Here is a 1,147,696-nt window from a genome sequence, read left to right on the forward strand (position 1 = left end):
AACCCAGATAAAAACACCTGGCACTAAGCTGGTAGTTTTCCAGGTATTACCAGGATTGAAATTAATTGGTAAAAATCGAAGAAACAGATTAGGGGAATGTCCCAACCCTAGGAGAAGTAAAGGAAGTAAAAGAGGGAGAAACCAAGAAGACAGAAGATAGAAGGAAATACAAGGAAGAGAAAAGAGAACAAGAAAGAAAGAAGATAGGAAAAGAATGATGGAAACTAAAAAGAGGAGGGAGGTGGAGCCACCTCTGTGAGGACGCAGCCATTTCACCAGCTCAGCAGGGGTAGGATGGAGCCAACACCTTCCAGAAGGGAGCCACATGGCCATTCCATGTCCAGCTCCGAAGCACAGATCTCTCCCATCTCAAAAATCATGATCAAATGCTTATCAGAGGCAGAATCTAGTAAACTTAATGTTCCAGCCCTCAAAAAGAATGACTGGAAAAGCACTTACATCTGTGCTTTATAGTAAAGCCATAGACCCAGAGTGATTTCTGATTATGAAAACTGTTTCTGTAGCATCACCCAGTATCCACTTACTCCAAAATGAGCCTCTATAAATATGTAACAAACATATTTTCTTGCCCTTGGCTTAGGAAATTATTGCAATAAAATGTACTGGAATAGAGAATCATAGTAACACCCCAAAAGATCCTACTGAAAAATCGGATGTTTTGATACCACATACTACAAATAATATCCTAGAACATAAATTTCCCTTCATAGCAGAAGCATTAAACATTCCATTTATATTGTAATAGTAACAGCAAGCAAGCATTAACTCTGGCCACAGAGTTTAAGCAGATAAGGAAACTGAAGAATATCACAGAAACTTCAGAAAACATTTGACCCAAACATATTTCTCCTAACAGAAAAGATATTGACTACTAGGTCAACATCTTATGTAAGTCAAGCTTTAAGAGTTCAGTTAGGAATCATGGTAGCAGACACCCTTGGTATTCTGCCCGCAGTCCCTGTACTAAGTTACTCAAGCATGATTTCCAACTACCAGCACCTCCATTTCTTTACCTGAGGACAAGAACTCTTGCCTCTAGAACCAGCCGGATGAAACTGGACTCTCAGTTTGTGATGGTCAGCAGGTGGGAAAATGAATGTTCTCTGAGTGCAACGTTCAAGCCCTCCCTCATTAGGTAGGATAACTCTGAGGTGTGAGTGAGGTGTAAGCTGGCTCCACAAATTCCTCCAGTGGGATTAAGTTCAGCCTCCCACATTGGCTTGTTAACACACCCTTAAGTAGCTACCCTCCCTTCTTTGTTTCATTCCTTCACTCTGATCAAACAGCTACCTGTATTTGAGTCGTTGTCTGCTGTTGGGGAACCCAAACTAGGGCAAAGCTCTAGAATCATTCTGTGTCTCCAAATTGCCGATCAATATAATAGATTATTAGAATGCATTTGGTTAATAAATCTCTTTCTATTATACTTTGATAATATGCTGTTGTGCATGCAATAATTGCTATTTTAACACTTAATGTTTTCAAATAACTTTTTTTATTCTCTACAATGTTCTTTCATTCACTTACATTTTCTCTCTTAGATGAATTTGTAAATTAATAAAATACCAACGAGAATAGTGGAACTTTACAATCAGTAAGTAGTTATCAGCAGGCCCTTCAGATGAAACACAGGAAGAAAAACAAAACTGCTTAAAAAAAAAAAAGTGAGGTGAGGAGGACAGAGGAGAAACTGGAGTCCATTTAAAGATTCTGGCACCATTTAAGTTGCTAATTACTTCTTATAGCTGCTAAATAGGCTAGGTTACCTTTGTCCATGTCCTACTAAATCAATGCCAAAAAACTGTACAATTGGAAACTTTTGAAGTTTCTCTGAACTCTAAAAATTTCTTCTTAATCAGCTACTGGAAAGTCATCTCAATATTTCAGACCATCCATTTCTCAGGCAAAAAAAAAAAGATTTAGGAAAGTCAAAAGGAAAAGAGCACTTCATTCAAGCCCCATGGAATAGGTGGTTAATACAGTTTTGGCTGCCCTACTCCTTGGAACACCCTTCCTATGTTGGGAGAGTCTCTATCTTTTGAGTCCTATCCTTCTCATGACAGAAGCCAGAAATTCTTTCCCACCTTCCATGCAGCTAGACACCAGCATGTGACAGAGTGATAGAGGTCACCCCAATCAGAAACATGAAACACCTCAGTTCAGAAACTGGTGACCTACCTACTCTAGTGCTATACTAGTTCATTCTGGAGAACATGACTGCAAAGACATGGGTGGGCATCCAGAGGCAGCCAAGGCCAAGGTTCAGCTACAAGTTAGCTTGTTCTCTGGGCAGCAGTAAGCTGTGGTTTTTGCCTCCATCTGGTAACCCCACAGGACCATCCTGTGGTAGGATTTGCACATTGTACCAGTCTGTATAACCTGTGATCTGATTCTCTGGTTCTGGAGAAGAGTCTGTGTGCTACTAAAATCATTTGCTACATTTATTTTCTGCTTAAATTACTGGAGTTTACATCTGTCCCTTGCAACTAAGAACTGACACACTCTTTATATGCAAAGGTACAATGCAGGACATTTAAAAATGAATGGGGTCTTGTCCTCTAGGAGCTTATATAGCACAGCAGAGAGGAAAAAAAAGTAAATGACCACAGTATACAAGTAGACTATGAGAGGGCAGAAGAATGTTGTAGGTAAGAGAAAACCCTTTGGAGACGTACTGCCTGGGGTTCAAATCTTGGCCCCACCATTATTTGCTTAGTTTACTTGGACAAGTTATTTAACCTCTCTATGCCTTAGGGTTGTTTCTTTTTTTTTTTTAAATTAATACAATGGTGATAATAATATGACTATCTAATACGGTGTCATGATGGAGAGTCTTGATTATCTCATCATATCCATTCTCTCTTTCTGGGCACATAGCTGATCAACTAAAGATTATATTTTCAACCTTCCTTAGAACTAACTCAATGCAGCTATGTGACTAAGTTTTAACCAGTGGAATGAGAGCAAAAGTAATATGTACAGCCCTGGCTTTACTTGGTTAAGAAGAAATTCCTTATCCTGGACTTAGAGTGTGCCTTCCCTTTCTTCCCATCTTTTGAAAATGGCGATTACAAGTGATAAATGATGATGGTGCAGCCTAATGCTGAGGATAGCAGAGCCATCCTGCTAGTCTGTATTCATAGATAACTCTGTGGAGAACTGCCCATCTACCATCATTGCATTGTTGTAAGCAATCAATATCTATATTAGTCAGTGTTCTCCAGAGAAACAGCCAATAGGATATATATAGGTATGTAAGAGGAGATTATTATGGGAGTTGGCTCATGCAATTATGGAGGCTGAGAGATGCCATCATATGCCATCTGGAAACTGGAGACCCAGTTTTCAGTAATCCAGTCCAAGTCCAAAGGCCTGAGAATGCAATGAGGGAGCACCTTGATGTAAGTCCAATTCAGTCTGAGCCCAAAGGCTTGAGTCAGGAGCTCTGATGTCTGAGGGCAGGAGATGGACATTCCAGCTCAAGAAAAGAAAAAGAATTTGCCATTCCTCCAACTTTTCATTCCATTTTCCCCTCAACAGATTGGGACTGGACGATGCCACTCCCATTGGTGAGGGCAGATTTTCTTGACTCAGAATACTGATTCAAATTGTAATAACTTTTGGAAATACCCTCACAGATGAGCCCAGAAATAATGTTTTATCAGCTATCTGGATGTCCCTTAGCCCAGTCAAGTAAAATTAACCATCGTGATGTCTTTATGCATTAAGCCTCTGCATCAATGGGACTCTTCGTCAAAGCACTCTGGCTTCTACCCTGCATACTATAGTTATTATAAAGATTAAATACACACATTTTATATTGAGTCAGAACAGTACCTGGCTTAAAGTAAGTACTATACATGTTTAGCTAGTATCAGGTCCTTTTTTTTTTTTTTTTTTTTTCATATGAAGACACTGAGGCCCAGATAGATTAAGCAAATGGCCCACGGCTACACTCAAAATGTCATAATTAAGATTTAAACCCAGGACTGTCTGCTGTAGAACTATAATGAGTTTCAAAATACAAGTGTCTATTATTTAAACAAGTTTCACACTTATATAAAAATGAGACCCTAATCAATATTGTCATCCCTGAGAATTTATAATTATTAGATTCCCTTGAAGGTCAAGAGGGGTCCTTTCTATCCCAGGCTTCCATTAGCCTCTTATAACACTGAAATGAGCAATCAGAAGAATGGGAAGTAGGTGACATTGTCTCTAGAGTTGGGGCAAAGGGAGGTGATGGTGAGAGCATGAGTCTAAGTGTCACTGAAAAGACTATCCGTGGGATCCAACTAGGTAGGAAGAAAGTAAAGGTAAAAGGACAAAAGGGCTTTTGTCTAGCCAGGCACTAGTTATCTCCCTCTAGGGATATAAGGAACAAGTGAGGCACAGTGAAGGCTGGGAAAGACAGAAGGTTGAGAAGTAGCAGTCACAACAGGAAATAGCATAAAGACTCTTTCAACCTCTGCCTCTGTGCTATGTACATATTTTTTTTCCCTTCCATTTTAACGGTCAGTAAAAAGTAAATTATTTTATGTTAACAGCTCATATCATTTCACTATATTCTGCTTGCAAAGGATTTAGTCATTTAATGGTTCATTTGCTCCAGCTGACTATTTAATATCTATACAGGAAGCTTCTCCAGGCTTGATTGCACATGGATCTAAGGCCATTTTTGATTGACAGTTTTGCTATCCAACAATGGTGGGGACCTCTAGGATTACAAGGGAAGGGAAGGAGAATCAGGATTTATTGAGCACCCACTATACATTTGACATTTTAAGCATGTCATTTTCTTTACTTCTACTAACACATGACATTTTTTAACCCAGTTTTGAGACTAGAAACCTGAAGTTTAAAGAGGTTACATAACTTATCCAAGATCACAAATTTAGCAAGTGGAGGAACTGGTGTTCAAGCTCAACCCCCTCTGACTCCAGAGTCTGTGCCCTTGCCACTCTACTCTGTGCACACACCCATGAGGATGCTGAAATGAATTTCCTCTATATAATGGGGATAATAAAGTTACCTCATATAACTGGATAAAATGAAATAATATAATAATGTATGGAGCACTGTGGCACAGCGCCTGGCACATGATAGATGCTGATTGTGCTTGGAAACACATACGCACTCTCTGCATGTAATCATGAAATAATGCAGTTTTAATGGTATTTCATTTTGTACTGAATCCAGAGATCTATGAAATGGACAGATATTTCAGCTTGTTGAGCCTCCCTGAGCTATGAGTGTGCACTTGGGTTAATTGTTCCATTTTGGGAGTGAGTGAAGAACTATCCTATTAAGACCAATAAATAAATAAATAAATAAATAAATAAATAAATAAATAGTGACTTTCCGTGGTTGCTCCAGAAGGTAAACAAAAGCAAGTGAGTGGACATTACAGAAAGGCAGACTCCAACAATATTTAGAGGGAGAAGTCCAGTTTAAGGATGTTTCCTAAGCAAGTAAAGGTTACCGAACATGTCCAGATGGACTGGGGGACCACCTAACAAGGATGCTGCATGACAGCATCCTGTACTGGGCAAGACTCCAGGCTACAATGTTCTGATCCGGATTACTGGCCACATTACTGTGGCTTTTTTGTAGGTTCGGAAGAACATTCTCTTTGCTCCCAGGGTAACTTCAGGACATCCCAACCCTAAAATTTATGTGAATTATGCTTGATTGAAGACTGTGTTCTTCTTCAAAAGCCACTTTTCCCATTTGTTTTTCCCCACACCTTTTGAGGGAGGAGCCGTGTTGAGCATCTGCTCCCGGATTTCTGTCCTGTCCTCCAGCTCTGAAGAACACCCCCATGCCTGTGGGGGTGGGAGGCTTGGCTCTCCTTTTAGAAATTCCCTTCTGTGCTGCGCTAATCACACCCTCGGTACATTTTACATCTTATTTTTAGGAGCAAAGTATAAAGACTCCTAGCACCAACAGCAGTTTCTGTGGCAACCTGCATCGCCCCCTTGCTTGTCCAGCTGTGCAGAATTAAATTCTAAAAGAGGCTGTTTTACATCATGTAGAGGAGATCCACAGTGAAGGTGCTTCTTCAATGAAGGTTTTCTTCTAAGTTAAGTGGGACCTAACTTGGAATTAGGTTGGAGGGTTGGGGGTGTGAATAAAAGAAACAGAACCTTTACTTAGAACTAGAACTGCTAGAAAGTCCCAGGTGCCCACAGTCATGCCCTAGTTGCCCTGATTTTTTTTTCCCATAGGGCATCATCTTAGACACAAAAATAACATTTAGACCAATGGAAACTAGGTTTGAATATTTATATCAGAGGAGTTTGTTGATAAGCCCTCCTTCCCTCTGCTCCCCTCTTAGGGTTTTCCTGCATAACCTTCTAGACTGGACTAGATTATAAATTGACATGCCTTTTGCATTCATCTGAATAGATCTTTCAGGCCAACTATCCCCGCTCCCAGGAGGCTTTCACCAAACGTGTCTACCTGACACAGGCAAAGCAGGCAGAATCTACCTGGGCTGGGCCTAAGAATGGACCTGTAAAGGCAGTGTCCTTGGACTGTGATTGGGGGACACGAAAAACCACCAGTCCAAAATAATCTCTCAGGGCACGTCATGTCCCTGATTAACATAATAACCGATGCTTTGTGTTAAGTCATTTGCTTCCATATGATTCTGGAAGGAATAACATTTTATAATCAAATTTATATTCTACATTATGTTACGTCCAGGAACACATGAGGTGGGACATAATAAAAAGGACATTTCTCCTAAGACCATTAATATAGAGACCACACACAGAAAAGAATAAATAAATACACCCCAAACCTAGACTATGTTTACACATTTGATTCAGCTCAGTGTTTCCTAAAACTAGTCAAAGGAATTTTTTTATTACAATTCCTTGTTTGATTATCACCTATTCAAAAACACCAATTTGGGGCAGCTCACTGGCTCATTTGGTTAAGCATCTGACTGTTAATTTCGGCTCAGGTCATGATCTTGGTTCTTGAGATCAAATCCCATGTCCACCTCCAAGCTCAGTGTGGAGCCTACTTGAGATTTTCTCCCTCTCCCTGTGCCTTCTCCCCCAACTTATGCTCTCTCTCTGTCTCTCTTTCTCTCTCAAAAATAAATAAAATAAAGAAAAAAAAGATGCCTATTTGTCAACAGAGAGACACTTTTCTGGCACTAAATTTTTTAAATAGACACTGTGTTTAGGAAACAGAAAAATGAACTCCTTTCAACAGTAACGTAGGAAAAGATGCATTCTCCCATGGTCATTTATTATATTGACCTTTGATCACATCTGAGGGTATCACCTCAAAATAAAACTCAGTGAAGCCACCAATGCAATGCTTTAAAACATTTAACAGCTATAAATATACACTAACTCCATCTATGTGAGCAGATTGGCTCCAGGAATTTTTGCAGGAGAATGAGCTTTAAGGGAATATGACATAAAAAGCTAGGTTTTGTTAGGAACAAGTGGCAGTAAAAGCCAGCCCTATGGGGTTGGTGAGACATAGTGGGGTTGGGGCTGGCAGTCAGACATGGGAAAACTGGTCATATTAAGGAAGGGAGAAGGGTAACTAGGAAAAGGGGAGGGAGGACTAAAAAGAGGAAGTGAGAGGGGTCAAAGATCACCTACACCTCCTTGGTGATTTTGTCCAAGGCCATCCCTACAACCTGCAATGTGAAAAATGTGACAGTTGTCCGCAGAGGGACATCCATCATAACTCAAATAACTTACATTTGGTTCTATTATGCATAAAACACATTGGTTGTGGGTAAAATTGCACTCTGAAAGTGGTAAACGAAACTCAAAATTGTACCTCTAAGACAGGAAGATTTGTCCCAAAATGTCTTTTCACTGAAAGCTTGAAAGTAGAGTTGTTGTGGTTTTTTTTTTGGGGGGGGGGGGGAGGCGGTGGGCATAGCTTTTGTTTGTTTGTTTGTTTGTTTGTTTGTTTTCAGAAAGCCATTAGTAATCCAGAACCAAACAGACTAAAACCCTCTAAAACATTCGCAAATGAGTTCCAAGTCCTTTCTGTACTGCAATGTTGTGATTTTTCCTTAGCATACGACTCAAGCAGTATATGTTGGATGCCAGAAAATGTTAGCCCTGGTTTCAAGAAACATAGCACAAATTAAATACTGACACACATTTGATTTTATTCTTTTAAAGCAGACAAAAATTTCCCTTTACCCCTGATTTTCAGTAATGCTAAAATGTCAGCACAACAGATTTAGCTTGTAACAGCACAAGCCCCTTATTTTCTGTCCCCTTGCTTCCAAAGGTAACTGTTTCTCGAAGCAGGAAGGGACCCATCGTTTCTAGGGTCCACTCCAATCTAAGTGTTGTAATAGCTATAGAACTAAATGGAGTGACCAACAGTCACCACACTCTTGTGCATTTTTGTCTATATTTGTGCATTAGGGGAAAGTAGTAGGAGAAGAATGGAGGGAGTTTTATTCTTGAGTTTTTTTCTGTCCATAAGTTCATCAAAGACAGGGGACACTTTTTATCCATCATGGCATCCTCAGTACCTAACATAATACCCTCCATACAGGTGACATTTGGGATATATTTACTGACCTGAACTAATAATAAGAGAAGTTCTTCAAAGCATAACCTCTAACATCCCAGAAAAATTTACCCTGACACTGGATTTAAAGTGTTACTGAATCATAAATTCGGAAGACTCCTAGTTCTAAGGATATACGAGAGGGGAGTCCAGGTGCCGTCTCTGCATTTCCACCCCCTTCACCGTGCCTGCCCCAGCAGCTCCTCCACTCGTGTCAGTACCCCATTATTTGGCTCTGGAGATAATTGGGGAATGTGTGTAATCTTTTCTGGTAGAAATGGCTGATGCTGAGGAGATGACATCATAGCAGGTGCTGGCATTAGGAGGAAGCCTAGTCAAGTGCCCCCTGACAGAAGGCATGACCAAGGCTGCAGTCAGTGACAAGAATGCTGGCATGCTCCTCAGGCAGCACAAACACAGAACAAGCCCAGAGAAGCTCAAAGATAGGAGGCTTCCTCACCATTTCTGTCCTCGGGCAACCCCAGAGGATGAGAGTATCTCCTTTACCCATCACTGGAGTCATGGCTCCTTTTCAGTATCTCTCCAGTGGTAAGAGCTCTTTAAGATACTTATGTATACAATTTTTTATTAAGTATAAAGGAATAAATAGGGCAGATAGTATATACTAAGTATATGATTTCTAAGCACGAAATCCCATCAATTGAATTGGCATGTAGTTTTTGGTAAAACTGACTTCTGTGTCACTTCTACCTCTCCTATAGACACCCTGCCCTGAGACTATTTCACCAAGGGCTGTTGGATCACTGACGAAGTGAGGCTGGCTTCCTCCCAGTCTTTTTCTCTTCAGCTGAAATAATTACTGATTCTCTTAGTCAGCTTACAAACAGCTATCTGGAATTTGTCACACGGAATTTCTTGAAAGTACAGTTCCTCTTCTCCTGGGAAAATTCTACCTACACCAAATCCTTTCTGTTGTTCCTCCTCTGAACTTCTTTATCCAAATGCCCCAGATCTCCTGACAACTCCAGGCTTGACTCATTGTCTTACCTGATGAATGTCAACATGTTTAGTGGAGGACGGTAGCCCACTCACATTTATTTTAGCCACCAATACATTTAATCATATTCCTTACTTTTTATTTTAAATTCTCTCTCTCTCTCTCTCTCTCTCTCTTTTTTTTTTTTTTTGTAATTTGCTATTTGCTGTTGTTTCTTCCTTTTTCCTAACTTGTACTGGATGACTAGGTTTTTTTTTTTTTTTCTCTGTCTATAGCATGGACATTTTTTTTCTGTTATGGGCCAGATAATACATATTTTAGGTTCTGTAGGCCATACGGTGTCTGTCATAACTCATCAGTTTTGACGTTATAGTGTGGAAGCAGCCAGAGACAATGTAGATATGAACGAACATGGCTGTGTTTCAGTAAGACTTTGTTTACAAAAACAAGCAGCAGGCCAGATTTGGCCGAGGGCTGTCATTTACCAACCCTTGTTGTAGCAGATTAGCAGTTCCCCACCCTCCATTTTAAACAAATATCCCTGGCATCAGTAGAATATACATTCAACTTCTATGACAGGTAGTCTGAACAATATGATTTAAACAAGATAGTTTATTTCTCTAATTATGTGTGAGTAGTCAGGGGCTGCTTTGACAACACTGTAGTCTCAGGACCCAGGATTCTGCTTATTGGTCCTCATCACTAAGGTGTTGCCCTCAACTGCACTTACATCCTCATCCACACTTCAGTATATGGACAGGGGGAAAGGGAAGTGGATGCCATGCTTCTTCTCTTTAGGGTTTAGCCTGGGGGATGCACATACCACTTCTGCCTGCATCCCTTTTTATCAAGTTTGTCTTAGGTCACAGCTGGCTTAGAAGGAAACCTGGGAAATGTAGACCAACCGGTGGGCCATGTAGTCAGCTACAAAGCCTATACTGTAGAAGATGGGAGGATAGATATTGGGGGGCATCTGGCAATCCCTACTACAACTGAACTTTGGGATTTTTACTTGCTTCAAGGATCAATTACAATCTATAACCTTCATCCAAGCAAAACAAAACTTGTAGCATCTATTTATTGAGCACATTTAAAATCCAGTTATGTTTTTAATGTTGTCATCTCCCTAGATTCAGTTTCTTCTCGATCCCATGTGTGTTTGGGTGCTCCACCCCCCTTTTTCTCCCCCCTCTTTTTAAAAAAATGTTCATTTTTTGAGAGAGCACAAGCAAGGGAGAGGCAGAGAGAGGGGAACTTCTGGGATCTAAAGTGGGCTCCACGCCAACAGGCTGACTGCAGAGAGCCTGATGTGAGACTCAAACTCACGAACCAAGCGATCACAACCTGAGCCAAAGTTGAGTGCTCAACCCACTGAACCACCCAGGTGCCCCACTTCTTCACCCCCTTTTTAATATATGTAACTGCTTTGTTGATGATTTTTTTCTAAGATCTGACCTCTAGACTTTCAGGACAATTATTCTACATCTTCCTCCTATTTTTCATGGGAAAAGAAACAGCAGCACGTGGGAAAGGCTTAATGTTTCTGCTTAGAAAGACCTGGGTTTTAATTACTGTAATTTACATAAGAGTTTTGTGTTTAGTGGTGAACAACATGAAATGAAATACCTGTTAATGTGACATGACACTAAGGGAAGGAACAGCCCTCCACAGACAACATGTCAGTGAATCAATTCCCTGCTGTTATAACCGTTCTGAGAACCTCAGTCATCATCCCCCTTTATGAATAATTTTCCAGCCGTATGTATGGGTGTCTGACAGTTTGTTTATATGCACATTGGGAAGAAGAGCCAAAATTATTTGGCTTGGTGTCAAAAACTGCCTCTATTTTTGTTGTCTGCAGTGCTCTGATTCAGTGCATTTTAATAAGTTTTTAACAATGCATGAATTTGAGTCAGAGGAACTAGAGGAAAGGCTGGGATGACACACACTTATTATAGGATATAAAGGGATGATACGTCATCTATTGTTTCCCATGCCAACAATCCTTAAATCAGTGCCCCTTCTCCCTTGGAACTGAACTATTCTCATTAAGACGGGGCATAAGCAACTTGGCATAATTTGATGTTTTCCTTTAAAAGGCTTTAAATCCGAAGTCATACTTGAGTTCATTTCCAAGTTCTGTCTCACCCAGATTTTATCCACTTTGGGTAGGGTCTGGGCTTTGGAAGCCTTCTTTTCTATGTAGCCATTAGGCATTTGTACTTATGGTATGGGAATATATCTTGATCCATGTGAAGGCAGACAAGATATGCAGATAGTATGCTTTTTAGAGTCTGGGATAATCCTTTTCTTCTTGCATGTTCTCCTTCTGCTCTTTGGCTTACAAGGTTAAACTAACAATGAAACACAGTAAAATTTGGAAGCACGGGAGTGTATTCATTTTTTTTTTCTTAAGTGAAAAAGTGATTTGGACTCTGTCGTGTAAGTAAGTCCTATATTGTAGACAAACCAGTATATTTGAGCTGCCTGTAGCTTCTTCCTGTGGCTGCAGGTAGCGTTTGAATTCTCAGTTGCTTAAATGGAAAAGCTGCTATCTGGGGGCCTATAACCAATTTCTGCATTTTAAAATGGAAACTGGAATCTATTCTGTGGGCAGGCCTTTGCTAGGTTTTGCATTGCAGATAGATGTAAAGCAAATAACTTCACATTAATTTTATGAGCACTGAACCACTGAAATAGCACAAATATAGATGCCTCAGACTATGTTTTCATTCAGGTTTAGAAATAGGAATTGGCTATGTCTTTAGCAAGACTGCGTCCTTGCAGAAAAACGTCTTTTTTCTAAATATATATTTGTGTCCCAAATGAGTAGTTATTTAGGACTGAATAATCTACTCTTTGGTTAATATGTTGCTCATTAATTACTGTGATTGCCTTGCAGGGTGGGTGGGGCATCAGACCACACTGCATTTCCCCCGTCAGTCATACTGGGGCGTGTAAAAGAAAAGTGGGCTTTGCAATGATGGAAAGAGAACTCTCTCTGAATGGCTGAGAAGGGTGGGAAACTAGGCTCTTAGGGGAAAGGACGTGGAATGTGCTATTTGGGGAACATAAGCAGATGCTTGTAAACACTGACAGATCAGGAGAAATGACCTGTAGAGGACCTCTGTGAGCATGACCCATGAGCTCTACTTAACTTTTTTAGCTCAGAATTTCCCAAATGTATTGAAATAAGGAACTCCTCTGTTGCATAACACTTGTTAATATGCCACAGAATACTTTCTGAAGACCATTCCATGGGAAATAGTGTTAGCCAGACTTCCTCCTAGCATGCATTAAAGTTACCTGGATGACTTCTGAGAACACAAATTGCTGGCCCTACTCTCAAAGTTTCAGATTCAATAGGTTTGGGGTGGGCCTGAGATTTGCACTTCTTTTTTTTTTTTTTTTTTTTTTAACGTTTATTTATTTTTGAGACAGAGAGAGACAGAGCATGAACGGGGGAAGGTCAGAGAAAGAGGGAGACACAGAATCTGAAACAGGCTCCAGGTTCCAAGATGTCAGCACAGAGCCTGACGCGGGGCTCGAACTCACGGACCGCGAGATCGTGACCTGAGCCGAAGTCGGACGCCTAACCGACAGAGCCACCCAGGCGCCCCGAGATTTGCACTTCTAACAAGTTCCTGGGTGCATGCTGATACTGCTAAGTCTAGGAACCACACTTTGAGAATGAATCACAGACTGAAAGGGTTTGATCCATTCTTTCTCTTTCTAGAGTAACACAAATCCAACCAAGAAGAATAGTCATTGAAATAAAGACCAAATATTAAAATCCCACAGCTAACAGCATACTCAGTGGTGAAAAACTTAAACCTTTTCCTCTAATGCCAGGAACAAGGCAAGAATGCCCACTGTTGTCACTTTCTTCAACATAGTGCATTGGAAGTCCTAGCCAGAGAAATTACCCAAGAAAAGTTAAAAAACAAAAAAAAAGACATACAAGTCAGAAAGGAAGAAGTAAAATTATCCCTATTTGTAGATGACATGATCTTATTTTTTTATTAAAAATTTTTTTTAAGTTTATTTATTTTTGAGAGAGAGACAAGAGACAGAGAGATAGGATATAAGGGGATGATACGTCATCTATTGTTCCCCATGCCAACAATCCTTAAATCAGTGCCCCTTCTCCTTTGAAACTGAATTGTCCTCATTACACCTGGGCACAAGCAACTTGGCATAATTTGGTGTTTTTCTTTAAAAACAGAGAGAGAGGGAGAGAAAGAGAGTCCCAAGCAGTCTCTGCACTGTCAGCATGGAATCCGATGTGGGGCTTGAACTCACAAATCATGAGATCATGACCTGAGCTGATACCAAGAGTCAGATGCTTAACCAGCTGAACCACCCAGGCTCCCCTGACATGATCTTATTATACATAGAAAACCCTATAGACTCCACAAGGAGACTGTTAGAACTAATAAATCTTTTGGTAATGTTGCAGGATACAAAATCAACATACAAAATTCACTTGTGTTTTTATACATGAACAACAAACAATCTGAAAAGGAAATTAAGAAAAACATTCCATTTACAATAGCACCAAGAAGAATAAAATCCTTAGGAATAAATTTAATCAAGGAAATGAAAGACTTGTATGCTGGAACTATAAAGCATTGATGAAAGAAATTAAAGAAGTCACAAATGGAAAACCATTCTGTGTTCATGGATTAGAATATTTAATATTGTTAAAATATTAAAGCTATCCAAAACAGTCTACAGATTTAATGCAATCCTGATCAAAACCCCATTGGAATTTTTTACATAAATATAAAAAATAATTCTAAAATTCATATGACAACACAAACGACCATGAACGGGTAAAGCAGTCTTGAGAAAGAACAACAAAACCAGAGGCATCACCCTTTTTGATTTAAAAATATATTACAAAGCTAGTAAAACCAAAACGGTATGGCACTGGCATAAAGATAGACATATAGATTAATGGGACAGAATAGAGAGCCCGGAAATAAATCCATGCATGTATGGTTAACTTATCTTCAACAATAGTGCCAAGAATACACAACGAGGAAAGGACAGTTTTGTCAACAAATGGTGTTGAGAAAACTGCAAAATGGGTAGCCACTATGGAAAACCGTATGAAGAGTCCTCAAAAAATTAAAAATACAACTATCGTATAATCCAGTAATTCCACTTCTGGGTATTTATCCAAAAGAATTGAAATCAGGATCTTGAAGAGATACTAGCACTTCCATGTTCATTGCCGCACAAAATGTGGAAACAACCTAAATGGCATTCAACAGATGAAAGGATAAAGGAAATGTAGTACCTACATATAACAATATTATTCAGCCTTTAAAAAGAAGGAAATTCTGCAATATGCAGCATGGATGAAACTGTAGGACATTATGCTAAGTCAAGACAAATTCTGCATGACTCCACTTATATTACTTATCTAAAATAGTCAAATTCATAGAATCAAAGAGTAGAAAGGTGGTTGCCAGGGACTGGGGAGAAGGGGAAATGGGGAATTACTAACCGACAGGCGTAAGGTTGCAGTTAAGCAAGACGAATACGCTCTAGAGATCTGCTGTACAACACTGTACCTATAGTCATTGATAATGTATTGTACACTTAAAAATTTCAGAGAGTAGATCTCATGTTAACTGTTTTTAGCACAATATTTTTTAAAAAAAGACTACTTTCTTACACCATATCCAGATATAAACTCAGAATGGGTTAAAAACCTAAATATGAGACCTGAAACCATAAATTCCTAGAAAAAAGCACAGGCAGTAATTTCTTTGACATCGGCCTTAACATCACTTATCTAGGTATGTCCCCTCAGGAAAAAGAAACAAAAGCAAAAACAAACTGTCGGGATTATACCAAAATAAAACGTGTTTGCACGGCAAAGGAAACTATCAATGAAACAAAAAGGCAGCCTACCGAATGGGAGGAGATATTTGCAAATGATATATCCAATAAGAGGTTAATATCCAAAATATACAAAGATCTTATACAAAGATCTTATACAACTCAAAAACAAAAAACAAACAAGCAACAAAAAAACCACCAAATAATACAATTAAAAATGGGCAGAGGACCTGAATAGACATTTTTCCAAAGAAGACAAACAGATGGCCAACAAACATATGAAAAGATGTTCAGCATCACTCATCATCAAGGAAATGCAAATCGAAACCCCAATGAGATATCGCCTTATGCCAGATAGAATAGCTAGTATCAAAAACACAAGAAACTACGAGTATTGGTGAGGATGTGGAGAAAAAGGAAACCTCTCCCACTGATGGTAGGAATGTAAAATGGTGCAGCCACTGTGAGAAACAGAATGGAGGCTCTTCAGAAATTAAAAATAGAAATCCCATATGGCCCAGTAATTCCACTATTGGGTATTTACCAAAGAAAACAAAAACTAAGTCGAAGAGGTATATGCACCCCTGTGTTTATTACAGCATTATTTAAAATAGCCAAGATATGGAAGCAATCCAAGTGTCCATCTATAGATGAATGATAAAGAAGATGTGGTATATACATACAATGGAATATTACTTGGATCTAAAAATGAATGAAATCTTGCCATTTTCAACAACATAGATGAATCTAGAGGGTATTAAGCTAAGTGAAATAAATCAGAGAAAGACAAATACCATATGATTTCACTTATATGTTGAATCTAAGAAAGAAAACAAATGAACCAACAAAACAAGCAGATAGAGACCCATAAATACTGAGAAGAAACTAATGGTTGCCAGAAGGGAGTGTGGGAGATGGGCAAAATGGGTGAAGGAGAGCCAGAGACATAGGGCTTCTAGTTATGGAATGTGTAAATCACAAGGATGAAAAGCACAGCATAGGGAACGTACTCAATGATACTGTTATAGGGTTATATGGTGACAGATGGTAGCTATATTTGTGGTGATCTTAGCATAATGTATAGAGCTGTAGAATCACAATGCTGTACACCTGAAACTAATGTAACATTGTGTATCAACTACACTCAGTTAAAAAAAAAAAAAAAAAAGTAGTCCTTGAACTCCTACCATGAGCAGGGCATACAGGGTTTATTCTGCCCAGTAACACTAGGGCACACTGATAAAGAAGACCCCAGAGACAAAAATTTAAGTCACTCCTCAGTTATAGCAAGGTAATTTTAAAAATTAATAAATAGGGTGCCTAGGTGGTTCATTTGGTTGGGCATCTGACTTCAGCTCAGGTCATGATCTCACAGTTCGTGGGTCCAAGCCCCGCCTCGGGCTCTGTGCTGACAGCTCAGAGCCTGGAGCCTGCTTCGGATTCTGTGTCTCCCTCTCTCTCTGCCCCTCCCCCGCTCATTCTCTCTCTCTCTCTCTCTCTCTCTCTCTCTCTCTCTCTCAAAAACAAAAAATAAAATAAAAATTAATAAACAGTTATATTATCCAACCTTATTGGCTATTTTGACCATTTTATAATTCAGTAGTGTTTTTGTTTCAACTGTAAAATAATTGAAAGGCATTTTACGGGGCTCCTGGGTGGCTCAGTCGGTTAAGCAGCTGACTTCGGCTCAGGTCATGATCTCGCGGTCCGTGAGTTCGAGCCCTGCGTCGGGCTCTGTGCTGACCGCTCAGAGCCTGGAGCCTGTTTCAGATTCTGTGTCTCCCTTTCGCTGACCCTCCCCCGTTCATGCTCTCTCTGTCTCAAAAATAAACGTTAAAAAAAAGTTTTTTTTTTTTAAAAGAAAGGCATTTTACTGATTATTATTAGCTGTAGTGACTTTTCTGCAGTCTTGCTACCTTAAAAGCCATTTGGGCATGTTGGTGTATGTTATCACAGCAGTTCAACATCCAGTCAATTAAATCTGAAAAAACCCAGTTAGTCATTTGGCAATTTGGACCACATAACAATAAACAACTGGTTTTGTTGATTGCTTCAGCTGAATTGATTAAATGCCTCAGAAATAGTAGAAACACTTCAGTTTGTATGACAGCTTTACATTTTTGCTTTCCAGTAATTATCATCTCTGTTGAGCCAATACTTCCAAAGGAAATACTGTGAAATGTTCTGAATTGGTATCTCACTTGCAATGTATTATTATCTTCATTATATTTACCTGAAATAGAGAATTAGTAAAACAAAACCAAATACAGCAGAATAGATGAGCTGTGTGTCCCCAGCCAAAGTTCATCAAAAGCAGTTAAATATGTACATGATAACTATTTCTGCATATGTGAGGCAATTGGAAAGTGATATGCATTATCAGCCCACAAATTCAAATGTGCTTCACTCCAAGTTACTTTAGGCATTGCCTCTCAGCATACCTGCTGATAGTGATGAACTTCAAGAAAAGATCAAGGGCACTCATTCTGTATTTCAAAGACTTCGGGAACCAGCCAGGCAGCCATCTTCCTGTAACGTGCATCTTAGTGACTGTGGTGGCCCTGAACTTCTGTTGCATAGATACCCAGTTGTGGTGAGCATAACTGACCTTGGACCTAATAGCCACCCCTCTGAATGTACCACTGCATTTGCATCAAGGTCATAATGCCCACAGACTGCCCCCAGTCAGTGACTGAGCATGATGAGGTACAAATATCTCTTCGTGTGAAAGTCAAGACTGCTTTAATGGATAGTGTGGCTCAAGGACTCCCCTTTGGCCTGGCTGAACCTCTCTTGGAACTGCACTGCAGTCTGAGACTCTTACTACCCAGCCTCCCTTCCCTCTCTTCTTCCCCAGAAATTGGACCTTTGTTTCCAGCTGAAGGCTCTTGCCTGCCTATTCCTGTTCTCCCCTCCCCATCCTTTGCAGTCGTTACCCTCTCCTGCACATCTAACCTCATCTTGGAATCTGCTTCTCGGAGGACCTGAACTCACAATGACCATGATTTTTATACTATCACACAAGACAAAATCAAGGTAACCTGTGTTTTAGGAGTGAATTTTAAACAATGCCCAGCCTAGAGGGAAAAAAGAGAATCTGAAAGTTTAATAGTTTTCTTGTCAGGGTCACAAATCAGCTGTAAACCCAGTTGATATTTTCTTATGTTACTTCCTTTGTATTTGGCATGTCAGAAATATACACAGCAGCACTTTGCTCTGATGAAAAGTCTGGCTTCTCAATATGTACCCTCTCTTATTCAAAGATTGATGCAGAGATATTGAAAACTATCTTTCATGTAAAAAGTTATAGGTTTTGATTAACAGATCATCTTATTGTTTCTGTTTAAAAGTGTTTCCTGTTAGAAAATCATTATGAAAAGTTTAGAACTTTACTTATTTTTAAGTAAGCCCTACACCCAACATGGGGCTTGAACTCACAACCCTGAGACTAAGAGTTGCTCGCTCTGTGGACTGAGCCAGCCAGGCACCTGTAGAACTTTTTTTTTTTTTTAATAGGATTCATGACCAACATGGAGCCCAACGTAGGGCTTGAACTCATGACCCTGAGATCAAGACTTGAGCTGAGATGAAGTATCACACTTAACTGACTACCACTCAGGTGCCCTAGAACATTACTGTTTAAAAAATTAAAATCACCACCTAGTTTCAGCACCTAAAGATCCATGATAGTTACCATGTCAGTATGCTTTTGTCTCTGTCTTTTCTATGTTTTATATTTATGTCCATCCAGGTGAATTAATACTATATATAAGTTTAGTATCTTGCTTTTCCCTCGTGGTATTAAACTTTTTTGTAGAATACTCTTAATGGCTGCCCAGTAGTCCATTAAGCATTATTCTATTATTCCATTATCCTATTATTTACTTAACCATTACCTTATTGCTGGAATTAAAATAATTCCTTTTTTTTTTTTTTTTTGGTATTTTTAATGACTGAAACAAAACAGATCTAAAACTCCAGCTTCTGGAAGAACTCTTTGTTCTTGCTGGTCTTGTACCTCTCCTGGAACTTGACCTTGGCCTCTTGTTGGCCCATGCATTTTTTACCGATAAGGGTGGAAACAGAGCCATCTGATGTTTTACAGATTCAAAATAAGTCAGATACAAACTCTCACAGAAATAATAATTTAGGTAAAGCAAATGACAGTGCAAATAAGTGATGGGAGTTAGCACGGAGAACTAGGCTCAGTGCTCAGATGCACTAAAGTGCTTACGTGAGAAAATGCAATTACTTTCAATTGCACGAGACCTAATTAGGTCCCCTTATTGCTTCTAATAACAACCACTCTTTATGAAATATAGTAGTTCCAGCTATTTGCTTGCTCATATTGTGAGCTTTACCTGGCTTTGATACTGGACCCGCAAGAGCAGGTTTTTGAGTCTCAGTGCCATAGAAATGAACACTGAGTGCAAAAGTAAGACAGCAGGTGGAGCTTATTAGAGATAGCTTGTATTCAAGGGAGCCAATGAGAAAGAGGAATGTCGCTCCCAGAAGCAGTGGCAGCAGTGTGCAAGGCTTATAAAGGCACTTTTCCAAAGGGGGAGGGGCTGTGAGTAGGGAAGCCTCCTTTAGTCCCACGGTCATTATCTGGTGGCTGCTACTTTTTAGTAGACACAAGACAGTCACAGGATGCCTTTCTTGATGACTGATGTTCTTTAGGGCTCCTGGAAGATAGAAGTACTTGTGCAAGCTGGCTTTAAATTGTTACTTTCTAATTTCGCTCAGACAACCATTATTCCCTGATGGCTGTTATCTGTCACTTGTTCTCTTTCCCATAAGGAGGTATTTGTCTCTGAGCCTATGGAAACTTTTAACCCTTGCCTCAGACTGGTGGCTTTACAAGAGTTACGTCCCTCTTGCTTTTCCTGTACTGTCTCAGCTTTGCTACCAAGGCCTTTCTGCTGGGCCTGGGGAATATTTGTAGGAAAAATATTGCCACTCTCCTAAATGGACTTGAGGTAGAGAGAGTGAAATGTACAATTTTGAGAATGTCTGTGTTACCAAGAATCAGTTAATGCTAAGCTAGGATATGTTTTCCAAATGAGGATATTTTAAATTTTTTTTAATATTTTATTTATTTATTTTTTTTTTTTATTTATTTTTTTTAACGTTTATTTATTTTTGAGACAGAGAGAGACAGAGCATGAACGGAGGAGGGGCAGAGAGAGAGGGAGACACAGAATCGGAAACAGGCTCCAGGCTCCGAGCCATCAGCCCAGAGCCTGACGCGGGGCTCGAACTCACGGACCGCGAGATCGTGACCTGGGCTGAAGTCGGACGCTTAACCGACTGAGCCACCCAGGCGCCCCAATATTTTATTTATTTTTGAGACAGAGAGAGACAGAGCATGAATGGGGGAGGGGCAGAGAGAGAGGGAGACACAGAATCTGAAGCAGGCTCCAGGCTCTGAGCTGTCAGCACAGAGCCCGACATGGGGCTCGAACTCACGGACCGTGAGATCATGACCTGAGCCGAAGTCGGCTGCTTAACCGACTGAGCCACCCAGGCGCCCCAAAATGAGGATATTTTAATAGGCTAACTGGTGCCCAGTGTACTATGCTACCCAGACATGAATTTTAGGAACGTGAAATTCTAGCACAGAAGAGCCCTCATTTGGGCTCCCCTAAAAGCATAGTGTGAGACAAGAACTGGAGTGTGGTAGTTGAATTGGGAGGTGATCCCAGAGAGCAAGAGTGAGGCTGCTGAGACAGGGACAGAGAAGAAATAATACATGGTCACTTTCTGCAAAAAAGAGGCCAAGACAGGGAGACTTTTTACTGCTGTGGACATCGGGGACTCAGTCCCACTACAGACCCTCAAAGGAACTGTGGAGACTGTGTCAGAATTATCCCACTGAAGGACAGAAGGCTGGGAGATTCACTCCTTAGCATCTTCCTCATTCATTGAATTTTGTCCCCTAAGGTTTTAACTTCCTCCACACTTCCAGATAGTATCTATGTGGACCGAAAAGACTCTGGAAGAAGTCCTAAGGCAAATGGCAGAGAGATCCCCAGCACATGCTTGAGATGAGATATTGGCCATTTACAGGCACTGTGCACTGACCAGCTGCCATGTCCCGTCCTGAGGTCTGAGGTGTAGAGGAGTATGGTCTGAGGCCTGTGGGGCCAGCGTTGACTTCATGCTGCCAGTGCCACTCTCACCGGTGTGTTCCTTCTTGTCTTAGTGAAGGGTCCCTCTTCCTGGGGACATAGTTATTGGTTAGGTTCTCTGGTGTCATTTAGTAAATCAGTTCCAACATACCCTTCTGACTTTTCTGTCCATACTTTGCACAGGCGGTTGTGGCATTTCTGTCTCATTAATTGTAAGTTATTGTCATGTCTACCATCAAAGAACCCAGCTAGCAACCCATTAAGTTTTCTCATCAGGAAGTTAAATCCTGCATCATGGGAAGATACTTCTGGGTCAATAAATGCTTCCCTATAGAACTTTACATCCCACTCCCTCTGTCCAACACCATGAAGATCTATTCACACACACATTTCTAGGCTCCTGCCAGCACATATTAGTAAGACCCCGAAGTTCTTCCAGGAAGAAAGCTGTCCCCCAGCAGGGATTATTTAGGCTATGCTGAGAGCTGACCCTAATTACTTATCTGATGGCAATGGTGGAAGGTGTGGGTAGACCTTGGAAAGGACAAACATCATCTTACATCTGCCTCAGGTGAAGGCTTTATGTCATCTGTTGGCAAAGGGGAGCTGCTCTTCTCTAGTAAGATTAATGGGAATGTTTGTTCCCACTCAGAAGAATCCAGGGCTTCAAAATTTTCAGGTACATCCACAAAATATGCCATCCCATGTCTCAGCATCTTCCTCCTTCCCTATAAGGGCTCTGACCTTCCCAAAAGGAAACCTGCCAATGACAAGCAATCAGTCTCCTTAATAGCACATCTGCCACTCCCCAGTTGAAGACAAGCATCTCCGTAATACTGCCATGGACACTTTCTGGGTTTCACAGCATGCCCTGAATTGGTAGTGAGACCACTCTTTTTCTTCCAGGTTTTTACAGCAGATCATAAAAGTCAGCCAATTCCATAATCCTCATACTTACCATCATAACTACTAGAGCTGCTGTGGAAGTCAGTACTTTCCCCTTCTACCTAAACCTCATGCCTGTCCTCCTAGCACTAGTGAGATTTTTTGGCAGTTATGAGGATAGAGCTCACCAGGTGTTCTTTCCAGGCCATGTACCACTGGCAGTGGGGTCCTTGTTTTCATCTCACCAGTTGCAGTGTCCTGTCCCTAGGGTCTGCTTTTTCTAGCACTTCCATTTCCAACCGTCTTGCCTCAGGTTCCCCTAAACCCACATACCGACTGAGCAAATTTCCACAACTTCTGAGAAAGGACTAAGAGAAGCAGAGAGACACCATGCATACACTTGAGGTAGGATGTTGTCCATATGCGTGGGATAATGCATCATGACTACTGAAATCAGGTGGGCCAGGAGTATGGCTCAGGGCGCTCCAACTGTTGGCTACAAGAGGTTTGTGAACTAGAGGTAACTCAGGAAAACTGACAGACATTTTAGAACCTTGGTTAGTCAACCCATTCCCCCAAACCATCAGATCAAGAATAGATATAAAATTCATTAAAATAACTTCTTTAGTCAAAACCTGAAGAATGCCAGTGACTTAAAGCTAAGACCCATGGATAAAAGTGTTTTACTTTCCCAAGGACCAAAAAAAACTAAAACCAAACAAAACCTGAAAGACATAGCTCAGACATTTTAGAATAAACTAGAAAGAAGGGACAGCAATTGTTCTATCTGAGTGGGATGAAAAAAAAACCAGGAAGTGACTAGAAGATACCGGGCAACACTTCCCTTCTGAGGTGTACTAATGATGTTGGGAAGCTAGGACTCTATGTGTATTTAACATTATTTTGGATATAGTTTTACCCAGAAGGCCCTGCCATTGTAGCAGAAGCACCTTTTGTGGTACTGTGAATGGGAGGTCCTGCACAGAGGGGCAAAGCATTTACAGCATCTAAAGCCTATAAATCTAGAGTCTTATTCATGGTAGGGAAGGCCTTGTTCTCTCACTCCCACCAAACCTCAGGTGGTGGCAGCAGAAAGTTGTGCAAGAAACACAACAACACCATCTGTTCAAGGAGCTGTCTACCTGAGATTCAATATAGGGATGTTTGCTTTACACATAACTGGAAAAGAAAAAACTTCCAGCTGGCTTCAGCTATGTGTTAGGATAGGATACATATTAGGATTGGCTGATTGCTGTAACCAGCAACCCCAAATCTCCATGGCTTACACCCACACAAAAGGTTTCATTCTTGCTCATCTCATAATGCAGTCAAGTTGGCAGGGGCCCAGGGGGCTCAGGGGCACAGGCTTCTTTCATATGTGGCTCCTCTGCCCCTTAGAGCCTTGGAGTCCTCCCATAGATCCTCTGCCTCCACCCAGCCCAACTGCAGCCCAGAGAGAGAGAGAGAATGATGAGGGAGGGTGAAGGACCACCTGGGAGGTGGAGACCTGGTGACCTATATGATTTCTATCTGCATTCTTTTACCCAGAACTAGTCACATGGTCCCACCTAGATACAGGGGCCTGGGAAAAGTAGTCTTCCTGTGAGCCCAAGAGGGAAATGAAAGAGTCTGGTGAACGTAGAGAAATGTCTCTATCACAAGCTGTATTCTATATATAATTGCACTAAACGATGTCCACCAGAGAGGAGATCATCACTGACATAATCCTAAAAACTCAATTCTTTACACATTTCTGATTTGGGGTAAGAAATTTCTTAAATTGATGCTCTTATCATTTCTCCCTGAAGGTTGAATAGAACTTATTTTCTGGGCTTTCCTCCCTAAGCTCTGTCAAGTTTCTGCCCAAGTGTCATTTCTCAGTGAGGCCTATCCTGAGCATCCCACTTAAAACTACAGCCAATATATCTCATCACTCTAATTCTGCCCTATTTTTCCCCAAGTCATGTATCATAATCTCACTTAATACATTATTTATTTATCATATTTCTTTTTTATGGAATGCCTTCCATTATTGAAATTTAAGCTCCAGTAGGGCAGGTGCCTTTGTCTGATTTAATCACTGAGGTATCCTTATGCCTACAATGATTCCTGACACATACTGGCCATAAGGAATGAACAATGAACACATGAACAAGGAACCACAGGCATTCATCAAGAAGGAATTCATAAATACATATCTGTACACTCATGTTCATAGCAGCATGGAAAGTGGAAATAACCCAAATGTCCATGGAGGGATGAATGTATAAACAAAATGTGGTGTTTACGTACAGTGGGATATTATTCAGCTTTACAAAAGAAGGAAATGGTCCAGCAATCCCCCTTCTGGGTGTATAGCCAAAAGAACTGAAAAAAGGGTCTTGTTTGCACATCCATGTTCGTAGCAGCACCCTTCACAATAACCAGGAGGTGAAAGCATTCCTAATGTCCATTGACTAATGAATGGGTGAACAAATGTATACACATACAATGGAGTATTATTCAGTCTTAAAAAAGAAGGAAATCTTTTGTCATGCTACAATGTGGATGAACCATGAGGACATTATGCTAAGGGAAATAAACCAGTCACAAAAAGTCACAAATATTGGCGGGTGGTGGACTGCAGAAGGTGAGGGAATGGAACTCAGGACTGAGAGCAGTTCTCCTACTTCAAGCCTAGTTTGGACTAGGCCATATTCTCATGGTATCTTTCTTACTTTGTCCATAATTTGGACTCTCAGTCTTCCTTCTGGAGCCATTTCAGGAGTGAACTTGATTGACATCCACATAGTTGCAAATGGCAAGATTTCATTCTTTTTGATTGCTGAATAATACTCCATTGTGTGTGTGTGTGTGTGTGTGTGTGTGTGTGTGTATATATATATATATATATATACCACATCTTCTTTATCTATTCATCCATCGATGGACATTTGGGCTCTTTCCATACTTTGGCTATTGTTGATAGTGCTTCTATAAACATGGGGGTGCATGTGTCCCTTTGAAACAGCATACCTCTATCCCTTGGATAAATACCTAGTGGTGCAATCGCTGGGTCATAGGGTAGTTTTATTTTTAATTTTTTGAGGAACCTCCATACTGTTTTCCAGAGCAGCTGCACCAGCTTGCATTCCCAACCCTTCTTCTTCTTTTTTTATTTATTTATTTTTTCAACGTTTATTTATTTTTCGGACAGAGAGAGACAGAGCATGAACGGGGGAGGGGCAGAGAGAGAGAGAGACACAGAATCGGAAACAGGCTCCAGGCTCTGAGCCATCAGCCCAGAGCCCGACGCGGGGCTCGAACTCCCGGACCGCGAGATCGTGACCTGGCTGAAGTCGGACGCTTAACCGACTGCGCCACCCAGGCGCCCCTCTTCTTCTTTTTTTAATGGGCAAGGCTAAATTATATAATGTCCAGAGACATTTTGCCACAATTGGATGATAAGACTATTTGCAAAGCAGCACTTACTATAAAAGTAATTGGGGAAGAAAGTGTTCATCATTGGGAAGTATCTTATAAAAAGGGGCTTCTTAAGTGAAAGGCAACGTTTTATTTTTTGACCTGGGTTGTAGTTACAAAAGTGTTCACTTTTACAAAAATTCACTGCCATATATTTGTTTTGTGTAGTTTTCTATAGATTTACATTACAATAAAAACATGTTTTTTTTTTTTAATTTTTTTTTCAACGTTTTTTATTTATTTTTTGGACAGAGAGAGACAGAGAATGAACGGGGGAGGGGCAGAGAGAGAAGGAGACACAGAATCGGAAACAGGCTCCAGGCTCTGAGCCATCAGCCCAGAGCCTGACGCGGGGCTCAAACTCACGGACCGCGAGATCGTGACCTGGCTGAAGTCGGACGCTTAACCGACTGCGCCACCCAGGCGCCCCTAAAAACATGTTTTAAAAGAGAGAAAGATACTTAGGGGACACAACCACCAAATATAATATGTAGACCTTGTTTGGATCCTGATTTGAACAAACAAATTATAAAATATTTATGAGATAATCAGAACAATTGGAACACTGATTAGATCATTGTTGACATTTAGGAGTTATTGTTTAATTATAGATGTGATAATGCTACTGTGTGTTAAGGAAAAGAGTCCTTATTATTTAAAGATACATACTGAAATATTTTAGATAATGTTTGAGATTTACTTAAATCCATTGGCAGGTAGAAATGACAGGTAGGGGTATAAATGAAACAAGTTGGCCAATGTTGCTCATTGGTGAGACTGACTGAAGAGTACATGGGGGTTCATTCAACTGTTCCCTCAACTTTTGTGACTGTTTGAAATCTTCCATAACAAACTATTTCTCTTATTGTCATGATTTGGATGAGTGGTTCATAAGCAAATGATAGATGGACCCGGAAGCTCTGTATGTTAATTGCATGAGCAGCTTCCTCTCTTTTCATTTAACTGTTCTGAAAATTCTCTCTACGTGGGACAATTATTTAAGTAAACCATAACTTCGTAGCCAGGTGTCCTTTGTCAGATAAAATGTCCCTGAATACCAAATATCCCAATGCTTCTTTCAGACCAGACTGGCAAAACAAAACACATTTTAACTTCTCTCTGGAGGTCTGGAGACCAAGACGCAGAGTCAACATTGTAGCCAATGTGCTGTCTGGGAGCTGCTTCCCAGATTTGTACACCTTGTAGGACAGAACCTTCCACTCCATATTCTATGAGTTTCGGGCCCAGACCTAAAATTTGTCTTTGAAATGCCTCCCACACTTGTTGAACAGCTGCTCAATTTCAAGTTAGCACCCAAAGTAAAACATAATAATATGGGTTGTTTTTTAAGGCCTCACTGCCTCAATTTTATCATGCTGGCATCAGCACCATATGCCTACTGGTGTGGCAAATTGAGAAGAAAATGTTTCTATGACCATGCTGCTGATTTTAAAAATAACATATCTAATGAGCCAGCTGTGATTAGACAAAAAATTAATAGTCGTTTCTGCAGTTTATTTCATCCTAAACATTTCTCAAATGTTATTCTCTCTTTTCAAACTCTAATACAGATATTGTACAGATGGTCCATTTGATGGGTTCTATTTTAAACAAGCCACCAGGGAGATCACTGGTTTATCAAGAGATAGGAAAAATTGCTTATTCCAGGTCAAATGGGCAGAACTAAAAATAATGTATGATTTTGACAAAGTGACATACATTTTATAAGCCAGTGTTGTTGGTTCATGGAGATATAAGGCCCTGTCCCCTTGGAACTTGCATATATAGGAAATAAAGATTGACTGGAGCATTAAACTGTACAATCAATATACAGTGATCAGAGCTGACAGTGCAAATTAAGCAGCTGTCAGGTCAGCAAGACTGGGCTATGAAAGAATATGTCATGATTCCTTAAGGAATGTGTCCATCCAAAGGTGTGTGGGAGGGGTTGATATTGGTCTGTGACAGAAATATAGAAAAACAAGTGTCACTAAGGCAGGTGTTGGCTGTGTACATCTAAACACTATTTAGAGGACAGAGAGCCTTAACCAGTGGCTCTGAGTTACTCAGGACTTACAGCAAGATCCCCTTCCTGTGAGCCAAAGGCATCAGGCTATGGAAACCCAAGGCAGAGGTCACACGCCTAACCTGGCTCACAGTTAGATTTGTCTGGATCCTGTAGATTTTCTTTTTAATATTCAAACTAACTGGGAACATCTTTTTTTTTTTCAAGATTTTATGCAAGACTCTCCATTTATTGCTTTTCTTGAAAAAGCCCACAATCTCACATGCCAAAAATCAGCTAGGACTGAGTAAAAGCTGTCACCTTCACTCTCCCAGTCAGTCACCGTCACTCCGCTGTCTTAACTGCCTGGACTCCGGAGGCAGCTGTGTTGGCCACCCCCAGCTAATCCATTGGTCTCACTTCCTTGCTTCTAACTTCAAGCTCATCATAGAGTCTTGTGGTTCCAGCCTCACTTCCCCTGTTGGTCTTTTATTTATTTATTTTTTTTAATGTTTCTTTTTGAGAGACACAGACAGAGACAGACAGTGCAAGCAGGGGAGGGCCAGAGAGAGAGGGAGACAGAATCTGAAGCAGGCTCCAGGCTCTGAGCTGTCAGCACAGAGCCCGATGTGGGGCTCAAACACACGAACCGCGAGAACATGGCGCAAGCCAAGGTCAGACCCTTGATCAACTAAGCCATCCAGGTGCCCTGTCTCCTGCTGGTCTTTTGACAGGGAGGGAATGAGCCGGTCATGCTGAGGTGAGGACTCCTGCATATGTGACAGTTTTATGTTTCATGGTATAGTAAGTGTGGCATTCTGATTTTACATAATAAGTCTCCAGTAAGTCAGCCTGAAAGAGGTGGATCCATTCTTGGTGTAACAACACCAAGTGTCAGTCTTCAAGGCTGAGGACTGAGACCCCATTGCTGCTAAACTCACAGTGGTGTGTACCCTGTTGCAGTGACTTGGGATTGAACTACCCAATGTCAGCATGTGGAATCCTCCACCCAGAAGACATTTTCCAATTTTCATTTTATACTTGGAAGGTACCTCATGCTCTAATTTTGTTTTATAAATCACACATGCTTACATTATACTTTTTGTATATAGCTCTGAGCATGTGTGTGTGTGTGTGTGTGTGTGTGTGTGTGTGTGAAATCTGAAAATAGAAGTTAGGTTAGGAGGAGAGCAACCAAAATAAAGGTTTGGGTTCAAAATAAAATGATCTTTGCCTTCCTAGCACTTCTTGCAGCATGCGGGTGTATGTTCCTGGTTGTTCTATCCTTTCTATTAGTATCACGTTTCATGGTTCTTTATTAATGGTGAGAGAATTACTGCTTTTTCTAACTCTCAAACCTTATCTTCCCTACTTTGTTAATGTCATTGCCTCTGCAGTCACCCACTAGCCTCCTGTATTTTATAATTTAGAAAATGTCCACCTACATATTGTACCTCAATTGTGTCATCTGCCAAAATGCAAGATGACTGGGAAAGAAAATCTTAAAAACACTTCCTACACGTTCACACATTGCAACGGCTTTACATCACAGGCATTTGGGAGCCCCACTGTGTCTGGGAGAACTTTAGAATGATTCATGCAGGCAACAACTTAAGCGAAGATGAACTCTGAAAGATTCTCTTTAGCATGAGTGTTGCAATGCTGCCTCTTGTAAAAACTCTGAAATGTTTTAGGATCCTCCAACTCTTTCCATGGTAGCCATAAACATAGACATCTCATTCATTCATTCAAAAAGTGGTTATTAAGCATCTACTATGTGCAAATGACCAAAGACACCCCTAAGCCAATAGAAAGCAGTTTTCCTGGGGGCGCCTGGGTGGCTCAGTCGGTTGAGCGTCCGACTCTTGATCTCAGCTCAGGTCATGATTTCACAGTTCATGAGTCCGAGCCCAGTATCAGGCTCCGTGCTGACAGTGCAGAACCTGTTTGGGATCCTCTTTCTCCTTTTTCTGGCCCTCCCCTGCTCATGCTCTCTCTCTCTTAAAATAAATAAACTTTAAAAAAGGAAAGCAAGCAGTTTTCCTAAACTGAGTCTCAATGATCATAATGATGGTGGCAATAATAAAACAGACAAGGACGTTTGTTGCTATTGCAGCCACATAAGTGATTTCAGTTGTTGTTTTGTGCATTACAGGATAGGACTATCTGGCAGCTTGTAAGAATTTCCAGAAAGTATCACATAGATCTGTACTTATGATTTGTGTTTTCCTCCTATAGAGAGGTGTCTTTGGACATCAAATCAGAGTTCCCTACAAAATGCAGGCTGAAAGCTGGCAACTACTTAGAGAATATTTCTCAGTATTGCTCCCAAGTGATTTTAAAAATACACCAGAAGGTCACAAACCCATTTTCTATCTCTGTCTCTGTCCTCCCCTCTAAGTCATTCCTGTATCAGAATCACTTACGGTCAAAGCATCTTACAGTGAACAATGAACATGTGCATACTGAGAAATAACAAATAAATCTCTAAAAGTTGTTTTTGAAATCATACATGCATTTGATTGACAAAATCAGTCACACATAAGAGGATCCTAATTGCGAAGCTTCTCAGTTTCATCTCTACAAATGTAATATTTCCAAGGTTGACATTTCAATAACTAAAATAGATGTTCAATGACAGAAAGAATTGTTTGGGTCAATTCTTTACCAGAATTACAAATCAAGTTTATTTTAGATCTTGCTTTCTAAGAATCAAAGACATTGACAGAAGAAAACTAAAATGACCACATTTGGGGGGAACCTGGGTGGCTCAGTCAGTTAAGTGTCTGACTCCCGATTTGGGCTAAGGTCATGAACTCACGGTTTGTTGGATTGGGCCCCACATCAAGACTCTGCACTAACGGTGTGGAGCCTGCTTGGGATTCTCTCCCACTCTCTCTCTCTGCACCCCCTACTCTCTCTCTCAAAATAGTTAATAAAAACATTAAAATTTTTTTAATGACCACCTTTCTGAAGGACTAAATAGTGATGTTTCAATTATAGAATTGACAGTCCCTCTCCAACAACTCAAATAAGACACCTGGCATTGGCCTGGGAATGGGTTTTATCCCATAAAGATGTTGTGTATGTTACCCTTAATGAATACTTAGAATTTAGATAGAGGTGGGAATATCAGAGATTTAATTTTAATGTAAACATTATTGTAAATAGGATCTCCTTTACTAAAACCTTGTTTCTTCTGTAAACTCTGTTGGCAACAAGCCAGAGAATTTAATAACCTGACATAAAGTGTTGTGGAAGTTATGTGAGATTGTGTGTTTTTAAAACTGTTAACTTTTAAATGACAACTGTACTGTTTTATCATAGTAACAAAGCAATGACTCTGTGAATTCCATGTGGGAACCCTGTAATTTTTAAAACTGCCTGGCAATCTACAAGTAGGCTTAGAGATCTGTCAGCCAATGAGGACATTTGATGGCCTCAAAGGATTGGGTTTGATTTGGTATTTTATAATAGAAGGGGGAAAATATCAAGCTAATACCAAGCATCATGCATTCTGTAAGTAGCCACAGAATGACCTTCTGGGAGATAGGATCCAAATTTACCTGTACTAACCAAAGCCACTATCAAGCTGTTCTAAACTTGAAAGAAGACAAATGACTCACCTGCCTGATATTATTTTGGAAAGCAAGGACTGCAGTGAATCAATTCCACTCTAGAATCTCAGGCTTCAGAATTAGCCACATAGGGTCTGTGTGACCTTGGCCAGTTTCCATAACCTGAATCTACACATTTTATCTATAAAATTAACAAATGTAATCTATGAAGACAGAGTAGAAATAGCTATCCCATAGCAACTAAGTGCTGTTATAAAGGTCCAATGAGATAATGTGCTTAGCAGTGTGCCTGATGGATGGTAAGTGCTCGATAAATGAGAGGACTCTGTGTCACCCACTGCACGCACTGTGTGCCACCATTGGAAGCAAAGGGACAGAGCTGCTCCCGTTTTGCCTCCGCTTCGTAGATGTGATCACCACAGCTGAAATGTAGCAGTTTCTTCTGGATTCTTTGTAGATGAAGAAAGTTCTATATCAGCAACATAAAGTGTGTGAGTCCCCTTCGTTGACACTGGCAAGATGCCAAGAAAGAGAGGTGGTTTTCTGGAGAAGGATCGCCTGGGGAGGAAATGTGTGTATCACTCTGTGTGTCAGAGTGCTGGTCCCCTCCACTGCAGTTGAGAATGAATGCCACCTGTGCACATAGGAAATAGGTGAAATCATTTTTCTCATTATGAATGGAATTGAACTTTTCTCCTCCATGAGTATTTCTCAACTCAAGTCATTGCTTAAATATCGCCTCCACGGGGTGGTTCAGTTGGTTGAGCTTTGGCTCTTGATTTTGGCTCAGGTCATGATACCAGGGTGGTGGGATGGAGCCCTGCATCAGGCACCATGCTGAGCATGGAGCCTACTTAGGATTCTCTCTCTCTCCCTCTCCCTCTGCACTTCTCCCCCCACTTGTGCGCTCTGTCTCTAAAATAAAAAAAAAAAAATTTAAATCACCTCCTCAACGAGGGTCCCCCTGACTACCATGTTGAAACCAGCAACCCACCTCCCCATATTGATTCTCCTTCTGTAATGTTTTCTTCTTCCTTAACCCCATTAATTTAATGGAATATATTGTTTTCAAACTTATTATGTCTTGATTATTTTCTCTCTTCCAGCTAGAATGTAATCTTTTTGGGGACAGGAATCTGTATTTGTTTTTTGCCTAAACAGCTGATAATTTGTTGAATGAACAAGTAAATACATAGATTTATTCACATTTGCTTGTATATGCGCAGAGAAATTCTAGAAACTTCCTGAGAAAATAACAGTTGTTACTAGGGCAAGGAAAATGGGACAGGTGGTCTAGATGAATTGGGTATGGTGGGAAGGTGATATCAATTTTTGATTTTTGAACCATGTGAAGTTTTGATATATGTATATATGTGTGTGTGTGTGTGTGTGTAAATGTATATTGTATTGATACACATTTACATACATATTGTATTGATATATGTATATATATATGTGTGTGTGTGTGTGTGTGTGTGTGTGAATGTGTATTGTAAAAATCACTGTTTCTTAAGTCACCTACCATTATAGGCCTGACTTCCATTTCTCCACTTTCTCAAAAGAGATCTCTCTTCCTTCTTTTTCCTATGCCCTTTTACTTTCTCTGTCAAGCCTCAAAATAGCAAATATTTCCCACTACACATACATATGCATCTGTACATATTTGTGTGTGTGTGTAAATGAATCTTGGAAGAAAAGTGTGAAACTGAGCTTCAGTTTCAAAACGGAGCTATCCTACTCAAATACAGAATGTAACCAAGTCGTTAGTAAAGGCTTATTGGGCAACAGCAACAACAAAGAGTTGACTCCAAAGAGGAAGGCCAACCAAGGAAGCATGATGGTGATCTTAGAGGGCATGATAAACTGATGGTCATGCTGGCAACTGCTTTGCGGGGCATTAGCTGTCTCTCCAGGGGTCATATAACAGAAGGTTCATTGTGTAGCAGGTGAAGTGATCACTGTGCTAGGAACAGGTGCTTTGGGGATCCCCCTGCTGAGAATTTCCCTGAGGCCCTATATCTGCTTCCAGGCTGCACCCTCCCCCATTCTAATGGAAGGGCTCACTGGTTTTCAGCCATCTGAAGGGAATGCCTCCTGGAGACTGGGAGAACACAAACAAGCAGATCTGCAATGTGGTGTGAAGAAAACAGAGGAGGCACGTGAGTTGGGATGCGTTAAACATTATGAATTCATTTGCACAGTCACCAGCAGAAGCAACATGATCTAAAATCAAGACAAAGCCAGGAGCCTTGCCCTCAAATCACCAGTGAGTGGAACATAAGTAAAATTTAAAAATATAGATGCGTTTTTCTTCCCCTCCAGCCTCTTCTTCACTGCCCCACATGTTTTCCAGCCAGTTGTAGGTGAGTGAATTAGTATTCTGGCCAAATTCCTCTAGGAAGGAAAGAGTAAACTCAGTCCATTTTCACTTCTCTTCTCTCACAAAGTAGGTAAGACAGTGATGGTATCAGTCTTTTTAACTCACTGGATTTTGTTCACAGGGATTTAATGAATATTCATTAATACGCTGTGACAAGCAATGCCAAAAATATGAAGCATAGCAAACTGATAAAGGCTGTGGATTACAAATTCCTAAGCCCTTATGTAGAAAACTAATTTCTTCTTACTGCATTAAGATCTGACCATCCCTGGATCCGGTGCCTTTTATGTACATCCATGAATTTTAATTATGTAAATAATTAAAACCTGAAGAAATGAGTCATTTTTAAATTTTTATTTATTTCTAGTCAAAGCATAGTTGACTAGTTGTGATACAATATTATATGATTTTCATGTACAGCATAGTGGTTCAGCATTTATATACATTACAAAGTGCTCATGAAGGTAAGTATAGTTACCACCTATCACCATACAAAGTAGTTGCTATATTAGTGACTCTATTCTCTATGCTGTACTCTACATTCTCATGAGTTATTTATTTTATAACTGGAAGTTTGTACCTTTTCATCCCTTTCACCCATTTCTCTCACCCTCACCCTCTCCCATCTGGCAACCACCAGTTTGTTTTCTTTGTTTATGAGTCTGTTTCCATTTTGTTCATTTGTTTTTTAGATTCCATATATAAGCGAAATCACATGGCATTTATCTTTCACTGTCTGACTTATTTTACTTAGCATAACACCCTGTAGGTCTATCCAGAAAGGAGTTATTTTAAATATAAAGATTTGTTCTTACTTTTTCACAAAATCATTCCTTTATACAAAATATTAGTGAACAATAGTCCTCCAGAATTGAAAATTGTGAAAGTCACATATCGCGATGGCCTGTCAATGTCTTGTATTAAAACAAAACCTAAAAAAGATTTTTTTAATTTTTTAAATGTTTTTATTTATTTTTGAGACAGAGAGAGACAGAACATGAGCAGGGAAGGGGCAGAGAGAGAGAGGGAGACGCAGAATCCAAAGCAGGCTCCAGGTTCTGAGCTGTCAGCACAGAGCCCGATGCGGGGCTCGAACTCACAGACTGTGAGGTCATGACCTGAGCCAAAGTCGGACGCTCAACCGACTGAGCCACCCAGGTGCCCCCAAAGCCTAAAAAAGATTTTTTAATCAATTTGTTAGACTGTGTTTTATGTTTAATCCACTAACGTAGAAAATCGTGTGAATGTAATTGGAAGGTGAAAGCAACATTTTCTAAGTTGTTGCTCAATATTTCTCAGTGTTGGCTGTTGCTTCTATCCTGAAACATTATGATGACACCCCCCATGAGATCCTGCCCCCAAACAAGACTGTCTGTCATGTGATGCCACAGCAGCAAGTAGTTGATATCTTTCCTACTTAGCACCATGACTGTAGTTAGCTCTCCACTCTAGGAGTCCCCCAGTGAAAGAGGAGCACGTCCCATCACACCGCCAGGTGACGTATGCACCCAGCCCGAAGGGAGCAACTCAGATCCTCTGTGCAACACCTAGAGAGAGAGGGCTTCAGACCCCAAATAGCAGCTTTTCCAGGAGCGGCAAAAAGAAGGCACAAAAAGAATGCTTATGATAGAGACTGCAACACAGCCTATGAAATTGGGCTTTCCAGAGCGCTACATAGAAGTCACGCTTCAGTGGTCAAGTGCTGGAGAAAGGGCCAAGACAGAGAACCAAAAGCTCTAGCGGTTGCCATGGCAGCAAGCAACAGGACTAGAAAAGGTTTCCAGATGCAGGTCTGTCTCGAGAGTGTGTGCAATCACATGCTGTCTGTGTTTACCACATGCTGAATGAAGACAGATCCAGTCTGTTTTCCAACTCCCTCAGTCAGTTTGCGTTAAGATGATCTGGTGAAATTCTGGAGGGGCAAGTGTGATGAGCTCTCTGACCTGGGTCTTTAAGTTAGTCTGCATAAAGAAGGCTCAGGCCTTTCTTCCCCAGCTTGAGCAGGAAATACAACATAAGCCAATCAACTGCCGAGGCGGGTTTAGCCTGGTAGGCTGAAATTTCCAGTTACACTGTGACATGTGCCAGTCTCCACCTGCAGAGTGATTGATCTAATAGTAAAACTGATGTGGTCGCTATATATTATCATTTGGAAATATTAAGAACTATTCCAGATAGTGCAGGGAAATGTTCTTTGGATCTGATTTCATTTCAGAAAAGCAACAAGAGGATATTTCTTTTTCTCTGTATTACTTTAAGTAACTTGCAGTGGAAAAATAGGCTCTGATTGCAGATGTCCACTCTGTCCCTGGGACAATGGACATGTGGGTCCATTCTCTAGATAAATTTTACCCTTCCCCCTCCCCAGAGGAGATCAAGTTACTTCTTTTATTGTGGTAAAATATGCATAACTTAAAATTTACCATTTTAAACATTTTTAATGTTTACTTATTTATTTTAAGACAGAAAAGGAGGAAGCACATGAGCAGAGGATGGGCAAAGAGAAAGGGAGAGAGATAATCCAATGTGGATAATTCCCAATGTGGAGCTCAATCTCAACAACGTGAGATCATGACCTGAGCCAAATGGAGAGTCAGACCTTACCCAACTGAGCCACTCAGGTGCCCCTGAACCATTTTTTTAATTAAAAAAATTTTTTAATGTTTATTTATTCTTGAGACAGAGAGAGAGTGAGCAGGGGAGGGGTAGACACAGAATCCAAAGCAGGCTCCAGGCTCTGAGCTGTCAACACAGAGACTGACGCAGGGCTCGAACCCATGAACTATGAGATCATGACCTGAGCTGAAGTCAGATGCTTCACTGACTGAACCACTCAGGCACCCCATCTCCTTAACCATTTTTAAGTGTGCAATTCAGTGCCATTAGGTACACTCACAATTTTGTATGACCACTATCCATTTTCAGAACTTTTTCATCATCCCAAACAGAAACTTTGTACTTATTAAAAAATAACTCCCTATTAATCCCTCTCTTCAGACCCTAGCAACTTCTGTCACAGTGAATTTGCTTATTCTAGATACCTTATGCAAGTGAAGTCATACAGTACTTGCCTTTTTATGTCTGACTTGCAGTTAGTATAATGTTTTCCAGATTCTTCTATGTTGTTACATGTATCTGAATTTCCATCCTTTGAAAGGCTGAATGATATTCCATGGTATGTAAATACAACATAAACACATTCTATGTGTATTTTGTTGATCCATTCCTCTGTCAATGGACATTTGGTTTGTTTCTACCTTTTGGCGTTTGTGAATAATGCTGTTATGAACATTGGTGTCAAATATCTGTTTGAGTCCCTGCTTTCAATTCTTTGGGGTATATATCCAGAAGTGGAATTGCTGGGTCACATGGTAATTCTGTGTTTAAATTTTTGAGGAAGCACCAAACTGTTCCACACAGTTTTCACAGTGGTGCAGTACACATTAGCACAACAATGACTGTACCATTTTACGTTCCCCCCAACTTTCTCCTCTGAATGCCTTTGGAAAGATACAACCTCTGTGTTACTCTCCCGAATTGCAAAGTGCTAGGGGACAATTGCTAGTAGAACCAACCCTGCGAGTCAGAGTCGATACATTTCCTCGATGGCATGCCGAAACCCTGATAATTTAAAGTCAGTAAGCATTTGCTGAGTGCCTATGATGAGCCAGACAATGTACCAGGCATTAGTGATAACAAAGAACTCATAGCTTATTGAGGACGATACACATTTTTGTGCAAAGGTGTAATGTGATGAACCCAATAATAAAATAGAAAGATGTGCCAGGCAATAAAAGGGCAGGAGAAACTTTGCAGAAAAGATCACTGAGCTGGGTTTTGAATGCTGAACAGGGGTTTGCCATGTGGAAGGAAGGAGAATAGCCCCTGTAGAAACTATAGTAAGTTCAAAGAAGAGCCAAGAGAACATGGCATTCTCAGGGAATGAAATACGGTTCATTATGGCTGCAGTTTATTCCCTGGTTTCTGGCCTGTTGGTGTCCTTTCAGAAACTCTGTGGATAGGAAGGGGAAAGACATGTGTATGTATAGGCATGTGTTCATAGATGAATTTGTACCTGAAGGTAGGAAGCAGTGGGATTTCCTCAGGTAGCGTCCAGTCTTGTGATTTGTGGTCAAATGTAGGAGCCTAAAGATACTGAGTAGGAAGGTGACTGCAGGATGACATCTGACTCTTTGAGGCATTGAAGTGGTTGTTACCAAATAAAATTTTAAGGCACTTAAAGACAAGAAATATGATCCAATTAGATCTTCAGAAAAATCCACTTCTGATTGATCTAATTTCAGCAATATAGTAAACTAAGAAATCTGAATACCCTCCCATAGTAACTCCTAGAAAAGGTTTATAAAGTAAAATAAAAATTTTGATAAATGCAAAGCCAAACTGACACATACACAAAGCAGGCACATCTCCTGTGCCAGAAAAGAGGTCCCAGGAAGCCAGAGCAGCAGTCTGGAACTGTAGGCCATGCTCATTCAGGGACAGGTATGCAGGATGGATAGGGACGGAAAAGGCAGAGTTTACTTGCTTCTATTAAGCCAGCAGGAGAGCAAGAGAAGAGTTAGCAATAAGGGGTCTTATCTAATGTAACATAACCAGTCATGGGAATGACATCGCATCACCTTTGCCATATTGTGTGATTATTAGTGGGTCTTAGGTCTCAATCACACTCAAAGGGAGGGGATTTATAGGGCGTGAATACCAGAAAACAAGTATCATTGTGGGTCACTTTAGGGTCTGTCCACCCCTTAGGATCTGTCTATACAGACATTCTGTAGTGCCACATCCCATGTGTATCTATCAAGAAGTTTCTCACCAATGTCAGAGCAGAGTATTGACTTCCCATGTCACCTCTGGTATGCTAGTAACATGGTCTGTCCCACAGACATTGCCTATGAATATAGAGGAACATAAGATTTATTAGTTTTTCATTTGTGTACTTTGTGAAAGCATTGCATGGTTATGGAGCCATTCCAAATGGTGCAGCTAAGGACAAGTACAAAGCAGAGATCCTCTTTACCACTCACCAACTTGCCAGAAGTAATTTTTAGAAGTAGTTTCTGGATAGTGCAAGTTATCAAGACTATCACCATTTCAGTAAAACAAGAGCACCGTCTGTCCAAGAGAAAATAGGAGTTGTACCAGACAAGCTTAGCTATTTAATTTTCTGAGGCACCCAAGGTGGAGATGAAAGAGTAAGAGATTTATTAAGGGGGTTCAGGGGTGCAATAGGGGAGCTACAGAAGCAGCTTCTGGTCTGCCCTGTTGTGCTGTGAGCCAGAGAATGAAAGTTTAGTGGTAGGTTAAGGAGAGATTAAAACCAAATGGTTAGTTATAAAATAAGAGAAGTAAAAATTGAAAGGAATGAAATTTACATAGAAAAAAGCAAGCGTTTTTTTTGGTTTTTTTGTTTTTTTTTTTTTTTTTAGGAATAAAGAAGAATAATATTAGCATGAAAAGAGTGCAAAGTATAAAAGTAAATAAAGGTCAAAAGTCAAAAGAAACCACGTTGAAAATTAAATTAAAAGTTGAAACAAAGTATTACAAAAGTTGGGGTTAATTATTTTTTAAAAAGATGGTGAAGAGATGAACTGATAATTTACAAGAACACACATGGCCCGTATATGTGAAGGGAGCTGCTTCTCCCTTCAACCAAAAATTTCATAAAAATCACAAGATACTATTTCTCGCCTATTAGATCAGCGAAGATTTAAAAATTTGATAATATCTAATGTAAACTTGAGGAAAACAGTCTCATACACTGTGGGTAGGAATACAAATTTTTTGGCAATTGTTTAGATGACAATTTGACAATATCTCTAATAATGTATAAAGCTACTTGAATTAATAACTCCATTTCTAAGAATGTAGGTTTTAGTATTTTTGCATGGTGTGTGTGTGTGTGTGTGTGCGCATGCATGTGTGCGTGTGAATACACCATTTACCTTTATATGTAAGATAGACAAATACATAGATTCTAGATAAATCACTATTAATTGAAATAGAGAAAGAGTAGAGCAGCTTGCATGTCTATTAATTGGAACTGGTAACATAAATTATTATATCTCCATTAAATATTATTCACATAATATAGCTTCTTCCCACCTGAAATGGGTTTCCCTTCCTTCTCCTTCAGGAAATCTTCTCAGGTCATTTTATATCTTAGTGATGATTTCTTTAGTTGCTGCTAGGGTATTACCCACCATACCAATTTTCACTCACTTTTACTACCCTTAAGTGGTAGGTTGATCACATTAATGGTCCCAATCAATGGCCACTCTATATGCATGCTCTCTGCCTTATAACTCTGTGGTTCTGCTCTAATTTAAATATGGACTTGGCCATGTGACCTGTTTAGGTAAATAGGAAAATAGCAAATTGAAGACACATACACGTGCAGGCTTGGAAAAAGAGTTTGCAGATTTCTGCTTCCTCTGTTTACACATTTCTGATGGACACCCATAACTGCCAAAAAACATGCCTAGTAGGACTTCTCAGGATAAGGTATGGGGAGTGGAGTCCAATCATACCAGCTGAAGCCATCATAGACCAGCAAACTGCTACTTAATTGTCAGGCCACTGAGTAAGCCCAGCTAAAATCAAAGTACTGGCTAAACCAGTGAAGATCAACAGAACCACCCAATCAACATGTAGATTCATGAGAAATAATAAGTGATTGTTGTTTTAAGCTACTACAATTTGGAGTTGTTTGTTATACAGCAATAGCTAACTGATATACCTGTCAAGTTACTTTTTCAAAAATATGTAGATTTTCCCAAGCTACTCATGATTATCAATTAGCATTCACTATCTTAAAAAATATTTTTAAAATATAGTCTACCATAAAGTTCAGGACACTCTGCTATCCTTATGGTGGTTTAATCATTATGTCTTCTACACACCTAGATATTTTCTTTTAGAATTTAGTTGTTTCTTAAGTCAACTTCCATTAGCCTTCTTAAATTATTTCCTTATTAAAATTTATTTAATTTTTTAATATTTATTTTGAGAGAAAGAGAACATGAGTGGGGGAGGGGCAGAGTGAGAGGGAGACACAGAATCTGAAGCAGGCTCCAGGCTCTGAGCTGTCAGCACACAGCCCAATGCAGTGCTCAAACCCACAAGCTGTGAGAACATGACCTGAGCTGAAGTCAGACACTCAAGTGACTGAGCCACCCAGGCGCCCCTATTTATTTTTTTAAGTAGGCTCTAAGCCTAATGTGGGGATAAAACTCCCAACCCCATGGTCAAGTGTCACATGTTCCACTGACTGAACCAGCCACATAACCCTCCATTAGTTTTTTTGAGACCAACCTACATTATCTTCAGTAGTGTGGCAATCAAGAGGATAATGATTATGAACCCAGTGGAGAGAAAAACCTTTGGAGAGGATTTCCTAAAGTCATCACTTTGGGGGTTTCTTTTTTTCTCCCATCCTATGCCAGTTCCATCAGTAAGGATCTCAGTTGACACAGAACTTGTTTCAAATACAGAAGGAAGAGATGTACCCACAACCAATCACCCATGGTAAGAGAAGTTTTGAGTTTTGTTTTTGTTTTGTTTCATTTTTTTATTTTTTTTAAAAATTTTTTTTCAACGTTTATTTATTTTTGGGACAGAGAGAGACAGAGCGTGAACGGGGGAGGGGCAGAGAGAGAGGGAGACACAGAATCGGAAACAGGCTCCAGGCTCCGAGCCATCAGCCCAGAGCCCGACGCGGGGCTCGAACTCACAGACCGCGAGATCGTGACCTGGCTGAAGTCGGACGCTTAACCGACTGCGCCACCCAGGCGCCCCAATATGAAACTTTTTATCCTTGATGCTTATACCATGGCTGCCCCCTATCTGTTAAAACTACCCAGGCGCCCCAAGACTCCTGCTTTAAAAAAACGAAACAGGGGCGCCTGGGTGGCGCAGTCGGTTAAGCGTCCGACTTCAGCCAGGTCACGATCTCGCGGTCCGTGAGTTTGAGCCCCGCGTCGGGCTCTGGGCTGATGGCTCGGAGCCTGGAGCCTGTTTCCGATTCTGTGTCTCCCTCTCTCTCTGCCCCTCCCCCGTTCATGCTCTGTCTCTCTCTGTCCCAAAAATAAATAAACGTTGAAAAAAAAAAAAAAATTAAAGCAGGAGTCTTTCAGACAATAATGAATATGCCTTTATTCTGATCTTGAAAAAACTTTAAGGAAGCATTTTTACAATGCTGTGTAACACAAATTGGTTTAATCCACTTTTATACATTTAAAAGCCTATGGAAAATAGACTTTTAAATGCATCAGGTTTCTTTGTGTTTTGTTTTGTTTTTTTCTGCTCAGTGCTTTTCCTAAAATCTCTTTTCCTTGCATTCTAGGGTTTTTTTCCCCTTAAACAGTCTTCAATTTTTCAAAACAGAGGAGGATTTACTAGGACCTTTGTTCATGCCTTATTCTCAGAAGATGAAATGCTTCTTCAAAAATCCTTTGCAAACAAGCTCTCAAGTCAATTACTCTCCATTTTTTGTAATGTAAAACAAATTGTACCATTAGTCATTTAACACAAGCAAAACATCTCCCTCTGTGGAAACCACCAAGCCATTTGTTTTTAAAAAACTGAAAAATAAATCACACTTACCTAATGGATGAAGCCTGATAATTTATCCATATGTCATTACTAAAATTGACATGGCAGAAGTTGCCAAGAGGAAGCGATAAACAGTTACTCTAAAAAAAGAAAAACAGTTATTGAATCATCATTAATCATATCTTTGTTTTAAAGTTTGATTCTGTTTCTACCAGGACATTAATTGACATTTTCACTTACTCTTTTGCCTACAATTGAACAACTTTAAAAGAGCTGTTTTCAAAATAACTATTCTCATAGCCAGTCTGTGGAAAAGGTACTATTCCCAAGTGACTTTTTATGATACTTAGGTTATCAATGAGTGGCTTGTGCATATGCCCTTTTTACATCTAAAAAGCAACGAGAAGATGCTCACATCTGCATCATTTGTTTTTTAAGATCGTCGACCTTGGTACTGGGTATCATCAGTGAGACAGGAAAGCAGAACCCTCCAGAGCAAAATGACCTAAGTTCACATTGCGTTCCCTAAGTCCAACCTGGATCTCCTGAAGCCATTGGCCATACTCAAAACCTACACTCACTTCCGGCAATTATGTCATATACCAATGGAGCTTCCTCTAAGAAACTGAAAATTCTGTTAATTGACCTTAATCTCTTTTTGCTGTTTGGCAATGGTTTCCCAGAAAATTAACTGAAAAGGCTGTAATGGCAGCCCCAAATCACTCTTACTCAATGGTGCAATGCCACTATTAAATATACATATATATATATGTATATGTATACGTATGTATATATGTATATATATGTATATATACATATATGTATATATGTATATATGTATATATGTATATATATATATAATATATATATGCCTCACTAGTCTCCTTTGTTAAGTGGCTTTTTAAAAACTGTCTGGGAAGGCCATGGCAAAAGAATTTTGTTGTTGTTTTTAATAATAAAATTACATTCATGTTGTGGTTCTTTGAATTGTTGGGAAGGTCTCCTTCTGTATCCACTAATGAAAGGTGTGATTCAGGGGTGCCTGACAGGCTCAGTAGATGGAACATGTGACTCTTGATCTCAGGGTTATGAGTTTGAGCCCCACATTGAATGTAGAGGTTACTTAAAAATAAAACTTTAAAAAAAAAGATAGAGAGGTATGATTCAAAGAGAGGGAAATATAGCTTAGTGGTAACCATGAGCTTGGTACTTTACATACATTAGCTTATTTAATCTTATACCACTTTGTAATGTACTATTGTCATCTCTTGATTTGTAGTTGAGGAAATGAAGGCTCTCTAAAAAAGAGATAACTTACCCAAGGCCACATATGGAGTCAGAATTTGATCCCATGTGGGTCTGACCCCAAAGCCAGTGACCTGTGTCTTCTCATTGTCCAGTCAGATTTTAATAAGACCTGTTTGAATGACATTTATGAGAACCCACCGAGTTTCATCTAATTTACTTTCTGGATCTACGATTACTTTCTCCTCTTTTTTATGTAATCTACAGTTTGCTTACATTTCATCCCTTTTAGTTGCCCAGAATGTAAAAAACAGAATTGAACAACAGTCCCCTATTACAAAACCCAAACTCCCATGACTTGCAGACAACAGAAGCAAACTGTCCACATGATGGTTTAAATACTCTGACGTCTTGCTTGCTTCGGCAGCACATATACTAAACACTGTCATCAAGCAGGCCAATATTCAAATTCTCAGGGGGTTGCTGAGTATTAAACAAGGTCACGTATGTAAGCACCTGATAGACGTACAATAAACAGTCACTTGATCTGACAACTACTTCACTGAGTGGCAAACAAAGCTGACCCGACTCCTGTCCCCATTAGACAGCCTTGGAGGAGAGGAAGGGAATGAAAAGTGAAGGTGGGGGAATAACACAAAGGGCCAGGGCCTCAAGGCCATGCAGCCAAATGCAGCTGAGAGTGTGGAGACCAAACCTCCCGCTTCACAAAGTCAAGGTCTGGGGCTTTTAATTGTGTTCAGGGCTTGGTAAAGCTTTCTTCTCCATTAGTGAAGCTTCCAGTTCCGGTTCCCACTTGGGAGGGAGGCAGTCAAGCCGGGCAGGTAACAAGTAGCTCTGTGATGACAACACTGCTCAGACATCAAGCCTGTTGACAGAACAAGCTGACAAGTTCATACCCCCATGTGGGATTGCGAATTCTCTGATGTGTTTTCCGAACTTCAAGTGTGGACAGATGTATTTGGGGGGGGGGGGGGGAAATGATTTTATTGCAAGTTAGGTTTTTCTTGTGTTGCTCAGCAGCCCCTGTAGTTTTGACAGGTGCAAGAGAAGCGGTGGATATAGGTTTGCAAATCTAGCTAGGATGCCTCGACACCTCCCCCAGTTGTGCATCGTGGAGGATCAGCAGGCTGTGCTGGCATTTGTCCCATCAGGATGCATGTGGCTAGTGCTGCTTGGAAGAAGCCTTCCTGGATAAACTCACCCCACCCCCGTCTTTCAACCTTTCTGGTGAATTCCTTTAGGGAGCTCACGGTGTGCCAAGTACTGTTCGAAGTATATGTAACTAATCACTTTATCTTCACATCAGCCTGTGAGGCAGCCACTATATTTGCCACATGTCACAAGTATCCTGCCCCCAGTCACCCTTGTAAATAAGTGGCAGGGCCATGTTCTGGACCTAAGCAGAAAGATGCTGGAGTCCACACAGTGTGCAGGACCTTGCACTGAGAAGCTAGAGATGCTGGGATTCATCCCTCACTCTGCCACTTCCTCATAGTGACGTCTACATTCGCCGAGCACGTACCGTGGTTCTAGCCCTGCGCTAAGCACCTTCAATACATTTTTCACTTAATACAACAATAGGAAGTGAATACTACTGTTATCCTTACAAATGGGAGGATTGAGGGGTGCCTGGCTGGCTCAGTGGGTTAAGCCTCCGACTTCGGCTCATGTCATGATCTCGCAGTTCATGAGTTTGAGCCCTGTGTCAGGCTCTGTGCAGACAGCTCAGGGCCTGGAGCCTGCTTTGGCTTCTGTGTCTCCCTCTCTCTCTGCCCCTCCTCCACTTGCACTCTGTCTCTCAAAAAAAAATTTTTTTTAATAGAAGGTTGTCCTTCTAAAAAAAAATGGGGAGACTGAGTCTTAGAAACGTAAGGAACTTGCCCAAGTTTACAAAACTAGTAAGAGTTGAGGCCAAGACAACTTTATCTCTCTGACCCCAGAGGTCTTAACTACTACAGTGTCCTGCCTCTGTCCCATATTAGTTGTCTTGAGTATTTTACCTCTCTAGGCTTCATTTTCCTCATCTTTGAAATGGGCATAATATTAGTAACTATCTCAAAAGATCAATGTGAGGCTGAAACAAAGGTATATGAGGAAAATCTACAAACCATAACGTACCAGACAATTTTTAGCTACTATCATTTTTTTTTTAATTGCTCTATATTTGACCCTTAGCTCTTTCAAGTACTTATCTAACCAGGCCCCCAACTAAATGCAAGTTTCTCAAGAGTGGAAACCATGACTTCTCTGCTTGTCATTTTATCTCCAAAAGAATTTGGCATAGAATTTGGATATATGGTCAGGTACATAGGTAGAGCCTGGTGAATGTTTCTTCAATAAGCATAAGCATGTGGGACAACAACGCCAGAAGTTTTGTCTTAGAGGAAGCTTGGTTAAGCCACTTTGCAAAGGCAACTTCAGGCTTTTGGCCAATAATTGTCTTATTTATAATAATTATGAAGGACATGTACATTGTTTTACTTTAAAACAATACACGAACTAATGTGAATCAAATCAATGTGGGAAAAGACTCCAAGAAAAAATCCATAATTTCACTCTAAATCCATTAACCTGAGGTATCCATCCCTCCACAGCTATTTCAAAAGCTCACACGGTTTAGAAGAAAGGGAGTCTGCTTTGTGGGAAATATGTGATTTATGTAGCAGGACTAGTGACAATGACCTCCCTTTCCTTGAATTTTCTAGTCCATTCTCTACAAGCATAAACTCTCTTGTGTTAATTGAGGGATTCTCTCCATGACTAGTTTGATCAATGTGTGACCATTATATTATCAATACACATTTTCTGTAAGACGTGCTGTAATTCACATTCTTCTCCAAGCAAATTAATTCAGTCCTTCTCAGAGCTGAAGCCTCTGGCACGTGTGACCTCACTGATTTACATGCACTGAGACATAACTCAGAGGGTGGAGGAGAGAAGAGAGAAAAGAGAGGGCAAATCTCTTGCCTCTGTCTTTTCCACCCAGTCAGTGGTTTTGTGCAGGGGAATCCCATACAGTCCTGTAGCACGACCATGTCTTTAGTCTTGAACAAGGTAATGCAAATAAATGATCCTTTTTCCTTCAAACAGGACAAGTTCCTTGTATGTCAGGGTCTTTGCATTTGTCACTCCTTCTGTCTTGGGAGTGTATTCCCAGATCCCCCCATCACTGTCTCCTTTCTGCCTTTCAGTTTCTTTCCCCAGAGGCCTTCATCCCTCGCTAAAGTAGTCCACTTCCCAGTCCCACCCAGTAAGCCTGTTTAGGTATCTCCACATTTACCTGGGCCCAAAGGTATCTTACATGTTTATGTACTTCCTACCTGTCCCCCTCAACTTGGGCACAAACTCCTACAGGGCAGACAAATCTGCTGCACCCCTAGATGCTTGGCATAGTGTGGACTTCACTCTGGGGAGACAGGCCGCCCTCCCTGCCAACCTCACTCCTACCCCCCTCCCCCATCTCCATGCCAGAAGGGCTGTACTGAGGGCACATCCAAGGAAGTGGGGTGCCCTGGCCCTTGGTGGTGCCCTGTATTCTCATGGTGACTGGGGCACTGTAGCTCTGTCTGTGGCACCACCTCAGCTCAAATCCTGATCCACACACTTGGTGTACTATTGCAAGGAGTCTATATCATGACTGCGAGGGTACAAATTCCTGTGCCAGCTCTTAGCAGCTGGGGTGATCTTGGGCGAATTATTTAATCCCACTAGGCCTGAATTCCTTCCCCCTAACAAAGGGGACATAAAGCACCTATTCTGCAGAGTTGTGAAGATTCACTGAGATAATGAATGTACTGTGCTGTGCCCAGGGCCTACTACAAGGCAAGCTGTCAATAAATTGTAGCTCTGAATTTATTAATGATGGAAGATCATTTATACTTATGCTGCCAGTCCCTCTCCCATGGTAGACCCCAATAATTGATTATACCATTCTTTATGTTAAAAAAACAAAAAGAATGGCTTCACAACCTTCATGTAACACCACTGTCTCCTAGAGGGTCACTACCAATCAATCATTCAGTGTTGGTGTGCAGACTGAGGCCTATTAGCCCTTCCTGATTTAGGAAGCTCTTAACAGGCTGTCAGGATTATTAACATTGAGCTTGATGTCCAAAAAGGAGGTTTGTAGTTAATTTTGCTTCTGGACAAGTGATATATTCAGAAGTATACACCCATGAACAAACCCACTAATGTGGGAGAAAGAATAGTAATGGGAGAGCCTGCTCGTGATAGATGAGAGTGGAGGGGAAGGCCCCACCTCCTCCCATTAGGTCTGGCTCCCAAGAGGTTATAGAAACAGGACTATCAGAAGGCAAATTGTGAACACTGCTCTGATTTACTCTCTGATATATCGCTTTAGATGTAAGAGCTCTGATGGAAACTGGAAAAAAAAATGTCCTTCATGATTGGTCCCCTTTGAATTCTCATTAAGTATTCCAAACACCTCCTAACAATTTCTGGGTTCCAATCAATATCAACAGAGGACTACAGTTTTTAATAACTTATTTTTAAATTAGAGAGAATCAAGCAGCTTATTACTTTTTTTTTGGTACCATTTTAGAAGTGACAATGAGATTATTAAGGAGCTTTTCCAACAGCTGAGAAGCCTGCTGGCTTGGATGGATAACAATAATACTTTCAGAGCAAAAATGTAAAGAAGCTAGAAAGATGAACTATAGACATAAAAATAGAAAGTGAGGCTTGTGTTTAACTTACTTCTGTTAAGTCTGGCCCTCCCCTAAAAAGCAAATTAGGAGATGCCAGCTTCCCCACACCCCCAGGTCCCCCTTTCTTATTCCCACTTTCAGTGGGTTTTCTTCATTTCTTGAAGGACCCAGTGCCCCAACTTTCTCCATCAGTTTCATCACTAAAATCTTCCCCTAAGAAATTAGTTGGGGAAAAGATAATTCATACCAGAGTGGAAATGCCTAGTGGCTTAATATTTCCTCTTATAGACAATATACAGACTTCATCGCTTAAAGACTTAGGGCTGAATTGTGTCCCTCCACCAATCCGGTGTTGGAGTCCTAACCCCCAGTAACTCAGTGTGTGAGAGATAGGGCCTCTAAAGAAGTAATTAAAGTTAAATGAAGTCATTGGAGTGGGCTTTAACCAATATGACTTGTGTCCTTATAAAAAAGAGGAGATTAGGGGCACCTGGGTGGCTCAGTTGATTAAGCATTTGACTCTTAGTTTTGGCTCAGGGCATGATCTCATGGTTTGTGAGTTCAAGCCCCTTGTCGGGCTCTGCACTGGCAGTGTGGAACCTGCTTGGGATTCTCTCTCTCTCTCTCTCTCTCTCTCTCTCTCTCTCTCTCTCTCTCTCCCTCTCTCTCTCTCTCTCTCTCTCTGCCCCTCCCCTGCTCGTGTTCTCTCTCCCTCCCTCTCTCTCTCTTTCTCTCTCTCAATAAATACAATCTAAAAAAAGAAGAAGAGGAGGAGATTAGGACACAGACAGGCACAGAGGGAAGAACTCTTGAAGGTGGAGACAGAAGACAGCCATCTACCAGCCAAGGAGGGAGGCCTCAGAAGAAGCTGACCCTGCTGACACTTTCATCTTGAACTCCTAGCCTCCAGAGCTCTGAGGAAATAGATCCTTGTTGTTTAAGTCACCCACTCTGTGGTATTTTGTTATGGCAGTCCTAGCAAACTAGTACAAATAGATTTGGAATCAGTGAAATTTATGTTAGAATCTCAACTCTCGCATTTAGTAACTGTGAAATCTCAGGTAGACAGCTCCCTGAACTTTAGCTTTCTCAACTATTTTTTTTCTTTTTTTCTTTTTTTTTTAATTTTTTTTAATGTTTGTTTATTTTTGAGACAGAGAGAGACAGAGCATGAACAGGGGAGGAGCAGAGAGAGAGGGAGACACAGAATCCGAAACAGGCTCCAGGCTCTGAGCTGTCAGCACAGAGCTCGACGCGGGGCTCAAACTCACGGGGGCCATGAGATCATGACCCGAGGCGAAGTCGGACGCTTAACCAACCAAGCCACCCAGGCGCCCCTAGCTTTCTCAACTATTAATAGAGATGACAATCCCAACCTCATAGGGTGCTTGTGAGTGTTAAGTGAGACAGTATGCATTATTGGTTAGCATAGTACTTTCATGGTACCTGGTACCTTGTCAAGTATTATTATTACCACCATTACTACTTTTATACTGGAATTTTAACTGGATACAGATGAATGAGATCAGTACTTTTATACCATCACTTGTCTTTACATAGTAGATACTCATAAAACATTTATTCCTGGATCATGCTTCCCTGGGGGCTTCTCACTCCTAAGGGACCCTCAATTCCCATACAGATGGCACTGCAAGCTACAGGTGGCCTTGGTCTTCAAGAAGGTAGGTAAGAATTGTGGAAAAATATAAGCAGAGTCTATCCTGCAACAAAGGAGGTGAGATGAGTCTTCACCAACTTTTCATTTGAAATAAATTTTAAGCTTACAGAACTATCAGTGATTATAGTTAGACATAGTTTATTAAATGATTCATACTAATACTGAAGCAGCTTGTTTCTAATTAATTTTCTGAGAAAGACACTTAAATGTAGGCTTTAAGATAAATGTCTTGACTTGTGGAACAGTTATGTAATAATTATTGTTTCAGTCCAGACCCATTAAATTTCAAAAAAAAATTCTGAATTTTGACAATTAAATTGTTTTTAGAATCTATGGTTTTTCTAGCAATCAAAACTTCTGATAAGGGAAGGGAAGACCTCACTAAAACTAATACTATATCCCCTACCCTACAGTTTCACAAAAAGGTTATAAAACAGATCACTCAAAACCATTTACCCACAAGGCGTTCTATGCAGTCAATACAAATAAGTCACGTTGCCTTGCATTGCATCAGGAAGCAGACATAGAGCCCCTTTGGACCTCTGGGTTCTAGGATTTTAGAAGTGAGCACATTAGCATCAACTGCACATTTTAAGGCTTTCCCACAAGCTTAATCAGTTAATGGAAGTAAAGCTGAGATTGAACCAGGTGGGTACATAACACCAAAATGCAAAACCAATGTAGCCTTTCTTCTAAGTTTTGTCCGTAGTGTGCACACTCTATCGCCGCCATTCCTTGCCAGTAGTAGTGAGGTGTCCCCTTTTTGTCTCTCTACTCCAAATTTTGCAGGAAATGTCTCTATTCATTTATCCTAAGTCCATAATGTTCCCCATCCTGCAGCTGTATGTTCTACTATGCCCCCCTCCACCCTCTGGTGCCCAAAGCCCACTACAACCTCCCCTTCTCAATTATCTCTTATCTATTTCCCTGTGCAATACAGCTGATCACACTGTGCAACAGACTCAAGAAATCCTGGGTAGAAAGGCTGAGAATAGGGGGGATCTGGGTCCCACTCTCATATCTGGCCTCTGGGAGTTCCTAGAGCACAGCTGTTAAGAGTATATCATTAGTTCTCACAGTTCGTGAGTTCGAGCCCCAGGTTGAGTTCTGAACCTGCTTCAGATTCTGTGTCTCCCTCTCTCTGCCCCTCCCCCACTCGTCCCCCCCCACCTCTCTCTCTCTCTCTCTCTCTCTCTCTCTCAAAAATAATAAACATTAAAAAAAAAGGGTACATCATTAGATTGCCAATCAGTACCTCCGCAAATCTAGAACTGACCCAAATAAATACACATTAAAATCTTTGGAGAAGTAGCCTAACAATAGAAAAACAGACAAAACATTGAGTTGTTTGGTTTTTTTTTAGACTTCTATTGTAGTTGATTTCCCCTTCAAGAAGAATAAGAGCAAGATAACGTTCTTTGAATTGAAATGAAATTCTCCGTTGGGAATGGTTATGTACACAAGACTTGCAGAAAACCATTTCCCAACTTCTCCAACAGCACACAAATGATCACGGGGACATGTTCTCTTCACTTCTGTTAGTGTGTCACCTCCACATTGTCCAGCAGAGGAGAAAAGACTGACTTGTGCTTAGTCACACAGGATAACCGAAACTTCACTGCACGTATATTTTTGCTCGCTACATCGCTGGGCCCGGCAGAACACTAAATTGTTCTCTGCTTTTCTTAAGTAACGATCAATCAGTAGATTGATTCAGCTTCGCCTCCCTGTGTTTACAATCTCATGGTAAACCAGGGCCACGCTTGATTTCCTTTGTCCTGCATCCTTCAGTCGCCAAGAAGGTTTTCTGCCTGTTCAGGTGACCCTACTCCCCAGGGGAGCTTAGCTCTTCATGGATAAACTTGGTTTGCAAGTGCACACCCATAGTCTTTGATTCAGCAGTTCCCCACAGCTTTTGCATCCGACCGGACTATACTGTCTCTCCTTTCTTCACATTGTAATTTGTCCATCAACTTTATCAGCCAGTCAATGTGTTCTATTTTAAAAATTCTTTTAGGCTCTACTGGTGAGAGAATATAGGAACGAATAATGTTGTGATGCTCTGGCCTTCTTTTTCTTCAGTGTCTCAAGGAGGAATTTGGATGGAGATTGCTGGATATGACAGCCTCCGTGAACATCTGCAACATCTCTTGCAGGACCCAGTAAAATCTTCCCGTGCTTTCACAGGCAGATCTGTTATTGTACATGGGAAAGAACCCACTAGAGCCTGCAGTTATGATGAGCTCAGTCACAGAATCCCCTGGAATAGTAGCTAAAGGAATAAAGGCAGAAGTTAAAAATGAAATTAAAAGCAACAAATATAATGCAATGCTCCTGGTAAGCATGTAGTAGATACCCATTAACCGATTAAGAGACAAAGAAAACACCAAAATGTAGCTCAGTTGTACACCTTCAGAGAGTGCAGTCACTGACAAACCGCAGATACTTAGGACACGAGGCTTCATCATCCCCTGTGCAGGTGATGGGGAGACTTGAATGAGGCAAGTGTCATTTAAAAGGGAAAGCTTTGGAGTGCCTGGGTGACTCAGTCGGTTAAGCGTCCGACTCTTTGTTTCAGCTCAGGTCATGGTCTCTCAGTTCATGAGATGGAGCCCCTCCTGGGGCTCTGTGCTGAAGGCCCAGAGCCTGTTTCGGAGTGTCTCTCTCTCTGCCCCTCCCCCACTCTCACTGTCCTAAGTAAATAAATAAAATTTTTTAAAAAAGAGAAAGCTTCTTTTGTCTTTAGCAGTGGTAACATCAGTGAAACTTCATTCTTTTCTTCCCTCTTTCCTTCCTTCCTTCCTGTCTGTCTTAAAATCATCAAACTAAGCAAACACATACCTATTGTTTGACAGAAAACTCTGCCTTCTCAATATTAACTGGAATGCACATACTTCCAATCGAGATGTTTAGTCTTCTGTTTAATAATGTATTGGATCTATTTCTGCCCTTGTAATCAAAGATTTTTATCTAAGTTTAGCCCTAGACTGTAGTGTCTTTGAAAAGTATTGTTCATTCTAGGACTTTGTAAAAATGGAATAAGCCAGACTTTAGGAAAGGTACTATCAACTATTTGGACTTCCCAGACCTAGGACCAGAAGCTCTGACTGATATGGATTTACTCCTAAAGGGAATGGATGGCTCCCTGTCAATCTCTGATGGCAGAAAAGGACAGCCCACTGACAGTCATTCTAGAACAGGAACACAAGTGGGTCTTGCAATGAGGATGGGAAAAGGAACTTTTTCTTACTCTTCGGCCAGAGGTTGGACTGGCCATCCAGAGTGTGTACGGTGGTGGGTGGAGATCTTAATTTTTAAGGCTGAGCCAACCTCTACTACTCAGAGGCCTATCCAACCGTGGGCCTAAGAGTAGTCACTTTTGATGGCCTACCTAAACTGTTCTCAAAAGTCAACTGATAAACATGACGCAAAGCTTCACTATATCGTCTTTGTCACTTGCAAATCTCATCCTGAATCTAAAAGTAGAATGAAGTTTTTTAATTCACGGTATCCCTAGCATATAGCCCAGCTCTTGGCAAACGTATTATTGGATTGAAGTTTCATAAAATTCTGTGGTATTATCAGTATAGGAGTTTTATCTGTATTGACTAAAGGGAACAGCCCTTGATTGACTTATTTCTAACTTGAGCGGCAAAAGTCTAGCTCAACTAGCCTGCTTTCATTTTTGTTAAACTAAATTGGTTGATCCTGTCATTGAAAACAAGTGAACCCACTGGTGTTCCCACAGGCACAGAGGAGAAAATCACTGATTCACCCCACTGTCATTCTGAGCCTTGTCTCCATTTCTCTCAATGTAGGTGCTGACTGGGCCAGCAAAAAGCATCAAAGCCAATAAATGTTTTGTTTTCCCAATCCATGTAAATACAGATTTTCATCATGTTCTTGGACCTACTGAAATTAAGCCACATATTCTTTTTTTTCTAATGTTTATCTTTGAAAGAGAGAGAGAAAGCACAAGCGGGGGAGGGCAGAGAGAGAGGGTGACACAGAATCTGAATCAGGCTTCAGGCTCTGAGCTGTCAGCACAGAGCTTGATGCAGCACTTGAACTCACAAACCATGAGATCATGACCTGAGCTGAAGTCAGCCACTTAACCAAGTGAGCAACACAGGTGCCCCAAGCCACATAGTCTTAAAAACCACCTGTACAGTCATAAAAATAAAAAGGGAATTAATCAATGAAAGATATAGTTAGGTGCACCTTGATCTGAGAATGTAAAGAATATCATGTTTTTAGAAACCTGGTGCGTGAAAGGTACTGTTAGACACTTCCCTTAGCATTTTCTTATGCAATTTCTCAATACAACTCTTTAAGTTAGGTATTACATTCCCCACTTTATTAATGAGGAAATTGAGGTTGATTGTTAATTCACTCAACAAGTATTTATGAAGCACTCATATTCCAGGTGCTGTTCTAGATGCTGGATATACATAGCAGTGAGCAGAAAAGGGTCCTCATGGAATTTATGCCCATGTCCTTGCAGCTTAGTAAGTGGATTTACATCCAGATCTGTCTTATCCCCATATTCGTGCTTTTTCACTACACATGGCAACTGGAATGGAGGAACTCAAAGAGAGAAGACTGTGCTATTTGAGTAATCTGAATAAATGTTATGTGGTGCTGCCTTTGTTCTATAATAAAAGAGTGTACCCAAAAAGTAAACTTCAATTCTTGGTTCTAAATTGTTTACTTTTTAAACAGTAAGAATATATTATTTTTTCACTAAAAAATATATTGTTAAATTCCCCTTCTCCTGTCTAGACTCTAGAAAAAGATCAGATTTTCACTAGAAGGAATTATTCTGAGTTTTTCAGAGGATGCTAAGACTCATTGACATGTTTTGCCCTTTTGGAAAAAGTCCAATGGACTCTTCCATCCATATGTTCTTGTGTTCCATACAGTAAAATAATAACTCAGGATTGATTCTCCTTTACCATAAATTATATCTTCAAAAACCCCAAACTCCAACTTCTCTGCTTACTATGTACCCTACTATATGTTCTTCCTTACCCTAGCTCTTTCTTTTGAAATCCCACCTGTGGAGGCTTCATAACCTCACCCACACATGCTACCCTCCTCCTCTGACCCTTATGACATTCTGGAACCCTTCTCTGGCATCTATGGTCTTCTATGATCATGAGTGACTTTTGTCTTATTCTCTAACAAAACATTAACTCGGAGAGGTCAGGGATGCCCTTCTCAAGTCTCTCATAATCAACAGATGAGCAGTAAATGCTTTTAATTGGTTGTATTATTCTTTATAATTAAGCCCATAATTATCTCTACTCAGATTTTTTAACTGCCATTTTAGAGAAGCAGACATTTTCAAAGCCACAAAGAAACATGCCACTCAAATAAAAACCCCACGTTACAGTTAACTTGAATCTGTAAGAATACGGAAGAGGATTTTCATTCAATCTATAAATAATGATTTGTCATTAATACTGCACAAGGAATTATTCCAGGAGAATTGGAGGTTGCACTGAAGAACCAAATGTACATGCAAATTGGTGAAGTGTTATAAAATAATTTAATAGTTAATCAATTACGAGGTGATTATAAGCAATTCAAAGAGATTTGAATCATGGATTTAGGGCAAGGAAAATGATCTTGCTCGTTCAGGCTCTTGTCAGGAATAGTTTGGTAAAATTGAAAAACCTAGGGCTCAAAAACCAGAAATAAATGAAACTATTCAAAAATCTGCATAAAGACAGTCTAATATAGTATCCATTAGTAGCATCAAGGAAGAGAAATATGGAGCAATACATATTAGCCAGTTCATAAAAATTGGTATCTCATTTTTCTATGTAACTACTCCATGAATGTCACTGAAGCTGAGAAAACATTGCATAGTAGAATGCTACTTCCAAAAATTATGACAAAATGTCGTCTTACAGGTTGGTTTGGCTACACATACATATGACCTGAGTTCTACTCCAAGGATATCTGCATGACCCTGGGCACCCTATTTAACCTTCCAGAGACTGCTTTTTAAAGAGAAAGTCACTTACTCTGCAGGGTCATGAGAACCAAATGACATCAAATATATGAAGGTGATAGTGAAAAATTAGGAACCATACCAAAGATATTATTATGTTTCTTATCTGCTTAAATATTAAACTAATGTGTTTATTACATTAAACTTTTACTTAAAGACATAAAAAGTTATTTTCTGCTTGAGAAATTGACTAAAAATCATATCAAAGAACAGGAATTAATAAAAAATGGCTAATAGTACTATAGCCATATCGGAGCAGTTACCCTCTCTGAAATGAGTTTGGGCTCTAATTTATCCATTTAGATGTCATCATGTAGCAAGTGGTTTTTACCTTTCACTTATCACATGAATTTGTACAGGATGTTTTAAGTACTAAGTGGGTCCTAGAGTCTATCCTGATTCTCATTGGGCTGGGAGAATATGATCTGTAAGTCTTTTCCTTGGAGACTACATAGCAGATTTCTCTCCTTCTCCTCATCTTCCTCCTCCTCCTTCTTCTTCTCCTCCTCCTTCTTTGCCTTCTCCTCTTCCTCCTATTTTTTCTTCATTCCCTTCTCTTTTTCTTCCTCTTTTGCAGAAGTATAGTGTGGCTATTAAAACCAAAGTTTTGTAGAGCTTCAAAGGATCCAAGGAACCATCTAGGCATTCCTAAGACTTAGAAATTTAGGGCCCACAGGGTACAGGATCTGCACAGGACCTGTTGAAGATCATATAGCTCATACAGTCTTTAGAAATCTAACTTGAGAACCAGAACCTATGATTCCCATCTTCAAGGAACGATCAAGTTGAAAGAATCAGTCCATTCAAATCTTCATATTCAAGTCCAGGATCTTTACAAATTCTCTTACCTTGCCAATATTAAAAAAATATATGAATGATAACTTTAGTGTTTCTTTTCTACTAGCTCAATGCAGGAAAAAAAGAATTGTACTGGACATCAGAAGTCCTGGCTTAAAATCCTGGCTCTGATCATTACTTTGTAAGCTTGGAGAAGTCACTAGATTTCTTTAAGTCCCAGTTTCTGTACCTTTAAAACTAACATGCCTGACAGGATTATTTTGCAGAGTTTTAACAAAGAAGATGGTAAATGTGGATGTATATAACCTGTAGGTTATATAGTCCTGAATGAACACAGGCACTTTTGTTATATATTCTGTGATCTCCTGAATGATTTTTAAAGGTTAAAAGAGAAAATTATATTCTGTGGGATGGAAACACAAATAAATTCTGTTTAAATATAGAAGATAAGAATAATGTCAGAAAGAGAACAGGAAGCTCCAGCCCTCATTGCCATACAGAGACACTGACTTAACAACAATAGATGGAATAAAATGCCTTTAGGAGAACTCCAGAAACTACTTAAGAAACCTGATACCCCAGGTGAATGCAAAGCCAAGAACAGCTGGATTAAAATGGGTAAAGAAAACCACTGCATTCGATCTGCAGTTTGCCCCTCACCTCAGCTGGTACAGTTTAGGGAAGAAAAAGCCCAACGCAGGGCTTCTCTCTTAGAATAGAGAGAGAAGAGTGGAATGTGCCTCTGATGTTCCAGTTGCCCAAGACACTGTTTTTTGTCTCACCTGTGTTTGGAAAGACAATGGAACCAGCTTACTTTGTTTGGATGCTGGGAGTTGAGGGCATGCGTTGGGGTTGGGGGACGGGAGGCAGGGCAAAGACACAGAGAACAAAAGAGTTCTGGGGCTTGCTGCAGCACCGTAGAGACTGCAGTACCACAAACAGACACCAGAAGGAGCAAGAGATTACAAGCTCCTAACAAACCAGCAAAACTTTCTGATTGGAAAATTACATGCACAACTGGAAAGACACATCCCCAGAAAAAGTTTCAGAAGTCCCCAGAATCTCTGCCCAGTCTAACTGGTGAAGGTCTTCCTCTGTACAGAACTTCCCTTAAACTCTAGAAGAGGTGGCTTTTTTTTTCAAATATGTAACTTTCAACAACAACAACACCACAAATTCACCAGGCATGCAAAGAAAACAGGGAAACATGGCCCAATCAGAGGGACAACAATAACAAAAAGCTCCACAAACTGACCATAAAGAAACGTGTGAATTACCTGACAAAGAATTCAAAATAGATGTCTTAAAGAAGTTCAATGTGCTTAGAACACAGACAACTAAATGAAACAAAAAACAAAAAAAGGATACATGAACACAATGCGAATATAAACAAAGAGATAGGAACTAAAAAGAACCAAGTGAAAATTTGGCAGCTGAAATTAGGTGGTATAAAAGGCAGAATGGGCAGAGCGTCACTACAAGTGGAGGAATAAATGACAATTTCATGAGATGAAGCTGCCGTCCGTGGCCTGCTTATGCACACAAAATGGTTATCTGGGTTCGGATTCCTCTGAGAAGCATACCCAGAGACATGAATTTAAGTGTAAGTTTTCTTTGGGGGATGATCCCAAGGAATACTATTCAGGAAGTGCATAAAGAAAGACAAGATATTATCAGTCCACGTTGGGCATCTTGAGCTTACGGGGACTCTGGAAGACAATGTGGAACATGCCTCAAAATTATCTAGACCAAGAGATGTTAGGGACCTGTGTATTTATCCGCCAAAACCTTCACCTACCCAGCATCATTTATTGGGGCTGCTTCCAGAGGTATTGACTCTCTAGCCCTGCTGGCTGTGTCTTCACTGAGCACACGCCCTCAGCTAGAAAAATCCTTTAAAAACTCAGATTGTTGCACGAAGCAGCCTTCAGCACGAAAAGGTGCATGCTAAGAGCACCAACAGCATCTGCCACAAGAGCTGAATATGTAAGTAATTAAAATGTGACTAACTGAATAATTTGATTTTGGTCTTTTGAATGCCAGGAAAAAAGGCACCCGTAAGCTCACCAAGCAAAGTTAAATAGATTGTAAAGACACCAATAGGTTTGTGAGCGTGCAAGGTAATAAAGAAACCAAAGTAATGCTAGGCCTAATGGGAACGGTAATGACATAAGCTATTAAGAAGAAACATAGCTGCTTTGTTTCTTTCGAGTACCATACTCGTGACTGGTCTCGGCCTGTGTCTTCTCCTCATCTCCCTTTACTATACTATATTAGTCAGGATAAGCTATGCTATGTTACAGTAACACATCGCCCTCCGGTCTCTGGCTTAACATGACAAAAGTTAGTTTCTCCTAAGTTGTTCTCCAAGCAGTGAAACAACAGTTCTGATAGCTGTTTTCCCATGTGGTGATTCATTAATCAGGGCAGCCTTGATCTTCTGGCTCAACAAAATCTCAACACATTTTCCATAACGTGCAGGAACTTTTTACTGACCCTGTCTGGAAATAAAACATACCACTTCTGTACACATTTCTTTGGCCAGAACTGGTCACAAAGTCTTCCCTAACAACAAAGGGGTGGGATGAATAGTTTCCCATATGCCCAGGAAGGATGGGCTCCCTAAATATTGTAAGACACTGGTAATGTCTACCACACCATCATGTTTTTTGAAACTTTAGCTTCTGTATAATCATATTGGCTAATTTGGCCTCTACTACACTTCTCACCCTTTATACTTAGGCAGCCCCCCGCCCCCAACTAATGGACTCAGTCTTTCCATTTTCAAATTCCTATACTCAGTGTCTTCTAGCATGACCAAAAGTGGTAATGGCTAAATTGAAAATAAATTATGGTATGAATGACTTCTGACTTTGAGACTTACACATTAGAGGCACTATTTACTGAACACCTAAAGAAAAAGGATTCTCCCAGCAAATTTATTTTTCTAGCAAACTATCGTCTTCTTAAAGGCAAAGAAAAATATTTGAAAACTTACAGAATGTAGGGAAATTCACCAGGAAGAAAACTCCTGAGAACTTGATAAAAAACAACGGCATTGGAACCATATTGAAAGTTCTAAGGAGGAAGTAGCTGTGATTTCTAATAGAGACAAAGTAAGTGGTATAAAGTCAGATTAACACCATAATACCATGTGTAAAGTAGACTTCCAAAATACAAGATCAGGAATATAAGAGGTGCTTCCAAATTCTAATATGTGACAATGTAGATTAGCTAGGAGAAAGGGGATCCCAAGGAGAAATGCTCACACTCCTTTGGAAATTAGTTCAGAATTCTTCTGAAAATTATTTATTAGATATTTTCCAAATTATAACACATTTGTAACATACGCTTGTTACAAACATTGAAATAACCTAGTACAAAAGTGTATAAAGACTAAGCCAATCATTTCTCTTTTTGCTCCTTTCTCAGCCCGAACTCAGAAGCAGTGCTGATAATATGGTATTCTGACCCTTTCTTCTTTTTCATACATATACATTCAAGTGAATATATTTATACCCAGTGGTGTGTGGGTTGGTTGTTTTTTTTTTTTAATGTTTATCTTTTTTTGAGAGGGGTGGTAGGGGCAGAGAGAGGGAGACTAAGGATCCGACATGGGCTCTGTACTGAGAGCAGAGAGCCCAATGTGGGGCTGGAATCCACAAACTGTGAGACTATGACCTGAGTTGAAGTCAGACGCTTACCTGACTGAGCCACTCAGGCACCCACAACTGGTTGGTTTTTAACAAAAGGGAATCATAATGTGCACATTAGCCTGCAATTTGCTTTTTCACTTGACAGGATATTAGGATAACCATATATGTCACTATCTATACATCTAGGTAATTTTTCTTTAAAAATGTATGTGTGTGGTGCTGGCTTCAGCAGCACATATACTAAAATTGGAACAATAAAAATGTATGTGTGTGTATAAAGTACATAAGACACTCATAAACTTTGTTTACATAAGTGGGATATCCTATGTGCTGGGGAAATAGAATTGATATGTTTTAATGACTTCATACTCTCCCTCCATCTCTACCTACAGACCATCCCCTGACCTCCTTAGGTAACCATGGTTTACAATTGATGTACATGCTTTAATAAGCTTCCATGTGATTATATAATCATATGCAAACATATTTACATAGGTATTTTAAGCAGGCGTCCTTGTCAACCTCCCCAAAACAAAATCATCTTGTGTACACTCTGTGTACCTTCCTTTTCTGAAGCCACAAGATTGATGGAAATCCATGTAAATCAAATGCTAACCAATTCATGTCTTCATATTCCATGGTGTGGATGCAATATAATTTATTCAACTTTACACTATCAGTGAAAGTTATTGCTCCCCACCCCCCACTTTAGGGACAATCTGAACATCTTGTAAGTGAGTCTAAGCTTGTTCCATTGACTGCCCAACAGGCCAGTAGGTTGAGAAACAAGATGTTGGGGTGTGAAAAGCAACTTTATTTAGAAATCCAGCAAATCAAAGAGATTGTGCACCATTGGCCTAAAGTACCACCTTAACTCGGCATGAAATTCAAGCCTCTTAGGTTAGGAAGAGGAGGAAGTGGCAGGTGACTAGCATCAAAAGTAGTTGACATCCATAGGTGCCTGCAAGGGTCCAAGGGAAGTCATATAACTTCTTTGTCCTTAGTCAATTGATCTTTGCATACAGGAATCTGGTCATGTCCTTACTGTAAACCTTAAATGCAGTGTTGTTATTTTTGTACATGCTTCTGCATCTGCTTGGGGAGATGGATTTCAGGTAAAGAACAGCCTTTGCAGATCGTAGCTGTAAGCAAAATTCCTTTGATGGTTAACATATGTATGTACAAGACTAAACAGAAGTGTCTAACCTATAGGTCACAGCAGCAAAGGAGACAGAAGCAACTGTGGAGTCAGGCATACTAAGTTTTTCCCATTACAATCTTTCTATGCATTCTATAATATTCTTACATGTCAATCCTTTTTATAACATAGCTTCCTAGAAATGAAATTGGTGAGTGGAACTTCTCAACTTTTTTAAATGGTTATTTTGACTTTAATACATGTTTCCATACAGCTTCCATAGAATGTTTACCTACAATTAATTGACCATAGGTATGTGATTCTATTTCTAGATTCTTTCTGTTTCAGAGATCTATGTCTGTTCTTAAGTCACAGATACAACATGTTGATTAAGCATAGCTTTACAGTAAATCTTAAAATAAGTTAGTATCAGTCTTTCAAGTAGGATAGTTTTCAAAACACTTTTGGGTATTCTGGCTTCTTTGCATCTTCAAGTAGATTTTAAAATCAGTTTGTCAATTTCTACCCCTCATTCCCAAAAGTCCTCTGAAAATTTTAATTGGAATTGCATTGAATCTATAGATCAATTTGTGAGAAATTGCTTCTTACACAATATTGTGACTACCAATCTATGAACATAGCAATCTCACCATTTGTTGAAGTTGCCTTGAATTTTTCTCCGGAATGTTTGTAGTTGTCAATGTATAGATATTCCACATATTTTGTTAATCCAATTTCATGTTTTTTGATGCTGTTGTAAATGCTACAGTTTTTAATATCAATCGCTAGTCGTGCATTGCTAGTATGATTGATTTTTGTGTATCTTGTCTATCCAGTGAGTTCTCCTCATTCTGACTGAAGGGAATATAAATGATTCCTGGTCCTGTGTGTGCTCTGAAAATTGTTTGTATTACAATTCCAGTAATTGCTCTTTCCTCAGAAGTTGTTTCACGCAGCCTACTGGTGGAGGTTCACCCTATACGTGCACACACTGTATTCAGTCAGAGACCCAAGCAAATCTCTATGCTGAAACTCTTTGTCTCACTCATACCTCTCTGCAGATTGTACCTTCCTTGACCTTCCCCAAATCTAGTCTGTCTGTCTCCTCAACTCAGAGAGATTGGTGGGATTTGTTTGGGTTCCTCCTCCCTGTTCCACAGTCTAGAAATTACCATCTGTTAGAAAGCCCGGCTGACGGTAGGACTCACCTCTTTGCCTTCTCTCAGGAATCACAGTGCTACACTGCCTGTTATCCAATGTCTGACAATAGTCGTTTCCTATAATTAATCCTGCCTTTTAGTATTGATGGAAGGAGGATTATTCCCATATGGCCCAAAGAGGGAACTGTCCCCCTTTAATTTTTCATGTAATAAATGGTGTTGATAGTTTTACTGACATTAGATTCCTGGGAAAATCCCTACTTGGTCATAGTTTATTAATCTTTTGAAACAATGTTAAAATCTATTTGGTAATGTACTATTTAGCACTTTCACATCTATTACTTAGGTGATATTAGCCTATAGTATTTTTTTATTTATTGCATTTTCTGTTAACTGTATTATTAAATTTTATTATTAAAGTTATGATGGCTTTATAAAGCAGATCAGGGAACATTCTGTATTTTTCTTCAATTTATATTATCTTGATAACATTGAAATTACTTGTTTTTAAAAAGTTAACTAGAACTCATCTGTGCAACCATCCTATCCTTTTTAATGATAAATCTGAAATTACCTTTCAAATCTCTTTTCTGGAAATTGGTCTATGCAAGCTTTCCACTTTGAGAACATATTAACATCTTTTTTGAAGGTTCTTTTGCTTTTTGCAATGTCATTCCATTCAAAACCAATAGAAACATAATAGTGTTAGCATGCTTACAATAGAATATTCAAACAGAAAATCTGTATACATTATCCTTTACAGCAACTTTACATGGTAGATTAACTGGTTGTTTAAAAATGTTCTTTTTAAACTCCTCTGCTATCTTCATTCTTGGAATATTATGGTAGAAGGCCTATCTAGTACTATTTACAGGTATAAAATTAAGACTGTGTAACTTACATAGAATCCATTAATTTAAGAGCTCAATTTAATATCTTTGACTCTTCAGTACGAGGAATATATGAGGAAGAAAAATCTATCTTGACATATTGACAAAAAGCCAAAGGTTCAATTTGCATAAAAATATTAAAGCTATCCAGGGGCATCTGGGTGGCTCAGTCAGTGAAGCTTCTGACTTCAGCTCAGGTCATGATCTCCTGGTTTGTGAGTTTGAGGCCCGCATCAGGCTCTGTGCTGACAGCTCAGAGCCCGGAGCCTGCTTCAGATTCTGTGTCTCTCCCTCTCTCCGCCCCTCCCATGCTCATGCTCTGTTTCTCTGTCTCTCAATAATAAATAAACGTTAAAAAAATATATTAAAGGTATCCAATTCTGAGAATACCTACTCAGCTACCACAAAAGAAAGCTGATGCTACATTCATGCTGGATTTGAAGGACTAATTAAGTCAAAATATTTTTGACAGAAAAAGCATTCATTTCTTTTAGGTTTTATTTTATTTTTTAAATGTTTGTTTATTCATTTTGAGAGAGAAAGTAAGAGAGAGTGCACTCTTGTGCCTGAGTGGGGGGGGGGGGGCAGGGGGGAGGGTGTGTGAGAGAGAGAGAGAATCCCAAGCCAGCTCTGCCCAACTCAGGGCTCAGTCTCACAGTTCATGAGATCATGACTTGAGCCAAAATCAAGAGTCAGCCGCTTAACCAACTGAGCCACCCAGGTGCCCCCATTTCCTTTAGGTTTTAAATTTTGTTGTCATAGAGTTTCACATAGTATTTTCCCAGTGTTTGTTAATTGTGAGTTCTATCGTACTTTCCATTATATCAATAATTATATTTCCTTTGGCATGCCTCATAAGGCCCATTTTATTTACTGTTGTGCGAAAAATAAAAGATGCGAAGTAACCCCTCCAACCAAAATATTCTGTTCCTACCTTTCCCATTTCTTCTCTTTCTCAAGTAATACCAGGGCCTCAGGGTACTTTTCCTTCCCCACTAGCTCCTTACCCTTACCATCTTAGGAGTCATTTGTTACTTAGTTTAAAATCTTTTCTGAAGTATTTTTCTCAGATGGAATATGTGAGTGCTACACTCTGTAAATTCTTGCAAATATTCTTTAACCTGACAATCAAGTGATCTCTCGGGTGGCTATGAAATACTTAGGATGGTTTTTGTTTGTTTGTTTGTTTTTGTTTGTTTTTTGCTTTTAGTAGGCTGTGGGCTTTATTTCACTTGTATGTATGTATGTATGTATTTAAATTTATGTTCAAGTTAGTTAACATACAGTGTAGTCTTGGCTCCAGTAATTCATCTGTTACGTATGACACCCAGTGATCACCCCAAAAAGTGCCCTCCTTAATGCCCATTGCCCATTTAACCCACCCTGTAAACCCTCCTCCAGCAACCCTGTTTGTTCTTTGTATTTAAGAGTCTCATATCATTTGCCTCCCTCTCTGTTTTTATCTTATTTTTTCCTTCCCTTCCCCTATGTTCATCTGTTGAGTTTCTTAAATTCCATATATGATTGAGATCATATGATATCTGTCTTTCTCTGAATGACTTATTTCACTTAGCATAATACACTCTAGTTCCATCCATGTTGTAGCAAATGGCAAGATTTCATTCTTTTTCATTGCTGAGTAGTATTCCATTATATATATATATATATATATATATATATATATATATATATATATACCACATCTTCTTTATCCATTCATCCATCAATGAACATTTGGGCTCTTTCCATACTTTGGCTATTGTTGATAACATTGCTATAAACATTGGGGTGCATGTGCCCCCTTCAAATCAATACTCCTGTATCCTTTGGATAAATTCCTAAACGCAATTGCTGGGTCATAGGCTAGTTATTTTATTTCACGTTCTTGATGTCTTCAAGGCTGTACAGAGAAGTCCAGTGCCAATCTGATTATTTCTTCTTTATAATTAAGTTTTCTCTCTAGGAGCCTGTAAGATGTTCTTTTTCCCTTGGAGTTCAAGAATTATATCCATATATACCTGGGTAATTTTTCATCAATATCATCTATAATTCTAAAACCCTTTCAATCTGTAATCTCACATATTTTCTTTAATTCAGGACAATTACTTTTCAATCATGATTTTCTTCCTCCATCTGTGCCTTTTCCTCCTTCTAGGATTCCCATTATTCACACATCGGGCCTCCTGGATTTATCCTCCAACTCTCTTACCTTGATACCAGATTCATTAAACTTCCATCTTCCCAGATTCTCCTGTCTACCCTTTCTACAGTATTAGTAATGTATTACTTATAGTTAGGAATACTACGAATTTGAATATAGTAGTACTAAATGGGCAAAACACTCTTAATTTACTGTAATATTAGTGTAATTTGAAAGGCAATAGGATATCAATAAGAAATAAATATGGGAGTTATTAAAGGATGGCACAAACATTACAAATATAAAATTAAATGTTAATGGGCTAAATTACCCCATGACTTTCCTCAGAATTTCTTCTGAAATAAAAACATCACTTTTTAAATAGTGCAATTTTTACAAACCACCATCAGCAAGTCCTTAATCACAAAGTAAATACAGAGTATTTTATCTATGTGTCAAAGAATCTTAAAGTGCCAAAGCCTATAATGAGCTCCTTTAATTGATTCCTCCCTTTACAACTAAGGACTGAGGGCTTTAGGAGAGAATGCAGGGAGAAGAGAGAGACTTCTTTCTTCTCTGAGTGCTCATTCTTTAGAATCAAAGAGATTATTGTGTCAAAAATCAAGCACTTTAGTCAAAAATTAAGTAGGAAAGCACTAAATTTTTCATTGGAAAGCATTTGTTTTTGAAAAAAAAAATGAAAAGCTGCTAGTACATTTTAAATGTGCTCAACCCATTACTAAAAAACATCATTTGGGTGAATAGTTTAGTAAGTTTCAGAGTATAATAAGGCACTTTACACAAATGAGAACATCTGCAGTCACCCCAGGAATGATAAAATTACAGAGCTTTCAATCCTCATGCTTCAGGGCATGGGCTGATCACCAGCTGGAAGAGAGAAGATATTCCCTACAGTATTTCTATAATACCATCAATTATATTCAGATTTTTATTTCTTTTTAAACACAGCTCATTGGAGGACTTTAAAGTACATTATGGCCACATGAAGGGAAAATCTTCAAAAGTTTAGAAAATATTTGTAGAGAAATGAATTCAAGAAAAACAATAAACTCACCGAGAAGGTAAACAGAATAGTATAGAAGCTAACAAAGATCATTTTGGGGGTGCCTGGGTGGCTCAGGTCATGATCTCATGGCTCCTGAAATCAAGCCCCACATCAGGCTCCTTTGCTGACAGCACAGAGCCTGCTTGGGATTCTCTCTCTCTCCCTCTCTCTCTGCCTCTCCCTCTTTCTCTGCTCCCCGCCCCTCCCTCTCATTTGTGCTCTCTTTCAAATAAATAAACTTTAAAAAAATATCATTTTGGGTATTTCTTACACACAGAGCTTGACAGAGTGAGAACTCAGAATTTTTTGAATGAATGAACAAGGAAGCAAAATTACATGTGCCTGGATTCAAATCCCAGCCTCATCAATATTTGACCTTGAGTACTTTGTTTATCCTTAGATTATTCATCTTTAAAATGAAGACAATTACGCCCACCTCTTTTTATTATCACAGAGACTGAACTATGTAATCCATGTAAATAAATAAACCCACTTCCTGGAACAAAATGAACACTTAACAAATTACAGTCATTTTAACAGCTCTCCTGGGATTGGTTTAGCTAATTCCTGGCCAAATAGATCTAACAATTAAATCATCTCAATATATTTTGTAATAGCTCAACTCTTTGTGTATTGATTATATTATAAATCTGTATTTTATTGAGTCTCTGTGAAACCAACAGTGTATTACACTTCAGACATTTCCTAAAATTATCCTTTATTTTTTAAAAAAATTTTAAGTTTATTTATTTTGAGAGAGAGAAAGAGAGCACACACAAGAGAGGGAGGGACAGAGAAGGAGAGACAGAATCCCAAGCAGGTTCCGTGCCATCAGTGCACAGCCCAATGTGGGGTTTCAACTCACAAACCTTGAGATCATGACCTGAGCCAAGATCAAGAGTCTATTGCTTAACTGACTATGCCACCCAGGCACCCCAAATTATCCTTTATTTTTAACTTAGGATACGTTTTCTGCTAATAATCAGACCTCTTAGATGGTGTCTTTGTCTTTTGGGGGTGCTAAAACAAAATACCACAGACTGGATAGCTTATAAACAATAGAAATGTATTTCTCACATTCTGGAGGCTGGGAATTACAAGATCAAGGTGCCCACAGATTTGGCATCTGGCAAGATGCCATCATAGATGGTGGTCTTCTCATGGTAACCTCATGAGGCTGGAAGAGGGTAAGGGAGATTTCTTGGGCCACTTTTATAAGTGTACTAATCCCATTCATGAAGGTTCTGTTCTCATGACCTAATCAGTTCTCAAAAGCCCCACCTCCTAATACCATCACCTTGCAAGTTAGTATTTCAAGATATGAATTTTGGGGAGATACATTTAATCTATAGCAGATGGTATACTATGATAAGCAAAGTTCAAACTCATAAAAGGAGTAACAGCTGCTCGCCTTGAAATGTCCATAGCCTTGGCCCAAGGCCACTTTGACTTTCAGGCAAATGCATACAAAAGTCATGGAAAGGGTTGTAAATTATGAGTGGTACTGACACTCCTTTCTAACAGTTTCTTAATAATTAACTAGTGTTGGGGCGCCTGGGTGGCGCAGTCGGTTAAGCGTCCGACTTCAGCCAGGTCACGATCTTGTGGTCCGTGAGTTCGAGCCCCGCGTCAGGCTCTGGGCTGATGGCTCAGAGCCTGGAGCCTGTTACCGATTCTGTGTCTCCCTCTCTCTCTGCCCCTCCCCGGTTCATGCTCTGTCTCTCTCTGTCCCAAAAATAAATAAACGCTGAAAAAAAAATTAAAAAAAAAAAAATAATTAACTAGTGTTAGCAAATTCTTCTGGGACCCTTAAATTAGATAAATCCTGCAGATACAGATAATGTTCCAAGCCCACATGAAGAAACTGTATGTCTGTAAACAGGAGTACATATGCCTTTGGATGCTGTGAACTAAGCTAGTTAAAAACCACATTAAAAATAAATCAGATGGTATTTGTGATTAGCGTAACTTTAAATAACAATGAGAACCCCCCCTCCCCCAAACAATAATCAAATGCTATTTTCATTGCAACTGAAGGTGTTGGAAAGATAACCTAGTTTATTGGACTGTTTCTCCAAGGGCAGGATTATGGTCCATTTTTCACTGGGCAATAAAATGCTTTTAAATTATAAACGTAGCTGCATATAATCAAGTTATCTTTTTTTGGAAGATGAAAAATGGAAGATTTCTTAAACCTTGGAATGAGTTTTTGCCATTTACTCAGCAAAAGGCAGCCATGTACTATTTCAAAAAGCGGCTATCTCAGAATGTCACTAAGTCACTTGACTCAAAGATTTTTCTTTCTTTTTTTGGGGGGTGGGGGGTTTGCTGGGGAGGGTTCCTCCTCCTCCTACATTAATCAAATTAACAGTTCTGTGGGCAAGGGACAGGACCAGATATCTCCATGAATGTTTGGGGACAGGGAGAAGAAGGGGGCTTAATATTTGAGGACTAATCCTAAAACTAACCCCCATCCCCTACCCGCACCCCTCCACCAGCACCCCCACGCACTTCACTGGAGGAAACGAGAAGAAACGGAAAGAACCCACCATTCTGAAGCTGTGGTAAAGGCTCAGGCCACGTGACGCTGAATAATGCTGTTTGGATTCAAACACGGAGACTCCGCAGTGACACAGTGATTCATCTGCAGCTAGTTACTAAACTGTGGGCACTGAGAAATAGGCAACCCATACCTGCCTCAAACTGAGCCAAAGGTACTGCTGGCCTCGCGAAAGCACAACCAGGCGCTGAGAGCAGGGTGACAGCACAGCTTTGGAAGGCAGGGAGAGTGAGGAGAGGAGAGAGGCACGTTCGCACCCTAGGGTTCACACCACGGCTTGGGAAGCCTCTGGGCCGAGCCTGAATTTAAAGCGGGAAAGGTAGGGGGCAGAGATTTTAACTAGCATACTGAGCCTTTCAGTCTCACGGCAGCACTAAGAAATTAATATTATTCATCCCGTCTTAAAACCCAGGGACTGAGGGTGAAAGAAGCAAAGAAGCGCTTCCCAGGGCTCACGCCCGACGCCTGGGATGGGGTAGAGCCGGGGCCGGGCTGCACCGCGTTCCTGGAGGGGAGAAGAGCCCGGCTGCGGTACCGAAATCCAGGCCTGGGTGAGGCGCCAGCCCAGGCTGCCAGCAGCGGAAAGAGAAGGGGGGGAGGGTGGTCCTCGGTGTCGCGCGGCCCTAGCTGGTGGTAGGTCGGCGCGGACACCAGAGCTGGAAGCCAAACACAAGACAGTTGGCGAGAAGCGCCAGCCCCCTCCGCCAGCCTACTCGCTGCGGGGAGGGGTTTCTCACGCCCCCTGCTCCTGGGTGACTGCACCGGAGGTCGGAAGGAAGCGGGGCGAAGGATGAGTCATCCCGCCTAATTCCTCCTTCCCGGGCCCTCGCCTCCGCACGCCGGCCCCCTCCCGAGATCCTGCAGCCGGGAGCGAAGACTCGCTCATCCAGAGTCAGCTGCGAAACCCCCCTGGCCTGCAGAAGAGAGGAGAAGGACGGGGCGCGTGGCCAATGAGAGCTTCGCTCTCTCGCCGCCGTCCAATGGGCCGCTGTTTACAGGGCAGGGCGGGACTAGGAGGGGGCGTTCCGGGGCTGGCGCGCGGCGTCGCGGTTCTTTGGCTCACAGACAGAGTGGCTTGGAGAGAAAGCGCCTCCCGGGGTGTCCGTGCCCAGGCGACGCGGGAAGGCGCCACCACCACCGCCGCCGCTGGCCAAGGTGCTGGAGACGAGACGCCGTCGGCCGCTTCACCAGCTCAGGCAACCGTTGCAGCCGCTGCTGCCTCGCTCCCAGCCCGGTCCTCATGGAAGAGATGGAAGAAGAGTTAAAATGCCCTGTGTGCGGCTCCTTCTATCGGGAGCCCATCATCCTGCCCTGCTCTCACAATTTATGTCAAGCGTGCGCCCGCAACATCCTGGTACAGACCCCGGAGTCTGAGTCCCCCCAGAGCCGTCGGGCCTCGGGCTCTGGGGTCTCCGACTATGACTATCTGGACCTGGACAAGATGAGCCTGTACAGCGAAGCAGACAGCGGCTATGGTTCCTACGGGGGCTTCGCCAGTGCCCCCACTACGCCGTGCCAGAAGTCCCCCAACGGCGTCCGCGTGTTCCCGCCGGCTATGCCGCCACCGGCCACCCATCTGTCACCGGCCTTGGCCCCGGTGCCCCGCAACTCCTGTATCACCTGTCCCCAGTGCCACCGCAGCCTCATACTGGATGACCGGGGGCTCCGCGGCTTCCCCAAGAACCGCGTCCTGGAAGGGGTAATTGACCGCTACCAACAGAGCAAAGCCGCAGCCCTCAAGTGCCAGCTCTGCGAGAAGGCGCCTAAGGAGGCCACCGTCATGTGCGAACAGTGCGATGTCTTCTACTGCGATCCGTGCCGCCTGCGCTGCCACCCGCCCCGAGGGCCCCTAGCCAAGCACCGCCTGGTGCCCCCGGCCCAGGGCCGCGTGAGCCGGCGGCTGAGCCCGCGCAAGGTATCCACCTGCACAGATCACGAGCTGGAGAACCACAGCATGTATTGCGTGCAGTGCAAGATGCCTGTGTGCTACCAGTGCTTGGAGGAGGGCAAACACTCCAGCCACGAAGTCAAAGCTCTGGGGGCCATGTGGAAACTGCACAAGGTGAGTCCTTAAAAAAAAAAGAAAAAAAAAAAAAACACCCCTAACTCCCTGCGCCTCGGATCCTCCGGTTTTGCAGCAGACGGTCTCCTCTTTGCGCAAGTGCATCCCAGCGGGGGCGCAATGCAGGTCCTCCTATATTTGCTTCCCCCGTCTGGTGCACTGCAGAAGTGCAGGGGGACCTTAAACCGAGAGCTGGGGAGCCGAATATCCCTAGAGTTGTTGCGGGGATGCCTTAGAGCGGGTCTCCCCGGGGGCGCCGCCTAGCACAGGGCGCCCCCTCTCCGCTGCGGAGACGCAGCTTGTGGCCGCCGCCAGCTTGCTGGAAAGCGCGGCGTAACCCCGCCAGTGCCCGGGGCTGCCAGGAACGCTTCAGGGCAGATGCGGCTGCGGTCCACAGGGACCGGGTGGGGGCGGTGAGGCGGCGCGGAACGCGGAAAGGCTGGAGCTGCGGGATAGGCGGGCGCGGTGATTCGCGGCGGGGGCGGGGAGAACTCCGCGGGCGGAATACTGATGAGTCTGCGCTGCCCCAAACTTGGGAGTCTGCGCTGGAGCGGATGCGGGACCTGGTGCTTTGCCCCCAGGAGTGGGGAGTGTAGCGAGGGGAAAGAAAAATCCTGTGGTGGCTACGGCAACCAGGCTTGAGGGCTTCGGGCCCTGACCCTCCCCAGGCTAGGGACCTGGGGCTGAAGTAGCAGGACCAGAGGCTTCTGCGTGCTCTAGGCCTGAAAGCTGCGCAGGTGCGTCTCCCAGGGTACCCCGTGCTCCCAACCACCACGTACCCGTTGGTCTAGGATTCAACCCTTTTCCCCTTTCAGTAGTTGTCCTAGCAAGCTTTCAGGCACCTGTTACCATCGGATTTATCTTTCTGATCTCTTTTGATGGCACCTCCACCAAAACTAGCTTCAAGAAGAGTGCCTTTAACAACATTTAGGTCATGCCACTCCTCTGCTCAGAATCCTCCAAACGTCCATTTCTTAGACGGTCCCTGGAATGGCCCACCACGACCTGCTTGACCTGTTCACATTTGGTCTCATCGACCTTATTTCCTCCCACTCTTCCCCTCTGCTCCAGTTACACTGTCCCCTAACCAACACCAGACACATTTCCGGCCCCTGGGCCTTTGCATTTGATGTTTCTTCAACCTGGGACAGCCTTACCCAAAACCCTGTATTGGAATGGCTCACTCTCTTCCCTCCTTAAGATTGTCGCTCACGTGTCACCTTTGCCAGTCCCTTCTGGCCACAGTTGCCGCCACTCCTCTCAGCCACCACTAACTGGCATGCTGTATATTTTAATTATCCTGTTATTTTTGTATTTATTTATTGCTCCCCTCCTCACACACTAGAAAATAAGCTTCATGAGGAGAAAGATCTTGATAATGTTATGCCCACCCTGCTTAGAAGGAAGGGAACCACTCTTGAGGAGATGTGTATAAATTGCACTTTTAATTTTTTTAAGATTAAAAAAATGTTTATTTTGAGAGAGAGCAAGACTGTGAGCAGGGAAGGCGCAGAGAGAGAGGGAGAGAGAGAATCTCAAGGAGGCTCCCTGCTGTCAGTACAGAGTTGGACTTGGGGCTCAATTCCAGGAACCTTGAGATCATGATCTGCCCTGAAATCAAGCGTTGGTAGCTTAACTCACTGAGCCACCCAGGTGCCCCATTCTAATTTTAAATAATTCACTTTGTTGGAGATGCAAAGGGTAAGACAGGAGTTCAGGATTGTTGTAAAGAGATTTTCTTCACATCATTGAGTTGCAAGCCCAAAGATCAGGCAGTGCTCAGGCCTCCTCTGTGCCCCACTAAGGATTTCCCAGCATTGCTTGGAGACCAGAAAGACTAGCCTTTGAGAGAAACGATGGGGTTAAGGCTGGAACATTGATATTTTATTTACAACAAGAAAAGAAATAAGGTATCACTGTTTTCAGCCATCAGGGAGGTTTTCTCAATTCAGTATTAATTGAATGTGACCTGTGTTTACAGTCATTTGTGTTCTCACATGTAACCTATTACATCTTATCTGTACTGATGAAAATCTAAATCAGCACAAATCTGAGCCCTACTAGGCACATGCCACTATTTTGAAGACACTTCAATTGAAAATTGTTAACGATACTTAATTTTGAAAGTTTTCAAAACTTTAGTTTGCCGCCAATCTTTTCTTCATGTTATGATTTCACTCTTAAACTGCTAACTACAGCCTCTTTTAAATTACCCTTCAAAACTACCCTTGGAACTAAGAAATTAATCTCCCTGTCTGAAAAAAGAACTTAGAGTCACAGGCTAATTAGGATGGTCAAACCACAGCATTATTTTTCTGTGACGGAGAGCCTATATACTTTATCCATTAAGACCAAAAGCAACCTTTCATCTTTGTCAAACCCTGTGTAGATTTGAAATGTTAAATCATTCGTTTTATGAGAAATGGAATTTGTGAGTAGACACTGGTGTGGACTGAGTTGAAATTTGGATGTCTGTTAAAAAACCAATAATGTCAAAGACCTTGAGACATAAGTAGGCTAGAAAAGGAAGGTTAGTTCATTGCGGGGGGGAGGGGGGCAGGGAGAACACTTCTTCTCTGATCTATTGCACATTTTTTCCAAAATAGTGAATATGTATAATTTTTGTTCAGTCAATATCAGGATCATTAAACTGCCAAAAATAAATAAATAAATAAATAAATAAATAAGGCACAAAGATGACAGATTTTAACATTTGCTTATCATCTTAGATGAACAACAAGCATTACTCACCCATCTTATCTTCTTAATAAAGTAATTAATGTGTTAATACTAAATTTTCCCATATAGTCTCCTTATGCTCTGTTTCCACAAAAGCTCATAGGCCAGAATTTCTATGCCCTTCAAAACAATGGAAAGCAAAGAATTACATTAAGTAGTTTTCCCAAAGTCAGGCAAGTAGTTATCAACACAGGTTATTACTAGACCCAAAAGTTTTCATTAATGTTCTACTGTATTAATTAGTCATTTCTAGTGATTAAAATTCTATGAATAAGTATTTCCCTCAAGGACTAAATCATCATCTTATACATTAAAGCAAAATGGCTGAAGTTTATTTTTAGAGGCTTTAAAAACAACTGGTTGAATCTCATTAGTTGTCAATTGACCAAATTAAAATACTTCTCACATGTGTATGGCCTTCAAAATCCATGAAAAATAATACTGCCTTATAAGAAAAATGTCTGGTAACAATTTATATTTAGTACCAGCATTTGCTAGGTTATTTTACCCAAGTTAGGCTGGTATGAAGAATTGCTACACAAAAAAATAATTTTGTAGATACTTTCAAATAGGCAATTGGAACCACTGTTACTGCTTTGTATTTTTAGCAATTCACATTTCTAAATCTAACATCCTCCTTGAATTCTTGGTATATTTTATCAATCACTGAATCAGTAATATATTTGTAACTGTTCTTTTGTATTTGTGCAGTTGAGCAAGGATTTTCTTTTCCTTTCTATACTATCTACTCTGAATCTTGTTTCAAATGTTATTTTTCTCTTACCTTCTTTTTTTTAATGAAAATTTGCAATTTAGGCTGCATTTTAAAATAAACTGTCAGTGCTTTAATTTTCAAACTATTCTGGAAAACAAATATCTGCTTTGTAGTATGTTGGCATCTCATCAAATATGTGTGTAGCAAAGTGTGTCATTTAATATAACTAAAATGATATTCAGTTAACTATAAGCAGTAAACACAGTATAATCTAGATGTTCCTATGGTAAATATAATAGGTAGCAGATATTCATGTTTTTTATATTTTTAGACTTTACTTCTAGGACAGTCAGAACATTCTGTGCACAGTGTTACAGATATTGAGGAGAATGTATCAGAGAAGTCAGTTGTTCTTTGTACCAAGGCATAATAGAAATAGCTAGATGACAAGAGATCCCATTCCAGACCTGATGCTGCCACTTACTTGCCAAGAGCTTGAAGCAAGTCTTACAACTTCTATGCTTCCTACCCACAAAACTATACTTGTGGAAATATTTTGAAAAACTAATTTAAATGTTTATTCATTTCAGTTTGGCACGAGAGAAAGTTTTGTGTAAAACAGAAGTTACTGTCTCACTAGTCAACAATTATTGCATAAAAATCTCATGCCCTAATTTTGGAGACTTTGCTCACTCCTTTCAGAGCACGGGATGCAGTAAAAGGCTTCTCTTGAGGGTGGCCTGAAAGACTGAGCCATACCCTCGTGGGTGGTGGGGGGGGGAGGTTCAGAGAATACTCAGTTGAATTAAGCTCAAGGAATGAAAACACTACACAAAGATTTATGTATATAGTAAACAAAGGGATTTTATTTTTCAATAACAAAGCTAAAGTGATAATTGATAGGAGTCCGTTGTTTCAGATTCTCCAGTGAAGATAGTGTTATCACTCTGAAGTAGCAGAAATTGTTCTTCCTGTATATACCATGAAACAATGCTATTAATTGATATTTCAGGTTAAGTCGCAGTTTGCATAAAGTAAGAGAAAACTATCATAGCTATCTGTTATTGACTAATAATAATACACAGTCAAAAATTATCCTTACTTTCAGTGCAGTAAATTCTCTCATCTAAGCATTTCTCAAAGTGTGTGCATGCATACAACTCAACCTTGGCACAGGGGAGGAAAGAACCCATTACATGGTAAAAAGAACAAAATCGTTCTAAATAATATCATTGTTATCAATTTTATCAGGGACTCTTGGTTATAAGGAACAGAACACCCACTTAAGTGATCTCAGAGGATTTCATGGGTATGAAACAAAATCAAGTTTCAAGGAGGACAAGCTGAAAAACTAGAAACTAAGTTTATTCTCTGTATCAGTCAGGCTAGACTAAATTATGCTACAGTAACCACTTCCTAATCTCCGTGAATTATAAGGCAGTATATAATTTCTTACCTCAGTGCCCACTGAGAATCAGCTGTGGCCCTTCTCCACATCTTCTTATTCTTGAACTTCAGCTGAAACAGCATGTTTGGAACATGCCAACCTTACCATAGAGGGAAGACAGCAAAGCAGAACTACTCAATAGCACCTGAAGTTTCTACTCAGATGTGGCGTTTCGCCTCTGCTTATATTCCATTGGCTAAAACAAGTCATGTGGCCATGCCTGATGTCCCTGCTGCGGGCAATACACTCTTCCAACAGAGAGAGGCATCAGAAAAGGACCCTATAGAGGGGGGCAGAGGATATTTTGGACAAATAATAAAAATCTGCCACATGCTCAACTCCCTCATTCTGTCTCTTACAGTGGTCCTCTTTGGCCTGAACAAGGCCTGACAAGAGTCCTCCAGCCCCAACTCAGAATGACATTTCAGTGTAAGTGTTCACTGTCATCTGGATAGAGTCTCTGTCTCTTTCCATTTTCAAGTTTAGAGAAAGAATCTGATTAGCTCAACTTGAGTGAGGTATTTCCTGATGGTGCTCCAGGTCATGACCCCACCCCTTTGGTGAGGTGGATGCAGAAGACTAGAGTGAGGCACTCACCTCACGTGCAAAATTTAAGGGGGCACCAAACCTCAGTAATTCGGGGGTGCCTGGGTGGCTCAGTCAGTTAAGCATCCAACTTCAGCTCAGGTCATGATCTCTCAGTCAGTGAGTTCGGGTCCTGCATCGGGCTCAGTCCTGACAGCTCAGAGCCTGGAGCCTGCTTCGGATTCTGTGTCTCCCTCTCTCTCTGCCCCTCCCCTGCTCATGCTGTCTCTCCCTCCATCTCAAAAATAAATAAACATTTAAAAAATTTCAAACAGTAATCAAGACACAAAATATTATAATACAATATCTTAAACAATAAAAATTAATGCAAAAAATCCATGATGGACAACATATCAACATTTTAAATAAAGACAAAGTCAGGGGGGCACCTGGGTGGCTCAGTTGGTTGAGCGTCCAACTTCGGCTCAGGTTATGATCTCATGGTTATGATCTCACGGTTTGTGGGTTTGAGGCCTGCATCAGGCTCTGTGCTGACAGCTCAGAGCCTGGAGCCTGCTTCAGATCCTGTGTCTCCCTCGCTCTCTGCCCCTCCCCCACTCACACTCTGTCTCTCTCTCAAAGACAAATAAACGTTTTAAAACATTTTAAAAGAATAAAGGCAAGGTCAGTAACAGTGCCATGTTGAGCCATATTGGAGCCTGTGTCAAAAGGAAATATCAGTAATATTGGTCCTCCCTTTGTTTAATATTTTGACCTTTTGTTCTTCATAGATTCTTTGCATTAATTTTTACTTTTAAAAAATACTGCATTAAAATAGTATTAATGTTGATGACTGAGGTTTTTGGCACTCCCTTAAATTCTACACCGGAGGCGAGTGCCTCACTCCCTATCCCCCCTCCCCCATCCCCAGTCCCAGCCCTGATGGACAGAGGAAAACTCCAGGCAGAAGGCCTTTGAGAGCAGCGGGGGCATGGAGGCACCGACTAGTACCTCTTGTGCAGTCTGAGAGGAAACCCTTCTGGGTGCAGAAGAAAGCCCCTTTGCTCTCCTTGGATCTTCTGCATTCTAGCTGCAGCACTAATCTCTTGAGCTGCTTTGAAGGTGAAGCAAGAGTTGATGATGATGAAAAAGAAGACAAAGAAGTGTAGCAAACACCACAGATGTAGCTCACTGCTTCCTCTCCCCAGCAGTGTTCCACCACCAAAGTGATATGTGTTGTTATTACTATTATATTACTATATGTTATGGTGAATGTAGACACATCAGAGCAAAGCAGTTTCTGACTTGACTTATGTATGAGCGGAGGAAGGAGGACAGAAGGTGCCAAAGCATGATTTTGGACTAACGTTGGGTACCTCTTTTAAAGTATGTAGTTGGGTTGGGAGTGGGAGAAAAATAAATTCATATAGTTTCATGTCAATAATTGCAGCTACTTATATAGAAGGAAAAAAGAGCTTTAGTAACCATGGAGTTCAGTGTTTTGTGTTTTTTGTCTTTTAGCCTCATAACAGCACTATTCTTCTTGCCCTAGTTAAATGCTTCCCTCACCACCAGTTCCTACCGCTGCCCAGTGCCTGCGATTCTGGTGGGGTTGCCAATCCAACGCCCTGCCTTACCTGGCCAGGTGGGAGGGCATGTGACATAGGCCTGGCCAGTCATGACACCCTATCCCTTTGGCCCAAGTGATTCATTTAAAAGATTAGCACATGTCCCAAGCCAGTCCAATCAGCGTCCTTTCTGAGGTTTGTATCTACTGAGTCAGGGACGAGAGCCTTGCTCTTCTCTGGGCTTGCTAATATTACTCAGCTAGAATAATAGAAGCCAGAAGCTGTCTATATCCATGCCTCTTCCACCTACCCTGTAAGTAGAAGAAAATAAGGCAACCCACAGAAACACAGAGCTGAGAAATGGAGAGAGAATTCGGAGAACAGTATTTGAGCTTCTGGAACCTGTCATGACTGAGGCCAGCTGACCCCTCTTGCCTTTTGAGTTACTGAGCCAAGAGACCTCCCTCCTTTTTTGCATTAGCTAGTTTGTGTCAGTTTTCAGCCACTTTCAACTGAGAAGTCCTAACTTATAAACACAAATTAACACATGTGAACATTTGTGTTTGAAGATACTAATTCTTACTCATTCTAGATATTGTCTCTAGAATATTATATTCTGATGCCAAAAATACAAACGGAAAGCACTTTTGATTTAATGAAGCAGGAATCATGTGATGTTTAATCTAACACTGTCTACCCATTCGCTGCTGTGTAGTCTGTACTAGCCTATTGGCTGTTTTCCTCTATTCTTATTGAGGGGTTGCTTACAAAGAAGCGTAAGCGTAAGGAAATTTCTTTTTTACCAACTTTAAATTACTTGATGTATGTGGTGATGATACTGTCAAGGGCAACAGGCTGGACAGGGAGATTTTGAAATCAATAATCAATTTTATTTTTTTTCCAAAGTCAAGAAACCTCTGAAAACATACATGTTGCTTTGACCCGTTCTCTAGGTCAGAGTTTCTCAAACTGTGTTCCCTCAAAGTTTCCGTGATTAAATAATTTTGAGACACTCCACTCTACATGTGCTCCAGATGGTCCACATTGTACATTATTATAACAATGTGCTGACCCATTCGGCAGCAAAAAAAACCCTGCTTGATTTAATCTAGAAATTTCTAAACTTATTTGTCTTTGGAAACTTTTTTTTTTTCATTTTACTTCCAGACTTATTGTGATACTATTGACATACAGCCTATGGAAGTTAAAGGTGTACAAAGTGATGATTTGATACGTGTATATATTGTGAAATGATTGCCACAGCAAGGTTTGTTAGCACATCCATCCGCTCACACAAGTGCCTTTTGTATGTGTGTGGCGATAACTTTTAAGAATTACACTCTGGGGGTGCCTCGGCTCAGTCAGTTAGACATCCAACTCCTAGTTTCGCTCAGGTCATGATCTCGCGTTCATGGGTTCAAGCCCCACATTGGGTTCTATGCTGACAGCATGGATCTTGCTTGGGATTCTCTCTCTCTCCCCTTCTCTTTCTCTGTCTGTCTCTCTCTCTCTCTCTCTCTGTCTCACTCTCTCTAAATAAACATTAAAAAAAAAGATTTACACTCTCAGCTTTCAAGTATATAATACTGTATTGTAAATTATAGTCATCATGTTATATTAGATCCCTAGAACGTGTTCATGTTATAGCTGGAAATTTGTACCTTTTGACTAACATCTGTCCATTTACCCAACCCCCAGCTCTTGACAACCACCATTCTATTCTCTATTTCTTTGGGTTCAGCTTTTTTAGATTCCACATATAAGTGAGAACATAGAGTATTTGTCTTTCTCTGGCTTATAACCTCTAAGGTCCATCCATGTTGTTGCAAAAGGCAGACTTTCCTTTTTTTTTTTTTTTTTGGCTGAATAATAGTCCTCTGTGTACATATACCACATTTTCTTTATCCATTCATCTGTTGATGGACACTTAAGTTGTAGAACCTCTTTTTTAATGCCAAACAAGTTTGGGAAACACTGTTCTAGACAATGATAAGCCAGTAGCAAAGTAAGTTTCTTGTGTATGCAGAGTAGACTACTCTAAAACTCTAGTCTATGGATAACTGTTCCAAATAAGACTATCCTTAAACCATATGTTGATTTTTTTTTTTTTTTTGAGAGAGAGAGAGAGAGAGCAAGCAAACAATCAGGGGAGGGGCAGAGGAAGAGGGAGAAAAAATCTTAAGCAGGCTCCATGCCCAATGCAGAGCCTGACACAGCACTTGATCTCATAGCCATGAGATCATGACCTGAGCCAAAATCAAGAGACAGACGCTTAACCAACTGAGCCACACAGGCGCCCCTTGTATTAATTCTTAAAACATGTATTAAAAATTAAATTTGGGGTGCCTGGGTGGCTCAGCAGATTAAGCAGCAACTCTTGATTTTGGCTCATGTCATGATCTCACAGTTCATAAGTTCAAGCCCCCCATCTGGCTCTATGCTGACAGTGCAGAGCCTGCTTGAGATATTCTCTCTCTCTCTCTCTCTCTCTCTCTCTCTCTCTCTCTCCCTCAAAATAAATGACCATTTAAAAAGTTAAGTTTATGTTATTTTTTTAATTATTTTTAATGTTTATTTTTGAGAGAGAGAGAGAGAGAATTGAGCAGGGGAGGGCAGAGAGAGAGGGAGACACAGAATCTGAAGCAGGCTCCAGGCTCTGAACTGTCAGCATAGAGCCTGATGCATGGCTTGAACTCAACGGACTGTAAGATCATGACCTGAGCCGAAGTCGACTGCTTAACCAACTGAGCCACCCAGGCACCCCTATGTTATTCTTTAAATATTAAAGTTAAAGATAGAGGTAAAAGCAATTAATGTAAATTTTATAGTATTTATATACATATGTTCAGTATATGTTGCTTTCCTTTGTATTGTAAATAACTGAAAAATTATTTTAGGTATCAGTAATACTAATGTAATATAACTAGAAATAATGGCTTTGATCCACTTTGACTATTTTTAGGCATTGGGTACATGATGCCAAGTGACTTATTTGACTGAGTTTGTCATTAAATTGTGGTAGACATAAATAGATTGTTTTAAAGTACTTATGATAAAGCAAAAAACGATAATTAAAAGTTTAAACTCTAAAGTTGCTTCTGTGACAGCATATCACAACAATTTATGAAAGTTAAAAGAGCAGTGCTTGACTGTTATATTCTAGGCTTTGCTAATATTTTCAAAATGACATTTGGAGTCAATTTGTAACCTTGGAAGAAGAGTTAGCTATAAAATGGCCCCCAGCAGTGTACCTATATTATTAGAGACCATCTAGGCTTTGTCAGCAGTGTGTCTAATTAATCCCAAAAGACATCTCAAAACCAAAAACACTTCCCTGCAGTGTTCTCACAGCAGTTTTATCCCAACCCCAAACTGGACCCTTGTCTGAAACTCAGAGTGAGATTATTCAGAAAAACCCAAGCAGAATACACAGAATGCACTTGACACATCGTCAGGGAAATCATCACAATTTCACTTCACTTTTGTTCAGCCCTGGCATTGTCATCTTGTTAACATTGATGGCTTATGGTGCAGCATTTTGGCCACGGATCCAGCCATACTCCCATCTGCCTAAGTTACCTCTTCCTTCTCGACCCGCATGGTCTTCCAGTTTCCCCACAGAGCCATCTCCCAGTCCAGCAGCCCTGCCCTCCAGCATTTTTTAAAACTCAACCTTCAGACCAGCTGAGCTGGCCCTGACCTTCCCACTAGCCCCAACCCACCAGCCAGCCAGAAGCTCAGTGCTGCTCTCATTCCACCAGAGTCACCCCTGCACCTGCACCACTCCCACCCCAGCTGGGTTTAATTACACTTTTTTTTCCTCAACTGTAGAGTTTTTTTCTTCATTTTGACTGACTCATTTTAAGCTGAAAAAGCAAGAAAACTTGTCTTGAGTTTCTAATCATGAATAAATAAGCATCACCGACTCTTCTCTCTTCCTCAACATGCCTGTCTCTAGAGACTCATCTACTCCATGGTCTCACCTCTCACTTGCACCTGAATGTCTGAACCACCCATCAGTCTCATTCCCTTTCCCAACGTGTTCCCAAACTCTCTTCTGTCTTCTTTCCACACCCCTCCACAGCTCCCATCTCTGTGTTCCAACACTGAGCATCTCCCAATGTATTACAATTGCATATGTTAGAATCTTCCACTGGACCCTACTAACTCAAAGTCTCAAAGTTTCTTAATATGCCCTTGTTTCCTCCATTAATGCACTTAGTAGATATTTGAGAAGGTTTAATGAAGAAAAGAGTCAATTAACAGATGAACGATTAGCAAATATTCCAATATTTTAAGTTTTTCATATTAGTCTGACAATAATAATTAAATTTGAAAACCTTCTATTTTATACTTTTGTTTAAAATTTACTGAGCACTTACTACATGACAGGAACTGTTCTAAGCCATGTCCAAGCACTTTCTCACTTAATCTTCAGAATTCACACATCTTCCTATGAGAAAACTGGGGCACAGAAAGATGATAAAGTTGTACCAGCTGTAAGTGTCAGGGCCAGGGTTTGAATCCAAGCTGTCTGACTTCAGAGCTCATGTATTTAACTGCTATCTGTCCTGCCCTCTGATAATCACAGGAAACACATGTCCTATAAAGCACTGTTTTATGATGCTGCAAATTATAATGGCATAAACAAATAACTGAATTCCTTTAGTTCTCATGTATGAAAATTACTGAGCAATTAAGTAATTTGTCTCCTAAGTTTCCTGGTGATAAGGTAAATTTAAAAAGAAAAATATGGGGCAGAGAGAAAGGAAAGACAAATATGTTGAGTATTCCATAGACCAGACTATCAGAGGTGCACTGGGTAGGCCAGATTACCCTGGGAGGGCTCTGTCCCGCCTCCTTGTCCAAACCAATCAAGCAACAGGCAGGCAGTGGGGTTCTATCAGCTCAGCCACTGATTCATTGTCCTCTTATAACAAAATAATCATCTTAAAATTTTTATAGACAGAAATAACATAAAAGATTAAGTTGAGGTTTTTTGGCATTTTCAGTATCTTTATTTCTGCAGCTTTAAAACATTTACAAGTCTATCTTGGAAAACACAAAACTATGCTTAAACCCATAAGCGCGTGTCTGCTCTGTTTTCTTGGACCTTTTGCTGAGGTGGTTAAAAGAAAATACATACATTCCTTTTCGAGAATATACACCTGGCCTGCCTTTTCCATAAGTATGAAAAGGAATATATGAATTGGAAAAGCCTATTGTTTTCAAGAATGGGTTTAAGCACTGCCAAATAAAATTTGTTTTTTATAAGCCTTGCATAGAGCCAGAACTGTGCATTTTATACTAATAGCTCTGGTCAAAGAAGAAACTGTTCCTTAAAGAATTAGCTTCAGAAGTAGAATGCTTAACATTGTTCTTTGGTGTGGGAATAGCCACCTTCTGTCATTAGCCAGTACACATAGATGGTTAATTCTCATTGACTGCTGATTTATTCATGTGAAGCTGCCTTTCCAGCCAGATAGCATCAATTCAGCTTTATTGAGATTTTTGTTCACCCTCTCTTTACTCTTACTTTGCTTGCAGCTTGCATTTTAAGAAGCAACTGTTTGACACCAAATACTACTCTCTCCTGTGCTCCAGGAAAAGCCTGGGACAGGGCCATGCTGCTCTGACCTATGCTGTATGCCAGTCTAAGACATTATCTAATCTCTGAAAAAGCAGGTTGCAGAGAGAAGTAAATGTGAATATGGGGGGATTAAACAGTTTCTTCCTAAGGCAGGTCTTCTTAATGGGCTTTTTGATTCTGTAGGGAGAAAATGCTTGGAAGGTCAAAAATATACAGGCTCAACTGTAATTACAGCTCACCCAAAGCCAAAGGAAAATAACTCTATATTCTATCCTTTTTTACTGCTTCTACCTTAATTTCTGTTCATCACTACAAAACACCAACAACTGATTTTACTATAGATATATGTGGTACATTTACATGGTATTCCTGATGATGTTTATGCCATCACCTGGACACAGGTTCATGATAAAATGGATAACTTGATAAAATGGTGTTGCCTGTGTCATCCTTACTCCTACATCTATGAAATGGTATCCCAAGAGCACTAGTCACAAAAAATCAAATGTAAAGTTGGACTTCCATCCAATCTAATAAATCTTACATGGTGCGAATAAATCTGTGGTGCTTTTAACAAGCAGACGTTATTGATTTCATTGACCATCAATCATCTGGCCAGACTTAGCAAGGAAATATAAATAGCTTCCAACACACAGTTCAATACAGTGTGAAGAAGCTTGATGTTTACATTCAACTCATGTTATCTGGCTACCTTCTGCCATTAAGGAAGCAAATCTTCTAGTAGTGGAATGAAAATATTGCTCAGCATTAAATAAAATTTTCTCTAACTTTCTATCTTGAGAGACAAGAAATATGGAATACAGAAACTTGGACAAGCACTGAATTTCCAGGCTGGCTTCAATAAGCATAATAAGCAAGGGCACCTGGGGTAACTACCCTTCTGTTACAGTTCAAAACTGTCACCTTTCTACCTAGACTTAGGTAGAATCCATGTCCATGAGGAAGACATAGATTTCTGATTGCTCTGGTTATCTCATAGAAACTTAACAGAATACCATAGGGGAAGGGAAGGGGAAAAATAATTTCAAACAAAGAGGGAGGCAAACCATAAGAGACTCTTATACAGAGAACAAGCTAAGGGTTGTTCTTAGGGGGGGCAGGGGAGGGAAGAAATGGGTGATGGGCACTTATTGGGATGAGCACTGAGTGTTGTATACAAGTGATGAATCACAGGAATCTACCCACAAAACCAAGAGCACAGTGTATATACTGTATGTTAGCTAACTTAACAATAAATTGTGTATAAAAAAAATGTTGTAGAAAAGTGAAGTCCAGTTAGGTAGATCTAAAACATACTAGTAAATATTGGTGTTGGTTGGCAAATCAACACATAAATATTTTACATTAATTAAAAAATACATCAAACCAAAGAGAAAGTCCATGCTTCTAGCATTGACAATGTCCTTGATTGTTGATTTCCAAAAAGGCTGTACCATCTTACATTCCTACCAGCAATATATAAGGGATCCAATTTCTCCATATTTTCACCAACACTTTTTGTTTACAGCCATCCTAGTGGCTGCAAAAGGATATCTCATGTGGTCTTGATTTGCAATTCTCTAATGACTGGTGATATTAAACATCTTTTCATGTGCTCATTGGCTGTTTTTCTATCTTTTGTAGAGAAATGTCTATTCAAATCCTTTGCCATTTTTATTTGGGTTATTTCTCCTTTATTGTTGAGTTGTAAGAGAGCTTTTATATATTCTGGACACTGATTCACTCATTTAAAATGGAAGGGACAGGGGCGCCTGGGTGGCGCAGTCAGTTAAAGCGTCCGACTTCAGCCAGGTCACGATCTCGCGGTCCGTGAGTTCGAGCCCCGCGTCAGGCTCTGGGCTGATGGCTCGGAGCCTGGAGCCTGTTTCCGATTCTGTGTCTCCCTCTCTTCTGGCCCTCCCCCGTTCATGCTCTGTCTCTCTCTGTCCCAAAAATAAATAAAAAACGTTGAAAAAAAATTAAAAAAAAAAAAATGGAAGGGACAGTGATGTGAGCCTCTCTTCTCTCAAAGACACAGAAAGTAAAAAGCAGACACAGCACTGAGTATGAGGAAAAACTTGTCAGGCCCACCAGGACCTGCTGCTAATTTCTTGCCCAATAACCTCTATCAGCCAATTCTGGTAGAGCTTATCTGAGCTCTGCCTCAGAATTGGCTCCTGACGAATAGGAAACATGGAAAAGTAGTAGGAGGAAATAATTTGGTTATCAAGGTACCTGGATATGGTGGCCGTACCTCCTCCTCAACTTGAGTTACACTTGTGCCAACTTTGGTGGTGATATTCACTCATATATTATCAAGTTTCAGTGATGCTATGTTTTCTGTTATTTATAGGTTATCAACATGGTATTAAAAAAATTGGGGCGCCTGGGTGGCGCAGTCGGTTAAGCGTCCGACTTCAGCCAGGTCACGATCTCGCGGTCCGTGAGTTCGAGCCCCGCGTCGGGCTCTGGGCTGATGGCTCAGAGCCTGGAGCCTGTTTCCGATTCTGTGTCTCCCTCTCTCTCTGCCCCTCCCCCGTTCATGCTCTGTCTCTCTCTGTCCCAAAAATAAATAAACGTTGAAAAAAAAATTTAAAAAAAAAAATTACCATCACCTTAGGGTGTCAAGATGGTGGATTCTTCCCCTATATTTGAGAGTTATAAGTTGATAGAATTGAGACACTAGATGTTTGAGATCACTTTCTAACCCCCTCCAAAATCAAAGGTGCAAATCCCAGAACACTTCAGTAAATTGCCAAAATCACACAGCATGTATTATCAAAAACAAAACAAGAAAACAAAACAAAAACAAAAAATGTTGATTTCTTAGAACTTACATTAAGAATTCTGAACATCCCAGGACCTGTTTTCAGTTGCTTCTGTGTGTGTGTGTGTGTGTGTGTGTGTGTGTGTGTGTGTTCAGTGAAGGTCAGTGAAAACACCTATTTTCTTTTAGAGGTTCTCCTGTGCCCCCAGATAACTATAATCACGGTTTTCTATACTGCATGATCACAACTATCAAAGTTTATCTTAACTGTGCTGTTCTCTCTTTAAGGGGAAATTGTATGTCTCTATACTATTGAATTAATGTCCCTTCCTTATAAATAAGATATATTTTTTTTAATACTGGCCCTCAGTAGACAGTGCCTTTGCTCAAAGGATCAATCCAATGGAGGAGTTTCAGCATAAAAACTGGAAAGGGAAGAATTTATAGAAAATAAGCTTTGTTTTGTCCCTTACACACAGAGAACTGAAGCATTACAGCATGGCTGTCCCCTTGGATTGGTTGTCTGATTGGGTACTGCCCTAGCCAAAAGTACAAAAGAAGTTTATAGGATGAAGCAAAAGAGAGTCTCCTGTTGCTCTTCTCTCCCGCTCCAGTACACTACTTGACAACTCTGTTGGCACCTTACTGACCACCAGTGCTCTCTATTTCTCCCCTCCCTTCCCACAGTGGTCTCCTGTGAATCTTCTGGTTTCTGCCCACCTGTCTGAAAGCCCAGCTTTGGTTCCAACGTATGTGCCTTTGTTTGGTCATCGCCATGCCTTGCTCTGACCTCTGTGTATCCGTTCTGTTCATCCAGCCCTAGCTAGACTCTTGACGAGCAACTTCTGGGAGTGTCTCTCTGCCCAGCCCTTCTGGCTTGTGCATCCTCTGCCTCCAGCCTGACACTGGCTTTCCTGGCTGGCTTCCTTCCCGGTGAAGGGCCCAGTGCTGACAGCTCCTCAAATCATACCTCACGGGTAGCAGCTTCAGAGCTGGCACTGATCCCAAAAATAGATTACTGTAATGTACTTGGCCCATCACCCGTAATGTTAAAATAAGATTATAACATATACATCTAGGTTGTATAAAAATGCACTCACATAATTCTTTTCATTTGAAACATGCCATAAAATGATTTAACCAAATACAAACACAGAATCTGTTGACATATAGCCACCACTGAAATGTAATATGATAGATATTTAGTGGAACCTGGAAGTTCTACTTACGTTGAAGGCAGAAAGTAAGAAATAACTTACAAATTTCATCTGTAAAATAGGGAAGGAATGAGTTAGTTAGTAGAAGATTATTACTCAATTTGGAGGCTAGCCAGAGACTGGCCAATTACTCTCTTCCAAGTGGAGCCAAATACTTCAATTATATTGTAGTTTTACTCCCATAGGTCTTTTATTTACTTACATGAGAACAGTGTCATCAATTTACCGTTTATATTACTTAATTTGCATATGCTGATGGCTTTTAGGTTATGGTCAATTAAGTTGTCTAAAATTATATGTACAAAAGGTTATTATTGTGAGATAGAGGCCTCAAAAGTTAACCCAGTGTTTTTAGAGAAATTCTTTAATTAGAATGTGTATCTGAAGAGATTGGTATAAAATTCCCATAAATATTATATTTGAAAATTAATTTCATTTAGTATTTATTTGTTCATATCTCATGATTTTCTTCCGGGATTAAGTTACATTTATCAGTGATATACTAAACCCACTACATTCCTTCCTGTCCTGCTGTTTGTTAATCTTCCCAGCCATGTTAAGGAATTTAAATGATCTGTATTCACAACTCCATCCTCACTGTAATTACTGCAAGAACCAATATGGGCTGAGTAAGGCCATTCCTGTTGCTGATTCAAGATTAGGATACTGGTGGTATAGCATGAGACCACTGTCTATTTAGCCGACCCTGTGCTCCAGGTTTATTCAGCTGCCCACGTGGGGAAATTCACACAGTAAGGGAGATTTCCAGTTTGAACACATAAACAAAGCACTTTTATGCCCCAGGAAGAGGACTGGATAATGGTTACACAGATAATGGCGTGTGACCATTTCAATTCCCAAGCACTCCAAGAAGAACTTGTTCTCATAATGTATTAAAACCAAGGTCATGGAACAGCTGTTGCTAGAACAGGATTTGCTGTGTGCACCAATTGCTGTAAGATGTGATTTCATATCAGAGTGTTTTCCACCATGAACTGTTTCTTTTATTTAATAGCAAGGATCATTAGAACTGGGTTAGGAGGGCTTTGTGTATATTGAAGCTGAGACTGAGGGCCGGAACTTAAGTCTGACAGCTCATGAACACCTTACCTCCGACCTTAAAACACCCTGTCAAGGCTCTCATGTCTCCTACAGGAAGCATGAGACTCCTTCCTCCCTGCTCCTAAAAGTAATCGATCATGCAAGCCTCTGTGAAGTTGCCACATCAGTGCTTGCTGGCTGAAGGCAAATGATGACAAGCATTTTGACTCTACATATAAGGCTGGAGAATCTAAGATTCACAGCAAGAATCAGGTAACAAACAATAGAATAATCAGGAGAAACAGGAAATAGAAGAGCATGGCAGAAATGCAAAAATTGGTCTCTGGTTAAACCCTTTTATTGCAAGTGCTAAAATGAGGATTAGAGCCAGAGGACTAGAGCCAGGCTCAAGAGGCTGAAAGCTGTAGTGTGGACTGCCTGCATGCTATCGTGCAGCTCACTGGTATGGGGCCCAAAAAGCTGGGGTCTGTTCCTGGGTCCACTATTATCCAGACAACACAGTGAAGGGTTGAGAACATGGGCCTTAAAGCAGACTGCCTATATTTAACGCCTGGCTTTTCCACTGCTTAGCTGTGAGAACTTAGGTAAGTTACTTGAGCTCTCTGTGCCTCAGTTTTCTCATCTGTAAAATGGAGATAATTATCAGACCATATATAGAGTTGTGCAATCACTGTGTTGTACACCTGAAACTGATGTAACACTATGTGTTAATTATACTAGAATTCTAAAAATTTGCTTTTTAAAAATCACTCCAAAGAGTGTTGTGAGGATGAAAGGTATGTTAGGCACAAAGCCCTAGGAACACAGCTTGGCCAGAATGTGTGCATGATTAATGTGTGCTATTACCTATGAAGTGGGGCTTGAAATTATAGACATAGATATAAATTATATTGTAATTTGTAATTATATATTATGTTTGTGTTATTTATATTACATATTGACTTATTATAAGGAATTGGCTCATGCAGTTGAAGGCTGAAAAGTCTCATGATCTGCAAGCTGGAGACAGAGGAAAGCTAGGGACGTAGTTCAATCTGAGTCTGAAGGCCTGAGAACCAGGGGGGCTGATGGCATAATTCCCAATTCGAGGACAGGAGAAGACCAATGTCCCAGGTCAACAATCAGTTAATGAGAACAAATTCTCCCTTCTTCCACTTTTTGTTCTTTTCAAGCCCTCAATAAACTGGATGATGCCTGTGCACACTGGGAAGGGCAAACTGCTTTCCTCAGTCTACCAATTCACAAGCTAATCTCATCCAGAAACATACTCACAGACACACTCAGAAATAATGTGTAGCCAAAGATATGGGCATTCCATGATCCAGTCAAGTTGACACACAAAATTAACCATCACATTGGTTTTGTCAGAAGTTGACCAAGAGCAATAAGAAATTCAGATAGATCAGATTCCTCCCCACAAAGTTTTGAGAGTTAAGGCAGCTCCGCTGTCTGTATTTGTCCTTTGTTTTTGCCCAGGGCCTGCTCCAAGGCTTCCTGTCTCTCACTCACCTCTTGGTACTTGCAGAGAATTTGGGCAGCAACTTCAAGGAGGGCAGAAAAAATAGAAGAAAGATTGGCAGGCAACAAGTTGCTTCTGAAATGCAGCCCCAAGGAGGCATGTGTTCCTAAACATTTTTTGTAAACCAAACCATATTTTAAATGTACTAAGACATTTCAGTATAAAGAAACCTTTGGTATATACTTTTCAAATGTAAATATCTGTTGTAAAGCCACATTGCCTAGATTCCAGGGCACCAACAAGTTAATAACAGCCTTTTAAATTGTTTCCTAGAAAAGAGCCAAAAAGAACGAGAATTTTAAAAAGAATTGTAAGATATATCCCAATTTCAGCAACATTAACATGGTGTAAGAGTGGTGGTGGGGGTCCATCAAGGAATTGAGAATACTGGCAGCCACGTATAATAGAAAAAGCAGAGCTAGGGGCCTCTGTTTTGATCCTGTATCTACCTCTTGGGCAACCCACTTGACTCCCCTGGACCTCCAGCTTCTCGTGTAGAGGGTAAGGGTGTAGAATTAGATGAGAGCAAAGATCCCTGTCAGTGGTGAATTTAATGGGATCTACATTTATTGATGTTTCTCTGGCCCAGTTCCTGAGAAGAGTTTCTCGGATAAAACTGTCTGCTACCTGCTGCTTGTGCCTTTGTAAAGAGACACTTCAATTTTCCTCTTGTTTCAAGTTTCTCGGCTGGGGCTTCACCATTTGGAAATCAAAGGCAGATGGACCAGATAGCGTTCTCCTTCCATCCCCCTCATTTTGCCCAGGCCTTGGCGGTGCCCCGGGGCTCCAGAGCCACGTGGAGGGCGCTGACAGGTGTAATAGGCAGAGGCAGCTAAGTGGGGAGAGAGGCACCTGCTGCCCAGTTTTGGCCTCTGCTTCTCCATCCTGGGTGGAACAACCCACTGGTGGACCTGTAATGACCCTTGTCTACAGATGATATTCATTGTCATTTCCTTGCAGAGGAAGAAAAGTGTGGGGTGGAGGGGAGTGGTCAAGAAGGAATAAACAAGCTGTTTTTGACTATTTACTTCCTGAAATGAGAGGTAAGATTCTACTGAGAGAGGTAAAAGATGGAAACAAAATGGGTAAATAATGTTTGTGCCTTCTCACACCCCCATCACAGGGATTTTGAAGATTAAGTGTTGATGTGAACCTGACTTCGAGTTCCTTATTTTTTTTAGTTTTTCTTAACACTTATTTATTATTGAGAGACAGAGAGAGACAGAGCATGAGCATGGGAGGGGTAGAGAGAGAGGGAGACGCAGAATCCGAAGCAGGCTCCAGGCTCTGAGCTGTCAGCACAGAGCCCAACGTGGGGCTCAAACTCACAAACTGTGAGATCATGACCTGAGCCCAAGTCAGACCCTTAAGCAACTGAGCCATCCAGACACCCCTTGAGTTCCTTATTTTAAGGAAAGAGTCAGTTGGGTGCTAAACTTCTAAAGGGAATAAGGTATGTTCCTAATTCTTTCTATTTCAAGTGATTATTATTTATGCAGGAGAAATAGATATTTGGGTTTTTGTTTTCATTATCATTGCTGTGATTCAGTGGTGTGCTGTTAAATATGCAAATCCTTGATTTCTAGCATTTGCCAAGGGTGACTTCCAGCTACCCTGACATGAAGGTACTGACCTTGAAGTTGAGAAGAGAGTCAGAACAAGCCAGCTCCAGCACACCACCACTTATTGTTAGTTCTTTTCCTTTATGTCAGACCAGAGGAAGTGCCAAATTGCAAGTTTTCTAAAATTATTTAAGCCTGCAGCTGGAAAAAGAAAAAAAAAAGATATGGTACAGAAATTTTTAGTGTAGAAATCATGAATGTACAGCTCAATGAATTTTCACGAACTAATTACACCTGTGTAATTAGCAAAACTCAAGAAACAATATTATCAGCCCCTGGAAGCCCTCCCCATGCTCCCTTTCAGCCAACAGTCCACCCATCCCTGCCAAGGGTAACCAGTAAGTACCCTGCTTTCTAACTGCATGTTAGTTTTGCCTGGTTTTGTATTTTACGTGAAAGTATTCAGCATGCCCTGCAACATGGCTTCTTTGGCTCATCTTTTTTTATATATATATTTATTTATTCTTGAGAGAGACAGAGACAGAATGTGAGGAGTGGGGGGGGGGGGGGTAGTGCAGAGAGAGAGGGAGACACAGAATCTGAACCAGGCTCCAGGCTCCAAGCTGTCAGCACAGAGCCCGACACAGAGCTCGAACTCACAAGCTGTGAGATCATGACCTGAGCTGAAGTCAGTCACTCAACCAACTGAGCCACCCATACGCCCCTTCTTTGGCTCATCTTTGTGTTTGTTGGATTCATTCACGTCACTGCATGTAGTCTTAGATCATTCTCATTGTTTTATAGTATTTTCTTTTAGGAATGTTCTATAATTTATCCGTTCTACCACTGGTGGTCATTTGGGCAGTTTCAGGTTTTGGCTATTACGAGTAGTGCAGCTGTACACGTTATAGTACATGTCTTTTGGTGCACAAATGTAAGTGATTCTGTCGGTTTTATCTCTAGGAGAGAAATTGCCGGGTCATAGAGTACGCTTATAAGGTCAGCGTTGGTACATTCTGCCAAACAGTGTTCCAAATGGTGATGCCATAGTACATTCCCCCAGTAGTAAACCTCATTGTCACCAACATTTGCTATTGTTTCCATTTTTACTATCCTGGTTGGTATATAACAGTACCACAGTGCTGTGACAACCACACAGTACCATGTATTGAGGACATTTTCGTATGTCTTCTGGTCCTTTGAATATCCTCTTTCATGTGGAGTCTAAGTAATTTGCCCACTTTTCCATTGAGTTGTCTACCTTATTTTTACTTTCTTTTTTTACCCATAAATACTAAAAAACAAAAACAAAAACAAACCCTAGTTCTGAAACAAGCCACTTGTGGGCCAAAGGCGCTAACCAGAAAAGATTTACCTGCTCTGTTTCCTTGTGTAATTTTTTTCTCAACTCAGAGTTTCTCCTACACTGTACATTGCTCTCTATAGGTCTTTACCAGATTTGGGGCTTATTTCATAGCTTCACTTCAAAATAGTGTAAGGTAATTTTAGAGAGAAGGGTTTTTTTAAGAAAAAACAGTGCAAATGCAAATACATTTTCAAAAGTGAGCCATTCTTTCTTACATGAAAGTGAGAGCTATTCAAATAGTCTGTAAGAAAAAAAATAAATTCTAACCTCAATTACTTCAAAAAAGTAATTCTGATTTCATATTAAATGTGAATTTTTTAAAGTTTCCAGAGGTAACGCTTCATTTTCCTTTCTATTATCTCAATAGAAAAACCTTGTTTCTTATCTGTAAGTCCTTTTTTAAAAAACCATGTTCACTAAAAATTGAATTCCTCCTATGTATTGTGTGAGCTTTCTTAGTTTTTTAAATCCTTATTTAGATACAGGAGTGCAATCTATTCATCCAAAACTGATTCTATGGCAAGAATATAGAACATTTTAAAGAATAATTCACAATTTCAGAGATTAAGAAACTTTTCCTGGGTGATTGAATGTGGGTCAAACACACCAAACAGTTTTTTTCATAGAAGCCTAATTGCTTTACCTCCTTCATTATTTTTTATCATGTAACAACATAGGATAAAGTATTAAGACTACTGTTTCAGGAGAGTTAAGTCTCCCCATGAAGAAGAGGAAAGAAATTTCTTAAAATGTTCCAGAAAGAATTGGGGATATTTGCAGAATCACCTGAAGGCCCAGCATTTGCCCCCAAAGGCTAGGCCTGCCTGTCCTGCCACATGTGCCTTTTCACTGCACATGGCTTGGGCAGCCCAGAGCAAAACTGGGAAGAGAAGAAATTTCCCTTCCATGCAGTCTGCTTCTCTTGTCCCTATGCTGTCCCTTCATGGTGCTTCCTCACATTGCTGAGACCAGGACTGGCAAATATAAAGCACCTTGCCATTCCTCTATTCTGGGCCCATGGCAACCACCATTGTCAACCATAGCACTTTTCCCAGTGATTCCAGGTGTAACCCAAATGCAGTCCCAGATTCTTAACACAGTTCACTGGGAGACCAATACCAATCTATCAGAATTGTCATCTGAGATGGTACCTACTTGCCATCACTTTCTTAGACAGTATGACTCCTATTCCATCTTCTGCAGCAGCCCCAAAATATAAGTGTGTTACATTTCCCAAGATTATTTACATTACCTTATATGATGGTTCTTGTTGTCTGAATCTCTGACTCATCATTTTCTATCCTGGTTCAAGACATCTTCGATCTCAGCCAAAAACAAAAACAACAAACACCAAAGGTTTTGAGTCAAATGCCTACAGGGACCAGATGATACAAGCAAGTTTTTCCTATTTAGTCCAGGACAGCAATAGTTTTCACCTTCAGAAAGAAACACATTGTCTCAGTTTTCAAGTAACATGTGGCCCTTAGTCTAACTTTGGCTTATGTACTTTTGAAAAAGGCATACCATTTATTCTCATTATCCATGGTAGCTATGAAGTCACCAAGAGCACTGAATTAGCAAATATTGAACCATTGCTCCTAAGGGAAATTTATGGTTAGGTTCCTGTGAGTTCTTGTCACATTTTTGACAATTGATCAATATATAACCCCGTTTTATGTGTTTTTCTATTTATAGATTCCTTATTTGATACATATTGTTAATTCATTATCATTAAAATCATGGCCAACAGCACTATAACTCATGCCTGAACAAAGCTTATCTAACACATGCATTTTTTCCATAAGGTACATCACAGCTTTCTTGCACTTCTTGCACATCAGGCAGCATTTAAACGCTACCCTTGGGGGTCATTTTAAATAGAAAAATCACCAATGAAGCACAGAAATGCAAAAAAAAATATGGCACTAAATACACCTGAGAAGGATAGTTGTTTACAGTATGAGAGTTGACACAAGAATGAAGTGCACGTACCTCAGCTAGGACGTGTGCATTGGACAACTCAGATTTTCTACTGCTTTGTCCATGAATGACCATGAAAGCACTGTGAGTGTTGATTTTCAGGCCACAAATAAATTTTAGGAAGTAGGCAAATTTACTGATGTAGAATCTGCAAATAATAAGGATTGATTGTACTGTTGTACCATAAGAAAAATAATAGTGCAAAGCAAAGATAAATGGCAGCTGAGTTTGGTCTCAGTGATAGGAGAGAAAATTGGAGTTGTGAGACTGGCAAACCGAGGAAGGTGCAGTTAGTCGGTTACAGTCGGGCCTCACCCAGGAGAAATTTGGAGCCAGAGTTGGCACATCTTCCAAGAGAAGCCTGCCATCTGGATCATTTTAATGTGAACTCTCTTGGTTTTAAATGTTGGTTTAAATTAAAAACAACAGCATCACAGAACACACTAAACACATCTTGTTACCTTGTCTGACTTGCCCTGAGGGCCTCAGGTTTACAATTTGTCCCTATAGTCTAGAGCAGAATTTCTCAGTCTCAGCACTGTGTCAATAGTGAGTCATTTGGGGCTGGGTAATTTCTTGTTGGGTGGTGGATGTCTTATGCATTGTAAGATGTTGACAGCATCCCTGGCCTCCACTGGCTAGGTGCCAGTAGAATATCTATTTTTCCATCCTACCACCTGTGACAGCCAGAAATTCCTCCAGATATTGCCAAAGGGGCCCCTGGGGAGCAAAATCACCCCCAATTGAGAACCACTGGTCTAGACTGAGACAGATGAACCATATAAAGGCACCTATGACTCAACCTTTCTCTGTTCCTGAGACTGCCACTCTCCTGATTATCCAGGCATGAATCCTCCAAATACTTGGATATTTCCCTTTCTCAGATGTATTCCATTTCTAAACCTATCAGTTCTTATATTCAGCTCTCCCTTTATTCTTACTAAAAACCTTACCTCAGTCCCCTATATCCTCCTGTCTAGACTATTGAAATTGTCTCCCACCTGGGCACCCCACACTAGTTTATCCTTTCTATTTCCATCAGACCATCACTCTGAATTGATATTCCAAGACACTAATTTTTTTTACCATGTTGTTAACCTCATACCATCCCAGTCCTCACTCAAAAATGTTAAACAATGCTTCATTTAACAGAAATCGTTGCTAAACACCCAACAACTCTTGTAAAATCTTATCAGAAGAAGCATGGAGGCATGGCAGGAGAATAAACAGGTGTTCTAGAATGCCAGGAACCCTGGATTAAGCTTTGGCTCTGCATCACAGGCTTGCTTCTTCTAATTCCTCCTCTTCTAATTCTACCCAATGTCCCATCCTTCCTATTCTTCTCAACTTATAACCCACCCACGGTGGCAAAACAATGACTGGCTAAGTGCTTGAGTTTTAAGATACAGGTTACAATTCTCAAGAAGTTCCTTAACCTTTCTGAACCTCATTTTTGTCATTTTTTAAATGGGGGTTAAAAATAATACATACAAGGTTGTTGTGACACTTAACTAATATTTTCCATGTAAAATACTAGGCCTATTATAGGCACATAGGAAGCTCCTAATAAATGTCACATGATATTTATTCTTACTGTACCTTCCTCTTGTGAGATCTTATTGATCTTAGCACTTAATGCTGCCTATTTGACATCTCACATCTATTGACTTTATTCTATGTACACGTGTGTTTGCCTGTATGTGTACACACACATACACATAAGGTTTCTTTATCTTTTTAACTAGAGTATGTGCTTATTGGGAGCCAATGTCCTGTGTATACTTCTTCTTACTCCTCATGGTCCTAGCATAAGAAAAGATAGCTGGCACTCAGTAAATGCTAGCCCAGCTCTCAAGGTGTGGTCTTTAGACCATCTGCTGTGAACTTGTTAAAAATGCAAATTCTTGAGTGTCACTCCAGACTTATGCATCAGAAATTCTGGGGATGGGGTCCAGAAATCTGTGTTTTAACAAGCCCTATAGGTGATTTTGGTGTATAATAAATTTTGATTACCAGTCAAACTTTAATTCATTTATTCAGCAAGTATTGAACACCCACCATTGTCAGTAACTTTTAGGGATTTGGGATATAGCAATAAACAAGGGTATCTCTGCTGTCATGAGACATATATTTTGTTGGAAGAAACAGAAATAACACAAACTCAAATAAATAATATATTTGATACTTGATAAATACAGGTGTTAAGACTCAAATAAAATAGTAAAATGAATTGGAGAGTGATTAGAAGTAGGTGGTGAATAAGGAATTACCTGTGCCTGTTTTTGGTTGCTCTCCAGTGTCTTCAAATACTTTTTTTAAATGCATATTTTTCCTATGGTTTATAACTGATACTTGTACAAGGGTAATTTCAATAAAAGCTATTCCAAGGGCACCTGGGTGGCTCAGTCAAGTTAAGCCTCTGACTTCAGCTCAGGTCACGATCTCATGGTTTGTGGATTTGAGCCCTGTGTTGGACTCTGTGCTGACAGCTCTGAGCCTGGAGCCTGCTTTGAATTCTTTATCTCTCTCTCTCTCTCTCTCTCTCTCTCTCTCTCTCTCTCTCTTTGCCCCTCCCCCCTCAAAACATGAAACAGGTTTGTTAATTGGGCTTAATAACAGACTGGACATAGTAGAAGAAAGAATCAGTGACTTTGAAGAAGTAATCATCGGAACTAAAACACCAAGAGGAACAATAAGGGAAAGGAAGCAAACAAACAAAAAATCAAAATAGAGGGTCTGAAATTTGTGGGGTAATATTACATGGTCTAACATACATGTTACTAGAGTCCCGGAAGAGTGGAGAAAGGGAATGGGAGAGAAGAAATATTTGGAGAGATGATGCCTGTGAATTTCCCATATTTGAAGAATTGTTTTAAGCCATGGATCCAAAAAGGCTAACAGAAGCCTAAGTAGGATAAATTATGCCAGTATACAAAAATAAATAGATAGATAGATAGATAGATAGATAGATAGATAGATAATAAAAACAATGCAAACCTCAAGTCTTATATCAATCTATATATAAACAATAGCTTGAATTGGATCATAGGCCTAACAGTATATATGAGGATCATAAAGCTGCTAGAAGACATAAGAGAGTGTATATTCAGTTTGGAAAGAGCAAAAATTTCTTAGAGAGGATACAAAAAGTGTTAACCATAAAGGGAAAAATATGTACATTAATTTTATCAAAATTTCAAAATATTTAGCAAAAATGAACTACTGGGGCTTCATCAAGAGAAAAAGCTTCTGTTCAGCTCAGGTCATGATCTTCGGTTCACAAGTTCGAGCCCTGCATCCAGCTCTGTGCTGACAGCTCAGAGCCTGGAGCCTGCTTTGGATTGTGTCTCCCTCTCTCTCTGCCCCTACCCTGCTTGCACTCAGTCTCTCTCTCTCTCAAAAATAAAAACATTAAAAAAAATTTTTTAAAGAAAAGATGAAAAGCTTCTGCATAGTGAAGGAAACAGTCAGCAAAACTATAAGGCAACCAACAGAATGGGAGGAGATATTTGCAAATGACTTATTGGATTAAGGATTAGTATCCAAAAACCTACAAAAAACTTATCAAATTCAACACCCCAAAAACAAACAATCCAGTGAGGAAATGGACAGAATACATGAATAGGCAATTTTCCAAAGAAGACATCCAGATGGCTAATAAGACACATGCAAAGATGCTTGACATCACTTATCATTGGGGAAATACAAATCAAAACCACTATGAGATACCACCTCACACCTGTCAGAATGGCTAAAATTAACAACTCAAGAAACAACAGATGTTAGCAAGGATGAAGAAAAAGGGGAACACTTTTTCACTGTTGTTGGGAATGCAAACTGGTGCAGACACTCTGGAAAACAGTATGGAGATTCCCCAAAAAAATTAAAAGTAGAACTACCCTGTAACCCAACAACTGCACTACTAGGTGTTTATCCAAAAAATACAAAAATGCTGATTCGAAGGGGCACATTTTCCCCAATGTTTAATAGCAGCACTATCAACAATAGGTAAACTATGGAAGAGCCCAAATGCCCATCCACTGATGAATGGATAAAGAAGATGTGGTATGTGTATACAATGGAATATTACTCAGTGATCAAAAAGAATGAAATATTGCCATTTGCAACAATGTGGCTGGAACTAGAGCATATTATGCTAAGTTAATTGAAGTAAGGCAGTCAAAGACAAATATCATATGATTTTACTCATATGTGGAATTTAGGAAACAAAACAGATGAACATAGGGGAAGGGAAGGAAAAATATGATAGAAACAGAGAGGGAGGCAAACTATAAGAGACTTAAATACAGAGAACAAACTGAGGGTTGTGGAGGGGTGTTTGGTGGGGTGATAAGCTAAATGGGTGATGGACACTAAAGAGGGCATTTGTGTTGGGATGAGCACTGGGTGTTATATGTAAGTGATGAATCACTGGGTTCTATTTCTGAAACCAATACTACATGGTATGTTAATTAACTTGAATTTAAATAAATGTAAAAGAATTTATTTTTTACAAATCAAAAAGCACCAAGACACAGATGAGGAAAAAATAAAACATGTGTCAAAGAACTTGAATCTGGCATATATATTCCTGTAATAAAAAATAACAATCCAATGTAAAAATGACAAGACTCAAGGGAGATACAGACTTCCATTTATGGAAGGAATAAGTCATGGCAATAAAAGGACGGCAATGTTCACTTTGGTGAACATAGCATAGTGTACAAGCTTGTCAAATCGCTAAGTTGTACACCTGAAACTAGTGTAACATTTCATGTCAACTATACTCAAATAAAAAATAAAATAAAACAAAAATGACAAGACTTGAACAGACATTTTACCAAAAATTAGGAATGGCAATTAAGTGCATGAAAAGATGTTCAATATCATTAATCATCAAGTAAAAGTGAATTAAAACCACAATAAGATACCATTTTATATTATACATTGTTTTATATTTATATAATTGTTTAATTAAACATACTGAAAATACCAAATATTAGCAACTATATGAAGCAACTAGAACTTTCATCAATTTCTGGTGGAGGAATAAGATGATTTTTGGAAAACTGGCAATTTCTTAAAAAGTTAAACATTTACCTATGCTATGAATCAACAATACTACTCTTAGGAGAAATATATGCCCACAAGAGAGTTGTACAGGGTTGTTCATGGTAGTCATACTCATAATAGCCTACACTGTAAACAACCCAAATGTCTATAAATATGAGCATGGATAGACACATTGTGGAATATCCACATAATGGAATACTACTCAGCAATACAAAAGAATGAATTGTGATACATATGAATGAATCTCAAAAACTTTATGTTGAGTAAAAGCAGTTGACACACACACAAAAACCTCGTACTGTATGGTTCTATAAAAATAGGAAATGTATGGGGGTGTCTGGGTGGCTCAGTCAGTTGAGCGACCAACTTTGGCTCATGTCATGATCTCATGGTTTATGAGTTCGAGCCCCGCGTCAGGCTCCGTGCTGACAGCTTGGAGCCTGGAGCCTGCTTCAGATTCTGTGTCTCCCTCTCACTCTCTGCCCCTTCCCCACTCATGCTCTGTCTCTCTCTGTCTCAGAAATAAATAAACATTTAAAAAAAATTTTTTTAAATAGGAAATGTATGATATAGGTAGAGAGTGCTATGACGTTGACCTCAGAGTACTGAGGGGGTAAAGAGGTTAACTAGATAGTAACAGGAAGATGAACTGATAAAGGACTCCAAAGGGTAGTCTAAGGGAGTGAGAAATGACCAAACAAAATAATAATATTTAGATTCTTAACAGATAAATAATATGATAGAAATGGTTATGAAATATTGTCTTCACAGCCAAGTGCAAAGAAAGCTAGAAAAACCATCACAAATTCCGATGCGTTCAAGGTAGGAGGAGGTGATTCATCTGTGTATTCTAGTTTGATAGAATTCTTTTTGAATGAAAGACCTGTAAAAATCCCCAAGTTGTGATAAAACATTTCTTTTACAAAAACTTATTCCATATTTGCCACTTAATGTGTTATTTGGAACGTGGTTTTAATGGCCTTGCTAGTAACCAATATTCTAAAAAAGCTACATTGAAGGTTTAGATGTTCAAAGCCATAGTAAAGGACTAGGGCTGTATTTTTTTCCCCATTCTGTTCATTGTGTCCCCGATTCTATGCCTCCAATTTGAATATTGGTGAACAATTAAAAGCAAATATTGGAAAATATATAATGTGTATTTTTAATGGATAGCCTGTTCTATTAATAATGAGAACACCTGGGTAACTGCTATGCTGTGCTAGGCCACAATTGCTGTTTCTGTAGAAATTAATTCAAAAGTCATGTGGTAACCATGGTAACATGAGGCAAAGTTGTAGAAGTGGCGTTTAGGGGAAATGAAAAATCTCTGCCCTGTCTCTGCTCTCTGATCATCTCTATTCTTCACGGTTTTTCCTCCCTGGAGGAATGAGTTGATTTCCCAAGGTGGGGATTTGTGCTGATACTGGTCTGGTCCTCGGCCTGGCCGACTAAGCCTCCATTTCATTGGTTCTTCCTTTACTGACATAATCTGACCTGCTCTAAAGAACTTGGAGAACTGTGTGGTCAACCCAAGGGTTCCTGAAGAAAAACGCAAGTGATCACATGAGAATTCTAGAATGTAACCCATGAAAGCTTCTAAATCAGCAATACATATATACACACACACACACACATACACACACACACACACACACACACACACACACACACACATATTATTCTTCAAACACCTTATAGCAAATCCCATCCAAAATCTTTAGGGCATCTGTCATTCTGAATTGGGCAGCTGAATTGAAGGGGCTTCAACAAGGTAGAACTTTATTTCTTTCAGGTAAGAGTCTGAGTTGAGTGTGTCTGCTGCTGGAGCAGTCACTGAGAATGCAGGTGCCTCTGGTCTTGTCCATCCTCCTTGTGGCTCAGGATGGCTCACCACCTGACATGCATTCTCACCACAGTGGGAAAAGGCAACGGGAGAGCATTTCCTGGAGGATGCCTTCCCCTCACATCCAGAGTCCAGAGGTCATTCTAGTGGCACACTCAGCTGCAAGAGAGGCTAGGAAATGCAGTCTTTATTCTGGTAGAGAGAATTCGCATGCAGCTGAATCAATAACCTAACTAATAAGTGTATGATCTCACTTTGTCTTCCCAACCAATGACAATGAAGGAGTAGACAAGGCAGAAATAACTCTTTCCTTTCTGTAGATGCCAGGCTCACAGCACCTGCATACCCAGGGGTACTCATTAAGTGGTTATTCTGGACTAGGCTCTTCTTGGGCTCTAAGTCCCAGTGTCTAATCGTGTTGTACTGTAATGTAGGAACATCCTCAGTCGGCTGTGCTAGCCAAGGCCCCTGGATTTCCAGGAGACTTTTTTTTTTTTCATTTTCACTTGGTTTTCAGTCTCTTTACTGACAGGCTATCAGCTCTTACCTCTTCTGTAATCTTTTTATAGAAGTGTTACCTTCAATGAGTTATAGATGTAGAAGTAAATAAACAAGGTTGTTAGAATTTAACTTAAAATCATAGTAAATCAGCATGGAATCAGAGCCCAAATTCTCTCCTTTGAGTAAATTATCTTTAAGTGATCTTTAATGGATACACTTGTGTATCGAGTTGGCTCTGCAGGGCATCATTTCCACTTACCTCTTCTTTCTTACTTGAATTCCAGAGAGGTTTAGTCTTATACAAATGTTTTAGTCTCAAAAAAATATTTTTGACTTACATATTTTATAAGTGTGGCCTATTTTTTTTAAATCAATAGAGTACATTACTAGAAGAAAGGTGAATAAATCAGATTAGAAGATCATGATTTGGATTTTATAACAAAAATAACACGATTTTCATACTTCCTGAAAACTGCTGATGAGTATACTATGTTACTCTGCCTGTGGATGTAATGTTTTTAGTGTGTCCAACAGCTGATAAGCAGATTGTAAAGATGAAAAAAACCTAAGAAAAAATTTCAAAAATAACAAAGCGGTATCTTACATTTAGTGTTTTATTTTAGCAGATATAATATTACTGTAAAAAGGAGCTCTTTTTAATAATATTAATTGTGATGACTTTCAGAAAACAAATCCTTTCCTTTCATCTGTAAGGGGAAATAATATGACTTGCATTATAACCATCATCATTGAAGACAACTAAAGGAATATTTGATTTGTAAATATTTGTAAATTTCTTTGAGTTATTTTAGAAGACAGAAACATTTTAATTCTGTAAAAAGAGGACCACTCCTAATAGGCTAATAGCAGTATTAGAACAATTCATTAGCTAAGTAATTTGCTGTCATGGCCGCCCATTGAAAGTGTGAGCAATTTTTACTAAAGGGTGATGGGGCGTTTTGAGTATGGCATCAGTGGTGATACAGATAGAATATATCTGAGGCCCTATGCTGGCTACCCAAATGCTCCAGAAAGTAAAAGGCTCTAGAATGGTTGTGTTAATGAATAGGAGACGAGTTCATTTATTTGTTCTCCTATCTGATAGGCAGAAGCTAAGGTAAGCCAGATGAATATTAGTAGGTACAAGATAATTGTCTTCAATCTCTGTTTCACCCTAATAAATACTTGCTTCTTAATCCCTGAAGCTGGACATACTGACCTTCGATTTGAAAGAGGTAAGGGAAAAGCTTGGGCAAATTGTATTCCATATGACAAGACAGCAATGATAGAAGAAACACAGAAATGGAAAGAAAAAAACTGGTTGCTGGAATAATCAAGATGTTGGACCATTTGCAGTGAAGATCCTGGAATTGTGAACCTGGAAGGAAGGATAATGGCATAAAAAAACAAAATACTGTCATAGTCTTTTTTGATGGTTTGCTGAGCTGTTGATCCAAACAAATTGCCTGGGTTATCTGTTTTGTATTCAGAGGGCTTTGCTCTCTGACGGATAGCTTGTTGTGCACATGTGAAGTGACATTTCCATACTGCCTGAAAAATGTTGGACTCATTTGTTTAATGTCAAAGTTTTACATGTGGAGATTATGAGATCTGGGATCTAGAATGTGGCATATTTGGTGCTGGGGATTATTTCATAATGAGTTTGTTTATTGTTTTGTTAGAGGTTCAGCTTTGGATTTAGGTAGTATGGTTGCAAACTATGCATTTGTACAGAATTAATGTATTATGTGCTGGACCAAAGGCAAGCAAAGAATTTGATATTCAAAAAAATTTTAAGCCTAATAAATGCCAATTAATGTTTTTCAGTCCATTGCATCATAAAGATTCAATAAGTATACATTTTTTTCAATGTTTATTTATTTCTTTTGAGAGAGAGAGAGAGGGGGGGAGAGAGCAGGGGAGGGGCAGAGAGAGAAGGAGACAGAATCCCAAACAGGCTCCATCCACACTGTCAGAGCAGAGCCCGATGTGGGACTCGAACTCATGAACTGTGAAATCATGACCTGAGTTGAAATCAAGTCAGATGCTTAACTGACTGAGCCACCCAGGTGCCCCCATAAGTATAAAATTAATCTCTGGCCTGATTAGAGAGGTTTTAATACTTCTGGGATCTTCTGACTTTTTAGCTGGATCAAGCACTATGAATGCATAAGCATAATTTTTGTCCCATTGTAAAAGCTTGCTTTTCCATGTCTGCAATAAAAGCAAAAAAACAAAAAAAAAAAAAAAAAAAAACCAAGAAGTAAAAAAAAAAAATCAGAGGCATGAAAGGAGTGTTGAGTAGTGAGGTTGGGCTTTGGACACACAATTGATAATTCATACATCCTACTGTATAATTTATACATGCTAATGAAAGTTGTCCCCTAAGGCAGAGGAGTGCCATAATTAAGCTTTTCAGGATTGTCTACAACTGTTTATTTATGAATAATAGTTGAACAGTTCTCACGAATTTATATATCTAGTAAAAGTTAAATATTACAATTTCAAATTTGTACAAGTTATATTATCATCATGGATTGTAAGATGTATATGTATTAGTTTCCTATCCCTGCTATAACAAATTATACAAACTTAGTGGCTTGAACCAGTGCAAATTAATTATCTCTTATAGTTCTCTAGGTAAGAAGTCGGATACAGGTCTCTCTGGGCTAAAATCAAGGTGACAGCAGAGCTATAGGAGAAAATCCATTTCCTTGCCTTTTCTAGCTTCTAGAGGCCACTCACATTTCTTGACTCATAGCCCCTTCCTCCATCTCCAAGGCCAGCAACTTTACTTCTTTCTGAATACTCTTCTATAATCACATCTCCCTCTAACTTTTCTGTCTTCCATTTTAAGGACCCTTGTGATTACATTGTGATTGTAATGGAGGATAATTTCCCCATCTGCTGATTAGCAACCTTAATTCCACCTGCAACCTTAATTTCCTTTTGCCATGTAACCCAACCTATTCATGCATTCTAGGGATCCAGATGTGGACATGTTTGGGACCATTAGTCTGCCTACCACATTTTATTTTTCACATATTATCATGTCTACAATCAGGATACATCTTACAATCAATGTGATAAGAAAAGATTAGTTTTTAGTTTAAAACATTGGCAATTCTTTTCTTTCTTGTTGGAACATAAAATAATGGTGCCTCTTAAAATTGATGTCATTTAGACTTAATGAAATGATTTATTGTAGCTTCACAGTAATAAACCAAATGAGTATAAGATTCAATTCTTTCTCTTCTGTGTGTCATAAATCATACCCTCAGAATGATGTCAAGATGATTTCTATAGAAAGATTAAATTCTGTGATAGTCTCTGGATTTAAATTATATCAAATTTTAAAATAATGAATTTTTAAAATTCAGGTTGGTCATTCATCTGTCTTTAGAGATGGCAGCTGATTAAATTGACAATTTCCTTTATTAAAGGTTTTAGGGAAGCTGAACCTTGTAGGCCTTGCCCATAAATATTCCCTTTACATTTTGTAGTCTTTATCTTTGAATGACCATTTGTAACCCCTCCCATCCATAACAATGCCTGTTCTGATCAATTTAGCACTTGAACTTGTGTGTCTGAGGCACTCCCAGAGAGCATGAAGTGTGCACTACAAACTGAGTGTTGAAAGAACTTTCCACATTTGAATTGAAGCATCTCCTATTGTCACTATGCATGTGTGTCACTTCCCCATCATCAGACACACACACATGTCCTTCTACAATTGTCCGTGAGCATGTGTATCACTTTCCTGTCATCAGACACACACACACACATACACACACACACACACACACACACACACACACACACATCCCTCCACAGACTCAACTCCTTAAAAGAAAATACTGAGAGAAGCAGAGGATTACCCTGAGGACCTTGGAAGCAAATGAGTATTTATAAACTTGACTCCTCTTGGGATTCTTAAGAATTTGGTAATATCTGGTAAATACTAAGAAAGTACCTAAAATCAAGCTTACCTTATTATCATTAATAAAACATTTCATAAATATGAAGTAGCTTTGGGCAAGGCATTTTTCAAGATTCTTTTTGATTCTGAGTTTTCTTGTTTTACTCTAAAGTTACTAAAGTTAGGGGCACCTGGATGGCTCTGTCAGTCAAGCGTCCGACTACAGCTCAGGTCATGATCTCACAGCTCAGGCCTCACGTAGGGCTCTGTGCTGACAGCTCAGAGCCTGGAATGTACTTTGGATTCTTTGTCTCCCTCTCTCTATGCCCCTCCCCTGCTCATGCTCTCTCTCTCTCTCAAAAATAAACTAAAAAAAAAAAAATGTAAAGGTACTAAAGTGACATGTTCCCTCTGTCAGTGCCAGGAATGAGGTATGAGGCTTACACAGTGCACCAGTAAAGTGGCGTGAACTGCCGAATTCTAACCCTCAACACGTAGAGTATTGGCAATAATGTCTGTATGTGGAGTCTAAAATGAGGGCTGAAGAAATCTGCTTATGTAATAGAGTCTGAGTGCATAGTGGCAGCAGCTAACTGAGTGTCATAATCTTGGCCGCCTCTGTGCCTACATCAAAACTCCTACTTTGAAATCAAGGACTCGTGTCATTGAAGACTGATGACACGTTGATTCAATGGTGCTGCTTCAGGCAAAATCAGAATCACTCTCCTTCCCATTCAGAATCAAGCCCTTAGGGAATAAACACAAGTTAAGTGTTGCTAATAGCAACAGTAGCCAAAATGCTGAGGGATGGGGTGATGATCACATTTAATTCCCAGGAGAAAAGGAATTCAGCAGATACACAATAGGGGGTAAAAATGTTTTGAGAAGTCATTATTAACTAAAAAGTAATTTCTAATCTTGTTTACAGACCTTGGCTCTTTTGTTATTTTTAAAGGGTCTTTTCAAGTATTAGGGAGTTGGCAGTTTGCTTTACAGCATTTATATGTCTTTTTTTTCACCATATTAATGATTTTGGAAAAATATACATTCAAAGAATTAATTTAATGCCAAGCTAGATAAAGATATTAGAATTCAGTACCTGGATCATTATGACTGTCATATAAAAGACTTAAGGGGCGCCTGGGTGGCTCAGTCAGTTAAGTGTCCAACTCTTGATTTCATCTCAGGTCATGATCTCAGGGTCATGAGATAGAGCCCTGTATTGAGCTCTACCCTGAGCATGAAGCCTGCTTGGGATTCTCTCTCTCTCTCTCTCTCTCTCTCTCTCTCTTTCCCTCTGCCCCCCTCCCCTGCTTGTACTCTCTCTCTCAAAATAAAAAGCTAAAAGATTTTAAGTATGGATTGTCTAACTGCCATCTTTGTCTTCAGGGAGCCCACATTTGTACCTCACAATTCATGTTCAGGATGATGTAGCTATTTGCATTATACTTCTCTGCCAAGTACACCCACACTGGCAAGTTATGTGAATGCATCTCTTCCTGGGTGCTTTGGGTAAAAATCTCTGATCTTCCAACCTCAATGAACAACAGGGGCCTGCCAGGTCAGAGTTGCCTGCTTCCGCCCCACCCAAACCAAATTCCTGTTTGATCTTTCCTCCACAGTCAGTTTTGCTAAGAGAATCACACTCCTTGAGTGGCCTTGGACAAGTCACAGAGGGAGAAGATGAGAATGATAGAGAGTCAGGGGCTATAAGCAGTGAGTGGGGAGAAGGAGCTAGAGAGACATTGAAGGGAGACAAGGATGGAAGAGATGACACAAAGAAATAGGAGGAAAGAGAAAATATATAAAAAATTTTTAGGGGCAAAGAGGATTTCCTTTGTTATCTGGTTATGATTTTTTTTTGTAACTGGTAAATCAGAGCATATCGATTCTTTACAAAAAATACTCCAGTGACTCGCCATAATTAGAATTAAATCCAGGATCCTTACTGTGACCTACAAGGCCCTACATGATCTAGCTCTTAGGCACCACTTAGTAACTAAAAATAATTCATTATCTCTCACAGTTTCTTTGCACCAGGAATCAGGAGTGGCTGGTAATTCTGGCTGAGAGTCTGTCCTAAGATTGAAATCAGATGTTATCTGGTATCAAAGGCATTGTAAGATTTGAGTAGGGTTGGAGAATCAGTTTCCAAGGAGGCTCATTCATATGGCCAGCCAGTTGATGCTGGCTGTTTGCAGGAAGCTTCTGTCCTCTCTACATAGGTCTCTCCAGGTAGACCGGGCTTCCTTACAACCTGTCAGCTGGGTTCCAATGGTGAACATCCATACTCTGGTTTCTCTCCAAATCGTATAAATCTTTCACCTTTTACCAATGGTGAACATCCATAGAAAGAGGGAGGGAAAAGGGAAGAGAAGAGAGAAGAGAAGGAGAGAGGGAGACAGATTGGAAGCTAGCAGAAGTTTTATCCTTTGTATGACCTAGCCTTAGAAGGTACATAAGATCACCTCTGTCATACTCCAAGAGTCTCTCCAGATTCAAGAAGAGGAAACATCGTTAGAAGTACATCTAGGAAGAGATAAATACATAGATATGGCTATCTCTGGAAAATATAGTCTTCCAAGGGGAGGATTTCCTATGGTTAAGTGGTTATAACTCTTTTGTATAGCTGGTAAATCAGATCATATCAATCTGTCCAATGGCTTTTATTAATTACTTCCAAAATTTCTTACCTACAAAGCCTTACATGACCTAGCCCTTCACTCTGAACCCCTTTTCTCCCATACCCCTACCTCCTTCCAACCACTCTCTTTTCTCCACTTCTTACACATACTAAGCTCATTCCCTCTGCCTGGATTAGTTTTTCTCCCAGATATTCACATGATTTGCTTCCTTGCTTTATTCAGGTCTCTAATTAAAAGGTGTCTTTGGAGAAAGGCCTTCCCAGTGATCCCACACTACCTAACGTGCTCCCTCACATACTCTCTTTCTCTCTCCCTTTCTTTCCCCTTACCTTGCTCTGTTTTTCTTCAAGACACCTATCGCTAAGGGAAAGAACTCATTTTTTTTTTATTTTCTAGTAAGACTAAATTTATTCAATACCCTAGTAAAAGTTTTGATTATAAGTATCCAACAGTATAAAAAGTACAAAACAGATTTGTAGATTTCTAATATATTAATACAAAGTGCATGACTACATACAGTACATCCTACAGGCAAAGAGGTGGAAGGGGAAAAAGAAGGCCGTGGTTGAGGTCTAGTAATAAATAAATAAATACAGAAGTAGAGATGATCCATAGGGAAAGAACTCATTTTGTTCAGTGTATGGAACAGTGTCCATCTCCTACCTCCAGTTCATGGAACTATGCCCACTCCAGAGTAGGTGCTCAGTGTGTGTGTGTGTGTGTGTGTGTGTGTGTGTGTGTGTGTGTGTGTTGAATGTATGATTGAAAAAACAGACTGATGGTGATTCTTTCTGCAGGCCATTCCCAGGTTGCTCTGACCAGTGGTGGAAGCACTGCAGTGAATGTGTCTGGCAGGATTCCACTGCCTGCACAGATTCTAGCTGCCAAGACGCATTCACATCGCTTCAACTTATAGTGAGACCTGGTAGCATCTATTCAGTCTTGATAAATGAATAAGAAAGGTCCATAATCATGCTCACATAATCCATGTTAATGTAAATGATAAGACTGAGATGGGATGACTTTTAATTTGTGGATTCAGAATCTGAACCAGCCATTTGCTTTTGAGTTTCTTCATCATTCATGCCAAAATCAACAATCTTTGAGGCTTTTTGAAATAGTGGAGTGCTGGGGCGCCTGGGTGACTCAGTTGGTTGAGCGTCCGACTTTGGCTCAGGTCACAATCTCACGGTCTGTGGGTTCGAGCCCCGCATTGGGCTCTGTGCTGACTGCTCAGAGCCTGGAGCCTGTTTCAGATTCTGTGTCTCCCTCTCTCTCTGACCCTCCCCCGTTCATGCTCTATCTCTCTCTGTCTCAAAAATAAATAAACGTTAAAAAAATTTTTTAAAAAAGGAAATAGTGGAGTGCTATTGTAATGAGGCTATATCAAAGGATTAAAACTTCAAGGTAAATAGAATTCTATGATATATTTTAAAGGCAGGCTTGCCTTGGGTGTCACTGGGTACAAGGTAAATTGTACTGCTGATGAGATGATAGGTCAGAGCTTTTCTGAAAGCCAGCAGAATAAAACCAAGAATAACACCCATGCTCACTAATTTAAGAAATTTAGCAATGACTTGATCAGATGGGCTGTGCTTGCTATGGGAAGCAGAGAAAGCATCAAGGCATCTCTGGACCATGTCTCCTCACTGCCCTACTACATCTGTGCTGAACTGCTCACTGTTCCTGGCCAAGCTGGGCCATCTTACACCTCTAGGCCTTTGCTCACTGTGTTCCCTGTTCTGGGAATGCTACAACTATTTAGCTTGCCTCCTCTCGGAAGCCAACCCACACCCACCTCAAACCAGGTACTTCCTTCTGTTGACTCCATGGTACCCTGTACACACACCTCTCCCAGAATTGTAGCACCCCTTTTTATGTTTAATATTTTGCGTGCCTGCCCTCTCCTGGATCACCAGGAGCTTGGAGGCAAAGTCTGGATCTTACTGGTCTTTGTACCGCACCAAGAAGCCAATGATTTTTACATAGGACACACTCAACAGGAAACTTAGATAGATAGATAGATAGATAGATAGATAGATAGATAGACAGACAGACAAATGTGGGAACTTTCTTAACAGTAAGATCTTTCTTAACAAGAGAGATCTTGAAAGCATAAGAGAAGGCTTACTCATGTTGATAACATACTCACTGGGGAAAAGGATTGGTGACTCTCTTCCTGGACTGTCACACTGAATATAGCTCCTGTCTGTAAGATCAGTAAGATGAGAATTCTCAGGACTGGCCTTCAGGGACAGGGTTCAAGGTGTTCAGCGTGGCCTCTACATCACATACAATTGAATGTTAATTAACAAGGCAAAGATTGCCATGCAGTGATTCTTCCATAAGCGACTAGACAACCATTTTAATTCTGAAAACTGCTTCACTGCACAACAGTTGGGGGGTTTAATTTGGTAAAACTAGATATTCATTGTTCTAACATTAACAACAGTATGTTGTGTGAGTAAAATTTAGGAAATGGCATCTTGGAGCAAGCTATCAATCAGGAAGGAAAATGTTACCTTTCGGTGTCTGAATGAAGGCATATACTGCATGGTTATAACATTTGCTAAGGGGATATTTTTTAATAATAAATTACATAAGAATATATATATACTCAGAATGGATTGTTCTCTTATGTTAGGGGTTTTTTTAATTAGAATGAAATATAACTTTTTATTAAAGTCTATATATTTCCATTGAAAATATTTTTATATAAAACATTGTTAAAAGCTATAGATTTCTGTTGAAAGTGTTGTTCTTATTCTCTAAGATGTGGTGTATTATTCTTACTTGGGGAAAAAAAAGAATCTCAGGTTCACCCCACAGCATTTTGTCAGTACCCTTCTTTGGCCATTTTTCTTACCAGAGACAGATCATATGTGCAAGTCTTTCCTATATGAGACCATATGTCCCTTGAGTATGTGCCTTATCCTGTTTGCCTTTGTATGGCGGGGCCTAGACCAGTGCCTTGCACATGTTAGGTGCATCATGAATATTTTAATTAATTGCCCATCAAATAGCTTGCAGCAGAGTGTTCATTGTCCTCTCTTGCTCCTAACTGAAACACTTCTGATAATAAATCAGTCCCATGATTTCATCATCCTACAGAATGGTTTTCTTTCTCTTTTTTTAATTAACTTATTTATTTTGAGAGAGTGAGAGCAGGGAAGGGGCAGAGAGAGAGAGAAAGAGGGAGAGAGAGAATTCCAAGCAGGCTCCACACTGTCAGCACAGAGTCAAATGTGGGACTCAATCTCATGAACTGTGAGGCCATGACCTGAGCTGAAACCAAGAGTCAGACACTTAGCCACCTGAGCCACTCAGGTGCCCCAGAAATTGCACACTGTGCAGATAAATGGTAATCCCTTTGTATTCCTTCCCAGGGATATTTCCCTCCCTGTTACCAGAGGCGTTTCTGTCCTGAATTTGTATTTATCCCCTCTATGCATTTCTTTATAGTCTTACTGTACATGTGTGGATTCCTATCCTAATAACACCTACTTTTAAATTTTATATCAGTGGTATCATAGTGTTCGTGTAATAAGAACCAGCACTTAATATGTGCCAAGCACTGTTGTGAACACTGTAAATATATTGATCCAGTTAATTTTCACAACAACTTGATGATGTCAGTACTATTGTTATTCCATTTTACTAAAAAAGAAATTAAGGTTCAGAGTATTTAATTTGTCCAAAATTTCACAAATAATAAGTGGTAAAGCCAGGATTTACTCCCTGGCAATCTGGTTCCAAAGACTGAGGTTTTTTTACCTTGTGTTTAAAAGTAATTTTAGGGACACCCAGTTGACTCAGTCACTTAAGCATCAAACTCTTGATATCAGCTCAGGTCGTGATCTCACAATTGTGAGATTGAGCTCCATGGAGGGCTCCACGCAAGGCATGGAGCCTGCGTGGGATTCAATCTCTCCCTCTCTCTCCTCCCCTCTTCCCCTCCCAAAAAGAATAAGTAAACATTAAAAAATAAACAAATAAAAGTAATTTTATTAGTGAGAATCACCCTGTTTTTCTGTGAGAGTGTAAAGTTTTTTAATTTTCTATCATGGAACAGGAGACAAAGAGTATTTTCCAGTTTTTTCATATCTGAAATGATGTTTCTTTCTTTCTTTTTAAATTAATAAAACTGTAGATTCATATACAATTATAGGAAATAATTTAGAGAAATCCTGTGTATGCTTTTCTCAGTTTCCCTCAGTGGTAATATTTTCTAAAACTGTAATACAGTATCACTGGGTATTGACATTGATAAAATCCACCACCTTTATTCAGGTTTCCCAATTTTACTTTCACTCATGTGTGTGTATGTTAACTTTTATACAACTTCAGCACTTGTGGAAGTTTATATAGGCACCACCACAGTCAATATAAGCAATAAGTCCAACCCCTCAAAGATTCCTCATGTTGCCCTTTTAAACTCATACCTCCTCTGTCACCCCCTCAACTTGCTCCAACCCCCTCCCCCAACCCCCTCCTTAATCCCTGGAAACCACTGAACTGTCCTCTGTTTCTAAAATGTTATCATCGTAAAGCCTAATTTTTAACCCATCTATTATATTGCAATTTGCTTCTTTTCCAATGAACGTTACTAGTGGATAATTTGCTATAATCATGATCACTAGAAGGATCTTATCAGGACCACTATCCTCTTTCTAATGAACATCCAAATTAGTACATCATCCATATTATATCATATATGAGTCCTTCATTTATTTTTATTGTTTAATAATACTCTATCGTAAGGATATGCCACATCTCATTTATCTACTCATTAGTTGATGGATATTTGGATTGTTTCCACTTTCGGGCTTTATGAATGATGCTGCTATAAATATTTCTGTACAAATTCTTGTGTAAACATGTTTTCAATTCTTGTGGAATTTCTGGATCTTTTGGTAACTCTGTGTTTAATTTTTTGAGGAAGCTGTTTTCCAAAGTGGCTGCACCAATTGACATGCTCACCAACAATGTATGAGATTCTAACTTCTCCACATCCTCCAACATTTGTTATTGTCATTTTTATTATACTCATCCTAATGGGTGTGAATCAGTGGTTTTCAATCAATCAACGCTTTGATTTGATTCTTATATGCACAGTGTTCTTGGTCATTAAAGAAGACTTAATCTGCTTATGCTAGAATTAAATGTCTTCAGAACCCTTCTTACCTTCTGGTATCAGTCAGGATCCAATCAAAGAAGCAGTTCCACTAGGAGGTATTGTTACTTATTTACTTACTTACTTACTTACTTACTTACTTACTTACTTACTTACTCAGATGGATTCGGTACAAGAATTTTTATACATTTGTGGGGGAACTGATACATTAAGCAGTGTCTATAAGGCTGTCAACTTCACATCTGATCCCAGAGCTTGAAGTTCATAGGGCAGAGTTAGCGAAGGCTAAAATGCACAAGCACAAGTTGCAGCCCATGAGGTTTGACTGAAACCCATGTCAGTTCTTGCTTCTGACCTTGGTGATGTCATGCAGGTATCCTGTAGAATCTGGAGCCTTTTGTCATGGAACTAAACACACAGGCCTTTTGTCATAGAACTAAACATGCACGCGTGCACACACACACACACACCTGGCCCCCAAAATTAGAGAAGCTAAAGGGAGGACCTGGGGAGAGGGGAGCAGATGCTGTCTTAGCTGCTGCTGCATGCCAACTGGCTGAGACAGCAGGTGTAACATTGTGAGCTACAAAAGGACTGATAATTCACTTCCTCCCTCCAGATCTCCTACAGGAATCTCTCTTGTGGCCCACCCTAACTACACATACAGGAGAGGGGCTTCCAGGGGGTATAGTTCAACCTACCTTGACACATTTGGAAGCTACCACTTCTGGTTTCATTGTATGACCATGAACTGAAAAGCATTCATATAGTGAGCTGCCTAGTTCTGCTAACTGTGGTTGCATGCCATATAGAAACAGATAAGGAATCTCTAAGCTATAAGTACTAATATTTGTTTACCTGTCCAGATTTTATAACCTCTGTGGCATTGATCCCCTCTGGTTCCTCAGGGTTAGCCCCAGTTGAGGCCACACCACCTAGCTTTTGGGGCCATAGATAGAAATGATCAAGAGTGCTCTGGAGATCACGGCATCTCCTTCCCACCGCACATGGTCTTATATTTGATTCTAACTTGTTCCCCATCTTCCCTGTGTGTATCTCTTTACCTTCATCCTCTTTCCATTGTCCCCACCATTCCCTGTCTCCTCCCTCTGGATGTTCCTCTCCAAAGTTTGATGTCTCAGCTGTGTTCTGCTCATGGGACCACATATTCCATACAGTCTGGTTTCTACCGTCCCCAACACCTTGCCTCTCTCCATACCTGTCATCAGTTAGCCATTAGCATAGCTGAGTTCTGTCATTTGAAATATATAACTAGAAATAGGCAAAAGGTGATGTTCCAAATATAAGACATTCAGGAAGATACACTCCATAAAATTGCCATAAAATCGATGCACTCCACTAACAACATTCTTTGTCAGAAATTCAGGAGTAGAAACACAATAGGAGAGAGAATGTATCCGTTTTAAGACCTCATGTAAGTAAGTTATGCCATTGCCATTATTAACTATAAGCTTAGATCATGTTTTATGCCAGCCTATATATCAGAGGAGGCAGGGAAGGAGGCTAGCCCTTTGTTCACCAGAGAAGGTTGTAGACAGGTCTGCATGAAGAAATGCTGGCATGTCTGTACCAGCTTGGGCTTAGGTCCTGGGAAAAGCTCATGATGAACGGACCAGTTCCTCCACCCCCACCTACTAATAAGACTAGGCCTCCAGTGACCTCAGAGGGATGCTTTTGCCCTAAGGACGAGATGCCCAATGGGAGAAGTAGGAGAAAAGAAACTTCATCCTAAAAATATAGTATCAGGTTTGCCTTTGTGGCCAGCAAGGTAAAATTAATGCGATTTCAAGGTCCCCTTTCCTAAGCCAAATTGTCCCCACGTTTCTACACATTATTGAAAATTTCCTTAACTACAAAATCTTTCATTTGAGAACTAGAGATGAAAAATGTAAAAGGGAAATCTTTGGTTTAGATAAAAATTTAATATTCATGAATTTCACTGAGCGGCTAATGGGCTACTTGGCCCATCATTCTTAAGAGACTGACATTAGGTCCTTCCTAAGCTTTGAAAGGAGGAAGGAAAAGGCAAGTGGGCATCAGGGGACAGCATGAGGTGACAGGAAATGTGCACAACATGGAGATGCGGACTTTACCAGACTTAGCCATAATTATCTTCTGCTGGGCAGGGACAGTGACAGGCTGGGTACTAAGGGATTTTGGTCACATACTTGCACTGACTTTTCAAAACCAGCTCACTGAGCATGAATGCATCCATATGCTGGGGTGGGAAGCATTTGAGTTAGCTATTAAATTTGCACTTCGCAGAGCATCCTCATTCCAGCCCTGAATACTTCCAAAGTATTCTTATTCAAAGACACACATTCATTCCCTCTTCACATCCCTGCTGAAGATACCACCTCATTCTGACAGAAGTCCCTGCTTCAGCAGCAAGCCCCGCTGTTCAGAAGGAAACCTGGCTTACTGGATCCAGGAATGGAAGCAATGGAATTCACTTGAATTATATGCCACTAGGTTGATAGCAATTTTTGTCTTGCACATCAGAATTAACCATTATAATTTGTATGAATGTTATTAGGAAAATATGTTCATAAAACATTACTTGAAACACTTGGCATCATGTCAGGTTTTTAAATGAAAATTAAAAATCTGGAAGTGTTTCTATATATTTTATAATAAATAAAATAAGACAGACTACTAAAAAGGGAAAATGATAGTGGAAAAGAGCATTTTTGTATGCTAGCAGCAACTAATTTAACAGAGAAATAGATATAAGCAATTAAATTCATACCATGCTGGATGCCTTAAGCATAGCTTTGGGAATCGTGTCCTTTCAAGGAACTAATAGTTTCTGGATATAAGAGGAAAGACATTTGGGGGTGAACACTTGTCATTTGCTATGAGGTTGCTCTAAAATCTATTCCCTCCACCTGGAATTAAAACATCATTGAAATTCACAAGAGGGCCAGGCTGTACAACCCACATCTGGTGGGTGCAGAACAGAACAAGCTGCAGCACAAAACAGGCGTTTCCCAGCACCGCGCTCCGTGTGATGTCAGCGGCAGATTCAGCAGTCACCTCGCATAACCTCCCCTTGCTCGTGCAAGCTTTGAACAGGCTTTTCTTTGGAAATGATTGCACAGTTATTTAGTCGTTTACAAAATCAACCAATTCCCATGGTGAGATTTATTTCTGTGGGAGTCATATCTTAGATTCTAACTAGCAGAGCGAAAATCCGTTGTCATGGAAACCGTTCCCTTTTCACTAGGCTGGTGCTGCACTTGACTTGCATGGAGGTGGATTGACAGAGATGCAAAAGGAAAGGGTGAAAAGAAATCAGACATGGCTTCAATCCATTTTCCTGAATGATACTGATGATCACTATTAATTTTATGTTGGATGGGAATTGACCTGTAAATACTGAATCCTAACAAATCTTTCAATACTCGGGAGAGAAAAACCAAAATATGTTTTAGATGCTACCTAAGATATCCCAAAGAGTTTCTCTTTTGCCAAAGAGAATCATTTATTAGAAAAACATTGTGTTTTACTGTGTTCCTAGAGTAATCAAAGCAATAGTAGTGAAAAGGAGAGTTATGTTAAGGGTAATTTAATTTTCTTATATTTGGACTTTATAGATTAAACGTTAGGACTGTCAAAAAAAATAAATAAATGTTAGGACTGTCAGAGAGGGAATATGTGGATTTATTATCAAGATGAAAGGATCACATACTTCTCAAGCTCATAATCAAAGTAAGGGAACCAAGAACATCTACACACGAGTTCTTCTTCCTACAAACTTATGACATCATGAGTTGACTAAAAAGGGCACATGTGTGTTAGGAGCCTGATGGCATTTGTGCCTTCCCAAAGGACAGGACGTTTCTGAGAGTGGGCGAAGATACTGGTGGAGTGGAATTCTTCTGCAACAGGAGAAAAGTGCCATGATGACCAGGGGAAGGGCATCAAGAGATGATCCAAGACAATAACAGCCTGTAAGTGGACGGTTCCCAATATCAAGTATGAAACAAAATTGAGTGAAATATTTCTATAGATCAATTACAAGATGCTTGAGGGTTTTGTAGATATCTACTTAAATTCAGAGATTAAATTGAAAAAACAAGGCCATCTGCAAACATTTTTTTTCTACACAGCATGGGGTCTTAGTAAGCAGAGATTGATTATATAAGGAGTATTCATCTTTGAGGGAAAAATGTCCATTATTTTAACCTATTTATGTATTTATTAGTGAGGTATAATTGATATATGACATATTTCTTTCAGGTGTAGGACAACATAATGATAAGGAATATATCATTAATGATATATTAATGATAAGGAATATATTGCAAAGTGATCACCACAATCAGTCTAGTTAACATCCATCACCACACGTAGTTACAAAATTTTTTTTCTTGTGATGAGAACTTTTCATATTTACTCTTAGCAACTTTCAAATGTGCAATGCAATATTATTAACTATAGTCACCATGCTGTGCATACATTACATCCCCATGACTCATTTATTTTATAACTGGAAGTTTATACATTTTGGCCCCCTTCACCCATTTCACCCACCACCTCCATCCACCCCTTACCCCTTGCCTCTGGCAACCACCAATCTGTTCTCTGTATCTATGAGTTTGGGGGTCTTTTTGTTTTGTTTTACTTTGTTTTGTTTTAGATTCTACCATATAAGTAAGGTCATATGGTATTCCTCTTTCTCTTTTCCAACTTAGCATAATACCCTCAAGGTCTATCCATATTGTCTCAAATGGCAAGATTTCATTCTTTTTTGTGGCTGAGTATATATCTCACATCTTCTTTATCCATTCATCTACTAACGGGCACTTAGATTGTTTCCATATCTTGGCTGTTGTAATAAATGCTGCAATTAACATGAGGGTGCATATATTTTTTCAAGTTAGTGTTTTCATTTTCTTTGGATAAATACCCAGAAGTGGAATTGCTGGATCATATTGTAGTTCTATTGTTAATTTTTTGAGGAACCCCCTTAGAGTGTTCCATTGGCTGAACCAATGTATATTCCCACCAACACTGCATAAGCATCCCCTTTTCTTCACATCTTTACCAACACTTGCTATTTGTTGTCTTTTTGAAAAAGCTATTCTAACGGGTATGAGGTGATATCTCATTGTGGTTTTGAGTTGCATTTTCCTGATTATTAGTGCTCTCTTTGTGTACTTGTGGGCATTCTGTATCTTCTGGGAAAAAATGCCTATTCAGATCCTCTGCCCATTTTTAATGTGATAATTTGTTAATTTGCTATTGAGTTGCATGTGTTCTTTATATGTTTTGGATATTAACCCCTTATCAGGTATATGATTTGCAAGTATTCATATATCACATATTGCAAATATTCATATAACCCATTCAACAAGTTGCCTTTTCATTTTGCTGATGATTTTCTTTGCTTTGCAGAAGCTTTTTAGTTTGATGTAATCACATATCTACTTTTGCTTTTTGTTGCCTTTGTTTTTGGTCTCAAATCCAAAAAACATTGCCACGAATGATGTCAAGGAGGTTACCACCTAGGTTTTCTTCTAGGTGTTTTATGGTTTTAGGTCTTATGGTCAAGTCTTTAATCCATTTGAGTTCATTTTTGTGTACGGTGTAAAATAGTGGTCCAGTTTTCTCAACACCATTTCTTGAAGAGACTGTCCTTTCTCCATTATAAATTCCTGGCTCCTTTGTTGTAAATTACTTGACCGTGTATGTGTGAATTTATTTCTGGGCTTTCTATTCTGTTCCATTAATCTGTGTGTCTCTTTTTATGCCAATACCATACTTTTTTGATTACTATAGCTGTGTAATATAGTCTGAAATCAGGGAGCATGATGCCTCTAACTTTGTGCATTCTTAAGATTGCTTTGGCTATTCAGGATCAAAAATATCCATTTTTTAAAAAGCATAAATTGTCTACAACGAAGTATACAAATTTTAAATTGACAGCTCAATAAACTTTAACATGTATATGTACATGTCTATATTTACATACATACATATACATGCATGCATATATATAATTACCACCCCAGTCAAGATATAGAACATATCTCCACGTCAGAGAATTTCTTTACATTACTTTCAAGTTCTCCCCATTTTTCCTGACTTCTATCATTATAGATTAGTTCTTGAAATAGCCTATTCTTGAAATTTACATAAAAATAATATGCACTTTCTTGTGTCCAACTTCTTTTACTCAATATAATTTTTAAAATTTTATTTATGTCTTGCATAAATTGGCTTGTACTTTTTTATTGCCAAATAGTATCCCATTGTATGAATATACACAATTTTTTTATTCCAATGTATGAATAGACACAATTTATTTATTCATATTACCGCTAATAGACATTTGCACTCTTTCCAGCTTTGGGGCTATTATAAATAAAATTGCTAGGAACATTGTATCCAAGCCTTTTGTGGACATATGCTGTCATGTAGGGTAGGTATATATTTAACTTTATTAGAAAGAGCCAGTTTTCCCAAGTGGTTTTTGCCATTTTAACTCCCACTCTCAATGTATGAGGCTCCCCGTCCTCACCAGAACTCGGTGTTGTCAGTCTGGTGGGTGTGTAGTGGTGTCTCCTCGTGTGCCCTTTGTTTTTAAAGAATCTGTGCTAATGTCTGCATTAGTGGTGTACTCGGGTCTTAAGGTCAGAATTAAAATTCAGATATTGCATTTAACATTTCCCAGCCTACTAATAACCCCATGCTTTTGAAAAATGCAGCTTTCCTCGGGCTCTGGGCTGATGGCTCAGAGCCTGGAGCCTGTTTCCGATTCTGTGTCTCCCTCTCTCTCTGCCCCTCCCCCGTTCATGCTCTGTCTCTCTCTGTCCCAAAAAATAAATAAATGTTGAAAAAAAAAATTAAAAAAAAAAAAAAAAAAGGGGGCGCCTGGGTGGCGCAGTCGGTTAAGCGTCCGACTTCAGCCAGGTCACGATCTCGCGGTCCGTGAGTTCGAGCCCCGCGTCGGGCTCTGGGCTGATGGCTCAGAGCCTGGAGCCTGTTTCCGATTCTGTGTCTCCCTCTCTCTCTGCCCCTCCCCCGTTCATGCTCTGTCTCTCTCTGTCCCAAAAAATAAATAAATGTTGAAAAAAAAATTTTTTTTAAAAAAAAGAAAAATGCAGCTTTCCTAAGGTAAGTTCAAGTAAGCTGAGATTTCATTAAAAAATATTCTGAAATTTTGAACCCTTAGAACTTAAGAATAATCAGAGCCATCCTGGATAGAAGCACTTAAGTGCAAAAAAGCCACCTCTTTCTTTTATGATCCATTTCTTTTATTTTCCACCTAAGAACAGTATTTCTAGAGGGAGAAGTAGTAAAGTGTTTAAGTTGCCTAGTTAGCCCAAAAACATCATATTAAATAAAGCAATATATTTCATAAACTGATTCTCCTCAATAATATATAGGAACCTGTAAATGCAGTTTTAATTTTCTGTTTGATCCAGGAGTTCTTTAAAATGATATTTCTTAATTTCTAAGAGATTATTAAACATTAAGTGAAGCATTTGGGGGAATGTAGTAGGGTAGGAGAATTAAAGTTTCTAGTTAATTTTGGCTTAGTTATAGACAAATGTAGGTTTACATGTGATGAAACATGGGAAGGTAACAGCTTGCAAAATGCAAAAACAGCAAAATATCCAAATTAGCTGATGAGTACTTTAAGATATTAAAGGAAATGTGATAAAGCCAAAAAAAAATTTTAAAGGAAAATGGATAATAGAAACATATATGATAAAAATGGAATAAAGCCAACTATATCAATTAATACAATAAATGTAAATAGCCCAAATTTCCCTATGATAAGTAAAAGAAAAAGCATAAGATTGAGTTAAAAACAAATGTAGTTTTAAAATAAAAGATGACGGGGGCACCTGGGTGGCTCAGTCAGTTAAGCGTCCAACTTCAGCTCAGGTCATGATCTCACGTGCTGACAGCCCAGAGCCTGGAGCCTGCTTCCGATTCTGTGTCTCCCTCTCTTTCTGCCCCTCCCCTGCTTGCTCTCTGTCTCTCTCTCTCAAAAAAATAAACATTAAAAAAATTTTTTTAATAAAATAAAAGATGAGGAAGTTTATACAAAAGAGAGAAAAAGAGGAGGGTATATATAATAATATCAGATGAAATGAAGTTCAAAGCCAAAACACCTAAGTGAAACATAGACGGATGTGGTCTAATGTTAAAAGGTACAATCAATGTACGAAGAATATAGGACAGCAAAGCCACAGATTATATAAGATAAAAACTCCTAGAAATAAAGGAGAATACAGTCAAAGCACAATCTTTGTGGGAAATTTAATCATATATTTATTTGAAAATCTTGTAGGTCAAAGAGACAAATAACAAGCAAGAATATAGAGTATCTGAATAACCCAGTTAACAAGTTTAATTATGCTTACAAACGTGTTACAAAAGTTTATATTGTGCATATTATCTTTATATTATATATATTCTCTCCTAGAAGCAAAGACTATATTCTTCTTTTATACCCATTTAATGTTTACAGAAGCTCTTGTGTACATGTATGTATCCACAAAATAAGGATTATAACTTCTAAAGAGTAGAGATTTTGTGAACCAGACATTCTGACCGAATTCTACTAAAACTACTAAGCCACGAATTTTCACTTCTCTGGAAGGCCACCTAAACTTTCCAGGTTGTTTTCCAGTTTTTGGTCCCTCAGGCATTCTTGGTAAGCAAACAAGTGTTTTGAGGCCAGTCTTGTTCACCGATAGTCATCAACAGTAGGAAGAAACTAATTTCCTGAACAAACACTTATGCATTACTAGTAGGGCTCTATGGGCTAGGACCTCTCATGAGTGCTTTACAAATAATACCAGTGGGAACTTTCACCTTAACTAGGAAAAGATCAATAAGAAGCTTTTGAAACCACTACCCTGTAATTTTAAAATGCAAATTTTAGGAGTAAGATTTCATTCATTGCCTATCTGATCATGAAAACAAATACAAATGATAATATTTGTGGGGTTTTTTAAAGTTTATTTATTTATTTGAGAGAGAGTACGTGATGATCAAGGGAAGAAGCAGAGAGAGAGAGAGAGAGAGAGAGAGTTCCAAGCAGTCTCCACACTGTCAGTGCAGAGCCTGGTGCGTGGCTTGAACTCACAAACTGTGAGATCATGACCTGAGTTGAAATCATGAGTTGGACACTTAGCCAACTAAGCCATCCAGGTGCCCCCAAATGATATTTTCAGTGAGTTATATAGGCAAGTATAACTCACATCAGCTTTATCAGGAGTGTAAGTTGAATGACCACTCAAGGACATTTTGATAACATGATAACATTTAGTATAAGTAAATGTGAATTTTCATTTCGGGAAATGAGAATAATCAAGAATGTATTGAAGGATTTTCTTCATGAAATTCATGTCAGAAATTCTTTGCAAAAGATGAAAGCAAACTAAATGTCCTAAAGTAGGAAATTAGTTAAATCAATTAGGATGCATCTATACATTGGGTTAGTGGTCATAGTTTAGTGGGTAACAGATTAGATTCTGGTCACAGCATCTCCTTAACAGTTTTTTTTAATGTTTATTTTTGAGAGAGAGAGAGAGAGAGAGAGAGAGAGAGAGAGAGAGAGAGAGAGACAGACAGAGTGCAAGCAGGGGAGGGGCTGAGAGAGAGGAAGACACAATCTGAAACAAGCTGCAGGCTCTGAGCTGTCAGTACAGAGCCGGATGCGGGATTCAAACTTGTGAACCGTGAAATCATGACCTGAGCTGAAGTCGGATGCTTAACTGACTGAGCCACCCATGCACTCCTGCTTAATGGTTTTGGACCACATAACTTCCCTTGCTTAGTTCTATCACCTACAAAAATTATGAACAATAATAGTACCCACCTTTGCTGTTGTGTGTGTGTGTGTGTGTGTGTGTGTGTGTGTGTGTGTGTGTAAAAGGTGAGTTAATATGTACAAAGCATTACAAGCAGTGCTGGGCACATAGTAAATGTTATCAAAGTGTTAGATAGCTATCACAAAGGGAGAAGTAGCATATTTTTAGTCAGATGGGAAAACATTTATATCATATCAAGTGCAAAGAGCAGAGTTCAAGACAGAAATGGGTATATGACATTATTCCAATTTTGTTCATACACATTATATAGAGGGATACATATTTGCCTATCAATGTATACAAGATCTCCAAGGATAAACATAAAGGATTCATTATTAATGCTATTAATAATGTATCTGGTGGGGTGCTAGGATGTCCAGCTCTTGGTTTCGGCTCAGGTCATGATCTCATGGTTTGAGTTTGAGCCCCTAATTGGGCTCTGTGCTGACAGTGCACAGCCTGCTTGGGATTCTCTCTTTCTCCTTCCTCTCTGCCCTTCCCCTGATCATGCTCTCTCTCTCAAAATAAATAAGCTTTATTTAAAAAATAAATTAAAAAAATAATGTATCTGGTGACATAATTTTTTTCTTCTTTTAAGTCTTTTATTTTCTGATTTTTCTGAGAGGAGCATGTTTGGTTTTGAAACATGGGGTGGGTTGGGGGGCGGGGTGGGGAGTTATTTCTTGAAACAAAAACGTCTTGCTCCTACTAGTAGTTACTTAGTTCTTACCACTAGAAACATGAGGAACAAATAATGGTCATCAGCTTTGGCACTTACCACTTGTGTCTCTGAAAGAACACAATGAAAGCATTTCTATATAAAAAAATAGTTCAGCGATTTTTTTCACTTCATCATATATGTTTCTAAGAACATGTTTTTAATTGTTTAGAGAAAAACCTTCATTTGAAGAATGAAAGTTTCCCTCTGGGACACTTAAAAACTATAGAGAACTAAAATTTTATTGTTTTCGAATCTGTTTTGCTTATCTTCAAACTGTTCCCCAGTAGTATCAGACAATGCAGAATGCTATACCACCGGGAAGGACATGGCAGACCAGTGTGGACATTCAGGCAGCCAGAGGGATCCACAAAGAAAACAGCTTTCTGGGAAAGGACTCAGAGCCTGCTGACAGGTGCCCTAGAATTCTCCCCAGAGAAAAGGCAACATACGTACAAAGGAGATCTATCCACTCATCAATCTCTGGGATGTAAAATCCAATATTTACACGAAGGCTTAGCCCAAGGAAGGCATATTTTTGATCCTTGGCTGTAAATACTTAGTAACTGCCTAACAACACACATATCATGTGTGTTGAATATCCATAGAAAGGCATGCTCTCTGACAGAGCCTTGGGCAGGGTGATGTTGACCATGCAGCCTATAGGCTTGCTGCATTATTAAAGTTTCATGCCTTCCCTGGCAACAGTTGCTGCATGAATTCTTTCATTGCTTCCAGCACTCTGCAAAAGCCATAGAGACATGGCAAATTGATTTTCCCCCAAGAAGCTATGAACATTGGGCAAAGCAACAGGTTTTTTGTTGTTTTGTTTTGTTTTGTTTTGTTTTTGTTTGTTGCTGTTGTTGTTTTCTTTTTCTTTTCTTTTCTTTTTTTTGTTTTTGCTGTGCCTTAAGGTGATAAGTGGCTCTTCTATGTAGTTCGCTGAAAGAAATCCTCCATGTTGATTTGCATCTCCAGCTTGAGAGTTTCCTGTCTAAGGCAGATAAATATTTTAAGTTGGGTGGATTAAGGCCATGCAGAGTATATGTCTGGAATTCAAACTGTAGCCAGAACTGGCTATGCCTGGCGAGGAAAGCAGCTACTTCTCATTTGCCCTTAGAGGTGGAGAAGGTACATTTCTGTTGTTAGTTGTTAGAATAGTCTAGTCTTCTTCTGCTTCAATAGAGAGCCCATAAGAGAGAACTTTTAAATGGACATTGTTAAGCTCAGAATGGTGGTGGTTTCAGAACAGTGATGGTTCCATGAGGGAAGGGATTGTATTTATTTTCTTTATCATTGTTTTCCTAACATGAATCACTGTGGCTGGTCCACAGCAAATTCCATGAAAATTGATTGAATCAAATCACAAAGGAAAAGTGTATCATTGCTATCTGTATTAGTCAGTTTTACTACAGTAACAAACAACCCCTAAAATCTCAGAGGCAAAGGTTTATTCCTTGCTCCTATTCTATCGTAGGAGGTAGTCTGAAGTTCTGTTCCATATGTCTTCTTTCTGAAGTCCACAGCCACTCTGTGGGACATGCCCAGTGGTAGCAGGTATGCAGGTACCTGGTCATACCTGCACACTGCTCCGAAGAGTTGATAGTACACACACCTCTTCTAGCTCCACATTCAGTAATGTCGTGTTGGTAGCCTAAAACTGACTATGTGTTAACACCTTTGAAATTAGCAAACATTACAAATCAGAATGTGTTTTTTGAGAGCCAGTTTATCCACATGCCATTGAATCTGTGTGACAAGAAGAGCAAAGGAGCTGGCAGAAAATCACAACGTTTCTTTAGCCTAAAGCAAATCACGTGGCCAAGAATAAGAATGGGGCAGGAACACATGATCCCTCTACAGGAGACACCGCAAGTCTCATGGCAAAAATGAGGAGGGGGCAAATAGTTGTGAACAATACTACAGTCTAGGGCACTGTCTGACTAATCGTAGTTGACCAAACCCCAAACTGGGACATGTGGCATAACAAAATGTTCCAATGATTTATGCATGTATATTTTAACATAATTCTTATTATAAAAATAGTACTTATTTATAAGTATTACATGCTTACACAATGCTCACAGGTGTTGTATAGAGGAACTTTGAACACATGATTTCACATAATCCTCACTACAGTCCTATGATGCAGGTACTGTTATTATCCCCATGTTGTAGGTGGGGGAACTGAAACCTAGCAAGCTTAGTATTTTAAATTGGGGCTCCTGGACACAGACTCAGAGAGTTGTGAAGGGATAGTTAGCTGCTCAGGGTTTCAGTAGGTCTACCTGTGAGGAAGTGAGAAGGCCAGGGTTGAGCAGAGGATGAACCTGACCTGCAGTGGCCTCAGCCAAGTCTGAAGGGAGTTCTAGAGCTGGGATGGCCCTTCAGGGTTGTTCTCAGATCATGGCAAGGAGGCCAGTCAGTCATTCACGGGACACCCTGGATGTGGGCCCAGCGCTGAGCAATGCAGTTCCCCATAGGCAAAAACAACGCCTAGTGCCATCTATCAACAGTGATATTCCCAGCAGCTGGAAGGACACACCAGCCTTTAGAAGGGAATCTGGGCAGAGCACCACAATATCCACTACAGTTAGGTGATATGTCCATGGTCACACAGCTAGTAAAAGGCTAAGATTTAAACCCAAGTCCATCTGACTGTAAAGTCTGTCCTCTTAACCCCACTGCCAGATTAATTACCGTTGCCCTATCTCATTCAGTTGCTGCTCTCTGGTGAAGTAACAGCATTTCTGGTCCATGTTTATGCTTTAAAGAATGACGAAAACAGAATGTTTGGATTTAAACTGTTATTAAAAAGGAGGTAAATGGCATTATGCATTAGCTTTTGGTGTGGATATTTGTGTACTTGTGTGTCCAGATCTAGCACTGAGGAACAGAAATGGGATAATATGGAACAGTGTGTTAGATTATAGGTGTGTAAGGTCTTCCTCCCTTCTGTCCTCCACAGAGCTTACAGGTCATGTTCACATCTTATCTGATTGCTAAGTATAATCAAATTCCCTCATAATCAATCATAATCCCCCCACCAAATCACCTTCTTTGGTTTCACATGCTCTCACTGCAGGTTGTTTTTATTCTTCCTGCATGAGTGAGAGAAGACTTCTCTTCTTTGGGCGGCTGAAGCAAAGAGGACAACTTTGGAGTCAGATGACTAGGCTTTGTGTTCCTACTCTTTTGTATGTAAGTTGTAAAACCTAAACTCGGGGAGCCTAGCTGGCTTAGTTGGTTAACCGTCTGATTCCTGGTTTCAGCTCAGGTCATGATCTCACGATTCGTGAGATCGAGCCCCATGTCCAGTTCCATTCTGACAGCAAGGAACCTGCTTAGGATTCTCTCTCTCCTCTCTGCCCCTTCCCTGCTTGCCCCCCACTCTCTCTCTCTCTCTCTCTCTCTCAAAATAAATAAACACTAAAAAAATAGATAAATAAAACCTAAACTCATGTGTGTCCTCTCTGAGACTCTGCAAAATTGCAGGGTGGTGACTGGGATTGAATAGGATACACATTAAAAACGGGGCGCCTGGGTGGCGCAGTCGGTTAAGCGTCCGACTTCAGCCAGGTCACGATCTCGCGGTCCATGAGTTCGAGCCCCGCGTCAGGCTCTGGGCTGATGGCTCAGAGCCTGGAGCCTGTTTCCGATTCTGTGTCTCCCTCTCTCTCTGCCCCTCCCCCGTTCATGCTCTGTGTCTCTCTGTCCCAAAAATAATTAAAAACGTTGAAAAAAAAATTAAAAAAAAAAAAGCATGCATCAGTTCCTTGATAATAAGAAACAATCAATATATCATAACTATTAGAATTTCTTGCCTTTGCTTTTTAACTATATAATGTCAATAATTTAGTAAGACTTAAAAAAAAAAAACCAGTATTTCTTCCAGAAAAAAATTGTTATTCTCCGAGGGGCCTTACTTTAGAATCACATGGCATCAATCATCACTTTGCTCCTGCATTTTGTGTTGACCCTGGTACCTGGGAAGGAGGTGTGCACTGTGACAGGGTCACAGGGGCCATCAAGCCACTGTTGCTGGTTTGTCACCTCATCTATTTTGTACTAATTCTTTGGTTGACCCTTTTGACCCATCCCATGCCTGTAACTTCAGATTGCAGACAGCTAGGAAGCTTCCTTTCATTTGTCCCCATTGTCTCCATCCAATATTCATAGTAAACTGAGGGAGGAAGTGACACGTGAATCATGTTCACGGCAGGGCACCCTCCTCTGCGTGGGTGTGCCTTGGCAGCTGGGCAGATGCTTGGGCAAGTGAGGAGTTGGTCAGGATGAACTGAATCCCATACCAGTTTGCTGAGCCTAAGTAATAATGGGTTGTGAACTGTCCTCCCCCCGGGGCTTCCAGGTTGAGCTTCTGACCCCTTATAACCTCCACTCCTTTGGAAGGTGTACGGAATCTGGGTGGAAGTTGGAGGGACAAAGCAGCAGAAGAAGGAAGAAGGAGGCGGAGTGCTTTGTTCCTCTCCTTCAAGCTCTGAGCAACTTGCCTTCTTTCTGGGAGATCTTGGTTATTCAGAGCACGCTCTGAGATCTTGCCTGGAAATTTGTCAGTGCCTCCACGGCTACATCATTTCCCCACTCTCATTCACTTTCTGAACGTGACACCTTTTCAGAAAATTGGAAAACAAATATCCAGGAAATCAGAATGTCATTTCTTAGGCATTAAAAACCGCTTCTAACGGCTACATATACAGCCAGGGAGGCTGTAACGAAAACACACACTAAATATTTGCATCTTTGGTGTTCTGGTATAAATTTACAAGGCTGCTCTGTGTCCTGAATACAGAACATTTCTGTTAGCCCAGAGCAGGAATTTACATGCTTCTGGGAAACAAAATCAATCAATAATAATGTTCTTCTACACCAGATTTAGCTTATAAATGTGATCAAAGAACTATCCTATAAAAGCGACGCACACATAAATCCTTATAATAAGAGCATTTTCTAATGATAAATAGTTTCCAGGGTTTTTCATTGTTTCCTGCTCAATTTCTACAAGTTGGCAAAGCTTAAGAGAAAGGTTTTTAGATCTTTATCTTACAATGCAATTGTTTATCAAATACCAGAACCATCGTTAGCCAGGTAGAAGGCATTCTTGGGACTGAATATAGACACAAGGAAAGGTAATCTGCAAACGAATTGATTTTTCCAGTTGACTTATTGCTTTGCCGTATCAAAACCTGGGAGTGGATGAGGCCAGCACTCTTTGTATACTACGGAATAATTTTTTTCTAAGTAGATAGCAGTACCTGGTCAACAATTTTTAATGGGTGTCAGATCTAGCTTACATTGTATAATTAATTGCAAGGCTGGGATACAACAAATCAGGTCGCGTCTGTTCTGTATAAATGAGTGAACTTGGCTTCTGTACTTCAACATATAAATGTGGTTACTAAGGCATAGATTATCATAAAAGGGGGAAGATGGGGTGCCTGGGTGGCTCAGTCGGTTAAGCGTCCCACTTTGGCTCGGGTCATGACCTTGTGGTTCGTGAGTTTGAGCCCCATGTCAGGCTCTGTGCTGACAGCTCAGAGCCTGGAGCCTGCTTCAGATTCTGTGTCTCCCTGTCTCTCTGCCCTTCCCACATACCTGCTCTGTTTCCCTCTCTCTCTCAAAAATAAATAAAAACATTAAAAATTTTTTTAAAAAGAGGGAAGAAAACTGATAGCCAGCAACCTTTTGCTCATTCAGAAGAAGGGAAGTGAGTTTAAAGTAACAATGAAAAATGTCTCCTTTAGAATATGTCTCTCTCGGGGCGCCTGGGTGGCGCAGTCGGTTAAGCGTCCGACTTCAGCCAGGTCACGATCTCGCGGTCTGTGAGTTCGAGCCCCACGTCGGGCTCTGGGCTGATGGCTCAGAGCCTGGAGCCTGTTTCCGATTCTGTGTCTCCCGCTCTCTCTGCCCCTCCCCCGTTCATGCTCTGTCTCTCTCTGTCCCAAAAATAAATAAACGTTGAAAAAAAAAATTAAAAAAAAAAAAAGAATATGTCTCTCTCATTTTATTGCCTGCTCTTCTAAATGAGACTCTACTGCTCTCCCTCATCCCCTCGGCTCTTGGAAAAAGTTCTTGAGGAGGAAACTTTCACCCCAAATTATAGGTGCAGTTGGGACTAGTAATAAATAATTGAGCAGCCCTTCCAGCACTGCAAGCTCACTTTGTGCTTTTTCTTCCTCAGCTGTGTTGGTCTAGCCTCCCAGAGTCTGAGTACATAAATCAAAGTACAAGGGATGAGCAGAGCCCATTCCAGGAATCTGCCCTGTGACTCTCCCCAGTCAGTCTGCAGGTGTTTGTGAGCAGGAAGGAAGAAGATGAATAACAGCCAATGTTGATTAATCACACAGCATGCACCAGAGAGGTTCTGGGCTTTAATCTAATATCTCATGCAATGCCCATAACACCCGAGAAGAGTAATATTCTTCTCATTTTATGGATGAGGTAAAACCATGTGTAAAGTTTGAAAAGCCACTGACTGGCAGAATTTATGAATTTGGATTAGTCCCCTTAGCCATTACCCTTACTAGCAGGAGCTTTTCTATTGGCGAGTGCACTAAACCCTCACAATAACCCAACTACAAAATATTATTATGCTTCCCATTGTTTGCTTTGGAATAACTCAGAGGTAACTTTCTCAAGGTTACATTTAGTAAGGGACAGAGCCAGAATTTGAACTGTTCTAAAGCCTATGTTCTTTCTATCTCCCACATTATTTCTATCAAGCATTTGACATGCATATTTTTAAAGAGATCCAGTGCCTAACTTTGTATTTAATAAGGCAGATATAAAAAGAACATTCACTTAGCATTATACTCTGTAGATCTATCCACATTCTTGCAAATGGCAAGATTTCATTCTTCTTTATGGCTGAGTAATATTCCATTGTGTATATATCTTCTATATATCTAGATATAGATATAGATATAGATATAGATATAGATATAGATATAGATATAGATAGATATATCTCCTATATATCCTCTTTATCCATTCATCTATCAATGGACACTTGGGGTGCTTCCATGTCTTGGTTATTTTCAATAATGCAGTAGACATAGGGGTGCATATATCTTTCAAATTAGTATTTTTGTACTCATTGGGTAAATACCCAGTAGTGGAATTATTGGATCATATGGTAAGGTGAAAGAGATTAAAAGTACACTTATGAGTACACTTGATGAGCACTGAGTAATGTATAGAACTGTTGAATCACTATATTGCACACCTGAAACTAATATAACACTGTATGTTAACTGTACTGGATTGAAGAGAAAAAAGAAAGAGAAACATTCATTAGACCAAGAGATACAGTTTTAAGATTCTGCCCTTTTACTGAGAGGAGAGAGGGATGAAGCTTTGTGTTGGTAAGGAGAGTGGGCTTTAGTCTTTAAAGAAGGTGTTGTGGGAAAGGAGTTTGTCTCTGTAATTTACAGGTGAGATGAAAGGATATAGCAGAAGGAATTTTGCATTAAGTACAATGCTGAAAGTAATGGAAAATCCCAAACAGGAACTTAACAAGGAGTTAATTTTCCCCACAAACAAGAAGCCTAGTGGTAGGAGACTCAACTGTTGTTCAGCTGCTCAATGATGCCAATGGAGCCAGGCTCTTTCTTCTTCCCCCCTCCTCCCTTACCATGTTGGCCTTCTCAGTGAGAGTCATAAGACATCTGCCATAAAGTCAGGAACAAAAGGGCAGAGGCTGTACCAGCCACATTGGTCTCATGTTAGCAGAAAAGCAAGAGCTTTCTCAGACCCCTCCTCACCCCCAGCCATCTTCCACTTGAGTCTCATCAATTAGTAGTATGTCCCATGGCCACCCCAGCAGACAGGGAGGCTGGGAAAGCCAGTGTTTACCTGGACACATGGCCCCCAGCAGAACTGCATTCCAGATGGACAGGACAGTGTGGAAAATTAGGATGAGAGTCTTCCTTGGTTGAGGAATGGACAGGAGTTAGGGCAACAGGGCTGTATTTGGGAGAAGGAGGGTGACCTTGATGAAAAAAATGTGGTCGTGGGTTTTGTATGTGCCATTACACTGAAGTAGCCCCAGAGCATCATACCAGTGCTCTAACCCTTCCTTCCTTCATCCTGTTCTTGACTGTATTCTTCCTGCCCCAACACTAGACCAATAGCACTTTGGCCTAAATAATTTTGATAATCATCATATCTTCTGACTCACTTTAGCTTTTAATTTTAAGTTAAGTAAATTATTGCTGAATTAATTAACTAATTCATGAGATGTGGAATTTCCAGGCAGGTATCAGCTGGTGAGGGCCTTTGCAATGACCAGGAGCTTTCACTGCTTCAGAGGAGAAACTTCTCAGGAGCCTGTGGAAGGTGCCTGGATGCCATTAGTACCAGAATCCTCATATACAGATGTTGGCTAACTGCCCCAAGCTCTGAGAAGAGGAATCTGAGGGGCTTGAGAACTCTTGGGTCTTGGATCAAAACAACACCGTAAGACCTTGTTGCTACTTCCTGTGGTTACAGCTCCCTGGCTTCCTTCTTTATCTTTGCAGAGCCAGCTCTCCCAGGCGCTGAACGGACTGTCAGACAGGGCCAAAGAAGCCAAGGAGTTTCTGGTGCAGCTCCGCAACATGGTCCAACAGATCCAGGTATTGGCAGCACCTGAGACAGAAAGCAAACTCTGTGGGTTAAGATGTAGCTGTGTAGCAGGGAGTTTGTTTCTTCTACCTTAATGTGTTGTGGAGAAATTCCAGTTATTCTTTTCTGCTCTGTCCCTTCTAATACAAACACACATACAGGCCAACTTCAAACACACCCCTTCTTGAGGTGGTTGTGTTTTGCCAACAAGCCAGCAACACAACCTAGTTTTCCAAATAGTTGCTACCTTTGGCACTAGGGTCCTAATTCTCCACTACTGCGTATTTAGAAAGAGGCCTCTTTGTGAATTCAGAGTCATTATTGTTGAGTTTTTAAAACTCTTCAGGTTCCCAAAACACCTTGCAATAATTATATCTTATCTGATGATAACAAACAGGTCACATTTTCTCTTTATTCCTTCCTTCCTTCCTCCCTCCCTTCCTTTCCTTCCCTCCTGCCTTTCCTTCCTTCCTTCCTTCCTTCCTTCCTTCCTTCCTTCCTTCCTTCCTTCCTTCACTCTTTCCTTCCTTCCTGCCCATAGTAATGCTTCTTCTCTACTTAGATACTTAAGTGTTTTCCAACCATGACACCCCTGGTAACTATAATTTCAGATTGCTTTGTTTGGACACAATGACCCAAAGATCAGCCAGCATTTGAGAGCTCGTGAGCTCTCCACTATTGCTAAAGGGAGAAACCATAAACTGCATGAGATGCTTAACTAGTGAACTTCTACACTGTTTACTGTTCTTATGTTTTGAGGTTTGCCTCACAGAAATAACCTTCACTCTGGCCTCCAGTAAATTGGCTTTCCTAGTTAATATTTAACCCATGTCAAAGTAGAATGGTCTTTTTAAAGGTAAGCCAGGCTTTCAAAGCATCTTATATTGATTTCCTCACTCTTTTTTCCATGTATGTTCATGTTAAAACTTTTGATCCCCTGACAATCTAACAGTTGTACACTTTCTTCTGTTTTCCAGAACAACAGAGGTGATTGGTCAGTCCCTTCTTTGCTTTTGCCCTGTACCCCACCTCTTCATCAGAGCAAAGCTTTCCTTCTGCTCTAAATCAGAAACTGCAAGAGGGCTGCCCTCATCCTCCCAATATTACCCTGTGTGGGACATAGAGCCCTCTTAAATGACGTTTTCCAGAGGACTTCTCTGAGTACTCAAAAACAATTGCCAGGAAAGCCAAAACTTAGCATGTAGAAGGCACTAGTCAAGCAATTACTAATATAACACATTACATGAAGAAGATCTTGCATTTAAAAAGTTCTCAAATGCCTATCAGTAGATCCTTATATTAAGAGACATAGTTCTTTATGACTTAGAGAATAAATTAAAATTTGATAGGCTAAGCTGTTCCTTCCTTGCCAGCCCCCTAGAGCTTACGGTTGACTCAGTTGGGTGCTATTTTCTCAATGCTATTCATGTTTGTGTGAGTATTCATCTTTCATTTGCTATAAATTATAACTGTCTTTCAGATTATCACTTGACAATCAAAATTACATATGTGATTTACTGAAAGGACTATCATTAATGAATGCTTATGATTTAGGGAGAGAATTGCTTGAAAGAAATGCTATAGCATGTACAGATTTAAATCAAGAAAATAGTTAGATCCAACATTCAATGTAAACATCACAGAGAAGCTATAATTCATTTAGAACATGGTTAGTGTTCCCCCACAAGCTATTGGTTCGTGGCTTGACTTTTAGGGCTGGGTAGAAGTCAAGCCAGTTGTTCTTGACTGTCTATGTACATTAACTATTTGCTTTCCTTAATGAAAGCAGCAAGTACTTTTCCCATGATTATTCTTATAAAGTTCTATTATCATTGAATTATTGATTAATATTGAAGACCACTTCTGTCCTCTTTCTTCCCTCTCCTCTTGAATTTAATGATTCTTTAGCTCTCATGCCTCTACAATATCCCACCTGCTCAGGCAGCCAGCCTCTCTGAATGCCACCTTCCATCATACATAAGCAGACATCCGCCAGCCCTCAGAAAGGTTCATGTTCAACTCCACAAACTGAAGCTTTATTTTACACAATATAATGTAAACTGTGGGTATGATTTCCTTTTGATAAATTTATTAAGTAATATTTATCCTTTTCAATTTAAAGTGAACACTATCACTGTAGAATGAAATGTATCCAGGTATTGAAACAACGTGAAATGTGCATTGTGGACAGAGTTCCTTTTCATCTCCTTCAGCAGGGATTTGTACCCCACAAATGGTCAGGGGAGCTCTGTCTTCTCCTGCAGCCCAAGGAGACCAGGTGCTTTGCGGCTGAGAGATGTGCTTTCTCATGCAGGAGAACAGTGTGGAGTTCGAGGCTTGCCTAGTGGCCCAGTGTGATGCCCTCATCGACGCCCTCAACAGAAGGAAAGCCCAGCTGCTCGCACGTGTCAACAAGGAGCATGAGCACAAGCTGAAGGTGAGTGCTGCTCCATGGGGAGAGGAGAAAGCCAAGGAGCCAGGCTCCCAGGGCCGGGATGGACAGGCTAGACGGGTGGGCCAGATGCCCACAGTCTTGGTGGCCAGTGGCTTGGAGAGCAAGGAGCAAGCATCCCTTCATTCCCCACACACTCCATCATTTACCTCACTGATACTTATTGAGTGACTCCCCTGGGTCAAGAATTGCTCTGAGTGTAGGCACAATTAAATAAATAAAAATCACTGCCCTCATGAGGCTTATTTTCCACCAGAAGGGATAAACAGTAAGCAAGATAAGTAAGTCAAATACCCAGTATTTAGTAAAAAAAAAAAAAAAAAAAAAAAAAAAAAAAAAGCTAAGAAAAATAATAAGGATTAGGGGATGGAAGTCCTAGGAAAGGGGGTTGAAGTTTTAGACAAGGTGGCCAGAGTGGCCATACAGAGGCAAAAGGTATTTTTGAAATGGGAATGGAAACCATGCTTTCCAGAAGACAAACAAGGTTTTTCTTAACTTCTGAAGTGAACTGTGTGACGGGACGGCTACACAGGCTTTTGTCATCACACAGTGGAGTTGATTGATTATGAGTGTGGGCCCTATTGGCAAAAGGATTGGTCCTCCTGGAGACATCTGACACCCCATCCACTCCCTCACTGGAGCAGGGCAACAAGATGTGAGAGCAGGCTGGAGACATGGGAACAACCCCGCAGGAGGGAGCCCAGAAGTAGGCAGTCAGCAGAGGTCCACATGCATGGCCAGTAAGCCCCAGGGTAACTACCAGTGGGTAGAGGATACGGGGTGCACAATGTTGGCCTGACATTAGGGTGGAGGGAGAGGTGAGGTCTGACCACAGGCCCTTTGTTGGGGTTAGGCAGCCAACTTCAGGGAGCTCATGATGTGGGCAGCAGGAAATGGATACAGCCTCGCAGGAGCTCATGAATGGCCCTGTGAGCCTCAGATACCCCAGCAGGTTGGGAACAGGCTATAGTCCCTGAAGAATAGGGGAAGGCCCCATTGTTAAACTAATGGGATTCCAGTAGGAAAACCAAGGGAGAAATGAAGAAATAAGAGAGCACAGCTTACAAGATTTGGGGCTCAAGCTTAGTGGCAGGGAAGCTTCATCAAACAGGGCCAGTGCCCATTTCATGGGTACCAGAAACAAGGCAATAAACCGGTTGCCAACTAGGGCATGAGACCTGGGCAAGACCCGCAGCAAGACTGGCAATGCTGAGCCCTGAGCAGCAGTTACCAACCTTCCAACTTTATGCCCCAGCCACACACCAGGACCCGGAGACCCAGGGGGCTCAGCCAGAAGGCAGGGAGCCAGGCAGCAAGATAAAGAACAACCTCTCCCCAAGGAAGTTTAACAGTTTTCTCCAAAAGTAAGAAAACCCCAACTCCAGCTTCCTCCTCTAAGAGGCTCCCTCCTCCGCTGCCCACCTGCTGCAAAACACATTTAGAGCCACACACCTGCTTCTTCCTGCCCCAAAGTCAGAGCAATAATGTGGCTGGAATATAAACCTTTCTCCCCTGCCTTTGTGGCTTGCCCAGGTGTCGCTCTGAGAGGGCCTGTGGAACTCAATCAGGCAGGCGGCAGAGCTGGGGCAACAAAGTCCAGAAAGAGCCCTTGAGGGCTCTGCCCTGTGATGAAGTCTGCTGGCCTGACTTCCTGGGTGCTGTATCAGGGCCATGTCTCTCCACATGTTCCTGATGAGGGAGCAGCAGTGCAATCTTATCAAGGAGAGGTACTGTAGATTCCTTGATAAAGAAAATTGCGTGCCTTGAAGTTAAATCTGAACCAGGAAGGAGTTTGGAAAGAAAAGTGCACAGGGCTCTAATGTCCAGAGAGCCTCAGCCTGTTGGCTTAGACAGTGAAGCGAGGCTGGCGATTATAACCCTGCTTCCAGAGATGCCATTGCTGTTTCTTGGTGGTGGCTCTTACTGGAAAACCCTCTTAGGTTCATCTTAGAATGCACTCAAACCGATTCCGCCACCTGCTCTGACATTACTAAACGATTGTTGCTATTGCCCTTCATGTAACACTCTTCAGAGACCCAGAACTTTTATTATTATGGTGGAACTCAGAATACCACTTGAACCACCGAGAGCCACCTAAAATAAAACCACAGCTATCTTCAGGAAGTGAGCTGGACAGCTGGATTTTCTCTCTAAATAGTAGACCAACCGTTTTAGTAGGTAGCCACCAGATTTTAACTTGTTCTCAGTGGAAATCTCTTTTTTAAGACATTTCAGACACTTTCTTGGTATCTTTAAGCAGAACGCAGTGAACCATTTGTGATAAACCACATAGTGACTGTAGCCGCAACTCCAGGTTTTCTGCGTGGGAGAGACAAAAGGGCAGTGACCTGGACAGAAAAGGGAATCAAGGATTGAGAAAGCATCACTTCTCCATGTCAAACGGTAGCAGAGGGGCGTGAAAGCCCCCCCAGGTGCCTCTGCTCAGTGCTGCCTCTGCTGTAGGGGACTGTGTGAAAATCAGTTAATGGAGGGACTGCAGAGGAACCTGGTGACCTGCCCCAGCAGGGCACAGCGGTGTGCCCGGGGACACTGAGCAGCAGCAGCTGCCTGCTCGCATTCCACCCTGCCCTGGCCGGCGTTCCCTGCCCCGATCCCATAGGGCCACAGAAACAGGAGACAGGTGGCTGGCTGTCCCCCACGGCAGGAAAGCTGTTCTGTCTTCTGTCTCGAGCGATTTGTTTCTCTGCTGTTGCCAGTGGATTGTATGTCACTGCTTCTAAAAACAGCCAGCAGGGCCGACGCCGTGACTACTGATGCAGCCTCCAATTTCCCTCCCTCTGCTTTTCTCCCTCCTGCCTTTCCCCTTTCTTGTCATTTCTGTTGCTCCTCAGATTTGTGAGAAAAGACTGGCCTTTTATAGACATCGCTTGCCAAGCACAGTACTTCTTTCTGTCTTTGTTGGCTAACCCATCACTCATAGTCCGGCAAGGATAATCTTATGGTCTTCCGCTTCCCTTTGGCAGAGTTCTCTAGGGGCCCTGCTTTTTGCTGACAAAGAGGAGAGTTGTGTGTGTATTTTTCTGGCAACTTTCTCTCCTTGAGCAATCCAAAAGGCTAAGGATGCTGGAAAGTGAGTGTGTATAAAGACAGTCTTTATAATCTCCTCATGCCCCTCTCTGAAAGCACTGATTGCTTGAGCAGATTGAATAGTTCTGGTTCTGAGGCAAGCTGGCGCTGAGAGGTAAAGAGCCCAGATTCTGTGTCACAGAGAATGGGGTGTGAGGACACACTTTCTCACTTACTAGATGTCTAACTGTGGGCAAGCCTGTGGCTCAGTTTCTTTCACCTGTGTGTACAATCAGGTCAGAAGCAGTCATCACATCATAGGAAATTGCCAAGCACGTTAGCACAGTCCTCAATAAATATTAGCTATTATTGTTGTTATCATATAGAGAGAATGCCTGGAAACCTGGTATCACTTAGTAAGTACACTGAAGAAGTTCTCCAAGGGATTGACTTTCCATAATACTAGAGAATGTGGTATAGAATTAGTCTATACACAGGCATGATTGTCTCTGGACCTAGGAAAGTGGCTTGAGACATATGTATGCAGCTGTGACCGTATTTGAGGAATATTGTTTCTTAATACTATTCTTTGGTTTGAAAAAAAAAACACTGGGAGCCACATTTCTATTTTCAGGATGTGGTGAACTAATGAAATGTCAGAAAGCTACTGACGGGGGAAAATTGCTTTTGAGCTTCCAAGGGATATTACTAACTCATGCTTTTGAGACTACTTGGGCGATATCCCCACAATAAGCACGGTAAACCGGAACCCCTGGGTGTCTTGTTCAAACTACATGTTTTTGTTGTTGTTGTTGTTGTTGACAAAATGTGAGCAGGGGAGGGACAGAGAGAGGGAGACACAAAATCTGAAGCGGGCTCTAGGCTCTAAGCTGTCAGCACAGAGCCCGGCATGGGGCTCGAAACCATGAACCAGAAGATCATGACCTGAGCTAAAGTCAGACACTCAACTGACTGAGCCACTCAGGTGCCACATGAACTATATGTTTTGTTAACATCCTTTCTGGGCCTTCTTGACCTGAATAGGACCTTAGAGTATCCTCACCATCTGTGATCCTCACAGGGAATTTGTGACAACACTGAAGTGTGCCATTAATGAGATCTGTGCTTTTCTCGGGAAACTGACAATGTCATTTTTCTTTTGGTAGGCCCAAAGAAATATCAGAGAATTATTTTTATTTATGTAATGCTCAGAATTTGAAGTAATTCCACAATGATCTTAAATACATACTTGCTCCAGTATTTTAGAGTAAATTCATATGTGTGCGAAACGAAGTGACAGGTTTCTTCTTGGTCACCTTTCAATTCTAAGATTCTTTGGAAGAAAAAAAAGTTATAGTTATTCAAAAATATCCCCCCAAAAATCTAGGCTTTAATTTCCATGTGTGCCCGGTAAGTGAACGTACCAACAAAATCATGGAGCAAGAGTGCTGAGGGATAACGATAAAGTGTACTGTTTTTACAGCAGCCAACACATCCCAATTGTAACTATACACAGGTTTGATTTTGAATCCAAGTGTGCTGTTGGATCTTGTTAGAATCATTATCATTATGGTGACAATTATCTTGGTTGTTATTTACCATGTATTGCCTATCATGTTCCCATTATGTTTATTAAAAAATTATACAGTCATATCATTAAGAGTACACATTTACACTAGGGATATTAGCTGCTTGTCGAATTGCTTACGTAAGCTATTTGCCATTGTCTTAAAACAAACAAGTAACCCTTTGATTTAGATTGGGGTGGGGGATGGGGAAGAAAGAGAAAGAGAGGGAGGGAGGGTGGAAGACAGACCTATCCAAGCCCACAAAAATTTGTTTAAAGAATCAGATATGATTTAATGGGCTACAGACTTTACTAGAAAGAAAAATCAGGGTGCCTGGATGGCTTAGTTAGTTAAGTGTCCAGCTTTGGCTTAGGTCATGGTCTCACGGTTCGTGAGTTCGAGCCCAGCATCAGTCTCTGTGCTGACAGCTCAGAGCCTGGAGCTTGCTTCAGATTCTGTGTCTCCCTCTCTCTTTCTCTCTCTCTGCCCCTCTCCTGCTCATGCTCAGTCCCTCTCTCTCTCTCTTTCTTTCTCTCTTTCAAAAATAAACATTAAAAAAATTTTTAATAAAAATAAAAGAGAAAGAAAAAGCAACAAATTTAACCCAATAATCAGCACAATCCCAGTAAAACTACTGGCAACAAGTTCTGTTAAGTCCATTATAGTCAAGACATTTGGAAAGATCGGGCACACCAAAACACTTGAAACCTTTGACTGCCATTAGGGGTCCAACCCTAAAATTTTAATCACAATCATTTTTGATTATAAGCCTATCATTAAGGGGGAATTCATTTGGCATATTCTGTGATCCTCTGCTTCCTACCACGTAGGAGCAGAAGTCACAGAGGGACAATACAGAACAGAGTGCCCAGGGTGCCCATGGAATCACCAGGCGCCACACACACAGCTGGAGCTCACCAAAGCTACGGGACATACTTCTGAACACCCCGTACCCGCTTTGGCAACGTCCATGAAGGGCAGTCACAGACCTTTGATGCCCTTTGCCTGAACCCAGACATGAGTGCCATTCCTTACCTCCAGAGGGCACTAAACACATACTTTGAAGATGACAATCTAGTGAGTCTCCCTGAGCCTCACAGCCTAGGAAACACCACATTGTATGCATCACTTCCACCGCGGGTGAGCATAAATAGTGTCCTCCCCTGTGGATGGGTCCGCACCACCATGCTTCTGTCTCCAAATGACTTGTGTTTCCTCACTAACTTCTCTGTACAAGGATGTAGTATTCTACACACTAAGAGCATGCTTTCTTTGCATATTCCACCCAACGTTTATTGATGAGGCTATTGGTGACATTTACATTTCTGGAATGGAAAGTTCACAGTTTTGCTGTTAAAATCTCAAGCCTTTCTCAAAACTGGTACATGTCTTATTCATTTGATAGGGCTGAATGATCCTTTTCTTGATGAAAAACTCAAAGCCTCAAGAACCTGTCTTTGAAATGATTAGTTGCCAATGTGGGTAATTAATAACACTCATACAGAAGAGTGGTACCAAAAGAAAGGGGAAATATTTGCCTCTAACCATGTGGGAGAATGGTGGCATGTGAGAAATTTAAAAAGCTCTTCCTTAATTTAAATGCCTCTAAGTAACTGAGAACAAACTGAGGGTTGATGGGGGGGTGGGAGGGAGGGGAGGGGAGGTGACGGGTATTGAGGAGGGCACCTTTTGAGATGAGCACTGGGTGTTGTATGGAAACCAATTTGACAATAAACTTCATATATTGAAATAAATAAATAAATAAAATGAAAAAATGAAAAAAATAAAATAAAAAATAAATGCCTCTAAGTGTCACTGAATATAGTGATAATATAGAAGATAAAATTCTACCCTAGGGGGAGAAAAAGAGAATTCATTATTTTATTAGCTGAATCTCGTGGCCAAAGCACTTCACCTGTAACTCACAAATGAGTCAATTCCAGGCATTAGTTAGTCATCTTGCTTCAGGAATGATGGTGCATATAGAAATTCCCCTCCACTGACCAAAAGGACCTGTGAAGAATACATTTTTCAAGCTTGCATCTTGAAAGTACTTGTACTTTACATTTAAAAAAAAGAGGTTACTTTATACTTGGGAGAAACTGTTTTAAACTGTGATGGGAAGGGATATATTTAAGAACAAATTTCTTAAAATAGGAGAGAGAATGTTAGTGTTGACTTAGACTAAAAATTCATTAGTGGTATCTCTCCAGACTCCAGGACGAACGAAAATGCTATGAGTGAAAGTATTTATTAAAAATAAGAAAGAAAGAAAGAAAGAAAGAAAGAAAGAAAGAAAGAAAGAAAGAAAGAATTTTAAAGAGCCATATGCAAGATGGGAGAGGTGAACAGAGGTAGAGAAAGGGTATCGAGGTCAAATTGGATAAAATAAGGAAATTCACCCTAATTGGCTTCAGTTCTTGCTGCTGGTTGTGTTACCTGAGCTGAGTGGAGGGAGGAGATTGGTCTACTAGAGATGGGATGGAAAAATGTAGTTGTAGATAGAACAAAATCTTACACTTATATACTGTATAAGCTTTCGTGGATTGCTCTATGCTACCAAAAAAGTTCAAGCTTTCAGAGGGAATGCTCAATTCCCCCTTTCCAAAGTGTCAGTGCCATATCTTGACCCAAGGAATGACCTTCATAAATTTGCCACTTAGCAAAATAAAGCCATTCAAGCAAGCAATAAGACTTGCCATCCTGAACAGATGGGGACTGCTAATAAAATGGTGAAAGCCTTCTCTGAAACCATGAACTAAAGATTAACTCATTGTCCCAGAGCTAGTTTAGGCTTTACTGCAGATGAAAGCAGGAAGATTGTTTCCCAGTCCCTATTTGTGTCATTCCTGTCACTTGCACATTTCCTTCCTGAGAAAAGGAACTCTTAACTCCGGCCAGCAGCAAACATGTTGCCAACGGTTTCTCCGGAGCATCCAAGCAACTGCACAGAAATGTGGAACCCAAAGAAAAAGTGACACGGCCTCACTTCCTAGGGATTGTTTTCCATACAAAAATATAATGTAAAATAAATAATAATAGTAAATAGTAGAAATAACACAGAGTGAAGAAGGTAACGAGAGAGCTGATAAAGACACACAATTGAAGAAAAAATATTTATACTCTTAAAAGACCTATTTGGCTAATTTCCATAAGATGGAAAATCTTGCCAAATTAATTCAAAAACTAGACGTCAATTACAACACATCCAAAAGTACCGCCTCTGGGAAACCTGAAGTTTAATTTTGAGTAGTGAATTTTTAAATAATTTTTTTATGTTTATTTTTAAGAGAAAGAGAGAGAGCATGCAAGCAGGAGAGGGGCAGAGAGAGAGGGAGACACAGAATCCGAACAAAGCAGGCTCCAGGCTCTGAGCTGTCAGCACAGAGCCCAACGCAGCCACAAGCGATGAGATCATGACCTGAGCCAAAGTTGGATGCTTAACTGACTGAGCCACACAGGTGCCCCAAGCAGTGGCTACTGTGACCATTGGCTACTGTGGCTACTGTGACCATTGTGAAGTAGTTGATTAACAGGTAAAATGATGGACCCAAATCCATTGTTGCAACAGTGGGAGTTGAGAGCCAGGAGCTCAGGAATATTGAGTCCTTCCAAGAAGCTTGAACCATGGAACACGGGAGCAAATGGCAAATGGCAATGGCAACCCCCCACTGAAACTCACCAACTCTTTGGCACTGCAACAATGAAGTTTCCTAAGAGTAGTCAGAGAGACCCAACGCTCAGCTCCTTTGGCATCAAATAAATCTTACTTGAGAAGAAATTTGTAGAAGCAAACATAGAATTTTATGAGGCCTGATTAATGTATTTATTTCAGCTTTTCAGTCATAAAATTATCATTGATCTGAATGCTCTGGAAAGTAAATACAACAATTCAAGTCTATTTTGCTTCAAAAGCTAACTCGCTTTGGGTTACAATGCCCAGACCTAATCCGTGCTTGTTATTCAGACTAGAGCACCAGTCACTTCTGCACAGTCCTAGGACAGATGCCATTTGGTTAGTGAATGATGACTGCTGGGGTTTCTGCTAGCTAGAGGCGTTGATGCACTGGCTACCAAAATATAACAACATTTTCTGAGAACAATTTAGTTAAGCCTATTATAGCAGAGAGAAGTAGCAGATTAGCTTTAGGTCACCTGTCCTGCATTTTTTGTTTCACTTATGGGTGGGGTTTTCTCCCCACTAAGGAGTAGAAATTTAACCTTCTGTTAAAAAGGTTAAACTTTCCGTTTAAAAAATAAAATAAAATAATTTGCATTCCTTGAGCAGAATACTAGATGCCAGAAGAAAATAAGTCAACCAGTGAATTTTAAATTTGATCTCCCTTCTACCTGTCAAAATCAGTCTTCACATCAAAGTTGGTTTCTTTCGCCAATTCTAATAAGGAGATTTTTAAATCCTACATTTTATTTTTTGTTTTTCTTTTACTAAAATTTAAAAAGTGGTAACAAATCATCTGTCAAAAAATTAGGAGATTCCATAGAGCCAAAACAATCGTGTAAAAGGAAAAACTTGGAGTTCTCACACTTCCTGTTTACATAACTTACAGCAAAGCTACAAAATTCCAAACAGTATAGTACTGGCATGGAAACAGACATATAGGCCACTGGAATTGAATAAAGAGCCCAGAAATAAACCTACACATATATAGTAAAATGATTTTTGACAAGGGTTCCAAGACCATTCAATGGGGAAAGGGCAGATTTACAACAAGTGACACTGGGAAAATTGGCTCTCCACATGCAAAAGAATGAAGTCGGGCCGTTACCTAACACCATATACAAAAATTAACTCAAATTGGATCAAAGACTTAAATGTAAGAAGTAAAACTATAAAACTCTTAAGTGGAAACACGGGACAAATGCTTCACAATGCTGGATTTGGCAATGATTTCTTGGGTATCGCACCAGAGGCACAGGCAACAAAGGAAAAGGTAGACAAAAATGTATAAATTTTGTGCATCAGAAGACAACAACAACAACAGAACCAATTTAAAAACGGGCAAAAGACTTGAATAGACATTTCTCCAAAGGAGATAAAGTGGCCAATAAGCACATGAAAAATGCTCAACATCACTAGTTATTAGGGAAATGCAAATCAAAACCACAATGAGCTACACTTCACATCCATTAAGATGGCTATTATTATTTAAAAAAAAAAACAGATAGTGATACGTATCACAGGGTGTGGAGAAATTGGAACTCTTGTGCACTGCTGATGGGAATATAAAATGGTACAGCTGCTGTGGAAAATGGTATAATGATTTCTAAAAAAAATAAAATAAAATAGAATTATCATGTGATCCAGAAATTTCACTTCAGGCTATCTACCCAAAAGCAGTGAAACGGGGACTTCCACAGATACTTACACAGCCATATTCATAACAGCTTTATTTACAATAGCCAAAAGGTGGAAGCAACCCCAATGTCCATCAACAGATGAATGGATAAACAAAATGTGGTGTAAACCTGCAATGGAATATTATTCAGTCTTACAAAGAAGGAAATTTTGACACCAGCTACAACATGGGTAAACCTTGAAGACATCATGCTAAGTGAAACAAGCCAGTCATAGAAGAACAAATATTGTATGATATTATATTATCTGAGAGTCCTAGAGTAGTCAAATCCATAGACACAGAAAGTAGAATGGTGGTTTCCAGGGGCCAGGGGGGAGGGGAGAATGGAGAGTTATTGTTTAATGAGTACAAAATTTTAGTTTGGAAAAATAAAAAAGTTCTGGAGATGGACGGTGATGATAGTTGCACAACAATATGAATGTATTGAGTACAATATGAATGCCATATAATTATCCAATTAAAAATAGCTAAAATGGTAAATTTTATGTTATATATGTTTCATCACACACAAAAAAATTAGAAACAAAGACCAGCAATAATAAATGGATGAATTGTCAAAAAATTAGGAATTTAGGGACACGTGGGTGGCTCAGTTGGTTGAACGTCCAACTCTTGATTTCAGCTCAGGTCAAGATCTCACGGTTAGTGGGACTTGCCCTGCATGGGCTCTGCACCAACAGCCCAGAGCCTGCTTGGGATTCTCTCTCTCTCTTTATCTCTCTCTGCCCTTCCCCTGCTCGCACGTGCATGCCTGCGTGTGCTCTCTCTCTCTCTCAATCTCAAAATAAATAAATGAACTTTTTAACAATTAGGAGGAATTTAAATGTCCAAAAATAGAGGAACAGGAATGATTAAATAAATTATGATAACCCACTCAGTGGGATATTTATGTAGCCAGTAACATTTATTGATGGTGGCAACATGTAAAATGACTATGGTATAGTGTTAAGTGGGAAGGAGGTAAAATTGTCACATATTACGATTGCAACTATACATATATCTAGCTCAAGGATAAAACCTGAAAGGAAATATCAAAATGCTTTAAAAATCTGCAGTAGAGTGATGAGATGATTGCTTTTTTGTCTAGTTTCCAATTGCTTTTGAAAGTAAATGAAATATCCTTTAATGGAAGGTGTATAATCAAAACTGAAAAGAAGGAACAAAGAAAAAGGTTTTCAATAATTAATATTAAAACTCCTTTTAGTTATTATTTGTAAAAATCCAGAAGGCTGGATATTTCTGAGGCTTTTGCAAAGTAGTATAAATATCGAGGATGTAAGCAAGTGAGGTTCCTAGAAAACTCTTGTTCAACTCTAGCTTCAGAAACCACTTCAGGATTTGGGTCACTGAGCAGAAGACACAGAAAATGAACATCTTTGAAGAAAGAAACTTTTCAAGGACTGTCATGTGTTTGACACTGGGCAAAGACAACTTCCCAGAGGCAGAAACTGTATGTTCAGAGAGAGGCCTTTCTAGGTTAAACCAGACTCACAGCATGGTAAATAGAGAGCCTTTAAAACTGCTTTCCCAAATGAGGCAGTGATTGCTTCTAAGTGGGTTATTCTCAAAACTTAATTCTGCATCCATCTTTCTTTGGCTTACTTGTGGTTATTAGCTCATTGTCTTTCAGCAAGTTTCACCTTTAACCCCACCCCACCACCCCCTCAGGAAAAAGAATCAGAATGAGAAGGAACTGGTTCGGATGGTGACATCTGCTCTTTAGAAGAGACAGGCACAGGGTGGGAGCAGGTGGGTGACTGTTCCCAGAACAGAAGCTGCAGCAGCACCTCGGGTTACGCAGCTCCTTTGTAGACTCCCAGCGACCTCCCACTTAGAACAGCTCACAGTATCAGCTTCCCAGAAGACGGAAACAAGGGGGAATTAGGAAGACGTCCCTTCAGGCACCAGAGTAACCAGCTTCCTAGGCTTCCACCATCTGCATGCCTTTCTGATGGGTCCTGTTGTTACCAGTTCCTGTAATAAAAGCATTTATACAATCTGTCTTCTGGAGCCATTGTCCACAGCAGACACTGCCACAAAATATTCTCATACATTTATTCCATTCCATGATGCTCTTGGAATATGGTTTGAAGACGCTTTCTAACGTCCCAGTTTGCTTCTTTTTTACCCTCTGCCATTTTGGACCACTCTGTTCTCTCATCAACCCTAGGTGGTTCGAGATCAGATCTCTCACTGCACAGTGAAATTGCGCCAGACCACAGGTCTCATGGAGTACTGCTTGGAGGTCATTAAGGAAAATGATCCCAGTGGCTTTTTACAGGTGAGTGCCAGCTAGTTTCTACTTCAGATTCTCAATGTCCCATGAGACTGAGTCTCTGAAGCCAGGGTGGACTCCTAACAGCCCTTGGAGAGCAAGGATCCCCTCCACAATGAAACCCACCTTCAGACTGCCATGCATATATGGGTGCCAGCAAAACTCCATTGACTTCTTGGAAGCCTTGGCCCTCATGTGCTATGAGATTGAGCAGTGTGTGGGCTTTTTAAAATTTGTTTTTGCTCATGTTTAATCTTGAAAATGTAATTCCCTTTAAGTTCCCCCCAAAGCAGAGCTACTGACTTGCCTAAGAATTGAGTCCCTTTCCACTAATTTCTTGGACAATTTGGTCAGCTAGAAATGTCTAAATATGCAAGGCTTCTACCTTCTTGACAGTTCCTACTGGCCAGTTATTCAGTGATTTCCTAAATAAAGTGAAGGTTTTTCATTGCTTGGATTTCTCATGATTTCTTCAGTATTGTTTTAATGAGATGTGATGATGTCAGCTGAATTTTACTTAAGTTTTGATCGTAATGATTAAGGGACCTTGTATTAAGGAATACATAGATTATCCTTCCAACTCACATTCTGTCAAACTGTCCAAGAATGACAGAGGGAGATTAAATACAAGAAGTGGAAGAGTTCTCTATCAAAGAATAAAGTGATACAGTCAGATGATCTGCTTAAAGTGTAAGAAATTCCACTTTACAGATTACCATATGCAGCCTCTCTACTATTTTATAAAACTCGTTTCTGGAGCACCTGGGTGGCTCAGTCGGTTAAGACTTCAGCTTGAGTTTGTGGGTTTGAGCCCCACATTGGGCTCTGTGCTGGTGTTGCAGGGCCTGCTTGGGATTCTCTCTCTCTCTCTCTCTCTCTCTCTCTCTCTCTCTCTCTCTCGCTCTCTCTCCCCCTCTCTCCCTCTCTCCCTCTCCCTCTCTCTCTCTCTCTCCCCCTTCCCCACTTTCTCAAAATAATTATTTCTTATTTCTCAAAATAAATAAATAAATTTTTAAAAAAACCCTCATTTCCAAGTTTTGACAGGAAACCCACACCTCCTCTTAGAAACTTAGGGTTGTTGGTGCTAGTAGGATTAATTGATCACCAACATATTATGATCAGTCATAAATAGCATGAGCATATATCCAGGTTTTTCTATTAGAGCAATTAATAGCTGTTAATTATTTCTAGTGGCCCCTTCTGACTCACAGAAGGACCCAGATTTGTATGGGTCACTCTTATCAGAAGAGACTCCTCACTGCCTACACGGAGACAGGAAGGGTGTGAGTCCCAAAGTGGTTTGGTAAAACTCCCGGAGAGTGGAGGAGCAGCATTCTGTGTCCAGTGTGGTGTTATGTTTCTTAGGCTGTGGTTTTTGATGTGATTAGATTTCTGACGCCCTCATAAGGAGAGTGCACCTGACTGAGGATCAGTGGGGGAAAGGCACGCTCACTCCCAGGATGACCACGGACTTCGACCTGAGTCTGGACAACAGCCCTCTGCTGCAATCCATTCACCAACTCGACTTCGTGCAGATGAAAGGTATGTGCCTGCATCTCCCTAAACAGAGCAACATCCTGGGTGGATACTGGTGCTTGAAGCAGGATCAAGGCTTTGTGCCAGATTGCTGCAAAAAAAAAAAAAAAAAAAAAAAAAAAAAAAGGCAGCTGCCAGGTTTATGAATCACCTAAGGGGTGAGGAAGTAAACACACACACTTCTGGTTAATGGTACAGAAATCTAGAGTGGCTCCTCTCTTATCACATAAAGGAAATATATGGTTGTAGCAGTGGGACCTAACTCTCAGAAAGTCAGATAAATTCAGATAAACTCAATGCTTGCCTCTTTGAGAGTCTTAGAAATTTCACAAGCCTAATATCAGGGGATCGCTGACGTTAAAAAGATAAGGAGATAGAGACAGCATCACTGTACATAAATAAAATCTTGTTACAGAAAGTAACCCAGTTACTGAATCAAGGCAGTTGAGAATTGAAGTGACTGCTTCCACGTGGATAGGTAGTGAGCAAATGGCTGAGCATGAAATCAGTGGGACTTTGAGAGGATCCCAGTTGGCTTGCCAAAACTGATCAGGAAAATGCAAGCCTGGTTACCGAAGGAAAATGAAATTTGAGACAAGTTTTAACTTTTTAAACTTGCTGGCTTATGTGATACAGGGATATGCAAGATCTCTCTGAGATTTTTTTGGGTGGCTGAGGGGAAATGCAAGTACCTAAAATTACTCTTACAAAGAAAAATAAAAAGCCAACCATGCAACAATATTTTTATGGCTGTGTAGGTAATATCCATTTGGACAATATTCTGACTTCTTTTTAACTTTCATTTTGCACTATTTATACATTCACAAGAAGATGCAAAACTAGTAAGGAGAGGTCCAGTATACCCTTAGCCCAGTTTCCATCAATGGTTCCCTCTTGCATAACTAGCATATCAAAACCAGGAAGTTAGCATTGGTACAGTGTATATGTATGACTCTGTGCCATTTTGTCACATGTGAAGACTCATATGACCACCGCTGCAGTCAAGATACAGAACCACTGTATCACCACAAAGATCTCATGCTACCCCTTTATCACCTACAGCCATACCCATGCCCCTCCCCTCTGTCACCTCCAATCCCTGGATTCTTCTGTTCTTCATCTCTGTAATGTTGTCGTTTTCTAATATTTTTTAAAACTGAAGAAATGTATTTGCTCTCTGCTTTTCCTAATTTAAGCATCCACATAATAAAGGACTTAGAATCCAGCACTTTAAAATTTTCAGTTTTTTAAGAAAAATCTACGTACTTCCTTTTATTAGACAGAAAACCGTCTAACCCAGTAAGTTTTAAGGCTATACGCTTGTGGCTCCCATCATGCAGCTAAACTCACCCCTGTACCTTGTACAAGTACGTCTCTCATCCCTTTAATAGATTTTTGCTCTTTTATTTTCAGTTTTCTCACTTTTTGTTTAATATGGATGGCTTTGGGATGGTGCCTTCATTAATTTTTGGAGGAAGTACTATAAAGATTGTAAATAAAAGCACTTTGGTGCAGTAATAAAAATGTTTAGCCTTTGCCGACTGCTTACCAAACCGAATAAGTGCTTCACGTGAATTAACTCAGTTTATTCTCACAGCCCTAGTATGTAGCTGAGGAAACTGAGGCACAGGAAGACTGGATAACTTGCCTGAATTCACACAGCTGGGAGTGACAGGGCAGAGATTCCAAACCAGGGAGTGAGGTTCCGGAACCTCACTTGTCCTCATTATAACACAACTTCCAGTTTGCGTTATAATGTCACTGTGTAATGAACTGGCTCCTTCAAGGAATAACTGAATTGCTCTTTTAAATTTCAGAAATTTAATTTTTTGTTACAGCGAGTCTTTCTTACTGTTGAAATTTTTTTTCTTTCACACCCACATGGTGACCTATGAAATACAGCCATCGGAGTAATATAGGGAGCCCCGGGTAAATCCCCCTCAATCAGCCTCTCTCTGTATCCAGTTCTCCCAATAAGGTAAAATCATTAAAAGGTTATGTCACAAAACAGCTCAGGGGAGAAAATATGTCCCAAAGGGCAAGAGAAGGGCTTTTGGTGGAAGCGGAAAAAAAAAATGAACCAACCCAATTAGCCTTGGTGATGGAACAGGTAGAGAGGGTAAAAGCCTCAGGGCTTTCAAATGCTTTCATTGCCTGACCGAGCCCTCTCCTCCCCCATTTGCTGTCCTTCTGAGTCACGCCCATCTGCCCAGAGTGGAGTCCAGGCCAGTTGGCAGGATGCAAACAATTGTGTTGGAGTGAACAGGCCCTTCATCTGGTATGGGAACTGCAGACTCGTGTGCTGTGTGTCGCAGACCACATTCCTAAAGCAACGTCACTCAGCCACGTAAAGCTGCCTACAGAAATATGCGTGAACGTGGCTGTGTGCACACCCCACTAAAGTCTGTACACACGGGAGAGAATACCAAGCACCCTAAAGACCAAAACGCAGAACACAATCACAGCAAAAATTCACCTGGAACGCAAAATTATCCCAAACAGTTATTTCTGAAGTTCATATAACAGGCCATTTGGCATGAGACTGGATTATTCCATTTTCCTTTTCTTTTTAACACCTCCTATTAATTTAATTTACTTCTGATTAGTGTCCTTCTACAGAGCTCATTTATATGCTTTGCTTTGTGCTCATTAAGTTTAATTAATTCAGTGAGAGCCAAGTCCTCTATAGACTCTAAATAATTTTTACCTGTCAGATGTCTTTGATGGAAAGAAAAAGCCAAAAGGTCATGAGGCAACAGATCTTAGCTAGCTATAGTTAAAACTACTCCTACCGGCCTTTTTGAGATCTGTCAACATACACAACTGTGCCCAGTGTAGTGTTAGACATTTTTTTCCCTTAGGCTCTTCTTGGTCAATTTAATAAACTGCACTTTCACAGCTTGTCGGTAAAAATATCTCAAGAAACTGTACCCCAGAATCCATGCACAAATGGCCAAAATTTAAATAGCATTGAGAATGGTGCTAAAGTAATCTGACCATTGATACAGTACGTGTACTTACTAATATGTTTTCTAATAGTACTAAGTGGATGACAGTAGAAAGTTAAAAGATCTTCAAAGCTACTTAAAATATGCATTTAAACTTATGACTCAAACTGACAACAAAAATATCTGTTTATTCCTTGACTAAAAATTTTAGTATCTCTCTGGTTTTGAGATTTCATCTCACATGTCTTTTTGTCCCTTGATATCAAAGATAGGTGTGTTGCTGGTTTTTAAATGTTTCTAGTTAGGCCAGCAACTATTCAGCAAGAATGCACTGCCTAAAATTATTCTCGTAGCCGAGGATTTAACTGATCTGCTCTTTCTTATTCCACATCACCCTCAAGCAATTGAAATCTAAGTGGAGGGGCTCCTGGGTGACTCAGTCGGTTGAGCTTCCTACTTCGGCTCAGGTCATGATCTCACAGTCTGTGGGTTCGAGCCCTGCATCGGGCTCTGTGCTGACAGCTCAGAGCCTGGAGCCTGCTTCACAGTCTGTGTCTCCCTCTCTCTCTGACCCTCCCCCGTTCATGCTCTGTCTCTCTCTGTCTCAAAAAAATAAACATGAAAGAAAGAAAGAAAGAAAGAAAGAAAGAAAGAAAGAAAGAGAATGCCAGAACCTTCTTTATTCAAACATCTCCAGAAAAATATTAGCCCAGAATTGTTTTAAGTGTACAAGGTATCCCAAGGTTCATGAGTCAGTACTAAAATGAAATGCCAGCATGTTCATTCTGAACCACGATGACACAGTGACCTAATGTTTTCCAAGCCTTTTTAGCACTTAGAGAGATGGCTGTTAATCCCTTAAGTGCCTTCTTAGGGTCTCACCTAAGAACACATTTATCTTCATTAACTCATGTTGAATGTAAAAGCCTTGATTATGCACCAAGGTCATGGGCAAGGTCAGTGTGATGTGAACAGACCCTCTTATAAATCATGGAGAAAGAGCACCTAGAGGTTTGTTTGGTGGGGATAGGGTTGAGCACACATGCTGACTCACATGTAATTTGTTCATGCATGTGATCTGTTCATGGTTTGGAGGCCTGAAATGCTTGTCCTCAAAACCTACGATCACATTTCTCTTTAACAGTGTACGAATGAGAGCTTTGCAGAAATGGTTTGTTGTCCCTCTAAAGTCTATATTTTACTCAGATGCCACTCGTGCAGTTCAGGTACCGTAAAAAGGAGTGACGGTCCACCAAGGACATTCAGACAAGATGATTCAGTAGACTTGCATTCCCAACCACTGTAGCTCTTATGGTGAAATATTTTTCTTTTCTTCCTTCCTTCCTTTCTTTCTTTCTTTCTTTCTTTCTTTCTTTCTTTCTTTCTTTCTTTCTTTTTCTTTCTTTCTTTTCTTTCTTTCTTTCTTTCTTTCTTTCTTTCTTTCTGCAATTTTTTCAAGTATAGTTGACACACAATGTTACATTAGTTTCAGATGAACAACATAGACATTTGACCAACTGATACATTATGCTATGTATGGTGAAATATTTCCTTAATTATACCAGCAAGTCTTGGGGAACTTTCTCATGGATGTTACAGGAAGCAAAAAGAAACATTCCTCCTGGAATTAGGCTGGGGACTTCCCTGTAGTACACTATTACTACACACACTACACACAAGTGTAGTGCAATTTAAACATACAGCCCCTGGAGCCAGTCTGCTTGGCTTCAAATCCTGGCTTTCCCACTTAGGTAGGAGCCATGAAAACTTTCTGTGTTTCAGTTTCCTCTTCTACACAATAGACATAATAATGGTACCCATTACTGTCGGGGTGCTGTGAGAATTACACGAGTGACTACAGGGAAAGCCTCTCACCACACTTTCAGGCATTCAGTAAGTGCTCAAAAAGCAGCCCCTGCCATTATTTTTCATGTCCAGTGTGGGAGGCCATATGTCCTCACATGTCCTCATCACGGTCCTATGACCTTTCACAGAGGAATTCTGCCTAGTTGTGAGTGTTCACAATCTGAAGGATCTGGAAAAAAAAAAATTAAATGATTATAAAAAAAAAAAAAAAACGTAAGCTATAATCTGAACTAGAATGGCTATTTGAAAACTTTAAGAAGACACTGTTGCAGAATTTCATTTTGAGCCCAGGCTCCCCTAGTCCCCTTCAAGGAGGTCAGTAAGAACAGCTGTTCCTTGTAACTAAGAAGAGAATTTTTAGCCAGAGGCTTCGTTTTATGGTTAACAAAAATGCTAAGCAATAGTCTTCTGATCAGGGCAGGGGAAACTAGTTCTTCAGGAAAAACATAAACATCCAAGAATGATCATGAAAGTGTTAAGATTGAGATGGCTACAGCAGCCCAGTGACACAGTTTTAATAAAATAAAACTTTTCTTAGAGTTCAGCCCAGGAACCGTGATGCTATCCATTTCCAAAACACAAATAATAAGTTAATTTGAAAATACTTTGGATTCTTATAGGCCATTTGTTTTATACCTAATAAAGTGAAATAGGGTAATATAACACCCACTATAAAATCTGTTTTGCTAAAATGTCAGCCTTCGTCTTTACTAATGAGGCTGTAATTTTGTCACATTTGCCTTTTATATGCAACATCACTTTGGAGTAAATAAGGAAACAGAAAAAATAATTTGAAGCACATCGAGAAATAGATTTAGACATGCAAATGTTTCTGTGGTCCTTCATTTTCCTCTCTCTCTCTCTCTCCTCTCTCTCCCTCCCTCCCTCCCTCCCTCCTTCTCTTCCTCAGCTTGATCTTTTGTTTGCTTATTTGTTTAAATCGGGACAATATTAAAATCTAAAGATTAGTGACTGGTTAGACTTTTTGTTATTTTTCTGGTCTTTTAAAGTGTATCCGCTGAGGATTACAAATGAAGTTCCCATGTTTTAATTACACATGACACCATGTGTTTCAATTAATCTGTTAATTATACCTATGCCTATACAAGGAAATCTGAGTTTCTTATCAGAGACATTGCAAGCATTTGCATGATTCAAGTTGAAACCATCTTGTGATGTTATTCTTTGATTTGAAAATTGATGAAATGTAAGCTGCCTGAAACATGAACAAAGGGAAAATGAAGACTGATAGGGCAGCTAATGAAATAAAGGAAGTCCAAGGAATTATTTTATGGTAGGCGCTGATTAATGAGGATAACTAACAGCAAATATCCCTGGGGAGAATCATTCCATGTCTCTAGAAGCCCTTTGAAGAACAGGTTGCTCAAACTTATTATAATCTACTCCACTGTTAATATGTTAAAATTTATTGTTTTTATAAGCAAAAACCTTTTAATGACAAAGTAGCTCCCTAATACATGATAACCTAAAGCTAGCCCTCCAATTACAACTGTTAGGTGATGCCTGTTTATATGTAGATGATCATGAGGAGTTACATCTTTTCTCTCCTCCCCTTCCCATCCAGTCCTGTAGTCTATTTCTTGAACAAGGCAATGAACTCATTTCCTCTCCTCCATTTCCAGATGTTCTGGGACCTCCGAGGCTGCAGAAGCCACTGGTCTCTCCTAAGACCAACCGAACTCCATGCCATAGAAACCTGAAACGTGATTTCCCTTCCTAAACTCACCACCTCCATTAACTGCTCATAATTTTGATTTAATTATGTTTGACCTAGTCACTCAGGCATGGTTTTATTGTATCACAGTCTTTTCTTAGGTATAATTGACCTTCCTCACCTTCCCATTTCTTGTGTTATGGTCACTGCCTGTGTTTTCTAGGTTGTCTACCATAGAACCTGCTTCTTAAACTGCTATTAAATAAGCCATCTTTTTGGTTGAGGTGATGGCAGGGAGCATGTAACTCAGTGCGTGACACAGAGTCCAGTCTTGGCACAGCATACCAGGTGCTCTACAATTAACATTTGTTCGCTTAAATGTCCCTGGGTGTGGTCCAAACTGTTCCCTCCTGTTGTTAAAGTGCTTTAAAGATTAAAGTTTTGTTGCCAAAAAATATTTGAAGCAGTTCTTAAAAACGTTGTTTCCAAATACATATACTGAGTTTATATATTAGGAACTGGGATTATGTGTTACCTAACATTTCCACGTCTTTGTGTCTGAAGCCTCAACCACTCTGCAGTTTTAAGTAATAGAAAAGACTCTCGGCTCAAAATGGGGACAGGGGCATGTTGTGACTAGTAATACTGTGGCAGATTCTCACAAAGTCACGAGGACACCTTGACCCTCCCCTGCCAGGCCCCTTCTGCTCCCATACTACTCTCCAGGCTCACAGTTGGCGGTTCTACGCCCGCGGAAAGAGTGAACTTGAGCTAGCATAGCTACCTTGAAAGAATGAGGTCAAGTTCCTCAGAAGTTTCGAAATGGCAAAAATCACTGTTTTTGTGTCACTTGGCACCAAATTTTCAAAAGCCACTGTTATAACTACTTAATGCACACAAGACTTGAGTAGAATCACTGGTTTAAAAACAAAAACAAAAAGGATAGAACCTTAGAAGGATGATGGTTTCAGAGCTACTGCTCGGAAGGCAGTTCCAAGTTTATAAACTGGGGGGTCAAGGCACAGAATGAATTTTATGATAAAATTTTCAGCCATGTTATGAGTTAAATAGACTTTAGCGGTCTGGACCGGAAACCCATCCCCCATGTAAAACGTTTCCCTTGGGGATGATGTCTTCAGTCCTCAAGGGGGCGAGAACAGAGCAGTTGTCTCCCCTCCAGTTAAGGTAGGAAGCCCCACCACGAGCTTGGGAGAAGGCAGCACGGCAGCTCAGGAACCATCCCCACTCCTGGAGACTCCGGAAGGGATCCAGTTCAGGTCGTCCCTGGGCCAGCTACTTAGTGGAGCCACATGTTGATCAGGGGGATGTTAACATTCTGAGACACCGAAATGTTTGCAGCTCAACAGAAACCAGGGTCACACTAATTTCTGTTTAGCTTCCTCTCCAGTCCCAGCAACCCCCATCCTGCAGCTGGAGGAGTGTTGCACTCACAACAACAGCGCCACACTGTCCTGGAAACAGCCACCTCTGTCCACGGTGCCTGCGGAAGGCTACATTCTGGAGCTGGATGACGGCAACGGTGGTCAGTTTCGGGTAAGCAGAGAACCTGCTACTTGTCAACCAAAGCCACTGACCACCTCAGAGAGCCCACCATGGGGTCTCAGGCCAAGCTTCCCCATCTCTCCTAGAGCCAGACCATCCTGGCAGGGCCTGCCTGCCCTTCAACTGAGTCTTGTGTTCTCCTTGAACCATTAAAGATGGATGATGGAGTCTCTGAGTAGAAACTGCCCTACGCTTCTTCAGAGAAAGCGGATGCAGTGCTGTAAGCTCTGGGGTCAGACTGTGTGCTCCCATATCTGGACTCCACCATCTAGCTGTGTGACTGCCCATTTCTCACCTCGTTGAGCCCTCGGGACCCCCTCATTTGGAAAATGAGGATAATATTAACATGTACCTTATGCATTTTTGTTAAGAGTCAATTAGACAACCTGTATGCAATTCTCAGCATGCCAGGATCCCCAACCCCAATCGTGTTAGTATCCCACCAGACAGTCGTCATTTTAAGGCTGTGCTTGGAATACAAATTATTTTTACTCATTACATCAGCATAATGTTGCAAAGCATACAGCTAAAGAGGGAGGCACATGCCTAACCTATGCTAAAGATGCATTATGCTATGATTTATTTTAAGCCTTTGAAATGTCATTCTTCCTCCAGCCCCTGTTTCCTCCCCCTTCCCTCTGTACCACGATAAAACCGATATTCCTGTGACTTTGAGGGTAGTCTTTGTGACAGTTTCTGAAATTACCAGTGGAGTTATAAACATAGTAGAGACCACCCTCATGTTTCCAAACCAGTTTTTAAAAATCTCACGGAAGGGTAAAGAGCTCGGTAGGTATAACATATTTATAAACGCCAAGTTAATAATAGTATGCATAATGCTAACTAAAGCACCCAGTTTTAATTTTTTAAGCCCTAGCCACTAGTAAGTGGCATTCATTAAGGTGTGAGGCCCATGCTAAATGTAAGGCACTGTGTCAGTTTGCACACATGACCTCCATATATGCTCATATAGCAACCTCATAAAGTGGGCATTACTGTCCCCGTTTTACAGATGAGGACACTGAAACGAAACAAGGTCAATTAAATGGCTTAAGATCTCACAGGATTTGAACCAGATCAGGCTGACACTAAAATGCTTGCTCCTAACCTCTGAGCGACAGTGCCTCCCCAACCCCTCACGGGAGATGGTGTTAAACTGTGGCCTGTTATTTGTTGACCCTCAGGAAGTGTATGTTGGAAAGGAGACGATGTGCACCGTGGACGGTCTTCACTTCAACAGCACATACAACGCTCGCATCAAGGCCTTCAACAAAACAGGAGTCAGCCAGTACAGCAAGACCCTGGTCCTCCAAACGTCTGAGGGTAAGGCCCTTCAGCAGTATCCCTCAGAGCGAGAACTTCGAGGCATCTAAAATGGCTGGCAAGCCCGGAGGTAACCCCACCACTGCCCACATTCTCAAGTGTTTCCATGACTTGCTCTGCATTCTGGCACAAGGCCGCTGTTCCTCTCCTGCCGTTAGAGAGCCCATGGTATGTGGATGTGATCAAACCAAAGAGTCCACAGCAGCAGTTCAAATGGCCTGGGGCGTCGGCTTCCTTTGATAACATTCTAAATAAGCTGCAGTTGAAGAAGCTGAAAAATGAAGGCCTGAATGTCCCCCCCGGTGTGTGACACAAATGTATCTAGGCTCTAGGGCAGGCTCCCATTCTCCACGATACACATCACTTGCCAGTTTTGCCCAGATGATTCTAAATTGCTTTGTAGTGCTTGCTTGTTTCTGAGGGTGGGACCGAGGTTCTTTCCAGCTGTGGATTTGTGTGACTGAACATGTTTCCAGTGGGTGTGGGTGCTAGAGCTGTTCAGAGAGGGCCTGTTGGCCACTCCTGGCTTCCCCAGCACGGACCGCTTCCATCTCACCCAAAGCCGAGGCCGGCGGCGCCTGGACTGAGGCTTCCTGTGGGCACCAAACAGGAAGTGACCAGCAACTCCGCATTACCTCGCCATTTTCACCTTTGCCCGTCCCTCTAGGCTTGGTCAGGCCACCTTAGGGCCACCACACAAGGTCACTCTCTAGCGAACACTCGCTTCTTGGCTGTACTGTAAATAGTTTGGCCATCAAAGACAAGCCATTCCCCTCGGAAGAGGGGCTTGAATTTGATGACCGGGTATAACCTCTGAGGCTTTTAACATTTTCATTTTAAAAGCAATCACAGCACATGAAATTAAACCTATGAAGAGGTATTTGTGGTTGGTGCCAAAGCATTTTCAGACCCCCTGGGTGTCATTTTAATCACAGAAGTGACCCCCCACCGTCATTCCCCCATGACCTCTGTCTGCAGAACTATAATTGTGTTGATTTTGTTCAAATTCAAGATGTTAGCTAAAAGAACTGTGGTGGTGTTTTTTTCCCACGTCCCACAGACCTTGGCATGTGCCAGCCACCCTTAAAATGGTTCACATGGTTAAAAACAAGCACAACTTCAAATCCCACAGCAAGGTTGGCAGGTCCCTAGCCATACAAACCGTGCCTGGGGAGCAGGGGTAAGTCTGTGAGGGACGGTATTCGAAGGGAAGGATTCGCTGAAGGGAAAATGGCCGCGTGACCTATTCCCGTTGGGTTATGGGGATGTGGCAGCGACAGCCTCCCGAATGATCACGTTAGCAACTTCTCTCTGGGATGACCTATCCGCTTGAGAGCAGTTGCCTCTTTTCCCAAAGCACCATGCTAAATGCTAAAGCCCTCAAGAGTTGCCTCGATGCAGGGCATAAGGCCCTTTCTGATGATGGCCTCGTTTCCCACGTGCGTACCAGGCATACAAGGCGGTTTGATTGAAGAGTGAAGTGCATGCCATCAGAGCAGGGAGCCAGTTTGCAGCAATGTTGCTAATATGTGTCATGAGACCTCCTATTTCTACTCATAATCCATCATGGAAATCATATTCTTCTGCTAAAATCAGTTATTAGCATAGCAGCTTGAGCATTCACGTTTCTCTTTTCATCCTGCAGGAGGATGTAGTTTCTCAGTTTCTCTTAATGTTCATAAGATTATGGTGTCTAATAAATTCCAGGATTGGAACTGCGATCCCCGTCACAGAACTGGGGGTCATTTTCTAAAAGAAACTAACGGAACAAGTCCTCTTCCAACAAAGAAACTGTACTGTAGAAATTAATTTCCTCCATGAATTTTATATATTGTGTACAAATATAAGGTATGTATCTAAATACAAAGAAAACCTTATCATCTTGTAGATATCAGTATTCTCTGTTACTGCCCAGAAGTGATTTTCTCATGATGAAATAAAGTTCACACACATACTTTCTCCATAACTTTGGTTTGTTCTATTTGTTTCTCCCTCATTCTAATCCATTCAAATGGTGAGACAAGGTTTAGAAAGCAAGAAAAAAAATATCATGAATGGCCAATTAAAAAGAAAAAAAAGATTTGATCAACCTTGTAATGATAGAGAAAACCTAGAGAATTAAAGAGTCATATGTAGATATATATATATATGTGTGTGTGTATACATATACATATATACACACACACATATATATATATATGTTTTTTTTTAGAAATCAGTGAGAAAAATGCCATTGACAGAGATCAATACATTAACTGAACTTATATTATCCTCTATTAATCTTACTTCCTACAGCTCCTGGAAAGGTTTGCTTTGGAAAACATTTTTTTTCTTTGCTGCTATTGGGGGTGATGTGGTGGTTCGTTTTGGCTTTCTATTGTAACAAATCTTGTGCGGTCTTCGTAGCAAGAGCTAACCCCTTTCCAAGTTTCAAAACAAAAATCTGTATTACAGAAGGGTATTATTTCATATGTGATAGCAAGTCTGACTTGTATTTACATGCATTTAGTCCGAGGTTTAAATCACTTATCACTTACACTGTTCGAACTGTCATAAAACCATCTGCTGACTTACAGGTAACATTATTCAGGGGAGATCACATGTCCACATTGTTGGAAATGCTGACCATTTTTTCTGACAGCAATTCTGTGTATTTATTGGGCAGTGTTTGGTAAATGTTCAGTGTCTGTTACGCTGTGAGTTTAGAGGGTTGAGTAGATGTCATCCCTGCTTTCATGAGCTTACAGTCTAGGAAGAGAGATGGTCCTTAAAAAAACAGACACACGGCTAGTTATGTACATACAAGTTATTATAAACCCTGGGAAGGAAGGAAAAAGGACTAGTAGGAAGACATAATTTGTATGCGGCGTGGGGGGGGGGGGGGGAGGCGGGGAATTTATCAGGAAAACAATGAAAATAATGTAATTCAATGGAAATGATAAAGAATGTGTTATTAAAAGAGACAAGGAAAGGAAAATGCATTATTGGATGAATTCAAATGTGGTTAGTTCCCTGAAAGCAGAGTTCTTGGAAATATACCTAAAACAGCCATGCAAATAAAGCCAGTTGCAGATCTAAACCAAATTACCCCCCGACTGAAGAAGATATATAACTGTAAGCAATTAAGAATCTTTATGAAATTTTAAAATAAGGCCCACAACCCCAGTTGTATATATTTTTAAAGTAACCCATTTAATAGCCACCATGGCTGTGTCACAGTCTTTGAAACCATCTGCAAAAGAGTATCCATTATGTAATAGGGCCTTGTTCCTACTAGAGTTCTGGGGCTTATTCTGTGTGGGAGACTCCTCCTGAAACAAAAAAAATTTTCTAGGCAAGGCTGAGAACAGAATAGGAAAACCTCCTATTGATGTTTCCCTATTTTCCCTTTACCTAACTAAACAGACTTACCTTTTTCTTTTTCTTTAATCTGGAGAGAAAATGAAATAGACCGAAGGTAACATTCCTGGGGCTCAAATAACTATTAACTGGCTGAAATGAGAGGGTCTCTCTCTGACCCACCTCTCAGAGGAGAGAATTGCGAGCGAATTGCTTCACACAGTCTGAGCATAGGTGGGAGTCCTTCGGGGAAATTAGAACATGAAGCGTGGCACTCTTTACTCAGTATATACTCTCCAACACAAATCTTTGTGTAAAAAGATTATCTTCCTTAGACAAATTCTTAGAATTAGAATTATTGGACCAAGGAGTAGGAACATTTTTAAGGCCCTTGATCTGTGTTTCTAAATTGCTTTCCAGATAGATTTTACACCAGAAATGTATGAGCCATTCTGTTTTTTAAAATCACCTTACTTCTATTTGGAGTTTAATTTCAACTAACAAGCAGCCCCCTAAAAGTAAGTGTTTCTCAAACAGGGCTTTTGAAATTTATATTTTCATGGAAATAATATCTCAATTGTTTTACATATAAGAGCTACATGAAATATGTTACAACATATTGCAGGGAAAATGAATATAATCTAAAAAGGAGAGAAGACTTCCCAGAGAGTAGAGAGACAGAAATCCAAACACAGGGAATAACTGTATGCAAGGCAAAAACTTCAAAGTCTGCCTTGAGCTGGCTATGATAAAGAAACCTCACCATTCAAAAGCATTAATTGAGCACCTCAATTTTGTCAGGTACTGTGCTGGGCCCAGGGTCACAAAGATGCATGAGACATGGCCCCTGCCCTGGAGTTTATAGGCTCCACCCCTCCTCCCTCCTGAACTCCATGGCACCTGACTCAAGAGTGCCTGAAAACTATGGTATCTCACCTTTCTAGAACTAAGATATCCACCCTGAAATCTAGATGGTCATCTTACAATCAAGAAGTGACAATGACCTCTTACTGGCAAAAAAAAAAAAAAAAAAAAAAAGGTGGGGGGGCGGGCAACAAAGTTCAGGTGTAGACACTCCTGTGTCTTTACAGCAGGGCCCCTGGTCTCCCTCAGTTCTTGCTTAGTCTTACTTTACACACAAGTCCGAGAGCTCCTTGACCCAGCTGGGAAGACCACAGCAGACTAGGATCTTCACATTAGAAGAGACAAGAAGGGTTGGTGATCAGGGAAGGTAACAGAAAACTGAGAACAGACCCGGAGGAGGGGGGAGTCAAAAGAGAGCATTCTGTGGCTTGGGTTCTGATTAAGAAAGAAAGCATACATGAATTTTAAAAATATTTCCATCTAACATTTAAAAGTACATTATCTGGAACCCTTCATAATGAGCATTAGGTGTCTCTCAGAAGGCTTTATGGGATCACAGTACAAAATACACTGAGAAAACTATTGCAATCAACTGCCTCATTTCTACATTGTCCAGTAAAAGAGTCCATGAAAAATGACAGCAACGTGACAGCCAGCAAGTATTTTTAGGAGACTGAAATCCAGTGGAGGAATTGTATAAAAACTATCCATTCTATGTTTCATTCTAAGCTTCTGAGGAAAAACTAGGAATTTTTTTCTGTTCACTCTAAGACAGCTATTTAGATTCCAGACTACACCTTCGTGCCCACTGCTAATGTAATGTCTAAACCCTTCTCCTGTTCTGTTGCTGCAATATTCCAGATTTACCCTGTGTATTAATTCCCTGTTGTTGCTCTAACAAATTACTACACTCTTAGTAGCTTAAAACAGCACACATTTATGACCTTACAGTTCTGGAGGTCAGAATCCTAAGTGGATTGCACAGCAGAGATGCATTCCTTCAGGTAGTTCTAGAGGACAATCTGTTCTCTCTCCTCTTCCAGCTTCTAGAAGCCACCTGTATTCCTTGGCTCCTGGCCCCTTCCCCCATCTGCAAAGCTAGCAGCGTAGCATCTTTGAATCTCTTCCTGACTCTGAACCTCCTGTTTCCCTTTTATAAGGAGCCCTGTGATTATGTTGGGCCCATCTGGATAATCTCTCCATCTCAAAATCCCTAACGTAATGATATCTGTGAAGTTCTTTTTGACAGTAAGGTAATGTATTCACAGATTCCAAGGACTGGAATCCTACTACACTCTAGGAGAAAGTATTAGCATTATTATCTCACACTGCATTTGGGAAAACTGAGCCTTCCAGAGGTTAAGTGATATGTCAAACCCGGGCCTTCGGCCTGCAATGCCCAGTGTAGTGCACTCTGGTGCTGACATTAGAACAGTGCTATTTGCACTCAACAAAAAGGGAGGAAAGAGGGAACCCTATCCTAAATCTGTTTGCTAAGTGTGTGAAACATCTTGTCAAAATGCAACAGCATTGCGTAGCTGTCTCATGTATTCATCCAGAAACCCCAGCCAGAAATGGACTTTAACACTTTCAAACAGTCATGTTAGAATTTTGGTGAAAAAAATAACATTCGTCCTTTAAGAAGGAGGTGTGAAGAGGCTGTCCTTTCCAACGTCATATCCAAGCTCCTACTCAAGTCCTGTCCTTTTCTTCTGTCTCTGCATTTCCACTAGCTCCCCCCTCTTTCCTCCCCGGAGTGAGTGCTTCCCTAGAGAGGCCCTTCTCCTCTGTTGGTACTAGAGTATGCTCTTGGCTGGCAGTGACAGGTCGCTGCTTGGGGGGAAAAAAAGGAATGTCAGAGTCACCTTTTCAAGGTCCTTGAAAGATCCTACCAAATGAGGTCTGGGTCTTGGAGCTCTTGTGTGGTTGAAACCACAGAGCCATTTCTTGACAAAAGCTCTCAGCCCTCCAGATTTCAATTGTGAGAAAACTAGAGAGAAGGTAAATAGTGATAGAGAATCAGTCTTTAGAGGATGCTCTCCAGCATTTTCTTGGCTGAATGTCCACAGGAGCCATTTCCTCAACACTTTTCAGGATTGTCTTGTGTAATGATAATAAAAGGGTTAAGATTCTTAAAATTACATCTTAGAAAATGCTTTCTAAAAGAGGGCATAGAAGATGTTATTCATAACATTAAAATGTCTATCCCCCCGCCCCCACATTGGATTGTTAGCATCATACTCCCCCTTCCAATGTGATAGCTCCTTCTCCTGCACATTAAAGGAAATAATCCAAAGAATATTCAGTGGTAGAAATAGAATATGACCCCAGAGTAGCCCCAGATGCATCTGTCCAGAATCTCTTTGCAGATATTTTATAGTGACTTTGGACCAATGTAAGTACTGCACTCTTAAATCCTGATGTCTTGAACCGCCGGCCCCCCTCCACCCCAGAGAAGCTGTAACCTTGTGAGGGAAAAGGACCCTCATCTGGTCTCAGAAGAACAACAACAGGAAACTCTCTGCTCACCCACTCCCCATGACCAAAATCCCAAAGGGGAGGATGATGTGTTTGCCTTTCAATCCCTAACCACCCCAGTCCCCAAAACTGCTCCGTTCAGAGAAGAAAGATTCACCCTCACGCAGTATGGTGCAGGATTTGGAGAATGATATATTAGGTTCATCTGCACAAAGCCTGGCCACCTCTGAGACCGCTGGCATGTGCCCATGGCCTGTGGCATAGACTTTACCTTTTTGTGCATTTCCAAGGCACAAAAGAGAAACAATGGCCTTGTCACTCCCAAGGTATTATTCCCCAAGAATTGATCCTGCCTAGGTCCCTATCATGTCCTACCACAACTGGCAGTGTGACTTGGGATGTGTCCCTTAACTTCTCTGGACCTTAGGGGCTTTTGCTTTGTGGTTGTTGTATTTGGGAAGGGGGGTGGGGAGGCTTCTTGGTTTAGGGGGGTGGTTTTGTTTTTGTTTTTGTCTCCAAAACTAGAGACTTAGAGCAGATAACCTATAAGTTCTTTACAATCTGTACCCCTGGTTTTCTTATATGGTTTCTGTCTTCAAAAGTACTTGTGAAATCTGTTAACTGTTTCAGAAAATGCTATGAACAGGCATAGACACCTCCCCCCTCCTCCAAGGGTCTTAATAGGTCTTAAAGATCTGCCTATGATACTGAGAATTCAACAATAATAGAAAATAGTTGATAAAGGGTCATAAAGGGAGAAGTATATTGTCCACTGGAGACATTTTTTTCCTATGCCTCTGCTTTATTTCTCCTCACTCAGAGCATCAGAGCTACCAAAACATTATTTAGTTAGAAGAATGTGCATTTCCAGGACAAAATCCTCAAGGTAGGTAAATCATACTTGAACAAATTCGGGTCGATATTACAAAATCCAAAGTGAGAAGCATGATAGGTTTCAGAACCCAGAAAAGAGAGATACCTTGTTCCTCTCAATGTTGACAACATGCATGATATCCCAGGGAATTCCCTGAATTTTTCCATAGAACTGAATTGGATCCAGACCCTGTCTTTGGTTTTGGGGAATATGCTTTGCAGTTGACACTCTGGAGAGCAGTTTAGTCCTTTGGGATCTTTTGTATCTATTTGAAATATAGGAATTTTTGGTTCTTCTGGTGGTAGTTACTTATAAATAGCTCCATGGTATAATTCTAAATTGGAGTGGAGATTTGATGACAAAGTACGCAATTGTCCCAGGAGTGGTAAGAGACTATTTCATTTCTTCTCTTAGAAGGAATTTTTCAAAACATATTTGCTTCTCACTTCCCAGTTGCAATTAATGCCACACTTAAGAGAGCTTAAATACCACCTTTCATTGTAAGTTATGTGCCAGTTGGACATAATTGTGACTTTGGATGCTTATTAGATCATTTGAGGAATCTCAGCCTCCTTCATTCATTTCTTTGTCTCCTAAAGAAGGCAAATTATTTTACAGATGGTTTATAATTGAACTGAAACTCATGTTTAATGCCATTTGTGCGGTTCTTACTGACATATTCTGCCTTTCTGTGCTTTGAAATATAACTGTCTTGTCAGCCCAGCACCCAAGGGCTGTCCAAGTTATGAAGCTGTTTGCTACCAGACAAAAAGATGACCAAGAATTCTACCAGTCACAAAGAAAGCTGGATTAGCATACACTGTCATAAGGAAGACCTGTCAGTTTGCTTTTCCTCTTTGAATTCCAAAAATAATACGTCAAAGACTGATGAGAAATATTTCTAAAATATTCTACCACACTACAGAAATCTTTCGTACTCTGTACATGTTGGAATCAGTCAAGAAATTCTACCTCTAGAAGATTTTCTCTAAATTATTATTTTTCCTGTGGTCAGTTTTCCTGCCAACTTCATGTTTCATAGCTGCTCAGTTTTAATACAATGTCTGCCACACGGTAGGTGTTCAGTAAATGTTAATTAATGAACAACAGCAACAAAAAGTATAAACACTAAGCCAAACAGGAGTACAGTACCTACACATTCTTTTTTCACCTTGAACCCAAGAGTCATTAAATAATAAGTGTGATCCCCAGTTGATCTTTGCTTTGATATTCTTAACTGCTTCTTTAAAACAGAGGCCTCAACTCCTGAATCCAGCTAATGCTGGGTGGGAAGGGAAAACAGTCTAGGCAAGGGCAAGAGGAAAATGGTGGTCTTTGATAGAATTGATGGAAATTGTGTCTTGATGCATTCCCATTATGACCACTGTCTCCACCCCAGAGATTCAGCTGTGCCTAGAGTCACCATAACAGTATTCAGCTGACATTCTACTGCTCTTTCCATTGGTCTTTCCTGATAAACTGCTTTTACTCAGCAAAACTCTTCAGCAGACAGATTACTGCATGGAATGAAACATGACAAGAAATTAAAAATCTTTTAAGGCGCTACGTGTCTTTCTCTAATGATATATACATTAAAAATTAATAGTAATGATCCTGTGGAGTGCCTGGGTGGCTCAGTCAGTTAAGCGTTTGCCTTTGGCTCAGGTCAGGATCTCACAGTTCGTGGGTTCAAGCCCCACATCAGGCTCTGTGCTGACAGCTCAGAGCCTGGAGCCACTTCGGATTCTGTGTCTCCCTCTCTCTCTGCTTCTCTCTCTGTCTCTCCCTCTCTCTCTCTGTCTCTCTCTCTCTCTCTCTCAAAAATAAACATTAAACATTTTTAATAAAAATAATAATAATGATCCTGCATATTAGCTATGATCTGAAACATGGCTTCCATATCATGTATTTTGGGGGAAAAAAAGATTAACTTTGTTCCTATTTGTCTTGGCTAATAGAATACTGATGACTAAGAAACTTTCTCCAGATCTCAATAGTTGTGCTTTCAAGAGGAGGTGAGGGAGGAGGATGTACATCCTTCCTGCGTAGCTGTGTGTATATTCATTGTGAGTTGTATGATTTGGCTAAACCGGGGAGTGGCAATACTGTTCCCAATATTGTCATATTATCTTTGGTTCATGTTTTTGAATATATCCGGAGGGCAAGACAATGAAAGTAAAGATTTGAAATCCATACCATAGAATAAGGGTTGGAAATAGATTCTATTTAGCCCATAAAAGGGAAGATTTAAAGGGGTTTGCTGACTGCCCTCAAATACTTGAAGAACTAAAACTATCTTGGCCCCAGATAGTAATGCTACAATTGATGAGTAAAGATCCCAAAGAGGAATATCCAGAGCAATATAAACAGTAACTATAAACTGGAGAGGGGCTGCCCAGAGGCAATGAGTTCTTCCACCCAGGATATCTCAAGGGGAAGCATGATGATTGCTCCTTAGATGTTACTGAAAGAAGCGTCTTCCTCTAAGACTCCTGTAATCTAAGATAACATCAGGTAACATAGATGACCTAGAGGCAACTGACCAAACATTTGTACTATGTGCCCATGGGGAAGGGCATACAGGGGCACTGTTGTTTAGGCCTGCTGGGATCAGGTGGAAAACACTCTCTCTCTTGTAATTCATTTGGAAAGTTTTCACAACGAGGTAAGAAATTTTTTTAGACTCTCCTTAGAGAACATGAGCCCAGCTGAAGAGTATGGGAGGCCATTGGTGGGGGAAAAAAGACAGAGATGGAATGGTTGGATATTAAATAAGCTTGCCTGAAGAGAGGGCATAGTTCAAGAGTGAGAGAAGTCAAGGAAAATTGGGTCATCAATATAATGGACCCACATAAAAGGATAGAAAAGCAATAACTATTTTAGTGTCAAGTTGTTGATTGTATGAATGACCACAGCTACTCACAGCCCCCACCCCACAGAATGGTGCCATCACCAACTCAGTACTGAGAATAGGAAAGGTGAGTACGATTCATGATGGCTTGGGTATGGTCCCTGCGATCTGGATTCAGTATACATCTCTTCCTTGGTTTTCAGATGATGACCTGGAGGTTCAATATACTCTGGAATTCATTTTACTATGTATATCCTTTCCCTTAATTTTTAAAGCAACAAGTATTTTCAATATAATGAATTGATTGCTACCACCTGGTGAAAAATACATTTCCAAGCAAATTCTTGTTAATGAAAAATCTTTTACTGACATAAATATGGCCTTCTCTTCCTAAATGAAGCCCATGTCAGTTTGTGGTGCTGTATTTCAAAATTTTTCCATTAAACTAAAAGAGTTCCCCCTTGAGACAATTATAGAATCAGAATCATTTCTTATTTAACATTTTTGAGCCAAGAAATGACCACGTACGTCAAATCACCGAAATTATATGAAGTTTAGGTTGAAGAAATTTTAATATATTGTGATTGGGAACACAACACCTTAACTCCATAGATAGCAATTCCTTTTCTCTGGGATCTTTTTATACTTCTTAAAAAGAAAATTCCCCAAGGATAAGAGTAAAGCCCAAAAAGCTAATTTTAATATTGTAAATTCAGAAACTAAAATGAGACTGACTCTTGGCAGTTTCCACTGAAACTAGCCAATCCCCTTATTCTGAGCTTTGCAAATAGGATCGTGTTATACGCGCATGCGCGCGCACACACACACACACACACACACGCACACACTTGAGTTCTTTTGGCTTGAACATGTCCACAATAGTATTTTGATAGGCTAAGGGTATGTTCAACACGAGAAGCATGCTGACATACTCAAACCAGAAAAGTATCCCTAGGAACATCCTCTGGCCACAAAAACAAAATTATTTTTTCAATGAAAAGATGGTTGCTTGGTGTTTTTGGACATAGAATATTACTATTGTACCGTGTCTATTTCTTAAATTATTATTGTCAAACTGTGTTCTAAGAAGTCCCCAATTGATAAAATATCTGTCTCTGACCAGACCACCCTGCTGCATAGAACCAGCTCTTGTTTGACAGAAGAGAAAGGAGTGATTTTAGCAATTTAGAGAAACTATCTAATAAGCGCTTCTAAAACCAGGTCGGATAATCGATAAGTCTTTATTTAATATAATAGTGACCTTCATGCCTTACCCAAGTATCTGAAAATAAAGACATTTTTGCCACCAACGCACATTACCACTGCCCCAGTTTGTTTATTATTAGACAACCAGAGATGTCCAAGTGGCATTGCTGGGGTCTGATCTTAATTCGAAAACAAAGGTAAGGCTCCTTCACTGATTACTTGCTCAGCCCTATCTTCCTATCCTATTCAAGAGCAGGTCTTGTGTGCTAGTACACAAGAAAAATCATCTCGTCCATTCAGAAATGGAAATATATACATAAGAGAGAAAAGGGAAAAATATGGAAAAGCAAAGAGTGGGTAAAAAAAATCATCATTTCCTAAACAAAAACCCTTTAAGAGGTCATTGTTATACAGGTAGTAACTTCCTTCCAAGGTAGCCAAAAGGGGTAAAGTGTTACTCTTGGTCATCAATGGGTAAAATCTACCTCTAAAGTTTCTAAATTCAACTCTAAAATATTGAATTAAAAGGGAACCTTCCAAGATACTGTCTCTACCACTGAGAATTGGGAGAAGTGAAAGCAATTGTCTGTGATATTTGAGGTGTCCCGTGCTCTTGAGTCCTGGCTGCTGAGAGTGCCCTCCTAGCCCCAAGCCACGTTGGTTTTGTAAATGCCTCGTGGCACCTGCGGGATGGATGAGGCTTTGTGCACACGCACTGGTAAGGCAGGTCTTGGGGAACCGTGCACGGGCAGGTACCAGATTTCTGATCTCTAGTTTGCGTTGATCTTACATTTAGACACAGATTCAGAAGAACAGACACTCCCTTTTCCAGTGCCTTCGGAAAGATTGCCGCTCCGTAGAATGAGTCCTTTCTCCTCCACCCTTAATCTACAACCCAGCTTTCCCGGGAGATCCTACTTTGATTTCCGACCCTCACCCCACCAGCTGAGCTTGCATTCCTCTTTGCAGTCTCTCAATGCACCGGGTGAGCTGAGCTCGTCTGATCTTTCCCCTTGATCTCCCTGTGCCTTGATGGCATCTTCCGAATACCTGTTTTGTTCTTGCCATTCATGTGCATGGAGAGGGCAATGAGCTAGTCTCTATGTCTGTGGCCTGCTTCCGGTTGAGGAGCATTTGGATGCTGGAGCTTTGTGGCGTTCTTGTTTGTGTGGTGTAAGGCCCAACCATCGAGCTGTGGTCAATGTACAATGGCATTGGACAGTGACGAGCGAAATGGTTCTTTTTGCACAAGCTGGTCCCGCCACGGATAACCCGCTCCGTCATCACATGCAGTGGCATCGCACGGCATAGGCTGGCTGAGTGGAGGCTGTGGCCTTCGTTTGGAGATTTGCAACCCTGCTGTATCCAGGAAACCAGCTGTGTCTGGGAGACTGGATCAGTGCATCCAGCTCATAGTGGTCTGATTAAACATAGACTCAAGAGATCTTTATTGGAAAAATAAAGTAAAACACACCAACAACAGAATGCATCCTACAAAGCGGGCAAACCAGAGAGCAGAAAGTGAAAGTATTTTCTGCAAAAGCCCGTGCTCACTGGTAGGACGGTCTGGCTCGTGGCTGATTTTTTTTCCCTAGCGAAGGGGAGGGATCATCACTAGCCAAATTAGAAACCCTTAACTGGCCTAAGGCCCAAAGATCCAAGTCATGGAAAAGGCTGGCTTCCCCCAAGTTTCCTACAGCCAAGCAGGTTGTGACAGGGCTTCAGGCTGATTTCAGGGAAGCTAGACATGCGTTACTGTGCAATCAACTCTGTCTAGCAAATAGAACCCGAAAACATCTAAGATGCAGACCTATTTGATCTCTTCAGGACTATATTGTAATCGTGGATACACGTGGTGCACATTTCACATTTCCAAAGGTTTCTTTTGTTTTTTATTTTCTTCTTTTTGCTCATCCCACATCCCGGAATGAAGAAGGCCACAGCATGACAGTGCAAAAAGGATGCAGGGACTTCAAGCTCCCTTTAAAACGACCTTTTTCTTTGTGCTTTTATGTTTCTTATTGTTTTTCTGTGCACTACTGGCTTTCAAGACATGCTTTGTTATGGAACTCTTTTCACCTGTGTCCAATGTACTGAAATATTGTTGTAGTCTTTGTAACACGTACTGTCTCGAGAATAAAATGAAATGTGGATTTGGAGAGATGTGATGGCTGTATTTCACAGCATTGTGCTCATTGTATCGTTGAATCTTAAATGTATGGTGGTATGTTTTAAATAGTGTAAAAAGATTTCAGAGAACTTGTTTTGAAAAAGACTTGCACAAGGCATGATTCATTTAAAATTTTCAAAAGCCCTATTTAGATTCTACAGATTTATTTCCAAAGTGGGATAGGCAATTCAGCTTTAATCAAACCCCTGTGGTCAGTACTCACTATGCTCTAACCCATGAATAGGAATTAAGTGATAATTGGTGGAAATTAAACATAAAAATCATCCATGAGTTGGGAGAAGATGATTCTTTTGTCTGTGAACTCATCCCATAGTAAAATAAAGTAACCAAAAGTAAGGTCATAACCTTTCAATTTTGTGTTTTAACTTAATCATTAGTCCTTTTTTTATGGTAAGTTGCTATCTTAATTCTAAAATTATTTGAATTCAGTGTATTATCATTTGATTGTTTTAGAAATTACTTTATAAGGGTCTTACTGACTTAAAAAAATTAAATGATCCTTTCTAGGGGATACCCTAGTGCTCCTCAAAAATGCATTTCCCAGCTCAGTCCCCAACATGACTTGAAACTATAGTTTATATACCTTTGAACATTTTAAGACTAGACTGCTTCCTCCCCCCAACCCAGTTTCTCATGGAGTAGCTAGGGGGTATCCAAATCTTCTAAGATTTGGAGGGGGTGAAAAAGTTCCACAGGTGATTCTAATATGTCTCTGAGACCATCTTACCTCCACCAGGGCCCCCTCCCCTCCCTTCGGTAAGAAGAACTGATATAACAAAATGATCTGAGAAGGGGATGAAGTAATTTGTTTTACCACATTTAATTCATGTCATTATTAACAATTATCAGATGCTTTTATTAACATACACGTTACATTCCATGTTCATTTATACATATATGTGTCATTTAACTTGGGCCCAAGTCACGACAAAGGCCTTCCTGTATCACCAGAGTTAGAAGTGCATGGACAAGTAATATAGAACAGAGTTTTATCAAGATCTGTTGGTTTCTCCATTTCAATTGGGTGAATTTTTCTCATTTTTATTTTGTATTTTATTTTGTTTAGCTTCCCTCCCACCCCACATTTTTCTCATTTTAAACAGTAAGCCTTCTTAATATGGAAATTTTAGTGGAAAAGGTTGAGCGTGGGGAGATGATAAACATTTAAGCTGTATAGTTTAGCATCAGTTGGAGGAGGATTTGTTAAATGGAAAAAAGAAAGATGTACTTTTCGTTTTGAAAGAGCAAGAGAAGCAGTTTTTATCCAGAAAACTAAACAAAACAAATATAAAAAGGGCTTTGGTTTTTCATGAATCAGGCCTCTGGTGACTCTTTTCAGCTGGTGCTTTTTCGTTGTATACAAATAATTTTTATCAACCTCGTTGCTGTTTCATAGCTTTGATGTGTAGTATCTCTTTATAGGATGCAATTTTGAGACACAATCTGCACCTTACTCTCAATTAGGCAAGTACACCTACTGTGATTGTCATCTTTTACTTTTGTGGTTGGCATGCTCAATCTCCTTCAGCAAATAAATGGTGGCAGCTTATTTTATGTCAATAAAATTGTCTAATTGTCATTAAAATCCTATTATAAGTTTCTCAAATACTTGGAAAAATGTATTTTTAAATTTTATACCTAGAAGAAGGTTACATTTCCCCCCCATTTTTCTTAAACACCAATGCACTCTTTATGAGCGCTCACGTGGGTAAAGGTACCAGTCAGACCAACTGTTGTAATGTTTGCAGTGTCCTAAATTGAGTCCTTTTTTGGTATTAGCCTATCAAAACAGACCTGTTTTCTTATCAATGTCAATTTTGCTTCCTATTTCTCTCTCCCATGCCTTTCACTTGGAATGACAACAGTTGACATTAAAAAGCTGTTGGCAGGTATGGAATAACCTTATTCTGTTACAAATAGCAAAGACCAAAGTGCATGTGAGGTGGCTCACAGGTTCAGTAAATCAGCAATGACATCTCTCCAGAGTGTGTTATTGGTAGGCGGCATTTAGAACTCGAGTCATAATGTTGTGTTCAAAGATGTCATTCTGTGTTCACCCGATGTCCAAAATACCTGCTGCTCCAGCAAAATAGTTTAAACGTTAGGGTCAGGAGTAACATGCAAACTGTTATTTTTAAGGTACAAAGAAAGCAACCTGTCTTAAGTCCGAGTCACAGTCACTCATGAACATCAGCTCATGTTGCCGACAGCTTCGCAGCCTTTAAGCTTCCAATACCGCTTAAGGAAGTTTTCAAAATGACTAGACTTCAGCACTTCTGCCGAAGGGATATTTGCTGGTTTCACTCAGTGTGTTTTATCCCTCCTCCATCTAGGACTGTAGATCCTAGCCTCCCCGCCTCAGGGTTACACAGGCATCTTAGCGCACCCTCTCCCTTTATGTCTCTGGTGTACTATTGTCCCAGTCACCGGGTGAAGGGACTTGCACCTTCCAAAATCGATGCCACCTCACTCCCGGATCACCTGGTTGGGAGTGCAGTCTGAGTCAGGTAACCCCTGCTGAATCGGTCTTGTGTCCTCCGTCTGCTTCTGGGTGCAGACAGTGCCACCTCCCAGGACGTGCCCCCGGTCTGCTCACTCAGGGCCCCCTCTGGCCCCGGAAGCCTCCTTCCTGCATGGCAGCATGAAAACGGGACACGACACTCCTCGCCCGCGCAGGAGCGTGTTGCGGCGTAGAGCTCGCTGGGTCTGCCTTAGTAACCGCACTCCCTTCTCTTGTTCCCAGTGGCCTGGTTTGCTTTCGACCCCGGCTCGGCACACTCTGACATCATCTTCTCCAATGACAACCTGACTGTGACCTGCAGCAGCTACGATGACCGGGTGGTGCTGGGGAAGACCGGCTTCTCCAAGGGCGTCCACTACTGGGAGCTAACTGTAGACCGCTATGACAACCACCCTGACCCTGCCTTCGGCGTGGCTCGCATCGACGTGATGAAGGATGTGATGTTAGGAAAGGACGACAAAGCTTGGGCAATGTATGTGGACAATAACCGGAGCTGGTTCATGCACAACAACTCGCACACCAACAGGTACCCAGCGGCCCCCAAACCGAGCCTTCTTCACGTTGGCTTCTGGTCAAAAACGAGAGCCCAGGCTCAAAGTCCTGTTAAAGAGATGACATTAAGGGAGCCAGGCAGGTGGTCTTCAGTGGGTAGCACGGGAATTCTACCACTCTCCATCTCAGTGTTTATTTGTTTATTTTATGTATGTGTGTATATATGTATATATACACACATACATACATACATATATACATATATATGTGTGTGTATATATACACATATATATGTATATATGTATGTATGTCTGTGTGTATACACACACACACACACACACACACACACATATATATATATATATGATGTTTTGCATAATGCCAGAGACATGAGCACTTTCCTAGGCCCTTCACTGTTCTATTCCACCATGGCTGGAAACTAAGGATTCCAATGCGTATCCATTTCAAGAAAACATCCCAGGATTCTAAAATCCCGAGCTACAACTTCCCAGGAAAGTCATTGAGTTTTTCTGAACCTTCATCTCCAAATCCACCAAATTAGGATAATAGTATTTTTTCATGTGGGAGTGTTCTCAAGATTAAGTGAGATAGATATGGGGAAATGCGTCACATCAGAGGCATCTGAAAACAGAAGCCATTGTTCTTCTTGTTATGATTATTATTACTACCACTGCCCAGAATAGAAGCCATTCATTAAACTAAATCTTATAGATGTCAGTTTGGGTAACTTGAGAACCTTTAGCACCTACTCCTTTGGGTAGTACTCTCTTATTATTGTATAAATTTGATTTGTTTGCTGGGGAAAGAGAACATAGAAATCTCCTTAGGTTTGCCTCTAACAGCAAATCATAAGCAATTATAATTTAATCTATGCTACACATTTTCCCCCTACACTTCCTTTATCATTTGGTTTGTGTAAGTAGAGAGGTGTCTTTCATGGATCCTCATCCACCTTATTCTCAAAGATTTCCCTGAGATACGCTCTCACTGGTGTTTCAAGGAAAAAAATACAGAGTTCTATTCAGTCAGATCAAAAGGAAAGCGAGTCTGGCAGTGGTAGGCTGGTGGGCTCCACAGTCTCACCTTTTTCTGGATACATCATCTCTGCTGTTTCTCCAGCCAGTAGGATTCTTAGGACCTCCACTTCCTACTCCCTTAGACTTTTTCTATACACCTCCACTCAGGTGTGCGTTGTCCACTATCGCTGAAAGTGAACATACATGTCCTTGCAGCCTGATATCAAATCCTTCTAGATGTAGATGAGCGGTCACCTTTGGTGATTTGCACGTGGGGGAGCCTTCAGTCACTAGATTCCTGATGCCATTCCCCGAGGTAGCACACTTACTTTTCCCTTCTAGCTTCTTTATTTTGGAGTGAAGGAGTAAAGAATAACACAAGTGTCACACTATGCAAAAAAAAACACGTTCTTGAAGCTGAACACGTCTGCTTGCGTGCAGACTGCACGTCGCCTGTGCTGTCATTGTTGAAGCTGTGATTAACAAGATGCAACATACAAGCCTATCTTTTAACTGCTATGTACAGTCTGTATTCTGCATGCCGGGGGGGAGGAACAACACTTACCAATTTGTATGCTCTGCTGAGATCAGGGTGAAGCTCAATATTGCTAGACCTCAAAGAGTTGGGAAGTGGCCGGTAAGACAAATCTGGTCATCCGTGTTAATGACTTTTGAGAAACCACCAACTGAAGCATAAGACATACTTTGTTTTAAAATGACATTTCAGTGCAGGTTCTTGAAAACCACTCCATCTTCTACAATATAATTATTTCACTTTGCAGGGAAGAATCCTCTTCGATGTTGTCATTTTATGGACAGCCGTCTCAATTCAAACTCAACAGGCCAAAAATTAACTTCTTTCCGGAATGAGTTTTTCTATTTAATGAGTAGCATAAGGCCCCAAATCCAATTTTTCATGCATATGCTTTAGATTTAGCTTAAGTGCCTCTTTATTTTGACTTTCAAATTAAGTCATTTTGGAGTTGATGTTCAAGCCACACCATTTGTGCAAAGTACACAGCACAGCTGTAGGCAGAGCTCTGATAGCCCAAAGCCTACTTTGTTTTTTCTTGCACTTTACCGATTTGTTTTCTGCTGCTGTGGTTCAGTGGTAGAGACCTTCTGAGAAAGAGTTCACCCTCAGCAACAGCAGAGCAGTGTGGTTGACTCTATGTTCTCAACAGGGGGCGCTATCTCCCCCCAAGGGAGTGAAAATTAGTGTGGGGGTTGGGGGCAAGCAAAACATGTTACTCTTTTCATTCACAAAGCACAGATATATACACAACACATAAACATATGCAGCATATCTGTGATATGAAAATTTTATGTGAGGAGGGGTGATTAAGGAAAAAAGGTATTTGAAGATGCTCCTCGGATGTGGGGAACGATACTCTTAAACAGGCCGAGAAACACTGGTTAGTCAAAAGGGTTTGTACATTTAGCACAAAAAGGGGAGCTTCTAGAATGATGACACGTGATGGTTTTTTTTTTCTCACAGAACTGAGGGAGGAATCACCAAGGGGGCCACCATCGGGGTGCTCCTCGACTTAAATCGGAAAACCTTGACATTTTTTATCAACGACGAACAGCAGGGGCCCATAGCCTTCGAGAACGTGGAAGGCCTGTTCTTCCCGGCCGTCAGCCTGAACAGGAACGTGCAGGTAAGCACCGCGCCCCCGGGTGTCACCTCGGCTTCCGCTCGCTCCGCTTCAAAGGCTGCCCGCGGGCAGTACATTGATCCCCGAGACAGGGAAGCCAACCGTGTAAGGCCCAGACCAAGACACGGAGGAAAGGAGAGGGGAAAGGGATCAACGGTGACAACTGAGATGATTCCAGATCAGCATCAGCCCCTTCGTTAAGCTTGGACGCAGTCTAATGAACAGCGAATTGGAACTCTGTTCATGGTTTGCTATTGATCGTCCCCGAGGCCTAGATTCATCCCTAGTAGGAACGAAACCCCTGAACCAGCTGGAATGAAAACAGATGGAATGACTTATGCAGAGCGCCAGAAGCACCCCAGAAGTGAAGGTGTGAGACTGAAGTTTTAGCACCATTATCAGAAATCCTGAACATCTTCTCTGCACTCTTACTCGGTTCTATTAGGTGCCACAGGGATAGAAAACAATCCCTGCCTGTGGGCCACTTACTTAGGATTTACTGCAAATGGCAAAAACTACAGGTTCTTCTCATGCATTCACTCAACAAACACCTACTGGGTGCCTTTAATACGTAAGGCACCATTATTATAATTACTGTAAGTATTGTTGTTTATCAGTGAAAACAAAACATGCAAAATTGTGCCCTCATAGAGTTACAGGAGATAGAAGAAATAATAAGAAAACTACTACGTTAATTATATAATGTGTTAGAAGGCAATAAGTGCAAGGGAGACAAGGCCAAGGGCAGGGCGAGGGGGTGGAGAGTGCTGGGGTTGGACGGGCGGGCAGCTGCAGTCTGAGGGTAGGTCTTATTGCTGTGGCAGGTGAGCTGAGCCTTGGAGGGGGGTGGGGAGCGAGCCGTGTGGAGGTTTCCTGGCAGAGGGAGCAACCAGGACAAAGTTTCTAAGGTATGAGGGGCCTCACAGGGGCAAGGTGGGACCAAGGGGCCACGGCTGGGGCAAAGATCAGAGAGCCGTGGGGTGCCCTGAGGGGCTGCCCCTGCCCTTCTCACCTGGAGCTCTCATTATCAGCTGTGCACCTCATTCAGCAGACGGCTGCCTTAAGATACATAGGCCTTGGGAATCAAAATACTGCAGGTGATTTTTGCTCTGTTCAGAACTGCAGTCTCGGGAACTATTAAAACAACAAAAAAAACATTGTCGTTTATCAGTGTGTGCAGTAAAAGTGATTGTAACCCAGTGACCTCTGCCCTTCTCTCTTCCTGCGACTAGACCGGGTTTTCTGGGAGGCTGAAATCTAATCTCTCAGAGGTCAGCCTCTACCTTGGAAGGAAGAAAACCATAAATTGCCCTAGAAGTGAGTCTTAGAAAAACCTCCTTCGAAGTTTTCCACATTTTCAGCTGTTTCCCCTTCCCAGGAGTATGGCACTCAATGCTCTTCAGCGGTTTCCGGGATGTTCTGAGTATCTGGAGAAAGACTCTTGGGCTGGGGGAGACAGGGACGAGAAGGGGAGGGATGACAGCCCCGCATGGAACAGTTCCAGCCTCATCCGTGCAGCTTCCCACTGAAGTGCAAGGCTGCACGGAACCAGGGAAACCGTATAAGTGCCCATGTTTCTTCTTACCTGGCAATCACCTGTTCGTTCCCCATACAAAAGGCTTATCCTCCTGGGAGTGACTAGTGGACAAGTGGTAAGGGAAGGGTTGTCTGCTCACCTGTTCTCTATCCATGGACTTGGCAGTGTCACTGCGTCCTCGCCAACAGGCTTTGCTACCTGCAGATCAATGCCTGTGTCTTCGGTCATAAGGAACACGGTCTTCCCAGGATCCTTAAAAGAGGCAGATGGATGAGAACCATATTATCAAGTGTCTCCAGGATTTGGGAGCCCACCATGGTGGCCAGGCTCCTCGCACAGGCAGAATTCTACTAGAATTCTCTTTAACGTCTACTAGAATAGACGTTAAAGGAAGCCAACAGGGCCCCTGTTGAATTAGGAACACATGCCCTGTGCCCTGGGGAGGGGCATGCCGGGAGGGTTCCCGCGGTGCCTCCAGGACTCACAGTCTCGTCCCCCAGGTCACGCTTCACACCGGGCTCCCAGTCCCCGACTTCTACTCCAGCAGAGCATCAATAGCCTAAGGACGACGGGCCGGGCCGTCCTCACCTCTGCCTGAGAGAGCGACAGCAAGAGCTCAGCCAGCATGCAGAGGGAGCACTCCGGAAGCAGAGGGGGAGGAGGAGAGAAAAGCTGGACCCCCGTGTCTTCACACCCCACAGCTCCACCCCTTCTTTTCCAACCCCCCTCCTGCTCTGATGCCTGCAGTCACTTCCGTGTCCAGCAACAAAGGACCTAGACAGCCCACCGTGTCACTTAGTTTCCACTCCCAGATTTTGCTTTCATTTAACTTAAGTTTCTTTTAATGTAGGTGAGTTCTATTTTGTTTCTTTTCTGATCATGTTATTGGTGACTTACTGAACTGGTACCACCGAGAGAATATTCTCCTGATGACCTTTTTCTTAAGCTTTCTGACAAAGAGGTTGTAAAGAGAGGCGGGGAAGAATGAGTTGAATTTGGAGCTTGCAGTTTACCTCCTACAAGGTTCTTGCCCTGTTATCTCTCATGCAGAGTTAACCCTGCATAGCTAGTCTTTGAGAGATGGGCAGAACAAATGCAGCATTGAGAGGTTATACTATCCATCAAAGCACAAAAATATTAGCCATAGGGCTACACAGAGGTTCACAGCACGTAGGATGATTAGGATAGGCCAGAAACCCTGGTCATCGAGTCAAACTAGAAAGTCTCTAGACACAGGCAGACCAGGAGATTTATGATTTGGTTCATTTATTTAATACAAGTTTTTAATTGAGAACCTACTATGGACCAGGCACTGTTCTAGACACTGGAGACACAGTAGTGAATACACAGGTGTGGTTACTGCCCTTCTGGGGCTTATATTCTCATAGGAAAGCAAACTTAAAATAAAACAATTACAAAATTGTTATAAGTACTAGAAAGGGAATAAACAAGGGACAAAGAGGCTCATTGGCAAGATCTCTCAGATCCTCAAGAGCGATGCTAAAAATCTACACATTCTGGCCCTAGCGGCAGAAACATACCAACTCGATGCCTTTTCAACAACGCTATTTTAATTATGGTACCTGCTGCCATTCATCACAGAGCCCTTCTTTGACAGAAATGACGTCAGCATTCTTATTTGTTAATGCTGCAATGACACTAAGCCTTAAAAATAAATGTGAAACAAAAGCAACCAGAGAGAGACCCCATTTTCAGTAATGGGGGATCTGAAGTTGCAGTCCACAGCACCCCCATTCTCAGGATCAACACGCTTGTCTCCATGTGTACCTGTGCCTGTCACAAATGACCAATCCGTCCACTCTGCTGCCATGCACAACCCAGCTCTCTGGAGTAATTCAAACAATGTGTGGAAGAAAAATGCGATTGTGCGTCATGGCTGTGACTGAGAGCAGAACAATAATTCTCATTACTTCTCTAGAGAGATAGACTCACACAGGTTACCTTTCAGATTCTTTAGTTTGACATGAAGTTTTAGAAAACGGAGAACAGGGAAAGAGGTCCTGATCCGTTGCCTAAGCATTTGCCAGTGAGCCAAGAAATTCACCATGAAAAAACAAGAATAACAAATAGAAGAGGTAAGGTGGGAAGGCTAACAAACTAAAGTTTTGGCAAAAAATAATATATGTAAATGGCTGATTATTTCCTTTCATGCTTTATTTAGGTCATTTCTATCAGTTACAGTGTTTTTCTAGTTAAGCGTACCTAATTTATTGAATGGGTGCTATCCTGTTTACATCCATCTTGGTTTCTTGGCTACAGAAAAACTCTGTTGCAGGGCAACACTAGTTTGATATTTGATTTACTCTCCAATGAGACTCGAAGGCTGGGCCGCTGTAGACTCATAATTACTCTTGTTCTTTATTAAATTCATCTTGCTAATTAGATTTCTAGTGACTTGTAACACGTAGTTTACACAGAATGGCCATTGTAGATGCATACAGCTACTGTACTAGAAAAAAATGGATATTTCTGGTGTGCCAATAAAAGATTTTTATGAGGGAAGATCACATGTCTCTTCGGAATGTCATGGTTTTCACCTAGTTGGGATGACAATTCACCTTTGTTGGAACGATATTTCTCCAGCTGAGTGTAATTACAAAGTCCCCCGAGCTCTTGAAAATATTTGCTCTTCATCTGATTTCCTTGGGAGCCCTGGCACTGTCTCCTGGTGATACCCACCTCCTGAATCTTAATTTGGTGTGAAACATTTGGAACTTAGATGCTGTTTGGGTCTGCCTCCAAATATCAGGGACTTACTTTTACAAGCCTGCTCCTGAGAAAGGCCATAAACGTGTATTGCAAAATACAGTGTCACTGACTTTTTCAAACCGGTGCCTCCAACATTGCTTTGACTGGCTGAACCATACAGTTGTTTTTAAATAATCACAACAGTATTATTGTCATTACCCTTTTAAAATGAACTGTTTTTTCCGAGGTGGTCGGTGGCGGTGGGGGGGGGGGGGGGTGCCCGGTGGCGTAGTCGGTTAAACGTCTGACTTTGGCTCATGTCATGATCTCACTGTGTGCGAATTCGAGCCCCGCATCAGGCTCTGTGCTGACAGCTCTGAGCTTGGAGCCTGCTTTGGAATCTGTGTCTCCCTCTCTCTCTACCCCTCCCCCACTCATGCTCACGCTCTCTCTCTCTCTCTCTCAAAAATAAACATTAAAAAATTTTTTAAAGAGGAACTGTTTTTTAATATTTATTTTTGAGAGAGAGAGAGAGAGAGAGAGAGAGAGAAAGAGAGAGAGAGAGAGGGGCACAGAATCCGAAGCAGGCTCCAGACTCTGACCTGTCAGCACAGCTCAAACCCACAAACCACGAGACCATGACCTGAGCTGAAGTCGAATGCTCAACCGACTGAGCCACCCAGGGCCCCTGTTTAGTTTAGTTTAGTTTAGTTTTGTTTAGTTTTGTTTTGTTTTGTTTAAAGGAAAACATCACCTGCAAGCGGCTGACCTTGATTTTCATCTCAAAGCAGCACACTAGGCAGTTGGAACAGCTCCTGCTCTGTGTCCACCCAGGTCTCCCCACATCCTCGCCCCATACCCTGAAACTTCCTTCTTCTTCTATGGGTCCCATTGCTCTCGTGGTTTTCTTTCCTTCTATTCTCTACCTAAGGCAACGCATTAGCCACTTTCTAGTCTTCTCATGGCACTAAGGTTAATGGAACTTCTGATTCCTGGCATTGCCTCGTAGGATGATGAAGTGATTTGCAAAGATCTCATCCTATTTTCTGGAAGTGAAATCCCTTTTTTCTGCCTTCAATGGGTGCATTAATCTTTTGCTCATCTATTCAACTCACTGATAAGAAAGGAGGACTTTCTGTTGAATCAGGATTTTTGATCATGAATCAAGGGAACTATAGCAGTTAAGGAGGTTCTCGGATCACACTACCTTATGATTACTGCGAACATGCTAATGATACCCACATCTGTTTTTCAAATGTATGTCCCATCTACTTCCACAGATACTGGCGTTTATGGAAAGTTGGGTCTGACATAAGACATCACAGGCAACTGAGGCTTCCTAAACCTTGTCTTTATCCAAAGAGCCAGTGTTTCAGACACACACAGAATTTGCGGGATTGAATAAGACTGTACGGTGGGGGCACCTAATTAAATACACACAGAAAGATCAGCCTAGTTTTTGGATGTATTGTCTGCTCCACGGTGCCACAACTGCACTAAGAAAAACTTCAGGTACAGATTAAATGTCACAGAATTAGCGGTGACATAACCTGGTGATTGTACCACAAATCACTGAGCTGTCCACTTGAAAGGCTGAAGGGCCGTGTTGGACATGACCAGGACTCTCCTTATCCCCTCCCTCCAGCTACACCCAAGTCTGTTCCTATTTCCCCCAGCCTGTCCTCTGAGATAAAGCCCAAGGCAGAAGAAGGGGTGTTGAGGACCTAGGAACAGACTTCCTGACCCTACTTTCTCCTTCCCTTCCTTTCCTTTCCTTCCCCTCCATATTCCCTTGGTTGGTGGAAGGGCTTTGATTTGCTTCCTCTCCCCATCTGGTGATGATTGCCTCTCCATTTCACTCTCAACCTCTCTAACATGGACTTTAACTTGCCCCTTTCTTGAGGGCCATGATGGTGGGGAGAGTAAAACCCTGACTGCCATTAAGGAAGCAATTAGAAATAGCTCTAACATACCTCCAGTGGTTGTGAATCTTGCTCACATTTGTCTTCCTTCTCGCACCAGGTAAAAATAAACGTTCACCATGAAGTCTAAAAGAGTTAATATTTTGGTTGGTAATTCTTGCCCTTTTTTCTCCAATATTTTTTCCTGAAACTCTCTAATGATGAGTATAATAAATTATAATGCCATCAATAAGCATGGTTGAATATTAAATTTCAATTACCTGCTAACAACTTACAAACCATCTTGTGATGTATAGCCATAAGTTGTAACGTGTACAATAAAGGAAAGCATAATGCTTAAAAAAACCACCTTGATAAGAGAAACTTCATGAAAGTATAAACCAGTGGTTTTCAACCCTGGCTAAAATTCTCTAGTAAGGACAATATGTCCAACCATGCATTTCTATACGTTCTGCACAAAGGAAGGGGCACAAAGTGAAATCATGGATGTATAAGTGCTTCGTGCAATCGAGATGAAAGGCATGTTAAATGTGAGTATTAATTATTAAGTAACCTCTACACTCTGCATTATCAGACGACCCTGAAAGGAAAAAAGTATAGTGACCAAGAGCAGCATCTGGCGGTGACTGTCTGAATTTGGGCGCTGGCTCCAAGGTATGCCAGCCGTGTGCCCTGGAGCACACGATGAAAACTCAACCATAGTTTCTATAGTCTAGAGATAACAATAGAATAGTTTTGAGGGTTAAATCAAACAATATGTGCAAATCACTCTAAGCAGCACTTAGCCTGCTATGAGTGCTATGAAGTGGTAGGTATTATTCATTTGTGTGCAATCTGTTCATGATGCCACTATCCCATCCCCTCCCTTTTTTATTCCTAAGATCCCAACTGAATATCAATAATGATTCATGTAATCGTCTTCTTGGGAGACAATGCCTATCTCTGGAGCTTGACAAAATAGTTCTTTTGTTAAATTAATGGAAGACTGTAGGCAAGGACATTCTGAGCAAAAGCAGTAAGGTAATTTACATGATACGTTAAAATCTACTTCAAAACCACAATAATCAAAAGGGCCGACTATTACTCAAATCAACTACAACTCAGAAACAGAGATTTCAATGGATGTTGAACAGAGAATCACAAAAGAGGGAAAGAAAATTACTCAAAGTGATGAAAAATATTTGAAAGTTGGTCAGCTATTTGGAAAGCAAAGCTATATTCCTAATCACATCAAAACCCAGATATTAAGATATTAAACATAAAATATTTAAAACTTTACTAAGCCAGAAGAGATTACAAATACTCATCTGATCTTTCTCAAGGAGGTTTATGTCACTGTCAATTACTTTATGCAGTAAGCTTATCCATTTTCTAAAACTCCTCCACAACTTATATTTTACATTTTGAACCCTCCTTTGTTATCCCTGCCTATATGTCATGCCCATCTGTTTCCTTCTTTAATTAACTGAGCCCATCTTTCTCCTGTCTAAACCTACTTCGAGGACTACAGACTTATTGACTGTATTGATTTATTGCTATGCCACCATTTAACAAACTACTTTTAAGGAAATATGAAAGTATTAAATATGAACTACTCTGCACTCTGTTTCTGGACTGTATTTTCAACCTAGTAGTTAATGAATTTATAATGAGCACGTCGTCTGCAGTAAATGAGGATCCTAACACTTCCTTCTGTAATGCTGATTTCCACATGTGATCTGTGAAAAGACTGCTCCACTCCATATATTTTCCTAATTGCCTGGTGGGCCATGTGGCTGTCAGATGTGAAGAAATAAGTCCCCCGTCTTCTCGGTTGGCAGGCTTAAAATGATGAGCAGGTGAAGGTTAATTGCAGCTTCTCCTGAGGTTAGTTTCGTCGCTGGCAATACAATGGGCTCTGCAAATATGCAAACGTTAATGCCTAGGTATAGTGATATGCTCGGACCTGATAGACCTGTGGGAAAAAACTGCAAATATCCATTGGAAAGAAATCAGTCCATCCTAGAAACGTAGTGCAGTTAACACCCGCAATTACACGTACTGTAAGCTGCTCGGCCATCATCCAACTTGGAGGGACACTTTTTCCTGATGTTAAAAGAACCTGAGATCCGTTCTCCATGCCTGGGGGATGGGTAGAGAGAGGATACCACTGGATCAGAGGAAGCACTGAGGTCCAGTCCCGGAGCATTTGGGATGCTGAAACGAACTCAAAGGGGACAAGAGAGAACAGGATACAGGTGCATCTAATGCTCATTGACAAGGAGCATTAGATGCATTCTACACCTCCTTTTTTTTTTTTTTTTTTTTTCTTTAGAGGGCTTGAGTGTCAGGCCTTGTCTTTAAGCCTCTTGTCAGGTCTTTGGTAGTAACTAAAGGAAAGGCAATCACTCAGACACATTCCTAGTAGGAACTACCAAATGTGCAATAAAGGACAACAAAGGAACATCGGTTTTTCCACAAAATGGGTCTGAGCCAATACGTTATTTTTCATGGTCTGAATCTTCCTGGGGCTGGGCTAACAATAACAATAATAATACCCTGTTTTCTTAGATCTCTTGTTTTTCTTAATTAATTTTCACACTTTAACATCTCTGCAATGAAGATACATCACACATGTGTCAAAAGAAGGTCACCAGCCACTGGTACAGGGGTGGTCCTCAATCTCCACTGCACATTGAAATCATCTGAAGAACTCTAAAAGTAGTGATATCAGACTACTTGGTTTGGGATTCGGCCTGAGGATGTGGGAATCTTTTAAGTTGCCCAGATGATTCTAATGTGCAGTCAGGTTCGAGAAGGCAGAGAACGAGTGGATGGCATCCACTCACAATTTTCACCCCCTCTGCGGTTAAGAAATTCACATGATGTGGGTCAGTTCGTCACCTGTTACTTCTGTGGAGTTATTTGCACTGATAGCTGGTGAATTTATTCATTTATCTATTTTTATTATTTTTTTTATTTTTAAATTTTTTTTTCAACGTTTATTTATTTTTGGGACAGAGAGAGACACAGCATGAACAGGGGAGGGGCAGAGAGAGAGGGAGACACAGAATCGGAAACAGGCTCCAGGCTCTGAGCCATCAGCCCAGAGCCTGATGCGGGGCTCGAACTCACGGACCGCAAGATCATGACCTGGCTGAAGTCGGACGCTTTAACCGACTGCGCCACCCAGGCGCCCCATCTATTTTTATTATTTTTAAATTTTAATTCCACTACAGTCAACATACAGTCTTATATTAGTCTCACGTGTACAGATAGCTGGTAAATTTAAATCCACATTACAATTATCACTTAAAAGGCCTTTTTAAAGATTCCACTAATAATGCAACATAGAACAAAATTTTGTGTATGCCCAAAATTAACCATACATTGGATGCTGTGATTGAAAGCAGTAAAAATTGCCAAAATTCTGAGAACAGATTATAAGATTTTCAATTGTTAAGACCAACTGATGTGTCAAAAACTATAATTCAGATGCCCAAATCTATCAAAAGCTTCCAGCTCTTCCCAGAAAATCTCTTTACTTAAACTTACTTGTAATGTAATTATCCGCAACAACACAAGGTAGCCAAAAAGGAAATGCAAAGAAACTAATGAAACCCCACATAACCCACAATATTCTTTGACATGTGATTAAATTATTCTGCTATATCACAAAGATGCTAACAAGGTCCAGATCACCAGCAGCGGTTACCATTACATTACATGTAACAGCCAATGGACATACTTGTTAGGCATGTTAGACCCAATTGTGATTGTCATCCTGAAAAGGAAGGCAGCATGTATTTGTAGAGATAAATCTATGATGTTGTAAATTAGGTTTTTTAAAATTGGGTGCATTTAACATTATATTTGGTTGTGGTTTTCTCCAAAAGAGTTAATGTGAAGTCCGTGGTACATCTTACAATCTCTGACAAAAGCTTGTTACAATTGAGAAATACGCCAATAATATTAGTGGTCATATATTGAATCACCTTGTTTTCCATGCAATGTACAAGAGGCTTACTTAATTTTCATCTTACTTATACATTTTTATTATTAACATTTAGAAATGATAAAAATTGAAGCACCGAGAGCTTAAGTAACTTGCCTAATGTCACCCAGCAGGCAAATGTTAGAGTCAAGGATTCTGTTTTTCTCTCCCACTAACAACAGCTTGTATAATCTTTATTTTAGCCTATAAAATCTGTTAATTTCTTTTAATATTTTTATTTTTTAATTTATTTTTTACTTCATTTAAATCCAAGTTAGTTAACATGTAGTGTAATAAGGGCTTCAGGAATAGAATTTAGTGATTTATCACAAATATATAACACCCAGTGCTCATCCCAACAAATACCCTCCTTAATGCACATCGCCCATTTAGCCCATCCCCCCCACCCAATACCCCACCATTACCCCTCAGTTTGTTTTCTGTATTTAAGAGTCTCTTATCGTTTGCCTCCCTCTCCGGTTTTATCTTGTTTTTCCTTCCCTTCCCCTATGTGCATCTGTTTTGTTTCTTAAATTCCACATATGAGTAAAATCATATATTTGTCTTTCTCCAACTGACTTATTTCGCTTAGCATAATACACTCTAGTTCCACCACGTTGTTGCAAATGGCAAGATTCCATTCTTTTTGATCATCAAGTAATATTCCATTGTATTTTTATGCCACATCTTCTTTATCCATTCATCAGTTGATGAACATTTGGGCTCTTTCCATAACTTGGCTATTGTTGATAGTGCTGCTATAAATATTGGTGTGCATGTGCCCCTTTGGATCCACATTTCTGCATCCTTTGGATAAATACCTAGTAGTGCAATTGCTGGGTCATAGGGTAACTCTATTTTTAACAGTTTGAGGAACCTCTATACTGTTTTCCACAGTGGCTACACCAGTTTGCATTCCCACCAACAGTGCAAAAGTGTTCTCCTTTCTCTGCGTCTTCGCCAGTATCCATTGTTTCCTGAATAGTTTAGCCATTCTGATGGTGTGAGATGGTATCTCATTGTGGTTTTGATTTGCATTTTCCTAAAGGTGAGTGATGTTGAGCATCTTTTCATGTGTCTGTTAGCCATCTGGATGTCTTTGGAAAAGTGTCTGTTCATGCCTTTTGCCCATTTCTTTACTGGATTGTTTGTGTTTTGGGTGTTGGGTTTGGTAAGTTCTTTATAAATTTTGTATACTAACCCTTTATCTGATATGTCATTTGCAAATAACTTATCCCATTCTGTTGGTTGCCTTTTAGTTTTGTTGATTGTTTCCCTCACTGTGCAGAAACTTTTTTATCTTGATGAGGTCCCAATAGTTCATTTTTGCTCTTGTTTCCCTTGCCTCCAGAGACATGTCCAGTAAGAAGTTGCTGCAGCCTAGGTCAAAGAGGTTGTTGCCTGCTTTCTCCTCTAAGATTTTGATGGTTTCCTGCCTTACATTTAGGTCTTTCACCCATTTTGAGTTTGTTTTTGTGTATGGTGTAAGAAAATGGCCCAGTTTCATTCTTCTGCATCTTGCTTTCCAGTTTTTCCAACACCATTTGCTGAAGAGACTGTCTTTTTTCCATTGGATACTTTTTCCTGCTTTGTCAAAGACTAGTTGGCCATACGTTTGTGAGTTCATTTCTGGATTCTGTATTATGTTCCATTGATCTATGTGTCTGTTTTTGTACCAGTACCATACTGTCTTGATGATTACCGCTTTGTAAATACAGCTTGAAGTTCATAATTGTATGCCTCCAGCTTTGGTTTTCTTTTTCAACATTACCTTGGCTATTCAGGTCTTTTCTAGTTACATACAAATTTTAGAATTGTTTAATCTAGCTCTGTGAAAGATGTTGGTGTTATTTTGGTAGGGATTGCGTTGAATGTGTAGATTGCTTTGGGTAGTATAGACATTTTGACAATATTCTTCCAATCCATGAACATGGAATGTTTTTCCATTTATTTGTGTCCTCTTCAATTTCTTTCACATGTTTTCTATAGTTTTCAGAATACAGATCTTTTACCTCTTTGGTTAGGTTTATTCCTAGGTATTCCTAAGTATCTTTTGGTACAATTGTAAATGGAATCGATTCCTTGATTTCTCTTTCTGCTGCTGCATTATTGGTGTATAGAAATGCAACCGATTTCTCTATGTTGATTTTATATTCTGCAACTTTGCTGAATTCATGTATCAGTTCTAGCTGTTTTTTGGTAGAATCTTTCAGGTTTTCCATGTAGGTTATCATGTTGTCTACGAAGAATGAAAGTTTCACTTCTTCCTTGCCTGTTCTGATTCCTTTTATTTCTTTTTGTTGTCTGATTGCTGAGGCTAGGATTTCTGGTACTATGTTGAATGACTGGTGAGAGTGTACATCCCTGTCAAGTTCCTGACCTTAGAGGGAAAGTTCTCAGTTTTTCCACATTTAGGATATTAGCCGTGGGTCTTTCATATATGGCTTTTAAGATGTTGAGGAATGTTCCTTCTATCCATACTTTATTGAGGGTTTTCATCAAGAAAAGATGCTGTATTTTGTCAAATGCTTTTTCTGCATCTATTGACAGGATCATGTGGTTCTTACCCTTTTTTTTTAATTAATGTGATGTATCACATTGATTGATTTGCAGATATTGAACCATCCCCACAGCCCAGGAATAAATCCCACTTGATTGTAGTAAATAATTATTTTAATGTATTGTTGCATTCGATTTGCTAGTACTTCATTTAGAATTTTTGCAGAGTCAAGATTACAATTCAAACAGCCTGACTCCAGGGCCTGTGCTCTTAACCACTTGGTTGATTATAGGACACTGTGATTGCTCTGCCTAGGGTGCACCACATACAACACACTCATTCATTCAATAAATATTTAATGAAGATCTATTAAGCACTAAACACTGTTAAATACTAGGTATACCGGTGAACAAAATAGACAAAGTCTCCATATTCTTAGACCCAATATTCTAATTGGGAAATGCAAATAATAATAAGTAAATAAATAAATCTCAAGATAATTTTATTTTTTTTAACATTTATTTATTTTTGAGAGACAGATCATGAGCAGGGGAGAGATGGAGAGAGAGGAAGACACAGAATCCAAAGCAGGCTCCAGGCCTTGAGCTGTCAGCACAGAGCCCGAGGTGGGGCTCGAACTCGTGAATCACGAGATCATGACCTAGGCCGAAGTCAGACGCTTAACTGACTGAGCCAGCCAGGTGCCCAAGCTCGAGATAATTTTAAATACTAAGACCAGAAATTGAACCGGCTCATGAGATAGAAAGTTTTGGAGTGGTCAGTACTTGTCTGAGGAGATGGTATTTGGGCTGCAGAGCCATGGGCAATGGCAGAGGGCCTTGGGTCCAAGGAGCTAGAAAGCAATGCAGTACAGCTGACCTGCAGTGAGATGGAAAGCAGCGCCAGGTGAGGCCAGGAGGTGGGCAGGGCCAAACCAGGGAGGCTCCCACAGGCCAGAGACAGCAGGTAAGAGTCTGGTTACAAAAACTGGAACTTGGGCTGACCTAAAGGCACGGACAGAAGATATTACAATGGTAGATCCGAAAGATGGGAACCAGAGCAGCTCTAAATATCGAGCAGAAACTGATGAGCCATTGGCCTTCTCCAGGCCCCACAAATGCTGTTCAAACGCTCCTGCTCTTTCCCATCTTTTTCTCTCTGCTCAAGATTTGATTCCAAAAAGATAGTGTGATTTTGCTTGGGTCCTGTGTCTGACGCTTGGCTGAGGGATGGCAGGACATCATGACTTAGAACTCAAACCACGGCATTCAATCTGAGTGCTGTTTCTAGAAAAGTGGGGATGGGTGCTAGCAGCAAAAAGAGCAAATGAAAGTGACAGGTTATATCTATGCAGTGATTTGAGTGAATGAATGTTGTTTACGTCTGTGCCTTTAAATACTGCAGTGGTTTTTTGGTTGTTTGTTTGTTTATAAAAACAAATGTTTTAGAAATGGCAGGAAGCAAGGTGGCTCAATTTCAATCTCTGCAGAGAATAAACAGGGAAGGGGGACATTCTCTTCAGTATAGATGTTACGTCTCAGAACACTAAATGCTCAACTGATTTAGCTCAAAAAACAACAGAGCTTCCACAACTCGGTTGAATCTGGGGCCAGAGCCAATTTTACCTTCTACATCTTTTCTGAGCAATGAACACAAGAAGTCCCTGCCTCTAAGTTACTCAAAACTGAACTGGGAATTTTTTCTCATGACATAAAGATCCACATAGTTGATAAAAAAAAATTTTAATCATTCTTTGGGTCTTGCTGATCTGAAAATCTGTCTCAACAGAGTCATGAGTCACAAAAATCAGGTTCCCAGCACACATCAACCTCTTTATCACATATGAACTTAGACAAGGTAATTAACCTCAATAAGCCTTAGTTTGTCATAAACCGGAGATAATACCTACACGAAAGGGTGCTTGTAAGGATTAAGTGAAAAAATAATATATATGGCCTAATGTAGCACTTCCTTGGAATTCCTCTTGGTTAAGCTCTTGTACATCCTGGCAATGCAGAATGGTCAGTATATAATTAAATATGCATTGCTCTTAGGTTTATAACGTGGATGGGGAAGGGGAAAAAAATTTGCAAGGGATTTTGGCCTTGAATAACTTCGCAAGATTTCCATTCTTTGAATATCGTTCACACCCATGTGTCTTAGGGCAAGTAACAATAGTCATTGTTACTGTGCTCACAGGGTACTGAGCACTATTCTAAACACTTGACAGCTACTAGCTCACTTAATCTATAGAACAAACCTATGAGGTTGGCATTACTGTTAATCCCTATTTTAAAAATGAGGAAACCAGGGCGCCTGGGTGGCGCAGTCGGTTGGGCGTCCAACTTCAGCTAGGTCACGATCTCGTGGTCCGTGAGTTCGAGCCCCGCGTCAGGCTCTGGGCTGATGGCTCAGAGCCTGGAGCCTGTTTCCGATTCTGTGTCTCCCTCTCTCTCTGCCCCTCCCCCGTTCATGCTCTGTCTCTCTCTGTCCCAAAAATAAATAAACGTTGAAATAAATAAATAAATAAATAAATAAATAAAATAAAAATGAGGAAACCTGGGGTGCCTGGGTGGCTCAGTCGGTTAAGTGTCCGACTTCAGCTCAGATCATGATCTCACGGTTTGTGAGTTCGAGCCCCCCATCAGGCTCTGTGCTGACAGCTCGGAGCCTGGAGCCTGCTTCGGATTCTGTGTCTCCCTCTCCCTTTGCCCCTCCCATGCTCATGCTCTGTCTCTCTCTGTCTCTCAACAATAAATACATGTTTAAAAAAAATTTTAAATAGAAGTGAGGAAATTAAAGCAAATACAGTTTGTGTCATTTGCCCAAGGTCACACAGCTGGTAAGTGATAGAGCTGGGCTTGGAAGGAAACCCCCACATGTCAGTTCTGGGGCCTTCACTCCTAACCATCTGTTCCACTTTCTGAATAGGAAAGAAGCACTAATCTATATGTACCCCCAGTGGGATGCCCAGCTTCCTCCCTTGCATACAGTTGTTCCGCTCAGGGTGTGGCCTAACAAATTACAACTCCAGTTTTAAAATTACATGTGTTTTGTGGATCCTCAAAAGTAGATTTTAAAGAGTTTTCAAGTTTTTAGTTTGTTGGAAAAATACTTTATGTGAATGAATTCTTTGAGGACAGGGACCGTGCCTTCTTTAGCATCCTTCCAGTAGGAAACAACAGAATATGCTATTCTTTATCTGTGTGAATCAGCCACAACAACCTATGGCTCCTTTAACGCTTGATCTTGGTCAAGCTTCTCAGCTCCCTCCATTCATGAGAATGGCACACAAGGTGTGGAGGAAGTGTTGGCAATTGGAATCAGACACTGGTGGAGGATTAGAGGCACTTAGGTCTTCTTTTCCTGGAATAGATTAAAGCGGTTTCTGTCCAAATATTTCATTATTTTAGATACTGATGTAAGTGAACCATGTAGCATTGTCTCTTCTGAGACTGGCATATTTCATTCAGCATAATGTACCCAAAGTTCATCCGTGTTGCCTCACATTACAAAATGTGCTTCTTTTGGGGTGCCTGGGTGGCTCAGTCGGTTGAGCATCTGACTTTGGCTCAGGTCATGATCTCACAGTCTGTGGGTTCGAGCCCCGCGTCGGGCTCTGTGCTGACAGCTCAGTGCCTGGAGCCATTTTCCAATCCTGTGTCTCCCACTCTCTCTGCCCCTCCCCCAGTCTCACTTTGTCTCGCTCTGTCTCTCAAAAATAAATAAATATAAAAAAAATTCAAAATGTGATTCTTTTAAGGTCGAACAATACTCCATTGTGTGTGTACGCCATATTTTCTTTATCCATTCATCTGCAAATGGACATTTAGGTTGTTTCCATATCTTAGCTATTATGAATAATGCTGCAATGAATATGGGGATGCTAAAATACAGTCAAGGAGCAGAATGGCGGTTGCCAGAGGCCAGGGGATAGGGGAATGGGGAGCTGCAAATCAGTGGACATAAAGTCTCAGTTAAGCGACATGAATGAATTCTAGCGATCTGCTACGTAACACTGTACTTATAGTTAACAATACTGTGTTACACACTTAATTTGTCAACAGAATAGATCTCACACTGAATGTCCTTACCACAATAAAACAAAATTTAATTCTTTTAAAAAGGTTTATGTCCAGGACCTGGAGAAATTCTGATAGAAATCTGGTCTCCCTGGACCCTGGCCCTTGGCCTTGGCCCTCTCAGAGGATCACCAAGCTGGTGTAAAAAGGTTCTCTTCTTTAGACTTTATTTCCCATCTAGTATCCACAAGGATTGAGACCAAAGCCAACACCTGGCAAAATTCCAAAGCAAACAAGGTATCGCTCTGGTAACCTCTCACTTTCCTCTCCTGTTCAGCCCTCCTCACCAGGAATACAGGATCCAAAGTAGGACAGCTTCCAACAACTGCAACTTACCCCATCCCTGCCTCAGGGGCCATACTCAGCTCAATCTCTCCTCCACTTCCCTCATTAATGAAATCTCCCAACCTACAATTTCCAGGTTACTGCTGCATCAGGGTAATAATCTCCAATAGTTTCTTACAACTTCCCACTAAGATATCCATATAAGCTTCTTAAAATACAAAAGTTTCAACAGCATTAGAAACCCTGTCAACCGGGGGCACCTGGGTGGCTCAGTCGGTCAAGCGTCTAACTTCAGCCCAGGTCATGATCTCACAGTCCGTGAGTTCGAGCCCCGCATCAGCTCTGTGCTGACAGCTCAGAGCCTGGAGCCTGCTTTGGATTCTGTGTCTCCCTCTCTCTCTCTGCCCCTCCCCTGCTCATGTTCTGTCTCTCCCTGTCTCAAAAATAAATAAAAACATTTTTTAAAAAATTAAAAAAGAAAAAAAAGAAACCCTGTCAACCATTTGACAGGACCCAAAAGGAATCTAGACCCATATGTCAGCACAAAGGATACTGGCCTGTGAAACATAATTGTGGCCAAGACACAAAGAGAGCGCAGTGAACTAAACAGGCTCCAGCCCTTGGGACAGAGCCACATGGACGCTTGGGAAGAACAGAAAAGGAGCACGAGTCACCCCCCTATCGGCACCCAGCTCAGAAATGCAGGTCCTGCACAAAATAATACCCAGGAGCTATGCCCTGTTGCTCTCGATGGGGCCCCACCTCCTTTTTGCATCCATTCAGGACTGTACCTCTCAGAACACCCAGAGCTGGAGGCAGAGGGCGTGCCCTGCCCTGGAGGTGATGCTGGCACGTAAGGGCTGAGGCAGGAAAATCTTCAGAGGCCAGCCACATTGAGGGTATTTGACTAATATTCTCGACAACAAAAATTATCTTTCCTCCTGAAGCAGAACAAAAGAGAGGAAGTTAGGACTAGAATTTTTTAAGCTGCAGCCACCACTGCATTGAGGACACTGGAGACAACTGTCTTGGGGGAAAACTGCTTTTTTCCCCATTTTTTTTTGTGAAAATGCTTTAAGGGAGGCATACCTGGGTGGCCCAGCCAGTTAAGCATCCAACTCTTGGTTTCGGCTCAGGTCATGATCTCACGGTTTCATGAGTTCGAGCCCCACATAGGGCTCTGTGCTGGTAGTGCAGAGCCTGCTTGGGCTTCTCTCTCTCCCTCGCTCTCTGACCCTCCCCCACTTGTGCTGCCTCTGTCTCTCTCAAAATAAATAAATAAACTTAAAAATTAATAAATAAAATACTTTAAAGGAAACTCTGATTATGTAAAAGGAAAGCTCTGGCCCAGCCCAGCCCAGCAAGGATGACTGAGAGGATATGGAACTAAGCTGTTCTGTGCAGTAATGTGAGTCCTCATCTTTGTGCAGGTAGGTTTGGGTTTGCTTCTTGGTCTGTTGCATGTTAAGGGACTTCTTTTTTCCTGCTGGCATCCCAGAGATTGTAGTCAGGGGTCTCAAGGGAAAGAGGAGCTAGAAAAAGCCACTCTGATCTCTCAGGATGGTGTCTAAGAGCATGGAAGCAGAATAGGACCCAAGGAAAGAAACAGCCAGAAAGCAACTCCCTCTGACCGTGTCTGAGGGTCTGTGGGCACAATGATGTCTGACAACTGATTTCGAGATATTTCCTGTGTTGTGACATAATTCTCTTCTATTACCACCCTCTGTGCCAAGTCTTTAAAGACACTTCTTAGCTTCCATAAACTAGTGCCAGTTTTAAGTGAGAAGCGTCTCAGCGCTTGAGACCAAGTGATTTGGGGATTGGAGAGTAAAGCAAAATCCCCAGGATTTATTGAGAATAATCCAGCAGCCAAGCAACACATTGCTTCTATCATGTACAGGGCTCTCAGTAAGGAGAACTGTATAAATAAAAATTTCTCAATTTTCTTACGTATTTGTACTTATTTTTAAGATTTCCTCTGCTTCCTGTATTAATTCTTTCTCTTTTGTGAGTCGGTTCCGTCTATTGAATCCATGCCTATCATACTATTGGTATTCCTTAAATGTTTGGACATTATATTGGGCTGAGGGTATATTGAACTATGCTGATAGTTGCGATTTTTTTTTTTTTTTTTAAACCAGTGAGACTGTTCTCCAGCAAGAGGATTGTTCAGGGCAGAGGAGGATGTGGATTGAACAGATAAATAGTCCTCAGGTTCAGTCTCTCCAACCCTTCTGTGGCTATAAGTTACCTGGGACATTAAGCCATTTATCTTGCCCAAATCTCTACCCCTGGAGCATGGCTTTTGAGGAGACCCACTCAAGGACTTATATCCTCAGCTTGATCCTAAGGTTCACCATGAAAGGAGAGGTAATGATTCATCTGGTAACTTAAGTTCCCAGTGGGTCACCGTATCAGGGGTCCCCCAAGACCAACTTTATGTTCAGTGATTTGCTACAAGGACTCACAGAATATAGTTATACTCACAGGTACAGTTTATGGCAACAAAAGGATACAAAGCCAAATCAGCAAAGGAAAAAGATGCCTGGGGCAAAGTCCCAAAGAACCTAGAATCAGCTTCCAGATAACTCTTCAAGTGGAGTCATAGGATGTACTTAATTCTTCCAACAACCACATGTAGCAACCTATGCAAAGTGTTGTCTACCAGGGAACCTCACTAGACCCAACATCCAAAGTTTTTATTGGAGGCTTCCCAGGTAGGGACCTACCACGTGTCAAAATTCCAGACTCTCAGAAGAACAGGTGTTCACCAGAAACATATGTTTGCACAAACAGTCTAGGCTGGGTACAGTAAACCATCCTTATCAGTTAGAGAATGGTAAGAAAACTCCTGAAATCTAAGTTTCCATTGCTGGGCAAGGGCCAAACTTGCCAGTAAGTCATTCTTTTTTTTTTTTTAAGTTTATTTATTTATTTTGAGAGAGAAAGAGCGTGTGCAAGCAGGGGAGGGGCAGTGAGAGAGGGAGAGATAGAATCTCAAGCAGGCTCCATGCTGTCAGCACAGAGCCTGACACAGGGCTCAATCCAACGAACCATGAGATCATGACCTGAGCCAAAACCAAGAGTTGGACACTTAACCTACTGAGCCACCCAGGTGCCCCACCAGCAAGCCTTTCTAAGGACAGCTGTCTCAGGCTGCTCTGTTCTCTTTCCTGCACCATTTCCTGGAGGTCATTCTTTCCAGCCCCATCATCTCTGGTCTTGGAGTTGTTCCGGATCCTGTTGGGTAAGCTCAAGTCTTGGAGAACCTGTAAGAGATTGCAGGACCCCTGGTTCTATGCAGTTGTACCATCAGTACATAGGAAAATTTCAAAAACACGCACTGAATAAAATAACTATGGGAAAAAAATGGGGAACTTAAAAACTGAAAGTAAATATTCCAAAATATTAACAAAAGATGATGCTATTACATGAGATTTTTATGTGTTATATTTTTACACACCATCAAATTTTTCTAGAATAAACACATGCTAGTTTTATATTTAAAAAGTGAGTAGAAACAATACTAGTTTTCAACAAATCCAAGTGACAGTCTTAGAGACCAGATGCAGAATTTTCAGCGTTGGACCAAGAGCTACTGGGTAACTTTAACCCCAGGGATATTTTTCACCACAGAGATTCTGAGTGAGGCTTACAGCACAAAACATTTGTCTCCTGAGACCCAAACTTAGTGCTATTTCCTTCCATCCAGTCTTCATAGCTTAAATTCATGAAACACGAAGGTCAACACGCAAAACAGATGAACTAAAAATAAAACAATTAGAAGACCCACTGATGTTTCTCAGCCTACAGGGGTAAATGCCACAATCCGTGCTGCCACCAACTTCTAGCCATCTCCACTGATGGACAGAAATATTTTTTCGTAATTTTAATTAGTTTTCTAAGCTTATCTTCCTAAGGCTAATATTAAAAATGAGCTTCCAGGAGGAGATATTTTAGGTAGCAGTGGAAAGCTACCCAAATTGCTTTTTGTTTATTTTTTTGTTTAGAGAGACACAGAGAGAGAGTGGGGGAGAGAGGCGGAGGGAGAGAGAGAGAATCACAAGCAGACTCCAGTGCAGAGTCCGATGTAGGGCTCCATCCCACGACCCTGGGATCACGACCTGAGCTGAAACCAGGAGTTGGATGCTCAACTGACTGAGCCACCCAGGCGCCCCTATCCTAATTATTTTTAAATTTGTCATGAGCAATGACATAGTTCACATTGTTACCACTTTAACTTATGATAGCAAATGAGTATTCAAAAGTATCAGTACCCAGCTAGTCTAAGTAATGTCAGTGCTTTCTTCCTAGCCTTCTCTTCAAATTACTTTCATCTTTACTTCAATCCCTTTACTTCAGGAGAACTGCACATTTTCTACATCAGGAAATTACATTTTCTACATCAGGAAGGAAAAAAATGCCATTAAAAATTATATATCAGATCTGGACAAATGAGGGCATGTGTGCAGGAAAAACAGGTACTGATATCTCTATGGCAGCATTGTTCATAATATCCCAAAACTGGACACGACCCAAATGTCCACCAACAGTAAAATGCATAAATACGATTGTGCTACATTCATATAATGGAATATTGTACAGCAATGAAAACATCAAGTTTGGCAAGAACATAAATGAAACTTGCAGGCATAGTATTGAGTAAAACAGGTCAAACAGAATATCGATGTTCTGTATGGTTCCGTTTATACAAAGTTTAAGAGAGGCCAAGAGTAGGGGTGCCTGGGTGGTTCAGTCGGTTAAGTGTCTGACTTTGGCTCAGGTCATGATCTCACAGTCTGTGAGTTCAAGCCCCCCATCAGGCTCTCTGCTGTCAGCACAGAGTCCCGTGGGATCCTCTGTCCCCCTCTCTCTCTGCCCCTCCCCGCCTGTGCACTCTCTCTCAAAAATAAATAAACATTAAAAAAAAAAAAAGAGGCAAGAGTAATTTGCAATATTGGAAATCAGGGTGGTGATTACCCTTAGGGAGGGAGAGTGGAAGTATGCCCAGGGGGCACTTCTAAGCTGCTCATAATGTTCTGTAGATCAGTCTAGGTGGGTGGGCACACGTTTTTCATTTGTAAAATTTGTTGTGGGGGCGCCTGGGTGGCGCAGTTGGTTAAGCGTCTGACTTCAGCCAGGTCACGATCTCGCACTCCGTGAGTTCGAGCCCCGCGTCAGGCTCTGGGCTGATGGCTCAGAGCCTGGAGCCTGTTTCCGATTCTGTGCCTCCCTCTCTCTCTGCCCCTCCCCCGTTCATGCTCTGTCTCTCTCTGTCCCAAAAATAAATAAACGTTGAAAAAAAAAAATTTTTTTTTAAAAATTTGTTGTTATATAAACTTAAGATTTATCCACCAGCATATGTTTTACTGCTATAAAAATATTACCCAAGGGGCGCCTGGGTGGCTCAGTCGGTTAAGCGTCCGACTTCAGCTCAGGTCATGATCTCATAGTCCGTGAGTTGGAGCCCTGCACCGGGCTCTGTGCTGACAGCTCAGAGCCCAGAGCCTGTTTCAGATTCTGTGTCTCCCTCTTTCTATCTCCTCCCCCACTCATGCTCTGTCTCTCTCTTCTCAAAAATAAACGTTAAAGAAAAAATTTAAAAATATTACCCAAGAAATGGGGTTTTACAAAAAAAGCTTATACATCAAGAGAGACACAGTTATGAAGATTCTTTTAGTAGATGTTTTATCATTCTAAGAACTTGGCTAATAGTATATCTGTAATGCCTATTTCTCCAGTTCTTAACAAGCCTCTGAGTCAAAGGACATCCCATTAACTCCAACACAAATGTCCCTGGTTCTTGCTACCAAACCTCCAGCCCCTATATAACACGTCCTGTATTTCTGGAAGTCTCCAGAAGGTGTCTCCATGTGCTCCCAATTCTGCTGGCAACCGCCTCTGCCCCTTGAGCAAGCAGTTTTTCCAGACCCTCCTCCAAGCTGTGCAGGAGTGAAATGCAAGAGAATGACTCACCTGTTCAAGTTGGAAGGGAAAACAGTGTTTCTGGGATCTGAGTATTTTGTATAAAGCTTAATGCAAAAATTCATTCCGTTTTTACCATAGCCCTCTATGTCCCAATGAAGCACATGCTTCTAAGTAGCTAGACTACAGAATACAATCAAGAGATTGCTACAATGTCCCAGTCAGACACACTGCTCCCCTCTGACAACTAAGGTTTCCTCCTGGCTCAAGCTTATCACCAGATTCCTTTTGCCCTTAGGGTGAGTTCTCACCCAGGAAGCTCCTCAGACCTTACCAGCCACCAACAGCTTGCCAGACATGCTCATATACACCTGAACCCCACAGTGGGCATGACTTGACTTCCTCCCAGATGACTTCAACCTCCCCTGGGCACTTGACTTCACTCGGGCCTGTTTTATCAGTTCAGACATGCCCAGATAGCCTTGAAAACCTCTCTAGTGAAGACCCCTCTGCTCTGCCATTCTAATCCTGTAAACTCATAGTTGACTGGGAAGCCTACTAGCACACCCAATTTAGGTGTGTCCTAAATCTAGCATAAGAATGTGAAGATCCTGGGGCACCTGGGTGGCTCAGTCAGTTAAGCATCTGACTTCAGCTCAGGTCATGATCTCGTGGTTCGTGGGCTCGAGCCCTGCATGGGGCACTGTGCTGACAGCTCAGAGCCTGGAGCCTGCTTCAGATTCTGTGTCTCCCTGTCTCTCTGCCCCTCCCCTGCTTGCACTCTGTCTCTCTCTCTTTCTCAAAAGTAAACATAAAAATTTTTTTTAAAAAAAAGAATGTTAAGATCCCATGCTTTCGTTTTTAATTTTAAGACTTTTCCAATATTCTGCCTCAGAATAAATTGTTTCTTTAGATTTCGATATTTTACATCTCCGATTTTGAAAGGGACAAACTTTATGCTCTGGCCCCAGTGACGAAAATAATCAATTTCGATTTATCTTCTTCAGAATATGGGTATTTTTTCAGGGTACTTTGGTGCAGAAATATCTGGAACAAAGAAAGAGAACTAAGGCAGTAATTAAAATTGCAATCTCAACCTTTGCCGAACCACTGGATAACCTGAGAGGTCAAGTTCAAACGGCACATTCCTCCACCTGCTGGTGTGAGCCTGTCTCTGCAGTTCTCGCACTAAATCTTATCCTCAAAAACGTAAAAGACGGTTTGTCATGAAAATTATGAGTGAGGTGAAACTTCATGTTTTCATCTTAAACTGGGAGTGTATTATGATTCCATGACTAAGATACTACCATTCAAGAGGGTGGAAGAGGAGATAGAACTTCCAGGAAGAAAGAGAAAGAGCTGCTGTCATTTGACTTCAGGACAAAGACAAGTTGCTCTTTCCTTCCTGTGAACTTAGATAGCACTTAAGGTCCTGGCTATTTTTTTTTTTTCCTTTAGCATGGTTCTGCCTTGTATTTTCATGTGACTGTGGTACCTTAACATAGTTTAAAGTTCATGGTAAGGCAGAGACTGTGGCCTCGATTTTTTGTACCATTAGCCGTGAACACCGTACCTTGTATACAGTGGGTGCTCATTCAATGATTACTTTGTTGACTTTCCAAGTTGGCCAATACTTCCAGGTCCTTCTTCACCTGGTACATGACCATAAGGGAGTCCCGTAGTCATGGCTGTACAACCTGGATCCAGTTGTACAATGACCACTCCCACAATAAGTATACAGACTTATTCTTAAATATATAGGAGTGAGAAGGAGATCAAGAGAGGAAGGTAGTTCCCAGAAAACAGACTACCAGGGAAACAATGCATCTGGCTACTCTATAGTCAGTAGATGTATCTCAAGTGCCCAGCCCAGTGCTGGATACACAGTAGGCACTTAAATATTTTTCTAATAAAACAATAAATTAGAAATATTGAATTTGAAAAACAGAGATAGATTATGCTATGCAAAACTATGCTTTGTGAACTATAATCCATAGAAGACAACAAGAAATGCAGAAAGAAAAGCCGTGCATTTGTGTATGAGAACAGCTTTCAATATAGCATCCCAACTCCCAGAACCCATCCTTGAAAATATCAAGTGAAAAGGAAACTATTTTTCTCTGTGTTACATGTTTTAAGCCCTCAGTATCTAAACACCTTACTGATAGAGATTTAAAGGTTGGTAATTACACAGCTCAGAAATGTTAAAGTATCTGGCATTTGAGAACCTGGTGTTGGTGATTCTCAGATCAACCTCTAAAGAAACAAAATTGTAAAACCCAATAATATTTGTACAGGAGAACCACGAGGTTTTCAGGGAACCACAGTTTCTTACGGTCTATGTTTTATTTGGTTAATGCTTACAATTAATCAATCACACACAAAGGGTAAGTCAAAATGTGAGCTCACCTAGGTGTGCACATGACAAAGGGCCTGAGCCAAGGTTACTGGGATGCTGTCCCCAGGGCATGTTGCATCATGATTATCTGCTGAAACCATGTGCTTAGCCCATTTCTCACTTCCCTTCACTTGTCAGGATTTGTTCATATCTCTTTGCAAAATTTTCTCAGAATTAATCTTCTCATTCATTCCCATTACAAGGTAAAGCTTTTTCTGAAACATGCTTTGTTGCATTAGGAATAATACCAGAGGCTAAAGCAAACACAGCAGTATATAAACTCAGTTAAATAAGAAATGCAGCTTTATTTTTCATCTATCAGCTTAATCTCTAATTTGAGCCCTCATTTCTCCTGGAAGGGGGAAAATGTGATCTCGGTCAATTGGTCCATTCATTTGGAGACGAAGGCACCAGTGGAAGGGGTGGGGGATGGAAGCCTCAGGCTTTGACATCCCCCTGCCCCCCTCCCCTCCCCCTGCCCCCCCCCCCCCCCCCATTCTCTGAGTCAGCTTTGCACAGGTCTCCAGCCTGGCTCCTGGTGGGTGGAGAGTCTTTGTGAACACATCTAAGCCTGGACCACTGAAAGCCTCCAAGCAGCCACATCCTCCCTGGGGCCCTGCTACCTCCCTGGATCTTCCAAGAAAGCAGAGCAACATCCCAGGCTGCTTTCACAGACTCAGACTACCTGGGTTTTCTGCTGTCTCCCCAGAAAAGCAGGCTCCAGGCTCCTTGCTGCAAGATCAGTTATGTCTCTACTTCCCCCATACCTGAGATGTCATCTTTTCACTCCTGCCCCAGTCTCCTCAGCCCTTAGCCCTTACTCTTCATGCATCCCCCAAACCAGGAAGGCTCACGTCTTTCCTCAGAGCTTATAAGTACAGGTGCTAGAGCAGCTCCTCAAGGGAGATGGGGAAAAGGCAAACTACCAGGAGAAAATTGAAATATCGACGAATGTAGGGGCTCCTGGGTGGCTCAGTCAGTTAAGCATCTGACTTAGGTTCAGGTCATGATCTCGCAGTCCATGGGTTCGAGCCCCGCATTGGGCTCTGTGCTGACAGCTCAGAGCCTGGAGCCTGCTTTGGATTCTGTGTCTCACTCTCTCTCTGCCCCTCCCCCACTCTCACTCTGTGTGTCTCTCTCTCTCAAAAGTAAACATTAAAAATAATTTTTTTAAATATTGATGAATAGGGGCGCCTGGGTGGCTCAGTCAGTTGAGCGACCAACTTCGGCTCAGGTCATTATCTCACAGTTCGTGAGTTCAAGCCCCACGTCGGGCTCTGTGCTGACAGCATAGAGCCTGGAGCCTGCTTCAATTTCTGTGTCTCCCTCTCTCTCTGCTCCTCCCCCACTCATCCTCTCTCTCTCCTTCAAAAATAAATTTTAAAAAAACATTAAAAAATATATTGATGAATATTTCCAAACATAATCCCAAGTCCAAAGTTTACATCTTAAGAATGCTTTTAACATAGCCTAGTATCTCTCCATGCATACCTTTTTTGAGCTTAGCCATTTTGTGGAGTGAACAGGACAGAGAGCTTTAGTCTTATTTGGCAGAAGTCAAAATTGAGGCACTAAGTGATTCTCCAGTCTCAGCATATTCCACACCAGGCATATTAAGACCATCAGTGATTTGATGGATGGGGAGAAGACAGATTGTTAAATATTTCTGGCTTTTCGGGAACTCCCACTGGGCCACACCTAACAAGCCAAACTACCGTATTAATGAGCAAATCAAATATGACAGGATCTGAAAGTGCCAGAAACACTCACTTGCTTCAAGAGAAGCCAAATATATTCAGGTAGCAAGTGAACGGTCACAGTCACAGACAATTACAGAGATGGCAATTCGGTCAGCTGTGCTGTCTACAGATTCTAAGGGAATTCAACAGTATAATAAGTCTGGGCTCTCAGTCATCTTACTAAATATTTAAAACAGCAGAGCCTAGGTAGTAGCCTTGGTTGACAGACTCATACATTAAATATACTGAGTGGAATGTACTTAAATAAGCTCAGTGAACATGAACCTCAGCTCACCTTTATCCTGCCCATCCCCAGAGTGCAAGTGACCTGTTGCAGGGTCACTTTGGACTTCTGACATATCCCTGGATTTCATAACTGATTAGAAGTAGGTCAAAAGGCCAGAGAACAGTACTAAGCAAACCACATGGATGGGGTAAGTAGGTCAGCTGAAGGGCAGTCAGAATTCAGGTGTATAAAATAGATCTCAAACCCTGTTTCGGAAGAGGGAAAACAACATGCAAAGAACTGAAAACCCCTTCAGCCCCTTACTCAAGTGGTCTTGAGTAAGTTGCTTACTTTCCCTAAGCCTCGGTTTCCTCATCTGTAAAAATGGGAAGAAGGCTACAACTTGCCCACAGAGCAGGTGAAAGGATTAAATGAGGGAATGCACATTAAGCACCTCGTCAGAGCCCTCAGGAAACGCCGGCTGCAGTTTTGATGAATCCGAAAGTGGAATGTCAACACAATCGGCTCCACTTAGAAACATACTGACTGTTAATCTATGTCTATCTAAAATCTTTCTGTGGTGGCCCCCAGAATGGGCCTCAGAGACTTCCCACTGTAGAAAACATCACTGAGCAAGGGCCCCAGGCCGCCTGGACAGCCTCGCTGTGCTCGTACAGGGGCCATGCCTCCGGGGCATGCTCCCACCGATGACTCAGAGAGCATAGGGCCACCTCTGACAGTTGACTTTGGCCCCAGAACAGCCTTGTGGCCTTGCTGGTTCTTCCTAGGACTTCAGGGCAGCCTGGGATGTCCTTTCTCATTCTTCCCTCCCTCTCTCCTTCAGTGGTACGGAGTGGGGGGAGGTGGTCAAACTAGCCTCACAGTCTGATACTCTCCCAGGCTAACTTGGCTCCTTCTACATTTTCTCTCCCACAGGCATTTGCCCTGATAAAATCTTTGCACGTTTAATCATGTCTTAGCATCTGCTTCTCTGAAGACATGGATTAACTCACTTTCCCAACGTTCATTTCCGACAATGGGCAACTTATACTTGTCCTGTGAGGTCCGGACAGTTTGTTCAGGTATTCACAAGTGCCATTTCATCATAGCACCCGCGGGGGACCAGTAGTTGAGCAGCAGGAATAGCACAAGTCATTGTTGGCAATTCTGGCAATGGACTGTTTCTGATAGAGTCTGATAGATTAACACCACCCTTTGTTGAAGAAGCAAAAGCCTCTGATGACATCCTAAAACAGCACGTGTTTGCCTTTTCCAAGGCTTACACACACACACACACACACACACACACACACACACACACAAATAGCACCCAAGCTGGAGGCAAACAGTGTGCAAAGATCAGCCTGTACTACAGATTAACACAGACTGCTTTGTGGGCAACTTGTTAACACGGCAACTGGCTCAGTGAGTTATCCCTTCACTTTCCACACATAGACCCTTTTCTTTTCTCCCTACTGCACCCCACCTTCCTTTAAAAGGTAATTCAGGGGTGCCTGGGTGGCTCAGTCGATGAAGCTTCCGACTTCAGCTCAGGTCACGATCTCCAGGTTCCTGAGTTTCAGCCCTGCCTCAGGCTCTGTGCTGACAGCTCAGAGCCTGGAGCCTGCTTTGGATTTTCTCTCTCTCTCTCTCTCTCTCTCTCTAAAATAAAAAATTAAATAAAAAATTAAAAACTAAAAGGTAATTCAAACAAGAGGCCTAACGTAAGAGCTCCTGCCGCCTCATCAGCCCAAAGGTCCAACGCAGGACTTTCTGATTCTTACTAAGTTGTCTCTACAGATGAGCAGTAGGGGGCTTTTGCCAGGGCAAACGTGGGTCTGAGGAGTCAAGAAATCCGAATCCTTGAGTCCTTTTAGCTGAAAGCAAAAGAGGCACCCTGGGATTTCCTTCTGAAGTCTGGGATCCAAGGTGGGGCAATGCCACGGACTGACAAGTGGGACGGGACAGCTGAAGTAAAGGCGTGCTGATCCCTTCAGATGCTTATTGGTGGCACCCCTTCCAGGTGAGAAATAACGACACAGCAGGTAAACTTCTGTAAAACAAAAGTTTGCCGACAACGTGCTTTCAGGCGTCCTCCTAAAGCCGAGCATCTCCAGTGGGTTGACAGGACACCTGCCGTCCTCCCGGATTCCCACGTTCGGAAACGAGCCGCCGAGTGGCTACGTGACCCGCCGGAGGTCCCGCCCTGGACCGCCCAGAGGGCTCAGCCCAGCCCCGGCCCCGGCCCCGGCCCCACCCCGCCCCGGCCCGGCCCCACCACGGTCCCGCCCCCGACCCCGGTCCCGCCCCGCCCCCGGCCCCGCCCCCGGCCCCGGTCCCGCCCCCGCCCCCGGCCCCGGCCCCGCCCCCGGCCCCGGCCCCGGCCCCGCCCCCGGCCCCGCCCCAGCCCGGCAGGGCTGGAGCGCACACTCCGGACGGCAGGGGTCCCGCGCGCGCCCCGCCCCCGACGCCCCCGACGCCCCCGACGCGGCGGCCGCGGAGTCCTGGGCGGGCCAGGTCCTCCCTCCGCCCCGCGGCCGGCGAGCCGGGCCCGGGAAGGCGCCGCGCCCAGGGGCGGACCCCAAACTTTCCTCAGACTCAAAAGCGGCGGCGCGCGGCGCGGAGCCCGCTCCGCCCGTCCTGCCCCCGGCGCCAGGCCGCTAGTCCAGCTAGCTGCTCAGCCCCCGCCGCCGCCGCCGCCATGGCCAAGCCCCTGACAGACCAGGAGAAGCGGCGGCAGATCAGCATCCGCGGCATCGTGGGCGTGGAGAACGTGGCCGAGCTGAAGAAAGGCTTCAACCGGCACCTGCACTTCACGCTGGTCAAGGACCGCAACGTGGCCACCCCCCGCGACTACTTCTTCGCGCTGGCGCACACGGTGCGCGACCACCTGGTGGGGCGCTGGATCCGCACGCAGCAGTACTACTACGAGAAGTGCCCCAAGGTACCGGCCCGGCGGGAGGAGCCCCCGGAGTGACCCTCTTCACCCCGTTCTTGCCCCCGTCCCCCGCGGGGAAGTGCCCCCCGAAGTCTGGGCTTGACGTGTTCGGGAGGCAGGGGACGGCACTGCGCCGCTCCACCAGAGCCCCACCCGGGTGCGGCGGCGCCGCGCACCAGCCCCACCCGAGCCGCCGCGCCCGTGGGCTCCGGCGACCGCCCAGTGGGCGACCGCCCAGGTTACCCTCGCTGCCCGCTTATTTCACTAACTTTTTTGGAACGTCTCTGCTCATCTGCGTTTAATAGGAGGTCTCGGGCGCCTCCTGCCTGCACGCCAGGCACAGTTCTAGGCCAGGCGGCCCCGAACAAAATGGACAAAAGCGCTGCCTTGGCTAAGTTTAATGTTTAGAGAGGGGAGACAAATTGGCCGTGAAAGGGGAATGTGAACTGGGAGAGAGGGGGGGCGTGGAGAGGAGGCAGAAAAGAGGAGATGAAGGAAGGTGCCTCACTGCTCCTAGAGGCTTTGGAGGGGCTAGATTGGGGGATGCGTGGATGACCCGGGCTTCTCCTGCCGTCTGAGGTGGAGAGGGAGGGGCAAGGGTGCCGCCCCCGCAGTCAGAGCTCTGCCGGCTGGCTCCCAGCAGTTCCCACCAGTGAGTGGGGTGTGGAGCTCCTGCACTTCCTTGTTTTCCTGCGGGCTGGAGGCAGAGGGCCAGGACGTGCTCTGGCCTCTGAGACCTACCGAGGAGCTGCTGGTGTTCACAGACTACCCCTGTCCACTGCGCGGGGGCTGGAATGCAAGGGTCCTTAGGGAGGTTTCGGGCGCACAGAGGGACAACCTATGCCAACCTGGCCAACCTAGGAAGGTGGGGTGGCAAGGTTGGAAGGAACCTGGCAGGGAGAGGTGTTGTGTTGTGCATAACGAGGTGGGTGTGAGTAAGGATTGGAAGAGGAAACTGGAAAGACTGGCTGGAGGCATCTTGGAAAGGGTGAAAGTGGAATATACCCAGGAGGCAGTGGGAAATGCATATAAACATTTATTAGGACTGTTTTCAATATGTAAAAGCATGAAAAGAAAGAATACTCCAGAGAACCAATAAGCAAAAGAAATTCTCATAGTAAGAAACTGCAACTGTAACAAAGCATTCAAATGCTTCTGTGCCCCAGAAGCCTAGGCCTCTACCCAAAGGTGGCAACTGCTAAAATATAATCTTAGAAAGCACTTCGTGTATTCTTCTATTTATTGTATCTTTTTATTTGCATAGAAGGGACTGCAGCTTGGGACTTCCCATTAAAAATACTTTTATAAGTTTTTAAGCTGGAGAGTGAGACAATGAGCCATATTTTAGAACCTCACCCCCACCCCCCACACACCCCTCCATAGCCTTTAGCACCATAGAATACACTGACCTTGTATGTTTCTCCGCCAGTGGCCTTATCTGGTACTTTATTGTTCTTCTGTCCTCTGGCTAGTTTCTTCACTGGCCCTGAGTGCAGGTATAAACTGGGTATTCTGAGAATCATACACTGGGGATACAACAGCAAACAAGATTCATTCCGCACATGTTAATAAACTGTCTCCTCAGGGGTTCCTGTGTGGCTCGGTTGAGCATCTGACTCTTGATTTTGGCTCAGGTCATGATCCCAGAGTTGTGGGATCAAGCTCCTTGTCAGGCTCCGTACTGAGCGTGGAACCTGCTTAAGATTCATCCTCTCTCACTGTTCCTCTCTCCCTCCCTCCCTTCCTTTGCCCTTCTACCCAATCATGCTCACGCTCTCTCTCTAAAATAAAATGAACAAAAATAATAAAGTATCTCCTTTGTGACAGTTGTTCCCCTAAACAGGAGATCACTGGCCTCATTAGAGCAGAGAATGGAGCCAGTAAATGTGTCCAAGCTTCCCTCCCGTCTCCCCTGCTCTCTGGGAACCATGCAGATGAATCCCAAATCTGGACCTCTAGCCTGAGTTCCTTTTCAGACTCCATTCCTACATTTCTGAGTGCTCAGTGAACATACATACTTAAATCTCTTCCTATTTCCTCAAACTCAAATCATCACCCCCCCACCCCCACCCAATCCTGACCTATCTTCTGTTTCTAATTTAATGGCATTGCCCTCCTGGCAGTCACCCAGACACAACGCTGTAGTCTCACCTTTGATCTCCTCCTAGATTCTTCATTCAACAAGTTGCCAAATTCTGCTGATTCCCGTGGGTCCTCTTGAAATTACCCACTCCCCTGCATTCTCCCTTTTCTGAGCTTGAGGCCCAGGCTCCTGGTGTATGAAGTAGACTTCTGAGTGGTTACCTTGCTTTCCACTGAGTGGTAAAGCTGGCAGTGTGTGGCTGAATGTGGGTAGCCACTGTGTTTTGTTTGGCCAGAGAGACACCTGTAAGCAGTTAACTTTTCAGTGCCTTCAAGCAGGACACACACACCCCAGTTCTTGGCCCAGGACTCCTCATTGTTTCATGTGACTTCCATTACACATTTATTTTCCCTGCCTGGCTCCTGGAGGCATCTAGGTATGCAATCCCATCTCCCTCTGGGCACTGTAGTCCAATTAAGCTTCCTAAAGGAACACATGTTGCCATTTGTTCGGATATCATGGCCCCCACTGCCTGTCACAGTCATGCATTTAAGGTCCTTCTCAGTCCAGATGAACCTGTCCCTCCTATCCTATCTCCCATTATTCTCCTGGACCTACCTTGCTCTCCCACCAAACCAATCTTCTGTCCCTGTCCCTGCCCTGTACTCCCCACTTCTGGGCCTCTGCCCACAGTGCATCTGTCACGTGTGATTGCCCTTCCCTCCACGTGCCTCCATGCTCAACTCTTACCTGTCCTGCAAGTCAGTTGTGTTGCCACCTGTTCATATGTCTTCCCAGAAGTACCCGGGTCCTCTGATTGATGCTAGAAATAAAAATAATATTATTTTTAAAATATTAGTTCCTGTGTCTTTTTATAACCCTTTTGAAAATGTCCACTTTATGTAATATATACATAAAATGTCAGTAACAGTAGTGCATGTACACAGTTTTTAAGGTGTGTTGGAGATGTTCAAATATTTTACTACCAGGAGTATGTTTTAAGTGTTCAGAGACCACTGACTCAGGTTGGAGAGAGTTCAATTTTTCAAGGTCTCATATATCCCCAAATAGGAGATGAGGTTTCCTCCCTGCCAAAAATTATTTATGAGAAAACAGGAAATCACTTTAAATTCATGTGCTTGTAAAGTCTGTCATATAATGAGGTGCTTTTTCAATTACTTTAAGCAACAACATTTTTTTAGGAAGACCTTGAAATGTCTTAAAATGTCTTAAGTCCGTGCTAATTTGGAATCATTAAAAGGGAAGCAAAGAAAGTGAACACATGTAGTCATCTGCAGGTGTGACCTCACAATTGCAAACAGGCTTTTTATACATCACTAAAATGTGAAAAGCAATAATACATTGTGGTTTTATTGAAAAAATGAATGTACAGGGAAGAATGGGGAAAACTGCACTGACGTTATGCAAATGATACGTGTGGCTTAAGGCGTTCTTTCCTGTGCTATAATAGCCTCATGGACATCCATGGGGGTGAGTGACACCATGCACCTCTTTGGCGTGTGTCTGCCTCAGGAAAGATACCTTTTCCCAACTCACACAGAGGCATCTAATAAGCTAATAACAGCTTTATAGATATTCAGAAAACTGGGATAAAAATGATGATGATATACTCTGGAAGATCGCATTATACTACCCACGAAGATATGGATATTGACTATCCGTGGGAACACATAAAAGCCAATTGTTTCATTAAATGAAAGTGGCAAAAAGTGAAATTTCTAAGTTGAAATTTTCATATAGTATTTTATTCTAAATATATGTGTGTAACTAATGAGTTAAATATTATAATAAAAATCTGTTATGTTGAAGTATATTCTTTTTATGTTTTCAGGTTGACCAAATACTTTCTTTCTGCTTCTTCCTATCTGGAAATGAAAGAATCCCTAAAATTTGAAGTGACTTTATAGTGATGCATTTATAGATGTTTGTTGTTTTGCGTTTGGCCAAAAAGAAAAGGGGAACTGATATGGAAAGTAAGGCATCGTAAAAGGGGATGATGAAGTTATTCACTGATCTTCCTCTCTTTTTTTAATTAGTAAATTGCGCTTGTACTTTGAAAGGTTTCAGGCAACTCTGACCTTTGCACCTTTCACATTCAACTCATAGTATTTACCTGGCTTTCTGTCAAAGGCCAACGGTTTCTAAGTCGCTAGAGAAATTCCCCACCTCATCAAGAACAAACCCCAATAAACCTGAGGTAATCTTTTGTTATTGCCAGATCATAGCCTTTCAAGAATAATTGTATCCTAAAATAATCGCAGTATTACTTGCAGTGGTCAAAGTGGCAATAGTCTAGCCTTTGGGTGTATCTTGAAGGAGTTAATCTTTACGTTTCTTGGATGAGTCGAGATGATCACAGTCAACCCCACCTGACTGTCATCCTATAAGTATTTTACAAGTGATTGATGAGCTGTGGCAGTCTGACTTCTGTCCAAAACATAGCTTAATTTATGAGGTTTATGAACAGGAAGGAAACACACACACACACACACACACACACACACACACAAAACACTGAATCTGATTAGTTGGATGAGTTTGCTTTTTTTCTCCCTAGGCATAGAAACTACTTTGCCAAAAATAGGGTATAAAATGGTTTTTCTCAAAGCCAGTTGTCAGTTATGCTTTTATTTAGCGCTTCATACCTCTATAAGAGTCTCATTTGAATTTATATTAAAGTAGTCTTGTCTGTTTGTTTCTTATTGGTGACCTTTTGTGCTTTTATGTTGACAAGTAAGGTTGGCCTTCTAGCATTAACATGACCTCTCTTTGTTTTCAGAGAGTTTATTACCTCTCTTTGGAATTTTATATGGGCCGAACATTACAGAACACCATGATCAACCTTGGTCTGCAAAATGCTTGTGATGAGGCCATTTACCAGGTACATTGTCTCCATATATCTTTGCTTCTCTCCCCTTAAATTTCAAGTTCAGTTCAGGAAACTTGGGAGCATAGCACCAAAAAAAAAAAAAAAAAAAAAAAGTGAAAAGTTGTTTCTTTATCTGTGGCTATTACAATTAGAAACATAAACTAGTGGAGATCTCTGGTTTAAGAGAAACAAAGAGAACTGGTTTTGCCTCATGAGAATTTTCTTTTGCAATCAGTTTTTGACACATTACAAATTACATGTTAAGAATCAGCATCTGAACAAACCTTTTAAAAGTACCTGAGCCCCTGCTATCAGAATCACAAGTTTTACTTTGGGCTCCTATCTACTTTTTTTTTTTTTAAAGAATTTATTTTTGAGTAATCTCTACACCACTGTGGGGCTCAAACACACAACCCCGAGATCAAGCGTCACACACACGCTCCACCAACTGAGCCCTCCGTGTCTACTTTTAAAAATGATCAAAGTTTGCCTATTATTCATACATCAAGGCAACATGTATAAATAATAGGTTTTTAAAATTGCATTGACATACTTGCTTTATTGCTTAATGAGATGTAAAATACACTTCCTCCTTAAATGAAGAGCTTGAGGTCTGAAACTCAATATGCTAATTTGTTTTCATGAATGTATTTAACTGTTTCTCCCCAGAGCCTCAGGGATCTCCACGCTAAAAAACAAACAGTTTTTAATCCTTTTCATGTGATTGAAAGGAGAAATGTGTATTTGCAAAGACACATTCTAAATGAGAGATTGTTCTACCCACTCCTTTTCCTTAGCATGGGATTGTCTCATGTGGCCAGCTGCTGTCACTAAGGACTGTTTTCCTTCACGTGGGAGAGGTATTTTCTATGAAAGAATCATTGCAGCTCCCCTCTGTTTCCCTTTCTTTGCGTCCCCTGATAGCAGGTGAAAATAATATACCTCCCCGCCCTCGCATAAGCAGGTGGGTAAAGTAACCCCTGTCAAGCTACTCAAGGTTTACAGCCTACTTTAGATTTACATTTTGAGAATTGAAAACATCCTGAATGTTGACGTTACACCGAAAGGTTTTTTCCAAAGTGGCCTCTCCTTTATTTCACTGTTATTTGTTCACAGCTACTCAAGTCACATATTTGTGTGGTATTACCTGAGTTGCTTAACCATTGTGTTGTTGGCTTGCACAAGGACCCCAGTAAACTCTAGTCACCAGGGAGCAAATTTGAAAACCTCTTCAACAGTAAACAGACAAAGCCATTCTTGAATTCTGAGAAGATTTAGTCATTGACACTGGTGTGAGAAAGCCACTTTTGGGATAAAGGTGGGGATCCAAGTAGGTGGCTCCATGAAAACCTGGGCATCAACTTCAAGCATGCTTTTAATTTTTATGGATGTTTGTAAATATGTTTAAGTATGTTTCCATTTTAAATAATACTGGATTTTGTGGATTGCATCACTTTCAGCTAAGAATACAGTCCTTTTCACAACAAACCAGTATTAGCCAAGCATGGGCTAGGTTACTATCTAGTCAACATAGAAGAGGTCATTTAATTTATCTCGCTGTCAGTTTCTTCGTTGCAAGACAAACAGTCCAGAGTCATCTCCAGGGCTGCACAATTCTGACACAAGTCCATGCTGATGACAGTGGCCTCTGGCTGTGCACACCAAACGCTCTGGGTCAGGGAGCTGGTTGGGAACCAGTTCCATCTATCACCAGCGTCACAGAGGCTCATTGGCCTCCCATAGTCCCTTACGCACCACAGAAAGAAGTAGAGGATTTTAGCCCTTACCAGTTGGCCCACAGGGCTGTTTCCCTGACTGCTATCTGACCCCAGGTCTCCTGAGCAGTGACTCAGTAACTGGTTTTGGGTTAACAACCATTGACCCTACTGAGTAAATATGTTCTGGTCATGAAAAGATGAACTTTAGTTCATCCCAGAAGGTCTGACCTCATACTTTTTGATAGTTTTCAAAGTCCTTCAGCCCAGTTAGTATCAGAGTGGCACTGGACCATTCCTGAGGTTTTACCTCTTAGCACACACAAAAGAATAATTTTAAAAATGAGGGGTAGCTAACATTTATTGAGAAATATCTGTTCAGGGTAATTCTACATGCTTTGTATACTCTCATTTAATTCATGGCAGCCCTAAATGAGGCAGATACTATTATCCTCATTTTTTACTTTTTAAAATGTTTATTTATTTATTGCGTGAGAGAGAGAGAATGCGTCTGCATGAGGGGCGAGGGGCAGAGAGAGAGGGAGAGAGAGAATCCCAAGCAGGCCCCACACTCAGTGCAGAGCCCAACATGGAGCTTGATCTCACGCACAACAAGATCGTGACCTGAGCCAAAATCAAGAGTCAGACACTTAACTGACTGAGCCACCCGGGGGCCCTGTCCTCGTTTTTTAAATAAGAGAAGTATAAGGAGAGTTACTTTGCCCAGAGTCAGGTAACTAAGAAGTAACAGAGCCAGTAATGGACATTTGGAGCCTCCCCTCCTCCCCGAGCTGCTGCCGTGCCGTCTTGTGTGGTATGCATCTGCGGTCGCCACCATCTGCAGTGGGCATCTGATGCCAGAATACTCTGTGAGGGTGCCCACAGAATGGAGTACACAGATGACCCAGGTGCCTGACCCAGAGCTTTAGGAAATGACTATGCTTTCTGAAATGGCCTGCATTTGTATCTGCATCCAGTGTGTTTTCCTTTCATCACTAGCTTGGATTGGATATGGAGGAGCTAGAAGAAATCGAAGAAGATGCCGGGCTTGGCAATGGTGGTCTTGGGAGGCTTGCTGGTAAGTGACGTGGTGAGTGTGCTCTGTTGTCTGGACAGTCAGTGGCTTCTCAGATGCTGCGTACCTTAGACCATGCTTACAGGAACCAGAAAGGCTCTGTAGGAAGAGTGCAAGGTGTGAGCTGGTTATAGATGGATTTGTTTTTGAGTTTGCACTATGGTTTGATCAGTTCTACACAAATAGTAGAGAAGGGAACTTGAACAAAAGAGACATTGCTTAAACCCCTTGGAGACATTGCTTAAAACTCCAAAGTTAACCAGCTCCTTCCTGTGCGCTGAAGGGTTTCCAAAGTGGCCCCTTTACTTCACAGTTATTTGTCCATAGCTGCTCGAATCCCATACTTGTGATAGGTATGACCTCAGTTGTTTAACCATTGTGTTGTTGTCTTATGCACTTGACAGTTCACTTTTTGACTGACTAGTAGGCAGTGATACACTTGTTATATTTTTGGTATGATTTAGTTCATTAATATCTTTTTTTTTTTGTTTGGACGCAATTTGAGTGCTTTATCCAGGAAATGCTTTTTCAGCGAATGTAAAAGAAAACATTTAAAAAAATACTAACTCCATTAAATTAAAGATATGCTTCCTTATGACCAAGCAATTCAACTTTCTGATATTTACTCTAAAGATATGCTCAAACAGGTACACAAGGAGGCATGTGAAAAAATTATTACAGTATTGTTTATTAAGGCAAAATATTAGAAATAACCTAATGTCCATTGATATAAGAGTAAGTATTAGAACATGTACATTGCAGTAAAAAAAAAACACGCAGTAAAAATATTACAGTAAAAAAATAAAAACAGTAAAATTGATCTGTATATACTTCTCTGGGTAGACCTCTCAGGGGGAAGGAAAAAAACCCCAAGTGACATTAAAAGTAACACAGTGTGATACTATTTATGTTTTTTAAAAATTAAATATTTTCTGGGGCACCTGAGTGGCTTAGTTGGTTAAGCTCCTGACTCTTTTTTTTTTTTTTAATTTTTTTTTTTTTAACGTTTATTTATTTTTGAGACAGAGAGGCAGAGCATGAACAGGGGAGGGGCAGAGAGAGAGGGAGACACAGAATCTGAAACAGGCTCCAGGCTCCGAGCTGTCAGCACAGAGCCCGACGCAGGGCTTGAACTCACGGACCGTGAGATCATGACCTGAGCCGAAGTCAGACACTTAACCGACCAAGCCACCCAGGCGCCCCTCCTGACTCTTGATTTCAGCTCAGGTCATCTGATCTTAACGGTTCTTGAGTTCAAGCCCCTTATCTGGCTCTGTGTTGACAGTACAGACACTGCTTGGGGTTCTCTCTCTCTCTCTTTCTCAAAAATAAATAAACATTAAAAAAATAAATATTTTCTGTAAGTATATGTATAAATTCATAGGGAAAAAAGTCTGGAGTTTGAAATATTCCCTCTGATCTTTCCTAGAGAAGAGTGCAAAATAGAGGGTACTAATGCCATCTGTAATGTTTCAATGTTTTTTTACAATGAGGTTGTATTGTGAAATTTATTTTTTTATTTTTTTAATGTTTATTTATATTTGCAAGAGAAAGAGAGTCGAGGAGGGTCAGAGAGAGAGAGAGAGAGAGAGAGAGAGAATCCCAAGCAGGCTCTACGCTGTCAGCGCAGAGCCTGACGCAGGGCTTGATCTCATGAACCATGTGATCATGACCTGAGCCAAAATCGAGAGTTGGATGCTTAACTGACTGAGCCACCCAGGCACTACGTATTTTTTTATTTTAATTCTAGTATAATTAACATACAATGTACATGTGAAATTTAAATTGAGTAATAAAAATGTACCATCATACATGTATGTATCAGATTGTGCTCTATGAAAAATAATCTATCTCTTCTTTTTCAGAAATGATTTTACTCTTAATTTTACACACACTTTCAAATTATGGGAAATCCATTTGTGTGTATTTTGTAGCATTTAATCCTTACTACATTAGTTGCAGTGTTCGTTAATACTGCTATTAGTATTAGAGATACTTACTACCTTATAAAGTCAACCATTGGACAATTTAGTAGGCTTTCCATGGGGCTATAGGAAGACCAGCAGAACCAGTGGCATATTCATCTAAGAATGACAACCAGCCTGCCTTTCATGTAAAGCCCCAGGCCTATTTGTTGGCTGAGTTAACCCCACTCTGTGCCTGACATTAATGACCTTGCTCCTGATAAGGAGATAAGGTCAAAGAATGAAGTGGTGAATGAGGCTTGAGTAATTCTCATTAGACAGCCTCATTTTTACCTGACTGAAAAGGTTGGGACCCCATTCTGGTCAAGCTCTAAGAATAATTTGAGAGTGACCCAGGAAAAGACAAGTGGCCACGGCTCTGAGAGAGCAGAAACTGGGGGAGAGTCAGGCTACATGAACATAGGGACTAGAAGACCACTGTGATGTTACAGTAACTTGAAGGCGTTGGCTGTTGGCTTTTGTGGATTTTCCATTTTAGGGCCCCACCATGACCCTAACTCAGTCCATTTCTGTTTGATCTACAAATGTTCTTTTCAAAAGGTTTTAGATCCTATTGTACATTTCCTCATTCTCTGTATATTTCTCAGTTCAAATTCCTGAGAGGGACAATCAGATTAGTGTAACCCCCCAGGTTGCTCCTGGCCACAACATAGATCCCTACTCAGTCTTTTGATTGGCTGCTTTGGATCGGAGGTTCTGTCATTAATGTTCTTAGCCACAAGTAACAGAAAATCTAGCAAAAATTTGTTCAACCAACAAGGACATGTGTTGTCAGTAAACAAGGACTCCTGGAGTTGGGCCGTCCCAAGATTAGTTCAACAGCATGATGCTGTCAGATCTTTGTGGTTCTTTGGGCTTTCCTCTCATGGAAAAAAAAAAAAAAATGGCAGGGGCAAAGAAATCTTTCACTGCATCTTGCAGATTTCCTAGCACCTCTCATTAGATTGTAGGTCATTGTGTGCCCATGATTGGCTTAGAAGCTTAGACCAAAGCAAGATTCATTTCCTGGCCCAGCCTCCCTGAAGCATATGGCCACCTGAGATCTGAACAACATTGGAATTCCACTAGCCAGAAAGAGAGGCTACCACAGATGTCCAGCTAGTTGTTTAGATGGTAACATGTAAATTATACTCTCCTGGGGCCATCTTTTCAAGTAGGGGCCGTAGAGACAGCTTCCCTTAGAAAGGGTAGTGTGAGTGACAGACACAATAATGGATATATCTAAGGCAGGCCATCTTCTTTATCTGTTCTCAAAAAAAATGCCAACAATTTTAAAATGTTATTTTTAAAAAATTGAATACCCACTGCACAGCTGTCTCTGTGCTTTAAAATACAAATGTGTTTTAGAGAAAATGTCATTTGGCTGCCGCGTTTTTTAAAGAAAGATGAAATTTGGACTAACCTTGATGACTTTGTTTTTTGCCTGTGTTCTCTTTAATTTAGCCTGCTTCTTGGATTCCATGGCAACCTTGGGACTTGCAGCTTATGGATATGGCATCCGATACGAATATGGAATCTTTAATCAGAAGATCCGAGATGGATGGCAGGTATGTGAGCCATCTTTCAAAATTTTGCTATTAAAAATACTTCTCCTTCATAGTATTCTGGGCGATTTATAATGTACAGACAATTAATTTAAAGCTTTTAGTAAAGCATTTATCTGGCATTTAATTGACATCACTGAAAACTATCAGTCTTCCCCCTTTGGGATGTGAGTTCCCTAAGAGCAGAGAGCCTACCAATATCATTCAGCACCAGATCCATAAGCACCTCACATAGTACCTGACTCATGAGAATACTCTGAAAATATTTATCATTGACACCTGAATGTGGACCACCTACAACGTACGATGTCTATTCTCTGCAGCATGCAAGATGGAGGAATACATTTTTTGACTTATGATCTTCCCCTGTAATTCTTGATGGTAGAAAGCATGTTCCCATTTTATAGGTGAGGAAACAGACTTTTTGTAATGTTTATTTATTTTGAGAGAGAGCGAGGTGGGGGGGAGCGGGGGGGGGGGGGGTGAGGCAGGGTGGGAGCAGAGAGAGAGAGAGAGAGAGAGAGAGAGAGAGAGAGAATCCCAAGCAGGCTCCTCACTGTCAGCACAGAGCCCCACACAGGATTCCAACTCACAAACCATGAGATCATGACCTGAGCCAAAATCAAGAGTCAGGTGCTTAACCGACTCAGCCACCCAGTTGCCTCGAGAAAACTGAGACTCTTAAGTAGTGTTACCTCAGATCACACTGCTGGCAAGCATGGGTCTGTATCCCCAGATTTTCTCTACACTCAGTCTTGCCCTCCTTAATATGTTTATCATATAAGTTAGATGAGTTCATTGTTCTAATTTTTTATAAGATGCAAGCAGGCAATTTTATAACTATTAAATCAAATAAATCTGGCACATATTTAATACATGTAATTATAGTGCTCCACAGACATGTGCACAAATAGTCCATACAAATGACTCTCATTTGATTTTTATATAACTAAACTGGATTCTTGGGTGCTAGTTTCTTTTATCTTTGGTAATTCTTTGAGCCTGCAATCAGCCCTGGTGTGGACAGTCTTTCTGATGCTAAGTGTGATTTAGGCTTTCTCTCTCCCTTTTTCCCCTACACGCACATCATTGACAAAAAGATGCTGAATTTCACTAAATTCAAAAAGCCCACATTCTCAGAGCCCCTCCCACACTTCCATGAGTCAGTCTGAGGATGGAGTGCTCAGAGTTGGATGGGGGGACCTCGGCTGGAGTTAATCCCAGGGGAGAGGAAGGATGAGACTAAGCTTAGTGTCAGCGCCATTCTCTCTCCCTCCCTCAGTATTTTGACACTCTGAGCCAAGGAAGAAGGAACTAAAAGGTTTTCATGTGAGGAGAGAATGCACCAAGGAAAAAGTCTCAGAAGGAGACTATTGGGAACATATTGAAAGACACACTTCCAAATTTTATTAAGGACCAGTGTATCTTAGCTGTCCCTAAATAATTTTTTTTAATGTTTTATTTATTTGAGAGAGAGAGAGAGAGAGAGAGAGAGAGGCGGAGCACAAGCAGGATACACAGAATCTGAAGCAAGCTCCAGGCTCTGAGCTGTCAGTACAGAGCCCAATGAGGGGTTCAAACTCAAAAACCATGACATCATGACCTGAGCCAAAGTCGGTCGCTCACCCGACTGAGCTACCCAGGCGCCCCTTAGCTATCCCTAAAGGAATTAGGAGGCAGCATTGTGTAGAAAAAAAAAAAAACATTAAGGCCATAACTGAGATCTAATTTCTAATCTGAGCCTAATTGCTACTCATTACACTTATGAGTTGTGTTGCTTTGATTAGGTTCCCTGACCTCTCTGATCCTCAGTTTTCTCACCTATAAAATGGAGATACCAGCTTCATGAAACTATTATGAAGATATCTACAATGTCTGGCACACAAATAGGCACTCAAAAAAGTGATAATTTTGCCTAAGAAAAAGAGGATAATTTAACAAATTGTGGTATTGTATAATATTAATATAGTTATTAATATATTTTGATTAATTTTAATAAAATGGGAGATTATTTATGTTAGTTGAAAAAAGGAGGTGTGGAATCATATGGATTTTCAAAAGAAGCCAAAAAGATAAAGAAAAAATACTAGGAAAAAATACATCAAAGCTTCAACAGTGATTATCTCTGGGAGATACGATTACAGGTCACTTTTAGTATCCTACATTCGCTCTTCAATATGACTCATATTTCACAAGACGTGTGTATTTTATAATCATAAAAGTTAGAAAACAAAATAACAGGCTCCCTTCCACAGTGAAGTAATCTAGAGTTACACTGTGAGAAGCCTAGGTTAACAGGCATTTCTAGCGTGACCAACATTTTGATACAGCCCGACCAAGCAATACATCGTATCCAGTCTCAGTCTTGGAAAGTATGTGTGGCATGCATTATACCTCAGAATAAGGATTTCCTTTCTTGCCTCTTTACTGTTCTGTGAACAATTTAAGAGAAACTCGGCACATCAGTCTCAAAAAATTTTTTTTCAAGTGCCTTTTCCCCAGGATTTTATGTAAGTTCACTGTTTTTAAAACCATACCTACTACCTTTGCTACTTTTTTTTTAAAGTTTTTATTAGGTGTTCTTTTTTTTTTTATTATATGAAATTTATTGTCAAATTAGTTTCCATACAACACCCAGTGCTCATCCCAAAAGATGCCCTCTTCAATGTACCTTTGCTGTTTTTAAATGGCCTTTATTCTAGGACACGTTCCCTTTCTCTCCTATCAGATCCAGGAAGCTTATATTTCTAGTGTTCATGAGAAAGAGACACTACATAACTTTTGCAAGTCTCCAAAGCTGACCTTGCTAGCCATCATCACTACTCTCACTATGACTTGAAACTGAGTCAGAAAAACTCATAATTATATTTACCATATCCATTGTTTACTGTGATGGGATTTTAAAGGGCAAACATAAAATACACCGTACCATTAAAAAAGAGACTATTTCTATTAAAAAAAAAAAAGTATCTTCCAGGAAAGCCTATCTTTTGAAGGTATGGGCATGCCCCCACACACATCAGCTACATCATTGCTCCTGCAGTGGAGAAGGCTGAAGAAAATGGCACACACTGGGAAGATTTTTAAAGGTTAATGAACTTCTAGTTTTTGAAGTCTCTTCAAGGAACATTTGCAGTACTAAAGTGTTCATTGTGAATACCCTAAAGAAAATAATTTGATTTATTGATTTATTTTTATTTTAGAAAGAGAAAGAAAGTACAAGAGCAGGGGAGAGGAGCTGAGGGAGAGAGAGAGACAGATAGAGAAAGAAATCTTCAGCAGGCTCCGTGCTCAGTGTGGAGACCCTAGAGGGACTGTCCCACAACCCTGGGATCATGACCTGAGGCAAAATCAAGAGTCAGACATGCTCAACCACCCGAGCCACCCAGAAACCCCAGGAAAGTAATTTTATTGCCAAAATTCTTGACTTACCTTAAACTCTAATGGGGATCATTGAAACTTTATCAGTAATAGTCTTGAATGAAAATAATTGGCCCCTGGGAGGAAGGAGGGAAAGACAATTGGAACAGCCTCACATTAAAGTTTAACAGTCCCATACCAAAGCTCAGAGTAGAAAGGTGCTCACAGTAGGTATCTCAGAGTTGAATCAACCCTTCTCTCACACAATTCACATTGCCCAGCAAGATTCTAGTTACCACTGTTGAATTCACGGTGCCCCCATAAACAGTTTTCAATTTATTGTACCATCAGAAAACAAAGTTTGTTGGCTCACTAGTTCTTCATGTCCCATGTGTCCCAGTCGACGGGGAAAGCCTTTCTTACAATCCAGTCACTAACAGAGCTCCCTGAGCTGACCTCTGCTCCCATGCTGGCTGGAACACAGAAGCCCTTGCGTCATTCCTCTAGGAAGATGCCAAGTCGAGGCTGTGCCCCCTCCTCACCACCCCCCCCCCCGACAGGAGCACCGCTTCTTCCTCCACAGACCCACACTTTCTTTGTCTCCGCTCTCTTTGATCCCGCGTGTTCAGATCCAGCAGCCCACTTGGATGTAAATGAAAGCTCTTCTATCTTGCCCCTGCCCTTCACACGACTCAGCATGTCGGTGCGTTCAGGGGTCACTGGCTACATGGAAATCTAAATTTACAGACCAGTTTGTTGATCCATTGGAAGAAAGCAAGGTAGAGGTTTATCACCATTCTGCAGCTTCTGAGGGTTTAGTGGGGGTGGTGGCCGCAGTTCCCCTTTTCTCCTCTCATCTGTTCAGACCAGCCTGTGCTTATGAAATGTTGGCCAATTTACCTTAAAAACAAGATTTGTGAAATTGAGGGAATAATTAACCGGTTCCTTACCAAATCAGGAAGAGGTTCGAGACAAAGAACAGCAAGCCAGGAGTTCTGTCTTCCTACATAACTTGTTACCCCAGTGGAGTTGAAATCAGCCATTATTCAGGGAAAAGTTAAAAAGACCAACATTTGATGGCATTACGAGTAATCTGCTGACTGGTGCCTTGTCACCTCATATTCTCTCAAAAGAGCAAATGCAGCCTCTGACTTGCTCAGCAGTGGGCCAGTGGTGACGAGCCCAGAGTTCATCTCTTGCGAGAGCATTTCACGCTGCTTGGGGGCAAAACGATATGATCCTGCTGCATTTCTCAGCAGAAGATACATTGTCAGCTCTCCTATACACAGATTTTTGAGGAAAGCTGTTTCTGCCTCATTGTCCCATTTTGTTTAATGCCTTCAGGTGGGTTTTACAACTGTCTCCAGTGCTGAAATGAGGTTTCTTCCTGTTACAGGAAGCAGTGTTCACACTGACCAGTGTTTGAAAACCCCCAACCTGCCCTTGCCTAAATGCAGCATAAAGTGTTTTGTAAGTCAGGATATTTTGATCCTTTGTGGATATGTTCATTTATTTGTGTAGCATTTCTAGCTATCAACACAAGCTAATGGACTCTAACTTAACCAGCTTATCAGCTGCTAAAATTCAACTGTTTCCTTGTTAAATTTTTACTTCATTTTTTGATATTCTCTTCTGACTAGAATAAGCGGAAGTCTAAATTCTGAGTTGCAGTTACTGACTTTGTATCACCACATAGCTCCTGGTTGCACCATGGAGCCCCAGGACACATGTTAAAAATGCAGAATTTCAGGGGCGCCTGGGTGGCTCATTTGGTTCAGTGTCCTATATCAGCTCTGGTCATGATCTCGAGGTCCGTGAGTTCGAGCCCGGGGGAGCTGACAGCTCAGAGCCTGGAGCCTGCTTCAGATTCTGTTCTCCCTCTCTCTCTGCCCCTCCCCCACTCATGCTCTGTTTCCCTCTCTGTCAAAAATAAATAAACATTAAAAACATTTTTTTTTAATGCAGAATTTCAGGGGCATTTGGGTGGCTCAGCCAGTTGAGCATCTGACTTTGGCTCAGGTCATGATCACAGTTCATGGGTTCAAGCCCTGCATCGGGCTGTGTGCTGACAGCTCAGAGCCTGGAGCCTGCTTCGGATTCTGTGTCTCTCGCTCTCTGCCCCTCCACTGCTTGTGCTCTGTTTCTCTCTCTCTCTCTCTCTCTCTCTCTCAAATATAAATAAACATTAAAAGTTTTAAAAAAAATTTAAGTGCAGAGTTTTATTTATTTTTTTTTAATGTTTTTAAATGTTTGTTTATTTTTGAGACAGAGAAAGACAGAGCATGAACAGGAGAGGGTCAGAGAGAGAGGGAGACACAGAATCTGAAACAGGTTCCAGGCTCTGAGCTGTCAGCACAGAGCCTGACATGGGGCTCGAACTCACAGACCGCGAGATCATGACCTGAGCTGAAGTTGGACGCTTAACCGACTGAGCCACCCAGGCACCCCTTAAGTGCAGAATTTTAGACCTCCTCCCAGACTGACTGAGAATCTGCATTTTAACAAGGTTTGATTAGCTGATTAGCTCAGACCTAGCTCCAGCCTTCCCTAGGCTTCACCCTACATGTGGTGCATCTTGCCTCTAGCGTCTCTCTCACGCCCAGATCTACTACCTGCAGATGTTGTTTCTATGAGTCCCCTTTTGTTTCACCATTATGCACGTACTTCGTATTAATGGGTAGCTTACTGGCTTTCTTGATATAAAGTCATAGTCAGTGTTTGAATAAATGAATGTGTATTTTCTTGTCTATCTGTTGACATCAGTGTTTTGCCTAATACCTGAAAAGATACTGTATTTCTTTTTCTCTACAGTGTGCCTGGGGTAGGCATTGAACTTGTATTTAGGTGAGAGTCATGAAACATCCAGCAGTCTGTCATAATTCATAAGCAAAATCTTCTTAAAATAAAGCTATATATTCTAAGAGGGGAAGGTGAGGAATCAAATAGGTAAAATATCAATATTTGGGGTAATCTCTTTGACGAGTACTTTACACTAAAATCCCTTACCCCTTCCTTTCTTGTGAAAACACAACTCAATTTTTTAATATATATATAGTATTTTAAAGGTTTCATTAATGATATCTTTACTTTAAGAATACATCCCCCCTCTCCAATGTGTTTTTTCTTGTTTGGGCATGTGTGTTGCAAACCAAAATTAATTTGATATGCATACATACATGTCCATACATGATTTAAAATCATACATATTATGATTTTAAAATTTTTTATAAAAAATGTGTTGTTATAAATTAACATAAACATGGGGAAATGTTGAAATTGTCAAAAAATTCTTTACGTATTAGTAGATGTTATTTTCAAAATGAACCATAATTAATAGTTCATTATCAGATCATAATTATGAAAGGATTAAATTAAACAAAGACTACAGAATGTAATAGTGTCTTATACCTATATTGAAATAAGCTTTCTTAAGAGAATTTCTATTAGTAGTATTGTTTTTTTTTTATTTTATTAATTGTATTTATTTTTGAGATCACGAGCAAGTGGCGGGGGGAGGGGGGCAGAGAGCGAGAAGGAATCCCAAGCGGCCTCCTCAATGTCAGTGCAGAGCCCAGTGTGAGGCGTGAACTCACGAACCGTGAGATCATGACCTGAACCTAAATCAAGAGTCAGATGCTTAACCAACTGAGCCACCCAGGCTCATACTACTCTATGAGTAGTATTTCTTAACTGATTCTGGGTATTCTAGGCAAAAGAATCTTGACAGAAACCATCATCTAGGACCCATCAGGTCCAGGTATCCAGTTATAAACATTCCTGGATGGCCTCCCTCTATCCCTCAAGCTGGACAATTGTATTTACAGATATTAAGACACACGCTCTGGAACCTGCAGACCTAAGGTCAAATCTCAGCTGTACCATTTACCATCTGTGTGACAGATGTTATAATTTTCTCCTCTTTAAAAAAGGAAACATAAGAGTGCCTGGGTGGCTCGTTCGGTTGGACGTCTGACTCAGGTCATGATCTCTCTGTGGGTTTGAGTCCCGCATTTGGGCTGTGCTGACAGCTCAGAGCCTGCAGGTGCTTCAGATTCTGTGTCTCCCTCTCTCTCTGCCTCTCCCCTGCTCATGCTCTGTCTCTGTCTCTTAAAAATAAATAAATATAAAAATAAAAAAGGAAACATCATAGTTCCATCCTATAGAGTTATGCTATGAGGATTAAATGTTATGTATTAACAAGTATTATTGTTGTTAATTTAGGTAATACATTATTGTAATGTATTACCTAAATTATTGTAATGTATTACCTAAATTATTGTAATACATTAACAAAGGTGAATTGAGTTTGACAGTTCTTTCTTACGAAAAGTATTCTTGCATTGATTTAGTCAAAGATATTTTTGATTTGATATAATTGAAGGTCCACATCTCCTGAAAAATAAATTATTTTTCAATTTTTTTAATGTTTACTTATTAAACATTAAATAAATGCCACCCAGGCATCCCTCCTGAAAAATAAATTCTAAGCCATGTCCTTTTTGCAGGTAGAAGAGGCAGATGATTGGCTCAGGCATGGAAACCCCTGGGAGAAAGCCCGTCCTGAATTCATGCTGCCTGTGCACTTCTATGGAAAAGTAGAGCACACCAAGACTGGCACCAAATGGATCGACACCCAGGTATTCAGAGTGTCCTCATGCTGAATATTTTGTACTGTATAGCACAGTGGATACATAGCATAAAGTATAATATGTATATGATACTGATACAGTACATTGTGTTTTGAATAATTGAAGAGTATATTTTTACAAATAAATCCATTACCTCTCTTATTGAACCCACTCATTTTGGAAACAAGGGAGCTGAGACAAAGAGAGAAGTGATTTCCTCAAGATCAAGTAACTTATCAGGGTCATTTTGCAATCAGCTTCATCAGAGATTAATTGATTCTGTAATCCTAGCATGCCTAGCTCTCCAGTTTTATAAAAAGTTTTTGATGCCAAGACTAAATAAATGTAAATGTCATTCCTCACCTCATTGCCATACATTTACTTGCTACTTCTCAGGGGTAAATATTTTAAAACTAAAGTATTTATTAGGGGTGCCCGGGTGTCTCAGTCAGTTAAAGCATCCGACTTCAGCTCCGGTCATGATCTCATGGCTTGTGGGTTCAAGCCCCATGTCAAGCTCTATGCTGACAGCTCAGAGCCTGGAGCCTGCTTTGAATTCTGTGTGCGTCTCTCTCTCTCTGCCCCTCCCCTGCTCACACTCTGTCTCCTCTCTCTCTCAAAATTAAATAAAACATTTAAAAAAAAAATTTTAAACTAAAGTATTTAGAGGAATGCCAACATTTATATGTTAAGAAAAATAATACAAAATTTTACAAATTGTTATTTTGTGCAAAATCACTTCTAGAAAAATAATGCTGGTGTCGATCCAAGCATACTTAATTCATGGATGGATATGGAGCATTACCATGTTGCTGACCAGTTCACTTCTCAGCACCCCCAGTGATGATTTGTGCTTTGCTGTCTTCTTACTTCCTGATAAATAACCCCTATTACAAGACTGCATTGTCTAATCTTTGGAGGCTCCATTTGAGATATTTGCTTAATAAATATGGTCTCAGGCTGGGAACGATGTGTCACTAGCCATTCTTTAAAAGCTTAAAAGAAATGGTAAAGACCAAGTAGATATTTTTATTTAGCAAAACTGTGAATGAAGTTCAGTATTGTAATACTAAATTCAGATGGTTTGTGGATTATTCTCCATGAATAAAAGCTTCATTTTATTTTAGAAGAACCAACACCCATTTTATAGTTGACTTTTTAAACTGATAATTTATTCTGCTAATCCATGTAGAGCTATTTGCAGTTCAGAAAAATAAGACTATTTAAAAATGATTTTTCTATCTGAGGGTGAATTTCTTCAACATATGAAATAGATTAGAAACTAAAATAGGTCATTATAGTATAATGGTATAAGGGTATAAACTAATATGGTATAAACTAATACTATAATTTCAAGATAGGTTTCTCTTTTTCTAAATTTAGTTGAACAATAGAATACAATCTAAATTGCAGTTGGTTACACATGTGATCAGGAGAGCTGCAAACAAATCAATCATTAATATGCCCAAAGAATTCACACGCGTATTTGGTATTAAACTAGCAAGTATTTGGTATATGTTTTGGTGTCTAAAAACTTCCATTGACTTCTAACCTGTTCAAATGTATGTAGTTAACACAATCAATCCTGAAGCATTCTGTTTACACCAGGTCCCACTGTTGAGCTACCTTGTATTTACAGAGCACCTCTAGACATTTTCATAATATATCCAGACATTCAATTAGAAAGAATATATTTTTCTGTGCCCACAAAGGCAAGGTTATGGGGCAGGTGTAATATAAGGTGAGTTGGCCCAAACTGTGCAGCACTTTATGGATTTATGGAAGCCATCACCCAAATCAGCCCCAGGTCTGTAGCTGGTGAGGTCAGAGAGCATGAGGACAGGCGTGGTATACACATGCTGTGGGCAGCTTCCAGGAAACTGAGCAATCCATTTCACATGTGTGTCAGCACTGGTCCTCTGGGAAGCAGACGCCAGAGAGAATTAGAAGTACAAGTGACATATTGGGGCAATTGCTAATAGTGACAGAGAGGAGGGGGCAGTTGGAGGAGGTGTGGCACCTGTGAAGAGAAAAGGGAAAAGAAGGAGGATCCTCAGGAAGAGCTCAGGTGGCTGTGTATTTCAGAGCAAGCAGCCAGGCTGGTGGGGCCTGAGATTAAAGATTGCTCTTGAGCCAAGTCCTAGCTCTCAAGCTCCGACATGATGGAAGCATCCCTAGGAAAGCACGGCCTCAGCGGCTCAAGCTCCTAGGTGGCAAGTTCTGCCTAAAGTTCTCTGAAGGGATATCTGAGTGTATTTCCACAGCTGCCTCAATTACACTTCAAGGATCAGAGGACAAATCCTGTTTCAACCCAGATTCACTCCCATTCTGTAACCAACTTTTCCTGATGGATCACAGTGTACTTTAAAAATCTCCAGAGATCTGTCTTTCCTGGTAAAAGTATTTAAAGGAGGGTCATTTATTATTTCGAGGTCCTGGCATTCGTAGAAGCATGATTGAATATATGTGATTGATACAGACTATATGACTTCATTCACTCATAACTCACATTAAAGAGCTTTGTGTTTCGGTTTCACCCCTACCATTGACTGTGACTGTGGGCAAGTCACTTCTCTCTCAGCCTCATTCCTGTCATGTCCAAAAAGAGTGTGTTGCACTAAGTGATCTCTAGCACCCTTCAGTCCAGTCAGTCTGTCATTGCCTTTCTTTTTTTTTTTTAATATGAAATTAATTGTCAAATTGGTTTCCATACAACACCCAGTGCTCATCCCAACAGGTGTCCTCCTCAATGCCCATCACCCACTTTTCCCTCCCTCCCACCCCCCATCAACCCTCAGTTTATTCTGTTTTTAAGAGTCTCTTATGGTTTGCCTCCCTCCCTCTCTAACTGTCATTGCCTTTCCTTAGAGCCTGACTGATGAGTCAGAATAGAAATGAGTCTTTTCCCACATAAATTTTAATTCATGTGAAACACAGTTACCTTCCTGTACTTCTCAGTCTCAATGACTGCCACAAAGACTGAGCTACCAATTCTCCAAAGCTCACCTCTTAACACCCATCTCAGCTGATAATCAGCTGATTGGTCTCATCACCAAAATAACTCTTCTCCATGCAACTTTGAAAAATCTAGCATAGTATTTTAAACGTCATCTATAATCTAGCTGCATATGTTTCTGTTCTGTTAATTTTCACCATATTTGAAATAAGACTATTGAATTACCTACACTAAAATTGCCCTATTCCTGTTTTTAGTGAATACAGATTCACTTTGTCACTTTGTACATCATATTTTATTATTTTTAGAACAATGGCTTATTCTGAAACATGAAAGATCTGCATCCACATCAAGGCAAGGGACACAAAGGGAAGGCACCATTGGCATGATTCGGGGGACCATCAGTCTAGATGGTTCCAGCCACCCAGATTGCTCCAGTGGGAGGAAGCTCCACATGGTCCCTAATAACTTACCCTCCAGTCCTAGGACCCCCGTCTTGGTTTAGGCCCCTCACAGTCTGAGTTGGTGATGGAGCCAGGAACAGAAATCCAGTTGCTAACTTCCATCCCATTGTTCAGCCAACGTCCCTACACGTGGGGAACTGAGCAGCTGCTTTGGTTTAATCCCACAGGTGGTCCTGGCCCTGCCATATGACACCCCGGTGCCCGGCTATATGAACAACACCGTCAACACCATGCGCCTCTGGTCTGCTCGGGCGCCAAATGACTTTAACCTCAGAGACTGTGAGTACAGACTGGGCTCTTGTGTCTGTGTGTGTATGTTTAATATTTTGATCACAGAAGCAACCAAATCAGCACCAACTCTAAAAGATGGCACAAAACAAAGATATTGGGGAGTGGGGCATAAATGGTTTCTGTATATGTGTGTGTATGCCTGTGTAGTCTTTCTGATTAATAGTTAGTATCAAATTGAGCTTGAGAGAACAGTCTTGAGTTTCTGATAGAACTCTTAAGTGGCTGAGCAGCCATTTTATGGAGCACATGCAAGGACATTTTTAAAGCAGTCCTTCTGTCTGGCCCTCTTAGACTCTCATGCAAATCACAGCAGGGAGATCTATGGAATTCCTTTTGAACTTTCAGGAATTGTAGAATCCCTACATCCACATGGCATGCAGCAAGCATCAGGTGAGGTCAAGGGGCTTCGATAACAGTGGCTGGCTTATCTGTTTATTCATTTTTCTAACCTTCCCCCCAGTTAACGTTGGAGACTACATTCAGGCTGTGCTGGACCGAAATCTGGCCGAGAACATCTCCCGCGTCCTCTATCCCAATGATAATGTGAGTGGTCAAGCTTGCTTTCCCAGTAGAAACAGAAGCAGCTTATTTCAGAAGTACCCCTTTATAGCCCATAAAGCACCTCTTCATTACTGATTTTTTTTCTTCAGTGCACAGTAATCTCTGTCACCTCCTGAATTACTAGATTTCCCTTCTGCTCCCCGCCAAGTAAGGAAAACAAATTTGTACATTTCATGAAATCAGAATTGGTATTTTGCCCTTGACTAGTAATCTCATGACCAGTTGGGAGGTTACATTTCAAAACCAAGCCTGGATATAAAAGATGAAGGGAGCACTGGTGAAATACTGCTTCAGTTCCAAACAGAAGTTTCTTCCACAGGGTCAGGAGACTCTGGAAGTTTCCTGCCTGGCCTCTTCCCCTTGCTGACAGGCTCATCCCAGCCTTCTGCCCTCAGGCAATGTGGGGTCTGGACCTGGGAGCAGACCCAGAAGCAAACATTTGTTTCTTATGCCACTTATTCATCCCTTGAAACTTTTTTTAATAGGTGATTATTCCTAATTTTATACTAAAAATAGCTAAAATTAAAAAAAAAAAATCTTTTTTAAAAAACTTGGAACTGGATCACAGAAGACCACTATGGATTCTCAGTTGATGTAAATATACTTAGCTCTACCTTATATACAGGTGAAGTTGTTTTCTTGAAGCTGTAATGATTACTCTTTTATAATAAGTCTCAGGAACAACCAAATTAGTACTGTGCTCTGAAAAGTGACACAAAAGAAGGATTGGAAGACTGGGATATAAATGGTCCTTAAGACCAGGTGTCCACTTGGTGTTGAACTATAGTCTCTACAGAGGATTAAGTTTGCCATAGTATTTTCAGAAACTTTATAGTATACTTTTTCCTTTGAGAGAAACATTGTGATTTCAGTGCATGTCAGAAAAATCTCTGACCCAAAAGCAAAAAGTGGTCTTGTTTTGTGGTCAGTTAATATAAGAATCCTTCCAAGTACTACCTAGCTAAACCCAGCCTCCTGAATTATTTAACTGGAAGGGGCTTAAAATGCATCCTCCAGCTTCAGTAGGGGCCAAACCTAACTTTTCTTGGAAGTAATTATCTCTAGCAGTTCACAGAGTATACTAAGTTAGCATGGGATGCAAAGTTAACTAAATTCATTGAGTAAAAGGTAGCTCTCGGGGTCATGCCTGTTTTTAAGTACAAGTTAATAAATCATTTTTGTACTGTAATTACAAGAGCACACTCATTCTCTCTTCCCAACTTGGCCATAGCCCTCATCCAGACATTAGTCTCTCTCTCTTCCAGGAATGTTGCAACTGTCCTCCCTCTGCTAGCTAGATTTTTTTCCCTTGCTTAAAGCTGTTTAAAGTCTTCTAATCACCTATAAGAAAAGTACAGAATCTTAGATATGCTCCCTAAGTTCCTCAATGATACAGTCATGAGGGGCTCCTGGGTGGCTCAGTCGGTTACGTGTCTGACTCTTGATCTCAGCTCAGGTCATGATCTCCTGGTTCAGGAGATTTAGCCCCACATCAGGCTCTGAGCTGACAGTGCAGAGACTTCTTGGGATTCTTTCTCACGTTCTCTCTCTGCGCCTCTCTCTCTCTCTCAAAATAAAGAAATAACCTTTTAAAAAAAATGACACGATCTTGAGTTCTCTGACGCATCCTCCATGGTCTTGCCCTGGTCTGAGGTCTGACCATGCAGGACTATTTGCTCTGATCTTTCTCACCTCCAAGAGAAGGCTCTTGCAGCTTCTTTCCTCGCAGAATTAGTGTTGGCTGCCTGTGTTCTGAAATTTGATTGGGAGAAGAAAACTTAGAGTCTCAACAATTCAGCACATAAATTTTCACTTAACTCCCTTTCCCCCCATTTTCAGTACAGAGTGGTAACCCTGCTTTCGGCTGTACCTGCTTCCCTCCAGCCCAGAGAACCCTGTGTTTCCATCTCCAGAGAATGTCAGCTTCTGTCTCAGTTGGGGAAGGAGATTGCTCAGCTGAGGGAACTGGGGATGAAGTCTGAGGCCAGCTACTTCTTAGGCTTGCAACTAACCATTTATTTTTCAATGTTTATGTATTTATTTTTGAGAGGAGAGAGAGTGGAGGGAGGGGCAGAGATAGAGGGAGAGAGAATCCCAAGCAGGCTTCATGCTGTCGTTGCGGAACCTGACGTGGGATTGGATCTCACAAACCTGTGAGACCATGACCTGAGCCTAAATCAAGAGTTGGACACTTAACCAGCTGAGCCACCCAGGCACCCCCTCACAACTAACCTTTTACCGCATCTTCACCCCTACTTCCAAATGCACCCAGTGCTGCCAAGTCCTGAGACTTTAGCGGATTTGGCACATAAATTTAGCTGCTTTTTGGCTCTTCTCCTCTACCAGGTCAAAATTCAGCTTTCCTGGGTCTTCTGGCCCAATTACCACTCATCCATCTATTTTTCAGCTTCAAAAAGTTTGTTACTGTTGTCTTGTCTCCCATTCCTTTCATCCTTTATTTGTATGCCTTCTTTAAGCCCCTTTACTGTCATTTTAATAATGTTTCAGGAAAGAACAAAGTCTAATGCTTGACATTCAACCTGCCATCTTCCACCGTATGTCCTATGAGCTTTAGTCTTAAAGTTCTCTGGGCAGGAGATCCCCATCATATTTTGGCCATGCCCACCAGGTGAGCAACTCTCACTCAGTCTCTCTGGCTTTAAGTTTTTTGAAGGGAAGGAGTTACGATTGAAGCAGGAGTACTTTGTGGTGGCTGCTACCTTGCAAGATGTCATCCGACGTTTCAAAGCCTCCAAGTTTGGCTCCACTGACAATGCCAAGACTACATTTGATGCCTTTCCAGACCAGGCAAGTATTTGGTCTGTGAACACAGACAGGGACAACTGAGGGCTCAGGACTTCCTATTAGATTTACAACCCTTTCTCTGCTAAAACATTTGAGTAAGTATGGTAGGCTTAAAGCACCCCACAAAAGGTGGGCATTTTGCTTGGTGCTTTGCACAGACATGCATGAGGATAAGGAAGCAGACACTAGGCCATCTGTCACCTTCACACCGATGCCTTTTTCCCCACACAGGTTGCCATCCAGCTGAATGACACACACCCCGCACTGGCCATCCCTGAGCTGATGAGGATTTTTGTGGATATTGAAAAATTGCCCTGGTCCAAGGTCTGGATAGTTTGGCTTCCTTTTCCCTCAATTAACTAGAATATCTGTGGTTCTGAGATTTTGCCAAAAGGTCCTTTTACGGTTTTTCAAAATAAGTTACTGTTGCTAACTCCCAGTGGTTAAAAATAAGTTTGCCCTGGTGCTAACATCTCTCTCTCCTTACTGCTTTACATGGAGTAAGATTAAGAAATAAATACATTCCTAATGGGACACAGCTCAGTAGTTCAGACTTTTGTTGTGTTTACCCTTATTTCTGCATCTAAAATGATTCTAAATTAAACTCTGCAACCTCAGAACACAGCTAATTGAAAACATTACTTGTTGTGTTCCTCAGATTTTGCTTATTTTATAAATAAAAGGCATGTTAGGATAGTAGAGAAACCTTATCAGTATATTGTCTTCAGTTTTATCAGACAGTTTTGCAAATAACTGCTTCCCACCCACCCCCCTGCCTTACATATTCCCAGTCTCTGGACCATTCAGGAACCTGGTAGAATTGAGCGTGTCTCACTGTGTAGATGAACTGTCCCGTTGCAGACTGGCAGGAGCTTAGGGAATGTCTGGTTTTGTGTGATGGGCCACCTTACTTGCAGAGGAAAGCTGCTAAGCCCCTTCTTTTCCCGCAGGCATGGGAGATCACCCAGAAGACCTTCGCATACACCAACCACACGGTGCTTCCAGAGGCCCTGGAGCGCTGGCCTGTAGACCTGGTGGAAAAGTTGCTTCCGCGACATTTGCAAATCATTTATGAGATAAATCAGAAGCATTTAGATGTAAGTCATTTTAAGAGATTCATAGCCCTTTTGAGAACGAGGTCTTGAGATGCTAAGGGTAGCTACAGTGTTCCTTCTTACTGAACTGGAGGCTCAAACATCTTTCGGTCATTGATACATAAAAAGTATTCAAGTCTGGCGGGGCTTTGTTAAAAGCATCTTTTTGAAAAGACTAAAATGGAGGATGGCATCTCCCTAGGGATAACCCGACCCCTGTCTGTGGGAGTGAAGTTTTGTATTTGCTCCATCAAAGATTTTGGTTGGGAAGTGAACGACATTATCTCACTGTTGCTTTAAACCTGAGTGGCCAGCAAGGCCTTTCTCTTCCTTTGGCCAGAGAATTGCGGCCTTGTTTCCTAAAGATGTCGACCGTCTGAGGAGGATGTCTCTGATTGAAGAGGAAGGAGGCAAACGGATCAACATGGCCCACCTCTGCATTGTGGGCTCCCATGCTGTGAATGGCGTGGCCAAAATTCACTCAGACATCGTGAAGACCCAAGTGTGAGTGTCCATTCCTGTGGTGCTGGGTCTAAAGTTGCTCCGTCAGTGCACTGGTGCTAGTCGATGCGGGCTTGCTTTTGGGGATAACAAAAGGCCCTATCAAAATGTGCAGAAGTATTTTCTTCTACACAAAGTAACATTTACTTAAAAAAGAAAAAAATGCCTTCTTCTCTCAACCTTCCTAGTTCTAGATTTAGAAGAAAAAAAAAAAAACCCACACAACATTATTCTGCTGAAAAGTCTGGTCTATATGTCAGTGCCAGCCAGGAAATCATACGGAGGTGATTCGATGTGGAGTTTTTCTTGTAATTATTTGGAATTGCAAATGGATTTCTATTTCAAATAACAGCCTTAGCTGCTGCCAGCTCCTCCTTCCATCTTTTAATCTTGCGAAGCCTACGCTTGGCTTCTTGAATGTAGCAGAAACACACTCTTGCAGCCAGATTCAGTGATGTGTCTCTTCTGTCTCCAGATTCAAGGACTTCAGCGAGCTAGAACCAGACAAGTTTCAGAATAAAACCAATGGGATCACTCCAAGGCGCTGGCTCTTACTCTGCAACCCGGGGCTTGCAGAGTTAATAGCAGAGGTAACCGGGAAGGGGTGCCCTTGCACTTTGTGAACCCAGTCTGCAGCAGGTGGCTACATCAGCCACCAGCATGTGACTTGTGCTGTCCCACAGGCTCTGTGCTTGACTTCATTGTCCACTGTAACCATCTTGAAATTCTTGATTTGTAAAGGAAGGGCCTGCAAATTACATACCTGGCTGACCGTACTCCTATGACACAAAGATGAAAGATGGTTATGCTATTTAGTAAAAGAGAATAACAAAGGCCATATAAATAACTAGTAGAACCTGGGTTCTGTGTTACCTTGTTTACGTAGGTTTCCTGTTTTTAACACTTAACGCCACTGAAACTACATTTAAGATACTAGCAAAGTGTTCTTCCCACATGGCCTTGCCAGCCTCTTCTGTGAGTGTGGCCATTCTGCGTACTATGTAGTAGGTCAGCCATCCTTGCTGTAGGCGAGCACAAGCACTCACCGGACTGACAGAAACTGCTCATTTGGGCGTGACTGCCATCCTGATTAATTAAATCACATCTTTAAACTGAAAGAAAATCGGGGAAGACTACGTGAAAGACTTGAGCCAGCTGACAAAGCTACATAGCTTCGTGGGTGATGACGTCTTTCTCCGAGAACTCTCCAACGTGAAGCAGGTGAGGCTTCCCAGTGTGAATTCTTCCCACGGCATTTGTTCTGCTCCAGTTTTTATTATGGTTTATTATTGCTCCAGTTTCTAAAAACAGACAACCTGATGCTTCTAAGTCAAAAGGGCTCTGGCATCGTGCACTGTCTCCACAGGAGAACAAGCTGAAGTTTTCCCAGTTCTTGGAGAAGGAGTACAAAGTGAAAATCAACCCATCCTCCATGTTTGATGTGCATGTGAAGAGGATCCACGAGTACAAGCGGCAACTCTTGAACTGCCTGCACGTGGTCACCATGTACAACCGTGAGTCAGCCCTGTGGCCACCACGCCCCCTGGAAGTGGAAGTGACACTCTTGGCTGGCACAGGTCTCACCTCCCTAGCCATCAACTTCCCTCCATTCCATCTGCTTCTCATTCTCTTTCAGGTATTAAAAAAGACCCTAAGAAGTTATTCGTGCCCAGAACAGTCATAATTGGTGGCAAAGTAAGTTGATTCTATTCACTGGGGATTTGGGGGCCCTGATCTCTTGCCATTTCTCCACTTGATCATGGCTGCATTCTGTCAGTGTGTTTGACATTCTTCTCCAAGGCTGCCCCAGGATATCACATGGCCAAAATGATCATAAAGCTGATCACTTCAGTGGCAGATGTGGTGAACAATGACCCTATGGTTGGAAGCAAGTTGAAAGTCATCTTCTTGGAGAACTACAGAGTATCTCTTGCTGAAAAAGGTAGTTTCTTCATCACAAATCATGCGGGGCCAGGACAAATTCTAGAGAAAGATGGCATGATATGGAAAAATGAGGTAGCTGGGCACTGAGGTACTGAGGAAGCCAGTAACTTAGGATAGAAGAATAAGGGCCTAGGCTAAGAGCCTTTAAGGTGATCCAGCTCACAACAAGATTGCTGTCCCTAGAGTCAGTATCACTGATTACATTTGCAAGTGCATTTTCCTGCCAGCTAGTCAGAGCTGGGTGCTGGAGGAAGTGACCCTGAGGTTTTGGCAAAGTATAGACTGTGCTCTCCAAAGTAAAGGAAAGGTCTTCCATTCCCAGCTCCAGTTTTGCAATAGAACACCAGTTCCCCAGCCCCTGATAGTCCTCTGGTCACTTCATGGAATGAAGAAGGGCTGTCATTTGTGTACATGGCAACAAGGAATAAGGACAGACATCAGGCTGTAAAGCATGAGGCTTACCTGTGCTTAGATGGGCACTGATCAAGCATGGAGTTCCCACGTGGGGAAAGTCAGGCTGGCAGAAAGCCAACATCCCTTTCTCTACCACTGGGACCTTTGCTTATTTGCATCATGTGCTCACAAAGCACCATCCACCTGCAAATGCCAACTGTGCATTCACCCAAGTCCCAAACTGAAAACAGACCTTTCTCTTTTTGAGGTATTTCTGGGTCCTCTGAAGTTGCTGTTTAACATTGTATGCATAAAGAGAAGAGAGCCAGGTTCCTAGAGATGCAAATGAAGATATAGCTAATCCACAAAGAAGCCTTCAAAGTAAAACAGAGAATTCGTCCTGACCTTTGAAGTCAAAGTGGTAGAAAGGGACCTTCTGGCAATGCTAATTTGTGTGTAAATTAGGCTGAAAGGTCAGAGGCTTGGTGTGTAGCCCCAGGCACACCACAGGTGCTCAGGGCTGAAAGAGGGAAGGAGGAGGTGAGAAGAGGAAGGAATGCAGACAATCCAATTTCCTCAGATTATAAAGGGAGAGTCAGGAGAGTTCAATAAAGAAAAGTTTTAATATATTTTATAAAATTATAAAGCAGAAGAAATAAAAATAAAACCATAACAAAAACTGGGAGGAAGCGAAGAGAGAAGAGAAATGTAATGTCAACTTTTATAGCAGAGAGCAGTAGATACTCTTCAGAGTTCCCAGTCCAAGAAAGAGTAGTATAAGCATATAGTTATTTAGCACTGTGGTAATAACCACCCAGATAGCACATCAAAAATGGATAAAGGCAGTTGCCTGAGTCCAGGGGAAGAGTGAGATCCATCCTTCTGTATACCATAGGAATGTTTATTTTGATGTACATGTAGTACTTTAATGATCAAAACAGGCCAGCTAGATAAATGCTCAGATACAATACAAGCGGGTCTAGAGAGACAGAATCACTGATTTTAATACGCCTTGCTTGCAGTCATTCCAGCTACAGATCTGTCGGAGCAGATTTCCACCGCAGGCACTGAAGCCTCAGGGACAGGCAATATGAAATTCATGCTGAATGGGGCCCTGACCATCGGGACTATGGATGGGGCCAACGTGGAAATGGCAGAAGAAGCTGGGGAAGAGAACCTGTTCATCTTTGGCATGAGAGTAGATGATGTGGCTGCTTTGGACAAGAAAGGGTAAGAGAGCAGCTCCTCCTTACTGGGCGGGTGCCCTCCACCCCCAGGAGAGTGCCTGCCCACCCAGGTATCCTGTTGATGTTGAGTCACATGAAATGTGGCCACAGAAAATCTCCCATGCATCAGGGGAGCCTCCTGGCCACAGGTTAGTTTTATTAAACGTAGCAAGTGAACATGAAAGGAGCTAAGGCACAGGTACATGAGGTCCTTGCTATTAGTTATCAGCCACTGAAGATCTGGGCTCAGTGAGCTGTCATTTCTGCATCTATGATTTTGACTTTGATCAAAAGATGAGCCAGTTCCTAAAATTTTTGCCTATAATTTAAACCACTGAGTGCTCTTTTAAGATTTCAGGGAAATGGACTAAAATGTGGTAGAGGATAGGTATGGATATACAGAAGCACCCATGAATCATACTAGTTTCACTTAATATCTAGATACGCTCATTAATCTGAATTAAAACAAATAAGGAGCTCTGCCCAAAGAAATGATAGGGATCCAAAAATTTGGAGGGTGTTGGATATACTTCCTGGCCCTTAAAAGTGAGTTTCCACTAAAGAACAACAAATTTGGGGGATCTGTGGGTCCAAAAAGCAACTGGTCCTCTTAACACAATACTTAGAGCTGTAAAGTCCTTTTGAAATGAATCTTACTGTATTTTACCAGATTAGATTATATTTATTATTTACTATTTTTTGGGTCTCCAGTTATAAGGAACTAATCGCGGAAAATTTTCAAGATCTAGTCAAATATTATTTATACCCGTGTTCAACTCCATAATGGCTTCTATAAGTGCTAATATTTCTGAGTGTATTTTTTACAGCTAATATAGTATCTAGTGTATCTTTTTTGTTATTGTGTTTGTTTTTTAATTCCAGTGTAGTTAACATACAGTGTTATATTAGTTTCAGGTGTACAGTATAGTGATTCAACAATTCCATACATCACCTGGTGATCATTACGAGAAGTGTACTCTTAATCCTCTTCACCTATGTCACCCATCCCCCCACCTACCTCCCCTTTGGTAACAGCCAGTTTATTCTCTCTAGTTAAGAGTCTGCTTTCTGGTTTGTCTCTTTTTCTTTGTTCATTTGTTTTTTTCTTAAGTTTTACATATGAGTGGAATCATGGAATTTGTCTTTCCCTGAGTGACTTATTTCACTTATCATTATTCTCTAGATCCATCCATGTTGTAAATGGCAAGATTTTGTTCTTTTCATGGCTGCTTCCATAATTTGGCTATTTGTAAATCATTCTACAATAAACAGAGGGGTGCATATATCCCTTTGAATTCGGGTTTTTGTATTCTTTGGGTAAATACCCAGTAGTAGAATTACTGGATCATATGGTAGTTCTATTTTTAATTTTTTTAATGTTTATTTTTTAGAGAGAGAGACAGAGACAGAATGTGAGCAGGGGAGGGCAGAGAGAGAGAGAGATAGAATCTGAAGCAGGATCCAGGCTCTGAGCTGTCAGCACAGAGCCCAATGTGGGGCTCGAACTCACGAACTGTGAGATCATGACCTGAGCTGAAGTTGCACACTCAACCAACTGAGCCACCTAGGTGCCCCTATTTTTAATTTTTTGAGGAAACACCATACTGTTTTCCACAGTGGCTATACCAGTTTGTGTTCCCACCAACAGTCCATAAGGGTTCCTTTTTCTTTACATCCTTGTCAACACTTGCTGTTTCTTACATTTTTGATTTTAGCCATTCTGACAGGTGTGAAGTGATATCTCATTGTGGTTTTGATTTGCATTTCCGTGATGATGAGTGATGTTGAGCAACTTTTTATGGGTCTGTGGGCCACCTTTAATTGTCCATATTTAATTGGATTATTTGTCTTTTTGGTGTTCAATTGTATAAGTCTTTATATATTTTGGATACTAACCCTTTCTCAGATACGTCATTTGTAAGTATCTTCTCACATCCACTAGGTTGTCTTTTAGTTTTGTTGATTATTTCCTTTGCTGTGCAGAAGCTTTGTATTTTGATGTAGTCCCAAAAGTTTATTTTTGCTTTTTTCCCCTCCTGCCTCAGAAGAATGTTGCTATGGCCAGTGTCAGAGAAAGTACTACCTGTGCTCTCTTCTAGGATTTTATCAGTTTCAGGTCTCACATTTAGGTCCTTAATCTATTTTGAGTTTATTATTGTGTTTTGTATAAGAAAGTGGTTCAGTTTCATTCTTTCATACGTAGCTGTCCAGTTTTCCCACCACCATGTATTGAAGAGACTTTTTCCCATTGCATATTCTTGCATCCTTTGTCAAGGATTAATTGGCCATATAATCGTGGGTTTATTTCTGGGCTCTCTATTCTGTTCCATTGGTCTATGTGTCTGTTTCTGTGCCAGTACTGTACTGTTTTGAATACTACAGCTATGTAGTACATCTTGAAATTTAGGATTGTGATACCTCAGTTTCGTTCTTCTTTTTCAAGAATGCTTTGGCTATTCAGAGTCTTTTCTGGTTTTGTACAAATTTTAGGATTATTGTTCTAGTTATATGAAAAATGCTGTTGATATTTTGATAAAGATTGATTAAATGTGTAGATGGCTTTGGGTAGTATGGACATTTTAATAATATTTGTTCTACCAATCCATGCCCATGGAATATCTTTTCAATGGCTTATGTCATCTTCGGTTTCTTTCATCAGTGTCTTATAGTTTTCAGAGTACAGGTCTTTCACCTCCTTGGTTAAGTTTATTCCTAGGTATTTTATTATTTTTGGTGCAATTGTAAATGGGATTGTTTTCCTTAATTTCTTGTTCTGCTGCTTCATTATTAGTATAAAAAATGCAAGATTGGGGCGCCTGGGTGGCTCAGTCGGTTGTGCGTCCGACTTCAGCTCAGGTCACGATCTCACGGTCCGTGAGTTCGAGCCCCGCGTCGGGCTCTGGGCTGATGGCTCAGAGCCTGGAGCCTGCTTCCGATTCTGTGTCTCCCTCTCTCTCTGCCCCTCCCCTGTTCATGCTCTGTCTCTGTCTCAAAAATAAATAAACGTTAAAAAAAAAATTAAAAAAAAAATGCAAGATTAAGGGTGCCTGGGTGGCTCAGTCGGTTAAGTATCCGACTCTTGATTTCCACTCAGGTCATGATCTCATGATTTGTGGGATCGAGCCCCACATTGGGCTCTGTGCTGACAGAGCCTTCTCCTTCTCCCTCTGCCCTTCCCCTGCTCACACGCACACACACTCTCTCTCAAAATAAATAAACTTTAAAAAAATGCAGGAGTTATGTATATTGATTTTTGTATCCTGTGATCTTACTGGATTTATTTATCAGTTCTAGTAGTTTTTTAATGGAGTTTTTACGGTTTTCTATATGTAATATCATGTCATCTGAATATAGTAAAAGTTTTGCTTCTTCCTTACCAATTTGGATGGCTTTTATTTCTTTTTTGTTGTCTGCTGTGGCTAGGACTTCCAGTACTGTGTTGAAGAAAAGTGGTGAGTGTCTTGTTTCTGACCTTAGGGGAAAAGCTCTCAGTTTTTCACCACTGAGTATGATGTTAGCTGTTGGTTTTTTGTATAAGGTCTTTATTATGTTGAGGTATGTTCCCTCTAAATCTACTTTGTTGAGGGTTTTTATCACGAATGGATGGTACACGTTGTCAAATGCTTTCTCTGAATCTATTGAAATGACTCTCTGGAGTTCTTATCCTTTCTCTTGTTGATGTGATGTATCCTGTTGGTTGATTTGTGAATATTGAACCATCTTTGCATCCCAGGAATAAATCCCACTTGATCGTGGTGACTGATTTTTTTTAACATAATGTTGGATTTGTTTTGCTAATAACTTTATTGAGGATTTTTGCATCTATTATGTTCACTAGATATACTAGTTCTCCTGTAGTTCTCCTTTTTTTGTAATGTCTTCATCTGGTTTTCGTATTGGGGTAATATTGACCTCATAGAATGAATTTGGAGGCTTTCCTTCATCTTCTATTTTTTTGGAATAGTTTGAGAAGAATAGGTATTAACTCTTCATTAAATGTTTGGTACAATTCACCTGTAAAGCCATCTGGTCCTGGACTTTTGTTTGTTTGGAGTCTTTTGATTACTGAATCAATTTCATTGTGGGTAATCAGTCTGTTCAAATTTTCTATTTCTGTCTGATTTACTTTTGGGAATTTGTACGTTTCTAGGAATTTATCCATTTCTTCTAGGTTGTCCAACTTGTTGCCATATAATTTTTCATAATATTCTCTTATAATCTTTTGTATTTCTGTGGTATTGATTGGTATTTCTCCTCTTTCATTTCATTTCTGATTTTATTTGAGTCATCTGTCTGTCTCTCTCTCTCTCTCTCTCTCTCTCTCTCTTTTTGATGAGTCTGGATAAAGGTTATCAATTTTGTTGATACTTTCAAAGAACGATTCCCTGGTTTCATTGATCTGTTCTGTTGGGTTATTTTAGTTTCTACATTGTTTATTTCTGCTCTGATCTTTATTATGTCCTTCCTTCTAATAGTTTTGGGCTTTGCTTGCTCTTCTTTTTCTAGCTCCTTTAGATGTAAGGTTAGGTTGATTCTTTGAAATTTTTCTTATTTTTTGATATAGGCCTGTATTGCTCTAAACTTCCCTTTTAGAATAGTTTTGCTGCATCCCAAAGATTTTGGATTACTGTATTTTCATTTTCATTTGCCTCCATGTATTTTTTATTCTCTTTGATTTCTTGGTTGACCCATTCATTGTTTAGTAGCATGTTATTTAATCTCCTTGTATTTGTGCTTTTCCAGATATTTTCTTGTGGCTCATTTCTAGTTTCAAAGCATTGTGGTCAGAAAAGATGCATGGTATGACTTTAATCTTTTTAAATTTATTGAGACTTATTTTGTGGCCTAAAATGTGATCTAGTCTAGAGAATGTTCCATGTGCACTTGAAAAAATGTGTATTCTGCTGTTTTAGGAGGCAGTGTTCTGAATATATCTGTTAGATCCATCTAGTCCAATGTGTCATTCAAAGCCATGGTTTCCTTGTTGATTTTCTGTTTGGATGCTCTATCCAGTGATTTAAGTGTGGTTTGAGAGTCTCCTACTATTATTGGATTACTGTTGTTTACTTCCTGTGTTTCTTAATAGCGACTTTATGTATTTGGGTATTCCCATGTTGGGTGCATAAATCTTTACAATTGTTATATCTTCTTTGGATTGTTCCCTTTATGCTTATGTAGTATTTCTCTCTTTTTACAGACTTTGTTTTAAAGTCCATTTTGTCTGCTGTCAGTATTGCACCCTGCCTTTCTTTTCATTTCCATTTGCATGATAAATGTTCTTCCATCTCTTCACTTTCAATCTACATGTGTCTTTACATGTAAAGTATGTCTCTTGTAGGGAGCATTTAGATAGGTCTTACTTTTTTGTCCATTCCATCATCTTGTGTCTTTTGATTGGAACAGTTAGTCTATTTACATTCAAAGTAATTATTGATAGGTATGTACTTATTGCCATTTTGTTTCTTGCTTTATGGTTGTTATTGTTTTTTTCAAGTTTATTTATTTTGAGAGAGAAAGCATGAGCAGGGGTAGGGCAGAAAGGGGGAGAGAGAGAGAATCCCAAGCAGACTCTGCACTGTCAGCAGGGAGCCCAACATGGGGCTCGATCCCATGAACTATGGGATCACAACATGAGCTGAAACCAAGGGTCAGATGCTTACCAACTGAACCACCCAGGCGCCCCATGGTTGTTTTTATAGTTCTTCTCTGTTACTTTCTTCTCTTGTCCTCTTCTCTTGTGGTTTGTTGGCTTTCTTTAATGATATACTTGGGTTCCTTTTTCTTTATTTTTTGCATATCTATTACTGGTTTTTGATTTGTGGTTACCATTACGTTTGTATATAACATCTTACACGTGTAGCCATCTCCATTAAGTTCAGTCACTTAAGTTTGAACCCATTCTTTACTCTTTCCACCCCCCCCTCCATTTTACATATATGGTGTCATACTTTACATCCTTTCATTTTGTGGATCTTTTGACTGATTTTCATAGATATACTTTTTTTTACTGCTTTTGTGCTTCCTGCTTTTCTTACTCCTACTTATGGTCTTTCCTTTCCGCTCAAAGAATCCTTTTTAACATTACTTGTAGGGCTGGTTTAATGGTCATAAATTCCTTTAACCCCCTTTTGTTTGGGAAACTTTATCTCTCCTTCTATAATGAATGATAAAGTATTCTTGACTGTGTGTGTGTGTGTGTGTGTGTGTGTGTGTGTGTGTGTTTGTTTTTCTTTAAGCACTTGAGTATATCATGCCACTCCCTTCTGTCCTGCAAAGTTGCTGCTGAAGAGTCAGCAGATAGCCCTATGGGGTTTCCTTTGTATGTAACTGTTGTCTTTTCTCTTGCTGCCATTAAAATTCTCTCTTTACTACTATTTTTTTGCCATTTTAATTACTATGTTTCTTGGTGTGGACCTCATTGGATTGATTTTGTTGGGTGCTCTCTGTGAATCCTGGATCTGGGTTTCTGTTTCCTTGGCCAGATTCAGGAAGTTTTCAGCTATTTCATCTTCAAATAAATTCTCTGTCCCATTTTCTTTCTCTTCTCCTCCTGGGATCCCTATAATGTGAATGTTATTACACTTGATAGAGTCACTGAGTTCCCTAAATCTATTTTCATTTTTTTTTCTCTCATCTGTTCTACAAGATGCTTCTCATTACTCTGTCCTCCAAGAAGTTAATCCCTTCTTCTGCTTCCTCTAGTCTACTATTTATTCTATCTAGTATGCTTTTAATTTCAGTTATTAAGTTCTTCATCTCTGGCTGTTTTTTTATGTTTTCTCTCTGTTAATGGTATCACTGAGGTCCTGCACTCTTCTCAACTCCCATGAGTATCTTAAGACCATTACTTTAGAAACTCTGTCAGGCATATTACTTATCTCCATTTTGCCTGTGTCTCTTGCTGTGATTTTGTTCTGTTCTTTCATTAGGGACATATTCCTCTGTCCTTCGTTTTGTCTAACTTTCTGTGTCTGTTTCTATGTATTAGGAAAGTCACTTACATCTCCCACTCTTGATAGTAGTGGCCTTGTGAAAAAGAGGTCCAGTAGTGCCCTATAGTGCAGTGTCCCCTGTTCATCAGAACCTGGTGCTTCAGGGGTATCTCCTGTGTGTATTGCATACACCCTTATGTTGTGGCTGAGCCACATATTCCTCCAGTCCAGGTGTCTGCAAGGCTCTTTGCCTGTTGTGGGCAGGGTTTGGTCCCTGTGTCATTATTGGGCCAGTCTGGGGCTGCCTTGAGCTTGAGTAGAGTCAGACCAGGCATTTTCCAGAGCCCTAGTTGCAGCTGCAGTGTACTCTCCCTCTGTTGTCCCCTGAGAAGCTTTCATTGATGGGTAGGGACTGCAGTCAGACCAGCTGTCTGCCCCCAGCCCTCTGCTGGGCCTGCAGTTGGATTGTTGTATATGGTTCTCTTTCCCTCTCCCTGGGGCAAAAGTCACTTTGGAGTAGTGTTGACTCCCTTGGGGGCTGCTTGCACACTGCCCTGCCTATGGCACCACTTTGGATGGGCTCCAGCCAAGGGCATACTGTAGGGAGCAGGACCACAGGAGAACACGGGGGCAAGGTGGGCAGTGCCAGCAAGGTTTGCACAGGTCTGCTGTGGGAGGGGACCTGGAGCAGAAGAATGGCTGGTGAGATGTATCTGCAGGGGAACCTGGAGGCTGGGCACACTGTTAGCAAGTTAAGGAGCAAGTGTTGGCACAGCAGTTGTTCTTGTAGGTGTCCATGTGGCTAGGCTGGGGGACAGGAAAGGGAAATAGCACCTACCAACTCCTTTGTTCCTAGAGAAGCCTCCCAAAGACCCCTGCCCCTCTAGTACATGCTCTCAAATTAGTAAACTGACATTCCTCCAGTTTACCTCAGGTGTTTTTCAAACTGCTGCTCCCATGCTGTATCTCCATAGAGCTGTTTACTGTACTATCTCTTTAAAGTCAGGGACTTGGTTTCCTATTGCTCTCCCAGAGCCAGCCTGCTGATTTTTAAAATCCCAGGTGGTAATCCCCGCTGATTATAAGAACTCACAAAATTCAACACTTCTGGTTTTCAAAGCCAAATGTTATGGGGATTTGTCTTCCTCATGTGGGTTCTTCTGTGTGAGAGTCTGTCTCTCTACCCTCTCCATGCCCACAGCATCCCTCCCTCCTAAAGACAGTCCCATGGGTCACTTTAGCTCCCAACCATGTCTCTGTTCTTCCCACCCTCTTTGGCATGGCCTCTTCTCTACATTTAGCTGTGGAGAGTCTGTTCTGTCAGTTTTTGGGTCATTTTCTGGGTTATTTACACTAATGTGGGTGTTACCTAGCTGTATTTGTGGGACGAGGTGAGCTTAGGGTCCTCCTGTTGCATCATCTTCCCTGGAAGTCACCTGTCTAGGGTATTGTTAATCACACATACTAACTTAACCTTTTTCTTATCATCCCCACTCCCATCTCACAGGTATGACGCAAAAGAATATTATGAGGCACTTCCAGAGCTGAAGCTTGTGATTGATCAAATTGACAATGGCTTCTTCTCTCCCAAACAGCCAGACCTCTTCAAAGACTTAATCAACATGCTATTTTATCATGACAGGTGAGTTCCCACAAGAAGATGGTATTTCAGCCATGAAAAGTGGACAAGAATATCTTAAACCAGCTGTAACACACCCATGTAATTAGAATGCTCTGTGATCTGAGAAGCTAACCTACTCTTAGAAAGAAATATTAGATATTCTCTACTAACCAAGCTAGGAAGGTTTAAGAACAAGACCCACAAATCTGGTATTCTTTTTCTCTTTCTGCTGGTATACCCACCTTTCACAAACATCCATATGTTGACATTCTTATCTGTGGAAAGAACCATATAAAGGTTGAAGCTGGTTAAAATTCTTGTGAATTGAAATGTAAGTTTGGTGAACCAGCCATACCTGACATTAAGTAAAACAGAATTTTAAGTGAAATCTTAGCACACATATTTTAATGAAGCTTTTTGTTGGTTTGTGTTTTGCTTCCAATCACAAAAAACAGGTTTAAAGTCTTTGCAGACTATGAGGCCTATGTCAAGTGTCAAGAAAAAGTCAGCCAGCTGTACATGGTAAGTACATTGATGAGACCTATAAAAGGACCCAGTTTACTATGGTTAAAATTTTTGTTTCTTTTTATTAAATCTAAATAATAGGGCCCCATTATCAATCCAAAAAGAGAAGTGAGACAACTATCTAGGTTATTCAGATCAAAACTTGGCTTTTGTCACATTCAGGCAGAGGCTGAGATTTGACATGTAAGTAGTAATTGTGAATTTTTTAATATTCAAGTAAAAATATCACAATTCAGTATTTATTGAACACCCACCATATAGCAGGCATGGCCTGGAAGCTAAGATTATAAAGCCAAGTTAAATATGCATTTTACCAACTCGTTGATTTGACAGAGAGGCTTTGGGGACTCCTTGGTGGCAGGCACTGGACTAGGGCTCGCCACCAAAAGTGTGCATCACAGTCACCGGGAGCAACTTCTCCAAAACACGGCTGCCAGCCCCGCTCTGAGAGATGGTGACCCAGTAGTGGGTGGGATCACCATCAGTGTCTGAAAACTTGTTAAGATGATTCTCAGGCTGAGCCTCAGTTAATTAGGGCAAGGACTGACCCCTAGTCCAGGAAAATTGCACAGTAAGTACCTCTTCTGGACTACCCATGGAGTGAGGCTATATGTACGATACAAATATATAGAAAGAGGGGAGGTTTCATGTTTGAATTTTAAAAAGGAAAAGAAAGGAACAAGAAAGACTGGGCTTTATTAAAAAGAAAAAGAAAAAAAAAAGCTAGAGCCATGTGAGTAACCCTTCACATGCAAGGTTATACATCTTCAAATAGCCTAGCCCTCTAGGAGCATTTAGTAAATGCTAATAAAAATGGAAATTTAGTAAATATAGAGAGGTTGATCATCTCTGATAAGAAAGACTTCCAGTAATTGCTGGAACTACAGAAGAGTAGATACAGGAGACTGCCTCTGTGCCAGGACTCCAGGATGGTTTTCTTGAGGTTGATGCCCTTGAGCTTTCTGGGCATGGTTTCCCTCGCTCATATAGTCTCCATTTTTGCCCTTTAATTCGAAAGCCTTTATACAGCAGAAGAGCAAGTTTCCATAGAATTTTCTCCTGCCCTTTGGACACATGACTGACTACTTCCAACAAAAACATGCTTCACTAACATTTCTTTCTATTCCTTTCCCAAAACAGGTGACAGGTAGTTCCTACAGTTATCCCATGGGTCCCATTGGGGTTTTAAAATAAGATCAAAGCCCATGCTGCTTTACAGACCTTATCTTCTGGTAGAATCATATCCAGTCCCCCAAAAATGTATAGACCACAGTAAATTCCAGCTAATGGCTCTAAGCAAGGAAGGGCAGTCCTTAAGCTGAGTGGCTCACTACCTGCCTCCAAGAACTCAAAACAGGAGAAAGAAAGTGGCCAACTCAGGCTCTTTCCTCTTGATCTCAACTCATGCTATGTGTAGAATGGCTACAGAGGAAAAGAAATATAAATAGAGCAAGACAGGAAAATATGAACAAGGGCAAGGACAGATGTGAATGTCAGTTTTGCACAATGGATCTCTTTGCTAATGTTCTGGCCCATATCCAAATATGCCTATCTCAAATCCCTGCATTTGGTTCAGTCTTTCTTGTTCATTTGTACAAATTGCAGTTTTTACTCTTAACAATAATCATATTGTTAGGCGTAGAAACATGTTGGGAAGTCTATTCATTATAAGTTTAAATAGTTTAAAAAAGTAAAAAAAGGAGGTTTTTATTTTCCTCTTATTTTAGTAAGTTTTCAAAGTCTGAATAAACTGATTTTAGACTCTGTTTTGCAGTACTTGTGGAATAATGGAAGTTTTAGTTTTTCTTCTAAATGCTTATGATACATTGCTAATGGCTTTGAGTCATGCTCTGGTCATTTTTAATGAACTTTCATAGTTCTTTACAATATCATGAGAGTGTAAAATAAATAGCTTCTTGTATTCTTTTGGATAAAAATTATAAAATTTGGATATTATATATTTTTATTAAGGATAAGGCCTTAATTGATCCTGTTTTGAAATCCCAATGGAACATTTGGGATTCTGTATAAATCTACTGGAGCATCTTCCTTCAGAAAGAACAAAAAAAGAGAAGGAGGTCAATACATTCTCTCATTAGATTATTTGCTGCATTATAGCTGTCATTCTAGAGTAGAGTTTTTCAAACTATGATGTCAGCCACAGGTTAAATCTCTTGACATGGCATCTAGCAAACAATGAATGTTCTGTCTAAAGGGAGGTGAAATAAAAAATAAAAGCATGGGAAATATGGCTTGCATGCCAGAACACTGTAACCATAGCAACAATTACCAATTAGGGAATTTATATCCATGATTTCTCTTAAAATTAAAAATACTTTTTTTTCACTCTTAAATATATTCTAAATAGGAAAAAAGCACAATCTGCCCTATCTAGCTCTCAGCCGTGAAAGAAATATATTTATGATTCACTACAACTTACTCTTGTCATTTTCTCCATGAAATGTGCTTGGGTATACTTGGCCTAGCGTTTGTCATAAAGTTTGATGGGCACTCAGGCTGTGGGCCATATATATGTATGTGTTGTTTACAGAATCCAAAGGCCTGGAACACAATGGTACTCAAAAACATAGCTGCTGCAGGGAAATTCTCTAGTGACCGAACAATTAAGGAATACGCCAGGGACATTTGGAACATGGAGCCTTCAGATCTCAAGATTTCCCTATCCAGTGAATCTAGCAATGGGGTGAACAAAGCCAATGGAAAGTAAGTTGTAAAATGTCTCTAGAAAAAAAATAGCTTCTTACTGGATTTAAACACTTTTACACATTCTTTGATTTTGTTTTGTTTTGTTAGCAAATAATCTAATTAAGAATTTCTGGGCATTGGGAAGAAAGTATAAGACTGTATTAGGGCTAAAAATAAAGTGTCAATTTACAAGGGCTGCATGAGTGCCAAAACTTGTTATTTGATGGCAGATTGAGTAGCATGCTAGAACTTTTCCCAGTGCTATTCAAAAAGCTAGAAAATACTTGAAATGTTTTAATTCCATTTAAATTTACTAAACTAAAACAAGGTATTTAACTACATCGGAGCACCTTTCCTACACTTTTAAGTCCCAACCACAGACCACCTTATTCATAAATATCCCCAGCATGTTTAATAATTACTGCACATTTTTAGATGGGATCCAAATTTTACCAAATTCTGATTCTCTACAGTGAGGTTTCAGTTTGTTCCACAAAGTAAACTGAGATAAGCTAAATGAGAACTTTCAATAACACCTAGCATCCATGCTTTCTCTCCTTACTAAAATGGCAGGTGACTTGTAGAAATGTCAATGACTTCAGCTCATCCAAGCAGCCCGGTGCAGTTTCCCATAAAAAATATATATCATCGGTGGTGTTCAGACCAAGTCTTCACTGTAGATTTCCATCCCTCTCAACCCTCATGCCCACTGCTTGCTCAGGAAATCTCTGCAAAAAAAAAAGGACCTAGGTCAGCTCACATGCCTTCTCTACTTCCTTGTCTAAGTAAGCCAGAGCAGCCCTAATTGCCTTGAAGGGAAAAATAATCACATTTAGTAAAGCAACTCTTACCTCACAGTTTTTAACAGCATGGGGCTTTTACAGAGCAAGTTGTGTTGGAAACCAGGAGGAAAGATCACCATCTTGACCCTCTCTTTGTTCCTGTATGCATTATGTGCAATTTCATAGAGCTGCATGGGACAGAAAGACCAAGACTCAAAGGCTGACAATCAAAGGTGGTGTTTTTCTAGTTTAATTTTCCTAAGAGGGTACAGAAGCAGCCATCTTGGGGAGGTAGTCTCATTAAGTCAGAGACAAGGGAGTCTCCACTCCCTCCCCCCAGCTGGTTGCCTCTACAACTGAGGAACTGAAAGCTGCACAGCTCACGCGGAACACTGACGGGTCGTCATCCTTCTCCGCCAACACCCTCCCTGCATGGGGACAGGAACTGCAACAGACCATCTCTGTTTATTGACATCCCATTTTTAGAGCTGCTGTGGGAGAGACTATATGGAGGTTCCCATAGCAGCCTGGGATCTTTCTATACCTGCAGATGCATGGAAGAGGAGCCAGGGTCCACCACAAACACACCTTCAGCTAAGTAGCACAGCACACTAATGCTTCTTGTATACGCCAGGCAGCATGGCTATTTAGGGGTGGAGAGAGTCCCTCGTAATGTCAGAGACCCTCCTGTGGGCTCTAATCAGACTGTGGCTAGATGAGAGAATAGTGAAATAAGCATGGCATGTTTCAGTCAGCACTGGGCTTAGTTTACCTTTTTTCCAAACTCCAAAGGCACCGTGTTGTCATCCTCACCATGTATGATGAGAAGGGGAGAAGACAGGGATTTAACACTAGGGACAAGTAGAAGAAGAACAATCTTGAGGTTTGCCTTAAAATACAGGATCTCTCTTTCCTTCTCTCCCAGGAACCACAACTTTGTACATAATAAACTTCATATAGTAACTGTTTCTTTCCAGGCAAGATTATCTCTCTTCTGTTTACTCAGACAATTTAATTAAGTATTTAATAAATTTAACTTATTTCTATGTGATTTTTTAAAATAATGAAGAAGAAAAATACTAAAAACACTGAATTTTTATACTTAAAAGGACCTAATCTTTTTCTTTATTCTACCTTATTTCATAATTTCTGGAATATTTTAATTAAAAGACCATATAAAAGAAAATAAAACAACTCAAAACCCAAAAATAACAAGAACCACCACAGGACTAAAGAGAACTCTTTGTAGCAATGTTTTACTTTCCCCCATAAATGTACAGATGGACACGTGATCAACAAGTTTAATCAGCTTCCTGGTCAACCTCCTGATTTAGTAATTCAGAAAGGCTACAGCAGGAAGACTTGTTCCTCACTCTAGCAACTTTCTCAAACAGTACTCCCCAAATTCTGATACTCATCTACCCCATCCCAGTGACTCACTGTTACTCCTGGGAAGGTTAGATCCCTCAGTTGTGCTGACATAGAGAAAGGACTGATAACAACGGCCCATTTGGAGGCACTCTTACGTTCTCCAGCTGCAAGAGCTAACCTGCCAAATTTTGGTCATTAGACCAAGTATTGTTAGGCTAGACCCCAGAGCTCCTTTTAAAAGGTCCTGATTTCTTATAGACCCTAAATCTACAACTCCCTTTACGACTTCAGAGAAAGTACTGAATTGGTGAAGTTATAAAATCAGACATGAGGAAAAATATCAAATACTAAATATTTGTGGACACGTTAGCCCATCTAAAAATTCTCATCTACCCATTCAGTAAGTCACATGATAGTTAACCCCCTCCCAGAATCCCACAGATATAGTAATGACATATTTTCATCATTAGCTTACTTTTCATCATTAGGGAAGACTATTTTGTCTTTTCTCAGGGCATCCATAAGCGTGCGTAAAAATCCTGGAAGTTTCCGGTAAATCTATTTTTTTAAAGGAAAAAAAATTAAAACATGGCCTATATCTGTGTCATTTGTTAGTTTCCTACATGAATTTTAGTAATGTAGACAATAGCAACTTACTACATATAATAAACTTTAAAAAAAAAACCTCATGAATTTAAAAGTAACTCGTGTCATTGTAGGAAAATTGGAATATACCAAAAGGAAGAAAGGAGAAACAAATCACACATAATCCCCACCATCCACAGATAATCACTGTTAACGTTTTGTTGTTTTTGCTTCCTATCTTTCTTTAAAATACAAATAGCACCACTATTTTTCTTCACACTTATAAAGAAGCAGTAATAAGCATAATCTAAAAATTGCTTCTATGATGAACAGAATTTACTGGTTTAGGTGTGAAACAGGATATTCTGATTAGTCAAAAATTCTGATGAAAGTATACAATACATAGCTAATTTTTTAAAGGATTTAAACATTAGAAACTGTTGAATAAAATTTTAATGTTGCAGTGCTTTAAAAGGGCAATTTAGGTTTTAACAATGACCACAGGACTCCAAATACAAAAATTATCATTCTAAACATAGTGAATTTCCTCTTCAGTGGTAAATTATAGTAAATAGAAGGCTAGCCTAATTAGCTTTTACCACATTGTTATTAAATCAATAAGTAAATTCGTTTACATGTCCTAAAAAACATCCATCTCAACTGAATATGAGGAAAAGACAGGAACCCTGAGCAATATTGTACCTTTGTCACAAAATTCTAACCCTACCCCTAAACTGTATCCCCAATGCATTCATTTCTCTCCATTCCCACTGTCACCCAGCATAATCTACCCTTCTCCTCTTGTTTGGATTGTGCCAGCAGTCAGTTGTGGCTCCCTGCTTCTAGCCTCAGGCTGCTATAATCCACTTCCCATGGGGAAGCCAAGGTGGTAGTTTTGATGTGCAGTTTGTGTCATATCACTCTTTTGTTTCACATTTTCGAAAGGTACTACCTTGACCTTCGAGGCTGTACGGAATGTGGCTGCTGTGTCTCTGCCCTCTCACTAAGCCCACTCCTGTCCACCCTCAGGCCCTGCTGCCTTCCGTTCCTGGAATATATCAGGCTTGAGCCCATCTCAGGACCCCTGCCTATCTTTTCCCTCAACTCAAGACCTCCAGATTTTCCCATGACAGCCCCTTATCATGCAAGTCTCACCTCAGATGATAGTTAAGAGAGGTTTTCCCTACCCCCTGCTTCCCCACCACCCAGTCACTCCCTGTCACAGCACTACTCACTCCTGAGAATCAGCTTATTGTGTACTTGCCTTCTCTCTGTCTCTCCAGCAAGTATATATACTTCCTAGGAGGTCAGGCCACCATTTTCTTCCAACTGGTGGTATTCCCAGAACCTAGAAAAGTTCCCGGTACCTAGCAGACGCTCGGTACCTACTTGCTAAAGATGGAATGAATCTACTGTGCAAATATCCCTGGCGTAAACGGTAAGCTATTATCTGTCATTTTCTTCTTAGTGTGACTTGAATTTCATTCAGATTTTATTCCTTGGAATAGATTTGCTAAGAGAAAAGGCCAGAAAAGTATCACATGTATTCCTCCATTGTGCCTACGAGGGGAGTGGGGAGGAAAGAGCAATGTAATAAATGGGGCATTGCCAAAGGAAGGAGATGAGTACAGCATAGGGAGGCTGGGGCCAGGAAAGACAAACAACTGCTTCACAGTTTAAAAAAGAAAAGAAGGATATTCACTGTAGAAGCAATTTTTAGGTTATGCATATCACTGCCCCTTTATGGTATGGAGAAATTAGAGTTGCCAGCTAGCATAAATCATTTACTGTAGTCTCTTGCTATGAACTGTAGTGATAGAGAACAGCATCTTTCTAAATATAATGAACTTAAAAAAATGTGGTTTCCTGATTTTAAAAAATAATTCCCGTCACTGTAGAGAAAGTGGTACAGAATAGGTACGCTGGGTCCAGTACAGACAAACGTCTGCTTCACAATTTTGGGGTAGGCCTGCTGTTTTCAGGAAACTTCCATGTTTTCATGGGATTTGTTTGGCTTGCATTTCTTGCATGGACTCATGGCAAGTGATTTGCATTCAGGTGCAACCTGGAGATCCTAATACACCCTCTCATGTCCCTTCTTCCTTTTCCCTCCTCTTACCCATAACTAAGGGCAAGATTTCTTGTTTTGTTTTCTTTTGTGTTTGTCGTCTGATTCTGCCACCCCTGGGATCAGGACTCCTCTGACGGAAATTCAGTAAGAGAAGCCCTTCAGCAGTTCATCTCAAAGTCCAAAGGCATAAAAAGAAAGCAGGCCCAAGTCAATCTACTCCCACTATTCCTTACCAGCCAGAGACTTAGACTCTTGAGACTCAGCAGTCACACCATCCCCTCTAGCCCAGACTACAGTGATGGGCCCCTAATTGGTCTTCCTGCCTCCTGTCTTCTGGAATGCCACCAAATAAATATCCTTAAAAGACCAGTTATGCAAAACGTACTGTCACAAAGCTTTGGCATTACCACACAAGCTACTTAAAACAAGGAACTTCTATCTTGACTGCAAGCCCATCCACATCTGGCCACAATCTTTCATTCCAAAGGCTGCACAATTCCAGTCTGTCTGCCTAGAGTTAGAAGATGTAGGATTGAGTCCCATTTCCTCTTCTTATAGGGTGTGTGACAGCTGAGGAAGCCTCTGAGCCGCCATTTCACTCAGCTCTAAGTAGAGGCAGTGATGCCAAACTCAGAGAGTTGCTATGAGGATTTAAAAGGATGACAAGTATGCAAGATATTTCATGGAAGCCTTATATGACTCTCAGGTATTTTATAACACAGTTGCCCCACTCCACCACGTGCTTTGGTTCACATTCTCCCCTCCCCTCTGTGTTTGCTAACTGTTCTCCCTTACCTTCAAGAAAGGAACTTAGATCCTATCTTATGGCCTGCACTGACCATACCTGCACACGAAACCCTTCTCTTCCCTGAATTCTTCCTTCCCTGAAATTATTGTTCTGGATCCCACACTAGCACTTACCTTAATCTACTTTGCAATAGAAAACATGGGAAGGAGGGGAACACACATTGGTTGAGTGCCCACCAGCATCTGGGTACTTTGCAATGATTATCTTACTTAATTTAATCTTCTAAACAAGTGTAGGCAGTATCAACCCCATTATATAAAAATGGGAAAACTCAGAGCAGGGAAATAACTTACCAAGGTCATAATTGGTTAGTGGCAGAAGCCAAATTTCAACCCAAATCTGTCTGGCTCCATAGCCCATGCTGTTTTTTCCACCGTGTCACGCTGCCTTCCTATTTTGAGTAATGAAATTGATTCCAAAGTGACATATGGAAATCCCTGTCATTGTTTTATACCCACTATTAATTTCCTGTCTCCCCAACTAGACAGGAAGTTCTTGGGAGTGAGGACCCATGCCTTTCACTCTATTTGTATGTCTCACGCCACCTACATGTTCTTATTTAACAGTCATATTCAGAGTAAAGGCACTCCACTGATACAAAAATAGTTAATGGTAACTCAGTGCTTACTTTGTCCTGGGAACTATTATATTATAGATGCTTTTCATATGTTAATTTATCTAGTTATCACAGTAATCTGGATTAGGTTATTATTACCCCCATTTTATAGAGAAAGTGTTCAGTCCTTAAAAGCAATTAGTCCAAGATTATACAGCTGTTACACGACAGCCCTGGAAATCAAGCCAGCAAGTCTGACGCCAGAGCTGTGGTTCTTAAAGACAACATGATACTAAGAACTCCTACATTTCTAAACCATAAATGTACCTATTAAACTAAGGTCATATGACATTTTTAATTAAATTCCAAACTTAAAAATATTAGGAGATTCCCCATTTCTAATAATAGAATTGTTACAAACCAAGCCTTTTGCCCAAGACAGCTAGAAAATCTGGAAAAAAATATTTTAAAAACCTTTCTGTGAAGATGTCAGAGACCTACCAAGGCAGTGAGGTCTTGAGTGGTCTAGATCCCAGAGAGGAGGGAATCTCAGAGAGGTGAAACTGACATTCAACACCACTTTTCCCCTGGAGACACAGCAGGCAAGTCAGGGAAAGCAAAACAGTAGAGACAAAAGAACACAAATAGAAACAGATGACACAAATAGAAAAGAACATAGTAAGAAAGTAGATTTAAACCTAAATATATCATAACCACATTAAGTTAACTAGACTACTACAATTAACAGACAAGGGTTGTGGTACTGGAAAAGAAATCAAAACCCCACTATATGCTGCTAACGAGATATATGTTAAATACAAGAATTCAGAAACATTGAAGGTCAAGGAATAGAAAATGATACATCATGCAAACACTATTCAAAACAAAGGTGTATTAATATCGGACATGGACAAAGTTGACTTTAAGTCAAGAAGCATTATTAATCAACAAAAGGGATATTTCATGATAAAAAAAAGGATCAATTTCACATGGAAGATATAAAATTAAATTATTACTAGATGTATGTTCCTAATAACATACCCTTAAAAAAGCTAAAGCAAAGATTGACAGAACTAGAATAGAAATAGCTCCACAATGATGATGATGAGACATTGTAATACTCTTCCCTGGGTAACCAATAAAACAACCAGTGAGAAAAATCAGTGAGAATACAGAAGAATTGAACAGCATGAGTAATCTTGACCTAATAATTGACATAAATAGAACACTACGCCAAAAACGGAACATATTCTTTACAAGCATATGGAACATATACCAAAATTGGCCATATGTTGGGACATAAAGCAAGTCTGAATAAATTTCAAAAACTGAAATTGTACAGAGAGAAATCTCAGATCATGATAGAATTAAGCTAGATATCAATGCCAAACATAACCAAATCCCCAAATGTATCAAAATTACAAAATATACTTGTGAATAACCCATAGGTCAAGAAAGTCACAATATTGTTTTTTTTTTTTTTTTGAGACAGACAGAGCAGGGGAGGGGCAGAGAAAGAGGGAGACAGAATCGGAAGCAAGCCCCAGGCTCTGAGCCATCAGCCCAGAGCCCGACGCGGGGCTCGAACTCACGGACCGTGAGATCGTGACCTGAGCTGAAGTCAGACGCTTAACTGACTGAGCCACCCAGGCGCCCTGAAAGTCACAATATTATAAAATATTTTGAACTGAATAATAATTAAAATACATTTGAAAATGTGGGATGCAGCTGAAGAGTGGCTTCAGTGGAGTATGGCTTCATGAATAAATTAGAAAAGAGGAAATACTGAAATAAATTATTCAAGTACCATCTTAGAAACTTTTTAAATTTTGTTTAAAGTTTATTTGTTTTGAGTCTCTGCACTGGGTGGGCCTAACACAGGGCTTGATCCCATGACCATGAGATCATGAATGAGCAAAAATCAAAAGTTGTGTGCTTAAAACCGACTGAGCCACCCAGGCATCCCTAGAAACTTTTAAAATAATAAATTGAATCTAAAGAAAACAGAAGAAAGGGAATAATTCAGGTGAAACCAGAAATTAATAAAATAGAAAACATTCAGCATAGGTAATCAACAAAGTCTGAGTTGGTTCTTTGAAAAGACTAAAAAATAATTGCTATAAACACTGGCTGTCTCCCTTCTCCTTAGCCTTGGATAACCAAAGCCATTACCCCTAGAAGGTTATGTCACCTTCCTCCAACCTATCCTCTAACCCTGGGGATAACAGAAACAACCACCCCTGTTAATTCACAGCTTAGAGTCCCATGTGGATTAGACCAAAGCTACACTTTACCTGAAGTTACATCTTGTTCTGCTCTTTCCCCTTCCCTATCCTACAACCCTCATTCAAATGACTTTGCAGGCTTCTCCTTTACGGTACTCTCTCAATAAATCGTGACATCAAATCCCTGCCATAGGTTCTGCTTCTAGGAGAACCTGACCTAAAACTAAAATTAAGAAAACCTCAATCAGTCAACATAAACTTATAAATACCATGTTCATAAATTGGAAGATTCAATATTAGAAAAGTATCAATTCCCCCATGGTATAGACCTAATGCAATTCCAGTCAAAATCCTGGGATGTTTTTTATAGAAATTGATAAGCATATACCAAAATGTATGTCAAAATACAAAGGATCAAGAATAGTCAAGACAAATATTCAATAAGAAGGAAAAAGCTGAAGCAGTTACATAGCCAGATATTAAAAAAAAAAAAAACCTATATTATACAGCCATAGTACATAAGAGATTGCAGTATTCATATAAGAATGGACAGATAGACAAGGGAGAAAAATGAGAATCTACCAACAGACCCATATATATTAAGCCCTGATATGTGCAAACATTGGCTCTGTAGAGTTGGTAGGGAAGGTTTGTTTAGTAAATGATATGAAACCAAAACTGGATATCCACATGGACTGCCTCGTACATATACAAAACCCACCTGTAAATTATAGCTGTAAATGTAAAAGGTAAAACAGAATTTCTGTAAGATAGCATAGAAGAATATCTTCATAATCTTTGGTAACCAGAGTTTTATTAGGCAGGACACTTTTCTTAAAAATATTAACTGTAAAAAATAGTTGATAAACTGGTCTATGTTAAATTTAGGAACATCTCTTCATCATAAGATATCATTCAGGGAGTAAAAAAGGCAAAATAAGCAAATATACTTGCAGTACAAATAATTTTCTAATGACTTATCCTATAAAAAAAAACTTATCCTACAAATAAAAAAAGACAAAAAGGAGCAAAGACATAAACAAGTATCTTACAAGAGATGATATCTAAATGACTAATAAACTTCAAAAAATGTCCACCTTCATTAGTCATAAGGGAAATACAATGAGATATCCATACAAGGGCAAGGATATGAAGCAATTGGAATGCTCACACACAACAGGTGGGAGAGTACAGTAGTAAAGTCACCTTGGAAAACTGTTTAGCACTGTAATTACTAAAGCTGAACATATGCATATCTTACTATCCAACAATTCCACTCCTAGGGTATATACTTCAGTGAAACATATACACGTTTGCAGAATACATGTTCAAGAACATTCATAACAACTTTATTAATTACCCCAAAGAGAAAGCAACTCAAATGTCCATAAACAACAGGTCAATGAAGTATAGTATATTTATACAATGATATGCTATTTGGTATTATGTTCAATGTTATACAAATTATATATTTATATAAGTTATAAATTAAATTATATAAAATTATATTGCTCAGAGAGGCACACATAGGCAATAACACTATAAAGAGAAGCTTGGATATGATGACCATAAAACTCAGTGTAAGGATTGTATATCTAAGGTGAGCCTTATTGGATTGGGAAATGTCATACAGGAGACTTCTGGGGTACTAGTGATACTAATTTCTAGACTTAAGTGTTAGTTACATGGATGTTCTGTCCATAATTATTTGTTAAATTGTGTGTTTCCCTATTAGATTTCAAAATTAGAATTTCAAAAAAGAAACAAAAGTACATGGAAAGATTGTACCTGAATTATACCTACAAGTTAGTGAATTTATTAGTAATTACTTAGAGTAATATAATAAATGCTCATTAGTGGTTACCTTAAGATGAATATTTAATTGTCTAAAACCAATTGAAAGTGTTTTATTGTATCTTAAATTATTCAGCATTCAGTATCATCTATTATTGGGAAGATTCCTATATTGAGATGGAGTTTATAATACAGTTATTCTCAAGATTATGTGGTTCTGTGAACTAGCTGTCCCAGGAAGTAATGAGCTACCTTCTCCAGAAATAGTTAAGCAAATTCAGAAATTTCTGTGATGATTTATTGTAAAAAAAAAAAAAAAAAAAAAAAGATTCCAAAAGTAGGCAGTTGAATTAAAGTACCCTTAAAATGCCTTCTGACATTAACCAACAATCTAAAAATTTGGATCATGTTGTCATGTATCCCCTCTGAGAATCCTACCACTCTCTTTCTCTGTCTCATTTACTAACATTTATATGGAAGCATGACTCTAAGCAATTGAACATTAGGCATGGAATTATGAAATTAATAATGAAAATATTAAGTTAGGATAATCTACATGACAGGTTTAAAAATGACACTTTGTTGCCCAATTCTTTAAACTTTATCTTCTTGGGAAGTTTGTCTTCTCTACTTGGGATAAAACCATTTGGTAGTTTCCTTGAATTCTCTAAAGACTTTTTTTTTAATCACAAAATAATGAAAAATATATGGCTGACAATCATAGGGCTAAAAATGATGTATGAGAGGCATGTTTTCACCTTAAAAAGAAAGTGTAATAAACTAACCTAAGTCAAGTCTATTAAAAAACTACATGATAAAAGATACAGTTAATGGAAGAGGAGGAAAAAAACTTTGGCCCTTAATAAGCCACTATCTCAATTTATTAGAAGAAAAGAAAAGAACTAGAAAATCCAAAAGCATTGTGCCCTCCTTCAATAGCAACTGGCTAATAACTTGTCTTAGGTTAGAATAACTTAGAAAGATATAATACCAGAAAATGGTTAATAAGCATAAGTGTGTGGAAATAGCTTTGGAAACACTTTGACATCTTGTGAAGATGAATCAGAGACTCACCTTTAACAAGGGATAATTGATACTTGCAACCCATATGTTGGTAAATGGAGCCTCCAGGATAATAGCATCAACTGGGAATCCTTGAAAATAATAAAAAAGAAGTAACTCCTCTATCATATATAAATACTACCTTTCTCAAATAAGGAGTTCTAAGGTCTTGTACATGAATTGCCTATGCCAAAATTATTTGTGAAGCTTATTAATAATGCAGATTCCTGGACTCCACACTAGACTTGAGTCAGTCAAAATCTCAAAGGAGAAGGGTGGAGAATGCACACTTTTTTAAGTAGGCTTCATACCCAGCATGGAGCCCAGGGCAGGGTTTGAACTCACAACCCTGAGATCAAGACCTGAGCTGAGATCAAGAGTTGGATGCTTAACTGACTGAGTCACCCAGGTGCCCCAAGAGTGCTCATTTGTTTTTTATTTTTTATTCTTATTTGTATTTATTAATTTTTTTTTTTTTTGAGAGAGAGGCAGAATGTGAGCTGGAAAGGGTCAGAGAGAGAGGAAGACACAGAATCTGAAGCAGGCTCCAGGCTTTGAGCTGTCAGAACAGAGCCCGATGCAGGGCTCAAACTCACAAACCATGAGATCATGACCTGAGCAGAAGTCAGGTGCCCAACCAACTGAGCCACCCAGGCACCCCCAAGAATGCTCATTTTTAACAAGCACCCCCACCCCAAGAGATCTCTATGCACATGATAATTGAAAACCATTACCTTCTTCTAAAACATAAAACCACATTTTCATGACTTAGATAATTTAAGAAAGCAAAGTACTATAGGAAGGGAGATTGTTCTGCAGCTCATTGTTTAGAAAGTACTAGATGCTTACTAGGTTGTTTTCGCCAACACTCCCTCTAAGAACAATGAGAAAATGTGTGTTAGACGGGGATATGAATTTGTATATGTACACAGTAGTCCCCCTTTATCCACAATTTCACTTTCTGCAGTTTCAGTTACCTGCAGTCAAGTATGGTCCAGAAGGAGATAATCCTGCTTCAGTCATATTACCAGAAGGTCAGTAGTAGCCTAACACTACACAATGCCTACAGCATTTGCCTCACTTCATCGTGTAGGTATTTTATCACCTCACATCATCACAGGAACTGAATACAGTACAATGTTTTAAGAAAGAGAGACCATAGTCATATAACTTTTATTACAGTATACTGTTATATATGTTAGTGTGTTATTATTAATCTCTTACTGTTCCTAATTTATATTTTGAGAGAGTGAGAGTGCAAGTAGGATAGGGACAGAGAATCCCAAGCAGGCTCTGTGCTAACAGCACAGAGCCTGATGTGGGGCTTAATCCCATGAACCAGGAGATCGTGACCTGAGCCAAAATCAAGATTCAGACGTTCAACCAACTGAGGCACCCAGGTGTCCTGTGCCTAATTTATAAATTAAACTTTATCAGGGGCACCTGGGTGGCTCAGTCGGTTAAGCATCCAACTTTGGCTCAGGTCATGCTCTCACGGATCGTGGGTTTGAGCCCTGCCTCGGGCTCTGTGCTGACGGCTCAGACCCTGGAGCCTGCTTCGGATTCTGTGTCTCCATCTCTCTGCCCCTCCCCCATGTCCCACATACTCTGTGTGTCTCAAAAATAAACATTAAAAAATTTTTTTCAAAACTTATCATAAGTATATACATATATGAAAAACATAGTATATATAGGGTTTGGTATTATCTGTGGTTTCAGGCATCCATTGTAGGTCTTGGAACATACTCCCCATGGATAAGGGAGGGCTACTAAATGTATATGTATATGTTTGAAGGCATCTCAGAGCTACTAAATCAATGAGATTTTGAGAGCCAATAACAAAAGAAAAACAGCCACAAGATTTTGAGCTGCTTTTCCCCTCAAAGCAGTTGAAACTTTGAAAGCAACAGTGGTGGCTGCTCATAGAGGCTTAGGTCTAGAGAGAACTTTCAGCATTCCCACAGGATCAAAAGGACAAAAATTAGAGTTCAGAATCTGACAAGAAGGAGGGCTCAAGAAATTTCTCAGACTTTTGTTGGGACTTCAAAGGACTACACCCTGGGAGTAATGGTGAACTAGAAACAGACCAGCTGTCATAAAGACTGAAGCCCAGCTTCAAATCAGCTCAATTTCTGGTTGAATTAAGGTGATCTCCCCTCTATTTTAACTGCCTTTCAGAAGAAAAGTAACTTTGTCTGGAATATTATCCCTAGTCCCTCAAATCACCTCTACAATTTCCATAAACAATGTCTACATTTAATCAAAAATAACTAGGCATACAACAAATAAAAACAAAAACATAAAGAGACCAAAAATACAAAACAACAACAACAACAACAACAACAGATAACAGAAACAGATCAACAAAGGAAATAGATATTGGCATTATGATATATGGACTTTAAAATAACTTGTAAATAAACTGTAATATAGTAAAATATTTATTAAAATTTTAGTATTTAATAAAATTTGGTATTACATAGTAAATAGTGTACTATGTCAAAAGAAAATATTTAAACTGGAGCACAGGAGCACCTAGGTGTCTCAGTCAGTTGTGTCTGACTTTGGCTCACGTCATGATCTTGAGGTTTGTGAGTCTGAGGCCCGCATCAGGGTCTGTGCTGAAAGCTCACAGCCTAAAGCCTGCTTCAGATTCTGTGTCTCCCTCTCTCTCTCTGCTCTTCCCCCACTCATACTCTGTCTCTCTGTGTCTCTCAAAAATGAATAAACATTTTTTAAAAATTAAAAAAATAAAAATAAACTAGAGCACAAATAGAAAAATGTCTGGAAAACCCAGAAAAGAATATTGGAAACATACAGGACATGGGAACAGATCTAAAAAAATACATATAATTATAGTCCCAGGGGGGAGAGAAGATGAAAAATGGGGTAGGCACAATATTTGAAGATATAATGACCAATTTTCCAAAATGGATGAACATCAAGCCAGAGTTCAGAGGTATTATGAACCCCAAGCAGGATAAGTACTAGGAAACCCACACCTAGGAAAATCACAGTAAAAATGCTGAAAACCAAAGACAAAAAGAATCTCAAAATAACCAGAAGAAAAAGTAAACATTATCTTCAAATTAAGGAGCAGCAGTAAGACTGGAAGCTGACTTCCCAAAGGAATAGTGAAAGCCAGAACAAAACGGATGATGTCTTCAAAGTATTGAAATAAAATAACTACCAACCAAGTATGCCCAATGGAAATATCCTTCAAAAATGAAGATAAAATAAAGATATTTTCAGGCCCAAACTGAGAGAATTCTTCACCACAGACAGGCAGAACAAAAATCCCAAATGAAAGCACAGAAATGCTATAAGTAGTAAAAAGCAAAAGGGTAAATCTAAATATTGACTTCATACTATAAGAATAGTAATGTTTTATGGTGTGAGTAATAAAGAGGAAATTAAAATACATGATAGCAAGAGTTCATAAGTCAGGAATGTAAATGGAATTAAAGTGTTCTAAGGTCATTGCATTATCTAAGAAGTGAAGTACTCATTTGTGTGAGAATTTAGGTCAAATAAATACAGCATCATCAACACTGTGCAGGAAGTGTGTGCAGGGAGCTATGAGAACTTAGAGGAGCAGGAAATAATATCTGCTTTATTTCCATAACTAAGTAAGACTGCGTATAGCAGGTGACTTGCTTTCAAATGTTATGTAACTCAACCTGACCTGTATTGACAAGTTAGGTTTAAGATATAACGCAAGAGATTACGTGCTTTTAACGTACATCAAAATCCCCTTGTCCTATTCACAGAGATTCTAATTCGTGAAAACAGCTAGGATCCAGGAACTGTGTGCTTATAACAAGCACCTCTGGGGATTCTGATACAGGCAGCTGTCAGAACACTTTGGGAAACACTGACGTAAACGTGATGGAAGAAGGGCTGCAGCAAGCAAGTCCTGCTTGTTATTTCATAAATGTATTTTTTCCTCCCCTATAATCCAAATTACTCCATAGTAACATTTACTTCATAGTGAGGGCTTTTTCAAAGGTAATTTTAACTGTTCCTCAGCATTTACTTTTAATTTCATGATCTTGAAGAGCAACTGTTATTTTATATTAAATAGAAAAAAAAAAGCTTATTACACTATCAGAAACTGTCTCAGGTTGGGGTGCCTGAGGTATCTCTGTGTTCTGAGCGTGCACAGTGTTTACTTTCCCACCCCCAGCTAAGAAATAACGTGTGAGCATTTTATGGTACCTTTCTCTTCCAGTACTTTTGCGGCATTGGTTGCAACTCTGTAAAGCAATGAAAATTAGTACATTTGTGAAGCAGTAACTTAACAGTCAAGTAAACAGTACAGACATCCAATATGAGCATCTGATGAAAGCTCTGGACCCTCCGGTAGAACACAGACAAAATTTTGCATAGGATTTCAAGGAGTTCCACTGGCCCTAAATTAAGAATCCTTTTCTTTAAAACTCTCAAGGAGAGTTCTGGAATGGGTTTCAGTGTCACACATGACCATAGAGCTACACCCTCCCGTGCATTACAAACTAGCACCTGCGATGGCAATATCTCTAGCCACATGTGGGATGTGAGAGAAACCAGAGCCCCCTCTCCTGGCTCAGTGCTCCCTCTTCTGTGCACTGCTGCCTTTGATATGACACCAAAGTCCTAAGGACCCACTTAAAGCCATCTTCAGACCCCACTTACCCTGTACCCAGAGAGTGGCCCCAGAGACACACAGGGGTGGTACCACATCTCGCCTTGGTCCACTCATAGACACAAATAGCATCTGCAGTCAGCCCCTCCTCTGTGGGCTTCCCTGTGGAGTCCCCGAACCCTGGCAGTAAGGAAAGACAAGCACAGAATCACTACCTCCAAAACCGGGGCCATCAAAAGCCCTCCTGCTTATTGAAAAGTCCTTATATACTGTTCTTAACACATACCTCTGTAGTCCACAGACAGGACATGAAAGCCACCGTCACTCAGCACCTAGATGACAAAGGAGCTGTTACCATTTTAATTAGGGGGTGTAAACAGAAAACGTGGTATAACCTCCTCAACACTTCCATAAAACTAGTTGTGATGGTTTCATGGGCAGGGAATAGATGAAATCTGCTGCCTGGCTTCAAATGTGAGAAGGTCAGACTCAACAGGAAAGGAGCGAGGTGGGGGCAGAGCAGGGTCAGACAGCCTGCTCACACCCCGGCTGTGCCCCTTACTGGCTGTGTGACCTTGAGCAAGCCACTAAACATCTGAATATGTAAATATTATTCTGAAAAGTGAAAAACACTAGTGGCTATCTTCAGGATTGTTGGAAGATTACGTGAAATGACATATTAAAGTATCTTGGTACATAATAAATGTCTGTTTCAAGAATTCCCTTGAGAACAGAAGGTCTACACAGAGTTGTAGCAGAGGAGTCAAATAATGGGAAGATATTTATATTAAATATGAACAAAGAGTTAATATCAATCAAAAATAAACAGATTGCCTGATTCTGTGAAACCATTGCCAAGCCCCAAGTGGATGAATGAGGAAGGAATACGAAAATATAATTTCAAATGAAATGAATTGCAATGATAGACAAAGAGAAAAGGGGGACATAAATGGAAAATGTTCTTTAATCGTCACAATAGTCCCTAAAAGGTAGGTGTTATCCCCATTTTATAGATAAAGAAATTGAGTCCGAGGGTTTAGGTTAGTTCTTGGTCACCCCAATGGCTAGAGGCAGAACCAGGATTCACACCTGGGACTGCTTGTGTCCAAACACTGCACTTCCCCTACCATTGCATAGAGGTAGGTAGCTGAATCTCACTAGGAATCTTTAAATATAAGTCCAACCAATAATGAGAAACTAAGTGAAACTTTGTAATATCTCCAAAATAGTTATCCAAGACACAGAGCAGTTAGGCATCCGGGGAAATTGGAGTATTCACCTGATCACTATACAATGAAAGACCACTTGATGAAACAACTCAAGAACGGTAACAGATCTTACTCCTAAGAATTGATCTCTAGGAGAAAATTCCAAAAGAAGAATAAACTAAAGGCTTAAAGTTTTCTCTATCAATATTATTTAAATGATTTTAGCAGGGGGACTATTGACTTTATAATTAGATAATGTTGTATCTAAGAACAGTGGAATAGTTAAGTAAGTAAACAATTGTCAATAAATATAATGGAGAATGATCACCTTTTAAATTAGTGACTATGACAACTATGGGAAAACATGGAACAATGTTTATAATGTAGTATTAAGTAAGAGCACAACATAAAATTACATGCAGATGCAATCACAGTTATATAACAACTTTATATAAAGAGATAAAGACGGTAAGGTGGATTACAAATTAATGAAAACAGCCGTGTTGAATGACTGAAGCTATGAATGAATGGATGAATGAATGAGACAATGAGAAGGAGGGAAGGAAGGAAGGCAAGAAGAAAGAGAGGAACGACAACAATAGTAAAGATCTAATTTTTTTAAGTTTATGTATTTTGAGAGAGCGAGAGAGGGCACATACGTGAATGGGGAAGGGCAGAGAGGAGAGAGAGAGAGAGAGAGAGAGTGTCCCAAGCAGGTTCCACACTGTCAACGCAAAGCCTGACACAGGGCTCGAACTCATGAACTGTGAGATCATGACTGGGCACAAATCAAGAGTCGGACACTTAACCGACTGAGCCGTCCAGGTACCCCAAGATTTAATTTTTAAAGGAAATCATCCATTCAAAGAAGAGAATGAAGGACTAAGATGTTTGGTCAGGCTGGGAAATGATGACCACGGCACAAGGTATCCAGGGTCGGCCTGGGGGAAGAAGTCTTATCATACCTTTCCCTCCCACCCCAACTACCACAAGCATGACCTGGCTACTTTTCACACCTACACCTACGACTCTTTTCCTTTCTGTGCACACAGGGGATATACAATTCAGCTTTGCCAAGAGTGGGAGAGGGAAAAACACATGTTCTCATGGACATCAGCTTCACCACCATCTGGCCTGGGAAGTGTGGAGAGTGAGGTGCAGGGTAGAAAGCAAACCTAAAAATTAATAGACATGATCATCCCAGGCAGAACTGCATCCAGACCACCACTCCTCCGCAAGAGTCAGTCTGAGAAGGCAGTGAAGACAGGGAGGAGTAGACAAGAGAGGAGTTTCTTGTCTGAATAAGGGAGGGAGGATGAAGGGGGCACTTGGCCATGCTGGGCCTGGCAGGATTCCCATTAACGCTGTCACGCCAAGAAAGGGCTCTGAGGTGGGAGGGTGTGTGGGAGGAGAGATCAGGTCCTGCGGTCAATAACTGGACAAGCAGCCTGGTCACCTGAGGGAGAGGTGACCCAATCAGGGTGTGGGAGAAGATGAACAGGTAGCTGCCCTACTAGCCATGAGTCAGATATGGCTGAGTGGAAAGCCTGCTCCCTCACACTTGGAAATGCAGGGGCTGTGCCCCACAAACTGTAGTCAAGTAGCAGGCTAGCGAGAAGAGCAGTGTGGCCACCATTTCACTTGCAAAACCCTTCATGGGACTGAAGCCAGAGCCTGAATGACTTTTTTTTTTTTTTTAAATGTTTATTTATATGTGAGAGAGAGACAGAGCACGAAAGACAGAGTGAAAGAGAGAGGGAGACACAGGATCTGAAGTAGGCTCCAGGCTCTGAGCTGTCAGCACAGAGCCTGACACAGGGCTGGAATCCTCAAACCGTGAGATCATGACCTGAGCTGAAGTTGGACACTTAACCGAGTCACCCAGGTGCCCCCTGAATGACTTTTAAAAGCAGACATTCAATGTCTTTATCCTCTTCCACCAAAAGAAAAAAAAGGAGGGGGGGGCTGTTTCCCATAGGAGTAACTTTCACATTTAATATACTCTCTCAACCCTCCTCCCAGCCCTCAGAAAAATCAAATAGGTCTTCAACTCCATCCGGTGATGAAGGTAATATATTTATGAAAGTGTTTTGGTTCTCAGAGATGTTCACTTCTGTTTTCATCCCCCGTGGTGACTGCAGGAAGAGAAACCCATGTGAGGGACTTTGAGCCCTAGACATCAAACCCACTCTCAGGAGCTCTCAGTAGATATCCGTGCTGAGGGCTGAGAAAGATCTGTGGCTGTAGCCCAAAAGAGAAAAAATAAAGACATAGAATTGGTACCTTGAGGCCCCTTCAGACATACCTTTACGAGCTTAAGTCTGTGAGGAGCTGCCCTGTAAAGGAGGTAAAAAAAAACAATTAAAAAAAAAAAAAAAGAGCAAGAATTAGGAATTACCATGACAAACCCAATAAAAATCACTATCATGGTTCTGGCATCTGACCTCATGCCTTTCTTTTTCAGGTTAGAAAAGTAAATAACTAGGAGGAAGGGAAATGGTTTTTGGTGTCATAGCCCACTTGGATGTGTCAGGGTGAATGATGGATGGCTCCCCACCGCTGCTGTGTGCGTCTGTATGGGTGCCGGATGCCCAGGTGGCCAGTGCTTCTCAAAAGAGACATGTGATTAACTACTGGTAATCCACTTCCTTTCACTGCTACACAGCAAAACTTATTTCTAAGAATACTTTTAGAAGCTAAAGGAAAATCAGTTCTGGAAAGTGGCTTTTCAGAACAAAGGATGACACAGCGATGTTCACTAAACTAAGATGTGCCTGTACCCTGTTCACCCTGCCAGTAAGTGCAAGATGAAGTGAAGGAGACAGACTCACAGTCCCGAAGGTACAAGAAACCCTTTTTCCCCCAAATAACCGTATCATCTACTCTCTATTAATAAAAGGGAGACAAAGATGATTCAAAAGGCAGAGGATTCTTTTAAAAACCATTTGAATTTTTGTTTTAGAGCCAAATGTCTTCAACTTCCGTGGATCATGGAGCCCTTAAAACATGTAATTAAAGCTATGGGCCCATTTCCCAGAAAAATATATCCACACCTGACATTTTCTGTACAATTTTGTGGAAGAGGTTCATGGACCCTCCGGGGTTTTTCTCTGGGTCCCAAGTCTAGAACCACTATTTTCAACAAGGTCCTGGTGACCTCCCATTTGGCCTCCTTTTGGCTCAGTACTGCTGGTAGCAAGCTGAGACTTCTGGCAGGGAACAGGAAGAAGCTGGGGCTAACCCCAGAGCCAGTAAATCTGGGATAACAGCAGATTCACACAGAGGGTCAGAAATGAACGTGTGGGCAAATACATACACTGTAGCACCGTGCCCAAGTTTGCCCAATCAGAACAATGTTAAACAGTGTTGAAAGATGTTGAATTTCATGGAAAGCCTCTGTAAATCTCTCTCTAAAATGGACATCTCCTGAAAGCCCTTGGTGCAAAGTCAAGTCTTGAGAAAGCCATCAAGACAGAAAAAGAGAGTGAAAAAAAGACACAGGCAACAGAGCCTAGGGGCAGATTCCAGAGCTTGTCACTTAGTGTGCAATGTCCCTTCAGAGACAGAGCTGGGTCTGTAGGTCTCTGAGGCACGTCACCCCTCCCCCAACCCAAAGCGATGCAGTCACAGCTGATAATCATCACCGATGACAGGCCCACTGGAGGCTCTGGCAGCACATCAAAAGGGAGCAGGACTTCAGGGAGGCGTTCTTTGTTACAAAGCAAGGATGGAACAACAGAGAGTGGGCTGAGGCATCAGTATGCTAGACTAGAACCAGTCAGATGGTCCCCAGTACCAGTGGTCAGAATTCCAGATGATGTCTCATAGGGAGTCCATGCATTTGATTAATAGGATGCATGGTAATTAAGGAATCTCCATGTACTTCTGTGAGAAGACCATTGATATGGAAATTGCTCTCCTTTTCCCCATATCTCATGCCTGTTCCCTTTCCAGTTATCCGTGGGCTCAGTTCATCATTTCAGACACTCTTTGGAGTAAAGGAACCACTGCCTTCCTTGAAATTGGGATCCAAATTTTAGAAGTTAGTCTTTCAGTTAAAGATCTACTTTATTCTACATATGGAATATGTAGGGTTTTTTTTAAGAGAAGCCTATTGCCAGAACGCCCTCAAATTTCCACAAAGGAAAAAAGACTATATGGAGGCATGCTTACAGAATTGAAAACTGAGCTCTGCCTTTTATTCCCCTATGGGGATGAAATGCTACCTCTCTCTTTAAAAAACAAAAAACTCCAAGCAAAGGCACTGACCTATGTTCCGCGCTTCCATGAAGATAAACAATGATTGGATTGCCATCATGAAGGGCTGCTTCGTACCAGCAACGGTCCTTTCCCTTCGCATCCTCACCCCGGCAGCTGGGAACCGTGTGCCTGAAGAGCAAGGAAAGGTTTTAACAAACAGAGGGAATTGGCTTTCCTAGCCAAAGTCTGAAGCCCTCCTTACGTCAATCATAGATATAGATTTATATGTTTATATATGTATAAATATACACTACATATTTATGTATAGAAATTTCTGAGTATTATATGCACCTGGTAAAAATTAAAATATAATACCACAAACATCTTACAGTGAAAACCACTACTCTACCCCACCTCCCTCATGCACAGAAACAATCCCTTTTAACCATTAATCTTCCAAGACTGCGAATCTTAGGTGCTGTCCATTGAAATGAAGTCCATTGGGTGGAAACAAGTAAAAGACAATAGGTATTTGTCACCTGCTGTTTGTTTCACTGAAAAAAACAAGTTGAAAGAATTTAAAGGGAAACCAGTTTAGGTAGGAGAAAAGAACTTTAGTGTGAAATGAAGCTGTTCTCCAGAAAGCTGTGACTTTGTGATTTTAAACACCTGCCTAAACACCAGTTCCTCCACCCTGTTAAATCGGTGAACGAATCCTGAGGACGCAAATCCTGCCATAAGACATGTCACAAAGGGACTTGGAGAATTGGCTACGTAATGATAAATCTTCAGTCCTCTCAACCGTTTAGGGGCACAAAGTCTGACATCAAACCCATCAGCACCGAGAGGACAGGCATCACTGCCAGCTGGATAAGCCAGGGCAGGAGCAAAGAATAAAAAGATTTTCAAATGCCAGCACAATTAGCTGAACCACACGGTGCACATTAGGAAGAAGTTATGTGAACCCATGTTGGTTTCCACACATTCTAGGAACACACGTTTGAACTCAGGAAGAGGAAGCATAAAACAGGACACTGGAAAAATGGCAGCCAAGAACAAGTAGTAGAACCAAACAGAAAAAAATATTGACATTAGCATAGCAAAAAAAAAGCAATAGAACACTCATGATTTTGACAGTTGAGTGTCTTCTCTGTGCCAAGCACTGTGCTAAGCAGTGAAAACCCGCCAACAAAGTCACCTACAAAAGTTACAGTCTTGTAAAGAAGACTGACATTAACCAAATAATCGCACAAGCACTGATTGAATTACCGTGGGAATAAATGCCGTACAGGACAAGCACAGGTGGCCCAAAATGGGAGATGAGGCAGGGCTTTGTTGAAAATTACCAAATTACCATTGAAATGGAGACCCTGAAGATGAGTAGGCAGTTAGCTGGCCGAAAGGAGGGAGCAAAGTGTTGCACTCAGAGCATATCCTGCGAGAGCGTGGCTTGGTGTGCAAGGAGGCCAGCAGGTCTGCAATAGTGTAGGAAGGCTGGTGTGGAATAAGGCAGAAGAGTGAGGCAAGGCAGGTCCTTCAGACCCGGTGAAAGAGCCAATGCACAGAGCAACACCCAAAAGACTTTGCACTCCAAGGTAAAATTAGTGAGAAGCAAATTCAGGTAGGTCAGATATCCGTACAAAGGGGAGGTATATGGAACAGCAAGAAACACCAACCTCTCCACAGGTGACTCACACCGTGCTGCTCACCCGTGCCCTTGTAACATGAAAACCATGTCCGTGAAGCGGCCCAGTGTCCCTCAGTGCACTCACCAGATTCCCAGAATCACCCCAGGTTCGACTCTGATATAGAAGTTCACTGTGTGAGCAATCTTTAACTCCGGTCTCTTTAAATCCACAAGAAAGGGTGCTTTGACTAGAAAGCAGAAGTCATTATCAACACCCCAAATCAAATCCCGTGTTTTTTAATCACTATCGAAAAAAGTAGTTAGTCTCATGGTTAACATGGTTTCTAAGTTGCAAGCTACCACACGAAATTCTTAGCAAAGTATTTTACTTTATAAACTAGGAGTAGCCCACAGGAGAGGTGCCAAAACAAAAACAAGAAAACAAGAAAACAAAAAACCCTAAAGCAAGATTTTAAAATAGCACCAGTGTGATAGGCCATAATAGAGTTTATTCAATCCTTAGCCTAGTCTTAAGCTAAAAACAAAGACTATTCCCCTAAAAAGTTAAGAGGGTCTAGAAGAAAGGAATGAGTATTCTTCCTATGTCAAGCGTTACTGTTTCCACTAAATAAAATCTAATCATGAGCCACAAACCATGAGATGGCCAGAATCAACATACCTGTGGGACCAGGCAGTGAGAGCAGTGGCTGTGTGCTGGAAGGACTGTGTTGTTACAATGTACACTGTTACATTAATTAACAGCACTCAGTAGAAAAAACACAGGAAAACAGATTACTCACATCAGTGTCTCCCCACCCTAGCTCTCTGCTTTCTCTCTCTTTCAAGGGGTACAGGTAAAATGAAGAAGCAAGAAAGTAGAGAATACACCAAGCAGTAAGGTATCCATATTACCAGCTAATATGAAGACTGAGCTCCTGAAGTTAAACCCCACCCACAAGGCCATGTTTTTCTATCCATCTCCCCCCAACAGTTTGCAAGGATTCATGCTAGACCCCAAAGCCAGTGTTAAACAGGTTTCAGATCATTGAAATCTAGCCACAATTTTATTTTTTTAATTTTTGAGAGAGAGAGAAAGTGTGAGAGAGAGAGGAGCAGAGAGAGTGGGAAAGAGAGAATCCCAAGCAGACTCCACACTGTCAGTGTGGAGCCTGACACAGGGCTCGAACCCATAAACTGTGAGATCACAACCTGATCTGAAATCAGACGCTAAACTGAGCCACCCAGACGCTCCTCTAGCTACAATTTTATAGCTGACATGCCTTTTTCATTGTCACAACTTAAAGGGCAGTGAGGTCTTTATTTGGGAAAAAATATATAGGCAAATTAATGAAAAATATATACTTACAAAAATTAAAAAATATTAGCATGTTCATCAAAGGAGGAAAAATGTGTTCTTTTAACGGTTTACTAGTAAAGCTGTTGTACAGAGCCGCAATTTTTCTTCCTAGTGTTAAACAGGAACATGGAATAGATCTGAAAGATATTGTGAAACAAAAACAAGGTGTTCAAAATCAGTCCAAGTTTTGTCTTGGTGTGGTTTTTCTCTTAACAACCAAATAGAATTTCAGAGACTAACACTGGGAATTACAGGTGACTTGGCATTAAAGCAAAATGTTTTACAGAATTGTAGGTCATTAGGACAGATCAGGATTGGGCACTAAGGAGAATAGGAAAGGAAGGCAATAAATCAAGGCTCCAACCAGCTGCTGAAAAAGCCCAGGTTTCACAGAACAGAAGTGGGAGGGGGCATGAATGCACCAGGGTCAGGCCCGTTCCCCCAGTGCATCCCCAAAGAAGACCAAGGCTGGACCCCAAAGTCATCAGGAAATAGGATGCAGACTACTAACAGGTGCCACAGTCTTTGATCACATCACGATTTAGTGCTGTATGTGTTAACTATTATTAGTCTAAAGCAGTGCATGAAAAATCATCAGATTCCCCAGTCTTCTGGCTGGGTCTTAAGAAGAAATGAACTAATGAAAGAAAAACCCCCACTTCTGACGTGACATCCCAGGTAAGAGTGGCTGTGAGGAGCAGGATGGGGAGCAGGGGAGTACCTGGAGGTTGTTGCTGCATCAGGGCGGGGGCCTGGTCAGGAAATGGGACACAGCAGGCCATACACATTTTGTTTATTCTACTGTTTGTTCCCATGACACAAACCACCCAAACCAGGAGCCATCAGCAGACAAGTTAGTTAGGACTTGTCCATGAGGGGTCACTAATGCCACCTTGGTCTCGAGCCACATCTCTTATGAGGGTTGAATGCCTCCTACCTTTGAGAAACGAGGGACACAGGAAGTCAGTGTCACCACTTCCTGCTTCCAGTTTTTATCCACATCATCCATTAAAGAAATCCCTTTCCCTCTTTCATGCTGTCAATGTAAAAGACTGCTCAGTGTAATCAAATCATGAGGTTGTGGGACTGGAAAGCATTTTGGATGCACTGTTTCCCCACCCCCACCCCCCACCCCCGCCCCACCCTGATTTCTCTGCTAGACCAGAGCATTTTAAAAGATAGCTGTTGTTACCTGCAATTTGCAAATGAGGAGACTGAAAAGTTTAAGTAAGTTCCCCAATGCCACAGAGCCAATGAATGGCCGAGTCACGTGTACCCAGGTCGGTGTGACCCCAGAGTTCTATGAAGATGTCCAATGAGCTGTCACAGTCCCGGTGAATGCTGCTTGCCATCCACACAGGCACAAATGAACCTCAAGAACAAGGCTGGCTTCTGGCAACAAAATTCAGTCCTTAGAGGAAGTTGTTTCAGGACCACCCCCACTCCCGCCTTCTCCCCTTCTGCACCCTTGGCCTTTCTTAGGGTCCATTCTTCCTCCCACACTCTTCTCCCTTCCTGTTCCTGTGTCCTCAAGGAGACTTCTGACTCCAAAGTCATCAAAGAAAGACCTCTAAAAAGAAATTCTCCCTCGTATTAATACTAAAAATTCAGAGTGCTTATATGTCTGGAAGAGGCATGAAGGGAGATCATGCATCGCCAATGAATTTCCAGAAATTCTGCAGGCTGTGGAAAAGAGACGTGGGCTAAGTGTAATGGGTAGCCCTCCAAGTAGCAGGCATAGGCAACTGCCTATGCCTAAAATCAGCAAGGAGAAAATGAAAATGATTGTTTCATAATACTTTAAAATAGCCTCCATGAAGGAGGTGGGAAGGAGAGGACATTGTTGTTCTGATTTTAGAGATAAGAAACCAACACCCCAGAGAAGCCGCTTTGAGCCCCAGATCAAGTCCAGACGGGCAGAACGGAACACAGGTTGAATTCTTATGCTTCCTTCCAGTTGGCTGGCTCAGGCTTGCTTTCTCCTGATTCTGAACTCACGCTACCCTGCCTGTTAGTCTCCCGCTAAGTTATCTTTTGAAGGTAGCAGGGTGCTTGGGAAGCAGAGGCAGTAGAGGGAAATATGTTTCTGTTTTTAAAGAATAATTCATACAGGACCCTTCTCTCAAATAGCTCAAGGCACTTCTGTGAGAAGCACTGCGGGAAAAGAACAGAGTGACCAGATCCCTCGGAGCATCAATAATGCACAGCAACTTCTTTTAACTAGGGGTTGTCAATTTGACTTCCCCTAGATCAGCGGGGAATCAAAAGTCACCAGTGGCTAACAGACCTTATTTGAGTGGAGGATGCAATTTCAGCCCAATCCCCGCTAACGGCCAGCCACATCAAACAGCCACCTTGATGCTTTGGTGTTCTTTCGCCTGCCCTTTGATCAGCTGTGGCTGTAACTGCACAGCATCCCACAGGGGCCACAGAACCTAACTGGATCATTCTTACCTTGGAACCTGAGTTGCTGCAGGGCGAATCATTCATGTTCACACTCAGAGGCACCAGCTTTAGGAAGCCCAACTCTAACCCCATTTGGCAAGACAGCTATTCCAAATAGTAAGACAATGCCACACAGGCGTCCCATGTACCCATTCATTCAGCCAACATGAACTGATCACCGAGCACCTAAGTTATACCTGTGTTCTCCTCCCTTCTTTCCTCCCAACCAAATCCTCCCCTTCCATCCATCCACTCAAGGGTTTCTTCTTTGTTGAAGCCTCTCTCTGAGATAGACCTTCCCACGGTGACCTTCCCTCTCTTTTCACCCCTCCCACTAATTATAATTGGGCCTCAGTTTGACCTGTAATTGTTCTCCAGTTGTTTTCCCACTATCAGTCCTGCGTTCCCACTGACGAGAACCACATGGCATATAGTGCTGTTTTTACGGTGCTCCCTGTCTAGCTCAGGTCCGAGAACTGTCCTGCAAGTGGATCTCTCTCCTAATGGAGAAGGAAGCAATGCGTATTAGTAGCTTCAGGGTAGAGAAGAAGGGCTTCATTCTCTTTTCTGAATTACAGTTGAAAATTAATCAATGGGAGGGACAACCGGGTGGCTCAGTCAGTTGAGCGTCCAACTTCGGCTCAGATCATGATCTCACAGTTCATGAGTTTGGGCCTCGCATCCGGCTCTGTGCTGACAGCTCGGAGTCTGGAGCCTGTTTCGGATTCTGTGTCTCCCTCTCTCTCTGCCCCTCCCCCGCTCATGCTCTGTCTCTCCCTCTCTCTCTCTCTCTCTCACTCTCAAAAATAAATAATAAAACATTTAAAATTTTTTAAAGAAAAAAAGAAAAGAAAATTAATCAACGTGAGCTTCACAAGAGCAGGGATTTGTGCCAGTTTTATTTACTTCTTTGTGCCCAAGCCTAAACTAGTGCCCAACAGGGAGGTGACGGCCAGTGCTGTGGAAAGAATGAATCCATCTATCAGCCTGCTCATGGGGTCGGGGGGTATTCTTAAATTATCCAGAAATGCGAAGACTCGGGGTGAATGGGGAGCAACGAAGAGGGAAATAGCCCATTGGCTTCCCTCAGCTTCTTTCCTGAGCACATTTCCCATTTTTCTAGTTTGAAGAAAACCAATTGCAAGTGAAGATTTACTCTCCTGGACCCGTCTATCTTAAGTAGCAACTACACCTTATGAAATATTTGCAAAATAAACAGATCCCCAAGGCATTAAAAAATAATCACTGAAAACACCTTTTCATTAAATGTTTTCCTTGAGTCACACAACACATCACAATAGATCCTGTGCGACTAGCAGTTCAAAACGCAGGGCCAGCCCTCCATGAATGCTTGCGGATCTAAACCAACTTGGCTCCAAGAAACAAAAGGATCCAGGATGCTGGATATCGGTCTGTGCTTCAGCCTCAGCAGGTCTTAAATTACAGCAGTAGAGATGACGAAATGTGCTTGTATCTTATTCTTTCAGGAAGCATCTCCTGAGACTTATTTTTTAGTAATTAGTAAAGCAAGTAAGAGAGGGTCCCCAATTCCCCATGTCCCATTCCATTATCAACAAAGTGGATTGTTCTCTAAAAGCATGAACTGCAGGTTTGATTCTCTGCCAAATAAATGTTAAATAATCAGCGGCCAACTCTAGAGAGAGCATGAGAGATAAAGCAGAAAATGCCAGCTTTTTCAGAACAACCATGTCAAGGAGGTAAGGCCCAGGAATGTGAAGTTGAAAAGTGTAATCAGTCAGGATATTCTGACTAATGGTCAGTGTGGGTCTACACTGCTGACCCAGGGGAGAGCTGCTCTCTGCTCCAGAAGGAATAGAAGAGACAAGATCGGTTTTAGTCTTCATCACTCAGACATTCCAAAGTGAAGTCCCTGGTGTCTGGATGTGACTCTTGGATATTTTGTAATCAGCAATAAACAAAACATAGGAATATAAAGGAAGGTGAACAGAAATGTCAATACCTTCCCACCCCAACAAAACAAATCAAGATACTGAGTCTCCTGAGTCCAGGGTCTCTAACCAACACCTGGCTTCAATGCAAATGAGACTGGCAATATATTGCTGGTCGATTCAGGGTAGTTTAACATTACTGTTAAAGCCACGGATTTAAAATAGGAGAAAGAATAAGTTTAAACCCACTGATACAGACATTTCAGAGTTAAAAGGATGTAAGAACTTGGCACAGGTATGGTTTCAATGCACTATACATTTTTAGCATTATGGAGGGATGTTCTTTAAATACATCCAAGAGAGTTCCCCCTGGGGGAGCTGGCCTTCCACCCACACAGACAGGCCTTTGACCTAAGTGGATGCCATCTAAGAGTCATGGTAGATTCGTATTGTCACACATAGGTCTTTTTAAAACTCCGCCCGGAATTTTAGCACAATGGTCAAAGCAGGTAAGAGACCGGTAGAGGAACCTGAGCCATCTTTCTGGAAATCTCTATTTCAGAAACCCCAAGGGGATGTAAGCTCCTGAAAAAGCAAACCCTAGAGGCTCGCGGGGGTGGAACAGGCGCCGAGGCGAAGGATCACGCGGCCCAAAGGGCGCCGGGGCTCGCAGGGCTCTGGGGGCCCCGAACCCTGCGGGGAGCCCCAGGGCTAGGTCCGCCCGCCGCCTGGGGCCCGATGCGCCCTGCCCATCCCCGGGGCTCAAGGCGGGAGGACGACGGGGCGCCGGGCCCTGCGCGCGGCCAGCACTCACCGCAGGTTCCGCGCCACCATTTCCCACCAGGCGGCCGCGCAGTCCCGCGCGTCCATCTCGGCGCCGCGCCTTGTGCCCAGCCGCCACCGCGGAGCCCCGGCCGGGAGCCCGAGCCACCCCCGCGGGCGCCCGGCCCGCCCTCCTCCCCCGCGCGGGGGCCCTGTCGGCTGCAGGCCTGGGGCGGGCCTCGGGGTTCCGTCTGCTGGCGGCGTGACCCGCGCCCCCCGGCTGTGCTGGAGAAGCCAGTCACCCGCGCCTGGGGCTAGCTGTGCACGATTTTACTTTCCAGTGTATTCCATACATCTGTGGATGTGTGTGCGCGCCCCGCGCGACGAAATAAAATAGATTTCTTATCATGGTGGTAATAGCGCAAAAATCTGATGGTCACAGTTTTAGATCTGCATGAAGAGTATAAGCTTTCCTCTACTTTGACCCCTCTTCTTTTTTTTTTCTTTATCTTTATTGTTTTTACCTTTTTCTGAAGCTTACCCATCTCCAGCATCCCTGCTCCCCTCCCCCCCACCTCCAGCCCCCTTCCCTTGAGTAATGGTTTATCCGTCCACAGGGTTATGAACTACACAATTAACACTAAAATTAACACCTTTTTGCCATTTGGTTTATTTAGCAACGTCTCTCAGGACCTTGCCTTGTATCCAGGGGTTCACGCCTTGACAGATTTGGCCTACATAATGCATTGCCATGCAGGGAAGTCGCCTGGCAAAGTGTGGGGGCAAAGGAGGAAGGAAGGGAATGCGGTCTCTATCAGATGCAATTTGATGCCAGTATGAAGATTTCATCTTGGAGGCAAGGAGCAACCTCCCCAGGAGGGACCATGTGTGTATGTGTTTTTGTTTGTTTGTTTGTTTGTTGTGGTGCTTGTGCTATGGGGCAAAGGGCATAAGGGAGGACTGCCAAACCCCAGAAAGTGCACAGGGACCCCCCTGCTTGGGTCCAGTAGTACAGTCTGGAGAAAAGCACCCATACCTTTCAAGAAAGGGCCGTTCTCTTCAAGGACTAGGCCATTTCCTAGAACTAGCCAGCCAAGGAAGAATTTTGTTCACTGCCTCTTGTAATTGCTCTGGGGATGTCAATTTTCTGGGTCCTATCAAGACAGAAGAGGAATCAGATCAGGAAGGATGGAAGGGATCTGGGCCTGACTGATGAGCCACCTGCAGGTGAGTTTTCTCAGGGCCACCCACACCCTGCATGGTAAGGGAGGTTACATTCCCACTCAAGCAGATGTCCTTCACAAAATGGGTCTGGAATCCCATAGAACCTGTTTAGGGAAGCTCTGGAGGAGACCCTAGGCCTTGCCATGTGGAGGTGGAGCGATCAGAGACAGGGAGCACTGGGGGAGGACTATGCAGCAGCTGCATTTGGTCCCAGATTGCATTTCCATCTGTTTATTCAAGTTGAGAGGATAGAGGTCCACAAGCTGGTTCAGCCAAAAAGTTGTAGGCCCCAAGTCTAGCAAAATGTTTGAAATGCTCAGCCAAATCCCTGAAGTTGGAAATCACTATGGCCCCTTTTTTAAAAAGACTGTAAAGATGAGGGGTGCCTGGGTGGCTCAGTCGGTTAAGCGCCCAACTCCAGCTCAGGTTACGATCTCACAGTTCATGAGTTCGAGCCCCACGTCAGGCTCTGTGCTGACAAGCTCAGAGCCTGGAGCCTGCTTCAGATTCTGTGTCTCCCTCTCTCTCTGCCCTTCCCCCATTCACTCTCTGTCTCTCAAAAATGAATAAACTTAAAAAAAAATGTGCTTAAAAAAGACTGTAAAGATTAAAACTCTAGGTGAAAGCTTTCCCCGACGTTAATAGCCCCTTTTCAAATGGCATGTCCTGGAAATCAGAGAGCAGAGTCTCTGATTGGATTTGGCAGAATCTAAAACACAAGTGATTCGTTCATTTATTCAGCATTATTCGCCAGGCAACTTTTAAGTGCCAGGTACCACGTTGGGATACAAAGCAGCGTCCTGCCCGGTAGAGAGATTTATCTCAGAGGAAATCACGAGAACACAGGATAGGAATTGAAGAGTGCACTAAAGGCACTCAGGTCAGGGGGGCACAGGGCCTGGATGTGGGGAGAGGAGGTTGAGTCCAAAGGGATATGAGGGAATATTCTAGGGTGATGGAAAAAGTACACATCTCCAGTGTGGTGGTGGTTTTATGACTGTAAACTTTCACCAAAATTCACAGAATTGGAAACCTTTCAAGGGTGAATTTGACCGAATATAAATTATACCTCAACAAACCTGACTTGTGGAAAAGAAATCTAAGAAATGTATGGACAAATTATATAAGTAAACATGTCTTATGTGATTTTGTAGAAATGACAAGACACCCCTGGTACACATATTTCAGAAACCAATGGGTGGATGTTATTTGCACTTCTAGTAGAAAAAGAAATCTCAGTTAGAGATAGATTAATTTTACCACCAAGAATTGTTCTGGAGGAGCACCTGGCTGGCCCAGTCAGAAGAGGGTACAACTCTTGATCTCAGGGTTCATGAGTTCAAGCCCCACATGGGGTGGAGAGATTACCTAAATAAATAAAATGAAAAAAAAAAGAGGTATTCTGGCAAAAAGGAATCGGAGATAACACTGTCTCTCACTTGCCACGCAGCTGTGAAAACAAACTGCTGGTGACAAAGCACTTGAGGAACAAAGAAGTAGCAAACAACTCACTAATTTTATATTATTTAGAGAAATTTTATCTTGAAAGTAAAGTATTCATCCCCCTTGCATTTTCTTGTTTTTATTTTATTTTTTTTAATGTTTTTATTTATTTTTGAGACTGAGAGAGACAGAGCATGAGCAGGGGAGGGGCAGAGAGAGGGGGAGACACAGAATCTGAAGCAGTCTCCAGGCTCTGAGCTGTCAACACAGAGCCTGATGTGGGGCTCGAACTCACGAGCTGTGAGATCAGGACTGGAGCTGAAATCGGATGCTCAACCGAGTGAGCCACTCAAGTGCCTCCCCATTATTTAATTTTAGGATATTTCATCACTCCAAAAGGAAACCCCATGCCCTTTGTTGGGTCATATGGTAATGTTGTGTTTAATTTTTTGAGGGACTTCTGAACTCTCTTCCAAAGTGGCTACCCCGCTGTTCAATCCCACCAGCATGAGCACCCCGTGCACCCCCTTGTTCGACGTCTTCACCTTGCCTCAATTTCCCATATGCCAATAGGCAATTACCAAAAGAAACAAACTGATGCTGTTGATGCTGATATGAAACATTAAAGGGAAGTCTGAGGACAGTCCCAGATGAGTGAGTGAGGTGACTCACTCAGAACATTCATTTTTCTATGCTGTTAAAGTTTTGTATTGTCTTTGCCTACATCAGGTCTAATTTAAAGCCTGATTTATTACAGTTACAAGAGTGGATGGTTACTCTTGGTTTGAACTCCAGAGTGTTCCTCTGAGCTTCCTTTTAGTGGAAGGGGTGATTTCTTTGAGAAGAGAGAGTGATGGGAGAGTTGAACCTGGGAGCGAAGTGCTCAAGTGCCTTCTATCTTCCCAAGAACCACGCACGGTCCAGGACATGGCCCAAGGGCTCCCTTGTCGCTCCGTTGGCAAGAGTTGGGACTCTGCCTTTTCCCTGTACCTATGGAAGCACTGGGCCCAGATGAAGGCCCAGCAGTTAAAACTCCTCGTCCCTCTCTGGATGCTCTCCTTCAAATGCCCCCGGCCATTCCTTAAAGGTGACTTGGTCTGAAGGCTTCCTTCCTAGCCCTGCTTCTCTTCGCAGGTTATACCAGTGTTTTCAGTTAGGGGCGCCTGGGTGGCCCAGTCGGTTAAGCATCTGACTTCGGCTCAGGTCATGATCTCAAAATTCATGGGTTCGAGCCCCAAGTCGGGGTCAGTGCTGACAGCTCAGAGCCTGGGGCCTGCTTCGGATTCTGTGTCTCCCTCTCTCTCTGCCCCTCCCCACCTCCCAAAAGTAAATAAACACGAAAACACACACACACACACACACACACACACACACTCAGTTATTTGGGAAGCTTTGGGCTGAACACAAAGTATGTTCCTTTGGCCAGGACCTCATGTCTCAAAATCCTTACCTGGCCTGGCCAATGCTCTCTGAGAATCTCAAGAAGGATGTATAGAATGCAGCTCTTCTCTAAATTCATCTCCTCTCCTCCCTACCCCAAACCTGCGTGTTTGCAGGACTCCCTGTCTTGAAGAGCAGCCTCATCACACACCACGTTTCCCAAACCACAAATCGGGGCTTCACCCTTGATTTTTTCTGCCTCCCTTAAGCCCAGAATTCCCTGTAGACAGAAGGAAGATTATTCCTTGTTGTAATATTTATTTATTTAACAAATACTTACCGAGCACATTCTGGATAGTATCTGGCTTGGGAAGCTTACACTCTAATCTCAAGGACAGGACCCACACAGCCGGAAAGCTAAATAACAACCTGAGATGTATCGCTAGGTAATAAATAAATACGCATTACAGATACTATCATGCTGTAGGCTCGGTGAGAAACGTGTTTGTGGGCTGAGAGGTCAGGCGAGGAGTCAGGAAGTACTGTTCTGTTGCTTGGAGACAGCTTTCGCAATGGGAGGTAATTTTAAATGGCTATCCAAAAGGCCTCATGGAATGTTAAAACTGGAAGAAATATAAGCAGTCATTTGCCAGTACTCTCATTTTACATAGAGGACACTCAGACCCCCAGAGACCAAATGATGATGTTAAGCTGCATTCACTCAGTATGGATTGAGTGCCCACTGCGTGCAAAGGCCACACTCATTCAAAACAGCAGGCGAGGGGCATCTGACTCTTGGTTTCTGCTCAGGTCATGGTCTCGTGGTTCGTGGGTTCGAGTCCCGCATCGGAGTCTGTGCTGACACGTGAAACCTGCTTGGGATTCCCTCTCTGCCTCTCTTTCTGCCCCTCCCCTGCTCTCCCTCTCTCTCAAAATAAATAAAAACATTTAAAAAAATTTTTTTTTAAGAACATTAAAAAAAACAGCAGCAGGCAAAGTGAGGCTAATTCTCAAAGGGCACCTGGTATCTGGTAAGAAACCAACCTGTGTCAAAGCAGCCCGAGGGGCAGGGCAGTGACGGCAAAGTAGGTGGGACCAACTGGTAGTTGTAACGTGGGTTACCAGTCCTTCCACTTACCCTTGAAAATGCAAGAATTAAAATAGCTAATCACAAGTTAGTTCTTTCTTCATGAGTAATCAGGGTGGAAGAATTCACCACCCACAGTACCCGGTCCTCCTTATCGGATACCCAGGTAGGAAATTCTGAAGCAACCTTTACAGTGTCCACTCCAGGGAAGGTGATACAGCCTGAATTTTTGTGAAGTGTAAGCACTGCAGGTTGGTATTAGGACCGTACAGATAGGGATGGGGGAGAGCCTCACTCTCAGGGTGGTTTTGTTTTTTGTGTTTTGTTTTTTTGTTTTTTACTTTTATTTGAGTTATTTTAAAAAAAATTTTTTTTAATGTTTACTTATTTTTTGAGAGAGAGAGAACAAGTGGGGGACAAGAAGAGAGAGAGGGGACAGAGGATCCAAAGCAGGCTTCTGCACTGACATCAAGCAAGACCGACACGGGGCTTGAACCCACGAACAGTGAGATCATGACCTGAGCCCAAGTTGGACACTCAACCGACTGAGTCACCCAGGCGCCCTTGAGTTATTTTTTAAATGTCCGAGTAATTTCAGAGAAGGGCATTTCCATAACCACAGCCCAGCCTTAGGAAAACAATGACATGGTGTTTTTACTCCAAAGGAAGTCTAACAGAAAAACCTTAAAAGGTTAGGTGAAAATATGTTAAAAAAAAAAAAAAAAAAAAAAAAAAAAAAACCTTCCTGAAAATGAAGGCATGCTCTTGGAGAAATTGGGGAAGACAGGGAAAAAGTCACAGCTGTAGATAGAATAAACAGGAACTGGCTTTTCAGTCCCAGGAGACTAGAGGTTTCCAATTCTGGGCTTTCTGGATGCCTGACGTGAGTTTGAAGTTGTCTGTTTCTCATTGTTTGCAGAAGCTCCAAAGTCGGTCCTGAAAGTAGCCTCACTTCCTTAGTTCCCTGTTCCTGCCCCGAGTGTGTGTGTGCTCCCAGCACCACTTGAAACGAGTGTACTTTTTCATGTTTGCCTTTAGTTTTCAAACAAGCCAAGAGAGACCCCACGAGACTGGAGGGCCCCAAGTGCTGGGCTGCCCTGCGGAGTGATGTCGGGTAGCCTGAGGCAGGTCTTCATTATCCTCACCCTGCCCGGCTTTGCATGCGTGGAACAACCTGTCCCTAGAGAGGAGTTTTTAAATAATAATATGTAGTGTGAGATGAGATCATAGATATGAAAGCTCTTCTTTGAAGTTAAAAACATCTCAGCCTGCAGATGCACAGTATTGATATTATTTATTAATGAGTATATTTGATACTGTCTTTGTCCGGCTCCTAGGCACATTTGCATGCATTCATTTAGAAATACAGTCATCAGCATTGTGGCTCATAGACTGACATAGAAGTTTAATTAGTAATAAATACGAATAGGTACACAGATGTACAGAGGAGGCCATGCGGCCGATCTCATCAATTTCATCACCCACCAAAAGGAATTAAAAATTGATATCGCAGGAGACTCTCTTCCTTCCCTATGGTGTGAGACAAAGGAATGCTTGAGGGTGGGGGTAAGGGACACTCTTCCCTCTCCTGACTGCTAAGTGTCAAAAGGGATAGGAACTCCCAAAGGAGACCTCCCAACCAGGCAGTCACAAACTGCTTAGCAACTCCACCAGCACATGATGGAAAGGCGAGTGTTGAATTGCATCGTGACGTGACCTGCTAAGCAGTTTTTAAGCAGAAGGGCTATAGGGTTTAACACACAACCCTATCACCTTGCACTGTATGAATTGGGAATCCTTGTTATGTTTGACATTACTTGTCAAGTTTGGAACAGCACGGGTATCCCCAGTACCTAGCATAACACCTGGAACAAAGCAGGTGTTCAATAAGTATTTTTTTCTTAGTCTTTTTTTTTTTTTTAATTTACATCCAAATTAGTTAGCATATAGTGCAACAATGATTTCAGGAGTAGATTCCTTAGTGCCCCTTACCCATTTAGCCCACCCCCCCTTCCCCACCCCTTCCAGTAACCCTCTGTTTGTTTTCCATATTTATGAGTCTCATGCTTAGTCCCCTCCCTGTTTTTATATTATTTGTGTTTCTCTTCCCTTATGCTCATCTCTTTTGTCTCCTAAAGTCCTCAGATGAGTGAAGTCATATGATTTTTGTCTTTCTCTGACTGACTAATCTCACTTAGCATAATACCCTGCAGTTCCATCCATGTAGTTGCAAATGGCAAGATTTCATTGTTTTTGATTGCCGACTAATACTCCATTGTGTGTGTGTGTGTGTGTGTGTGTGTGTATGTGTGTGTGTGTGTGTGTGTGTGTGTGTGTGTGTATATATATATATATATATATATATATATATATATATATACACACATCTTCTTTATCCATTCATCCATCGATGGACATTTGGGCTCTTTCCATACTTTGGCTATTGTTGATAGTGCTGCCATAAACATGGGAGGGGGCATGTGTCCCTTCGAAGCAGCACACCTGTATCCCATGGATAAATTCCTAGTAGTGCAATTGCTGGGTCCTGGGGTAGTTCTATTTTTAGTTTTTTGAGGAACCTCCATACTGTTTTCCAGAGTGGCTGCACCAGCTTGCATTCCCATCAGTAAGTATTTTGTAAGATGAATGAAAAATTGAAAAACTGGAATCATTCAGCAACCTGACCAGTGCCACAAGATCCCAATCTCCCCATCACATACATTCTCTTTGGCCCCTCTGGCACTCTCTGATTCACATCTATACAGTTTTGAACTGCATGATCATGGAAAAGTAGAACTCAAGACAAGAGAAAGTTGAGAGGTCTCTTGCGGGTCCACCGCCTTATTCTCCTTTTCCCCACACCCAAGAGCCACATTCCCAGCTTAGTATGCCCATCGTGCCCTCTGCAAAGGTGGCGTCCTGCCCCATTCTGCCTTTGACCCACCTAAGGATTCAACACATATTCCTTCTCCTGTGCAATCCCACTCAACAAGCACTTATTAAAAACCATCTGTACAAGTTATACCATGCCAGGCTCTAAGGAGAAGAGCAGAAATTATAAGATATGGCCCCTGATCTCAAGAACTAAGATTATAGTTAGGGAAATTCTGCATTGTTCTTTGTTTATTCTACAAGCATTTATTTAGCATATGTGCTAAGTACTGTTCTAAGTGCTGTGGATTCAATGTTAGCCAAAGCAAATAACTTCACTGCTCTTATGATGCTGATGTTCTAGAGGGGGAAGACAAAAAAATAATCATACAAACAAATACACGATACGAATTCAGATAAATACTATTAAAATGAAATCAGGTCATAGAAAAACTATTTTATTTGAGATCTTTTAAAAAAATTTTAGGGGCGCCTGGGTGGCGCAGTCGGTTGAGCGTCCGACTTCAGCCAGGTCACGATCTCGCGGTCTGTGAGTTCGAGCGCCGCGTCAGGCTCTGGGCTGATGGCTCAGAGCCTGGAGCCTGTTTCTGATTCTGTGTCTCCCTCTCTCTCTGCCCCTCCCCCGTTCATGCTCTGTCTCTCTCTGTCCCAAAAATAAAAAATAAAATAAAACGTTGAAAAAAAAAATTTTAATGTTTATTATTTTTAAGAGAGACAGAGACAAAAAGCAAGCAGGGAAGCGGCAGAGAGAGAGGGAAACAGAATTGGAAGCCGGTTCCAGGCTCTGAGCTGTCAGCACAGAGCCCGACGCCAGGCTCAAACTCACATACTTAGAGATCATGACCTGAGCTGAAGTTGGCCGCTTAACCAACTGAGCCACCCAGGCACCCCTTTTTGAGATCTTAACGGCAAGACTTGAGAACAGAGTTCCAACCAGAGGTCACCCAGGTGGGAACACAAACTTGAAGTGTTCAGTAGTACTGGCTGCCCATTCACACCATGCCCTTCACATCTTCCCTTTGGGAGCAGATATGGGGTTGGGTGTAAGACAATCTGCCTTAGGGGAGCTACAGCATCCTATGTGGGCACTGAATTTCACTAGATTTGTTTAATTACTTTGGAGGAGGTAAAGCCCATGTCTTCTCCTGCAAAGCTATTTTCGTATTGAGCAGTGAAAGACCGGTAAGATCAAAAGACAAGCACTCAGGAGCCACCGAAGTTGCTTCAGCAGGTGTCTTCGGGAGACGACACTAAGGCCGCCGCTGCAGCATAGAAAGAATCTGGGGTGACCGTTAGGAGCAAGTGGTCATTTCCTCCATGCAGGTGATGCTTCTGCAAAAGGGAGCAGCCCCTTCCTTGATCTACTCAGGATGGAAGGCATTTTCCAAAATCCATCTGGGACAACATGATATTCTGTGTGGCTCCCAGTTTCTATGAAGCAAGAAGCATCTCAAACTACATGGATGAGCAAGAAATGGGAACAACTGGTGCTTAATACAAACCCACAGAGGGAGCTAGTTCACATCAAGGTGGCGATCCGATCTGTTCACTAAAGACAAAGGTACCAGGTGAGCACAAGGAGGTTGCATTTTGATGTGTATTTGTTTGAGCCATTTTTCAGAATTTATCTCACATCAGAGACTCTTTGTGCAAAGTTGTAATCATCCTGGATGTAGGATTTTTATTGAATGGTGTCAAATAACATATAATGTACATCACTGGATATGGATAAGTTATGTGATGTCTCTGGAAGGGGGTATCATTAGTAAGACCTAACATTGATAATATAATCATAACCAATCTTTCTAAGGATTAAATTTGTCCTTCCAGCAAAGGCCCAATGAATTGGAAAGGAAGGAAGGAAGGAAGAAGGAAGGAAGAAAGGAAGGAGGAAGGAAGGAAGGAAAGAAGAAGGAAGAAAGGAAGGAGGAAGGAAGGAAAGAAGGAAGGAAGGGAGGAAGGAAGAAGGAAGAAAGGAAGGAGGAAGGAAGGAGAAAGGAAGGAAGGAAGGAAGGAAAGAAGGAGGAAGGAAGGAAGGAAGGAAGGAAGGAAGGAAGGAAGGAAGGGTGAAGGAAGAAAGAAAGAAAGAAAGAAAGAAAGAAAGAAGGAAGGAAGGAAGGAGGAAGGAAGAAAGGAAGGAGGAAGGAAGGAAGGAAGGAGGAAGAAAGAAAGAAAGAAAGAAAGAGAGGAAGGAAGGAAGGAGGAAGGAAGGAGGAAGGAAGGAAAGAAGGAAGGTAGGTGATATGTACAGCTCTCGCTAACAAACTTAAGCATCGCTTTAATCCTGTGTAATTTATTGTCATGGAAGCTAACAGACTGGTGGGGAGAGGGGTTCTACCCTGTATTTGTGAAGCAGAACACTGTGTTGTGATTTTTAGATCAGACACAGGGAGGCAGCAGTAAGCCAATGAGGAGCAGGAACAATGGGAACAGCTTTGAGCCAGAAAGTTTGACTCTAGACCAGGAGAAGCCAGCTAGCTGTTTAAAATCATTTAAACCAAACAGAAACACATTATTTTAAAAACTTTAAAATCAAACATTAGCAGAATTTACCGTTCTAGCATATGTTTTCTGCTCCCTGTTAGCGCTTAATTTCATTCACTTCCCAAATGTTTTGCTTTGCTTACTCACAATTTTCTTTTCTTTTTCTTTTTTCTTTTTTATTTTTCAGTAATCCCTGCACCCAACGTGGGGCTCGAACTTACAACCCCGAGATCAAAAGTTGCATTCTGTACCGAGACAGCCAGGCACCCCGACAATATTATTTTTTAATCCATTTAGGAGTGTGAGCATTTTAAAGCTGACAAGCATCTTCCTGACTGGTCCAAGTTGAAGCCCCAGGAGTGGATCAAGATATTCCTACCCCAGGAGGGCACAGAAGGCAAGCCCGGAGCGGTGCAGAAGGTAAGAAGGACTGCCTTAGTGGAGAACCCACGGTGGACTGGAGCTGACAACATCGTTAGAGCAAATTGGTTTCCAAGGGCTCCTTTTTAAACGAGGGAACGCAGCCGCACTACCTCTGCCTCCCCAGAGAGGATTCATCTCATCCCTGCCTGTCTGAAACCTGGATGCTGCAGGCTGGGGATTTCGTAAACAAAGGTACCACAGCCACCCACCTTTACCCCCCAAGCCAGGGTGCAAGTGAGAGAGGCCTGGAAGCAAAGGGGGGGGGGGGGGAGGGGGGTTTACTGAGGGCAGGCTGGTCCACAGTAAAGGGCAGGTTGGTCCCTTGGGGAGTTGGGGAATGACACCCCGTAAGGGAGGGTCTGGGCTCCCTCTCCATGTGGCCCCAGAACTGCCCGCATGGAGCACCCAGCACGGTCCCCTCGGTGAGCCTCACCCCAGGCCTTTGTTAGGCCGGCAGGTTTAGACTCGCCAGCGCTGCCCTCCCCGCCCCGTCTCCCCTTCCCTTCGCACAACTGTTGCTTCCGCTCGCCGGAGCGCGGCCCTCCGGGTGCTGAGCTTCCCTTGGTCCCGCAAGGTCAAGTCGCTAGAGCGCTGGTAGCCGCAAAGAGGGGGCTGGGGAAGGTCGCACCGGGGCTGAGGCCCCGCCTCTGCTCCCAGGCCCCAGCGCCCAGCCCTGCCCTGAAGCTGCGGGCCCTCTCTCAACCCACCTCGGACCCCCCGTCCCCCCCGGGGGGCATTTCTAAAGGGGACCGTCCCCGGGCCGCCCGCCAGAAATGCTAGGCCCTCCTCCTGCTGAGTGGGGGCCATTTCTCCTGCGGGAGCCGCGAGGAAGAGCACAGGTTCGAGGCCAACCCCGAAGCCTGCTCTCCATTCTGCGCCTCTATACCCCAGGCCATCTCTGATAGAAAGGGTTCCTTTACATGTTATATTTTAAATCGTTTCTTTGTCCGCTGTTAAAAAAAAAAGTGTGGTAGCATGTCCATCCGGTTTGTCTCTCTGGACAAATCCAGGCGTGATTTCACTTTCTGATGTTTTGAGCATGCTTGCAAGTGTCAGCCTCCCTGGGGGTGCGAATCTGCACAGAGGCAGAGGGTGCCTCTGGGGAATAGGAAGTTTGGGTTTGGGGTTTTTTTGTTTTTTTGTTTGTTTTGTTTTTGGGGGCTTTGGGGTTTTTTTTTTTTGTTTTTTTGTTTTTTACTTTCTCCCCTTCTGCATTGTTTCATCTTTTCCCAAGACATGAATTATTTTGTACTGTTTGAAAAGTAAAGAATGAGGACAGCTCTAACTAAAGTCAGGGCCATCGCCATGTTGGACGTGCCCTCAGCCAGGGCCCCACACAGCAGGTTTTTCTCTTCCATTCTTAAAAATATGCTTAAATCCTTGCTCCTACTGCTGTAGTCTCCTTTGCTAAAAGAGTATTAAGCGCATATCCTGTCCTTGGATGCCTGTTTCCTGAGGGTTTCCTTGTCCGTGGCTGGTGGTGGAGAGTCCTGCCCACTCCCCGCCCCCCCCCCACCACACCTCCCAGACCCTATGTTACATTTTTCTCTTTTTCAGAAGCTTCATGCTATCGAGCCCCAGAATTGGCCAGGGAGGGATTCACTGCAGACAGGACCATGCAGAAAAACAGTACGATAAGTCCATGTTGTATATAATACTTTGAAAAGCAAATTGTCAGGAGAGTAGGAGAGAACTGGCTTCTCTTTATTTAACACTTTGTCCTTTGGTTTGAATTCTCTCTTTAATCCATTCAGCCTCTACACACTTGCTGAACACCCACCCGCCCTGTGCCTGGCTCTCTGCAGTTCCTGGGTTACAAACAGAGGGAGCCACCTCCCACACCTAGAGGGCCGCACATTCTCCTGTGGGATGCAGCTAAGTGATGGCTGGGTAGGGGCCATGGAGTCCAGAACCCTGCCTGCCCCCCCCCAGGCCCCCAGCCCATGTTCCAGAAGGTTCTCAGGAGGAGGAGGTGCCTGAGCTGAGTCCTAAAGGACCAGTTGGCCAAGCAGAAAACATGAGAGAGGTCATTCCCCACAAGGGAAACATGAAATAATACCAGGGTCCCTCTCTTTCTCTGCTTCTCTATATACTATGGCCCCATTCTGAATACTTCACACGTGTCATATCACTTCGTTCTCAGAACTCTGTGAGGCAAGCACTCTTACGGCTCCATATTAAAGCTGAGGTCCCTGAGGCCCAAAGGATGGAGTGGTTCTTCAAGGTCACGTCCTTCGTGAGCGGTGCAGCCAGCATTTGAACTGAGGTATTCTGGCTCCAGAGCCCTTGCTCTGACCCTCAATTATCTTCCAGTTTGGCTAACTCTAGAAGTGAGAGGTGGCTGGAACAGAGTTGCAGGAGCGGGGTGGAAAGGTGGGCAGAAGCCATGGGAGGCTAAGGAGCCCAAATTGTATAGTGAAGACGGGAGAGGATTGGAAACAACAGGGTGTCATTATCTGATTTGGGTTTTAGAGAGATTTGTGCTTCCAGAAGGATTGGTGAGGCAAACCCAGGGTAGCAGGGAGGTGGCCGTGAGCAATCAAATGGACCAATGAGATGGTCAAGCTGGGTGGAGAAGATGGACGAGTCTGAGCTCTACTGAGGAGACAAAGCCTGATACTCAGCACCCAGTTTAGGTGACAGGATGGAGGGGGGCTCTTCTCAGGCATGCTGGGAACACTGCAATAACAAGATTGGGCTTTGAAGAAAGGGGAGGAGCCAATCAAGCGCCTGTGGAGATTCCATGTGGAAGGAAGGCCCCTAATTAGGTCAGTGGCAGGAGCAATGGAAGTAGGAAAGTTCCTCAGATCATTTTTTTAAATTTTTTATTGTTTATTTTATTATTGAAAGAGAGAGACAGAGCATGAGTGGGGGCGGGGGGGGGGGTGCAGAGAGAGAGGGAGACACAGAATCTGAAGCAGGCTCCAGACTATCAGCACAGAGCTGGATACAGGGCTCAAACTCACAAACCATGAGATCATGACCTGAACCAAAGTCAGATGCTTACCCAACTGAGCCAGTCAGGTGCCCCTCTGAGATCATTTTAAAGTAGGTCTTCTTAGTCTGGATAGAACTCAAGGGGTTTGTAAACCTGTATGGGAGAAACACTATATCGTTATTTTTACTTTTCTCTTACTAAAATTTATCATATTCTTTGATGATTAATATAAGAAAATTACATTAGCAGTATGTATGGCTTTGTCATCAAAAGAAATCACAGATTTTTCACATCGCATTTCTCCAAGAATCCCCAAGTATCATTTGTGGTCCTCATTACTTTAAAATGATGGTAATTAGGGGTGCCTGGGTGGCTCAGTTGGTTTAGCGTCCGACTTCAGCTCAGGTCATGATCTCATGGCCCATGAGTTTGAGCCCCGCATCAGGCTCTGTGCTGACAGCTCAGAGCCTGGAGCCTGCTTCGGATTCTGTGTCTCCCTCTCTCCCTGCCCCCTCACCCACCCCACCCCCCATGCCACCCATGCTTCTGTCTCTCTCTCAAAAAAAGTAAATAAACATTAAAAAAATAAAATGATGGTAATTACACCTGACATTGTATCCAAGTATTTAATACTGTTAGTGTATTATTACATGTATTACCATATCAAAACTTTTTATAATTTCAGAAGCCGTATTTCAAAAAGTTATTTCCTTTTTGATCCTTTGATTTTGTTTTATTCTCTAAAAAGCATTATTCTAGAAGCAGTCCAAAGTCTTCACCATACTGCTGAGAGGTCTAGTGATTCAATAAAAAAAAGAACATCTGGCTTAAAGATAAAATAAGTAATGCTTGTTAATGATTGGAGATGGGGAGGGGGGGGGGAGGAAAAGAAAGAGGCTCTAAGAACACCTGGGTGATTGATGGTGACACCTTTCACCATGGACAACACGGAGGGAGGAGAGGTTTGGAGAGGAGGAGGAGGAGGAGGGTCTTCATTTATGAAGATGGATCTTTCCAGCAGAAAGTTGGAAATGTGGCTACAAAGTTCAGGAGCAACCATGGGAATAGAAATCTCGCTGCAGAGTCAAGAGCAGAGACTTGTTACCGAATGAACAGGCATATCCAGGAATAGCATGGAGATGGGGACACAAGTGGTCTGAGCCGGAGCCTGGGGGACACTGGTAGGTACTTAAGGGAACCCGGGGAGGAGAGGGGGCCACCAAAGAGACCAAGATCAAGTGGAGTGGTCAGAGGGGAAGGAGATGAACCAGAAGGACTGGCCCTGGGGAGGGGTGGGGGGCACAACAGAGAGGATGCAGGGCAGAGTGGTGTCGACATTTGCAGAGGCACTGGAGAGGCCCCATAGGAGGCGAACCAATCAGAGGCCAGAGCCTGGCAGTGGTGACTCCAGGGGACAGTTCCCTAAACCTTCAAGAAACCAGATCTCAATGTAGTGAGGAATGAGGAAGCTAAGGCCGTATGTATCAGCTTCTCTTTCAAAACACTGAAAGAGAGTGGAGAGAGAGGGAAGGAGTCAGGAAACTTCTAAAACAGAGGTGGGCAGGAAGTGGGTGGCCGGAATCAATGACACTTGTGAGCACGCTTGTGGTGTGACAGGGAAGAGCCGGTGGAGAGCAAGGACATGGCCATCCAAGGGTGGGGACATCAGTGGAGGTAAAGAGCTACCGGAAGAGGTGGGTGAGTAGGGTAGGAGGCCAGGGGCCATGAGGCTGTAAGCGGAGGGAATGAGTACAGCCATGTGTTCCTCTTCTAGGACAGAAGACATGAAGCATAACAGAATGTACAGCTCAGTCTGGATGAGGTGAGAAAAAAAGCCAAGGCATTCCCTCCTTCCTCTTTCCTCCTGGTAGAAGTGGATCAGGGCTTATGGGCCTGAAATACACGTAGTTTGGGAGGAGGGCCTATTTAAGAAAAAGAACACAAAATTTATAAAACCAAAATTAGGGACACAGTGGATATTATTTAGAATGGGATGGGGCTCCTGGGTGGCGCAGTCGGTTAAGCGTCCGACTTCAGCCAGGTCACGATCTCGCGGTCCGGGAGTTCGAGCCCCGCGTCGGGCTCTGGGCTGATGGCTCGGAGCCTGGAGCCTGTTTCCGATTCTGTGTCTCCCTCTCTCTCTGCCCCTCCCCCGTTCATGCTCTGTCTCTCTCTGTCCCAAAAATAAATAAACGTTGAAAAAAAAATTAAAAAAAAAAAATAGAATGGGAAAAGAAGTCACACACATTATAAATTTTTTAAACCAGATACATGCCACAAATACTATAAAATTCAGAAAATAATATGATCTATATTCATTGACCAGCATGCCTCTATAATATTATATTTGGCCATATATATATATATATATATATATATATATGTGTGTATATATATATATATAATATTATATTTGGCTATATATATAATATTTGGCTATATATATATAATATCATATTTGGCTATAAACTCTGATCGATCTCTAAAATGAAAATAATTTTGTAATATTTTCTAAAGGGAGAGTAGAAGAAGAACTCAGCATTTCTTCTGATGTGGTTCGTGGCTATTTGTTTTTTTAACGTTGATGGATGGGATGCGTAAAGCTTGCGACTTTACACACAGACCACTTGCTGTTTGTAGTTCTGCCGTGGGCTTCTGTTCTGCAAATGCAGGAATTACATTTCTCTCTGATGTGATCCCAATTAAAAAAAGAAAAGAAAGTGTAATGTATGTCTTAGCTTGGGCTGCTAGAACAAAATACCGTAGACTGGGTGCCTTAAACAATAGACATTTTACATTTTATGTCTCGCAGTTTTAGAGCCGGGAAATCCGAAGTCAGGTGCCGGTATGGTCGGGCTCTATTGAGAGCCCTCGTCCTGGCTTTCAGATGGCCACCTTCTCTCTCTCTGCTCACATGGCAAAGAGAAAAAGAGCAAGTTCTCTGGTCTCTTCTTCTTCTTCTTTTTTTTTTTTTTTTAACATTTATTCATTTTTGAGAGACAGAGCATGAGGGGGGAAGGGGCAGAGAGAGAAGCAGACAGAATCCGAAGCAGGCTCCAGGCTCTGAGCTGTCAGCACAGAGCCCGATGTGGGGCTCGATGTGGGGCTCGACGTGGGGCTCGAACTCACGAATCGCGAGATCATGACCTGAGCCGAAGTCGGATGCTCAACCGACTGAGCCACGCAGGCGCCCCTCTGGTCTCTTCTTTTAAGACCACTAACTCCATCATAAGGACCCCATCCTCACGACCTCATCTAACCTGGATTACCTCCCCCAAGTCCCATCTCCAGTTACTATCACAGTGGGTGTTAGGGCTTCAGTGTATAAGTGGTGGGGGCACCAACATTCAGTCCATCAAAATGCACTGGTAATTATTAATGTTGCCTTATCTAGTGTGTTCCTGACAGGAAAGGACTTCTGTTTTGACTGTGTCCTGAGAAGCGGATCCTCTACTTACGGTTTTATATATCAGAGGATTACACCAACTTCCACAGACCAACTTCTGGCTCTATACGTTTTGCACCCCATTTCCCCCCTCCCCCCCCCCCCACCTCTGTTGTCAGCCCGCACGGGACACATTCCCTCTACCACGTCCTGCCTCGCACCTATGGCACAGTGGGTGGAAGGAAGCCTGGGAGCTGCCTCCACACCAGGACGATAAGCTCTCACTGAAACTGATGTAGAAGTGACCAAAACACATAGATGTTTCCCCACTAAACTCAGACCAAATGTGTCTCCCACCTAACTTCCTCTTAGCTGAATCCCCAAGTGCCCACAGCCACCTCGATGCTACCTAACACAGTGGCATCTTAAACAGTGCAATTAAGATGTCTTACTTTCAAAATATATGTATCTTACTTTTGCAAGCACATTGCTGAGGCCTCTCCCAGGGCCCCAGAAGCGAGTGACTTCTCCAAGCAAGGAGCTTTCCCTTCAGGGTGATTCTGTCCCTGCCTAGAGGGCACAGGCCGTGAAGGTGAGGGGTTGTAGCAATGGTTGAGACAGCTACAAAGTTGACGATCGTGTAGTGCCTACCAGGGGAAATGTTACTTGTGTCTTCAGTCATTTAATCCTCTTAACGACCCTAAGATGTTGGTACTAAGAAAATCTTCATTTTTACAGATAGGGAAACTGAGTCATAGAGAGGCTAGGCCACTTGCCCGGGGTCACGCAGGTAGTAAGTGCCGGACCGGGGATTGGAACCCAGGCAGTCTGGCTCACCCTCGCACCTAGTACAGGAAGTAGTCTCTCCACAGCATAGCCCACAGTTTCCACTGCCTCCCCAGGATGCTGCTGTCCTACCTGTAACTTTCTGACAGTATATATTTTACTTATTTGTCTATTTTCTGTCCCTTGCTACTAAAATACAGACTCTCTGAGAGCAAAGCTGTTTATTTGGCTCACCACTGTATCCCTGTACCTGGAGCAGAGCTCAGCATGCAATAGCTATGTAGTAAATATCTTCTGTTTATCTTAAATTCTTTAATATTCTTCTAAACTCTTTAATAAGTAATCTATTGGAAAACTGCAAAAGAAAGTGAAAATAAGAGGAAATACACACCCCCAAAATGGGGAAAGTTTGGCCCATATGAAATCCAGGGGAGAAAATGAACTTTATTGTATATTTTGAGTATATATTATTATATGTATTATATATATATGTATATGTATACACATATATATGTATAATACCTATATGTATAATATATATTATTATATGTATTATATATGTATATGTGTATATATATGTGTCTAATATATGTATAATATATATTATTATATGTATTATTATATGTATTATTCAATACCGCTCTGTTCTAAGTATCTGTGGTTCGTGTTATCCAGGTCAGTTTGATTTTACGGGGAACCATATAATTGGTCTTGAATTTTAGATGGTCTTGAATGCCTAGTTGAGGTTTGAAATTCAAAATGTGTATTAGCGTGGTATGTGATTTTCTCCGGCAATACTCACGGGCCGAAGAAAACAGATGAATGGATCCAAAGTTGAGGATTTGTTGACTGGCTGTGCCATTAAGTCAAAGGAGTAAGGAGATTGTGTCAGATGAGGAGAATGTCCTTAAGACCAAGAGGGCTGGGGGCCATTTTCTGGGGCGAGTGAAGGCCAGACACCTTGGTAAGACTGAAGATGGGTGGGATGGGGGTGTAAGAGAGGAAGGATATAGGGTTGAGGTCAGTGGAATTTCAAAGTTCAAGATGTCAGAAGTGAAGAAGTTCTAGGTGATGACAAGGTCTTGTAACAAGAGAGGGGATCTTGATGACAAGTGAACAGAGCTCTCAGATGAGTCATAGGATATGAGAAAATTTGATATTATGTGCATTAGGCACTAATGTATACATTTATCAGCGTGAGCCATGATTTATAAACTGTAAAGCCAGCTTTAAACATCACATGGTATTTTTGTCCTAGATATGTAATGTCATTTATTATATTCTCAGAGTTCTAACTGCAAAATATTGAAATATCACACGATATTTCAATATCACCATCTCCAAGAGTCCATGTTTGATTTAATAGACTTTATTTATAATAATGCTAAAACCATGATCCTCCCCAAATTAACAAACTAGGACACTGACACCATCTCAATTCAGTAGGCTCATAAAGTTGGGGCCGTTTTGTTTGTCGAATGCTTGATTCTGTTCATTTGCAGATAAACACACACCAAGGAAATGTTACTTCATAGCTCCAGATTAAAGTCCCTTTTAAGATGATCCTGAAGAATCCATATTTTATTCAGTGCTACACACATCATAAAAGAGCTGTAGTCTCCAGAAATTCACTCTCTGAGGCTCCAAGACCCTCAATAAATGCATAAAAATAATGCTAAACAATGGTAGGGTGGAATGAAAGCACTTATATCTCCCAGACACCCTGTCCATGAAGTGCTCCAATTACAAACATAACCAGCTGATTTTCAGAGAAAACAAAAAACGTTACGAGGTATTCTGCAGTGGCTTTCAAAAAAGATAATAGAAGCTTGAAATTGGATGTAATGTCCAGCGAGGAGTAAGATTTCAACTTCTTTCACTGTCAGGTGCAGCTGGGGATAGGCAAAGAAATGTTTTGTTTGGTTTTTCAGATTTGTTTTTCATCCAGTACTTAGCCTGAACCATTAAAAAAAGATACCAGAAATCCCAGATCAACTGTAGCCAGCAAGGAAGCGGATTTTACTTTAAGGATATTCATAATAAAAGAACCAATCTGTGTGTTAATTAAATTCACCTGAAATGATAAGTCTTGCAGAAATCTTTCAAGGTGAAGCCTTTCTCAAAGGCTTTCTACCTTGCACACTTTCCAACCGGGGAGTAACTAAGCAATTTCTCCTCTTCCTGCTTTGGAGGGAAGACTACCCCTGGGCAGTGTAGAAGTTAGAAGTGAAGGAATCCAGGCACCAGATCTTACATGTGAAGTAATTTTTAGATATTTTATGGAGCTAGGGAAACAATTTTGCCCTTTCCATTTTTTCCCGACTGAGTTTCCCATATCTCCAAGACAGATGGAACACATGTAACAAAACCAACCAAATGCAGAGAATGCAATCTGGGGTATTAAAAATAAAATCTTTTCCAAATCTTCACAGGCTCCTTTAAAAACACTTCTACTCAAGTGTTAAAGCAGCTAACAGAGGTGTCTAAAAATGGAAAGAAGAAGAGGTGCCCCAAGGGTTCTTTTTTCAAAACCAGTCAGCATTAATATTTACTTCTCAGAAAGGGCTGTCTATACAATCAGCAAATATGACCAAATTTAGTCATATGGTGATTGAAGGTGATTATAGCCCAGAGAGCTTTCCTTTCAGAATCCTTAAATATAAAAATGCTGAATCTAATCCCGAAATAAGGCAAACAGGCAAATGTAATTGATACCCAGATAGGGATAATGTTAATATTTCAACGGACTCCAAATAAACATACAGTGCCATTATATTATTCAGAGAAATTAGTAAAGAACATATGGCTAGCTGGATTTTGACATTGTATCGCTTGCCCTTACTAACTATAAGCTCTTTATTATGGAAACATTGTAGTGTATTTTATAGTTTCATAGTATTTAAATTTTATATTTTCATGATATTTAAATGTAGGAACCTATCAGTCCTGGCTCCCGGGTTTTTAATTTCCTACGTAAAACTAATTTATCCTGAACCGTATGTAATTTCAGATTTTCTAGGAGTAGATTAACCTCACAAAATTGTGTTCAAATATCACTCTTTCATTGCCATCATCCAAAGAGTACATCAATATTCAATTAAATGTAAATAAAATTAATTTTTCTCCTTCTTTTTTCCACCGGGGCATATAAGTAAATTGTTTGAAATGTATTACTGATGGAAATTAAATGTAAATTACTTATTTCTTAGTTTGCAGAGCCTCTGTGCACTGGGAACTTATCTGGGCACTGGGGATATAGCCACGACCGAGGTGAAGAAGGCCCAGTCAGGCTAAAAGGGGATTCTAGCAAGAGCCCTGTAAATAAGCAAATGGATGAACAAGGCCACTTCACATAGCAGTGAGTGCTGTGAAGGAAGGATGTCTGCTAATGGTGTAGAGGGTGCCCAGAGAGGGTGAGGGGCAGGGAACAGGGTGGTCGAGAATTTGGAGACAGTGATGTTTGGATCACTGGAGGGGAAGGAGTCAGCTATGCGGACAGTTGGGGGTGGAAAATGCAGGAAGGAGTTGGGTGTGTTCATATAACAGAAGTGTGGCCAGGGGGGCTGGACTGGGGGGAGGATGGGGGGTGGCAGCAGAGAGTGGTGAGAGATGAGAGCCAGGTGTTAGGCAGAGACAGCTTTCATAGTAAAGGTTTGGAGTTTATTCTAAGAGTGAGAAGCAGCCATAGGCACTGCCTGCCTTCTTTTAAAGATCTTTAAAAAAATTTTTTTTAACGTTTATTTATTTTTGAGACAGAGAGAGACAGAGCATGAACGGGGGAGGGTCAGAGAGAAGGAGACACAGAATCCGAAACAGGCTCCAGGCTCTGAGCTGTCAGCACAGAGCCTGACGCGGGGCTCGAATTCACGGACTGCGAGATCATGACCTGAGCCGAAGTCGGCCGCTTAACCGAATGAGCCACCCAGGCGCCCCTTAAAGATCTTTTAAAGATCACTCTGTCTCCTGCGAGGCAGGCTGATGGGACAGGGGCAAGAATGGAGGCAGGGAGACCAGCCGGACTGATGCAGAAGTCTAGGAGAGTCACAGCGGTGGCCCCAAGTAGGGCGCTGGCAGTGGCCATAACGGGAATGGTGACACGTGTTCAAATTCGAAACAGATTTTAGAGATACCAACTAAAGGACTTGCTGTTAGTTAACTGCATTTTCCCAAACTAAGTTCTCCCTCTTGAGCTACATCTCCAAAGCTTTTCTGAAACAATTTTAGGGCCAAGCTCCTGGCCCTCAGCTCCTTACCCATATGCATATTCGTGCATACCTTGCAGGCCTCGCGAAAATACATCTCAACCCTCTTAAATCAGCCAGTCCGAAAGGCTTATCTAGCCTTCCTTCCAACGAGCCAAGTGCACTTCAGCTGCTTTTCTGTCTGTAGATCCCAAAAAACGACTCTCCAGACAGCCTTTCCTAGGCCCTTCCACCCCAGACGTCTAGAGAAATCCCTGAACGGTCATTTCATATTTGTGCAGGACTTTTCCTGTGCCCCAGACTTCTGCCCCTGTGGGGCCTGTCCTACAAGCCACAGCAGCCGCTATAACATTACCAAGGCCCAGCTCAATGTTGGGGTCTTCACCAGGCCTCGCTTCCTTCACACAGGGTGCAACACTAAGCGTTGCCGTGTTACAGTTGGGAAAACCAGAACCTAGATGTGCTTTGCAAATTGTGAGACAAAACCCAGCTGGGTTTTCAGTCAGGCGAAGCCCACCTGGACTTCTTAACCTCTTGTTTCTCCAAGAACGGCCGTGCCGAGGGCTTGGCTAAGCATCACAGAATACAACTCTGGAGCCAGATTGCCTGAAATTGAATCTGAGTGTCACCACGTTTTAGTTGTGTGACTCTGGACAGGACGCTTAACCTCTCTCTCTCTCCCTCTGGGCCTCTGGTTCTTCATCTGTAAAGAAGAGATGGTAAGAATACTGCCTCGTAAGGTGAGGATTAAGGGAGTTACTAAATTGAGCTTAGAATGGTACCTGGTGTACAACCGGTGCTACGTAAGTGTTAGCTGTCACCCTCATCATCCTCCGGTCCTGCCCACAGAGGCGTCACCCTCGTTCCGTATTTGTGCATCGAAAATTCAGCTATGTGATTGTTGAGCCACTACCAAGCCTGCTGGGAAGGCGTGAAGGTGGATGTGGTCAGGAGAGTGCATGGTGAGGTCATTCCAGGAAAGCTTTGGGGGGGGGGGGCAAAGTGATGAGGTGAACTCAGAGCTACAGAAGAGACACTTAATAAGTTGTGATTCATTTACTCTGAATAATGCATTTGAAGTGAAGACATTTTTCAAGCATTCTCTGGATTAAATTACTTACTGTTCTGAGGCTCATCTCTCTGAACAGGAAGGGTGTGCGGTTGACAGAGGGGAGGCTGTGTTTTGCAGGAACTCCTCAAGTTGAGGTTCTGCCTTTACTTTGTCATTTCCCTACAGCTTGTAGGATGCTTCCCAGTTGAAATAAACTAGAGTCGCCTGTGGTAACAACAAACTTCAGCAGCTTCATATGAAGGTTACTTCTTGTTCGTGCTACAGTCCCCCATAGAAGGGGTAAGGTCTAACTTGTTGCAGTGATTGAGGAACCAGATTGGCAGGGGCTACATCTTAACATGCCTCCCCGATCATAGGAGCAAGAGAGAAGGGGCGTGACAAAATATATGTTGGCTCTTGAAGCTTCTACCTGGAAATGATCCATCATTTCTTCTTTAACTCATCTAACTATTATCTCATATTTCTTTTGTCAAAGCAAGTCATATGGCCATGCCTGGGCTTAAAAGGGAGGACGTGTATAATTTTCTCACAGGGAAGTGCCCCCAAATACTTGGGGACAAGTTACCACAAGGAGTTAACTGAAAGTTAACAGAAAACCCATGTAAAAGCAGCTTAAATAATTAAGGGGTTATTTTCTCACACAACAAGACATTTGGAGATGGATCAAGGCTCACGTTGGTAAATCCAGCAGCTCAAGGATGTCTTCAGGGACCCACTTCATCACCATCTTTTTACTTTTCCATCCTTAGGGTACCAGCAGTATCTGTCTTCATGGTCACAAGATGGCTACAGCAGCATCAGCCATCACATGCAGACAAACAACATCCAGGGAAGAATAGTAGTGTCTGCTTCCATTAGTCTCATAGAATTGAGAGTATCTTTCCCAGAACCTCCAACTTACCTCGGGTCCTATTGGCCAGAATTGAATCACATGAAAATGACTTAGCCAGTCATGGGCAAGAGGGATAAGACTGCTTCCTGGGATAAGACAAGACCTATTTTCCCTTTGCAAAAACAACTCTGATTTCTCTAAGAAATATGCCACTGAACACAAGAAATCAGGAGAGTGTAACCCAGTTTTACCAATTCTGGGAAGCTCCTTTATTCAGAGTGTAAATAAAGAGGGACCACAATTCCCTTCATGAAAAGCCTGCATTTGTGCTCACATAATTATTCACAGTTGAATAACTATGGGCAAATAAAGCAAGCAAAACAGGCATCTAATAGGGAAGGATCATTTACCTAAGGGTCAGGGAAATAAGAAACTACTTTGGATTGATATTACATCCATCTCAAAAGAGTTGACCAAAAGCATTCACCACTCTCTTTCTTTGTGACCAACTGCAGCCTAAACACTCTTCCTTCATTGTTCACCCACCACACTTTATTGCCTTTATCTGTGTACCTGTCTGTCTCCAACGGCAAGACTATAAGCTCTTTAAAAGATGTGACCTGTTTCATCTATTTATTCCTGTGCAGGCTAAAAATAATAATGGATAACATCAATTGATTGTCCACTGCCCATTCTAAGTTCTAAATGAATTGATCTCCTTGTAATACAACTGTCCCATGAGGCATGTGCTATTGTGCTATTATCTACGCTTAATACATGAAGAGTTGGAGGGTCAAAAGGTTAAGTCATTTGACCAAATGTACGCAACTGTTAAATGAGAGAGTTGAATTCCAAATGAAGGTAGCCTAGTTGGGTTATGGGTAGTACATCTAACCCCAAAATGGGTGAACCTAATATGCTTTAATATACAATATAAAGGTGAGAGAGAACAGGAGTGAAGGACAGGAGATACCATCTTTTATTTACATGCAGAATCTGAAATCAAGTATGATAGACTTAAAATCCCCAAAGGTAGAGATCATGTATGTCTCCCTTGCTCAGTATGGTGTCTCTAACTCCTAGTACACTTCCTGGCACATAGTAGGTCCTCACGTGTTTCTGGAAGTGGGGGAGGGAGGACTGGAGGAACCAAGGGAGGAAGGAAAAGAGGGAAGGAGGGAGGAAAAGAGAATGAATGAATAAATACAATTAATGTCCTCTTTCTCTTGTTCTTTGGATTTTCTACCTTCTCTTTCTGTATCATTTCTATGGGTAACTTGGTTTCTAAAATCTTTAACATCTTACCTAAGATAGAAGGATGTGTTAGTTTCTCTAAGTATCAGGGGTTCTCAAAGAGAAGACTCTAAATGTAACATTGTTACAGAGTCAGGAAGCCTCTATGTTGCCCTATAATTCATTTGGCTTTTGAAACAACCTTATAATCATATAAAGTAGATTGTTCCTCAAACTGAAACACTTTTTAAGAATTTGGACTTGTGCTTTTTCTTCTAATTGTGCTGCTTGCAATGTCAATACAGTTTATGGACATATTGATTTATTTCTTTTTAAGTCAGCTCAAGCCCATAAACAAACGAACAGCAATAATTAAGGAAATAGCCACTGTCAGTTGATGGAACTGTTTCTTAAGGAGTGGTAGACAGATAATAGGTCACAAACACTGAAAGTGCTATTTTTCTGCTTGTATTTCAGCGCCAGCATCATAGGGCTCTGCTTTCATAGATTGCTCCGAACAGTCACACAGATGTAATACATCAGATCTAATCTTTAAGCCATATCCACCCCACTCTTAATCAGCAAAATAAAATCCTGGCGAAACTGAGTCATTACACTGTTGTGACCAGTGAATATTAAGTGTTCTTATTCTTAAAAGGTGTCCAGGTTTCTATGGTTGATTTTGTTGTTCTGATTCCTATCCAGAGAGCTAATTTTAAAAAGTGTTTCTTTGGTCTAACCTTGAACTGGAACTTCATGAGTCTCTGAATATTCCAGTTGTTCCTAATATCCCTTTTTTTCTTTGTTCTTTATTCCCAGAGGAATTTTCAGATTTCTTTGAGTTATTAGGGATTATTTTTTTCAGATGTCTCATCCAATTTCAACATATCTAAAAATGAAGTCACTGATTTCTCTCCCCCATCTGTCTTTCTCTCCTCCTAGGTTCTGTCTCTTGGTTGATGGCGCCATCATTCACTCTTTGATCGAAACCAATATTTAGTCACTTTTGATGGCTGTTTTCCCACTTACATCCAGTTAGTTGATAAGTCCATTCATTCAACCTCTAGATCCATCCTTCCCTTTTCATTCTCGTGCCCTAAGTCAGTCCCTCATCATCCTCACCCAGAATATTGCTGCAACAATCACCCCTCCCAGCTGGCTTCCATTGTTTATCTCTTACCCCACCAACCCATTCTTTATATTTCCATCCAATTATTTTCTTAAAATTTTTTAATTTTTAAAGGTTTACTTATCCATCTTTGTCTGGGAGGGGGGGAGGATCAGAGAAAAAGGGAGAGAGAAAATTCCAAGAAAGACCCACACTCAGGGTGGAGCCCAACATGGGGCTCCATCCCATGCCTGTGAAATCATGACCTGAGCTGAAATCAAGAATCAGATGCTTAACCGACTGAGCCACCCACACGCCCCTCCATTCAATTGTTTTGTGAAAGGATGTATCATGTTTCTTCTCTGCTCAGAAACTTACAATCACTCACTATGGCCAATTTTTTTTAAAGTCCAAACTCCTTAATAACATTCAAGACTCATCTTCACTTAACTCCCAGCCTACCTTAGCAGTCCCATCTCCCATCAGTCTCCACCATTCCCTTCCTTAGTGCTGCACATATATGTACTTTCCTCAGGTTTATTGTGACACTTCTCAGTTCTGTCTGCCTGGCAAAATCCAAATTACCCTTCAAGGCCTGGCTCAAATACCCTCCTTTTATGGAAAGGTCCTTGATCTCCAGGCAGGATTAGTCAGTCCTTCTTTGCTGTCTTAGCATTTTGTTTCTGTTCTTATGAAGTGCCTGTCTTACTTAGGTCAGGCTCCCAGAAGCAGATCCTGAGAGGAGGATTTGTAGCGAAGTGTTTTATTAAGGAAATGTTCCCTGAAGGGATTGGCAAATGAAGGAGAGAAGGAGACGGACAAGAGAAAGGGTCTGAGCAAGAGTGCCTTTAGACAGAGTCCCAGAGGGAGTTCTCCACCTCACTCGGTAGGGAAAGCCTGGACATTAGTTTGTGTCCTGCTGTAAGGCCAGGCGGCTGAGCCTTTTTATCCCTACACCGAACAGTCACTGGTAAGCAACTCAGCCCCCAAGCACATCCCACTCTCTGACTGTGTACACAGTACTCAAGGGCAGCCACTCCAGGAGAGCCATAGGTGCAAGCCATTGGAAGCAAAAGTATGTCAGAGCTGATGGAGGAGAACAGGAATGGTAAAAAGGGGTCCCCAGGCATTTGAGAAGAGGCAGACCACGTCAGCTATCCTTCTCACTATCGTCTATCTTGTTTCTACCCATGCATCTCCAGCCCCAAGATAGTGAATTCCTTGGGAGAAGAGACCCCTTCTTAGTTGTCCTATTTCCCTACAGCAGAGAGGATGTTACCTCCCACCTGGAAAGTCTTAAATAGCATTTATTGCTTCAAATTGAATACTCCTTTTGTAGGTCTTGTGCAACATTTGTGCTGCTACTGATCATATTGCTGAGATTTTTTTTTTCCACCTGAGCTGGTTTTAGCTCAATAATAAAAGATAGAGAGGGCTTCTGGGGTTTCACAACCTAAGGCTCAACTTTTCACCTTGCGCTTTTCTTCCCAGGGCCAGGATTTGCTCAGCATATCTCTTCCTAAATTCCAAGACAGGCTTCTTGCTCTGTTCAGTCAAGACTGCCAACCCAGGAAACATTTTCAAAAGATCACAGTCAACGTCATTGCCAAAAGAAGAAGTTCTTGGCACGCAAAGAACCGGGTTCAATATGAGATGCCAGATGGTGATTTCAACTTCAGCTGAATTCCTGCTGGAAAAAACTGTTTGAACTGCAGATGAGAAAAGATGCTATGACAAATTTCCAAGCGTTAGGAACTTCAGAGGGAAATGGCAAGTGTTGATACACCCCCCCCCCCCGTCCCTCCAACCACACGCACACATACCATAGAACTACTTACTACCTGCATCTGGTAGTTAAGATTCCCACAAAGATGCCTCTGCTTTTTAAGAAGATTAAGCCATGTCTTGATTTTTACTAATATTAAAGTATGTTAACTGAGTCCATTGGAAGCAAATACTATATGATTCCACGTGGTGTTTTTCAAAGGATGTGTCCCCTTAGCATCTGCGGTGAGCTTTTTTGGTATCTGGAGGTGGTTCTCATTCCTCTCTACTAATAACTCCATTATTAAACCAATTAATAATCAGCATGTCTCCCCTCCCTATTTTCAAATTACAGGGAATATATATGAACTATAAATTGATGGTGCTCTGCCTGGATGCTCTTGGGTCCCTGACTTACTGGTGCAGGAGATCGAAAGCCTAGCTCCCCTGAGTCAAGTCAGGGCACATTCTGGAATGTGGTTTATGCTCCAGAGCTCCTCTCCAGATCCGGATGAGGTTGGGGCTTTGCCTGAAAGTGGACCCTCGGCTGGCTCCTTCTCTTCTGCTTTCCCTGTCTTGCTCCTCCCTCCCCTCCTTCTTCTCTTCTCCACCACGCTCCCTTACAGAATGAAGGAGTATCTCTTTAACAACATTCTTGCACACAAATCCTCACCCCAGGGTCTGCTGCTGGGGAAATGACTTAAAATTCTGTGCAGTGGAAAATTTCATTTCATGCTGATATAAAAAAAAAAAAAAGTTATTTCCTGCTGATAGAAGAGTCACTGTTTCTGGAGCAAGGAATGCATGCATATCTATTTTATCAATCAAAAGCTCAGAAGGAAATAGTGGATGAACTCAAATTAGGTATTTGGAGAATAGTTAATAAGGAGACTAATTACAAAGGGGTGGGCTGGGTGCAGAGAAACAAGGATAGGGCCTGCCTGGAAACTGGTAACAGGGGGTGCTGTTACCAAGCCCCACTGATATCTGGAGAACTGGTGACAGAGTTGTGTGGAGAGGGCTGTGGCAGAGCTGTGGTCTTAAGGGATGCAACCAGCCTACAGAGACCCTATAGGGGGTAAGCTGGCCAAATAAATACCCCAATCTCATGCCCCTTCATTCCTCCAATCTTTTGCCAGTGACCCCATGAGCTGAACCTAATGGGAAGCCAGGTGCAAAAGGGCCCCTTTATGCAGTACATCTAAGCTGGCCTCTTAGGTCATGGGGCAGGTGGAGAAGGGCAGAGAGGGCATCCAGAGGGACAAACAGAGGCTCTCCAGCACACCCACCTACCTATTCCCCCCGTCTCTCTCTCTCTCTCTCTCTCTCTCTCTCTCTCTCACACACACACACACACACACAGAATTTGCCTGTTCTTGACTTTGACCTCAGAACAGACACACATAAAATAGTCCCTAATTTTTCTCTCTGTTGATCTTGTTTTCTTTTATCTTATTTATAGTTTAGGGACCCAGAGATAGGCTGATGATGTTGCTCATCACACAGCCTATCAATAATCAAGAATCGGAAAAAATATATTTTTATTTTTTATTAAAGTCTGGGTGTGGTATCTGGGCATCGCCACAGTAGCCCCCAAAACCCCACCCTCTAAGATGGCATTTTTTTTTTGTAGACTGAAATATGACTCACAGAGCTCACTACCATAAAATTTATCATCACTTACACCTCCATACTTTGGTGGAAAGAGCTCTAATTTATATCCCATACCCATTTTCTCCCAATTGAAAACAAAATACAAATCAAAGATTTATGTGGGTTTTTTTTTTTTTTTGGTAATAGCATATTTAATTTCTTTCTCATCAATCCAAAAATGCCCTCATTATTCAGTTTACTCCCAAATGTCCTCATTATTGGAAGCCATGCTCTCTTACTATTGGTCTCATTTTCTGTTTCTGAAATGGTCATTTTCCTCCCAAGCAGCTTTGGCCTGGTTCAGAATAGGAAGCGCTGCAAAATGTGCAGATTGAAGACAAACGGTCACTCAGTTACTTCAAGGTCTTTGAGATTAATCATTGGAAAGCAACATCCTGGTCTTTGGGATGCTGGCAGGAGCTGATGCGGGTGCGATGAAGGATAGATGATGGAGAAGAACCACTTGCACAATCCCCAGAGGACAGGCCTTCTGGGCCCCTAGCCCTCTCTCTGCTGGGTGCCCTGCAGACCCAGATACAGCCGAGCACAAAACAGGTAGGCTGTGGGAGCACGCAGTAACAAATGGCCTGCAGGGCTGTCGTTGCTATGTATTAAAATTGTATATTTTAGACTATTGTCTTCTGAAATTTTATTTTTAAGATACTATTCGGGGGGGGGGGGTCCCAAGGTTTTGGAGGGTGGTGATTTTTAAAAATATCTTGAAACACTGTTTCATTTTGAGGCAGCTGTTTGCATCATCCACAAACCCTCCCGGAAGGCAAGTGCCAAGGGTGGTCAGTCCAGCCTGAGGAGTCTGATGCAATCACTGTGAGATCAACTTGAGCAAGGCCCCCAACCGTCACAAATTCCTTGTGATAAGGAACAGGGTTAGATGCACTTAGAATCTTCTTCTTGTTCTAACATTGCACTGTGGGTAGAGTAGCCATTGGCCACATGTGACTACTCTGAATTGAGACGTGCTGTCAGTACCAAATACTCACCACATTCAAAGACTTAGTACAAACACTAATGTAAGTTATATCGTTAAAAAGTTTTGATATTGGTTACATGTTGAAATGATAAAAATTTGAGTTTGTATTCGGTTAAATAAAACATAACAATTCTACTAACTCACTGTTTAAAATGTGGTTACTAGAAATTTTGGAGTTATACATGTGACAAATACTTGTATTACATTTCTATTGGACAGAACTATTTTTAAAATTTATTCAGTTGTTACCTATTTTAAAATATAGGTTTCTGGATTCCAATGTCTTTTGGATGCACATCAAAGTCTAGAAAACTTAAAGGAGTCTTGCTTGGGAAAAAATATTACATCATTTTCCACTCAAAAGTCTTTTTTTTAAAAAGGTAAAAATGTCATGTCATGTTGGCTAAGTGTTCAAGAGATTGTGAGGGGAAAGAACACCAATGTTTCTTAAACTAGAATTTCATTTTCTTTTACTTTGAGTGAAGCTGGAGTGTCAATCTTCGGGCACTTATAGTTTTTAGAACAGTAGAACATTTCCAGATTCCAGATACATGAAAATCGATCCTTGCCAAAGTGAAGAGCAGACCTCCTCCCCTGCCACGCACACAGGCAACATCTCTTCTCCATGTGAGCACCAACCAAGTGTTTGGAAAGCACCTAAATGCTCAATTCATGAGCTCCAGAAAGCACATGTCCAATAATCACTTCCTGCTGTGCATTACCCATTGGGTCAACTAAAAGACAGTAGACAGAGACAGGGTATCCAATATTCCTTAGGACTGATGAGCTGGGCAGAAAGAGCAGCACAGAGGAGATTCACAGGGGAGCACGTAAGAGTTGAGTAGAAGGAGGGTAGGTTGTCTGGAGACACTGAGCATCCATTCATCTGCAGGGATCAAGTGGATGCTTGCCTACCAGGAAGGATATCTAGGACCCGACACGGAAGCCTGTGGGCTGAATGACCTGACAGAAGCCATGTTTTAGGGGACTCATCCCTCTCTTCCCTCTCATGCTATATATGCATATCCTCCCAATTGGATTAGATTAGAATCCTGTGCTACCTCACATTATTCCCTTACTCTCTCCTGTGCATGTTTTTACTTCCCCAAGGGAGAATAATACATTCAAGGGCAAGAGCCAAAGTTGATGGTTCTTTTGAATATCTCATGATTTCCAGGACAGTAGTAGGCACAGACTATGTACTTAGTGCTTACTTTAAAATAATAATAATAATAATAATAATAATAATAATAATAGATTGTGCTGAATCCATGTATCCTCTTCTTTCATATATTTCATGAAGGAAAATGGAGAATCATAATTCCAAATGAGGGTTCTTCAGGGGCAAGAGTGTAAATCAGTTTGCCTTCTGTCTACTTCCTTGGCATCTTCCTGGGTTCTTAACCACCACCATTTTGTCACTGACACTTTCTCCTAGTCTTTGACTTACATATCTGGATGGAACCCAAATTTCCCCTTTCCTCCTTTCACCACCCATTTCCTTGGGTTCTTGGGGGACAATATGATGTCCCTTTCATCCAGACAGTCCCTGGCTTGGACTATGACTGATAATCCGCTTTAACATTGAGCCCCACCTGAGGCAGCTTTGCAACTTACCTGAAGTTTGTTCTGATTACTTCACATGGTCAGAGAAATAAGAAAAACATTTATTAAACAAGTGTAGAAGCAGCTGGGAGTTCTACAGCATGACAGAAGAGGTGTTTTGTTTTTGTTGTTGTTGTTTGTTTACTGTGCTGTAAGAAATAACTTACATCCAACTGTGACTTTGGGTTAGGGTAGAATGAGTTTGTTTACAACTATCTGCTTTCCTTGCCCAGGAAAAAAAAAAAAAAGATAACTCTGTAGATCCTGGGAAATTTACAAAGCCTGAATTTTCTTTCTCCTTTAAAAAAAAATTCATTTTTGTTGTTATGACTCTAAACTATTCATTACAAAGTTACTTCAAGAAGAAACCAGAATAAATTTCTCTTCCCTAGATTATTCCTTGGTTAACTTTTTAGAGCTTTTACTTGAGAAAGCCAGTCCAATACTGAAAAACATTGCAGAAAAGCCACTCAAAAACATCATCTACAAATACTTTAAGGATGCTGAGTCCCTGAACAAGGCTCTTTGTGGGAGTTAATATCAGAGGCAAATAAATTACAACAGATAAAAGTGAAATGTGGTCTGTAAAGGCTGGGTAAATGTTTATGCTTCTTTTCATTTTTCCTCCTATTGTATATAATGTAGAATTGGAGCTTAGCTACTATTTCTGCTGTTATCTTCATTTTTTTTTTAACAGAGAAAAGCTTAAGTGATAGGTTCTAAGGTAAGTCCTTGCTTTTTTGCAGTGACTCTAGACATACCAAGATTAACCTTCCACTCTGTGTAGCCTAAATTTCAGGCACATGGTATTAAATTATCTGCCTTGGTAGGATTATCCTTGCAAAGCTACACCACCAAGTCCTCATGCCTCACACTCTCCCCTCCTTTGTAGCAAGGCTGGGGGTTGAATGTGATTTCAAGTTTCTAGACCCAGCATTAACTCCGCCCCATTCACTCCTCTTAAGAAAGAGTATCTTGTGTTTCTCAAATCACACAACCCCCACCAATTCTGACCTTTCTCTACAGGGAATGAATGCCACCTCCCACAACCCGTGGCTCCCAAGAACAATCCACACCTTAAGGATTCTTGCAGGTAAAAGGGATGCTTGGAGAGAGAACCAGTAGGATGAGGCTCCCATGGCAGAGATTAGGTGAAACAAAGAAACATCTCTTCATTCTTACCTTCTAAGACTGTTAGCTGTTTTCCTCCCCGATGAACATTCTTCTCTTATTTATGAGATGACACCTATGTAAGTATTCTGGCAACAAGTTAGTTATTCACTTAACAGCGTGTGTTGTATAATTATTACTGGATAGAACAACTGTGCACAAAGTACATGAGTGTGTGTGTGTGTGTGTGCGCGCGCGCGCGTGCACAGGAGTATTAAAAAAGGGTGGGGGGAGGAGTATGTATTGCAAGAAGAGAGTTTGGTTCTAAAATAAGGCAGAACTGTTTTAATTTTTTTTTATGTTTATCTTTGAGAGAGACAGAGCACGAGCAGGGGAAGGGCAGAGAGAGGGAGACGCAGAATCGGAAGTAGGCTCCAGACTCTGAGCTGTCACAGAGCTTGATGTGGGGCTCAAACCCACCAACGGTGAGATCATGACCTGAGGCGAAGTGACTGAGCCACCCAGGCGCCCCAAGACAGATGTTTTAAATAACAAACTTTTAGTTAGGGCACAACTATAGATTCACATTAAGTTTTAAGAAATAGTAGAGAGTAATCCCTTATAGACCTTCTACCCAATGGTAATATTTTGAATAACTGTAGCACAATGTCACAACCAGGAAACTGACATTAATACGATCCTAGGGCCTAATTCAAACGTCACTAATTTTACATATATTCATTTGTGTATTTGGTTTGGTACAATTTTGTCACATGTGTAATCTGCTTTTGAAGCTCAGCTGTGTTATGTACTAGCTGCAAGATCCTGAGCAAGCTCCCTAGTTTTTCTGAGGCCCAGTTTCCCCATCTGCAAAATGGGCATCATAAGGTCTGTCTCCTAAAGGTGGTGCGAGGATTAGGTAAGATCATTTCTGCTAAGTTTCCAGCACACTGGGTTCTCATTGAATGATAGGTTCCTTCCTGTCTACCCCTCGTTCTTTCAGTAGCAAGGGAAGAGTCTCCAGTTTCTTGCTGAAATAACCAGACTTGTGGGTTATAATAAATCAGGCGGCTTCTTCTTCCAGGCCAACACATTGAACTCTGCTGTTGGAAGAGAGCACAGTGGATGTCACCTGCCCTCAGCTGCTGCTTCTTGGCTTGGGCTTAAGATCCTGTTTGCATCCAGATCAGAAGTGTAGAGATGGGGGCGGGAGGAGTGAAAAAGGAGAGCATTTGGGGGAGCTGTGGAGTAGGGGTAGGAGGTGGTACACAGTGAACAATCGCTGGCTGGAGAACAACCAACTCCAAGGAATCTCCGTCCTGTGTGGTTAGTGACTGAGGGCTGGATGTACCCGCGGAAGGCCTGATGCGGGTGGGAGCCTCTGAGAACATGGTGGGCAGGTGCGGAAGCCCGACTAGACCTGGTACGACGATCACACTTGTTCCAGAGTTCGGAGTGAAGTCTTAGAGCTCTTCGCTCTCCCGGGAGCCCTCTTCCAATGAGGGCCAAGGGCGCTCAAAGGCAGAGAAATCCAGGACCGCCTGGGGGCAAGAGAGGCACCTGAATCTCCACCTTAAGGTCCCGCTGTCTGGAGGCGGAGGCCTTTCCTCCACGCGCAGAGGTGGCTGGCTGGGTGTCTCAGGCGCAGCGGGGTGTGAGCGGCGCGCTCGCAAGGAGAGGCTAGAAGGCAGGGGGTGGAGGGGTGGGCGCACTAGCCCCTGCTTGACGGCGACCTGAGAGCGCCGATCCACCTGCGCCCCTAGAACCCTGCGTTTTCCAAGTTCAAATCTCCGAAGCGACCTCACAGCGTCACCCAGCAGCCAACCCTGGACCGGGCTCCCCCCGTGTTCCCGCTACCTGAGCAATCCCCGGAACCCGGGGCCCTGTACCCGTCCGGGTGGGGGCCGGGGGCGGACCCCGCGGGGGCCGGGACACCGCGTGGCGCTCCTCCCTCGGCCTCCCGGGCGCCGCGGGCCGCGGAGGAGGAGCCGCGCCCCGGCCGGCGTCGCCCTGGCTCCTCCTCCCCGCGCGGGCCCGGCCCTTCCTCCCCCGCGTCCGAAGCTCCGGGTGGCCGCGGCCGAGCCGGGAGCCGAGCGCGCTGGGCGCGGCTGTCCCGCCGCCGCCGCCGCCGCCTCCGAGCCCCGAGTGCGCCCGCGGCCATGGTCCCCGCGGCGGTGCCGGGCGCCTGAGCCCCGGGACGCGGTGAGCGAGGAGCCCGTTCCCGGGCCCCCCCCCGCCCCGCGGCCTGGCGGGGGGGGGGGGTGCGCGGAGGCCTCGCATTGCCCCCCGCGCCGTCGGCGAGGCCCTGAGCGCCCAGGGCGGACCCCGCACGGGGACCGGCTGGGGCTTCCCCTGGGGAGTGCGAGGTCGGGGCGCGCGGGGCGCTCCCGGCGTGGGGGGTAACGCGGCGGAGAGGGGGCGCCTTCGCGGGCGGGAGGAGGGGCGGGCCCGGGCGGCGCGGGCTGCGCTGCCGGGGGGCGGGCCGGCGGGCGGGGAGGATGCGCGCCGCGGCCCCGGAGAGCCGCGCTTTTGTACGAGCCGGCTCCTTACATATGGAAATGACGCTCGCGCGGCTCCCCGGCCGCGTCCTTTTGAAGGACGCCCGCCCGGAACCGCGGCGCCGGCTGCGAAGTATTGTCCCGCTTCTTGAGCCCTAACAAAGCGTCCCCCTTCGCTTTGCAGAGCGCTGGAGGCGGGCGGCCGGCGGTGCGGGCGCGACGGAGAGGCCGCCAGAAGGTAGGCGAGGGCGGCGGGGGCCGAGAGAGCGCGCTGCCTGGTGACACAATGGGGGTGTCCGCCGGTTCCGGGGGCGCGCCGGGCGGGCGGCTCCGAGACGCATCTGCAGCACCGCTTTGGCAGGGACCGCGGCGGCGCGCCCGCCCTCGGGCCGCTCATCCGGGGCTGGGATCCCCCGCCACCCCCGTGGTCCCAGCCCGCAGCCGCGAGCTGAAAGCGGCTACTGTGTGTGGACCCAGGAGCAGACTGGAGTCCCGGAGCGCGCCGAAAGGGTGGCGGTTCGGTTGCCTGAACCACCCTGGCAGCCTTGGGATTGAGAAGCTGAAGTGAACCTGTCTGGGGGAAACCCGAGGTGATGAGCCTGGGTGCTCGGAGCTGCGGAGTGCTGTTGGGGGCCCCGAATGGGGGAATTTTAGAAGGTGCGCGGGAGAAATGCACATAGAAAGACTTCCCGGGTGCAATTGCTAAAAACGAAGGGGAGAGAAAAAAATGACACTGGGTTATTGCCTGAAAGCCTTGATCGCCAGACCAGCGGAATGGAAGTGTGGAGTGCAGCGTTCCAGGGTTCCAAGGGCTGGGCTTCTTCGGCTACCAGACCGGTCCCTGACAAAAGGACAAAGCTGATGGAAACACTTTCCTGTCGAAAGCTCTTTCTGTGAAGGTGAAAGCGAGATAGGAAGAGACGTTTTCCTAGCCTCTGCCCTGACAAACCCAGGTTAAGGTGCACGTGAAACAGGAGCTGGAAAGCTACCCTACCACGTACCTTGTTTTGACAACTTAGCTATAATGGGATCTTATGCCTTGTTAACAGGGGCAGGGGAATTCCTGAGATGGACTTGCCATACAATTTCTGAGTTTTTGAAATCAAAACAGATTGCGTAGTTGTCTTTTGTGACTGACATGGTAGCTTTTTTGGATTAGAATCCTGATAAAGTCCATCATGGTGCATGGGCTAAGTTCCTGAGGCCATGGACGATTTCTCGGTTGGGCTCCCTTAAATATGTTAACATAAATTAATCCTGCTGCTTTCCAGAGGCTTGACAGTCTACAAGGAAATGTATTTTTTCTGTGTCAGCTTAATTTTATCTTGAATCTTCTCTAGTGGCTAGCGTAGGGGTGGATGACCTGAAATATTGGCAGATCTTGCCCTGGAGTTGGGGGGGGGGTGTGTTTGTGATAATTTCCAGACTGTGTGTAAAAGTAACATTACAGGCTGGCTGAAAAACCAGTTTGTTGTAGTCTCTTCAGCTGTTGTCATTGTTTCTTAGGAAGAGTGACCTCCTGGGGAGTTTATTTGCAGGTTTGTTTATTTCCACCTGTTCTCTGGTGATTCCTTAGGGGAAAGCCTTCTGAACCCCCCCCCCCCCCATAGGTAAAGGGTAGGACTTACAGATGTTCCAAATGTGTTGGACATCAACAGAGATATTGCCACGGCAGGAGAAAGCTTTAGAGGGCAATGGAAAGGAAGCCATCAGGGGTACAGTCTTTGCATTAAAATGTCACGGATCAGTCATTTTAATAGGCACTTGCTCAGAATAGCCGGTGTCTTTCTTCTTGTCCTTTTTCCATTTTAGATATGTGATGACCCTTAGTATTAAAAGATGTTAACTGTCACAGAGGGGGACAACAGGGCACCAGTGAATTCTGAACAGCCAACCTTAATTTAATAGGCAATATTCTTATCGTAAGTCAAATGTTGTTAAAATAAATTGTTTTAAATGTCACTGCAAATGACTTTCTAAACTAACATTTCACCAATCTTGACGCTTCCATTTTGTGTTGGTAACAAAAATGCATTTTATCAGTCTTACCTTGAAAAAGGGTTGGCAAGTTTAGCCAGAGTATTCAGGTGGGATTCAAGCTGCCTAAAGCCTTCTCTCGGGGCGGGGGGGGGGGGGGGGGGGGGGGGGGGTTTGTTTTTATAGATGCCAGTTCATCTGTAAGCCAATAAATTATGTGGTTTGAATTCTCGCTATTGAGCTTGCATCTGTTGGGCAGAGGCTTGTGGAGAGACTGAGGCTTACAAAAAGATGTCCTTATCTTATTTACGAATAAAATAGAACTTGAAAAAGATTATGGGAATGTAGAAGCAAGCAACTTTTTTTTTTTTTTTGAAATTAGGACACTTCTTTGTTGCAGTGTATATCAGCAGTTAATCATTTATTCAAACTTTTGGGTGGAAAAATTACGAAGTGTTTGTGTTCTAATGTCCACATATAAAACAAAGGTGGGAAAACCTGGTTTATAGATGAGGGAAGGGAAGCTCTTCCTCCGGGAACTGGAGTCATAGCCGCAGGCATTCTGAATTAATTCAGGTACATGCGGCTTGAGAAGTGAATGTTGTTATAGGCAGTCTCTTTTCAGAAAGTAACAGGGGTGCCTGGGTGGCTCAGTCGGTGAAGTGTTGGACTCTTGGTCTCAGCTCAGGTCATGATCTCATGGTTTGTGAGATGACAGTGGAGAGCCTGCTTGGGATTCTCTCTCAGCCTCTTCCCACTCTCTCTCTCTCTCAAAATAAATAAATAAACAAACCTGTAGCTCTGTTTTCTGCTTCTGTAATTTTACTTACTAGCGGATTACAGGTTACCGAAGCTACAAGGTGCTAGCCTAATGATTTTTATTCCTCCAGCTGCCCTGAGTTAACCACCTGATTGGTAATCCACATAGCCATTAGGTTTAACAAAAGCTTGTGTTTGGTACACCACAATATACTAGATATTAAAATCCTAAAACCTTTTTTAATGTTTAATGTAGAATAAATGCTAGTAGGACATCCTTAGTTAAATTCAGTTTTATAGTGTAGATTAACAGAGGTTATTTTCTTTCATATTTATTTAATGTGACTTTTTTTTTTTTTTTTTTTTTCTGTGCAGTGGCATTTAAACTTTGGTGTTCTCTCTTTATGCCATGATTTTGTTCTGGGTGATATTCTTGTGCTTGCAGTATCCAGCTAGAAGTGAGATACTCTCTGAACCGAGAGGAGGCTGCCTGACAGGAGTCATTTTGATGAGTAGCCATAGTTTTTGGCAGAAATATTTTATACAAATGTAATGTAAATACAGATATATAGATATGTAGATGAAAAAAGACTGTTGCTTTTTCTATTAAGCTCTTCCTGAACTTGAATTTATTCTTGTCACTATTTCATTTTATACTGAAATGAGTCCAAAATGTTAAGGCTGGAGATCTTTGCAATTGAAGTGTTTGCAGAAAAGAGGGAAGAAGAAACATTTTAATTTGATCATTGGCATTATGAGACTCTGACTTGCCAAATGGTGAAAACTTAAAGGCATGAATGAAAAGCTTTCTCTAAGCAGGATTTGTCCATGTTCACCATTTTGGTTATAAAGTAACTAAATTAGTCACTTGGTGGCCACTGCCTGGTCCGCGGACCCCCAACAGCTATGTCTGAACACAAATCTGAAAGCATCTATTATGATACCTAAGGAAAGCGGCCGAGCCAGGAGGGGCCTCCAGACATTCCACATAGCTGTTCAGCTGCTGGACCATCTGGAGGGAAATAAAAGGCCTGGGCGAGGGGCTCTGGCATTGTGCTCATTTATTATTTGGTTTTCCCTTGCCAGACTTTGTCCCTTTTTCACTCCCTCTGGCCCAGAGCAGACGTCCCCTTTGGCTGGGGTGCCATTCTTACAAGCTCCTTTCTGTGTACCTTGGATGCTGGAAAGTTCATAAGTTCATGTATCCACTTCATGTTGGCCTTATGTTGGGGACTTCATTATTCCAGCTGGACCTCCACCTATGTCTTTTCCAGGCCCAGTTGGCCCTGATTTCATCAGCCGGGGTTGCCAAGTGGAGCGCAAGGACACAGATCGGTAATGGCCATACCCGTCAGGGTCTGCACATTTTGGCAGCCTTGTTTGGAGTTATTTGGAAGGAAACTGTTCCAAATAGTTCTCATTATGGGTGGTTATTCGGTGGTAAATGTTGTGATTAATGGCTCGGTGCATTTGCCTCTTATTTAACCATCCTTAGTTAAAACTCCAAAATATTGCTTGCACCGACCGTTCTTTTCCAAAGGAATTGTAAAGGCTTCTGTCAGTTTGATTGGGAAAGTAGATGGCGAAGAGGGGCCACGACCTGTGGGAGGCTTTATGAAACTGGAGTTATTCTTGGCAATTTGAAGGAGGGTTTATTACTCAAAGCCCAGCTCTCCGCATCTCTGAGTAAGATTTCTGTCACTGGTGGGTATAGGTAGACTTAAACTATGGAAAGCATTGATTGCACAGACCAGACATACTTAAGCATTTTGAGGAAGTAATTTAACAATTATCAATTTCTGTACTGTGCCCACTGTTGAAGATATGGAACTCTCCGTGGTCATTTTTATACAAAATTTTATTTCTTCTTTGCCCTAAATCCCAAAACTGCTTTGGAAAAAAGAGAATGCTCATTCCATACCTCTCTAGTGCCTTGTAATTATTCAGTAAGTGGATTAAGAGAGGTAGGGAGGAAGAAACCCCATCCTTCCCCACTCCAATTTGGAGGGGTTTGTGGCCATCAGGCTTTCGCGGTGGTTTCTGGGACTTTAGTGGTTAGCTGATTAACACAGAAAGGTGGAGATAAGTGATTTGCCAGTGATGTCCTGTTCATGTGTTCTGTGTGCATCCACAGGACTGAGAGATAGTATAATTTAGAGTCAGACCAGAGTTCTGATCTCCACTTCATCCCCATATTAGCACCGTATCCTTGGAGAAGTTGCTTAATTTTGCCAAGCCCCAATTTCTGCATCTTAAATGGGAATATGGTGTCTACTTTAAAGAATTAGAAGGATTAAATGAGATCATTTATGTAAAGTACTCAACGTAGGCCAGACTTAGGTAGATGTTCAGGAGTTAAAAAAAAATAAAAGTTTCTTCTTAACTCCCAACAATATTTCAGCCTTTCTCCTTTTGATTGATGTTAAATTTATCAATAATCTGCCTTTAAAAGTGGAAGAAGCCCTGAGCCTTACCTGCCACCATTGACCATTTAGTGATATAACAGCGTTTGTATACATAATACCTGGCCTGTGCTTTCTTGCTCTCCCAATGGCATTCCGCAGTTCCCGCTTTGCTTCTCTGAAAGCAGATCTAGGGCTGCTTGACTTCAGTTCACCCCGCCTTTGTCAGTCACAAGTATCTTCTTGGTGGTTTTCTCAATTCCCGTCTTGTATCAACTTTCTCTGGGGTCATCCTCTCACTTGCTTGCCATCTTTAACCCTCAGGACAGCCCTTCCAGATGGGTATTATTATTCCCATTCTATAAACAAGGGGACTTGGGACAGTGGTTTAGTACAGATTCTCTTCCGAAGTCACATCCTATAACCACCCCTCTCAAAAAAAAAAAAAATTACAGCCGAAGTTTATGAATCCATTGGTTTAATTACTAACTCCTTAATCAAACTCCGGACAGTTCTAGATGCTACAGGTTGGCAGTGGGTTCTGGCTTTCTGCTTCTGCTTAGTGATATCCAAGATGGAAAATGCCTTTGACAAAAGGGGTCAGATGGGGGAAGGAGAGGTGTGCTTGTGGAAGAAAGGGCATTTCAGAATCTTCATAGGCTCATTTCATCACTCATTCAGGGTAAGGTTCCACTCATGGAATCTCCCTACACTGAGTCAGTGTCTGGTGTGAGGAACAGACTGTGCTATGCATTTGGGGGAGGATATAAAAGAAATAAGTTGTGGACCTTGTCCTTACGGAAATTTATGCCAAGCAGGGAGAAAAAAAAATTCTTGCACATGAAATTACGAACATTTGGGGAATAATATCAACCAGAAAAAAAGAATGCACTCTGTGCCAAACGAGGACTGACAACTTGTCACCATATGTAACATCTTCTGGATGTTTCCGTATGCTCATTTGTTCCACAGGGTTGAGGCTGTTTTCCCCCTCCAGTCAAAAGAATGTTCTCCAAAGCATAGCGTCTTGGGAAGGAGGGAGATGAAAAAAAAAGAGATAAATAAGGAAAGCTGCTGTGAAATGAAAGAGATTTGATTTAGTGAAAAATCCAATGACCTCCCAAAGAGCAGGGCATGATAGCTTATTGAATCCAAAGCCATGGATGAGATCAGGACTTCTCAGTACATTATGAGTTTTATGGTCCCCTTTCATTGGTCTCAATGAACCAATCCCCATGCCTTAAAAATAAAAAGGGGAAATTTTTGAATTCTTTCACTTTTGAGGGTTTTTTTTAATATGCAAAATCAAGTAAAAGTGGAATTGTCTGCCTTTTATGAAGTTGGTCAGATTATGTATAGCCCAGGGGACTGTAAAATTCAGAGTGAGTCTGAGAGTCACTGCAACCTTGAAAATCCCAGGGCCCCTGGGGAGTCTCAGATCCTAGGCGACAACAAACTGACAGACTCTAACGGAGTCTCATTAGCCAGGCATTGGTCTTGTCTAAATTCCTAACTTCTGTGGCTTCGCTTAACACCTTGGTGTTTCTTTTCTGATGCTCTGATGTTTATATCGCACTCTCAACTTATTTTGAAAACATTTGCATGGTGATTAGTTAACCCAACAGACCAATCCTGGGAAGGCAGCCAGAACCGACAGCACCTTAGTAATAGAAAAGCTGAGAATTAAAAGACCCCGAGACCAGGAGCCTGGACCTAAATGGTGCTGCTTTGCCTTAATGAGTGGCCCCAGTACGAATTGAGTAGTGGCCTTGAGTAGTGGCTGAGCTGTTTGAAAACACCTTGAGTCTACCTCATTGTGCTGAAACTCCAGGTGGTCATGGTTGCGTTTTAGCTTGTAATGTTTTGGACAGCTGCCTGTGGGAAGAAAACAGCACAGCCTAGAGCAGCACTGATGTGTTATGGAAGCCTCTCTCATTTACAGTTCTGGCCACGTTCAACACCTGAACTGGTGTGTCGCCCGTGTTGCCCATCTGCTATATGCACATCGCCCGTGAGTTAGAGAGTTTTCTTACTCAGGGCTTTTGTTAAAGGTGCTGCTTTGAAAACTGGGATGATGTTTGCCGGGGGCTGGGGCAGGGGGCAATGGGAAGTTGTTCTACAGTGGGTACAAAGTCACGCAAGATGAAAACATTCTAGAGATCCGCTGTACAACAGTGCACGTTTAGTGAAGAAGACGGTTGTGCGCACTTAAAATTTTGTTAATAAATTTTTGTTAGGTTAGATTTCACGTTATGTATTTTTTATCACAGTAAAAAAAATATATGGGCAAGATAAATAAATTTTTTGAAAGTGCTGCTTTTTATAGTCAAGGAGCTGGTGCTGAGAGCCTGGTTTAGATGGCTGAGGTCATTGTCTCAGGGGTCTAGGTTGTGTTTGGCTTCCGTTGCGTCATGGTGAAGGTAGCTTCAGACGTGCACATTTCAGGCTCTCATCAGAAGACCCAACACATTAAAAATGAATTCTTGCGCAACCAAAGAAACCCCCAGATTTCACTCTTAAAATATGAGGTACCTAGAATTTTATGATGTCTGTTTTTAGCAGAAGTGATTCTGAGTTAATCATGAGCCTGTGTTTTTATTGATCCCATGGAAGGTGGAGAAATGGGAAGCCTGGGGTTGGGGGTTGAAAAGAAGGAAGACAGGGGCGCCTGGGTGGCGCAGTCGGTTAAGCGTCCGACTTCAGCCAGGTCACGATCTCGCGGTCCGTGAGTTCGAGCCCCGCGTCGGGCTCTGGGCTGATGGCTCGGAGCCTGGAGCCTGTTTCCGATTCTGTGTCTCCCTCTGTCTCTGCTCCTCCCCCGTTCATGCTCTGTCTCTGTCTGTCCCATAAATAAATAAAAACGTTGAAAAAAAAATTTAAAAAAAAAAAAAAAAGAAAAGAAGGAAGACAGACTAACCATGTGCACAGACATGAGGTGGTCTGGATAATGGAGGTTCCCTGAGACTCTGTATGATTCATATGGTCTGTGGCTCCTCTGAAGCTCATAGTCTGAAAGGTTGGAATAGTGTTTTCCCCTTTCTCTAGGCAATTAGGCATTGCCTAAAACCCCCAGGGACTAAAGCCAGCTTCAGGGAATACCCTTCCTGTCACACCTCACGTAATTGCACCAGTGAAGTTTAATTGCACTGCCTTTGGGGGAACTTGTGTAAAAGGCATTGTGTCTCATGTAAACAGGGAGGTGGTTTTGTGTTGTATCGGACATATTCATCTAGTGCCTCTTGCTGCAAGCCTCCATGCTAACTGTGATGGGGGGCATCTAGGCTGAGCCAAGTGGAACTAGATAGCGTGGCCACAGCGGTGGCTTGCGACATCTGGGCAGGTGGTCTGGAGCTCGCCAACTTGCCTCACAGCTCGGGCCCTGCAGCCTATATTGGTGCTAACGGTTAGTTTGAAAGGACGGAGTGTCAGAAGTGGCCTTTCACCTTCTGTACGTCCAGGGGCTCGTGAGCTGATAGAGAAGCGCTTTCAGTCTTGAGTTTGAGACTGGCCACCTGCCCAAGGACCAGGCAGGAGAGGAGACTCCCTCATTCTGGTAACGTTACCCTGAGTGACCTGTGTAGCTGTGGCCCTGGTGTGAGTGCCTGTGTGGGCACCTGGCCGGCCAGGGCTGGCTCCTGGAGAGACCTGAGGTCTTGCTGGGGGTGGGGTGAGGGGTGAGGGTGCAGCATCGCCTCTCCTGCCTGCCTCCACCGAGGTCCTCATGGACCAGCATCAGGGGCCAAGGACGTACAGAACCTTTCCAAGGGGCTGGCGAGGGCAGGGATAGGACTCCCGGGCTGCCACCACCCGCCCTTGTCTCTGTCGCACACAGGTGAGCGCCGTGGGCTATGGGATGGATGAGGTGGAGCAGGACCAGCATGAGGCCCGACTCAAGGAGCTGTTTGACAGTTTTGACACGACAGGCACCGGGTCCTTGGGACAGGAGGAACTCACCGACCTTTGCCACATGTTGAGCTTGGAGGAGGTGGCCCCAGTGCTCCAGGAGACGCTGCTTCAGGACAACCTCTTGGGCAGGGTAAGGTCTGGGGGAGAAGGCAGACAGCGGGAAGTGGGTGCAGCTTCTGTCCGGGGTGGGGGTGGGGTGCAGAGCACGCGTGTTGCAACTTGCTTCTAACATCCTGGCTGTGTGTGCCCCTAGCTGTTAACCTGATAAACAGAAAAAAATGTAATGGGTGGGACCCGGCAGTTGTGGTTTGCTCAGGTGGTGAGGGCCCGCTTGAATTTGTGCTCTGGAATAAAGGTGTGCCCTGAGCTTCCCAGATGAAGAGAGAGGGAAAAGAGGCAATAAGAGCATGTTTTCCAACTCTTGTTCGTTGTGGATCATTTTGGGGACTCTCTATTCATCGTTGGGGCAGAGGGAGGGGACTGAGATTTCCCTCGAAGAGAAAGAAAACGTAGCAAGAAAATTGCCGCTCACAGGATGAATAGATTGCTGTTATGACTTTTACTCCCAATAAAGCTATTTCTTGTGTTTCTGGGGTGAAGTATTAATTAAACCTTTCACCTAGGAAATAAGACAGGAGGATAAGTAAATACAGTGCAGGTTCATTTAAAACCCAGCAGGACTTGCTTCCAGCAGGGATATGCATGTGTGCCGATGTTAACTTCTGCATTTGACAACAAATAGTCATGTCCCCACAGATCAAGTGACAGAAATGAGTAGGAAGTGAGAAGGGGCCTTTTTTTTTTTTTATATATCTCCTGCTGTTAGTGGAAAGGGTGTTTGATCTGTCTTGACCTCATATTGCCTTCAATTTTTGTAATTATAATTAAGAGCATCATTTGTATGGCTTTGAGTTGAGTCTTGCTGCTGATTTTTGGAATGGATGAGAGGAAGAAACGGGCATTGCTTTTTGAGCTCTGTTGTCATTGATGATGCTTTGTAGACAGTGGTTTTTATCATGTGTAAATTGAGGAAGGAGTCATGAAGCTCAACTTTATTCCGGTGACTGAATTTCTTTTTCTTCATTTCATTTTCGCTGTCTCTTAGATGACAAGTTGGGTAAGTGACCTCAGATACAGTAGGATGTATTGACTGTCTGTGACAGGAGACAGATGGGAGTAGTGATCACCCTGAAATTAATGTACAAAGGATGCTATTCCCAGGGGCTTGGCACTATGAACATCATGTTTATCAGGGTTCACACTTAAAGAAAAAAAATGTGAGGTTGTTGTTTGTTTTACGAAAGTGAAACCCATTCTTGGCCACTCTTGGGGGAGGGATTAGCTGCCTGTGAAAACATGTGGTCCCTAAAAAATGCTAAAAATCTTGCTGCTAAAGTCATAGAATTGGGAGGTTTGAGGATGAAATCATTTGTTCCTCATTCATGTAACGCGCTCAAATGTGTTTTCATTCTGTCTCCATCTCGGACACCTTGGGGAGCTAAGGGAGTAGCGTTTCCCACTACTGTGGTCCTTGGGGATCTCAGCCCTTTTGTTGTATAAGGAATAGCACCGAGAGTGGATGTGTTTCAGTGCTTATTAAAGCCTGAGAAGAACAGATACAACCTAAGGGTTCCTGGAGAGGTTGTCTCCGCATCAGCATAAATACAGATCCCTCTGCTGTGCACAGATTGTACCTTAGCACTTACACAGTTTGCTCCAGATGTTGTACATCTTTGCCCTCGTTCAGCAAACTAAAACAGGGGAGCAGTTATCGATTGATTTGTTAACAACTTGACACGATCAGCCTGCTTTTTACGTTTGCTATTTGCCTGTGAATAATGAATACCTAAGTGGTCTGTAGCCTGATATTTACTTAGTGAGCCAGTGATAAAAGTTAAATAGATGTATGCATATTGATTTCACGTGGGAGGTCTCTGGTGACTGTCTTGAGAGCAGGGTTGGCATGAATTAATGCACTACCGTTCGATTTGCATTTTTTATGAAACTGAATTATTCTCCTCAGATGATCACATAAACTTGGCCATATGCTGTTAAGATATTCTATATAGTCTATAGTTTTAAGTTATAAGGAAAAAATTCCTTAGAATTTGCTGAATAATTCTAAGTGCTAACACCTTCTTGAGATGTTGAGTACGGATTGTAAGTTGTAAAATTGTAAGTTGTTTTCAATGCCAATCATCTTTCTTCTCTTTAGATGGTAATTGTAGAAAAATGTATAAGGCTTAGGAATTTGGTTTAACAAGGAGAAAGAAATAGTAGCATGACAAATCTAAATATAGTCATTAATTCAACAAATATATATTGTGTGTGTCCTACATGTTAGGCATTCTGCTAGTCTGTGCAACTTATTTATGTTTATCATAGACTAAGGTTTTCCATTAAATTGGTTTTTGGATACAGTAGTATCCAACAGTTTCCTGCATGCCTAGGGTTCAAATGTATCTTTAAATTTTAATGAGTGTAATTTTTAAATGAAACAAAACTTCCAAGTTTACCTTTATTGGAATTGGGCTGAATTGGTCATTTTTTTTTTCTTGAAAAAGGAATAAGCTAAAATGCATTGTTTTCCTCAATATGAATATTTTCTGTTTCTTTTTTATTTTAAAATCCATCTGTAATGAATTCTTGGCTTTTCTTTTTTAAGCCTAATGTTTCTTTTGACAGTTGTTAAGGAAAGTAACTGAAATTGACTTGCCATTTTCACGCCATTTTGCTACTAGGCCATTCAACCCTTTCAATTCATCTATCTGATCTTGCTTTATAACTTGAAGCCATATTCCCCTGAGCATAGTGCTTACTCTGTAAGTGTTTGCAATGCCTGAGGATTGTGGATCACTGATTTGAAGGAAGGCAGGACACTGCTGGTAAGGTGTTTCCTGCTACATAATCAAAAGAGCTCCATCCATAGCTTTGTCATCAGTGAAGCACCTGTCAGGTGGGTAGGAGCCCAAGACAAGGGACTCCTGAAGACACTGAAGAACTTACAGTCTGGTCGGGTAATGTGCCTGGCAGGTGAATAGTCCTGGGAGCAAATACATACTACAAACATAGAAGAAAACAGAGCAGCATTAGCTCTTAAATTGAACCAAGTTTTCATCCTAGCAGTTGATATTGGCCACAGGTGCTTCCTGGCCTTTTTGTTTCTTAGAAATGAAATGTTCTCATATGCCTTTTTCCTTTATTAGTAATCAGGATAGAAGTATAATTTACCTTGGTTTTATTGAAGGTGTTATTTATATAGTTTTAAAAATGCATTTTCCTTTACTTATGGAATATAACAACTTTGAGACAAAATAGCCCCCTGAGGTTCTGAGGCGTTTCCTTCTATACTTGCTGATACTAACCTGGATGCTGAAGTGTTCTATGTCTTTGGCACTCTTTAGAATCAAAACAGGCCACCTGGTAGCAGAACTTACCAGTGGCTTCCAAAGAGTCCCATAGGTGTGTGGACTTTGTTCATCAAAGGTGCTTTGAAATTTTTAGTTTTAAGATCTAATAGCTTTACAAATATATAATTAAACTCAGATTTCCCATCTTTCATTTTAAAGTGCTTGGGGGAGTCTTTTATAAATATCGTGATTAATTTCATATGGTAGACTTGCTTGTTTGTTTCCAGTTCATTAAAAGCTTTTTAAAATTTCCTTCTCTTATACATATTTTAACCATTCGAAAAGTAAATCAGAAATACAGAAGTACTTTCTGGCAGTGATTATTTGGACTTGTTCTCTGTGTGCAAAATTACACTTGATCATCAAATAGTGTCTATTTATAACTACCTGGTGTTCATCCTCCTGTTTCATATTGATCTGAGGCTTTTTGAATGCATTGGAGGAAATGGTGGAAACATTTCTCATTGCTCTTATTAAATGTCTGGACCTTTGCTGTATCTTACTGTTTATTTTTTATTTATTTATTTTTTTTTAATTTTTTTTTTCAACGTTTATTTATTTTTGGGACAGAGAGAGACAGAGCATGAACGGGGGAGGGGCAGAGAGAGAGGGAGACACAGAATCGGAAACAGGCTCCAGGCTCTGAGCCATCAGCCCAGAGCCTGACGCGGGGCTCGAACTCCCGGACCGCGAGATCGTGACCTGGCTGAAGTCGGACGCTTAACCGACTGCGCCACCCAGGCGCCCCTGTATCTTACTGTTTAGCCACCATAGTTTAACCTGAAATGGTGAGGGATGTTTTCTGATTCCCATTTTGTCTTATGACCCTGTGTAGATCATCACTCCTTTCTTTTACAACCATCTCTGTTAAGGTTGACTTGAACTCCTAAGGGTCTGTGGTTCCCATTTTTGGACAAGAAGAGAATCTGATTAAGAGGCTGCAAGATTTACTTCTGTATTAATACTTTGTTGTCAGACTTATTGCAAAATTAACTTTGGTTTTACGTGCTGTGAACCTTGAGCCTCTCAGAGGTATTTAGTCTGATGGGAAGATCTTTGGCTCCCAACAAGAGGTGGGAAAAAGTGCTGAAAGACTGTTCTCTTCTACCTGCTTTATTTCAGTAATGACTGTCTCTTTCTCTGGAGAAAGTATGGTCCAGAAGGCTGATCCGATTTCTGCAGTATTCCACTGATACTCTTATGAGTAACGTCTTTTCTGGACAGAGGGGACTTACCGTTCTTTTGTGTCCGTCACAGATTTTAGACTTCAGTGTTGACCTGTATGATAAAGAAACCTTAGAAAGAGAACTTGGAAAAGTACATTGACCCATCCAAGGTCAGGCAACTCAGTGGAAGCAGCAGCAGGATAGGAACCCAGATTTCCCCATCCCTGAGTTTGAATACACGTTTTCACAGCCTCCTTGGATTCCAGATATGCAAGAATGAATCTCATTCTCCACGCCCCTCTCATCACCACTACTACCACATCAAGACAGTATAATATTAGAGCACAGTCTTTGAAGTCAGACCTGGATTCAAGTACTGATTCTTGCCCCTTTCTAGCCCTATATGGCTAGGAGTGGAGAACGGATTTGCTAGAAACTTCTTCTGTGTGGCGATGGTTGCATCCATCTCCATCTGTAGGTGGGTCCCCTTGGGTCAGTCTTGGAGTATGACTTCATACAGTTGCTTTAGGTTTGGACTTGTCTTTTTTTTTTTTTTTTTAAATTTAAGTTTATTTATTTTGAGAGAGAGAGAGGGAGAGTGAGTGGGGAAGGTACAGAGAGAAAGACAGAATCCCAAGCCCCGGATGTGGGGCTCAAACCCACAAACTGCAAGATGATGACCTGAGCTAATATCAAGAGTTGGACGCTTACCCAACTAAGCCACCCACGTGTCCCGTGGACTTGCCTTTTATGATGGGCAATGGGCTTGCCCCTCTCCACATTGCCCCTGTCCACATTATCTATAGTAAATGATCAAAATCATCTGAATGCTTTACTAGAATAAAACATTTCACAACTATTTCTTTCTTAATGAAACGACATCTCTTTGTATCATTTCTCTTTTGCATAATGCTGTAAACATCATTTTCCTGCACTGTGTCCTTCTGAAGAGTCCATATTTCTCTACGCGATTCAGCTAGCATTTAATGTTTTGAGTGTTCTTCCATCAGTTTCCCTGTGTATTGCTAGATACGAACCTCCTCTGTGTGATGATAGTTACACGGGCCTTTGTCTCATTTAATAAGATCACTTGGTTCAACACTTGGCTTGAGTTTCTCATCCTGGGTCTGTTTGTACTGCATACATGTGGAAACTGTATGTATTTGATCTCCATGATTGTGTAAGATGATTTTATGCAACGTTAGGTTCCTTATTCTACTTCCTGTTGCCGTTTTTTTGTGTGTGCGGTTTGAAGTAACGTTTTTTTCGTATGTGATACTTACTTTATTTTTGTCAGAAAGGCAAATTATGTTTCTAAAAAAGCATTCGTATGAAATTTGGAAAGGAAAGATGATGTGAATTTCTATTATGTGCTGGTGACACATGACAAAAAAAATCAGATTTGACTAGTCTTCCCATTAATTTAGTGTAAATGTCATGTGTGTTTTTAGTCTGTCATGTAATTTTCCCATTGCTGCAAACTGTCCTTTGAGGCATACAAGATATAGGAATGCTTGTAAAATGAATGGCAGCAATTATTATTCAAATGAGGGGGTGCCAACCAGGGGAAGCATGGCTTGGAGGCTTGTTACTGTGTGAGGTTTAATTGCATTGCATATTTGTGACGATTTCTAACTTTTAACGTAATGCAATAGTAAAGCTCCCTTGGAGGAGAAAAATGGTACTTACAAATTCCAGTTACTGAACTTAGTGAGCCCGCTGATGCACATTTCTTTACAATAGAGGGCATTTATTAACGTTTTGGTTCTGGGATGTGCCCTAAGGGGCTTTTCCACCACATCAGTATTCATGAGCATTGTCAGAAAATAGCAGTCACCTGCCTCTATTAGAGAACTGTCTTCTTGGAAGATGTGGAATTTACTGTTATTTAAAGTGGAGGGTCCAGTGTCTCTATGCCCTGGCAGGAGGGAAAATAAGATCGGTTTAAGACTTAAGGCTGCTCCAGTTGTTTTGATCAGCTTGCCACGTTTTTGTTTTTGGATTTCTGGGTGTGTGTGTGTGTGTGTGTGTGTGTGTGTGTGTGTGTGTGTGTAAGAGGTCCATCAGATAGACACTGTTAGATTATGAAGAACCTCTGAGTTAATCAAGTTTAGTCTTTTATAGCCCCTTTTTCTTTAAAAAAAAAAAATGGCTGATTCAGTTAGGTCTGTTTTGGAAACTGTTAAGCTCTGCCTGTGAATATCTCAGAGAAGCCAAATGTCATAAAAATGGTCTCTCCAGCTTGTCTTTGTGTCTCTCACAGCACTCACCAGCTTCTATCTTGTAAGTGCTAATCAACTTTCCTCTCTTCTTTCCTCTTCTCCCCTCCCACACTCAAGATTCTCCTCCTGACCTTTCACCCCCTGGAGCCCCAGTGCACTGTTTTACACTGGCTTTGTGTAAAGTTGGGGATTTGATGTGGGGCAGTTTAGGGATTTCCCTGAGAGGTCAGAGAGTGAAGCAGGTCTAGGGCAGGAGGGCTGCCAGGCTTTGATGACTCCAGTCAGAAGTCCTGGGTTCACCAGGCAACCCCAAAACTTCAAGACGTGAGGCCACCAGCAAGGCCCATGCCTTTTTTGTGCTCTGCCTCCTCAATTCCAAGGGCACATGCCTGCCTTACCTGGCTCATGTGGATGTTGTGAGATCCAAATGACGAAATGCCCAGGAAAGAAGGAACCTGCAATAATACACCCACTCATCTAGTGTTATCCAGGATCTACATTAATGCAATTTTCTGATAACAGCATCTCTTACCCCATTTAGTAACAGTCTTACATAACCTTTGGGGATTGCAAACATTTTGTTAAAGTTTTGCCCTGTCAAAGAGGATATTAAACAGCATAAGATTATTCTTTTTTTTTTTTTTAAAGTTTATTTATTTTTGAGAGAGAGAGAGAGAGACAGAGCATGAGCAGGGGAAGGGCAGAGAGAGAGGGAGGCACAGAATCCAAAGCAGGCTCCAGGCTCCGAGCTGTCAGCACAGAGCCCAACATGGGGCTTGAAACCACAAACTGCGAGATCATGACCTGAGCCGAAGTCGGACGCCCAGCCGACTGAGCCACCCAGGTGCCCCAGCATAAGATTATTCTTGATCATTTAAAATCTTCTTGGTCTATCAGTTATTTGTCTACATTATAAGAGCAATACTCTCAGCCTTTGTTTTGTGGCACATAGATACTTTTCTCAACACTAAATAAATAACCCCAGCCTATTAGGTTTTTTAGTGTATGTCTTCTCTAACAGTTGGTAGAGTTTTTAAGACAAGGTTTTTTAAGTTTAAAAACTGTATTTTTGTCTGAGGAAAGATAGTTAACGTCTTTACTCAATCCCAAGATGTCAGTAGTTACTTCTCTTAGTACTTCACCTCAGAGTGCTCCTGTGTCTTATTTGCTGCTTCTAATCTATAGTGGTCTGGGAAGCAGGAAAATAAGCTTATAATAAATCAGGTAGAGTGAGAATAAATAGCTCCGGAGCTGGTTCTGTAGCATTTTCTGTGAGCAGAGTGTGTGGGCTTTTCCATGCCTTCCTCAGCTTTGGACATCACTTCTTTGTTTTCCAATTGTCTGCTGCTTGATTGTCTGATAAGCCATCTCCATATAAATGAGGTTTTACTGTCTCAAAGGTCGGTTTGTTTGTATGAGGCTAACTATCCCTTAAATATGGTGTAACAAAGTCTTGGAAGTTGATGAGAATCAACGTCCAGATTGTAGGTATCTTGGTCATTTCTCAGGGTGAGAAATTGAGGTACATAGACTCCTGGTGACCTTCATGGCCCATACTCCCTGAATTGAACTATGTAGGGACAAGATCCAATAACCTCTCTCAAAGCCCAGACCCAGCAGAGACCCAGAGGTGAAGTAGATAGGACTTGAAGTTCTCAAGGCAAGCACTTCCCTTTTCTGTTCAACTCATAACTGTGTCAAGGAGAGGCCAAGGTTTCATTCAAGTCATTCCCATCACTGTCCTAAGAGAGGAGAAACCCCAAGCTGAGGTCCCTAAGCACAGCAAATTGGATCGGCTTCTCTGATGTTGGGCAACTGCCCAGATACTGGCAGGGAGGCAAGATCCCTGCTGTCACCTCCGCCACTGCCACTTGGCTGTCACGGTCACTTTCAGGGCCAGTTGCTTTGCTTGAAAATGTAGCCATTTCTCTGTAAAGCAGGGGAAACAGTCACCCCATATAGCTATTAGAGTATTAACTACCACTTACCAAGTAGTTGATAAGTTACCCTGGAAGTTCTAGACCCCTTATGTAACTCTCATTTTGACTTCCTAATGCCTCTGTGAGGGAGGTGTTACTATAAATAACATAAAAGGCATGCAATGCTTTTCACACAGTGGCTGCCTGGACCCCCTGTGACATTTCCTGAGAACATGCACTCCACGGCGGCAAGGTCTCTGTCACTCTTGTTCACTGCTCTGTCAGCAGAGCTTAGGACATTGCCTGGCCCATAGCAGCTGCTCAGTAAATATTTGCTGAATGAGTCCTAAACTTTAGTTGTTAGAGATCCCCATTTTTCTATATGAACAAACTAAAGCTCAGAGAGGTATAGTAATTTAGCCAGTTCACAGCAGGCAGTAAGTGATTGAGGCAGGGTCGGAACCTGGACCCAGCTGGCTCCAGCACAGAGCCTGTACCCCAACCCTCCTCCTGCCCCCCGCCCTGTGAGGAAGGAATGGTTCCAGTAGGAAGTAGTAAATGCCTGGCCAATGTCCATGGGCAGGAGAGCTCTTGGGTCTGTGTGGTTTTGAACTGGCTGCTTGGGAAGATGGCCTTGCCCCTGGGAACGGGAGCCAGGATGCCACAGTGCCTGAAACCCGTACTCTGACTTTGGGACAACAGCAGGACCTGGCCCTTTCTCCTCCTGCAGGCTCTGCAGTGATTTGTCTGCTGTGAACCCTAATTAGTATCGCTTACATTTCTGCAGTGTCTTCACCTTTTCATTGATTGCACGGCCCTGGCTCTCTAGCAGATGTCCTGCCTCCCTTGGCGGATTTCTGCTCTGGCTCCATAGGGTATACTGATTTTTAGTCTATACCATCTAAAGGGAGATGATTTTGGAAAGTAATTTGGAGTGATCAAAATGGTTGTGGTAGAAAAATCACACCTACTGTGGGACAGTATGGTAAATTGCATAGATAAGACATAGGATTTTTTCCTCCATTGTTTAGATAACTAATGAGGTTTGCTACTTTTCCCAGTATAATTCGCCAAGTGGTTTTTATCTGTCACTCATATTTAAACTTCTAGACAATGTTTTGTAACGGTGTCCAAAGAGACCCTTAGCGGCACAAATTACAAATTTACCAACTTTGAATTTATGTATAGGCTTCTGTGTTAATAGGTGCCACATCATCGAACTAGAATTACCGTGAGAAGGAATACCATCTTTCCCTTCTACCCCACGGTGAGGTCACATAAATTTAAATTATGGAAGAATACACTTGGCCATCAAGAAAACTGTTTTACCCCTTTAACCAAAGTATTTCCCCAATTCTAACTGAATATTTACTTAAATAAAACTCATGTTCTTTCATCCTTCTATCAAGGTAATTGTATTTTTAAGAATTCAAGACAAAGCTTCCCAAGGTTCTTTTATTCTTTGGGTTTGCTATTGATTTCTATTTGTTTATGGAGTCACAGGGGCCTTGGGAGATAAATATTATATACCTGCCTCAGGCAAGACTGTATTCAAGTCACCCTCAGATGATAGCTCACCCTCTTCTAGAATGTCTTCAGGGATGAAAGCATCTTTGGGGCATTGTTACAATGGATCATTTACTTGGGAAGTTTTTCCTAATGTCTAACCTAACATCTTTCTGTTGTGGTCTTGTTCAGAAAAATAAAAGGAGTTGAGTTCAAAACGTATCTTTTTCTGAGTGTATAAAGAGGGTTTTGCTATCTAGCTTTACCCCTCGGGGTTGAATAAATATTGATGTTGATGTTAGGGTTTACGACCCGGGGGTGTCAGAAATGATCAGCCCACTTTTCCCTTCAGTGCTTCAGAGAAATGAAGAAAAGAGAACAAAAGCTGTTTGTGACTCACTTCAAGGCTGTCAGGATGCTAACAAACGGTTCTGGTACCTTGAAGATGGATTTGCGTCCTTAAGGCTGTGGAAACTCTTTTGAACTCATTTTTAATTGTTTATTTTTAGGTGCATTTCGACCAATTTAAAGAAGCATTAATACTTATCTTGTCTAGAACTCTGTCAAATGAAGAACACTTTCAAGAATCAGGTAAGGGCACTCACTAACTTTTCTTCTCTACACTCCCCTTTAAAAATTGCCCAGGGAAGAATTTGGGGACTTTGAAGCATGTCTATGAAAGATTTGGGGCATCTGCGTCTTGCAGATTGAGTTATTTTGAGTGACTTGTCTTCTGATATTATCCTAAAAGCCTGGCAGCTGTTGAACACTGAAATGAGGCTTCCCTACCACAACAGTGTATTATGGAAGAAATAATTGGATTGTTCCTAGGCAATACGTCACATGGCGTGGCAATAACTCATTCCTAGAATGGGCAGAGTGAAGCCGAATGGTACTACCTTCATCCGTATTTCCTGTGTCCACGGAAGAATCTGAGTTGGGGGAGAATTTTGCCTGAAAGAAGAAGAGTGTCTAATTTAGAGATAATTTTACTTAGTAGGTGGATAACTTTTTGCTATAGACATTATCATATATTATAATTGATAACATATATCTCAAGTGATAGTTTTGAGGACCACGTTTTCATTTTTCTGTTTTCAGTGTCTAGTAGAAGGCTTCACACATAGTAAGTATTGAATGAATGTTGAAAAATAAAGAACTTACTATTACACTTCACTTAGTTTTTTAAAAAGCACTGTAGATTATAAGACATCGTTTTATGTATCTCCAAAAGAAAAAGTTTTTACCAGTTAAAATAGCAAAATGCCATTGATTGTAGGACATATCCTACTGTCATAGTGTTCAAATCTAGGGTGTGTGTGTGTGCCTGCCTGCCTTTCAGTCTGTCTGTTTTGGGTCGGTGAAATATGGTAAATATTTAAAGGAAAGTCTAAGCAGTGCTGATATTTGTATTACGGTACAGTCCAGTTTTATCAAATATTGGTTGTCAGGCTAGAAATAGGGGTTGCTGTAAATAAGCATGAGGGGATTTTTGGGGTGATGAAATTGTCTCACATCTTGATTATGGTGGTGGTTACAGATTTTATGAGTTTTTCCAACCCACAGAATTGTGCACTAAAAGGAAATTTACTCGATGTGAATTACACCTAGATTTTTAAAAACCTGATTTTAAAAAAGATAACATAGAAATATAGTCCAGTTTTTGAAACTGAGGAAAAATCATTAACATTTTGTCACTACAAGGAGTCATTCAATGTGACCTATTTAGATAAAACACAGATGGGAACTCATTTCTTATCTTCACTGGTGATCTAGTTCTCCATCATACCTTCTGGAATGCTCAAGATTTGTGTCATATCTGTGAACATTGTGTTTACCGGTGTTTTGGGTTCTGGATCGAACATCCCCTTTCTGCGTATAGTACCACCCCAAGGAAGGTTATCGTCAACTCTGAGGCTTGCCAGAGCTCTCTAGAAGCCTACAGTGAGCCTGTGGGGGAGGTTATTGCCTTCTGGAGATTTTCCAGACTACTAATAGAATTTCAGTAGATGACCACTGCTGGAACATGGGCTTTTGTTCTTACGAGGTCTCACATTTTATTGGTATTTTTATTTATTTGAGGTTGTCGGTCATTTTTTTTTAACATTTATTTATTTTTTGAGAGACATAGAGACACAGAGCACAAGTTGGGGAGGGGCAGAGAGAGAAGGAGACACAGAATCCAAAGCGTCAGCACAGAGCCCGACACGGGGCTCGAACTCACAAACCATGAGATCATGACCTGCGCCGAAGTCGGATGCCCAACCGACTGAGCCACCCAGGCGCCCCATGAGGTTGTCTGTCATCTTGATAACAATAGCGCAAGATCTTGGGACCCGGATTAGAGCTTTGGTGACATCTCCACATTTTAGTTAGTAAGAGCCTCCGTAACATAAACTCGGTAACATAAACATTAAGTTTGTGGTTCTTCTGGGTGCTGGTCATGTGCTTTTATGTCGGTTTGGAATGGGCAACTCTGACACTAGTCCGCATGACCTCTTGGCTGCCCTTTCTTCAAAACCTGCATGGTCACCTGCCAGAAGATTGTCATAATAAATGCACAGACTTACGGTGACCCCAGATGTGAAGGGTACCGCCTAGAGTTGTTCGGTGCTGGGATCTAAATAATAGGATGAGGAGGCGGACAAAGGCTGGCCTAGTTTGCCAGTAGCTGGGAAGTAACGTTGATGAAGCTAGCTCCAGATGCTGGTTTCAGAGTTATGTGTGTGCCCCGCTGCCGTGGAGGTCAAGACCATAATTTGGACGGGTCTTTCAGGACAGCGCCCAGAAGAGATCTCGATGGTTTTGCTGTGTGCCACATGCTTCGGGTAGGCTGTAGCAAACCCTCGTTACAAAGCTGCCCCAGATCGGTGTGAGGGAGTGGCAGAGTACTTATCGATAGCAATGTATCCAGCATTTACGGGACCTCCCTAATGTTTGGCCTGGTGGGATAAAATCTAGGATTGAGCCAGTGCCGTAAAGGGCATTTTATCTCAGAGGAGGCAGTGAGTCAGCGCTTCCTCCCACATTCCCTGCTTTGTTCCTGACATCTCTGCTTTTTCTGTCTTTTGCCCGTCTCTCTCTCTCTGGCCTTTCCAGTTGTTCTCGGGGATCATGCAGTTCTTTGCACTGAAACGTGCTCCCACCCACTCTAAAATGTGATTCAACCCCCACAGGCAGACTGGCTTGGCTGGTGAGAGAGAAAGAAGGTTCCGGACTCAAATGCAGTATCAAGAGGCCGTCTCAGTTCACCCCCACCTTCCCCTTTATGAAGATAACTATCACCTAAATCATAGACCGTATGATTGTAGGGCTGGAGAAAACACTGACAGCTTATCGTGAGCACCTGGAGGCCCAAAGAGGCACATTGCGTAACTGAAGTCTCACAGATGGTGGCCCAGGAGGATGCTGAGGGGCTCACCAAGGGACTCCCCCAATCTAGGAAGCATGTTAACCCCCAGTTGGATGAGCTGGGGGTAAACCCAGTTCTCAGTCAGTGCAGTATGGCCAAAAAGATTCTGACAAGTGGCCAGAGTCAGCAAGAAGGGGAGGAAAAAAAACAAGTTTCACCTGATCATTAGTGACAGAAATACCTGTGTCTGCAGCATTATTTGGCTTTTCAGTACTTGTACATTTGTACGATAAGGGCCAGACCTGTGCTATTTTTGTTTTGTCTTTTGAACTCTATGGACCAACTAGACTTTGAGAGAAAAGATTACCCTTAAACTGTGGAAGGTGACCGAAAGAATAGGGCCACAGTGCACAGCCTTTGAAACAGAATGGGTCATGAGTGGAAATTTTATAATACCTAAGATTTTCTAAGTTATACCAGATGCTGTACCAGACTATCCCATAGAAAATCCAGCTTGATATGGCAGAAAGGCCCCTGAGCCAGCAATGATAAAATACTGGCTCTGCTTTTCTAATTGGGTGGCTTTATATGTCACAACCTTTGGGGTCTTTGGTCACCTCATGTGGGAAAGAAGTTGTACTGGAAAATACTTAAACTCCGTTCAGCTCCAAGATGGAGTCGTGTTGTCTCTGAATATCTAAATGACATCTAAATTTATGGAAAAGGCTAGCTTTGCTTTTCTGTCAGATTTTACCTAACATAAATCGACATTACAAGGTTCTGCTTGCTAAGGGCAAATGCCCAGTGGATTTCATACCTTCATATTCCTCTAATAAAAGGCAGTTATATATAAATAAAAACGAAGCTATCTTAGAATTTGAGGGGAGATGGAATTAAGTCATTATTTCCATACACTTGAGTTCTGCCATTTATAATGTCTCTGAGGTACAGTTTCCTTTTTTTTTAAATTAGCGTGATTTTTCAAATTAGATGATTTGTAGCATCTTTTTCCTCTGATAATTTATGATTCTAAGACTCTTAGGAAAAAGCTTTTTTTTCCCCCTAAGAACACCACCACCACAGTGAAAACTGCTGCCATTCAGATAAGGACAGAAAAATGGATTGGGGATATAGGGAATTGTTTACAAATTCCTAACTGATTAACATCACCAGTGACATAATCCCTTCCTATCTACGTGTACAATTTAATTTTTAAATTATTTTCCTGGAATAAGAGAGGGGCAAAAACCTAATTATTAGTTACTTATTCAATTTGCTGTGGCTTTGGATTATAGGATTTTTGTGATGGAAATGCTGGCACAGGCTCCAAGCTATACGGCATCGGCATACTGTCTGGATCTGCTCTCCGGAGATTTTGTCCTTGTTCAATGCATCGCGCATTAGATTTCTGTTCAGTGGAAGATGTTAGCATCATACAGGAGGAAGCCCTTTCTTTCCCTGATAGGGTTAACGTAAAAATCTTCCCTTTGTTTACTGGCGAGGGAACACTCGGATCTGGAAAAGCCAAATCGTTAAGAAAATAAGACTATGCGTGGTTATGGGGCAGGTGATTTTTTTTAAATAAAATTCTTAATTCCAGGAGCTGCCCTAATGTCATTATTTTTCTTACACTTTGAAGAAGCTATAGATGTGATAAACAGATAACTTTTCATTCACTGAGCAAGTGTGCACTGAAGCAGGTCTTCTGGCCAGGCCCCGGGCTAGACCCTAATTTGCAGCGATTAAAGATATGTGTTTGCAACTGTCTTTAGAGACCTTGGGCCCTGCACTGATGTCTGACTGAGGGCCCTGCTTTTAGGAGATATAGGCACCAGTGACCCACCCATTGTGCTTGGTTGTTCTTTCTCTGGTTGTTACAAAATACTCAAATAACTAAGGATTTAGTTCCCTGTTTCCCTGGTGTCTGTGAGATGCTAACGCTGAGGACCAGAAAATTTTTCCAAAAGTTAAAAGCAAAATAAAACCACTACCATCACCACCATCAAGAAAGGAGTGGAGTCATTTCATAAGTTAAGAGAGAATTGGAAACACTCAGGCCCACTGGTGGTCATACAAAATGATAAGATCTTATTGGAATCATATCAAACAATGAATGGGCACCAAAAGCTGTAAAAATGCCTTTGGCTAATGAATGCAGCTCTCAGATTTTTATGCTGTGGAAATATTTATGTATGTGCACAAAGATGTGTCTATAAGGATAGTCATTTAGAGTAGTGGGAAAAAAATAAAGTAGTGGAAAAATATATATCAAGCATAAATATTTGATAATGTATAGTTAGACAAATCGTGTTGTATCTGTAATCACAGAACAAATAGCAATTCATGTGTGCTGTAGAACACTTGTGATGATTTTATGAAGAGTATGATGATTTTGCATGTACTTTGTTTTTACTAAGGGTAAGAAGGCATTCTTTTTTTAAATTTTTTTTTTTTCAACATTTATTTATTTTTGGGACAGAGAGAGACCGAGCATGAACGGGGGAGGGGCAGAGAGAGAGGGAGACACAGAATCGGAAACAGGCTCCAGGCTCTGAGCCATCAGCCCAGAGCCTGACGCGGGGCTCGAACTCACGGACCGCGAGATCGTGACCTGGCTGAAGTCGGACGCTCAACCGACTGCGCCACCCAGGCGCCCCAAGAAGGCATTCTTTAAAAAAATACATGTGTTGGGGCACCTGGGTGGCTCAGTCGGTTAAGCGTCCAACTTCGGCTCAGGTCATAATCTTACGGTTTGTGGGTTTGAGCCCTGTGTTGGGCTCTGTGCTGACAGCTCAGAGCCTGGAGCCTGCTTCAAATTCTGTCTTCCTCTCTCTCTGCCCCTTCCCCACTTGCGCACGCTCTTTCTCTCTCTCTCAAAAAGAAATAAAAATTAAAAAATTTTTTCTTTAATTAAAAAAAGCATGTGTTGTGCAAAAACCAAAATACTCATGTGAACAAAACAGTTTACTAAGGAGTTGTACCAATGTTTTAAGTTTATTTCCACTCCAGAGTCCGAGAAGATTTCCAAAGCAGGGACGTGAAAATGATACGAAGTATAGCAAATTGGTGTGTCCCTCTCATCTCAATCAGCCCCATTGATAAAGGGGAAGGAGGTGACAAGGAAGAGAAAGTTAGAGCAAGAATGAAATGGAGGTGGTTCCACTTTCTGAGATGACGGATTCGATAACATCATTATGCTTGTGCCACTAATCTTGCCCGATACAAAAAAAATGAGGTCGGAAAAGTTTGCTGTGGGTTTGGGGGCTGCAGTGGTCCTGCCCACCGGCCCCCCAGCCACTGCTGGCTCACAGATGTCTGGGTGGGGGGACTCACTGGGGTGTGTCTTCGTCCAGGGCAGGAGCCACCTGACAAAAGAGTGACCTTGTCCCACCTAGCCCCTGTTTTCTCTTCCTCCAGATAAGTAGACTAAGCCTTCATGACATTAAGTACTCCTCATCTTTTTAACAACTGAGGGTTTGAGTCCAAGTCTGTTTGAATCAAAGCCCAGGTTCTTTCCATGAATGCCCTGGGAAGCATTACAGTCCAGCTGGGTAGGTGATTCTAACATGTAAAATGCTTTTAGAAAAATGTGACCATGACCATTAAGTCAGGAGCTATCGACAGTACGAGTTGTGCTAAATTCGTAGAAGCAAAGGTTCCATGAAGGTTGTGCCAAGCGGTTACTTGATAGAGATAAGTTTTGAGTTGAACCTGGAACAAAGGGGAGGAATCACTTAAGTGAAATGTGAATCTCTGCCTTCTTCCCCAAAATGGCTCAAGATGCATGCATGACCTTCCAATGGGGATCAGCAGGCTGACATCTCTAGGAGAAGCCTAAGGAAACAATCCTGTCATCATTATCAACTCAAAGAGTTTTTCCTGTTGATCTTGAACTGCTTTAGGGCTGAACAGACCATCTAGTCAGACCACTCAGTCCCGGGGGTTGCCAGCCACACCCATCCACCATTCGTGGGCACCCTTGTGGGGTGCAGACCTTAGCCTCAGAGCTTTCCTCCCAGGCAAGGTTAATCAGAGCCATTCCATTAGCTTTGTGTCCTGAAGTGCCTGTGTTCCAGCAAGAAACTTCCACTCAGATTGGTAAGAATTGACTGGAGACTGCTCCTAAAATTCGGTCACTGCATTCACTGAACACCTAGATGAATGTATGCATCTTGTGTGGGGACTGCAGAGGGAGGGGTAGCTGGGAGCATCGTGCGAGTGGCCAGTGAGCAGCTGCCCCAGAAAGGGCTGTGTATGCACAGAAGTGTGGGATGGTGACCCTGCTTGCTGATGACCTCCCACAGAGGCAGGGAGCACCTTGGGAGGCGGGAGTAATGGCAGATAATGTTCAAGGGCTTTCCTGATGTCTTTATGTTGTTCATTCTCTCTTGGATTCTCTTCTCCCCTTCCCTCCTTGGGATATCCCCCGTTTCACCCCTGTCTTCTTTCCACCACTCCAGCTCACCTCTGTCCTCCTCCTTGGACCCCCACTATACTTTGCTCCTACGTCTCAGTTCCCTCCCCCATCTGTTCCTACTGCTGCCCCTCTCTGTCTTTCCATAGGCCCCTAGATCCCTGCCCATCTTGTCCCACCCCCTCTCCCTTTCCCCATCTGCACATACTTCTGTCCCTCCCTCTACCTCTCCCTTTTTCTCTCCCCCTCTCCTTCTCTTGGTATTGGTCTCCCCTTTAATTCTCTCTCTGCCCTTTTCACTTACTTAGTATCAAGTATGGGGTCATACTCTGTGCAGTCTGCATATAATGGTGTTCACAGGAGCAAGGAAGTGGGGAGCTGCCTGACCGCCCTTTCCCAGGGAAGCTTCTTGGGAGTGCTTGTCCTGAGATTTGCACATGCTTCATTTTTGACTCCTTATTTTTAAATGAGTTTCAGGAATCTGTGAGCTCAGCAGAACTGTAATATGGAGGGCCTCAGACTGGCGTTACTCTGTGCTGAGGGCCTTTGACTTTGGAAGGTGCCGGTGTCTGTGGGAACGATTGTCCAGCCTAACAGAATGGGGCAGGAGGGGAAGTAGTAGAAAGCAAGGGTGTTTTCAAGCAATTTTAAAATAAGAATATCTGGGGCGCCTGGGTGGCGCAGTCGGTTAAGCGTCCGACTTCAGCCAGGTCGCGATCTCGCGGTCCGGGAGTTCGAGCCCCGCGTCAGGCTCTGGGCTGATGGCTCAGAGCCTGGAGCCTGTTTCCAATTCTGTGTCTCCCTCTCTCTCTGCCCCTCCCCCGTTCATGCTCTGTCTCTCTCTGTCCCAAAAATAAATAAACGTTGAAAAAAAAAAATTAAAAAAAAAAAAATAAGAATATCAGCACCAAAAAGGCAGAGCTCTCTTCTTCATCCTGTAAGTATCCTCGGTCAGTTTTGGGAACAGGGAGGTTTAAATCAAAAAGCGATCAAATATCCGTCTTATCCCTCAACAGATACAACATGATACTTTGCCCATGGCAGGTGTTCAATAATTAGAAGCTATAAGAATCTACCTGATATTGGAGTGTGTCTTTGCAACTCTCCTGTAACTTCTCCGTGTAAGTGCTGAGGAAGGCGCTCCATCCCAGGTCCCAAGCTTGTGTTTTTGTAAAGAAAGCATTGATGGAATACATGGTGTTTAGGCTTTCCTGTCACCCCTTCCTCTTCCTCTTGGGCCCTCATTGTTTTGCCCTTTGGCTCCTGGGGAGAGCTGAGCCTTCCAAGTGGAGACCTACATCAGGAAGGCTGCAGTCAGTCTGAGGACCACAGGAAAGGGTGCTCTGTACTCCTCAGCTGGAGTTGAAGCAGAGAGGGAGTGGAGAGAGGGGAGAATGGGTGAGTGTCAGAGGTTTACCCTGCCTCCAGCCAGCTTATCCCCTGAGTGGTCCTTCCCACTGACACTGTATTTCAATTTTCCTTTCATTATAAGTGCAAGCCCTTCTGGTCACAAGTCATACATGTGTACAGTGATTCACCCTGGTTCTGGAAGGTGGACATTATCACAGGTCTGGAGTGTCTCTTCTTGGGACAGATGAGATCTGGAGTAAAGAATGTGATGTCTGACCATCCAGTTGTTTGATTTCTGAGACTGGAAGGAACGGTATTTCTTTCGTCTTTTGAACTCCCATTGAGATTCCCCTTCCCACCCCATCTGCTCTGTAGAGACTATCAGTTGCTTCCATATTCCTCTAGCAGTGTTTAGGGGATTGAATCAAGATTTCTCTGTTGTCCCCTACTCATAACCATGTGTTTGGTTTATGGAATAAAACCTGAATCATCTAAACCAAGTCAGGTAGGACTGCTTCAAAGCCACTTTACTATGACTGGTGAGTTTCATAATAAATTCTCTGAGGATGGGGTCCAAGGCACCTCTAGGCAGGCTCAGCTTGTCCTCTTTCCTTGAAAGCTTATTTTTATTTTTGTCAAATAGGAGAAATAGAAAACTGAAAGAAGCAAAAATGACTCCGAAGCTTGGCATCTGGGTAAAATCATAAATAAATGTTCAAAGAAAGAAAACACTGCAAGTTTGGCAGTCCTTTATAGTTTGTATCACTGGCATTTCCTAGCCCTCCTTGGAGCACGTGATTGGAGCAGTCATTTACACTTATGTTAAAGAAATCTATATGATGTAAGCAATTTCATTTCTGTTTTTAAGTTTATTTATTTATTTTGAGAGAGAGAATATGCAAGAGGCGGAGGGCAGAGAGAGAGGGGGGTGGAGGGAACCCCAAGCAGGCACCGTCCTGCCGGGGCAGAGCATGATTGGGGGGCTCCATCTCAGGAACCCTGAGATCATGACCTGAGCCGAAACCAAGAGTCGGGAGCTTAACTGACTGAGACACCCAGACGCCCCATATTATCTGGCATAACTAAAATTGTTCTACAGTGAAACCCTGACATGTGTTAAGTTACATCTGGATGTGTTCGTAAAATGCATCAACTTTGCCCCAGGGCTGCAGTTTTCTAAGTCTCTGTTGGGCGTAAGGATGGGGTTGGACCTTCTTTAATTATGGGGTGTAAGAGGGTGGCGCAGTCGGTTAAGCGTCCGACTTCAGCCAGGTCACGATCTCGCGGTCCGTGAGTTCGAGCCCCGCGTCAGGCTCTGGGCTGATGGCTCAGAGCCTGGAGCCTGTTTCCGATTCTGTGTCTCCCTCTCTCTCTGCCCCTCCCCCGTTCATGCTCTGTCTCTCTCTGTCCCAAAAAAAATAAAATCCATTTGGTGGACTGTTGCTGTGGCCTTTTAAAGGCCTGGTTGAGTTGATAAGGAAAATCATAGTTTTCAAATGTTTAACACAGTAATGACTGTTGACCATGAATGTTCTCTCTGGACCTCCTTACTTTTGCTGTCTTTCTTCACTTCTTATCATGTAAGTACAATGATGCTCATGCTCTAAGGAGAGAAATATGTGAGTGTGTAAGTCAAAGAAGTCACTGTAATTGGTTCAGTTAGTCTAATTCTTTATTGGTCACATAGAAGGTTTGGGAAATGCAGTGTGAGGTAACATTAACACTCCATTTTTTCCTTTGTGCTAACCTCTTTATTCCGAAGAAGAGTGTATACTTGACTAGATTTCGCTAGAAATTGACTTTGTGATATATTTACATTCTGCTAAAGATACTAAAAGCTTGTTCACAATTATAATAATAAAATATAAATAGAAAACTTTAAAAACTCTTGGCAATGCAAAAATAAGTAAAATAAACCCAAATCTCCCAGGGTATCTAATGGCCCATAATCCATTAGTTCTCTTCCTTATTCATATCCCTGCAGGGCATGGGATATTTAGTGGTACATAACTGGGAGACCATCTCATCCACAGGCAGGTTTTGGAGTCAATTACAGTAGGTTTTTTAAGATGGCTGCTTTGTCCCTTTACTCTTTTCCTCCGTAAAAGTGCAGCGCGCAGTGAGAGCTCCTTTGCCATTTCCATCCCCAGACCACGACTGTTCTCACACTGGGAACACGTCATGTTCCGTTTTCTGACGTTGTCAGTTTTTCTTTTAATCTTTTCCAACCCCACCCCCACCCCCATCGTCACTAACGGTGTACCTTGTTGTCTGCCAGTAAAACTTAAGAATGTGTAATAAATTAAGGATGGTTCTACATTGCCTCTTTATCTGACTAGCATCTGTGGGTGTCAGCTGCCAACAAGTAGCTCGGGTGTCTGGGCCGCTCCTGAATACTCACAGGCTGACACACTCTCTCCTGATGAAAGGTACCTTCAAATGTGCATGTGATTTTCAATCTAAATTGTGTATGCTTAAACTCTTCCTGTAAGAGAATCGCTCCACCGAATACAATGACTTGGCTGGGACTTTTTAAAAGCTGGATATAAATATCACTAGAAATTATAGAGCAAGCATAAATACTTCACTCTGAGCTGTGCTGAGCATTTTCAGAATGCTTCGGACCACATCCGTGAAATCTGAGCGTATATCAGAGGAAGGGCATGGGGGTGCGGGGAAGGGCAGAGTTAGTCACACAGGATCGCCGACCTTCCCAGGGAGGCTACAAAGTAATGGCTTAACCCCTCATGTGGTTTCAGTGGTGGTAAAGGAGGGGTTTTGTTCTTTCAGTTCTTATCTAATTGACCACCCTGGTTTTGATGATGTGTGTACATAACCTCATCCGAAAATCTCCATGTGTGAGTTGAGACACATCTTGTTAAGACTGTCGTGTTCAAATAGAATACACGTTATGTTCTCAGACACCGTGCCTTTGCGGATAAGAACTGAAATCAACGCCTTGCTGATCTTTTGTATTTTAATAGAATATTTTATGCTCCTAATTCTGTGCAAGGTGCTAAAAAATCTCTGTATCTAAGATGACACGTGCATTGAGTGAAGTATTTATTCTATTGCTTTAAAGCCATCCGTTGTAGAGAAAGGTTAGTGTGGGGTGGCGGCAATGGCAGCGATGGCGGTGGCGGTGGTGGCGGTGGTGGGGATGGCGGTGGCGGCAATGGCGGTGGCAGTGGTAGTGATGGCGGTGGTGGCATTGGTGGTCGTGAACATGGTGAAACATTGAACCTGAGACATGTTACATCAAAATGCTGAGGTCCTTCTTTAAGGTCAAGAAATAACCCTCCTGTGAGGCGCATTCCATTTTGTTTTGTACAACACCAAACTCATGAAGAGAATAAAAACAAAATGTACCATTTTTCAGTATACAGTTTTGCCTTTACTATTTTATTCTACAGCTTTTAATTTTATAATGCGATCTTGATGCCAGGTTTCATGTAAGCGATGAGCTGTCATTCATTTATTAGGATCTACTGTGTCAGTTTCTTTGTTCTGTCATCCCGCTTGTCTGATGGATCAGAAGGTGGGATGGTTAACAAAGGAGTCACTGAGGTACAGGAGGGGTGCGTGAATACTAACAGTGCTGATATGGTGTTCGCTTTATCATTATTTTCCAAGACTTCCTCTAGCGCGTCTCTTTGTCAGTACGATCTCCCCCTCTCCCTTTTCCCCTCCCTGCAAGACACCAGCTTAATAAACAGAAGAACAAATATGACTCCTTGCTTTATCCTGATCTTAATTCTGTACTTCTAAAGTCAGACGCTTCTGCTGGCATTGCATCTCTCCCGTTGTATGCAGAGATGCGCTCCGGCTGCTGTCAGTCATTCAGAATTAGAAGCTGTGCTCTGCGTCTGACCTGGCGCCTCATATACGCCCACATCCCCGCGCAACTGGCAAACGGTGGTTTATTTTGGGGGCTAGTATAAGAGGCTGTGTCTGACAGCTGTGAGTGTCAGCTAAGGGCTGAGACTGTCATGTAATGTGGCCTCAACTCTTGTCTCCCTGCCTAGACTGTTCACTAGAAGCTCAGCCCAAATATGTTAAAGGTGGGAAGCGTTACGGACGAAGGTCCTTGCCTGAGTTTCAAGAATCCGTGGAAGAGTTTGCAGAGATTGAGCCACTAGATGAAGAAGCACGGCCTTCACACACCCCAGCCAGTGACCGCCACGAGGTAAGGAATTGGACGGGCACATCCATCCGGACCAGAGATGCAGTGACGGACGGATACCCCTGCCACGGTGGTGTGGAAACAGGAGAACTGAGGGATTTATGGCTCTTCTCAGTTACCAGCTACTTGCTAATCTTATTACTTGGCCTTTTGGATATAGATGGCTAATTTTTCTTTTGTTTGAATGTTTTCACCTCTGTTTCAACTTCTGGAGAGCTGACATTTCTGTGCAAGCTTTGTGTTTATATATTTAAAAATTCAGGGGGCGCCTGGGTGGCGCAGTCGGTTAAGCGTCCGACTTCAGCCAGGTCACGATCTCGCGGTCCGTGAGTTCGAGCCCGGCGTCGGGCTCTGGGCTGATGGCTCAGAGCCTGGAGCCTGTTTCCAATTCTGTGTCTCCCTCTCTCTCTGCCCCTCCCCCGTTCATGCTCTGTCTCTCTCTGTCCCAAAAATAAATAAACGTTGAAAAAAAAAATTTAAAAAAAAATTCAGTTATTTTCCTATTTTCTGGGGTCTGCCACTTTGAGCATTTCTTAGGAATATGTCTCTCTTCGTGGCACTGTCATTTTTAGTTATGTAAAAAGCTGCCCCCCCCCGCCACCCCCCAGCAAGCTATAAAACAGCATCTATGGCAGGTAGGAAACAAAAGCAGTGCGCTTAGACGTTTTGGAAGCCGCGCCTTCTCTATCATGGCGGGATAAAGCAGCTTTCAAACTCGGTTCTTGTGGTCTCAGCAGCTGTCATGGTTCTCCTTCCTGGCACCCAGGCCTGCCTGGCCTTCCAGCAGTCAGATGTGCCCACTTCCCTCATCTCCCTTCTTCCCCTTGTACTCATCGCCGTACTCTACCAATGAAGGAGAAGCAGTAACATTTTCTTTATTCTTTCCTTACGGCTCATTTACCAGCATGCCATTTATAGAACATGATTGAAAACGCCATGCTGAGCAAGCTCTAAATATTTCTTGCAAATCCCAGCTCAGACTGGGGATGCAAATATTTCAGATATTAACATAAGCTGGGAAAGAGACAAAGTGTCTCAACCTTCTTAAATAGCCCGTAGATGGTGGTTTCCTGGAGGTGTGCGTGCACGTGTGTGTGCGTGCGCGTGGGCATTCGTTGCTAACACCCGTGTTCAGCTCATTAAAATCCACAGGAAGCTTGCTCCAGTAATGACCCCAGCAGTCAGACATCTAGCATTTTCAGCCTTCCAGAATGCCCACAAACCCAAAGGTAACAGATCCTAGGTACTGAGCAAAAATGAAACCAGTCAGAGTACATTTAGAAGACACAGGACTGGTGGTCTACTGATCCCGACAAGTTTGCACCATAGTTTTAAAGGAATACCTGTCCTCACACCAGAGGTGAAGGAGCAGTGGCAGACATGTGAGAGAAGAAAAGAGGAAGAAAAGCTAGAGAAGAGAGAGAAACTTGCCAAATGGTGTAAGGGTGGCATGGGTGAGAGGTGACAGCTGAAGACAGAAAAGGCAGTGAGAAGCAAGGAAGAGGCGCCTGGGGCCAGCCAGGGGCAGAGGCTACCTCTCTTCTTGAGTTCGGTCAGTTTCTGACCCTTTCTCATGTCCCTGTGAGAATTTAGATAGGGCCCTTTCCCCAATAAAACACATATACTCACGTGCACAAAAATTTTGCATATGCAGTTTCAGAGATGTAAGTAATTTGCATGGTTATTGCAGTGCTCATAATATTTATCTTGCTGTCAGGAAGGATAGCATTTTGTTACATAAAATCTGTTTCATAACCCTGAGTAGTATGGAATGTATCTAAGACACTTCCCTATGGACAAAAAAAAATAAATAAATAAATAAAAATTAAAATATGTCTCAACACTTCTGGGGGTATTTGGTCCTTTTGTTATTTGGAAAACACTTTTAAGTCTAATTCTCCTTTCTCCAACTGCTTTCAGTACCCAAGGCATTATGATTTGGTGCTCAGAAATTAAATGATTACTTATTTTTTTGATAACACAGTTTCTAATTACGATCTTGGGATACCTAGAAAGTTCTTAAGCAGAGCTCTTATATCCTTGTTTTATCTTATCTATGGACTTCCAGTGAGATTTAGTGTTTAAAAGTGAGACTTTAGGCTCCTGTATAAATAAGGATAAGCGTTGAGGCCTGAGTTCAGGCGAATTCTTGCTGCTGTGTCTTAGTGAGAGGGCATGTTGGGAGAACACATTTCACCCCCGATATTCAGCTTTCTTTCTTCTTTCAGAACCTCTTAGGTGGGACCTTTTGATACTGTATATAGAAGCTTTAGTGCTCAACTGCCTTTCACTAGAACAGCAAATAGAGGCCTAGAAGGGTCCTTTCTCTCCATGTCTGTCCACCTTGAAGACCCCCTACCAACCCGACCTTGCGAATCTGTTAGATCTGGCCCCCGAAAGCCTATAAGGGCACTGGATAACCCCCTTTTACCCTGTCTTTTTTTAATTGTTGAAAGTGGACTCAAACTGAATGCTCATCCAGATGCTTTTTTGCCGAAAACTTTAGTGTTTCTGAGCTGAATGGAGTTGTCAGTTTTCAAATCAGTTCATCACTTTAAAAAGTCAATAGTCTCACATGTGACATTTTTGAAGTTGCTGTGGGCAGCAAGGAGGGCCTGTCCAAGCTTTGTGTAGCAGTAGACTGCACACTGCCTTCACAGATACTCAGTCTGGTGGCATAGTTTCCACGGGATATCAGCCTTCATGGCATATACTGTTGTGTCAAGATAGTATTCCTGTTTCCTGGCCAGGTTCCATAGAAGCCTTAGCAATTTACGGCCACTCCGTTGGCCAACACAACTTCACACTCTGGACAGCACGTGCTCGCACCAGAAATCCCCCGGTCTCTTCACAATGCCTGGTAATCTTCCTTATTCTAGAGTGGCTCCCAAATGGGAATGATGGGGAGGAGAAAATTCTTAATGACCTGTGGGGTTTATTCATTAACTTATAAGCATTTCAGAACCTGTCAGAAGTTCTTTACTGTTGGCTTCTTTTTTTCTCTTTTGGCTGCCTGAGGCCCTTTTGTCTCCTGCCCTTGGGTGTTAAGAATTTATTTCTTGGGTATATTTGTTACCAGTGGTTCATACTTCATCTCAGTGCCATTGGGCAGTATTGAAGGACGGAGCAGGGATGGGTGTCTCCTGATGGGAATAATTCGTCAGGAGTAGTCAGCTCCTGAGCCGCAGATGGGCCTTCTTGGTTTTGATTGTGAGTTTCCTTTGACTCCTGGATCCTGGCTCAGGGCAAGGTGAGATTCCTAGCTGGCCTTTGAGTGCGGTTTCTCAGACATGCCAGATTTTTCCTAAAGTGAGTTTAGAATTTTTTGATGAAGACAAAAGGACCTTAACCCGTTGTCAAAAGTTACATGGAGAAGAAGCCTGGCTGTTGCTACCCAACAAGGAGACTAATCTTTGCTCCAGGATCAATCAGTTTTATTTACCTGAGCTCTTGGAGAGGGGTGGGCAGTGGAATGGAATGGGGTCACAGATACCTGCAAAAGTCTTGCTTCCTTCTAGGAACTCATCTTGTAGGGGTGAGCAAACAGCCATCTGAAAGGATGAAACAATAATTCCTCCTCAGGGCACCTGGGTGGCTCAGTCAGTTGAGTGTCTGGCTCTTGATTTCGGCTCCGGCCATGATTTCACGGTTTGTGGGTTCAAGCCCCACATCGGGCTCTGTGCTGACAGCGCATGGCCTGCTTGAAATCTCTCTCTCCTTCTCTCTCTTCCCCTTTCTTGCTTGTGCGCTCTCTCAAATAAATATTAAAAAAAAATGTCTCCTTCCCCCCACTTCCCTCTAGGATTATTCTGTAATAAGGGAGTTGCCAAGGATTGACAGTTTGGTCCTCTACTCCTGGGTTCGTGACTCACGTTTTTTCTGCATTCTTATTTTGGGAGGCCTTCTCCCATATGTAAAACCAAAATGATAGGTAATTCTCAGGTAACTCTCTACCTGTAACTCCAACCTTCTGTCCCACCCAACAAAACCTAGAAATACAGACAGGTAAGAGTGACACTGTTAACAAAGTTTGCTTTCAAGCTACTACATTTATTTTTAATGTAAGTCCCATGTGAAGCTTCAGTCTTCATTAGTTACAAGAACCTTGAACCCCTCTCATAACCATTCGTGGCACCCCATTGTGACATGGTGCCTTGGGTGAGAGCCTGCTTGGTGGCAGCGGAGTAACGAATGATCTACCAACTGGGCCTCATCCTCTGAATAGAATGTAGGAGAATAAGCCTTGCTGTGAGGTGCTTTTGATTGTGTTCAACTTTTGTTTCAGTCCATATATGTTAAAGCCCTAATAAAAATTGTGTACATATTAATCCTCTTGATCTTTCCCCGAGCTTTAATTCTGGCAATTGGATTCTTTCCTGCTGAAACAGAAAATATCTAACCTAGCTATGAAGCTTGCTTCCCCTCCCGTGTCTAGTTCATAAGGCCATAAAGCCATCGCGTAGGGAAAGACCACTGTAATCTCCCCCACGTTCTCATTGCTACAACGTGTATTTCAGAATTTCATGTGGAAACCCTGACGCAGAATGTGCTAATTTCACAGGTGCCAGGTAGGTTCCACCACGAGGCTGAAATGTGCCTTCACCTTCCAATTTAGTGTGTTTATCTGGCAAGTGGATTCCCTTGGGAGTCTGACCTCTCATCTCAGGTGGTATTGAAAGGAAAGTGGTGATTTTTTTTCTTTTTTTATGGGATCATTTTCACTCAAGGCAATTCAATTGGACGTTCTATTCTGAATTAATCCAGACTAAGAAAGGGCACATTCTTGATTCCACCGTAAGGTGTGATTAATGAGAACGTTTGGGTGGTTATTTTTGGTTAAGAAACAGAAGTGAGATTTTAGTTTCCAGAGAGTACATTTTTTTCCCTTCTCTTACATGCATACCCACAATGGCTACTGAACTGACCTTGAATTTTGTGGTTTCTTCTAAGGATAGGTGGAAGGCAGGGGTGGGGGGGGAGCAAAACTAATGCCCAGTTCTATTCTGTATTACTGTAGGAAAGGTTGTTCCATGAATGTAATTAGGGCAGGACTACTTTGCTTTCTGCCCTCGTTGAAAACAGGGGACACCTTGTTAACTGTTTTCCTCCACAGGGAATAAATCGGGTCTAGGAAGATTATTATCAAGAGTAGGAGGCTTTAAACCATTATTTCTTCAACTACAGACAATAGTAGTGTAAGCCAAAACCGTGAGGTTTGAGTGAGGACCTGAGAGAAAAGTTGAAGCCACTTGCTTCATTTGCTCAACAATGGGGCTTGCTCAGCAAATCGCGTCTTTGTGTTTGGACTGCAGGGGGTGGGGGGGGAGGGTGCTGGGACAGGAGTGGTAGCAGTAATTTAAGAACTAAGAACAACCCCCCAAACTGATTTTTACTACCCCACATAAAATCAGACTTCTTCAAGAAGTGGGAAACTGACTTCTAGTCCCCTTATGTTCATTTTCATCTATGCATATCTTCACAGTCAACCTTCATGAATGATTCATTTATATTGTGTGGCGTAAATATTGAATTCTGGAGGAAACTTCTTAATAACTGAGAGGTTCTGCTAAGAGCTTTTGTCGTCGAAATGTACCTGTGTTCCCATTCCTCCTGTTAGATGTTTTGTTCTAATCTTTGACAAAGTAAGCACTTTCATTACTGAAGCCATTTATTTCCATCAAACGATAGGACATCATCAGGATAGTTTTTTGTATTAATGGAATTTCCAGTGTTTCCCTTGAGTTTTCTTAAGTCTGTTAGATCCTTTCGCTATTCCCAGAGGTGAAACACTCATTCAAGATGCAATTGTAGAGCACTTGAAAGTGATGGAAAGAAGTCCCTTCAAAGCTGGTAAGATCTCTCTCTTTAACACAGACTGTAGCTCTCAGGCTTGCAGGCTTTGCTGTTCTGGTAAGTCTTCCTGACTTGATCCCAGAGGGAATTGCCTTGGCATCCAGCCCCCGCCCCCATCTCTTTCCAGGTCAACAATTTCTAGTATTTATTTACTAACTAGAAAGAAAAACAGACAACAAATTAAAAATGAACAAAGTTAATTTTAACGATAATAACATTTTCCATCTGTACCATTAAGTGTATCTTCCGAATGGAAAACACTGTTCATTATCCACCAAGAGCAACTCTGATGAAGGAGATACCATGAGCAGATGTATTAAAAAAATCCCTTTAGGGGCACCTGGGTGGCTCAGTCGGTGAAGCGTCTGACCGGCTCAGGTCATGATCTCACGGTTCGTGGGTTCGAGCCCCACATCGGGTTCTGTGCTGACAGCTTAGAGCCTGGAGCGTGTTTCAGATTCTGTGTCTCCCTCTCTCTCTGCCCCTCCCCTACTCACACTCTCTCTCTCTGTTTAAAAAATAAATAAACATTAAAAAAAATGAGGGATTAAAAAAAATAAAAATAAATCCCTTTAGGGACTTTCAAATCCAATGAGCCAAGAACACTCCCCATCTCAGTAGGAGAAGAGGCTTAAGGCTCAAACTCTTAAATTTGCAGCGTGGCAGGACCCATATAAACATGTGTAGTGAAAAATCCTACATTAACTCGTGTTGTCCCCGGTATTGACCTGTAGGTTTTAATTGCTTTAAAAAAATTTTTAATGTTTATTTTTGAGAGAGAGAGGGACAGCATGAGCAGGGGAGGGACAGACAGAGAGGGAGACACAGAATCTGAAGCAGGCTCTGGGCTCTGAGCTGTCTGCACGAAGCCTGATGTGGGGCTCAAACTCACAAGCTGTGCTATCATGACCTGAGCTGAAGTCAGACACTCAACCGACTGAGCCACCCAGGCACCCCAGCCTTTAGTTGCTTTTAAAGATAAAGGAAGGTCCATGGGTTCAGAGCAGAGAGACTGAGAGTTGGGCTGGCAGGCAGTCTCCATTGCCCATTTTGCCTGCAAAGGCAGGATGACAGAAACTAACCCAAGTCCAAGGAAGTGCGTCCCTACAGAAACAGGGGTCCTCCTGGGCTTGCTTGGCTTCTAGTACCTGGCCCAGAGCAAGCAAGGGCTTTATACATATTTAGAATTGTTAGTTAGATATGCCATAGATGGTGTGTTTTTCAAAGTCCTCACGTTTTGGTCATAAACACTCTTCTAAATTGAGTTCTGTTTGTGTTTTTCCAGAGACTTCCTGTGCTTAGCTAATTGTGCCGCTCTTGTAAAATGGACACTATAGCTCTATTTGTTTGGGGAGCTTTGTTATTCCAGCAAATTTCCTTCCTCTTCTTTATGGGCTTGCAAGGCTTTCCCCTTTCAAAAAAAAAAAAGGAAAAGAAAAAAGAAAAAAACATCTGCTTAAGGCTGCTGAGATTGGTTCAGCAACCTCTGCTGGGAAAGAATAGCCCCGTATGTGCCCCCATAATCGTTTTAATTAGCCATACATTCTGCAGGGCACAAGGTCTGCACTGGAGCAGATGGCTGGTGGGGGCTGGGACGGGGCTATTGTGGGCAGGGGCCTCGCCAGGCCCGCAGGCTGCAGATGCCGGCCCGGCCTTGGGGCTGGGAGCCCGGGATCCAAGAGGCTCGGGCCATCTGCTCTGCGGTCCAGCAAAGCAGGTGGCCCTCCAGAGAAAGCAGTCCTGAAAGCGGCATCACTGGTGTAGCCCACACATGTGGGGCACCCTCGTCCGGCTACCGGACAACCAGAGAGTTGACCACAATGGCCAGAGTGACGTTGAGATGCACAGCCTACAGAGCGGGCTTCCTTTGTCCGCCTGAGGGGGCTGGGGGGCTGCCTTCTGTAGCAGCCATTTTGGGGCCAGGCAACCTCTGACCCTCTCCCCTCCGGCTGCTCTCAATGGGGTCGTTGGCCAGCACACTTGGCATGGTCATATGGAAGCACAGGCAGCCCCTGCCAGCTGTGACCAACCAGGGGACACTCTCGACCAGGGGGAGGGTGACTAGGGAGGCCCTGCTCCTAAGCTGAATCAAAAGTTGATTGCTTCGTCACAATTACGTGTTCAAAGCTGTAGTTTCTACAGAGCCTCTTCTGGGTTTGTTCTTCAAGCTGACATTGGTCTATCTGTTGTTTCTTTTCTCTGCCCTTGTCCTAGTTTTGGACACCCAAATAGTAGGAATAGTAATGGTAATATCTATTTACTTCACAGATACTTAGCTCCCGAGTTATAGCAGGCACCGTTTGAAATGCATTCTTTTTTTTTTTTTTAATTTTTTTTTTCAACATTTATTTATTTTGGGGACAGAGAGAGACAGAGCATGAACGGGGGAGGGGCAGAGAGAGAGGGAGACACAGAATCCGAAACAGGCTCCAGGCTCTGAGCTGTCAGCCCAGAGCCCGACGCGGGGCTCGAACTCACGGACCGCGATATCGTGACCTGGCTGAAGTCGGACGCTTAACCGACTGCGCCACCCAGGCGCCCCTGAAATGCATTCTAAATATTAGCACACCTTTGTAGGCAGGTACTGTTATTCACTTACCCAAGAGATAACTGAGGCACACTGGCTATTAAGTAATGTGCCCAAGGTTGGACAGCAGGTAGGTGGTGGAGGTGAAACTGAACCCTGGGGGTCCAGCTCTGGAGCCCAAATCTTTTTTTTTTTTTAATGTTTATTTTTGAGGAAGAGAGAGAGCGGGCAGGGGAGGGGCAGAGAGAGGGAGACACAGAATCTGAAGCAGGCTCCAGGCTCTGAGCTGTCAGCACAGAGCCCAATGCGGGGCTCGAACCCAGAGAACCAGCTCATGACCTGAGCCGAAGTCAGACACTCAACCCAGGCGCCCCTGGAGCCCAAATCCTTAACCACATATTTGTTCTGGCTGAAATCATAATGACAGCTACCACTTCCTAAGTGCCAGGCATACGCTTTCACGTCTGCACTGGGCAGCTCATCTCCACTTTGGGCATGAAGTAAGGTACCGAGGGGTCACACTGAGCGACAGAGCCAGACTGAACCCAGTCTCTCTGTTCAACCCTTGTGCTCATGCCCTCTACCGTTTTGCCTCCTGAATCAAACAGAATGACCGTAAAACGCTTATTAACATCCATTGCGCCAGTGATAGATGACCTAAGATTTCAGGGGAAGAAATTCAAAGTCCTTTTTCATGAATTAGTATTGAGAACACATGCCAGCAATTGTCCCTCCCTTCTTCGCCCACTTTTCCAAAGATTTTAAGATTATTTCCCTTCCAGTGCTCATGGCTGATCTGTGTCTAAAGACCACCTGCCGGGCTTTCACTGTGCTGGGTAAACTGGCAGCAATTAAAAGACCTTGTTCCAGAATGATGCCTCCCTTTATTGATGGTGTTCCAGTAGGCAAATGACCTAATCCCTCCAACCTTCTAACCTGCCATGCCCTCCTGCTCCCCCTGCTTTTTAATTGGAACTACTGGCTCCAGGCAGTGAGAATGAACATGAGCTATGAATGAACTGAATCTCCCCCACCCCACCCCTCGAAATTGCAATTTTTTTTAATGATTTTTTTTTAACGTTTATTTATTTTTGGGACAGAGACAGAGCATGAACAGGGAGGGGCAGAGAGAGAGGGAGACACAGAATATGAAACAGGCTCCAGGTTCTGAGCTGTCAGCACAGAGCCCAACACGGGGCTCGAACTCACGGACCGCAAGATCATGACCTGAGCTGAAGTCGGCAGCCTAACTGACTGAGCCACCCAGGTGCCCCACGAAATTGCAATTTAACAACAAACATTTGGCTTCCGTGTGCTTACCTCCCCCTTGTTAAAGGAACAGACCCTTGGGGGAGACTGGGGAGAAGCACAGCACATGTTTCTGGGTGGCTAACTCCATCTCCAACTGAAGTGGTCTTGGAATGGAAATGTAGCCATTTAGTATACATTTGGTTCTAGGCAGGGCTGTTCCTAGCTGGATCTCTGTTTCTTATACAGGGCCATGGGAGAAATGCTTGGGAAATTGTGACCCCTAGAGAGTTAAAAAAATTCTTTGTTTTTAATGTTTATTTGTTTTTAAGAGAGAGAGAGACACAGAGAATGAGCAGGGGAGGAGCAGAGAGAGAGGGAGACACAGAATCCGAAGCAGGCTCCAGGCTCTGAGCTGTCAGCACAGAGCCTGATACAGGGCTCGAACTCACAAGCTGTGAGATTATGACCTGAGCCGATGTTGGAGCCCAACTGACTGAGCCACCCAGGCACACCTACCCTAGCGATTTTTTTAACAAGTTGTCCCTTACCTGCCCACAAGTGTCCCTTACCACTTGCCCACAGAGTTTGTGTGAAATCATTTAAGCTGCCAGTGCTGCCTGGGGTTTTAGAAGGCCATGCTGTGCCTGGTGCCATTGGGTTAAGCTGCCTGAAGGATGATCATGGTCTCGGTCTCCAATTCGGGTCTCAGACTGGTGTCCCTGATCTGTCCACACTGTAAGAAGCTCAGGAGGCACTGGCATCAGCAGCTTTCACCCTCCTGAACAGCACCCGCCACCCCCCCACTCCCACCACTCCAGGCCTCTTCTGTCTCAGGTCACAGAGCAGGTGGGTTCTGTGAAAGAACTTTCCCTTTCTCCCCACCCCCAGGTCACAGGAAATTCATTTAGTGAGAATTAGAGGGCAGGGGGTTAAAAAGAAATAGTGAAGTTGCACCTGTTTATATTGCACAAACATTTATAATAGCAAAGGAAATATAACCGTTTCCCATAGTCCCTCAACTAAATGCGTCTATTTTTCTTATCTCTGTTTCCTTCCATTCTTTGTCTAATGGTATAAATATTTTTGCCCGTGGTAGTCATAGCGTAGGTGGCATTTTTGTCATGGTCTTTCATTTAACATTTCACGTATTTTTCCATCTCTTACATGGTTTTAGAATTGTACTTAAATTTTTTTTTAATGGTTTTATTTATTCTCGTGAGAGAGAGAGGCAGAGCACAAGCAGCGGAGGGACAGAAAGAGAGGGAGACACAGAATCGGAAGCAGGCTCCAGGCTCTGAACTGTCAGCACAGAGCCTGATGTGGAGCTTGAACCCACGAACCGTGAGATCATAACCTGAGCCAAAGTCAGATGTTTAACTGACTGAGCCACCCAGACACCCCTAAGAATTACACTTTCAGGACTTTTTGTAAAAAGTTCTAAATGTACCTCCGTGCATAAACTTTTTTCCTTTGATTTTATTGTCAGTGGAAATCATATGAAATTATTGGGTCAAAGAATACGAACATTTTCATAGCTTTTGGAACATGAAGCAGTTTTCTTTACCAAAAGAGTAATATCCATTCCCACTGCTACCAGGAACATATAAACAGGCTTATTTTAATTCATAACCTTGATGGTAATAGGACTTAAGTACTGCTAATTTAATGGGAACAAAGGGATTCCCTGGTTTTAATTTATACTTCTTTGCTGTTAAAATGAGTCTTTCCCCATATTTATTTGTGTTGCCTTTTATGTGAATTGTCTCTTTGTATTCTCTGCATATCTATCTACTGGACTTGGCATTTTCTTACAAATTTATATGAATAACTGATAATTCCCCCCAGGCCACCTAAATTAATGCCTTAAGTTTAAACATGGTAATGAAAATAAAATCTTCAAAAATAAATTTAATATGTACTACATAAACACATGTTCAATAAAAATAAGATTTTACAGTGCTTATTGTTTGTCAAGCACAATTTAAATTTTTTTTTTTTTAACATTTATTTATTTTTGAGACAGAGACAGAGCATGAACAGGGGAGGGGCAGAGAGAGAGGGAGACACAGAATCTGAAACAGGCTCCAGGCTCTGAGCTGTCAGCACAGAGCCTGACGCGGGGCTTGAACTCACGGACCGTGAGATCATGACCTGAGCCGAAGTCGGACGCTTAACCGACCAAGCCACCCAGGCGCCCCTGCCAAGCACAATTTTAAGCATTTTACCCAACTTTGTGAAATATGTACTACTTTATTCCCATTTTATAGATGGAGAAACTGAGGCAAAAAGCAATTAATAAATTTGTCCAGGCCAAATTCAGTAGTTAAGGGGCAGTATGGCTTCTATGTATGTGCTGTAACCCCCTTACTCTTATTAGTTTGGGGAAAGAACCAGGGAAGGAGAACAGTTGGGGAAGTACTGTCCTGAGAACTGAATCAGGTATGGGGGCACCTGAGTGACTCACTCGGTTAAGTGTCTGACTTGATTTCTGCTCAGGTCATGATCTCATGGTCTTGAGATGGAGCCCTGCATTGGGCTCTGTGCTGAATGTGAAACCTGCTTGGGATTTTCTCTTTCCCTCTCTCCCTGTCCCTTGCTCGCTCACTCGCTCTCTCAAAATAAATAAGTGAATCCGATATAATCATCCAGTCCCGTAGACTCACGAAATTTTTGAAACAGTATGTTAAATTCTCTTGCTTCTCTGAACTGATTGCTCACTATTTTTAAATGAATGGAGGGGCGCCTGGGTGGCTCAGTCGGTTGAGTGTCTGACTTCAGCTCAGGTCATGATCTCAGAGTTGGTGATTTCATGGCCCCGCATCAGGCTCTGTGCTGACAGCTCAGAGCTTGGAGCCTGCTTCACATTCTGTCTTCCTCTCTCTCTGCCCCTCCCCTGCTTGTGCTGTTTCTGTCTGTCTCTCTCAGAAATAAACAAACATTAAAAATAAATAAATAAATAAAATGAATGGAGAAGTGAGAAAATGTAAGCAATAAACTTTTAAGTAACTATACACACCTCATGACTTTAGGAATTGTTACCAAGGGGGTTTTGAAAGTGTGTTTCTCTTTTAGATCCTCAGACTAGATAATGTGAACTGACTAGTCTTCGAATTTGCTGATTCTTTCTTCCTGCCAGTTCAAATCTTCCATTCAAATTCTCTAGTGAATTTTTGCATTTTTCCATCTGTGTGTCCCAGTCGGGGCTTCTTGGTGGGGCCCATTGATACTCTTCCTGTTTTTGTTCTGTCCATTTGTGCTGTTAAAAATCCTTTCCTCCTTGTGATTTAGTTTTATTTTGACCAGTGGTTCTTAGATCATAGAAACCTATTTTATTTGTTTTAAGCAGATTTAAGGGATTCCATTTTAGGGTGCTTCCAAATTATATGCTGAATAATGAATGAATTTTCACAATTTGGAGATGCGAAAGTAGCATTAGTATAAGAATTTAAGTCTTTGCTCTGTGGGTAAGAAAATAAATATGCTGGGACAGACAGGACGCTTTTATTAGTGGAGCTTTATTGATTTAAATCATTTTATATGAAAACAGTAGAGCTCTGCCCAGAAATAATAATGTAAGAAAATTTACAGAGGGCTGTTTACCCCACCCCTCCTTCCTTACCCCCACCATGCCTCATATATCCACGAGGTTTGAAATACGTCTTTAGGAGGAACTGTGGGCTGCTAAAATTGTAATCACAAACGAACAAGCAAAAATCACACTGTCCCCTAATTCTGTTTCCATAACTACCATGTATATTAGTGACTTTCAGTTGTAATCTGAATGAGTTGTAGTGAACTTGTACATTGTGAGTTATGGCTTTTTGAGGTCTTCTGCATGGCACGAACGATCAACCTCAGCATTGTCAGTCTGGAGTTTTAGTTTAGTGTGACAAAACTGGGGAAACTCTCTGATGCTCTCTTCAGTGTCTTTCCAAGTAAAATATGGAACTGTGAAATTCTGGTATACAATGGTCCTTTAATTAATCGGAGAGGACCAGCATGAGTGAGTATGGGGTGGAAAAAGACATGCTTGGGTTGCTTGAAAGAGGGCCTCCACTCATATCAACTTGAATGGGATACTGAAAGTCAACGTTCAATCTAAGAATTTAGGGTGGTACACTCTTTGCCATAGGGATGCCAGCTCTTGGAGACTGGAGTTAATCAGGCTTATTTTCCTGTTGAGTTTATTGAGGATTCCAGGAAATCAGATCATCTTGTACAGTTCAACCATCACAGAGAAAGGGCTGGGTATTTGTTATCGAAAGCAGTTTCTTTCATCAAGTTGAATCTCTGCTGAGACAGCAGCCAGGTTTTGAAAGGGGGATGCACCTTTTCTCAACAGGGTTTCCTGCCATGGTTGTAAAACCTCCCAACAGGAGTAATTAGGCACCTCGCGGGCTGGCCAAGGGCCACCGCGACCTACTTGTTGCCACTGACCAGAAGCAGACCTGTGCTGCGCTTGGCTGGTGGACAAATGTCCAGAGTTTGGTTCTGATTGTGTCCTGGCTGGGTGCTTTCATGCAGTACACACACTATAAAATGTATGATGTGACCTGAAAAAGACCAGTAGTAACATAGTACAATAGGGGCAAAATGGTCCAGTTCAGGTAAATTTCCCTGCTTCTAATGCAATTTACTGGTAACATGTATTTTCTTTAACTTGAGCTTTCTAGCCCACCTGTTTGGGGTTGCATCTTGGTCTCCTCCCTCACTGTGTCACAGACATACTAGGCTCATTCTTACCTCTGTGCTTCAGCAAATAGCAGCTGCTCCTTTCTTTTCACGTGGCTGTCTCCTGCTCACCCTTCAGGTCTCAGTTTAGATGTTGCTTCTTTCAGGAAGTCTACCCAGATCTCCTAAGTCTGAAGGATCCTGTTTAGATACCCTCATAGTATTTGAACTTCTACATCATAACACTTTTTATAGGCTTTTTGATTTTTTTATTAATTTTTAAATGCTTATTTATTTTTTGAGAGAGAGACAGAATGCCAAGTGGGGGAAGGGCAGAGAGAGAGAAGGAGACACAGAATCCGAAGCAGGCTTCAGGCTCCAAGCTGTCAGCACAGAGCCTGACGCAGGGCTTGAACCCAGGAGACATGAGATCGTGACCTGAGCTGAAGTCGGATGCTGAACCGACTGAGCCACCCAGGCGCCCCTCCATCACACTTAATACACTACAATATTATACTTTGTTTTCTTGTCTGCATGTCTTCATTAGCATTTAAACTTCTTGAGGCAAGAAATGTGTCTGTTCTGTTCATAGTTGTATCCTGAAGTTGTATCATAACACTTGGCACCCAATAAACATTGAAGAACAGATTCATAAATGCATGGTATGAATTTTTGTTGGTTGATGGATTCTGAATATTTGCTTTGGCTTGGTTTTATCGGCTGTGACAGGTTTAGCTGTTGAATAAGTGAATTTGCAAATGTGAAAGGCAAATCCCTAGTGAGATAGTGCGGGTGGCTAAGTGGTGTTTCTTAGGTGTCTCTTCTCGATTTGTTGGTTGACTAAGGATGGCCCACCCGAAAGGTTCTGAATCATGTGACTTACTCAGGTGATGATCCCAGAGTTTTTCCTGGAAAAACTGAATATTTACTAAAGCACACTAATCTTTTCTTCTTGCCTTCTCTAGCACTGGAAGACACAGCGTAGTGAAGAGTATGAAGCGGAAGGTAGGAACTGTGTGTGTGTTGGAGCCTGCCTGGAAAGGAAGGGCTGCCATTCCCAGGGCACTTTCCACGTCCCCATTTCCTGCATCTCTTAGCCTTCTTCCCAACAAACAGCCTTGCATGCTGGAGGCCCGCTAAGAAGTAACGTTAAGAACAACAGCAACAACAAAAAAATCCATTCCCAATGGAAAGTTCATAGTTTTAAAATCCCAGCATTTTAGCCTCACACAAGATATGGCAACTAAGATGTAGAATGTCACTTATGGGTTAATTACTCTCTTAGGCAAACTTTCAAATTAACCTATTTAGTGTTGAACTGCTGGGGCCAGCAGATGGCACTGTGGTTCAGCTGACAGAATTTGAGCCCACCTCACAGCCTACCTACCCTGGCTGTACTCTACTTAAGTGTAATTACTGTGTGTTCTCTATGTCTCTAACCTGGAAAGACACAGCAGTAATGAACTTAGTTTGTTCAATAAATAGTAACGGTAGCACTAAATGCTCTTCTCAACCCTCTAAGGTTCTTCCAGGCACACAAAACTGTCCTAGTAATTATCTCATGATTAAGTACTGACTTTATAAAACTCTCGTATGTAAGTGGAAAGTTTAATTAGAATTTATGATAAAGGATAAGTAAATTTTGATTTTTAAATGAGTTTGATCCTTAGGTTTTCAAATAAACTTTATCCTTAATGTATAGGTAACTAGCAACTTGTAGTTTACAACCATTTATTCTTTCAAGTTGGTTTGTTTGTAGGTCAGAATATTTAAACGTGTAAACAGGCTAATCCTGAGACTTTTATTATTTTATGATATTTATTATGAAATCATTTCCTTCTTAGTAAAAGCAGTTCTAGTGCTTAGACCAGAAAGAAAGTGGTGATTAGATAAAGTCTGGTGGCTGTAGTTGAGGCAGGGCTGATAAATCTCTTTGGAATGGTTCTCAACTAGCCTTCTCTTCCAGTTACATCCAAGCCTTAAGCCTGTGCATGTTTTCAGTTGGAATAAAACAGACTAGAACCTTGGTATGCTTGCACAGGAGATATTTCTCATGTGGTATAGAAAAATGTGCCTGTTTGCTCTTGTTGCAGCCTAAGAACCAGTGGTTCCATTTCATTTGGGCTAGATTCAAATCAAGATGGAATCAGCATTTCTAGTCTCTTTCTTGTAATATTTACTTTCAAAAAGCACAGTTTTCTTTGAGAACAGGCTCTCTCTCTTTGCGATTCCTTTGGGAACAGCAGAATATATGTTTTTATTTCAGGCCAGTTAAGATTTTGGAACCCAGATGACTTGAATGCCTCACAGAGTGGGTCTTCTGCTCCCCAAGACTGGATAGAAGAGAAACTGCAGGAGGTTTGTGAAGATCTGGGGATCACCCGTGATGGTCACCTGAACCGAAAGAAGCTGGTCTCCATCTGTGAGCAGTATGGCCTGCAGAATATCGATGGAGAGGTAAGCCTTGCATCATATTTTTATTCAGGAATTATAATCATGATGAAATCTGAACTGGTCACAGACTAGGAACAGCCATATTTTGCCTTCCTGCAGCATGTTACAGAGATTCCATTCTCTTTTTTTCCTAGGAGATAAGCCTTGAAGATTCTTTCGTAAGAAGCTTGTGTTGGGTTGTGGGAAAAAAACCCAAACCTGACAATAGCTGACACTCATTGAACCCATAGGACGTGACCCTCACTGTGCTAAGCATGTTACCCCACATTATTACTAGACACTAACCAGCTTGGTGCGGCCATCATGTCAGATATATCTGTAGAAGTGGCATTCACAAAACACAATGTGAGAAGGACCTGGAGGAAGGATTATGCAGGGAGTTCAGAAGATTTGAATTGGGAGAATATTTCAAAGGCCAGACTGATGAGTTTAGGTTTTTGGAGAGAAGATCTCAGTATCAACCCTGCATTCTTCAGCAGATTGAGTAACATACAAGAAAAACTTAGATCCTGAGGATGGTCTGAGCTGCTTTTATGGGGTATATTGGTGTGCAGACAGCCTTTGGCTAGGAGACCAGCCAGCCAGGAGCTATCACAGTATTCTGGTCATGAGGAAATGGAAAATGGTGGGCTGGTGGTTTTGAAGATGCAGGAGAATCTTGAAGGACCCCACCCCCGCCAAAAGACTCTTGCTTGGTAAAATTCTGAGCTTTACGTTTTCTGAAAAGTTAAGATGGGAACTGGCAGGACTGGGTGCTTGAAAAGCCATGAAATATAAGAACATAAATAATTCTAAGATATGTCTTTCAAACAGCTGAAAATAAGGACTGGAGGTTAGGGCTACAGTTGTAGTTTGGGGAATCTTTGATTAGAATGCTATTTGAAACCATACTCCCTGCTTGTTCAGGGGATAAATGATATTATTCTCCTAAACCAAAAACAGATTTATCATCAAAAGCTACCAAGTAGCCTCATTTGCAGAAGAGATTTTTTTCCTCCTCCTCTGTAGTATATGTGACTTTTATATACCCATTGACTACCCTTTTAATGGCTCAGTGGTCATTTATTTTCTAGTGTTGTTGAGTTGTAACATTAAATTCATCCTCCTAAATTATAAACCCAGTGCAGTATGCAGAACCTTGGGATGTTTTGCCAAGAAATACTGCACAATACTGCACAAACTTGGATTATTTATCTAAGAACAATTCTTGGAATAAACTGTAGCCATTTGTGGGGAACTGCATTTTCTTCTGTGGTGGAATTTCTAAAACGCAAGGGAAGAAGTAGCTTATTTAGTTATTTTCCTCTCATCCAAGGATGAGTAAAAGATTGCTCATTGAGTATAGCTTTTACTTAATGTTTCCCCCCACCAAAAAAAAAAAAAAAAAGTCATGAAATACTATAGTACTTTGTACTGTTAGCTCTCGACCACAGAGGAGCTGAAAGTTCAAGATGATCTCATCCACAAGCAACTTGGGATCATAGGATTTTATGACTGAAAGCAATTTTAGATTTAGTCCTCTCCTCGTTTTCTAGATAAAGAAAGTGATGTCGCTGCTGCTTGTTGCCGTTACCAGGAAGGGGAACTAGACTCACTGTCTCACGTACTATGCTTTCCAGAAGAAAGGACCGCTGTACGGCAGGGAGGGCACATGCCAAATATGGCCCATAGTTTTGAGTTGCTTTTGCTGTTTGTTCTTTTGCTATGCCCCATGTTTAAAAATTGAACTCTTGCTACACTTTTTTTAAATCAGATTTTTCTAAAAACCCAAAGATTTGACTCCCGTTTTGCTAGCCGGGAGAAGTGGCTGGCTAGCTCCTCTGGACAGGACACGCACTCGTGTGTTCAGTTCCCTGCTTTAAACGGCACTCCTTTGTAGTGTCTCAAAACCATCCTGCCTCATTCATTAATATCACCTTCCTGGCCTCTCTGGGTATTTGGGTTTGTTACCCTATTCTAGTGCATTATGTCCCAATGTATACCTTGGGAAATCAACCATCCAGAGACCTGCCTGGCTGGTGTGTTGTGAGGAGTAAGAATGTCCTCAGGGTTCTGGATCTGGCTCCTGCACAGACTGCGGAGGTGCCCCACTTGCCCATTTGACTTGTGTTCTATTTAGCCCAACCCTGCCTTTTTCTGAATCTACAACCTTCTGTTCACCACTCGCCTACTCCCCCCATGTACAATAACTGGTGGGACTCACCTGCTCCTCCACTTTGAATGAATGAGGTGATGGGTTTTTAGGCAGTCTGGAAGCTGTGCATCAATTTGGCCAGGGTCACAAGGCCAAGCAGTGTGGAGCTAAGGTTAGAGCCAAAATACGATTGTTCACTTCAGTCAGCACACCTGGATTTTACTGTGACTTATGGTTTGATGATCCCGAGAGCCTAGTCCTCTAAGAAAGTGTTCTTTGGTTTGGTAAGAACAAGACAGAACTGCTGAAGGATCTTAGTGACCTCAAAATCTCACCCAAATACCTTTCCATTGGTTTTACCGTATAATTCTCTATTAGAAACTGTTCCTCTTCCAAAGATTTTCACTCTTTAGAATGGTTTCTTGTTTCAGAGTCCTCACCAGAGGAAGTGGTATTAAAAAAAGAATAGAGACAGATGTTTCCTATTGGATGTGAATTGGAAAGAAGCATTTGAGATAAAAGAAATGCCTCAGGCACTTCCATGAAGAATAAAATCAACATTTATGAGATGATGAATCCTAGCAATAGTCCAGACTTACAAAATGGATATTGAAACTTTGAAGATGTGTTACAAAGAGGCCTTTGTTAGAATGGACCCAGTTGCAGACTCTAATGCCTTCAGATTAAATGTGTTGCTTACTCTGTGGGCATCACCTGAGAACTTGTTAGAGATTCAGAATCTCAGACCCCACCCCCAGATTTAACTGTGTCAGAGTCTGCATTTTAACAAGATCCTCAGGCGATTTCTGTTCGGTACAATGGAGGGGTGTCTGTATAGAGAAACTTAAGCCCCCAAAGGAAAGAGGAATCCAACTGCCAGGAAAAAAGAGCTCATTGCCTTTCCTCCCTATTCTGTGGTGTCAGTGACTCATGCCGCTTTATCCGTCCTTTCTATTCCTCTACTGCGCTAGGGAACAAACCATCTTGTAGGCAAGGCTCCGAAGGGACTACAGTCCAGTCTCTCCTTCCCCAATTACATGATGAGGACTACTGGATTACCGTTAAAGGGCACAAAACAGCCAGGCAAAATTCCCTTCTCTTTACATCTCTTGGGGCCCTTCCGTTGGACACACACAAAATCTTTCCTATCCGACCTTCATTTCCCCCATGCTAAAGCATTAAAACAAACCCCAATACATGCAGTCCTGTTCCAAGTAGTGCTCTAAATCCCAAGTCATGAGTTTCAGACCCAAACTCTTAGATCATTGCAGTCTGTCCCAGACCAAATTCTGCTGTGCCAACATACCAATTGCAAAAATTCAATATAAACAAAATATCGTGTTGAGTCACCGCAATATAATAGTTTAATGACTGTCCAAACTTATTTCTATTGTTACAACACTGGAAAGCTATATCTTTATATTTTTTAATCCATAAGAATAATGTGTAGCAACATTAAATATTACCCATTTGGGGCACCTGGGTGGCTCAGTCCGTTAAGCATCCCACTTCAGCTCAGGTCATGATCTCACGGTTCGTGGGTTTGAGCCCCGCATCAGGCTCTGTGCTCACAGCTCAGAGCCTGGAACCTGTTTCAGATTCTGTGACTCCCTCTCTCTCTCTGCACCCTCCCCCGTTTACCCTCTATCTCTCTGTGTCTCTCAAAAATAAATAAATGTTTAAAATTTTTTTTTAATTAAAAAAAGATTACCCATTTTACAAGTGTGAGTAAAAAAGAAAACAGTTAATTGCTAAATTGCCTAGGATTATGAAAATGGATGTTTATACTTAGCTTGTGGAGGAGGAAGGACATATTACTGAAAAGGAAAATAAATTCAGTGAAATGAGAATAAAGGGACATGTTATATTTCTGGAGCCTTGGGGTCAACAGTGGTGCCAGTTTCTATTGGCCACGAATGTACTTTGGGCCTTGTGTTATTTTGAGGGAAATATTTAAAGTAAATGGTTACTCTTTTCCAGATGCTTGAGGAAGTCTTCCATAATCTTGATCCTGATGGTACAATGAGCGTAGAAGATTTTTTCTATGGCTTATTCAAAAATGGAAAATCCCTCACACCATCAGCATCTACTCCATATAGACAGTTGAAAAGGCACCTCTCCATGCAGGTGAGAGAGAAATAGGAAGTGGTTTCTTTGTGAGCAGAAGTTAAAACCCACTTGAATAGTTTCTAATGAATTAATCTGTTGTTTGAAGAAGAATAAGGAGAAAGAGAGAAGCAAAAGAAGAAGAAAGACTAAACCATTGGGAAGGAAAAGTTGGGTTTGAAAAATGACCATAAATTACAGAGTGGGAAGCCACTAATTATGCCCTTTAATGTTAGCTGTGGGTCCAAAGAAACCTGGTGTTAAGTAAAGACACATCTCATCTATGTCAAGGATCTCCCTACCAGAGCAACTGTTTTTGATAAGTTTTGCATTCTTGACTCCCTTGGGAAAGAAAGATCAAAGGGGCTGCGTGACTTTATTTTTTTTTTTTTAATAGTGTTAGAAAGACACGGCTTCTGCTCAGTGTGGTCAGGACGGACCAGTTGGGGTCAATGTCTGGTTGAAAGGCCTGACCTTGCTCAAGTCTCTTTCTTCTCCCAGTCCTTCGATGAGAGTGGACGACGTACCACAACCCCATCAGCAATGACAAGTACCATTGGCTTTCGGGTCTTCTCCTGCCTGGATGATGGGATGGGCTATGCATCAGTGGAGAAAATACTCGACTCCTGGCAGGAAGAGGGCATTGAGAACAGCCAGGAGATCCTGAAGGTGTGGCAGCTAAAATGAGAGAGAAATGACAGACTGGGGAAGGGTTGAAAAATTCCAGAGCTTTTGAAACTGATTTGATTTGATTCGATTTGATTTGATTTCTCCTTAATGATTCTTCTGTTCACAAGCTCTCAGAAATAAGAAGTAACTTTTCTTACCCCCTTTAACCAGGAGTCTGTTGCTAACTACTTTCCATGTTTTTAACACCAAAACTATTGACAAGTGCAATGCTCTTAACTGATCTCTGGCTGGTAAAGATTAGAGTTATACTATTGTATTTATTTACAGTGCTAGAGAATATTTTGTTAAACATGCACGTAAGCATGTATGGTTTCCTTAGAACTTCAATTGAAGGTTGTTCCCAAGCAGTCACTAAAGAAATGTGATCATCCAACTTCTTGACTGTACATTCACTTCTCTGGGTTTGTATACCCTTCACAGCTTCCGCTTTAGAGGACAGAACTTGTAATTATCTTGAACTTGTTCTGATTTCTAGGCCTTGGATTTCAGCCTTGATGGGAATGTCAACCTGACAGAATTGACACTGGCTCTTGAAAATGAACTTTTGGTCACCAAGAATGGCATTCACCAGGCAGCTCTGGCCAGCTTTAAGGCTGAGATCCGGCATTTGCTGTGAGTTGCTTGGAAGGTCCACCCGCCCTATTCCCTTTCCTGCCTGCCCAGCAAGTCCTTTAGAGGCCTGTGACACATTCTGTATGCAAATGGGGCTAATCTCCTATCATCTCACTATTGTGAAAATTAAGTAACGCTTAGGTTTGCATGTAGGCTTCTGAAGGAAGCTGTGGAAGTGTTTATTTTGGAAGGGTTTTGGTTGCCTTGGTTTTGTTTTTGTACTGAAGCCAGCCAGAGGAGAACTTTTTTGGGTCCACCTGTTGCTTAGAGATGGTTTCCCTTTAACTTGGGCTATTTCTCTTTCAAGGGAGCGAGTTGATCAAGTGGTCAGAGAGAAAGAGAAGCTGCGGTCAGATCTGGACAAAGCTGAGAAGCTCAAGTCTCTAATGGCTTCCGAGGTGGATGATCACCATGCGGCCATCGAGCGGCGCAATGAGTACAACCTCAGGTGGGACTGGCGGGGCCAGGGCCCTCTTTCCCACCACACTGGCCAGGGTGGTGGGGCTCAGCCTGCCTGCCTGCTCAGCCACACCTGGACGCTTTAAGGAAAGCAGGACCCAGTAGATATTTCCATCTCTAGGACTCTGTGTTTCCATTTTTGGTGGGTCTGCATAAGGACCTCTGAGGGTCTTACTGGCAGCTTATTGGTCTTTCCTCCTCACAGGAAACTGGATGAAGAGTACAAGGAGCGAATAGCAGCCTTAAAGAATGAACTCCGAAAGGAGAGAGAACAGATCCTGCAACAGGTGGGCAAGCAGCGCTTGGAACTTGAGCAGGAAATTGAAAAGGCAAAAACAGAAGAGAACTACATCCGGGACCGCCTTGCCCTCTCTTTAAAGGTAGTCATCCTCTTAGTTCTCTGGTCCGTGTCCCTGCTGGGAACACCACATGGAAAACCACAGCTCTGGAAAGAGGGCAGGTCTGCCCAGGGTGCAGTCCCAGGATTCCTGTATATTTGTCCTGCTGGGTCGTGACCCAGACGTGACAGAGCCCCTGCTGGGATCTAGATTGCAGGAGTGTCCAGGCTTCTGGTGTGCCCTCGGTGTCAATCAGCAGATCTTGTTCTTCTCACCCCTTGTAGTTGCACTGAGTCATTAGGGCTCTTTGGCACCTGGTTGATGACTTCTCTCTTCCCCATCCCCCACCCGATTCTGAGCAGATGGCATGGTCTCCTGCCACACACAGGTCGTCAGCTTTGTTTCTTTGCTTCCAAATATGTCTTTTGCCTTATACATCCTCTCCTCTTTTCTCGTGTCTCAGTAGAGGAAACGATCCTTCTCTTCACTGGACTCTGATACGGTGCAGCCTACTTCCATTCTGGATACCACTACTTACCGGAAAACCTCGATCACGTTATCCAGACCTGTTTCCTAATGTACAAAATGGGCACCATTGTAATATCTGCCTCATAGCATATTTAATATGGGGACTAAATGAGATGCTGCATATGCAGCCTGTAAAAGGAAATAAGTACGCGTAGTATATTAACTCTTGTTCCTGAAACTCCACACATCAAAAACTGAGCTAACTCTCCCACCCTAACCATCAAATCGCCTCTTTTTCTGAATTTTCTCATTAATCTGTGTCATTACTATGAGGTGTCACAGGAGCTAAAACCCTCAGTCATCCCCGCTCATTAGTCTCTAAGTCCTGTTGGTGCTCTGAAACGTCTCTCAGATTTATCCCCTTCCTCCATTTCTGCAGGCTGTGAACAGGTTCAGAATTTCAGCTGACTTACGTGCATCTTTTCTTCTATCCATCCAGCCTCCATATGGCCACTAGAGTTACATTACTCAAGAACCCTAAAGAACTTAGTGAAGACGTGCTGTTACCCTGTGTAAAAGTACAGCGTGGTAGCACTGAAGGCCCTTGGAAGGGCACTTGTCCTTATACTTTTCCACCCTCAGGTCCTGCCAGCAACCCCCTGAGCCATGCCCTTAATCCGACCGCACCTGCCATCAGATCTCGCAGTTTCTCAGTGGGTCTTTATGCTCCTTCACTGCTTTTGCCAACACTGCAGACCACATGACTCTTTCATTCCCATTATGCTTCCTTTTTTCTTGACGGAAGATAGTGCATCACAGATAATTGTGTCTACATCTGTCTCCCTCCCCACTGTCCAGATTGTGTTTTCCCTATGGTCAGTAACAGAATCTGATTTGTTAGTTTCCAGAGCACCAGAACAGGCCCAATACACCACAGAGATTGCTCCTGTTTTGACATCTAAATTTAGACATGCTTTGAAAGCTTAGAGGTCTAGCACCGGCGTTTTGGGAGAAAGTGTTTTTTTTTTTTTTTTTAGGAAAAAATTCTTCAAGCATACTCTTTTTCATTCCATATTGCTATGTGAAGAGTGTGAACTAGAATGTATTAAAAATATACTGGCTTTATATTCTTCTGGCAAAATACGCTTTGAAAATAATGTTCTTCCAATCAGCCTTTAACACTGGAATGGAACATATGTCAAAATGCATGTCTGTGTAGTTTTATTTTTTTAAACAAATGTGGGTGGAAATCTCTCCAGCAAGTTTTATATATACAGAAAAAAAAACCACCATTTGTGGACTTCTGTTCATGTGTTATTATAATAATTTCAGTATACAAGTTATGAAAAACTTGTATGTGCAGCTTTTACACCATTAAGCCAAAATAAGATTGTAAAGTAAATATCAACAAACTATATCTTTAATAAATGATATTTAGTTTTTTTTTAAGTTTATTTCGAGAGAGAGCAGACATAAATGGGAAAGGGGCATACAGAGAGAGGGAGAGAGAGAATCCCAAGCAGGCCCCACACTGTCAGTGAAGAGCTCGACGTGGAGCTCAAACTCATGAACCATGAGATCATGACCTGAGCTGAAGTCGAGAGTGGCGGGCGATCAACCAACTGAGCCACCCAGGCTCCCCTAGTTATTCTACCTTTTTATGTTTTTTCCTGAGTTCTCTTTTGCTGATAGGTAGCCTGCAGCCAATTGTAATAATGTGTTGAGAATGTTTTTCCATGTCATTAAATACTACATTCCAATGCTATTGGAGAGAAATACGATGCAAACCGTATATGTAACTTCAAATTTTCAAATGGCTGCATAAAAAGAAACAGGTGAATTTAATTGGAATCATTTTATTTAATCTAGTATCTCCAAAACATTATTTAGACTCCTAATCCATATACAAAAATTATTATTGAGCCATTTTATAGTTTTGCACTAACTTTTCAAAATCTACTGAGTATTTTACATACTTAGAGTATATCTCTATTTGTACTATACATGTTTCAAGTGCTTAATATCTGCATGTGTCTGCTAACAGCTACCGTATTAGCATAGTTCTGTAGGATCAAAGGAAGGGGGCAAACTTTTGGGTTATAAGATAAATACCAATTTTTTAATCTTTACTTTTGTCTTCTGTAATCTACTGAAACTTTCAAGCTGAGCAAATTTTCTCAGTCTAGAGCATGAATTTATGCTTCATATAAAATGGTACAGCAGTTTGCTAATTTTTAATCTGTGCCCATTTACTTTCCCCAAATTGCTTCAGGAAAACAGTCGTCTAGAAAATGAGCTTCTGGAAAATGCAGAGAAGTTGGCAGAGTATGAGAATCTGACAAATAGACTTCAGCGAAATTTGGAAAATGTGTTAGCAGAAAAGGTAAACCTGTTTGAATTTGATCTCCTGATATGCAGCCCAAAGTGTAGTTTACTCAAAAGAGCAGAAGCAATGCCACCAAGTAAATTTCTGTTAGGGAAGTATTTAGATGGCTAAAGTAAGCCGTCAGTTTTACAGGGATCTAATTTCAGAGATTGGATACAAGGGAAACATTGCATATACTGAGAAATGACCCCTGCCTTAGTTGAACACATCACTCTAGAATGTTCTCCCATCATCCAGTTGGTAATGTTCTGCATAAATGTCACATTCCTTTCATACTCAAGAGACCATACTCTGGGTGAACACCAGAAACTGAGGCCTTTGGTGGGTTAAAGGTCCAAGACGGACACTTGGGGCAAATGAAAGCTGTGTCCTTGTCCTTTTCTAGTTTGGTGACCTTGATCCTAGCAGTGCTGAATTCTTTCTGCAAGAGGAGAGGCTGACACAGATGAGAAACGAATATGAGCAGCAGTGCAGGGTAAGTGACTAAAGAGAAATTAAGTCCAGGAGGGCCTGGGTTCAAATCCCACTTCACCATTTACTAGTGACCATAAGCATGTTACTTAATCTGTGGGTTCCTCAGTTCCTCATCTATAACATGGTAAAAATAAGAGTACCTGCTCAGTAGGTTGTGAAGAATTAATGAGTGAATATATGTAGAGTGCTTAGAACAGAGCCTGGAACATAGAAAGCACTTAGCCCAAACGTTAGCTGTTATTATTTAGTACCCAGAATATTAGGGAATCATGCAAACTGCATTTAAGTCTGTTTTAGCTAGGTCAGAAATTGCTAGTGCTTAGGGGAGAATATAGTAGTTTTATTCCAGGTAGAGAAATACGTGGTCATGTTCATGTGCTTATTCCAAAATGAGCATTTTTTTAAAATGTTTGTTTGTTTTTGAGAGAGAGAGGAAGACACAGAATCTGAAGCAGGCTCCAGGCTCTGAGTTGGACATGGGACTTGAACCCAAGAACCATGAGACCATGACCTGAGCCAGAGTCAGACACTTAAACCAACTGAGCCACCCAGGTGCCCCTAAAATGAGCCTTTCTTAATTTTTTTTTTTTTTTTAGAAAAACTCTTTTTTTAACGTTTTATTTATTTTTGAGAGAGGGAGAGACAGAGCATGAACAGGGGAGGGTCAGAGAGAGGGAGACACAGAATCTGAAACAGGCTCCAGGCTCTGAGCTGTCCGCACAGAGCCTGACACGGGGCTCGAACTCACGGACCGCAAGATCACGACCTGAGCCTAAGTCGGCCGCTTAACCGACTGAGCCACCCAGGCGCCCCTCTTAAATTTTTTTTAACATTTATTCATTTTTGAGAGACAGGGGCAGAGAGAGAGGGAGGGAGACAGAGAATCCAAAGCAGGCTCCAGGCTCTGAGCTGTCAGCACAGAGTTGGACGTGGGGCTCAAACTCATGAATCGCGAGATCATGACCTGAGCTAAAGTCGGATGCTCACCCGACACCACACACCCCTGAAGTGAGCCTTTCTTTTTTTTTCTTTTTTTTTTTTTCAACGTTTTTTATTTATTTTTGGGACAGAGAGAGACAGAGCATGAACGGGGGAGGGGCAGAGAGAGAGGGAGACACAGAATCGGAAACAGGCTCCAGGCTCCGAGCCATCAGCCCAGAGCCTGACGCGGGGCTCGAACTCACGGACCGCGAGATCGTGACCTGGCTGAAGTCGGACGCTTAACCGACTGCGCCACCCAGGCGCCCCAAGAAGTGAGCCTTTCTTAATCAAACATTGCAGACCTAATCTGATGTAAATTGCTTTTGGGGTGTGTGTGTGTGTGTGTGTGTGTGTGTGTGTGTGTGTGTGTGTGTGTGTGTGTGTGTGTTTTCCCTGGATACCTTATTTTATTTACAAAATGCAGATGAGGCAGAAACCACTCAGGGCGTTAGCTACTAATAATTACAAATTCATACCAGAAGAGACAAAAACATTTTTATAAATAATGGGCATCTTTGATTTTTTTTTTTTAACTCTCCTAAACTTAGGAATTTGGGATCTTTTTCCCTTCTTGAATCACAAAAACTTGTTGATTTTAACAAGGTAGGTATAACTGAGTTCTGACTACTTTAGACGTAAATTGTATTTGTGCAGAAGTGAGGAAAACAATCACTTTCTTATGAGGTTGCCCACAGCCTGCCTTCCCAGGAAATATATGTGCACATTTTGAGAAAAGAGATGAAACATTAATGCCACTTCTACAATTAAGTTTTGGCTCTCGGCTCTAATCAAGTAGAGGTGTTTTCCTTATAGTTCTTAAAAGTTAGGATTTCATTAGTAAAATCTGTCATCTCTACCTCCCCAAATCCATTCCATTATATTCTTAAACAGATTATACACCATTCACCCACATAGTTCACCATTTAGAGTGTACAATTCAGTGTCTTTTAGTATATTCACAGAATTGTACAATCACTACCATAGTTGATCTTAGAACGTTTTCATCACCCCAGAAAGAAACTCCCACTCCACTTAGCTGTAATCTCCCCCTAGGCAACTAATAATCCACCTTTTTTGTCTCTGGAGACTTGCCTATCCTTTACACTTCATATAAGTGGAATCCTACACTATGTGGTCCTTTGTGGCTGACCTCCTTCACTTCCTGTAGTGTTTTCAAGGTTCATCCATGTTGTAGTGAGTATCAGTGGTTTCTTTCTTTCTTTCTTTCTTTTCTTTCTTTCTTTCTTTCTTTCTTTCTTTCTTTCTTTCTTTTTCTTTCCTTTCTTCTCTTTCTTTTTCTTTCTTTCTTTCTTTCCTTCGTTCCTTCTTTCTTTCTTTCTTTCTTTCTTCAGTCTTTTAGTTTTACTTATTTTGACAGAGAGATAGAAAGCAAGCAGGGGAGGGGCAGAGAGAGGGAGACAGAATCCCAAGCAGGCTCTGCACTGTGTGTGCAGAGCCCGATGCAGGGCTTGAACTCATGAATTGCAAGATCATGACCTGAGCCAAAATCACAAATCTGATGCTTCACCAACTGAGCTACCCAGGCACCGCTGACTTCCTTTCTTTTCACTGCTACATTATATTCCATTTTATGGCCATACCACATTTTATTTATCCATTCATTAGTTGATGAACATTGGGGTTAGTCTGACTGTTATGAATAATGCTGCTGTGAACATTTGTGCACAAGTTTTTATGTGGATATGTTTTCATTTCTCTTTGGTATATGTCTGGGGGTGGAACTGCTGGGTCATATGATCACTGCATGTTTAACTTTTGGAGGAACTGCCAAACTTTTCCCAAGGGGTTTGCTCCATTTTACTTCCTACCAGTACGAGAGTTCAAATTTCTGTACATCATTGACAACAGTTGTTTTTGCTGTCTTCTGGAGTCGACCCATTCCTAGGGGTTATGAAGTGGTACCTCACTGTGTTTTTTATTTGCATTTCCCTGATGACTAATGATTTTGAGTATCTCTTCAAGGGCTTCTCAGAATATATCTCCTTTTTTTTTTTTAAGCTTATTTATTTTGAGAGAGAGAGCATGAATGGGGTAGGGGCAGAGAGAGAGGGAGAGAGAGAATCCCAAGCAGGCTTTGTGTTGTCAGCGCAGAGCCTGATGCAGGGCCTGAACTCATGAACCACAAGATCATGACCTGAACCGAAGTCAAGAGTTGGATGCTTAACCAGCTGACTGAGCCACCCAGGTGCCCCTGCATATCTCCTTTTCCAGGAAGGTCTATTCAGATCCTTTGCCTAATTTTTAAATGGATTGTCTTTTTATTATTGAGTTGTAATAGTTCCTTGTATACTCTAGTTAGAAGTCCCTTATCAGACCATGTAATTTGCAAAAGCTATCGTCCTATTCTGTGGGTTGTCTTCTTACTTTCATGATACCCTTCAAAATAAAAAGGTTTTGGTTTAGTGATGTCCAGTTTATCTTTTTTCTTTTGTTGCTTGTGCTTTTGCTGTCATGTATAAGACTTGTAGTGGTTTTTGGTTTTTATGGAGTGCCTGGGTGGCTCAGTTGGTTAAGGGTCCAACTCTTGATTTCGGCTCAGGTGATGATCTCATGGTTTATGGGATTGAGCCCCACATCAGGCTCTCTGCTGTTAGCACAGAGCCTGCTTCGGATCATCTGTCCCCCTCTCTGCCCCTCTCCCACTCCCTCTCTCTGAAAAATAAACATTTAAAGTAAACGAACTAAGAAAGGAAAAAAAGACTTGTGTTTGTTTCTAAACTCCAGGTATTACAAGACCAAGTGGATGAACTCCAGTCTGAGCTGGAGGAATTTCGCACACAAGGCAAAGTGTTGAGACTTCCCTTAAAGAACTCAGTGTCAGAAGAACTTGAGGTTAACAGTGGTTGCATTGAGCCTGACCAGGGTAAGCCATTCAGACATCATCTTTTCAGAGGCTCTGCCTTTGGTTTTTGCTTTTATGGCCATGGTTGAATATAAAATTGCACAACTTTGGCAACCAACAAAATTTAAAAAACAACCTGGGCAGTACTATTTTCTTGAGCTATTTCGCTTATGGTCTGTTTTCTTCATTTATCCTTAAAGTCTTTATGAGAATATTTCTTTCTGATTTTTATATGTATCAACAAAGGAATGGAAAAATCAAACCCCAAGGATATTTGCTTTGTTTAAAAAAACAAACAAAAGAAATTGGCCACAGGTCTGAGAATCCAGGGCTTGGGAGTGTTACAATTCAGACACTGAGCTATTGCTGAGTGCTCCCTTTCTTAAGGAGTGCCTCACTGGTATGATGATCATTTTGGAGAACAGGCCAACCAGAAACCAGAATTTGGTTTTCTTACACTGGCTGTGTTAAACATCGGCATTGCCTCTGTAAAACAACTAAGAAGTTAAATAAGTGTTGGTTGCCTGTGCCTTTGAGGAGGACTTTGAGTGGGAAAGTTGGAAGGCAGAGTTGTTTGGGAACGCTGCTACTTTTTCATCAGCTTTTTTCCTCCCTCCTGGCATTCTGCCTCTTTCCTCAGTGTGTGGAGTTTGAATTTCACAAAGGGCTCATAATAAATTTTTCTGTTACGGTCTTCCCCACTGCTATGCAAGTACAGGTTCTTACAAGGATTGTTTATTCCTCTCCTTACCTGTTTATTCTAGAATAAATAAGGGATTTGGGAGGGGATGGGGAGAGGGCTTAAGACCTTTCCTGTGATTCTAAGTATGTGGTCAGTAGCCTTACTGTAGTGTGAGGATGGAACCCAACTGGTGGTGTATGATGCATCTCAGAAGCTTCTCTGGACTTTTTCCATAGTTTTGGGGGTTCTCCTCATGGGCATGCGAAGCTGTGCCGTGCTGGGGTGGTCCATATCCCAACTATCACTTCTCAGTTGGGGATATGCCAACTGGAAAAGAAAGAATATACGGAAAGAAAGCCCAAGGCAAGACTTCATCTTGGATGCTAGCCATGCCCTTTCTCCTGTCTGCCTATGGACCCCATGTGAGAAACTTTTTTGAATCCCCTGCCTTAAGAGATTCTCACATAGTATTAGACATGATCGTTTTGTCTGTGTACAAGCTCAGTCTCCAATTTATGCTTCACATTTCAGCGTCCTTCCCCGTCATCATCAGGGATGGTTGCAGAAGTGAACTCATATCAATGACTTGAGAATTTTTCTCCCAAACTGCCTATATCCAGGTTCCTAACCTATGCCCTATTTTTAAAATTTTAGCTGATAATTTAAAATGGGGCTCCACTTGCACTATAGGAAATTAATATTGTAATACTCAATCTTCTGTCATTGAGGGGTGGGTTCGCTGTCTTGACCCATGAAGTTAACGCCTCCAGGCATCTTCTGCCACTTTGCCCCTCTGCTCGTTTGTCACCATAGTATTTGTTGGATGGATAGAAAGCTGATTGGTTTAATCAAACTACCTCACTTCCCAGCATTTTTCATTTTAGAAGGTCACATTTAAACCACTGTTTCCATACCTAACCCCACCTACTCTTCAAAAAGATGAATTCTGTGAAGGTTTGGTAGTCTGTACATGAAAGAATCTTACTGTATTGCCTGTTCACCTTCATTTTTTTCTTGTTTTCCATAATGCTTGAAAGCAAGAAACCTCTTGGCATCGATGGTTTCCTAGTAGATCTCATCAGTGGTAATTGAGGCTGAGATTTATTCCTTTAACTGGACGTTCCTTCCTCAGAAGCCAGTTGTGTTATTGAAAGAGCCTGCTGGAGGGTCACCAGATCCCATGTGTTTTCAGGGCTTGGTTCTGAAGAATGCAATCCATTGACTATGAGCATCGAGGCAGAGCTGGTCATTGAGCAGATGAAAGAACAACATCACAGGGACTTATGTCGCTTAAGACTGGAGCTTGAAGATAAAGTAAGTCCTTCTTATTCTGTTCTCTCATTTTTTCAGCTCTGGCAAGCTTTGGCTTGTAGGACATACTTAATTCTTTTTACTTCATGGAGCATCCCTTTTAAAAAAAAAAATTTTTTTAATGTTTATTTTTGAGAGAGAGAGCACAAGCGGGGCAGGGGCAGAGAGAGACACACACACACACAGGAATGTGAATCAGGCTCCAGGCTCTGAGCTGTCAGCACAGAGCTCGATGCGAGGGTCAAACTCACGAACCGTGAGATCATGACCTGAGCTGAAGGACGCTTAACTGACTGAGCCACCCAAGCGCCCCATAGAGCATCACTTTTTATACATTTCCTCTTGTCTGGTGGCTACCAAACCCCCCTTTGCTCAGGATGGTTTTGTAGGCTGAGCATGAGGCCTTTTCCTCCTAGGAGACAGTTTCTCCAAAATGTATTATCTTCAGCCCTAGCAAGCATGGAACTTGAAGGCCAATGCATTATTTCTAACTTGTTGAGAAACATGTTAATAAGACCGAAGAAAGCCCTTTGATACAGCATTAGGTACAACTTCTGAATCTTGGACTCCAAAACCCTTCACCACAGTGCTTCAGCTTAGATTCCTGGTCTTTGTTACCTTCTCCTCCAGCCAAGCCAGTAGTTCACCGTGCTTCATCAAGCTGTCCTCTTTCGTTCATGCCATCACATGCTGTGTTATTCCTTTCTACCTCTTGAAAGTCTACTCACCCTTCAGAGTTTAGATCAAATGCTACCTCCTGCATGAACCCATTCCTGAATACCCTTGACCAATATATTTGTCTGTTTTCTATAGCTCTTATATTTTTCATTCTGCCTTGTAGCGTACTTGTTTGTGCTTGTCAAAACCATGTCTAGAGCTGTTTCTCCTTGATGGCAGGACTATATCATATGCAACTTTGTGTCCCCACAAAGCCCACCGAGTGCCTATGATAGGTGTTCAATCAATATTTGAATTTAAGTATGTTAAACCCCTACCTTTACAGTTGGACAGGATGCCTGGGAAGACCAACACTATCTATGTGAAAGTCTAGTCATTTTTATCAGAGTTGTTCAGAAACTAATAAAATTCAACCAAGTTAAAAAGGAAAACAAACTATGCCTGCCTCAAACATAGCTTACTTAACATGTTTTCGAGCTGTCAAAATGGGAAAGCTGAGGAATGTCACTTGGGAAAAAAGTAGTTACCGCCCCCATCACCTTCCCACCGCCTTGAGTTGGATAACATTGTGGTGGTTTCGCTTTGTGACTTCAGGTGCACCATTATGAAAAGCAGCTAGATGAAACCAAGGTCGCCTGTGAAAAGGAGCAAGACAGCATGAAGCAAAAGTACGAGAATGAGGTCCGCGTCTTGGAAAAACAACTAAGTGACCTTAAAAACGAAACTGCAGAACTTCGGGGCCAGGCAGTGGTGCTCAAGGAAGCACAACATACAACTCTCTGCAGACACGAGGAGGAGAAAAAAGAACTGCAAACGAGGTGGGATGAGGAAAAGGCTCACCTGCGGGAGAAGCTGAGGCTGGAACACGAGATGGAACTCAAGGCTCGCCTGGAGCAGGCGGAGGACAGCTTTACCCGGGAGAGGGAAGGACTCCTTCGGAATGGCGCCTGGACAGAAGAGAAGGTGAGAGGCTTGACTCAGGAACTCGAGCAGCTTCACCAGGAACAGCTGAAAAGCCTGATGGAGAAGCACACTCTTGAGAAGGAGGAGTTGCAAAAAGAGCTCTTGGAAAAGCACCAAAGGGAACTTCAAGAGGGAAGGTAAGAAAATAGGGGAAGTGGAGAAACCAGAATACTGTCCCTTGGGGGCACCAGAAGTTCCAGGCAGTTAAGGAGACTTTGACTAGATGCTTTAGTTTCTCAACCTGTTTTGCCAGTGTTTGGACATGAGCCTACCCTGAGATTATTCAAACGGTGGTTTTGTTTTTTGTTTTTTTTTTTTAAGACAGTATTTCTTAATGTTTGTTTATTTTTGAGAGAGTGTAAACAGGGAGGGGCAGAGAGAGAGAGAGAAACACAGAATCCGAAGCAGGCTCCAGGCTCCGAGCGGTCAGCACAGAGCCTGACACAGGGCTCAAACTCACAAACTGTGAGATGAAGACCTGAGCCGAAGTCAGACGCTTAACCCACTGAGCCACCCAGGTGCCCCCACAGACAGTATTTCTTGTTTCAATTATCCTTTCAGGTTCCAGATGAGAGTAATTACTGTGTTCTGAGAAAGGCTATTTATGAGCTAAATTCTGGGTAGAGTTCTCCAAATTATGAAGTGCAGCTTTGTGCTTAACTTTCCCCACATGAAATCTCAGGTATATTTGAGGGCTTTGATCCCTTATACTCTGATTACCTTACTGCTGCTTTATTAAATAAGGAAAAGCAATGAATATATTAATATGTGTGGTGTATGTGACTACTACCCTCCAATGTATACCTAATTAAAATGAAGGAATTATTTACATTTTCCGAGTTAGGGGTTAGGTTAATGTGCATTTGGTCGTGAATGTGAAATATCAGTGTACGTTTTTGGTTAAAAATCCATAAACATATACATCCAGGAGGATGCCAAAGAAGGCAGTTTCTAGATTTTCTCTAAACACAGTGAGGTAAGTCTTTTAAGTTAATTGTGGCTGCCAGTCTCAGCCCTCAGGAATGAGACCCCGTCTCTGTATAAATCGATTACACAGGAATACGTGAAGACCGTTTTTATAGAAAGGATATAAATTGTCTGCTTGGCGGCTTCTCCCGTGCGCGGGAAAATGTTTTTTGTTTGCTTCTGGAGGCGGTGGCAGTTTCAGTAATGCTGTATGTTGACTACATTTAGGGAAAAAATGGAAACTGAGTGTAATAGAAGAACCTCTCAGATAGAAGCCCAGTCTCAGGCTGATTGTCAGAAGGTCACCGAGAGGTGTGAAAGCGCTCTGCGGAGCCTGGAGGGGCGCTACCGCCAAGAGCTGCAGGAGCTCGTGGAACAGCAGCTGGAGGAGAGATCCCAGTGGGAGTTTGAGAAGGACGAGCTCGCCCAGGAGTGTGCCGAAGCCCAGGAGCAGCTCAAAGAGACTCTGCAAAGAGAGAAAGCAACGTCTCTGGTCCTGACCCAGGAGAGAGAGATGCTGGAGAAAACGTACAAGGAACATTTGAGTAGTATGGTCGTTGAAAGAGAGCAGCTGCTCAGAGACCTGGAAGATCTAAGAAACGTGTCTGAAAGTCAACAGAGCCTGCTGTCCGACCAGATACTTGAGCTGAAGAGCGGTCGTGACAGAGGTCCGAAGGACGGGGAGCAGGTCCCGTGCCAGGCGGGCGCCTCAGAGCAGCAGGCCAGCCAGCAGCTTGAGAAGCTGGAAATGGAACGTGACCGGGAGAGGCAGGAAATGATGGCCAAGCTTCAGGCCATGGAGAGTGTCCACAGGGTGACCTGTGAGAAGGCAGATCAGGAGAGGGCCCAGATGAGCACAGAAATCTCCAGGCTGCAGAATAAAATCAAGCAAATGCAGCAGGTGGCATCTCCTTTCTCCAGGAGAGAGAGTGGCTGCCGGGCAGCAGGAGGCGAGGACGCAGAAGGAAGTGGAGCCATGTCCCTGCTCCAGCAAGGAAAGCAGTTGTTGGAAGAGAATGGAGATGTTCTCTTGAGCCTGCAGAGAGCTCATGAGCGAGCAGTGAAGGAAAATGTGAAAATGGCCACTGAAATTTCGAGATTGCAACAGAAGCTACAGAAATTAGAGCCAGGGTCGGTGACGTCTTCTTGTTTAGACGAGCCAACTACTGGATTCTTTGGAAATTCTGTGGAACGGACAGAGCCATTTTTACTGCAAAATCAAACGAAGCAAGTAGAAGCTGTAGCCACACGGTGCGCCCTAAGTGACCCACAAGACGATGAGGCCCGGGATCTGGGAAGTACAGGGACGAGCTCAGCTCAGAGACGGGAGGTCAAGACAGAGGAGTCTGAGGCATCAATAGAGAGTTTTTCCGAGCTCGAGAATAGTGAAGAGACCAGGACCGAGACCTGGGACCTGAAGAATCAGATTTGTCAGCTTCAGGAACAGCTAATGATCTTGCGTGCAGACTGCAGTCGAGCTTCTGAAAAGAAACAGGACCTACTTTTTGACGTTTCTGTGCTAAAAAAGAAACTGAAGATGCTTGAGAGAATCCCCGAGGCTTCCCCCAAGTATAAATTGTTATATGAAGATGCCAGCAGAGAAAATGACTGTCTTCAGGAAGAGCTGAGAGTGATGGAGATGCGCTATGACGAAGCCCTAGAAAATAACAAAGACCTCACTTCGGAAGTTTTCAAATTGCAGGATGAGCTAAAGAAAGTTGAAGAGGTGACTGAAACCTTCCTTAGCCTGGAAAAGAGTTACGATGAGGTCAAGAGAGAAAACGAGGAACTGCATGTTCTGGTTTTGAGGCTTCAAGGCAAGATCGAGAGGCTCCAGGAAAGAGCGGTGCTGCGCTGTGACTGCTTCTCCTTATGGGAAGCCCATTTAGATAACCGGGAAGTCCAACCTGACGAGAAGGTGCTCGGACGACATCAGACATGGGAAGAGCGTGTGCCCACGGTGACAAGTGTCCATCATATTCTAGAAGAACATTATCAAGAAAACCAGTACCTTGAGCAGCAGAATGCACAGCTCGTGGGAGAAGTAAAAGCGAGTGAAATTGCCTGGCTTCACAGAACAATCCGGACACGTCGAGAGAAGCCCAGAGTACAGAACCAAGTTCTGCTGGAGGAAGACACCGCTCTGCCGGGCCTTCAAGACGGACATCTTCAGCGTCAGGCCACCATAGCGGAGTTGGAACTGGAGAAGAAGAAGCTGCAGGAGCTGACTAGAAAGCTGAGGGAGAGAGTCACTACTTTAGTTAAGCAGAAAGATGGACCTTCTCAAGGAGAAAACGAGGAAGAACTAAAGGCGATGATGCATGACTTGCAAATCACGTGCAGTGAGATGCAACAGAAAGTTGAACTTCTGAGGTAACGTATATACCTTCTGAACTTCATGGAATCCCAAGAGCATCTCACCAAATCTAACTTCCGCCGCTTGCTGTGCCTAGAGAAACTAACCTGTTAGTCCTCAGGAAGAGAGCAGTACTGTAGGCTTCCTTCTGCTTCTGTGTCGTATTAACAGATAGAATAACCCTGCCTAGGAGGCATCCCCTCCCCCTCTACAGGAAATAAATGTCATTTGTTCAGGGTGTCCTAACGGAGCGTGTTTGCTGTTTAACCATGTGCATCCTCAGTGTGTGTCAAGTCTTTAACTGTTTTCTAGCATTTCATTTGGATTGGTAGTTTTGGTTTTGCTAAATGTTAATTGTTTCCCGCATTTGATGGAACACGTTCTGTGAGAATGCCTTTTGTTTATGATTAACTCACTTGGTAGATGAGAACTCTTATACTAATATAGGAAAAATTCTGTGCTTTGTGACTTACAGTTCTTCACTCCTATCACTTGAAGTACATGCTGATATCGTGTAAACAATGGAAATTTATCTTAGAACATATCATTTGGTTGAAGAGCTATCAGATTCTAATAAATGTGCTTGTACTTAAGACAGAAATGAAACTCATGCGAAACACTGCTCACTTGACTTTATATAACACGATTGCAATAGTCTTCCAGCAAGTTTGGTTTTCAAAGACTTGGAAAATATCACATCACGTTATCTGAATGATCTGAAACAAAATAATTGAATTCCAGATGTAGTTTTTCCCCTTCTTCAGACCATTTTTAGTTCTAAAAATCAGAACATAATGAGTTGAAAAACATCACAAAGTGAACATGAGTGTACATATTTCTTTTATTTATGTAGTGAATTTCCTTTTTCTAGGTGCCCTGAGGTCTGTAACTAAAGCTAATACAGCTTAGCAATATGGCTCATGCCTATATAGAGCAGGTAGGACCTGAGCCCGAGATAAATGCAAGTTTTTTTGCCCAAAGCAGTATGGTTGCCACTGAGAAAACCAGCAAACATAGCGGGCGTAGTCTCGGTTCCTGTCTCTGCGCTCCAGTGTTTCAGCCACACTTCCCTAATGTCTTTTAGTGAAATTCTTATCTCCCCAAAAGAAAGGGGTCAATATGTCAGAGCTTGATTTCCAGTACTAAAAGTCTACTAATTTAGACATCTCATTTTAACTGGCATGGAATACTTGTTTTATTGGAAGTTCCTAGAAAGCATTTTCCAAAGATGCCACATGACTGCCTTGTTATAATGATATTTTTAAATCTCTGTGATTCAGATGTGAATCTGAGAAGCTTCAAGAAGAAAATTCTATTTTGAGAAGTGAAATTACTACTTTAAATGAAGAAGATAGCATTTCTAACCTGAAATTAGGGAAATTAAATGGATCTCAGGAAGAAATGTGGTAAGACATATAAATTTTCTTAGGGCATTTTTGCAAGGACTAAGACTGTTTTGACTTCAACTTTTAAAGCCTAACTCTTATATTTTCACTGTCCCTTTAGGCAAAAAATAGAAACTGTAAAACAGGAAAAAGCTGCAGTTCAGAAGATGGTTGAAAATTTAAAGAAACAGGTGAGGAGATACTTGGTATTTCCCAGTGTTCTTGATTCTGAAATTTTCTTTTTTAATTTGCAATTTATAAAATTATAGGACATACTACTGGAATCACATGTAGCTAATGATGATAAAGTTGTGAATCCCGAGTTTCAGAATGGAAACTCACCCCATGTGGACTCTAAACTAGGTTTATATTTTTTTGTGAATGTAATAATGTATGTATTATTTCTAGATTCTGAGTGTTTGATACAAATTTTATAATCAGTGGGAATGGGGAGACAATACTAGCTCTAAATCCAAATCTATGAAATACTAACTCTGTCCCTCACATTCTTTTCAATTGATGTTAGCTCCTTCCTTCATCACCATGACTGAAACCAAAAAGGGAAGGACAGAATTTCACAGATATAGAGTATCAGTATATCTTTTCGTAGGATTAGAATTGATTCAGATAGCTTGTGCCATTCAAGTGCCCAATTTGTGTAGTCTCATGACATGGGGTTGTGCAGGACAAGGCCATTTAAGAATCTGCCTGAAACAGCCAAAAGACAAGGACATCCTGGGAAAAGAGAATTTTCAGTACTAGAAACAGACAGGGTCTTAACATCCAAAATATATTCTGTGCTCTCACAAATAAGGGGCAAAACCCTGTTGAAAAAAACAGATAATTGGTAGGAGTGGTCAAGTAAAGGGGGAAAATACAACATATAAAAAGATAGTTAACCTTATTAGGGAAGTGCAAATAAATTCTTTTTTCATCTTTCAGGTTAGCAAAAATGAAAGATACCATCTAGTCTTTAAAAAGGGGTAAGGATATGAAGGTACTCATACATTTTCGATAGGACTATAAGTTGGTAGCACCATGAGGAAGACATTTTGGGGGTATTCAAACCAGTAATGTAGGTGCATACCTCCTAACCCAGTAGCCCCATTTTTAAGAAAATGACCCAAAATTCAAAATGCTACCCTGTGTAAATGAGTTTTTCAAAAGATTGGTTTGTTTCTTCATAATTAAAAGAATGATAACAAACTTGTATGTCAGTGTGGGAATGGATAAATACATTATGGAATGTCTCGACACAATATGCTAGAGCCACTAAAAAATATAGCTTTTGGTGGTTTCTGAATGCACTGACTTGGAAAGATAAAAGTCTGCGAACTATTACAAGTGGAAAAAGCAGGCTGCCCAAATATCTGAAATGATTCAAATTTCCTTTTGTTATAAAAAGGAGAAAACCTCCACATACATACGAGTTTTGTATGTACATAGAAAACAATCTGGAGGGATAGGTACCCAGCTGTGAACAATGGCAACCCCTGTGGAGTTAGACCAAATGGAGGGTCTATCACTTCTTCATACACTTCCCAAGTGGTGGAATTTGTAATAATGAATAACGTATTAAATTCTATTATTAAGGATGTGTTCATGTACGTACGTATGTATAAAACTTTGGTTTTTTTCCCCTGGGTAGATAGTCTCTAAATCTGTTTTTTAGTAGAATTAGGGCAACTAGTCTTTAAAACTTACTTCCATTTTATTTAGATTTCAGAATTAAAAACCCAAAACCAACAATTGGATTTGGAAAATACTGAACTTAGCCAAAAGAACTCTCAAAATGAGAAAGAACTGCAAGAACTTAATCAACGTCTGGCAGAAATGCTACGCCAGAAGGATAAAGAGCCAGGGCGCAGTACATTGGAGGAATGGAAACAAGAAAAGTCTAATCTGAAGGAAGAACTGGAACAGTGTAAAGTGCAGGTATGGAGTGTGGCCACCCTCCAGCCTTCTGGGAGAAAATCTCAAAGCATAAAGCAATGCTTATATTCAATTTCTTACATGTAAAGTCTTAAAACAGTATAGTATCAGCAAATGAATAGAGAAGTGGAACAGAAAGTCTAGAATTAGACTCAAATACAAGTGGAAACTTACTATATAACAAATCACTGGGGTAAAGATGGATTTCATAAATAAGTGGTGCCTGGACAACTCAGTAGACGGTTGGGAACAGATAAAATTAGATCCCTATGGGTGCCTGGGTGACTCAGTCGGTTGAGTATCTGACTCTTGATTTTGGCTCAGATCATGATCTCAGGATCATGAGATTGAGCCCTGCCTTGGGCTCTGTGCTGGGTGTGGAGCCTGCTTAAGATTCTCTCTCTCTCTCTCTCTCTCTCTGCCCCTCTCCCATGTGCTCTCTTAAAAAAAAAAAAATTAGATATCTATATCTTATATAGTGCATAAAGATAAAAACTCTAATTGGATTAGGAGCCTAAATATAACAAACAAATCTACGTCTGTACCAGAAGAAAACATGGGCCAATTTGTCTTTAACGTTAGTGTAGAGAAAAGCTATCTATGACCCATAAACCAGAGACCAAAAAAGAAATGATTAAACCAAAAAAGAAATGATTAAATCAAAAAAATTTGTGGCCAAAAAAGAAAAAAAAATGCTACAGACAAAGTCAAGACATTTCACAAACTGGGGAAAAATATTTATATCCTATACCACAGAAAGTAGGGCTAATGAATAAATCACAAAAAAAAAGAGATAAAAATGGCCCTCGAGCCCATGAAAAAACTCAAAATCATAATCAGAAAAATGGAAGTAAAAACAATACTGACAGCATCTTTTCTCACCCATGACTTTTTGTTGGCAAGACTTTGGGGAAAGCAGGCACTTTTATATGTTGCTGGGAGTGTAAACTGATATTAGCCTTCTGGAAGGAAATATGCTAATACTTAACACAATCACATATGAGCTTACCATTTGTCCCACCAAGCCCATTTCTAGGGATTTACCCTAAAGGTACACCTCCAGCAACATGAATACTCATATGCACATATACTCAATGTAGCATTGTTTGTAATTGCAAAATATTAGAGACCATCTAGACGTTCATATATAGGAGAGTGCCTGGATAAACGTGGTGGGTACAGTCACACCTTGGGGTAGTACTGTGTAACCATAAAAAAAGAGAAAGAGAGAGGAAAAAAAGAAAGGGAAGGAAGGAAGAGAGGAAGGGAAAGTTGTCTACCAATGTGAAATTATTTCCAGGACACACTGTTACGTGAAAAAGAGAAGCACAAAAGAGTATAGGATGACTTCCAAGGAGCCCTGGCTTCTTTTAAAAGAAAATGGTATAAATAAAGGAAGAAATAAAGGGATGTTCTAAAATACACATGCTCATATCCTCACTCATTTGTGTGAGAAATATACAAAAATGATAAACCAGAAACTAAAGAGATGATTACCATAGAAGGTGGGTGGGAAAGGGATGGGAGAGAAGAATGGGAAGGTTGTAGAAGGGATGAGGGAAGGGAGTACCACTTCCCTGAGTAGATCTTTTCCCATAGCTCTTCACATACCCCCAGATAAACACCCAATCGAAACCAATCAAGATGGTGAGGAATACCAACCTGGAACACAAACACTAAGAAATGAACCTAACTATATTGTAAATGGATAACATAATTACGATGGGGAAGAAAAGAATTAAGTAAACTGGAAATGATTTTGACTCTATACTGTAGGGCTAAAGAAAAAAAGAAGTGTACACAAACACTAAAATACTCCAGCCAGTGAATGTTTCTCATGGGGGATAAGTCAGTAATTCTGAAACCACTTTGTGTATATTGGAATTGAGCAAATAAGTAAATAGATTATAGGCAACAGACCTGAGGTTCTCACTGTTGGAGAAGGAAGCTGCAAGGAGGAAATGGGGGAAGGCTAAACTGAACCCTCTGGTGTTGGACTGGAATTTGAGGCATTAGTATAAACTCAGGTTTCTTAATATATATATATATATATATAGATTGATACAGAGATATAGATGTGTGTATATGGATGGAGTGCCCAGATCTTGTTTCTAAATACCATTTTCTTTTAAAAGAAGCCAGGGCTCCTTGGAAAAACGATTGATTCTAGGGCTAGGGCAGGGAAAATACAAGATGAAAGAAAAAAGTGCTAAAAATAAATAAAGTAAAATAAAATAGATGGGGTGTGTATCGAGAGGACACAGAACCCCACTTGAAGAGCTCCTCATGGCCAAAGCTGGAATAGTTTGACCAACAAAATAATCATAGTAAAGGATAAAATAAATACAGAATAAAATAAATAGGTATGGATACAAACCGATATTAAAAATTGACTAAATGGGGGAGAATTAACACCTCTCCCTTAAAGCAGAATTCTGATAAATAAATGTAGAAAGAAAGAAGAAAACAGAAAGTTATCATTAGGCAAACATGAGAGTAGTAACTGTTGTAGACAAAATCCGATAGAAACTAAAATTAATAAACAAGTTTAAGGAGAAACACAGTTATCATCGTCTCAACCTGTCTCCCCCAAGAGAAATAACTTTGCGGTGGAGAGACTTGAAAAAACTACCTGAGAAATCATGTTCATGACGTTGAGGTGGACAGTCTTTCAAGAGATAATTTTTTTTTTTAATTTTTTTTTTCAACGTTTATTTATTTTTGGGACAGAGAGAGACAGAGCATGAACGGGGGAGGGGCAGAGAGAGAGGGAGACACAGAATCGGAAACAGGCTCCAGGCTCTGAGCCATCAGCCCAGAGCCCGACGCGGGGCTCGAACTCACGGACCGCGAGATCGTGACCTGGCTGAAGTCGGACGCCAACCGACTGCGCCACCCAGGCGCCCCTCAAGAGATAATTTCAGGGGGCACCTGGGTAGCGCCCAACTCTTGGTTTGAGCTCAGGTCGTGATCTCAAGGTTCATGGATTTGAGCCCGGGGTCGGGCTCTGCACTAACATTGCAGAGCCAGCCTGGGATTCTCTCTCTCTCCCTCTCTCTCTGCCCCTACCCCACTCATGCGCGCGCGCGTGCTCTCTCTCTCTCTCTCTCTCTCTCTCAAAGTAAGTAAAAATAAACTTAAAAAAAAATAGTTTTGGTTCATTCCACTGAGTATAATGGTCATAAAAGAGTGTGTCGTTGAATCGGGGGCTCGAGTTTTTTTAATGCTGCCTTGTGTGAATCCAGTAAGTTTCCCTAGGCTAAATGAGTATGTCCGCTCTTTGATTTTTTAATTTTTCTTCTTAGTCCTCCACTTTAGTGTCTTCTCTGGAGGCAGAACTGTCTGAAGTGAAAATACAGACTCATATTGTGGAACAGGAGAACCTCCTTCTCAAAGATGAACTGGAGAAAATGAAACAAGTAAGACTGCATGCTGCTGGGAGTGGGTGCAGTGGAGAGGCTCACAGTACATCGTGAACCTGATGGTCTGGCGCTGCCAGCCACCGGACATCCTTAATACACTGTCCTGTCAACTAGCTCAATGCTTCGTAAAAGCTGAGGGTTTGCAGTACAAGTCCACGTATAAGGGCTCCTATCCCTAATCCTCTACATGCTGTTTGAGGTGTGTAACTGACATGTTGTAGACTAAAATTCTATAAATCAGTCACAGCCGCTTCAGTTTAAGAAATTTGTCGCTCTGCTTTCCTCTAGCCGGGTGACAAAGTAATAATAAGTTTGTCTAAAATGAAAGTGACTTTCTTGCTTTAATAACTTTAATAACTTTAATAACTACTCATCCAGACTGGTGTGACACACACAGAAAGGTACCTCTTTCTCTTTTTTCTTATGGCAAGTATGTGGCATCTATCTTGGGCTAAGGAGCAAATTCTAGAACATTAGCAGGGATGCAGTCTCACTTATGAATTTGGTTTTAAGAAGCCTATGTCAAAGTTTCAAACAAAGACTTAATTTTAAGTATAAAAGAGGGTTCACCTTAAAGATATATCCTGAGCATTGTCCTATTTTATTCTTAATTCTGCACTTTTCAGTGAGTACAGGATTTGAGCAATCCTAATTTATAAATAGGAGAATTTAGTTCTGTTTTTTAAAATTGCTTCACTTAAGGTTTACTTCGGTATTAGGACATCCTTAGATTATCAGATTCTCTCTTTTGTATCTGTTCAGCCTGTGAGCACAAAGGTGTCCTCTGAATGCTGAAATACTGAGTCTCTAGCACTGAGTTTATGTTTGTGTTGATCTCTAGTTGACTCCTGCAAGTCTTGACTTCCTAATAGGATTGTAAGCCTTCCGGGGAATTTGTGCCTCTCCTAATGCCTAGTACTGGTACCTGAGAGGAGTTCTGTAAGTCAGATGCTGTTCTGCAGAGCAGATCTGTTCTGCCATAACAGAAGCTGTCTGCCTTTATAAACATTCCAAAAGTTGAAGCTCACAGGGCCTTTCTATGGTGCCTAAGTTTTCCAATGCTGTTATTACCAAGTTCATCCTAATTACCGTGGGCATACTTTTCTCCTTTACCTTTTGAAAATCTGTTGTTCGGTCTTTAAGATGATAATGATGGGCTCCAAATCCATAGCATGGGAAATGCATGTTTTGTGACTTTGCTAAGCTAGAGATCAGAAGAAAAGGAGTGGATCTGGGAGTAAGATAGCATGGTGAAGACATCATTTGGCATGTTTTTATTGTGTAGGTTTTACAGAGGCGGTGGGATAAACAGTGAAGTGGAAAAATGGTGAGCTTTGTCTGCCTTGGGTAGAAAGTTGTTTCACGGCATCTGGGCTCTTTTGGATCACGACAGTAGAATAGTATCAGCCCATTGTTGCTGCCATACAGCATGGACCTAGGAAGTATGTGCTGCTCTGTAGGACATAATACAAGTAAAATCACTTTGTGAGTGAGAAATTATCTGTTGCACAGCAAAGAAACACAAGTAGCATCAGCAGAAGCCACATGCCAGCCTGCACACCCGAAATGGTACCAGGCTTTGTGAGGTTCTGGGGATGAGGAAGCAAGGTAGAGAGCAAAGGAGAAAGATCCTTTAGTAAACCAGTGTCTCGGTACTTTAAAATACATTGTCCTATGTCCTTCTGACTTTAGATTTGTAAGGTGTGCTGTATTTGTTCTCAGTTGAAGACAAGATTCAACCCTTAAAGTCTATTTTGTCATATTATTCTAAAGCTAAATGTGTGAAAGAACTTAAGGTATAAAGTAGAGAGATGGCCACAAAATCTTAATGAAGAACTGAAAATATGGAAGTCAAATGAAACAGAGGGAAATTAAAAATACATGGACTATGGGAAAGGGTAAAGACGTGTAAGAAACAATCAGTCTCTTTGAAGCAGTCATTGGGGGGAGGTAGGAATCACTCCCATACCCTAGGACATTTAGCAATATCTAGGGCCATTTTTGTTTTTCACAACTGGTATGTGGAGAGAGGGGTGCTATGGGCATCTAAAAGCCAGAGATGCTGCTAACCATCCTCCAGTACACAGAAAGGCCCCCCAAAATGTCAGTCCTAGTAAGGCTGATACTGAAATGGAATGGAAACAGCCTTTGGTTTGCCTTGATTCCAGTGGAGAGGAGGAAGCCAATGTGTCCGCATTAACATTTTACTGAGCCAGGCAATTTTGGCCTCTTCCAAAGGGAAGGACCCATGAAACAAAGTGAAAAACACTGATTGTTTTAGCTTTAAACTTGTCTTTGTGTTGATACACAGTCCTTGGTTCATGCCAATTCTATACTCTTGACTGAGATTGCTGAAAAAGATTTTTTTCTAGTTAAAAAAGCATGAGGAAAATGTATGGTGCTATGTATGTACACATGTTAAATTGATGACAGAATGGCAGTATGTCACTTATTTTCCCCTGAAGGTGCAACGGAAGCTAGGACCGATACGTAACAGTATCTGTCTGCTTGGATCTATCTGAGCAGACATTTTGGCAGTCAGTTGGAGAATGGAGAGAATCGAGTAGGGAACATTTTGTTAAATTTAATTATAGTTCCTTAGAGTTTATATGTCCTCTGAAATATCTATGTAGATAGGGAAATAGCAGCAGCCATGAAAACGCCCTGTTTATATAAATACCTCTTTATAAATACAGCCATGAGACACGATGGGATTGTTGATCTCTTACAGCTGCACAGATGTCCTGATCTTGGTGACTTCCAGCAAAAACTTGCTAGTGTTCTCAGCTACAATGAAAAACTGCTGGAAGAAAAGGAGGCTCTCAGTGAAGAACTAAAGAGCTGTGTGGATAAGGTAGGAAACAGAAGACTTTTTACCATCACCATACAGTGTATACCATAGTGAGCATTTCTCTATGTCCAGTGGCACTCAGCAGTCCCGTTTTAGCCTGATCGTTCCACCGTCTCCTGGAATAGCATTTCAGCAGGCCTTACGTGCCCTCTGAATTTCTGAGGTCAGGATTTTAACAGGAGGCTAAATTTGTTTAATAATGATATTATTAAGTATAGTAATATACAGTTTGCCTCATTTTAATATATAGCCATGCTACTTAATATATAAATAAGTATTGTGGCATTTAATACTCTGAGATCTATTACATAGACACACGCTTTTTCTTCTATCATATTTTCCCTAGCAAATCCCACAACACTGCTTTCGCCCCACCTGCCTTAGTAGGCATTCCATGTTTTCCTATTATGGTACACTCTTGAGAGTTCTAATTACCTCCCGGCCTACCGCTTCTCACCCGCAATGAGGCAATGAGAGAGAAAAATGGAAACCACCAAAGAAAACAGACTCTTCAAAATTAAAGGTAGAAAAGGGAGTCAGGAAAATGTCTGTGTTTTACTTTGCCCTGCTCCCACATGGCGCTTATCTTTTCAGCCTCTGTGGAGATGCATAAATTGAGGCTAGATATTTGCAAACATGCCTACTATCTCTTTTCTTTTCCTGAAACAGTTGGCAAAATCAAGTCTTTTAGAGCACAGAATTGCCACTATGAAGCAAGAACAGAAATCTTGGGAACACCAGAGGGAAACCTTAAAGTCGCAACTAGAGGCTTCACAGGAAAAGGTATGTGGCCAACTGTTGTTTCACCTGTACAGTTAATATTTTCCTGTGTATTCCAACAGAATTCCTAGTAGGAAGAATATTCCAGATAGAATTGGCCTAAGAGGGTTCATAATGATTCAATTTGATTAATACTTGTCATATGCTTATAGTGTGAGGAAACTTGAACAGTTCCCTCAGAGTTCATTATTATGAGATTACCTCATCATTATGAGATTACTTATAAAAGCTTAAGAATACTGTGTAGAAATGACTGCTTGTTTCTGATTTAGAAAAAGGATTTCTAAGGCACGTTCATGCCCTGTTATGATACCTATCAACATTGCTTTTACAAATTTAGATTATTTTTAACTAAATAGATACTGGGGCACCTGGGTGGCTCATTCAGTTAAGCATCCAACTCTTGATTTTAGCTCAAGTTGTGGCCTCATGGTTCATGGGATTGAGCTAGCTTCTGTCATGCCAGCTGGTACTCACTGGTTCTGTAAGATATCACTTGGTCATATACCAGATGACTGTGTTAGCGACACCTTGCTCCAGGACATAGCTCATCATTGCTCTAAATATAACATCCTGTAAATATACATAATAACTGGGGTCTCCATGAGGCTACTAAAAAGAGCTGGATATAGGGGCGCCTGGGTGGCGCAGTCGGTTAAGCGTCCGACTTCAACCAGGTCACGATCTCACGGTCCGTGAGTTCGAGCCCCGCGTCGGGCTCTGGGCTGATGGCTCAGAGCCTGGAGCCTGTTTCCGATTCTGTGTCTCCCTCTCTCTCTGCCCCTCCCCCGTTCATGCTCTGTCTCTCTCTGTCCCAAAAATAAATAAACGTTGAAAAAAAAAAATTAAAAAAAAAAAAAGCTGGATATAGTAAATATAAGGGACCTTGGAATTCTCTTATCTTAGCTCATTCATTCCTGGACAGGCTGTAGGTGAGACCGTGAGGATCTGCATCACAGTGTAAGATTTTTCTCATGATGCAGGTTCAGAGTTTAGAAGACACCCTACAGAATGTGAACCTGCAAATGTCCCTGATTAAATCTGACCTACGAGTGACTCAGCAGGAAAAGGAGGCTTTGAAACAAGAAGTGACGTCTTTATATAAACAACTTCAGAATGCTGGTGACAAGGTAATTTCTTTTTTATTGAGGTATAACTTTATACAGTTAAGTGCACAGATTTTAAGTCTGTAACTTGAATATTTTTATGGATGTGTGTGTTTACATAAATATATGGTTGATCCCTGAACGACACAGGGGTTAGGAGCCCCGGCCCCCTGTACGGTCAGACATCCACCTAAAACTTCTGACTCCTCCAAAACTTAATTACTAATAGTTAGGCCTACTGTTTACTGGAGGCCTTACCAATAATATAAACAATTAACACATATTTTAGGTATTATATATATTATGTACTGTATCCTTATAATAAAGCTAGAGAAAATACAATACTGTCTCAAAAAAAAAAAAAATCTCCACATAAGTGGATTTGTGCAGTTCAAACCTATGTTGTTCACATGTATATTTTCCATACCTATGTATGTGCATAAATTTATATTTGTGTAAACACCTCCTATCTCAAAATATAGAATATTGCCAGCACCCAGCAGGCTCTCATGTCTCCCCTCCAGTCGATAACCACAAGGGAACCACTTTTTGACCCTCTGCCACCATAGGTTAGGGATGCCTTTTTCTGAACTTCATATAAATGGAAGCATAGTGACAAGGTTACGTTTTGTGTTGCGCAGGTCAGGAGACCACGCTGAGTTATTTTGCGGTAACAAAAACACTCTTGATGTTATATAAAGTGTATCTCATTTTAATATATCAAAATGCTATTTTGTGTGCTTATATAAATTAGAAATGGTATTATAGATGTCAGCCTTGTGGAGATATTAAGATTTTGTCCTACCATAAAAGTAGGACAGTTATTTTAATCCAGTTATATCTTGGTGATACTTTTTATTTTACACACACACACATATTTTTAAGCAGGCTCCACGCCCAACATGGGGCTCAACTCATGACCCTAAGACCAAGAGTCTCACACTCTACCTACTGAGCCAGCCAGGAACCTCCTGTTTATTTTTTTTTAAAAGAAAAATAGTTCTTTCCATTTTAAAAAATTATTTCTGGGCTGACATTTTTCTCAAAATGAGATTGTAACTTTTTCTTTTTCATGGTTTAGCTTAAAACACAAAAGGCTTACCTACTTGTTACCTTTTTTAAAGCATTTTCCAGAATCCAAAAAATCACTTTGGTAGCATAAAGCATATTCCTGAGTTCAGGGCTCAATTACATGGACAGTATGTGCTTTGGATTCTAAAAAAGGATATGATTGCATATGGGAAAAATGAAAGAGTTTAGCTTGTGAAAGCTTTCAAGTTAGCAGTGCATCTTGAAATTCCCTCTGTGTTCTGTTAACCAAAAGAATAGTGATCTGGGTTCAAAGCATTAACTTGATAAGTATGAAGCAATTTTTAAGGCCACCAATCTCTACGCACTTGGGTTCTATATAGAATCGACTTGCCCTACAGTCATCTTTGCTGTTAGACTTGATGGAACTATTTTTTTTTTTTTTTTCTTTTTTCAAATTTTTTTTTCAACGTTTATTTATTTTTGGGACAGAGAGAGGCAGAGCATGAACGGGGGAGGGGCAGAGAGAGAGGGAGACACAGAATCGGAAACAGGCTCCAGGCTCCGAGCCATCAGCCCAGAGCCTGACGCGGGGCTCGAACTCCCGGACCGCGAGATCGTGACCTGGCTGAAGTCGGACGCTTAACCGACTGCGCCACCCAGGTGCCCCTTGATGGGACTATTTTGCCGAAGATCATTTTAAACAAAGAAGTTTCCAAACCTTTTTTTAAGTCACACCCCCCAAATACGGTATGTATGTGTGTATATAGACACATACACACACACACACAACATACACTCACCCCCATTAGAAGATATGAAGAATGAGGGGCGCCTGGGTGGCGCAGTCGGTTAAGCGTCCGACTTCAGCCAGGTCACGATCTCGCGGTCCGTGAGTTCGAGCCCCGCGTCGGGCTCTGGGCTGATGGCTCAGAGCCTGGTGCCTGTTTCCGATTCTGTGTCTCCCTCTCTCTCTCTGCCCCTCCCCCGTTCATGCTCTGTCTCTCTCTGTCCCAAAAATAAATAAACGTTGAAAAAAAAAAATTAAAAAAAAAAAGAAAAAAGAAAATAGTGTGGTATAAAAATGAATGTTTGGTAGGACTGAAATGGGTCTAGGGTATGGATTTGAGTATTCTGCTATGGCAGACTTACTTTAAGAATGCGTAATTTATCATTTACTTGCAAATAATTTTATCCTGATATGTTTATAAAATATTTTGTTTCATTTTGTGTAATCAGTTCTACACTAAAATCAATGATTTTAATCTTGACTTTCAATACAGACTCATGAGAATTATGGTAACTATGTATTCTTCATTTAAATAGACTAGCTGTCAAGACTGATAGTACAAAGTGGCAAAATTGGACTCCATCTTTTTGGGCTAACTCCTTGTAAGAGAAAAAGTACCCCTTTTTAAAGATTCAGCCTTTTAAGGTTAGAATGGTCTCTGAAGATGATCTTTTCCAACCACTAAACTGATGTTTATATATAGTCTTTACTTTTGCTAAGTAGTTGACCAACTATGCTTAACCTATGCTTAAACATTTCTCTTTTTTTTTTTAATTTTTTTTTTTAACATTTATTTATTTTTGAGACAGAGAGGGAGAGAGAGCATGAACAGGGGAGGGTCAGAAAAAGAGGGAAATGCAGGATCTGAAACAGGCTCCAGGCTCTGAGCTGTCAGCACAGAGCCCGACCCGGGACTCGAACCCACGGACCGCGAGATCATGACCTGAGCCGAAGTCGGACGCTTAACCGACAGAGCCACCCAGGCGCCCCTAAACATTTCTCTTAAGGAAGAACTCTCTGAAGAGCCACAGATAGCGATTTAGAACACCTGCTCTGTGCCAGAAACTCTGCTATTGCTAAAGTTATAGCGTTGAACAAGGCAGACCTGGTCGCTGTCCTCATGGAACTTGTTGGTGTGGATACATGGTTTCAGGTGTGGACAGTCCAATATAAAATTGATGGGACTGTCACCTCACTGACTCCTAAAAGCCATGCTCATGTCAGAGAGCAAGTGCCTAGGACTATGTCTGTTTTCCTGATAGCCACGTCACCCTGTGGACGCCCAGTGATTTGGTAGATCCAGACGTCCTCTATTCTCTGGTCTTTATAGTGTTGGGTTTTTAGACCCAACCAGACTAAAAACAGATTTACCCAGAAGGATCTTTTGCAATCCAAAAAAAGCAGACTTCAAGAATTGGCAGACTTGGGGCGTCTGAGTGGCTCAGTCGGTTAAATGTCCAACTTTGGCTCAGGTCATGATCTCGCAGTTTGTGAGTTCGAGCCCCATGTCGGGCTCTGTGCTGACAGCTCGGAGCCTGGAGCCTGCTTGAGATTCTGTGTCTCCCTCTCTCTGCCCCCCGCCCCTCACTCTCTCAAATATAAAGAAACATTAACAAAAGTAAAAAAAAATTGGCAGACTTGACTGGGAAAAAAAAGTGTTTTTAATACAACAGAACCCAAGTACTGAATAAAAACTTTCCTTATGTTCTTTTTTTGTTTTTCTTCCTCACTGGATGACTATCTTAACATTTCTTCCTCTTACATATGTTGTTATTAGGTCCGTCAACTGGAATCAAACCTTCTTCCCCCTAAGCACCAAAAACATCTAAACTCATCAGGTACGGTGAGGCCTACAGAGCAAGAGAAGTTGAGCTTAAAGAGAGAGTGTGAACAGTTTCAAAAGGAACGATCACCTACTAATAGGAAGGTGAGTTTTGAGAGTTTATATGTGTCAACGTCCTTACTGTGATGTGTCCCTAAGTGTATGTTTCTTTCCCTGCATGCTTCCAAGGAAGTGATCACAATGGTATATTTTGGTTCTTCCTTATATGTATGTTTTTGTAATCTGGTCAAATAGTATTATAGTTCTTTATGATTGAGTGGTGGTTGCAAAGGAGCAGTTAACTTTAAGCATTCATAATGAAGATGGTTAATCATCTTTAGCAGTATTACAGCCCTTTTAATTTTTTTCTAGTATTTATTTACCTTTGAGAGACAGAGACCGAGCACACATGGCGAAGGGGCAGAGAGGGAGACATAGAACCCAAAGCAGGCTCCAGGCTCTGAGCTGTCAGCACAGAGCCCAATGTGTGTCAGCACAGAACCCATGAACCGCGAGATCATAACCTGAGCCATAGTCAGACGCTCAACCAACTGAGTGCCCCACAGCCCTTTTAAGTTAGCAAAATAGATATACCTTAAAATATATATATCCTGAATATCAGGAACATCTTCATATGGTCTGTGTTAGTTATCTATTGCTGTGCAACAAATTAAAAGAACAAACATTTGTTGTCTCCTTTTCTGTGGGCCGGGAATTCAGAAGCAGCTTAGCTGAGTGGTTCTGGCTCAGGGTCTCTCATGAGGTTGTGGTCCAGCTATCAGCTGGGACTACATTTATCTGAAGGCTTCACTGGTACTAGAAGATCCACGTCCAAGTTCAGTAATATTACAGGAAGAGGCTCTGTTTCTTGCTGGCTGATTACCAGAGGCCTCAGGTCCTCACCACCGGGGCCTTTTCTCAGGACATGGCAGTGAGTGAGAGGAGAGAGAGAGAGAGAGAAAAATTCCAAAAGATCACTATAAAAAGCTGTAGTGCCTTTTATAAGCTAATCCTTGGAAGGGACACACCATCATTTCTGCTGTCTTCAGTTGGTCACACAGACCAAGGGTGTGAACACCATGGGTGGACATCAGTAGGGACCATGTTGGAGGGGGGCTACCATGTGGTTAAGTCTCTAGAGCAACTTTTGCTTTCTGTACTTGGTTCCCTGAAGTAAGAGATCTAAGACCAGTGCTACCCTGGGAGTTCTTGTCCCTTGTTTTTCTTTCTTCCTTCTTCCCAACCAAAACTCAGAGTGGTCACTGTTACCTTTCTCTTCTGAAAATTATGGTTTGTGTAAAAATCTGGGAAGAATGATGAACAATCATTTGTTTCTGTCACAAAAATGTTATGAAAATTTTAAGTTTGTGAAAGTTATGACCATAGGTGGTAAGAAGACTGGTTTGTGCTCTAAAGCCAAAATGCCATTTAATTTTAGGTACATTCAAGTACATTTTTCAGAAAGATAAAGGGTTTCATCCAGCTGCTCACTGAGAGAAGAGTCTAATGATAGGTTTTACTTGAAAAGATTACTCTTCTGTTCAAAAATTCTTGCTACTCTCCTCAGCTGTTTTTGATAGAAACCAAAATCAGCCTTCTATAGAAGTGTCCTGTATTTCTACTTAGCAATATTCCGAATTCCTGGGTCAGGTAGCTCATTAGATTCTTCCTGCAATGGAGAATTCCAAAAATGGATACTCATAAAGTCTTCAAATTTAGTCTTTAAAATTGAGAAAGGAGTTATATAAAGCAGGTTTTATGTACTCTGTTTTAAACCCGACTTAAACTTTGCCTTAAGACAGTGTTTTCCCCACCGATCCATCGTGGAGGATCATGAAAGTGATGTAGTGAAAACTTCTACCTTTTTTATTAATAAAATGTGCTGGAAAATATCAGAGTACATGGTTCATGGTAAGGATAAGTATTTCATGAAATTTTCTTTCAGTGATATGTACTTATAACTGATGATGCGTATATATGTACTTATGGGTGTGAGTTTATGTCCTGGGTGTGTTTCTTACAGTGAGTGACACTACAGTTTGCAAGCCAGGTGCCTCACGGAATCTGTTCTATGTAAGCAGTGATGATCAAAAAGTAGACTAAATATAATTGATGCACTGAATCATAGTGCTGTTTTCCTTTGCTGAATGATCTTTGCTTTCTTCCAAGGGGTGAGATTTCTGACTAGCATGAATTTGTCAAAATAAAGAAGAGCAACTCAAGTGTTTGTTTGTAAAGGAAATTTTTGGGTTTTTTTTTTTTTTTTTTTTTTTTTTTTTAGCAGGTCAGTCAGATGAATTCCCTTGAAAGAGAGTTAGAAACAATTCATTTGGAAAATGAAGGCCTGAAAAAGAAACAAGTAAAACTGGATGAGCAGCTAATGGAGGTGAGTTTTTAAGCAAAGGGCCTCAGCTCTGAAGAATATTTTAATCCACGAATGTGCCGTTTGTTGAGAGAGAGAAGCATAGCATGAATTCCTATTACAAGAAAAACTGGAAAAGTATGCTGCCAAGCTGAATTCTTTGGTCTGTCTTACCAAGTTTGATAGACATTTTTGCTCATTACAGTCACCGGAATTTACACTGCTTCACAGAGGAAGGAATAATGTGGGTAATCCTAAAATGCAAGGACCCATACCTCAACAAATTCAGGGGGCGGGGACTCTGATACTGGCTCAGAGCTCCCCACCACTGCTGTGATTGTAACGGTTTCCCTATACCTCCCGTGTCATACGTAGTGTTTTATAGATGGATTGCTAACAGCCTCTTGGGTTAGGAATTTGGGAATATCAGCATGTAGAAGTTTAATGTTCACGTGCTGTCATGGTTTATTACAAATTTGTAATTCAGCACTGCCTCGGGAGAGGTACATCTGTTAAATATAAAAATGGAGTTGTAAGACTTGTCAGCTCGGACATTGAGTATCCAGTCTACCAGATTGCTTTCTGATTACTAAGTACAATTACAGGATGTAAGACAACATCCGTACAGATCCTCTATAGTAAGTAAAAACTTCACAGAGATATTTTGCTTTGGGTAGATGAAAATATCACGTAGTGTACTACAAAATTTATCTCAGGTAGAGAGGCATGGGTAAAAAATGTCTTTGTGCTCTTAAAAACTACTACGAGTACAAATATCTTAAAAACAGATATTTTTTTGGATTTTAGGATTTTGGATTTTAGGATGAGAGAGATTTAAATATTTTCTTTTAAGAAATTGGACATGCCAAGGTAATTTTAAATGGATGATTTTTACGAAATCTGGCGAAATATGGGCAAATACGTCACACTGACATTTAAATGACCACTGAGGTTTCTGCCAATCCTATGTTCTCTGATTTATCCACTAATAGGGAGATTAAACTATAAATAGCATATAATAAGTGTGTTCAAAAGCCCAAGCTACAGGCTATGTTTAGATATAGACATGCTTTCTGATGAAATAATTATATATTGTGAGGAGTAAGATAGCTGAAGCTAAGCCCCACCTCTCTAGTACCAAATTGATAAGTAACAGGGTATATACTTAGGCAGTGGCAGATCCTCTCCGAATGTTCTGCTAACAGGCCAATTCTTCTCCCACCTGCTCGAGCCGTCCTCAGAAACCCCCATCTCTTCCTAAACCCCCTTGATATGATTAGCCATCATAAGCAATTTCCCTTCATTATTTTTCAGAATTTTTAAGATCAAGGAATTTCAGGAAAGCTTTCTAATCTGATGTAGGCACTCCCTTGAGGGAAGGCATCTCTCCTCATCTTTCTATGCCAGTTTAAAAGTCGCTGATGTAATACAATACATATCCATGCTCCAGGGCATGCTCCCACATCACTAGACTAGGAAATAGAAGAATCTGAGTCACAGTCTGGGGCTCTTTGAACTGCATGAGGCGGTGTTCTATAAACAGTTCATTTTGAACATTCAAAAAAGGGGTTCCAGTCCATATCAGCACTTCTCAAGTCCACTGGGTACCTCCGGTAGCCAACAGTTTTCAAACACTCAAACGAGAAAATTGCCATTTGGAGATGCAGAATATAAACTGTAAAACCAAGTATTTAACATCAGATCCACCCATGCTGGACCTGGAATCTTCTAAATAATTGTAGTGGGGTAGGTGGAGGAAAATGTGGTAAGTTCCCAAACTCACATTGCAGTTGCAGGATCAGAGTCATAAGATATTTTAAAGTTTATACACGGAGAAATGTAAATGTTGGTGTTTTTGTAAGTTCTTTCTGACTTGAGCACACCTATTCAGGTATATAATATACCCAGTTTTAACTGTTCTCTTTTTGTAACTCATACTTTTCTTCCTCTCTTTATGACTCCTGTAATTTTCTTTTGTTTTTGTTTTGTCTGTGGCTAACCTGTACCTAGAACTCTGTGGTTGGAACTAGCAGAGAAGGGTGCAGTTCTCTGCCTGAGATAGTGTGTGAAGGTAGAACATTCTCTTTCAATCAATTTCATAGCATGGAGACCTCTCATTAGACTCCCTGTTCATGTAATCATTTCTACTGACTGTAACAGTTAATACATATTTAGGTAAGAGCCAGTATTCATTTTCAGTTTGCTTTAACTGTGGCATATGTCTGTTTACATTTAGGCCAGGATTTTCCTCAGTATGTAAAGATATATGTGAAGAAACTCATCCTGCTGATAGAAAATTATGGGATCGTAACTCTCCCTATTCTTTATTCCTGAAAATAAAATGGTGGGTTTTCTAAATCTGTAACTAGAAATATTTCAAAACGGGTAATCTCCCACCTCAGAACTTTAGCTTGAAGGAAATGGATAGTGGCTCTGAAGTTTCATGGTAAATGTTTAGTTATAGTCGTGTCTTAGAGGGTCTATTTCCCCTCTCAGAAGCCTTGAGGTGCTTCTTCTTGAGTTTGGTACTTGGTCGTCTTCATTGCATGCCTTCTGTTGAGTCCTCAGTCCGCTGAATGTATTGACAGATGTGGAGTGCTATGCTTCACTGGCCACATGCAGTGTGCATTCTCCTTCCTTTTCCTCTCCCCAGCTTCGGCATGTGATACACACATCGTCTTACGGTCTTGAACAAGTATTTCTATATCACCCTCTGTCCCCGAATTGCTTATCTTACAGTGCCATTTAAGAGTTGAACATTGACAGAATAGGTTAAAATAATTTTGGATAGGAGTTTCTTTGACTCAGTTGCTAACCTGGAAAATAGTCATTGAACATTTGCTTTTAAGAGTCTTTATGAATGGTAAGTAAAGTGGCAAAACCCTAAAGCTGAACCACTTTCTCCCCTTTGCTTACCCCAACTTGTGTCTTTATTTTTATTTTTTAATGCTTTTATTTTTGAGACAGAGAGAGAACATGAGCAGCGCAGAGAGGGAGACACAGAATCCAAAGCAGGCTCCAGGCTCTGAGCTGTCAGCACAGAGCCTGACGTGGGGCTCAAACTCATGGACTGTGAGATCATGACCTGAGCCAAAGTCGGATGCTTAACCGACTGAGCCACCCAGGTGCCCCGCTGTTTTCTTAAACAGGCATAATTAAAAGTTCTAGTGCCAGAAACAATGAAGTAGAATTCAGACACATGACTTATATCATGTAGCTCCATCGTGAGTGAGGAAGTACATCTTTTAAGTCTAAAACTTTTAAGAAATCCTACTTCTTAACTATATTGTCTCCTAAGGAAAATGACCCTTCCCATTATTCACTTCTTACTCAAGTCACGTACTGTCCTGTGTTCAAGTGATCAGTGGGTCTGAGAGGCCATTAATGAATTCATCAGCTTCGTTCCCTCTGCTTGACATTTGCAAGGGCAGCTCTGTGCTTGAAGGCACTGCGGCTGACCAGGGCTCCGCCTCTGTCCTCCAGATGCAGCACCTGAGGTCCACTGTGATGCTTAGCCCATCCCCTCCCACGTGGGATCTCCAGCTGCGCCAGCAGCAAGCCTGTCCGACGGTGCCCAGGGAGCAGTTTCTGCAGCTTCAACAGCAGCTGCTGCAGGCAGAAAGGATAAACCAGTGCCTGCAGGAGGAACTTGAAAACAGGACCTCCGAAACCAACACGCCGCAGGTACGAGGCTGTTTTCCCTCACAGTAAACTCAGATCACCTAATTTGACCGGTCTGTTGGGAAGTTCTACCCATGCAGAGGTGGAGATTAAGAACTTATGTGTCTGTTGAAGAGTCCCACCTTACCTGTGTTTACAGACCCACGGAACTGCAGTGTTGTTTGGGTTTGGTTTTTTGCAGTGATGCTTTTGAGCTCTCAGCTTCTAAGCTGGGTGCTGAAGTGTTCTGGGTCTCCTTTGCACATTCGTAATCCATGACGAAGGATCAGGATCACTTAAGCACAGTGTACAGCTGACCTAACAGTTTTTGACTTGACATTTGTCCGATGCCAGAAATATTACAGAATTCAAGTGCACCTCTAGGATACGCAGTACTAACACAGCCCCCTAGGTTTTCCTGTACCTGAGGGGTACAACCTGCTGAATTCCATAGAATTCACAAGTGGGGACTTTGTGGAGTCAGTGACATAAAGGAAAAATGTCAACTATGTTTTTTAAAATGATCTAGTTTCAAAAACTCTTTCAGAAAATCAACATCTTTTTCCCCTTCCCTTTGAGTTAGAATCATCCTAGCTTCTTACAGACACAATCTGATACAAGCTGGGTTTTCAAATAGTTCTTTTAAGTGCTTCATTCATAGTCCAGCTTTGCTTGTCGATTTTGTTTATTCAGAACCAATAAAATTAAAATTACTCCTTCATTTGTATAATTTTAAATGAATCCTTTCTGGTTTGGATGCTCATCTTCTGTCTCTCAGTGGACATTTAATAAGGAATTTCCCCAACTCCTTTTCCCTAATTGTCTCAAAGTGGCTTTGCAAAGTCAAATTAGCACTACAATTACACAGTGGAGCAGTTCTGTCTTCCTCTTCTCGTAGTATATATCTATGGTTTGTCATTATATCCTCTGTCATCTGCCCTTTCAAACAAAAGGTTACAATTAGTTTTGTCTTTTGTGCTTTAAAAATCCACGTTTTTGGAAGCTTCCTCTATTCCGCTTCAGTTTCCAAATATTAAAATTGTGTAGATGGGCTGTCGAAGATACTTCAGTAATTCATTACAGAATTGAGTTATAAAACCTTGACCTCAGTTTTTAACAGACATTGTATCCATTGCTTTCTCATTCACCCTGTTTTCAAAACATGTTCTTCCGACCCACCTGCCAACGTTTAAAAATAAAAAAATATCCTTTTACTCCAATTACTTCAGGATAAGATTAAAAAAACCTTAGCACAGTTTTTGCCTAATTTTTTTCTAATGTTTATTTTTGAGAGAGAGAGAGTATGAGCAGGGGAGGTACAGAGACAGAGGGAGACATAGACTCTGAAGCAGGTTCCAGGCTCTGAGCTGTCAGCACAGAGCCTGACGTGGGGCTTGAACTTACAGATTGCAAGATCATGATCTGAGCCAAAGTCGGACGCCCAACCAACTGAGCCACCTAGGCGCTGCAAAGACTGTTGAGGTTTTTGTACTAAAAAAAAAAAAACAAACTTTTTTCTCCAGCCAGATGGCAGAGTGGACTGCTTATTGCTGTCTCTAGAATACCACTGCAGGCTCTCCTGTTTCTGGCCCCTGAGCTGACACTAATTTTAAGATTACAGAACATTATTAGAATCTGCACGTCGCCTCTGTGTGTGATGTGGTTTCTTCTGCCTCTGTGTTGCTTTGCTTGCATTGTAGTGTTAATGTGTGTGCTTTTAAAGATCGTTTGCATTATAGATGTGTGAATTTAGACTCCTCCCCAAACACGATCCTGACATGGGGTGAAGTATACCACTTGCCTTCTTTCTCTAGGCCTTGCTACCGGAGCAGCGAGCAGTGCATGCAGATTCCTACAGAAGGATTGGGCACCTGTGAAAACTGGGCTGCTATTGATGACATTTCTTACCATGGCAGCTACTCAGATGCACATGCTACCCGCCCCCCCCCCCCCCACACACACACACAGAGACATAAGCTGGAAAACATTTTGGAATCAAGTGCTCTTTTAAATTATATTATTATTAAGCCTTTGCAGTATTAGGTCTCTTATTTATTAACGTAGAAATGACAGTTTGTGAATCAAATTCACAAATTTCAGCTTGTTACAAATCATTTTATTTATACCATTTAAAGAATGTGGACTTGAGATTCTTGAAAGGATGTATTCTATATATTTTCTCATTCCATATGCTGTAACTATTTTTAATAAGAGGTACTACTTTTATATATGGAATTGGAAGAAAATTTGGGTTATTTATACTGTTTTGTATAAGATGTATCATGCTTTTTTGACAGGAAAAAAATTTTTTGATGAAACAATAAAATAAATTTTAAATATATGACTGCCTTTGTTTTTCCTCTTTCCTCACTCTGGCCATGCTCCATGTTCTTCGAGTTATATGTTTTGTTTTGTTTTGTTTTTTAAAGCAAGTAGAAATCAGGCATCTTCCATTTACGTTTGACCTTTAAAAAGCCATTCTATCTTTTAAAATACAGGTTTTTTTTTTTAAAGCTAAATGTTCTCAAAGCTTCTTTCTTGAAATTTACTTCCTGCATTAGACTTTGACCTACTACAGTTGTCTTCAAACTAATCACATGGTTTAGTTGTTTATATCTCAATAAATGCTGTTGCTTTATCCAAACATTGGCTTCCAGTTCACGTTTGGTCATTCTCCGTGCTTTTAAAAGGGGTTATACCATCAGCCATTAACACCTGAGTTTTGCTTAATGCTTGAAGAACCTTTCAAAACCTGAAATTCCTTACATGGACATTTTCGTGACCTGCGGGGAGGGCAGCTGGCTGCACTCACACTCTCTTCAAAACCCACATAACTCCTTAACCTATCACTGTTGTGTGAAGAGAAGAGAAGCCCTGGCTGTTTCTTCCCTCTCGTTTTATCTATGAGTTGTTTGTGGGGAGATTCTTAAGTTTTTTTTATGATAAACCCAGCCTCCAATCCAGATGTTTGCTTCACAATGGCAAGTCAAATTGGGAAACAGATGACAACAATAACTGGCAGGAAGAAGCCGGTTATTATAAAGAAAGGAACAGTAACACCCTCACAGTAATCAGCCATTTTACACAGGAAAAATGGACACGCAAATTGCAAGCTGACTGGAAATGCTAAGTGATCCTGAATAAACTCAGTTTTGTTTTGGTCTTGAGAGACCCACAGTATTGCCAAGGCCCAAGTCACAGATGGAAGGTTGATAACCTTATTTTTAATTTACCATTGAAAACTATTTTACTAGAAGAAGTGCACACAGGTACTAAAATACGGGTTTTAAGAATTTTGCTTTATCTCAGGGGAAGATAGTAACACAGGTAAGATTTTTTTTTTTTTTTAATCTTTGATTCTCTGATAGGATTACTTTTCTAATGTGCAACCCATGCAGTGTTCAGAGCCCCCATTTCATCAGAAATCCACCCCTCCCGTTACAAAGGCACATATTTACTGTCCTTTCTCTAGGCATCTTGTGGGAAAAATAAATTACTAGGGCTTTCTTTTCGGTATGGCATATTTTTCAAATGACAACACATTTTTTTCTTCCCTTCAGGGAAACCAGGAACAACTGGTAACTGTCATGGAAGAACGGATGATGGAAGTTGAACAGAAATTGAAACTGGTGAAAAGGCTTCTTCAGGATAAAGTGAATCAGCTCAAAGAACAAGTGAGCCTCCCGGGTCCTCTCCACCCACCCACCCCACATTCCACTTTTAACTCCAGTTTTACATTCCTTTATTGCCATTAACGTGTTAATTTTTGTTGTCAAATAAAGGCAAATTCTACTACAAACGTATAGCAGGACTTAGGATTCACTGTCCCCCATACCACTCCAAAAATATGAAATCTGTATTCTACATTATTTTTCCAGAGCTCTCCTAATGCCTGTTTGTCCACAATTTTAAAAATGTACATTTGCTAAGACTCATCTGGACCTAATGCATTCCTAATGAAGTTCCGTGGCTCAAATTTAACTTTTGTAGATTTTTTTTATTTGCCCAAGACAGTAAACATTCTATTTAAATGACTAGAAAATTTATGTTGGTAAAAAATGGGGAGATAATAAATGGAATTTTAGCTTTGCTGTTTGCGACGGCTATGACGACTTCTAAAAGTCTTCTGGCTATATCCAGACCCCAAAAGGCTGTGCTCTGAATTAGAATAGGGACCCTGACCTGCTGGTGGCAGGTGTGGCCTGGGTTTAGAAAGTGTTTGTGTAACCACTGAAGAGACATGCAAAAAAGGACCACTCTATAGTAAAGATTTATAGCTACTTTGGAAACTGAGATTAAGACCTGGGGAGGTGGGGGCAGAAATCGTCCCACCTGGTTTTCTAGACACATAAAACTTAAGAATAATAATACCAAGAGAAGGTCTTAATGGAGAATTAGCAACTTTTCTTTTCCCAATATCTTAATCACAAAATGGAAAGAAAAAGTCTTACACAATAAGCATTTATTCAACCCTGTGATCATTCACTTATTCAAAACATAGTTACTACATGCCATGTCCTTTTCTCAGTGCTAGAGATATGACAGTGAACAAAATCCTGCCAATGGGGAGCGTAGTTCACATACAAGGTATTAAGCATTTGGCAAGGTGGTAATTTTAAACAAAGAAAATCCGATCCACTCTATTTTCAGCAGAGGGGAACACAGGGAAGAATACTTGATCTAACTCCATGGTTTAAAGAAAGTTTCCTGAAGGCCTCTTCAAGTATTGACAGCTGAGTAAGATTTGAACAGGTGAAGAAGTGTGAGAAGGGCATTCTAGGCTACGGGAACATCATGCAGTTACAACATGTGTGTGGACATCTACAAATATTTTGGCATTAACAGATCATAGTGTCCTGAGAGGAGTAGGAGAAGAAACAGGAGAAATAGGGAGGGGTGGGCAGTAGAGGGTCTTAGGATGAAGAGCCAGGAGTGTTTTGTAAACGGCAGGAAGGAAGGGAGAGAAGAAGGGATGAATGTTTCCTTAGAACAACTCAATAGAGTAGGTTAGTATGTTACACTTGCCCGTCATCTAGATTCCAGGCTTCAGGTGTTACCGTCTTTATCATTGCCCTTTGCAATGCTAATAAATTAGCCACTCTCCGTTGTTCTTTTTCCCCCTGAAACCTCTATACTTTTAGATGCCCTGGTTAAAACTGCCTGTAAAATGAGGTGTAATGAGGGAAGGGAGGGTTGGAATACATGTAATAGGAACCAAAATAAAATTATCGCAAGGCCACTGACAAGTTTTCCCATCCCTTGACTATATATTTTAACCATAAAAATTAAAGTCTATCTTCTGACAAGTTCTATGTAAAAGAGGAAGAGTTAAGGAAAAGGAGCTGCCCAGATCTTACCTCTGTATTATAATACATGAACCAATTTTTAAAATAATCAGTAGGTTATAGCTATGAATGGGAAGGAAACTCAAGCATCTGTTAAGAACAGAGTTAAAGTTCACACCCTAAACCTCAGAAGTTATGAAAGTATTTTGCTATTTTTAGAGAAAGAAAAAGCAGTAACACCTAATTTACTTCGGTGGGAAAACTTTCATTTTTTGAGCTTTCAAATATCAATCTGTTCTTTTATTAGTGGCTTCTACAAACTTTATGCAAAGAAACAGCTTGGAAAAAGTGGATGTGCTCTGCCTGTATCCCTGATGCCACGTCTGATGTTAAACCTGTATTGTTAAATAAAAGAATATAATATAAGTCATTTGCCTTTATGAACAACTGTCCTAATGTCAGACCTTAAACTTAAGACAGTTACAGAAATGGAGTCAAAATGTTTCTGGTTTCTGTTTCTAGCTGTGCAAGAATACTAAAGCAGATGCGATGGTGAAGGATTTGTATGTTGAAAATGCCCAGTTGTTGAGAGCTCTGGAAATGACTGAACAGCGACAAAAAACAGCAGAAAAGAAAAATTACCTCCTAGAAGAGAAGATTGCCAGCCTCAGTAATATAGTCAGGAATCTGGCACCAGCACCACTGACTTCTACACCTCCCTTGAGGTCATAGCCAAGCCAAAGGATACACTCATTTGTGCACTTTACTGAAATGGATGGAACATTTCAGTAGGTTCTCTCAACCTTGTTTTTTTTTTTTAAACCTTTACTGGTTTAAAGTTCAGCTCAACCTAAAACTGCCAGCAACAGAACTGTACTCTCCATTCACTGTAATTAGTTTTTCTAAAGAGACTCTAATGGAAGCTGCAAATAGTCACATATTTCACTGTTTAAATTATTCCCCAGTTTTGAATTTTAAAGACATACCCTGATAGCCACCAAAAAGGTGGGTATATGAACACAACGCAAGAATCTTAAAACCCCCAGTTGTGAATAAGTTAAAAGACAAAACAATATTACGTACAAATGTTTGTGTAAATTCCAGGTATTTTAAGTTTTAGGTCTGATGAGTTTGTTTTGATCTTTATTTGAAAACCAAATGTCTGTCTTCTTACACATTTAAATATGGAGAAGTCATTCTGTTTCCAATAATTTTGGCTCTTTAGTGAGAGACCCTGAGCTCAATAACCACGGAGGACAGAAGAGCCAGAGCCCATGTACTTGACCTTCTAACACCTATGGCAGTATTACCACTCCTGATGGATTATGGATACTAAAAACTGATTTACTCAACTGCACTGTTAACTAAGGTTAAAACTGTACTTGCTTTAAAAAACCCAACTTTCTTTAAGCATTTTTTTTCCTTCTGACAAGTTTCATTTGGGGAGCTTATCTTCTAAGAAATGGATAAAGCCACATTCTTATAGCATTTGAGCTATAAGGAAAGCACTGAACACAAACCACTTTCAACAGTTACTCTTAGAAGAGAGTTAAGCAAACCATGTGGTTTTCTCTCTCTCTAAAGTCTTGGAGTTCATCAACTTACTTTTAGGGTTGCTTCAAGAACTCAGGGAACAATATTTTAAATGGTCTTCCTGAAACACTGTAGGGCCTCTTTAAGAATCTGAAATGCATAAGCCATGTGACCTTATTTGTCTTAGATTTAGAGCCATAGGATTTTTAGTTTTACATTTTTACTGAATTTACTCTTTTGGGAAAAACATTGATTTTAGCATTAAAAACCTAACTTGAAGTTATTATTTGTTTAACAGAGGAATAGGAAGTATGGAAATTTTAACCTAACACCTCAAATCTGATCATAAGAATTTCTTAACTCTGATAAGCACTGGCATGCATTCTGAGGTGAAGGAGTGCCAAATAGGATTTTCCATTCAGTCGCAAGACCAGAACTTTCTAGAACAGTCAACATTTTAGAATAGGTAACTTTTATTTTCCCCAAGTAAAATCTTTGCTTCTAGCCCACTTCAGCTAGTCAGGCATTGGTGGAGGACTTACTATGTGTAAGACACTAACAAAGCTCATCTTAACTAGCTATTTGTTTTTGTAGGACAGCAATTAGATGAGAAAAATTCACTCTGATACATTCCTGGAAGGCCAAGCCCATCAATTTACAAGACAAATAACAGCAAAATCACATACTGCTTTATGGGCAGCAACAAAAGATGACGCAAACCGCCTAAGAGGTCATATAGAGTGAACAAAAAAAATCTTTGGGCACCTGGGTGGCTCAGTGGGTTAAGCATCCAACTCTTGATCTTGACTCAGGTCATGATCTCACAGTTCACGGGATGGAGCCCCTCGTGGGGCTCTGCCCTGACAGCATGGGCCTGCTTGGGATTCTTCCCCTCTCTCTGCCCTTCCCCGACTTGTGCGCGCAAGCACTCGTGCTCTAATAAACAAAAAAAATTTTTTAACAAAATTTGCATCAAGCAACTTTAGATAGGTTTGTGGCCTAACCATCTATTATTAGTCCCACCTGACAGCCTACTGCCAGCACCGGAGTCCTCACTACCAGAGCTCTGACAAGGCATGGCCATTTGTGGGACTGGAATTGACATTCATGAAACAGACCTTTTCATGTCTGGACAGCTCTTATCAGAAAGTCATGAATACCCCCCTGGAAAAATAACTAATTTTAATTCTTCCCTTTAGTTATCCTTCAAAACATTTGATGTCTGCTATCACGCCTTCCTTAATCTTTCTTCCCCAGTACAGACATTACTAGTAACCCCAACTACTTGTATGGCATAGGCTTTAACAGAGAATCTTTTTCACTTAAAACTGTGGATAGACCTAGGCTACTAAGGTCATAAATAAACTATGCATCTGTGGTATATTTATGTAATATGATTCAAGTTAAGGTTATTGCTATCAAAACTGAACAAGCAAATTACTCAAATTACTGGCTTTAGCATATGATCACATGTGTTGTATTTTTTACATTATGAAAAGCATAGGTTAATTTCTCATCAATGTGTATTTACATGTATATAAAATGCTGTACAATGCATGTAAATAGGACTTTCTGGAAAGTTTTAGAAAACATTCAGAATCCCCTTTATCCAAAAATCAAAATGCTGCTCAAATGAAAGTTGACTCAGTCAATATCTAGGTGCTTATTCATTTCTTGCTTTACTGCACTTATAAAATTGCAAGACCAACATGAGAAATAGTTACCTTAAATTTTCACATTTGTGCAGTTTATTTTTGTAGACTAGAGTGGGAATTTAGCTGGCAATTTATAATAGCACGTTATTTTATAGGCATTTAGCCACTTGTTTATTAAAAGCACTGGTTAAACTTTCTTTGTATTTCTGAACAGTTATTTATGTTAGTTTCAGAAGATGGGATCTTCATTTCAAGGAAAGAAAATCAGGTTTGCCTTTGTGATATGTTAACTGAGACGAAAATGTGTGTAACAAAGCCTACATTGTTCTATTTTTGCTTTCTTATGCTTCTTAGAGCCTGAACTCTTAAGCTCAAATTGTGAGGGGAGAAAAGTAGAGAGGGAGGGGTAGAACTGATCACAGTATTTTATTTTTCTAAAACTCTTTTAAAACCCAGATTTTAAAAACTATTTTAAATGTGAATCCTTCCCAGGAGCTTCAAATGCATTGCTTATGTATTTAATCTCAAGCATATTTTACATAAATAGATCACTAAATCATGAGTTTTTAGGGTATCAAAGGAGGTCTTACAGGTCTAGTGTTTCAATAATGTACAAATACCCAGGTCAGGTATTGTTATGATGAACTTTTTTTTTTTTCTGGAAGAATGAATAAAAAGTCTACTTTATGGTCAACTTTGACATGTAGGAATGATTTTTTGTGGGTTTTTTTCTTGAGTGAAGAAAAAAAAAAAATGTGTTGTTTTTGTCAGCATCTTAAAAGGTATTCCCAATCCAGGCACGACTAAGTGCTTTGTAAGAGTATTGAGCAAGTCTTGTTTTGAATGGATTACCTATGACGACTCAGTGGAATGAGAGACAATTTCGGCCAAAAGCCAAGTCAAAACCTAATAACCAAAGTATTCCATATTTAAAACTTATTCTATCATGTTAGGGCCTATTTGAACATCTCATAGACTAAAACAGAAAACACTGCATGGCATATGGATAGCTGTTTAATAATAAAAGTTAGCTCTTTATTTCTCAGCTTTTTTGAATGATTTAACATTATGAGAAGACACTTTCACACCATGATTTAAGGGAACACTGGTTTTGTGGAGGAAAAAAAAGAGTTCATCAAAAGCCATCCACAGGATAACTTTTTGAAATAAAATTGTGTATGTGTTGATATCAACTTTGTATATTTCATCTTAGCCATTCTATCTTAGGAAGGTTTTAATGTGAGCTTAAGATGTAAATAAATAATTTTGCAAACATGGCTGTTTTGTATACATCCTGAACTTTTAAACAGTGTCCATGTGTTTACCATTGGTCCTTAGAGTAAAAGCATCAAAAATACTGCACTAAACACATTCTACAAATGCAGAGTCTCAGTACCCACTCCAGACCTAACACCATATTCTTCATATTCTGCATTTTAAGAAGATCTGAGCGTTGGGACTCCATTTCTGTCATAGAATTGAGGACTTCTGGACCAGCCAGGTTGGGGTCTCTGTACCCTGTAGTATGGTTCATAATTACTTCTAGAATCCTGACTTAACCTCAGGCGAGGCCCTACTTGAGATTGTGGGTGCTTCCGAAGTGGCTTGGTTTCACTTTTCCATCTTTATGGGTGACTCAAACTTTCTTAGTTGAGCTGCTCGTGACTGGTTAGATATATGCAAGTATAGTCATAAAAGTTAACCTGAACGAACATTGAGGCACTAGCTGAATACTGAAACGTAGAAGCAAAATGGTGGCCAAACCAGACCCATCTCACAAGCCTTGTTTTATTTACTTTTCAAGCTTTTACTTATTTGACAGAGCAAGAGCATGCAGGGGAGAAGACAGAGAAAGGGAGGGAGAATCACAAGCACGCTCCATGCCCAGTGCAGAGCCCAATGTGGGGCTTGATCTCACAATGGTGAGATCACAACCTGAGCTGAAATCAAAAGCTGGATGCTTAACCAGCTGAGTCACCCAGGTGCCCCTCAAAGCTTTCATATCAGCCACATACTGCCTTTATGAGGCAAGAGCTATTATTCTTTACAGATGAGTAAATTGAAACTTGTGACTTACTCAAGGTCACACAGCCAGCTAAATAGGGCACTCGGGACTTAAGGCCCAGATTTGTCTATATTAATATGTTGCAGCAACACTTGTATCAATTTCTACTTCCATCAAATGCATACTATAAAGAAAAATCTAAATCATTCCTGGTTTACTGTATGATCTGATGGGGGTATTTATACACACAAAAAAGTTAGGAAAAATGTATCCATGTAGCAGATGGTTACACTTTGTTGATAGATTCAATACTATGGGCACTAGGATAAGGAAGGTTAACATCTTCAGGTATTTAATTTTTTTTAATGTTTATTTTTGAGAGAAAGCACGAGCCAAGCAGGGGCAGAGAGAGGGGGACACAGCATCTGAAGCAGGCTCCAGGCTCTGAGTGGCCAGCGCAGAGCCTGACGTGGGGCTCAAACTCACAGGCTGTAAGAACATGACCTGAGCCGAAGTCAGACACTTAACAGACTGAGCCACCCAGGCGCCCCAACATCTTCAGGTATTTTAATGTAGACTGGGGAAGGTTCTTCACCTATTCTATTAAAGGTAATTGTGTATGTGCTTCATTGAGATTAGTGTAACCTGTTTGCAGTCTCGTTCATCTTGCATTCAAAAAGTCATGTTTTCTGATATTTACTTGGTGTCCAATAAAATGGTTAGATTTTAGTCAAAGGATCAGAATTTTAACCTAAATTATATAAATTATCTGTTGATTAAAAAGTTAAATTTAAATTAGATAAAATATGACATAAGTCACAAAAGTGGTTTTTATTTAGTGTTTGGTTTTTGCCTCATTTATAAATCCGGGAAAATAACTAATTTAAACAAGTGAACATCTTTAAAAAAAAAAATTAAAACTCCACAAAGGCAAACCATAAAACTGAAACAGTGAAATGCCAACTAAAGAGTAGTCAACTATTGCGGGGTGGTGCCTGGGTGGCCCAGTTAAGCATCTCACCAGCGCAGGTCATGATCTCAAGGTTCGTGGGTTCGAGCCCCAGGTCGGGCTCTGTGCTGACAGCTCAGAGCCTGGAGCCTGCTTCTGATTCTATGTCTCTCTCTCTCTGCCCCTCCCCCACTCATGCCTCTCTTGGTCTCTCGAAAATGAATTAACGTAAAAAAAAGAAAAAAGTAGGCAACTGGGGTGCCTGGCTGACTCAGTCAATAGAGCATTTGACTCTTCATCTCGGGGTCATGAGTTCAAACCCCACATTGGGTGTAGAGCTTACTTAAGGAAAAAAGAAAAAGAGGCAACCACGTAAATTAAAGCTGGATACCCTCATGTTAAAAGTATTTAATTCTAAATGCATGAGATATGCTTTACTAGTGAAGGCAAAGTAAAAATCTGAACAGACCTTATAGCCCAGATGAGCATTTACCAAACATTTTTCTTTCCTGTTTGGAATTTTATCTGTCTTCAAGATCTCAAGCAGGCACCAACCCAGTCCCAGGCACTAAGATGTTATCCAGTATTGCAATGCTATGGACAATAGGGATTATTCTAGAAAAATGTCAATGTTAAAAAAGCAGAAAAAGAAAAAGAAAGAAAGAAAGAGGAGAAAAGCCTGCAGAAATGTTCTACATTAAAGGAGACCAAACACACATGACAACTAAATGCAATACCTACTCCTAGGTTATAATTTTATAATGGAGAAACCAAGGGAAAAAAATGGGATTATGCATGGTGTAGTGTAGTATTTTATCAATGTTAAAAATTTAATGACATTGATAATGTGTTTATGTAAGACTATTGTAAGGAAATATACAATGAAGTTTTTTAGGGATAAAGAACCATAATGTATGCAACTTATTCACAAGTGATTCAGAAACAAAATTACATACATGCACACGTGCGCATACACATACACAATAAAGTTATGAAGCCAAATGTTTTTTAAAAAATCGGGAAAGGTTATGCAAGTATTTGTAATACTCTTGCAACCTTCTTTAAGTTTGCAATTATTTCCAAATAAAATGTTTCCGTGTATAACATACACTAAATGTGAGGGCACCTGGGTGGCTTAGTAGGTTAAGTGTCTGACTTGGGCTCAGGTCACGATCTTGTGGTCCATGAGTTCAAGCCACGCATCAGGCTCCGTGCTGACAGGTCAAAGCCTAGAACCTGCTTCAGACTCTGTGTCACCGTCTCTCTCTCTCTCTCTGTCCCTCCCCTGCTCACACTGTGTCTCTATCTCTGAAAAATAAATAAACATTGAAAAAATGTTTAACAAAAAGAAATCTAAATGTGCAGTAGGCCTTTAAAGTTAACCTCATAGCAACTCTGAACAGTAGATGGTATTCCAATGGTAGAGAAGAGGAAACTGACTAGAAGCCATTTATGGCAGGTAGAAAACACACTTTATCCGTGTCTACAAATGCTTGTACTCTCCTGCTACCCTAGGAAGAATGTGACTCAAGGAACAAACTTGTTGCAGCTAGTTTAATTTAAAGGGGATTTACTATAAGGAATCAAATTTGTTTAATGGAACCCAAGGGCAGAAAATATAGACACACTTCACTAAAGACCTTTGGTATTCTCCCCTACCACCCCGCCCCCATCTCTATCCCTATCCATCTCTCATCACATGGTCTCTCTTTGCTTTTCTCCCTGCACCAGTGTGGTTGGGGGGGGGGGAGTGGGTGGGGAGGCAGCAGCAGTGTTTTCCTGCTTTCCATCACGTCCTTATTCAAATTCCAAGTAGAATCCAATCATTACTTCCAAGTCACAATTTCAAATTCTTTAAAAATCTGATTAGGTCATGGAAAGAACCTTGCCTGGTCAACTATGGATAGCAAGAGTCAGGGTCTTGGGGTACGGTACAAGCTGCAGAGGCTACTGCGTGAGACAGAATACTCTCCTATATCAGGGGTTACAGCAGACAGTAAAGGAAAATTAGGCTAAAGATATGCAGACAGTAGATAAAAACAGCTTTAAAAGGTAGAATTTCAGGGGCACCTGGCTGGCTTACCCAAGGAGAGAGAGGGAAAGAGAGAGAACCCAAGCAGGCTCCTCACGGTCAGGGCAGAACCCCACATGGGGCTCGAACCCACAAACCATGAGATCATGACCTGAGCCTAGAGGAAGAGTTGGATGCTTCAACTGAGCCTACCCACGCACCCAGATAAGTACCATTTTAAATGCCACCTGGTGACAAATGTAATTGCTCACTATTCCTATTATTCCTACCTTTTGTCCTTGTTCCCTGCCCCCACTCCTTTGTCCCAATTCCTACATTTTCTCCAGATATCACATACAGCTCCATCAGAGTGTCCACCCAAGTCACAGTGGGTGTAAGAAATACCACCTACCATAACCTACTTAAACAGGACAATCCTGTAACAACTTATTTAAAATATTGACCAGGAAGGCAAAAGTTAGAAGTCTTTTCAAAAATATAAAAACCAATGAGTCTGGGTGGCTCAATCAGTTCATCTGAAGCTTGATTTCAGCTCATGTCACGATCTCACAGTTTTGAGATCAAGCCTAACATCATTTAGCCCCGCATTTGGCTCTGTGCTGACAGGGCAGAGCCTGCTTGAGATTCTCCTTCTCCCTCTCTTTCTGTCCATCCCCCACAGTCTTTCTCTCAAAATAACAGGAAGAAAATTTACATCATTATATATATATATATACACACACACATATGTACATATATACACATACACACACATTATACATATATATATGAAGGCTTAAATTTTGTATTAAGATACACATACATTATACATATATATATGAAGAAGGCTTAAATTTTGTATTAAGACCATGCATAAAAGAAATTCTGTTGAAGTTTTTCAAAATATTTTCCCTTAGTCTCAAGGACTGGTGTAGGAGCCCCTCCTATGTGCTCATAAGCACCTTCCGCATTCCCAGGTAAAACAGGTAACACTCTGTGTAATTGCCTACTGCCTTGTCTCATCTCCATTAGACTAAGACCTTTTAAGATAAGAACTAGTGCCTTATTTACCATGGTATTCCCAGTTCCCAAGTCAATGCCTGAAAAAAAAAAAAATTGGTGCTCAATTAATATTCATTATATGGGTGGACAAGTGTATAGATTTCTCAGATTGTCATCCTGTAATGGCACTGCACTCACAGGAGACAAAGTATCCCTACTGTTGTATGTATAGGATTTATGGTGCTCTTCTCAGTCTTCTCTTTATTGTTTATTACAGGACCAAAATTTGGAGCACCTGGGTGGCTCAGTCAGTTAAGCATCCAACTTCAGCTCAGGTCATGATCGCATAGTTATTCAGTTTGAGCCCCAGGTCAGGCTCTGTGCTGACCACTCAGAGCCTGGAGCCTGCTTCAGATTCTGTCTCTCCCTCTGTCTCTCTGCCCCTCTCCTGGTTGTGATCTGTCTCTCTCTCTCTCTCTCTCTCTCTCTCTCTCTCTCTCTCTCTCTCAAAATTAAACAAACATTAAAAAAATTTTAAGTACCATAATTTTAAAAAATAGTAAGAAGTTGTAGAAAAATTTCCAGGTAATTTAAGAAAAACTCATCTTCCAGCATGATAAAAATCAAGTGCTATATTCCAGCAGTTGAAAGAATACATTTCCTGTCCAGGCCCATACATCACAATCTATTAATTCTGACAAAAAGTAATACAAACTCATGACACTGACATTAGTGGTTTCTAAGACAGTGTAACAAGTTAAATACCATTCTTTCTTTAAAAAAAGAAAAAGAAAAAGAAAAAAAAGGAAAGGAAAAAAAGGGCAAATTTCTAGTGAATTTTTTTGGATAGAGATGCTGGGCTTAAATTATCACATGTAATGTTACAATTGTTTAATCTTTGCTATTCAACAAATTGCAACATTCTAACTTTTCTGGTAAAAGCAAAAACGCACAAGTTGGTTTCTGCTCTGAGTGCATGCAATGGGGTCAGCCTCTGCCTCAAGGTTTGTGCCTGGATGGGATTTAAAAGTCTTCCTACAATAAATTGTCACCACCTGTTTGAACCTAGCAATCTCATGATACAAGACAGTCTCTTCCCATCCACTCTTTTTTTATTTCTATTCTTCTGCTCATTAGACATGTACTTTAAAATGAAGTTATGCAAGAACCAAGGCCACTTCAGAACAATTCCTTAAAATTTCCTACCAAAATGAAAAATAATTTTGCAACTTCTTAAATTCAAAGATTAAAGACTACACACATTTTTAAAGAATATTCCAAAAAAAAATTTTTTAAAGCACTATGAAGTAAACATTATCCCAAATCCTAACACCCAGTAGAAGCCACTATTAATATTTTGGTGAACTCTCTCATATGTGGAATTTAAAAACAGATGAAAATAGTGGAAGGAAAAATAAGATAAAAACAGAGAGGGGTGCCTGGGTGGCTCAGTTGGTTGGGCTTTTGACTTTGGCTCAGATCATAATCTCGTGGTTTGTGGTTGGTGAGTTCAAGCCCCTGCATCGGGCTCTATGCTGACAGCTCAGAGCCTGGAGCCTGCTTGGGATTCTGTGTCTCCCCTTCTCTCTGCCACTCGCCTATGTATGCTCTGTTTCTCTCACCATCTCAAAAATAAAATAAACATTTAAAAAAAATTTTTAAAAAAGATAAAACACAGAGGGAATGGGGCACGTGAGTGGCTCAGTCAGTTAAGTGTCTAACTCTTGATTTTTGGCTCAGGTCATGATCTCATGGTTTGTGAGATACAGTCCCATGTGCTGACAGCGTGGAGCCTGCTTAGGATTCTCTGGCTCTCTCGCTCTCAAAAATAAACATTAAAAACAAAAAACAGGGAGGAAAACAATTAAGAGACTCTTAAATATAGAGAAGTGAGGTTTTCTGAAGGGGTGTCGGGTGGGGCAATGGGCTAAATGGGTTGTGGGCATTAAAAAAGGGCACTTGGGGGCGCCTGGGTGGCGCAGTCGGTTAAGCGTCCGACTTCAGCCAGGTCACGATCTCGCGGTCCGGGAGTTCGAGCCCCGCGTCAGGCTCTGGGCTGATGGCTCGGAGCCTGGAGCCTGTTTCTGATTCTGTGTCTCCCTCTCTCTCTGCCCCTCCCCCGTTCATGCTCTGTCTCTCTCTGTCCCAAAAATAAATAAACGTTGAAAAAAAAAAATTTAAAAAAAAAAAAAGGGCACTTGTTGGGATGAACACTGGGTGTTATGTGTAAATGATGAACCACTAAATTCTACTCTGAAACCAATAGTATACAATATGTTAACTAACGTGAATTTAAATGAAAATAAATTTTGTTGAACTCTTTCAGACATAATTTTGTGCTTACATATGTACACATACGCACATATTCACACAACTTTATGTAAATGACAGCATACACATACATGTGTGTATACATATACACACACATACATGTGGTTTGCTCCATAATTCTCCTGTATAACAGATGTCACATTATCTTCCTTAACTAATGTAAGTCTAACTTCAAGCTCCTCACTCTGGTGTCAGTGACTTGTTGTAATTTGATGGTTACAACCATCCTTTGTAAGATTGTACAAGAGTCCCAGCTACTAACCATTAGGCTACTACCCTCTTTTACTCCCATTTATTACAGAGTTTAACACCTGGATCAATATTTTGTAGACAGCTATTCCTGTCATTATTCTTGACGACTTCAATTTCCATATAACTGACAAGAGTCCAGGGGAGGTGGTGGAGTTTAATTAGATAGCAATTCTTTTGAGAAGTTGGGTTGTAAAAGGAGGTAGATATGACCCACAGAGAAGACTGGTTTTTAAGATAGAAGACACTTAAGTATCAAACTTGAGTCTAATGGAGATCAGACAAGTGAGTTAAAGTAAAAAAAGGAGGAAATGACGGATAAAGTGGTCATGATAAAGGGACAAAAAGGCAAGGAGATTGAAGGTACGTCCAGGATAGAAGTTTAGGGAGGGAGCACAGAATCTAAGCTAGGTGAAGAGGGCAATGGAGACAGGAGATGGATGTGGGTGAGTGGTTGCCATATGCTGCCAAGTAGTAGCGTCAGTGTTTGGGAGTAAAGCTTTTTTTTTTTTTTTTTTTAAATTGTTAAAGTGTATTGAACTACAGAGGAAAACTCCACATATAACTAAACAGTTTCCATAACAGATCCGGTACAGTTACTGTTTTTTTTAAATCATTTTAAAAATGTAATTTATTATCAAGTTGGCTAACATACAGTGTATACAGTGTGCTCTTGGTTTTGGGGGTAGATTCTTGTGATTCAACACCCAGTCCTCATCCCAACAAAGGCCCTCCTCAATGCCCATCACCCATTTTCCCCTCTCCCCCGCCCTCCCCTCATCTCCACCTCAATCCTCAGTTTGTTACATATTTAAGAGTCTCTTATGATTTGCCTCCCTCCCTCTCTAGGAGTAAAGATTTTTTGAAGGGACAGTGCTACAGTAGATTAGTAGAAGGAAAAAAAAGGATGGTCAAAGAGTGGGATGTTAAAAGGATTCCTGACGTAGTACACATAAGGGACATAAAGTGGGGAGAGGAAAAGATCAGGAGAAATGAAGAGATAAAGGATATGAAAGGCTAAGATTTGGGATTGCTTTCCTGTCAGATGTCTGTCCCCATCATTTCACCAAAACTGCACTTGTCAAGGCCACTAGGAACTTCAAGTTATCCCATTCCAACCTGTACTCCACAGAGCCTCCAAAAGAAGTCCTAAAACAAAATTGTAGGCCACACTAAAACAAAATTGAACATCACATTCTTGTTTAAAGTCTTTCAGTGTCTCCCAATAACCTCAAACTCAAGTCTCCATTCTTTAAGATGGTCTATATACAAGACCTACATGTTCAGAACCTAACTCCCCACTCTTGCTCCATGTACCTCTGCCCCACAACAATTCAGTCATACTAAACTTTGATCAACTTCCCAAAGGGTAAGGCTGTCTTTTCATAGGCTGTGTCTTTTTGGGAAGGAAAGGCAGAACAAATAGTTGCCTTGAATTAGCCCTTTCTCACATCTTCCTTAAAATAAGAACATTGACATTAAGCCATTCAGGGTATCACCCAAATTTCAGACTAGCTTTTTCAGTAGCTGGGTGTGACCATATGGCTAAGTTTTGGCCACTGATATGTGAGAAGTCTGGGATGAGATCTTAAAGGGGACACCTTTTTGGTGACTTCTTTGTTCCTACTATCTGGAGTAAAGATGATGGCTGGAGATCTAGCAGCTATTTTGAACCACAAAGGTGAGGGCCTCATCCTACAGGTGAAAGAGTGGATTGCTGGAAAGAGCTGATCTCTCAGATTGATGTAGTTGTCATGTGAGGCCTGAATTGAATCCATCTGCAGTGGTTATTCAGCCATAAAAGAGGAAATCTTGCCATTTGTAACAATATAGATGGACTTTAAGGGCATTATGCTAAATGAATTAAGTCTGACAGAGAAATACAAACCATATGATTTAATTTATATGTGCAATCCAAAAAAAAAAACAGAAACGAAGCTCATAAATACAGAGAACAGATTGGTGGTTTCTAGAGGCAGGGGTTGGGGAGGAGGATTAAATGGGTAAAGGGGGGGGGTCAAAAGGTACAAACTTCCAGTAATAAAATATGTAACACTTGGAAATGTAATCACAGCAATGTGACTATAGTTAATACATGACTGTGTATTTGAAATTTGCCACAAGAGTAGATCTTAAAACTTCTCATCACAAGAAGCAAAGTTTTTAACTATAAATGGTGATGGACATTACCTGGACTTATAATGGAAATAATTTGAAATGTATACAAATAATGAGCTGTTGTACTATACACCTGAAACTAATGTGATATTCTACCACTTTTACTTCAGTTAAGAAATAAATTATTGAAGACTCCAGAAAGTTTTGTTTATGTGGGTTATATTCATATTAAACATACTGAAAATTAAGATTGAGTAATTTATTTTAAAAATCTCTGGAACATCTTTACATAAAAGGAATACACTTTTAATTTGTTTAAACCATTTTCATTTTGATTTTGTGGTCACATGCAGCCAAACCTAATCCTAATGGAGACCAGGAGGCAGTTAGGTATTGGGATGAGATAGAGCGGTTTTGACATTTTAACTTGAACCCAAAGAGTATAGAAGATGCATGTCACTCTGGGAAAGATGGAGAAGACCAATAAAGGTAGAGTTTAGTTCTATTAGTTGGCTTTCTAGAAAAAACAGGGTAAAGTTTTATTTTAAAGGGAATCTATCTACTAGGAAAGGACAAAAGTGGTATCTTGAGATAGAGAGAGAAGCAGCAGGGCATAGTGTTAGAACCTAATTAAGTGCAGTAGTTTTATTTTGACATCAACTTCCAATGTGAAAGTCTCTAAATTCTGCTTTTCAAGTAGTACTAACTTGGCTGCACTTTGACCCTGAAATAAGATTGTTCTTAGTCTCATTAAACAACAGGCAGAACTAGATAATCACACATATGGTGTGTGTAAATACATGAAGTTAGGGTCTTTAGAAACAAAGCCATCAGGTTTTTTTCCCCACAGATAACAGTATAAGGACATAGACACAGGGCAGTTTTTTAAAGATTTTCTCACCTACCTGGGAATACTCACTCACAATGAGGATCTAAAATGAGGAGTCGTAGGGGCGCCTGGGTGGCGCAGTCAGTTAAGCGGCCGACTTCAGCCAAGTCACGATCTCGCGGTCCGTGAGTTCGAGCCCCGCGTCGGGCTCTGGGCTGATGGCTCAGAGCCTGGAGCCTGTTTCCGATTCTGTGTCTCCCTCTCTCTCTGCCCCTCCCCCATTCATGCTCTGTCTCTCTCTGTCCCAAAAAAATAAATAAACGTTAAAAAAAATAAATAAATAAATAAAATGAGGAGTCGTCAAAACAGGTAGTAAAATACATTGAGAGCATCTTTAAAGATTCCTTTTGAAAGATCACTTAAGCTTTTTTGTATTTTCTAAGAATACAAAGGCTGTCAAAAATAACTAGTGGGAACACAATAGTTCAAAAATTGTAGGATGCAGCAAAAGCAGTTCTAAGGGGGAAATTTATAGCAATATAGGCCTACCTAGAGAAACAAGAAAAGTCTCAAATTTCCTTACACCTAAAGGAACTAGAAAAGAAGAACAAAGCCAAAGTTAGTAGAAAGAAGGAAATAATAAAGGTCTGAAAGGAAATCATTAAGATGAATAAAAATAGAAAACATCAATGAAACCATGTACAAGTTGTTTACAAAAATAAAATTGATAAACCTTTAGCCAGACTCAAGATAAAGATGGATGGGGTGCCTGAGTGGCTCAGTTGGTAGAGCTTCTGACTTCAGCTCAGGTCATGATCTTGTGGTTGGTGAGTTCGAGCCCCACATCTGGCTCTGTGCTAACAGCTTGGAGCCTGGAGCCTGCTTTGAATTCTGCATCTCCCTCTCTCTGCCCCTTCCCTGTTTGTTCGTTCTCTCTCTCTCTCTCTCTCAAGAGTAAGTAAACATTAAAAAAACAAAAAAGAAGAAAAATAAATGGAGGACTTAAATAATACCAAAAATACAAGAGAAGTAGCAACGAACACCACAGAAATACAAAGGTAAGAGACTAGTATGAAAAATTATAGGCCAACAAATTGGGCAACCTAGAAGAAATGGATAAATTTCTAGAAATATACAATCTTACAGAACTAATCAGGAAGAAATAGAAAATATGAACAGACCAATTACTAGTAATGAAATTGAATTGATGATCAAAATACTTCCATCAAACCGAATTCCAGGACCAGATGGATTCACAGGTAAATTCTACCAAACATTTAAACAAGACTTCGTATCTATTCTTTTCAACCTATTCCAAAAGGTAGCATATGGGAAGTTTCCAAATATCCAAGTACATTCTATGAGTCCAGCATTACGTGGATATAAAAAAAAAAAAAAAAAGAGAAAAGAGAAAATCAGACAAAGATGCTACCCCCATCCTCACACCAAAAACAAAAACAAAAAACAAAGAAAAACAACAAAACAAACAAAAGCTACAGGCTAATATCCATGATGAACATAGATGCAAAAATCCTCAACAAAATATTACCAAACAGAATCCACAATATAGTAAAAGGATCATTTACCATGATCAAGTGGGGTTTATCCCAGGGATATAGATATGGCTCAGTATCTGCAAATCAATCAACATAGTACACCACATTAACAAAATGAACAATCATATATCATCATCTCAATAGATGCAGAAAAAGATTTCACAGAATTCATCATCTGTTCATGATAAAAACTCTCAACCAAGTGGGTTTAGAGAGAACATATTTCAACATAATAAAGGCCACATATGACAAACCCACAGTAACATACTCACTGGTGAAAAACAGAGCTTTCTCTCTAAGGTCAAGAGCAAGTCAAAGATGTCCTCTCTCACCACTTTTGTTCAACATAGTACTGGAAATTCTAGGCAGAGCAATCAGACAAGAAATAAAAGGAATCCAATTGGTAAGGCACATGATATTTGCAGATGACATGATACTATACATAGAAAATCCAAGATTCCACCAAAAAACTCTTAGAAGTAACAAATGAATTCAGGAAAATTTTAGGATATCAAATTATAAAAACACAACTGGTTTATATGTATTAAACTAATAATGAAGTAGCAGAACAAGAAATAAGAAAAACAGTTCCACTGACAGTTGTGCCAAGAACAATAAAATACCTAGAAATAAACTTAACCAAGGAGGTAAAAGACCTGTACTCTGAAGACTATAAAACACTGATTAAAAGAAATTGAAGATTACACAAATGGAAAGATATTCTCTGTTCATGGATGGGAAAAACAAGTAATGTTAAAATGTCCATATTACCCAAAGCAATCTACAGATTCAATTCAATCCCATCATATACCAATAGCATGTTTCACAGAACCAGAACAAGTAACACTGAAATTTATATGGAACCACAGAAGATCCCAAACAGCCAAAGCAATCCTGAAAAAGAAGAACAAAACTGGAGGTATCATAATCCAGATTTCAAGATAAAAGCTACAAAAGCTATAATAATCAAAACAGTATGGTACTGGCACAAAAACAGATGCAGAAATCAATGGAACAAACTAGAGAGTCTGGAAATAAGCACATGGTTATATGGTCAATTAATCTGTGCTGGGTGCCTGGGTGGCTCAGTCTGTTAAGCATCCGACTTCTGCTCAGGTCATGATCTTGTGGTTTCCAAGTTCAAGTCCCATGTCAGGCTCTGTGCTGACAGCTCAGATCCTGGAGCCTGCTTTGCATTCTGGGTCTCTCTCTCTCTCTCTGCCCCTTCCCTGCTGTGTGCACATGTGCACACTCTCATAAATAAATAAACCTAAAAAAATTTTAGTTAAAAAAAAATCCATGCCAAAGGAGGCAAGAATATACAATGGGTTAAAAAAGTCTCTTCAATAAATGGTGCTGGAAAACTGGACAGCCACATGCAAAAGAACAAAACTGGACCACTTTCTTACACCATACACAAAAACTCCAAATGGATTAAAGACCTGAATGTGAGACCTGAAACCATAAAAGTCCTAGAAGAAAACACACACAGTAATCTCTTTGGCATCAGCCTTCTCATTTTTCTAGATAGGTCTCCCAAAGCAAGGGAAATGAAAGCAAAAATAAACCATTGGGACTACATCAAAATAAAAAAACTTTTGCACAGTGAAGGCAACTGTCAACACAACTAAAAAGCAACCTACTGAATAGGATAAGGTATTTGCAAATGATGTATCCTGGAAGGGATTAATATCCAAAATATATAAAGAACATAACTCAACATGAAGAAAAACCAAATAATCCAGTTAAAAACAGGCAAAGGACCTGAATAGATTTTTCTCCAAAGACGACATAAGGACGGCAACAGACATATGAAAAGATGCTCAACATCACTAATCATCAGGGAAATGCAAACCAAAAATCACAATGAAATATCACCTTACATCTGCCTGAATGGCTAGTATCAAAAAGACAAAAAAATGGGACACCTGGGTGGCTCAGTCAGTTAAGCATCCAACTTCAGCTCAGGTCATGATCTTGTGATTCGGGAGCTCGAGCCCTGCGGCGGCCTCTGTGCTGAAAGCTCGGAGCCTGGAGCCTGCTTCTACTAATTCTGTGTCTTCCTCTCTCTCTGCCCCTAACCCACTCGCATTCTGTCTCTCTCAAAAATAAACATTAGGGGCGCCTGGGTGGCGCAGTCAGTTAAGCGTCTGACTTCAGCCAGGTCACGATCTCGCGGTCCGGGAGTTCGAGCCCCGCGTCAGGCTCTGGGCTGATGGCTCAGAGCCTGAAGCCTGTTTCCGATTCTGTGTCTCCCTCTCTCTCTGCCCCTCCCCCGTTCATGCTCTGTCCCAAAAATAAATAAACGTTGAAAAAATAAATAAATAAATAAATAAATAAATAAATATTAAAAAAAAATTTTTTTTAATGGCCAAGCACCTGAATAGACATTTTTCCAAAGAAAACATTGAAATGATCAACAAATACATGAAAAAGCACTTAACATTACTAATCATCAGCAAAGTGCAAATCAAAACCACAATGAAATAGACATGTTATTAGTAAGGAGATTGAATCAGTATTCAAAAACCTCCCAACAAAGAACCAGGACCAGACAAGTTCATTGGTGAATTCTACCAAATATTCAAAGAAGAATACCAAGCCTCAAAATTAAAAAAAAAAAAAAAAAAAGGCCAGTATCCCTGCTGAACTTAAATGCAAAAATCCTCAACAAAACATTAGCAAACCAAACTCAGCAATACATTAAAAAGATCAAGTGGGATTTCAGGAATACAGGATGGTTCAACATCCCCAAATCAGTTAATATGGTCAGCACATTAACAAAAGGAGGTATAAACCACATAACTTCAACAGAAGAAAAAGCATGTGACAAAATTTATCCCTTTATGACAAAAACTCTCAATAAAATAAGTACAGAGGGAATGTAGCTCAACATAATGAAGGCCATAGATGACAAGCTCACAGCTAACATCATACTCCATGGCAAAAAGCTGCAAGTTTCTCCTCTAAGATTAGGAAAGTAGGATGCCACTTTCATTCAACATAGTACTCGAAATCCTAGCCAGAGGAATCAGGCAAAAATAAATAAATAAAAGGCATCCAAATTGGAAAGGCAGGAGTAACTTTGTGCAGAGAACATGAGATTATATGTAGAAAACCCTCAATACCCCCCCCCCAAAAAACCTGTTACAACTAATATAGTAGACTTTCAAGATACAAAATACACAAAAATCTATTGGTTTCTCTACACTAATAACAGACTTTCAGAAATAGACATTAAGAAAACAAAAGCAATTATATCAAAAACAATAAACTAGGAATAAATCTAACAGAGAAAGGTCTGTATGTTAAAAACTAGAAGATATTGATTAAAAAAGTTCTATACAAGACAAATGAGCAAAAAGATATTCCACGTCATGGATTGGAAGAATATCATTAAAATGTCTGTACTACCCAAAGCAATCTACAGATTCAATGCAATCTCTATCAAAATCCCAGTGGCATTTTTCACAGAAATAAAACAAACAATCCCAAAATTTGTATGAAACCAAAACACCCCAAATAACCAAAGCAATCTTGAGAAAGAACGAAGCTGGAAGCATCAGGTTCTGATTTCAAGCTATATTACAAAGCTAATTAATACATTATGATATTGGCATAAAAACAGATACAAAGATCAATGGGACAGAAGAGAGAGACCAGAAATAAACCCACACATATATGGTCACTTAATTTATAACAAAAGCAGCCAAGAATATACAATGAGGATATGGTCTCTTCAACAAATGGTGCCAGGAAAATTTGAGAGCCACATGCAAAAGAATGAAATGGGACTACTACCTTACATCATATACAAAAATCAACTCAAAATAGATTAAAAACTTGAAGATCAAAAAATTCCTAGAAGAAAATGGGTGGTAAGCTCTTTGACAGTCTTCATGTTTTCTTTTCTTCAGAAGTTTTTTTAATGTTTAATTTTAATTTTTAATATGAAATTTATTGTCAAATTGGTTTCCATACAACACCCAGTGCTCATCCCAACAGGTGCCCTCCTCAATGCCTATCACACACTTTCCCCTCCCTCCACCCTCCATCAACCCTCAGTTTATTCTCAATTTTTAAGAGTCTCTTATGGTTTGGCTCCCTCCCTAACTTTTTTTTTTGCCCCCTTCCCCTTCCCCATGGTCTTAAGTTTCTCAGGATCGACATAAGAGTGAAAACATATGTATCTGTCTTTCTCTGCATGACTTATGTCACTTAGCATAACACTCTCTGGTGTTTATTTCTGAGAGAGAGAGAGAGAGAGAGAGAGAGAGAGAGAGAGAGAGAGAGAGAGAGAGAGACACCAAGCACAATCAGGGGAGGGGCATAGAGAGAGGGAGACAGAATCCAAAGCAGACTCCAGGCTCTAAGCTGTCAGCACAGAGCCTGACACCAGGCCTTAAATCACAAACCGGGAGATGATGACCTGAGCCAAAGTCGGACGCTTAACTGACTGAGCTACCCAGGTGCCTCTTCATGATGATTTTTTTTAATGTTTATTTAGAGAGACAGAGCACAAGTCGGGGAGGGGCAGTGAGAGAGGGAGAGACCGAATCCAAAGCAGGTTCCAGACTGAGCGGTCAGCACAGAGCCCGACAAGGAGCCTGAACCCACAAACTGTGAGATCATGACCTGAGCCTAAGTCGGATGCTCACCTGACTGAGCCACCCAGGCACCCCTCATGATTTTTTTTTAATAGGATACCAACAGAAAAAGAAAAGCAAAAATAAAGAAGCAGGACTACATCAAACTAAAAATCTTTTGCACAGCAAAGGATATCAACAAATGAAAAGGCAACCTAATAAATGGGAGAAAAATAAACTGCAAAGGATTTATCTGATAAGAGGCTAATCCCCAAAATATATAAAGAATTCCTATCACTCAATAGCAAAACCAAAGTTTAAATTTTAAAAAAATGACAAAAGATCTAGGGCCCCTAGGTAGCCCAGTCAGTTGAGGGTCTTGTTCTTGATTTCAGCTTAGGTCATGATCCCAGGGTCATGGGATTCAGCACTGCATCAGGCTCCTGAGTATGGAGCCTGCTTAAGATTCTCTCTCCCTCTGTTCCTCCCCACTTGCACTCTCTCTCGCTGTCTTTTAACAAATTCTTTATAAATGGCAAAAAATCTGAATAGACATTTTTCTGAAGAAGACATTGGATAGCCAACAGGTACAGGAAAAGATGATGTTTGTATCATTAATTATAAGGGAAATGCAAGTCAAAATCATATCACCTCACACGTTGTTAGAATACACACAACACACACACACACACACACACACACACACACACACACACACACACACACTGATTATTCAGCCATAATAAAGAATGAAATGTTGCCATCTGTGACAACATGGATGGACCTTGAGGGCATTGTGCTAAGTGAAATCAGACAGACAAAGACAAATAACTGTATTATTTCTTGTATGTGAAATTAAAAAAAAAAAAACTCGTATACTGAGAACAGATTGGTGGTTATAAGAGGCAGGGGGTGAGAGTCAGAGAAATGAGTGGTTTCTGTTTTTCTTCTTGTTTTCGCTTAAGTTAAATTTAAAAAATGTTTTAAAACACCATGAGGTATCACCTCACCCCTGTTAGAATGGCTATCATCAAAAAAGACAATAGAAAAGGTTTGTGAATATATGGAGAATAGGGAACCTTGTGCACTCACTTCTGGTGGGAATGTAAATTGGTACAGTCACTCTGAAAAGCGGTACAAGGATCCTCAAAAAATTAAAACTATATGGAAAGGAAAGACCATAAATAGGAATTAGAAAGGTAGGAAGCACAAATACAGTAAAATCAAGTAGATCTATAAAAATCAGTCAAGGGAATCAGAAAACAAAAGGATGTAAACTATGACACTATATACCTAAAACAGAGAGGAGTAAAAAAAAAAAAAAAAAGAATAGTGCTTTTAGAATGGGTTTTAAACTTAACCAACCATTAACTTAATATAGACTGCTATATGCATAAGATATTATATATAAACCTAAGAAAAAAGGAAGAAAGAACTATAAAAACAAAAATAAAACAAAATGGAAGTACATGCCTATCAATAATTATTTTGAATGTAATTGGACTACACATTCAATCAAAAGACATAGGGTGATGGAATGGATAAAGTAGTAAGACCTATCTCTATGTTCTCTACAAGAGACACACTTTAGACATAAAGACATATGCAGATGGAGAGTGAAGAGAAGGAAAAATATTTATCGTGAAAATGGAAGTGAAAAGAAAGGTGGGGTAGCAATAATGACATCAGACAAAACGGACTTTGAAACAAAATCTGTAAAGGTAACAAAATGGCACTAAATTCGTATCTTTCAATAATCATGCTCAAGGTAAATAGACTAAATGCTCCAATCAAAAGATATGGGATATCAGAATGGGTAAAAAAACAAAAAAACAAAAAAACAAAAAAAAAAAAAAAACAAGTTTGATCTATTTGCTGTCTACAAGAGACTCATTTTAGACCTGAGGACACCTGCAGATTGAAAGTGAGGGGATGAAGAACCATCTATCATGTTTATGTATATCAAAAGAAAGCTGGAGTAGCCATACTTATATCAGACAAACTAGACTTTAAATTAAAGGCTGTAACAAGAGATGAAGAGCATTGTATTATAATTAAGAGGTCTATCCATCAAGAACAATTCAAAGTATTTATGTCTCCAACTTGGAAGAACCCAAATATATAAATCAATTAATAACAAGGGGTGCCTGGGTGGCTCAGTTGGTTGAGCGTTCAACTCTTGATTCCAGTTCAGGTCATGATCCCAGAGTCATAGGATTGAGTCCCCACATCAGCCTCTGCACTGAGCATGGAGACTGCCTCAGATTCTCCTCTTCCTCTGCCACTGCCCACCCCACTTGCACTCTCTCTCTCAAAAAAAAAAAAAAAAAAAAAAAAAAAAAAAAAAAAAAAAAAAAACATTATTTATCACCACAAAGAAACTCATTGATAATAATACAGTAATAGTAGAGGACTTTAATACCACATTATTGCAATTGACTGATGATCTAAGCAGAAAAACAAGGAAGCAATGACTTTGAAAGACACACTGGACCAGGTGGGATTTAGCAGATATACTGAGAACATTTCATCCTAAAGCAGCAAAATACACATTCTTTTTGAGTGCACATGGAACATTCTTCAGAACAGATCGCATACTGGGTCATAAATAAGCCCTCAACAATTACATGTTAGGCGTCGGACTTCAGCTCAGGTCATGATCTCGCGGTCCGTGAGTTCGAGCCCCGCGTCGGGCTCTGTGCTGACCGCTCAGAGCCTGGAGACTGTTTCAGATTCTGTGTCTTCCTCTCTCTCTCACCCTGCCCTGTTCATGCTGTCTCTGTCTCAAAAATAAATAAACTTGAAAAAAAAAAAAAAAAAGATGTGGTATATTTATACAATGGAATACTACTCAACAATGAAGAAGAATTAAATCTTACCATTTGCAACAACGTGGATAGAAATGGAGGGTATTATGCTAAGCAAAACAAGTCAGAGAAAGACGGGGATCATGATTTCACTCATGCGAAATTTCAGAAACTCAACAGATGAATGTAGGGGAAGGGAAGGAAAAATAAGAGAGAGAGGAAGGCAAACCATAACAGACTCTTAAATACAGAGAGTACACTGAGGGTTACTTAAAAGGGGGAGTCAAGGGATGGGTAAAATGGGTGACAGGCATTAAGGAGGGCACTTTTCAGGATGAACACTGGGTGTCATAGGTCAGTGATAAATCATTGGGTTCTAATCTTGAACCCAATATTACACTGTATGTTAACTAACTTGAATTTAAATAGATACATTAAAAAAATTAAATCTTGCTGTTTGCAACAACACGGATGGATCTAGAGGGTACAATGCTAAGTCAAATAAGTTATAGACAAATACCGTATGATCTCATTCGTATGTGGAGTTTAAGTAACAAGACAAATTCAAAAAGACAAACCAACAAAACAAAACAAAAACAGACTCTTAAATATAGAGAATCTACTGATGGTTACCAGAGGGGAGATGGGTCAAATAGGTGAAGAAGGTTAAGAGTACACTTATCATGATGAACACTGAGTAATGTACAGAATTGCTGAATCACTATATTGTACACATGAAACTCACGCAACACTAAATGTTAATTATACTGGAATTAGAACTAAAAGTAGACCTACCATATGATCTGGCAATTCCACTTCCAGATATTTATCTGAAGAAAATGAAAACACTAGGTCAAAAATATCTGCACCCTCATGTGCACTGCAACATTATTTAATAGCCAAGACATGAAGCAACCTAGTGTCCATCAAGGGAGGAATGGATAAACAAAATGTGGTATACGTGTGTATGTATCATGGATTGCTCAGCCAGAAAAAAATGAAAACAAAAAACAAACACACAAAAAAGAAAAACTTGCCATTTGTGACAACATGGGTAGATGTTGAGAGCACTGTGCTAAGTGAAATAGATCAACATATATACCATATGGTCTCCTTCATATGTACAATCTAAAAATAAAAGGGGGGGAACCAAACTCATGGAAACCGAGTAGATTGGTGGTTGCCAGGGGTATGGTGGGGGTGGAAGAAATGGGTGAAGGGGGTTAAAGGGGACAGATTTTCAGTTATAAGATGAACTCATTTTGGGGATGTAATACCCAGCTCGGTAACTATAGTTAACAAAACTGTATTGTACGTTTGAAAATTGCTAAGTGACTAAGTCTTAAGAGTTCAGACTACACACACACACACACACACACACACACACACACACACACACACACACACTGTAACTATATAAGGTAATGGATGTGATAACTTATTATGTTAATCATTTCAAAATATATACATATATCAAATCATCAAGTTGTATACCTTAAACTTACAAATTTACATGTCAGTTGTACCTCAATAAAACTGGGGGGAAAAGAATCTGCATACAGACTAGTTATTCTAGACTTTGATATCTGGACAGTTCCTTGAAAATGAGGGAGGTGAGCCTACAAGTTCAAGAACAACAACTGATTATATTTGTTGTCAATGGCGAAATTTAAGCTTTCAAGAGAAAGTTACAATTTTGAAAAATTGTATCTGCCATGGTGACTTTAATAGCTTCCTGGTATTTAAAGACTATTAAATCAGGGGCGCCTGGGTGGCGCAGTCGGTTAAGCGTCCGACTTCAGCCAAGTCACGATCTCGCGGTCTGTGAGTTCAAGCCCCGCATCAGGCTCTGGGCTGATGGCTCAGAGCCTGGAGCCTGTTTCTGATTCTGTGTCTCCCTCTCTCTCTGCTCCTCCCCCGTTCATGCTCTGTGTCTCTCTGTCCCAAAAATAAATAAACGTTGAAAAAAAAAAAATTAAAAAAAAATAAATAAATAAAGACTATTAAATCAGTGGTGATCTTTATGAATGTGATTTTAAGATATTATCTAATGATATGTGTAAGAATTAGAAGATGTGCACAACTTAGTAACCAGTATTTGACCAATGCATGAGGTTATAAAATCTCACCAAGATAAAAGATCCCAAGTCTAGGACAGACGGTAGATACTAATGTAGCAGAGTCCAAAAAGTTCAATGGTATGCTTTCAGATTCCACATTACAACCTACGTGTGAGAAACTACTATTTGTTGAATTAGGCTAATTCATATAATCAGTGACTAATATCTACAGTCATCTGAAAAAGATTATTAAAGTATTTCCCTCCCCCTTTCCAACTACTTAATAAGTGAGGCCAGGCTTTCTTCACCTAACTTCAACCAAAACAATGCATATATATATCAGATTGCAAAAACAGATGAGAGGGGTGCCTGGGTGGCTCTGTCGGTTAAGCGTCCAGCTCTTGGTTTCGGCTGAGGTCATGATCTCACAGTTTCGTGGATTGAAGCCCCACATCCGGCTCTGTGCTGACAGTGTGGAGCCTGCTAGGGATTCGGTCTCCCTCTCTCTCCGCTCCTCTCCCACTTGTGCTGTCTCTTGCTCTCAAAATAAATAAAAACTTAAAACAGATGAGATTATCTATTATGTATTAACCCAGACTTTAAAGAGATTTTTTTATTGTATTTATTTTTTGTAGGCTCCACGCCCAATGTGGGGTTTGAACTCATGACCCACAAGATCAAGAATCATATGTTCTGACTGAGCCAGCCAGGTATCCCTAAAGAAAAAAAATTTTTTTTGGCACGTGTGCACGAGAGAGAGACAGAGAGACAGAGAGACAGAGAGACAGAGAGACAGAGAGACAGAGAGACAGAGAGACAGAGAGACAGAGAGACAGAGAGACAGAGAGAGAATCCCAAGCAGGCTCCATGTTCAGCATGGAGCCTGACAACGAGCTCAATCCCACGACCCTAGGATCACGACCTGAGCTGGAAACCAAGACTCAACTGACTGAACCACCCAGGTACCTTTTAAGAGATTTCTTTGTAACTCTTATAACCACTATTGTTTTGGAAATATGGTCATTTCAAAAAAATGTTATTTGTGTTAAGATATAATGGCCTTATAAAATAACACTTTACAATTTTTCCTCCATTTCAATTCTAACATGGTCATTAATATTGATAGATATAATCCATATAAGCAAAATCTCTTTAAGGCCTTCAATGATTTTTAAGAGTGTAAAGTAGTCCTGAGACCAAAAAGTTTGATAACCATTACTGTACGTTACTTCTAGTTAGCCTACAGACAAATGTAATTTTGTCGACCTTGGTTATTTGATCTATTTCTCACCAAAGAATACATGTTTATAAACCCATGGTTTATAAATCCATATTCCACTCATTTTCCAGAGCCAAAGAAAAAGACCTATTACATAAAGAGGAACACAAGTAAAGACAACAAATTTTTCATCAGAAAAAAAAAATGCAAGCTATGTATTGGAACAGTATCTTTAAAAGTACTAAAAAAAGGTAAAGATTCTAATCTAGAATTCTTTACCCAGTGAAAAAATAAAAACAAAAAATTGTTTAAAAATGTGAAAGGACGTTTCCAGACAGAAACAAGCTATAATACTATATCAACAGTAGACCTACACTATTAGGGATATTAAATGTTTTACATAGGTAAAATGATGATACCAATTGGAAATCTGGATGTAAACAATAACAAGAAGAAGAGCACAACAAATACTAATTACATAGGCCAATGTATTATTTTTCTCTTGCTGCTATAACAAATTACCACAAATCTGGGAGCTTAAACAAAACAAATTTATCTTACAGTACTGTAAGTCAGAAATGTTAACACAGGTCTCATTGGGCTAAAATTAAGCTATCATCAGGGTTACCTTCCTTTCTGCATTATTTAGGAAAATTCATTTCTTTACCTTTCCTAGCTTCTAGAGATCACCCACATTTTTTTTTTGACTCATGGCCCTCCTTGTCTTCAAAGCAAGCAACATTAAATTTCTCTTTTTCCATAGACCCAGATTCTTCTGATTATAGATGGGAAAACTCCTCTGCTCTTAAGGGCCCATATGGTGAAATTGGACTCACCTGAACCATCCAGAATACTCTCCCACCTCAATATTTTTAACCTAATCATGTCAGCAGAGTCCCCTTTGCCATGTAAAGTAACATACTCACCAATCATGGGATTAGGATATAGATACCTTTGGGGTTTTATTAATTTGCCTACCATAGATGTAGAAGACTTAAGCACTATCAGCAAACCTGAATCAACATTTATAGAACATTCCACCTGATAGCAGAATACACATGTTTTTCAAGTGCACATGAAACATTTACCCAAACAGACCATGTTTTGGGCTGTTAAACAAGTCTCAAGACATTTAAACACATGCAAGTCATATGAAGCAAACGCTCTTTTAAAAGACTTTTATTAAGAATGATAAACTCTCAAAACTCAACAAGTAGGCAAAAATAGGCACCAAATAAGATATGAGTGAAGAAATGTCAACATGGTAAGTTATTAGAGAAAGGCTAATTAAAATCACTGGGAGATATCACTACATACTTATTAGAATGGCTAACCGAAAATGAACAGAACAAGTGTAAGGAAGGATGTGGACTAGCTGGAACTTTCACAAACCCTGATGTTCAAACTGCAAAATGGTAAAACCACCTTGGATAACAGTCTGGCAGTTTTTTTTTACAAAGTTAGAAATATATCTATCACATTACCCAGACACTGCTTTCCTACGTATTTAACCAAAAGAAATGAAAGCACATGTTCATATAAAGACATGTACATGAATGTTCACAGCAGCTTTACTTCTAATGGCCAATAACTAAAAACAACCCAAATGTCCATCAATAGATAAATGGATAAACAAATTGTGGTTATGTCTAAACCACGAACTACTAATCCAACGAAGAGGAATGAATTATTGTACACACGACATAGACCAATCTCAAAATATTTATTTTGAGAAAAACATGTACATACTGTAGAACTTCATTTATACAACTTCAAGCCATTGCGATCTGATCTATAGTAACAACGCAGATCAGATGGGAGGTTGTGTGCAGCAGAAAGGGGGAATACAAAGGTGAAAAGGAAACTTTTTGGGGTGATGGCTATCTTCATTATTTTTGTTGTGGTTATGGTTTCTCAGCTTTTATACTTATGTCAAAACTTACCAAATTGTATACTTTAAACACATGCATTTTAATTTATGTTATTTATACCTCAAAGCCATTAAGAAAAAAAATAAAGGTCAACAATAGAAACATGTGTTACAACACAGGTGGAAAAAGAATGAGAAGAATGTTAATCCTGATCTCCATTCAGGTGTCTGCTGTATTTATCTGCATAGTGTGAGATTTCTATTTCTTTCCTTTAATTTTTTCCCATTGCTTCTCTCATTTTGGTAACAAAATAGTATATAATGGGTCTGATAAGTTTGTTCTTTCAGCATGAGATATTAGGGATTCCTGATACATTTACTCCTACTACTTGCTTTTCTTTTTTTCTTTAACTCTAAAACACATGATATGATACTTAACTTAAGGAGGCTCAGAGTGAAACTTATGCATTTCTTTAAAAAAAAAAATCAGGTCAAGTTTTTCCTTAGTGCCTTCTTACTCTACTGAAATTCATCACCATTGTTAATATACACTTTTGTGGGTTTATCGGGTTCAGGAGACTTGTATGAGATGAAAAGAGAAGCAGAGGACATATTCCATGCTCTAGAAAAGTTTACAGCCCACTTATATGAAAAAGGACATGAATATAAAAAAAGTAGAGATTAAAGAGAAACACTCCCATGCAATGCTGACAGGAAATTCAGTGATCAAAACCGTGAGGCTATTTCCAAATTATCTGTATTAGTTTCCTATTGACAAATCAACACAAGTTTAGTGGCAGGAAACAAAACAAATTTATCACTTACAGTTAGACGTTCAAAATCTGTCTCGCTGGGCTAAAGTCAAACTGTCAGCAGGGCTGGTTCCTTCTTCGAAGCTCTGAGGGGAGAATTAATTTCCTTGACTTTTTCAGCTTATCGGATGCTACTTACGTCTCTTTTCCTTAGCTCATAGCTACTTCCTACATCACTCCAACCTCTTGCTTCCATCATGACTTTGCCTCCTACTCTTATAAGGACTTTGTGATTACGTTGAGCCCACCTGGAAAATCCAAGATACTTTCCCCATCTTGAGATCCTTAGCTTAATCACATCTGTAAAGTCCCTTTTACTATATTAACATAGTCACAGGTTCTGGGGATTAGGATGTGGATATCTGTGAAGTGCCATCATCTAAACTACCACACTCTGACCCAGAGATTCTACTTCTAAAAATTTAATCCAAGGAAATGTGTACAGGGATTCAACTATAACGATATTCACATGAGAGACAATCACTGACTTGATTGTGGAAGAATTTCTCCATATCCTTAACAAAAGCTAAAACGCTTGTCCTTTATTTACACTGTCCATCATGGATCTTCATATTGCACTCAGTAGTGTCAGCAGTTCAAATATTAGTTATCAATACTATTACAACCCATTAAGATTTGGGATTTAGATGGGAGTTTTTGTGTGAGGGATGATGTGTGTTTATGGGGTAAGAGAAATGGAGACAATAAAGAAAGTAGCTTGAAATTCCTTTATTCCCCCTGTATTCTCAGTCATTGTATTCTTACCCAAGTAAGAAATATCATCAATGTTGTTACTGGAAAAATTGTTGATACTATAATTAAGATAACTCTCCTGGTTGCCAGAGATGATCATTCAGTTCTATTCATTAATCATGGATAAGATAATCAGGCCCTGGCATCAAGTCTACAAATGCTCTAAATTTGGAGGAGACTATTATGGAAATTCCAAACATCAATTTGTGTAGAGGACTGTGAATCGAACAGTGAAATACATCAGAGAAATACAGTATCTGAATGTTACTACTGAGTGATTTAGAACAGAAGTTCCAAATATAACTTCTCAATAGAAGTTACTGGAATTCAGAGGCCTTGGAGTAATACATTAATCATAAGGAAGAAATGTGGTATTTTTATGCCCTTTATTTACACTACCCTTTCCTCTTCCTCTTCTACTGATTTCCTAGACATTCCCTTCACCCTTTGTCAATGGCTCATAGTTTATTTTTATCACATTGCATGTCTTCTGACATGCTGCCTTCATATTCCTTAGCTTTCTCAATTCCATTACATCCACTCTACTTCATCTACTGGCTAATGCTTCACAACTGGTAACTTATCATTTAAAACTCATAAAATTCCCCTCTGACTACAACCTCCTGCCCATGCCCTCTAGTTTGCTCACTCCACTGAATCTGCTTTGTCTACATTGTTATTTCTAGTGCCTCAGTCCTGCTCTGCATGAGGTAAATAAACAGCATCACCAGCCAAAGGCAAAAGATCCTGATATTTACTGTCCTGTTTAGACTTGTATTGATGCAATGCAAGATCTGTATTAAGTTTTTAAATGTACTAAGCTCTTTAAAGTAAAAAGTTTTAAAGATGTATTGACAGAAGAAAATGCAAGACAAAGTCTGATTTTTTTTAAATCTTAATTCCCAAAATTGTTTAGGTTTTTCTGTATTAAAGTCTATGTAATGCTTAGCATCAATCCATTTTCAACTACTCCTCCAATCCTGATTTTAAATTTTGGCAAATCTTTTGGTTTGTTGGATTTCACCCTCAGGTAGGTCCTTTTCAGAAGAGCCACTAGTGCTGAATTCCTCCAAGTTTTCCATGTTTCTTTGCCTTTCTTTTTTCCCTGAAACTTCAGCCTTTATCATCTTAATTTGTACAGATTTCTTTAATTCCATCTATTCCTAGGTACTTCCTCCTAGAGGTCTCTTAATTCCAATTCCAATCTGGATTGAGTTCCAGTTGTCTAACTGTGATACTTAGACTTAAATTCATTACTCTCCTGGGTTAGATTCACTACTTCTTTAATACCTTATTTTTCTTTTTTTTGTTTTGTTCTTTGTTTGTGAGGGTTTATTCTCTCATTTTGTTAGAACTTACCTTCCAGTAATTTACCAGGATAGGATACATGGGAAGTACATTTTCTGAGTTCTTTCATTTCCCCAAATGTCTTTACTCTCCTTTTGCTTTTGATTGACACTTTGAGTGAATATAGAATTGTACACTAAAACTGATTTTTCCTCATTTATTTGAAGGCATTGTTCCATTGGTTTATAGCAGTCTTTGTTGATGATGAAAAATTTGATGCTAATCTGATTCTCATTCCTTTATAAAAAAGTAAAAACTAAAAGTGGCTGAAGACCCAATTTTGGGGTAGAGAGGCAAAGCTCCAGAAAGACCTATAAAGACAGACAATTGAAGTCAAAGGCTAGCACTGCCAAGCTACAAGACTCATTCTGGCTACCTGTCAAGGTTTCAGAGGACCTCTAAATCTAGTCAATGACAGTATATAGGAATAAGAGCTAAACTTAGGGACACAGCTTGACCCTTTTTGATCAGACTTATGATACTAATTGTCTACATTATTTTGGTGGGGGAAAGGAGTCATCAGACACTAGGAGTTTGGGAACCCAACTTAGATGCTAATATTAAGAGTCATCAGACACTAGGAGTTTGGGAACCCAACTTAGATGCTAATATTAAGTGTTTATATTTTCACTACCGTGTAAACATCACACATCTTTATCCTTCATAGGGAACAAATGAAGCTTCTATCTAAAAAGGTACTCAGGAAATTACCCTCCAGATTTTAAGAATAAAACTCTGGAGGCCTGAAAAGCCCTAGACTCTGGTATAGTTATTTCTTCCTCTTGATTCAGATTTAGTTTCTCTTGTATGACCAAGAAGAGTGAATCAGAGAGTAGACAATCCTCTCCCCTGCCTTTTTTTTTTTTTTTTTTTGAAGTACTATGGGGAAATAAAAAGCTTAGGGTGGAAAGCCGCCACCACAGAGCTAAAGCACCTGAAGTTAGCTAGCAAAGTATTGTAATGGGATCATGAGCAACTTGTTATATCACCTGCAGGAAATTACTTTCTATCTGACACTAATATATACTTTGATCACAAATTCCACTTGCCCCCTAAACCCTTTGCTTCTTACACGTACAAGTTAATGATTACTATCTGATTGTTTTCTCCACATTCACATGTGTAAGATACTGTTTTCTTCACTTTCACCATGTGTGTAAGATCTTGAGAGCTCAATAAATACGGAGAAGAAAACGCCATTCTGGTCTCTTGACTCCTCCCGGATATTAGCCTCTATCATATTCAATTCTGCATCCACTCTCTTGCCGGACAAGAGAAAACTCCAGATTCATAGTCTGCGACAAAGCTCCATATGTAGGGCTTACTTCATTTGGTCCTTACTTGAACTTTTATTAGATAGTTCAATTTTCAAATTTTACACATTTCTAGCAAGAGAAAATAGAAACAGCATAAGAACATTGTCTCTCTTTGAAAATAGCAATCAGGCATGAAATTTTATTTTTATACTAATAATAATTTTATATAATGCTGATATGGTAACTTTTACTTTAACTTTTGTTTTAGTGAAAACAACAATAAAGATAAAGATTTTTAAAGATGAGAAGTCACCTATCTGCCTATTATCCTACTAGGGCAATTGTTTTAGTTTTTGTATATCTTTCTTACAGATGTGGCACAAAACTGTAGGGCTGAAAGACACTTTGGGAATTCAACTTGTCCAATTTCTTCATTTTCAGATGAGAAAACTAAGACCAAGGGAGCTATGAGGTTAGTCCAGAGTCCTACCTTATCACTTCTTTAAAAGAAATTTTAATGCTAAATTAATAAAGACATGGGTAACTCCCTAATTGTCCCTTTTCTCTACTGAGAAAGCAACTGAAAGGGAGATAATATCTCTGTTCTGTAATACAGTATTAGCCTTATCAAAAGCAATGCCTGGGGAACTATAGCTGCAAAGTCTGGATTACTTAATAAAAACTCCCAGAAGTCCAGGAATTTCTAGAAAACAGATGTGAATTCAAAGCCTCTGGATTTAAGAATTTGTATTTAAAGTTCACATACTGTTATGCATTGCAACTGCTGAGACTGTCTGCAGATTGTTAATTCTGGAATTTACACTCCTTGATAAAAAGGCAAATTATAACTCTTAAAAAGAGCACCTAATTGAGACTTTCTCTGTACTGTAATTAAAAGAATTAAAATAGCATCGAAAAGAGGAGTGCTTAGTAGGGAACGTGGATGATTTTCAAAACAACTGTGTTAGAAACAGTCCGGGCTCCCTTAGTGGGATTCTTATTGTGCCACAGCAGAAAGAGGGAAACAGCAGAAATATGGGAACAGAAAACCCCAGTTCTGAGACTAGTCTGCCACTAGGAACACAATCTGAGGCAAAACAACTTAATTTTTCTAGTTTTGTTTCCACATCGATCAAATGAGGTTAGCTTAGCAGATCTCAATTCTTTTCCAACTATAAAATTCTGATTCCTTCCCCCACCAATGTAAAAGGTAGCCTGTGTTTCAGTCTTTGAGAAAACTCCAGGTGTAGGAGAGCTGGTGTTATTAACAAGGTCCTAATATCCTTTTGTTCTCTTCTCCTTCTGAGGTAAGGCATGGGCAGAAACCTGGCTCTTTGAATGCCCCTGTCCCTCCTTCATCTCTCCCAGCCTCATATCCTATCTATAACAAAACCCCAGTGTCTCCTCATTTGTTTCATCACTCCTCCATCCACACGACCAACAGTTTTTAGTACTGGGCCTTACTACCTGAACCACAGGAACAAATCATGGCTTTTCTCATGTTCTTCTCAGTGTCTACTCTCCTATTTATGGAGTTCTGTTCTATCATTAAGATTTACATATGTACAGGAGTGATCCTTGATTTCTTTCTCTCACACTTCATATTCAATTTGTCAACAAATCCTGTTGGATTGGTCCTTTTTTATTTGCGAGAGAGAGAGAGAGAGAGAGAGAGAGAGAATCTTAAGCAGGCTCCATGCTCAGTACAGAGCCCAAAGTGGGCTTGATCCCACGACCCTGGGATCATGACCCAAACTGAAATCAAGAGTCGGATGCTCAACTGAGTAAGCCACCCAGGCGCCTCTTGGCTCCGTCTTTAAGATATGCCCAAAACATGAGTGCTTCTTATCATCTCTACTGTTACCCTGGTCCAAGCCAGCAATAGCTTCTATCTTTTTACTTTTACGTTTGTTCCCTTTCGATCCATGCTCAACACAGCATCCAAAGTGATCTTACTAAAACATTAAGTTAGATCGACGTCACTCCTCTGCTCAAAGTGAAATTCTTTGCAATGCCCTAAAAGGCCCTAGATGCCCTAGCCATTGTTACCTCGCTAACTTAATTCCCACTATTCTCCGCCTCTACTCCAGCGACATAGACTGACTTACCAGTCCTCCAATTTGCCAATTAACTCCAACATCTCTTTCTCATGAGCCTTCTGTGTTATTTTACCACACTGCCTAAAATCACAAAACCTCTTTTTCTTGTTTTATTTTCACTTCCACACTTATTACTATGTAATAATTAGCACAGTACGTTTTACTTATTTTTCTCTATTGTCTCTCTTCCCCATGGGAGTAGGGATTCTTGTCTGTTTTGTCTATTGCTATATTCCAATCATTTAGAACGGTGCCTAGCACAGTGGATGCTCAATAATTATTTGTTGGTTATTAATCGTGAGAAACTGTAGCAAAGGAGCATAACAGCATTCAAAGATGGAGACAGACACTAGATAAAACGTCTTATTTGATTGTTTATGGCAAAACAAAATGTGACCATCTTCCTAATCTTAAGAAGTAAAAAAAAAAAATCCTTGCTTTTTAATTGTTTTACATCTAACACACTTTCAATCTCAGAGAAAGCATTCTCCATCATCCAAGCCTTAATCTGCTCCTTAGGGGATGGATCCCCTTATTTCTCAAATATTATTGCATACATTTGGGAGCGCCTCTAAGTTACACAAAAGAAACTAAGTTCTGTTTTAAATTAAAAATTTTAGGTCTTGACCTTTTAGTGCTTAATACGCTAAACAAATTCTAAGATTGTAATATTTAATTCCAAGAGGAATTATGTGCTATTAAATGTAACAAAGAGAGCGATGATAAATACTATGCGAACATCAAATTTATAGAAGAGGTAGTTTAAACTCCATTTTGCTGTTTTCCTCCGTTTTTCCTTTATCAGAAAGACGCACCCTGGCATACAGGAGACGACTGATTTATATTTAACTAGTAATGGACAGATTAATGTTCCCAATTAAAAGGGGCACCTTGAATTTTTTGTCACCGCACTAGCCGGAGCGTTGTGGTCCTTCAACTCTGTTCGCATTCTGCGTTAGCAGGGACCTGAATTTACCAGTCCAACAAACTCCAAGAGGGACGTCCTCACTCTAGGATGACGACGGGAACGCGTAGGGGGGCGTCGCCCGCTCCCTCAAGGTCCTGGGGGAAAATCTGTGGTGTAGAAGTGGTTCCACAGCAAGAGCGTGAGACGGCCTCTGAGCTCAGTCTGGCGGACTTCGTCCTCAGTCCTCTGCGGTCCGCAGGACCCGCTTCTCCTCCGAGGAGACAGTGGGACGGGCCCGTTAGCTGACAGCGCCTCCCGGCGTCCCGCAGCTTGAGCCGCGCCCCGGACCTGGGGTGGGGGAAGGGCGGTGGCGGCGCTCGCGCAGCGTCGAGTTTCCCAGAATTCCCAGCGGCCGCGGGGAAAGTTTACGGGACGTAGGCGGTGGCGGCGGCGGCGGCGGTAGCGGTTACTAGGCGGCCGGCGGCGGACCATGGCCCTGGCCGGGCGTTTCTGGCCTCTGCTCACAGAGTTCTAGGGCAACATCGCGGAGTGGGCAGATATCCGGGAAGGGACTGACAGGCGACTGAGCTGTGGCCGGCGCGCTTAGCGCCCCGAACATGCGGCAGTCCCTGCGGGCGACCCCGGGCTGCGGAGAGGCGGCGGCGGCGGCGGCGGCGGCTCGGGAGGGAAGGAGGCGGCGGCGCCGGCGGAGGTGGCGGCGGGGCCGACCGGCGCCCTGCGCGGAGCCCTAAAGAGGCTGCTTGGCGCGGCCTGGGGCCTCGTCGACAAGGATGCTGTCCCGAAAGAAGACCAAAAACGAAGTGTCCAAGCCCGCCGAGGTGCAGGGCAAGTACGTGAAGAAGGAGACGTCGCCTCTGCTGCGGAGTGAGTGTCGGGCGGGGCGCACCCACACCTGGCCCGAGCGGCTGCGGGGGGCCAGGCGGGGCTCCCGACGCGGCTTCCCGCGGCTTTTCTTCCCTACTGGTCTCTATGAAATACTGTTCTTTAATGTTTTGTGTGCCCAAAGTGGTGGTCATCGTTTAAAAGCCGATACAGTATAAGAAATTTAGATTAGTCCCTCCTCCGTGGGCCTTCCTAAAAACAACAAACTTTCCTGTCCCCCCATGGCAGAGTGTTGTTTCGTTTTGATTACTGGAAGCAAGAGGTTCTTAATGAAACACTTAGGCTGCCGATTGCCTGATGCTATGGGGGTGAAAGTGATTAGACTGGGGCATACTTTTTCCTCTTCTAGATACTTCAGGATATGCCTTGTGTTTGCAAACATTTCGGGTGTTACTCGCCCGTGCTGGGAGTTGTGCAAACCCGAGTAGAATTCCTTAGCCCTTCTGCTGGATGCAGACATGTGAAGAGGTGACAGTTGACCGTCGCTATTGTAGCCGCTTCCCAAAGCCTCATCAATCCTAGATCTTAGAGAAGCCAAAATCATGTGTATTTGGGTATATTCGTGAGAATTGCTTCAAATAACACCCTCCCCACCCCCACCCCCACCCCCGCCACTCCAAAAAAGGCGAAGTACTGAAAATGATTTCTATCGTATTTTAGGAGAAATTGCCAGGAAGTTTTTTTTTTTTTTTTTTTAATAGTTTGTATTTCTCTCCACCTCCCCATCACTTTTCAATTCAGGTATTTGACTCTCATTTTTCAGCTGAATCTTTTTAATTTTTAATTTTTGCTTGTGTGTTCAGGACATTTGTGAAGTAAGGAACTAATATTTTGATGTTTATACTGCATACTGAGCACTTGTGTAAGTGTACTTTTTGGAAGTTCCTAATAACCTTATGACTTAACCATTAATTACTTCATACTGTAATTGGGAAAGCTGTTCATAGAGGTTCCTAGTATTTATCCAGGATCACGCAGAGAGGTGTGGAGAGCATTTTTTTTTTAAGTTACTTATTTCGAGAGAGAGCGCAAGTCGGGCGCGGGGGTGGGGTGGGAAAGAGAGAGAGAGAGAGAGAAAGAAAGAAAGAAAGAAAGAAAGAAAGAAAGAAAGAAAGAAAGAAAGAAAGAAAGAAAGAATCCCAAGCAGGCTCCGTGCTGACAGCACAGAGCCTGATGTCAGGCTCGAACTCACATAACTGTAAGATCATAATCTGAGCCGAAGTCAAGACAGGACGCTTAACCAACTGAGCCACCAGGCATGGAGCATGTTTTTTAAAAAATAATAACCACATCATCTGCTTTGGAAATTTATTCTTGTATTTGCAGTTCTTTCTTGGTAGAACATCAAAATAGATTAGATGGATGCATCAGTAACCTGAAAATTGATTTTTATTTATTTATTTTTTAAGTTTATTTAATCTGTACACCCAATGTGGGTCTGGAAATCATGACCCCACAAATCAAGAGCTGCTTGCTCTTCCTGCTGAGCCAGCTCGGTGCCCATGAAAGTTGATTTTTAAACCTTTTTTTAGCAGTTTATTTTTCAGTTACATATGCTTTTAGGTTTTTGGTTAAATTTATGATAGGTTGCAGTTTGCTGCAAATAAACTTTATTAAACATTACTTGAAATCATGAAATATGTTTGTCATACTTTTTTTTTTTTTAACATTTATTTATTTTAGAGACAGAGCATGAATGGGGGAGGGTCAGAGATAGAGGGAGACACAGAATCTGAAACAGGCTCTGAGCTGTCAGCACAGAGCCTGACGCGGGGCTCGAACTCATGGACCGTGAGATCATGACCTGAGCTGAAGTCAGACGCTTAACCGACTGAGCCACCCAGGTGCCCCACGTTTGCCATACTTTAAAGCAAATAATGATGTAGTATTTTTTAATTTCATCGAATTTTGAGCTTGCTTATTTGAATATTGATTTTCTAGAGTTAGCTTCTAAAGCTTAATATTAGCGCTCTCTAATTTAATTGTTTACTTAGCTAATAAAAGTTTCCAAATCTAGTTTTCTTTTTGTTATAAAGTTATTTGCTTTCTAACCTGGCGTGTCTAAGCCATGTAAGTTCTGTATTCAGAAGTACTATATCCTGAAGGCCATTGTTCTGTTATCTTTTGTTTTGAATTATAATTACTTGTTCTTAAGGGAGCCATAGTTTGAGGCTTGGCATTTTTGAACTGATTCAACATTTTTGTGCCTCTTTGAAATGAGATCTTTTTATTTTTTAATTTTCATAGCTAACTTTTTGGCTCTCCAGCTTTTGATTAGTGTACTAATGTACTAGTGCCACGTAATCCAAAAGGAAACCAGGTTAATTAAAGTTTTTTTTTTTTTTCTTTTTAAAGGAATTTACCTTTACATGTTTGGGAATGGCATATGTTTTGTTTTATTCTTGAAATTGTGTTTGCTTGAAAAAGGATTTTTGGGAATTTTGAAAATGAACTGAAATCAACAACAAAAAAAATCTTAAATTATACTGGTAATTTTATCTGTTTGTTAGATTGTTTCCTATTTTTACACATTTATTAAATTTTTTTTAATGTTTATTTATTTTTGAGAGAGAGAGAGACAGAGTGCAAGTGGAGGATGTGCAGAGAGAGAAGGAGACACACAACTCAAGGCAAGCTCCAGGCTCTGAGCTGTCAGCACAGAGACTGACTCAGGGCTCGAACTCACAGACTAATGGACTGTGAGATCATGACCTGAGCCAAAGTCAGCCGCCCAACCGAGTGAGCCACCCAGACGCCCCAATTTTTACACATTTATTAATGAGTATTTCATTAACCATAATTAAGCTTACTGACATTTCATCTTGTTTTGTGTGGTGGTATGCAGAATACATTTGATTCTAAGTTTACACATACCCCGTTGATATAAATTATAAGTTCATTTGAGTGGGAAAATATTAATTAGCATTAATTTTTAAATACCCAAGTACTATCTTAAGTCAGAATTTTAAATGTGTGCTTGAGTCCATTGAAATTTTGCATTTTGGGGTAATAGGTGTAAATGAACAGCTTTTGAAAAGTGTATTTAATTCCTTAATGAAGTGGTCATTTTACTCTTTGTTTTATTGTAGATCTCATGCCTTCATTTATTCGACACGGTCCAACAATTCCAAGACGAACTGATATCTGTTTGCCAGAATCAAGCCCAAATGCCTTTTCAGCTTCTGGTGATGGAATAGTTTCAAGAAACCAGAGTTTTCTTAGAACTCCAATTCAAAGAACACCTCATGAAATAATGAGAAGAGAAAGCAACAGATTATCTGCACCTTCTTATCTTGCCAGGAGTCTAGCAGATGTCCCTAGGGAGTATGGATCTTCTCAGTCATTTTTAACAGAAGTTAATTTTGCTGTTGAAAATGGAGACTCTGGTTCCCGATATTATTATTCAGATAATTATTTTGATGGTCAGAGAAGGCGCCCGCTTGGAGATCGTGCACATGAAGACTATAGATATTATGAATACAACCACGATCTCTTCCAAAGAATGCCACAGAATCAGGGGAGGCATGCCTCAGGTAACTTAAAATTACAAATCCTACATTAGATTTATTAATAATTAAAAAGATGCTCTTTTCTGGATTGTTTTGGGAAGCCAACAGACATTCCCAGAAAAATACTTTCCCATTTTGCCAGTTTTGTTAATAATTTGGTAGAATGGGAATGTTAGAGTTTCAAAGAAAGTGGACGCGGACTTAAACTTGAGAAAAGAAAGGTGGATAGGAAGAATTGGGCATGGTAAGGGATAGAACCTACATTGTTTCTCTTAACAAAACTGCTTTCATAGTTCAATAATTATTTCCCAGGTTGGTCAGAAAAACTTCTGTCAAATGGTTGGGTGTTAAGCCTGTGTTTTGTTGATCTTTTTGGAATGAACAAACATATTAGCCATATAATTTTTTTTCAATCTGCTTTCCATGTTTGTTAACTTGGGGATATTTGTACAAGGGGCAGAAGACATAGAAATGCACAATTCTACTTTATTCCTAAAGTACTGGATTACACCAGATAAACTGAAGCAAGAGCTGAAAATTAAACTTTTATCTGATTGTTTTTTTCCTGATAAGTTGTAGGCTTTAAATCTTGACAGTATAAAAATAAATACACGACACATTTACTTTTTAACTCCGGGAACTTCAAACAAGGTGACTTAGAAATAGTTTGGAGCATGAGTGTAGAAAACATTTTATACATTTAGTATTAATCATTTATTTGTTTTCTTTGACCTTCTTGGTATCTGCCCTCTGTGCCCTGTGGTATCTTACTTGGGAAACAAAACCAACATATGCACAATAATCACAGAACGGTTGTTAGACTTTGCAGTACTAAGTACAATAGGGGAGTCAGAAGAGGGGTCAGGGTAGGCTGGAATACTTTTTTTTTTTTTTTGAGAGGGAGAGTTCATATGCCTGTGCATGAGCGGGGGAGGAGCAGAGAGAGTGGGGAACAGAGCATCTGAAGCCAGCTCTGCAGGGACAGCAGAGAGCCCAATGTGGGGCTTGAACTCAAGAACCTGTGAGATTGTGACCTGAGCCAAAGGCAGACGCTTAACCAACTGAGTCACCTATGCACCCCAGGCTGGGATACTTAAAGAATGATTCGTGGAAGAGGTAGGACTTGAACTGCACTTTGAGCTTGGACTTCAGACAGGGGCAGAGGAAGGTCATTTGAGGTGGAAAATTAGGAATAACCTGGTGAAAACAGAGTAGACGTAAATCCAAAGAACTGTGTAGTTCTAGTTTAAAGAAAGATGTGAGGCGGAATGCAGATTTGTGGTTCAACAACAGGCTAAAGGATTTAAACATGAGTCAAATAGAAGCCATCGAAGATTTCAAAAAGACAAGTCATTCAAAAACATGTTTTTAATGTTTATTTTTGAGAGAGAGAGAGAGAGAGTTGAGCAGAAGAGGGGCAGAGAGATGGAGACACAGAATCTGAAGCAGGCTCCAGGCTCTGAGCTGTCATCAGAGAGCCCGATGTAGAGCTCAAAACCATGAACTATGAGATCATGACGTGAGCCAGAATCAGATACTTAACTGACTGAGCCCCCAGACACCCCCAAAAAACAAGTCATTTTATAAGAGCAGTGTGTAAATATTACTAGTTGTACTCAAGATAGATGGCTAGAGAAAAGATAACTGCAGGTACCAGTGGTATGGGAGAGAAAAGGGCAAACCTGTGATGCTTTTGAAGGAAAAATTGAGAATTATGGTTTTAGGAGAAAGTAAATCACTGAAGTTTTGAAAATTGAGGAATAATGGAGAATAGTTGGTAAAAGCAGCTTATTTTGTGAAAGCTGACTTTGGAATCTCATTGGGACATCGAAATTAGAAATTAGAAATTAACATGTAGCATGTTACATTAGCATGTAGAAATTAACATGGTTGAGTGCCTTTTTGATTTTAAGATTTTTTTTTTTTTAAGTAATCTCTACTCTCAACACGGTGCTTGAACTCACAAGCCTGAGACTGAGTCGCATGCTCCACTGACTGAGCCAGCAAGGCGCCCCTGTGCCTTTTTGTTTTTAAAGAGCATCTAGGTCAAAGGATTAGACAGTTGCATGCTTTGGTGTTTATTTTGGATATTTCTAATGTTGAGTAATTTTAAATCTCAGGAATAATTTGTTATCCAACCAAAATAGTAAGCTTTTTAAAAAAACTCATTTTTTTTTTAGAGTTAATAGCTGCTTACTGTAGAAAATTTGCAAGAAGTGGAAAAGTAAAGGGAAAGTACTCATCAGGCCGGAGATTCATAGTGTTTCAGTTAATTTCCTTCATCTTTTTTTTTTATGGAATTCTTTTTTTTTCATATTGTTGTGATTGTACTCTGTATAGTTTCATACCCCTGCTTTTTACTTGAATGAGTTTCTTTTATTTTTTTTCTTTAAAAAAGGTTTTTTTTTTTTAACGTTTGTTGACTTTTGAGAGACAGAGACATTAGCAGGGTAGAGAGAGGGAGACAGCATCTGAAGCAGGCTTCTGGCTCTGAGCTGTCAGCATAACGGACTGAGTCATGGCAGGCCCCCCTACTTGAATGAGTTTCTTAACATTATACACTATTTATGAGTAGTTTTGGTGACTCCACAATCATCCATAATCTTCCATTTGGTGCACGTTTGGAGATTATTATTTTAAATGTTAATGAGGACCTGACCTCAGCTGCAAGCATTTGGGAAGGGAAGAAGTGGGATACATCTGCATTGATGGGACTTGGCCACAAATGGGATATGAGAGATGAGGGAAAGAGAAAAGTCAGATAGGATTAGCATAGCACTTGGCTGCATAGGAGGTGCTGCAACTACAAATGCTTGACTAAATGAATGAGTCCAGAGATTTCACATCTGGAGTCTTAAGACAGTTTTGGTTAGCTGAGGGGTAGCAGGAATAATAGCTTAAAAGAATCTATTTACCATAAATACTTCACACTCATTTTTCTTATATTTATGTGTATTGGAGACATCACTAATAAAATTCCTAACACTTTTCTGTCTAAATATAAGTATTTAGAATTAATAATGCCAAGTTAAAATATTGTTTTAAAATTTTGATTCACAAAATATCATTGAGGAAATACTGCAAGAACTGAATTTCTACTAATCCTCTCTTAGTGGCAGTCTGGCATAGTTTTGGTAAGTTTAAACTTTTTTTTTTTTTTTTTTAATTTTTTTTTTTTTTTCAACGTTTATTTACTTTTGGGACAGAGAGAGACAGAGCATGAACGGGGGAGGGGCAGAGAGAGAGAGGGAGACACAGAATTGGAAACAGGCTCCAGGCTCCGAGTCATCAGCCCAGAGCCCGACGCGGGGCTCGAACTCACGGACCGCGAGATCGTGACCTGGCTGAAGTCGGACGCTTAACCGACTGCGCCACCCAGGCGCCCCAAGTTTAAACTTTTTTTAAAGTTTATTTATTTATTTTGAGAGAGAGGAGAGAGAGAATCCCAAGCAGGCTACACACTGTCAGTGCAGAGCCCAATTCTGGGCTTGAACTCAGAAAACCTCAAGATTATGATCTGAGCCAAAACCAAAAGTCTGACGCTTAACCAACTGAACCACCTAGGTGCCTCTAAAGCATGTCATTTAAACAACAACAAAAATTTTTTTTTAACATTTACTCATTTTTGAGAGCTAGAGACAGTGCAAATAGTGGAGGGGCAGAGGGAGAGGGAGACACAGAATCTGAAGCAGGCTCCAGGCCTTGAGCTGTCAGCACAGAGCCCCATGGGGGGCCCAAACCCATGAACCGTGAGATCATGACCTGAAGTTGGACACTTAACTGACTGAGCCACACCCAGGTGCCCCAAAAATGTCATTAAAAAAATTTTTTTTAATGTTTATTTTTGAGAGGGAGACAGAGCCTGAATGGAGGAGCAGCAGAGAGAGAGAGGAGACACAGAATCTGAAACAGACTCCAGGCTCTGAGCTGTCAGCACAGAGCCTGATATGGGGCTTGAACTCGGGAACAGCAAGATCATGACCTAGGCTGAAGTTGGATGCTTAACCACCGAGCCACCTAGGCGCCCCAAGAATGTCATGAAAAAAAATTTTTTTTGGTGTTTATCTGTTTTTGAGAGAGAGAGCATGAGCAGGGAGGGGCAGAAAGAGAGGGAGACACAGAATCCAAAGCAGGCTCCAGGCTCTGAGCTGTCAGCACTGAGCCCAATGTGGGGCTCGAACCCATGAACCATGAGATTGTGACCTGAGCCAAAGTTGGATGCTCAACTGACTGAGCCACCCAGGTGCCACAAGAATGTCATTTTAAAAAAAGATTTGTGTTTATTAGAGCAGTGATCATATACTTGAGAAATTTCACTTAATAACAGTTTCTATCAGGGCAATAAGATTTAATGCTTTACCTTTTAGGAAAAAAACCAGTTCTTTGAAGGAGTAAGTGTCAGGGAAGGATTAATAATCAATTATTAACCGAGCAGAAAAGCCTAACAGCTGTGTTTTCCAGAAAGAAAAATAATCTGAATAGGAAAAAGTAGCTGGAAGTTTCTTGAATTTATCCTGAAAAGACTTGAAACTTCATTATATTTTCATGATTTATGCTGACAAGAGTTCAAGGAATGTGAATGAATGGAAAGGAGAAAGTTTGTGGGAGGATAAAGATGTGCTATAGACAGATTTATTTCCACAACTTTAAATTTTGATTGTTTTTCTAATGTAGTAAACATTAAAAAGATGTGGAAGAAAATAGTTTTGTAATGACTTAATGAAAGTAGTATATCCTGCCAATTACTTAGACTTTCAGGAAACACCTTATCTCAAGGGTTAACTTTATGTTACTGTATTTGGCAGAAGCCAAAAACAGATTGTATAAGGTCTCAAAGAGGTTTAGGGCCTAGCAAGTTCTCTGTTTAGCTGCGAAATTTGACCTTTAATGTTTTGGCCAATGTACTGGTCAGGCACCCAATCCATGTGCCAAAGGAAGGAATTCTACTGTTAACAGGAAGTCTTTAGTTGGGATACTAATGGCAGACTGAATTCCTTTGTTTTGCATTTAAATAATTTAGTTCTATACAGGTTTAAGTAACAGACTGCTAAAACATTTATTTAGAAAAAGAGCTTGCACACAAGGGAGGGGGGAGGGGTGGGGAGAGGGGGAGACTTTTAAGCAGGCTCCACACTCCCTGCAGAGCCTGACAAAGGGCTCCATCCTATGATCCTGGGATCAAGAGTTGGACGCTCAGTTGACTGAGCCACTCAGGCGCCTCAAAACTTTTATTATTTATTTATGTATTTTAAAATGTTCATTTTTTAATGTTTATTTTTGAGAGAGAGAGAGAGAGAGAGTGTGTGTGTGTGTGTGTGTGAGAGAGAGAGAGAGAGAGAGGGAGGGAGAGTGGGGGAGGGGCAAAGAGATAGGAAGACACAGAATCCAACGCAGGCTCCAGGCTCCAAACTGTCAGCACAGAGCCTGACGTGGGACTCAGACTCACGAAACGTGAGGTCATGATCTGAGCCACGCTTAACTGACTGAGCCACCCAGGTGCCCCAGTGTTCATTGAGAGAGCTCATACGCAAGCGGAAGAGGGACAGAGGATCCCAAGCAGGCTTTGTGCTGACACCAGAGAGCCCGATTCAAGACTTGAACTTATGGACTCAAGTTACCAAAATTGAACTGAAAAGTGTCAGACTTTACAAAAAAACACTGAAGTTAAGTTTACTCCAGGAAATGCATAAATATTTAGTGAACCTAGAATCATCTTTAAGGAGATGTAAATAATCTTTAGGGATACAACTTTATTTGTAATTATTTTGCAGAGGAGGAGAAAAAGTAGTTGGCTTGGTTCAATGCTTACATCTCTTTATCAACGTCTTGATTATAACATGGGCTGTGATGTTTAGTATTTTTTACCCTGAAGCCTGTGGACCTTCCTTAGAGTTCAGATTCCATTTTATTCTCATATCCACTACAAAATTAGCAAACCAGAATTTTTGAGCTTTGTCTATAAGGGCAGATTTCACAGATACCTGCCAGCTGTAAATTCTTTGGCGGCATATCTAATAAATCTTGGTGGAGAGACAAAAATAATATCCTTGTGTTATCCTTTATCCTTATGTATGGGAAATAATGTATTTAGCATATGAGTGTTTTACTTCATATAAATGGAAGGTGTTTATATGAAATGGAAGTTATTTTGAGGATTATGAATGCCACTCATTCTTTTCTGAAACTAATCGAAATAATGGAAAACTAATTTTTTCCTTGTATCTCAGAAACAAGTTATTTTTCCACTGATTGAGTTCAAACTTGGTAGCTGCCTTTTTCTTGTATTAATGGTAGTCATATTTTTTCTTTGAAGAATTACAGTTGATCTTTTGTGTGACACTTTGTTAGTAATAAATTCGTCATTTGACCATGTACCAACTCTGTGGTTTTGGTAAAATAACTTACTTGAATCTTTGTTTCCTCGTCTGTAAATTGGTAGTGATACTACTACCTTAGAGTTATTTTGTGTATGAACTACTTCATTTGGAAAAGGCCAGGGACAGAGGAGACACTAGTAATTGTCAGTGCTCATTCCCTTTGTAAGAGTGTTAATGTGCCCTTGCATGCTTTTTTCAGATTTGGCATGTTTGGTTATTGAAGTTTCAGCATTCTGGCTGAACTTAGAGTGGGGGGTCTCATGTGCTAGAGCTTGATACAGCTTTTTTTCCCTGTCTGCTAGACCTATTTTATTGCTAGGAATGTTTTGTTTTAAATCTGTGGTTTTGAGTTATTTTGTACTGTACATTCTTCTCTCAATGGGTTTTATAAAATTATCCCAAATAGTTTGAAAAAAAAAATTAGTGCACATAATACTTTGAGAAAGTATAGGTGGGGTGTGTCATGAAAAGGTTAGGAATCATGGTTTAATATGGCATTGGTAAAGGTGATGAGCCATTTTGGAACTTTGTGGACATCTTGGCTCCCTTATCAAATTGTTGCATTTAGTTGTCATGTTTCCTTAGTGTTCTTTGGTCTATGACAACTGTTTATTCCTTTCTTGTTTTTCACAACCTTGATAGTTGTGAGGAATACTTGTCAGATATTTTGTGGATCATCCTTCAGTTTAGAGTTTGTCTCCTGTTTTTCTCATGATTAGACTGGGATTTTCGTTTTTGGAAAGAATGCCACAAAAGTGGAATATCCTCTTAGTGTCAAATATAGGGAGGTGTACATGATATGTATATGACATTACTGGTGATAACTGACATTCATACTTGGTTAAGATTTGCCAGGTTTCTCCATTGTAACAAACATTGCATGTTTGTACTTCCATTTTTTTGTCTTCATCTTTCTTTCCTGAGCATAGCTTTTATCTTTGTTGTCTTACCATCCTATCTTTGGGGTCCTTGCTTTTCCTTGTGATCTTCCTTCAGAGAGTTGATTGCTTCCTCCTCTTTTTCTTTTAATTAATGGGAGAATATTTAGTTGCATTATTTTCCCCCTCTGCTTTGGGACATTTTTCTGAATGTTCATTTAAATAAATTTGTACCTTTTTGAAGAACTCTTTAATTTTTCTTAAGAATTGATGTTGTACTGGTCTTATTATACATATTGAATAAATTAAGTTTTTATTTGCCAGTTGTTTGAAATCTCCTCCTATGATTGCTAGAGATGGAAGCATTGTGGAAGGTTGTGGAGGGAAAATGAGAAAATACCAGAGTAGTATTTTGGGCGAACTAGTTTTTCACAGTGCTCTCTTCTTATCTCTATTTCTTTCTTTACTGTTCTTACTCTATCTCAGATATTTTTGGCAGTTACTACATGTATATTGAATCTAAAGGTTATGCCTCTTTGTTTTTTAAAGTTTTTATCAAGATAATTGTAGATTCATATGCAGTTGTAAGAAATAACTTAGATCCTCTGTACACTTTAGTTTCCCCCATTGCTGAACACTTTGCAAAACTATAGTATAGCTAAGATGTTGACCTCGGTACAATGCATCCATCATGTTCAGATTTCCCTAGTTTTACTTTACTTGAACACTTTGTGTGTGTGTGTGTGTGTGTGTGTGTGTGTGTGTGTGTGTGTGTGTAGTGTAGATTGTGTATTTCACCACCATAGTAAAGACACAAGAGTTCTGTCACCACAAGGATCTTTTATGTTTGCCCTTTTATAACGACACTCACCTCTCTTTCCAACCTTGGCAAATAATCACTCTTCTCCATTTCTAAAATTTTATCATTTCACAAATGTTCTATAATTATACAGCATGTAACCTTTTGAGATAGATGGGCATTTTTCACTCAGCAAAATTCCCTAGAGATTGATATAAATTGGTGTATGTATCATAGTTCCTCTTTCTATTGCCAAATAGTATTCTGGGTTATATATGTATCAGAGTTCATTTAACCCATTCACTTATTGAAGAATCTGGGCTGTTTCCAGTTTTTGCCTATTATGAATAAAGCTGCTTTGAACATTTGTATACAGGTTCTTTTATAGGTTACACTTTCAGCATATAAGAACTCTGCCTAATGTAAGGTCACAAAAATTTATCCTCCTTTTTTTTTCTTAAAGGTTTATAGTTTTACGTTTTATGCTTAGGTATATGATCCCTCTTAGGTTTATAGAAGGTAGAATGTATAGATTAATTTTTTTGCATATAGATGTCCAATTCTAACACCATTTGTTGAAAAAACTATCCTTTATCAAATTGTCTTTTCATCTTTGTTAAAACCAATTGATAGTGTATGTGTAGGTATATTTTAGGATTCTTTGTTCCATTGATCTGTTTGTCCTTTGCCAATACCACGCTGTTTTAATTCTTAAGTCAGGTAATATAAGGGGAACCTGGCTGTCTCAGTTGGTAGAGCATGTGACTCTTGATCTTAGGATCATGAGTTTGAGCCCCACCCTGGGCATAGAGATTACTTTAAAAAAGAAATCAGGTAGCTTGAATCCTCCAACGTTGTTCTTATTTTTTTTTTTTTAATTTTTGGCTCTTTGGAGCACCTGGGTGGCTTGTTGGTTAAGTGTCCAACTTCACCTCAGGTCCTGATTTCATGGTTTGTGAGTTTGAGCCCCGGCATTGGGCTTTGTGCTGACAGCTCAGAGCCTGGAACCTACTTCAGATTCTGTGTCTCCCTCTGTCTACCCCTCTCCTGCTCAATTTTGATCTCTCTCTGTCTCTCTCTCTCTCTGAAAAATAAACATTAAAAATAATTAAAACAAAATTTTTTCTTGGCTTCTGTAGTTCTTTTGTCTTTCCATATACATTTTAGAGTCTGCCTATTTCTGTCTGTATCTATAAAACTCCTGCTGGACTTATGAGTGGAATTATCTTAAAGGTCATTTCAGGAAGAATTGGCATCTTTATGTTGAGTCTTCCAGTCCATTAATATGATAGGTCATCTTTCAGTTCTCTCATCAGTGTTTTGTAGTTTTCAGCATACAGATTCTTCATGTAATTTGTTGTCTATATTTTGTTTTATTAATATGTAAATATTTGATTTTTTGGAGCTATAGTAAGTGGTATAATCTGTTTCCAGTTGTTGCTAGTATACAGATATTTAATTGATTTTTGTGTGTTGACCTCATATGATGCTCCCTTGATAAATTTACTTAATGGTTCTAGGGCACAGCTAGATTATATTTAAATAATCATAAACCAGAAACAGTTTTACAAATTTATTTTTGCTGTTTTAGGTGAGATGTCAAATCTTAAATCTTGAATGGGGTGAAATTTTATTTTCCTCACTTTTCCTTTAGCAATATACATACTTAAGTAGCTTTGCTAATAGCTAAATGTTTATATAGCCTGGTGATGGAGGCATCAACCAAAAAAAAACTAATTTCAAAGAGGAAATCTAGTTTCCTCCCTTTTTTGTAATTAAACATTAGTAATACTGGCTAGTTTCATGAAAATTTTTATTTATAATTATGAAATCATGGATTTTGGCCAGAGTATAAGCAGGATAGTTGATTTTGTAACTGTTTCTCATATGGCATATTTTTTAGCTTTGAATAATTGTTCTGTTCTTTTTCTCTCTTTATCCTCAGGAATTGGGAGAGTTGCTGCTACATCTTTAGGAAATTTAACTAACCATGGTTCTGAAGATTTACCTCTTCCTCCTGGCTGGTCTGTGGACTGGACAATGAGAGGGAGAAAATATTATATAGATCACAACACAAATACAACTCATTGGAGCCATCCTCTTGAGCGAGAAGGACTTCCTCCAGGATGGGAGCGAGTTGAGTCATCAGAATTTGGAACCTATTACGTGGATCACACAAATAAGAAGGCTCAATATAGGCATCCTTGTGCTCCTAGGTATAGTTTCACTTCTGTTTTTAAGTTTTTTTATTGAGGTTATCTAATGTTAGATTTTGAATTCCTATTTTCGTTAAAGAGAAAGGCATCCTGAAGTTTGATATTTGAAAGATTTATTTTTAAAAGTTTATGACATTTTTCTTAGGACTTAGATTCAGTAACGGTTTTAATAATTAAAAAAAAAATTTTTTTAGGGGCACCTGGCTGGTTCAGTAGAGTGTGCGACTCTTGATATGGGGGTTGTGAGTTTGACCCCCATGTTGGGAGTAGAGATTACTTTCAAATAAAATCTTTAAAGACAAAAAACAAGGGATGCCTGGTGGCTCAGCCAGTTAACTAGTGCCTGACTCTTGATTTCGGCTCAGGTCATGATCTCACAGTTAGTGAGTTCAAGCCACGCACCAGGCTCTGCACTGACTGTGTGGAGCCTGCTTGGAATTGTCTCTCTCTCTCTCTCTCTCTCTCTCTCTCTCTCTCTCTTTCTTCTTCTTCTTCTTCTTCTTCTTCTTCTCTCTCTTTCTGCCCCTCCCCCAAGCACTCACTCATTCTCTGTCTCTCAAAATAAGCTTTATATATATAAAAAAAACTTTTTAGACAAACTCAAAAACACGATCATTATTCTTATGATCAGATTTTGCTTTAATATGCCAGTGTTTAGATTGTAGATATCCAGAAATATAAATAAATAAATAAATAAATAAATAAATAAATAAATAAATAAAACATTTATCTATTTACATTTCAATTTCTATAAATAATACAGACCTTCCTCCTAGTGTGTCAAAATATTCTTCTGAATTATAACATCTTACTGTTTTACTCAGTTTCTGACACTTGTGTTCTGTTTCTTACTGTTGTGAGGCAAGAAAGTGAAAATTGGAACTGTACAAAACATCCCAGATCTTTTTAATAAATTTAGCCAGTGAGGAGCACCTGGGTGGCTCAGTCAGTTGAGCATCTGACTCTTGATTTCGGCTCAGTTCATGATCTCACAGTTTGTGGGTTGAAGCCCCATGTCAGGCTTTGCATTGAGAGCACAGAGCCTGCTTGGGATTCTCTCTCTCCCTCTCTCTCTGCCCCTCCCCCACTTGCCCTCTCTCTCTCAAAATAAATAGACATTAAAAAAATTTTTCTAATAAAAATAAACAAATGTAGCCAGTGATCCTTTGGGCTTATCCTGTAGATCTCATTTATGGTCAGATTTCTAGTCCTGTGACTACTGTAGCCAGCTGTCACATGTGACTCTTGAGCATTTGAAATGTAATTAATCTAAATTGAGGTATATTGTGTGTAAATGTAAGATACACACTGGATTTCAAAGTACATAAAAAGCTAGTATTAGTTTACTAATGAAATTGAAAATATTTCCTGTTAACTCTCTCTGAACCATAAGATTTAAAATGGGTAGAATATCGTCAGCATGTTGATAGATGTTCCTTAATATCTAGCATAACGCAGATCTTTGGTGATGATAAACTTTGGCATTTTTTAGAACCATTAAAATTGTTGTGAAAATAGATTTTAATATCACCTAAAAAACTAAGCTTTATCATTATTATGTTATTTTAATCATTTTACATATTTGGATTTATTCAACTTTGAAAAGTTTTTTTCCCCAGTGATTCCATTTAGTGACATTCAATCATTGTTTATTGAACAAATGAAATTGTCATCCTTTCAAAAGAGGCAGACTGGCCACTCTGCCTATTTTGGGCTCTGGTCCCTTCACCTACTCTCTATACCATTTCAGGCAAGCTGCTGCCTTCCCTGGACTCCATTTTCAGGCCTATGTCATGGGGGTAATTTTGAGTCTCCCGCTTCTACCTGATCACAGTTCCCACCCAAGAGCAGGGATGAGTTCCACTTATTCCTGCTGTGTCCCAGCGTCCAACACAGAGACAGGCACATAGTGGGAGCACAGTGATGTTTGTTGATGAATAATGATGGGAAATGCGAAAACAAACAAACAAATAAAACCGAAAAACCAAATGTGATGACAGATTGCTATCGCCTGGTGGCAGAAGACTTTGTGGTCCTGACAACCAGATTTGGGAGTATATTGAGCTGTTGTTTTTTATTTTTTTTTTAAGTTTATTTATTTTGAGAGAGAACAAGGGCACATGCATGTGCAAGAGCACAAGTGGGGGAGGGGCAGAGAATCCTAAGCAGGCTTTGTCCTGAGGCTCACGCAGGCTCCATCTCACGACTTTGAGATCATGACCTGAACCAAAATCAAGAGTCGGATGCTTAACCTACCAAGCCACCTTGAGCTGAATTTTCTGTTTGTCATCAGTAACTTTTACTATGGAATTGTTAATTTACAAAGTATTTTCACAATTTGCTTCTCTTAGCAACTCTGTAGACATTAAACAGGAGAGAATAAACACCTTTCTTAAGCTCACATAGATAATATTAATAGCTGTTTATCTCTGTTATGCTAATCTATATACAAAACTCTTGACTTACATTAGCTCATTTACTGTTGAGAACAATCATCTTTGGTATGAATTTATTCCAAATTTACAAGTAAGGAGGCTGAAAGTTAGAAAAGTGAAGCAGTTCTGCCTACATTCATATAACTTGTAAGGTGCCCAACCTGAGGTTAAAACCCTCCAGGCATATTTGACTGCAGAGCCGCAGTTCTTTTCCACCTCCCAGTTGCACTATCAAGGGATATTTTACTTTGTACCTACTTAGAAAGAACAGATAAGGATAAAACACAATACCATTTGGATATTGATCTTTATTTTTTTTTTTAATTCAAGTTAACATACAGTGTAGTATTGGTTTCAGGAGTAGAACTCAGTGGATATTGATCTTTAAATTGTTAATCACACTCTAACATTTATTTTAATCCTAGTTTAGTATTGTAGTGACCTTTTCTGGTATACACATAAATATTGATGTTTGGGGCAGGCTCTTCTGGTTTTGTCTCCAATTCTGAAATAGATCATTTTGACCTCCCAGATTTCTGTCTTTAGCCTTCAGGTGGTTCAGTATTTTTCCTTACCATTTTCCCATATAACAGTTCTCTCCCCACTTTGCTGTTCTCTCTGTCCAACCCGTTAGGCCATTAGAACTAATTAAAAGCATGGTCTTTTTTTTTTTTTTAAGTCTCTGTGATTTAAAATGAGTTCTAATCAATTCTAACTTTGGTAAGTTGATAAATGCAGAAAGGAAATACTACAGTTAATGTGGATATTTCAAGCCCAGTCCTCACTCTTACAGTACTACATATTCCAGACCTTCTTTTCAGCCTGAAGGAGGAAGAACATATCCATTCTCATTTTGAGAGAAACTACCAACCTTTCCAATATAAATGTATAGCTAGTTACTAGTTATTACTGAAAATTATAATTCTAATTTTAAGTTTCTGTTATGAAGGTTATAATTTATCTCCAGATTTTTTATGGCCTCCTTTGACATTCCTTGAAAAGACTAAATACTAGACAGAAGAAATTTCTTAAACATATGTAAAGATTTAGTTTAGATTTCGATCTATCACTAATGACCTGTTATTTTCCTGGAGAAGGTGGATTTTACTCCTCTTCTGGTATAGTAAAAAACAAAAGGCACATCTCTGTTTTTTTATATGGTAGAAGGAGTTCAGTTTAGGCAAGAGGCACATTGAAAAACATCAAATAATATTCTTTATAATTTCTTGTTTAGATTTAGAGCCTTTATCCTGATGAATGTTGATTCTTTTTTCTTAGTGTACCTCGGTATGATCAGCCCCCTCCTGTCACATATCAACCACAGCAAACTGAAAGAAATCAGTCCCTGCTGGTACCTGCAAATCCGTACCATACTGCAGAAATTCCTGACTGGCTTCAGGTATATGCTCGAGCTCCTGTGAAGTAAGTGAATTTATAGCACAGAGTTTTATTGAGGGGTGAGCAGTAGCACCTTTTTTTTTTCTCTTAATAATATTGGGCTTTTAACTAATATTTTACTTGAGGAACAGCTATCACAGGTTATAAAGTTTAAAGATCATTTGCTACAAATACAAGTTCTGCAGACATTTATTAAATCTTTCTTTGTTCGCAGACCTGGGCTATATTAGGGATACACTAAGGAGCTTACATTCTCATAGCGGGTAGATTAACTTGTATATAAGTGATACATACCTTGTGATAAAAGTAAGGACCCAGGTAAGTCCTGGGTACAAGGAAGAAACAGCAGGATACGAGGGTGTTGAGGAAATAATATATGTAGTGGCTGTAAGTTCTGATATGAGATTATTTGAGTTTACTGATACTTTTTAGCTGTGTAACCCTGTGCCAGAGTACTTAACTTAGTTTTATCTTCTGTAAATTGAGGATAGTAATAGTACCTATTCTTAAGGTTATTAAGATTTCAATAAAATAGTGCATCTAAAGTATTTTTTATGAACAGTACCTTGTACATTGAGAGCTTAGTAAAGATGATGATGATGATGCTGCTGCTGCTGCTGATGATTGGGGGCAGAGGTATAGAAGAGTGGTCAAGATTGGTCAGGAAGGAAACTAAGTCTGATTTCTGGCTCCATCACCTACTTACTGAATGACCTTGGACAAGTTCCTGAACTTAGAATTAAGTTTTTTTCTTCTACTGAACTGTGGGGGATAAATGATCACATTTTTTTTTTTTATTCATAAATGATCACACATTTTATTTTATTTTATTTATTTATTTATTATTTTTTTTTTTTTAATTTTTTTTTTTCAGTTTTTATTTATTTTTGGGACAGAGAGAGACAGAGCATGAACGGGGGAGGGGCAGAGAGAGAGGGAGACACAGAATCGGAAACAGGCTCCAGGCTCCGAGCCATCAGCCCAGAGCCTGACGCGGGGCTCGAACTCATGGACCGCGAGATCGTGACCTGGCTGAAGTCGGACGCTTAACCGACTGCGCCACCCAGGCGCCCCAATGATCACACATTTTAAAGCACATGGCATGGTGGCTGCCTTGTGTAAGCACTTAGTATGGTTTCTTACTATGGATTGGAGCTAGTAAAGCTGCACTGAAGAAGAAAATGCTAGGTGGGCCAGTTTTTAAAGATGTCTGTGAATTTGCCAGGCTTAAAGAGCCTTTCTCGTCTGGGAAAATAGAAGTAGGTACTAGGTCAGTAACCCAATGTGATAAGATTAGTAACACTGGTATATACAAAGTGCTATGATTTCAGAAAAGGGGGTGTTTGAAAATAAATAGTTATTAATTATCCAGTGCTTCCCATGTATCTTAGGGTGCTAGTTTTTATGTATGTTATCTCATATAATCTTTCTAAAACCATTTTACAGGTTAAAAAATATTAAAAAATGGAGGCTTTATCGCTGCTAAGGTCATACAACTATTAAGTGGCAGATTTCAGACTTTTATCTCTAGTTACAAAGATCATGCTCTTAATTTTTGTAATTAATAATGCTCTGATTTAATAAATTATTACATACTGAGCAGCTAATAAATTCTTGTTACTTGTCTAGGCATTTCACACGTAATAATTGCATGTACTTCTAACAACTCTGTTAAGATAACATTTAGTTACTTGTTTTTGTAGTCTTATTCTTTATTTCTTTTTTGTATTTCAGAAACCAAAATTATCAATATAAAATAGCCCAAAGAAGAGTTTTAGAGAGTATAAGATGATTGGGCAGTGAATTTGGGGAAAAAAAATTAAATCTTTGAGATTCAAGTGAAAGGAATGTAAAACCTTTCATATATATTTTTTGAAATAGTAACTTTTAACCATACTTTTGAAGGATGATCATTGAAATAAAATTTGCAGGGGGTTAAGCCAACTCTGATCTAAATTTTTGCCATGTTACTCTGTTTTACCAACCGTGTGTGCATCTGCATTCAATCATGCATATGTGTATGCCTTTAGCCTAGAGATTTTAGAAGTTATTTTTCTTGCTTAGAGCTGTTTGTTTTTATTATCTTCTTTTCAGGCTTTTCATTTGAATAATTGCTAGGTTACCTCAAGGATCTCATAATTATTTGATCATGATTCTGCTCATTTAGACCACATTAACATTCTCATAAAGTTATTGGCCTTTTATTATGAACTATTTATTAATTTTTGGCCAACATAAACATTCTTCTCAGTCTGTAAATTCATGGGTGTTAATCTGTGGTCTGATATGGAGACAAAACAATCTTGGAGGGTCTTTTTTTTCCCCCTAAGTCAAATTTAAGCCTTGATAACGTAATTTTTTAAAAGGTTTTAATTATAGATATTATTTTGCAGGATATAAACAATACTTTTCAAAAGTTTGGTTTTAGGTTATTTGAAATTAGGTACCTAATTATCCATAGATGTTTAGCTTGGTTTGGTGCCTGGGCTAACCTACTGAAGCCTCTTTATCTGATTGTATCTATACAGTATAGGAATGGAATAAGGAATAATAGCAGATGGACTTTTCATCCCTTTTTCCCTCTTTTTTTCACTCTTGGTATCAGTTGACCTATCACTGTGTACAGCCTTTGTTCATATGCTAATATTATGTCCTACAGAATATGCATATTTATGTGTTCCTTAAGTCTGGAAGAATATGTGCCTGTTAAATTTTGTTATTTCTGGGAGTTGATAAGATCGAGGAGGGTTATTCTTCCTACTTTATGTTAGTTCTACTTTATAATCATCATTAGGAATAACAAAAAAAGCTCTCCTTTTGGAAGAAAAAGATACGTAAGTGAAATTCCTTGCTTCTTATGAAAAGAAACAGACTCCCAGAGATCATAGCCCTTTCAACTCTGGTTCTGTGAGCTAGCTATAAAACTTTACGAAATTAACAACTTAGTTTTTTTTTTTCCCAAATAGGTCAGAACTCTCAGAATAGGCCAGACTGAAACAAGAGAGCAAGTACTTCTTTATGGCTTAAAAACTTAAGAGTGTTAGGAACCTGTTACTTTTTAGTTGGTCCAAAATTTTTGTCTCTAAAAAGAATGGAAATAGTTGATATTGTTCTATCAACAAAGGATGAGCTGTTCTCTATGAAGTAGATAATGGAGACTCATTTACTTATCAAAGGAGAGGTTTTAGCCAAAAAACTACCATCTTTTCTCCTTTTGTTAACAGTTGCCAATCTGATTTCCAGAAATTTAAAAATTCTGTCTCTAGCAGTAATTTACCAAAACAATTTTGCATATACTTCCAGAATTTGACTTAGATTGTTCCAAATTTTTATTGATGAATTTTAGTGAAGTTGTTTTTTTTTTTTTAATGTTTTTACTTATTTTTGAGAGACACAGAGACAGAATGTGAGTGGGGGAAGGCAGAGAGAGACAGAGACACAGAATCCTAAGCAGGCTCCGTGTTCCGAGCTGTCAGCACAGAGCCCGATATGGGGCTCAAACTCACAAACTGAGATTGTGACCTGAGCTGAAGTCGGATGCCTAACCAACTGAGCCATCCAGGCGCGCCCCAGTGAAGTTGTATTTCTGAGGCTACTCAGAAGTCTGTAATGCATCATATAGCTGTAATCAAGCTGAACTCTAGAATAAGTTATAAGGTTTAATATATAACAGGAAAAAGCCATCAGGAGCATATTTACTTTCCATTGTTCCTCATACACACGTACCTCAACACCAGTCCGAGCATCACCTTCGCATGGACTGTATTTTATTCCTTACGGCTTGGCGGTCCTGCAGTGTTGTCTTGCCCCAGCTCTGGGTGTGGGTAGAAAGGAAGAATGTTACAGGCAGGACAGGCACAATGAAGGGACATAGGCTGCATGTCCCTGGAGCTGGAAGTAGTAGGACTTTTGGCTTCTTAAAGACAGCATTCCCTGGAGTATGAACACAATTTTTTGGTAGGACGACAGCAATTGATATTTGCATGTGTGAGTTATTTATAAGAAATTACTTGAATAGAATACTGCCCTAGGAAAAACAGCAAAAAGAGAAACTAAGTATAGGCTACTGAAGTAGTTTACAGCCTATTTTCTGAATGATTTACCTATATATTATATAAGTGACTAAAAATTAAGCCTGGGGAATCAGATAATTTGGCTAGTTAAGAAGCAAAGAATGGAAAATATTTACTTCTCCTAAAAAACAAAACAGGCATATTGGGAAGTTTTATATGAGAAGGGAAGTAACGCCATAGAAATAGCAAGGGGGCAAGACTTTGGATTGGGAATTGGCAAATTGCATACTTTTCTCATCTCTGCTCTTCTGGAGTGCTTTTTCTTCTTCCCAATGGATTTTCTGTAATTATTCTGATTTTGTTGTTTCTACCCTTAATCCTGTTTTTGATGCTAAATGCGGTGATTGGGAAGTCAGAAAATTGTGTGAAGCTATTTTTTTTCCTTTTTTCAAAATTTGAATGCTTCTAGAGTGATAGTCCTATCTTAAAACAAGTATGATACTTACTAATTTATCCTCTCCCTTCTATTTCCTTGCTAGAAAGTACACAGATGATAAATGAGCTTTAATGTTATTATAGTTCCAACTGTCGTCATCAATTTAAGCATCTTGAATCAATAGACATTGCTGCAATGTCCTTTAGCTATGGAATTCTGACCTGAAGCGTTTTTTTTTTTTTGTTTGTTTGTTTGTTTTTTTTTTTGCTAGGAATCATGAATTTGTCTCAAACAAATAAGATCTTAAGCTACATGCATGGCAGAGGTTCTAGGAAATACCTTGTAACTGTTATTTCATAGAGGCTCATTGAGTATTTCTTATAGTATCTCTCTTATTTATATTGGAGTTTCCCACTAAAGAGAATATAAAGCTTTCTACCAAGTATACCTGTTAGATTTGCAGCACTCAAGTAATTAAATGGGTAAATTTAGGATCCCACAAGATATATTTACCTTGTGGTTCTGCATATTGTGCTCCTGGGGTTCATGGTACATGTACCCAAGTTGTACAGAAATATGTCAGTGTGGCTCATATTGACTGCTCATTATTTGTTTACGGTTTCCCTTTTTAAAAATATATTAGATGATACTTTTGGAATAAGATGGTAAGTGAATTACCAAAGAATCATTGGGTAGGAAATGTAACTATTAATAATAAATTTACTAGAATTTACAATCAAAGCTTCCTATTGTATCTGTTGTGCAATATGATTTGAGAAGAACTTCAAGTTCTTTGTCTAAACTTAACATTAAAAACTATTACTCTCCACCTTTCTGATTTTTTAGTCACTAAACAATCTTGCAAGAGAGATATACCCTCTTTAGGTTTCAGTTTTTTCATCTGTAAAATGGGGAAATTGGGAGTAGAGTGATGGCTTCAGGTCTTTCAATATAGAGTGTAAATTACTCCTTTTTATTACTTACTACTTCCCTCTCAGTATGGGACCAACTTACCATTGAAGGACTAAAAAACCTTCTAAGATATAGTAAATACAATCTTACAGGAGTCCTTCTCCACACACTTCTACAGTATACTTACTCTCATTTTGAAAATAACTTATTCTTCCCTTTCTGATTGAGTTTTTCTGTTTTAATAGTGTATACTCACCTCAGGAAAAAAGCCCACAAATGATGGTTCCTTTTCATTCTCCTTTTAGTTCCTTGTTTACTGTAGTGATAGCATTCTTCAGAAAGCTCTATCAACACTAATGACACAGTGACTTTGCCCAGTTTTGTATATTATTTTCAGGCATAATGTGGTCTACAGCATTCTTAAGTCCTGATGATTAACTTTAGATGAACTTACGAACAGCAATAGCATGTGTGTTTTTCTGAAATTACAGAACCACAGTGGTCTGAAATCTGTGTTAATTGTTGTCTAATGTTACCATTAGAATAATTGATAAAGATTAAAGAAATGGGTATTTTTTAACTTAAATTGAAACGAAGTAGTATCAGCAGTTTTTTCCTCTCCCTAAAAAGATAGTCTGTTTAAATAAGTTAACAACTCACTTATTTTTAATTAAAGCTTATGGTTTGTTAGATATAATAAAGTTGATCTTTATAAAAATAGATTATTTTGTTGCTGTCAATACCTGTTTCTGTATGTGTTGTGAACATATGCATGATTATGTTTTAAAACAGATATGACCACATTCTCAAGTGGGAACTCTTCCAACTGGCTGACCTGGATACATACCAGGGAATGCTAAAGTTGCTTTTCATGAAAGAACTGGAACAGATTGTTAAAATGTATGAAGCCTACAGACAGGCTCTGCTCACAGAGTTGGAAAACCGCAAGCAGAGACAGCAGTGGTATGCTCAACAACATGGCAAGAATTTTTAAGTTAAATTTTTTTTAAATAAAATTTAGGTTTTTGTAAGGGCTTTAAAATATTTTCACAGATAAAAAACTGCAAACAAGTACTTTGGTTAATAAAGGCAACTTTTTTGGAAATGATAAAATTCTAATTTTACATGTATTTTGTTATTAAAAATATTATTTTATTGAGCAAAAAAATGTTTATCATTTAAAAGCCAACACAGCAAACACTTCTAAAACGCTATATATTAGAAACTGCTTTGAATATTCTCAGTGGAGACAAATGCAGCAAGAAATGTGATTACAACCAGAGAGTAAATAGGAAATGATCACTTGGTAAACTCATACAGCAGCAGTACATTTCTTTAAAAAACAACCTATGCAGTATTTGAAAACAGATGTGTACTGCTTTAATGTGGAATATTGTCTGAAATCAGATGGTTTAAATATTATTGCATAGTTTAAAATGCAAAATAGGATTTGGGACCTTAATTGTGATATATTTCTATATATAATGCATAGGGTTCACCTCCTCCCAAAATGGAAAGAAAGAACCCTTTTAAAACATGGTAAGAATGTATTTTTTGGTATGAAAGGGTAAAAGGCCTGTAATCTTTTAGTAATAAATTTAGGCATAAGGCCTTAGCCTGTATGGGAAACTCAGAGTTGCTATCATTTCCTTACTTTTGACCAGGGCCCTTGGAGCATTTAGGAGCATGGCTCTGATGAGACAGTGCAGGGTTCCGGACAGCACATAGCACACTGCCATCTCAACAGACTGGGTTGAGCTGCCAAAAATGACAATCAGGGACTCGTCAAGAAATCTTGGTCATTAAATTGATTTCACGTATCTTCTAAGAGTTTGTCACAGAACTTTAAGATCACCATTTCCCTCCCAGGTTTTTTTCCTTTTAATACTTACTAAGATATTGTTCATAATTAGTGCAGTACATTTGACTACAGATAAATCTATGGCACTTTTAGCCTATAAATCTCTAGAATTCTGTGAATTTCAACATTAGTTGAAGTAGCTCTTCAGTTATATTTACCTGTGTTGTAAATATGTAAATATATGTTTAGGTAATCTTCCAAAATAGAGCACTCCCAGTTACCAGTGAGTTTGAATTGATAAAATGTTGAAAATGTTAAATGTTTGGTTTTATATAACAAGCTTATTAAATATATTTTTGTGGAAATTAAATGTGTCGTGTTTGAATCCATGTCTTTTACATAGTGCTGCAAATACTTGATTTTTCCATTCAGAAGGCCCAAAGGCAAAGGAAGCGGTATAATGAAAGGGACATTGAAAAAGGAAAATATGTAGTGGGATGTTAGCAGTTGGGAAAGTTATCTTTCAGAACATGTAATCAAACTTTTCAAATATCTTATGAACTCTCACACAGTCTTCTATCTTCATTGTTCTTTCCTGTTACTACTTACTTTGTCTGACTATTTATTTAATTATTTAATTAAACTTAACCATTTCTAAGAAAGTTAGAAATTACTGTTTTAGAGCTCCCAGATTATAGAATCGCTGGTTTAAAAGAACTGAAAGTTACCTTAAAAGGGATTAGTGGATTAAAGTGGAAATGTGTGTTTGCAATGGTGTCAACACTGAAGAAGAATGCATTTTAATTTTTAAAAGAGAGCTAAACTTTTATCATTCTATATTAATACCTCCCAAACATTTCCAAATTCAGTAAGCATTTGTTTTTAATCTTAGGAACCAGAGTAAACTTTAATAATAGTTCACATGTTAAAAGAATAAACCTATGAAGAATACATTTCTTTGTGTACCAAATGAAAAAATATACAATGCAGTGAAACTCAAGTACATATACAAAGTGATTTTTTTGTGCATTTTGATCCAGAAGTTTATATTCTATGTTAAATCATAATATAAAAGAAGCAGTATTTAGTCATTGATAAAGCAACTGAAAAGCTCTCTGAAATGTCTTTAAAAATAAAAGCTCATGGTATATAGAAGATGACATAGATTGAATCAAGCCTGCTGAGTTATGAGCCTGCTGAGTTATGATGCTATGATTAAATGGATGACTATGGGAAATAAGTTTTAAATTCTTCTGTGGAAATTAAATGAGCATATCCAAACATGGAGTAATATTACTTCATGGTTTAATTGTAACCCAGTAGTAGAATTTAGTAAATTCAAGCAGAACACATGTACTGTCATCATAAATAGACAAATACTTGAAATTATAACAGCATATTTGAAGACAAAATCAGGAAACTGTACATGTTAACAAAGTGATATAACCATGCATACATACATCTGCTTATTAAACACTGAAGTAAAAGAACTAAACCATTTCGAAGTTTTCAGAGGAGCTCGGTATTTTACTCTGTCCTGATAGAAGCACTTTGAATGTTTGCATGGAGACAGAAAACTGAGTATTTAACTGACAGTTGGTCATGCACCTGTATTTCTAAAAATTTAGATTAAATTTTCTTCTTTTCTGATTGTTCAGTAGATTCTGACTTTGGCGCAGGAAAAGCTTGATGATACAGATGTCTGTGGGTTGCTGCTGCACTGTAAAGCTTGTATAAAGCCTAGAAATATAAGAAGAGTATAAACACAGAGATATAAAATTTTTCCTTTTTAGTGTAATTAGTTTATGGTACTATATAAAATTTAGCATGCTAAATGTGGAATCTTTAGATCTTTAATCTATATAAGATACAAATTCATAACTAATAATCTTAGAACTCCAAAGTATCTTCACCTCTCCACTGTGTATGCGTTTTTGCTTTTGTGGATTGATCTTTGTGGTAAATGTTTTATTCTCAGACTGCATTTCCTTTTACCTTGCACACCTTTTGGAGCAGAGCTTCCTAAACACTGTGCTCCAGTTGAGGAATGTGTTGGGAACTCATAGTGTGCATATTATCGGTTTTGGAGGAATTAGAGGAGCTCATAACCTCTGACTGCCAATAGATGCTTTATTATACACAGGTAGGTCACTTGCTCTCTGGGGTTCCTTACAGGTTTTTCAGAATGGGGCCATTTTTATTTTCCATTATTTCCTGATACGGTCATGTAAATAAGCACATGTTGCCCTCCCCTTGCCACTGGGATCCTTCAGTTAAACATGCTCTTTTGCCTTGTTTCCCTTACTTGGTTTATATCTTACAAAACGTTTTTCAGAAGCATTACCTCAGAAAGCCTTTGCTCATTAAAACTGTGATTGTTCTTTGTGTCAACAGTGTTTGAATCATAGGAATTTTTACATACTGCTTTACATAAGTGTCCATAAATATTTTTGTCCTTTTTCCCCCTCAGCAAATGTCTAAGATTCATTCCCCCCTCGCACTTTCACATATTGAACACCCAGTTAAAATCAACTTACTGATGTAATTCTGGTCTGTAAAGAATCTGAATATTTTTAATACGTATTTTTAATATTCATTTCTTTTTGAGAGAGAGGGTGAGGAGGGGAGAGAGATAGAGAGACAGAATCTGAAGCAGGCTCCAGGCTCTGAGCTGTCAGCACAGAGCCCAACACGGGGCTCAAACCCACAAACCGGTGAGATCATGACCTGGGCCGAAGTTGGACGCTTAACCGAATGAGCCACCCAGGCAACCCTTGAGTCTGAATATTTTTTTTTTTTTTTAATTTGTTTTTTTCAACGTTTATTTGTTTTTGGGACAGAGAGAGACAGAGCATGAACGGGGGAGGGGCAGAGAGAGAGGGAGACACAGAATCGGAAACAGGCTCCAGACTCTGAGCCATCAGCCCAGAGCCTGACGCGGGGCTCGAACTCACGGACCGTGAGATCGTGACCTGGCTGAAGTCGGACGCTTAACCGACTGTGCCACCCAGGCGCCCAGAGTCTGAATATTTTTAAAAGCTGGGTAAAAGCTTGATATCCTCTAAATAGTAACCAATGCCCAGGAAATTCCATTATTATTATTTTTTTTAATCTTTTTGAAGTTTCTATGGCTGTTTTCTTAAGTCTAAGTAATACCATCATCGGTTTTATGAATGCATATGGGTATAAATGCATAAATGGTGTTGCCCTAGATCTATCATATTAGATTCTAACATTCAATTTAATCCCTGTTCTCTTAAAAGCTTAGATTGCTTTTATTTTTTAATGAATTTGTTTTACTGAATTTTATATAAAATGATTCTTTATTGACCTGTATTAAATGTGTCATTGATATTAATTAGAGGACATACTTCAGTTACATGTAACAGCAGCAACTGAGGAAAAGAATTATGTGCTATCTCTCGTTAAGATCAGTTTTGCTTCCTGAAGATAATGACCAGAATAACTCCACAGAGATCGTTTTTCTTATGTAACAAATGATTCCTTCCTGCAAGCTCAGATTCTTTCCTCAGACACAGAGTTTTGCCCATGTGCAGGAGATATGAACAACTTACAGGTCCTGTCTGAGGTATGCTAAGATAGTTACACTGCACACTGGCCCGGAACCTGCTTACAGTGGTAAAGGTAATGGTCACTCAAAAGCCAAAATTAAAAACAACTTCTAAAGGTTGTAGTTCCATTTAAATACTCTCTACTAATTAAGTTTCCTCAAGATTCGTAACTGTATTTTGTTGCACTCCCAGGACAACAAAATACACAATGTTGTAACTGCAGAATTTGGAGATTTGGGGGGGCACCTGGGCGGTTCAGTTGGTTGAGCACCCAATCCTTGATTTCAGTTCAGGTCATGATCTCACAGTTCATGAGAGCCAGCCCCGTGGTATCAGGCTCCGTGCTGACAGCATGGAGCCTGCTTAGGATTCTCTCTCCCTCTCTCTACCCCTCCTTCACTCCCTCATACGTCTGTGTGTGCACATGCTCTCTCTCTAATAAACATTTAAAAAATTCTTTCAAAATTTTCTACACATTCAGGAAACAAAACACATGATATTCCTGATCAAATCACATAAGATGTCTGGAATAGATTATTTAAAACCGTGTTAAAAATTCATAGTTAAAATTGTGAATCTTAGAACACAGCAGTTGTCACCAGAGATTTTCTAATCTATATTGAGATATCCATTAATGGCTAGTTTACAAAATAAGAACATAGTAATTTTTATAAATATATAGCTCTTAATTTAAAAAATTCAACTTACCTCATTTGTACTTCCCTGTGGCAAAGGCAGTTTAAAAGGGAAAAAAGAAAAGTATATATCCTGCTTCATTAATAGCATTATGATAATTCAACTCTTTACAATATTTATGAGCATTTAAGAACAAATACTCCTGCAAATATTTTTAGTTCAGATTATATATTTTATCTGAATTTTTTGACGAACCCAATTCTATATTCCTCATAGGGCTCAGCATCATATTCTAGGAGGTCCTTGGAATTGACCTCAAATAGCCCCTCTTCACTCTTCTGAGGTTGAGGAGCTATTTGAGACCGTGTCAGAGGATCCATTCATTCTTTACCCACAGTGCAACCATTAGTTTATTTTAGCTAGATTCTTCAAAGGCACATGGTAAATTCATTAGTTACAATTCTAAAGAGTGTATGTAAGTATAAATGCTGGAATAATTGTAGCTATTACTACCTGCAGAACATAAATGTTCAAAAGTCTTAACTCCAGAATTCTATGAAGAATCTCTATTTTAGCTTCACTAAATGCCCCTAAATTTTCATGAGGTACTGAAGACCCTTCCAGGATGACAGAGTGAGTTCATTATTATTCTAGGTGTGTTTATTATTGTCTTCCCTACCCATAATCAGTTATTTGAACAATAGGCCACAGTGACCCTGACTCTCTAGGTTATGGTTAATTGAAACATAAAGGACAACCAACCGATCAGCAGCTGATCCAGAGTTTGACCTGGACTCCTGTGGCCCGGTACAAATGTCTAGCTCAAATAGAGACAATCTAAAGCAATCAGATCTTGCTTTCAGGAGATTATACTAAAAGAGACAGTGATACAACAACTTAGGATAGTGGTTCACATACACCCCTAACCAAGCTAACTCTAGCCAAATGATGGGTTTTAAGTATGAAGTAATCTTAACACATAAATAACAATCGGCTCAAAAAAATTCAGCTGTGCTTAACATCTTTAACTTTTAGGACAAAAAGTAAAAAACCACTGCCTAAGCCACGGATATTTGAAAATACTGAAGTACTGACTGGGAAACAGTTGTGTGGGACTTCACATATTGTATTACAGTTTGTATCTGGCCATCCTGACCGATTTTAAAGCCCACGAAGACTGGGGCCCAAGTCATTTTCACCTGTTTATTTCCAACATCTTACATTGTGTCTGGTAAACAGATGGCATTCAAAAATGTGCCGAAATTAGTTGAAAAGGATGAAATGTATTCCTACCTGGTCCCACAAGGCTGCAGCCACCTGGTCTATTACAGCCCCCAACTCTCGGTATTCTCCAGAGTACCGGATGTATGCCCAGGTACACAGGGTGATAAGAGTCAGTCCCATTATCATATTGCATAGGCTAGCTATGATGTCCAAGCCAATGAATCCAGTCACACCAGCAATCACGTAAGTGATAAAGATGACGACAAACAGTGTGGCTGGGGTACGAGCTGCATGGAAGATATTTTTGCTATCATTGTGCTTGATATACTGGATGTAAAGTTCATCTATTTCACTCTCCAGCTGTTGCAGGTAACGCCGGCTAAATTCCTCCCCACCCATCTTCTTCACCCCTCGGAATAGCTTCACAGATTCTTCCTTAAGCTCCAAATGTTTGGTCTGTAGGTCATTAGGTGCCAGAAATGGTTTGTCGCCACCACAAATCTGTATCAGATAGAGAAGTGCCATTTATGCAATGCAGAGTAAAATTCACAACTGTGTCAAAATCTTCCACTTAGCTAGGTGAATTTGTTAGAACACGGAAGGAGTCTACTTTTATGTTTTGTCAACCCACATTTGCACCCTCCATTATCAGGCATCACTGTAAGTGGGACCGGTACTTTATAGGTGACTTATATAAAGCCATTCTTAATTTTTATTCTCTTTTTCACCTGGGAAAGAATATCCAAGACTTAATCCAAGTTCCTCAAGATGAAAACGCATGATACAAAGTGAATTGCAAACTGAGTTCATTCACAGAATGAATCCAAATTCAAATAAACTACTTATATACAAGTTCTTCTAGGAAATTTATTCTAACTACACTGAAGTATTTTTAACCAATGAGGTTTAGCTTAAAACAATGAGTAGTGCTATAAAACTCTAAAGTAAAATTATGAAAAACATGTTCTTTGGCAGTTTTACTGATTTTGTTTGAATGGAGCCCTTTCAGTATTTTCTTCAAGAGACCAAATGAAAGCATATTAAATGTTCTTGGACCACATTTGCAGTTTTTTCAAAAGTTACAAGGGAAATCTCAGTTACCCATACCTTTCACTTTGGTTTTTTGAGATTTAACTACATAAAGCATACTAAGTACATACTCTAAGTACCGTTTAGGTATGGTGTGAACACTATTCCATCTGTATTTCTCTTGACTCTTAAGACTCCAGCAACTTTGGATGTAATCTTTATCATAGAACATTTTCAGAGGGAAAAAACCTATCCAATTAGTAGGTATATACAATAATTATTCAATGCACCCAAATTCGGAATGTTAAAAAGAGGAAATATAGTATGTAGAAATATTGGCCCTTGAGGCTTAATTTCTTTTTTTTCCTAAGAGGTTTTTATAGTTAAGATAGAAATACTAGAATTGTTGCAAGAAGGGAAGTGTAGTGGAGATGGTAGCACATTATATTAGTCACTAGAACTTATAAATAGTGGGAAGAAATGGCCAAAAAAAAAAAAAAAAAAAAAAGAATAAGAAAAGTGTCTCTAATATAGAGAGAACACATCTAAAATATGTTTTAACACTATGTTTTGTAAAAAGTGTTTTAACACTATGCCTACATAGTGTTCCTTTCCTAAAAAATACTTTAGGAATATAATAAATAGAAATGTGATAAACATAGGCTGAGAAAGCAGAAGTTAAAACCACTTCTTTGGAGACAGTATAACTTGGAAGAAAAAAAAAGAATGATCTCATGGAAGAAATACTGATTTTATTTAAAACATAATTTAAAATATTATTTAATTCTTACCTCTTCCATCTTTTTGTTGTATGTATCCTTGGCAGTTGCTACGGCCGCTAAATTGTTAGCTTCTGCTGTGGCCTTTGGACAAAGTACAAAATAGGATGTAAAATGGAATTCATATTAAACTCTCACAGGCAATTCTCATTTCTGAGTATCATGTGCAAGAAATGTACAAGAACACAAGGTCATGAGATAATTTGAAAGTACTGAAGTATTTCCACTACATTTTTAAAAACCGGTAAAATTAAAATTTCAAAATACATAAAACACAGAAATTTACTCAGTAAGTCACAGTTCTAAAACTGAATTTTCATTTGGAAGAATTTTCTTCTTAAAAAATATTTTTAACCCTCTCATCAAATGTGGGGGGGGAATTTATAAACCCAAACACATGGGAAATAATATACAGTGCATTTTATCTGTACTAATATATATATAAATATGTCTTAAGTTTAAAGATTGATACTGATAGAACAATGGATCACTGACAAAAAGGAACTATTAACAACTTAATTTTTTTTTAATAAAGAAAAAGCTAATTTCTCCTAACTTAAATGTTTATTTATAGAGACCACTTGTTTAAAAACCTGGACCTGCTTTTCTACTTGTTAACATGTGTGAATCTAAACCACAGTATGAGTCTATATTCCAAACTAATTTTGTACAAAGAGAATGAGAACTCTTTGGTCTAAAGTATATGTTGGGGTGCCTGGGTGGCTCAGTCAGTTAAGCATCTGACTCTTGGTTTCGGCTCAGGTCATGACCTCACAGTTTCATGACTTTGAGCCCCTTTGGGCTCTGTGCTGGCAGTGTGGAGCCTGTTGGGATTCTCTCTCTCCCCCTCTCTCTGCCCACCCCCACCCCAACTTGCAGTCTGTCTCTCTCAAAATAAATAAACTTAAAAAAAAAAAAGTGTTTGTATAGTCAGCACAAGTGAAGCTCCTCTATGTGTATACAACACTGTTTAGCTGAACACACAAACAGTAGTTAACAGAAAAATAACCTTCCAATAAATCATTCCACCATGTTTATTTGGCAATTACTGATGGCTGGATTGGAGCTTATCTTTAGCTTAGCATAGCCTAAAGCTAAGGAAAGCTTAGCTTTAGTAACAAGTATTTTTAAAAATGTCACGCCTCTTGATGAATAAATACCTGTAACATGGATTTGGGATGTGGTAATTCTTCACCTTGATAGATCTTTATATAAGCCTAACAAAATGAAAAGAAAAAGAGAGACTCATGTTCAAGTAATTCCATTCACTATTTCTCAAACTCTGTGAAATTGTACTCGAAGGTCTAAAGTCTTGACAGTTTGGGGAACTATTATCTTCCTCATGTGTTAATTCCCCCTTTCTTAGTCCCTGTTCCCTTTTCCTGAAGTGGCCCTTTCATCCAACTCTACTTGGCCAATCCTACCCTTCTTAAAGACTTAAGTCACTGCCCCCTTCTCTAAAACCTTCTCAGATCCCTCTGCTAGGAGTAACCTTTCTTTTTCATTTACTCACAGAAATTTGTACCTGCTGCTGTCGTCAGCTTTATGGAATATCTGATTTCTGTAAGGGTCCTTAACCTCCTACTAACTTCTAAGCTCTTCCATAGTGTTATGCACAATAAGAATTCAAATTTTAGATAGATAAATAACATCTCATTAATTGCTAAGAGTGATGAAGGTAAATAATCACACAGGAGATATGTGAAGTATTTTTAATGACAAAAATGTGAATTTTAAAAATAGTTTAGTCCTTGGAGCATCACTCCACAAATGAGATTGATTACTGAAATTCCCCAATAAGTATGTGGTTGGTTAAAAAAAAAAAAAGTGTAGTATTCGGTGCTACCTGAGCTAAAAAATAAACACAAATTTAAAGTTATTCCACTTTACATCGGCCCGTGGTGCAGAGACAGGAAATGTGGAGGAATTTTCTCTAGTAGAAAGGTAAAGGATAGCCCCTTCGGAAGAATCTTCAGAATGAAGGTAAAATTCAGCATAGGTCATGACTGAGGACTACATGGTATGGACCTCGAGAAACACCTCCTCCCCCCACAAAAAACAGACTTTACCAACTCTCATATTTATATTTCAAAATATATTTCTCTCAAGATAAAGTTAACACTAAGAGTTTTAAAATTTATTTTCAGAAAGCAAGCTACTCTTGGGAGTCTAATGATTTTTTCTCATTTTTATAGATTCCTCCTAGGTTTGCACCTATATTACAGAGTCTATACTTTTTTTGTTTGTTTCAAGTAGGAACTGCATTCCAAAACAATGCTCTAGAAATGAGAGTCATACCTTGAAGTACTCCACCAGACCTCGGCAGGTGATTTTGTTCCCATTGATCTCTTTAATATCTAGGCTCTCAGGACTAAGTAGCCAAGGAATGAGTATTTTCAAGTTTTTGATGAATTCATCATCTATTTCTACAAGTAAAAGCACACTCATCATTATTTTAAAAATCCAATCCAAGTCCTCCAAGGCATACAATAAATAAAACATTCTTGATTTTGTCTACTTCTTCCCCAGTGATAAAGCCATCACTCACTTTGCCATCATCTAAGCAATTCCCAAAACCCACTTTTCTTGGATGAGTGACCCTCCTTGCCTAAACTGCTGTTCTTTATTTCAACTACATATTTATCTTCCACCCATAAAGTAGCTTTCTTGATGTTAAACATTAAATATTTTACATCCCATTCACATAACCACATTTCATGTATTCTGATGAGTTTGTTGGTGGTTTTATGTATACAGACTCATAAATGGGAAAAAGGCCAGATACTCACTGGTTTATAAGATGTATTCCTGCCAGAAAATGTATGCAAAAATTGCTCTGTTTTTAGTGTGCCCACCTTATGAAAAGTGTACAGAACTGAATAAGGTCTGTTAACTAGTACTCAAGTTCAGAAAGGCAGTGATGGTGATGCGACATTTGGTGATGAAATTCGCCCATACAAAATAACATGGCAAGAAAAGGCCATGGAGGCAAATCAGGATGTCTGAGTTGTTCACCTATCATGTTTAGGACAACTGATGACACATAATCCATGTTACGGCATTAGGTTCAAGCTTAACATTACATATTTAGCAAAGTAACATAGAAAATACATATTCAGAGAAGTCTTTTGAACATAGTGATAATTTCTAAATCATTTCAAAAGATATAGAAAAATACACCTACATAAAAAGCAAGATATGTCCAGAGATTTGATATCTAAGTAAATGTAATAACTGCCTACAATTTTTAAAAATCTGAATTTAAGCAGAATCACTGAGCTTTCAGGCTTTGGGACTGGGGATTTCTGAGGTCTTAAGAATAAAGATTCAAACCATGTGGTTGTGTTTGCATTTTCCTTGCATGTTACTACAACCCCACTATATAGTGAAATACTAGTTTACATAAGAATTCATGCTTTTCTTCTCTTGCTTGCTGCCTTTACGAGATGCATGAGCATACTGTTGGAAATCCTTCAGACTTCTTTTATTTCAGGTTTTGTATACCTTTGAAATTGTAGTGCCCAATCTTTTATGAGTACTTGCATAGGTGTTTATTCAAATGTATTTTGCTGTTTGCATTGTACCAATTCTTACTCATAATTTTGCTTTGTATTATATATAGATTTATTCAAATGTATTTATTCAGTTATTATTGCGGTTTGCTTTTCAGGTACCAATATTCACTAACAATACTGGTGTCTGTATTATGTTACCACATGCATCTGTATTCACTGATACCAGTAGGTTTTCTTCTCTGCTTATCACCTTGGTTTTTTTGTTGTTGTTTTTTTTTTTTTTTTTTTTTTTTAGCACTTGTAAAATATTCCTATATATCTAGAATGTATGAATTCTTCCCGAATTTCTGTATGAAACAACCTTTCTCATTTTAAAATGACTTTAAAATCACTTCTAACACATGTACTTAAATTCCACTCCCCACCCACTCCCTTATAAAATTGGAATGAAATAAGATACACCTGTATCTCATGCACCAGCAGGTGTGGTAATTATCATTAAAGCAGCCAGCATATAACCACATATTTGGATTAAAAATGCGTTCTGAAGATGGCATTGGCCATAGTCTTTGTTCTCACTGAGACCAATACCAGATATCCCAATTCTGGATTCAGATAACACAAACCAAAGGTTCACAACATACGCAGTGGTGAGCTCTTGCTAACACTATCAGTTCAACACAGTACACACATGACCCAGAATATCGGCAGCCCAGTTCAGGTCAATTTACAGAGGTGTGCTAATTAGCTCTGACCCACTCCAAGTATTCAAACAAATACGTATGGGGAGACCGTTACTGGGGATGCTGTTCTGTCTTTACCATTCCGTCAATAATCTTTGCCACTGGAGTAAAACTCTGCCAGGAATTCAGGGGCTAGGCCAAAGTGGTTATCTGCCACAACTGGGGACATGATAAGATGCTGTAAAAGAACTCTGCGGGGCAGATGCACTGGTGTGGCACTGCTGTGTAAATCAACCAAGAAAGAGATCTCAGGATTACCTGACTGACAATTCATTAGTAACAGCTTCTTAAAAAACCATTACCTTGCAATAGTGTTTGGCTACGCTTCCTGAACTCTAACTGAAGCTGCTAAGAATGCATCTCCACAATTTATGATGTGGTCTGCCTGGCCATTCTACATGTGGTACCATAACCCAGAGGAACCTCAAAAAAACAAAAACAAAACAAAAAAAGTAACTCCTTGTTAATTGAAAGGTTAGACTGACTACGTCAGGAGAGGTATTCGGTGGGCACTTGGAAAGAACTGTCTGAATGCAGCAGGAATGTACCTGATCCTTTTGATTTCCTATGTGGGAAGCCACTAAATTAATAGCAGCTAAATTTAATCATAGTATCATAAATTTCACATAACAGAGGAAATGGTAAGATAACATTTTCAGTAGTGAGGGACCATGAATAGTAATTATAACAATTATTACTGCTGATAATGAACTAGAAAGTACTTCTGTAAGTTTATGAAAGAGTATGTGGGAACTATCATCAGAGAACAATTTTTGCACAACTGTTTATTTAGAGACGTTTCTTCCGTAGAGGAAGAAAGTGGTTATTCAGATGCCAGCCTTCTGGAGAGCAGCATAGCCAGTGGACAAGACATCCCAGATAGAACTCACATCGAATTACAAGATTCAGGATGGGATGGAAAAGCAATGTAGATAGCTGACTTTCAAAACTACCTAAGGAGAGACTGAGGCTAAGAAGAACATTTTGGCCCACAGACAGATTCAGCAGGCGTCCTAGAAAGCCTCATCAAAATGCAATTTTGATGGGCACCTGAAGCTGCTTTTCATTTTTTTTTTTCTCTCAGGCTAGCCACTTTGGTAAACTCATAATTTTGGGGTACCTGTAAAACAATTGTGTAGGTTAGTACATACTTAGACATATATGTACAATTTGATGAGAAACAAATTTGCTTAAAAAAGTGGGGTTCGTGGGGCGCCCGGGTGGCTCGGTCGGTTAGGTGTCCAACTTGACTTTGGCTCAGGTCATGACTTCACAGTTCACGAGTTCAAGCCCCATATCGGGCTCTGTGCTGGCAGCGCACAGCCTGCTGGGGATTCTCTTTCTGCCTCTCTCTTTGCCCCTCCCCTGCTCACGCTGTCTCTGTCTCTCTGAAAATAAACTTAAAAAAAGGGGGATGGGGGTTCTATACCTGTGTGTGTTGTCTTCAACTTTCTCCCTGAGCTCTTTCATTGCAAAATCTATCAGTTAATTTAAGAACTGTGGCTGTACACTGCACGAATGGAACAAGCCAGAGTACTTTTGTGTCCCAATAAAGGACTGTTGTTGAAGGCCTGCCCCTCCCCTGCCTGTTTACGACTCCCCAACTCCAGAGAAGAAAGAGGGGCCTTGTGGGAGCCCACCGTTTATGTAATTTATTCAAAACACAGTGACGGCATTAGGTAAGTGCACAGTATCAAGAGGTCTGTGTGCTCATTACTGGGTTGGAATTCATAAGTGACAGGGACAAGTGACATGATAGGATCCTGGAATCCCTCCATTAATATGTGCCTGGTGCTATCTGTTCTGTTATATAAAGATAATTTAAAACATGTACAGAAATACTGCTGATGAAATGTGAGATTCTATTTATGATACTGCCATAGTTAAATATAAGGTATCTGACTACAAATGCCATGGAAACGGGGGAAAAAAAAAATAGGTTTGCTTTTCAAACCTGCCAGTTCTGTAAAAGTGAATACATGTTATGTTGTCCCTTTTTAAGATTAATTTTGAAGCCCTTTGAGAACAGTTGTGCTGAAAAGCTTGTTAATGTCACTGTCGCACCAACCCTGACATGATGCAGAAAGGCCACAGGAAATTAAGCAAATATCTGAACTCAGTGGGGTGTGTATTCAGTGCGAGCCTTACAAGTAAATAAGTCAGAAATGTTTTTGTATGAATTACAAAGCAAATATCTAAAGACCTGGTGATATCTATTAGGGACTATTAAATTCTATTTCTTCAGACCCCTTCCACCCACCCCACCCCTGTTTTTTAAACAAGTTGAGATTTTTTGGAATCTTAAAATGTTAGGAATGCCTCTCTGTTTGACAGATAATTACATACTATTAGAATATACTATTTCAAAAACACTCTAGTGCTTCTGGATTTTTCAGCAACTGGTCCTCATCCAGAAGAGGATTTCACTTTTAGTGAGGGTTTTAATAGTTTATAATTAAATTCCTTAGTAGCACTTTTAAAGAGCTTGAGTTCAGAACTACACAATGTTTCTTTCAATCTTTAATTCTATAACTTATCATAATATTCTATAACTTATAATACAGCATTCCAATAACATAGACATCTATTTTTCTCCTCTAATGCAAATAAGGCAAATTAAACAGGAAGACATTAAGGAGCATTTCTCAATGTACAGACGTAAGTAGAAACCTCTGCAAAAAGGGCAAGGTCGCTGCCTCCCAGGTGAATGCAAGACTTTGCCTGTTTTCTCCATGTACGTATTTAGTACCCATGGAATCCTACAGTTCCCCAAGAAGGTGCTCCAGCACCAGACCAGGATTCCCAGTTCTCCTGATATTTTTTAGTCATCAGCCTCACACAAGTGGATAACCTAAATCAGCAGCTGTAAGCCCAGTAGATAAAATGACAATTTTACAACCAGACTAAGTAATGTAAGTATATATTCATTAAAAAACACACCTTTCAGTTTTCCATCAAAGTTTGGATTGGTAGCTACTTTTAAGCCAGGATGAGGTAGCAGAAAACAGGAAATTTTGGTGAAACAGGAATGGATGTGTTTTCGAACATTCTGTAGTTCTTCATGCTGGTTCCCTGAGACCTGCAGTAAATCATTCTAAAGTTTAAACTACTTGCAACATAAATTGAACTCCAAAGAATTCTGTAGCATCTTATATTTGCTATGTCTGTCTGGTCCCACAATGATAAAAATGACAATATATAAGCTGATAAAGAAAGAATAAAGTCTTGGGTGAACAGCCATATCTCCATATAGCATATATATGCCATTATTATTACAATTAACAAATGCTTACTCTTATGCTAACTCAGGTGGGCCTTCCCATTTTTTACTACAAATTAGTGGGGTTTTATTCTAGCTAGTTCTTATAAATTCCAATTTTAATTCAAAGTACTCACAGGAGACATGAATGGATCATAAGATATTCCTACCTTCTTTTCAGGAGATACTCAAGACAACCTCTTGTCACTTAGTAGGTATACATTAAAATTCTAGAAAGGCGTCTGAATAGGTGGGTATTTATAAGCTAAATTGCCCCTGTTTTTTCAAATGTATTTGACAGTTAATAGTACGACCACCCTAAAAGCAGTTATAAGCCAAAAAGGACTTTTTCTCAGCAGGTATTTGTTGTCATCTGTGTTCAATATAAACAGTTGATTCAATATTGCACTATCCTGATACAGAAAATAGAGAACCCTCTAATTTCACTTTCTCTGAACTATTTGCTAATAGTTCTCTGAACTATTTGCTAATGTTCTAAGACTGACTTTGGGGATTTCAAAATTATATATTTCTGTTAGACTGTTTTAAACCTCAATGAAAACAGATATTTGTACTGTCAGCCTTGAACTGATTTAATTATTCAAATTAAAAGATTTATCTTTAGGAATCAGTCATTGTTTTGTAGATATCTACAAAAGAATTCTTTATCTGTATCATAATTACTTATAATATTTAAAACTGTAACTCTGAAAGCATTGTATTAAATATCAATCTTAGTTAGTAGAGACACTAGAAGCCTAAGACTGTATCTACTAAATGTCCATTCTGCAACTCATTCAACAGAAATAATTCTAGATTACTACTGGTGAAGTTTCATTCACCTAAATTTCTAACAAACCTTGAGGCGTTTTTCCAAGAATTTGGAGCCGCCTTCGGCTCCGTATGAAAATTCGTATGGGAAACTCCAATCCCGAACAAGAAATATCAGACTCTGAGAAACAAGAAGAAGAAGAAAGGATTGATAAGAGGACTTTAAATTGCCTTCCTCTGCTTCCTATGGAAACCAATGAAGTGCTACTGTTACTACCATATGAGTAGTGTCCTACAACGCACTATGGAATTAGAACAGCAAACATAAAACCTTTGAAAGTTTCCAAGCAATCTCTCCCCCATGAGATCACCCTTCCTGTTCCCACTAAGTGTAAACAGAAAGCTGCCTCCAAACTGATTGTAGTGACATAGAACCATTCAGCCGGTTTGAGGGCACCTCTGTCTCCCATCTCTTGTGGGGGGTGGGGCGCATTCTTCTTGGCAATTTGGGGACAGCTCTTTATGAAGACTCAAGTGTTATTTGAGGAAAGTTTTATCTCTTTAAATGTTTTTCCCCTACTACTTCTGTCCCATTCTCTTTTTCAGGGGCTCTCAGTTTACATACAGGGTATGCAGATGGATGGGAATCCAGGTTTTGAGAGGCCCAAAGCTTATTCAGTCTGTTGGGGAGAGGAGGGCTCAATACAAAAAAGAATACATAATTAGGCTTGATAGTGAATATTTATTTAGAATCAGAAAAATAACAAATTACAAATACAAAAAAGCTGACAAAAACACAAGCACACGCACACAAATCCTGAAAAATAATTAACGTACCTTGTTAATAGATTTTTCCCTACTGTTTTTGGCTGCAAATGATTTGATTGCTTCATCTTCAATGATTATGAAATAATTTCTGTTAAAAAGCTAATTCAGTCTGTCCTCTAACAAGGCCATCTTTTATTATAAAAAAATAGTACTGAAAGTTTAGAAATGTCTCTGCTTCACAACTTATTTGTAATGCCGTGTACATTTTTCCTCATCTGTGAAATGGGGGTAATAATGGAATCCATCTCCCAGGACTACTAAATGAGATATGTATTAGGCATTTGGAACTGTGCTGTGTTAGCGATCTGATTTTTATTTTAATGGCCACATATTTTAGGAAATTGATAGGCCATAGTTTATTTTGCCAGTCTCCCAGATGTCTTCCAGTTTTTCTACTAAGAAATGCATTGAAAAAAATCCTTGAAGCTGAATATTTGTTCACATCCAGGAAGATTTTATCAGAGACTGTGTTTCCAAAATTAGAACAATCATTAGCATCATTTGAGAGGCTTTTAAAAGCACAAAATTCTTGGGCCCCACCCCAGACCACTTGGAACCAAAGTAATTGTAGCTTTCGTTTAAGTGCCTATCATATGGCAACCACAATATCAGGAATTATGCACATATTTCATGCATTCCTGCAACAGCTAAGAGATAGGTTATAATTTGTGACTCTTTTCACAAGAGATATATAAAAATCACCTCCACCTGACATTAAGTGACTTGGCCAAAGGCACACAGAGATAGAACAGGTTAAACTTGGGTTACTTCAAAACCTTGTTGTACTGCCTCAACAGTAAGTATAAAACAAGCACTGTAGTTTACAATCTGAGGTCTGATAAAATCATGCTTTTATAAGTTAGATTAAGAGATACTCTTCAGGGCACCTGGGTAGGCTCAGTCAGTTAAGCGTCCAACTCTTGATTTCAGCTCAGGTCATGATCTCAGGGTTCGTGAGTTCAAGCCCCACCCGGGGCTCTGTGCTGGCACTGCAGAGCCTGCCTGAGATTCTCACTCTCTCCCTCTCTCTCTCAAAATAAACAAATAAACTTAAAAAAAGATGCTTCAAATTTTAGTTTTAGTAAAAATGCAGGAAATTGAGAAAAAATAATTTTTATGAAATTAGCTATCTTTAAATGATCTTTCTAAAAGTTTGTATCTTCTGAGTTTTTAACTGAATTTTTAATCTTGCTTATTAAAATTTGTTGACCTGTCTCTTAATTCTCTTTTAACCGATGGGTTCTTCCTCCTTACTTTATCTGTTAAAGAACCTAGGAATTTAACCATAAATTCTATATGACCATGTAGAGTTTCCCACAACATGGACCCTGCATATTCACCGGCAGTTCAACATGCTCTTTTTTCTTCTGGATTTCTGCAAATTGGCAGCTGGAGACAGAGCCTTGATCTCAGGTTTTATTTCTTTGGCAGAGTGCTCTTCCATCAGGAGGCACATAGTTTATGATTATCTCTCCTTTGGTGAAATTATGTCATCTTTGCTTATCTGAAGTTCATTCTTCAGGAGCTTTCTCATTAAGGGCTCATGAGAACAATATTCTTTGCATTCTTACATATTGATAAGTTTGTGACCCGTTTTAACAGTTGTGCTTTTCTATTTGAAAGTCAATTTTGCTGGATATAAAATCCTTGGCTCACATCTCCTGTCCTGAAACCAGGGACACTTCTCAGTTTGAGTTATGGATAGTCTTGTTTCACAAAGTGGAAACTCTCCTTTCTTTTTTTCATTTTGGGGATTCTTGTGGGGAAGGAGACATTTTTGTGGAGAGGAGAGTTTAAAAATACTTCTGGGGCCCCTGGCTGGCTCAGTCAGTGAGCATGTGACTCCCGATTTCAAAGTTGAGTTCGAGCCCACTTAGGGTATAGACATTACTTAAAAATAAAATATTTTAATGGGTCGCCTGGGTGGCTCAGTCAATTAAGCACCTAACTCTTGATTTCAGCTCAGGTAGTGATCCCAGGGTCATGGGATCGAGCCCCACATTGGGCTTGGAGCCTGCTTGAGATTCTCTCTCTCTTCCTTTGCCCCTCTTTCCTGTTCACTTGCTCTCTCTCTAAAATAAAATAAAATTAAAAAATTAAAATTTTTTAAAAAATAAAAATACCCCTAACCATGATCTTTAAACTGTCTGTAACAGATGCCCATTTTTCTCAAAATGAAATACAGTAATTTGTATTCAGAATATTTCTACCTAAACATGTATTTTGAAAATAGAGATTAGCTAGGAAGCAACTTTTACAAAATAGAGCTTCATAACCCAGGATCAATGAAGTCAAGTATGTGGATTTGGCTATATTTTGCATTTTTCTTGGGAAATTTTAGTTTCATTTTTTGGTCTGTTTCACTGGCCATCTCCCTAAGTCAATATAATGAGGACCATGTGTAGAATAGGATCAAATATGAAGTCTTATTTTCTCAAATCAGGAATCTATTACCTGTCTATAGTATTAAATTCGTAAGTTCCATGCCTAATGCTCCCATCCAGTGATGTCCTGGTAAACTGACTCTCCAAATGACTTGATTTTGTAGCATTTGGCCATTTCTGTGGTGTAAATATGCCCAACATGGCTGATTTTAAGCTATTAGCAGTTTAATAGTCGGCTTATATCATTCCTGAATATTTACTAATTAGTTCGCATGAAGTGATATAAGCTAGCTATAGATACCTACCAGCCCCATCCCCAGGAAAAGACTAGCTGTTCTAGAACCATGTAGTCAGTAAATACCTGAACTGGTTTTTAAGCATGTAATCAACACATTTCAGCTCCAGTTTCACTTTCAGAGAACAATGAAACAAGGTTTAGAACTTGTTTTAAACCCATCTAACTAACAAGTCACTTCAACAGCCCACTGAAAGCCAACCAATCAGTGAAAGCTTCATACTTAATGGAAGAATCACTCCAGAAAATTCACTGAGGCTGATGTGCATCCATTTCTCCCCTCTATAGCCAACACAAAACATGCTTCTGTATTCAACAATGACAAATATTCTAAAACTGACATCAACCTGTTCTTGCCTCTGGAAACCACGCAACTCCAAAACACACTCCTAAACCCTATGTATAATCATTAGTTGACTTTGCTCAGTGAGACTAAGCCTCACCAGCATACCTCTTTTACTTAATAAAGCAATAAATTCAGCTTTGGCTTTTGTACCAGATTTGAGTGATGGTGTCATCCTTTGACAGTTCTGGAAGTCTCGCTGAGACAATTTTGAATACTCTCACTTGGCAGAAGTCTCTGATACCATCAGACTAACAGGTGCATTCTCCTTGTCCCTTGTTCCAAAATTCCATTTGTCCTTCAAATTTACTGCCAGGTGAATGTGTCTCAACAATGGTCTTACTTAGAGTTCTGATTTGTTTCACTGAGCTTCTTGTTGCTGATTAATTTGTTATTCTAGGATTTTTGTTATAAAGACACACTAGGTCTTCATATAAGGTCATCAGTTCAAAGTCTTTGTATAGGGCAATTCAACCTTCAGTTCTGGAAGTGAACTCATTTTATAATTAGACCTAATTTTTGTATAAAGTTATTAGAACTTTTGGCTTGGAGGTATACGATTTAGTAAATATTTTTGTTATTAATATCTTTATGCTTTTGCTGCTTGCTTTGCCTTCTTGCTTGGCAATTCATACAAAGCCCTCGTATCGTGTATTTTTGCTTGAATTGTCTTGTGTTGCTGAATGTATAGGGAAGTGCTTCAGAAAGAACAGATAGAGGCACAGACTTCCTAAGTCTCCAAACCAATCAAGATGCCCCAAGGACAAATGGTTGGAGGTCTGTTAAACTGGCAACCAATTTACACAAAAGTAATTAGTCAAACTTGGCCTTGGGAGTCCTACAAAACTTTTAAGAGGACACTCTTGATCTTGTAATTGTGAGTCACTGTTCTTAGCCCATAATACAGGATCAGTGGCTATCAGATGACTGATCGTACAGCACCATATTGACCTCTGCTTGCTTGAGGAACCAAGCTGCTTTTCTTTTTTTAATGTTTATTTATTTTTGAGAGAGACAGAGACAGAATGCAAGTGGGTTAGGGGCAGAGAGAGAGGGAGACACAGAATCCGAACGAGGCTCCAGGCTCTGAGCTGTCAGCACAGAGCCTGACGCGGGGCTCGAACTCACAAGCTGTGAGATCATGACCTGAGCCAAAGTTGGACGCTCAACCAACTGAGCCACCCAGCCGCCCCTCCAAGCTGCTTTTCAAAGCACACACTTTTGACCAACCTGTTACAGGTTTGTATATATGAAAGCTAGGCCCTCTTCCTAGAAAAACCTCTGCTTTCTATTTGTATTGCACTATAATCCTAATTGTTGCAATTATAAATGACCTTTTAAAAAAATTCAGAGTAACAGGGGTCATTATGGTGATCTTTGTACATGTCAAAATAAATAACTAATACAGTTAAGAAGAGTTCTATAAAATTAAGACATAAAATCTCTCTTAATAACTCATTAATTCACTTCTTTAATTAGTAAACTGAGATCTCAAAATGCTGATTCCAAATAGCATCTCTCAATTTGACTCTTTTACCTTCTGAAACTTACCCTCCTTGTATCCTCTTTCAGTTTTATCTTCACCACTCACTGCACCCCTTCAATTCCTTCTGCTCCCTCCCCTGACCTCCTAACTGATTTCCTAGAAAAGGACTGGCCACACTGCCCCAAACAACTTCAAATTGCTAGACCAGAAGGCTGTTCTACAGATAGCTGAATTTAAATCCTGGTCTAGAGCTGAGTTTAAAGAATTTTTTTTAACCCAAGAAGGCATAAATTTGCTGTGTAATTCAGGATTTTGTTTGATACTTACTGACCCAAACTATCAGTTCTGTTCCAACTAGTTCACTTAATTTTTAGTCTCTCGGATGGGGGAAAAATGGTGAAAAGCAATAGGGTAAGAAAGACCAGGAGAACATCTAAGCAAACCAGCTCTTCAAAATAATAATAATAATAATAATAATAATAATAATAATAATAAATTAAAACATTTTAACAGCCTTTAGAGGGCAAGAAAAATAGATAAAACATCCCTTAACACCATTTCAGAAGACTTTCTCTCAGTGATTAATTGGTCAAAGATTCAAAATTGCAAACAAAATAAAGATCAATCATAAAAAACTTAAATAGACTTCAGGAAATTTTCAATCTTTTTGGTACCTAAATAGCTGAAGTAAAGGAAACCTTGTCTGCTCTTTTTTAAATGGGCTCAGACATAGAATACAGGAATCTGAAGAAAAAAACTTGAAAGAAAAATCATCAATCTAGAAATCTCCAATATATGGCTGACTTTTCAGAGGGGCTTGAATAGTTAACAGGGTAGAAATTAAAACAAATTTGGGGCCCTCCACATGAAAAACAAGACCAAAAATATCCTTTGTTCTCTATGAATCAGGAATCGATCAACAGAGACACCTATAGGTAGAGCAAGCAAAAAATCCACTTGAAGAATGAATTTCCCTTCTTGGCTAAAAATACAGTTGTGGATGACTCCAAAAGTAACCTCAGAATCTCTCTGAGCAAAAATCACCAAGGACATAGGCAGAAAAATTGGTGACAAATCTATGAGTCTAGATTAATATCTTCCAAATTACATAAATCTTTCTTTTTTAGGTATGTAAGAAATTAGGCCATCCAAGTTATTAAATTACAACCTGGCAAACATCAATGGCTTTAATGGCCCATCCCTTGATCCAGCAGCCAAGGCTTCCCTTGCTTCAGAGCAGCTGCTCTAACTTCAGAGCACCTTGTCTAACTACTTGAACTACATCTAACCACTAACTGTCTGACTACTTGAAGCATCTTCAGACTGTACTAGGATCACCTTTAAATGTGATGGTACCACATACAATCACTACTCCAAACTGAAAACATCAAATATTTTTCTGTTAGTCTTAACTAATGAAATATGTTACTTTACTCTTTTTATATTACCACCCAGCAATTAATACTTTCAATTCAGAATCTCTACTACCCTTACCCACCAAAAGAAAATTTCATGATTGTTGTTTCTGCAGTTCAAGAAGGGGCCATGCATATACAAATATTTTGGACACTCTCATACCAGCGTATGACTTAATATTTATGTATCTTATCTTAAAATGTAAAGAGGTAATACTAGGATGGACATGTAATAGTCACACAAGAACTTGAAATCAGGTCTTTCAATTCTGAGTCCCATGGATTATATTCAAACTATACACAATCCCAAATATGTATACAGCACCATAATTAGCAAACATTAATTGAACATCTGCTGTATGAAGTTAGATGTACTAGACTAAAAAGAAAACAAGGAAACTACAATAGTTCATGCTCCTAAGGTATTTATAATTTAGGAAGATGTGCACATTCAAATATAAGACTACACGATATAGCTCAATAAGTACGAGGATTATGAGGGGGAAGAGAGGCAATAAAGGATGGTGGAACTATCAGGGTGTTGAGAGCCTGTGGCCTACCTTGGTTGAAGACCAGCTCTGCAACTTAAAGATATTATGTGACCAGGGGCGCCTGGCTGGTTCAGTCAGGTAAGTGTCCAACTCTTGATTTTGGCTCAGGTCATGATCTCACATTTCCCTGAGTTCGAACCTTGCGTCAGGCTCTGAGCTGATGGCACAGAGGCCAGGTGGGATTCTCCCCCTCTCTGCCCTTTCCCTGCTTGTGCTTACTCTGTCTCTCTCAAAATAATAAACTTAAAAAAATAATAAATCCTTTAAAAAAAAACAGATATGATGTGCCCAGGGACAAGTTTCTTAACTGCTCTATGCTTCAGTGTTCCTTCATCAGTTAAAAAAGAGAAAGAGTAAAGAAACAACATTACTTATTTTTATATAACTATAATGAATATAATCTGACTTATGTAAGAAACATACTTGGCACAGCACCTGGCACAACATAAATGCTCAATAAACTATTACTATTTTATACAGATCTTCTACATAGTTCATGTACCTAAATGTGGACACTGGGAGAAGCCTGGTGCATATCACTGACCTAATTCTATGTAGCCAGGTGAATATTTATTCTGAATCATACAGCTCTCAGATCACCTAAATTGGTCTCTAGACAGAACATGGGATACGGTGGCTTTCTCAGAAAGCTATCCTTTTTCTCGGCCCTACCATCGTATCTTTTTCTTTAATTTACAGCCCATATAGGCACAAACAGCCTCTCATTTTCTCAGTGAAGTCATGCATTTCTCTGGTATGACTTGGCAATTATAGTCATCATAGATATTTGACCAAGAATAGTTTGTTTTAAAGTGGCTGAAATCACTATCAAAGAATTTATTCTGTAGATGAACATTTTTAATTTTTAATTATTATTTTTATTTTTTTATTTTTTTGAGAAAGTTTGAGAGAGAGAGAGAGAGAGAGAGAGAGTGTGTGTGTGTGTGTGTGTGTGTGTGTGTGTGTGAGTTGGGGAGGGGCAAAGAGAGAGAGGGAGAGTGAGAGTCCCAAGCAGGCACCACTCTGTCAGCATGGAGCCTGACACAGGGCTAGATCTCATGAACCCTAGATCACCACCTGAGCTGAAATCAAGAGTCATATGCTTAACTGACTGAGCCACTCAGGCACCCCAAACATTTTTATACATGTATTTTTTTATGTTTGTTTGTTTATCTATTTATTTATGAGAGAAAGAGAGAGAGAGAGAGAGTAAGCGAGCACACATGTACTCTTGGGGTGCCTGGGTGGCTCAGTCAGTTAAGCATCCAACTCTTTATTTTGACTCAAGTCATGATCTCATGTTTCATGGAATCAAGCCCCACATCAGGCTTTGTGCTGACAGCATGGAGCCTGCTTGGGATTCTCTCTATCCCCCTCTTCCCCACTCCCACCCCTCTCCCACTCACTCCTGCTCTCTCAAATTACATAAATAAACTTAAAACAAAGTCAGATGCTTAACCAACTGAGCCACCCAGGAGCCCCTGAACATTTTTAAATCACAGGAATAAAGGGTCCTTAAATATAATTAAGTAAAATATTACTAATTTTCCATATGTAGGCCCAATTTGAATGAGAAATTGTGAGAAACAGGCTTATCCTAATATAGCAATATATTATTAGATGCTTCCTCTACTATTGTTTTCCATCAACATTCAGTTTAACCATAAAAGTGGCATGGACTGATCTAATAATTACATCTCTACCAAAGGAAACATGAAAAGTTGAGTTTCACTTTTTCTCACAAAGAGGATTCAAATCTTTTTTTTCCCTCCAGCTTTACTGAACTATAACTGACATATTACATTGTGTATGTTTAAGGTCTACAACATAATGATGTGACACACGTATACATTGTGAAATGGTTACCACAATAAGGTTAGTTAACATATTCATCACCTCATGTACTTATCGTGTGTGTGTGTGTGTGTGTGTGTGTATCTATTTCTAAGGCCCTTAAGGGCCATTAAGCATATGAAATGATTAATTAAAAATGCTATGGGAGAGGGGCTCTGGGTGGCTCAGCCGGTTAAGCGTCCAACATCAGCTCAGTCATGATCTCGCGGTTTGAGTTCGAGACCTGCTTTGGGCTCTGTGCTGACAGCTCAGAGCCTGGAGCCTGCTTCAGATTCTGTGTCTCCCTCTCTCTCTGCCCCTTCCCTGCTCACACACTCTGTCTCTCTCAAAAATAAATACACATTGAAAAAAAATTTTTTAAATGCTATGGGAGAAAACTGGGGTGAATTAACTAATCTAAAAGGTGAAGTACTTAACACCGAGGAGGTGAAAGAGCAGAGATTAAAGGTAAGTGGTCCTAAAATATATGCTCAGGAATAAAATAAAGCTTCTAAGAGAAGGGAACTAAAGTTTGTGTGCAGGAAGTTTTTTTTAGGGTTTATCCTTATTTTCCTATTACAGGTAAACCTTAATCTACTACCAACTTGTACATTAAAATGTACACAGAAACGGCACCCCACCTCTCTGCTACCAGAACCTCCCCTACCAGAGATGCCTCTGCCAGGACGTGCCCAGTTGTTAATTCAATCTTCAAATGTCATGTATTGTCATGGGTTATACTTCCTGAGTGTGCTAACTAGTGTAAAGCTGGCCCACACAGGCTCACAAGGAGCAGTTGTTCAAGTCTGAGAAATTTTACAAGTCAGTTGACATCATGTTGGCAGCTTGAAATCAGCCATGGTAAAGGTATTCATACCAGAAATCAGCAAATGCTTTAAATCAGAACCACCTCCTCCCTCCTCACCAGCCAGTTGTATACATTTACAGCACACCACTTGGCTAAACTTTACACTTCAATATTGCTTTTAAACTGAATTCACTGCGCTTTTAGTTCTCTGCTTAAAAACAGTTTTTAAATACCACAGATATTTTGTTTTCTTGACATAAACTGGCTTTTCATTTAAGAATCAAATGAATCTGGGGTGTCTGGGTGGCTCAGTTGGTTGAGCATCCGACTTCAGCTCAGGTCATGATCTCATAGTCTGTGAGTTTGATCCCCGTGTCGGGCTCTGTGACGACAGCTCAGAGCCTGGAGCCTGCTTTGGATTCTGTGTCTCCCTCTCTCTCTGCCCCTCCCCCCTCTCATGCTCTGTCTCTGAAAAATGGATAAACCTTTAAAAAAAAAAAAAGGATCAAATGAATCTGTTAATGCAGCTATTTACTTCATTGCCTAATTACCCTTACTTTTCCAGCCTGTGATATATCTTGCTCATTATTTACAATTTCACTGCTTCAGACGTAAGAATTCCTCTATTTTGAATTAATTAAATTTAGTTTGAGTACAAATTACTATGATTTAAATTTCATTACCTCTCACCTTGCCTTCTTGGGCAGTGTTTAAAATTTCTCCACACTTTTATCCAAATAAATAAACCTGCTCTCTCCTGAGATAGAAGAAGAGGATGGAAGTGATAACCTTCTAAAAAAAAGCTTGATGGGGGCACCTTGGCAGCTCAGTCAGTTAAGTGTCTGACTTCGGCCTGGGTCATGATCTCACCATTTGTGAGTTTGAGCCCCGTGTCATCGGACTCTATGCTGACAGTTCAGAGGCTGGAGCCTGCTTCGGATTCTATGTCTCCCTCTCTCTCTGCCCTTCCCCTACTCACGCTCTCTTTCAAAAATAAACATTAAAAAATAAAATAAAAAGTAAAAAAATCTTGATGAATTAATTGAACTTTCATTTAAAAATTATACCATATCAGAACTTTTTCTCTTGAAACTTTTTCTAAGGTAAATGTGAATTATTTTGTAGGTAGTAAAGCTCATTAACATTGGTCTTAATGGTGTTTTGTTTTTAAATGTGAATTATTTGCTGATACCTTAAAAATTCTGAGACCTGAATATATTTGCATATTATTTTTTAATTTCATGATGTGTAGTATTTTTTGTTTTGAATTTGGTTGCTTTCATTTTAAATATTATTAAGTATCTTTGGAAGCCACTTTTGCTACTTAATGACTTTCTCATTTCAATTTCAGATACATAGATTTACAAGTACAAACTTGTTTTGAAGTCATTGTTGACTCTTTCAGTCAAAACTTTTTTCACTGACATTTCAAAATGCCTTCAGTTTACCAACAAGTGCTAAAACTTTTTCCATTGTTTTCATTATTATTTCTTTTACCAAAAGCAGTATCTCTCCCTATCTACCTACCTACCTATCTATCTATCTATCTATCTATCTATCTATCTATCTATCTATCTAATCAGAGCACCAGTTGGTCCCTCTTGGTTTTAATGTATCTTAAAAAGCATAAGAAGTAGTAACATTTCGGGCACCTGGGTGGCTCAGTCGGTTAATCTCCCGACTTTGGCTCAGGTCATGATCTCATGGTTTGTGGGTTTGAGCCCTGTGTTGGGCTCTGTGCTGACAGCTCAGAACCTGGAGCCTGCTTCAGATTCTGTGTTTCCCTACCTCTCTGCCCCTCCCCTGCTTGCTCTCTCTCTCTCTCTCTCTCTCAAAAATAAACAAACATTAAAAACTTTTTTAAAATGTAGTAACATTTGCTGGTTAAGACTTAAAAATCCTTTCCAGAATTTGCAATGGAGTTCCTACCCTATGCCAATGGATCCAGAGAGTAAAAAGTTCAGAGAAAAACCTAAGCTAATAGCCCAATTACTATAGAATACTTCACTTATCAACCTGACAAATTATTATTTTTTAAAGTTAACAGACACTAGTAGGTATTGTAAACAAAACAGAGGATTGTAAGCAGGGACTGTTTTTATTCTACCTGAACTCCTGTCGGCACCCTCTTCCCTCATGTGAACATGGTTCTTCTCTCTCTCTCTCTCTGTGGGATTGTGGGTGATCGTCTCCCATGCTTAGATGCTTGGTCTCAGGCTATGGTGTTTGGCAGAAATCAGTGATTTTCCAGAATGTTAGAAGGTGCCCACAATGGGCACTAGTTTATTTTTTGTTACTTCAAAGCACCTATGGACAGTCCTTTGCTTTTCCATACAAGAGTTAGCTTAGGAATAATTTGCTTCATTCTAGGTCATTGGATAGGTTCCTTGTTGAAGGTGCACAAAAAGAAAAAGATTCCATTGACCCAATGGATAGTAGTGATTCTGTGAGTGATAGTGAAAGTCGTTCTACACAATAACACTCCTGTCTTTTGTCTCCCTCACAACAAAGGTTTTCAAAGGTAAGTGCTGGTTAATTTTTCTTTGTATTTTGTACTTTATTATTTTATATTATATTATAGCATTGTAATCATTTTTATATGAATATTTTTGGGTTGTGAAATGAATCATCTGAGTTTCCATTATCTCTTATGAGGAAATTCGCATTGATATACAGGTGCTTTGGATTACAAACATGTTTCCAGAGTGAACCATGCTCACAAACCAAGGTTTTATGAATTTCAGTTGGAATTTTACAGTATGTAGCATAGTACAGTATGTAGCCTTTTAAAGATTTGCTTCTTTTGTTTCATAATATGCATTTAAGGTTTCTCCATGTCTTTTCATGGCCTGATGGTTCATTTCCTTTAACTCTGAATAATATTCCACTGTCTGGATGTAGCAAAGTTGATTTATCCATTCTCCTATTGAAGGACATTTTTGTTGTTTTCAAGTTTGAGCAATTATGAATAAAGCTCCTAAAAACATCTGTGTGCAGGTATTTGTATGGACAGAAGTTTTTAATTCCTTTGGGTAAATACCAAGGAGTACAACGCCAGATCATATGTAAAGAATATGTTTAATTTTGTAAAAATCAGCCAAACTATCTTCCAAAGTGGCTGTACCATTTTGCACACCCAACAAAATGTATGGGAGTTTCTAAGATTCTACGTCCTCATTTGGGGAACATTTGGTATTGTCAGTGCTCTGGACTTTGGCCATTCTAATAGGTATGTACTAGTTTCTTTGCTTATTTTTTACTATATCTGAGATCCTTTCCTCCTGGTATTCCCACCTTTATTTGGTCCCCTCCCACATTATATCAGGGTAGGGTAGATATAGAATTGTATATCAGATACAATTTTGCAGAACTGACGGTGTCTTCACTTCCAAGATGAGGTTATAAATGATTGCAGCTTGGTCACTCTGGCAGTGGGGTCATTTGCCCTGGGAACCTTGTTGTGAACAGCCCTGTGGAAAGGTCCATATGGCTGGGAATTGAAGTCTCCTGCCAACGGCCATGTGAGTAAGCTTAGAAGTGGACCCTCCAGTCAGGTCTTCTGAGAATGTTTCGTTGGCCAATATCTTGCATAATTTCATTAGAGACCTTGAACCAAAACCACCCAGGCTGAGCTACTCCAGATTCTTGACCCTTAAAAATTGTGTGAAACAATAAATGTTTATCCTTTTAGGATGATTTGTTATGCAACAATAGATAACTAAATAACTCATTTTAAATTACCTGCTGGGGTGCTTTGGTGGCTCAGTCTGTTAAGCATCTGGTTCTTGGTTTCAGCTCAGGTCATGATCTCACGGTTTGTGAGTTCGAGCCCTGTCTCGGGCTCTGCACTGACAGCACAGAGCCTGGCTTCGGATACTCTCTCTCCCTCTCTCTCTGCCCCCCTCCTACCTGCACGTGCTCTCTCTCTCTCAAAATAAATAAATAAACTTATAAAAAAAATAAAAATAAACTACTTGCCATTTAAGCCATAAATTCTACTTTGCCCTTTATCATTCGTTCTCCTTGTACGTTCACATACCTCTCAGGGTATTATCCATCTGGGCTGGTGATACGTACCAGGGAGGGGCTAAATTCTGGGACTTAGCCTGAGCCCCCCTGAGAAGCCAAGGCTGACGCTGTCATGCTTCAAGTGAGCAGTCTTGGGTATTTAAATCTGTACCTCCTCCAGGCTTTCAAGGGCTTTTTGACTTAATTATACTCTCCTGGTTCCTGTTATTTAAAGACTGCTGGGGCAGAAGGGAGCATTAAAGGACCCGATAGTCTGTTTATACCACCCAACACGAGCTCATATATTGCCCTGATGTTATCCTGCTGTTCCAAGAGGCTGAGCTGGTTGCTAGTCTGATACTTAGTGCAATGAAGCAAGTGATGGTTCACATGGGTCACTGTGTAAGAAAGAGAAAGTACCTTCAATAAACTTGCACCCACCTGACCAATATCCTGTCTCTGTGCCTTAGCCAGGTTTTGTGTGACTTGTAACCCTTTCTATAGTCCCAGGAATCTTGTTTGTTTTTCGCTTTTATGTTTGACAAATTCATCAGTTTTCTTTTGGTTTCTGTGACATCTCTAGACTTGAATTCAGGGAAGAAAAGATGATATTCTTGCAGGAATCAAAACATCTAATTCATCTTTTCATTTTCCCATTTCTTTTATTTATTTTTTGTTATTCCCAATAAGTTTTTCCCATTTCTTTAAAAAAATAATTTGTTAAATTTTCATTTCCCCATTTGAATCTCCTACTTGCACCAAATAGCACTAGCAAGGTATTCAAAGTGCTTCTTGAATGAAATAAAGAAAAAGCGAAAGAAATGTGACCTTCTCAATTCATATACCTGGTCATACTCTTAAGAAAAATTTAATAAGAATATACCATAATTTTATTCTTCACTCACCTGAAATGGCTTCAGGAATATTTCTTCCATCGCCAGTCTGCCATATTCAGTGAAAAGCTACAAGGGAAATTACACACACACACACACACACACACGCACGCACGCGCGCGCGCACACACACACACACACACAAACTTCAGTATCTGCAAAGTTTTACTTCTGTGCTTTCTTCCATTCATTTTTCCCCCCTCACTATAACATAATACTATATTATTAAGGTTACAATAAACATTTTAAGGAACTAAGTATTAAAGCAGAACGATAGTAATTGGATATTTAAAAATTAAGGACATAAAGTATATGTTAAAAATAAAGTTTCTACTTCAAAGCCAACAACTTTATATCAAGAATGTAGGGCAGTTTTTTGTAGGGAAGATGGGGGAGAAAGAAACATGTTAAAAAACCTTTCAAAGCAGAACTTGCACAGATTAGACCAGAGAGCCATAAACTATGTTGGATATATTTAACGAAAGTTGTCGCCTGAGGAAATTTAATGGCACAATGGACTGAATTATTACAAAGGCATAGAGGCATCTGGCTTAAAAATACAACCAAATACACTGCCTTCTTCTGTTTTTAATTGCTCCCAATTGAGAGGCACCCTCTCAGTTTTTTGTGTTGTTCAAAAACGTAAGGAAGATGTCAGAGAACAAAGACCCTAGGGGGTGACTGTGATTAGGCTTCCGATGAGTGTGTCATCAGTGGAATGGGTTTCCCCGTCTGTACACAGGAAATGCCACTTCATCCACAAGACTTACAAGGCACAACAGCTTCTCAGAGCTGGGGTGCAAGTGATACAGAGGATTCCCACCCCTTGCCCTTCTCGGATAGCTCCCACAGCAACCCCCATCTCTCCTGCAGGGGGATCGGGGAAGCCCAGAGTAATTACTAGGCATCTGATTAGAGTATTTAAATGAAAAGTCTGGAATACTGTGTCTGGAATATTGCAGCTGCTCCAGGGATTAGGCACTCTCATTGGAATCATCTACTAACATAATTTGAATTCACAATCTTTTTTGAGGAGGCTGAGGTGTTGCCATTTACAGGAAAAGTTTTAAACGGTCTCAGAAAAACATTACTTACTCAATATCAAAGTCCAAAATCAGCCCTTCTTTAAGAAATCCCTAAGCTGGTATTGAACAGTGCCATGCCATTAACTTGGAAAATAATTGGCTAGTTATGACACGTGCCTGAAGAAGTAAATCGTACTGATTACAAGAAACATCGAACAGTCATTCAGCATACTGCCTATTTGTCACAAATGCTCAGTGTGAGATACTAGAAATATATTTGGGAATAATGCCGGGTGTGAACTCCAAATGTTATGTCCAGCATCACAGGTTACCCTGCTCTATCATTCTATGTTGTCTGCTAAAGCTGTACATGGCTCTTATTGCCAAGATAGATTATATATTTAAGGTACATAGGTTTTGCTGTGTAACCAAAATAACATGAATTGAAAAAGAGCAGAAAGTGTTACAGAGATGTAAACTATCTTCAGGAAATATCTAATCTTTTACTTATCTGAAATTTAAACGCTACTTGGAGCGTAGAAGAAGCCCTGAGCCCAGAAGATGCCCAGATCTCTATGCCTACTCTACCACTAATTAGCCACATGAGTTTAGGCAAGTCATTTACTATTTTCAGCCAAATTTACCTCATCTGTAAAATATGAAGGGTAAATTAGGAGTCACCGAAGTCTCTTTCAGATCTAAAACAGAGTTTTATGAATTATCAGGTAGCTCCTCATAGTTCTTAAGTATAAAGTGGTCCACAGGGAAAAAAAAATCTGGCACGCAACTGATATCATACTAGCAATTATTAAATCTCTGACCATAAGACTTCAACTTCACTTTCACTATTGTTCTCTGCATTTGTGCTGTAACAATACCCCTGAGGGCAGCACATAGAACAGAAAGGGTTTTAAAATGTAGTATTAAAGTATAGTTGACATACAATATAATATTAGTCTCAGGTGCACACCATAGCAATTTGATAGTTGTATACACTATGCTACATTCACCACGGCAAGTGCAGTCACCATCTGTCACCAGACGATGTCATTACGGTATTAATGACAGCGTTCTCTGTGGTGTACTCTTTATCTCTGTGAGTTATTTATTTTATAACTGGATCAGCTTCACATCTGGGGTCATTTTTAAACCAAAGGCTCTTTCTCTACTCTAATTTGCCATATATTTTCAAATATATGGAGCCAGTAGCAAGTAGCTTTAGAGTAACAAAGAACTTTGAAAACTGAATGAGAGAGAGAGAACATAACCATGGAGGGCTAAAACAAGAAACCTGGGAATAAGACAATCTCCATTTGATTATGTTTCTAAATCTTTCTGAATTGTTTAGTTTTAGGTAGGAGAAGGCCTAACAAAATCCACACATCTTCAAAACATTACCAGATATATATAAAAAAGAGTATACATATTGTTACCTGGAGGTGCTGAAGATCATCCTCCTGGACATTCTGGGATAAGTTATATACCTTGATTAAGAAATAAAGTCAAAATGAAACAATAATTGGCATCCTTCGAAGTACTTACTATGTCATTATTTTTATAAATATCAATTTTCACAAAATCAAACTTTCTTATATGTATTCTTTTTTTAAAGTGTATTTATTTATTTCGAGAGTGAGCAAGCACAAGTTGGGGAGGGGAAGAGAGCGGAGGGAGAGAGAGGGAGAGGGAGGGAGGGAGGGAGGGAGGGAGAGAGAGAGAGAGAGAGAGAGAGAGAGAGAGAGAGAGAGAGAGAATCCCAACCAGGACCCACACTGTCAGCACAGAGCCTGATGTGGGGCTTGAACTCATGAGCAGAGAAATCATGACCTGAGCCAAAGTCGGACGCTTAACCAACTGAGCCACCCAGGTGCCCCTACATGTATTCTCACGTAATGGTATTTATAAGACCTTGAGAGAGGAGTAAAGAAAGCTTGAGAAACAATAAACCATGTACAATGATCATAAAATTGTTCCAGAAATACAACAGCCACCTGCTCTGGAAACAGAATATTAAAATTATTTATGAAACTGATTTAACGATTAGTCAATAAAAAATCATTCTTACAAGCATAGCAAAATAATAACAATCTAGATCTGAGTAAGCCATACATGAAATTTTGTCTTGAAAAATTATGTTGGCTTTCTCACAATTGATTAATTTAGTTAAGTCTCTGGAAAGTTCTATCACAGTTAGGTTCTGAGTATCAGGCTCATATCCCTATACATATACATAACCACTTCATGAACAGACCACAGTACTAAGATGACATTCTATCTTTTTTTTTTTTCTTTTGAGGAGTAATTTCAAAAAACAGTGAAGGAAGCTTCTATGTTTATGTATTGACACAAAGAGAATGCTTTGTGCACTTATTTAAATGAGAGATTGTTTCTCAGATGATAAAAAGGTCATTACTAAGGACTTAAGATTTTTCAGTGAAAATATTCAATGTCTTCAGGTAAAACAGAAATATAGGTAATAAAGAATTATGTTTTAATTGGTTTGTACAAGTGGTTTTATACTGCTGATTATGAAGAAATTAGACATTAAGTCCGTATTTCACAGGCTCATTCGTTTAAGAAGTCTATTTTTAAAAGCTAATCAATCACAGGTTATAATCATGGCTTCCACTTTAAAGCTTTTTGTAGAAAATATTCAATCTTCCTTCTATCCACCCTCTCACTGTCCTAACCACACATGATACCCTGGTTGCTGGCTCACGAGCCTCTTTCTCTGCTCACTTGTAATTCAGCCTTGACTTGTTCATCCCAACCACTCTGCCTCCCCTACCTTTTTAAACTATCTTACCTTTCTTTTAACTGTTTTCTTGGCTACTACTACTTCTTGCTCTTTCTAATAAATAGAAAATATCTAAAAGTTAATGTAAAACCTTTCATGCTATGTGTTCTATGGTTATAGTAAAACTCTCCAGAGACTTTCCAAGACGATCTGTAAAGCTTACATTAACCTCAAAAACAATACTTAATAAGAGACAAAGAAAAAAAGGAAAGAAAGATAAAAAAAATTTTGTGAGACATTTATTTTCCTAAATGTTAATTAAGTGTTTTTAACAGCTGGGAAAGCATATAAATGCTTTTACCCTTAGCAATGTTTCTACACGCTATAAAAACAACAACAACAACAACAACAAAAAAAAACCATTTATAAATCTTGGTTCAGTAAATGTAACTTATAATGGGTAGTTCCAATATATCTATCTGCATACATTATAAGACAATATTATTAAGTTTATCGTAGGCTTTAAACATAAAAAATTATCAGTGAAATAATGCAAACTTTTCTGGCTATTGGCAGCTTGAAACTGATCAGAAATTAGATTACAATAACCAAGCCAATTCTACTCATAGAAATCATAAGAACTGGGATGCTAATTGAGCCAAATAACATATTCAGCATTTCTGTTGTTGGTCTCACTACCACACGCATGGTAGTAGGAATGTAGGAATACACATATTTACAATTTTTAAAGTAACAGCCATCGAAATGGATTTATTTTATTCCATACCTGTATTGAGCTGATCATTGTGCTAAGTGCAAATACTGTGGCCGAATCTCTCAGAGTTGACTGGCTATCAAAGGTTCCCTGAGTATCCATCAATAGCACTGCAACCTACAGGCAAGTAGACAATATATTATAGGTATTTTATAGAACATATGTAGAATTAGGGCTACTACAAAGTTAACACTATGAGAACTATAGCAACCCATTATCAATGAATACTTAACAGGTAATTTTTTATATATGCCATGAATGCCACAGAAAATGAAAATATTAATTAGCTGAGTACTATAATGATTGATTTTCACTGGTAATCCAAGCTAACAGAAACAGCACTGAAACAACAGACAGCTGTTAGCTTGCTGATCTGCTGTTCTATCGTTCCTATTATTTTATCACCTTGATCAACAGAAAGGGAAACAAGGAATCCCTTTTGAACTTCATGTCAAATGGTCAAAATTAGTTTTCAAAAGATCATTTTCAAGGATCCTGAACAGTGGTAACAGTTGCCAATTGAAAACTCAATTTTCTTTACAAAGTTTGCATCTTACCTTCTTGCCATCAGGTTTATTGATGAGGAAGACTTCACTCCATATTTGGATTCCTGTGGTCTCTCGTTCAGACCCACCTCTCCATGAGAAACCAGTCAATGGTTCATTGTAATCTCCAACCCAATCGACTGATTCCTGCAAATTAAGAAAGTCTGTGATATGGAAGTGGACGGTGGTATACTTTCCTCCCTGCATCCGTTCTGGCGGGTATCTCTCTCCAACTGCCGTCAAAAGGAGATGTATTCACATCTACTGTACTGATACAATTACTTTCTTTGTTATCTGAAACATTATAACAGAGGAGCAACCATGTGCTACATTTTATTCTAGGTCCTGGGAATAGGAAGATATCATTCCAGACCAGAGGAAGCTTACAGCCTAATAGAAAGACAGACCTGTCAAGAAACCATTATGATGCAATACATGCATGCCAAAATGGAGGTGCGTATTACGCAAAGATAGAAGCATAGGAAAAGAAATAACTAACAGTTGGTCAGGTAGGACTTAATAGGAGAGGTGGTGCTTGTGCTAAAACTTGAAGGATGTCTGGGAATTTTTCCAGATGAGCAAACTTGGGGAGGGCATTCTAGAAGCAAAGGAATAAAGATAAGAGAGAACATAATATGTCAGGATATACACAATAATAATACATACAAATGCTTTGGTATTGGAAGAGGAGGGGGTGAATAGCAAGAGGAGAGAGGCACCTAGTAGCAGATGCAGAAAAACAAAAACAAAAACACAAGAGATCGGTTACACTTTAATCTGGCAAGTGCCATTTAATACAAGCAACATGACAAGTGTTACTGAGCATTTGATTTTAATGTTTATTTTACAGTTAAAACTATGAATATGCCTAAAACTGTATAATCCCACAATATGGAAACTAATATGGATACTAATTTTGTTCACTTAATTTGCCCAGCTGTGTTAAGTAGCATATTAATGGTGATATGCTAGAAACAGAGAGTTCTATCTGGTTTCAAAGCATGAAGTATTTTGGTAGTTCTATTCTTGATTTGTTTGAACTGAAGCTAGAGATAGAAGATATTAAAGTTAACTTTACTAAATTGATCAAAAATACCCTAACTATAAAAGATCAATCCAAAATGAATAGTTACGGTATAAATACATGATACAAAGTTTCTTTGGGTAGTGTGTCTATTCTGCCTCAACATCCATATTTGCAGCAGAAATGGCTATGGGTAAAGAGTACAAAAAACTACTTGTACGTTCTCCATTCCCAACCTTCGGTTTTCTGACTCTGATTTCTCATTTATCCTTCTGCTGTTGGTTTATCCTAGGTCCCTTATAGTCTCATTTCTGTGCCACACTGCTGTCTCAAATGTTATAACACTGTTGGTTGTCTCTGGGGATGGGTAAGATGAGAACCGAGTGGGAAAAGATAAGAGAGAACTTTCTGGGGTAACAGCAAGATATAGTTGATAGCATTTGGGGTCATTCAGGCATATGCATTTTCCAAAAAAACAAAATAATAATTAGCAAATGTACACCTACAATTTGTGCATGTAAGTGTATCTGATTTTACAACAAAAGATAAAATCTACTGAAATATATGATGATGATGTATATTGAAATATTTATGAGGAAGTGCAACCAATGTCAGCAATTTACTGTGACATGAATAAAAAAATAAGATGCAGTGACAGATTTACAGTAAAGAGGGAAGAGTATCTGGAGACACATGTGATGAAGCAAGAATATTAACAGTAAAATCTAGGTAGTTTGATACATAGGTGTTCACCATAAAATTCTTTTAACTTTGCTGCCTGTTTGAAAAATGTCATCATAAATGCTGGAGGGAATATGATTATAATATAAAAGTTATGATAAAAATTATTTGACACACTTTACACACTCTAAAGTGTAAAGTTTATAATCATATCACTATGCTGTGTTTCTTTCTAAAAGAATTAAAAAAATAAGTTATGTCCTAAGGGAAATGTTGCAAAGTGGCTTCAGACAAAAGTGGCCTATGGAGTTTGGTGCCCAAAGCACTGAAGTCAGAATGGTTGTACCACAGCATTAGCAAACTAGTTCATATTAAGGTATATGATAATGGAAGCGGAAATACTTAACACTACTAAATAAAAACACAAAGTGACAAAAGCACGGAAACAAGAAGACATTTTAAAACACTTCTTTTGTTTTAGTTTAATTATTTATTTTGAGAGACAGCACGCAAGTGTGTGCATAGTGGGGAAAGGGCAGAGAGAGAGAGAGGGAGAGAGAACCCCAGGCAGGTTGCACACTGTTAGTGCAGAGCCCGACATGGGGCTTGATCCCATGAACCATGAGATCGTGACCTGAGCTGAAATGAAGAATTGGACACTTACCCGACTGAGCCACTCAGGTGCCCCTTAGAACACTTAACATACCTGGTTGTACATGTATCTCAACATGAAGTCCATCAGGAATGATTTTCCTTTCCTAAATGCTCCAGCAACGGACACAGCAACAACCTCCTTGTCCCTGACAGCCTCTGAGAGAAGGATCCGATTAAGTGCAGTTTCATCTAAGTCAAAGGAATGGTCATCTTTGACGATGAGGACTTGGACTGGCCCTGCCTTTTTCACTGGCTCCTCCTCTTCTGAGCTCCATTCATATGTCTTTTCTGAAAACCCACCTGTTGAATAAAACAGCAATTTACTCGGCTAAGCATCTCAAAATACCAAGAAATGTAAGGTACCTCTCAATTCTCAAATATCTGAAACAGGGGCACAGTGGAATTAGAAATGCCTGTTTTAATAACATACATTAATGTCATTCACATCGTGTCTCAGAAAGACATATCTGGTCTTTCTGATCATGTGACCAAACCAAACAGAATTTTATTCTCAAGAATGCTCTAAGTCAGGGCAGAGAACTCTGTTTGCAGAATGAGAAAGAAATTCAAAGCAAAGGATTCTACTTTTGGAGCACAGGAATAAAAGGACTTTAGTTCATACTTTCTTCATCTCCTAGAAATAGGTTTAGTTATTCACATAAAGGATCCTTGCAACACTTTTTAAAGCTGAACATACAAAAGAGGAAATGCATACAGGGACTCAGAATCACATATTTTTGAAAGTAGAATAAAGTTCTAAAGCATCTAGTTCTAAAGCTCTTTTCAATACATTCACACCATCTACAAAATCCCAGATTCTTAAATGTCTAAAATTATACCTCAGAGCAATGGAATTACAGACAACCTTCAAATCCATAGCGAAGGAGTCTAGACACAATTTGATTTTTATTTATTTATTTATTTTTTTAATTTTTTTTTTCAACGTTTATTTATTTTTGGGACAGAGAGAGACAGAGCATGAACGGGGGAGGGGCAGAGAGAGGGAGACACAGAATCGGAAACAGGCTCCAGGCTCTGAGCCATCAGCCCAGAGCCCGACGCGGGGCTCGAACTCATGGACCGCGAGATCGTGACCTGGCTGAAGTCGGACGCCTAACCGACTGCGCCACCCAGGCGCCCCCAATTTGATTTTTAAAAAAAGAAAAATTTGAAATTTATCTGGTGTGGAGATCTTATACAAAAGCTGTGTAACCCTGGGAAATTACTAAACTTCTCAGTTCTTCATCTGTAAAATATAAACTATTAATAGTACCCATTAATAGGGTTGTTGTAACGATTAAGGAAACTACTATACATAAAGTGCTGAGAACAGTGCTTGGCACATAGTAAACTCCTAAAGATTACCTATCATCATCATCATCATCCCCACCACTATCCTGGGGTTATAGACTGAACTAAGTATTCCTGGAAGAAGTTTCTGCCTAGTTTCCAGAAGTGTGTGTGTGTGTGTGTGTGTGTGTGTGTGTGTGTGTGTGTTTTCAGAGTTTTCATATATCTGATAATTATATAAAGAACTGATACAACTCAAAAGTAAAAAAAAAAACAAAAAACAAAAAAACACCCAATCCAATTAAAAAATAGAAGATCCAAACAGACCCTTTTCTACAGAAGACACGCAAATGGCCAACAGACACATGAAAAGATGCTCAACATCATAATCATCAAAAAATGCAAATTAAAACCAAATAGATACCACCTCACACCTGTTAGATTGGCTATTTCCAAAAAGATAAGCAACAAGTGCTAGCTAGGACACAGAGAAAAAGGAATCTGTGTGCACTGTTAGCGAAAATGTAAATTGGTGAAACTACTATAGAAAACAGTATGGAAAAATTAAAAATAAAGCTATATGATCTAGCAATTCAATTTCTGAGTATTCATCTGAAGACAATGACAAGACTAATTAAAAAGGATATATGTTCATTATAGCATTATTTACAATAGCCAAAATATGGCAACAACCTAAGAATAACCTAAGTGTCCAATGATGAATGAAGGGATAAAGAAATTATACTGTGTGTGTCTGTGAGTGTACGTATGTATATATGTATGTGTGCATATACATACATGTTCAGACACACACACACATACACAATGGACTATTAGTCAACCATAAAAAACAATGAAATCTTGGCATCTGTGACAACACAGATGGACCTCAAGGGCACTGCGTTAGGTGAAATAAGTCAGACATCTAAAGACAAATATTGTATGGTGTCTCTTATATGTGGAATTAAAAAAAAACAAGCTTATAGGTACAGAGAACAGATTGGTGGTTGCCAGAAATGGGGGGGTTGCCAGAAATGGGTGGGAGAAATGGGTGAAGAGGGTCAAAGGGTAAAAGCAAAAATATAGCCAAAGAAGTCTTGTTCTCTTGTCAAGTCTTTTTGAAACTCTAGTGCTTAGTTTCTTCATATGTAAGATGGAAAAAAAAAGTTTTTTATTTAATTTTCAGAAATGTCAGTTTTGACATAGGTCAGCTTTTAGAATTAATCCTTAATATGCAAGAATTTTAGAACCCTAGACCGTGGCATTTGTGGTATATTACAAAACAGCTTCAATGTGTCAAGTGACACATTCTTAAATCTACTGCCTTCGTAATGTAACTGCAATGTCTCCCCACTTTGACTCTGGGGTCAGCCATGTGATGTGCTTTATCAGACATGAGACAGCAGAGGCTTGGAAAACCACTTGTGTTTTTCCGTTTTGCTCTTTCACTTCTCCCATTCACCATGAGAATATTCCCAGACTAGTCTGCTGCAGAATGAGAGACACTTGGAGCAGAGGCAAACTGCCCAGTCCCAACCAACCCCACAGCAAACCAACCCCAAGCCACATGGGGCAGCTCAGCCAAGATTAACAGTTGTCTACCAACCATTTCAACATGTGTGATCAATAAATGCTTATTGTTCTATGCCCCTGAGGTTTTGTGGTTGTTTATTATGCAGCATAACAGGCAATAACCTACTGATAAAGTCTACAACCCTTTCCTTTAGAAAGGAGGTACAGTGTAGTGGTTAAAAATAGAGGCCCTGGCACCAGACTGTGGGATTTGAATAAAGGCTTCCCCATTGTTTAGCTGAATAACCTTAAGCAAGTTGTTTGACCTCTCTGTGCCTACCTCATAAGGTTGCTGTGAATTAATATATTCATGTAACACACTTAGAACAGTGGCTGGTACATAACAAATGCTATTAGTATTAGTATAGATTTAGGAAACTAAAGCGAAAGATGTAACTAACCTTGCCCAAGAAAAGGATATGGAATTTCTGTATCAGGCAATCTACCATGGATGCTTTCTTGGGTTACTATTGTTTTAACATTCCAGCAAGGTATTTATTATTATCTGTACTTTTGACACAAGGAAACTAAGAACTGGGTTAAGTAACTTTTCCAAGAGAGTGCCCATTAGTAAGCAATAGATCCAAGTTCACAGGGTTAGTAACTGTCAACCTGAGATTAGATCCCAGGTATCTAAACTCTCATCCCAGGCCTTTCTACTATAACATTCTGCCTCTTTAGTGGAAATCAAATAACTCTTGGACACCACATAAATGGGCTCATTTGTTTTGTATCAAAAGAACAGAAAGCCAAGACATATACCAATTAATTCTTCACATCAGATATATGACCTAACCTCAAACCAACCCTCAATAATGTTAATTTTGAACCAACTGGGCTCTTAAACAACTTTTCATTTAAATCTTTAAAAATATATTTAAAAGACATCCTCCATTATGTCTGCAGGCACACCTTGGAGATATTGTAGACTCAGTTCCAGAATACTACAATAAAGCAAGTCATATAAAAGTTATATTTACACAACACTGTAGTCTATTAAGTGTGCAGCAGCATTATGTCTAAAAAAGTATATATGTATATACTTTAATTTAAAACTATTGCTAAAAAGTGTTAACCATTATCTGAGCTTTCAGCAAGTTGTAATCTTTGTGCTGGTGGAGGGTCCTGCCTCGATGCTGATGGCTACTGACTAATCAGGTCGCTGAAGTCTGGGGTGACTGTGCCAATTTCTTAAAATAGGACAACAATAAAGTTTGCTGCACTGATTGACTTCCTTTCATGAATGGTTTCTCTGTAGCATGTAATGCCGTCTGATAGCATTTTACACATACAGAACTTCTTTCAAAATTGGAGTTAATCCTCTCAAACCCTGCTGCTGCTTTATCATCTAAGTCTGTCATAGTCTAAACCTTCTGTTGTCATATTCCCAATCTTCACAGCATCATCGCCAGGAGTAGATTCCATCTCAAGAACTACTTTCTTTGCTCATATATAAGAAGCAACTCCTCATCCGTTCAAGTTTTATCCTGAGATCACAGCAGTTCAGTCCCACCTGCAGGCTCCACTTCTAATTCTAGTTCTCTCGCTGTTTCCGTCACCTCTGCAGTTACTTCCTCTACTGAAGTCTTGAACCCCTTGAAGTCATCAAACTCAAAAGTCTGAAATATTGCAATAATTACCAAAATGTGACACAGAGACACAAAGTGAGCAAATGCTGTTGGAAAAATGGTGCCTACAGACTTGCTCATCGCAGGGTTGTCACAAACCTTCAATTTGTAAAAACGCAGTATCTGCGAAGTACAATAAAACGAAGTGCAATAAAAAGAGAATACCTATACTTAGTAAGAAGTCTGATAACTAGAGAAAAACAAGCCAATTTTATCTTTTGGTGTTATTTTAAATGAATCTTCAGATTACATATATACATATATATGTATATAAATAATTGTATCACCTTGATAACTGTATCTCTCTTTATATTATATTGTTCATCTATAAGATAGTATCACTGAAATATTGCAAATCTAACATATAATTTTAGTTTTTCATTATTGGAGACAGATATATTCCAATACTTTCTGAACAATAGTACAAAGCATCTGGAGACAACAGGACCACTGCCTATAGCCATGAATCAGAGCTGTTCTCTCAGCAAAGTGAAGAAAAATTGATTTTATATCCAAAGGATGACAGTTTCCATATTGCCTTATCTCAGACGTTGGAGTCAGTCTTTGTTTAAATCCCAGCATCACAACGTACACATATATGAAGCTGTGGAAATTATTTAACCCCCAATGGCTCACTATCAGCTATCTGAAAAACACGACTGAGAATAGTGCTTATATCAGAAAGGTTTTGTGACAATTAAATAATGTTCATTAAATGAAGGCCAAAGAGCCAGACAAATGGTATGTGCTTTATAATGACCTCTACTAAAAATATTATTAATAGCACTATTATTAATAGTGACTTCTATTAATACTATCAGTTATTATTATCTATTCATATTTGATTCCAGTACTACCTGCCAACCTTATTTCAGCCTCAGAACACAGGCCCTTTTTTGAGGATATCAAATATACATTTTCTTTGACGAAGCTCCTTGCCTATCACATGAGTACACAACTGATGTGACTTGAGGATGCTGGATAAACAATATTTTGTATGGAAAAACATCTTCAGAGCTGAAAACTATCTCACAACTTTCTACAGACTGAAATAATTCTCTAAGATTGTTTGCATCAAACTACATATATATAAGAGGTACTCTGAATGGAATTTCTGGGTTGTAATTTTTTTAAATTGCATCAAGATGCAATCTGTTAGAGTGGTTGTACCGAATTTTCACTCCTCACCCACTCCTAAAAGCTTCTTAGAGACCCTATTCATCCATATTCTTTCCAACACTTGGTTTTGTCTGACTTCTTAATTTTTGTCAGTTGCATAGGAATAAAATGAGTGAGTGGTATCTCATTATGGTTTTCATACACATTAAACACTGATAAGGTGAACACATGCCTTTTGTTCATTTTTCTATTAGGGTTGTCTTCTCCTCAATTTACAGTAGTTCTTTATATATTTTGAATGCTAGTCCTTTGTTAGTTACACGTATGGCAAAACTCTCCTAATTTAGAGCTTGCCTTTTCACTTTCCTTAAGCTGTTATTGGTGAAAAGAAATTCTTTTTTTTTTTTTTCAACGTTTTTATTTATTTTTGGGACAGAGAGAGACAGAGCATGAATGGGGGAGGGGCAGAGACAGAGAGAGACACAGAATCGATAACAGGCTCCAGGCTCCGAGCCATCAGCCCAGAGCCTGACGCGGGGCTCGAACTCACGGACCGCGAGATCATGACCTGGCTGAAGTCGGACGCTTAACCGACTGCGCCACCCAGGCGCCCCAAGAAATTCTTAATGTAACAGATTTTATTCATAATTTATTTTATGATTAGCACTTTGTCATGTTTAAGAAATTATTCCTTATACAAAATATAAAGACATCATATACATTCCTCCATTTTATAAAAGTATATTTTTTAATGTTTATTTGATTTTTGAGAGAGAGAGTACAAGTCGGGGAGGGGCAGAGAGAAAGAGGGAGACACAATCTGAAGCAGCTCCAGGCTCCTCACTGTCAGCAAAGCCCGACGTGGGGCTTGAACCCATGAACCGTGAGATCATGGCCTGAGCCAAAGCTGGACACTTAACCCACTGAGCCACCCAGGCGCCCGTACATTCCTCTAGTTTTTAAGTTTTGCTTTTGATATTTAAGTAAGTTCTCAACCCACAAGGAGTTGCTATTGTGTAAGCTGTGAGATAGAAAACCAATTTGATTTTTTTCCATATGAGTAACAAAATTTTCAGAACTCTACCAAAGCCTCCTCTCCTCATGCAGTCTACCATATGATCTTTGTCATAAATAAGAGTTACACATATATGCATGTTGTATATATATGCATAAATATATATATGTATATATTTATACACATACACACACACTGTTTCTGATCTCTCAGTTCTGATTCATTCAACAATTTGTCTGTATCAGCACTAACAGTATACTATCTTAATCAAAAAAGCTTTATAAAAGTCCTATATAGTACGACCATATTTTTTTTTTTTTGATGTTTACCTAATTTGAGGGGGGGGAGGGGCAGAGAGAGAGACAGAGATACAGAATTTCAAGCAGGCTCCATGCTGTCAGCATGGGAGCCCAATGTGGGGGCTTAGTCTCACGACCATGAGATCATGACCTGAGCCAAAATCAAGAGTCAGTCGCTTAACCAACTGAACTACCCAGGCACCCCAGCCACATTCTTTTAAAAATAATTTTTTTTAATGTTTACTTATTTTTGACAGAGAGAGACAGAGTGCGAGTGGGGGAGGGGTAGGGAGAGGGGGAGACACAGAATCCAAAGCAAGCTCCAGGTTCTGAGCTGTGGGCACAGAGCCGGATGTGGGGCTCAAACTCACAAACTGTGAGATCATGACTTGAGTCGAAATCGAACACTTAACCGACTGAGCCACCCAGGCGCCCCTTTATTCTTCTAATTATTATCAGTCTTAGCTATTTTGACCCTTTCTATATAAATATTAGAATCAAAGTGTTAGCTGAATTTTTTGAAGTTATATTAAATTTATGGATCAATTTGAAAGGACTCAATACTGTTATGATAATGTCTTCCAACCTGTAAGCATGAGATATTTCTCTTAATCTCCTTCAATAAACTTTTTATAATTTGGGGTGCTGAGGAAAGTAGTTTTGTGACATTTATTGCTAGATACATTAGTTTTTTTTTTTTTTTTTTAATTTTTTTTTCAACGTTTATTTATTTTTAGGACAGAGAGAGACAGAGCATGAACGGGGGAGGGGCAGAGAGAGAGGGAGACACAGAATCGGAAACAGGCTCCAGGCTCGGAGCCATCAGCCCAGAGCCTGACGCGGGGCTCGAACTCACGGACCGCGAGATCGTGACCTGGCTGAAGTCGGACGCTTAACCGACTGCGCCACTCAGGCGCCCCATTAGTTTTTGTTGCTAACTATAACTGGTTTCATTGTTGTGTTTTTAATTATGTTTTATAGTTGTTGCTTGGGCAAAGAGTAACTGACTTTAATGGATTAGCCTCATATTGAAACATTTATTAAACTACCATTCCCTATAAATTCTTAGACATTTGGGGGTTTTATTAATGTAGAAACAAAAATAAGTTGTAGAAATAATGAGTTTTATTTCTACTTTTTTAATCCTTATGTATTTCTTTTCTTCTTCTTGTATCATTGGACATTCAATACAATGTTGAATAGCAATAGTAGTAGCAGACATGACTTCTGATTTTAGTGAGCATAACTTTCTGATTTTAATGGGAGTGCTTCCAATATTTGAGTTAATATTTGCTATAGTTTGGTTTGGTAGGTACACTTTACCTTATCATATTAAGGAACTTCTCCTCTACTGGTTTACTGTAAGTTTTCAAAAATCATAAATGGAAAATGAATTTTATCATATATCTTTTCTGAACCTATTGAGATGATCATCTGGTTTTCCACCTCTACTCTGTTAATGTAGTAAGTAATATATCTTTAAGTTTTTGTATAAACCTAATATTTTCAAGGTGCAATATCTTATTATATACTATTGATTCAGTTCATGAAAATCTTGTTTAGGAATTGTGCATCTATATTCATTCACAAATGAATTGAATTTACAATTTTCCATTCTCATTTTTGTCTTTGGCAAGTATAATATTCCATGTGACATTAGCTTTATAAAATGAATTAGCAAATGCTTTCTTTTCTATCTTCAAAAAGAGTTTGTAATAAAAATTAGAGGGGCGCCTGGGTGGCTCAGTAGGTTAAGTGCTGGACTTCGGTTCAGGTCATGATCTCATGGTAGTGGGTTCAAGTCCATGTCAGGCTCTGTGCTGACAGCTCAGAGTGCTGGAGCCTGCTTCAGATTCTGTCTCTTCCTCTTTCTCTGCCCATCTCCTGCTCATGCTCTTTCTCTCTCTCAGAAATAAATATTTTTAAAAATTTTTAAAAATTAGAGCAAACAGTTCTTTAAAATTTTGATAGATCTTGCCTATAAAACTGTCTGGGCCTGTTGTTTTTTGTGAGATGACTTTTAACTGTTAAGTCAATTTCATTATACTTATAATGCAATAGTTACATTAGTACTAATAAAGTTTTACATTTCTTCTTGAGAAAAATTTTGGTCCATTTTATCTTTCTAGGAATTTTTCTCAATTGTTTAAAACTTAAAAGAAAAAGTCAGTAAAGATGTAGAAGATTTAAATAGTATCATTAGCCAACCTGATCAGTTTGACATCTAATTGCAAAACCATGCATTCTTTTAAAGTTCATATGGGATATTTACCAAATAGATCATGTACTGGTTCATATATCAGATGTTAGCACATTCCAAATTATTAAAATATTGCAAAAAATATGTTCTCTAATAATAAAGAAATTAAACTAGAAATCAATAACTCTATATTTAGAAAATTCCTAAATACATTGAAATTAAGCAGTAAATTTCTAAATACCTCTGGATAAAAGAAAATATAATGGAAATTAGAAAATGTTGTAAACTAAATAATCTAATGAATGTAACCTATTCATCAGCGATATTATACTATCTTAATCAAAATAGCTTTATGAAAAGTCATTACATATAGTAGGGCAAGCTGGTCCTATGTTCTAATTATTAACAGTTGGGGGTGTTTTGACTCTTTCCATATAAGTATTAGAATCAATAAGTTGGAGTGTAGTATTTTAATTATACAAAGATAGTTAAAATATAACATATCAGAAACTTGCTGAGAGGAAATTTACACTTTGAAATGCATTTAATAGAAAATATGCTTGAAGAAGCATAATCTAGTATTAATCCTAAGTAAGAAAAAGAATTGCTTATTAAATTCAAAGAAAAGAAAAAGTAGGAATAAAGATGTGGGAAATCAATGAACCAGAAATAGAGACCAACCAGAATGATTTAATAATTTAAGACAATTCAAAGAAAATAAAAGATAAAATCACATATCAACAATATCAGATATGACAAAGAGATATCACTACAGATCCTACAGATATTTAAAAGATAATATGAGGAGAATGACATCAGCATCATGGTGACATAAGTCCTTCCTCATGAGTTTCTTACCTCTTTGATTTAAAACTAACTGGACATCTATAACGAATGAAAGAAAAAGAGAAAGAAAAAAAGAGCCTCTCCACAACATACTAGAACACCCAAGAGATCCATTCATCTGTGCACCAAAAAGTGGGTGGACTGGACCACAGAGGAGGCTGCAGGGAGAGAGAGGAGGTCATGGAACCTAGGGCTATAGAGCCTCCAGCATCAAGTATATTAGCTGGGAAGCATAAGCCTTTAAAGAGGTACAGTGTAAAGGCAATGAGTGGGGGTCTGCCAGGCTGGTTCTGCATTCTGCAGCTGGAGGGACCTTTGCTCTCTCTGAGGTAAAAATGCAGTAAAGGGGGAGACAGAAAGGAAAAAGAAGTAGGCAAAGAGAACTGAGGAAAAATGTCTCCTGCTGTCTGCCCCAGGGTTCTGACAAAAGGACCACACAGGGACCTCTGAGACCCAAATCCCTCCATTCAAGGAGTCCCTACTAGGCTGGCTTCCAGCTATGGACACACCCCAAATTCCAAGTGCTAAGTACACATTTCCCCCCTCTAAAGCCACCCACCCTTTTTCCCCCCTCTTCTAGCTTTATATATATAAATAAATAAACATAATATATATATATAAATGCTCCTAACTTTACCAGCTGTAAGCTCTTGTCAAGGATACCAAAAACATGTGCTATAGCACCACCTTCTGGAAAACAAAAGGAAGACTTCTAATTACCAAATCTATTGAACTGTTAGAATCAAAGCAAATAAAACCTTGCCTAAATGAGAAAGGTATCTGCAACTTCGAATGTGGTAGCAGAGGCACTTTTCATCAAACAACATGAAAAAGTCATATTAATATGGCATTATAAAAAGAAGATGACAATTTTCCAGCAACCAAATCCAAAGACATGGAAGGGAATACTGTGATCTGACAAAGAATTCAAAATTGCTGTTATGGAGAAATTCAATGAGCTACAAGAAAACTCAGAAAGGCAATACAATGATATCAGAAATAAAATGAATGAACAGAAGGAGTACTTTACCAAAGAGATTGAAATTCTTTTTAAAAACTATTGGGGCGCCTGGGTGGCGCAGTCGGTTAAGCGTCCGACTTCAGCCAGGTCACGATCTCGCGGTCCGTGAGTTCGAGCCCCGCGTCAGGCTCTGGGCTGATGGCTCGGAGCCTGGAGCCTGTTTCCGATTCTGTGTCTCCCTCTCTCTCTGCTCCTCCCCCGTTCATGCTCTGTCTCTCTCTGTCCCAAAAATAAATAAACGTTGAAAAAAAAATTAAAAAAAAAAACTATTTATTTATTTTGGGGAGAGTATAAGCAGGGGAGGGGTAGAGGGGGTGTGTGGACAGAGGATCCAAAGCAGGCTCTGTGCTGACACACTGACAGCAGCAAGCCCAATGTGGTTCTCAAACTCACAAACTGTGAGATCATGACCTGAGCTGAAGTCGGATGCTCAACCAACTGAGCCACCCAGGTGCCCTGAGACTGAAAGCCTTAAAAAAAAAAAAAAAAAAAAAAAAAGCAATTCTGGAGCTGGAGAACTCAGTAAATGAAATGAAGAATGTATTAGAATGCATTGGAAATAGAGATCAGATAGAAGAGAGAATGAGTAAGCTAGAAGATAGGAATCTTGAAGTGACTCCGGTGGGGTGCCTGGCTGTCTCAGTTGATGAAGCATGAGACTCTTGATTTTGGGGTTGTGAGTTCAAGCCCATATTGGGTGTAGGGCTTACTTAAAAAAAAAAAAAAGACTCAGGTGGAAGAGGAGAGAGAATTAAGATTTTTTAAAAGTTAAAAAATACTATGAGAACCACCAGACCCATTAGAAAAGTCAACCTAAGAAGAATGGGTATATCAGAATGAGAAGAGAGAGAGAAGGGGGCAGAGTTTATTTTAAAAAAAATAGCTGAGAACCTTCCACATCTGGGGAAAGAACTGTATATACAAATCCATGAAGCCAACAGAATAACTTATTACACAAAAAGAACTTCTCTAAGATACATATTAAGATTACCAAAAATCAATGAAAATAAAGAATTTTAAAAGTAGCCAGAAAGGGGCACCTGGGTGGCTCAGTCAGTTGAGTATCCAACTCTTGATTTTGGCTCACTTCATGATCTCACAGTTCATGAGTTTGAGCCCTACATAGGGCTCTGTACCATCAGTGCATGGCTTGCTTGAGATTCTCTCCTTCTCCCACTCTCTCTGCCCCTTCCTTGCTTATGTATGCACTCTCTCTCTCAAAATAAATGAATAAGCTTAAAAAAAAATTTTTTTTAAGTATCCAGGGAAAGACGGTAACTTACAAAGGAATCCCATCAGTCAATCAGCAGATTTCTCAGCAGTAAGTCTATAGGCCAGGAGAGAGTGGAATGACGTATTTAAAATAAAACTGCCAGCCAAGAAGACTCTATCTGAAAAAATGATCTTTCAGCTATGAAAGAGAAATAAAATTTTTTCTAGACAAGCAAAAGATAAGAGTTCATTCTACCACCACTAGACCTGCCTTGTAAGAAATGTTGAAAGGAATTCTTCAAGCTAAAACAAAAAGACAAAAGTACACAAAACTGATTACGGTAACAGAAATAGGAAACTTTTTTTACAATTGTACATTAAACTCTTACAGTATAAAAGTTAAATGAAAAGAGCATTAAAAATAACTATAGTTTCAACTTGGTAATAAAATCATAGCATATAAGGAAAAATTTTGACATCAAAAATAAAAAAGAGGAAGAGTTAAAGGATGGTACTTTTATAGGCGAATAAAGATAAATTGCTATGACCAAAGACTTTTTAATCTATGAAATGTTTTATGTAAACTTAATTGAGTTTATTTATTTGTGAGTTAGAGCCCCATGTTGGGCTTTGAGCTGGCAGCTCAAAGCTTTCTTTGGATTCTCTCTCTCTCTCTCTCTCTCTCTTTCTGCCCTCGCCTGCTCATGCTCTCTCAGCCTCTCTTAAAATAAATAAACTTAAGCGCAAAGCAAAACCTAAAGCAGTGATATGAAACATAAAAAAAAAAAAAACAACCAAAAACAGGAGACTGAGCACAGCACCATGGAAAACCCCTAACTTGTAAAGGCGGACAAAAACAAAAGGAAAAATAAACAGTGGAGAGAAAAATAACAAGAAGGCAAAATATAAAATGGCAGCGTAAATCTTTGCATATCTATAATCACCCTAATGTAAATGAATTAAACTCACCAACCAGAAGGCATAGAGTAGCTAGATGGATTTAAAAAAACAAAACAAAAAAAAAAACAGGACCCAACTATATGTTGCCTACAGGACACTCTTTTGTCTATAAAGACACACCTAGGCTCAAAAAGAATGGAAGATGCTATTCCAAGCAAATGGAAACAAAAAGAAGGTGGGCATAGCCATACTTACATCAGACAAAATGCACTTCAAGTCAAAAAATGTAACAAGAAACAAAGAAGGTCAGTAATAATGATAAACAGGTCAGCACATCAGAGCATAAATACATATGCTCCCAACAGACAAGCACCAAAATATATAAAGCAAATAGTAACTGATCTTAAGGGAGAAGTTGATAACAATAAGATCATTTCAGGAGTCTTCAATATTCCACTTTCAGCAATGGATAGATTGTCCAGAGAGAAAATCAATAAGCAGATATTGATATGGACCATACTTCAGAACAAACGGACTTGAACATTTCCTCCAACAGCAGCAGAATATACACTCTTTTCAAATGCACATGGTACATTCTCCAAGATAGCTCATATGATAGGCTACAAAATAAATTTTGTCCAGTTTAAGAACACAGAAATCAAGGGGTACCTGGGTGGTTCAGCCAGGTAAGCATCAGCCTTTTGATGTCAGTTCAGGTAATGACCTCACAGTTTCGTGAGTTAGAGCCCCATGCTGGGCTCTGAGCTGGCAGCTCAAAGCTTTCTTCAGATTCTCTCTCTCTCTCTCTCTCTCTCTCTCTCTCTCTCTCTTTCTGCCCTCCCCTGCTCATGCTCTCAGCCTCTCTTAAAATAAATAAACTTAAAAAAATAAAATAAAAAGAACACTGAAATCATGCTAACTATCTTCTCTGACAATGGTATCAAACTAGAAATCAACAAGAGGAAAATGAGAAGATTGACAAATGTGTGGAAACTAAACAGCACACTTCTTTTCTTTTTAGAAATTTATTTATTTTGAGAAAGACAGAGTGCAAGCAGGGGAGGGGCAGAGAGAGAGGGAAAGACAGAGGATCCAAAGTGGGCTCTGTGCTGACAGCAGAGAGCCGATGCGGGACTTGAACTGCAAAATCATGACCTGAGCCGGGGTTGTATGCTTAACCCACTGAGCCACCAGGTGACCCTAAACAACACCCTTCTAAACAGAATATTGGATCAAAGAAGAAATCAAAAGGGAAATAAAAAATTATCTCAAAAAAAAATGAAAATGGAAATAGAACATATCAAATACTCTGGGAGACAGTAAAAGCGTTCTGAGAGGAAAGTTTATATTTTATATATATAAAAGGTTTCTTATATTAAGAAATCAGAAAGATCTCAAGAAACAACCTAACTTTACACCTTAAGGAACTAGAAAATGAAAAACAAATTAAGCCCAAAGTTAGGAGAAGGAAGGAAATACTACAGATCAGAGCAGAAATAAATGAAATAGAGACCAAAAAAAACCAATAGAAAAACCAATGAAACTAAGAGCTGGTTCTTAAAAAAGCTAAAATGGACAAACCTTTACCTAGACTAAGAAAAACAGAAGAGACTCAAATACAATTAGGAATTAAGAGGAAACATTACAACTGACACTACAAAAACACACAGAATTAGAAGAGACTACTATGAACAATTTTATTATTTAAAAAAAATTTTTTATTACGTTTATTTTTGAGAGGCAGAGACAGAGCATGAGTGGGGGAGGGGAAGAGAGAGAGGGAGACACAGAATCCGAAGCAGGCTCCAGGCTCTGAGCTGTCAGCCCAGAGCCCCACACAGGGCTCAAACCCACGAATCGTGAAATCATGACCTGGGCCGAAGTCGGACATTCAACCGACTGAGCCACCCAGGCACCCCTACTATGAACAATTTTATATCAACAAATTACATAACCTAGAAGAAATGGGATACATTTCTAAAAACGTACATCCTACCAAGACTGAATCAGGAAGAAACAGGAACAAACTGAACAGAGCAATAACAAGTAAAGGGATTGAATCAGTAATCAAAAAACTTCTATCACAGAAAACTCCAGGACCAGATGGCTTCTACCAAACATTTAAAGAATTAACATCAATCCTCTTCAATAATAATGAAATAAATAACCCAATTTAAAAATGGGCAAAAGACGTGAACCAATGCTTCAATAAGGAAAATACATGGACAGAAAATGAGGACATAAATTTTATCATGTGTACATTATACATTCATTTTATTTTTTTTTAATTTTTATTTATTTTCAAGACAGAGAGAGACAGAGCATGAATGGAGAAGGGGTAGAGAGAGACACACACACAGAATCCCAAGCAGGCTCCAGGCTCTGAGCTGTCAGCACAGAGCCTGACGCGAGGCTCGAACTCACGAGCTGTAAGAACATGACCTGAGCCAAAGTGGGACACCCAACCGACTGAGCCACCCAGGCGCCCCTATGCATTCATTTTTAATAATAAAAATATCATTGGGGCGCCTGGGTGGCTCAGTTGGTTAAGCGGTCATGATTTCATGGTTTGTGAGTACGAGCCCTGTATCAGGCTTTCTGCTGTCAGCACAGAGCCTACTCCAGATCCTCTGTCCACCTCTCTCTGTGCTTCTACCCGGCTTGCACTTACTCTCTCTCTAAAATAAATAATCGTTTAAAAATAATAATAAAAATATCATTTATATACCAGTATAAAACCTGACAGATCTAGTAATAAATCTAACTGATGTGCTGATAAATATTTAACAACCATCCCTTAGCAGTAGGTAGGTATGGGAAAATCCTGATTTGTAGTGTTTGCCAGTTTCTGTGATATAAATACTACCACCATGGCTCATTTCTATCTACCAGTGAGACTCACTGAATGTGGAACCAGGAAGATATGCACCTGATCAGCTCTCAGGAGCTAGTATGAGCTGCTCCAATGTATCATTGAATTGCAATGGAAGATATTTAAGACCTCTACAGAAAAATAGAAAACATTATTGAAAGAGGTATATACATGTCCTCAGATTAGAAGACTTTATTATAGGGGCGCCTGGGTGGCTCAGTCGGTTAAGCGTCCGACTTTGGCTCAGGTCATGATCTCACAGTTCGTGAGTTTGAGCCCCGCATCGGGCTCTGTGCTGACAGCTTAGAGCCTGGAGCCTGCTTCCTATTGTGTCTCCCTCTCTCTCTCTCTGCTCCTCCCCCACGCAAGCTCTGTCTTTCTCTCTCCTTCAAAAGTAAATAAAAACATTTAAAAAAAATTTTTAAAAAAGACTGTATTATAAATGTGTCCATGTTCCCCAGTGATCTACAGTTTGGTTATAATACCAAACAAATTCTCAGTAATCTTTCTTCTACAAATTAGCAAGTTTCTTTCTTGTATAAATCCTTCTTATACAAGCTCAAATGGAAAGGCAAAGAGTGGAAAATAAGAAACACAATCTTGAAGAAGAATTTGGGGGATTTACACTAACAGACACCAACAGATTTTTAAAATCTACAGTAGTGAAAACAGAGTGCAACTGTCACAAGGATAGACAAGTAGACAAATAGAAAAGACTAGAGATTTCAGAAACAAATCCACACATATACTATCATCTGACGCAACAAAGGTGCCACTGAAATAAGTGAAGAAAGGATAATCTTTTCCAAAAATGATGCTAAGTCAGTGGATATTCCTATGGAGGAAAAAATGAACCCTCACCCCTTGTTCTCACTATGAATAAAAATCAGTCCCAAACAAATCTTAGACCTAAATGTGAAATAAGAAATGTGGACAAAGGATACAAATAAGAAGTTGAGAAAAACCACAGTATCAAATGGTTCCACACATATGAAAACATATTCATTTAATTAAAATTAAATTTTAATTTATTTCAATTGATTAATATTACTTTAAGTTAAAATCAAAATTTTATTTAAAAGATAGATCAATACTTTTTACATATATCTGATTCACAAACATCAGAAGTATGATAAATCTTTTCATTGGTTGGGATGTAAATTTGTATCCTCATGCATTGCAGGTGGGAATTAAAATATATATAACATCTTTAGACAACAATTTGGCAAATAATTATCAAAAATACAATGAACATACTCCTTGACCCAGCAATACTATTTAAAAGAATTCATCCTGATGAACTCACAAGTGTAGGTAGTGTGCTATAGGAAGGACAAGTCTATCACTAACACCACGAGGGTCTCTGGCCCAATGAGTGGAGTTTGACAGTAAGTTTTGCTACAAGTCAAAAAATAAGTAAATAAGTAAAATTAAAAAAATAAATGAATTCATCCTGCAGATATACTCATACACATGCAAAATACTAGAAGCAATGTAAACGCCCACCAGCAGGAGACTGAATAATAAACTATGGTTTATCCACCTGTGAACCTAAGGTAGTTGTAAAGAATAAGGGAGCTCATTTGAAACAGTTACAACTATATAATGTGAAAAATAACTCAAGGTACAAAACAATGTGTATAGTGTGTAAGAAGAATGTGTTGGCATGCTGGAGGAACAGAAGGAGTACGGTATGGATGGAGCAGGCTGGGAAGGTGGTAAGGGGTGACATCAACAGACTGAGATAAGCACGGATCTGCAACAAAGTAAATATTGGGGATGAGAGAAAAAGACTTCAGTAGATGTTTGTATATGATTATCCTTTTCTACTCTACCTTTGTGTAACTAGGAGTGAATGAGATAGATAACTGAACTTTTGATTTATATGTTTAAGCCCTTTGAAGAGCTACATATGGACTTAATGAAGAAAAGGGAAATTATATATTAAGTGTGATGTAAGTATACTGTAAAATAAAACAAATACCTGCATCATGACTATAAAATAATGAAGTGGTTTATGGGAAGAAGTCTCATCATAATGTAGGCAAAACAGGGACGCCCTGCATGGCTCTGTCGGTTAAGTGACTGACTCGTGATTTCGGCTCAGATCATGATCTCACAGTTTGTGAAGTGAAGCTCTATGCTGATAGTGTGAAGCCCGCTTAGGATTCTCTTTCTCCCTCTCTCTGCCACTCCCCCTCTTCAAAATAAATAAAGAAACATTTTAAAAAATCCAATGTAGGCAAAACACCATATTAAAAATTCCTTTTTGGTAAGAAAACTTCTAAAAACAGAAATAATTTTCATTAAGTAGAATAAATAATAAAATAGAATGCATCTATGGAATATTTATAAATACATAGTCATTAGCTTGCATCTCATCTAAAGTTAAGAAAGGCTTCCTATCTGAAACTATCATAACCATCAATCTATACATATATTTACGCTAATAAATATTGACATATAAAATATGTATTTAGATAAGTTACAACCCAGATATCTATCAACTGATAAACAGATAAACAAAACATGGTATATCCATTCAATGAAATATTATTCAGCAATAAAAAGAAATGCAGAACCAACATATGCTACAACATGGATAAACTTTGAAAACACAATGTTAAATAAGGGGTCACAAAGGGCCACATACTGTATGATCCCATTTATATAAAATGCCAGGAATAGGTAAATTTATAGAGACAGAAAGTAGATGAGTGGTTGCCTAGGAGTGGAGAGCAGGAGGGGATTAGGAGGTGATGCAAGTTTTCTTTTGGGGCCAATGAAATGGTCTAAAACTGAGTGATGAATGCACAACTCTGAGTAAACTAAAAGCCTCTGAATTGTACACTTTAAATGAGTGAATTGTATAGTATGTAATTATAGCTCAATAAAACTGTTAAACTAGAAAAACTTCAGTTCCTATTAAAAAGGTCAAAATTGAAATCACAGCCTAAAAATTTCTGGAGAATGGAAACTGTCTTACTCGTGTTTGTACTTCTTGACCAAAAAAAAAAAAAAAAAAAAAAAAAACCTTTTAAATGGAAGCTCACACAGAAGGTACCCAATACATATTTACATTAATATAAAGTAGTTCTGAAAAAGTATTGAGATGCACAGTACCATTAAGAATAAATGTTATGTGCTTGATTCATTGTTCATAACTACATTTCAACCAAGCAATCAAGATTATCTTTGTTATAAAGAATCTAAAAATCCTTTAGAATGCATGCCAAGTTTCTTTAGCACCAGATTTTTACCCTCTTAAATATGTTTTGCTAAACTAAATTTGTTTCAATTCCCTGAACACTATGCAAATTTTTAAAAGGGAAAGAGGCAGACAACAGGATAGAAGAAAACCAGATGGGAATTAACATTTTACTATGGATGATACAAATGTATGGCTCACAAGGGGAAAACTAAAAAATATATATACTGTTTCATCTTCTCATATAGTGGATTTTATGTTCAATAAAGACTTCTGGGACTTTTCCATTCTACGTGATATTCTAAATCACTGGAAGCTGGCCACCCAGCTATAAATTTATATATGTTGAAAGGGAATCTTCAAAAATTTTAAATATGGAAAATGATCATTTTAATATATTGGAGATGCTGGGAGTACGTATTTCTAATTTTCTTGACTGTAAACTTTGAAAAAATCTATACTTCATCTTTCCAGCAAAAATTAAACCCCACAAGATGATGAACTATGAGGACATTGGAGCCTTTACAGAGAAAAGACATAGCACCTAGGAAACGGTTTCTTAGCAACTGAAATTAAAAGGAAATATATTTTCTTACACTGTAAAATCTCTTTTGAACAAATAAACTTGAAAAATGACTGAAAACATTTGTCTGAATGACCCAGAATGATTTCCAAAATCACAACAAAGGGAGTTCATATAGAAAGGGACAAAATGGGTTAAGGAAACAAAAACAAAACATTAACTCACAAAAATGAATCTCTTAAAAATGTTTAAGCAAGAACAGAGACATGAACTACAATGAGATGATTACACATAGATCTCAGAACACTACCATGCTGACTCTCAGACTGTTCTGCTAGCAATACCCTTAAGGAAGAGGATTTCAAGGAATAATGCAGGTCCTACAACTTCAGAATCTTAGAAGAAATAAGTAAATCACTTAACAGTCTGTTTATTTATTTTAAATACAAAAGCATTCCATAAACTATTCAATGGATGCCTCTAGAAGAAGAATGCCATCATGATTCAGGCACTGTGTGTATGTGTGTGTGTCATATATATTCATACACACGTGAGAAGACTTAAATAGAAAGGTAAGTAACAGATAAAAAGAAGAAATACTGGGGTGCCAGGGTGGCTGCGTCAGTTGAGTGTCCGACTTCAGCTCAGGTCACAATTTCACGGTGTGTGAGTTCCAGCCCAGCATCACGTTCTCTGCTGTCAGCGCAGAGCCAGCTTCAGATACTCTGTCCCTCTCTGTGTCTGCCCCTCCCCACCCCTGCGTGCACTCGCTCTCTCTCTCTCTCTCTCTCTCTCTCTCTCAAAAATGAATAAACATTTAAGAAGAAATACTAATGGGTAAGAGACATAGAGGGAAAAGTTCAGTCTTACTAGTAACTGAATAAATGCTAATTTTTAAAAAATATTTATTTATTTATTTTGAGAGAAAGAGAGCACATGTGCATGAGCAGTGGAGGGGCAGAGAGAGAGAAGCCCAAGCAGGTTCAACCCTCAGCTTGGAGCCTGATGTAGGACTCGATCCCATGACCATGAAATCATGACCCGAACCGAAATCAAGAGTCATATGCTTAACCAACTGAGCTACCCAGGTGCCCCGATAAAATACTAATTAAAGGAGATAAAGTTTTTGGCTATCATAACTTGCAATGGTTAAAAAAATATAAACAGTTGACCCTTGAACAATATTAGGGGTGCCAACCCCCCACATGCTCAAAAGTCCACATATAACTTTTGACTCTCCCAAAATTTAACTACTAATAGCCTACTGTTGGCCAGAAGCCTTACCAATAATAAGTCAACTAACACACATTTTCTATCCCATAGCTATTATATACTGTATTATTACAGTAAAGGTAGAGAAAAGATGATGTAATTAATAAAATCAGAAGGAAGAGAAAACACATTTATATACTGTTATCAAAAACACCTCTGCATCTAAGTGTTACTAGCACAGTTAAAACCCATGTTGTTCAAGGGTCAACTGTACACATAGAGTTGGAAACATTCAGAAACATTAAAAAATGTACATACCCTTTAATAAAACAATTCCATTTTCAGGAATTTATCCTAAGGAAATTATCGAGACTGTACATATGTATTTGTCTACATAAAGGTTCATTATAGCATTATTTATAGAATGACAAATTGGAAACAATCTAAATGCCTAACTGTAGGATAATGGAAATAAATTATGTCATGGCTATGCTATGCAAAATATGGACCCATCTGAAATCATGTGATTGAAAAATACCTAATCATAAGAAAATATGTTCACCTATTTTAAGAAAAAAAGCAGATGGGAAGTATCATTTCCAGTAAGGCAAACAAACAAATACACCTGCATGTATAGTCACTGAAAAAAGTCAATTTTAGAAGTATTTAGTTTCTCAGCAATTGTCTGGGCCTTTAATCATCTTTGAGTCAGCTATTCGGAAAATTTTGGTTACCCTTTCTGCTGAGTATCAACTGTGTCATGTTCAGGACTATCTCCACCGTTCTAATTTGCAGAGACTATAAGTGTGGGAAGTAAAATACTACAGTTCTTATAATTGCATCTTAGATTTCTGATTTAGATTTTGCCCATGAAAGGCACTCATGACCTCTGGAAGAGACAGCAAAGAAGAAACTTACACTGTCTTCTAGTAGAACGGATAGATATGAGAGCAGACAGAGCCCATGAGGCTTGTAGCACATGGCCAAAGGTATGGCATTGTTCTAATTCACAGACAGTAGCTAACATTTTGGGCAGATGGTCAGGTATTTCAAACAAGTATGTGTCTGGACCTTTGGAATGGGCATGGAGTATAAGTATAGTCAGTTCCATGTGAATGCTCACCAGACGGCATTCACTGCAGAGAAGGTACTCAAAAATCAGATGGACAAGATGATTTGTTTTGTGTGATCTAGTCAGCCTCCTACTCCAGCCAATTCTGCTCAGTATGCTCACAAACTAAATCAGCAAAAGAAACATGAAGCATCTATATTAATATCAAACAAAATGGACTTTGGGGCAAAAATCATTCCTTAAGATAAAGAGGATCACTAGATAGGAATAAAAGGCTCAATTCTTCAGGAAAATGTAAGAAGTCCATATTCATGTGCACCTAACAACACAGCTCAAAAGTCAATAAAAGCTTGACAGACCAAGGGGAAATTGACAAATCCACTATCATCTTTTAAGATTTCTATCAGATTTTTAAAGTATCTATCAGATATCAGTATCTGATAGATCAAACAGCCCAGAAATCAGAGTATGGAAAACATGAATATACATTTAATAAGCTTAAACTATATAGAATTATTGAATCACTACAATGTACATCCAAAACTAATATAACACTATATTTTAGCTCTACTGGAATTAAAAATTTTTTAAAGTGATTTGACAGCAAATGCAACCTTTAAATACTTTATTTATATTAACTTATTTGTCTTTAAAATAAACCCATTCATTCACTCTTCTTTAAAAAAAATAAGCTTGAGCTAGCAAACATATATAAGCACAGTCCATCAAAAATTAGAAAACATAAAATGCTTTCCAGGATTTTGTGGAAATCTATAAAAATTAAACATGTACTAGGACGACAAAGTAAGTTTCAACAAAGTTCACAGCATGAGTATAAACATGAACAGCTCAATACTGTAGCAACTAACCACATGAGGCTGTTTAAATTGACTAAAATTAAATAAAAGTAAATATTTGGTCTTCATTCTCACTAGCCATACTTCAACCCTTCAAAAGATATACATGGCTAGTGACTACCATATTGGACAGTACAGACACAGAACATTTTTATGACCACTGAAAGTGGTACTGCTATATAATATTAACTAGAGTAAAATCAAGTATCACATAAGTAACAAAATTTAGAAAAATCCATACTTTCTTTCTTTCTTTTTTTTAAAGATTTTATTTTTAAGTAATCTCTACACACAACATAGGGTTTGAACCCATGATCCTGAGATCAAGAGTTGCATGCTCTACTGAGTGAGCCAGCCAGATGCCCTAAAAATCCATACCAAATTTGTACCATGGTACAAATCATTGTAGACATTTAAAATACTTGAAACTAGGGGCGCCTGGGTGGCGCAGTCGGTTAAGCGTCCGACTTCAGCCAGGTCACGATCTCGCGGTCCGGGAGTTCGAGCCCCGCGTCGGGCTCTGGGCTGATGGCTCAGAGCCTGGAGCCTGTTTCCGATTCTGTGTCTCCCTCTCTCTCTGCCCCTCCCCCGTTCATGCTCTGTCTCTCTCTGTCCCAAAAATAAATAAACGTTGAAAAAAAAAATTTAAAAAAAAAATAAAATACTTGAAACTAAATGAAAATTAATCTACTGCATATCAACATATATATAGGATACAAGAAGACAAGCTGAAAATCAGTGAGCTCAGTATCCAACTTTTTAAGTTAAAAAGAGAATATAGAATAAAATCAAAGAAAGTAAAAAAATAAAATAATAGAGATACATGGAAATTAAGTAAATATAAAGAAAAAAGGAGAGATTAAACAATAAAAGATATAATAAGGAAAACACAACATTAAGCAGAGAAAATAACAGATAATTAAGAACAACCTCATGCTAAGCTGATGTATGGACAGATTCCAAGAAAAATACAAATTACTAAAACTGAATCAAGAAGAAATAAAAAGCTTTAATTGTTCCAAAACCCATACTGAAGCTAAATCAATAGTTCAAAATCTTGGGGCACCTGGGTGGTTCAGTCAGTTAACCATCTGACTCTTGGTTTCGGCTCAGGTCACGATCTCATGGTTTTGTGAGTTTGAGTCCCATGTTGGGCTCTGCATGGACAGTGTGGAGCCTGCTTGGGATTCTCTGTCTCCCTTTCTCTGTCCCTTCCCCACTCATGTGGTCTCTGTCTCTCTATAAAAATAAATAAATAAACTTAAAAAAAAATAGTTCAAAATCTTACTATAAAGTAAACAGCAGTTTTAATAAACTAGTTTTCCCAAACTGGATCAATCTAATTTTATATAAACTCTTCTAGAGAATAGGAAAAAAAAAAAAAAAAGAAAGAAAGAATCATCTTCCACTCATTTCATAAAGTTAATATAGACTTGATATATTGAAATTCAGACAAAGTAAGTATGAAAAGGGAATACTGATTATAAGCATGCTTGAAAATATTTTTTAAAAATTAGAAAATCTAGCAACATATTTAAAAAGGTAATACAGTATGTCTTGGCTTATTCTAGGAAGGCAGGATCACTTCAACACAAAAGATACCTTAATGTAATTAAACACAGGAACAAATTAAAGAATAAGAACCATATGATTATTTCAATAAATACAGAAAATGAATTATAATTCCATATCCAGTGATAATTAAAAAAAAATTTTATTTAGGAAAAAAGGAGAATGTTCTTATTCTAAGATAAGAAAAAGACTTAAAAGATAAAGACTAAAAAGGAATGAATAAAGCTGTCAATATTGTAGGTGGTATGCTTCATTACATAGAAAATTCTACAGAATCAAAGACAGTTCATTAAAATTAATAAGGAGCACCTGGCTGGCTTTTTGGTTAAACATCTGACTCTTGATTTGGGCTCAGGTCATGATCTCATGGTCATAGGATAGAGCCCCATGTTGGGCTCTGTGCTGGGCATGGAGCCCACTTGGGATTCTCTCTCTTTCTCTCTCTGCCCCTTCCCAACTCTCACACATGCACTCTTTCTCTCTGTCCCTTTGTCTCTCTCTCTCTCTCTCTCTCTCTCTCTCTCTCACACACACACACACAAATATTAATAAGAGAGTTTTGCAAGGTTGCTAGATATAAGATAAATATGTAAAACTCAATTGCATTTTTATTAATAGCTAGTAAAAAATATAACAAGGAAAAATCATAGCAACTAAAAAATACAAGGAAAATAATAAATCTAACAAATAAAAGCCATCCCTTCAAGGAGAGCTTTTAAACTATTGAAAGACATAAACAAACAAAATCTAAATAAATGAAGGAATATACTATGTACATGAATAGAAATATTCAGTACAGTTAAAATTCTATCAAATTAATCTACAAACAGGATACAATTTTAATTTAAAAAATCCCAAGTGGGCTTTCCAAATAACTTGAAAACCTGATTCTAAAATTTTATACAAAAGCAAAAGCCAAGAATAAAGAATAGTTCAAAACACCAATAAATAAGAACACAATGAGACAATATGTTCTACCATATATGAAGACACTATGAAACCACAGCAATTAAAACTGTTATTGACACAAGGATAGACAAAGAGCACTGGAGCACAATAAAAAGTGCAGAAACAGACTCACACATATTCAGGAGTAATATCTGACAATACAGTTTGGAGATCAATAGGAAAAAAGTGTATTATTCACTAATGAGTCTGGGACACTTGGTTGTCCATATGGAAAAAAAAGTCCAAGAAATTTCTACATCATACTAGCTATAAAAATAAAATCCAAATAGTTCTAGGGCTTAAAATGAAGTTGGGAAGTCTGCAGAGTAGGAAGCACCAGGAATCTGTCTCCCTACCATGACAACAATTACACTGACAGAATCTACCTGATAGAACTATTGGAACTCTGGAAGGCTTACAACTTCTGGGGGGAGGCATGAACGGTAGATCGTGGTTAATTTTAGTCAATTTCAACTCTTAACTCAGCAGCGGCTACTGATCCTCCTCCCCTCAGCCCTATGGCAGGCAGTTAATGCACATTACACACAGCTTACAGAAGTCAGGGTAGTCAGTAAGGACCCTGTCCTCCAAAATTTGGGGATTTGTGTTCCAATTGCTGATTGCTGCTTCTTATCACAAAGGTACAGACACAGAGTTGTATTCTCCCCCGTTGCTGACTGCCACTTCCTTCTCGGTGAAGTGACTTCCAGGAGATTTAATGGGCCAGTACCTTTTTGGCAGGGGTGGGGGTGGGGTGGGGGGGTGGGAAGGGGGAAAGGGGGAGCGGGGGAGAGGGAGAAGGAAAGACAGAGAGAGAGACAGAGAGAGAGAATCTTAAGCAGGCTCCATGCTTAGTGCAGAGCCTGGCATGGGGCTCAATCCCGTGACCCTGGGATCAAGACCTGAGCCAAAACAAGAATCAGATGCTCAACCAACTGAGCCACCCAGATGTCCCAAGGGCCAGTCCCTTTTTTCCCGTCTTCAGTTTTCACTTTTTCCTCTTTTGGAAGTCAGACATTAAAGATTAGGATATTCAAAGGTAACTGCATATACAGGGAAAATAAAAAACTCACCACACATGCCCACAGAATGGCAGAGGCTCAAAAAAGACCTGAGAATGTCTTAACTTTATACCTCAGGCTGATTGTCAGCATAAAGACATATATTTCATCCTATAATGATGAAAACAAACAAACAAATCCCAAACACAGGAAACCCTGGGGAAGGAAGAGAATCTGACTTTCCTATTTTTTTTTCATAGTGCTTGCTATTTATTGAAAAGAATGTAAATGTTTTTTCCAGGTGGTACTGAGGAGATGGGCAGAGTGCTTGTTTTGTTTGTTTTGTTTTTAGCATTTTTATTCACATGCACACATCTGTGGGAATGCTGCAGTTTTGAAAGAAAAAGGCCAGTTGTGCAAAACTGATGCATAGGAGAAAAGAAATGTCAACAATTTAGCTCCCAGGCACACTAGGCCCCTACAGCAATCTGGTGGGGCAGGGGAGGATTCTGGGAGTAGATAGGGAACTAACCAAGTTGAAAGTAACTTTCTTATTTTTTATCACATTATTGGATTCTCTTTTTTTTTTTTTTTAATTTTTTTTTTCAACGTTTATTTATTTTTGGGACAGAGAGAGACAGAGCATGAACGGGGGAGGGGCAGAGAGAGAGGGAGACACAGAATCGGAAACAGGCTCCAGGCTCTGAGCCATCAGCCCAGAGCCTGACGCGGGGCTCGAACTCCCGGACCGCGAGATCGTGACCTGGCTGAAGTCGGACGCTTAACCGACTGCGCCACCCAGGCGCCCCCACATTATTGGATTCAAATGTCCAGTCTTACAAATCACAAGGCATACAAAGAAACAGGAAGATATCACCCATTCAAAAGAAAAGAAAAAGGTAAATAGAAACCATCCCAGAGAAAGACCAGATGGTGAACCTACTAAACAAACATCTTATTAGAATGACTGTCTTAAAGATGCTCAAAAAAACTAAATGAAAATGCAGAAAGTCAAGAAAACACTGAACAGAAATGGAAATATCAATAAAGAAATAGACATAAAAGAAGCCAAAAAGAAATTCTAGAGCTGAAAAGTACAATAACTGAACTGAAGAACTCACAAGAACAATTCATAGGGATATTTGAGCACACAAAGGAAATGATGAGCTGCTGGAGACAGGGAAATTGAAATTATCAGGGTTGCAGAAAAGACGGAAAAAGGATTGAAGAAAAATGAACAGAGCCTAAGGGAAACACAGGACACCATCAAGCAGACCAACATACACATTGTTAGAGTATGAAAAGGAGAGGAAAGAGGTACAGAGACTTTTTTGAAGAAACAATGCCCTAAACTTCCCAAAATTGCTAAAGGACATGAATATAAACATTTAAAGGCTCAACTAACTCCAAGCAGGAGACCCACACTGAGACATATTATAACCAAATTGCTGAAAGACAAAGACAAAGATAGAATTCTGAAAGCAGCGAAAGAGAACTGATATTACGTACAGGGAATCCTCAATAAGATTGGCAGCAGATTACTCATGAGAAACTTTGGAGGCCAGAATACACTGGGCTGATATATTCAAAGTGCTTTTTAAAAAATCTGTCAACCAAGAATCCTATGTTTGGCAAAAATGTCCTTCAAAAGTGAGAGAGAAATTAAGACATCTCAAATAAACAAAAGCTGAGAAAATTTGTTACCACCAGACTTGCCCTGCAAGAAATGTGAAAGGGACTCCCATGGGTTGAAATGAAAGCACACTGGACAGTAACTCAAAACCATCTGAAGAAATAAAATTCTCAGTAAAGGTAAATACTTGGGCAATTATAAAAGCTAGTATTATTAAAACAACATTCTCTAATGTTGTTTCTTTGTTTTCTACATGATCTAGGTACCAATATATTAAAAAAATACAATTACTAACCTAAAAATTAGTATTATGACTTTTGTTTATAATTTCACATTTTGTTTTCTACACAATTTAAGGCACTAATACATTTTTTAATTGAAGTATAGTTGATACACAATGTTACAATAGTTTCAGGTGTACAATACAGTGATTCCACAAGTTTATACATTATGCTATGTTCACAAGTGTAGCTTCCATCAGTCACTATATAACCCTATTACAATACCATTGACTATATTCCCTGTGCTGTACCTTTATCCCCATGACTTATTTATTCCATAACTGGAAACCTGTATCTCCTACTCCCCTTCACCCATTTTGCTCATTCTCCCACACCGCCCTTTTATCTGGCAAGCATCAGTTTGTTCTCTGTAGTTATGACTCTGTTTCAGCTTTTTGTTTTGTTTTTTTGGATTCCACATAAAAGTGAAACCATATGATATATGTTTTTCAGTCTGACTTATTTCATTTAGCATAATACCTTCTAGGTCCACTCATATTGTCACAAATGACAAGAGCACATCTTTCTTATGGATAATAATATTTCTGTGTGTGTGTGTTTGAAATATACATACAGAATATGCATATTTTGAATTAAGTTTTCATTTTCTTTGGGTAAATACCCAGTAGTGGAATTACTGGATCATGTTCTATTTCTATTTTTAATTTTTTGAGGAACCTCCATACTGTATTCTACAGTGGCTACACCATTTTACATTCCCACCAACTGTGAGGATTCCTTTTTCTGCACATTTTGGCCAACACTTGTTATCTCTTGTCTTCTTTATTCTAGCCATTCTGACAAGTGTAAGGTTACATCTCATTGTGGTTTTGATTTGCATTTCCTAATGATTAATGATGTTGAGCATCTTTCCATGTGATTGTTGGCCATCTGTATGTCTTCTTTGGGGACTAATGCATTTTTAAAAATAACGATTAGTTTATGTTTTGTACACATAATGTATAAAGATGTAATTGTGTGACGTCAGTAACTAAAAGGGGTGCATATAGAGCTAAAAAGGAGCAGAGTTTTTATAGGTTATTGAAATTTAACTGATATAATTTCCAATTAGAGTACAGTAACTTTAGGATAGTAAATGTAATCCTCATGGTAACCACAAAGAAAATAGTTCTAGAATGTCTTAGTTCAGGCTGCTATAACAAAACACCACAGACTGGGTAGTTGATAACGAAATTTAGTTCTTAGTTCCGGAGGCTAGAGGACCAAGATTAGGGTGCCAGAATGGTCAGGTGAGGACCTTCTTCCAAGTCGAAGAGTCCGCATTGAATCCTGGCACGGTGGGAGGGGCTAGGGAACCCTGTGGCGCTTTTTTAAAGAGAGGGCTGTTCATCCCATTCATCTTATTCAGAGCATTTCACTCTCATGACCTAAGCATCTTCCAATGCCCCCACTTCCTGTACTATCACATTTGACATGAATTTTGGCGGGATACCAATATTCAAGCCATAGTGTATGCTATACACAAAACATAAATGATAAGGGAATTAAAATGTTACACTACAGGAGCATGTGGATGGCTCAGTCAGTTAAGCATCCGACTCTTGGTTTCTGCTCTGGTCATGATCTCACAGTTCATTAGATCAAGCCCAACATTGGACTCCACACTGATAGCATGGAGCCTGCTTGGGATTCTCTCTCTCTCTTTCTCTCTCTCCCCCCACCCCCCCCATTCTCACACAGGTGCACATGTACATGCGCGCTCTCTCTCTCTCAAAATAAATAAATTTTTAAAAAGTTACACTACAAAAAAATTATGAGAAAATTAGTAAATTTATGTTTATAAAAAACATCTGTGTTTTACATATTCTTTTGTACAGATATTTTTCATAAAATTTTATGTAAAAGAGGAAAAGCCTCTAAATTTAAAAACACCCCACCTTTCTTTTATGACCAAAATTTTCTCACAGTAGACCATTTTCCTGATGATCACAGGTTCCATTTAGAGTCTAGTCACTGGTTCTAAAGATAGTAAAGACTACAGAGTTTGAAACAGAGCAAAGATACAACCCAGGAGTCATCAAGACAAGGTGTAAGCGGATACAAAGTATAAAAAATACATATCTTTCGGAAAATGTATTTGAGAAAAGATGTCAGGAAGGCAAATTAGCAAAATGAGATGGGAGAGTCTGTAGGGGAAGTATATGTATGACTCATTAGAAATTTTATTTTGTTTCAGAAGGAATAGATACATACAGAATGAGGCGAGTAAAAAGGCACAAATAGTCTCATTTTAAGAAAAATAGAATACAACCAACTGGAAAAGAAAGAAAAGGAAGTAACTATACTCAAGATCATTTATAATCTTGCCTCAAAAAACAAAAACAGAAACCTAATGCTTTTTCAACAGACATTCCCTATACTTACTGCAAATATTATTTCTCTAAAGCATCAGTGTACTGACAGTTTCTGTTACACGGTAGAAAAACCAAATTCCCATGTGAACTCCCAAGTTTTAAGCAACTGTAATTAACAAAAACAAATTTTAAAGAATGCACTTTTGTTTTGCTTCTGGTAGTACTTAAATTCTAAGCTCAACATTGAAAGACTGCTTTCCGAGCTGCTGCCTCTGATAGCCATCTGTATCTTTTATTTTCCACACTAGTACATTCTTCGCCTTCTTTTCTAGTCCAAAGCGATTAAGTTTATACAGCATTGATTTCTTATACCAGCTTAAGCCTAGACGGGCTTGACATGGCACCTTTTTGGCATACTATTTTAGTTCCTGGCCTTCATCAAGTGGACTGGGGAAGCAAACAACCCTGAACTTAAACCTTAGATCTATAATTTATAAATTATGGGACCTCTGGCACATTCCTCATGCTGAGTCTCGGATTCCTTACATATTAAAATGAGAATAATGTCTACCTCTGAAAAATGGACTTTTAAATGCTTACATTTATTGAAACTTCTGGTTCGGTGTAGATTTAGGTATAGGTGTTGGGATTCTCAGTTCTACTCACAGACCTGCTTCTCAGTTGTATCTCTGGATATGATCCTCAAATAACATCCCCAATTCTTGGTTAGTAGAGCTGCTTTTTTTGCTTTGTAACTTCCATAGTCCTATTAGAACCTAACAGGTCACTGATCACTCAGATAAAAAGATTAGCTGTGATATGGTCCTATAGTGTACTTCTCTCAATTTTAGGGATCCTGTACACATTTTGCAAATTCTCTCTTGCCTTTTTCTTGGAAATAACTATATTTTCCAATTCTGGGGAGTCTACCTTTGGCCTTGACCTAGTGCTTTCTAACTTGTCTGAAATATATTTAGCCAGATGATAAGGTCAGTTCATTGTCTTAAGAAAAATAATAAAGCTATCGTCTGAGTTTTTAAAAGCTGAGTTTTAAAAGCTATCACCTGAGCCTGTTTTCTCTCTACCCTCACACCATGCCCCATTATCTTATAAAACATTCCACAGCATTATGCTGTAGAAAATCAATTAGAAGGCAACCCGAGGTTCTAATTTCCTCTAACTTACTAAATATATGATTTTTGCCAAGTCATTTAACTTATCTGAGACTCAGTTTTTTTATTTGCAAAAGAGGGATTATGTCTACTCAGAGGCTAAGGAGCAAAGGCAATAACGCAGGTGATGGGCATTAAGGAGGGCACTTGTGATGAGCACTGGGTGCTGTTAAGTGATGAATCACTGAATGCTATTCCTGAAACCAATATTGCACTGCATGCTAACTAAAATTTTAAAAAATAATGATGCAGGTGACTGTGCCTTAAACACTGTAGTTCTATACAATGCAGCAGATATTTTCAACTCCTAAGAGGCAGTATAGCATGCTGGTGAAGATAAAAAGAATTTGAAGTCAAACCGCCAGAGTTGGAATCCTGGCTTCATCACTTACCTTTAATATGTAAAATGAGGATTACAGTACCTACCTCATATGATATTAGCTCAGTGACATTAACTATTAATGTTATTTTTAAATGCCTACTCAGTGTTAGGTATTACACTAGGTGCTGGTAATAAAATGAAATCAGGACAGACATGGCTAACACCTTCGCCAAAAAACCTCTATTTCTTACTCCACGTTACTACATTTTTCTAAGTCATTTACATCACACATACTTTATTTCTTGAAGTTTATTTATTATTTATTTTGAAAGAGAGAGACAGAGACAGACAGCATGCGCACACAAGTTGGTGGGGGCGGGGGGGCGGGGAGGAGGCAAAGAGAGAAGAGAGAACTCCAAGCAGGCTCCATGCTGTCAATGTGAAGCTGGATGTGGAGCTCAAAGTCACAAACTGTGAGATCATGACCGGAGCCAAAACCAAGAGTCGATGCTTAACCAACTACCATCCAGGCACCCCACGTCATATATACTTCATAGCAAAGAAAAATCTGAGTACTAAAGCATTTCCATAGAGGATCAAGACTGCACAATTCCAATATTTCTTTTCTGTGAAAATTTCCAGTGACCACACTTTAGTATAATACTTTAGTATTTCTTTTCCTAATTCATCACTTGAGTTGAGAGTCTCTTGATGACTTCTGGGTAAACCGTCTGGGACATGTTCCCATCAAATATAAATTATCCAGTGCTTGTCAATCACCTGAAATGCTAATTAAAAGGCAGATTCCTAGACTTCATATCAGCTATTGATTGAAAAACTCTGGCTAATTTGCAATGACATGGATGGAAACAGTATAATGCTAAGAGAAATAAGTCAATCAGAGAAAAACAAATACCATATGATTTCATTCATATGTGGAATTTAAGAAACAAAACAAATGAGGAAAGGGAAAAAAGAGAGGCAAACCAAGAAAGAGACTCTTAACTATAGAGAACAGACTGATGGTTATCAGAGGGAGGTGGGTGGGGGGCATGGGTTAAACAGGTGATGGGGATGAAGGAGTGCATTTGTTGTAATGAGCACTGGGTGATGTATACAAGTGCTGAATCATTATATTGTACACCTGAAACTAATATAACACTGTATGTTAACGAGACTTAAAATTAAAACTTTAAAAAAATAAAAAAAAATAATTAAAAAAGAGAAAAACTCTTGCTAGAAGATGTAGAAATATGCATTTCTAACAATTTCCCAATGTGATTTTTATGCAAATCCCATTTGAGAAACATTTCCAAGAGGAAAAAACCTCCACCATATAAGAAATCTGAAACCAAAGAAAATACTGAAGAATAATGATCCAAAGCTTCACTAAGAAGAACTTTAATGCTCAGAATAAATTTCCACATGCCTGTCTCTTAACATGGTTGAGTCAACAATGCACAGAGATCAAGATCAAAACTGAGTTGAACATCCACACCTGAACCATGAGTGTTCAAGAAATTCCTAGTCTAGCGGCGCCTGGGCGGGTCAGTCGAGGGACCCACTGTTGATTTAGGCTCAGGTCATAATACCACAGTGAGTTCGAGCCCCACATGGGTCTCTGCACTGGCAGCTCAGAGCCTGCTTGGGATTCTCTCTCACTCCCCCTTTCTCTGCCCGCCCCCCCACTCTTTCTCTCTCTCAAAATAAATAAACTTTTAAAAAAAGAAAAAAAGAAAAGAAATTCCTACTCTAGGCCAAGGAAAAGTTAGGGGGACAGTGAAAACGCTTACTCATAATCTCCTAAGAAGCAAAGAAAACAGTGTTATTACAATACTCACACTTACTGAGGTTTGGTAATCTCAGAAAATGCAACTGCTTTCTCTTAAATTCATACAACTAGAGCCAGACCTCCCTGCCCTAGCTCCCCACACCTACCACAAACGTTGCCTACTGGGAGTTAAGTTGGCCCTGTGAACAACCAGGCAAGGAGAAATACGGTCTTTTGATAAAAGTAAGCCCTCCCAAAATTTAAATTTATACCTCCTGGTCCGATGGACAGTTAATAGAAGAGTCCTCACTGAGATACAGAAGAGATCCAGGAGCTCCAAACTCCTAGAGGATGTGTGTAAACTTTCCAAATAACAAAGCTAATGAACAAAATATTTCTCTACCCACCGAGGAACAGTGGCCTGAGATCTGCTCTGGGTCAGAAAACAAAATGCCCTGAAAGGCTTTGGTTCCTAAGATGGTAGTGAGGTTAGCACTGTGACTGGAAGAAAACCCGAGCCGAGGGCACAAAAAGACGCCCAATCTGCCCACACTCTCCGTCCTGAACCAAGTCTGGAGCAGCAGAGCGGGGCGGGGCCGCGATTTCTCCTGCATCACTGCGTTCTCTCTTCCCCGCCTGCGTGAGCGCCGCCCACCCACTCGCGGCGTGAACCCACTGGGCCTAGCCTCTCCTTCCCCCTCCCCTCGGCCTGGTGCTGAATCATGAGCCCAATATCTCCAAAAGGTAAAATCAAAGAACAATGCCACACTTAGGGCTGGCCTGAATGGGGTGCCGGATTGGGGTAGAGCAGAGGCTGGAAACCACAACTTTGCTTCCTTTCTTCCCCAATTCCCCTCCGAGCCCCAAATTAAAACAAGTACTGCAGCGGTGGGGGACTCCCAGGCGGGCGCCCCTTCCTCTGGGTTGCTCAGGTCTGCAACGCTCCCGCCGGGCTGGGCGCGCTCTGCCTCATTGTTCCAGCATGCCGCCCGCTCGGGAGCCCGCGCCCTGCCAGGCGGAAGGGCTCAAAGCTCCCGAGGAAGGGGCCGGGGCTTAGGGATCCTCACCCCCTCGCCCCTCTCGGCCGGGTAACAGCCCCTGCCTACTCTCATCGCCTTTCTGCCAAAGGATCGCTAAAGCGGAACCGACGAGTCCCAGGGAGGCGACGTGCGGGTGCTGTCCAAATGCTGCGAGGAGGAGGACTGGGGGTGGGGGAGAGACAGGGGGCTCCGGCCTGCGGACAGCTGCAGCCCTCGCCCCACAGCGCGATTCTGCTTACACGGGTACCACTCGGCCATGGTCTCTCCGGCCCTACAGGGAGCAGCTCGGTTGTGGCCCGTCTCCCAGCCCTTGGCCCTCTCGTCCCCAGAAGCAGAAACCAGAGGGCCAGTCCCCGCGCAGGCTGCAGAAGTCACCATATGTTACTCACCCCAACTGTTCCTGTCCCTGCGGTTCTTGGCCATGGTGGTCCGGGGACTGGTGGCGGTGAGGCGCTGTCACTGTGCTGGCTCTTCTCCCGGGCCGCAGGTTGCTGGCGGTGGGAGGCTCCGTGCCCGCGCTGGGCGCAGTTCTCTCAGACTCTGAGGATGTTGCTGTGGCGCTGGTGGGAAGGAGCTGGGAGGAGAAGGGAGGAGAAAGCTGGTGAACCGAGCTCAGCATCACAAGCCCGAGTTCACACAAATACCAGCGTCACACCCTCCCTACCTCAGCCCACCCCCGGAGCTCGAAGACAGGGACAGACGATGTACTGCAACATCTTTCACGGAGAACACACACACACACACACACACACACACACACACACACACACAAATAAACAGTACCCCCCTCACACACACTCTCAAAGAATTTAACAGCATTAGCCAGTCACAGAATTACTAATATACTGCATTATTCTGGATGTTCAGATACCCGTTTCCTATAACAGTTACAAATTAGTACCAATATGCAGACAACATTTATATAGCCAAAGAAGTCAAAATAATCTGCACTTATCTACCAGGCACCATTTTTCCCCATTTTAAAAGCAAGGTCATGTTGGTAAAGAGGATATCATGCATTTTTTGACCTGTATACTGAACAGGCCTGACTTTTAAAATTAGGATAGAAAAATTTAGATCAAGATTGAGATAAATGAAAGCTGGAAATTCATCATTATCTGTAAGTAACTCAATGTCTAATGGGCAAAAATGCCCACTAGATTTGCAGAGAAAACCTCTGGAGTTACACTGGCAAATATTTTAGGTAAAATCGTATTACATAGTCTGGGTGAGCCTTGGCATCCACAAAGGTTGCAGACAATTTTGAATACAAAGCAAAAGGCAAAGACACTGATTTCTTCCTCTCTGCCTACAAACTCAGCTTTCAATATTCTAGAAGCAGTCCTTTATGGTACTTGACCCTCAAGATACCATTAACCCATTCCTTACAGTTTTCTTCTGCATTTGGTTGTTGCCCACACTCTACAGATGCGTTCTGCCTATGAGATTATTGCTAGCCTCTTAATTACCACGTCTTTGGTCTCTTCACCATAAGCAACTCTTCACTCTATGTTCACTCAATGTAATTTGCTACAATGGCTTCAGACAGGACCTTCATCCTGATAATTTCCAAATCTGTGCTTCTAGTTTCATGCTCTCTTAAAGAGAGAAAAATCGTCTTACGAGAACCAAATTTATAACTGCCCAAGGTCATCTTCATTTTGTTTTCCTACTAACACTTCAAAATCAACATATCAAAAACCAAATTATCTCACCCACCACTGCCATATCTTATGCATTCTGTATTTCGGTTAATGGCTCTAGTGACCTCAGAGCTAGGAACACTGTAAACCAAGTTTACATTATAGTTTTAAAAGGGACGTCAGGGGGATCTGGGTGGCTCAGTCGATTAAGCATCCAGCTCTTGATTTTGGCTCAAGTCATGATCTCACAGTTAGTGAGATAGAGCCACAATTCAGGCTGTGCTGACTGCTTGGGATTCTCTCGTGCCCTCCCACCCACCTCAAAACAAACAAACTTAAAAAAATAATAAATGAAGGGGGCTGTGTTCAATAGAGTTGCATTTCCCAAACACTAATGAAACAACATAGGAAGACAGGAATTATCTCACGCCTGTATCTACAAACCAAATTCATGGATTAAAAAGAAGTGTGTTCTGCTTTTCTTGTATATCTTAATTCTCAGCTCACACTCCAGCCCGATAATTACTTTCAGGTAAATCTCATTAAAAAGAGTACAGTAGAGTCCACAGTCACACAGACACACAAAGATACACATAAGAGAAGGAGGAGAAAGCAGAGAGTGACTGCATTTGAGTACAAGATTTCTTTTTGGGACAATTAAAATATTTTAAAATGCGAAACTTAACAGAAGACCATGTGGGAGGGAAGGGGAAAAAAGTTACAAACAGAGAGGGAGGGAGGCAAACCATAAGATACTCTTAAATACAGAGAACAAACTGAGGGTTTAAGGGGGGTGGTGGGGAGGGGAAAGTGGGTGATGGGCCTGGAGGAGGGCACTTGTTGGGATGAGCACTGGGTGTTGTATAGAAGCCAATGTGACAAATTATATTAAAAATATTTTAAAATGTTTTAAATCAGTTCTGTACAACTTTGTGGATATACTAAAAATCACTGAATTATACAATTTAAGTTGGTGAATTATATGGTATGGTATTACACATCATTTGGCTGCTTTTAAAAAGTCAAGGTTAAGTTTATTTTAAATTGGAAAAAGATATTTGTACATTTAGTACTCTAGAACCCTTCTCATCCTGACCCCTCTGGGATGTTACTCTGTACACTATTCCCTCCCTCCTATATCCTCAATGATTTTTTTCCTAGTTGTTCCTTCACCATGCTCATTTCCCCCAATCATAAGAAAAGGGCTCTCTCAACCTTGCCATTTGCAACAACATGGATGGACTTAGAGGGTATAATGCTAAGTGAAATAAGCCAGACAGAGAAAGACAAATACCATATGACTCCACTCAGATGTGGAATTTAAGAAAAAGCAAATGAACAAAAAAGATTAAAAACAAAAAAAAACAGACTCAAATACAGAGAACAACTGGTGGTTGCCAGAGGGGAGGTGAGAGGGGGATGGGTGAAATAAATAAAGGGGGATCAAGGGCACCCTTATCTTGTTGAGCACTGAGAAATGCATGAAAGTGTCCAATTATTACATTGTATACCCGAAACTAATATAACAGTGTGTGTTAATTATACTTCAATAAAAAAATAGTAAAATAAAATGTAACCTCCTTAAGAAAGAAAAGGGCTCTCTCAATCAGGAGTTTCTCAATAGCGGATGCTACAACTCACTCCTTCCCTCTACAGCTAGCAATCTTGGAAACATACTTATATCAGTTAGAATGCTTTTGGCTGTAACTCAAAAGAGCTTAAACCAAAAGGACATTTAGTGTCACATAATTTTTTAAGGTAAGTTGGTTCTGTGAGGAAAGTTCAGCAGCTCAACTTTATCATTGACATGTTAGGATATAGATGTGGCTGCTGCAGAAAATTACAGTGGCTTAAGACATATTCATTTCTTTCTCATGATATAATCTTAGCATAAACCCTCCAGGGTTCATATTAATGATGGCTCTGAAATATCAAGAAACCTAAGCTTGGACTTCCATGGTATAATCCAAGATGGTTGCTTGGGCATTTGCATCTTCATTCCAGCCAAATAGAGGAGAAGAAAGGAAAGAAGGGCATATATCCATTCTAAGAGTACAACCCAGAAGTGGCACATATCACCTCTACTCAAGTACCATTGACCAGTACATGTCCTACCTATTTGACAAACACATTATGTATATGTGTATCCAACTAAAATTTAGGAGATCTAATGCTAACGAAAGAAAGGAGGGCACCTGGCTGGCTCAGTTGGAAGAACATGTGACTCTTGCTCTCAGGGTCATGAGTCTGAGCCCCATGTTGCATGTAGAGATTACTTAAATAAAAAAAATTTTTTAAAGAAGGAAATGGATACTGGAGAATACCAGCAGACTTCACCACTAGGACCAAGGTTGCACTTTACCATCCTTAATATGTGGACTTATTTTCTAATGTGGGCTCCTATCATGGTCCCAAAATGGCATCTGCCATTCCAGTCATTAGAAGTGGGTAGCCATGTCTAGAAACAGAAAAAGGTATGTCTGTGCCTTGTGTACCTTGTTAAAAGCACTCCCATAGACTTTTTCTATGTGTTATTATCTAGAATTGTCAAGCCTAAGCCATCCCTTTAGTAACAGAAGTGAGGCTAGGCCAATCAAGATTTATCCCCTAGCATAGGGAGAGTCTCAGTCTCATCTGACAGACATAGCAACACAGGAAAGGTCAACAAAATTGTGGTTCTGATAATGAGAATAGAAGATAGCACAAGTCCCAAGGTGATAATGACAGCTTTCATTTTCCCCTTATCCTCCACTAGTATCTTCTCTGATGGGATGACCCAAAACTTATTTCCATGGGGCCAAATCTTTAGTGGCCTTATCTTTACTGGGGTGTTGCAGTTTATCATTGTTCAGTAATACTGGACATGTGAATACCAAGAGGTATCTTAGTGCACACGTAGGGTCCTAGACACAGTCCTTCTATTCTCTTTGTGGGGCAACAAGCAATTCCCCTTGGTAATGAGGACCAATCACTCCAACCAGTACAATGATCCCCTCTCTAACCTTTGCCTCCATAGTCCAAAGACCTCATATTGGCCAGGTGACAGTATCAGTTTCCTCTTTAATGAAATTGTGACTAAGTTATCTAGGGACAGTATCTCTCCTTTGGGCACCAGAGCCTTCAGATCCACCAAGCCCAATGTTTTAAAGACAAAGTTGTAGAGACAAAAATTCTTCAAGTGAATTGTTAGTAGTAGGAAGAGCCACCACTCCACTCCTTGGTTCCTAGACCCACACATTCTGCACGTGGGTTAGATGGCAACATAAATTGGCTATAGGTTAAGTCCTATCCCATATCCTCACTGGGTTATCTCCCAGTCAGTATCACAACCAATCCTTCAGCAGGCCTTTCCTCTCTTCCCTTAAACTGCTGCTTCTAAGTGATGGGTTTAAGGTAAGATCAATTAATTCAGTGGTTATGACTTCATTGACATACTTCCCTCAAAATAAAATGAGTTTCTTGCTTAAATTTAATGTTGTACTACATGGTGATGAAATAAGGCATTCTATAAATGCTTGGATTATGGTACTTGTAAAAAATCTTTCCAGGCAGGGAAGGTAAACCTGTATTTGGAATATGTACTATTTCCATGAGGATGAATCCCTCTTCTCTCCATAATGGAAAGGATCTAGTATAATAAACTGCCACCAGGTGGTTGACTGGTCTAGGGAATACTACCATACTGGGGTCTCTGCAATGGCCTCTGTTATAAGCAGGTTAAATGCTCCAAAGTGGCAGTAACTGTATTATCCTCCGGCCACCCCAGTACATTATCCTTGGCAAGTAGAAGTCCATGTTGTTGAACCCACGTTTGCCGTCATTCCTTTTTTACATAGGACCACTGAACTACCACTGGGTGACCAGGTAGAGGCTGACATCCATAGGACAGATCTCTTGTAAACCTGATTATTGAAATGAATGCCCTCTTGTGGGCAGTTATGTGGTTCACAGATATTTTCACATTCTGGGCCCACTTTGAGAATCCATCTGTATTACCTCTCCTACTGACTCCCTTATCTCAGATATTCTTCTTTCCAAGTTATTGGCCCACCTACTAGCCACTGTACATAAATACAGATCTATACCTCAGGCCAGCTCTCCTTCCTAACAAAGAGGGCAACCAGATGTTCTATTTAAAGTTATGCCCACAGGGAGAATTTCTCTTCCTCTGTATTTTTCAAGACCACCCCATTACAGATAGGGGCATAATTCAGAGGCTATGTGCTTCCAGTTGGATATAATGCACAACATTAATAAACCAAGCCCAAGTTTTTCCTTCCTCTGTTAAATGACCACAAGCCCATAGATAAAGTTTAAAAAAAAAAAAAGTGGCAAAGAAGTAGGGGCAGGTACAGAGGAAATCTGTCCATGTAATTTACTTGTGCCTTCTATACCAGCTCCGGCCACCCCAGTACATATACCTTTCCATTTGACAATGAATTCTGCTGCCCATGTTCAATTTATGATTCAGTAAATTAGGTAACACCAAGTTCTAAAGAGCAGTTCACATCACACAGTCCCTTAGTATGCCAGAGTGAGGTGTTTAGTTTCTGCCAAGGCCTCATAGCAGGCCAAGAGTTACCTTTCAAATGGAGAATAGTTGCCAAGAGATGAGAGCATGTTCTTATTCCAAACCTTATCCATGCTGCTTGTGCCACAACTTGGACCATCTGTGGGGCATTCTGTTTCTCCAAGTCATATGAAAAACTGGCAGTCATATAGGTTACATGATAAATGGATCAGAGAGCAGTACATGCAGTATGGTGATTCCAAAATCCAAACAGGCCAACTAAGACTGGGCATTGTTTTTTGAGGTGGAGCACAATAATGCCACTGAACTCTTAGAAATTTCACTGTGGCACAGGTCTCTAACCTGGATGTATTTCTTATCCTCTGATAGAAGGGTCTTTTTAAGGTATCTAGGGCAGTTGCTACTTCCAGTTCCTCTATCTGGTTTGCACCATGTCATTAAGGTAATAGACTAGCAGGATGTTCTAATGGATATCAAGGAAACAAAGGTCCCTCTGGAATGATATATTACAACTGACGTGTTTACATAGCTTTGATGTAAGACAATGACAATGCTATCCCGGCTATATGAAGGCAAACTGCTTCTGATTATTTCTTTTGAAGGGAATTGAAAAGCACATTCTAGATTTCAAGTCCATAGCTGCATTCTAGGTGCCAAAGCCTATACTGATTTGCTCTAGTAAAAATTCCACATGTGGAAATACAACTATGAGGCTTCTTCCTCAAGGCTCCCCCCTCAAAGGGACTCCATCCAAGCTTGTGAACTAGATTCAGTTGAAAAATATGGGGGTATCTGGGTGGCTCAGTCAATTAAGCATCCTACTCTTGATCTCAGCTCAGGTCATGATCTCATGGTTCATGAGTTGGAGCCCTGTGTTGGGCTACACACTGACAGTGAGGAGCCTGCTTGGGATTCTCTTTCCCTCTCTCTGTCCTTCCCCCACTCGCACTCTCTCTCTCAAAATAAATAAACTTAAAAAAAAAAAGAATTGGGTGATATGTATTGAATCACCATACCAGTGACTTGAGTTACGTTTCTGCTCATCAGACCTAGAATTTTTCTGCTTACATATGGCAAGCAGTACTTAAGTAGACTGTTAATTTCATTCATTCCTAAACACGGATGATCATACACCACCATCAAAGATCCTTGGTTTCAAACACTCTGATTATCACTTCTTCCTGAGGGTTATCATGATAATTGCGCTGAACAAGTCTTTAACATTTAAGAATCTTCCACCTGGCCTCTACCAGGATCTCAATATTCCCACTGAAATCATGGATCCTGATTTCATTGTGGCATCTCCATTATCATCTCCAGCCAATTAAGACAGCCACCAAAGAATTTTTCAAGGATAGCTGTGACCCTCTACTCAATGCCTTGATAAAGGTAAATTTTATGGGTCCTTGTAGGGATGGTACAGATAGAACATTACTAAGCAGGATGCACATAAGGGCAAGTCCAACATTCCCATCTCCCTAAATCTTCAGATTTATTCCTCTAAAGTATGCCCTGGAAGTTCTGGCATCTCAGCACATAGATTACCAGCTTCAAGTAACCCATTTAGAAAGACCACCAGCTTCTCAGGTCAACCTGAAACATAGATAAGTATTTGCCAAGATCCTGTAACTCTTCAGTGCACAAGTTTTCTCTTCCAAGAACAGGTCTTGTCCTTCTCCACCAGGGCTGTGCTGAAATCTAACTTTTTTTTAAGGCTTTATTTAAATTCCAGTTAACATACAGTGTCATATTACTTTCAGGTGTACAATACAGTGATTCAATACTTCCCATACAACAGCTGGTACTCATCATGACCAGTGTACTCCTTAATGCGCATCACCTATTTGAAATCTAACTCTTGTTCAAGTTCTCAGCCTCATTTATATCTACCCAAATGCCCCCATTCTATGTCGTGGGGTCCCAACAACTTCTCTACCTGGACTCTTCTCTTAGCATAACAGATCTAAGTCTCACATTCAGTTAACATTGCAACTCTACGGCCTTTACTATTAGGCCGTGGGCTGGATTCTCAGCCATGTTTTCCCTGCAGCTACATGAGAAATAAGGTTTCTTCAAGGCTGTCAAAGAAACTTTTTGATTTTCTACTCGTGCCTTAAGTTTGGAATTCAGGCCATTTGTCTTTTTTCCTCACATATTCTCCCGGAGGCAATCAGAAAAAAATGACACAATGATTTCAGCAATCATCACTATCAAAGGAGCTAAGTGCTAGAGACTGGTCTTCCAATGCTACGGCTTCCATCAGCACTCCATCTCATGCCACTATTGATGGTTATTTCAGCAATTGTGATGCCATTGTTTCACTTTTCATGGCAAGAAGTTTATACAGGTAATCATCAGATATGTGAGTAATACCATCCCACAAAGCAAGGGTTTCTTTCCTGAGGCTACTTCCAATTCCTGTAACTATCAATCAGGGTTCTGGCAAGAAAGAGATAGCACAGAAAGAGAATCTAATGAAAGGACTATTTATAAAAATGAGGACAGGGTTAAAGGAATTAAAGGAACCAATAAGAGATAGTGAAACACCCCGAGACTAGCCACAGTGGAATGCCATTATCATCCTTGTCTTAAAGGGGCAAAGAAAAAAAGAGCTTATTAGAATCCTTTAAGAGTGATACAGCTGTAGGATAAGGCCACAGTCAGGCACTGTGGTTTCTTCTATACATTTGGGGTTCTCAGAACACTAGATTATATAAGGTGCAAGCAAACTTTAGGCATCCCTTCTGAATATTACACTTATTATATTGTGAGGAAATCAATAAGGAACAACACAAGATTATTTATAACTTATAGTTTTTTCTTAGCTATTGAATTTGCAGAAATGACCAAGCTGTCCTGAATACAGGAACCTTACTACCAAATCTCGTAAAAACCTAAAATCCACCCTAGGAATCAAGGTTAATTAAAAACATCATTTTAACATATTGGATGATCAATTCAAGCTGTATTAAAAAGAGATGTGCATTGCCTTCTTCTTTTTTGATTTTTAAAATTTTATTTATTTATTTATTTGTATTTTTAAAGATTGTAGGTAATCTCTACACCCATCGTGGGACTTGAACCTACAACCCCAAGATCAAGAGTCGCATACTCCACTGACAGTGCCAGCCAGGAGCCCCCAACTCTTCTTTACTGAAACTCCCATCATGATGACCTGATACTGATTCTGAATGAGATCCATGTTCTACTGCTATCCAGAGCAAGATAGAATTCTTCTGCTTTGAAAACATGGTTTTTGCCTCAATAGACAACTGACCCTAATTAGTAACAAAAAGAATAGTTTAACTATTTGAAAATATAAATCATAACTGTGGCAGATGTCTTCCAAAATTTAATTAATTTATATCTAACAAACCTATGGGGCAATAAGCTCAATCACACAGGGTTACATTTTGCAACTAGTTTATGCTGGAAGGTTCATCAGGAGATCATATAAGTTAAGCCTATATGTTCCATAGACAAAAACTGTCCTTGTGATCTGTTGTCACACTTGAGAGCTTTAATTAGCTTTTGTGTTTTGGATAGTAATTGGGAAACTTACCTATGTAGAAGTTAAAAAATTTTATGTCCAGTTGAAACCAGAAGCCACAGATTACAATCAGCATTTTACTAAAGAAATTTGACAGAATGGAAAAACACTACAAAGCAGACAGCAAACCATCACAGGTTATTATGTAGATAAGAATAAAACCTGGAAGATATTTGCATTTAAGACATTATGGAGACACAAAGAATATATGATAATGAGGCTGGGATGAAGGGCCTACCAAGCCATATTTTTCCTTATTCCATACCTTGTTATAAAGCTGGGTAGCTTGTAAGAAATTCCTGTTAGCTATAATTTTTTATTATTCTTTATTATCATATTATTTTTTATTACTAAAACTATATGCTTATTTAGGAGGTAAGATTAAATTTACATACCACGTGTTTATTTCATGGAAATTGAATTTGAATTTCTCTACCAATCATGTAATATTTAACCCACCAGCTATGATTTCACTGATCTTGTTTAAATGAACTCAACCACTATTTTTAAATCCTTAAGATTCCTTTGGAGTTAGAATAAAGCAAATGTTTTCCTCTTTGCATCAATTGTGGTACAAGTAATGATTATAGCAGACACATTTTTTAACCACCACATAGAATTTCAACTTTTTCCATGCTATGTACCTCTGGGTTGATGGTCAAAGCATATGGATCTGCCATTGCTGGAAACATAAAACATGTGCATTCCAGAGTCTTGTTGAAGCTTATGACCTCAAACTTTTTATTGCCCAATTCATATCAAACACTGTGTTTCTTTTTTTTTTTTTTAATTTTTTTTTCAACGTTTTTTTATTTATTTTTGGGACAGAGAGAGACAGAGCATGAATGGGGGAGGGGCAGACAGAGAGGGAGACACAGAATCGGAAACAGGCTCCAGGCTCTGAGCCATCAGCCCAGAGCCTGACGCGGGGCTCGAACTCACGGACCGCGAGATCGTGACCTGGCTGAAGTCGGACGCCCAACCGACTGCGCCACCCAGGTGCCCCAAACACTGTGTTTCAAGAATAACATGCTTGAAGGATTATCAGACATTTATCCTTGTTTCAAACTGGGAATTCAAATTTTCCACTTTATGAAGGCCCATGAGGTAAACTTTTCTAAAGTCTTAGTATCAGCACAAGAAGTGCCTCTCTTGACCAATTGCTTCGTGGTGATCTCAAAAACACTATAAAACCCTCTACTTTGGCCAATTTGTTGCATTGTTCTGGTATCCTATTTTTCCTCTCTTTAACATCACACCTATTTCTTCCTTTACTTACTTTTATCTTGTGTTATAATACGTATTTTCTGTGTGCTGCCTCAAATTCTCTGGAATAATGTGAGTATAAATAAGAATAAATTTCAGACTAGAGATAGGATCAACCCTTATAGGGTCAAAGGGAAAAAAAAAGAATCTATGACAGCAAACAAGTACTAGGATACCAATAGAACATTTGAAAAGATTTTGAGTCATTGAAGCCAAAAGTATGTGCCCACCAAAACAAGTGCCAAGAAGCTTTGAAAGAAGGAACTGTTCTTCAACAATTTTTTCAATGCAGCAAACACATAGGCTTTGTCCATAGAGCATGTAAGTCTGAGCTTACTTATACTCCCTAAATAAGTGCCCTTTGTGCATGGAGCACAAGAAAATACATATATTCCTTGTCCTGTTAAGGTGTAAATTTAATTTCTACATTATACAACTAATTACAACGATCAACAAGGAGTATATTGCCCAAGAACAGAATTGAATTGGATGTTCAAAACCACAAGCCAACATCTGTAACTTGCTCTTTTGTGATTTTTCAGTTACTAAATGCACTGGCTGAGTGTTCATCTGGCTTTCCTGTTCAAAACCTCTACTGGATTCTAGGAATGTTTTTACCAGTACACATAAACCTGGCAACTTTATTTCTACCTTCCAAACAACGCTGGAACTAGAACTGCAAAATAGCTTGTGAAATACCAGCCAAATTACTTCCTTGAACTCCTGTTCCATATTCTATGCACTGTGAAGTATTTTACAACTTCTTATATTTGAAAATCCTCTTTGTAATCCCGTGAAATGCCTCATAAACACTTGCTTGGCTGTCAGATGCAAAACCTTATCCTCTTCAAGCTGCAGATAATTATATTGAGATATTGTCAATTACGATGTCTTGTCCCAGATCACTTACTGAGGAAGAAGTAGAGCCAGAATCAGGTCGTGGTCTCTTGATTTTGTTTCAGCTTCTGAAGAACTCCTCATCCAATCTAAGGAGCAATCCCCGCGGCAAGGCACTGCGTGTGCCCAACAGGGATAAAGGCCACTGTGACTTCCTAGGAATTCAGGCTTTCAGAAATGTGGAAAAACTCAGTAGGAGACAGGTTGCGCAGCTGTGTAGTGCAGCCTCAAGCTGGTACCACTGGGAATGGTTTGCAAAACAGGAAGGTGCAGTCGGGTGTGCCGCGGCTTAGTTAAGCCTGCACTCCCCCACTTCCTTCCCTGGCGCCCCACTGCCAGGTAACTTCTGGCCCAGTGCCCTCGGTACCTTTCCCGTGCTGAACTGGAAAGGCTGCCCTCGTGCCCACCCTTCTCCCTCTACCCGTCACCCTCCCAAGTTTACCTGACGGATCTGGGGGCGGTTTAGCAGAGGCCCGTCGGCTCACGGGGTGAGCGTGGGGGGTCCTAATCTCAGAGTGGGTAGGAGAGGCTGGGCCCCCGAAAGGACGCGGCCGGCCGTGGGGGGGCTGGGGGGCGCGGTGGCCCGGCCCGGAGGGTGTCGTGTCCCGACCAGGCCTCAGGGCGGCACTCTGGTCCCGCGGCCGGAGCGCTCGGGCGGGCCGCTGGGCGCCGACCCACACTGGCCAGGAACGTTTCACCCGGTGACGCAGCCCCGGGTGGGAGACGTGGTGCGGCGGCGGCGGCGGCGGTACGCGCCTCCGCCGCCTGCGAGAGGACGTGCGGTGCGGCGGGAGGCGGCGGCGCAAGACCGGGAGCGGCCGGCGGGCGCCGGGAAGCAGGACGCGGACGCCGGCGAGGAAGTAGGTCCCGGGTCGGCGCTCAACAAAGAGCGGGGCCGCCCCCCTCGGGTGCCGAGCCAGCCCCAGGCCCCGGCGGTTCGCGGGCGGCCGGGAGGGGGAAGGGCCGCGGCCGGAACGGGACTGCGGGGACGCCGCGGACCCTTCCAGGCCCGCTTCTCCGCGGCCCGCGGCGGGGCGGAAGGGAAGGGGCTGGGCCGCTCGGGGTTGTAGCCTTTGCTTGTCCCTGGTGCAGGCGGAGCTGCGGGCAGAGGCTCCATGTTGGGAAGCGGCGCCGCTCGTTCTCGTTAGCGGGAATCGATCCGGGCGCCGCGGGCAGAACCGGCGGGGCGCGGGCCCTGAGCGAAGATGGAGGCCCCGCTGCGGCCTGTCGCGGACATCCTGAGGCGGAACCCGCAGCAGGACTACGAGCTCGTTCAGAGGGTCGGCAGCGGCACCTACGGAGACGTCTATAAGGTGAGGCAGGCCCGGCCCGGCCGCGGGCTCCTTTCCTGCGGTCGGCTGGCTCCCGGGAGTAGGGCTACTTTCTAGCGAAGTAGGAGGCGTAGGGAGGATGCCTTTATTGTTGCATCTTGGAGATGAAGGGGTCGGGGTTCCTTTTTTACTCAGTTCTGAGCGCCTTTTAGTCATAGCTTGCTCTGATCGCTCACAACATGCAGAACTAACCACACACCTTTGCAAAACCCACTGTCGTACCTTTTTTTTTTTTTTTTTTGTAGTATAAAAGCTTTTTTCGTTTGTGTTGTTGAGGGGAGTTCGAATATAGAGTTGCAGTTGAGGATGCTAGTCTTAGCATGGAAAAATGCTTCCTGCAAGACAGTCGATGGGAAAGCATATTGACATTAGGCATTTGCATTTAAAGAAAACTTTTAAATGGATGAGCTTGATTTAAAAAGTCATGTGAAAGGGGGTCTGTCTGGTTTAACTGTAAGTAGTCTAATGCTGAGCAAAATGACGTGTGCGCAAACATTATCCTATGTAGAATTCTGCTTTTTCTGCTAGATGTTTCATCATTTGTATTTGGTTGATTTTGTTTGTTTGTTTGTTTATTCTTCTACTTTAGTAGTTCCTCTCTCAGGGATTTGTAACATCCCCGACCAAGAGAGGATAAGAGCTGTTGTCTTTTTAATTGTACTCTTTTGCATTAGTTGAAACAGACAGGAGGGTAAGGTACTCTTAATTTGAGATTAAAGAGAAGTCATAGAGAAGCAAGCTGAATTCCGTAAATACATTGAGTTCTTGAAGGATTAAAAGGAAAGAGATCGTTTCACATTCTTATATGCTTTTTGTTTTCTCTTCCAAAAAGGGAGTGTTAATGCAATTCATATGGATATATTGAGGGAAATTTCCTTTGATTTTGTAACAGCTTTGTTTATTGGATTTAATCATGATATTTATCCCATTGTTCCAGACAACACCTCTGCATATAGTTGAAATAGCCTGTGTCATATGGGTGATTTACTGGTAGATTCCTCTGGGGTTTGTCGTTGTTTTGCATGGATGGTAAAATGGAAAGAAAACATCCTTTTTTTTTTTCTCCTTTTCCGCTTTTGTTTAATATTCTATTAATAATAATAATTCATGATGGTATATGATGAATCTATTAATAACAATTCAAAATGGTATATGTCATTTTACTGAAATGGACTGTGATGGGTAGGCTTTTTATTCATTAAAAGGGCATTTGAATTTTCTATACTAGGCGCTGTTCTAGGCATGGGGTATTGAACTGTGAGGAAAGTCCCAATTCTTGCTCTGTGAATACCTTTGAATTCAAAATGGATAATTATAACAGAATCCTCTTCTTTATGTAGAATTAGAGGTAATTAACTCTTCATTGTTTAGCTATGGGTTAGCCATTTTGTGGAATGCTCTTGAAAAATTGAAATTCCTTCTTGCTTTCTCAGTCCCACTTTTTAGTCATTTTCATTTTATGATTCACTATGTATGAGATCAGTTGAATTTAGTTCATATTAATGAAATAGTCTAAATTCCAGTTCTTGTATATTTTTTCTCTACTACAATAAAATTTAAAGTGTTTTCCACAAAAATCTCACGATCCCCACCTTTTTTCTTTATAAGTATAATAACTAAAGCAACTGTCTGGAGCAGGATTTTATTCTTGCAGGAAAAGCAAAGGGTTATATTAAAAGGAAAGCTAATGCTTGTCCTTTAGCCTGGTGCCTCCCTGCCCTGTGTCTCTCTTCCATAGCTCCTAAACAGAGGATCAGTGACTGAATATTTATCATATATCATCTTCACCCCCCTTCGCCCCACCCCATCTCCTTCCCTCCCCACATTCATGCTCCCTCACACTTATACTCATCCATGCTTGGGCAGCCTTTGATTGCTAAACGTGCTCAAAATCCTGGTTCCTTGTCTTTCGTTTCCCTTTGTTCTGATTACCTGGAATCACCTCCCAACACCCTCCCCCGCTTTCACCTGTTGCTATCTTACCTGTCCACAAAAACCTTACTCAAAGGCTCCTCCAGGAATCCCCAGCCCTTCCTGCTTATCTCTCCCCCCTCATCTGTAACTCTTTCCCCTCTTCATTCTGTTCTAGCCACACTGGCCTGTTTGCTCTTCCTTAAACATGCATAATAAGCATCTTCCTACCTTTGGGTCTTTATGTGTTCTTCCTATTTTCTCTGCTCAGAATGTTTTCCTCAGACAGCCACAGCTTGCTCCCTTCCCCCCTTGCTTTTACACCTTCCATCTTTTTTTCCTACTTTTTTTTTTCTTGTACTTAATTATCATGTAACATCTTTTACTTATTTTTTTTCTTGTTTATTATCTGTTTCAATCCACTAATGTACTCAATGAGGGCAGGAGTTTTATGTGTTTTGTTCACTGCTCTGTTTCTAACAACACCTGGAATTATGTCTGGCATAGAGTAAGTGCTTCTAAAAATTTGAAGATTGAATGAATGAATAAATGAATGAATGAATAACTATCAGTAATTCTATCACCTCGTTGTCTGGGCATATTCTTTCAACATCACAACATTAAATTAGCACTTAATACTCTGTGTTTCTCTGTAATTCCTATTATGATATCCTGCCATGTATTTTTAGTACAAACTTCAATTATTTGAGTTCTCTAGGAAAAATATTTCTGAAAGAATATTTCATAGCATATCCTTTTTCAGCTCTCTGAATCCTACAGGATTTTGTCAGTTTGTATTTACTCCTTAATATTCCTAAAAACATGTAACATTTGGGATGTAGTGCTGAAGTTTTGGAGCTCAGAGCAATTTTTTTGTTTATCACTCTGTTTCTGATGAACTGAAAATCCTTGAAAGTTTTAGAAGTATTTTCAGTCAGTGATATAAGTTAGTAAAATAATAACAGTGAAGAGTAATGAAGGTACATTAGTTGCTGTTGTAGTCAGGTATTATTTGTACTTTTCTTTATAAATATTACAGCTCCAGCAACCATCTGGAACAGGATTTTATTCTTGCCAGGAAAAGCAGGTATCTTAGGAAGCAGGAACTTTAGAAGGACTACACCTTTGAGAGTCTTTGTGAATTATATATATGTTCTTCGAAAACACGGATCTGCTCTGAAGCTCCTGTCTTTGCTGAGAATCTCCAGTAGGGGAGAGCTCAATCTGGCGATTCCCTGGTTGAAAGGATAAGTATTCTTTTAGATAAATAGGGCAAGAGCAGGAAATGGTGCAGGGGGAAGAAACACAAAAGAGAAAGGAAATGTGGTGGAAGATGGATAAAGATTAAATTTAAGCTGGGCAAATTTTATTTGTAATTAATGTTAATATTTAAATCTGCCAGCAGGAAGAGGTCTGGAGATACAGTGTGTTCACTATCTTCTGTCCACAGATCTAGACATGTCAAGTGATCTAGAGAGTACAGCATCATGATACAGTTCGTAGTTAACAGTACAAGCCATTGTGGTGGTCTTTATCGAAATTTCTGTATCGAAATTGTTCCCAACCTCCATTCCAGAGAAGGTCTAGAAATCTTTTTTTTTTTTTTTTTTTTTTTACCTTTTGTGGGATATAAATTTAGAGCCCATGTATTTTTCTAACCTGCATTGCTTTTTCTGATTGATTATACAAGTATGACATGTTTAGCTGCAGGAGGGCAGGAATAGATGTCTCTTGTTCATCACTGTGTGATAACAGATGCATGCTCAATAAATTATTGAATGACATTAGTTATAGAAAATTACCCAGAGATAATGCTGTTAATAATTCAACATAGTTTATTTTGGCTTTTTTCCTGTTTTTGTTTGTTTAGTTTTTTTAAGTTTGTTTATTTATTTTGAGAGAGAGAGCTTGAGCTGGGAAGGGGCAAAGAGAGAGGGAGAGAAAGAATCCCAAGCCAGCTCTGTGCTGTCAGTGCAGAACCTGATGTGGGGCTCAGTCTCTAGTGAGATCATGACCTGAGCTGAAACCAAGAGTCAGATGCTTGACTGAGCCCCCTAGGCACCCCTTTCCTGATATTTTTAAACCAATATGTTTCTAAAAATGATTTATATAAAATTAGGACCTCAATGTATCTCTTTTTTCTGCTTGAATTGGGATGGCTAGTATTTTCCCTGGTAATTAAATATTATCCAAAAATACCAGTTTTGAAGGATCTATTTTTAAAGGGTCTGTTGAACAAACACCCATTTAGTGAATCTTTCTAAGATTCATTTTTGTTTTCAATTAAAATAATTTTTTTGCAATTATGAATAATGTATAATTTGTGTGGAAATCTTTATCATGTAGTTTTATCACTTCCATGGGTTCTTCTGGGTCCTGGGTGAACTGGGTCCACTGTGGTGAATCCCTCTTTTACATATGCCCTCCTTTTCTCTCCCTTAAGCCAGAAGTCACAATTCTGAAAAGGCATGAGGCACTTTGAAACATATTCCAGGATCCCATTGTATATAGATTCATTTATTCTGGAAATATTTGTTGAATGCCAATTGGATGTTAGGGGATGGGGATCCAAACACAAGAAAGAGAAAGTATACTGTCAACAAGGAACATGTAATTTAGTGGGGAAAACAGACATATAAACAGTTATAATGTGGTAAGTGCAATAGTAGAAGTGAAGTCAAAGAAATACCCAGCTCTGTTTTTACTGGGGATAGGGGAACGGAGGAGAGGAGAGAGAAGTATGACGTGAACCAGGGAGGATTAATGGAAGAAAGGACATTAACTGGATTTTTAAAAGAATTCAGGGTGATTTTCAGGTGGACAAGATGGGAAAGATATTTCAGGCTCTGGGAATAGTGTGTGCAAACACCTGGTATCTTGAGAAGCCACGATGAATTTTGAGGGATTTGGAGTGACCAAATCTGGCAGAGATGTCATAGATGGAGAACACAGGCTATTTTTGGACAGAAAAGGACCAGATAATGGACCTATGTCAAAGAATCTGGACTTCTTCCTATAAATTGAGAAAACACTGTAGAAGGGAATCTCTCACAGTGTAGCGGATAGATTAAAGTTACTGGAAGTATAAAGACCAGTCACTGAATTATCCAAATGAGAGTTCATATAAGCCTAAATTTAGGCATTGGAACTGGAGATAAAAGGAAGGGATGGATGAGTCATATTTAGAAGATGATCAAAATTACCTGGTGATTAGTTGGGGGAAGGACAAGAAATCAGTGGCATTTAAAATTCTGATTTGGGTGACTATATTGCTGCCATCAACAGAATTAGAAAATACTAAATTTGTGGGTTTGGATCTTGTGTGTGGTTTTCAACATATGACATTGATAGGTGGATATGTCTGACAGATGGTAGCACAGTGCAGCTCTGGACTTGAGAGATGAACTGGGGATACAGGTTTGGGAGTCATCATCACTTTATGGGGTGGTACCTGTGAAGTATAGGTGAGGTCACCCAAGAGACTTTATAGGAGAGTTGAGGAAATGCTGTAGTCTTAAGAGAGGTGGCAGAAGAAAATGACATTGAAGGTGTCTGAGAAGAAACAAAGAACAAAAACAAAAGAGAAACTTTTCATAGAAATCAAGAGTTTTGGGGTGCCTGGGTGGCTCAGTCAGTTAAGTGTCCAACCTCAGCTCAGTCATATTATCACAGTTGGTGAGTTCAAGCCCCGTATCAGGCTGTCCACTCCCGGCACAGAGCCCACTTTGTATCCTCTGTCTCCCTCTCTCCCCTGCTCATGTTCTCTCCCTCTCTCTCTTACAAATAAACGTTAAGAAAAAAAAAAAAAAGAAATCAAGAATTTCATAGAAATCAAGATCTCTGTCATCTCCTGCATCTATTCTTGTTCCCCTTTGCTCTGACTGCAATAAGGAAAATATATTGATCTTCAAAAAATATAAATCTGAAGTTTGTGTCATTCCTCCTTCTCTTTGTCTATGGAGTAAAGCCTTAGAATATCATACACTTTAAGACCTTGCCTATCCTGACATTTTAACCATACTGAATTTCATTCAGTTCCTTATATGCACTCTACTGTCTGTCCTTCAGGTTTTTGCAGATAGTATTTCCTTTTCTTAGAATACTTTGCCGCTTCTTCTTTTTCACCTATCTTCTCTTTAAATTTGTTTTTAAAAACTGCATTTTCAGGGAGGCCTTTTCTGTCCCTTAAATAAGGTCATGTTTATTTGCTGAATGATTTCTTACCCTCTTACTCATCATTCATCGCATATCATCGTTGCTGTCAATCTCCTGCTCTATTCAGACTGCATGAGAACAGGGATCTTGCATCTACTGTTGAATCAGCTAGCCTAGCACAGTCCCTCCCAGATAGTATGTGCTCAATATGTTTTGAAGGAGTGAGCAACATAGTGGTCGTGTAAGTAAGGAATCGAAAGGGTTGATTAAGAACAAAAGATTCGGGGGGCGCCTGGGTGGCGCAGTCGGTTAAGCGTCCGACTTCAGCCAGGTCACGATCTCGCGGTCCGTGAGTTCGAGCCCCGCGTCGGGCCCTGGGCTGATGGCTCAGAGCCTGGAGCCTGTTTCCGATTCTGTGTCTCCCTCTCTCTCTGCCCCTCCCCCGTTCATGCTGTCTCTCTCTGTCCCAAAAATAAATAAACGTTGAAAAAAAAAAAAATTAAAAAAAAAAAAAGAACAAAAGATTCGGTATCAGTAATCATCACGGAAATGCAAATCAAAACTACAGTGAGGTATCACCTTACACCAGTCAGAATGGCTGATATCAAAAAAAGAACAGAAATAACAAATGTTGGCAAGGATGTGGAGAAAAAGGAACTTGTTGGTGAGAATGTAAATTGATACAGCCACTGTATAAAACAGTATGGAGATTCCTCAAAAAATTAAAAATACAAATGCCATATGACCCAGTAATTCCTCTACTGGGTATTTACGCAAAGAAAAGGAAAACACTAATTCAAAAAAATATATCCACACCTGTGTTTATTGCAGCATTATATGGAAGTATCCCAAGTGTCCATCGATAGATAAATTGGTAAGTATGATGTGATAGACTATATATACACACACATGTATGTATATATATATGTATATATATCATACCTGCATATAAGTGGAATATTACTCAGCCATAAAAAGGATGAAATCTTAACATTTGCGATGACATGGGTGGACTTAGAGGATATTATGCTAAGTGAAGTAAGTCAGACAGAGAAAGACAAATACCATATGATTTCACTTATATGTGGAATCTGAAAAATAAACAAATTAAAAAAGCAGAAACAGACCCATAAAAACAGAGAACAACTGGTAGTTACCAGAGGGGAGGGGGGAGTGGGGGAAGGGGATGGGCAAAATGGGTAAAGGGAAGTGGGAGGTACAGGCTTCCAGTTATGGAATGAATACATCATAGGAATGAAAGGTACAACATAGAGAACATGGTCAGTGGTATTGTAAAGTGTTATATGGTGACAATAGCTATATTTGTGAGCATAGCATAACTTACAGAGTTGTTGAATCACTGTGTTATACACCTGAAACTAATGTAATGCTGTGTGTCGGCTATATTTGAATTAAAATTAAAATTAATTTTTTAAAAAGAGTAAAATTTGAGGTATGAATGGTAAGTAAGGAAGTTAAGGGAATGTAGAACCCTCCTTGAAGCAGCTTAGCTATGAAAGGAAAAAGAAATGAGACAGACTTCTTCCACTGCTTCTTCCAGCAGTTTCTTCCACTGCTTCTGTTTTTTTCCTCCCATTGAGAATGATTATAGCTTTTCAGTTATTATTCTTCAGGATTGTTTTATCACCCAAGTGACCAGGAGTGTTGCTGAATTTTGAGACACAATTCCACAGGGAATAAAATCAAGACAAAGAATTTGGGAGGTATTGAAAATTTAGAAAGATTAAGGGCAAAAACTTAGGATGGGGTTATCAGGGACATAGATGGGGAATACTTTTAAAGTCTCCTTCCCTCCCTTTCTTCTACCCTCCCCCTTTTTTTCTCTCCCTCTTCTGCTCTAAAGTAGAGCGTCCATAGATTTCCAGCTCTGTTTGTTTTCCTATGAGTATGGTTAGGCTGAGGCACATTGATCAATGGGGAGCTGGGATGGAGCAGGGTGATGACAGGGTGGAAAGGTGTATTTAACATTTAACCAATATTTAGTGAGGGCCTCTTATGTGCCAGATACTGTTTTGAGGCCTTGGGGTCTGTGAAGAGGAAGACCAAGATTCTTGCTCTTATGGAACTTCGATTCTAGTAGGAGAGAGAGACAATAAACATGATAAAAATTATGTAATATGTTAGCAGGTGATTAACGATATGGAAAGAAGGAAAAGATGAGCAGGTTAAGGGGGATCAGGATTGCCAGGATGGTATGGAGGGGTCAGGTTGGGGAATTCTAAGAGGATCTTCAGGGTCCGCCTCATTGAAAAGGTTAGATTTGAGCAAAGACTTGAAGCAAACGAGGACCTAGCCAGGTGAATATCTGTGTAATCAGAGGAAGTCTTAAATATTTCTGCCTTACTGAATCACCTGACCCTATCTATACTGCTAAATTGTAAACTTAAGGGTCAGGAATTAGAACTAAGACATGGCATTGCCATCATACCACTTATTGGCTGGTGCAAGAGTACAGATCATTGTGATTTTAATTAAATCAAGTTCAATAACAATTAAATATTTTGTAAGGTTATGTGAAAATAAAATGTGTTATTAAGGTGAAGTATACTGTTATGGATGTTTACTATTTTATAAATCATCTGGTTAAATCGTATTTAGTATTTGTTTTTCTTACTGTGCAGAAGTAGGCTTATTTTATGACTACCTAAAAAAAAAGAATATGGTTCTGACAGTAGATGTGATGCTCTGGATCATGGCTGAAGACAAATTATTTAAAAACTCTTTTCTGTCTTCATAGAAATGTTTTGAGAACTATAAAAGAAGTCTTTAAAATACTTTCATCTTGGTGAAGATAGACATAAAATAGTGCCATCACTGGTGCAGGTATATAAATTCTGTTTCCAGAATTGACCTGTGGATATAGCCTTCACCTTAGGCTTATAATACATTTTAGTGTTCTTGTTATTTTTATTACATAGGTTTACCATTTTCACTTTATCCATCATTTCCAGTGTTGTTGATAAAATGGGATAGACTGCAGATTGACTTAGATTTCTTTTCTAGTTTTGCTTTCAAAATTTACAAAAGTTTCACTTCTCAGGTTTAAATTGTGGTTTCATACCAAATACACAGGAAGAGAAACATGAAGCTTATTAACAAGTGAAAACATGTATTTTCAGGGCTTTGTTGTCAATTTGAGAACTTAGTCCAAGTTGAGATAAATTGGAGCAGGCACTTTCACTTGGCTGTATTGGACTATTTGTACATTTGAGTGTTATTAGAAGGCTAGTGCTCTCCAGTTATGTGAAGTACTGTTTAAGTTAGTGTAGATAAGTCTCTGTAAAGGGCAAGATGAATTTAGGTCAAACGTATCTCTATTTCTGTTAAATGTCATCATCTCCCACTCAGATTTTGAGAAGATGAATTGGGAAACCAGGCGGATAACCTGATCTATCCTTGGAGGTGTTTGGGCCCATGAATCATACTGGCCCCTACCTTCCAACATTTTTACAAAAACGAAATCAGATTAAAATGACTAAGAGTGACTAATGTTTGTTTAGCTCTCCCATAATCAGTATATTATTTGTTTTTAAAAATAATCCTATGAAGTAGGGACAGGTATGTTATCATTTCTAGTTTACCCAAGAAAAAACTTACTATTTGTCCTATATCTTACTGTTAGTAAGCGGCATTCTGAGGATTTGAATCTAGCTCTTCTGACTCTATAATCTCTGTTGTTTCTTCTATACCAAGCTGCCTCGGCACTGTACCTTTAAATTCATTGCTGCACACACAGCTCTTAACACATTGCCTACCACATAATAAGCTCTGTACAAATTATGGTCAGATGAGACTTCATGGCCTCACTCCTCTGCTTAGAGATGAGGGATTTTTTGGATGGATTTGAATGTACGTGTAAGCTTCAGTTCTCGGCACCAGTTTTAAGAGGCACTTTTTCCTGGTTACCCCTCCTGGTCGTTACTCTTACCATCATATTTTCCAAATCGGAACCCAAGGTTGATTTGTCTTTACTATGAAGATGACTCGGCTCACAGCCACCCTACAATGTAAATAACTAAAAAGAAAGTCTGTCCTTTTTTTGGTTGTTGGGACACTCTTCTTACTGTGCCTTTTCTTGCCCTCATTTTGTCTGACCTTTAGACTCATGGTTATTGTTATCTAGGTTAACTGAGTCCCATAGACTTTATTATATAATGCTATTATAAATTAAAATAAACAAAACACTAATTATTTCAGGCAGATAGCATTAGCTAGTTACTTCTGTGTGCCTCTAATTTAAGGTAAACAGGACTGCCTGAGAAGGATGTGACTTTTAGTGTTGTCTTGTGAACCGGTGTGTTATTTCGCACACACATGTACCTCCTTTTTTAGGTGTCCTGTGCTGTCCTGCCCCACTTTTTTAGTCCTTACCAGTATCAGGGAGAATCCAATGTAAGCGTGTCTTAAATTATTTTAACAGATGTAACTTTCAATAAATTATTTAAGTTTATTTCTTTATTTGAGAGAGAGAGAGTGCGTGCATGCATGCATGCACATGTGCAAGCGGGGGAGGGGCAGAGAGAGGGAGAGAGGGAGAATCCCAAGTCGGCTCTTCATTGTCAGCATAGAGCCGGATGTGGGGCTCAAACTCACAAACTGAACTGTGAGATCATGACCTGAGCCGAAATCAAGAGTCAGCCACTTAACTGAGCCACCCAGGTGCCCCTCAGTAAATTATTAACAACTTTTACATTTTAAGTTTTTCAGCTACTAATTGTATTAGATGATGGAGATGCTTGGGTCTCTTAGCAGTTTTTTTTCCAGGAATAATTTCCTATTATTATTTCTGCATTAGCATAGATCCAAGGGTAGGACGGATTTGCCTTCCTTCCTGTTGTGCCTCTCTCTTCCTTGCCTTGGCAGAAATAGCCTTCTTTCCTACCTTTTATTTTTAAAATACATTTTAAGCAACATACCCATTTTTAGAAAACTATGATATAGGAAGAAATGAAAAATTACCTCTGTCTTCTTTATCAAAAGATAAACATTGCTGTAGATACTTCTGTAGACTTTTAAAAGCTAACTTTAACAGTATATACATAAATCATAGTATATAAAAACACAGAATCACATGCAATATACATTATATATATATAGTGTGTGTGTGTATATATATGTATGATAATTCAGTTTTTTTCATTTAATAATATATCACAGGGGCACCTGGGTGGCTTAGTTGGTTAAGCGTCCGACTCTTGGTTTCGGCTCAGGTCATGAACTCACAGTTTGTGAGTTTGAGTCCCACATCGGCTCTGTGCAGAGTTCTGCTACAGATTCTCTGTCTCCTTCTCTCTCTGTGTCTCCCTTGCACGCACGTGCTGTCTCTCAAAAATAAACATTGGGGCGCCTGGGTGGCTCAGTGGGTAAAGCATCATACTTCGGCTCAGGTCATGATCTCGGGGTTCATGAGTTCGTGCGCCGCATCAGGCTCTATGCTAACAGCTCAGAGCCTGTAGCCTGCTTCAGATTCTGTGTCTCCCTCTCTCTCTGCCCCTCCCATGCTCATGCTCTCTCTCTCTCTGTCTCAAAAATAAATAAACATTAAAAAAAATAAAAAATAAAATAAATGAACATTAAAAAATAATATATCACAAACTTTTTATGTTAGTAAATCTACTCATTTTATATTTATGTATTACTTGTATCATTGTATAATTTTTAATTCATTATTGTTGAACAAGTAGACTGTCTCCAGTATTTCTTTATTATAAGCAGTGCTGTGATCAGTGTCCTTGAACAAATTCTTAACACACAAATAAAGAATATTGTTTCTTTAAGTAAATTTCTAGAATTAAATTTTCTAAGCTTTTTGAAGTTTTAGTGAGTTTCGACCAGTTATTCCTCAAAAACATTGCACCCACCAACAGTGATTCCCTACCTCTTGTAATCTTGACACAAGCCCTTTTTTTTCTTTGCCATTAGGACTTGCAGATAATTAATTCAATTTAGGTAATCTTTTGGATGAAAGTCTCCTTTTAATAAAATCAATCTGTTCTAAGAAAGGGTTAGGAAAACAGTTTTCACAGACAAGTAAGTGTCCTGACAGGCTAAGTCTTTAGTGTGTCCTGAGATCTAAGTCATGTGGCCAGATTTGGAGTGACCTAAACAGGAAGGCCTCAGGCTCTGAATCTGTCTGCCTGGTAATATGTCTTCAGGGAAACCCTGCAATACAGTCTCTTTCTATGGCAGCAGGAGCACCTGTCTAGACCTGTATAACTGTGTGTGGAAGGCAGCTTGGAAATACTTACTCCACAAAAATTAAGGAGTTGGTGAGTTGGCAGAAACCTCTCCCACAGTGCTTGTGTCCCATAACCTATCCTTGACAAATAGTCATTTAACTTATTTATACAGTAAGGACATACTATGTTTAGAAGCAGTCAGTTCCTTTTTAGGTGCTATCTAAAATCTGTCCCATTGAAACTCAAACAGGGCAGGTAAATCTCTGTAATTCTTTGCTCTTGCTCCAGCAATATTACCTGCTTATCTAAAGTACCTGATGCATGAGAGGTGCTCAGTGAAAAAAAAATTTTTAATTGTTTAATGTTTATTTTTGAGAGAGAGAGAGATAGAGCACGAGTGGGGGAGGAGCAAACAGAGAGGGAGACACAGAATCTGAAGCAGGCTCCAGGCTTTGAGCTCTCAGCACAGAGCCTGACACGGGGCTTGAACTCAAGAATCTCAAGATCATGTCCTGAGCCAAAGTTGGACGCTTAACCAACTGAACCACCTGGGTACCCCTCACTGAGAAAAATATTAAAATAATGAATGACTAGTCTTTATTTTAAATTTTCATGTGGAGTTTAGGCTATAAGTGAATCTACCCTTATTATATTTTGTTCCCATAAATTTGATAGTCTTATTGGAACCAGTTTCCTTGAAATTTATATACCAACTTACATAGTGTATAAAATATCTAATATTTATAACCTCCCTTTTTTCCTGAAAGGATTTATGATAGAAATAAAATGAAGCACTTTACTTTGCTCTTGTCAAAGGATAAAGTATTGCATTCTATTTTGAATATAACATTTTCAACATTTATTTTTAAATTCTAAAAGTATCATAAGTTTATAGAAATTCAAAAAAAATCTTCTTTAATGCTATGAATCTAATGTTACAACTGCTGTCATTTTTGTTGGATATCAAACTCTGAGCACTTAGTCAAAGTACATAGTATCTGGAATGATGGGAATGGTGATGAATCTGTATGTTGCATTTTGAAGGGGTTGGATGTTTGTAGTTAGAAGGGAGCTTTTATATATATTTTTTTTCCTGAGGAGGGTTAAAATTAGAACCTAGCCCCTGACTGCCATAGGGACTCAATATTTACTGAATAAATTAGTAATTTAGATATGTGAAATTTGTCACAGCAGGAAAAATATACTAAATCAGTATTCTCTCACAGACCAAAACTGGGACCACTGAGGAGAAACTATAGGAAAGTAGACTTTGCTTATCATAAAAAAGCCTTCATACAACTAAAGTTATCTTAAAAATGAATATCACATTGACCAAATGATTTCTGTATTTAGACTAAGTAGAAGAGAATTATTTTTCAGAGAGAAGTTGAATTGATGATTTCTAGGAGTTTCTCCAAACTGAGCTTCTAATAGAATAGTATCTCTGGAGTGGTTTTAGTTGTAGTTTTTCTGTTTTCACTATCCCTTAATGTGGGTAATTTTTTAGCATTCTATTCTTGACTTTATTTTTTTCTTGTTCTCCATTTTCTTCCTAAGTAATCTCATCTAACTGCTTGGACTCAGTAATGTCGATGATGCCCAAATCTGGCTCAAATCCAGGTTAGCTCTTGTGCTTCAGGAGGTATCTATTAAGTGGCTTACACATTCTCACTAGTTGATAGGTTTCCATTGGAACCTAAAATTTAAATATCTTCAAATATGAGCCCTTCATCTATGCCCCTTCACTGCCTTCCTGTCTCCCCCCATAAGACGTGTTCATCTTCCTATGTTTGTCATTTTAGTGAATGGGAGCACACTGTCTGCTCAGTTGTGCATTCCAGAAAGTAGGGGTTATCCTAGGCTTGCTGTTTCTTTGCATTTCACATTAAATAATTTACCAGTTTCTAATGGAGACAAGCTTGGACTAGAGTATAGCAGAGGAGGTAAAAGGAAGTGGATGGATTTGATTTATATTTTTAAGCCATCAGGATTTGCTGATATATCAGATGTGAAGAATGTGAAGCAAAGAAATGAAGAAGGACCTTGGGTTTTGGATTTAAGGAACTGAGTGGATGCGGTTCATTTTATTTACATTGGGAAGATATAGGGATGAATGGGTTTATGGAGCAGGGATAACCAAGTGTTCTGTGTTAGACATGTTAAGGTTGAGATGCTTGGCAGATTTCCCTGGCTTTAGGAGTCTGGAGCTGAGTAAGGAGAGATTTGTCCTAGAGATGGTTGTTAAAGCCATAGACTACATAGGAGAATTTAGATAAAGAAAAGGTGAAATTCCATCATCACTCATGATAGGTAAGAGAAGAGAGAGTAATAAAGAGGCTGAGGCATTATTGAAGGTTTAAAGAAAGAGGAGTAAAATAGTCCTTATGAAGAGTGGAAAGTCAAACCTACTAGAGAAGTTATAGTTTGAGATCTGTGTTATGATTTGAAAACAAGACCAGCTGACATGATTTTGTAAATTTTTTTCCCCCAACAACATTTAGCTATTCAAAACCAGTATGGAATTAGGGGATAATTGGGTTTAATCTGATGCCTGGATTTTGCCAGGCTACTGTGACAGAGGGGAAGATGGGAAAGAAATTAAGGATATTTGTAAGAGAGTGACTGTCAGTGGAATGATAGGCCATGGAACCCTGACAGTTTAGGGAGAGTGTGGGGAATTAAGACGTAATTGGTAGCCTGGTAGCCCTAGGGGAATTCTTTGATAAGAACAGAAGGACTAGTGGGCTGAAAGGATAGGTCATCATCAGGATGTATAGTATTTGAAATCAAGATGCAGATAGGAGGTCAATGAAAAGTCAGGAAGTAAATCTGATGTTGAAGTCTCTAAGACTTCTCTTGGAGGCAAGAGAAGGGGTAGAGAGGAAGACTGTGAACCAGGGGCTATAAAATCTTAAATGAACAAGGAAGGGGTGACCAAGAAAGTAGTAGATGGTAGCTACAAGAGAATAGTGAGTGAAACAGTCTGTCCTAAGCTTCAGAGGAATCTTATGTCTTACCATTCCCTCTTAGGTTCCCTTAACACCAGATATTTTTACTTCTTTGAGATGCCCATATTTTCTCCTGTCTTTACACCATTGCCTGGAATTCTTCCATAATCACTTATGACCACCACCACCGTCATACCGTGCTCCCCCTAACCCCAATGTTTCTTACCAGGTCTCAGCTTATACTTACTTTCTCTTGGAAGCTTTCTCCAGCCAGCTTTGAGTGGGCTCAGAACCCCCGCTGTGCTGTCTTGTATCACCTTTGAGAGCATTTCTCACACTGTATGGTACTCTTTACTTTCATCTCTCTCCAACTGATAAAAGTCTTGGAAGGCAGGAACTGTTTTTGTTTTTCTTTTTTAATGTTCATTTATTTTGAGAGAGAGAGCATGCACACGCATGCACATGTGCACACACATGTGCACGAGCAGGGGTGGGGCAGAGAGACAGAGAGAGAGAGAGAATCCCAAGCAGGCTCTGTGCTGTCAGCTCAGAGCCTGATGTGGGGTTGCATCCCACGAACAATGGTGTGAGCTGAAATCAGGAGTGGGATGCGAAACCCACTGAGCCACCCAGGTGCCTGGAACTGTTTTCTTTCACTAAATCTCCAGTATCAACAGTACCTGGCACATAGTAGGTATTCAGTAGTATTTGTTCAATGAATTGAACCAGTCAAAAACAATGTTCCATAAAGATTTAGGTAGAAAGGTTTTATAGACTATGACATAATTGCTTACTTCTTTTGTGGATAAACCAGGACTTTGTATTCTTTAAACCTTATAGATGCTGTGTTGCTACTTTTGTATCATAGTTCATATTCTTTTTTTTTTTTTAATGTTTATTTATTTCCATTTGAGAGAGAGACAGAGAGCACAAGCAGGGGAGAAGCAGAGAGAGAGAGGGAGACAGAATCCAAAGCAGGCTCTGAGATGTCAGCACAGAGCCCAACTCATGAGCCATGAGCTCATGACCTGAGCTGAAGTTGGATGCCCAACCGACCGAACCACCCAGGCTCCCCATAGTTCATATTCTTAAATCTAGGATGTTTAATCCTGATTCTGAGGAATAATCACTGGTCCCTAGAGATAGCTTGTTAAATTTTGAGATGTCTGGATTTTCTGTTCTGTTAAAGAATATTTTTGGAGGAAGGGAGCATGTTTAAAACTGGTGCTCCCAATTGGCCTTACAGAAAAGTTTTGTGGCCTAAATATATGCTGGAAGGAAGTTAATTGGAGATAGGATGAGGGGTCTAATATGAAGAACAGTAAAGTTGCATATAAGAGCTGAATGTTCATGGTGACTGTCATTACTTATGTTTCATTTTTTGACTTAATTTAAAAAAATTCTCTTCTAACTTAATGATTACGGAGGGGTAATGTTCATTATTAAGTCATATCTTCCTATTCTTCCTTGAAAACTTGTAGGTTAAATGTCTAGACACAAGACTTCTCCTTTATTTTTAGTCACCTTAAAAATTTCACAGCATATGAAGAAGTTCATAGCTGATAAAACTGGCAGCTGCATGGTGTTGTTGAAATAGAAATGGCTGAATTAGGAAGTTCAGCATCTTTACTTTTTTTCCCCCCGTTTGTGCAAATGGAAATCTCAGGGTAACTTTTACTATGAATTAAAAAATCCAAGACAGGAGAGTTTGCGTTAAAATACTTCACTGGTAGTAAATTGACGTGGAAATGCTGATTAAGAGGTTAAAGGGAAATGCATTGGCAATGAGAATAGAAACTTAATTTAACAGGAAGGGTTCTTTCATGGATTTTATCATGATATTAATCCCATTTATTATTAGTTTATCTTTTCCCACCCAGTAATTTCAATTCCTAATTAAGAGTTAAATAATAGATAAGCTATAGTAATATTAGAGTTCTGGGTGATTAGTATACTTCTAAGACTGAACATAGCAAATATCAGTAACCTACTAAAATAAACAGGAATCAGAAGTATATTTAGGTCCTTTTTGTAGCGGTACCATGGTACTTCCATTACTTCCTTTTATAAACATAATGCAGGATCTTCACATTCTTGTGTATTAAAGTTGAAAACAAAAATACTTGAGAATATCACATTTAACTTGTTGGAGGGAAATGTTGGATTTCAAAAACCAGTATTATGTATGACTCTTCTGGATTATAGTGTGAAATTATATAGTTAAACTTCTGAAAGATCTCTTTAGTAAATTCAATCTGTAAGTCTCTGTTTAGATCTTTTTTTTTTTTTTTTCCCTGAAAGCCTCTTTGCCTTTATTATAAAAGAGCCTGGTACTGCTCTCTGTTTTAAAAATCCAGCTGGAAAATTACAGAGTACAAAAATTTGCCCATCAGTTCTTCATTTGGAGAGAACAGATGTCTTCAAAGTGGAGACGGGCGTTTAAGTATTTATCTTATAAGTGGGAGTTTTAGTATATATTTTTTCTTTACTCTTTACTTCTGTCACTGCGTGTATTTTGGCTTCTGCATTGTATAGCTGAATTTTAAAATACCATCTTTATTTTATTTGGTTCTGCAGTTCATATCTTCCAAGGAGCTGTTTCTTTCTGAGCGCCTCAGAATCTCTAAAAAACAAAAACAAAAACAAAAAAAAAACACAAAACAAGGTGTCCTTTATCCTTGTGTCTTTATTTTGGTTTTATTAAATTGAAACAACATATTTATGTTGATTTTAATCATAAAAATTGACTCCTAAATGTGTCTGAAAGTATATACTTAAAAAGATAGTTTTATATGTATTCTTTAAAAAGTAACTAATAGACTTAATTTTTAGTACAGTTTCAGATTTACAGATAACTGAACAGATAGTATGTAGACTTTCATCTACCCCCAGCTACCCACGTACCCACACAGTTTCTCCTTTTATTAGCATCTTACATCAGTGTGGTACATTTATTATAATTATTGAACCGGTGTTGATATACTACTATCATAGTCCATACTTTACATTAAGATTCACTTGCTGTGTTGTAGTTTTATGGGCTTTGACAGATACATAGTGACATGTATCTACCATTACAGTTTCACATGGAATAGTTTCACCACCCTAAAAACTCCCTGTGCTTTACCTGTTCCTCACTCTCTGCTCCAGCCCCTGGAAACCATTGTTCTTTTTTCTCTCTAGAGTTTTATCTTGACGTTGATCCCTGTATTATTAGTTTATCTTTTCCAGAATGTCATGTAGTTGGAATCATATGGTATTAGACTGGCTTCTTTCACTTAGCAGTATACATTTAAGGTTCATATCTTTTCATGGCTTGACGGCTCATTTTTTTATCACTAAATGATATTCCATTGTATGAATGTACCATAATTTGTTTATTATTATCTGTTGAAGGACATCTAAATTGCTTCTAGTTTGGGCAATTATGAATAAAACCTGCTGTAAACATTCTTGTACAGATTTTTGTGTGGATTAAGTTTTTAACTCAATTGAGTAAATGTCAAAAGTGGGGATTGCTGGATCATATGGAAAGACTATGTTTAGCTTTGTAAGAAACTACTAAACTGTCAGTATATGTGTTCTTGAGAATCAACCTAATTAAAAGTCATGAAGGATATACGCTAAACTGTTAACAGTAGTTACCTCAGGGGGATGAAATGGGGAGGAGAGGGACTGCCATTTTATAATTGACTTTTTTAAAACAAAATATTACTTTGTAGTACTTTTTTACAAATAAAATTTTTCTCCAAAATACTTCATTTAATGCATCATAATAAAAATTGAAAATGAATCAACATAAATAAAAGATCATTTAAAGCAGTATATTGTCAGTTTTGTAGCACTGTCTAGGTGTGGAGGATTTTAATATTTTATCCTTATTTTTTAAGTAAAGAGAGTAATAATCTTCCTACAGTCTTAATTGTCCATTCAACAACTTTTTAGAGCATCTGCCTATGGCACAGTTCTTTATAGCATCATGCCCAGAGCTAAGAAGAGAGCATACTTCATCCAGCCTTGGGATATCAGGCAAGACTTCCTGGAGGAGGTGATACCTAAATTGCTTCATGAAGGAGAAATCTAAATGAACTAGGCTAATGTGGAGAAGGGCAGGGGAAAGAGAATGTACCAGAATGAGGACAGTGTTTTTAAGTAAGAGACCAAGTCCTTTGCTTCTGGTTAATCTGATTAAAATCAGAATTAATTGTTTCACACTCACAGAGAAGCATATTAGATCTTTTCATGCTGTTGGCACTCGTTTGAGAGTCTGTAATTGTGAAGTATGGGCTCATATTTTCTTTTGGTTTCTAGTGACTGGCAGAGTGCATTGCCCTAATGCCTGTTTTGCTTGGAAAACTGGAGTAATGAATACCCTGACAATATTTTGTTGCTGGAGATATGTCAGCATCTATCACTGTCACATGAGTTAAACATTTCATTCCTTACTTGAATTTTAGAACTTTGAATGGTTCAACTGTCATTTTTTGTGAGTGTACATATATGTTACTTTCTTGTGCCATCTATGTCTCTTACACTTAAATCTTTCTTTCCACTGTGTAAACTTTCACCATATGTCCATAGATTTTTTCTGTTTTCTATAAGATTCCAGTGAAATTTAAAAAATTATCACTTAGATATGGAAAGAGGGAAAACCAGGAAATGTATCAACATGCAGGGATGAAAGTGGATTATGTTTGCCAGATTATAATGCAGTAGCCTTACAAGAAGAATTAGTTGAGTCTTGTCAGTTGATATTTTTCCCAATCCTCTAAGATGGATTTTAAACATTTTGGAAGGCTTTTTCCAGATTATTTAAAATAATTAATAATATTTTTCCTTGGGTCAAATTCAAGTCTCAAATTATTTAAGACTTTCAGATATGTAAGAATTCACAACTCTTATATTAGAAACCATTATAGGAAATAATTTAATGTAAAATATGATTCATTTATTTTCATTTATTTTCAACAAAAGTCACCCCTGAAGTCTATTAAATATTATGAAATTAATACTTTCCTCTCGTACCTGTTGGATTTAAAAAGTTCTCATCTGTTGAAAGAAGCAGTGAAACCTTGACATCACAATATAGTTACTAGGTTCTAACTCCTTCTCTTGCCCCTGGCCAGCAGGCATAGCCTTGGGCAAGTTCCCCAACTCTACTGAGCTGTGTCTTTAATAGAATTAATTAATGAATATGAGAGTTCCTCCAAAGTATAATTACAAATTACAAATATAATGCATCATTATCATGGAATTTGTCTTCTAATACACATTTAAAACCCACTGAACAAGATTCCCAAGAGGTCAATTACTACTACTTATTTTATAACTTCTGGCCATGTTTTCTGTACTGGAATCTTGCTGGCATGTGAAAAGTTGAGCAGTGGACAGCCTAAATCTATATGCACATAATTTTCTATAACCCATGGGAGGACTGAAATGCTGAAAGATCTTAGGAACTGGGACAAGACCTGACACTAACAGACAATTCTTTTGTTCAAGGGCAAGAAAGAGGAGAGGGTAGTTACGGTTTGAAGCTTTTGGCTGACCTGTTCCCATTTCTCCAAATGCGTTTGCGTTTGGGGGAGAGGTAAATTATATGGGGGGAGTTAAAATGTCTGTTCACTCTTTGCCAAACCCCTCCTTACACTATTTACCATGAGAGATGAGGAAAATAGGAACTTCTTGTCACAAAATATTTGAGACTTCTGCTGTAGAAAATCCTTTTTTACTTCTTCCTTTCTGTTTGTGATTTTCCTTCTGTACCCCTCTCCCCCATTCTATTCTTTTTCTCATCTTCTATATGTCATATCTAAAAGTATTCCTTTGAAGGCTATATGCCCTACATTCTTCTTTTCCTTTCCCTTTTTTCCTTTTTCCTCTTTCCTCTTATAATGTGACTTATTTAATCCAGCAAATTGGTATAATTTTACATTCCTGTTTTATGATATGCCCCTTCCTTATTTTTAATGCTAAGTATGAAAATGTACATATGAATTCTAACATAGTAAGTGAAAGGTGTCATAAATTATTAAAGTGCATTTCCACAAATGGTATGCCACAGGGTGTAGTGAAAATGAGCACTCATATTCACGGTGACAACATAATGGTACAATGCTTTTGGACTATTTTGACAGTATGCGTTGATAGCCTTAAATGGCCTTTTTTTTTTTTTTTAACATGTATTTATTTTTGAGAGAGAGAGAGAGAGAGAGAGCACAAGTGGGGGAGGGGCAGAGAGAGAATGAGACACAGAATCCGAAGCAGGCTCCAGGCTCTGAGCTGTCAGCATAGAGCCCAACACGGGGCTCAAACCCACAGACCACAAGATCATGACCTGAGCCAAAGTCGGACGCCCAACTGACTGAACCACCCCAGAGCCCCTGGCCTTAAATGCTTATGTTCATACCCTTAGACCTAGTTAATTTCCAGCCCTAGAATCCATTTGAAAAAAATAACCTTAAATAATGAAAAGACTACGTGTGGCGTTCTTAATGTCTAGCAATAAGGGAGAATGATTATATAGACTATTATGTGGCCGTTTAAAGTAATGTATAGCATGGAGAAAGATATTTTAAAGACAGAATACAAATTTGTACCTACAGTAGAACTTGACAGATACAGATTTCACATCCAAGGTTTGTGAGAGTATAAATTCATATATTATAAAAACAATATATGGCAATATATTCATTTAAAATCCACATACCTTTTGAGAAGCCTGCGTGGCTCAGTCGGTTAAGCATCCGACTTCGGCTCAGGTCATGATCTCACGGTTCGTTGGTTCGAGCCCTACATCGGGCTCTGTATTGACAGCATGGAGCCTGGAGCCTGCTTCAGATTCTGTGTCTGTCTCTCTCTCTCTCTCTCTCTCTCTCTCTCTCTCTCTCAAAAGTAAATAAATGTTAAAATCCACATACCTTTGACCGAACAGTTACACTTGTAAGTTGCCTCAATGATAAATTCTGATATGTGCCAAAATATTTGCACACTAATCATTGCAGCACTACTTATAATAAGTCTGGCATGACATTTTGTTAAGTAGTGAATAGTTTCTTTTCTAGCAATTTATCTAAAGGAAATAAGGCTGTGGATAGATACAAAGCTAAGATATATTAATCTCTCTAGTTATAACTACAGAATAATATTAAAATTCTCCATGTTCAGATGGAGATTACTGAAATACAGTCTTTATCCCGTCAGTAGAAGATTATGCAGCATTACAAATCACATTGTAGAAAACTGTGATGGCATCATCTTCTACAGCACATACACATGCATCTACACGGGGCAAAAAAGGAAGCACACTATCTATATGTTAACTTTTTTCTCCTAGGTAGTAAGATATGGATGACTTGCTTTTCTAGATTTTCCCATAATGATCTATTATTATACTTACAGAATATATAAAAACAATGAGTATTTTTTAATTAACAAAAATATTATTTCTAGTATAAAGAAAAGACAGTAGCCATTTTGGGGGCACCTGAGTGGCTCATTTGGTTAAGCATCCAACTCTTGGTTTCCGCTCAGGTCATGATCTCAGTTGGTGACTTTGCTCCACATCAGACTCCACACTGAGAGCATGGAACCTACTTGGGATGGTCTCTCTCCCTTTCTCTCTGCCCCTCCCCAGCTCATGCGTGCACATCCTTTTTTTCTCTCTCAAAATAAATAAATAAAACTTTAAAAAAAGAGAGAAAAGACAATAGCCATTTTTGAGTGGTGGGACTAAAGGTCACTAACTGTGTGTGTGTGTGTGTGTGTGTGTGTGTGTGTGTGTGTGTGTGTGTATCTTTTCTATATTTTTCTTTGATGAAAAAATGAATATACTCATTTTATTGGAAATAAAGATTTTGTTTTTTAGTTCTGTTAAAAGCATGGTTGTTAAGCAATTAGTGAACATAGTGTCACATACTTTTATATAATTAACAAACTTAAAAACATTTTTATTTTCATTTTAGGCTAGAAATATTCATACAGGAGAGTTGGCTGCAGTAAAAATTATCAAATTGGAGCCTGGTATGTATTAAAACTCTTAAGACAATTTTTGAACACTTTTCTAGTGTAGTTTATAAATAAATATAAAAAACATTTTTTATATTTTTTTCCTTATTTCCCTTCTTCCAAGAATGAAATCTTTATGTTGTCAGGGCAGCAGAATATCTCCAATATGGTTACATTAAATCTCATTGGAGGTTGTTAGTTAAAGATGAGTTTGATGTGAAGTTTGTTGTGAAATAAAATTTGAAACGTGTACATTCAAAAATTGGAAGACATATTGACATTGTTAAAGTAATTTTTTAAGGTTGTGAAATATTTGAACTTCAGTTTTAGCTCTTATGAGAGTTTAATTAAGAAAGTATTCATTGATGGGGTGAGATATTTGACAATATATAGGATAATGGTATTTTATATGTCAGCTACACCTTGGCTGGTTGATTTAGGTTTAATAATTCTGGTGTTAGCCTAATGCTTTTCTTTTTTCTTTCTTTTTTTTTTTTTTTCCCAACACTTCTGTGTATCAGAAGGCTGTTTGCTTTAAAACATACTGAATAGGGATGCTTGGCTGGCTTAGTTGGTAGAGTAGGTGACCCTTGATCTCGGAGTTGTCAGTTCCAGCCCCACATTGGGTGTAGAGATTAACTTTAAAAAATTTAAAAATAAAAAAACAGACTTATTTGCTTTGAAAACAAAACTTTGTAAAACATGAAATAATTTTGTTGTTTTGATAACCTAAGAGTTTCTAATGAGAGAAGTAGTAGTTTTTTTTTTAAGTTCATTTATTTATTTTGAGGGAGACAGAGACAGTGTGAGCAGAATAAGAGCAGAGAGGGAGGGAGAGAGAGAATCCCAACCAGCTCTGCAGTGACAGTCTGACATGGGGCTTGAACTCACGAAACCCTGAGATCATGATCTCAGCTAAAACTGAGAGTCAGACGCTTAACTGGCTGAGCCACCCAGGCACCCCTCCAGTTTTTTTATTGTGGTAAAATACACATAACAGAAAATTTAGCATCAAAACCATTTTTAAGTGCACTGAAATGTACCGTGTTATAAAATATGACATTCATGATGTTGTGTTACCATCACCACCATCCATCTTCAGGACTCTTTTCATCTTGTAAAACTTAAACTTTATACCCATTATATAATAACTTCCCATTTCCCTCCTCCTCCTGGCCTCTGGCAACCACCATTTTACTTTATGTCTTGGTGATTTACCTACTCCGAATGCTTCACGTAAATGGAATCATACAGTATTGGAGTGTTTGTGACTGGCCTATTTCACTTACTATAGTGTCAAGGCTCAGGACTAATCCAGTTGTCACATATGTCTGAATTTCCTTCCTTTTCAGGACTAAACATTTCCATTGAATGTATATACCACATTTTATTTATCCAATCATCTATTGATGGATACTTGGGTTGTTTCCACATTTTAGCTGTTGTGAGTAATGCTCCTGTATGAGCACGAGCATATAAATATTTCTTCCATACATGTTTTTTTTCTTTTGAGTGTATACCCAGAAGTGGAATTGCTTGATCATATGGTAATTCTATTTTTAATTTTTTGAGGGACCACCGTGTTGTTTTCTGCAGTGGCTGTTCAATTTTGCATTCCTGTCAACAATGTTCAAGTGTTCCAATTTCTCTACATCCTTACCAACACTTGTTATTTTTATGTTTTGTTTTGTTTGTTATAGCAGTCATCCAAATGGGTATGGGGGTACCTCATTGTAGCTTTTGTTTGCATTTCTGTAGTGATTGGTGATGCTGAGCATCTTTTCATTTGCTTATTTGTATATCGTTTTTGGAGAAATGTCTATTTAAGTCCTTGCCCATGTTTGAATTGGGTTGTCTCTTTGTTGTTGAGTTTTTGGAGTTCTTTGTGTAATCTGGATATTAACCCCATATCAGGTAAATGATATGAAAATATTTTCTCCCATTCTGTGGGTTGCCTTTTCACTGTGTTGATCATGTCTTTTGGTACATAAAATTTAAAAATTTTTGTTAAGTCCAGTTTGTCTATTTTTTCTTTTGTCGTCTGTGCCTTTGGTCATGCCCAAATAATCATTGCCAAATCTAGTGTGAGTAAGCTTTGCTTTATGTTTTATTCTAAGAGCTTTATAGTTTTAAGTCTTACTAAGTCTTTGATCATTTTGTGTTAATTTTGGTATTTGGTATTGGGTGAGGGTTCAGCTTTGGTTTTTTTGCTTGTGGATATCCATTTTCCCGGCACCATTTGTTGACAAGATTGCCCTTTCCCCATTGAATGGTCTTAGCAACCTTGTAAAAAATCTTTTTGGTTGAAGGTCAAAAAATCTTTGATCATATATGCAAGGGCTTACTTCTGGATTCTCCATTCTATTCTGTTGGTCCATATGTCTGTCTTTATGCCAGTATCACAGTATTTTGAGTACCGTAGCTTTGTAGTAAGTTTTGAAATCAGGAAGTGTGAATCATCCAATTTTGATCTTTTTCAAGGTTGTTTTGGCTATCTGGGGTCCCTTGAGATTTCATATAAATTTTAGGATAGGTTTTTCTAATTCTACAAAAAATGTCTTTGGGATGAAGAGTAGTAATTTTTGAGCGGGTAGGTGAATATTTGGTGATCTGTTCATTTGCTGCTTCATAAACTTAAACATGTAGAATAATTGTGTGACTGTAATTACATCAGTTTCTTAATTTGAGCATATAAAATGTTTCTGCATTTCAAATACAATATTTTGATCATTAAGTGTATGATTCATAAGAGAGATATTACTGAGGGTAGCATATGCTGCAACGCTTTGAAAATAAGCTTTCAAATAAGGCACAGTATCCTTTTTTCCCCCTGGGTATTAGAAATTGTTGTGATATTCTTTGAGAGTTCTGCTACTAAGTTTTATCTAATAAGTAATAAATGATTTCCAGTGATGTCACTAACACAAATAGAATAGAACAGAACTAGGCAAGTATTTGCCTCTTCTGGAGGAGTCACTTGAATAAATATTCCAGTTATGTTCAGGGGACGGTGATAGTCCAAATAATGAATGAGTTGAGTTCTTGGAGGAAATAAAGATGTTCATTCCTTCTCTGCCCTCAGTGAGGGCTTGTTTTAGCACAGTTTACTTGAGTTGAGAATATAGCTTCTTTTTTTTTAATTTTTTTAATGTTTATTTATTTTTGAGAGATAGCATGAATGGGAGAGGAGTAGAGAGAGACGGAGACACAGAATCTGAAGCAGGCTCCAGGCTCTGAGTTGTGAGCACAGAGGCTGAAGCAGGGCTTAAACCCACGGACTGTGAGATCATGACCTGAGTTGAAGCCAGACACTCAACCAACTTACTTCTGAGTATTGTTCATATAATGAATTAATGAATGTGTTTTTTAAAATGCTACTATACGGAGTTCTCAATAAGCCATAAAAAAGAAACATATATCATCATATGATGTTATTTAACACACAGGGATTAATTGTTGGAACCATAAATTAATGAAAGGTAGGAAGTTCTCATTCCTTTGTTTGAAAAGCTGCTGACCTTATGTCAGAGTTCATTCATATGTAAGATTGACTAATGTTTAAATTCTTTCCCCAAGAAGAATAATATAGAAGTTCAATAAATGTTTGATAATGTGATTTTAGTACTTGATCATTTTCATATATTTTTTTTTGCCTATAGTTATGTTTTACTGAATTCTACCAAATTGTCTTTTATTATCGATTTTTAAATGCCATTTGCACTTTGAGAATAGTGACTCTTCATATGTTTTTCAGGTTTTCTCCAGTTTGTCTTCTCTCTTCATACTCTGCTCTTGTGATACTTTCCTTTTCTGTGTGGAAGTGGTTTTTTTCCTCCTAGATAAATTTGTCAGTCCTCCTTTCTCTATTCCCCTCTTCCTCCATAGTCCTTTTCTACTACACAGTTCTAAAACTACTTAACTGTAATTTCCTCTAGTTTTTTCCTTTCTTTTCTTCCAACGTTTATATGTTTGACCCATCAGGAACAATTTCGTTCTAAGGGGTGAAGGAGAGCCCTAGCTAGGTTTGTTCTTTTTCAAGTGGCTGGACAGTTTCCCAAAGCTGTTTATTACAGACTCTTGTCCTTTATTTGCAGGTTTGAAATGCCTTGATTGTCATAAACTAAATTTCCAAGTAACCATGGGTTTTGTTTTCTGTTCCAGTGATTGTTTTTTTCCTCCTATTCCTTGTTCACTACTACCCTGTTTTTGATGACTCTTACTTTTCACTGCATTTTATAATCTTCATTGCTTGTTTTCTGTTTACATAATATATTTTTCAGGAGACCTTAAATCATTTCTATCGAAGAGAAAAATGCTTGTGAGATTAATTTAGCATTTAATTTGGCATTTTGACAAAAGGAGGAATTTTTAAAATTCAGGTCTTCAGGAAAGTATTATAACTTGCCACATAATTCATATTTATGATATTTCTTACTGTTATGAATGACATTTTCCCCCACTTACACTTTCTAGTTAGTTACTGTTGATACTTACGCAAGCCATTGATTTTACTGGACTTATTTATTTTTTCTCTGGCAGACAGTTTTTCATACTTTTTGTGATAAAATTGTTATTTTTAGTGCTCTTTGAAACGTTGAACTTGCCAGCTTCCTGTTTTGTTTATATTTGTGTGGCATATAACAAATGGGTAGAGCTACTATACTTGGGCCTATCGTTTTGCTTTAATCCCTTCTGAAACTTCATTGGTTTTTAGATGTTTCTCTTAATTATATTGAGTTTTATTTTATAAACCCTAGATTATCTAAATCTTTTCTCCTTTTAATAGATGAGTCTGTCACTATTATTGTTGAGTGAGATGTTTGATCTTCTAATGTGGTTTTTGTTTTTTAATGTTTTTTGAAGCTTTAAAAATATTATGGCTGGAGGTCTCTTTTATTTTTACTGCTGATAATTTGAAAGGTACAAAGTCTAGTTTTAACAGAGGATGGCTGGGGCACCTGGGTGGTTCAGTCAGTTAATCATCTGATTTCAGCTCAAGTCATGCATGATCTCATGGTTCGTGAGTTCGAGCCCCACCCCCTTTGAGCTCTGTGCTGACAGCTCAGAGCCTGAAGCCTGTTTAGGATTCTGTATCTCCCTCTCTTTCTCTACCCTTCCCCCACTAGCACTCTGCCTGTCTCTTTCTCAAAAATAAACAAACATTAAAAAAAAAAAAACCCTCTTTAACAGAGGATGGCTTGTAAGACTTTGAATAACGTGCTTAAATGTGTGTTTTTGGTTTATTAAGAACTGAAAGTCATTGACTTCAAGGTTTGCAGATGTTGAATTTTACATATTTATATCCTCCTGCCTGTTCAATCTCCCAATTTTCAGATATTTGTTAGTTTATTTAGAGTTTTTAGCCTGAGAATTTTTTTTTATTGTACTGGAGCATGAGTGTGCATTAGTCTGCATATCTTTTAAGAATTATAACATACCAATTATTTGGACTTAGTTTTATATTTAAGTGGATTTGGTGCCCGCTGTATGTTCAGTGGATTCAGCACCCGCTATTGGTCTTTTTATGCCATGTCGTTGCCATTCTTATTGGCTTATTTTGTACCAGATATTAATAGAATGGATCATATCATGATATACATTTTTCTTTACGTATTAGGGATAGTATAATTTGAATTCACAAATTGATTGTTCAACCCAAATATGCTCTTCCCTCAGTCTTTCCCATTTTGATAAGCTGTTAGCTAAGCCAAAAATCTAGCCATTGTCCTTGATTTCTCTCTTTTATTTGTATTCCATTCAGTCTGTTAGCAGGTTTCTTCAACTCTGCCTCTAAAACATATCCTACATCTGTCTACTTTATCATCTTCTCTACCCTCCTGGTCTCCCTGTTTCCTCTCCCACACCTCCCATCTGCCACCATCTAGTTTCCACAAGGCCACCGGAGTGATAGTGATCCTTTAAACACAAATCAGATCATAGTGCTCTCCTGCTTAAAACCTCGCTGAAGCTTTCAAATCCACTTAAAATAATATTCACATTTTTAACATTGCTTATAAAACCCTACATGATTTGCCTTGTCTACTCTGAGCTCATCATGTGTCTTTTTCCTTTCTCTACTCTGCTTCCATTTTCTTTTTATTTAAACAGTCCAAAATTAAACTAAATCCTACCTGAAGTACTATGTTTCATGATCTTTTGAGGAGAAGGCTTCTGGTCATTTACATCTCATCTTAAAAGTCATGTCGTCAGAGGGACCCATTTCTGACTACCTAATCTAAAGGTAGCCCTTGTTATTTTAGTTCTCCGCATAGGACATGTGAGTGCCTGATGCTTTCCATATATATATATATATATATATATATATATATATATATATATATATATATATATATATATATATATGTGTGTGTGTGTGTGTAATAAATATAAATAAATATGTAGTAGTTTCTCTTGATTGTTTTATTTCAGCATCTGAAACAGTATAATATAGCGCATAGTAGGCACTCAGTAAATAGTTTTTGTAGAAATGAATATTATAAATGTCTTTCTTCTGCCTTTGGATAAGAATGGCCAATTGACTAGACTGATCAGAGTTGTCTGATACAATTTGAGCTTGCTATAAGAAGAAAGTCTAAGCTATTCCAGTGTTCTCCATGAGACCAACTGTTGTGTAGACTTACAGTGTAAAAAAAAAAAAAAAAAATAATGACCAGTTGACTAGATACAGAACTATTTATATCACACATTCTTCTTCTACCCTCAAAAGTCTATAGACATTTTCTCTGTGTATGTTAGGGAAAACTGTAAGGCCATCTTGGTACTTTTCCTCTGTAGGTCTTGCCTGATTGTTTGTGGCACTAATACTGCTTATCTTCTATAAGCTGTGATGTTCAGTTTTAGTATATGTGCTGCTGAAGCGAGCACTAAGCTGTGATGTTCAGAAAATAAGGACTTAATATTTATTATATCTTCAGAGATCAATTTATGATTAATAGTAATTTAGTAAATTTAGTAAATAACAACTATAAGTTTTTCTTATACTTTAAATATGCACTTTTCATTTTAGTAAATAGTTTCATTTGTTTTCATCATCTGTGCTTTAGAATTTTAGGAATTAATCTGTGACTGAGATTTTATTCATGGGGGTTGTTTCATTATATTTTATTTGTGAATTGTTTTCTTTTGTATTTTGCTTCTTTTTAAAAAATGTTTTCATGTTGAGCACAGATTTGTATATCCTTTTTTTTTTTTCAAGCATTTTTAGTAAAGCCAAAGTAGATGATGTCTTTCACATTTTTGGAACAGACTTAAGGGAATGATTAGGTAAAAAATATGATGGTATGCTAATGAATTTTCCCAGCATTCAGTTCAGATACGTCAAATAATTCTGGAGACAGCTGTATTTCAGAAATGAATTCTTCACTGAGCAGCTTTTTAAAAAATTGCACTAAAGCCAGTGCTTCCTTGTATTGATATAACAGATGAGCTGGTTTAGAATTGTATTTAGACATGAAAAGATAATTATTTGCCAGTATGACTTAGAAAAACTTACGTCTGTCTGGTAAAACATAAACAACACTTTTTTTCTTAAGTAAATGATATTCCAGCTGTAAACTTAATAATACTTTTTACCCCAGGTGAAAATAGATTATTGAAGTTTATACTAATAGTAGAGTTCTGAATTTTATTACAGATTTACTGGCTTTCCTGGCACAATTTAATTTTATAATATTATGTTTAAAATTTTACTGAAACAGATTGCTTTTGTAACTCTTTCTAATACTCATAAAAATTCTAAAGTGAAACTTAGAGTTAAAAATAATAGATTAGCACAGAAAAAAATTTTTTTGAATTAGCCACAAAATTAGTAGAAAAAGAAAATGTCAGCATTCCTTCCTATGTCTCTATATTTTTGTTGCCCCTTGTGTACACAGGTAAATGATTATTTTTAAGAATGATTAAATCATTTCTATGTATCGTTAGAAATGTATTAAATATTTATTTAATATTTATTATTAAATAGTAGATACTTATTAAATATGGGCACCATCTTACAAATGGTGACATTCAAATAAAGTTGGACTTACTAGTGATTAGTATTGAAAATAAACAATACTGATGATACCATTTTGAGTTTTAGTTTCATTTTCCATCTCTTTGTTCAGACATAAGGACTGCCCTAGAAAAGCAGGCAGATATTATGATGATGCATGTCACCATGTTTTCCTGTCTGTGTCTGAATTTCAGCCTTCCCGCTAACTCATTTTACAGATGCACGTTTTGCTCAACAAGTCTGTAGCTAGTGGCAGCCGACAGCCAGAACAGAAGCAAGATTCCTGGGAAAGCTGGTCATCAGAATCCTACTTTGCCTTCCCCTCATTCTCTTCTCACATTACCTGTCATTTCTGGTGAAACTAAATAGTAGTATTTTAAAGTTATCCACATTATAGTTAAAAAACTTGAACAACTCAGTAGCAAAAACAATCCCAAATGATCTGATTTAAAAATGGGCAAAGGCTATGAATAGACATTTTTCCAAAGAATACATACAGATGGCCAACAGAGACATGAAAACAGGTTCAGCATCACTAATCATCAGGGAAATGCAAATCGAAATCACAATGAGATATCACCTCACACCTGTTAGAATGACTCTTCTCAAAAAGATAAGAAGTATTGGTGAGGATGTGGGGAAAAGAGAACCTTGTGCACTGTTGGTGGAAATTAAACTGGTACAGCCACTCTGGAAAACAGTGTGGAGTTGCCTCAGAAAGTTAAAAATAGAAACCATCATATGATATAGCAGTTCCACTTCTGGATATTCATCCGAAGAAAATGAAGACACTAATTCAAAAAGATACATGCACCTCCATGCTCATTACGGCAGTTTTTACAGTAGCCAAGATGTATATGGAAATAGCCTAAGTATGCATCCATAGATGAATGGGTAAAGAAGGTGTGTGTGTGTGTGTGTGTGTGTGTGTGTGTGTGTGTGTGTGTGTGTGTGTGAGAGAGAGAGAGAGAGAGAGAGAGAAAAGAATGAAGTCTTGTCATTTGAGACAACATGGATGCATCCTAGAGGGTGTTAAGCTAAGTTCAATAAGTCAGAGAAAGACAAATGCCTTATGATCTCACAGGTGAAATCTAAATGAAAACAAAAACCAAGTTCATAGAATACAGAGAACAAATTGGTGGCTGCCAGAGATGGGGGGGTAGGGGTGGGGATAGGTGAAATTGGTAAAGGGAGCCAAAAGGTACAAAATTCCAGTTATAAAATAAGTCATGAGATGTAAGGTACAGCATGGTGGCTGTAGTTAGTAATACTATATTGCATATGTGAAAGTTACTAAGAGAGTAAATCTTAAAAGTTCACATCACAAGAAAAAAATGTTGTAATTATTGACAAACATTAACTAGACTTATTGTGATCATTTTACAATATATACAAATATCAAATCATTATGTTGTACATCTAAAACTAATATAATGTTGTATGTCAGTTACACTTCAATTAAAACAAAGCAAAACTGTGAGCCTTGCTTACAACGATGGGATGTAATAAAATCATTGCCCAAGGTGATTAACGCACAATAATTGTGTTTGTTTATGTGCTTGTTTTTTAAAATGCTGAATTGGAAATGTTCATGAAACAATTCAGTATTTTAAAATAAAATGACAAATGTCTTTCATAAATTAGTTTTCAAAATGAATAGGAATCTTTATCCTTTTTTTAAGTTTAGTTTTGAGAGAGAGAGAGAATGCTAGCAGGGAGGGGCAGAGAGAGAGAGGGAGACACAGAATCCAAAGAAAGCCAGCTCCAGCACAGAGCTGTCAGCACAGAGCCGCTGTGGGGCTTCATCCCATGAACCGTGAGATCATGACCTGAGCTGAAGTCAGATGCTTAACTGACTGAGCCACCCAGACGCCCCAGAATCTTTATCTTTGAATAAATGTTTACCATTTTACTCAGTTTTTAAATAATACTTCATCTTGTTTCCTGGAAGTATAAGCAGAGCAAGTAAATTTTTAAAAAATCAAAAAGTATATAAAGATTTATTTTTTTTATTTTTATTTTTTTTTAAATTTTTTTTCAACATTTTTATTTATTTTTGGGACAGAGAGAGACAGAGCATGAACGGGGGAGGGGCAGAGAGAGAGGAAGACACAGAATCGGAAACAGGCTCCAGGCTCTGAGACATCAGCCCAGAGCCTGACGCGGGGCTCGAACTCACGGACCGCGACATCGTGACCTGGCTGAAGTCGGACGCTTAACCGACTGCGCCACCCAGGCGCCCCTAAAAAGTATATAAAGATTTAAACAACCATCTTAGTTTGCCTTGTCAGTGTTCTCTTTTTAAATTTTGTTTAAGTTTATTCATTTTTGAGAGAGAGACAGAACATGAGCAGGAGAAGGGCAGAGAGCCAGAGCAGGCTCCCGGCTCCGAGCTGTGAGCACAGAGCCCGACGTGGGGCTCGAACTCGCGAACCGCGAGATCATGGCCTGAACTGAAGTAGGACGCTTAACTGACTGAGCCACCCAGGTGTCCCTGCCTTGTTAATGTTCTTTAAAGAAATCCCAAAGTAGGAGCTTTGGCCAAATAGGACACATGTCAGCTATTCTGGTTAAGTGGTATGTCTTTGCTTTTTAGTATTTAACTTCTGTTTTAAAATCTAAGAATTTTGATTTTTCAAAATTATCTGTGAAATTAAATATTAAGTTAATATTACTTAGTAAGTATCTTGTCTTCCCTCTTTGGAAAGTTCAAGTCTGAATTGGTAGAAAAGTTAAGTTGAGGTCCCAAATGCTACCAGTTTTTTTTGGTGGGGGGGAGGGAAGCTTTAAATAATAGATACAGAAAGCTAATAAAGGCTAAATAGACATTTTTTGCCATTTTATAGGTAGAATTCACTTTGTAATGCTAGGGTACTCAATTTCAATTAGATCCCAGTTTGCTTCTTGAACACAAGATGATGTTGAAATGAAGATACTTTTTGTTACTATGTAATTTAAAAGGTGAACGAGGGGCGCCTGGGTGGCGCAGTCAGTTAAGCGTCCGACTTCAGCCAGGTCACGATCTCGCGGTCCGTGAGTTCGAGCCCCGCGTCGGGCTCTGGGCTGGTGGCTCGGAGCCTGGAGCCTGTTTCCGATTCTGTGTCTCCCTCTCTCTCTGCCCCTCCCCCGTTCATGCTCTGTCTCTCTCTGTCCCAAAAATAAATAAAAACGTTGAAAAAAAAAATTAAAAAAAAAAAAAGGTGAACGAACTTCAGTGTCTGATTCCAAATTTGTGAATTTAAAACTTATAGAGATTTTCCCTCTAGATGAGTTTTCAGAGTCTAAGAAAATTTTTTGTTAGAAATGACTGTTGTATTTACATTCTGTGTTCATTTTGCTCAGGGAAAAAACTCCTTATTACCAACAAAAACAAATCAACAAGGTGTTGGAATATTATCTGACAGGATATTTAGCATTGAGTTAATCAGTTTTCTGGAAGTGATACTATTAATGTATTAGCTATACAGTAAAATCAGTTTTCCCTTTGGTATCTGTATTTCACATTGTTTTCATTTCATAAATGCAGGAACATATTTAGTACTTACCTGTGCAAAAAGCTTTTCCATTGCTAAGTATTATAAATATTAAGAGAGCTACTTTTTGTATTGTAATTTTATTATAAATGATACCAAAAGTTTTAGGTTATCAGATTTTTATTTTTAAAACACATAATTGAAAACAATATTTTTAAATATTTGAATATCCAACCATAGTGAAATGGTTAAATAAATGAGGCTATATTCACATAATTTTAAATTATTTTTATTATGATAAAAGTACCTGTTTTAAGCTTTACCATCTTAACCATTTTTAAGCTTATAGTTTAATGATGTTAAGTATATTTACATCGTTGTGAAACAGATCTCTGGAACTTTTTCATCTTGTAGATTAAAAGTCCATATCCATTAAACAACAATTCCCTTGTTCCCCTTCCACTGGCTCCTGCTGACCACCATCTCCATTCTTTATTGATAATTTTGATTGCTTCAGATACCTCCTATAATTGAAATCATACAGTGTTTGTCCTGTTGTGAGCAGCTTATTTCCCTTGGCGTAATATCCTTGAGGTTCATCCATGTTGCAGTATGTGACAGGATTTCCTTCCTTTTTTAAAGGCAGCATAGTATTCTGCTGTATGTATACGCTATGTTTGGTTTATACATTTATCCATCTGTTGATGGACATTTGGGTTCCTTTTGTCTCTCAGCTATCATGATTCGTGCTGCTATGAACATGGGCATGCAAATATCTCTTTGATACTTGCTTTCAGTTTTTTTTTGGGGGGGGGGTATATAGGTAGATGTAGGATTACTAGATGATATGCTGGTAAATTTTTAATTTTTTGAGGAACTGCCATACTGTTTTCTGTAGTGATTGTACCAGTGTGCAGTACCACTGATAGTACAGAATGGTTTCACCTTCTCCGTGTCCCTACTAACACTTGTTACTCTGGTTTTTTTTTAATAATAGCTTTCCTGATGGATGTGAGGTGACATCTCATGGTTTTGATTTGCATTTCTCTGATGGTTAGTGATGTTGAGCTCTTTTTATATGCTTGTTGACCATATATCCTCTTTGGGGAAATATCTATTCAAGTCTTTTGCCCATTTTTTAATTGGGTTATTTATTTTTTGTTGTTGAGTTGTAGGAATTTTTCGTATATTCTGGATATTAACCACTTACCAGATAAATGGTTTACAAATATTTTCACCCATTCCACAGGTAGTGTTTGCACTCTGTTGATTGTGTCCATGGATGAACAAAAATTTTTAAGTTTGACATAGTCCCATTCATCTACTTTTGCCTTTGTTGCTTGTGCTTTTGGTGTCATATCTAAGAAACCCTTGCCAAATCCAATGTTAGGAAGTTTTCCTCTAAGAGTTTTATAATTTTGAGTCTTACATATTGATCTTTAATTCATTTTGAATTGGTTTTTGTACATATATGAGGGTCAAACTCCATTCTTTTAGATGAAGATACTCGGTTTTCCCAATACTATTTGTTGAAATGACTCTCTTTTCCTCTTTGAGTGGTCTTGGCACCCTTGTCAAAGATCATTTGACCATAATTGTGTGGGTTTATTTTTGGGCTCTCCACTCTACCATTGATCTTTATGTCTGCCTTCACAAAGTAGCATGCTGTTGTTATTACTGTGGCTTTGTAATGTGTTTTGGAATCTGGAAGTGTGAGTTTTCCAACTTTGTCAAAATTATTTGTGGTCCCTTGAGATTCCATATGAATTTTAAGATGATTTTTTCCCGTATCTCCCAAGAAAATGCTACTGGGATTTTGATACAGATTACATTGAATCTGTAGATTGCTTTGGGTATTTTATTGACCTCTTCACAGTAGTAAATTATCTTATTCCTGAACATGGGCTGTCTTTCTGTTTGTGTCATCTTTAATTTCTTTCAGCAATGTTTTGTAGTTTTCAGTGTACTTTACCTCCTAGGTCATGTTCATTCCTAAGTATGTTATTCTTTTTGATGCTATTGTGAATAGAATTGTTTTCTTAATTTCTTTTTCTGATTATTCATTATTAATGTATAGAAACACAACTGATTTTTTTGTGTTGAATTTGTATCTTACAGCTTTGCTGAATTTGTTTATTCTAAAAGTTTTTTTGTGGAATCTTTAGAGTTTTCTACATATAAGATCATATCATGTGCAAACCAATAATTTTACTTCTTCCTTTCCAACTTGGATGCCTTTTAAATGATTTTTAGTGACACAATGTTTACAAAATAGGTTGTGAAACTGTAGAGTAGGAGTCCCAATTTGTGTATATGGTGGGAGAAACCTTAAATATTTTATAGGACTGGAAGAAGACATCAAAATGTGAATGGTAAATGTCTTTGGATAGTGAATTTATGGGTAAATTTTATTTTATTCTTTATATTTTTCCACATTGGCTAGACTATTGTAAGATAACAATATTAATGTGATGCAATAATATGAAATAGAAGTTTTATTTACTTTTAAAGTCATTTCCATTATTGATACCCATATAGAACTAGACATGTTTCTGATAGTTTCCTGTGAATATTTATTAATAGAAGATTAAAGTAGGAAATATGAACAGTACTTTTAGTGGAAATACGAAAGATAGAAAAGCATAAACCAATTGTTATTTGCTGAAATAACGATTGGTAAATCTTGTTTCACTTTTTGTGGAAATATTAAAATATGCTAAACTTAGTGAAAGTTCAATATGTAACATTAAAGAATATTTTGATGGTATTAGTCAAGGTTATAGCCCTCTCCAAAACATGGTCACACGAAGGAACAGAGTTTTAGGGGTTTAAGAGACAGAATAGGTTTGGGGCTCTGGAGATAGATTGCTAGGGTTCTAAACATTGTCCACCACTTAATAACTGCATAACTCCAGACAGCTTACTAGGAATTATAATAGTGGTTCTATTAAGGGAAGGAGGGTGGATGAAAATCACCTGTGGAACATTTAAAAAATAAACATTCCTACCTTAAAAAACTCCACCTTCAGAATATATCCAGACTTAATTTTCTCATCACTTTCTTTGCTGCCACTTTGGTCTAAGCCACTTCAACTTTAGCATGAGTTATCTCAATGATCATTCTGCTTTAGGCCTTATGATATCAACACCCCCCCAGCTTTTTCCCTCCCCACCCCCTATTGGGCTATATTGAATCTGTTCTCAACACAGCAACCAGAGCAATCCTTCTGAAACCAAGATACTATACTCTATTGCTCAAAAATCTCAGAGGCTTGCATCTTGCTTGGATTAAAATCCAAGGTCCTTATGATAATGGCTGAAAAGGCTATTTTTGATCTGGCTTTCTAATCCTTCATTCATCTCATCTTCTACCACTGTTGTGGTTCACTTCAGAAACACTGGGCTTCTCTCTGTTTTCTAATGTGCCAGACACACTCCTGCTTTAAAACTTGTATATTTGCTGTTCCTTATGTCTAGAATACTATTCTCATAGGGATCTATTTGACCTACTTCTTCACTACATTCATCTATATCCTCAAATACTATATATATCTTATATATCCTATATATATATGGATATATATATACACACACTAAATGTATATATTGTAGCCTATAAATACTATATATATCCTATATACTCAAATACTATATATGTGTGTGTATATATATATCTACTCTATATTCTCAAATGCTATATATATTCTGTCTAGGATATATAATATGCCATATACATATATATATATATATATATATGCTATGTATATATGTGCCATATGTGTGTGTGTGTGCGTGTATACACACACATATATCCTATACTATATCACAATACTATATATATTCCATATAGGATATATATATAGTATTTGAGGATATATATATTCTATATAGGATATCCTATATACAGGATATATATATATATATATATATATATATATATATATGTATATCCTATACTATATCACAATACTATGTATATTCTATATAGGGTATGTATAGTATTTGAGGCTGTAGAGTATATATAGTATTTGAGTATATAGAATATTATATAGTATTATAGGATAGTATAAGATAGCCTATATCCTATATATATATATATATATATTATATATATATATATATATATCTCCTATATCCTACTATTCTCACAGGGATCCATTTGACCTACTCCCTCACTATATTCATCTGTATTCCTCAAATATCACCCTACTAGAAAGGCCTTTCCAACCATTCAGTCTATGTAAAATGCACTTAACTCCATTCTGTGTTCCTGAGGTTTGGTTAACTTTTTTTCTTAGCACTTATCACTACTTGACACGCATTTATTTGTTTAACTTTCTGACACCCACCCAGAGAGCAAGTGTTTTGTCTGTTTTTGTTTGCTTTTTACTAATACATTCCTAGTGCCTAGCAGGGTCAGCACCCAATAAACGTTACATGCCTGCCTTATGTATAATGCTAGCATTACCTTCGTACCAAAACCAAAGGCAGTACAAAAAACAAAACAAAACAAAAACTACAGACCCGTGTCTCTCATAATCGTAGATGCAAAAACCCTCCACAAGATATTAGAAAATCAAATCTTAAGGACATTTTGAAGAGTATATCTAGGTACTTGCAAAAGCTTTAGTAGTAGCAGGTACATTCTTTGTATATTTGTTGGTCCAGGACTTTGACTTTCCTTTTCTTGAGTAGATGTTACAATAGTAGTTTTTAAATTTACTAGGCATGTTTGGGGTACCTGGATGGCTCAGTCAGTTGAGTGTCCAACTTCGGCTCAGGTCATGATCTCAGAATGTGAGTTCGAGCCCCGCGTCAGGCTCTGTGCTGACAGCTCAGAGCCTTGAGCCTGCTTCGGATTCTCTATCTCCCTCTCTCTCTACCCCTCTCCTGCTCATGCTCTGTCTCTCTCTCTCTCTCTCTCTCTCTCTGTCAAAAATAAAAATAAACATTAAAAAAAATTTTTTTTAATTTACTAGGCATGTTTAGAGATTTTTGTCCATGCAGAAAACAAAAAGAGTAGAGAATGAGATTTTCCTGGAGCAAATAACCAGGAATTAGATGATAGAAATGAGTAAGCAGATTAAGGAAAATAGATGTATTTGTGAGAAAGAAAGATTGCCTGATATGGAATTAACTGTCAGAAGAGGGTGAGACAGAAATTATATATATGCATGTTCATCACCCTCTTTCCTTCCCACCACCCAAAGGAGTGAAGAAAAGTAGTACAAAAGAAATATATATGTGTATATATTTCTATATACGCTTCTATATATATTCTATATATACTTCTATGTGTATATGTTTATATTTATGTAAATGTATTTAATATTAATATATATTAAAAAATCAGATAATTATGTATACCAGCAGCCAAACGTTAAAGTTGTCTGACAGGTTTGCTCTTCTCCAAAAGAATGAGGATGCATCATCTTGGAGTAGAATAGTTGTGTCAATATAAGTGGCTGTTGTTACAAACTTTATAAATCAGGTACTTATAACTCAGAAAATACTTATCCAAACAGCATTACTTAAAACAGTATTTCTGAAACTTGCCTGATGTTAGGAATCTCCTGAAGATTCTGATTCACAAAGTAGAGAGTGAGCCTAGGAATCTATAATTACTAGGTGATTTTATGATTAGTTAAGAATGGAAAAATAGTACTTTAAAACATCCAATTTGGGGGATGCCTGGGTGGCTTGGTCAGTTAAGCATTCAACTTCGGCTCAGGTCATGATCTCACAGTTTGTGAGTTTGAGCCCCGCATCGGGCTCACTGCTATCAGCACAGAGCCTGCTTCAGAGCCTCTGTCCACCCCCCCCCCCCCAATCTTGCATACTCTCTCTCCCTCTCTCAAAAATAAACATTTAAAACTTTAAAAAAAAATTAAAAAAATAAAATATCCAATTTCAAATTTTAATGGGATAAAACTAGTAAGTCTAATACATAGTCCTTATATAATGGTTTGATAATTCTAATAAAAAGTACATTTTAGCTGTCCTCCAGAGTTTGTTTTCATGTTACTTATAAAAAAGCAAAAACAATTGCTTTACTTACTCATTTTCAGAATTGATACATTAAAAGCTATAGAAAAAAATAATTAGATTTTACCTTTTAATTGCTCCATAGCCAATACCTTACCTAATCTTACTACTGCTAAAAAACACAAAACAGGATAGATTAAAAGTTTTCTAATCTTTTAAAATACACCAATCCAGTAGAAATAATAGTAACACACTTCTATGGTACTTAATATGTATGTTAGAAATATCAAGTTAATTCTCAAAATAATCCTCTGTGATTTTATATCCTCATTTATGGGTGAGGAAACAGATACAAAAAGCTTGAGTGTCTTGTAAGAAAGTAAAGAATAATCAAATTCTAAAAACCTAGAGAAATAGGCAAGAGGACACTGGGGCTGGCTTAAATCTTGAGGAAACTTTTTTGAACCAAATAAAATTGTGATTTGCCTTTTACATCCTTCACAGAGGGCAATAGGTATAGGAGACAAAGTCCAACACCCATTCTAGGTGAAGTATCACTACCCTGCAAAAACCTAGCATCCCCAAAGGCTTTTAGTATGGGTAAACTAGAAATAACCTTGCCCATTGCCCAGCCAATGACTATCAAAAAAATATTGCCTGTCTTGAATTGGAGTCGCACTGTGTGTGGCTTTAAAAACCTTAGTTTTTCAGTTTGTCTCCTAGGGTAGCACACTCAGCCACCTAGCAGAAACAACTGTAGTTTCTCAACTTTGACCCAAGCTTCAAAGAATTCCAATAGATAAAGTTCCAAGAAATAAGAGTTCAAAGTCAAAAATCACAGACGACACAAGGAATTAAGGTACCTTGAGCAAGAGCCAGCAGAAACAACAACAGAACATGAAGACATCAGATTTTGGAATTATATACTCAATATATGATATGATTAGATAAATTAAAAAGTCATGAAAATATGAGTAAAAAGTAAACTGTTGGAAGGAGCAGATTTTTATTTTATTTTATTTTATTCTATTTTATTTTATTTTATTTTATTTTATTTTATTTTATTTTATTTTATTTTATTTATGTATTTATTTATCACCCCCCCACACCCCCATCAACCCTCAGTTTGTTCTCAGTTTTTAAGAGTTTCTTATAGTTTGCCTCCCTCCCTCTCTAACTTTTCTTTCCCTTCCCCTCCCCCATGGTCTTCTGTTAAGTTTCTCAGGATCCACTCAAGAGTGAAACATATGGTATCTGTCTTTCTCTATATGACTTATTTCACTTAGCATAACACTCTCCAGTTCCATCCACGTTGCTACAAAAGGCCATATTTCATTCTCATTGCTACGTAGTATTCCATTGTGTATATAAACCACAATTTCTTTATCCATTCATCAGTTGATGGACATTTAGGCTCTTTCCATAATTTGGCTATTGTTGAGAGTGCTGCTATAAACATTGGGGTATAAGTGCCCCTATGCATCAGCACTCCTGTATCCCTTGGGTAAATTCCTAGTGATGCTATTGCTGGGTCGTAGGGTAGATCTATTTTTAATTTTTTGAGGAACCTCCACACTGTTTTCCAGAGCGGCTGCACCAGTTTGCATTCCCACCAACAGTGCAAGAGGGTTCCTTGTCAGGAGCAGATTTTTAAAACAACCAAATTGATCTTCTAGAAATGAAAAATCATTACAAATTTAACATTCGACAGATGTAACAAGTTAGACATAGCTGAAGAGGCAATGAAGAAACTGTGCAAAATATAGCAAGCACAGAGAAGCAGACAAAAAATAAGAAAATGTAAAATACGTGGAAGATAGAGTGAAAAGATTTAACTGAGATCTAATCAGAGTAGGGATACATTTGGGCAAAGGGAATGTTTGAAGCATTTATTGTGAAAAATTTTCCAGAACTGACCGGAAACACCAAATATTTAAGAATTCCAACCAGAAAAAAAATTTTTTTTAAAGTGCACATCTGGGGCGCCTGGGTGGCGCAGTCGGTTGGGCGTCCGACTTCAGCCAGGTCACGATCTCGCGGTCCGTGAGTTCGAGCCCCGCGTCAGGCTCTGGGCTGATGGCTCGGAGCCTGGAGCCTGTTTCCGATTCTGTGTCTCCCTCTCTCTCTGCCCCTCCCCCGTTCAGGCTCTGTCTCTCTCTGTCCCAAAAAATAAATTAAAAAAAGTTGAAAAAAAAAAAATTTAAAGTGCACATTTGCATATGTCATGGTGAAACTGCAAAATACTGAAGACAGAAAATCTTTAAATCAACTAGAGAAGACATTATAGAAGAAGGACTATTAAGACTTAACAGTGACTTACCAAAACAATGAAGGTAGAAGACAGTGGATATCTTCAAAGAACTAAGAGGACTATAAACCTAGAATTGTACATCCAATGAAGATACCTTTTAATAATGAAGGCAGGATAAAGGCATTTTCATACAGAAGCTAACCATGTTTGTCACCAATAGAACCTCACTAAAGGAAATTCTAAAAGATAAACATTAAGCAGAAGGAGTGTGATACCAGATGGTAAGCCTGAGATGCAAAAAGTAAGAAGAGCAAAGAAAGTGATTAAATATGAGTAAATCTCAAAAAACTAAAGCATACCTATGTACAAAAGGATAATGAAGATGATCTTTGTGAGAAAAGAACTAATATTCTGGCCAACAACAGAATGAGTTGGGAAGAAGTAATAGAGTTAAAGCATTCCAATGTTATTGTATTGTTTGAAAGGGGGAGTAAAGATAGGAATTATATGTAGCCTTTACCAAGGAAAATATGCACATTAAAGTTTCTAGGGTAACTTCTGAAGAATAGAAATAGCTTCTTTTCCAAACTGTTAGTGGGCGGTGAGTGGGTGTGGGAGAAAAAAACAAAACCAACCAACCAAACAAAAAACTCTAGCTTTTGAATATATTCCCTAGAAGTCAACAGTTATTCCTGGATTTAATCTCTTCCTTGCTCTGACTTATATAGTTTTTAGCTCATGCTGTGTTGACATTCTAATCATAGGCCACACCTCAATAGGGAGTCCACTCCTTAACAGAGTTGATTGTACTTCTTTTGCTGGAAAGAGGAACATTACAGTAAATATATTTCCAGGGGCCTGGGAATTATCTGATCTCCCAGATATTCCCATTCCACTTGTCAGCCCCCCCCCCTTTTTTTTTAAACCTATTGCAGTTGCAAAGTCAGCTGAGGGTATGATGTCATGATTCAGCAATTCCAAAGATGACTTTCTGATTTGGGCTGTTAGGATTTCATAATGGTGCTTTTTCCCTCTCTGTGCCTTGGGCCAGATGTTCTAGAAATTAGCATTGTCCTTTTATTGCTGTGTTGCTAAAGGAACCATACTATAGCTCAACTCTAAGCCCTTTAAATTGCTGTAGATCAGCAGCTGCTCATGTAATTATAGATACTGGTTTAATTGACGACCTCAGTATTAAATCCATGATTTGCTACCATATTATTTGAGGGAGCATGCAGTGAATCTTATTGCTGCCTTTCATTTTGTCACAACCAGATTTTTAATACCTAATACCTTCCCTTCTTTCTTATTTTTTTAAGGGGGCATTATTAAAAGGGGGCTTTTAATCATTTCCCAAGTTCTATCTTTTAGGACCTATTTGGTTGCAAGAAACCCTTAAAAGAATATTGAATCCAGGTATAATCGAGAGGACTCTTACACGAAGAGTGCAACCAGTTTACTCCTGTTTATTTCCAGAATGTGAATGCCTGTGCTTTTTATGTCAACCAGTGCGTCCTATATAGTTCTAGTGTATTGCCTTCCAAGGCTTCTCTTCTTTCCTTATGTTTTTAGAAATGCCTTAAGTGTGGTGTTAACAGAAGTCCAACCTGATCCTAATCTTAATGGACTGATTATAGCAGAAGTAGCTGGTAGCTGAATAAACACTGACATTGGCTAATTGTATTCAAAACTAAGAAGCTGAAAGCAAAAATCAACCACCTAAGTGACCCCAGGTATTAAGGCTACATTTTTTTTTTATAGAGTAGTCTGTTGGGGGGAATGGGCTGCTCAATCCACTTAAAAACTGTAGTTTAGGGGTACCTGGGTGGCTCAGTCAGTTAAGCGTTCAACTCTTGATTTTTGGCTCGGGTCATGATCTTGCAGTTTGTGAGTTCGAGCCTCAAGTCGGGCTCTGCACTGTCAGTGTAGAACCTGCTTGGGATTCTCTCTTAACCACCCCCTCGCTGCCCCTCCCCCCCTCAAAATAAGTAAATAAACTTTAAAAACAAAACTTAAAAAAAATGGTAGTTTAGGGTTGTAGTATGATGATAGACAGGAGGTGGCTTAGGAACAAGGGACAGCAGTAGAGTTTCTCCCTCTTTAAAACTTGGGTTTTAGGACATTGCAGTGCTTGTTGCCCTTATTACCAAATCTATCTTTGAATATTAGCCTTGCAACACTGGTAGAGGTTGCAATCACTGCGCTGGTGGTCACTGAACATTCTAACTGGGAACCCTAATGCAACACTTAAAAAAATTAAAAATGCAAATCCCAGTGTCAGTACCATCTAGAACCAGAATGAAATAACCAATACCTGCACTGTCCATTTCTTCTTTATAGCTACCTTCCAGGGTTCAGGCCAATCTTAAGAGTACTAAGAAACAGGACTCGTTCCAGTGTCAACCATCCCAGACACACAGCTTCCATCCTTCTCTCGTTGGATCACTTTTTTGGCTGAAGAGGGCCACTCTTTTCCTAGGAGTATCAGGCTGAGTTCCTTAAGACAGCCAGCCAGCCAGACATAATCACCCACCCTTAAAAGAGTCTGAGGTTATAACCCTCTGGTCTCGGTGATCAGCTGTCTGATCCAGCTGTCTCTGCCTGTGCTTTGGCACACATTCAAGCTCTAGTGGATCTTTCCCTTCCTATATAAAGATGTACTCATAAGCCAGGTTTTCAGTACCTCTCTAGTAACCTTAGCCACCGTCATTCATAGACTCTCATATTCCACTTTTAATGTGATTCTGCTGATTACCAATGACTTAGTCTCCATGGTTCAAATTTTACAGAGACCAAATATAATTAGCTCATCTCATTTCTTTTAGGTCAGTTGTCCACCTCTGTGCCTTCAGCAAGTAGAAGATCACATGACACAAATTGTAGTTCTTGATGCATAGAGGTCAGTTTTCTTAGGAGGGCTATGGAGAGGCTGCCAGAGGTTAGTCCCTTAGAAAATAAGTGTCATTAACACAAATAGAAAGGCCAAAGAGAAAATTGATTTTTAAAAGAAGATACTGGTATCTTGGGACATATTTAAATTCAGGGGGCTAGCAAGACCTCCAGAAGGAAATAACAGGTACTTAGTCAAAACTGCAGACATGGGGCTCTGTATTTCTCAGCTAGTCTCATCTTCACATTGCCTAAGTATGAAGAATAAAACTTCTCTTTTTTGAGAAAATAAACTCCTCAAAACCCATTTATACATGAACAGAGCTGGAACCTCTAGGCCTGAAGCGTCTGAATCCAGTGGATTTTATGGTATATTTCAAGGAAAGGAAACAGTAGTCTGGCATCACCCAATCAGAAGAATAAAATAAACCCCAATTTAGATCATTTTGAAGAAGCTGATATAAGCCATCAAAGAATAGCTACTTCTGTAATAAATAACTACATTTAGCTTATCTGCCTTTCAGGATAGACTGCAGAAATATTATCTTTATGTAAGTCTGTTCCATGGTACAGTTTCAATTCAAAGAAGATTCTAACCCCTTTGGATTAAATCTTAAGACAATGGTGAATCGGATATATGAAGAATATATTCAAAAATAGAGTTTATTCACTAAATATATCAAAGAAGCCGCAGTCCTCAAACATCTGAGTTATTAATGACCTATTCTTGTGAACTCTAGTTTCCATCTACAACTGTAAAAAACTGTTGCTTAGCCTCACCAAGGCCCCACCTTTTTTGGCGGAAAGCTCACATAGCTTCTGCTGAGACCACAGTTGTGGGGTGGACCTCACCTAAATTTCCCCAGGAAATAGTGGTTTATTATTAGTATTAGTTCAGCCATATTATTGGCTTTTATAAGTCAGTTTAAGAATTTAGACACCATTAAGAAGTTAGGCATCATACCGGGTGTTATATATAGGGGATGAATCACTGATTATAGTACTATATGCTAACTAGGATGTAAATTAAAAATAATTAAGATTATAAAAGGACTTCACTGGAAAAACACAATTTTTTTTAATGTTTATCATTTTTGACAGAGAGAGGGAGAGACAGAGAGCAAACCGGGAAGGGGCAGAGAGAGAGGGAGACACAAAATCAGAAGCAGGCTCCAGGCTCTGAGCTGTCAACACAGAGCCTGATGCAGGGCTCAAACTCACAGACCGCGAGATCATGACCTGAGGTATATATAACCCAACTGACTGAGCCACCCAGGCGCCCCTGGAAAAAAAAACCTTTATATTATCTGTGGCTCTGCTCCCTTCCAGGGGCACAGGCAGTGGAAATTGCCCATATGCAATTTTGTGTGTTCTGAAAAATGGTACAAATATGGTTTAAAATGATCATAAGAGGGGCACCTAGGCCCCTGGGTGGCTCCGTTGAGCGTCCGACTTCAGCTCAGGTCGTGGTCTCACAGTTCATGAGTTCAAGCCCTACATCGGGCTCACTGCTGTCAGCACAGAGCCTGCTTCAATCCTCTGTCACCCTCTCTCTCTCTGTCCAGCACCCATTTGCACTCTCAAAAATAATAAAGAAAGAAAAACATTTAAAAATAAAAAAATAAAATAAATAAAATCATAAGCATGTTTAGGCTACTGAGATGAAACATATTCTGTTTAAAATTTTATAAAAAAAAAAAAAAAGTTAGGCATCATTTGTGAAGTTACTCCTGTGAGAAAATCTGTTCTAAATTCCAGACTTAACTGAAGCATTTTCAGCACAGTTCACATATGACTTCTGTGCACATTTAAAAGTGAGTAGACTGAGGGGCACCTGGGTGGCTCAGTTAAGCGTCCAACTTCGGCTCAGGTCATGATCTTACAGTTTGTAAGTTCGAGCCCTGCATCAGCCTCTGTGCTGACAGCTCGGAGCCTGGAGCCTGCTTCAGATTCTGTGTTTCCCTTTCTCTCTCTGCTCCTAGCCTGCTCATACTCTCTCTCTCTCTCTCTCTCAAAAATAAACATAAAAAAACAAACAAACAAAAAAAAAGAGTAGACTGAAATCCAAAGAGTAGTATATATTAACAAAGTTAGGTGATTCTTTACTCTTCTTTCATGTGTAATTCAGAGCTTCCTAATAAAGTGAAGGATAAACTAGAATCTAGCCTGCTTGTTGGAGATTAGCTTGTGTAAAGAATGTTTTAATGCTGTAATGGAAAAGGCACAAGTAGAGGAGTGAGATACAAGGAGAAACAATATTCTGGTGCCCAGGAGCAGACAAAGACAGTCTGTGCACCTTGGTGAGCAGGCTTTTTACTGTAATTTGCAGGATTTACTCCCTACTTCTACATAAATTGATAATGGGAAACACAGATCATCATCTGTTTTAGATTATCTCCATTAAGCCCCTTCTACTGGCAGATGATTATGAAATAGGTGTTTTGTTTTTGTTTTAGAGTGAAATCTTGCCTTTTACAACAACATGGATGGATCTAGAGGGTACAATGCTAAGTGAAATAAGTCAGAGAAAGACAAATACCATATAATTTCACTCATATCTGGAATTGAAGAAATAAATGAACAAAGAAACAAAAAAACCAGACTTAACTATAGAGACAAACTGATGGTTACCAGAGGGGAGGTGGGTGACATAGGTGAAAGGGATTAAGAGCACAGTTATCATGATGAGCAGTGAGTAATGTATAGAATTGTTCAATCACTATATTGTATACCTGTGTATAGAATTGTTCAATCACTGTGTTGTATACCTGAAACTAACATAATGCTGTATGTTAACTATAATTAAGATAAAAACTTCAAAAAAGACTACTGTACAAAATGAAGTTTGATGGTACGGTGACAATACCGTTTTAGGTGGTGTTCCCATAATAATTACGAAATTCCCATATCTAACCTGTATTTCATTTTTTTAATTTATTTTTTTTTAATGTTTATTATTTTGAGAGACAGAGCAAGCGAGAGAGAGAGACCACTAGCCGGGAAGGGGCGGAGAGAGAGGGAGACAGAATATGAAGCAGGCTCCAGGCCCTGAGCTCTTAGCACAGAGCCGGATGTGGGGCTTGAACTCACTGAGAGATCATGACCTGAGCCAAACTCAGATGGCTAACCAACTGAGCCACCCAGGCATTCCTAACAAGTATTTCATTTTGTTAACTTTTCCTGTATAACTCAAACAAGTTTGTGATAAATTGGCAAACATGAATAAATTGGTGATAAATTTGTGATAAATGTGATAAACTGGCAAACAAGTTTGTGATAAATTGGCAAATATGAATAAGAAGAAAGCAAAATTACTTTTTTTTTAATGTTTATTTTTTAGAGAGCTTGTGAGCGAGGGAGGGGTGAGAGTGGGGGACAGAGAATCCAAAGTGGGCTCTGTGCTGACAGCAGACAGCCGATGTGGGGCTCAAACTCACCAACTGCGAGATCATGACCTGAGCTGAAGTCAAGACGCTTAACCAATTGAACCACCCAGGTGCCCCTACTTTTTTTTTTTTTTTTTTAATTTAAATTTTAGTTAACATGCAATGCAGTATTGGTTTCAGGAGTGGAATTCACTGATTCACCACTTCCATACAACACCCAGTGCTCGTCACAAGTGCTCTCCTTGATACCCATCTAGCCCATCTCCCACCCACCTCCCTCCATCAACCTTCAGTTCTCTATTGTTAAGAGTCTCTTGTGGTTTGTTTCCCTCTACTCTCCCTCCCCCTTAACTCCCCATATGTACATCTGTTTTGTTTCTTAAATTCTGCGTGTCAGTGAAGTAAAAAAAATACAGGTTCGAAGGGATACATTCACCCCAATGTTTATAGCAGCATTATCAACAATAGCCAAACTATGGAAAGAGCCCAGCTGATGAATGGATAAAGAAAATGTGGTATATATACAATGGAATATTACTTAACCATCAAAAAGAATGAAATCTTGGGCACCTGGGTGGCTCAGTTGTTAAGTGTCCGACTCTTGATTTTGGCTCAGGTCATGATCTCATGGTTCTTGGGATCAAGCCCTGTGTTAGACTCTGTGCTGACAGCACAGAACCTGCTTGGGATTCTCTCTCTCTCTCTCTGGCCCTACCCTGCTCGCATGCTCTCTCTCTCAAAATAAATAAACACTAAAAACAAAAGACAACAACAAAAAAAGAAATCTTGCTATTTTGTGGCATGAACTAGAAAATATGGTAAGTGATAAGTCAAGCAGAGCAAAATTACTTTTAATTTTACCGCCTGGACATAAACATTGTGTAAGTTTTTTAAGATACTTCTTTATACATATGTATTTATATAACGTATATAAAATACCCCTTTTTTAACATAGCATGAACATATTTTCATATCAAAACATGTTTTAACTGCATTATATGTATAACTGTGCCATAAATTATTTACTCATTCTTCCATTAAGTCACATTGTAGAAAACATTTATCTCTGTGCACATCTCCTTCAGAAAAAATTTTTTTAAAGTGAAATTATGAGTTCGAAGATTTTGTGTATTTTTAAGGCTTCTGCTTTTTTAGAAAGAATGTAGCAGTTTATATTCCCTTATATTGAGTATCTAATTCCTCATCTCTAACATTTACTGTAAAGTTTTCTTTTTTCCCATATATGACTCAAAACATAACTTTGTTATTAAGTTTTATCATTTTGTTTTTCAGGAGATGATTTTTCTTTGATTCAACAAGAAATATTTATGGTTAAAGAATGTAAACATTGCAACATTGTTGCCTACTTTGGGAGCTATCTCAGGTAAAAAAAAGACAACAACATCATCTGCTCTCCTTGAATTTTGTATTTCTTTACTACCACTCTCCCTGCCTTTCATGTAAATGCTATTATACATATAAAATTTTAAAGTTATATTGTCTGAAGTTCTAAAATTTCTCAGGTTTTCTTGTAGTCTCCCCTGTTATATTAATAATGACATCTCCATTTATGCGTTTATACCACCCTGTAATCCATTCTAAACCTTGGTGTGCTGAAGAGTGAAAGCCTTCAGGGTATTTCTTTTTTTTTTTTTTAATATAATTTATTGTAAGGGTATTTCAGTGATTGAGAATTACTAGCTAATATAATTTTCTTTCTCTTATTAGTCGAGAAAAACTGTGGATTTGTATGGAATACTGTGGTGGCGGATCACTTCAAGATATTTACCATGGTACTGTTCATTTGACTTTACGTTTTAAAAACAAACTTTGAGTTTAATGATTGTTGTTTTACATTTCTAGTTAACCAGGGATGTTGATGGGTACATATACCGTTTTTACATTGTTCTGTTCTGCTCCTGCAGTATTGCATAAAAGAAATCTAAACTTTATTTATTTATTTATTTTGGTTTTTTAGTAAATTTTCTGAAACCTGATCTGAGAAATCCAGAAGTTCTTATAGAGTCCAAATTTTGCTTTTTAGATGTAGTATCTAGGAAATCTTATGTGTGTCTAGGAAAGTATTTTATCTATATTTGAAACTGCCTCAATTTTTGTAAATAAGAATTGAATTACAAAGGTTAACTCTCACATAAAAGAAATTGTATATCTATCTTAGAAATCACTTAACCTAACTAAGGAAACAACTAGGTTTAGTTGTTGATGTATTTTTGTATTAAAAATGTATAATTTTCAGGGCACCTGGGTGGCTTAGCTGGTTAAGTGTCTAACCTCGGCTCAGGTCATGATCTCATGGTTCATGAGTTCAAGCCCTGCTTAGGGCTCTGTGCTGACAGCTCAGAACCTGGAGCCTGCTTTGGATTCTGTGTCTCCCTCTCTGTGGCCCTCCCCCACTTGTGCGTGTGCGCTCTCTCTCTCTCTCTCTCTCTCTCTCTCTCTCTCTCTCAGAAATAATAAAGGAATAAACTTTTTAAAAATATTGAAAAAATATATTTTCAAAAACTTGAAGTATTTTATTGAACATTCTGTTAATTTAGGCAGTTTTCTGAGTTGAATTAGATATTACCCATAACCATTTAGAAATAGTCTTTGTTTTGGCTCTACAATTTAGCTTCCAATTTGTTTTGTTTTTGACAGTTTCCTGATGTTTTAGTTAATGAGACTAAACACAGATCCTTATAAAACAATTTCTATTTTCTTTATTTAACTAAATATGGAATAGTAAAACGCCCATTGCAACTTTGTACTGTATAGTTTATTAAGAATTATCTGAAATATTTTCAAACATTTCTATGCTAAAAGCTTTATATGACAGCCTTATTAAATTTCAGTCATCCAGTTAACAAATACCACCATAGTAGATGTAAAAATAAGTGCTCTTCAGGTGTAAATAATATTTAAATAATTTCAGGTGTAAATAATATTTAAATAATTTGTAGCTTGTAGAGCTCAAATTGTTAAAATATCAGTCAATTGGGGTGACTCAGTGGGTTGAGTGTCCACCCCTTGATTTTGGCTCAGATCATGATTTTACAGTTGCGAGATTGGGTCCTGCATTGGGCTCTGTACTGAGTGTGGAGCCTGCTCAAGATTCTCTCTCTCCCTCTCCTTCTGCCCCTCCCTGCTTTCTAAATAAAAAAAAATAATAATAATAATTAAAAAATTAGTAGAGCAATGGTTAAATAAACTATGTTGCGCCTACAATATGGAATACTGTGAAGCATTTAAAAAGATAAAGTAGCTCCGTTTATATCCACTAGCTGTATCTCCCCAAGGCCTCTTTTTAAATGGAAAAACTAGATCATGAAAAAATATGTATAGCATAACTGATAACACTTAGACATTTAAAAATGTAATTTTTTATATTCACATTACATATGAATGTTAATGCACAGCAAAATGAAAAGATGTGTCCCAAATTGGTAAGTCATTACTTCTAGGGGAGAAATGGGACTCCTAAGTAAAATTTTGAATTATAATGAAAATGTACTGATGTATTATTTAATTATAAATTAATAAATATAATAATTACCTAATTCTGTCACAACAAATAACCCATGACCAAAAAAAATAGTTGTGATTGATGTCTAAAGTCTGGATATTTTTTATTTAAAATAATTTTTAGCACCACATACATATTACAATTATATAAAATATTACAGAGTTTTTAAAACAAGAACAAATCCATTTTTTTACACACTAGTCATTTTCTTATGTATTATATCATGCTAGAATTATTGTTCTCTTATTTTACCATGTGTCTGATTTAAAAGAATTATTGGGGGGCGCCTGGGTGGCGCAGTCGGTTAAGCGTCCGACTTCAGCCAGGTCACGATCTCGCGGTCCGTGAGTTCGAGCCCCGCGTCGGGCTCTGGGCTGATGGCTCGGAGCCTGGAGCCTGTTTCCGATTCTGTGTCTCCCTCTCTCTCTGCCCCTCCCCCGTTCATGCTCTGTCTCTCTCTGTCCCAACAAAAATAAATAAATGTTGAAAAAAAAAAATTTTTTTTTAAATAAAAAAATAAATAAAAGAATTATTGGTACGGACACCTGGGTGGCTCAGTTGGTTGAGCATCCGACTTCGGCTCAGGTCATGATCTCGCAGTTTGTGGGTTCGAGCCCCGCATCGGGCTCTGTGCTGACAGCTCAGAGCCTAGAGCCTGCTTCAGATTCTGCGTCTCCTTCTCTCTCTGCCCCTCCCCCACCTGTGCTCTGTCTCCCTCTGTCTCTCAAAAATAAATAAATGAAAAAAAAAAGAATTATTGGTAGAAAACAACTCTGTGCCACTCAATTTAAAATTCTTTTCTGTGATTTTAGGAAGAATTATCATTTATATGAAAAGTTTTTATATAATGATTATCATTTTTATTCACACTGACAGAACAAGAACTCAAGAATATGGATAAATAAACCTATATAGCTGGCATTGTTTTTACTACTTCCCCTTTTAAACTTAATGAATAATTTAAGACATTAATCTTACTTCTTGATATTTCTACTTTTCATTACTAAACCTGATATTTTTTTAGTTAAATTGAATCTAAGAAGTGTCCATCCCTGTATATCGTATACTAGATAGCAGTAGAAATCAAGAACATATATACTTAAAATAAACTGTTAATAAGATGATGCCTTCCCTCTTTTATTACTATTCCATCAAGTTACTAGGAACCAAAATTTTATGTTCCTGAGTAGATGTAGAGAGCCAGTCATTAAAATAATACAGTAAAATATCTCTCTTGAGGAACGATTATGTGTAAGTACCTGATTTGGTTTCACTGTCAGCAAACACCAGATTTCAGATATTCTCTCATGGTATTTGGTATTGGAAGGCATAATTCTGAAGTGTCTGGTTAGGTACTTACAGAAAGATCTTATATTTTGTAATAGAGATCTGGTTGTCAGAAGTAACCTGGTTGCTTTTTAAATTCTTAGATAAGGTACTGGATCAAGCTTTCCTGTTTGAAAAATATAGGAAAGGATTATACTAAAGTAATATTTTGATCTTTATGTGTATGATTCCTCTTGGTATATTTCAACAATTGATCTCTTATGGTTCTCCACTCTATATAACAATAATTAATTACATATGTTTATTTCTTTTCTTGGTTTTATTTTAGAGAAAATTTTCAGGATTAAGATCATGTCTGTTGTTTTCTATAGACTGTCCTATGGTGCCTACTACTGCACTTTGCAAGTAATGAATGCTTATATTTTCACAGACCAAAGTTGTTATGGAGTAAATCTTGTTTTTAAAGTACATTTTAAGGTTCTCAACTTTCCTTTTGTTTTGTTTCCTGATTATAAGAATAATGTGTGTTCATGGTGAGAAGCCATCCAATTATATACATAGAAGTTTTGTTAATACTTTGTCATTTTTTTAAAGATTACTTGTTTATTTTTGAGGGAGACAAAGACAGCGTCAGTGGGGGAAAGGACAGAGAGAAAGGGAGATAGAATCCTAAGCAGGCTCTGCGCTGTCAGCACAGAGCCCAACATGGGGCTTGATCCTACAAACACTGAGATCATGAGCTGAAAATCAAGAGTCGAACAGTGAACCAAGTGAGCCACCCAGGCGACCCAATAGTTTGTCATTTTTAAGATGGACTGTTTGTAATGTGTTATTGACATGTGTAACTATGTGATCTCTCTTTTTTCCTAGTTACTGGGCCATTATCAGAATTGCAGATAGCCTACGTATGCAGAGAAACTTTACAGGTACTACATTTGCTTATGTGGATAGAAAGGCAGTTCTAGTTTCACAGTTGAAAACTGCAAAATGATAATCCCAAAAGAAAAGAAAAGAGAAAATGGGCTCCTCATTTAGAAGATCAGCAAGTAGTAATTTTGTTCCTATCTTTTAAGGCATGTTAAATTAGGAATTAATTCGTGATTACATTTTTTATTTTGGTGATTTATAACTCAAATTGTTAATTGATGCTTCTATCCCTACATTTCCTAGATTGTGTAATTTGTTTAGAAATGAATTTGGTGTTCTATATGTTTTTCTTCTGTATTTTAGAAACTGGGAGATTGACTTGATTTAAGACAAAACTAGTCATTTCTAAGTATTGCTTTCCTCATGCGTTAGAAGGCATAGCATACAATGTCAAATCTGAATGTTAAATATATGAAACATATGAAACACACGAAAGTAAATTTTGCCAGTATATGTATGTATATATGAAAGTAAATTTGTCCAATATATATATGTATGTTTCTGTAGTATTCCCATAACATGGAAATGTACTCTTTTGTGTTCACATAAAATACAAAACTAATCAGATACTCATAGCAGAGAATTACTGACAGATTGTTTTTCTTTGTGTTTTAATTTCCGAAGTTCATTGCTTTTTTTAAGTAACATATAGTGGAATATTATTCAATCATAAAAAGGAAGGAAATCCTGTCATTTGTGACAACATATTTGAAGCTGGAGGACATTATACTAAGTAAAATAAGCCAGGGACATAAAGACAAAATACTGCATGAGTCACTTATATATAGAATCTAAAACAGTTGAACTCATAGATGCAGAGAGTGGAATGATGGTTACCAGAGTTTGAGGCCCGGGGGTAGAAATGAGGAGATGTTGGTCAGAGTATAAAATTACAGTCATATAGATTGACTGATTATTAATGTATAGCATGATAACTACAGTTAATGCTGTATTGAATATTGGAAATATGTTAAGAGAGTAAATTTCAGGTGCTCTTGTTATAAAAAAAAACATAGTAACTATGAAGAGATGATATGTTAACTAGCTTGATTCAGATAATCATTTCATTATGTATATGTGTATCAAATCATGTTGTACACCTTAATATATAAAATTTTTATTAAAGTTTTTAAAAAAAATAAAAAGGGCAGAGATTGTCAGAATGGAAAAAAGTAAAACCCCACTAGATGCCGCCTGTAAGAAATGTGCTTTTATAAAAACACAAATAGGTCAGAAGTAAAAGAAAAGAAAAACATACGTCATACTATTGAAAAGAAAGCTGAAGTGGCCATATTAATATCAGACAAAGTAGACTTCAGAGCAAAGACTATTACCTCTTTAAGGCCACTTCATAAAAAGCATAACAACCCTAAATGTTTAAGCCACTGATAACACAGCTTCAAAATAAATGAGCAAAAACTGATAGAACTTCCAGGAAAATAGACAAATCCACAGTTATAGTCACCTATATCCCTCTCACAATAATTTTGAAGAGCAAATAGGCAGAAAATCAGTAAGGATGCAGAAGGCTTGAACAGTACAACCAAACAGTTTGACCTGACATTTTAGTCTGACCAGTAGTGTGATACATATGCTCTTCAAGTGGGCATAGAGCATTTATAAGATAGACCATATTTGGGGTGATAAAATATGTTTCAATACATTGTATAGGATTTAAGTCATACAAAGCATATTCTCTGACCACACTGCAATTAAATTAAAAGTCAACAGAAATATTTCTGGAATATCTCCAAATATGTGGAAACTAAAGCACTAAACTAAGTTAAGTAACCCATGAGTCAAAGAAGAAATCAGAAGAGAAACTAAAAAGTATTTTGAACCAAATGAAATGAAAACAACACATCAAAATTTTGGGGTGTTACTACGGCAATACTTAGAAGGAAGTTTATAGCACTGAACATCTCTATTAGAAAGAAAAAAAGGTCTGAAATCAGTATCTTCAGCCTCCATCTTAAGAAATTTTTAAAAAATGAGCAAATTAAATCCAAAGTAGGCAGAGGAAGGAAATAATAAAGATCAGAATGGAAATCAATGAAATAGCAGAAAAATGAGAAAATCAGTAAAACCAAAATCTGACCCTTTGAGAAGATCACTAAAATTGATAAACCTCTAAGAGAAAACACAGTTACCAGTGTTAGGACTGAATATAAAGATACTACAACAGAATCTATAAATTTTGAAAGAAAAGGACATTCAGTTCCCAGAGAACATTATGAATAGCTTTCTGTCAATAAGGCCTACAACTTGGAAAATATGAACAATTTCCTTCAGAGAAATCAACTGAATAATTCTGTATATATTCTCACAAAGAAAACTCCAAGTCAGATAATGTGGATGGATAAATTCTACCAAACATTTAAGGAAGAAATAATGCCAATTCTACACAAACTCTTCTAGAAAATTGAAGAGTAAAGGGTGCCTGGGTGGCTCAGTTGGTTGAGCGTCCGACTTCAGCTCAGGTCATGATCTCATGGTTTGTGGGTTCGAGCCCCACGTCGGTATCTTTGCTGACAGTTCAGAGCCTGGAGCCTGCTTCAGATTCTGTGTCTCCCTCTCTCTCTGCCCCCCCCCCCCCCCACTTGTGCTCTGCCTCTCAAAAATGAATAAATGTTAAATTTTTAAAGAAAAGAAAATTGAAGAGTAGAGAATACCTCCCAAATCATTTTATGGGCCACCATTGCTCCAAAATAAAACCAGATAATACTGCAAGAGAACAAAACTACAGACTAATAATATCCTTCATAAACACAGATGCAAAACTTTAAAAGGAAAATAAAAGATTAGCAAAGGTAATCCAACAATATATTTTAAAAGATAACACATCATCAAGTGAGGTTTATCCTAAAGTGCAACTATGATTTAGCATTCAAAAATCACTTCAAGTAATTAACCATAGTAGCAAACAGAATGAGAAAACCACATGGTCATCTTAAATAGACACGGAAAAAACATTTGGCAAAATCCAGCATTTGTTCCTGATAAAGATTCTGAGCATACTAGGAACAGAAAATTCAACAGAAAACTTGTTCAACCTGATAAACAACACCTATGAAAAACCTACAACTAAATCATACTTAATGGTAAAGGACTAGATGCTTTCCCACCAAGATCAAACATGCAAAGTTGCCTGCTCTCCTTCTTTTCAACATTGTATTAGAGGTTTCAGTTAGTGCAGTAAGACAAAAATGAAATAAAAGACATCCAGATTAGAAAGTAAGAAGTAAAACTGTCTTTATTCACAGACCACACAATCATGTGTATAAAAAATGGAATAGAATTTACAAAGTAGCTTCTAGAACTAATAAGTGAGGCTAGAAAGCTTGCAGGATTCAAGATCCATGTACAAGATCAATTGGATTTCTATACACTGACTACATTCAGAACTTTAAAAAATAATACTAACATTAACAAAAATATGACATTCTTAAGGGAATGTATGTGACAAAAGATACATAAACCCCTGCATACTAAAAACTGAAACTGCTAAGAAAAATTAAGACCTAAGTAAATGGAGAACTATAACATATTCATGGATGTGGAGACTCACAGTAGTTAAGATGTCAGTTCTCCCCAGGTTGACCCATAGATTCAGTGCAGTCCTGAGGCTCTTGGCTATCTTGGTCAGTTGAGCATCTGACTCTTGATTTCCACTCAGGTCATGATCCCAGGGATGTGGGATCAAGCCCTGTGTCGGGCTCCACACTGAGCATGGAACCTGCTTAAGATTCTCTCTTTCTCCTATTGCCCCTCTTCCCTGCTCATGTTCTCTCTCCCTAAAATAAAAATTAAAAATTAAAAAAAAGACTTATGAAACTATAGTAATCAAAGCATAATGGTATAGGTATAAGAGTAAATAAGTACCTCACTGGAACAGAAGGACCAGAAGTAAATCCTATATGGATGGCTGATTTTTAACAAAATCGAAAAGACAAATCTGTGAAAAAAGTATAGACTTTTCAATAAATAGTATTGGAATAATTGGACATCCCTATGCCAACAAATGAACCTTAAGTCATACTTCATATCATATGTAAAAACCCAAAAGTAATCACAGACCTAAATATAAACCCTAGAACTAGAACTTCTAGAAGGAAACAGAAGAGAATCTTGCAGTCTTGAATTAAGCAAATCACTTTTGGACAGAAGACAAAAGTTTGAATGAAAAACTTGGTAAATTAGACTTTATCAAGATGAAAAACTTCCATTTTTCTAGAGACACTTAAGAGAATGAAGAGAGAAACTGCAGACTAGAAGAAGGTACTTGCAAAGTGTATATCTGATCATGAACTTGTATCCAGAGTCCATAAAGAACTCTCAAAATTCAGTAATAAAAAAAAATAAGAGCCTAATAAACAAATGGACAAAATATTTGAACAGACACTTCACCAAAGAATGGCCAAAATTAAAGACTGACCTTAAGAAGATTGATGAGAATATGGATTAACTGGAACTCTCATATACTCCTGGTTTCAATATAAAATGGTACAGCTGCTTTGGAAAACAGTTTGGCAGTTGCCTAAAAGTTTAAATTTATTAGCACCATACAATTCAGCCATTACACTCCTAGGTACCTGGAAGGAAAAAGTCATACTAGTACTTTTATATGAACCTTAAGAGCAACTTTATTTATAATAGCCGAATGCTTTAAACAACCCAACCATCCAAATGTCTATCAACAGATGGTGTGTAAACAAATTCTTGTATATCTGTACAATGGAAATAATAAAAATGAACTATTGATATACACATTAACAAGGAATCTCAAATTAATTATTGTGAATGAAAGAGACCAGACAAAAAAAGAATATATTGTGAAAGTCAGTTTATGTAAAAGTCTGGAAAATTTAAATCTGTAGTAATAGAAGGTAGAGCAGTATTTGTGTGTAGGAGGGACTTTGGAGTGATGGATATATTCCTTATCTTGATTGTGGTGGTGGTGGTGTTGTAAAATATTTCTGATTTTTACTAGAAAATGAATTCAAAATCTTTAAAATACAGTAAAAAGAAACTGATTAGTAAAAAGAAACTCTTCTAGATTTTTTCCCCCACCTCTGAAGAAGACATTTAGTTTTTCTTATTCAGTGAGAATTTAAATAGAAAATGTAGGCATTAAGTTTGCAGCTTTGCTAATGCATACTTTTTTTTTTTTTTAAACTTCAGGGTCTTGCCTATTTGCATACTAAAGGCAAAATGCATAGAGATATCAAAGTAAGTTCATTTAATATACTTAAATAGATAATTTTTGAAGGAATTTTGTGATACTAATTTAATAGTATTTGTATTTTTGTTTTAGGGTGCAAATATTTTATTGACAGATCATGGTGATGTAAAATTAGGTATGTTATTTCAAGTCTCTCACATTTTTCCTAAAAATTTTAATAAAATTTTAAATGAGAATTAACATTATACAAGTTTAATATTCATATCAAGAACCACAATAATGTTCAAGTTTTGATCCAGTAATTTTACTCCTGAGACTCTGTTTAAAGGAACTTAATCCTAAAGATAAAAAAAAATCTATATTCATAGGAGTATTGATTATACACTGTTTATATAGAAAGAAGTACAAACATAGGACTAGCAATAGAGAAACTGTTAAAACTGTAATAAATCCACTTATGGAACATTATTTAGTCATCAGAATTAACAGTTAAGGAGAATAAGAGTAGAATCCCTGAGGTGTTACTTAAATGACAAAAATGAACTATACGTATAATCAGTTTTTTATAACCATGTGAAATAACAATAAAAAAGTATTTATAGAGAAAAAGCCTTTTTTAATGGCACCAAAATACTACCCTAGTTGTGTTAGAATAAAAGGCATCCATATGGGTGGTTTATTTTTTTTTTTTTACCTTTTTTTCCCTTAATTAAACTTCAGTATGCTTGTAGTAAATTTTTTTATTAAACTATGTTCTTTATAAAGTATGTTCTATTCTAATAAAGTGCCAAAAAAATGATTTTCCTTTAATGAGCATGTTATAAACCAAGCAAGAAGAGATTTCGGGATTCAATTTATATATATTTCCCTGGCATTACTATCTGAATTATTAATAATGTCGTGCCTGAGGGTGAAATTTAGAAATGTTGGTGACTTTATTGAAAGAACTAAAATTTTTGTCCAATTTTTTTCCCTACTAGCTGACTTTGGTGTGGCTGCAAAAATAACAGCTACCATTGCAAAGAGAAAATCTTTCATTGGCACCCCTTACTGGTAAGATACTATGATTGAATTTTGTGCATTTTCATTTCTTCACAGTTAGTGATCTGCATTGATACTTAGTAAGACAAGTGATAATACAAGTCTGGAGATTTGCATGCTCCTTGATACTATCATACTTCTGATTGGGAACTTTGATACTCATTTTTATTCACCTTTCCCTGAGTTAAAGTGCTAATAATAATTCCTACTGTCTCTGGGATTTTGTATTAAGAAGACTCATAGGTATGAGATTTTTCAAAAGAAAGACTTTTATTATGATCTCTTATCATTTTGTTACCCTTTTGGTATCGATTCTGTTTTAATATAGGATTTCAATTTCTGGTTGTTTAAAATTCATGCATCCTACCATTAGTCTTTATCAGCTACCTTCCTTTTAACGCATCTTACCCAGTACTGACAAAACGATCTTTCTAAAATGCTGCTTTCATCAATGAAGACAGATAATTGAAATATAATAAAAAACCTAGTAATAAACCTTAATATATAAAATAATTTAGTGAAATTATAAAAGATAACATTTAAAGTTTGTAAAAAAGCTTGGATTTTTCTAAATAGACAGTGTTTGAATAATATATTATTTGGAAAGAAATTTAAAGTCACTCCGTACCTCATATGTAATGCCAAAATAAATTGTATATGGAAATAGTTCAATATAAAAGTGAAACCAAAAGAACTATCAGTAACTATCAGCTTTAAGAGTTAAGTAAGCCTTTCTTGGCACAAAAGCATAAAACATTAAAGGGTAAAAGTGATAGATTTAACTACATGAAAATTTAAAATGTCTGCGTATCTACCAGCTTGAACAAAAGTGAAAGGCAAGTAACAAGTCAGGAAATATCCTCTAAAATATGTATGACAGACTAGGTTTTAATGTCTTTAATGTATAAGTTCTTTTTTTTTTTTTTTAATTTTTTTTTTCAATGTTTATTTATTTTTGGGACAGAGAGAGACAGAGCATGAACGGGGGAGGGGCAGAGAGAGAGGGAGACACAGAATCGGAAACAGGCTCCAGGCTCTGAGCCATCAGCCCAGAGCCTGACGCGGGGCTCGAACTCACGGACCGCGAGATCGCGACCTGGCTGAAGTCAGATGCCTAACCGACTGCGCCACCCAGGCGCCCCAATGTATAAGTTCTTAATAAAGTACTTCATTAGAAGCAGAGTTATTAAAATAATACATAGAAGTTGTCATAAAATATGAAAATTGTTTCCCCTAACAATGACCAAAAATGTAAATTAAATAAGTAACACCATTATTTTCTTTCAAGTTGGAAAATATTTGGAATCATGGGTAAACCTATTACTATCACTAAATATTTGACAGTGAAATTAGAAATTGATAGCATAATTTTGAAGGATAATTTGGCAATAATGTTTTCCCAGAAACCTTTAACTGTGCTTGTATTCTTTAGTCTTAATTCTGCTTGTAGTAATTTATCAGAGAGGCATAGAAATTATATGAAGAGCTTTATTACAATACTTTAAAGATTGAGGGGAAAGTATGCACGCACATGCAAAAGGAATTAGTTAAGGAAATTGTGTATGTTTATGCAAATCAGTGGAGTAAATTGCTGATATTAAAAATCCTGTTGTAGGGGCACCTGGGTGGCTGAGTCAGTTAAGCATCTGACTCTTGATCTCAGCTCAGGTCATGATCTCATGGTTCCTGAGTTTGAGCCCTGCATCAGGCTCAGCACTGACAGTGCAGAGCCTGCTTGGGATTCTCTCTCCCCTCTCTTTCTGCCCTTACCCACTCACACACACTTTCTCTCTCAAAATAAATAAATAAACCAAAAAAAAAATTTTTTTTAATCCTATTGTAAAAGATGAATAGGCAATGGATAGGCTCATGATATACTGTTATTCAAAAAAGCAAGATTAGGGCACCTGGGGCATCAAGGGACTCTTGATTTTAGCTCAGGTCATGATCTCGCAGTTTGTGAGATCTAGCCCCATGTCACAGGGCCTGCTTGGGATTCTCTCTCCCCCTCTCTCTGCCCCTTTCTTGCTTGTATGTGTGTGTTTCTCTCTCTCTCTCTCTCTCTCTCTCACACACACACACACACACACACAAATAAACTTTCAAAAAAGAAACAAGTAAGATTAAAAGTAGCATAATGTAATACCATGTTATAGAAGATATGTGTGTGAATAAAATTTATGGATGTAAATATGTGAAACAATGGCTCTCTTTGGGTGGGATAATGTTTGACATGTTTTCTTCCATGTAGGCCAAATTCTCTTTGTCAACACGTATCAATTTTAACAACAGGAAAAAAAAAAACAAAATAAATATCAGTTAAATAAAAGTTAAAAGAAAACATGACTAAGTTAGATTACTTATAGAATTTCCTTTATCACATGCCTGTTTCCTTCCTCGGTCTCTTTCTGTGACTTTCCTCCCCTGTGAACAGTCTTCTCTAGTCAAAATTTATGTTTTTTGTACCCTGACTATATCAGTTACTCTTTATTAGGTCCCTAGTATATTCATCTTCTCTGTTTATCTTGAGTCCTGCCCTGTCTTGGGAAAGCCTTTATCTCCCCTTCTATTCTGAATGACAGCCTTGCTGGATAAAGGATCCTTGGCTGCATATTTTTCCTATTCAGCACGTTGAATATTTCCTGCCACTCCCTTCTGGCCTGCCAAGTTTCAGTGGACAGGTCTGCTACTACCCTCATGTGTCTACCCTTGTAGGTGAAGGCCTGTTTGTCGCTAGCTGCTTTCAGAATTCTCTCCTTATCTTTGTATTTTGCCAGTTTCACTATGATAGGCCATGGTGTTGACCTGTTTTTAGTGACTCTGAAGGGAATTCTATGTGCCTCTTGGACTTGGATACCTGTTTCCTTCCCCAGATTAGGGAAGTTCTCAGCTATAATTTGTTCAAAAAAAACCTTCTGCCCCTTTCTCTCTCTTCTTCTGTAACTCCTTTGTTACAGATATTATTTTGTTTCATTGAATCACTTAGCTCTCTAATTCTCCCCTCATGGTCTAGTAATTTCCTTTCCTTCTTTTTTTCAGCTTCATCATTTCCCATAATTTTATCTTCTGTTTCACTTATTCTCTCTTCTGCTTCTTCCGTTCTCACTGTCACTGCATCTAGTTTATTTTGCATCTCATTGACAACATTTCTTAATTCATCATGACTATTTCTTAGGTCTTTGATCTCTATAGCAATAGAGTCTCTCCTGTCTTCTATGCGTTTTTCAAGCCCAGCTATTAGTCTTATGACTGTTATTCTAAATTCTTGTTCAGATATATTGTTTATATCTGTTTTGAGCAATTCTCTGGCTGTCATTTCTTCCTGGATTTTCTTTTGAGGAGAATTCTTCCATTTTGTCATTTTGGCTCGTTTTCTGTCTTTTAGGTATTTTAATAGCTTGTTATGTGTCCTACACCTGCGAGTACTACTATATTAAAAAGGAGCATATACTGTGCAGGGCCTTTCACTTTAGAAAGTGTTTTTGTAGTATGTTGTATGCACTCTGTTGCTGCATATTTGGCTGCTCTGTCCCACTGGACAGTCCTCTGCAAAGCTCCTCCTTGCTCATAAGGGTGGATTGTTTGAAACTTCCACCAAGTGTTCTTTGATTTGTTTGTTGAAGTAACCCTGTAAAAAGGGAAGGGCGGGGAACCTCATCCCATACAAAGAGAAAAATGAAAGGAGCAAAAAAAAAGACCAAGTATAGAATCAAAGAAGCTATAAGGCTTAATCCAGAGAGAGAGAAAGAAAAATAAAGAAGGAGATATAGAAAAGGTATTAAAAAAAATTGAGTAAAAAATAAAAAAGCCTGATTAAACAAACAAAACAGAGAAATATATATATGTATAAAGAATTGACCAAAAATCAAATCAGAAACTATGAGCCTGATTCCAAAGGAAAAAGAGTAAAAAGAAGAGAAAAGAGAAGAAAAAAAAAGAGAGAGAGAGAGAAACAGACTAACATACAAAACTGTAGGTCTGTTGGTGCCTGGGACTGGTGGCAGTGCTGGTCAGGAGGTCTGGTTCCCTCAGTGTCAGTCCCCTTCCAGTACAAAAGCATTTGCCAGGCACGGAGCGGCAGGGTTTGTTGTAATTGGTCCCACCTCCAGTGGAGACTGCCGTGCTGTTTCCTGAAGCCCCACCATGTTGGTGGTGGAGAAAAAAGTGGTGACACCCCAATCTTTCCTCCTCTGTCTGAGTGTCTCAAACTACTCTGTTCAGGCAGCCCTCACAGAATAGTGTGGAAATAGACTTGTCCTGCTCCACAGTCTCCCGGCCTCTTAGGCACTCAGCTGGGATTCAAAACCGATGTCTTAAAGGAGCCTGCACCCCACCTCCCCGGGACCCCATTCTGGTGTACCGTGGTTCCACAGCCTTTCTCTCCCTTTTGTCTCTCCACAGAAGTGGTTCTCTTCCCTCCATGCCTACGCTCTTATCTCCCCCAATTTGCATACTTGCACCTCTGTCCTGCCAAGCTGTCTCCCTCCACCTGTGGAGATCTTCCTGTCACTCCTGCTGTTGATTTCCTGGGTGTTCCAAGTGTTCTGACCTTAATACAGCTGTGTTTGAGGGATGAGAGAAATCCCTGTTCTCTACTTCTCCGCCATCTTAACTCTCCCTCAAGTCCTGCCCTGTCTTAAAAGTGTCACACGCTCTGCCTTTCTTCAGCTGTGGCAGACTGATTGATCACTCTCTGCCTTCCACTGAGCCAGGAAGTGTAACACTCTTGGTCAACTTGGTGCTCCACTTGTCCACCCCTAACTGATTCTAGTGGGCAGAAGAGATAAAACGCATATGCTCTCTCTGGGTTCCAGCTCAACTTTCCTCTCTGAGACTTGCCTTTAGTCGTTTTGTTCCATAGTAATGATCACTTTCTTCTCTTTACTCCTATATCCATTTTTATGTATTTAGTACTTGCTTATAGCAGACATTTTTAGTATACATACTTTATGTTCTTCACCACCTTTAGGTTGAGTGATATTGTGTTATATAACTTTGTGTAATCCAAATACTTATAAAAACAGCTTCTGTGTGGATATTTAATATCAATATAAATTAATTTTAAAATAGTAAACATTAAAAAAAGAATATTTCCCCTTAGTAATATCTACACTTTATAACATCAATTGCCATTATTATAAACCCCTGAATCCCAAACAGGTAACTCCAACTAAGCCACTAAGTTGACCTTTAATCTTAGATATATTCACAGTTGTTTGATAATAGCTCTACTTCAATATCCACAAGCATTTTATACTTATATCAGTCTCTTCAGTCAACCCCTTTCATTCAGTCCCCTCTGCCACTGCCTTTGAAAAGTCATTTATCATTTTTCCCTTCTATTTTTGAAATTGTCTTCCAACTCATTCACCTGACTTTGGTTTTAGCTCCTCTCATACTGTCCTTCCTATTGCCATGAGTTTCAGAACAAGTTTATATCCAAAATTAAATCTTGTATTTTCACAATAAAATTTAACTTCATTGTATAATCAGTAGGGCATTTGTTACCTAGCTCCTATGTCTGAGGTTCATTTTGCAAATACTTTTTAAATCCTCTCAAACTTTTATAAAATAAATTCATCCCAGACTGAATTACTAAAAAGTGATCATGTATTTGGACAAGAGTTAATACTCTCCGTTTCTGTACTTATCATAGACTCCTAACAAGCAGCTTATGGCTCCATACCTGTCTGTAGGTCATACATTGAGTAGCATTGTCCTGTCACCTTTCCAGATGTTCCGTGCTCTTTTCCTGTCTCCCTGTATTTGCACTTGTTTCCTCTAACTAAAATGTTGAGGCTCTTCACTCACCTTACCTCCCTGCTGATTCATTCTCAAGTCTCACCTCCTTTGGGAGCATTTCTGACCTTCATGGGGATTTAGGTATTCTTTCTTTTCCCATATTATATGACAAGATTCACAAAACAGAAACTAAAGTAAGACAACCAAATTTTTCCTCAGAGCACTAGTCTTCAGAGAAGATGGAAGATTTTTAAGTGATGAGTTTGAAAAGAGTATATCTTTATACATGTGGTCTTTATTAAGTCTTTCCTAGTAAATGTCTCTCAGCCTCTTTCCCTCTAGAAGTTGAGTGAATATAACAAAAAAGAGCAGATTTCATATCATTTTTAAAAAATAAAAATGTTATATTCACTGATTCCTTCTAGGATGGCCCCAGAAGTTGCAGCAGTAGAAAAGAATGGCGGCTACAACCAACTCTGTGATATCTGGGCAGTAGGAATAACAGCAATTGAACTTGGAGAGCTTCAACCACCTATGTTTGATCTCCATCCAATGAGGTGTTCTCACTATTTACAATTATGCAGTTATTAATGAAGTCTTTGGGGAGAATTAAATATTGATAACTTGAGTATTTCCAGCTCATTTTCAAGTATGTTGAAATAGTAAAGGTGTTGTAAAGGACTTAGGGGTAATCAGTTGCACCCAATACCTGCTCTCTTGTGTTGTTTCCTAAGACAACGTGGAGTGAATCATCTGTACTATTTAAAGCTGTTTCATTAAGCAAATCTCCCTTAATCATGCTAGATATAGCAGTTATCATTTGTAAAGTTTTTTTAAGTCTTTACATTCTTCCATCAATTGTTTCTTTTTCTGTTCTAAGTGGAATTATGAGCAAATGATAGGATGTAGGTGACATTTTTTTTCTATTCTTTTTTTGATTTTTATTTTGTCTAGGGATAATTAAGAGGTAGTTACACTTAGTATAATTATTATTTACATTTTAGGGTATATTGTCTCTCAAAAAAATATTTGATGGCCTTTGAAAGTGCTTTTATATTTTGAAGTAAAAGATGAATTGAGCTAAAATTTAAGCTTTTAAAGTATAAAGTTGAAAACAGTATAAAGTTGAAAAGAAAATCAACAGAGTGCAGAAAGTATTCTTCTAGCAAGATAGACAATGGATTAGTATACATGTATATATACATAAGGAATTTATTTAGAGACCCTGAAGGCAAAAGATAGACTGTTAATGAGCAAGTACCAAATACAAAGAAACTTGGAAAACTATTGGACTTCTCAAGTAACTGAAGATACAAAAGTTAAAAGATACCTACTTTTTGTTGGAATGCCATTATGTACAGACCTTTAGGATGTTACTTGTTAGGAGCAGTACAAATGTTTCTGTGATTCTACTACTTAGAAAATTATACTTAGGAAATAACCCAAGGGAAAAAAAAGCTAAGAATTATTCATTCCAGGTTAACAGTGGAAAAAAAGCTGAGTGTCCAATAGTTGGTGAATTAATCTTTTTTCTTAATTTTTTAATGAATTGTTAAGCAAAAATTTTCAGCAGTTAAAGGCAGCTGTTACATATGCATAAACCAAAGCAACATGGAAAATTGATTATTAGTGAAAAAACAATCTATTATTACCTAATTATTGGTTAGCATTTAGATAAAGACTAAAGAAGAGCAGATTTAAAAGAATGCCTCACAGTTGTAAGAATATAAACTTTATATATGAATCATTTCATCTTTAAAAAGATAAACATCTTTGGTATTTAAAACTGAGTTTGGGGGCGCCTGGGTGGCTCAGTTGATTAAGCGTCCAATTTGGTCTCAGGTCATAATCTCATAGTTTGTGAGTTCGAGCCCCACATCGGGCTCTGTGCTGACAGCTCGGAGTCTGGAGCCTGCTTCAGATTCTGTGTCTCCCTCTCTCTCTGCCCCTCCCCTGGTCGTGCTCTGTCTCTCTCTCCCTCAAAAATAAATAAAACATAAAAAAATAAAAATTTATTTAAAAAAGACGGGTTTGCTTGGAAACCTATAAAGGGTTTTGTTGGAAAAACTGAAATAGAGCATTTTAGAACTTTTCTTAAATCTTCCATCCTTCTACCCCCAGAGTCCCTAGAAAATGAGTCAAAGGTGAATTCATACTGAAAGAAAGTCCTCTTGCAGGTTGATTTCTGTATTATTCATAATGAGAGAATCTGGAAAGTTATTGTCCAAAAGAGGGGAACAGACTAGGAAGTAGATATAATTTGCTTGTATACCCAAGACAATTATAGAGGCAAATCTTCCACTAAGCATACAACCTAATGTTAGAGTAACACATCATCTCTATGTTATAGAATGGTATTTAATTACTATACATGCTTATATCTAAGATATAATATTAGTTATATATGTTAAAAGTAATAAAATTCTTCTCTAATATTTGGTAGCTTTGCCTTATGAATAAGAGCTTGTTTGAAAATGAAATATCTAGGTGATGGGCATTGAAGAGGGCATCTTTTGGGATGAGCACTGGGTGTTGTATGGAAACCAATTTGACAATAAATTTCATATATTAAAAAAATTAAAAATAAAAAATAAAAAAAAGAAAGAAAATGAAATATCTATTGGCTATCTAAAATATAAAAATTTAGTGTCCAGGGGCTCCTGTCTGGCTCAGTTTGTAGAGCATGAGACTCTTAATCTCGGGGCTGTGAATTTGAGCTTCATGTTGGGCATAGAGATAACATACATACATATGTACATACATAAAACTACATTATCAATAAACTTAATAAATAAGTAAAATCTTAAATTAATTTTCATATTCCATACCAGTGTTCATCAGTGTCTACGTATGTAGTAATTTGTAAATGGATTACAGAATATTCATTCTGATTATTAGATGAGGTAATCAAAGTATTTCAATATTGCCCTTTAACTGAAATTTTTATTCCAGGGCCCTCTTCTTAATGTCAAAAAGTAATTTTCAGCCTCCAAAACTAAAGGACAAAACAAAATGGTAAGTTAATGAATATATAGATTTATAGAATTTTGCCGTTGGAAAGGAGATAGGTTCAGTTCTCTTATAAGTAATGAAACTGAATTGCAGCAATGTGGATGGAACTGGAAGGTATTATGCTAAGTGAAATAAGTCATTCAGAGAAAGACAGATACCATACATTTTCACTCATATGTGGAACTTGAGAAACTTAACAGAAGACCATGGGGGAAGGGAAGGGGAAAAAAAAATAGTTACAGAGAGGGAGGGAGGCAAACCATAAGAGACTTTTTAAGTACAGAGAACAAACTGAGGGTTGATGGGGGAGGGTGGGGTGGAGAAGAGGGGAAAATGGGTGATGGGCATTGAGGAGGGCGCTTGTTGGGATGAGCACTGGGTGTTGTGTGTAAGCGATGAACCTCAGGAATCTACCCCTAAAACCAAGAGCACACTGTACACACTCTATGTTAGCCAATTTGACAATAAATTATATTTTGGAAAAATGATGAAACTGAAGTCCAGAGCCTTTAAATAGTTTACTTGCAGTTACATATCTAATTTACTCACAGAGCTGTGGCCAGGATCTGGGTTATATTCTTGACAGTTCCAGTTGCTTAGGAACTTAGAGTAACAAGGAATAAGAACAAGCCCATGTCCAAAAGATTTTTATAATCTTCTGCTCTGGTAAAACTCTGATCATTTTCTTAGTGTTTTGGAGGCTTGGGTAAGAGGTGTGGTGAGGAAAGGATTGGAAATGGGTATATTAAAAATTTGGAGATTTATATCTTTGCCTTGCATTCTGTTACTTGTTAATTATATGTTAACTTTTATGGAAGGTGATATGAAAAGGTTTCCCAGATACCATGACACTTAATCACTGTTGATTTTTCTCTACCTTCCTTACCTAATATTCAAAATTTTACTATTTATTTTCATCCTAATCTCTTCTTTCTCTAAGTAAAGCAGTTTGCCTTTTCTTAAAGTCCATTAGGATATCTTTAATTGGATGATAAAAATTGAAAATTATTTTTCTGGTAATGTATTCCCATGCATTTAATAAAAGAAGCCATGCAAATAAAAGTTTCCAATCTTCATCTAGATTTCATGGATCTTTTGATGGGGGAGGTACATGGGTTCCCCAAATTCTGTATGTATATTCTTCTAGGGAGACAGTCCATATCTTGTTTCATATTTTAAGAGACCTGTCCCCCAAACAGGTTCTGAACTACTGTTTTATGTTTTATTGACCTGTCTGTGCAAAGTATTACTTAGGAGCCAGGACATTCTGGAGATGATGCCAGGAGTGAAAGGAAAATCACACTGGAAATAAAGGAGTTTATATCCTACTGTGGCTGTATTCTTTTGTGTTGATAAGAGTTTCCTCCTGATTCTTGTTACCCTAAGTTCCTAAGCAATTGGAACTGGAGGGCTTTATGGCAGGAATGACTCAATATTCATTCAGGAATGAATGACCACAGGCTGTTACCATTGGAGTACTTTTGCCAATCTCAGGTACTCTGGTTCCACGTTATCTCCGCCACAAGCCACCAAATGTAATGCAGTGATTTGATTTCTCTGCAAGAGAGCTGCTGTGTGGATGCCCTTGTTCCTAAGAAATTCAGTGACCTTATAATGATTTAAATAATCTTTTACATTACCAATCCTACCTCCATGCCATTCTTCTGGTATAGGAAAACATTTATATATTTTATAAATTAAGCAGTGGGGAAAAAGCCATTTTGATTCCTAAGTGGCACCTAGAATAAATACTAGATTTTAAATCCTATAATACCCATTTCTAGTTTTTTGTGTATTTTTTAGAGATGGTATGTTACTATTTCTTGTAACTAATTTCATTTTACTTAATAGATGAAACTGACACCTGTTTTCAAGGGGTACACTGTTCTTTGGGTCTTGTTTTTTGGCTTATATAGAGCTAAGAGGCCTAAGAAAAATCATGTGTTTCAGACTTTCTAACTGCTTATAAGTTAGTTTTATTTAGTAACATTAAAAAACTAATATTAGTGAAATATTTTTGTACATGTCTCTTTTTATTTGAAGGTCATCAACATTCCATAATTTTGTCAAAATAGCACTAACCAAAAACCCCAAAAAAAGACCAACTGCTGAAAGACTTCTGACTGTAAGTCATTGAAATTATAGGGGAATTTTCTGTAGTCAATGCAGTAAGTAGGCATATCACTCGAACAAAGTATTTAAGATTTTTAATATAAAAATTTAGTGATCTCTTACTGCAGGGGTCTGCAGACTTTTTGGGAAGAGCCAGGTAGTAAATGTCTTGGGCTTTGGGGCCATACAGTCTCTGTAGCAACTACTCAGTTTTGCCATTGAAGCACAAAAGCTACCAAAGACAGTACAATTGAATAGGCATGGCTTTTATACTCAAAACTTCATTCACAAAAAGAGGCAGTGCCCCAGGTTTTGCCCATGGGCTTTAGTTTGCCAACCCCTGCCTTAGAGAAAACTCTTAAAAATGTTGCTATCACCTAAAATTAATTGCCTTTTTTCGGTTTCTTATGTAAATATAGAATGTTCTGTGTATATATATATTTGTAAAATATTTTTAGAAAAAGTTCATGATTACAACAATTTAAGGAAACTTTATTTAAATATCAAAATTTAACTGTTTGTCTTTTTACATTTACATAATGTTACTAAATTAAATGTATGCATATATGGAATACACATGCTTTTTTCTTATTATGATGTGATATTCACTTGCATATATATCACGATAGTGACATGAGTAATGAATGTCAGCTGTTATAGCCAAGGTTGCAATTTTGCAACCTAATATAGATAACTTAGAAAAATTATTCATGTTGGGGTGCCTGGCTGGCTCAGTGAGTAGAGGATGTGATTCTTAATCTCAGGGTCATGAGTTCAAGCCCTATGTTGGGCATGGAACCTACTTGAAATTAAAAAAAAAAAATGATTCATGTCATAAACTTACTCCACAAGGGTGCTGCAGTTTTATAATATACAATTATGGTTTCTCTGATACTTTTACTAGTACGTTCTCTAATTTATTTGTATTAGTAGGCTTCCATATGCTTGTTTTTGATAGTTACTGAATGAAAAAGTACAAATAACATTTTCTACGAACCATTGATGTAAAAGCATATTCATGAAGTTTTGTTTTGTTTTGTTTTGTTTTGTTTTATTTTGTTTTGTTTTGACTTAGCATACATTTGTAGGGCAGCCAGGTCTCTCTAGGGCCCTCGCAGTTGAACTGCTGGACAAAGTGAATAATCCAGACAACCATGCACACTACACTGAAGGAGATGATGATGACTTTGAGGTAAAGAGGTTTTCAGTGTAATATTTGAAAATAAATATTTAATATGGCCTTAATGTGTATTTTCTAATTTACTCTTTTTTAAGTTAGCTACAACAGATTTAGCTACAAAGATTAATTAGCAATGTAAACTAAACTTACCCTGCATATAATTACCAGGTAATACTTTAAAAAAAATTGTGGTATTACATAAATAACTGGTTGACACTTTTCTGGAAAGAACTAGGATTACTAATCTAATTAAAACCATTTATATCATTTTCTTTTCATAGTTGGTTTGCCAAAAGTTGAGAGGTAGCTAAGATTAGAATCAGATCATTTTCCCCTCCCAGAAATCGGGAGGTGCTTTCCCTTCTCCCCAAACCTCAGATTCTGTAGTGAGAGCTTGATCTTTCTCTAAAGAGAAAGTACATCTATTTCTAAGGAAATAAAAGAGGTTAGGAACATTGCTTTGGACCAAGAGAACAAAAGTTTAGCCAAAGCACATGCACATATTATTTTTCACTGAAGAGACTCTCTAGAAATCTAATTGGCCATTTTTTATTGCTCTATTATACAGATTATTAACAATATAAATATATTTTTTAAAAGTTGAGGTTCCCATAGAAATTTTATCCTTTCCAATACTTGTTCAGGACAATTATATATTATTACATGTAGAGCTATTCCTACATTTTCCTTCTCTGAAAATATTCTGAAGTCTTTTTGAATATATTATATTTAACATCAAAACTTGTAAATCATGAATGAGGGACTTCCTGCCCATTAGCAGGTACCTACTATGCTTGCATAAAGCACAGCTGAACTTTTCCACCAGTGTCTCTTCCTCTCCTTTTAGGATTTCTTTTTATTTCTATGATTGTGTCCTCATTTCCCTTTATGCCTTTATTTCCTTTTATATCTCTACCTTCACTTCTGGCAAGACAATAGGACCATACTTTTTGTGTTATTTATTTGTTGAAGGAAATGTTTTACTTTATGTTCTTAAGTTTTGAATTATACTGTATAAGTATCGTCATAAGTACTAATAACGCATTGGGGAGTCATTGTGTACCAAGTATTAGGCTAGATAATTTTTATGTTAACTCATTAAATACTCAAAACAGTTTACAACAGATTCTGTTACTATCCACATTTTATAAATGAGGATATAGCAGAGAAAGAATAGAAGTAATTTTCCCAAGATCATATGGCTAGTAAGTAGTGGAACCAGCATTTGGATCCAAGGCCCTAACTCCAAAGCCTATTGTTTTAGTTAATATGCTACCATTTCTATGTATGTGTTTAATAGAAATAGTCACTAAATAATCTTTGAAAACTAATCTTTAAAAACTAATCCTTGCCTTCTGTATAGCATAGTCTTGTCCTGTAGTAGGTATCTAATGAATATTTTGTTGAGTGTTAAATGAACTTTAACTGAAAATATTGAATAAACTCACTATTCATAGATTTTTTAATTTAAATTATCATTTGCAGACTTGTAATAATAAGATTTTAATAAAATTATTAAAATTATTGTAACTTCAATATGAAATTGATATTATTTGATTCCCCAGTTTGTCTTTCACTGGTTATATAACTAACCAGATTCTTTTTTTTATTCCCCACATTATTTTGCTGGGCTTCCCAGATCCACTTTACCTTCTGAGTTCTCTATTTCTATTTAATGTGGTATCACTGTACTTCTCAGTTCTTGAAATCCTTGTGCCAGGTAGTTGGGGACACGATGGTGTATGAGATTGACCCAGTCCCTGCCTTGAAAGAACTTATAGTATAGTCTCATAGGAACCTCAGAAATACCACAAGTGTGATGACTGTTATGGAACAGGATATAGAGTATGCTATGGAGGCATATTTTAGGGACAGAGAAGGACTTGCTACAGAAGTGGTCTGTAAGTTGAAAATCTGCAGGATAAATTGGAATTAGAGGAAGAGGGCAGGCAGAATTGTTTTGAGCAGAGAGCATAATTGCATGTTAGAAAGCCTGGTGATAAGAGAGAAGACTGTATACTTGAGGAACTAAAGATAGTCTGGTTCGAACAGAAAACAAGGAGGGGGATAGTGGAAGATAAAGTCACAGAGCTAGACACTAGCCATTTCAAACCATGTTAAAATTTTTGGGCTTTATCAAAGGGCAGTAGAAGCCATTAAAGGGTAAAGGAGTGACATGTAATTATATGTGCATTTTTAAAAGATCTCTATGACCTCAGAATGGTGGTTCCATTTCTGAAAATCTGCTAAGAGGCTTTTAAAGTCATCTGGGATAGAGATGGTGGTGTTTTAGACTAGGAGTATAACAAGGACGGAGAAAAATGGACCAGTAAAAGAATTCTCTGAGAGAGTTGGAGATTGGATGAAGACATGAGTGTGGGGGGTGAAAAGAGATTACTCCTAGATTTTTATTTGAACAGCTGGGTGATCCTAAAAGTGCCGCCCCATTTATTGAGGTAGGAACACTAGAGTAAAATCATACTTGGGAATAAAGATGAATTCAAGTTTTATGTATAGTAATTTTGATGTTGAATAGACTTCCAAATGGAGACGTCTCACTAGAAATTAGATACGTGGTGTTAGCTTGGGGAGAAAAGTTTGGACTATAGATAGAAATTTGGGAGTCATTAAGTACAGAAGTAGTTGATACCTTAAGGAGTAAATCACTCAAGGGAAGCATGTAGAATGAGAAAACAGGAGAGGGCCTCAGACAGCATCCTAGATTTCTCCCAAAATTTAAGAATCAAGTAGGCTAAGAAGAATGGCAAAGGATTGATAAAAACCATTAAAAGAGGGAGGGAAGTTTTCAACAAGAATATTGCCTAGAAGATAAGTTAAAGAAGTCTTTGGATTTAGGTGGTGGTGCTTGAATACTTTCTTAAAAGGATAATATTCAAATTATAGAGGTGAAGCTAGATTAGAGTGGTTTGGAAAATAAGTACAGCAATACATTTATGAAATTTAGTTGTGAAAGGGAGAGGTAGGCTGAGCGGTAGTAGCTGGAGGAAAATGAGTTGGTGGGGATTTATTTAGTTATTTAGTTATTGTTTATCTGGGGGAAGTAAGTTTGAACAGGATTAAATGCTTATGAAAAGGATTCAGTAGATGGAGAGGAAAGATTCAAGAGAAACAAGGTAAATAGGCAAAGTCTCTGAGAAAGGAGGAGAGCCTGAGATCTAGATTATAATGGGAGCCTTGATCTTAGATAATGAAGTGCTTTAATCTTGCACTAGAGAGGAGTATAGTTGAAGGTTGTCGTTCAAAGTTATCTTCTATTTGATGATTCTGGTTTTCCTTGTGAAGTAATGGCAAGATCATGTCTTGAAAGTCCTGACAGAAAATGAGTGGGCTTGAAGAGTGGGAAGAGAAGGTGTGAAATAGTAATTGAGGAGAATGGTTGGGTTAAATGATTATAGTGAAGTGTTTTGGGGCAAAGTTGAAGCCTCAGATGAGATTAATTTTCTGTGTGGTCTGTTGGGTAACTTTCCTCCAGTAGTGATTTGTATCCCCAATATAAACACAAAGGTAGTTAGTTTAATTCATCTAAGGTGTCATTTTGGCATGCCAGAATACTGAAGGACAGTGGGGCAAAGGGAATTTAGGATACTGGCAAGAGATTGCTTGAAATTGTGGACCACTGGATACAAACTGGTTAAGAAGAAAAATGAAGATAAGAGAAATGCTGATGGACAGTAAGAAGGTTAATGGGTTAATGGACTTGGGATTCCATTGTGAACACGAAGCAGTGTAATGGGAGTAAATGAGAGTGAGCTAGAAGGCTGAGAAGTTTGGAAGATAGTGTGAGTTCAAGTGTCAGAGCTGATGGGAGGGTCCATGGTGTGATCTTAGCAATCAAGAGTTCATTGAAATCTGGGAGAGTGTCTTTAGAGATGAGATCAGAAAACTTAAGTCCCAAACAATGGGCTTTTGAAGTCCCTTGGTATGATGATGGGTCTTGAAGTAGAGGAAAAAACATATGAGCTCCTGTCCATCATCAGTGATTGAGAGTGAGTCTTTAGAAATTTGGTAGGTGGCAGTTGAGCTGAAGGCATAGTTTGAAGAGATCAGGAGCTTGTACCAAAGGGTGTAAAGTAGCAAGCTTCTCACTTGATTTACTGCAGTATCCTTACTCAGTCTCCCTGCATCCAGTGTTTCTCCCCTCCATATCTTCTCACACACTTATCCAATTATTCTGAAGTCTGACACCCTTTTTGTAAAATCTCCAAAAATTTTCTTTGCTGAGAAAATAAAATAGAGAGTCCTCACCTTGCATTCAGAGCCTTTCATGATCTGGCTCATCCCCAGTCTGTCTGTCCAGCTTTGTCACCTCATCCCTTAATCTTCACCAAATAATAACCAACTCCAATTCCCCTAAATGCTACCATTTCCTTTTCTTCTTGCATCACTTTGTTAATATTCTCTCTGCTGTCTAGAATGCTTCCCACACTGCTGCACATCCATTACCTACTGTCCTTGAGGCCTAGAGCAGATTACAGCTCTGTCATGAAGAACTTCTATACCCCTTCAGGTGGAAGTCATTTCTTTTTCATCTGGGCATTAATAGTAATCACCTTAATGAATGGCATTGACCATTTTCTAATCTCATTAAGTATTTGTGTGTCTTCTAGATTATAAACTCTTTGGAGATAAGATTTCTGATTTTCTTTGCATCTTTTCAATATTTCATACAGTATAAACAGAATAAGTGAATAACCTAAAATATGTTAGTGTTCATTGTATTGTTTATGTTTATCCCGTAATTTATTAGTAGGTAGTCATGTTTGTCAGTAAATGATCATTTAGTTAAAAAGTTTGACCTTTTAACTTTATCACTGAAATTTTTTAAAGTGTGTATATTATGCTTATATTCACAGCCCCATGCAATCATTCGTCATACCATTAGATCTACAAACAGGAATGCCAGAGCTGAACGGACAGCTTCAGAAATAAATTGTATGTGTTTGGTATACATTTTCAATTGGTGGTCTCGGAGGGTTGAGCTGGGTGTTCTCGTGGGTCTTACTGGAATAATAAAATTTCAGACTAACTGAGGCTACATGCTTTAACATATCAGAATACCTTTAAAATAGAGGTTGTTTCTCTGGTTTATAATGGAATTTTCTTATTTTTTAATTAAATGGTGTTTACTTACTAATTATAGAGGTAATATATGTTCATTTTAGAAAATTTGTAAGAGGAAAAAAATAAAAAATTAACATTGCCCATAATCTCATCACCCAGCACCAACCCACAGGTAATATTTTTGTTAATTGCCTCCATGTTTTTCCATGTGTGTTTTCACATGGCTGAATTTATGCTATGCATAAATTTTTTACTGAACACAGAAGCATTTCCCATACACGAATCTGGCCCTCCTTTTTTCATTGAGTTAATACACTGTAGTTGTATAGTTTCCGATTGTTGGACATTTGGGTTGGTTTCAGTTTTTTTAGGTTACTAGGAGAGGTGTATCTTTTCTAAAATATCTACTTAAAAGGGGAAATTGATTGTTATTCTGTAAATTAGTCATTGACAAATATTTGGTATCAATGATATTTGTCATTTTAGCCACATTAATTTAGAAGAACAGATTTGCAAAGAAGTTTTAGGTATATTGACTTAAATGTATACTTGTTTCAAAAAAGATTTAAAGAAGTTTACAATAAAATAAGATATATAAACCCTAATGAAGGAATATAATTTATTAAATGTATAGACTAATTAGAATTATTGTAGATGAACATTTTGTTGAAGTCTGAGTTTTCTTAAACCAAATATTTCTAGCTTTATACAGCTTTGGAAATATAGGTCAATGGGGAGTTAGAATGTCCTTCCTGTATCAGTTGATTCAATCAGGCTTTTCTTAGTTAAACCAGTAACCGGAGATTTTATCTCTTTGTTAATCCCAGATTGCTGATACTTCTTATGCTATCTTCTTATATAATCCCAAGTCAACTCTCTGGACTTCAAATACCATACAGAAAAGTAGCAAAGTTGCTCTTCCATTATAAAGCCATCTTCTTTATTTTATGCATTTGTATAAATATTCAATTAATATAGTCTAATTTATCTATATTTTCTTCTATAACTTTTGGGTTTTGTGTCATATTTAGCAAGGCCTTCCTGATTTTAAGGTTATAAAAGAATTCTATTATTTTTTTCTTGTATTTTTACACTTTCACTGTTACAATATTTAATAGTTGATATACAGTATTACTTTATTTGGTAAGATGTATAAAGTTTGTATACAATTTTAGTTTCTTTTTACATGACTACCCATTTGTCTAAATACTAATTATTAAAAACTTAATATTTTTACTAATGGATTTGACATGCTACCTTTATGATGTACTAAATGACCATATATTTTTTTGGATTCTTTCCAGAAATTCTCTTATTGCATTATTATGTCTAGTCATGTGCGAATAGCATAATTTGATTATGTCTTTATAATACCTGTTAAAATCGTTAAGACTAATTATCCTCCTACTCCCCTCACTCTACCTCCCCCACTTTTGTTATGATAGTTAGCTATTGTATTCTCCCCACATAAACTTAAGAATCAATGTATCTAGTTAAAAAAATTCTCAGTGTTTTTACTGATTTCTCATAAAAGGTCATGTACTAACTTTGGGAGAGTCGACACCTATAAGGTAGTCTGTCTTCTTAACTTAAAATAGGCTTTTTCAGAGGTAAGTAAGTTCAAGGCTTAGTTCTTTCATGAATGACCAGAGTACTAATGTCTTCGTGGAGTAAGCTCTGTGCTTTAAGTACCAGAAAAAATTTGATAAAGTTGAAGGTCATTTTATTGGTGATTTATCTTTAAATTTTCTTGAGTCTTCTTTTGTGTCCATCAAGAGTATTTTATAGCTTTGTTTTTATTTGTTTAATAGATTTTATATACACCTAGTTAGTTCTATTCTTAGTTTTTTGTTTCATGTTTAAAATTTGAGCTGGTAACTTACATATAGTAAAATGCTTAGGTGTACTGCATGATGAATTTTTATACATGTATACACTCATAAAACTGATTTTTGATCTGGGGATTAAAAATATAGAACATTATCAGAATCTCTGAAGGCTCCTTTCCGTATGCTCCATTACAATCGATGTCCTTTCTTCATATCCTCTTGCCCTTTCCATTGCCCAGGCTAATCTCTGTTCTGATCCTTTATCACTATAGATTGGTTTTTAGCTGATCTGGGTCTTCAGATAAATAGGATATACAAAATGCACCCTTTTTGCTTGGTTTCTTTTGCTCAACATTATGTCTGTGGGAGTAATTCATGTCATGTATAGCAATCATTGTTTTCATAGTAATCATATTTCATTGTATGATCATATCATAATTTATCCATTCTTTGGTTGATGGGCATTTGATTTGTTTCCAGTTTTGGGCTATTATCACTAGTATAAGCATCCTTCCTGTGTATTTTTAGTGGACATAGTAATTATTACGAGCCTGGCCTAGTCTGAAACCAAGGATAAATGTGTAGCCCAGCAAAGTCAGGTTTCTTGACTCCTTGCAATGAAGGAAAACATACACCAGAGGAACTATGGAACATCTCATTAAACAAAGGAAAAGAAGAGTTACAGGGTTTTTTCTTAGGCTTTATTTATTTTGAGATAGAGAGCAGCAAGTGTGAGCTGGGGGAGGGGCAGAGAGAGAGGGAGAGAGAATTGCAAGCCCACACTGTCAGTGCAAAGCCCAACGTGGGGCTCAGTCTCACAGTGAGATCATGACCTGAACGGAAATCAAGAGTCAGACATTCAACCAACTGAGCCACCCAGGTGGCCCCAAGAAGAGTTAGAGGGTTTTGAAAAGGATAAAGTTCAAGTGAAATGTGACACTACAAAAAAGGGATGTGTATGAAAGAGTGAATATCAGGTCTAATACCATGAAAATTGACCCAGAGGCCTGTTTTGGAAACTTGGAATGTTGTATTGGGAACTCCTTTATTTGAAGATTGTATCTGTTTTCCAACTGGTTATGGTTTCTATTCTCCTGCTTCTTGTCTGGTCATTTTTTTATTATATCTTGGACATTGTGGTGCGACACTGAGTGTCTGGATTTGGTCCTCTTTATCCAAAAGGTGTTTAAAGAGTTTCTTAAGTGGTACATCAGCTTGATCCTTTTAAGGCTTGTGACAGGTTTTACCAGATATTCAGCAGGCTCTTTCCTCTGGTTAGAAATTCAACTATCTTTCCTGGTACTGTGCGATCACCAGAATCTGCATTTAGCTCAGCACTCCTCTGCTAGCTGTTTGTGACGTACTTTGTATAATCTCGTGTTTGCTTATGGGCAATTTAGTATTCAACCAAAGACTTAAAGAGATCTCTTGGCATATTTCTGGAGCTCCTCCTTTATGCAGCTTTCTTATTTCTGGCACTCTGCCCTTCAAATTCCAACTACCTAAGCAGCTCCAATCTTCAGTCTTTGTTTCCAACACCCAGTGAGGCTGGTACTCTCTCTTTGGATTCCACTTTCTTGTGTCCTAGTTTGTAAAGTGCCTCCAGGCAGAAAGCCAGAGTGAATGTGGATCTTGCCACCATGTATTTCCTTTCTCTCAAGGACAGTGCTGTGGTATCTGTTAGCCACTGCCTCAAAACAATTGCTTCACATAATTTATGCGCACATACATGTAACACCAGTGTCTTAGTTGTTTAAAGCAGAAGGAGAAATACAATTCCTGTTACCGTATTATGGCTAGAGCCTACATCATCTTAAAGAGATAAATGAGTATGTATAATAGAAGACCTCCCCATCTTTGTATTTTCATACACCAAAGATGCACCCAAAGGTACTGCTGGTATTTTCTCTAAAACAAAACAACTTCAGGTCCCATCTACCACATAAAACAATGATATAGCATTCTGTGCCGTAGTTATGGCTACAGTTTTAGAAGAGTACTTTTCTTATGTGTTAAAACATCTTCAATGTTTATGAAACTCATTTTCTCTAGGAATTTCTTTTTAAGTATTGAAATTTGCTTGTTATATAATTCTTATTATTAAAGAGTGATATTTTCTCTTTCTTTACCATACTTACACACTTGTGATTCATCTCTACACCTGCTTGCCAGTATTTCTGGTTGTGACAAAAAAACTTTAGCTCATCTCTGTCTCAAATGAGTTGAAGTAGTGATTTCAAGTAGTGGTTTTGAGTTAAGATGTTTTTTAATTATGTTAAGAAATAAATCACTAATAAAGAGCTTTTTATTTTAGGTTATTTTTGAAAAGTAGATACTGTGTTTTATGAAATATCTTCAATCTTTTTTTGGAGATTTTTATGACAATGCTTTTATTTAATGAATTATATAAGTACTTTGTATTACTTTACAAATCTTGTTTTAGGGATAAAGACAACTGGATCCTTTTTGAAAATGATTTTTTAATGTATTTTATTTGCCAAGATTGTATTTGGGGATCTTGCATCTCTATGCTGCAAGTGTTTTTTTTTTTTTTCTCTTTGATCATTTAGTCATTAGATTTTACAGTTTTAAAATTCTGTGTACTTTATGAGTAGATAATAAGCTATCCTTTTCTCTGTTTTAGAATATTTCATATAAAAGAGTAGGCCAAATAAAATATACATTGAACAAAATATAATATTAAATTTCTGAATTCCATTATAACATTTAATTTAATGTTTGTTCTTTTTAGATAATTATAGGTAATTTGGGGAGGTTCATTTCTGCCATAAAGTTGTAGCCTTAGAACAGAGTGTGCAGCCTAGACAGGGAAAATCCTTTAGTCACCATTAGTTTTCTTAGTCACCTACTTTGATTAACTTTTTTAAATCTCATACACAAAGAATTTACTAAGTAGATTTGTAGTAAGCTACCAAATTGTTACCTTCTTTTGGTAAATATAAAGAAAGGTACTCTTGCAGTAAAAAAGTGAAAAAATTTTGTCTTCTTTCTTCTTCTTTCCCCCTTCCCCTCTCCCCTATACATATGCTTCTTGCTACATTTCTGAAATTAACCCTTTAAGATAGAGTTTGTGAATATCTGTTACATATTTTGCAGTTGACAAATTACAGTTCGAACCTCCTCTGAGAAAAGAAACAGAAGCACGGGATGAAATGGTAGGAATTATTACTTCAGAAGTACTTTACACATTAAAATTTGAGAAAACTTATAGTCAGGTAAACTTTGATTAAGGATCAAAGTTATATATTCTTTCAAGCATTAATTTTGATACTGTATTTCACATATTAAAGTTTGAAAAAGCTTATAGTTAGGCATATTTTAACTAGAGTACATTTTGTAATATACCATCTTAACCATTCATATTGACCTTTCTGAATCTTTTGAAGGAGTTACATGAAGTTATTAAATATATGGAATTTGATGTTGAGCTTTAAGCTCTAGGATCTTTTTTTCTTACAGACTGTGTTAGGTTTGTAGTATATTTTTGCATTACCTTACTGTTCTTGATATTTATTTGTTAATATAGCTTCTTTTTTAACCATTGCTCTTATATTTCGAAGTTACTGTTTAGTTAAACATTTTCTTATCTAAAAGGAAAAAAGTAATAAATAGAGCAAGGTATTATCAGAGTTGCCTAGATGTTACCTTAACATTTACTTTATTTTTAAGCTTCGGTAAAGTATAATTTTTCGAAGAATTGCCTTCTGTTAATGGATCTTTTCATTCTTAACATTTGGAAGTAGTACTCTTCTTACTGTATATATTGCTATATATATAATTCACAGTTTCTATGCCAGTGGGGAAAAAATAGTAGCACCAATAAGTTAATGATAATTTAATAATATGTTTCATTTTCCACACTAATGGATTAGTGATGCAGATAATTCAGAGTTATGTTTTTCTGTTTATTTGGAATATACTAGCATTGTAAAGAGGGCTTGTCACACTGAAACTATATTCAGTATGTTTATGGAATTTCTTAAGTTTCAGTCAACAGATAATGAGTCATTGACCTAAATATGTCAAATGGCAGCAAATCTAACTGGAGATTAAAAAATTGATTGAAAGCCAAGATGATTAACAATCATGACACTGAATATTTTCTTGAATCAAATAAAATGATTAATATCTGTTATAAGGGAACATTTTAAACTATTTTTACCTTCACAGGGAGTGTCATCAGACCCAAACTTTGTATTACAATGGAATCCTTTTGTTGATGGTGCAAATACTGGCAAGTAAGTTGTTTGCTAACTTAATATTTTACTTATATTTTACTTTATATAGGAACAGTATTGGGTGGGAGCAATTTATTCTAATAAGTTTTAATTTTCATTCTTAAAAAAAAATTGTGCTCTGCCTCATATCAGTGTAAAGCTTCTGACTTTTTAATTGCCAAAAGGCATCATGTGTTGATAATTAAGATTTTCTTCTTTAAATTCAGCTTAGTGCATGTAATGTTAATTTACTGAAAGATGAGGTACATAATGTCATGGGAAAAAGTTCTGTAGGAGTCACAAAGCCCCAAATCCATTCTGCAGTATAGTTACTTTATATTCTAGACCTGTCTTCCCTCAACAGGTAAGTTACAGGGCCTGCCCAGATATTCCAAGCCTGTGCATTGCCTAGAGAGGTCTTTGGAAGTACAGATCTCTGAGGCCCCCACATTCAGCTTATAGATCTGGGGTTGGCAAACTATGACCTATAAGTCACATCTGGTCCACTGCCTATGTTTTGTACAGTCCACAAACTAGAATGGTATTTAGATTTTTTAATAATTGAAAGAAAATCCAAAGGAGAGTGATACTTTGTTATATGTGAAAATTATATAAACATTTTAGTGTCCATAAGGAAGGTTTGTTGGGATACAGCCATGCTTATTAGTTATGTATTACCTATGGCTGCTTTCACATTATAACAAAGAGTTAAGTACTTGTGACCACTGTATACACTAAAGTTTATAATATTTACTACTGTCTGGCCCCTTACAGAAAAAGTTTGCCAACCCTTGCAACAGAATACGGTCTTTGGGACTCGAATCTCCGAATCCTAAAAGCTTCCCAATTGATTACAATAACTCTAGATAAATAAGCGTATGGAACCAGTGAGCTAGATCAGTGATTCTTAAGTTTTGATGTGCCTGGAAGATCACCTGAAGGTTCTGATTCCATAGGTCTAGACGATACATATGGAAGTTTCAAGGTGATGCCAATATTGTTAATCTATGTACCCCACTTGGGCTAGCAAAAAGGGTTTGATGATATGGCCACTTGAATCTATGATTCACAGTGGCTTCCAACTCTAAAATTTGGAATCTGTTTTTTTACTAAGTTTAATTTTTATTACATACTAAATATGCAGAGCATAACCACAAAGTAAAAAGACTTTGTATTCATTTTATACAAATCTATTTTATAGTCCTGCTAATACAGTTTGACATAATGAGGTCTTAGGTCTTTCTATAGGTTTTAAAAATTCTCTTTATCATGATCTAAAGAATGTAAACAATTTTAATGCACATTTATTAGAGTATCTATTTTATGTTACATTTACTACCATCTGAATTGCATTTTTCTCCTTGTGTTAGATCAACCTCAAAACGTGCAATACCACCTCCCCTACCTCCTAAGGTGAGCAACTTAAAATTTTTGAATAAATCCTTTTTTTAATAATAAAATAATTAAAAAGTAATTTCATTGAATTTGTTCAAAATTCTCTTAAATATGCTTTAGATAAATACAGTTTTTTTTCAAGAGGGGATTACAAAGATGTAAAATATATATTAAAAAACTTCCTGAGAAATACAATATTTTAATAGCTGTAAGAAAAAGGTAAAAATCACATACTCATTTGAGAAAATACTCGACTACATGAAGAGGAAACAGAAAGAGTTCATCATTTACAGTCCTCATTTAGTATGGCAATTTCCTATTTCAATGGAGTAATACTTCATTAAGTCCTTGCTTATTCCTGCTTATTAAATATTTTGTGGATTGTTTATATAATTTTATCAGTTTAAAATTATATCAGGTTTGGCTTAGGGATGATTAAAAAATCACATGGCAAGTTCTTAGTTGTGTTGGGACAGTAACTCTTGTTTATTTTTCTTACTTAGCTTAGTGAGTTGAATTACATAGCAAAAAGAAAAAATCACATACCTCCCCACCCCCTAAAGTCTTAGGTGGGTAATGATAATGAAGTGTTACTGTTTCATATCCAAATTTATTAAAGTACTCTTATGTCTTATTATCACAGCCAAGGATAAACAGCTACCCTGAAGACAACCTCCTAGATGAAGAAAAATCATCAACTGTAAAACGTTGCCCTGATTCAGAGAACAGAGCTCCCCAGTTTCTCAGAAGACAGAGTAGCCCAAGTTGTGGTCCTGTAGCTGAGACTTCCTCTATTGGTATGGCTAGCAGTGTCAGCAGTCCTGGAGTGCATACAGCTAGATACTGTGATCTGGGTAAATAAATCAAAGTGAAAACTGAAAAGAAAGCCATTTTCATATTTTAAAGAATGTCTTTGGTCACTCTTTTAACTGTTTAAAGCTTTCTGAAGTTACTTTAAAATTCCACGTGGGCGGACTGTGAATAGATTCAGTCCAAGTGAACCCTGATTTGATTTCTTAAGTAATATGATAGGTCTTAGAATGATGAATGGATGTTCCTGCCCTCCAGAAGTTCAGGATCTGTAGCAGAAGTTACACCCTATGGGTACCTGTAACATTAGACAAGACAGCTTATGTAAGTGTCTCATACAGTAATTAACTATAGTAATAGAAGATGAGAAATTTTCCAGGAAGATAAGGATAGGGAAGAGAGTGGGGGGCGGGGGGGCTTGCAGAGCATTAAAATAGATGGATCCTTCATTAGTGGGAGCCAGTGCTGACAGGCATGCCTGATGAGCAAGAAAGAATGAACAAATGCACTGACAACCTGGATTGTGTTGGAAGTATACTATGGGAGAAGTGTGAGCTTTTGAAAGGTGTATACTAGGAGATAGAACTAAAAAGGTAGACTGGAGTTCAGTTATGAAAGGCCTTGAATATATCAGGCCTGAATATCTGAATATCAGATTTCATTTTTCTCACAACCTGGAAAGACAGTTGTTGTTTACATTGATTAAGACCACTGCTAGAGATGCAATGCTACTTCTATTGAACTTAGAGAACAGCACTGAAGATACTTTAACTCATCTGCCAGTAGAGAATATTTCCCAGTAAAGGATCACCCAAATGGAAAACAAGTATTGGGGGAAAGGGAAAATTATTTTTCAAGGAAGGTACTTATTTGTATGTTCATTCAGCTTTAACCATGATTCTTTTTAGGAGATGGTGATGGTATTTCAAAACTAATTAGTGAAAATACAGAAGGATCAGCACAAGCACCCCAGTTACCACGGAAAAAAGACAAGCGAGATTTCCCGGTAGGTGTAACAGGCATTTGGTGATTAGTTGTAACGATTACCGTGTTTATCATAGAGAGGCAGTGTCTGTTTTGGTGGGCAGGGGGCATTGTCTCTTTAATTCAAGAATTAGATAACTAAATTTCCAAATGTATAGGTGTTTTTTTAAGGCTTAAGAGATCTTAAAGCAATAAAAATTATTTTTCCCACAGAAACCAGCCATCAATGGCCTTCCACCCACTCCAAAAGTGCTGGTAAGGAATATTTTTATGTGAACCACTTGCCAATTTTCATCTCTTTAGAAGCAGCAGATTTTTTGTTTGCCGTCAAGTATCTTGAGCTATTGAATGGAAGGATTCATAAAATACAAAGGCATAAATGCATTTTGATACACCACGAATCAAATCATGTACCCTAATGTGAGTGAGTTGGTTAGAACTTGGAAAGTTTTGCTTTTTGTAAATATGGCAATTGGGTTCTCAGAGTAGCCTTGAAAGGCCAGTTTAACTTTAATGTGATGATATCAGTAGTACTGTGTCCTCTTCATTATATGGGTTAAATTCCTTTCTGCCCCTGAAGCCATTTTCACACTGAACTATACACAGTGAACGGGGAAGCTTATCTTAGTGCTTGTTCTCTGGCTCTCCGAGGTGGTTCAGCCAATCATATGAATGGGATGCTTTATAAATTATACCTTGTTATTCAGTAAAAGTCTAATATGTAATGTAAATATTAGTCTTTTTGTCTGCTTCACTATTACAGAGTTACACTGCAATTACAATCACTGTGATGTTGCTCAGTAATATCATCCATTATTTCACATTATTAAATGTTAGTCCTAAAGATAAGTGGGGACTTAAAATTCCTAAAATAGATCACTGACATATGTAGATGTTTTGGTAAATTTGTTATTTTTGCCCTGAAATAGTGGATTACACAAGGCAACAATAGGAGACTCTATTGTTAGAAGTCATTAAATGATATCAAAATAGGAATTTTGGTAATGAAACCATAAACATATGCAAGTAAGAGTGAATTTAGCATTTTGTAATCTTAGCTGATTTCTAAGAATATATAAAATTACATAATCAAATAAGTCAATATTTCTTTCTTTATAAATAAGATGGGAGCATGTTTTTCCAAAGTTTTTGATGGCTGCCCTTTGAAAATTAATTGTGCAACATCTTGGATACATCCTGATACAAAAGGTAAAATTTCTGAACTTTTTTTTTTAAATGTTTATTTGAGAGAGAGAGAGAGTGTGCGCCTGCCCACACTTGTACATGTACATGTGAGCTGGGGAGGGGCAGGGAGAAAGGGAGAGAGAGAATCCCAAGCAGGCTCCCCACACTGTCAGCGTAGAGCCCGACAGGGGCTCTGTCTCACAAACTGCATGTTCTTGACCTGAGCTGAAGTCAAGAGTCGGGCACTCAATAGACTGAGCCACCCAGGTGCCCCTGAAATTTCTGAACAAAATTATATACACCTCTAATAAAATATTTATTATGAAAAAAGATATTTATGGTCAGTGAACTGAAGTTATTTAAAAATATTACTTTAGAGACTAAATAGTATAGATACCTGCAACAACCTAAATTGGTAGATAAGAGTTTTGGTTTAACCTTTAGAATTTAAGAGTATATGGGAACTGTTCTGATTAAAGGAGACTGAATAGACATGCCACAAGTGATTGCAACCATAATTAGGGATTTTCTGTCATATAAAAGGACAATACTGGGACAGTTGATAATCTCAATCAGTGAAGTCATTACAGTAGATAATAGTATTGTGTCAGTGTTAATTTCCTGATTTCGAACATCATACTGTGGTTATATAACACTTCTGTTTTTCTTTTTTTAAGATGTGCACACTGAAATATTTAGGAATTAAGGGGCATCGTGTTTGTAACTTAAACAGCTCAGAAAAAAAAATGTGTGTGTGTAGAGTGAAAAAAGGATAAAGCATAAGTAGTAAATGGTAATATTTGTGGAATCTGTGTGAAGGATATTCAGGAATTCTTTGTACTATTAAAACTTTTCTATAAATCTGAAATAATGGCAATATAACAATTTATTTTTAAAAATTTATACTGTATGTTTTTAAAGTGAGGAAACCTAATACATAGAGGTAAAAATTTGGAATCAAATAGACCTGGGTTTGAATTCCTGCTCTGTCACTACTATATGACTTGAGAAAGAAACTTTACACCTCTGTTCTCAGTGTGATCATTTTACAACATAAATACTCTTACCACTCACCTCACTGCAAGGAAGGAAAAAGCCTGCCTACCTGAGTGTCTGGCAATTAGCAAACAGAGTAGGCAAAAAAGGGTGTTCAAGAAATGTTTGTTTCCACTTTAACATAATAATGTAAACAAGTCGTATAATTATCTGCTTTAAATGCTACTGTTAGAAATATAACAAAAAAAAAGTATTTTTATCAGTAAAGAAATGTTTTTTGTGTGTTTGTAACTTTTTATTTTGATATAATTTCAGACCTAACAGAAAAGTTAGAAAAATAGTGTAAGAAACTCCTCTATACTCAGAATCATCAGTTATTTCTATTATTTATCTGTATGTGCATTTTTTTCTGAATTACTTGAGAGTGGCTCTGTGTACTTCATTTTGTATTTCCTAGGAACAGAATCATCTCTTACATACCCACAGTACAATTGTGAAGATCAGGAAATTTATCATTGATTTAATACATAGTCCATATTTATTTTTTGATTGAAGTATAGTTGACATCACAGTCCATGTTTAAATTATTGTCTCAATAATATTCTTTATTGTCTTCCCCCTTCTTTTTTCCCCAGTCCAACAACATCTAATTCAGGATCACAGGTTTTATTTAGCTACCACAACTGTTCAGTCTCCTCACGTCTGGAACAGTTCTTCAACCTTTCTTTGTGTCTCTTGATCTTGACATTTTTGGAACTATTTTGTAGAATGTCACTTAATTTGGGTTTGTTGATGAGTCCTCATACTTAGATCAAGGAATGCATTTTTGGTGGGAATATGAAAGAATTGTGCTCTTCTTAGTGCATCGTATCAGAAGGTACATGCTGTCAGCTTGTCCAAACACTAGTGATACTAACGTTGACCATCTGGTTAAGGTGGTGTTCACTAGCTTTCTCCACTGTCAAGTGACTATTTTTCCCTTTTTAATTAATTAGTAATTACTTGATAAGTAATATGGAATACATTGAGACTATATAAATATCCTCTTGTTCATCAGACTTTAACCAACTGGTTTTAGCATTTATTGATTGTTGACAATCCACTGACATCCATGGACAATTTCTCTTCTTTTCCATTTATTTATGTACATATATTAGTTTGAACTTATGAATTTTATTCAGGGAGATATGATCTATTAATATTATTATTTATTTTAGCGCTTAAATTGTCCCAGAATTTTTGAGCAGGGAGAGTTCCTATGTTCTTTAGTTTAATGTTTGATCACTTCCTACCTTTCTGGCACAGGAAGATTTCTAGGCTCATCTTACACTTTTCTTGCCCCAGAATTGGAATCCATCTTTTCTCCAAGCAGCCCTGGTTCTTTCTAGTGCAAAGTAATATATTTAGGAACCAAGATCTGGACACTAGGTATGCTCATTGTTTCTGGTGTGTCATGATTTATAATTTCTATTTAATTCACAGTGTCCTTCAAAGAGTATTTGAGATACCTGGCAAAAATACAGTTACATTGAAAAATCTTAAGACATGACAATTATGTTGAAAGAAAGGATTATATAAGATAAAGCTAGAGTGAATGAGTAACAGAGAATATATCTGCTTTTAAAAATAAGATCAGAATTGGAGAAAAATGTAAAGAAGATGGCATGAACTTTAGAAAATAATTTTTCTTCGGATGGGTGGGTGGCCAGCTAACTCTCAATACCATTAAATCACAGAGCCATTTTATTTAATTATTTCAGAAAATGATAGTAAATTCTGGTGATTTATCTTAACTGTTTTAGATCAGTACATTATTTTTGGAACTGAAGATGGTATTTACACATTGAATCTCAATGAGCTACATGAGGCAACGATGGAACAGGTAATTTAGGAGTTTTAACTCAAGAAATTAGTGTGGGTGTATTGGGTAAAGAAGTCTTGTAATTTTAAATCAATTTTTATGGGCTTCAGTTGAATGTTTATGACTTAAATATTTAAGGAGATGAAATTGTATTCTTTACATGTTCACATTACAAGTTTTTTTTGTAAAGTTTCTGTAATTTACTAAAAGGTAGAAAATAGTTATTTTTATACTATTTCAGACTGTTAGAATTTGGATGTTAAAGCATAAGGGAATGAAAACTGGAGAATTTTAATTTCCTTCTTTTTTTTTCTTTATAGTTATTTCCACGGAAATGTACTTGGCTCTATGTTATCAATAATACTTTAATGTCATTATCAGGTATGTATATAATGAAAATAATGTGAAAAATAAACCGTAGACAAGCAGAGAAATGTAATATTTTTAATTAAAGCATAGTTGACACAAGAGAAAGATAATTTTAATAGACGTTATTTTGTAAGTGTTATTTGTTTTACTATGTATAGTAACTTTGCAACTTGCAGATGTTTTCTACAAACTTAGAATGGGAAGAAACTTTGAGAAAGGACCCTGTGTTCAGTTAAGGTAGCACTTCCCAAACCTGTCCAGGATGTAAACACCTGAGGACTATCCGGTTGATTGTTACCTGAGGCCATCCCCTTCCACTCAGACTCCTCCACCCTCACTGTCGCTATCACCGTGTGCCTTCCATGGAGAATTACCAGTGGAAGAGAAGGAATCAGAGAATCTTGCTGCTCCCTTTCTCTGTGATCTTGAACAAGTGACCTTCTCTTGGCCCCAGTCTTCTTAGTTGTGAAATGTGGACAATGGTAACAATAGCAGCCCATGAGGTTGCTGTGAGGATTAAATGAGACGATCTCCAGAGTGCTTATTAGTAAACAGTGAAGGCTCGCACAGACGTGTGCTGACAAAATTCACGTAGGGTAGGTGGTATTTTAGGCCCTTTTTTTTTTTTTTTTTGCAATTCTTACCTACTAAAACCTATTTCCTTACATTTTAAAATGACTAGAGGTTTGCTGTTCACTTTCATTCTAATAGTAGAGCACAGGAAAGTTAGTTATTTCTCTCTGTCCCTTAATTAATAATCCTAATGCTATCAGCTATTAAAATAGCATTCGCCCCTTTTCTCTATTTAGAATAATTATTTTAGTATTTCTCAAATTTTGTTCAGTTCTCTGTATGTATTATAACTCAGCTCTTATTTACTGTACTGTCAGGCTTTTCAGTATTGAGTGTACCTTTCGCTATTTATACTTTTTTTTTTTTTAAGTTTATTTAAAAAAAATTTTTTTTTCAACGTTTATTTATTTTTGGGACAGAGAGAGAGACAGAGCATGAACGGGGAGGGGCAGAGAGAGAGGGAGACACAGAATCGGAAACAGGCTCCAGGCTCCGAGCCATCAGCCCAGAGCCTGACGCGGGGCTCGAACTCACGGACCGCGAGATCGTGACCTGGCTGAAGTCGGACGCTTAACCGACTGCGCCACCCAGGCGCCCCTTAAGTTTATTTTATTTAGAGAGAGACAGCACACAGGGGGAGGGGCAGAGAGAGAAAGGGAGTGAGAGAATCCCATGCATGTTCTGCACTGTCATTGCAGAGCCTAACGCAGGGCTCAATCCCTTGAACCGTGAGATCATGATCTGAACTGAAGCCAAGAGTCATATAGATGCTCAACCAACTGAGCCACCCAGGCACCACTAGCTACTTATGCTTTAAAGCATCAGTGCTGATACACAGCCTTACTGATAGGCAGATTATTATGAATTGTGGCCTATTTAAGAAATGTAATTTTCATAATTTTAAGTGTGTGTATAATTTGGGGCACCTGGGTGGCTCAGTCGATTGAGCGTCTGACTTCAGCTCAGGTCATGACCTCACAGCTTGTGAGTTCGAGCCCCGCATCAGGCTCTGTGCTGACAGCTTGGAGCCTGGAGCCTGCTTCGGATTCTGTGTCTCCCTCTCTCTCTGCCCCTAACCCACTCACATCCTGTCTCTGTCTCTCTCAAAGATGAATAAACATTAAAAAAAATTTTTTTTTAATAGCTTAAGTGTGTGTATAATTTAAACTCTTCCACTAATCGTTGCTTATTAGAGATTCTTCAGAAATTTGTATATTTGAGCTGATGACAGTGTTTACAAAGACCATATTATTTGGTTGCACATAAGTGACTTCTAAAAAGCTGGGGTCCTTGTAAGAGTACTTAATCTCTTTGATTTTAATTATGCTTCCCCCCAGTTTTTTTTTATTTCTATTACCAAAATATTAATATATTACTATTATGAAAATAAACCCAATTCTGTTTAACAACTCTGAATTGTATACATGTAAAATCACTTTCCTCTAACTCTCTTTTTCTATCCCTATTCCTACCTGTCCTTGGATATAAGCTTACAAGCCACACAGAGACAGGACAGCTGGGTGGTTCAGATGGTTAAGCATCTGACTCTTGATTTTGGTTCAGGTCATGATTTCACGGTTCATGGGATCAAGCCCCGTGTCAGGCTCTGTGCTGATAGCACAGAAATTCTGTCTTGGGATTCTGTCTCTCCCTTTCTCTCTGCCCCTCTCCTGCTCACTCTCTCTCTCAAAATAAATAAATAAACTTAAAAAAAAAAATCACACAGAGTACATCTTACATATTTATAAAATAACTACAGGAAAATGGGGAAAAATTAGCCTGTAAATTAGATCTTTCCATATTCTAGTTGACTTAATGAAGGTAAGTAGCAGAGCTCAGCAGAAGAAAACATGATTCTGCCTATGGGTCTGTGTTTGTGTGGATGTGCACACATAAATATTACATGCGTGTTCTAGTTAGGGTAGCTAGCTATGTATATAAGGGGGCAATGGAGAGTAGAAGGGTGTGGTATGGAGTTAGAATGTTTGCATTCCGAGAAAATACAAAGACTTTTGTTGAGGATAAGACTCAACACTGTAGCATAAGATTATATCATATACATTTGACCCTTGAAAAATGTGGGTGTTCAGGGTCACTGACCCCTGGTGCACTTGAAAATCCCTACATAACTTAGGACTCTCCAGAACTTAACTACAACAGCCTACTGTTGACTGGAAGCATTATGATAACATAAACAGTTGGTTAACACATATTTTGTATGTTATATGTATTATATACTACATTCTTAAAATAAGCTAGAGAAAAAAATGTTGTTAATAAAAATCATAAAGAAAATATATTTATAGTACCATACTGTATTTATTTTAAAAGGTCCATGTGTAAGCAAGCAGACCCACACAGTTTGGACTTGTGTTCAATGGTCAGCTGTGTATGTTTTCTGATAGTAAAATGACAAATACTGTTTTATGTTGTTACAGTACCATACCATATATAATGAGGAATCAGAAGATGCTTCCCTTATCTCCCCCTGCTTAACACAGCTATGGTTTTGATTGTATGGAAATTGTAGCTCCATTATCCTTGTATTATAGCATATAATATTAGTTTCTTTACTTTAAATTTTTTTTTTTTTTCAACGTTTATTTATTTTTGGGACAGAGAGAGACAGAGCATGAACAGGGGAGGGGCAGAGAGAGAGGGAGACACAGAATCAGAAACAGGCTCCAGGCTCTGAGCCATCAGCCCAGAGCCCGACGCGGGGCTCGAACTCACAGACAGTGAGATCGTGACCTGGCTGAAGTCGGACGCTTAACCGACTGCGCCACCCAGGCGCCCCAGTTTCTTTACTTTTCTTAGTATTTTAATCTGTTGTTATATTTATAAGACTTCATTCACAATTAATTTTAATCCAAGGTGTTTTGAAAAATTATCAGTAAATAGGTCTATCCCAGAAAGATAGTGTGTATAGTTTTACAGAATTCTCCATGTTATACTAAAATATTCACATGTGCATCATTGTAACTCAGTCCTCTGTATAACAGTGTTTAACAGTTTTTCTTTCTGTGCTGGCTTCATTAAGGCTTATATATATTCTGCCCAGAACACCTGTTAGTCAGAACATACCCAATTTGTGCATTAGAAAATGCAGTTATCTGCTTTCTTAAAATTTTCTTATCCTTCAAAATGGTATTAACTGGGTGTTGTGTTTTTTTGTGTTTGTTTTTTGTTTGTTTTTTTGTATGTGTTTTTCTATTTTGCTTGGCTCTTTGAACATTTCTGGACTCCTTATTTTAGAAGGTAATTATGTTTTCTTTTGCTTGAAAATTCTTGTTTCTCTGCTGTAAAAGATTCTAATAAAAGTAACATGTTTCTCTTTTATAGGAAAAACCTTTCAACTCTACTCTCATAATCTTATAGCTTTGTTTGAACAAGCCAAAAAACCAGGATTAGCTGCCCATATTCAAACTCATAGGTTTCCAGACCGCATACTACCAAGGTACAAAATATTTTAATTCTATTGGGAGTGAAGGGCCTTAGTGTCTATTTTTAAAACAGCCAGTATTCCTTGCCCACTAAAAAACTTCCTTTGTTTTAATTTTGAAAGGTAATTTACACCAAAGTGCATGTCATATAGAATGCAAAAGATGAGTGTTTCCTTAACTTGACCGTGCAGGAGAATCACCTGTAGAAGCATTATAAATACAAATTTCCAGGCCCTGCCTCAGTCCTAGAAAATGAGATAGTTTGGGGTCAGAATCCAAGACTGTTTTTTTTAAAGCTGCTTGACTGATGCAACTAATTCACAGATCATTGTTTGGGAACCACTGCAGTAGAGTACATTTATATTGTCCTATGTTTTCAGAAAGTTTGCTTTAACAACAAAGATTCCTGATACAAAAGGCTGCCACAAATGTTGCATAGGTGAGTAAATGCTATTTTTCAAACTGGATAATTAGAACTTTGAACATTTTTTTAATTCTTTAAGGCTATGGAGAGTCTTATAGTATCAAATAGGAAGGAAAGGAGCCTTTATATTTCTTTTTAAAGAGTAGTTAAGGGGCCATTGGAGCACAAGACTCTATGGCAGGACATGGCATAAAAATGTTTAGAGGTAATAGTCCTAATGCTTTCACAGAACATAGTGTTCCTACAGCGTTCCTGGTTTTTAACCATAGTCCCTGAGGCTGTATCTCTGCTAATGTCCTAGTTTATCATTTATTACTTACCATTTATTTAACACTTTCATTTTATATAACTGTTATTGCGTAGTGCTTTACGATCATTATTACAGGAGTTTAGCTAACTGAAGTTAGAGGGAACAGTCTACACAAGACCACCCTCACTTCTGATACCAGTTGCAAGTTTGGGGGCTTTCCAAAAACACCCTCATGTTAAAAAAAATTCTCTAGAAAGACTCAGGACTCACTGAAAGTAGTTACATTCATAGTTATGGTAGGGATAGAGATTAAGATCAGCCAAGAGAAGACGTTCATAGGGCAGAGTCCAGGAATAGTGCCAAACATAGAGCTTCTGTTGTCCTCTCCCCATGGAGTAATGGGCAGTGTTACTTTTCTGGCAGTGATGTGGGATGGTGCACATGGAGTACTGCCACAGGGAGCATACATCAGCCTCAATACTCAACAGTTTTTATTAGGGCTCCATCACACAGGCATGATTGATTGTCTACATGGCTGATCTCAATATCCAGTACCTCTAGAGGTCAGTTCGTACTGTATGACCCAAAGCCCCTACTCTAAATCACATTGTCAATCTTTTGGCATGACTGTCCTTCACCCTAAGAACGTCCAGCATTGCAAGCCCCCAATCTAAATCATATTGTTGAGGCAATTCATTGACACAAGGCCCCAGGCAAATGAAGACACTCTTATCAGACATGACATTCTCCTGAGGCCTAGAGATTACCTTCCAAAGTGGGGGCGGGGGGGCGGGGTGCGGAGGTGGGCACAGGCTAGACCTCTTTTGGAGCAAGGTTAAATTCTTTACTGTTTAATTATCTTATCTCATTTAACCCTCAGATAACCCCATGATACCTGGGATCAGATACCCAGATACCTGGGATCAGACCCGGTCTAATGACTTCAGATCCTGGGCTCATAACTTCCTGTTTAATTCTGTTTGTTGAAGCAGTGAGTGTATTCATTGGTCTTCATGCTGCATAGTTGCATAGCATATGTTCCTAGTTATAAACAAATTTCATGAGCATTTTCTAGGAAGAATCAGGTTCATATCTATTATCAGATTCCCAAGATCTATGACTCAAGAAAGGTCTAGAAGCTTATATATAATCTAAGATATAAACTCATAAATACATTAAGGTAGAGCTTATTGCAAATAACTACTCTTGTAATTGGTACACATAATTGTTGATGAGAGTCAAATTGGGGAGAAGGACAGACCAATACGAGTTTTTGTAGATTTGAGTCAAGAAAGTAACATCTTTAGTAAAATGTAAAAGTTAGGAAACTAGCAAACTAGTAAGACAAGTTTCCATCTTGACTTAAGTAGACAACTGTAAACTACTCTACCAAGAATGAAATCATAGATTTCGGTTACTTCCTAGACCTTCTCTTTCACTCAATTTACTTAAAAAACAAACAAACAAAACAAAAAACAACAAAACCCAGCTCTTTAGGTTGCAAGTAAGTTTAGGTGTTTTAGTGCTTAAAATATCATCCTCGTAGAAATTTCCTATGTTTAACAACGTAGCCTACTGAAGATGTTTAGAAGTAAATGTATATGATTTAAAATTGAGATAAAGTGAAAAGGAAGGAGTAACAAAGCCAGAAGAGAAGACATCATCTTTCTTTACTTACTGTTACCACCCTGGTGAATAGAAACAATGATTTTCCTTTACCAGCTAAATTATGACTTAAAATAGTTTCTTCTTCCATCCATATTTTGATATTGATGGCAGGCCACATTTCATTGTTTTTCCCATAGATCATCCCTGCCTTTATAAAGAAAGTGAGTTAGCTCTTGTATTAGCATAGCTCAGTTGTTACTTTTAATTAACTAAACTAATTATGTTTTCACATCAAGGTAGTCAGTGTTTTGGTTATGTCTGTTCTGCTTTGTTTCTTTCCAGTCAGAAACCCTTACACAGGACATAAATACCTCTGTGGAGCTTTACAGTCTGGAATTGTTTTACTCCAGTGGTATGAGCCTATGCAGAAGTTCATGTTGATAAAGGTACATGTTACTCTGTAGTTTTCTTCTTTAGAAAATACTAGTGTGTAACTGAAGCTGAAAGTACAAGATCTCAGTACTACTGTCTAGGGTCAGCACATTTATAGTTATTTATGGGTGTTTACTTACTTGGTTTAGGAGTTCTTGCATTCCTGTTAAGATTTCTTCTTTAACTTATGTCAATAAACTTATAGAAGCATTGCAACCATAAAGATGAATATGGCCAATTCTCTAAAACTATTTTATAGAAAACTCATCCTTATCAAGATGTTAGATGTAATCCTTTTTTGAAGTAGATCAATCAAGGAGAAAATGAAAGCCTTTTTTTGGCTTTATTCAATGGTATGAGTGGAGAGATTGTTTCTAAGTTATACTTCTGTTTGTTTTTTCTCAGCACTTTGATTTTCCTTTGCCAAGTCCTTTGAATGTTTTTGAAATGCTGGTAATACCAGAACAGGAATACCCTATGGTCTGTGTAGCTATTAGCAAGGGCACCGAGTCAAATCAGGTCGTTCAGTTTGAGACAATCAATTTGAACTCTGCATCTTCATGGTTTACAGAAATTGGCGCAGGTAAGTGTTTTTTTTTTTTTTTTTTTTTTTTTTTTAATTTTTTTTTTTCAACGTTTATTTATTTTTGGGACAGAGAGAGACAGAGCATGAACGGGGGAGGGGCAGAGAGAGAGGGAGACACAGAATCGGAAACAGGCTCCAGGCTCTGAGCCATCAGCCCAGAGCCCGACGCGGGGCTCGAACTCACGGACCGTGAGATCGTGACCTGGCTGAAGTCGGAAGCTTAACCGACTGCGCCACCCAGGCGCCCCAGGTAAGTGTTTTTAACCTGATGTTAAAACATTGATGCTTTTGCATGTAAAAGAATCAGAATAAGCTCAGTTAGCATGGGCTGGTTCAGAGCGTCAACAAAGTTTCCCAAGTAAGCCCAGAGGAACATGTATGTAATAGTTTATGATCTCTATTTGCCTGAGGCAATTGATACAAATTATTTTACCAAGGCAAAGTTTAATGATTCCTGACATATAAAGACCTTAAAATGTTACCACTTAATTTTTGAACTTAATAAATAAGTTTTCTACGGTATTTTTCAAATGTTATCAGCTTCTCAAGCAAAGAGATTTAGCTTGGTTCCTATCAGTTTCCCCACACACACACTTCCTAGAATCATTATGTTCAAGTGCTTTTCAGACTTGACTAGAAGCTTCTCAGGTGTGACCTCCAAGCTTTACCATTTAAAGATACAGGGAAATAGCTCTTGGACTTTCTTAGAATGATTCGTTTGCCTAGGATTTTATCAAATATGTCTCAGTGAAAGCTCTAAAAAGGTTGGGAAGCTGATTCTTAAATTTTAAAGTTGGAACAAATCAACCAAGAATTTATTTTTTAAATCTGCATAGTAAGTGAAATGAAGGGAATCTTTTACCTTTTTTTGTGCTAATATATTATTTGATCATCCGTAACCCTGTATTTATCATCTTTTTTTTACATGTGAAGTCAAGCAAGCTTCAGTCATAACTATTTCATTACTTACCACATAATATCCTCTATTACCTTGTGAAGAAGTTTGTTACAAGTATCAAGTTTGATTATTCTTATTAAATATCTTTGGCTTTTGCTCATTTGTAAGGCTAAATTGCAAGAATTCTTTATACAACCCAGCTATTGAAGTTATTGTAGAACCACACTAATGTCACTTTGAGAATAAGAATCAACATGAACCAGTGGTGTCCTAATAAATGTTTAACAACAGGCACTTGGGGTGCAGAGAAGCCTGGCTTGTAATAGTTGCCAATTCTGTGGTATAAATACTCCCACCAAGGGAATATTTCAAACTACCAACCTTATGTGGCTCACAAAATTCCTGCAAATTTAACAACCCAGTTCAAGCCAGTTCCAGCATGCACGTGACTATAATCACTTTCTTTATGGACCAAGTCATAATTTATAGTAAAGTAAGATTGTATTCTGTGCTGTCCCACCCCACCTACACTCCACCCCTTCTTTAACTTAATTGTTTAATGCTTTTGGTTGAGTTAGATGCATCCCTTCCTGTACAGCTGACAGATACAAATGACGTTGTTTTGTTATCCTGAAATATAAGCAGCCCAAATAGAAACACGTTTCTATTGCGTAGTTACTGTAAAAGATGGGTTAAAGATCAGTTTATTTAAAAACCAAGATCATTTTTGGCAGATAGCCCTAACTTTTTTTTTTCCTACTGGTTAGTATATGATAATAGTATAGAGCAAGTCATTTCATACAATTATTTAATATGTGTTTGCATCCACTTGCTTCTATTTGATATATTAAGTTGCATTGCTCAGGGGTAGTCATTTAGTTAGTCCTCTTTTGAATTTGTGGGGGGGGGGGTTGAGGGTTTTTGTTGTTGTTGCTGTTTGGTTTTTTAATGCTTGAGGGTACTATTCTACCCACTTTTAACATTGTCTACGCTAAAATTAAGGCATACCCAAAATTACTTTCTGAGAGAGAGCTTGGACTCTGCTTAAGGTTAATCATTCACATCACCCGCTAGCAATGGTTGTCCTTATATTACGGAGGCTTCTCCATTTTTGCAAATGATTGTTAATCTACCTCCCGTCTGTCTTCATTTTTGAGGTCAGGCCTTGAATTGGCAACAGTTGTAACAGTTAAAATGAACTCCTGTTCTAAGACTGTCTTCAGTTTTAGTCTGATTTATTATTGTAGTATCTTTATCTCCAAGGATGGTCTTTAGCCTGTTATCAGCACTAAGTAAATATTTGCTGAATAAAAGCATGTATATAGATTTGTTGAGAAAAACTATTTATTGGAGTGTTGCCTGAGGAACCAACAGTTTATTTTTTAATTTCTTTTAATTTCAGTTTAAATTCTTGTCTTTGAATGGGCTTTGGAAGGTCCAAAACACCCCAAAATAATATATAAAATTTTGTGTTTGTGTCAGATGTGCAGTTTGTAGGGAGAGGATCCATGGGCTTCCCAAAGAGATGTAATTAAAAATGACTGCCCTAAACTATCTAAAATCTTTTCTTCAATTTAGCTAGACCATTCAAGCAATCTGAGTGCCTAAAATGAATGATTTTACCAAAATGTTTTACAAAAATGTCATCACATCTGTTAGCAGAGCGGCCCTGTGAATATCAGCAAAGTTCTGAAAGTTGCTTCCTTCAAAGATGTTGTTGACAGTATTGTTCATTATATTACTGTGTCCTCTTAATAAAGGAGGTCCTACTTATACATGCACACACCCCAACACCAGGAACGTTTCTCTTTGATCATAGTTTCATTAATCTTTTTTGCTTTTTCTGAATTACTGACTTATTTTTATCTCAGATGCTGTGATCACCTAACTGATGAGCTTGTTTCCGTCCTCCCATTGGTTACTATAAAATACACAGCAAAATCTAGTCATTGTATAGCATGCATTTACTTTCTTCCCCATATTTACCGTTGGCTTCAATTTATGTTTGTGTAACATCTTTCTAGAACTAGCTGAGGTATTAGTTAAATGTAAACTTGAGCTTTTCTCAGCTCATTTAGCCATGCTTAGCATTTTAAGTTCTTTTCTAAGTTGACCTACGTAAATTTTTCTTAGAGATAACATAATTACAAAATACAATTTCTGTGTTAAATTTCAAAGACTAGTTTTAAATCACAGAAGAAAATAAGAATTTGTGTTGCTTTTCTAAGCTTTGGTTTTTAAAGCCTGTTGTGTAATGGTAACCCTGTTTTGTTTTGTTTTTTTACCCCTTCTAAGGCAGCCAACAGCTGGATTCCATTCATGTAACACAGTTGGAGAGAGATACCGTTTTAGTGTGTTTAGATAGTAAGTACTATCTTAAAGTTTATTCTGAGTATACTGCTTGATATAACAGATCTTTTCATGGAATTGATTCTATTAAGCTATAATTCAAGATTTTTACTTTTCCACCTTAGGTTTTGTTTTATTGATGAAAATCCTAAATTGGCTACAGATATTGTAATTAATTGGTTTGTTAATACTATTCTCTGTGACTTTTTCTTTATTTTGTTTGGCTACTTGGAAACATACTAGATAGTTTGCCATTACCGCGGAGTAAAATTTTGTGTAAAACTATTATGTGTAAATTCTGTATAAAACTATTCTGAGGGTTTTTTCCTACCTCATTATAATTGGAAAAAATAGAAGGTTATACTAGTATGGTCACTTTGTCATATAGCATGAACTTTTAGAATCATGTAGAAGTGACAGTGTAATGTACAGACAGATTTGACATCCTCACCTGCTAGTTGTGATTCTTTTGATGCAGGGAGAGATGTTATTGATAGATGTGTGTTGTACTATAAGCAATAGAGAAGCAGAAAAAACTTCAACAACAGAAATTATTTCAGTTTTCAAATGAAGCAGTCTGGTTCTTAAAAACTCACCTTATTTTTATGCAGTACATTGTGCAAAGTGAAATTCACCAAGACTTAGAATTATACTTGAAACTTGGCAATCTTTGCTATGTTTTGTCCATCCCAGTGTTTTTTCAATTACTGGACCTGCCCATAGGTGTTCAGGGTAATTTTAAAAATTGCTCTACTACTTAATTTGCCTGTATTTTTGTCCTAACTTCTGTTCTCTAAAGAGTTCCTTAGTGGATTTCCCTTAGGGCATCATAAAGACCATCTCATATTATAGACAAGTGAACAAACCCAAAGTGTTTCATTCACCCATCATCCTTTAAGTATTTTTGATTCTTTGAATAATGGTAAGATTGGAGTGTTCTTCTGTTACCTTAAAGTATATTTAAGAAATTCTTTTTTATCTAACCAAGTGGGAAGTTCAGTACTGATTAAGCAAATAATCAGAATTTAATTTTAATAATATTGATCCTTTAATGTTGAAATCCCTAAAAACCTTCTGAGTCATCTAAGGAAAATAAATTGTGCTTAGTTTTCATTTTGCATTTTATATATTTTATCAAAATATATTTATATTTTATATATCTTATCAAAAATGTTTTTAAAAGCTTTGATTAGCTAGGCCCTCCATATCCCAATTATTCAAGGTAAATGGAAAGTTGACTTTCTTGAGGTTTTTAAAAGGGAGTAGAGTAAGACGTTTATAATGAGTTGCCAACTATACAGTATAAGTCAGTTTCAGTAAGCAACAGTGGAGACAGGCCTATAATCACAAATCATAGTAGACAGATAAGAAAGTAATACACAGAACCGGTGTCTTCCAAGTCAGAGCTAAAGATGGTTAAATTAAAAAACAAATAGATGAAAAATAGATTTGTGTATACTCACCATCTCAGAGTTTACTTATAAGAAATTATGACCCTTGAAAAGTACTATTTTTTGCCCCTGTATGCCTCTGTAGAATACTATTCACATACTAAAGTTATGAATTACTGCAAATATTACATATCATATGTTATATAATGTGTAAGGGAAAAATTCTACTGATTGCTGAGTACTTGAACACCAAGTAGACACTTTGAAACATCATGCTTTTTAAAAATTGAGGGTGTAAGTGTTCCATATATCCTAAATGAAAAAAAAATAGCAGTGAAATTGCCATTTACTAAATGGTACTTTTATATCTTATAAAACATAATGACAGTTTTCACCGGTCATGCTTGAATCATGATAAATAGCTGAACTTAATTAAGACTGTTTGTTCTATATCCATGTAGAATCCACATATCAAGTTACATTTATTTTAGCAGATTTTCATTTCCAGTTTTGACTTGCTTTTTCTTTTTTTTAAGAATTTGTAAAAATAGTAAATCTACAAGGAAAACTAAAATCAAGTAAGAAACTGGCCTCTGAGCTAAGTTTTGATTTTCGCATTGAATCTGTAGGTAAGTCTCCCTTATTATTTTTTTAACTTAAATATAATTGACATACAATATCCTGTTTGAGGTATACATCATAGTCATCTGATATTTTTATATATTATGAAATGATCCCCACAATAAATGTGGTTGCCATCTGTCACCATACAAAGTTATTACAGCATTGTTGACTTTATTCCTTATACTGTACATTACATCCCTGTGACTTCTTTGTTTTATAACTGGAAGTTTATTCCCCTACAACTATCTTGCCCAAGCCTCCTTTTTTAATAATGTGTTCAGAATACTTGACTTTTTGTTCATTCCCTACTTAGGATTGTCTAGACCAGCACTGTCTCATAGAAGTTTCAGTGATAGAGAAATGTTCTGTGTGCTCTTAAATATAGTAGTCATTAGCCGTACCTGTTGAGTACTTGAAACATGGCTAGTGCTACATTTTAATTTTGTAAATTTTAATGTGTTTTTAATGTTAATAGCCACATGTAGCTAGTCGCTATGTTGTATTGGACAGTGCAGGTCTAGATCATAATCTTTTATTGTTATTTCCTGGGTATTTAAAACTTGAAATCACTTTTTTAAATTTCTGTTCATTGTTCCCTTTGCTGCATGAAGTGAATTAAGTACTTCTCCCAGTTTTTTCCAAATCATTAAGGTATTTGTGTGATGTGATTAATGGTGTTAGATATGCTGTAATTCTTTGCCATGTAAGATGGGGTGTGCTGATGGTTATTGCTTTTAGGTCTATTTATATATAAATAACTAGTTTCCCACGGGACTCGGAAACTAATATGCCGTTTTAATTTGCTTCCTTTTCAATGAGTGTTTCACTCTGTGTAATTACTCATTGGTTTTATGATAAAAATTATTATATTTTATTATTGTTTGCATCCTCATTGGGTATTTGTCAGTAAATATTTTCCCCAGGGATGATAGAACTTAGGGGAAAAAAATACCATGGCTGGGAATATTTTGAACAATTTATGATATGACTCTACTGTAGGTCAAAAATAGTTAAAACAAAGTTGGCAATTTGGACCATAAAAAATGCATGTTTCTCATTAAATGTTAAATGTTTCTCATTACTTAGAAAGTTTTTATCCTAAGTATTTTAATGGTTTCTTAACTGGAATTTTGCCCTGTCGCAAAGTATGTTCATCCCACTATGTAAATATCTTACATAAAAGTAATTTGCTTGCAGTTGGAAATTTTAATTTATTGAAGCAGGAAACCTGAACTTTCTGTAGATGGTAGGACAGAAGGGATGTTGGAACTAGTTTCTTCTTTTACTCCTTTATGTGCTGGATACTGCATACCAATTTCTAAGATTTAATATTTTCAGTAGGGATTCTGACATACAGATCTTTAGTTCCTTTTTATTTTTTTTAATTTTTTTTCAACTTTTTTTTTTTTTTTTTTTTTTGGGACAGAGAGAGACAGAGCATGAATGGGGGAGGGGCAGAGAGAGAGGGAGACACAGAATCGGAAACAGGCTCCAGGCTCTGAGCCATCAGCCCAGAGCCCGACGCGGGGCTCGAACCCACGGACCGCGAGATCGTGACCTGGCTGAAGTCGGACGCTTAACCGACTGCACCACCCAGGCGCCCCAGTTCCTTTTTATTTTAACTGAAACATACTGCTACCTAAACTTTTTTATACATGCCACATTTTTTTTAGGGAATTTTAATTGTTACACAAAAGTTTGGTTCTCTTAAGCTATCATCCCTCCTTGCTAGTGAACTTTGAAATAATTACAAGGATCCTGCTGGGTAAAGAAAAAGAGCCCCTTTAAATCACTTTTTAAAAATAAAACCAGTAACTGGGTTTTTTATTTGTCACAGTTAGTGAAACTTGTGTGATTTGTTATGTAAGATACTTTTATTTTCAGTGAGCTAACTTAACCCAGAACATTTTTACATTAACTTTTTACAGACTCCATGTTCTAGTAAGAAATAAAATGCTTCAATCACATTCTCCCCTTACCTTTACTGGTGTAGGGCATATGGCTAACTCTCCAACAATCAAATGGGTTCTCTCCCTCATTCTTCCTTCCTTCCTCCCTCCCTCACTGACTGTAGTTTCATGACTGCAGCCTCCTCCAGGAAGGGCCCAGAGGCCCTGCTCCCCTTCCCCACAATTGTGGAGCCTGCCTCCTCTGTTTCTGAACCTCTAAGTTACCCCATAAGGGTGCCTCAGTGGGCCCAGGCCTGTGCTTGAAACCAGGCAGAACATAGAGATGGATAAGGCACAGCAGGAACAGGTCTCCCCCCAGAGACCTTCAGGCCACACCAGGGGAACATGGGAGATGGGTGAGGAGCAGGAGGGGCTGAAGCATGCCATGTGGCCATACTTTGGGGTCATGGTCACTCCTGAATCCAAAGCCACTGGGAAGGTGGACATGCTTGGCTGTGAAGTGTCATAAGGACAGTGGGGCCTACAAATCCAGGGCAGAGGCACAGGAGCTCCGTGCAACAGCAGTGACTACTCTAACTGGTAGACCCTCCCAGTAAGAGTTGGCTCACAGATCATAAATATTCAGTGTGTGGTTACATTTTGGATTGTAAGGTTTATTTTTTCAAATAAATGTTGTAATAGGGAGAATGTGAGTATAAATAAAAAGATGCTTCCTTTTAGCTATTCTATATATATATAACAGTATTTAAATAACCATGTTTTTGATCCAAAAAAACAATTATGTGTGTTTTATTATTTTATTCACCTAAGACAAAAGATAGTATATGAAAGAGAAATTAATATGTTGATATCCAGCTCATCAGAAGTTAGCCTGTGTCTAAACGAATGCCTGTTACATATGTCTTTGAAAGCTTTCATGACCCTGCCTCAATAAATTATTTGAGCTTAGGCATGGCTTGGCCACAAACATGTTGGGAACAGATGGTCTAGACAGTGGGATCTTGCACCAAGCACTTGGGGAGAGCTTTACATTAGTATTTATTAAAAACAGTTAAAGAAAATGTATAATGAATTACTCTGTGCTTTATTTTAGTTTCAGTTCTCTCTAATCTTTTTTAGTATGCCTTCAAGATAGTGTGTTGGCTTTCTGGAAACATGGAATGCAGGGTAAAAGCTTCAAGTCAGATGAGGTAAGATTTCTTAAATTACCTCCAAAGTTGAAACATTCATTTGATGAATTTTCTTTCTGGACCCACATTACCATGTTTAGTGCCTTTAATGCTATGAACTGGTAGAGCAAAATTGCCAGTATTTTCCTTTCAGATAATGTTCAGTTTCTTACTCATTGTATGATTCTTCTGTGGCCACAAGGAATTGTCAAACATGAGTTTGCACACTTCCAGTCCTCTCATCTGTCATTTGTAAATGTGGTTGCCAAGATTGCTTATACTTCTCTAAATTTAATAAGCCTTTTCCATACTCTATAAATGTGTAGCTTATTTTTAATATTACACTTAAAATTCTAAATTAATATGTATTAGATCACAGGACTAAGGAAAAAAATCTAAGAAAATTCACTCATTTAGTAGATACTTATTGAGTACCAACTACGTACAAGACACTATTGTTATAGCACTATAAGGTATAATGAAGTGTTACAAATAATATCAAACCTTTATAACATCTGTGTTTCAGGCACTTTACAAATATTAGCTTATATTTAAGGCTAATAATTAAATGGGGTTAGGTCCTATTCATATTCCCATTTTTTTTTCTTTTTTATAGGCACAGACTGGTTAAGTAACTTGCCCAGAGTTAAGTGGCTAGTTAAATGGTAGAGTCTGGATTTTAAGGGTCTCCAAAAATCACTTCTAGCTAAGATAATCAGGCTACATTTCATGCAGGAGATGAGACTTGGAATTCACCTTGAGAGATGAATCCTAATAGTTAGCTAACATGTACCATTTCCCACTCGTGTCTTTTACACTATAGTCTCACACATGTGTGGACTTATTTTAAAGCTAAGTCTTCTACTTGAATTATCTCTAGTTTTATCCATGCTCTTGTATATATGTAACTGATTATTTGTACCTTTTCCGTGAACATGGGATTAGAATGCTTCCAAGAGAAAATGACATAAATCAGCTGTCTTTGAATATGTCAGTTCACTTACGTCACTAAATGTCACCAGACCCCTGCATTTAATGAAACCTGTAGCCCTACTTACTGCCATAAAATTAATTGTCCCTAGATCCTTTTTACAGTGTGCCACTCCTGTGGTTGGAAATCTGCAGAAAATACTTGATGTTCACTATATTAAGTACAATTGTATTTCCTTTTTTTAAACTCATTTTGCTTACCTCTTTATGTTCTCATCCTTCAATTTGGGCCTAGCTATTATATTTAATTTAATATTCAACCATTCCAGTCCACAGTGATTGGCACATTTCTGGACTTACTCTCTGAAAATCAGCTCCATGTGGTATAGCACCTCATTAATTTCCCACTTCAAGTTTACTAATTCTGTCTTCCCAGCTAGACTACAAGTTCATTGATAACAGACTATTTTTATACTTATTTTATATCCACACTTTTATAGTTTGGATTCCTCCAAAAGCTTGACCCTAAGACAAGGAATCAAGTGCAGGTAGTTTATTGGTAGTAGATCCCAGAAAACAAGTGATGGAGTGCAGAGTATAAGATGGAGAGGGGGAAAAGCCATTAAAGAGCACATTAATAAACTGGTTCCCACTATGGGCAACCAGGGCTTAATCCCAAAGGGACCACTGAGGAAGGGTATAGAGCACACCTCAAAATAGACTCATTTGAAGGTGGGGAGGCTGGTGCGTTTATACACCAACTGCTGTCCCTCTTGAGTAAGGGTTACTCCCAAGGGTATAAACTCCCCACATTTGGGAATTGTACCTGTGCATGTGTGAGTGTACCTTCTACAGCTTTGGAGAAAACAGAGCAAGGGAATACCATAGGTAATACTGATGTAAGACACTAGCACATGGAAGTGCCCACCACAACTCTGTGGAACTCAGGGGCCTGTGGGGCCACCGTGAGCATCTGCACTGACACAAAGGGAAGAGTGGGGGCTCTGCAGTCCAGCAAACCTGTATTCAAATCTTGGGTCTGCCGGTTAGATGGTCTTAAGCAAGTTATTCAACTTCTCTGAGCCGTAGTGGTTTTTTCCCCAATAATATGGGGATTATAATATATATCACAAAGAGTTATTTAAGGAAAGTACCTGACCCATACCAGATGTTCCATAAATACTGGTTTATTTCTACCATTAAGGCAGTCAAAAAAACTTACGAAAATTTATTTCACTTGAGGAATTGAGCCTATCAAAAATTATCCATCTCTTTAATAATGGCTCTAAGTGGTTTTTAAATTATGATTTAAATAATATGGGGATAAAGGTATTACTGATATTTTCTTTCATAGGTTACCCAGGAAATTTCAGATGAAACAAGAGTTTTCCGCTTATTGGGATCAGACAGGTAATAGTTTGGTTGTTTTAATTTCATTACCAAAGGAATTTAGTGGTTGTGTTCTTAATTCTAATATCAGCCTATAACTGTGTTTCAAACAAAATTCTTAGAAGGCTCAGCAACTCTGAGAAATAACCCTGTATCGGGGCGCCTGGGTGGCTCAGTCGGTTAAGCATCTGACTTCAGCTCAGGTCATGATCGCACGGCTTGTGAGTTCGAGCCCCGCGTCGGGCTCTGTGCTGCCAGCTCAGAGCCTGGAGCCTCTTCAGATTCTGTGTCTTTCTCTCTCTCTCTGCCCCTCCCCTGCTCACTCTCTGTCTCTGTCTGTCTCTCAAAAATAAATAAACATTAAAAAAAAATTTAAAAAAAATATCCCTGTACATTTATTGAGAGAGAGAAGAATTAGTCGATTAAGCGATCTTTTTGTCAATGTGAAGATCGTGTTCCTAGAGATAGTTACATTCAGCCAAGACAAAGTGTGTTTATGTCCCTAGTACCATGACATATTTCAGACCCCTTTTGTTTTCATCATTTGTTCCTGGTTTGTTACCTTCCATTAACTATTACTGCATAAACCCAGCAGGATATGCACCTCCTGACATTTGCTTTTATATCAGAAAACATTCGGCTCCATTTCTGGTCAGTCTAAATTAGAAGGAATTATGTGGTCTCTGCGATCAGAATGAAAGATAAGTTCCAAAACTGCCGTCTTAGGAAAAAATTAGTAGTTTTTGTTCTCCAAAGTCCATATTGTCTACCTGTGCAACTAATAAAGTCCCCTTCCCTTCCTGTCTTCCCACCAAAAGTTGTTAGTGCAGCAAAATTGGCTGTTGTAATATGCATCAGTCCTGAGGCAAGGATTAAGAACCTCTGCTCTTCAAATTCAGGCTAGTCACAGAATCACTATTTGGATGAGCGTCTCGTAGAATCCTGTTTTATTCTCATTCATTCCCTTCTCGTGTATATCATTGACCCTTGAACAACACAGGTTGGAACTGCATGGGTCCACTTGTATGCAGACTTTTTTCAATAGAGTTCAGTACTGTAAATGTATTTTCTCTTATGATTTTCTTAATAACTTTTTTCTCCAGCTTACATTATTGTAAGAATATAGTATATAATGCATATAACATACAAAATATGTGTCAGTCAACTGTTTATGTTATCAGTAAGGTTTCCAGTCACCAGTAGGTTATTAATAGTTAAGTTTGGGGGAAGTTAAAAGTTATGCATGGATTTTCAACTGTGCAGGGCGTCAGTGCCCTGAACCCTCATGTTGTTCTAGAATCAGCTGTATTCTAAAAGCTTTATTTTACCTTCTGTTGGCATATATAAATAAGCAAATTTGATTTTAGTTGGAATAAGATGAGACTATCCTGAAATGTTTTCAATATTTCATATTCATAAATTCATCAATCCTTATTCAGTTTTGTTTTTAAGCTATAAAGTGTAGAGCAGAATTTGACAGTGCACCTGTGATCTTTTTGAACAGTGATATTCTTTCACGGTTTGATATCAGTATTTGAATGAAGCATGCAACCTCTGTCTTCACTCTTAAGTCTTTTGTTTTGGTTTAATTGCAGGGTTGTCGTTTTGGAAAGTAGGCCAACAGAAAATCCTACTGCACACAGCAATCTGTACATCTTGGCTGGACATGAGAATAGTTACTAAACACCAAAACTATCTCCAGTGACAGGAAAATGAGTATACTCCATTGAAAGCAAAACCCTCTTAAGTTCAGTACAAACTACACTAGGATTTACTTTAGCTCTTAATGGGTTCTATCTCAAGTGATCTGTACTTTAAGGTGGAATTCAATATTTCTGTAGCTGGAAACAGCGATTCTATCTTGCCACTGTGTGGTGGTTATATCAAGTTTGCTTAATAAAAGCTATGAGACAAATAGTCCTCTAGTTCCAGGAAACACAGTCTTTTTAAAAAAAATAATGTTTGTAACAAGGGTGCCATGATATTTTTAGATAACAGCTCACGTGATTATCTTCAGAAAGATAAATTTAGTGACAGTTTTCTTGTTTTATACCATGTTTGATTCCTTCTTAATGAACATAATTTGATAAAGAAATTATCAAAGAAGCCTTTCACTTTTACATTGGCCATTCTGTATGTTTTTGTAAAATAGAATATTTAATCCTTATTTATTAATCTCTTGCTGGAGTGGTGTAATGTATGTAACTTTTAGCAGAGGAGGGTTTCAGAGCAGCTTAATTTTTTTTATAATGTATAAAAATTTTGTTTACCTTCCAAGAGTAGTACTTTGAGGGGTTAAAGGCAGAGTGTTTGGGTTCAGTACATACATGCAGTTTTACTTAATACAAGTATTTTATAATACAGTATCATCCAGAATCGCCTTAAAAGGGAGTTTTGTGTTTTCAATTATAGATAGTTGCAGGGGGTCATACAGAAGATACTGATAATGGCTGAAGGATTGTTAAAGGGGTATGTATGTCTAGATGTGACTACCATGTGTATGTATTCTCGACAAGCAGTATAATATACCTGTGATTTTTTTTTACATTAGGGATAATGCATAATAAATTAATATTCATATATATTATCATCCCGAATGTAAGGGGGGATGTATTTAACTGCCCATGATATGTATTTTACTTATACTGTACCACAGGGGAAACTGTAAAGCAGCTACATGTGTAATCTTGGGTTTTTTCACATATGTAGGTATTCATTTTGAGTAGGTTTAAGAAAAAAAATATTTAAATGAAATTGAATTCCTGATGGGATAGTATAAACAAGTATTATAAAAACCAGTATTCTGAAAATAAGAAAGGATAGGGCCATTTTTGAGTTTGCTTCTCTTTTGCTATTGTTAGTACTCAGAGTTGAAGTGTCACGTTGGTACCTGTTGTCCTAGCACATTTACTGAGAACAGCTGGCATTGAGATCATGAACAAGAGGCTGGCAATAGCAAACTATAGATTACTTCAGCAGTTCCTTGAGAAGAAAACAGTAGAACGATCTCATTCAGTCTTTACCAGCTCTGTAAAATAGGGAGTGTTATCATCTCCATTTTCCAGATGAGGAAATAAGCGTTTAGCAAAGTTAAGAGACTTACCCAATTCACACAGCAAGTTGGTGGTTGAGCCAGACCGTGAGTCTTGTGACTCTGTTCTTTTCACTATGCAATACGCAAACAATAAAATGTTATGCAAATAAAATATAAAGTAAATTTTCTTTTAAAATGCACATCGATATGATTTCAGCAAGTGTGTGCCTGTTTATTTTGGGTATGTTACATGGGGCCCCTGGACTGAAGGACACTGGATACAATAGATGGCAGGGGACCCTACTCAAAACGAAATATTTACATACATACTGGATACAAAGACCAATGCCCTCCTCTCACTGAATCCCGGCAGCCAGACCTTCCCACCCTAACAGTATTGGAAGTCTTCTCTGTGCAGTCTGGCCAGTTCAAGTGGAAAGACCTAAATAGATCCTGACATGAAAATCATAGTTAACATGCCCTCCACTCCATGCATCCAGACCTTGCAGTTAGCCTTATAGTCCTATGATATTAATAATTTTTAAACAACCAAGACATATGAAATACCTGAGGAAAACCTGTAACATAAAAGGGAGAAAACAGTTATGGGAAAGAAGCACTTAGAGGCAACAGACTATGCAGGATAATGTCAAAAGAAAAAATATATATTCTGAAAGATGTTGCAAGTATGAGTCAAGAGTAGAATACGAAAAAAGGAGCTTTCAGAAAATAAAAAGCTCTTAGAAAATATGATAGCATAGCTGAATAATTCAGTAGAAGCCTTAGAATATAAAGTTGAAGAAATTTCTCAGAAAAAAAAAGAAATGGAAACATTGGGGGAAGGGGGGGTAGTTAAGACTAATAGCCGGGGAGGCCCGTTATCCAAAAAAAAACAACAAAGAAGAAACCAGTAGAGTATTTCAAGAAGTTTTTCCAGTACTGAAGAACTTCAGATCCCAGATTGAAAAGACACAATAGATTTGAAAAATCTGTACCAAAGCACATCATTGTGAAATTTCAGAGACATGGGAGCCAAAGAGAAGATCTGTGTTTCCAAAGGAAAGGGGAAAGTCATACATCAAGGAATAAGAATCAGGATAGCTTCAAATTTCACCAGAAGCAGTGCCTTCAAAATTCAGAAAGAAATTTCCAACCCAAACTTCTGGATCCAGATACATTATTAATCAAACCTAAGGGTAAAAATTAAGATATTTTTGGTGGTACAAGCTCTCAAAAACTGTACCTCCCATATAGCCTTTCTCAGGAAGCTACTAGAAGATGTGCTTCATAAAAATAAGGGCATAAATTAAGCAAAATGAAGACATTAGATGCAGAAAATGGGTTTCCACACAGGAGGGAGATGGAAATCCCTGGTAGATGGTGACGGGGTATCCAAGGATGACACTACACCAGGCGTAGAGAGCATACCAGCGTACTAGAAACTCCTGGAGAGACTGAGAAAGATTAAACTGATAAAATACTTGATGCATCTCAGTAAGAGTTAGACACCTAGCAAAGAGCAAGAGATTCCTCCTAAAACAGACTGAGAAAAGAACTGAGAGTAAGATCATTTTCTTTGGAGACCCCAGAAAATGGGAGTGAGGGACTTAGAATATTGAGATGGAGAGGTGGGAAATGTTGACATAAGGGTGCATTATTGAAGTCCTTGCTGTGTAGACAATGGCAGCTTGATGCTACCAGGTCTTTAGAGAAGCTGTGCGATAGCTCCCGTGATGGTCTCCTGAAAGACAAGTGCCTGGGGCATTACGGGCATGCTCCCCTGAAGTGTACTGTGTGCATCTGGCCAGGGAGGCTCCTTAAGTGTCAGAGAAGGCCCTGAAGCAGACAGCTGAAAGAGCAGGCAATAAATCTGAGCCTATTTAGAACTATCCACCACCTCTAAAATCAGAGGTGGGTGGAGGGGATGTTTCTCAAGGTCCTCAAGGTCTTTCAATCAGTGATGGTATCGTTTCTAAGCAAAAACTTATGAAAGACTGGAGTGCCTGGGTGGCTCAGTCAGTTAAGTGTTCAACTTTGGCTCAGGTCATGATCTCCAAACTTGTGGGTTCAAGTCCCGCACCGAGCTCTGTGCTGACAGCTTGCAGCCTGGAGCCTGCTTTGGATTCTGTGTCTCCCTCCCCTGCTCGTTCTCTCTCTGTGTCTCAAAAATAAAAGCATTAAAAAAAATTTTTTTAATCTAAAACTGAAATCTGACCTCCCCCAAAAAAACAAAACAAAACAAAAACTGGCAGTTAATTAACTCCAGGAAAGCAAAATGGTGTATAGAAAAGAAAAATAAACGATGTCCTGTGTTTGAATGACATAGCCTTGTTAACAGCAAATATGAATCTAATCAAAATTACATTATACTTGTAGTGGGAGAGGACATGGTGTTATGGATATAAGGTAGAAAAATATCTAGATCCTCATCTTCCATAGTAGGAAATCAATGGATAATACCTAAAAATTAAATATCAAGAAATAGATGGGTCACCTGGATGGCTCAGTCAGTAAAGCATCTGACTCTTGGTTTGCAGCTCAGGTCATGATCTCACAGTTCAACTCGAGTTCAAGCCCTGCATCAGGCTCTGTGCTGACAGCATAGAGCCTGCTTGGGATTCTTTCTCTCCCTGCCCCTCCCCTGCTTGAAGTCTCTCTCTTCTCAAAATAAATAAACACTTAAAAAAAAAAAATCAAGAAATAGCTTATGTGGGGCACCTGGGTGGCTCAGTCGGTTAAGCATCCAACTCTTGGTTTTGTCTCAGGTCATGGTCTCAGAGCCATGAGATCAAGCCCCACGCCCACCCGGAGTCAGGCTCTGCACTGGGCATGGAGCCTGCTTAAGATTCTCCCTCCCTCTCTGTCTACTCCCTCCTCCCTCTCCCTCTCTCTCCCCCCCACCTTTCTCTCAAAAAAAAAAAAAAATCTACCTTGACAAAGGAGCAAGTCAAGTGTTTTCATTCTCACAGCTTGTTATTTATAGAGATCCTAGTCACTTTCCTAAACCTAGAAAACAAATTTTAAAAAAAAGATTAAAAGATTTGGAAAGGAATAAAAATACCATTTGCAAAAAAACTGTTAGAAATCATGAATTTGGAAAAGCAGCTGGATGCACTGCCAGCATTATACACATCTGTATAACTGTAATAAAGAGAAGGTGAAATTTTAGGATTCCATTTACAATACAGAAAACTATCAAATATGTAAGAAAAATGAGATGCAAGCTCTGTATACTTGAAACTAACAAAACCTCAATGAATTAAAGAAGACCTAAGTAAATGGCAGATGACGCCATGTTGATGAATTAGGTTTGATATTGCAAAGCTGCCAGTTGATTTAAAGATTCTGTGTGATTCCAGCAGATACTTTTATGGAGATTGACAAATTGACTCTAAAATTACATAAAATGCAAAGGGTCAGGAATACTCATGACAAGCTTTTTCGGGTTTTTTTGTTTGTTTTGTTTTTTAGAGAGAAAGAGCAGGAGCTGGGGAGACAGGCAGAGGGAGAATCTTAAGCAGACTCCATGCTCAGCGCCAGCCTGACAAGGAGCTCAATCCCACAACCCTGGGATCATGACTTGAGCCAAAATCAAAGAGTCAGACTCAACTGATTGAGCCACCCAGGTACCCCAGCTTAAGATAATCTTGAAGAAAAAAAAACAAACCTGGGAGTCTTAGGCTACCAGATTGCAAGAGATGATAAAGCTACTATAGCAGTTAAGATACGGTGACCTTGGCATGAAGACAGACAATGAAATACAATCGTGAGTCCAGAAACACACCCACACTTACCTTGTTTTCTGACAGATACTGCCCTGGAGTGAAGGATAGCCTTTTCAATAAATTATGTTGAAACAATAACAGAATATCAAGGGAATCTTGACCGCTACCTCACACAACAAAAAGAAATACCAGATAGACTGTAAATAATCTAAAATATATACAACTATAATTCTTTTAAAATAAAACATCTTCACAAACTTGGGATAAGCAAATATTTCCCAAACAGAACAATAAGACTTTGACCATAAAAGGAAAAGTTGGTAAAATAGACTTAATTAAAATATTCTGTTCATCTAAGGACACCTTTACAAGAAGGAAAAGACAAGCCACAAAATGGAAAAGAGACTTGCATTACATGTATCCACAAAAGACCTACCCAGAAGACCCAAAGAACTTCCACAAATCGTTAAGAAAAAGGCAGATAGGGGCGCCTGTCTGGCTGAGTCCATGGAGCACATGACTCTTGATCTCAGGGTTGGGAGTTCAAGCCCCACACTGGGTGTAGAGATTACTTAAAAAATCTTTAAAAACAAAAAAGGCAGACAACACAACAGAATGGACAAAAGATTTTGAACAAGCACTCTACCAAAGGTAACATCCAAGTAGTCAATAAATATACGGAAATGTATCCAACTTCCTTGGTGGTCAGATGAATACAAATTAAAACAACAATGCAGTACTTTTACACAACCATCAAAATGGCTAAAATGAAAAGGACAGACAAAAACAAATATTGGTGAGATTGTGGACAAGCCAAGGCATTTATACTGCTAGTGGCAATGTAAAATGGTGCAGCACTTTGGAAAACAGTTTGGCAATTCCTTAAAAATGTTAAGCAAAGGGGCGCCTGGGTGGCGCAGTCGGTTAAGCGTCCGACTTCAGCCAGGTCACGATCTCGCGGTCCGTGAGTTCGAGCCCCGCGTCGGGCTCTGGGCTGATGGCTCAGAGCCTGGAGCCTGTTTCCGATTCTGTGTCTCCCTCTCTCTCTGCCCCTCCCCCGTTCATGCTCTGTCTCTCTCTGTCCCAAAAATAAATAAACGTTGAAAAAAAAAAATTAAAAAAAAAAAAAAAATGTTAAGCATGGATTTGCCACATGACCCAGCAATTCCACTCTGAGGTATCTTCCCAAGAGAAAACATGTGCACATAAAAACTTGTATGCAAATGCCCAAAACTGAATTCATAACAGCCAAAAAGTGGAAGCAACCCAAATATTCACCAACTGGGAAAAGGGTAAACAAAATATGTTCTATCCATGCAATGAAATACAATTCAGCAATGAAAAGGAACAACATGCTGATACATGCTACAATGCAGATGAACCTCAAGAACATGTTAAGTACAAGAAACTAGTCACAGGGGGTGCCTGGGCAGCTCAGTTGGTTGAGTGTCTGACTTTGGCTCAGGTCATCATCTCGCAGTCCATGAGTTCAAGCCCCGCATCAGTCTCTGTGCTAACAGCTCAGAGCCTGGAGCCTGCTTCAGATTCTGTGTCTCCCTCTCTGTATGCCCTTCCCCCACTCATGCTCTCTCTCCTCTCAAAAAATAAACATTAAAAAAAAAAGAAAAAGAAACGAGTCACAAAAGATCACATATTGTAATGATTCCATTTTTTTTAAATTTTTTTTTAACATGTATTTATTTTTGAGACAGAGAGAGACAGAGCATGAACGGGGGAGGGCAGAGGGAGAGGGAGACACAGAATCGGAAGCAGGCTCCAGGCTCTGAGCCATCAGCCCAGAGCCTGACGCGGGGCTCGAACTCACGGGCTGCGAGGTCGTGACCTGAGCTGAAGTCGGATGCTCAACCGACTGAGCCACCCAGGCGCCCCTGTAATGATTCCATTTCTATGAAATGCCCAGGAAAGATAAATCTATGGAGACAGAAGGTAGATTAGGGGCAGGTGCACAGGGCAGGGGTTCAGAATACAGAGTGATTGTGAGTGAGCATGAGGTTTCTTTCTGAGATGATGGGAATGTTCTAAAATTAGACCCTGATGATAGCTGCACAACTGTAAACTTATTAAAATCATTTATTTGTACACTTCAAATACAATTTGTACACTTTGCACATTTTTTGTACATTTTATTATACTTTAAGTGTACCTAAATAAAGCTAAACAGAAAAAGCGTATCCAAGGGGTCAGGAAACACTTTAAGAGGTATTCAAAGTCATTAGTTACCAGAGAAATAAAAAAGAAAACAATAACGCCACTACCAAATCAGACCACAGCACAATACTATCACACATGAATGACTAAATGCTATCACACACTAGAATGACTAAAATGAAAGAAGACAATATGAAGTGTTGACGAGGGTGTGGAACAACAGGGATTCACGTACTGCTTGTAGGAGTGCAAACTGGTACAATCACTTGGAAAAACTAAAGCTGAACAGGCACATAAGCTCAGAACCCAGCATTTCCAATCCTAGGGGTACACCTCAAAAACGTGTTTACCAAAAAGCTATATGACTGTTCCAAGCAACATTATCCATTGTTGCCCCGAACTGGAAATAACCCAAAAGTCCATTTACAGTTGAAAGGGTAAGTTTCGGTATAGTCACAAGTCAAAATACTGCAAGTCAGAAAGGAGGAACTACCAACAAGAGCGTGCATTTCAATCCATATCTCTGAAGGAAATATAATATTTGGAAATGTAATGATGGGAGGTAAAGAGTATTCTAGTCAGAGGAAACTGCATCTGAAATCAACATAATTGAGAGTTAAGTATCAGGGTTCCTCTGCTCTTCTTTGGTTGTTATGAAGAAAAAACTGTAGAACTGGGCTCAGAGAACACCCGGCTGCAGGAGCCAGTGAACGGCCCCTTGGGGCCTCAGGAGAAATCCACTTCTGCAGTGTCCGTTCAGGCAAGATTGAGGTTCTGAGGGAAGAGAGAACCTGCTTGGCCATGGAGGGTGAGGGGCCTTGAACAACAGTCACGCTGAGACAGTTACCCAAAGCAGAAGAAGGAATAGATACTGGGCTTTTAACGAAAGGGCAAATGGATGCTGAGCTGGTAAAAGCAACAGATGTCCTGTGTAGTTATAAACCATCACGTGGCAAAGCTTAAAAAAAAAAAAACCCAAGCCACTCCCCGTGTGTGAGTGAAATAGTTCATTAAATCATTACGATTCTCACCCACAAGTTCTTCCCTTGGTAATTTTGGTAAGTTTAAGATTTAGCACACTCTGAATCTAAATTAAATCTATCCATGTATATAACATTTAACTTTAGATATATGACTTCATCCTGGTCTTTTTTCTCAAATCTAAATCTTCCCGGATTAGTTACTTCACTATGATTATTTGTGATAACTACGGGACATAGGAATCCAGTGATCTGAGTCCTTGAGCACCTGCCAGAGCAACCCAACCATTTGACGTGTAACTGCTCCATATAAACCACTGACCATATCAAGCTTTCAAATATATATTTCTGTTTATGGTTTCTGAAAACCCACAGTGAATACCAGCATCCACTTAAATTTCTTAAAGCGCGGTACAAAGTCTTCTCCTCCAGGATCCCACAACCTCTTGTGCATCCTTTATTAAAGCTCCTATTACATATAATAAGTAGGAATTCTTTTCTCTCGTTTTTTTAAATTGTTTACAATTTATTTTAGAGAGGGAAAGCAAGAGTGGGAGAGATGGGCAGAGGGGGAGAGGGAGAGAGAGGATCTCAAGCAGGTACCGTGCCCGGCACAGAGCCCAGCGTGGAGCTCGATCCTATGATCCTGGGATCATGACCTGAGCCAAAATCAAGACTTGGACGCTCAACCGACTCAGCCACCCAGGTGCCCGGGAATCCCTTTCTCTCTTAAGGCTAAGGAACAGTAACACTTAGATTTGCATCCCCAGCACCTAACAGTTCCTGACATACAGTATGTAGGTAGTAAACATTTGTTGTATTGAACGACACTAGAACGAACATTATGAGTCAGTGATGCAGTAACTCACTCATGTATAACTAATAAATTTTTCTTTGACTCTTAAGAGTCTTGCTCCTGTAAAATGCAGATACATTGCAAATACCTTCCAATTTTCTGAAAGACAGGACAGTATTGGGAGTAAATCATTTAAAAATATTGAGCCTAAATGTATCAGTCAGAGTCTAGGCAACAAAACAAGAAACAACACTAGGGGCGCCTGGGTGGCTCAGTCAGTTAAGCGTCTGACTTCGGCTCAGGTCATGATCTCACGGTTCATGACTTCAATCCCCACGTTGGGCGCTGTGCTGACAGCTCAGAGCCTGAGCCTGCTTCGGACTCTGTGTCTCCCTCTCTCTCTGCCCCTCCCCTGCTTGTGCTCTGCTTCTCTGTCTCTCTTAAAAATGAATAAACATTTTTAAAAAATAGAAAAAAAAAACAACACTAACCATTTTACTAGAGAATTAATACGTGGACTTGTTGGAGGATTGACAAAGCAGAAATAGGACACGAAGGGAACCAGGAACAACCGCTGCAGCAAGCAATTACTACCAATAAGGGCTGGAGGAACGAAAGGGGCCAGTTTGGGATCACTAGAACCTGGCGACTCAGAGGAGAAGACCCACAAGACTGGCGCTCTGACCTCTGTGGAGGGGCTGCTGCCCGGCTGCCACAGGCTCATCAGGAGCTCAGAGGAAGGGTCCCAGGAAGTTGGGGCTCCTACCTCGAGAAGAGGAGCTGCCGGGCTGATGCTGGTACCTCTGAAAGTGTGGGATAATTCGGGTTCTGGAAGGGGCAAAAGAAGTTGAAGCCAGGGAGATAAGGAAGAGCCAGAGAAATGGAAAGAAAGTTTTTTTTTTTTTTTTCATTTTCCACTCTCCATCCTCCTCCTTGTGTCTCCAGTTGGTCCAACCTTACTGGAATGGATTCTGAAAATATCGTTTGCAGAATTGCGGCCCCCGCATAACAGAACAGAATATATAGAAGGGTTACTTTGGAACCAAAAGACATTAAATAGGCAAATAATACATCTAGGGGCAATATTTGACCTAGACTGTTATGGAGGGAACACTTCACATATAATCCCCCAAAGAGGGACTAACATGCTATCTAAACAATGCAAATACCAAGAGTGTCACCTAACAAATTATATGTGTCACTTTCCCTTAACTAATTTTCTAGTATCTGTAAAGTTGGAATTCTAGAGGCACCAAAAGGAGGTATAATTGCTTTATCTCCATTCTACTGTGGCCCTTTATCTAGGCAGTGCTTTTAGGAAGATTTAATAAAAAAGACTCATGTGATAGTTATCTGCAACTAATGCTAAGTGAATTCTCTCTTCTGCAAATTACTTTTTCCTTGTATTACCATATAATTCTCGGTATTTCTATATGGCTACATTTTAACAAGCGCAACTTAGAACAGAAACTTTCAGTATCTGGTAAAGCAACAATAATATTCTTGACATGTATCTTAAAATTAATAAAAATGTCATCTAATCAATTATGATTAGCCAAAAGACACTAACATTCTACTTTTTCATTGTGGTTCCATAAATTCACATGGTTAGCTTAAACTCTTCCCAGCCTTTGAAAATGCATGTGGATTCTGGTTTCCAGTATTATAGCATACCCTTCTTTGAGAGAGGCTTCCAACATTCAATTTAATTCAACATATGCCTATCAATCACCTACTGTGGGTGTCGCACTGTACTTGGAGGGATACAAACATGAACAAAACAAAGTCCATGCTCTCAGTGGGCGCACAGTCTAATTTGAGATGGTCATAGGCAAAAGAGCTCTAACACCGGGCAGACCGGCAACATGGTGGAGAGAGATTGGTTCCAGCTGGAGGATCTGTTAAAGTTTTTGTGTAGGGGCGCCTGGGTGGCTCAGTTGGTTAAGTGTTTGACTTTGGCTCAGATCATGATCTCGTGGTTCGTGAGTTTGAGCCCCACATCTGGCTCTCTGCTGTCAGCGCAGAGCCTGTTTCAGATCCTCGTGTTCTCTCTCTCTCTCTCTCTCTCTTTTTCTCCCTCTCTTTGTCAAAAAATAAATCGGCATTTAAGACTTTTTGTATAATGTGGCATTTGACCTGGGTCTTAAAGATGTTTCCAATTTTCTTTTTGAGACAAGTTGAAGATTATTTGCTAATGCCATCTTATTAGTCTTCATATTTATCAAGCATACTGTAGTTCCCATTATTTTAAAAGTTAAATCTTATCTTCCCAACTTGAAACTGTGTGTGTGTGTGTGTGTGTGTGTGTGTGTGTGTTAGATTTACACATACACACTCTCCTTTATCAAACTCTCTACTTGATCTTAAGATAGTAATGGTAGGAATCACTAGAACACAGAAAACGAAGACTTTTTTTTTTTAATTGTTGCCTTTTCTACACTTTTCCATATATAATTCTCCAAAATGCAAATACAGTAAAACCTTGGATTGTGAGTAACTTGTTCTGCAGGTGTACTGCAAGACAGGCAAACATTTCTAACACATTTTAAATTGATAAACGAGCGATGTCTTGCCATACAAAATAATATGGGACGCCTTATGTCACGTGATCACAACTGAGCCAATGGGTCTCTCTCTGTCTTGCTGCGGGATTGTGGGTGATCATCTCCCGTGTCGGATGCTAGGTCTCAGGCCATGGTGTTTGTAGAAATCAGTGATTTTTCAGAATGTTGGAAGGTGCCCACAACAGCCATTAGTGTATTTTTGTGACTTCAAAGCACCTATGGACAGTCCTTTGCTTTTCCATACAAGAGTAAGCTTAGGAATGCTTGGCTTCATTCAAGGTCAGCCTGCCTGCAGATATAGGTCCTTTCCTCTGCTGCCTTATTGCCAGTTACATTAAGTACAGAATATGACAGAGTTTATTAATAATTTACTGTAGTCAACATCCGTGCAAGTGTATAAAATGGCCCCCATGCAGAAAAAGATTCCATTGAGCCAATAGATAGCAGTGATTCCATTAGTTATAGTGAAAGGCACCCTACACAATAACCCTCCTCTCTCTTGTCTCCCTCACACCAGCCATGAAGGTTTTCAAAAGTAAGTGCAGGTTAATTTTTTTTCTTTATATTTTGTATTTTATTTATTATTTTGTATTGTATTACAGTACTGTATCGTTTTTATATGAATATCTTTGGGTTGTGGAACAAATCATCTGGGCTTCCATTATTTCTTATGGGGAAACTCACTTTGATATGCTTTGGATTACAAGCATGTTTCCAGAACGAATTATGCTTGCAAACCAAGGTTTTACGGTACTTTAAAATAATATCACACTTCATACTTGCTTTCATTAAGGCTTACTTACCATACTATATTCCAATTATTGGTATTTCTATCTTCACCTCTAGAATTAACTCCTGAGAACAAGGACTGTACATTAACTCAACTTTGCATCTACAGTATGTTATAGGAAACAGTTACTCGATAAGTAATCAACTAATCTCCATTACTGTCATTCCATCATTATCATTGAGTACAAACAGCGACAAAGAATCTTTTTCCCATCCATTTATACCTGACTTGTGGGATTTTTGTTTGAAAGACCAGTGTTCCCAATTAGATTCACATGATGTACCTATTTTTATAATTTCTGAACATCATTCTTCAGACTAAGTTAGGGACATGGAATAGCAGTGACTGACCAATGCACTAAAGCCCATTTCTAAGTGCCAGAAATGGCATTTTTATCCAACAAATTTTAGTTAGGTACCTGCTATGTACCAGAAAGCATATTTTTAGACTATTTCTGTCACACTTAGGCAAAATGAACCTGTGGCACTCATGGTAGACCAAAGATAAGAGTGACGTAGATTATAAAACAAAGGAATGGAATATAGAACCGTCCAGTTAGCAGGGTGGCTCTACGTCTGCCCTGCCCATAAGGACAGAATTTCAAGATACTTAAGTAATCCACAAAATCTTTTTTCTTTTTTTCTTTTTCTTTCTTTCTTTCTTTCTTTCTTTCTTTCTTTCTTTCTTTCTTTCTTTCTTTTCTTTCTTTTTCTTCTTCTTCTTCTTCTTCTTCTTTTTTTTTGACTGAGAAAATAACTTTATTTCTTTCGGGGTGTGGGGCAGATGTCAAGTTTCAAAACTTCTGGAACTTCTTCTTGGTGCCAGTGGCCTTCGTGACTTTGAGCACGTTGAAGCGCACAGTCGTGCTCAGGGGTGGGCACTCGCCCACTGTGACGATGTTGCTGATCTGGACATCCTGAAGCAGGGGGACAGGTGCATGGACATGTTCTTGTGGCGTTTCTCAAAGTGATTGTACTTTCTGATGTAGTGGAGACAGTTTCAGGGGGTGACAGTGGTCCTATGCATCTTCATCCTGGTCACCACACCAGACAGAATCCACCCTCAGATGGAGACATTACCAGGAAAGGGGCATTTCTTGTCAATATAGGTGACCTCAATGGCCTCCTTGGGTATCTTGAAGCCCAGACCAGTTTCTGTAGTATCATGGGAGATTCTCCTTGCCAGGTCCTCCAAGCAGGACCCTTTTCTTATTTTGAAAGACGGTTGGTGACTTTCGGTAGGCAGGCACAGTCTGAATGACCACCATCTCCTCGGCCGCCTGAAGAAAAGGTAATCCACAAAATCTTAACTTTTCTGCCACTTGTTGTGCTAATGTTTCTACTGGGTCCTGCTAGCGGCCGCAGAGGCACTGGAAAGAGCACCCCCTCCCTCATCATTCTGAGGTCCTTTGGTGTCCTTTTTTTCCCCCAGGAGTTCGAATCCTTCAAGAGCACAGATATTTCTGCTTTCTCTTTTTAATTTGTTTTTTAATGTTTATTTATTTCTGAGACAGAGACAGAGCACGAGTGGGGGAGGGGCATAGAGAGACAGGGAGACAGAGAATCAGAAGCAGGCTCCAGGCTCTGAGTAAGCTGTCAGCACAGAGCCCGACGCGGGGCTCAAACTCACAAACCATTCATGGCCTGAGCCGAAGTCGGTCGCTCAACTGACTGAGCCACCCAGGTGCCCCTTAATTTTTTTTTAATGTTTATTTATTTTTGAGAGACAGAGCATGGGCAGGGGAGGGGCAGAGAGAGAGGGAGACACAGAATCCGAAGCAGGCTCTGAGCTGTCAGCACAGAGCCCGACGTGGGGCTCAAACTCACAAACCACAAAATCATGATCTGAGCTGAAGTCGGACGCTTAACCGACTGAGCCACCCAGGCGTCCCATCTGCTTTCTCCTTTCTGCTCCACATCAGAACCTGCTCTCCAAAGCCTCCATTTATAGCTCCAAAGAACTAGATGGTGATTCGGTACCTCACCCTCCTTCTAGTAGAGGAGAAAAGCCGAGAAAGGGTAACCAGTTGCTCAGGATCACACAGTTATTTACAAGGAGATGGGATTTGAGCTCAGACCTCTTGATGCCCAGGTGAGTGTTCTTTCCAACATATGAGGTGATCTTGTATTAATACGTCACTTATAGCCTAATGGCCCTCCTTTTTCAGATATTTGCATTTTCTCAAGAATCACAACTTAAGTAAAATAGTAACATGGAGCTTTATATTAGATAGGACATTAAGGGAGTCATAGAGCTCTTTTGAGGTTCCTAAAAGTATATCCTATAGCTGCCTACATAACACCCTAATGTCACCCAGGAAGTAACTCACAGCTTGCATTTTATTGAGACAAAGGAGAAAGATAACATGATTGGCACCTGCCATGTGCCAGACATGGTGTTACACATTTTACCTCGGGGACCTCAGTTCATCTTTAAAACAAGTCTGTTAGGTAGCTATGACTATCCCTATTTATAAACAGGGTGGGGGAGTAGAGTATATATTTCTTATGCCTTGTGGCTATCTTTGAAAACTTTTCCTATGCTGGAATAATTTCCTTCACTAGGAATCTGGACTCTCGGAGGCAGAAACTCAGACTCCCTTTCCCAGCGTCTTAGCAGCCAGGGTACAGATGCTCCCAGCCAGACTCACACAAGTCTCAGTTGGAAAGAGAGCAGCATGAAGCAGCGGTGCTGTCCCGAATCCCCTTTCTGGCTTGGATGGAAGAGAGGAGTCTGGTCTTCAGTAGCCTGAATGATGGAGAATCTTGCGTGTAGTGTCCCACCACCTGTAGCACCGCCAGCAGCAGCCCCAGGGTCTAGCTACGCAGCCCCGAGCCCTAACTATCTGACTTTCCTGGAGATGCTACAAACTATTTAATATCTCTTAATCAATCCCTTTCTGCTTAAACTAGCTGAAGCGGCTTCTATGGTTGGCAACTAAGATCCCAGTCCACAAATCAAAACCACAGTGAGATGCCACCCCACACCCACTAGAATGACTACCATCAAGAAAATAAAAAAAAAAAAAAAAGAAAGTAACGAATGTTAGTGAGGATGTGGAGAAATTGGAACCCTTGTGTACTGTTGGTGAGAATGTAAAATGGGGCAGCTGCTGTGGCAAACGGTATGGTAGTTCCTCAAAAAATTAAAAATAGAACTACCCTATGATCCAGCAATCCCACTTCTGGGTATACCCACAAGATTGAAGTCAGGGTCTCAAAGAGATATCTGTGCATCTGTATCAATAGCAGCATTGCTCACAATTGCTAAAATATGAAAGGTACCTAGAGTAGTGAAAACCATAGAGACAGGAAGTAGAATGACAATCACCAGGGGCTGGGGTGGGGGGAAGGGGAAGTTATTGTACCCTGGGTACAGTTTCCATTTTACAAGATGAAAAGAGCTCTAAGCTGGTGGTAATGGTGGCAGAACAACAGGAAAGCACTCAGTTCCACTCAACTGTCCACTGAACATGATAAAGACAGTAAATTTTATGTTATGTGCCTCTCAACACAATTTAAAAACAAAGAAAAGACTGATGGCGCCAAACACTTGCAGAGACGTAGAGCACCTGGGACTCTTGCATTTTGCTGGAGAGCGTGCAGAATGGCACAGCCATTTTGAAAAGCCATATGGCAGTGCCTTAGGAGGTTAAACAGACATTTGCTGTGCAGTCCAACCATGTCGTCTCTGGGTATTTATTTACCCACCTATGCCCACAGAACTTATTCCCAAGCAGGGGTCAGAGAGGGGGATGAAGGGCAATATGAGGGATGCTATGGTGATAGAACTGTTCTGTAGGTTGGGGCACCTGGGTGGCTCGGTCGGTTAAGCGTCCGACTTCGGCTCAGGTCATGATCTCACGGTCCGTGAGTTCGAGCCCCGTGTTGGGCTCTGTGCTGACAGCTCAGAGCCTGGAGCCCATTTCAGATTCTGTGTCTCCCTCTCTCTGCCCCTCCCCTGTTCATACTCTCTCTCTGTCTCAAAAATAAAATAAAACATTAAAAAAAAAAAAAAGAACTGTTCTGTAGGTTGACTTCATCAACGTGCATATCCCGCTGTGATGCTGAACCATAATTTGGCAAGATGTTACCACTGGGGGAAACTGGGGAGACAGTTTACAGAATCTCTACAGCTGCATGGGAATCAGCAATTACCTCAAAAAATTTAATTAAAAAAAAGAAACTGAAAGAAGAAAAAAAAAGTCCCAGACTAATACAAGAAGTAATTTTCCTGGTTTCACACAGCAAAAAAAAAAAAAAAGGGTAGAACCCAGGTTTGAACCCGGGTCTGATTGGCCCTCCATCATACCCTGCCTCCTTCCTTGGAGACCTTCCATCCAGCAGCAGCGCCTTGTGGTGGAAACAGGGCTGCTCTCCCAGTGAGAAGCACTGGCTTCCCGAGAAGAACCCTGCAAGTGTTGCTTAGGCCTCTGAGTGACTAAAAGGATATTCTTCCTTGACTGGTAGGTGTTGAATGAATCTATAAATTTACATGTGCTCTCAGTGAGGTATGGAATATGTTTTATTTAAGATTTACTCTTTGTGGGTTTTTTTTTAATGTTTATTTTTGAGAGAGAGAGAGAGCACAAGTGGGGTAGGGGCAGAGAGAGAAAGGGACAGAGGATCCCAAACGGTCTCTGGGCTGACAGCAGTGCCTGATGCGGGGCTGGAACTCACGAACTGTGAGATCATGACCTGAGCCAAAGTTGGACGCTTAACCGACGGAGCCACCCAGGTGCTCCTGGAATACATTTTAGTAGTAAATGAAATTCCCACCTGAACAGAAAATAGTGTGTAGATTATTATTAGCATGGTGATAATAACAGTAAAGGCTAATATGGATATATCATGCCTGTAACCCCCATAACAACTTGGAAGGTAGCTAATTCCTGTGTTGCAGATGACACATATGAAGCATAATGAGGTCAAGGAACTTGCCTGACTCCTGACAGACGGCTCACAGCAGAACTAGAATGGATCCCAGGCTGTCTGGCTCCAGAGTTCACGCTCTTTGTAGGAAAATCAGGTCAGATGATACTGTAGGAAAATAAAGATGTTGCTGTGTGAGGTGCAGGATTTCTATTATGCAGGGGGAAATATTTAAATGTGTATTTTTTATAAGGACCTGCATGTGGATTTGTTTTCGATGCCTCCAGGACCTCACTGCTAATACTTGATGAGCCGTTCCTGTGAAAGCTGCTCACAATGATAGGATTTCCTCCTGTGGTCGTAACTATGACCTTCGCTCAATCCTTGGCAGGTATGCAGCTTCAAGAGGATCTTATGAAACTGTTTAGATCTGTTGGATCAACAGACGCCTGAGAATTCAATGGTTGACATGGGAAATGTATCTAGGGTGCCAGTAGTTTCTGTTTGTTTGTACAAAAAGTTATTTAGAAACCAGTGAATAAGCATCACAGAGTCTCTGTAAGGAGGGAAAGTTGAGAGGACTTAAACTATTAACTCCATTCGAGAAAGGGGTGCATTTTTATAACAATCTATATGAAAAGAAATCTCACGATAAGGAAAAAGTATTTTTAAAGTGCAAATAATTCACACTCTCTGTCCTCTCTTTCCTCCTCCCCCACCTTATCACACACATGAATATTTCTATTTCGATACTGGGTTTTTTCAAAGCAGATTTCTATTTCTTTAGCCACATAATTAGAGTCACCTAGGGGAGCCTGGGTGGCTCAGTCGGTTAAGCGTTCGACTTAGGCTTCGGTCATGATCTCGCAGTTCGTGAGTTCGAGCCCTGCATCGGGCCCCTGTGCTGACAGCTCAGAGTCTGGAGCCTGCTTCAGATTCTGTGTCTCCCTCTCTCTGCCCCTCCCCTACTCATGCTCCATCTCTCACTCTCTCTCTCTTTCTCTCAAAAATAAATAAACATTAAAAAATATTTTTTTAGATAATAGAGTTACCTAATTTGAAGCAGCGTTGTGGCATGGCAGGTGGAAAGAACACAAATCAGAATACAAACCAGAATTTTGGCCTGTTTGCTGCCTAAAACAATTTTTTTTTTTTTTTTACTTTGAATGAGTCCTTTACCTTTTCTCTGTGTCTTCAAATTTCTTCAAATACCCTTGGGAAGTAGTAACACCTTGGATTGTAAGTAACTTGTTCTGTGAGTGTTTCGCAAGACGAACAAACATTTCTAATAACTTTTAACTTGATAAAAATGAGCGATGTCTTGCAATACGAGTAGTACCTGATGCCAAACATCACATGATCACAACTGAGCCAATGGTTTTTGAAATTCCCTTTGATATACATGTGCTTTGGATCACAAGCATGTTTCTGGAATGAATTATGCTCACAAACCAAGGTTCTACTGAAAAGCCCTCCATGTTCTCCTCTCTAGTTTCCTTCTTGCTGTAAGTGGACTTGGAAAGGAAATCATTTCATGGGCACGTACAGAAAATAGTTCATAACCACCACTTAGGGACACTTATGTTTCAGGCTCAGTAACCACATGATCTCCAATCTTTATAATAATCCTACGTGGTTGGACATATTAACTAGTTGGAATTAGTGGCCCCATTTTATAAAAGGAGAAGCTGAGGGTGGAGAGACAGGAGCGCTGGCTACACAACTACACACGCTGACACGGTGCATCAACAGCAGGGAAGGAAACAGGAGAAGCTGAACCTGAGAGTGAGCAGAGCCGGGTGCTGGTTTCAGCTGGCGCCTTGAGTCTCTGGTCATCTTTGAGCAAGTCTCACCCCCTTTCTGAGCCTCTGGTGCCCAGCGTGGTGGCAGGCACATGCCAGCACTCAGGGAAAGCCTGCTTTCCAAACAGCTGTTTGTGTGTAACAGCTTTAAGCTGAAGTTCAGAAAGTCACTAATGTTCTTTCCTATTTCTTCAGTCTCATAAATTTACCTTTGGGAATGTACCTTTTTCCCCTAGAACATACGATTCAAAATCATAAAACAGAAACGTACATAGATTGCCTTATTTAAGATAAGTATGGTTAGCAATCCATTGTCCAAGGTGGCAAAGAGATGTACACCCTGAGGTTTTGACACTTTCTTGAAGACGGATCATGGATCATCGGATACAGTGACTCACCCACTAGTAGCCCAGGGTCAGCCACATAAACTTCCCAAGGTTTTAGTGTTAATGTTGCTGAGCTCTTGTGGCATGTAGGTTCAAGGGCGAAGGTACTGGGTGGTGGTTTTAAAATCTGGAAAGGCAAAAAGGTGTTGAGTTTGTTAAAGGGAGATTCAGAAACAAAGAAAGCCCTTAGAAGAGGAGGTGCTTTAAAAGGATGGTTTGCCAAATGGGAAATGCAAGAAGTACTTAAAGGGAAAACACCCACACAAAATGACTAAGGTTATGTTAATAGGGATGAAAATACTCAATTTTACTGTTGGCTAGGCCCACAGAGAAAGTCAAGGACGATAGGCCCTTATTTTATTTACATTTATTTTCCAGTATTTTGGAATTGATTCACCAGTCTCCAGATAAAGGGAAAAGTTACTTACACATCTGGCTTTGTAACGTTTAGCAGTGATTTGTCAGGATGAACTTGGGTGACACCTGGCTTCTCTTTAGGTTGTTCACAGGGTGTTCTTAGTTGCCACAGTTACGTGTTAGCATCTCCAGAGCATGGGCTTTGGAAATAGGTGGGGCTGAGTTTGAAACCTGCCTTTCTTTAGCCCTGGATACCTGGATGGCCTTGTCTACTTTGACCAACCTCCCAGATCCCCAGCTTCTTCTTTTATAAAATGGGGCAGTTAATAATTCCAACCAGTTAATATATCCAACCATGTAGGAATGTTATAAAGATTAGAGATCATGTGGTTATTGAACCTGAAACATAAGTGTCCCTGAATGGTAGTCATTAACCATTTTCTGAATGTGCCACGAAATGATTTCCTTTCCAAATCCACCTAAAGCAGGGAAAGTAAAGTCAAGGATTTCCTCGAGCAGCTGTATTGTGTCAGTGGAAGATCACCGTGACTCAACTCCCTTTCCTTAAGGAAATATAATTGGAAAACTAACAAGCAGAGAAACTTCCAGCATCGCCCTGTGTTCAGCACTGGGATGAGGTGTCAGCACTCTGCCCTGACCTTGGGGAGGTTAATTCTCCAAAGTGTCAGAGCCGCACACAGATGAAGTTTCTGGGCTACTGTGAGAAGGAAGCGTAATGACAAGACTCATCTTCCAGGCAGCTGAAAAAAAAAAAAAAAAAAAAAGGAGAGCGCTACACTGTGTGTGGGAAGTACAGTGGATCAACTCCCAGGGTCCTATACCCTCATTCCAAAATCCTGACAGCCACCCCCGAACATTCAGTGATATTAGCAAAAACAGTTAGGAGTAAAGGTTCTGGACTCACTGCCTACAATCCCATGCCTGCTTCACAACTCACTAGCTTTGTGCCCTCAGACAAATCACCCATTCTTTTTTTGTTTTTTATGATTCATTTTATATTTGAGAGAGAAAGAGAGAGACAGAGCGTGAGCAGAGGAGGGGCAAAGAGACAGAGACAGAATCCTAAGTAGGCTCCAGGCTCCAAGCTCCGAGCGCAGAGCCTGACGCCGAGCTTGAACTCAGGAACCGTGAGATCATGACCTGAGCCAAAGTCGGACGCTCAACACACTGAGCCACCCGGGTGCCCCTCACTTACCCATTCTAAAGCTCACCTTCCTCATCCGAAACCTCATCTGAAATTATCTAGTGATAATGTGGATGCCCATCTCCCAGGGTTGTTGTGGGGCTCACACAGAAAATACTCCAAGCACAATGCCTGTCACGAGGTTCACACTAGTTAACTGGCTGTTGTTATTGTTTAGGCAACAGTAACTATCTTGCACAAGATCAAACACTAGTAAGAAGGTAGAAATCCTAGTCTTCCGACTCCAAATCCCAGGCTCTTTGTCTTACCGTGTGTTTCCTTACTGAATGCTTATTGCTTCCTTAAGTGATTAAAATACCACAGCACTGTTTATGTAATACAGGGACATTGACGTATTCTAATTATGCAGAGTTACAAATAAAAAATCACTGTAAGTAGAAAATGATAATGTTCTTTCGCTGTTCTCTGCTCTCGCTTGAGAAAAAGAGCCCACATATCAGACCATTTCTCAGCTTCCCAAGAACTATATTTCCCAGGAGCTGTAATTCTTTTACATCAAAACCAGTTTCAGTCCTGCCAACTGAAAGCACTGCCTGTGATTTGACAGTAGAGAGGCCACAGTATCCTCTCTGTTTGGTGCTAAATGGTGACATCAACTGTCTGTCTCCTTTTCAAAGCTGTCCTCTACTATTTTGCTCCAACTTCCTCCAAACAAAACAACTGGTCCAGCTGCCAGTCACGCTGACTTTCTGGTCCACTGCCTACTTAGGCGCAAATAAATAGTGCACTTGCTCCCTACTTTAACTACCACCGGGCTTGGTACAATTCCAGGCCCCTTGGGTACTGAACCTTGTAGAGTCCATAAAGTTAATTTTCCAGACTAACTGTAGCCTGGTATGAACTTCAGACAAGGCAGCTCTGGAGCAACTCGCACTGACTTTCTCATATCACTTACATATAATTTTTTTTAACTGTCAAAAAAGAAACATTCACCAACATAGACCATATGCTGGGCCATAAAACAAATCTTAACACATTTCGGAGAATTTAAATCATACAAAGAGAGTTCTCTGAAAATGGTGGAGTTGAGCTAGAAAACAGTAATAAAAAGATTATCTAGAAAATCTGCAACTAGTTTGAAATTAAACCACACACCTCAAATAACCCATGGGTCAGATAGGAAATCACAAAAGAAACTGGAAAATACTTTGAGCTGAATGAAAATGAAAACACAACATATAAATATTTCTGGGGTGTATTTAAAGTAGTGCTTTGAGAAAAATGTATGGCAGCAAAGGATTATATTATAAAGAAGAAATACATAATGATCTAGGAGCACCTGCACGGCTCAGTCAGTTAAGCGTCTGACTCTTGATTTTCAGCTCAGGTCACGATCTCATGGCTTGTGACATAGAGCCCATACTGGGCTCTGTGATGAGTGTGGAGGCTGCTTGGGATTTCTCTCTCCCTCTCTCTCTGCCTCTTCCCTGCTAGTGCATGATCTCTCTCTCTCTCTCTCTCTCTCTCTCTCTCAAAATAAATAAACATAAAAAATAAAAATAAAATTAGTGACCTCTAGGTGTCCATCTTAAAAAACTAGAAAAGGCAGCTAAAAGCAAAGCAAGCAGAAAAAAGAGGTGAAATCATTGCAATGAAAAAGAGAAAAAAATAGAAAATAAATTAAATCAAAAGCTGTTTCTTTTAAAAGATGAATAAAATCAATAAGACTTAGTCACACTGATCAAGAAAAAGGAGAAAAAAACAATTACTAATATCAAGAATGACATAGGGAACACCACTATGTGTACTATAGATATTAAAAGGGTAATAATGTAATAGTATTATGTATGAACAACATTAAAAAGATAATAGTGTAATATTAGCATATATGAACAACCTTATGCCCATGAATTCAAACATCTAGACAAAATAGACAAATTCCTTGAAGACACAAACTACCAAAATTCACTCAAGAAGAAACAGATATCCTGAATAGCCCTATACTTTATTGAAGAAATAGAATTTATGATTTAAAACATTTCAACAAGGAAAACTCCATACTCAGGTGGCTCTGCTGAAAAATCACAACAGACATTTAAGAAGTAAATAAATACAATTTAATGTAAGCTTCTCCAGAAAACAGAGGAGAAGGAAACACTTCCCACTCAGTTTATGAGATTAGTATTACCCTGGCTCCAAAGCTAGACAAAGACATTATAGGAAAACTACAGATCAATATCTCTCAGATATATTAATGCAAAAACCCTCAATAAAATATGACTAATTGACTCCAGCATGTATCAAAATGATGGAACATCATGCAAGTTGGGTTTATTCCAGGAATGCAAGGTTGGTTTAACATTTTTAAATCTATGAATGTAATTCACTATATCGACAAACTAAATAGGAAAATCATGTGCTCATCTCAATAGATGTAGAAAAATATTTGGCAAATTCAACATCCATTCAATATATTTTTAAAAATTCTCAGTAAAAGGAGATTACAGAAAACATTCTCGATCTAATAAAGGGCTTCTGTGTTAAATTTATATTGCAGCATAACAACCCCAAAACATAAACATTAAACCTTTGTTATCTCATGGTTCCTGGAGATTAGGGATCCAGATATGACTAGCTAAATGCCTCTGATTCAAGGTCGCTCATAAGATTGAAATTTCGTTGTCACTTGGAGCTACAGTCTCATATGAGGGCTCACTGGAGCGGGAGCTCACTCACATGGTTGTTGGCAAGATTCAGTGCCTCACAGAATATGAAACTGAGTGCCTAATTTCTTGGCTGTTTGCCTCTTCAGAACCTTGCTATAGGGCAGCTCACAACACGGCATCTTGATTCCATCAGGGAAAGTGAGCAAGAGAGTTCCCAAGGCAGAAATCTGTCTCTTTGTAAACTAATCTTGGAAGTGATATTCCATTACTTATGCCTTATTTTATTCCTTAGAAGAAGGTTATTAGGTCAGGCCTACACTGAAGGGAAGGGGAACACATAAGGGCATGAATACCAGGAGGCAGGGCTCATTAAGGGCCATCTTGGAGGCTGCCTGCCACAGCATCTACAAAGTGATCTAACTAACATCCTACCTAATGGTACAAGACTGAATGCTTTCCTCCTAAGATCAGTAATAAAAATGGCTGCTCTCACTGTTCCTATTTAATGCACCTACCAAGTGCAATAAGTCAAGAAAAAGAAATAAAATGTATGCCAGTTAGGAAGCACTAAACCTGTCCCTATTTGCAGATGACAGGACTGTCTACTTAGAAAACCCCACCAAGGAATTTACAAAAAGCTAGAACTTATAAGTGAGAAAACATCCAGAGAGTAAAAAGTGCATGGAAAAACTATTCAACATTAGTCATTAGGGAAAAGCAAATTAAAACCACAAGAGACAATTACCTACCTATTAGAATGGATAAAAATCAAAAGAACTGACTGCCAAGTGCTGGCAAAGATGCAGAGTAATTGAACATTGTTGGCAGGAATGTGAAATGGAATGGTCACTTTGGAAAACATTTTGGCAATTACTTACAATAACATATACTTATCCGATGACCTAATAGTAGTCCTAGTATTTTCCCAAGAGAAAGAAAAACGTATGTTCACACAAAAGACCATGCATGAATGTTTATAATGGCCTAAAAACTAGAAACAACTAAAATGTTCTTCAACTGGGATAAAGTGTGGTTTATCTATACAATGGAATACTACTCAATAATGAAAAAAAAATGAACTAGTGATAAATGTAACAACACGGATCAATCTCAAATGCATTATGTTAAATAAAGGAAGCGTAGTTAGCCTCAAAAGCTGACATAATGTAAAAATCCATTTATATGACAATCTGGAAAACACAAAACTATAGAGACAGGAAATGCATCAGTGGTTGCCATCTGCAAACAGTTTCTAGGAGGTTCACAGACCACCTCTAGCTCATCCCTGGACCCTATCTACATGTGACTTCAGCCAAGGCAGCCCTAATTCCTCTCCTCCCAGCTTCAGCTCCTTCCTGAACCCTATCCAGATTTACTTTTAATGGCACGCTGCTTGGTGTGGAATTGGTCCCTGTTTCATAGACAGTATGACACTTTCCTCTCCTCAGATATCACTTCCCCAGCAAACAGCCATCTCAGTGCTGGGCATATGGAATGGGAGAGATGATAAAGTACTGGGGCAGTCTGCCTAGTAGCAAATTATTTCATGAATTCCCCAGGTCCATTAACTTCCCACTATTGTGCTTAGACCTGGGTGAGTAGGACTCAGTTGGGACAAGGATGGGAATAAATAACCTAAGACAGGGGCATCTGGCTGGCTCAGTCGGTACAGCATAAGACTCCTCATTTCAGGGTCCTGAGTTTGAGCCCCACACTGGGTGTAGAGATCACTTAAGAAAAGTCAGAAAGGGAGGGGAGGAAAGAAAAAAGAAAGAGGAAGAAAGAAAGAAAGAAAGAAAGAAAGAAAGAAAGAAAGAAAGAGAAAGAAAAAGAGAGAAAGAAAGAAAGAAAAAGAGAAAGAAAGAAAGAAAGAAAGAAAGAAAGAAAGAAAGAAAGAAAGAAAGAAAGAAAGAAAGAAAGAAAGAAAGAAAGAAAGAAAGAAAGAAAGAAAGAAAAAACCCTCCTAAACCAAGGCGGGCTCTGTAAGTCTCCCATGTCAGAAAGCCCAGCTATAGAGGAAGTTAATGGTGATGGATCCCAAACTAGTGGAAGGAAGTGCTGACTGCAACCAGTTTCAGTCATCATACCTTCCTCTCCCTCTTTTCCTCACTCTGCTTTCATTCATTCATCATTCACTGGACTGGATGCTACAGCACTGATGAGCACAGACACAGCAGCTGCCCTCAAGCCGTTTACATCCTAGCGGAGGGCACAGGGGAGTAATCCCGCGTAGTACCGGTAGAATCTGACCTGCCGGTGAAGTACAGATTGCACGAGGGTTGGGGAGGGGTGCTCCCGGCGCAGGCGTCTTCCCAGCCGACTCTGCTATAGCTGCGTTCTACACGACCTGCTGGAGTTTGCAGTCCCGCAGGCCTCCTCTCCCGGCAGAGGGTCGCGCGGGCAACCGGGCCCTAGGGCCCCCCCACCCCCACCCCCCAGGGCCCTTCCCCGCAGCCTGGCTGGCGGCCCGCTCCAGAAGGGCAGCCGGGGCGCGGCGGCCCCGCCCAGGCCAGTCCGGGGCGGGGGCCGGTTCCCATAGGGATTGCGGCCGGGGCGGCGGCGAGCGGAGCCGGGAGAGAGGCGGCGAGGCGGGAGCAGGGCCAGGCCGGGCCGCGCGGCGCCGTGAGTCCCGGGCGGGGAAGGCGCGCGGACCCGGACGGCGGGCCTGGCCGCCACGTGGTGCCGCTCGAGGCTGCGCTGCGCGGACCGGGCGCGGGTGGGCAACCGGGTGGCGCTGGCGGCAGGGCCCCGCGGGGGCGGCGGGAAGGCGCGGCCCCGCTCCCCGCCGAGGCCCGCCCGCGCCTGGGGTCGCCGGGCTCCCCCTTCGGGCGCCTGCTTCGCCCGCGCGGGGACCCGGGCGGTGTCTCCTTGCCCAAAGGAAATGAGACCCGAAATTAGAACCGGGGAATCCCTGAGTCTTCCTTCTCCGTCCTCTAGCAGGCTCATGTGTCTCAGATCGGATGAACTATAACATTAAACAAGATAGATTATCTTACAACTCCGTTCGATTTAGGATAACGGGTTGCATTTTAACTTGCAGGGTGTGTACCAGACGATTAGAATTGGATTACTGGAGACGAGCTCTAGGCTGTCATCCCGGATCTCGTTGCGGTTGCTGAGGGGCGAGGCTTTAAGGACAGGGGTCGATTCCTAATTCTTTAACAAGTGCCCTTCTGTTCTAGGTGCTTGACAAAGACCCATCGTTGAGTGGGGCTCTAGTACAGTCGGTCTGTTCGTGCCAGTATTTCATAAGCGACATTTTCAAACTATGTGAAGATCCATTTTAAGATTTATTCCTCCTCTATGATGGAGAAGTATGAAAAAATTGGGAAAATTGGCGAAGGATCCTATGGAGTTGTTTTCAAATGCAGAAACAGGGACACGGGCCAGATTGTAGCCATCAAGAGATTTCTGGAATCAGAAGATGACCCTGTCATAAAGAAAATCGCCCTTCGAGAAATCCGCATGCTCAAGGTAATGGATTATTTAAAGTGAATTATCAGGGACTAAAAAACTTAAGTGAGTCGTGTTATGTTTAGTAAATGTGTTAAGATGTACAGGTCACCAAATGCATAATGAACCAGAAAACAGAGACATCAGTGCAGAGAAAGATGCTATTCCTTTTCAGAGATGCTGTGGGGTATTTTATTTTTCTTCCCCATCGTTTCTTTAAAAAGGTAATTTTTTTTTAATTTTTTTTCAACGTTTATTTATTTTTGGGACAGAGAGAGACAGAGCATGAACGGGGGAGGGGCAGAGAGAGAGGGAGACACAGAATCGGAAACAGGCTCCAGACTCTGAGCCATCAGCCCAGAGCCCGACGCGGGGCTCGAACTCACGGACCGCGAGATCATGACCTGGCTGAAGTAGGACGCTTAACCGACTGCGCCACCCAGGCGCCCCATCTTCCCCATCGTTTCTTGATGTCAGCTCTAGATCTGATTCTTCAAGAGCCCTCAACTTTGATAGTACGGGAACAACTCCAATTTTCTGGCGTTCATGAGCTTTAAACTTTCAGGCCATCTTCTGTTGATATTCTCAGTCCATTAAGATAATTAATCATTCACCTGTTTTCAAACTGTTGGAAGCTGACAGGTTTTCTTTGCACCTCACGTTTTATCTGCTGCTGAACACCCTAATGTCCTTTCTCTAGAAAAAGGGTTCTTCTTAAAAAAGTGAAATGATCACTTTTAAAATGTTTATTAGTTAACTATAGGAGACCATAAAATCAGAGCAGTGGAAACAGTTGTTACTTACAAGCTGAAAGTATTTTTTTTTCCATAATAGAAAGAGGCCACTTTTCTGAATTTCTGTGAAGATGAAACCCAAATCCCAACACAGGACGTGCCATGTAATGAACACAGTGGGGTTAACTTGGTTTCAAACAGGGCCTCTGTGTTCGAGCATGTATAACCAAATAAATGATCAGGAAAGAGCAACCTAGTGGGAGATGAGTGGAACATTCAGGGGATTTTCTCTTATCGCTGCCTCTCTGTTTTCTCCAGGCCTCTCTAATAGTCTTCTCTTCCCCATGGCTGGAGTGTATGGGGTTATCTGAATGTGAAGTAGCAGGCTTTGGGTAAATTTAAATGGGTGGAAAATAGGAAAACTCTCTCTTTAGGTTTAGGATGGTCTTTACCAGCAAGATGCTATCTATTGTGAGAGGACACTTCCAGGGTTTTCCCACCCCCACCCTGTTAGGCCCTCCCCTAGGAAGGAGTGAGACCAGCAGGGCCTATCTCAGGGCCTGGACTACTCTGCCCTTTCCCACTGTCTACACACAGGGACAGGTTCTCACCCTTTCTTTTGGGCTGATGGGGGTTTTTCACTTTCTCAGGTTTCCCCTAGGGCAGAAGGCAATAATCGTATTTAAAGGATTCATTTACTTACTCTAAAGAAAAGACAATCTGGTTCTAGTGGAGAGGTACTCTTTTTCTGATGCTGAAGGTCACCTGTGAATGCCTCGGAACCCTCTCAGCACCCTTTAGCAATACTGGGTTTGCAGGTGTAGCTCCCTGAGTTAATTGAGTTCCTCCAGGATGGAAACCTCTGTTTTTCTGTGTGGACTTCTAAGCAAGTGTGCAGCGGGCTGGGCCCCCAATAAATAAATGTTACTGTTGGACTGAAAAATAATGTTAACAAAATAAGCTCTTAGGTAGGGTGGTTGTTCACAATATATTAGGAAGTCAGAATGCATTCTCCTGAATAACTGAGTATTGATACGCCTTAAAGGAAAGAGTTGTGGGCACAGGAGCCCGTTTTCAAAGCACAGAGCTCCCCATTCTTCAAAATCAAGTGCACAAATGTAGACTCCCCTAATCTATATGAGACAAGACTAGATTATTGATAGAGTCTGCTCTCTAACGCCCTAACTTTTTAGCTTTCTGTGATATCCCTAACACATAATAGGTCCTTAAATATTTGCTGAAAAAGTGAATTGAGAGTTTAAATGAAGTCACATTTTCTCCATATATTTATTCAGTAAGTATGTATAGAGCCTCATTGTGCCTAAAACAATGTTTATAAGAAGTTGTACATCCTGTGTTTCAGATGCTTAATTCACAGAAGGGAAGGAAGATAAATTTCCCCTTGGCTCTCACTCCTGATAAACTGGGTTCCTATTGGGGCAGGGTTTGTGTCATTTACCTTGTATCCCCATGTCTGCCTGACAAGAACCCTCTAAATAAAGTGATTAGAGGTATGTTTAAGCTACATTTTGAGGTATTTAAGGATGCATGGAATGAGAAATAAGGCATTAGGGCAGACAGTCTGTCCCAGGAAAAGGTGTATGTGTGGAAAGCAGTATATTGAGGGAACACAGGTTATAACCCTAAAGTCTTAGCCAGGATTGCCTGCTGGATGACAACAGGCCAGGGAGAGAAGGAAAGCAAAGGAAGCCAGGGTTCAGTAGAAGAGGGTGTGAGGAATTTCCTGGAAGATAGGTCTGGCCTGGGTTAAGTGATGCTTAGCCCAAAGCGGCACCTTGGTCCCAGGTGGCCTTTGGGGTTTGGCGCCTGACTCCAGAGGACATGTTGTAGTCCCAGAGAACAGGAAACTGGTGACATCTAGGCAAACGGTTTAGGGCCCCCATCTGAGCTGGAATTCAAGGGAGAGCTCCAGTGGGCCGTGGGAAGAAGAATACTAAACTGTGAGCAAAGCACAGCTCTGTGGGCCCAGGGGAAAGTTGCAGCTCAGTGAGTTTGAGTTCCTGGTGTTTTCCTTGCACACCTCTTGCAGAGCTGGGGCTTTTAATGACCCTTACTAAGGTCAGGAACTAGGAACCAGGGAGGTTGAGGCTGAAGGTTACCTCAGAAGCCTTAGCCAGAGTAGGTGAGGACTGGCAGGGGCTGACCCCCTGACTGCTCCTATTATAAGGAAATCAAGACAAATAGATTAAGACCACATGTAGAAGACTTTGAATGCCTGGCTAAGGAGTTTGGCTTTCTTCTGAAAAGAAAGAAGCTAACCAAGATGCCTTTAATTAGAAAGTTGTCATTTGTAGACTTTTGGATTTTTTTCTCTCCCCCCCATTTATTAAGATATAATTGACATGTAACGTTGTGTAAATTTAAGGCATACAATGTGATATTTGTTACACGTATGTATTATGAAATGATTACCACAATAAGGTAGTTAACCCCTCCATCACCTCGCATAATTACCATTGTTTTGGTAGTTAGAACATTTAAGATTTACTCTCTTAGCAGCTTTCATTTATATAATGTGTATTGTTAACTGTAGTTACCACATGTATATTTAATCACTTGGAACTTACTTATCTTATAACTGGAAGTTTGTACCCATCTCCCCACCCTCCAGCTCCTGCCAACCACCATTCTACCTTCTATTTTTATGAATTCAGCTTTTTTAGATTCCATGCATAAATGAAAACATTCAGTATTTGTCTTTCTCTGTCTGACTTATTTCACTTAGCATAATTGCCTCAAAGTCTATCCATGTTGTTGTAAGTGGCAGGATTTTCTTCTTTTTATGGCTGAACTATATTCCATCACACACACATACACATGCACACATTTCACGTGTGGATTTTTGGATTTCATGTACCTGTAAAATTAAAAAAAAATTTTTTTTTTCCACAGATTGGGATAGTGTTGTCCGCATTTTAAAAAACCAACTACCAACTACTTTCACCATCATTTCATAAAAGACAGGACATTTTAGTATTTAAAAAAAAACATAGGGGCCCTTGGGTGGCTCAGTCAGTTAAGTGTCCAACTCCTGATTTCAGCTCAGGTCACGATCTCACAGTTGTGAGATTGAGCCCCACAATGGGCTCTGTGCTGAGTGTGGAGCCTGCTTGGGATTCTTTCTCTCCTCCCTCTGCCCCTCTCCCCTGCTCACTCACTCTCTCTAAAATAAAAATTAAAAACAAAAAAAACCTAGGAAAAACACAATTTTCAAAAAAAGCACAGTCTTCCTGAGAGAGTAGTTGGCAACTACAAATAACATCTATACAGATACCTTCCTGCCGTATATGAATAATGGATTGTGTAAGTATGTGTGTGTGTGTGTGTGTGTGTGTGTGTGTGTGTGTGTGCCATTGCCCTTATTTTCTCACTTCACTATCCACTGATGAAAATGGTGACGTCATTTGTTTTGTGCGGCTTAATGTCAGGAAAGTTAGCGCTATGTCTGAGAAGGAGAAGCTTCCCCAGATCAGGTGATGCCCTGCTTAGAGGATCCATAGCTGATACAATGAAATACTAGCACACGACAGAAGAACTGCATGGTCCTTGGATTTTGTAATAAAATTTGGCCTCCCTCCATCCTCAGAGAATTCCTTGTGTGTGTGTTTTTAAAACTTTACAGTTTAGAGTAACTCCCGATAGTTGCTGTTGGACTGTTCTGAAAATTATGGTTGTTTTCTTGGAAGCAGATGAGATCATGGGAGTGTGTTGTCCAGCGTTTAGCTGCATAATTTCAAGGCAGCACACCTGCAATGCTTTCTGTTCTTGGTGTGGAAGCTTATATAAGGACATAACCATCCATTGGTAAATGCTCTTGAGGATAATAATTATCAAAAAACTGGTTTGCTAGTATTTTTAGAAAACATTTTTTCCTGAAAACTTGAAACACTTTTTTTTTTTTAATTTTTTTTTTCAACGTTTATTTATTTTTGGGACAGAGAGAGACAGAGCATGAATGGGGGAGGGGCAGAGAGAGAGGGAGACACAGAATCGGAAACAGGCTCCAGGCTCTGAGCCATCAGCCCAGAGCCTGACGTGGGGCTCGAACTCACGGACCGCGAGATCGTGACCTGGCTGAAGTCGGACACCTAACCGACTGCGCCACCCAGGTGCCCCGAAACACTTTTTAAATAACATTCTTTTGCTCCATTTGAAAAAAAAGTGACACATTTTTATGAGATAAATGTAGTGTTTGTACTAGCAAACTGCTTTCAAAAATTTTTTTAAGTGTTTATTTTTTTATTTTTTATTTTTTAACATTTATTTATTTTTGAGACAGAGAGAGACAGAGCATGAACGGGGGAGGGTCAGAGAGAGAGGGAGACACAGAATCCGAAAAAGGCTCCAGGCTCTGAGTGGTCAGCACAGAGCCTGATGCGGGGCTCGAACTTACTCACAGACTGCGAGATCATGACCTCAGCTGAAGTCGGACGCTTAACCGACTGAGCCACCCAGGCGCCCCTAAGTGTTTATTTTTGAGAGGAAGAGACAGAGTACAAGCAGAGGAGGGGCAGAGAGAGAGAGACACACACACAGAGACACAGATTCCAAAGCAGGCTCTAGGCTCTGAGCTGTCAGCACAGAGCCTGCCTGACATGGGGCCCAGACTCATGAACCATGAGATCATGACCTAAGCCAAAGTCGGATGCTTAACCAACTGAGCCACCCAGGCGCCCCTAACAAACTGCTTTTTAAACTAAATATAATTAACTGTTCACCAAGAGGTCCTATTGCAGCCAAGCCTTTAATGTTTAATTCTGAATCTTATTTTTTCCCAGTTACATAGTTAGGCTTTTAAAAATATAAACACTTGGAACAGTTATAATCAGCCCACTCATACTCTAAAGACATACTCTAAATTAAGTACTATTTAGTAACAGTAATAAAATTATACTGCAGTACCTGAGCTCAAAGCAGCTCTCCTACCCTTTCTTAAACTACTTACCAATGTGGAAAAAAAAAAAGGAATTCAACATTTTCATTGTTTTTGATGAGACACTTGTGCATAAGAGACTTGCCACATGTTAATCTGGGAGCTTTTTACAGAACTTCTGTATGTAGCAGGCATTGTTCTTAGCCCTTGCCCTCCAAGTAAGGAGAGACTGACAGTAAAGAAATAATTATATGTCAAGTGGTAAAATACAAAGCGTGGTAAAGGGGTAAAAGGTGATGAAAGGGCTGGCTTGCTTTTTTTATAGAGAGGGGTTAGGAAGAGCCTTTCTGACGAATGACATTTGAAGAGATAACAGAAGGAAATAGGAAGGAGTGAGTGATGCAGGCTTTCCAGGCAGAGGGAATAGTAAGTACAAAGGCCACAGGCAGGATCAAGTGATGTGTATTAGGTGTGGTGTGTTCTGGTGTGTTCTAGGAGGAGTAAAGAGATCAGTAGGTCTGAGGCACAGTAAACAAAAGGGCAAAGGTCATAGAAGATGAAGTTAGAGTGGTAAGGGGTCAGAAGTTAGAGGGGTAAGGGCTTGTGGGTCTTGGTAGGAACTGTGGATTTTACTTTGAATGAGATGGGAGCCATGAAAGGATTTTGAGCAGAGAGGTGCCTTGGCATGACATACATTCCAGAAGAATTCCTCCAGCTACTGATTGCTCCAGAAGACTGTTAGAGCAATCCAGGTGTGAGGTGATGGGGTTTGGGTCACAGTGGTAGTGGTGGAGGTGGTTAGATTCAAGATTAATTCTGAGAGAAGGGTACATAGGAATCTGGTAGTTGGATGAGGAATCAAGAACGAATCCAATGGGGCACCTGGGTGGCTCAGCCGGTTGGGTGTCCAACTTTGGCTCAGGTCATGATCTCGAGGTTCATGGGTTCAAATCCCGCCTCAGGCTCTGTACTGACAGCTCAGAGACTGGAGCCTGCTTCAGATTCTGTGTCTCCTTCCCTCTCTCTGCCCCTCCCCACTCACGCTCTTTCTCTCAAAAACAAATAAACATTAAAAATTTTTTAAAAGAACAAATCCAAAGTTCCTGACTTGAGTAACTACAAGAATGAAAAGATCGGGTCATTCATTGTGATAGGGAGACCCAGGTGCAAATCTAGGGGAAAGGAAATCAAGAATTCTATTTTGGATATGGTAAATTCGAGATGCAAATCTAAGGAGACTATTAGGTAGGCATTTAAATATACAAGTCTGGCATTTGGGGGAAATCCAGGTTGGAGATATAAAATTGGGAGACATCAGCATAACAAAAGCATTTAAGGGCCTGAGCCTGGGTTGCCATGGGGAATGGCGAGACAAACACCAAAGACTGAACCCTGGAGCTCCAGCATTTGGAGGTCAGGAAGATGAGGAGGAACCAGCAAAGGAGGAATAAAAGGGGGTGATCATTAACGTAGGAAAATCTCAAGAGCAATGTTCTTAAATGTCACAGACTATGAGTCTGGAGTTCTCTCTTGTCCAGTAAGAGAGCAGACACAGAATTGAGGCTAATGTCTGGGACAGAATTGAGGCTAATGTCTGGGACAGATAAGAGCCCCAAACAAGGGTTTTGCTTCCATATTTATTGAGCTCTCAAGATCTTACATATGTGGTGAATGTGAAGAAAACTATCAGACAGTGGTGTGTGTAAGAAGCAAAGGGTCTGGGGAGCAAGTGCAGTGTGTGATCAAAATATATTGGTGCCAGATGGAAAGTAGTTTCCTGCAGGTGATATAACTTGTGTAACTTGTGTTACTCTTGATCCTATTATAATATCTCACTAACTAACCTTGGGCACTTCAGCCCTGTGGCGGCAGCTTTCTGCCCTAAGCTGGTTTAACCCATTTATGTAAATATAAGGAATTCTTACACCTATTTCCCCACACTTAAATGCTTAGTGAAGAAAAGTTTCAAGAATGAGGGGATGGTCAGAATGAAATCTTGCCCTTTGCAGTGACGTGGATGGAGCTAGAGGAGATCATGCTAAGTGAAATAAGTCAGAGAAAGACAAATACCATAAATACCATATGATATCACTCCGACATGGAATTTAAGAAACAAACAAACAAAAATGATCATGGGAGAAAAAAGAAAGAGGCAAGCCAAGAAACAGAGTCTTAACTATAGAGAACAAATTGATGGTTACCAAAGGGGAGGTAGGTGGGGGGATGATTGAAATAGGTGATGGGGATTAAGGAGAGCACTTGTGATGAGCACTGGGTGTGGAGGGGTTGAATCACTACAGTTTACACCTGAAACTAATATTATACTGTGTTAACTAACTGGAATTCAAATAAAAGCTCTTATAAAGAAGAACAAGGGAATGGTCTAAAGTGTCAAAGGTCATGATTAGTATAGACTTAGAATTAGTCAGTGGCTTTGAAGATATGAGGGTCATTTGAGATCTTGACAGGAGCTGTTAGGTGGAGTGGCAGGAATGAAGGCTTCATCAGAGAGGATTCGACCGAGGATGGGGAGAGCAAAGTGGAGACGGTGATATAGGCAACTCTTTTGGCGAGTTTGATTATTTAAAAAAAACTGAGAAATAGGATCAAGAGAGTTTTAGTAGTTGTTTTTAATATGGGAGAATAAGTATATTTGTATGCTAATGGTATCAGTCCAGCAGACAAAGAAACTTGATGTTTTTTTGGAGGGAGAGAATTCCTGGAGCCATGACCTTGAGTTACTAACCTGCACTAAGGCCAAAAATAGCTGTAATAGTGTAATAAAAGACCGATTCATGGACCAGCTAGATGAGGCTACTTGGAATGTTGCTAGGTTCTTAACATATCCTTAATCTTTACAGGACCTACAGTTATCTCCAAGCTATGTGTGTAGAACTTCTTCCACCTAGGTATGTGACATGTCCTGATTTGCATGTGACCCATGAACCCTATAGGAAAAATTCAACCCCCTTCCATGACTAGGGTTTCAAGCATATAAAGATATTTTAGATGGGAAGTGGGGCAGTCATGACAGAAGCTAGATTACGCAGAGACACAAGGATCCTGCAAGAAAATCACCTTACATCAAGAAGTCTGGCACGATAGGCTAGAGTCATCACAGGCCTTGTGTTGGGAAGTAAGTACTGGCTCTGCATAAAACAGGTAGCTTAACTGAACCCAACCCAACTCCTGGGGACTATCTATTTGTCCAGGAAAGAAAGGACCTTGTGGTTCAAAACAATGTGAGCCAGCCAACCCAGAAGAATTGTATTACTGAAGCCCCCCAGCCTTTATGATGTTAAACCTTCTTTCTGTGGCATGAAAATGGTAGAACAATTGGAAGAGGAAGCAGAGATTTCCAACAGGAGTGGTAGGAAGAGTAGATGTTCCCAGAGGAGTTGAGGTAAAGGACAGGACAGAACCACTATGCGGTGCCTGGGCAGACCTTTAGCAGTGTGGAACATGGTATGGGGGCCTGAGAGTAGATCAGACCGACATCAGTCAAGGGCTGAAAGCAGCAGCTAGGACATTGTCTGTGGTAACCTGCCTCCAGAAGACAAAACAAGATAGAAGCAAGCAGAAGGAATGACGTATCACCATTTGGTGACCCAGTAGACTTAGCCAAAGTGCCAAGTATCATTACCTAGGAGGCACAAATCATATTTATAATGACCTTAGGAGGTGGGTATTGTTATCTCATTTTACATATGGATTCAGGCTGGTTAATGATATGCCATGGCCTCCTGGTTAGTAAGCTGGAATGCAGACACAGTTCTGTCTGTCCCCAAGTCCATGCCTTGCTGCTCCCACACATCAGAACCATCACGTTACACCAAACACCACACTCTGAAGTCTCTCAGTGACCGTCCTCAGGATTTGTCCTATCTGGCAGGGCGTTAGCTGTGGGACTTATGGCTTCCATGGAGCCTGGGTGCAGATTCTTGCTGGAATGGCAGTTTTTCCAACTCTCATTCCATGACCCTGTAGATTATTTTAAAGGGCAAAATTTATGGTTTGCGACCAACAAAGACAAGAATAAGCACGGGGGAAAATGTCCATTTACAGCTTTGCTATAAACATTACAGTACCTGCTTTCTTTAATTTTTTTTTTTTTTAATTTTTTTTTTCAACGTTTATTTATTTTTGGGACAGAGAGAGACAGAGCATGAACGGGGGAGGGGCAGAGAGAGAGGGAGACACAGAATCGGAAACAGGCTCCAGGCTCCGAGCCATCAGCCCAGAGCCCGACGCGGGGCTCGAACTCACGGACCGCGAGATCGTGACCTGGCTGAAGTCGGACGCTTAACCGACTGCGCCACCCAGGCGCCCCGAGTACCTGCTTTCTTAATGAGAACAACATCACCCCCAAGAGGATGAAAATTGGTCTCAGGGAATGGGTAGGGGTAGTGTAACTTTTACTGTATAAAGCACAGATTCCATACAGCACATATACAGTAGATGTGTGGAGTTAAAATTTCATTGGGAAATGATAAGGGGAAAAAAGACTCATTTGGGGATAAATATGGGGGGAAAGCTCCTTTGGGGTTGGTGAGAATATTGAGTGTGTTCTGTGTGCCAGAAACATGCTCTCATTTGATTTTAATTAATCATGAATAGTAAGAACCTACGGAATGTTCAGAACATTCCCTTTTTTTTTTTTCCTGTTGTCTCCTCATTTTCAGTAACCTTCCAATGAGGCTGTCAGGCTGTGTGACTGCATGGGGACAGGAGCCACAGTTGACACTTGCAGTTTCTGAAATAGCTCAGAGCTGTGGGGTGACCTTGAGCAAGCTCTGGTGCGGCTTGGAACCTGGCCCACCAATTCACCTTGATTTATGTCTGTGTTTGGCACTGTTATGCTGACTTTTTCCTGAGGGGAGCAAGAGTGCTCTTGGGCCAAACATTGAACAGTGGTCAAACAGCCTTAAGGATGCAAGGGCAGAAAAATAGAGGGTCAAACAAACAAAACAGTTGCATAGGGAAAGACGCATACGTGGAAAGGCAGAGAGGTGGGACTTAATACCAAAGATAGGCACTGTAGGTGAAGGACTTCACACGGTCTGTCCTGAGAGGTTCACTGCAGTAAACTGGGCAAATTACCATCCCAGGGATGAGAAGGCACTGGGGCAAATACATCTGACGTGGTTCCCTGTTATGCAAAGAACTTATGAAGTGCTTAATTCCATGTGCTCTTGTGCCAGGGCCCCCATTCCACCGAATGCTAACAGAGTACCGTGTAAATGCTCCCTAGTGTTAGGATCTAATTAGAGACTTTATAATTTTAAATTTTCTTTATGTTTATTTATTTTTGAGAGAGAGAGAGAGAGAGCACATGCATGAGCCAGGAAGGGACAAAGAGATGGGGGGACAGAGGGTCTGAGGCAGGCTCTATGCTGACAGTACAGAGCCCAACAATGGAGCTCAAACCCAGGAACTGTGAGCTCATGACCTGAGCCAAAGTCGGACACTCAGCCGACTGAGCCACCCAGGTGCCCTAGATATTTCATAATTTTTAAAGGCTTCTGTTCCCCTAGTATTAGTTGAAGGAATATTTTCCCAGTATTAGTTGAATAATATTCCACAACTCAATAGAAGTCTCAATGGGAAGTTCTGTGACATTTAGTGCTGCCATTGCTAGTGTAGATGTCATTTCTAGGTTCCTTCTCTTCAGATTGTTTAATTGGCTTGTTGAAATGGATTTGTAACACATTTCTAGAAATTGCTTTAGCCATGTTCAAAATTCTCTGTTATGGTTTATGTGAGATTGCAAACTCAAATGTTTGTGGGGATCACACTGGAGACAAAGGATTGAAGCAGGCTGAATGTACGACAAGATAGAAAGTGGACTTGGGCAGACCAGAGACTTCATGGCTTGTAGGGTGTGTAGGTGGGTGGCTACCCCTCCACCCACAGAATGCAAGCCCAGGGTGCTAGATTTTCAGAGTCTTTTTCTAAAAACCCCCAAATAATTTTATGTAAAATCTCTGGGTTTTTTTCCCCCCACAATTCTTTGTTTTGAAAAAAAATTACAAAATACATATATAGAAGTGGAAAGAATAGTATAATGAATTCCTGCATTCCCTTAACTGGATTCATTAATCAGTTGTGAAAATTCTGCTTCATTTCCTTTCTGTCTCTGTCACACACACACACACACACACACACACACACACACCCCACACTTTTTTGGCTGAATCATTTCCTTAAGTATGCAGCATGAATCTGCTAGAATTCTTCTGTGTAACCACAATATGATTTCCACAATATGATTTATCATTGACTCAATACCATTATCTGGCATACAGGCTGTGCTCAAATTTCTCATATTGTTCCAATAATAGTTACGTAGCTATAACTATATAACTGTAACTATAACTATCCCTATATATTTAAATCCAGGATCTAATCAATGACCACACATTGCATTTAGTTATCATGTCTCTTTAGTCTCTCTTAATATTGGCATTTTTGAAGAGTGCAGACCAGTTTGTTAGAATGTGCTTCAACATAGATTGTCTGGCTATTTCCACTATAGGAGTGAGGATGGGTCTGTCACACTAGTTCTCAGCAGGAGAACACTAGTTCTCTACACAGTATCAGTGTGTCCCATAACTGGTGCTCTCAGCTTTGATCTCTTGGTCCTGATGGGTCTTCCATATTTCCTAACTGTAAAGAAACATCTTCTCCTTTACAGTTAATGTGTAATCTGTGGGGAGATACGCTGAGACTCTTTGACCATCTTGTGCACCAACAACTTTCACCCAGTAATCTTTGCTTGAATAGATTATAATAAGAGTTATTGTAACAGGTGATTTTCTCTTTTTTAATATTTCTTTATTTTGAGAGAGAGAGAGAGAGAGAATGAGCAGGGCACAGGCAGAGAGAGAGCAAGAGAGAATCCCAAGCAAGCTCTGTGCTGACAGAGCAGAGCCTGATGTGGGGCTCAATTTCATGAACTGTGAGATTATGACCTGAGCCTAAATCAAGAGTTGGACGCCTAACAAACTGAGCCATCCAGGTGCCCCATAAAATGATGATTTTTAACAGTTCTTTCTACATTCATTATTTAACAGTTTTTCTGCTCACAACAACAACAACAACAAAACAACCTTTCCTTCACATACTAACCCTCCCACCACCTCATACACTCTTCAGTATCACTGTGAATTTGTGGATTTTTTTTTTCTTCAGTTTGTTCCAAACCATCACTGTCATTCTTCTTTTTGATTCTCAAATTGTCACACGTTTGGCCCTGTGGGACTTTTTTTTTTTTTTTTAATTTTTTTTTCAACGTTTATTTATTTTTGGGACAGAGAGAGACAGAGCATGAACGGGGGAGGGGCAGAGAGAGAGGGAGACACAGAATCGGAAACAGGCTCCAGGCTCCGAGCCATCAGCCCAGAGCCCGACGCGGGGCTCGAACTCACGGACCGCGAGATTGTGACCTGGCTGAAGTCGGACGCTTAACCGACTGCGCCACCCAGGCGCCCCTCCCTGTGGGACTCTTTAGATCCCACTCCTCTGTCCTGAGAGATGCTACCATTCTTTGAATACTTTTTTAAAGTTTATTTATTTATTTTTTGAGAGAGGTGCCAGCACAAGTAGGGGGAGGGGCAGAGAGAGAAGAACCCCAAGAAGGCCCCATGCTGTCAGCGCAGAGCCCGACGTGGGGCTCGAACTCACGATACCATGAGATCATGACCTGAGCCAAAACCAAGAGTCGGACGCTTAACCAACTGAGCCTCTCAGCCTCCCCTCCTTGAATATTTTTTTATTGTGTGTCATAACAAAATGTACCAGGCTCATCCTGCCCCAGGTGTGGAACCAGCCATTTTTCCAAGGAGCCGTGATTCATTTCAGTATGAAATCTGACTTTAAAAATGTTGACAAGCAATTTTTTAAAATGTCGAACACCATTCAGGCCAAACAGAACACATCTGCAGGTAATGTTTGACCCACAGATTCAGTTTTGGGCCTTTGGAATGTACAGCTTTCATTATATGCAGATGTTCTCAGTAGAGACTGGCAGATCTGGCCCTTCGATGTTCATTGCTAATACATAGATAGGTATTGGGGGTTCATGGAAACTGGTTGTCAATAGTGCGGAGGACAAAGCAGGGCATTCCCTTGCCCACAGTGATAGAAACCAAACAAATTCCCCTTATCATCATCTTTCCCTATTTGTTCAACAAGTGGAGACCTGTTTAATTTGAGTTTTACAAGATAACATACTACCTGCAAATAGTAACAGGCTGTTTTGTTTGTTTATTATAAGATGTTTTGGCTTAGCTCACAATTTGTTTATACAGAAAGATTGTATTTCTGCTGTGTAGTGAACTCCTAAGTAATAAAGCTGCCGTACAAATACTTCAAGAACAAAAGTAGCAGAAATCAACAGGCTGGCTCATTACCGTCATAGAGACAGTTTATATGGAGATTAAGCACATGCCACTGTGTATCAGTCCCCTAAACGCTCCTACACACATCCTGCCTACACCTTACACTGTAGAAAATTAAAAAATATCACAGAGCGATAGGAGAAAATAAGCGATTTTAGAGTGCACATTGCTAAAAAAAAAAATGTAATTAAGCTATTACTTTCTTAGCTACTCAAATTGCTTTTATTTTCAGCAAATAAAAAATTTATAAGTAGACAGTCTGTGTTACATACAGTCATTATAGAACAGTGAAACCATACTAGGAGGTAGTACTTTTTATACAGAATGGAAAATTTTTTTAATGGGCTAGGCTTGTCTTTCATTTCATTTAAATTTTTTTACTGTTTTACTTCACCGTTTTATTTGGCAGGATTGATGTCTTAGCCACAAATTTGCTTTCACAGGCATATGTTCTTGCTAATTATTAGCCTTCTTGATTACTTAGTAACTTTAAAAGCACTGTAGTAAAAACGCTATTGGATAGAATTGCCTGGTTGAAAACTTTGAACTCGATTCCTCTTTTTGTTTAGAAAGGTGACTTTCTAAACCAGTGGAAGCTATCAACCTGTGTATAAACCAAACAAATAATTTGTTTTTAACTATCAGTACATTGCTGCTTTAATTTTTGGCTATGCCATTGTTAACTTTCATTTTGACCCCATTTGTACTATTGCTTCTTTTCTGGAACTTTTCATATACTTTATTAGTCAACAAACCAAATCGAACATCCACTGTGCACATCCTTAGACTGTGCTGGGAAGAATCCAGAAGAGATTTCATGACCAGCCTGGCATACCCTGTTCTGTCCACGTTGTCTACAGGAAACTTAAAATAAATACACATCAAGCCCCTCCCCACCTCTCCACTTGTGATCCCAGCTTTTTCAATACTTTCCTGCTTCATATGTCACACCCTTTCCTTCTCTACTCATCCCCAAAACAAAACATTAGCTAGGGTATCTACCGTGGCATTTGGAAGAAATACGAGATGAAGACAGCTTTCCTTTAGCAAAAGCATTAAAGAATGATTCCTCAGCCACACCGTGAGGGGTAAAGAATATTTTCCTCTTGGCTGGAGATGGTGGTAGTAATTAAATAGCCTTTTATTTTATTTTATTTAAAAAAAATTTTTTTATTTATTTTTGAGACAGAGAGAGACAGAGCATGAATGGGGGAGGGCAGAGAGAGAGGGAGACACAGAATCGGAAGTAGGCTTCAGGCTCTGAGCCATCAGCCCAGAGCCTGATGCGGGGCTCGAACTCATGGACTGTGAGATCGTGACCTGAGCTGAAGTCGGCCGCTTAACCGACTGAGCCACCCAGGTGCCCCTAAATAGCCTTTTAAAGAATGAAAATAGCTTTTTTTCCCCCAAAGGTGATGTATTAACTCTCTGAAACTAACTTCAAAATATTTATTTTGGTTTTATAATACAGTGAAGACACATAAATCTTTTTATTTTTTAAAATTTAATTTAATTTTACTTTTTAAAGTTTATTTTACTTATTTTGAGAGAAAGAGAAAGAGAAGGAACATGGGTAGCACAGAGAGAGGGAGAGAGACAATCCTAGGCAGGCTGTGCACAGTCAGCGCAGAGCTTGATGTGGGGCTCGAACTCACAAACCATGAGATCATGACCTGAACCAAAATCAAGAGCCAGATGCTTAACCAACTGAGACACCCAGGCACCCCTAAATCTTTTTAAAACCATTTGTATGATGAAGTAATATATGCTCATGTAAGAAAAAAACTGAAGGTATAGAAGAATGTAAAGTGAAAAGGAAATTGACTTTACCCTCTCTCTCTGGCATTACCCCAGAGGATTTCTGTGCTTGCACAAAGACATATATTTCTTTTTAAAAAATACATACAAATACTATCACATAGTATATACATTCTGTAATTTCTGTTTTACACTTAACACTGTATCTTGGACATCTTTCCAAGTCAACACATATGGATATGCTTTATTCTTTTTAACAACTGCATATTGTTTTATCATTTGAATGCAATATAAAGTCCTATAGTTTATTTAACTAATCACCTCTTAATAGACATTCAGTCAATAATGTAAACATAGAGCTCTGCAAATTTGAGAGAATATTGGGAATAGGAAGCATGATTTCCACAAGTAGTTCATTAGGAGTGATGATAGAGAGTCCAGTCCTATTTCTGCTCCTGGTTCCCAGACCCACTGGGAATTAGCCAGAGTGGATTAGCCACTGAAGACACAGCACCATGTGGGTCAGTGCAGATACCCCTGAAGGGCTGAGGTACGAATTCCATCTTCCATTAGACTGGTTAGTTGTAGTTGATGAGGTATATAGTAGAACTAGTGGATCCCATGGCCATGTGCTAACTGTCATGTCTCCTTTGCTATAAAAATGGGCCTCTTGGTCTGATGTTATGTGAATTTCCATGCCAGTAAGACAGGCATTCTCTAAGCCCTTGGATTGTGGTGTAGGAAGGAAAGGCAAAACTCGTCTCTAAAGTTAGTATTGGGGGGGAGGGGGCCTGGTTGGCTCAGTCAGTTGAATGTCCAACTTCGGCTCAGGACATGATCTTACATTTTTGGGTTCAAACCCTGCATCAGGCTCTGTGCTCACAGCTCAGAGCCTGGAGCCTGCTTTGGATTCTGTGTCTCCCTCTCTCTCTGATCCTACCTCACTTGCACTCTGTCTCTCTTTGTCTCTCAAAAAATAAAATAAAACATTAAAAACATTTTTTTTTTAAGTTAGTATCAGGGCACCTGGGTGGCTAAGTCAGTTAAGCATCGGACTTCAGCTCAGGTCATGATCTCATGGTTTGTGAGTTTGAGCCCCACTGTCAGCAAGGAGTCTGTAGCCTGCTTCAGATTCTGTCTCCCCTTCTGTCTCTGGCCCTCCCCCACTCACGCTCTGTCTCTCTCTGTCTCAAAAATAAAATAAACAAAAATAAATAAAACATTAAAGCTAGTATCAATTCCAGTGAGGACAAATCACTATCCCCTCCACATAGCAGCCGCTGTCCTTAAAGGACAGCGCACCTCTGCGCCTCAGTATCAGTCGTTGCTGCTGTCAGGTTGGGTAACTCAGTAGCAGCAGTAGCCAGATCAGCCTTGCAGAGAGGGGGCCGTGCTTTGGGGCCATGCATAACCACCATTTCTGCAGCCATGACCACTGTGTTCATGGGTCAGTTACACAGGCACTGGGGTGGCCAAGAAAGGAGCAGGCTCACCCCCACCAGAAAGACATCTGCCAGGTTTCTCAGTGAGTTTTCTGTAGTAGATGCTCTCTGGTGGGCATTAGTGTGAAGCCCAAAGATCCTCAAGCTCTGTGCTCACTCCCACAAGTGCAATTTATGCCTCTTCTCCAAATGACCTTTCAGCCTTGTCCCTTCCAGACTCTTAGTCAACTAGAAAGCTATTTGCCTCTACCCACGGGTCCATGTATATCTCAGGTCCTTTCTACCTTCATACAAAGTGAGCCATCGAGTGCACCACTTGAAGCTATGTTCAGTGGAAGGATACCCTTTCACCATTGTCCTTCAAGGCCCCTCCTGGTGGCAGTTCATTTTCAGGTAGGGCCAGCATAATGAGCTGAGCCATCTGTGAGTTGGACTTGAGGTTTTTCTCCTCCATTGCCTGGAAACTCCCATTAAACCATATGTGTACGTTGAAGGAGAGGTGACAGTACAATAAAATAGATGGCATGGGAGAATTGACCACCTCTTTTTGTCTTGCCCGTTCCCTCCAGACCTGCTTGAGCCTGATCACACATGTATCGTTGTCACAGCATAGAGTACTGCTGCTGCCTCCGTGCAATCTTATGACATGGGTCTCTGTTACCCACTTCACAGCTGGCAGCTCTGGCAGCTTTTGGGCACATAATCACTCGATGTCTCGTGGTCAGGTACTCAGTCTCCATTAGGGCTCGTGACACACCAGAGGCTAGACAGCACTAGCGTGACTGGATATACTGACTCATGTCTATGGCCACAGTGCCCTGAACACACCCGATCTTGTCTGAATGTACTGACTCATATGACCTGAGTGGTACGGTAGCTTTGATGTGCTGTAAAGTTCTATCTTGGGTCCTACTCAGTATTGGCAGCCTTCCTGATTACCTGGTAAATGAGAGCAGTATTCCCAAGAGCTAGTCCGTGGTGCACATGTTTAAGATATGCTGCCTCCCGAATCTAAAGAGATCCCCCAAGTGCAATGCCTTGTTTTAGTGGTGGGCAATACAAGGTGCAACAATTTGTCCTTTAGAGTGGATGTCTCAGCATGCCCCAGGCCTTTGGACCCCTAGAACGTTAACCCATGACATACCCGTGAACGTTTCTGCCACCCTCTGGCATTAATTGGGCATTCAGAATACTTGTCATTTCCTGCTCACCAGAAGGTCCATTTAACTTGAAGTCATGAATACGGTAGACCAGCATGATATTCTGTGGAATGTCAAGATGATCAAAGTCCCTTTAGACTCTATTGTAACACAGAGCAGAAGAGTTAACCTAGGCCTTGGGCAAAATAGTGAATGTGGACTGCTGTCTGTTCCACAATAAATGAACTGCTTTTGATCCTCCTTACTGATAGGGATTGGGAAGAATACACTTATCAGATCAATGATGAATGCATGATCTGATGAATTGCATGTCAGGTGCCAGAGACTGTGTAGATCTCTTCCAGGAGAGATACCACGTCTGGCCCAGCACCTGCATTTGGAGGTATGACTTGGTTGAGTTTATAGTAGTCTACCAGGTGAATTGAGTGGGATTATGATGCGGACTGCCACCCCTGCATCCTTTACGTCTTTGATGGTGCTAATCCATCATTTCCTTTTGGGATGTGGTTTGTTCCGATTTCCTCTTTTGGCCAGGATTGTGTTGGGGAGTGTGTGCAATTTCAAGGCCTTCTCTTTGGCCCTTTCTGCCGTATTGCCTCTTACTCCCAACTGGTTGTGAAACCAGTGTGAACGTTTGTGAACTACTAGTGTATCCATCCTTATTATGCACTTGGAAGTGGAGGAAATAACCTCAAGGGCAGAACTGTGGACCCAATAGGCCCCACTGTGAGCCATTACTCGAAGCTGGGGCCATGATAGCATTTTGGATCCACAGATGTCAGTGCCAACTCAGACTTTGCAGCTAGCCACAGCCCTTGAAAGGTCTGAGTATTTCCCTTTCCCCTGTTACTCTGGTAAACAGCCACAGATCCCTTTGGGAAAGGATTGAGAAGTACTTGTGGTGGCATTGCAGGATCCCTAGGCACGGGACTCAATCAACAGCACTTTGGTACACACCGACTTAGATCTAGAAACTGGGTGAGAAACTGTAGTCTTCCATTCTGACGGGCAACCTTCTATTTGTCATTTCTCAATTGTTTCTGGTAACACAAGTCAAGTAACACACCTGCCAGCCGCTCTTCTATTTCACGTATAAGAACACCATGGTTGGGGCGCCTGGGTGGCGCAGTCGGTTAGGCGTCCGACTTCAGCCAGGTCACGATCTCGCGGTCCGTGAGTTCGAGCCCCACGTCGGGCTCTGGGCTGATGGCTCGGAGCCTGGAGCCTGTTTCCGATTCTGTGTCTCCCTCTCTCTCTGCCCCTCGCCCGTTCATGCTCTGTCTCTCTCTGTCCCAAAAATAAATAAACGTTGAAAAAAAAAAAATTTAAAAAAAAAAAAAAAAGAACACCATGGTGAGTTTTTATCTGGGCATCAGCACAGATTTCTGGGAAACACGGCATCGGGCCTCGCTTCCCATAATGGTACCAGAGGGCCTAGTTCCATGGGAGCATCTCCAGCCATGAGAGGACGGCTGCCACTGAGCTTCTCAAAGATACCAGTGACCTCCTTCCCTGTGCCTTCTATACTGCGTTAGTGGAGGAAGGAAAGACTGTCTCCAGGTGTCCTTGTCAGGAAATAAGTCCCAAGTCACAGGACAGTGCTCCCATATCAGTGAATTTCCCTCTCCAGCCTTATATGTCACCACTGCCATGGTCGAAGGCCCCAAGATTTCTGCCGTACTTACCAGCCAGGTCTTGTAACCCTTTCAGTTATTTCCTCCTGGATCAAGAGCCACCTTGCCCTGCTTGAGCTCTGCTCCAACTGCATCCTAGTTACACAGGTCTGTGGCCCTGGGAAGAGTGGGGATAGAGTCTAAGGAGGACATGCATCATCCTCCCAAGAAGACACCTGCCTCAGTGATATTTCTGGTATTCCCACAGTCTCTGTATGAGAGGAAGTGTTTCACCTTTGGCAAAAGAGCAGAAGCTGTTTCTCCCAGCCCAGAGGGTTCAGGGCAATTTGAGAATTTAAGATTCTCAGGCTCATTACCCTAAGTGTCTCTATTCCAGATCTCAGGGCCCCTCTCTTTTCTCACCAGAGCCTTGCCTTTGGCATAAGAGGCCCGTTGAAGCTGTACATCGTCTCCTTCGTATCTCTGCTGTTCTTAAGTCCTAAGCCTGATTTTAGCACCATCTGTCCTGTGTCCGCAGGAGATAAATGTCTCTTTAAATACTACATAGAGGCCTTCTGATTCTCACAGTTTGCTGGTGGCTAGCCCAAACCTGTCATTTTCTCTTTTTTTTCCTTCAACGACCTGAAGGTGTTAACAAAAGCCAGCTCTCTCAATAACCCTGTAATTACCGTTAGCCCATACCACTCACCAGCCGCTGCTATTGTATGAGCCAACCGCACTGCCTTCAAAACCACTCCTGACAACAGCCTTACTAATTATGTTGAGGCAGTTCCCCAGGGCTTCCTCTCACCTCACTTACCACCAGCAGTGGGGTCCCTGTTGCCATCTGCCTGGTGGATGGATCCAGTTCCAGAATCCCATTCTGAAGATCCGCTAGCTACGGCCACTTCTAGTACCAACCATCTCAGCCTGTGCACCTCCTATAAAGTCAAGTCTGAGATCAGGGATTGCACGTTCGTAGTTTATTTGGGGGAAGTAATACCAGGGAGCAGGAGTAAGGGACAGGGGAGAGGGAAATGGGGAAGGAGGGAAAGCAATGAAAGAGACAACAGGGACTCAACCTGCCAGGTCTCTGTAAGGAGCCGGAGGACAGAAGAGATAAGCATATACCTACCACTTCCTGTCCCCCTTGGTCAAGGGTTCCCCCATGGAGGACTGAAGAGATAAGCATATACCTACCACTTCCTGTCCCCCTTGGTCAAGGGTTCCCCCATGGAATGTTAACTGCTGCAAGTTTGAGTCACCCACCAGCATCCTGTACCTCAGCACCCCAGAAGCCCTGGGGCAGAAGGCAAAAGATACAGAATGTAGCTGAGATGAGGGCCTATTGGATACATCCACATGAAGCTGGTTGCTGCAGCAACAGTTAAATTAAAAGGTGGGCTGACACTGACCTTGCTGTTCGAAATACTCCAGGCAGGAGTGAGACCCTTTGGAATAGTAGATCCTTCTGCCTGGAACATTTTTCTGGCCGTCTCCATGGCTTGTACCTTCTTCAGATCTTTTTTAATTTGTCACCTTTGCCCTGAAGTCTTCCCTGATCACCCTGTTTTAAATTGTACCCCCCACCATGCTACTACTGTGCCCCATACCTTCTTTCTTTCTTTCCGTAAAATTCATCACCATCCAGGGTACTCAACTATAAGCTCCCTGAGAGCAGAGATTTTTCTTAGCCATGTTAAGTATGGTAATCTCAGAGCTTACAGTAATGTCCAGCACAAAGTAGGGCTCAGCATAGGTTTTTGAGTAATAATATATAAAAATGAATATATGAAAATAGAACTTTTTCATATTTTTGGATTACTTCCTATTTTCATACATATTTTTAAAATTTTTATTACTGAAGTATAGTTGAAATACCATGTTATATTAGTTTCAGGTGCACAATGTAGTGATTCAACAATTCCATACATGACTCAGTGCTCACCATGATAAGTATAGTCACCATCTGTCACCATATAATGTTTTTACAGTCTTATTGACTGTCTTCCTTCTGCTGTAATTTTCATCCTGTGACTTATGTATTTTATAACTGGAAGTTTGTACCTCCTAATCCCCTTCACCTATTTCTCGCATCTCCCCCACCCTATTTGTATACATACATATATATATGTAAAAATATACACTAATATATAATATACAATATTATACATAAATATATATATTTAAATTATGAGTGGGGGAGGGGCAGAGGAAGAGGAAAAGAGAATCCCAAGCTCCACATGGACAGAGCAAAGCCCAATGTGGGACTTGAATGCACAAACTGTGAGATCATGACCTGAGCCACCTAGCTGTCCCAATTTTTTTTTTCAGTTTATTTATTTTTGAGAGAGAGAGCGCAGGAAAGGGGCAGAGAGAGACGGAGAAAGAGAATCCAAAGCAGGCTGTGCACTGGGATTGTAGAGCCTGACACAGGGTTTGAACCCACAAACCTGAGCAGAAACCAAGAGTCAGACATTCAACCGACTGAACCACCCAGGTGCACGTAGGTGCCCCTATTTTTATATATTTTTAATAAAATTATTCAATAGTTTCTATTTTCATATGTTTTTATAAAATCACTCAGTGACTTGCCTTCTTTATTCAACAGTACATCATTGTCATTGGGCCAATAGATAGACCCATGTTAATTTTGTTCTTTTTAACCATTACAAAGTATTCAGTATTTCATGCTTTGAATGTACCACAATTTATTTTACCATCCTCTTTAATAAAAGATGTTGGCATTGTTTTAATTTTTTGCTTTTACAAATAATGCTGCAATAAATACCCCTGTACATATATTTTTATACAATGGGCTTTTATTTATGTAAGGTATATTTCTGGAAGTGGTGTGCTGGGTAAGATAGGTGATGTGCGTGTATTTCCATAAACTTTATTTTTTAGAACAGTTTTAGATTTCCAGAAAAATTGAGATGATTATGCAGAGAGTATCTACATAAATTACTTGGAATTCCTATACATAGACTTACTTATTCTCCCCTAATCATTCATTCATTCACTCACTCATTCAATCAGTCATTTATTTATGTTAGTAGAGACTCATGGATATTTGCGTCGCTATGACATATCCCCATCAATGCAGTGTTAGTGTTTGTTTTGTCCTAGCACTTTCCTTGATGGCACTATAAGATGCCCCAGCCTCATCTTGTATTTCTCCTGCCTTACCTAGAATCATCCATTTTCTCTGAGGAACTCTGGTTCCTTCTGCTGGAGAATGAATGGTATTAGAAACCAAGACCTGGGCTCCATGTGTACTTCTTGCTGCTAGGGTGTGGTTGCTTCTAGGCTCTCTCAGCTGACAGAGCAAGGAAATATGTGTGTGTATACTAACCTGTGCGTATAGATACCTATAGTTATTCCTGTATGTAACCACCTGTATCTATACTAACCTAAAAATGAGTTCCTGCTGATGTCTCCAACTCTAACCCATGGATGGAGCAGATCATGGATTACACTAGCCTCTTCTCCTTGCTTATCATTAACCCTGTGCTAACAGGGGAAACTGGTTTTCATTATCCAGCATTCATTTACTTGTTTAATTCAGTGTATAATGTTATTAGAATTGTCAATTCCGGGGTGCCTGGGTGGCTCAGTGGGTTCAGCGCCTGACTCTTGATTTCGGCTCAGGTCATGATCTCACAGTTCATGACATGGAGCTCTGCGGTTGGCCTTTTGGCTTTGCCCTGACAGTGTGGAGCCTGCTTGGGATTCTCTCTCTCTCTCACTCCCTCTGCCCCTCCCCTACTGGCTCGCACATATGCACTCTCTCTCTCAATATAAATAAACATTAAAAAAAAACCCCAGAATTGTCGATTCCTATTCCCCTGAGAAACAACTTTATCACTAAGAGTACCTTATTGATACTTTTATGTGTAGTTCCTTTTGCCTTTAGTCTTATAGACTCTAACCACTTCCAAAGTTACTCCCCTCGCCCCCACCCCCACTGCCACTGAAGTTGTTTCATACATTAGTAATACGGGTAGATTTTTTTGTTATTAGATTCTGCATTCTAACATAGGATTCCCCAACCTCCTAAATGATTTTTTAAAATTTGCATACATTAAGGTTCACTCTTGGTGCCGTAACATTCTGTGGGTTTGGACAAATGCATAATGTCACATATCTTCCAATACAGTATCATGCAGAATAATTTTACTGACCTAAAAATCCTGTTTCACCTTGTATTTCCTCCCATGTCCCCTGAACTCCTGGCAATCACTGATCTTTTTACTGTCTCCATAGTTTTGCTTTTGCTGGAATGTCATATAATTGGAATCATACAATATGTAGTCTTTCCAGACTGGCTTATTTCACTTAATATGCATTTAAATTTTATACATGTCTTGTCATGACTTGATAGCTCATTTCTTTTTATCTCTGATGAATATCCCACTCCACTGTGGATAGAGCACAATCTTTTATCCTTTTGCCTATAGGAAGACCATTTGCTTCCAATTTATGGTGATTATAAATAAAGCCATTATAAACATTTGTGTGTTTTTAAAAAAATTTTTATTTTAGAGAAAAAGAGAGAGTGCACACACATGCATGAACTGAGGTGGGGAGGGGCAGAGGGAGAGAAAGGGAGAATCCTAAACAGGCTTCCACTCTGCATGGAGCCCCACATGGAGCTCAATCCCACGACCCTGGGATCATGACCTGAGCTGAAATGAAGAGATGGATGCTCAACCGACTGAGGCACCCGGGTCCCCCTGTGTGCAGCTTTTTATGTGACAAAAATTTTCAAATGATTTGGGTAAATACCTAGGGGTGTGACTGCTGGATCATATAGTACAACTATGTTTAGCTTTGTGAGAAATTACCAAACTGGCTTCCAAAGTGGCTGCCCCATCTTGCATTCCCACCAGCAGTGAATGAGAGTTCTCTTGCTCAGTATTGTCATCAGTATTTGGTGTCCTCAGCTGTTTTTGGATTTTAACCATTCTAATAGGTGTGTAATGGTAGCTCATTATTTTTTTATTTATTTTTAAATTTTTAAAAATATTTAAAAAAATGTTTTACATTCATTTATTTTTGAGAGAGACAGATCATGAGTGGGGGAGGGGCAGTGAGAGAGAGAGAGAAAGAGAAAGAGAGAGAGACACACACACACAGAATCCGAAGCAGTCTCCAGGTTCTGAGCAGTCAGTACAGAGCCTGACGTGGGGCTCAAACCCACAAACCGTGAGATCATGACCTGAGCCAAAGTCAGACGCTCAATGGACTGAGCCACCCAGGCGCCCCAATGTTTATTTATTTTTGAGAGAGAGAGAGAGAGAGAGAGACAGAGTGTGAGTGGGGGGAGGGGCAGAGAGAGAGGGAGACACAGAATCTGAAGCAGCCTCCAGGCTCCAAGCTGTCAGCACAGAACCCAACACAGGGCTCAATCTCATGGACCTTGAGATCATGACCTGAGCTGAAGTTGGATGCTTAACCCACTGAGCCACCCAGGCACTCTGGTGTCTCATTATTTTTGTAATTTGCAATTCCCCAGTGAAAAAATATGTTGATCATCTTTTCATATGCTTATTTCCCATCTGTATCTCTTCTTTGGTGAGGTATCTGCTCAGATCTTTTGCCCATGTGTTTTGGGTATATTGTTTTTTTTTTGTTTGTTTTTTTTTTTTTTAATTTTTTTTTTTCAACGTTTATTTATTTTTGGGACAGAGAGAGACAGAGCATGAACGGGGGAGGGACAGAGAGAGAGGGAGACACAGAATCGGAAACAGGCTCCAGGCTCTGAGCCATCAGCCCAGAGCCTGACGCGGGGCTCGAACTCACGGACTGCGAGATCGTGACCTGGCTGAAGTCGGACGCTTAACCGACTGCGCCACCCAGGCACCCCAGGGGTATATTGTTTTAATAAATACTGCTAGTAACTTTTCCAAAAAGTCTAACCAACCAAGTATGAGAAGATCTGTTTCCCTATATCCTTGGAAGCACTGGATGTTAGGAGTTTGTGAAATGTTTACCTGTTAGGAAACTGAGTTGTCTTACCTTGTTGTTCTGATTTGCCTTTCTCTGACTACTAGTGAGATTGAGTATCTTTCCATGTCTCTTGGATCATTTGTATTTCCTCTTCTGTGTATTACCTACTTATATCTTTTGCCCATTTCCCCGCATAGGTTTCTTTTTCTTCATAATACACGAAGTATCTTTGTAATAGAAGGGCTATCACCCTTTATTTGTCATGACACACATTTCCCTGCCAATTATGTGTCTTTTGACATCGTCTCGAGTGTTTTTGTTTTTTGTTTTTGTTTTTGTTTATTGTGGTAAGTTACACAGAACATAAATTTTACCATTTTAACCATTTTTAAGTGTCTAGTCCAGTGATGTTAGGGCGTTCACAGTGGCATGCAGCCATCACCACTGTCATCTCCAGAACTTTTGCCATCTTCCTAACATTATTTTATTCTCCTGTAGCCAAACTTACCTATTTTTCATTTTTTCTTCTAGATTGTTTTTTCAGGATGCTTTCTTCCATTCTAAAGTCATAGGAAGTTTCTCCTAAAATTTTTTCTAGTATTTCTAGTATCTCATACCAAAATTTTTAACATATCCGAAAGTTATTCTTATATATAGGGTGGTAAGGTATGATTTTAATTTTCCTAAGGAGTAGCCAGTTTTCCCAGAATCATTTTTAAATAAAGTACATTTTTTTCAACTGTAGTGAAGTACTGCCTTGGTCATATGTTAATTTCCCTTCAATACTTGGATCTAATTCTAGATCCTGTACTTCTTCTGTTTGTTCATTTCTTAGTCAATAGCCTACTGGCCTGTTAATGCTGCTGCTGCTGCTGGTAATGATTATAGGCACTTTTTAAAAGTTTTTTTTTTTTTTTTAAGTTTGATTTATTTTGAGAGAGAAAGAGGGAGTGCGAGTGAGCACATGTGGGAGGGACAGAGAGGGAATCCCAAGCACACTCCCCACTGTCGGCGCAGAGCCTTGTGTGAGGCTCGAACTCACAAAACACGAGATCATGACCTGAGCCAAAATCAAGATTCGGACACTCAACTGACTGAGATACCCAAGTGCCCCTATAGGCACTACATTGAAAATTTTGCCATCTGGTAGAGCAAGTTGCCCCATTTTTCCTTTGTGGTTAAAAAAATTTTTTTTGTTAATGTTTATTTTTGAGAGAAAGAGAGAGAGAGAGAGACATCATGAGTTGGGGAGGGGCAGAGAGAGAGGGAGACACAGAATCTGAGGCAGGCTCCAGGCTCTGAGCTGTCAGCAGAGAGCCTGACATGGGGCTTGAACCCATGAATCATGAGATCATGACCTGAGCCAAAGTCAGATGCTTAACCAACTGAGCCATCCTGGTTCCCCTCCTTGGTGGTTTTAAAAGTTACAGTTCTGTATGAAGGTAAAAGGCATTTTATCTAGTTCAAAAACATTTTTTTTTAATTCTGATTTGAACTGCCTTATATCTACATATTAGTTTTAGAACACCTTTTTATGATACCCATTCTTGAGTGGTATCATTTTATTAGGACCATACCTGTGCTTCCAAAGTTCTTAAATGGGGTTAAGGTGAAGTTTAAAGCTTTCTTTTTGAATCAAAAGCAAATTGAGTACTGCTGCTATTAACTCTTGCCTTGTGATTTATTTGAGAGCATTCATCTCAGAAAGAAGAACGGGAGGAAATATGAAGAATTTGATTTTTCTCAGCTTCTTAGTTGGACAAGCTCTAAACCTTGCTGGATCTCAAGTGGTTGACAGTGTTATAATATGCTGATCTGGGAATCCTTGGGAAGTACTCAAGGCTAATTATTATAAAGGAGAGGGGGGCATCACTTTTCTCCATTCTGTGTGAACATTAACTGATGGAAGATCCCTGCAAAGACTTAGAGTCAAGTTCAAGAAGTGTAAAGGCCTATAAAAACATATTACTAAGATAGCTCCCACTTTCTCCAATTTAATCTCTCATTATTTACCACAGTTGTGGGAGAAGAATGCTTTAGAAAGGAAAACAGGATATGATCCTTGAGAAAATGACAAAATCCTTTTTGTCTAAAGCAAAGACAGGATAAATATTCCCCCTCTCCCCACAAAGAATGAGAATCCTTGACAGTTGAAGGAAAGGAGAACCCACAGATGTAACATGTACTGGTCAGTCCAGAAACATGCAGCCATTATTGAGGGCTCCCTAGGGTGGAGGTCATACACTGACTACCTGCCGGGGCCAGACACGTGTGAGAGCAACGCTTGACTTCTGCAAATAAATACATTTTTCCTTATTTGCCTTGAAATATGCAGCCATTTCTGTTGCTTGTCCGTTTTCCCACTTTTGATAGAAACATGGGTACATTAAATATCTCCCTTTTAACTCATGTAAGAAAATCAATGATGTAAGAGTGATGAGAAAGGACTACTTTCACTTGGTCTTAGTGTCGGGGAGTGGTAGGGATGGGTGGGGACTGTGGGGAACTGAAGCCCACAGGCCTTATCTACAGTGAACAGCTGCCTCCCGGCCCCAGCTCACTGATGCCACGGATACTGCAGGCCCAGTTGTGCTAGATCAGCATCATTTTCCAGAGGATCCTGGTAACCAGGGTTTTGAAGTAACATCTCCTGATCTGAAATGTTGGCAACTAGCACAAAATGCTTCACAGTGCTGGGGCACCTGGGTGGCTTAGTTGGTTCAGTGTCCAACTTCAGCTCAGGTCATGATCTTATCGTTCGTGGGTTCGAGCCCCATATTGAGTTCTGCGCTGGCAGTGTGGAGCCTGCTTGGGATTCTCCCTCTGTCTCCCTCTCTCTCTCTGCCCCTCCCCTGCTTGCATGCATGTGCATGCATTCTCTCTCAAAATAAATAAATAAAACTTAAAAAAAAAAAAAAAGACCACCCCTGAGGTTTTGACTTCATACACTCATAAATAGGAAGCAATTAGAACTAAAAGAGCCCTGAACTACATCTTGGTAGTAGATATGGCAGTTGAACCTGTTTTATTAAGATTATTTGTATGTATAAATAACCATGCCGAATAAGCCTATGAACAGTCCATCCGTCATGTTGCCTACTTCTCATCTAATTCCTCTGCATGTCTCTGAAGAAGCGCATTCAGTATTGAAGCAGAAGTACTCGAACCTTTGTGAACACAAACATTCACAATATTGGGGCTGTCATTGAACCCTCCAGGTTACCAACTGCAAACGGGTTTCAGGATTAGAGAGGTCCCCCTGAGTTCTGCTCCTGGGGTCAGGGGAAGTCAGCAAAGAGGGGTAAGGTTCTTTGAGAAGCTAAATCCATACAACCTTGCTTCTGGTCTCAGCCCAGCACTGACACAGCTTCCGGGGAGGTCACACGGCCCAGCCTGCCTGGGGAAGCCTGCAGGAAGCCTCTCAGGCCTCTCCCCACTCCACCTTACAACAGCCTCCATCACCGCCGACCACTTCTTCCTTCCATGATATGCCCATCCCTCTGCTGTCTTCTCTCTTATCTTGGGAGGTCTTCTTCCCTTTCTTCTTGCTTCCTCCTCAGCCACCACACATCTAGTGCTGAGGTTCTGTGGGCCTCTTCCTTTCTCACCTGCTCTTCTAAGAAATTGCATCTACCCATGGCTTCCCTTACCTTCCTGCTGACTCCCTAGCTTTTATCTTCAGCTCCAACTCCAGCCAACCTGACAACTCTACTTTGATATCTCAGAGTCCCCACCAACCTGCCCAAAACAGCAGTTTCTTCCCCTTAAAACCTGCTCCTCCTCTCTGTGACAGCACCACCATCTGCCCCGTTATACAAAACTTTGGTCCTTCTTAACAGCTCCCTCTCCCTTGTCCCTCACCTCCAGCCCATCACCTCATCCTGAATATTCTAATACCAAACAGTGCCTTTCTCACCATCTCCCTGCCTCTGCCCGGTCCAAGCTGTCATCATCTCTCAGCTGACAACAGGCTCGTCACTGGTCTCCTTTCACCATATTGCCTCCTCCAAGCCATTCTGTATCTAACCACTATAGTGAGCTTTAAAAAACCCACATGGTATTATTATATTACATCTTGCTAAAACTCCTTCCAGTAACTTTCCATCACACTTAGGATAAAGTATAAATTTCTTGGCATGGCCCTCAAGGTCGTACAGGACTCCGCTTCTGACTGTCAAACTGGCCTTGGTTCCATGCACTTGACCCTCAAGCCACACTGTCTTTCAGTTCTGTAAGTGGCCTAATCCCCTTCTGGCCAGGGCCAGTCCTCTGCCTGGAAACCTGCCTCTACCACCCCTCCTGACTTTGGTCTGGTCAGACCTTTCCCTCCCTCCAGGACTCAGCTCAAGGCCACTTACTCAGGGACAGTTTCTCTGAGGTAGCCTAATCCCTTGTATATGTGGAGCTCTTTGTGACACTTCTTTGTTTAATGCCTGAGTCTCCTGTCCCCTTTGACCTGTGTGTCTCTAGTGCTTAGAACAGTGTCTGAGACGAAGCAGGTGCTCTGTGGATCTTTGTTGAATAAATGAACACAGCCAGGACAGGGAATGATTTTAAAATACCTGCTGCTGGGGCACCTGGGTGGCTCAGTCGGTTAAGCGGCCAACTTCGGCTCAGGTCATGATCTCGCGGTCCGTGAGTTTGAGCCCCGCGTCGGGCTCTGTGCTGACAGTTCAGAGCCTGGAGCCTGTTTCGGATTCTGTGTCTCCCTCTCTCTCTGACCCTCCCCTGTTCATGCTCTGTCTCTCTGTCTCAAATATAAATAAACGTTAAAAAAAATTTTTAAAAAATAAAAATAAAAAAATAAAATACCTGCTGCTCTGGAAATGTTTTCTGATCACCCAGAATCCTGGCAACCTAGAGACCATTAATAATTTAGTTTAAAGTATTTAATATTTAAAAGTCCCAGTCAGAATTTAGTCTTAGCGATCAATTTTTCTAAATTAAACTTGTTCTTAAAATAAGTGGAGAAACAATTTATTACCCATTTTCAGTTATATGCAGATTATCTCGTGGGGGGAGTTAGGAGAGACAGGTGGTTTAAAAGCCATATGACCTGTCTTGCTAGAAGCAATTTGATGATATATATCACAAATCTTAAATGTCTAAGTCCCTATCTGTTTGTCTATCTATATCTATAGATAAATTTATATGTAGCTATCTATATATAACTATAGATCTATATATATAGCTGGCCAACGTATGGTAAAAAGTACTCCCATGCTCCTGACCTAGGTGTAAATATCTGTGATCCTTTTGGAAAGCAATTTGGCCGTCTCTAGAGCCATAAAGCTGTATTTTTGGTGCTCTAGATAGTGTCTACCTAACTTCCTCAAGATCTTCCCTGGACCACCCACCATCCGCAAACTAGGCACCCTTGCCTTGCTTTTGGTCGCATTTATCATAGCTGTAATTACTTGTTCAGTATCTCCCTTCCCTCTTAGATTCTAGGCTCTTGGAGGGTAGGGGCATGACTCACTTTGTCTCTATGTCCTTAAGACTTTATCTCATGCACACTAAAATCAATAAGTAGATGTTGAATACTCTGAGTAGAGAAAATCATCCTACGTAAAAATAGATTTAACTCCAAATAATAATATCAGCAGTTACCCTTCATGAAGAGGCTACTGTACTCAACTGACACTGTTGAGTGCTCCTTGTGTGGCATTATCACAGCAACCCTTGAGCTTCCTGCTCTCACTGATGGAGGTTGAGGCCTGAAGTGAATGTATTCAAAGTTAAGGTCAACCAGTGAGTAATTTGTTCACCAAAACCTTACTCACAACAGCCACAAGTTGGAAAGAATCTACGTGTTATCTGAAGAGACTATCTTACAGTTACTAGGGTTTTGGCTTTGCAAAGGTGTATAGTAATAGAAAGACGGGTGTAGTCTATGTTTGGTCCCCCTTGGTTCAGTGGATACTGTTGTAACAGTGCCCTTCACCTCTCACGGGGTACCCACGCTTGGGCTCCAGCACTACAGTGCCTGGTTGGTGCCCACTAGGTGCATCACAGGGTTTGGGGGGAGGAAGCCAGACAGAGAAAGTGACATCCGGATGAAGGGAGTGTTCCAGAGAGAGAGCCAGGTGAGCAGGTCCTGAGAGGAAAGGGAGCACCAGCCTTCAAGGAAGTGAGTGATGTTCAGGGCCTTTGGGGGGAAGTTATGAGAGATGAGGCTGGAGACATAAGAGAAGCCAAACTGAGAGGACCTTTGGGGTTTATCCTGAGGTAGCAGCACCCTGCCACAATCCCTGCAGATGTGCACATGACAAGGTGGGGGCACCAGTCTTGGTATCCAGAGAAGGTCTGGGTATTCATTTGGGTACAATTGATCTATCTGTACTTGTGCTTCAAAGGCTGGCTGGAGATATAAATGAGGACTGTATATCGAACATGGAAAATTAAAAGAATCTAAGATTTGAAGTCTGGACCTGTGGACAGCGATTTTTCAGAGCCTGAAAGAAAACCCCTGCTTTATGCTAATTATGTCGTAATGCTACTGTTTCGGCCCTTTGAGCTGATTGTTTGCTGTTTGAGACATCTAAGTCCGTGCAGTTGTTTTTTTTTTTAGTTCAAGACAGTAGTCAGATCTGCCCTACTCTGTCTGGAAAATGTTAGTTCAGGCTAAACATTTCCAGGTATGTTAACATAAATAAGAGATTTTATAGTTTGTAGGGCCCCCTGTTCTAAGGCCCACCTGGGACTAATGGCCCTTAGAGTATCGTGGCTTTGTTTTACCAAGTGTAATATCTACGGGAAGAATTTCATATCTTGAAGATGGTTACAGAGGGATTTTACAAAGAAAGCGAGAAAATACCTGTCTTGTTTAGTATTTCCCTTGCTGGCTGCTTCTCTTCTCACTGCGCGTACAAATATCGCATGCAGTTCAAGATCTTCACTTTTTCTCCTTCTACCTTTTTTACCTTTTATGAAGTATCTGCTCATCCGTGATTAATACCTCTGGCTACCTCTTGAATCACCTGGAGAATTTTGAGAGAAAACAAGATGCTTGGCCCCTAAGACCAATTCAGTGTCTCTGGGCATGGGGCCTACACATCTGTGGTTTCAAAAGTCCCCCTGTGAGCTGGTACAGGTTCTCCATTGCGGCATAAACTTAGTAGTTTCAAGCAAGAGTGATGTTTTATTTCTCACAATTCTGTGGCTTGGGGAAGGGTTCCTTCAGTCGGTCTTGCCCGGTTCACTCAGGCAGCTGAATTTAAGTTGGCGGCGGCTGGGGAATGAGCTCAGCGAGGACACCTGGGCCTCTCTGCCTGAGGTACTTCATCCCGGGCTTCTTCAGGGCTGAGCCTTGTGCTTTGTTTTCTTGGACTTCTAGAATGAAGCGGCAGTAGTGTCCCCTGGCTTCTAGGACAGGCCTTAGGAAGCCTTATGGCTCCTTCTTTTGTTTCTTAGACCAGTGCCTGGAGGCCTTCATGTCCTGAAGAAAGTTAATCACTGTGTTTCCCTTCACAATTATTAGTTTGCCTAGCTGTAGTGCTTCAGATAGGATTATGGACAGAAGCGTCCAGGAAGCTAAGTGCAAGGTTTATCTTTGGCAACACAACATTGATTCCCCATTTTTTTTTTCCTCTACATGCGCACCTTCAGGCACATCATTTTTCTGTCTTAAAATGTTTCATCAAGCTAGGAAACATGATTTACTCCTTCTTTCACAAATAATTATCAAATGTCTATTATGCTTAACCGACTGAGCCACCCAGGCACCCCCCATCTATTATGTGCGAAGCCCTGGGCTGGGAGTACAGCCACATCGTTTTGAGGCAACAGGAGAATCCTGAGGTCATGATTCTTCTTTTCATGGAATATTGTATCTATTGACAGCAGAGGATGTTAAACAATCAAATGAATGATCTTAGTAATTCCAAAGGATTGCCAAGGAGACATAGTTCAGGGGGGCTAGGAGACATACAGGGACACTGAACCAGCCTGGGGAGGTCCAAAGACACCTCTTTAGGAAGGGACATTTGATCCTCATCTGAAGATGAACTTGCATTAACTAAATATCGCCCCCTCTTTTTCATTCTCCGTTCTTTTCTGGCCTTCCCATCTCTCTCTTTGCCTTCACCAACCACCTAGGTTATGCTGTAATCATTTTTTTTATAACTTTGTTTTTATTTTTAATTTCTTTTTAATGTTTATTTTTGAGAGAGAGAGTGCACAAGTGGAGGAGGAGCTGAGAGAGAGCTGGGGATAGAGGATCTGAAGCAGGCTCCTCACGGACAGCACAGAGCCTGACGTGGGGCTTGAACTCACGAACCCTGAGATCATGACCTGAGCCAAAGTCAGAGGCTTAACCGACTGAGCCACCCAGGTGCCCTTATGCTGTAATTATTTACAAGCCGCTGACAAACAGCTCCTCGAGAGAAGTAAGATCATACTGTTTACAGCCTCCTTCAGTCCAAGACAAGAAAGTTCCCAAAGGACAAACGGCTCTCTTTTAATTGGATCCAAGTTGGAGAAAGCGGTCTTTCACGGCCCCAGCTTAGCACCTTGCTTTTTGTGTTTTCAGCAACTCAAGCATCCCAACCTGGTTAACCTTATCGAAGTCTTCAGAAGGAAGCGGAAGCTTCACCTGGTGTTTGAGTACTGCGACCACACCGTTCTCCATGAGTTGGACAGACACCAAAGAGGGTGAGTGATCCATCCCTTACAAATGAAACACGGCACCACACGCCAGGATTCGTGAAGGAAAATTAGCAATGGCCTCTTTTGCAGATCGGGCAAGAACAGGTTTACTCCGCTGCTGGGCCTGACAGCAGAAGAGTTACTGAAAAGGCTGGGAAGCGGGTCATAACTAATTGTTTTCATGAAGAAAGCAGCAGCATTATTAGGTTGAACTTCATTTCTTTGTTATACTATCTGTGCATAGAAGCCCTCTTGGTCTCTAAGAAAGAAAAGGAAGATTACTGGTTAGTCGTGCCTGACTAGAGAGGTGTAAGGACTCAGAGATTGAAGGCAAGAGTCCAAAGACGACGGCCAATAGGAGGCTTAAGGCGAAAACAAACGTAACACTTCAGCTGAAGCGATCTGGGAGTCTGGTCTGCTGTCTTGGTCAGGAATTCTTTGGTTACAGGTGGCAAGAACCCACTTAAGGCAAGTGTAGGTGAAAAAGGAATGTTGGGGTGGCTGTGGCCGGGAAGGATGGCATGACTTGGGGGCTCTGGTGACCTTATCACACACCCCTTTCTGGCATGGGCAGCTGCTTTGTGTGCACTACAGGAAGGCTTGGTGAGCAGACAGAGCTTTTGTTTGAAAAAAGAAAACAAACACACACAAAAGTGTGTGTGTCCCTTCCTCTGGTTGACAGTAGCCTCTTGCCAGAGTAAGCGGAGTGCAGGCTGGACTTGGGCACCCACCCACTCCTCAACTGGATGCTTAAAGCACCGTCAGTGGTACATTTTCTCTCTCTCCCAACTCTTCTCTGTGCTGGCTTCACTCTGCCTTGCAGAGGAGTCTTATAAGGTGGCTTTGGGAGAGTATGTGTCAATGGTATGCGATAGAAGGGGAAAATACGAAATAGGAAGCATTGCCACGGGCTTTTATCAACCTATGTAGCTATTCTAGAGGAAAGAAAGTTCTAGAAGAAGGTAGCATCTGCATATAAAGTCATTGGAAGACTCTGCTTCGGTTCAAGTGATGGAGCTAACCTGGAGGCTAATCACTGTGGCCAGATGGAGAGGGTAGAATGTTTAGCAGGCCTGGAAGATAGGATTCAACGTGGATCCAAGAAGACTTCCTGGAGGAGGTGGCCTTTGAGTTGAATAGTGAGAGACTTAAAACATGTGAGCAGGGAAGGATAGCCCATCCCCTCCTTTTGCTGTGCTCCCGGGAGCCCAGCTTTGGCTGAGGACAATATGCAGAGTGGCCTCATGTATCAGAATGGTGGACTGGTGCCCCATCCCTGCTCACAATCACACCCGTGACTGGAGCCTGTGGCTCTCTCAACAATGCTTTCAAACCCCGGCCAAGTGTTTGCTCTTTGCCACGTGGTGGTAGTTATGTGATCAGCCATGATATCCAGACAAATAGGATTAAAGCAGCTTGTGGTTTGTGAGTGACCATGGCATAGGCTTTTCGTGTTAATTTACACAGCCAGAGAGAGCCCAGAGAACAGACACTTCTCTTCAGAAAGTCATTGATACAGAGAAATTATGTGTTCAAGGGAGGAAAACTGTTAGTATGTTGATATTTGCTCTTTTGATAGCTTGCAACTGACATTTCAGTTAAACCTATTGGTATAAATTACTCCTGGCTATGTGCTACTAGGGAGATGTTGCAGGGAGCTTGATGAATCATGTTAGGTTGAGTCACTTAGAAACACTGATCAGTGGGGGGCTGAAAGCAGTTGGGAGTCAATTCTTTTTTTGGCATATAGTTTGAGCAGAAGAAAAAAGGACAGGACAAGGAGCGATTAGAGTTTGGAAGCAGATTTTTTTTTTTTAACTCCACTGGCTAAAATATGTTATGTATGTTCCAGGAAATAGAAAGTGCTTTAATATGGAGGTGGGTAAGGGAAGGACCAGTAGATACATGTGAGTTTAAGTACAAGCAACATTTCCAAATGATGATGTGCTGTGGTTTGTTAAATAGAAGATTGACCGAAGGAATGCTGATAAATGAGCAAACTTGAAAAATAAGATTTATTCTAAACCAAATTATATTCATTTATTTTGAAGTTTAAGGATTTTTTTTTTTGTTTTTAAAAATAGAAGTTACTTTCCATTGTACTGAATAGTTGACAATTCTCCAATCTATTTTAAATGCTATTTCAAATTTTTGCTTGTCATCATTAAGGAGTAAATGTCGTTAAACTGCATCAACCAAAGATTTTGAAATTCATAGGAAACCTTTTGTTTTTCAACTTAGAAATTTGTCATATTATAAAATAGCACTTTATAAGTACATCCCCCGTAAAAGTGGGTCAACATCACATGCGTGACCTTTGGCAAGTTGCTTCCAGGTGTTCTCACCTGTGAAAATGAGAGTTTAGGACCAGGTGAAGTTTAAGGGGACTCTCAGGTCTAAAGTGCTATGAATTGTTGATCTAATACCGTAGAGGTCAGAAGACCGCAGGTCTCCTTCAACATCATGTTTAATCTGTTGGATAATATCAACAAAGGATAGCATGCGAATGCCGGTATTTTCCTGGTGTCAGGTGGGGCCCTCCTTCGGTTTGTACGCTCACTCCAGAATGTCCCGTGATCACCATTTTGTATTTCTAAGTACAAATTTCTGAAATACAAAGTGGATCTTACCAGTCCTCTTTATAAAACCCTGTAATAGCTCCCCAAAGCTTACTGATGTGGTCCTAGCACAGGACACCAGGTTTCACAGCCCCATTTCTCCCCAGATTGCCACATAAAACGTGACACTGCCCCACGGAATCATTTCCATTCTGAGCCTCGTTCAGTAGGACAGTTGCTTTCTCAGTCTGCACTGCCCTACCTTCTCTACTCTGCCTACACACCCCTGCCTGTCCTTCAGATATGGCTCAAATATGACCTCCTGTGTGGTAACTATTTTAGCTGACGGTGAGAAGAGTCAGGAGTTCCTTTCTTTGGTATCCATAGTATCTTCTGGGATTATTTCTATTACAGACTCCATTTGCACAGTAAATTGTAACAATATTCAAGGGCAAGAGCTGTGCCTTCCTCCCCTGTGTATCCCCAGTATCTTGTACCTTAATTCTTGGCACTTGGTATATCCCTAATACTTGTTGTGGGATGACCAAGTTAGCAGACCAATAAACTGATACTTACAAAATGATTTTGAAGAAGGGTAATAATAACAGTGTTTCAATTATTTTTCACTTTAAGATAGTTACTTTGACTAAAACTTCTAAAATCTGGGGAGCCTGGCTCGCTTAGTTGGTAGAGCATGTGACTCTTGATCTCAGGGTAACGAGTTCAAGTCCCACTTTGGGCGTGGCGCCTACCTAAAAAAATAAATAAAATTCTAAAACCTAATGTTGTGAAAGGAAATGATCAGTACACTGCTGGAGCAGCCTGTCCAGAGGGCAGTTTGGCGCATTGTGTATTAACAGCTTTAGAGACAAATCTTAGACCAAGCAATTCTACTTCTAATAATTTATCATAAGAAAATAATTGAGTATATGCACAAAGGTTTAGTTATACAAGTGTTTATTATTAAAGGATTTTCTGTGTTTTTTTTTAATTTAAAAAAAATTTTTAAGTAAGCTCTACACCTACTGTGGGGCTTGAACTCATGACCCTGAGATCAAGAGTTGCACTCTTTACCACCTGAGCCAGCCAAGTGCCCCGTTAAAGGATTTTTTTATAGTGTAAACATTGGAAACAACTGAAATGTCCAATAATAGATGGCTGGTTAAGTAAACTATGGTATGTCTTTACAATGAAATACAGTGGGGCCACTAAGAATCATGCTTATAGATAAAACATACATTGAAATAGGGGCGCCTGGGTGGCTCAGTCGTTTGAGTGTCTGACTTCAGCTCAGGTCATGATCTCACCATTCATGGGTTCGAGCCTCATATTGGGCTCTGTGCTGACAGCTCAGAGCCTGGAACCTGCTTTGTATTCTGTGTCTCCCTCTGTCTCTGTCCGTCCCCCACTTGCACTCTGTCTCTGTCTCTCAGAAATAAATAAATGTTAAAAAAAAAAAAAACCCAAACACTGAAATAGAAAAATGTTCATGAGTAATTGCAAAATGAAGAAAAATGCTATAATAAAAATACATAATTTCTTTTCATAGAATTCATATATAGATAGAAAAAAAGAAAAATAATTAATACACTTAATATTTTAATAGTGATACCTTGAATTATGATTGTTATAGTTTTCATTTTATTTTTTAATGTTTATTTATTTTTGAGAGAGAGAGTACAAGTGGGGGAGGTGCAGAGAGAGAGGGGGACAGAGGATCCCAAGCTGGCTCTGCGCTGATAGCAGAGAGCCTGACATGGGGCTCGAACCCACAAACCATGAGATCATGACCTGAGCTGAAATCAGATGCTCAACTGACTGAGCCACCCAGGCGCCCCTATTTATGTTTTTTAAAATACTTCCCCCATGTTGCATGTATCACTGTGGTTACATTTTAATCATTAAAAATAATTCCTGACAAATAAAACTCAAAAGACCTGTCTCTACTTTGAATCTGAAATGGACACTAATCCATTGCCTCATTATCATGTTTGTAACTTCTTGTACTCCTTTGGAAAGCTTTTGGAAAAGATTCAAATTCATGTTGCTACTAACAAGCAAGTTTGTGCACAAGACATGTATCCTGCTACAGTGACATAAATATGTATCCATTATAATTTCCAGTGTGGTGCTTATGTTTTTTATATTTGCCCTCAAACAAACATATTACCATTCCTTATCTTCTGAAGAACTTAATATACTTATTCTTAAACTGTTGGTCTGTCCTTGGTCAAAGTTTGGTAAGTGACTAGTTTCTGGATTCCCTCCTCATTTTTCTATCCCTCTGTAAGTGCAGCCAGACATAATACTTCTTTCCCATTACCACTGGTTCTGCCTCTGACTCTGATGGAGTTTGTTCAAAGAACATCTGGTGGGGGAAGGTTATTACTGCAAGTTTTCAGTTTCTGGCAATGGAATTCCACAACTTTTATAAAACACTAAAACTCTTTATTTTTAGATTAAAAGTGATACATTGTTTGTTGAAATAATGTTTCAAGCAACACAGAAACATAGAAATAAAATTAACAGGTTGAGAAATAGTTTTCTAATTATTTTTCTATGTATATCCATATTTAAATAGATTGTAGGGGCGCCTGGGTGGCGCAGTCAGTTAAGCGTCCGACTTCAGCCAGGTCACGATCTCGCGGTCCGTGAGTTCGAGCCCCGCGTCGGGCTCTGGGCTGATGGCTCGGAGCCTGGAGCCTGTTTCCGATTCTGTGTCTCCCTCTCTCTCTGTCCCTCCCCCGTTCATGCTCTGTCTCTCTCTGTCCCAAAAATAAATAAACGTTGAAAAAAAAATAGATAAAATGGACTGATTATATATGTTTTATAACTTGCATTGTTTTATAATTGCATCCCCTAATTTGGAGATGGATGCAAAGAAGCTAGCCCAGGCTAGTAGTCATACTGCCTACTTTCCCTCATCCCAATCCTTAGCCTGCCAAACACCATTCTGATTATAACTTGACTTTGTTTATGGAATTGCATACAAGAAAAGTATAGCCTGGTACTCAAAATTTGAACATGGATGTAGACTCTTCCAAAGCATCTGTTTGTTAAATATGTTCATATTTATTTGAGATGGTATAAGGCAGAGGGCATGGTGGTGACAACCCTCAACATGCCTGGCTCTTGAGTCAGCTATTCCAATCTGGACAAGTTGTTTTCCATGCCTGGAATGCCGTTATCATAGAACATCTCCCTTCACTATCCTCCAGGAGATTCCTGTTGCTTCCTTCTTGTGTGTCAGGCATCCAGTTTTCTCTGTTTCAAGTAATCTTTTATAGTCTACTTCTTTGGGTGGGGTGCTTCCTCCAGGGACTCCCTGAGAAACGGTGTATGAGAGGTCTAAAAAAGAGATTTGGGGGGCGCCTGGGTGGCTCAGTCAGTTGGGTGTCCAACTTCGGCTCAGGTCATGGTCTCACCACTTGTGAGTTCAAGCCCTCTGTCAGGCTGTGTGCTGACAGCTCAGAGCCTGGAGCCTGCTTCCCTTTTTGTGTCTCCCTCTCTCTTTCTGCCCTTCTCCTGCTCACACTCTGTCTTTTTCTCTCAAAAATAAACAAACATTAAAAAAATAATAAAAATAAAAAAGAGATTGAAGTCTTGCCTTTGTACTTTAAAAATTCTTTCACACAGTTGATTGGTATTTTGTGTGAATATAGATTTGTATGTTTGTTTTTTTAGAAAATAATAGTCCTTCAAAAAATTTTTTTGATATTTATTTATTTTTGAGACAGAGTATGAGCAGGGAGGGGGAGAGAGAGAGGGAGAGAGAGAATCCCAGGCAGTTTCCACGCTCAACGCAGGGCCTGATGCAGGGCTGACCTCACAAGGTTATGACCTGAACTGAGATCAAGAGTCGGACACTTAACTGCCTGAGCCACCCAGGCTGCCCTTGAAAGCATTTTTGAAGTGCCCTCTATCTTCCAGTGTTAAGAAGTCTGTTGCCATTCTATTTTCTGCTCCTTTGTGAAGTCCGTTTCTTTTTTTATTTCCAGAAGCTTCCTCTCTTTGTTCACAGAATTCTGCATTATGAAAATCATGGGCCTTGCTTTTTACCCCTTATGCTGGCACTTGGTGGGCTCCTTTTGTCTGAGAAAGAAAATTTGAATTGTTTTATTACTGATTTACTATCCTTTGTTTTCTGTATTTTCTTGTTCTGGGCCTTTTGTTATTTGGATTCTGGACTCTAATTGGTCCTTTTGCTTTTTTTATAGTGTCTTTTTCTTGTTTCGTGGATGCAACAGCTTTCCTTTTGTCTATTAATGTTTTTCTTTTTTCTTTTTCTTTTCTTTAAAAATTTTTAATGTTTTATTTATTTTTGAGAGAGAGAGAGGGCATGTGTGCGAGCAGGGGAGGGGCAGAGGGAGAAGGAGACACAGAATCCGAAGCAGGCTCCAGGCTCTGAGCTGACAGCACAGAGCCTGACGCTGGGTTCAAACTCATGACCCATGAGATCATGGCCTGAGCAGAAGTCAGATGCTTAACTGACTCAGCCACCCAGGTGCCCCTTTTTTTCTTTTTTTTAAAGTTCTCGTCACTCTCCACGGTTTCTGTTTCTTTTAAGTTGTTTTCTTTCTGTTTGTTTTGATCTCTACCCTTCTCATTTCAGGCTTTCCTTGGACATTAGATAATGCCCATGGTTAAGAGTCGGGTGCTATTGGAAGCTCTGGGCTTCACTGTGGGGTTATCTGGCTGGTTCATTTGCTGGGGAACCCTAATGTCAGAATTTTCAGAGCTTTCCTCCTGAGCTTCCTCCATAAAAGTCTTCCAGTATTTTCCTTGGAGTGTGAAGTCTGGCCGCCAGCTTTGTTAGAGCCAGTGAGGGAAGAAGCCTGGGGAGTCTCAGCATTCGCCAGTTAGTATGTACATAATCATTTAATCCTCTGTTTTGGGAACAGTATCCACCATCTCAACTGTACCAAACATCCTCTGTTTTACACTCTCCAGAAAACAAAACTCCAGCCTTCTACTAGGTTGGGGGAAGAGTGCTCCCTACTGGGATACAATAGGGGGAGGGATCTAGAGATTTCATTGTTTCCAAAACAGATTTTCCACAGTCCTCTGCCCCTCCCACTTCCAGAGGGATCTTGGCTGCCAGGTCTTGCACCCTTGGAGGTGCACCCCCACCTCTGGAGGATTCTTTGGGACAAATTGGTTGGTCTTCCACTCTCTCCTCTTCTGGCTTAGGTTTTGGCTTTCCTGGATCTGCTGTCGGTTTTCATTCATCCGCCTGCTTTCCAAATTCCAGAATGTGTTCCTATTATCTCTTCTCCTGTTCTGACCATGTAGGTTTTGGTCTTGGAAAAAACCTCTCAGTGTGGCTCTAGTCAGGTTTGGAGAGGGAGTGAAATTAGATGGGCTTGTTCAACCTACTGTCTTAATCCACAAGTCCTTTGAAACACTCCCTTCACTTGGCTTTGGCGACACTGCTTTTCTGAGTGTCACCTTATTTTCCCCCATACTCAACCCCAGTCTCTTGCTGAATCCCTCTCTGCTCTCTGACCTCCACCTGTTGTAGGGCCTCAGGACTTTGACCTTCTCTTCTTTTTCTGTATTCACTTCCGTGGCTTCCATCTAGCCCTAGGGCTCCAAATATCATCCATATGTATATACTTCCCAAATTTATATTTCCAGCCTGACCTCCCTTGTGAATTCAGAACTGCCAACCCAGAGGCTTTCTTTTGCTGTCCAATAAGCATCTCAATATATTCACCTTTCCTCCCCCAAACCAGATCTTCCCTCAGCATTCTCCTCAGTAAAGAGCTAGTCAAGCTGAAACCTTGGTATCATTCCTTGGTTCCTTTCTGTCTCTCCTATCCAATCTTTCAGAAAATCCTGAAGATTCTATTTTGAAAATATTGCCCAAATCTGGCCACTTCTCACTCCCGTAACCACTACTTCAAATGTTAACTTAAGCAGAGAAGCTCTCTGGACCACGCTACAGAAGATAGTGCCCCTTCCGGCACAGAACCCTGTGTACCTACGCGTATATCCAGTTCCAACCCAACACAACAGAACAGATTCTATTTATTTCCCTCTTATCTTTGTAACTCCCTTCTTCAGCAGTGAAAAACTTGCCTCCTATCATCATCAGCTAAGAAGGATCTTAGAGATGGACTCTGAGGCCCTGGCATTTTAGAGAAGAAACAGAGTAATAAAGTGAAGTGAGTAGCTAGCTCAAGATGACCACTGGATGGTTTTGACGTTTGAGGACTGTGTAATAATGGGCCCAGCTTTAGAGGAGTATTAATAAATATGCTGTTATGATTTACTTTTAAGTGCTCCTTTTGCATAATTTCTTTAGGGAAATGTTTTTAGAGACTAAAGTGGCCTGGCACTGATAACCTTATATTAATATTTAATTCATTAAATAATCAAAGTATGGTCCATATTTTTTCTGGACAAGAAGGTGAGGCTGGGGGAAGCATTTTCTCTAAAGTGCCCTCCTCTTAGTTGTATTTTTCTAGGCCTTCTTTCTGAACAGGTGAGCTTTCCTGGCATTGTTAACAGTGTAGCACTAGGACAAGGAAGAGAATTTAGAGAGAAGATACTTCAATCCCAGGGACATGGTTCTGGTCCAGAAATGTCCCAGCTCTTCCTGGCGGTGGCCTCTTCATTTCCTCCACATTGTCCCATCCTCTGTTCAAGCATCCTCTGATCTACTTGAAAGGATTTCCTGAACATCTGGTCTGGTGACAACAGTGGCCTCGTGGCCCATCCCAGAGCCTAGAAGTGACTTGTTTTGGTCACCTAAACACAACTACTAGAGAGAGTTTCCTCCCCGGTTTACTTATTAGTTCTGGCTGAGGACCATAACACCATTGTTTAACGTCTGATTCATAAAAACAGTAAGTCCGGATGGTGGGTGGGAGGCTCTAAAAATAAATGTACTCTCTCTGTAGTCATTTCACTCATTGCCCGATATATATTTTAAAGGCTCCCAGAAGAGGAGTCTCTTCCTAATTCGCACGAAGCATCTGACAGGGCTACTGGTTGCCCTGGTTATGTAAGCTGAGAGGGAAGAAGTGGGAGGCTGGGGGCAGTGGCACCAAGTGTAGACGACGGTGATAGAGGACAGGGCAGAGAGATGTGGAGTGGGATGCGGCTAGCTGCCAGAGAGAAGCAGTGTGGGAAAGAACCACTTATTCACTTTTGTTACATGCTGTGCAATGTAAACCTCTTCCCTCTTGGCAGTAAAATCTTCATTACTTAAAAAAAAAAAAAAAAAAAAAATGCTGCCTGGGGAGTCTGGAGAAACCATGTGCCTGTGCATGAAAGATGAATTCTGTCTCAAGGCATCAGTTTGAAGCCACTTGAAAAAAGCAAACAAACAACAATACCTTTTATGCTATGTATTAACTAACTTTTCATCAACAAAAAGCTCCTGGTAGAAATGGAGCTCAAATTACCAGGCAGGTTTCCAGTGGTGTCACAGATGTTTGAGGTAGGTGATCCTAAGTATTTGTGGAAACCCCTCAGTCTTCATGGTCCCTTTCTGTAGAAGTCGATGTTAGTATTGCTATTACCTTGCTGTCCCTAGAATCCCACTGTGTGTTGATCACATGCTCTTTACACTTTGGATTTGCTCTGTGAGGTGGATGGCGGTATGTGTCACTACGTAAGCCTGTCTTAGTTTACTCTTTCCTTCCTTCCTTTCCTTCCTTCCTTCTTCCTTCCTTTCCTTCCTTCCTTTCCTTCCTTTCTTTCCTTCCTTCCTTCCCTTCCTTTCCTTCCTTTCCTTCATTCCTTCTTCCTTCCTTTCCTTCCTTCCTTCCTTCCTTCCTTCCTTCCTTCCTTCCTTCCTTCTTCCTTTCCTTTCCTTTCCTTTCCTTTCCTTTCCTTTCCTTTCCTTTCCTTTCCTTTCCTTCCTTCAGCTGAGTTCCATGGCTACACTAAAGAATGTGTTTATGTTGCTTCTTTATTTTTATTAGGGTACCAGAACATCTTGTGAAGAGCATAACTTGGCAGACATTGCAAGCTGTAAATTTTTGCCATAAACACAACGTAAGTCTCATGATCGCCCTTGAAAAATCAGAAAGCTGCCCTTAAGCTGAGGTAGAGCCTTTGTACAAAATTTACATCCTACTTTTGTGGATATGATTTTCACCCAAATCTTCTGAAGCCTGGTTGGGGTTAACAGAGGCTAAAAATGCCAACCTGGCTATTCTTACTTGTTCAGGTTACATAAAAGATGTATTGTTACAATGTTAAGAAAGTAGTTATAGGTTTATATTGGTGAGAAACTGCTTAAAGTAGAATCTGGAGTCTGCATTGATCTGGCACCCTCAAAAAGCTCCGAAACTGGAGAGAGGAGCCCCAGGTGGCTCATGCCTGTTTAGTTGCGGGAGGCGGAGTCCCACGCGCCATGCACAAATGCTGGTGTCTGTGTTGGTGAGATAAGAATGCCAACGCTGGAGCACAGCAGCCCAGCGGACGTCTCTGAGAGTCCTGGCCAGAGCTAGGCTGCGTGGGAGGCACAGGGGGCTGCTGCCCAGGTGGTAAGACGCCACGAACACTGGGCAAGTGACTGCTCCCTCCAGTACGGCACTGCCCCCTCCCTGCACACAGAAGCCAGATTCCAATATTTGAGCTTCATTTTGGCCATCAGAGCACCTTGACTGCAATATGTCATATCCTATCTACTGCCAGGCTCAATTTAGCCGGTGGGCTGAATCCCCTACCTTAGGAGGTCCTAAATGATTTTTCTTGAAACTGCCTTTCTGGAAGGAGAAAATACAGAAGTCGCCAGCACTTCCCCCTTTGGAGCCTCCACTCAGCTGAAGGCAACAATCAAATGTCAAAATGCATGTATCCCAGAGAGCATGGACACCTTATGCTGCTATTTATTGCAAGTGGGGGTGAGCACTTTCCTGAAGGCAGGTGTTAAGATGGGGGAGCAAGAGACACCTCCTAAAGGCCCTGGTGGGGAAAATCAGAAACAGTAAAGAGGAATACAACACATACCACTGTTCCCTGGAGAGTCCCTGAAGCTCTGGGCGGCCACATGTACTGATGTGGGGAGGGTGTAGAACCTTGTAAAAGAATTTCCAGAACAGAATAGGAACACATTCTTGCTTGTGAGTCCTTCTGACCATCTGTCATCATGATATTCATGGGTGTACCCATTTATAGTAATATGTGAAGCCAGTGGGAAAAGAATGGCGGTCTCAGGAACATTAATTGCTGAGAACCAGATAGATAGTAACAAAATAATTGAGAAATTGTCTCCCCCCGCCCCCAGATTTTCAAGAATAATAAATACCCATGGGGAAACATGTACACTGATCTCTCACCCTGAAGGTCCTTTGGAGGGAGAACTAGGCCAGGCCCAAGAAGAACCTCTGTCCTCTCTCCAAATTCTAGAAAGTCAAGAATACCCCAGGGTTTCAGCTGTAAGCTAAAGAGGGTCTCTCAGATTGCAGCAGGATCCAACATTCTTCTCCAGAGAGGAAAATGCTTGGGAGAAGGGAAGATTATTGGAAATTGGGATTTTGACCCAAATGTTGTTTTTATGTAATCCTTAATTAGGTTGTTGATTTGTTCTTTGCCAAGAGAATTGTTATTTAATAAGAAAATCATGTGAAGATTCTTCAACTTTCTTCTAACATTAGCCTGTTAAACAATGTCAGCTGTGGTTTGGAAACCACAGGTGATTTGAGTCTAAGTTATGGAGTGGGGGCTATGTCCCATGGGGGTGGATGTCGCTCTAAGAACGCTTGTGTGTGGGACAGAGCTGACATCTAGCGACTCTCCCCAGAGGCTAAGCTCTGTCTACCCTTGTTTATCTTGTCAGGATGAATTCCAAGAGCTGGAAGGGAGGTCTCTTGGCAAGCTCTGGTTCCCGCCCTTCTCTTCCCCAGCTTATCTCAGCAGGCCCAGGGCTTGTCCTGTTTACCAGGCGGACTGTGTTCTGTTCTCAGCTAAACAACTGAACTGTGAATTCTGCTTATGTATCAACTTGCAGCTTCTGCAGCCCCGATGCAGGCCTCACCCAGAGGCTTTTAACATTTGCCCTTCCACCTAGGCTTACCAGAATAAATATAGGGCACCCAGTTAAATTTGAATTTCAGAGAAACAGTCTTAACTTTTTAGTATAAGTATGTCCCAAATATTTCATGGGATGTACTTACACTGAAAACTTATTTGTTGTTTATTCTGCCTACCCTATTTTCATTTTTTCTTTCTTCCTTTTTGGTCTTCTTGGGTCCTTTAGGAATTTGGAGTGATTCAGGCTATAATAAGTATGGTACTAGATTTATTTTAGGCTGCTATTTTGTAGCCTATTATCCAAACAGCCAGTACAAGGTTTTAATGATTTTTCAGATATTTGCTAAATATTCATGAGTTCTGTTTATCCCATACGTTATAGTTCTCCTTGATAATCTGTTTTTGTTTTGATTTTTGTGACTAGTGCATACATAGAGATGTGAAGCCAGAAAATATCCTCATCACAAAACATTCAGTGATTAAGCTTTGTGACTTTGGATTTGCTCGGCTTTTGAGTGAGTGTTGATATTTTCTTAAATAATTGTAAAAGAGAGAGAGATTTATTTATGTGAGAAAGGCTCTTGATGCTATAAAAAGCTAGTTCTTATATGTTTAGGGCATAAGCATGCCCTAAATTACAATTCTGCAATTACTGAAAACATGTAGATACATACAGTGGCTTAGAAATGTATGCTATATAAATTATACCACAGTAGTTATTATTAAAGAGTATGTTATTCTCCTGGTTTCTACCTTTTTTTTTTTTTTTTTTTTTTTTCTTAAATAGTGATCTCAGAAGTACTATTTTAGAAGAGTGGTCGTTTTCAGCTTTGGCTGCAGATTAGAATCATCTGGGGAACTATTAACTATAACTATAAAAACTACACTGAGAGAACTCACCAGGCTCTCCCCCAGGAGTTCTGGTCTCACTGGACTGAGATGGGGCCCAAGCATTAGTAATTTAACAAATACTACATTAATGATTTTAATATGCAACCAGTATGGAGAACCATTGATTTACAAAAGCCACAAGATGGGGCACAAGCTTGATTTCTTAGGTCTTCCCCCTGCCTGTTTTGATTCCAGTCTTCCACTGCTCTCTCTCTGTTTTCCATGTACCATCACTGGCCAGCTGGACCAAGTGACTACTACACAGACTATGTGGCTACCAGGTGGTACCGCTCCCCGGAACTGTTGGTGGGGGACACCCAGTACGGCCCCCCAGTAGATGTGTGGGCTGTTGGCTGTGTCTTTGCTGAGCTGCTGTCAGGGGTGCCTCTGTGGCCCGGGAAATCAGATGTGGATCAGCTCTATCTGATTAGGAAAACCTTGGGTAAGTGGTGTTTTTGTTATGCCTTTTGGGAAACTGAATAGTTTGACCCGTGTCAATACAGGATGGAGCCAAGTTCCCAGTCTCATTCGATGCCCTTTACAATCACAAAGGAGGGGTACTCTAGAAGCCTCACTTAAATAATTCCATTAAAGGTGTCCACATTTGGGGGTACCTGGCTGACTCAGTCTGTAGAGCATGCAACTCTTGATCTCGGGGTTGTGAGTTTGAGCCCACCTTGGGCATACAGATTATTTAAAAAAAAAGGAAAAAGTTGTCCACGTTTGTTTTTAATAAAAAGAATTAACTAGAGTGAATACATACCGATTGTTCAAAAGGACACAAGGTTCTCTCTTCAGCATAGTTTGGATCAAGTTAAACTCTGAATAATGATCATAGCAACAGTAAAAGCTACGTTTCTGTATGGGCCTAACAGTTTACAGAATGCTACTGTGTTTTATTTCATTTATTAGGATTTCATTTATTAGGATTTATTCTTTATTATTGTAATTTATTCTTTGGGTATCCTTCACTCTAGTCTGCCAGGCTAGATGGGATCACTGAGATGCTATAGAAGATTCTAAACCTTCTAAGTGTCAGGAAGAAAGGCTGGATCTTCTGGTGTCACTTTCGTTGTCTTTCTCTCTACTCTTGGGGTGGGATGGGGGAGGGAAGGGGAGGAGAAGAGAGACTTGGAGAGGAATGGATGAAAAGATCTATAAGCAGTGACTGCCTTCTTCAAAAGTCGGGGAATTGCTACTACTCCCCAATTGAAAGCAAACTTCCTCCTCTAAACTCTTGGAGCATCTACCATCACCCTGTCTTGTCTTGTACTTTTATCTCCCCAAAGATACTGTAAGCTACCTGAGGGTGAGATCATGTCTTACATTTCTAGATTTCCTCCACTGATATCTGCACATAGTAGGCAGTAGGTATTTGCTGATGGGTCTTTTTGAGTAGTATGTAAGGCACCTTGGAGCGATTCCAGGGGCACTCAGCCTTCCTTTGTTTCAGGGCACCCTCTTGTGTCTCCACTTCCAGCACCCTGATGGAAGAAAGTTGTTAAGATACAAGCAGTGTGCTCATGATGAAGTTCACTGAGATCCGGGGCAAGGTAGTAGAGAGTTGTTTTGGCTGCTTGTACAAAATGGGGCAAGACAACAGTTTTTGGATTTGCATGAGAGGTAAAGTTCCAAAACAAATCTGTAAAATTAGACAACTTGATACCCTGGGGTGGAAACTCCAGTCCAGTTTCTGGGTTAGCAGTATTTCTGGGTCCCTGATTGGGAGGTTTTTGTCATTCACTCTGCTTTGGGAAGTGGGCCTGGGTGTACCCCAGGGGCACCCTGCTGAGTATCTCCTGGTATTCTCGGAACAAAATTCCTCTGCACATGTAATATCCCTAGATTTTACACAAGGGTGATTTTAGCTGATTTGGCTGAAATGTGGGTAGGATGAACCTCACCTTATCCTCCAGAATATAGAAATGCTTCTTTTGTTTCATTGATTCATATTGTAAATGCTTTCTAAGCAGTAGGTAAAATGGGATTTCCAAGTGATCACTATTTGATGAAACAAGAAAAGGTGGTTCCAATTGGAAATGAATTCCTTCTAGCTAGATCTTCCATGATTTCTTCTTGCCTTCTTACCTTCTTTTCCTCCTCCTACCCCTCCTCCTTCCTTCCCTCCTTTCATCCCTCTTTCTTCCTTCCTCTCTCCCTTTTTCCCTTGCTTTTATCCTCAGATATTTATTGACTGCTTGTATGTGTCGGGCACTGTTCTAAGTGGTAGGCCAGTACCCTTTTATATCCACCCATCAGAATTCAGTTGATATGATTTTGCTTTGTATTTGTTGCACGTTGGCTATTTTTTTAAAAGGCATTATTTTGTGTGTGTGTGTGTGTGTGTGTGTGTGTGTGTGTGTGTGTGTGTGTGTGTATGCTTCTGAGTTGTTTGGATTCCTCAAATACATTGTGAGTCTTTGAGGGGCAAGAACCTCATAGCCTTCAGTTTCTGTGCATGCCTTCTCTACACCTAACATGGTGCTTCATCCACTGAGGTCTTAGTACATGTTGTTGAGGGTTGCCTCAACATCTCCCTCTGATTGAAAGAGCAGACTACAGCCTTCACTGGTGGTAGGCACAGACCCAGCACTGATGGAGACAAACCATAGATCAGCCCTTGCTAACCAATCTCTTTCTTCTTGTCCAAAGGAGATCTCATTCCTAGACACCAGCAAGTATTTAGTACGAATCAGTACTTCAGCGGGGTGAAAATTCCAGACCCTGAGGATATGGTGAGTGACCCATTTTGGAAAGAGCTCTGAATATGGAGGCTAAGGGTACCAGGGTGTTTAGGTGGTAATCATTCTCTTTATATGGGGAGTTGCAGACTAACGAGGTTTTGGTAGTTACTCGCCTGCCTTAGGGCCGTGGCCCACACTGCACTGGAAAGTCCATTTAAGAGTGAAAAAGAAAATTGGGGCAAATTGGCTAGCAAGACCCTGGCCTTCAATACCAATTTAGAAGTTGCTGATAGCAGAGGTTAGCCAGCATGTTGGACAGAAATGCAGAATTGCCTGCCTTCTCCTGTCCTGCCTTGTTTTCAGCAGCTGAAGCTAGGTACCTCACACAGTGACTTATCCAGGAGGAAAATCCAGCATTGCCCAAGTCCCCTACTCTACTATACTCTTACTGCCCAGACCATGGTGGGAAACCATAATGAACTTGCTTGGCAAGCCTCATTCTGGTATCTCTCCTCTACAGACAATGTGGAGAAAATACTCATTTTTTAAAATTGAAAAATTTTAAATGTGCATACTCTTAACACACTTTCAAGAATTTATTGCAGTGAAACCATCAGACAGAGGCATCAATATGTGACATTAGAAATTATTTCCTTTAGGGGCGCCTGGGTGGCGCAGTCGGTTAAGCGTCCGACTTCAGCCAGGTCACGATCTCGCGGTCCGTGAGTTCGAGCCCCGCGTCGGGCTCTGTGCTGATGGCTCAGAGCCTGGAGCCTGTTTCCGATTCTGTGTCTCCCTCTCTCTCTGCCCCTCCCCCGTTCATGCTCTGTCTGTCTCTGTCCCAAAAATAAATAAACGTTGAAAAAAAAAAAAAAAAAAAAAAGAAATTATTTCCTTTAGTGTTCCATCCATAGGGGATTCATCATGTAAGTTATGATATATCTCTACAATAGAAATGCCACATAGCCAGTAAAAATAATTAGATTTATTATTCACCTGAATAAAAAGTCCACAATGTATTGTTAAATGAAAAAGGCTATAAATAGTACTAATAATTTGACATAATTTTAATAAATGTTTAATAAATGCACAATTTATGTATGTATGTACACATACATTTACATATATAAATAAAATGTGACCGGGGCGCCTGGGTGGCGCAGTCGGTTAAGCGTCCGACTTCAGCCAGGTCACGATCTCGCGGTCCGTGAGTTCGAGCCCCGCGTCGGGCTCTGGGCTGATGGCTCAGAGCCTGGAGCCTGTTTCCGATTCTGAGTCTCCCTCTCTCTCTGCCCCTCTCCCGTTCATGCTCTGTCTCTCTCTGTCCCAAAAATAAATAAACGTTGAAAAAAAAAAAAAAAACTTTAAAAAAATAAAAAAATAAAATGTGACCGCTTCTGGAAAATCACGCAAAGTTTTTTACATTTGTGAAATAAATGGCTGCAAGGTTATATACCAAAATATTAACAGTGGGTATCTCTTTGCGGTGGCATGATTTCTTTCTTTCTTTATGGTTTTTTAAAAAAATACTTTTGGGTGTCTTCCAATGAGCCTGTATTATAATCAAAAACATCTCAGAGCACAATTAACGTTTGTGAAATCCTGAGTTTCTACCGTCTAAGGAAGGTACTTTCAAACTGAAACTAAGCCTCTAATTGCTCAGTTTCCAGATGGAAGTTCTGTCAAGCTCCATTTGAGCTCTGTGTTCACTCATCCTCCTGGCCTGTCCCACGGTGAAGGCTTTCACCTTCCCCTGCTGCCTCCTTCTCCGGCACCACTACAAATAGGAAAAGTGGGTCATGCTGGGAGCATGCTGGGACCGAGAGGCAGGAATGACACCTGGCATATGGGAGGTGACCCAGCTGGCTCCCTTGTGACCTGGACATTCCCAGTTCCACACTAAATATCCCTTAGTGATTTCCTCTTCGCTTGTCTTACAGTGAAGACTCATGAACAACCCGGGGTTTCATAAATGCAAAAGGCTTCCCAGGGTCTCCCAGAGGTTGTCCTGCAGGGGATTTCCTGTTGACAGAAACACAGGAAGAAGTAATGCGGGGGCTGCATTGGTTGAACATCTGTGCCCGAGTCCCTCTGCCGGTCAGTCATCCTGCTGGAGGGAGGCCTGCTTGCCTCTGGCACTGGGAAACCAGCTAAGCAGGCAGAATGGGCTCTCCTATCACAGCCAACCAGCGGGCCTCGTCCCAGGCCAGGCGTTGTTGCTGAGACAGCAGAGCTCAGTGTCAGCAATGTCATGTCAATCCCTAGCAGTGCCCAGATTTAACACACACAAAAGGCAAGAGAAATATTTAAGATATAGTTGGGGGTGGGGGAGGCTACTCTCAAGGTTCTAATACAAATCTGCTGTAGGATTTTTTTTTCCCTGGTGATCTTAGGGAACTCCAAAACTGAGGCTCTTATCTCTTACCCTTACGGTGATTAGTAAGTGCACACTCGGAATTTGAGTGTTGGGGGCTGATTCCCTGTGCAAAAATAACATCGTGCTGTGCTCTTAAGCTTGACCACAGCACTTAGGAGTGGTATTGCATTAGATGAGCCTGGCCAGTCCCTCCAGCGCACATCTGCCATCTCTTTATACATGCGATGCACTCCATCCAGCTGCCCTCCTTAATTAGCCTCTGTTAGTGGTGTATCTCTTTAACTGGCCTGTCTGGCCCCCTGACATTCAGCATTCCTCTTGCTTTATAGTGCTTGTTATTCCTGATTGCCTCCAGCATGTGACTGGAGCAAAATAGCCTTATATGGCCAGAGGGAGATTGATGAATGTCTGCCCCAGAGACTCTTTAAACAGCAGGATGATCAGGGAAACAGCAGGCTCTTGTGGGAGGAGAAACCAGTGTTTATTCCAGAAAACCAAGAAGCATCTGTTCACCTAGGTAGGGAGGAAAAATCTATTTTGAAGCTTCCTTTATGTAAATGTTAATAGATGCAAAAATTAGGGCCTCTTTTAAATGCCAATGTAAGTGCCAAAAATTACTCTAAGGAAAGGCAAGTTATAGAAATTGAGGCAGAAAAAAAAAAGAAATAACAGTTGCTTCACAAGTGCGTTTCTTTCTTTCCATGAATGCTCCCTCATAATTTGCTACCTGCACCATTTCTTTGGGAAGTGAAGGGAGTGGTGAGGAGGAAAATTTGGAAAAGAAATTTGGAGGCGGAGAGAGAAGGAGCTTGTGAAACAGGCCTTGTTTCAGCTGGGGAGGTGGGTGGGGGAGGCAAGAAAGGTGCCAGGAAGATGCTTCTGTTACTCAGAAGACATTCAACCTGAGGTCACCTTAGCTTTGAATACATACTGTAAATAAAACCCCCTTTTCTTCTTTTTTTTCTTCTTTTTTTTTTTTTTTTTTAAAAACAGGAACCACTTGAATTAAAATTTCCAAACATCTCTTCTCCGGCCCTGGGGCTCTTAAAGGTAAAATCATAGCTTCTAACAGACCGGAAGCACACAGTAGCTGGTGTCATTGGGGAGTCTAAATGATTTATATCAATCCATGAATTGAAAAGTGTTCCTTTTAGAATTCTCCTTCTCCTTTGGGAAGTATAAATACGTTGAATTTTTATTTACATTGTTACAATGAAAACATCTGTAGGTGTTTGTCACTTTAAACTAAACCCAACATACTGTATTTAAAATCTAAGTTACAGAAATTTCAGATGGATAGTACTTGTTTTATGCAGGGATCCTTTTCTTCAAAAAATGTTGGGCCATAGGATTCATTTAAATAGTCAACTCCCTAGTATATCAGAAGTAGGTTTTGATTTTAAAACTTGATTTGTATATACATTTTCAGATCTATAGCTCTTATGTAAAATCGAGTACCAACTAAAACATTTTCAAGTTATAGTCCATGCCCTACCCATTTCAAAGTATTTAATGCATTTACTGATGCATTTGTAATATAACCAAAAAAAAAAAAACAAAAAAAAAAACAAAAAAAAAATGGAGACAGTTCCTTGGGGTATATAATTGTGAGATTTCATCTACTCAAGTATGAACCCTATGGCCTACTTAATGGCAAAGCAAATAGTTCAGAATGATGCAATCTAAGGGCATGTATACTATGCTTCTCCTTCCATACATGCATATATATACTGTAATGCATGGACTATTTCTGGAAGAATATACCAGAAAAAAAGGAACAGCTGAATCTGGAAGGGGGAATGGAAGAACTAGAGTGGTAAGGAGACTTTGCTGTGTTCTGTATACATTTTATTTTTACCATGTGTGGGTATGAATTTTTTTAATAAAAACCCAAATTTTTACAAAGTATACACAAAGGACCAAACTGGTTATGTGGATTATTCCCGTTGGATACTGAGGCAAACTCAAAAATCCTATCTTACTCCCTCAGGGCAGAGCACCAACTGCCTCCAGAACAGGGCAAGGTGGAGAAAATGATTTTTTTGTTACTATTCCTAGAACCTATCTATTTACTTATTATGTGGTTACCCATTTAGGAATAATTGTGGAAGGAACCAAAAGCATGTTTGGTGTGTTTCTCCTGCTTTTCCTCCTTCCTGTTCCCAAATGAAGGGTTTGATCTGTCAAAGAAAAAAAAAAACTGATTTCAGTAAGTTAATACAATTTTAAAGAAGAATGGAGACTTGTCTGTTCTTTTAGGGCTGTCTCCACATGAATCCTGCTGAGAGAATGACATGTGAACAGCTGTTGCAGCACCCGTATTTTGACAGCATCAGAGAAACAGGGGATTCAGCAAAAGAGCGTGACAGACCAATAAGGAAGACGCTGAGACAGAGCCGAAAGCACCTGCCTGGGGTAAGAATGGGGCACTGCTTTAAACAAGTGTCCTGGGGTTGTAGTTTCCAATGACCTCATGCCTGCCACCTGGTGCAGGGAGTCTGTATCTATTCTCGGGGCGGTAACAGCGGCTTGCAGCTCCAGCACCTTCCTTGCAGAGCACGGTGACGGGCATATGATCTGTCAACCAGGGCACTGAGACATCTGCCTCCAAGAACCCCCTTCTCCCTGAACCCTGAAGGCGTCCTTGCCCTGCAGTTCCCTGCTGCCACAGAGGGGTTTTGTTGTGCATGAGCATGGGTCTCAGGTACACGAGTGTGAGCCCCACTGAGCGTGCTTTTTGTGCTTTGGAGAATGAAATCAGATTTATCCCAGGCAGCTCTCTGTCATCATGTTTACTTTCAGTATTGATTGACGTTCCAGGTTTATCCAAAAATGGACCTGTTTTCCCCTCTGTTCCTTTAATCATCAGAGTTGGCTCCGGTAGATACAGTGCCGAGTGCTCTCAGTGATATCAGAACAGCTTATTTAACCAGAGAACAGCATCCAAGCTGCACACAGGGAGCCTGTGAAGAAAAAGACTGGTATAAAGTGGCAAAATAGCCTTGCCTTAAGTGTAAGCCTGTTACAAGCCAAAAGCTGTAGTAACTTAGAATGGACTGTGGTTAGAACCACAACTAAGATGAGCTGGCTACTCCTGGTCATTTCTGGATCTGCCTAGGTAGCCCTTAATCTATAAATTATTATGCCTTAGTCTTTCCCTTTGCAGACCCCACTGCCCAGCATGCTGAATGGCATCCGGGTTGTATATGTGAGGTTTAGAGGAGAGAAGGGGATGGACAACCCATTAGAAACAGGTAGAGCATGAACTGTGGGGTCCAAAGATAGACCAGAGTTACAAAATTAAGAAAGCTTTATTTTATTCTGTCATATATGACCCAGGTAGCAAAACATGCCAGAATTAGACTCCCCACCCCCACCCACCCCGAGTTACCACTTAACTTGCTGTTAATCTGTGTTCAAGAGTAGAGGGTCTTGATGCAAATCTTTTTACTTGAAAGAATAGGGAAGCCCACTAATTAATTAGTGTATTGCATATAGGCCCTGAAGGATTCAACTGTTTGAAGTATTAAAAAGTAACCTCTGTTCAGGGACTCCTGGGTGGCTCAGTCCATTAAGCATCCTGCTCTCGATTTCAGCTCGGTTATGACCTCATAGTGCGTGAGTTTGAGCCCTGAGTTAGGTTCTGACAGTGAGGTAGCCTGCTTGGGATTCTCTCTCTCCCTCTCTCTCTCTGCCCCTCCCCCGCTCACCCATTGTCTCTCTATCTCTCTCTCAAAATAAATAAATAGACATAAAAAAAAGTAACCACTGTTCAGATACCTAAGGCCATGTAGTACATCTATTTTTTGTATGTTCTCCTTACTTTCATTTGACATTGACAATAAATTCAAACATTTTCCGGGAGCATGAAGGGAATAGTTTTGCCTTTTTAACTAAGGAGTAAGGGGGCAAATTGTTTAAGTGCTCCAGACACCAGTTTTCTTGGCTCTAAGATCACGCATTGGCTTAAATGATCCCAAAGGTCCCAGCAAGCTCTTAACTCCTGTAAATCTATGTGGTTTTTTCCTAATGTTAATATGTAGACTTTTCCTTCTTTTTCATATTCTCTAAATTTTCTCAAACGTGCAATGTTTTGCTTTTTAATATAAAAGAAATCTTTAGGGGCGCCTGGGTGGCTCAGTCGGTTAAGTGTTAGACTTCAGCTCGGGTCATGATCTCACTGCCCAAGAGTTTGAGCCCCGCATCGGGCTCTGTGCTGACAGCTCAGAGTCTGGAGCCTGTTTTGGATTCTGTGTCTCCCCCTCTCTCTGCCCCTCCCATGCTCATGCTCTGTCTCTGTCTCTCAATAATAAATAAATGTTAAAAAAAATTTTTTTAAAGAAATCTTTAAAAGGAAAAAGAACAAATTGAAACATTTTGTCTTCACTCAGAACCTGGGATTCTGTGCAGAAAAAGCATTTCCATGCTGAAAAATGGACTTCTTTACCTCTTTTGTGATATGTTATCAATAACAAAGAGTGTGTGGTGTTGAACCTGATCCTGTGTTTTGTATTTTCAGCTGCAGTACCTACCCCAGCTGACTAGCAGCAGCTTCCTTCCAGCTTTGGATAATAAGAAGTACTACTGTAACTTGAAGAAACTCAACTCCCGTTTTCCAAACATTTAAGGAGCTTGAAGATGGATGATGAAAAAGGAACCGAACTTACAAACTTGATTGAAAATAATCATAATGCTTTAAGAACATCAGGAGAAAACCTAAGTAATAACCTGGGGGAGGCCAGCTGGCAGAATCGGAAGGGGAATTAGAGAGGCAGCCTTCTTCCATGCTTCCTGATGGTGACTAGAACAGAAAGGAAAAAACTTGTTTGGATTTTCACTTGCATTTTTGTTGTATCTAAGTAGCTGAGTTTATTGACAGAAATACAAATTGTAGCTGCTGCCCATATATCTGGCAAGATTAGAGATGTGATAAAGATTTATGCTTCAACTGTACTATATGCAACAAGAAAAATGGATTACAAAACACCCATACGTATTTCTTGTATCTCTTTCACATGGAGTCCTATCCCCTGCCTTTTAGTTCCTGAAATCAAAATGTTTAAAATCCCATTTCCTGCTTGCTCTATTTCTTGATTTTCCTATTTTAAAACGTTTTTGGAATATTGAAGAGTTGCTTAATATTTTTAAAAATCATGGATTATCATAACAAAATTACAAATTTAATGATATTTCTAGACATTTCTTACATATGCTTTGGTCTTTACCTTTAGTAAAGGATGCATCTTAGTCATTTTTGCAGGCAAGATGGGTTTATATAACCCATCCACAGGTTACCCAATTCCCCATGCAAACAGTGGTGTGAAGGCTGGCGGCAGACCAAGGCGATCAAGAGGTAGAATGAGCCCTGCAGGCTTCCTGGGAACTGAGCCTATCAGCCTGAGAGTAATTATTCTTCATTCTCTCCAGCTCAGCCTCAGACTTGGAGACAGATCTATGGGCAGGACTATCTACAGTAATCTGGGATTTGGAAGAAATTGCTTGAGTTTTTACTTGGATCATGAAAGACGTGAGGTTGTAAACTCCTATTTTTCCTGAAATACTTTTTTATGCTATCTGTATGTATATGTGTATACATATGCATATGTGTCTGTACACATATAAGTGTGTGTATACATATACTATGCTAAGAACTGATAAAAATAATAACAGAGTAGTCCAAATTGATACTGAAGATTCCTAGCTTTGTATTGTGAGACTTGAAATGATGACCTATAATTAGCTTTGACGCGGGCTACCACTCTTCAAAAAGCTTCATCACTCCTGTCCCCTGAACACAGGGTAAAATGAAGCTCACGTCTGTTTCTTATAGCTGACTGCCAGTTTTGGCTGATGGGCTGCTGCTGTGTCCTAGTCATTCTCAGCCATAGTTTTAGATGTTGTATTTTACGGTATCTTCAGAACATTTCTTCTGTACTCTTACTAGTTTACTGCTATAGTAACTTCCTTCATGACAGCATATGACTTTATTCTTTACTGCTAAGTAACTCACCAAATTTAGGCATCTGTTCAATAATTTTGGCCACTCCAGCCAGGTTAATGATATTCTAAGGCTTCCTGATGTATGTGGCTTCTTGCAAGGAGCTGACAGTGGGTTAAATACTAGTCTCGGCATTATCTGATTCTTCTTATGTGGCTTTGATTCAAATGGCAAAGAAGGACAGCCCACTTCTGTGAAGAGTTTACATTTTGTGTTTTTCTTTTTAACCCAAAACAATGTACTTGACGAGGCAGATGATTATAACTGCCTAATTTATCCAGTAGTTTTATAGAAAACCATTTAGAATACAAAAGTAGTTGCAGACTAAATTGTGGTGAATCAGTTGCCTCACCACACAATAAGCAAACAAATCTGAGATGGAAGCATTCATTTTTTTCTAATGAGTTCTAAATGTGCACTAATGCTTAATTCAACCATATCTGTAATCATTCATTCAGCATGGAGTCACTATTGTTTCACATAAGACTGTTTTACAACCTAGTCTTTTTAATTTGTTATTTTCTGATTTTGTAAATGACAGTGGCAATTATTCGTAAATAGTATGTCATTTGTGGTATGTGCTATTTACATAAGCTGGTTTCTAAACACAATTAAAATCCACTTTTTCTACCCCAATGCTGCATCATACAGTGTTTATTTTAAAATTATTTCCAGCTAAGGTTCTATTCAAGACCGTATAGTTTATGTTCAAGAACCAGACATACAGAAATCTACAGACAAGTTGGCCTATAATTAACAATAATAGAACCAGGGCCATTTCAAGCAGGTAAAATTAAAGATCTGTTTTTACCTATTTGTGATATTCTTTATCACTGCTTTCTAGATATAAATTGAATTTTGTGTTTATACTTCTTTTTGATGTCCCTTGAAGTCATAGGAAGCAGTACCCAACATATATGGGGAAATTTAAATTAGTTTCTAGTTGGCATGTCAAAATTTTTGGTTTAAAGCAGTATTTTAATTTAAGCAAAAAGTATGGTCTTCATGATTATTTCCTTTGTTCTACTGCAGTTGCAAAACTATTTGAATTCAGCCAAATATTTATGTCTAGTTTTAATAAAACACCCGACTAAGCTTACAAAATAGACAAATTAGCCAGAAACTATTCATTCAGAGAAAGGTGTAGGTTATAAAGAACAAAGGAATGTAGGGTCATGAGAAATGAATGCAAATCCTGGGAAGCAATATGGATGCCTCAACAACCAATGACTGCCTTTCATAATTCATCAGTGAATCTGAAACTTAGCTTTCAGTTTTTCATAACTATACATTTATAGTAACATGCTTCAATAGCTTTAAAGTAAAATGTAACATTAACATAAATTACTGATAAAATACAATAAAGAATATCTGTGTTGCACATTTAAATCACTTTAAAGAACTCTGTCAGTATCTACATACTGTACAGATTTCTATATAAAATGAGGAACATATTAGAATTAAACTGCTACCTTGTTTCCATTTTTCCTAAAAGGATTTAATGTACATATATTTTTACTTCCAACTTAGTAACTTCAGTGAGTCATGTCTGAATATTTTCTACATGATGGGCTCTGCTTCTGAAATGTCATGACTGAATATCCTTAGGGTCTGTTGATTATTATATAATATTTATGATGTTTAGGATCAACAATTTCAAATGATACTTTATATTGAAATACGATACTTCTTAAGTATGATTATTTTACTTCAAGTCTAATTTTAGTTCCAGAGAAGGCAGTGCTGTCTTAAAGGCTCGGGTAAGGTTTTCTTTTTCTCTTACTCCAGGAAGATCACTTAAAAATAAATATTTCAGGTTTCTGCAAAAAGAGAAGGAAAAAAAAGCTACTTTGGTTTTGCCTTTACTCTTATAGCATAAACAATAAACTGTATTCACTGGCCTAAAAAACATTGCACATACAATGTGTTTATATTACACTATACTTTCAAAATGACTTTTAGAACAGTAGTGTTAAGAGTGCTATTTTAAATGAAATTCATTCTAGGAGCTAAGCCAGACTTTGGAAAGTTGAGTTGTTCTGAATTATATCAGTAATTCTAGCTGAATCTTTCCAAATACAGTATATGTATTATGCCATAGAACTCCTTTGCATGTGAAACACTAAATATGAATCTTAATCCAGACAAGAAAAAAAAATGGGAAAGTTCTTAAAAGAACTTCATTAAAAGATGAAGCTTCAAACCTTCAACTAATATAAGAGACAGTCTACTACTTTTGGTTCTGATGCTTAAAATTTCTCTACTAAAAAAAAAATAAACTTAAAAGTGGGGGTGGGGGAACCTGGCTGACTCAGTCAGTAGAGCGTTGAGACTCTTGATCTTGGGGTCGTGGGTCTGAGCCTCAGGGTGGGTACAGAGATTACTAAAAAAAATTAACTTAAAATTTCTCAAACTTTCTGTGATACTGAGGTTATTGTCAGAACATCAGGAAAAATTCTTCGAAAGATGGACAGGAAGGATAATGGCAAATGCCCATTGATGGCCTATTGTAGCGGTCACCATGCTAGATGCTTGATGTACATTTACTTTTTAAAGAAGATGCCCCCTTAAAAATGCAATAAAACAATGTATTAAGGTTGATAATTTTAACTGTTTTATTTTGGAAGAAAGTTAAGTCATTTTCTTATATTTTTCTGAATTTAAAAAAAAGGCTCCACCTCTTAATTGTTTTAAATTCTAATTATTCAGGGAACCTGTCTGGCTCAGTTGGTAGAGCATGCAACTCTTGACCTTGGGGTTGTGAGTTGGAGCCCCATGTTGTGGGTAGAGTTTACTTAAAGTTTTTTAAAATTTAAATTCTAATTATTCACTTTTAACATTATCAAGTTTCCATTTTGGCACTGACCACCTACCTTAAGTGATATAAAGCAATGATGCCTTTGTCTGTGACATTCCCACATGAAATTATTTCCATTTCCAATACGCTCTTTTGTAAATTTTCAAGTTTACCAAGTTTCTCCAAACAGTCATCCTCGATATAATGACACTTGCATAGCCTTATTTTTTCAACATGCTGTAGGCCCTCTAGGAGATAAAAGATACATTTTAAGAATCTGCTTTACCATTAAGATAACCAACTATCCTAGTTTGCCTAGGACTATTCTGGTTTTAGGATTGGAAATCCTATGTCCTCAGAAACCTCTCAGTCCCTAGGAAAACTTGGATAATTAGTCACCCTATTAACCATACAAACTATTCACTATATAATATAGGTCCATTCTGTAATCAGATGCCCATGTACTGGAGGAAAGAAGGGCCCACACCAGCAAAAGCTGTATGTGTACAATTATTCTCACATTATTGAGGGTTTCTCAAATGACAGAAATTTGACAGGTTGATAAACCAGGCCTTGAATTTTAAACCAATAAGCACAAAATAAAGGCATGTAGAGATAAGCTTAGTGGAAGGAGAAAGGAGAGGAAGGTGTTTGTAATATCTAAGTTTTTTTTTTCAACGTTTATTTATTTTTGGGACAGAGAGAGACAGAGCATGAACGGGGGAGGAGCAGAGAGAGAGGGAGACACAGAATCGGAAACAGGCTCCAGGCTCTGAGCCATCAGCCCAGAGCCTGACGCGGGGCTCGAACTCACGGACCGCGAGATCGTGACCTGGCTGAAGTCGGACGCTTAACCGACTGTGCCACCCAGGCGCCCCAGTAATATCTATTTAATTAAAAAAATCATACACAGGAAAAAACAAGCTGGATTGTACTGACAAGGGCAAAAAAGGACACACCTCTGACTGTAACAGTGAATCAACTGCAACAAAATGTCACTGCAAAGCACCTCCGTTTCCCATAAGCAAATGACAGGGTAGTTACCCATGTAATCAAATCCAATGCTCATGATACAAGAGTCGGTGGCATCAATTGCCTGAATCTTGTACTTGTCCAGAGGTCCTGTGGGGAGGTGGTTGTAGTCCTTCTGCCACCTCTCCTGGCCGTGGTAGCGCACCATGGCCCCACAGCGCAGCAGCCACTCCGATGCTGCCCTATCGGGTCCCACATCCCTGATGCGTTCATAATCCACTCTGTCGGCAAAGAACAAAAATAGTTCGTTTTTAGTATAATCGCTAGCTGCTTAATGGCAGTCCGTCAACATAAATACAGTACAGCAACAACTTTTCCTTTCAAATGACTGAGAGGGAGGGAAGTATACTCGTGAGAGTCGTGTAAAAAAACATGAGGGCTCTTCCGGCTCCCTTTTTTGTTTTTCTTTTGTTCCCAAGTGAACTCTGTCTAGGCCTATTGTTTGTATATGAGTTTATCAGGCAGACATGTACCTTCATTGATTCACATGTAGCACAGTGCTTGACACCAGGAAGTACTCGGTAACTACGTGTTGAATGAACGACTATACTGGGTTATTGTTTTTTTTTTTTTTAATGATAAAAGATAGGGGCGCCTGGGTGGCGCAGTCGGTTAAGCGTCCGACTTCAGCCAGGTCACGATCTCGCGGTCCGGGAGTTCGAGCCCCGCGTCAGGCTCCGGGCTGATGGCTCAGAGCCTGGAGCCTGTTTCCGATTCTGTGTCTCCCTCTCTCTCTGCTCCTCCCCCGTTCATGCTCTGTCTCTCTCTCTCCCAAAAATAAAAATAAAATAAAAACGTTGAAAAAAAAATTTAAAAAAAAAAAGATAAAATGGAATAATTTCAAATCTGTTCAAATTAATGTCACTAATTTTTAATTATTTAATTTTTACATTTGCTTTCTCGCTAGTTGGTGGTATTAAAGCTGTATTAAGCAACAAGCAGATGAGTTTCATTAGTTTCAAAATGATATTTCGTTTTTTTAAATCTTTAAATGTTTATTTTAATACAGGGAGAGAGAGAGAAAGAGACAGCAAGTGGGGTAGGGACAGAGAGCAGGGGAGAGACAGAATCCCAAGCAGGCTCCACACTGACAGTGGAGCCCGACACAGGCTTGAACTCACAAACAATGAGATCATGACCTGAGCTGATATCAAGAGTCAGACGCTTAGCTGACTGAGCCACTCAGGCACCCCTCAAAATGACATTTCAAAGCATGCCACCCACTTTTTAAAAAACTTGAGTCCCCATGGTAGTATTTAAAAGGCTAACTACATCCCTTAAGATTCCTTTCATTTTAGAAAACTTGAATGGTATGGAAAGGACAAATAACAAAAATCACTGAAATCTTGACTGGAACCCAATTAGTTAATATTTTATATTAGTAATGTTAATATTTTCTGGTCTTTATTCAATGTTTGTATGTATGTTTTGTTATTAAACAAAATTAGGATCATATTGCACAAACTGTACAAAAAAAAGATATTTGACATACAAGAAATAACCAAATTAGCTACTGGAATCTCATCAGCTATAATAATTACCATGTTTCTTCACCTTAGAGTAACTTACTTATTAAACACTGCATTCAACCAGCCCCAGAAGTATCTGCAGTCACATGACCATGGGAGTTTCTTTAAGCCACACAACTGCTGGGAAATTTTTCCAAACAGCATCATTTGATCTAGACACACAAAACAGTATTCGTATTAGGTTATCAGCTGGCAATCAGAGTCCCAAACACACAGTAACTTGCTTTACAACTTCAAAGTCAATGCTCTTGTGCCAATGAAGTTGATGAGTCATTTGCCACCCAAAGTTATTGAACAAGTCACTCCTGTCTCTGTTTCCTGGTTTCTTTGCTGCAAAAAAAAAACAATAGAGAGGCTGGATTGGATGGTCTGGAAGGTTCCTTCCAGCCTTGATATTAAGTTTCATTCTTCAACTTTGGGTTGGAGTCTGCCTGCAGTGTCGCCACCTGATGACCATTCAGGCAGTCCACCTACACATTTGCTGAAACCAGCTACTCCCAATCTACATTTCCAGTATCAAAATGACAAACGAAAATCACCTAGGGAGCAATGTGTCGAGGTTAAGACGCTTATATTCAGGAAGGGAGAGGCGCCGTGAAAACAGACCTTTCTAAGACAAGGTTGCAAGTAGTATCACCAGAATAGTGCAAACAAAGGCAAGGGCAGCTAGGACAGATTGGGCAAGTAACTTCACCTCTGTGACCCTTGTTTTTCTCACTTGTAAAATCAGATGATTTGCTCAGGTGATTTCCACCTGTAAAAATCTATGAGCATGAGTTGAGAAAGTGATTTCTGAACTGAGTCTCAATCTGATTTAATTCAGTTCAAGTTTCTCTAGGAGTGTGCTAAGTCAGAGGAAAACAAAGATAAATGAAGTGTGGTTTCTGCCTTTGGATTGCTGAAAACTTACTGTGGGGTGAAGTGAGCTAAAACAAGTTATCAAGTCGTTAAAGTAAATGATAGAACCTGAAAATTCCTTAAAGAGGTAAAATAAGGATAGACCAGGATTTCAACAGGCAAAATGCCAGGAGAAGGTATGTCAGGTGATTAGCTGAGGCAGAAATAGTTAAGGCATGCTGTAGCTCAGTTTGGTTAGCACATGGGGATCATGAGAAGAGGAGGCAGACAGTTTACACAGTCACATCAGGAAGGGTCTCGCCTGATCAGCCAGGGGATTTGGATTATCTTCCACAGGCAGTTGGGAGTCACTGAGGTTTTAGCAAAGAGCACTGGCATGTTAGAGCTATGCTTCAGAATGTTATTTGGACAACATCAAGACTGAGGGTCAATAGAAAAAAACAAAGAAACAGCTAACAAGGGCTTCAACTGCGCACAGCCATGGGAAAGGACCAAATGGGGAAAGAATGGGAACGACATTACAGAGTGGATTCCACATCTCAGTGAGATGTTCTGGCAAAGGCCAGAATAGTTGAAGATGACATTAAGTTTTGGTCTTGGGTCACTGGTTGGATGGTGATGCCATGAATAGAAATCAGTGTCAGGAGAACCAGCTGTAGGTTTCTCCCACCCCCATCCCCAGCTTTTCATATCCTAACTATGAACTGTTAGCAGAACTTCTAAGTGGAGATAACCAACAAATTATTAGAGTGATTCACAAAATGGGAGAACTGTAATGAACTTAGACCACCTAGACCATTTAGAGATGAGGAAACAGGCCCTCATATTAAGTAACTTGCCGACACCCTAAATCCCTTCTGGAACAAGGTGGAGATTTAATAACTGCATATGTTTAAAAGAACTTACTCAATGTTTCATGGCTAATTGGTGGTAGCATGGAGACCTGAACCGAGTGCTCTCTCCTACCAGTCCAGAGCTTTTCCCTCAATGGATGGTACTAGAACTTGGGAATAAGAAGACTAGAAAGAGGCCTGAGTGGGAACCACCCTAGAACTGAGAAGTGACTGCAGATGTTGAGGCTATAGAACAGTGAGAGATGAGGTCTGAGGACAGAATCCGGGATCACCTCTATTCTTCATTTCTTTTCTACCATCATCTGCCTTCATCACTGCAAACCTCCCACCTGCTATCACTATCTCATTCTCAGCCCTTTCCAACTTTTTGTTAAAGCTCTCTCCACCTGTGCCCACCTCTGATAACTCAACTGGCTGCCAATCTCATTTATCTGGGCTTTCCGGCTTCAACTTAGGCTGTCCTATTTCCTGTCCCTCCCCGCTCTCCATCCCGATCCTGTCTGTGGAAATCTTACCCAGCCTCATATCTACCCATCCATTCATTCATTCACTCAGTAAGTATTTATTGAATGTCTGCTATACTTAGTGCCAGAGATACAATGGTAAGATTAAAAAACAACAAAGGAGAGACAGAGAAAGACAAGGTTCTTTATCCTCATAGAATATATACTCTAAAGAAGACAACATAAAAACAAATAAATAACATGCAATATGTCTAAACAGAGATATTAACAAGTTCTGTGAAACACAAGAGGAGGGAGGGAAGGGAAGACACTAGAGGTGTCTTTTGAGAGGGTCTTAAAGGATAATTAAGAGTTTCCAGTTAGGCAGACAAAAAGAAAAGTGTGCAGAGGAAAAAGGAGAGCAAGGATTACATCTTATTTATTTCCATTTTTCTTAGGACCTAGCACATTCCCATCCACCAAATGCAAGAGTTTAATAGATATTTACTAATTAGTGGTCTTCAATGGTTGATAGATTTCCATAGAGAAAGGCAAACCAGAGAGACTGTTATTAAGTAAATTAGAGTAGTCTGTGAAAATTGAGTACCTTCACTTGATTCATTTTGGTTCACCTTATAATTCAGCTTAAAGGAAAGGCTAAATTTACTCCAGCTAGGATCTCTAAAAATACTAGATTATTATATTTAAAATACTTTAAACATGAACATAAAAATTTTACTTGGCAATAAAGGTAAAAAAAAATAATAAATTGGTAGGGTTTTACATTCTCAACTGCACCCCTGCTGATTTTAGAATTCAAGCAGTTACTTCCGGAAATGTTTTCTATAGGGAAAGAGGAGACCTCTAGTGGTGAGTTGGTGAATTTAGCTCTAATGATCGGGGGGAAAAAAACAAACCAGTTAACAGCTAAAAAAAAAATAGCCACTACTAAATTATTGCTTCAATAAATAATTCAGAAATTAAAAAATCATTTAAAAAAGCTCCTTCTTACTCTCATAACCTGGCTTAAAGCACATGTTTCTAAAAATTACAATTATGCTTGTTACTTACAGAAGGCTAGATCTCTAATGTTTGATTCAAAATAGGATACACACAAAATGTTTCTGAGCAGGTTTGGTTGAGAGTTCCCCTGTTTGCATAAAAAAAGTAAGTTTTTTTAAAGTGGAAGTTCTGGGGTGCTTGGCTGGTTCAGTTTGTAGAACATGCAACTCTCGATCTCAGGGTTGTGAGTTCAATCAAGTCCCACATTGGGCATGGAGCCTACCTAAAATTAAAAAAATTTTTTAAATAAAAATAACAGTGGAAGTTTTGTTTTTACTTAGCTGGGCTATCCAAAGCGATGGCTGACTAAGTGGCCCAAAAGACTGAACTAAAGAACTATTTCTTGAGGGTGATAAAAATGTGAAGGGGCAGATTTGGGGAGATTTTCCCCCAAATTACAACCCCACCTCACTGCAAATCACCCAATATTGATGCCAACTCTTATTCCTGAGGTGTATAGAGTCTAGTGAAAAGGAAGAGAAAAATTCATTAGGAATTGGAAACAAAGTTCCCCAACGCCATTCCTCAGCCAACATCACATGGGATCCAGTGAAGTAATGTCTTACTCGTTCTGACATAGATGGAAGATGAACTTGAACTCTCAGCTGATGGTGCTGTCATGAATACAAAATGTCACACCCAAGACATTACAGGGTGTATGAATGGAAGGTAAGCTCTTGACTTGAAATTACTTAACTGAAACAAATTAAGGTACAGTCAAACCTAGGGGAAGGTAAGCAGAAAAAAAAGTTATACAAAGAGCAGATGTATTGTGAGTTTTTTCATCTTGCTAAACAAAGAAGCATGTACTCAAAATTACATGGTAAACAAGTCACTACTTTGGGCTCAAGTGTCCCATGAAAGTTGACCATAGACATGTGTAATTCTGTATTCAACCTAGTAATAAAAATCCACTACCTCCAGTGCAAACTAAAAAATAACCATCTCCACTAAACACCTATCAGAATGGCAAAAATTAAAAACAGTGACAACACCAATTGCTGGTGATAAGAACGAGATCACTCAAAACATTGCTGGTGGGAATGTATAAAGGAACAGCCACTTTGTTTTTTGTTTTTTATTTTAGAGAGAGACCGAGGGACTGGGGGAGAGGGGCAGAGGGAAGAGAAAGAGAGAGAATCTTAAGCAGGCTCCATGCTCAGCGTGGTGGCTGACGCAGGGCTCTGTCCCACAAACCTGGGATCATGACTTGAGCCGAAACCAAGAGCCGGACGATCAACTGAGCCACACAGGTGCCCTGGTACAGCCATTTTGGAAACAGTTTGCCTGTTTTTTACAACACTAAACATTTGTTTATATGACCCAGCAATTGGACTCTTAGGCATTTATCCCAGAGAAACAAAAACAGGTTCACACAAAAAGCAGCACATTAATGTTCACAGCAGCTTTATTCCAAATAGCTAATTAGAACTCAGATGTGTTTCAATGGGTGAACAGTTAAACCTATTGTGGTATACCCATATCATGAAATACTACTCCCCAATAAGAAGGAATGAACCTTTCATACATACAATGATCCCAAGGGATTACACTAAGTAAAAAATAGCTAATTCCAAAAAATTACAGATTGGGGAAGGGGTGCCCCGAAGGAGTGAAGTTATAAAAGGGTACCCGTAGATCCCTTGTGGTGACTGAACTGTGTTGTAGCTGGACCGTGGTGGTGACACAACAATCTACACATGTGATAAAAACTAAACAGAACTAAATAGACACACAAATGTAAAGCTAGGGAAATCTGAGGAAGATCAACGGATTATGTCAATGCCAATTTCCTGGTTATGACACTGTCCTACAGATTTGCAAGATGTTTTCATGGGGGGAGAAGGGGTAAAAGGTACACAGGATCTCTACTGTTCCTTACAACTGTATGGGACTCTACAATTATCTCAAAACAAAAAACTGAATTTAAGGAATAACCATCTCATTATTATTATTTTTTCATTTGTGATGGAAAAAGCAGGTAACATTCTATGTTGTTTTCACAAACAAAGGCATTCAACTGTCCAGGAGGTAAAACCATTTGAACATAATAAAAAGTCATTTATCCAGTGCAGCTGACCCTTCCACAACATAAGGGTTAAGGGCAGTTGAAAGTCTGCATAGGATTTTTGACTCCCCTCAAATTTAACTGCTAACAGCCTACTGTTTGATTAGAAGCCTTACCAATAACATAGGTGATTAACACATATTTTGCATGTTATATGTAGTATACACTATGTTCTTATAATAAACTAGAGAAAAGAAAATCATAAGGAAAATACATTTAGAGTACTGTATTGGATTTACTGAAAAACATCTGCCTCCAAGTGGACAGGAGTTGTTCAAACCTGTGCTCTTCAAGGGTCAACTGTATTTCACTCCGCTAAACACCCTTGGGCTTTATTTCATGTAATCCACACAACAGCCCTGTGTGAGAGACACAGCTATTACTCCTAGTTCACAGAAGAGATCTGAGGCAGAGACGAAGTGACTTCCCCAGGCCACCAGACTAAACAGTTGGAACCAAATCAAAGTCCTTCCAGCAATAAAGTTTTTAACATTCTAATTTTGTTCTGTTCAGCTGTTCTGACCCTAAAAATGAAAAACTGCCGATAAGCACTGAGCACAGGCGTTAAACGGCCACGGTGAGGGCGAATCACCAAACTTCAGTCGGAAGGTCGCTTAGGGATTCCATAGCCCACCTCCTTCACTTTACAGATAAGGACACGGGGTGAAGAGACCTGTACGGAAGAGCCCCGTATTGCCAGGTCCGCACAGTGGGTTTAAATCTGTATCTCCACCCAGGATTTAAGACAAGGAAACAGACTGCCTAATGATGGCAGAGACAGAGCCATCTGGTTCTTCTAGGCGCTCGATATTTACACCACCAAGAAATGACACCGTCAGGAGCCCTACAAAAAGAAGTCCAGAAGACCGCAGGCTACCAGGCGTTGCCGCGACAAGGCCTCCGTCCGGAGCGAGAGCTAGGGCCGGATGGGCAGCGCCCCTCAGTGGGCAATTCGCCTGCGGGTGGCCAGCAATGGGCCTCCCGCAGACAGAGGCCGAGCCGGAGGCAGGGAGGCCGCTGGGCCCGCCCAAATGAGAGCTTTCACCCCAGTCACGCCCGCACTCTCTCCCAAGGCCCCGAGGACGCAGGGCCTGAGATGACAGGACGCGCGGCTCGGCGGGCTACCTTTTCAGTGAGCCCCGCAGCGGGAGAAGGAAAAGGGCAGAGCGTAACCACCACCATACTCCCGCCTCGCGCGGGGCCTAGCTCCTCTACTCACGGCATTGGAGAAAGGGAGGGAGCGAGCGAGCGTGCCCCGCGTCTACGGCGCCGCCGGCCTGCCCTTCGCCCTCCGCCGTGCGTGTCCATTGGCTACTGGCGTCGCTCCCACGTGGGGCGAAGACACGTGCTCCATTGGCCCCTGAGTGGGAGGCGGGATTAGACAGAGCCGAGAGCCCCTCAGGGTCCGGCTCGAGGGACCACCTCTGGGGGCTGAGGGAGGAAGGGGAAGGGGCGCAGGCGATGGTCCCCGCACTGCGCTATATCCGCGGTGCCTGCGGCCCGGCCCTCGGAGGTTTCCCCGGGGGGTTCTCCTCCGCAGGCCGGCCGGCGCCGGGGAGGTCCTGGCCGCTGTGCCAAGGTGGCCGCCCAGCTAGCACCCGGTGAGTAGCCGCTGGCCTGCCCTCGCCGCCTGTGCGACCGCTTCTCTCGGAGGTGCCTCTTGCTGGACCTCTGCCCCTACTCTACTTCCCTGCCCCGGGCGTGAGTGAAGGTGAGGTCCTGTGGAGCCCTGGCTGCAACCTCGGATCCCAGGAGTTACCTGTAGGATTCACTGGTTGTGTTTGTGTGACGGATGAAAAGAATAAGGCGGTGTTGAGTGGAGCTCTAGAGCAGTTCTGGTTTTCAGTACTACCCTCCACTTCCCTTTCAATTCTTGGGTGGGTTACTTAAGCTTCTTAAAGGCTCAGTTGTGAGTAGGAGCCTAGTCTCTCCCGTAGGTGGTCGTTTTAAGGGTTAAAGGACCTATCACACTAAGCAATCAAAGAAACTGTTTATTAGCTGGCATCCCTGATGTTGCTTGGATGATTTGAAACCATTCTTAAATCAGTCAGTTCCTGGCAAACACTGCATAGAGTTGCCCTGCGAGAAGCAGTTCAGTTACTAGTCAAAACCTGCACAAGTAAGTGTCCTGCGATTTGAAGTTTGGAGGTCACGTTAGAAACCACGGTCTTTCTCTGCTCTCTGTGAAGGAAATGGCTTATGCTAAGGCATTAAAGCTGGAAAGCTCTTGGATATTTTGGGAAGTAGAAGGTGGGCAAATTGAATGTGGCTGGAGCTTAGTGGAATAGAGATGGTGTGGAATGATACTGGAGACAGGCTACATCACAGCAGAGATTTGATTTGATTTTAACTACACATTGAACTTTAAAGGAATTGGGAGACTTAGAGGATTTTTAAGAAGAGGGAGTGCTTAAATGTTGAGGTTTCAAAAGTTGACTGGCTGCTGTGTGTTAATTTGGAGGATTAGAGTGGTATAGGATTTGTGATTCATAGTGGGGGTATGTAGACAGTTATTTTGGGAATGCTTTTCTTAAGGAAACAAGGTAGAGTTAGTGAGGGTTTTGTGTATACTTTTTATTTTGAAATAATTCTAGACCCACAGGAAATTGCAAAAATACAGATTTTAGGTAACCTTCAGCCAGTTTACCCCAATGATAGCGTCTTCCCTAACTATAGTACAATATCAAAACTAGGAAATTGACATTGGTATGACACAGACCGTGTTCAGATTTCATCAGTTTTTAGATGCACTCATTTGTGTGTGTGTTTCTATGCAATTTAATCATGCTGCTTTGTGTAACTGTCATCACAAAATACACCACAAAGATATCTCTTATGTTACCAATCCCTTTATATTCACATACCATCTCTTCACCCTTCCTAACCCTTGGCAATCACTAATCTAGTCTCTAGCTGTAAAATTTTGTCATTTTGAGAAGGTTTTATAAGTAGAATTACACAGTATATAACCTTTTGAGATTGGCTTTTTTCACACAGCATAACGTCTTGGAGATTCATCCACGGTGTTGCCTATATTGACAGCAGTTTCCTTTTAGTTGTTGAGTAATATTTCATCATATGGTTGTATTACAGTTTGTTTAACCATTCACCAGTTGAAGGACATCTGAACTGTTTGTAATTTGGGGCTCTTATGAATACAGCTGCTGTGACATTTATATACAGGTTTTTGTATGAACATCAGTTTTTATTTTTCTGAGATAAATGCCCAAGGGTGTAGTTGCTAAGACATATTTAGTTAGCACATGCTTAGTTTTTTATTTTCATTGTAGGCATGGCTTTTAATATAGGGCCATAAAAGGAATATCCATTGAGAAATACTGAGTATTGATTTATAAAAGAAGAGTACACCAGAGGTTCCCAAGGAAGTATAAAACATGAAGTCATGCACCTGGGATCCAGGTTCTGAATATTAGAATTTCCCTTACAGAAAGACTTGAGATGAGTGGAGTCCATGTTTGGGACTCAAAAAGAGACCATTATATCCTTTAAGTGGGAGATCTTCAACAATCCAAAGAATGACCTGAGGAAGAGTGGGAGATCAATGATGTGGCCCAAATTGGGTAAGATATAAGCCCAAAGATCTGTTTTTCCTATGTACGAGTGAGAACAGAACAAAGGAGGTTGTGCCAACGTCAAGGCCTAAACCAATTATCTGACTTGAGTGGAGTGTGTTATACAACGGCAAAGATAAATGTTTAGTTTTTTAAGAAACTGCTATACTCTTTTTCCAGGGTGGCTGTACTATTTCACATTCCTACCAGCAGTGTGTGAGTGATCCAGTTCTTCCTCATTCTCACCAGCATTTGGTGTTACCACTTTTTAAATTTTAGCCATTCTAAGAGGAGTGTAGTGACATCTTATTGTAGTTTTAATTTGCATTTCCCTAGTCATTAATGGTAGTGAACATCTTTTCATGTGCTTATTTTCCATCTGTAGATCTATCCTCTTTGATGAAATTTGTTCTTATCTTTTGCGCATTTTCAAAATGGCTTATGTGGGAGTTCTTTATGTATTCTAGATAGGAGTCTTTTGTCAGATATGTGGCTTGCAACCAACTTGTTGGTTGTCTTCTTACCCCCTTAACAAAATGTTTTGCAGAACAAAATTTTTAATTTTGATGAAGTCCAGTTTATCAGTTTTCCTTATATGGATCATGCTTTTGGTGTCTTCTCTTCACTTAGCCCTAGATCCCAAAGGTTTTTTCCTTTGTTTTCTTCTAAAAGTTTTATGGTGAATATTTGATGATATAATACATTTATTGTAAATTTTTAAAAATTAGAATACTGGTATTGTGTGCATGTTTTAAAGAAGCCTTTTAGAAATAACATATTGAAATATTTACAGATGCTGTTTAGGATTTGCATCAAAATAATTTAATGCAGGAGGAGATGAAATAGATGGGATATAGAAAAAGCAAAATTAGCCATATGCTTACAAAAGTAGATATGTTGGGCATGAGGTAGGTGCTAAAGGTAATCTTTTTCTGCTTCTCATTACTGAATTAGATAGACTATACATGCCCTTCCTAATCTTTGAAATGGTTGTATAATCCGGATTTATCATGGCTAAAATTGTGGCTGTAAGCCTATTTCTGGATCAGTTATTTCCCTAAGGTTTGAAATTCTCACTGGCTGTTTCCTTCTCAGTAGAAAAAAGTTCTTGCACACTGAAGACTTGAGTGTCTTGAAGGGCCTAAGTCTTAAAGACCTAATGTGTTGGTTTATCCTCAAGAATACTGCACTTGAGTTTTAAATGAATAGTTGGTAGAGAAGAGTGTGATGCTTAACACAGAGTAAACACTCTGCCCAGGCAGAGTGCTGTGGAGGGTGAGATTGAGAGAGGCTTGGGAACTAGTTACCCTGCCTGCTGGGTGTGGCAGCTTATATTACTGACCCAGCAATGCATATAATTCTTAAAGGCTTTTTCCTTTAAGAAGACAATATCATAAAGCCCAATAAATATTTGATTGTAATGATTACAAATTAATAGTTTGATGAAAATTATGCACACGAAATTTGATGAGATCTACTGTAAACATGGAATACTTCAAAGGTGACTTTCTCTTAAAGCTCATTTGATGTAGTCGTTATTGGTGGCGGAATTGTGGGCCTTGCCTCTGCCAGAGCACTCATCCTGCGACATCCAGCACTTTCCATTGGTGTTCTGGAAAAGGAGAAAGATTTGGGTATGTATATTACCAGTGTTGCTCTTTGGGCTTAACCTGAATACCTGCTCATTATTTCAGTTCTGCATCTTTCATGTTGAATGTCATTATTAGTACCTTAGTTTGGGTTCTTCATAAAGCAGAGCCTGGGACCAGAACTTGAGTAGAGGTGATTTATTTGAGATGTTGTTTAGGAGGCAGAAGTGAGGAGTGTGGAGAGTAAGCCTGAAAGGAAGAAAAGCCACAGGAGGGTACATAATCAAGGTTGCAATTGTGAGCTTGATTCCTCTGGGACCTCTGAGGAGCAACATAAACATTTCCAAGGATTGTGCTCATTTTTCCATCAGCTAGTGTTTCTACTGGCTGAGGATTGCCCCTGGGGACATTGAGTTGTAATCTTCTCCCTCTCCCCTCCTGTCACATTAGAAAAGGCCGTGGGGCGGAATACCCAGAACTATAGTGGGTTTGCCAGCAGGGAGAGTTGGGTTTGTGCACCAAAGTTTGCTAGTAGTGAGGAGTGGGTTTGTGCATCAAAGTTGTAACTGAAGTGAAAGATGGCCTGAGGGGATGTGGCATGGACACCAGGGATGGCTACCAGAAGAAGTTACCAGTGTCCTGCCTATAAGAACAAACTCAGGCAGAATTTTCAATAATGTGGTCTCTACTAACTTCAACTTTGTTTGTTCCTCCACTTTGTAGCTTTTGAATACTTTGTATAGTTTCTCTTAACCTGTTTCTCTTGTCCGGTAGCTATTCACCAGACTGGACATAACAGTGGTGTCATACATAGTGGAATTTATTATAAACCTGAATCTCTAAAAGCTAAATTATGTGTACAAGGTGCAGCCCTCATCTATGAGTATTGTAAGCAAAAAGGAATTTCCTACAAGCAATGTGGTAAGGTAAGGCATTTTACTACAGCCTTGACTTACTTATAACTAGCATTTTCTTAGCAATGTTTAATGTTGAATTTAAAAAAATGGCTTTTCTATCTTTATGTAATTTTCAAAGTCTAATGTCAGAAAATAACTTTAGAAAAAGTGGTATGACTAACTCCACGTAATTTAAAAAATAACAGTTTTATTGACATATAATTTATATACAGTATGTGATACAATTCACCCTTTATTGAAGTGTTCAATTTGGTTTTTAGTATATTCATAAAATCATGCAGCTGTCACCACTGTCTGATTTTAGAACATGTACATTACCTCAAAAAGAAACCTTTATGCATTAACAGTCATTGCCTATACCTCTCACTTCCTATTCCTACCTTTCCCCGGCTCCTGGCAACCACTAATATACTTTCTGTCTCTGTGGATTTGCCTATTCTGGAAGTTTCCTATAAATAGAATCCTACAATATGTTGTCTTTTGTGACTGGCTTCTTTTACTTAGCATAATGTTCTCAAGCTTCATTTATCTTATGGCGTGAATCAGTACTTTATTCCTTTTTATAATCCATTGCGCAGCTATACCACATTTTATTTACCTATTTATCAGTTGACGGACGTTTAGGTTGTTCCCATGTTTGACTATTATGAACACTGCTATTAGACTATTATGTATAATGCTGCTATGGACATTTATGTACACTTTTTTTGTATGGACCTGTATTTTCTTTAATATATAATTTATTGTCAAATTGGTTTCCATACAACACCCAGTGCTCATCTCAACAGGTGCACTCCTGAATGCCCATCACCCACTTTCCCCTCTCCCCCAACCCCCCATCAACCCTCAGTTTGTTCTCAGTATTTAAGAGGCTCTTATGGTTTGCCTCCTTCCCTCTCTGTAACTTTTTTTTGGTCCCCCTTCACCTCCCCCCTGGTCTTCTGTGAAGTTTCTCAGGATCCACCTATGAGTGAAAACATATGGTATCTGTCTTTTCTCTGCCTGACTTATTTCACTTAGCATAACACTCTCCAGTTCCATCCACGTTGCTACAAAAGGGCAGATTTCATTCTTTCTCAGTGCCAAGTAGTATTCCATTGTATATATAAACCACAACTTCTTTTTTTTTTTTTTTTTTTTTTATATATGAAATTTATTGTCAAATTGGTTTCCATACAACACCCAGTGCTCATCCCAAAAGGTGCCCTCCTCAGTACCCATCACCCACCCTCTCCTCCCTCCCACCCCCCATCAACCCTTAGTTTGTTCTCAGTTCTCAACAGTCTCTTATGCTTTGGCTCTCTCCCACTCTAACCTCTTTTTTTTTTTTTTTTGTTCCCCTCCCCCATGGGTTTCTCTTAAGTTTCTCAGGATCCACATAAGAGTGAAACCATATGGTATCTGTCTTTCTCTGTATGGCTTATTTGACTTAGCATCACACTCTCCAGTTCCATCCACGTTGCTACAAAAGGCCATATTTCATTTTTTCTCATTGCCACGTAGTACTCCATTGTGTATATAAACCACAATTTCTTTATCCATTCATCAGTTGATGGACATTTAGGCTCTTTCCATAATTTGGCTATTGTTGAGAGTGCTGCTATGAACATTGGGGTACAAGTGCCCCTATGCATCAGTACTCCTGTGTCCCTTGGATAAATTCCTAGCAGTGCTATTGCTGGGTCATAGGGTAGGTCAATTTTTAATTTTCTGAGGAACCTCCACACTGCTTTCCAGAGCGGCTGCACCAATTTGCATTCCCACCAACAGTGCAAGAGGGTTCCCGTTTCTCCACATCCTCTCCAGCATCTATAGTCTCCTGATTTGTTCATTTTGGCCACTCTGACTGGCGTGAGGTGATACCTGAGTGTGGTTTTGATTTGTATTTCCCTGATAAGGAGCGACGCTGAACATCTTTTCATGTGCCTGTTGGCCATCCGGATGTCTTCTTTAGAGAAGTGTCTATTCATGTTTTCTGCCCATTTCTTCACTGGGTTATTTGCTTTTCGGGTGTGGAGTTTGGTGAGCTCTTTATAGATTTTGGATACTAGCCCTTTGTCCGATATGTCATTTGCAAATATCTTTTCCCATTCCGTTGGTTGCCTTTTAGTTTTGTTGGTTGTTTCCTTTGCTGTGCAGAAGCTTTTTATCTTCATAAGGTCCCAGCAATTCACTTTTGCTTTTAATTCCCTTGCCTTTGGGGATGTGTCGAGTAAGAGATTGCTACGGCTGAGGTCAGAGAGGTCTTTTCCTGCTTTCTCCTCTAAGGTTTGGATGGTTTCCTGTCTCACATTCAGGTCCTTTATCCATTTTGAGTTTATTTTTGTGAATGGTGTGAGAAAGTGGTCTAGTTTCAACCTTCTGCATGTTGCTGTCCAGTTCTCCCAGCACCATTTGTTAAAGAGACTGTCTTTTTTCCATTGGATGTTCTTTCCTGCTTTGTCAAAGATGAGTTGGCCATACGTTTGTGGGTCTAGTTCTGGGGTTTCTATTCTATTCCATTGGTCTATGTGTCTGTTTTTCTGCCAATACCATGCTGTCTTGATGATGACAGCTTTGTAGTAGAGGCTAAAGTCTGGGATTGTGATGCCTCCTGCTTTGGTCTTCTTCTTCAAAATTACTTTGGCTATTCGGGGCCTTTTGTGGTTCCATATGAATTTTAGGATTGCTTGTTCTAGTTTCGAGAAGAATGCTGGTGCAATTTTGATTGGGATTGCATTGAATGTGTAGATAGCTTTGGGTAGTATTGACATTTTTTTTTTTTTTTTAATTTTTTTTTTTCAACGTTTATTTATTTTTGGGACAGAGAGAGACAGAGCATGAACGGGGGAGGGGCAGAGAGAGAGGGAGACACAGAATCGGAAACAGGCTCCAGGCTCTGAGCCACCAGCCCAGAGCCCGACGCGGGGCTCGAACTCACGGACCGCGAGATCCTGACCTGGCTGAAGTCGGACGCTCAACCGACTGCGCCACCCAGGCGCCCCAGTATTGACATTTTGATAATATTTATTCTTCCAATCCATGAGCAGGGAATGTCTTTCCATTTCTTTAAATCTTCTTCAATTACCTTCATAAGCTTTCTATAGTTTTCAGCATACAGATCCTTTACATCTTTGGTTAGATTTATTCCTAGGTATTTTATGCTTCTTGGTGCAATTGTGAATGGGATCAGTTTCTTTATTTGTCTTTCTGTTGCTTCATTGTTAGTGTATAAGAATGCAACTGATTTCTGTACATTGATTTTGTATCCTGCAACTTTGCTGAATTCATGTATCAGTTCTAGCAGACTTTTGGTGGAGTCTATCGGATTTTCCATGTATAATATCATGTCATCTGCAAAGAGCGAAAGCTTGACTTCATCTTTGCCAATTTTGACGCCTTTGATTTCCTTTTGTTGTCTGATTGCTGTTGCTAGAACTTCCAGCACTATGTTAAACAACAGCGGTGAGAGTGGGCATCCCTGTCGTGTTCCTGATCTCAGGGAAAAAGCTCTCAGTTTTTCCCCGTTGAGGATGATGTTAGCTGTGGGCTTTTCATAAATGGCTTTTATGATCTTTAAGTATGTTCCTTCTATCCCGTAAACCACAACTTCTTAATCCATTCATCAGTTGATGGACATTTAGGCTCTTTCCATAATTTGGCTATTGTTGAAAGTGCTGCTATAAACATTGGGGTACAAGAGCCCCTATGCATCAGCACTCTTGTATCCTTTGGGTAAATTTCTAGCAGTGCTATTGCTGGGTCATAGGGTAGGTCTATTTTTAATTTTTTGAGGAACCTCCACACTGTCTTCCAGAGCAGCTGTACCAGTTTGCATTCCCACTAACAGTGCAAGAGGGTTCCCGTTCCTCCACATCCTTGCCAGCATCTATAGTCTCCTGGTTTGTTCATTTTAGCCACTCTGACCAACGTGAGGTAGTATTTCAGTGTGGTTTTGATTTGTATTTCCCTGATGAGGAGTGACGTTGAGCATCTTTTCATGTGCCTGTTGGCTGTACGGACCTGTATTTTCATTTCTCTCAGATACATACCTAGGAGTGAAATTCTCAGGTCATATGGTAACTCCAAGTTTAACATGTCGAGGAACTGCCAAACTTTTTTTTAAAGTTCCACACTATTTTATTTTATTTTTAAACATTTTTAAAAATGATTTTTATTTATTTTTGAGAGACAGAGAGTATAAGTCGGGGAGAGACAGAGTACGAGCTGGGGAGAGGCAGAGAGAGAAGGAGACACAGAATCTGAGGCAGACTCCAGGTGCTGAGCTGTCAGCACAGAGCCTGATGTGGGGCTCAAACTCGTGAACCACAAGATCATGACCAGAGCTGAAGTCAGACACTTAACCAATTGAGCCACTCACATGCCCCAAAGTTCCACACTATTTTAAATTGCCATCAATAATGAGGATTTCCGTATCTCCACATCCTTGCCAACACCTGTTATCGTGTTTTTTAGCCATCCTAGTAGGTGTGAAGTGGTATGTCAATATGGTTTTGATTTGCATTTCCCTAGTAATTAATGGTGTTGAACATCTTTTCAACATGCTTATTGGCCATTCAGTTATCTTCTTTGGAGAAATGTCTATTCAGATCTTTTGCCCATTTAAAAATTGAGTTATTTGTCTTTATTCTTGAGCTATATGTGTTCTTTATATATTCTTGATACAGTCCCTTATCAGCTATATGATATTTGCTAAAATACTACCAAAATACTGAAATATTTTTATGTATAAAATAAAATAGTAATAATAGTAATGGTAATAATAATAGTAATGGTAATAATTTAACTGTTAACTAAGTATTTTTTCCTATTCTGTAGTTTGTTTGTTTTTTTTTACTTTCTTGATGATATACTTTGAAGCACAGAAGCTTTTAATTTTGATGAAGTCCAGTTACCTTTTTTCTTTTGTTGCTTATGCTTTTTGTGTCATATCTAAGAAATCATTGCCTACCCTTAGATCATGAAAAATTACTCCTACGTTTCTAAGAGTTTTATTATATCCTTAGCTTTGACATTTAGATCTATGATCACTTTTTCCCCCCAATTGAGTTGATTTAACTCCAGGTGGGACAGAATTTGAGGTAGATCAAAGATTGAAGAACAGACTTTGGCAAGATCCTGGGCTGGGTTTACTCTGACTTCAGAGCTAAGGTAGGAATGGCTGAGTGAGAAGAACTAAAGAGAAGAAGAGCCACTGTAAGATTTTTTATTTTTTTTTTAAATATTTTTTTAATGTTTTATTCATTTTTGAGACAGAGGAGACAGAGCGTGAACAGGGGAGGGACAGAGAGAGAGAGCCAGACACAGAATCCGAAGCAGGCTCCAGGCTCTGAGCTGTCATCACAGAGCCCGACGCAGAGACACAAACCGCGAGATCATGACCTGAGCCGAAATCGGCCGCTTAGCCGACTGAGACACCCAGGCGCCCCAGGATTTTTTATTTTTACAAAAATGTATTCTTAAACATACAGCAGGGTCCAAGATGACACTTTATTCTAGCTGTAGGTGGCAACAGATACTATGGCAGGTAATCCAAATGTTTAAACAAGAATGGAATTAAAGATCACCACTGCCTCAGGCCTCAGGCACAAGGAACAACTTTTTTTTTTTTTTGCCAGATTTCTTAATTCCAACTGTGGCCAGAAGATTGTTTCCCACAGCCTTCACTTTTAGCCCCCTGAGTTTCTTCTCTTTTTGTTTCTGCTTGAATGCCTTATCTTCCTAGTTCATTTCCTTGGCCTGCTTCTTTGGCTATTTCAGGGGCTTACCACCTTCACAGCTGGCCTCCTGCTCCTTCCCCAGACTCTGCCACCAGAAGCAGAGCCCCTTACCCCAGCCCTGTACCTATACTTACAGTATATGATCACTTTAAATTGATTTTGGCACATAGTGTGAGGAAGGGGCTCAAATTCATTCTTTTGCATGTAGCTACGCAGTTGTCTCAGTACCATTTATTGAAAAGACCGTTCTTTCTGTTGATTCTAACAATCAAAAGATTGTTTTGACACCTTTATCAAAAGTTAGTTGAGCATAAATGTAGGATGGTATATTTAGGATTCTCAATTCTATTTCATTGATGTACATCGATCTTTATGCCAATACCGTAGTATCTTGATTATTGTGGCTCTTGATTATATTTTGAAATCAGGAAGTGTGAGTCCTCTAACTTTGTCCTTTTTTCAGGATTATTTTGACTCTTCTGGGTCCTCTGCATTTCCATATGAGTTTTAGGGTTAGTCAGTTTCTCCAAAAAAGCAGCTAGAATTTTGATAGAGATTGTGTTGAATCTATAGATCAATTTGGGGAGTATTGCCATCTTAACAATATTAAATCTTGCAAACCATGAGCATGGGAATGTCTTCCCAGTTTTTTTTTAGATCTTCTTTAATTTCTTTCAACAATGTTTTGTATTTTTCAGTGTACAGGTCTTGCATTTTTTTTGCAAAATTTATTCCTTAGTATTTTATTCTTTTTGATGCTTTTGTGAGGAGAAATGTTTTCTTAATTTCATTTTGAATTATTCATTGCTAATGTATAGAATATGATTTTTTATATATTGTTCTTTTTTCTTGAAGCCTTGCTAAACTCATTATAGTTTCTTTGTGTGTGGATTCCTTAGGATTTTCTATATGCAGGATCATGCCATCTGCAAATAAGATAATTTTACTTCTTTTTCAGTTTGGATACCTTATATATATATATATTTTTTTTTTCTTGCCTAATTTCACCAGGTAGGATCACAAATACAGTGTTGAATAGAAGTAGTGAAAATGGACATCCTTGTATTGTTGCTGATTAGAGAGAAAGCATTCAATCTTTCACTATTAAGTATGATGCTAGCTGTAGGTTTTCTGCAAATGCCCCTTATAAGATTGAGGGAGTTCTTTTTTATTGATAGTTTTGTTTTGTTTTGTTGTTTAAGATTTTTATTTAAAAAAAAATTTTTTTTAACGTTTTTTTTTGAGACAGAGAGAGACAGAGCGTGAACGGGGGAGGGTCAGAGAGAGGGAGACACAGAATCTGAAACATGCTTCAGGCTCTGAGCTGTCAGCACAGAGCCCGACGCAGGGCTTGAACTCACCGCGAGATCATGACCTGAGCCAAAGTCGGCCGCTTAACCGACTGAGCCACCCAGGCGCCCCTAAGATTTTTATTAAGTAGTCTCTACATCCAACATGGAGCTCAAACCCACAACCCTGGGAACAAGAGTCGCATGCTTTACCAACTGAGCCAGCCAGGTGCCCCAAGTTTGTTAAGTGTTGTTTTGTTTTTTTTATCATGGAATGGTGTGGATTTTCTGTCTCATCTTTTCCACTTTTGTTGAGGCAATCATGTTGTTTTTATATTCTATTAATATGGTATATTACATTAATTGACTTTTGGATGTTAAATTGATTTTACCTCCTGTAATAAATCCCACTTGGTCACAGTGTATAGTTTTTTTATGTTACTTCACTCAGTTTACTATTGTTGTGTTCAGGATTTTTGCATCAATAGTATATGGGTCACTGGTCTGCAGTTTTATTTTCTTTTGATATCTGTGTTTGGTTTGGGTATCCGGCTAATACTGGCCTCATAGAATTAGTTAGGACGTATTCCCTCCTCTTCTGTGTTTTGTTGGTTTTTTTTTTTTTTTTTTTTTGGGGGGGGGGGAGACAGAGTGTAAGCAGGGGAGGGGCAGAGAGTAGGAGACCCAGAATCTGAAGTAGGCTCCAGGCCGACGCTGAACTCATGGGCTGTGAGATCATGACCTGAGCTGAAGTCGGAAGCTTAACTGACTGAGCCACCCAGGCGCCCCTCCTCTCCTGTTTTTTGAAAGAGTTTATGCAGAATTGGTATTAATTTTTCTTTAAACATAGGGTATCATTCATGTGTAAAGCCCTTGGGCCTGAGCTTTTCTTTATGGGAAGTTTTAAAGTTACTAATTCAATCTCTTTACTTGTTACAGGTGTATTCAGATTCTTTTTCTTCTTGAGTTAGTTTTAGAAGTTTGTGTTTTTCTATGAACGTTTCCATTTCATTTGGATTATCTAATTTGTTGCCATACAGCTATGTAATTTGTGAATATTTTCAGTCATTCTATGGGTTGTCTTTTTCTTGATAGTGTCCTTTGATTCCACTTTTATTTTTGAGGTTAATTATTTGTTGATTTAAATAACCTTTATGCCTTGATTAAAAGTATAATCTCATGAAATTATGGTGACTTCTTGCTGTGAAATAGCAATTTGTGAATCTTAACGTACCTGTGAATATGCATCTCTGCTTTTCTTTTCTAGTAGCTGTTAATTAAGGAAGAAACTACTTCAAAAAGATACTTTGCCTAGAAATAAAATGAAAAAGAATCCTAAGTAAAGTTGATTAATTTACTGTTTTTTTCCCCTTTGCAGTAGAATGCATTAGTAAATATTTTTAATATACTTTATTCTAGGAAATAAAGTGAATAGTTTTTCTGTTAGTGATATCCATTATACTGAATACTACTGTCTTTCTGATATATGGGTATTTTACATTCTCTTATAAAAAGAAGGTCGTTCTGTTTTTCTGTTTGTTCTGTTTTTTGTTTTTGTTTTTGTATTTTAATTGTAAAGACAAAGCCACCTGTGCTTCTCACTCTTTGGGATTGAGGGAATGATATTGATAACAGTTGCTGTGGCCAAGATTCATGTAGCAACCATGATAGCAGAAGGGGAGATTGAGGCTACATCTAACTTTTGGGGAAAATTTGTTTTAATGCAGTTTTCTTAAGATAACTTTTTTCAGTGGAGGAGGAAATTGAGGTCATGAAGAAAGAGAGAAGTAGATAAAAATCAACTGAATTTGAATCATGCAATAATGTATGATTTTCTGTTGACTTTATCTTTTATAGCTAATAAAAGCTATATGTTTAACTCTATCCATATTCTTTATCTTTTTTGTTTTTTTGGGGTTTTTTTTTTGTTTTTTTTGTTTTTTTTTGTTTTTTTTTTTTTGAAGCTTATAGTAGCTGTTGAACAAGAAGAAATTCCCAGACTTCAGGCCTTATATGAGAGAGGCCGGCAGAATGGTGTCCAGGGCTTAAGGCTAATCCAACAGGAGGATATAAAAAAGAAGGAGCCATATTGTAGGGTAAGTGATTCACTAACTCTATGTACATGCTCACGGGGACATTTTTGTTTAGGGTTCAGTACTGTGACATGGAGGCTGAGGGTGAATTTATAGGAGGCATGAATTACTGCTTCTGTGACAGTGAGGTGACAGACACAAGAGGGCTTGCCATAAACTGAACACCTGATTTCTTCTTTCTTTGTGAGAAAATACCAAATCTGAAGAACATAAACAAAGGCAAGAGGAGGTCTGAGACCATATGGCATATTGGGAAAGCATTGAACAGTGAGGTATGGTTGAATCCTAGGATATGTAGGGAGAGATAATAGATGTGACTAGAAAGGCAGGATTAGGTGTGTGTAAAAGGCCTGATATTCCTGCTAATAGCTTTGAAATTAGTAGGCATGGGGAGCCACTGAAAATTTTTGAGGAGGGTAGCTACATTATCCATGAGTGTGAAGGGTAGGTTGTAGAGTATCTTGCTTAGAACATGCTATGGGGAGAACAGATCTTTTCTTTAGGAAAGAGACATGAATAATATTTTAATAGTTACTCTGCATATTGACTTTCTTTGATAGTCTTTCAGAGGCTATCAGTCCAACCCCCAGTTCCACTAACTGTTCTAACGAATGGCTGTTATCTCCTGTTCTGCCCACCCCCTCCATTTTATTGACCATGTACAATAGCAGGACTCTAGGTACCGGTCCTAGAGAATGTGACTTTGAACTCACTGCCGGGCAATGCTTATCAAAAGCTTGGTGTATGGGAAATAAAAACACAATTTATGAGCAGTATCCTGAAGGATAGGTAGACCACTTATTCCCATACACAGTGGCACACCTTCACTGCACTGTTTGTCTCTCCCCATGCTACTCCTCTATCCCAAATTACTCTCCTTGAATTGTTCTTTGGTTTTATGGCGTCAGCCTAAGGAGAAGGTCATTGTGACACCGTGGCCTCTACTGTTAGGATGGGGTCAAGGACATAGGTTGTTCATTTTGTTACCCAACATCTCTCTCTCTGAAAACCCTCAGGAGAAATTTTCCTCAAACTTCATTTCTAAGAATAATTGTGTTCTTTCTGAGCACAGTTGGCTTGTTTTTATCTTACAAACACTGAATCATTTCATTGATTGTGGTGTTGTGTATGTCTTGACTGCCAGGAAGCTGAGAGACACATTTGTGCCCCACTCCTGCCAGATATTTAGGTCCTTAAGCATACGTTTTTATTTTTATGTCTTAACTTCCTTCTTCATTTCCTTATATCTTTCTACTCTCATTTCCTCTCTGCCTTGATTTTTTTGGACTTTTTTTCATAACATATAACATATAACATATAACATATAACATATAACATATGTTATATAACATATAACAATCATAACATATAACATATAACATAACATATAACATATAACAATCATAACATATAACATAACATATAACAATCATAACATATAACATATAACAATCATAACATATAACATCATAACATATAACAATCATAAATGTACAGCTTGGTGAACTTTCATAAACAGCAGAACATTACCAGCCTCGCGGTATTCTCCTCAAGCCCCCTCTATCACTACCTTTCTCTTAAGAGTAAACACTATCCTCGCTTTTTACATCACAGGTTTGAATTGTATTTAAGTGGAATCATGTAGTATGTGCTCATTTTTGACTGAACTTAGTTATAAGTTTATAACTGTAGTTATAAGTTTCCTTGCTGTACTATTAATAGTCCATTGTATGAAGGTAGAGGTCAAGATACATTTTTTTTTCCATATGTATACCCAAATGACCCAGTACAGTTTATCAGAAAGACCATTATTTCCGCATTGCACTGCAGTCTTACCTTTGTGATATCTGGTGACTGTATGTGTGGGCTCTATGTCTGGACTCTGTTCTGTTACATTGTCTCTTGTTTTACCACTACCATAATATCTTAATTACCATAGCTTTTTAGTAGGCTGAAATACCTGGTACAGTAATTTCTTTAGTTTTGTTCTTCAACATTGTCATGGCTGTTCTTGGATCTTTGTATTTCTATATACATTTTAGAATTAATTTGCTAAACTCCACAAGGTAACCTTTTGTGATTTTAATTGAGATGGCATTGAATCTGTAGGGCCATTGGAGACAATTTATATCTTCACAGTATTTAATCTTCCAATCCATCAACATAGTAGATCTACCTATTTATCTGTATCTTCTTTAATTCATTGCAAAAATGTGTTATAATTTTCAGTGCAGAGGTCTTTCATATCTCTTAGTTTCATTTCTAAGTATTTGATGTTTTTGATACTCTCATAAATCGTATTGTTACATAAAGTTCATGTTCTACTTGTATGTTGCAAATGTATGAAAATATAATTGATTTTTGACCTTGCATACATCTTAGTTGTTAAATTCACATATTCTCGTAGTTTGTCTATACTGTATTTTATTCTTTTTTGGATTTTCTATTGACAGTAATGCTGTCTGCAAATAATTCTTTCTTTCCAATTCATGTACTTAGCTGGCTCAATATGTAATGCTAGTGTCAATTGTTTTTAAAAAATTGTTTTTAAACGTTTACCCATTTTTGAGAAAGAGAGAGTGAACAAGTGGGGGAGGGGCAGAGAGAGAAGGGCACAGAGGATCTGAAGCAGGCTCTGTGCTGACAGCAGAGAGCCTGATGTGGGGCTTGAACTCACAAATCCTGAGATCATGACCTGAGTCAAAGTCAGACACTTAACTCACTGAGCCACCCAGTCGCCCCTGTTTTTTTTTGTTTTTATTTTAGAGAGAGCACGCATGAGTGGGGGAGAAGGGCAGGGGGGAGAGAGAGAATCTTAAGCAAGCTCCATTGAGGTGCCCGATGCAGTGGGATCATGACCTGAGTTGAAATCAAGAGCTGGGTGGATGCTCAACCAACTGAACCACCCAGGCACCTCTAGTATATATTGTTTTGTGTTCCTTGTTTGTTTTTACAAGCTGCTTCAAATCTTTTCTGCAAAAAAGACAAGGTAGAAATAGACTTTTTTCCCCTGAAGTTATCTTTACTTGTATAGTTGAAGTTGGGTTTAAATACATGGTTCTCTTGGGGCTCCTGGATGGCTCAGTCAGTTAAGTGTTGGAATTCCACTCAGGTCATGATCTCATGGTTCTTGAGTTTGAGCCTCGCATTGGGCTCTGTGCTGACAGCTCAGAGCCTGGAGGCTGCTTCAGATTCTGTGTCTCCCTCTCTCTCTCTCTCTGCTTCTCCCCTGTTCACGCTCTGTCTCTCAAAACTAAATAAATGTTAAAAAAAAAAATTAAATAAAGAGTTCTGTCTAAAAAAAAAAAAAAGAGGGGCGCCTGGGTGGCGCAGTCGGTTAAGCGTCCGACTTCAGCCAGGTCACGATCTCGCGGTCCGTGAGTTCGAGCCCTGCATCAGGCTCTGGGCTGATGGCTCAGAGCCTGGAGCCTGTTTCCGATTCTGTGTCTCCCTCTCTCTCTGCCCCTCCCCCGTTCATTCTCTGTCTCTCTCTGTCCCAAAAATAAATAAAAAACGTTGAAAAAAAAAAACTTAAAAAAAAAAAAAGAAAGAAAGAAACCAGCTTTTCACACATCATAAGGTTAAAGATGAGTCTGGATATTGTGCTATGCCCCTGATCATGTGATCTTTACGGGTCTCAGAATGAGGTAGATGAGCTATGTGTACATAGATCATCAAATTACATATCTACATGTATTTTTTGTCTTAAAAATGAATAAAGTGATTTAATTACTTTGCCAAGGTGACACAGCTTCTAAAGAGTCCCCTGCCCCCAGATCTGATTCAGAATTGGTATTTCTTCTATTCAGTTCCACCAACATTTTCTTCTTTACTAAATGCCAAATACTATGGTAGGTACTACAGATAAGAAGATGAGGAAGAAATGGTGGTCAACCTAAAGAAAGTTACAGTGTAGCAGAAGATGTAATTTTAATACAGTGATAAGTATTTTGATAGAACTGATACTCGGTTTATATCGATGTACAGAAAAGCTTTTAGCTTCATCCAGGAGTTTAAGAAAGCATTCTTTAGGTGAACCTTCACTTGAAAGATAAGTAAGGAGTGTAACTTATAAAGGAGGTACATCTTGCTTTTCTCTGCGGCCTCTGCAGAACTGATCTACTTTATATAATGCCACATTAGCATTATCTGACACTTTATATAATGGCACATTGTAATTATCTGTGCCTAGATATATTTCATGGTGGCAATGTATAGTGGAAAATACAGTCTGGTTATTTCAGAAAGATCTCTTGAGTGAATTTCTCCCTTGTCCTTCAACCCTATGCTACTACCAGGACTGGTGGGCAAGATTTCTATGGTATGGGGTCATATCTGTTTCTTCCAGCCTCTCCACAAAGAAAAAATTTATCAGGGCAGCTCTAATAGGTCTCTTTTTGGACCAGGTCTCTTTAAGAAGGAGATTAAATAGGGGCACCTGGGTGGCTTCATTGGTTAAGTGTCTGACTTTGGCTCAGGTTGTGATCTCTCGATTTGTGGGTTTGAGCCCCACATCGAGCTCTGCACTGGCAGTGTGGAGCCTGCATGGGATTCTCTCTGCCCCTGGCCCACGCTCTCCCAAAAAAAAAAAAAGAAAAAAAAAAAAAAAAGAAGATTAAATACCAAATACCCCCAAGGGGAGCATCTCGAAAAATTTTTTTAATGCTTATTTATTTTTGAGAGACAGGGGATGGGAAGGGCAGAGAGAGAGGAAGTCACAGAATCCTAAGCAGGTTCGAGGCTCTGAGCTGTCAGCACAGAGCCTGATATGGGGTCCAAACTCAAAAACCACGAAATCATGACCTGAGCCGAAGTGGGATACTTAACTGACTGAGCCACCCAGGCGCCTCCACCTTAGAAAATTTTTAAATGCCTTTGTAAACTTTGACTTTAGAGGATAAGTCTTGCCAATTCTCTGTCTGGGCAAATCCTGATTGCTCACTCTGACCTTAGCTTTCCTGATCTTGCTGCCCTTTCTTAAACACTGTTGGTCAACCACACATTCATCTGTTCCTCTCTCCTCCTGACTGACTTCCAACTCCCAAATTTCTGTGTCCTGCTTGCCTGGTTCTTTTCCAGCCACCTGACCTGCAGTGGCCTCAGATTTCAAGCTCTGACCTGCTAACCTGTATGGTGCATGCCCAGCCCCCTAGCTGACAGCCAGCCTGTCCACCAGTCCCTTCCTGCGCCAGGGTATTGGATTGCTTAGCAGCAGTGACTCACTCCACCTTACCTTCCCCCAACATTTACGTAGAGTGGGGCACACCAACATCTCATGAGGAGGAGCAAAACCGAGACTAGAAAGAGAAAGAAAAGAAGGGAGACCTTTAAGGGAAGGTAGAGAAGGGGGAATATCTAGTATGTTTAAAGACAGTCCTCAGAAGTTCATTCAGTAAATGTTTGAGTGCCTTCTGTGTGTCAGGCATTGTATTGGGTAATAGGAAAATAAGATGAATATGGAAGATATTTGGGTTTCTAAAAAACTACTAATATGAAGCACTTTTACAGCATGTTTTTGTCCCTCTGTTATCTTATTTGTCATGTTGTTTATGCAAATTGAGTTTTTGTGACTAAACTCTTGGTATTATCCTAAGGTAATTTTTCCAAGGGTATTGTACCCTAAATATTGTTTATAGTTTGAAGTTGGATTATAACTATTGACTTGTGAATTTGGAAGTGGTCAGGCAATATAAGGTCTAATATAAAAATCTTAAACTTGTATCTACTACATTGAGACAGAAGGAATGATTTTTGTGTTTGGCAAATGATCTCATATTCTGGAAGCAAGAATAAAGTTTGCCAAATGTTGCTTTCAATTTGTGACAAGAGACTGTTGTTTGTTTTATGTGCCTTTTACCCCTGGTGTGATCTGGACATTTGGAATTAATGGTCAGGGATGGGTAGCAAAGTTAAAAGCTTTTAAAGGCTAAGCAAGTAAATGTATTGGAGTTGCAGTGGGACTGACTATAAGAATAAGATATTTAAAGTAATACTATCAGATGTTATTGTAAAACTGCAACAACACCAGTTCCCTGCTGGCCAGACAAGAGAATGGTAGCATTTACCAGTCACACTCAGCTTCTTGGCATTAGTTGTACCAGGAACCAGGCTACCACCCTCTTAGGAAAGTTGATTAGCAGAACTGATACACTCACATACACAGTAAGGCAACAGAAAATGATGCTATTCCCAAGGATCCACCAAATTCTAGTCAATACTTGGTATGTGAAATTCTGTTCTTATTCTTTTTCTTTTTAAGTTTATTTTAGAGAGAGAGAGGGTGTGCAAGTCAGGGAGAGGGGCAGAGGGAGGGAGCGAGAATCCTAAGCAGGCTCCACGCTCAGCATGGAGCCCAGTGCAGGGCTCGATCCCATGAACCCAGGATCATGACCAGAGCCAAAATCAAAAGTCAGACACTCAACCAACCGAGCCATTCAGGCGCCCTCTATTCTTATTCTTAAGAATTAGAAAAGGCCAATACACATTCAGCATTTGTTGAAAAAGTTAAACAAGTATGATTGTAGACCATTCATCTGTAGGGTTTAAGCATGTTTTGAGTGGCAAAACAAAAACAAACCCCACAAAACAACAACAAAAAAACTCAGGCTATTAATTTCTTATATTACCTGAAGTGAAAGTTTGCATTAACTATATAAAATCTCCATTCAGCATTTGTAGTCTTGAAGATAAGAGTCTGCAGCAAATTAGATCATTGCTCTGCAAATGTTGTAAAAAGCTAGAACAACTCTGAGTCTTCACTGAATGTGCATGGGAAAATCTCAGTGGAGTTTGTTTAAAACAATCATATGGTGATACAGAATTTGACTCCGAATTTGACTCACTATCAGATATGGTGAGGGATGAATAAAACTGAAAAACTCATTGTAGCAGCCAGAAGAGCCCAGCAAAATTAACTTCCCTAGAGGAGAATTATTTCCTAAGTATAGAGATTTTCTTACTTAGCTAGTATTATTTCTTTATTTACTAGACACTTTATTCAACATCAAATTTAGGCACTGAATTTTTGGCAAGAAATGATAATACATGTGATCCATCAAAGTTAACAGTAAAAAAGTTCAGCCGCAAATAAAATTTATTGAGCAACTATCCTCAATGATTTTTAATTGTATTATCTTGACTTTTTCATAAACCTATCTCAGGGTCTAATGGCTATTGATTGTCCATACACTGGCATTGTGGACTATCGGCAGGTGGCTTTGTCATTTGCCAAGGATTTCCAAGAAGCAGGTGGCTTTGTCTTGACCAATTTTGAAGTAAAAGATATTGAATTGGCTAAAGAAAGTCCTTCAAGAAGTAAAGATGGTAAGCCATCCTTGTCTTTTCTTCTGAATACTAGTATTGACTTCTGAACCAACTTGGAACTAGTTTTGGCTGGCGTGGTGCTGGTGGGAGGGCCTCCAGGAACTAGGCTAAAGTAGGGTGCAAAGCTGGATGCATGTGCAGAAGGGATGAGTGTGAGATTGGACGTGGGAGAACTGGGGCTTCTGGTGAGTCTTGTGCTGATAGAATTTGTCACTGATTGGACACTTCTGATTGGCGCTAAAACCTGAACTGCCAAGGCTGTTAATGGAAAACCAGCCCCCAGACACTTGCTTATTTGTAGGTTACAGTCAAAATTCCTTGGGGATGCTTATTAAAAATGCAGATTTGGGGGCACTTGGCTGACTCAGTTGGAAGAGCATGCAACTCTTGATCTCAGGGTCGTGGGTTTGAGTCCCATGTTAGGTATAGATATTACTTAAAAATGAAATCTTTAAAAAAAAAAAAAAATGCAGGGACACCTGGGTGGCTCAGTTGCTTGAGTATCTGGCTTTTGATTTCAGCTCAAACTTTCTCTCCAGGTAATATGAGAAATTAATAGCCTGAGTTTTTTCTTGTTGTTTTGTGGGGTTTTTTGTTTTTGTTTTTACACTCAAAACATGCTCAAACTCTACAGATGAATGATCTACAATCATACTTATTTGACATTTTGGAATAAATGTTGAATGTGCAATTGGCCTTTTCTAATTCTTAAGAATAAGAATAGAGGGGTGCCTGAATGGGTCAGTTGGTTGAGTGTCTGACTTTTGATTTTGGCTCTGGTCATGATCCCAGGGTCATGGTATCAAGCCCTGTGTTGGGTTCAGTGCCGAGCGTGGAGCCTGCCTAGGAATCTCTCTCTCTGCCCCTCTACCCCTTTCCCTCATGCTCTCTCCTTTTCTTTCTAAAATAAAAAATAATAATAATAAAAGTTAAAAATTTTTAGCATACTCAGTCTTAGTGGATCAGACTATCTGGAGACAGGGCACAACTGTTGTAGACTACTTAGAGCTTGTTTTGTTTTGCTTTGTTGTGGGGACATTTTATTCCTTTTTTTTTTTTTAAGTAGGCTTCATGCCCAGCATGGAGCCCAAGGTGGGGCACAAACACACGATCCTGAGATCAAGATCTGAGCTGAGATCAAGAGTTGAACATTCAACTGATTGAGCTACCCAAGTGCCCTGCTGACAATTTTTTTAAAAACCCAATGAATAGATTTGTAACCTTGAATTTTTTAACATTTTTGCTATTGGGAAATTTGAAGGAGAAAAAGTGTAGTGCTCAGTTCTTCCTTGACAGGTTTTTAAGGAGATCTGAGCCATCTGAATCATTTTCCCAGTGTCCTTCTGAATTGTAATATGATGAACAAAACTGTTAAATAATTAATATTGGTATAGGTAGGTAGCATAAAATCAAATTTATGATACAAATAGATTGTTTCTTTACTTGGTGTACATATGCTTTTTAAGACTTTGAGACCCCATGTGTCTGATTGGGAAATAATTTTATAAATAGTTTATGATTGGAACTTTTTGTGTTGCTTCTCTACACAACCCAGAATCAACGAAGACTCAGGTTACCTACACTTAGACAAAAAAGCATTCATTAGTCCTTTGTGAAAATACATACTGATTAATGATCTTTTACAAAATTGTTTCTAGGATTGTAGTTCAGAGAAAAGCCAGAACTGCTTGTGTTGGATCTGAAGTGGGGAGTGGTCTATTAGCATAGATTCAGTGAATTAAAACAAGTTTAAAAATATGCCAAGAGTTTTATATATTATCAAATATGAACTAGTTTAATCTTGTTGCTTCATAAAAAGCTTTAGAATGAAAGTGGGAAGCAGAAGAAAATTGTTTAAATTTGATACGAGTATAATATTTCTAATAATGTAGGCCTTATTTTACTAAAAATCTTTCACTAATTCTTTTTTTTTCAGGGATGAAATATCCAATTGTTATAAGGAATACAAAGGTAAAGATTCTTAAGCAAAACTACTTTATCTAATTTAACCCCCCTCCTCCCTCAAAAAGTTTAATCACAGCGCTGTTTTCTATGTGTGTGAATGAATTTTGTATAATGTAGAAGTTGTTCTGAGAGAAATTCTTTGAGGGCAATTCAAAAGCTTGCTTTCTAAGAAGGGTTTCAACTTGGAAATGTATTCACAAAGTGATTGTTCCAGCCAAGAATAGGATTATAAGCACTTGGAGTGTTTAAGGCAACACTGATAAATACTTTATTGCTCCGCCTACTTATCTGCATTTACTTATTAGCTTTCTACCAATTAGAGGACTTTGGTGGCAGGTAGATTGCTGAGAGGGAAATGAACTGGTTTCCTTCACCTCCACGTAGTCTAAAACAAGAGCTATTGGATGGCAGAGAAGCATTACATTTGCTGTGTGTTCTCTGAATGATCAGAGTTCAGTCAGGCAAGTTGAATCATTAATGAGGTTGTAGGATTCATTATAGGAATTAGGCATTACACAATTGTGAGGGCTTCTGGGGAAGCAAAGGCTCAGAAGGGGAGTTGGTAGATCAGAGGCATTTCCAGCCGGTGTGAGAAGCCAAGTGTGTCCAACTGCTAAAGTGGGACTGCAAATGGGAAGCTCATGAGGCTTTCTGGGGGAGCTCTTGCCTCTTACCCAGGCAGTGGGCTAGGGCAACAGTTAGTCAGTAGGATCAGTATTTGGGAAGCAGAGCTAGATATGGAACTGTCATTCCCTGAGCAGTGAGTTTTGTCACCACATTGGACTAGAATGACCTTCAGAGAGTAGTGGCTGCTGCTTTACTTCTGCCTGCCAAATCATATGCAGTTCCTATTTTGATCAATTTTAAGTTGGAACCATTACAGGGAAGGGAATTCTGTCAGTTACAGTTCCCACCTTAACCAAATCGACAAAGATAAATAAATGCCTGCAGTCCATTCCTTTTCAACTTGGCATTCATTCACACCCCTTTTAACCACATGTAACTTCCAAGTACAGACAGTAGTAAAATTACTGTTCCACCTACAAGATGAAATTATCTTTTATACAACTGAAGACATGGTAACTCTTCGAAAAAGATAGGAAGTCCACTCAATCCATCTTTGGGTGATGTTCATTTCTTTTTAGCTGAGTCACATTCCCTCTTTGAGATCCTTTAACTTAAATATTGAGATACAAGGTTAACCACTATTTAAACTTATTAGATCAATAGTTCTCAATTGGAGGTGATTTTGCTCCTAAGGGGATGATATTTAGCAGTGTCTGGAAACATTTTTGTTGGTACAACTGATGGAAGGGGTCAGCACTACTGGCATTTAGCAGGTAGTGGCCAGGAATGCTGCTAAACATCCTGCAATGTGAGGAATAGGCCCCTATAACAAAGAGGTATCTGGCCTCAAATGTCTGTGGTACTGAAGTTGAGAAACGCTGTGTTAGATAATGGAGAAATGGTAGAGATGGTATTAATCTCTTTGGGTACCATAACAGAATACCACAGATGAGGTGGCTTAAACAGAAATGTATTTTCTCATAGTTGGAGTCTAAGCAGTCTAAGATCAAGGTGCCATCAGGATTGGTTTCTGATGAGCTCTCTCTTCTTGTCTTGTAGATGGTTGCCTTCTTGCCGTGTCCTCACATGGCTTCTTCTCTGTGCATGCACATGTGCAGAGAGAGAGCAGTCTCTGGTATTTCTTACTCTTATAAGCACACCAGTCCTGTTGGACAGATTAGGTGAGCTCAGTTAATCTTCATTACCTCCCCAAAGGCTCTTGTCTCCGAATGGCCACATTGGGAGCAGAAGCTTCAGTGTATGCCCTTGTGGGGGCAGACACAATTCAGTCCATAACAGTGAGGATAAAGAAAGAATTAATAATATATAGATAGTAATATAGATTACTAATATAGTATATAGATAGTATGTAGACTACTGATATAGATATTAGTAATATATAGATAAATATATTTATTTCAAAGTCAGGAAGAAATATTCATAACTACTACAGTTCGTAACCACTACGATCATGTGGTTGTAGCTGATATTTATAATTTCCTTCTTTCACTCCGTATTCCATAGTTCCTTTGCTCTTGGCAAGCATCTCAGCTGTTCATGTTCCAGTGTGGTGGGATAACTCAAACTTTCATTCCCAAAGTGTCCGTGCAATTAGCAGCCCTGCCTGTTTTGGGTTGTGGTAGTTTCCATTAACTTTTATATCAATCATAGGAGTACTAAGACATGCCCTAGGAGATCTATATTTGGGACGTATTTCTCTTTATCACCCACAAGCTCTCTGTGTGGTAGCAACTCTCATTCTCCTTGAGAGTTATTTTCAGTTTCCCATTAAGTACAGTAATCCCCTCTGCCTGTTCACTGATACAAGGAACTCAAAGTGGCCAGGTATGGCGGTGTCAACTTATAGGTTAATGGAATCAATTTTTTATTCTCTAATGGCAGCATTTCTCCCTTGGGAACTAAGACTTCTAGACATCAGAGCCCAAAGTTGTGAAGATAGAAAGCAAAAATTTCATTAGTGGATTATTCTAATAGTAAGGAGCTACTCCCATTTCTACCTCTTGATTTCTGACTCTGGAGAAACAACACCATATATTAATCATATAGAACGTCCTGGAAGACATTGCCCCAGACCTGCAAGGTGTTGCCAGTCAGCTAGTTTTGTTTTGCATCTTCAAAAAACCTGTTTTTCTTTCTGTCCCCTAGCAGCTTCAGGATGATGGGGAACGTGGTCAAATCAGTGATCTCCACAAGCATGAGCTTATTGTTACACTTCATTTGTTGTAAAATAAGCTCACTGATCAGAAGTAATGCTTCTGGGCAAAATATCCTAATGGTGAATAAGGCATCCTGTAGGTTCACAGATAGTGGTTTCTTCAGAAGCATTGTGGGCAGGGAAGACAGATTTATATTCAGAACAAGTATCTATTTCAGTGAGGACTAAGTATTGCCCCCCCCCCTTTTTTTTAAAATAGAAGTGGTTCAGGGACCATATCTTTGGCTCTATTGATCTCTACTATTGGCAGATTGAGCATTCAGCCATGGCTATGGACAGACCAGCCTTAGGGAGTAAGTCCATGTTGCTGAACCTATCACCACCTCCATCCTTTTTGCTATAACCATTTAGTTCATGAGGCTATTGGGTAAGGACAGGGATGCCTGGAGAAAGAGGCTAACATCCACAGAGCAGGTCATCTTGTCTACTGATTATCAAAATCTTCATCTGCCATGGTTCCTCTTCAGTGAGCATTCCTATGGAGCTCATATATCTTTTACTCTCTGAGCCTGTTTGGAAAGGTCCATTCATGTACTTTTTTTTTTTTTTTCCAGAGCTCCTTTTCCTAACTAACCAGCCATAGCATTAGTCATTGCACATGAAGCAATATAGATGCATACTTTTAGTCATGTCTCCTTCTAGGTAAGATATATAACAGGTATGGTGTTCAGAGTTCTGCCTACCAGGAAGATTTCCTTTCACTGCAGTCTTTTAGGGTCACTCCTGAGTGGGACTCTGGTTTGTAGCTGTTTACTTTCCAGTGCCAGAATGTTGTGTGCAGAACTATTTGTAAATCAAGCCTGTAGTTTTTCTTCTTTGATCAACTGATCATGGAGAACTTCTCATAGGGCCACAGGAGCAGCTTGAGAAGGAGGAAGTAATTTAGCAGGACTAGGGGCCATGGGAATTTGAGCCACCTGCCTCCACAATCTATGTGTGCCTGCAGGACCTGCACAACCCTAACCTTGTATATTCTGCTACCCCTTGATGACAGGGTACTACTGTACACACCCAATTTTGTGGCTTGGTGAGTCAGACAACATACAGTTAATAATGAGTAGTTCACATGGTAACTTAGTGACCTGTGGTCAAGTGTTGAGTCAAAGCCAGAAGTACTTTCTCAAAAGGAAGACAGTTATCTGCAGAGGATGGTATAACTCCTCCAAAATCCTAAAGTTCTGTGCTGTGATTTGGCTATAGGGACCTAGCAAAGTCTCCATAAGACATCACTATTTGCCATAGACACCCTGATTACCATCAGATCCACTGGGTCATGTGGCCCAGGTGACAGTGCATCTAAGATTTCCATTCAAAGAAGGATTAAAAGTCTGTTTCTACTCTTGCCCTCATCGAAGGGCCATCTTCACTAGAGTATGGCATCATGTGATGGAGGATATGCAGGGGCCTCTGGGATGCCAGTGAGTATGTATTTCAACCACAGATGCTATAACTGTTGCCTTTTATTTGGGCATTTACTTTTAGTATAGTTAGATATAATGTAAAAATTTTGAGTCGGCTTATCAAATTGAACTTCTATGCTTTTATGAAAGGTTAAAGAGATTAAATTAATAAATTTGGGGGGAGAGGTTTTGCAAACTAAAGATTTATACATATTAGGAAAAAGTTTGTTTTACTTCTGAAATAGCAATAGAGATGCATAGTTTGTTTTTTTAAAAGAGATTTTTGTTTGAACAAATACATCATTCACTGTTTATCTAAATCTCCATTTTGGATGTGAAATTAATGTATTACTGAATTTAGTTATTATTTCATGTGTAGCATAAAATGATCTCAGGGACCTATGATAGGTTTTAGTCATTTCTTCCTTTGGAATTGTTCCTTGAGTTTTTTAAAGAGAACTTCTAGGTTGTTGCATACTGGTACCATTCTACAAATTCTCTTATCTTTACATTTATCCAGAGTTGTATTTACATTTTATGTTGCAAGAACAAAAGAATTGCTGACCTTTCAAGTAGGAACTAGTAAATTTATATCACATAAAAATCTTTCTTGTACTTCTGGTATAACTCTAGATGAACAGGAAAGATATGAACCTATTTAGAAGAAAGCATTTTTTGTTTTTGTTGACATAGCTCTTTGACTTCAAGGGTTTTTAAACTATTATGGTTTAGTCTAGCCAATTTGACTTCATTACAAAAAAGTTTCATCTGACTTTTGTCTGAAGTGTGAGTTGTATAACTCGAAAAGAAGCTAGGGGTGGGTGGATGACTCAGTCAATTAAGCCTCCCGACTCTTGATTTCTGCTCGGGTCATGATCTCACAGTTGTGGGTTCGAGCTCTGCATAGGGCTCTGTGTTGTCAACGCGGAGCCTGCTTGGAATTCTCTTTCCCTTTCTGCCTCTCCCCCGCTTTCTCTCTCTCAAAATAAATAGCTAAACTTAAAAAAAAAAAGAGGCTTACCTTTGCAGCTAGGCAAAAATAGGATGTAAAGATAGAATAAGGCTGAATCAATAGGGGCTGGAAAGAAATGTTGTTGAGACAGGTAAGAACTCTGAGGCTTCAGAAACAGGTTGTCTGGGAAAGAAGTCTAGGGACAGCAAATTACTTGGAGCAAGGAGGTGCTAGTTGTTTACTCTGTAAAAATTAAAGAGATGGGAATTAAAGTATAGTGGGGAATTGGGGTTAAAGGAAACCATTTAGGAAATAGGGTGGCAAATTGACTAACCCTGGCAGGATAAGGCAGAAAAATATGCAGATGATCGCAAAATAAAATGTATGGGAAAATGCAAACAGCCTAAGATTAGTGGTCTCCTAGTCACTAAAGCAAACCTTGACGATAGTATGTGTTCTCAGTAAATGTGGACTGAAAGGATAACATTTCAAATGTAGCCTCAATTTGCAAAGTAGATATTGATCAGGAAGGAGAAATCGGTTGATGGGTAGGATACAGTTGGAATTGAGCTAGATTATTGAGTGTGAGCAACCTGAGAGCAACCGGGTTAACTCCTAGATAAGATGGGAGAAGCTGTCTGAAATACAGAAGAGGCCAAATTGGGGGGAACCATCCAGCTAAATGAAGTTTGTTTCTTAATATAGCAAATAGTTAAGTTTGATGCTAGGTCTTAGTAAAATAGGAGTGTGTGTTTGTCTAATTTAAGTATCCTTGCAGGGTCATTGATTGTATCTCTAAAGTATAAAATTTAAGGTGACATCCTCTTACATGCCACTACCGTAAGTTTCTAGCTGCTACCTAAATGCTGCAGAACTTCTTTTGCTGATACTTGTATTTGATTTCCTCTTTTAAAAGAAATACAGAAAAGTTCATTTCTGTACCCTTATTATCTTTTCTGTCATCTTTCCCCCCCTTGACCTATTTTTCTCCTCATTGCTTTCTACTCATATTTTCTTTTGCACTAGGGAGAGGAAGTTCAGTGTCAGTATGTGGTGACATGTGCAGGACTTTACTCTGACCGTATTTCAGAGCTGAGTGGCTGTAATCCTGATCCTCAAATTGTGCCATTCCGAGGAGATTACCTGATTTTGAAGCCAGAAAAATGCTATCTTGTAAAAGGAAATATTTATCCGGTAGGTAATGATGTTTCTGCCTTCTTACCCTTCTCAAGATGACTATGGGCAAAAAGGAAATGAAACAAAAACTTTTACTTGGGTCAGAAGTAAGAGCTATTTTGAAGGGCCTTTTGGGCAAGTCTTTCACCTGTTTCTTTTGTCATTAAATCTTTAAATCTTTATCCTAAAATCAGAGTTATGAAATTATAATTAACTGCCCACAAGTGCATGTCTCTAGAAAGCATGAGTGCACCTCAGGAAGGGCTATCAAGAAGGAACCTAATTCTTCCTCCTTTCTGATGAAAGGGGCACTCATAAGGGAACTTTCCCTTACAAGATGCCCAGATACCCACCTGTCTTTCTTAGTTCATTATCGATAGGTGCAGGAAAGGGGATGTGGTTACTATAGTTTCATGGTATAGACAGAACCATTTAAATGAAGAATTCATTCTTCTCTCTGGAACTACTGGGTTGAACCAGGTGAAATTGCCACTATTCAGCTATTTAATGTTTTTGATGGTGCCAAAACATACATTTCATCTGCCTTAACCTATTGCATTTCCACTTTCCAAAAGCCTGTACTGTAAATGTGTGTTCTTTTTCTGACAGCTCTGAGATTTTACTTGCCAGACACATAATTGCTAGTTGGTGGGTGAGGGGCTGGGAAGTGGGGAGTAACCTGAACTAGGACGGTTCTCTCTCTTTCTCTCTCTTTTTATTTCAACCTAGAAAGAGGAACACATGGGACAGTGTATATTGGTATCAATAGTATCAGTGTTTCCTGTGTGGCATTTCTAGGCAGAAGCGTGTATACATAGAAAGAAATATCTGAGTAGCAGATCAAAAGTAATGCAAATTAAATGCATGGGAAGAAAGTGTTTTATATTACCAGTTGCATGTTTGCACGTTTAATAGAATGCAGTTTGAAGTGGGGCTAATAACTCTTTACCATGATTAAATCCATAGGTCCCAGATAGCCGGTTTCCTTTCCTAGGGGTTCATTTCACACCAAGGATGGATGGCAGTATTTGGCTAGGGCCTAATGCAGTTCTTGCCTTTAAACGAGAGGGCTACAGACCCTTTGACTTCAGTGCCAGAGATATTATGGATGTAATTATCAAGAGGTAACTTTATTTACTTAAAAAAGATTTTATATGCTTATATTTTTAAGATGGGAAATTTTGTCTTTCTTGATAATTCTGTTTATTGCGTAAATCCTCTTATTTGTGATTGGTATGTTGATTTTTTTTTAAATTAATCTGGATTCAGAGTTTCATGTAATACACGTAATGTTTTAACTACTTAAAGAAAATTCTGATGAGCCAGGGTGGTGTCTTGGTCAAAAAAACAAGACCAGGAGCCAAACACATATCTGACAACCCAAATCTTGTTTGGCTAATCTTCTAGTTGAGTTTGGAAAAAAAAAAAAAAAGTTTCTTTCAAAATCAGTAGATGGCTTACTTTGATAAGATCATTTCCAACCAGTCACCATCATTTTGAAAACCACTGGAGAAATTGCTGATAACTAGTGTTGTTTCCTTTTGTGGAAAACTGACGATAAATTGTGTTGACCTGTATGGTAGATTCTTTATGGTTGTAAGAACTACTCAGTGAGATATTTTGTTTGGTCCTTTTAATAATATTGCGCTCTGCAGTTTCACATCAAAATCAGTAGAAAGCTTATTAAGCTATACTAGAGTCTCACCCTTCACTGATTCTGAAACAAGTTTTAGGGTGGGGCTTCCCAGCATGTGTGCTTGTAAAAATACATATACATTTACATAGGCTCTGTAGAGTCTGGCTAGAGGATCTGGAATATTTTACCTCTGGCTGACCAAAGAAAAGTAGGGTAAATATTCCAGTTGCTTAATGGCTCTGATTTAAAGATCTGTTAATGCCTTTTAGGTGTGGCTTCGAAAGCACCTAACATTTGCATTAGTAAACCTGTTACAACATGGATGGAGCTAGAGTGTATTATGCTAAGCAAAATAAGTCAGTCAGAGAAAGAAAAATATCATATGATTTCACTCAGATGTGAAATTTAAGAAACAAAACAGATGAACATAGGAGAAAGGAAGGAAAAATAAGATAAAAAGAGAGAGGGAGGCAAACCATAAGAAACTCTTAAATACAGAGACAAACTGAGGGTTAATGGCGGTGTGTTGGGTGGGAGGATGGTCTAAATGGGTGATGGGCATTAAGGAGGGCACTTGTTGGGATGAGCACTGGGTGTTAATATGTAAGTGATGAATCATCGCTAAATTCTGTTCCTGAAACCAATACCACACTATATATTGACTAACTTGAATTTTAATTAAAAAAGAAAAGAAAAGAAAAGAAAACCTTGCTGTTGGCAGGCTTCATAGAATCTAGCTTGAAACCAGCATTCCCTGGGAATTTAAGTTTGGAAGGTATTCCTTTGATGAAGTTTCCTTCTTATATTGGCCAAAAGTTGATTTTCTTTTAATATGTGTTTTTTTCTGACTTTGCCTACATTTCTGTGATGCCACCCCCTAAAAATCTCATAGTTGTAAAGATGTTTTATAGTAATAAAGAATTCCTTTCTCTCATAAAGATTTAAAATTTTTTCCTTTCAGTGGCTTGATTAAACTGGTGTTCCAGAATTTTTCCTACGGAGTTAATGAAATGTATAAAGCCTGTTTTCTCAGTGCAACAGTGAAGCACCTTCAAAAGTTTATCCCTGAAATTACTGTCAGTGATATACTTAGGTAAGGAAAAGCTATAAGGATTGCAAATATGGTCATGACCTATGTGAATTTGGCAGGTGGTTCTGACTTGGTGATTCGGTAAGCATACTTTCAGAGTCAGCGTACCCAGTGAATCTTTGTGTGTCCTCTCTTTCCCAGCAAGTTGTCGAATTCCCTTTTCATCGCATGCATTGGGCCTTGCTGCTTCGTGCCCCTTGGTGCCTGAACTAGGTTCATTTATAATTTTCTAGACCACTTTACAGCATTAAACTCAAATCTCCACTGCAGCTGTATTGTGATGCCACTTTTGCCTTCATGTCTAGGTATCACGATAAAAATATCTTGCCTGAAATTTTTTAATCTTCCTGGCTACTTACTCTTGTCATTGCAAAGCCATTTGATTTAAACTCTGTATGAGATCATTGATTGCTATATTAACTGATTAGGTAATAAACACATAAAAAATTACATTTTGATTACATTTTACAACCTGTTAGATATACTCCCATACATGACATCTTACCTGCTTCCTCTCTTCCTCTTTTGTTCTTTCTTGGGCCCTACTCCACTCAGGGACTCTAGTTGGAGGACAAAAGTGGGAAGAATGTGGTAACAGTCTGAGTCTTAGTGCTGTAGCGATGTGGGGCCAAGGAAGGATAACTTAAAAAGGAAGGATAACTTTTTTCTCAAGGATAAAAGGCTCTCTGGACTTGAGCTGCACATTGTCCTAAATACCACCCAAGCCAATTTTCTTTTTCCATTTGGTGATATTTTAGGATGTTTACCTTTTTCCCTGGCCAAGCTACTGTTAGGCCTAATCAGCAGTGTACTTTGAAGTACTCTCTCTCTGTGAATCCATCCCTCCGTGAAACTCTAGGGCACTGAATGTCTGTATTCTGAGGAACAGCTGCTGAACTTGCCTGGGAAGAGAGCAATAATCATGTCAGCTGTCTCCCTTAGGGGAGCTAAGTGTCCTGGTCTAAGTCTGACACTAATGTATCATTCTCAGACCAGCCTCTTTGAATCCTTAGAAGAACTATTAAAACCCAGCTAATGTTTTTACTCTTATCTCTCTCATCCCTTCTACTCACCTCTTGAAATGGCAGGGATAAAAATATCTAGGCTTTCCTTTCTTTCACTCACCTATAAAGAAAAGCCTTTTGTGTTTTCAGTGGTCTGCTTTAGTAGAATTGTTATGTTTTATATCTGAAAATATATTAATCAAATCTGGCATCTGTTACTGCTGTTAATATTCCTTGAATAACACAATAGGTGGACATTGTGAATTCTGTATATAAACAGTTGCAGTGAATTCAGTACCCATATTCTATTACCACCCTTTCATAGAAGCCTGGGGAAAACTCTTTCAACCAGTGGGTTTCATATGGTAGAACTGGGTTTTAGTGAATATTGCTGTCTCTGAGTGTAAGGGTGTGAATTTCATTTTCCAGTTTCATTAGCATGTAGTAGAAAAGGACACACAGCACTGTAGACAGGTTACATTTAGGGACAAATTTAACCCAATCAGAGAGTTTCTCTTTGGAGACAGAGAAGCTGAACACATTCAGCAATTCCATCTTTCCCTTAATTCCTGTAGCTATTAAAAGGAAGAAATTTGGGGCGCCTGAGTGGCTCAGTCGGTAAATGTCCGACTTCGACTCAGGTCATGATCTCATGGCTGGTGAGTTCGAGGCCCCGCATTGGGCTCTGTGCTGACAGCTCAGAGCCTGGAGCCTGCTTCGGATTCTGTGTCCCCTCTATCTCTGTCCCTCCCAGCTTGTACTCTGTGTCTTTCTCTCTCTCAAAAACAAACTAACAAAAAATTTTTAAAAGAAGGAAATTATCAGTAACAAAATGGAAGTTGTAGAAAATATATTTGATAGCATTTATATCAGTTTAAACAATATCATATATAGGTTAGGGATTCTGTATACCATGTGAAAATAGTAATAAGCATGGGAGTCACCTAATGCAGTAGAGTGGTTACCTCTCGGGAGAGGAAGGGATGGGATCAGAGAGCTCCACAGGGGGTTTCTGTCATATCTATAAGCTTTATTTCTTAAGCTCTTTGGTAAGAAAATAGGTGTTTGTTATGTTATTCTCTATACCTTGGTATATGCCTGCAGTATTAAGTCATCATAATAAAATCAGATCGATAGACTTTCCCGCATTATGAAGCTTAAGTCCTACCTGTCTTGCAGCTCAGTGCAGTGGAACCATAAATGCTCTATCATTAATATTGAGGCAGAAGCATATTAAGCAGTTTTAGATAGTAAGAGAACTGAAGCCACACTTTCAGCAAGATGTTTAGCTCAAGAGAGTGTCCTTAAATTGCCACCAAAGGGCATCCAAAAAAATTCCAAAAAGCAAAACCAAAGGGCATCCAGCGTGACTTCTTTCTGCTTAGCCAGAGTATTTGGGGCGATAATTGACCAGTGAACATTGGATTGGAGTGTAAAGTTATAATCTGTCAAGTACATGTGTTAGGTATATAAATTTGTCATTGTTAAATGATGATCTCTAAGGTTCTTAATTTTATCTACGAAGTCCTTTAATTTGTTCTGTGATAAATTTGACGTGGTAATCTAACAGCAGTAAGAGCATAAAAGATGAAGGCACACATGCCAAGATCTCCTTTTTCTTCCCATTTTTAAAAAATGTCTTATTTGGGGAATTGTAAATTTTTAAGCAAGATGTTTTTATGGTGAGTGATAGCTAAAACTATACTATGTCATTGTGAAATGCAAAGGTGAAAGCCAAACAGTTCTATAATTAAAGTGATCTAGATCAAGGTTTCTCAATCTTGGCACTACTAAAATTTTGGCCCAAATAATTCTTTGCTGTAGGAGACTGTTCAGTTCATTGTGGAATGTTTAGCAGCACCTCTAGCCTCTACCCACTAAATGCCAGCAGTACTCTCCTAGTTACAACCAAAAATGTCTCCAGACATTGCCAAATGTCCCCCAGGGGGCAAAATCTCCCTTGGTTGGGAACATCTAGTCTAGAGTTGGGCAACCCTCATACTACAAAATACCAGATTCTGGAGAAAATATAAAAATCCCTTGAAATACATATAGCTGTGAATGCAACAAAACAAGGGGCATCCCAGGAGCAAAAACAAAAAGGAAATTGAAAACCCATGTACTAAGAGGAATTGGTGCTGATGCTATTCTGGGTGGAAGGGGGTTAGATTTGCTGATTTTGATATAAATATAACAGTTTTATTTTTAATTGATACATGATTTACATACAGTAAAATATGCAGATCTTAAGTGCTCAACGGATTTTGGCAATTGTATAAGTTCATGTATCTGCCACGTAGAGCAAGATATAAAACATTAGGGACATATGTTTTAACTGCAACTCAAGTGCTGGGAAGGAGGCTTATATATAAAAGGTACAAACTTGGAACTGAGACCCCTGTATAAAGCCAGGGACTCTTGAAGGGCTATACCCTCAGTGAAAAGGAAGTCTAGAAAAAAAAAAAAAAATCCCCTTAGCACCAGAAAGTGTTAAGGAATATTGTCTGTCCTGGCCTTGGGGGTAGAAGCAATGTTGGATAGGTGTAATCTCCTCTAAAAATTTAGAACCCTGGGCCCGCCCTCACAAGTGCTTAGAGTTTGACTTTGTACCACCACTTGATCTAGGAACCTTAAACTAAGAAGTTAACTTAAAAAGTAGATCCAGGGGGCGCCTGGGTGGCTCAGTCAGTTAAGCGTCAGACTTCGGCTCAGGTCATGATCTCACAGTCTGTGAGTTCGAGCCCCGCGTCGGGCTCTGTGCTGACAGCTCAGAGCCTGGAGCCTGTTTCAGATTCTGTGTCTCCCTCTCTCTCTGACCCTCCCCTGTTCGTGCTCTGTCTCTCTCTGTCTCAAAAATAAATAAACGTTAAAAAAAATTTTTTTTTAAAAAGTAGATCCAGGGGCACCTGGCTGGCTCAGTTTGTAGAGCATGTGACTTTTTTTGTTTTATTTTTTTTAAGTTTATTTATTTTAAGAGAATCAGAGACAGCACATTGGGGACGGACAGAGAGAGAGGGAGAGAGAGAATCCCAAGCAGGCTCTGCCCTGTCAGCGCAGAGCCCAACCTGGGGCTTGAACCCACAAACCGTGAGATCATGACCTGAGCTGAAACCAAAAGTTGGATGCTTAACTGACTGAGCTACCCAGGCACCCTGAGCATGTGACTCTTAATCCCCAGGTCATGAGTTCCAGCCTCACGTTGGGTGTAAAGATTACTTTAAAAAAAAAAAAGTAAATCCGGCTTGTTCAGGTCCTGCTTCAAACTAACCATTTCTCTCTCTCTCACTTTAAACAAATTAGAGACAGTGACAATCAGGGTAATTTGACCTCAGACTAAGTATTACTGATACAAAGCAATTATTAGTTTTGAATTATTATTTTTAAGAATCCTTTTATTTTTATGATTTTTTAATGTTTATTTATTTATTTTGAAAGAGAGAGAGAATGTGCACATGCATGTGTGAGCAGAGGAGGGGCAGAGGAAGAATCCCAAGCAGATTCTGAGCTGTCAGCACGGAGCCCAACACAGGGGCCCAAACTCATGAACTGTGAGATTATGACCTGAGCCGAAATCAAGTCAGACGCTTAACCAACTGAGCCACCCAGGCACCCCTTTAAGAATCCTTTAAAAAGAAATGAAGTAAAATGATATGCTCTCTAAGATTTGCTTTAAAATAATCCAGTGAAGAGAGGTGGACAGTGAGTGGAGATGTAGATGAAACAGAATTAGCTGGGTGTTGATTATTGTTGATACTAGGTAATATATACATAGCAGTTCATTATGCTATTCATTTTACTTTTGTATGTGTTTAAAAATATCCATAAAAAAAAAAGTGCTCCAAGGATGGTAATACTTCTGGAACACTGGATAGAAGCAAATGTAAAACCTCCATGGAGGACATAACCTCAACCCATCCTGTATAGTATTCCCCCAGATAAAGTCCTGCTGAACAGGACGCCATCAAATATTACAAAGCACCATGAGTGAGAATAAGCACATAGAATAAATACCAGAATTAGACCCCTAATAACTTTGGGTAATAGTAATATTAGAAACCATAAAGTAACCTAGTGAATTTAAATGGTTAATAGTAATATCAGAAACCATAAAATAACCCAGTGAATTAAAAACAAAAAGGAACAGAAAACATGAAAAAGAATAAGACACCCCCTTCACCCCAAAATCTGAGCAAATTTGGAAACCAACTAATTAGAATTTCTAGAATAGAAAAATATACTTCTTAAATTTTAAAACTCAAATGACTAAGTTGGTAAGACCTACCTTAAAAGAAAATAAGTTGAAAGATAAATCTGAAGAATTTAGAGAACATTGCAAGATAAAGGTGCATGACATAGAAATTAAAAGAGAAGAAAATGAGAAGATTCCAGACTATATCTCATAGGATTTCCAGAGAAATTGAAAAGAGGCAATACTTTGCAGAGGAGTATTTGAGAAATTCCTAGAATTGGCAAAATGACATAAGATTCACAGGATGCACGGTGAATCCCATCTCATAAGTAAACGAAATACAAGAATGGAAATAGATTATATAACTTACAATTTAGTACAGGAGGAAAGAAAAATAGAGAATATTCAATAAGCCAAGAAATGAGATGAGAAAAACTCAGAAAAATCAGGTTAAATAGCATAATATAATAGAAATCTTATTGGTGATTACAATAAATGTAAGTGTACTTAATAGTTAAGGCAGAAATTGTCACATTGGATTAAAAAATGCATCTATGTGCTAGGCAAATGGCTTATTGGAAGAAAGATAAACACTGGGCCATTTCAGATAAAATACAGTCTAAGGCAAAAATTGTTAGAGATAAAGAAGGTCGCTATAAACTTGCTGCATATAACAGAGATATGAAAAAAGAGAACAAAAATGGACATAACTGCAAGCAGAAATCAACAAATCCACAATTGTGGTGGGTGATTTTAAGACATGTCTGTTGATAGAAGGTAGATCAAGCAGATAAAATATTAGAAGATTTGAATAACACAATTAAAACGCTTGATTGAATGGATGTATAGAACTCCCCAAACCCCATTACAAACTGCTTGTATTGTTCAAGCCCTCAGAAAATATTTACAGAGACTCAAAAAGCTCTAATCCCTAAATCAGGTTCTCAACAAAATTCAAAAACTGGGCATAGAAAAACCATATTCTCTTGTCACAGTCCAGCTAAGGTGAAGATAAGTAACAAAAATACTCTTCCTTCATGTTTGGAAATTAAGATGGAGTAGTTTACTTTCCCCATACAATATGCTCATGTGAACTTTCTATTTTTAGATTAACAGTAGATCCCATGGTGAGTTTTATAAAATACTAAGTTGTCCTATTTGGAACTGGTCAAAGACATCAGTTTTAGCTTTTCATAGTTCTTTTCTAGCTCACAGGTTAATGCCTGCCACAGAACAATAAAGCAATAAATACAGCACTTTTCAGATGAAGGAATGCCATTAGTTACATATTCATTTTTTTATTAAAAAAAAATTTAAGGTTTATTTATTTTGAGAGAGAGAGAGATTGAGAGCAGGAGAGGGGCAGGGAGAGAAGGAGAGAGAGAACACCAAGCAGGCTCTGGGCTGCCAGCGCTGAGCCCAATGTGGGGCTTGATTTCACAAACCACGAGATCCTTACCTGAGCCGAAATAGAGTTGGATGCTTAACTGACTGAGCTACTGAGGCGCCCCTATGTTGTTTTTCATTTTAGAGAGAGAGGGGGCGCCTGGGTGCCTCAGTCAGTTAAGCGTCCCACTTCACCTCAGGTTATGATCTCATGGTTCATGAGTTCAAGTCCCGTGTCAGGTTCTGTGTGGACAGCTCAGAGCCTGGAGCCTGTTTCATATTCTGTGTCTCCCTCTCTCTGCTCCTCCCCTACTCGTGTTCTGTCTCTCTCTAACTCAAAAAATAAATAAACATTAAAAAAAATTTTTTTTAGAGAGACAGTATGCACAAATGGGAGAGGGATGGAGGGAGAGAGAGAGAATCTTAAGCAGACTTGACACAGCACAGAGCCCAACGTAGCGCTCAATCCCTCGTCCCTTGGATCATGACTGGAGCCGAAATCAAGAGTGGGACACTCAACCAACTGAACCACCAAGGTGCCCCTCATATTCACCTTTTGTTTCTAGACATATTTAAGCATCTAGAACTTATATTCCCATTAAATTTAGCCACAGATAGGGCAAAATACATAGCTACAGATAGCTCTAAACAATTAAATGTAGCTGAATTAACAAATACTAAATTTACTAAATTGTTCTTTCAGCTATTAGAATGGAGTTTTAAAGAATTAGAAGTTAAAAAATTAAGTTTCTAGTCTTACTGAGTACTTACTATACACAAGGCACAAATCTAGACATGAGGGTGAGGTAGGGGTGTTGTAGAAGATGCTGACCCTTAAGAAATTTATGGCTTATCTTACCTGAAATTTCAAGTGATAATACTCATCTCAAGCTGAGGTGTTCTGAGGGGGAATGCCTGTATGTAATTGTGCAAAGAAAAACCCTGAAGTTGCATTAAGTGCTGAAGAGGAAACCTGAAGAATTTGGTAAACATTTCATGTTAGGGGCACCTGGATGGCTCAGTCGGTTGAGCCTCCAACTTTGGTTCAGGTCGTGATCTCACAGTCATGGGTTCCAGCCTCTCATCAGGCTCTGTGCCCCTAGCTCACAGACTGGAGCCTGCTTTGGATTCTGTGTCTCCTTCTCCCTCTGCCCCTTCCCAGCTCGCGCTTTGTCTCTCTCAAAAATAAATAAACATTAAAAAAAATTTTAAACATTTCATGTGAAATAGTTAACTTTAGCTTGAGCTAAAGTGAGATCCTTAGAAGAACAATATTGTATATTGTTTTTTACAGTTTGGATTATAGGTTTTGAACATTTGGGCAGGAGGGGACACTGATGATAATTGGTGTTTGTAAGAGAAATAAATATGAGACACATTTGTAACTGTAGTTAATCAGTATTAACTTATTTTTGCTTAGAAGGGAAAGTTAGGGGAATGTACTAACTAAACCTCTGTAAAAAAAAAAAAGTTTTGTTTTCTTCACTAAACATCAACGGCTGGTCATGCCACTCTGTGCCCCCTCCATGTTGGCCTTCTACCAGATAAAAGGAGTGGAACAAGAAAACTCTTGGAGGTGCTCTTAACAGCAACAGCAGCATTGTTCAGGAAAAGAAGGGCAAATGCTGCTTTGATGGGTTGCGATAAGCTACAAAAACAGAATGTACAAAGTGGAGTGCATGCTGACTGATAACATGGTGTGTCTGTTGATACGTATCTTTAAGACATCTTAGCATCAGTCCAGTTCTTTTTATGTTCTATGTGTTGTATCTGATTCTTACTTGGAAATACTTACACCTCAAAACTCTACTGTCCAGATTCCTTGCAGCCTTCTGTAAGAATATTTACCTTTATTATAGAATCTTTCACCCTTGTTGTAATTCTTATTTACTTCTCTACAAATGAATAGGATAGCTCTGTGACTTCAGGCAGCTTATTTAATCTATTTTTTTGCTGTTAAATATATACTTGTATCAGCCTCTTACAGTTGTTTTCAGAATTAGAATTCCTAATACAGAGAAAGCACTTAGTAAATAGCATATTATTATTATTATTATTATTATTATTATCATCATTATCTTATTATCATTAGAGGGCAGTGATCTCCTATTCTGTCTTCCTCAAGTACTTCTCTTCATTGGCCCAGAATCATTAAAAATGTTTAATATTTGTTTAATATTTGCCTTATTTGTTGAGTCTTGTGGTGTGTATAAGACAGCTATTTTTTTTTCTCTTTTTTAAAAATTATTATTTTCTTTAAAGTAAGCTCTGTGCCCAACATGGGGCTTGAACTCACAACTCTAAGATCAAGAGTTGCATGCTCTGCTAATTGGGCCAGCTAGGCACCCCTAAGGCAGCTGTTTTCAAACTGTGTTTTCTGAACAGTTTCAAGGGAGGTACTCTTTTTTTTTTTTTTTAAGTTAAGTAGGATTTATTTTCATTTGTAAGTGAACCCTCTTGCAACAGGTTTATTCAATTCTCCTAAAAATGGTAGCATTCTTTTAAACTCTTCTTTTAATTTTTTTTTTTTTTTGCAACGTTTATTTATTTTTGGGACAGAGAGAGACAGAGCATGAACGGGGGAGGGGCAGAGAGAGAGGGAGACACAGAATCGGAAACAGGCTCCAGGCTCTGAGCCATCAGCCCAGAGCCCGACGCGGGGCTCGAACTCACGGACCACGAGATCGTGACCTGGCTGAAGTCGGACGCTTAACCGACTGCGCCACCCAGGCGCCCCTAAACTCTTCTTTTAGAAGCAGCAGTTACATAGATGGAATATTGGATTCAACCTAAAAATGTGGTCCCTAGTTAACTTTGTTATTCTGCATATAAGCATGATAAAAGATTAGGATAGTCTTCACATTTCCAAGCAGAATACAATTTAAAAAGCTTGTCCTTACCAAACCCCTAAAAACAGCCATTTTTAAAAATGTTTGTTTATTTTTAGGAGACAGAGCATGAACAGGGGACGGGCAGAGAGAGAAGGGGACAGAGGATCTGAAGCAGGCTCTGTGCTGACAGTAGAGAGCCCAATGTGGGGCTTGAACTCACGAACCTGAGCTGAAGTCAGATGCTTAACCCATTGAGCCACCCATGTGCCCCAAAATAGCCATTTGAGAGTAAGCCAGCAGAGCATTACATCACCCCAGTGAAGTGTGGGCTTCGTTATATGCACCAGTAAACCTACATGGCTAGCTTCTGCATCCCACTTTTACAGATTTTACACCTATTATGCCAAACAGCATTTTAAACACTGACGTATAAACTCCCCAATAAGATAAAGCAAGGACAGAAATGAGAAGTGTTTATCAGAAACAGGATACACCATCACTTAATAGTCTTCAAACAGTATTGCACTGTAATAGTTTTGACAATGTGCTCTTGGAACAATCTGCAAACAACTCATTTTAACAGACAAAGAGCACTTTTAAGCTGACATGACTGTCCTAAATTGTTATTAGGTAAGAATGTTACAAACATTGCTTACATTAGTGGTACCAGCGGAGCTGGAGAGGATTGCACCTTCTCCATGCTAGGTGGCCAGAACCACTAACAGTGTGGTGGAACTTGTGACCCTCTCCAAAGGCTGCGTTCTTGCAGCCTGCAGATGTCAGTCCTTGCATCCCCCTGTGCTTGTGGACTGGTTTGGTGATCCAGTGGGTGTCAGGATTTCTACTGATGGCTTTATGGAATGGATCAAAGAAGATAACCTCAAGAATTTGTATGTGGAATCTTCACCAACCCAATAAGAATTCAGGATTCTCAGAGCCCCACAGTGGCATCCAGCTCACTCATGTGCAACAGACTGAAGGCTTCCAGTAAACTTTAGGCTGGTTAGCACCATGATGGACAGGCTTGCCCTAGGTCACACCCTTAGGAACTGGGAGTTTGCAGCCACCACCTGACACACAAATCCAATCTATGACCTAACCTTGCTTGGCTTTGTATAAGGGAGGTAGTTTTGGATTCAAAAATACTCTATTTAGATTTCATTTGTAAATTTTAACTATCTTTAAAAAAACTAATTTTTTGAACTCAAGTGTTATAAAGCAGAACTTTCAGTAGTAAAGCCTCTTACTGTATGAACATGCTGCCAGGTTGTGCTTTTTCTATCATCTCTGTTTAGCTAATTGAAAGTTATCCTGATAGTGAAGGCTAAACTGTTGAAAATAGAAACAAATCACAAAAAAGAACTTGTTGCCATTTGTAAATATTTTTCTCTATAAATGTTAATTTATACTCAACAAAATGAAAAAATAAATAGAATCCTGTCTCACATATTTAGGAATGCAACTGACATACATAACTCCCACTTCTATTGCTTTTTATTAGTCAGAAGAGACTTATTTATTCCCATTGGTTGATTTTGTAATAAATTCATCTTATAAATCCAAATTAAAAATGCATCTATTTTAATTAAATGTGGGTTTATCTGCTACTTTGGGAAAAACAAATATTTATAAGTAACTTGCCACTTGTGTATTCATTTGGTAAGCATTTATTGACACTGTAATGTGGCAGGCATTATGCTCTAGGCTAAGGATATGTTTGACAGGCTACCCTACCAAACTGATAGCCTTTGGCTAAACACAAACCTATTGGGTTTCCACATAATGGTGCATTTAGAAGAATACTTTATTGCTTTAAGAATACTCTGAAACCACTGATCTGTAAAGTGTCCTGTCTCTTCTAGTCGGTTGACTACCATCATGTTTTTGCAGAGGTCCAGCTGGAGTAAGAGCCCAAGCCCTGGATAGAGATGGAAATCTGATAGAAGATTTTGTATTTGATGGAGGAGTTGGGGATATTGGAAATCGCATTCTTCATGTGAGAAATGCACCTTCCCCTGCTGCTACTTCTTCTCTTGCAATTTCTGGAATGATTGCAGATGAAGTGCAACAAAGATTTAAATTGTAAATAATGTAAGGAGCTAAGTATGCATTTTAATTTCCACATTCAGCAACAAGAATATACTAATTGTATTCTTTAAGGAAAATGATTTGAAAATCTTGTTAGGTATCTCATTTAGATAACAACTGAATTGTTAGAATGCTATAACATAGAAAAATAATTTTTTAAAGTCCATGCTCCTTTGTGAATAAAGAAGCAAGGTACAGTTGTGTCTGTACTGAATCCTTGACTGTTATGGGCCTCTCCTCACCAGCCATGATCTGGAGATTTGACTCTTAGAATTTCTGGAAACGATGGCACAAAAAATTGATTATTCCCTTAACTTTTTGTCTTTATAGTAGCTAAGCTTTTTTTTTTTTTCTCTCCTAGATCAGAAAATAAAGTATATTGTAGGTTGCAAACCTCCTTTTAACTTTGAAGGATCAAATGAAAGCTCACATTATTTAGAGCAACAGTATTTGTATTTGGGAATTTAAAATTCTTGATTTAAAGAAAATTTATGAAATTTCACATTTTTAAGTAGTTTGAATAAGATTCTATCTTAGCTATAATATTTGTAAGAAATAACTTTGCAAAGGAAATGCAAACCCTTTATTATTCCCAGTCTTTTTATAACTGACTTGGTGTAGGGTTCCCATTAAATCCAAACAGCAGTACACTATGAATGGTTGTTGCCTACTCTTTAGTCTTCTGTGGTTGCAAAACTAAAAGAACTTAGAACTGATAGGTTTTTATGTGAACAGTTTTAGAATTCTGCCACTGATATATAGAACTCTGTAATTTTAAAAATTTACCTCTATATCTCTGTTTTTCAGTCATACCAAGTTTCTCAAACGTTGCCAAGATCACTATTTTATTCATGCCTACTTGGTTTTCAGGGATCCTATGAACTTTTATGAGGATATTTCTTCATTTTGAGGAAATACCTAACTTTGAGGCATTCACTTTTGTAAACCGCAAAAGTGCCTTACATTCACGTGTACTTCATGAGTATTTAAATTATTGCCCAGTGCCAATACTGTATACTGTATATATGTGTGTGGTATGTGTTGAAATGATTCTTGCAATTCAGAAAGTTGGAAAATAGAAATATAAATGAATTTATGCTAGCCCATTGATTGGGGAAACTTTATTACAGCACCACCAGTTAGGCGAGACATTTTCATCCCTTCCCTCATATATACTCTCTCAGGATTAATCTTCCACTCTTCATTCTTTCCTCTTATCTCTCCAAATCTGTGTGATAGATGAGTAAGAAGGATGTGCATTTTGACTGAAAGGAAAAACTTCTGTTTTCTTCTTTTTCACTTCAAGCCTCAGTGATTACATTGTCTGAGCTACCTCAAGCATTAATTTGAAAGGCTACACCATCAACTCATGTTCAAGAAGTAGCACATCCCAGGTAGAGACTAGGCAATTATTTGACACTTGGGATGAACATATTGAAAGCATTTAGAAATCATTCACAGAAGAAATTAGCCCTAATGGTTCTTCATAACAACTGATTCCTCCAAGAAATGTGACACACAGGATATTTTTCTGTTCCATCGCAAGACTATTAAGAGATGGAAAATTTTACAATTCTCTATTTCATAAACAGTGAGATTACATATATACTAAGCTGTGAAAGACTGAAATTATAAAAATAACTGTCCTCATTAAAGCAACCCTCATTCCATTTGAGTCTATATTATACCCCCAAAAATATAAGTGAAAAAAGTTACTGAAAGTGTTTTGAATGTGCAGGTTATTCTGTTTGTAAAACATTTTATATTTATATCAATAGGGTTTTGTTGTGTAATACTGATATAATATTTAAAAGTTTTGTGTATTTCTGAGATAAGAAAATGTAAATTAATATTAAAATATTTTAATGAGTTTTTGTGTTGTAAACATAATTTTTAGTTTCATAAAACTGATTCAAGTGAATTTTTTGTGTGTAAAACATGAACTATCATAGCTTTAAATAGCAGCCAACCTTAGAAAAATGAAAAAAACTATTTGCATTTAATATAAAAATGAGGTTTATATTTTAGGTAAAAACTAGAGCACTTCCCCATTTACAAAAATGGCTTTCCACTTGGTAGTGGTGGCAATACCTGGTTCACCTCAGTGTCATCTTCATACCTCCAGAGCACCAGGGAACATGGTTTGTTTCATAGCAGAATATATATATAACACATAAACACACAGTGCTTTGCAGGCAGTGGAGGGGACAGTAAATCAATCAAATCGGAATTTCATAAATCATTATAGTTTCTCTTAGGAAGACATTCTGGTATGCTATCTTTTACACGGGGGGTTGGATTTCTGGGCATAAGCCTCATATAAGGGTGATAGGGCACATGATCTGTCTGAGAGCCTGCTCCAACTTCTTGCCAGCAGGTGGACTGTAAAAGGACCAGAGTTAGCTACAGCAACAAACCATGAAAGTGAGTGACAATGACATTTATTGTTTCCTGTGGCCTTGCTTTGGTTTGCTTCTGACTGGCAGCACTTGTAGCTTTAAATACATCGAGGAAGTAGGAGAGAGTAAATGGGAGAAATGTTGAGTAAGTCCTTCTTGAAAATGCTTTTCAGTGCAAGAATATTACTGTTAAAATTTTCACTGCCTTTTAAAATTTGAGATGTGCTTAGATTATTCAAGTTATCTCCCAAAAGCCATTCTAAATTCTAAAAAGACAAAAATTAGTACTTGTCAAATAACTAGCATATTAATTTTAACTCAAATTTATGACCTAGTATCAGTATGTTTAATACTCCAATTTTTAAAAAAGATTTTGTTTTTAAGTAATCTCTACACTTAATGTGGGGCTCGAATTCACAACCCCGAGATCAAGAGTAGCATGCTTTACTCACTAAGCCAGCCAGGTATCCCTAATACTTCCATTTTTTAACACTTGAAGCAAGTGTTTATTATTTAAAAAAAATTTTTTTAAATATTTATTTTTGAGATAGAGACAGAGCATGAGGAGGGAGGGGCAGAGAGAGCGGGAGACACAATCAGATCATGCGAGATCACGACCTGAGCCAAAGTTGGACGCTTAACCTGCTGTGCCACCCAGGTGCCCTGTATTATTTTTAAAATGTTTTTTAATTAATCAGTGTTTTGAAAAGTACAACATTCATATGGTTGAAAATTCAAAATGCCCCAAATGTACTCCATGAAAGAATCTCCTCTCCTCCAAGCCACCCAGTTCACTAATTCACGAGGCAACAAAAATTGTCAGTATCTCTTGTGCAGCCTTGCAGAGATATTATACATAAAAAAATATTGCCTCCATTTCTTTTCACACAAGTGGTAGCATACTCTGCATACTAGATTATACACCCTGCTCTTTTCACTTTGCACTGTCTCTTTGATAATGTTCAAGTGACCTGAACACAGTGGCCTGGTTCTTTTCAAATGATTTTATAGCTTCCATTCTGCGAATTTACTATTATTTGTTGAACCAGTCCCTGATACCTACTGACAATTATTTAAATTGTTTATTTCTCGGGCATTTTTGTTTTGCTTTTGGTGTGACAGTACTGCAATCAATAACTTTGTGTTAAATCATTTCACATTCGAGCAAGTGTGCCAAAAGGACATATTCTTCGAATTTGCTGGGTCAAAGGGTATGTGCCTTTGCAACTTTGATAGTGTCAAGTTGCCTTTGGTAGAGGTTGAACCAATTTAAGCTCTCACCAATAATATATTAGAGTATCTGTTTCTTCATATTCTCACCAACATAGTATATCATCAAACTTTTGGATCTATGCAGCTATTCTAATAGGTAAAAAATAACGGTATAATTTAAATTTAAATTTCTTGTAATATGAGTAAAGTTGAGCATCTGTACTATGTTTAAGAGACATATTTCATTTTCTGTGAACTGTGTTTTTTCGTATTTGCTATCCTTTTTTTCCCCTAAAGTTTGGTCCTATTAATTTGTAGAAACTCTTTTAGATATTGGGGAAATAAACTATTTAGAAAATGAGTTACAAACATTTTTTCCAGTTTGTCATCTGCTTTTTGCCTTACCTTGTGATGGTTTTTGTTTTTGCCACACATTAAAAAAAAATGGATTTACCAATCTTCTAGATTTTATATCATAGTAGGTCTTTTGTACTCTGAAATTATAAACAAATTATTTTATGTTTTTAACTTTTTACATTTAAGTCTTTGATACATAATGGAATTTATCCTAGCGTATCATGTGGGGTATGGATCCAACATTTTTTTCTAGATGGCCCTTTTGTCTGGTTGGGATTTTTACAGGAGTAATTCTTGGATTATCCCCCTCATGCAGGTGGATCACATTTCTGTTTGCCTAGCTCAGAGATCACAACTCAGATGCCTGTAGAGACTAGGCAGGTTACATAAAAGCGTGAAGAGTGCCAGGTAGGGAGTATAGCCAACTGGAAATGGGATGGCATACTTTTCTAAAGAGGGCAGCCACTACCGACTGCCTGCTTGCTGACTATTCCTTTGCAGGAATGCAGCAGCACCCAGTGTTGCTGGATTTTTGTCCAGAAGCTGGAAATCCATTTTTATATGAAATCTCTTGATTTAAAAATATTAACAATTTTAAAATTTAAATATAGATTTGGGTAAACAGAATGTGTCTTCAGCCAAATTTGACTCAGAAGGCTTCCAATATCCTCCTTGGCCAAGAATGAAACTTCCTACTGACCACTTTACTCTCTTGTAAGAAAATATAATGACAGTCTCGTTTGACAGCCTAGTAGTTTACAGCTGGAGTTCCGGACGAGGAGAGAAAAGTAAAAAACCGTCTGTATAAGTCAAAGTCTGCCGTCACTGAAAAAGTAATTGGAGAAATACAAGCATTTTACTATCCTACCCTTTATCCCAAGTACATGGGAATGTGGATGTGACTTTATTAGAAGAAATTCGTGATTCCGTGGGTACTTGGATTAGAAAAATAAATTTTCCAACTCTGTCTTTCCGATTTTTGCCAAATGACAAATTGAGGTGTGTTTGAGAGGAGGATAATTGTTGAGTTACTGATCCTGGAACTGAAGTATACAGCATGTACTCCCCCGCCCCGCCGCCCGTTCTTTCTTTCCCTTCCTCACTGGTGGCTGAGGGCTTTCCGCGTCTCACCTTTCAATCCCCAAAACATCACACTATGAAATAGTTAACTACCTCCTATGTATACACATACGTTAAACATCGTGTCCAGCCCGAATGTCCCTTTCTCTCCCCGTCCTGAATTGCTTCCCATGACTGTCGTCCTCGAAGAGTGGCACCGAGTCAGGATTGTCTTGGGAAGGTCGAGAGAAGGGAGCGTTCGTGTTAGACACAGTAAGTTGAAGAGTCGATCTGGGACAGGCCCCCAGCAAGTCCCTAGCACAGGCCGACACCCACGGCCGGGCCCCCGCGCCTCTGAAAGTCCGCGACCGGCCGGCGCCTCTGCCTGCTCCGCGGCGCGCATGCTCCGTGCGGGGCTTCTCCGGCGACCCGGGATAATGAGCGCCGGGCCGAGGGGGCGGGCCGAGAGGCGACTGCTGGGGCCCGGAGCTCGGCGGCGGCCCCGGGGCGCTGTGCGCGGCGTCTGAAGGGGCGGCGGCGGCGGTGGCCAGCACTGTGCGCGCCAGAGTGTGGCTCGCTCGCCCGATCCCCAGGGCCCTCTGGAGGTGACTCGAGCGGGCCGGGCGGCGTTGCCTGTTGGGAGGGCGGGAATGAGGCGATGAAGAGACGAGCTGCCGCCGCCGCTCTCCGCCTGCCGCGGCCGTAGCGGTAGTTGGGGCGGCGGCGAGGGCGAGGTCAGCTGTACCCCGCGCGGGACTGCGAACCCAGACAAAGGAGGAGGAGCCGCCCGAGGAGCGGGCCAACGCCGCCGGGAAAGGAGGCCGACGTCTCGGTCGCAGCTGGGGGTAGCCCGGGTTCTCGGGCCGCCGCGCTTCCTCTGCGGACTCTGCGCGAGGCGAGGCCGCCCGGGCCGAGGAAACCGCCCCCGGAGCCCCCGCCCGCCCGCCGGCGCCGCCCCCGAGCCGCCTCGGCCGTAGCTGCGGCCCGGGCGGCGGCGGCCGGCGAGGCGAGGCGGCCCGCGCCCTGCCTGTCAGGCCACCCGCCCGGCCCGGCTCGGTCCGCGGGCCGCCTCTGATGCAGAGGCGCTGCCGCCGGGGCCATGCAGCAGGCGCCGCAGCCGTACGAGTTCTTCAGCGAAGAGAACAGTCCGAAATGGCGGGGACTGCTGGTCTCGGCCCTGCGGAAGGTCAGTGCCGCTCCTGGGCGGCCGCGGGGGCCCAGGGAGGTGCCGGGGCGGCCGCGAGCTGCGTCTGCGGAGCCCAGCAGCAGGCGGGCGGGGGGGTGCCGGGCCCGGGGCCCCCTGCGAGCTTCTAACGGAGAGCCGCACATCCTCCCAGTGCCCGGGTCCCGCGGGTCCAGCTGTTGCTCAATGGCTGGCTGTGGGGGGGGCTCCACAATCGCCTGTTGCATCCAGAAGGACGTTTTCTCAAGTTTTTGCCTGGCCCCGGAAGGAAGGTTTTGTTATGATCATAAAAATGGATTTCATGTTGCAGTCATTTTGTCAGGCGACTTCCGCCGTTGGCCAATTTGTTGTCCTCAGGCTGGATTCGGGCAGGAGAAAGTCTCGCTGGTGTTTACATAGTTTCTAAAACAAAAGTTCATTTCCAGACCTGGTAATTACTTTTAATCAGGTTCTTTGGGGGTGTTCCCCTAGGCAGTTTGCTTGTCAAGGGTGTCCACTCACTTAAGGGGCAGTACTGTTTTGTAATATGAATGTGTTTCACGTGTGAAATGTCAGTGAGCCGTAAGACTCCTTTTACAATTCTTGAGGTAAATTTAAAGTGCCTTCTTAACTTCCTGCCAGAAGTGTCTTATCTGTTTACAAGAGATTTCCCCTATAAAATTTGGTGTTTCTTCACTGGGTGCAGTTTAGAACTTGGAATCATTTTAAGGGGGCAAAAAAGGGGCAGCTCATAAAAATCAGTCTTTCAAGTTTGGGTGTATATCGCCTGAGTGCATCTCTCCTGTAGGTGATGTCGGTCTTCGTTTGTGCATTTAGATAGTAATCACACTGTCATTTTTAAAATAAACCTTTTTGTAAAGTCAAGACAGAGACTGCAGGATTAGACATGACACCTGCTGAACATGGGCTTCCATTGCCATTGATGCAGGTTTAGCCCCATCCGCATTTTGTGCAAAATAACCAAGAATAAACTTCAAAATAATAAAGAAAAATAAACATTAACTTAAAAGACTGCACTTGGAAAATAAAGTTCATACAATACACTTCTGTAAGTGAAAGGAAGAGGTATATTTTAAAAGTAAAAACATTTTCCACCTGCATTCAGTTTTAGATTTTCCATTGTTTTCATAATTCTTACAAGGAGATACTGCCTCCCTTGGGCCAAACACCAAGTCATGTCTTTTTAGAGAACTTAGTGGAGGTAACCAGTGGCAGTTATCATTTCATTGGCATGCTGGGTGTTGAAGTATTAAATTGACTTTACTTCCATGGGCAGCCTGATTCTAAACGGAGGGGGAAAGAAACGGGTATGTGCTGAGTAGTGATAATGAACTCTGGCCTGAGTTGAAAGTAAAGGGGGATATGCTTAGATAGTAATTGACTTGTCCGTGAACAGTTGCACTCAGCAGAAGTGTGAGTGCAGTTATCAGGTAGGCATGTATTGTTGGCAGTGTGACGCACGTATCTACCTACAGGTACTTTCTGGTAGCAAATAGTCTTTGAATGTATGTTGCATAACTTATTCAGTAGGTAGCTTTTACCCTAATGATCCTGCATGCACAGATTTACTTCTTCAGGTTAGGCTAGAAACAAAGCCAGAACAAGCCTGCTAGTCCATTGCTTTGAGACTGTTATTTTGCATTTATTTTCTGTGCTTGTATACCTGGAGCTCAGTTGTCTTGTAGATTTGTATTGTCTTATACCACAGTTCTCGTATATCCCATGCTTATGGAATCAATACATCTAAGAAAATGTGGTCTTAGGAGGTGAATTGAATTCAAAAAGCAATTTTTATTTAATTCATTAATTTACTGTTATTATAGAATTGAGATATATTCCTAAGGAAGACATTTTTCATATTTTGGGAAAATTTTTGGTGTTAGTAATTTGAATTACGTTCAGTTTTGTGGCATTTGGGTATTTGTGGTATTGCAACATGTAGGTTTGTAGTGCCTGCTAAGAGTTACAGTTCATAAAGAGTTCAAGGTTCACTCTTTCTTTGTAGGATGTGTTACATTCTGGTATGTGTCTGCCACCCATACCTTTGTACAATGAGAAATCCTGCCATTTCCTGGGACGCTCTGTCTTTACTTTGAAAGCCTCTAGAATTTGGCTTCCTTCAGCTGACAGATAGTTATAAAGACGACCAGGATTAGTAATTGACTTGTAGCAGTAGTTTAGACCACTAGGATTTTTCTCCTCCAGTTGGTTTTTCCTCCATCGAACATGTGGTATACTTCATTTTTTTTCTTTTTTTACTGCGCTTTATTTTTATCCCTGCATTTTTAAAAATTGAAGTATAATTGCAATTAACATTAATTGAACACATTTTAGGTATTTGGCACCATGCTGGAACTAAAATTACACAGATGAATAAAAGCAGGGGCCCCACTCTAAAAGTGTTTACCATCTACACTGAGAATTCTAAACTTTCTCGTTTTGGTTTATATAAATAAGATAGCATTTAGGAACTCAAAGTTATGTAAAGAATATCTGTGTGCGTGTGTGTGTGTGTGTGTGTGTGTGTGTGTGTGTGTGTGTGTGAGAGTGTGTGAAAAGAGCAATGTAGTTCAATTGGCTCTATCAGATTCTACTTGGTGGAACCTCGAAAACTTGAAGTATAATTTTCAGAAAAGTAAAATCATAACTGTCATGCAAATATAAATGAACATGTGTTAGTGAGTTTGATTTAATGCATTCCTTAATGAGGGAACTCACAAGATGTTAAGCTTCTTCATATGAAAATTTTAGGAGGTAGGTATTTATAGATCATTTAAAAGTAGTATTAAGATTGTTGGGTAAGATACAAAATTAGTTAATATCCTATAGGAATATAAACACTGAGTTGTGGATTGTCTTTTCTGTTGATTTGAAATTATCTGTTTCTGTACCAGACAAAACATCTCTATGTTAATCTTACAGATTTCTAAAATAATGCAGTCATTACGGAGTAATCAGAGCTTTGAGTACAGCATTGTACTGAAAGACACCTAGTAATCTCTTTTGCTTATTTTCAAGTTTTGGCTAATTTTTATGAAAATCAAATAATATGGTAAAGTCACCATTGTTGGCCCTGGAAACTACAGGGGTTTTTTTGTTTTGTTTTGTTTTGTTTTTTTTTAAGAGAAAGCGCACACGTGAGCTAGGGAGAGGGGCAAAGGGAGAGAGAGAGAGAGAGAGAAAGAGAGAGGGAGAAAATCTCAAGCAGGCTCCACATCCACGTCAGAGTCCAGCTCAGGGCTTGATCCCACAACCCTGGGATCATAAACCGAGCCAAAATCAAGGGTTGGATGCTCAACTGAGCCACTGAGGCACCCCAAAACCACATTTTTAAAACCAACTTTAAATATGTATTTCGCTACATAGAAACACTAACATTGAAAAATAGATTTATGGAAAAATGATTTTGAAAATAAAAATGTGTTCTGTCACTTTTTGTTTTGTTTTTGTTCTTTCACTTTTTGTTGTTGTTATTTAACTTTTATAACAGAACTTCATGTAGAGCATTTACATACGTAAAGAACTAGAGAGGGTAAAGCAGAGGGAAATGACATTACTAATGGATGATACATGATTGTTAACATTACTGCTAAATTATGTATCTTCCCTAAAAGAGCAAGAAACATAAATGCCTTCACCACTACTCCCTAAGAAAATTGAAGCTATCATATTACTTGGGAGGAAAAAAGAGCACAGGAGTATACTTGTAAGTGCAGCTTATTACCTATGTCTTTGAAATGCCTTTGGTACTTTGTGTATGTGCTATTGATTGTATGCTGCGAAAAATCAGTGTAAGCATTCTACGTATGGGAAACATACCTTAAAATCATTTTAACAGTGTTTTAGTCCCTGATGTTTCCCTTGTGGATGTCTTTTCCTTCAGGTGTTCTTCACCAGGCTAATTATGGAAAAGAAAATATCTGATGTCTTACTATCTGTAGCTACAAATGTCATAGAGAGAAAGAATTGGTTGAATTACATTGTTCCTGATTCTAACTTAATTAGGTTAAATATGAACTCCCCACCCCAGATGTTACAGTTTGCTCTTAGATAGCTGTCTAAAATATAAGAGGTATGAGAGAACGTCTGAGTTAATTAAATAGCAGTCTGTGGCAAGGAAAAAGAGGGTCGGGGGTTTTGGTTTAGAAATGCTTTTGTGAATTCTGTAAGATCTAGTGTTTCTGCCTTTGTACTAATGTCTCCTGGAGCCATTTTAGAAAACTGCTCTGGATCTTTCTGGGGCCCAGAAAAAAATCATTGGGTGCTTTGAGAAAATAAACTTGGTGTCACTAACATAAGAAGGTGAAGGAAGGCTTTTCTAGGGAAGTAACATCTGTGCCGAGTTGTGGAGGATATATTCAAATATTTATTGAGTGCCTCATAGGTTCCCGGCACTACTCTTGATAGGTTGTAGTAAGGCCCCTGCTCTCATAAAGCTTCCCTTCTAAATGGCTGTGTGGGAGAGGACTGAGAAAGACAATAAAGAAGTAAACAATTATCTGAAAGATCAATAGGAGTTGACAAAGAAAGGGAGTGGGGGTGGAGAAAGAGTTTGAGACTGAGGGAAAGGTAGGAAACACGACTTGTTTTAAAGAACCAAGATGAAGTGAAAAGAAGAGGCTAGTTGGTAAGACCAGGTTAACGTTTCTACCTGAAAATACGAAGTCCTGTAGTGTTATTTATGTAACAAAATAATTAGATTAACTTGATCAAATTGCTTTTTTAAAAGATAACTGCAACTGAAAACTAGCAACAAATAGGATATCCTATGATTTTTTGTGACGTCAGTCCTGTTCTGGATTTCCTAAAGCCAGTGAATATAAAAGTAGAACTCCAGGGAGTCGTTTGGAATTATTCCAAACTAGTAATGACCCAAACTGACCCAAGGGGTTCAGCCAGAACTGGATGAGCATTAGGAATGCATTTTAACTTGCTGCATTTAGTTCCCTGTCAGCCATGATTTAGTAGTCGTCCTCCATTTTCAGTTTAATTTTGGTATGGTATATTTGGAGCGATAATATTCCATTAAAGTGTTTTATGCTGACTATCCAAAGCATTACCTGTGTTACCACTTGACATAAATCCACTATGTGTCTTTTATATTAACCATGGCCTCTCTTTGAAGGGAACGGTAGTTTGATTATATCCTCTGTTAGCCTGTATGTTTGAATCAGGAAGGAATTTTAATGGAACTAATGGACTTAGCATTATCTCATGTAGTCACGTTAAAAATTAACAACCTGAAACTTTTCTTCTTTTATGTAAGAACATATGATAGTAGAAAGCCTTTGTAATGTATGAAGTGTTGTGCACTTCACATTTTAATGTGTGGAGATGAAGCAATACAATGAAAATAACATCAAGATGTAGATATGAGCACTAGTATTGTCTCTTCCAAGGAAAGTTTTCAGTCTCCCTGTTTTCTTAAGTCCCTTTGTAAACTCAAACATTACCTCTTACTTACATAGCACTTTGCTTTCTTAAGTAACCCATTAGCAGCATTTGGCGGTTAAACTTCTCTTTCTTGAAATCCTTTTCCTTGTTTGGCTTCCAGGATGCCAACCTCTGTAGGTTTTCTCCCTCTGGCTATTCCTTCTAGGTCTTCTCCCTTTGTTGATTCCTCCTCATCTTCCCTAACTACTTCATCCTGACTTCCCCAGAGCTTAGTTTTGGGACTTTTGTTTCTATTTACAGTCACTTCTTGTGGATCCCATCCAGCCTCATGGCTTCGCATGTCATCCGTATCTGATGATTTCCATATTTTTATTTCTGACTCAGACCTCTCTCCTGAGCCTAAGCAACTTCTTGCTTGATACTTCCACATGTATTTGTGATAGGCATCTCAACCAATACTGAGCTCCTTCTCTTCCCCTGCAAAACCTGCTCCTTTTGTAGTATTTCTTATATCAGTAAATGGCTACTCCATCCTTTTAGTTGCTCCAAATAAAAATCTGGAGTTATTCCTAAATCTTGTCTCTCTAATCTGTCAGAAAATCCATTTAGCTGTACTTCGAAAACAGTAGCTATATTCATTCAGTCACCATTTCTTACTCTTCCACTTCTACCACCTGAGACCAAGTCATCATCAATCTCCTGGAGTATTAAAATACCCTATAACTGGCCTCCTCTCTTCTGCCCTTGCCCCATTCAGTCTTTTCTTAACATAGTAGAGGTAAGTAAGATCATGTCATTCCTTTGTTCAAAACTCTCATTGCTTCTCAGAATAAAAGTCTAAGTCCCCTCAATAGGTTATTGCACTCTATGCTGCCCCTTTACCTTTACGCCTCTGACTTCATTTACTACTGTCCCTTTTTTGCTTTGCTCCTGCCCATAGTGGCTATCTTGTACCCACAGATAGAGACATTCTAATCTGTAGACGTATTCTAATCTCTGGGCTTTTGTATTTGCTATTTTGTCTGCCTAGAACAACCTTCCTGCAGATTAAAAACATGACTGGTCCTCGTATCTCCTTTAAGTCAAACATCATCTTGAAGAGGACTTCTCCTGAAGCCTATTTAAAACTGCTACATCCCCTGCTTCCTGGACATTCCTATGTAGATGTTCACAACATAACCCAATCCAAGTTTATTATCATCTTCCAAAACCTCCAGTATAAATGATATACTCAGTTTTCAAGCCAGAAACCTGGTCATCATCCTTCCCTTCTGTGTCACACTAGGCTCAAATCTAATCAGCATGGAGCCCTGATTCTCCTAAATTAGAGGGTTTGTTTTTTGTTTTGTTTTGCTTTGCTTTTTTTTTTTTTTTTACTTTTATTGCTATGTATCCCCAAAAGAAATTTTTTTATATGTATAATTTATTGTCAGGGTGGCTAACATGCAGTGTATGCGTGTGCTCTTGGTTTTAGGGGAAGATTCCCATGATTCCTCACTTACATACAACACCCAGTGCTCATCCCAACAAGTGCCCTCCTCAGTGCCCATCACCCATTTTCCCCTCTTCCCCCACCCCCATCAACCCTCAGTTTGTTCTCTGTATTTAAGAGTCTCTTATGGTTTGCCCCAAAAGAAATTTTTTAATTGCATGTTTTTATGTTGACATTTAAAATTTTTCACGTTCAAATAGTTGCAGAAGATATAATTTTATATATGTTCTAGGGGGCGCCTGGGTGGCTCAGTCAGTTGGGCGTCTGACTTCGGCTCGGGTCTGATCTCCCCGTTTGTGAGTTTGAGCCCCACGTCAGGCTCTGTGCTGACAGCTCAGAACCTGGAGCCCACTTCAGATTCTGTGTCTCCCTCTCTCTCTGACCCTCCCCCACTCACACCCTGTGTCTCTCTCTCAAAAATAAATAAACATTAAAAAAATGTATATGTGTTCTAAATACTGACTTTTTTTGTTTTCGTTTTAGAGAGAGCATGAGTAGGGGAGAAGGGCAGAGGGAGATAGAGAGAATCATAAACAGGCTCCACACTCAGCACGGGGCCCTGTGTTGACAGGGCTCGATCCCATGACTCTGAGATCATGACCTGAGCTGAAGTCAAGAATTGGACACTCAACTAACTGTGCCACCCAGGCACCCCTAAATACTGATGTTTTAAAATAAACAGTTCTATCAGTCTTTTAAATAAATCCAGTGAAATCTAAATACCGTAACAAGTTGATATCCACCATTCATCTTTTTATAATATACATGACAAAGTTCTTTTTAAAAAATGTTTTTATTTTGGGGTGCCTGGGTGTCTCGGTTGGTTGAGCGTCCGACTTCAGCTCAGGTCATGATCTCGCAGTTTGTGAGTTCGAGCCCCACGTCGGGCTCTGTGCTGACTGCTCAGAGCCTGGAGCCTGCTTCAGATTCTGTATCTCCCAGTCTCTCTCTGTGCCCCTCCCCCACTCGTGCTCTGTCTCTCAAGAACAAATAAACATTAAAAAATATATATATATATTTAAAAAAAGTTTTTATTTTAATTCCAGTTAGTTAACATACAGTGTTATATTAGTTTCAAGTGTACAATATAGTGATTCATCATTTCCATACAGTAACTGGTGCTCATCATGACAAGTGCACTCCTTAATCCCCATCAACGATTTGACCCATCCCCCCATTTCTCTCCCCTCTGGTAACCATCATTTTGTTCTTTATAGTTAAGAGTCTGTTTGTTCATCTCTCTTTCTTTTTTCTCTTTGCTCATTTGTTTCTTAAATTCCATATGTGAGTGAAATCACACGGTATTTGTCTTTCCCTGACTTAGTTCACTTATCATTATACTTTCTAGCTTTATCCATGTCATTGCAAATGGGACAAAGTGCTTTTTTGAACAGCTGGAAATTTTATATCATTCTTTTTTCACTCTGAATTTTTCCTTCCACTTCCTCCACATAATTATAGTCTAATATATTATTTTTATGCTTGAAAGTCTTTTATCTCTTCTTTATAGTTACATTTTCCTCAACAAAAGTGTCTACATATTGAATTTTTAAAACTCTTCAGTGACTATAAAGTGTTAAGATCTTTCTTTTAGGGTGAATTACTAGCAGGACATGGTTGATCAAAAGAACATGTATGTCATGGATTTTGAACAATTAGTACTTATAAAGTTTTATTGAATGTGCATTATTCAGTGACACCTATGTAGTTGTTTGCATTGTTTTTAAATTAGTTCATGTTTTGTGGATGACTTAACTGCTAGAATAAGATAGGGTCTTGCAGAGGTGAATCATAGTTCAGTGTTCTATTCCTATTTCCCATTTCTATAGATGTAAGCCCTGAGACCCCTTGTTAACATAAATAGAAGAATTTAAAACAATCAAACTCATTTTTAAACTTCTTTCAAAATTATATGCCAAAAATTATATTGTGATCTATCAAAGAGTCTTAATGACGTGTCACCCAGCAACTCATTTACTTTAAACTCCTTTTGTTTAAAGTAAAAAGTTGGAAACCACCTGACTTGCAGAATGATTTGTTGCCTGGTATTTAGAGCTATTCACTTTTTTATTTTCTAGCTTTTCTAGAACGTGTCAAATGACTAATAATTATAACTGTTACTTTTTCACTTTTTTGCTTCCAAGTACTTTGTTTAGTCCAGTATATCTAAGAAAAATTGGGAAAATGAGAACAGTATTAACTGTAGTACACTTTAGCTATTACAGTATTTACTAATAAAATATATTTTACCTTATCATATTCTTTTAACATTTTCTTTTTTTTATGTTTATTTATTTGTGGAAGAGAGAGAGTGCATGAGCAGGAGAGGGGTAGAGAGAGAGGAAGAGAGAGACTCCAAGCAGTCTCTGAGCCGTCAGCATGGAGCCCTACAAGGGGCTTAATCCCATGACCATGAAATCATGACCTGAGTTGAAATCACGAGTTGGATGCTTAACTAACAACTGAGCCACCCAGATGCCTCATCTTTAAACATACTTTCATTGAATTCTTGGAGCTGTAGATCTAGTTCATTGTATTCATGTTCTGCTGTGTAACAAATTATTACAAGCTTCGTGGCTTAATACAACACAAATTTATTGTCTCAATTTCCTTAGGTCAAAAGTCTAGGCACAGCTCTTACCTGGGTTTTCTGCTTAGGGTCTCAGTCAAGGTTTTGGCTGGGCATGCAGTCTCATCTGAAGCTTGGTAATCCTCTTCCAAGCTCATGTAGTTATTGGCAGAATTCATTTCCTTGCAGCTACATGTCTGAGGCCCTCAGCTCCTGGAGGCTGCTGCCATTCCTTGCCACACGACCCTCTCTATAACATGTCAGTTTGTTTCTTTAAGGCCAACAGGAATGTATCTGGTGCTGTTTCTTATCTCATACTCTAGACCTTCTTTTAAAGGATTCACCTGATTTAGTGATAATCTTTTGATTAACTCAAAGTCAACTGATTAGGGATCATATTCACTTTTGCCTTATATGGTAACTTGATCATAGGAGTGATATCCTCATCACATTCACAGGTCCTGCCCACACTCAAGAGGAGTACACAGAGCACGTATATCACGGGGTAGGAATCCTAGGGGCCACCTTAGAATTCTGAGTACCATGCTCATTTGTTTAATGCAAAATATCCACCACATAACCAAATTGCTAAGGTTAGTTTTAATTGTCAAGCCAACCAGCCTCATCATATTTATCTTCTTTGAGACAAAGTCTGACTTAATTTTTCAGTTCAAATGAATGCGTTCAAATGAATGTGTTAATACATGTCACATGCCAGCCATCTCACTTCTGAATTCTAATTGTAAGATAGGAAAGTAGATAAAGTGTGAAAACTTGCTTTGAATTTTTTTCTCCTGAACGAGATAAGGTAATACTGCCTTTTAATATTTCTTAAAGATGCTTTCTTTTCTTTGTTTTCATGAGTTTTTCTCCTTAGGCTGTGTTTTTTGATAGTAGGCTAGCAAATGGAAGAAGCAAGGTACTTTTTAAATTATTTATTTATTTTTGAGAGAGAGAGAGAGAGAGAGAGAAGAGAATGAGCGGGGGAGGGGCAGAAAGAGAGGGAGACACAGAATCCAAAGCAGGCTGCAGGCTCCGAACTGTCAGCACAGAGCCCGATGCGGGGCTCAAACTCACAAACCGCAAGATCATGACCTGAACCAAAGCCGGACGCTTAACTGACTGAGCCACCCAGGCACCCCAAGAAGCAGGGTACTTTAATGAAAAGTATTTGTAGTTGTCTCTTTGTTTAGTGTCCTAGAATTTAGTTATTAGTTTTTTATTGCACCCCAGGGCAACACACCATAGTGACATTCAGAGTAAGTTAGAGATCTGCCTCTTCAGCAAAGTGGGAGGGCAGCTGAGAAGAGGTGGGAAAGGAGAGCCTGTTTACTCTTTGAGTGCAGGTACCTTGTCAGGCAGATCTTCTTTAAGAAAGAGTACATACTAAAAGTTTTGGTAGTATGCTGAAGGAAGTGGGTATTTGGCACTAGGAGTAAATATCCTTTGAATAAAAGCATATTGAGAATAGTGATCTTTTCCTAGTTCAGAGGGGGAAAAAAGCCAATATTAATTTTTTTCAATTTTATTTTTCTCTCATAAGTTTTTCTTAAGTCTATGGTGTGTCTGCTACAGTTTACTTGCTAGTGAGTAGTGAAAGATAGTAACACAAATGAACAAGAGATACAGAGATTTTGCAGGAAAAAGTTTGGCACTTTTTGTTTTTTCTTACAAACATGTGCCTATAGTTTTCAGTTTTGTAGTCATTTTTACTAATATTACACCTACTCTCTATGATGAAATATAAATGACTTAATATTTCATATTCTGCTAAGAGCAGTGTAACTTCGAAATGCTTTGTCCCTGAAACATCGCAGAACCATTGATCTAGCCTGCACTTTCTTGGCTTTATAGGCTAATAGCCTGCCTGTATGGGAATGTACTTAATATTCACATGACAGATCATATGCCATTGCATTCCATTTAAGGAAAATTTTAATGACAAAAATGTTAGCTTCCACCAATAGTTTTCTCTACATGTTTTGATTATTTTATGGTAAGCCCTCACATAATATTAAGCTGAATAGAATAAAATTCTTGTCCTGTACTTATCTCCATTTAAAAAAAAACTTACATTGAAAACCCCTCAAGATTTCAGCTCAAGTCGTGATCCAGGGTCATGGGATCAAACCTCATGTCAGGCTCTGTGCTGAGTGTGGAGCCTGCCTGAGATTCTCTCTCTCTTTCTCTCTCCCTCTCCCCTGCTTATGGGTGTGCACGCGCTCCCTCTCTCTCTTGCTCTCTCTCTCTCTCTCTCTCTCTCTCTCTCTAAAAGAAAAAAAAAAAAAGGAAAGAAAACCCTTCAAGAAAGCACCTAAGAGCACTGAATCTGAGAAGTGAATATTGATAGTGAGAACGGAGGAACATAGATTGGAAATCTCATTTGTAATGTTATATGGGATAATTGAATCTCCAGTGCATATCCAGTGAAATAAAAACTAATTTTATGGAGTTCTCAATTTTCGCCAGTGCCAGATGGCCAGATTTCAGTGAGGCTAAGAAATCTCTTTGCTACAGTGAATTTATTTGTTTAACAGGTATATACTGAGTGCTTTCCTTAGGCAAAGCATGGCACTAGATTACCTGTATATTAGAAATAAAAGGGTGGGGAAATAAGAGGAAACCAAAAACATAAGAAATGGTTCTGACCTTAAAGATTTGATAGTGTACAGCTGCGGTTTCAATTCTTCATTATATACCCTAGTTAAAGAAAATGCTACCTTAAAATATTATATTTTTATTTTCTAAAACTGTTGGGAGTATAATTGACATATAATAAACTGCATATATTTAAAGTGTACAGTTTGATAAGTTTTTGTGTATGTATATATCAGTGAAGCCATCACAAAAAAATATTGAATATATCCTCAGCCCCATAATTTCCTCTTGACTCTCATAATTCTCCCTCCCAACCCTCCCCACTTCTTGTACCCAAGCAGTTACTGTTCTGCTTTCCATCACTATAGATTGCATTTTCTAGAGTTTTATAGTAATGGAATCATACAATATATACTCTTTTTGTCTGGCTTCTTTTACTCAGCATAATTGTCTTGAGATTCATCCATTTTGCTTCATATATTAATAGTTCACTCCTTTTTTATTGCTCAGTGGCATTCCATTGTGTGTATACCACTGTTTATCTCGTTACCTATATGTGTACATTTGGTTTTCCAGTCTTGGCTATTACAAATAAAACTGGTATGAATATTTGTGTACAAGTCTTTATATGAACATATATTTCCTTTTTTCTTGAGTAATTACCAAAGGGTGGCTGGATCAGACAATAGATATATGTTTAACTTTTTAAGTAACTATCAAACTTTTCCATTCAAACTGTCTTACAGTTTTACATTCCCACCAGCAAAGTAGGAGAGTTCCAGTTCCTCCTGCCAATATTTGGTGTTTAATTTTAGCCACTGTAATAGGTCTGTCTTGGTATCTCCTTGTGGTTTTTATTTGTATTTCCCTAGTGATTAATGATGTTGAACATCTTTCATGTTATTAAGTTTTGTCCTTTCCTTTATGCCTGTATTAAAAATCACTCATCACTCAGCACCTGGCTGGCTAGGTCAGTAGAGTATGTGACTCTTAATCTCAGGGTTGTGAATTTGAGCCCCATATTGGATATAGAGATTACTTAAAAATAAGATCTTTTAAAAAAATTCTTCATCTGTATATTTATGGCTTTCTTTCTGGATTCTTTATTCTGTTCCATTGACCTTTTTGCCTGTCTTTACAACAATACTACACTGTTTTGATTGTTGTAGCTTTATAAAAATTCTTGAAATGAGGTAATTTTAGCCCTCCAACTTTGTTCTCTTTCAGAGTTGTTTTGGTTATTCTTGGGCCTTTGTAGTTCCATAAGAATTTTAAAATCAGGGTATCAATTACTATGCAAAAACCTGGAATTTTTATTGGGATTGTGTTGAATTGATAGATCATTTGAGAAGAATTGACATCTTAATGATATTGAGTCTTCCAGCTGATAAAGTTTATCTTTTCATTTACATAGGTCTTTTAAAATTTCTGTCAGCAATATTTTACAGTTTTTTGCATATATTTTTAGAATGAAATTTGCTTTTCCTTTTTAAATTGAATTTTTTTTAATGTTTATTTTTGAGAGAGAGAGAGACAGAGCGTGAGCAGGGGAAGGGCAGAGAGAGAGGGAGACACAGAATCCGAAGTAGGCTCCAGGCTCTGAGCTGTTAACAAAGAGCGGTCGCGGGGCTTGAACCCACGAACTGCGAGATCACGACCTGAGCTGAAGTCGGATGCTTAACCAACTGAACCACCCAGGTGCCCCTAAATTGAATTTTAACTCTTTTATAACAACAACAAAAACTTCCAGTATTCTTTTTTATGTTTATTTACTTTGAGAGAGACAGAGAGACAGAGAGCCCATGAGCAAGTGGGGGAGGGGCAGAGAGTGATGGAGAGACACAGAATCCCAACAGGCTTCAGGCTCTGAGCTATCAGCATAGAGCCCGATGCAGAGCTGGAACTCACAAAACATGAGATCATGACCTGAGCCAAAGGCAGATGCTTAACTGACTGAGCCACCCAGGTGCCCCTTAAACTTCCAGTATTCTTAATATTGATGTTTGAGATATTTGCATCCTTGCAAAAATCTTGGCAATGGAGTGAAGAATTTGGCATCAATAAATGTCATACTGTGTGGCCAAAGGGATTTATTTCTACATTGTACAAAAACTCAAATGTTAATTGATTAAATAAATGCACTAGCAAGAGTTTTTTATTTGATTGTGAATATGCAGAACTGAAAGATACAAATTAGGAAATGACATTTCTGAAGTTTGTATAGTGTTTATCTCAGTAGGAAAAAAATGTAAAGTTTAATGTTTTTGTGCATGAATCTATATATAGAATCATGACTATTCTTTTTACAGTGTATGTATAGGGAAATAACTTTCTGGCAATTTGAAAAAATGGTGTAACTAAAATGTAGGTCTGACTTGTTGATCTACTGTTAAGGACTGAAAATTATTTTAATTGCTCTTTTTCTGACTAGTCTTTCAGGAAAATATGATAGGTGAGTTTGTTCTGATGTGGTAATTTTATTTTTACTGTCTCTTACGGTGCTGACATAGTAAACACTGTGGAAGTGCAAAGTAGGGTTATCTTTTATTGTCATCTTGATGTCCTATTAGTATTTATGTGTGGGATTTTAACATGTATTTTTATGACTTTTCATATCTGCACTTACTTTAAGAAGTTTGGCATAATAAATTTTGATGCTAAATGTTAAAGTTGCTTTGCAGGTTATTTACCAAAATCATAATCACAGGGAAAAAAAATCTATCCCAGTTGGACATTATTTTAATTCTCATGCACAGTCACTTTTACTGAGTAGGGCACTTGGCTTTTATGGAAGGATGTTATAAGAAACAGTCTTATGAATGCCATTGCTAAACTTCCAGTGTAAATTCTTATTTTTTTTTAATGTTTATGTATTTATTTTGAGAGAGAGAGAGAGAGAGAGAGAGAGAGAGAGAGAATGGGCATAGGGGAGGGGCAGAGAGGGAGGGAGAGAATGCCAAGCAGGCTCTGTCAGCTCAGAGCCTGACACAGGGCTGGAACTCATGAATCATGAGATCATGACCTGAGCCAAAATCAAGAGTCAGATGCTTAACCAACTGAGCCACCAAGGCACCCCAATCCTTATTTTTTATTAAAAAAGGAAAATTTTAATTCTGTTGATCTAATAGAAACATATGGTAAGATGTAATTAAGTTTCTTCTTGTTATGTTAAAGAAGTGCATTATGTAAGAGAAAATATTTCCCTGAAATCTATTTTGAATTTATAAAAATATTATAAAGCCTGTCATTTTGGATGTTGGTCCTGTGTAAATATCTAACTGCCTTACTTTAAACTCTTCTTATCCAAAGTTCTTGAAAAAGTAGTGTTTATCATTTCTAGTTTTATGTATCCTTCTTTTTTCCTACTTCCCCAGTTCAGATTATATTTCTTTATAAGTTAGTTTATATTTTATCAAAATTATTCCTGCAAATAAAAAGGTAACTAACTTATAAGAAAAATAACTTGTAAGAAAAATAGCAGTATCTCTTCTCCATTCACAAAATTTTCTGCTTTCCAGAGATAATTACTTTTAACTTTCAAAGTGATTTGTTTCAGTATTCTGTATCTCTCAGGAAAAAAATTACTATTTCTTGATTTTTCTGTTTTGGCCATTATCTGTTAACTTCCTACCATGGAAGATAAAGATTTAATATTCTTTAATACACATATACATCTCCCTCCTTCCCCCATACACATCTACCTTACCATACATATTTCCTGTTTCACCCCACACCATGGTTATATCTTAGTTTTGTTGGGCTCAGTATTTACAGTTTACATTATTATGACTGTAAATGTTGTTTATAGTTAAACTGCTTTTCCTTTTCTACCTAACCTTTTACTGGAGTTAATAATTGTCTTGTTTTCATATTTGTGTAGTTGTTTATGTACTTACTAATTCAAGATTAAAGTCTCTACCAGTTGTCTAGCCTCTTAAGATTTTTAGATCCATCAGATACTCTTATCAATTTCATCTTTTTTTTTCAGTTTTTATTTATTTTAGTAATCTCTACACCCACCATGGGGTTTGAACTTACAACCCTGAGATCAAGAGTCACATGTTCTTCGACTGAGTCAGCCAGGTGCTCCGTGATTTCATCTTCTTGAGATAGTTTCTCCCAGAGTATTCTGATCTGCAGTCTGGACTGGTGACCTTATGCCTGTTGTACAACTCTCACATTTTTCCTTCACTTCATGCTGGTTACTCCTTTGGCCTTTGTTCTGTATTAGTTCCTTCATTTCCTGTATGCCATTTTTTTCTCTTCCTTGATTCATACTCTTGTTTTACTGTTACAAACTATAAAAGCTTAATGAGAAAGTGTGCGTGGGAGACAGAATTTTTGACCTTGTTATGTTTAAGCATGTCTTCATTTTACTATGACATTTGATTGATAGTTTATTAGGATATTATTCTAGGATGAAAATCATTGCCTTCTAGCTTCTAGTATTACAGTTGAAGTCTGGAACTAGTCTAATACCTACTTTGTATAGGACCTGCTTCTTTCCTTCACCCTCAGCTTGTAGGATATTCTCTTTGTCTCCAGGGTTCTGACATTTTTTTTTTTTAATGTTTGTTTATTTTTGAGAGAGAGAAGAGACGGAGCATAAGGAGGGGAGGGGCAGAGAGAGGGGGAGACACAGAATCTGAAGCAGGCTCCAGGCTCCAAGCTATCAGCACCGAGCCTGATTGTGGGGCTTGAACTCACAAACTGTGAGATTGTGACTTGAGCCTAAGTCAGATGTTTAACCAACTGAGCCACCCAGGCACCCTTGACATTTTAATTTCATTTATTAGCTCGTGACTAGGAGGGTCCTTTTGACTTATTTTTTTTTGTAATTTCACCCCTTGATTTTCTGTTTGCTGGATGATTCTCCAACATTTTAAAACCTTATTTATGGTGAAGTGGTAAAACAATAAAAAAATGCATAAAACATAAATATACAATTTAAGGAACACTTATTTAGCGCTTTTCTCAATAGAATTCTCCAGAAGGTAACCACTTTTATGGTAATAACTGCCCTTTTCTTTTATATTTTTACCTTTTAAAGGTGTCCCTAAACATTATAGTTTAATTTTGTTGATCTTGAGGTGGAATTCCATGGTATATATTCTCCTTATCTGACTTCTTTCTGCCAACATTATTTTGAAGATATATCCATAGCTGTAGTTACTCATGTTTCCTCCTATATTCACTTGTATGACTATGCTATAATTTATTCCACTTTAGATAGATATTTGAGTTTCTTTTTTTTTTTATTTTTTTTTTTAATGTTTATTTTTGAGACTGAGAGAGACCGAGCATGAACAGGGAAGGGGCAGAGAGAGGGAGACACAGAATGAGAAGCAGGCTCCAAGCTCTGAGCTGTCAGCACAGAGCCCGACGCGGGGCTCGAACTCGCGAACCGTGAGATCATGACCTGAGCCCAAGTCAGAGGCTTAACTGACTGAGCCACCCAGACGCCCCTAGATATTTGAGTTTCTAGTTTGGTGGTATCACTAGTAATGCTGCTTATGAGCCTTCTTGTACATGTCTTCTAGTAAACCCATGTGCTAATTTCTCCAGAACAGTGCTGTCCAATAGAAATATAATGTAAAAACATAGGTAATTTTCAGTTTTCTCATAGTTGTATTAAAAAAGTAAGAAGAAACAGATGAAATTGATTTTAATAATATATTTTATTTAACCCAATAAATCTAATCATTTTAGCATATAAACAGTAAAAACATTGAGATATTCGACTTTCTTTTTTTATACTATATCTTTGATATCTGGCATATATTCTATACTTAAAGCCCATTTCAATTCATTGGAGCTACATTTTAGGTACTCAGTAGCCACAGGTGCCTAGTGTCTGCTATGTTGGTCTACATAGCTTTAAACATAGGGTATGCATATCCTTTTAAACACTTTATTTATTTATTTATCTACATATATAAGATTGTATTTTTAAGTAAATTCTACACCAAATGCCAGACTCAAACTCATGACCCCAAGATCAAGAGTCATATGCTGTACTGAATGAGCCAACCAGGTGTCCTTAATTTTTAATTTTTTTAATTGAGTATAATTGATGTACGGTATTGTATTAGTTTCAGGTATATATACTTTACGAAATGATCACCACAATAAGTCCAGGTACCATCTGTTAATATACAAAGTTTTTACAGTATTATTGACTACAGGGTATTGCATATTTTGCATTTTTGTAGATAATGGCTAAGTTTTCATAAGTGATTGAGCCAAAAAAAATAAAATGATTGAGGCATTTTGCACTCCGTTTGCAGTGTCTGAAGTTCGCATTGTTTTTTTTTCCCCATTGTTCTACATGATTACTGGTATTATCAGACATTTTAGTTTTGCAGTTTGATGTGAGTAGGTAATAGTTTTCATTGTGGTATAATTTGCATTTCTCTGATTACTAAAGAGCCAAAGCTCTTACTGGTCATTTGAATTTCTTCTATTATGAAGTGCTGATTTTTTTTTACCTGTTTTTTCTATTGTTTTTTTGTTTTTTGTTTTTTGTTTTTTTTTTAAGTAGACTCCATACCTAACATGGGGTTTGAACCATGACCCTGAGATCAGGAGTCACATGCTCTACTAACTGAGCCAGCCAGGCACCCCTGTACTGGAATTTTTATACTTTTTTTCTTACTGAATTTCTTTTTTTCTTTTTTTTAAGTTTATTTATTTTGAGAGAGACAGAGACAGCGTGAGCAGGGGAGGGGTAAAGAGAGAGGGTGAGAGAGAGAGAATCCCAAGCAGGCTCCCTGCTGTCAGCACAGAGCCCTACTTGGGGCCCAAACTCCCAAAACCCTGAGATCATGACCTGAGCCAAAACCGAGAGTCAGATGCTTACCCAGCTAAGCCATCCAGGTGCCTGTCTACTGAATTTCTAGGAGTTATTTATGTGTTCTGGATATGAGCCCTTTTATTTTATGTGTTATATTATTCTTCTCCAGTGCTAACTTTGATGAATGTTAAGTTTTAAATTTTAATATAGTTATGTTTATGAATCCTTTCCTTTACGGATAGTAATTTTTGTGAAATCCTTTCCTATCCTGAGGTCATGAAGATAATATCTTGTTTTATGTTATCAGAAGTTTATTAGGTTTTTATGTGTAATCTAAAAAAATCCAACTAGAATTGTTTTTTGTGTAAAGTGTGAACTGGAGTTAAGTTTCGTTCTTCTCCATATAGGTATCTAGTTGTTTACTGTTTCTGGGCTTCCCCACCTTCCCATGACCCCATCCTCATACTCTGTAGAACTACCTTTGTTGTAAATCAAGGGTCCATATATATATGTGGACTTGCTTCTGTATTCTGTTCCATTCATTTGTTTGTCATTATAACAGTATCACATTCTTACTGTAGCTTTGTAATAAATCCCAATAATGATTAGAGCAAGTACTTACACTTCTTTGATTAAGTGGCTGGTTTTGTTAGCCTTTTGCATTTCATATAAGTTTTGAAATCATGTTGTCAGTTTCAGCAAACAACCTTTTCGGTTTTGACTGTGATTTTATCTCCATAAAATCAGTTTGAGAATTGATACATTTCCAATATTAAGTCTGATAATTCACGAACATGATTTTACATTTCATGTATTTGGATCTTTAATTCCTCTCAGAGTCTATAGTTTTTTCCTTAGGGATCCTGTACTTCTTTTGTTAAGATAAATTCCAAGGTACATGATACATATTTTTATTCATTGTAAATTATATTATTGAAAATTTTTATTTTCCAACTTTGTTGCTGCTACACAGGAATAAAATTTTATTTTTTATAAATTAAAATAATGTATTTATACAATATTTGATTTTCCTTCATGGGTGTATTAGTCTGGGGTCTCCAAAGGAACAGGAACACACACACACACACACTCTCTCTCTCTCTCTCTCTCTCTCTCTCTGTCTCTGTCTCTCTGTCTCTCTCTCTCTCTCTCTCTGTCTGTCTCTCTCTCTCTCTCTCTCTCTCTCTCTGTCTCTCTGTCTCTCTCTCTCTCTCTCTGTCTCTCTCTCTCTCTCTCTCTAATAGATGTAGAGGAATCCAAGATAAGCAGTTAGTAAGTTGGAGAACCCATGAGAGTTGGTGTTATAGTTCTAGTTCAAGTTGTAGTTCATGTCCTAATTCAAAAGCAGAAGACCAAAATACTCACTCAAAGACAGGCAGAGAGAAGGAATTTTCTTACTCACCCTTTTATTCAGGCAGGTCCACTCACATTAGGGAGGGCAGTCTGCTTTACTCAGACTTCTACCAATTCAGATGTTAATTTTACCCAGAAACCCTCATAGACACACTCAGAAGTAATGTTTAACCACATGTCTGGGCATCCTGTGGCCCAGGCTATTTGACACATAAAATTAGCTATCACAATGAGCAATCAAATCATCTGTAAATCTATTTTCCTACACTTTTATTTCTTTTTATTGATGGTCTGCACTATCCAGGACCTCCAGTACAATGTGGAATAGAAATGACGTAGCAATTGTCCCTGCCTTTTTCTTGATCTCAAACAGAAAGCTTTCGGTATTTCACCATGTTGACTATGATGTTTATTGTAGGGTTTTTTTGTAGTTATCCGTTTACTAAATTAACTTCACTAGAGACTTTTTAAAAAATGTTTATTTATGTATTTTGAGAAAAGAACACAAGCAGGGTAGGGGCAGAGAGAGAGAGAGAGAGAGAGAGAGAGAGAGAGGGAAAATCCCAAGCAGGCTCCACACTATCAGTGCAGAGCCCGATGAAAGACTTGATCTGTGAACTGCAAAACCATGACCTGAGCCAAAATCAAGAGCTGGACATTGAACTGACTGAGCCACCCAGGCGCCCCAATTTCACTAGAAAATTTATTATGAATGAATGTTGAGTTTTTTAGATGCTCTTTGTACATTTATTGATATTATCGTATTTTCCTTTTTAATCTGGTAGGATGGTAAATTGCTTGATTTTACAACTTTAAACCAACTTTACATTGCTGGGATAAACTCACTTGGTTGGTCACGTATATTTTTTATATATATTATGGAATTTAGTTGATATTTTATTTAGGCTTTTATTTCTAGGCTGATGAGTAAACATGGCTTATAATTTTCATCTTTTTTAAATTTTTATATCAAGGTAGTCTCAAAGTAAGTTGGGAAGTCTCTTGTTCTTTTTCTATCTTCTTCCTTAAATGTTTAATAAGTTTGTCAGTGAAGCCATCTAGGCCCATATAATGAGCTATAAAAGCAAGTCTCAACAAATTTCAAAAAATTGAACTCCTGGAAAGTATGTTTTCTGACTACAGTGTGATTATTCTAGAAATCAATAAAAAAGAGAACTTAAAAAAATACTGTAAGTTTAAAAATTAAGAAATAAACTTCTAAATTCTAAAAGTCAAAGGGGAAAACCATAATGGAAATTAGAAGCTATTTTGAACTGGATTATTAAAAATATTCCATATTAAAATCTGTGAGTTATTTTTTCAATTTTTTTGTTTTTGTAAAAGTAGATCTTAGACTACTTACGTTTTCTATTTTTATGTCAGTGGCATTGATACCTTCTAATATGGCATAAAAAGAGCAATGCTTACTTCCCTCAACTATTTATTTATTTATTTATTTATTTATTTATTTATTTATTTATTGAGAGAAAGAGCATGAGCAAGGGAGGCACAGAGAGGGAGACACAGAATCCAAAGCAGGCTTCAGACTCTGAGCTGTCAGCATAGAGCTCGACACGGGGCTCGAACTTACAAACCGTGAGATCATGACCTGAGCCAAAGCTGTATGCTTAATCAACTGAGCCATCCAGGCACCCCTTTCCTCATCTATTCTTTAAACAAATATTTACATGACACCTACCATGTGCTAAACACCATTTTTTACCTTATTCTTCATATCCAGTTCTATTGGATTCTTTTTTAGGATAGTTTACTAGGTTCTAATTAAAAATTAACAACCAAAAAGGCTCACCACAGCTATATAGCAGCAATAAGGAATGTATACGGGCACACCTTCTTTTGTGCTTGGCTTTATTGGGCTTTGCAAATAGTGTATTTTTTATAAATTAAAAGTTTGTGACAACCCTGTGTGGAACCAAGTCTACTGGTGCCATTTTTCTAACAATATTTGCTTACATCATGTCTCTGTGTCACATTTTGATAATTTTTGCAATATTACATACTTTATTATTATGGTGATCAGTGATGATGACTTGTTGGAAGCTTAGATGATAATTAGCATTTTTTAGCAATATTTTAAAATTAAGGTATATATATTGTTTCTTATACATAGTGCTATTACACACTTACTGGACTACAGTATAGTGTAAATATAACGTTCATATGCATTAGGAAACCAGAAAATTTATTTGACTTGTTTTATTGTGATACTCATTTTATTGTAGTGGTCTGGAACTGAAACCAGAATATCTTTGAGGTTTGTCTGTGCCATGCTAGAAGAAAGCTGACTAGCACCTACCTCACAGAGCAGCTCTGTAAAGTAGTCTGGTTTTTCAGAGATATCTCCATTGTTGGGATTCATGACCTAGTGTTCAAAGACTTCTAATAGATATATTAGTTACCTTAAGGGTATGGGTATCTACTATTCCTCTGAAATTATATAGAATATTTTATCTGTATATGCTTTTTTTGGCAGTAAGGAGTAGAGAGGGGCCAGTGGCTTTCAATAGATTTTCATAGAGTATAAAAAAGCTTAAGGAACCCTACTCTATACGTTCAGAAAAGTTTATAGAGAGTAACAAATAGAGGTGAGTTTTTCTTCCCACTTTTTGTGTTTTATGTCTGTATTTGAATGACTAGTCTAGTAAAATATTAATTATAAAGAAGATTCTCTGGTGTTTGTCATTAATAATTTGGCCTGTACTTTAACTAAGAACTTTTTTTTTAAAGGTTCAGGAGCAAGTACATCCCAATCTCTCAGCTAATGAAGAGTCTCTCTATTATATTGAAGAGCTGATTTTTCAGCTGCTTAATAAATTATGCATGGCTCAGCCAAGGACTGTTCAAGATGTGGAGGTAAAAACTATTTTGATATTTCAAAGTCACTGAACCATTGTACAAATGAATTTTTAAATCTATATCTATATCTATATCTAGATATATATCTGTATCTATATATAGATATATACCTATATCTATATCTATATTTTAAATCTATATCATTCTGAATTATTGTGGAAACTAAAACCATTGAAATCATGTGGGATAGGTGTGTGCTAAGTTCATTTTCAACAAAGATACCAAGGCAAATCAGTGGGGAAGGAAAGTTTTTCAGCAAAAAAGAGTGCTAAAACTACTGAATAAATTTATGGGGAAAAACCCTTGAAACCTATTTCACTTAAAAATTAATTCAAGACAGATCATAGTCTTTTTTTTGTAATTTTTTTCAATATTTATTTTTGAGAGACAGAGACCGAATATGAGTGGGGGAGGGGCAGAGAGAGAGAGGGAGACACAGAATCTGAAGCAGGCTCCAGGCCCTGAGCTGTCAGCCCAGAGTCTGTGGCGGGGCTCGAACCCATGAATTGTGAGCTGAAGTCAGACACTTAACCGACTGAGCCACCCAGGCACCCCACGACAGATCAGAGTGTTGAACATAAAGCTGAAACTATAAAGTTTTAGAAGAGAATGCAGGAGAATATTTGTTTAACCTGGCGTTAAGCAATTTTTTTTTTTTTTACAGAGGACTCAAAACACAGTTAAGTATTAAAGAATAAAATTATCGAGAAAATGAAAAAGGTGTGAGTCACAACCAGGAGAAAATGTTTGCGATATATATTCCTTACAAATGACTTGTATCTAGAAGATGTTTACTCCTACAAATCAATAATAAAAAGACCCCCTCCTTCCCCAGATGGGTAAAAGTCTTGAACAGACACTTCATAAAAAGAAGATATGCTAATGGCCAATAAGCACATGAAAAAGGTGCTCAAGCTCTTAAATCACAGGGAAATAGAAATTAAAACCACAATGAGATACCATTTCACACCCCTTTCAAGGGATAAAATTAAAGACTAATAACACCAAATGAGATGTAGCCTAACTGGAATTCTCAGCACATTGCTATAGGAATATAAAACAGTATAACCACTTAGAAAAGTTTCTTATAAAGTTTAATGTTTATTTTTTCTTACAAAGTTTCTTATAAAGTTAAATATACAGTATATCTAGCCTGTGCCCCAACAGTTTTACTCCTGAGTGTTGAATCTAGAGAAATGAAAATACATGTTCACAAAGAGACTTATACATGAATATTCAAGCAGTTTTATTCATAATAGCCAAAAATTGGAAACAACTCAAATTTCCATCACAAGAAGATGAATAAACAGATTGTGGTTGATTTATAAGATGGAATACTACTCAGTAATAAAATGAAAGAATGGGCTATTGATAATGTACAATAACATAGCTATAATTCAAAGATATTATATACAACAAAAAAAGCCAGGCCTCAGAGAGTACATATAGTAGGATACGTTTCTGTGAAGTTCAGAAACGCTAAAATTAATGGTGATAAGAAGTCAGGATGTGCCTATGAGGGGGGGGGGAGTGAGATGTTAGAATCTTTATTAGGGTGATGGTTACACAGGTGTAACCATTTTTCAAAATTCGTTGAATTGCACACTTAAGATCTGTGCATTTTACTGCATATAAATACTGCTTCAATAAAGGACTAATAAAAATCTTTTGGATATTTACTGTTTGATTAATACACAGACACACGTCTAAAAGATGTGTAAATTAGTGCTAAAATATTTGTATTGGCTCAGTTACATGGGAGTATTTTTAGATTTTTAGAAATACCTATCAGCACAGCTTTCAAAAATTAACTTTTTTACTATACTGTTTACATCCTTTCTTTTGAATATTGTTTCTGTAATAAGGCAACAACTTCCAGTATGAAGGAAAATCTTAATTTGGAGTAATTGAGCTATTAATATTTTCAGGGACTCTTGGAATTAGAGTATTTCTTCCCTAGTCTCAGCTCTAAGAATTAGACATTAAGTATAAAAAAAAAAGCAAACTTCTCAATAGCTAAATATGCTAAAAGATGAGAGTATAATTTTTAAAATAGTAAGTCCTAAAAATTGGAGTTTGATTCAGTTATCATTAGTTCTCATTATTCATGCCAACCACTGATTAAATTTTGATTAGATGAGCCATAGTAGTAACCTATAAGACTTAGATTATTTTTGCCAAGAGATGTATTTCCTTAAGACATTCTGAGCTTTGTCACCTACTTGATCCTCTAACAGGTACATGACATCTCTTATTTTTAAAATTCTTTATATTAAAGCTCTAAGGTTAGCAAAGGGAAAGTGACTGCATAATAATTATTAATAATGAGTTAACAACTTCTGCCAGGTAAATAGTTTTAATCCTAGGAGCCTTATTGTAAAATCACTGATGAGTATTTCATGCTGGCTTTAATCTCTCCTAATGTTACTGCTTTTTTCTAGTTCCAGTTCCATTTTAATTATGCTTATGCTTAAAGCTTTCTGTTTAAAATTCACTTTATCTTTATTCATGGGAATTATGTAGGAAAAAATTTTGAAAGTCTTGTTGATCCTTTTAAAAAAGTAGTTCTTACAGGAATCAAAACATGTTGTGGCACTGTTATCTGCTAGCATTAAAGATGATAATAAAATTTAGTTTTGCATGAATTTTCTAGTTATGAACACTTCAATTAACAATAGTACTGCTATGATATTAACAGGAACGTGTTCAGAAGACCTTTCCTCATCCAATTGACAAGTGGGCTATTGCTGATGCACAATCTGCCATAGAAAAACGAAAACGAAGAAATCCTCTCTTACTGCCTGTGGACAAAATCCATCCTTCATTGAAGGTAGTAAAAACAAACATTGGGGGAGTTCTTTATAACAAATAACACTTTTTAAAGTATTGGTGTATTTATTTAGTATTTATATAGCACGGCCTATATTAGTCTGTGCATGTGTATGTGTGTATACTTGTACATATACATATGTATATATATATTTCTTAATGTGTGTACAAATAAAAATAAACACACTCTAATAAAATAATATTGCCTTTCAAATAATATTAAAAGTTAATGATAAGCAATAATGCATCTTTGTGTCATCTTCTGATGAGTACTACCCCTGACTGACTCTCAACCTTTTGTTGATTAAGAAAATATATATTGTCAAAAGCTATGGTGAGTTCAGAACTGTTTTCAAATATATCACAGATACATACATTGGGAAAAGTAGACTAGGGAATATTATTTAGTCAATAGAAAATACTTGGTGTATATGGATTTGAATGCCCCTGGGTAGCAATTTTGAGAGCCCCTAACTACCCCCCCTCACATGCACACATCTTCCCCTGAATGAAAACCACTGGCATTTGGAAATATTGGTTACAGGTCCTTGAAAATAGTAGATACTTGTCCAATGGGTTTGGGTAATGTATTAATTTAAGAGGTTTTCCATGAAGTCCTGACCAAGATTTCTATATTGGAATCAATAATCTCTTCTTACTTGATACTAAAGGCAGATTTGTTAGATTAGATATCTCTTTAAAAAAAAAACTTCTGACACTGGGACCTATGGCTCATTCTATGTCCTTTGATATCTGTAAGTTTAGACATTTGGTCTATAGAAAGTTCTTTATAAGCAAGAATATTGGATAATTTTTTAAGTGTTTAACTGATACTTGGCAGTCCCATTTTTTGGAATTAAATTGTTTATTTTTTCCACAGGAGGTTTTAGGGTACAAAGTGGACTATCATGTATCCCTGTATATTGTGGCTGTACTAGAGTATATCTCAGCTGATATTTTGAAGTTGGCTGGTAATTATGTTTTTAATATCCGACATTATGAAATATCTCAGCAGGACATTAAAGTGTCAATGTGTGCAGATAAGGTAAGTGTTAAAAGGTATTTTTAACACTTGTATTTTTAACTTAACTTGAATAATAGTGACTATATGTCACTTCTCTCTCTTTTTTATACATTAGTAATTTTTATAATTCCTTGTATTAGAATACATAAAAATGCTAGCTTTTTAGATAAAACATGATATTTCCAGGTTTTCAGCATATGACAGGATGGGAATCCCCCCCTTTTTTTTTCCCCGGCAAGAGTCTTTTACCTACAGGAAAAAAACATCAAAAGCCTCAAACCAGTTTAGGAAAAATAGTTTGAATTTTATCTTTTTAGAAAGAGAATATAAAGAGAATCTACACAGAGCATTCAGGTACTTTTAAACAGAAGTAATTTTGAAAAACATACTTTGGGGTACAAGTAGAGAGCAAAAGACTTCAGTACTAATGTTTCTTCCTTCTGATAAATTTTTTTGTTAGTTACCTTTTTCCTTCCTGGCTGTAAGCTACTGGGGGAAGAAATTGAGTCTCTTATTTATTTTCCTCTCTCCTCCTTTTTACTTTTTCTTTTTTTACATTTTAAATGAAAATTTTTGAGTATTATATGCCAGTCACTGTCCCAAGTGATGATAAAATACTGAATAAGACAGCAGTCCCTTGTGTTAGAAAGAGTTTATTTTAGTGGGAAATAAAAATATTAAAAAAATTGCAGCACAGTGTGATTAAAACTATTAGAAGTCAAAGGTGCAGTATAGAAAGTGTTGAACTCTGGCATGGGGTAGACCAGGAACACTTCATTGAGAAGATGCCTAAATTAGACCATTAAGGGTTAATGACTCCTACAACTTGGCACATGCCTGTGTTTCTCTCCTTTGTACATCAGAATTACAAGAAAGCTTTTAAAGATTCTGAGGACTGTATCTTACTCCCAAGAGGTTCTGATTTTCTTGGCCTGGGTTAGGACTCTAAGCCTGGAAATAGCTTGAAAGCATCCCAGGTGATTCTGATTTACAGTTATGGTTGAGATCTACTGTACTCTGAAATAGTCTCAAAAATGATTTTTCACTTTAATAGTAGAAATTCCTTGATATTTCTATTTTGGCTTCTAAAATTATGATTGCAGCCTGTTTTTTACTTTTGTATCTCAGACTTTTAGATAAGTTACAAGTACTTCCCTGTGCCCTGAACCACTTGAGAGTAAGTTGCCAACGTAGTTTAGTGTGTCCTATAAATGAAAACATTCTTCTGCATAACCACAGTCTGGCAATCAAAATCCAGGAAATTAATTTTGATACATTATACTATCTAATTTTCAGACCCCATTTAGGTTTTGCCAGTTGTCCCATTGGTGTCCTTTATAACAAAATGATCCAGTCCAGAATCAGTCATGTATCCTTCAGTCTGGAATAATTCCTCATTCTTCTTTAACTTTTGTGACCTTGGTACTTTTGAGGATTACTCTAGTTATTGTTTAAAATGTCCCTTACTTTAGTTTTTTTCTGAAATTTTCTCTTTATTAGATTTGGGTTATAGATCTTTGGCAGGAATATCATAGAAGTAATGCTGTACTCTTTTCATTGCATTATTCACATGCCACACAATTTTGATGTGTCCAATTACTGATGTTGTTCATTTTGATCACTTGATTAAGGGGTTGTCTTCCAGGCTTCTCTATCTTGAAGTACTATTTTCCCTTTTGTAATTAATAAATATTTTGTCAATATTTTGAGATTGTGAATATCTTATTCCTCATTGTACTTGAAATGTATTCATTTATTTTAATATAGACCCATGTATTCTTACTTAATGTGCTGTCATCTGTTATTTCATTACTTGTTTTGATATTCAAATTGTCCCAGATCTGGCCAGTGGGAATTCCTTCAAGTTGGTTTCTCTGTCTGTATCCCTCTTTGAATACTTTGTTTTGACAGATATTCCAGGTTCAACTTTTCTTTATATGCTGCTCAAACCTGGAATTAGGCATTTTCTAAAAACTCCTGGTTCCTTTTAGTGGAGAATGGTACTTGGAAACCAAAATCTGGGTGCTACATAAGCTGTTAGAGTGTAAATGCTCTGGTCTCTTAGAGGCCAGAGTTGGGGCGTGTGTGTGTGTGTGTGTGTATACATTATATACATGCATACACATACGTATTTATTTCTTCTCCATCTTTTTGTTATTATGGTAGCCCAAGAAAACTAATACAAGTTGTTTATTTTCCGACATAGGTGATACGTTAGCACTAATCTACATTTAGGTGGAGGTGGACCTATAAAGGGGTAATTTAGCTCTGCTTAAAAGATAGTATTTTATTTACCTATTTTTGAATGGTAGAACAGTTTTGAGGTAGAACATTTTTGGAAATCTGCTTTACCCTTCTCTTAGGCTTAGGCTTCTTTTTTTTTTTTTTTTTTTTTTTTTAAAGTTTACTTATTTGTTTTGAGAGAGAGAGCCGGAGCCAGGTAGGGGCAGAGAGAAAGGGAGGGAGCATACCAAGTAGGTTCCATACTGTCAGCACAGAACCCGATGCAGGTCTTGAACCCACAAACCATGAGATCATGACCTGAGCCGAAATCAAGAGTTAGACACTTAACCAACTAAGCCACCAAGGTGCCCCTCTCTTGGGCTTATGCTTGTAACTCAAGGACTACCTTGTGTCTACCGAAAAAGCATTATCTGTCTTTATATGAATTCACAGATCTCTCCAATCCAAAACTACTACCACAGGGTTCATTTTAGCTTCCCCTTTTTCATGTTTGTAACTGCCTTCTCTGACACTGAGAAATCTGGCTCCCATTTTTTTAATATATTTTATTTGATCACTTCTCCTGTACATAACCAATCTGACAGTCCTATCTAATAGCACTGGTGTAGGCACCTTTCTTAACTCCTTAGTACCAGTTACCGGTATAGTAAATATGCATTAGAAAAGCATCATACTATGCTCTATCATGTGCTTCTACAATAGTGTCCTTTCATTTTTCTCCAAGTGCATACAGCTTTCCTTACAATAGGACAAAGAACTACTACCATTTTGAACACCTATTTGCCAGACATAATAGTATGCATTTTATGTACATTACCTCATTGAATTTTTTCATCAGTTACATTTTACATGTAAGGAATCTGCTTTCAAAAGAATAAATAACTTGTCTGTAATCACAGGTGAGTAAGTGGTTGAACCGGGATTTTGGCTCAGATTGTTGTTCTTCAAAGGTATGCTCTTTTTTGCTTTTATATATGTGTGTTTATGTGTGTGTATGTATGTATATACACACATATATATGTATACACACACACATATATTTCACTACTAGGTTTATCTTTTTTTCCATAAATGTTTATTTACTTTTGCATATCCAGTTTTATTTGAACATTTTTTCCCTTCAACTTTTCATATTTCTCTTATTTGAATTTTCTTATATAAATTAGCCTGTAAAACACAAAACTCATTGTTTAATAATGTTTTAATTCCAAGTGCCTTGAGACCATTTTATAAAAGTGAGAAAAACAAGTTTATACGTTATTGATTTATATTTCTCAGGTTTTGATGGACATGTTTGATCAGGATGACATAGGTTTGGTTTCTCTCTGTGAAGATGAACCGAGTTCTTCAGGTGAATTAAACTACTATGACCTTGTCAGAACTGAAATTGCAGAAGAAAGGCAGTATCTACGGGAATTAAATATGATTATAAAAGTGTTTCGAGAAGCTTTCCTTTCTGACAGGAAGCTATTTAAACCTTCTGTAAGTACCTTTTTTGTTTGAAATACTATGTACCCCAAAAGTTAAATAGCAGCTTAAAATCATAAATAGTAACTTTTTATACTTTATGAGTATGTAAACCAGTATTCTTTTATGTGGTATTTATAGTTTTTAAAATATGTGAATTGTTATACTACGTTAAGGCCAGTGACAATGATAGTTAGACACAAGTGCATACAGCTACCCTTATTAGAAAGGGAGACTACACTGGAATGAAATCTTTTTCTGCTATGAGCTATTTGAGGTTTATAGTCCTTCATTTGAAGATAGTGAAAAAGATGTATGGTCTACAAAAGATAGACTTAATACTTTTTCATATCTTTTGGTAAATACTTTAAGGCAGAGGCTTAAAGTTTCAACAGTGGAACTTTTTTTATTATTATTATTATTTTAATGTTTTATTTATTTTTGAGAGAGAGAGACAGAGTATGAGCTGGGCAGGGGCAGAGAAAGAGGGAGACAGAATCCACAAAGCAGACTCCAGGCTCTGAGCTGTCAGTGCAGAGCCTGATGTGGCACTCGAACCCATGAACCACGAAATCATGACCTGAGCTGAAGTCGGACACCCAACTGACTGAGCCCCCCCAGGCGCCCCAACAGTGGAACTTTTTAAGAAAAAAGTTTATGCAGAATGCCACATAAACACAGGTAGAGCTGCTGTTGGAAAACGGGGTAGGAGTGGTGTGAATAGGATGGGAACCTTGTCATCTTTTTCTTACTTATGTAGCTTCTAAAGTCAACTTAAGGAATCCAGCTAGACAAATCCTGTCTCTCTTTTTTTTAAATATGAAATTTATTGTCAAATTGGTTTCCATACAACACCCAGTGCTCATCCCAACAGGTGCCCTCCTCAATACCCGTCATCCACTTTCCCCTCCCTCCCACTCCCCATCAACCCACAGTTAATTCTCAGTTTTACTACTTGGCAATGAGAAAGAATGAAATATGGCCTTTTGTAGCAACATAGATGGAACTGGAGAGTGTTATGCTAAGTGAAATAAGTCACACAGAGAAAGACATGCCATATGTTTTCACTCTTATGTGGATCCTGAGAAACTTAACAGAAGACCATGGGGGAGGGGAAGGGGGAAAAAAAAATTAGAGAGGGTGGGAGCCAAACCATAAGAGACTCTTAAAATCCTGTCTTTTTAAAGATTTTTTTTTCTTTCCTTCCTTTATCCCATGATTCATGTTTCCTTAGATGTCTGTGTGTCTGCCCTTCACTTTAAATACTCAGACTTTTTTCTACCTCCTGATTTCCTCCCCCAAATGACTATTATGTGAACGAATGTGCAGTGACTTAGTGTTTAAGACTAAGATGTGATTTTGCCTCTTTGATTATTTTCCAAAATCATGAGTTTCAGTGATAATTTAAGGTTTTTTAGTTGACATCTGTCCTTTTTTTTTTTGTACGTATGTTTAGTTTAATGTTTGATAATATGATAACTCCCACTGGACTTAAGTAATCAGCATTTTGTAATTTTCAAAATACTGTCCTATTTTATGTGCCCTTATAATACTCCTCTGAGTATTATCATCCCTAACTTACTGGTAAAGAAATTGGCACAGGATGGTTATGACTTGGTAAGTTAGTTACAGAGGCTGAACTTGAATTTGAATTCTTTTATACCACAGTGTCATTGAGTTCTACTTAAGAATAAAAACCTAACAGATGCTGATAGCTAATATTATTTTCTTTGCCTTTTCTGTGTCCCATTAGTTTTCATTCCTCAGGAATTAATTTTTATGGGATCTCTTTTTATTGAGTTAGTGCTGATTTGATAGAAAATTTCTATTATACTGAAAGCTCAAGAGAAAGAGACAGTCCCTTTTTCTCTTTTTCTAGATCTACTGTACCTTTTTTAGCATTTAGATATAAATTATCTATATTTACTGTATTTTTTCCACCGTATTTTTTTTAATCTCAAAAGACTAAACTTTTGAGATAAAGACCACCTGAGATCAGAGCATAGTACTCAGCAAATATTTGAGGAGGATTAATATTAAAAGAATGAATGACTTAAAACTAATCTTAATTTACTCCTTTGGGCTCTACCCCTGTGTCTTCAAAAAGCTCAAGTTTGTGGAGGACCTAATATATGCCAGGAGCAGTTTGTAGAAATCATCTATTTAATCCTACTAAGAACCTTATTAAGAACCTTATGAGGGTAGATGGTAGTATACCAGCTGTGTGATCCTGAGCAAATTACTTACCTGCTCTGAGCTGGTTTCCTCATTTGTAAAAATGAGAATAATGATAGTACCTATCTAATAAGGCTGTTGTGAGATTACATGTCAAGTACTTATAATAGTGCCTGAAACATACTCAGTGACCTAATCCAGAGTCATTTATCTAGCAAGTGCGGGGCTAAGATCCATGCTGAGGTCTGTCAGGTTCTATAGCCTGTGATGTTTCCATTACGAGATGGAAGAGCGGGGGGTACTGGGCTGGCTTAGTTAGTGGAGCATGAGACTCTTTCTTGATCTTGGCGTTTTAAGTTCGAACCCCACGTTGGATGTGGAGATTACTTAAAAATAAAATCTTAAAAAAAAAAAAAGATGGAAGAGTGAATGATAGTTGGCCATAACCTGCACAGTCAGTATAGGGTCTGTGTCCAAAGGACTTAACATTTCTTAATCCTGATGTAATTCACATATGAAAGCTTGAATGAAGTCTTTAATTCCTCCTCAAATTCAGGAGATAGGCTGATCGCAAATTGTGAAACTGGGTTGTATCTGGGTTAGGAATCAGACCTTCATTTTGATCCCAGCTTTTGTCATTAACCAGCTCTATAAGACTTTAATCAAGATTTTTAGCCTCTTAACTAATTTTAAAATACTCAAATGCCAGGATTCTTTTTTTTTTTTTTAATTTTTTTTTTCCAACGTTTATTTATTTTTTTGGGACAGAGAGAGACAGAGCATGAACGGGTGAGGGGCAGAGAGAGAGGGAGACACAGAATCGGAAACAGGCTCCAGGCTCTGAGCCATCAGCCCAGAGCCTGACGCGGGGCTCGAACTCCCAGACCGCAAGATCATGACCTGGCTGAAGTCGGACGCTTAACCGACTGCGCCGCCCAGGCGCCCCATCAAATGCCAGGATTCTTTATGAATGCATAGATTCATCCACAGTATGAGTTTTAGAATTATTAAACAAAACTATCTACAGTCTGTATTTTACAGTGAATTTACTATGTGTAATCCAAGAAGTTTTTTATTTCACTTCTGTGTTCATGATTAACTTTTGCTTTGTTATAGAATATATCATGTCTTGTAATATATAAGTATGCATTGAGTGAAAATACACCCTTAACACTTATAGTACTTATATTTTATAATTTTTAAACAGAATTTCAACCTCCTATATCTTAACCTTTTTCTTTTTTTCAGGATATTGAAAGGATTTTCAGTAACATTTCAGATATACATGAATTGACCGTGAAACTTCTAGGTCTTATTGAAGACACAGTTGAAATGACTGATGAAAGCAGCCCTCATCCATTAGCTGGCAGCTGTTTTGAAGATTTGGCAGAAGTAAGTTTACAAAACTACTTGATAATTCTCATTAAAGTCCTAAATGGTGTATTAAGAAATTTAGTAAGATATTCTTTGTGAAAATTAGAGGATATTGCTGACTACTGTAAAACAATACTTAAGGTTTAGCCAGTAGCAAACTAAATTGTCTATATTTTTTAGTGACACTTTTTATAGTGTATTTATGATGCTATTTATAGTGAAAGTTGGTTGAGTAGTAGCATTTAGGATTTTTTTTAATGGCACGTGCATTAAAGGTGAAAGAAAATAAATTTTATTGACCATAGCTGTTTAGCTTTTGTAGATCTTGGTCTTAATTTCCAAAAATTGAAAAGAAAGTTTATGTTTCAATTTTTTTTTCCCCAAAGTGAAAATCATTTTGTCTTTTAAATGATTATAAAAGTAATGTAGTTCATTGTAAAAATATTCAGGAAAATAAAGGCAAATAAAATGAAAATCACTCCATTTTGTAACACCCAGAGATAACTTATCCTTACAACATACATTACTTAATCCTTAAAAATGTTTTTCTATATGTACATACAAACTCATTTATTTACAAAACTAGGCTGTTACTATTATAAAATCTGCTGTTCTCAATACATCATGAACATTTTCCATGTTAATAGACTTACACATAATTTTTTTATATATTAGTTGAAGATTAGTTGACATATGTTACATTAGATTATGTGTAAACTCAACAATTCTATACATTACACAGTGTTCACTCCTATATGTGTAGTTAACCATCTGTCACCATACAACATTATTGTAATATTATTGACTATATTCCCTATGCTATACTTTTCATCTCTGTGATTTGCTCCCATTATAACTGGATGTTTGTGCCTCACATCCCCTTCACCTGTTTCTCCAGTCCCACTACCCTTCCTTCAATAATGTTTTTGAAGTCTGAATTAGTAACATGTTATATGGAGACACAATAACATACTTTAATTCCTTACTATTAATAAGCATGTAAGTTGTTTCCATTTTTTGTTATTGTGAACAGTACTGTAACAAACGTATCTACATTGTCTTCATAGTCTAATAATTATTTTAGGATGTATTCCTAGAAATGAAATTGTAGTACTAAAGATTAGGAAATTTTTAGAACTTGGAAACATTTTGCCAAATTTACTTACAGGTAAGTTCTAGTATATGTGGCTCTTTTTTCCCCACACCTTCACTAAGTCCAGGTGTTATTCCATTCATTTTGGTCAGTCTAATGAGAAAAAAAAAAAGAGCCTCATTCTTCAATTTGTTTTAATTTTTAAACTAATCATGTTGAACATCTTTGTATACTCATTGGCCATTTTTATTGCTTTTGGAAAATAGGGTTTTAAAAGCGCTTTCTTTAGTTTTCATGTAAAAAGATTTTCTTACTTTATAATCTCTGCCTCTATTTTTGAAAATATACGTTACTTTTATTATATCCATTTTGTAGATAATGAAACTGATAGTATAGAAAGATTCAGTTACTAATACCTAACCCAAATATTCAGTCTTGGTTCTTATTAGAAAGTTTTTATATTATAATATCTTAGCATATTAATCTGTAGTCTGGTTGCTTGCTGTTCTCTTAAAGATATCATGATTCAAAAACATGTATTTTCTAATTTTTATTTTGTTTTTTATTGTAGTAAAAAATCTATATATAACATAAAATTTGCCATTTTAACCGTTTTTAAGTGTACAATTCAGTGGCATTAATCAAATTCACAATATTATACAACCATTACCACTATCTTTTTCCGAAACTTTTTTATTAGCCCAGACTGAAACTCTGAACTCATTAAGCAGTAGTTCCCTATATCTTCCCTCCCTCCTGAGCCCTGGTAACCTCTAATCTACTTTGTGTCTGTGTGAATTTGCTGATTCTAGATACTCAATCATAACAATATTTGTTCTTTTGTGGCTGCTCATTTCACTTAACATGTTTTCAGGGTTCAACCATATCATGACATGTATCAGAACTCATCCCTTTCTATGACTAAATAATATTCCATTGTATGTATATATCATGTATTGTTTAAATTTATTTGATGATGGACACTTTTGGTATTTCCATCTTTTGATTATAGTGGATATTGCTGCAGTGAACATTGGCATACAAGTATCTGTTTGAGTCTTTTTTCAGTTCTTTTGGGTACATATCCAGTAGTAGAATTGCTGGGTCATAGGGTAATTTTTGTTTAGCTTTTTGAGGAACTGGCTGTTTTCCACAGGGGCTACACCATTTTATATTCCCACTGGTAGTGGATGCGGATTTCAGTTTCTATGCATCCTCGCCAATATTTGTTATTTTCTGAAAAACATACTATATTTTTAAAATACAAAAATGAAACATCTCTGAGTTCTATACTTTGAGGATACTGATTATTATCAAATAATAGGAATGTATTTAAATATAAACAGTGTACAACATATGGGGAGTTTCTGCTGTGTTATTTTACCGTATATTAGTCTTTGCTTTCTTTTTCTAATTTTGAAAAGTGTGGAGTGGATAAAACAGTGGTACATTTTGCTTCCTTGGAAGTATCCTAAGTATAAATTCATTTCAATCTAGGTAAGCCTAACTGAAATTTCAAATCCCAACCTTCTTTTTACTAATAAATCCTCTCTATTTACTGGGGATAAATGTGCATAAGCACTAAGTTTGATAACTTCTGACCACAGATTCAGTCACCTATTTTAAGACCTCAGCATCTATCACTCAAGATCATTACTTACATTTAAAAAAATTTCCTGGCTATTGTTTGCCCCTTAAAAGTAGAAAGCAAAAAGTTCTGAAACTTAGTTGAAGACTTGATAAAAATTTGCCATTAAGTAATCTGTGCCATATTAGTAGAAAAGATGTTCTTTTAAACCTAACACATTCTCCTTTTTAAACAAAACAGGAGCAAGCATTTGATCCTTATGAAACATTATCACAGGATATTCTGTCTCCAAAATTTAATGAACATTTCAGTAAGTTGATGGCCAGACCTGCAGTGGCTCTACACTTTCAGGTAAACTTAAATTGAATGTTATTTTTTTTTATAAAGCAACTAAAGAAATATTTCACCATCTTATCCTTCAAATATTTGTAGTTCTAGAATCTTTTCATAAAGCACATAAGGAAATAATTTGCAAGTACTTCAAAATATGTTCACTGTTGGCTTATTTTAGATTGTCTTCTATTTTTGTCTTGAGTTCTTTCAGTCTGTCCTTAATGTAGAAATCTTTTCTAGAATATTATTATACATTCTGATTGCTACAAGAATATGGCACATTCTAGGTCTGGGATATAGAGATTAATATGCAGAGCAATTTCAGGATCTTACTCCCCACAGGAATAAGAAATCATAAAGAGTAGAGAATTCCCTAGAACAGAAATCATAAAGAGTGGAGAATATCCTCATGTAATATCCATACAATATCCAAGTCCGGTGGATATTTTTATTTCATATTTATGCCTGTAGTATTTGTTAGTCCCCTCCTTGTCCTTTTGGCTCCCTCGATACTTTGTCCTCATTTTTATCTTACTTCGTTGATTTCTTCTTAGTCTCCTTAATTGTAGATGTTTTCCAATTTCTGTTATCAGCCCCTGCTTTTCTGCCCCTCTGTGCTTTCCTTGGGTAAGTTTATCTGTACATTTTGCTTCAGCTGTTGCCTATATGCTAATGACTTCCTATCTGTATTTTCAAACTGCTCTCTTTGGAGCAGTGTGTGTGTGTGTGTGTGTGTGTGTGTGCACGTGCGACTGTACACTTTCATATAACCAGCTGCCCTTTGAGCTAATTCACTTGGATGTCTCACAAGCAATTCAAATATAATGTGTTCAAAACTGAACTTACCATCCCTCTGCCTTCATCAGTGTGAATTCCCTTTATTGTCTCCTACTTCTACTCTACACTGAGTAATTTGTCAACTTGGAATAAAAATGACACCTAATTCTCAAAATTTACTTCAATGAAGGAATAGTTTTCTTAAGCTAAATATTCTATATTCATATAAGCCATAAAGTAAACATTATGTAAATGGGACAGTCTGCCTGTAAGATCTTTGCATTTCTTGTTTCATTCCTATTTTATTAGGAGTTCTTACTGTGCGATTTGAATGTTTAGGACCCAGTTATTTAAGCTATTGCTGCAGATATGAAATGAAATTCAAAGACTTAGATAAAACCCTTTTCAGGCCAAACTCACTTGTACTGTATTAACTTTAAAAAGACTCATTCAGTGTAAAGTGAAGAAGGTAATGCTTCGTTAAGAAAAACAGAAAACAAAAAAACTTGTTTAGAAGATGTATAGCACACTTTAAGAACATGAGCTCTGGAGTTAGAACTTCTGGCTTTGGGCCAGTCAGTAATTGTGTTATCTTGAGCAAGTCACTTAATCTCTGAGACTTTGTTTGCTCATTTGTGAAATGATCATAATGTAGATCTCTTATGGTTTTAAACTGTAAAAACCAAATGGGAATACACTAAGCACATTTGGCACATGTTAAATAGTCAGACATTTGCTTGTGTGATTTATGGTTCTTACACTATAAATATACATTGCATTAGCACTTGAGAATATGCTTTAGTAGCCATTTCAGTGCTAATTAACAATATAGATGATCTTTGTAGACTTAATTTTAAGTTTCATCTTAGTTCCAGTTAAAGCATTATATATAAAATATATGAAAATATATCGAGTGATTGACATCACTTTCATTAATTGAATGGTGAAAGAAATTAATCTTTAGGAAAGTAAGTTGACTGTGCATCTTATGTTAACAAGTCCATTGAACAAATTGTAATTTAACTTCAGTGAACGATTTATGAGAATTATGGCAGTGTTTGTCTATGAGGATATTTTCACTTTTTTTTTTTGTAAAGTTTATTTTTATTTTTCGAGAGAGTGAGTAGGGAAGGAGCAGAAAGAGAGAGAATCCCAAGCAGGCTCCACGCTTTCAGCACAGAGCCCTAGATGGAGCTCGATCTCACGAACCGTGAGATCATGACTTGAGCCAAAGTCAAGAGTTGGACACTTAACCAACTGAACCACCCAGGCACCCCTTGCCTATGAGAATACTTTCAAAAGCATCATATAAGATTTTTTTCCTCCTTTATTGCTGTTTTCTATATTTATCTAATGAGGAGAAATACTAGTTTAAGTCAACCTTAATGACATTTAAAATCAATATGAGTGACTTTTAAATCCCTTCTAAATTTTAAAAAATCATTTATTCTGTGGACGATTAGTTTTCAAAACTGGGATATACCTAACCCTAGCTATTCACTAAGATTTTTCAGGTGATATAAGGGCACAGACAGCTTTCAGGGAATCAGTTTCTAGCCTACCTGCTACCTTGTTTGTGTTTTTGCATTTTCTCTTCCAACTTTCCTTACACATTACCCTTGCCAGCAATATTTAATTTCCCATTATGCATTGATCCAAAGTATAAAAACCTGAAGGGTCCCAGCCAGGGAGAACACAAAACTTTTGCTTTTGAAGGAGAATTCATTGAGTACAAAGCAAAAGGGTTTCAAATAGCAGGAGGTGGGTTTAATTGTGTTAAAAATTCTCAGTAGCTAAAATGTCATGTCATATCTCTGTCTTGTCGTATCTAACTATCCGAGGATTAAGAAGTAAGATGTTTGTTACAAGGGTGAATATTAACTTCCTAAAAGAAAAGTACCTCATCTTTTTTTTAAAAGTTTTTAATGTTTATTTATTTTTGAGAGAGAGAGAGAGACAGCATGAACAGGGAGAGGGGCAGAGAGAGAGGGAGACACAGAATTTGAAACACACTCCAGAGTCTGAGCTGTCAGCAGATCCCAACGCGGGGCTCGAACTCACAAACTGCGAGAGCATGACCTGAGCCGATGTTGGACACTTAACCGACTGAGCCACCCAGGCACCCCGAAGAGTACCTCATCTTTCATTGGACATTGAAATAATGGAGAGGGAAGGCTTGTGATGTTCTCATACCTGGATGCACTATGTTAGAAGCAGTTATAGATTCTTTCAGATGGTTTCTGTACTTCAGATTGTGACATTAACTTGTATTTGAACTTAAGAATGCAGCCAAGACTTTTTGAAGACATTGTCTGATCTAGCTGTTTATTTTGACAATGAAGATCGGCTTTGTCAATGTTGTTATATGAGAGATGTTTTCATAAAATAAGCTAAATTTGAAGTTTATTTAATCATTGTTTGGTGAAACATATTTAAATCACGTTTATAGTATGCAACATTCCAAAAAATACATCCTTTGTAATCACTTAAAATATTTCAAATGATGATACAAAAATGTGCAAGAGGATACATAGCTTTCAAAAATCTTTTAGGGTATGGGAAAGCCAAAACTTTTGAAAAAAAGTTGTATAGGACTATTGTGAAAGTTATTTTGGCTGTATAAGAGATGAAGAAATGTATATATCTAATAACTTAAAGGAGGAAAAAACCCTTGATTTTATAGCGCTTCTCTTTCCATATAGAACATGATTTCCATTATTGTTTTGGTTAAGTCTGTTATCTTATATCTTTAAAAGTTTTTTGTGTTAAGGGGCACCTTGGTGGCTCATTCGGTTAAGCATCTGACTTCAGCTCAGGTCATGATCTCATGGTTCCTGAGTTTGAGCCCCATGTTGGGCTCTGCGCTGACCACATGGATCTGTTTGGAACTCTCTCTCCCTCTCTCTCTCTGCCCCGTCCCCACTTGCACACGCGCTCTCACTCTCTCTCTCTCTCAAAACAAATAACCTTTAAATAAAAAGTTACTTGTGTTAGGCACTGCTGTTGTACATTCTTGATACCAGAGATATACTGTTACATCTTTTTACTTTACAGTCCATTGCTGATGGTTTTAAAGAGGCAGTTCGTTATGTCCTTCCACGCCTTATGCTGGTGCCTGTATATCATTGTTGGCACTATTTTGAATTATTAAAGGTAAGATGAAGTCTTCCTGAACCGAAAGTACTTGCATTTATGAGGCTTAAGAACTAGTTTTAATCTGGTCATATTATTTTTCATACTTTCTATTCATAAAAATAAAGTACCTTAAATGTCTACCTTCTTTTCCATGGATAAAACCCTATGTTTCTTGTCTTCATATCATTTCCAAGTGGTAGAGAGAGGAAAATATGTCTTTATCTGTCATTTTGTAATACAGAATTTCAAAGTACTAATATAGAGATTACTTTTTCATTAATTTTTGAAGGCACACAGTAACAGTGATTTGCCTCTTACGTTAATTAGTAAAATGCAAAACATTGGTCTAAATTTCCATTATTTTAACTTATTAAGAAAAGCACTTCTTTTTTCCATACAGTATAGTATTCTTCCTCTCGTAGCTAGAACCCAAGCAACATATAAAAAGAATTACAGTAAAACTTGAACTCTTTTTAAAGATCAGTAAACATAAAAATATATTGAATTGTTAAAGGTTCTAATAAAAAAGTATAAACTTATTAAACTTAGTAAATTATATTACATATAGAAAAATGTAAAATATAAACATGTTATATAATAAATGAATGTATAAACACACCAGAGGTAAACCACAATGCCGACTTGAATGGCACTTACTTACATGCTTTTCTTTACAGTTTAACCATATACGTATATGTATCTATCTATATATATATATATATAGATAGATATATATATATATCACTAAAAATATATATAGTCTGTATCTGAACTTGATATAAATTAGTTCATATTATATATTATTTTGTGTCTTGTATCTTCTCTTAAAGTAATATTTGTAAAATTTATTGATACTGTATGTTTTTCTAGTTTTTCTTCCATTGTTTGAATACATTGCAACTTTATTTATCCTTTCCTAGCTGATGAATAGTGTTTTGCTATTGCTGATAACGCTTGATATGTACATTCTTGTACATATCTCTTGGTACATATGTGCATGCATTTTATTTCTCTAGAGTATATACTAAAAGATGAAATTGCTTGGTTATAAGATGTGCATATTTTCAAATGTAATAGGTAATGCCAAGCAGTTTTCCAAAGTGGGTTGTACAGTTTACACTCTTAAGAGAATGCATGAGTGTTTATGTTGCTCTTTATGCATATTTTCAGACTTTTAAATTAATGGTCATCTGGTATATTTATAATGGTATCTGGTGTTTTTAATTTATATTTCCTTGATTATTAATGAGCTTGAGTATATGTTTATTGGCCTTCTAGATAACTGTTGTAGTTTTATTGAAGTCTTTTGCCATTTTAAATATCTTCTCTCCTGTGGCTTGTCTTTGCATTCCATATTTCTATTTGTTATTATTGTGCATTAATTAAAAGTGAGTATATTCTATATTTAATCTAAGGGTTATAGTTTCACTGATGAGATACGGGTGGTTTCTCATTATTTATTCCTTGAAGCCTTTAAAGCACTACTACTTAGTTACAAAAGAATATCTGCTGCCTTTAGACAGGCATCACAATTCGTGAGTGTATGTTTCTTTTTCTACTCCACGTTCCTTTTGCACTTTAACTTGATCTTTAGGACTGTTACCCAAGTCAGCATGTGGGGAGATAGATATTTTCAGGGTACCATACATCCTAATTTCTCTATGTCATAGCTACTGATCTTCATTGACTCCAGCTAACATCTAGGACTTTTGTCTACTTTCAGATTAGTTCCCTTTTTCATTTGTAATTTCAAAATATCTTGCTTAGTAAAATTTTCTTCTGCAACATTTTTTTAAAAGGTTTTTGAATTTTACTTATTTACTTTGAGAGAGAGTGTGTGAGCAGGGGAGGAGCAGAGAGAGAGGGAATCCCAAGCAGGCTCCGGCTGTCGCAGAGCCCAGTGTGAGGCTCAGTCTCACAAACCTTGAGACCATGACCTGAGCTGAAATCAGGAATCGGACGTTTTGCCCACTGAGCCATCCAGGCACCCCCTTCCACATTTTAAATTACTTTTTAGAAGCTAGGCATCTTTCTGCATAAGTATTTTGTACATCTCCTTTAGGATACCAAGTTGTTATTTTAGATAACCTGTTCAGACTTTTTCCATCTAACTCTTTAGTAATAACATTAAAGCCAGAATAACTCTGTATCTTGTAGGCACCTAGGCAAGGAATTCATTTGGTGATTTCTAATGAGAAGCTATCTCAAGAATTCTTTTTGGGGGCACCTGGGTGGCTCAGTAGGTTAGGCATCTGACTTCGGCTTGGGTCATGATCTCGCAGTTCACCAGTTCGAGCTCTGCATCGGGCTCTGTGCTGACAGCTCGGAGCCTGGAGCCTGCTTCGGATTCTGTGTCTCCCTCTCTCTCTGTTCCTCCCCCACTCGTACTCTGTCTCTCTTTCTCTCAAAAATAAGTAAAGATTAAAAAAAAATTCTTTTTTTTTTAAAGTTTATTGATTTATTTTGAAAGTGACAGAGACCATGCAAGCAAAGGAGGTGCAGAGAGAGGGAGAGAGAATCCCATGTGGGATCCCATGTGGGGCTCTATCCCACGAACAGCGAGATCATGACCTGAGCTATAACCAAGAGTCTGATGCTCAACTAACCAAGCCACCCAGGTGCCCCTCAGGAATTCTTCTTTATGAAGTCTTATTACCCATAATGTGTGATGCTAAAGTTTTTGAGCACAAATAGGTGAACATCTTGATTCTGAATGTCTCTGTGGAGACAAATGGATCTCTAAAGAGCTCATAAAAATAATTGCAGCCTTCATTATGAATAATATATTGTCTGCCCTAGGTGTATACTTAGATTTCTAAAATTTTTGTAGAATGTTCATGTCTAATTGGAAGTCCTATCATTAGTCTTATAATTGCCTTCTAGTATGTGCCAATATTTAAAATCCTTCTTTGACTTTATAATTGAAGCTTACTTTTTTTTCCCTATGTGGATGATTGGTTTTTAAAATCTTCAAGGTTAGGGCACCTGGGTGGCTCAGTCATTTGAGCGTCTGACTTTGGCTCAGGTCACGATCTCACAGTTTGTGGGTTCAAACCCTGTGTTGCGCTCACTGCTGTCACCACAGACTCCAGTTTGGATTCTCTGTCCCTTCTCCCTCTGTCCCTCCTCCATTTGTACTCACTCTCACTCTCTCTCAAAAATAAATAAAACATTAAAAAAATTAAAATGTTCAGGGGTGCCTGGGTGGCTCAGTCGGTTGGGCGTCCGACTTCGGCTCAGGTCATGATCTCACAGTCCGTGAGTTCGAGCCCCGCGTTGGGCTCTGTGCTGACAGCTAAGAGCCTGGAGCCTGCTTCGGATTCTGTGTCTCCCTCTCTCTCTGCTCCTCCCCTGATCATGCTCTGTCTGTTTCTGTCTCAAAAATAAGTAAAAACATTAAAAAAATTTTTAAAAATTAAAATCTTCAGGGTTAATTTTACAGCTATGTCTGCATCATTAATAATGATGGCCTGACTTATCTTGAGACTGATCCTGGTAGCTGTTTTGCCACCAGTTAATCACTGGACTCCATGTCCTCGTAATTGGGACTGAAGTTGGTCAGCTAATTAAACAGTCATTTTGAATATTATATACATTTCATTCTCATAAACACACACAAAACCCCTATAGATCAACATTTGTATGTATTTATGTGCTAATCTGTTGACTTAGGATAAAATCTTTTCTTTGACTGTGAATCTTTCTTATATCACAAAAATTATCTTCTGTAATATCTATTTTCCATTTATTTATTTTTTATAATGCGTGTTTAAGTTTATTTATTTTGAGAAAAAAAGAGAAAGGTGGAGGGGTGGGCAGAGAGAGGGAGGCAGAGAATCCCAAGCAGCCTCTGCACTGTCAGCACAGTCAAAACAGAGTGTAGGACTTGAACTCACAAACTGTGAGATTATTACCTAAGCTGAAACAAAGAGTCCGTCATTTAACCAACTGAACCACCCAGGCGCCCCTCTATTTTCCATTTCTTTTAGATGGTACATGAACTTGAAGATGTTTGTAAAACAATCTGAGTGCAAAAACCTAGGTTTTCATAATTTTTCCAAAATTTTTATGTCATTTTCCTTATACCTTTTCAAAGGAGCTTGCCTTTAAAATTATTTGAGTTTTCATATAAATATCTCCTTTTATACTCCTATTTCTTTGACTTATGTAGTGAGTAATTGAATTACATAATTGCGGTATAGGCACAACTTGCATAAACATATTTGGAAACATACACTGATTCTTGCTAAGCATACGATTCAATTAGTGGGATCACAAGGGCCCAAATATTGTAGAATGTGGTCCAGTTATTAGCATTTATTGTCCTGTGAGAATCATTCTTTATGTTACATAGTGGGAGTGATCCACAATGAGAAATGCATTTAACATCAGATCAGTGTATATGTACGTATGTGTACACACACACACACACACAAACATATGAAACAAAAACTTTCATGAAATGCTACTTAACATTTCGTGCTGTGTCTGTTTATATTCTGTTCTGTTTCTTTTAAAAAATGGTGGTGATCCACTAATGGATTATGACAGGCAGTTTGAAAAACACTGAAATAAGGAGTAATTCTAAACACAAGCTAAATGGATTATCACATGAGCAGATGAGAAACTACTTTTTACTCTTAAATCTTTTCTGACTGTGATACTATTGTGTTTTTTTTTTTCTTTTTTTGCTGTTTATTTTGAGACAGAGAAGATGACATGAGTTGGGGAGAGGCAGAGAGAGAGGAGGAGAGAAAGAATACCGAGTAGGTTCTGCACTGTCAGCACAGAGCCCAATGTGGGGCTCAGTCGACATGGGGCTCAGTCTCATGAACTGTGAGATCAGGACCCGAACTGAAATCAAGAGTCATTCAACTAAGTCACTTAGGTGCCCCTGATACTGTTGGTTCTTTAAAACATAAAATTGTTTGTAATTACGGTAAAATATACATAACATGAAACTTACCATCTTAACCATTTTAAGTATGCTAAGTATGTTGTTATGGAGCCATTGTGTGACTGGACATTTGGGTAACTTCTATTCTTTGGCTATTGTAAATAATGCTGCTGTGAATATGGGTACACAGATATCTCCTCAAGAGTCTGCTTTCAGTTCTTTGAGATATATACCCAGAAATGGAATTGCTGAATCAGATGGTAATTCTATTTTTAATTTTTTGAAGAATCACTGTACTTTATCCCATAGCACTATACCATTTTACATCTCCATCAGCCATGCACAAGCATTCCAGTTTCTCCACATCCTCATCAACACTTGATATTGTCTGTATTTTTTAAATGTTTATTAGTTTTTGAGAGAGAACATGACGGGGAGGGGCACAGAGAGACAGAGACACAGAATCTGAAGCAGGCTCCAGGCTCTGAGCTATGAGCACAGAGCTTGACGTGGGGCTTGAACTCACTAACCATGAGATCATGACCTGAGCTGAAGTCAGACATTTAACCGACTGAGGCACCCAGGTGCCCCTGTAATTTTGGTTTTTTATAATAGCTGTCCTAATGAATGTGAGGTGGTAGCTCATTGTGGTTTTGATTTGCATTTCCCTAATGATTAGTAATGGTGAGCACCTATCTCTTCATATGCTTGTTAGTCATTTGTGTATCTTCTTGTGATAAATACCTATTTAAATCCTTTGCTATTTGGGGGGGGGGGGTTACATTTTTGTTGTTGTGTTATAGGAGTTCTTTATATATTATGGATATTAGTACTTTATCATATATATCAGATGCAAATATTTTCTTCCATTCTGTAGATTGCCTTTTTGTGATATTGTTTGGCTCAAGTACTCATCCAAATGAAATTTCATTTCATGTTAAGCTTACTTTGGGAAGAGAACCATAAGAAAGAAAGCTAGGCCAGTGTAACTTAAGGCTATCACATTCCTTAGGGAATAGAAAGCACAATCCTGGAGCAGTTTTAAACCTGTTTTAATCTGAAGTATTTGCTTCAGTCATATACCAAGGAATATTTATTTGTGGACATAGCATTTAAATATTATTCAACTTTTGGGGCGACTGGGTGGCTCAGTCGGTTAAGCATCCGACTTCGGCTTGGGTCATGATCTCCTAGTTCGTGAGTTCAAGCCCCGTGTCGGGCTCTGTGCTGACAGCTCAGAGCCTGGAGCCTGCTTCATATTCTGTGTCTCCCTCTCTCTCTGCCCTTCCCCTGCTCATGCTCTGTCTCTCTCTCTGTCTCAAAAATAAACATTAAAAAAGTTTAAAAAATAAATAAATATTATTGAACTTTTATTTCCCAGAACCAGAATTTATGATAAACAAAATAGAAAAATGACTACATAAGGAGAAATTACGGTATATCACATATAGTTTACTTGAAATTACTTTACAGTAAATTGTTATATTATTGTTATTCATAGCAGTACTTTAAAGTTCATCTTATAGGTAATATATTTCTTTTTGGTTCTTTTCAAATTTAATCTTTCTGAGGTTGATGACAAACTACTTTCATTTTTTAATTTTTTTCCTCAGATAAATTATAGATTTTTTTCTTAATACATAATTCAATCCTTATGTAAGAGGAACAAGAAAAAAATAATTCATTTCCTGGTTTATAAGTAACTTTGTTATTTTGTAGCATATTCTATGTTTATTCTTCTGTTGGTAAGAACTTGTCTCACTTCAGAATTGATGTGTTCAAGGCCAAGTAACATTCTTTGCTTCTCTGGTCATTCCTTGGAAATTTAGTCATGGAAAGAATAAAAAGTCTCCTGTCAAGAGAACGTAATCCTTCTTAATTTAATTTAAAGCTTAACAGGAAGACCTATTAGTAATAATTCTAATGAGGCTCATTGGGAAAGAGAAGACAATATTCCGATATGAGACAATTGAGTTTCTTTAGGAAATACCTGTTTACTTTGAAAAACAGAGAAGAGGTGCAAAAATAGTATAGTGTGCTCCCTTCACCTAGGTTCACTAATTCTTAAGATTATGTAACATTTGCTTTGTCACTGGCTTTGTGTTCCTGTGTGTGAGTGTATTATAACATTAAGACCTTGAGATAATCTCTATTAAGAGAAATGTTCTATCTATTGAAAAAGACTACAAGAAATATTTTGCTACATAATTAGTATTCTTTCAGTGCTGCCACATGATTCAAGGACATCCTAAGGAAGATAATGCATTTTTTTTCAAAGCATATAAAGAAAAGTGATAGGTTTCAATGAGTTGAATTCTCACCAAATTACTAAAACACTGTTTTTATGAAAATGTTGAGAGAACTTTATTATTACAAAAAAAGAATTGATCACATATATTATTTCACACCAAGACTGAATTCCCAGTATAATGAATTAGAAACAAATTTATAATTTATTGTAATTTACCTTCAGGCACACAGACATCCATAGTAGATACAGCATTTTTATAGGAATTCAAGAGAATCATGATAAGTATTTCAAGAAGTCTCATAAAGAAAAAACTTACATGGTGTGTAAAATCTCGGGATATACTTATAGACAAGTAAGGAGAATAATGATTATCAAGTAAGCAAGGAATATATTCTTTAGTCAAGTTCATAAGATATTACATCTTTTTAAAAAATTTTATTTTTTATTTTTTAAAATTTACATCCAAATTAGTTAGCACTTAGTGAAACAGTGATTTCAGGAGTAGATTCCTTAATGCCTCTTACCCATTTAGCCCATCCCCCCTCCCACAACCCCTCCAGTAACCATCAGTTTGTTCTCCATATTTATGAGTCTCTTCTGTTTTGTCCCCCTCCCTGTTTTTGTCGTCATATGAAGTCATATGATTTTTGTCTTTCTCTGACTAATTTCACTTAGCGTAATACTCTCCAGTTCCTTCCATGTAGTTGCAAATGGCAAGATTTCATTCTTTTTGATTGCCGAGTAATACTCCATTGTATATATATGCCACATTTTCTTTATCCATTCATCCATCGATGGACATTTTTGGGCTCTTTCCATTCTTTGGCTATTGTTGATAGTGCTGCTATTAACATGGGGGTGCATGTGTCCCTTTGAAACAGCACACCTGTATCCCATGGATAACTGCCTAGTAGTGCAATTGCTGGGTTGTAGGGTAGTTCTATTTTTAGTTTTTTGAGGAACCTCCATACTGTTTTCCAGAGTGGCTGTGCCAGCTTGTATTCCCAATAAGATACTACATCTTAATGAAAGATCATTTCCACTTTATTGCTTAGTTTAGGCATATATTGAAAGGGCATTTCTCTCCTTGACCTCTTTTCCAAAGCACACCAACTTCATTTTATTTCTTAAACTGTGTAATTATCCAGTTTGTTTTAACATTGAGGGGGTCCCCTTCAACTCATGGTCACCAGATTTAGGCAGAAACCAGTGTTTTGCATAGTGTTGCATCATTGTAGATAGGCAGTGAGTGTAGTGCACAGCAAAAAACATGAACCCTGGAATCGGAATTTCTGGGTTTGAATGCACTCTGCTGTTCATCTTGGGTGAATTACTTAACCTTTCTGTACCTTGGTTTCTTCATTTGTAATATGTATAATCATAGAGCCTGTCTTACAGAGTTGTACCAAAGATTAAGTAAGGTAATGCATAAAAGAGCATGCATAGAGTAAGAACTAAGTAAATGTGTATTGCTGTTATTTGTCTAAACATTTAACAAAATTATAAGTATTTATACAGTAGTCATTCATTCTAATTACCTTTGGATATCTACCATGTAGTATACTAAAAATGAATAGGGGCTCCTGGGTGGCCCAGTTGGTTGAGTGTCTGACTGTTGGTTTCAGCTCTGGCCATGATCTCACTGTTCATGAGTTTGAGCCCTGTGTCAAGCTCTGCACTGTCAGCACAGAGCCTGCTTGGGACTTCTTTCTCCCTCTCCTTCTGCCCCTCCCCTGCTTGAGCACACACACTCTGTCTTTCACTCGCTCTCTCAAAACATAAATAAACATAGGGGCGCCTGGGTGGCGCAGTCGGTTAAGCGTCCGACTTCAGCCAGGTCACGATCTCGCGGTCCGTGAGTTCGAGCCCCGTGTTGGGCTCTGGGCTGATGGCTCAGAGCCTGGAGCCTGTTTCCGATTCTGTGTCTCCCTCTCTCTCTGCCCCTCCCCCGTTCATGCTCTGTCTCTCTCTGTCCCAAAAAATAAATAAACGTTGAAAAAAAAAAATTAAAAAAAAAAACATAAATAAACATAAAAGTAAATAAAACATATCCCAGGGTTTAAGGAATTCATGGCTTAGTGAAGAAAATAAACATTAAACAAATAATTACAACAAGTAAATGTAATTAAGTGTCTAAGAAGTAGTACTGTGGAATTGCTGAGGCAGGAGTAGCAATGTCTAGGGAAGTAAGAAAAAAATTAATATGGGCTTTGGGGATATAGGGATTTTTATCCTACTTTGGTGTGTAATTTATTTTGGGGAGCAATGAAAGGTAAATGCTGAGGAGCTTTTGCAAATTAAGAGTGGCAGTAAATCACAGTATGTGTAAATCAAATCATGTTGTGCATGGTAAACTTAGGTAGTGCTGTATGTCAATTATATCTTAATAAAACTGGAAAAAAGAGAGAGCCAGTAGAAACCTGACTGCATCCTGTATTGGAGGTCAAATTACTCTAAGGATTATCAGGACATTGACAAAATTGGATATGCACAAAATTAGATAATAGAACTTCATGAATGTTACATCTCCTGAAGTCAGTCACTACCATAGAAGAGTATCTTTGCCATAAGATGCACTGCTGGCATATTAAAGGAATGAAGGGGAATGATAGTATTTGAGAGTAATTTGTGTATCTCTTAAGTTTTCCTTGCATTCCAAAAACCATCTCAAAACTAGCAGCGGTTCTCCTTCCTCAGCAAGGAACTGAAAGGATAGCATCACACACTACTCTCAAATAGTTCAGGGGTAAAATGGTGCACATACCCTCACACAGAATAAGGAAGCATATGTAGCAAAATGTTAAAAGTTGGTTACTCCTATTATACAGGAATTATTTGTATTGTTTTCATAAATTTTTTTTAAATTTGATATTATTTTAAGAGAATATAAGGAGGGAGAAAAAGGAAGAGTTTCATAGAGAAGAGGCATTTGAGCTGTCCAGAGGCTAATTTGCCAGGTGGATAAGGAGGAGCAGAGAAACCCTATAGAAAGCCATAGAGATGTGAAAGAGCTTGGCTTATTTGTAAGTAGTTCAGTATGGTAATTTCTGTGTTGCCGTAAGATGTTTAGAATACATTCTTTCAAATGTCTGTAGACAGCTTGGGTATTTATTTGATGTTTATTAAATCTCACTGATCTTAATTAAAGTTCAGGAAATGTTTAGCAAATTGGTGAACTAAGATCATGGCAAACAGAGCCACTGCTTTATGTACTTTGATCACTAGGAAATCCTATGCTTTAAATACCCTGAAATATCCTCGAAATATCCTTTTTTTCCTGTTCCTTGACAGCCTTTAATTATAACATGGATATTTAGAAATGACATGGCCATTTATGTAGATGAGTTTGAGCAGCCTGAAGACTAAGTAGACTGTAGAAATAGTATCCTCATACACCTAAATAGAAGAGCAGCTCTCATTTTGGTAGACTGTCATTGTTAGAGATAATTTGAAATTTGGATTGACAGAAGCAGTAAGAAAAAAACTGTAATTAAGCATTTTATATCATCAATACCCATATTTACTAAGGAAATGTTTTAGAGTAGAGCTGAGAAAAATCTTTTTGCAAGAAATCTTTAAAGCAGCAAAATAAGTGATTTGGCTAGTAATGTTTCACCTTTAGAAGTCCGAATGACCAAGCCCTGATCCTTTTCCAATTTCTTTGGTATTTTGCCTCTTTTACTTTCATCCTCTCAATTTCTTATTTCTTAATCTAGAAATTAAGGCTTTATTTCTAATGATAGTCTCTTCAAGTATTTATATTGCTGATCTTTTGGTAATAAGACTTCTACATGTATCTCAAAACATGCCACAGATGGCTCTGTGTTCTGGAGAATAATTTTTAGGATATATAAATGAAAGGTAATGGACCTAGGAAAGCCTGGCTGGCTCAGTCAGAAGAACATGCAGCTCTTGACCTCAGGGTCATGAGTTTGAGCCCCATGTTGGGTATAGAGATTACTAAAAAATAAATAAACTTAAAAAAGGTAATGACCTAGCACTCAAACAATATTTATTCAGTTCCTTGCTGAGGAAAGGGGATCATTATTGAATGGTTTTCAGACTGTTCTTGGAATATCAGGAAAATTTATCACAAAATTTCTAGTAAGGTAGTTTAAAATCATGAAATAGGTTTAAATTTTTAAAAATTTTCTGAAAGAAGTGATTATAAGTTTTCCATATTTGTTCTTGCATAAGTGTATTTTTGTATCTATATAATCTGTATATAATATCTACATAATGCTCCACTTTGACTTCTTTTGTCAAACAAATTGAAATGTTGGAGGGGTGCCTGGGTGGCTCAGTCAGGTGAATGTCTGACGCTTGATTTCAGCTGAGTTCATGATCCCACGATTGTGGGATTGAGCCCCATGTCGGGCTCCATACTGAGTGTGGAGCTTGCTTAGGATATTCTCTCTCTCTCTCTCTCTCTCTCTCTCTCTCTCTCTCTCTCTCTTTCTCTCCCTCTCTTTCTCTCCCTCTCCCTCTCCCTCTCCTTCTCCCTCTCCCTCTCCCTCTCCTTCTCCTTCTCCTTCTCTCTCTCTCTCTCTCTCTCTCTCTGTGTCTCCTCTGCTTGTGCTCTTTCTTCAAAAAACAAAAACATTGGATCATCATCCAAACTGAATTATTTATTACAAGGTAAATTTTCTTTCATTTTGAGAGTGAGATACAAGAGAAATGTTGGATAAGTCCAATAAAGCCAGAGTTGTTAAAAATTTATAAACCTTATTTCTAAGTGTTAATGAGATAGAATATTGGCTTTCATGGTTTTTGATATTTACTACAGTGGTTGAATTTTATGTTGTAAAAGATACCAGTTGAATCTCAAAGATGCTGTTTGCAGAAAAGTTTATGATGGATTGGGTTGCTTAATTTTGTATACTTGATTATGTTATATAACAAAGATATGCAAGCTTTTAGACATTTCTGAAACATAAGAACTTAATCATTCAAGAATATGAAATAACTTATGTGGTTATCTTATAGTCACTAACAAAAGCAACCTGTAAGCTTCATGTTTTGCATATTTCAAACTATTTTTATGTATCTGGAAAATGTCCAAATGTTTTTCACACTTCTTTTTCTGATTGCTCTGGCAGTAGTACTTTATATGTGTATTATATTTACATATGTAGAAAGAGAGTTGGTTTTGAGAGATCAGGTATGTAATGAAATAAAAGTATAGCTGGTTATATTAAGCATATTATTAAGCATATTTAAAATTCATTTAGAGTTAATAATTTTTGTTGCTCTTTAACTATAAGAAAAAAAAGAATTGAACAATGCAGGTTTAATATTTGTTTTTTTTTAGCAATTGAAAGCATGTAGTGAAGAGCAGGAAGACAGAGAATGTTTGAACCAAGCTATTACTGCTCTTATGAATCTCCAAGGTAGTATGGACCGAATTTACAAGCAGTATTCACCTAGACGCCGACCTGGGTAATTCCAAACTGTTGAAAATATGAATGCTTCTGCATACTTCATATATAGATCTGATGCCTAATTTTTTAAAAGAAGTCTTATTCGTAGTGATAATTGCATTCTTGAAAGTTATACTTTTGTTTTACATTTTTCTTTTGGTCTTTGAGTTTAAAATTGGCATTGTCAGGAGCGCCTGGGTACCTCAGTCACTTGAGCGTCCGGCTCTTGATTTTGGCTCAGGTCATGGTCTCAGGGTCCTGGAATCAAGCCCTGTGATGGGCTCTGCCCTGGGTATGGAACCTGTTTGAGATTCTCTCTCTCTCTCTCTCTCTCTCTCTCCCTCTCCCTCTCTCCCCCACCTTCTGTCCCCACTCAAACTCTCTCTCCCTGTCTCTCTCTAAAATTAAAAAAAAATTTAATTGGTATTGTCATATTGTTGAGATAGTATATCTTTTAAAATTTTATTAAATATAGTCACTTTTGTATGTTATATAAGAAATTTAGGATTCTTTGTAACTTTAGTTCTTATGGCATTTGGAATGAAATACAGTTTGTATAGTACTTTTCTTTCACAATAATGAAATTGAGGCGTGTGTCTTTTGTGGCAAAGTTAGTAGGAGGAAGTAATGCTGAGCGCAAAATCTAGTGTTTGATTATTTAATATTTTTATCACTTGATTTGAGGTAGCTTAAAGAAATTTAGATTGCTTAGTCATTGAAAAAGCTAAATTTATCTTTTTTTTTTTTTTAGGGATCCTATTTGCCCTTTTTATAATCGTCACTTAAGAAGCAAGCATCTGGCTATTAAAAAAATGAATGAAATTCAGAAAAACATAGATGGATGGGAAGGCAAAGATATTGGACAGTGTTGTAATGAATTCATTATGGAAGGTCCATTGACACGAATTGGTGCTAAACATGAACGGCATATTTTTCTCTTTGATGGCTTAATGATTAGCTGTAAGCCCAATCATAGCCAGTCACGCCTTCCAGGTTACAGTAGTGCAGAATACAGATTAAAAGAAAAATTTGTCATGAGGAAAATACAAATATGTGATAAAGAAGATACCTGTGAGTGTAAACATGCTTTTGAAATAGTATCCAAAGATGAAAACAGCATAATATTTGCTGCTAAGTCTGCTGAGGAGAAAAATAATTGGATGGCCGCACTTATTTCTCTTCACTATCGTAGTACACTAGATCGAATGCTAGATTCAGTGTTATTGAAAGAAGAAAATGAGCAGCCATTGAGATTACCAAGTCCTGAAGTGTATCGTTTTGTGGTAAAAGACTCTGAGGAAAACATTGTTTTTGAAGACAACTTGCAAAGTAGAAGTGGAATTCCCATCATTAAAGGAGGAACTGTGGTGAAATTAATTGAAAGGTTAACATATCATATGTATGCAGGTATGTGAAACTCATTACAAATGCTTGCTTACCTGGGTTGTGCCATTTTTGGGGCGCTCGAGTGGCTCAGTCTGTTAAGCGTCTGACTCTTGATTTTGACTCAGGTCATGATCTCACAGTTTGTGAGTTCGAGCCCCACATCTGGCTGTGTGCTGACAGAACAGGGCCTGCTTGGGATTCTGTCTCTCCCCACCGCCTCTCTGTTCCTTCCCTGCTTGTGCTGTCTCTCTCCAAATAAATAAATAAACTTAAAAAAAAAGTTTGCCACTTGTGATGAGCACCAGTTTTTGTACATAAGTGATGAATCACTAAATTCTACTCCTGAAGCCAATATTACCCTGTATGTTAACTAACTAGAATTTTTTTTAAAAACTTGAAGCAAAAAGAAAAAAATGCTTGAGGCATGGAAAAAAAGGGATTGCTTCTAAAATATAAAAAGAATTCCATAGGATCAAAGGGAATAAATAACTAATTAAATGTCTCTAAAATACAGTATTGTTGGTGCACATGGGGTGGCTTAGTTGGTGAAGCGTCTGACTTGGCTCAGGTCATGATCTCACGGTTCATGGGTTTGAGCCCCACGTCGGGCTCTGCACTGACAGTGTGGAGCCTGCTTGGGATTTTCTCTTTTTCCCTCTCTCTCTCTGCCCATCCCCCACTGTGCTCTCTCTCTTTCTCTCTCTCTCTCTCTCTCTCTCTCTGTCTCTCTCTGAAAATAAACTTAAAAATATATATGTATAATATTGTTAACTTCATTAATTATTAAATATTCATAAAAATTGTATGACTCTTAAATTGGAAAACAGTCCTCATTTATCAAGAAATACCATGGGGTGCCTGAGGGGCTCAGTTGGTTAAGCATCCAACTTTGGCTGAGGTCACGATCTTACGGTTTGTGGGTTTCGAGCCCTGCGTCGGGCTCTGTTCAGACAGAGCCTGGAGCCTGCTGTGGATTCTGTGTTTCCCTCTCTTTCTGCCCCTCCCCTGCTCGTGCTCTGTCTCTCTCTGTCCCTCAAAAATAATAAACATTAAAAATTGTTTTTAATTTAAAAAAAAAGAAATCCCATAATCGCAGGAAGACCATGGTGGGAGGAACCAGAATAAAAAGAAAAAGGAAAAGGGGCACCTGGGTGGCTCAGTAGGTTAAGCTTCTGACTTCTGCTGAGGTCACGATCTTATTGTTCAGAGTTCAAGCCCTACATTGGGCTCTTTGCTGACACCTCAGAGCCTGGAACCTGTTTCAGATTCTGTATCTCCCTCTCTGTCTCTGCCCCTCTCCTGCTCTCACGCGTGCACGCTCACTCTCACTCTCTCTCTCTCTCTCTCTCTCAAAAATAAATTAACATTGAAAAAAAAAGGAGGAAGTCCTCCAAAATATGCTACTTTGAATTAATGAAACTGAATAAATTGAACATACGTCCCATTTTATACTCTTTATCTTTTCAGATCCCAATTTTGTCCGTACTTTTCTTACTACATACCGTTCATTTTGTAAACCACAGGAATTACTAAGCTTACTGATTGAACGGTAAGAAAAATATTTATTTTACTTAACACTTGATAAAAAGTTAACTACTTTGTTCCTTGCAAAGTGATGGGGACCTAGTATGTGCTCAGCTAGTTTTTGAACATAATATATTTGGCATTAAATTAGTAGTATTACTGTTCTCTTCAAACAGTATGCTCATTGAAATATCTTTTATAACAGAGGTCTCTTCAGATCATAGCAATATTTATAGTGGTAATCAAAAAGACCCAATTTTGAGTATGTATTTAAATGAGTTTTTGGGGGGCAATAAAAACTTCCTTAAAAGAGACTTTTTTACTTGTCACTTTAAAATAGACTTTTTACTAAAGAAAATTTCAAACCATATAAAAGAGTAAATGGAAGAGTACAGTAAACCCCATTTATTCATCATCCAGCTTCAGTAATTATCAACCCATTTTTCATCTCTTTCCCTACTGACTTCAATACTCTAACCCAGGATTATTTAGAAGTAAATCCTACACAACATATTTCATCTGTAAATATTTTCATTTTCATTTTCCAAAAGATAAATATTTTTATTAAAAACATAATTAAAGTCTTATATGTAAAAAAATTAACAGTTCCTTCATTGTGATTAGTTTTTTAAAAACTCTAAGTTTTGGATTGAATTTTTCTTCTTTAGATAGTGTCTGGGCTCCAAAATAATTTTTGTTTCACATATAAAAACCTAATACCAGAATTACATCTTCACCTGTATCATTATGTTGTACTGTGAAACTAGGTTTACCAGACTGAATCAGTGTAATGTGCTATGAAGATCTAGTTAGTTGTATTTCCATGTCCAAAATAAGGAAAGCACATTTCTTAGACTCCTATTTTAGCTATATTTCCTATGATTGGGCAAGGTTTCCTTTTATTTGTTTTAGCTTTGATTGTTACCTTATCCACTTAAGTGTGTTCTTCAAATATTGTTTAAAATTCAGTTTGGGCCTTCTCTTGTATGTATAGTCATTTAAGGAAGTTTATGTCTACTTTAATTTTAACAAAATAAATATTAAGGACAGATTATTAGATGTACCAATTCTGTTACATCATTTAAGAAAGTTTTTCTCCTTATAGATTATTTTTATATAGCTTGATCTTTTTAATTGACCTTTTCTGTATTGATCAGTGCTAGTTACCAACTTGTTTTGATAAAAGTAAGAATATTAAACCTTCCTACTGTATAGCTAAAGAACAATTTCTTACAGTATGTAATACTTCGGGGAAAGTTTATCAGTAATTGCACTTTTCACATAAATGATAAGAAAGAAAGTTGCTTAAATAAAATATTTTTTCTGTTGTATTTTAAATCCTTTTCATTTGTATATGAAACAAAAAATTTCTCTTATTTTGCTTCTTTTTTTTCTTAGATTTGAAATTCCAGAGCCAGAACCTACTGAAGCAGATAAATTGGCAGTAGAGAAAGGCGAACAGCCAATCAGTGCAGACCTTAAAAGGTTTCGCAAGGAATATGTCCAACCAGTACAACTTAGGTTTGGCCTGAATATTTTATTTTTTATGTGCTGTTCAATTTTCAATATACAGTTAGCATACCAGGATACCTATTAAGTAAAAATTATAAAATTTTATGTGAGTGTGCCTACTGTCAACTTTGCTCCTCCTCCTTTGTGATCATCTAGTAATTCTGGGCTATTTTATAGTTTATGATATTTATGGAATCTATAGCTCTTTCCCCATTATTCTCACACAAAACATAGACATTTATTACTTCATCTAAAAAATCATTTCAGCAATTTCTAAAAATGTTAATTGATAATAGCAGCTGCTAGCTGTTAGGTACTCACTGTGTACCTAAATGCCTTATCGTTTTTATCTCATCCTCATAATACAGTTACTACTTTATATATGAAAGAAATTGAAACTTATATGAGGAAATTGAAACTTAGCAAGATAAAGTAATTTGAGATAGGTCATATAAAGAGAACAGCAGGACAGGTTTCAGACTCCATTCTGACTTCTTAAGCCTGTATTCGTTTTTTATACCACTGAGATTGGAAATTGGAAGCTCCTTTGACTAGCTTTCTTTACAGTCCCTAATTGTACATGATCTAAATATTTTTTTCTTTGTAAATATTAAGATTCCTTGATTATTGCTAACTAATAAATTACAACTTTGGAACTGAGTATATGATTTATTTTCCAGGATAATTGTCACAAATGAATGTACTTTCAGAGAAATGATAGAGTTCCCAGCTACATGACTCTCAGCCAAAACTTTAAAAAATTTAAGGGGTACCTAGCTGGCTCAGTCAGAGCATGCGACTCTTGATTTTGGGGTTGTGAATTTGAGCTCTGTGTTCGGTAATAATAGTTATGTATTCTATTTTAAATGTTTAAGTGGCTTTAAAAAATATATCCCTATATAATTTGAGCAATAGCTAAGATTAGCTAGGGGAAGCCATCTTGGAAGAGGTAAATCTGAGTGCCCCTAAAGGGTGTATAGGATTTAGGTAGGCAGAAAATGACCATAGGTATTCAAGGTCCTGGGAAATAGTATGAACAAAGGCAAGAAGACAAAAGTGAGAATGGTGTGCAGACGAAATAAGTACGGAAACTGACTCAACAGAAATGAAGACCATGTATTGCAAGAAGTAGTAGGTGGTATTAACTATATGGAATGAATGGGGTGGAATTCAAGATGGCCTTGAAATACAAGCCAGGTTGTTAAAACAGTCCTACAAACATTAAAAAATTTTTAGCGGGGCGCCTGGGTGGCGCAGTCGGTTAAGCGTCCGACTTCAACCAGGTCACGATCTCGCGGTCCGGGAGTTCGAGCCCCGCATCAGGCTCTGGGCTGATGGCTGATGGCTCAGAGCCTGGAGCCTGTTTCTGATTCTGTGTCTCCCTCTCTCTCTCTGCCCCTCCCCCGTTCATGCTCTGTCTCTGTCCCAAAAATAAATAAACGTTGAAAAAAAAATTTTTTTAATAAATAAATAAAAAATAAAAAAAATTTTTAGCAATGATGGTAATTTTCATAACGATTGTAACATTTTCTATTGTTGTATTGCAAAATTTTTAACATAAATGAAATTTGAGAGAATTTTACAGTGAGAGTTCATACATCCACCACCTAGATCTACTGCTAATTTTGCTATATTTATTTTATCACACATATATTCATTTATTATTCTTCTTTTGGTCCATTAATCGTCAAATTTAGGGGATGTATTTCAAAGTACACTTCTTAAATACTTCAATTTGTATATCATTAAAAGTGCATTATTTGTTTATTGTACTTTTGCATCTTTTTTTTAAGTTTATTTAAAGAGTGAGTACATGTGCATACACATGCACACACATGAGTGGAAGAGGGGTAGGAGAGAAGAGGAGAGAGAATCCCAAGCAGGCTCTGAGCTGTCAGCACAGAGCCTGATGTGGGGCTTGATTTCATAAACTAAGATTCTGACCTGAGTCAAAATCAAGTTGGTTGCTCAACCAGTTGCCCCCCAGTAGCCCCAAAACAATCACATCTTAAATGTACTTTGGTTGAATTTTAACAAATACATACATCTCTATAATCCAAACTCCTTTCAAGATATAAATGTTCCCATCACCTCAGAAAGTTTCCTCATGCCCATTCTAATCAATTTTTGTCCTCATTGCCCAAAGCAGTATTCATCTTCCTCCATAGATTGGTTTTACCTGTTTTAGAATTTCATATAAACGGATTCTTATGTACTCTTTTGTGTCTGACATTTTTCACTCATCATGCTTCTGAGCATGTTTTTGCTTGTGTCAGTAGTTTCTTCTGTTTTATTGCTAAGGTAGCAATATGAATATACCACAATTTTTTTTTCCCACTGAAGGACACCTGGGTTCTTTTCAGTTTTTTATTACTATTAATAAAGCTGCTATGAACTTTATTTTATAAATCTTTTGTGAATATATTTTTTCATAGGTCTTGGATAAATAACTCAGAGTGGAGTGGCTAGCTTTGTAGAGTATTTATGTTTTTGGTTTTAAAAGAAACTGTCGAATCTTTCCCCAAAGTGGTTGTTCTTTATTACACTCTTACCACCAATGTATGAGAGTTCCAGTTGCTCCATATCCTCACCAACATTTAGTTATGTCAGTCTTTATATTTTAGCTGAACTGGTGGGGTATAGTGGTATGTCTTTGTAGTTTTAATTTGCATTTTTCTTTTTTTAAATTTTTTTTTACATTTATTTATATTTGAAAGACAGAGCACTAGTGGGGGAGGGGCAGACAGAGAGGGAGATACAGAATCTGAAGCAGGCTCCAGGCTCTAAGCTTTCAGCACAGAGCCTGATGCAGGGCTCGAACTCACGAGCTGTGAGATCATGACCCAATTGGAAGTCAGACGCTTAACTGAGTGAGCCACCCAGGTGCCCCATCTGTTTACATTTTCTTAATAATGTCTTTTGGTCAATGGAAGTTTTTAATTTTGATGAAGTCTAATTATAAGATTTTTTTTCCTGTACATGATACTAATTTTAAAATTACATTAGCTGCTGTAGAAATTATGAAGGACAGAAATTGGCAACAGATTGACCTAAGTGTGAACTAGAAGTTAACAGTTTTGTTTCTTTGAAATATTTTCTAAGCCACCGAGTCTACCAGGCACACAGTAACTTAAGATTGTTTTATTATAGATAACATGACAGAGATTGGGAATTTAAAGTTTTTTCTTAGCCTGGGAGAAAAACTAAAGTCGGGTGGGGTTGGGGGGGGAGAGAAGCTAACCTACAAATGGTCATTTTTTAAAATAATGAAGAAAAAATTCTAAAGTAATTAATTTACACTATCATTATGTAGTGTTATATTTGTTATATATAATGTTATATTTATACAGATAGATTAAATCTCTGTTTGCAAGGTTGTAAGAGTCATTTTTGAGGTACTACAAAACAGCTCTGTCAGAAATATTTTTATCTTGACATAAAATAAGGAAATGTGGGCATAACTGTAGATAACAAAAGTCTGATGATAGCACTTGAGTTTGGAAACAAATACACTAATCTTATTTGATTTGCCATTTTATGTGAAAAATATATCAATTTAGATCTTTAAAAAAAATCCTTTTCAATTTAAGAATTTAAGATAGCGTTTGTACTGTACAGAAGATGAATTTTCTACATATCTATAAAGAAAAGTTACTTTTCCTAAGCATAAAGGGGTAGTTAAATATGGAAACTACAATTTTTATGCTTATAAATATTTTTAAAGTATAATTTTAAAACAATAAATTAGTCTTGAGACCGGTTTTCACATCATTGAAGTACTTAAGGTTTTAACTAAATACAAAATAGAAACTCTGAGTGTTATATTGGCCCTTGTATATAAAGTTGTCACTATGATATTAGAGAAGTAGAAGAAGCTTAGGTTTTGCTAAAATGTGTTTCTTTCCATTTTTTTTTAGGATCTTAAATGTGTTTCGGCACTGGGTTGAACATCATTTTTATGACTTTGAAAGAGATTTGGAGTTGCTTGAGAGACTAGAATCCTTCATTTCAAGTGTAAGAGGTATATTATTTAAAGGTTTGATTGAATCTTATGTTGCACATGAGTTGATTTTTAAATTTGACTTTTAAATAAGCTAAACTATTTTATGTATTTTAACAGTTGAAATAACATTTGGTATGGTTTATAGACTCTAAGGGACTCACATGTTAGAGCCACTGGAAGTCTGAGAACCTTACCTTTTCAAGTTTTTTAGGAGAATCTTTCTTTAAAAGAAGTTATAAGTCTTCTTTAATAAACATTTAAAATTTTATCTCAAGGTTTCCATTCTTTCAACTAATTTTATCTATTTTTGAGTTCTTAATCTTATTCTTTAGTTTTGAATGGTTAACAGCTTTTCAAAATGATATTTACTTCTGGAAAAGTCTTTGTATACTTTTAGCACCTGAAAGATAAGACTTTCCTATCTGAAGTTTCAGAGCACAGCCCATGAAATTAAATTCTGCACCACGAACATTTAAGCAAATGTATATTATTGAATCAAGATCATTTATCTAACAGTATAAGGCATTAATTAAGAATAGTTTAAACCTAACTTCTCTCCTACTTGTTTTTACTTAAGGGGGATTTTATTTAAAATAGAGACTGTGATTCCTTTGTTTCAACTTTGAGATGTTTAAGATACATTATCATCATGTGTGCCTTGATACTTGTTTTTGGTAGTAAATTAATTTTTTTATATTATTTTCTTAATAAGGACACTAAATTATATATGATCTAAGAAACTCCTAAAATAATATATGTAGGGGCACCTGGGTGGCTCAGTGGATTGAGCATCTGACTTTTGATTTTGGCTCGGGTCATGATCCCAGGGTCGTGGGATCCAGTCCAATGTTGGGCTCTGCATTAAGTGTGCAACCTGCTTAAGATTGTCTCTTTCTCCCTCTGTCCCTGTCCCCCACTCACACTCACTCTTTCTCTCTCTCTAAAATAAAAAAATAAAATACATATATGTATTAGAATAAAGCAAGTAAAGGCTTATGTTAATGTCTAAAGTTGATGTCGTAAGGCCTTTCTGAAGTAAGTTATACCACAGCATAACCAAATAGTGATGAGGGAATGTTTCTTTTTATAAAAATATTTTAACTAATAAATGGAGAAGGAATGATAGAATTAGAATATTACTATTTTTCAACTCCCTAATAATATTGTAACAAGAGAAGTAACTGGACATTATATGCTGGCTGTTGGAACTATTCGTGCAAGTATTCATGTCAAAAAATTGATCCTATATCGTATCACATCTCTGTGTGTATGATTTACAGAAAAAACAGGGAACAGAGATACCACAAAAACAATTGGAAAAATTCAGACTTGGGAAATACCACAAGGCACATGATTCCATTTTAACAAGTGAATTGCAAGCAAAAATGAGAGAGAAAAGGAGAGACTGTAAATTGATGAAAAGAGATTTGAGACACTGACTCAGTGCAATTTATAGTTCATGTTCAAACCCTATTTCAAAGAAACCAACTATTAGAAAGCATTTAGGAGAGAATCAGGGAAATCTGAGCACTAATTAGATATTTGATGATATTAAGTTATTGTCATTTTTATATATGATAATGGTATTGTGGTCATTTAAAAAAGTGTTTAATTTTTTAGATACATACTTAAATACAAATGAAATAATATGATATACTTGTTTCACAATAACATGGGGGGTGGAGGGAGGGCATGAGTGGGGTTAGATGAAACCAAAATTGGCCATGAGTTGATAATTATTGAAGCTGGGTGAAGATCAGAGATTATATAAAGATTTGCAGTCAGTCTGTCAAGTAAAAGGTATTTTTTTATTTGTACTCTGCAACACAAACATAGGGAAAGCTATGAAGAAGTGGGTAGAGTCAATTGCTAAGATCATCAAGAGGAAGAAACAAGCTCAGGCAAATGGAATAAGCCATAATATTACCTTTGAGAGTCCACCTCCACCAATTGAATGGCATATTAGCAGACCAGGACAGTTTGAAACATTTGATCTTATGACACTTCATCCAATAGAAATTGCACGTCAGCTGACACTTTTGGAATCTGATCTCTACAGGTAAACAATTAATGTTCATTTGCTGCTCTGTTTTCAAGAATCTTAAACATACCTCTGTCTATTTTCAGAACATTTTGCAAATTATTTATGAATGCTTAAAAATGCCTCATGTCGGGGTGCCTGGGTGGCTCCGTCGGTTGAGCATCCGACTTCGGCTTAGGTCATGATCTCACGGTTCATGGGTTCGAGCCCCGCGTCAGGCTCTGTGCTGATGGCTCAGGGCCTGAAGCCTGCTTCGGATTCTGTGTCTACCTCTCTCTCTGCCCCTCCCCTGCTCACACTCTGTCTCTCTCTCAAAAATAAATAAAGATTAAAAGAAATTTTTTTTAAAAAATGCCTCATGTCTTCTTGTGGGCTTGGAGGAAAGCTCACAGCACAGTTTTTAACTACAATTTTTTTTCTATAGGTAAAAGTCTTATATTGCTGTTTAGGCCTAGAGTAGGTCCTAGAAATCCTTCACTAGAGTAGAGGTGGAGAGAAACTATGCAGCAGAATAGCAACACTTTCAAGGCAGTCACCAGCTTCTGCTCCTAATACTTTCTCAGATTGCTTTAGTTGGAGTTGGTTCAGCTAAATCAGTCAGTATGGACCGGTAGACTCTTAAAGGCAGCTGAGTAAATAGAATATTGAGTGAGACAAGCTTTATTTTCTTTTTTCAGGTTCTACATAATCAAAATTTTAATTTGGAGTTTGAGTTAGGTTTGCTAGGCAATTGAATAACAAAATTTTTAGAAGAATAAAGATTCCATTATTTTTTGAAAGGAGTCTTAAGTACTTCAGCTGTTTGAAGTCAGTATTAACTTTAGGGGCGTCTGGGTGGTTCAGTTGGTTAAACATCTGACTTCAGCTCAGGTTATGATCTCACGCACAGCTTGTGAGTTCGAGCCCCATGTTGGGCTCTGCTGTCAACACAGAGCCCACTTCAGATCCTCTGTCCTCCCTCTGCCCCTCTATTTAAGTTAAAAATTCATATTAACTTTAAAGAAAAGTTATTAAGTGTGATGATGACCCATGCTTAAAACTTCTGAACCACTTTCTTTCATTTGTGAAATTCATTAGAAATGTGCTTGGCTGTTTACTTTGATCTGTATCCCATCATCTGTCTTTACTTGTAAAACACTTCCTGCCATTACCCTGTATCCTTGCAGATCACCCATTCACAACCTAACCTTTACAGTTTCATGGTTTCATCACTTCCAATGTCATTCTCCACTCCAAATCAAAACACCTCTCGTGGTCATATTCCATATCTTGTTACCACTCCAAATCATTTTTATTTCAAAATTACTAATTCAAGCAGCTTCTAACTATAGTCTTCTCTCCTTTCAGCTTGCTTTTATCAGCTTCTTCCTCTACCATCTTTTTTTAAACCACTGTCCCTTTCCCATTACATTAGCCCTATTCTGTCTTCTTCCTAATTTAAGCTTTCTTCTTTCATTTACAACCCAGGCTCCTATGAAGAGTACAGGCCTTGCAGGTAACTGCCTCCTCCCCCAACTCTGTCAAAAAATGACCTCCCACCACTATCATTCCATCAAAAACTTTTCTGCATTTAGGAATCCCTTCCAAAATACAAATACCTTTAAGAAGTTATCCTGATTGGCAGCCATTTTTTTTTTAAAGGGAAAAGCAAGAATATACAAAATTGAGTGCTAATGGAGAATGTAGGAAGGCAGCAGAGATAAAAACTTTTCCTTCTTTAGAATTGGGCTTCTGGTTCGCCCTGGCCGTGCCATTCAGAATTTAGCACACACATCAGAAGTTGTCAACATCTGATTCAGAGTGTTGTGTTATATTTTAAGTAATTTGGAGTTCAGGTTGTTTTTTGCTTTTGTAAAGGTAGGAATGAGGGACTTGTTACATGAGATTAAAAAGCAAATAGTACTGTATCAAGTTTTTCCTCATAAAGTAACTGTTACATGAGTGGACATCAGAAACAAAACAAAAACACTTAGCTCTATGTGGACCTGCCTTCAGAACACAGAAAATAGATTTGTTAAGTGATATGTGTATTATGGATTAAGACTAACATGTAAAACGTTGACACTGAAAACTGAATTTCTGGTGAAATAATAGAACCACATAAGAAAACTTATTTTAAAAACTGTTAGCAAGTATCCATGTATACTTGAATCTACTGATTAAAAACCTTTTTTTAATTAATTAATAGCCACGTCTGTAGGACATTGATGGGTATGCCACTGGTCAATTTTTTAAATATGTAATCCTGACTGACTATACAATGATTTAATCTGCTTTTATGTCTGGTTTTTTAATGAAGTAATTCAGGTATTTAAAAAAATGTAGAAAATTACATAAGGAGGGCTCATGAACAACAAAAGCATTACAAAAATGAAATCCTTACACTAATTCCTCTCAATTCCATTCCTCTTCTTTCTCCCAATAACCACTACCCTTTATTTGGTGTTTATTGTTCTTATGTATGTCTTTATAATTTATATACATACACACATTGATCAACAGTATATAATATTGTTTTGCAGATTTAAAATAGTTTATACTTATGTATCATTCTGCAACATATTTTGCACTTAAATTGTTTCTGGTATTCAAGTTGATGAATATAGCTCTAGTTTGCTTATTCTAATTACTGTGTGATATTCCATTATATGAATGCTCCATAATTTATCTAGTCTCTTGATGATGAACCTCTAGGTTGTTTGTGATTTTTCACTCTTGGAAATAATGACTGCTTCACTGAATATTCTTACTCATGTTTTCTTATAACCTGGTGTATCTAGAATATATACCTAGATAGAATTGTGGGGTAATTGAATATGTATATCTTCAGTATTTTGAGAAATTGCTAAATTTATTTACAAGGTGATTGTTATAGTTTTCACTTGCACATTAGTGTTGGAAAGGTGCTGTTTTTTTCACATCTTTACCCATTTGGTATCATTAGACTTTTGTTAGTCTGACAGGAGTGAAATGGCATTTTGTTGTGGTTTAATGTTCTTCTCCCTGAATAAGAGATAAAATATTTTTTCATGTTTATGTGACTATTTGGGTCCAGTCCTCTGTGATTTAAACCTGTTTATATGTTTGTCCATCTATTTTTTGGGTTGTCTTTTCCTTACTAAGTTTTAGGAGATCTTTAAATAATTTTGATACTAATCATTTGTAAGTTAAGTTGGATTGATTTTTGGTTCCACAGGAAAGTCCAGCCTTCTGAACTTGTAGGGAGTGTGTGGACCAAAGAAGATAAAGAAATAAATTCTCCAAATTTATTAAAAATGATTCGCCATACCACAAATCTCACCCTCTGGTTTGAAAAGTGAGTGTTGACTTATTCTGTCTTATTACTTCTTAATAAGTATAATAGAAGTCATCTATAAGCTTAAATTCTGGCTAAAAATACATTTCTTCTTTTCTACATGAGGTGAGGAAATTGCATAATTGCATTTTAAGCCATGATTTTTTTTTTTTTTTTTTTTTTTGGTTAGGTGCATTGTGGAAGCAGAAAATTTTGAGGAACGGGTGGCAGTGCTAAGTAGAATTATAGAAATTCTGCAAGTTTTTCAAGATTTGAATAATTTCAATGGTGTATTGGAGATAGTCAGTGCAGTAAATTCAGTGTCAGTGTACAGACTAGACCATACTTTTGAGGTAAGTTTTAGGCTTAAATATTTTATCTTTTTTGGGGGGGAGATACAATTGATGTAAAAGACACTGGTTCTACCACCAGTAGTTTTGAATGAATCCTTTATAAATCATCTTATTCCCTTAAATATATCAGTATACACTGGTAAGCCTAGGATTCTTCAAGGAATGTGAGATTTGAGACTCTGTTTAATATGCTACTTAAATGTAATGAAGTTCCAAATGGATTTTTCCAGTGACACATTGATTGTTTCAAATAAATGACAAGCATTTTAAATATAAGTATACAAATTACTTCAATTACCTTTAGTTTAATGTATACAGTCAAAGAAAGAGGAACATGGAGAGAAGTCTTTCTAAAACTTAAAATTCGTTTTTTTTAATTATATATAAGAGTACACGTTTAGTGTTTGTTATAGAAAATTCAGAAGATACAGAAAGTATATGTTAAAAAACACATACTCTTGGATCCAGAAATAAAAGTGCCAGACTGTATGGTTAATGTACAAAGATGTAGTTTCTGCAGCGTTAATTATAGTAGCAGAAAACCACTAGTAGTAGTAGTACTACTAGTAGTAGAAACAACCTGTATGTCCATAAATAGAATGACTTGAATACATTGTTCTACACCAACAGTGTAGAATACTATTCAGCTATAGAAAAAAAGTGAGTAGGATCTGTGTATTGTATTAAAATAATATTTGTAATATTATAGGGGAAAAACTTTAGAACAATGAGTATAATGCGATTTCATTTTTATGTAACAAAACAGAGCAAACCCTAAACATGTTAATGGAATTGCATGAGCATTGAGAAGAGTATGGAAAGATACATACTCTTTTCTTAACATTGGTTCTTTTGGTCGGTTATGATTAGAGGGGAGTGGAAGGCAAACTGCTTTCATGTATGTATTTTTCTATTTGGGTGTTTGCATTTTATTTATTTGTATGAATTTTTCATATATGAAGGATATTAACAGTTGATTATTGCCAAATATTAATCTATTTAATAGATTAATAATTTTAATTCTGACTTTGAAAAACTCTAAAGTGTAATGTATTTATTTTGAGAGGTTTAAGTTTTAGTCTCTTAATATTAGGTATAGAACAATATTTATAAAATATGTCTAAAGCCGAAAGAATAAAAATACAAACAACACCTGTATACCTGGTATCCAATTTAAGAACTCCCAATTCCATCTCCTTTTTCATCAGTTCAGAGCCAATTACCATTCTGAATTTTGTTGCTTATTATTTTCCTATAGTTTTATTATTTGTATCTCTAAACAATGTACTATTTCATTTTGCATGTTTCTTAATTATATACGAATATAGTTTTTCAAATGCTTTTTTTATGCAACATTATCTTCCTAAAATTCATCCAGGTTGGGGCACCTGAGTGGCACAGTCATTTATGCATCCAACTCTTGATCTTGGCTCAGGTCAAGATCTCACGGTTCGTGAGATAGAGCCCCGCATCAGGCTCTGTGTTGATAGCGTGAAACCTGCTTGGGATTCTTTCTCTCCCTCTCTCTCTGCCCCTACCCTGCTCACGCTCTCTTTTTCTCTCTTTCCAAATAAATAAACTTAAAAAAAAAAATTCATCCAGGTTGTTTCTTGCTGCTATAGTTCATTCTTTTTCATAGCTGTATCATATTATAAGAATAAATTTACCAAACTTTATTTATTTATTCATTAGTTAATGGCCATTTGCATGTTTCCAGTGTGAGGCTATTATCAGTTATAGTGCCATGAACATTCTCTAAATAAATCCTAGTGCATGCATGCACAAATTTCTCTGTTATTTACCTAGAACTACTAGATGATAGGATATGGGTATCATTAGCTATACTAGAATATGCCAAATTGTTTTCCCAAGTAATTGTACCAGTTTATACTCCCACCAGAAATGTGTGAGTTCTGGTTGTTTTACATTCTCACCAGTACTGACATTGTCAGTCCTTTTCATTTTCTAGTCTTGTGGTTTTGGTTGATAAGCCCCTGATTTCTAATGAGTTTGAACCTCTTTTTAAACATTTATTGGTTCTTTGTATTTCTTCTTATGGAAATTTTTTGACTTTTTAATTGTTGAGTTTTTCTTTTGAATCTGTATGAGTTCTCTTATATACTGGAACTTAGCCTTTTGTCAGTTAGTGTGTGATAATATCTTTTTTTTTTTTTAATTTTTTTTTTAAAAAATTTTTTTTTCAACGTTTATTTATTTTTGGGACAGAGAGAGACAGAGCATGAACGGGCGAGGGGCAGAGAGAGAGGGAGACACAGAATCGGAAACAGGCTCCAGGCTCTGAGCCATCAGCCCAGAGCCCGACGCGGGGCTCGAACTCACAACCGTGAGATCATGACCTGGTTGAAGTCGGACGCTTAACCGACTGCGCCACCCAGGCGCCCCGTGTGATAATATCTCTTGTCAGATCTTCCCTTTTCACCTTTTTTTAAATGTCTTTTGATGAACAAAAGTTCTTAATGTAGTCAAATTTATTTATTTTGTCTTTTATAATTTGTGCTTTTGGGTGTCTTGTTTAATTGATCTTCCTCTAAGATGTTAATGTTTTGTCTTTCACATTAAGTCCTTAATCTAGCTGAAGATAAGTTTTTCTTACATTTTTTAAAATGTTTATTTATTTTGGGGAGGGGGAGAGAGAGAGAGAGAGAGAGAGAGAGAGAGAGCCTGAGTGGGGGAGGGGAAGAGATAGAGGGAGACATAGAAGCAAGCTCCAGGCTCTGAGCTGTCAGCATAGAGCCCCTTGTGGGGCTCAAACCCACCAGCAGCGAGATCATGACCTGAGCCAAAGTTGGACGCCTAACTGACTGAGCCACCCAGGTACGCCATAGCTGGAAATAAGTTTTCAGTATGGAGTGTGGTTGAAGTTAAATTTCATGTTTTGTTCCATATGTCTGGCTAGCCAGTTGCTTCCATACGTTTATTGACAGTTTGATGGGAGTTGCATTGGTTATATAAATTGCAGTTGGTTCAATTGATGAAGAACTGACAATTTTACAGTGAGTTTTCCAAACCATGATCATGTGTATCTCTCCATTTATTTATTCATTTAATAAAGTTTTATGGTTTTCTTCATGAAGATCTCATACCTTTTTGTTAGATTTATATTAGAATATTTTTTAATATCTTGTTTTCTTTATTGATGGTATCTAAAAATGCAATTGATTTTTGCCTATTAGTTTTATATCGAGAAACTTTGCTAAATTCTCTGATGAATACTCTATATGTAGATTTATTTCTTCACAGACAGTTATTTCCTCTGTGAATACTGACAATTTTTCTTTTCATTTTCTAGAACTTTATTTTTTTTGTTCATGCTAGTTAGGACTTCTGTATAGTACTGAATAAAAGTTAACAATGCAGTCACCTTTGCTTTTTCCTTAAGTTAAAGGAAATGCATTGAATAGTTTCTGTCAAGTATAAAGTTTGCTGTGTGTGTGTGTGTGTGTGTGTGTACTTACAAGGTTAAAAATAAAGTAATTAATTTGTAACAAATGTAATAATGAAATATAAAAGAAATGACTCTGCTTACTTGCTTTACTAAATTTTCATCCAATTCTTCTCTCCCTCCCACACCCTTCTCCTCCTTAGCAAAATCTTACCCTTAACCCCAAAAGACCTTTCAGTATAAAGTACAGAAATATTTGAATGCTTTGGGACTATATTTCTCTCCTATAGCTATAACTTGAAACTCTGGCTAATCAGAAATATAACTAATAAGGTCTTGGGAAGAATTTTTTATTGCTTAATCATCTAATTTACATCAAAAAAACTGAAAAGTTTTATATTTATAGATAAATCATTTCAGGCAAGTACAGAAAGAAATACTACACATCCTTAATTTAAAAAGTTATTTTTCAGATATTTGCAGAATTTTATAAAATTCCAAACTCTGTGTTCATAAAATATGATTGAATTGTAAAAAACAAATTATATTCACTTCATATATTTTAAAGGCATTGCAGGAAAGAAAAAGGAGAATTTTGGATGAAGCTGTGGAATTAAGTCAAGATCACTTTAAAAAATACCTAGTAAAACTTAAGTCAATCAATCCACCTTGTGTGCCTTTTTTTGGTAAGTTACTAAATATAGATTTATGCTTACATTTTAGGTACAGTTTTTTGTAGCCAAGAGATACCAGCCTTTAAAGGCAGATTGTCCCAATTTTTATATTTGAGCATATCTCAGGTAGTAGCTGTTCATATTGATAAATAAAACTTAAAGTCTCTACTTCCCTGTCTTTAACATAAGGTTATAAAAATTATCTCATAGAGTTGTTGTAAGGAGCTCTGTAGAGTCTTTCTATAGAAGCACTAATCCCATTCAATAGGGCTCCATCTTCATGATTTAAGCATTTCCTGAAGACCCCATCTCCTAATACTATCACATTGGGCATTAGGATTTCAACATAGGAATTTTGAACAAACATGTATGCCTGTGTATACACACACATACACAACCAGTTATGTTAACCAAAAACATCTCTAGCCAATCCCAAATATCCCCTATAGGACAAAATTGTCCCCCCCATTGAGAGCTACTGATTTAAATGAACCCATAATTATGTATGAAAAAGGAGCTAAAAACTTTCTTACTATCCCAGAGTGAGGAATAATTCTTTTTCTATCTAAATTATGGGCTTTGGGAAAACAGAGGATTAGTTTATAAATCTGTAGCCTTATCACCAGAATTGGCTTAAAATTTATTTATTGATCATTATTTAAGATCATTGGCATTAAATATTTATAATCAAATATTAAAATGGTTAGAACATATATAACACTTATAATTTAGACTTGGTGAGTGAATCCTTTTATTTTAAGCTATTAGTCTAAGAAAGAAATTAAGCCTTTTCTAAACTCTGATTTTCTTTTTATTTTTAATTCTTCCCATGTTAAAAAAATTCCTAATGTAAAATTGATTAATACGGCTATCAGAGACTTAACATTTTAGGGGTAGAATTGCTGGATTATAGGATGTCTTTCAACTTTATTAGAACAGTTGTTTTTTCAAATGGTTGATTAAGTAACAAATTTTATAACTTCAAATACTTTTTTTTACTAGGAATATATTTAACAAATATTCTGAAAACTGAAGAAGGGAATAATGATTTTTTAAAAAAGAAAGGGAAAGATTTAATCAATTTCAGTAAGAGGAGGAAAGTAGCTGAAATTACTGGAGAAATTCAGCAGTATCAGAATCAACCTTACTGTTTACGGATAGAACCAGAAATGAGGGTAAATATTTTCTTTGCTTATCCTTAAAAGAGAACATAATAAATCCTCTGCAATCTGTAAGAAATATCATAACCACGCGTTATGCCACCTATTTTACTATAAAAATAATATAGTAAGTTAATAATTAATAGATAGAAGTAAATATTAGATGTTCTGTGCTAACAATATGCAGTAATTATTATTAGGTACTGGAGGCCTGGCTGGCTCAGTTGGTAGAGCATGTGGCTTTTGATCTCAGGGTTGTAAGTTCGAGCCCCATAGTTGGGTGTAGAAATTACTTAAAAATAAAATCTTAAAAATACATATATTAGATAGTTTCTCAGAGTATTGCTTCTTTGTGCAATTGTTTCAAATAATACGTTCAAAAAATGAATGACGAAATGGAATGTAACTCTGATGTCCATGTAGTAAAAAGAAAGTCCGCTACTAGTGCTATCATTGATTGATAGCCATTTTAGATATTTTACATGTGCCAACGTAACATTAAGTAATTAATTTCTTCATAAGAACGCTGGGTTTAAAATAGGGGAAGAGGTTGGTTGTATGTATGCATAGCAAAAAATTATTTTTTTTTAACATTCTACCAATTGATATTCTATTTTGAGCAGTGGTTCATAACATTGATTCTGTAGTACTATAAGATGTGGGATAGTGTCTAAATCATAGTAAATTATGATACTATGTTTATGTTAAATGAATTTTATTGTGTTACACTTATTTGAAATTCAGAACAAATAATAGCTATTGGAATAAGTTCACCTGTCACATTAAAAATTGTGTTAAACTTTCAGACTTAATCTGCAGGTTAGGCAATATTAAGTGAAAATGGCCACCATGACTCCCACCCTCCTAAATTATAAGATGGTAACTATTCTTTGTTCTGAGTTCAAAACAAAATACCCTAGTCCTAAGAAAGAATGACCTAGGGTACGCCATTATGAAAACATAGACAGATACCTGCTGTAAAGAAAATGTTGCTGGTGGTCCCATATTTCATTCTCTTCCCTCAACATTAGGCCAGCCCTCTGTGATGTGCAACTTCATAGGTCTAAAGAAATATGTTCTTGAAGCCCAGATTAGAGTTTATAATACATTTTCCCAGAGAAATAATGTTAAATTGTAGTTGGGTATATTTCAAATAGAACTTTTAACATTCATATCTCAGTAACTCCTAATAGTTTTTTGTGATCTGGTCTAGACTTCCTACCATCATTTATAGCATTCTTCTTGGGGATGTGGGAGCAAAGAATGCTTTCTTTATGATTGAGTCAAAATAAATTTAAACATAGACAAAGTAGCTATTCACTTTTCAAGCCATAGTTAAGTGGTGTTTAAAAATAGAGCAAAGGGTGAGAAAATCAAGAATACTGCTATTATAACTTTATTAAAGTCTTTAAATTACTGTTGGTTCATATGATTTAATTTGGCTAACCTGAATAGAAGAACAAGTTGATTCAATATTGTTAGAATAATATAATTTTCTTGACATTGGCAGAAAGCCTGAAAAATGGAGAATTTTATATCAGAAATTCTAAAGCTCATTTTGCGTACCCTTAAAGTTAAAAACAATACTTATTTTTACATATGCTTCTAAACCACTTCAAAATTAAATAAAGTTAAATCTAATGATTTGCTTCTAAGGAATTTTTCTGAGGAAATCATCAGAAATGTACAGAAAACTATGCACAAGAAGTTAATAATAATACTAATTATTGTAATAACAAAGAATTAGACAGCACTGTTGTGGATAACTGCCTATGTGGAGATAAGTGAAATATATTTTGGAACATCCATATGATTAAATACACCAGAGCTAAAATTTGTGTTTTATAAATAAGCCACCAATAACTGTGGTGTGGTCCCAATTTTGCAAAATAACCCCCCAAAACTAATATATGTATATATGCATATATTCACACAGTAAAAACATTGGAACTATATTCTATTAGTAAAATATTAACAGATCTCTGGTTAGTGAGATTGCTATTTATATTCCTTTTTGCCCTTTGCTAAATCATCTAAATTTCCTACCTAAAAACTTAAATTTAAGCTTAGAAAATATTTTTCCTTAAAGACAAGAAAAGTTATTTTACTAGAGGTTAGCACAGATAAGTTTATAGTTATTCTTGAAATTACTTTTGAATTTGAATAGAACTTAATCCAACTTATCTTTTTTTTTTCTCCCCAACTATCAAAAGTTTCATTGTGGGCACCTGGCTGGCTCAACATGCAACTCTTATTCTTGGAGGTGTGAGTTTGAGCCCCATATTGGGTGCAGAGATTACTTAAAATCTTTCTTTAAAAAAAGTTTTATTTTTAATTTTAACTATAATTCTGTTCTAAATACTTTTATTTTATTTTATTATTTAAAAAAAAATTTTAATGTTTATATCTGAGAGAGAGAGAGAGACAGTGCAAGTCGGAGAGGGGCAGAGAGAGGGAGACAGAATCTGAAGCAAACTCCAGGCTCTGTGCTGTCAGCACAGAGCCCGACGCAGGGCTCCAACTCAGGAGCCATGAAATCATGACCTGAGCTGAAGTCAAATGCTTACCTGACTGAGCTGCCCAGGTGCCCTTACATACTTTTATTTTGGAGAGAGAAAATGAGTGTGAGCGGGGGAGAGGCACAGAGTGGGAGAAACAGAGAAAGAGAGAGAGAATCCCAAGCAGGCTTCATGCTCAGTGCAGAGACCCTTGTGGTTCAGGGCTCCATCCCACAACCCTGGGATCATGACCTGGCTGGAATCAAGAGTCAGACATTCAACTGACTGAGCCACCCAGGAGTCCCCTAAACACTTTTGATAGCTTATTGGTGATAATCATCTTGTTGTTATACTGAATAGAAGTAATGTTAACTGAGGGATACTGAGCCATTAAGATGGTAATAAATGAAAATCTGTTCATCTTTATAGAAAATGAAGACTAGAATATACAGCTCCCATAGAAATTATACAATTTTATTTGCAAGGAGGGAGATTGAAACAATCTTGTGAACTCTAAGACATGATCCCTTAGTATGTTGATAATTTTTTTTTTGTTTTAAACTGGTGAAATGCATATTCCAAAAAGATCTAAAACATACTTACAGAAATTTGTTTAATTCCAGAGATTCTTTGAAAACCTTAACCCCATGGGAAGTGCTTCTGAAAAGGAGTTTACAGATTATTTGTTCAATAAGTCACTAGAAATTGAACCCCGAAACTGCAAACAGCCACCTCGATTTGTAAGTTCATTACAATTCTGTAAAAATTGTGGTTTTTAAAATTTTTTTTGGAAAAATTGTTTTTTTACAACAGTTTTCAATATTTAATATAACATTACCATTAAAATTCTAATTTACTTGAATAACTATTTTTCAGTCTTTTGTTTTACACTACTATACTATTTCTAAAGTTATATATATTGTGGGGGGGCAATGTTATTAGCCTTTTGATGAAGTCTGGTTTATCATTTATCTTAGTAGGACTTATTTATCTGTCAGCTTTTAATCCTTCATAGTATAAGGGGGAAAGTTGTGAGAAAGTGAAAACCTAAAATGATAGGTAAGCTGAATGGAACAGGAAATGAAAAGACCTGGGAAAAGGAGTGAGCAAGTGTATCCCGGTTTTTCTGGCTTAACCATGACTCCTGTCGTTAGAGCACCATAGTCCGTTGTTGCCAGTGGAACGAACTTCGTGCTAAAAGTTGCTGCTACAGTTCCTAGTTATTCCTGGGTTTATAGTGGCAACAGAAGTAGTGGAAGACCAATTCTAAGTAGTTGAACTGGAAGCAAAATGTGGGAGAAAGCAAAATCATTTATAACACACCTACTTTAGGCCAAGAAGTAAGCATGGTAGTTTCATGTTATCTCCTCTTGACAGCAATTGTAAACATAGATCTTATTCTCATTTTACAAATCTCAAAACTGAGGCTCAAAGAAGTTAAATAACTTTTTCAAGGCTGCAAAGCTAGATATTGGCACAGTTGAGATTTTAATTGAAGTTACTGGAATCTGAGTTACATGTTTTTTTATTAGGTTACCACTGTGAGAGTTTAAAAAGAGGGGTGGAAGTTGAGGGTAGGAGACAATGATAGCATTTTTGCCAAAGACTTTAAAGTGCCATCATAGAGGTTGGCGATTTACTGTTAGGAAGAAAAAAAAAAGACCTTTTTTTTTCCTGATGCACCTAACATATATTGCATATATTGTGCCTACAGTAAATATGTGTAAAATTGATATCAATGAATTGAAGAATTGAATTGTTTGGGGAGCAACAAGTTTTCACACAGATTTTCAACATTTTTATTTCTGCAGTATGAAGAGAGGTTTACTTGTATTCAAGTCCATCTTAAAATTAAGGCAATCAAATTCTGAAGTGTTCTACTAGAATGTTACAGGGTGTTTTGCAGATTGGGATTTGATTGTAGTGTCTTAACTATATGATAAGAATTAATAAGGTTGTGCTAAGCCTTAAAAATAAAGTATATGCAAATTAGTAATGGTAGTTATTTTGCTTTTCCTAGCCTAGGAAATCAACTTTCTCTTTAAAATCTCCTGGAATAAGGCCTAATACAGGCCGACATGGCTCTACCTCAGGCACTTTACGAGGTCATCCAACACCATTAGAAAGAGAACCATATAAGATAAGCTTTAGTCGGATTGCTGAAACTGATCTTGAATCAACTGTGTCAGCACCAACCTCTCCAAATACGCCATCTACTCCACCGGTATCTGCTTCTTCAGACCTTAGTGTGTTTTTAGATGTGGATCTCAACAGTTCCTGTGGTATGTATTTGATAAAACCATTTGTTAAAAAAGGAATCTTATGTTTCAGATAATTCTTCTCATCATTTTAATTAGGGAACTTTAGAATCCTTTGCACACTATATTAGTGTGGAAAGTGGCATTTAAATGTGAAAATAATGATTAACACAAGGGACTAAAGCATCATTTGTGTATTGTTTATGCATTTATTTTCTAATTTATTCATTAAACAAATACTTATTTAGTACCTTTTGGGCCCCACTACTACTCTAAAGGGAGCAATAGACAGTAAGAAAACAAGAGATAAGTTTTGTGAAAGAAGTTTAAAAAGAGTCTGTGCTAGAGAGAGAACTACTCATGCTAAGAAAGGAAAAACATCCAACCTACAAAGGTAACTATGCAGGTTCATTTCTTTTAAAATATGGCAATAGAGGATGATAAAATTCTGTACTCTGTCTGTTACTACATTTGTTACTTTATGCAAACATATTTTTAAAGTAAAACCATAAATTTTACCTCTCTTTTCAAATTAACTTTTCTCATTCCAATAGGCAGCAATAGCATCTTTGCTCCAGTCCTCTTGCCACATTCAAGTAAGTGAGTTGATTCTACTGAAGTGACTGTACAGATAATAATCGAGTTGACTAAATTTGTATATGGGTATTTGGGTTTTGGCAACATTAAAATTTTTTTAAGAAATGAATAAAATTCTTATAAATAAGTGTAATTATTTGCTTAAAACTCAGAATTTTGGAGGCACTTGAGTGGCTCAGTCAGTTAAGCGTCCAGTTTTGGGTCAGGTCATGATCTCACAGTTCACAAATTCGAGCCTCACATTGGGCTGTCAGCATAGAGCCCGCTTCAGATCCTCTGTCCCTTCTCTCTCTGCCTCTCTCCTGTTTGTGCTCTCTCTCTCTCAAAAATAAATAAAATGTTAAAAAAAAATTTTTTAATAAAAAAATCTCAGAATTTTGAAGGCATTTTCCCATTGTCCTCTTGGTTTCGTGCTTGCTTTTTAGAAGTACAATGTCATTCACTCATAAATTATTCATGCATAGTTTTAATTTTTATTTATATTTTTAAGTTTATTTTGAGAAGGAGGAGAAGGGGGAAGGCCAGAGGGAGGGAGAGAAAAAAAATCCCAAGCAGGCTCTACACTGCCAGCACAGAGCCTAATGTGCAGCTCAGACTCACAAACCATAAGATCATGACCTGAGCCAAAATCAGTAACTGAGTGAGCCACCCAGGCACCGCTCATGCACAGTTTTTACATGCCTATGTGCAGGCACTATTCTAGGGTGCAAGAGATAGAACACTGAACAAAATAAATAGAAATTCTCTGTCAGTGACCCTATAGTTTTAGTCCTTTTTTTTTTAAACTAGAGTATACTTGCGGTAGCAAAGGGACCCCAAAATACAGTGCCTTAAATGGAATGGAAATCTGTTTCTCACAATTGCAGGCCAAGTAGACAACTCTGCTCCACAAGCTAGCAAGGCAATTCAGGATTCTCAAAGTGGGGCTTCCATCTTTGAGTTTTGACCAACTGGTTCATTTTCCAGCCAGCAGGAAGGTGAAGGTCAAGGAGTTTTGTTAGAAAAACGTGATCTGGGAGTTGTTCTCTCACATTACTCTGCTTTCTTCCCAAAATTTAGTTACACAGACATTCCTAGCTACAAGGGAGGCTAAGAGATGTTGTCTGTAACTGGGAAGCCTTTTGTCTTGCTAAAATACATAGGATCCTATTACTGAAAGGAAGAAAAGGAAAGGTGCACTGGGGGACAGTTAGCAGTGTTTACCACAATATATTCAAGAAACTTCTAGGATCTTCTGTTTTTATTTCTAATGTTCTACACATATACAATGATCTGCTTTGATATGGGTCATTTTTTTCTTTAATTTTACTGTCTACTTATTAAGCCCTTTAAATTTAGAGATTCATGTCTTTGATGTCTATAAAATGTTCCTTGTATCATTGCTAATAATTTCCTCTCAAACACATTCTCTGACTTCCTTTTTCGAGCTCCTTTTCCATATTGTACATCCTAGATTGAGCCTCCAACTTTATTTTGTCTCCTATTGTCCATATCTTTGTTTTCTTGTTGTGTTTTTCACAAGATTTCCTCATTTCATCTTCCAACTCTTCTATTTTTTTTCATCTACAATGATTTTGAATTTCCAAGAAATTCTTTCTAGTTACCTCTGATCATGCCAATTTTATGTCACCCTGTTGTCCTGGTTTTGTGGATTCACTGTCTTATCTCCTGTAGGATTTGGTGTTTTTTGGAAAAAATTTTTGCTTTGTTTCTTATATTATTTCCTTTCTGAGTTCCTTCTATTAGTTGTAGTCTCTTGTCTTTCATATTAGAGGTTTTCTTTTCTTGTTTGGTATCCTTAGCTTTTCATATGTTAGAGTGAGGCAAGATAAAGTGATGGGAAATACTATATCCATGGGCAAAGCTTGTTGACTTCTAGGTTTCACTGTGAATAGAGTGATGAGAAATTTTTACTTAGGAAATCCCCAAATGTCAGAATCTGTGAGGCCTCTTCTCTAGGAATGTTTAGTTTTTCCAAAGAAAGATCTTCAAGTCTTCTGCCTGAGTGGTCTCAGCATTTAATATAAAATCTGTGTTATCAGCACAGTCCAATGTTTAGATTCACCAGAAAATAAAATCCCCAATCTCCTATCGAGTTTTAATTGTTCTTTACATAGATTTAATCAAGTTTTTTGTTTTCATGTCCATGCCTTCCATTATACCAAGTGCCTTTAAGTCCTGATCCCTCCTTTAATTCTGTGGACACATTAACTGTTGTTTGACAGTATCACTAACTATAGACATTTGGGTTTCATCTTCCTCCATTTGTCTCCTTCATGTACATTGTAGTCCACCTTCATGTACTGAAACTTCAAGATTCAGTTGTTTCTTGGCTTCAGTGAAGTTTGTATGTTTCTTTTTTTCCTTGTTGTTCTGTGGTGGAAATGTTTTTACTATGTATATTTGTTTCTTCTAGTGCTGCTATAACAAAGTACCACAGACTGAGTGACTTAAAAGAACACAGTTCTAGAGAATATAAGTCCAAAAATCAAGGTGTTGACAGGGCCTTGCTCCCTCTGAAACCTTTGAGAATCTTTCCTTGCCTCTTCTAGCTTCTGGTATTTGCTAATTATCCTTGGCATCCTTTGGTGTATAGGTGCATCACTTCAGTCCCTGCCTCTGTTGTCACATGGCCATCTTCTCCCTGTTTGTTTCTTTGTCCCTACTCCTCTTCTTATAAAGACACCAATCATACTGGTTAGGGCCCACTTTGATCCTAACTTGATTACATAGCTGTGAAGACCCCATTTCTAAATAAGGTCATATTCACAGGTACTGAGGGTTAGGACTTCAGCATATCTTTTGAGGGGACACAATTCAACCCATAACACCATGCCATTTTAGAACCAGCAGTTCTAGACATTATTTTGGATGGCAATAAAATATGCTTTCTATATGATAAAGAAAATTTCATCTTGAAATTTAATGGAGGATGTTAAGAATAGCTGCATAAAATTCTGACTCCCTAAAACAAATCCTGAAAGAAAGAACATTGTACATATGAAAAGTGCTCACATACAGTGAGTAAAACAGCAAGACTCCATTAACAGTGGACATGAATAGACAGTTCACATGAAAGTAGGAGCAAGCCTATGTTAAAAGGTACTCTCATATGTTATTTATCCCTTGTAAATTGGTGTATTAGTATGACCCTTTTGGAAAGAAATCTGTAAACAATATGTCAAACCATAAAAATGTTCATACCCTTTGGCTTACTCATGCAATTAGGGAATTGAGTACTTTGTAACAGCTACCCTGGTAGATGCTACAGATTCAGTGGCAAACCAGAAAGATCAAGTTTCTGCCTTCATTAATACAAAATACCAACTTTGGGAAGAAGTCACATACATGATCACATTGTTCCTCCCACTCTCTTGGTTCTTCTATTTTACTTTCAGCTCACTAGTCTGTCTTGCTTGTTTCTCTTCATATTTCCAGTCAGCAAAGATTGGAAGGTTACAAGATTCAGTCCCTGGACCTCTTCTCACTCACTTGTTTGGCCCATTCAGTCTTATATTATCTCTATATTGATAATTCCCCATTTTTTTTTAATCTACCTGGAACCACTTGACTTTTTGACTCATACACTCAGTGACCTTTGACATCTCTATTTGGACATTGAATAAGAATCTCAAACTTCTCCAAAACTGAACTTGTTTTCATCCCCTGCAAAGTAGTTCTTCCCATAGCCCTTTATCCCAGCTTTAACTGTATCTAATTGTGTAGGCCAAAAATATTAGAGTTATCTTTTATTTCTCTTTCTCATACCCCCAATGTGATTCATCAATAAGTCTTGTTTACCCTCAGAATATATCCAGAATGTAACTGTTTCTCACCATCTCTACTGCTGTCACCTTGATCCAAGCCACCACTGTAGTAGCATTTTAACTTCCCACCTTCCCCACAGTCTGTTTTCAATATAGCAGCCAGGTCCTTTTAGAATGTAAGTTAGACTTGTCTCATAGCCCCCCGTGGCTTTCCATCTCAAAGTAAATGCCAAAGTTCTTTCAAAGGGCCCAGAACGTCCTATGCATTTTAGCCTCTTTCGATATATCAGACTTCACCACCTACTGTTTTCTCCCATCACTCACTCTGCTCCAGCTACTCTGCCTGATGCACACAATAGATGCATCCCCACATTAGGACTTCTGCCTTTGCCATTCCCTCTGCTTAGAATGCTCTTTACCCAGTTGGCCTCATGGCAGGCTCCCTTGCCTCCTTCAGGCTTTTGTCCAGTGTTACCTGAGTGAGGCCTTCCCTAGTCACCCTATTTAAAATTGCTCCCCTCCTATCTTTTCCTATCTTCCTTCCCTACCTAATATATCTTCTTCTAATTTATGACCATAATACTTTTACTTATTTACCATGTCCACTTTCTCTCCCCAATGCAGAATATAAGCTCTGTAAAGACATGAATTTTTGCCTGTTGTGGTTCACTACTATATTGCCATAGTGCCTAGAACAGCGCCTGGCACTATAGCAGGTGCACAAGTATTTGTTGAATAAATGGATGGACGGATGGCAAAAAAAAATTGGAAGTAACTTACATAGCTAACTAATATTACAGAAATTGTTTAGTAAATTATCCTACATTCTAGTTTTAAACACTAAAGCTATTTAAAATGCTCACAAACACTAATCTTGTAGGGAAGTGGGGTTTTTTTTATCGTTTTTAAATTTTTTGAGATAGAGGTAGAGCAAGCTCATGAGTGGGGGAGGGGCAGAGAGAAAGGGAGACACAGAATCTGAGCAGGCTCCAGGCTCTGAGCTGTCAGTACAGAGCCAGGCATGGAGCTTGAACTCATAACCTGTGAGATCATGACCTGAGCCGAAGTCCAAGATTTAACCAACTGAGCCACCCAGGTGCCCCAAGGAAGTGTTCTTGATAGAAAAATAAAATTGTGTTGATGCTTCAGCAAGGATTGTTGACTGCCTGCTATGGAGAAGTATAACATAGTGGTTTTGTGGTCTGACTGTAGAGTCAGACCTATATTCAGAAGCTCTCACAGCTTTTCTACCATCATTTAGATATTTTCCACTTCCATGAGTGTGTGTTTCTGTAAGGAAGGGAAGACCCACTTAAGTCTGACTTAAACAGTAAAAAAACATTCTGATTCACATAACTGGAAGTCTAGAGGAAAGCTACTTTAAGATTTGTTGAATCAGTGGCTGAGTGATGTTATCAAAGACCAGGTTTCAACTCTTCATTGTTTTGGCTAAATTACCAGCTTTATCTAAGACTGTTTTTCTTCAGGGTCATAAGAGTGGTAGCGGGAGCATAACAGTTTGTGTGCTTTGCTTCTTTATTCCATCAGGTAAGAAGAAAAGAGAGGTACAGAAAAGAGAGACAGACTGGCAGAGTACTTTTCCAGAAGGGCAAGGAACTTTGTTTTCAGTAGCTGCTAGCACATCTTCCAAATGTAAACTAGGTAACATGCCTTCAGCTAAACCAGTCACTGTGGCTGAAGGATTGGATTACTCTATTGATTTGGTCTAATCAGGCCCCATCTCCAGACTTAAGGGATAAGGTCAGCTTTCCCTGAAGCACAGGACTACATGTATAAAAGGAAGGTAGATTAGAAATCTGATCATGTTAAAAGAGTGAGTCCTGTGCCCCCTTCTTTGTTTTCCTTTTTACTTTTAAAAACATATTTATTATTGGGGCGGCTGGCTGGCTCAGTCATTAGAGCATGCAGCTCATGATCTTGGGTCATGGTTTCAAGCCCCATGTTGGGCACAGAGCTTACTTTAAAAAAGTATTTATTGGGGCGCCTGGGTGGCGCAGTCGGTTGAGCGTCCGACTTCAGCCAGGTCACGATCTCGCGGTCCGTGAGTTCGAGCCCCGCGTCGGGCTCTGGGCTGATGGCTCGGAACCTGGAGCCTGTTTCCGATTCTGTGTCTCCCTCTCTCTCTGCCCCTCCCCCGTTCATGCTCTGTCTCTCTCTGTCCCCAAAATAAATAAACGTTGAAAAAAAAAAAAATTTTAAAAAAGTATTTATTATGGAAGTATAGTTGACATGCAGTATTATATTAGTTTCAGATATTCAACATAGTGATTTGACAGTTCTCTATATTGCTCCATGTTCACCATAAGTGTTGTTATAATATTGACTATATTCCCTATGCTGTTTTTTTCATCTCTTGGACTTATTTATGTTATAACTGGAAGTTTGTGCCTCTTAATCCCTTTCACCTATTTTGTCCATTCCCTTACCCTCCTCCCCTCTGGCAGCCACCAGTCTGTTCTTTGTGTTTATGAGTCTGTTTCTGGCTTTTTTTTTTCCAGAACTCACATAAAAGTGAAATCATATAGTATTTGCTTTTTCTTTGTCTGACTTATCACTTAGCATACCCTCTTGGTCCATCCATATTGTCACAAATGGCAAGATCTCATTCTTTTTTGTGGCTGAGTAATATTCCAGTGTGTGTGTGTGTGTGTGTGTGTGTGTGTGTGTGTGTGTGTGCGCGCACATGCACCCCATATCTTCTTTATCCATTCATCTACTTTTTAAAATGTTTATTCATTTTTGAGAGAGACAGAGCATGAGTGGGGGAGGGGCAGAGAGAGGGAGACACAAAATCCAAAGCAGGCTCCAGGCTCTGAGCTGTCAGCACAGAGCCCCACGCATGGCTTGAATCCATGAACTGTGAGATCATGACCTGAGCCAAAGTTGGACGCCCAACCAACTGAGCCACCCAGGCGTCCCTATCCATTCATCTATTGATGGATACTTGAGTTGCTTCTATATATTGGTTATTGTAAATAATGCTTCACTGAACACAGGGGTACATATATCTTTTTCAATTAGTGTTTTTGTTTTCTTAGGGTAAATGCTCAGTAGCGGAATTACTGGATCATATGGTATTTCTATTTTTAATGTTTTGAGGAAACTCCATACTGTTTTCCATGGTGGATGCATCAGTTTACATTCCCACCAACAGTGCACAAGGATTCCCTTTTCTCCACATCCTCACCAACACTTGTTATTTCTCTGATTGGAGTTGGGTGCACTAGGCCAAATTGGCCAACTAAACCACATGAGATAGACTCACTATCACCAAGAGTAGTTTGCATCCAAAGACAGGGCAAAGGATGTTGGGCAGGCCAAAGGAATATATCCACAGCACATAGTGCTCTGCCTAACATCCCACAGCATCTGCCAAGACCCCATAGGCATACTTTTTCCACTACTGACACCCTGAGGTAACAAGACCCATGAGGTGACTGCAGAGTCACATGATCAGGTCAGCAGTTTTTTACGTGGAGTAATGAGATTGACATCTTTACTTGGATATTGCATAAGCAGTTCACACACAATGTGTTTAAAATTAAACTCGTCAATTTTCCCAACTAGTTCCTGTGAACTCAATCTTAGTATAATGATAAATGAGACATGGTCACTGCTTTTATAACAACTGTTTATGGAGAGAGATCAAATAGACTTGGTCCTTAACTATAGGCATTTTTGTCATATGAAAAACAAAAGAAATAAATGAAAATAGTACTTTTTTAATGTTTGTTTATTTTGAGAGAGAGAGAGAGTGGAGGAGGGGCAGAGAGAGAGGGGGAGAGGGAATCCCAAGCAGGCTCCACACTGTCAGTGCAGAGCCTGATGCGGGGCTCAATCTCACATACCGTGAGATCATGACTTGAGCCAAAAATCAAGAGTCAGACACTTAACCGACTGAGCTGCCCTGGTGCCCCAGAAAACAGTTCATACTCTATGTCTATTTGGCATAGAATTTTCTCCTGAATACTTTATCATCTTGTAAATTCTCTTTAATGTGGTTATATAACATGTCCTTTATCAGTGAGAAACTTAATAAAGAGAAAGGGTTATTTGATACAACCTTACCTTTTGCTCTCCTATTTGGAGGTTTTATTACCTGTGTAGAAATGTATCTGATACTAGCTGCTTCAGAATTATGTATGATTATGTATGCTCTTTCTCTGGAAGTTACTACAGTATATACAAATACGTTTGTTTGTTTTAGATTTTAAAAAGCCTTTTGAGATACAGAATCTCATTATTAATTTTAATTAAATTGTATGTCTTCATGTAGCCATGGTACCTGCCATATATCAAGCACTACCACTGTACTAGTGCTTAGGGATACAAAAATAAATACACACTACCCTCAAAAAGCTTACGGTTTTTAGTGGAGAGGATAGGTAAACCAACCATCAGCTACAATACATTCTGACATTTGCTGTAGCAGAGTTGATCACGTATTGAAATAAAGTCTTGTCTTATGATTGCACTGTGAATTGTGGTTAAACTAATCTTTTTTACCCCTAGAGTCTTTCTTCAGTTCATGTGGTAGTTTACATAAACTAAATGAAGAGCCACTGATTCCTCCTCCACTTCCTCCTCGAAAAAAGTTTGATCATGATGCTTCAAATTCCAAGGTAGTCAACAGGACTTAGGTTTGCCTTAACTTACTCAACTTATTCAAAGTTGTGAATCTTCAGAACAGTGCTTGTTCTTATAAGAAGTCTGTCGATTATAAGTTGGCTACCCTTTAAGGTTTTAAAACACTTTGGTTTTATTTGAAAAATACTTTAAATAATTGCTTAATTCTTGGAATATTTTTTTCTAAAAAGAGGCTGGGCAGATTCACATATACTTAGAAGTATGTTTTCTTTCTGGTAGAAATGGAAAAAACTTTAGTATTCAAAGCATTCTTGAAACTTTAAACCAGCACTTCTCCAACTTTACTGCTTCAGAATCACCTGGGAGGCTTGTTAAAACCAGATTGCCAGAGTTTCTGATTGAGTAGGTCTAGGGTGGGGCACAACAATTTGCATTTTTTAACAAGTTCCCTACTGATGCTGGTGCTGTTGTTCCTGGATCACACTTTGAGAACCTCACTGGGGAAAGCAGAAGTAGATGACCAGAAAGCAGAAGCTAGGCATTAAGTCCCCTTGGAATTATGTATTTTAATGTTCACAGAACTATACATCCTTTTTACTCACTTGCCTATTATAATTACAAGATAACCTGAGGCTTTATGTTCTAAGATTTCAATTAAAACATCTCATATATAAAAATATTAAACTGGGCCCCAAGTTATACTGGAAGTAAATTATTGATAAATCTGATCATTAAATTAGGTTAACCTATTTTGAACCTCTCGATTTAACTGAACACATAAGAATTTTTCAGTCTTTTGAAAGCTTTCTTAACAGATTTTTCAGGAGAATGGAGGTATAAGTTAATTTTTTTTTTTTTTTTTAGGGAAATACGAAATCTGATGATGACCCCCCTGCTATTCCACCAAGACAACCTCCTCCTCCAAAGGTAAAACCCAGAGTTCCTGCTCCTACTGGTGCATTTGACGGGCCTCTGCATAGTCCACCTCCACCACCGCCGAGAGATCCTCTTCCTGATACCCCTCCACCAGTTCCCCTTCGGCCTCCAGAACACTTTATAAACTGTCCATTTAATCTTCAGCCACCTCCACTAGGACATCTTCACAGAGATCCAGAGTGGCTCAGAGACATTAGTACCTGTCCAAATTCACCAAATACTCCTCCTAGCACACCCTCTCCAAGAGTACCACGTCGATGCTATGCGCTCAGTTCCAGTCACAATAACCTTGCTCATCCTCAAGCTCCCCCTGTTCCACCAAGGCAGAATTCAAGCCCTCACCTACCAAAACTGCCACCAAAGACTTATAAACGGGAGCTTTCACACCCCCCATCGTACAGACTGCCTTTGCTAGAAAATGCAGAAACTCCTCAATGACCTTAGCCATATGTAGTCATTGACACTGGAATGGTATTTGTAAAGGTTTTTTTTTTTTTTAATTTATTCAGAAAAAGGCATAGTATTTTAGTACTTTTTACAAATAATGCTCTTACAAAAATGCTACTGATCAAATAAGCTTTTAAAAATCCGAAAAATAAAAATACAGAAGTCCTTTACCATGATCCTCAGGTGATCAGTAGCATTGCCTTGTTTTGGATCCTCAGTGCTGCCAAAAGGCCAGTATAAAGAATTTATATTTGCACTGTAGACTCTGCTAAAATATGGTTTAAAGTGACATTGATTGCACTGAAAAAGGGGATAGTGCATTTGTGGAATTTTTCAAATTTGAGTAATAGATGCCTTTTTAAGGCAATGAATTTACACAGATTTAGGGGGTGTGTGGTATTACTGATTTTTAAAACTCTTTGACCATCTTCTAGTTTTTACTTCTAGTTTTTACATGTAGGAGAATTGTGAAAAACACCCACTGTTCTTAAACTCTTAAATGCCATGTCTTAAATGCCAGAATTTGCTGCTGAAGACAAAAATGAAAAATAGAATGAAAATAGTAGAATGCACTGTAAGTGTTTATTATTTTGTCACAATGTATACAGAGACTACCTAACCCAATCATAGAGGGAGAAAGGGCATGTATCTCATTCAGATGTGCCTTTTGTTTTTGCAGACTATGGTGTCTTTAGCTAATGAGTTGTCTATTGTTTTGGAAAACAAAGTTAATATGCCATGTATGTACAGTTTTGTTTATATTGTATATTTAAAGAGAATGCTAATAACCTATATAAATTTAAGTGACTCGAGGCCTATAATACAATCTGCTACTTTACTAATTCAGAAATTCAGAGGAAAAATTCTTATGGCATAGGAACCAACTGCTTTGCCCTCAAAACCTAGTAACTTTATAAATTTCATGTTAACTAAAAATTTTTTAAATATTTTTTTTTTACATTGGTAACATTTAAACCAGCAAATACTTAAAGCTTTATTGAACTTTTTATTCAGAGAAGTGAATAAAACTTTTATTTGCCATTTGGACTCCTGGGTTCAAAGTGATGAAAAAGCGTGTTTTGCTAATAGTGTTGTAGCAGCAGTTGTAAAGTAGCCAAAAGCCACGTTGTTTATTTACTGGTCTGTGGCCTTTTACTGTGCTTTGTATCAGAGTTCTTAACAAGATTAATAAATTACCCCAGTCTTAATTTTTAAAAGATTTTTAAAGTATGTGTTTTCATTTTAAGAAACAAGGGGAGAGATTGTTGAGTTCTGTGGAAATAAATACACCTACATTATTTACAATATTTTGTGCAATTTACCTTACATAATCCCAAAGAATTTAAGTGATGTAAATTTTAGAAGGATTACTTTTGTCTTAACCTTCAAAATGCAGTCAGCAAGCTTCCAGCAACTATTTTTATGCATTCAGATGAAAAATTAGAAACATGCTAGGGAACTCTTGATAAGGATTATAGCCTTCCTTGGTAGGATCTTGGAACCTGCCTGGGTTTAAGGCCAATAACTACCATGCGAATTAGTCTCCAGGTAAAAACACTCTGAGGTTGCCTTTGTTTTTTAAAGAGCAGTTTATAATCTTAGCTTTGGAAGAGTGATTTAAACTACCTGTTTGTTAGGCCTGACTTGTAATTGAGCGGAGTGAGGCAGACCAGCACGCTGGGGAAGCGGGTGGCCTCGTGTTCGACCACGCCCAGGTAACGCTGCCTTCCCGGCTTTGTGCCTTTGCGCACGCGCTGTGGAGCCCAACTTCGCCGCTAGGAGGCGCCGGGCCCTCTTCAGGTCGGCCCTTGGGGCGGTGCGTGTGGATGTGACGTCACCGCGCACGCCGCCTCTTGTTGCCGGGCAGCGATGGCGGCTACCCTGGAGTCCTCCGTGGAGGACCCACTGCGGAACTTTGTTCGAGTTTTGGAGAAGCGAGATGGCACAGTGTTACGACTGCAGCAGTATGGCTCTGGCGGCGTGGGCTGCGTTGTTTGGGATGCTGCCATTGTTCTTTCTAAGTACCTGGAAACGCCCGAGTTTTCCGGCGATGGGGCCCACGCTCTGAGCCGGCGGTCGGTGCTGGAACTGGGCTCTGGCACAGGGGCCGTGGGGCTCATGGCCGCTACCCTCGGGTAAGAGCTGGCAGGAGGGGGCGCCGCTTTGTTCGGGAAACCCACATTACTGGTTTACCATACTTGTGCCTACACCTCAATCCACCTTATTTTACAGGGCTGATGTTGTAGTCACAGATCTTGAAGAATTGCAAGATTTGCTGAAGATGAATATTAATATGAACGAGCATCTTGTCACTGGTTCTATTCAAGCCAAGGTACTGAAATGGTTTGTATGGCCTTTCAGCTTGTTTTAAGTAATGATTTGTAGTTTGCTTTAAATTGCATTTCACTAAAAGCATAGTTAATACGAAGGGGACTTTTCAGGCCTTGCTTATAAAAACTGTATTTTAAATTATTAAAGCAACAAATAAAATATTTGGTTGACATTTTTAAGGGGGGAAGAAATAGAAGACTTGTCTTCTCCACCAGACTACATACTGATGGCCGACTGCATATACTACGAAGAGGTAAGTACTCAGTGGAGCGAAGTGCCCTTCCTTTAGAAGTGGTACCATGACTGGTGGATTTCATAGTGCACATTTCTTCCCATTTTAACATCTCTAAATGCAGGATATTTGTCCTAAAGTTGATGACACAGTAAAGAGAAAATAAGTTTTAAGGAACTGTATATGTACACTCATGATAAACATATATACCTCTGAAACAGTTGAGAAAAGTGTCATGTGCATTTTACTAGAAGCTTCTGTAAGATTTTAAAAGGATTTTGCCATTTGGATGTTATGAAAAGCCAAGTTTTTTAAAGCTCTTCCTCGTGAACATGTTGACCATGACATTGAGAATTAAGTTGCTTTGTAAAGAATTCATTTTTCTGTGGCAAAATTATTCAGAATGATTTTTAAAAATCCGTTTGTATAGCATTGTGGGCATCACTCATTTTTAAAATAACGAGGGTTGAGCTAACTTATGTTCAAGGTATTGTCAGACTTGCCTTTGTGGGCAAAATCCTAAATTAAAATAGATTAAATAAAATTAATTTTTTAAGGGTGAAGTCAGTTCCATTTGTTTTCCCATGGGCATTCCAAAATGCAGTCACTTAACTCCTCTCTTTGGAAATTGAAATCAGTGTAATGGTTGATTAGTTAAGAGAAGTTTACCAGTCATTAGTTACAGAGCTTTAACCACGTGTACTTTGTTGGATTGATTCAAAGATGGATAAGTTGGAGGGGAATTATAATTACTCTCCACTTCCCCTGCCCCCTTTGTATAGTAAAAATATAAATTTTTAAAAATCATAAATAAAAACTATATCCTTTTTTGAACAGTCTTTGGAGCCATTGTTGAAAACTCTAAAAGATCTTAGTGGATTTGAGACTTGTATTATATGTTGTTATGAACAACGAACTATGGGAAAAAATCCAGAAATTGAGAAAAAGTATTTTGAGGTAAGTACTGTACTAGATATGTTTTTGTACTGATTACCCTTCTGTGAGGCTGTATGTGACTGTGTGTTCAAGTATATTATGGTACTCTTGAGTGGGGAAAACATTCTGGTTGTATGAACCCAAGGAGAGGATCTTTCATTGCCCACCGTTCTATTAAGCCTTCCACTTTTTTCATCTTTTCTAATCCTTTATTTCTTTTTCTTTCTAATTAGGTGATCTAGTATTTAGAGAACAATCTAAAATAATGTTTCTTGATTAAACACTGTGCTAGCTTTGGGGAACATATTGATGTATGTATTACTTTTGGAGTATACATCATGGAAACATTGATATATGTTTTTACCTCTGTGGTTTTCTCTATGTTTTTATGAAAGCTTTGACCAAGATATCGTATCTGCTTTTTTTTTTTTTTTAAGTTTACTTATTTATTTTGAGAGAGAGTGAGCAGGGGAGAGGCAGAGAGAGAGTAAGAGAGAGAATCCCAAGCAGGCTCCCTGCTGTCAGGGCAGAGCCCAGCAAGGGGCTCAATCCCAAGAACCCGTGAACTGTGAAATCATGACCTGAGCTGAAATCAGGAGTCAGACACTTAACTGACTGAGCCACCCACGTGTCCTGGAAGAAAACCTATCTACTTTCAGTTTCTTCCTCTCTCCCTGTCCCTCCCCCTCTCCCCCTCTCCCCCTCTCCCCCTCACCCCCTCACCCCCTCTCCCCCTCTCCCCCTCCCCCTCTCTCTCTCCCCCCCTCCCCCTCTCCCTCTCCCCCCCCTCCCCCTCTCCCTTTTTACTTTTTACTTTTAAATAAAGATTCACACAAAGTTGCAAGAGTAGTATATAGAGTCCCATGTATCTTTCACCCATCTCCCCCTGGTTGTCACCCAAACGCTTTTGATGGGCAAAAATCCATCACTTTACAAGTGACTCCTCTTGAGGGTACATCTACACAGCCCTGAAAGGACTACTTTACTTAAATGAGAAAACAAATATATGACTCTGCCTCAGATATGTGCTAAAATGGTTTATATTTTTCTTGACAATTAAAGTTAATGACCTTTTGAGAGTATAATTGAAAATTTTATATTGCTAAACTGTTTCAGTTGATTTAAAACACATGTACAATGCACATATATCCAGTGCTCGGCTCACTTTTTCATGTGTATACACCCAAGCAACCACCACCCTACATAAAGCTGTAGAACACTTTTACGACCTCAGAAGGCTCCTACATGCCCTTCCCTAGTCAGTACTCTAAAATTAACCATCATTCTGACTTCTGTCACCACAGGACACTTCATATTACTGAATTTAAAGTATATCTCTTTTAAATTTATAGCTACTCCAACTAGACTTTGACTTTGAAAAAATTCCTTTGGAGAAACATGATGAAGAATATCGAAGCGAAGATATTCATATTTTATACATCAGAAAGAAAAAACCGGTAAATATATTCCTAGCTCCTTTATCCTCTGAGGAGATTTCATTAGCTGGGCATGGTCTCTGAGCTAATGTGTGGTGTAGATGTTGATTGTGATGTGGGGAAACTGCTCTGATAACTCACTGAACTAAGGCACTTTCAGTGTTAAGATAATCTCCCTGGATTCTTCCTTTAAAATTAGGCAGGCTGCTTTTATAAAGGTCCTTTCCATCTGTAAATAATAGAGATTTATAATTGGGCATCAGCTTAAGCAAGGAACTCAGCTCAGCTGTTTATAAGTTTGTATTGTCTCTTATTAGTTCTGACTTTTGTGAACTTTCTCCAATCATTCAAAATTTGTTTTAAATTTATTTATTTTGAGTGAGGGAGGGAGGGGCAGAGAGAGAGGGAGAGAGAAAATTCCAAGCAGGCTCTGCACTGTTGTCAGCACAGAGCCCAACTCGCGGCTCAGACTCACGAACTGTGAGATCATGACCTGAGCCGAAGTTGGATGCTTAACTGACTGAGCCACCCAGGCGCCCCAAATTCTTTTAAATTGTCAGAGTAAAATATAATAAGGTAGGTCTGTACAGTAAATAAAAATGCACTCTGTTAAATAGAATTTATGTATGTTTCCCTTTTTTGTTGCTTTCTTTACCTGTTACAGTAATTATATTTTATGCAAGTTGCCTCTGTGATGCCTAGAGTTTGAACCTGCAGAAAGGAAGAATTGTGTCTCATCCATTTTTGTATCACCTTCTGTATATGTGACTAGTATAAAGCAAAGACATGGTCAAGTTTATGCATTAAAGATGCTTAATTTAGTAAATCCCACTTGTTTCTGTTCTCTTTGCTTTGATTGAATTTGTTGATGAAGTTTTCCCATTATGTGAATTCTAGCCAAAAGCAAATAACTTGCAATTTGGGAGATCAAGGCTAGGTGTTAGGACTATAAAGAAAGAGGACTAGTGGGGTTAGTAATTCAGATCCACTAACTTTTATTTGGCATGGTGCTGGAGATATAAAGATAATTTAAAAATGTTTTAGGTCTTAAGGAATGTGGTTTTAGCTCAGGCTGTTGTACAGGGTTTTTGTTTGTTTAAAGGTTTATTTTTAGGGGTACCTGGGTGGCTCAGTGGTTAAGCATCCAACTGTTGATTTCAGCTCGTGTCACAATCTCATGGTTTGTGAAATTGAGCCCTGAATCAGGCTCTGTGCTGATAGCACGGAGCCCGCTTGGGATTCTCTCTCTCCCTCTCTCTCTGCCCCTCCCCAGCTCACGTTCTCCCTGTCTCTCTCAGAATAAATAAACATTTAAAAGGAGAAGAAAAAAAAAAGATTTATTTTTGAGTAATCTCTGCACCCACCATGGGGCTCAAACTTACAATACCGAGATCAGGAGTCACATGCTCTACCAACTGAGCCAGTCAGGTGCCCTCGTAGTGTAGTTTTGAAAGTAGGATTTTTTTGAGGCATAAAGATTTTGTGTTTCCTAAATGTACAGGCTTCCTTTTTTTTCCCCCAAAGAATCACTTTTTTTTTTTTTTTAATTGTTAATTGTTACAGAGCACAAGCAGGGGTCGGGGAAGAGAAATCCCACAAGCATGAGCAGGGGAGGGGCAAAGCAAGAGGGAAAGTGAATCCCTAGTGGGCTCCACACTGGGGCCCAACAGGCTTGATCTCACAGCTGTGAGATCATGACCTAAGCTGAAATCAAGAGTCAGAAGCTCAACCAACTGAGCCACCCAGGGGCCCTGAGAGAGAGAGAGAGAATCTTAAGCTCCACAGTGCAGAGCCTGATGAAGGATTCAATCCCACAACCCTGGGATCATGACCTGAGTAGCTCAAGAGTCCAGTGCTCAACCCACTGAACCACCCACATGCCCCAGAATCAGTTTCTTTTGAAAAAGTTGGTAACATTCACACACCATAAAATTCACCCTTTTAAAATGTACAATGCACTGGTTTTATAGTATACTCACAGAGTTGCACAGCTGTCACCACTTTTTAATTCTAAACATTTTTATCACCTCACAAAGAAACCCCATACCTATTAGCAGTCACTTCCTATTCCTGCCTCTCCCTAGCCCTTGGCAACCACCAGTCTGTTCTCTATGGATTTTCCTATTCTGAACATTTCATATAAATGGAACCACACACTGTGTGGCTTCCTGTATCTGGCTTCTAACAGCACAGTGTTTTTAAGGTTTACCCATGTTGGAGCCTACATCATCAGCACTTAACTCCTTACAGTTTTTTTAGGTATGTTTTTTTTAATATAGTTTTAATATTTCTTTGCATGCATATACTACACCTTATCCATTCATCACTTGATAGGCATTTCAGTCGTTTTCACTTTTTGGCTATAATGAATAATACTATTAGGAGTATTCATGTGAGAATTTTTGTGTGATCTGTGTTTTCAGATCTCTTGGGTATGTACCTTAGAGTAGAATTGCTGGGTTATATGGGAATTCTGTTTAACTTTTTGAGGAATTAATAAACTGTATTCCAAAGCTGCTGTATCACTTTACGTTCCCACCAGCAATAGCTGAGGGTTCTAATTTCTTTGTATCCTCACCAACACTTGTCATTGTCAATTTTTTGATTCTAGCCATCTTAGTAGGTATGAAGTAGTATCTCATTGTGGTTTTTATTTTCATTTCCCAAGTAACTAATGATGTTGAATATCTTTTCATGTACTTACTGGCCATTTGTATATCTTTACAAAAGTACTTTGCCTGTTTTTAAATTGGGTCGTCTTTTTATCGTTGAGTTGTAACAGTTCTTTATATATTTTGGATACTAGACCCTTACCAGAACGTGACTTGCAAATACTTTCTCTCATTCTGTGAGTTGTCTTTTTGTTTTCTTGATAGTATGTCCTTTGAAGCACAGAGCTTTTTAATTTTGATGATGTCCAGTGTATGTCATTTTTCTTTGGTTGCTTGCATTTAGGTATCAGCAACGAACCATCTCCAAAAATTATGCATGGCTATTCCTTTGAATTGCATTTAGCCATTACTAGGCATATTACCTAGTATTAAGTACCCAGTAAGTACTTAAAGTTTCTTTTTAGAAAGCGTCTTTAAAGTTTTAAAGTTTCTTTTTTTTTTTTCTTATAGAAATCTCCATCGTGAAATCTTTAGTCATCTTACCCAAGTCTCTAACAACCTGGGTAAGCTAAAGATGTGAGTGGAGCATGTGAATACAGCATGGGAAGATTGTGTTCACAGATTATTCCAGCATGTCCGTAGAGATTTGATATATAAATGAAAACTACCATGGGCTGCCTGCAATTCGAAAAATGATTACTGACTGCCTGCCTGCCATTGGGCCTGAAATCCAACTTAGTTTACTTTTAGCTCAGGATCAGGTTCTGCTTAAAAGAAAATTGCACATCAGTCACTCCTCAAATGAAAATAGGTATTGCGATTTGCCAAAGTCTGCCAGAAATAAACAGTGAAGCAGCATAACCATGACTTGGTGTATCTTCAGGAAACCAGGGATAAATTGATCCAATTTCTAAAGAGAGACATCTATTACTATGTAATTATGTTTAAATTGAAACTAGTAAAATTTAGTTGTCTTCAAGATAGATAAATCTAAAAAAAGATTTTTATTTTAACATAATTCTGCAGTAGTTTTATATATACCTTCCACTTCATTGCTGTTACTAAGATAGCTTTAGTATTTAAATTTTCTTTTATTTAAAAAAACAAAAATACTGTTTTCTATATTTAAATTAGCCAAAGTTTTATTCTTTTCCTCCACCATACATGTCTATGTGAGTTGGATAGTAAATTATACTGTAATGAGTTGGTAAGAATGAAAGTAAGAAATCAGGAGTGGGGAAAGGTATCTTTACAGAATCTTCCATTTGAGAATGGAGTGAGAATAAAAAGCCCACTTTCAGGCTTGTGCACTTATGTGGCTCTTGCACTTCTCCTTGTGTGTATCTTCTAGGAAAATGACTAAAATCACTGGTGTTTTTACATGGAACAGAGAAAGTTTTTAAGTAACTACACATGTAGTTCTGTATACATTTAGCAAATGATTTTGGTTCTGTGTCATCTGTTTTATGTTAGTGATGGTAATCATCTGCTCAGACTCGGATCTGTCAAGGACTTCAGTCATACCAGTTGTGAAGAATAATACTAACTGGATGGGATTCTGGTACTTACAGGCATTGGTGCTTGGTGGCACATTTTATGTATTAAAATAAACATTGTTTTTGAGACCCTGTGATTTTGTGAATGTTTCAGAGATAGTTTTGAAGAAAATTAATGTCTAAAGCAGGCTTTCCAGCAAAAGAACCATTCTTTCCTCCAGGCTTCCTTCAGTCTTTAAAATTTGTTTTGCTGTTCTTTCTCAAAATACATTGTTCATACTGCCCTTAGCATTTTATTAAGCAGTTTACTAAACAGTGTAAACTAAATATATGGTACTTTGTTAGTTACAGATAGCACCAGTTATTATCAGTGAAGTCTATTTAGCCTTTTTGGTAACGTTGTAGAACTTGTAAAAGTAAGTCTGACATTGACCAGCTATAGTGATCCACCCAGATTCCTCAGATCCCTGTTCACCCTCCTCCCCTGTTCACTATGCTTCTAATACTCAGTACCTCCAGGTCTTCGGCCTGAAGTGCTCCTTGACATTTCTGTATGAAAGCCCAGCTCCTTTACCTCACATAGGTGTACGTTTACACTCCGGAACTCTCTGGAGGAGCTGGGTTGAGGTCAGCCTCTACCGCTTGGTCAGAATCACCCCTTTGCTTGGGCGTGCTTCCTTCCCTGTCCTATTCCCACTCCTTCTTACTTCCTTAATAAGTCATTCGCATACATTCATTGACATCTGTTCCAGAGAACTGACGTAAGTTACTGACTGCAGATTTAAGTAATTTGTAACATTAAATCATGGGATTTTTCTTTTCCTATTCTGGAGTAAGACCAAAACAGAGACTAAAAGGTACCAAGGTAGCAAGTCTCCACGTTGTAAGATCAGGGCACCACTGGTGGTTAGGACCCATGAGCACTGCAGGGCTTACAGAGGGCTGCCGGTTTGTGGAACGCCCTGTCCCGAACCACCATTCCACAGACAGCTGGGAGGCTAGGGAGAGGCAGTGTTGGGGAATGGGATTTAGTCCTTTGGGCTGTCATGAGAGAAGGGACACGGAGCATCTGTACTCAGAAACCACGAGAGGGAGGCCTAAGGGAACAATTCAGGATGCCTTTAAGAAGGGAACCCAGCATTTTCTCCACCTGGTTGGATTTGTGTTTACTCAGCAGGTTAGCATATCTGCGTTGCTATTCCAGAGCACAGGAATAGAATTGGAGGGCGGGGGCTGCCAGGCAGAGAGGTATTAAAGATGGGTCTGTCAGCCTAAGAGTTGGAGGCTGAAGGACGTGTGCAGTCACATGAGGAAGTTCAGGGGCAGGTGCTATAAATGAGAGAGGTGTGATGCCAGGGACTGGGGATCAGCCAGAATGCAGCCAACTCTCAAACCTCCAGGGACTGCCAGGGCTGGGTTGCAGGGGAGGGGAAGGAGGGGTTGCCACTGTGCACCGTGAAACCCATAGGCCCGTTATCAGCATGCAGTTGTCGCCAATTAGGGAGCCCCTTTTGTAAAGCAGTGATTCTCAAACTAGGCTGCATGTGGAATCACCTAGAAAATTAAAAGCAAACAAAAACCATGTTCAGGTACCAGTTCAATTAAGTAAGAGGCATGGCATTTTTGTCAAAGGGCTCCAGATGGTTTGGGTGTTTGGTCTAAATTGGGAACCACTGCGTTCCAGCATCTACTTCCCAAGAGAAAGAGAGCAGAGAAAAAGGAGGAGAAATAAGAAAACAACCCATCCATGATTAGAGTGGGCCTGTACTGCATAGGGAAGGAAAGAGCTTTGAATGCAATGTGGACTGGTCTGTGAACTAGGGTTTAAACAGGACTGAACTTTAGAAACTACTTACCTGAAAATTTAGAGAATCCGACAAGGGGAAGGTGATGCTACTCAAGAGGAAGGGGGAGGGGAGTTCAATAGTTGGAAAAAGGAAATTGTTGCAGGTCAGTCTCCAATGACTTGAGTCTCCCCTGCATACCAGTTAAAACTAAAGTTTCTTGAGGTTGCATAACTTGAATCTCAATCAGGTATGGTTCATAACTAAAGTGTGATAAACTTGGGAGTGAAGTTAGGTTATTTTTAATTATTTTAGGAAATATTAACCCAGAATGATTGTTACTGGGATTTTTTTTACACAGCTGCTGTTTTTTTCTTGCCAGATGATACCAAATGCAATATTATAACTCAGACTATAAATGCTCTATTAATTTAAAGAAGCGTGGGTTATAGAAATAGGACTGTTGTTCTAAAGTTTCCCTGTAGATGGCATTGCTTGACTTTGTCTTTAAACAGTTTATAAAAAGAAAGTTGCTAAAATAGAATATTTTGAATTAGAATCACACTTGCATTTTAAAGGAGAACCAAATTAGATTTTAAAGAATAAACATACCTGGGTGGCTCAGTCGGTAGAACGTCCAACCCTTGATCTCAGGGTCATGAGTTCAAACTCTACATTGGGTGTGGAGCCTACTTAAAAATAAATAAATAAAATAAACCTACCTATCATGAGTTGTTTTCCAGTATAACATGGTTGTCTTAGTGTGTTTGGGCTGCTGGAACAAAATATCCCAGACTGGAAGGCTTATAAACAACAGAAATTTATTTCTCATGGTTCTGGAGGCTGGAAGTCCAAGATCAAGGCAGCTTCCAGGTCCAAGATCAACTTCCTCATAGGCAGCTGTCTTCTCATGGTAACTGCACATGGCAGAAGGGACAAAGGATCCCCCTGGGGTCTCTTTTATAGGGCACTGATCCCACTTTTGAGAGCTTCATCCTCACGACCTACTCATCTCTCAAATGCCCACCTCCAAATACCATCACATTGGGGGAATAAGTTTTAACATCAGATTTTGGGCTGGGCGAGGGGAGCACAAACATTCAGACCATAACAACAGTGTAAGTGAAGTGGAATTTTTTCTTATAAAATTATATTTGATTTATCGTGATGTCTATCGCATTCTTTTTCTTTAAAGTTTATTCATTTTGAGAGAGCACTTGCGCACAGTGAGGGAGGGGAAGAGAGAAGGAGAGAGAGAAAATCCCAAGCAGGCTTCACACTGTCGGTGCACAGCTTGATGCAGGGCTCAAGCCCACTAACCATGAGATTATGACCTGAGACGAAGTCGGAAGCTTAGCTGATTGAGCCACCCAGGTGCCCCGATTGCATTCTGATATACCTTTTGAATTTCTGAGTGTTATTCCTAAAGCTACAGAAATTGCAATTCATAAACCATTTTCCTGCTATTGATATCTTCTGTGAGAGACACTTAAGAAACTAAATTAGTTGGTCAAGTTCTGAAAAATTGACCTTGAAAGTACCTTTTATATAACACATGATTTTATGTTTGAGGTACTTGAACCTTCTAATTAATTTTAATTAGCTTTTCAAACCAGTGTACTTTACTCACTAGAGTAATAAGTAGCTTTTGCATCACAAGACTGAAGCTCTGTCTGGCTGTACCATCGTCCTGTAGGCTTAGGCCAGCTTCTTGACATTCAGTTTCTCTTTCTCCTCAAGGAACATCAGGGTTTGAAAGAGTTTTTGATTCGTTGATAATAAACATTGTAAAAGTAGAATATTCAGTTCTCATACCATGGAGACCTTCAAGCTAATTCAAATACAGAAAAAAAAAATGTGGCAACAAAATCTGACTGAAAAGTAATGGAAAAGCAAAGTTTTCACTTTACATAGTTTTGAGTAAGAAAGCAGTGAATTCTCAAACCATTTACACCAGTTAGGTAGGTTAAAACTGTTACATACTTGGAGTCATTTAAGACATTGTCTTAGGTTCTTAAGTATTAGTTGGAGTTTTGTGAAGATCTAATGAGCCCATCAATTGTGAGATAGATTTTATGTAAATTTTTATTAACAAGATAGTTTCCAAACAATAGACTTAAAAATGTGTTAGAGCAAATTATCTCCATGATAATGTTTTTTTCATGCATTCTGAAAACCATGTGTCAGCACAGGCCTAGAGACCAGATTATCTTGGCTTGAATTCCAGTTCTGCCATTTACTAGCTGTGTGACCTTGAGGAAGTTATTTAAACTCCGTGTGCTTGATTTCTCATATGTAAGATGGGGATCATAATAGTATCCACTGAATAGTTTGCCATGGGGATTAAGTCAGTTTAATATGTGAAATGCACTCATGTGCCTGGCACGTAGTAAGTGTTCAATAATATATATTGTGATTATAGTAGAGGTGGAATTACTTTACATGTAGGGACTAGGAAAATGTGTATGGTAGAAATCTGTTTTTATCTATATGACAGTATAAAATCTGGACATCTGTTTGAGAGTATAGGATCCGTGTAAACATCACTCCCCCATCATGGTGGGAATGGTGGTTGGGGTAGGAGGAGGTTGAGAGCACTGTTTCACAGCACTGTTATTTGAACACGTAAGCAATTTTAGAAAAAGGAAGAAAATGGACTGGAAGAAAAACATTTGTTTGCTGTTTGTGTGGGGTTTTTTTTAATATTTTATTTATTTTTGAGAGAGTGTGTGAGTGGGAGAGCAGCAGAGAGGGAGACAGAGAATCCCAAGCAGGCTCCCTCTTGTCAGGGCAAAGCCCAACGTGGGGCTCGAACCCACAAACCATGTGGTATGACCTGAGCCGAAGTAGGATGCTCCTACCAACTCAGCCACCCAGGCACCCCTGTTTGCTATTCATTTTAAGGTATTATTTTATTTTTTTATTTTTTGAGTATTTGTTTATTTTTGAGAGAGATGCAGAGAGACAGAGCATGAGCAGGGGAGGAGCAGAGAGAGGGAGACACAGAATCTGAAGCAGGCTCCAGGCTCTGAGCTGTCAGCACAGAGCCCAACATGGGGCTCAAACCCACAGCCTGGGCGATCATGACCTGATCCGAAGTCGGAAGCTTAACTGACAGAACCATCCAGACGCCCCTCATTCTTATGGTTTTAAAGTATGTGCCATGGGCATTCAAAGGAATCCTCATTTCAAATAGAATTCCTCATTTCTAAATACAGGAGCCTGATCTTGCTGTCTGGTGCTCCAGGATTAACATTCCACCTCCCTGGACTTTTAGCCACTTCTTCGCTCTGTGATTCTTATTATCACATCTGTTAAACTGAGACCAGTTAGGTAATAGGTAATTAAACGTATAGCAGCAGACCATTTTTCTGAAGTCTAGGACTTGATGTATCCACATGACTATTTTCAAAGTTTAGATGTATTAACTCTAAAAGCAAGGTGAGTCTAAAACACTTCTGTAGCAGTTACCTCCCAGATGAACAATTTTTTACCATGTCATGTGAATGATGGGTTCCAGGAGTTTAGCTTAACTAATCCCTCAAACTACCTATGTACCAACAGACAAGAATGAGAGAACGCAAAGGAATTGTATCTGCTTCCTCATCAGCCAGTGTAAAGAGGCACATGGACCTACCTACATTTATTAAATTTCCAAGGTCTTTTTATTTTTAAGTGATGGAAAAGATTGTCATGAACCCTAAATAGCTGGTTTTAATTTTTAGGAGCATTTATTACTTACCTATAATGCACTAACTTATTTTGATGAAGAGTAATTTGCACTTCTTAATATTCACAAGGTTGAAAACTGACATTTGTTCCTTGCAGAGCAAAATTAAGACTTTTGGAAAAGAACTATTATAGATGTAGAGCTTACAGGCTTAAATGTTTGAATAGTTATCAGATTTCCTTCATGTTATTAGCTCTAATAAAGTATTACTGGCAGTCTATTAAACCCTTGATGGATCAGTGCTTTTAAACACTTTTGAGTAATTTTTTTTTAAGTTAACTTTTATTCCATTTTGTTAATTTACTGAAATCCAGGCATCAACAGGGTGAGTTTCAGGTCTACCTGTTGGCTCATCATTGCTTTAATAAATTAATAAATGATTGCTGGAGTTAAGAGTGTACAGTACAAACTTCCCATGTGTCCACATTCAGTACCTGACTTTGTTCTTTAGGAATCTGTCCTGAAAACCCGCTTGTACTGCAATGCACGGTACAGCTGAGTATTGGAGTGGTCCAAATACAAATAGCATATTTTATCCAAAACTTAGATGAGAAGCTTTATCCTTACATTTAGAATGAGTGTAAAGAATAATCTCGTGGCATATAATTCACATCAAATGTAGGCCTGGTTTCTTGAAACTTAAAAACAGGAAAAACAAGTCATACTCTCATGTGAGTGTGTTCATTGTTTAACCAGAGCATATCTTTGGATTTCTGTGACGTTTATGAACGTAGGCACAAAAAATATGCTTTTAAAATAGCTATCTTCTTTCTAAATATTGTCACAAAGATTTTAAAAAATTTTTTGTTGTTCCAAAACTCTCTTTGCACTCTCAAGTGTGTATGTAACATCCACGTTCGTCTGTTACTCTGTCCAAAGTAAGTGGATGTTAACCTGAGATCCCAGGGCAGAGGAGAGCCCAGTAGCAGCCTAGTATGGCCAGTAGGAACAGAATTCCCCATTAGCCCTGGAAGACAGCCCCAGTTCCATTCTGTGTCCAGTCACTTTCCCTTTATGCACCCACGCTTGAACATTATTTTTCTCTTGAGAAAATCATTCACTTGATTACTACCTAATCTGGCTGTATGTCCTTGGGCAACTTGACCTCTCTTATTGTTAATGTCCCTTTCCATAAAATGAGAATGCTGCACACTGGCCGGCACTGTGGTGATGGTTAAACTAGATAATATATGGGCACGAGAGCAGGGAGGAAGGCTTCTCCTGAAAATTGAGACTGGTCAACTCTTGCAAACTGGAGAAGTGTGAAAGAAGTCGTCCCAAGTAAACAACACATAACGTGGTCCAGGGGAAAACCAAGCCTCAGTTGTCAAAAAGAAGCGATTCTGTTTTGCAGTATGTCTATCCATTACTTTTATGTCCCACTCTGACTTTTTCACCTCCTCTCTAACTCCACCTTCATCACAGGAAGGGAGTAGGAGGTCATGGGGGAGAAGAAAAGAGGTTGCTCTTACCAAAACAAAAAACAAAAAACCCTGTAAGGCTTTAATAAGCTATTAGGCATTACTGGTTTGGTACTTCCCAGGAGAATGTAAAACCAAAACGAAACAGAGAAATAGCCTCTTGAAGCCATGAAGATCCCATTGCTGCAGACTAGCAGAAGCAGAATTTAGCAGAGAAGTTACTGGAGACTCTTCAAAATACTCTAAAGGGAACAGCAAGTGAAATATGGCCTGTTGCTGTGCTTCCACATTTAACTGAAAGCTGAGGTCCCATATGTAAAGTATCTAGAATAACACCTGATGTAAAAGGATCCTCAAAACACTTAAGTTCTCTTCCCTTCTCCTATTATCAAATCCACCCTCCGTGGTTTCTATGAAACATTTGACACATTTTATTCAACTCTTTCAATTAGGTCCAGAAGCAGGAGCAAAACAGGTATCCCTTAGGTATCCAGTATACACATCAATACTCTGTTAGGTACCAGGGGCAAATAAATTGATAAAATGCGATCTATACCCTTAAGATGCTTCCTCATCCATAATGTGATAGGCATGCAAAAATAATTGCAACTCTGGGAGAAGTGCAATAATAAAGGTATGAATTAGCTACAGTGACTGTGCAAAGGAGGGTATGGTTAATTCTGCCTGGGTTGATCAGGGAAGATTTCATGAGGGACCATTGAGCTGATTCTTGAAGGATGAATTGGAATGCAGTGAGCAACCCATCAGGTGCTCCAAACCAGCACCTTCAACTGCATCAAATGAGGTTTGGTGTTGTTGGAGCATAAGGTGTATAGATGACTGACTGGTAGGCAGGAGGGCAGGGGAAGGACATGGGGAGTCTTATATAGCACATTCAGGAGTGTGAGTTGAATTCTCTAAGCAATGAGAAGATATTAAACGGGAAATTACTCAAGTGAAATCATTTTAGAAGGATCGTTCTGACACTAACCTCTAGGACAAAACATGAGGCCAAGAGATCAAGAAGGAGGCATTAAAATGGCCCAGCAGAGAGATGTTGGGGTGGAAGTAAAGGGCCTCAACTCAGGCAGTAGCAGTGAGAATGGACAGGATGGGATGGATTTGAGAGCCATTGTGGATGCAGGCAAAGCAAGAAAAGACAAAGGTGACCATGGCGCATCCTGGTAGAGTCGGGGCCTCCACAGCCCACATAGTGCCCTTGTGCACATCAGATAGGATTCTTTTTCCTTAAAATACTTTGTATTGGGGCACCTGGGTGGCTCAGTCAGTTAAGCGTCGACTTCGGCTCAGGTCATGATCTTGCAGTTTGTGAGTTCGAGCCCCACATCAGGCTCTGTGCTGACAGCTCAGAGCCTGGAGCCTGCTTCGGATTCTGTGTCTCCCTCTCTCTCTGCCCCTCCCCTGTTCATGCTCTGTCTCTCTCTTTCTCTCAAAACTAAATAAATGTTAAAAAAATGTTTTTAATACTTTCTATTTGAAAAGTGTTGTAATATGTTAATTTTATCAGAACTAGAGATTTTACTGCCATCTACCAGAAAATTGTCATGTATACAAATTGTATAAATTTGGAATCAAATTATTAAATTTTTTTTTTATTCAAAACAATATCCACAATGTGAATGGTGTCCCCTTTCAATGGTGCTTTTTGCAGTACACAACCTAAACAACCACACATTGCAGCCCTGGTAAGGTATAATGTAATAGGCAGCTAAATATATAGGTTTGGGGGCAGAGGAGAGGGTAGATAGTGAAAGGCAAGGTCTTATAGATCACTCCAAATGTATAGATTGAAGAAAACATCCAAGATAATATCCTGGGAAATATCTGAATTCAAAGAATAATTGGAAAGAAGGGAGCCAATAAAAGAGAAATCTTGGAAATGTCTTTTCCCTTGGCCTCAGGAACAAGCAGTTCTCAATTTAAATGATTTGATGGTCATATAACTCCTATTTGTGTATTTCAAACACCAAGATCTCTAACCTGCCTTTCATGTGCCAAGTTCAGATTCTGTACCTCTGTCCCCAAATCAACATAGTAATTAATGCTTACTGGTCAATAGTTTCATTGCAGCACAGCGAATAATTATTTTAATACTTGGTCCACATGCTATAAAAATGAGAGAAAACCCAAAAGAGAATATGGTGTTACTAATGATAGGATGCTTAGGTCTCAAATTAATGCAACTTAGACCAGAGTGGAAATACTGGTTCTCAGAAAGCTGTAAATCTTTAGCGTCCATGGCTGCTCATTGGACTGAGTTTGGTTGTGAGTTCACTGTAAAAAGGATCAAGGAAAATGTGAAATAAAGAGTACAGAGCCAACACTGGAAATCTTGATGTTGACCATGGAGATCTAATTCATTTTCTCTTTGGGAATGGAACTCCCTTCCTGTTTGACTTCAGTGGGTTCTACCTTCTCCTTCTGCCCAGCGTCTGGCGGCTCCTTCTCAATCGCCATCCTGAGTCCCTGTTCCTTCTCTGTTGCCTGCCTCGCGATTGCCCAGACTTCTGTCCTTCGACAGCTCACTTCTACATACTCTCCTTCATGGATGGTGCAGTTCTCGTGATTCCAACCACAAGCTCATTGGAGATTCTCTCTCTGTCTTGACCTCTGGCTCTGCCCCTTCTCCTAAGCTCCGGCCTCGCCTCTTAGCTGCTTGCCTGATCTCCTCCTCTGCTTGCTTAAGCAGCAGTAGGTCCATTTCAAGCAAAATCTCTGCCATTTAGACTCTCCTGCCTTGTTTTCTAGTTTTACTAATAGTATCATTCTCACATGGTCTTTAATTCTTTCTGCCTCTACATAAAACTGGAGTATCTTAGGATGCCCTATCAGAGAGACTCACCGTCTTTGTCCCCTTTCTGTTTTTACTGCCACCACCTCAGGTCGGGCCTCATTACCTCTAATTTATGCTCCCACTTGGAGTATCTTTCCACACACATCTGTGCAAACAATGGTGGGAGAGCACTGTCCTAATTTGGGAATTCCAAACCGTTCATCCTCCTGCTCGGAAACCTCCCCAGAGCCTGCTAGGTTAAGTAGAAACTCCCTGCCAGGTGTTCAGTACCCTTTACAATACATCTTCTGCTTGCCTCTTGCTCTCTTACCAAAGTTTCTGGATATACAGTGTGTTTTCCTGCTTCTGTCTTTACTCATCATCTTTCCACGTAGTGGCCGATTGTAGCAATACCTTCTGTCCTCCAGCAGACCTTCTCCCAACTGTCTGATAAAGACCAAATGGCTAAGAAGAACCCACTGCACTGACCCCTCTGCCCACCCTGTAACCAAACCCTGCCCAATCGCAGTGTAGGGATGGGTGTCACATGACCCAGGCTAACCCCAAAAAGCCCTCCTGGATCAGAAGCACTTCTTTTCTAGGATAGCTAATGCTAATGATAAAGTAAGCCTTGAGCTACCCAAGAATAAAGGCCAACACAGAGGGAAGCAGAGTCCAGAAGCAGAAAGAGAAATTGGGATTCACTTTGAGCCTCTGGAACTAGTCACACCTAAAGCCAGCTATACTTTCTGGACTCTCCAGTTATATGACCTTGTTAGCTTTGGTTGGGGATCAGGTTTCTCTTCCCTGTAGTGGAGCAGGTCCTAACTGGTGGAGTGTTCAAATCTTTCTGCTCTTTAAACCCTACTCCTGTCTTAAGATCCTTTTCAATGACTACGTTTCTCAGGAAGTGATCTGCTTTTTAAGTCTTTGTTTTGTCCATAATACCAGCCAAATCATGTCAGCAGTTGACTTAGAAGCCTTCTAGAATGGTGTTCGTTGCTGGTAATAGTATGGAAATCTAAACCTATCAAACTACAGAAGTAAACATCACAAAACTAGTCAAAAAGCAAAAGCGAGGAAACAAAAACCCGTTGTGGGAATGGTTGGATTTAATGTGTTAACAAAAGAGCAAATCCAGCACTTTGTATCCAGAAAATGTTCAAGCCTCCACCTCTATCCCGATCCTGGGATTATGATTTAGAGGGATTAACTCAAGAAGATGAATTGCTCAGGAGAGAGGGTAGATTCTGAAGCTGGACTAACCCTCAAGGTTAGGGAATGCCTGGAAAGTGGAGGGAAAGTTACAACATGCATCGGGAGAGGTCCTTAGGCAGTAAGGAGATCCAGAGAGCAAGATTAGGAACGGGAAGTGTCATCTCAGAAAGATTTAAAATTCCTTACTGCTTTTCTCCTGGGTTACAGGAAAAGCCCACATTTAGCATGGAGTTTTCACTTTTATCTTTTTTTAAGTTTATTTATTAATTTTGAGAGAGAGAGAGAGAGCATGAGCAGGGGAGGGGCAGAGAGAGAGGAGGAGAGAGAGAATCCCAAGCAGGCTCCCAGCTGTCAGTGCAGAGCCCAAGGCAGGGCTTGAACTCACAAACCATGAGATCATGACCTGAGCCAAGATCAAGAGTCAGATGTTTAACCGACTGAGTCACCCAGGCGCCCCCAATTTTTATCTCTTTTATTGTAATTCCCTTTAGTTATGCAGGGTTCAGGAAAGCAACACCTGGGTATAGCCTACCTGTGGTGGCAGAAAGTGAATAAGCCAGTGTAAGGACCATATTTGCCCACATTTCCCTCTGGGGATGTCCACGGGAAGGAAGCAGCATTCTCTGCATGGGGACAGGTCTGGAAAGGCCAGGCAGAGCTTACAGGATGGACAGGGCAGAGCTGGAAGGATCAGGGAAAGCACCTGCACTGGTGGGTCACTCAGAGATAAAATCCCTTTCCCAGTGTATGCCAGAGGGGGGCCCTATAATAGATGCAGAGCTGATCCTTGGGATGCAGATGTTAAAGATAAAATACATATTTTACTGGACTTCAGATGTACTAGTTCAGAGCAAAGTATTTGAAAAGATTGCAATGAGCCTAATTTTTTTTTCTATCACCAGATTTGAATCTGTCAATACAATTTATACTCACATCATATTATTCCAAATAAATGGGTAAGGTAGTTTTAAAAATAGTGAGTTCTTTTATGGGCTGTCTAAAATTTGTCTGTTGCGACTACATAGCATCCTAAAACCAAATTGAGGGAAAAAAAAAACTAAAATAAAAGCATGATTTTAAAAGTTTCCAGAATGATCCCTGAGTCTCATAAGGGGTAATTTATGAAAGACCAAAGAACCATTCACTTACTATTCCCACAATACAGCCCTAGATTGATTTTAAATACAGCTTTGATGATTGGCAGATGATTGACTGCAGTTATAGGAGAATTAAATTACCAACCAGGAGGAAACCAGATTAAATGTTGGGGCTGCATATGGATGGGTTCAGGACTGTCAAAAATGATATAAGTGCCACTTGATGTGATCCTGCTTAATGTGATCAGGGCTAACATAAGACTCAAGCTAATATTGCCACTTAGCAATTCAGAGTTTTGCGTTTAGATAAAGATCTCTCCCCAGACCTGTGTCATGTGAGCAGAGAGAATGATGGTGTGTGTGTATAAGGAAGGGTGGAGGTTATAAGCAGGTTTTTAATTAGTTGATAAAAGGCTGGAAGAATTCTACAGCTTTATTTTTCTTACCAGTGTCTGGAGCACAGTCACATCTTGCCAGATAGCCTTGAAAAATGTGACTGTTACTCCAGAGCAAAAAGAATGGCATTGTTTGCTGTCCTTCCATGAGGACCTGGCAAGGAGGGTGGAATTCTTTCTAAAGAGAGACCCAAAGATGCTGGCCTGCCCACCCTCCTGTGCTCAGGAGGAGAACAAAATGGCTCCAGCTTATGTATCTCCTGAGAAATGTTTCTCCAGCCACAGGACAGTTCACATGACTCTCCGGCTGATCCATAGTTCCCAGAGCGTTTTGCTACCACGCATTGACTGTGATTTGCAGAGTCCCCTCAGGTCACACTGTCCTCTCCTGATTAAAGGTTTTCCTCAGCACCTTTTGGGGAAAACTCTGGGCTAGACGAAGACCAGACGGTGAAGGCTGAGCTCCTACTTCTGCTGTGGACGGGCTGTGAGTCCTTGGGCAGGTCCCTCAGTCTGACTTTGTTTCTTCATCTGTAAGATAGGGATGATGATGATGGTGGTGGTGGTGGTGATGGTGGTGGTGACATTTGTTCTGTCCACCCACGGAGTTCTTAAGATGCTCAGATAGGAAAATGGGTGTGAGAGACAAATGTCAACCTCAAAGCCCAATGGAAATGTGAGTTACTGCCTTTGGTGCTCACCTTTGACAAAAGGCGTGATTCCTTCTTCCCCCTACTCAGCCCAGCACGCTCCATTCGGGAAGAAACAGTCATTTCTCCAGGAGCGCTAGCTTTCTTGGTTCGCAGCAGCTGTTTGTGGATCTGCTGCGTCACTGAATGAGCAGGGCTTTTAGCCGAAGGTCTGCAGAGGCGAGTGGAAGTAGACTATGGATCAGTTCCCCTCGGTTTCTCAGGCTTTCTTCCTCTCAGACTCTAGTTGATCTTGGGCCAGATCTTATCAATCTTCTCCCTCACTTTTCCTCTTCACAGGATGAATGAAGAGACAGAGTCACCATCTCTCTTCATTTGTGTTCAGTGGGCCAGGCCTCATGGTGGGGGCCGGGGAGGCCAGCGAGCTATAGTTGCTTGCTGGCATGTAAAGGAGCCAGCTCCCGAAAGGAGTTAGATGCTGTAGGACAGAGCCCAAGCTATGCCAGCCATTTTTATAAATACTAGTAGTAGTAATCGTAGTATTGGAGCATAGAGGATTGGCCTGCTTTTACAAATGTTTCCTTTGACTTCTCCAGCTTATCAAATGAGAGGACTCCTCAATTCAACACTGTTTCTTACTCCATCGTTTCTGGAAAAAATTTAGGGTTGCAGGTCACCAAGGCAGGCTATCAAACGCTGCTTTGGCTTATGGGAGCTCCCAGCGCATTGGAAACCCTGCTGGGGAGACTGAGGCATTCGACCCTGGGCTTGCAGGGCTGCCAGGGCCCCTCAGGGCCTGGCTCATTGGACAGGGCTCTCCCTGGGGCTGAAGCTCACAGGAGAGCTCAGCTGCAGGAACCCACTGGGTCAGCTCTCAGCTGCCAACTTTGCTCAGAGAGGAAGTTCTGCGGCTGCCTGGAAGGGCGGGTCCTGCAGGGGGTGGAGGACGTTGTGCAGAGTGCAAATCGTTCTGAGGTTGCCTTGCACGCTCCAGTCTTCAAAGCATCACTCCGCCCTTGGCAGCTGGCAAGGCTGTGGCACCCCACCAGGGAGAGCCAGGACCAGCCGGCTCCTGGTTCCCGCTTTAGTCCTCCAGACACTGAGCAAGTGCGGCGGATGCTGATTCATGCTCTGAGTTGACCACTGCTCAGAGCCCATTTGTCCACTGGCGCCTTCCTCCTTCCTAGGACACCGTTCTTTTCGACCAAAGAGAACCCAAAATACGTATTATATTCATTTTATGTAAACCCCCGGTTGTGGTACAGTGGCTGGGGTTCCCCTTTGGTCCTTGCACTTCTCTATGACTTTGTTGATTTGCATTTACGTAAGTGCTGGGTGGAAACAGGAAGGTGTTTGTCTAGCCCAGAGGCCTCTCTAGATGCCTCCTCCATTTTAAAGATTGTGTTCTGTTTGTTCACAGTGTGGCTTTGGTGACAGTTTTTCATGTGTCTTGTTTCATGTGTCTTGCTAACTCCACAGCCCCCTCCTTGAAGACAAGAACAATATCGTGCATCCTCTAGGATCCTTGCACTTATTGCTAGAGGAATATTCCATTATCCAATTCAGAAATTACTCCAGCTATCTTTCCTTGAGCTCCTACGGTGTGTTGAATAGGTCCTGAGAGAACACAGACATGAACAGATGTCAATGAAAAGTGAGGCAATGGAGTGGAAAAAGAGTAGTAGCTTTAGAGTTTGGTGTGAGTGAGAATGTTAGGGTTGAGAGAAGGCGGATAAGAAAGGGTGAAAGGGGAGGGGTGTTGGCTGAAGACAAAAGAGGGTTACCGGGGTCCGGAGAGGCTACTAATCTATGAAGTGAGATGCGGAGGATCCCAGACAGAAGGAATGAGATCCAGAGCACAGACAGATGAATTGATTCTGGAAAGAAGAGGGTCACCCTTTCAGTAGACTAAGGAAGGAAAGAGGATGGAGCTACATTTGGACATGGATGTGGAGGGGAAAGGGGATCACCACTAATGTCCTTGGGTTTTCACTGCTAAATGAATCAAAGGCACATGAGTCCTGACATTAAGGAGCTTATGCTGCTAAGGACCCGTGGCTGGGGTGAGTTGGCAGTGGCATCTGTGACACAGAAATGGCCGTGTGGCCTGATTGGGGGAGATCCGGAAAAAGGGAAGAGAAAGAAAAGCAAAGCTGGGAAACAGAGTTATCCCTAGGATCATCTTTCCCTCCCTCCCCTGCCCTCACCCCACGTACCAGGATCCAGAAGCTCCCAGGGAACACTCCACTGAACTGGCCTTCCCCAGGCTCCCAAGTACCCCAGGCCCAACCTCCCCTCTTCCCTCAGAATGCCCCTTGCCTTCTACCTGTCAACTAAGTGTTGCTGTTGTTTCAGTAGTTCATGGAATTGGGTACTTTTCTCTCTCAGATAATCGTGTGATATTCTTGGTGGGTCGGGAGGTCCCATTAGATTTTGGCTCGCACAGACTTTACATCAGCTCTGGATCAATATACCCAATTGTTAATTCTCAGAGAGACAGTTCAACGAAGTATCAATTTACCATATGGCCAACTTGTCAAATTTACCAAAATAACCAACTTCCCAAAGCTTGTTTCAAGGAGTATTCTCTGTATGAATATATTCATGCATATATTTTTTCTCAAATAGAGTCAGTGAATATAAATACATTCTTCATGCATAGTCAATGATTCTGAAGATGTTCAACAAATAGGAATGTATTTTTATTGTGACTATAGTTAATAAACATGTATTTATTATGGGCTGGATCGTGCCCCTCCAAAATTCATATGCTAAAGTCCTAATGCCCAATACCTCAGAATGTGACTGTTTGGAGATAGGGTGTTAAATGAGGTCATTAAAGTAGACCCTGACCCCATAGGACTGGTGTCTTTAAAATAAAAAGAGGGGCACCTGGGTGGCTCAGTTTGTTCAGCATCCAACTTTGGCTCAGGTCATGATCTCATTGTTCATGAGTTCAAGCCCTGCATCGGGCTCTGTGCTGACAGCTCAGAGCCTGGAGCCTGCTTCGGATTCTGTGTCTCTCTCTCTCTCTCTGCCCCTCCCTGCTCATGCGCTTGCTCTCTCTCTCTCTCTCAAAAATAAATAAAAACATTTAAAATTGTTAAAAAAGAGTCTCTATACTTTATTTTAAAAAAAAAGAACAAGAAGAGATTAGGACACAGGCACAGAAGGAAGACAATGTGAGGACACAGGGAGAAGACGGCCATCTACAAGTCAAGGGCAGAGGCCTCAGAAGAAACCAAGACTGCCAACACATTGATCTTGGACTCCTAGTCTCCAGAACTGTAAGAATATACATTTCTGTTGTATAAGCCACCCAGTCTGTGGTCCTTTGTTAAGGTGGCCCCAGCAAACTAACACAATAATCTTATAACTATATTTTAAAATAGAAGATATATTTCCTCAGTATTTAAAGGAATGTTTGAATTTGTCAAAAGGCTTGAGTTTTATAGTAGTCTTCTCAAATATATTCAAGAAGAAGATATTCATTTAACATTTTTAAAGTCTTCACATAAATCTGTTCAAAATCATTGATTCTTTGCAGGAAGAATATTTCTTAAACCAAGATTTTCATAAATGTGGCAGATTGGTCATTGATCTACAGCAAATCTGGCTGCTTCCCCTGTGCGTACGTGGGATTAGACGGTCCTCTGTACAGAGGGGCTGACAGTGTGGGGGGTGGGGGGTCTACATGGAAATTCTCATTGCCCTTCCTGAGTGCACACCCCAAACGTGATTCCCTGAATTCTCACAACAGGCTTAAGAGATAGACGGTATCCCGTGGTACGTGCAAGAATATAAGAACTTAAAGCAGTGAAATAACTCCCCATGGTCACAGAGCTAATCATTAGGGAGAACATTCCCTAGTTCTTATAGTTCTAGATAGGTTAAGTCCCAACTGTGTGACCTAAGACAAGTGGATTAGCTTCTCTGTACCTCAGTTTCTTCATGTATAAAATGGGAACAATACTACTATTCACCAGATTGACTTGTCGAATGGATCAAGTGAAACAGTACATGTGCTTGGCTCCAAGCCTGGCACGTACAAAGTCCTCTAATGTTAGCTATCGCTATCAATTTAGGAAATATGATAAATATAACATAAGACATTATATAGCAATGTTTCTGAAGTGCTTTCAGTTTTTGAGATGAGGAAATCAAGGCCGAGAGAAGTTGAGTGAGGGACTCAGTTGGGGCTCTCCAGTCTTTTGTTCTACTTAGGCCTTCAGCTGATTGGCAAAGGCCACCCATATTAAGGAGGGCAATCTGCTTTACTCAGAGTCCACCAATTTAATCTCCAAAAATCTTCCTTCACAGAAACATCCAGAATGGTGTTTCACCAAATATCTGGGCACTGTGGCCTAGCCAAGTTGACAAATAAAAGACTAACTAACCATCACAATGTCTTTGCTCAGCTCCATCAAGAATTTCCTGAGAGCTTACATGTGTCACTGAACCTCACCCTATGTCCCTGATGCCCTGGGAAGGGGAGGAGGGGTTGCGGGAGAAGTCTGAGTCTTGAGTCCGGCTCTCCATCTTTTCTGGACAGAAGAAAAATGCTGGAATGAAACCATTTACTGTGTTGTATCAGGCTGGTAGGGTTGTAGGTGAACATTTTTTTTTCTGTCATCATTTCTTTTGATATGGTTGTAATGTTTTCATTATTTATTAACTATAAGCTAACATCCAACTTAATGAACCAGAGGGAAAATGTGTTTATAATCTTCTCTTTAATTATGGTACTTGCTTAAGGTTTGCTTAAGCAATTGCCCATTTTTTAAAAATCAATATTATTGAGGTAGAACTGCTGACTTCAAAAAAAGATTTTTTAAACATGCTGTATCTATGTAGAAAGGGTATGAAACTCAAAGCTAAAGTCTGCATCAACTAAAATCTCACCATCTTGAATGTCAGGGGAAGATGCACCTTGGGAAACTGGCCTACAGTGCAAGGGGCAAAAATCAGCTTTTTAAGTGTTAAAACTATAAAACAGAAATCATAAGGCAACAGCTGTGTGGCGGTATTAAGATTATTATAATTATTAGGTAAGCTTGCTAAGGTCGGTAGGTAGAAACTGTCATCTAGTAAACAATGCAAATAATAATGCTATAGGAATACTCAGCTGGCCAGATATCTAAAACATGCCAGAGGAAGGACTCTAATAAAAACAAAACCCTTAGGGGCGCCTGGGTGGCGCAGTCGGTTAAGCGTCCGACTTCAGCCAGGTCACGATCTCACGGTCCGTGAGTTCGAGCCCCGCGTCAGGCTCTGGGCTGATGGCTCAGAGCCTGGAGCCTGTTTCCGATTCTGTGTCTTCCTCTTTCTCTGCCCCTCCCCCGTTCATGCTCTGTCTCTCTCTGTCCCAAAAATAAATAAATGTTGAAAAAAAAATTTTTTTTTAAAAACAAAACCCTTATATTTAATCACCCCCATGATGCAGGAAGGCCAAGACACCATTTTTCTTCTTGAGACTGAGAGAGGTTCCGGGTCGTATGGCTGCACAATGGCAGGGAAGAGATGAGACCCACGTAGTCTTTCTGTAACATCACATTCAATCCAGCATCTTTGTTGGGTGCCTGGGACACACAGCCAGGGTACAGGGGCGAGTGGGAGGAGAATAATGGACAAAAAGTAAATTAAGGCCATTTTTGCTAACAGGCCCACCTCGAAGGAGGTCCGTTCAAAAATGGCACTATTTCGAACTAGAGACTTCGCATCCTGTAAATGTGCAGGGCTGCCCAGAAGCGGTAAAGGCAGAAGAAAAGAAGAGAGGATGAGCATGTTAACACAATTTGCAGATTACTGCTTTTCTCACCGACAAAAAAATCTCCCAAACCTTGAGGAGTTGAGGTGGAGGAGGGTGGTGGAAGGAGCAGCACTGCTGACAGGTTTTCTCCCTGAGAGGCGGGAGTCACACCAGCAGAGCTGCGAAAATGAATCATGTCTTTTCTACCAAGGCTTCGCAAGGATTTTCTGGGAAACTTGTCATTGAGGATACAATAGACATGACTGTCCTTTTTGGTAGCTGAGCGTTTTCCGGAGGAGACAGTAAATCAATCGGGGGACTCAATTGCAAATTAAAGCAAAAATTAAGGTGTGTAATGTGGCTTTTGTGGGCTGTGTTTACCTTTTCAGGGAGTCAGCAGAGCCAGCCTAGTTGAACGAGAAAATGTCAGATTTGGTTGCAACGGTGTAAAGGGGTGACCTTTTTGGTCCCCCCCCCCTTTCATGCTAGGAGTGGCTTTTTTCAGAATAGCACTCAAGAGCATCATCTGTATGGCACCTCTCAGTTTACAAGGCAATCCCATGTGCATCATTATATTCAAGCTTCGCTAAAGCAGACTTACGGTCCCTATCTTCTGGATGAGATAATGTAAGGCCACGACTAAGGACACACATTGTTTGTTTGTTTGTTTATGTATTTTGAGAGAGAGTGGGGAAGGGGTAGAGAGAGAGGGAGAGAGAATGCCTCTGCACAGTCAGCACAGAGCCCAACGTGGGGCTTAAACTCATGAACTGTGAGATCACGCCCTGAGCTGAAATCAAGAGTCAGATGCTTAACCCACTGAGCCACCCAGGTGCCCCTGGGGCACACATTCTAACTTAAAGCCCATGCTCTCTCTACTTCAGCACAAGGTTGACCCACTCAGTCTCTAGAGAGGGGTAGAGTGGCTGATGGGATTCCTTGTTGACTCCTTGTCAAGGAGACCAACCATCTCATTTTGCCCAGGACTGAAGGGTTTCCAGGACATGGGAGACTCCTGGGCCAATTGAGACAGCTGGTCACCTTACTTGTTATGTTACCAGAAGTCCTCATAGGATATTCTTCAAAAGCCATATTGAATGGTAAAATTTTTAAGAGGACAGTTATATATGCATGCGATTTGCATGTAATTTACTTATACTCAAACAATATTTGCAAGCATTTTAAAATTTAATATTTTGCTATTCTAAGATTGTCATTTTGACTATTTTTTCTTCTTCATTTCTTCTCCATTGTTACCCCAAATCTCCAACGGGTGGATGTGGAGGAAGGATAGAAACAGGAAAAAAATAGGTGAAGAAAGACATTTGCTCCCATTTTTAACATGTAATCTCGGTTGCAGTATGTTGAGGACTGATCTGTAGTAATCATCAAACTTGAACATTGTGGTAGATGGCCCCTGAGGTGGCCCCCCAATGACTCCTGCCTCTTGGTATTCATTACCTTGTGTAATTCTCTTCCTCTGAGTGTAGTCGAGATTTGGATTTGTCTTGGGGAAGTCCTCCTCCCCCGCTCCCAGATCCTTAGCTCTGGGGAAAGCCAGAGACCCATGTGGTGAGGAACTGAAGTTTCCAGCTGGTAGCCAGAGAAGACCTGAAGCCCTACGAAAGGCCATGCCAGTGAGCCTAAGAGTAGATCCTCTAGCACCAGTGGACTCTGGAGATGTTTACAGCCTGAACCAACACCTGGATCACAGCATCACGAGAGACCCTGAGCCAGAATCACAGAGCTCACTCACTCCCTATTTTTGACCTATAAAAACTCTGAGATAATAAATGTTGGTTGTTTTCAGCCTCTGCGTTTGAGGGTAATTTGCCCAGAAGCGATGATAACTAAGACAAATGTGCATCAGAATCACCTGAATAACAACTTGATAAAATGTGTATTTCTGGGACCCACCCATGGAGATTTTATTCAGTAGATGTGTCCTGAAGCCTTTCCTTTCCATCAGGAATCCGCAGAAAACCAGAACTGAACAAATCTTTGTTTAAGAGCACATCTCTAGAGTAAACACTGCCTGGGAAGGCCTGGAGGGAGGGAAGACTACAAAGAAGGTGTGGCTGCCAGATAAAACACAGGACACGCAGTTATATGTGAATTTCAGATAAATAACAAGGTGTTTTAGCATAAGTTTGCCCCGTGCAGTATTCAGGGCATAGTCATACTGAAACATTATTTGTTATCCGAAACTCAAATTCAGCTGGGTGTTCTCTATTTCTGTGGCTCAACGCGATCCAGAGGTAAGGCCCCGCAGAAGTGGAGGCCCAGTGGGAAGTGAAGTGGTGTATTCATGTGGCAAATGGTAGGATTTCCTTCCTGAGTGGCTGACGAGAGGGCTGCAGGCTGCCTGGCTGGGCTCTGCCCCTCTCCCATCCCACGGGCAGGCCGCATCTAAGGGCCCTTGGAAGGTCTCATCAGAGGGTTTAGGGGAGCGGCTCAGGAAGCCCTTCCTCACAGTCCACCCCACTTCTGAGGGGCTGGAGGCCTGAGAGGAGGATGCAGGGTTGGTGACTGACCCGGGGTAGCCGAGTGGTGGGGGCGAGGAGGCCCAGGGCACCAAGGCCCAGGGAGAGGCTGGCCCCGCCCGTGTGGATGCTGCTCCCGATGGGCGCCACCCACGGTGCCGGGAACTTGTTCCTTTGGGTGCTGTTGGTATCAGCCTTTTCCAGAGCAGTGAATGAATGCCAGACTTCTCCCACATCCCTCCAGGAACTCAGCTGAATGCAGCTGCTCATAATAAATGTGTGCATGTCTTATTCTGAGTATGTCTCAGTCTCTGAGTTCTATTTATTGCAGTTCTCCACCCTGTAAAGAGGAGGATGGTTCCAGAGACATTCCTTAATGACTGAGGTTTTAAGAACTCTGGCTTGTAATTCTTTCGGATACGCTTTCTTGTCACAGGCAACAGTCTTAATTTTGATGTGTTTATTTTCAGCTATGAAACATCCTCAAAGAGAGAATGAATGAGGATATGAGTGTGTGTGTGTGTGTGTGTGTGTGAGAGAGAGAGAGAGAGAGAGAGAGAGAGAGAGAGAGGGAGAGAGAGAGAGAGAGAGAGAGAGAGAGGGATTGGCTGGTAGACTGAAATGCTTAAGGCTGGGAAGGAGGATAAACGTTCAGAAAATGTGCAGCTGCGGTAAAATCAAAGACTCAAATCTGTGCACTGTAGCCAGACACGGAAAGTGAGGTCTTCTCCCTCCACACTCTGGGTCAGCCTTGCCCAGAGGTCTGCCGCAAGTCTGGAACTCACAGGAGGGGAACTCGGCTGCATCTCCCTCCTGAGTGGAACTGGTTTGGAATCAAATGTGCAGAATCTCTCTTCTGCCGCGGAGACTCTTGGGAGGGCTCTCGGAGAACTCCTCGGACGCTGCTTCCTAACACCAGCATGGCTGAAACAAAACAAACTCGAAAAGTAGAAATCCCAGGGTGACAGTGCCATTTCAGACCTTGAATGCCAGGGCAGTCCCATGGGATCCGTTCCAGGACCCCCCACCGCACACATGGCTGACTTGGAAGGCCTGAGGGTACCACTGATCTAGATACAGAGAATGATACAGAGCTGGGAGGACCTGGAATCCCGGCTCCCTCTTTGGCTTTCACCTTGGCCTCTCTGGGTATCTGAAAAATCAATAACTGCCTCAGAGGTTTATCGTGGGCATTAAGCGCAATGACGTATATAAAGCACTTGGCACTCAGCACTCAGTAAATGGGAGCTGTTATTATTTTACTCTGTGTGTGTGTGTGTGTGTGTGTGTGTGTGTGTGTGTGTGTGTGTGTGTTGTGTGCGTGTGTGTTCAGGTGTGTGGTGGCAATGTTGGGATCAGAGGGGAGTGCTTCAGTGTAGTTTAAAAAAAAAAAAAAAAAAGCCCAGCTGAGACAGGATTCATATATCTACCTGGAGTCTTTTGGGCTGGAAAGAACCACCAGAGCATTTAATGCAATCCCTCTGTTTTAGAGATGATGAAACTCAGATGCAGACAGGTGAGGGCTTGCTCAGGATCTTACAGCTACCTCCTTTTCTGGAATCCCAGATCTTGCCTACACAGTAAGGAAACTGCCATCCTTTTAGCCTAGAAGCTCCAGTGAGATGGTGTCTGTTTCTGCAGCAGCAGCTGGAAGTCGCTAACACACCACCCCCAAGCATTCCGCTGGATCCTTTCAGACATCACGACCACCACCATGAGCACCTGAACTTTTCGTGGAGGAATGAAAGTGCTACGTTCTCAACTCCTGAGAGAAGAACTAATAATTAAGTACAAAGGCAAGTCTGGGTTTGAAATTAATGACTATGGAATTCCAAAATGATCTTGAGATAAAATGAATACTTTACATTAATTTGCACGGCACTAGACAACATTGCTTAAGAAAAACTGCTCTAGGAGACAAAGATCATGTCTGTTATTTTAATTCATGGCCTTGGGGAGCTTGGAGAGGGGAGAGGCAGTGAGGGGTTTGAAGCTTTTAATGCTTACTGTGCAGAAATACGACTGTTTTCTGAAGCAGATTAGCTTTTAAGGATGTAGCATTGATTGAGTACTTGGTATATGTTTCACTTCTATTTACTTGTGTAATCTTCATGATAGTCTTAGGAGATAGGTGCCAGAGTTACCCCATTTTACAGATGAGAAAGCTAAGAGCAGAGAGTAACTTATTCAAGATCAAATAGCTAATAAATGGCATCACCAGGACTGAATCTTGGAATTTGGCTACAGAGTCTTACCCACTCTGCTCTGCCACCTTGAGAGAAGCAAGGTATGGAAACTAAGAGACTAGGAACTATTGAGATGTTCATTCCTCATGAACAGATACTTTTCATTGTTATTACTATTCCAAGGTCAAGTATATGGGGCTGAATCCCATGGTCCCTAATGCCATCCAGCTTCCCCTACCATAGCTGGTCTGGAAATTCCCTGGAAACGTAGGTGGGATCTTTGATAATCTCCAATATTCACCCCTGACTTTGTGCTGCTGGGTGAAAATCAGGACCCGGCTCTACTCTTCAGTGTACAAATGGCATAAGGAGCCACACCAGGCTCAGTATTATAGATTTTTGTAAAAGATACTTCCATGTACCCACCCCCAAGACCCACCAATGTCAGCTTAAAGGGAGCAGGATGTCTCTGTGAGGAGAACAAGGTAGGGATGCCGTGGCAGCAAATCTATTCCATTTTTTTTCCTGAGGTTATAAAGAGGCAACAGTTTCTTAGTCCCTTTTTTCCTTTTTGTTTTGATTCGGAGATGATGGTATCATTGCTTCTCAGGACAAGTTAGTCCTCAGAAATCTACAGTAAACTCAGTAGCAAGTAAATACATGGAGAAGAGGCACTTGCTGGTACTTTAGTTTAAATAAATGAATAGGGGCACCTGGGTGGCTCGGTTGGTTGGGCGGCTGACTTCGGTTCAGGTCATGATCTCATGGGTTCATGAGTTCGAGCCCCGCGTTGGGCTCTGTGCTGACAGCTCGGAGCCTGGAGCTTGCTTCAGAGTCTGTTACTCCCCCTCTTTCTGTCCCCTCCCCAGCTCATGCTCTGTCTCTGTCTCTCAAAAGATAAATAAACATTAAAAAAAATCAAATAAATGAATAAATGCTCCAATACCTTTTTTATATGCAAGGAAGCATCCTGGACGTACACATACATTCTATCCACACCGTGCCCACTCCACTGCCCCTTTGTGTTTTTTCACTTAATGTATCCTGTAGCACATTCCATATTCAATATTATCACCTAAAGATTTACCTCATTTTCTCATGACGTCACAGAGCTGCATTGTTTGGATGTATCAGAATTTATTTAACCATCATCTGTATTAAAAGACATTTTTGGGCGCCTGAGTGAGTGGCTCAGTCAGGTGAGCATCAGACTTCACCTCAGGTCATGATCTCATGGTTCATGGGTTCGGGTCCTGCATCAGGCTCTGTGAAGACACCTCAGAGCCTGGAGCCTGCTTCAGATTCTGTCTTCCTCTCTCTCTGCCCCTCCCCCACTTGCACTCTGTGTCTCTCAAAAATGAATAAATATTAAAATTTTTTTTAAAAAAGAGACATTTTAATTGTGTCTATTCTCATACTCTCACAAACAATGCTGAAATTAATGTTTCCACACACGTGTATTTTTGTTTTGCCTCGGTTTTGCTATTTTGGGAAGAAAATTCCTAGAAGTGGAACTGTTAGGTCAGAGGATATTTGTATTTAAATTTTTAATCAATATTTCCTAGTCATCCTACAAAGAGTTTACACCAATTTGCTCTCAATGAGAAGGAGTTTTATTTAAAATATTTTTTTAATATTTGTTTTTGAGAGAGAGAGAGAGCACGCGTGCGCACATGTGGGGGAGGGGCAGAAGGGGGTGGGGGGGACACAGAATTCAAAGCAGGCTCCAGGCTTTGAGCACAGAGCCCGAGGCGGGACTCGAACTCACCAACCTTGAGATCATGACCTGAGCCGAAATCGGACGCTTAACTGACTGAGCCACCCAGGCACCAGGAGAAGGAATTTTAAACACTGAGTCTGGCACCCTTGTTATCTGAGTAGATTCTCAGATGAAATGCAGCTTTGCTGTGTGGTTTAACAGGTAAGGCTGATGATGAATGTATTAAAGGGAATGGATGCATTTGTGAAGATATTTTGAGTTGGTGAGGGGAAGGGGAAGAGCCTGCTGGAGCCCTGGCGGTGACAGTTTCATGGCAAAGGAGAAAAATTGGGTGCGGTTTTCATGCCTGGCAACTGGCAAGTGGTCACTTGCATGGGATATTTTCCATATTTCACTGGGACCTCCTAACACTGTAACTCTTCTGATCTACACCTAGGTTGGTAAAGGGAATATTTGTGATTCAAACTTGTACACTTTACTGATTACATCAGATAAGCACATGGAATTCAGATCTGTAAAATCCACCTTTCCCTCTGAAATATACATCTTAAAGTGTGCATTCCTGGGTCAGGTTAAGCTGAAGTGATTTGACTGTCTTCATCCAAGTCTCCTGAGATTCCAGCAACTCCTTTGACGTGTGGCTTCTACAAACTCCCACCTGGTCTGGAGGGTTCTGTATGTAGGTAATGATGCCTTGGGACTTTTTCTCCTCACCTGAAGTTGTACAGCGGTAGAGAAACAAGACTGGCTATGAGTTGTCAGCAGAGAAGATAAAAGCTGTCAGCCACAGTAAGCATTGTAGATTAGCTATGAACTTCTGGGTAAATTCCATTGTCATCCTTCATGACCAAGGGTGGTAACAAGTCAACCACATTACTAACCTATTCTACATCTGGTATGAGTTACTACAGTGTCTCAAGGCACCTGCAGGTGACACCTAGCCTAATCTAAAATCATACTTAGATGGTAGAAAATAAATTTCCTGCTGTGCCACACCCATATTCTGTTAACAAAATGTGCTGAGTGTCTACCCCATGTCTAGTCCTGGGTCAGGCATTATGAGAGATATGAAAGAAATATTAAGCAGTTGGACACACGCAAATTGGAGCAGAAAAGAGTACATGCAGAGAAGAGAATACTGGGAAGCTGGTTGAGCGATTCAGGAAGGAGAGGTGAAGGCTGGACTAGGGTTAATGCTAGCAGAGGCAGGAGAGAAGCAGCACATTTGGGAGTCACCAAAGGAAGAATGAATCAGACAGCACATCACAGTAGAGTGCAGAGGGCACAGGCTGGGTTCTGCTCTCTGCTTTACAGCTGTGTGGCCGAGGCCCCGAATCGTTCTGAGCCTCTGTTTTCCACCTGTAAAATTAGGACACAAATACTGTCCCCACCAAGCTGGATTATTGAGATCAGTGAGTTGGCATACAGCACGGGGTCTGTCTCATCGCAGTGAGTGCTCAGAAATGTTTGCTCCGCTCCTCATCTACCCATCTCTGTGCCCCACCCCCATCTTGTGGGAAAGGGTTGCCTTCAGAGGAAGATGGGGGAGAAGAGGGCTGAACAATGACGTCTGTTTTCCAGGTGGTGCCATTAAGCAGATGGGGAATGTTCAAAAGGGGCAACTATTCAGAAGGGGACGATAGGATTGACTTTTGATATTTGGAGTCTGAAGCGATGGTAGGCTAGTCATGATGGTGGCTGGAAACCCGAGGGCTGAGAGCTGGCACCGGAGGCCGAGGAGGCGGGAGTCCTGAGCAGGGAGACCAAGGTTATTCAAGCCACATGTGTCCCTGAATTCCTAGAAGGGGAAACAGCAGCCGTGGCTAAGGTAAGCAAGCAAACCTGAGACCTTGGGGCTCAGGAATAAAGACCCTAAAGGTAAGCCAACATAGTGTCACTGACCAGACCACATAGAAGAGTAGTCACGCCCCTGAGATAGATTAGACACCTACATTAGGGTTACAGGCTTTCATCCATTTTTGAGTTGAAGAGAGTAAGGAGACTGATGTCAGAACCCACCGTTTATGCTTTCATTATGCATCCAAGTATGTCTGAGGGTCGTCTGGATTAACTCCTGGAATAGGTGCATATTAATCTGTGGCTATCAAACAGATTTCCTGCTGAGCTAGGGCCAGAAACAAACAAAATCATTCTGTCTACATTTACTGAGTTCCCCCCTGAGGTCAAGTGCCCAGCATATACAAGACTCTCTCTGTTTGTAGGACTGGAGTTGAGAAAGGGCATGGGAAACTGAGAAAGCGAACAGAATCGCTGGCGATCCACTGGCTGGCGCAATGCTGAATCTCGATGAGACCGCTGTCTTAGGTAAGAGATCTGCCTGCCCCCCACTTTCTTGAAGACAATAGGGTGAAATTGTGACTCCTGACAGTAGCTGACAGCTACTGTGAGCTTTGGCGAGCCACTCAGCCTCCCTGTGCCTCAGTTTCCTCCTATGCAATAGCAGAAAAACATCCCTGCTCTGTGGCAAGGCTTTGTGAGCACACATGAAAGCACTCTGTATATTGTCGAACTCTGTGAAGCCAGTAATTAGTGCTGTATTCCAGGCCCTTCATGATTGTCTTGAGTTACCTCAGGAAATTCCTCTGCTTAGAATCAGCATCTGAAGGGCAGCTGTAAGAAAGTGAAGTTTATTTCCCATCTGTAGTGGGTTGAGTTGTGGCCCTAAAAAAAAATAAGGTCCAAGAGCACCTGGGTCGCCCAGTCGGTTAAGCATCTGACTCTTGATTTTGGCTCAGGTCATGATCTCACGGTTCATGAGTTCAAGCCCCAAGTCAGGCTCTGTGCTGACAACTCGGAGGCTGCTTGGAATTCTCTCTCTCCCTCTCTGCCTCTGCCCCTCCCCCACTCATGCCTTTGCTCGTGCGCACGTGCTCTCCTTCTCTCTCAAAATAAATAAACTTATATAAAAAAAAAGGTCTAAGTCCTAATAGCCCCCTCCTCTCCCACCCCACCCCTGCCCTGCAATCTGTGAATGTGACCTTATTTGGAAATAGAATCTTTGCAGATGTGATTAAGTGAAGGATCGCGAGATAAGATCATCCTCCATTGAGGGCTGGCCCTACATCCAATGATTGTCCTTATACGGAAAGGAGACAAATTTTGGATACAGAGACTGGGAAGGCCTGCAGAGATTTGGAGCAATGTGTCTACACAATGAGGAGCTCTGAGGGTTGTTAGCGGCCACCAGAAGCCAGGAGAGAGGGATGGAACAGATTCTGTTTCAGACCTTCCAGAAGGAACCAACACTGCTGATGTCTTGATTTTGGACTTGTGTCCTCCAGAACTGTGAAAGAACAGATTTCCACTGTTTTAGGTCATTAAATCTACAGTCATTTGTTATGACAGTTCTGGGAGAGTAACACCCCATTCCCATTGAGGAGCCTTGTTATGACGACTTGCCAGGCTGCTGGTTCCCCTGGGCTGTTCACCCTGGTTCATCTGTCCTGGAGGACCATGTTTTCCCTTGGCTGTCGATGCTCCCTTTGGCAAATTTTGGTATGTTACCACTTTGATAACGCTGCTCCCTTTCTGAAGCTGCAGTGAGTTCCAGATGATTCCAAGTGACATTTAAATACGTTCTCACATCTTAACGTTTTGTTGTTGGGGGAATGGCCTGGACAGTCTCATTGCCTAGGTCTGTCAAATTTGTCTTACTTTGCAACAAACATAGCAGTTGGGGGGTAGTTGACAAAGGAAACCAAGCATGTGGTGATCTGTCTCTAGTTTGTTGCTTAGAGCAGTGGTTCTCAATCTTTTAGGGTGCGTTAGAACCATGTGGAAGGCTAATGAAAATACAGATCATTGGCTCCTTCCCTTCACTCCTCCCTCCCCACAAGTTTCTGATTTAGTAGTTCTGGGGTGGGGCCCAAGATTTCTCATTTCTAACTCGCTCTCAGGTGAATGCCAATCGTTCTGGCCCTGACTACACATGGAAACCGCAACAGCTCAGATCTGTGGTTCGCAAACTTTGCTACATATTAGGATTACCTGGGAAGCTTCTCCAAACCCCAGGCCTAGGCTGCAACCCATATCTATTAAATCAGAATCTCTGGGGATAAGACCTGAGCATCAGTATTTTTTAAAGATCCTCAGTGGTTTTAATATGCAATCAGATTGAAAGCCAATGGCCTAGAGGCACTCCCCTGTCCCCCAGCCAGATGGGGACAGGTTAGGAGGCTGGGAGATACCGTGGCTAAGCTTGGGGCCCAACCCTTGCAGCCCGGCCTAGTGCCCCACTCTATGGATGGATAAAGGAAGGAGACAGCGGGGTTCTAAGGTATCATCTCCCTGTGGCTACTGCCGAAGGTCTCCATCTGGGGACCCACCAAGAGAGTGAGGCTGTATATAGCTGATCTCAAAGCCTTGGTTGCAAAGTCCTATTTTCTGACACTGCTTGCTTTATGAATTTGATCAAGTTGTTTAACTCCTCTTTCCTTTCCTTTCCTTATCTACAAAACGAGGACAATAAAAATACCTCCCTGAAATCAAACCTGGAGAAGATTAGAGAAGATGTATTTGAAGCACCTGGCCTAGGTGTTATAAAGGGCAGACGCTCAGTAAAGGTTCATTTCCCTTCCACACCTCCGGGGCTTTCTGTTCCCTCCTCATTCTCAAGTCTGAACCGCTGGAAAAAACAGGCCTGCCCGCTTGTCCCTTTCTCTTTTCTGTCTTGTTTCACTACAGGAGCTTGGAACCTGATCTCTTAGTCACACTCCTACCGTTAAAAAAAAATCTTTGGGTGGGGGAGGTGCTGGGTGGCTCAATCGGTTAAGCATCTGACTTTGGTGACTTTGGCTCAGGTCATGATCTCGTGACATTGGGCTCACTGCTCTCAGTGAGCCTGCTTCAGATCTTTTGTCTCCCAATTTCTCTGCGCCTCTCCCCCGCTTGCTCTCTCTCTCTCTCTCTCTCTCTCTCCCAAAGATATATAAACATTAAGGAAAAAAGGTGGGGAGGCACCTGGGTGGCTCAGCCGGTTATGCCTCTGGCTTTGGATTCTGTCTCCCTCTCTCCCTGCCCCCTCCCCACTCATGCTCTGTTTCTCTCCCTCTCAAAAATAAACAACAACAAAATTTTTTAAGAAAAAAAAAGTGGGGGGGGCACCTGGGTAGTTCAGTTGGTTGAGAGTCCGACTTTGGCTCAGGTCATGATCTCACGGTTCGTGAGTTTGAGCCCCGTGTAGGGCTCTGTGCCGACAGCTGAGAGTCTGGAGCCTGCTTTGGATTCGGTCTCCCTCTCTCTCTCTGCCCCTCCCCCGCTAATGCTCTGTCTCTCTCTCAAAAATGAGTAAACATTAAAAAAAAATTTTTTTTTAATCTTTGGGGCTACCTCTTGTTTTTGTTCTTAGATTTCTTTAAAAAAACATACATACCGATCTCCCCTTTCTTTTTTTTTTTTTTTTTTTAATTTTTTTTTTTTTCAACGTTTATTTATTTTTGGGACAGAGAGAGACAGAGCATGAACGGGGGAGGGGCAGAGAGAGAGGGAGACACAGAATCGGAAACAGGCTCCAGGCTCTGAGCCATCAGCCCAGAGCCCGACGCCGATCTCCCCTTTCTAAACGGTAATCTACTTTATACCTTTTTCTCCACTTTGCTTTTTTTCACTTAACTGTATATCTTAAAGGTTAACTCCATAGTGGTATATGGAAACATTGTCTTTATTTCGTTATAGAGCGGCAGAACATTCGGGGGGGGGGGGGGGGGCGGGGGGATACGCCATAGTTTATTTTTGCAGTTTGCCATGAAAGGACATTAGGGTTGTTACCAGTCGCATACTACAACAGTGCAGCAAAGAACATGCTTGTGCCTGTGTTTCCTGTTTTCCCCGTGTATCTTTGGGAAGGACTCCCCAGGTGCTCCCCTGCTGCTGCGCCCCCACCTCAGCCTGGTTACAGACACTGGAATGATAACTGCAGCCCCCTCGCTTCCTTTCCGTGTGAAGGGAAGGCCTCCACAGCAGAAACCACAGAAAGACGGCCTCGACTTCATTTTGTCCCTGTCTCCTACCAGGGCATCTCCTCGGAGCTACCTAAGTCACAGCCAGAACCCTAGCTGTAAAGGAATCTGGGAAGTGTAGTTTGGGGGTTTCCCATCTCTGCCACACAGGAAAGCTCCCAGAAAGGGGGTTGAGTGCCAGTCCCCACATCCCTCTCACCGACCCAATTTCTTTGTTTTACAAATGAGGAAACCGGCCTGGGAGGGGTATGTGAACTGCCTATGAGCACGCACAGAACACAGAACCGGTTCACGGCTAACAACCCTGGCATCTGCCCCCTCTCTGTCCATGCCGATAGGAATGCTTGTGAATTGAAGTTTCATGGAGTCGAACACTTTAGAAAGGCAGAAGCCACTCCACACAACAGGAACTTTTAATTTTCTGTGTAAAAAGAAACAAAAACCCTCACCGGCTCCTTTTTGGTCTATTATAATCAGTTACTGTTATGGGCTGAATTGTGCACACCCCCCAACCCCTGCCAATCCGTATGTTGAAATCCTAAACCCCAGCACCTCACAGTGTACCTGATTTGGAGACCGGGTCTTTAAAGAGGTCATTAAGTTAAAAAGAGGTCATTAGGGTGGACTCTAATGCAATATGACTGGTGTCTCCTAAGAGGAGGAAATTTGGGCGCAGACTGGCTGGGTGGGGGGGAAGGGTGATGTCAAGACATGGGGAGAAGGTGGCCATCTGTAAGCCAAGGAGAGGGAGACAGAAGAAACCAAGCCTGCCAACACCTTCATCTCAGACTTGTAGCCTCCAGAACCGCAGGGAAAATATATTTCTGTTGTTTAAGCTGCCCATCGGGGGTACTTTGTTAGGGTAGCCCTAGCAAACTAATCCAGAAACCAAGGTCTGGTAAGAAAAAATAAATAAATAAACATGCACTGGTAGGAGATTCATTTGGTCTCTTGGGTAAGTTGCTTCCCTCAGTGTTTCTTGCCACATACATTTCTCCTAATGCTTTCCTTCTGGATGTATGTCTGCTAAGCCAGACTCTTTTTGGCATCATTCTCTATGTCGGGATCTCTCTCAGAAATATGCTTTCTGAATCTTGCACATTTCGGAAGTCTCTGGAATGGTGAATTGGCTGTAGATTTAAAAAAAATTTTTTTTAAGTTCATTTATTTTCAGACAGACTGAAACAGCATGAGCAGGGGAGGGGCAGAGAGAGAGGGAGAGAGAGAGAGAGAGAGAGAGAGGGAGAGGATCCCAAGTAGGCTCCACACTGTCAGTGCAGAGCCCAATGTGGGGCTTGAACTCACGAACCATGAGCCAACATCAAGAGTTGGGCACTTAACTGACGGAGCCACCCAGGCACCCCAGACTGGCTATAGCTTTAAATGGCCGTAGGGTCGCCAGTCCCCACAGAAAGACAACCTGAGCACCTGAGAGCTTTCACCTCACTGGTCACTCTTTGAAGACTGTCCCTTGCTTTCTTCTTGGGAAGCTGTGGCAGTCTTGCCCTGAATGTATTTTCCCCCATTTTCACAGGAGGTAAACGTGGCGTGCAAAATGCATTTTTAACGACTGAGAGCTGCATTCGAAGGTATTTTCCATCTTTGCTGGGTCATTAAGTCTTTAAATCCTTCAATATTTTAATGACTTTTGTAGTGCAGTGATGTGTAGGTTTGTTCAAATTTTCATTGTCTCCATGCTCCCTTGCCCATAAGATGTTCCAGTAAGAGCCCATCAAAGGCTTATTGAACACATGGCACTGTTCTGAATGGGTCCTTTCTGGGCAGCCTGTCTCCTGCACTGGCAATGATTAGAGCAGAGGCACATCGTACCCAGGCTTAGGTTCTAAAGACCGTGAGGATGGTCCAAACGACCCTTGGAAATCCTGTCAGAAGTTGCCGTCTCGGAGACCATGCCACCATTTCTCACTAAGTCCGGCAGGCCCAGCTTTCCCTCCAGTGTTGGAACAGAATAATGTCACTTCAGCGCAGCCCCAAGTGAAGGGTAGCCTGGGTCCAGGGCTGTGCTAGCTAGCTCTTACACAAAGAGAAGAAGGCAGGAACCAAGGTCTCTTGGGAACAGCAGACTCCTATCCATTCATTGAATGGAATTGCAGGCAGAATTCTGTCTCATTTAAATAGCACTCTCCCTCTCCCTCTCTCTGTTAATTTTAGTTTTGCTGAACACATTTACAACATGGCTCAGTACGATATGGCAGAGCATTGGACTGGGATCCAGGATACCCAGGTTGCAAAGTCAGTTCAGCCACAAACATTTTGGAGAATACTAAGGCCAAGGGACTTAAGGGGCCATAGACTTTTATTAGACTTTTATTTTTTATAATTTTTAAAGTTTACTTATTTTGAGAGAGAGAGAAAGAGAGAGAAGCAGGGAGGGGCAGGAAAGAGGATAGAGAGAGAATCCCAAACAGGCTCTACACTGTCAACACAGAGCCTGACCCGGGGCTCGAACTCCTGACCTGAGCCAAAATCGAGAGTCCGATGCTCCACCGACTGAGCCACCCAGGTGCCCCAAGGGGCCATTGAGTCTTAAAGCAAAAAGAAGTCCTTACTTTCTCTCGGGTTCAGTTTCTTCACCTGTAAGATGCGTGTTCGGGGATCGGAAGATCTCGAGGCTCCCTTGGTAAATTCAAGTTCAGGCTCTCAGCTGAGGAAGATTGGCCATCTAGGACAACCTTAATAACCCAGTGTTCTAGAAAAGCGCCAGCCCTTTCCCCACTCTGCCTGGGAGCGCCATAAGACCGAGTTTGGTAAAAGGAAGAACAAAGATGAGCAGTGGGTTCTGGAAGAGAAGGCCTGCTTCAGTTCAGCAAATCTTACTTTGGCACCCGGTAAAGACAAGCCAGGGTGCTCCGCATCAGCAAGGTAAAGACAGAGAAACTGTCCCTGGCAGTGTGGAACTCCCACTCTCGGTATCATTTTGAGTGTTTTATTTCAAGTGAGAAAGCTGAGCATTTTTTGTTTGGGGGTGAAATCCCCTGGGGAAAAACTACGGTGTATCCCAGCACCTTTTTGCCCTTAATTTCTAAATGTATATCTCTTGACGGCTGTGGTAATCATGTGGTGTTCATCAAATATTTCCGTTGTCTTCCTACTACGCACATAGTAGGATTATCTATTTCTGAGCTACTGCAGCCACGTGTAGCTGTGCGACTTGGTTTGTCAGCGAAATGTGAACGGCGCATTTTACTTCCAGGCAAAAGCCTTATAAACCATCCCAGGGCTCCCCTGTGGCTCTTCCCCTGCTGTGCCACGGGACCAGCAATGCGCCGTCGTGGAAGCTCACTAGGGTCTCTCTGCAAGGACAAAGTGGGAATACCTCGCTGATCCGTGATGGGCATGTTACATGGCCAAGATAGAAATGTTTGTGGGGCGCCTGGGTGGCTCGGTGGGTTAGGTTAAGTGTCTGGCTCTTGATTTCTGCTCCGGTCACGATCTCTATTCCTGAGTTCGAGCCCCGTATCAGGCTCTGCGCTGATGGTGCCTGCTTATAGGATTCTCTCTCTTCCTCGCTCTCTGCCCCTCCCCTGCTCGTGCTTTCCCTCTCAAAATAAATAAAACAAATATTTAAAAAAATACATTTTTGTTCTAAGTCAGGGCGACTTAAAAAACCTTTATCATGGAAATTTTCAAACCTATAAAAGCAGAAGCAATAGTATATCCAACCCACTGTACCCATTCTTTAACTGCCAAGATTATCAAGACCTAAACCTCTGTGTTTGGGGGCTACTTTGCTACTTAGCACAACCTAGACTAGGGGGAAAAAACTGGGGGAGGAGCCTGATTTTATACAAATACTAAATGAATGACCGATAAGTAAAGAGCATGGAAACAAAATTCATGAGACTTGATTTTATTTTTAAATGTTTATTTTTGAGGGGGAGAGAGAGAGAGAGAAGGGAGCACGAGCAGGGGAGGGGCAGAGAGAAAGGGAGACACAGAATCCGAAGCAGGCTCCAGGCTCCGAGCTGTCAGCACAGAACCGATGAGGGGGCTCGAACTCCCAAACCGTGAGATCCTGACCTAAACTGAAGTCAGATGCTTAACTAACTGAGCCACCCAGGGGCCCTGAGACTTGATTATTATGTCCTATTTTTCTTAAGGTTTTTAAATGCTTTTTAGGAATCCAGGAGAGCTGAACGTCTGGATGAATTCGCTGAAGGAAAAGTCGCTGGGCACCCCGAAGGGAACTCAGCCTAAATCCACCTCCTTTGACTCCGCCTCCAGCTCTTCCGGCAGCTGGCGCTCATCAGCTAACTGGCTACACAAGGGTTTTCATGGGGGGAGATGCATGCCCCGTGGCCTTGTGCACCAGCCTGCCTCAGCATTCTCTGCTTGGCTTCCTGCATCTTGTGCCGCGCGCCGCTGCTGCTGACATCGGCAGAGAGTTCCAGAAGGTTGGGCCTGTGGAGCATTCAATGCTGTGCTCGCCACAGAGCCAGTTTTAGGTAGTTCACTTTGAGTCACGCTGGGACCTCAACATACCTATTTTGTTATTCCTTAGGTATGCTTGTTACAATGATGGTGGCGTAGTAGAATGTCTCAACTAAACCTTAACCTGTGGCCTCACCCACAGAGAAGGCGTGTTTTTATGTCAAGTTTCTATACACATGCAGCACATGGGTGTGTTACAGAGCTTTCTCTTCTGTTCTGCTGGCCCAGCTGACTGTTCCTGAGCCAGTGCTATGCTGTTGTTACTATGGTTTATCCTGTGTTGCACTGAGCAAGACTCCCTTCTTTGCTTTGTCAAAAAGTTAACTTATTTCTTGAGCTCCCCCAAAAGAAATCCAACTGGAATTTTGAGCAGGATTGCCCTGACTTTGTAGGTTAATCATTAATGTAATTAGGTCTTTATAGAGTCATCCAAGATAGGTCACCCTATATTAGGTCACCTAGTCCAAAAGCATGGAATGTACTCCTTATTCAGATCATTTCATTTTATTAAAATTTCAAAAACCTGTATGGAAGTTTTGTGTATTCTTGATTAATACCTAGATGTTTTGTAGTTCTTGTTGCTATTGTAAAGGGTATCTTTTTAGTAGTATCTTCTAGTAGCTATTGTGAGCAAAGAGAGACGCTGCTGAGTTGTGCAGGTTGATCTCGTACCTGGCAAACTTCCTAAACCTTATTAGTTTCTGATTTGTTCGAGTCTTTGTTTTTTCTAAGTTGACACTGTTTCTTCATTGCTGCAGGAAGAAACCTCCCCCATTTAATTTCTGTGGCAGGTAGCGGTGGTAATTAAAGGGGCCGACTCACTGGGGAGCAGTGGAAAGTGTTTCCTCCTCCCCCCACTACAGGAAGAGGGTGTCTCTGCTGACATTTGGGTTCTCCGAAGCTTCAGAGTCTTACCTCCACCCCCCCCCCCCCCCCCACACACACCCCTGCTTGTAATGGGAGAGAAGGAGGCCTCAAGTTCTCTGGCAACAAGGAAAGGGGACGGGAGGGATTGTCACCCAAAAGTGAGAGGGAGAGATTTAGAGAGGAGGAAGAAGACCGAGAAAAGGGAAAAACTCTTTTGAGGGGGACTTTGACAGGCTGGAGGCTCAGTCTGGGAGCCTGGGAAGTATCAGACAATAGATGGTAAAAAAAAAAAAAAAAAGTCTCTGGTTCCAGAAGAGTAGCTGGACCAGAGACCCACCATCTAGCAGTTCCACCAAAAATGCCCTGGAGGCGGCAGGGGCGGGTGTTGGTCACCTAATGTGGGGGTGAGGAGATCAAGCAGCTGGAGATAGGCGGGCACCTCCAAACCCCTCCCGCCTCCAGCCATGCCGACTGACTGATAGAGGCCCTGCCCTGTGACTGCTATCCCCATGCGCTGCTATGACCCAAATACCCAAAGCCACAGGGCCTAGGAACTTCCCAGGGTCTGAACTCTGTACTTCCCCAGAGCTCCTGCAAGTCAGAGCTGGATCCACAATGCACGGCCACGTTGAGAACCCTACACTTGGTTCTGAAAAGAAGTTTCCTGAGGGGAGGTCAGGAGTTGAGAAGGTTTTAACTAGGCAGCTTGTCTGCCTCGTTTAATGAGGAACCGTAGCTGAATTATTAAGGTTGCTTTGGTTTGAAAACCTCTCGGCGCATCTGAGAGAGGGCACAACAGGGCTGCCCTCTGCCCTGCACAGTATTTGACAGGACTGCTGGGGGCCAGGATGGGGTGGCCTTTGCCTTTGCCTCTTTTGCTCTTTTACTGACTTTCATGAATTCAGCAACCCAGGTTCCCAGAGCCCTGAATGTATGAATACTGTCCTTGGAGAATCTGCTGCCTTTAACAGATGGGAGGAGCAGAGGCATCCAGGAAGTCTGTTCCTGTGGAGAAGCAGACAGATGCCTTCAAATCCAACTCAGACGCCAGACCCCTTGGGTCTCGGGGGCAGACAGGCCTGGCTGTGTTTGTAAGCAAGCCATGAAGAAGGCAAAGTGTGTTTTGTAAATTTATAACCTCAACACAGAGGAGGCTATTCTGGAGGAAAGAAGCCAGGAAAAGGAGAGCTGGTAAGCCTGGTGAGGTAGCAAATGCCCTGACCTGTCAAGGTGCTTCTGAGAGCTGAAGGGCCAGGCCAGACCCAGGGGGTCCCCGAAAGCCTGAGTGAGACGGATGTTTCTGGGTGTGCTCCTCACTTCCTGTTGCAGCCTGTCTCCACACGCTGAGTGGCGGCGAAGCAACGGCTGGCAGTGACTCAGCTTTATAAATAGGACATCCACAGCGAAGATTATAGGAAATTCCCAGTCTTCTGCCTGGCCTTGTTTTAGGTGTGCAGTTCATATGAGCGAAGTCCCAGCCACCCTCCTCCGGCCTTCCTCCACACCGCCCCCCTGGGGCATTTGAGGCCCATCTCCTCTGCTTTGTGACTGGAAATCTCCCCAGGGGAGGTGTGAGCGGCACAAGGAATGGAGGTGTTCACCTCTGGCCTTGTTCAGACCCTCCTGGGGGAGAACAGCTCATGCTTGTCTCGCACCCCCCCCCCGCCCCCCGTGGGCCAAGGGCTCCTAACCTGCGTTGTCTCACTGACTTTCACTTTCTCCCAGGGGGAACTCGCATTATTATTCCCAGGGGGTAGATCAAGAAACCGGACTCCAGACCCATATCTGACTAATTCTGGATCTCCAGGATTAACGACAGATGCAAACTCTCCTAAACACAAAATAAGAGGGCAAAGGGACGATAGTGAAAAAGGGGGAGCTGTTTTCTGGAGAGAAAAATAGGAGACGGGTGCCAGTTCCCTGGCCCTCGGGTGATCCTGCTTTTTCCTTCTTTCCCCCAGTGACGCCTTCCTTGGCAGTGAGCTGTTTCTGGAAAGCCAGGCTTGAGCACTGAGGGGCTCAACAGCCCCTGCTGTAGCTGGGTTTGAAGAATCTGAGAGGGCTGTCTACACCGAGGAAGGAAGCTCTGCCACTGGCAGGGTTAGGACCCAAATACTATTCAATATTTGCCTAACAGCTCCCAGTTCCTTTGGAACAAGTAGCAGGAGGGGCCGTGCTGAGTCACTGGATGCTGAGGCATTAAACAGAAATGTGATGGGGCGCCTGGGTGGCGCAGTCGGTTAAGCGTCCGACTTCAGCCAGGTCACGATCACGCGCTCCGTGAGTTCGAGCCCCGCGTCGGGCTCTGGGCTGACGGCTCAGAGCCTGGAGCCTGTTTCCGATTCTGTGTCTCCCTCTCTCTCTGCCCCTCCCCCGTTCATGCTCTGTCTCTCTCTGTCCCAAAAATAAATAAACGTTGAAAAAAAAAATTAAAAAAAAAAAATGTGATACCCTGCCTTTTGATGGCTCTCCTCCTCTCCTCTCCTCCCTCATAATTAGTGGGGGCGGGGGGGGGGTGGCCTCTCTCACCAAGGGGCTGCAGGACCAGGCGGCACCTTCCAGGTTCTGGTGCTGGAGCTGGCACACCCACGCCTTCCTGGAGCGGCTGGGACCCCCAGGCTTTCCTGAGCTACAGGGCTGCATTTCCAACAATCTATGAAATTTCTCCTCTTAGATGCCCATGGAACTTCCGCTTTCAGGTTGATAATAGAGCGCTCCAAACTTCTTGTATTCTCTCCTGCAGTTGATGGCCTCCCCTTCTGAGAGTCACCGTAGTTAGCAAATGTTGAATCATCTTTATTTCCTCTGCTCCTCTCCTCCTCCTACTCTCCACGTGTAACTGATTCTCTTTGCCTTCGTGAAGGCCCGCAGTCTCCTCTCACTGCCTGGAGTGCATAGGCGGTCCTGGGGCCTGGCCCCCCTGCTCAGCTTCCCCTGACCTTTTCTGACCTGGGCAGGTGCATGACCCAAGCTGAGTCCATCAGAACCCTCTTCCCAGGGTTTTTCAAGCTGCATCAGGAAGTTGGACACCCCTTTCCTCCCTGGCTACCAGCTGGGAGGCCTGTGGCCATGCGACCTGCTGCCTGGAAAAAGCCTGTCTGCAGCAGGGCAGAGGGAGACCTTGCCGACGAGTGACAGGGAGAGAATTCCTGAAGGGATGGAGTTCCTAATCCAGCCTCCCTTAGCCCAATCCTATCCTCCACAGGGTCACCAGGATGCGGTACCGTTGTTTCCAACTTTTTGTTTTAAAAAAGATCAAACTACAGAGAAGATTACAGAATAATTCAATGAACACCCAGCTCTTCTTCACCCGAGTTCACCAACTGTTAGCAATTTAGCCACCTGTGTGCTCTCTATATGCATGTACACATTCTTTTCCTGAACCATTTGCAAATAAGTTGTTGGGGGCGCCTGGGTGGCTCAGTCGGTCAAGTGTCCAGCTCTTGGTTTTGGCTCAGGTCATGATCTCACAGTTCGTGGGATCAAGCCCTGTGTCAGGCTCTGCGCTAACAGCTCAGAGTCTGCTTGGCATTCTGTCTTTCTCCCTCTGCCCCTCCCCTGTGCTCTCACTCTCTAAATAAATAAATAAACATTTAAAAAAAGAAAAGAAGTTGTTGATATCATGACACTTCTGTTCTAAGTATTTCATTGTGTCTCTCCTAAGAACTTGAACACTTTGTGAATATGGATATGTGTTGGGTAATATTATTACAGTTTTTTTCCTTTTTCAATTCAAGATCCAATCAAGGTGACAAATTGTATTTAGTTGTCCTGTTTAGTCCCTTGTAGTTTAAATTTTTTTAATGTTTATTTTGACAGAGAGAGAGAGTGCAAGTGGGGAAGGGGCAGAGAGAGAGGGAGACACAGAATCTGAAGCAGGCTCCAGGCTCTGAGCTGTCAGCACAGAGCCTGATGCGGGGCTCGAACTCACAAACTGCGAGGTCATGACCTAAGCTGAAGTCAGATGCTCAACTGACTGAGCCACCCAGGCCCCTCTAGTCCCTTGTAGTTTAGAATCTCTAGTTCTTCTTTCCTTTTTTGATTTCATGATGTTAATATTTTTACAGCATAGCTGTCAGCTTGGATTTGTTTTTCCTTATGATTAGAATCATGCTATATATTTTTAAGGACAATACAACAGAAATGATGTGGGACCTTCTCAGGGCATTACATTAAGCGGCACATGATGTCAGTTTGTCCCTTTATTGGTGGTAGTGTTTGATCACTTTCTAAAGGTGGTATCTACCAGATTTCTTTGTGATAAAGGTACTGGTTTTCTTTAATATCTGGGAATAATTAAATATATATTCTTATGCCAGTTTCCTTAGCCCCAACTCCCACAGGTCAGTGCAAAGAGGGCCAGGTGATGCCTGGGCACATGGTGGGTTACATTCCAGGGGAGGAACCCCATGCTTAGGGAACCAAGCATTGTGTTATGGGCCATTATGCAGAGGAGGCATGATCTTTATCATACTGGACATTCAGCTTACCTGCACTTTGCTCCATGGGGAGACACTATCTCTGTCTTCCAAGACTACTTGCCGTACAACCTTCCCTGGAATGATAGCCCAGGAGAAAGGCAGCAAGTTCCACTGCTCATAGGACATCCACAAATGTGAGAGACCCGCAGAGAACTGCTTCTCAACAGGTCCATGAAAGTTCTCTTTCTACGACACAGTCCAATCATGCTCTCTCCCTATGGTGGCTGATTGTTCCCCAATATCCATTTTCTACATTGTCAAGAATGGAACCCTACTTCCCCACGGTGGCTGTGCCTGTGGTTCCTCAGAATTAAGTCTGCATTTCCCATCTTCCCTTGCGGCAAGGTGTGGCTGTGGGAGGAAGTTTTGAGGAATAGGCTTGAAGTGTTGTGTGCAACTTCCACTAAGTGCCCTTAAAGGATAGAAAACATGCCATTTTCCTTTCCTTTCCTCCTTCTTGTGACATAAAATAGCAACCTCTCTCCTCATGGCACTTCCTAATTCTCTCCTCTGCCTTTTGTTTCTCCATAGCATGTAACACCATTAACATACTATTCGTGTTGCTTATTTTGTGTATTGTCTGTCTCCTCTCACTAGAATGTAAACTCTATGAACAGTGCTGGTATGCCACAGTATATATGAACCAGTTGTTAAAATATTGAAACACTTCTGTACCAATTAGCGACTAGCCACTGCCCCATGTCCCTCCCATGGTACCCAACAGTCAGATTGGGCTGCCATAACAAAATACCACAAACTGGGTGGCTTCCACAACAGAAATGTATTTTCTCACAACACTGGAGGCTGGGATTCCAATATCAAGGTGCTGGCCAATTCAATTCCTGGAGAGATTACTGGCAAGGGCTCTGTTCCTGGCATGCAGATGGCTGCCTTCTTGTGTACATACACACACACCCCTACACACACATTCACAGAGAGAACAAGAGCGAGAACTCTCCCAACTTTCTTCTTAGAAGAGCTCTAATCTCACTGAACCAAGGCTCCAACCCCATGACATCATTTAACCCCAATTACCTCCCAAAGACCCCATCTCCAAAACCATCACATTGGGAATTAAGGCTTCAACATATGAATGGGGGGGGGGGCGAGGTTCACAGCACATTCAATCCATGACCCCAACTACGTAGACATTGACTCACACAGTAAAGGGCTTCCAGGAACCCACTTCTACAGTAGGGCCAGTAATTAACCAGTGCCCATTCTGTGCCCCTGAGGTGCTCAGTGAGGACTTGTTGGGTAAACAAACACATGCTAGATTCTGGCATGGCTCCATACCATTCCATCTTCCATTTTGAACTCGAGGAGCTAGAATCAGATTTTTCAATAAATAAAAGTCAGGAAAAATGCCAAGGGGGCAATTCTCTTCTATTTTTAAACAAAGGACTTTTCTCAAGTCCTTCCTGTTCCCTTCCCACCCCATGGAGAAGAGGAAGTGACTCTGAGCAGAAATATAGAGAGGGAATCATTTTTTTCCCCTAGAGATAAGTAATTACCAGGATCTTTCCCATATCAACCATAAGGGATTGGGGAGGCAGAGGCAACAGCAGTAGTGTGTGAGGCTGGGAAGGGAGCTGGGGGTCCTCAGTGCCACACACCTCTTCTCACTTACTTTGCCTTCCAGGAGGTCCTTCTGTGCTAAGGAGACCAGTGGTTTAAAGGCATGTATTTATTACATTCAAACGTGGGTGGGGGGGTGCATCTGGGGGGCTCAGTCGGTTCAGCATCCAACTTCGGCTAAGGTGATGATCTCACAGTTCGTGGGTTCCAGCCCCATGTCAGGCTCTGTGCTGACAGCTCAGGGCCTGGAGCCTGCTTCAGATTCTGTCTCTCTCTCTTTCTGCCCTCTCCTGCTCTTGTTCTGTCTCTCTCTTTCTCTCAAAAATAAATAAACATTAAAAAAATTAAACAAAAAACATGCACAAGCTCTATAAACCAAGCAATTCCTTGTTGTGCTATCTAGCTTAGAGCAATGCTCACACGCATGTAGGGAAGCCTTGCTTATAACAGCAAAAAGGCTGTTTAAATAGCCTAGTTGTCTAGCAATAGGGAAACAGCTAAATAAAGTGTGCCCTTGCTACAACACACGGAAAAGCATTTAACAGTTTAAAAGTGATGAATCGATCTATGTGGACTGATGAGAAAGAGGCCCCCCCAGTTTTGTTGTGCAGAGGAAAGTAGCAAGTTGAAAATAATACCTACAGGATTTGTAGAATTTGTATCTGAACACCCCCAAATACTTTGTTTTCTTTTAAAACTTCCTTAAATGTTATCATTTTAAGCATACAGGAAAGTTAGAATAAAATAACAAACGTTTACTTGTAGACCCACCGTGCAGTTTCCTAGCCATGTTTACTTTATTTTATTTTATTTAAAAAAATTTTTTTTCAACGTTTATTTATTTTTGGGACAGAAAGAGACAGAGCATGAACGGGGGAGGAGCAGAGAGAGAGGGAGACACAGAATCGGAAACAGGCTCCAGGCTCTGAGCCATCAGCCCAGAGCCCGACGCGGGGCTCGAACCCACGGACCGCGAGATCGTGACCTGGCTGAAGTCGGACGCTCAACCGACTGCGCCACCCAGGCGTCCCAGCCATGTTTACTTTAAAGGATTTTTTGTTTGTTTGAGCGAGAGAAAGAGAGAGAGAGAGAGAGAGAGAGAGAATGAATCCCAAGCACCAAGCAGGCTCCGGGCTGTCAGTGCTGATGAGCCCATCGTGGGGCTCGAACTCACGAACCGTAAGACGGTGACATGAGCCAAAGTCAAAAGTAGGACATTTAACCGACTGAGCCACCCAGGCACCCGTAGCCACATTTGCTTTAAATAGGAACCATCTTTGCCACGCAGCATCTAGAAAAATACATGTTGAGCATACACTATATGCCAGGCATTGCACTGAAGGTGGTGTCAGTTGATATTGGCATAATTGTGAACAAGACAGATGAGCAACCTGCCCTCATGGAGCTTAACAAACCCTGGGCAGACAGAACACAGCAGTATTTCATTATTACACATCCTAATGAATGCTAGGAAAAAAACAAGCAGGGATAACAGGGGCGACCTAGTTTGGGTAGGAAGAGCAGAGCCGAACCTTCAGAGGGGGTGAGCTGCAAACGGACGTCTGAGAGCTGAGCGAGAACAACCTGGAAAGACCAGACGCGGCAGAGGCCCCCAGAGTTGCAGAAGCAGGACTGGCTGTGTAATTAGCTACACTATTGCAAAGGAAAATACATGCAGGCCCCCAGTCAGGCGTGGGAAAGTCAATCTCCTCTTCCCAGGGGCTTGCTGCTCCAACCCCCGGCAGATGGGAGACCCCCAAAGGATTTCAGCCTCAGTCACAGGACATGTGTGATACCTGGATCCTGACTGAGTAAGAGCCTAATGTGTTGTGGGGCCACCAGCCTGAGCAGAGATCACTGCTGCTGTGCCCTGCCTAGAGATGTCATGTCAGGTGCCTGACTCTGACCCTCCCTACAATCCTGTACAGCCTGCTGCCGGGGGTGAAGGGTGACAGCAGAATGTGGGCCTCCCGCTGCCAACGTGCCTAGTTACTGCTTCAGGCTCAGGGTGGCAGTGGTCATAAGGAGGGCATAGAGAAAGGAAAGGTAGGCCAGGTGGGACCTGGGGCCCCTGGGAACAGGAAAGTGGCAGGAGGTGTGACCACAGTTGAGCCGAGGTTCCAAGCCTAGTGCAACTGGCCTGCTCCATTGTCCCATCAGGCGTCACTTGCAAAACACAAATTCAAAGATGATTAATAAATTCAAGAAGGTGGGGGCACCTGGGTGGCTCAGTTGGTTAAGCATCCAACTTAGGCTCAGGTCATGACCTCGCAGTTGGTGAGTTCAAGCCCCGTGTCAGGCTCTGTGCTGACAGCTTGGAGCCTGGAGCCTGCTTTTGATTCTGTGTCTTCCTCTCTCTCTGTTCCTCCCCTGCTTGTACTCTCTCTCTCTCTCTCTCTCTCTCTCTCTCTCTTTCTCTCTTTCTCTCTTTCTCTCTCTCTCTCTCTCTCTCTCAAAAAGAAATAATGATTAAAAACAAAAAAATTCAAGATGGTGGGGCCTCTGGATGGCTCAGTTGATTAAGTATCCAACTTTTGATTTCAGTTCAGGTCATGATCTCATGGTTCATGAGTTTTAGCCCCACATCAGGCTCTGCTCTGACAGCATGGAGCCTGCTGAAGATTCTCTCTGTCCCTCTCTCTGTCCCTCATCCCACCGTCTCTAAAAATAAATAAACATTTAAAAAGAAAAAAAAATTCAAGATGGGGGTGACCACAGGGTATTAAACCCCAACTACAGGCTCCCCTTCTGAGAATAAGGTCTGATGTGGCTACATTGGTCTCAGGCCCATGAAACTGACCCTGCTGAGAACTGAGCAGAGGCCATATGACAGATCACAGTGAGCAGTGGGCAGCAGATAAGGGCCAGGGGCCAGATGATGCCAGGATCTGTGGGTCCCTGCAAATATTTTATTCTTTGCATTTTCTTCTTCGTCCAGTGGGAAACCATCAAAGGGTTTCAAGCAGATGAGTGACATTTTAGGTCACACTGGTTGTGGTGTAGAGAGTGGATTGGGCCATGAAGGAGTGAAAATGTAGCCGACCGGTCCAGGTAAGAGATGGTAGTGAATTAGTCTGTTAGAGGCCATGGGAGAGAAGCAGGTGGATGAGAGACCTTTTATGAACATAGGGCAAAAGAAATGGTTGATGAACAGATCAAGGAAGGAAGTGCCCGGGGAATGGGAAGATTCAACCAGGCAGATGTTGAAGTCCAAGAGTAGGAAGATGCTTACAGCAGAGTGGAGGGGGAAGACCACAAGGTGGAGAATAAAAGCCCACTCAGGGTCCATCACAGACTGGCCTATATCCCAGGTCTGGGAACCTCAGTTTTGCAAATGGCACTTGGTTGCATTGTCCTGTGTCTGGATAAGCCAGGTAGAGTGAGCTGAGCTCCCCTCTGGCATCCTGGCAAGTTGTGCCTCACCGGTCGGATCTTTCCTTCAGATCCTAGCCTGGAGGGCTCATCTTGTCACCTTGCAGAACAACGTGTGAAGGCTGAGGATACCTGTCCTTCCCTGACATGCCTCCCTGCATGGCTTGGCCTCTTAACACACACACATACAAATGGGAGCACAGGCCAGACCACAGGAGGACAGCAGAGAGAACAATGGTTATATCTGTGAAATCAACCTGAATCTTGGTTATCTTGAATGCAAAGTGTGACCTTCCTGTCTGCCCAAACCCCTTCCCCTTTTCAGTCAGTTCTGAGGACCTGACTGTGGAGATAAGGGGCCTGGCTGTCCTCCTAGGCAGAGGATTACAACTGGGATTCTATTTTCATTCAGATACCAATGTCAAAGAAACCTCATGGGTTTCTTTTTTGTAAACCGGTAACAAATGTCCAACAAGGGAAGGGGCACAGAGGAGAAGGGAGATCGGGGAGGGAGGAAGGAGGGTTATTAAGGGAGGAGGAGGGAAGGGGAGGGGTTTGCTGAGCTGAGAGCTTTGTGAGAGCTGCCTGTCTGCCATCCAGCTTCTGGTGAGCTGTTGGCTTTGGAGAAGTGGCCACGGGAAGTAATGAGTAAGGAGAGCATTCTCACAGGCTTTGCTAATGCTGATGCGCACACAGAATGGGAGGAAATGCAGTCCTGGTTTGACCTAACCGTTGGTCCCTCTTTCATCATTATTAAAAGCCATCATTTTCTCCCTCCCTGGTGGCAAGGCTAGTTGGAAAGAAATTCAACTAAAAGTAATGTCTTGAACCTATTAATTTTGAATGGCCGAAAGGAAAAGGAGCCTGCAGAAAAAAGAAAACTGCTCGTATTTCCTGTTAACTGAGCCAAAGCAAACTCTCCTCCAAATTACTGAGCTGTTCTCAGAGCTCTGTGTTTGCACGGGGCACTGTCTGGCTCTGGGGCTATGCTCGAGAGCTCTCAGGACAGTCGTGTAACTGGGGACAAGCCGCATGGTGGGATCTAGCTTTTCTCAGTGTGCCTGCAGGAAGTTAATAAGAACTCCAAGGAAAAACTAGTTTGGGAAGCATTGGGTTCAAAGAAGTAAAATGGGTTTCTTTAGTATGTACAGCCTTAAATATACTAATGTGCAATGTCAGTCTTCAAGAAGTGTGCAGAAAACCCTGTGGATTTCCTACTCCACACCATTCCCTGCCTCACTTCTTTGCTCAGAAAACCTGGCTTTTGCTTATGATACCCGTGTGTTTCGTGGGCTCCTCCCCTGTTCCTCAGAGGCATGGTGGAAAGTCTGGGCCACCGCCCTTGACAGTGATTGCTTTAGGTGTGGGCATGAGATGCAGTTCTGCCCATGGGACGTAAGGCACGTCAGCCCTGGGGACTTCTAGGAAGGTTTTCCTCACTTTTAAACACAGGATGAGCACTTGCCTTTTCCTGTCTTTGGACACTATCGTGTGAAGACATGAGCTTGGAGCCGCTGCAGTCACGTTAGAGTCATGAAAACCAAGAACACCTCAGAGAAGCTGATCTCAATCCCCGATGCTGCTACGCTGTTGCATTAACTCTTTGAGCTTGTTTCTTTGTTGTTCAGGCCACAGGGCGTTCTGTGTTTTTTAAGATCATAGTATCCTGAAACTGAAAGGGACATGATGTGCAGACACTCCCAAACTGGTCTATAAAGAAAGAATGATAAAACCTGCCTTGTCTACCTCACTTCTTCCATAAGGTGTTTCTACTGAGCCAGGACTATGCCTGGATGTGATGCTCCCGTGCACAAACACACACACACGCAGACACACACATACACATTCACACTCATAGGACACTCCTTCTGTCCTTCCCACAGAAGGTCCTTCCCGACTGGCACTCTACTGAGAACCCTTGGGGACAAGCCAAGGAGTGAGGAATATGGAGTTGGAAGTTGGAGTCTCCAAGTTCTGTTTTAAGTTCTAAAACTCACATGAGCTTCTGGGCCTCATTTCTAACTTTGCGAAAAAAGTGTGTAAATGAAGATAGCACGTCAAGTGCATGATGCTATGCGTGGCACATAGTAGATGTGTCCTAAATCGTTGCTGCTAACAAAATGGGGGCAGGGGGAGGAGGACAGAAATAGACCAGTTTCAAATCTCATTTCTGCCTAAGAGTTATAACCATTCCCAATGTAAAACCTGTTCTCTGGCCCTGTATCAGTTTATAGCATCCACTTGTCCTCCACTCAGCAGGTAAAAGATAAAATAAAGGCATCATAGATGTCCTATGCGAGCACCCTGGCTGAAGGGGCTATAGTCCCTTTCTCTTCTGCTGAAGCAAGCCTGGGGTTCGGCTGGCTGGGGCTCCCTGGATGGCCAGTGACCTTCTGTGCACGCTGATGGCTCCAGGTTGCTTCTCGGTGAGAATTACACATGTACCAGCTACCCAGCTTTCCCCAGGACAATCTCCAGTCTAGACACTCATGTGGATGCCAAGGGATTGAGTTCCTCCTCATCCAGAACTCTGGCTAGGACTCAGCAGCAGCTGGCAGACAGCTGACCCAGAGCTTTGTGAGTGCTCTCTGTCTCTCTCTCTCTTGCCCTTTGAGACATTTTATTGTAATACATACAATAATCTCAGGATTGTCTCTCCTGTGTGTTTTCACCCATAATGCCAACTGAGATCATCAGTACAATGAAGCCAACTGAAGGGATGGTAGTGGGTTGTCCTGCCATTTTTCTAGATCTTTGAGTTGCACGTCAGATCTGGGGCTCCACACTTGTTTAACCTTCCTGTGAGGCTCACAAATATTTTCCTAGCTGTGAGCAACAATGATTTCAAATTCACCAATGTAACCATGCTTCATATCACAGTTAGGAACCGGACCGTGACCACAGAACATGACCTAATAAGAACCTGATATTTGCCTTTCTTTTGGGTGGCATTGGTGCTCTTGAGAGCATCTGTCAGGACATTCATGAGCACCATTATGGTGGCATGGAAAGACTGGGGGTTTGCTCTGTTTTATTTGGGCTGACAAACAGCACAGACAGCAAGTGGCTATGAGTAGGAGTGTGTGTGTGTGTGTGTGTGTGTGTGTGTGTGTGTGCATGTGTTATCGTGCAGGGGAGCATCACATCCAGGCATAGTCCTGGCTCAGTAGAAGTACCTTATGGAAGAAATGAGGTAAACAAGACAGGCTTATTATTCTTTCTTTATAGACTAAGAACCAGAGATTCAAAGAGGCACAGTGGCCTGCCCAGGGTGACATTACCAGTCAATGGCAGAGCCACTTGTGAGAACAGGCCTCTGGCTCCCAGGCCATTGCTCTTACTACCCTGGGAAGAATACTTTGGGTGTTCATAAACTAATTGGATGCTCACTGTTTGAATATGGGGGAGGCAGATACACAAAGAAACATTTCTACTGCAGCCTGGGACTGGGTTACAGGAGCCCTAACTTGTGAAACGTTACAAGTGCAGCAGTTGTGATGCCCAGTGTCAGTTTGGAAGAATACTTGGTGGGTACGTGTCATTCCGGGAAGGTTTTCCACAAGACGCGCTTTTTGAACTGAGTTATAAAGTTGTGCTTCTCATTCTCTAACATGTATAGGAATCAGCTGGGATCTGATTCTCTAGGGCTGGGGTGGGGGTCTGTCCTGCATTTCTAACAAACTCCCAGGTGATGCTGATGGTTTGAGTTACAAAGGCTGATTAAGAGTTGCCCCCATTGAAAGGGATTTTCAGAGAGGATATGGTTGTAGGCAAGCCAAAGCACAGGTCAAAAGTGAGAAGTCCCTAGGGGCGCCTGGGTGGCGCAGTCGGTTAAGCATCCGACTTCAGCCAGGTCACGATCTCGCGGTCCGTGAGTTCGAGCCCCGCGTCAGGCTCTGGGCTGATGGCTCAGAGCCTGGAGCCTGTTTCCGATTCTGTGTCTCCCTCTCTCTCTGCCCCTCCCCCGTTCATGCTCTGTCTCTCTCTGTCCCAAAAATAAATAAAAAACGTTAAAAAAAAAAAAAAAAAAAAAAGTGAGAAGTCCCATGGAGAGCAGGGTGTGTGGGGTGAGGTGGATGACAGTGGAGAGGTGCATAGGACCTCTCCTAAAAGAGCAAGGGACAAGAGGGGCCTGCTAAGCGAATGAGGAGATCGAATTCAGCCCATGGCTCACAGTGTTTCTCAGGTGGGACTGTCTCAGCTCTACCAGAATCCTTCAGGCCCCACCTACCCGATTCTAGGGCTGGGCTGGGGAATCTGCAAGGCTAAGAAGCTCTCAAGGTGATTCAGATGCAAACCGGTTTGGCAACCTGTGTTGGGCAATTAGAGGGTTTCGGACAGGGAGTGCCAAGATCAGATTTGCATTTCAGATAGATCCCCTGGGAACTGGGGGAAGGCCACGCTAGAAGCTGGGCGCCTGTGAAGGGGTTGATGCGGTTGTCCAGGCCAGATAAGCTGAGAACTCGGGTCAGGATCCTGGCAATAGGAACGAAGTGGGGGGTGAACTTGAGAAATATTCATCAGTGACTCACTGGTGAGTTGCTGGTAGACTCCCAGCAAGAGAAATGATGAGTTCAGTTTGAGACCTGCCAAGTTTAGGGAACATTGGGTAGAGAAGTCCACTGGGCAACTAGATTTAAGAGTCTGAAGTTCAGTGCAAGGACCTGGGTATAGATTTGAAACTTGGCAGCTTATAGCGTATTTACCATGACACCTCGCAATGAACTTCATGTTGGCAAGTAGGAGGCTTTTCAGATTTTCCCAAAGACTCTGGCAGGAGAGGCATTTTGAGTACTACTTCTCTAATACTCTTATTAACAATGATGTTGATAACTTTGTGGGTGCATAGACCCTTCCTGGAGAATCTTGAGCAGAGAGGAACATAAGTTCTATCCCTTGGAGGTTTTCTGGCCTTTTAAGAAATGGATTTCGCTGCTCAGAATCAGTCTGGAAGAAGAGAGGAACTTGAGAAAGGGCTCTAGCAAATCCCTGTTCGGTGGCGATTTGACCTTGTAATGCACATTTTCAGACTCCAACGGCAAATCATACCAAACACGATAGCATCTTCTATTCCTCTCCCTCTTCCCTTACAAAGCACTGTGCTAGGTTCTAGTCTTGAAGAAACTCACAGTCGGTTGAAAAAAGAAAGACATCTGTGGTGCTGTCTGTTGAGTGCATCTAAATAAAACTGGGGTTTCAGGAAAGGCTTTGTGGGAGAGGTGACACCTGTTGGATTTAGAAGGAGGAATAGAAGTTTGTGGATGATGATTGGAGGTGGAGGAAGAACCTTCTCGGAAGAAGAAACCTCACGTGCCAGGCACGGGTTCATGAACAAGGACATGGTCAGAGAACACTGAATAATTTGATATGCCGGTAGCAAAGGGCACGTGTGGAAGAGTGTTTTGTTTCAGGAGCCAAATTAATGCTCAGAGACTGTTTGTCTTTGGTAATTTCTTTAACACCGGTTGACTGTGGGAATTTCACAAGCCAGTAGTGTACAGGATAATGTCTTTTAACAAGCCAATAAAGAAATAACACTCTAGGGGGCACCTGGGTGGCTCAGTCGGTTAAGCCTCTGGCTGTTGGTTTCGCTGGGTCATGAGCTTACCTTTGGCGAGTTCGGGCCCTGCATTGGGCAGCACAGAGCCTGTGGAGCGTGTGGGATTCTCTCTGACCCTCTCTCTCTGCTCCTCCCCTGCTCTCTCTCTCTCTCTCTCTCTCTCTCTCAAAATAAATTAACTCATGTATATATATATGTATGTGTGTGTGTATGTAATTAAAAAGAATTTTTTTTAATGTTTATTTTTGAGACAATGCGAGAGACAGAATGCGAGCAGCGGAGGGGCAGACAGAGGGAGACACAGAATCTGAAGTGGGCTCCAGGCTCTGAGCTGTCAGCCCATAGCCGGAGGCGGGGCTCGAACTCACGAACGAACCTTGAGATCATGCCCTGAGCCGAAGTCGGGCGCTTAACCGACTGAGCCACTCAGGCGCCTCGTGTATAATTTTTTTGAAAGAAGCAACATACTCCAAACCGGTGGCAGATGAATCACACTATTGTGCCAAGCAAGGGTAGATGGAGGGAATGGATTTCAAATTTAGCGGAGGTCTGTGCTTTTATCAGGTTGCTGCTCAGGCCAGGCGCTTTAGCCAACCCGGAGGGACTCCAGATGCAGGTGCAGAAGTAAGAGTCCCCTCCCTGTTGCTAGAGCACGTTGCTAGGGAACGAGGGTACGGTTCAAAGAGGATATCCTCTTTCTGGGTTGCTGCACAGGTTTTTACCCGCTGTCAGTAAGAGAACTAGTTTTACTGGCAGAAGCTAATGGTCCCCGAGGTCTTCAGAGAGCTGTTTAAAACGGCGAAGAGTCTCAGTGCCCAGATTGAACACTCTCCGTGCTCGCAAACTCTGTGTTTATAATCAAATGCCCCCTTGCCACAGTAGCTGCTTCATTATGTTTTTATTGATCAGCCCCCCCCCCCCGCCCCCGCGGGAAGGGCCCCTCCGTAGCCAGAGCTACTGAGTTATCAACAACAGATGAGTGGATGACATCCTGTCACAGCTGACTTCATTCTTAATCAAAACAACTTTACTCGTGGAAACAACTTCATTTTTGTCATAAACAAGTGGATTTGAAATCCTATCAAATCAATATACACCAGACAGGGACAGGAAATGAGCCCGAGTAGGGACGGGAGCAGAGCCCATCGAGAAGAGCCACATTGTATGCAAAGATAGGAATTTGAAACACTCTTGAACACTCTAAGGATCCTTTGAAGGAGGGGCATTGACTGTGATAGCTGGGTGTGGGGTGCAGACCAGAGGCTGCTCACAGGGGACTGGAACCTAGACAGAACAGGCACAATCCTCAGCACAACCACTCTTGTTTGGCCCAACCCCCAAGCATATCTCCTGAATCAAGGCGAACGGCGAGGTCAGGTAAGAATCTGGGATTGAGACATGTTTCAAATTAACCACGGAGCGCCGATACCACCTTCGCGAATCACGCTGTTTATTGCACAACTTTATCACACAGCTTAGTCACACAGGAAGGTTAGAGGAAGGATTCATGAACCACTCGAAGATCTGGGGAGGACCTGATCTGGTCTTACTTCCCGTGACAAGGGTTGGCCTGGGCCACGGTCAGGTCATCTTCTGTGCAGGCAGAGCCTCTGTCAGGAGCAGCCTCCCAACGTGTACGGTGCAGGTGGTTGATCGCCCTGGAGCTACTGCTTTAGGGTCCGCTTAGGTGGGTCTAACAATTAGTCCATTGATCTTTGCCATATCGGTGCAGTCTTGGTCTCACCCAAGTCTTTCCACAGATATCTCCAAACAAGTTTTACTTATCTATCCATCACACAGCTTATCTATATAGGGACACACTCCAAGTCCTACATTGGTCGTTGACACACAATACAGGAGTTCACATTGGCCACCATGACTCCATCTTGTCTTACTCTAACTTAGCTTATTCTGTCTTCTGTGACTAGGAATCACATGCAAAGTATCACAGCATGACATCGTTCTTTGCCCCATATCCAGCTGCCAAACAAGCCACCATCTCCCGGGGCCCTCGGCTCCCACAGGAGGCCCTGAATAGTTTTGCTCCTTCCATGTTTGTACTTCACAGCCTGTTCCCCACAGGGCAGCAGGAGTGACCTTGCAATGGTATAACTTGCTTTCTGTCCCTTCGCTACTAAGGCCCTTCAATGGCTTTCCGTTGACTACTCTTGGAAAACAAGCCAGCCTCCTCACTCAGGGGCACTTGATCTGGCTGTTCCCACTTAGCTGACCTCGTTTCCACTTGCACTCTCTGTCCTTGTCTACACTCCTAACACGTGGTTCTTCTTTTATGCTAGTTCTTCCTCCTGCCTGGGTCCTCACACAGCTGGCAAATTTTTTCCTTTCATGCCATAATTTAAATACCACTTTCCCAGAGAGACTTTCCCTGATAGTCCCCTCCATCTACAGGAGCTACTCAGTGGTTCTCTGACAAATCACCGTGTTTCAATTCTCTGAGCAGCTCTTATTACTATCTAGTGTTTTCCTGTTTATTCGCCTCTATGCTTATTGGCTTCCTCCTCTATAGTCCATAGTCTCAAAAACTGGCAGCCGCCAATTCCTTCTCTCATATGCACCTGCTGCCCCACCCATCAAGATGTGAGTTCTGATTCTCTGTCCATTGAATCTGGACTGGGCTTTGGACTTCTTATTTCTTGTCTTGACTGACAGAATGTGGCAGAAAGGATGCAGTCTCAGTTCTGGACCTAACTTTTTTCAGAGGCTTGTCTGCTTCCATTTTCACTCTTGGAAGCCAGCTGCCACGTAATGGGTTCAACTACACCCATGGTGAGACCACCATGCCTTGAGGAAGCTCAAGCTTCCTCATGGAGGAGCACTGAAGTGACAGGTTGTGATGCCTAAATGTAGATGAGTGAGTGAGCCCAGCTGACACCCACAGCGGCAGAAGAGCTGTCTAACCAAACCCTGACCCGATTCCTGGCCAGAGAATTGTGAGACATAATAAATCTTATTTTTTGAAGTCAGTAGGTGTTGGAGGTTTGTTAGGCAGCATAGGTAACTGATACATGCTCCCGTGAGAATGAAGTTTCTCCGGCTTTGCCTGGCAGAACCTGTGGATTCAGTAGATACTTATTGAATGTGGGAATTGGGGGATAATGGAGTTGACCACTGACCAGAAGTCCCAATAAAGCAAAGACGCCAATATTTGACATTGTGAATGCTGGTAACCAAGGAATGGAATTTAGAAAGTGGGATATTGGAGGGCATTTGTTTGTTTGTTTGTTTTAACAAGTTTAGGGTTGTTGGAGGTTAACATTTCAGTTCTGAGTTTGGAGAACACAGACGAGATGGATGTGGCTGAAGTGGACAGAGGACAAAGCTCCCTGAAATTGAGGAAGGGGACAAACCTGAGGCAGAATATTGGCTGAGACACCCATAAATAATCAAACTTTTCCAGGGTGATGATGGACCAAGGTAAAAAGGATTCAGTGAGGAGACTACAGCACAGAGAGAGTTTACAGTGGAACAGAGGAGGGAGGTCAACCCAAAGGAAGGACTTGTCTGCAGTGGGGGAGGCAATTCTGGGGAGCATCTGAGAGCAATGCTGGGCTCTCTGAGAGTCCTGCTGAGCACAGATGAAGCACTCTGGGCAGAAGTAAAGGATGGCCTGGATGAGATCATGAGGGGAGGTGACTGGCCTTCAGATTTTGGCCAGCCTGGAGGTAAAAGTTTAGTTTTCCTGTGAACATATCCAGAGAAGAGATCATGTTTCCTGGTGGCAGTAGGGTCAGCAACCTGAGACCTTTGTTCAGGATTCCAAAAGAAACGTGAAAGGATGCCAGTGGGGGCATGGTTAGGCCCAAGCTGGTAAATACCCGGTGGGCCTATTGGCCTGGCACAGCCCTCCTGAGCAGAGAGGGGAGGAGGAGGCAGGCTGGATCCTGGGGTGAGGGAGAGTGGGGCTCACCTGGACTGGGGTCTCCACAAAGTTTGGCTTTAGATGAAGGGTTGGTCTGTCGGTCAGCATTAACTACATGGGACTGGTGCCCTAGCAGGGCTGTGGAAAGGTAAACTGGCTTGAGTCACATTTTTTCAAGTCCTTTTAGCAATAAACTACATTCTTTCATATTATAAAAGTAAAACCTTTTATGTGTAACATAAAAACTTTGTTTTCAAGTCTCCAAAGCCAAAAAAAAAAAAAAAAAAGCCTTCAAACCCATGTTCTTCAGCCCTGTCTCCCTCTAAACACAAAACAATAAGCACGAGTAAGAGAGAAGTCCTTAATGTACTATTAAATTCTCATTTTAATAACAGTTACAGTGTCTCTGGGCTATCCTATTCCTTGTCCTGATTCTCAAGTCAAATGGAACCAAGCAAAGGACAAGTGATAGAGGAAAACAATGGATTCCTTCAAGCTAGTCTATTCAAACTGAAAGGTATTTATTAAGCTCCAACCCATTAGATCTGTTTTGATTACAAGGGACTGAAACGCAAGGCCAGGTAACAGGTAGCTGAAGCCAAGGAAATGTATCAGTTTCTACAAATTTTAGAGAAAGACAAGTCCGGAGGGCGGGCTCAATCAGCTACTGAAATGACGCTGAAAAGAATCTCTCCCCTACCTGCTACACCCTCACAGCTCTGATGTTCAGGATCAGCTTTATCTCAGGCAGAATGTCCCCAAGTGGTGACTCCCAGGGGCTCTAGGCTTGCTTCCTGCCAACTTAGTAGCACCAGCAAAAGGGACCTTTTTTCCTGCAGCAAAATTGAGGTCTGGTTCTCATTGGTTGTACTTGAGTCACATGCACATCTGTGAACTGCCGGTGGCCAGGGTGCTGTGATGCTCGCATTGGCCAGACCAGGATCACCCCTGGGGTAGCAGTGGTGGCATCAGTCACATCCAAGCCACATGGAAAGGGAAAGGTCGTTTCCCACATTAAAACCACGATTACCAAGAAGGGCATGGCATGCAGGAGTGAGGCAATGGGCAGCTGCTCCATGGGCTGGTACTGTGGCCACAGGAGGCCCAGTACTTAGAAGGACACTGTGTTTGGTTTAATGCTATGGACACTGTGTTTGGTTTATTATAATTCTTAATAATTTTTTATAGAGATTTTTTTAAAATGATATTTATTATTGAAAGAGAAAGACCCTTAATCCGAAGAAGGCTCCGTGCTGACAGCAGCAAGCCCAATATGGGGCTCGACCTCATGAACCGCGAGATCATGACCTGAGTAGAAGTTGGATGCTCAATCGGCTGAGTCACCCAGGCACCCCCAAATTATTAGTAAGTTTTGAAGACAGAGACTTTGACCAGGAATCTTCCTCTTTCACTGGGTCTGACAAATTTTGCAGCTGATCTTGCTGCTACACTCCTATGTGTACGGGGAAAGCTTCCTGGAACATGGAAAACACAGTTCTCTCAGAGACAAAGAAGCATTAGGGCATATCTGGGGAAAAGCAGGTAGTCTGTGCCAGTTGAAACTTTAAGGAAATGATGGAAACTTCATTCATTCATTCGCTTGTTCATTTAAAACTTGATTGAAGGAGGGTCCTGCTACTTCCAGGGAACAGGAAGAGGAAAACAAATGACCGTCCGAGACCCACAAGTAGCTCATAGTCTATTGGAAGAGGGGTAGAGACACAGCACAGCAGAGTAATGACTGAGATAAAAATAAGCGCCGAAAGCCTGGGGCACAGAGAAGATGCCACCACCCAGCCTGGAGGTGGGTACGGTGCAGTGTTGTCCTAATGGGAAAGGCATGTGATTGACTGATAGAAGCCAATGGACACAGAGCATGTTAAGCCACTTGGTTGGCAGTTGATAGGGAAAGGTATGGAGATGGTTCCTCAGAGCAGGAGATGTACACATGCTTCCAGATAGTGGCTTGTGGATGAGCCATTGGGTAGAGTGCATGACACTCCCCAACAGCACCATTGTCCCCAAGACCCCCAACCTCACCACTGAATATCCTTCATGCCTGAATATTCATGCAATCCAGCCCTAGACCCAAGTGTTAAGATTTTTGCAACTATTGGGGCGCCTGAGTGGCTCCGTCGGGTAAGCGTCCGACGTCGGCTCGGATCATGGTCTCGCGGTTTGTGAGTTCGAGCCCCGCGTTGGGCTCTGTGCTGACAGCTCAGAGCCTGGAGCCTGCTTCGGATTCTGTGTCTCCCCGTCTCTTGGCCCATCCTGTGCTCAGGCTCTGTCTCTCCCTGTCTCTCAATAATAAATAAATGTTAAAAAAATTAAAAAAAAAAAAAAGATTTTTTCAACTATCAACTCAGCAGGTAAAATCATTCTTAAATCTTGAGCCGACCGCAGTAACTACTTGAATGACCCAATAAGGAGTCCACAGTGAAACAATCTGAAACAGTTGAAACCCTCCAACCCCTGGACTTTTCATTTACACGAACCATCTTCACCCTGAAATAACAAAAGAATGATTTCTCCCCATGTTTTTCTCTTTCATTGAGAGTTTGGGCACCAATAAACTCTTGTTGGCAGTGTGGCTTTTCTCTAGCACACTTTTGACAATTTGTCCCTTTTGAGTATCATCATGGACTTCATGCTTTTCACAGACTCAACTGGTTCCAATTAGCTGTGATAACGGGCTTCTCAAATATCGCAACTTGCTCAAAAAATAAAATTCAGACAGGGTCCCTATCCTTAAGGAAACTTACATTCTTTTTGAAAAAATGAGATCTAACATCCATGGAAAATGTCGTGAACAGAACAAGGTAGCACATGGTTTTAAGGGGCTGTTCTGTCGCAGAATTGGGCAGCGCCCTTCCTCCCAAACAGTTCTTTGGATGGACCGATTTTCATGGGAGCTAAGAAATTTCCTCTGGGGAGAAAACCCGCATCCGTCCACAGATGGATTCAGATTCCTGTAAGCATGTTGGCAGGGAAGGGCACTACCGACTCTACAAAACTGGGAGGGCCAGGGTCACATGCACCAGTGCAAGACTTCCTTCAAGCAACAAGTAAAGGCTGCTGGTATCTATGGCTGAGTATCAGGTCACTGGAAACCTTAGTGACTTAAACAACAATCAATTTACCCTCATGGCTCGTGGTTCTGGGAGTTGACTGGAATCATCAGCAAGGCAGTTCTCGCCCAGGGCTTCTGATCTCCGATTTCCATGGTTACAGTCAGAAGGTGGCTGCAGCTGGAGTCCTCTCAAAAGCTACTTTGCTTTTATGCTGGCTGTTGGCTTATGCCTTAGCTGGGGCTTTCTGCCAGAACATGCCTCTCTGTGTGGCCAGGCTCCTCAGAGTATGGTGTCTGGGTTCCAAGAGGGAGGCAGGGTGTGGAGGCTGCCAGTTTCTGAGGGCTTGGGGCCAGAAACTGGTGTGGCATCTCTTACCTATATTCTATTGGTCAGGCAGTTGCAGAGACCAGATTCAAGGAGGGGTGACCCAGAGCACCATTGGTTGGGAGGTGTGTCCAAGAATTTGGGGGCCACTTTTAAAAACAAAAACACTAAGTTTTTTTGAGTGTGAAGCGTATGACACAAATTCTCTCATTTAACTCTCACAGCCATCAAAGCATTTCAATAGTTTGGGTGCAAACGAAGAACCAGTCACAGAGGAAACTAAAATTCAGAGAAAAGCTAGTGATCACACAGCACTCTAGCTCCAAAGCCTATGTGCTTAGCTACTACTGTCTGTTGGGTTCCCAATACCTGGGGAAAAGAGGAATCTTCAAGGGGTTGAGGCCCTGAGTGGGTGGGAACCCCAAGAAACCCTAAAACTGTGCATTGATGTGAACCTGATGGTACTGGAACAGAAGGTGTCCACCTAGAGCCCACAGCATCCAGGCTACAATGCTCAAGACAGCCTTTTCACCAGAAAGGGATTTGAGACGGGAAAGGCATTGGTGTGGGCTGACTTGCCCACAGAGGCCTACATGGGCCCTTTCTTCAGCTGGGCCTTGAAGGGCAGGTAGGATTTGAGTCATGGAGGCGAATGGAAAAGAATTACTAAGGTTTTCTTGTAGGTCCTTAGGCTTTGCTCTTCATTTGCTCCAGGGGAAGCCCCTCTCCTGATGCAGTACATCGGGATCTCATGTCAAAAATAAGTCTTCGTTTCCTCACATGTCTTCATTTTGGGGACATGTGGTTTGCCAAAAGGCCATTAAGTTCAACTAAAATAGCTTGGTCTTACTATACATAAAACTTATGCATGGGTTGTGTTAATATATGGTCCCCTCACAGAACACAAAGAACCTTCCTCAACAGGAAACCTCAGTGGCTTATTCTCTCTGTGTGAGGGTCTGCCGAAAAGGGCAGGGAATAATTTGGCAGAAGAAAAAAAGCTGGAGTTACAGCTTAATTCTGGCATGATCATGTGGTTGGAAGGTCAAAACAAAAACCTGCCACATTGCCTTTTGTTCGAAGTTCACTTGGAGAGATTGCGTGAGACTCTTTGATCTTGTAGGTCAAGGCACCAAGGCTTCAGGGCTCTTGAATTTATTTTGTGGTGAGGCTTCTGGGTTTCTGAATAAAGACCTATAGTTAGAGTGTAATTTCCTGCCCTGCTCCCCACAGCATGGGCACCGACTACATCACCCAGCTCCTCTCAGGGGGGAAGGAGATCCGAGGCCGCAATTTTCCCAAATCCTCTAAACTAGGATCTAAAAAGGGTCCTCTCTGAGGAGATCTTGGAAAACCTTGTGATGAAAAGGCGTTTCCTTGCTTAAAGCCAGGGCGGTCTTTCCGGTGGACTAAGCCTAGTGCCATGTGAAGGGCTTGAGAGCTGCTCCCACTGATGGAGATGAAATAGATGTTTACCCTTATGAATGGTGGGGCTTTAGTCCCTGACCCGTAGAGCATCCAACGGACCTGGATTTCCCTTGCACACAGTACACTTATACTCAGCAAGAGCAAGGCCAGCCTTCAAGTTGGAAGGAGAGCTACCCGTTTCCAGGAGGCTACTTTAAAATTTTTTTCAACTCAGGGTGCCTGGGTGGCTCAGTCAGTTGCGCATCCGACTTCGGCTCAGGTCATGATATCACGGTCCGTGAGTTTGAGCCTCGTGTCAGGCTCCGTGCTGACAGCTCAGAGCCTGGAGCCTGTTTGGAATTCTGTGTCTCCCTCTATCCCTCTGCCCCTCCCCTGTTCACGCTCTGTCTCTGTCTCAAGAATAAACATTAAAAAAAATTTTTAAATTTTTTCAACTCGAAAAATATATGCTCATTGTAGAAAAAGCATACAACTGCAGAAAAGGGACAATTAAAAAAAAAAAAGCCAGCCATCTGTAATCCTATTACCAGAAATAATCACTGTTATTGTGGTATATTTCCAGAACTTTTTCTATGCATATGTGCCTGTATAAGTGGTTATGTGTTCACACCCTCCATGTTTTTGTTACTTGTTCTTTCTCATGTACTACCGTATCCTAAACACTTTTCATGTCAATAGATACATTTCAATGATATTACGTGTCTAAAGTTTCTTTGAAGAGTTGTATTATTTAATGAATCTCATTGGAAGTTAATGTTGACAACTTTTTTTTTTTTACTATTATAATCAATACTATAGTAACTCTTCTTCATATTTTCCTTTTGGATATGCTCTGAAGAATGTAATTGCTAGATCAAAGCTTATGGACACTTTTAAGGATTTTCATATCCCATCAGTCAGGATAGGCTAAAGGTTGTAACAAACACCCAGATCTCATTGGCTTAACACAGTAAAGATTTATTTCTCTTTTATTACAGTTCAGTATAGGTCATCTGGTTGGTGGGGGTGGAAGGAGCTCTACCCAGTCCTCTGGAAACAGAATTTATTCATATGATGGCTTTCCATTTGGCAGCGACTTGGAGTTCTTCAGCGGATCCTCTGATTTCAGCTGATAAGCAAAAGGAGGAGAAAATGAGAGAGAGGGAGAAAGGATGAGAGAGAGAAAGACAGAGGGAGAGAGAGAATGGAGAATTGCACAGGTGGTTTTTGGGCCAGGCTTGAAATTGACTCACATCACTTCTTCTGCCCACTTTCCAGTTGTCTGAAACTCAGTCACATGACCACTCCTAACTCAACAGAGGCAGGAGATGCAGTTTCCCTGTGTGTGCAGGAAGAAAACACAGAGTTTGGTGAGTGCAGAGCATCGTTTCTGCCTCAAACATACATTACCAAGTTGCCAACCTATGAAATGTCTCCAGTTTAATATTCCCACCAGTAGAGTATGAAAATTCCTATGTCCCTACACCCTCAATAATTAAAAGGAAGACATTTTTCGTGTTGTTTTCTGTAGATCTACATAAGGCATTGATGCTTCTCTACACGACTAGACTCCAAATATCTGTTTTTCTCTTGTGAGATATCTCCCTGCGCTCAGGACCAAGCTCTCTGGAGAGTCAGGACGGCATTTCTGACTGCTTTCCGGATAGCAACCCTCATCTCTATTTCACAGGCTGGCCTGAGTTTCTGGGCCTTTCTCTCCCTGTTCTTCTGTCTCCCCCTTCTCTTCCCTGCTGTAGAGGAAGAGGTAATGTTCAGAAGTCTGCAACATGGGCGACCCTTACAGGAGCCCTGCCCTACTCCCCTGGCCCCACATATCCCTGACTCCGTGGCTCACGCAGAGGCATGAGGAAAAGATTCGCACTCTGCATTTTCTGGGCCATCTCAGGTGGGTTCCAGCTTACGATACATTTTCACAGAAAAAAAGTTCAGAGAACGGAATTGGGAAGACAGAATAGCAGTCCATACAGACTTGGCACATTGACCTTGACCAAACCGTCTAGTGTCTTGTCCTTAGCACTCAGTGTTCCTCCAAAATAATCCTTCCCGATTAAATCAGGAGGAGTAAACTGCTTAGCAATCATAAGGGGAAGGCGATAGAATTGTGCAAAACCTATTTTTGACCATCTTCATGTGAACTCAGGTTACTGAACAACCACTTACATCTAAGCTGTGGTTTCTTCCTTGTTTTGAAATTTAGTTTCTAGAAGATAATGCTTTCAAATGGCTTCTTGTTCATGTCTTCCTCAGGGACTACCAGCTGCTGCCTGAAGATTGCCTGGCAGGCCTGACCCCTTGGCAAAGCAAAGCGTCCAGTGAGGTCTTTGCAAAAAGTCTCTCCAAGGAGCTGAGGAGCTGGGCATCAGTACAGCAGAAAAATGCAAACCAATCAAGTCACAGATTTTTCAGGCATGCCAACCTTCTGGTCCTAGGCATGAAGCATTCCAAAAAGCCTAGGAAAATTCATATGTTTTCCTAAGAATGAACCGATATCTTGTCCTTCCAAGTTGTATTCTCTGATCCCTCCTTGAGAGGCAGCCATGATCTCTGAGGGGTGATAATAGCTGGGCCTCCTGGCTGAGTGAATCATACCAACTGTAAGCTTGGCTTATGACCCAGAAATGGAAACAGGAAGTGGCTTACAGAATATAAAGAGCACAGTCAAGGAAGGAGTGCAGTAGAATTCTCTTCGGATGACATGGTGTACAATAGACAGAGGTGAAGACTGGCATTTTTCCTTTTTTCTTTTTTCTCTTTTCTTTCTCTTACCATGATGCCCTCTGGCAGGGCTGGGCCATCTGAATGGGGAGTGGGATGTCTTCCCCGGGGTGGCAGAGGGGGAACCACTGTGGATAAGTAGCTTCTCTCAATAGGGAGCCCATCTGTGGGATGCTATGGCCCCTTTTCACCTCATCTTTGCAAATTAATTTGGGTTCTTCAGAATGTATTTTGCCAGGCTTTATAAATGTAAACTCTCAAGAGGTGCTTCCAACAAGAAAAACCGACTTCTGGCAGCTTTGAATAGTTCCCAGAAGGTTCTCTGAGCCCATGGGGGGAGGGCTTCCTTGCACTCATGCTGAGACACAAAAATCCACTGTCATCCCTAGATACCTGGAGGGGGCTGGATGGGGAGGGAGCCTGTCCTGCTCTGGGCATGGCCCTGGGGCATGGTGGCTGCAGGCGGGGTGGCCAGTGTGGGTGGACAGGAGTTTGGAGGGGTGACCTCCCTCTAGATGAAGGGCACCTCCCAGAGCTTCCCCACACTCCCCTTTATGCCTCTCCCAGGGCTGGAGAGCAGCTAGTGGAGGCTGAGGCCTGGCGCATTGACTCAAACCAAATCATCCAGTGCTTTGTCCTTAGTGTTCGCTGTTCCACCACAGTTACCGTCCCCAATGAAATCAGGATGAGTAAACTCCTAAACTGGGTACTGGGCCCACCTATGCCAGTGGATGAATCTTGAAGACCTGAGGCAGAGCAGGGCCTGGGCCCTGAGGAGGGCCCACCCAGGAACCAGTCTACCATCAACAAATGCCTCCTGAGGACCCTCTCTAGACCAGTTTCTCAGACTGGAGTCCTGAGGCAGTGGCAGAATGATGGGTGGGAGTGGAGCTTTTAAAAAGGCTGATTTTCAGGGTGCCTGGGTGGCTCAGTCAGTTAAGCGTCTGACTTCCACTCGGGTCATGATCTCGCAGTTCGTGGGTTCGAGCCCAGCATCAGGTTCTGTGCTGACAGCTCAGCTGTGGATTCTGTGTCTCCCTCTTTCTCTGACCTTCCCCTGCTCACACGCTGTCTCTCTCTCTCTCTCAAAAATAAACATTAAAAACAAATAAAAATTAATTAATTAATTTTAAAAAGGTTGATTTTTGGTCTCCTCTATAGGCCTCCAGAATCCAAAATTTTCAAAGAAAGTCCTGGAAATCTGTGTTTTTGCATGCATTCTCTTCCCTAGGCCGGCCAGTGCAGTAAAATTTAAGAATCTTTCTCTATACCAATCCTGGTCTCATTTATTATCCTTTTCATGAAAATATTTCGTTTTCAACCTTTTGTGACTTCTGAAAATGGAATCTGAAGCAGAGGGATCCACTTCCATAATACCGCCTGTGGCCATCACTGGCACACTTGGCTTGCCGATTTTATCAGAGGATGCGAAGGAAGCCAACCTTTGATTATCAGGATGCCCATATCTACTTTTCCGTTGACTTGTCGCCATTAAAGGCGCCTCTCCGGCTTTTCCTTTTCTCCTCTTTCTGCGAGAAAATGGGCCTGGTGCTCTTGGAAGCTGTGCTCTTGGAGCCCTTGAGCGCAGGGGCGAGTGAAAGTAAACTTGTTCAAGTTCCCTGAAGAAGCGGGAGTGGAATCCATCGGTGTTCCCACGGAGAAAGCACCGACTCCAAGAGAATGCAGGATGAATGGAGAAGGATGACGTCACAAAGATGTCCGGGGAAACACCGTCACTCCGCTCACTCCTTGGTCTCGTCCCACCACTTCCTCCAGCCCTCCCGGAACTCCTTCTGCCTCAGGAGTAATGCGAGCAATGCAGTGTGTGCTGGTAAACCAGCTAGCTCTCTGGAAAAAAAAAAAAAAAAAAAAAAAAAGAAAAGAAAAACAAAAATCCGAATTTGTACTGTTTGCCAGTTTCCACGGTGTAAACACTCCCACCACGGCAGATTTCAACTTACCGGTGGTTTAACAGCAGACTCACAACACTTTCGAATATTTAATAATCGGCTCTTGCAAACCAGGAGGGGACAACTCCAGCATGTCCTCAACAGTCCTGCCCCAGAAAATCCCCAAATCACACCCCGGGTGAGTATCACTTTCAGCTTCTCAGTCAGAAGGAGAAGTGGTTACTGTATGACCGGATTGTTATGACTAATATCAAAGTGCCGAACGTGGAAGGGCACGACGCAGGGGGTGAGGTTTTGTTTGCCAAATTGGAGGAGTCTTCATTTCTCAATCTTGGTCTCCTCTCCTTCCCTGGGCTGGGGCGTCGGAGGGAGCCCCGTCCACAGAGCTTCTCATTGGCCTCATAACAGAGACGCACGTAAGACTTCTCTGCCCGCCTCCACCCCCCCGCCCCCCCCCCCCCAGAGCTCCCCCAAACTTGCTCTCTCCTTTAAAACCCCAGGACCCTATGCTAGAGAACAGAATGCTCCTTCTTTCATTAGATAAGTTAAAAATGGAGGGTTTGGAAGCCATTCTGGATTCTGGGTTCTGCCTTTTGGTTTGGAAGGTGCTTAAAAGCTTTTTCTTAAAAAGCTGGACACAGAAGGCGTGCCTGGGTGGCTCAGTCAGTTGAGTGTGAGACTTCAGCTCAGGTCACGATCTCAAGTTTTGTGACGTTTGTGAGTTCAAGCCCCGTGTAGAGCTCTGTGCTGACAGCTGGGAGCCTGGAGCTTGCTTCAAATTCTGTGTCTCCCTCTCTCTCTCTCTCTGCCCCTCCGCCACTTGTGCTCTCTCCCTCTCTCTGTCTCTCTCTCAACAACGAATAAAAATGTTAAAAAAAAAAAAAAAAAAAGCTGGACTCGGAAGGATTCTGTAACCAAGACCTAAAAGCTGAACAGCCTGGACTGATCTTTCCTTGATTTTTAAGGAGCCTGGAGAATGACAGGCTGTGGGGGCAGGTAGTTTTCATAAAGTTGAGCATGACCAAATTTGCCCACCATCGATGATCACACAACTCTTCCCCTTTAGGCCCTGGGGATGCCATTGGACTGAGCGCAGGATGGTGACCTACTTTTCTTCCCAAAACATTGGGCGGCCAGTTGCATTTTCCGATCTAAAACTCACCCACACTGCTACAGTTTCTGTTCCCCTCTGCTCCTGCTCCTGGGTGTGCTTCTGGCTGGAGCTGCTTTTGTAAAGTGGAGTTTATCATGGGAGTCCTCCTCCAAGAGGCTGGTCTGAAAGCCCCAACCCACATCCCTCCCAGACATCAGCATGGGCACTCCAGCCGCACAAATCCTGGCAGGTGTATGAGAATCCAGGTTTGCCCCGTCTCAGCCAGGGAAGTCAGTTAAAGAAAAGTCTCATTGGAAATGGCCTTGAATCTGGAGCCTCTCTAGTATTCTAATCACTCACAGTTAGTCAGCTAATGAATATTTATCAAAGGTCTCTGGAGGGGTTCAGAAGGTGCCACCCCAAAATATGCCACTTTTAGTGATTATTTTGAACTGAAGTCACTTGAGAAACAGCAGATGCAGGAAGGGCTCTCTGACTCCCCATCCCCCTCTTTTTACTTTCTTCTTCTTTTTTTTTTTTTTTTTTTTAACCTAAAGCAGGTCATAAAATTTCTCTGAGAAAGGTGACTTTCACCCCTGTCTCACCAGAGACTGGAAGAAGATGCCAAAAAGAACCCATACAAACAAACCTGCTATAAGATAACACTTATCTTTTATTGGTTTCCCCCATACATTTCCTAGTCACCGGCCCACAATATACAGCCCCTGGACCCAAGCCCCTTTATCTTATCACATCCCCACAGTGTACTGGGGCCTAACAGCTTTTTGAGGTCCTCATTTTCCTTTTGAAAACTCCTGTGTACATGTAAAAATATGAAATAAAATTTGTGTGCTCTTCTCTTGTTAATCTGTTTTATGTCAGTTTAATTCTTAGGTCCAGCCACAGAACCTAAAAGGGTAGAGGGAAGTTTTTCCTCTCCTCCATCAACTATGGAGATAATGGTGAACAAGGCAGAGTCTCTGCCCTCATGAAGCTTACTGTCCAGTTTACAAGGAAATCACTCTGTACACAAGTAACTTGAGATAATCCGATAATGACGACAAGGGTGCTGAGTGCTTTAAAGAAGAAGCCCAAGGTGCAATGAAAGCATAAGACAGGGAGGCTAATGCAGGCTACAGGACCCAGGAGATTTCTGGGGAACTGAGGCTGAAGCTGAGATCTGAGGGATGGTTCAGATCCAGGAGGACATGAGATCCTCCGGGACAAAGAATTTATGCTTCAGAAACATTCTCTTGCTGAGGATGAACTTGGGAATTTAGATAGGAACTTCTTTCCTTCATAGATAGTGTGGTGGTAGAGACCACTGTTTGCCCTCAACATTCTTTCTTCTTTTCTTAATAACAAATCCCCAGGTTTTACTAGGTACATAACTACCCAGAGAAAGGATTACATGGCCACCTGCCCAATAAGATGTAGGCAGAAGTAACGTATGGGGTCTCTGAGACCTTTTTTCTGCTACCTGGTATCTGGAGGTGATGGCTGGCGGCTGAGCAGCCATCAGGGACCACGAGGAGACACGGCTAAAAGTTGGCAAACAGTGTATTAAGTGGAGCTTTGTTCCCTGATGACCATGAGACTGTCATACACCATATCAGCCCTGGATCGCCTACCTCCAGGCTTCTTTTATGTAAGGGAGAAATAAAGGTCAATCAAATAAATAAAGCCTCTATTATTTTCAGATTTTCTGTTACACAAAGTCAAACACAATCCCAACGACTACACACAATTTCCTTTCAGCCTAATGAAGAGAACATTTATCTGCACAACTCACAAATTACCTAGCTTACAGAAAAGCCTGTAATAATAACAAATCTCTTTTGTCCCCTCCTGGTCTCCTGGTCCTTCCCTTGCCCCTGCACCTCCTCTGTCTCCTAACTCCCACACCAGAGCTAGGCCTGACCTCAGAATTTCCACCTCCGTGAATGACAGCTTCACAGCCCAAAGCTTCTTGAGCTCCTGTTACCTTCCCTTAGTGGCCGCCTGGTGAGAGTCCTGCTGTAGAGAGTCACATCAAGTCCAGGGAGGCCTCCAGCCTTCAGGCTCTTCTCCCCACCCTTCCCATAGAGGTATAAAGAGTTAGAATAAGAGGGAAAAGCTGATAACATGCACCAACTTGGAAAAATCACAAAAATGATCGGAGGTGCTTTAATGGAACCTCCCTGCATTGGGCTTTTCAAGCAGTGTGGGCTTTAATCAGTCTGTTGCCCCAGCCTCTGGCTAACTAAGTCCATGAGGTCAAGACTCAAAGGGAGAAAGTCAGTGTGTCTGCTTATAAACTCAGGTCTGGCAGGGTGAGTGCACACCTCACATGTTGGGTCAGATGAGATGAGGGCTTGTGTGAGTTAAATTGTGAACCCGGCGTGTGCACACACACACACACACACACACACACACACAAATATGTTGAAGTCTTAAATCCCGCTATCTCAGAATGTGGCCTTATTTGGAGATAGAGTCTTAACAGAGGTCATCACGTTAAAATGAAGTCATTAAGGTAAATCCTAATCCAACAAGTTTTGTGTCCTTATAAAAAGGGGAAATTTGGAGACAGACAAGCACCCAGGGAGAACACCAAGGCAGAGACAGGGTGACGCTTCTACAAGCCACGGGTGCCAAAGATCACCAGCAAACCACCAGAAGCGAGAGGAGGGACATGGGATGGATTACCCCTCACAGCCCTTGGAAGGAACCGACCCTGCTGACAGCCCTTTATGGAACTTCTAGCTTCCAGAACTGTGACACAACACGTTTCTGTTGTTTAAGCCACACAGTCTGTGCTCCTTTGTTAGGACAGCCCAAGCAAACTAATATAAGGTCCCTTAAGTGCCAACTAGCAGGGGAGTTTGGGGATAGCCACTGGTCTCAAATGATTTCCCTGCTGTCTCACGTTGGGATATGAAGAATGAGAACAGCTGAAGTTTCTCTTGGCCATTCTTCTGAACAGTGAAACCCAGGTGGTCTCTCCACCTGCAGACAACCAGGGGAATAGTGAGTGGGGCCAACTCCTTCATAGGAAAAGCCTTTCTGCTCACCTCCTGGAAATCATGTTAAACACAGACACTTCCCAGGAATGAAAGGCTGCTGTTAACTGGAGAGGTCTGTCGGTGAATCTATCTATCTTTCGTCTATCTCTATAATCTATTTTTTTTTCCTTTTCTTGGCAGAAAATCAATGTCTAGATGGGTGGGAAAAGTAGTGCAGTCTCTTCAGATCCCAACTAAAGACTGTCTGTGTTGAACAATTCTTGGGTATGCACAAACACACACATGAAAAAACTGTATGTGGTCTCGGCTGCCCCTGTTCCCCAAACTTTGCCATCCACGTGGGAGCTTGGAAGGCAGAAGGGATGGGGGAAGAGAGACAAAGGCTATCTGAAGGCTCTGTGGAAGCAGACCAGTGGCCCAAGTGGCCAGCAGCTGGCTCCTCCCATCTACTCACTTTATGCATCTCATATCAGGCTGATTTGAGCACATGGGGCATTTTGTTAAGCAGGGTGAGGACTTGCTGCTACTAAGCATTTCTTATTCTGCCAATTTCTTATTCTGCCAATTTCTTATTCTGCCAATTTCTTATTCTGCTGACTTCTTATTCTGCCGATTTCTTATTCTGCCAATAGTTCTATACTTTTATTATTTTCTCTCACCATAACCAGATGTTAACCCCATTTTCAAGAGGCTGAATCTGAGACCCAGCAATTTACCCAGGGGGGTGGCTCTGTGCCCAATGTCCACAGCGTGTTGACTATGAAGGTCCCAGAAATTTGTGCTCGGTGGGCATAGAGACTGTCTCCCGGGGGAGGAAATGCGTATTTCCTTTCTGATTTGTTCAGCAGTAAGGCCTTGGGTTGATTTTCTAGAGTTGGCCATAAAGAAGATGATGATGATGACAATGAGGCAAAGGCATGTGGACGTGGATGGCAAGCCATTTGCAGAATGTGTACAGAAGCCTATGCTGCATGGTAGGCTCATGGAGAACACAAATGCATGCCTTGCTTTAGGGACCTGATGTCTAAATGGGCAGGTCAAACAGAACTCATGTGAAACAAGTTGATGATCGATATTTCTCCAAGCTCGAGGTGACTTTATTTAGGATTTGCTGATACTAAAAACAGAGACCCCTCAAACCACTCAAGAAAATAGGGACTTATTATAAGACTCCATGTGTGTGGCACTGGAAGTAAGATAGAGGTGAGGCATGGCAAGTTCCCTCTACCTCTCTCTCAGCAGGCCCCGCCCTCTCTCATGGTGTCCCTGTTCTGTGCGTCTGCTCCTCTCTCTAAGGCCACCTCCTCTGTTCCTGTGGCTTCAGCTCTCTCCTAACCTCAGCTTACTCAGCCAGAGCTTCCAGCTGCTCTGACTCTACCTTGAGCCATCCTTTCAGCCTTAACTACCCCCTCGAGTGGTATATTCCTTCTTGTTTGATAGTTCCTTCTGTATTAGATTGGCCCAACCCCTAGGCCTCTGTGAGCCTATATTTTGACTATCCTTCTGTCACTTGCCATCCCTGAAGATCCAGTCAGCTGTGGCCAGGAGTAGGGGATCACAAGACCACCTAAAGGGCCATGGGCAGATAGACACCTAAAACCAATCCATTATGGGGGCTGTTGACGATAAAGTCTATAAAAGGTCATGGAAAAGAGAAATCCCTCTGAGCCAGCGAGAATAAGCAGGACAGTGAGATGGCTGAGGTTCCAACACATGAGATTTGGGTCCTGGAGAGAAGAGGAAAGCTCAGGTACAGGAATGCATACCACAGAAGACTGCAGCGGTGGTCACGATCATTTGTCCTTTCCCTGTGAAAGGATTATACCTCCCTACCTAGATGACATCAGATTTGTGTGACGCTTTTGCCAATGACATGTAAAAGGGATGTATGCCATTTCTAGGCAAAAGCTTTGATCATCATAGCATGGTCCACTGTGCTCTCTTTTCCCTTTGCCCTGAAAACAACAGAGTCCCAAACAGGGAATGTTCCATTCACTTAAGTCCCAGGATGACAGCAACTGGGAGAGGTGCCAGAACGAGTCCATGATGGATCTATAATGTAAATGAGACGTAGCCTTTATCGTGTGAAGCTTGAGATTTTGGAATCATTTGTCACTGCAGTGTAGCCTAGCCTATCTTGACTGATACAAAGCTCACAGTGTGTTCAAATAAATGGGAGAGAGAGCATTGGAAGTGAAGAGGTGATGAGAAGCGGGGACAGGAATCCAGATGTCAGAGAAGGAAGACTTGCAGTGGGATAGCATGCGAAGATCTGGAAAGAATAAGAGGACTTCAAGAGACATTTTGAAAGAACATGTACCAGGTGTGGGGAGCAGTTTGGAACAGGGAACGAAAGAAAGTAAAGGGTAAAAAAAAAAAAAAAAATTTTTTTTTTAAGTTTATTTATTTATTTTTGAGAGAGAAAGAAAGAGAGTGTGAGCAGGGGAGGTGTAGAGAGAAGGAGAGAGAGAATCCCAAGCAGGTTCCACACTGTCAGTGCAGAGCCTGACGCAGGGCCAGAACTCACAAACCATGAGTTCATGATCTGAGTTAAAATCAGGAGTCGGTCGCTTAACAAACTGAGCCACCTATGCACCCCAAAATTTTAAAAAAATTAATGTTTATTTATTTTTTAGAGAGACAGAGAGGGAGACACAGAATCTGAAACAGGCTCCAGGCTCTGAGCTGTCAGCACAGAGCGGGATGCAAGGCTTGAACTCAGAATGGCGAGATCATGACCTAAGCCAAAGTCAGACGCTTAACCAACTGAGCCACCCAGGCATCCCCCCCCCAATTTTTTTAATAGATAAAAAAAATGTATCCCTTATTTACTAGCTAACAATGGGAGTTGGAACCATTTTGAGAGAAAGATGTCCTTTTGAAAAATTGAACTTAAGGTAGGATGGACATCTAGCTAGTGATTTCCAGCAGGTACCTGGGAATGGGGTCAGGGCTGGAGATAGACATTTGAGAGTCATCAGCAGAGGTAAGAGAGTTGGGTCACTGAGTTTTTGGCAACTGGTCTTTTGATCTATAAATGTAGCAGGTTGTGAGAAATGGAACACAGACGCCATGTTGAAGAGAGAAAGTGGCTCTAAACAGAAGAAAGAGGGGGGCACAAAAACCCTTCCAACAGCATCAATTCCCCTGCCTTCATTTTGAAGAAAGCACATATTTGCATTTTCTCGTGCTTCTAGAGGTCACCCAAGAACTGGCCACTCTCTGACTTTCTTATAGAATCTCTCTTTGACTAGAATGGTCTTCCCAGAACCCGAAGATTCTGAAAAAGTACATCCAGAAGTTCCCATGGTGAGACTCTCATGATGGTAACAGCATGGACATAATTTCATTTAATCCTCCTTGAGACCAGTTGCCACTGTGTGAGAGGCACAATTGTACCCATTGTTCCTGTTGGCGGAAACTGACTTCTGGCTCCAACTTCTTCATTTTTTTCTACTTCCTGGTCTCCTTTAAGAGACTACGGAACAGCTGGAGAGACAAGGTTGTTGGCTCAGAAACAATAGTTCTGAAAATGCCTCCAGCCCTCCCCCAGCTGCACCAAATGAACTTGGCATTATTATGTACAGTAAGACACCATGGCATTGCACAGGCTCTGTGCCAGCTCTCATTGTCTCTGACTGACCTGGGAGAGCCGGTCAGGCCCACCTCTCTGGCTTGCCTGCTTGAAATGCTTCTTGAAACGAAGTGAACAGCTGTATTCTTGTTGTATAAGAAGCTAGAAAGTTTCCCAGAGGCTCTGAATCTACATTTCAAGGGAGGAAAAAAAAAAAAAGAGAAAGAAAAGAAAGATAAGGAAAAAAAAGGCATTAACCTAGTTTAGCTATCTATATTTTAGGAAACAAATTCTGGGCACAGGAAAGCCCGTTGTGCTTCCAGCTATAGGTTTTCTGGATAGAAAACAAGACAGAGCTCACTTTTGAGCATATAGGGTAGAGTGCGTAGGCTAGAGCCTCTTGCATAAGGACCTTACAGTTTTGGACCTTCCAGCAAGAAAGTCTGTCCGAAGGAGCACCGTTTGCTCAGGCACCTTTCAAAGAGCTTCTTCTCTTAGTTGTGTACATTCGGCAGACAGGGGTGTGAATAGGGGGGGTGTGGGGAGTGAATAGGGGTGGGGAGGGCGAATTGAGTTTAGGCTCTGCCTTTGCCGAAGCCTCTTAAAACACCACACAGAAATTCCATCCCAACAGAGAAGCCAGAATCACAGGAAATCGCCTTTAACTTAAGGGAGTACCCTTCAGTCACAAAATAGCCGCCAAAGACTAACTCCATTTCTAAAGCTTTGTAAGGTCTATACATTATGCATCTTATGTGGTTACCACTTGCATGAGCCACACATGCTCACAGCTTCTATAAAGGGAGCTGGTGCATGCTAGCAGCCCAGCAACTAGAATTCTTTCACTTAGTCCTGGAAAGACACTTAATCCTGTGCTAATGAGGCTCTTGCCCCAGGCCTCTAGGGAAGCTTCGGTTTTTTTTTTTTTTGTTTTTTTTTTTCCTGATTTGCCACAGTTTCATCTCTTATAATAGTGTAGGACAAGGTCTTATTGACTGGTAAACTAGGATTTGCCTTCATCTCTCCCTCTCCCTCTCCCTCTCCCCTTCTCCCTCTCCCTCTCCCCTTCTCCCTCTCCCTCTCCCCTTCTCCCTCTCCCTCTCCCCTTCTCCCTCTCCCTCTCCCCTTCTCCCTCTCCCTCTCCCCTTCTCCCTCTCCCCCTCCCTCTCCCCCTCCCTCTCCCCCTCCCTCTCCCCCCCTCTCCCCCTCTCCCCCTCCCTCTCCCCCCCTCTCCCCCCCTCTCCCCCTCCCTCTCCCCCCCTCTCCCCCCCTCTCCCCCCTCTCCCCCCCTCTCCCCCCCCTCCCCCCCTCTCCCCCTTCTCCCTCTCCCCAAATGGGAAAAAAACAGCCAGGAAAAAACTCTAGTGGTTTTAATCTACTCCTATATAACAAAATACTCTTAAATTTAGCAGCTTAAAACAACAGACATTTATCATCTCACAGTTTCTGTGAATTAGGAATCCAGGAGTAGCTCAGATGGTGTTTCCGATTCATGGTCCCTCATGAGGTTGCAATTAAGCTGCTGGCTAGGGCTGCAGCCATCTGAGGGCTCAACTGGGGAAGGATCTGCTTAGGACCTCTGTCATGTAGGCCTTAGTTCCTCACTGGTTGTTGGCCAGAGACTTCAGTCCCTCACCATGTGAGCCTGTCATAGCCTGACTGTCTTCATGATGTGGCAATTGGTTTCTCCCAGAGTAAATGATCTAAGTAAGAGAGAGCGAGGGAGAGAGCCCAAGGCAAAAGCCACAGTTCTTATAACCTAATCTCAGAAGTGACATCCCATTCCATCTGCCCTATTCTATTGGTCATACAGACCTCCCCTGATGTGATGGGAGAAGGGCTATGCCAGGGTGTGACTGCCATCTTGGAGGCTGGCTACCATACCTTGTTTGGGAAAGAGAGAAGTGGGGAAGAGGGTCATGTACTGAAAAGGTTAGTGGTATAAACTGGCTAATGAGCTACTCTTCTATAACTAGTTGAGTGTCCTTCAAAAGTCAGCATCTCTGCTCCTCATCTCTGGGCTTTTTCTGTAACATCAGGTGCTCAAACTAGCATGATCTTTAAGTTCACTAAAGTGTGTGATGCTAGTGATTTGAAGTTGGTGAGGGGTAGAGTGGAGAAGGGAAGTAGAGAGAGAAGGGAAGTTGGGTGTCATGAAGCAGCCCCAATACCTGAGCCCTGAGCTGGCTTCAGGCCCCAGGCCCAGGGGTCCCACAGTCCCATGATCAGGCTGGATGCCCAAGTCCTGCCATTTACTGAGTGAGGAGATGGGAATGGGAAGCTCTACTTTAATACCTGATGCCCTGTTTCACTGAAGTTTTTAGACCTATTTCTGTGCAGGAGCAAAACAAAAATAGCTGAGGGCACTCTGAGCCTGAGGAAAGGGTTCCTCTGGTTTTTTAGGCTGGTACCGGTTTGTCTGTACTTTGATGATGGTTCCTTATTGTCTAAAGGTTTTTCAGAGTGTCTCCAGGGAAGTGGCTTGGGGACCATCATTGCTTCTTATTTCACATCCTGTCCAGACGTTCCAGACCCTTCTACATATGGGTGATGGACCCACTGGACTTGGAGGAGCATATCACTCTGTGGAAACCTGGGAACCTCCATGTGAAAGCGTCCTTGAAAGTCTCTGATGGGGGGTGGTCCCACTTGGGGGAGCTGCCTGCTGAAGGAGCGGGAACCAGGCTTTGCTTGGTCAACTCGCCTTCCTTTCTTTGGGTTTAGCACACAGAAATAGCAGCTCCTTACAACCAGAGATGCATGGACTCGTACAGTTTTTGAGCTGAAGGACTTTCTCTCAGAGATGAGTTATCTACTTCAGTAACGGTCTTGGGCGCTCCCTGGAAGCTCCCAGGCTTTATGATTACCCATGTAATTTCTTGGCAGGGCTGGTGACGCCTGAGTCATCCCAGGAAGCATCCCAGGTGTTTATTCCCAAATGCCGAGATTTATTCCTCAAGTTTTGAGCTGTTTCTTTGGGAAAGCTTCCAGTTTTGCCATTCTCATTATAAAACTAGAATCTTTAACTGCTTCAGGAAGCCCTCAGGGCTGAGGGGGAAGTGCCCAAGACTGCCAGACCCCCAAGCAAAAGTGGGCAGCACAGCCAGAGGCGGGAGCAGTGGGTTCTGGTTGAGCCAGCAACTAAATGCTAAATCCTCAGCAAGTTTCCTTCTGAGAAAAATTAAAGAAGCCCAGTTAGAAAGCAAGCATTATCTAAAGAGCCAGGCAATATCAACAGTTGCATTCTGCCACACAAAGAACATTCTAACATTTCAAACACAAGGTCTTGGGCTATCTCTGTCATTTGAGTTGAATACAATAAAAGTTGTGCTTCCATGTCATGAGTCATATGTCTCTGTCGCTCGGACCAGAGCTACCCTACTGAAGACCCATTTTCCAACCTGAATGTATTCAGGAGACTTCTCTCGCTAGGACTGTCACGTCTCTTGTGGCCAAGCTCCTCCCAGGATTAACCATTCATCTTCTCTTTTCCCTCCCTTCTTTTCTCTTCTTTTTCCTGGCCCTCTTTGGTCTTAAAAGGACACTGAGTGATTCTAGATTTTGGAGTTCAGAACATTCTTACAATCAGAATCTAAGACCTAGATGTTGGTTCTCTAGTTCAACCTTCAACCTCTCCCCTAATTGAGAAATCTTCAAAGGTCCAGACTCTGACAGACACTTTATGATAGGGACAACACTACGTCATGAAGCGATGCATTTTCTTTGGGTGGCTCTGTTATTGCAGAATCCGTTTTCATACTGAATTTCTTACACCAAAATCTGTCTTTCTGAAATTTACTCACAATGACTCTTACTTTGCCTTCTGGGGAAAGCTAGACTATTGCTACCCCTTGCCTATAGCAGCCTTCAGATGTTTGAAGAAAATCACTATGAGGCAGGGTGATGTTATCACCAAAGCATACAGTTTGGATCTGGGTTGGGTACCAGATCTGCCACTATTGGTTATGTGTGATTTTGAGAAAGTCCCATCACCTCACTACATACAGTCGTGTGTTGGAGCCAGATGACAACTGTCCCTCCTCTCACCTCTGCTTTCAGTGATCTCGTGTTGCTTGCTAAAGATGAACCACGGTGGGAGTATTTACACCGAGGAAAGTAAGCGGCAAATGCTATAAATCAGAGCTTTTTGTTGATTTATTTTTTGTTTTGCCAGCATACCACTTACCATAATCTCAACTTAGTTGTAAGGATCAAATAACACAGTGCAAGAAAGCATCCTTTGTGAACTATAAAGACCTTAGAAAAACTAGATATCAGTTATTTGGAAAGACAGCTGCAAAATAGCCCCCAGTGAATCTCACTCCTGAATTCACACTCTTTTTTTTTTTTTTTTAAGTTTTATTTATTTATTTTGAGCGAGAGAGCACGCGCACACATGGGAGGGACAGAGAGTGAGGGAGAGCGAATCCCAAGCAGTCTCTGCACTGTCAGCGCAGAGCCTGATGCAGGGCTCAAACTCACAAACCATGAAGTCATGACCTGAGCTGAAACCAAGAATGGGACACTTAACCGACCGAGCCACCCAGGCACCCCTGAATTCACACTTTTGTGTGGTCCCTTTCCACACAATATATGGACTGGCCATATGACTTGCATGGTACAAGAGAATGTGACAAAAGTTCTAGTCTTGAGCACTGGTAGCCTTGTAGCATCCACTTTCACTGTCTTGCTGTCCTAAGAAACCATGAAGCCTGAGCTAGCCTTCTGCAGGATGAGAGCCACGTGGAGAAGTAGGCTGAAAGGGCCCAACGAGCAGAGAAGTGCTGCTAGTCCACAGATATTCCAGCCATCTCAGCTGAGGTGACCGACAAGCCAGTGAAGCAATCATGGCTCCTTCAGCCCCAGTCAACCTGTCAGCTGACTGCAAATGTGTCAGTGAGCCCAATCCACCCCATGACACCACGTGGGGCAGAGAAAAATCTCTCCAGCCCAGACTCCAGAATCCTGAGCAAATGAATGGTTATTGTTGGTTTAAGGCGCTCAGTTTTAGGTGTGGTTTGGATGCAGTGATAGATGACTTATTACAGTTATTATCCTTTCAGGCCCCTCCATGTCTTCTCTTGTCCAAGTTAAACTTTCCCAGATCCTGGATGGCATCCTGGTCTTTCTCTGGCTGGGCTCCATTTGCCAGTCCTAGGATGGGCACGGCGCTCTGACCATGCAGAGGCTGAGGGACATCTGCTCTCTGTGTTCTGGATCCTAGATAATCATCACAGTCAGAGGGTGAGCCAGAGCGTTTGGCGCTCATAGCTCACTCTGTGAGCTCATTCTAAGCCTTTGCAGTCAACTCCAACCCTCAGGCGGTGAAACTAAGCTCTCCCTTGCTGACATCTTTTTAAAAAATCTAAGTACAAGAGCTTATAGTCATTACCATTGAATGTATATTTTCACCTCCAACTTATTTCAGCCTTTCAAACACTGGACTTCAATCTGATTTTAAAGTTTGCAAAAACTACTGTATTTCCTTGTACACAAACATTCATCCCTATGCTTATGTGTGCTTGCGTGTATTTGGATGTGCCAAACCACGTATATCTAGACTCAGGCACATCCAAATACACACGAGTGCACACATAAGCATAACGAAAGGCAGAAACTCATTTCAGTGTTTGCAGCAACTATGGTGTCTTCCTAAGTCATGGCCCTTGATGGTCAGCCTTCTGCTCTCCTTCCCAGTCTCACCTCACTGTCACTGCTGTTTCAATAGCAGAAACCACAGCTCTAACTGACTTAACCAAGTAGAGTTTATTTCTTTCAGACAACAAGAATGTCAGAAGCAGGGAGTGCATGACTAGAGAAGAGGTCCCGTGATACCATTGGCGATCGGGCTGCTTCTTGCATCTATGTATGTAGTCTCATGGTTTCAAAATGGCTGCTCTACCCCTAAGTGTTACAAATGGGATCCAGGCAGGAATGAGGCAGGAAGGGAGCAGGGAAAATGCAAAAGGCAAGTGCCATGGAGCTTTCTCCCTTTGACCAAGAAAACAACAGCTTTCCCGGAAGCCCCACCCAGAAGACTTCTAGTGACGTTCATTGGCCAGAACTGGGTCACGTGGCCACTCCAGCAATTAGGAAATCTGGGAAGGTGACTATTTGGAACTGGGCACATGGCCACCCTGAAAAAAAGAACTGAGGTTTTGTAAATAGAAAAGAAATGGAGAATGAATAATGAGAGGGTTTATATAATAGCAGAATTTGCCACGTTCATCCATATATACTACAAGTTGTCATTTTTGGGTACCAAATATATGCCAAGCTTATTGAAAAAAGGTTACGGAAAATGTGGAGATGTGGTAGGTTCCAAAAAATAAAATGAGTAACCCCAAATGCCTCCCATTCCTGTGCAAACAGCTCCTTTCAATGTGACTTTGACATTCCTCCCATCAAGAGTCTATTTCTCCACACCTTCAATTTGAATCTGAGCTGCTCTTGTGACTTGCTTGGACCAGTAGGATACCGCAAAAGTGATATTATGGGACTTCTTACCTCATACCTCAGGAGAACTTTCAACTTCTAATCCTGTCCTCTTAGAAGTCAGTGCTATGTATAAAGAGTCTCAGAGCAGCTCTCTGAGGGGGAGAGAGGCTCAGCAGGGAGCCAGCACCGACTACCAGACATGTGAGTGAGGCCATCTTAGTCTATCCAGCCCCTTTCATGCCTCTAAGATGATGCAGCTGCAGAAATAACCCCAGGAGACCCCCTGCTGAGCTCAGCCCAAATGACTGACCCACAGACTCAGGAGCAAATAAAATCGTTGTTGTTTTAAGACGCTAAGTTTGGGGGTGGATATTGAGAGAGGTAATTCATTTGTGGAGTGCAAGCAGAGTGGATATTTGTGGTGGTGTTGGATTCTTGGATTGACCCAGATCTGGTGTTCAAACTTTGTTCCTAGGAGCAAGCCCAGCATGGAGGCCAAACTGACGGCTCCCCAAGCCCTCATTCTATCCAGGCGGCTTGCCCTGTATCTGTTTTGCAGATTTAGAGTCTGCATAAGATTTTATTTTTTAAAAAATGGTTGAATAACCACTCAACTGGATCCTCTCTAAGTTTCCTTTAACTCTAAAATGCAATGATGACAGAGTTTTACTTATTTCAAAGTTGCGTTCCCCACCCCCCTTTCCTGCTCCTTCTCGTTCATAGCATCTCCTTTATCACCACCCCGTTTCATTATGAGAGCTCTTGGCATTCCTTCAGTCACTTGTACCAAGTGCCCCTCGGCCCCCTCCCCACACCCCTCTGACCGCCCTTTGCAAGGGTCCTTAGCAGGGAGTGGGGCTTGTGTTTTATCCTGAGAAACTGAGGCTAAACTAGGAGAGCTGGCAGAGTTGTGCAATTCTCTGAGAAACACACTACATTAGGTTGAAAGTGAGAGCAGAGTGTTCTGAATGACGCTTAGATTCTCTCTTTAATGACTAACATTCTCTCGAGACTTCCATGTGCCATGAGCCATGGCTGCTTATCTCATCAAATCCTAAGAACATGGATAGGCCTTATTCCCCACTTTATAGATGAAGAAACTGAGATTCAGAAAGGTTAGGTAACCTGTGTGGGGTCTCTCATTTAAAAAGTGGAGTTATAAGAGGCTCAGAGCATGTGAATAGTGATTACGAGTTTTCTTTAAAGCCTTTTTTGTGTTATCGACATTGAGCTATTTATCTTTTATAGTTTGGATGAATAAATTATGGTCTCTTTTTTCCCTCTCCTCTCCTCTCCTCTCCTCTCTTCTCTGAGACCCTGGACCAGTATATCATTCCCAGAGACCATTTCATATCTAGACATCTTTAGGGAGCAGGAAGATAGGCAGATACTGAAGCCATGACTGCCCCTAGATGCTCCTGAGATGGTCATACGTGATCACTGTGTGCCTGGGCTTCTTTCTCTGGGGAACTACTCCTCCCCCAGTAAATGTGGGACAGGTGGGGCTGTCAGTCACAGTACCTACCCCCACCCCCCACAGCTACCAAATATGAGCCACCATTAGTCTCCTGTCCACTCTGACAACAGTGTTAGTCCCTTCCCCCCGTGTTGCCTACGAGGTCACGCTGTTTAGGTCCAGGGTTTGCTCCCCTAGAGTTACGCCATGCAATCCCACACAACCATAGCATGAGGGTACAACTGTAACATGGGGGCACAAATACAGACTCTGGAGCCAGACTGCTGGGGCCCAAATTCCAGTTCTATCAAGCAATAGCTCTGTGACCTTGTGAAGGCCACTTACATGTTTGTTCATTTGCAATGAAGATAGTAACTGGACTAACTTATAGGTTTTTTTAAAAGACAGGGATTAAATAAGTTACTACTTGTGACCTACTGAGACCGGTGACCAGCTACTTACGTATTGGACTTAAAAAGAAAACATCCTGCCACTCTGAGGCATATGACCCAAGTGAAGCCGGCATCCTTTCCTGGGATTGTTTTTCAGACATGGAGAAAGGAAGCTCTTTTTTTCTACCGGGATTTCTAAATTGGGGCTTCTAGTGGCCACGATCCTCACCACATGACCAAGGCGTCTCTGCTGAAAGAGAATGAGGGCAGCATGCAAAGACAAGCAGAGATCAGCGGATGGGAGAGCTGGAGACAGAATCCTGGCGGGGTTGCATGGCCCTTTTCTGTGATTCCCCCAGTCCCCCCGCTCACTTCGGTAGCTGCCCGGCTACTCCTCCCAGCTGCACGAGACAGCCAACCCCTCTTTTCATTTTTGTTTCAATTATTTGGGTTTATTTTCTGTCCCTCGTGACTGGAACCGTCTCGGCCATTCTAGGTGCCTTGCTGATATCAGGGCTTGCAAATTCAAATGCCAGTAGGAACCTGTCGGTCAAGTGTGGAAAAATCACTTTTGATGGCTAAGGGTACATAGAGAAATCTGTCTCTACTATAAGAAAAACAGCAGCACAAGTCCAGGGTCAGTAGCACCTAGCCCCCGAGTGAGGGGTATCACAGGGAATGGGGGTGTGTGGAGAACTGTCAGACACACGCTCTATCTAACTAGCACCGTCTATTTTGCCATGAGAGTCCAGGTTATCAGTGTCTTCTGATCTGTTTTTCCTCCAAAAGAAGCCACAAATCTAGAACTCTTCCAGCCTCTAAATGTTGGATTAGATCAAATTTCTGACAATATTGTGCAATATTGGGCTGCCGGTTATCACCCCAGCTGGTCTAGCTCCAGGGTCTCCCTCTGGGGTGGACTACCCTAGGAGTCTAACGAGGACCAGAGTCCTGGGACTCTGACAGAGGGTTTCTGGGTTCCCCCGCTCCACCCCCATATCAAGGCTGACCTCCATGTAAAGGGATTCCCCAGTGGCTGGTGGACCAGCCCCCTCCTCACCAGGGTCCTAAGCTGCTTTCTTTGGCTTCTTCCCCGCCGGCTGTATTTGTCCCTGTGTTTGAGGGGGAGAGGGACAGAGTGCTGACAGAGGAGGCCTGCCAAAAGCATACCCACAGCATTTGGATGCTCCAGTTTTCCTTGGGATTTTACAGCTCATGTCGCTGGAGCCCGGGTGCCCAGGGCCTGCAGCAGGAACATTAGTGGCCACCAAGGCAAGTAACAGAGTGGGAAGCTTTTTTGGAAGTCTCTGAGGGCAGAGCCATGGTGGCAGCCGTCCAAGTCTATGCTGCTGTCTTGCTGAATCCCTAGCCCTGCTCCAGTGAAGCCTCACTGCTCGGCAGAGCGAGGGAACTGCGACTTTACGCAAGTGGGGATTTGGAGCTCTCCTTGGAAGGCTCATTTCCTGTACTCTTCTTCTTTCTAAAAAAAAAAAAATTTTTTTAACATTTATTTATTTTTGAGAGACAGAGAGCGCAAGCAGGGGAGGGGCAGAGAGAGGGAGACACAGAATCTGAAGCAGGCTCCAGGCTCTGAGCTGTCAGCGTAGAGCCTGACTCGGGGCTTGAATGCACGAACCGTGAGATCATGACCTGAGCCACCCAGGCACCCCTCCCGCCCTCTCCTTCTGGGGAATAGGAGGAGAGACCTCTTGTATGCTCCAGCTCCTGTTGGTGCACATGGCAATAGCCTAGAGATAGTTCTCAGAGAAATAGTCCAAGAGTTTTGGAGACAGGGATTGTTTCTACAGAAAATGAAAAGAGATCCTCAGACTCCTTTCTGAATAAAATGAGATAAGAGATGACGCAGAGGGGATCAGCAGTAAGTGACCCCTCAACACACACCCAATTTGGAGGACAGGAAGAGGGAATCCAGAGGGGCTCTTTTGAGTGCAGCCTGCAGGGTCTTCCCTTGAGGACCCAGCAGCAGCTCTGTCCGAGGCACACACATGTTGATTCTGGTCACCTGAGACAGGCCAAATATTCTGGGATGGTCTTCTTACCTGCGTCATCTTCCTGTCTTTTATCAAGCTAAAGAGTGTCTGCAGTTCCTTTTTTTTTTTTTTTTTAACGTTTATTTATTTTTGAGACAGAGAGAGACAGAGCATGAACGGGGGAGGGTCAGAGAGAGAGAGGGAGACACAGAATCGGAAACAGGCTCCAGGCTCTGAGCTGTCAGTACAGAGGCCGATGCGGGGCTTGAACTCACGAACCACGAGATCATGACCTGAGCCAAAGTCGGACGCTTAACCGACTGAGCCACCCAGGCGCCCCGAGTGTCTGCAGTTCTAAAGGAAATTTGCAAATGCCGAGCCCAGAAGAGAGAGCTTAAGGCTTTGTCTGGAAGCCTCTAAAGTTTTGCCCTAATTTAGAATCAGCGACTATAGTTGCACCTGGCCAGTAGGCTTGTGTCCCTGCTCCCTTTTCCCATTTGATCTGTCCCAGCCCCTCACACATAGCCTGACGTTAGTAGGTGCTCAAAGAATGCTGCTGGGCTGAACTGGAATAAGACACACAAGAAATGAATTCATCCGTCATCGGCTCATTCAATAAGTGCTTATGTGTCCAGGCGCTGTGCTATTGGAACGGCTTCCTTGTGGAGGGCACCCCTGGAGTTATGCCGCTCAGCACGGCACTGGGTTGGTGGCCTTGTTTAACTGGAGCAGGAATGCTGAACTCTGGCAAGCCCAAGGGGTACAACATCTTGTTGCTGCTGAGGACACGGCTTCACACAGGAGGCAGGCATGAGTCAGGAAAGTTAAACCCAAGGCCTGCCGTGACTTGAGGGCGTTTCTGAGTCTAGTGGATGAGCCAGCCAATGACCTAGACCCTTAACTCCTTGACATCGGTAATCCCAGCAATGTTCATCCGCTCTGTATCACGGTCATCATTTCCTAGGGTATCAGCCTGCTTTCTCCTTGAACTTCACCATCTCATCCCCTAAGCACTGCCTTTTGGTCTGTCAGCTTTCTCTGATTTTTGAGACTATGCCAATCCTTATTCCCGGTCCTTTTGTTTCTGCCCTGTAATTCTGCCCCAAGCCCTATAACTCCCCCCAAGGTGAGTGCAAGGACAGCTGGATCACTGGGACTGTACCCTCCAGCGTGCTCAGTTTTGTACACCCCATCTCATACCCCTACACATACCAGGGAAATCTCACTCACAGGTCCCTGGTTTCCAACTTCAGCTGAGTCCTCAGATCCTTTGAAATGGCTAGTGACACTTGGAAGGAGGGACCTACATGGGGATGAAAGTTGAGAGGTAAAGTGGCAAGAGTGGGTGAGCCCAGCCACACACACGGGAGGAAGGGGAGCATGGTCAGCAGTGCCAGGTGCTACAGAAGGGCCAGATAGAGTGACCCCTGAGGGGAGGCTGCTGGATTCACCATCGGGTCACTGATGACCTTTGGGGGAACTGCCTCTGCAGAGAGCAGACCGCAGCAGGCAGAGGGGCGGGTGAGAGATAAAGCAATAGACACAAGAGAGGCTCTGTTAAGGGAATTTGGCTGGAAAGGGAAGGCAGCGCTTACCAGCCCGAATGCAAGTGCAGTTCAGAGTATTCGAGACTGACGTACCTGGACTGTGCAACCTTGGGAACATCACAGAACTCCTCCAAGTCTCGGTTTCCCAATCTGTAAATGGACAAGACATCACCTACTTCCTTGGACTGGTGTGAGGATTAGTCAAGGCACATAAATCTCTATGCACCTGGCATATAATGAGGACCCAAATTATCATCTTCTTCATATTTGCAGGCTTTGGGGAAGAAGCCAGTGGAGAAGGGAAAATTAAAGACTCCGGACAGGGTGGTAATTGGAAGGGTGTGCCCTAGAGATGGGAGACGGGAGAGGATGAGCTGTATCTCCTAAAGGAGGAGGGACTATCCTCCCTCTGAGGCAGCAGGAGATGAAAACATGGAGGAAGATGCAAATCAAAGTCTGAGGTGAAGGGGCTGGAAGCTGTGGAAAGTCCACACCAGAAGGTCTCTGCTGTGACCTGAGACTGATGTAGCCCTTTTCAACCTGCAGTTCCTCAGGCTTCCTTTTCCATCTGACCAGTGAACCACTGGAAGAAAGTTGTCATGTCCACAAATTGTTTTTATAAACTGAACATCAATGGTTTTTCAGGTGGTGTGGTTTCTACACAGATGCCATCTTCCTAGGCGATCCTGCCAGTATGTTAAAGTGTTAAAATGTGGACCTAGAACTAAGCCTAAACATTTCAGATATGGCCTGCCCTGTGACCAGCCCAGGGGGCTCCCATATCCCTCTCTAGACACTTGTGACTCTGCCAACGCAGGCAAAGGTTGTTTGGGTTTCTAGCTGCCAATTCAGCTCTTGGTTCACACTGATCTTGCAGTGAAACGAAATCTCTAAGTCAATTTCACATATAATAGCATCAAGATGGGATTTCTTCCTCCTCTTCCTCCTCTTCTTCTTCCCCTTCTCCTCCTCGTCCTCCTCCTTCTTGTCCTTCTCCTTCTCCTTTTAAATCTTTGCTCTTTTAATCACAAAGCACACAACTCTACTTTTATTCCTTTAAGTTTTATCTTCATTTTGACCCATCCTTCTAATCTTTCAGCTTCAGTTCCCCTGGCCCAGAGGAGGAAGTTACATTTCAGACCTGTCCGGTGACTTAGTGCCATCTGTACAAAGAGTCTTTGTTGGTTGCAGCCAGGTGTCTCTGACTACCCTGGGGACAACCCAGGACTGTTCAAAGGTGCCCCTAGTTTTGAATGGCTGTGAGGATGCACAGGAAGATGGGTGCTCTCCTGGGCCAAGGATGTGGAAGACTTCTTTGGAGAAGTGGGCGTCTCCCGGAGAACTCGAGATGCAACTTTCATAAAAGGTCCTCAGCAATATCTACTTTCCAGTCCAAAACCACTCTTGGGAAATGAAACTAACTGTACAGAGCATTGATGCAAATACACAACCTTCCTGATAGCAAATGGGAGTAAGACTTCCAGATGGCACCTATGATGCTCAATATACGTTGGATGAATATAGAATGAATAAATGAGTCGCCAAATGAGTAGACAAAATGTAGATGATTTTGAAGCCCCCATTGATATAGGCCATAGCAAACTTGCTGCACTGGGGAGGAGAGTGGCGCTGGGGTAGGGATTGTGGCTGCCCAAGTCTCAGGGTGTCCAGAGGACATGAGTGTCCAGAGATCAAACAGCTGCCTTCAAATCTTTGATCTTCTCCCAGTCCTCTGCCATCTTGTTTTACTCTTCCTTGGGCATTTAATCCTTCCTTCTGTCCCTTCCTCCATCATTTTTCCTGGGAGGAGCTTGTGTAAAGATGAATTCAAAACAAAATAGCCAGTTGGAAAGGACAGCTCTTTCACTCCCCCATTCCCGAGAAAGATTTGACGTAAAACCATCAAGTGGTTCTCAGGAAGCTCCATGTGATTTACAGATACCATTGCTTCCATCACCACAGAGATGGGGAGCTGGGAAGAAACAAATGTGGCTGCTCTCACCTTGGAGAGGAGTAAACTGAGGCAGAAGCTCAGGTAGGGCATGGGAGGTGACAGGAACAAACAGAAGGCTGCTGTTTCCAAGGCCGGTGTTCTGCCTGCAATTACCCAAGCCCCAGCCCAGGTTAACTACACTGATTCCTTACCATCTCTTCTAGGAGAAGGTAAGGGGATTTAGAAACCATCCTCTCCAAAGACACAATGGCAAGTGCAGGAAGCAGGACCCCAAGCGTCTCTGGATTATTTTTTGTTTTGTTTTGATAACTGACATGAAATAAACAGCCTTTTGAAACAACTTTTATTAGAACTATAAACTCCTCATGGGCAAGGGTGGTGTCTTTTTCACCTCTGCGACCCTCCATGGTACTTAGATCAGTCTCTTGTATGTGGTAGATGTGTAATAAATATTTCATAAAATAATAATGATAATAAGTGCTTTTCTCACCCAGAATACTCAGGCCCATATCCCACTACCAAGTGCCCCTACCACGTGCCAACCAGCATTCTAAGTGCTTTGCAAATGTGATGCAGTGAGTGGGGATTTGGGGTCCTCCCCCACAGATGATTTGTCGCATGGTTGTGGATGGCCTGCCAATGTGGCTCCAGTTCTCCTGAGCTGCTCTGGGATTCACCAACCTTGTGTGGGATCCCACAGTTCACTTATTCAGAAACCGACCCTCAACATCAAATGGTAGTGAAATATATCAAGAAACACACCCTGCTTTATTTTTTCCCTGAGAAAGCTCCTATTGTCTAATCTCAGCTGAGACGCGGTCAAGTAGGAACATGGCTCCTTTGCCTGCTCTCTGGCTCCCTGGAAGTTTCCTAAGATGTTTCTGTGGCTCTCATGTCATTGGTAGTCCAGCTGTCCTTGAGGAATGGAGGTGGGTTTGGAGGCCTTACTCCCTCAGGGCGGTGACCCCTCAATGTCAAAGACAGATAAGGATGGGGAAGGTTTCTCCACGTGGGCCCCGGTCCTTCTCTTAGCCCTTATAACAGGAGGGTGTCTGTACTGAGGTGTCTGGAGGTAATTATTCTTTTCCCCAGTGGCCCTCATGGGCATCACCAGCAGTGGGGCTGTTTCTGTGAGGGGTTTCACTGTGACATGTCCTGGGGTAACCCATATAGGAGAGACTTCTAGTGTTCCCCAGTCTCCGATTTACCTTTCTTCCTTAGGAGTGGACCCCTGCCCCCAATATTTAGCTGACACACAGAGTAAAGGGTGCCTTTCCAGCTTCCCTTGCTGGTCGCATCTCTACGCCCACCTAGTGACTGCTCAATGATGGAAGTGAAAGTGGTATAGGGGGTGGGAGAGGATGACGGATTAGGAAAGGGAGTAGCAGAACGCACATGCCCACTGCTGAGGATGGTGAGAAGGCAAGATGAGGAGATCCTGGGTCGGGACAACTTCATGAAGCCTACATCCAGATTTCATTCACATAAGAAAGAAACATATTTCTGTCTTGTTTAAACCATTTTAGGGGTAGACAGTGGGGTTGTCGAAAGCCGCATCTCATTCTCTGGCATCTGGATAGGGCATGGGGCTGCTTGTCCCATTGATGGTCTGAAGGTTTGTGGAAGTGAAACACTTCCTCTAAGAACTATTTACCAAGTCATGGGCAGGGGATCCACGTCACAGGGCTGACGCAGATCTGTTCAGGGTGGGAGGGGTGTTCAGAACGGTCTCTGGAGGGAGTCTCAAGGAAAGGATCCTTGGGGAGAAAACCTCACTACAGTCTAAAAATTCTGCAGGACCAGCCTCCCTTTCAAGGGTGTGTTCCAAAAAGTGCAGTAGAGACAGATTACATGGTTATGAGGGAGGGAGGGGAATGGTTTTAATAAGCAACGAGAAAACAGAAGGCAGAGTTTTCCAGACCCAAGCCTTTGCACCCAGCTCTGTTATTCTTTCCTCCTTGCCTCTCTTTTCTTTACCCCGAGAAACACATCATCCTTCATTGCTAGAAATCTGTTTACACTTCGGCCAGCAAGCAGTCAGGTGTTTTTAAATTGAAAGCAATATAAATTCCAAATCAATGGACTTAAGGAAGAAGAAATGTATCGGCTCATATAGCTGGAAAGTCCAGGGGCTTCACATGCAGCAGGGTTCAGGGGATTCCACAAGGTCATCAGGTTCATCTCTGGGCTTTACATTCCTCTGGGGGGTGGGCCTCTCCCCTCCAAGCAGTGACAAGATGGCCACCAGGGGCCTTAAGACCACCTTATTCTGGCTTAGCAAGCCCTGTGGAAAGCCAGAATCGCTTTCTCAATACTCTCAGCAAAAGTCTTGAAATGATGCCCCTTCGACTGACTTAAGCCTGTGCCTGCCTCTGAACGCCCTGCTGATGGGCAGGTGGATAGAGATTGACTGGCCAAGCCTAGGTCACGTGTCATTCCTGAGCCTGGGTGGGGCCCCCTTGCCAGAACCTCTCGGACAGTGAGTAGGGGAGGGGCAGCTCTCCAAGAAAGATTAGGACAATGCAGAGCAGCCCAAACAAAGTGTTTAAATCTGTTACATCCAGGGGCACCTGGCTTTTCATAAAGCCTGCCCAGGAGGCAAACCTTGCTTACTAATTTCAGTGTTCTTCATTAGGGAGACAACCCATGGGAGAGACCCAGGAAGGGAAACCAGAAGGGGGCGGGAAAGATGGAATTCCTTTCTTTCCAAGCTGAAAGCTAGAAGGGCTAAGCAAGGGAGGTGCTAAGGGTGTGGCCCCTAGCTGTACTGTGCAGCACGGACCTTGGTGCTGATGTTCAAGCAGGCCTTTTGAAATAGTAATGGCTTAAATCTGCCTGGACACAAGACCTGGATGTTAAGAGCTGGGGGATGAGGAACCTACACTAGGTGGGCCCAAGGGGAACCCCAGCTCCCTGCAGATCCAACCCAGTAAGATGCGCAGGTAGAGCTCACTGTGCTCAAGGGGATGGGAAGCATAGCTGTCTACACCCCTCCCCCCTCCCCCCTCCCCCCTCCCCCCTGGAAGGATTGGAGGCCTTAGAGAAATGCCTAGATGACCCACCTCAATGAAAATACCCAACCTCGCAGCCGGGAGTGTCCTGTGTGTGTCTGCAAGCTGTTCCAGCTCACATTTATGGATATGAGGATCAGAAGGACGATCTCTGGCCCCTTCCCCAAAATTATCCCCATAGATACCACTAGTGAGTACCTTGGGCTCTTTACACACGCGTGCACGCACACACAGACACACATACACGCACACCTGCCTCCATGCCAGGTCACTGTCACCTTCTGAAGCAGGTGCTCTTGCCTGCACTGCAGAGGAAGCTGAGGCTTTGACCTGCAGTTTCGGGGACTTGCACAAGTTATAGGGACCCTTCATCACTGTGACCACCCTTCCCCAAAGAAAAATGACCAAAGCTGCCATGATGTCACCAGCACTGGTGTTGGGCCCTGGAGGAGAGTGGGAAATGGCCAGAGCAGCAGCACCATGGCCTGCAGTCCAGGGAACACAGTGAGGTTTACTCTCATGCACGCTTGCCCGCCAAGTGCTGCTGGTCTCTTGGGCCTGCCCAGGGCTGGGTCAAGCCTCGGATGCCCATTCCCAGGAAGAGCACCTCCTCTTCCCTTCTCCCTGCCATCTTGGGTGCTTGGACATCCATGGTTAGAAACTGGATTGGGAATTTAATTTTTTCAGCACTTTGGTGCTAAGAACCAAGGATCAGGACTTTGAATTTACAGCACAGCCTTTTCTTAACAGTGTTTCGTAGAATCCGTTAAGATTACAGTCATCTCCCAGAAAAATCAGGACTGCGAACCTCTCAAGCCCAACCTAGAGAAGACACGACATGTTCTCATGGAATAAGCCAAAAATAATCCTTATTTTAAAAATTCAAGACCAGAAGTCTCTCCCCATGTAAACTTTACAGACTAATAGAATCTGGGCCGCAGGGTTAAACATAACAAACAACACACAGCAACAAATGTTAAAGATATTGTAGCGTGAAAGCATCAGAAGCAGGACCAGAAATTTGCTGAGGCCTCCATTTAATTAATCCAAGTTGAACATATGGCTTTGGTTACATGTGGTTCCAGGCCAGAGGCATGAAAGCCAGCATTCGTAGGAGAGCCAAGAGGGAAAGCTTCCAATGCAGGCCATGGAGAGAAGGGGTGCCCTTCCCCACCCCCACCTTGGGGGAGCATGTAGCCCCTATTGTCTCATTTCACTCCAGCACTGACCCCAGTCACTTAACCCTGTACTTGCAAGATTGGGCTCTTCTTCAAAGCATGGATGCTGCCTTATTCATTTTAGAATCAATGGTGTGCTTGTGGAGAGAATGAATGAATGATCGAACATAAATGAACAGAGGGAAGCAGAAGGGAAGGACAGCTCTAACCAAGAAAACTTGCTCTTTCCTAGAAAATTCTTGATGTCCCTCAACAGAGTTGTCTAAATAAAAGGTAATAAAGACCCCTGTGCTAGTATTTAAATTATTAAGTTATTAGAAAAGGCGAGGGGTGCCTGGGTGGCTCAGTTGGTTAAGCGTCCTTCAGCTCAGGTCATGATCTCACCGTCCGTGAGTTTGAGCCCCGCGTTGGGCTCTGTGCTGACAGCTCAGAGCCTGGAGCCTGCTTCGGATTCTGTGTCTCCCTCTCTCTCTCTGCCCCTCACCTGCTCACGTTCTGTCTCTCTCTCTCTCAAAAGAAAAAAAAAATTAATTTAAAGAAAATGTGAGAGAATGAATCAAGGTCTTTTGATTGGAAGGAGCAGAGACCCACTAGGTTCCCTCCAGCACTGTGGGCTTTATTTTAAGGCCACACATTGATAAGAAAGTAAGGGCCATAGACCAAATGGCAGGTCTAATGGCAACCCAGGACAAGCTGCATGGCTCACCTGTTGGGAGGAACAGGGCGACAGAACTCTGTGGAGCCTGACAGAGTGCTAGATGTAGGTCAGGAACCAAGAGGTCTTTCGAAATCAAACACAGCTTTAAACACAGACGCCCCATCTCCCAGCCAGCCCAGCAATAGGTTTTGCCCATCCTTGCCCTCATCCTCTGCCAGTGGGGCATTTCAGATAGTCATTTCTTCCCCTGCCCTTCTTGCTGCTTATTTAAGTGTCTGCTGCTTCAGGACCTCAAATGTCTGCCTTATCTGTTCCTTTACCACTAAGTGTTCCACGTAGAATTTGCCTGTCAAATTTGCCAAGATAGAAGACTTCATTAGCATAGCTGGGCTGAGCCTTCACTGGCTGACCAATCAGTAAGTGGACTGCTGCTTGGACCAGGTGCCTGACCCCGCGGGGTGGGGCCACCGGTATGGCTCTGTGTGTGAGCATAGGTTTTTTTGTGGGCCTGAGAGCAGAGCAGGTGTCTCGCAGGCCAGAGCCCCCAGCCCCTGCTCATAGACATGGCATGATTAAAATATGAGAGGGGAGGGGAACAGATTATTTGGAGTAACATGTAGAGTTTGTACACTTTTGACAGTCCTAGTGTGTTTCTGACAATCACAGGGATTTCTTTTACTCTGCAAAGTTGGGGAGCATGTATCCCAGGTGCTCCCTGATGTCATGTGAAAATCGGCAATGGGTGTTTAGTGTGTACTTCAGCTGATAGGGGATTGAGGGGGACTCTAGAGGAAAAGGAACATGAAGCCTTGACAAGGGATGATGAGTATGTGTCGATGATTTAATTAATCCATTACTGAGAGAATCCTCAGGGTAACAAAGCTGGTTTACAACATGGGAACAAAGATTTTTGTGCACGTAAAGAACAAAAAGGAATGCTGAAGACCACAAAGTTAGATTCAAAACTGGTTAATGTCCTATGGGGCAGCAAACAAAACTATAACCTTTGGGGTTATTTTTTATACCAGATAGAAATCATTTGCCTCTCTACTGAGCAGAAAAGTCATTTACATTTTAACAGTTACTACACAACGTCATCTAATTTTACAGAGTTATGCATGCCTGGACTCCAATTGATAGTAAATATGAAGTCAAATTTACCTTCTGGTGGAGAGCCAGAAGACCCCCAAATTTGCTTAAGACATTGCTTTAATATTGAAAGGCCTTTTGGCTCACTCCCTAACCCCAGCTGTCAAGTTTTAACAATTCTTCGAAACTGAGAAACAAATCAACATGTTGCCTCAATGGGTGTTAAAGAAGGGAAAACAATAGTGAATGTGGGCACGAGGGTCCTCTACCTGGCTTGGCAGCTCCCCAGCAGCAAGACTTCAAATCTGATCTCCCTGGACCTCAGTGTCCTCATCTATAAAATGGGGGCTATTGGGCTGCACACTTGGCACGATGTTGCCCTAAAAGTTATTTTCAAAAATTTTTATATGGCAACTCCTCCTTCCGCCCCTCACCACACTAATCCTGAGAAAGAGGAAGGGGGAAACAGCACAGAGGCAATTCACGCGAGCAACCCCCCCCCACCCCGCCCCCCGCCCCCCGCCCCCCACCTCCCGGGCTGGGAGAGGATCATTTTTGACTGCTCCAGAAAACACGCCCAGTCCTGCGGGGCAGCGGGCGGTGAGAAGAGAGATGGACCTCCTCCCGCTCAGTGAGGGCCAGGAGGCTGCGCACCTGCGGGTCAGAAGTCCAAGGCAGCATCGCCCGGGGCGGGGGCGGAGGGGGGGCTGCAGGCGTGCTGGCGGCAGCGGCTCCTCCCCGCAGGCAAACCCAGCCAGCTCAGCTCCAGCCCGAGCCGCCCCCCCAGGACCTGCTGCCTCGCGGGCGCCAGGCCAGACGCTCGCTGGGGCGACTCTATCAATGAGCCACCCTTGTTTTGTTAAACACACACTCTGCAGTTTCAGGCCACACTTGCCGGTTGCCATGGGCGTTTTCTGTTTTGACAGGAGCAGGGGCACCGCTGATCCTTGGAGTTGGAGTTGCGGATCTTGGGTGTGGGGTCTCCTCCGCTTTACCCCTGAAGGACGGAGGGCTGTGCCCGGCGTTTTCACTGTCTTTCTCAAGCCACCTGACTGGCTAAGCGCCAGGAGTTTTCACTTTAGGCTTGAGCCAGGAGGCATTCTTTTCCCTGCGGGGTGAGGCGAGAGGACTGTCAGGTAGGTGAGCGGCTTCCTCTTCACCCACCAAGGGTCACCTGAACACAACCTTTTTCATGTCCAGAATAGATGGAACCAAGGAGCCCTGCCCTCTGGTAGCCTCTGTCACCTCCAGCTCAGACCAGACTCACTGAAGGCCAAGAATGAACCATGCAGGCGCCCCAACAAGAGGAAGCAAGGAATCTGAAGGCGGAGAAGATAGCAGGGTGTTTGGACCTGCAGAGACTGTTTCTAACAAAATGCTGAGCACTTGTCCAACCACTGCTTCTCAGTGGGGGATGGGAGCACCGTGGCCATTTGGGGCAGGACAGCTCTTCCTGGCTTAGTGAGGACAGGCTGGGCTGCAGGAGGTGTAGATCACTAGCTGCCCCCCACCAACCCCGCTGCAGCAAATGCCCAAAGCACCTCCCCATCTTGGTGACAGGTAAAAATGCCACCATCTAAATCCAAATACCCTGGAGATTGAGGTGCCTCCTTAGACCGAAAACCACTTTTAGATCATTTCCTAAAATGCATTACAAAAAACCATGAATTGGTTCATCGAGATGTAAGTCGTTGTGATAAGAAGAGTTTCATGGTCAATATTATGCTGGGTTGGGGAAATGGTAGGCTAAAAAGGGGGAACAGAATTTCTTTATGACAGGACTTCTCAGAACCTTTGATATATAAATATGTGTTTTGAATTGTCGAAATTCCCCAATCTAATTGGCAACTGAACTCTCTCTCTTTGGGACTCAAGTTGGGCGACCCACCTTGGGTGACTCTTGACTACACCCTATCCCCCAGATACCCCCCTGTGATTTTCATATCTCCCACCATGCACAGCACAAGGGTGAGCCCTCAGAAGGCCCTTATGTTTTTACTGAACTGAACTCTGGCAAACCAGCATGTGTGAAGCTATCAGGAAGGAGGCCAGAGTGCCCGGAAACCACTGCAAAGATGACCTCACAAAGAAACCAGTGTGGTGGGGCTCCTGGAGCGCTCAAGGGGATGCGTCCTGCTCATGAGAGGGAGCAGGCTGACAGGCGCCTTTGGCTTGCACGGTTCAGGGAAACTAAAATAGCCCGGGGGGTTGGAAGAGAAGTATGTGTGGATGAAATTATTCACATGCTGACAGATGGATCGGAGGTCTCCTCTCCTGCTGGCCCGGCAGCCTCTGTGGAGAAAGCCTTGCCTGGGAGATGGATTCTAGCAGCCCTGGTGAGATGCTGCAAATGTAAACCCAGGCAGATATAATGGCAGTGAGGTCACAGTAAACCGACAGCCACCAGGTGGTCAGGAGGGAAGCTGGAAGCCAGAACATGCGCTGAGCTGAGCTAGGAGCGGGACCGTCCTGTTGTGCAAAAGACAAAGAGCCGTGTGTTAGGTCGGACGGATCAGGCTTCTCAAAATGGAAGCGTGACCTGTGCACACTGAGCTTCACGCTTCGCTCCAAGGTCAGGGGGACAAAACCCTGCCTATCCCCCTTCAGGAGGATGCCACCCAAACGCGCTCATTCCTCCCAGGGCATGGGCAGGGGGCCAGGGCCAACAGGGGATCTGCCGCTTCCCGTGCAAAACTGGGTGAGGAGCCCAGTGACTGTCAGCATCCCAGCGCCTCACCCACACCCTCCCTGGCTTGTCAATCAGGTTCTGCTTTCCAAGGCTGCTCTGTGCTAGTGAAACTTCTCTCTGAGCAGTTAGTTATAAGCTGTTGCTTCTTAAATTTCTTCAGTTTAACTGGCCTGGTCAGTGCCTGGGGCCCTGTGTTCAAGATCACAAGCTGCAAAGAAAGAAAAGAAAAGGCAGGCGGTCCCCACTTCCCCAGGGCTAGTGGGCTCTGTGGATCCTGCCTCAGCCTGCGGACAGCCCAGAGTGGTGCTTCCCACCCCTCCCATCCCCCCACCCCCCGCCCCCAGCCTGGCCAACTTTTTGGCTCACAGGTCACAGTCAAGCTTATTAAACTTGGATGACAGTAAACCAATGACTAACTGGATAATTAAAGCCACAAGCGAGGAGGCCTGGGTGGATCCCTCCTCTGGAATCTCCAGTGGCCTGTTCCAGAGGCAGTTGCCACTCGTTTTCCCCACAGCAGAAATGCCTTTGTGAATGTAAAACCCTCTGTGTGACCCCCACCTCCTCTCGAAATCACTTCTCCCCTTATCCATTGCTTCACCCCCCCCCCCCCCACAAACGCCCCAAGGAACAGGAAATCTAACCACACTCCCCTAGGCTGCTTGCTGCCTCATGGACAAGAACATGACACAAGGTTTCCAACTGAAACCAAAGTTGCTCAGCAGGGCTTCCTGCCTGGCTGACTAGCCGGAGGACATAATGTGGTGCCCTCTGCTCTTTCTCTTCCAAGCAACTTCTCTGCTTCAGTCACTTGAGGGCCTCCCCACTGCCCTTGGAGAGCGGAGGAGAGCTTCAAAGCAGACAAGCCCGCAACCGAGAGGACCCTGGGGTGCTTCAAAGACTGTCTTCCCCAGTTTGAAGTGCTTAGTGAGTGCCCCTCCCCCACTTGTGACACATGAAGAGCTACTGAAGTTTGCGTTGTCCCCCAAAAGCATTTCTGTGTTTCTCCTTCTAACCTGGGCAGTGGACCTCCCCCTGGCAGGGGGTTACACCTCTTTAGCGCCTCCGCCCTCTGTCTGACTCACAGTTCCAGCTGCCCCTTCTCCCTCCAGCGCCTCCACCACTGCATCCTTTCCACTAGGAGACATGGATGGAGGAGGGGCTGCAAGGGAGGAGGGGGGTGGAGTGGGCTCTATGATCTTTGCATGTGATTCCACAGTAGTGTTGTGGTTATTTTAATAAAAAACAAATTAGTGTTCCCTCCAAGTCTTTGAGGACCTTTGATTCCAGGAAAGTATAGACCATGTCCAGCCCATGGCTCCATGTTGCTTGCCTCCCACTTTGCAGGCTCCTTCTCACCCCTGCTTATAAGCACCCTCACATGAGAAGAGAGAGTAATTCGGATTTGTACTTGTTAGCAAGAATGTCTTTTCGCGAAACTGTAAAACTTCAGAAGGCAGGGACTTTCTGATGTTGAATTTTGTGGTCTTACAAAAGTGCCTGGAAAACAGTAAGTGTTCTTAGGCAGTTTGTATTTGCTGCATTGCTATCATTCCCTAAAAAAAGAAATTAAAATCACTCTGTTCTGAAGACGCTGTATGTGCAAGTGTTGAGGCTTGTTAAAAAGGAACAACAGGGGCACCTGGGTGGCGCAGTAGGTTAAGCGTCCAACTTCAGCTCAGGTCACGATCTCGCAGTCCGTGAGTTCGAGCCCCGTGTCGGGCTCTGGGCTGATGGCTCAGAGCCTGGAGCCTGTTTCCGATTCTGTGTCTCCCTCTCTCTCTGCCCCTTCCCCGTTCATGCTCTGTCTCTCTCTGTCTCAAAAATAAATAAACGTTACTCTGTCTCAAAAATAAATAAACGTTAAAAAAAAAATTAAAAAAAAAAAAAAAAGGAACAACAAACCCAAAATGGAGTCACTTATGTTAGGCCCAACCCAAGATTTAGCACCTAATCTAATTGCAGTTTCAGTCTCTCCCAGGAGTGGGTTTTAAACCAGTCAGTCTAAAATTTCCTGGTCAGCACTAGTGGGTCATCTGCCTAAGACCCCTGCCCTGACTCCTAAGGGAAGGTGACCTTGCCTGAAACAATCCTTTCTTTTCTTTTGCTAGTAACTTTTTTGCCCCGCCCCTTTTCTGCCTATAAAAGCCTTCCATTTTGTATAGCTCCTCAGAACGCCCTTCCATTTGCCTGATTCACGAATTGTTGAATAAAGCCGATTAGACCTTTAAATTTACTTAGTCGAATTCTGGTTCTTTTTTTTTTTTTTTAAATTTTTTTTTTTAATGTTTTATTTATTTTTGAGACAGGGAGAGACAGAGCATGAACAGGGGAGGGTCAGAGAGAGGGAGACACAGAATCCGAAACAGGCTCCAGGCTCTGAGCGGTCAGCACAGAGCCTGACGCGGGGCTCGAATTCACGGACCGCGAGATCGTGACCTGGCTGAAGTCGGCCGCCCAACCCACTGAGCCACCCAGGCGCCCCAGATTCTGGTTCTTTAACAAGCTGAATGCGTGTGGAAAAATCGCACACATATCATCTACATCTCGTGTTACCAGGAACTAATGTTACCAAAACTCGTGTCTCATCTGTCATCTTATCATCTGTGTTTAGCAGACTAACACAGAGCAAACTGGGAGAGCTGCAGACTGATGAAGGCATTTGAGACAAAGAAATCCAACAAAGCTCTAAACCGAAATGAAAAGTCGAAAGGTGGTCACCCTGCGAAGTGGCCCCAAGCCTCAGTCCTGCCCTGGATGTCACCATGTGACTTAGCCCGCATTTTGGGAGGAGGGCAAGGGCCTTGAAGATGCTCAGCTGGGAGCCTCTGCTGGGGCTGGGTTTCCTGGCCAGCCTGGCCCAAGGGAGGAAGTGCTGTGGTGAGCTCAGTGAGGCAGATGGAAGCAACGGTGCCTGTGAGCACAGCAGGAACCGCCCCCCCCCACCCACCCACACTGCAGGGGCGTGGCTTAGGACAGAGGAAGCTGCAGTGTGGACCAGCCCTGCTGCACAAGTGGCTTTCTTGTCCCCCTGAACCCCCAAACACACTCCAACTGAAAAACACTAATGGTACATGACTCTGAAGGCAGGTTCACACCTGTGTGTCTGTCCATACCTGTGTGTATGTCCTGCCAGATTCCTTTGTTCCCTGAGAGAAGCATAAGCTACAAACATCGCATTCCTTTCAGTGTTGAATTACTACGGTGTTTAAAAAGTGAAAGGGAAAAAAGTAATGTCAAACCATCGATTATTAGATAAATTTAAGCAAGAACAGTGTGATTTCCAGCCAGTTGCTGATGACCGGTTTTCCAGAAGGGAACAATGTGCTGGTGAGGCAGTTATTAAGTGTGATGAAACCACCAATTTAGTGAAGGGTCAATGGCTTACTTGTTTATTTTAAAGTAAATAACCCTCTGGGTTATACATGGATCACTTACTTGAAATAATACCAAATAGTAGCATTATGGTGATGGGGGAGAATTCGACCACTTCCTGACAAGTAAGGAGTATTACATTTTATGATACTTTTCTAGGGTTTAGAGGTTAATCCAAAGTAAACTCTAAGTAAATCTTCCCTGGGGTCCCTTGAGTTTGCTGATTCCAAGAAGGGGGACCATGAGCAGAATCCCCTGGGCTACAGTCTGAGCAATGGGGTTAAGTCCCTGTCCCCTAGGCCATCTGTTGCCAATGAGCCAGGGCACCAGGCCGGGATAGCTGCGTGTTGGTCATAATGGGCCATCTGGCTGCTTGGGGGAAGGAGCTCATGGGAGCAGGTGTCTGGGACATTCTGACATTACCACTGACCTTTGCCAAGGAGCAGGTTTGGTTTTTTCCAGAATGGCTCAGCCTGGTGGTCAAGAATGCATCCTCTTCATCCAGGACACTTTCAGGAACGAGGCTTAAAATTCTCAACATCCAAATTGAATGTTTTCTTGAGCTATGGGGCTTATGTTACACCTGGATTGTTCTGGGACCCCATCCTGCCCATCCCCCTCCCCATTTAGAAGGGGGGTGATGTCTCTGCCTATCTTTTTGTCCTTGCATGTGTCCTGACCAATCACAATGACAGGGCCAAGGTTTGGCTCCTAGAGGTTTTCTTTGGTTTTTAGATAAGTGTGCAATTTAAGAAAAAAAGAGCATTTAATATACTATGTAGCTTTAGGAAAAGTCATTTAGCAATTCCTTGCTGCCAAACAAAATGCTACCCCCAAGATTTTCCTATATAGAAATTCTAGAACTACTACTACCAATCCTCTGGGACATGTGTCATGAGTAAATTGTTTTTGATAGAGTACCAAAGTACACAAATTATTTACCTCTAAAACTAAGTTGATAGCTCGAGGTTGTCCATGTCCTAAGGTGTCATCTGTTATTTGGGTTTGAATGTTGTCTAGCATAAGAACAGAGACAGTGGTACAGCTTATATACTGGACATCACACCTGACATGGTCCAGGGAGTGGGCTGTCTGTTACTGGGGGTTACTGGGAGCAAGGGCAGACAGAGGGAGAGGGAAGGTGGGGACCATAGATCCATGATGTTGCGTCAGAGAAAGGGGACTTCTAGGATTTCAGAAAGCCAGGGCCTTCTTTCCCTCCAACAAAGGAAATTGCCAAGTAGAAGGTGGATTTCGCTCTTAAGACTTGAGAACCTCCTTTGGGGGCTCTGCTCATTTGGAAGCAGAATATTAGAGTCCCCTAGATCAGTGCTAGAGGCCAGGCTCTCTACTCAGAGTCCCAGTCTGTGGCTGGATGTTATGATTTGCTTGATCTGAGGAATTTTCTAAACTAAATGTTTCAGCATTTTAAAATTAGAAGAATTCAGATAAGATTGAGATTTCTGACTCCTTTCAAGAACTGGGAGTGTCAGCAACACTAGACTTTGATTGGCGCATGGCAGCAGAGTGCATGAACAAGTGGTGGCTGCCCCCACTGGCCAAGGCATACCCTCTCCCGCCCCCACCAACGCACCCGTGCAGCCCCTCTCCTGCTTGGGTGCCTTGTAGGCACAAGGGGCCCCAGTGAAGCTCCCGCCATGGAACCCCGCTCCCCTGTTCTCTCTGCCACCCAGAGGGAGTCTAGACACACATTTCCTGGATCAAATTCAGGCCAAGAGCCATGATTGATTCCTGCCTCGGCCCCCACACAAACACAAAAACCTCCTGCGCATTTACTAAAGCCAAAGAATGTCAGGATTAACCCATAAGTGAAACTTTTCAAAGAGCGAAAGGCAGCTTTAGCCTTAGCATTCCACAGCTCCTCGTTAAAAGAGGAACTTTTTGTAACTCTAGGATAGCTGGAGACACATGACTGAACTCAAAAGCACACGTGATGGATGCCAGCCTCGAGGATGCAAGGCCAGCTTGTTGGGATTCTTGATGTGTTTTTCAGTTTCAGGACAGGTGTATTTGGTGTTCTAGACCACAGCCCAGTGGTGAGAAGTCCCCAGACCCTCAGGAGCAAGGCAGTGGATGGTCACAGTCAGGGTCAAAGCACTACTGGACCCAGGCGAGCCCAGTTTGCAGGCTCCAAAGCCCAGCTGGCCAAGAAACAGGCAGGGACCTTGAGCCCCAGAACATGCGGCCGCCCTCTCCCATGCACCACCCTAGCCAGATGCCCTGCCATGTTGGCTCCTCCCTGGGATTACACACTGACTTTCTCATGGGGTTTCACTATGAGGACTGCCATCTCTGGCCTGAACTGTGTGGAATTGTGTGGAATGTGGTAAAAGGGGCTTTGGCTTTGGAAAACACTGGAGCTAGGGGCACTTAGGATAGCATCTATCCAGAGTTGCCAATGGTGACTGCTGTTTAGAATCACCGAGAACACTTGCAAAATACAGATTTCCATGCTTCAGAGCTCTGCCCACCCCACCCCACCCCCAACCCCACCCCCTGACACACACAGTGTGCAGTCATGAGCTGTCAGGCTTGGGAAACACTGATGTCATTTAAGCCCTTCATTTCTGTTTCTGAAGTACAATCTGAGGTAAAGTAACTTTTCCAAGGTCACACAGCTGGTTTGGCAGGACTAGGGTCAGAGTATAGGTTTCTTGAATATCATCGGGGCTTTCTCTATAATACACCACCTGCTGGATGTACCCACAAAGGGGGTAGCACACAACCGCAGAGATTCTGGGTGTAGAAGACAATAAGAGGCATAGTCTTTGTGCCTGTAACCCCACATAATTTCCCCAATATCAGCTTCCGTTGTGGTTGATGACCCAGATGCCTCAGTCTCAAGTCATTTGGGCAGGAGCTTCTGCTTCTAGCTCTGTAATTACCACGGCTTCACTTGTCCATTGAGAGGCGGGAAAGAACTGCGGTTCGTATGTAGACTGCTCTGTGCCTCAGTTTACCTCTATTTAAAATGGAGAGAATGACTGACCCGGCACTCTTACATCTGCTTCTTGGAGCTCTGCAGACCAATTGAATGGCCACACAAAGGCATTCTGTGATCCCCACGTGGCAAAGGGAGAAGTTTTCTGTACCCACAACAGAGCTGTTCCTAAAGTCAAGGCTACTCTTGCCTCATTTTTAATCATTCTAGTGTCAAAATACCACTGTGGCTTCTCTGGCCACCCCGCATGCCCTCCAGGAAGGGCTGCCTGTCTTCTCTGGGTTTCTGGAGGGCTGGTGAAATATTTTCTGTAGGTAATCCTTGGAGGAGCCCCAATTTTGAAGGACTGAACAAGATAAAAAAAAATTAAGTATTACTACTAGGAAATAGCTAGCACAGAGTTCTTATTAAGTGCTGGACATTCTGCCAAATGTTTTACATGCATTATCTCATTTAATCCTCAATTACAGTCCTGTAAATGAAATGTTATGAGCACTCCCATTTTACAGATGTGGAAAATGAGGTTCAGGAAGGTTAAAGAACTTGCCCAAGATCACATAGTTGCTGAATGAGAGAGCCAGGATTCAAGCCCACATACTCCAGTCTCCAGGGGCAAAGCTCTGATAAATGGGGCTTTATTACAGATCGCTGTCGTCATGAACTTGACCTTTCACACAGTGTTGCCTGGTACTCCTAGTGGGATATCACACCCTGACGCAGTTCAGGCCAAGGACAGCTCGGGCGCTGAGGCTGCGCCTGTCAGCTGGGAGGCTAGGAGCTCCATCAGTTCAGGGACTGCCTGACCCAGCCTGACCAAATTAGAGCAAGTAATGGGTGTGACATAATTTGACATGTAAATTGTTAATTGAACCCCATGGGAGATGATTTTAAATAGAGACAAATACCATACTGTGAACTATTTGGGTTACGAAGCCCTTATTCTCTGACTCCTGCAGGAAGAAAAGAATTGTGTCATGATAAACTGAAAACCCCCAAGCTGTTCCAGGGTCAGGAGAGCAGCAAGCTAGTTGGATTGGGAAAGATTCTCCCTGGGAGTTTCAGGGATTTACTCTCACTTCCTGGCATTTTACCTCTGAAACTCTCCCAAGCCCACATTAGGAACCACTCATCCTACCCATCCTCCCCTGCAGAGACTTTCTAACCCGGGAAATTCAGAACCCTAATCGCAAAGCCAGCCCTGGTCAGACTGCTAAAAGGGCACAACGTGAAGTCCCCACATGCACCCCCACTCCACTCTGTCTTTCTCAGATTTACGGAACTCAACCTACGCAGGGGCCTTGCTGAGGCCCCTACATAGATGTGCTCTTTCTGGGCATGCCCCTATGCACAATGGCTAGTCCCATTCCTTTATCCCTAGAAAGACTTACCTGTCCTTTTCCCCAGGCCCTCCTGCTTGTTTTCTGACTTTCTGAAAGAGTCTGGGTACCCCCATCTGCTAGTGCCGACCGATCCTAATGGCTTAATATGTGCCTATCCTCTCAGGCACAACCTGCCGGCTGCATGACCCATAACTAGCACCCAGGAAATATTTACTGTTGAATCAATGAATGAAAGTAAGAGTAGGAAAGGTTCTCTGGAAATCCTATGCCTTACCTCAAACCAGTAAGCCTATTACTGGCTTCCAGGCTAGTAAAAAGTCATTTGACAGCAACAGACCTTTGCCTTTTTAAAAACTGGAGCTCCTTTACATAACGCTAGCTGGTGAACATGGCCAGGAGAGGTGACCTCCCCACATGCATTCGCCTCCTTTCCTCCCTCCTAGCAGGGTCCCATGCTTCCCAACAATGCCTTTGGGAGGAAAAGCCTCATTACAAGTCTCTGAGTGGTCCATCTAGTGGGCTCCATTGTCCTAGCCATCCTAGCCACAGGATTAGTTTGGGGACCTGGACTAGATGCAAGAAGACTTTGCCAAGAGCTTCAGGACTCTCGTGGTCATTAGGTGAGACTGATGTCTTCACTGACATCCAAGGATACTGGGTCTTCATTGAATTTTCTAGCTACTGTATCGGGCCTTATCTGAAGCCTACCTGACCTCTGGACTTGTCAGTTACGTGAGAGATTAAAGCCTGTTTTTATTAAGCCAAATAAACACATAACACAATAATACATAACCCCTTAGTTTCTTTTTATGACTGAGCTCAGAGAGACAGACAATCTTTTGTCATTTTTAATCACCTTTATCTTATAGCTTACTTAAACAAATACATACACCAAAATGAAAAACAAATAAAAACCCCAATTTTTCAGTCTTCAAAGCCTTCTCAAGATCACTAGGCTTGTGATGTCCTAGGTGAATGAAGAAATAACAGTGGCTTCAACAAGAATGAGCTTATTTCTCTCTCACATAAAAGAAGGCTGGAGTGAGGCTGGTATGGGAACTAGTGTCATCAAGGGGCCCGGGTTTTGCTATTCTTAGCATATGGCTTTCATCTTCACATTCACTTCATGGTCCAATGTGACAGCTAGAGCTCCAGCCATCACAATGATCTTCCTATTCCAAGAAGACACATGAGGAACAGAGAAGGGGAAAAAATGAGTGTGTCAGGAGACTAACGCCTCTTAAAGAATCTTCACAGAAGCCCCACCCAACGACTTAAGCATATGCCTCAATGGCCATCACAGCTATAAACGTGGCTGATGAATGTAGCGCTTGGCTGGGCACACTGCCACCCAGATTAAAATCTCAGTTGTGTTATTAAGGAAAAAAGGGGAGAGTAGATGCTGGGTAGGCAACTAGCAGTTTCTGCCCCACCCTACTTAAACAAGTCTGGCTTTTGTATTCAGTTCTGCTGCTTGGTGCCTGTTCCTCCCAGGAAACCCCCTGGTTTAATCTTCAATAACTCTTTCCACAGACCCTTAACAACCCAAGCTGGTTCCCTAACGCACCCCCACCCAGGATCCTCTGACCAGCATCTTTCCATTTATCTGGTTAAGAAGCATTCATTGAGCACCTACTGTCTGGTATTAGACCACATTAGTCTTTCATTGGAATCCTGGCAATGGTTTAACTCCCAGCACCCTTGGACTTCTTCTCTGTCATGCCCCAGTCAGACTCCACTCACACCTACCCTTCCTCATTCACCAGTCTTCCCTAGAGCTATGTTCTTTCCAACACAAGCCTACTCTTCAGCCATTGGTTTTTCTTTCTTTCTTTCTTTCTTTCTTTCTTTCTTTCTTTCTTTCTTTCTTTCAAGTTTATTTATTTTGAGAGAGAGCGAGAGAGAGAGCAGGGGAGGAGCAGAGAGAGAGGATCCCAAGCAGTCTCTGCACTGTCAGCACAGAGCCCGACGTGGGACTCGATCCCATGAATTGTGAGATCATCACCTGGGCCATTGGTTTCTAACATCTTTCTGGCATTAGTGTTCTCAGTCCCATGGATAAGGCCTTTGTGGGCTCAGGACAATGAGGGCTGTGGTCAGAAACAGCAGCTCAGTCAAGGTTGAGTTTCTCTGAATCTTCATGGATGACAGGGTATGATTTTGCCTGGGAACAGATGACTGAGTGAGGCCAGAGCAATGATTTCTTTTTCAGTTCCCCCAAGGCCCGCTGGCTCCCCACAGCACATTTCAGGCCCCACTGACAGCATCGTGGGCCTCTTAGCAATGAACAGCACAAACAAGGTGAAGCCATCTAGTCGTACTGAAGTGAACTATTGTCTTGCCAAACACAAAACATCTGCTCCTCCCTACCTCACCTGCACGAAAGTAGAAAAAATCAGAATAAAAAAAAAAAAAAATCAACCTCTGACATTGCTAACAAAACGTGTTGCCTTGAACCCTCACATAAAGAATACCTTTCCGGGGGCGCCTGGGTGGCGCAGTTGGTTAAGCGTCCGACTTCAGCCAGGTCACGATCTCGCGGTCTGTGAGTTCGAGCCCCGCGTCGGGCTCTGGGCTGATGGCTCAGAGCCTGGAGCCTGTTTCCGATTCTGTGTCTCCCTCTCTCTCTGCCCCTCCCCCGTTCATGCTCTGTCTCTCTCTGTCCCAAAAATAAATAAAAAACGTTTAAAAAAAAAAAAAAAAGAATACCTTTCGGAAGTATCTAGCTCTTTCATTGAATTTTTACCCTTTTGATTTCAGTTATAAACCGAGAGCTATCACAACTCAAAATTTTACATTGTATTATGTCTCTTCAAATAGAAACATCATTAGGCAGATGTGAACAATTATCCCCAGTTGGATTCTTTTTTTTTTTTTTTTTTTTGAAGTTAAAGTCTTCAGAGGAGTAGCTAGCAGCTAAATTGTGCTTTAAATCACAGTTTTAAAACTAAACCTATGAGCGGGTCCCGGATGACAACAGGAGGGGAGGAGCCCAGGAGGCAGTGAAGGAGAAGGGGGACAGAGATGGGGGTGAGGCTGGGTCCTCTGGTGCCCTGAAGAAGAGCGTCTGTCCTCACCAGTGTCCAGCTGTCACCCAACCCCACCTTGCCCTCACCACGCTGCCCTGAGATACCCCCTGAAATACTGACGTGAGGCCAATTATATCGAAAAGCTCCTGACCACTCTCTGGCATTACCCAAACCTTGTGGCTGAGGCCCAACTGATAAGCCCACCTCAGTGAACCCATTAGATCTCTCGAAGCCATGAAAGACCCTTGACCCCCCTGTCAAGTTCATTTTGACACCTGGCGGAGAATGAAAGCATCAGACCAACATTGCTGCTGATACGGGAATCGTGGAGGAAGAAAATTCAATATTTGAACATTTGTGAATATTCTCATAGGACAACAAACAGTTTTGCTTTGTTTTAAGGTGTTCAGAGCTCTGTGGAAATTCTGCATAGTCTTCAGACTCAAAGCCTTTGTCTTCACTCCTGGGGAAAGCCCAGGGATAGTTGTATGGTGTGTGATTTCCTTACCCATGTGAGTGCAAATGCCCAGATTCCCCCAGCAGAGAAGGGCCTGAAGTCAGAAAAGTTAGGCCTGCCGCGGGGCTGACCAAGCTGTCTTTGTGGTGTGGTGAGTGCTGCCTGCAGCCCCCAGTGTCTCTGCTTGGAGAAGAAGCACCAGCTGCAGGAGCACCTGAGAAACCCTGAGTGGGTAAGACTCCAACCTGGCCACCCCCTTAGTGATCCCCAGCGAGGGCCCCCAAGGGCCATTCACCAGGCGAAGGGCAGAGGGCGGCCGTGAGGTGCCCGGCCTGTAAAATCAACATGTTCCTGGGGCTCCAGAACAGGACTCGCCTTGGGGGACTCGCAACAGGAGACACTTCCTCACTGTGTACTGTGTCACCAAGGTCCGGGGGCTACTGAAGGAGGAAGAGCAGGAGGAGGCCAAGAGGAAGAAGATGACCGGCCCAGAAGTGAGTTTCCTTCTGGTGGAGAAAAGCAAAGACATTCTGGGACCCAGTGAAGAGGAAATTGGACGGCAAACCTGGGCGGCACCTGAGGGTGGTTTCCATCTCCGGAAATACTGGTGATGGGAAGTCTCACACCTCAACCACACTTTCCTTTATGGCCTTGATGCCTTCAGACCCTCCCCTGCCCGGGAGCCCTGCACCATGGAAATGGGAGAGGTGTGTGACCCAGGCCACAAAGTAGCAGTAACAGACGCCGAGGGGCTCCTAGGGGCTAGGGTGAGTCTCAGCCAGAGAATACCCCTGCTGCTTAAGGTCTTGGCCATCTCAGACCTCGTCATCCTTCGAACTCCTACAGATGGGCTGCATAATGACCTCTTTGAGTCCCTTGGGACACGTCAGTAGCTTATCTGAAGCGCTTCACCGAGGAGCTCCCACCGCCCACCGTGGCCTGTGGGATGTGGTTGTCATTTTCCATGACACTGTGCACGCTCACCTGCTGGGCTCTGATCACCCCTCAGACAGGCCGGAGAAGCTTGTCCAGAACCGGCTCTGGAAGCTGGGTTGCTGCTCTGAAGTCTGCAGTTCCATTCGCTGCAAGGGAACAAGGACATCCAACCACCCGGCAGGCATCTCTGGGCCTCAGCGTGCGTTGTGCCACCACTCTCTGTGCCTGGCACCCCCGGGTCCTCCTCAAAGCCCTGAAGGCATTGAGCAACTGACCGACCACCCCAGCAGTGAGATCCCAGCGACCAGACGGCACACAAGTCCTTTTTTTCTGGATGAATACTTCACCTGCTCCTTCCTGTGTCTCTGCCGTGGGGCTGGCTGTAAGAACCGCACAAATCACAGGAAACTAGTAGCTCATCAAGTCAGGGGCCACTGCAGATATACACACCAGCATGACAACTGAGTTTATTCCCTCAAGGCCTGCTGGGAAAAAGGCAAGGAAGTCAGTGTAGTGCCCAGGATATCAGCTGCCACCAACTCCCCCCTGGATGGGTTTCGAAAACTGCCTGGTCTGGGCATGTGATCGAATGTCTGTGGTAGCTACAGTATGGTTTGGGAACCAAGGTCCTGTGGGTACTTTGGTGCGGGCCGAGACTGTGCACGTATGGCCTGCAGCTGACGGATTTCTGAAGGACAGAAACAGTGCTGCCTAGGGCCTCTTTGTTGGAATGAAGGTCCTGGCTCAATCCGTGTCTGAGCTTAGCCATGGGCCCACCAGTGCTGTGGCTTTCTGGCTCATGGGCAGATCCCCCCCGCCACTGGAGCTGCAACCATCGGCTAGACACCAAGGAGCACCTGGGTGGCTCAGTCGGTTAAGCGTCAGACTTTTGGTTTTGGCTCAGAGCACGATCTCGCGGTTTGTGGGTTCGAGCCCTGCATCGGGCTCCGAGCTGACAGGGCAAAGCCTGCTTGGGATTCTCTCTCCCTCTCTCCCTCTCTCTCTCTGCCCCTCTCCCACTCACTCTCTCTGTCTCTCTGTCAAAAATAAATAAACTTAAAAAAAAAATAGATAACAACACCAAGCACCACTGTGGGGAGGGCTTCTGTGACACCTGTTCATCCAAGGCCCGGTCAGTGCCTGAGCAGGTGCGTGACAACTGCTGACGGAGCCAGTGAGATGTTGCTGAGGCGGGTGGGCAAGGAAGGCCGGATGCTTGGGAGATGGGGGAGGATGTGCAGAATGCCGTGGGGGCATGGTGACAGCCACTGATGTATCACTAGGTTTGGTGAAGGAGGCGGCCAGGTTGTCATGGTTGGGGCCCAAGTACGAGATCCAGCACTGCCACAGCTGCTGGGAGGAGTTCAGCATCCAGCTTACCACTGCCCGGCCTGCGGACAGGGCTTCTGTGACAAGTGCTGTCATGACCACCAGTTGTCCTTTGTGGAGACTGAGACCATCCTGAGTCTGCTTTAACTGCAGTTAAAACCAGTGAGCTTTGGGATGCCTGGTTGGCTCAGTCGGTCAAGCATCCGACTTTGGCTCAGGCCATGATCTCACAGTTCATGAGTTCGAGCCCCCTGTGGGGTCACTGCTTTCAGCCTGTCAATGTGGAGCCTGCTTCGGATCCTCTGTCCCCCCCCCCCCTTTCTCTCTGCCCCTCCCCTGCTTGTGCACTCTCTCTCTCAAAAAATAAATAAAACATTACAAAATATATATTAAAAAAAAAAAAAAACACTCAGTGGCGTTTGGGGCACCTGGGTGGCTCAGCCATTTAAGCATCCAACTTTGGCTCAGGTCATTATCTCATGGTTTGTAAGTTCAAGCCCCACATCAGGCTCCATGCTGACAGTGTGGAGGCTGCTTGGGATTCTCTCTCTCCCTCTCTCTCTGACCCTCCCCCTCTTCTCTCTCTCTCTCTCTCTCTCTAAATAAATAAATAAATAAACTTAAAAAAAGAAAGCCGTGACATTTAAGCTCAGCTCCCTCTTTGAGTCCTTCACAGTAACTTAGGTTCTCAGAATTAGAAGTCTCATTGAGGTAGGCCCTCCTTCCAGTCACCTCTGGCACTGTGTGTCCTCTCTGCTTGACCTGCGGCCACTTTCCCATGGTGGGAGCAGGGCAGATGGCAAGCCAGGGTGAGCCTGATGGCAGGCCTGAAGGCATGAACTCTTCAGGGCAGGGAAGTGAACAGTTGTAGCAAAAGGGAATGAACCGAATCAGTTGCATTTACGTCGGGTAAACATGATACCAATTATTATTTGTAATAATACATACATACGAAAGCAGCATGGAATATCCTTAGGCTGCTAGTGTCTGTGAAGACTCATCATAGTCTGTCCCCAGCACAAGGATAACGTGGCCGTGGCAGCGGGTCTTACCCACAAAACAGAGCTGGGTCAAGAGCTACTGTGTTGCTACTCACTTTTTTTTTAATGTTTATTTTTGAAAGAGCGTGTGTGCCAGCGGGGGTGGTGGGAGAGATCCAAAGTGGGTTCTGCACTGAGAGCAGGGAGCCCAATACGGGGTTCGAACTCATGAACTGTGAGATCATGACCCGAGCTGAAGTCAGACTCTCAAGTGACTGAGCCCCCTGGGCGCCCCACTAATCACTTTTGTCTTCCCAGCTTCTCCTTTCCTTGCCTTTTCCCTTTATGCCTCCCAGCTACTTGAAGTGAGTGTCCCAGGTACTTCCTGCTTGGAATAGCCTGAAGGAAATCTACCTGGGTCCTCCAGAGTTAGATCCCAATTCTTGGCCTGAGCCTGATTCAGTCAGAGACCACCCAATTTATCATACAGGTCACGAGAGTGGAGAGTGAGGGATAGGGTCCTCAGTCCCTGAGAAGTCAGGCTGCGGGAAAGGCGATGCCTCCATACCTGGGGGGAGCACAGAAGGAAGCAGGCCTTCCCTGGCTGTGTTTCTTGCTTGGCGATGCTTCTGTCTGTGTGTCCACTCAGCTTTCCCAAAGGCCGCACCCTGCTACCAAGTGGGGCACCTGCTTCTCTCCCCTCCGACCCCAGCAAGCCCACCATCTGCTTCTAAGAATTGCACTAGAATTTTTATTGCTTATTTTGAAGTATATTAATTGGCTCCCAGATCATGAGAAATCTTCCAGGGAGACAGAGCACAGAATAAATATACTGTGAGTTGCCTTTTTTTTTTTTTTTAAGTACATACAAATATTGAAACAGATCATTAAGAAAAAAATTCTCTCTCCAGTCCTTTGAAGAGAAGTCAAATGAAATTTTGTTTCTCATCAAGAGCTGGGATGTCCCTATCTATCATGACTGGAAAGAGTGTTGTGCTGAAATCTTGCCACTACGGTGGATTTTATCTTCAATGAGCAAAATGATGAATTAAGGGGCACCTGGGTGGCTCAGCCAGTTGAGCATCTGACTTTCGATTTCGGCTCAGGTCATGATCTCACAGTTCATAAGTTCGAGGCCTGCATCCAGCTATGCGCTGACAGTACAGAGCCTGCTTGGGACTCTCTCTCTCTCCATCTCTCTGCCTCTCCCCGCTCTTTCAAAATAAATAAACTTAAAAAATGACAAATTAAAAGCAACATAGCTCTTGACTGAACCAGTAGGTGGGCGAAGCTTCAGGGAGGTCGTTCCTGGCAGTCGATGGCAGTCGATGGCAGTCGTTCCTGGTGTGGATGTCGGTGTGATGTGAGCCCTGGAAAGTCGGTTCTTCTCACTGCTCCCTCCTGCCTCCTGTGGACCAGTGACTGAAGCCATCATTACTCTAGTATTGTGTGTTATCAAATTCACCATTATAAAGGAATCTTCTTGTTGAAAAAACAAACAAGTAAACCTAAGAGACCTTATAAGTCTATTGTATGATAGATTTAACCAGGAAGGCTTGACTTTGGATTCAGAAAGTTTGTTAATTGGTCTAGTCATTCCTTTTATTGAAACTATCCATATATTTTTAAACCAAATGATTGCAACAATGCATGTTTTAGGACTCGAGGTGTTCATCATCTTGGCAACCAATAACGAATGGTGAATGGTCTGACATCTAAGAGGCTCTGCTCCTATACTGAAAGTCAGGTAAAGAAATCCCAGAGGAAGGTGTTGGCATACATCCTCTCTGCTTTTCAGTTTCCAACCAGAGACATCACAGTTACAAATATTTCCGTATTATTCCATATTCCATATTATTTGGATTAGACAGAGCTTTATTCTTCACGGAAAACAGGCAGCATAAGTTAAAAAGAGGTACATTTTGCTGATAAGCCGATCAGTCCTAGGCATCACACCGCCGTCAGTAGGACAGGATCGCTGCAGAAAAACCCTAGTGGGAATTACCGCCACCACCACCCCTCCCCCCAAGAGCATAGTCACCAGTACTCAAGCACATCAGGGAAACTGGTTGGATAGCAGAGGATGTGTCTGTTTGTTTTGTTTGTTTCATTTTTTTCATGTTTATTTAATTTTGAGACAGAGAGAGAGAGAGAGAGAGAGAGACAGGGCGTGAGTGGGGGAGGGGCAGAGAGAGAGGGAGACACAGAATCCCCAGCAGGCTCCAGGCTCTGAGCTGTCAGCACAGAGCCCAATGCGGGGCTCAAACTCACCGACTGCCAGATCATGACCCGAGCCAGTCAGACGCTCCAACATCTAAGCCACCCAGACACCCCAGGACATGTCTTTTTGGAACCAGAGAAGATGCACTAAGGAGAGCAGACCCTGAAACAGACAAGGTTTATCTCAGAAAGGTCATTTGAAGGAGAATTTACCCTGGAATGACGTTCTCCTCTGTCTTTGAGTAGAAGACCGGCCGGGTCCTGGCAGCCCTACAGCCTGGGCTTCCTTCCAGGGCTGCAGCACCCCTACAGGCAGTTGAGCAATGTGACCCTGGCAGCAAAGAAACCCTGGACGGGCCTCTGAGGCTGGGGAGCTTGACCAATACTTTACTAATGAGAAATTGCACTGTCCTTGGAGACATTGTCCTTGCCTTGACTTTAAGTGCCTCCCTTTGCTTTTCCCCTCCAGTATACCACAGCCTGATCTCCTCTCCCCTTCCTGCTGTAGCATTTTGCTTAGGTCACCCTGAGCCACGAAGCTGGGGGGAAAGGCGGGGAGGATGTCTATAATCTTGCACAAGAGGTATAGGTCCTGTACTAGTTGTGTGATGTTGGGAGAGTCACTTAACTTCTCTGTGCCTCAATTGCCACAACTGTAAAATGGATATTATAATCACCATTACCTGATAGGACTGTTAACGAGCAGTCAACGAAATCCTATCAAAGAGAAATTCCTGGCCCGTAGTCAGAGCTCCGTTAAGGCTAGCTATTGCTGCATGAAACAGGTGAGCAATTTCTTCCATTACATCTTCTCCCTGGATTTCCACTTCCACCCTTTGGCCTCTCCAAACACAGAACAAGGATGGTTAAGAAAGTGAAATGTCTCACTTGGTCCTGGAACCCTTTAATTCTGTCAGTAGTCCAAAGATGTCTGTGCGGTGTCTGTGTATGCAGATTCTTTGAATGACACAAAGTCTATGCTGATTTGGTTAGGTTTTAATGTATGATGAAAGGCTAAAGCACATTGGTTCAACTGTTAGGGCTCAGGCTTCAGGAACATGTGGATAAAATGTAACTAACGTTATCTTGGTTCAAATTCCTTTTTCATGACTGACTGCTGTCTCAGTGAACCTTTGGAGGGTTTCTGTTTGTTTTTTTCTTGGTTACAGCAGCCAGTAAAATAAGCACATCCAGATCTTCTCACGTGGAGATAAACTGATGCCAAATTAGGTCTGTGGAGGCCTCATTTTGGCTTCTCTGGTCACCGTGCTGAACATATTTTCATGCACGTTGAAGACAGTCCATTAGTTCTTGGCAAAGAGAATTAAGTTTCAAAGCTGCCCTTTCCAACAAGCCTCCCTTTCTCATGCACAAACCCTTGCTGAGGGGAGGGGCACTTCCCTATTTATGGAGAAGAGGGGCAAACTCCATCTGCAACCGCCCTGCTAGAACCGTCACCTCCAGGACACCCCTGGACTCTGAATTGGATCGATCTTTAAATCTCCAGTGCCTTGCCCAGATTAAAACCTCTCCCTCCCTTTCAGGAGAGAAACATTTTTATTTCAAAATCATATAGTACGGGCTTTGAAAAGTAGTTGAGGAACCTCTTTCCCTCTTGGAAAGTCATGTCCGTTCACATCTGAAATTTTCCCTCAATGCCTGGTATGTTGCACTGACTGAGCTTTGAAACTGTAACAACACAGCTGATGGGGCACCTGGGTGGCTCAGTAGGTTAAGGGTCGGACTTTGGCTCAGGTCGTGATCTCATGGTACATGGGTTCAAGCCCTGCGTCGGGCTCTGTGCTGACAGCTCAGAGTCTGGAGCCTGCTTCGGATTCTGTGTCTCCCTCTCTCTCTGCCCCTCCCCCACTCACGACCCGTCTTTCTCGCTCTCAAAAATAAACATTAAAAGAAATAAAAAAGGAACTGTAACAACGCAGCTGAAGAGAAAACAAAGAAGTTTTGCCTCTATCTGTTGCCGTGAAAATATAAGCCGTGATGATGTGGGTTGGGTCTGGATTCTCATTGGAATCCTTAGACTGGTTCCAGTCGATTTTGGTGATAGTACCTAACCACCACCGGGCGTGGACTCCTTGACCTAAATGTGCTCTGAGCAAAGCCTCCTTCACGTAAGGGAGTGAGCACTGTAGTGAAAGGTGCTGAGGGGCTAAGGATCAATATTCACTGGCAACCAGCATTTTGGAGCATGGTTACCATGGTAACATTGTCAGCCCCAAATGACTGTCATGAGGTGAAAAAAAAAATCCTCTTAAAATAAATGAAACCAGAAAAAGTATATTTATAAACCTCTTACTAAACACCTATCTGGTCACAAAGTAGAATGTGTTCTTTAAGCAATAGATACCCCAAGATTGGGGGAAATTTCATGGCATAAATGTTCTCTTAAATTAAAAGCACTTTTATTCTCACCCCCTGCCAATGGTCTGTCAAAATAACGAATACAGATTTATTTAATGGGGAAAGTTCTAAGAATTACAGACTTGTACACTTAGATATTAAACAATTGTGACATTAAAATTCGGCGCTAAACTCCCAGTAGCTTGAGATTTGTAAAATGGTACTTGACTGGGAATTCTCTTATATCTCAGTTGCACAAATTATTTCTGGCAGGCACAGTAAATACAGTGTCGTAATATCTATTTATGCAGTGGGGAGAAGAGATTGGCCGCACAGATCAAAACACCTGGGCACAGTTTTTGCCTTGCTCTTATGAAGTTCCATCCCTTGCTTGCCTTTTCTTACTCATAGAACACCAATTTTATTCAGAGAAGCAATGTGCCCAACCCCAAATTCTCAATTTCATAGTCTCCCTTGCAATTAGACGTGGCCAGTAATAGGCAGAAGTCCTCAAGGAGGATATTGTTGGGAGACAATTCTCCATGGTCTTTCACTGTGTATCTTGCAAGCAGGGGCACTGAGTGTCTTTTGTTTCAGACTATCTTCTCAAGCATGTTGGAAAGGCATACACCCTTGGAAAACAGACATACTATCTCTCCAGAGCAAAGGGAAGGCTTGCTTGGAAGCTTGGAAGACAGAAATAATGTTTCACTCCAAAGCAAAGGGCAGGCCTGCCTACTGCCTATTACATAAGATTGGGGGTCCCTAAGCCCAGGGTTCCTCTTCAATAAGGCCAATGTGTGTGCAGGCCTGGGTGTCTATCTCGATTGCCCAGATGAAGATAGGATAAAGCTCTTGCCCCTTGGCCCTTTTCCTTTCTTTCTGCCTTGAGGTGCAGCAACCATTTGGGGAACATATGGTCATGAGGCATAAGAAAGCAAAGGTGTACATCTATAGATGGCAGAGCAGACAGGCGCCTGGGTGGCTCAGTCAGCTAAGCGTCCGACTTCAGCTCAGGTCAGCTCAGGTCATGATCTCACGGTTTATGAGTTTGAGCCCCGCGTTGGGCTCTGTGCTGACAGCTCAGAGCCTGGAGCCTGCTTCGGATTCTGTGTCTCCCTCTCTCTCTGCCCCTCCCCTGCTCATACTCTGTCTCTGTGTCTCTCTCTCAAAAATAAATAAACATTAAAATAAAAATTAAATATGGCAGAGCAGAAGGGCCAAGAACCTGGGTCACCGATAGAGAGTTACTATGCTAGCCCCGGGTTGCACAATTTCAGGCTTTTTTTTATATGAGATAAATGAGCCTTTACCTGTTCAATCAATGTTAATTTTTTCCCCAAGCGAACACATCCCTAGAGCTTGTGTCAAAGCAGTAACATAGTAATTGCATAATGGCAATCGTGTCAAACATGTGAAACTTAGGGTTCTAGTATGTTACCACCTTCCTTCTTGATCTTGATTCTAGCTCTCTGTGTATTAACATTAGTGTATGTATCTCTCATAAGCTAACTCAATTCTTTGGGAAAGACATGTAAAATCAGCTTAATAAGTATAATTTGGTCCTGAGCCAAATTTATCCCTAATTTTTTTCAAGTTATCCCTTAAGCTGTTAGTCAAGAAGGCAATAAAAACAATAGGACTCTCTTTCTTCAAACTTCTATCACATGCCACAGTATCTGTTTAGTTACCAGTGTGTATCCAACCCCCAGTACCATAGCTGGTTCATAGTAGGTCAAGTGTTCATTGACCAAGTGTTCACGAATGCTCTTTGTCAAAGATGTTGGCCCAAAGAAAATTAAGATTTAACAAGTATTTCAATACATTAGATCAATCATTTGACTACAGTAAGTGTTCTGAGAAAAGACCACAGCTCAACTTCAGAGAAACAACTTATTTTTTATTCCTAATGACTATAAAATGCTGCATAACATAACCATGGAATTAAAAGAATCTACTCAAGGGGCACCTGGGTGGCTCAGTTGGTTAAGCAACTGACTTCGGCTCAGGTCATGATCTCACAGTTTGTGGGTTCGAGCCCCGCATTGGGCTCTGTACTGACAGCTCACAGCCTGGAGCCTGCTTTGGATTCTGTGTGTCCCTCTCTCTCTGTTCCTCCCCTGCTCATTCTCTGTCTCTCAAAAATAAATAAATGTTAAAAAAAAATTTTTTTTTAAATAAAAGAATCTACTCAACCTCAAAGGCTGGTTCAATTAGATACCAGAAGTCATCAGAGATGAAAATCTTTAATGTCATGTACAAACATTATTTCTGGAAGATTAGATAAAAGTTGAAACATGTGGGGGACCTGGGTGGCTCAGTCAGTTAACAGTCTGACTTCAGCTCAGGTCATGGTCTCACGGTTTATGAGTTCGAGCCCCACATCAGTCTCAGCACTGATAGCATGGAGCCTGCTTGGGATTCTCTGTCTCCCTCTCTCTTTCTGCCCCTCCCTACCTCTCTCGATCTCTGTCTCAAAATAAATAAATAAACTTAAAACATGTCTTAAAAAACATTGAAACTTGTATCAAGAGAAAAATTAATATACAAGATGAGAATATAGGAGGGCAATTTAGAAATTTACACCAAATTACGATAAACAAAAAGATACTGTGCATAATAAGATGAATTACAAACAGTAATGATTTAGTATTATTTTCTGTACATGTTATGATTCACAGCTTGCCTTTTAAACCTAAACTATGTGAAATTACCTATAATATGTGTCTTGGGTATAATTCCTGTTTAAAAATCTATCAAAACTGGGATACCTGGGTGGCTCAGTAGGTTGAGCATCCAACTCTTGATTTCAGCTCAGGTCATGATCCCAGGGTTGTGGGATCCAGCCCCATTGCGGGCTCTGTGCCAAGCGTGGAGCCTGCTTGAGATTCTCTCTCTTTCCCATCTCTCACCCCCTGCTCTTGCTCTCTCTCTCTCTAAAATAAATAAAATGAAAAAAAAAATTTCCATCTATCAAAACCACAATGAGCTAGCATTTCACACCCATTAGGATCTGTTTTGTTTTGTTTTTTCTTTAAAGCCTACTTTAAAAAAAAAAGCTTTTTTTTCGTAGTGTTTATTTATTTTTGAGAGAGAGAGACAGAGAGACAGAGTGCAAGAGGGGGAGGGGCAGAGAGAGAAGGAGACTCAGAATCCAAAACAGGCTCCAGGCTCTAGGCTCTGAGCTGTCAGCACAGAGCCCAACTCGGGGCTCAATCCCACAAACTACAAGATCATGACCTGAGCAGAAGTTGGTCGTTCAACTGACTGAGCCACCCAGGCGTTCCAGCCTACTTTTTTTTTTTTTTTTTTAATGTTTATTTATTTTTGAGAGAGAGAAGCAGAGAGAGGTGGAGACAGAGGATCTGAAGTGGCCTCTGCACTGACAGTAGAAAGCTCGATGCAGGGCTCAAATTCATGAAATGTGAGATCATGACCTGAGCCGAAGTCCAGCACTTAACCAACTGAGCCACCCCAGGCACCCCAGGATCTGTTTTTGTTTGTTTTTAATTTTTTAAAAAAATATTTATTTATTTTTAATTTTTTTTAATGTTTATTTATTGTTGAGAGAGAGAGAGTGGGGGAGGCGCACAGAGAGAGGGAGACCCAGAATCTGAAGCAGGCTCCAGGCTCTGAGTCGTCAGCAAAAAGCCCGATGCAGGGCATGAACCCACTAACCGTGAGATTATGACCTGAGCTGAAGTTGGACACTTAACCAACTAAGCCACCCAGGCACCCTTTAAATATTTATTTTTATTTTTTTTCAACGTTTATTTATTTTTGGGACAGAGAGAGACAGAGCATGAACGGGGGAGGGGCAGAGAGAGGGAGACACAGAATCGGAAACAGGCTCCAGGCTCTGAGCCATCAGCCCAGAGCCCGACGCGGGGCTCGAACTCACGGACCGCGAGATCGTGACCTGGCTGAAGTCGGACGCTTAACCGACTGCGCCACCCAGGCGCCCCTAAATATTTATTTTTAAATTGAGAGAGAGAAAGAGGTGTGGCTCCTGCAGGCAGGGGAGGGGCAGAGAGAGAAGGAGAGAGAGAATCCCAAGCAGGTTCTGCCCTGTCAGCACAGAGCCCCAACACAGGACTTGATCTTATGAATGATGAGATCTTGACCTGAGCAGATATCAAGAGTTGGACACTTAACCTACCTAGCCACCCAGGTGCCCTTGATTTTTGTTCTTGTTTTTGTCTTTTTTTTTTTTTTTTTTTAAGGAAAATATCACGTGCTGGTGAGGATGGAGAGGAGCTGGCATGGTAGGACTGCAAAATGGTGCAGCCACTATGGATCCTCAGAAGTTAGACATAGAATTACCATATGAGTCGGCAATTCCACTCCTAGGCATATACTGAAAGAATTGAAGCTAAGGACTGAACCAGAAACTTGCACCCCCGTTGCAACATTATTAACAATAGCTGAAGGTGGGAACAACCCAGGTGTCCAGCAGCATATGAAGGAATGAGCAGAATGTACACACAATAGAATATTATTCAGCCGTAAAGAAGAACGAAATTCTGATGCATGCCACAACATGCATGAACCTTGAAAACAGTGTGCTAGGTGAAATAAGACAAATGTTGCATTATTTTTGTCTAAAAAAAAATAAATATTGTTATTGCATTTATATAAGTATGTAGAATAGGCAAATTCATAGAGACAGAAAGGAGAATGCCGGTTGCCATGGACTGGGGGGAGGGCAGAATGGGAAGTTCCTATCGACTGGGTACACAGTTTCGGTTTGGGATGATGAAAAAGTTCTGGAAATAGTGGGGCCGGTTGCACAACACTGTGAACGTACTTAATGCCACTGAGTTGTACATTTAAATGCGGTCATTAAAATGGTCACTTTTATGCTGTGGAAGAACGAAAAATCTATGAAACAAATTAAATCCAAAAAGGTGGATTTTGTTTGTTTTAGGAAGAGCGAATAGAGCAGACGTTAAAATTGTGTGGGATTTGGTTTTGTTTGCCTTTGCTTTCTCTACGCCCTGCCCACCTCTGCTGTGAAGCAGACCAAGATGCCCCCGTGACCTTGCCAAAGCCTTTCGAGCTGTGGGGTTGAGTGGTCATGTGCCTCAGGAGGTCCTACGTCATTTGGAACAATTTCCAGTTCTGCAATTTTATTCCAATCCTTCAACTCTCAACAGTGTGTATCATCAGAGCTCCCCTACCCTCATCCTCCAGGCATACGTGGGGCCAGAACTGTTTGTGAAAACATTATTTTAGGATTCCTTCCCCTCCTATCATCTGCTTATTTTCCTTCCTGCATATTTCATAATACAGCATAGAGATATCTGATTCAGCAGTGAAAATAGTCTGTGCATTAGTTATCACTTCCTTGTGACCCACTTTATATACAATTACTCATGCTGGCATTGAAAGTTTAGGTTTCAAAAAAAAAAATTCCTGGGACTAAAGCATGCATCTGTGAGGGGGAAAAAGGAGGGGAAAAGATGTTGACTGAATATCTGTTGAGAGTCCTCAAGGGACCCCAAGAGTGGGCTTCCCAAATCAGCCCTGAGATTTCCCATCTCATTGACTCTCCTGAAGAAGCGCCTCAAATTACACCCTCTGCGATGATCCCGCACCCTTCTTCCCCCTTTTCCACCTCCTTCACTCTCATTTTCTTCCCAAGAAATACACCTCTACATCGAATTCACCGCTTACATCCGCTGTTCACCGCTGTGCTAAAGCCACGGGGAGCACCAGGGCGACGCAATCGAGTCCCTGCTCTCAAGAGGCATAAGTGCCAGGGCAGTTTCTCTCCTACTTGAGTGCTCCACCAGGACCACTGCACGCTTGCGAGATGCCAGTTCCTGGGCCCCACCACCGGAGACTCCGATTTAATTGGTCGGCACTTTTAACAGCTCCCCAGAGAATTCTGATTGGGATCTTAGGAATGTATTTTGAGAAACACTGTGATGAGCTGGAAGGCGATAGAATATCTTCTGGGCTATACTGAGGTAGGACAGAGAAAGGAGGACAGAACTGGTCGGAGAAAGCAAAGGAAGGCTTGCATGGAAGAGGAGCTCAAAGAGGAGCTGAAACTAGGCAGGGAGGGAGTCCAGCAGGCACCACTACCTGCTGCCACCTGCCCGTGAAGATGAAGGCGGGACATTGGATCGCATTCCTCCCACCCAGGGCCCCTGGGGCATCCGGGGAGGACAGGAGACTCTGGGACCAAGGGTACGCTCATCTCTGAGAGTACCCAGGTGGGTGAGACCTTTTCCTGGGGTACCCTCCCCGACACTGAGCCCCAGCTCCAGACCCCTGGCTAGCAGACAGCCCTGGACAAAACCTTTCACTTCTCCAGCCACAGGTAAGGTATGATGTTATCTGCTTTGCAGGCTTGGGGCGAGACTTAAATGAACAATGTGTGTAAAACTCCTGGTACACGATTAAAACTCAATACATGATAGCTAATGTTAGTCTTACTATTCTAGACTTTTCTGTAGGATGAATTCCTGGAAGTGAGATTACGGGAACAAGGAGAGTGTTATTAAAAGGTACACATAGAAACCATGCGTGCAACTTTTGAGTGTTATAAAAGTGTCTCAATTTGACTGCTAGAGATAAGGATGTTCATTCATATTTATGACATTAGGTGCTTGGGAGGATATATACCAAGATATTAGCAGTAGTCATCTCTGGACAGGAGTGACAAAGGGTGTTCTCTATGTTCTTTTTGCTACATTAATAAATGGCAGCCACTATCTTCCTCCTCCTCCTCCTCCTCCTCTTCCTCCTCCTCCTCCTGCCTTTCCTCTTCCTCCTTCCCTTCCTCTTCTCTCTTCCTCCCATAGCATGTACATGTGCACAGGACCCCAGTTAGTTCCTGCCTGGAAATCTCTTTAACACTCCCCACCCCACCGTGGGGACTCCTATTAAAATGCAAATATATTACCTGGGAAAAGTACCCCACTGAACTTCCTGACCTCACTAGCACACCCTTTCCCCAGGTTATGGATCCAATCAGCTGTTTGTTAACACCTGGCCCAGAATAAGGACAGATAGAAAGGCTGGGGCAGGGCTATAATCCCAGAAGGGCAAGCCCAGAATAAGCATGGTGGCAGTGAAGGAAGGTCCTGAGAGCTAGAAGGCACATCAAAAATCATCAGACCCCTGGGGGCACCTGGGTGGCTCAGTTGATGAAGCGACCCACTCTTGATTCCGGCTCGGGTCATGATCTCACGGCTTGTGGGATCTGCATCAATGACAATGCGGAGCCTGCTTGGGGTTATCCCTCCCTCTCCCTCTCTGCCCATTCTCTGCCCTGCTCGTTCTCTCTCTGACTCTCAAAAACAAATAAACTATAAATAAAGTAAAAAAGCGAAATCTTAAAAAAAAAAGAAACTAATCAGGTGCTTAAGATAAGGAAACCAAAAGCCAAAACAGTGGGCAGATTTCCAGTGTAGTCCTTGAAAGAGAGCAGTTGCCCTACTATCTGAGATGGCTTATAGTCACAGTGTGGAGGCGGAGGAATGAACCAAAGGACCTTTTGCGATCTCCTCCTGCACCACCATTCCATAAAAACCCGGCAGTGGGGTAAAAATGAAGGTCCTGAGAATGAAGAGTGCTTATCTGCACATGCCTATTCTTCTTGGCATATATTTTATACCAGAAGGTTACAGTTTACACAGGTGAGTTCCAACGTGCTAGCAAGTAAATCCCTCTAAAAGCCATTCTAGGGGTGCCTGGGTGGCTCAGTCGGTTAAGCGTCCGACTTCGGCTCAGGTCACGATCTCACTGTCCGTGGTTTCGAGCCCCGCATCAGGCTCTGTCTCTCTCTGTCTCAAAAATAAATACATGTTAAAAAAAATTAAAAGCCATTCTAAGCTCTCTGAGTAGATGCCACAAGGGTTTGGAACGATTCGTTAACATGTTTTCTATATGAAAACAACTTTCTCAATTATCTTATGCTGTAGCTGTATTACTTTTGACTCTAGGGTTGGTCTTGGGAAACCAAACCCTCTAACATCACTACAAATACACTGAAATCTACTTTTTTTTTAGACAAATGCCTTGGTATTCCTGAAGTGCAACTTTCTTGTTTTTGATTTTCCCAAATTCTCTCTCTTTTTTTAATTTTTTCCAACATGTATTTATTTTTGAGAGACAGAGTGCAAGCGGGGGAGAGGGAGAGAGAGAGGGAGACACAGAATCCCAAGCAGGCTCCAGGCTCCGAGCTGTCAGCACGGAGCCCGATGTGGGGCTCAAAGTCAGGAACTGTGAGATCACGACCTGAGCCGAAGTTGGATGCTTAACTGACTGAGCCACCCAGGCGCTCCCCAAATTCTCTTAATCCAATTTAGGGCAGAAACACTTTTTCTCTAGAGCTTAGAGCAGTTCCCCGTCCAACCCGGAATGTAAATTCATGTCAGAATCCAACTTTTAAAAAGCAAAGAGATTTCCAAGGTCTGGGTGGAAGAGGGGATGTCAACAGGGACAAAGACTGAGTCTGTCTTGCATTTATTATAACAAAAAGTAAAGGGAGATGGGAAGCTGGAGGGAAGGGGCCGGCCAGGCTGTAGGCCCTCTTATACCCACTTCCTCCAAGCTTGCCTTCTACCCAAACTGCTCTGACCAGCTTCCACGTGTTCTGCTATTGCCAACGAACCCATCATGAAGGAAATGTCCTATCCCTCTTTTGAAAGAGAAGGGATCGAGAGGAGAAAAATACCATCAAGTGTCAGCTACTCAGGCCTGGGAGTTTTCCACAGAGACCAGCGTTTAGAAATTCAGTTCGAAGGCACTGTGGCAGCCCAACAGGAATACCGAAAGGCTGGAGATGAGGGGGCTGGGGGGGTCGGTCAACTAGGAAAGGCCTGGCACACAGAGATGGGTACACACCCCCGGTGGCCATGGAAGCTGACAGAAGCAAAGGCACCCAGGGGTCTCCAAGCCGCACTCAGCAGGCCCACGTCTTCTCACTTTCGGTCATTCTCCACAGAACAGATTCTCCAGGAGGAAGCTGCCCTCTGATCTGGGAGACCGAGGTCCAGACTTCAGAGGAGGCTCCCACATCTGAGGTCTCACCAGGCTCTACAGGGTTGCTGGGCCTTTAAGGACCTCGTCTGGTTGTGGAGGGAAGCCTTCCTCTCTGCCCCCTTAAAAAAAAAATTGGGAGGTGGGTGGCTCAGTCGGTTAAATGTGCGACTTCAACTCAGGTCATGATCTCACGGTTTGTGAGTTCGAGCCCCACGTCGGGCTCTGTGCTGACAGCTCAGAGCCTGGAGCCTGCTTTGGATTCTGTCTCATTCTCTCTCTGCCCCTCCCCCACTCGTGCTCTGTCTCTCTCTGTCTCTCAAAAATAAGTAAATGTAAAAAAAAAATTTTTTTTTTAACTTTTTAAAATGTTTATTTTTCAGAGAGAGAGAGAGAGAGGGAGAGAGCCAGAGACAGAAAGAATCCAAAGCAGGCTCCAGGCTCTGAGCTGTCAGAACCCAATGCAGGGCTCAAACCTACAAACTGTGAGATCATGACTTGAGCTGAAGTCTGCCGCTTAACCGACTGAGCCACCCAGGCGCTCCCTCTCTGCCCCTTTTAAAGGGGAGGAAGGAAAGCAAGGTCCTAGGTGGGCAGGCATACCTGGAGGGCAAATTACAATGGACTAGGCAGGGGCAGGGAGGGATGGGCCACCGGAGGGGGAGGCCAGAGGGGGAACTCCCAGCAGGGGTGGTAGTGGGTGTGGGTGGGGTTTCTTTCTGCTTACAGGAAGGGTTGGCAAGTGGGTGTGTGTAGAGCTGGGGACAGCTAGAGCTTCCCTTTCTGTGACTGAGGGCTTGCTGCCTCCAGTCTGTCCTGGGTCCTCCTTTCTGCTCTCCTACTCACTTTCCCTTGGGGCATCGCCCCTACTTCTACACGGCTCCAATTTGCATCCATGCTGGAGCTTCTCACATCTCTACTATGGGGTCCAGACGCATGCACCCACCCTAGGACATCCCACAGGTCCTCCAAACCCAACCTGTCCTAAATGAACGCTTTGCGGTTCCAACTAAATACACCCCTCACTTGGATTCTCTCACCTCAGTCAATAGTGGGGGGAGGGGGGCCCACAGCCACCCACCCACTCAAATGGGTAACCTTGCCCACTCCCCATCCCCATTTTGCCAATTACCAAGTCCTGGCAACTTAACTCCCAAGCTACCCCGACCACCACCTGGGAGCTCGGGCTACCGTCACCTGTCACGGGATTAGTATGACAGCCTCCTCCCTTTCTCTACTCTTGCCTTTCTCAAATCCAGCCAGGGTGATTGGGGCTCAGGATTCTATTCAGAAGTGTAGCTTTTTTTTTTTTTTTTTAATTTTTTTTTTTTAACATTTATTTATTTTTGAGACAGAGAGAGACAGAGCATGAACAGGGGAGGAGCAGAGAGAGAGGGAGACACAGAATCTGAAACAGGCTCCAGGCTCTGAGCTGTCAGCACAGAGCCCAATGCGGGTCTCGAACTCACGGACCGTGAGATCATGACCTGAGCCGAAGTCCCACGCCTAACCGACCAAGCCACCCAGGCACCCCCAGAAGTTTAGCTTTTAACAAAGTTACATTATGAACTATTTAAAGCCCACAAAAGGGAAGAAAGACTATAGCAACACACATATACCCATCCTCTAATTTACCAGAACAGCTAAAGCTTCCTATGGACTCCCACATCCCCCTCCTCTCCCACAGAAGTAACTGCTATCCTGTATTTGTCATTATTCCTATTGTTTCTTTGTAACTTCACTTAACATGGTTTCTTTATTTCCTTAGAACTTATTCTTCCTTGTGAGCCTCTCTTGCCAGGTAAATTGTGGTTTCTGCAGAGTCCAGGAAATGCTATGAAGAGCTCATTTAAGTAAGGAGTCCTGGAGGGCATTTGGGGGGCTCAGTCAGTTAAACTTCCAACTCTTGGTTTTGCCTCACATCATGATCTCACGGGTCAGGAGTTCGAGCCCTGCATTGGGCTCCACGCTGACAGTGCTGAGCCCGCTTGGGATTCTCTTGTTCCCTCTTTCTCTGCCCCTCCTCTGCTTGCTCTGTCTCTCTCAAAATAAATTAAAAAAAAGATTTTTTTAAGTTTAATACATAAGGAGTCCCTTCACAGGCACATTCTCAGGTTCTCAGGTGGTCTCTTCTTCCCTTTGTTGTTCTCTGACATGGTGTCTGGGTAACTCACTGGGTAGGAGGGGTGCTGTCTTCTGTGACCTTAGGACTGGAGGTAGAGAGGGTAAGAGACAAAGTGTTCAAAACCATAACGTGTCCTCCAGATCCTCACTGATTTCTGCTACAGGGTGGCTGGGAACTCCTCCTCTGGTCTCTCTGCTTAGCCAGGGCTCAGTCATCCTGCTCAGCTTTCCCTACCATTCTGACTCCAAGGGTTCTCTTCGAGTCTCCCCTCCAGCCTTTGCTGTGGGCGCTCCTTGCCCTCCACTATTGCAGACTACAGAGTAAGCTCTCTGACTCTCCACTATCTCCCATGACATTTGGGAACCTCTGAGTCCCACCCACACCACATGGAAACCGAAGAGGGTTCAGAGATGCCGAACTCCAGCCCTTTCTCTGCCTAATCACATGACTTGGTTTGTTTTACTCTGATCCATCAGGTTAGCCTGGGAGGCATTCTCCTTTCAGATCCCAAACATGCAGCAGGGCAAACCCCCCAGGTCTGGTGTTCATATCCACCTACCTGAGAAGCAGACAAGGTTGTCTTTCACCTGCCTCCTTCTTACGTCTGTGGTAGCTAGTCTCTAAAGATTAGCACTGTTAATTCATCTCTCCCTCTATGTGCATGGTGTTCCTCCCATCAAAAAGTAGCAGCTGTTTCCTCTCCCTGACTCAGGACTGGCCTTGTGACTTGCTTGGATCAACAAAGTGCAGTAGAAGTGATGTTCTGGTACTTCTGAGCCTAGACCTTAAATGCACTGGCAGAGTCCTCTTCTTAATTGGAAGCCATCAGCCATGGAAGAGGTCCAACTACCCTGAGAAGTCCTAGCTACCCAAATGGAAAGAAAAGAAGAGAGAAGGAAGGAGGGAGGGAGGCAGAGAGAGAAAAAGAGACAGAGAGGTGGGGGTGGGGGGTGGTGTGGGGAAGAGAAATGCCTAGCCAGCTCCAGCTATTCCGTGTGTCCCAGCTGAGGCACCAAACGTAGGACTTAAGAAGTTTTCTTGGGGGGGCACCTGGGGGCTCAGTCACTTAAGCATGTGACTTCAGCTCAGGTCATGATCTCCCAGTTTGTGGGTCAGAGTCCCTCATCGGGCTCTATGCTGACAGCTCAGAGCCTGGAGCCTGCTTGGGATTCTGTGTCTCCCTCTCTCTCTGCCCCTCCCCCACTCACCCTCTGTCTCTCTCGGTCTCTCAAAAATGGGTAAACATTAAAAAACATTAAAAAAAAAAAAAAAGAAAGAAAGAAGCTTTCTTGGATGTTCCAACCCCAACAGATATTCCATGAACAGACAACCAACCATGCAGCTGAACTCAGCTCAGATTGTAGAATTATGAGTAAGGATAAAACGTGCTAGTTTTCAGCCACTAAGTTTTGGAACTGGCTTATTTTACTACACGAGCTAAATGAAACTCGTCTCCCGCTGCATTGCTCACCCCTGCCTGCCCGATACGTTATGCTCCAACAACTCAGATCAGCCTGTGGCTCTCTGCACATACTATACTGTGTCTCACTTCCAAGCCTTTATTCAAGCTGTAATCTCTCTTCCCAACCCTGTCCTCTGCCAGACGAACTGTTGTTCCACTTTTGTCTCATTTTCTTTTTTCCTAGGCACCCATGATACCCTAGGCAAATCGCTATCATTGCATTAAAGACATTACGTTGCAGTTGTCTCTTTATGCATCTACCTTTCAACCTAGACTCCAACTCTTTAAGGGTAGCCTCTATGTCTTATTCGGCTTTGAGGCATACTTTATATGGAAATGCAAGTAAGTCCCTTAAACTCCTTTTAGCTCAGTTTCCCTGTGTCAGTTAGGGAGTGCATTCAGTTGTCTGTAACAGAAACCCAACCTCACTGAGTGAACCAAATAATGGTTTGGTTTTTTTCCTACAACAAGTGTGAAAGTAGGCCTTCCAGGACAGAAACGTTAGTTTCATCATGCCAGAATATTCTAGTTTCCTTCTATCTTCTTGCTCTGCTACCCTCAAACTATGGCTGTCCTCCCCATGGTTGCCTCGAGGTCACAACATGGCTACTTCACCGCCAGCTTCCTACCCACATTCCAGGCAGGGAGACAGAAGGAACAAGAAGGAAGGGGCAATGCCCAAATCAGAAAAGCAACACTTTTACAGAAATCCTCATGAGACTTCTATTCAAAACTCACTGGCCAGAACCATAGCACATGGCTATCCACAGCTGCAGGGCAGAAATGCAAAAAAAAAAAAAAAAAAAAAAAAAAGTTTGCAAAATGACAAATGTCTGTAGTAATTGCCCAGAGAGCCTGAACTTTGAACAAGAGGCAGTAACTGCTGCTTGGAGTTGTCTCTGTAGAAACCAAGGCAAGAGTAGATGTTGGGTAACCACTGGTATTGGCTGCCTCATTCCATTCCCCTACCTCGAAAAGCAGGATTAGGACCCACCTCGCAGAGTTGATGAAATTAAGAGAGAATGTAGGCAAAATAGGATTCTTAGTACCAAGGACATAATAAGCATTCAATAAAAATAATTATCTTTCTTGGATTCGCAGATGTGGCACTTGACTCAAACAGCCAACGGTTTTCCCTGAAGGAGCAGAAACTGAGTTGGCTCAAGGCAGTTCCCCCACTGTCTGTGATTCTTCCACAGTGAATTTACTTCTGATGATGAACGAGTCTTTTCTCAATAGTCTATTCAACTGTTCATGAATCCAAACAGCATTATCGTTATGATTCTTCACTTACAACGTGTGACCCAGAAAACACAAGGCTTGGAGAAATACAAAAGGCAAATGAACTGTTTTCATTCCTTTGTGGTAACAGTGCTGCATATTTCACTTCTGATTCATGGAAAAATATTCAGCACACAGGAGTCAGCTAGACTGGGGAGAAGCCTCAGACCAGGGGGTTTAAGAACAAAGTTTCCAATGTCTTCATTACCGGAAACTAGGAAGATGACCTGAAAAATGTGAGCAACAGGTGTGCCTGGGTGACTCAGTCGGTTGAGCATCTGACTTCGGCTCAGGTCCTGATCTCGCTGTTCACAAATTCGAACCCATCATCAGGCTCTGTGCTGACAGCTCAGAGCCTAGAGCCTGCTTTGGATTCTGTGTCTCCCTCTCTCTCTGCCCCTCCCGTGCTCACTCTCTCTCTCTCTCTCAAAAATAAATAAACATATTTACAAATTAAAAAAAAAAAAAAAGTAACGTGAGCACCAGAAAAGATTTCTCTTTGCTAGGAACTTGCCTTGTGAATCTGCAAACCTCCTACCCTTAAGGTTTTTTGGTCTGTTTAAGCAGATTATTTAAACCGTCTGTGTTGGTTAGGGCTTTTTTCGTTTGCAAGGGAAAAGCACAAAATGGCTTATAACAAAGTGAATGTATTGGCTTGACTGACTAAAACCACCGACAGCAGAGTTTCAGGCATGACTGGACCCAGGTGTTCAGGAATCTCCCCATCTCTCAGGTTCTCCTCTGCCGTTACAAAACAGGCCCCTTGCAGCCCCGAAACTACTACCTACCAGTTTTAACAACGCCAGCAGAAAGACGATTCCTCTTGGGCAATGGTTCCAGAAAAAGCTCCAGAACTGGTCCAACTTGGGTCACACACCCGCCCCTGAACCAACCAATGTAGTAAACCAATGTAGTTCCTTCTCTTATTGGCTAGTCTGGGTCACGTGTCTACACCTGGAGCCACGGGGTGGGGTCAGTCCCATTCAATCCACTTAGGTTGAGAGTGGGGGGATGGTGGTCCTCCAAAGGATATCTGGGGTGTTCCTGCCAGCAGAACATCAGGTGGAGGCCAGGCCTCGCAGAAGCTCCAGATGTCCTAAACACATACAGATTCATTTAGCTATTATTGGACATGAATACTATAATAATGCTAGTAACACTCTTTTCCATCTGTCAAAATCCTACTAGTTTTTCGGGCTCATTTCAAATGTCACCACAAATAAATCTCCCTAATAAGATTAATTTTCCATCAGCACTTTATTTATTTTTCTCTCATGGTCGGGATCATATTTTGCCACGGATTATGTTGAGTTACACACCCATTTGTCTCCACTCTTGTTTGGAAGAAACTTAAGGCAGAGCCGGAGCGAGGCACGCCTCCCATTCATCAGGGAGAGCCTGAGGATGAGGGCTTCTGTCCTGATGTGACCAGGCCTGGGAATGGAAAGAATGCGGGATGGTGAGGAGAGAGATCACGTGGCTCCCTTCCGGAAGAAAACGCATCCACTATGCAAAATTGGATCACAGAAGGCAGGCTGGCTTTTCTTTTTAAATCATCCTGGAATCGTCTTTCTTTAATATGTGTGATGAAACCCAGAGTGAGGCTGAAAACAGATTCAACCCCGAGGATGGCAGTTGACTTGGAAAATTCATGTCCCGAATGAAGTGGAGAGAGAAGGAGAGGGGGAGAGAGAGAGGGAGAGGGAGAGAGAGACTTGTGAAGTGCCTTTCTCCCTTCAATAAACAAAAATGCAAATACCCCAGATGCCTTTTACACTCTCCCCAGGGCGAGCAGATTATTAATAAGTTTAGAACATTTCCACACTGCTCCTATTTTTTTACCAGCCGTCTGTTTCCTCCCGTGTCGTTGGTGGCTTCGTTCCAGGGACACTCCCCTTGGGGGAGAGGGAGCTGACAAACCACGATGTTTCTAGTGGCACCCTTGCTTGCAGGTACCTGCAGATTTCCCTTGAATGTTTCCTGTTCCACTCAACAGGTTTTAATTATGTGAACTAATATTTGCTCACTATTAAACCATGTTTACCCTCGTAAAAGGCAAACTCCAAAGGACTGGGATTAGGCAAACCCAGAAAAAATCTCAACCCTTATGCAAACTGTGCCATTGTTTCATGCCACCTAGCACTTCCTTATTGCTGTCATTCTGGGTGTTCTGCTTTTTGGACATCTATCTCCTGGTCTTATTGAGAGCAAAAATCCACACATTTTTTTCCTTTCAACTTCCACTTACCCCTGGTAGAAGTGGGACTACGTTCCCCTCCTGCAGACACCTGATGTTTCTGTGAAGAAATATCCTCTGTGGTTCCCTAAGAAAGATTAACTGTTAATGACCCCAGTGGGGCTTCAATGGGGCTTCCCTGTCTCTGGTTTCTTTTCTTAAAATTTTTTAAATGTTTATTTTTATTTTAGAGAAAGGGAGATACAGTGTGAATGGGGGAGGGGCAGAGAGAGGGGGAGACACAGAATCTGAAGCAGGCTCCAAGCTGTCAGCACAGAGCCCGACACGGGGCTCGAACTTGTGAACCGCAAGATCATGACCTGAGCAGAAGTCGGACGCTTAACTGACTGAGCCACCCAGGAACCCCTCCTGTCTGTGGTTAGAGCTCTGTGGTGTGTTGGGGTGTGGGGGAGATCTTTAGAACTCAGAATACATAAAAATAGAAGCTAGTTCTGTGAGACTTCATTTATTTTAATAGCAAACACAATACATTAGGGAATGTATTGTTTTTGTTGGTTCTTAGAGTCCAATGCCTTCATCTTGAGCTTAGAGTTGCAAGGTCTCTCCCCTCCCCTAAACACACACACCAGGCTGCTCACATCTTGGGAAAAGGGGCAAGAATCAAGTCCACACATCTATCAGCCAGTCAGAAATGGGCCACTTTATCCACAAAGTAGGCTGAAGGAAGACAGTGTAGGCTCCTTCTGTCCACAATAGAGCACAATAGAGCCTGGGTACAAGTTACCAGAAATCTGAACCATGCCAGAAGCTCTTAGCACAGTAGATACCTTAACAAGGCAAAATGCACACCCTTCCTCTTCTCTAAACTAGTTCCGTGACAGTGGCAGAATGAAAGTCTTTGGCTTTCAATACACATCACTCTGATATAAATAACAGCCTCCGATGGCCTGAAACTTGACTTCCTCAAAGCTCAGGTCTTCACTTCCCCCAACGTGTGGCCAAATACACCTGTTCCTCCAAAAATGGCACAGCGAAGTCTCCTAAGTAAATTATCCTCAGATATTTCTGAGGCAAGGTCCTGTACCTAGTGGATCGGTTGTGCGCTTATGTGAGATTCTCCATCGCATTTCTCCAAAGACAAACTGCAAATCCAGATACGTGATGCTTGAAATCAAAGCAAATCTGCCACACACTGTGTTCTTTAATCACCGCCTGCCTGTAGGTATAAACAGTTTCGCTGTAAAACATGCCTGTGCGGACAAGCCCGCGTGCACATGCACATACACATACACACACGCAAACATCATGTGTTACAAACAGTAGAAAATTCCTTTTAGGACAGGCACCAGCCAAATCCTTAAATTGGAAAACTCAGAATGCAAGCAAAAAGACCTTGGGATTTCAGGCCACTTTTGATTACATTTCTGGAGCGTGCCCAGCAGAGCCATTTCCAAGCAAACGAGCTCAGACAGTTCATAGCTGCACATTCAGCTCGCCAGCCTAAAACCAAGGTCCTTGTCAGGCTAAGGAGGATGTTGCTTCTCTTTACCCTAGCTCAAGCTCCAGTCCTGTAACATGTTAGCTAAGTCACAAGTAACTGGCCTTCCCAAAAATATTTAAGGAAGAAAGAAAAAGGAGGTACAAGCACACTGAGCATCTGGAAATACAGCCTACCACCAAACGTTTCCACGCTGAGCACCGAACACTGCTAGTTAACAGGCTCTAGAAGCTGGTTCTCATTTCACACAAAGGAGGAGGACAGACTGAGTTCAAACACCCTTCTCCTGTTACGTGACCCTATACCGTCACCCAGCCAGCCAAGAAAATAGTTTTCATTAAGTGGGCAACTTGGCTGGCGAAGTCATGTCTATAACCAGAAGCTGACCCTGGAGATTTGCAGTAAAGTTTGGGCTGGACCTCTGTCTATACTGGGGAGGGGTTCAGAGCACATGATCCATTTTGGAGCATCTACTCAGTCTCGGAGAGGGCCTTAGGAGGAAGAAAAATAGCCGTGGTTTTCTTGACCCAAGAATCTAAATCCAATGTGCAGTCGGGCTACCTTGAGGATGCCAGAATGGGGTCTTCTTCCTCGTTGGACCCTAAGTCCATGAAAACCACCCTTTAACATTCCATAAATACACAATAAATGAATAGTCATTGACCATTTATATATCTGGCAATGTGGGTGGCAACCATCAACTTAGAACATTTGCTCCATTTAGAATATAACTCAGGCTTAACTTAGAGGAGACTATTCCAAAGTAAAAAAAAATAAATTAATGAAATAAATCTTTGACAGTTTCTTAGCTCTTTGATGTTATCACCTATTTTGAAAAATAAATATTAAAAAATCTAGGGGTGCCTGGGTGGCGCAGTCGGTTAAGCGTCCGACTTCAGCCAGGTCACGATCTCGCAGTCCGTGAGTTCGAGCCCCGCGTCAGGCTCTGGGCTGATGGCTCAGAGCCTGGAGCCTGTTTCCGATTCTGTGTCTCCCTCTCTCTCTGCCCCTCCCCTGTTCATGCTCTGTCTCTCTCTGTCCCAAAAATAAATAAACGTTGAAAAAAAAAAAATTAAAAAAAAAAAAATCTAGGCAGCAAATAGTATAACTTTGTTCACTTACAAAGGGTGATTTCAGACTGATTAAAATTTCAGACTGATTAAAAAGCCTATGTAAAAATTAAAATGAGTTTAAGAAGGAAGCACAGAAGAGAATATTTATAATCTTGAGATAGGGAAGGATTTTCTAAGCAAGATATAAAACTCAAAAGCCATAAACAGATTTATAGATTCAACTGCATAAAAATTTTAAACTTTGTGAAATAAAAAGCAATATAAATAAAGACTAAGAGAAAATATTTACAACAGAATAACACAGAATTAACATCCAGTATAAAATAGAATGCATACAAATCAATAACCTACAAACCATGCAGTAATTAATGTGAAAGGCATATTAATAGGAAACTTACAAATATAATTGGCCAGCCTGATAGAACATTGTTTGTGACCCCAAAATTTTATTCCTAGATATATACCCAACAGAAATATATGCACATGAATTCTAAAAAACATGCATAGGAATGTTCATAACGTCATTATTTGCTAACGGCTGAAAGTTGGAAAAAACCCAAATGCCATCGATAAATAAATTGTGGTAAATTCATATAATGGAATATAATAAGCAATGTAAATGAATATATCACAGCTACAGACAAGTACATAAATGGCTCAGATACATAAATGTCGAATAAAGGAAGCCTGATGAAAGAGTGCATGTTATATGATTCCATTTGTATGAAATCCAAAACCAGGCACAACTAATCTATAGGGGTTAGCTATCTGGATAGTGATTACTTTTGAGGTGGTGGGAAAAGGTCTGATAACATTCTATTTCTTGACTCGGGTGGGGGATACAAGAAGAGTTCACCTTGTGTTTGTTAATTCATTCAGCAGTGCACTTACGACCTGCGTACCTTTTCTGTAATTTTATACTTCAAGAAAAAAGTTAAAAAAAAAAAACCCCAAAAAACAAAAACAAATGGTCAATAGGCATGTGAAAAGTTGCATAACCTAACTGGTAAACCAGAGAAAGGCAATTTTAAGTGACCTTGCTTTCTCTGCTGGCAATTTTTTAACAAATAGGTAACGTCCAGTGTTGATGAGTATCATGGTAGCTATATAAATTACAACAGAATTTTCAGAGAGCATTACCAAAAACTGAAATGTGCATGCCCTTTGGTCCAGAAATTCCACTTCCAGGAATACATCCTTCAGAGGCATTTACACATAAGCACACAGATTTTTGTACAGGAATGTTTGTTGTAATACTGTTTGTAATGGTGAAAACCAGTAAACCACCTAGGTGTTCTACAGTAGGTAAAGAAATAGTAATACAGCTATATAGTCTGGAAGCAATGTAGCCGTTAAAAGATAACAGGGAAGCCTAAATGTACTAACACGGAAAGATCTCCCAGGAACATTGCTAGATTTTAAAAAGTAAGTCACAGAACAGGACACGTTAGATGATCTTGTTTATGTAACAAATGACTTGAATGTAAACAAAAAAATTTAAACATGAAAACAAAACAGATCTGATGTGGTCCGTTTATCTAAATATCTTACAAAGCCTGCCACAAAATGAACCTCTCCCTTGAGATAGGATGCACTGCATGAGAATTTTCTGGAACTGTCTCTGCATCCTGAGACAGACCCTGAAAGGACTGCAGCACAACAGGAAAGAACTGTTTCTTGTCCCACAGCCTCCTAGAAAAGACTCAGCATCTCAGAAATGCCAGCTCCCACACAGGCCTGAGCAAGGGCACATGGAGTCTCTCCAGCACTTTTCAATAACTAACTAATCTGCCTAAAGGGCGGGGCAGGCGTGGCTCCCACAGACCTGGCACTCCCTGCTGCCAGCTGCCCTCCTCTGGAATGCAAAGGCATCCTCTAGAAATGAATGTTCCTCAGCCCCAGTCCTACTTCAGCCCCCAAACTCAGGAAGGCGAGGAGAACCTTCAAGGCACCACCCGGGACAGGACAACTTCCCCTGACAGTATGTTCTCCAGGAAGAGTGATACCATTCTCTGCTCTCCTGGCCCCACCTCTACCTACCTACCTCCTCCCTCATCTGAGGAAGAGCATTGCAACGGTCAGCAGGAGAAAGAACATGTTAATACCGTCAATTTCAGCTCAGCCATTTTTCTATTCAAGGATCCTATGAACAACAGGAAAAGTATTTGTACAACAATCTCTTATTGTACAAATAAGTTAATACCAGGAGCAGTCTCCGTTACAATATTTTCAAAATGGTTGCAAAGGTTCCCAGACTTTGGAATTTAATGAACCATTAAAAATTTCCAGAAATTTTGAGAAGACTAACTCAGGATTTTTTTTTTTTTTTTTTTTTTTAAGTAGGCTCCAGGCTCAAACTGGGGCTTGAAGTCAGGAGTCCAAGATTAAGAGTCTCAAGCTCTACTGACTGAGCCATCCAAGTACCCCTGGATTATTCATTTTTATTTTGCCAAGTATAGGCATTTAAAAAATAACCTGAACTATGGGGCGCCTGGGTGGCTCAGTCGGTTGAGCGTCCGACTTCGGCTCAGGTCATGATCTCACAGGACACGAGTTTGAGCCCTGCGTCAGGCTCTGCGCTGACAGCCCGGAGCCTGGAGCCTGCTTTGGATTCTGTGTCTCCCTCTCTATCTGCCCCTAATCCACTTGCATTCTGTCTCTGTCTCTCTCTAATAAATAAATAATCATTAAAAAAATAATAATAACCTGAACTATTGTTACCATCACTTCAGAAATGAGTAGACACCCTAACACAATGTGGTCATGGCAATCTCAGATTTCAAAACAGCACTTTAAAGGTAATACACTTAGATTTACGAATAATACACACATATTTCAAATAGATTGGTGAACATTTCTTCACAGACTGGCACCAGTCCCCTTGGAAAGAACAGGCAGATATTAAATCATAAATTTCTAAGCCTGGCTATGCCTGTGAAATACAGGAGGGCATTAAAAAAAAAATCCAGATTCTAGGTCCCCAATTCATATTTACTATATCAGCCTCTCAGCCTCTTTAACAGTAGTGCCCTGGTATGTGTATTATTATTATTTTTTTACTGTGGCATAGTATAGTATTTCTGATTTTAACCATTTTTAAGCATATAATTCAGTAGCATTAAGTACATTCACAATCATGAGCCATCATCATCACCATCCATTTCTGGAACTTTTTCATCACCCCAGACAGAGTCTTTGTACCCATTAACAAATAATTCCCCATTTTCCCTCCCCACCCCCAGCTTCCAGTAACCTCTATGCTACTTTCTAAGGACCTCATAAAAATAGAATCATCAATATTTGCCCTTTTGTGTTTGGCTCATTTCACTCAGTGTAATGTTTTCAAGATTCATACATGCCATAACATGTATTGGATTTTATTCCTTCTATGGCTAAATAATATTCCATTGTATGTATATACCACATTTTGTTTATCCATTCATCTGTTGGTGGACAGTTGGGTTGTTTCTACCTTTGGGTGTTATGAATGATGCTGCTATGAACACTGGTGTACAAATATCAGTTTCAGTGCCTGCTTTCAATTCTTTTGGGTGAAATTGCTGGATCATATGGTAATTCTATATTTAGCTTTTTGAGGAAACACCAAACACCAAGCTATTGTGTTTACCACAACAGCTGTACCATTTTACATTCCCACCAGCAATTCACAAGAGTTCCAGTATCTCCACCTCTTCACTAATACTTGTTATTTTCTGTCTGGCACTGGGTGAGGTTGGGGGTTGTTTGGTTGGTTTTTTGGTTTTGGGGATAGCCATCTTAAGGGTTGTGAAGCGATACCGCGTTGTGGTTTCGAATTGTGTTTCCCTAACAACTAACAATGTTGAGCATCTTTTCATGTGCTTATTGGCTATACGTATATCTTCTTTGGAGAAATGTCTACTCAAGTCCATTGTCCACTTTTTAATTAGGTTGTCTTGGTTGTTGAGATATAGGAGTTTTTAATGTACTCTGGATATTTATCCCTTGTCAGATATAAGATTTGCAAATATTTTCTCCCATTCTGTGGATTGTCTTCTCACTCTCTCAATAGTGTCTTTCCGTGCACTAAAGTTTTTAATTTTGTTGAAACCCAGTTATTTTTTTTTTCTTTTCTTTCCTGTACTTTTGGTGTCATGTGTAAGAAATCACTATCAAATCCAATGTCATGAAGATTTTCTATGCTCTCTTCTTCAGGTTTTTTAGTTTGGCTCTTAGGTTTAGGTCTTTGATCCATTTTGAGTTAATTTTTATATACGGTATAAGGTAAAGGTCCAATTTCATTCTTTTGCATGTGGATGTCCAGTTTTCCTAGCATCATTTGTTGAAAAGATTGTCCTTTCCCCCACTGAATGGTCTTGGCGCCTTGTCAAAAATCATTTGACCATATATGCAAGGATTTGCTTTTCGGCTCTCTCCTCCATTCCATCAGTCTATATTGTCTGACTTTACGCCAGTACCATGCTGCTTTGATTACTATAGCTTCAGAGTCAGCTTTGGAATCAGGAAGTATAAGACTTGCAAATCTGTTTATTTTTTGCAAGATTTTTTTGACTTTTGAGAGTCCTTTGAGATTCCATATGAATTTTAGAATGGGTTTTTCTATTCTGAAAAAAAAAAAGTGCTGTTGGGATAGAGATTGCATGGACTATGTAGAGCAATTTGGGTAGTATTTTCATCTTAAGAACATTAAGCCTTCCAATACACGAGCACAGGATGTCTTTTCATTTATTTATGTCTTCTTTATTTCAGCAATGATTTATAATTTTCAGTGTATGATTGTTAGCCTCTTTGGTTAGAAATTTATTCCTAAGTATTTTATTCTTTTTGATACCATGGTAAATGGAATTATTGTCTTAATTTCCACTTTAGAGTTTTCATTGCTAGTGTATAGAAATGTAACAGGTTTAATGGGGCACCTGGGTGGCTCAGTTGGTTGAGCTTCTGACTTTGGCTTAGGTCATGATCTCATGGTTTGTGTGTTCGGGCCCCATGTCAGGCTCTGTGCTGACAGCTCAGAGCCTGGAGCCTGCTTCAGATTCTGTGTCTCTCTCTCTGCCTTTCTCCCACTTGTCCTCTGTCTTTCTCGCTCAAAAAGAAATACACATTTAAAAAAAAAGTTTTTAAATCTTAAAAAAAAAGAAATGTAACTGGTTTTAAAAAAAGAAATATAGCTTCTACATTTTAAAAAGATTATAATCCTTTTAATATGTTGCTGAATTTGATTTGCTAATATTTTGTTGAAGACTCTGAATCTGTATTCATAACGGACCTTGTTCTGTAGTTGTCTTTCCTTATGGTGTCTTTTTATGGCTTTGGTATTAGGGTAATGTTGGCCTATAGAATGAACTAGGAAATGTCCCCTCCTCTTCAATTTTTGGGAAGAATTTGAGAACAATTAGTGTTAATTATTCTTTAAATTTTTGGTAGAATGCACCACTAAAGCCACCTGGCCCTAGAATGTGTATTTCTAAGCCATCTTCTCTCCCTGCCCCCTGTTCTCCATGATATACAGTTGCATTTGGGACCAACTGCTCAAAATACCTAATTTGAACACCTTTGGGTATTACTCTTGATAAAGTAGTAACATCGGGCTTTAAAAAGAGAGGGATGTAACCAAGCTAGGTAGCTCCAGAAGCGCCTGTAGGAGGGAGACAGGACGCAGGGTGAGTGAACATCTGAGTATGAGGAGAGAGTCCACAGCCTGGAGAGGAACCCCAGCTGCCCGGTGTCCACCTCCACCTTCAGCTGACCGCACAGCTTCTCTTCAGCCGGCGACTCCCCACACTCGCGCCAAGCCTGCGGCCACTAGAATCCTGAGCAAGTCCTTAGTCTGAAAGAGGGTGAAAGGAGGAGGTGTTATGTGCAAAATGTGACTCATGGGAGACAGACAGCCAGGGGTCAGGTCCCTCTCCGAGCTCTAATGGACCCAGCAGATGGTGCCAACAGGAAAGAGGAAGCTTCTTGACACAAGCTGATTAACGTGAGGTTATTCTCACTGAACCATTTTCTTAGTCTACTCGTGCACAAAGATCACGGACAATGGAAATGTGTCTTAAAACTTGTAACTAGACAGAAAAGCAATTTTCCGTAGGTTCCTTTGCCTTTTAAACTCAGTCTCTTCCCTCCCTGCCCCCATTTTTCCTCAGGCTCTCGTCTCTGTTTCCAGTAAAAACTTGCTTGACCACTTGCACAGAAAGAGGAATTAATTTAATATTGGAATACTCAACTGACTGGTTCTCCTTGGGAACCAGTAGCCAAGCAGATATCCAAGAGAGAACAAGGGAAGGAGCAAGGTGGCCCGAAGCCCGGACGAGAAGTTCCTCAACCATCCTGCAACACCCTGGACGTGCACAGAGAACGTTATCTTCTCTCCTGGTGACTCACGGCCTCCCACACCCAGCAGAGTGTAGAAACACTTGACTGAAACCTGAATAAAATAGGAAGAACAAGTCAAGCAGGTAAAACATTCCCCTGCTGTCAATTTAATAAAATGCTCAACACTCCTTCAAGATGGAAGGAAGACAGTCGGGGGGGGGGGGGGGGTAGCAACACAAAGCTTTTACATAATCCCACAGAAACTAGGAATCTGCAATAAGGCAGACATCTTGGAGATTTTTAGTACCACAAATATTTCCGTCTGTAAACATGAAAGCGCATGGAAGCTCTGAACAGAGATTTTGTTTCTTTTGTGTTAAGGGGAGGGGCATTTCTATAGAGCTCTGGACCTTGAATAGATGATAGAAGACAATTTGGAAGGTCTGAGTTACTTACCTCTTCAAAATCCAAGATGTAGGTAAAGAAGCATGTACACTGTTCCCATGTCTATTCCCCCTCCCCTTCCACCTTCCACCCCTGAACTGGAGAAGAGGAAGTGATAATAGCATCCCAGCAGATCAGAACTGGCTCAGAGACGAAAGGCCTAAAGGAGATTGTAACATTAGTAAGAAAGGCTATGATTAAAAATCTAAATGGTGGAGGTACCTGGCTGGCTCAGTCGATTAAGCATCTGACTTTAGCTCAGGTCATGATCTCACAGTTCATGACTTTGTGCCCTGTGTCAGGCTCTGTGCTGACAGCTCAGAGCCTGGAGACTGCTTCAGATTCTGTGTCGCCCTCTCCCTCTGCCCCTTCCCTGCTTGTACTCTCTCTCTCTCAAAAATAAATAATAAACATGGGGGCGCCTGGGTGGCGCAGTCGGTTAAGCGTCCGACTTCAGCCAGGTCACGATCTCGCGGTCCGGGAGTTCGAGCCCCGCGTCGGGCTCTGGGCTGGTGGCTCAGAGCCTGGAGCCTGCTTCCGATTCTGTGTCTCCCTCTCTCTCTGCCCCTCCCCCGTTCATGCTCTGTCTCTCTCTGTCCCAAAAATAAATAAAAAACGTTGAAAAAAAAATTAAAAAAAAAAAATAATAAATAATAAACATTAAAAAAAATCTAAATTGTAATACCCACTGTTCAAATACAGCAAAACCTTGGTTTGTGAGCATAATTCATTCTGGAAACATGCTTGTAATCTAAAGCACTTGTATATCAAACCGAATTTCCCATAAGAAATAATGGAAGCTCAGATGATTTGTTCCACAACCCCAAAATATTCATATAAAAATGATTACAATATTATAATATAATACAAAATAATAAAGAATGTGCAAAATATAAAGAAAATAAAGAAATTAACCTGCACTTACCTTTGAAAACTTTCGTGGCTGGTGTGAGGGAGACAAGCGATAGGGGGGTTATTGTGTAGGACAACTTTCACTATCACTAACGGAACCACTGCTCTCTATTGGCTCAATGGAATCTTTTTCTTTTCGTTCAGCTTTATTTTTTTTTTTTCTTTTTCAACGTTTTTTTATTTATTTTTGGGACAGAGAGAGACAGAGCATGAACGGGGGAGGGGCAGAGAGAGAGGGAGACACAGAATCGGAAACAGGCTCCAGGCTCCGAGCCATCAGCCCAGAGCCTGACGCGGGGCTCGAACTCACGGACTGCGAGATCGTGACCTGGCTGAAGTCGGACGCTTAACCAACTGCGCCACCCAGGCGCCCCCCTTTTCGTTCAGCTTTAACAAGGAACCTATCCAATGACCTAGAATGAAGCAAATCTTTTCCTAAGGTTACTCTTGTATGGAAAAGCAAAGGACTATCCGTAGGTGCTTTGAACAAAAAATACGCTAGTGCCCATTGTGGGCACCTTCCAACATTCTGAAAATCACTGATTACTGCCAAACACTGCAGCCTGAGACTGAGCATTTGAGCTCAGATGATCACCCACAATCCTGCAACAAGAGAGACAGAAAGACCGAGAGAGAGGGAAGAATCACTGGCTCAGTTGTGATCACGTGATATTCAACATCACGTACTACTCATATTGCAAGACTACGCTCACTTATCAAGTTAAAATTTATTAGAAATGTTTGCTCATCTTTCGGAACACTCGCAGAACAAGTTACTTGCAATCCAAGATTTTACTGTATTCTAAGCCATGGTTACATCAAACACATTATTTCTCAAGACAGAGATGGGCTGGTGAAAAACCATATAGGTCTGCAAAGGTGTGAATTTACCCACAAGGCTGGTGCAGCCCAAGCTCTGATCTTGATGACTGCGGGGTTTCCTCTGCCTCTTCATATAAATAGAAAATGTCCCAAATAAGCTTGCACTAGGTCATTGCATCATTATTGTGATGGTTATTATCAATAAACACTAATGAGGCATCCACTAGGCTAGCACTGACCTGACCAGACCTATTTCAACTTCCCTGAACCACTACTTGGATGGCGAACATATCCAAGAGGATTGCTTCATCACTGTTCTGGAATTACACCCTTTGAAATTTCTATATAGGTATGTGTTGCTTTTGACACACACTTTCATTTGTAAGTAGGCACTAAAATAGAGGCTTATAATTAGCTCTCTGGGGAGGCAAATGTGTGGTAGAGTAGAATTCTGCAGAAGTCAAGGCAGGTATTGGAGAAACACTGCATAAAAGATGCTTGATACAAAGGGGTTGCAAAGTGTGGGCAATACCACTGAAGTCGGGGAAGCAAAGGGAGTCCTGTGAGGGCAGACCTTTCTAGTTATAATTTCCATACGGATTAGTATGTGGTTCCGTAAGCATACTTGCGATTCTTCTGATACCATTCAATCCTGGAAACCTGTAGTGAGCTAGAGTATAAGACACATGATCCTGGACACATCGTAGCTCTGTAAGGGTAGCATTATGTCTAATCAAGTCTGTGTCTCCAGCCCTGGGGTCAGGTAACTGAGCTCTCAATTCATGTTCCTTGAATCACATCCTTCCAGACCTCCAGATTTGTTACTTTTTTTTTTTTTTTTTTTTTTTTTTTAGAGAGAGAGGGCACAAATGAGCAAGGGGCAGAGAGAGAGAAAGAAAGAAAAGAATCCCAGGAAGGTCAGAGTGAGAGAGAGAGAGAGAGAGAGAGAAGCAGGCTCACCAGATGTGGGGCTCGTGCTCACCTGAATTGGGGCTTGAGCTCATGAACCGTTGAGATCATGACCTGAGCCGAAGTCAGATGCTTAATGACTGAGCCACCCAGGCACCCCCCATTTGTTACTTTCTTAATCTTTTGACATCTAAATCTAAGACTAGTGGTCAAATTTAAGCCCTTATGTCTTTAAATGTCAAGCACTCTACTACTGTACTTAGAACCAACCTTGATACAGAAGGAGTAGGTGCTTCTTGACTTCTGCTGTGTCCTCATCTGAGCTTGGCTTACCTCCCATGGAGTTCTGGCTGCCTTATTTTCAAAACATTCCTGCTTTCCCTGAGAACTCAGAGACGAGACATTCAGCACCAGAATTTAGGCACTGGACCCTGCCACTGTCCACCCTTTGCAACTTTTCTCCTCACTTTGCACAACTTTTTTATTACCCTCCTTCCTACATTTGGAGACTGTCTCTCTCCAGTTTAATTCAGATGGACCTAATTGACCATTTTCTCTTCTCAGATTATTAAAATAGAAGTTACAATGAAGTTGAGTCTTGGTTAAGCTTTAAGCTTTTTCCCACCCCATTGACAATCTACAGTGGTCTAGGTGATGAATATGGATGTGCCTGCAGTGTAGCTAAGGATTGCACCAGAAAATAATGCGCTCTCCAGGAGTGTTTCTTCTTCCCCCCCAAATACGTGGCTGCATTTGCACCAGGAATGGAGAAAGGTTTTCAGGCTACAAATCTGATGGGGTGATGTTCAGCAAAGCTGTATGTCGAGCAAACTAACAATTCTAACTAGTGTCCCTTACACCCCATTTCTTCATAATGAGACACACCCTACACAAATTTTAATAGCTGCATTTGGGATGATTACACAATGCTTCATCCTGCCTCCTATAGTGATATGATTTTGGAGTTAGACTGAGTGCAGTATTTTATTCCCTGCAGAACCCAGGAGCATAAGGGAGCATCCATATGATTCCCAAATTTCAAGCAAGTGACAGTTTGTCTGGCTCTATTCTCTTTTGTAAAATGAGTAAATAAACTAGTAAGTATAGAATACTCCAAAATAAAACTCAAGAGAAGCTAAAACCTGCTCAGAGGATTTTAACATGCAGACAAACAAATCAAAGGGATTTGTATACTTTTTAAATCAAGCCCAGAACTGGATCGGCAAGAAGGGGTTAGGAAGTTTTGACAACAGCTTTGCCCGGCAGGAGACACCCTCCAGAAGTCACCTGCCATAAATGTTCTCTAGTGCTACTCATTTTCTTTATTTTTTTTTTAAATTTAATATTTATTTATTTGTGAGAGAGAGAGAAAACGCAAGTGGGAGAAGGGCAGAGAGAGGAAGACAGAGGATCTGAAGCAGACTCCACGCTAACTGCAGAGAGGCCGATGCAGGGCTCGAACTCATGGAACTGTGAGATCATGACCTGAGCTGAAGTTGGATACTTAACTGACTGAGCCAGCCAGGTGCCTCTCATTTCATTTATATTGTCTTCAAGACTCCCACCCTGAAGAGAGCTCTCAAAGATTGCTGCATTCATCATTGATCCCATCCCCTAAAACAGTCACATTTCTAGTAGTTCAGTGGCAGTAGACAAAATTCTCACGCCCCTCCTGTCATTTCCAGAAGTAGTGCTAGAGAAAATATAACCAACCAGGCATGACATTACTAAACTGAGGTGGATGCACCCACAGGTGAGGAGGATTTCACAGCCGGGTGTAGGAGGTGAGGAGCCGAGTTCCCAGTTTGTAGCGAAGCATAAATCACAGAAGGGTTTTATTTCAGAAACTCCCAGCTTGTAACCAAAGAGCTGATAATTATGTCAATGAACATTCTACCTTCCCTTTATTACAGTGATCTGTTGGCTTACAAAACTAAAATCTCTAGGATTTCTTCCCAGAGGCCATAGATTTCCACAAAATGTGAAGAGTTTCGCCAAAAAGAGAACACGGGGTTGAATAAAGCATTTTATTTTCATAACGTTTTTATTCATATGTGTTCATTCATCATCTTTATGTGAGATAGGTTATTCAGTTAATTATTTTTGTAAAATTAAAATGCAAAATTAACGCAAAACTACAAATTGGGGTAAAAGCAGCTGGTGATGATGGTAAATTTCAGGACACTAAAAAAGTCTCTTTTGATTCCCTTTGTCTAAAATGGTTGGCTAACCATTATCAAACACCCTTATGTGCCAAATAAACACCATGCTAGATGCTTTGGGGATACAAGAAGGCAGCATAAAACTGGCCTGTGCTCTTAAGGCATTTTTTTGGTTTCAGGGGAAAAAATAGTGATAAATAGATGTAGATATAAAAATTATAAAAATCAACAGTTCTAGGACACGAGTAGTGTAATGGTCAAGAGTACTGACCTGCAAGGGCATCTGGGTGGCTCAGATAGTTAAGTGTACAACCTGGGCTCAGGTCATGATTTCACGGCTCGTGGGTTTGAGCCCCGAGTCGGGCTCTGTGCTGACAGCTCGGAGCCTATAGCCTACTTTGGATTCTGTGTCTCCCTCTCTCTCTGTCCCTCCCCCACTCACGTTCTGTGTCTCTCTTTCTCTCTTAAAAATATTTAAAAAAAGAAAAAAGGAGTACAGACTTGCAACCAGATTGCCTTGGTTTGAATCCCAGCTCTGCCATTCAAGGCCAGGATTAGAGTGAGGCACTCACCTGGGGCACAGAGGATGCCAAAAAAAACCCCTCTGTAATAAAGATAAATAATATTTTAATGCAATAATTTAAAAATTCATGATGCACAAAATAGCAGAAGTTTAAATAAAAACAGTCTTCTAAAATGCTATGCCAAGCCATGTTGGAGCCCAAGGCAAAAGAAAAAATGTGCATCCCCATATACGTGTTTCAGTGTATTATTTATTTATGTATTAAAAAAAATTTTTTTAATGTTTATTTATTTTTGAGAGAGACAGAGACAGAGTGTGAGCAAGGAAGGGTCAGAGAGAGAGGGAGACACAGAATCTGAAGCAGGCTCCAGGCTCTGAGCTGTCAGCACAGAGCCCTACGCAGGGCTGGAACTCACAAACCACGAGATCATGACCTGAGCCAAAGTCAGAAGCTTAATCAACGGAGCCCCCGGGTGCCCCTCAGTGTATTTTTTACCAGTTAATTTTTTTTCCCAGGACATTAATGTAGTTGAGAAAATATTGAAAATTGGAAAATAGGTGTGTTAAAACTCATATTATTTTAAGTTAAAATATTTTATTTGTGCCCCCCAACAAAATGGGATAAAAATGTTATTTCCCCTCCGGTAGCAGATTTTCTTCAACGTGGGCCTTTGTTATTGCTGTACCTTCATTATGTAAGCAGTGAAAGTTTTAGAAGTCCAAAGACAAGAGGTCAGCTCAGCTGAGGTGACTCCTCACTCGTACCTGATACATCACCCTCAAGGACACATCCTCCATGTCCCTGAGGGTGTCCCAGGGACATGACCCAGCAGAGCTAGAACTCCACTGCTTGTTCACCATTGTACGCCCTGGTCTATAGGAGGTCAAGCCCCATAACAGGCACTTGATACATATTGTTTTATGGAATAAATGAAAAGCAGAAAGTGGTTATGGGTTTATGAAGATCTGACCTTCCCTCATCTGGTGATTCATTTACCAATTTTGCCAGAATCCAGCCTTCATCTGTGCAGAATGAATAAGACTTGCAAATTCACAAAATGTGGATTCTTTGCTTCTTGGAATCAGCATCTATAATGAATTTTTTTTGTTTACGTCGTTTCTCTTTTTTTTTTAATGTTTATTTATTTTTGAGAGAGAGTGCACAAACAGGGGAGGGGTGGAGAGAGAGGGAGACACAGAGGATCCGAAGCAGGCTCTGGTGGACAGTATCAAGCCCATTGCAGGGCTCGAACTCATGAACCATGAGATCATGACCTGAGCCAAAGTCAGATGCCTAATCAACTGATCCACCAAGGTGCCCCTATAATGATTTTTTTTTAATTAGCATATGATGGGGCGCCTGGGTGGCTCAGTCAGTTAAGTATCCGGCTTCAGCTCAGGTCATGACCTCACGGTTTGTGAGTTTGAGCCCACATCGGGCTCCCTGCTGTTAGCACAGAGCCTGCTTCAGATCCTCTGTCTCCCTTTCTCTCTGTCCCTCCCCGCTTGTGTGTGCTCTCTCAAAAATAAACAATAAACATTAAAAAAAGAACACATTTAGTATATGCTTATTTTATTTATTTTTTATTTTTTTAGTATAGTCAACACACAGCATTACATTATTTTCAATGTACAGCACAATGATTCAACTTATCTATATGTTATGCTATCTTACCACAAGTGCAGCTGTGGCCTGTCACCATACAGCGCTGTTACAATACTATCAATTTTATTCCCTATGCTGTGCTTTTTGTTTCTATGACTTACTTATTCTATAACCGGAAGCCTGTATCTTCCACCCCCTTTCACTCATTTTTCCCATCCTCTCACCCACCTTCCCCCTGGCAACCATCAGTTTGTTCTCTGTATGTATAACACTTGTTCTGCTTTTTGTTATTAGTCATTTTGTTTTGCTTTTAGATTCCACATAGGAGGAAATCATACGGTATTTGTCTTTCTCAATCTGACTTACGTCACTTAGCATAATACCCTCTATGTCCATCCATGTTGTCACAAATGGCACGATCTCATTCTTTTTATGGCTGTGTAATATTCTATCATATCTACATTTTCCTTATCCATTCATCTATCATCAGGCACTTAGGCTGCTTCCATGTCTTGGCTATTGTAAATAATGCTGCAATAAACACAATGGAGCAATATCCTTTCAAATTAGTGTTTTTTTGGGGGCCCCTGGTGGCTCAGTGGGTTGAGCGTCCAACTTCAGCTCAGGTCATGATCCCACAATTTGTGAGTTCCAGCCCCACATCGGGCTCAATGCTCTCAGTACGGAGCCCACTTCAGATCCTCTGTCCCCCTCTCTCTCTCCCCCTTCCCTGCTTGTGCGCTCTCCCTCTCTCTCTCTCTCTTTCTCTCTCTCTCTCTCAAAAATAAATAAAACATTTTTTAAAAATTAGTGTTTTCATTTTCTTTGGGTATACACCCCAGTAGTAGAATTATTGGATCATATGGTACTTCTGTTATTAATTCTTAGCATATGTTTATTTTAAATGTATCAGTGAATTACTAGGCTTACCTGCCTGGAGAGATACTTCACCTAAGGTACCTTGTTACCCAAGATTAGAAAGTCTATAGTAAGTGGATTCTATTCAAAGAAGCAGCTGGAACATGAGACTCAATAAGAAACTTGATTATGGATTACACGCTATTTCATTTGTAACACAAATATTTGTTTTCAGCTAGAGTAGAAAGCTCATTTTAATTAGAGCTGGGATTGCTGACTTGGTTTACAGAATACAGACAAGAAACACTCCTCATTCCTGACTCTAAAAAGTTGGGATGTGAAAGGAGGGAGTGACATTATTCCTGCCAGAATAGCTCAGAGATGAGATTGCATCTCTTATGAAACTCTAAGAAATCACAGAAGACAGTGACACCGAATACAAATCCAATTAACCCTTCTACTTGGCAGCTGATAGCATTCCAGCACTTCTATGTTATTTTTCCTCCTTATTAATTTTAAATGTTATTGACCAGACTTTTTAAAAAATGTTTTTGTTTTTTTATTTATTTTCAGAGGAGAGAGAGAGCACGCACGCAAGTGGGGGAGGGGCAGAGAGAGAAGGGGAGAGAGAGAATCCCAAGCAGGCTCCAAGTTGTCAGTGCGAAGCCTGACATGGGGCTCGAACCCACAATCTGTGAGATCATGACCTGAACTGAAACGAAGAGTCAGACACTTAACCAACCGAGCCACCAGGCACCCTGACCAGACCGTTTTTAATCTATGAATTTGTTTTTATTCCCCTCCCACACCATGTAGTGACCTCTCCCTTCTATTTGAGCAAAGACCAGGTTCTATACCTCCTTGTCTCAAAGGAGGCTTGTTGCAGAGCAGAAAGGACAAGATGCCTGTGAGATTGTTCTCTTCTTGACTTTTGCTTTCAAAAGCTTAACCCATTGAGGGGCGTCTGGGTGGCGCAGTCGGTTAAGCGTCCGACTTCAGCCAGGTCACGATCTCGCGGTCCGTGAGTTCGAGCCCCGCGTCAGGATCTGGGCTGATGGCTCAGAGCCTGGAGCCTGTTTCCAATTCTGTGTCTCCCTCTCTCTCTGCCCCTCCCCCGTTCATGCTCTGTCTCTCTCTATCCCAAAAATAAATAAACGTTGAAAAAAAAATTAAAAAAAAAAAAAAAGCTTAACCCATTGATTAATGTATTGGGGCAGGGGGTTCCTGCAAGGGAAACATGAAAAAAGTGGTATGTTCGTCAGACCAAAGGATTCTGGGAGATAAGATAAGAGAGAGGGACAGAGGTCTATGGGTTCCTCAAGCATCAGGAACCAGAGCCATCTCCATACTACTGCCCCAAGGAGGCAACCAAATCTTCAAAGGCTTATCTTTGTGGTACACGTGAAGAGACAGAACTCTAGGCAGCCGCCTTGCCAAAGATCCCCACGCTTCCAGTGCCGCAGGGGAGAAAACAGAGCCAGCACGATTGACGGGACTATAGGCCAGGACAATGGGTGTCTCAGTAGTCACTGATACAGTTCAATGACTGATTCCCAGAGGGCCTCCCCATGGTATCTTGTCTCCACGAGACCGTGGGCTTCCAAATGACCCTTAGAATGAAGGGGCTCTGGAGAAAGCCAACAGTGCCTAAGTCAACAATTCCTTCTTGCTGCTTAGGAAAATGTAAAGTTGAAATTAAGTTGATTTGAATACATGAGAAAACTCAGTATCTCTTGCCACCTAAATTTGTGGCCTGGGATTCACACCTGCAAACATTGATCATTTAGAGCCCATACTTGATGACATTTCTCTCTACATTAAGTGAGCTGTGTCTACTCCGGGAACATACCCCAAACTTTTGATCCTAGATTTATCTTAGAAATCCCTTAATACAGCTGCTCTTATGTGAAGGGGTATAGCAAGCTTGCTTCCAGACCATTCTAAACAGAGACCAACTAGGAACAGAGAGAGCATCTCTTTGGATTTGAGGACAGGAACATCAGATGGTCCAATCTAACTCTTGGTTGCAGGCAATAGAAGCAAACCCTGGCTAACTTTATCTAAGCTGGAATGTAGTGGAAGGCTATTGAATAGATCCCAGGATGAATGGGAGGTTCAAGAGAACAAGGTTCAGGAAATGGCTGAAGGTCAAGAGAAAAGGGGCAGCAAGGACTACAGTCAAGGTCATGCCACAGGACATTGTGCATGCCCACTGCTGCCCACGGGATGACACTGTCACCACAAGTGGCTCCTAAACTATCCTTGAATCTTTGCTTCACTCCCTTGATAGTCAATCCCAGAGAGGAGGATGTGACTGGCTGAGCCTGGGTGCTGCACCATACCCTGGATGTTGGAGCCAGGGAGAGGGGATCACCCTTGACACAATGTAGGACCCTGCACCTCCCCATGACTACATGCAAGGGGGCATTCCCTCCAGAGCAGAGATACTGTGGGTGAGTGTCCACCACATTCCCAACCACTTAGGGAAAACAAAAGAGTGTTAAAGTTCTGAGAGCTCTGGCCTTAAATTAACTACCTTGGCAATGCATTCCCTTTATTTCCTGGAATCGAGCCCCGTAAAAGCTTTATGCAGGCTCATAATTTCACTCCCAGATCAATTTGTAACTCATGACCCTGATTCCTGCCATGCGCTTGGCCCTACTCATTGGCCCTGGATTGCTTCTTCTGTTGATTTTAGATTACTGTAGCAATCCCCTGGGCTCAGGGACTGAAATGTTAAGCAGACACCTAAGTTCAGAGCAATCTTTTCACTTTACCTGTCACCTCCTACCTCCACCCTGAAGCACATGGGTCTTATTGGCTTCCTGGAGAAGCTAAAGAGGACAGATATACTTAAGGACTATAGATTTAGAAAGTATTTTTATCTCCCTACTTATAGACAGAACTAAGTTCTCAGAAAAATAGGAACATGGTCTATTTTTTAAGCTCCTCAGACGCAGGAAAACACTATCCGTGATACATAGTAAGACACAAGCTGTGTTTGAAGATTCAGTAGAAAACCGAGAACACTTTATAAAAACAGGGAAGAAGATGCTCACAGGCTGTCTCCAAATCCATTCACGTGCACAGGAGGAAGATGTCCAACGGGTCAAGACGATGGCCAGGGACATATCCACATCTGTGATGGCTCCTTGATGCTTCTCTAGCTTTGAGAAGTTGGCATTCTGAGCAGACAGAGCCCGTGTTATAGGTTGAGGCAGGAAGGGGGTCCTCTCTTACATCTGACAGCGCTGCAGGGGAAAACCCTCAGGATCTGTGTCTGACAGAACAATCTCCTTTTTTTCCTAGTAGTTCATCAGGATCCAGGACAGGACAGAGGAGACAAAATGCTCTGGAAAGGGACACTCTGGGTGAGGTCTAAGGGTACATTCAAACTTACAGCTGTGCCACAGTGAGTGTCACAAAGTCTTAGAGAGCATTTATAAGCCATAAACGACCAGCATGCTATAAGTGCTTGTTAGCTAATTTTCTTTAAAAAAGGAAAAGTTTGGGAATTTTAAACAGAGGCAAAAATCTTTCCAATGCTTCTTGTTTTAATTTTCCTTAACTTTGTCACTTTGTTCACTCTATTTTCAAGGGTCTCGTGTTGTTAGTTTGGCCAGAGGGAGAGCAAAGTGCTCCCTAGGCTGTGCCTCCCTCCACTGTCCCCAACCAGTGTGTAACTGACTGTGCCAATTAGCAGGACCTTGAGAGTCACAGCACCAGTGGCTTCAGCGTTGGCCACTGGCCAACAATAAACAGGTTCTGGCTGGCTGTACCTGAGGTTTTGAAAGCTACTTTGTACCCACCCCTGAGGTGCTATGTGAAGGCTGGACAAGAACAGGCAAGCTTCTGCTGAGTTCTGTGGATGTGTGGGGTGAACCTGCTCTGGGCTTACTCCAAGTTAGGCTCTGAAGCAGGAAACCCGGGGCAAAGGTAAGAAGTCCCAAAGGGAAATGAGCAAATTCTAAAATTCAAAGAGCTCCAATAAGCCACAGGAGCCTGTGTCTCCTCCCAGTCCCTTCCCTCACGGCTGATCACCCTGCTAAAGAAGAAGCTTCTGCCTCATGCTGCAGCAAGAATGCTAACACAGAGGGAGAAAGTGAAATACAGAATTGTCTCACTCTCCCTCAGAAGTGAAGTTTATGTATGTAGCATTTATAAATATTATATAAAACATAAAATATTTTCCTAAATATGATTGACAACGGCCAAAGGTCATGAATGAGGCTTCTGTATGACTCACATTTCTTTCTTTCTGTTTCTTAGCTGTCACACTCATCCATAATAAAAGGCCTTCCAGCCTGTTATTAACTCAGGAACACTAACATTTCTCAGAGGACCTCCCTACCCCAAGGAGTTTTTACTCTATCTCCAAAGAAGATATAACATTCTCAGAGAGTGAGTCAATTTATCAGGTTAGTTGAGGTATAAATTGCTCAGCCATCCATCTTTACATCTCAAATCTGCATAGCTCTGCATAGATTTGCTGTATTACGCCAGGCTGTATATACGAAGACAAGCCTTTGGTCAGAAATTCCCAGGATGGCTTTTACAAACCATGATGGAGGCCCTCATACTTCCATGGCTTTGGTGTATGTTGTTTACTCTTGATCATGACGTTCTAGGGCTCAGAAAGAAGTGAAAAATGACTTAGATTCCAAAATGGAAAGGTAATCTATCAGTTTTGCAAAATCTAGATGCATCATATATTTTAATTTCTCAAGATGCTCCTGAACTCCACCAACGCTCCTTTTGTGCTCAGCTTATGCTCCTTCTGCCTCATTGAGAAGCGAAAGGGGTCTAGGACTGATAACTCTCTCTATTCCTCTACTTTCTACTTCCTAACTTCCCTTCTCACTCACCTCCCTCCTTCCAGCTACAGGAGCGTGTGACCCCCCCTCCAGGCCCTACCGTGGTGTTCCTGATACTGTCCCCACTGTCCTGAAATGTCAAGCCATCAACAGGCCCCATTCTCCTCGCTCTTCAGTTTCTCCCTTGCCACTAGTACCCCCTGTTCCTCTTCTCCTGAAGAAACATGGTCAAGGTCAACACTCTCCATCCTGAAGAACCTCTCAGTTTTCTCTCCTTGCCTTCTTACCCCCAGTTTCCTTGAATGCACTGGCCTCTCTCTCTTCCCCAGTTATTCACAACTCATCTCATTGTCCTTAATACCAGCCTTTTCCCCCAATGGATGTTTACATCTGTTCTCACGGTTTCACATGTTGCTTATAAACTGATAATTCCAAAGATCTATTTTTTGCCCCTGAACTCTTCTGAATTCCAACCCATTTCGAAGTGCATATTGACTGGGTGTACCGGAAGTACCTAAATAAACATGTCTAAATCCAAATTCATCAACTTAAACGTATACCTCCACCCCCACTCCCAGAATGCCTTCTTATCAACCTAAGAGTTAGCTTCAAATATCAGAAATCTATAAGCAAGAAAGGCTACAGTTATTGTAAAGAACCACAAAAATGCAGAGTAATATGAGGGAAATCTGTGACACCTATAAAACAAACAAGCAAAAAAGACGAAGATTAACCTAAAGGATTATTGAACAGAGAAACCCCAAAGGAGTAGAAAAATATATTAAAATAGTGAATTAAAGTGATGTTTTAGAGACAACTGGTAAAGATCAGACTCGTCTAACAATTAAGAAGTCATTAACTGATTGTACTTACTTGGATTTAATTTGCTTAGGCCTACCATTTGCAATTGAAAAGATCAAAAGACATCATTACCTAGACTGTGGTATCATACTGCTGGCAAAGTGGATTTGCCTGTATAGTCTGTCCAACACAGCAGGAAAGCTTGCTTCTAGAAGAAGAGTAAATATGATTTACAGCTTTGCATTCTCACTGATGGTAAGAGCAGACATCACAGTAAGCAAGCCCCAGAAGTACCAGGGGGAAAAGCCAGAAGATGGATGTCAAAAATTTTCACTGATTTCATGTGCTAAACGAAGTTATACACATCACAAATCACAATCACTTTCTACAAGTGACTCTGAGATATAAGAGAACTGGATTCCAATCAGTATTCATCAGTTCCCAGCTCTAATCTGTGTATTATTATTCAGTGACCTTTGGCAAATAGCTTAAATTTTCTGAGATGATTTCCAGATCTAAAAAAAGGACTGTCTCATGCTTAAAAATCACTCAACAAAATCAAGCTCAAACTCAAGAGTGATAGTTAAGTGCTCGAAATTCCCAGTCCTGCCAACTGACTGGTAGAATGTTCAAATATAACGTTACAGTTGCCAAAAAGTGGAATAACGTTAGCTTATATTTCTAGGAAATGTCAGATGAGGCAATTTGGAAGATCCACCTGCTGTGCCTAAGCCTGAATCTAAAACAATAAATGGTCCGTTTTTCTCTGGAAGTTGAGTTCTACTGAATTAATCGTGTTACAAGACGAACGCCTGAAAGTAAATATGATGAATCACTCCTCCTACCATGTTTTCCTCTCCATGGTGCTAGCAGCGGCTCTCTGCTCTCTCTCCAACAGTGCTCTAGCGAGGAGCCAAACGTCTGAAGCAAAGTGTGATCAACAGATGCTCGTTTCCATAATTGGCACTTTTCCAATAGCCAACCCCAAATTTAATTAGCCACTTATCTGAAGCAGAAAAGGATTTCTAAAGCATTCTAGTAATCTGCGCTTGTTCTCCCCACCTGTACATGCCCTAGCCCCATGTGCCTCGCCACCCAGGAGTCTTTGAAGCATGCATATCCAGCACAGGATGTGTGCTGATGCCTACTGTAAGTAAACAATTCTCTAAAAGTGTTCATGAGATTTTTCTACGAGGGAGGAAGAATAATATTCTATTGAATGGAAGACCACATATGGCACATGGGAAGGACACTGGAAATGAAGCCATACAAGTAACTCAATACTAGCAGGTCAGCATGTTACCTGGGTTCAGTCACAACTCTTCCATGGCGACCTGCCTGGCACTAGACTCCATCCAACCTACAGGCAGATCCCAAATGTCCCGGTGGCTGCATTCATTTAATACTGCCTGAAAAATACCCTTACTCCGTCCTTCACTCTGCTGACCTTGTTCTGTGAATTCTGTCATAGCTCCAAATCTCTTGGAACAAAAGGAACTGTCTACACTTAGTTCTCTTGGCAACTATCTGCTCTAAGATTGGGTTTCCAGGAACTCATATGATCACATGACTCCATGATCACCTCAGGGGGTCCTGTTGGCTCAGGGGTCCCATGTCAAGCTAAACAGAAGATAGGTGTGCCCATGAGGCAATGGCAGATGGTGTGGGAGGTTAGGCAGAGCACTGCCTGCTGGGGCTGGCTGTAGTCCTCTTGGCTGCCCAGCATCCTTTGCCCTGTCTGCTGAGAGCAAAACTCCTCCTGGTGGTGGTGAACCCATCCATGTGGTTCAGTCAGCTGACCCTCTCCCCCCACCCGCCCAGTACACCCCTGTTCCTCCAGGATCACAGTGATTGGGAGAAAGTTGGACCTGTGAGCCACACCAAGCCAGACACCTCTCTGAAATGTGGGTTTTCAGAAAAGGCTTTCTCTTGAGTCAGCTTAAAGAATGTGAGTCTTGCTCACCGCTTGGAGAGAATCTGTCTACCAGGTGGAGGCCCTCCCATTCCACACCCTTCGAGCCCTGGATCCAGCCCTGCCTGGAGCCAAGCAAGATTAGCAAGATTTCACTTCCGTGAGCTAATCTAATCAAGTCCCTCTTGCTTAAGCTTCACAGGATGTGGTTCTTTCCCTGGAAGCTAATGAACACCTAAACTCATCCCCTTCTCAGCTGCTACTTAACTTATTTAGATGATTATCTTCCTTTCTTTCGTGGCCTTTGCCTAAAATTCTCCGTATTCTCCCCTCCAGCCCTTTAAACTCAGGTCAAAATCTAACTCTTAAAGGGACCTTGCCTGTATCGCCCATAGCTTCCAAAGACTTAGAGTCTTCATTGTATGCGTGTGTGGATAGCTTCCATCCCATAATCATATCCTAAGTGCTATTCCACAAGACCTATTCTTGCTGTAACACTGCTTTTTTACCAAGAAGTTTTAATTATTGGGGAAAATAAGAAGGATTCTTATTTTAAATGTCCTACCTATTAAAAAATGGGCTCCCATGGGGCGCCTGGGTGGCTCAGTTGGTTAAGTGTCTGACTTTGGCTCAGGTCATGATCTTATGGCTCATGAGTTCAAGCCCAGCGTCGGGCTCTATGCTGACAGCTCAGAGCCTGGAGCCTGCTTTAGATTCTGTGTCTCTCTCTCCTTCTCTCTCTCTGCCCCTCCCCCACTAGTGCTCTATCTCTCTCTCTCTCTCTCTCAAAACTAAATGAACTTAAAAACAAAATAAAAATGGGCTCCCATGGGAAAATACAGTGTGCATGTATGTGTCTTTTAATAAATGCTAATATTTGAAAGCTTATTATATGCCAGGAAATGTGCTGAGTACCTTACACACAGTTTTTCATTAATTCTTACAACCTTACGTGCCAGGTACTTTTATCACCCATTTGAAAGAAGTGGTATTAAGGCTTCAAGAGGTTAAATAATCTGCTCAAGGTCACACAGCTGGTATGCTGAAGCAGCTGTACAGACTGAATTCAAAGGCCCTTCTTACCATCCCTTACCCCCACCCACACACTAGGGACCAGGCATTTACCCTCTTGGAAATGCCCCACTGAGGCTTCCTTTGCAGTTGCTCTGCACACGTGACTCAGAACCAGCAGGTCACTGTTTCCTCTGGGTTAATGCACACCTCTTTCACTCCGACTTACCCAGCACTGGACTCCCTCCAGCCTCCAGCCCGGATCCCAGTGGCTGCCTTCATCTAATACTGACTGAGCAGCATTAAATGTTTCATTTTATTAATAGTAGTAATATCCATTTTTAGACTTCAATGAAATACCATTGGTTATTTTGCTTCCTGGCCCACAGCAATTCTAAAGGAATAAAAACTTAGAAGAGACTGTGAGGGGGAAGCTGACCCCAGGAGATGGTGACAGATGACTGGTAGAGTTAGAAGGAGCCTGGAAAACAAAGGAAGACACAGGCACTCTAGATGTGCCCAGAGTCTGCCCTTGCCATGGCTCTTCATTGGCTGAGGCACAGACAGCCCTCAGCGTAAGGAGCTCTCCTTCTGTGGACCCATCACCATGAGGTGGGGGCACCGTAGGCAGCACAAAGCCCTGTGGAGTCGGCAGATATAAATCTACTAAAAAGCTTACATAGATTAAGCACGTGTACTTTTAACAAATATGCAATCATCCAGCTGTCTTTACAAATATGTAAATTCATCTTGGCTCTTCCGTAGGCCATGGCAGTGAGGCCAGGAATCACCTCTAATAAAGCTAACTTCATCATGTGTCACATTAGTTCTTGACAGCCAAATGTCTTTATTACATAGATGATGAATTCTATTTCTTTCTGTGATGAATGAGTCGCACATCCTTATTTTAAGCACAAGTCCAATTTGTAACTGTTTTGTTTTGAATATCATTCCAGAGAAATCATTCTCTGAAATGTAAATATTTTTACTCAAAGAAGGGCATCTCAGGCCCTTCCTCAGCACCCCATACTTTTATTTACCTGCAAATCCAAGTAGACTAGAATAGGAATGAGAAAAGCAGGGAGACCATCTTAGAAATAGGTACACGGAGTGGAGCAGGCGATGAAAAATGAAAGTGCAAGAGAGAGAAAATCTATATCAAAAGTAAGCATACCAAAAGAATCAGCTAAAAATTAAAAATTTCTATCTTGGGAAAAAAAGAAATCTACCCCGACATACCCGCTCCACCAACCCCACCTCTACTCCACAGGTGTGACAGAGAGATTTGGATGCGTGTATATCAAACTTTGCAGAACTCTAGTAGCCAGCCTCCAAGGTGACCCTGAGAAGTCTGGTCTGGTGTCGTCCCCTTCCACAGTGAATAGGCCTGCCTTGTGTAACCAATAGGACCTCGTATGAAATGTGACTTCCGAGGTTAGATCATAAAAGACATTGAGGCTTCCACACGGATCTGAGGGAGGCCGGTTGTCATGTGTAAAGACACACAAGCAGCCCTATGGAGAAGTCCACATGGTGAAGAACTGAAGCTTCCTGCCAACATCCAGCACCAACTTACCAATCATGACAATGAGCCACTTTGGAAGTGTATTGTCCGGCCCCAGACAAGCCTACAGATGTCTTCGGCCATGGCCAACACCTTGACTACAACCTCACGAAAGGCCCTGAAAGACCCCAGAACGACCAGAACTAAGCTTGTCCCAAATTCTTGGCCCACAGATAATGAGATAATAAATGTTTATCATTGTTTCAAGCCCTTGGATTTTAGGGTACTTTGTTATGTAGCAATAGATAACCAGGGCAAGAACTACTTAACTCTGTACTATATACTCACATAACTTTGATTTAAAAAAATTTTTTTTAACATTTATTCATTTTTTTTGAGACAGAGAGAGAGCATGAATGGGGGAGGGTCAGAGAGAGAGGGAGACACAGAATCTGAAACAGGCTCCAGGCTCTGAGCTGTCAGCAAAGAGCCCGACGCGGGGCTCGAACTCACGGACCGCAAGATCATGACCTGAGCCGAAGTCGGACGCCCAACCGACTGAGCCACCCAGGCGCCCCGCATAACTTTGATTTTAAAAATCCAAATCTGTTGTATGATAATATTTTCTGGAATCCTCAACCAATATCAAAATTGAAGTTCATGGACAAAATGATGGGTTGTAGATTCAGCTGGTGTATACAAGAACCAAAGCTATTTAGGCCTGGAACATCAGTACTTAAATCTCAAGAAAACAATAAAGTAAGGACACTTTCATTCAATCCTTAGTTCTATATTTAATGTTTGGTTTAGCTTCAGCCTAGCCAAGAATGCATCTGTAAGAGGGAGTATGAGTATTGGGTGGGTGGAGGGAGCGGTGGAGGGTAGGACATGTCCATACCTATATGTCCCTGATTGGAGGGAAAAAATCAGGGTTTAAAAGTATTAAGGGAATATGTTCACTAAATTAAAACATAGGTAGAAAACTTAACCTGAAGTCCGTCTGCTAATAGAACCACAGTTCATATTGTTTACTTCCTTCCCATCTTTTTGCCTACCCTGGCTTTCTTGCTTTGTACAGCACCAGGGGTCCTAGACTATGAGAAAGGATAAATCAGTGTTCAACCCTAACCTTAGCAGTCCGTGCAAAAGCTTTGCTTGACTACAGTTTTTCTTTTAAGATTCATTCTCAAAGGTACAGAAATGAGTTCTCGAAATGTATGTGTGTATGAATATGTATAAGGTGCACTTTAAATTTTTTTTTTTTTTTTCAACGTTTTTTTTATTTTATTTTTGGGACAGAGAGAGACAGAGCATGAACGGGCGAGGGGCAGAGAGAGAGGGAGACACAGAATCGGAAACAGGCTCCAGGCTCTGAGCCATCAGCCCAGAGCCCGACGCGGGGCTCGAACTCACAGACCATGAGATCGTGACCTGGTTGAAGTCGGACGCTTAACCGACTGCGCCACCCAGGCGCCCCAAGGTGCACTTTAATAAAATACTTAACAAGCATTTTCGGTACTTCCTGTGTACCCCACACCAGGGCAGCTGTTTCCGGGAATCCTGAAGAGGACAGTTTCTGCCCTCAGAGTCTAAATCTTACTTTATACCACTACACAGCTAATATCAGAACTCACTTGTTTCATTGTGAGCAAGTGGCCGTGTTGTTCTAATCGTGTGCTATAGTGAATAATTTTCCAAAAATGTAGATTCTCCATTATTCTATAATGCATAGAGATCTTGAATAGGATCTCTGTGTGTATATATTTAAAAATCCTGATTTCTAGCTTTCACCTTACTGCTGGAGGCAGGAAATACCAAGCTGGTTTAAATATAATCAGGTCAGATGCTTCTGTCTTCAGTTACTAATGAGAAACACTCTCTTAGTTGAGGGCCTACTTTGTGCCTTTCATTTTACATAGATTATCTTTCTTCTTTACCACAGCCTCAGAAGATAATATTAACCCCATTTTACAGATAGGGAAAATATGGTTCGAAAGGTTAAATAACTTCAGGGGCACCTGGCTGGCTCAGTCAGTAGAGAATGTGACTCTTGATCTCAGGGTCATGAGTTCAAGCCCCACATTGGCTGTAGAGCTTACTTAAAATATATATATGTATATATACTCATATATTTAATATATAATAAATTTAATATATAATAAAATATATTATATATTAATTATAATTAATTTATAATCACAATGTTTATAATTACATTATAATTAATGTATATTAATATATTTTCTTATATACTAAATTTATTATATATTTAATATGTATTTAAATATTAAACATTAAATATATATATATATATTTGGAGGCATTAAATAACTTTCCTGAAATCAGCAGCCTGTAAATCCTAAAGCCTGGATTGGAAGCTCTCATGGCTTCTCATAGCACCACCTGACCTATTAAACAGGGCTTTTATTTTCTATCTTATCCCTAGGCCTCCTATTATTTGCACCAACATAGCTTTTTTTTTTTTAAGTTTATTTATTTATATTGAGAGAGAGTGGGGGGGGGAGGGGCAGAGAGAGAGGGAGAGAGAGAGAATCCCAAGCAGGTTCCACACTGTCAGTGCAGAACCTGATTCAGGACTGGAACTCACAAACCATGAGATCATGACCTGACCCATAGTCCAATGCTTAACCCGTGCAGGCGCCCCTGCACCAACATAGATTTACAGGTCTTTGTCATCCCACAAGAAAACTGAAATATCACATGAGGAGCCATGAGTTGAGGTCTGTTGGGGATATAGAGGGTTGGGGATACAGAGGAGATGGACGGTCATGAGCACCGTACTGCAGCCTTTTCCACACAGATGCGAGTGGAAGCCAAACATCTTGCCCAGAACTTTACCGATTAAAAATTCATAAGTTCTTGAAATAAAAATGGAAAGGTTTTACTGACTTAAAATATTCACAAACAGAGCAGATAGAGTAACTTAATTTTATTACTTAATCTCTTTCATCTTATCTGGTTGCTTATTTTCTGGGCCAACAATTTCTATCTGTTTACCATTAGGAACTATTCATTCCTTGGTGTTCAGTACCTTACCCTTCCTTCCTTGTGGCTGGAATGAGGGGCTTAAATATTCCCACTCTGAAATAGGGCCATTAACTCTTCAGATGCCACTGAGAGCTACAGAGCACCCATGGGCCAGACAGTCTTCTTGGAGATTTGAGGTGCTTTCTTTCTTTTTTTTTTTTTTTTAATTTTTTTTTTAATGTTTAATTATTTTTGAGGAAGAGACAGGGTGTGAGACGGGAGGGACAGAGAGAGAGAGAGAGAGACAGACTCTGAACCAGGCTCCAGGCTTTGAGGTATCAAGCACAGAGCCCGACACGGGGCTCGAGTCCACAAACCATGAGATCATGACCTGAGCTGAAGTCCGACACTTAACTGACTGAGCCACCCAGGCACTCTGAGGTGCTTTATTTCTTGAAAGCAACTTCCTGTCTGGCAGATATTGAGATAAGGGTTCGAGCTTGGTGTCCTTCCTTCACACAAAACTTCTCCAGTCAGTGACTTGTTTCATCAGTGGTTTTTGAGCACCTCCTAATCACTAGGCTAGCACTTCTCGGTGTAGCTAGTCATTGGCTGCTACTCTCCTGGTTTGGCTGTAGGTCCAGGGAGTAAATGAAGACGGTAACTAATGCTTGTCTTGATAGCTAACGCTCGTACAGTGCTCAAGGTGGGCCAGTCACCGTTCAAAGTGCTTTACTTATGTTAACCCATTTAACCCAACCCCAACCCTCCTTTTACAGATGAAGAAACTGAGGCACAGAGAGATTAAGAAGCTTGTCCAAGTTCACACAGCTTTTAGAGCCAAGATCTGAACCCAGGCAGCTGGGCTCCAAGGCTACATCCTTGAACACTGTGCTACATTGGCTCTCACATGATTAGGTTAGTGGTAGGCCAGGAGTGTTGTTTTTCAAAAAGCAGACGTCTTCCCCAAATTCCTGCCTATTGTGGCAAAAATCACTTGGGTAACTACATTATATACCTCTCCTAGTCCTGAGCAGACAAATGGTTAAAATGAGCTGCTTTGTATTCTGTAATTCTGAGCAGTTCTGTATGTTGAGTGCCTCCATTACTTAGCTGACTCTGCCATTCAGGAGAATCACACGAAGCTGAAGTGGCAATAATTCAAAATTGACAAGCTTGGAGAGACTTGAAAAGTCAGGCCTGTTATTAGCATTAAATGGAATCAAGTATTTAGTAGACTTAGTAGAAAGTATTACAAGAATAAATCTCAATAAATCAGCAGATTCCAGGAATATTTGGGGACTAAGAATTTTTAAAGTATTCTATATATAAGAAGTGAATGGCTATTCCTGGAAATGAATCCCTTAAGTTGACAGAATAGTTTTAGGTTTCTTAAAATGTTTATTTTTAGAAAGGCTCAACTAGAGTAAAAATCATTTAGACCTTAAAAAGACTTTTCAACACTACGTAGTTCTAAAGATACAACACAGACTCGTTATACACTGAGAAAAATAAATAAATATTAGCTTTCTAATTATCATATAATGAAAGAAGTGTTAACACTGTTATATAAAAGTAAAAAATAATTGCAATTGTGTATCAGCTCAATATGATCCTTATGAAATATTTTTAAGTCTTGATATAAGTAAATTTTATGAATTCCTACCTGTGAGGAATTGGTAGATAGAACTGGTGTCTGCTAGACTGAGACTAGGATATTACAAGGCTATTTTGATGAAATAAGCATTAAAAATAGTGTACATTCCTTTCTTGTTCAATTCAATGTGTCAATGACCCCTCAAGAATGGGGAACACCCAAGGCTTCTCTAATTTGAAGATGTCACGTAAAATTGGCATTTCCTTCATCTCTTAGAAACCGCCCAAACAAAAACAAAGGAAACAAGAGACAGGAATAAAAATCTCATCGTCAATAAAAAATGTAGAAGAGGTGAGGCTCCTAACCACAAAATAGGTTGAAGGGATACCAAAAGCAATGGAGTTTAAGCAAAGGCAATTGAACGGAACTGAGGGAGGGCACCCAAGGCTTCACATCTCATGAGATGCATATACTGAGGTGAAAAATGAAGTGTTTGTAAAGCACTGTCGGTAAAACAATGAGGATGAGGTGGTATTATAAGTTGAACTGTGTCCCCTCGAAAGATGTGTTGAAGTCCTAACCCCTCTGACTGTGACCTTGTTTGGAAATAGTGTTTGCAGATGGACTCAACATAACATGAGGTCATCCTGGATTGAGGTGGGCCCTAATCAAATGACTAGAGTCTTTTATAAGAAGATAGAAATGTGGACAGGGTGATACAGAGAGGAGAACACCATGTGAAGATGAGAGACTGAAGTGATGCATTTACCAGACAAGAAACACCAGGAGCTAGGATGGAGGCGTGGAACAGATTCTCCCTCAGAGCCTCTAAAGAAACCAATACCTTGAGTTTGCACTGCTGGCCTCCAGAGCTATGAGAGAATATATTTCTGTTTGAAGTCACCTAGTCTGTGGTACTTTATTCTGGCAGTCCTAGCTATCTAGAATGGGTCTCCCTGGTTTTGAATAGCAGAGAAGGTGGGACTACACTGGAATCCCACAAATAAGCCATATTCACAGGAAGTCATATGTTCATGAGGAGAAAAAAGAGACTACCTTGAAAAGCTCTGTAGCTGCTTCTGTTCATTGGCTGAGGAGAAAAGGCTAAAATGTCTCACGTGCAAAATCCTGGGCCAAAAAGAAAAATTTGGGGGAGCCTGGGTGGCTCAGTTGGTTAAATGTCTGACTCTTGATTTCAGCTCAGGTCATGGTCTCACGGTTCATGAGTTCAAGCCCCGAATCAGGCTCACTGCTGTAAACATAGAGCCCACTTCAGAAGCTCTGTCCCTCTCTCTCTGTGTCCCTCCCTCCACTCATGCTCTCTCTCTCTCAAAACATGAGTAAACATTTATATAAAAAAACAAAAAACTTTCCTGGAATAAAAGGCAACTTGAATTTACAGACTGAAATGGCCCACCCTATCCCACAAAAATCTTGACTTGGAATGGTTGTAGAAGATTTACTTGACTTTGAAGATAAAAGGTCATTTTTTTAAATTTGTCTTTTATTTTTTTTAATGTTTATTTACTTATTAGAGAGAGAGAGAGGCAGAGAGAGAAGGAAACAGAGAATTCCAATCAGGTTCTGCACTGTCAACACAGAGCCCGAAGAAGGGCTTGAACTAACGAATCGTGAGATCATGACCTGAGCGGAAATCAGTAATCAGACACTTAACCGACTGAGTCACCCAGGAGCCCCTAAAAGGTTACTTTAAAATAGAGATGCTTTCATTAGCCAAGGTGGAAGGAGTGGGGGGAGGGAAGAATCAAGTCACTTATAAAGGTGAAAAATCAGATTAGCCTCAGATTTCCCCATGATGACATTCACTGTTAGGATAGCAGTATCTCCCAGAAAGAAAATATGTACTCCAAACTGTCATTCACTTCTAAAGGCAATCAACAATTTTGAACATGCAAACACTCAGGGAATATTGTTCCCATGAGGTCCATCTGAAGAAACTCTCAAAGGACAAATTTCAGTCAACCAAGACATAAGTGGAAAACCTACAGCAAAGAGCTGCCCGTGAGCACTGAATCTATTTAATAGTTGTACTTGAACTAAAACAAAATGGAGAATTGCAGTTACAGAACCGAGTTCTAATGCTGTGAACTCTGACAAAGTGGAAACTGAATAAGAAAGTTGAGAGGGGAATGGGGAAACGGTAGGAAGTAGTTAAAGAGTACTGATTTCTCTATTTTTTTAATACCTGGGGCTAAAAGTTTTCTTTACACCGAGAAATCAATTAATGAGTATATAAGCATAATTAACAGTTACCAAAAAATACAACACAATCTTTTTTTATAATAATAGGATATAGGTAATAGATACTATAGTTAAAATTAGGTGATAAAAGAACGGGAAGGGAGATAAAGAGAAAATAAATTAATGTCATCATTTTTGCTAGTAGAGAATTAATAGACATCATCTAAAGAAATGGAAGATTAAGAATAGTATCAACTAGGGGCACCTGGGTGGCTGTCGGTCAAGTCTCAAACTTCAGCTCAGGTCATGATGTCACAGTTCGTGGGTTCAAGCCCCATGTTGTCCTGTGCTGACAGTGTGGAGCCTGCTTGGGATTTTCTCTCTCCCTTTCTCTCTGCCCCTCCCCCACTCACGCTTTTTCTCTGTCTCTCAAAATAGACTTTAAAAAAAAAAAAAAAAGAATAGTATCACCTATCCTGGCTGCTCCTGTGGAAGCATGGAGGGCGAATGCATGTCGGTGCTCTCCAGCTTTGTGGCTTTGTGCTCCGATCTCTCACTTTCCAGCAACTCCACATGGACTAGGACACGGAAGGATTTCTTCTTGAAAGGTTTCACTTCTTGAAGTGAAAGGTACAAAGATGCAGAGATGTCTACAGCCTTCAGATGTTTACTTGAAGAGATTCTTCAACAGCAGTTTAATGTAGGGGTTCCTTATCTGCTTAAAGATTCACAAATTCTCTGTAATCAAACTGGTATCTTTGATTTAAGTAACTAGAAAAAAGTTGCAGTAATCTGGCTAGGATGTGCCCAAGGGAGAGACACACAAATAGGACATGTCACAGGAACTATCTGAAATAGGTGATTGCTGGGCTGCCAGGGTGGCTCAGTCGGTAAAGCAGCCAACTTCAGCTCAGGTCATGATCTCACAGTTTGTGAGTTTGAGCCCTGTATTGGGATCTGTGCTGGCAACTCAGAGCCTGGAGCCTGCTTTGGATTCTGTGTCTCCCTTTCTCTCTGTCTCTCTCTCTCAAAAATAAATAAACATTGAAATAGGTGATTGCTGTTACAAGTGATCCAATAAATGCTCTCTGGTAAAATTCGATTCTTGACACAAGGGACACTTAAAAATGGAAAGCCTTGAAGAACTTGTATTCTCTTTTTTTGTTGTTTTAAAAGTAATCTCTGGGGACACCTTGGTGGCTCAGTCGGTTAAGTGTCCGATTCTTGACTTCAGTTCAGGTCATGATCTCAGGGTTCGTGAGTTTGAGCCCCAAATCAGGCTCTGTGCTGACAACACGGAACCTGCTTGGGATTCTACCTCCCTCTCTCTCTGCTCCTCCCCTGCTGTCTCTCTATCTCTTTCTCAAAATCAATGACAATAAACTTAAAAAAAAAAAAAAAAGTAAAAGTAATCTTTACACCCGATGTGGGGCTCAAATTCATGGCCCGGAGATCAAGAGTCACATGCTCTACTAACTGAGCCTGCCAGGAGCCCCAGAACTTGTATTCTCTTGATAAGTTTCTGTGTTATCATATGTAGGATGTTTCATTCCTACTGTTCTTCAACAATTTTGAGAGATCTGAAAGTTTGGAATGATAGAACACCATATTCATTTTGATATTTCTTGCAAGATTTATAATGGTGTCTGATGGAACAGAATTTATTTATTTATTTATTTTTCCACAGCATCAGCAGCTAACAGAATTTGGATGTATTTAGAAGTATTTCTATTGATAAGAGAATAAAACTCACTTCCAAAAAAAAAAAAAGAAAGAAAGAAAGAAAAGAACAGAAAAGAATAGTATCGAATATTCTTTTTAAACTTTGTTTATGAGGCGCCTTGGTGACTCAGTCAGTTAAGTGTCCGACTTCAGCTCAGGTCATAATCTCACAATTCGTGAGTTCAAGCCCTGCATCAAGGTCTGTGCTGACAGCTCAGAGCCTGGAGCCTGCTTCGGATTCTGTGTCTCCCTGTCTCTCTGCCCCTCCCCCACTCATAGTCTGTCTCTCTCCCTCTCAAAAATAAATAAACATTGAAAGTAATTTTTTTAAGTTTATTTATTTTAAGTAATCTCTACACCCAATGTGGGGTTCAAACTAACGACCCCAAGATCAAGAGTCACATGTGCTTTTGACTGAGCCAGCCAGTCAAAGTCAACTACCCTTAATAGACAACTCTTGGATCAAAGATGAGAATATCTAAACTATAGCAGCAATGAAGCACTACAAGATTTTAGGGGTAAAACTAAAACAATAGTTCCAGAGAATCTCATAGCCTTAGATAATACTTATGTCCACATAAAAAGGAAAGAAAAAAACTTTAAGTTCTAATAACTCAAATGGTTAGGTTTATTTATTCTTGTTTGTTTCTTTTCTAAGGAAAATAAAATAAAGCAATAAAGATAAAGGCAGAGACTAATTAATTAAAAAACAGAGAAAATCGGGGTGCCTGGGTGGCTTGGTCGGTTAAGCGTCCGACTTCGGCTCAGGTCATGATCTCACGGTCCGTGGGTTCGAGCCCCACGTCGGGCTCTGTGCTGACAGCTCAGAGCCTGGAGCCTGTTTCGGATTCTGTGTCTCCCTCTCTCTCTGCCCCTCCCCTGTTCATGCTCTGTCTCTCTCTGTCTCAAAAATAAATAAACGTTAAAAAAAAATTTAAAAAAAAAAACAGAAAAATAGAAATAAATCCCAAGAGCTGGTGCTTTAAAAACAAAAAGGCAAATAAAATCTTATCTAGCAAATCAAGGAGAAAAAAAGACAAATCCTGAGTATAGATAATAAATGAAACATAAGGAAAAATAGTCAGACACAGAAAAAATTAAAACATTCATGAAAGTTGACTTTTATCAATCTTTCAAAGAAATTTGAAAAAGCTTAATAATACAAATATTTATCTAAGGAAGTGTAATTTAATGAAACTTCCCCAAAAGAGACAAAATCTAAGCAGGTCAACTATAGAGAAGAAACAGAAAAAGTGGTCCCATAGCTCTCCCACACCAAAAGAACATGACCCAGATAATTTCACTGGGAGACTTCAGCTAAACCAATGGCTCTCAACTTTGGCCGTACATCGCAATCACCTCAGAATCTTTGGAAACATCTAGGAGTCCAGACTGTGCCCCCAACCAATTAAATTGGCATCTCTGGGAGGTAGTGGTAGATTTTAAGCTCCCCAGGTGATTCCAATATGCAGCCAAGGTTGAGAACTACAATGTTAAATTGTTCAAGACATTTGCGATGTTATTTAAACTGTTCCTTTGTGTAGGGGAGCCTGGGTGGCTCAGTTGGTTAAGCAGCCAACTTCAGCTCAGGTCATGATCTCACAGTTTGTGGGTTCGGGCCCTGTGTAGGGCTCTGTGCTGACAGTGCGCAGAGCCTGGAGCCTGCTTTGGATGTTGTGTCTCCCTCTCTCTCTGCCCCTCCCCAACTCGTGTCTCTCTCAAAAAATAAACATTAAAAAATATATTTAAAAGATAATAAACTGCTCTTTTGTGTAGAAAATAAAGGAAATTATTAATAATCTACAAAATAAATTTTTACTTTGTAATATTATTAACGGTATTGCTTTGTATGTTAACTTATAAAATTTTTTTAATGTATTGGGCTCTGTGCTGACAGCTCAGAGCCTGAAGCCTGCTTCAGATTCTGCATCTCCTTCTCTCTCTGCCCCTTCCCCACTCACACACGCTGTCTCTCTCTCAAAAATAAATAAATATTAAATTTTTAAAAATTTTTATTTGTTTGGGGGCGCAGTCGGTTAAGCGTCCGACTTCATCCAGGTCACGATCTCGCGGTCCGTGAGTTCGAGCCCCGCGTCAGGCTCTGGGCTGATGGCTGGGAGCCTGGAGCCTGTTTCCCATTCTGTGTCTCCCTCTCTCTCTGCCCCTCCCCCGTTCATGCTCTGTCTCTCTCTGTCCCAAAAATAAATAAACGTTGAAAAAAATTTTTGTTAATTTTTATTTGTTTTTAAGAAAGAGAGAGTGTGCGCTAGTGGGGAAAGGGCAGAGAGAGAGGGAGACACAGAATCCGATGCAGGCTCCAGGCTCTGAGCTGTCAGCCCAGAGCCTGACGTGAGGCTCAGACTCACAAACCTCGAGATCATAACCTGACTGGAAGTCAGATGCTTAGCCGACTGAGTCATAAGGCATATGTTAACTTATAATAGTTACAATTAAATATACTTAATAATTATAATAATGTTATTAATAGTGTTACTTTGTAACAATATCAATGACTACACCGCTGACACCAATATGATAAAGACAGCACCAAAAAATAAAACTACAGACCAATAGCACTAATGATTATTAATGCCAAAAAGCCTATATTGACTGTCAGCAAACAGAATCCAACAGCATGTTAAAATAATAATACACCAAGTAGGTTTCCTTCTAGGAACAGTGGTTTACTTTAATGTTGGAAAATCTATTAATGTAATTCACCATAATAGATCTAGAAAGAAAAATCATATATTTAGTTATCTCTGTAGATGCTATTAAAGGATTTGATAAAAATACAATATCACCTTTTGATTAAAAACTCTCACTAAGAGGTGCCTGGGTGGCTCAGTTGGTTAAACGTCCGACTCTTCATTTCAGGTTAGGTCATGATCTCATGGTTACATGGGATCTAGCCCTGCATCAGTCTCTGTGGGGAGCCTGCTTGAGATTCTCTCTCCCTTTCTCTCTGCCCCTCCCCTGCTCATGCTCTCTTTCTCTCTCAAAGTAAATAAACATTAAAAAAAAAAACAAAAAACCTCTCACCCCATCAATAGATGGATACTTCCTGAATATAACACAAATGATCTCTCACCCAAACCCAAAGCTGCATATTGGGGACATGCTGTCTCTTCTCCCCACTCAGGATCTTTATTCTTGCCATGCTCTCATTAAACACTTTGTTCCCAGATCTTCCCAAGGCTGGTCCCTTGTCTATGTTTGGGTCTCAGTTCAAATAGTACCTCCTCTGAAAGACTCTCGTGACCATTCAGTGGAAGCATTTCACTCTTCCAAAATAGCCATTTGTTCATTTCCTTATTCACCGTCTTCCTCATTAGATTATAAACTCTAGATAAGCGGGATCTGGCCTGCTTTGGCACTCAATAGAGGAGGGCAAAAGAGAGAGAGAGAGGGAAAAAAAAATTCCTTCTGGGATACTATATCCAAAGCATAGTCTACAGTGAGCAACACAAAGGCCTATTTATGAAAAATAAAATACCTGTGGTGGGTGAGTTGTTTTTTTTTTAATTTAAAATCAGATAATGCAATATCTGCAACTTAAAGCATTTCTTTATTATGCATTAACTCTCCATCACTCAAGGGTGCCTTCTTTGACCAGTCCACCTGCTTTGAAGCATATGATTTTCACCAGCTACTTTTCTTCTTCTTGGAAGTAGACATGACAGGAGTTTTAATTTGATTTAGGAAAGAGTCTGCCTTACTCATACCATTTTCATCTGGTTTCTCTTTTCCACCCTCCATAGCCTTCCAGACCCAGTCAGTGGATACCTCGACTATCCCAACTGACTGACCTTTCTCTGTTTACTGACCTTGGTGGTCAGTATGTGCCAAACTGAAACAAAACTTTGGAGGGGAAACAAACTGGAATGGTCCTGGCTTAACTTGGCCTTTTCTGGGACAAAGATGTCCATACACTGGACCTATAACTGGAAAGAGGACAGCTAGCTGGTGAAATGTGTGTTGACACCAATATTATTGATGTACCAGGTCTTCTAGAAGCTGACATAACTGTAACTTTTCTCAATCTTTAAAAAAAAAAAAAATTGCTAAGGCTGATTTTGTTTCAAGATTATAAGAGATGCCAAAAATCTTGAATCCTGGGTAGTGCTTGCCTCTGGCTCCATACCCAATACCCCTCAGCACTGGACTAGACGGCTTCTATAGCTTCCTTTGACTCCTAAGTTCTGACTCTATGAGCTTTATGAATTCTTTGGTGTTGTTTTTTAGGGCTTTTGATCATCTTTAAAGAGAAAAATATGCCTATCAAATTAGCATAATAATATTCAGTACTGGAAAAAAATGCAGAGAGGTTGGCACTCCCATACTACTGCGGGGCATACATTGGTTTAATACTCTTTGAAAGCAATTTGGTATTGTCAGTGGTCTTTTTCTTTTAAGTTAATATTCTAACAGAAAATAATGACATCATAATCTTGAAAGTGGAACATCTAGTACAATCACAAATTGCTTTGAAGACTTTATGACATGGGGAAATACATTTTCATGCTAAGAGAAAATTGAAAGAGAATAGTCATATCTAAGCTAGTAGTTGGGTCGAGGAATTACAAACTATTCTCCTCTCCCCTCCCAGTTGTGTTTCCATTTTCCAGATTTTTCATACAGAACATGGCTCACTTTCATAATTTTAAAACCTTAATGAAAGACTACAGAAGGTAAAATTCCAAGAGGAAAGCTTTAAAAGAATGAAGAAAATTAAGAAAAAAATTCAAGTGGGTGACTTTGAATAAGCTAAATAAGCCAGGATCTCTTATGAGCAGGTTGAGCTTGATCAAGAGCCAATGTTGGTGATAAGATAGGCTATTGAAAGAGAAGGAGTTTGGTGAGGCTATGACTTGGATTGAGAAATAATCAAACAGGGGAGCCTGGCTCAACTGGTTAGGAATCCAACTCTTGGTTTCAGCTCGGATCATGATCTCATGGTTTGTGAGTTTAAGCCCCACGTCGGGCTCTGCACTGCTTGGCATTCTTTCTCCACGCCCCCCCCCACCCCTCCCCAGCTGTGTGCACGCTCTCTCTCTTTCAAACTAAATAAATAAATAAACTTTGGGGGAAAAAAAAAAAGAAAGAATCAAACATAATATGGCACAAACCCAAGAAGAATAGTTTAGAGAGTCCTAGGAGTCAAGGCCAATAGGAAGTAAAAAACGAAACATTGAACAGAATATATGAACATAGTGATCCCCTAAATAACAAGTGGAATGGGAAGACTAATGTAAAAATTCTGTGTAGGCAATAGTATGTATATTTGGGACAATCAATAGACCACAAAATATATACAGTGGAGTTTAAGCACTAGGTTATAAACAATTGGAAATTAATATTTAGAGCATAATTGTTGCTAGTTTTGCCTCTAATTAGATTTTATATGATAATACCACTTCTGTGGTTGGTGAGCGTGAGAAGGGATTGAACATCATGTTTCGTACTCGCTTTCACTCTGTGGGAGCTGAGTATAGTCAGGAGACCAATAGTGAGCACAAGCAATAACATTCCTAGAAAGTATAATTTCCAAATGTGACAAAGGAACATTGTCAACTTGGTAAGTGTCTAGGAAGGAACTTACCTCTGGGATTTTAGATTCAGACATTTTCCCTCTGTACTTCTTCTCACCAATTTAAAATTTGTATTTCAGTTACAAAAACCTATAAGTTGAGTACCTTTACGAAAATATGACAGTACTTGTAAGAGCTGTTTAGAAACTACAAATCAAAGTAACAGAGAAAGGTCTGGCTTTAGACGACTGGATGTAACCGGAGACAAAGCTAAACCAAAATAAATATCTCATTAGCTGAACACACCAACATATTTCCTTATAGTCAGTACAGTGTCCTACAACATGCTAAGTGAATGATTCTTGCCTAATCTCACTGGTTGATCCATTGGGTTTTTCTCTCCATCCTCTAATTACGAGCATCCCTTTGGATCAGCTTTGCTCCCCTGTCCTAGTCTTTCTCCTGGGGACAACTTATCCACGTTCTGTCAGTGCACTGAACCAATATGGATGGAGCATCAACGATGAGCCAGGAACTGTACAAGACACCAGGACACTCCAAGACCACATTGTCCATGAGCCAGAGGAAAACACTTGAGCAAGAATTATATAATTTGATGAGCAGTTAGTGAAAATTACAATGGGAGAAAAAAGAAGGGTGTGACTGATATCTATGAAGTCTCAAAGGAGGAGATATTAGTAAAAGATGGCCAAAATGTTCAAAGATGGACATGACGATTTCAGCCTAAGGGAATAATAAGCGGAAAGGCATGGAATTATGACACAGCACAGCACTTCTGGAAAAGGACAAAAAGTCTGGTATGGAGGAACTTAGAGGGGCTTGGGTGGGTGTAAGGAAGTGAAGCGGGAGATAAAGTGAGTGTTGTGGAGGATTCTTCTAGGCCCTGGTAATAAATTCAGACCTTATTCGTTGTGTATTGAAAGCCATTAAAAGGGGTTAAGCAAGAAAGAGACAAGGTGGTATTTGTATCTTAAACGATCCCTTGGGTAGCAGTTTGGACGATCCCCTAAGAGAAGACCTAAGCAAGTAAAAAGCATTTTCATAATCCAGAAGAGAAGTCTTGGGAGCCTGAACTAAGAGAATGGCAGTGGGAGATGGAAAGTAAGAATGGATTCAAGAAGCAGAAATGATCAGGTCTATGGGCAAAGGGATGGAGGGAGTAAAAAGAAGGAACAATCTAAGACAAGTTCAAAGTTTTTAGCATAGTCAGCAAGTCGGATGTTGATATCATTAAATGAGACAAAAAATAAGAGCCGTATATGAAAGAGATGAAACAAAGCGAAGGAAGACAAATGATACCTATTTTGACATGATGAGTTGGAAGGGTCCATTGGAATATCTGAAGGCAGATGTCCTGTGAGCAGTTGAATATAAGAGTGTGGAGCTTAGAAATAAATGTGGGGGTTAAAGCCGTTAGCAAGTGACAGCTTCAGTGTTGAAAGGAAATGAAATCACCCAGGAACTATAGAATGGAAAGTACCTACTTTTATCTAGATACTCACATTTTCTCCAATACTTTAGTCTCAGAAAGTCTGTGTCCTCTGTCTTCATTTACTTACCAGACTTCTCCATATGGACATCCTACCATCCCCTCCAACATGAAATGAATCTAATGATGTTGTAGGTCAAAATTAGTTGAATATTAGAATCACACGTGATTCAGTCTTAATAGTTGGCATTTCACAACTGCATTATTATAGCAGCGTCTTAGCTTCCTCACCTTCCAGTTCACCTTCTTATAATTCATCTTAGCAAATATTTCTCACCCCCTTCTTCACACATTATTCCCCTGCTCAAAACCATTCAGGGATGTCCTATTAACTATTACAGTCAATCTCAGCCTCATACCCAATTCTATCACTTCTCAACATTATTCTCCACCTGATAGGGCTGGGCTCCTCCGTGTCCTGTGAACTAACCCACAGTGTTCAATCAATTCTTGATTCTTTTTTTTTTTTTTTTTTAATTTTTTTTTTCAATGTTTATTTATTTTGGGACAGAGAGAGACAGAGCATGAACGGGGGAGGGGCAGAGAGAGAGGGAGACACAGAATCGGAAACAGGCTCCAGGCTCCCAGCCATCAGCCCAGAGCCTGACGCGGGGCTCGAACTCACGGACCGCGAGATCGTGACCTGGCTGAAGTCGGACGCTTAACCGACTGCGCCACCCAGGCGCCCCTCAATTCTTGATTCTTATTGTACCCCTAATTTTTAATTCCCCCCTGTAAACTTATCCAATTCCTGTTGAGCATTTAAAGCAGTATTTGTCAACTTTTTTACCATGATTCCCTTTATTAAAGCTAACTCAAGACCCATTCTCAACCCTTTTCATCCTTGTCCTCTTCCACTTGAGAGGCTGGAGAGAGTCAATGCCTTTTTTCTGAGCATCCTTTCAAACCAGGAGAGGCCATGTGACCCAATTCTGGCCAATTGTTTTGCTCTCTTTTTCTTCCTGCCTTAAAAATGGGCACAGATATCTTGAGCTGCAGTAGCCATTGTGGTATCATCAATCAACACGTCAGCACACTAAGGATTACAAGGGTGAAACACAGATTCCTGGGTCCTCGATTATTTCTCTGGGCTATGCCAGGCCAGGACTGCCTACTGCTGGACTTAAACTGTGTGAGAAAGTAAGCCCCTCCTTGTTTAGGCTACCGTTGCCTGTCTTGTTTGTTTTTTATTTGTTGTTGCAGAAGATATTACAAATTGATAAACACGGCCTGCTCACATTATATATTTTTCACACAGTAACATACTCTAGTAGCCAATAAATGTATGCGAGTCTTCTATGCACAAAAATTAACATTCACTTGATAGTTCAAACATATATCTAACAAAAAGCCAGCTAAGATATGTAGACACACATATATTCCGCCCATTATGGGTTTTTTTGCAGCAGCTACTCTCTCTGAAGTTCACAGAATCTAGGAGAGCCAACTATTAAACCCTTAATTTGTGTTAAAGAGAGAGTTTCAGTTCTTTAACTGCAATATGTTTAAATTATTCTATAAGCATTTAGTTCTCCTAAGGGACTGAAAAGGGACTTCTAAATTCTCTTATTTTTATATTTTAACCTTTGCTTTCCCTCTAAAAAGAAAGATCGGCAACCCCTCAGAGTAGGGTACCGAAGTATCTTCTGTCCTGATTTGGTAGACATCCATTCCATGCCATGAAAGACATCCTTGAAGATGGCCCCCGGTGTTCCCCACCTCTCGATATTAACAGTGTTTAATCTGATCCCAGAGCATGGGCTGGATTAGTTGCCAGGTCACTGGGCAGCTCTATGTTTACCATTTTGAGGAACTGTTAAACTAGTTTTCTAAAGTGGCCGCAGGGAATTAGAATCCAGGTAAACTACTTTTGACTTATGGAAAAAAATGAAAATTATTTAACCTGAGTTTTCCATCATTTGTAGGATGGGATGATTCCAAAAATAAAGACTAACATTTATTGAGCACTTACACGCACCAGCACTGTTCTAGATAATGTCTAAGATTTCAGTAATGTAATCCCCTGTGATAAGGTTGTCAGATAAAATAAAGGACACTCAGTTAAATTTAAATTTCAGATAAAAAAAGAATAATTATGTCCTATGCAATCTTTGCCCAAGGTCTCATAGTAGTATATGCTATTATGTATCTGAATGGGGAACTAGGCCATCTGACTTTGGAACAACTGCTCTTAATTTCAAGTAATGTCAAGCAGTTCTTATAAGATAAATAACGTACTAAAAGGATTTTCTACCCACAGTAGTAAATTTTCAATAAATGTTAGTTCCCTTCCAGGTCTCTTCCTTCCCTCTCTTCCTTCTTCCCTTACTACTTCTCAACCCTATTAAAAATTAAATCAACCTCTTGGGTGCCTACAGGCACTTTGGGTGCCCATACCTCTTTCATAGTAATATTCCGCAGGTGAGTGTCATTGTTGAATGATTACAATTTCTGAATTGAGACTTTAATGAAAAGTTATCTAAATATTAATTTACTACACTGGGTTATGGTGTGGATACCAACACCCTTGGGGAAAGCTTTAAGAAATAAACAATTAGTCTTGGGGAGCCTGGGTGGCTCAGTCAGTTGAGCAGCTGACTTCAGCTCAGGTCATGATCTCATGGTCTGTGGGTTCGAGCCCCGCATCGGGCTCTGTGCTGACAGCTCAGAGCCTGGAGCCTGCTTCAGATTCTGTGTCTCCCTCTCTCTCTGCCCCTCCCCCACTTGTACTCTCTCAAAAATGAATCAACGTTAAAAGAAATTTTTTTTAAAGAAACGATTACTCTATAAATGGAGGTCAGGAAAGTGAAAGTTCCTGTTCTCTCTAAATTGACACTTCTAATTTTCTTCTTCAAAAATAAGTAATTAATGATCAAGAACATCAAGTCTGATTGAAATATTAAGTTCATTAACTATATACTATATTATGAATCCAATTGTTTAGATATGTCAATGGCAATTCTATTTTCCAGGAATGGTTATCAAATACATTGGTCTCTAGAATTCTTCCAACAAGATTTGCAGCCATTTTTAAAAAAGTAGACCTTTAGATTTCTGCAGTAAGCAATGTGCCTTTAATCAATCATTAAACACAAGAAAGTCTTTTGTTCCTTCTATATTTCAATGCTGTATAGAATAGTCATATCCCTATGAGTAAGTAGTCCACATTTGTTTGCTCTCTGGATTTATTCGAATGTTTGTAACTCAGTATACAGTCATTCTTAGAAAATTAATATGGTTCAGAAGAAGAAACGCCAGTAGCTCTTCATTATTATCCTAAGATAACAAAGAAAATGTCAGTACATAAAGCTGGTTCCCGTATCATAGTAGTCATTTTGGTTACTGTGTTTCTTGGCCTAACTGCTCTCTTTTTTCAGCTGAAAATTATGTTGGCTGTGAGCCATGCCACAGCACCTCCACCCTGAGGAGTGACTCAGATAATTAGACAAAAGCATTTAAACTGACTTCTTCAGGATTTTTTTCAGGCTTCCCACTTGACATTTTTTCTTCTTAGTCAAAGAACTATTCATTTTGTGTAGTTGAGGGGGAAAAACTACCACCATTCATAAATCAATAATGCCTGTTCTCAATCATCGTCTTTAAAAAGGCGCAATTAGGGGCGCCTGGGTGACTCAGTCCGTTAAGTGTACAACTCTTGAGGCTTTCAGGTCATGATCTCAAGGTTCATGAGATCAAGCCCAGCGTCAGGCTCTGCACTGACATTGTGGAGCCTGCTTGGGATACTTTCTCTCCCTCTCTCTCTGCACCTTTCTCTCTCCCTCTTTCTCAAAAAAATAAACATTTTTGTAAAAGATACAACCAACGAATAGATGGTTCCTCATCACCTTGAGAAAGTCTTTGTTCACTAAATATTTTTTTACATACAGTATAAGTTTTAAAACTTTTTATTATGGGGACTCCTGAGTGGCTCAATTGGTTAAGCATCTGACTTCGGCTCAGGGCATGATCTCACGGTTCATGAGTTCAAGGCCTGCGTGAGGCTTTGCTGACAGCTCAGAGTCTGGAGCCTGCTCTGGATTCTGCCTCCTGCTCTCTCTGCCCCTCCCCTGCTTGCACTCTCTCTCTCTCTCTCTCAAAATAAATAAACATTAAAAAAAACCTTTTTATTATGGATACTTTCAAACATACAATGAATGCCCATGTACATATTCACTCAACTCGAACAATTGTATAGATTTTCATGTGTAATCCTACTCCCGGATTAATTGAATGCAAATCCAAGTCGTATAATTTCATCTTTAAATATTTCAATGATGCTAGCATAAATTTTGGATTTTACTTCTACTTTAAATTTTTTAAATTATTAAACTAGAGCAGGAAAAGGAGACTAGAACTAACTTCTATTGAGTGCTTACCATGCCAGGTATTATGCTAGAGACTTTCTCCTAAGTTACAACTTTTAGTGATAAAACCCTACAGGGTGAACATTACCATTCCCATTTTTAGAAAAGATAGATGAAGAGATAAACTTTCCAATGTCACTTAGCTATTGAGTAGCAGGGCTAGGATGCAAACCTAAGTCTATCTTACTCAAAGCCCTGTGCTCTTTCCCCAAATCAACACTGTCAGGCAGGGAACTAAAATACCTGTGAAAAGATAGAAAATGTCTTCTATGACACTTTGAGGAAAGAGGGATCTCCTCTACTGTCAGTCTTCCCTCTGTGCTATGAATGGCATTCACATCATACACAGGATGTTTCCAGATCCTAAGTCCTCTAGTGTTACTAATATTGTAATTCAGAATCCAAAAGTCACACAGTTTCCTAACTCACTGATTTGAGGCTCAGCAAGGCAAAAATTATTAGGCGTACCCATAGGCAACATATTTAGGTTTTATTAGGATGGGATATGCAGAAAGAAAAAGTAAAGAAAAGAAAAGTCTAGATATCACCAAACTTATGAACGGAGAAAAATGAACATGTCTAAGTATACAGAAAAAATAGCCCTGCCAACCTTACTAATTTGGAAGATTAGGCCCAGGATGTAATTTAGTTTTGTCATGCTAGTCTAAAATCTCCATTCAATGACATATCCAACAAATAATAAAAGAAGAGTACCTATTAACGTTTATTTAAATATTTTCTCCAAGACGCCTCTAGCATATTATTACATTAACTGCGGGAAAAAAGGAATACAAATTTAATGTTTTGTTCTATATTTCACGTTTGTGTAGATGACAAAAATAGGACTTAAGATTCCTCAAGTAGGGTGCCTGGGTGGCTCAGTTGGTTAAGCATCCTACTTCCACTCAGGTCACTGTTCATTTAGTTTGACCCCTGCATCGGGTGGGTTCGAGCCCTGCTTCTGGCTCCACAATGACAGCGTGGAGCCTGTATGGTATTCTCTCTCTCTCTCTCTCTCTCTCTCTCCCTCTCTCTCTCTACCCCTCGCTCACTTGTACCTCCCTCTCTCAAAAGTTAATTAACTGATTGATTAAAATAAAATATTAAAAGAAGTTTCCTCAAGTAGTTTTCTAAATACTAGATTCTTATGTGAAATGCATTCACTATCTTAAGTATTAGTCATGAATTGAAAAGAATAAGAAATGCAATCCAATCATGTAAAAAGTTTAACTCATAAAGATAAGCAACCACAAAAAGCTGAAACTTTTCATTTAATAGCACTAGTGTTCACTCTGAGATACCTACCTGTCCTTACTCTCAAACCTGATGATTATAGCTCAGACCTTTAAAGCTTAAAAAAATAAGCCATAATGCAATGTGTTCATTTCAGTTACGGGCTCAAGGTTCCTACGGGCTCAAGGTTCCCACGGGCTCAGTGTTCCTAAGAAACAGTTCATGGCTTAGGAAAAAACTCAAGTGTATCGAATAGAAATATGATTGTCAATAGCTACCAGCACCCCAGGTTTTTCCTCTTAAATCCATAAATGAGTTACCAGTTATTAACCTCAAAAATCTTGTTTTAAAAGCTGATTGTAATCACTACTGGGGGACAGCCGGGTGGTTCAGTCAGTTAAGCAACTGGCTCTGGTTTCGGCTCAGGTCATAATCTCAGTTTGTGAGTTTGAGCCCCATGTCGGACTCTGTGCTGACAGTGTGGAGCCTGCTTGGGATTCTCTCTCTCTCCCTCTTTCTCTACCCCCAACTTGCGCTGTCTCTGTCTCTCTCAAAATAAATAAATAAACCTTAAAAAAAAAAAAAAAAAGAATCACTATTGGTTACCTAGAGCCAAATATATATACAAAGATACTGACATAATCCCTTATTACCAAATCACTACATATTTACTTAGTCTGAAGTATGTAACTACTGCTTTTTAAAACATAACTACTGGTTTTAATACCCCTGTGTTTCTGCTAAATATTTGTTGAAAGAAAAAAAATGAATCCCAAATACTAATTTTCTTTAAATTCCTAAAAAAAAAAAAAAAAAATTGTTTTCAATTAACTGATAGCAAGCAAGGAGATTTTTTAAAAATAATTCAACGTTAAGCCCTCAAAGTCAAAGCCTCAGAAAAAGGAAAGTTATGGTTCATAGCCACTGACTCATTTCCTTAGATGATTCAACCTCCTGGCTTTAACACAGCCCTGCCTTCCTCTCCCCCTTCAAATTTTAATTCTGTACGAGGGCGGGGTGGGGGGGGATAAAGCGCTGATACTATAAAGCTAGCTTTCCTGTACTACCACATCATAATCTTTTAAACAAACTGTCTTTCTATAAGCTTTTATACACTTTTGATGTTGCAGTCCTATCATATAATCCAATTAACAGTGGATCAAACTTACACATGCTACATGGATTTTCTGAAAGTTACTGAAAACATCCAGGGGTTTTTCTTCCACCTCTTAAAAATGAACAGTTAACTTGTCACTGCTACAAAGATGATTTCATTAAAATGTGTATTTCCCTGCTACCCGACGTAAACCTTTGAAAGTAAGTCTGTGCTTCACCTTGTTTTTCTGTGTATTCTTTAAATATTTATATACCTCAAATGTTGAGTTCTTTGCGAATAAATTCATGAATTTACCTAATACAAAGTCCAGATTGACAGAGACAAATTAAAATAATTAAACACAAATACATCAAAGGCATGTCTGTACAAGCCCGTAATTCCTGGCCAAATGCACAACAGAAACAGAATCCATTTGGCTCCTCCTCCCCAAGTATAAGCAAGACAACATCCAGGCAACTATAAGGGGTTCAGAAGTCACGTGTCCTGATGCTGCTGTTGAAAAACAGTAACTTGAAAACCATCCCCTAGTTAAGGACATAGAGAGATACAGTTCAAACTAACCTGATGTCACCTCTTCTAACATAGGATAGGAGAGAGGAAGGCCTCTTCCTCCTCACCATCTGTGCCCCACCCCATTCCCTGTGCCTTTCTTATCAGCCATGCCCTCAGGTTCTAGCATCTAGTAAGGAAGAATGTTTAGGGAGTTATTTAAAATTGCCAATTCTCAGGGTGCCTGGGTGGCACAGTTGGTTGGGTGTCCCTTCGGCTCAGGTCATGATCTCTCAGTCTGTGAGTTCAAGCCCCACATCAGGCTCTGTGCTGACAGCTCAGAGCCTGGAGCCTGCTTCAGATTCTGTCTCCCTCTCTCTCTACCCCTCCCCCACTCACACGCTGTCTCTCTCTCTCTCTCAAAAATAAAATAAAAACATTAAAAAAAAATTTTTTTAATTGCCAACTCTCTCTCACTCATTGGACAGAAGTACCTTCTTCATACATTCAAATAAGCCTCGGTCCCTCCAAAATATTGCTTTGTCTCCGGCATCAGACACAAGTATTCCTGATAAACTGGACTGATGACAGACAGATTATTGGATCACAGCCACCATGACTTACTGAATTCAGTGTTAAAAAATTATAATTTATTACAGTTTCCTTTCCTAAAGGCTATTGCTTTGGATTCAACAAGACTTGAGTTTGAATACAGGCTCTCCCATGGAATGGCTGTGGTATCATAAAGAAATTACTGGGGTGCCTGGGTGACTCGGTTACGCGTCCAACTTTGGCTCAGGTCATGATCTCACGATTCATGGGTTGGAGCCCCGCATCAGGCTCTGTGGTGACAGCTCAGACCCTGGAACCTGCTTCAGCTTCTGTGTCTCCCTCTCTCTCTGCCCCTCCCCCACTCATGGTCTGTCTCTCTCAAAAATAAATAAACAAAAAGAAAGAACGAAAAAAAATTACTTACATTTGTGCTTTAAGTTTCCTATCTGTAAAACAGAAGAGAATACCACCTATTTTGCTAGTCTGTTGTGAATATTACATTTAAAGCCAGTGGCAGGCACACTGGCAGGCACACATAAATTATTTAATAATGTGTACCGTTATTTAATTCTATACTCCATTTGGTCATCCTATAGATTTTTTCCCTCTAACCCTAAATCATGGAAGAAAATATCCTAAAATTCAAAACTGATGGTGACAGAAAGTATTAAACTTCGGTTTGCAAATCTTAAGAGAAGTTTCATAGTAAATTGGAAACTCTATATTTTACCTAAATAGGGGTTAAGTTAATCAGCACGATGCTTACATATTAGAAATTCTTGGAGCGCCTAGGTGGCTCCATCGGCTGAGCACCCAACCTCGGCTCAGGTCATGATCTTGCAGTTCATGGGTTCAAACCCCGCATCAGGCTCTCTGCTGTCAGCACAGAGCCCGCTTCAGATCCTCTGTCCCCCTCTCTCTGCCCCACCCCAGTTCATGCTCTTTCAAAAATAAATATACATTTTTAAAAAAAGAAAATCTTTTAAATTTCGCTCCATGACTATATGAGTAATAATACAAAGGAATTTTGAGTTTCAGTTATATCACTAACTTCTATGAGTTCTTGGACATACCATGGCCACCATGGCTTACTTTCTACATTTGAGAGATAGGGATGGCACCATCTACATCCGTAGTTGCCGTGGGACTAGAATTACTTGGGCATGTTCGTTATAGGCATTTTCAGGAGGAGAACCCTACCTATGGAAAAAGAGCAGCTCAAAGGAATTGAGATTAACATTTTTCAAATGGCTTCTTTTTCCAATTTTTCCTTACCTCTAGGAAACTGGTGGTAGGAAGCACATATTCCTCATTTCCTATTCCACCCTCAACAATCAATATGTACAACGCTTACCTGAAATAATGTCTTGAAAATTAAATGACCCTTCTATATTTAAGTGTATACTAAAGTGTATATTAACGTGTAAAATATTTAATTAATTATTTATTAATTTATTTATTTATATAAACTTTTGCACCTATCTCCCTCTGACTATCACATCCTTAACATCTATTATCAACCCTTAATCCCCAGCTTTTTTGGAACACTTCTGTTAGCAACTTCTCTACTGCCTCCTGTCTCTTTCATTGCAAACTAGTTTCTGGCCACTTCATTCAAATATCCCTAAGGAAGGTCCTGATGGCTTTCTAATGTCAGTTCTAAAGAATTCATTTTGAACTTCAACCTTCTTGATCTCCCTGTAGGATATGAAGTCATTGATATTCTCTCCCATTTCTTCTGGGTCTTCTTTGTTAATACCCTCTTCTTCCACCCACCCCTTCTTAAACATCAGCGTTCCTCCGGGAAGTCTTCCATATCTCTGCTCTTCATTCTTCTCACTCCCAGGAAATCTCACTACCATCTGTGGTTTCAAGAACCCATTTACAAGCTACCACGTAAACCTCTATCTGTAGACTAGATGTCTCCTGACCTCTCTACTGCATATCTCCATGTAGATGTCCATGCCATAGGCACCCAAAACTTGCTGACAAAACTGGGCCTCCTGCTTTTAAACTTGCTCTTTTCCCTCTAATTTTTGTCTTTATAAATGTTAATTTTCATTCACAGTCACTCATGTAGACTTTTTCCCTTGTTCCCTTTCATTCAATTGGCCAAAACTTGGTGATTCTGCCTAAAATTGGGTTTCCTAAACTATAGTTCTTGGAATGAATCTTTGTTCCACAGCATAGTTTTTTAAAAAAATTATTAGGGGGGCGCCTGGGTGGCGCAGTCGGTTAAGCGTCCGACTTTAGCCAGGTCACGATCTTGCGGTCCGTGAGTTCGAGCCCCGCATCGGGCTCTGGGCTGATGGCTCAGAGCCTGGAGCCTGTTTCCGATTCTGTGTCTCCCTCTCTCTCTGCCCCTCACCCGTTCATGCTCTGTCTCTCTCTGTCCCAAAAATAAATAAACGTTGAAAAAAAAAATTAAAAAAATTATTAGGGTTCTGTGATCAAATGAGCTTGGGAAATGCTGGGTTAAAGCAAGACTTCTAAGACCCTTCAATATACTGCTAACGTGACTTGTGACTCTCAAATGCAGATATAATATGAAGCATTTCCCAAAGAGTTTGGAAGCCTTTTTCCAAAGGATTATCTTTGGTGATCAGTGTTCTACAGAATATACTTTGCAAAATGTAATTCAAATATTTCTCAAATATGTTCTCTCCTCTCCACCCGTATACCCATTGCTTCAACTAGGGAAATCTCTCTCAACTAGTCGACAATAGGTTTCCTGCCTAGGACCTTTATTCATCCTTTACAGTAGTTGGTAAGCACCCTAAAATGTAAGTCTCATGCAATTTTGTGCTTAAAAATCCCACAAGGTTTTCTCAGGACCCAAATTATAAAATCCAAAATTCCTATAAAAAACGAAGGCACTTCATAATCCAGCCCCTGACCATTTTTCCATCTTCATCTAATACAAGTCCATCCTATGCTCCAGGCATAAGAAGCTGTCAATTCGTGATGGTGCTGTGCTAACACCTGACTTTTGCATATAACTGTTCTGCTGACTAAAATGTCATCACCTTCTCTCTGAATAATTCTTATTCATCCTTTAAAATTCACCTCAGACAGACCTCTTCTTCTGCAGCTTTCCATTCCTCTACCTCCCATTCCCTAGCCAGAGAAAGGTGTCTCACTGGTGTACGCTCAATGCACCATGTGTTATAGGACATCTTTGTAATTATCTATGGATGCATCCCTATTTTCAACAAAACTATGACCGTCTTAAAGATTAATGACATTTATTTATTCCTGTTTATTGGGCCTACTGCAGTGCCTAGAACATAGTAAATACATTCTTGGTGAATAAATGGATAAATATATATATACATTACCTTTTAACTATTTCAATACTATTTCTGAAAACTCATTTAAATGTTATAGTATGTGTTTTATCCCTGAAACTTTAGTTTGGGATCTAGAAAGGTATTGGCAAATTTCTATAAAGGGCCAGATAGTAAATGTTTTGTGCTTTGTGGGCCGTATGGTCTTGTGTTGTGTGAAAGAGCAGACTTGGACAATACACAAATAAATGACCATGGTTATGTTCCAATAAAACTTTATTTACAAAAACAGGCAGTGGGCCAGATTTGGCTCATAGACCATATTTTGGGAATCCCTGGCCTAGAAGGTTCATCATATTGCAGTGATCTTAACTGGTACTCTCTAGTACAGTTTCCGAAATTGTAGGCATGGTGTTAGAAACAACCACCCTCTAAGAATGAACTGTTCAATATGATGGCCACCTGCCATATATAACTATTGAGCTCTGGAATGCGGCTAGTCTGAAATTAGATGTGCTTCGAGTATAAAACATACACTTACATCTTGAAGATTTTGCATGAAATAAGGAATGTATCTTATTATTTTATACTAGTGACATTGAAATAATATACTTGATATGTTGGGTTAAATAAAACATTATTTTTTTTAATATTTATTTATTTTTGAGAGAGACAGAGACAGAACATGAGTGGGTTAGGGGCAGAGAGAGAGAGGGAGACAAAGACTCTGAAGCAGGTTCCAGGCTCCGAGCTGTCAGCACAGAGCCCGACGCGAGGCTCCAAGTCACAAGCTGGGAGATCATGACTTGTGCTCAAGTCTGACACTCAACTGACTGAGCCACCCAGGCGCCCCTAAATAAAACATTATTAAAATATATATTACCTGTTTATATTTACCTTTTTTAATTTTATCAAATGTTTATTTATTTATCTTGAGAAAGAGAGTGAGCATGAACTGGAGGGGCAGAAAGGGAGAGAGAATCCCAAGCAGGGTCCATGTTTTCAGCACAGAGCCCGATGTAGGGCTAGATCCCATGAATTGTGAGATCATGACTTGCACCAAACTCAAGAGACAGACATTTAACCGACTGAGCCAGCCAGGCGTCCCTCTTTTTACTTTTTAGAGTGTGATGCTAAAGCATTTTAAATTACATTGGCAGCTTGCATTATATTTATATTGTACAAAAATGCTCTAAGACAGAATAATTACAAAACAGAGTATGCCTAACAGACTTAATATCAAGATTGCAAATGAAGCATTTTACCCAATTATTAAAGTCTCTGTTCAAAGGTGCTCTATATCTTGGTTTCTTTCTATCAATGATGTCATCATTATCTTTTGCATAGAAATTAAGGATCAAAATCATTAATTATTTCTCCCTCCACAATGTATGTCTACCAATTTATTTCATCTCACTTTTTTCTCATCTTCTGTATCCTATACTTTGTCTGCATTTTCTCTTGAATTATTAAGTCTCTTGAAAGGATTTGTTTCTTCCAGTTTCTATTCATGACCCTGATTGAGGATTCTACACAAAGCTACTAGATTTAATAGTCCTAAACATTGTGAGTCTCTCCTACTATGGGAATATTTTAAAACTTTAGTGGCTCACATCACACACACAAAAATGTCCAAACTACTTGCTCTAGCTCTTGAGGCCTTCTAAAAACCGCGTTTTCAACTTCTATTTTGAACCATATCTCCTCCTCTACCACTCAAGTCAAACAAAGGATTGCAGATAACATATAGGCCACCCAGTTAAATTTCAATTTCAGATAAACAATAATTTTTATATATAATTTTAGGATATTGCATGGAATATACTTGTACTAAAGATCGTGAAATTGAACTTTCACTGGGCACCTTTTACTTTTTTATTGGAGTTGAACACAATGTTCTATTAGTTTCAGGTGTACAACATAGTGATTTTACGACTCTATATGCTATGTTATGCTCACCACAACCGTAGCTACCATCTGTCGCCATGCAATGCTATTATAATATCATTGACTATGTTCCCTATATTGCACCTTTTATCCCCATGACCTAGTCGTTCCAAAACTGGAAGCCTGTGTCTCCCACTCTCCTTCACCCAAGGCACTCTGTATTTTTAATTGCTAAATCTGACAACCCTAGCCAGACAAGTCTATTCTCCATCTCCTAAATACTATATGATATACCACCAATGCACTTTTACTTACACATTTTAAGTGAGATAGTGCAAATAATGCACTTCGAACAGTGCCTAGCACACAGTGAGCTTACAATCAATAATGCTGTAATTCCCCTTTGTGGGTCCAACTCAGTTCCCACTGGCCTTCCCTAGCCCATTCCAGCCCACAATATAATACTTCTTTGCACTGTCTAGTATTTGATAGAGCACTTGATAACTGACTGAACATTTCGAGCGTATGTCTTCCCTAGCCTTAAATTTCTACCTCAAATAGAAATTACTGACAAAACAGGATTTTTCAGTATGGCATCTTGCATTTTAGCAAAATTATCAGATTTTACTCTTAAGTCCTGGCTTAAACACCAAAGTACATTATTAAAGCACTCTAGGTAACCTTAGGCTCCAGGTTCTTGCTGATAGGAGGATATAATGTTCTTTAAGTAAATCTCACATACAAAAAGTGAGCTACAATAGGATCTAAAAAGCAAGAAATTCACTTATTAAACAATACCTAAATGTCTGTAGTCGTGAATTTATTAGGTAGAAACACAATGTAAATCGTACACTCTAAATTTTCTAAAACCTTTTTCTTAAATCAAAAGGAGCCTCTGTATAAACAAGCATGCAAATAATCAACTCGGCGAAAACTAACTTCTGTTTTTTCATGACGATCTGTAAAATTTGCAATCTACCAAGTAGTCACATGTGATTTTTACAGAAAAAAGTAATTCTCAAACAGAGCCAATACTACATTCTCCATTATACAGAAGGCTCAAATTATATAGGGACTCAAAACTGGGTGATGGACAAACATGAAATTATATTACTCAGACTAACCTTTTCATAAGCAACACACACACACAAAATATTAAGCACATTGTTAACCACTGGTTCACCTCAGCCATACTCATAGTATAGCACAGACTGCTGGAGTCCAAAGTCTGGCTCTGCCACTTATTAACATATACCTTCCTAAGCCTCAGTTTTCTCAACTATAAAATGGGAGCCTTTTCTCCCAAGTTTTGGTGAGGATGAATAGAATATGCATGAAATGCTTAGAACAATGTCTGGCACGTGGCACACATTCAAAAGATGCTAACTCAATATTTTTAGAATGTTTCCCAATTTGGTATCTTTAGGCCTAGCGCCAACCTAGGACTTATTTACAAAACTGACTTAGAAATAAAGATATAGAGAAAAAGCACTTTAGTTTGCCAAATTAGAACAAACATCAAAGATCTAAATCCCTGCTTCTGTAACTCCTTTAATGGTTCCCCCCCCCCCCCCCCCATAATGCTATGACCTTCTCAGGACAGTCTATTTAGTTATAATGGGAAAGAGTTTTTATGGTCATGAATATCCAGTTTCACATAGATCTTTCTATGAACTACAAGTGCTTTTATTTTTTAAAGCCCATTTGTAAATGTCCTCCATAAAATTTACTCCCATAACTCCTGTTAAATTATTGTTTAGTTTCTCTTTTAAGACAGTTACAGATTCTTACATTCTACCATGTAAGCAGTATAGAGCAACTCTCTAGGCAAGAAATAATTCATGTGTGAATTTCCTAGTTTATATCACTTGGAGGAATTAACACCAGAAGAAACCAAATATCCTGTGACATGTTAGTTTCCAAGTCAACAAAACACTTCCTCTTACAAAGTTTCATAATATAAAATACTGGACTCAGGACTTGATTACAGTAATACCAACTGAATAAAAGTCCGTTCTATGATGTTATCTGAACCTATTCCAAACTAATCTAGGTTATCTGGAGGAAAGGGCCCTTCAACAGGGAAACACATTTAATTTATATCCAAAAACCAGTACAACTACCATAAAAATAAGGGAAACAATTTTAATGAAATGATTCACAAGATCTTAAAGAATGTTAAAATTGAACTTGAAAAACTACTGATTCCACACATTTAAATTTCAGAGAAAAAAACCTCCAGGTTAGACTACTCAATCACAACTCTCAAGGATCACTAAATGTTCAAGTGTGGTAAATTGTATGTGCTGTTCCTTAAAGTTTTGATAAGACTCATTCATTCATTAACCATGGTCTTTTACTTTGGATTGTTGGATTTCCTATATATTTTGGTAATATTTTAAAAACTGGGGTTTAGACTTGGGGTCAACCAACTTTTTTAATAAGGGCCAGATAAATATTTCAGGCTTTTCAGGCTAACTACTGTCACCTAGTCACCCTTGTTCTTTCAGTCTGTAAAAATCCTTTAAAAATGTAAAAACCATTCCTTTACTCCCTATAAAACAGGTCACAGCCACATTTGCCCTAGGCTCAGTTCCCCACCCCTGCTCTATATACCATACAGTATTATCTTTCTGTTACTATGTCAATTCCACTGATATTTTTCAAGTATTTGCTCAAATGTCACTTTCTCAATAAGGCCTCTGAAGACATTCCTACCTGTCCTCCTATATATATAACATACTATGTAATACATAGTACATCACCTTACATAGCTTAATTCATTATTTGATCTTTGTTATTTCCCCCCACCCCACCCCACCCCCACCAGCATAAATTACATGAAAGCAGATATTGTATTTTTTTCACTGATGGATCTCCTGTACCTAGACCAGTAGCAGGTAGATCAGTAGGCTCTCAATAAATAAATCTACTCTTGCAACTATAGAACAAATACTACGGAGGAGATATATATCCAAATGAAATAATTTAACTAGTAGAAAAGTTTTCAAGGACAAGATTGACAAATACTTTGCTTTTAAAATTGTTTCAAGTAGCCATAAAACATTTTAGAGGAAAAAAAATATTCAAAATTAAAGCATTTTCTTACTGTCCCACAAAATGGTTTTTCTTACAGACTAATTACCAGGAAGGTTACCATTACTTTAGCTTACTTATAACATATTTCAGTTGTCATTCCTAAACCTCTCTACAGACTTGTTCTGCCTCTTTGATCTCACTTGTATGTATTCCTTGCCCACTGAACTCACTAATCTAGTTTGGCAAGTTTAAAGTTTAGCAAATCAGGGAAAAGTTACTTTACCTCTTCTACAGTTCTATGTCCCACCATTCTCTTTTTTTCATAAACTTCCTAATATTGCAATCTTTCCTACTTTGTCTTCAGCATTCAATACAAACAAAACAAAAAATTAATTCTATTGAAGGTTATATTCCAAATACATTATGCTCAGTGATTAGGCAGACTTAAAAGTTTCTAATTGTTGTATGTGGTTTTACAATTTTTCCCTACAAGCAACAAGATTTGTCTTACCATACCCTGATAGATACTTGGCAAGATACTGACGGTTAACTGGGAATTTAGTAAGCTCCACCACCATTCAGATTATGGCTACTATGTTTCTTTTCTTTTCTTTTTTTTTTTTAACATTTATTTTTTGGAGACAGTGAGCGGGGAAGGGGCAGAGAGAGAGTCACAGAATCCAAAACAGGGTCCAAGCTCTGACCTGTCAGCACAGAGGCGGACACAGGGCTTGAACTCACAAACTGCAAGATCACGACCTGAGCCAAAGTCAGATGCTTAACCGACTGAGCCACCCATGTCCCCCATGGCTACTATATTTCTAAACATATGAAAAACATAAAAACCCACTAAAGAGAAAAATATTTTCTACTTCTAGCACTGATAAATTGATACTTGGCAGCCATTAGTAAATCACAGTAGTAAATATATTAACATTAATGTGGGGAGTAAATCACACTAGAGAATACACTAAGACATTCTAAAATCAAGCTACAAAAATTGCTGATATAAGAGGGAATGCTTATAGAAAAGGAAATGTGTTTTAAAAAAATCCTTTATCCAACAAGTTATTCTTCATCTACTCTTACTTTCTAAATGGCTACAATTCAGGCATTCTTAGGAGACAAGCAACTTTGGGTTTAGAAGACAAACTTTAAAATCTAAAAGTCATTTGTCAAGGGTTAGGACAACTCTGTAGGCCAATTCTTTAGAGATACAATTCTCTACTCCTAAAAACACTCAGGTTGTGATTGTGGAAAAATTGTAGAATAGAAACTGCTTAGCAGCTTAATTTTTCAAAATTATTTTCAAGTGCTTTTGTGTCCTAAATAATCACAAAATCAGAGTAAGTTTGGTGGAATTAAATCAGTACAAAACTTTTTTATACACTCAGCATTGTAAGAACCAAACTGAATCTTTTTTGTTCTTATAACAGCTAGGTGACTCCCAAATTGAGTCATTTATACCATATTTCCCTGGAGAATAACATGGCCCAACACACCACATGTCCCACTTAATCTAGTCCAAACGAGTAACATAACGTGAGAAACTGCACTGTGTAATTCCTTTATTTTCTGCATATTAGTGCTTTACCAACACTACAACCATAAAGAACACAATTCCAAGTACTGTACTTTTTAGTTTGGGGAGATCACAGTCTACAGACTCATTTACTTATATTAGACAAGATTAACCTCATTCAAAAACTTACTGCAGTTTATAAATTCACATAAATACAGAAATTGATGCAATTAAACAAAAACTTCAGGATCTTTTTTAAATTCTAGATTGTAACTTTTTCTGCAGGCTACAATTACCTGCCCCGTGATTACCAATAGTTATGGTTCAATTTAACTACATCAATTATCCACCTTTTATATCCTTCAAGAAAATGTAAATGAAAATTACAAGTTCTTACCAAAAAGTTTAGGGTTTTCCAAATTTCAAATATTTGCTTCCCCCCTCCCCCCTTCAGTTAGACAGTTCAAATAAACTAAAAATAACCACCACATCTCACCTGCAACATTCAATAGCAATCACTTGATGTATAAAATTTTAACTATGCTCCCAGGTATTTTAAAACACACAAAAAAATGGCTGCCTATCAATCTGTCTGTCACAAGTTAGAAATACTACATTTAAGAATTAAGATGAGGGTTTCAAGTTTCCTCCAGTTTAGGCATTTATACCTTTGTGCTTGTCTTGTCTAAGGATGTTACTATAGCATTGATATTTGTATAACCCATGTTTATATACCTTAAAATGCAATCACTTAAAACACTTAAGAATTAAATTTATGGTGGAGCTTTGGGAATTTTAAAAGCAACTAAAATGTTCTCGGATGTGTCTGTCAGCTTGATTTCTAGAGATCTTTCTAAAGCAAAACTGAGAACTCTACCTTAGTTGCATTTTGAATTCAAAAATCCCTCTGCACCATCAGGAGCTTACAACATAGCACCTTTTCTCATCTGCTTTAAGTAAAATGTTTGTCAAGAGTTTTACTTTGAATAGTTAACTTTTTGTAGCCTTATGCTTCTCATACATCTTTGGTAAAAGCTCCGTTATACAATATGGCCAAAGCACGAAGGACCAATACTGTCCAACTATGTACCATGATATCCCGCTCCATTTTAGTTTTCAGACACCCTCATGAACAAAACCCACTCTACCTTCTCCTGTATACTGCCTTTGCAGTCTACATTTCTTAAATTCCCTATGTTTAATTCCTTGAGGATCTCTAAAATTAATCCTTAAGGCTATATGAGAACCAGATGCTGCTCACAATTCTGTATCAAGCATTAACATTTGGTTCAAAGTATCAATCATAGTGGTCTCAATAACCTAGTTACCGGTCCTAACAAGCTAAGCAAGTAATCTTGCTAAGACCTGGATATCACCAGTGAGCACAATGCTTACCCTTGAAGAAAAATAAGTTTACATTCATTGTCATCTGTAGGTTCGTTTTCTTCATCCTACTTCCCCTTTGTCATTCCTCAAGTCTACACATAATTCATTCATCACATTTCCTTCCTTAAAGGAGATAGTGTATTAATGAACCAACAGGATATCTGACTTACTCTTTGTATGAGTTAATCCTACAAACAGAATTAAATACTTTTTTCATAAAACATCTTTTCCAGTGTTCTAATTAATGGAGATGTGGATCACTCATCTATAAAAAAAGACTTCTATCTTCAGCTTAATCACTTGCTCTAACGTGAAAACAGGAATGTGTTTTTCCAACTAGGTAGAAGGTGTATTTAATTTGAATTGTTAGATGCTTTATTAATGGACAAAGTAAACATTCTAATAATTTTTTTAACTATTGGTCTTAGATATTCGAAACGTGGTAAAGTATATATTCCAGTTTTGCCCCAAAGTCACGTAAGATATCTACAGAGATCTCATGTGTGTGTGGCATACACGATTATTGCTCCACTTTCTGGAAAATGTCTACTTTTAAAGTTAAAAAAGAGGGAAAACAGCAAAGTTGCTAACTTTGCAGTGAAAAAAAACCTGTGTTCTTGACGGGTTACACTTTCGTATCTTTATGCAGTGTAAGTTGGCTATGTAATAAGGAACTTGAGCTTTATCCCTACTCATGCATGATGTATGTTTCAGAACTTAATAGCTGACATTTCAAAAAACTTCTTACATTACCTGTTTAACATACTGATGTGCAACTGGAACATATTACAATGATATTACTCATGATTTGCCACTGTAGGCTAAGTTTACTACACTGGTCTTAGATATAAAAGGTCACATTTGAAATTACTAAGTTAAAGGTAAAACTCAGAAGGGAGGGGTAAAGGCCTTAAATATAAAAGACAAACGGCAGTTTGATTAAGCAATAATTTTCAGTTTACTAGATGAAACAGACTTGCAACATAGTCTGCATGAATGCAAAATAAGCCATCTACAGCAAGTGATAAGGAAACTGGGCAAAAAGGAAAAAAGCATACATTGCAAAAAAGATTCTCTCGAAACAAAAAATCAAACCATTATTATAAAGGACTTTACCAAAAACTGCTATATTTCCCCCATCCCATTTGCTGGAAGTCATTAAGAGCATCTAGCACTTTGTGTTCATGGCAAATGTCAGATCAGAGCTTCCTAACGCAAAGCAAAACAAAACAAAAAAAAAGAACGAAAAAAAAACAAAAAAAAAGAAACAAAAAAAGGAAACCCCTAACCCCCCCCTCCCCAACCGTAGAACAGTAACTCCAGAGTTCAAATTCAAAAGAAGAGAAAGTGGCAATTGAAAGAGGTGATGGTGGCGATAATCCTATGAATGGGTTTTTGATTTCTCTCCTTCCGGGGGATAGGTGGAGAATGCTCATTAGGATTTGTAGTTAGAGGTTAACCATGTGAGCCCCTCATAGAGTCCATCCCCTGAGGTGGCACAGGAGGGCTGCACATACCAGTTCCTGTCCCGAATCCGGGTCAGGCCCAGTTTCTCCTGGATCTCGTGGGGTTTCATGGCATCAGGCAGGTCCTGTTTGTTGGCGAAGATGAGGATTATGGCGTCCCTCATCTCCCGGTCATTGATAATGCGGTGCAGCTCCTGGCGGGCCTCGTCGATGCGGTCGCGGTCGGCGCAGTCCACTACGAAGATCAGACCCTGGGTCCCGGTGTAGTAATGCCGCCAGAGCGGCCGGATCTTGTCCTGGCCGCCCACATCCCATACGTTGAACTTGACGTTTTTGTAAGTCACCGTCTCCACGTTGAAACCCACTGTGGGGATAGTGGTCACCGACTGGCCCAGCTTCAACTTGTACAGGATTGTTGTCTTGCCGGCCGCGTCCAGGCCCAACATGAGGATCCGCATTTCCTTGTTCCCGAAGATCTTGGATAGCACCTTCCCCATCGCGTCGGAGGAGCCGGGGCCGGGGGCATTCAGGTGTCCCGGGTCCCCTCAGCCAACAACGCCGCAGCCGCCGCGAAACCGAAACGAAGCCTTCCGGCCGCGAGGGCGCCCGTGCGGCCTGCGTGGGAGTCGCCTCCTCCTCGGGGCAGAGGCCCGGGCTCGCGACTCACTCGGGCATCACCGACCGCACAACTTGATTCCTCCAGACGCCGCTGCCGCCGGGGCCCTGAGTCTGCGCTGGGAGAGCCGCCGCCCTGCTGAGGCGCGGCCCGGCCCGGAACTGCCCTTCCCCCCGCGAGCGCCGCGCGAGCGCCGCCGCGGTTCCCGCTCCTCCGCCTTCTCCTCACTCCACCGCGGGAGACCGAGGCCCTCCGGCCCGCCCGCCGGTCCACCAGCACCGGGCTCACCGACCCAGGCCACCCGAGAGTCAGCGCGGCTCCGGCGCCTCGTCAGGTCATTGATCCTCGCGGGAACTTGGTGCGCCGCCTGCAGAGACACAGAGAGGAAGAAGGGAGTTACTGGCGGAGCACCAGAGGGGAGCGGAGGCCGAGGTGGCCCGTTTTCCCAGCTCAGTCCAGGAGGTTACCTCCAGCCGCCGCCCTGAGCGCGGGCTCCCTCTGGCCTCCACCTCCTCCTCCTCCCAGTTCTGCCGCTGCTGCCGCCGCCGCCGGAAAAGGCGCCGAAGAAACCGCCTCACTTCCCCTCCCGATCACGCAGGCGCAACAAGGCCGACCGTTCAATGAGAGCGACCTCTGTAAGGAGAGCGGCCCGCGCGCCAAGCGTCAGGGGCGCCACGCGCGGAGGGGGCGGGGCTACGGCGGCTCGGAGGCCTCGCGGGTGCGGCCAGACCCTAGACCCGCGAAACTCGGACTTTGACCCGCGCCCACCTGTCGCTACAATAGCGGCCCCAGTACTTTCTGCGTTTCTCTTCCGCGTGCTCTCCTCATCCATCCCCCTCGAACCAGAGGAGCAAATCCACTGGGGAGCTCTACAGGGTGGGGCCGCGGGCAGCCCGCTCCCGCGGTCAAGGCCTCCCCACGCTTGCTACTTCCAGACCTGTTCTCAGACGTCGGTGCCCGCCGTGTGCACCGCGAGTTCCCTCCGTCCCGCCCCAGCCGTCGCGCGTCCTCAGTCTCCCAGGAAAGCCCTACAACAGCCTGCTGTTACAGTCCTGCTGTTTCTGCGTCTCCCCCAACTCCTCCTTGGCCTCCCTTATCCCTCGTGTTCTGTTCATTTCTTGAAAGACAAGTGGGAGGCCCGTGTTTTGTGTGGAATCTGCTAGACAGCGCGGCGCTTTTACTAGGCTTGGGTTACCAATGAAACCCTTCTTGTGAGTGTTTGAGCCCTGTCTTTTATATATCTCTTCATGACCCGTCCACGTTACTTAAAAGTAACAGTGTTACCAAGAGTTCCCGTGCCTTGGCGCATTTTCAGCTTTTTAAGGTGAAAACTTTTCCTGTTCAAGTATTTACGTCCTTTTAGTGTGATAAGCGGTAACTTCTCACCCACACTCTCTTGACTTTAAGAAGCCTAGTGATAATAATCTTAGCATACGGTTTAGAATCAGAAAGACTAACTAGATCTAGGCCTGGATCTAGGCATTTAACCTTGCTAAGTTTGTTATCTCATGTGTAAACCAAGTGTAATGCCGACCTTGCTCTTTGTACTCTGTTGGAGGGTAAATAACAAAATGTTTGTGGAAGACTTCAGGAAACCTTTTTTGTATCAAATGGTTAGAGATAAAGTTAGAGTTAAAGCTAGGCGAAAGCTTAAAATAAATGAACCAAGGGGAGGAAAAACAGGAAATAGCTTTTTTTAAAAAGGAAGATGCTATAACAGCGTAGGATAACATACTTATTTCACAATATAAGAAAACTTGATAATGGTAGATTGGTTGAATGATAACTTTATAAGCTCCAGCTAAAATAAACTTACTGGAGTTACTAATATTCTGACAATGGTCTAATTTACTTCCCATCTGCCTTAATAGGCGCTGTCATAAAACTGAAAGAAGGATTTTGGAGTGAGAAGATTAGAGTTCAAAGGGTTGCCTTGCGTTTTATAGCTGTGAATCCTCAACCTTCATAAACTTCATTTGCTTTATAAAATCAGACAAAGAATGATCGCTAACAAAAACAGTCACCATTTACTGAGTGTTAGTTATGGCAAACACTGTACTAAATACTGTACTTTAAATATATATTTTTAATCTGCACAGCAACCATGTGAAGTAACTTTGAATATTATTAGTATTCTACCTATGAGGAAGCTCAGGGACAAAGAGGATAAATTGTTTTTTGGAGATCATAGCTGAGATTAAATCATGAATCTACAGAACCCTCTCTTAACCCCCACATTATGCTATCTCCCTGACTACCTCACACAATTCTTTAGAATCTCAATTACAGTATTTTTAAAGTACTTTATAAAGTGCTACAGTACTGTTATATTTGATATGTATATAGTTACATATATATTGTTATATATTTATATTTATATGTGGCAAATAGAGGGATTGTATTTTGTTGCATTCCAACATAATAGTTTTTGACAGCAGATTCCAGTTTTTCCAAGTTGATGGGAGATTGATCTGCTGGGCTTGGATTTATTTTTCAATGGAAGGAGTGTTGTAATGAAAAACAGAAGCAGCTTGAAGACTTAGCATCTACCTGGCACTGGCACTGTGTTAGGGCTAAAAAGTTTATTTTTGAAAGCCATCTTCCATTTATATTCCACCAGAATGCAAGCTTCATTGAGGCAGAGACCTTGTTTTGTCAACATAATGTCCCCAGGGATATCATCATTTGAATGAATGAATGTCATTTATACCACACAAATAAGACCAAACAAAGAAGGAAAGGGATATACTATTTTTGTCTGGGGTTAGAGTATTGGATATCTAGAGTGGGTCATCATACAATAAATTATTTTAAGTAATAATCGTAAACAATATAATGGCCAGAAAATACAGTGAACATTTTAACTTTGTATATACAATCATGGCAGTTGAAAAGTAAGTGAATTTCAATAAAACAAAAATATCTGTAAAAAGTAACAATTTAGGCAACTATTAAATCATACCATTGATGAAACATTTTCTTGATTTCTTCTTGAAAGAGCAATTCAAAAATAGTAAATTTAAAAAATATTATTTCCATTCTTTGAAATATTTTACACATAAACTAAAATATGCATTTATGAAACAAAGTATTACATTTCTCAATATGTACCTTGTTTCACTCTTTTAAGTTTTAAACACAAATGAATGCTCCAACACTACAGAAAAATTGATCTTTGCTTTTTAACTCAAAGCCTATAAATGAAAAGATTTCTCCAGGTTACTTAGAAACAAGGCTCCCCTTTCAGAAAACACCATAATTTCTAATCTGTTGAACAACCACATACGTTGTCTTATGATATTCCTGACTAACATACCATGTTATACGAAAAAGATTTACTTATAAAAATGGCTTAGGTTTTTGCTTTTCAAATAAGATGAACAAGTCTGTAACAATAGCGCCCATGCTATTTACCCTATTTCTGAATTCCTAAAGCTCTTAATCATTCATTCTGTATGACTAAGTCATATATTTCTTTTTATCCCGTGCAGTGCTAATGACAATTCTGATCATACAGTGAGAATGGTCAGACTACATACCTGTTTGAGGAAAACAGCATCCCTTGTTTATGGCTTCATTTTGAGCCCTTAGTCTAGACATACCCATCATTGAGCTCTATCTAGTTTAAAGAAGACTAGAGCCCCAGGAATACTATTTGCGGTAGAAATAAAGAATAAATAAGCTATTATAAAGCATATCTTTAGAAAAATTTCTAATCCTTTCCAACCAAAACACTGAGGCAGGAGAATTAGCCCTCCCTTGGTATTATACATATCTGTTTATAAGCTCTCTAAGAGAGGTTTCATGTCCTTTTCATTTTTGAACCCTAAGTCCCTACCATAGTACTGGGCATGTAGTAAAATAAAGTCTCAAATATTTAAAAAAATTTTTTAACATTTATTTTTGAGAGACAGAGCACAAGTGAGGGAGGGGCAGAGAAAGAGGGAGACACAGAATCTGAAGCAGGATCCAGGCTCTGAGCTGTCAGCACAGAGCCCAATGCGGGGCTTAAACTCACAGACCATAAGATCGTGACCTGAATCGAAGTCGGACGCCCAACCAAGCCACCCAGGCACCCCAAGTCTCAAATATTTTTTGATGATAACGTAGTGAAGATCAAGACTCTCAAAAATAAAACTAAAAAATCCAATTAAGACAATGAAAACAATTTTAATTTGTAAGTATTCTTGGTAACTTTAATGGATACAAATATTTAAAAATATTTGAAGAGACACTGGGAACCAAAATAATAGTTCACTCGTTTGTCCTCTTTCTGTGTTCGCTAAGAAATCACTTTCTAGTTCTTCCTCTTTAACCAGAAAAAAAGTTATATTCCAATCAAAACCTTGAGCTATGCCTGAGTACGAAGACTTCATCTCATTTTTAGCAATATTAAAGGTGAAAATGATAAAGCTAAAAACACATTGAATTATAGTTGATATTTTAGCAAATTGCTTAATAGTCACTGCTTCAGGCCACAAAAAGAAACACTGAGGCAACATGTTCTAGTGGCACAAGTGAATAGAAAAGGCTGAATGACATCCTTAAATTACTCCCAACACTCCTTGATTAGGTTTAACCTGGGTAAGTTATTCATCCTCACTGATCACCATTTTGTTCTATTTCTGCAATGGAGACATCTCTTAATTGATTAGGGCAGTATTTATTTTTTCCCTTTAGAGTTGAAAGAGCTGAGCCACTGAGAAGGGTAAGCTACTTTCTTAAGATGAATAAAATGGTACAGAGGAGATTCAAATTAAGATTTTTTTGATCCAAGTCTGGTGTTCTTTTTTCTACTGTACCAAATAATTGTGTGAACTCAGTAAGCTGGACTAGATCAATAGTTTTCAGCCCTGGCTGCATATTAAAATCACCTGGAGCATTTTAAAACTGCATAAATGCTTGGGTCCCACCCCACATCAATGAAGCCAAAATATCTATGCTGGAAGTTCTACCCACCAGTATTTTTTTAAGGCCTCCTTGAGTGATTCTAATGTATCGCTAAAATTGGAAACGACTGAACTAATTGCTAACTTCCCTTCACATTAAAAAGTCTATGAATCCTGAACTCTACTTATTTTGTTATTCCTCATCCCCAAGATACATATCTCCACCCACAATTTTTTGCATAGTATAGTGCAGTAATACTTTAATCACTGGTATAACTTACCAAGATATTAGACCTGTCAGAAAAAGGCATAAATATTTCTGAGATTCTTGTTAAAAAAGTATTCTGAAAATATGCTAACATCATAGCCAAAGTTATTGAATTATTAATGGAACCACTCTCAACTAGTCAGCGCCAATGAAAAGAAAGTAAGATGGAATACTTGGCAACCATAGGATGATCAAATTCATAAGCTCTAGATTAACTTGTCTGTGGATACTTGCCATTTGGCTGCTCAGTATGCAAATACCTCTCCTATTTGATTTAATCCCAAACTAGGTAGAAGGGAAGAAGAAGGCGGGCAAATAGATGCATTCCTTTTCCTATCTCCCTGGTAGCTAGGGTTTGGGTAAGTGGGCTCAACCACTTAATTAATCAATGTCCTACTACAGACTTTGAATTTTGAGAGATTCAGAATTACAGAGTTGCTGTGACAAGAGCCCAGAGTGACTGAGTCCAATAAGATGGTGGCAGAAGTGCCAATGGCAACAAGTGTTATAGTAAAAGCACCAGAAAACTGTTCTGTGGCATAGTCTCAACAGAGCCTTTTCTCTGTCTCTACAATCTTCCTGACAATTCTTTGGTCTCCTAATATAGTTCCAATAAAATTATTTTCAGTTCAAGTTAACCATGGTCAGTTTGATTGTAAATAAGAATGCTGAATGGCAAACATTTTAATTTAAAGAATGAAAAGTAAAATCTTTGACTAGGACATTTGGGTAGCTCAGCTGATTAAGCGTCTGACTTGATTTTGGCTCAGGTCATGATCTTACAGTTTGTGGGATCGAGCCCCAGGTCAGGATCTGAGCTGATACCATAGAGTCTGCTTGGGATTCACTCTCTCCCTCCCTCTCTGCCCCTCCCCCGCTTGTGCTTGTGCTTTATCTCTCAAAACAAATAAACATGAAAAAAATAATAAACAAATGAGTAAAAAATTTTTAACATTGTGCAAACTAGAGATCTGATTATGCTAGTAATTTTAGCATTATGTGGCCATTTGGAGATGGAGTCAGACGAGTAGAATTCTAGAATCATCATTTCCAACCAGTTAAAGTTGTGTTTTTTTCCATGGAAGTACATGACTATCATTTTTATATCAACCCTTTGAATTAAGATTGTTGGAGTGGGAAACATTTCATTTCCTGGAGATAATCATGACATTTCCTGTTAAGAAGAAGCATATAGAGGAGCCTGGGTAGCTCAGCTGTTAAAGCGTCTGACTCTTGATTTTGGCTTAGATGATGATCTCACAGTTGTGAGATCCAGCCCCACGTGGAGCCCCACATCTCTGCCCACACCTCTGCACTGGAAATGGAACCTGCTTGAGATTCTCTCTCTCCTTCTCCCCCTGCTCCTCCCTCATTTGTGCCCACCCCCCTCTCTCTCTGGGGGAAAAAAAAGAAGCATATCATGTCAGAAATTTGGTTTTAGGTATCAGGAAAGTATTTTTAAGCTAAAACAAGATTATTATTTCTGTCTAAACTGACAAAGAGTGCAATATTGATTTTCTGAAAAAATTTTTTTTTTTTTTTTTTTTTTTAAGAACAGAGCAGCTAAGTCGTTCAGATTGCTTAACTGAATCCTCCAAGCTTTGTAATTAAGTAATAAAACAACAGTTTGTGTGTAGTGTTTACAGTAAGAGTTGTCAGGCTCTGTACTATCAGTTACTCAGATGTGTTGTTATTATACAGTAACATACTGTATGGCTGTGTGTTGGTATGGATAGTGTGCTCTTCAGGAAGATATTCAAGGGACACCAAATAGCTGAGGGCTAAAACTAACCTTGTTCTATCTTTATGGTGGTTCCAGCTTTAAATTTCTTAATTTATAGGCTTTGTTTTTTGCTTTATCTTGTTTTGTTTCTGTTTTGTTAGTTTTCTCCTGTTGTTAGAGATATATGAAGGAAACGGCATGTAAGTAAAATACTGACCTCTGATTGATGAATGAGTCGCAATGGTACTAAACAAATAGCTTTACTGATTTAAAACAACATGCAATATTAGCTCTTTATATTAGTTTTTTTTTTCCTTTAGCATAGTATTCTGCATTTGATCTGCCTTACTTCCTGACTTGCTGGTAAGGGATTCAGCTTCTCAAGGAGATCTTTCTAATGGCCAAGTTGGTGGTGAAAGCAAAGATGGAAGAACTTTCCATGTTACAGGACCCAGAGAAAAAATGAATCGTCCAAATCTCAAGAAAAGGTGGTAAGCCACTAAATTTAAAACTGTTTATGGATTAGAAACCAAATAAATAAGATGATTTTAAATGCCACACAGTGCCGCTTCAGAGAGAGAACAAATGAATGAATATAAAAATGAGTGAGAAAAAAGAAGAAAGGAAGAAGAAAAAGAAGGGAGGAATAAAGGAGAAAAGGAGATATTTGTGTTGAAAAAGGGAGCTTGGCAATCTTGTAAACTGATACCTTAACCTAATCCAAACCTAGCTCTGGGTTAGAAAGGAAAGATTCCTTAGAAAAACATAACCAGGTAGACTAAGATGAGATTTCCTCCTCCATAACCTTCTTTTATTTTGCTTCATGTACACGTCATAGGCATACCAAGAACAAACAAGGGAGCAGTTTTTGCTGTTGAGTACCTTTGGACTTTCAGTATACAACTGTCTGTAGTAGGTCCTATTCTAAGATACAGTTTTGAGCATAGTGTCCAAAATTTATGTGTGGAAATGGTTGTAAAATCCTAGGTAAATGTTGCACTATAACCAATTTAACAATGATTTATCTGGGCAAAATTTATGGGTTTGTTTCCTTTCTGTGTTAAGAAAGATTTATGTTTCAATAGGCTTAGAAAGACACCTACTGGATTGTGTGTCCACAGTAATAGATAATATAAACCTACTAAGCCAAAATCTGGCTTCAGGGTAACATTACAATTTCACAGACTGGAGTCTAGAGTGCTATGACCCTCTCTGGTGAACTAGGACAACAGTGCTCGTGGTCTCTTCACTGTGGAAGGAAGGTCAGCTACCCAGTGTGCCACCTTCCCAAACTAACTAGATTATTGCTGGAAAAGGAAAGTTCTAGAATTCTTGAAGCAGTTTCTGATATTGGGACTTCATTTTTTTCTTTTATTTCTTTTTATTAAAAAATTTTTTTTAATGTTTATTCATTCCTGAGACAGGGAGACAGAGCGCGAGCAGGGGAGGGACACAGAGAGAGAGGGAGACACAGAATCCGAAACAGGCTCCAGGCTCTGAGCTGTCAGCACAGAGCCCAATGCGGGGCTCGAACCCATGAACTGTGAGATCATGACCTGAGCCAAAGTCGGACGCTCAACCGAGTGAGCCACCCAGGCACCCCGGGACTTCATTTTTAAATGTAAACACAGGTCTTTCCGCTGCTTATATCTTTTTGACATTATAAGTCATGAATTCAAAGTGCTTACCCAGTAATAACCTTGTTTATATAAGGTTAACCTGAGACTTTATAACAATTTGATATGGACACATCCTTAACAGTATATCAAAGATTCTAGGAGTAGAACAAGTTTCCCGATGCATATGGGTGGAATAGAGGCATAAGCCTATGCCCAGTGCATAGGATGTCTTTGGAAACAGCCACCTGCCCCCCTTCCACAGGAATATAGGAGTAGATTCCTGACAGTCCTGGTTTTTCCGTGAGACTCTTCAACACATACATTTCTGGTCATACCAGTTGGACCACAGGTAGATTCATTATTCTAATTGGCCAATCAGATTCTCATTCCTGAGAATTTAAAATCAGATGTGAAGAAGGGCCATATTAGTCTGTCTCTTCCCAGTGGATCCATATCCTACTAACTAGGGACTGGGTCACGGCCATATTCAGCTTTGAGTATTGGGTGGCAGACAGAAGTTAGTCTTCAGGGACAAAGAAGAAAAAAACAGATGTACAGAAAGGAGCAGAGACAAAACAGATTATTTCCTAGGTTCCAGTGCACAGTTCCAGGCCCTTCTTGGTGTCTGTCTGCATACCAACCTTTGAGTTTTATGAGACATCCTGTATCTTTGTATAAAATTACCTTTCTTCTTGCTAAAGGGAGCTCCAGTAGGATGCTGCTACTTACAAATAAAAGTACGAACTTTACAAAATATGACAATGTAGTGCATAAGCAAAAAAATTTTTAAAAATAAAGTAAATATCAAAGTTGCAGACTTTCATGCCTTATGAAGAATTATATACAATATACAAATATCTAATGCATAATAACTGCCATCACTGTTGTATAATAAAACCACATTAGAATCAGGGTGGGAACGAGTAGCCTACTGGTAAATCTAATTCATTATATAAAAAGCTCTAAACAAGTCTGTAACCTGGTCTTTTGACCTCTCCCTGAATTGCTTTATAGAGCTCTTCGAATACTTTTTTTAAGTTTTTATTTATTTTTATTTTTGAGAGAGCATGAGCAGGGGAGGTGCAGAGAGAGAGGTAGACAGAGGATCTGAAGGGGTCTCTGTGCGGACAGCAGAGATCCCAATGTGGGCCTTGAACTCACGAACCATTAGATCATGACCTGAGCTGAAGACAGAAAATGCTTAACTGAGTCACCCAGGCACCCCCAGAGCTCTTAGAATAATTTAATGTATTCTGATACATTATAGCAATAGTTATCTTAATGTGGGAGGAGAAAAGGACATCACAGAATCACTGGAGGAGTTTTTCCATTAGCATCACTTGCCCTAAACAGAAGGCAATTATAAAAATTAATACAATAGACTTCCACTTCTGGGAAGATGGGGTAGACATACTTTTTCCAGTTCCACTCTCTAAGTACAGCAAAAATCCCTGGACATTACATATTCAACAAGCATAAGAAAACTCTGAAAGACGGAGAGAAGAAAGCAGACTGCAGCTGGACTAGAGACCAAGCAGTGACATGGTAGTGAGTTCCCTGGGTTTGCTTTTTGCTCATATATCCCAGACTTGGAGCTTAAGAAATCAGAAATGCCAAAAACAAAACAAAAAACTCTAACCAAAGAATGCTCTCTTTAGCCAAAGGATTAGGAAAGGGGCAACCTAGCAAGACAGAAAACTTTTGGAAAATAACCACTGTACTCCAGCCAAACAACAAAGAAAAGACTGTGGCCCTACCTTCACCCATGGTAGCAAAGGCCAGGTGAGTAGCTTAGATTTCCACCTTTGCTGGAATTTCTTTTTCTTTTTTTTCTTTTTCTTTTTTTCTTTCTTTCTTTTTCTTTTTTTTTTTTTTTTTTTTTTTGAGAGAGAGACAGAGAGGGTGCACACTGTCCGCACAGAGCCCGACACTAGGCTCGAACTCACAAACTGTGAGATCATGCCCTGAGCCAAAGTCAAGAGTCAGAAGCTTAACTGACTGAGCCACCCAGGCACTGCTACCCTTGCTGGACTCTTCATGAGGTGCACCACCACTAGGTGGAGTAGAGAATAGGGGCTTTTATCCCCACCAGGGGGTAACAAGCCCCATGCAAACACTTGGTGTCAGTGGAGACCACGTGGAAAACTAGACTTCCACCTCCATTGACAGGAGGCACCCCTTTCTGTCTGCTGGGGTAGAATCAGAAAAGTCCTAGTGGAGAGTCAGTATTTTCATAGTAACAAGGCCACCCCTTCTTCCCAACACCTCACTCATCCCCAACACCCCTCACCACTTGTGGTGTAGTGTTAATGAAAAAAGATGTGGGAGCAGTAATGAGGTATTCGTATCCCTTCCAACCAGGGACGTATCACTGGAAGCCTGGTGGGAAGCCAGTACTCCCACCCCTACCCAGCAGTAACAAGGAGCCTCCCATTAGGGTGTCAACAAAGTCGGAGTGAAGAACCTGGACTTCTGAACCAGGACTACCTAACCTGGTGGTAATTAGATGGTGCTCCACTTTTCCTGTTGGAGAGGTGTGAGAGGAAGCCAGCTAAAACAGAAAGTTAAATAAGGTCCAGATTGTTATAATATTCAAAATATTCAGATCTCAACCAAAATTCACTTATCATACCAAGATCTCAGACTGAGTGAGAAAGGACAATCAATAAATGCCAACACTACAACGATAAAGATGTTAGAGTTATCTGACAGAGATTTTACGGCAGCCATCATAACATTGCTTCAGTGAGCAATTGTGAACACAGTTGAATCAACTGAAAAAATAGTTTCAGCAAAGAAATAGGAAGTCTCAGCAAATATTTAGAAGATACAAGGAAAAACAAATGGAAATTTCAGAACTGAAAAAATATAATAACAAACAGCTCAGTTGATGGGCTCAACAGCAGAATGATAGGGACAGAGGGAAAAGTTTGTGGACTGGAAGATACAGCCACTGAAATTACCCAATCTGAACAACAGAGAGAACATAGAGTAAAAAACATCAAGAAGAGCCTCAGAGACCTGTGGGACTATAACAAAACTGCTAATGTTCATATCACTGGAGCCCCAGGAGAGGAGAGAGAGTAGGGCTTAAAAAGTTCCCTAAGATGTAATATCTAAACACTTCCCCAATTCAGCAAAAACCATAAACCTACAGATTTAGGAAGTTGAAAGAACTTCCAAATAGGATAAATCTGATACACCAAAGCACATTATAATCAAACTTCTAAAACCTGAAGACAAAAAAATCTTGAAAGCAACCAGAGAAAAAAAGCACCTTACCCACAAGGGAAAAAAAAATTTTAAACAATAGTGAATTTCTTACCAGAAAATATAGAGGCCAGGGGGAAGCAACATAACATTTTTTAAGTGATGAAAGAAAAAAACTGTCAACTCAGAACCCTATATCCAGTAAAATATTGTTAGGGAAATCAAAACATTCTCAGATGAAGGAAAACTAAGAGAATTTCACCAGCAGACCTAGCCTTAAAAAAACGTCCAACAGAAGTTAGAAGTTCTCTAAATGGAAAGAAAAGGAATTTTTTTAAAGGAATCTTAGAACATCAGGAAGGAATAAAGAACATAGTAAGCAAAAATATAGGTAAGTGCAATAGATTTTCCTTCTTCAGTTTTCTAAATTACATTTGATGATTGCATCAAAAATTTATACCACTATCTGATATGGTTCTAAATGTATATAGGGGAAATGTATTAAAGGCAATTACAATATAAACAGAAGGAACATAAATATGTGCAGCAAAAACTGATAGAACTGGAAGGAGAAATAGATAAATCTACACTTACAGTTGGAGACTTCAGTGCCTCTCTCTTAACAATTTATAGAACAAACTAGACAGAAAATCAGCAAGGCTATAGAACTGAACAGTGGCATCAACTAATAGGATATAATCAACATTTGTAGAATATTTCACCTAACACACATTCTTACCCAAGGAACATACACCAAAATAGACCATATCCTGGGCAATAAAACAAATCTCAGAAAATTTTAAGGAATGAAATAATACTGAGTATATTCTCCAACTACAATGGAATCAAACTGGAAAATTAGAAAGGTAACAGGAAAGTCTCTAAATGGAAACTAAATAACACACTTCCAAGTAACCTATGAGTCAAAGAGTAAGTCTCAAGGGAAAGAAAAATACATTGAAATGAATGAAAATGCAACATATCAAATTTTGTGGGACCAGCTTCTGCAGTGCTGAGAGGGAAATTTATAGCAATAGAATGCACACATGAGAATGAGAGGAAAAGTCACAAATCAGTAATCTAAGTTCCCATCTTAGAAAACTAGAAAAAGAAGAACAAAATAAATCCAAGGTAACCAAAGGAGGAAATATTAAAAAACAGAAATTAATAAAATTGAGAATGGAAAAACAATAGAGAACATCAATGAAACAAAAAAGCTGGTTCATTGGAAAAATCAATTAAGGTGACAACCTCTATATAGCAAGACTGACAAAAAAAAGACACAAATTACTAATATCAGAAATGAAACATGAGATATCAATAGACCCTGCAGATAACAATATGATAATAATAGAATGCTACAAACAACTCTGCACATGTACATTTGACAAATTAAAGACCAATTCTTAAAAAGTTCAAACTACCTCAACACACCTAATGTGAAATAGATAATTTGAGTAGCCCTATAATTATTAAGGAAATTGAATAATTTTAAAACTCTACAAAAGAAATCTGGTGGCTCAGATGATTTCACTAGAGAATGCTACCAAACATTTGAAGACTTTTAGGAAATAGAAGAGGAGGGACCACATCCCAATTCATTTTATAAAAGTAGTATTAGCCTGATATGAAAAACAAATAATTACAAAGCTGCAGGCCAATATTACTCATTTATAAAAATGCAAAAAATATTTTTTAATTTATTTTGAGAGAAAGAAAGCGTGAGTTGGGAAGGGGCAGAGAGAGAGGAAGAGGGAGAGAATCCCAAGTAGGCTACATACTATCAGTGTGGAGCCCGATGCAGGGCTCAAACCCATCAACCGTGAGATCATGACCTGAGCCAAAATCAGACGTTTAACTGACTGAGCTGCCCAGGGGCCCCAAGATGCAAAATGATTAAACAATGTTAACAGATAAAATTCAGCAATATACAGTAAAACCTTGGTTTGTGAGTATAGTTTCTTCCAGAAACATGCTTGTAATCCAAGGCACTTATATATCAAAGCAAATTTTCCCCTAAGAAATAATGGAAACTCAGATTATTTGTTCTACAACCCCAAAATATTCATATAAAAATGATTACAGTACTGTAATATAATACAAAATAATAAAGAAAACACAAAATATAAAGAAAAATAAATTAGCCTGCACTTACTTTTGAAAACCTTCATGGCTGGTGTGAGGGAGACAGAGAGGAGGGTTACTGTGTAGGACAACTTTCACTATCACTAATGGAATCACTGCTATCTATTGGCTCAATGGAATCTTTTCTACATGGGGGCCATTGTATGTGTTTGCTCGGATGTTGACTGTAGTACAGTATTAATAAACTCTTGTCATATACTGTATTTAGTGTAGCTGGCAATAAGGCAGAAAAGGAAAGGTTCTATACTTAAAGGCAGCCTGACCTAGAATGAAGCCAAGCATTCCTAAGCTTACTCTTGTATGGAAAAGCAAAGGACCGTCCATAGGTGCTTTGAAGTGACAAAAATACACTAGTGCTAGTTGTGGGCACTTTCCAGTGTTCTGAAAAATCACTCATTTCTCCCAAACACCTTGGCCTGAGACCAAGCATCTGAGCATAGGAGAGACGATCACCCACAATCCCATAGCGAGTGAGAGAGAAAGAGAGAGAAGAACCATTGGCTTAGTTGTGATCATGTGATGTTTGGCATCACATACTACTCATATTGTAAGACATCGCTCATTTATCAAGTTAGAATTTATGAGAAATGTTTTCTCATCTTGTGGAACACTCGCAGAACAAGTTACTCGCAATCCAAGGTTTTACTCTCTATATATTTTTTAAATCCTACTCCAGGGTTACCTGGGTGGCTCAGTTGGTTAAACATCCAACTCTTGATTTCGGCTCAGGTCACCCTCTCAGGGCTCTGAGATCGAGTCCCGCATTGGGTTCTGCTCTGGGTGTGACACCTGCTTGAGTCTCTCTCTCCCTTTTCCTTTGCCTCTTCCTCTCTCTCTCTCTCTCTCTTTCTCTAAAAAAAAAAAAAATCATACACCAATCATGCACCATACACCATGACCAAGTGGAATTTGTTTCAGAGATGTAAGGTTGTCTCAGTATTTGAAAAATCAATGTACTCCACCATATTAGCAGGCTAAAGAAGAAAGCACACAATCATATTTATCAATGCAGAAAAGACATTTGACAAAATTCAGCACCTATTTATGTTTTTTTATTAGTTTGTTTATTATTAGAGAGAGAGAGAAGGGGAGGGGCACAGAAAGAGAGAGAGAGGGAGAGAGAGAGAGAGAGAGAGAGAGAGAGAATTCCAAGCAGGCTCCACACCGTCAGCACAGAGCCCAATGTGGGGCTCAAACTCACAAACCATGAGATCATGACCTGAGCTGAAATCAAGAGTCGGACATTTAACCGACTGAGCCACCCAGGTGCCCCAAGACCTATTTATGGTGAATGCTCTAAAAAAAAAAAAAAAAAGGAACTAACTTTCCCAAGTTGCTTTTTTAAATTTTAATCTACCAAAAAACACTACAACTAGCCTTATATTCAGTGGTGAAAGACTGAATGCTGTCTTCCTAAGATCAGGAACAAGACAAAGATATCTACCCTCACTCCTCTTATTCAGGATCGTGCTGGAAGTTCTAGCCAGTGTGTTAAGGCAAGAAAAGGAAATAAAAGTCATATAGAATGGAAAGGAAGAGATAGAACTGCCTCTATTTGTAAAAGACATGATTGCTTAAATAGAAAAGTCCTAAGAAACCTACAAAAACAAAACAAAACAAAAAAACCCTTCTACAACTAATTAGTGAGTTCAGAAGACTGCAGGATTACAAGATAAACACAAAAATGCATTGTATTTCTATATGGTAGTAATGAACATATGGACAGTGAAATTAAAAATACAATAATGTTTATAATTACTCAAAAAATTGAAATATTTAAGAATAAATCTAACAAAACATGAACAGGATGTGTATGCTAAAAACTGGAAAACACTGGCTAAATAAATCTAAGAATATCTAAATATGTGGAAAGATGTATTGCATTCATGGATTGGAAGATTCAACATGGTAAATTTTCTCCAGTCAATTTTTCTCCAGTCAATTTTCTCCAGTTTAATGCAATTCCTACAAAATCCCAGCAAGACTTTTTGTCATTATAGACAAAATTACTGTACAATATATATGGAAAAGCAAAGGAACTAGAAAAGCCAAACAATTAAAAAAAAATGCGGGAGAAATCAGTCTATTCAATTTCAAGACTTGTTATTATATAGTTACAGTAAAAGACTCTGATCGTGATGGAGGGATAGACATATAGATTAATGGAGCACAATAGAGAATCTAGATACAGACTCACACAAATATGCCCAACTGATTTGTGTATATGTATATATACACATGCATATGTATACACATACATACACTATTGTAAAATATGTAAAACATACAATTTGCCATTTTAACCATTTTTAAGTATACAATTCAGAAGCACTGATTATGTTCACAATGTTGTACAACCAGTACCATCTATTTCCAAAACTTTTCCATCACCCTAAACATAAACTCTATTTCCATTAAGCAATAATATCCTGCTCCCCTCAACTTGTACTTTCTGTCTCTATGTATTTGCTTGTTCTAGGTACTTCATATAGGTGGAGTCATACACTATTTGTCCTTTTGTGTCTAGCTTATTTCACTTAGCACAATGTTTTTTCAAGGCGCATCTGTGGCATAGCATGTGTCAGAACTTCATTTCTTTTTGTGGCTGAATAATATTCCATTCCACATTTAGTCCACCCCTTCTTCAGCTGATGGACACTTGGGTTGTTTCTACCTTGTGGCTATTGTAAATAACACTGTAATAAACATTGGAAATAAGTAAGTGAGTCCCAGTTTTTTATTCTTTCAGGCATTTACCTAGGAGTGGCATTTGTGGACCATGAAGTAGTTGTATACTTAACTTTTTGAGGAATTGCCAACCTGGTTTTTCCAGAAGCTGCACCATTTTATATTTCCACCACCAATGTACAAGAGTTCCAATTTCTCCAAATTCTTGTCAACACTTGTTATTATCTGGTTTTGTTTGGTTTTTTAAATTATAGCAATTCCTAGTAGGTGTGAAGTGGTATCTTATTTTTTAAATTTTATTTATTTTTATTTTAGAGAGAGAGCATGAGTGGGGAAGTGGCAGAGGGTGGGAGAGAGAGAGAGAGAGAGAGAGAGAGAGAGAGAATCGTAAGCGGACTCTGCACTCTGAGGTGGGGCTCCGTCTCACAACAGTGAGATCAAAACCTGAACCAAAATCAAGAGTGGGACACCTAACAGACTGAGCCACCCAGGCAGTCCTCGTTGTGGTTTTGATTCCATTTCCTTGGTGGGGAATGATATAGAATTCATGGGTAGAGTTCATGAATGAATGAATGAATGCACAAAGGGAATTACTATTTTTTTTATTTTTTTTAAAGTTTATTTAATTTTGAGAAAGAGCAGGGGAGGGGTAGAGAGAGAGGAAGAGAGAGAATCCCAGGCAGGCTCCATACCATCAGCTTGAACCCAGAAACTGTGAGATCATGACCTGAGCCAAAACCAAGAGTCAGACACTTAACCAACTGAGGGCTCCAGGGACTTACTATTTTAATAAAATTATCATAAAAGGGTAAATCTCTCTTACAGTTTATATTATTATTATGTTAATGCATAAAAGCATTACTGTTAGTTTTGATAATGATAAATCATACCTCAGCATTTGTATATATTTGCCTTGGTTATACAAATACACTTTTGGTAATATATAATATTGTTTATCCATACATCATGGTGACTCTAGATTGTCTCCATTAAGAGAATATTGCAACTAATGTGTAATGGTTTTGTCTTTATTTCTTGCCACATGCCAGACTTTGCCCTCCTTGGAAAATAAGGTATGCCATACAATGAATTACAGCTCTTTCATTTAGTGAGGGGGTTCATTTGAACAGACACAAGCAGCCTGTTCCTTCAGTACACACAGAGAAAAGCTTAAAAGCTCCCCCCTCCAAAATAAAAGTGAAAGTAGGTTGCTATTTGAACTTGGGAAGGTCTCAGTGTTCTTCCCCCCATTCATGACAAGGGGAGGAAGTCTAGGGGAAGATATTTCCCTCCTCACCAACTCCACATAGGAAAAACCTCAGGATTTTTATATTAGCCATACTCGGGGCCAGCAGTCATGCAAGATTAGATACTTTTCCAGTCATTCCTCTCAGAAATTATGCCCTTTCTCAGGGTCCAAGGTGAATAGACATAAACCAATTCACATTATTTGTTTCATATCAAGCAGATTCATTGTTTCCCTGTTTACACTTTTATTCTCAAAATTAACCTTTATCCCCAATATTAACCAACAGTTAAGAAGACTTCAGGGCACCTTGCACGTGCTCGATAACTAGTTGTTGGATGAGAGTGATTTAAGCAAAGAGTGTTATCTTGATCGTCTCTCACCTTAGTCAGTGAAAGCAGTATGCAACTTAAAGTACTTGTTTTCCTACCAAAAGCCAGGCTGTTCTGATATATTAACCTGGGAAAATAATTAGCCTTGAGAATAGAAAGTCACGAAAAAGTAAATCAATTTGCCAGTTATTCTGGCTGGCCGCGACATTAGCGGAAGTCTACGGAGGCCCCAAACAAAGGAAGCACTCTTTCAAACGCTATCTGATGAAAATGAAACATTCTAATTCATTCTAATACTTTCAAGATGAATAAATTAAATACAGCAGAAAGCTTTTGCCACGCTGGCGTAAAGAATCAATATCTGCGATCAAGTGTTAAATATCAGGATTTGAAGTTTTGGTGTGGGCATGTGATTTATTCCACCAGATCAGAATCAATGTAATAAATAGCCAGGCTCGGATGGAGTTCTACTAAGTTCTAAAACGTTAAAACATTTCCGCAGAACCGTTGGATGAAAGTCAAAACGTATTCAAATTGAAGAAAATAGCACTCCCAAATTTAACTTTTATATTTATCGGTCCAGCGGAGTGACAGGGTGAATAATTTTGCCCACTACTAGGATTTGTTCTTAAGTTTTAAAACCTGCCACAAGAAAAGAGTTTCTGGATATATGAGATATCATTAACCATATTAAAGGCTCCTCCTCCATGTAGGGTGTGCCCAAGAAGTAAACGTTTATTATGTCAAAGTGTTCGTTCTCGTTAATGCATTGTTCGTTTATTAAATGTAATAGAATCAAGGTTAGCCCACAGGGGCTTGTCTCTGAAATGCAAATAACCTAGCCTGAGGAAAATCCTGCCGCCTGCAAGTGATCCTCCTGTGGTCAGCAGCGGCGAAACGGCAGCCTGTCAAAGGGCAGGGACAGGTGAGCCTTTGGGGGGATGATGCAGCCCAGTACCGGACCGCCAGATCCTGGGACCCAGGTGGTAGTGAGCACTTTGTCCGCCTCGCCCCCTGGCGGCCGCCCTCCCTTCCCCTGCAGGCCCAGCCTCTCGCTCGCTGGGTAACCCCGCCTCTCGCCTCCTCTCCCCCTCTCCCCCTTCGCCTCCAGCGTTCCCAACCACTTCAGGTCCTTGACCGCCCCCTTCTCCTCCCAGGGTAGTCTCGCCTCTCTCTTCCCTCTGGAGGCCCCACCTTTCCATGAAGTGGCCTCGCCCCTCCCTCCCCTGGTGGCCCACCTTCGTTCCCGGAGGCCCCGCCTTCCCCCTCCAGGTTCCTCTCCCCTTCTGCAGCCCGGGAGTAAACTTGCGCGATCCTGGCTGGCAATCGTACCCAGGTTGCACCAGTTTTTTTTCTCTGTGACCTCTGAGCCTGCTTTTCTTCTGCCACAGGGAGCCTCCTCCTCGGCTGTTCTCTCGGGCCTAGCAACTGAGGCCTCTTCGGCCCTGGCCAGCCTCAGCCTTGTCGGGTACTCTTGCCTGATGGCTGCTGAGGACGTAAGCTCGGACCTCGCTTGCCCTAAAGCCCTTTCTCCCGACCTGGGCAGAAAGCTCTTCGTCTGACTCCACGCTCTTCGTCGTTTAGTGTCCCAGAAGGACTAATGTATAAAAGTTTTGAGCTCCATGGAGTGGATTTTTGTGGACGTATGAAGACAAACCATTTGGGATGAGTGCTAATGTTTAATAAGCACCTAAAAATTAACTCATTCAGGTTACGTTTTGAAGAAGCAAAACCTCAAATAGCCAGACAAGACCTAGTTTGTTGAACTATTTACAAGTAAACAACCTTGGGGTGCCTGCCTGGCTCAGATGGACGAACATGTGACTCTTGATCTCTGGGTGCTGAATTGGAGCCCCACATCGGGTGCAGAGATTACTTAAATAAATAAAAGTTAACTTTAAAAAAACGTGCACATAGGTTAAAACAACAAGGCACAACCTAGATAATAAATGGTGGCCAGGATGTGGAGAAAAGGGAACCCATGTGCACTGTTGGTGGAAATGTAAACTGGTTCAACCATTATGGAAAAGAGTATAGAAGTCCCTCAAGAAATGAAAAATAGAGCTACCATGTGATCCAGCAATCCCACTTCTGGGTGTATATCCAAAGGAAGCCATTATCTGGAAGAGACACTTGTACTTCTGTGTTTACTGCAGCATTATTTACAATAGTGAAGGTATGCAAACAACCTAAGTATCCATCAATGGATTAATGGATTAAAGAAAATGCTTATCTATATATACATAATGATGGAATATTATTCAGTCTTTAAAAACAAAGAAATCTTGGGGCGCTTGGGTGGCTCAGTCGGTTAAGTGTCTGACTTTTGCTCTGGTCGTGAACTCACGGTTTGTGCGTTCGAGTCCCACGTCCGGCTGTGTGCTGACAGCTCAGAGCCTGGAGCCTGCTTCAGATTCTGTGTCTCCCTCTCTCTCTCTCTCTCTGCCCTTCCCCAACTTGCACTCTGTCTGTCTCTCTCAAAAATAAATAAGCATTAAAAAAGAGAGAGGGGGAAGGAAATCTTGTCATTTGTGACATGGATAAAACTGGAGGGCATATGCTAAGTGAAATAAGTCAGGCAGAAAAAGAAAAATACTGCATGGTATCACTTAAATGTGGAATTTTTTTTTTTAATGTCAAGCTCATAAAAACAAGAGTAGAAAAGGGGTTGAGCAGGGGTTGGGGAGGGAGGAAATAGGGAGAAGTTGGTAAAAGGGTACAAACTTTCAGTTATAAGATGAAAAAAGTCTGAGGATCTAATGTATAATATGGTGACTATAACACTTTAACACTGTATTGCATAATTGAAATTTGCTAAGAGAGTAGAACTTAAATGTTCTTACCAAAGGGGGAAGAAAGGAAATATGTGAGGTAATGGTTGTATTAACTTGATGGAAGGAATCCTTTTAATATATATAATATATATATTCATGTTGTATGCTTTAAATAGCTTACAATTCTATTTGTAAATTACATCTCAATAAAGCTGGAAGAAAAAGTTACAAAACCTTAAAAAAAAAAAGTAAACACCAATTCAGGCTTGTGAATACTTGACTTAACACTGGATGTTATACATATTACTAATCTATAAAACAATGCAGGTAAAATGTATAGAATGATTGAAAACTGGTTAGTGTAATTGACCGTCGTTAGATTTAAATCATTATAAGCTATGCATCAAATTGAGAGGCTTATACTGCCACTAAAAGTATATTGACAAATGAGAAAAACAGAACATAAAAGTTTTATTTACAACATAATTATAATAAAAGTGGATATGAATATAGAGGTTGTAGGAGGGCACAGGACTCAAACTAGAAAACCAGACCCTTCTTACAGGAGGTTGAGGCTGATTTGTCCAATCAGGGTAAGCTGCAGATGCCTATAGCTCTTTTTGTTCCTGTCCTTTCTGAGTTCTGGTTAGTCAGGGTTGTCATCTGTGAGCTTCCCTATATCCATTAGAGTATTGAGTATGCTACAATAATAGGAGACTCCCCCCTCAAATACAGTAATTTAAATGAGACAGAAGCTTAATTCTCATGTAACAGTCCAGAGGTAGAAGTGACCAAGGCTGGCAGGGTGGCTCAGCTCCATTAGGTCGTTAATGGACCCTGGTTTCTTTCCTCTTGATGCTCTGCTATATACCCTAGGATACTATTTCATTTGCATAAAGCTGGGGCACTGCTGTGGGTTTGCACTGGCGCCATCTAGCTCTGGGGAAGGGCAAAATAGCAGAAGTAGAGGACAAAAGATTTATTTGTAAGCAAATGATGCAGAGGCTGCAACTATCACTTGCACACATATTCCATTGGTGAGAACTTGAACACGCTTGGTTGTGGGAGAAACTGGGAAATGTGGTTTCTGATGTGGAGAACAAAGGCAAAAAAAGTGTAGATAAAATTAAATTTCCTTACAACTTGCAGCCCACTGACAAATACTTACGACAGACTGAGTATGACATTCCTCTAGGAACTCCCAACTGTCTTAATGTTAATACTTTACTAGTGGCAAAGAGGAACCTTAGCTTGACAGAAGCTAGGCCTCCAGGATCCTGTAAGTCTTAACATAATGAAAATCCTTTTGGAAACTTTCTTTGTCTCTACTGCCCCAACAAACTTAAAAGTATATAACTGGTTGTTCCTCACAATCCCAGTGCAGCTCTTTCGGCCCACAGGTTCTGTACCCATGCTTTAATAAAACCACCTTTTTTTTGCACCAAAAATGTCTCAACAATTGTTTCTTGACCTTTCACTCTTGGACCTTACATCAAATCCCATCAGTCTCTAAGTGGGGTTTCATCTACCCAACTAAATATTAGTAAAAGGTGAGAACAGACGGGGACAACTACCATTCTGCCACATTTCCCCCATTTCCTTTAAATCAGTTCCTTCTTCAGAGGAGTTCCTTTACTTTGGTTTACACATAACCCTTATTGCTGGCAATCGAAGTACCTTAACTGATAGCTCATTCTTCAGGTCTCAGTTTAAATGACACTTTCTCAAGGAGGCTTACCTGACTACTTTCTCTAAAGTATGTCCCTTCCCCATTCTTGCCATCATTGCTTTTCTGTCAGCACTTTGTTTCCTGAATGATACTTATCACAGCGTATACACTGGGATAAGTACCCAAGTGTGTGTGTGTGTGTGTGTGTGTGTGTTGCTGTTTTTTTTTTGTTTCCCCCAAGTGTCTGTTTTCATCACATCTCATCTCTATCATCTAGCACAGTACCTGTCATTGGATAGGCAAGAAAAAAATATCTGCTGTTAAATGAATGAAACAGTGGTCAAGGATGACTGAAAGAGTTCTGAAATGACCAAATAAATATTTTGGCAAAGAGTGAGAATACAGGAAATTGGCCAGGCAAGTTTGGAGGTAGGAATCAGAAGATGGTCAGTTTTGCTTGCACAAGTTGAATTTGAAGTGTTGAATGATTTCAAGATGACATCCAGTAGGCCACTAAAAATACAGATCTGGAGCTCTGGGAAGAGCATCATATTGGAGCTATAGATTTGAGAGCCTTGACAATTGGTGAGATCATTCATGAAGAGCATAGCAAGAAAATAAAGATTTAGAAGGGAGCTACAAGGAACAGCAACATTTATAGAGTTGGCAGAGGAGAGACTGCCAAAGCTTTGGAGGACCTGTCAGAGGCTGTCAACAAGAACCAGGGAAAAGAACATTTCAAGGAGGAGGTAGTGGTCATAAATGACACAAACTGGGGGTGGGGGTGATAAATTATGTGGACAGAGGTCTTACAGGGTCCCTTAGATCTGCCAGTTGGGAGCTTAGGCATGGGAGCATCAGAATAGTTTTCGTGTATCGGTGGACTGTGGACTAAAGATGGAATGTTAGGAAGTGAATGTAGTAATTGTATAACATGCTTTCAAAAAAGTGCAGCCATGAAAACAACACCGATTCCATTTGGAAAGAGAGGCAAGGCCAAAGGAGAGCTTTTAAGATGAAAGAAAGCTCAGTATCTCAAGTAAAAGAGAGAGAGATAGGATGGGTGTGGAAATGACTGATGGAGGCATTTTTACCTACTGGATTTGAGATAGGAAGCGACAACAAAGTTGTCCTTCCTTGAAGATGTATTAGAGGAGGGAGTGGCAAGAAGTTGACCAAGTTTTTCTGATGGCCTTTAATTTATCTATGAAGGAGGGAGCAGTTAGGTGATGCAACGGAGGGGGAAGTCGGGACTACCTTCCAGAAGAAAACAGGAATGGGGAAGATCGTGACCGGACAGAGAAGTCTGGTGGTTGGAGATCTACTATGGTTGGAAATCCTTTTTTCCTTCTTCTCCTTACCCCTTCCTAACCTAGACCTGTTCCGAAAAACCCTCCAGGCTGCCAAATCCTAATCCTTGCGCCCATCCACCCAGATACGATTTTTCTCCAACAATAACGGGAAACGAACATGCGGGGACGACAAAAGCAGATCGTTCCCTTAGGCTTCCTGCATTTCAGTAGTGAAAAGTGAGCGGGCCCCGGCACTTTTGCGGACCCCCACCCCTTGCTACTACAGGTTACACTTCCTCTTACAGCTGTACGGAGAAAGGACCTGCTTGCTGTGGACAATGAGACATTTAGGGACAGATGGTTCCCTGGTAAGTAACTTCCTCGAAAAGGTGCAGTATGTATTAAAGCCTGGCTTAAGTACAGGAACACAGCGTTCGGAGCAACACGCCCAGCGCCTAAGCCCGAACAGCGAAAGCGGCTTCACGCGCTCGGAGCCTCGTAAAGCAGGACAGCCACCCATCCCAGAAGACGTCACACGACCTCAGCCTCCGGACCGCCTCGCACTGGGCGTATCCATTCCCGCAGCCCCGCCCCTGCTCCGCCTCCAGATAACGTCATCCTACCACAGCCTCTAGTACTTCTTTGCAGGCTCTCTGAGCGCCGGGCGCGGTGGCGCGCGCCTGTAGTCCCAGCTACTCGGGAGGCTGAGGCAGGAGGATCGCTTGAGCCCAGGAGTTCTGGGCTGTAGTGCGCTATGCCGATCGGGTGTCCGCACTAAGTTCGGCATCAATATGGTGACCTCCCGGGAGCGGGGGACCACCAGGTTGCCTAAGGAGGGGTGAACCGGCCCAGGTCGGAAACGGAGCAGGTCAAAACTCCCGTGCTGATCAGTAGTGGGATCGCGCCTGTGAATAGCCACTGCACTCCAGCCTGGGCAACATAGCGAGACCCCGTCTCTTTTGTTTGCTTTGGCTCTCTGGATTTGAGAAGCCTGTGTCTCCTAAATAAACGGCAGAAGCTTCCCCCCATCTTTTATGTGCTCAGGAGCCGACTAATAGGCGCATTAAAAATAAGTGAAATGTAAGTGGCCTATATTACTGACTCTCCCCACTATTTTACGTTTGTCTCCTATTTTGTGTCTCCTTACGGTTAAAACTCACCCGATGACACAGGATATTTGGCGTTTAGTAGCCACCTCATTGCTGACCCCTATCGGACCATCGCCAAAACTTCTCTGCTAAAGACTGTTAATCACCCTCGCCGCCAACAGGGGCTGCTCGTTCACTCACAGCCTGTTGGAGAAAATGGCTGCCGGGCCACAGCACAAAAAACGCGCCTCTCACCCCAGATTGCCCAAGTTCTCCTGGCGGCGGTCCAGCTTGCTGCTCTGTTACCACCGTTTCCCCGGACCTTTCCTCCCCACGTCCTGCCAGGAAAGGTTACCTTCTTTCACCACTGTTAGGTCAAAGTTTTTGCTTTCAAATATTGCAGACGGAAGATCTGACAGATCAGCAGCCTTTCAGCCGAATCCTTACATTCAACTGTTTATGGATAGGGCTGAGCTTCCGACGGGGTACGCTGCTACTCCTTCCTTGGGTGGTGGGGACAACTTAGGAGGCGCCCAGGCGCCCTTGTGAGAGCAGAGGTAAGGGTCCAGCGTGGCCGAATGCCGTCACCCGGTCTCCCCTCGATTCTTGGATTGCCAAAAGCCAACGTTAGAGATGGAAGGAAGCGCCGGTAACTTCGAGCCCCCCGCGCGCGGCTGCATGCGAACTCAGTGTTGCGGAGAGCAAAACCTCAGCGCCCGCCACCGAGCTGCCTCGAGCAAGGCTGGTGTCCCTATCTCATTTTAAAAAGGAAATACATGAGCAAAGTTTGAAGGAATAGAATTTTCAAGTTGTCAGAAGTTCTTGGTTGCGATTGTAATTTCACCTCTATGAAAGAACTGTCTTTTAAAGGATTCCCTTTTAAATTCAGACATTTTAGGGGCTGCGGAAGTTGATCAAATATCCACATCAGTCTTAACATTAATCTGATAATCTATTGGGAATTTAAAGACTAAGCAGTAAACACAGATTTACACCACTTGTAAAATAACAAGGAAAAGGACAGTGTAGTAAGCTTTTCATAAAGCTAATGGTATTCCATTTTTTTGAGGTGATTCTTTTTTTTAAACAAAAATAACTGCTAGAAAAGGCCCTCCTTGAACAAATATCTTCTTCTGGTGCTTCTGGGTCTACCCTCTACAACTTCATGGACTAAGTCCTACTCCAATTCTTCAGGACATTTGAAGACTTTAAAAGTCACCTCCAAATCAATGCACTGTCACTAAATGGAAATATACAGAAATGCATTTTTACTTTTTAAATCTTTACCCCACTCCACCCAGAAAATAGGAGAAAAATACTTTGAACATTTTCTTACCCCCCCACCCCCCTACCCCCCCGACCCCCCCCCAATGGATCCCTAAATTCAGCCCAGAATGACTTAACTGTGACTATAAGGACTGCATTTGAGTTGCCACCTCTGCTGGCTTTGGAGTTTCTATTCCCCTTCAGTCTTTTCCACAACCTCTAGGAGAACTTCTCAACTTTCTGTAACTGAAGTGTGGTAGGCAGAATAATGAATGACCTCTCCCCCCCCCCCCCAAGATGTCTACATCCTCATAGTGGAACCTACGATATATTACTTTACATGGTAAAAGATATGAGTAAATTAAGGATCTTGAGATGGGGAGATTATCCTGGAATATCCCAGGGGGCCCAGTGTAATTACAAGAATCCTTATGAAGAAGGGAGGCAAGACGATCAGAGTCAGAGAAGAAGATAAATACAGCCTGGAAGTAGAGATTGGAGTCCTGCAAAGCCACCAACCAAAGACTGTGGACAGCTTCTGGAAGCTGGAAAAAGCAAGGAAACCAATTCTCTCCTAGAGCCTCCAGAAAGAATGCAGCCCTGCTGACCCATCCGGACTTCTGACCTTCAGAACTGTATGATAAATGTGTGTTGCTTAACCCACTGAATTTGTGGTACTTTGCTACGGTAGCAATAGAAAACACATGGAAATACATGAGAGGGGTCAAGGTTAGTCTGTACCTGAAAAAAACCCCTATGAGGTCAGGAAGAACTCATTACAGTAACTGTCTTCTGTAATATACTTGTGCTTTTTTTTTCTTTAAGAACTTTTCATGTTGAACCAGTTTTTAGGGTTGATACCTTTTCTCATGGTTTATATTTCTTTAAACTATAAGAATTTAGAACTCATCCATCCATTCATCTAGCCATCTACCCATTCAAAAAATTGTTTAAGTAAGTGCCGAATATTTACCAGATCATATATTTATACTAGATAAGCAGAAACAGTATAGACAAATTATTGTCCTTGTAGAGCTTCTGTCTCGTTGAGGGTGAGGAGGAGACCATCTTTTATTTTATTTTTTTCAACGTTTATTTATTTTTGGGACAGAGAGAGACAGAGCATGAACGGGGGAGGGGCAGAGAGAGAGGGAGACACAGAATCGGAAGCAGGCTCCAGGCTCTGAGCCATCAGCCCAGAGCCCGACGCGGGGCTCGAACTCACGGACCGCGAGATCGTGACCTGGCTGAAGTCGGACGCTTAACCGACTGTGCCACCCAGGCGCCTCGGAGACCATCTTTTAAAAATGATCCATGTAAGGTGAGTTTTAGCATTCTTGTTATGCTCTGCTGAGTATATTTAATTCATTAGCCTGCTTGCATGCCTGAAATCGCCAATACGAAAAACTCTGTCCTGGGTTAAGGCATGGTTTTCAGTTACAAATACACTTGTACATTTGTACAAAACATGTACAAAAACACCATTAGAGAATGTCTATTTCAGCCACCCTCCTGATACTTGGTTATACTTTACTACAATTTCCTACAATATCCATGAAAGAAGTTCAGTATATCATGATGTTGACATTTTTTTTTTTTAAAGAGTTTGTGTTAATGGTGTAATATTTTTGATATACACTAACTTAAAAGTTGTATGTATTCACAACTATTCTATTAGTCTTAACCTTTATGGTTTATACTTTGGGTGTTTACTTTGAAGGGCCTCATCCATCTCAAGAGCATATAAATAGTCATATTAATGTTTATAACTCTGTTATCTTTAGAGTACACATGTCATTGATTTAAAAATACCACTGTCTTTCCAAAACAAGGCCTTTCTTGTTCTTTACTTTTTTGGGGGTTCACATTCTTGGTGCAAAGTGCTGACAGCAGATGAAGTATTACAGATATAATTATCAAGAAATTGTTGTCCATTTTGACCTGCCTGGTGGCTCCCGAAAGGATCACCTCGAAAGTTTTCCTTTGTTTTAACTACATAGGGGCTTTTCCAGGGCCAGAAAGGCTTCACAAGCAGTATTTGTTGAAAGCATTTAAAGGCAAATGTATTAGCTCCTGCCAGCCATGGCAAGAGTTAATAGGGCAAAAAATAGATCAAAAAGGCTAAGAAGAAAGAAGCTGAGGAAGGAGGCACTTGGAGGAATATAGACTGACAACTCTGGTATATTCCAGGGAATCCAGAAGGTCAAATACATGCCCAAGGCAGAATGCATGCTCAGAAGAGACCTCTCACTAAGCTCTCACTTTGGGCTGGACTTCAGGCTCAGAACAAGAAAGAAATGAAGGCTAAGGCAGAGCTATAAACTGACATGCTAAATGTTGAAGTACCCCAATATAGTCCATTCTGCAAAATCAGAGAGAATTCTTTTGTTTGTCTGTTTGGTTGGTTGGTTCAAACATTTAAGGAAATCTCTGTCAAACCATTAGTGGCACATTATTCTAATGGAACAGAACTTCAGTGGCCACAAACAACAAGGAATAAATAAAGACTTACCAAAATTAGTTCAAAAGAGAGGATTCTGGGAAAATAGTAGAGTAGGAAGCACCAGGAATCTGTCTCTCCACCTAGACAACAACTGAAGGATGGCAGACAACAACTGGCAGAGTCTGTCTAGGGTACCTATGTCAGAACTGAGTGGCTGCAACTTCCAGAAAAAGTCTTGGATGGTAAACTGTGGTTAATTTTTATCAATTTCAGCACCTAGCCCCACAGCAGGCAGATGTATACATATTCCTGGAGCAGCTTGCATAGCGTTTGGCAGCCAGAATGCACAAAAGGACCCAGTTTTCCAAATATTGAGCATCTATGCTCTGACTGAACATTGCAGTTTCTGGTCACAGAGGTGCAGGAAAAGAGGTAGGTGGCCATTGTTGTTGCATCTCCCACCATTGTTGGAAGCCCCTGCTAACTTCCAGGGGATTGCAAGGGTCAGCACCCTTTTTCTCCTCTCTTATATTTTTCCTTTTTCTTTTCCCCCTTTGGGGAGCCAGATGACAAAGACTATGACATTCAAAAGCAACTGCATATATGGGGAAAATTAGAAATTTCTGCTTCAAGGCGTGCCTGGGTGGCTTAGTTGGTTAAATGTCTGACTCTTGATTTTGGCTCAGGTCATGATCTCACGGTTCTGAGTTTGAGCCCCATGTCAGGCTGTATGCTGGCAGGTGGAGCCTTCTTGGGATTCTCTCTCTCTTTCTCTCTCTCTGCACCTCCCCCACTCGTGCATGTTTGTGCTCTCTCAAAATAAATAAATAAACTTTGGTTTTTTTTTAAAGAAATATCTTGGATAGAACTAGAGGGTATTATGCTAAGTGAAATTGGTCAGAGAAAGACACATATCATATGACTTCACTCATATGAGGACTTAAGAGACAAAACAGATGAGCATAGGGAAGAGGAGCAAAAATAACATAAAAACAGGGAGAGGGACAAAACATAAGAGACTCTTAAATATGGAGAACAAACAGAAGGTTGGTTACTTGGAGGGGTTGTGGGAGGGGGGATGGGCTAAATTGGTCAAGGGCATTAAGGAATCACTCCTGAAATCATTGTTGCACTATATGCTAACTAACTTGGATGTAAATTAAAAAAAATAAATTAAAATAAATTAGCTTTAATTCTAAAAAAAATTTCAAAAGAAATTTCTGCTTTAAAGGACTTGAATAGACATTTATCCAAAGAAGATATTCAGATGGCCAATAAGCATATGAAAAGCTGCTCAACATCATTGATCACTGGGGAAATAGAAATTAATATTACAAGATATCACTTCACACCCATTAGAATGGCAAATACATAAATATTAGAATGGCAAATATAAAAAATTTGAAAAAAAACACAGAAAATAAGAAGCATTAGTAAGAATGTAGAGAAATTGGAATACTTGTGCACTGTTGGTAGAAATGTGAGACGGTATTGCCATTGTGGAAAACAGTATGATGGTTCTTCAAAAAATTAAAAATAGAACTACCATCTGATCTAGCAATTCTACTTCTGGGTACGTACTGAAAAGGATTTAAAACAGGTCTTGAAGAGATAGTTGCACACCCATGTTCATAGCAACATTATTCACAATAGCTAACATGTTGTAGCAACTCAAGTGTCCACTGATAGATGAACGGATAAGCAAAATGTGGTATATACATGCAATGGAATATTATTCATCCATAAAATGGAAGGAAATTGTAGGGGCGCCTGGGTGGTTCAATCAGTTGAGCGTCCTACTTCAGCTCAGGTCATGATCTCGCATTTCATGAGTTCGAGCCCACATCGGGCTTTGTGTTGGCAGCTCAGAGCGTGGAGCCTGCTTCAGATTCTGTGTCTCCCTCTCTCTCTGCCCCTCCTCCATTCGTGCGTGCGCGAGAGATGTGTGTCTCTCTCTCTCTTAAAAATAATAAACATTGGGGCGCATGGGTGGCTCAGTCGGTTGAGCGTCCGACCTCGGCTCAGGTCATGATCTCACAGTCCGTGAGTTCGAGCCCCACGTTGCACTCTGGGCTGACCGTTCAGAGCCTGGAACCTGCTTTGAATTCTGTGTCTCCCTCTCTCTCTGCCCCTGCCCTGCTTGTGCTCTTTCTCTCTCTCAAAAATAAATACACATTAAAAAAAGTTTCCAAACTTGACTCTCTTTAAAAAAAATTAAAAAATAAACATTAAAAAAATGTTTTTAAAGGAGGGAAATTCTAGCATGCTACAGCATGGATGAACCTTGAGAACATTATGCTAAGTGAAATAAGCCCATCACAGAAAGACAAATGTATGATTTCAGTTATATGAGGTATTTAAAGTAGTCAAAGTTGTAGAGCTGTTAGCTAGCAGGTTTCTAGGGGCTGGGAGCAGTGGAAATTGGGAGTTGTTGTTTAATGGGTATAGAGTTTCAGATTTACAAGACAAAGAGAGCTATGAAGAAAAATAGTGGTGATGGTTTACAACATTATATATTTGGGGCACCTGGGTGGCTCAGTAGGTTAAGCTATGATCTCACAGCTTTTGGGTTTGAGCCCTATGTCAGGCTCTGGTTGACAGCTCAGAGCCTGGAGCCTGCTTCAGATTCTATGTCTCCTTCTCTCTCTGCCCCTCCCCACTCACACTCTGTCTCTCAAAAATAAATAAAGAGATTTAAAAAATGTATTTTAGGGGCGCCTGGGTGGCGCAGTCGGTTAAGCGTCCGACTTTAGCCAGGTCACGATCTCGCGGTCCGTGAGTTCGAGCCCCGCGTCGGGCTCTGGGCTGATGGCTCAGAGCCTGGAGCCTGTTTCCGATTCTGTGTCTCCCTCTCTCTCTGCCCCTCGCCCGTTCATGCTCTGTCTCTCTCTGTCCCAAAAATAAATAAACGTTGAAAAAAAATTAAAAAAAAATGTATTTAAAAAAAAAGTTTAGATGGTAAATTTTCTTTAGAGTGTATTTAAACACAATAAAAAGTGGAAAAAATTAGTTCAGTAAAAAAAAAAAAACAACTGAAGTGTTTGGTTTACTATACAAACAAACAACAACTACAACAAACAATATAAATGTTTGACCAAATATCTAGGCATGGTGGCCCAGCCAAGCTAACACATAAAATTAACTATCACAAGTCCACTCCTTGTCAACTAGATATTCATTTATGTCTTCCTAAACCATACTTATTTTTAAGTTTATTTATTTATTTTGAGGGGAGAGGCAGAGAGAGAGGGAGAGGGAGAATCCCAAGCAAGTTCCACTCTGTCAGCGCAGAGCCCAAAAAGGGGTTCGATCTCACAAACTGTGGATTATGACCTGAGTCAAGATCAAGAGCCAGATGCTTAGGGACACCCAGGTGACTCAGTAAGTTAAGTGTCCACATCAACTCAGGTCATGATCTTGCAGTCTATGAGTTTTAGCCCCGTGTCGGGTTTTCATCGGGCTCTGTGCTGACAGCTTGGAGCCTGGCGCCTGGGGCCTGCTTTGGATTCTCTCTCTCTCTCTCTCTGCCCCTCCCTGCTCATGCTCTGTCTCTCTTGCTCTCAAAAATAAATGAAACATAAAAAAATTTTTTTAAATAAAAGAGATGCTTAACCACCTGAGCTACCTAGGTGCCCCCATAATAAATTTCTACTGTATTGCTGACATAATCTTCCTTACCTCCACTGTGGAGTAGCAGATTTCCCCTTGGTAGTCAGGAACAATCAATCACCCCAGTAAGCACCATAACTCCTTCTTTGCCATTGATTCAGAGGTACGAGGAGCCCAAAGTGGAAAAGGCAGCTGTCTAAACTCCCAGTTCAATGGAATCATTATTGTACCTCAAAACCAGCAGGTTTTTGGGTCCCTCAGTAAATGGAGCTGAGTAGCATACGCAAATGAGGGATATGTTGTCTCCAAAATTCAAAAGGCCCACTGGGCATTGTACCTCTTTTTTGTTGTACCATGTGCAACATACTAGTTCAACCAGCATAATGTCATCAGTGTAACGAACCAGTGTGTTATCTTGTGGAAGGGAAAGGAGATCAAAACCCTGTGAACCTAAATTATGATATAGGGCTGGAGAGTTGATACCCCTAAAGTAGAAGAGTGATTGCTGCCTTCCCAGGTGAAAGCAAATTGCTCTAGGTGGTCTTTATTAACAAAGGTGGAAAAAAAGACGTTGCCAGATCAATAGCTGCCTACCAGGTACTAGGGGATGTGTTGATTTGCTCAAGCAATGAGACTATGGTGTAACAACTCCAGTTGAAGTCATTATCTGGTTGAGTTTATAGTAATCCACTGTCATTCTCCAAGATCCATTGGTCTTCTGCAAAGACCAAATGGGTGAGTTCAATGGAATGTGGGGAATCACCACCACTGCATCTTTCAAGTCCTTGATGGTGGCACTAATCTTTGCAACCCTTCCAGGAATGTGGTATTGTGTTTGGTTTATTATTTCCCTAGGTAGAAGCAGTTTTAGTGGTTTCCACTTGAGCTTTCCCACCATAATAGCCCTCACTCCACAGGCCAGAGAAGCTGTGTAGGTATTCTGACAGTTGCTGAGTATGTCTATTCCAATCATACATTCTAGTATTGGGGAATAACCACAAGGTAGATTTGGAGATCCACTGGGGCCACTGTGAGGCAGACCTGAGCTAAAATTTGATTTATCACCTGACCTCTATAAGCCCCTACTTTGATTGGTGGACCAAGGTGACATTTTGGGTGTGTCAGAATTAGGGTCAGGTCAGAGTCAGTGTCCAGCAATCCCCAAAAGGGATTTTTTTTAAAAAAAAATTATGATTCAGGGGTGCCTGGGTGGCTCAGTTGGTTGAATCCGACTTCCGCTCAGCTCATGATCTCACTGTTCATGAGTTTGAGTCCCTCATCTGGCTCACTGCTGTCAGCGCAGAACCTGCTTTGAATACTCTGTCCCCCCCCCCCCGCTCCAGTCCCCCCCATCTCTGTACCTCCCCACTCATATACTCTCTCAAAAATAAAATAAAAACACTCAGTTTTATGATTTACTGACCATTTCTTTTTATCCCAAAGCATAGTTACCCTGTTAAACATTCATAGGTCCCCTTGGGGAAGACTAAGAGAGAGATTAACAGTATAAACTTTTGGAAGTTTACTAGGGTCCTTCCTTAAGGGGACCTGGACTCCCCTTCTTTCAAGGGGCGCTGGGCCTGTAAACTTGATCAAGTCTGGAAATTGATTGAAGGGCTATGACTTTTTATGATTCAGGCTAGATTTTGGTTCACTTGAGCTAGAACTCTTATATGGATCAAGTGAGAATTTAGTAGGCTTCCCATATATTTTTCTGCTAGGAACACCATGATCAAACAGCCAGCATAACAGGTCTCCAGTCAGACAAATCTGATTGCTGTTTTGACTTTGCTGCCCACTATGGTAATTACACCCAGTTTGCCTTTGGTGATGGAATGCTGCCATTTGGACCCTGACAGTTCACCATCCAGTTATTCCCATTGCATTTAGGATTCCCAAGCTAGTAGCAACAGTTCCCCACAGTAGGTTCTGGCCTACAGAGAAATGTGATCACGGAGCTCTTCAAGGATGCTGAGGCTCCCCTCACAAATTTATTTCTCACTTTTGTGGTGAAAAGTGTCCACTGGAAACTTCCAAAGTGGGTGGGTAGGTCTTAAGTGACAAATGCACCCTAATTTTATGGAACTAGATAGCAGAGATGGTTGCACAACATTGTAAATATTTTCAGAACTACTGAATTGTGCACTTTAAAATGATGAATTAAAATGGTGAATTTTATGTTAGTGAATTTACCTCAAATTTAAAAAAATCTCAAAGACTACGTATAGAATATTTCCATGAATTGAGTAGAAAGTAAGATTAAATATCTTATTTTAAGTGAAACTACATTGGTTCCTAGTGATCACCACTTCATCTTCTAGAGATCAATGAACTTTCAAGTATGGGCCAGAGGCCCCTTTCATCTCGGCAGCGAAAAATGCAGATACCTTGAGTCAAAGTTAATGAATAACTCTGGGTGTGGTGCCCAGGAATTAGCTTTAATTATCTCCACAGTAATTACTGAATGCACACTAAAGTTCCAGAATCATGATTCTAGGTGCTCATAAGTCACCCATTAATAATTTTCTCTAAATTTTTGGTTGGGCCAAATGTTAATAGCACCTGTTTGTGGTTTCAAATAGTCACTTTTATCTGCCCTTTGAAAATCAGATGATTTACCCACCTCCTGTTTCCTCTTTTCCCCCCAACAAGTCCTCAAGTATTCCTGGTTCAGAATTTTCTCAAAGAAATTCAAAAACTAGAATGATAGAATTCAATAGTAATTGATGCAGTTCTCTGGTCATTTTTACTCTTATCTTGATCTACTTCTTTCCCTTAAGTATTTTCTTGCATGCTCTTTCTGATGCCCACTTTCCTTGACAGACAAAGCAGAAGAAATGAATGAATTAGTTGATAGGCAGACGTTCCCTGTATTACTTAGTGTTCCTGCTCCTATCTTATCCGTCTAGTGCCCTAAGGAGGGAGTTTGGCTGAGTACTTCAGCTTTTGTTTTTAAAGAAACACCTGAGTGTCGTCCCTTTCACTGTGGAGTTTTACTCGTATGTTTTAATGCAAGATATCTAGGCGATCTTTTGGGGATGCCTTCAGAGCCAACATAATAACTTTAGTATTGTTTATGTCTAGCCGGACCTCTCATTTTTGCAGTTTGGAGCACAAACTTGGCTT

At 40.3% G+C, this 1,147,696-nt stretch overlaps 15 protein-coding genes, 9 long non-coding RNA genes, 1 other non-coding gene and 2 pseudogenes across 63 annotated transcripts; 19 read left to right on the forward strand and 8 right to left on the reverse strand.

Annotated features, from left to right (window-relative positions):
• The first annotated feature begins 70,500 nt into the window (after positions 1-70,500).
• Positions 70,501-183,065, forward strand: TRIM9 (tripartite motif containing 9). Of its 9 annotated transcripts, none has more exons than XM_086709767.1 (13): positions 70,501-71,509; positions 133,794-133,889; positions 136,193-136,315; positions 148,474-148,584; positions 149,967-150,120; positions 158,000-158,157; positions 159,351-159,489; positions 171,898-172,086; positions 174,715-174,756; positions 175,158-175,181; positions 176,036-176,285; positions 178,841-179,003; positions 181,038-183,065. In XM_086709767.1, exons 1-13 carry the CDS (start codon positions 70,688-70,690, stop codon positions 181,098-181,100), a joined length of 2,334 nt encoding a protein of 777 aa, XP_086565893.1. In that variant the 5' UTR covers positions 70,501-70,687; the 3' UTR covers positions 181,101-183,065. The 9 variants fall into 9 exon arrangements, with proteins under 9 accessions (XP_086565893.1, XP_086565892.1, XP_086565894.1 ...); XM_086709766.1 differs by having other exon boundaries at positions 158,012-158,157; positions 176,036-176,339; XM_086709765.1 differs by having other exon boundaries at positions 70,502-71,509; positions 176,036-176,339.
• Positions 183,066-208,738: 25,673 nt separating this feature from the next.
• On the forward strand, positions 208,739-252,729 carry PYGL (glycogen phosphorylase L). The gene is made up of 20 exons (XM_025919486.2): positions 208,739-209,240; positions 214,118-214,219; positions 216,922-217,000; positions 220,426-220,529; positions 228,392-228,523; positions 232,102-232,213; positions 232,686-232,768; positions 235,451-235,594; positions 235,823-235,915; positions 236,542-236,688; positions 237,026-237,189; positions 237,662-237,776; positions 238,306-238,407; positions 238,553-238,700; positions 238,823-238,881; positions 238,987-239,128; positions 240,546-240,753; positions 249,189-249,323; positions 249,758-249,824; positions 252,379-252,729. The coding sequence occupies exons 1-20, from the start codon at positions 208,998-209,000 to the stop codon at positions 252,553-252,555; spliced, it is 2,556 nt and encodes an 851-aa protein (XP_025775271.1). The 5' UTR covers positions 208,739-208,997; the 3' UTR covers positions 252,556-252,729.
• On the reverse strand, positions 250,012-282,098 carry ABHD12B (abhydrolase domain containing 12B). The gene is made up of 13 exons (XM_025919737.2): positions 281,973-282,098; positions 276,813-276,940; positions 275,592-275,694; positions 273,889-274,008; positions 271,925-271,955; positions 268,698-268,743; positions 268,462-268,591; positions 268,006-268,043; positions 263,800-263,879; positions 255,162-255,244; positions 254,088-254,166; positions 253,385-253,503; positions 250,012-253,261 (listed from the first exon to the last, which is right to left on the reverse strand). Exons 1-13 carry the CDS (start codon positions 282,026-282,028, stop codon positions 253,234-253,236), a joined length of 1,041 nt encoding a protein of 346 aa, XP_025775522.1. The 5' UTR covers positions 282,029-282,098; the 3' UTR covers positions 250,012-253,233.
• Positions 282,099-290,796: 8,698 nt separating this feature from the next.
• On the forward strand, positions 290,797-310,364 carry LOC147579964 (uncharacterized). Its single transcript, XR_015252379.1, has 7 exons — positions 290,797-291,514; positions 292,618-293,045; positions 294,997-295,119; positions 296,810-296,972; positions 297,566-297,613; positions 300,163-300,245; positions 309,901-310,364. It is a non-coding gene; the product is annotated as an uncharacterized LOC147579964 (long non-coding RNA).
• A 1,669-nt stretch (positions 310,365-312,033) lies between these two features.
• LOC147579965 (uncharacterized) lies at positions 312,034-315,708 on the forward strand. Its single transcript, XR_015251855.1, has 2 exons — positions 312,034-312,381; positions 315,449-315,708. It is a non-coding gene; the product is annotated as an uncharacterized LOC147579965 (long non-coding RNA).
• Positions 315,709-317,554: 1,846 nt separating this feature from the next.
• On the forward strand, positions 317,555-418,708 carry NIN (ninein). Its single transcript, XM_086708526.1, has 32 exons — positions 317,555-317,734; positions 318,215-318,268; positions 327,001-327,204; positions 337,807-337,888; positions 348,753-348,842; positions 350,439-350,599; positions 365,864-365,903; positions 367,165-367,355; positions 371,467-371,613; positions 372,094-372,261; positions 372,758-372,894; positions 373,202-373,342; positions 373,559-373,733; positions 376,432-376,542; positions 376,931-377,020; positions 380,746-380,884; positions 382,738-382,859; positions 384,129-384,634; positions 385,692-387,836; positions 389,100-389,225; positions 389,326-389,395; positions 390,924-391,139; positions 394,442-394,555; positions 397,290-397,412; positions 398,079-398,192; positions 399,173-399,378; positions 402,177-402,267; positions 402,892-403,041; positions 405,221-405,322; positions 408,782-408,982; positions 412,519-412,632; positions 414,766-418,708. Exons 3-32 carry the CDS (start codon positions 327,022-327,024, stop codon positions 414,973-414,975), a joined length of 6,465 nt encoding a protein of 2,154 aa, XP_086564652.1. The 5' UTR covers positions 317,555-317,734; positions 318,215-318,268; positions 327,001-327,021; the 3' UTR covers positions 414,976-418,708.
• On the reverse strand, positions 372,171-450,689 carry LOC147579966 (uncharacterized). 3 transcript variants are annotated; one of them, XM_086709785.1, is made up of 5 exons: positions 450,181-450,689; positions 443,849-443,921; positions 397,239-397,358; positions 375,814-375,976; positions 372,171-372,270 (listed from the first exon to the last, which is right to left on the reverse strand). In XM_086709785.1, exon 1 carries the CDS (start codon positions 450,687-450,689, stop codon positions 450,345-450,347), a length of 345 nt encoding a protein of 114 aa, XP_086565911.1. In that variant the 3' UTR covers positions 372,171-372,270; positions 375,814-375,976; positions 397,239-397,358; positions 443,849-443,921; positions 450,181-450,344. The 3 variants fall into 3 exon arrangements, with proteins under 3 accessions (XP_086565911.1, XP_086565912.1, XP_086565910.1); XM_086709786.1 differs by lacking the exon at positions 375,814-375,976; XM_086709784.1 differs by lacking the exons at positions 372,171-372,270; positions 375,814-375,976 and adding an exon at positions 395,810-396,012.
• A 260-nt stretch (positions 450,690-450,949) lies between these two features.
• On the forward strand, positions 450,950-476,244 carry SAV1 (salvador family WW domain containing protein 1). The gene is made up of 5 exons (XM_086709783.1): positions 450,950-451,082; positions 454,190-454,633; positions 464,609-464,879; positions 468,593-468,736; positions 474,866-476,244. Exons 1-5 carry the CDS (start codon positions 450,989-450,991, stop codon positions 475,065-475,067), a joined length of 1,155 nt encoding a protein of 384 aa, XP_086565909.1. The 5' UTR covers positions 450,950-450,988; the 3' UTR covers positions 475,068-476,244.
• A 494-nt stretch (positions 476,245-476,738) lies between these two features.
• On the reverse strand, positions 476,739-560,608 carry ATL1 (atlastin GTPase 1). 3 transcript variants are annotated; one of them, XM_086709780.1, is made up of 15 exons: positions 560,489-560,513; positions 548,978-549,162; positions 513,740-513,987; positions 511,341-511,475; positions 510,796-510,900; positions 508,705-508,755; positions 506,259-506,315; positions 491,491-491,583; positions 490,313-490,451; positions 485,413-485,540; positions 484,275-484,331; positions 483,127-483,198; positions 481,376-481,807; positions 480,155-480,169; positions 476,739-477,614 (listed from the first exon to the last, which is right to left on the reverse strand). In XM_086709780.1, exons 2-15 carry the CDS (start codon positions 549,009-549,011, stop codon positions 477,504-477,506), a joined length of 1,677 nt encoding a protein of 558 aa, XP_086565906.1. In that variant the 5' UTR covers positions 549,012-549,162; positions 560,489-560,513; the 3' UTR covers positions 476,739-477,503. The 3 variants fall into 3 exon arrangements, with proteins under 3 accessions (XP_086565906.1, XP_086565907.1, XP_086565908.1); XM_086709781.1 differs by lacking the exon at positions 480,155-480,169 and having other exon boundaries at positions 560,489-560,608; XM_086709782.1 differs by lacking the exon at positions 506,259-506,315 and having other exon boundaries at positions 560,489-560,607.
• Positions 530,927-531,067, forward strand: LOC112856599 (small nucleolar RNA SNORA62/SNORA6 family; annotated as a pseudogene).
• Positions 560,609-561,200: 592 nt separating the features above from the next.
• MAP4K5 (mitogen-activated protein kinase kinase kinase kinase 5) lies at positions 561,201-674,990 on the forward strand. Of its 5 annotated transcripts, none has more exons than XM_086709774.1 (32): positions 561,201-561,335; positions 561,568-561,788; positions 584,985-585,042; positions 612,319-612,409; positions 612,754-612,818; positions 616,706-616,761; positions 621,944-621,991; positions 622,077-622,119; positions 622,925-622,997; positions 629,153-629,284; positions 631,680-631,742; positions 633,783-633,864; positions 634,927-635,043; positions 639,906-639,984; positions 645,060-645,118; positions 646,134-646,201; positions 647,551-647,593; positions 648,219-648,429; positions 649,294-649,391; positions 649,583-649,624; positions 650,494-650,578; positions 653,353-653,432; positions 653,732-653,792; positions 657,696-657,810; positions 658,177-658,235; positions 660,421-660,524; positions 660,916-661,093; positions 664,290-664,358; positions 666,271-666,363; positions 669,388-669,458; positions 671,722-671,777; positions 673,352-674,990. In XM_086709774.1, the coding sequence occupies exons 2-32, from the start codon at positions 561,681-561,683 to the stop codon at positions 673,437-673,439; spliced, it is 2,595 nt and encodes an 864-aa protein (XP_086565900.1). In that variant the 5' UTR covers positions 561,201-561,335; positions 561,568-561,680; the 3' UTR covers positions 673,440-674,990. The 5 variants fall into 5 exon arrangements, with proteins under 5 accessions (XP_086565900.1, XP_086565901.1, XP_086565903.1 ...); XM_086709775.1 differs by having other exon boundaries at positions 648,219-648,372; XM_086709777.1 differs by lacking the exons at positions 669,388-669,458; positions 671,722-671,777; positions 673,352-674,990 and adding an exon at positions 666,970-667,731.
• A 5,598-nt stretch (positions 674,991-680,588) lies between these two features.
• LOC147579967 (uncharacterized) lies at positions 680,589-700,016 on the reverse strand. 12 transcript variants are annotated; one of them, XM_086709803.1, is made up of 6 exons: positions 699,149-700,016; positions 693,890-693,991; positions 692,886-693,000; positions 690,942-691,134; positions 690,755-690,853; positions 680,589-687,093 (listed from the first exon to the last, which is right to left on the reverse strand). In XM_086709803.1, exon 1 carries the CDS (start codon positions 700,005-700,007, stop codon positions 699,387-699,389), a length of 621 nt encoding a protein of 206 aa, XP_086565929.1. In that variant the 5' UTR covers positions 700,008-700,016; the 3' UTR covers positions 680,589-687,093; positions 690,755-690,853; positions 690,942-691,134; positions 692,886-693,000; positions 693,890-693,991; positions 699,149-699,386. The 12 variants fall into 12 exon arrangements, with proteins under 12 accessions (XP_086565929.1, XP_086565927.1, XP_086565924.1 ...); XM_086709801.1 differs by having other exon boundaries at positions 690,942-691,241; XM_086709798.1 differs by having other exon boundaries at positions 690,942-691,241; positions 693,822-693,991.
• CDKL1 (cyclin dependent kinase like 1) lies at positions 699,368-760,246 on the forward strand. 2 transcript variants are annotated; one of them, XM_086709793.1, is made up of 10 exons: positions 699,368-699,683; positions 700,244-700,535; positions 734,997-735,118; positions 745,605-745,677; positions 748,085-748,175; positions 748,793-748,993; positions 751,204-751,286; positions 754,606-754,662; positions 755,872-756,027; positions 758,132-760,246. In XM_086709793.1, the coding sequence occupies exons 2-10, from the start codon at positions 700,365-700,367 to the stop codon at positions 758,237-758,239; spliced, it is 1,062 nt and encodes a 353-aa protein (XP_086565919.1). In that variant the 5' UTR covers positions 699,368-699,683; positions 700,244-700,364; the 3' UTR covers positions 758,240-760,246. The 2 variants fall into 2 exon arrangements, with proteins under 2 accessions (XP_086565919.1, XP_086565920.1); XM_086709794.1 differs by lacking the exon at positions 699,368-699,683 and adding an exon at positions 699,798-700,102.
• On the reverse strand, positions 760,247-771,574 carry DMAC2L (distal membrane arm assembly component 2 like). 3 transcript variants are annotated; one of them, XM_086709808.1, is made up of 6 exons: positions 771,473-771,574; positions 768,195-768,408; positions 765,009-765,120; positions 763,452-763,660; positions 762,484-762,655; positions 760,247-761,430 (listed from the first exon to the last, which is right to left on the reverse strand). In XM_086709808.1, exons 3-6 carry the CDS (start codon positions 765,113-765,115, stop codon positions 761,316-761,318), a joined length of 603 nt encoding a protein of 200 aa, XP_086565934.1. In that variant the 5' UTR covers positions 765,116-765,120; positions 768,195-768,408; positions 771,473-771,574; the 3' UTR covers positions 760,247-761,315. The 3 variants fall into 3 exon arrangements, with proteins under 3 accessions (XP_086565934.1, XP_086565936.1, XP_086565935.1); XM_086709810.1 differs by having other exon boundaries at positions 768,195-768,273; positions 771,473-771,528; XM_086709809.1 differs by lacking the exon at positions 768,195-768,408 and having other exon boundaries at positions 771,473-771,565.
• A 23-nt stretch (positions 771,575-771,597) lies between these two features.
• Positions 771,598-817,148, forward strand: L2HGDH (L-2-hydroxyglutarate dehydrogenase). Of its 5 annotated transcripts, XM_025919832.2 has the most exons (10): positions 771,600-771,854; positions 775,344-775,459; positions 776,189-776,340; positions 785,305-785,436; positions 792,594-792,756; positions 794,693-794,727; positions 800,903-801,070; positions 802,019-802,176; positions 803,650-803,781; positions 815,079-817,148. In XM_025919832.2, exons 1-10 carry the CDS (start codon positions 771,715-771,717, stop codon positions 815,272-815,274), a joined length of 1,392 nt encoding a protein of 463 aa, XP_025775617.1. In that variant the 5' UTR covers positions 771,600-771,714; the 3' UTR covers positions 815,275-817,148. The 5 variants fall into 5 exon arrangements, with proteins under 5 accessions (XP_086565915.1, XP_086565916.1, XP_025775617.1 ...); XM_086709789.1 differs by lacking the exon at positions 785,305-785,436 and having other exon boundaries at positions 771,598-771,854; XM_086709790.1 differs by lacking the exons at positions 792,594-792,756; positions 794,693-794,727 and having other exon boundaries at positions 771,599-771,854.
• Positions 817,149-821,037: 3,889 nt separating this feature from the next.
• Positions 821,038-910,850, forward strand: SOS2 (SOS Ras/Rho guanine nucleotide exchange factor 2). Of its 3 annotated transcripts, XM_025919113.2 has the most exons (23): positions 821,038-821,489; positions 844,434-844,559; positions 847,261-847,392; positions 848,272-848,436; positions 851,938-852,141; positions 855,550-855,693; positions 858,597-858,707; positions 862,521-862,619; positions 875,061-875,188; positions 875,921-876,576; positions 878,023-878,104; positions 879,478-879,600; positions 883,509-883,612; positions 885,431-885,653; positions 888,832-888,951; positions 889,121-889,283; positions 893,255-893,372; positions 894,363-894,535; positions 897,642-897,758; positions 899,039-899,300; positions 899,831-899,872; positions 908,174-908,283; positions 909,113-910,850. In XM_025919113.2, exons 1-23 carry the CDS (start codon positions 821,403-821,405, stop codon positions 909,620-909,622), a joined length of 3,999 nt encoding a protein of 1,332 aa, XP_025774898.1. In that variant the 5' UTR covers positions 821,038-821,402; the 3' UTR covers positions 909,623-910,850. The 3 variants fall into 3 exon arrangements, with proteins under 3 accessions (XP_025774898.1, XP_086565913.1, XP_086565914.1); XM_086709787.1 differs by lacking the exon at positions 862,521-862,619; XM_086709788.1 differs by lacking the exons at positions 893,255-893,372; positions 894,363-894,535.
• A 107-nt stretch (positions 910,851-910,957) lies between these two features.
• Positions 910,958-918,803, forward strand: VCPKMT (valosin containing protein lysine methyltransferase). 2 transcript variants are annotated; one of them, XM_025919689.2, is made up of 6 exons: positions 910,958-911,766; positions 911,864-911,974; positions 912,143-912,215; positions 913,032-913,151; positions 914,483-914,587; positions 917,689-918,803. In XM_025919689.2, the coding sequence occupies exons 1-6, from the start codon at positions 911,501-911,503 to the stop codon at positions 917,701-917,703; spliced, it is 690 nt and encodes a 229-aa protein (XP_025775474.1). In that variant the 5' UTR covers positions 910,958-911,500; the 3' UTR covers positions 917,704-918,803. The 2 variants fall into 2 exon arrangements, with proteins under 2 accessions (XP_025775474.1, XP_025775473.1); XM_025919688.2 differs by lacking the exon at positions 917,689-918,803 and having other exon boundaries at positions 910,986-911,766; positions 914,483-915,395.
• A 22,630-nt stretch (positions 918,804-941,433) lies between these two features.
• Positions 941,434-949,233, forward strand: LOC147579968 (uncharacterized). Its single transcript, XR_015252382.1, has 4 exons — positions 941,434-941,791; positions 944,473-944,690; positions 946,124-946,226; positions 946,916-949,233. It is a non-coding gene; the product is annotated as an uncharacterized LOC147579968 (long non-coding RNA).
• A 21,738-nt stretch (positions 949,234-970,971) lies between these two features.
• LOC147579969 (uncharacterized) lies at positions 970,972-981,620 on the forward strand. Its single transcript, XR_015252386.1, has 2 exons — positions 970,972-971,566; positions 981,140-981,620. It is a non-coding gene; the product is annotated as an uncharacterized LOC147579969 (long non-coding RNA).
• Positions 979,829-983,927, reverse strand: LOC147579970 (uncharacterized). 2 transcript variants are annotated; one of them, XR_015252385.1, is made up of 2 exons: positions 983,569-983,927; positions 979,829-980,210 (listed from the first exon to the last, which is right to left on the reverse strand). It is a non-coding gene; the product is annotated as an uncharacterized LOC147579970 (long non-coding RNA). The 2 variants fall into 2 exon arrangements; XR_015252384.1 differs by lacking the exon at positions 983,569-983,927 and adding an exon at positions 981,053-981,148.
• LOC147579971 (uncharacterized) lies at positions 983,139-986,334 on the forward strand. Its single transcript, XR_015252383.1, has 3 exons — positions 983,139-983,695; positions 985,493-985,706; positions 985,984-986,334. It is a non-coding gene; the product is annotated as an uncharacterized LOC147579971 (long non-coding RNA).
• Positions 986,335-1,022,103: 35,769 nt separating this feature from the next.
• LOC147579972 (uncharacterized) lies at positions 1,022,104-1,023,741 on the reverse strand. Its single transcript, XR_015252387.1, has 2 exons — positions 1,023,275-1,023,741; positions 1,022,104-1,022,441 (listed from the first exon to the last, which is right to left on the reverse strand). It is a non-coding gene; the product is annotated as an uncharacterized LOC147579972 (long non-coding RNA).
• A 1,000-nt stretch (positions 1,023,742-1,024,741) lies between these two features.
• LOC112855759 (zinc finger FYVE domain-containing protein 1 pseudogene) lies at positions 1,024,742-1,026,883 on the forward strand (annotated as a pseudogene).
• Positions 1,026,884-1,108,870: 81,987 nt separating this feature from the next.
• On the reverse strand, positions 1,108,871-1,112,929 carry ARF6 (ARF GTPase 6). The gene is made up of 2 exons (XM_086709811.1): positions 1,112,777-1,112,929; positions 1,108,871-1,112,676 (listed from the first exon to the last, which is right to left on the reverse strand). The coding sequence occupies exon 2, from the start codon at positions 1,112,188-1,112,190 to the stop codon at positions 1,111,663-1,111,665; it is 528 nt and encodes a 175-aa protein (XP_086565937.1). The 5' UTR covers positions 1,112,191-1,112,676; positions 1,112,777-1,112,929; the 3' UTR covers positions 1,108,871-1,111,662.
• A 24-nt stretch (positions 1,112,930-1,112,953) lies between these two features.
• LOC147579973 (uncharacterized) lies at positions 1,112,954-1,119,747 on the forward strand. The gene is made up of 2 exons (XR_015252388.1): positions 1,112,954-1,113,633; positions 1,119,510-1,119,747. It is a non-coding gene; the product is annotated as an uncharacterized LOC147579973 (long non-coding RNA).
• A 7,699-nt stretch (positions 1,119,748-1,127,446) lies between these two features.
• On the forward strand, positions 1,127,447-1,133,456 carry LOC147579974 (uncharacterized). Its single transcript, XR_015252389.1, has 2 exons — positions 1,127,447-1,131,354; positions 1,131,825-1,133,456. It is a non-coding gene; the product is annotated as an uncharacterized LOC147579974 (long non-coding RNA).
• A 3,367-nt stretch (positions 1,133,457-1,136,823) lies between these two features.
• LOC147579975 (signal recognition particle RNA) lies at positions 1,136,824-1,137,123 on the forward strand. The gene has a single exon (XR_015253051.1).
• The last annotated feature ends 10,573 nt before the right edge of the window (positions 1,137,124-1,147,696 follow it).

The sequence above is a fragment of the Puma concolor genome, chromosome B3, assembly GCF_028749965.1.
Source record: "Puma concolor isolate L17-30 chromosome B3, mPumCon1.1.hap2, whole genome shotgun sequence".
NCBI classification, from domain to species: domain Eukaryota; kingdom Metazoa; phylum Chordata; class Mammalia; order Carnivora; family Felidae; genus Puma; species Puma concolor.

Coding starts and splice junctions, on each gene's coding strand:
- DMAC2L (XM_086709808.1), bottom strand. CDS start 765,115: ATGATGCTGTTTGGAAAAATTTCCCAGCAGTTGTGTGGCTTAAAGAAA. Junction 763,661..765,008: donor TTGAATGCAGTGTTTAATAA/GTAAGTTACTCT, acceptor CTTTGCCGACAG/AGTGGATTATGAACGCATCA. Junction 761,431..762,483: donor ATTGCTTTATATCACTTAAG/GTAGGTGGTCAG, acceptor CTCTTTTTGCAG/AAACCTGAAATATTTATTTT.
- ATL1 (XM_086709780.1), bottom strand. CDS start 549,011: ATGGCCAAGAACCGCAGGGACAGGAACAGTTGGG. Junction 508,756..510,795: donor CAATGATCAGCTCAATACAG/GTATGGAATAAA, acceptor TTCTTAATCAAG/GTATATAACTTATCCCAGAA. Junction 490,452..491,490: donor TCTTGGAAAAACGCCTCAAG/GTTTGTTAGAAA, acceptor GATTTACTGCAG/GTCTCAGGGAACCAGCATGA.
- PYGL (XM_025919486.2), top strand. CDS start 208,998: ATGGCCAAGCCCCTGACAGACCAGGAGAAGCGGCGGCAGATCAGCATC. Junction 220,530..228,391: donor AGATCCGAGATGGATGGCAG/GTATGTGAGCCA, acceptor TCCTTTTTGCAG/GTAGAAGAGGCAGATGATTG. Junction 237,777..238,305: donor TTGCAGAGTTAATAGCAGAG/GTAACCGGGAAG, acceptor TTAAACTGAAAG/AAAATCGGGGAAGACTACGT.
- VCPKMT (XM_025919688.2), top strand. CDS start 911,501: ATGGCGGCTACCCTGGAGTCCTCCGTGGAGGACCCACTGCGGAACTTT. Junction 912,216..913,031: donor ACTGCATATACTACGAAGAG/GTAAGTACTCAG, acceptor TTTTTTGAACAG/TCTTTGGAGCCATTGTTGAA. Junction 913,152..914,482: donor TTGAGAAAAAGTATTTTGAG/GTAAGTACTGTA, acceptor TTAAATTTATAG/CTACTCCAACTAGACTTTGA.
- SOS2 (XM_025919113.2), top strand. CDS start 821,403: ATGCAGCAGGCGCCGCAGCCGTACGAGTTCTTCAGCGAAGAGAACAGT. Junction 855,694..858,596: donor GTTTTGAAGATTTGGCAGAA/GTAAGTTTACAA, acceptor TAAACAAAACAG/GAGCAAGCATTTGATCCTTA. Junction 899,301..899,830: donor GGATCTCAACAGTTCCTGTG/GTATGTATTTGA, acceptor TCATTCCAATAG/GCAGCAATAGCATCTTTGCT.
- ARF6 (XM_086709811.1), bottom strand. CDS start 1,112,190: ATGGGGAAGGTGCTATCCAAGATCTTCGGGAACAAGGAAATGCGGATC.
- NIN (XM_086708526.1), top strand. CDS start 327,022: ATGGATGAGGTGGAGCAGGACCAGCATGAGGCCCGACTCAAGGAGCTG. Junction 387,837..389,099: donor CAGAAAGTTGAACTTCTGAG/GTAACGTATATA, acceptor TCTGTGATTCAG/ATGTGAATCTGAGAAGCTTC. Junction 405,323..408,781: donor TGGATGAGCAGCTAATGGAG/GTGAGTTTTTAA, acceptor TCTGTCCTCCAG/ATGCAGCACCTGAGGTCCAC.
- MAP4K5 (XM_086709774.1), top strand. CDS start 561,681: ATGGAGGCCCCGCTGCGGCCTGTCGCGGACATCCTGAGGCGGAACCCG. Junction 622,998..629,152: donor TTCATTGGCACCCCTTACTG/GTAAGATACTAT, acceptor GATTCCTTCTAG/GATGGCCCCAGAAGTTGCAG. Junction 629,285..631,679: donor TTTGATCTCCATCCAATGAG/GTGTTCTCACTA, acceptor TTTTTATTCCAG/GGCCCTCTTCTTAATGTCAA.
- TRIM9 (XM_086709765.1), top strand. CDS start 70,688: ATGGAAGAGATGGAAGAAGAGTTAAAATGCCCTGTGTGCGGCTCCTTC. Junction 176,340..178,840: donor AACAACTCGCACACCAACAG/GTACCCAGCGGC, acceptor TTTTTCTCACAG/AACTGAGGGAGGAATCACCA. Junction 179,004..181,037: donor GCCTGAACAGGAACGTGCAG/GTAAGCACCGCG, acceptor CTCGTCCCCCAG/GTCACGCTTCACACCGGGCT.
- SAV1 (XM_086709783.1), top strand. CDS start 450,989: ATGCTGTCCCGAAAGAAGACCAAAAACGAAGTGTCCAAGCCCGCCGAG. Junction 451,083..454,189: donor GACGTCGCCTCTGCTGCGGA/GTGAGTGTCGGG, acceptor GTTTTATTGTAG/ATCTCATGCCTTCATTTATT. Junction 468,737..474,865: donor TATGCTCGAGCTCCTGTGAA/GTAAGTGAATTT, acceptor GTTTTAAAACAG/ATATGACCACATTCTCAAGT.
- CDKL1 (XM_086709793.1), top strand. CDS start 700,365: ATGATGGAGAAGTATGAAAAAATTGGGAAAATTGGCGAAGGATCCTAT. Junction 700,536..734,996: donor GAGAAATCCGCATGCTCAAG/GTAATGGATTAT, acceptor TTGTGTTTTCAG/CAACTCAAGCATCCCAACCT. Junction 756,028..758,131: donor GCCGAAAGCACCTGCCTGGG/GTAAGAATGGGG, acceptor TTGTATTTTCAG/CTGCAGTACCTACCCCAGCT.
- LOC147579966 (XM_086709786.1), bottom strand. CDS start 450,689: ATGGTCCGCCGCCGGCCGCCTAGTAACCGCTACCGCCGCCGCCGCCGC.
- LOC147579967 (XM_086709806.1), bottom strand. CDS start 700,007: ATGAGCCTGCTAGAGGACGGAGAAGGAAGACTCAGGGATTCCCCGGTT.
- L2HGDH (XM_025919832.2), top strand. CDS start 771,715: ATGGTCCCCGCACTGCGCTATATCCGCGGTGCCTGCGGCCCGGCCCTC. Junction 776,341..785,304: donor CCTACAAGCAATGTGGTAAG/GTAAGGCATTTT, acceptor TTTTTTTTGAAG/CTTATAGTAGCTGTTGAACA. Junction 801,071..802,018: donor TAAAAGGAAATATTTATCCG/GTAGGTAATGAT, acceptor TTAAATCCATAG/GTCCCAGATAGCCGGTTTCC.
- ABHD12B (XM_025919737.2), bottom strand. CDS start 282,028: ATGGACGCGCGGGACTGCGCGGCCGCCTGGTGGGAAATGGTGGCGCGG. Junction 274,009..275,591: donor GGGGTGATTCTGGGAATCTG/GTGAGTGCACTG, acceptor CTTGCTCTTCAG/GCACACGGTTCCCAGCTGCC. Junction 268,044..268,461: donor GGCCACTCTCTGGGTACAGG/GTAAGTGGGGTC, acceptor ATTGCTTTACAG/AGTTGCAACCAATGCCGCAA.